The following is a 996,087-nucleotide window of genomic DNA, read 5'->3' as shown; positions in this document are numbered from 1 at the left end:
GCCCAACATGTAGCCCCTCACCTGCCCTATCCGTTCCCATCACTTTCTTGAATTGCCCAGATTTTCACAAATGGAAACCTTAGCGAGCATCGGCGATATACAAAAATGCTCGGGTCGCCCATTGACTTCAATGGGGTTCGTTATTCGAAACGAACCCTCGAGCATCGCGAAAATTTCGTCCCGAGTAACGAGCACCCGAGCATTTTGGTGCTCGCTCATCTCTACTCACCATCTCTTCTGTTTATAGATAGCCTGGATTCCATTGTTCTTCCAATAGCACAGGGAAGATCAGTTGATATTGCATTTATGAGAGAAAAGTTACAAAATAGAAGTTTAAAAGTTTGATTTTCTCAACATTATTTTTGACCAATTCACCATTAGCATCTTGTAAAAAACCTATTGCATCCTTAGCTTTTCTTTTGCTTTTGACACACCCAACATCCTTTTTTTGGCCTCTGATGTAAGCCTCAATTAATTATTAGCTGTAGGTATTCTGACACTTGCCATACAATATCTGCAGACTGCATTATATTCTTCCTCTTTCCTTGTTTGCATGTGTTTAAGGTCTACGTTCATCCATGCTGATCTCTTTTATATGCGCCCCATTATTTCTTCAGTTAGGGATTGCTAAGGATTGTGCTTTAAAATATTATTTTAAAAAATTGCCCATCCTTCTTGGACATTTCTGTACTTAAGAACATCTAGCCACTGCATTTTTCCTACCCTCTTTCTGAGTCCATTAAATATTTCACCTTACTAAAATTCGAGAATAGCATGCTCACTGCATCCTTAGGTCCCAGCCAGGCATGTTTCCTCAACCATTTCCTCCTTGTTGGTTAGAGTTAGGTTCTAGATAGTGGATCCCCTTGTTTTTTCTTCCACCTTTTGGAAGATGAAGTTGTCAACAAGACATCAGCCTCTGGTTGTAAGTGAGGCCGGCCTCATTAAAAGCTGAACAGTGTGCATACCAATGGTGACTTTTTAGGGACTAAGTAGGCCTGCTTGTAATGCACACATTAAACTATCTAGTCTTTTGCACAATGTAATTACAAAACCTTGAAAGTGTAGCAGATAACGGACTCTTACCAGAGTAAACCTGGGACTATTGGAAAACAGCATTAGTGTTCTGCAAATTCACATGGTCATGGAGAGTGTTTGATTACTGTCCTAATATACTGTGTAAACGCTGGATTTATCTTCTCGCCAGTGTGTGTTGCTAATGTTGTAATAATCTACAACTAAGTGCAAAAGAAAGTTATTTTCTGGCAAGAAAAAGCATTGCATGCGTAATGCTGGGCAGTTGAGCAGAACCTAAACAGACCCTACTATAGTTAATGGGGTCCGTTCGGTGCTTTTTGGTTCCGTCATAAGATAAATCTGTTCGGCCAAGGGATTCCCTTTCCTGCTCTCTGACCGTAGCAGAAAAACTGAACTCTTGGCGCAGATGTGAAAGCAGTCTAGCTCAATCTTTGCTAGAATGACACGGTGCAAAGCAAGCTAGTTGTGAGCATGCCCAGAAGGGGAGGGGGCACTTCACCACCTAAGGCTGCATTTAGACGAACGTATATCGGCTCAGTTTTCACGCCGAGCCGATATACGTCGTCATCTGCAGGGGGGGGGGGGGGGGGATGGAAGAGCCAGGAGCAAGAACTGAGCTCCCGCCCCCTCTCTGCCTCCTCTCCGCCCCTCTGCACTATTTGCAATGAAAAGAGGTGGGATGGGGGCGGGGCTAAGTCTCACGAATTAGCCCTGCCCCGTCCCACCTCTCCCCATTGCAAATAGTGCAGAGGGGCGGAGAGGGGGTGGGAGCTCAGTTCCTGCTACTGGCTCTTCCATCCTCTCCCCCTGCAGATGAGGACGACCTATATCGGCTCGGCATGAAAACCGAGAAGATATACTTCGTGTGAATCCAGCCTTATCATAACAACTGAGCACTATGCCTTCCTGTGATCAACTAACAGTCTGGTCAAGTGCCCTGTTCAAAAATATCCGAAGTGGACATACCCCTTAAGTTTCTGTACTATATTATTTAATGAGTAGAACAACAAACAAAACTTTTTGTGTAAAGGTAAAATGAAAAAAGTCAGAAAAGAAATGACAGTGCCACAACTCCACTTTTTCTAATTCAGTAATCAGTTGCATCCTTAAGTTCTAGGCTACCCAGAAACTTTTAGACTTTTATTGAGTGACAGCTGCAGTGCACATTACTTAGGCCTCAAAGTATTCCTCTGGACGGCAGCTGCAGTTTGATAGTTAAAATCAATCGGTTTTGATTCAGAAAATCTCTGTGTAGCCTTAAGACCTAAATCAGCTTATTACTTTGGCAGGTCTCTGAAGGGATTTCTGCCTGGTACGGCCCTTTTAGTTTTCAAAATAATGCTTTCAACTTGCAGATCATAAGCATTCAATGTGTCACCTAGCTGATGTGAACGCCGAGTCCTTCCCAGTCTATAAAGCATTCAAACTTGCCAACTATTCCTTCCGAACCAATAAATGTGGGGCACTGCTATGACCACTAGGCAAAGTCAGAAAGGAAAGTTAAGCTGGTCTCTAAAAGGGATGGTCCGAGTTATTTTTTTTTACAATAAAAGTCCGTTCCCCATGAAGTAAAAGAACTAGCCGGTATGTGCTCATCCCTCTATGCTCCGCAATGTGTCCTGCGGTGCCGCTCCGGGCCTCCCCTCTGATGTCACCTTTACAGGCTGCCCCAGGGGTGTCACAGGAAGTGCTGCAGCCAATGGTAGAGCTCAGTGCTCGATTATTGGCTGCAGCACCTGTGACATCCTGTAAGCTGGGTGGGGCTGCAGCCTGTAAATAAACACAGCAGCAGAAGCACAGCAGCAGCTGAACACAGCGGGGGTGGGGAAAGGTGAGTATATGCTGGATAGTTGCTTTACTTCATGGGGAACAGACTTTCAATGGCAAAATCTAACTTAGACCACCCCTTTAATGACTTTCCTGCACAAATAGGACAAACTGCTTCAATCTGCCATACACACTATATTCAAAGACATATTGGCATTCAAAAAAAAATTCAGGCCGACTTCACACAGGCGAGATTTTTGCACAAGATTTGTGCATTGCGAGATGCACAATTCTTGCATGAATACGAACCCCATTGTTTTGAATGAGGTCATACACATCAGCATTTTTTTCCCGCACCATGATGCAATGCGGGAAAACGATTGTGGCATGCCCTATTTTTGCGTGTACCCTTGCTTTGCATCACCCATTGCTGTCAATGAGGCTGGCGGCAGCATTGCTCTGCATGCCAGTTGTGCACGAGTGTGATGCAAAGTGAGGTCTCCCCATTGAAAACAGACAATCTGCGGTTCTCTGAGGATCCACAGGAAAATTGCATGTTTGTGAACGCGATATCGGACAGTGAATTATGGCCCGATATTGCACTCCCCAATGGAAAGTTAGCCTAAAGCTGGATTTACACGGGCCGCAATTGCCACACTGTAATTCCGCCTGCGACTCCTAATCCCGGGCTTAACCAGCAAAGTGAACGAGATTTTGCAAAAATCTCGTCCACACGCTGCGGCCAAGCCGCGCGGAAGTGGACATGCAGCACGGAAAACGATGCAGCATGTCAATCCTTTTTTTTATTTCTGCAGCGGCCTCTCTCTTCTTTATGGGGAAAGAAGACTGCAGCGGAATGCCGACGGCGAAACCGCTTCAAAATCCACGGCTAAATGCCACGGGTTTTGAAGCTGCGCTTTTCCAGCGGAATTCTTGCGGTTTTTCGGTGCGCCCATTCCGCTGGAATTCTGTCCCACGTGACCCTTTCATGTAGCTCTAATGCGGCATTTAGAATCTATATTATGTCTGCAATACCCAGACCTCCTGCAGTTCTACTGAATGATAATAAAATCACCATTGAATTTTTTTGTGTTTAAAAGTGTTTTTATTAATTTTCAATACTCAGTTGTACAATCATTTTCAAAAACATTTCAACAGCATCTATTACTTTCTTGCTCATTAAACTTCTTGCTTGTACTTAATAAAGGAGTTACGCTTGTAGTTGCTTCTAGTAAACTTTTATGATCGTCTTATTCTAAAACTTTGTAACATCATAGAAGGGAAAAGGGGTAGGAGGGGTCTAAGGTGGGTTAGTAATAGGGGGGGGAATATTTGAGACATGGGGTAGGGGTTGGTCCCCAGCCTTGCCTCGGCATCCCCTGGGCCCCTAATAGGGGGGGTGGCGGGGGTGCGGAGGATGGCAGTTGTGAACCGCGCCTAATATTATGCGCATGTTGCGCAAGGGTCTATGAAGCGTTAAGAGAGATGGGTGTAGGACAGGGGAGGGGGGGGGGGGGGTTCTTGGCTCCGGGGCTGTTTTGCACCCTTTCAGGTTTGGTTCTAACTAGGTAGTATTCCACTTACCAACCATTGGTCAAATCTTGGGGAGCTATGAAATGTTAGCCAGGGTTCCCATGTGGCGTGATATACTGGATATTTCGTGTCGTCTCGTGCTTTCAGTTCTTCCATGCGGCCTATTTCATCTAGAACGGTCACCTACTGCACTTTGGTAGGGGGGTCCTGGGATCTCCACAGTCTGGGTATCACCGTGCGCATCGCTAGAAGGTAGAACCTAAGAGAGCTTTTCCTATTGTTTTTTAGTGACCCCCGGGAGAATCGATAAGGGGGCCATCTCAGGGGTCCACACATGGGATCCCTTGTTCAGTGCATTGTACAGTGCTTCTATTTCCCTCCAGAGTGTCCTAACCTGGGGGCATGACCACCATATGTGTGAGAGTGTGCCAGCCTCTCGTAGGCATCGCCAAAACCGGTCAGACACCCCCCCTCCGTACTTAGCCAGCTGCACTGGTGTTCGGTACCACCTCGTTAATAGCTTATAGTTAAGTTCCTGGTGGCAGCTTGAAATCGTCATTTTGTGAGTCAAGCATATGGCTTTGTCCCATTCCTCCTCCAGTATTTCCCTCCCTAGTTCTCTCTCCCAGGCTCTCCTGTGCCCCCCTCCGGAGTCCAGTCCCTCCCCGGCAACCAAGAAGCCATAGATCGCGGAGATCTCTCCTTTGGACCTCTGAGGTTGATCACATAGCACTTCAAATTGTGTGTTTGGTGCCGTCAGGCCTGATATTGGTCCTAAGGATCGTATATAATGGCCTATCTGGTAGTACTGGAGCCACGCACCTGTCTTCTAGTTCCCCACCCCCAGGAGGTCTCCTAGCGGTTTTAGACCCTCTCTATCCATCACGTCTCTGACCCTGGGGAACTCCACATCCAGATCATCCAGAAGGGGTAATCCCGAATCTCCCTGAGGGAAGTCTGGGTTCCCTCTCAGCGGTGTCCACGGCCCTGGCACTTTTACCAGCTCGTGTCGCGTCCCGAAACCATCCCATATTTTCAGCAAGGAATTTATGAAGGGAGAGACTCTGATGCCTCTCCTTCCTAACCCGCTTCGCAACCACGCAAGGCCCCTAATTCGCCCTGCCGTTGTCTCCCTTTCCAGCTCAACCCAGCGTTTAGTGGTCCCCTTGTGTACTAGGTCCAAGACTGTCTTGCATATGGCCGCTCTATAGTAGAGGAGTAGGTTTGGCAGTCCAGTCCCTCCTCTCTCCTTCCGTTGGGTTAGTAGTTTGTAATTCAGACGCGGCTTGTTTCCCCCCCACACAAACCGCGTCACTGCTTTTTGTAGTTTGATGAAAAAGTTCCGCGGGACTCGTATGGGCAGGGTTAGATATAGGTATAGTAATTTGGGCAGGGAGTTCATTTTAACAGAGTTTATCCTGCCAAACCACGAGAGGGTTGTCGGTTTCCATCTCTCAAAGTCTTTTGTTATGGTGGAGAGCATGCGTTTGTAGTTTAAGCTATATGTTTTTCCAGTGTCTGCAGGGAGAACCACCCCTAAGTATTTGATGTTATCTTCTTTCCAGCTCATGGGGGTCAGATGTTTAAGTTGTGCAATTTCTGATGCTGGGAGTGTAATGCTTAAAAGGTCTGATTTACTCAGGTTGATCTTAAAGTTACTAACATAACTGTATCTTTTAAATTCTTGTAAGATTGCAGGTAAGGTCTGTCTGGGATTGGTGATATATATTAGTAAATCATCTGCGAAAAGGGCAGTCTTGTGCTCCTGTCTGGCTTTTGTATATTCTTTTATCTCCTTATTTTCCCTCAACGCGTTAGCCAGCGACTCCATTACCAGGATGTATAGTGTCGGTGACAGCGGCCAGCCCTGTCGTGTTCCATTTTTTATGGTTATTGGTGCGGAGAGCTTCCCATTGACCCGTATCTGAGCTGTGGGGTTGTTATAAAGTGCCATTATCCAGCCAATCGTCCTATTGCCTAATCCTATTTTTTTAATGTAGCCTCTAGGAACCTCCAGTTTACGCCATCAAAAGCTTTTTCGGCATCAGCCGACAGCAGACATAGTGGGCTTTTCTCCTCTCGTGCTCTCTCTATCAGGGAAATGGTCCGTATTGTATTATCCCTGGCTTCGCGTCCTGCCACAAACACCACTTGATCTCTGTGGATGAGCCCAGGGACAAGGGGACGGAGGCGGGAGGCTAGTGTTTTAGCAAATATTTTAGTGTCGACGTTTAGCAGGGATATTGGCCTGTAGTTGCTACATGACATGGGGTCTCTGCCCGGTTTTGGGATTACTGTGATTATTGCTTGCAGGGCTTGGGATGGGAATGGGCAGTTTCCAGATACCGCGTTAAAGGCTCTACTTAACATAGGGGTCAATAGGTCTCCGCATATCTTATAGAAACTGGGCGTGAAGCCATCTGGTCCCGGGCTTTTTACAATCTTTAAGCTTTTAATTTCATCTATTATCTCTTGGTCTAAAATGTCGTCTTCCAGCTGTTGCCCGTTTTCCGTCGGGATCTCCGTCGGGGCATATTTTTGTAGATATTGATCAATCGCCGTTATTTCCTCTACCCCCTCTATGTTATATAGCTCCCCATAGAATTCCCTGAAACATTCCAGGATGTCTTTCATGGCATGTACTTTGCTTTTGTCAGCTTTGCTCAGTGCAAAGATGTATGACTGGTTCTCCCGAGGGTTTAATGCTTTCGCCAACCAGGAGCTGCATTTGTTTCCGAATTCGTAGTACCCCCTTTTTATTCTGTCTCTTATGTGTAGGTATTTTTGGTCCAAGTATTTGTTGGCGTAGAACCGAGATCTCCGCCTTTAGTGTCGGGGAAGCGCTAGCCTTATTGGCCAGCTCCATTTTTTCTAGTCTAGATATCAGGTCAGTAGAGATGAGCGAGCACCAAAATGCTCGGGTGCTGGTTACTCGGAACGAACTTTTCGCGATGCTCGAGGGTTCGTTTCGAGTAACGAACCCCATTGAAGTCAATGGGCGACCCAAGCATTTTTGTATTTCGCCGATGCTCGCTAAGGTTTTCATGTGTGAAAATCTGGGCAATTCAAGAAAGTGATGGGAACGACACAGCAACGGATAGGGCAGGCGAGGGGCTACGTGTTGGGCTGCATCTCAAGTTCACAGGTCCCACTATTAAGCCACAATACCGGCAAGAGTGGGCCCACCCCCCTCCCAACAACTTTTACTTCTGAAAAGCCCTCATTAGCATCGCATACCTTAGCTAAGCACCACACTACCTACAACAAAGCACAATCACTGCCTGCATGACACTCCGCTGCCACTTCTCCTGGGTTACATGCTGCCCAACCCCCCCCGCACGAACCAGTGTCCACAGCGCACACCAAAGTGTCCCTGCGCAGCCTTCAGCTGCCCTCATGCCACACCACCCTCATGTCTATTTAGAAGTGCGTCTGCCATGACGAGGAACCGCAGGCACACACTGCAGAGGCTTGGCACGGCTAGGCAGGCACCCTCTTTAAAAGGGGCGGGGCGATAGCCCACAATGCTGTACAGAAGCAATGAGAAATAGAATCCTGTGCCACCGCCATCAGGAGCTGCACACGTGGGCATAGCAATGGGCAACCTATGTGCCACACACTATTCATTCTGTCAAGGTGTCTCTGCATGCCCCAGTCAGACCGGGCTTTTTAATTCATAGACACAGGCAGGTACAACTCCCTATTGTGAAGTCCCTGTCGACCGACAGCATGGGTGGCTCCCTGGAACCCACCGGCGATACACAAAAATATCCCATTGCATTGCCCAACACAGCTGAGGTAGTAATGTCGTGCTTAATGCAGGTGGGCTTCGGCCCACACTGCATGCCCCAGTCAGACTGGGGTTCTTTACAAGTGGAAACAGATGCATTTATAATTCCCTGTGGACCCACAGCATGGGTGGGTGCCAGGAAGCCACCGGCGGTACATAGAAATATCCCATTGCATTGCCCAACACAGCTGAGGTAGTAATGTCGTGCTTAATGCAGGTGGGCTTCGGCCCACACTGCATGCCCCAGTCAGACTGGGGTTCTTTACAAGTGGAAACAGATGCATTTATAATTCCCTGTGGACCCACAGCATGGGTGGGTGCCAGGAAGCCACCGGCGGTACATAGAAATATCCCATTGCATTGCCCAACACAGCTGAGGTAGTAATGTTGTGCTTAATGCAGGTGGGCTTCGGCCCACACTGCATGCCCCAGTCTGACTGGGGTTCTTTACAAGTGGACACATGTAGGTTAGACTCCGTGTGCACCTACAGCATGGGTGGCTCCCTGGAACCCACCGGCGGTACACAAAAATATCCCATTGCATTGCCCAACACAGCGGATGTAACGGCAGCTGTAATGCCGGTGGGCTAAAAATTCATTTGATTACACTGTAGGAGAGGGCCCACAAAAATTGCTGAATCAACAGTACTAATGTACATCAAAAAAATTGGCCATGGCCAACCAAGAGGGCAGGTGAAACCCATTAATCGCTTTGGTTAATGTGGCTTAAGTGGTAACTAGGCCTGGAGGCAGCCCAGTTTAACGAAAAATTGGTTCAAGTTAAAGTTTCAACGCTTTTAAGAGCATTGAAACATATAAAAATTGTTTAGAAAAATTATGAGTGAGCCTTGTGGCCCTAAGAAAAATTGCCCATTCAGCGTGATTACGTGAGGTTTCAGGAGGAGGAGCAGGAGGAGGAGGAGGAATATTAGACACGGATTGATGAAGCAGAAATGTCCCCGTTTTGGATGGTGAGAGAGAACGTAGCTTCCATCCGCGGGTGCAGCCTACGTATTGCTTACGTATTGATGAGTGTTAGCCTGTCGGCACTGTCGGTTGACAGGCGGGTACGCTTATCTGTGATGATTCCCAGAGCCGCACTAAACACCCTCTCCGACAAGACGCTAGCCGCAGGACAAGCAAGCACCTCCAGGGCATACAGCGCTAGTTCAGGCCACGTGTCCAGCTTCGACACCCAGTAGTTGTAGGGGGCAGAGGCGTCACCGAGGATGGTCGTGCGATCGGCTACGTACTCCCTCACCATCCTTTTACAGTGCTCCCGCCGACTCAGCCTTGACTGGGGAGCGGTGACACAGTCTTGCTGGGGAGCCATAAAGCTGGCCAGGCCCTTAAAGACTGTTGCACTGCCTGGGCTGTACATGCTGCTCGATCTACGCACCTCCCCTGCTACCTGGCCCTCGGAACTGCGCCTTCTGCCACAACCGCTGTCGGATGGGAATTTTACCATCAGCTTGTCCGCCAGGGTCCTGTGGTATAGCAACACTCTCGAACCCCTTTCCTCTTCGGGAATGAGAGTGGGAAGGTTCTCCTTATAGCGTGGGTCGAGCAGTGTGTACACCCAGTAATCCGTAGTGGCCAGAATGCGTTGAATGCGAGGGTCACGAGAAAGGCATCCTAACATGAAGTCAGCCATGTGTGCCAGGGTACCTGTACGCAACACATGGCTGTCCGCACTAGGAAGATCACTTTCAGGATCCTCCTCCTCAGGCCATACACGCTGAAATGATGACAGGCAAGCAGCATGGGTATGGTCAGCAGTGGGCCAAGCTGTCTCTTCCCCCTCCTACTCATCCTCCTCATGCTCCTCCTCCTCCTCCTGAACGCGCTGAGATATAGACAGGAGGGTGCTCTGACTATCCAGCGACATACTGTCTTCCCCCGGCTCGGTTTCCGAGCGCAAAGCGGCTGCCTTTATGGTTTGCAGGGAAGTTCTCAAGATGCATAGCAGAGGAATGGTGACACTAATGATTGCAGCATCGCCGCTCACCACCTGGGTAGACTGCTCAAAGTTTCGAAGGACCTGGCAGATGTCTGCCAACCAGGCCCACTCTTCTGAAAAGAATTGAGGAGGCTGACTCCCACTGCGCCGCCCATGTTGGAGTTGGTATTCTACTATAGCTCTACGCTGCTCATAGAGCCTAGCCAACATGTGGAGCGTAGAGTTCCACCGTGTGGGCACGTCGCACAGCAGTCAGTGCACTGGCAGATTAAACCGATGTTGCAGGGTGCGCAGGGTGGCAGCGTCCGTGTGGGACTTGCGGAAATGTGCGCAGAGCCGGCGCACCTTTACGAGCAGGTCTGACAAGCGTGGGTAGCTTTTCAGAAAGCGCTGAACCACCAAATTAAAGACGTGGGCCAGGCATGGCACGTGCGTGTCACACACGACCATGCCCGGTTGGAGGCTCAGCGGCGCAAGCCAACGGTCGGTCTGCTCTGTCAGACCCTGCAGCAGTTCGTGGGCCGTGTGCCTCCTATCTCCTAAGCTGAGTAGTTTCAGCACGGCCTGCTGACGCTTGCCCACCGCTGTGCTGCCACGCCGCGCGACACCGACTGCTGGCGACGTCCTGCTGCTGCTGACACATCTAGATTGCGAGACAGAGGTTGAGGAGGAGGAGGAGGAGGGTGCTTTAGTGGAAGAAGCATACACCGCCGAACATACCACCACCGAGCTGGGGCCTGCAATTCTGGGGGTGGGTAGGACGTGAGCGGTCCCAGGCTCTGACTCTGTCCCAGCCTCCACTAAATTCACCCAATGTGCCGTCAGGGAGATGTAGTGGCCCTGCCCGCCTGTGCTTGTCCACGTGTCCGTAGTTAAGTGGACCTTGCCACTAACCGCATTGGTGAGGGCGCGTACAATGTTGCGGGAGACGTGGTCGTGCAGGGCTGGGACGGCACATCGGGAAAAGTAGTGGCGACTGGGAACTGAGTAGCGCGGGGCCGCCGCCGCCATCATAGCTTTGAAGGACTCCGTTTCCACAACCCTATACGGCAGCATCTCAAGGCTGATAAATTTGGCTATGTGGACGGTTAACGATTGAGCGTGCGGGTGCTTGGCGGCGTACTTGCGCTTCCGCTCAAAGACTTGCGCTAGCGACGGCTGGACGGTGCGGTGCGAGACATTGCTGGATTGGGCCGAGGACAGCGGAGGTGAGGGTGTGGGTGCAGGCCATGAGACGGTCGTGCCTGTGTCCTGAGAGGGGGGTTGTATCTCAGTGGCAGGTTGGGGCACAGGGGGAGAGGCAGCGGTGCAAACCGGAGGCGGTGAACGGCCTTCGTCCCACCTTGTGGGGTGCTTGGCCATCATATGTCTGCGCATGCTGGTGGTGGTCAGGCTGTTGGTGGTGGCTCCCCGGCTGATCTTGGCGCGACAAAGGTTGCACACCACTGTTCGTCGGTCGTCAGGCGTCTCTGTGAAAAACTGCCAGACCTTAGAGCACCTCGGCCTCTGCAGGGTGGCATGGCGCGAGGGGGCGCTTTGGGAAACACTTGGTGGATTATTCGGTCTGGCCCTGCCTCTACCCCTGGCCACCGCACTGCCTCTTGCAACCTGCCCTGCTGCTGCCCGTGCCTCCCCCTCTGAAGACCTGTCCTGTGTAGGCGTTGCACACCAGGTGGGGTCAGTCACCTCATCGTCCTGCTGCTCTTCCTCCGAATCCTCTGTGCGCTGCTCCCTCGGACTTACTGCCCTTACTACTACCTCACTGCAAGACAACTGTGTCTCATCGTCATCGTCCTCCTCACCCACTGAAAGGTCTTGAGACAGTTGCCGGAAGTCCCCAGCCTCATCCCCCGGACCCCGGGAACTTTCCAATGGTTGGGCATCAGTGACGATAAACTCCTCTGGTGGTAGAGGAACCACTGCTGCCCAATCTGAGCAGGGGCCCGAGAAAAGTTCCTGGGAGTGTTCCCGCTCCTGAGCATGTGTCATTGTAGTGGAGTGAGGAGGCTGGGAGGAAGGAGGAGCAGCAGACAGAGGATTCGGATTTGCAGCAGTGGACGGCGCAGAACTGTGGGTGGATGATAGCTTGCTCGAAGCACTTTCTGCCATCCAGGACAGGACCTGCTCACACTGCTCATTTTCTAATAAAGGTCTCCCGCGTGGACCCATTAATTGGGCGATGAATGTGGGGACGCCAGAAACGTGCCTCTCTCCTAATCGCGCAGCAGTCGGCTGCGACACACCTGGATCAGGAGCTCGGCCTGTGCCCACACCCTCACTTGGCCCTCCGCGTCCTCGGCCGCGTCCACGTCCTCTAGGCCTACCCCTACCCCTCAGCATGCTGTATTACCAGTGATTTGATTTCCCAGGCAGGAAATAAATTGGCGCAAGCCTGCAGGCCAAATATAATTTTTTCGCTTTTTTGCAAAGGGAAGGCCCCACTGCGGATATTCAATGAACAATACGTTTAATAACTGTGGTGTGGCCCTGAAAAAGTGTCACACAACTTTAGTGTAGCAGAGTTATTAACTCTGGCAGAGCAGGTATTTGCCAGTCAGGAAAGACAATGGCGCAAGCCTGCAGTAAACCGTAGCTGGTTGCGTTTGATTTTTGTACGTTCTCCACGCAGCACACACGTACACGGAGACCTTAGGACTGACACAGGCAGGCCAAATATAATTTTTTCGCTTTTTTGCAAAGGGAAGGCCCCACTGCATATATTCAATGAACAATACGTTTAATAACTGTGGTGTGGCCCTGAAAAAGTGTCACACAACTTTAGTGTAGCAGAGTTATTAACTCTGGCAGAGCAGGTATTTGCCAGTCAGGAAAGACAATGGCGCAAGCCTGCAGTAAACCGTAGCTGGTTGCGTTTGATTTTTGTGCATTCTCCACGCAGCACACACGTACACGGAGACCTTAGGACTGACACAGGCAGGCCAAATATAATTTTTTCGCTTTTTTGCAAAGGGAAGGCCCCACTGCGGATATTCAATGAACAATACGTTTAATAACTGTGGTGTGGCCCTGAAAAAGTGCCACACAACTTTAGTGTAGCAGAGTTATTAACTCTGGCAGAGCAGGTATTTGCCAGTCAGGAAAGACAATAGCGCAAGCCTGCAGTAAAGCGTAGCTGGTTGCGTTTAATTTTTGTACGTTCTCCACGCAGCACACACGTACACGGAGACCTTAGGACTGACACAGGCAGGCCAAATATAATTTTTTCGCTTTTTTGCAAAGGGAAGGCCCCACTGCGTATATTCAATGAACAATACGTTTATCAACTGTGGTGTGGCCCTGAAAAAGTGTCACATAACTTTAGTGTAGCAGAGTTATTAACTCTGGCAGAGCAGGTATTTGCCAGTCAGGAAAGACAATGGCGCAAGCCTGCAGTAAACCGTAGCTGGTTGCGTTTGATTTTTGTACGTTCTCCACGCAGCACACACGTACACGGAGACCTTAGGACTGACACAGGCAGGCCAAATATAATTTTTTTGCCTTTTTGCAAAGGTAAGGCCCCACTGCGGATATTCAATGAACAATAACTGTGTTGTGGCCCTGCCTACACAATTCTGTCCCTGTAGTATCAATGGAGGGTGCAATGCTCTGCACAGACGATTTTTTGAAAAAAAAAAAAATGCAACACTGCTAACAGCAGCCAGCACAGTACTGCACACGGTTAAATTTGGCCCTAGAAAGGACCGTTGAGGTTCTTGAAGGCTACACTCACTCCTAACACTCTCCCTGCTAAGCACTACTTCTGTCCCTAATACCGGGTGCAATGCTCTGCACTGCCGATTTTGAGAAGAAAAAAAAAAATTTCCACTGCTAACAGCAGCCTGCACACACGTAGATGTGGCCCTAAGAAGGACCGTTGGGGTTCTTGAAGCCTACACTCACTACAAACACTCTCCCTACAGCAACTCCAATAGAACAGCACTTTCCCTCACTAACTCACACGGCATCTGAGCCGAGCCGCGGGAGGGGCCGACTTTTATACTCGGGTGACATCTGATCGCCCCAGCCACTCACAGCAGGGGGGTGGTATAGGGCTTGAACGTCACAGGGGGAAGTTGTAATGCCTTCCCTGTCTTTCAATTGGCCAGAAAAGCGCGCTAACGTCTCAGAGAGGAAACTGAAAGTAACCAGAACACCGCGTGGTACTCGTTACGAGTAACGAGCATCCCGAACACCCTAATATTCGCACGAATATCAAGCTCGGACGAGTACGTTCGCTCATCTCTACAGGTCAGCTAACTTTGCTACTCTATCCCGTTTTAATCTTGTCCCATGGGATATGAAGACTCCTCTTAAGACACATTTTAGGGCCTCCCATTAGATAGTCGGTGAAGTAGTGTCTGTCCTGTGGGTCTTCACAAATGTTCCTATTGTCCGCCTTATCTCCTCTAAGCAGCAAGCGTCGCCCAGGAGATTGTCATTAAGTCTCCAACTGTTTAGGCCTCTTGTTGTCTCCCCCCCGCATAGGGCCCCATAGACAGGTGCGTGGTCCGACCAGATGAAGTTTCCTATTGAGCATCTGGGGCTTCAGTCTAGAAGACTATGTGATACAAATATGTAGTCCAATCGTCCATAATTGCTATGGGCCATGGAGTGGTGGCTATAGTCCTTGGTCTCTGGATGAAGTGTTCTCCAGAGATCAACGAGCTTCAGTTCAGATAGTTTTCTCCGCAATCTATGTAGGGCCGTATGGGATAGACTGGACTTACCCGATGAGGCGTCAAGAGTGGGGTCCAGGGCCACGTTGAGGTCCCCGCCTAGTACAATGTGTGAGCCTTCCGCGAACCGTGTCAGTTCTCGTAGCATCCGGCAGGCGTAGGCGACCTGACCTGTGTTGGGGAGATAAACGTTAGCGATTGTGATTATGCGATTTCCCAGGTCTATTTTAAGAAAAAGGTATCTGCCCTCCGTGTCCACCATGGAGGCTAGGACTCTGTGGGGGAGGTTCTTGTGTATTGCAATGGAAGTTCCGCAGACTTTCTTGTCCGGGTGTGTGCTATGGTACCACTTTGTGTAGTATCTGTTGTTGCCCTTAGGGATGTGGTCTTTCTTATAGTGTGTTTCCTGGAACATGGCTATTGCAATCTTTTTTTTGTTTAAATGTGCAAGTATTTGGCCCCTTTTGGCCGGTATGTGCAGAATGATATATTAGTCATGATCATTTACTGGCGTGCGTGGCGGCATCTTAGAGTACCACAGCTCCCGGAACCAAGATTGGGGTGAGGGGAATAGATTTAGGACACTTGAGAGGGAGGAGGATGGGGGGAGGAGGGATAGGGTGACAGAAAGGAGACCATCTGTCGACTAGGAAGTATATTCCCAGTTCAACTGGTGGGTAACCAACCTACGGTCAGTTGTAGACGACACTGTTGTGTCGTCCCCCCGAGTAGGTGGAGATGTCGCAGGTGCCAGAGCGTCTTAGGGCTCCCTCCGCCCCAACCGGCATAACATTCAATCAGTAAACGAGTTATATTACCAGGCACATTAGTGACATTTGTAACATTAGGATCATATGCGTTTGGCGATCAGTCAGCTCAGGAAAACTTCATCCATCTGGTCAAGTGCCAGGTGGATTTAGAGCTTTAGCCGCTACTGTTCAAAAACTTTTAGCTTTAATCAGGACCATGCAGGGTCTAACAGCTCGTACTAAGGAATCTTATCTATAAAGGGTTCCTTTGGGCGCTTCGGCCTGCCCAGGTGGTCTTAGTCAGGCCGTCTGGGTGGTGTGCATTCAGCGAGGCGGTCTGTTGGCGCGGCCGCGAGCTTTCGGCCCTGGTGAGTCCGCCTTGTGCCAGGTTTCTCTGGGACCGGGGGTGGGTAGGAATGGCAAATGCGGCCAGTCTGGTAATGCCACCTTTGGTAGTTCCAGGATGTCCAGGAATCTAGAGAGATCGACAGGGGATCTAAAAGTCCCTGTCCTGCCGTTTTTCGTGGCCGTAAGCTGAAAAGGGTACCCCCAGCGATACAGGATTTTGTTGGATTTCAGGACTTCCAGAAGGGGCCTTACTGCTCTGCGCAGTTGCAAGGTGCGCCTCGCCAAGTCTGAGAATATTGCTATGGGGGTGCCGTTATGGGTTAAAGTGTCCCGTTCTCTGGCGCTTTTCAGAATTGCCTCTTTCTCTTTGAAATAATGTATGCGACAGACAACATCTCGTGGCCTTTTAGGGTCTTCTGGTCTGGGCCCCAGGGTTCTATGTATGCGATCTATTAAGACCGGTTGGTCCGCAGTGCGATTCAATAGTGAGCTAAAGAAATTACGAGCCCACTCCTCCAGTTGGGAGGGCTCCACTTCCTCTGATAGTCCCCTTAGTCGTAAGTTATTGCGCCTGTGGCGATTCTCGAGGTCGTCGATGTGTGCTAGGATGTCTGTTATTTGTTGGGCTTGTGCGTTTATTACTTGGCTATGATCGTCGAGTGTAGTAAGGGCTTTTTCCTGGGTCTCTTCCACCGTGTCTAGTCGATGACCTACGTGTTTAAGCTCTTGTTGTAGAAGGGATAATGCTTCTTTATGTGAGGCTTCCAACCTGTTGGGAGAGACCTTAAGTGCTCCTTCCAATCCCACTCGTCATCTGTAGAATAGCTGTCTGGGGAGGATGCATCGGGTCGTGGGTTTCTTCCTGACGCGGGGGTGGCTCTGCGCGTTCTTTGTGGCAGGCCGCTGCCTCTGTCTGAACTAGTCGGTGCACCTCCTGCGCAGCGTGTTTGGTGTGGTGTCCGGTTTCCACCAGGAACCCCCCCTCATTCCCTGTATGGGGAGAGCCCCTGGTGTACTCGGGACTCCCACTACCTGCAGAGCATATGGTTTGCCCCCCTGTGTTTTGTGGGGGCGCGGGCTCCTTTCTGGGATAGCCTGCTGTCTTGTGCTGGACCTCTTTTGACTGGGGGGGTGGCATAGCTGCTCCCTTTGTCACCTCTGTCTGGGGGTTGGGGCCTCCACCGATCCCACCACTGCTGGATCCCCTTTTGGGGTTTATGTTGTACTTATCTGTCCCTGGTGGTGCTAGTGGTGCCGGCATCCCCGGCTCCTCCGCTCCGCTCTCCCCTCCGCTGGATCCACTCCTCCTCTTCTGCCGCGGGCGCACATGGTTTGGCGCCATTTTGGAGGTCGCCGCCGGGGGCCCGCGGCCGCCGCTCCCGACCCCGTCGGGCTCTCTCCTGGGGGCTTCGCTGCACTCCTCTGTCTCTGGCAGCGCCGGCGCTCTCGCATCCTCCGCGCCGCTCGTTTCCCCGCCGGCCCCTCTTGTTTCTCTCTGCCGCTGGCTCACGTGGTTCGGCGCCATCTTGGAGGTGGCCGGCTCGGGTCCGCGGCCGCCGCTCCCGCCGCCTCTGGGATCTCCCCTGGGGTGGTTGCTGTGTTCCGCTGCCGCCGGTGGCGCTGGTATGGTCGGCGCTCCCGCCTCCTCCACGCCGTTCGTCTCGTCCGCTGCTCCGCTCGCCTCCTTCTGCCGCGGGCACATGTGGTCCGGCGCCATCTTGGAGGCGGCCGCCGCGGGACCGCGGCCGCCGAAGAACTTTTCTATAGACTGCGGCTCGTCCTCCGCCGCCTCCTGTGCCCTTGCTGTGGTCTTCCTCTTCCCCATGGTCCTGCTGTCTCGTCTTTCCTGGCGCTGTTGGCCGGGTAGGTGCTTTTAGCCGGTCAGTGTCTCGGGAGCCCCGATGGAGTGTGTCTTACTCCGGCATCGGCTAGGCTCCGCCCCTACCATTGAATTTTTTTTGACTCACTCATGTTCACTCATTGTTTCATAAGGCGCATGATACATCCTTAGGTATAAAAGCACCCTTTACAAACTGTGTACATAGTATAAATAGACAAACCAATCTGCTCACAGCCATTTATACAGAAGGATACACAGGCTTCAAGTCTAAGAATCGATGTAAGCAGGAGTAAATGCCAGGCTGGTCCCCGGGGAAGGACATGCTGTAACAATGGTAGACTCCAGCACCGAAGGAATAATTCCCAATAAAATAACATATCAGTCCGCTCAGCTCCTCATGCTCTATAACAGTGGTGGCGAACATATGGCATGCGTGCCAGAGGCGTCACGCAGAGCCCTCCCTGCTGGCACGCGCCGCCATCGGCCGCTTACCACTAGTGAATAGTGGCAGGGGCCGCAGCTCTCATGTTGGCATTCACTCACTGCGCTGCTAGCGGCGCTGATCCCAGCGCACACTGTGACTTCAGTGTGCAGTCGGAATTCTCCTTTCCCCTCCCCCGACGTCTCCTCTTAGGTTCCGCGAGAGCAGGGGGAGGAGGCATTCGACATCACACTGACATCACAGTGTGTGCCGGGATCATCGCCGAGCAGAAGAGAAGCTGAGCTTCGAGAAGGAGGGGGTAAGTATGTGGGTTCTGGGGGGCGCTGCTGAGGGGTCACTACTGCACTGGGGGCTGCTGCGGATGGGTCACTGCTGCACTGGGAGCCGCTGTGGAGGGGTCACTGCTGCACTGGGGCCGCTGTGGAGTGGTCACTGCTGAACTTGGGTCAGCTGTGGAGGAGTCACTGCTGCACTGGGGGCCACAGTGGAGGGGTCACTGCTGCACTGGGGGCCGCTGTGGAGAGGTCACTGCTGCACTTGGGGCCACTGTGGAGGGTGGTGTCACTATTACCGCTGGGGTATGTTCACATGTGTTGGAAATTGGCAGGGCTGTTTCACAATAGCCAGGGTGCAGATTTTGACTGCTTTTTGGATGCGGAAATGCTGCAGAATGTTCCACAGAAATTACCGCTGAGGACATTCTGCAGTATTTCTGCATCCAAAAAGCAGTCAAAATCTGCATGCTGTCTATCTTGAAGCGGCCCTGTCCTTTTTAGAATGATGGGGCTCAAATCATATGTCGTGATAAACCCCGCCCCCTGATGTGTTGGCACTTTGCAGTAAATAAGTGGGTTTTGGGTTGCAGTTTGGGAACTCGGGAAAAGGTTCGCCATCACTGCTCTATAACATGATGCCTGCAGTTTGGACATCGTCTTCGAGCTGACAGGTTCTCTTTGACTTCTATAGCCTGGATGAAAGATGGGAGGGGGGGCATGATCAAAACTTTTATACTGTACATGGTAAAGGTATAAATAAGGTTCAGGAAGGAAGTATATTTATTAGGAAGCTAAACACTAGAACAGGGGGGCACAATCTGAGATTAGTGGGGGAAGATCAGCACAAATGTTAGAAAATATTATTTTACAGAAAAATTAGTAGATACTTGGAAGAAATGTCCAGCTGACGTGGTTGGAAAACCAACAATAAATAAATTCAAGCTGCCTAGGATCCACATAAGATGAAAGTCTGCCAAAGCCAGCTGAACCCAATTGATGATCTTATGCGTATTAGGGGCTTCCTGACTAGAAACACATTTTATTCTATTTCTCCAGTTAGGATTACCAAACGTGGAATTGTTGCACAACAGGATAGTCATTATGTACTCTTTGCCCCCCCCCCACTACAGATAGCAAACGTATAAAGTGTTGTGTGTCTTTTTATTCATTTGCAGCAAAACTACAATAAAATGTAGCAGATATCACCCTTATATTTACTACTTGATCTAAACTTGATGCATGCATTTCAGTGTGTGGTGCTACCATAACTCCTAGTCTACCCATCCACTGTCTTCGGGTTATGTTTGATTGAGATTATTTTTCTTCACGCTCAATATTCAATCACTTGCTCACTCATATCATCTGCATCTTAAAAACGTCACCTTTCTCTTAGGCTGCTTGTCCTATATAGAATTCTATTTTAATTTAACGTTCACACCCACAAAGCTCTCCACACTGCTGCACCTACCTATATCGTCTGCCTCAACTCTCTCTCAATGACTCTATGATCCAAGACTGACATCTTCCATAGTCAGATTCTCCCATTCCAAAGAAGAAGACTTTTCTTGAGCTGCCCAGTTCTCTGGAATGCTCTACCCTGGAAATCAGATTAATTCCCAACAAAAACAGTTTAAACCTTTTATAATGTGACTCAAGCCTTTATCACCATTATTCCTCAGAACTTCATCCCTGCATTTAACACTGTTTCCAACACTTCTTCTTACACCCTAATGTACTTTATACGTGTACATACACAGGTACTGGCTGGTGACTGGCTCATGCAACTTTTATTTATAGTACCCTGTTTTGTATAAAAGGAGTCTAGATTATTGCACAAATTCTCTACCATTCCATGATTCTATGAAATCATGCAGTTTTACATCTTGGGTTACCCCTAGGTTGTAAGCTCTTGGGACAGTGCCCTCCCTCTTGTTAAATTGTTAATTAGTTTGTCCCTCTAATGCAGGGGTGTCAAACTAATTTTCACCGAGGGCCACATCAGCCTTATGGTTGCCTTCAAAGGGCCGATTCTAATTGTTAATTGTAAGACAGTATAGTAAAAGTGAGCCCCATAGTGGCCCGATTGGTAATAAGGTCCCCCATAGCGGCCAGTGGCGCACACTATTTCTATAATATATATATATATATATATATATATATATATGTATACACACACAGGCGCACACTATTATATTATATTTATATTAGACAGCCACACACTATTATACACATGCATGCGCACAGCCGCACACTATTATACACATGCATGCGCACAACCGCACACTATTATACACGTGCATGTGCATAGCCTCACACTATTATACACATGCATGTGCACAGCCGCAAACTATTATACACATGCATGCGCATAGCCGCACACCATTATACACATGCATGCGCATAGCCGCACACTATTATACACATGCATGCGCACAGCCGCACACTATTATACACATGCATGCGCAGAGACGCACACTATTACACACATGCATGCCCACAGACGCACACTATTATACACATGCACACAAGGACACTTCTGCATTTTTATACTTACCTGCATCCAATGTGGTCCCACTGGCAGGTATACCGGCTGCTCTCTTCTTGGGGGCCTCCTGCATACTTGGGCCCCTGATGTCTCCCAGGTCTGCAGCCATGAACAGAGGGAGGGCCGGTGAGAGGAGGTCAGCGCTGACCAAGCTCTCACCCTGCAGCTGCTCCTCCTCAGCTCGCTCTCCTCGCTGCAGAGATCATGTTCTCTGCAGTCTTCTTCCCTCCTCCGTGGCCATTGTCAGTGTGCTATCGTCAATCCTCTATTACTGTCTGCACTAGACAGAACAAGCCAATAGAAGATCGCCTACTGACAGCAACACGGAGGTGAGGAAACTTTATGCACAGCCGGCGGGCCACAGAAAATGAGGTGGCGGGCCGGATTCAGCCCGCGGGCCTTGTGTTTGACACCTGTGCTTTAATGTCTTATTTTAGTGACATACCCTCTTGTAAAGTGCTATATAACAAAACAAACTATTATTTTTATTTATTTTGTTATGTCTCATCATTGTGTGATGTCTGGAGTTTTCATATAATGACTGTTTTTGACTAACGGAGGATGTATTTTGGCTCACTCGTGACTGTTCTGAAATACTGGCATTAGTGATGAGCGAGCATACTCGCTAAGGGCAATTGCTCGAGCGAGCATTGCCTTTAGCGAGTACCTGCCCGCTCGAGAGAAAAGGTTCGGGTGCCAGCGGCGGGCGGGGAGCGGCTGGGAGAGCAGGGAGGAACGGAGGGGAGATCTCTCTCTCCCTCTCTCCCCCCGGCTCCCCCCTGCTGACTGCCGCAACTCACCGCTCCCCCGCGCCAGCACCCGAGCCTTTTCTCCTGAGCGGGCAGGTACTCGCTAAGGGCAATGCTCACTCGAGCAATTGCCCTTAGCAAGTATGCTCCCTCATCTCTAACTCGCATCCTTTTTCTCAGTCTCCAGTGATTCACTTATTGGATTTTCTATATATTCCGGAGATACTGCTATCTTTCTGGATGTTAAATCTATGCAAAGCACAATAAATGCTTCTTCTGATTATGAGACCTCATCAAAGAATAAACAGGATTCCAAGAAAAAACATGAATTCACTTGCTGAGGAACAGTAACGTAGTCAGAGCCTTGTCTTTGAATACATACATATAAACAGCAGAATAAAAGTTGTCTGGATACTCTATGATCATATTGAATGAAGAATAGTGTTATCCACACTAAGTCTCATTTAGAATATATAGAGTATGGACTGGTTGGAGCCTGTTCATCTTCAAAGCATCTTGTCAACTCATTAACATGCCTAGGAAACTTACTACTTCTGTTAGCAAAGAAAGGTAGACTTAGTGAATGAGAAGAATTAACTGATGCTCAAGTTAGACCTCTCTCACATGAGCATTGTCATTGTGTGCCACGCGTGTAATGTTCGCGCATGCAATACCGATGCTAATAGCCCATTGATTTCTATTGGGCCATTCAGTCCGATTCGGCAGAGCAACAGGCAGTGGAGGGTAGGCAGTGCCAGGCTCCAGCATTCATTCTGCTGCACACATTACTGCTGTTCACCCTTTGGCTGGGTACTTGGTGCCTGAACATTGGGCAACCAAAAGTATGGTACAGATCAGAGCAGATCGAGCAGGGGAGACTGGAGGGAGAGAGGCTCTGATAATAACATGGTAAGAAAGAGGAAGCCATTGCCAGGCTTGGCTCCTGAGGAAGCATTTAGGCTGCACGATAACTTATCTGTGTAGCCTGCATCTGGTAGTAAGTGGTGACTGGTAGGACAGGGAGTGGAAAAACCCCTTACACCTGATTACTCAATAAATACAGTGGCTCAAGAGACAGTATCACACGAAGAGATTAGATACAGTGACTGGGCTGACAATATCTAATCCTATCATGTGTGAAACGGTGTACTGAGCAGCTAGATCTAAGCATATCATGTGCAATGCTGTGTGCTGCACTATGGTTAGAGGAAAGCCCACTACCCCCACTCGTGGGGCCAGACCAGCAGACAGTGACGATGTATTGTAACTGGCTACCCAGAAGGGATTGAGGAGATCAAACTGGAGGTGCAGCAATGTGTCTCCTGCACCAAGGTGGCCATCAGGCTAACCGGGGTGATGGACGGCTGCAAGGAATTCCAGAAAAGGCCCTCTTGGTGCTAGACCCGTAGAGGATGGTTCCAGTCCTATCATCAATGATTGGGGGACACAGCAATCCCTGGAGGATGCAAGTGACAACCCATATGGAACTTCAAACTCCCCTCCACTCCGTCTGAGACGAGGCGTGCGTCATTACGCTACATGATGACGTGAATGTTAGGATGTCATCACGTCTGCTTCTGAAAGGGATGGGACGTGCGTCATCACTCCATGCGTAATTACACTATGTGATGACGTGAATGTTGGGACATCATCGCGTCTGCTTCTGAGAGGGAGGTGATGTGCATCACCACGCCTGCTGGAACGCACAACTACGTTAAGTCATAATTGTGACTTCCCACGACACAGTGTATGGCCACCTGCAGACGGCCGGATTGGATCCGGCAGCGAGAATTCTCGCCGCGGAACCCGACCCGAGCGCCTGCAGAGAGCAGCGCGTACTCACCCGCGCCCCGCAGCTCCCGATCTTTCATGTGCCGGCTGCCGCAGAGAAATAGAACATGCCGCGGTTTGTTTGCCGCGCGAGATTTCGCGCGACCAAACCGCGGCCATCTGCATAGGATTGCATTTGTTAACTCAATCCTATGCAGGCTTCCAGTGGCGGAAATCCCGTCTGCAGGCGGCCTATCCCGTCATTTGTCTATTCAGCATAATTGTGACTCCTCCCTCTTAAAAGTAACCCCCATAGAGTGCATCCCCACTAAGTCTATACAAACGTTACGTATAAAAGAAATGGAAAGGGTGTTTTTTGACCCTGAGAGAACAGGTTTGCTTGAACAAAACCTACCCTCTCTTTTTTTAATATACCTGGAAAGTGTACACATTTTTCCGGTACCTCATTGGTCGCTGGTCTACAGCCTGTTCTTCCAGCTGTTATGGGGGAATAGGTTGCACCTAGTCAAGAGGAAGTTTACTTACTGTACAAGGAGACTATGTGGATTGGGTATGGTCAACCCAGTAGAATTCCTTGTGAATACAGTTTTGAAAATTAATATTGCAAACTTCTGGAAAGAGAGGGCCCTCTGTGGGTATCCTCCTGTATGGGATGGCTTCAGCCTTTCTTCCAGGAATGAGAGATAGGAGGGCATGTCAAGGATTTTTGAACATCGCATGGACATCTTCCGACTTATGTTGCACCAGTTCTGAAGGTTTTACACCAATGGGGGCTGACTATGTGGGAAGTCATGGTGCTGGCTAAGTATGTGCTTGACCAGAGGGTTTGGCAACTCACTTTCAGAGTTCATTGACCCTCAAAAACTGCCCAAGTGGGGATTTGAGGGTAGGTTTATTTCTTTAAAATTCGGTAAGAGCCTGCTTGAAGTATTGGGACTTGATCTGGCACTGCTTCAATGGTAAGCTATATTTAGGGGCAAACTTGAAGTATTGGAATACTGATTAAAAGGGTTGTCCCCGAGAGGCGAGTGGCAACACTCTAGAGAGCATGAAGCACTTCCTGCTTCATTGTCCCTTTAAGTATGGTGGTTAAGTATTATACATGGAATGCACAGTGCTTAGTATTGATGCAGCATAAAATCCTCCTCAAGGATGAGGTAAGTAGAAACATTCTTAGTGACCTGGGGAAGGTGCGTTCTCTGGAGTTTGAAAAGTTAGGAGAGCCTAAGGGCAGGCTTCCTTTGGAGGTTTTTTTTTTACTTTGGGGTCCCCTAGCCTGGAGAACTCTTTCTCCTGGTGGTAGTGGTGATGAGGAAGTGGGGGGGGGGGGGGGGGGTCTTTTACCCTAACTTTGCATTTTCAGCTTAAAATTTGAGTGAAAGGCTTACGGGACCCAAACCAGGGCTTGAGGCCTCATGTCCACAGGCACGCACAGCGGTTTCCCCCCGTGCTCGCAACCATTGGGCCAAAAATGTAATTAAGCTCACCTGTCTGGACGCTGTGGGTCTCCCCTCTGTCGTGGTCGGATATTCTTTCATCTGCCTGGCGCATGTAACATAGTAACATAGTAACATAGTTCGTAAGGCTGAATGAAGACAATGTCCATCTAGTCCAGCCTGTCTAGGAAGGCAAAAAACCCCAAGAGCAGAAGCCAATAGCCCTTTTGGGGAAAAAATTCCTTCCCGACTCCCTAATGGCAATCAGACTGTTCCCTGGATCAACCCCTAATAGTTCCTACCTGCCTATATACCCGGATTAACAAATAATCTTAGATTTATAGCTTATAATATCCTTCCTCTCCAGAAAGACATCTAGTCCCCTTTTAAACTCCTCTAAGGATTTTGCCATCACTACGTCCTCAGGCAGAGAGTTCCACAGTCTAGCTGCTCTAACAGTAAAGAATCCTTTTCTATGTTGGTGATGAAACCTGCTTTCCTCTAAACGTAGCGGATGCCCTCTTGTTACCGTTGCAGTCCTGGGTATAAACAGATCCTGGGAGAGATCCTTGTATTGTCCCCTCATGTACTTATACATGGTTATTTGGTCGCCTCTTAACCTTCTTTTTTCTAGAGTAAATAGTCCCAATTTGGATAGCCTCTCTGGGTATTCCAGTCCCGTCATTCCATGTATTAGTTTAGTTGCCCTTCTTTGAACCCCCTCCAATACCGTAGCATCTTTCCTGAGCACCGGTGACCAGAACTGTACGCAGTATTCCATGTGAGGCCTGACAAGTGCCTTATATAGTGGAAGGATAATGTTCTCGTCCTTCGCCCCTATACCTCTTTTAATGCATCCCAAAACTTTACTTGCCTTTGCAGCAGCTGATTGGCATTGGTTACTCCAGTTTAGTCTATAGTCCACTAGTACCCCCAGGTCTTTTTCCATATCACTTTTCCCTAGCGGTACCCCATTAAGTGAATAATGGTAACAACCATTCTTGCTGCCCATGTGCATACCCTTACATTTATCAACATTGAACTTCATTTGCCATTTTTCTGCCCAAGCCCCCAGCTTATTTAGGTCCGTTTGTAGCCGCACATTGTCCTCCATTGCATTAATTATTTTGTATAATTTTGTGTCATCTGCAAATATTGAAATTTTGCTGTGCAGTCCCTCTATCAGGTCGTTGATAAATATATTGAACAGAATGGGGCCCAATACTGAACCTTGTGGCACCCCACTAGTGACTGTGGCCCAATCGGAGTATGAGCCATTTATTACCACCCTCTGCTTTCTATCATTGAGCCAATTTTTAACCCAATTACACACGTTTTCACCCAATCCAAGCTGTCTCATTTTGTATATTAGCCTATTATGTGGCACTGTGTCAAACGCTTTAGAGAAGTCCAGATATACAAGATCCATAGACTCTCCCAGGTCCAGCTTAGAGCTTACTTCATCGTAGAAACTGATCAGATTTGCCTGACATGAGCGACCCTTCATGAATCCATGCTGGTGAGGAGTTATTCCCTTGTTCTCCCTGAGGGGCTCATCGATGGCGTCTCTCAGAATTTCCTTGAAAATTTTTCCCGTTACTGAAGTGAGACTTACCGGCCTGTAGTTGCCAGGCTCACTTTTGGTCCCCTTTTAATAAATTGGAACCACGTTGGCAATGCGCCAATGCAATGGTACAACACCGGTCTTGATAGTGTCTAGAAATATTAGGTATAGCGGCCTAGCTAACTCATCACTTAGTTCCCTTAGTATCCTTGGGTGTATTCCATCTGGGCCTGGCGATTTATCGATTTTAATCTTCTTTAACCTGTTCCGCACTTCATCCTGCATTAGGTATGACATATTTTGCGAGGGGTTTATTTTATTCCCCTGTATCTCGTGTGGCATTTCCTTTTCGTTTGTGAATACGCTTGAAAAGAAACTATTTAGTAGATTTGCCTTCCCTCCATCATTTTCAATGATTTCCCCTGCATTATTTGTTAAAGGGCCAGTGCTCTCCCTGCAAATCCTTTTGCTGTTAATATAGTTGAAAAATAGTTTTGGGTTGTTTTTGCTCTCTTTGGCGATCAGTCTTTACACCTCCTCCTTGGCAATTTTGATCGTATCTTTGCATATTTTGTTTTTTTCCCTGTACGTTTTTAGTGCTTCTTCGCTGCCTTCTTGCTTTAGTAGTTTGAACGCTTTCTTTTTTTCGTTTATTGACCCTCTTACCGTCTTGTCGAGCCACATTGGTTTGCTTTTGGTTGAGATTCTTTTATTTTTAAAGGGAATGAACTGTTCACATGAAGTGATTAGGATCCTTTTGAACTTCTCCCATTTGTCCTCCGTACTGGCATTTTTGAGGATGTTGTCCCATTTAATGTTACCGATAGTAGTTCTAAGCTCATCAAATTTTGCTTTACTAAAGTTTAGTTTGTTTGTGGCTCCCTGATAAGGCTTCTTATTGAATGACAGCTGGAAGTCGATTATATTGTGGTCACTGTTCCCCAAGTGCCCCTCAACCTGTACCCCCTTTATTCGGTCCGGTTTGTTAGTTAGTACTAGGTCCAGAATGGCCCTCCCTCTTGTTGGTTCCTGCACCAGTTGGTTCAGATAATTATCTTTAATTACTCTCAAGAACTTATCACCCCTGTGAGATTTGCAGGTCTCATTTTCCCATATTATATCTGGATAATTAAAGTCCCCCATTATAATTACTTCATTGCGGTTTAACACTTCTTCTATCTGCCTTAATAGTAAGTTTTCAGTTTCTTCTGTTGCTTTTGGTGGTCTATAGAAAACCCCTATCAGGATTTTGTTATTTTTTCTTCCCTGTATTTCTACCCACAGAAATTCCACCTGTTCTTCTCCTACCCCTATGTCCTCCCGTAGTCTTGGATTTAAGTTCGATTTGATGTACAGACATACCCCTCCCCCTTTCTGGTTCCTTTGGTCTCTTCTGAAGAGATTGTACCCCTGTAAATTTGCCACCCAATCACACTTATCATCAAGCCATGTTTCCGTTATTCCAACTATATCATAACTCTCATCAGTCATTCTTGCTTCAAGCTCACCCACTTTACCAATCAGACTTTGTGCATTTGTGGTCATACAATTGATATCGTTATCTTTGTTTTTTAAATTCGTTTTGTTGCTATTCGTACTAATAGCTGACCTCCCATTTCTAACTGTACTAACCCCCCCCCCCCTGCTCGACCCTCATTCCCATTTCTTTGACCCAGGTTGCTATCTACACTTGCTACCCCACTATTTCTCATTTTGCCCTCCCCCCAGTCCCTAGTTTAAACCCTCCTCCAGCCTTCTAGCCATCTTTTCCCCCAGCACAGCTACACCCTCCCATTAAGATGCAGCCCATCCCTACGGTAGGGCCTGTAGCCTACAGCAAAGTCAGCCCAGTTCTCCAGGAACCCAAATCCCTCCTTCTTACACCAACTCCGGAGCCACTTGTTTACCTCCCTAAGATCCTGCTGCCTTTCTAGTGTGGCTTTAGGTGCAGGTAGTATTTCCGAGAAAACTACCCTGGAGGTCCGCGCCCTAAGCTTGGACCCTAGGTCCCTGAAATCATTTTTGAGGGCCCTCCATTGACCTCTAATTTGTTCATTGGTGCCAACGTGCACCATGACCACTGGATCCTCGCCAGCCCCTCCCAGTAATCTGTCAATCCGATCCGCGATGTGTCAAACTCGAGCGCCAGGAAGACAACACACCGTTTGACGATCCCGGTTTTTATGGCAGATTGCCCTCTCTGTCCCCCTAATAATTGAGTCCCCCACCACTAGGACCTGTCTAGCCTGCCCTATGCTCCCCGTCCCCTTCTCACTGGAGCAGTCATCCCCCTGGCGTTCAGAGGGCGTGTCGTGCTGCAGCGGTGCTGGCTCTGTAATGGCATCCCCCTCAACTGCCAATCTTACAAACTTGTGCCAGTTCAGGACTAGCCTCCCTGGTTCTCTTCCCTCTATCCCTCCTTTCTGTCACCCAGCTTCTTGCCTGCTCCCCGTGCTCTTCCGTACTAGCATCCGCCCCCGACTCTACACCAGCGAGTGCCTGCTCAGTGGGCACCAAACTCCTTTCCATGATGTCAATGGCTCTCAGTGTTGCCAGTTGCCCATTTAGATCCAGGATTTGGGCTTCTAAATGTACGACATGCACGCATCGTGCACAACAGTATGCACCCTTGATCGGCTGATCAAGGACCGCATACATTGCACAAGTAGCACACTGGATGACATTGCCAGGCATGGAGCTCATCCTAATGGGGATCTACAATTTACTTGTGGAAGTAGTGAAGATAGACTTGTTAGACACTCCGCTCACACGCTGTCACCTATGTGCAACCACTCACTCGCTGCCTCCTGCAAAGACCACTCACTCGCAGTCGCTCACACACTGCCCCCTCTGCGCAACCGCTCACACGCTGCCCCCTCTGCGCAACCGCTCACACGCTGCCCCCTCTGGCAGCATGCCGCACAAATGTGCCATGCACACTTTTCTTTTTAAATCTTCTGCTCTCCCACTGATTTGCGGCACAGCACAATGACAGCTGTGAGTGTGCCGCACATCCGGACGGCTTCCATTGACTTCAATGGAAGCCGCGGGAGCTGTCCGTGAGGGAGATCCGCAGGAAAATGGAGCATGCTTGATTTTTTTCCCGCGAGGGAATGCATCCCAATGGAGCTGCGGATTAGTAGTTTGAATGCGATTTATTTTTTTTGTTTTGAAGCATATATTTTGTATTTCATATCAATTTTTGGGTATAAGTGTGGCACGTATGAATGGTGATGAGGCCGCGGCAGTTTTATTTTTTCTTATCTTGGTTCTGTAATATTTTGTAAAGATTTTTTTTTCTGCTTTTGACTATTGTGCTTTGATAATTTTAAGTTGGTATGTTATGTTCTTTGCAATTTTTGGCAATTTTCCCATTATTTTGTTTTTCTTTGTTATTATCTTTTGTCATGCTTTTTCCTTTTATAATAAAATTATAAATTATTTGGTATAAATGGGACACATATGAATTGTTACGCGGGTGGAACAGTTTTTTTTCTTCTCTTGGTTCTGTAATATTTTGTAAATATTTTTTTTTCTTTGGCTTTTAACTATTGTAGTTGGATAATTTTGAGTTGGCATATTATGTTCTTTGCAATCTTGGCAATCTTCCCATTATTTTGCTATTCTTTGTTATTATCCTTTATTATCCTTTGTTATGCTTTTTGCCTTTATAATACAAAGATCTGCTGTATCTAAACCAATCATGTAACACTGCATGCTAATCTGCTGTTTCTAATTCTGCAATATGGCAAGCAATGCTGCATGTAAATTGAGATACATGTTACAGGTAGAGATGAGCGAGCACCAAAATGCTCGGGTGCTCGTTACTCGGGACGAAATTTTCGCGATGCTCGAGGGTTCGTTTTGAGTAACGAACCCCATTGAAGTCAATGGGCGACTCGAGCATTTTTGTATATTGCCAATGCTCGCTAAGGTTTTCATTTGTGAAAATCTGGGCAATTCAAGAAAGTGATGGGAACGACACAGCAACGGATAGGGCAGGCGAGGGGTTACATGCAGGGCTGCATCTCAAGTTCCCAGGTCCCACTATTAAGCCACAATAGCGGCAAGAGTGCCCCCACCTCCCAACAATTTTTACTTCTGAAAAACCCTCATTAGCAAGGCATACCTTAGCTAAGCACCACACTACCTCCAACAAAGCACAATCACGGTCTGCATGACACTCCGCTGCCACTTCTCCTGGGTTACATGCTGCCCAACCCCCCCGCACGACCCAGTGTCCACAGCGCACACCAAAGTGTCCCTGCGCAGCCTTCAGCTGCCCTCATGCCACACCACCCTCATGTCTATTTATAAGTGCGTCTGCCATGAGGAGGAACCGCAGGCACACACTGCAGAGGGTTGGCACGGCCAGGCAGTGACCCTCTTTAAAAGGGGCGGGGCGATAGCCCATAATGCTGTACAGAAGCAATGAGAAATCCAATCCTGTGCCACCTCCATCAGGAGCTGCAAATGTGGGCATAGCAATGGGGAACCCATGTGCCACACACTATTCATTCTGTCAAGGTGTCTGCATGCCCCAGTCAGACCGGGGTTTTTTATAAATAGTCACAGGCAGGTACAACTCCGCAATGGGAATTCCGTGTGCACCCACAGCATGGGTGGCTCCCTGGAACCCACTGGCTGTACATAAATGTATCCCACTGCAGTGCCCAGCACAGCTGAGGTAACGTCAGGTTTAATGCAGGTGGGCTTCGGCCCACACTGCATGCCCCAGTCAGACTGGGGTTCTTTAGAAGTGGACACATGGAGTTACAACTCCGTGTGGACCGACAGCATGGGTGGGTCCCAGGAAGCCACCGGCAGTACATAAATATATCCCATTGCATTGCCCATCACAGCTGAGGTAACGTCCGATTAAATGCAGGTGGTCTTCGGCCCACACTGCATGCACCAGTCTGACCGGGGTTTTTAATACATAGACACTGGCAGGTACAAATCCCTAATGTGAAGTCCCTGTGGACACACAGCATGGGTGGGTCCCAGGAACCCACCAGCGGTACATAAATATATCCCATTGCATTGCCCATCACAGCTGAGGTAAGATCAGGTTTAATGCAGGTGGGCTTCGGCCCACACTGCATGCCCCAGTCAGACTGGGGTTCTTTAGAAGTGGACACATGGAGTTACAACTCTGTGTGGACCGACAGCATGGGTGACTCCCTGGAACCCACCGGCGGTACATAAATATATCCCATTGCAGTGCCCAGCACAGCTGAGGTAACGTCAGCTTTAATGCAGGTGGGCTAAAAATTACTAGGATTACAATGTAGGCGAGGGCCCCAAAAAATTGGTGTACCAACAGTACAAATGTACTTCAGAAAAATTGCCCATGCCCAACCAAGAGGGCAGGTGAAACCCATTAATCGCTTTGGTTAATGTGGCTTAATTTGTAACTAGGCCTGTAGGCAGCCCAGTTAAAATAAAAATTGGTTCAGGTGCAAGTTTCAACGCTTTATTGAATTGAGAATTGAAACGTATAAACATTGTTTACAAAAGTTATATGACTGAGCCTTGTGGGCCTAAGAAAAATTACCCGTTCGGCGTGATTACGTGAGGTTTCAGGAGGAGGAGCAGGAGGAGGAGGATGAATATAATACACAGATTGATGAAGCTAAAAGGTCCCCGTTTTTTATGGTGATAGAGAACGATGCTTCCATCCGCGGGTGCAGCCTACGTATTGTTTAGGTATCGCTGCTGTCCGCTGGTGGAGAAGAGATCTCTGGGGAAATCCAGGCTTTGTTCATCTTTATGATTGTAAGCCTGTCGGCACTGTCGGTTGACAGGCGGGTACGCTTATCCGTGATGATTCCCCCAGCCGCACTAAACACCCTATCTGACAAGACGCTAGCCGTAGGACAAGCAAGCACCTCCAGGGCATACAGCGCGAGTTCAGGCCACGTGTCCAGCTTCGACACCCAGTAGTTGTAGGGGGCAGAGGCGTCACGGAGGACGGTCGTGCGATCGGCTACGTACTCCCTCACCATTCTTTTACAGTGCTCCCGCCGACTCAGCCTTGACTGGGGAGCGGTGACAAAGTCTTGCTGGGGAGCCATAAAGCTGTCAAAGATAGATAGTGTTCCCCTGCCTGTGCTGTACATGCTGCCTGGCCCTCGGAACTGCGCCTTCTGCCACTAGCGCTGTCGGATGGGAATTTTACCATCAGTTTGTCCGCCAGGGTCCTGTGGTATAGCAACACTCTCGAACCCCTTTCCTCTTCGGGTATGAGAGTGGAAAGGTTCTCCTTATACCGTGGGTCGAGCAGTGTGTACACCCAGTAATCCGTAGTGGCCAGAATGCGTGTAACGCGAGGGTCACGAGAAAGGCATCCTAACATGAAGTCAGCCAGGGTACCTGTACGCAACACATGGCTGTCCTCACTCGGAAGATCACTTTCAGGATCCTCCTCCTCCTCAGGCCATACACGCTGAAAGGATGACAGGCAAGCAGTGGGCCAAGCTGTCTCTTCCCCCCCTCCTCATGCTCCTCCCCCTCCTCCTCCTCCTCCTCCTCAACGCGCTGAGATATAGACATGAGGGTGCTCTGACTATCCAGCGACATACTGTCTTCCCCCGTCTCCGTTTCCGAGCGCAAAGCGTCTGCCTTTATGCTTTGCAGGGAACTTCTCAAGAGGCATAGCAGAGGAATGGTGACGCTAATGATTGCAGCATCGCCGCTCACCATCTGGGTAGACTCCTCAAACTTTCCAAGGACCTGGCAGATGTCTGCCAACCAGGCCCACTCTTTTGTAAAGAATTGAGGAGGCTGACTCCCACTACGCCGCCCATGTTGGAGTTGGTATTCCACTATAGCTCTACGCTGCTCATAGAGCCTGGCCAACATGTGGAGCGTAGAGTTCCACCGTGTGGGCACGTCGCAAGCAGTGGGTGCACTGGCAGATGAAACCGATGTTGCAGGGTGCGCAGGGTGGTAGCGTCCATGTGGGACTTGCGGAAATGTGCGCAGAGCCGGCGCACCTTTCCGAGCAGGTCTGACAAGCGTGGGTAGCTTTTCAGAAAGCGCTGAACCACCAAATTAAAGACGTGGGCCAGGCATGGCACGTGCGTGAGGCTTCCGAGCTACAGAGCCACCACCAGGTTACGGCCGTTCTCACACACGACCATGCCCGGTTGGAGGCTCAGCGGCGAAAGCCAGCGGTCGGTCTGCTCTGTTAGACCCTGCAGCAGTTCCTGGGCCGTGTGCCTCTTCTCTCCTAAGCTGAGTAGTTTCAGCACGGCCTGCCACGCCGCGCGACACCGACTGCTGGCGACGTGCTGCTGCTGACACATCTTGATTGCGAGACAGAGGTTGCGGAGGAGGGGGAGGAGGAGGAGGGTGGTTTAGTGGAGGAAGCATACACTGCCGCAGATACCAGCACCGAGCTGGGGCCCGCAATTCTGGGGGTGGGTAGGACGTGAGCGGTCCCAGGCTCTAACTTAGTCCCAGCCTCCACTAAATTCACCCAATGTGCCGTCAGGGAGATATAGTGGCCCTGCCCGCCTGTGCTTGTCCACGTGTCCGTTGTTAAGTGGACCTTCGCAGTAATCGCGTTGGTGAGGGCGCGTACAATGTTGTGGGAGACGTGGTCGTGCAGGGCTGGGATGGCACATCGGGAAAAGTAGTAGCGACTGGGAACCGAGTAGCGCGGGGCTGCCGCCGCCATCATGTTTTTGAAAGCCTCCGTTTCCACAAGCCTACACGGCAGCATCTCCAGGCTGATAAATTTGGCTATGTGCACGTTTAACGCTTGAGCGTGCGGGTGCGTGGCGGCGTACTTGCGCTTGCGCTCAAACACTTGCGTTAGCGACGGCTGGACGGTGCGCTGAGAGACATTGCTGGATGGGGCCGAGGACAGCAGAGGTGAGCGGGTGTGGGTGCAGGCCGGGAGACGGTAGTGCCTATGTCCTGAGAGGGGGGTTGGATCTCAGTGGCAGGTTGGGGCACAGGGGGAGAGGCAGCGGTGCAAACCGGAGGCGGTGAACGGCCTTCGTCACACCTTGTGGGGTGCTTGACCATCATATGTCTGCGCATGCTGGTGGTGGTGAGGCTGGTGGTGGTGGCTCCACGGCTGATCTTGGCGCGACAAAGGTTGCACACCACAGTTCGTCGGTCGTCTGCACTCTCAGGGAAAAACTGCCACACCTTTGAGCACCTCGGCCTCTGCAGGGTGGCATGGTGCGAGGGGGCGCTTTGGGAAACAGTTGGTGGATTATTTGGTCTGGCCCTGCCTCTACCCCTGGCCACCGCACTGCCTCTTCCAACCTGCCCTGCTGCTGCATTTGCCTCCCACTCTGAAGACCTGTCCTCAGTAGGCTTAGTAAACCAGGTGGGGTCAGTCACCTCATCGTCCTGCTGCTCTTCCTCCGAATCCTCTGTGCGCTCCTCCCTCGGACTTACTGCAATTACTGCTACCTGAGTGATAGACAACTGTGTCTCATCATCGTCGTCCTCCTCACCCACTGAAAGCTCTTGAGACAGTTGCCGGAAGTCCCCAGCCTCATCCCCCGGACCCCAGGAACTTTCCAAAGGTTGGGCATCAGTCACGACAAACTCCTCCGGTGGGAGAGGAACCATTGCTGCCCATTCTGGGCAGGGGCCCGAGAACAGTTCCTGGGAGTCTGCCTGCTCCTCAGAATGTGTCATTGTAATGGAGTGAGGAGGCTGGGAGGAAGGAGGAGGAGCAGCCAGAGGATTCAGAGTTGCAGCAGTGGACGGCATAGAACTCTGGGTGGTCGATAGATTGCTGGATGCACTTTCTGCCATCCACGACAGGACCTGCTCACACTGCTCATTTTCTAATAAAGGTCTACCGCGAGGACCCATTAATTGTGAGATGAATGTGGGGACGCCAGAAACGTGCCTCTCTCCTAATCCCGCAGCAGTCGGCTGCGATCCACCTGGATCAGGAGCTTGGCCTGTGCCCACACCCTGACTTGGGCCTCCGCGTCCTCGGCCGCGTCCACGTCCTCTAGGCCTACCCCTACCCCTCAGCATGGTGTATTACCAGTAGTGCAGAAACAGAACACTGTAATTAAATGTGCCGCTTATTGGCCTGTGGTTGGAGGCTGACTTCGCTTATGGAACGCACAGCAGAGCGAGGAAAGAATTTTGCGCAAGCCTGTAGTGAGACGTAGGTGCGTATGACTGAGCTAGTGGAATTCACAGCGCAGAAGCAGTCAAGTGTCCAAAGGCCACTAGTAGGCCTTAAGTATTTTGCTTCTATTTTTTAAAGGCTGAGCTGAGACAGCAGACAGATACTGTAGGCAGCGTATATATGTATACTGTTTCCCTCTGGACGGGATGACGGCGGTGATGTAACGGGCAACGCAGAGCCAGGAAACAATTTTGCGCAAGCCTGCTGTAACACTTAGCTGTGTATTAATTAGGACTACTACTCCCAGCAGACACGCAGTACACTGAAGACGGTCATAGGCAGCCCAAATATAGTATTTTTCCCAAATTTGTTTGAAAAAGCCCAATGCCTATATAGACAGTATATCTCTTTCACCTTTCCCACTGTCCCTGCCTCACCAGTACGGGCCCTATACTATGTAAAATTACTGCAGACTGTTTCCCTCTGGACGGGATGACGGCGGTGATGTAACGGGCAACGCAGGGCCAGGAAACAATTTTGCGCAAGCCTGCTGTAACACTTAGCTGCATAATAATTAGGACTACTACTCCCAGCAGAGACGCAGTACACTCAAGACGGTCACAGGCAGCCCAAAGATAGTATTTTTTCCAAATTTGTTTGAAAAAGCCCACTGCCTATATAGACAGTATATCTCTTTCACCTTTCCCACTGTCCCTGCCTCACCAGTACTGGCCCTATACTATGTACAATGACTGCAGACTGAGGACGCAATGCTCTGCCGCCCGATATACAAAAAAAAAAAAAGTGCAACACTGCTAAAAGCAGCCTCAACAGTACTGCACACGGTCAGATGTGGCCCTAAGAATGACCGTTGGGGTTCTTGAAGCCTAATATTACACCTAACACTCTCCCTATAGCAGCAGCACCAGCAGCAGCACTTTCCCTGATCTATGTCAGAATGCATCTGTGCCGAGCCGCGGGCGGGGCAGATTTTAATACTCGGGTGTCACCTGATCTTCCCAGCCACTCACTGCAGAGGGGTGGTATAGGGCTGGAACATCACAGGAGGAAGTTGTAATGCCTTCCATATCTTTCTATTGGCCAGAAAAGCGCGCAAATGTCTCAGAGATGAAAGTGATAGTAACTCGAACATCACGTGGTACTCGTCTCGAGTAACGAGCATCCCGAACACCCTAATACTCGAACGAGCATCAAGCTCGGACGAGTACGTTCGCTCATCTCTAGTTACAGGGTTTCCAAATACAAGCCCTTTAAGGCAAAATGTAGGAAGCAAGAAGCTGCTTTCACGATATTATTATATGGTTCCTTTTGCCCAGGCACTATAGTGTCAGTCAGGTTTACATACTTCTTTCATAAATGACCTTGACTGAACAGTTAATATGACTTAGGCCCAATGCCCACGGTTGGGTCGGATTCCACATGTGAAATCCCACAGCAGAACCCGACCCTATGCCTGGCCAGTGACTCCTGCGTACCTGTTCGGATTCTTCATAATGTGTATTGCGTTTGTTTGTATTGCGCGCCGGCGCACATGGGAAGTATAGATTATGCCGTGCCGTCGCTAGGTGATGACGCGGATTCTATGACCTTTCCGCAATGATGATTGCAGTAGGTTCGTGGGGCGGACGGCTTCCATTGACGTCAATGGAAGCCATCCATGCTAAAATAGAACATGCTGTGATTTTCTCTCCCCGAGTGCAAAATCACAATTAATTTCCACTCATGGATAGGGAAAAGTGATTTTCAATAGCATCCTATGGGTGGTATTTGCTGCGGAATCCAGAGGCGGACGCCCGCTCCGGATTCCACAATGCAAATACGCCCGTGTGCAGGCGGCCTTAGATAATGAATGTAAATGCTGCATGTTTGCTAAATATGATTACCTTTATGCATGTTTATGACTTGGATGAAGATGCAATTCTGCACCTATTCTAACACTGAGATTATTTTTAACGTGCAATTCTTTGGCTGTTGTGACAAGTTTTGGGCTCCAATAGCAGCAATTCCTACCATTTATTTGCTTTGAACAAAAATAAGCACAAATGTTCATTATGGTTCTCACTTCTTGTGTCTATCTCTGTATCTACTGTATGTGCAGTCTGCATTCTCCTTGATAGAAATCCTATCATCACTATCAGGCTTCTTTCCCACGAGCGTATATCGGCCGGCATTCTCACAGCTGGTTGATATACACTGTGATATGATGCATTGGATTCCAATGCATTAGATCACATGGCTTTATTTTCGTAACGTAAAAGCACCCAGCCGATCAATATAGCGCCGGGCATTTTTACGTCAGGCCCAAAAGATAGGCCTGGAACTATCTTTTGGGCCGGAATATGTTGGCCACTGCATGGGCTGGTGTGGAAGCCAATGACAGCGGCCGGCGGAGGTGAGAGGGAGTTTAGCAGCGTGGCTGCTAATCTTCCTTCCTCTGGTCTCCTCACACCTCGCTCTTTGTAATGGGAGGGGGTGGGTCAGGGCAGGGGCGGAGCTAAGCACCACCCTGTCCCGCCTCCTATTGCTAGGGGGCGGAATGGGGGTGGAACTAGTCTCTGCCCCCATCCCGCGCCCTCCCATTGCAAAGAGCGAGCAGGGAGGAGAGCAGAAGTTTTCCTGTGAGGGGGAGGAAGGGGAAAGGGGCGAAGGCATGGTAGCCTCGGTATATATGCGCCGGGGCCTATGCCGTCTGAAAGGGCGCACAAACCTTAGATTTGTGCGCCCATACGGGAGCTTTAACGCCATAGATGGTAGCGTATATCGGCCGACCGTGAAAATATGATCGTGGGAAAGAAGCCTCAAGGTGCATTTACACAGCAAATGATCACTCAAAATTCGCTCAAATGGTAGTTTGAGTGACAGTTTTGAGCGATCACTTTGCATAACTCTTAAGTAGCTAATTAGCTACTTAAGAGCTTATTGGTGTGTTAATGAAGGCTCCTGCTGTTTACAGAAGACAGCGGTAGCACTGTGTTCTGCAAACAGTTGCTTTGTTCTTTGAGCTGTCAGCTGGTGTCCCGCAGAGCTGATAACCCTGAGAACAACAGGAGCAGCTTTGTTCTCGGAGCCATCACTGAGAGCTCCGTGCAGTATGCCAGCTGAAAGAATGCTATCAGCTGGTATCCCGCTGAGAACTCAGCGTGCGGGGTTGATAACAGTCATTATTGATTTCTAGCTTGCTAAAAGTCAACAATGAATGAACAGTGCACGATGGCCGTGCATTTAGACACAACGCCATCTTTTGAGCGAATTTTGAGTGATAATCATTGTGTTTAAATGGGCCTTTAGTGCTTAAACAGACGAGTGCATGCGCAAATATGCTCGCTGCTATGGAATGTATTTGCGCATAAACAAGTCAAAACTTTTTTTTTTTTACTTAACCCTAGTGGGTCCTTGAGCCCCCACAATTTTCACTTGAATTAAGCCCTGAGGCTAACTACAAACAGTTGAGCATGATATTGGGCTGAGAAACTTGACCAAATATTGCGCTCGGCACCGTGCGTTTTATCCGTAGATGCACGTTAATTTTCAGGCAAAAACACCTCGCAATAAAGGAATCTGAAGTGTTTCCCATAGATTTCAATGGTCAACCTCACATCGCACTTGCATTCACATCGCATGGCATGCAAGGTCCCATTGAATTCAATAGGCAATGCGTTCCGAAAAGTGCAAAAAAATAGGAGATGCCATGATTGTTTTCCTTGCAGCATTGCTGTGAAGGAAAGCATCACTCGTGTGTATGACTCTATTCAAAAGAATGGAGTTCATACTCACATGAGCTTTGTGCGTGTCGCAATGCGCAAAATTTGCGCAAGATTCTCATCTGTGTGAAACCAGCCTCAGGGACTTTTACATGGGACAGTATAGGCCGCACAACGCATGTCGAGCCACTGTAAATCCTGCACCAAAATCCGCAGCCTACCTGCAGATTTTGATGTGGAATTGGAAATGGCTTAAAACCTGCTTGCAATTCTGCATCAAATTCCCCAGTTAAACCTGAAAATCTTGGTAGATTCGGCTGCGTCCTACGGCGCAATTCTGTCCTGTGTTAACCTATGCCTTTCATTAGCCAATTAAAATGAAGAATATTAGTATGAATAGATAATGAAGTTTATGTATAATGAAAAGTTATGCAACAGAGTTATTAAAAAATATATATTCTCAGTAACACACAGTGACACGGATTGTGCGCCCATTCCTTATTAATTCGTACCTAGTTAATTTGGCCCTCTGAGTCATTTGGATTTGACATGCTTGCCCTACATATATAGGGACACCGCTGATAGGGATGGACTTGTCTACAACAACAGTAGGTAAGCAAGTTAATTAGAGGTGGCCAGAATACTAGAACATTTTCCACTTGCTTTTTACGCTTTCCACTTTCTCCTAATTAAGATGAAAATCAAGCATTGCACTGTCAGATTCCAACCCTTGCAGTGACCTCTTTAATTTTTTTCTGCTTTGATATTTGCTTTGATATTTGCATTGTCAGTATCCAGAACGTTGTTGTCCTCTATAATTATGTTTGCACCATTTAACCAATTTCTATCATTTTTTTAAGGATTTTTTAAATTTTGTATTGTAATCCAGCATATGTCATCTTTGTGTATGTCTTTAATTATTTTATTAAACTTTATTTAACTTTTTGTTTCTTTCGGCTTACTATTGCGGTGCGACAGCCGCAAACAGGAAATACAGCCAGGATGTTGCTATGACGTTGGCCCCCAGTCCACATGACCGCGCATTTGGCACATGCATCCTGTCATTTGGTGCTGGGTGCTGATGACTGCCTTCTTACTGTCCCTGAGGTGTCAGCTGTTAGAAATCCCTCAGTGGATGCAGTGTATAATGTGCCCTTTTCACAACCCTGCTATAACATCTCATGTGGTCTATGGATTGATTGGTCAACAGGGAACCAGCCAATTAGCCATAATGGAAGGGTATTTATATTGGTCCCGCCTCTACATGAGCACCAGTTATTGTCCTGCCTGAGGTATTTGGTGAGGCAATGGACCCCTGTCAGCTAAGTACCTGTGACTACTTATTCTGTGTGCGGCTTATTCACTTCTACCAAGTACTATGTCATATACATTGTTCTTTCCTTCTGAATTAAACATCTTATCTTTCCCTTATTTAGGGATAGACTAGGCCCCCTAAGTTCCTGATATGTGGCCGCTCCTATCGGCGCGATCACCCTGCTTCTAGACAGGGTCTGCCAAAGTTGGTTAGCATTCCCATCCCTGTATTTCTGTTACTGTTATTTACCCTTTCTAGTGTTCTCCACGTCTTAGTAATATAATACATATTAAGGCCTAATCCCCACGGGCGTTGCCCCGCAGCTATTAGGTTCTATTGAACCTAATAGGGCAATGCTCACGGTGCGGAATTCCACCGTGGAATTCCGCCCCGTGAAATCACCCGTAATCACCCGCGGCATGTTCTATTTGCTGTGGGCATACGCGCGGACGGCTTCCATTGCAGTCAAGGGAAGCCGTCTGTCACACTATCTTCTGCTGTAGCACAGCGGTAGATAGTGGAAAATGCTTCCCCGCCCACCGACGTCCGCGTCACATGACGTGGCCGGCGCGTCATGTGACGCTGTTGGCGCTTCACATGACTCTGCCGGCACGTCATGCACTGTACTGCGCTTGCGCGCCAGCACGGTATGCGGGACATCGGGCAGCGGATCCGGAGGTGAATATGGTGTATATGGTGGGGGCGCCGTGACGGACTCCGCTGCAGAATTCCGTTTGTGGAGCCCATCACGGCCATGGGCACTAGGCCTAATTTTAGTCCACTACAGACATAAATTACGTCTTGTTCTGGCATGTTGGTGAGTTCAAGGAAGACGCTGTACTTGAGCCCTACACAAACCTAACAGGGACTTTTCCATTTTAATTTTTCAGTCAAATGTGGCAAACGTTGGTGCTGAGATCACTGCTCCGATAGATACCGCACAGATAGAAAACTAAATGCAACAGAAACAGCTTTACAATATGTATTCACCAGATACCTGACCAAAACTGCTGATACCTGGGGAAGGGGCGCAGTAGCCCTGAAATGCGTCTATATGCTGGATTAATCATAAAAAAAAAACAGGAGTCAAGCTCAAAAACATGTCTCGTGCATCTTTGAGTTAAATGGGATTGCATCTATAACCACAATTTTTCATACATTTGTAGTGTCCCAGAACAACATCCTGGTCTCCTCCCTAATTGTCATACATGTATTGTCTTATGTGAATGCACTGTGCAAAGCTGTCATCTCTATTTTCTGTATGTGTGTTGCACAGCTGCAGCGTCTGAAGGGTTAACTCCCTTAAATCATTGCCTATCAGCTCTTCTGCTGAATGTATCTATTCTACTGTGTCATGTGGTACAAGTGAGGTTATAAAAGTGAGTGCCTGAGAGTTGGAGGACCCACAGTGATGCAGGGAAGCACCTTTAGCCTCCCTGCATTGAAAATGGAGAAGAAGGAGAGGCTCCCAATGGAGGAACAGAGGATCTTCCTTCTTCCCCGATCAGCTGGGGAAACCGCAGGGGCACAGGGAGACACCTCTGGTTTCTGTTACTCGTGTGAAGGAGGCTTAATGAGATGAAGCAAAACCATTGATTTCAATGGTTTCATTTCTGCTATCGGGATTCTGCTGCGTTATTATTCTGCGTGAGAAAAGATAGGACTTGTCCTTTCTTTCTCACGCATAGTTAATAATATGCGCAAGAAAGATAGGGCAAAACGCATTTTTCAATTTTTTTTCAAAAACGCACGCGCGAGCACAGAGTTTGAATAGTCAAAAAAAGAAAAAGTGTATTAGCGCATGCGCTCTGGGTTATACGTACATACAGAATTTGTGTCATTTTAATTCTCATTTTCACAGTGTTTCTTCTTTAGTTTAGCCGTGCTGCAGCTGAATAGTGCTTGAAAGTCGAAATTGACGGAATGATAAAAAGTTTTGTCCAAGTTTTTCGGGTGCAACTCGCATTGCTCAGCAAACGACCATCAATCCATGTGCTGTCTGATGTGCAGGACACCACACGTTGACATGTGCTATTTCTGTCCAAGAATAGGACATGTATTAGGGCTTATTCACATTGCCATAGGTGCAACAACGCTTGGTAGTACAGAGTGTAGCTGCACATTTCTTCTCCCTCGCCGACAGTTCAAACTCCTCGCCAGAGCGTCGGAGTTTGAAGAAAGAGGCGGGAAGTCAGCGTCTGCCCGATCTTCCCTGCACAATGTATTTACTACATGAAAAACGGAATCACTGATCTCTATAAGTCCCTCTCTCAAATGCCTCCATGAAGTCCCCCCACAGGTGCTCCATAAACACCCGCCCCCGCTTATCTACTGCACACACTGGGACGGGACACTTTTTTCTACATTTGAGCATCTCAGACATACGGATCCCAGGAGTTTTCAGGTAGAAAGGAAGAACTAAACAAGACAATAATAACCGACTTATATAAACCGCAAGTCTAGTTACATAATGAATGAAGAAAAGTCTGTAGCGGAGTGGCCCTTTAACGAGCGTCTACAAAAGCTTTTTAGATCCTACGACAGTATTGGCAGAATATCCTTTCTCATGCAATGTATCATCTCTTTTTTCCTGTAATGCAGCATATGTTGTACTTGTATCATTTATAGTGCAGGTTCACTGCCTCCATTATATTTATTAATTAAGACTGAATGTTTTTATTAATGGCTTCCCAAAAAGAGCCTTCAATGAACTGGAACTAGTAAAAACCTGAACACTACTGATGAACCACACTAAATGTTAATTAGCTACATTTAGATGCATGCATTATCTTAATTTTATACCTGGGCCATTGGTGAACCATGCAAAGCTGTAATTCAGCATATTAATTACACGTCAATGAAGAAATAAAGCTGCAATTAAAATGCATGATTATAATTCCACTTCAATTCTTGCTGCCGCGGATGTCAGATTGCTGGTTAATAAAATAGGGCTATAAAGAAGATATATTATATCCGCAGTGTTTAAAGGAAGCCTGTCACCTAATTTTAGTGATATGAGCAGATTACACAGCGCATGCACGGTGATTGCTTCTCGGGCGCACTGACATCAACACGCATGCGCCTGATCACATAGGGCGGCGCACAGACATAGCAGTGGAGGGCATGACTTCTCTAGTGGGCGGAGCTGGAGATGTCACTAAGAACAGAAAGGGGCAGTTTTCAGGGGATAGGAAGGGAGTGAACTCGGACCGTAGACAGAGGTGGACGGCCCATCAGACAGTCTGGGATTAATTTGCATATGGCACGCAACACTATTGAGGAGGGATATCTCAGGAATGGTAGCTGATAAAGGTATCTATGGATTCATCATAACAGCGCACATGTAACTGTGTATTCTGCACTTTCATGGTATTCTTCCTTCCTTACTGACCACTGGTTTAGTGCATCATGTGCTCTATTTATTCTTCTCATCCCCTTGCTGTTGGGTTCCTCAGGGTTTGGTCTTTGGTTCTTGCCTCTTTTCCATTTACACGGCCCCCTATTGGGCAAACTATCAGTAGGTTTGGATTTCAATATCAACTTTATGTTAACGATACCCAATTAAATATTTCTTCCCATGACATCAAACCTCTGCTTCTACAAAACACCAGTGATTGTCTGTCCACTGTTTCTGACACTATGTCATCTTTCTATATAAAACCAAACCTCTCAAAAACCAAACTTTTTGTGCTTCCACCATCCCCCTCCCGATCTAAACCTGATATCTCTATCTCAGTCTGTGGTACCACCATAACTCCTCAGTAGCATGCCTGCTATCTAGGGGTTATATTTGATTTTGACCTTTCCTTTACTCCCGATATTCAGTCACTTGCTCGCTCATGCCACCTGCACCTCAAAAGCATCTCTCGAATCCGCCCTTTCCTCGCTGTGAAGACATCAAAAACTCTTATTGTCACCCTTATCAATTATCAGCTTTATTGCTGTAACTCACTACTGATCAGTCTTCTCTTCCCAAAACTCTTCCCTCTCCAATCCATCCTGAATGCAGCAGCCAGGCTCATCTTTTTGTCAAGCTGCTACACTGATGTCTCCACCCTGTACCAATCACTACCTTGATGCCTCCACCCTGTACCAGTCACTATACTAACATCTCCACCCTGTACCAGTCACTGCACTGATGCCTCCACCCTGTGCCTGTCACTGCACTGATGTCTCCACCCTGTGCCAGTCACTACACTGATGTCTCCACCCTGTACCAGTCACTACACTGATGCCTCTACCCTGTGCCAGTCCCTACACTGATGTCTCCATCCTGTGCCAGTCACTACACTGATGTCTCCATCCTGTACCAGTCACTACACTGATGTCTCCACCCTGTACTAGTCACTATACTGATGTCTCCACCCTGTGCCAGTCACTGCACTGATGTCTCCACCCTGTGCCAGTCACTACAAGGATGTCTCCACCCTGTACCAGTCACTACACGGACGTCTCTACCCTGTGCCAGTCACTACACGGACGTCTCTACCCTGTGCCAGTCACTACACTGATGTCTCCACCCTGTGCCAGTCACCACACTGATGTCTCCACCCTGTACCAGTCACTACACGGATGTCTCTACCCTGTGCCAGTCACTACACTGATGTCTCTACCCTGTGCCAGTCACCACACTGATATCTCCACCCTGTACCAGTCACTACACTGATGTCTCCACCCTGTACCAGTCACTACATTGATGTCTCCACCCTGTACCAGTCACTGCACTGATGTCTCCACCCTGTGCCAGTCACTACACTGATGTCTCCACCCTGTACCAGTCACTACACGGATGTCTCCACCCTGTACCAGTCACTGCACTGATGTCTCCACCCTGGGCAAGTCACTACACTGATGTCTCCACCCTGTACCAGTCATTACATGGATGTCTCCACCCTGTACCAGTCACTACACTGATTTCTCCACCCTGTACCAGTCACTACACTGATGTCTCCACCCTGTACCAATCACTACACTGATAACTCCACCCTGTACCAATCACTACACTGATGTCCCCACCCTGTGCCTGACACTACACTGATGTCTCCACCCTGTGCCAGCCACTACACTGATGTCTTCACCCTGCACCCCGACTGCCGTGCCTGACCTAGCAACCCAAGCCCCCTGCAACTGGACCCAGGACCCAACCAGCCCACCAGTTTTTCTCCTGATGCAGTCAATGACCAGTCTGCTCCTGTCGATCCATGCAAATTACAGGACTTAAAGGAACTGCTGCTAACATCTTGATAGAATCCACGCCTCGATGGATCAGAACTGTTTGGGTGGCAAGAAGGGTTCCTACACAATAATAGGTTTTTATATTATGGGTGATTGGTGTATGGCTTTATGAATCAAATGCTCTTCATAGCAGTGTTCCAAATTACTAAAAGTTCATTAAAATTCCACTTTGAATATGAAAATGTAAATCTTACAATATGTAAATGTAATGTCCGGCTTCAAAATTATTTATTGGCAGCCACAAATCCTCCCCGATGTCCAATGACTTCTTGATGTCAGATTCCTATGTAAATGTTAGTCAGTGACCTCCATTTAGAAGGCTGACATTTTAAAGCTTAGTTTGTATACACCATAATTATGTTTAACCTTTAACAAAGTTGCTTGAAAATGTATTTTAATTTTTTCGGAGAAATGTTTCCAGAAGGGTAAGAAGTCACAATATCGAAGGCTTTGCTCAGTGATCTTCATTGTCAGCCTCATGAATGACAATGGCGTCACCGCAATGCTTTTCGTCTCCAGCTCTTTATTTATACGGAGGGACAACTTAGAAATGCTTGGATTAGCATTCATGAAAGTCATTTGAGAATGTTTGGATAAAAAAAGTCCATTTATTTTTTTGTAGTCTGAAGGCTAAAAACTTGCTTTATTACTGTGCTCAAGCGTTTTAAAGGAATGTGATGATTTCTTGTAAATCTCTGTCATTTGTTCTGTATATTCCCGTAGTGAGGCACCTAATAGAAAGCGAGGGGGCTCTACTGAGCAGCAGCTTTTCATTTAAAATATTTATTAACTTCTTCCAACCCCATAATATGATATGCAGGCTGTTCCCAAAACTGCAGTACTAATACACTGCAGTAACAGACATACCAACTCACCCAGTTTTACAATGAATCACCCTGTTTTTAGCTTTTCTCACCCAGAGACATAGTTGTCACTCTATTCCTGGAGAGGGAGGCTAAAAAATACAGTGCAGGCACAGCCAATTAAACCTAAACCAGCCATTATCTATTGGATTAATACACTAAATAGTGTCCTGTACACGTATCCTCCTCACTCCTGACTCTTCATCAGCTCAGGACATCACTGCATTGGGTCTTGACTCCATCTAGTTGGATGTGCATACAACATCCTGATGATGGACAGTACCAGACCCAGTGCAGCGAAGGCCCAGAGCTAAACAGGAGCGGGGACATAAAATATATAGTCTGATCTGGGGACTGAATATGATGTTGTCTGATCTTGGGTTGGAATAAAGTTAGAGGTCAGGTCTTGGATCCAGATATATGTAGGGAGTTTGGTCTGAGGTCTGAATTAAGTTAGGGGTCTGGAGTCTGAATATATTTAAGAGGTCTGTTCTGGGGTTTGAAATTAACATGGAGGTCTGAATACATTTAGCCTAACCCATTGGAAAGAACAATCCCACTTTTCACAACCCTTTGCTTGACTACCTACCTGTGAAGGGCTCTCCCAGGTTGACATCTCTGCGCAGGAATTGTGTCTGTCTCAACGATAGTGGGTGTCAGTTGTAATATACAGTCAATAGCCTACTACTTCAGCTGGCCTTTGACAGTGTGTCAGCCCATTGTGTTTCCATGCCGAGCTGATGGGTTTCCATGACAGCAGACGAAAAAATGATCAGTGATCAGCTGATTATCCAGCTGATTATCCAGAAGTTCCTTAGTCGGCTTCACTCCCACTGAAATCAATAGGAGCTGAAGACAGCTATTATACTTCCGGCACTTCTGTCTCCAATACTGGGGTCAGACGGATAAGTGTAATAGGAGGCTTCAGCTTCCATTTCTGCTGCCGTGGAAGCCGCGGTCTGGGAGCAGGAGCCGGCAGATGGATCTCCGCTGTCAGCCTATCTGGCAGATAGGCTGACCGCGGAGAATCGCAGCAAATCGCATCATGCTGCGATTTGTCGTCCGCAAGCGGAGAATCGCAATGATTCTCAACTCATGGACAGGGGGAAAGCGCTCTCCATAGCAACGTTATGGAGGGCTTTCACTGCGTTCCCTGCGGCCGGATTATCGCCGGGGGGAACGCAATGAAAACCCGCCCGTGGACAGGCAGCCTAACAGTTTTATTATTTATTTTATGGGGAACATTGTAGATTACTATTTATTTTTGGATGCAGTGTAGCATGAATTATTTCAGGGGACACACTGTATTGTAATTTCTGGAAACACAGTGTATGATAATTTATTTCAGGAGTACCAGTGAGTAGCGCTATTTTCAGGTGATGCACCGTCACACTATTATTTTATGAGGAGCTGCATACTTAACAGAGGCAAAAAGTTACCTGGGGAAGTTATGAAGGTCTGGAGCAAATGGAGAAGAAAAAGAACGTCGAACCAGAGGACAACACCTGTGCGTCACGCAGCATCATCGTGTATTCTGATGCATTCTGGTTTGTGAAACTACAACTCTCAGTATATCCTTACTGTTGTTCAGGTCATACTTGGAGCTGCAGTTTCACATGGTAAAAACTTTTTGCTGTGGAGGAATCATGTGCTGCACCTTGGAATCGTTTGGCACTCTTAGGGAGGTATTTCCTGCTACACTTTGGTTTTAAATTGGCACAGCTGCTGTGGAGGAATCTTATGCTGCACTGTGCTGTTTGGCATTGCTAGAAAGGTATGTCAAGCTACTATAAGGAATACGTATGCTGCGTTGTGGTAAATGGGTGGCACTACAGCGTGATATTTGGCGCCTCGCGGTAGTACTTGTTGACTGCTAAGGCCCCTGTAGAAAAATGTATCCAATAGATAACAGTTGATAATACCAGCCTCACTCTTGGGCTCATCTTCTGCTCCAAGAATAGATATGCATTTTTGGCAATGTGCATTGCACACCACTGTTTTTCCACTTTAGGGCGGGGACAGTATTATATATTGGCTTGTGCGTATTGTATGCTATGTCTGCTTTTTAATTCCAGTTCAGCGCTGGTCTATATTAAGGGGGAAAGGGTTTTTTAGAAGTTATATCTTTTTTGGGTATGGTGTTGCTCAGTATTTGTTTAGAGGGTCATACTGCCTGTACTATTTGTGATCCTAATTCGGTAAGTTGGGTGCTGTGATGACTAGCACATCTACAACATAAACCTACAGTTATATCGGAAGGAGGAATGGATATAAAATGGCCTTAATTATTTCAGTAATTTTAATGCATCAGCTTAATGCACAACTAACTTGTTTCTGTCACAAGACGAATAATCTTGGGGTGTCAACTAGAGATGAGCGAGCACCAAAATGCTCGGGTGCTCGTTACTCGGGACGAAATTATCTCGATGCTCGAGGGTTCGTTTCGAGTAACGAACCCCATTGAAGTCAATGGGCGACCCGAGCATTTTTGTATATTGCCGATGCTCGCTAAGGTTTTTATTTGTGAAAATCGGGGCAATTCAAGAAAGTGATGGGAACGACACAGCAACGGATAGGGCAGGCGAGGGGCTACATGTTGGGCTGCATCTCATGTTCCCAGGTCCCACTATTAAGCCACAATAGCGGCAAGAGTGGGCCCCCCCCTCCCAACAATTTTTACTTCTGAAAAGCCCTCATTAGCAATGCATACCTTAGCTAAGCACCACACTACCTCCAACAAAGCACAATCACTGCCTGCATGACACTCCGCTGCCACTTCTCCTGGGTTACATGCTGCCCCCCCCCCCCCCCCCCCCCCGCACGACCCAGTGTCCATAGCGCACACCAAACTGTCCCTGCGCAGCCTTCAGCTGCCCTCATGCCATGCCACACTCATGTCTATTTATAAGTGCGTTTGCCATGAGGAGGAACCGCAGGCACACACTGCAGAGGGTTGGCACGGCTAGGCAGCGACCCTCTTTAAAAGGGGTGGGGCGATAGCCCACAATGCTGTACAGAAGCAATGAGAAATCCAATCCTGTGCCACCTCCATCAGGAGCTGCACACGTGGGCATAGCAATGGGGAACCTATGTGCCATTCTGTCAAGGTGTCTGCATGCCCCAGTCAGACCGCGGTTTTTTATAAATAGTCACAGCCAGGTACAACTCCGCAATGGGAATTCCGTGTGCACCCACAGCATGGGTGGCTCCCTGGAACCCAGCGGCGGTACATAAATATATCCCATTGCATTGCCCATCACAGCTGAGGTAATGTCGTGCTTAATGCAGGTGGGCTTCGGCCCACACTGCATGCCCCAGTCAGACTGGGGTTCTTTAGAAGTGGACACATGCAGTTACAACTCCGTGTGGAACGCAGCATGGGTGGGTGCCAGGAAGCCACCGGCGGTACATAAATATATCCCATTGCATTGCCCATCACAGCTGAGGGAATGTTGTGCTTAATGCAGGTGGGCTTCGGCCCACACTGCATGCCCCAGTCAGACTGGGGTTCTTTAGAAGTGGACACATGCAGTTACAACTCCGTGTGGACCGACAGCATGGGTGGCTCCCTGGAACCCACCGGCGGTACATAAATATATCCCATTGCAGTGCCCAACACAGCTGATGTAACGTCAGCTGTAATGCAGGTGGGCTAAAAATTAATTTGATTACACTGTAGGCGAGGGCCCCCAAAAATTGGTGTACCAACAGTACTAATGTACGTCAGAAAAATTGCCCATGCCCAACCAAGAGGGCAGGTGAAACCCATTAATCGCTTTGGTTAATGTGGCTTAATTGGTAACGAGGCCTGGAGGCAGCCCAGTTAAAATAAAAATTGGTTGAGGTGAAAGTTTCAACGCTTTAATGAGCATTGAAACGTATAAAAATTGTTTACAAAAATTATATGACAGCCTTGTGGGCCTAAGAAAAATTGCCCGTTCAGCGTGATTATGTGAGGTTTCAGGAGGAGGAGCAGGAGGAGGAGGAATATTATACACAGATTGATGAAGCAAAAAGGCCCCGTTTTTGATGGTGATAGAGAACGATGCTTCCATCTGCGGGTGCAGCCTACGTATTGTTTAGGTATCGCTGCTGTCCGCTGGTGAAGAAGAGAAGTCTGGGGAAATCCAGGCTTTGTTCATCTTGATGAGTGTAAGCCTGTCGGCACTGTCGGTTGACAGGTGGGTACGCTTATCCGTGATGATTCCCCCAGCCGCACTAAATACACTCTCTGACAAGACGCTTGCCACAGGGCAAGCAAGCACCTCCAGGGCATAGAGCGCGAGTTCAGGCCACGTGTCCAGCTTCAACACCCAGTAGTTGTAGGGGGCAGAGGCGTCACCGAGGACGGTCGTGCGATCGGCTACGTACTCCCTCACCATCCTTTTACAGTGCTCCCGCCAACTCAGCCTTGACGGGGGACCGGTGACACAGTCTTGCTGGGGAGCCAGAAAGCTGGCAAAGGCCTTGGATAATGGTCCCCTGCCTGCGCTGTACATGCTGCCTGATATCTGCGCCTCCCCTGCTACCTGGCCCTCGGAACTGCGCCTTCGGCCACCAGCGCTGTCGGATGGGAATTTTACCATCCGGTTGTCCACCAGCGCCCTGTGGTATAGCATCATTCTCGAACCCCTTTCCTCTTCGGGAATGAGAGTGGAAAGGTTCTCCTTATACCGTGGGTCGAGCAGTGTGTACACCCAGTAATCCGTAATGGCCAGAATGCGTGTAACGCGAGGGTCACGAGAAAGGCATCCTAACATGAAGTCAGCCATGTGTGCCAGGGTACCTGTACACAACACATGGCTGTCCTCACTAGGAAGATCACTTTCAGGATCCTCCTCCTCCTCTTCCTCCTCCTCCTCTGGCCATACACGCTGAAAGGATGACAGGCAAGCAGCATGTGTACCGTCAGCAGTGGGCCAAGCTGTCTCTTCCCCCTCCTCCTCATGCTCCTCCCCCTCCTCCTCCTCCTCAACGCGCTGAGATATAGACATGAGGGTGCTCTGACTATCCAGTGACATACTGTCTTCCCCCGCCTCCGTTTCCGAGTGCAAAGCGTCTGCCTTCATGCTTTGCAGGGAACTTCTCAAGAGGCATAGCAGAGGAATGGTGACGCTAATGATTGCAGCATCCCCGCTCAGCATCTGCGTAGACTCCTCAAAGTTTCCAAGGACCTCGCAGATGTCTGCCAACCAGGCCCACTCTTCTGTAAAGAATTGAGGAGGCTGACTCCCACTACACCGCCCATGTTGGAGTTGGTATTCCGCAATAGCTCTATGCTGCTCATAGAGCCTGGCCAACATGTGGAGCGTAGAGTTCCACTGTGTGGGCACGTCGCACAGCAATCGGTGCACTGGCAGATGAAACTGATGTTGCAGGGTCCGCAGGGTGGCAGCGTCCGTCTTGGAGTTGCGGAAATGTGCGCTGACCCGGCGCACCTTTCCGAGCAGGTATGACAAGTGTGGGTAGCTTTTCAGAAAGCTCTGAACCACCAAATTAAAGACATGGGCCAGGCATGGCACGTGCGTGAGGCTGCCGAGCTGCAGAGCCGCCACCAGGTTACACCCGTTGTCACACACGACCATGCCCGGTTGGAGGCTCAGCGGCGCAAGCCAGCAGTCGGTCTGCTCTGTCAGACCCTGCAGCAGTTCGTGGGCCGTGTGCCTCTTCTCTCCTAAGCTGAGTAGTTTCAGCACGGCCTGCTGACGCTTGCCCACCGCTGTGCTGCCACGCCGCGCGACACCGACTGCTGGCGACGTGCTGCTGCTGACACATCTTGATTGCGAGCAGAGGTTGTGTAGGAGGAGGAGGAGGGTGGTTTAGTGGAGGAAGCATACACCGCCGCAGATACCACCACCGAGCTGGGGCACGCAATTCGGGGGGGTGGGTAGGACTTGAGCGGTCCCTGGCTCTGACTCTGTCCCAGCCTCCACTAAATTCACCCAATGTGCCATCAGGGAGATATAGTGGCCCTGCCCGCCTGTGCTTGTCCACGTGTCCGTTGTTAAGTGGACCTTGGCAGTAACCGCGTTGGTGAGGGCGCGTACAATGTTGCGGGAGACGTGGTCGTGCAGGGCTGGGACGGCACATCGGGAAAAGTAGTGGCGACTGGGAACCGAGTAGCGCGGGGCCGCCGCCGCCATCATGCTTTTGAAAGCCTCCGTTTCCACAAACCTATACGGCAGCATCTCCAGGCTGATCAATTTGGCAATGTGCACGTTTAACGCTTGAGCGTGTGGGTGCGTGGCGGCGTACTTGCGCTTGCGCTCAAACAGTGGCGCTAGTGACGTCTGGACGCTGCGCTGAGAGACATTGCTGGATGGGGCCGAGGACAGTGGAGGTGAGGGTGTGGGTGCAGGCCAGGAGACGGTAGTGCCTGTTTCCTCAGAGGGGGGTTGGATCTCAGTGGCAGGTTGGGGCACAGGGGGAGAGGCAGTGGTGCAAACCGGCGGCGGTGAACGGCCTTCGTCCCACCTTGTGGGGTGCTTGGCCATCATATGCCTGCGCATGCTGGTGGTGGTGGCTCCCCAGCTGATCTTGGCGCGACAAAGGTTGCACACCACTGTTCGTCGGTCGTCAGGCGTCTCTGTGAAAAACTGCCACACCGTAGAGCACCTTGACCTCTGCAGGGTGGCATGGCGCGAGGGGGCGCTTTGGGAAACAGTTGGTGGATTATTCGGTCTGGCCCTGCCTCTACCCCTGGCCACCGCACTGGCTCGGCCTGTGCCCACACCCTGACTTGGGCCTCCGCGTCCTCGCCCGCGTCCACGTCCTATAGGCCTACCCTTACCCCTCAGCATGGTGTATTACCAGTAGTGCAGAAACAGAACGCTGTAATTAAATGTGCCGCTTATTGGCCTGTGGTTGGAGGCTGACTTCGCTTACGGAACGCCAGGGAATAATTTTGCGCAAGCCTGCTGTAACACTTAGCTGGCTGCGTATGAATTAGGAGGACAACTACACCCAGCACAGACCCAGTACACTGAGGACAGTCACAGGCAGCCCAAATAGATTTTTTTCCCCAAATGTTTTTGCAAAGGCCCACTGCCTATATTCAATCAATATATCTCTTCTCTCTCTGCGTCACCGCTACTGGCCCTGGAGTATGTCAAATAACTGCAGAGTGTTGCACTGTGGACTGGAATACAGCGGTGATTTAACAGCCAACACAGAGCCAGGAAATAATTTTGCGCAAGCCTGCTGTAACACTTAGCTGGCTGCGTATGAATTAGGAGGACTACTACACCCAGCACAGACCCAGAACACTGAGGACAGTCACAGGCAGCCCAAATAGATTTTTTTCCCCAAATGTTTTTCAAAGGCCCACTGCCTATATTCAATCAATATGTCTTCTGTCCCTGCCTCACAATATATGTGTTCTGTCCCTGCCTCACAATATATGTCTTCTGTCCCTGCCTCACCATCACTACTGGCCCTGGAGTATGTATAATTACTGCAGGGCGCAATGCTCTGCACGGCCGATATAAAAAAAAAAAAAAAAAGTGCAACACTGCAAAAAGCAGCCTCAACAGTACTGCACACGGTTAGATGTGGCCCTAAGAAGGACCGTTGGGGTTCTTGAAGCCTAAAACACTCTCCCTATAGCAACTCCAGCAAGACAGCACTTTCCCTGATCTCTGTCAGAATGCATCTGTGGCGAGCCGCGGGAGGGGACGATTTATATACTCGGGTGACACCTGATCTCGCCAGCCACTCACTGCAGGGGGGTGGTATAGGGCTTGAACGTCGCAGGGGGAAGTTGTAATGCCTTCCCTGTCTTTCTATTGGCCAGAAAAGCGCGCTAACGTCTCAGAGATGAAAGTGAAAGTAACTCGAACATCGCGTGGTGCTCGCCTCTAGTAACGAGCATCTCGAACATGCTAATACTCGAACGAGTATCATGCTCGGACGAGTACGTTCGCTCATCTCTAGTGTCAACATTTCCAACCATTTCCTCATCCTTCCCAAAATGTTTATAGCTATACATCTGCCAAAGAGAAAAAAGATCATTTCCGTTCTGAATATTAATAAAACTGATTTATCTTCATCATTTACATCATCCACCCAAGTGTGAAAATGGATTATGAAAACATCCTGTTACTGCCTGATGCAACACCTGAAACTCTACATGTAGAATGTCACATCTTCTATCACAGCTACTTCTACATGATTACTCCTCTTACTGAAGCAATTATGCAAAATATAAATCACTGAAATGTCAACCGAATCCAACTTACCATTAGCAAGAATAGAGCAATTACAAAGATGACATCACATATTATAACTCTGGATGATGAAAGCGGTATATGGAGACTTGAATGGGGCCCCATTCCATGTTTAGAGCTCCAAGGTTGCTTGTTAGTCTTATAGTCTCAGGCATTATTCCAGTGCTATGACATTATTGCACTATATCTCTGTACTGTGACATCATTTTGCACATTATAACTGCATGATGACAATTATTATAAATATGCAGTTTTTTTTTCTTTTCTGCTATAAGGCCCCTCCAGTGAAAACATATTTTTCCATTCCTGCTCCTTTGAAGGTCTCGTCTGTATATTGTATTCCATGCAGTGCAACCTCCTTTCTGATACTTATCATGCACCATCTTAATTCTACTTTCACATCAATCACATGATGCATCAGCACAGCATTATAATCACTGAAAATGGCCATATACTTACTGATACAGGAGGGCAAATATGTGCACCACCTCAACATGAAGGCTGCCAATCTATCAAATGAGGGAGCTAGTTACACCTGTGGAGGACACTGATGAGACAGCCACTCACACAACCGCCAAATATAGAGGGGGGTGGCTGATTGGTGCATACTCCTACACAGAGTAGATACAAAGTGTCAGACCATTCTTATACATGTGGTGCACCATGCAGACTAGCAACCTATTAGTGATGTCATAATAGTTCGGCAGGCTATCCTGCATCTCAAAAATTGAACCACATTGGTTCTGTCACCCTGGGCTCCCCGGCATTTAAAAGCCGCACTGCATGTGAATAATGCATAATAAATGTTGGATTTTGGCCAAAATACTTGAGCTCACAAGCCAATCATCAAGGCTCATTGCATTTTGTGAGTCCCAACACTAATATAAATGTATCAGAGAAAGGGAAATATAAAAACAAACAATCACTAAAAACATCCATATACTTACTTTTCAGTGATTGTTTGTTTTTATATTAGTGTAGGGACTCAGAAAACCAAGGAGCTTGTGAGCTCAAGTATTTTGGCCAAAATACAACTAATACCCTGCATTTATTATGTATTATTCACATGCAGTGCAGCTTTTAAACACCGGGGGAGCCCAGGGTCACAGTACCAATGTGGTTCACTTTTTGAGGTGCAGGGCAACTCGCCAAACTATTATGGTGTCATTAATAGGCTGCTAGTCTGCATGGTGCACTACATGTATCAGAAGGTCTGGCACTTTGGTGTATACTCCTTCACAGAGTACATACAAGCACCCCCGCCCCTCTGTATATTAAGAGGCTGTGTGAGTGGCTTACTATTCGGTGTCCTCCACAGGTGTAACTGGCTCCCTCATTTGGCAATATGGCTACCTGCATGCTGAGGTTGGTGCAAATATTTGCCCTCTTGTATCAGTAAGTATATGGCCGTTTTCAGTGATTGCTTGTTTTTATATTTCCCTTTCTGTGATACAGCACAACATTATATGAGCAGCCAGAGACTGTACATCCCTGCTGCAGCAAAAACACTTACATTATATTCTGTATTCACCTAAATAAGCTACTGAGCATAAGTATACAATCAAGAGGATGAGCTGTGATCTCCTCTTTTACAATTGTGCGACAGGAGCTGTATGATCATCACCAGTAACTGTGATTGGTGCATCTATGATCATCATCAGTAACTGTGTTCACTTCTAGGCAGGTTCTATGGTAGGATCCATGTAATAGCATCACACAGACTGAGAAACTGACTAGAAACTGAACACAAAACCCCAAGTAAATGTGAGCTGGTCAAAGTTCTGCAGTTCAAGCAGCCAATAGGGAACCATGGGTGTCAGCAGACGGGCCATGGATTCCGTGGGAAAGTTACGTGTCTGTTTTTATTGGTCATTGTAACAAAATCGGTCAAAGTGCCTACTTTGCTGTACAGCGCTTCCAGCAAATACTCAGACTCTTCTCCTGTCAGACGTTACCTTTCAGCAGTTTCCAAAGTTGGAGCTGTCTCTAGAAACAAATGGGGCTTCGATCAAGGTGCTTCCAGAGGTCCAGGAAAGATGAGTATACAATCAACATGTTTCGCTATCAGGACTGATAGCTTCATCAGACTAGGGCAACTGACGTACTGTGTTATATGCCTAAGCTCCCTCTAGTGCAGTGATGGGCAACCTTTTGAGCTCGGTGTGTCAAAATTTGTCAAAAAAACGCCAGGTTCCAGAGGGTTCCCATGATACATAATGCAAAAATAACAAAAAATAGATCCGCGCTAACCGTGGATTCAGAGAAAAAATGCCATGCACAATAGCCAACCCCTTACTTCGAGGCGAGGTCTCCTAAACCGTAGCTGTAGCCTTTAAATTAAATCCTTCATATGGTCCACAGAGAGGTCCAGGGACGATGATATAAAGCTTATTTATTGGGACACACTATGACAAAACAAAAGTAAAAACAAAAACCTTATCCAAGGTGTAGGTATTGGGTAAAATGGGTTTTTATTATTTTTTGTTACTTTTGCAGTGTATTACACAGGGCTTTCATGGCTCTTAGACAGTGTTATCCAGTACGGAACGAGTTAAACATTTTGCAAAAGTTCAGCGAATCGTCCGAACCGTACTTTTCAAGAGCTTGCTCATTTCTATTTACTGTCTATATTGAGTGTGAATTATAGATTCCAGTTGAAACCGATGAAAAATTTACAAAAGTTACTTCTCCATATTAATATATTTGACAGCAGGTAGGTCTGACAACTATCTAAAAAGAAGTTTCAGCTAGACAATATTCTAGCAGTTATCATATGAGGTTTTTACTTTCTTCCAAACAGTTTTTCTGGGTTTATATTGCAATTCACAAATATGCATGATTTAGCTTTAGTGGCGTAATAAGCCTATTCAATGTCATGTTGTCTGTTAGACCTCATTTAAAATGAATGCTAATCTCTTCCAGATGGATCATATTAGGTATCTATAAGGAGCTATATTATTACTGTGTGTTCTGAACACAAAGTTTTTATCATCATCTTATCTAAATTGTAGGGAAAGACATTAATAATATGAACTTAGAAGCAGAGAACTCGAACAGAAATCGGCATTAATGCCTGGCAGTAAACTAGCATAAGATGCATCAGCTTTATTGGGATCCTAAGATATGCAGGCAGCATCCAGCTCTCTTCCTGCTCAGGTAACTTACACTTCAGATATAGAGCTCATAATTCTATTTTATGTGAAAAGATTTATGGTGATATGTTAGTAAACATGACTGGTATATGCCTAGGAACATTCTTATTCATCATGATTTATCTAGTAGTTGTAAGCCTAAATCAACTAGACATTTTCTTTAAGACCGGGAAGACTTTTCATCACCCGTGTAAAAAAGCCTACATTTCTAACACTATGCTTCTTTTCTATACTCTTAACAGCCGATACATACATATACAGGGGATGGACAAAAATATGGAAACACTGTAGAAATGCATGGGATTTTAAACATTAGCATTGAGCTGCCCTTTTGACCCCTTCCTGGTTGAGAGTTTTTCCGCAAAATTAGTGTTTACTTCACTTCTTGCCCTGCTCTGGGTGGTTTTGGGAGCCAGCTGGTAACAGCAGCTGAGTAGCTCAAACCCCTGACCAATGGAACCTTGTTGCTTGAGCAGCATCTGTGTTATATTACCTCCACTTGAGTTACACAGGATTATAAATCATGTTTTAATAAGACATGTAGAGAACGATTTTAATCCATGCATTTCGTACGGTGTTTCCATATTTTCGTCCACCCCATGTAGGTGGGGGTAATTTTATCCCCCTACCATGTGCTTTGGACAATATATATGAAGAGTTAAATCAAATGAAACCATCCCTATTAGAAGGACCTTAGCTCCTCAACTTATTGTATATTTTAAGAGACCGAGTTAAGATAGAGCAAAAGGAAACAACTTTATGGTAAATATGTGCTGCTGTTGGGCTACAGGAAAGAAAAATAGTGTTAAAAACTCTGACTTTCCTGGATGTCCTGGACAGCAGCACATACTGCACATATGGGGATGTAGCATGATACCTTAAGGGTGGTAAATAGCAGAAGATGAAACTAAACAACCGAATGGAAGGTCCCCTCTTGTAGAGAAGTCTAATGACGGATATAGATGTTTGGTGTGCCCCACATCGCTGCTGGGCAGATGCTCCATGCTGGTACTTGAGCTTGTACTGCCCATGAAGTAGTTGTGAGCTCAGACCTTCTGTTGGAGACTTAAGACCCTTTTACGCAGAATGATTTATCATTCAGATTCTTGCTGGATAGCAGGCATCTGAACCATGATCACTCAGTGTGAAAGCTGTCAGCAACTGAATGACTAACGAGAATTGATTCGCTTATCGTTTCGTCATTCAGTTTCTACAGGCATAACAATCAAACAACACAATTGGCCTGTGTAAACAGGCAGTTGTTCATCTACCAATGGCTGTCTGTTTACTGTGAATGGAGGCATGCAGACAGAAGCTATTTACGTCCTGCTTTGCCTCCATTCAATGACGATTATCACTGGGATGACTGTTGGGTGCTTAAGCGCTCAACAGTCACCCCGTGTAAAGGGACCCTTGACCATCGCTCTTGTAGCATGAGCTGACGGCCTCTCTCCGCCACCTAGCTATGGTGGATTTGGAGGCTTTCTCTCATTTCTTTACGCCATATGTTAGCACAAAGAAATGATTTGTGTTTTGGAAGCTTTCAGTCTGATCTAACAGACATCACCCCAGTCTAGCGTCTGCAAGCACCTTTTTTCCTGTGAGGTAGGTTTGGTGCATAAGACTGGCAGGACCGTCTTCTGATTCATAATCCTCGTGGAAGAACACCAAAGGCTCTTTTGCTGCCAAATTCTGCAGTTCACTGAACCATTTGGCTGATACAATTGCCTACCAGGAAGGCTACTTTTTTGTTTCTTGTAGAGGTTCAAAGGGATGATAACATGACCTTCTTAGACCAAAAGCAAACCCCATTTTTAGAAAGGGCTAACTCTAGCTTGCTGAAATTTTTAAATAGCCACTAAGAGCTGCTTTATCAAGGGTTCTTTTGAAGGGAATCTGTCACCATGTTTTTGTTGCCCCCTCTAAGGGCAGTATAAGATATCCTGCTTACAGCAATATGTCTGCTGTGTGTATATGTGCAGTAGTTTAGGAGAAATGTCTATTTGGTTAGTAGTCACCACACATATAGCACTAGTCCTGTACATTCATGATCTCCACTTAACCCTGCCTTTTCCTGCCCTCTATCTGCTGATTGACAGATGTCTCCCTATCACTGTGAATAGGTAGACTGCTGTCAATCAGTGGACAGAGGGAGAAAAGAGTTGGGCTAAGCAGAACTCATAAATAATGAGGACTAGTCCTATTTGTATGATGACTGCTAATAAAATACAGAATATACTTCAGTGCCACTGAAGGGGAATCAAAGCATTAAATGGGTCTACAAAAGGGTATATTTGCATATGACCGATTTGTTGCAGGCATGTCTGTGACTATCTTATATATCCAACTGGGTTTGCAGAAATCCATGTGCTTTCTGCATAAACAACCTCAATGTATGGAATAGATTTAAAAAAAAACACAAAAACATGAGACATCTGGAAACGCTGAGTGGGTTGGCAAGAATACTAAAGTGTATGCCAATGCCATTTTCAGTTCAAAGAAATACGCGTGACATCCATTTACATATGTGGTCTGCAATCTGTGGCATTAATTCTAGACATGACATGCTGCGACTTAGGACCACAGTGTGGAAAACACAGTTGTTGTTTGGTATGTTATTTGTAGTCTAAGTGCCATAAAGTACGGTGCCAAAGAACACCACCATACGTTGGCCAAATAACGCTTCCATACAGTTGCCTAAATAATAATGCTGTACAGTGCCATCATACACTGCATGAATAATATCCTGCACAGGGCCTAAGTAACAATGCTATATAATGCTTAGTTAATACTGCCATGCAGTGCTCAAATAATTCCAAAATACTGTCCCCAAATAATAGCTCTCTATATAATTACATATATAGTATGTAAAAATCGGAGGTGCCATCTGAGGCACCAATTGGGCCACATACTGAGGTTCTGTCGCAGATCCGGCACAAAATGCCGGAAGAAATAAAACGTCATGCAGCGACTTCCGGTAAAATGCCAGGCAGTTAAGCAGAAACTGAACAGATCCCATTATAGTCAATAGGCTCTGTCCGGCACCGTTCGGTTCTGTTGCTTACTATGTGCTATAGAATCCTTGCTTCTAGTGTATGGACCCTGGGCAACTATAACACTTATTCTTATATGAATCGTCATTAGATCATTTATACAATTAATACACTAATATAGCTTTTTGACCTTCCTTTATGCATTGTAGTATCAATGAATTTTTATAAATTGTTGGATGTCCTTTTGGGCAATTGTACTCTTTCTATATGCATATCTGCAAGCTTTATTACATAGACCTCATGTAACTATATAACGGTGTGTTTTTTTTCTTTGTCTTCCTCTCCCCTGTATCTTTTTTATTTTACTTTATATGCATTTGATAGATTTGTGCTTGATAAAGGAGCAAGATCAGCTCTGAAACGCGTTGCACTTTTTTGGCTCAGCACCGGCCCCTGTTTGTGTCTACATTCGTTTCTCTCTGCTAATAAACAAGCTGTCATTGAAAACCTCCAGAACCTGTTCTGGTTTATCGAGGATAAACCTAGATTTAACCCCCATCAACAGTAATTCAGGGACCATAAACTTTCACTCCCTTATCAGTATTTAGCTAAAAATGTTTGTGTATCTCTTATAACAATTCGAGCCTGTTGACCTTTCCCCCCCCCCCTCCAACAGTAATTTAGGGACCATAAAACTTTCACTCCGCTATCAGTGCCTAGACAAAAAAAGTTTGTTTTCTGGTTTGCAGAATTCCTTTTAAGTGCGAACCAATCACATCCATATCTGTGCCTTGTCATAAGTATGTATGTTATAAGTGTGTATAAATATGCATGCCTCTTCAGATCCAATCCATTTAAGCCGGAAGAAGTACCCTGCGTTGGTACGAAAGCTCGCTATTATTACATCATGTATTTTTGTTAGCCATTAAAAGGTATCATATCTACAAGATTACGTCGTTTCTCTTGCTCAGAACAATCACATTATGCATTGGAGACACACAGAGGTATAACAAGGAGCCGTGGCAGGCTATAACTAGAACCACACAACCCAAATCTGTATAGGACTGTGTGCATGAAGCCTAATAAAAAAATTGGGATTTTTTTTTGTGTGTGTAATATGATCACTGCTTTTCAAATATTAGTTAATAAGTCAATAAAACTCACCAGTGGTTTTGTAGAATTACACATGACCTTTCCTATAAAATATCATTCTGCAGAGTTGATATAAGCTCGGCAGTGTTATTCATGTTCAGTGTTTTAGTTAAACATTAGTCCTTTATGCAATTAAATTCATGAACTTTCTAACCAGCTGTCCGTATCTCTGGAGAGTTCCCTTTGGCAGACAAGCCTCAACACAATGCAATATTGTGTGTTAATCAAGTACATCTGAAATCCACATAATAACATTCAGAACACCGCTACTATAAGCAAAGAATTGATGAACGGTTCACCAGTTAGTATGCAAATGACATACTGCTTCAACTGTTCAGACTGTTCTGTGCCATGAATATGAATATGGTACAAAGGGAGTAAAGAGCAATCTATTAAGTGATTGTGGAAGGCTACATGACATAGGGTATAATGGAGTCCTTCTCTCCCCCTTTTTACCTACACTCCCTCCATCCCCCCATTTCCCTAAATAATCACAAACAACCGTACTTTGGATTAAATTGGCCACAATAGCCAGATTTATTTATAAACATAACATAACATAAATAACAATTCTAACCCCGTCAAAAAAACCCTCGGGAGGGATCCCTGGAGCCCTGCCACACTACCTGTCGCCTTACCACCAAAAAACAGGAAATAGTTGCATCTGTCACCCGTCGCAATTCCCGACTCGGGCAACACTATTTCCCTACTCCTACCGCAAGTCCACAGACTCGGGGGCCCACCACTCACCACCTCACCTCAAGGCCGGCAAGACCTGGCTAACCACTCCCACCAACTCTGCAAGGCACCGCCCCGAGAACCCAGAGGCGACAGTCCTCAAATTAAATAATTCAAAGGAAGGGGGGGGGGGGGGGGGAAGCTATCCAGCCCCTGCTACCCCCGTACTACCCCTTTTTGCTGACTCCAAGGGACTCCTTCCCCCTCTGCTGCCATGACAAACGTGCTCCCCCTCTCCCCCCCCCCCCTCTGTGGGCAGGCGGGACTCTCCAAACGGCTCCTCTGTACTGCTTCCTTCTGCTTCTCCTCCTGCACTGAACTGACTCCTCCCCACCCTTTTGGCACTTTTTCACATTCCTCCACTAACCCCCCTTTTTTTCCCATCATTCCCTTCAACTATTAACCCCTTAACTACCCATTAACCCTGTCATGACTGCCTCTCTCCTAATCCCTGTGGTCTCCGGCTCCGGCAGTTCTTTACATGTGCCTTAAAAGGGTTGTACCAGAATTTCAAGTTACCCCCTATTAACAGGATAGGGGATAACTTGCTGATCGGTGGACGTCTCACCACTGAGACCAGAGCAATCTCAAGAATGGGACTCCCCTGTCACTTTTGGGTGGGGGTCACTTCTTCCCCCACAGTGATATCACTGTGAATGAAGCGCTAGCTGACCATATGTGGTCAGCACTTCATCATTTAAATGGGGCTAATGGAAATACCCAAGTGTCACCCGCTCAGGTATTTTGACTATTGAAAATGAATGAAGGGCTGGTAAACTTGGTGACTAGTGCTTCATTCAGTCTCCTCCACACTGCGGAGGGTGCAGTAACCCTGCAGTGAGGAGGACAGGGGACATGGGACCATCATTCTTGATATTGGCAAGGTCTCAGCGGTAAGACCCCCACCGATCAGTAAGGTATCCCTTATAATGTGGATAGAGGATAGTTGATATTCTAGTGCAACCCCTTTAAAGTATTGCTTACTGTAATTCAGTAGAAAACAATTCTATACTGTAAAGTTCTAGCTGGACTTTCCTTTAAAGGGGTTGTCTCGCGAAAGCAAGTGGGGTTATACACTTCTGTATGGCCATATTAATGCACTTTGTAATATACATCGTTCATTAAATATGAGCCATACAGAAGTTATTCACTTACCTGCTCCGTTGCTAGCGTCCCCGTCGCCATGGATCCGTCTAATTCTGATGTCTTCTTGCTTTTTTAGACGCGCTTGCGCTGTGTGGTCCTCTGCCTGGTGAATGGGGCCGCTCGTGCCAGAGAGCTGGTCACTGCGTCGTCATCGTAGCTCCGCCCCGTCACTTGTGCCGATTCCAGCCAATCAGGAGGCTGGAATCGGCAATGGAACGCACAGAGCCCATGGTGCACCATGGGAGAAGATCCGCGGTGCACCATGGGAGAAAACCGCAGTGCATCCCTGGGAAAGGACCGGCGACCATCTTTGGGAGAAGATTTTTTAAAGTCCTTATTTCGTCGGATCGGTGAGTAGCAAGCGGTTTAAAAACCGCTTTAATTTGCTATTTTATGCCAGGGGGGTGACAGGGGGAATGGGGTAAGGTAAAATTTTGAGGTTTGCCACGAGACAACCCCTTTAACTTTGCCCTAGTCCTATATTTAACTATCCTAGCCAAATTAGGGCAGCTTGATGCTCCTACCCTGATATCTAGCACCCAAGACACTTGTATCATTGGGGGTATGGTCTGGAGTCTGTATAAATAGAGGATCTGCTCTGTGGTCAACACAAATAGGAGTGGGTCTGGTCTGGCATCTTTATAAATAGAGGGACCTTGTCTGGGGGCTATAAAAATGGGGGGTGGTCTATGGTCTGTATTTATAGGAATGTCTGGTTTGAGGTCTGCACAAAAGGAGGCATCTGATCTATGATCTGTTTAAAGGGAGGATCTGCATTTCTATAGAAGGTATCATCTGAGGACTGTATTAGGCGGTTTTAAGAGTCATATATGTTTCAGGTATGATGTGTGTGGTCTGTAGTTGTTTAGAGGGCCTGTATTAATTTTTGGATGTGATGAAGGGGTCATACTTATCGGAGATTCAAATTCGGTAAGTTGGCAGTATATCCTAATTAATGGGTGGGTATAAGGCTAAAATGTTTGCACTACATTTTTCTGAATCTCCTTAGCAAGTATGAAATAAAATCGCTATCTATCTAATTCACATGTGTCAAACATAAGGCCCGTGTGCCGAATCTGGCCCGCTGCCTCGTGTTATGTGGCCTGCGGCGTGCTGACGACGCTCACCACTGCAGCGATTACCAGCGGGGGTGCCGCAGCTCCCCGCTGGTAATCATGCTGCTAGCGCTGATCCAGGTGCACACTCTGAAGTCAGTGTGCAGCCAGGATCCTCCTCCCCTGAGTCCCCTGCTCTTCAGTTCCGCAGGAGAGGACTCGGGGAGGAAATGTGCCGAGCGCACACACTGACATCAGTGTGCATCCGGGCTCACCGGGGGGAGCAGAGGGGGAGCAGCGCTGACAGCAAGGAGGAGGTAAGTATATGGGTTGGTGGGGAACTATTATTACTGAGGGGGGCTTATTACTATTGAGGGGGGCTTATTACTGAGGTGGGCTTATTATTATTACCGAGGGGGGCTTATTATTATTACTGAGGGGGAGGCTTATTATTATTACTGACGGAGACTTAATATTATTACCGAGGGGGGGAGGGGTTATTATTATTACCGAGGACCACTATCAGGGTCACTATTAGGGCTCGTTCACACGGGCGTAATCGTATTTCGGTCGCACAAGTACGCTGGGTATTTGTGCAATCGAAAATCGCTTATGCCTGCATATTTGGGCACGCAAAAAACAACGCAGATGGGCCCATTGAAATGCTGCACAAATATGCAGTGAATACATAGGTTTCCTGTTCATTCACCAGGTAGTTGCGCAGCCCATACACTTCAATGGCCTATCGGGGAACATAGTGCACAACTAAATAGGCCATGCTGTGTGAAAATATACATCATGTGAATGAACTCAATGACATCAATGGCTTCTATTCACTGCAAATTATGTACGTTAATATGCTTGTGTGAACAGGCCCTTACTATACTGTCTTACAATCGGCCCTTTGAAGGTCACTATAAGCCTGATGTGGCCCTCGGTGAAAATGAGTTTGACACCCCTGATCTAATTGTTTCTGGTGACCTTTGGCTGAAGAAATCTTGCATCAAGCTGAAGTCAAACTTTTACACCAGTGGTTGTAAAGTGAATAGACAGATGTACTCAGTAAGTAAAATAACATACGCGTAAAATGCCGTCTGGACTTGATTATGTAATGTTAATATGGGGTAATCTCATTGGATGCTTTCAATCCAAACTGATTTGCTCATATTTGGATTTTGGTCCAGGAATGGAGTTTTATTACTTAATCCTGGACTGAGCTGTTATTGTGAGCACATACAAATACTGCACATACACCCAGGTCACAATCTCGACTTCTTCTCTACCTCTTAATTTTTGTAAATATGTATATTACTAGTAATTATTAGGAAATTATAGTACCCGTGTTTCTGGTAGTGCAGTTCATCATGCTGCTCTGCTACATGAATGTCACACACACATAGCTCTAATACATAGCTTTCGCATATGAGCTGCATGTGTTTTACAAACTTCAGCTGGCGGCTGAGGTGAAATCGTGGCTTGTCGCTGTGTCATGTAAGTTGTATTAGCTTCACAGCAGCGTGGAACCCACTGTGGTGAGATGCATTCAACACTTGACAAAGGTTGGGGATTATGTGAAGGCTGGACTGGTGTTGGTGGCATTAGCACTTGGGATGACATGATATCACATTCAGGAGATGTGAAGATAGGGGAGAAGGACTATGCTTCAATGTTGTTGGTCAATATCCACCAGCCATGTATGTGTACATGTGTGAGGTGTCATTTATTGGAGTCTCCACACAGGTGTGCAGTAATCTCGTATTCATAGCAACTGAGGCCATGGGGGTTTGTGGGGGATGTAGTCCGCCCATAATCCCTCTTTCAGCTCAGAGACCATGTGACTGATCACAAGATATTTACATCATCGCAGGTCCTGTGAGACACAAGCTATGTATGTGTAAATTTGTGAGGTGTCATTTATTGGAGTCTCCATACAGATGTCCAGATGTCTCACAAGAAGGTACAAACTCCCAGACTGAGTACCAGTGTATCCATAGCAACTGAGGCCGCAGGGGTTTGTGGGGGTTGTAGTGTGCCCATAATTCCTCATTCAGTGCAGAAGGAAGATAAAGGACCTCTGATAACATCACTGTCAAGTGACCAGGGGGTGGAGCTAAGAGCTGGTAACTGACATCACAGCGCCGATGCGCCCGTGTGACTGAGCCATTACTGCAAAAAGAAGACGGCCGTACCTGAAGACGGACGTCTCTCTGCAGCGCTGACGAAAGAACACATGACCGGCAATGAAGCCGGTCACATGTTCTTTCCTCCGGGGCTGCAGAGAGACGTCCGTCTTCAGGTACTGCCGTCTGCTACCTGCTGTAACATGGGCGCCGATGCGCCCGTGTGACTGAGCCCTTAGGGTGTTCTTAATTTTTCACATACTGCTTCTGTATTTTGGCCCAGTTTTGGTTAAATAAATAATTCAAAGATGGTATAGTTCATTTTTCCCATGACCATATATACCTTTAGAACATGTGGGCAACGTGACCTGGCGTCTTTCATGCTCTCATGTTGTCCTTAGCACTATGGGGTTCCTAGAGGAAATTCTGGCTGCACTCTACCTGGCCTACACATATCACTGCCTTAAGGCTGATTTAGACACAACGATTTTCACTCAAAAATCGCTCAAACCCATCAAAAGTTGGTTTTGAGCGATAATTGTTGTGTGTAACTGCACTGACATCGTGCAGTTTTCGTTAAGCCGTCACTTATCTTTTAGCATGCTGTAAGATCAGCGACCAGTTATCAGGAATGAATTCACAGCGGGATACATCTGATACTGTTGTTTCAGCTGTTTACCGCTCCCTGAAGACAGGCGGGGTATGAAAAACACAGCTGTCCAGCTGTGTTCTGCATTGCCTGCTTGGAGCGCTCGGCTGTATAACAGCGGGGCGCTCCGAGTGGGGAACAGCTGGATACAGAAGATAAGCGGCCCCACTTGCCTTCTGCATCCCCTGCTCAGAGTTCAAGGTGATCGCTCAACGTTTGAGTGATCACCTTGCGCTGTAAAAAAGCACACAAAACACAGGTCTGCAAAAAAAACTTTTTTAAAAATTGTTTTGATTTTGTTAAATCATCTTTATGTAGTTTTTTGCACAGATTTCAAAAATGACATGGGTTTTTTTCTATCACGTAAGGCTTGCCTACAAAATAAAGTTGAAGTATTTGGAAAAAATACAAAAAACAGAAAATTTTTCATTTGTTTTTATTATTTTAACATGAAGTAAAAGCAAAAAAAAAACAACAATACCTAGCTAAAATAAGCATAATAGTGATACACACGTGTTGCAAAGTTATTATAAGTCTTTGTAAAAATGTTTTCTTTTTCCATCAAAGCTTCTTTTGGTACTTTTTCGGCTGTGTTCTTGTGAATTTTCCTTTTTTAACATCCAACAGTAGTCTGCCATCATGTTGAGATTCTATTGACCTTGGTATCTGCGCTCCATTTCTTTTAGATCTTGATGGAAACGTTCTCCTTGTTCCTCACTTACAGCCCCAAGATTTTCTGGAAAGTAGTCCAGATGTGAGTGAAGGAAATGGACTTTGACACTCATGTTGCAGCCCAAGATTTTGTAGTTTTGTAACAATTCAGCAACCAAAGTTTTGTAGTTTGGGTCTTTTTTATTTCCAAGAAAGCCTGTTACATCAAGTTTAAATGAATTCCAGGCATTTTTTTCTTCCATTTCCATTTTTGTGACAAAGATTTCATCTTTTAAAAGTTTTTTTATGTCAGGCCCAACAAAAACTCCCTCTTTCAGCTTAGCATCTGATAGACCAGGAAACTGTTCACAAAGATACTTGAAACACTCTCCTTCTTTGTGTAATGCTTTCACAACCTGTTTCATTAGTCCCAATTTGATATGAAGTGGTGGAAGTAAGATCTTTTTAGGATCCTCTAAACTTTGTCTTTCAACATTTTTAACTCCAGGAATAAGAGCCTTTCTGATTAGCCAGGTCTGCTTGACATACTGTTGTTTCCTGTTACAGCTATCCCATTCACAGAGGAAACATGGAAACTTTGTGTAACCACTTTGTTGACCTAGTAACATGGAAATAACGTTCAAATCCCCACAAATGGTCCATTTATGGTCAGAGTAGCTGAGCTTATTAAGAACAAACCCAAGATTTTCGTAGCATTCTTTCAAATGGACTGAGTGTCCAACAGGCACAGAAGCATATTGGTTACCATTGTGAAGTATGGCTTTCAAACTCCTTTTTGACGAATCATGAAAAGTCTCCATTCCTCTGGGTCATACGTTGAATATTTCCATGATTCCAGGTACATTGTTGCAGAAAACTAGTTCACCCTCTTGTGTAAAAAAAGGGACAAATTCCTTTTCTCTAAGTCGGTACCATGAAAATGAAACACCGGAGGCTAACATATGTCTTTCTTTAAGTCTAGACCCTAACACTTCCGCTGAATCCTTTGGTAGGCCCAGATCTCGTACTAAATCGTTCCAGTCTGATTGAGAGAAAAGTTCAGGGTCATTGGTACCTGGATCATAGCTGTCATCATTATCGCTGCTACTATGTGACATTTGGTCTAAATCATCTAAAATATTGTCCAGGGTATCCGGAAGTGAAGAAATAGGCAAGTCAGGTCCATGAGGAACAGGGCGAATAGCCGAACGTATGTTGGTTGGGTATGAAATGTCCTTCCTGTTTTTTAAATTGAAACCTTGCACTGAACAAGAACAAAAATAACAGTCATCACTGTGATTTTTAGGCTCTCTCCAAACCATGGGTACTCCAAAACGAAATGATTTCTTCTTACCTTGAAACCATTGTCTCAGTTCTTCAACACACACAGAACACACTTGGTCCCCTAATTTCATACCAAAGTATGCAAAATACACCTTCTGAACAAAATTAGAAATGTTCCTTTGTTGCTTCTTGACGGTATAAGACCCACAAATATAACAGAAACAGTTAGGAGAGTTGACACATCTTAACTAATTTTAGGTGAAATGTGACTTATCTAGGGGTGATGGAATTTTTTCACTATTTTTACCGTAATCAGCACAAAAAATACTGTTAAACCCACTAATTAAATATGCTACAATTTTTTCATCGCAGACCTGTGGATTATCGCTGAAAAATCGCTGAAAAGATTTTTTGAGCGATAATCGTTGTGTCTAACCAGGCCTTACAGATTCTAAAGATTCTAGAATCTCAGATTCTAAAGTCCTCAATTAGCATGTTGAATGTTCAAGTTCATGACAATAAGGTAAAGGTAAAGTCCCCTGGTGCAAGCACTGAGTCATGACTGCCTCCTAGTGTCACATCACATTGTGATGTTTTCTCGGCAGACTGTTTCTTGAGGGGTGGTTTGCTATTGCCTTCTCCAGTCAAATGTTCAAGTTCATGACAGTACAATTAGAAAAAGACTGAACAAGTATGGCTTGTTTGGAAGGATTGTCAGAAGAAAGTATCTTCTTTCTAAAAAGAACATGGCAGCACGGCTAAAGTTTGCAAAGTTGCTTCTGAATAAACCACAACACTTTTGGAACAAGGTCATTTGGACAAACAAGATCAAAGTGTAGATGTTTGACCATAATAGCCAGCACCACATTTGGAGAAGACCAAAACACAACATATGAGCACCAATACCTCATACCAACTGCCAAGCACGATGGTAGAGGGATAGTGATTTGGGCGTGTTTTGCAGCCACAGGATTTAGGTGCCCAGCAGTCATTAAGTTGACTATGAACATCCCTGCCTGTCAAAGCATTCTAAAGGAAAGTGTGAGGCCATCTATCCAAAAGTTAAAGCTTGGCTGAAACTGGGTCATGTGACAGGACAATGATCCCGAGCACACCAGCGAAACTACATCAGAATGGCTGAGAAAGAAAAGAATCAAGGTATTGCAATGGCCCAGTCAAAGTCCAAACCTCAACCCAATTGAAATGCTCTGGCAGAACCTCTCCACACTTTTGGAACATCTTGGTTCATAAGCTCTCCTACTGATCACTGTCTTTCCGAACCCCTTAAAATATGCTTTTTGTACTCTACATTATACAGAATCCGTCTTTACTAAAGTGTCAAACTATCAGCAGATTTGGCTTTCAGTACCATCTTTATGCTGATGACACCCAATTATACACTTCTTCCAGTGACATCAGCCCTACAACACTACAAACCACCAGTGATTGTCCGCCCTCTGTCTCAAACATCATGTCCTTTCTATCTGAAACGGAATCTTTCTTAAACTGAACTGTGTGTTTCTGCTATCTACTAACCTACTTAAACCTGACATTTCCATTTCAGTCTGTGGCACCACCATAACTCCTCGGCAGCACGCCCGCTGTCTTGGGGTCATATTTGACTCTGATCTTTCCTTCGCTCTGTATATTCAATTACTTCCACGCACATGTCAGCTGCACCTTAAAAACGTCTCCAGAGGCCGTTCTTATCTTTAGCTTGTGCTTGCTAAACTCTCCCTTCTCCAGCCTATCCTGAATGCAGCAGCCAGGTTTATCTTTTTTTTCTAGCTGCATTACACTGAAGCTACATGCTTGGTCAGGAGGGGTATCATCTCTCCTTAGGGAGAGCACCTAGAAGGTGAGTGAGGAGACTTATAAGGCCATGCATGCTTCTCTGTGAAATATCCAAATGAGGAAAATGGAATAATACCTCTAAAGCGCCACCTATTGGATCGTAGCATTCCTGCAAATCAGTGTCCGACCGTTTTGTAGAGCAATGATTCGGAATTGAAAATCAAGCCAGAATCCATACACAGACAGCTGTTTCAGGGTTTGTTGCCACCCAATAGGTGACTCACGTCATAGACCTCTCACTAGCCAAACCAGGATCCTACTGCACACTGATGAGGGGCAAATACCCTGAAACAGCTGTCTGTGTATTGATTCTGGTTTGTTTCCAATTCCCAATTATTGTTCTAAAGACCTGTATAAAGGTTCAGACATTGAGTTGCAGAAATGCTGCCATCCAATAGGTGGCGCTGCAGAGGTATTGTTCAATCTTCCTTGTTTGCATACTCCACCTTGTGCCGATCACTGCTCTGGTTGCCTGTCCACTACAGAGTACACTTTAAACTCATCACTCTCATCCATAAATCTCTCCAAAGTGCTGCACTGCCCTATATCTCCCCCCTCATCTCTATCTACCACTCCACCTGTGCTCTCCATTCCGCTAATGACCTTACACTCAGTACCTCTTTAACCCAACCCACACACTGTTGTCTCCAACATTTTTCTCAAAAAATGTTCCCTTGAATGCGCTACCCTGGACAATCAGGTTAATCTCCAACACCCACATGTTGAGTGCAGAATAATGGAGAAAAACTTGAATTTTCTTTTAATTTGCACAAGGCCACAACATAACATAATGTAAGAAAAGTGATGTGTTTGAAGACTTTTCGGACCCACTGTACCTCTTGTATCATCACCCCTGTTTCCCCATAGTCTGTTAGCTCCTATGTGCAGGGCCCTCACTCCTATTGTTCCAATTGTTTATTGATTTAATGTTTTTTTTTATGTCTTATTTTATCCATTTTTCCTCTGACTTGTAAAGTGTTGTGGAATGTGTTGGCATTATATAAAGATTATTATTACCTGTCAGTCAGAAACAGTAGAGTGGGGGGAGCTTGCATATCATGGATGTCACTGGACTCATCTCCGGGAGTGGTGGCCACACCCTGCACAGTTTCACATGTGGACATGTCTATTGTGGAAGATGGCATCACTGGATATCACTGGATATCAACTGACTGCTGCAGCCAATCAGAATCTGCAGCAACCACACGGCTCATTCTCCTGGCATCAGTGGTCATTCGGGCTCCATGATGTCAAGATTTTAGAGCGGTGATGCTGCCATGGCATAAAAATCATGTAAGATTTGTGCATTGCGAGATGCACAAATCTTGCACATTAGCGATGTTTTCCTGCATGGCACAACGATGCAATGCAGGAAACACATCGCAGCATGTTCTATCTTTCTGCGAGATCGCCCATTGCTTTCAATGGGACAGGCAGCAGCACCGGCCTATTGACAGCAGTGAGAGAACTCCACGCCCCTAACAGCCACAGACGGTTATTCCCTTCATCCCCGTAGTAATGTGAGGCTATTTTCTCATTAAAGACCTTGCATCCACAGGGCTTTCACATGGTGGCAAGTGCGATGTTAGTATGTGAATCACAGCCTGATATTGCCCTCGTGATTGTAAAGGAGTCTTAAGGGTATATTCACACACCATTGATTTGTTGCAAAAATGTTGGTGACGTTCCCATTAATGTAACTGTTGCTGCAGAAGTCCATGCACATGCTGCAAAAACATGTAAGCAAAGTATCAACCACTAGACACACTTTCAGAAGGCTAGAATTTCTTTTCTGCACAACAGTAGTGTCACGGCTCGCTGTCAGATAAGGGTGATATCACGGCGTCAGACCCAGATCACACACATGCCAGCGCATGCTCAGTCTCATTGAATGCTGACCTGAGCACTTGCTGGTGTGTGGATGGATTGGTTGGCTGAGGGGCGTGTGTCCTAGCCGACCAATCAGCGCCTGTCTATACACATTTATTCTGGCTCCTCCTCATTGAGGATGCCGGTTATACTTCTCGTCTGAAAGTGATTCTGGTGCGACCAGCATCTTCTGTCCTATCCCCCTGTTTGATGTTTGGGATATTTGGGATGTTGAAGCATCCATCTCCTGACTAGTTGCTATTCCTGCAATGTTATTTCATTCAGTTCACTGCATGCTTGTTTTGCATCAGTACTGCATATATTATTATTATTTATTGTAGTAATAATATCCCTGTTATGCAACTAGGGAGAGTCAAGGTCACCCCAATTACCTGATGTGGTGTTGTCCTCATCAGAGCGAATGCTCCTCTTATAGGTAGGGTCTCATCACATTAGTAGGATGGATCAGACTTCTCATTTCCCCATTTCTTGTTTTTATTATAAATATTTTGTGTTCTCTATGCTAGAATATTGTGTGTACATTTGTCCTTTTATGACAATAAATTACATCCGATACGGACAAGGTATTTTGCGTCCCGCTCGGACGTAACAACTGAAGAGCAACTGCAATGCAACTGCATCTGCGTTGTTCAAAATATATCCTTTTTATGTCAAGTGTTTTGTTTTTTTTAAATAAAGGGTTAAATAAATTACTTTTTTTTCGCATTAACAATTCTAATCCAGTAACATTAGAATTCCTTCATAACATTGCCATTTTTTTTTTAACATGCATAACTTGTGATATCTGGTGCTGCCACCTAGTGGACATCTTCAGGAATAGCATCAGATTGCAAACAACATATCCAATACACTCCGAAATTCTTTTGATGGTATTTTATTGAAAAGGTACATTAAAAAAGTACACAGAGATTGAAACCATTAATGACCGCAGGAAAAAAAAATGCTCTAAATGAATGTGCTTGAAAAGGCTCTCTTTTGTGCTCCATTGTTCAATGTGCTGCGCCAACCTAATAATTGACCTTTTTTGAAATATTACCCTTTGAATTGAATACATCTTCAGTAAAATGCCAGTATCACAATCAGTGTTTAGAAATAAAAAAAGGACAGATATTCAACTATAAATACCTTATACTCTGTACATTATTGCATTAAGGAGCCACAAAAACCAAGTGGCTTTCATAAAAATAAAGAAAATAGCTTTACAACAGAAAAAAATAGACCATTTTATAACTTACAGAACTTTTATTACACCCCCATATGGGAAGAATGAAATGTTCTGTGTGCTCATCTATAACTTTCTGGGTATGTATATATATATATATAATAAATATATATTTGCTCTACTTTTCCAGTATCTTAGCTGATTTACGGACTTAAGCAACTGAAGAACATAGATGATTTCTCTCGATGACACTATAATGTAATATGGCTTTTCTAAGTTGGATCATCTATCAAAACTGGAACGAAACCGAAAAATAAAATTGCATCGAAGCTGAGTTGCCTTCCATTCTAGAACTCTACGAGACACGACGACATTTGGGTCTAGAACAATACTACACGTTCCCTGTAAACTTTACAAAGTTGATCACATAGAATAATACTTTATGTTAGCCACTGATTTGGTGTTATCCACGATAAAGCACTTTTTTTTTTTTTTAAATCTATAGATTCCACACTTCAAGATGGACATTTGGATTCCAAACATGTATTTACATCAAAGGACTAGGAAGACCCCCATTTTCAAGTCTGCCAGGAAAAAAAAAAACCCAACTGCATTCACTGATGATACGAAAAAAAATAAAATAAAAGTCACTGACAAAGTTGCGAAAACAATCCTACGTGAGCTTCGGAACAGCTTGCTTTTCACAACACAGACTGCAAGTATTTCAGTCACTGAGCTTTTTCATAATGGCAAAGAATGGCTGAGCCTGTGTGCTCTCTGATTATCAGACGGCCCTTTAAGAGAAGCGACGACAGTGCAAGGAGTCTGTAATGCAGCTGTAGGTTCTAGTCCTTTGTCCATTCTAAGCTACCACCGCACTATACTCTTAATACGGTGCAAACAAAATGGAGGCTGTAGTCGCTCGAATGGAGGCGTGTGCTGGTCTTAAAAAGGTAGTAGGAGGTAACCCCGAACCCTGAAAGAAAGAACTGTGGGGCCGTGGTGGTAATGAGAGTGTTGATGTTACAGCTGCTGCAAGAGGTGAAGACAAGAAGGTTGGTGTTAAAGGCTTGATCATGTCTTTCTGGAATGCCAATTTTGCCTGAAAAAAAAAGAAAAAATTGTAGCAGTTAAATAAAAAATATTTATTGATATATTTTGCCTCTATGTGTTTCAGTTTTCACATGCATTAAGGGACAGTCTTACAATGTCTGAAAGCTAAGGCTCCATACCAGAGGCGTAACTTGAAGCTTCTGGGCACCAATGCAAAACCTGTAACAGGGCCCCCAACTATAATGCTTTATTCATAGGACTGGGCTCCCTATATGGAGAAGAGAGGCCTTATGGGCCCCCTAAGGCTCCTGGGCCCGGATGCAACCGCATCCCCTGCACCCTCTATAGTTACGCCCCTGCTCCATACTGAAGGACTCTTGAGAGTTTACTCGCTTCTCTTTACACTGGCAAGTGCAATATCAATCCAAGAGTCTCAGACCCATATCGCACTACTAAACCTGCCATTTTCTCTGTGAATGTAATGTGTTTTGCGAGAAAAATGCATCACATGGTTTTTACTCGCATTTTTCACATGCGTGAAAATCATAGAATCGTAGAATGGTAGAGTTGGAAGGGAGCTCCAGGGTCATCGGCTCAGTGCAGGATTTACTAAATCATCCCAGACAGATATTTGTCCAGCCTTTGTTTGAACACTTCCATTGAAGGAGAACTCACCACCTCCCGTGGTAACCTGTTCCACTCATTGATCACCCTAAAATCATGTGATTAATTGTAAAAAACAAAAAGAGCATATATGTAAGTGCAATGTGATTTATTTATTTATTCCCCGCAGCTATAGCAATGAATGGGCGATATCACCCAAAAAAGGACATGCTGGGATTATTCTACCTTGGGCTCTTGGTCCGAGAGAAAAATCACCCATGTGTATAACCGCATATAAAGCAATGGGTCATTTTCTTGTGCGAGTTCCTTCCAAATCGCAATCGAATGGAACTTATACAAGGTAATTGCCCCTGTAAACACGGCCGTACTACAGAAAATGACAAGCTCATAACTTGAGCTTCAATGATCAGTATACTTTAAGACAACTTGTGTTTATATGACAGCCAATGTGATAAATAAAGTGATTTACACTTTTACTACAACCCCAATTCCAAAAAAGTTGGGATGCAAAAAGTAAAGAAAAAAAAGACTGCACTGATGTGGAAATCTCATATGACCATATTTTATTCACAGTAGAACATTGAATACATCAGAAGGGAGACATTTTTCCATTTCATTCATTAAAAAATTAACTTAAAGGGGTTGTCCCCTGAAAGCAAGTGGGGTATACACTTCTGTATGGCCATATCAATGCACTTTGTAATATACATCGTGCATTAAATATGAGCCATACAGAAGTTATTCACTTACCCACTCCGTTGCTGGCGTCCCCGTCTCCATGGCTCTGTCTAATTTCAGCGTCTAATCGCCCAACTAGACGCACTTGTGCAGAAGGGTCTTCTCCCTTCTGGTCGGTCCGGGCACGAGCGGCGTTCTGGCTCCGCCCCCTTCTACGCGTCATCGCGTAGCTCTGCCCCGTCACGTGTGCCGATTCCAGCCAATCAGGAGGCTGGAATCGGCAATGGACCGCACAGAGCCCACGGTGCACCATGGGAGAAGACCCGCGGTGCATCGTGCGTGAAGATCCCAGCGGCCATCTTGGAGGAAAAGAAGAAAGAAGTTGCAGAGAGGGGATTCGGGTAAGTAAATTTTTTTTTTAAATTTCAACACATTCCTTGGGTTTGTCCTGCGCTGAACGGGGGGCCTATGCAAAAAAAAACCAACCCGTTTCTGCGCGGGACAACCCCTTTAATTAGAAATTGATGGCAGCAACACATCTCACAAAACTGGCACTTGGGCCATGTCTACCATTGTGTAGCATCCCATTGTCTTTTTACAACAGTCTGTAAACATCTAGGAAGTGAGGAGTCCAATTGCTGGTGTTTTCGGAGAGGAATGATGTCCCATTCTTGTCTGATGTAGGATTTCAGTTCTACAACAGTCCTGGGTTGTTTTTGCTGGATTTTTTGTTTCATTATGCGCCAAATGTTTTCTATTGGTGAAAGGTCTGGACTGCAGGCGGCCGGTTCAGCCTCTGGACTCCTCTTCTGTGAAGCCATGCTGTTGTGATGGATGCAGTAAGGGGTTTAGCAATGTCTTTCTGAAAAAAAGTTTCTAAAAAGAATCTCAAATTTTGATTCATCTGACCACAGAACAGTTTTCCATTTTTCCTCAGTCCATTTTAAATGAGCTTTGGCCCAGAGAAGACACTGCCATTTCTGGATTGTGTTGATATATGGCTTCTTCTTTGCAAGATACATCTTTACCTTGCATCTGTGGGTTTTATGGCAAACTGTTCACAGACAATGTTTTCTGGAAGTATTCCTGAGCCATTGCAGTGATTTACATTACAGAATCATGTCTGTTTTAACGCACTGAAGGTCCGTAGATCTCGATCATCCAATATTGACTGTCCGCCTTGTCCCTTGTCCACATGAATTTCTGCAGATTTCCTGAGTCTTTTGATGATATTATGTACTGTAGATGGTGGGATATTCAAAGCCTTACAATTTTATATTGAGATATGTTTCTGAAATTGTTCCACAATTTTTAGATGTAGTTTTTCACAGATTATTGAACCTCTGACCATCTTTGGTTCTGAGAGACTCTGCCTCTCTAACATGCTTTTTATATGGTCATGTAAATTAGTAGAAAATGGACCTTTCACCTGTTTTTCATTCTTGCCATTTACTTTTCCAGATTTTTGTTACCCCTCTCCCAACTTTTTTGAGATGTGTTGCTGCCATCAATTTCTAAATGAGTTCATGTCTCACTTTCACCTTTTGATGTGTTCTATGTTCTATTGTGAATAAAATATAGTTAGATGAGATCTCCAAATTTTTAAATTCTTTTTTTTTCTTTACATGTATTTATATTTTACACAACATCCTAACTTTTTCAAATTGGGATTGTAGTTATCTAATATTATCTTTTTGAGCTGAAAAAAGTGCTGGCCATTAAGGGTATCCTTATCTTTTAATTTGCTGTCCATTGCTGTTGTGATGTGAAGTCTGTCTCTAGTAATAAAGATAACAAAATGGATAACAGGAAGTGAGGGAGGGTGATGATTTATGCTGACCATAGAAATCTATGTAGAGGAGAAGGGAAAAGAGGAGGGAGGCAGAAGCAGATAGACTCATACAGACATGACTGCAACGCCTAACTGGTAAGTTATTCACCCTTACACTGCTCAGTACCTCTTAATGCCCTGCATATTTGGTGTTATTTCTCTCTCTCTGTGTGTTACAGACACTTAAGGAATAGAATCTTCTGTTTTCTCCATGTGCAGTGCATGGGAGACATGATAGCAGCTAGTTTTTCCCCACCAGCTTAGATATAACTAAAAATTAAATATGGAGCCTGTAGAGGGAAAAACCCTTCAAATATACCATATGTAAATGATATAATGGCCAGATAGAGTGTTATTCCTCATATACACACACTAAACTGTTTATTTGGGAAAACCAAGTATGCTTTAATACTACCACAATCATCCTGGTCATTTCTATAAAGTAATACTCCCACTGCTGGATCCTGTCCTATCTAGTAGAGGGAGTATTTCTGTATAGAGAGTATTCGACATATTCTTTCACTATGCAGGTACAGATGTTGCTTTGACTAGCAGAACACATACAGGGACAACTCAAAACTCTTTGATCCAAGCTACAGTTCGAAAAAAACTCTTACTGACAAAGAATTCTGCAGAATTTTGAAAGGCTCCTCTTACATAGATCAGAATATTTTTACTCTATTATAGCCCTTCTTTAGATCTAAAAAGACATATAAGTGAACAATCTCCCAAACCTAATATTAAAGGGGCCATAGACTACATGCGTAACCTTTGAACACGATGGCATTGTGACCTCTATGAAATATCCTGTTGTTCATTGTTACCATTAGTCAAGTCATGACACCATTTTTGAATTTTCTTATACAGTCAAACCTCCAGTTTCGTTGGTAATCTGTCTGAAAGCAATCAGCCAAATGTGAAACAATGAAACTCAAGGCAATTATTCCCATAGGAATCAATGTAAATCCATTTAAATTATTCTAGACATTCCAAAAAACACACAAACACATTTAATAGAGAATAAATATGGTTTTCAAGACCAGAAAAGCAGCCTAATGTAGAGCTATGTGTTATCTGTGGTGTTAGGACTGCAGGGCACATCTACTGCATTATCTGTCCTAAGAGTTATCACTGTGTTATCTGTGGTATTACATAGGACTGCAGGTGGCATCTATACTTACCTTTCAGGTGCCGTCAGGGTCCCCACCGCTACTTTGGAAGCCTATGGCCATCTGCCGGGCGCTTGTCAAGCTAGCAAAGCATCTATTGCTAGTGACGGTGATTGAATTCCCCGCATCCCAACAAGAGATTGATCTGATTGGCTGAATCGGCTGATCACAGCCAGCTAATGAAACTAGAAGCAGCCGGTGAAACTAGAGGTGAAATTCTGGCTTGAAAAAATCTGCAAAACTAGAAATTGGTGAAACTATAAAACAATGAAACTAGAGGTTTGACTGTACATCAAAAATAGAAGTAGATACATGGCTTCTAATCACAAAGAGGAATGAACCCTTAAAGTTCATGCTCACCTTTTAACACTTCAGTCAACAAGGCCTATAGTTGCCCCACCTGACCAGTAGTGCCGTACCTGACCAGGCTGCTGGGAATCAGAAGCCGGGAAGCGATGACAGCAGGAAGACCTCGGAGGAGGTGAGGGGGAGCACCACATTGTATGAAATCAGCTGCGGATACGCAGCTGATTTCCAGTCAAAACCGCCCCAATGGTATGGAGTTTTAGTGTTCTATGGATGCAGAAATGCTGTGGAATTTGCCACGGAAATTTCTGCTGCAGACATTCAGCAGCATTTCCACCATGTGTAAACATACCCAAAGTCAACTTGAGGTATGCTGCCATGTGCAGAGTGGCCTCAGTGGTAATAGTGTCCCCTATATTGGCCCAGTAGTAATAGTTAACCGCCCAGTGGGATCAGTAGTAATAATGTCCCCCACAGTGGCCTCAGTAGTAATATAATAGTGTCCCTTATATTGGCCTCAGTAGTAACAGTCTCCCCCCAGTGGCCTCAGTAGTAAAAATGACCCCCACACTGGCCTCAAGTAGTAATACTGACCCCTATAGTGGCATCAGTAGCAACAGTGTCCCTTATATTGGACTTAGTAGTAAAAGTAACCCCCACAGTGGCCCGAGTAGTAATAGTGTCCCCAATATAGGCCCCAGTAGTAATAGTAACCCCCACAGTGGCCCCAGTAGTAATAGTGTCCCCTATATTGGCCCCAGTAGTAACAGTGACCACCACAGTAGCCCCAGTAGTAATAGTGTCCCATATATTTGCCCCAGTAGTAGTAGAGACACCCACAGTGGCCTTAGTAGTAATAGTGTCCCCTATATTGTCCCCGGTAGTAATAGTAATCGCCACAGTGGCCTCAGTGAATTTTCATCTAGCGCAGGGTCTTCAAAGGCAGGCACCACGAGAACAAGGAAGCAAGTGAGTAAAAAAATTGCAGCACCAGGTTCCCTGTCACCTCACCTAACAGCATCATAACTCAGTTATGACGCTTTAAGCAGGTGACAGGTTCCCTTTAAGTTTTAAAGACAGAGGAATAAAAAAAAACTTAAATTTACATTTTAAGGGCTTATTCAGACGGGCGTATATTGGTTGAGTTTTCACGCCCAGCCTATATAGGCTGCCCCTCTCTGCAAGGGGAGGTGGTGGGATGGGACGGGAGCTAGTGCACTGAGCTCCCACCCCCTCTCCGCCCCTCGACACTGTTTACAATTGGATGGGGCGGGACTGGGGCGGAATTTAGCTTTGCCCCCGTCCCACCCCTCACATTACAAACAGTGGCGAGGGGCAGAGAGGATGGCGGTAGCTCAGTGCACTAGCTCCTATTCCATACCACCTCCTCCCCTTGCAGAGAGGGGCAGCGTATATCGGCTGGGCATGAAAACTCGACCGATATACGCCCATTTGAATAAGCCCTAAAACACATTGTTGGCATAATATTAACTCTGTTCTTTCTGACCCTTACTCTAATAAAACACGGCGCTATGTAAAAATGTTGATAAACTTTAATATTTAATTAATATTTAATTATAGTACTTAAAATGAAGCAATTAGCACTTCCTTAATATCATAGAAAAATAATCAAAGTAATTCAAGTATTTTTTGTTTTCAAAGCACAAATTTCATCACCTCTGTAGCACGGATGCTTTTGAAATATTGTAAAATCCATTCAGTCTACTGGATAATAACTTACATTCTTACAATTCACAATAGAGCTATTTATTTTCTAATGAACAGGAGGGTAGATCTGCTTGTCAGCTGTTATACACACTAAAATCAATTTCCTAAAACTTGCCTAAGGCCCCCTTCTCACAGGCGTATTTGAGCATGCAAAAATTTCCTGTGCTCCCCCTAGCCTACTTCCCTGTTGTGGATGAGCATTCAGAGCATTTTCCACTGAGCTATTACAGAGGGCTACATGACAGTTCCGAGAGATGGTGGAAGAGATCAGGAGGACAGAGAGCAGAGAAAGCTACAATTACAGAGGACTGTAATTCACCTCAGATGAATTATCTGCTCTTATCAGTAGTAAGGGGGAACAGGACCAGCAGCTACTCAGAGAGAGGATGAGATAGATGGAGAGATAGCTGTGTAGTATTGAGTGTGTGTGGTTATGCTACACAGCCTTTAAAATGGAGACAGAAGGTGGAGCTAAGCTTGTGCATGTTAATGAGAAAAAAAACAGCTGGTCAGTGTTGAGAATACCCTTTAGCCTGAAACTTGAATGTAGTGGAGTCTGCAAACCAAGTATGAAGCTTTTTTAAATGCATGAGAAAGAAAATTCAATGCAAAAACAGATAAGTGTTTTTTTTTCTGCAGGGACTTAAGATGTGTGCATTGATTTTTTTATGCATAAAAGTTTCCATAGCCTTTAAATATGCATACCTTTATATGAGATTGAAGGCACATAGAGGTGCACTGTTGGCCTATAACTGTCTAGTGGTGCCATATTACAGATTCATACAAAATGGATTAGTAATATGGCTTTTTGCATGAACCTATATTCTCTAAAAGCCCGTTACACTGTGCAGGGGGGCATATTCTGCTAAATTGCAATCACTGGGATCTATAAAAAATATCAGTGTGAATGGTTTGAGTCTTAACTTGTTGCAAAACTACAACTCTCAGAATACTCCCAGCAGTTTGAAAGATGCAGGTTGGGTAATGATGACGTTTTCTCACAATCTGGTGGTTATTTTTGAATCTTAAAGGAGTATTTCCATCTGAGACTTTCATGGTCTATCTGTCTAGCACATCCATCATATCTCTAGTTCTGACCCCACTGCCACTGACCTGGCTGAATGTGGTGGCTGAGAGATGTCAGGACTGACGAACAGCTGGGTGGGTAAAACTATGCTGTTTCTTTAACCCCATAACAACATAGGACATATAGGTACATCCCATACAATCAGGGTTTATATGGAGGGGGATCTCCCGATTCTGCTCCATAAAATGCAGGTGCTGTTTCTCACAGCTGACAGCAGCAGGCAACAGCCGGGATCAGTGTGAATGCTGATATTGGCTGGTATTCCTGTAAATCTTTAAATCCCCGGACAAGCTTTGGACAATGCCCCCCCCCCTTCCATGATGAGAATTTTTTTTTAAAGCGACCAAAAAGTTGTTTGTACTCCAAAAAGCTACCAATAGTAGCTACAAGACATCCACAACTATGTTGATGGGAAAAAATTATCACTGTCAGAAGATGGTGGTAGAAAATAAGTTTATGTTTTTCCAAAGATATTTTATTTTGTAATAGTATGGGCAAACGTAAAAATGCATACAGTCGTGTGAAGGAGGCCTTGAAAGAAAAAAAGTAATCTTATAGATATGATAACTTTTCATGACTAAAAATAAAGATGTTACAGCAAGCTTTCAGAACTACTTCAGTTTCTTCATCTGATCTGATTCAGATACAGTATATCCTATTATGTGCCTGATGAAGAAACCAAAGTAGTTTTAAAAGCTCACTGTAACAACTTTTACTTTTGTTAGCTATGAAATGTATCCTATCTACAAGATTTCTTTGTTTCTCATAGGCCTCATTCACACGAGTGTATTTTTTTTGCGTGCCTATGTGGGCGAAAAAAAAACCTGCTGCTCACCTGAGCGGAAAACACGCGAACTGGCAAAGTTTGCGCATGAAACTTTGCCTGTTCACTGGAGCAGCTGCTCCACGAAGGTCCCCTCATCACTGAACACTGTGACAGCATTGTCACAGTGTTCAGTAATGAGGGAACTGCAGTGGGGACAAAAGAATCCCCTGCCGCAGATGTGGCAGAGGACTGCGATGCCATCCCATTGCTTCAAAAGGGGCTGGCTCTGCTGCCACCCCATTTGAAACTATTGGATGAAGGCAACCCATGCAGCGATGATTTTCAGGAAAGGGTTTGGAATATAAACCCTTCCCAGAAAATGATCCCTAGCTATAGAAATCCCACCTCCAGAAAGCGCTGCCTCTGATTGGCTGAGCGAAGACTGCCGGGGATACTGAGAAGAGCTGGACAGCACTTCTAGGTGAGTTAATGTGTTTTTTTCTTCTACAGCTAGGGATGATTTTCAGGGAAGGGCTTATATTTCTAGCCCCTCCCCCAAAATCCTTGCTGCAGGGGTTGCCTTCATCACATTGCTTTCAATGGAGTGGCAGCAGTGTCGGCCCCATTGAAAGCAATGGGATGGCATCATGCTCTTCTGCCACAGCTGTGACAGCTATGGTAGTGGATTCCTTCATCCCCGCAGGATGAAGGAATCCACTGTTACAGCTGTAGCAGAGGAGCACATCTTCTTCCTATGTTTTCAATGGGGCTGGCGCTGCTGCTGCCGGCCCCATTGACAACAAGGTAAAGCCCCTGGATGTGACAGCATCCAGGAGTTTCACATCCATGGAATCCCCTGCTGCAGCTGTCACAGCTGCAGCAGGGGATAGCGACCCGCTCCCATTGCTTTCAATGGGGCGGCAGTAGCATTGGCCCCATTGAATGCAATGGGATGGTATCACGCTCCTCTGCCACAGCTGTGACAGCTGTGGCAAGAGATTATTTCGTCCCCACTCACAGTCCCATCATAACTGAACACTGTGACAGTGCTGTCACAGTGTTCAGTGATAAGCGGACTCCTTGCGGGGATTAACGGAACTCTCGGGGAGTCCCCTCATCCCCGCGGGGATAAAGGAGTTAACAGCAGGACATTTAAATGGTGCTTCTGGACAGCTGAACCTTTTAAATGTCCGGCTGTAAGCAGCAGGAAATCTGTTCAGTGTGCAGGAGTTTCCATTAACTCCCATAGGAGTCAATGGAAACTCCTGCAAAACACCCACCTATGTCCTATCTTATTTAGGAGCGCTGTTTTGAGCTTCAAATTCCGCGCATATGAATGCTTCTACAGGAACCCATTAGTTCTTTTAGAAGTCTACTCACGCTCATGTGAATGAGGCCTCACTGAGAAGAATCACATTCTACTGGCTGACACGGTACCAAACTTTTTTCTGTATATCCCTAAAATTGGCAAACTTAGAGGGAATTTTCACCTTACTTTTCCGATGTTAATGCTCTGCTTCAATTTCGCATACAAGTTATGTGCTGCTTATTGCTCTTTTAATAGTTCTGATTGCTTTGATGTATCATATTATATGGTGACTTGAGAATCCGTGAGCTCGGGGTGACTATGGCTGCCAATTTCCTTGCAGGGAATGATAAGGTGTGAGACATCTGATGAGTCAGTACTCACACATGTCACACATGGTCTGTCTATCTAATGCCACTGCCACAAGTCACTGCTTGTCAGTTAAGGAGATTTCACTATCTGCTGTTGTCACCCATATCACACTGAAGAAAGATAGGCAGCTCAAAGCTTCGCTTGGCCAGAAACGGAGAACACAGAATTAAAGAATTGTTCTATTTTATAGTGTTCACAACAGAGAGGTAAGTGTGTGGGGACAGCAAAAAGTTATCTAAACCCATTAAAAAACTTTAAAAAAATGTAATAAAAAAATGTAAAGAAATTGATAGCACGACACTCCGTGACATTACGTCGCATTATGAGTTAAGCTCAAGAGAAATACATCTTGAGCATGTAGGAAAGGATGTGACTACCAAGGTAGCACAGCAGCTGCTATGTGACAATGTAGGGAGGCTCACCTACATTTTCAGAAGGATTTTCCAAAAAGCATTCAGATAGTCGCTCAAAATAGTTGATGAAGCGCACGAACGACAGTCATTCGTTAGCTTTTACCTGGAGCGATGATTGCTCATTAACCCTTTCCAATCTACTGTCTGACGTCTGAAGACGTGGATTGGAAGAAGACGTCCGGCAGGGTATTCTTACTGTAAATTACTGGCCGCTCTGTTATCGGGGGCCTCTCCAGCATGTCACATACCGCAGTACTAGCTCTATCCAGCAGATGGTGCCTTTGTATAATGGTAGAAAGAGAAAAGCCCCCTAGGAAACCGTGAATCCAAAATTGGATTGTGAAGGGCTAATTGTTTGCTGAAATATCATTTGAAGAGGGAATCTCCATGCAAATCTGTTCAAGTTGTTGACTGTGACTTTACACCAGACTACTTTCAATCAACCAGCGACTAGTTTTTTGTTTAACTGAAACAAAGCAACAAGCGATTTATCACTCGCACCCTGTAAGTGGGGTCTCACACAACCAGATTTGAATTGCGGATTCTGTGATCGGCGTCTACACGATACGCGGGAAAATGCGGGCATTGAAAGGCATGTATTTTCAATTTTTTTCCCTTCAAACTCGCGGAAACGAATTGCATATTCCATGAGTGGTAGAAAAAAAATCGCAGTGTGCCCTATTTTACTGCCGAGGCATCCCACCTGCAGCCCATACGCAATGTTAATTGCGCATAGGATGCGGGTACCTGCATCATCGCTAATCGATGGCACGGGAAATACAAACAAGAAGAAAAGAACTGTACTGTGCATGACTGCCTGCGAAGCTTCGTGGTCATTCGCAATACAGGTAAGTGCCGTATGCAGAGTCATGTGGAATCCGACCCGGTCGTGTGAGCTCGGCCTCAATGGCCATGTCTACACTGAACTGTTTGTATTCAAGCTTTCGATAGACGTTTTGTCTACAGGTTACCTTAATGGACAGATTTCACCACAGTTCAGTTTATGCTGTGGATTTTTTTCAGTAGGTGGATGAGATTTAGTATGAAATTTATGGATTTTCTGCACACATTTCTGCTGCAGAAAACAGCTGTGTTTATACCCCATGTGGACATACCCTTGCAGCAGAGGCGTAACTTGAAGTTTCTGGGCCCCAATGCAAAACCTGTAACAGGGCCCCCATCTATAAAGCTTTATTCATAGTACTGGGCTCTCTATATGGAGCAGAGAGGCCTTATGGGCCCCCTAAGGCTCCTGGACCCGGGTGCAACCACATCCCCTATAGCACAGGTGTCAATCACAAGGCCCGGCGCCTCATTTTCTATGGCCCGCCGGCTGTGCAGTAAGTTCCCTCACTCCTCCGTGCTGCTGTCAGTAGATGATCTTCTCTCGGCTTGTTCTGTCTAGTGCAGGCAGTAGTAGAGGAGTGCCGCAGAGGAGGGAAGATGACTGCAGAGAACATGATCTCTGCAGCAAGAAGAGCGACGCTGAGGAGGAGCAGCTGCAGGGTGGGATCCTTGTGTGTGTGTCTGTATATATATATATATATATATATATATATATATGTGTGTGTGTGTGTCTGTACGTATATGTGCAGAATGGTGTGTGTCTGTGCGTGTGTATGCGCAGAATGCGTCTGTGCGGGTGTATGCGCAGAATGGTCTGCAGGTGTATGCACAGAATGGTGTGCATCTGTGCGGGTGTATGCGCAGAATGGTGTGCGTTTGTATGCGCAGAATGGTCTGCGGGTGTATGCGCAGAATGGTCTGCGTCTGTGAGGGGGGAATGCGCAGAATGGTCTGCATCTGTGCAGGTGTATGCGCAGAATGGAGTGCTTGTGTATGCGCAGAATGGTGTGCGTGTGTATGCGCAGAATGGTGTGCGTGTGTATGCGCAGAATGGTGTGCGTCTGTGCGTGTGCATGCGCAGAATGGTGTGCGTCTGTATGTGCAGAATGGTTTGCATCTGTGCGTCTGTATGCGCAGAAGGGTGTGCGTCTGTATGCGCAGAATGGTGTGTGTGTATGCGCAGAATGGTGTGCGTCTGTGCGTGTGTATGCGCAGAATGGTGTGCGTTTGTGCGTGTGTATGCACAGAATGGTGTGCGTCTGTGTGTCTGTATGCGCAGAATGGTGTGCGTCTGTATGCGCAGAATGGTGTGTGTGTGTGTGTGTGCGCAGAATGGTGTGCGTTACTGGCCACTATGGAGGACCTTATTACCAATCGGGCCACTGTGGGGTTTACTTTTACTGTCTTACAATTAGAATCGGCCCTTTGAAGGCAACCATAAGGCTGATGTGGCCCTCGGTGAAAATGAGATTGACACCCCTGCCCTATAGTTGCGCCCCTGCCTTGCAGTGTGACCGTTCATTGGAGAGAAGCCAATATGGAGCGTAAATGCTGTGGATTTTCGGCTACGGGAACAGGATTTCATTTAGAAAATCTGCAGGGTTTATGGTAGCGCATAGTGGACAAGACTTTACTAATTATCATCCACGAGCTGCAAAAAAGAATCCACAGCATAAGTTGACCTTCAGTGCGGATTTCAAGTGTCCGTGAAGCAATTGATTGAAATCCGTGGAGAGTTTGTAGCAAAATCCATGGAAATCCGCATGCAAGTCATTGATTTTGCCATAGATGTGTCATGAATTTTACGCCTTGGAAAAACCTTCTGTGTGGATATACTTTTATATGGAAAAATGATGTTTCTAACACGTCTGTGTGCATTTCTAAGCCTCCAATGGGGCCTTTGGTGCACAATTCTGCACAAAAATCTGTTGCGTATTTCCCCGATGACGTAAATGTGTGTGGAAAAACGTGCAATGTAAGGGAACCCATTGAAATCGATGGGTTTTAATGGAGGCTGTTTCTGCAACCAAACTTCTGCACGCAAAAACGGACCCCTGTGTGAAGACCATATTAGTAGTGTGGGCTCAAAAATGACCCATAGGTTACATTCCTTGTGTGGTACAGAGTGTTAAAGGGGTTCCCACCCCCCGGGAATCCACGCATGCACAGTGAAGAGGTGCCCTCTGACAGCAGTCAGGACGGGCCGCGTCTCCACTGTGCATGCGCAGAATCTCAGAGTTTAGCCGGGTCGGAAGGGGTGCCCACAGCAAGCACTGCTTGTGACGTGCTTGCTGTTGGCGGCCCGTCCGTTCACCTCGGAAGTGGCTGACGGACGGAGCAGAGCAGGAAGCGGTCATTTTGACCGCTCCTGCTCTGCTCCTAGAAGCCACCGAGGAACATGCCCGACGGAGGGGCCATGCCTGTCAATCGGTCCTGGCCAGGCAAAGTGAGTACACTTTTTTTGTGTGTCAGAACCCCTTTAAGGCAGCAGCATGCAGTCCTAAGCTCTTGCTCACGACCTGAAGGTTGCAGGTTCAATCCCCACGTGGTTGAGGTAGCTGGTTTAAGGTCGACTCAGCCATCCATGGGAATAAATAAAAAATACAAACAACAAGTCCCTTTCCTAATCTGCATTAATGAGGTCTAATAATCAGCTCACGAAATCCATAAATCCTTGAAATATACCTGAACATCTTACATTCTGTGACACATGCAGAAGCTATAAGAAACGCCTTAATGGGGATGGAGTATTAAAACCCGCAGAATATCAGGCCGAGTATCACAGCATTATATGCTCCCTTGTCACGCTATGAGCTGCCATGTTGTAGAAGAATGTTCATTTCCAATGACAGTGGTGTTAGCACTTAAAGTACAGTGTTTCAGTGCTTCTAAAGACCTCCACTTTATTTCTAAATTGCAGAACCTCTTTCAATATGTCCTCCTATATTACAAGCCTGATTGCATCTTTTTTCATTTTCTTTTAGTGCGGAGTCTGGTTCAGCAGGTTGCTGATTGGAGCACTTGACCCCTGCGGAGAGTACAAAGGAGTGGCTATCCACAGTCAAAGCTATTATAGATTCTACCGCTGAGGCTACACAATATTGAAAGTTTTCTACATTCTTCCAAATGCACTAGAAAGTACATCAGGAGTACATTTAAAACAAATTGTGCACCAGTATGAAATGCATTAGTTAATGTACTTTCAATTGAAGCAAATGCACCTTATGTGATGTTCTGTACAATACAATCAACTGTGTAATAAAAATGTTGAAAAGTAAAGTGCAGCAGTTAACAATGGCCTGTGCCCATCAGTGCTGATGCTGTATAAAGCCCAAATTAAACAGTTTTATTCACTTTTAATTTTACCACCAAACTGCTACTAAGATGTGTGTTCATACAGTACTACGCATTGCAGTTACTGTGCATTAAATGGCCAAAATCCGTGAGCCTGAGCCCGGTCATCTTGGCCTCCAGTGAAATATCGGGTCTTGTATGATTCAGGTAATCGGCCGCAAGCCCACACAGCATTTTCCCACTGAAATCCGCACACATAAATTGTACCGTTTAGCGTGGTTTTTGCCATTACGGAATTGCTGTGGGTTTTGCACAATGGATTCACCTCATGTAGCTGCACGCTTTTCTCTATATTCTACTTCTCTATAGGACATTTTATCTAAAAATAAGACATAAATATATAACGGGACCAAAACTGTACATTATGTTCCTAGTGGTCCTCTAGGAAAATACTGAATATTCCACTTATGCTCCGAATAAAGGTGCCTACTCCATCCCTAAAATTTTTACTTAAGTGCATTAACATGGGCGAATGCGAATCACGTCCCAAATTCTCAGGGACAACTTGCATCAAACAGTGTACAGGTACCCCGTCCGCGTGCTGTGTGATGTGCGGGAGACCGTACACTTGCATGTTCTATTCTTGTGCGAGGATAGGACATGCTGTGATCTTTCCATCTTGAAGCATCTCTCATTGTGTGCGAGAGAAAAATTGCCAATGCTAATAGACCCATTGCAAAAAAAATAAGCTGTGAGTTTTGTGTGTCTAGCAATGCAGACAAAACTCACACAATTTTTTTGTCCATGTGCATGCGCCCTTACCTTTATCTAGTTGGCCAAGCTAGGCCAGACTGGGAAGAAAAAGCAACCCTGGCACACAAACCCCCACCTGCCCACATATAGCATAGCCCCCTCATATTGCACTAAATAATGGAGCACAACACAAAATACAACAAATTTTGCTTTACTTTAGGAGCTGAAAGTATAATTATCTGTTAGCTAGAAGGTAAATCCAATAGATCAGGACTTCTCAAACTTTATATATGTGGGCCTCAACAGCCAATCCATGGTGAACTGTAATTTTAAGACCTTACCAATTAATTAATTACTATTGTGCAGCTCCAAATACCACTATGCAGTGCCCATATTACCCTCCGCAATAATAACTAAATACCACTATGCAGTGCATATACTACTCCTAGAAACTCTAACACCATTCCAGTAGCCCCACATACCACTTTGCAGCACAAAATACCCCCAGAGTTGAAGCCACAGGGCTGTAAGGGAAGGCAGGCATGACAGGGTTAACAGGGAGGCAAGGGGTTGATGTAAGGAGGAGGTGCTGGAAAGGAAAGAAAGTGCGGGAAAGTAGTGGGAGGAGCCAGTCCTGGAGTAGAGTGACAGAGAAGAAGGACGTGCAACGGGGACGGAAAAGAGTCCCACCTACCTGCCCGATTGGAAGGGAGGGGGTGGGAAGATAAGTTGTCTTGTCATGGCAGCGGGTAAGGGGGTCCTTGAAGTCAGCACAAAAGTGGGGTGGGGGAAGGCAGGGGCTGGAGAGCTAACTTTCTAACTTTCCCCCTTTGATTGATCATTAGGTGGGTCTGTCGTTTCTTGGCTTTGGCAGAGCAGAGTCCCTGCAAAGATGGTTGTAGTGACTAGCCTAGGTATGGCTAGTGGGCCTCAGTGCTGGGGGGAAGGCGACTAGAGGCTAGTTGGTGAGTTTGGGCCTCCTGAGTTGATTGGCTTGCGGCGAGAGGCATGGTTTGAGAAATAGGGTCTCCTGAGTCGGTTGGTGCGGGATGCACTACAAATATGTCCCTGGTTGATGAGGCAACAGAATTATTTGGGGCTCCAAGACTCTCCCTTTATCTGGGGATTGGGAATGTTATGATATGTTATTAGATTTATTATTATGGTGTTTGCAACAAATGGCTGCTGTGGCCAGTTTAATCCAAAGAAGGTGTCCCTGATTATTTAGGTAATGTCTAGGGAGGTTAAGGAAGGTGGGAAAGCTACAGTAGAACAACTCCGTTATACCCGGGTCATGATTGTCTCTGAATGCATGGAGTGATGGTCACATATGCGTGCTACCTCTTCATTCGTTTCAATGGGACTGCTTGCATTTGGCCATCTTCGGTAGTCTCATCGAAATAAATGGAGTAGAAGTGCCAACATGTGACTACTGCTCCATTCATTCAGAAACCCCATTCACGTGATTCCAACAGGTGAATCCTCAACAATCAGATATATTAAGTTTTTTTCATGGGATAACCTTTTTAATCACTTTCTGACCAGATGTTTTACCTCTCTTCATTATCAGGCATGGGCCATTAGAATGTTTAAAGTCTATGGGCAGTAAGGAACTGCTTATGTAGGTGTAAGGGCTTATTCACATGAATTATATTCTCGCGTGAGTCTTGTGCGATGCAGTGCATACAAAACTTGCATGAATATAAAATCCATTCTTGTGAGCAGATTCATTCAGATGATCAAATTTTTCCTTACAAAATAAAAAAATATATATATTGTAACAGGGTGAGAGGTGTGGTCTGGAGTGGAAGGTATGTGTCACAGAGGTTATTAGCCTCTGTGATGTAGTCCGTTCCTCTTTTACTCCAGGCCAGATCTTACAACCAGTCCAGCATGCCATTTAAGGAGACAGGTGGAAGTTTGAGAGAGGTGTGTGTATCTGGGAGATCCAGGCTCCAGTTAAACTGTGACTTCCTTTGGGAGTAGAGAGGCGCTGTGGACAAGGCGCTGCGTGGTTCCAGCAGGACCCCTGGGGTACATCTGCCCTTGGACTAGAGTCTGAAGATACTGAAAGGCTTAAGGACCAGCGGCGCTCTGGACATCCACAGGTCTGTGCAAACCTACGAACTTGTATTGTTTCCTCAGCTGAGGATTTACATGCTTCGCCTCCCGACTGTGGAGGGTTAAACTTGAAAAGAGACTTTGTTGTTGCAAACATTTAGTATTTCTCTGGAGACCCAGTCATCTATGTTTCTGTTAAAGACTGTATAAATAAACCAAAGAAGAAGAAAAGTGACCGTTTGGTGTGCTCTTTAAGCCCCACGGTGCTACAATATATATAGCAGCCCATTCTATTTTTGAGTATTTCCTCGAAACACCTTGCCATTGTTTTCAATGGGACCTTAAAAGACATTGCATGGTACTCACATGACATGCGATGTGCATGCGAATTCGACGCAATGTTTTCCATTGAAATCAACGGGAAACACTTGTGATCCTGACGCACAGGATGATTGCAGAAGCAATGTGATGCAAATTTTAATCAAAAACTCTTTGCATCACCGTAAAAATAGCAAGTTAGCAAGTGCAATATCAACCCAAGCCTCTCAACCCAATATCGCGATCGCCCGTCTGAATGTAACCCAAATGGGAGATTGTTGAAATTATTGTGTATGAATAATTAATATCATGAGTAATGAACAATAAAAGTTGACTTTTATAGACTTGAGCGTAATCTTAATAAAATCTCATTATCATTTGGACTTGGATGTGGTCAAAGATCAAACTAATGGTGCAAGATAATTTTATATTGTTAATTAACTCAGACTTACTCCCTATGACTTTGTTCCGCTTAATAATTCTATAATGTTATGTTATTCTTTTCTATTGAAGTTTGTCAGGGTGTTTATATAATTAAATGTACTTACTGCTAAAATACTAGGGCTGCGCTGAAGTTTGTTGTATGGGCTATATTTAGGCTTCATTGGCTTTCCTGCTACTCGGTCCTTATGTCTTCTGCTGGAGATGTGCTGAAATGACACAATATAAAACAATTTAGTTGGCATCAATATTATATATATATATATATATATATATATATATATATATATATATATATATATATATATATATAGAAGGGGAAGCACACAAATCTTTGTTTTGGCATACAATAGAGTTGTATCAGTAGACCATGTCACGAATTCTGTCAGCTTGTATTTCTACTGAATTCCAAAAGTATTGATCACCCAAATACATGTTGATTTAAAGGGTCACTTGCTTAAACTGTACTGTCCAAGATTAAAAAAATACCCTTGAGGGGTGATGAATAAATTTGAGGGCTCTGAGGAGTGCTGCAGCCTCTTCTTCTGGAAATCAGTTGTAGTATAAGCTCATGGACTACATTAATGTTATTAATTGACATAGACCTAATTTAGACAGATTCCCCTTTCAGAGTAGTTTCACACGCAGCAGTTTTTGGAAAAAAAGATGTAGTTTTTTAAGTAATTTTTGAGCCAAAACCCAGAAGTGGGTCCAGCAGGAAGGTGAGATGGAAGTCCTTCCTTCTCCTATATTTCCCATTCCCTTTGAAACCGCTTCTGGCTTTGGCTTCTTTAACCCTTTCCAATCCAATTTGTATCCTGGTTTTCCTAGGGGAGCTTACTCTTTTTCTGCTGTTATACAACGGCGCTATCTGCTGGCTAAAGCCAGTACTGCATGAGGTGACACGTTGGATAGGCTCCAACAGCAGAGAGGCTGGCAATATACAGTAAAAGAACCCCGACTGACGTCTTCCAACATTGGAGCTGTACAGCCTTGAATCATAATGTCTTTAGACATTAGACAGTAGAGTGGAAAGGGTTAAAGGCTTCTTGAAAATCTGCAGAAAGACTAGAATCCGCTACAGATTTCTTCCTCATGTTTTTTTAAACTGATTTATATACAATGTACTCTACTTTGTTGCAGAATTTCAGTGCATATTTCAAAAACTACACTTCAAAAACTGCATAAAAAACTGCATCACAATGGCACATGTGAAGGCATCTTTAAGAACACAAAGGCTTCACCAATAATGATCCCTATTCAAAACAGTATGGTCATTAACTCAAAAAAATATCAGATGACATATGAAGAAATATATGAAAAAGCATTACATTTTATCCTAATCCCTGAAAGAAGAAAATCGATCAGTGCAAAATGTCATAAAATAGAGTCAAGAGAAGGCACCAAAAAGTGGGTATGCACTCGTCTGATCTTGTGCCAATAAATATATTACCAAGTGGGCATAAAGGATATGTTACGTACATGGGCAGGGGGATAGGAAGGTCCAAATCTTTTCACCCCCTACTGTAAGATGTTGTCTTATGATAAAGATCATGTAACACCAAATAGAAGATGGACAAAAGGTTTTACTCCAAAACACTTAAACACTCGCTCAATGTGTTTGGGAGAAAGTGCAGGTAGATCCTCTTCATCAGGAAAACCAATTAATGATGTGGCCGTGGGCCTGCCCCGTATCGAGGTGGCTGCTCATTGTGTAGTCTGTAGACCTTTGGACCTCTCATTTACTTTGTCTAATGAAGCAATCTATAGCTTGTTAGAATAGAAGTGTGGCATCATCTTGTGCCACACACTCGGTTGGCATATTCATCCTGTATTTTTGAAGCTATATTTTTGTAGCGCATTGTTGTGGAGTATTTTTTCTGATTTGTGTATAAAAATGGGGTGTCCTGAATGTTTAAAAATAAGGGGTCCAATCCACAACTACCTTGCAATCTAACAACCACTTTGTTTGATTGGTCCTTTGACTTTATCCATACTTTTTTCAGTACAGTCCAAGGTGCCCGCCTGTTTTTATGGCGTTTTGCACTGATTTACGTTATAATAATATATTTTATTTATTAATTGGTGTTTTTATTTATTTGGAGATCAAGAAGCCAAAGAATTTGAAAATGGCACTGTTGACCAAATGGGTTAACAATCACTATTTTCCAATTGACTGCATGGAGGCTTATTATAGGTTATTTTGATTAATATTTGTTTCCCAGTAAAGTATAAAAAAGCCGAGTCAAAAACATATCAGATAGAATTACCCAAAATATACAACCCCCATGTATACACACACTTTTCAAAAAACTGCTATTATATTTTGTTTCCGTGTTTGCTCACATTTGTATAAATTTCCATTCATGTGTCTCAAGTATTAAGGCCCATTTACACCAGCAGATGATCGTGAAAAAATTGCTAATCGGTGATCGTTTTAGCGATAATCATTGTGTCTAAATGTGCGCCCATCGTGGGCTTTTTGGGCACTGCCAGCTGATCGTTAAATTCAGTCCAACCTAAAAATCGTCTATCAGCAGTTCTCCATGGGGAGTGCTGATAGCATTGTTTCCCCTTGGAGAACAAAGGATCTGAGCTCAGATAATAGCCTTGGGGCTATTAGCTGCATTCAGTGAAGCCTTCATTTGCACACTTAATTGCTTCTAAGTAGCTGAGTAGCTACTTAATAGTTTATACAAAATGATTGCTCAAAGCTGTCACTTAAAATGTCCTTTGAGCAATCTTTGAGTGATCATCGCTCCGTGTAAACCAAGCTTTATTTGGAAATGTCATAAAGGTTAGATAAAAAAGAGCTACCGAAATGGCAGCTGTAATTGTTGTACTTTCAAAAGAAAAAAGAGACAAGGTTATTTCTTGTTGCATTGTCCCCTACTTAAATGTTCACTAACTTTTCAAACAACTTGTACTTTTTACCTAGAGTGTCTGGCTACTGTTAGATTACCAGTGATCCCAACCGACACTGTGGGATCGACCCTCGGGAATCTGAACTTTGACTGCAGTAAATAATATGACCAAAGCCTATTAATTGCTGACATGAACTAATCAGTCACACTCTGGTTAAAACATTTGGTTACATTACCTGTTTGAGTTGGATTTCAGAATTTACATGGACATCACAGATTTCACAATGAAAAGTTTTGTTCTGTAGTCCTGAACCTTTGCTGCTATTTTGGATTTTTAGTCGGGACCCGGACCTGGGATAGGATTTAATTGGACCTGCACCATTTCGCGCCTCCAGCATTGTCTTGTGTTTAGAACCTTAAGAAAATTAAGCAGAGTACTTTTAAATATCTTATGGATACTAGAAGTAAAGTAAGCTGGGAACACAAGTATCATCAAACATGCAAAGCTACAGAATGAATTCTACATCTACTCTACATGCTTATAGAGCATTTCTACATAAAACATAAAATTACCTTCAAATATTTAAGTGTCTTATTATGTCAAGTTAAGAGTTCAGCAGTTTCGGGTTCTACCTGTATCATATCCTGGGATGCTGTAGTTGTAGTAAACTTTAACTTAAGACTTAACATGTGAAAGACATTGTTGCGGTAAACTTTAAATTGACACTTTTAGCAAATTGAAAAATCAAGTTAAAGTTTGCTGCAACTGTACATTCTACACAGTGATTGACAAGTTAAAGTTTGTTACATCTGGAAGTGACAACAGATATGATTGTGGATTCCTTAGGGGTTGCCATCCAGATTTCATATACAGCAAATATTTGTGTTGTCTCTTATATGGCTGCTTCCAGTACACAGATTAAAATATCATAAAAGGTGTGTACTGGGTGCTGAGGAGAGCCTAGTTATGATATATGGTAAGGTGACAATTCCCAAGGGTGGATTAACAGACCAGGGGCTGTTTAGATAGTGTGGGCCCCCTTCCAGCCAAGAATTTAAACCTTCTCTGCTACAGTAAGGTTACTGCATAGAACCACGTTTACAGAATAGATATGATACAGAACCCTGCATACTGCATAAATATAATACTAGAATTGAGCACACTGCATAGATACAGCACCAGAACCAAGCATACTGCATATATATTGTTTTGTGTGCAGAACCAAGCATACTGCATATTTACAATACCAGAACCAAGCATACAGCACAGATTCAGTACTTACTGCATAGATACAATACCAGAACCGAGCATACTGTATAGACATAGTACCAGAACCAAGCATACTGCATAGATACCATACTGTGTACAGAACCAAGCATAGTGCATATATACAGTACCAGAACTGAGCATGCTACATAGATACAGTACAAAAACCAAGCTTAGGGGAGTTCCTCAAGTTGCAAGTGAATCCCTCCTACCAACTCATTTTAGGTGGACCGCTGGCCGTGCAGCAAACTAAAAGGTATTCCAGTCACTTACCATGCAGCAGCATGAGGGCCATCCTGTACACTTCGCAGATGCTGAGGGGAGAGGTCAGCAGTCACAGGCTCAGCAGCGGCTGCCACTGCCAGGCTGGTGCTGTAGGCTGGGAGAGTGTAATGCCTGCAGGGATGCTGGCCAGCTATTACTACCGGGACTACTGTGGAGGGTCATGTATTACTACTGCGGCCAATATAGGGGATATTATTACTACTGGACCCGCCATAGGGGGCACTATTACTACTGGGTCCAACATTGCAAGAGACACTATTACTACAGGGGTCACTATGGGGGACACCATTATTACTAGGGCCACTACTGGAGTCACTATTACTATACAGTCCTTGGTGAAAATGAGCTTGACTCACCTTGCATACGCATTAAACTCCCCCTAGTGGCGCTTAAGGACATTACTGGCAACAATATTACAGGTGAAATTGGAGGATACAATACCTGTGTTGTGCGCCTCTAGCTGTGATAAAGAGTTGACTGCTACTTTGCATAGTGAACAGTACAATAACTTCTTGGCTTTCTCTTCTTCTGATTCAGAAGCGTTGATTGCGCTGCCATTGGTGCTCTTCACAAGTGCTGCCGGGATTACCGCTGTTAAAGCAACCTCTGACTTGGCAATGAAAGACCTTATCTCAGCCATGCTCTGGCTAACAGAACTGCTGGCTTTTAATTGTTCTTCTTCTCCTAAAAAGAAGGAAAAACATCCAAACTATTTAGCCACTGTCCTCAGACGCGTCATCTATTTGTCTAGAGCTTTTATTACGGGGAGCATTTGACATTTACAAGCAATTACACAGAGATGCAAATTGTTTGAAAAAGAAGAATTGTGTTATTCATCCATCAGAAGGAGAAGGGTCCACCAGTATAATTTGTCTGATTATTCTCTTTTGTACAGAAATGTCCCAGCATTATTGTCACTTTCAAGGCATGACTAATTCCCAGGGGAAAAAATAGGCACCAAACCTGTAATTGGAAATCTCTAAATGTGCAATATTGTAAATATTAACTTATTTTGGACAGAATCTATAAATGTAAAAACACCAATGACCAAATAATATTGTAGGAGGTGCGAGGATTTCATATATACAGTGTGGAAATCAATATTTCTTATAATTCACAAGTTTTAAGAACATAAATTAAGTAGACCAGGGACGTAACTATAGAGGATGCAGGGGATGCGGTTGCACCCGGGCCCAGGAGCCTTAGGGGGCTCATAAGGCCTCTCTTCTCCATATAGGGAGCCCAGTACTACAAGTAAAGCATTATAGTTGGGGGCCCTGTTACAAGTTTTTCATTGGGGCCCGGGAGCTTCAAGTTACGCCTCTGATGTAGACCAACACCATACTGTATGCATACCTCCCAACTTACACAGAACGGGAAAAGTAAGAACTTCTGTGGCTTGTACAAATATGTATGTTGAGCCATGCCTCTAACCCTGCCTAATCTCTGATCATATATGCCCAATCTTGCCCAGTCCCTGTGTGCCACAACGTGGTAATAGCACTCTAATGGGACCATGTGGTGTCCCAACAAAATAATAGTAGCCCTTTGTGCCCCACACACTGTCATACTGTCCTCTTTCTGTGGCAATAGTAACGGTGTATCCACACAGGGATGATGCCCCTTTACTGCCCTCCGCACAGCAAGGATGCCCTCTTTGTGCCCCACAGTATTAGATTACCCCCTTAGTATGCTCCACACAATAGTAATGCCTTCTCAGCGCTCCCTACATGCTAAAGATAACCTTGCATGCTCTACACAGTAAGAAAGTCCCAGCAGTGTCGTTCACACAGTAGTGATGCCCCCTTAGTGTCTCCCCACACAGTAAGGTTGTCTACCTCGATTCTCCATAAAGATATATAACCACTAGATCCGCTCCCTTAGTTAGCTCCATTTGCAGGTTCTGTCCGATTGTGAAAAGGACAGAACTAACATCTGAAAAGAACCCATTCATTTCAATGGGGTCATTCACATGAGCGATTTTTCTCTAAGACCATTAGTCTGAGGCCAGCCTTACACAGGTGGATTTCAATTGCGGGATCAGCCGCAAAACTCGGCCATTGAAAAGCATGTAAAACCGCTTTTTCGCTCACAATCGCAGCATGTTCTATTCTGCCACGGATTCCATTCGGACGGCTACCATTAAAGTCAATGGAGGTCGTCCAACCCACTGCCCATATGCAATAAACATTGCATATGGGCCGCGGGTACCTGCGTTATTGCTAAGCGAAGGCCCAGGAAATATAAAACTTCAAAAAGAAAAACTGTACTGCGCATGACAGATGGCGAGCCGCCAGGGTCATCCGCAATACGTGAAAATCAGGTAGGCAGGATCAGCAGCCCAGCTCACAGACGGAATCCGCTGCAGGCCTCCAGCATGTGGAATCTGCTCCGACCATGTGAGCCCGATCTGAGATAAAAAAATTGCAGCATGTCCTATTTTTGGGCAATTCTTGATCAAGAATCAATATTTGCTGCAGCAGCGATAAAAAGAACTCATTGCACTCGCATACCATGTGATTTGCATGTTAGTTACTATTTTAACTATAGGAAACAAATGCAATTTTTGCACGTGCGTGAAAAACACATATACATCAATGCGAATCGCACGTTTTTAACTCCAAAAATAATCGTACATGCATGAAAATTGCAGAAAAATTAGTATGATGTACAGTAGGTCAGACTCCCATTGATCTACATTGCACTCAGCCTGAACATTCACCAGCTACTTCTAGGAATTCTGCATCATGTTAGCTTAGGGCATTATAGTGACATCTGGTCACCTGTGAGTCGCTGTAAACCAGGAGAAAAAACGCTATGTTTATGGCACTGGCGTAACTATAGAGGATGCAGTTGCACCTGGGCCCTGGAGCCTTAGGGGGCCAATAAGGCCTCTCTTCTCCACATAGGCAGCCCAGTACTATGAATAAAGTATTAAAGTTGGGGGCCGTGTTACAGGTTTTGTATTGGGGCCCCGGAGCTTTAAGTTTCACCTGTGCGTTAAGGGGTTAAGTGAAGCTGGGGGGCCCCAAGATAAACTTCTGCACCCGGGCCCATGATCCTTTAGCTACACCCCTGGTTTATGGCATTACTAAAGAAACACCAGTCCATTTTTTGCAATATCTATGGCTAGCTCTATTATGTTGGCGCCAGCTTTGTAATTAGGCAGAAGAATCTGAACCTTTAGGCTGCGTTCACAAGAGCGTATATTGGCTCTGTTTTCACGCCGAACCGATATACGTCCTCCTCATGTGCGGGGGGGGGGGGGGGGGAGCCTGGAAGAGCCAGAAGCAGGAACTGAGGCTCCCGCCCCCTCTCTGCCTCCTCTCCGCCCCTCTGCACTATTTTCAATGAGAGGAGGCGAGACGGGGGCGGGGCTAAGGGCCGCGAATTAGCCCCGCCCCCATCCCGCCTCTCTTCATTTCAAATAGTGCAGAGGGGCGGAGAGGAGGCAGAGAGGGGGTGGGAGCCTCAGTTCCTGCTCCTGGGCTCTTCCAGCCTCCCCCCCCCTGCACATGAGGACAACGTATATCGGCTCGGCATGAAAACCGAGCCGATATACGTTCGTGTGAATGCACCCTTAGGGACAGTTCACACGGGGCGGAATATTCCGCTACAGTGTTGTAGAATACGTCGTCCTTGAATTTCACACCCGAATCCCCTCTGCTAACTGTGGATTGGGATACGGAAGTGCCGGCAGGCTTCTGTTATTTTTAATTCCGCACCAAAATCCGCAGTGCAAATTATGGTGCTGAATACTCGTAGGAGGGCATATTCCACAATGCTGTTGCGAAATATTCCGTCCTGCGTGACAGGTTCCCCATATATTCTACTTAACCTCAGTAGTCATACACTAAGGGCTGCTTCACAATGGCGAATGCGATATCGCTGCAAGAAAATCATGGCAATTTTGCTCCTGAAATGTCTGGGCGTCGGGGTGCCTTCACACTTGCAATAAAATTGGCGATTTTTGCACGATGCGAGAGTGAGCGAAAACGCTGAATTATGAAACCAACAAGTTTTGTAACATTTCCTTCCCATTTGCAATATTTTCACTCGTGATGTGGAGCGAAAAAAAAATCGCATCATGTCCTTTCTGCATTTTAACGATTTTTTAAAATCTCCCATATTTCCCTTTGGAGCCACTTTTATATCGCATTGCAGTGCACGATTTTCGTGCGATGCGTTTTTAATAGAGATGAGCGAGCATACTCGTCCGAGCTTGATGCTCGTTCGAGTATTAGGGTGCTCGAGATGCTCGTTACTCGAGACAAGCACCACGCGGTACTCGTCTCGATTAAACGAGCTATGACCATTGAATTCAATGGAGCCAGCAATACAGCTGGCTCCATTGAAAGCAATGGGCTGTTGGAGATCGCGGGATGAATTGTCGGGAAGGGCTTAAATATATAAGCCCTTCCCTGCAATTCATCCAGAAATGTGTAAAAATAAAAAATAAATATACTCACCTTGTCCCGGCAGAACGATGTCAGCCCATTGAATTCAATGGAGCCGGCAATACAGCAAAAAAGCAAAACACAGAAAGATGCTGCGATTTTTTTTCACGCCACATCGCATGAGTGAAAACATCACAAATGGAAATGAAGCCATTGAAAATCATTGGTTTAAGAATTCTGCGTTTTCACTAACTCTCGCATTGCTCAAAAATCACGCAATTTTCTCACGTGTGAAGACACCCTAATAGCTTAATATGTAACTAGTCAAGAGTAGAGATGAGCGAGCATACTCACTAAGGGCAATTACTCGATCGAGCATTGCCCTTAGCGAGTACCTGCCCGCTTGGGAGCAAAGATTCGGCTGCCGGCGGCGGGCGGGGAGCGGTGGGGGAGAGCGGGGAGGAGCGGAGGGGAGATCTCTTTCTCCCTCTCTCCCCCCCGCTACCCCCTGCTCACTGCAGCAACTCACCTCTCACCCACGCCGGCACCCGAACCTTTTCTTCCAAGCGGGCAGGTACTCGCTAAGGGCAATGCTCGATCGAGCAATTGTCCTTAGCGAGTATACTCGCTCATCTCTAGTCAAGAGATGTTACGCTAACTTAATAAGCTTAGGACCCACTTTTGGACGAGCCCTATAGTGGTTACATCGGCAGCTGCGGCCCCTGAACTACATTTTTACATTTCCCATGGCAATCTTTCAGAAGAGAATACAAACTATTTTGTCTCTCCTTGAAATGAGACGTGTCTTAGGGTGGCATATAATACTACAGCAGCAGCCAAAATACAGATTATCCTTGTATTCATGTACAGGAGTGATAGACTGAGCTTTCACCTATAAGTCATGTTCACAGCTAATTGAGAACATTAGAGTTTTTCCAAAAATGATTATCAGTAAAACTAAATATATGAATACAAAAACATAAAAATGTGGTTTATCATTACATGAGAATTGGAGCAAAAAAAAGGAATGGGCAGAATAGATTTAGTGATTCCCAGTGATACTTCCATTCTGCATTAGTCACAAAGTCACAAAAGTTTTTCTTGGCTAGGAAATAGGTGGCCTTCTATAGTGACACCTAACAAATCAATCAAGATCATGCCGTACAAATGTGATTGGTGGGGCTCCAGCTTCTAGGACTCCTGCTGATGCTGAGAAAAAGAGGGCACTCTTCCTTGTTCCCAGTGTCAAGGGGTCTGTGGATCCGGTCCCTCTACTGTACGTGGACGTGAATTGGAGTTATAAAAATCTAAACATTTGATCTTACAGGACTCTGCAAACGCTTTAGGCAGCTGTGGAAAGAATGCTGCAAAGTAAGAGTGCTTTCAAAACTAGAAGGGTTAATAGTTTTTTTTTGTCAATTAACACAAAGTGAATGAACTAAAGAGAATTCTAAAGGCCCATTTAGACACAACGATTATCGCTCAAAATTCGCTCAAAGGCAATCTTTTGAGCGATAACCGCTGTGTGCATTTACACGGCAAGATGATCGCTCAAAATTTACTCAAACGGCAGTTTGAGTGATAGATTAGAGCATTCACTTTGCATAAGCTCTTAAGAAGCTAATTAGCTACTTAAGAGCTTATAAGTGTGTAGATTAAGGCTCCTGCTGTATACAGAAGACAGCTGGAGTGCTGTCCTCTGTATACAGCTGCTATGTTCTCGGAGCGCTCAGCTGGTATGCCACTGAGCGCTCAGAACGGGATATGCAGAACACAGCTGGAGCACTGTCTTCTACATACTCCTGCTGTGTTCACGGAGTGCTCAGCTGGTACACAGCTGAGCGCTCCAAGCGGGGTATATAGAAGACAGCTGGAGCGCTGTTTTCTGCATACTCCTGCTGTGTTCTCTGAGCAGGATACCAGCTGAAACAATAGTATCAGCAGTATCCCGCTGAGAACTCAGCGCGCGGTCCTGATAAGACTCATCATTGTCTTCCAGCTAGCTGAAAGACAACGATGAGTGAATTGTTGGCCACGCATTTAGACACAACGATTATTGCTCAACAGACTGCTTTTGAGCAAATCAGACCAATATTTGGTGTGACCAGCATTTGCCTTCAAAATAGCACCAATCCTTGCAGGCACACTTGCATACAGTTTTTGAAGGAACTCGGCTGGAAGGTTGGTCCAAACATCTTGGAGAACTGACCACAGAACTTTGTTAGATGTTGGCTTACTCAAATCCTTCCGTCTCTTCATTTAACCTCAGACAGACTCGATAAGGTTAGGATCAGGGCTCTGTGGGGGCCATCACATCACTTCCAGGGCTCCTTGTTCTTAATGACATTGGCTGTATTTTGGGGGTTGTTGTCCTGCTGAAGAATAAATTTGGTGCTATTTGGACGCCTCCCTGATGGTATTGTATAATGGATAAGTATCTGTTTGTATTTCTCAACATTGAGGACACCAGTAATCTTCACCAAATCCTCAACTCTATTTGCTAAAATGCAGCCCCAAACTTGCCAGGACCCTCCACCGTGCTTCACTGATGCCTGCAGACACTTATTATTGTACCGCTCTCCACCATGCTTCACTGCTGCCTGCAGACACTCATTATTGCATCGCTCTCCAGCCCTTCAGCAAAAAAAACCCTGCCTTCTACAGCCAAATGTTTTACATTTTGACTCATCAGTCCAGATCATCAGCTGCCGTTTTTCGGCACCTCAGTTCCTATGTTTAATGCCTAGTTGTATCACTTGGCCTTGTTTCTACATCAGAGGTAAGGCTTTTTGGCCACAATTCTTCCATGAAGACCATTTCTGGTTATACTTTTCCAAACAGTAGATGGGTGCACCTGAGTCACACTGGTTTCTGCATTTTTGACATGATAGCACTACTGTACATCTTCTCATTTTGAAGGGAACTAAGCATGATGTGTATTTCATCTGCTGCACTAAGTTTCCTTGGCCCGACTACTGTGTTTACAGTACTCAATGTTGCGCATTTCTTTGTGCTTTTTCAAAAGAGCTTGAAATCCCAGTCTGCTTTGAAATCTTTGGGAGACACCTTGCTGATGAAGTAAAACTACCTTGTGTTTTGTTGCTTTGCTCAGTCTTGGTGTATGACCTGTGACATAAAACTGTCTTCCACAACCTCACCTTTGTAGTAGAGTTTGGCTATTTTAAGTTTCCTACACAGCTCTTTGTGTTTCAGTTAATGACTGTGTTTTAATCTACATATGAAAATGATGATGATCAATGGAATCTATTCAACGTGTATTATATGTGCAAAAATTGCAAGTTTAAAACGCTGCGCAAATATGCTCATGTGAAAGATCCCTTGGGGCTTATATACACAGTCATATTAAGTCTTCATGCTAGCTTTATAATATGCTGCTAATGGGGGGTTTCTTTTAACTGTTTATTTAGATAGGGACCTCTTGACAAGTATATGGGACCTTTAGGCTGGATTCACACGGGACGGATTTCCAGCGGAATTGCCGCGGATTGGCTGCACCGAAAATCCGTGAGAATTCCGCTGGAAAACCGCAACAGCGGGTTTTGGAGCGGATTCGTTGCCTGCATTTCCACTATGGCCATCTCTCCTCATAGCGAGGAGAGAGGCCGCTGCGTAAAAAAAAAATAATTGACATGCTGCGTCTTTAATTTCCACACCGCATGGCCGTTTCTGCACGGTTCGTCCATAACGGATTGGCCGCAGCGTGTGGACAAGATTTTTGCAAAATCTCGTCCACTTTGCTGGCTAAGCCCAGGATTAGGAGTCGCGTGCGGACAATCCACATGGAAATCCTGCAGCAAATCCATCCCGTGTGAACCCAGCCTTACTGTATAGCATACAGGAACATACGGTAAAAGTAATATGGTATCACACAGAGCTCAGTGCTCTACCTTCTCGGGAACATCTATATCAATGTGGAGATTGCATCCAACGGCATAAAGCTGTTATTCTATACATTTGTCTGGAATTGCAGGGGCAGATTTTCATTATGCGAGCCATGGCAACTGGCAGTAAATGGTAGCATTTAATCTATTCATTCCAGTCCCAGGTAAAGGAGCGAGGATCTGTTAAAATGGCAAATGATTCTGAAGCATGGATAGTTCAAGCTGCCATTTATATTAAAGCAATACAACCGCTGACAGCAGAATGTAATGTGAGGATTGCTCATTTTCAGATTGGCTTAGTATGGGGCAGAGAACATGCAATTACTCTGCAAGCAGGCTTTACATAGAGAAGCCTTGTGTTAAAATATACCTGCAATAGCCAGGGCAATGTTCTCAACACAAGATACCCATAAGAGCTGCAGAGAAAGAATGAACTTCACTACAGAAATATATATTCGGCATAGCAAGAGATGGAGAGAACAACTCTCTAATAATTTACTGTTGCTCATGGAGTGTAACGTTTTATATATGGCAGTGATTATTATACAGCTTCTGGCTATTGTAAAACTTTATTATAGGCTGGCATCTCTGTCAACCTATTGGCAGCATAGGGGTTAATTACATTTATTTCATTACTGTTCCTAATTACCCTACCGCTATGACGCAGAAAATAAGCGCCTCATTGCTATCAATAAAGTTTCACCTTGACTTACCCGACTCCAGAGCTGATGTCATTCTCTTTGCTGCTCATCAGTGTGGATACATTGATAACATTTCTATATGGCGATTAGTGATGAGCGAGCGTTGCCCTTAGCGAGTACCTGCCCACTCGAGACAAGGTTCGGGTGTGGGCAGTGGGCAGGGAGCTGCGGGGGAGAGCGGGGAGGAACGGAGGGGAGATGTCTCTCCCCCTCTCTCCCCCCCGCTACCCCCTGCTGACTGCCGCAACTCACCGCTCCCCCGCGCCGGCACCCGAACCTTTCCTCTCGAGCGGGCAGGTACTCGCTAAGGGCAATGCTCACTCGAGTAATTGTCCTTAGCGAGTATGCTCGCTCATCTCTAATGGCGATTAATGTTGGAGACATGCTTTGGCAGACGCCTCGCCCCATACTTTGCAGCTTTCTTAGTAGCTCGAGGCAATCTCTAATTGAGGGCTCTTTCACATGGCCATATGCGTTTACATTTTCTTGTCCACTCCGTATATTCACATGAATGGACGTTGTTCCCACGGCCAGCGTTTTATCGACCATTCACACGACCAGGAGTGATGTTTATAGCGAAAAAATACATTGCACCCTGGAAAGCCCTCGCTCTGCAATAATCCTCGGGATGCCTTCCAGTGCCTACATAGAAGCACCTGTAAGCTTTTCTCAGCGTTGGTTACGGCTAATATGCCTCCCCCTCCCTTTTTTTCCAGCTCCCATAGGAGTCTATGGGAGCCACCGCCGTATATCAGGCAAAAGATATCTTTTTAGCCGCCGTATATACGCCAGGGCCATATTTCGGTCGCGCATGTTCTATTTTTTTTTACGGTGCAACATTTTTACACGCCGTATATTCATCTATGTGGATGAATGCATTGGAAATCAATGCCTCAGATGGTTGCATAGATCGGTCGGCTGTGATTGAAGCCTTAGGCTGGGTTAGTCTTCATTCATATCTACGTTGGAGGCTCCGCTTGGAAACTCTGTGGTTACTTCTGTTAACAACGTTACAGAATGCAGTGCTATTTTGCATCGTAAGAAGAGGGGTTTGCCATTCTAGATCCCCACCAAGCAGCTGATCATCCAGTCTGCTGTCAGTACAACAGATCATACGTTGTCATCGGTAATCATGGTCGAAAGTGTAACAGACGACTTCACTGCCACTGAAATCAATGGCAGTGATGACTCCTATTAAACTTCTGGCCCTGACCATCAATGGCACTGTCCAACCCGCTGCACTGACAGTTGGCTGGACAATAAGCGGATAGGCAGGGATCCCAAGTGGACCCCTGCTGATCAACTACTGATGACCTATCCTGGGGATAGGTCATCAATAGTAAAGGTCTCAGAATGCCCCTTTAGTAAAAGTCTTATCCTGTCAATACAACTGACATGAACGAACTACTAGTTGGGATCCTCTTAAAATGTAAGTATAGTATGTTAATGTAACACCAAGACACCAGTCATTAGCGGCTTCAACAAAAGTTAAAAGATTGTCATGACCTCCCGAGAAGCTTGACACCAGGTCCATGAGGGATCATCTACAATGGGTAATTCTATTATAAACTTTTCTCCCCAACTTGTAGACCTATATCTTCTGAGTGCAACTAGTAAAAGGTCTATTGTGTTCAGACTGAAAGTCTGGCTTTCTCTGTATAGATTTTATACGTGGTACCACGGTATAATCAAAGGCTGTAGAATGCTCAGCTAAAGCAAGGCAGTGAGACGAAATGCAGATCACACTTTTTGAATCCAAGCGGCTTTTGTAGCTTCTACAGGAATTCTATGAAGAATATTGTCTTGTGATATTTACAGCATACCATGAAAACCAAGCAGTTTTCAAACACTGGGGCTGGAATACTCCAGTATGATATTGTTAATTGCTCAAAACAATGGCGTGAGCAAAATGTGCAGTTGAAAGAAAAAGTAATTGAACCTTTCAAAATTAGGCTACATTCACGCGAGCGCAAAACTCGCTGCAGATCCTATTTTTTCACGTCCCTCGGAACGCATTGTCCATTATTTTCAATAGAACAGTCAAAATACATAGCATGCTGTGTGATGTGAATGCAAGTGTGATGTGCACGCAAGTGTGATGTGTTGTTTCCTGGTGAAATCAATGGGAAAGACTTGTCGATCGGGGGAAACAAGCACTATAGGATGACAATTTCCCAGAAGTGTTGTGAGGCATTTTTGCATGGAAAACGTCTCGCATTCGCAAATAAAACACATGTTGGCAAGCACAATAACGGCCCGGGTTTCTCGTACGTGTGAATGTAGCCTCACTTGGATTTCTGCAAAATACTTGGGCGAGTGTTGCCATTTTCGAGTACATGCACGCTCGTGCCAAAAGAATCGGGGGGCGGTGGGGGAGAGCAGGGAGGAACGGGAGGAGATCTCTCTCTCCCCCCCCCCTCGCATGCTCACTCCAGCAACTCACCGATCACCCCTGCCGGCCCCCGAATCTTTTCTCACGAGCGGGCATGTACTTGAAAATGGTAATACTCGCTCGAGTATTTTGCCTTACCGAGTACGCTCGCTCATCTCTACTAAAAATGTAATCTGAGTCACAATTATCCAAGTCACAATTTTAGACAAAAACAATCTAACTAATAACACACTGACAGTTGTACTGTTTGTGGCATTCATTGAGCACATTGAGTAAACATCCACTTTGCAGGGAGAAAAAGTAAGTGAACCTCTATGTTAGTGACTTCTCCAAGAGCTAATTGGAAAAAGGTCTTTAAATTAGGTCACATGATTAAATTTCACATGATTGTATTATGGTCACATTTTTTGAATCGCCTGTAATACAAATGGAGTTTACTGACCTGAACTGTCACCATAGATTACTATAATGGCAACATTTTGGGTCAGTAGACCCCACGTTTAGACCAGAATACACCTGTATTATGGACACAGAAATGCAGCCATAATATGCTCATGGGTAAGTGGCCTTAAGAAGATAAGATTGGAAGAGTGCATTTCACAGATGCTTTGCCCTTTAAACAAAGGCACACAAAGCCTAGTTACTGATTAATCTCTTCTTTTCAAGAAAAACTGGTTAGTGTAAACTATGCCTTGATGCAAACAACTTTCAGAAAACTTAAAAATGTGTTTAAGACTTATGAAACTGAAAAAGGCTACAAAAGCATTGCTAAAGACCTGCACAGCACTTCAACTACTGAAGCATGGTGGAGGGAGCATCTTGGTTTGGGGCTGATTCGCTGCCTCAGAGCCAGGACACCTTGAGATCATTGAGGGAACCATAAATTCTAAGGTGTATCCACATATTTTACTGAAGAATATAAGAGCAGCAGTCCATGACCTCAAGCTGAAGAGATGTTGGGTCATGCTACAAGACAATGAGCCAAAACACTCAAGTAAATCAACTAGAGACTGGTTGAATAAAATCTATCTTGGAATGGCCAAGTCTGAAGAGTGCTGTGCATGCAAGGCATCCTAGAAATATTGATGAAATGATACACATTTGTAGGGAAGAATGGTCCAAAATTCCTCCACAACATTGTGCAAACCTTATTTGTGACTAGACAAAATTTTTGGTGCAGGTGATTGTTACTAAAGGGGAATTTATAAGTTATTAAATTTTATAGATTCAATTACTTTATTTTCCTTTTACTATGAATGTTTACTCATTGTGGTCAATAAAAAACATGAATGACACAACTGTTTCTGTGTTATTAGTTTGCTTGTTAATGTCTGTAACTGACTTAGATAACAATCAGACCATATTATAGATGGATGCATGCAGAAAGAAATTCAGGCAATTCTAAGTGGTTCACTCAGTTTTTCTTGCAAAAGCATATTTGTTTTTTTATGACATTTTTTATATCTACCTTGACAGTACTAAAAAATATCTACGGAAAGGGGTGTGGCTAAAAGGAACCATTATACAAGTTTGACCCTTTAGAAGTTTAGTATTGCATCTCCTTACTGCTTCTACCCATTGAAACTACTTTCACGAATACAAAAAAAAAAATCACACCAGTGATGAAAAAGAACCATTACAGCCTTGTTTGCTTAATCTTAAGCTCAGAAACACTACAGATACAAATACTGTAGGGCATCTCTCTAGATATGTGGTTATAGTGAATATTATAACATATAATTGCAAACTAGTCTAGACATGCTGCAAAGGAAATTGTATAAATATGAAAGTTACTTGAAACTTCACACCGTAGATACAATCAAGTACGGTTCTAATGGTAGAGCTTCTTCTTTAGTGTCGCTGCTGTATTAGTTTATTAATTTCTCTAGAGATTTGCAGAACATTTTCCTGTCAAAACTGATTAAAAGTAAAGTATGCATGTTTAGATGGGTCTGAGTCAGGAATACGGCCATCTGTGATGAATTTATACTTCCTGATGCTTTATTTTTTCCTCTTCAACATCCTGTATCTCTATTCACTTTAAAAGGTAAATAAGAAAATTATCAATTCAACGTCCCGAAGACAGAAAGTGTAGTGGATATAGTAGAATCTATATTTCTGTGAGAGTGGACATACATTTCATATGTAGTGGACAGTGGACCTGTGATAGACAGTTTTACGTATATTATGTATTCTGTATCTTCTGTATACCTATGACAGTATTTCTCCATCTTGTTTACTTAACCCCTTAACGACCAGCCCATAGTGTTTTTACGTCCTCCCGAAGTGGGCTCTATTCTCTGAGGACGTAAAAACATGCTTCCTGCAGAGAATAGTGCCCCTCGGGCTGTGGACGTGACAGCTCCATGCTGTCGGTGTCCGCAGGTAGCTGACAGCATGGAGCTGTCATCCCGGGCTGTTCGGAGCCCCCCCCGGCATTGCGATCGGCGCTATGCAATGGATAGCGCCGATCGCAAAAAAAGTAAATAAACGTACATAAAAGTTAAAGATTCAGCTGCTCTGATGGATCGGATCCATCGGAGCAGCTGAAATTACTCACCCAGGTCTGGCACGCTGCTCCCCGCTCTCCTGCCGCTCCGGGGCCCGAAGCCGGTCTTCTGCGCATGCGCGCCAGGCGGCATTACGTCAGCCGCATGCGCAGAAGGCCCGGCGGCGCGGGAGATTTAAAATCTCCTGGCTCCCGGCTCCTGTAGGTAGCCGGGAGGCAGGAGATGTCAGCGGGGACTGCGGTGAGCGGTCCCCGGTACCGCGATCGCCGTTATCCAATGGTTAGCGGCGATCGCGAAAAAGTTAAAAAAAAGTTTAAAAAAAGTCAGTTTCACCTCCCCTCATGGATCGGATCCATGAGGGGAGGTGAAAATACTCACCCCCAGTCCTCAGCGGTGTCCCGATGTCCCGGGACCCGAATCCCCGTCTGCGCATGCGCGCCCGATGATTGACATCGGGCGCGTGAACAGACGGGCTCGAGCCCCGGGAAATTTAAAATCCCTCTGCTTCTGGCTGCCATGTGTAGCTGGGAGCAGAGAGATTATACCGGGGACATGATCACTGTCATCCAATGGATGACAGTGATCATGTAAAGTGAGAAAAAAGTGTAAAAAAGTAAAAAAAAAAAAAAGTAAAAAAAAGTTTTTAAAAGTTTAAAAAGCGTACGTTTCATCTCCCCTCATGGATCATATCCGTGAGGGAGGATGAAAGTACGTACCTAAGGCCCCCAGATTTATCCGCGGACCTTACCACAGCTTCTGCACACGCGCCCGTCGCCAAAATGGCGGGCGCATGCGCAAAAGCTGTGGATTGCCAGGATAATTTAAATTCTCCCTGCTCCTGGCTACAAAACGTAGCCAAGAGCATGGAGATTTAATGGGGGTCCGCGGTGAGCGGTTCCTGGTCACGTGTTCGCCATTATCCAATAATGGCGATCACGTAAAAGTTAAAAAAAAAATTTGAAGTTTCATCTCCCCTCACTGATGCGATCGGTGAGAGGAGATGAATCTTTTTACCGGAGGCCTCCGTATTTGAATCCCGACGCGATCTTCCTCCGTGGACCTTCCAGGATTCTGCACATGCGATTGCCGGCAAAAAGCCGGACACATGCGCAGGAGTCAGGGAGCCCAGGAAATTTAAAATCTCCTTGCTCCCAGCGACCAACGGTCACAGAGAGCCTGGAGCAGTGACCAGGGGCCTCGTTGAGCGGTCCCCGGTCACGTGATAAAAAGGTAGCGATCTACCTTAGGCCGGTCTCACATGACCGGATAGGAATGACGGATTCCGCATGCGTCTGATCCGCGGTAATACGCAGATCAATCGCATTGGATTACACAATTCCGCTCACATTAGCGGGTCAGAATTGTGTTATCCACTCGCAGAAAAGAGAACGCAGCAGGTTCTATTTTACTGCGGATATCGGCAACATAGAGCCCATTGTGCTCCATGGTCGTGGATATACCCGCAGCCCATACGCAACTACATTGTATACGGGCTGCGGGTACCCGCGTCATCGCTAAGCGATGGTGCGGGAAATACAAACAAAGGTGTACTGTGCATGACCGCCTGTGTGAGTAGGCAGTTATGCGCAGTACATTACGCAGCCGTACGCAGGGTCACAGCCGGGCTCACAGATGGGATCCGCTGTGGGCCTCCGCAAGCGGATTCCGCCTGCACCCGCGTGAGCCCGGCGTTATTCAGACCGCTACCTGTGATACGTATTTTACAAGAAGCCCCGGGAACGCTCGCTTTCCTGCAGTTCCAGGAGCACCTTGTTGAGCGCCTTCTGTGTGAGACCGCCGCACCTCATCAAGCTTACGGAGACTCACGGAACGCCACTTTTTACACCCCATACCCGCCACTGAGGTCATGAAATACCCCCAAAAAGCATGAGAGGAGGGGGGGGATACCCGGTTTTATTGCCCCATGGGCCCATTCAACCAGCCTCCGTAATTACCCCTGTCTTCGGAAATACTACACAGTTCACATTTTTACTTTTATCTAAGATTTGCGAACGCCAAAAAGGGCGCTGAGGGGGAGGGGGGGGATTTTTAGGGAGTCAATCTTTATTCTGTACAAATAAGCAATGGGGCCTGGAATTTATTCAGTTGTGCCCTAAAATCCAACAGGTGTTCCGTCCTTTATAGGCCTTGCCATGCGTCCTGTAAGTAGATTAGGGCCACAATGGGTATGTTTCTGAACTCGGGACAAACGGGGGTATCCATTTTGGGGTGAACGTCTTCATTCCTATGTGCACTGTACAAAAAAACTGTTTTTAAATTGAAAAAATTGCCAAAAAAATTGAAAATCGTAACTTTTTCCTTCTGCTTTGCTTAGATTCATTCAAATACTGTGGGGTCAAAATACGCAGTACACCCCTAGATGAATTCGTTAAGGGGTCTAGTTTTCAAAATGGGGTCATTTGAGGGGGTTCTTTATAGTTTTGGCCGCTCAATGGCTCTATAAGTGGGCAATGGGGCCTGGAATTTATTCAGCTGTACCCTGAAATCCAACGGGTATTCCTTTCATTGTAGGCCTAGCCATGGGTCCTGTAAGTCTATTAGGGCCACAATGGGTATGTTTCTGAACACGGGACAAACAGGGGTATCCATTTTGGGGTGAAAGCCTTCATTTATATGTGTGCTGTACAAAAAAAACTGTTTTTAAATTGACACAATAGCCCAAAAAATGAAAATCCTATTTTTTTCCTTTTGCTTTGCTTAAATTTATTCAAAAACTGTGGGGTCAAAATATGCAGTACATCCCTAGATAAATTCGTTAAGGGGTCTAGTTTTCAAAATGGGGTCATTTGTGGGGGTTCTATATGGTTTTGGGCGCTCAAGAACTCTACAAGTGGGCAATGGGGCCTAAAAGGACTTCAAGCAAAATCTATGTTCTGAAAGCCACCGATTACTCCTTTTATTTTGGGCCCCGTTGTGCATGCGGAAATAAGATTAGGGCCACAATGGGTATATTTCTGAAAACAGCACAAACAGGGGTATCCATTTTGGGGTGTAAGTCTTCCTTCATATGTGTGCTGTACAAAAAAAGCTGTTTTTAAAATGACAGAATTGCCAAAAAAACAAAAATCCTAATTTTTTCCTTTTGCTTTGCTTGAATTTATTCAAAAACTGTGGGGTCAAAATGCGCAGTACACCCTTAGATAAATTCGTTAAGGAGTCTAGTTTTCAAAATGGGGTCATTTGTGGGGGTTCTCTATGGTTTTGGGCGCTCAAGAACTCTACAAGTGGGCAATGGGGCCTAAAAGGACTTCAAGCAAAATTTGTGTTCCGAAAGCCACCGGTCGCTCCTTTCATTTTGGGCTCCGTTGTGTATCCAGACATAAGATTAGGGCCACAATGGGTATGTCTCTGAACACGGGACAAACAGGGGTATCCATTTTTGGGTGCAAGTCTTCCTTCATATGTGTGCTGTACAAAAAAAGCTGTTTTTAAAATGACAGAATTGCCGAAAAAACGAAAATCACAATTTTTTCCTTTTGCTTGGTTTGAATTCATTCAAAAACTGTGGGGTCAAAATATGCAGTACACCCCTAGATAAATTCCTTAAGGGGTCTAGTTTTCAAAATGGGGTCATTTGTGGGGGTTTTCTATGGTTTTGGGCGCTCAAGAACTCTACATGTGTGCTATGGGGCCTAAAAGGACTTCAAGCAAAATTTCTGTTTTGAAAGACACTGACTACTCCTTTCATTTTGGGCCCCGTTGTGGACTCAGATATAACAATAGGGCCACAATGGGTATATTTCTGAACACGGCAGAAATAGGGGTATCCATTTTGGGGTGTAAATCCTGATTTTCATGTAAACTATAGGAAAAAATTATGTCTTTAAAATGACAGATTTGCAAAAATATGAAATTTTACTTTTTCTCCTCTAAATTGAATTAATTCCTGAAAAAAAACTGTGGGGTCAAAATACTCATGACACCCCTCAGTGAATACATTAAGGGGTGTAGTTTTTAAAATGAGGTCATTTGGGGGGGTATCTATTATTCTGACACTCATGAGCCTTTCCAATCTCGGCTTGGTATAGGAAAACAAAGTGTTCCTCAAAATGCTAAAAAGTAATGTTAAATTTGTACGTCTCCTAAATAGTTAAAAAAAAACGAAAGTTTTTCCAATGTGCGCCCAAAATAAAGTAAACGGGTGGAAATATAAATCTTAGCAAAAATTTCTATATTATGTTTGCACATATTTAAGATATTGCAGTTGGAAATGTGAAAAAATGACGATTTTTTCAAAATTTTCCCAATTTTGGCGCTTTTAATAAATAAACACAATTTCTATCGGTCTATTTTTTCCGCCTAAATGAAGCACAACATGTGGCGAAAAAACAATGTCAGAATCGCTTGGATATGCAAAACCTTTCTGGTGTTTTTCCATGTTAAAGTGACACATGTCAGATTTGCAAAATTTGGCCTGGTCATTAAGGCGCAAACAGGCTTGGTCACTAAGGGGTTAAAGACAAAAATAATACAAGTATATATTTTTCATATGCCCAATATATCAACTTCCTCATATATAATGAAACTCTCCATTCCCTAAACTCTAACAGACGTATACTGTAAATAACATTAAGTGGAACATTCCACTTCCCGATTCCTAACAGACTTTAGATAAAGCAAGTCAGACACAAGTAAACCGCAGTCTAGAACATTACCGCTTTTAGCTAATGCACTAGTAAAAATAAACCGTTTACAGGAAATTATGCAAGTAATAGCAACACAAGCAGGTTTATGGGAAACTTATGCAAATAATATAGGAAATGTATGCAAATAATAGTTCAAGGTATAGCCTCCAATCATACCGGACCATCCACACGTGATGCCCAAGACAGCCCACTCATCTCATCCTGCCCTCTCCGGACTGCTACCATGTGATGGGCAATAACAGATGACCGGATGAAGGAAGAATGCCAAGACGCTTATCCAATAAACAAACAATACGTTGTATCTATGTAGTCTTTGGCCTGCCCAAAAGGGCAGATATGTTAAACGTTATAAAAGAAGCTACGTGCCCACAAATAAAGCAGAATTAAGGAAGTTTATACATGCTGAACCTGTATCAGTGTGAAATCTTCTTGTGCGCACAAACAATTCCTAACTAATTTCAAGGGTGCAAACATTCCTATTGATTATGCCGTGGACCCCCAAAAGAATTCCACGACAGTAGAAGAAATGACTCTTGATGTTTTAGGAATGACTTCTTAAAGATGATACTGGAAGTGACCACAATCATGAACATCATTCTACCAATCAGATAATCTTCACTAGCGATGAGAAAACTTTTGAAAAGTTCGGTTCGTCGAAGGTTTGCAAAAAGTTTGGTTTGGTCTCAATTAGTTCCCACCAAACCAGAAGTTCACCAAAACTCCTAAAACCTGTGTATAACACTGTCTAAGAGTCCTAAAAGCCCTGTATAACAGGTCTTAGACAGTGTTATACACCAGTGCACAGGATTAGTGAAGAGCAGAACGAACTGAAGCAGTAGAGCCCTGTTTCAGGTAAAACTTTGCTAAAAGCAAGGTTCAGGTTCAAACTTAATTGAACTTTTAGCAAAGTTCAATCCGAAACTGAGTTCTACTGGTTTGGTTCACTCAACACTAATCTTCATTAATATGCTGATTATCTAGTCATCTTGGACCAATGGAAATCCAGTTTATATATGAATGTAAAAGGGTCCTAATTGTATATTTTTGCTATAATGCAATCATTTTTCTATGGTTATATTCCTCCAGCCATAACAACACATTTGAATGCAGGATATTATAAGAACAATGTCGGATTGTGCTGCTGGGATCTGCTCTACAGGGCTACAGGACCACACCTTCACAAGTGTGGGATAATTGACAGTTCCTCCTGCCAGCCTATCCCCAAGAGTCTCCTGTATAAATACCAGTCCCTCTGCAAAAGGAAGCTGGTATCCCTTCACTCTAGGGTTTGTTGGTCCTGCATGCCTGTATATGTGTTTTGTGTGTGAACAGTGTCTTGTCCAGTATTTGTGCAGGTGGCCAGACATCAGGTGTGGTCGGTCCTGTTCTGTGGTTGTTCTGTCTTGCATGCTTACCCTAGTGCATTGGTGTGTGAACTGTGTCCTGTATCATCTCTAGGCTACTATGGCCCTCAGGTTTCAGCGCAGGGCTGCCTTTATCAAGGCAATTGCTCTTCTTGCAGGCAGGGTTCTGGTTCATGTTGTCTCGTTAGAGTAGAGACCGCAACACAAGAGGACCCTTAAAGCTGGGCTCGTGGCTTAAGTGACTTGCCAATTCACGAACTAATTCCTCATATTTATTACAGCAATTCCATCTGCTCATGCATGCGGGGATGTTTGGTGAATATGTTGGCCATTTTTCAGTTCTATGTTATGTCTGTCCATGAGTCCAGGTCCCCGTATACAGTTCACTGTCCCTTTTGTGTTCCAGCAAGGCGAGTACTCTGTGCTACGCTGTTTCCATAACTTAAAGAAGTTTTCCCCTGAAATACTATTGATGACCTATCATCAGGAAAGGTCATCAAAAGTTGATTGGCTGGGGTCCACTTACGCTCCAACCTCTGTGTTATGGCGTCACTGACAGCATCGCCCTGCACAGCTGATCAGTTGGGGTCTCAAGCGGCGGATCCTGGACGATCAATTATTGATGACTTATCCTGTTCATAGGTCATCAATAGTATTTCAGTGGAAAACCCCTTTAAATATAAGTGAATGAGAGCTGTAGAAACAGCATAGCACAGTAAGCTATGTTGTTTCTGAAGCTCATGAGTTAACTAACAAAACAGAAAACAACATAGATCACTGTCCTACGCTGCTTTCATACCCCATGCCAACATGGCCGCCTCATACACAGGTGTATTCCCATCATGGCCATGATTGGCCAAGCTGGGAATATGCCTTTAAGGGGTTTGTCTCATCCAAACAACCCTTTTTGAAATAAAAGCCGGCACAGCATTTAGCTGATGGGTCCAGTTTAAGAAGTATCCAGGGATTAACTTAGAGGAAATGTAGCATTACATGCCATCCATTCAAATCAATGGCCTAGCATGTAACACATGGCTGGGTCGGGTTCACCGAAACAAGAGCCCTTGTTTAGGAATAGTTCTCTGCTTTGGGTCATATAGGGAGATCTCCTCTATAACTAATAAAAGGGTATACAGAAAAGGTTTGTTCTCATGAGGAACGTGTAAAACCAATTGTACTTATGAAGTTTGAAGGACCAACACTCATTATCAGTCTGTGCATAGGAAATTATAATGGGTGGTAATTAACCCACAAGCATGTCTTTATTAGGGCATCTTACACATACCAAGCAATCGTACGATAGATATCCCTATTAATCGTAATTGCAAGGACCTGTGCACAGAAGGCCTCATATATCAAAATTTAAGACCTGCATCTAGAGTTTAGCTGAAGCAGTGAAGGGCTATAAACTCTTGCAAACAGGATAGTAAGTCTGATATTCTAAGAAAAAAAAATATTGCATGCTATACTTTACCTAATAATGAAATAATGAATTGTCATACACTAGGTGGTAAAGTTAAATACTTGGGCATGACAGTATGAACAGAGATACGGAGGTTCACCTTACCCAACCTTGTGGAATGATCAACAACATTGGATGTAATTATTCCGCAAGGGAAGCAAATGGAACAAAACGAACTGTTCATTCCCAAGGTTCCTTGTAATAAACAAGGCGTTATGAAAAAAACTCATTTTTTCGTGTTTAATATTCCTACTTTCTTCTCACTATGTCTTCAGAAAACCCAATGAGTTGAATAATGAGATTACGGGTGGCTGCTTTATTTAAAGAGCTGAGCGTGTTTTTCACCTGCAGGTGTGTGGTGTTTGAACAGCGCTGGGAGAACGAAAAAATGTTTAACGAAACTCAGTTGTGTTACTTACATCTGCAAATGAACTGTGCGAAAACTAAGGACTTCTGTGAATTGTCAGCATGCAGGAGTTCACTGCAAAGAACACTTTATGACTTGGCTTGACATGTAAATCTATTTAAAAAATACAATAAATCTTGGACATTTTTCCAATGTTTCTAATGAATATTAAATTGGTTGTACCAGAATTATGAGTTATCTCCTATCCACAGGGGGATAATGTGTTGATCGGTGGGGGTCTCACTGTTGAGACCCCCACCAATCCTGAGAATGGGGTTCCCCCTTTCTCCTCAATTTGGGCTTACTGTACCCCCCTCAGTGAGAAGGAGATTGAATGTAGCATTGGTTTCACAGGTACATTGACATTCCATTAACCTTCAGTAGGACTATGGACACAGCCGAGCGCTCTGATATTTCTGTCAGCCACTATTGAAATGAATGGAGCCACGCCTGCACATGCTCCGCCATGATTCCATTCATTATGATGTCACTGCAAGGGGAGAAGCGACCCTGCAGTGACAAGTAGATGGGAATACCTGACTACCGCTCTTGAGATCAGTGGGGGTCTCAGTCGTAAGACCTCCACTGATTAGCAAGTTATCCCTTATCCTGTGCATAAGAGATAACTTGTGTTCCTGGTACATCCCCTTTAATACACTACAAAATAATTACAATATTTTAACTATACTAATACAATACTAGTAGTCTAACAATACTAGATTTACCAATACAAATGTATCAAATATACATGCTATAAACAAATCTGAATTTACACTTTCTTGCCAAAAGTTTCCGAGTCTCTACAACTTTGTACTAAAAAGCTTAGGAACATCCTGATGGTTCCTCTGCATGGTACAGATGCTTCTAGGGAAAAATACTTTTGTAATATGACAATGGTAATATGCTGTTCAGTGGAATACTTGATAAGATTAATTTGGAATCCAGCAAACTAAATCTTCTTATAGGGGTTATCCAGGGTTAGTTTTTCTTTCAAAATCTGCTCACCATGTCACATCAACATAAAATAAGTTATATTCAACTCTTCCATCACTCTTGTTCCTCCAGAGCCTGGTTTCTTGCTGATCATCACTTAGCAGCAAAGCAATGATATCGTGACTTGGAACATGTGACCACTGATCACTGACTGAAGTGAGACATGATTTGCTGCATTGGTTACATGGCCCTGGTGTTGGTGACATCATCATTGTCTCCCTGCACCGAGTAGTGAACATTAGTGAGTTAAGGGAAGAAGAGTAAAGCTTATTTTATATTGATATAGCATGAAGGCAGCTTTTGTATTTAAAAAAATGTACCTGAATAATCCCCCTATAATTGCTTCAGGTAATATTAAGGGCATACCGAGTTCAGTAGGACCCCATAGCCTTCAACTCGAAGGCTGTATGTAGTTGTGATATGTGAGTGTACATGAGTCCTTATATTATGTCCAAACTGAGTGCAAAACACCCCTGGGTCAGATGTAATTTGTTGTTCTACATGGACAGATATACACACAATATACTAATGCAGAAAAGTGGGAGAAAGGCAAATCTGACCGTAACCCACAAATGCGATAAGACCCTACAGAAAAGGGGAGCACTCGCCCTGATGAGGGCAACCCCACATCAATAAACTGGAGCAATCCTGCTCTTCCTAGTTGAAAAACAGGTAAAAATTGTTAAAATAAATAAATATACATGTAGTAGAGATGTTAAACAAACATGTAATAAACTAGAGGAAATCATAGAATCAGGGAGTTGGAAGGGACCTCCATAGTTATAAGGTCCAACTGCCTGCTCAATGCAGGATTCACTAAATCATCCCAGATAGATGTCTATCCATCCAAAATTAGAAGAATTCCATTGAAGGAGAACTCATCACCTCACCACCCCTTGATCAAAAGTTTTTCTAATATCTAATCTGTGTCTCCTCCCTTTCAGTTTCATCCCATTGCTTCTAGTCTTTCCTTGTACAAATGAGAATAGGACTGATCCTTCTGCACTGTGACAGCCCTTCAGATATTTGTAGACAGCTATTAAGTCTCCTCTTAGCCTTCTTTTTTGCAAGCTAAACATTCCCAGATCCTTTAATCATTCCTCATAGGTCATGATTTGCAGACCGCTCACCATCTTTATAACTCTTCTCTGAACTTGCTCAAGTTTGTCGGTCTTTTTTAAATTGGGGTCTCCAGAACTGGACCCAATATTTCAGAGGTCTGACCAAGGAAGATTAGAGGGAGATTACCTTATTTGAATTACCTTATATGATCTAGACTCTATGCTTCTTTTAATACATTCCAGAATTGTGTTTGCCATTTTTGCTGCTGCATCGCACTGTTGATTCATGTTCAGTCTGTGATCTATAAGCATTCCTTAGTCTTTTTCATGCATGCTGCTGCTTAGCTCAATTCCTCCCATTCTGTATGTGCTTTTTTCATTAAATTTTTTGCTCAAATGTAGGAATTTGCATTTCTCCCTGTTACATACCATTCTGTTAGTTGCCGCCCACTGTTCAAGCTTGTATAGATCTTTTTCAATCCTCTCTCTCTTCTCTACTGTTAGCTATCCCTCCTAGCTTTGTGTTGTTGGCAAATTTGATCAGTCTATCCTCAACGAAGAAATAGTAATTAGTCAGAAGAGACATGTTACAGCAGCTCAAATATCCTTAACATCAAACAGACTTATCTGACAGTGGAACAGCATAGGAGCCTCTGACTTGGCCAGAAGCACCTTCAGACAAAAAGTATAACCAGCATCCTTAAGGAGGAGGAGCCGTCAATAGGCTGGCACTGATTGGTCGGTTGGAAAGCATGCCTCCAAGCTGACAAATCCATGTATACAACAGCAGAGAACTGTACATATTGGTGTCCAACATCAGAATGACACCGAACATGCGCTGGCGTCTGGATCACATGGGCCAGGGCTGATGCTGTGACGTTACCCTGGTCCTGATCCGACATGGCTGGCGAGCCCTGACACCTTATAGAACTTGTATTATTTATATCCACATGCATGTTCAGTACTAACATTAGATAATGCATATGAATAGGGGTTGTTCAGATGCACTTGGTTTGGATCTACAGTGGTTTTATGCCATTTTGAATTTAATGGTTGTTTAATAGAAAGAAGGCTTATATAACTTTTAACTGTATTTGTCCTCTTTTCTTTGTAGTGTCTGGGCATAGGATAAGTTTTTGATCACATGGTCACAGTTGGCAATCAGTGATGCCAAAGCTGTGAATATACAGTGGTAAGTGAAGTAGAACATGTCCAATGAGAGCCTGTTGGCTTACATACCTGCTCAATGACAGTATGTTTGGGAAAAAAAGACCCGTTGTCCATGACAATGATTTATTGATTGACTTCTTTATAGTAATAAAGCTTTTCACCAAAGTATTCTTTGGTCTTGTGTAGTTATTCATTGGTCAGAGGATTGAGAACGGATTTGAAATTATGTTTAAAGAAAAGGCAGGGCCACAATTGGTTTATGTCCTTTTTTGAGTAATTGCTCCCTGCAGTCATAACTGGCAAATCCAATAAAGTGTGTGAATCTAAAATTCCTCCTCAAGTGATCAGTTTGCAAGAAGACTTGCAGTAAAACTTGAGTCACAACACATGATACAGTGTAATTTGCTTCTCTTCCTTTGGAGTAAACTGTTTTCAATTACATTTAATGGATTCTGAAATGCAGAAAATTTTGTTCATAAAAAACCCAAATGTTTTATCTTCAAAATTCACAGTTTTCAATGTCACCAAGTTGATATCGCTCTAGTTTCAATGTAATGTTGGGAATAGTGTCCTCTTTATTATGACTAATTAATTATAATTAGAGATGAGCGAACATACTCGTCCGAGCTTGATACTCGTTCGAGTATTAGCGTGTTCGAGATGCTCGTTACTCGTGACGAGTACCACGCGATGTTCGAGTTACTTTCACTTTCACCTCTGAGACGTTAGCGCGCTTTTCTGGCCAATAGAAAGACAGGAAAGGCATTACAACTTCCCCCTGCGACGTTCAAGCCCTATACCACCCCCCTGCAGTGAGTGGCTGGCGAGATCAGGTGTCACCCGAGTATAAAAATCGGCCTCTCCCGCGGCTCGCCACAGATGCATTCTGACAGAGATCAGGGGCAGTGCTGCTGGTGCCGGAGCTGCTATAGGGAGAGCGTTAGGAGTTATTTTAGGCTTCAAGAACCCCAACGGTCCTTCTTAGGGCCACATCTAACCGTGTGCAGTAGTGTGGAGGCTGCTTTTTGCAGTGTTGCACATTTTGTTTTTTTTTGTATAATCGGCCGTGCAGAGCATTGCGTCCTGCAGTAATTTTACATTGTCCAGGGCCAGTAGTGGTGAGGCAGGGACAGAAGACATATTTAGTGTATATAGGCAGTGGGCCTTTCCAAAAACATTTGGGAAAAAAATCTATTTGGGCTGCCTGTGACCGTCCTCAGTGTACTGGATCTCTGCTGAGGGTAGTTGTCCTAATTCATACGCAGCCAGCTAAGTGTTACAGCAGGCTTGCGCAAAATTCTTTCCTGCCTCTGCTGTGCGTTCCGTAAGCAAAGTCAGCCTCCAACCACAGGCCAATAAGCGGCACATTTAATTACAGCGTTCTGTTTCTGCCCTACTGGTAATACACCATGCTGAGGGGTAGGGGTAGGCCTAGAGGACGTGGACGCGGGCGAGGACGCGGAGGCCCAAGTCAGGGTGTGGGCACAGGCCGAGCTCCTGATCCAGGTGTATTGCAGCCGACTGCTGTGGGATTAGGAGAGAGGCACGTTTCTGGCGTCCCCACATTCATCTCACAATTAATGGGTCCACGCGGTAGACCTTTATTAGAAAATGAGCACTGTGAGCAGGTCCTGTTGAAGATGGCAGAAAGTGCATCCAGCAACCTATCGACCACCCAGAGTTCTGCGCCATCCACTGCTGCAACTCTGAATCCTCTGGCGGCTGCTCCTCCTTCCTCCCAGCCTCCTCACTCCATTACAATGACACATTCTGAGGAGCAGGCAGACTCCCAGGAACTGTTCCCGGGCCCCTGCCCAGAATGGCCAGCAATGGTTCCTCTCCCACCGGAGGAGTTTGTCGTGACCGATGCCCAACCTTTGGAAAGTTCCCGGGGTCCAGGGGATGAGCCTGGGGACTTCCGGCAACTGTCTCAAGAGCTTTCAGTGGGTGAGGAGGACGATGACGATGAGACACAGTTGTCTATCACTCAGGTAGTAGTAATTGGAGTAAGTCCGAGGGAGGAGCGCACAGAGGATTCGGAGGAAGAGCAGCAGGACGATGAGGTGACTGACCCCACCTGGTTTGCTACGCCTACTGAGGACAGGTCTTCAGAGGGGGAGGCAAGTGCAGCAGCAGGGCAGGTTGGAAGAGGCAGTGCGGTGGCCAGGGGTGAGGCAGGGCCAGACCGAATAATCCACCAACTGTTTCCCAAAGCGCCCCCTCGCGCCATGCCACCCTGCAGAGGCCGAGTGCTCAAAGGTCTGGCAGTTTTTCACTGAGAGTGCAGACGACCGACGAACAGTGGTGTGCAACCTTTGTCACGCCAAGATTAGCCGGGGAGCCACCACCACCAGCCTCACCACCACCAGCATGCGCAGACATATGATGGCCAAGCACCCCACAAGGTGGGACAAAGGCCATTCACCGCCTCCGGTTTGCACCGCTGCCTCTCCCCCTATGCCACTGAGATCCAACCCCCCTCTCAGGACACAGGCACTACCATCTCCTGGCCTGCACCCACACCCTCACCTCCGCTGTGCTCGGCCCCATCCAGCAATGTCTCTCAGCGCACCGTCCAGCCGTCGCTAGCGTAAGTGTTGGAGCGCAAGTGCAAGTACGCCGCCACGCACCTGCACGCTCAAGCGTTAAACGTGCACATAGCCAAATTTATCAGCCTGGAGATGCTGCCATATAGGGTTGTGGAAACGGAGGCTTTCAAAGGTATGATGGTGGCGGCGGCCCCGCGCTACTCAGTTCCCAGTCGCCACTACTTTTCCCGATGTGCCATCCCAGCCCTGCATGACCACGTCTCCCGCAACGTTGTACGCGCCCTCACCAACGCGGTTACTGCCAAGGTCCACTTAACAATGGACACGTGGACAAGCACAGGCGGACAGGGCCACTATATCTCCCTGACGGCACATTGGGTGAATTTAGTGGAGGCTGGGACAGAGTCAGAACCTGGGACCGCTCACGTCCTACCCACCCCCAGAATTGCGGGCCCCAGCTCGGTGCTGGTATCTGCGGCAGTGTATGCTTCCTCCACTAAACCACCCTCCTCCTCCTCCTACGCAACCTCTGTCTCGCAATCAAGATGTGTCAGCAGCAGCACGTTGCCAGCAGTCGGTGTCGCGCGGCGTGGCAGCACAGCGGTGGGCAAGCGTCAGCAGGCCGTGCTAAAACTACTCAGCTTAGGAGAGAAGAGGCACACGGCCCACGAACTGCTGCAGGGTCTGACAGAGCAGACCGACCGCTGGCTTGCGCCGCTGAGCCTCCAACCGGGCATGGTTGTGTGTGACAACGGACGTAACCTGGTGGCGGCTCTGCAGCTCGGCAGCCTCAGGCACGTGCCATGCCTGGCCCACGTCTTTAATTTGGTGGTTCAGCGCTTTCTGAAAAGCTACCCACACTTGTCAGACCTGCTCGGAAAGGTGCGCCAGCTTTGCGCACATTTCCGCAAGTCCCACACGGACGCTGCCACCCTGCGCACCCTGCAACATCGGTTTAATCTGCCAGTGCACCGACTGCTGTGCGACGTGCCCACACGGTGGAACTCTACGCTCCACATGTTGGCCAGGCTCTATGAGCAGCGTAGAGCTATAGTGGAAAAGCAACTCCAACATGGGCGGCGCAGTGGGAGTCAGCCTTCTCAATTCTTTACAGAAGAGTGGGCCTGGTTGGCAGACATCTGCCAGGTCCTTGGAAAGTTTGAGGAGTCTACCCAGATGGTGAGCGGTGATGCTGCAATCATTAGCGTCACCATTCCTCTGCTATGCCTCTTGAGAAGTTCCCTGCAAACCATAAAGGCAGACGCTTTGCGCTCGGAAACAGAGGCGGGGGAAGACAGTATGTCGCTGGATAGTCAGAGCACCCTCCTGTCTATATCTCAGCGCGTTGAGGAGGAGGAGGAGGAGGAGCATGAGGAGGATGAGGAGGAGGGGGAAGAGACAGCTTGGCCCAATGCTGAGGGTACCCATGCTGCTTGCCTGTCATCCTTTCAGCGTGTATGGCCTGAGGAGGAGGAGGATCCTGAAAGTGATCTTCCTAGTGCGGACAGCCATATGTTGCGTACAGGTACCCTGGCACACATGGCTGACTTCATGTTAGGATGCCTTTCTCGTGACCCTCGCGTTACACGCATTCTGGCCACTACGGATTACTGGGTGTACACACAGCTCGACCCACGGTATAAGGAGAACCTTTCCACTCTCATACCCGAAGAGGAAAGGGGTTCGAGAGTGATGCTAAACCACAGGACCCTGGCGGACAAGCTGATGGTAAAATTCCCATCCGACAGCGCTAGTGGCCGAAGGCGCAGTTCCGAGGGCCAGGTAGCAGGGGAGGCGCAGAGATCAGGCAGCAATATACAGCACAGGCAGGGGAACACTCTCTAAGGCCTTTGACAGCTTTCTGGCTCCCCAGCAAGACTGTGTCACCGCTCCCCAGTCAAGGCTCAGTCGGCGGGAGCACTGTAAAAGGATGGTGAGGGAGTACGTAGCCGATCGCACGACCTTCCTCTGTGACGCCTCTGCCCCCTACAACTACTGGGTGTCGAAGCTGGACACGTGGCCTGAACTCGCGCTGTATGCCCTGGAGGTGTTTGCTTGTCCTGCGGCTAGCGTCTTGTCAGAGAGGGTGTTTAGTGCAGCTGGGGGAATCATCACGGATAAGCATACCCGCCTGTCAACCGACAGTGCCGACAGGCTTACACTCATCAAGATGAACAAAGCCTGGATTTCCCCAGACTTCTCTTCTCCACCAGCGGACAGCAGCGATACCTAAACAATACGTAGGCTGCACCCGCAGATGGAAGCATTGTTCTCTATCACCATCAAAAACGTGGACCTTTTAGCTTCATCAATCTGTGTATAATATTCCTCCTCCTCCGCCTGCTCCTCCTCCTGAAACGTGACGTAATCACACCGAACAGGCAATTTTTCTTAGGCCCACAAGGCTCAGTCATATAATTTTTGTAAACAATTTTTATACGTTTCAATGCTTATTAAAGCGTTGAAACTTTCACCTGAACTAATTTTTATTTTAACTGGGCTGCCTCCAGGCCTAGTTACAAATTAGGCCACATTAACCAAAGCGATTAATGGGTTTCACCTGCCCTCTTGGTTGGGCATGGGCAATTTTTCTGACGTACATTAGTACTGTTGGTACACCAATTTTTTGGGACCCCCGCCTACAGTGTAATCCAATAAATTTTTTGCCCACCTGCATTAAAGCTGACGTTACATCAGCTGTGCTGGGCACTGCAATGGGATATATTTATGTACCACCGGTGGGTTCCAGGGAGCCACCCATGCTGTGGGTCCACAGGGAGTTGTAACTGCATGTGTCCACTTCTAAAGAACCCCAGTCTGACTGGGGCATGCAGTGTGGGCCGAAGCCCACCTGCATTTAACATGACATTACCTCAGCTGTGATGGGCAATGCAATAGGATATATTTATGTACCGCCGGTGGGTTCCAGGGAGCCACCCATGCTGTCGGTCCAGACGGAGTTGTAACTGCATGTGTCCACTTCTAAAGAACCCCAGTCTGACTGGGGCATGCAGTGTGGGCCGAAGCCCACCTGCATTTAATCTGACGTTAGCTCTGCTGTCCAGGGCACTGCAATGGGATACATTTATGCACAGCCGGTGGGTTCTAGGGAGCCACCCATGCTGTGGGTGCACACGGAATTCCCATTGCGGAGTTGTACCTGCCTGTGACTATTTATAAAAAACCGCGGTCTGACTGGGGCATGCATACACCTTGACAGAATGAATAGTGTGTGGCACATAGGTTCCCCATTGCTATGCCCACGTGTGCAGCTCTTGATGGCGGTGGCACAGGATTATATTTCTCATTGCTTCTGTACAGCATTGTGGGCTATCACCCCGCCCCTTTTAAAGAGGGTCGCTGCCTAGCCGTGCCAACCCTCTGCAGTGTGTGCCTGCGGTTCCTCCTCATGGCAGACGCACTTATAAATAGACATGAGGGTGGCGTGGCATGAGTGCAGCTGAAGGCTGCGCAGGGACACTTTGGTGTGCGCTGTGGACACTGCGTCGTGCGCGGGGGGGGGGGGGGGTTGGGCAGCATGTGACCCAGGAGAAGTGGCAGCGGAGTGTCATGCAGGCAGTGATTGTGCTTTGTTGGAGGTAGTGTGGTGCTTAGCTAAGGTATGCATTGCTAATGAGGGCTTTTCAGAAGTAAAAGTTGTTGGGAGGGGGGGGCCCACTCTTGCCGCTATTGTGGCTTAATAGTGGGACCTGGGAACTTGAGATGCAGCCCAACATGTAGCCCCTCGCCTGCCCTATCCGTTGCTGTGTCGTTCCCATCACTTTCTTGAATTGCCCAGATTTTCACAAATGAAAACCTTAGCGAGCATCGGCGATATACAAAAATGCTCGGGTCGCCCATTGACTTCAATGGGGTTCGTTACTCGAAACGAACCCTTGAGCATTGCGATAATTTCGTCCCGAGTAACGAGCACCCGAGCATTTTGGTGCTCGCTCATCTCTAATTATAATTTATATCACTATAAAATGTGAGTAGCGCCTCTCAGAGGAAGTTATAGATTTTATATTAGGAAATGTATAAATGTTATAGAGTATCTTTATTAATCTTCAGCGAACTAAAACAGCAGCTTAGCTTCAAACTTCGCTAAAAGTTCAATTCGGAACTAGAGATGAGCATGTTCGGTAAGGGCAGTTACTCGAGAGAGCAACGCTATTTTCGAGTAACTGCATGCTCGTCTGAGAAAATTCGGGGTGGCTGCGGGGGTGAGCAGGGGGTTGCGGAGGGGAGCAGCGGGTGGGGAGGGAGAGATCTCTCTCACCCCCCCCCAGCACCCACTGAAGCCCCCCCCTACAATGTTTTCCGATGATCACACAGTTACTCGAAAATAGCGTGGCTCTCTCGAGTAACTGCTCTTACCGAGAATCTCTATTTGGCACGAATCAGAACTGAACTTTCACAAAGTTCTACCTGAAACAGGGTTCTACTAGTTCCATTTGTTCAAAACAAGTCCTGAACAGTGGTAATATTCAGAGTGTTATACAGGGCTTTTATAACTTTTAGACAGTGTTTTACACCAGTTTTAGGTGTTTTGCGGTTTTCGGGTTGAACTCGCTCGGACCAGGCCTTACATTTTGGAAAAGTTTGGCAAACTGGCCAGACCAAAATTTTCAAAAGTTCACTCATCGCTAATTTCTAACAACAGAAGCCAAATTATGTTCAGGTAAGGATGGAAAGGGAGAGCAATATTTAGTCCTGGGTTTGGGTTAACATTGTCAACCACTACTAATTCTAATTTCATATGTGAGGAGTAAAAGAAAAAATATAGGATCTCATACACATGGCAGAGCACAGAGCCTATAGGGAGACACACGAGGTTCTGCAACTCTGTGCTATGAAGCCAATCTAGGTGCCCCCATATAGTACCATTAAAAGAAACACTTTCAACATTTTATAGAACCAAAACGATCAACAGGTAGACATGCAATATATGTAGTAACTTTGTGTTTAGATGAAAGTTTTTACATCTGCAGGTTTTTGTGACGTCAGCATCACGTGATTGTCTGTGGAGCAAGAAATTTCAGAATATTGGTTCCTTACACGAAGGGAAAAGTTCTGGGAGAGACTTGTAGTAGAGGAACTAGTGGACTGTGTTCATGAAAGACTCACACAGAAACATTTGTAACTTAGTTATACAAATTTAAAAACATATGCTTAAAAAGCATGTGGGTATTTTGGCTACATCAGTAAAACCTTGGTTTCTATAAAATGTTGAAAGTGTCAATTTTACCGAAACCCTTTCATGGATATATACTCCCCTAGAAGCAATGTTTCCTATGAAAGTGAAGGCACACCAATAAGGAGTGTAGTCCAACAACGGGAGTGGTCTTAAGTGATAAAAAATTTATTTATTAAGTATATTTATAATCCAAACAAAGCTTCGAACAAGAGTTCTTAAAGGGGTTGTCCAGTTAGAAAATAGCTTATAAAATTTATAGCCCCATCACTTAAAACAACAAAACAAATGAGTACTTAGCCTCCTCAGTCCCAGTAATCCAGCGCCGCATCCCCGCAAATGTCCTGGTCTCTGTTGACAGCGGAAGTCAGGTGACAACCATCTGCCAATCAGAGACCTCAGCATCACTGCTCATTCTCCTGGCATCATGGTGCCCAGGATGTGAGCACTGTTCCAAATGGCTGTACTGTGGCCTCTGATGGCAGACAGCAGTCTCCTTGACTTCTGCTGTCAACAGAAACCCAGTGACTTATGGGGCTGCAGAGCTGGATCTCTTGGGCTGAAGAGAGTAAAAATCCATTTGTTTTATTGTTCTAAGTCATTTGACTCTAAATTTTAGACGTTATTTTCTAACTGGACAACCCCTTTAATCAGATGAGACCACTGCTGTTGCTGAAGTTTACTCTTTTTAGTTCCACAATTCTATACGGGATTTGTCCATGCATGGAACTCTTTTTTCTTGATCTTGAAGATATTGGATGACCTGATATGAGGCCTAACACACACTAAAGCTCCTCAGAGACATTTGATGAATTTGCTAATGAAATATATAATACATATAGAGCCTTTTGACTGTCCTTGATGACAACCTTGATTCTTTCTTGTCTTGGGAGATAAGGTGCTTAGCAGCAGCTTTCTCTCTTCCTTGGAATAAACATGAATGTTTGGCAGAACCAATAGTGGCAGTGCAAATGTAGGATTAGACCTCATTCATATGGCTATGATGTGGCTGCAAGGCACGACCTCCTGGTGGTTGAACTGAATCGTACTGAAGGCCGTTTTGCACAGGAGTATCATCATCAAGATCGGTGCTTGATTACCTGTCCGTTTACCAGGCCGATTTAGAATTTATGGAGGACAAATGATCTTTCATACAGTACAATTTTTCATTCCTCTTGTATTTTCATTCCTCTTGGCAGCACATTCCCCATTTACATGCAGAGATGTACTGCAGAGACCAATGATTCTTCATTTACTCATGGATTGATGACTGATCATTGCTTCGTTTTTTTACACAAACATTCGGTCATGGTCATCAACCCATGTAAAAGGGCCTTTGTAGATCATTAGAGAGCCCTTTAGTAGTCAGCTCACTTTAACCTCAGCTGTGACAGTTCCTTGCGACTGTAATACGAATGCAATAGGGCCATCTGAATGTAGCCCTGTATTGTAAACACTGAGACTTTGAGAAGATTACAAGGGTTGCCTGCAACGTAAATCTGGAAAATTTACATCCTCTAGTATAGACAAATTTATTTCAATCTATGGTAATAAAACAAATGACTACAGGAAAGCAGGTTTCATCACCAACACAGAAGGGGGTTCTTTACTGTAAGAGCAGTGAGACTGTGGAACATTCTGCCTGAGGATGCGGTGATGGCAAAATCCATAGAGAAGTTTAAGAGGAGACTAGACGTCTTTTTAACGCACTATGACATTACAGGATATAGACATTAAATAACCAGAAGGGCTGTTGATCTGGGTATCTTCCGAATGCCGGACTTGGAGTCAGATAGGAACTTTTCAAACGTTGACCCAGGGATTATTCTGACTGCCATTATGGAGTCAGGAAATAACTTTTTCTCCCAAAATGGGTTAAATTGGCTTCTACATTATTGGCTTTTTTGCCTTCCTCTGGATCAACATGGGGGGTGGAGTGGTGGAAACAGACTGAATGGATGGACATTTGTCTTTTTTCAGCCTAGCATGCTATGTTACTGTGACTAAAATAAGCAAATAGACAAACACCATCCATGGTGCCCACTAGCAAATCAATGAAGAATAAATTGATTCATATATCAGTCAGTCTAAATGACATAGAAGTTTAAAGAAAGATGTGATTTTCTTTCCCCTCGCCAAAAGGCAGCTGTAAATGACAATGTGTGATGCACGACACGACGGTATGTTGACATAGTTGCTTTGTGCTGCTGCGTGCTCGTAGAAATTGTCTTGCTATTTTGTCCTTCCAACCCGCGAGGAAGCTCCATGTGCCGACATAATGGAAATCTACACTTCCTTTGTGGATGGATTTAGTTCAGATGATTGTGCTCTCTGTTTCCTAGGAAATGGACAGATTTTCGACAAGCATTTTACTGTCATGCTTCTATGCTTAATGGGACACCTAGTGGGTAATGAATGATTACTCTCCCCTTCCCAAGGGTAGACTAGAAAATGTATTTTCTTGATTGACTTTACTTGAAAAGAATATATAATAGCTCACTTTCTTCAGAGGATTTATTACTTCTAGCAGACAAAAAATAAACACTTGATCTTCAGTGCAGTAATAATATATTCCATTAAATTAATATCTCCCGGATTAATAAACATGTAAATAACGTACGTGAGCAAATTTATAGGCTGCAAGGACAGGTGATATTTAAATTCTAGCTCCATCTTTGATGTCACCTTAAAGGGATTTTTCATTTTTATGTAGATAATGCTTAGTCTGTTTTTATTTGCCGAGTTCTACAACTTTTTAAACACATTTTGTGTTTAAGGGGTCATTTACACGAGCGTATGTTGTGTATTTATGTCCATTTTTTTACGTGCGTAATTCCCGCAAATAGAGCCCACTTACTTTAATGGATTCATACACATTTGCGTATTTCATTGTGCATTTCAGTTGCGTAAAAAAGGGGCCTGTTTTACCTTTGTGCATATTTGCCGACTGAAATACTGTATTTAGTCTATGGAGCATGGAAATAGGCTGCGTAAAACACTGCGTTTTTATGCAACCGAAACCCATATTACGCTGGTATGAATACCCCCTTTACAGTAATTCCTCATCATTTACCAAATGAAGACACCTTGTTTTGCCGAGTTCTGTGAGATAAACATCAAAAATGATACATTGTAGTCAACTACTCTATCAGTTAGATTTGGGCTGGGTTCACGTGACCATATGCTCATTGCGCATCACCCATGTAATTTTTTTGAGCGTAATACGCAGTAGCAATCTCCCATACACTTTCATTGTGCTGCTCACACAAGCTGTGTGAAATACGTGTGCAAAAAAAATTGCAGCATTTTCTATCTTGCCGCGTATACCGGGCGCATACACGCCAAGGTAGTGTATGGGGATTGGTGGCGCGCAGCAAGTATGCATTGTCATTGTGTACTTCCTTTATGCTTGTGTACAGTGCGCTGGAAACACGGTCGTGCCAACCAAGCCTTGTGCAGCTGCTGCAGAGAATTTAACTCACAGAGCATTGCCTAAATAAAGAACAGAGTAGTGTGCTCCAATAGATGAGGATCATTTCATGATGAAATACAGGTGTAGTCACTACATTATATATACAGCAATGAAGCCATCTTGGGGGTCTAGCAATAATCTACTTGAAAATGTGAAATTTGTTAAATACATTATAGGATAAAATAACAATAATGTATACACCATCTGTAGTGGCCCAGAGTTAGTGGGACCCTCCATAATGTTTTTCTTGTGCCATTGTCTTGTCTGTGGTATGCATTTGGATTATGTCTATTACATGGCTGCAGGACTGAATGAGTTAATGTCTGGTATGTGGTGTGCTGTCTGAAAAATGTAATGTTTTGTGCGTCATGTGACTATATATATATAATGTGTGTGTGTGTTTGCTGATTGCAAGGAGAGTGTCTGGAAACAGAGAGTCTAGAAAAAGTCAATCTAGGACAAGGGAGCCTAGGAGAAGTGTGCGAGTCACACAAACACTGGTCAATCTGTGTGTGGAGAATGGAGGAGGGTGAGCGATGGCCTGAAGCTCACCCTGGGCCTGTGAGAACCCAGGAGCCTCGGTACCACTGTTGAGTGCTGGGAGAATGAAGCCGCTTCATAGCGAGAGGAGGACAATGTGAGTGAGTGTTAACCGGTAAAGAGAGAGTTGCTGGGAGCGAGATCACACAGATAACTTGGACTGTGGATTATCCGAATAACCTAAGTATCCTCCCTGTTGTACCTGTAGCAGAACTGTTTATTTGAATTGAAGTTTGGAAAGTTACACTAAACAGACAGAACGGACCGTTTCCGTTTTTGTTCAGAAAGAACTTGTTACCATGCGGCGGTTGCTGGTCCTCCTGGGGCGGCAGTGTGTGGGGTCCCGCGGTTGGGGCGCGTCCCCTGGCTTGTTGTCCAGCTGCCGGGGGCGAGGGTGCCTGGCCGGCGTGGGAGGCGTGGTGCTGGTGGCACACGGCGCCGTGCGCGCGCGCACCTATGAGTGCAGCTGCCATGCACAAGCTCCCTTTTAGTATGTTCTGTTGGGAGTTGGCTGTCTCCCTCTCTCCGCCCCTGGGTGGAGGCTTTTGTTTAAAGGTCGGGCAGAGACTTGCAATCGCTGCCAGTTATTGGTTTCCCTCAGTGTGCTAGCTAGTCTGCCTCAGTTGGTCTCCTGCTTCTGTCATCTTGTCTGCTATACTTTGCTATTATCCGCCAGGTTTTTCCATCTACCTCAGTTCTGCTTAGTATTGTTCATGTTGGTTATTTACATCTGCCTTTTCTGTCAGTATTCTACCCTTTCCTTTCAGGTACGCCAGTGTCCCTTTCAGTCCCTAGTGCAAGTAGGGACAGCCGCCCAGTTGCCCGCCTGGGGTTAGCCAGGAGTGGAGGCAAGTAGGCAGGGACAGGGTTGCGGGTGAGATCTAGGGCACCTGGGCTGGCATATCAAGGGCAGTATACCGTAACAGAACTCTTTTGCGTGGACTACATTTGTTATTCAAGGGATTCTGCATTGGAAGAGGGAACGGTGGCATCATGTGTGACAACTAAACTTAAGGTAACCCCCGGTTACTATCCCTGTGATCTCCCCCAGCAGTAACTTGGTTGGGTCCCAAGCTACCCCCAGGGGAGGAGATGGTAGAGCCCCGTGACAAGGCCTTTCTCTACTCTGCTGTCTCCTCGGTTGTGGGCCCGCTTCTCAGACGCTGCACATCTACTGATAGGAACTTACATGACAATCTCTTCATCAATGATTATAATTGTTCTTACAATGTAATATATGTTATCATTAGTATTGAGCAAACTTTTGGAAAGTTTAGTTTGGCCACTTAAGTTTTGTCGAAGAAGGTTCGAACTTACATTTCCATGCAAAAATCACTGAAAAGGGGCCATACTTACTGATACAAAGGTACAAGTACAGGTAGAAACACTGAATTTTACGCAGCAATTAGAAGACAAAAATGCTATCTGAGTGAGGTAGCAGAGCTGCAAAATACTGATGGACAACCACTTAAGGCTCATTTAGACACAACGATTATTGCTCAAAATTTGCTCAAAAGCCATCTTTTGAGCGATAATCGCTCTGTCTAAATGCTCTGCCATCATGCAAGCTAGAAATTAGCAATGAGCCTTATCAGCACCACACACTGATTTTCTCAGTGGGCAGCGCCGATAACATTCTTTCAGCTGGTATCCTGCTGTTTCTCGGAGCAAGCAGCTCAGGGGGACACCCTGAGAACAAAGCAGTTGTTTACATATACAAAACAGAGCATTGGGACAGTTTTCATCTCAAGCGACCAACTGTAAGTGAGACCAGCCACAATTTGTCTCATAGCAGGCCTGTTGTATAAGGAGATTCTGCAGTCATTATTAAAGGAACACTACTAAGTAGTAATGGACAGAGACCCAGATGCAAAACACCAATGTGAGTGCTGGGAGTAAGACACAGTGTTTGTGTTTAGGCATATTGCGTTAATAGCAGTGCAGTAATAACATTGCTTGGAAGGACTGTGTACTGTTGTATGTGATAGGACTAATCTCTGTAAAGTATCTTTAATACTGTGTTTTAAATAGCATTGTTATCTTACTACTTGCAGTATAAATTATTCATAGGACTGAGTAGTGCAGATAGCAATTTTAGTAAAAAGAAAGTCTGCCTTCATAGGTATGGAAAAAATCATTAGCCTTTATTAATAATCAGTATCACAGCATAATATAAATTATGCTGTGATACTGATTATTAATAAAGGCTGAAGATTTTTTCCATACCTATGAAGGCAGACTTTCTTTTTATTAAAATTCCTATTGGATATCGTGAAGTACTACACGAACTGCCTAGGATGGATACATAGCCGAGCCACAAGGATCAAGTGTATGCAGGAAAGAGGGTGAGCGTTTGTTTATTCTTGTTATATTGCAGATAGCATTAAGCAACCGTAGAATGAGGCCTCATGTCCACGGGCAAATTAACAATTTAAATCCGCAGCGTTTTTCCTGCACGCGGATTCGCGCCCCATAGGGATGCATTAGACACCCGCAGGTAGTTAAATACCTGCGCATGTCATTTTTCCCTGCAGGTGCGGGTCCCGTGTGCAGGAAAAAATCCGGACATGCTCCATTTGGGTGCGGGTCTCCCACGGGGACGGCTCCCGCAGGCTTCTATTGAAGCCTATGGAAGTCGTCCGGATCCGCAGGAGACCCGGGCCTGAATTAAACTCACCTGCTCCGGGCGATGCAGGTCTTCCTTCCTTCACGGCCAGAAACTTCTTTCTTCGGCCCGGCGGATGTGCCCGGCGCATGCGTGCGGCATGCAGCAGACGTGCCGAGCACATCCGCCGGGCCGAAGAAAAAAGATCCGGCCACAACAGAGAGAAGATCAGGCCGAGAAGAAGGGAAAATCCGGAGCATGCGGAGAGGTGAGTAATTATTATTTTCAGCTCTCATGTCCGCAGGGCAGGAGGGACCCACTACGGATTCTCTATGGAGAATCCGTAGCGGGCCTGATTTTCCCCATGGACATGAGGCCTAAGAGTCTGGTTGCTTATTTTCTCTCTTCCCGTTTTTAATTCCATTTTTGTATTGGACACTAGAGCATTAGTCACCATAAAGAATCATCATTCTCTTCACCCAAGACGGTTGGTGCCACTCTCATGAAAATACTTTACACACACAAAAATAAATCCTGGTCCTCTAACCTCTTACCATACATCAAAGCTTCTCTCTAAACGTAGGCCTAGTGCTAAAACAATACCGAGCACAGCCCATTTACTAACACACAGTCCATGCCTCTATCAGGCACAGTCTGCAGTATCTTTCACCTGTGGGAGATTTACAATAGGTTCACCATTTTGTATGTATTTTCTGTTGTCAACTGTTAAGATACTATATTTTGTCTATAATGTAAACCTCTGGGGGAAGGGAACATCGCCCCCCCACCTCCACAAGAATTGGAAGAGCAGTGATGTGTGTCCAAGAACTGGTCAAACCAGTTCTAACTGGCAGAAACCTATCTAGAAATGTCTTTGTCTTCGACAAGCAGAGAGGAGAAACAGGATGTTCTTCTCATGAGACCAAATTCAAGAATGAATTGAGCGTGCTCACCGAAGTTCCTCCCAGATGGATGACCTCACAAGCTACCTCACAAATACCTCCCTCTGAGAATGACCTATCAGCTCACTAAATAATGTAACAGTATCCTAAATTACTTCACTTCCTGTGTTGAGATTTTATTTAAACTTTACGCGCGTGAATAAAGGCAGACTCTTTTGGGGACACATGATGCAGGCTTGTGATCTTTGAAAGGCTCTCCAGGCCTGCACATATTATCAAATTTGGAACGCACAGTATATTGAATAGCGAATTTTGCCATGGCAGGAGCTGGCGATACAGCCTCAGTCTGACAAGCCGAGACCACTCACCCTGGTGTCATGGTTCCCTTCTCCGCAGTGGAAGGGAAGTAAAATATCAAAACCTTGCGGTTGTGCTCTGGCCACTTCAAATCCACTGGAGCCCTATGGTGGGTCTCGCTAAACTGGCCCCATGACAAAATAGTTGGGTGAGAGTTCCATGCATATGCGTGTGATTAAATCTCCTGACTCATCTTGGATGCTACACAAAGTTGACTTTAACTTTAGAAAACAAGGCAGTACGGCCGGTGATAAACAACCATAAGCAAAGTTAGTGCTAGAAGCACCAATTGGGTTTGTTAGGTCATAAATTCAGCGACTAAGTCCTAGTCTCACAGTTAGGCATCTCTGACTGTAAGTGGAAAGGCCATTATATGTACCAGTTGCAGTACCTGCAGATGGAGCTGAATCTCACTACTATTGTCACAGGGTCTACAGGTCCTTCTTCAGTAGTACATGCACAGCCATGCAGTAGGAAGTGGGTGTGGAAGGAAATGCTCAAGAGTCAGTCAGACTCTGTGATGGAGCCACTCTGGAATGTCTCTGGTGTCCCATAGGGGCCAGGCTGCACAAGAAGGGTCCTGGTTTGCATTCTTACATGCGCTCACTAAAAGGCTCACTCTATTCTCTGGCCGGATGCCGACCAAAGAGCTCTGCAACCTGTGGGAGGAACGCCCCTCCATATACAAGTCCCATCTGCCTCTCCAGTCCCCCACACTCTGATATCCTTAAAAGTAACAGTACATATTTAAGTAACAGAACATGTGCTTATGGATTTTCAACACCCCAGAACATTCCCCTCTTACACAACACTAATCAGTAAAAGTACAGCAGTGCATCCCTATGCCTGAGACCAATTATTGGGAGAGCCAGGCTTAAAGAGTACATGTCGGTAGTCCTTGGTCCTAAAGGTCTTGTATACGAGAACCAAATGATTATTCTGTTCATAAGATTACAATGTAAGTTTACCTAACAACTTCTCCTAATTCCTTGGATAATTTGGATGTGTAGTATGTAGTATAGTATAACAGATATATATATATATATATATATATATATATATATATATATATATATATACACACATTGAGAATCTGTGTAACTTTCTAGATCTTCCAACAACATCTAATAAGAGGAAACCGGCTAAAAAAGGCGAGACTTCTTGCCAAATTAACAAGAAAAAATCCAGGAGATAAAGAGGGAACATGTTCAAGACACTGAACAGGCTAGATGCAAGCTAAAGGAATTCGAGGTCCTAGAGGACAATCTATGGCAATAGATTTGAAAAAAAAGGCCCACAGCCACCACAACTCAAACCTGTTGCATGGATATAACCTTCAACAAAGCATGTATTGGCAATTTTTGGTCTATATGTATGCCAGCTATGAAGTGTCTAATATACTGTAACTAGCAAATGGTATCAGTTTGTCATTAGAGATGAGCGAGCGTACTCGCTAAGGGCAAATACTCGAGCGAGTAGTGCCTTTTGCAAGTACCTGCCCGCTCGTCTCAAAAGATTCGGGTGCCGGCGGGGGTGAGCGGTGAGTTGCGGGAGTGAGCAGGGAGGAGCGGGGGGAGAGAGATCTCCCCTCCGTTCCTCCCCGCTCTCCCCCGCCGCCCCCTGCTGGCACCCGAATCTTTTGAGACGAGCGGGCAGGTACTCGCATAAGGCACTACTCGCTCGAGTATGTGCCCTTAGCGAGCACGCTCGCTCATCTCTATTTGTCATGCCAAATGTGCAATTTTGATGAACTTGATGCACTTTCTACCATTTTTCTTTGCTCATAAATGCGTACGCCCCACTAATCTATTAATAAGTCACCCAATTTTTTCATATACTCCCACCACATCTGGAGGTAGGCTCTCAAACTTTTTACACAAATGAGCAAAAACCTGCAGGGAAATTGGAACATCTTCCAAGGAGAATATGTATGTATCTGACAATATATATATCTATATATATTTATAAAAGGTTAAAAAAAGCTATGTAGATGAATCACCATCATTACCAAAGATAACGTAATGACCGAACTCACAAAAGAGCAGGAAACGAAGAAAAGTCATTTTAAAAACAACCAAATGCACTCTTAACCCCTTGAGTGGCGGGTTTCCTACCACCCTGTCGTGCCCACCAGGGCAGGTTTTTTAAAATGGTCCAATCATTGAATTTCAACTAATTTTGCAGTTGCGTCTCAAGAGCCATAACTTTTTCATTTTTCCATTAACATGGCCATATAAGGGCTTGTTTTTTGCGGGACAAGTTGTGATTTTTTAAACAGGAGGGAGGAAAAAAAGAAATGGGGAAAAAAGAAAAAAAGGGGCCATGTCATTAAGGGGTTAAATAATGTATTAACTTCCTTCTCTGGGTCATTACGAGGCATGGATACCACATGTGTGATTGTATTATTGATTTTTTACAAAGTAAAGGGAGACTAAGTGTTTTTATAATTTTTTTTTAAAGAATTTTTTTTTTTTTAAACTTTTTTTTTTTTTTTTGTCCCTTTAGGGGACTTCCACAGGGGCCCATCAGGACCCCCTGATCACATTCCGGGGGTCTGATGGTGACAGCCCTTTACATGCTGCAGTGACAGCCCTTTACATGCTGCAGTCACATAGACTGCAGCATGTAAAGGGTTAACACAGCAGAGATCGGAGGTTTTCTCTGATCTCTGCTGTAAGAGCTGGTACCTAGCTGTCCTCTGACAGCTAACAACCAGCTCTCCCTGCCACAGAGACCATCGGCTTGCTTCTGACAAGCCGATGGTCTCTATGGCAACCTGTAAACAAAGCAGGACATTGCCGACATGTCGGCAATATCTTCTGCTGGTTTTTCAAAGCCCTTGCTTTGTTCTCTGTGGGTCTGTGCAGGCAGAGCACACTGTCACAGCTTGTGGCATTGTGCTCTGCAGCTCCCATAGTGATACATAGCCCGGAAATCTTCCGGGCTTTATCGCTATGGGCAGTGGAGCTCGTCCCGGAAAATTTCCGGGCGTGCCACTCAAGGGGTTAAAAATCTCGCAATGTAAATGATTGGGTGACATTTCATAAAAGTATTTCGCCAGGGCTGAGTAGAAACTGTAAATGAGCACTGGTGCTACTGTGAAAATGTCAGAAATCAATTTTCTGACATTTAGTTAAACATAAAGAATGATTTTGGAAAAGTGTGGACAAGAAGGGGCTGTTTCATGAGAGCTACAAGAACAGAGCTAACAATTGACTCGCACATGCTGACATATTGAATAGTATAAAATGTGCTGCTGCTTCCTGTAATGTATTAAAAATGGTGCAATATATACAAAAATACGAAAAGAAAACCCCTATATGGTGGCACACAGTATTACAGACCCAGAGGCACTCTGTAGGGCACCATAATATCCTCTAGGAAGAATGTTTAAGACTTTGAAAATCTCTGTGTTCCTCAATAATAAATTAGAGGTACATGGAGCTACAATATGGGTCCATACTAAGCTATGGGCTCCTTAGTTTGGATTTGTACAACACTGACCATGATAAGTTCTGGTGCATGAGGATTTACTAAAAACCTCACATTTAGCTAAGGTATAGTAGCTGAAGTAAGATGGCCAAGCAAAATAATCACCACAATAATGCCCTGTGCCCACAGAGTCATATACTGACTTACCAGTCAACTTATCCAGCAATGTGGAAAGGGTTGTCTAGTTTTCATGACAAGGTTCCCCTAACGAGCTGAATAGTAGCCCCCCAGTAACATCCAGTGTCAGATATACTGCAGGGGAAATGAAGTATTACACGTCACCCAGTGAAATCCATTGGTCAAAAGCTCCATCACAGTGAGAGATGCTCTTTATATTGGCTATCAGAAGGGTCCCTAATACATCAAATGGATAGGGGCTGTTGAAGCTGGACACCCCTTTTAAAGGCAATATCCAACCAAAAGCATTTAGCACCTACCCATAGGATGAGTGTTGAATGTTTGAGCCCTAGTAGTCTGACTACTGGGATCTAGAGAACAGTGAGCCCCATGCCTCCTGGGAGAATGGAACAGTAGAGCGCATGGATTCAGTTGAGTAATGGTGATGTTGTATGTCATTTACATACACAGGGACATTTGGATATTTTGTTGGTTTCCACGCTTTCTGGATACAACTGTCCACAACTCAACAATGTATTCAATTTAAGAGCAATTCCACTCAATTTGAAAATATAACAAAATATTAGTTTGCTTTGGCACTGTGGCTAAAAAACATTGATTTCTGACATTTTCACAGTAGCACCAGTGCTCATTTACAGTTTCTACTCAGCCCTGGCGAAATACTTCAATTTGCAATATCTTTTCAGCATTTAATCTCCATTAGAGATGAGCGAGTATACTCGCTAAGGCACATTACTCGAGCGAGTAGTGCCTTAGCCAAGTATCTCCCCGCTCGTCTCTAAAGATTCGGGGGCCAGCGCGGTGACAGGTGAGTTGCGGCGGGGAGCAGGGGGGAGCGGGGGGGAGAGAGAGATCTCCTCTCCGATCCTCCCCGCTCTTCCCCGCCGCTCCCTGCCCCCTGCCGCCCTCCGAATCTTTAGAGACGAGCAGGGAGATACTCGGCTAAGGCACTACTCGCTCGAGTAATGTGCCTTAGCGAATATACTCGCTCATCTCTAATCCCCATCCATATTTTCTAAGTGATATCATATAATAGATACAATATGGAATTTGCTCTCTCAATACTTTGGGTACCTGCTAATTTTTTCATATTGATATTTCTCATCTACAGTAAATCCATGCATAAACATGCCTGATGTATTTGTGAACAGTAGAAATCATCTAAAAATTAACTATAAATAGTAAATATCAAATAAAGGGCAAATATTAAATGGACAAATGTCCAATAGATACTTTCATCAATCAAATCCTTAAAAAATTACACATAGTCTGAAATGGGGTAACCAACCCACCCCCTCAAGGGGAAAAAAAGGCCAAATTTTGGTATTCCACCTCTATCAAACATGTATTTGTGAGGTTTCAAAAAATGGATTTTATCTGCCTGATCATGTTGTTTGCATATGAGTCCAACTGAAAAAAATACTATATGCTGCCATAGACCTTCATGGGCATATGAAGGTACAGTATGACCTCATATATCTCTAAGAGTTCCATCTTACTGTTCTGTACAATATGGAACATATCATGTGCATGACGCATACATCTATCTTTCTCATATTATATAACATTTCTTAGGATTTAAACCCCAAGCACTGGCAGAACTCTATGTACATAGAGGCTGTACCACGACACATAGAGACCTTGGGTACTGGGCCAATAGCACTCTGTATGCCTCTATATTTCCCTTAAAACAATGCATTAGGGATAGAATACAGGACAGGCCTGTCACCAAAAATAAATTATACTAATGAATAAAAAATCTAATTTAGAGGAGGAAAAAAAATTGCAATAAAAGGAACTGCTCTACATCTGTAACTAAAAATATAAATTTTGATTGACGTCATTTTCTGATAAATACATTTCTCTGCTTAATGTCATTATTACCTTATTTATTTATTGCCCTTTGTAAAATGTCAGCCTGTTATTCCTTTCGCATATTTGATATTCATTAGATTTGTTCACAAATACATTCACGTGTTCACTTACAGACGAAGTAAAGAAAACGGAGCACAAAAACACAACAGTTTTATTGACCTGATTTGTGGCTGGCCGTTGAGCTCGTAATAGCCTTGGCGCTGTCCTTGGGAGAACCCGTTTTTTGCTTATTTTTCGTGGACTCTAGTGCTTTGAGCTTCTTGGCATGCTTACTGCCTTTGTAGTGCGCTTCAGCTTGGCTCTACAAAGGAGAACAAATCAGGCTTATTTTCTTACCATGTCACAAAACACGATTGGCTAATGAACTTTATGACAAAGAAGACAAACACATGCCACCACAACCAACAGTTGTAAAGGCCATGAAAACCAATGCATTTCTTGCATGTACACCATTTCTAGTATATATACTATACACAGGCACATATAATAAAACTTTATTACAACTTGACTCATTAATTCAAGAAATAATGCATTGAGTACTGCGACCAATGATGTAAATGAGCATCTATTGCACATGTAATGTACATGGAATATTGTACATGTCATAGCAGAGCATCATGGGGATTTAGGATAGCGTGTACCCTTAGGTAAGTGACATTTATTTAAGTCAAGTCTATGTATATTATCAGACTGTTAATGCACTATCCTCTGTATGCAATTAAAGTCAAGTAAGATACGCCCTAAAGTCCCAAAGCCAAACATATTGATCATTAGCACAGATTTCCGCATGACCGTTTGCTTCAGGAACTAACAAAACATCTGAGAGTCTGACAAATAAATGTATTTTTTATTAGATTTTTTTATTTATTTTTATGACTTAAAGAGCTTTTATTGCATAGTAACCGACTATCCCACACCAAAGTCATGCCACTGGAACCACGATTCTGAGAACTAAAGGGCCTAGTACCCTTTCATGTGCAGAAGTGGCTGCACGTTTCTGGTCACTGTGTATTTAAGGGGTTGTACCAGGACCACAAGTTATTCCATAACCAAAGGATAAGGGATAGCCTGCTGATCAGTGGGGTTCTCGCAGATCCGGGGAACAAGGGTCCCCTGTATTTCTCACTGTGGGTTTACTGCACCCCCTGCTTTGAGGAGGGCACTGAATGGATCAAGCACACTGCCACTCCATTCACTTTCAATGGGACTGCCGGACATACCCATGCAGCACGTATTCGGGTATTTTCGTCAGCTCAATTGAACTGAATCGGCCACAACTCCATGCTCAGCCAGTACTCTATTCATTCTGAGGTCACTGCAGGGTGGAGTGAAGTGACCCCACAGTGATAGGCAGAGGGAGACATGGGTCCTCTGTTCTTGAGATCAGTGGGAGTCTCGGCATTGAGACCCCCATCGATAAACAAGTTATCTCCTGTCCTGTGGATACAATAGCCAATGAGCACCCTCTTGTGCATTTTGCTTATGGTCTAGGAGGCCTAATGTAAAGCATACCTCTATTATTATTATCTGTTATTATGGTGTGGTTTTGCATAAGGTGGTCTAACCCAGAGCCATGGCGGTTGAGCCTGGCAGTAGTGGTGTTGAGCGATTGAGTTGCTCCTCCTGTGTGTGCTGTGGTGGTGGGGGTCGCCATGTAATGCTAAGCCCAGTAGTGTAGGGACCCACTAAAAGATGTCACTATGAAATGGCTTGTAGGCTTATAGAATATGATCAAAATGTAACAAAGAATCATGCTGATAAGTTTTGCTGATTGCGCTAGATCAATGTACTTAATGTGGTTGTGCATCCACGTCTTTTTTTATACAGTGTTGTTGAAGTCAATGAGCCCCCTTCTGTTCATTTTGTCTAAGGCCTAATAAAAAGCATATCTCTAAATGTGGTTAACTTAATTTCAGGCAAGATGGCTGTCCCCACAGTCATGTACAGACAATAAAATAAAAATAAATCTACAATCAGACAATAAAAACATTAGAAAAATGGAAATTCTTTCACTATCTGGCTTTAATTAGTAGAAAATATAGGTGATATATTCTCATTAAAGGGATTCTATCATCAGGTCCAAGTTGTCCGAGCCAAGGGCAGCTGAACCCAGGGGAGGAACTGTCACTCTACATAATGTGGGCAGAGAGAGGCTGGCGTGGCCTACTCCCGTGACTGGGAATTAAAAATATAGGGAGGTATTGTACATAGCTGGCCCGCGTTCATGCTGCCCATGCCCAATGAGTCATAGAAAAGTTTAACAATAGCCATTTTCTGATAATGAGATAGCAGTGTAATTTATTGTCAGAATAAAGGCATTAAAAACATAGTAACATAGTATCTAGGCTGAAAAAAGACATATGTCCATCTCAGAGGCGTAACTTAAAGGGGTTGTCCCGCGGCAGCAAGTGGGTCTATACACTTCTGTATGGCCATATTAATGCACTTTGTAATGTACATTGTGCATTAATTATGAGCCATACAGAAGTTATCAAAAGTTTTATACTTACCTGCTCCGTTGCTGGCGTCCTCGTCTCCATGGTGCCGACTAATTTTCGGCCTCTAATGGCCAAATTAGCCGCGCTTGCGCAGTCCGGGTCTTCTGCGGTCTTCAATGGGGCCGCTCGTGCAGAATGCCGGCTCCGTGTAGCTCCGCCCCGTCACGTGCCGATTCCAGCCAATCAGGAGGCTGGAATCGGCAATGGACCGCACAGAAGCCCTGCGGTCCACAGAGAGAGAGGATCCCGGCGGCCATCTTCAGCAGGTGAGTATGAAGACGCCGGACCGCCGGGATTCGGGTAAGTACTACCCGGTTTGTTTTTTTAACCCCTGCATCGGGGTTGTCTCGCGCCGAACGGGGGGGGGGGTTAAAAAGAAAAAAAAAAAAAACCGGTTTCGGCGCGGGACAACCCCTTTAAAGCTCCTGGGCCTCAATGCAAAACCTGTAACAGGGCCCCCAACTATAATGCTTTAGTCATAGTACTGGGCTCCCTATATGGAGAAGAGAGGCCTTATTGGCCCCCTAAGGCTCCTGGGCCCGGCTGCGACCGCATCCCCTGCATCCTCTATAGTTACGCCCCTGGTCCATCTAGTTAAGCCGATTACCCCCCAATGTTGATCCAGAGGAAGGCGAAAAAAACCCCAATGAGGTAGAAGCTAATTTTCCTCATACAAGGTGAAAAAATTCCTTCCTGACTCCAATCTGGCATCAGAATAATCCCTGGATCACCGACCCTCCTGAAGTAATTAGTGACTATAACATGTAATATTGTAACACTCAAGAAAGCCATCCAGGCCCCTCTTAAACTCTTTGATGGAATTTGTCATCCCCACGTCCTCGGGGAAAGAGTTACCTATTCTCACTGCTCTTACTGTAAAGAACTGCAGGAAATACAGTATATAATACACAGTAATATATATATAGCATTTGGATACAATTACCAACATTCATACAAGCCATATTACTTCAGGTCTTAATTGTTAATTACATTAGATGTGATCTATTATGTATTCCCCTATTAAATGAATTAAATATTCGCTGCATTATGATGTAAAGGATTTAATTAACATTGTAATATGATAATTGGCATAATTGTATTTCCTAATTCCATCTGTCCTATCATATAAAGATACTGTATAGAGTAACTCCAAAAAGGGAATATTAGATACACAAGATAATACTTCAGAATTAAACAGGAAATCACAACACCGACTTGCTTGGGAGATGTCTGAAGATAGAGGAAAGTCTCTATTATACCAGTCTAATTATTTAGAACGGTTTGAGGAAAGTATGCATTCATTATCTGTAATTAGTGAGGACAGTTATGGTTCATATTAACCCCTTCCAGACAGCCATACCTCTATATAAGTCCTAACTGTATATGCCCTGTGCAGTGAGGACACATATATACAATTCATAGCATATCATGTGTATGCAGCAGGGTTAAAAGCTGAGCCTGCTGCATATACGGCAGGTAGTCTTTGACAGCCAACACATGCCACGATCGGTGATAATTCAGACAGCGGCATTTAAATGTCCCAATCGATCTGGACTTAAATGTCCCAAATAGCCCCACTGTGATAAAATCATGGGGGTGCCCCCAGAGTATTATGGCATGCTGGGGCTTCCTGAAGGCCCCCACGGCTGCCATGGTTGTACGCTATTAAGATGCTGGTTTAAATACAAAGTAATACAATACCAGTACTATTATACAAGAATATAGAATTATACTATAAAAATGATCAAACAATCACAAGTTCCTACGGGGAGTGAAAAAAGTAAAAAAAAAAAATAGAAAAAGAAACTTTTCTCAGTTGTTACATAAAATCAGATTTGCAGCTGATTTTCTGCAGATTTGCGGAGATTTCACTTTGTGCATTGCAAACGGTGAAAATCTGCAACATAAATCGACATGTTGCAGCTTTAACAACCCAACCGCATGTCAAGTTCCACATTGTTTTTTTTTCTACAGTGTGTGGATGAGATTTGTTAGATAGGCATGTTTTAGTCCCACAGCCGCATAGCGGTGGGCTATAGTTTCGTTTACACTATTGCGATTATTGCAGGTTAATACTACATGCAAAAATGATAAAGCGCACACTAGCACAGACTTTGAATAGTCCGGAGAAAAACCCAGTTCATGCGCTAGTACTCTCACACACTTCTACGAAAATCCCCACTTATGCAAAACTGGTATCAAATGTGTATTGTGAGTTCTGAAGAATGCATACTGAAAGTTTTGTAGCACCTGAGTACTATAAACACAATGCAGAGGAATCTAATTTGAGAGTGCATAGGAAGGCGCAGTGCTATACTACCCTGTTTCCCTGAAAATAAGCCCTACCCTAAAAATAAGCCCTAGCAAGATTTTTAAATAAGGTCCAGGCAGCTGTACATGTACAAATGAAATATTTTAGAGCAAAAAATTAATATAAGACCCTGTCTTATTTTCGGGGAAACATGGTATTACTACAGCTTCCTGTGCTGTGACACAAAGATTGGTCAATCTGTGGTGTAACTAGCGAGAAGTTGGTGGGGCACTTTTCCTGGATGCCTGAGCAAAGTAATTTAGATACTGGACTAAGGCTAGTGCCAACTTAACAGCATTATGGGCCCCTGGGCAAAACAGTGTACTGGGGCCCCTACGACAACTACTCACAGGAATAAACATGTAAATGAAATGTTACGTTTCATTTCTGCTGGAAGGGTTATTCACCTGGAAATATATATTATATGGGGATATGGTAGGCATAGGAAGACGTTGAGAAAACTCGGGAGAATGAGCGAGTTAGTAACTGGCCACCTAGACCTGAGAACTGGAAGTCTATTAGTCTCTAGGGTGCATTTCCCTCTTGCACTGTAGACGTCTCTTTGTTCATAGTGCCAGGCTACTTTACACTAAAAAGTAACGAGACGCTGTACTACGCTACACAAGATGATCCGTACATCCACTTAGCTAGAAATCGCTCTTTTTACTATAGAAATTATGCATAATTTACATAAGGAATTATGGGTAATTCGAAAGTGAAACAGAAAGTGACAAAATTAAAGTCTTCACACATTGCATAGACAGATTGGAGCCAAGTTCATATCCCGCCACACAACATTATCATATATATGATACAAGGTGTGTTGAAATATTAATATATATAGATTACTATGGCCCCCTATGCTTGTGGGACCCCTGGGCAAGTGCCCATCAGACCCATGCGTTAAGATGGCACTGACTAAGCAACAAACTAAATCTTTGCCCAGGATGAAGGATAGACTAGCTAGCTACAACTCTGGTTGAGTTGCTGTACCAGTCCTCTCTGATCTTGAAGCTGAGGTTGGTTAAAGCGACCCCCCGATCCTGGAGAAACAAAGATGGCCGCACCAGTTTTTCTGACTACCTGATGCACACTGTACATTAGTATACATCATTAGTCTAAGACACCGCACCTGCTTTGATTAAAGAAAATGCTGTTACATGGGCAGCACTGGCCAGCCAGAGCAGCATGTAGTTTCTTAGACTACTGAAGCATACTACGGTAATACACAGTATGCCTCAGGCAATGAAAGAAGCTCTTTGGCCATCTTTGTTTCTCCTAGCCCAGGGGGTCGCTTTAAAATAATTAGTCTCAGTCGCTATTTACTTTCAAGTATCGAATATCTCCAAACTTTTCTTCCTAGGAGAGCCCCTTCGGTCTTCTCTACGTAGGCTGCATTCATAGCTGTTCTTTTGTTTTCAACTTTTAATTAAACAAGATCAGATTCGCATTGCTAAAGTTTGAGCTAGGTCAAGGAAAGAAGACATTGGCTTCTCAAGAGGTTTACTATCTTCTAAGAGTGCACCAGGATCTCCAAACTACTCCATTTTCTGAATGTACATAAACTCCTGCATTTTTTATGAGGCTGGCAGTTTTGTGCGGTAAAGCTAATGAATTCCAGCAGGTAGTCTATGCAGAATATTCCCAGTCCACTTCCTGCCTTTATTTTCCTCTTTCTCGCTCTGTGACTTCCCATCCTCTGAGAGGTTGCAGCGCAATATAGATTTTAAAACAGAACTTGAACAGGTCGTCTGATACTTACCAAAAACTAAACTGATTATAAAATACTCATTTGTCTCTTTACTTTCTATATGGTAGATATCATTTCTGTGTTTCACTATGCAAAGACATACAAATGTAATTTTGAGAATTCTAAAAGAACATTTATTTAGCGAATGCTGCTCAGCAAGCACTGTTGTCTTAATTGAAAATTAGTTTCTTAATTAGGGAAAATGTGCATGGATATCTAGTCCGGTAATAAAACCAAAAATGTGCAGATTTTTGGTATAATCATACATATTCATTTTGTTCTACAACTCTAGAAACTCACAAGGTTAAAGGGTTACTCCATGCTATTTTGTGTACTCTTGGAATACACCTATGTAGCATATATTTCACTTCTTGACTCTAGCTGCCCCCCCCCCCCCCCCCCCTAATCCACCATTCCTTGGGGACAAAATTTAGGAAATTATGGATGGCATAGTGACTCACTGGTTACATTGCACAGCATAGGGTATCAATGTATGTGATTTTGCCCCTGGTACAGTCAAATCTCTAGCTTTTTTGGTAATCCATCTGAAAGCAATCGGCCAAACTTGAAACCAATGAAACCAGAGGCAATTATTTCCACAGAAATCAATGTAAACCAAATGAATTATACAAAAAATTACTCACCTCGCAGGCAGCGTCTCCGTCCCATTCACTGCTCTCCAGCAGGCTTCTGTGTCGGCTTTAGCGCTGAAACACCATTCTCTTCCTGATATCGGTTGAATTCCCCCGCCTCCAGGAATAGAATGCTGTGATTGGCTGAGGACCACAGCCTGAGCCAATCACAGCTAGTGCTTGATGAGCCAATCACAGCCATTCAATGAATGACATCATTGAATGGCTGTGATTGGCTCATCAAGCACCGTCTGTGATTGACTGAGCCATAGCGCTCCTGAGCCAATCACAGCATTCTCTTCCTGGAGGCAGGGTATTCAATCTGTGTTACCAGGAAGAGAATGGTGTTTCAATGCTGAAGCCGACATGGAAGCCTGCCGGAGCGCCTGCAGCACCGCAAGAGGGACGGGGACGCTACCTGCGAGGTCAAGTGGGCTGGCAGAGACTAGCAAAGCTAGATGCAGCCAGCAGAACTAGAGGTGAAATCCTGGCTAGAAAAAACGGCGAAACTGGAAACTGCGAAAGGAGAAGACAACAAAAGTAGAGGTTTGACTGTACTTTGTTTTCTTCCTTGACTCCAAACCCATACTAATTTCTATGGAAATTTCGCTAATACAAGTTTAAATTCCTATAAAGAAATGTTCATTAATGTATGATAAAGTAAGTGAGCGAAAATATTGTATAGATAAATACAATTCATTAAAGGGTTTGCCTCAACAAGACAATCTAGTCTCTGTAAGAATCCACCTTGGAAATCATCTGGCTCCAGCTACTCTCAGAATTACAATTTGATATGGTTGGGGTAAGCTGTGATCAATTCACCTTGGAAGTTAAGTATTACACAACATCCAATCAAATTACCAATACATACACTAATTGGACAACTGAGCAAGAATCAAAAGTAGTATATATTTACTTATGTTAATACTTAGTGGGCTCCTTTGGCCCTAATGACTTCAGATACTCTCTGTGACATACTGTCTACTAACATCTGATATACTTCAGCTGGTATTTACCTCCATTTATCCTAGCAAGTTCTCTCAGAGAAGATGGACACTGTTCATATTTCCTGATCCAACCTTCCGGTTTATCCCAAAAATGTTCACTAGGGTTCAGGTTGGGACTCTGTGTAGGCCAGTTCATTCTTGGAACATCCAGATTTTCAAACCAATGCAAAACAGCATTTAATTTTTGACAATGTAAAGTATATTATTGTCTACAATGTCACAGTACAGCTCCATGTTCATAGTCCTTACCACTACAACCGAAAAACCAAGACCATGCCACGTAAAACACCCCCAGACCATAACTGTATTGTCACCGTGCTGAATTGTTGGCACAACACACTGAGGCAAAAGGCATTCCCCAGGCATCCTCCACAACCAGGTATGATTTGAAGATGCAGTAACGCGATTCATCACTCTATAGAATGTTCTTCCATTGCTCAACTGTCAAATGATAATACGCCTTGCACTACTGTAGACAGGCTGGTGCATCTTATTTGAGATAACTTACCAGATGAGTGGAGGGAAATGCCAGCTGAATTGTATCAGATGTCACTAGAAAGTAAGCCACGGACTGTATCCACTTAAGGAAAAGGAGTCCCACTAAGTTTTAACATATGGAAATAAATACTACTTTTGAGTCTTACTCAGTTGTCCAATTACTTTTGGTAGGACAGTGTCCATCAAAGCAAGATAAATCTGTTCTGGCTAATAAAAAATAGTTCATAGCACGGTACTGCCCTCTGACATTTATATGCCTGAATGGGATATATTTAATGTATCCACAATTTACTTTGAATCTAGCTGCACCACTAATATAAAAATTGAAAAGGGTTATGCCAAGAGCATAACCTGTGTTCATAGAGTAGGATCTACACGAGGGGACGCCATCTGACATCGTATGTCTTCATGTACTTTGTATCTCTAGGAAGGTAGAATAAAGTTATTGTGTATTTGGAAAGCAGCATTGCGCTCCAAGGAACGTTTGATCATGTGACCCGACTTACAGTGGGAATCTCCTCCTACTATGACGTCACAGGAGGACGGACGGCATCCCCTCGTGTAAAGAGTACAGGCTCCGTAAGTGTATTTATATGTATCTGTATTGTAATGTGTAGACGTGTAATTTTGAGCATGAGAAAGGCAATATTGTGCTGAAACGCGTTGCTCAACAATAAACGTTTTTGATATAACGGCTACATCACGAAGTTTTGTTATTCGTCGGACCCACACGAGCGCGGATTAGCTTTTTTTCTTCCCGAACATTGGAAACTAACAACAACAATATAACTCTGGAATGATAGGCAGCTAGCGAGCCTTTAAGACAGTGGAAACTAAAGAAAATACTTGCTAGTTAAATTGGAACTTTGAAGAGTAATTGCAGAATGGAGCTTTCAATGTGTTAGGCGAGACCTTTTTATCTTAAGTGTAGACGTACTATGCGCAAGAGGAGAGGGCAAAGGACGCGGAGCTGCAGGCCATCAAGGCAGTACTCGGTTCTAAAGGAATAATTGAATATTCATCGCTGGTGTCACTCTGTAGATGTGTAGAAGACGTTGACCTGACTAGTAATTAAAGACTGGAGAATTTATGTCAGGAACCTCTACATCACCAGACTACAATAAAATGTTACATGCCAAAGCAGTTATATTCCCTCAAGCACCAATGTAAACATCTGATTAAAAGAAAACAGGACAGATACAGGATGTGCGCAAATTATGTTTTATCCTCCTCTCTTTTAGAAGTGCAGAAATTGTATTTTATCCTCCTTTCTTTAATTTGCTAAGAAGTCATATTGAACAGTCACCGTAAAAGTAGGTGAAAGAGAAATTAATTAAAAGCTTTATTACTTGTCATAAACAAAATGTTAATTGCAGAATATATAAAAACGTTCAGCAGGTAACTAGAATTGGGAATCTCTTGTGCTAAAATATAAGATTTCAGGAGACAACAAGAAGTGTAAGGCCTTGTTGATGTGGATTTCTGAGTCGATTCAGTTTTAAGGTTGTGCAAACTATTTCAACTATTGTTATCATTTTAATAGTCTTTATTAAAATAATAAATGGCTTCCCTATACAGCTCTTACACAGATCTATGTGTCTCCATGGTTACAAGCTAATAGTCCTTTATGTCACCTGATCCTGCAGTCATGTGTTGTATATAGGTGACAAGTGTCGATCTTGGGACAAACCCTTTTAAGACATGTTAAAACTAGGCAATTAGCATGAAAATTGGCTTAATTTCAGCTATTAAAGTAATCACTTAGTTTAGGTGATACTCAAAGGGTTTTGTAGCCTTACCAGTCAGGTATGTTGAATTATATATATTTTCGATGCATTGGAGAAGAGTGAGAAACAACACTGGTGTATTTCTAGCAATTTTTCCATTTTATTGTTGCAGTGCAAGAAGTTATATAGTTTGACCACCCCACAAAATCAACAAGTCAACAATTCAAAGTCTACAGCATGTGTGATACTTCTATCTCAATAAAACATTACAAAGGTTGACTTCTATCTTAGTAAAACATTAAAAGGGTTGATAATGACAAAACTGCATGCTTAGACTTCATAAAATTTAACTACAATTTGTCTTTTACATATTTCTTGCTATGCACATGGCACATACTATGCGCATGACAATACTATACAAACTATAATTCAGTACTTTCACAATATAATTCAATACTGTCACACTACGATCAAAATGATGATTGGACAGAGTGAATAAACATAATCAATGATAAACTTAATGCTTTTCATTGATCTTCACTGATTTGTCACTGTAAACATTAGTTAACTGTGGCACAGGTGTGGCGCATATACACTGAGTACCCAATGCTGTTGGGCGGGGGAGACAGTTTAGCTCTGCTAAGCTGTCTCCCCTTCTCTCCCCTATGTGGGCTTTCTGCCTCTCTCCTCCCCTCTGACTCTTAGCAATGGGAGGGGATGGAGCTAAACTCCCACACCCTCCCCGCTCTTCGTCCGCAGCCAGCTGAGCTCAGCCCCGTCCTACCCCCTCCCATTGCAAACAGCCAGAGGGGAGGAGAGAGGAGGAGAGAAGGGGGAGGGAGTTTAGCAGTCACGCTGCTAAACTCCATCCCACCATCCTCCTCCGGCTGCTGTCATTGGCTCCCCGGCTGGAAAGATAGTTCCAAGACTATCTTTCCGGCTTGGGGTAAAAGCGCTAGGCACTATATTTTGGCGCGGCCGGGCACTTTTACACCACAGGAATATGCCTGTGTGATGTGATGCATTGGAATCCAATGCATCAGATGGTAGCGTGTATCGGGCGGCCGTGAAAACGGCGGATATACGCTTGTGAAAATAACCCCTTAGGGTGCCTCCACACAGACGCTAAAAAGCTGCGTTTTTTGTGCTATGTAAGAGTGAGTAAAAAAGCCAATTTATGAAACCAATGTTTTTCAATGGTTTCATTTACATCTGCGATGTTTTCTCCATTGCGAGAGCAAAAAAATTGCAGTATGTTCTATCTTTCAGCTTTTTTTGCCCATGTATGCACCTATGTTTCCATATGAAGCCATCATTTGTTCAATTTGGGTGAAAAAAGGCATGATAACGCACTTTACAAAGCAGACACACATTTGCCCTATCGGTGCATTTTTTGCCTGCCCCAAAACTACAATGCCCGTGTGGAGGTGTGACTCTCTGGGCCTGGAGAAACAGTGATGGCTGCACTAGCTCTATAAGTATGCATCATTAGTTCTAAGACACTACACCTGATTTGATTAACGATTGCTGTCCACATGAGCAATACTTGCCAGTCAGAGCAGCACGCAGTGTCTTACTCTATCAATGCATACTAATGCACGGTATACATCAGGTAGTCAGAGAAGTGGGGCAGCCATGTCTGTTTCTCCAGGTCCGGAGGGTCACTTCAAGGTAGTATACATTTACCGATCGTGCCACCAATTCTGATAATTTTTACAGCCATGAAATTAATGAAGCTCAATGAAAAATATTAGTTTCATTAGTTGTAGCAAGAAAAGGAGATAGAAGTGGAGTAACACTTGACTGGAAGATCAGACTACATGGGATTTGTTAGCAGTCTGTAACCATGGAGGCACATTGGTCTGCATAAGAGCTGTGTACACAAAACAGTAGGATATTTTTGATTAAGACAGTTTGTAAAGTTGCACATTGTTCTGTACTTACTATGAATACTAGTGAATAAGAGTGCAGTTGAGGGGAGACAAAAGTATTAACTAGCAACAGGAGAACTAGGTTTTTATATGGGTGGGCAACTTAAAGGTTGATCATAAATAGAGATGAGCGAGTATACTTGCTAAGGCACTTTACTCGAGCGAGTAGTGCCTTAGCCAAGTATCTCCGCGCTCGTCTCTAAAGATTCGGGGGCCGGCAGGGGGTGGGGGAGAGCGGAGAGGAACGGAGGGGAGATCTCTCTCTCCCTCTCTCCCCCCTGCTCCCCGCCGCAACTCACCTGTCACCCGCGGCGGCCCCCGAATCTTTAGAGACGAGCGAGGAGATACTCGGCTAAGGCATTAGAGTTCGTATTTGCATGTGATATAAAAAAGCCCTACACATTTTACAACTCCTAAAGAGTTTGCTAAGTACTCTGGATACTCTGTGCTTGATGTGTTCATTTAGAAGAACTTAAAATGATCGTGTTAATTAACTGGTTTCTCCTGCATCGTCTATAAAATTGCATCAAAATGTTTTAGAACCAATTAGCATGTATAGGGACAGTCATTAATCAGTCTATTAAGAATCCAATAATTTGAGCTTTACAACCTAGTAATAAGGTTGCGAGTACAAATTCTCCTTCTCCGTCCTTTAGACTAGGCCTCTTTCACATGGGGGCCTACGCGTGCATGCATCACGTGCGTAAAAAACTGGTGGCTATTAGAACCATTTCCCGTGGGAACATACAGATGTTTTTTGAATGTCTAAAATTCCCTCATCTGATTGTTCCCATAGGAAACCATTGTTTCTAATAGCCACAAGTTTTTTTTAGCGTGTATTTTTCAGTCCCCGTGTGAAAGAGGCCTTAACTTGTATATTGGTTTATAGTGAAAAATCTTCACTTAATCTTGCTGCTGAACTCCTAGGTGTGAAATCTAGCTATGACAATGAAGTGCTGGAGGGCAACAATGGGGAGGTAGCTATGAATGCACAGTCATTCTACAATGAAATGAATGGAAGGTACAGAAAAAGCTTCACTTTCAAAAAACATTTGACAGTTAAAATATATAGAAAAGTTGGATAACTTTGAGCATACTTTTCTTTCTTATCTTGTACTAATATATGCTGATTTTATCATCATTCAAACCATGATGCTGGTTTTACACTAATAATACTTAATACATCCTCATTTTAAGGTCATTCTTACAGGTGTAACACCCAGACCCCTTAGGGTTTTAAAGAAACACAGTTAGATAATCCTAGGACACTGTTACGTGTGCTGCTGAGACATGTACTACTGTGCTTCCAGCAGCACAGCACTCTCAGGGTTAATGATTGAGCTGGCTGGGTGTGGTTCTTCCTGCTAGCCAATCTCCTGGGTCTGTGCTCACATATAAATCCAGCTCCTGGTCAGTCTCTGTATGGCCCTAGGGTGAGAAGTCATGAATCCTTGTCTGTTGAAGTTTGCTGTGTGACCTGCTATCTGTGTTTTGTTGCAGCTTGCTCTGTGATCTGTGCCTTGCAGTTCATGTCTGTTTGTTCGTTTATTTTGTGTCAGTTTGGTCTGCTGAGTTTGTTTGCTATGTCTGCGCTAGGTTGGCCCCTAGGGCCCTATAGTAGATGTGTATTGCTAGTGTAGGGACTGCAAGATACGAGGGGTCTTGCTGGGGCTTGCAGCTTAGGTTCATTGGCCAATGTATGAACTAACACCTCGCATTTATATTCAGCTTATCATCTACTATTAGTGTTTGCATTGTGGCTGCTGTATGTTATGTATTCTGGCTCCGTGTCCTGTTGTTCAGTCCCTGTCATGTGGCATGTGAATGCGTCCTGTTCTGGTGCGTGGCTCCTAGGATCAGCTAAGGCCCAGATCCAAAGACCGCTGGGCTGCCCTTATTGAGGCAATCTCCCCGCTTAGGTAGGGCACTGTCATCCCCCGTGTAGCACAGGGTAAGTTTGTTAGAAACCCATGTGAATACCGTGTGCAACCTGTGTGTACCTAGTCCTCCTTTGTTCACGATCATAACAGACACTATGCTGATCATTGTTTTGCTCGGTAGAACTGTGGTGTGTGAACCCAACACAGATGGGTTAATACACGCAGGTTTTCTCAAAATTGGTCTGACATCTGTCCTTTTCTAACAAAAATGAAAGAGCGCCTATTAGTTGAACGTCATTTTTTTAAAATAGTTGTTAGGAGGTGCATTGAACATATAATCTTGAAGACTGTATCCCTTTAAATCACTACTTTCTTTTTTTTTTATTTTGCACAGTTAGGGTGCATTTATACACACAGATGATCGCTCAAAATTCATCAGAAACTGACAGTTTTGAGTGATCGTTTTGAATAGGTACTAATGGGCTAATCAGCCCTTTAGTTCTTTATTTGCATGTATTTAGAGAACACCGGGTGGTCTGTTCTCTAAATATATCACTATTGTTCTCCCGCGGGACAGCAGCTGTTAAAGAATGTTATCAGTGCTGCCCACAGAGAACTCAGCGCGCGGTCCCTCTTATCAGGGATGATGGATTTCATGCTGACCTGAAGTCAGTGATGGACGAAAAGTGCCCGGTAAGTGCACGATGGGCACACATTTACACAAAACGATCATCGCTCAAAAGATGGCTTTTGAGCGAATTTTGAGCAATAATCGTTGTGTGTAAAAGGACCTTTAGGCACATTTATTGAAAAGATATTCCCCAAATAGATTTTTATTACCTATCCACAGGACAGTAAAAGTCTGATGGGTAAGAGTGTCACAACCAAGTCCCCCACTGATCCCAAGAGTAAGGGCCCTGTGCCCCCTCACCTTCTCACTGTGAACTCACTACATGCCCTGCAGTAAGGACCCCTGCACATTGATTCCCGCAGTGAAATCCGACTCTGCCAGCAGCGGCGTCCGCCCATACTTGGTTTTGTTTTCATCTGTACTGTGGCTCGCCATCGGATATGCGCAGTACAGATATTTTTGAAACTACTACTTTTCCCTCATCCTCACCCAGCGACCTTGCAGAAGGGCCGCGGACCGGACTGCATTCATTGACATCAATGGAAGCCATCCACGCGGACTCCACGAAAAAATGGAGCATGCTGCGATTTTTCCTCCGCTTGCAGAAACTACAATTGGTTTCCACAAGTTTGGAGGAAGAATTGATTTCCCATAGCATGCTATGGGTGCTTTTTGCTGCGGGTCTATGGTGCGGTCGCCTGCCGCGGACTCTGCAGCAAATATCCATCTGTGGGCAGGAGCCCTAAGGAGGAGAATAAATGAAGCAGTAGTCATGCATGCATGGTGCTGCTTCATTCATCTTCAATGAAGCTGACGGAGATAGCTAAGCACTTGTAAATGGAAATGAATGCATTGGCAACTCTAATGCTCAGCAACTGCTCCATTCCATCTGACATCACCGTGAGTGGGTACAGAGAGCCCACAGTGACAAGAAGAGGGGGACACTGGACTCCTATTCTCTGAGTTGGTGGGGTCTTAGTGATAATCCCTCCACCATACTTTATCCCCTATCCTATGGATAAGTAATAAAAGTCTATCTTGGGAATACCCCTGTAAATGGGTTTTCTGTGCCTCCAATTATAATATGTCATCAATATCTGATTGATGGGGAGCCGATGCCCAGCACCCCGGTGATCAGCTGTTTGAAGCGACGGAGATGGTTGGGTGAACACTGTGGCTTCTTCATTGTGTACCTGGCACAGCATTGTACTTTGTATAGCTGCTGGGTCTGATATTGCAGCTCAATTCCACTCACTGAAATGAGATGGGCTGCAGAATATCCATGTAATTGATGGATGTGACATCATAGGCCACAGAAGAGGCCATAGCTCTCAATTGAGCACCACAGTCCATTCAAACGGCTGATCAGTGGAGGTGCTGGGAGTTGGGCCCTCACTGACCTGATACTAATAATGTAACTTAAGGATAGATCATCAATATCCAAGTTCTGGAAAACCACTTTAAGTTTCCACTAAGAATCAAACTAGCATGCAACGTATAATGTAGGGCCTTCTACTTTTCTTTATAGAAAACTGATGAAAGAACTTAGAAAACTGGTCAGAAAGGTCATGTCCTTTTTTGGCACAACTGTAAAATGTTATTTTTGTTCAAAAGTTGTCAGAGGCTATTACACCAGACAATTGGCATAATCATATTGATAAATCGCAGATTTTGATCAATGATATACACAATGTTACCTGAGTGGACTTCTCATGACCAACAAGAAAACCAGCTTATTGTTGGGAGATCAATTAATACAGAACTGTACTGATATTGTATCCAAATCTGTCATGGTCAGTGGTTGACTTTGCACATGGACATTAGGGTAACACACAAGGGCCCATGGTTAGAGGGGCTAAGCACCTTTAAGACTCCATAATATTTAAATGAAGGGCCTCAAAAAAAAAATAGAAAATGCAAGTGCTAAGTGCTCTACAAATACAGTGAAATAACACAAGGTCAGTGAATCATGGGTGTAGTGGTTTGTAGGTGGCCCAAGGTCTTCAATGCCTTGGAAACTACATTAGTTGATGCCATTCTTACTAATATCATCAATGCTGGTAGGTACTTTACTGGGCTATGCAGGACTGAGATTCCTTCTATAACAGTAATGGATGATGAATTGTGAGCCTTTTGAATAATGTATTTCTATCAGTGGCTAATCGGATAAATAAAAATGCATGGAAAGGAAGTAAATCATCATCTGCATGAAAGAATAAAATGTACATTCCCAAGTCATGTCTAAGATTTATGAATGAAGGGGCCAAGTTATAAAAAAAGAGGATTGATCAATCACAGTGAGACATAACAGTCAGTCTTTAGTGAAAGCAATCAGAGAACGAACTCAACAAAGAAGGAAACTTAGAAAAATCTATCCAGAATTGCTACAAAGATAAACAGTAAAATCCATGGTTTAAATATATTACATTGTTGCCAGTCATTCTTCATTTTTAATATATTTTTACCTATCTGTTATTTTTTTGTGTTAAGTTTTAAAGTAAATGTCTAGCTTTTAATGCTTTTGTTATTTTAGGTTGAAAATCCTATGCTTAGATTTAAAAGTTAATATCTTCATGGCAGTCTGTCTAATACAGAACTGTAAACCCCATACAAAGACATCGAAAAATGTGATTGTTCCCAGCAAGAGAAACCAAATAATCTTGTAGATATGGCTAACAAAAATGGCTAACAAAAATATATGATGTAATAGCGAGCTTGCAAACCTCTCTGGTTCTTTGTCAGGCTGTAATGGAATAGATCCAAAGAGGCATGAATATTTATATAACCGAGAGGTTGGGAAGCTCGCTGTAACCTCATGTATTTTTGTTAGCCTTTGAAAGGTATCATATCTACAAGATTACTTGGTTTCTCTTGCTGGGAACAATCACATTTTGCTCTACTGGCTAATGCCCCATTTAGACACAACGATAATCGCTCAAAAGATGGCAATCAAGTGACTTTTGAGCGATCATCGTTGTGTCATTTACAGCGCAAGATGATCACTCCAGATGAGAGATCACCTTGGGCTGCCAGCAGAGGATGCAGAAGACAAGCGGGGTGTCCCCGCTTGTCTTCTGCATGTAGTTGTTCTCCTGCTCCCAGCACCCAGGTGTTATACAGTCGAGCGCTCGGAGCAGAGGATGCAGAAGACAAGCAGGGTGTCCCTGCTTGTCTTTTGCATCCAGATGTTTTTTGCAAGGAGCGCCCGGCTGTTATACAGCCAAGCGCTCCATGCCGGGTATGGCGAACAGAGCTGGACCGCTCTATTCTTCATACCCAGCCCGTTATCAGGGAGCGGGATACAGCTGACACAATAGTATCAGCTGTATCCCGCTGTGAATCCCCGATAAGGCTCATTGTTCTCTTTCAGCAACGCTGAAAGACGATGATGAGCGATGGGATAACGAAAACTGCACGATGTCAGTTCAGTTACACACAATGATTATCGCTCAAAAGACGGCTTTTGTGCGAATTGTGAGCGATAATCATTATGTCTAAACGGGCCTTAACACAGTACCAAACCTTTGTTTTCATTAAGACATAGAAATAAATGGCTAAATTCTATCTACATAATGGCACTGCTAGGGGGGAACACAAGAGCTTTCTTCATATGGTTTTATTATTGCGTTCACTGTATAGTAGTATGCACTAAGTTCCTAAACTAGCCCTATGAACATGAATTATGAAATTAGTTCAGAATTTTAGACCTATTTAGATTTAATAAACAGAATTGCGCTCAAACATATTCCTCTAAGCAAGAATTGGGAGCTAGTGATTAGCAAACTTTCTAAAAGTTTGGTTTGGACTCTTTGTTGAACTTTTGCCAAAAGTTTGATTCGGTCCCAGTTGGTTTGAACCGAAACGGAAGTTTATCAAAACCCCTAAAACTGTAGTATAACACCATCTAGGAGCCATAAGAGCCCTGTATCATAGTCTGTGAATGTTATACAGGGCCTTTATGGCTATTTGACATTATTATACACAACTATTCAGGGCAAGCGGTGAGTGAACAGAACCAATAGGATTATGCTAAAAGCTTGGTTTTGGGTTAATGCCAAACTGAACTTTTAGCAAGGTTCAACTCGAAATAGAGTTCTGCTAGTTCGGTTTGTTCAACACTTTTGGGAGCCATACATTTTTTTTGCAGTGCAGAAATAATGAGGTGGGAGGTTTCTTCATGTAAAGACTAAAGAAAATTATACTCCTCCAAGAAGCATTACATAGTAAAAGAACAGTATTCACTCCTTGCTGCACACTACAACTACAGTGACACCTGTGATTCTAGCTCCTGTATGGAAGGTAGTTCAGCAAGCTTCATCTTGAATAGCCTGTGACCTGGTACATGATTTTGACATTTGTCAAAGAATGACAATGATTATACGGTAATTTGTGAAGCAGCAAGGTACTGTGAAGGCTGAATTATATGCTTTTACGTAGACTAGCTCATGTATAGTACAAATGTATTACATTGAAGGAATGTAGTAGTTCCATATAATCCATTGCATGCAGAGAGGTAACTTGAAGCTTGATTTGAGAACAAATTATTTATACGGTAGTACTGGTATCTTTCCATTGGTCAGAGGGACCTTTTGAGCCCCCCCATAGGCATCAGAGTCTGGGTAGGACTGCAACTTCTAAACCTCTTACAGTCATGGCCCTGGTAGTATGGATAGGATATGTCTATAGCAATCTATGGGTCTATACCATTTATCTAGTTCATATAGCGACCTGTATGGATCAGCCGTGTATGAGTACTCAATATCCATCTGCAGCCGCTGTCCGTGACATTAGCACTTCAGGACTGAATTTGTTTTGTTAAATAAGAAATGATTCATCATCTGTGAATATCCGACTCTAAAAAACCATATTTACAGAACTGGTATTTTCTTCAACATCAGTTATTTATCTGCAGAAGGTAGCGAGCAGTAGGAGGGGGTCTTCGTTTTCTATTATCAATCTACAAATAACATGTTATGGGTGAAAGCTCTTAGTATTGTGTGTGCAATTACAGCATAAGGTTGAAAGAGCCACATGGCTTATCAATTCAACCTACTTTTCAGTACTGCACCACCATAGTTCTCCTTCCTCATTTGTCTACCATACTACTCTGTAATGTCCTATTTAGATGGGACGGCAGTCATCTAAACAACTGGACCAGCACTGACGTCACGGCTTAGGTCATTAGCGGTTGTGCAGAGCGTTTACATAGGCAGACTTCACTGCTAGATCGCCGGCTTCTCACTCAGCACTTCACATTTTATGTGAAGCGCTGAGCCAGAGATTGATTACACGCGATGAACGACTAGTAAACAATTTTTTTTGCACTTACACGGGACGATTATCGCTCAATTTCTTTAGTTTAAATGACTTTTGAGCGATAATTATCTTGTGTAAATGGCCCTTAAGGGAGTAGAGCTAACGCACTTCCCCTTATACATAGCAGCGGCTCAGTCACGTCGAAAGGTAGCTGATGGCAGCAATGTTAAGCCTTGCCCCCTCCGGCCTGGGACTTGGCTGGGAGTCGAATGAGAAGCAGTGGAAGCAGACTTTTGTGTAGTGGCCCAGCGGGTACTACAGAACACTAGCAGCACACTTGTCTTGTCCCACCTGTCTGTATGCCGTCCCTGGATACAGAAGGTGCTGTCTGTGAGAGAGACCCTGTATCTCCCCTTCTGCTCTAAGCTAGAGGTCATCACTGACGTCAGCTGGCCTCTAATTGGCTGACAGTCAGGTTTAATCTCCAAGGGCAGGAAACAAACATACAAGTCCCTATGCAAATGGGTGGGTAGAGAGAGAGATGATAAAAGGAAGTGACACAGAGCAGTTAGCAGACTCAGCGAGGAGAGTGTAAGGAGAAGGTTGCAGTTCCACAGTCGGTGAGGAGGAGTATTCAGCGAGTTATTCCTAGCCAAGGTAGAGTGTGGCACACAACCCACTCCCTTGCTATTCTATAGCAGAGTTCCAGAAGACCCTTTTCGAGGTGCACCTTCATCAAACAGTGAATTACAGCTACCGGGTGAAAACCAAAGCCAGGATCAGCATATCGTCACTAGTCTCTCTGCTTCACAAATATACCTTCAGTTAAAGCAAACTTAAATCTGTTCATCTAACTTCACTACTGCGGAAAATTGTCTAGTAAATCAGTCTTCAGCTAAATAATAGAGAGAACATTGAAAACCAGCGAATCATTAAATAAATCTTACTGTATTTTGCCTGTCTTATATTGTATCCCTGTTCACCTGAGATAAAGCCCTCCACAGAAAGTTGTAAAGTTAACCTGTTGTTTACCAATACCAAAGTTAGTAAAACTGCTCACTCTCAGTTTACTAAGCTATGCTGGACTGGTCTCTGTTATTTCTGTGTCATCATTATCCGGAGTGTCCAAAAAGTGTGGCGTCACCATGACAACAAAAGGCCTCCGGCCATACCAACGTTAAGTGTATTAGGGTGTTACATTTGCTAGTACCAGTGGAGTACTGGCTGAGTGCCGAGTGTTGCCTGTGTGGTGGCCAGGTAAGGAGGAGAGGGGAGACAGACCGCTGACAAGAACTGTGTAAATCCCTTATTTCCTGCTAGAGTAGCAGCAGGAAGAAGGGGATGGTGGAGGAGACACCATGTTAGAGCACTCAGAAGTGCTGTGGGTGAGGATTCCACCCTTGTATGATTTGGGTAGTAACACATCACCGCTCAGAAGATCAGCCCCATGATAAGGAGAGTTTACAGGATCGGGCTAGGCCCTGCCTAGGCCCTACACACTGCCCAAGATTTTGGTACTGTGCTAGGTACCCTGCAAGTGAGGTATAGAAGGATAAATCAGCTGCACAACATGATTAGCAGCAGCAGCTTCCAAAGGGCGAGAGGAACCAGCCTACAGTTAGGCCGCCTGCACACGAGCAGAAATCCAGCCGCGGGATTTCCCGCGGGATTTCCGCCGCTGAAAGTTTGCATAGGAGTGCATTACAATACGCACTCCTATGCAGACGGCCGCGGTTTGGCCGCGCGAAATGTCGCGCGGCAAACAAACCACGGCATGTCCTAATTTTCTGCGGGGCACGCACTCACCCGGCCGCCGGCTCTGGTCTGCGCATGCGCCGGCTGCGCGGCAGCCGGCACATGAAAGAGCCGGGGCCGCCAGGCGCGGGTGAGTATGCGCTCGTCCCTGCAGGCTCTCGGGTCGGATCGCGCGGCGAGAATTCACGCTGCCGGATCCGACCCGCTCGTCTGCAGGCGGCCTTAATGTGGAGGTGGCTAGGAACAGCAGACAAAATCCTAAGCTACAAGTATAGCACTGTCTCCAGACTGAGGAGCAGAGCAGGGGAGTAGTGCAGGAAAGGGCCCTGATGACCAGGGGGATGAACATGACATCACACCGCATGAAAGGAGAGTCTTCCTTCCCATAGGGGACTAAGTCCTTGAAGCAGTGGGTGATGCAATGGAATCAAGATAATGACAGAGCCATATCCTCAAGGGGTTATCGTGTAAACTAGACTTTTTTGTTGGCTTAGTTGTCTTAAGTATCAGTTTAAAGATTCCTACAACAGTGTATTTAATGCGTTAAGTGTAAAAGGAGTGTTAAAGGGGTTGTCCAGTTGCAAACTATTGATGGTCTATCATTAGGTCAGATCACCAATTGTAGATCAGTGATGATCTGTCACCTGGGAACCTCACCGATCAGTCGTTTGTGGGGCCGATGCACTCGTGCAATGGGCTGATTGTTGCAGGAAGCAGACAACTTCATTCTTACTGCACTGGCCAGGCTTCGTATTGCAGACCAAGCTCCGATTCTTTTCAATAAGAACTTGGTCTGCAACACCAAGCTGGGCCAGCACACTAAGAAGGGAGCTGTCTCCTTCCTGCAACAAATAGCCCAGAAGACAAGTTCACCAGTCTAGCAAACAGCTGATCATTGGACCACTGCCAATCTCCTATTGATGAACTACTTTGAGGAGAGTCCATCAAAAGTTTACAACTGGACAACCCCTTTACGTTAATGTTTGCTATATCTGTACGACGCCATCTTGTTTAGGACCACACATTGTTGCATAATAGTCTCAACAGTTGCAGAAGTAATGATGTCATACAGTTTCTCTGGGTTTTCATAGAACGTCTATAAAATAAAAACTAAACATGATGATAATGTCTAAATCAACCATCTTACTTCTCACCCAGCATCTCCCTTTGAGTTTTGTAATTGCCTACAAGAGAACCTGATTATTACATGACAAGCAGCCAATTATGCGGGATTTCAAAAAACATAATTTACATCTATGATGACTTGAGGTTTGATTTTGCAGTAATGTGTTCAAAAAATGTCTATTTTGCTATACTTTATATGACAAGCGATATTAATTGGAAACGTGGATGTCTGTCAATAAAAAGGTCAAAGAGATGTGAAATCATCCAATATTTGGCTCATTATAGCGCGGGTAATGGAAGCCTCCGGGATCAAAAATGTTTATCATTCTGTCATTCCTCTCTCCAAATACAGAATTACCTACCACAACCTGCAGAGATTTACACTTTTAATTACCTCCTATCTTCCTCTCTACTTTCCAAACCCAACAATCAATAGAAATCCTCTTATTTACTGGACAGGTGAATAATATTTGACAAATGGAAGTTCCATTTATCATGCTGTTTATCTGTGAAATATGATTGACTGGAGGGTTTGAGAGCTACGGTATATTTAATCGCTCCGCACTCTGGAATACAAATAAGTCATTTGGCTGTCACACTAGAACTATTATTAAGTATTTATCTCACTAATTATTTTAATTATAAAGTCATCTACTGTAGTTTGGACTGTTTCTTGCACGCCGGAATCAGTTAGAAGATCTCCACATGTGACGTTCACAGACCACCCGAGGCAATAAGCTGGTTGGGAGGAACTTAAACTGTTATAACTTAGAGAGTATTTTTTCCATATTTATTTAGCTTTTCTGTTTTTTAGTAGTAAAAACTAGCTGAAATTATATTTTACAAAGTTGCCCTAGGCAAAACCATAAATGTGGAAAAAATGAAACATACCATTAAAATTTGCATAGTTCTGATTATTTGTGTGACACATGCGGCCTTGTGTTTGTTGTGATGCTCACCTCATTATACAACGTACTACAGCCCGAGAGATTGATTGCACCCATTAGATTAGCATGCCCAATGCAAAACAATAAGGTGCCAATGAGGACTGTAACAAGAGGGCACCCCCTACTTCTAGAGGAAAAAATATTTCTACACCAACATAGAAGGGGGTTCTTTACTGTAAGAGCAGTGAGACTATGGAACTCTTTGCCTGAGGATGCGGTGATGGCAAACTCACTAAAATAGGTAAAGAGGGCGTCTTTCTTGAGTGCAATAATATTACATGTTTCAGCCATTAGATTACTTTAGAAGGATCGGTGATCGGGGATTATTCTGATTGCCAGATTTGAAGTTGGAAAGACATTTTTTTCCCCTAGGATGAGGAAAACTGGCTACTACCTCTGGATTAACATCACAGGACAATAGACTGAACTAGATGGACACAAGTCTTTTTTTCAGACTTTCATTCTATGTTATTGTGTTACTGGCAAGACATTAACCTGAGCTACCCAAGAATGTCAAGCACAGCACAACTAAAAGCAATATTGGGCTATCCTCTTACTACAGCCTTATTGCATGTTGCTAATGCTGGAGCAACCAGACATTTGGATAAGGCTGAATTTATTATATTTTGTCACTTTGCAGCCCCAGTCTTGGCATAAAGAGGACTGTCCGCCCCTTCTTACATTTTTGTTTTAGTAAATACTCGTTCTCCCCCCCAAAAAACACAATTCTGGAGCATGTTTGTCTAATAAATCAGCATTACGTTGTTCCTCTATTATACACTTCCTGTACGGATAACAAACAAACAACTGTCTATTACTACTCTCCTACCAATGGCACATGTCTCTGTACACTATGGTGCTGTCTAAACAGTGTGTACAGTGTCAGACTGTTGAGGGGCACACTTTATTAACCCTTTAGTGGCCGCTAATATGCCTTTTGACGGCTTGTATCAGCAGGCGATGTATAAAGAGATATTGCGCAGTTATCTCCCTCCATACATCGCAGGTGCTGGCTGTGCTGACAGCAGCTCCGATAAGCCACACAACTGATCAGAGCTGTTAACCATTTAAATGCCGCTATCAATTCTGACAGTAGCATTTAAATCCCCCAAACAATGTTTGAGGGTCCCTTATGGGCCCCCTGCGATGAGATCGCAGAGATCCAAGCGGGTGTCATCACAGCCAGGGGCCTTCTGAAAGGCCCCAGGGCTGTCATGGCAGAATGCCTATCAAGCCATGCGCATGAGGTGGCTTGATAGACTGTCTGCCTGATCACAGTATGATGTAATGGTATGGCATTAGATCATACTGCAGGAGTGATCAAACCATCGCAAGTTGAAGTTGGGGACTAAAAAAGTTAATAGGATCAATAAAGTTTAACTAATTATTGAAAAAAAAGTAATAAAACCTCTTGCCATATTATAATAATAAAAGAATCTAAATAATAAAACAAAAATGCATATTTTGCATTGCTGCGTCTGTAAAAGTCCGATCTATCAAAGTAAAACATTATTTACCCATGCAAGGTGAACGTCGTCAGAAAAAATAAATAATGCCAGAAATGCGCTTTTTCTGGTCACCCTGTCTCCAAGAAAAAAATGCAATAAAAATTGATCAAACAGTTGTATGTACTCCAGAATGGTACCAGCAGAAACTACAAGATGTCCCACCAAAAATGATCGCTCGCACAACTATGTCGACGGGAAAATGAAAAAGTTATTGCGCGCAGAAGATGGCGCAGAAAATAATTTAAAAAAATTAAATATCTTTGAAAAAAATACAAGTAGTACAGCAAAAAAAAAAACAGTCAGTGCTCAACCATTCATTGAATTCAATGAATAGCTGAGCGCTGCCTGTGATTGGCCGATCACTGTGATAAATCACAGGCAGCACTCAGCTGTCATTCAATGAACGGCTGAGCGCTGCCTGTGATTGGCTGAGTGTCAGCCAATCAGACGCAGCCCTTTCAGGAGGCGGGGATTTTAAATCCCAGCCTGCTGAAAGAGCTTCAGTACAGTGCCGGCGAGCCAAGCGGCTAGATGCATCGATCCCTGACAGAGGCGGAGGGGTGCGTATATATATATATCTATATATATATATAGATATATATATAAAGACGAAAGCCCTCACTGACTCACTCACTCACTCACTCATTCACTGACTGACTGACTGACTCACTGACTGACTCGCCAAAAGTTCTCCAACTTCCCGATGTCGTAGAAACATGAATTTTGGCACAAGCATAGATTATCTCCAAAATAGAAAAAGTAATTGGGTCCCAACTCGATTATTCAATTCTAGCACAAAAGAATTAGCGTCGAAATTTAACGTACATAACCTAAATCTCTCACTTCCCAATGTCATAGAAACGTAAAAATTGGCACGGGCATTGATTATGTCATAAATAGGAAAATTTAATAGGTCCCAACTCGATTATTCAATTCTATGCGCAAAAGAATTAGCGTCCAAATTTTACGTACGGAATCTAATTCTCTCACTTCCCGGTGTCATAGAAACTCGGAATTTGGCACGAGCATTGATTATGTCATAAATAGTAAAAGCTAATGGGTCCCAACTCGATTATTCAATTCTATGCGCAAAAGAATTAGCGTCCAAATTTTACGTGCGGAATCTAATTTTCTCACATAGAAACTTAAAATTTGGCACGGGCATTGAATATGTCATAAATAGGAAAAGTTAATGGGTCCCAACTCGATTATTCAATTCTAAGCGCAAAAGAAATAGCGTCCAAATTTTACGTACGGAATCTAATTCAGTTCTCGGTGTCATAGAAACTCGAAATTTGGCACAGGCATTGATTATGTCATAAAAAGGAAAAGATAATAGGTCCCAACTCGATTATTCAATTCTATGCGCAAAAGAATTAGCGTCCAAATTTTACGTACGGAATCTAATTCTCTCAGTTCTCGGTGTCATAGAAACTCGAAATTTGGCACAGGCATTGATTATGTCATAAAAAGGAAAAGATAATAGGTCCCAACTCGATTATTCAATTCTATGTGCAAAAGAATTAGCGTCCAAATTTTACGTACGGAATCTAATTTTCTCACATAGAAACTTAAAATTTGGCACAGGCATTGAATATGTCATAAATAGGAAAAGTTAATGGGTCCTAACTTGATTATTCAATTCTATGCGCAAAAGAATTAGCGTCCAAATTTTACGTACGGAATCTAATTCTCTCACTTCCCGGTGTCATAGAAACTCAAAATTTGGCAGGAGCATTGATTATGTCATAAATAGGAAAAGCTAATGGGTCCCAACTAGATTATTCAATTCTATGTGCAAAAGAATTAGCGTCCAAATTTTACGTACGGAATCTAATTTTCTCACATAGAAACTTAAAATTTGGCACAGGCATTGAATATGTCATAAATAGGAAAAGTTAATGGGTCCTAACTTGATTATTCAATTCTATGCGCAAAAGAATTAGCGTCCAAATTTTACGTACGGAATCTAATTCTCTCACTTCCCGGTGTCATAGAAACTCAAAATTTGGCAGGAGCATTGATTATGTCATAAATAGGAAAAGATAATGGGTCCCAACTAGATTATTCAATTCTATGTGCAAAAGAATTAGCGTCCAAATTTTACGTACGGAATGTAATTTTCTCACTTTCCGGTGTCATAGAAACATGAAATTTGGCACGAACATTGATTATGTCATAAATAGGAAAAGCTTATAGGTCCCAACTCGATTATTCAATTCTATACGCAAAAGAATTAGCGTCCAAATTTTACGTACGGAATGTAATTTTCTCACTTCCTAAAGTCATAGAAACATGAAATTTGCCATAAGCATTGAATATGTCATAAATAGGAAAGCTAATGGGTCCCAACTCGATTATTCAATTCTAGCGCAAAAGAACTAGCGTCCAAATTTTACGTACGGAATCTAATTCACTTCTTGGTGTCATAGAAACTTGAAATTTGGCACAGGCATTGAATATGTCATAAATAGGAAAAGTTAATGGGTCCCAACTCGATTATTCAATTCTAAGCGCAAAAGAATTAGTGTCCAAATTTTACGTATGGAATCTAATTCTCTCACTTCCTGATGTAATTTTATATAATGGAAACGTCTCATGGTTACCTCCCCGTCGTGTTTCCTGGGTAACGCAGAGAACTATGCAAAATGGTGAATATATGTTTTTCCGGTATCTCTAAAGTAACCACGACTTCAGAAGCTTTTCCGTGTGAACACCAGATAAACACCAGTACCAAATTAACTCGGGCGAAGCCGGGTATATCAGCTAGTATATATATACATACATATATATATATATATATATATATATATATATATATATACACACATATACATACATACACACACACACACACACATACACACGCATATATATTTTTTTCACACAAGCTATAGATTATTTTCAGGGAAGGGCTTATGTTTAAAGCCCTTCCCTGGAAATCACTGCAGGGGTTGCTGGCATCCCATTGCTTTAAATGGTGCTGCCGGCAGCAGTTTGGGCCACATTGAAAGCAATAGGCATGCCGCCTACAAAACAATGCTCGTGTGAACGAGGGCTAAGTTATACAAATATTCCATCAATTCCCAATTCAGGGATAACAATGGAATAACAGAATAAACTCATTTAAAAAGAGAGAATACCATAACTGTTAGACATAGCAGTGGAAAATGCACATCCATATGCCCCATTTACCTGGCTGAGAATCAAGCAATTCTCCTTTGCCCAAGCAAACAAGCTGGCGATGTGATTACCAGATCATTTGCACTCAGTCACCCTGTATAGATTGGACAATTCTTGTTGAGAATCGTGCAATTTTCGTTCACTAATCGTTCAGTGTTTCACATTCCTATGATTACTTTTGGTGCTGATTTTTATGCTGGCTGAAATTGAATGATGAATGAGAAGTGTACAATCCTCGCTGTCATTCAGCCATTGGCTCACATTTAAACTGAACGATCATCATTCAGTTTCGCTTGTTTGGACGTTTTTCTGATCAATAATCTTTCAGTGTAAACGCAGCATTAGAACTGACCTAAAAGCAGCTCAACAACAGTAAATCACACAAAAAATGCATAAACAAAGGAAAGTTGCACAGTAAGCAACTGGCATGCAGCTATGAAGAGCAAAAATCTCAAGCAGCCTTACTATTAAATGGCTGAGCTCAGCCCATCAAAAACACAATGAACCAAAAACTAAGAGACCCAACCACAGAATGCAAAATAAGCAGCAAACCCTCTTGACAAAGTAACAGAAAAACAAAGTGACAATTTGAGATGCATGACGGTGTCCAGAGGGTGTAAAACTGTATTACTTCTTGTTTCCTGCAGAGAGGTGTCTTCCACCTTAGGAAAATGAACTTAAGAATAGGAAAAATGACAGAAACAAGGAGATAAACAGAAAATGGAGAGCTAGGAAAAATGAAAAAGAAGGTGCATAGAGGGTAGGAGAATATGGGGGGAAAAAGGGGGGAAAGGGGGCTGAAGATGATCCTGCAAAGTGTGAGCCGGACTAAGTAAACTGGGCAGAATTGCAGTCAAAATAAAAGAATAAGTATAGCCACCAGTTAGTAGGTCTGCCCAGGACTGATATAGTCAACCAAAGGGGAGCAAACCGCCGAAAACATCTCCAGCAAAATGGCTGTAAAATTAACCATGCATCACTACATGTGCCTCTTGATTTCAGAGAAGTCTAAGCTAAAGCAAACAAAATGAAGGTACGAGAATATCGAGTCCTGCTGATTTTGGAGGTATCCACTAATATATAAGCACATCTAGTGTAGATAAAAAGTTAAAGAGTTGACCATGGCATCCAGCTGAATAACCTTTAACTTCCAATCTGAACTAGATAACAAGGACAGACAAAATCATTATCAAAAATTTTGAAGTAGCCAATTTTTACCGGTAGTAATCTTCATATCTGACTTCTTTAGTTTCTTTGGGACTGTGAGACAATAACTCCATGTCTTATGTCAAAGACTAAATAAATCTGGAAGTTTGCATTTCCAAAATTCATTATTTTGATCAAGAGAAGCAGGTCCAGAGACAACTGATCGCTGCCCGTCTCCAAATGTCTACTTTGAATTTGCATGTATATTTGGTCAGTCTAGAGACTAGGGAATTTAGTTGTTGGAGAAAAGATAGACCCCAAAATTAATAAACCCAAAATGTTCATCCCGAGGTGGAATTATAGTGTAAACCTCTCATTAGCTTAACTACATAATAACCATCTCCACAGCCTACATGCAATAATGGCCCTTTGAGGTAATTTTTTCTTCCAATTTTCTACACTCACCACATCTCAAAAATCAACACAGTTCAATTACGCACATCCCTCTGCAGATACTATTCAGAAATGACATATTTATCTATTATAACACATTTACAATTTGACTTACACAAAATTCCCTAGATTCCCAATCACAGCCATGGAGATGGCTCCTCTCAGAGTCTAGAGGGAGCATTTTTGTAATTGGCTTCACTATGCCTCCATCTTTCATTCCCAAGAATGTAAATGGCCTCAGAAAGCTATTATATGTGACAAAGACTGAGGGTTTTATGTAAATGTACTACATGTGTTATATAGGGTCATCAGATGAGCTGGAATTATTGCATTCTCTACCATACTGATAAATAATTTAGTGGTTCAAACTGATAATGACTGCAAACTTGTGAGGTGATTCATTCATGATGACACATTGTGGCAGACAGCCAATTTCCTTCCTAGGAGTCTGCTTCTCTTCCTCGGGAAAGAGAGATATGCTGTTCTTTTTTTCCCCATTCGTCAGGATAGATAACCCGTATTTCCTTTAGCATCTGCTGCATAATTTAACATTGTAATGTAGCATAATCAAGAGTAAAAGCCAGTTTCACAATGTATCAAAACAGATGCTAAGTAAACTTTTTAAACATTTGTCATTGAAGGTCTCAGATGTTAATGCTCAGGGTGACCGCATTAAAAACTATTGATAGCGAGGCCAATGCGAGATATGTGTCCAAACGTGTGCTCGGTGAGTCCAATTCAATAGTAACAATGACATTCTTGAACATGTCTAAATCCAATAAGTGAACTAAAGCTGCTCCTGAACTTTCTTTAATGAGGCTGAAAATTAAACCAGCTTCAGGACAAGTGGATGAAGTAAACAATAAGGTCTCCCTGGGATCCATAGCTGCATATGTGAAGCGGGTGATAAGCTCAACTGTGACAAAAACCAGCATGGAAAGATCCATAAGCCATTACGATACTTGAATTAAAGCAAAACTAGGAGAAATCCTATTATTGTGGAACCCCTATGCGTTTAGAGTTTTAATAATTATTCATGGTGATTCCACAGTTGTAGGGGAACGTTTTTTATGAAGTCTATTTTTTATGCTTCGATATCTAATAAGATAATTGGAAAATTTTTTGTTGTTTTTCTGAGCAGGATTTCTCCTGATTTTGCTTTAATGCAACTTAAAATTTCCAATTACTTTAATAGATATCAAGGCATAAAAAACAGACTATATAAAAAACGTGCCTCTATCATTTTAGAACTGCCACATATTTTGGCTTTTAATCATTGTTCATGGTGATTCCACAGTTGTAGGGCACATTTTTTATGCAGTCTATTTTTTATGCTTTTATAGCTAATAAGATAATTGGAAATTTTTAGCAGTTTTTCCAAGCTCGATTTTTTTCTGCTTTTGCTTTCAGTACTTTCACATATGGGGTACTGAAGTAGGACTCCATCAGCACAAGATGGATTCTTTATATATACATATCTAGTGTTTACAAATGCCTGGAATACCCCCTATCCTAAAGATAGGCCATCAATAGTAAATGCCTGGAATACCCCCTTAAGATCTTTATGATTTTGAAATGTTCTAGAAGGATAATGTAAATGTAATCAATCAGTGCCTTATGTCTTATAGGTAGGGGTTAGGTAGAATGCAGCTCAGGGATGATTAAATAGCCCAGTATTCTAGCTTCCCACACAACAGCCAATTTGCATTAGGCTGGTGGGAGAAGCAAAGTTTCAAAAAGTTTCTGCATTTATCTAGAAAGTTCAGTCTAGTGCAGAGTAGTGTAGGTGTAGTGTAGATAAGATTTGAGGCAATTAAGGCTGGTTTAGGGATCAGTCACTCATAGCAAACTCAGGATTTGGCTACTGATGGATAAATGATAGATAGTTCAGGCTATAGACTCCAGGTCTGTTATGAAAAACACAATAGGTAGAACATGGCTGCAGGAAGGCTACAGACTTCAGAGTCATGATGGAAAACTCACAATAAGCAGTCTGGAGTAGCAAAGCATCAAGCAATACAGCCACTACCATTAGAACTGGACCTGCTGTTTATCAAGTTTTGTGCCTTCATCATATGGATGTTGTACCATCAAGCATTGGAACAAGTAAAAGTAAGTTGAGGTGTTTCCCTCTCTGTCTCCTTAGACTTTCTTTTACTGTGGTTTGCACTACAACTCATCATCCCCCCAGGAAACAGAGGCCAGTCTGATGAAACTCAGCATCAACTCCCTATTATTATTCTTGTGTTTGACTCCCTGAGTTTGTGACCCATCGTGACAACTGTAGAGGCATATCATCCCTCAGCAGTCACCAAGTTTACCTCCATCATATACTGCAAACGTAAGTATTGCAGTACATAGGACAAGCGATCAAATGATCACAAGTTCAAGTCCCCTGTAGGGATTAAATAAAAGTGGAAAAAATGTAGTGAATATTTTTTAAGTTAAAAAAATATAAAGATAAAACAACCCTCCTTTTCCCCATTTTTCCCATAAAAAACTAAATGGTTAAAAACCCCACATTTGGCATCACCACGTATGTAACAATATGAGCTATTAAAAAAAAAAAGAACATAATGCCAGAATTGCGATTTTCTATTTTATCTAAATCCCTAAAAATTTGAATAAGGGCTCCTGCCTACGGACAGATATTTTCTGAGGAATCCATGGCGGGTGCCTGTATCGTGGATCCGCAGCAAATAGTGCTCATAGCATGCTATGTGAAATCGATTCTTCCTGCACACTCACGGAAATAGAATGTGGTTTCCGCAAGTGGAGGACAAAATTGCCATGTTTTCTGCGGATTCCACGTGGATGGCTTCCATTGAAGTCAATGGAAGCCGTCCGATCCGCAGCTCCTTCCGCAATGAAAAGCAGGAGTTTAAAAAAAATCTGTACTGTGTACGTCCGACGATGAGCCATGTGGATTATCCGCAGTACAGCTGAAAAGAGAAGACAGCACATATACACGGACACCGCTGCTGGCAGAGCCAGAATCCGCATGTGGAATCTGGCTCTGCCGTGTGTAGGGGGCCTAAGAAGTGATCAAAAGTGTGTATGCAACCCAAAATGGTAATATTAAAAACTACAGCTGACTTTGCAAAAAAATAAGGCCTCACACAACCCAATTGACAAAAAATAAGAAAGTTACTGGTCTCAGAATATGGTGATGGGCTTGTTTACGGTTGGATGAATTGCAATTTTCAGTGGCATCATGTTGGAATACATATGACTTAGTGATTAAGGCCTCCTGTACATGGGCAGGTCGGACCTCGCATACAGGATTCTTGCAGCGGAGTTCAACCCGATGCCCGGTTTGCTGACCCCAGCTTACCTGTCCGGCGGCTTCTGCAGACGCTGCGGATGTGCCGTCCGGCACTCAGTCACGCGTGCACAGTAGCCGCCAGCGCTGGGGGGTTACGCATATCCCAAGATACTTTCACAGTGCTCACTGCGGAAGTGCCACGCAACAGATGGCTTCCATTGACTTCAATGAAAGTCGGACGTGCGTAACCCGCACAAAATCGCAGCATGCAGTGATTTATTCTTCATGAGCGGAAAATCACAATCGATTTCTGCTCGTGGAGATGAAATGGCGTTATGCCATTGAATACTATGGGCAGTATTTGTTGTGGAGTTTGGAGGTAGTTTAGTTTTCATGCATCCTTTAAAGCATTACCTTTCATAAGGCTCCTATTTAATTGTGTAGTTCATTATCCAGCATATAGAAATCCCCGCCTCAAAAAAATATATGCAGATTTGCATGCAGAATTGCAAAAAATGTTGTTCTTTGCAATTCATAAATTCTAATCCATAGCAATTCAACAATTATACCACAAAGCTGTATCCAAATCCACATTTGGGACCTTTCTCACGGGACGGAGCTGGTTCATGCAGACATTTCTGCGTTACAATGTTATCCTCATGGGGCTTGAATCCGTAAAAATCCATGCATCTTTACTTCAAAACTGCAATAATAAATGGAGTTCTTGCGGAATTATCATTGCGGATTTCTAACATACAGGAGATGCTATTCCGCAATTAAAGTCTGCGGATAAAAACCCAATATCTTCCACATGACTTTCGCAAAATGCATTCGGCAGTTAAAAACACAAAAAAACCTGCACTAATTGACAAAATCCACATCTGCGCTGCATCCTGCAGACATTTCCGTCCTCTGCCAAAGGTCCCTTTAAGATGTGGATTTTGTAGAGCATTTGTCCAAAGCGTATCCCACCCTAATACTCAGGCAGCTGCTTCAGACTGCATAGATCGATAAGGGAAGTATCTGCTTAGGATCCATCATGACTAGGTCTTGTGAGCTCTCCTGACATCTGTTTTAGTAAAATACCTATAATGTTCATGAAATAACTAGCAGGGGTGTAACTACTTCTGTAGAAGTCAAACACGGCCAGGAGAAGTCATTATTGTGGTTTGGACTGGATCTAAAAGATAGAAAAAGTGAACAACTCCAATCAGATGTCACATGTGATCACTGGATATAATGTATACTGTAATTACTTGTACGGTCTGCAGAGCATCAGTGTAGAGCTAGTGAATATCACTATATGGTCACTAAATAGGGGTAATATTGGTCTTTCTATAGTGTTTTTTTTAGTAACACTATGGTGGTAAAATGTGTTCATGGTGTGGTGGTATTATTTGGCCTTCAGGTAGTGTTATTATTGGCAACACTGGTCTTTTTAGTAGCTTTTTTTCTGCCATGTACCATACTGGTATTAGTTATTATGTAGTGGTAAAATATCATCATTCTGTGCTGGTATTATTTGGCCCTTATGTAGTACTATTATTGGTAATGTTGGTCTTCATATAGTGGGTTTTGTTCAATGGCAGGATGGAGGTAAAATGAATAGTGATAATATTAAAGGGGTTGTCTCGCGCCGAAACGGGTTTTTTTTTTTCAATAGGCCCCCCGTTCGGCGCGAGACAAACCCAAGGGATGGGTTAGAAAAAAAAAATATATATTACTTACCCGAATCCCCGCTCTGCGACGACTTCTTTTTTCCTTCTCCAAGATGGCCGCTGGGATCTTCACCCACGATGCACCGCGGGTCTTCTCCCATGGTGCACCGTGGGCTCTGTGCGGTCCATTGCCGATTCCAGCCTCCTGATTGGCTGGAATCGGCACACGTGACGGGGCGGAGCTACGATGACGACGCGGGACCAGCTCTCCGGCACGAGCGGCCCCATTCACCAGGCAGAAGACTGGACTGCGCAAGCGCGTCTAAAAATGCCAGAAGACAGCGAATTTAGACGGATCCATGGCGACGGGGACGCTAGCAACGGAGCAGGTAAGTGAATAACTTCTGTATGGCTCATAATTAATGCACGATGTATATTACAAAGTGCATTAATATGGCCATACAGAAGTGTATGACCCCACTTGCTGCCGCGAGACAACCCCTTTAATATTTGCACAGTGTATATATGATATGCAATATAATTTTGGGGTCAGGTCTGGGGAAACATATCAGTACTTAGCTGATTGCTACACTATTTCTAAGGGGTCTTTCACACGGGCGTATATCGGCCGTTGTTTTCACGGCCGGATGATATACGTTTTAATCTGATGCATTGGGTTCTAATGCATCAGATAACATGGCCATATTCCTGCAGCGTAAAAGTGCCCAGCTGGGCGAATATAGCGCCGGGCCGAAAAGATAGTCCTATAACTATCTTTCCAGCTGGAATACATCGGCCACTGCATGGGCTCCTATGGGAGCCAATGATAGCAGCCAAAGAAGGGAGGTGGGAGGGAGTTTAGCAGCGTGACTGTTAAACTCTTTCCCACTTCTTTCTTCCTCTCTCCTCCCCTCTGGCTGTTTGCAATCGGAGGGGTGGGACAGGGGCGGAACTAAGCTCCGCACCCTCCCATTGGTGACTGCGGACAAGGGGCAGGTGCTTAGCTCCGCCCCACCCACTCTCATTGCAAACAGCGGAGGGAAGGAGAGAGGAGGTCGGCAGGCGAGGGGGAGGGAAGTGGAGGGAACAGCATTGTGGCCTTGATGTATATGCGCTGTGGCCCGTGCCGTCTGAACGGGCGAACATTAGATTTCTGCGCTCGTTCACATGTTTTTACAGTGCTGGCGGGCACACGTATAAACGCCTACGACCATGAAGAAGAGGCCTCAGCCTGTAAGGGTGAGGGCATACTCATGCCAAATGTGTTATTTAATTCATAAAATTGCGCAGCATATTGTGCACTCACTCGTCCATTGAGCGCATATTTGGGGAACCCTGGTATGCTAATCCTATACTCTGTATTGCCCGCGCAAAATACACATGCAATTCCATTTGTCTATAAGAGCCCTAAATTGCCAATTGCATGCTAACATTCCCTTTGTCAATGGGGCATGTGCCTCCATAGTCTGATGCTGCCAGCACTGATTGGATTCTGTAAGGATACAGCTCATAACAAGCAGAATGGCCACACCCAGTTGTCAATTTAGCTATACATTTCAAGGAAGAGTAACAGAGGAACGTCACAATGTAGAGTTCTAATAATATCAGGAGATGATCGGTGCTCTTTAATAGACAGAATGATATCTGTATGATAACTGTATATTGCTATGCGCAGGAGAAGCATGAATACACCATATAAATGATATAATTAGAGCTCCCTAAAATCCAAACCTGTTGTCGATCCAATGCGCCAATCTCTGAATGTCGATGAAAAGAATATTAACGGAAGAAATAGGTTGCCTGAATTGCCGGAAAACCAATTACTATCCACTTTATATCCAACAGGTTCAGCTACTGAACTTTCTACCTTTCATAACATTGTGCTGCTTATTTGTCCTCGACAAGCACAATAAATAGCATCCTAAATAGAATTGTACGCGCGTGAGGGCAGAGCGCCTGTCACAATGGAAACACAGATTCCTTAAGCCATTAAGAATAATCCTTATTAGATGTACGGTCATTTGGTACAGCTGACACTACAGAATTGGCAGAGTCACCGATGCCGTTCTCTAAACTGGCATTAGTATAAACAGCTGATAAACCGGCCTAATGTGTCATCTCCGCCTGCCAAAGACAACAATCTCTGCGAGACTTACTGAACATACTTGCAATACCAAGTAAGGAGCGGCATGGATTTGTATTGTTCTCTTGCAGCGGTAGTTTATTACTCCGAAATTGCAAAATATATTTCTAGCTCTGCAACACAAAATGATGTTCCGGCTTTTTATTTCATTCACACGTCATCTGCACAATCTCGATTTAATAAAAAACTAGTAAGGAAAAAGCTGAAGGAAGACGATCCAGTCCTGTAAATATACAGTTCATCCACCTTATGGCTAGATGTATGTACCAATTAGAGATGAGCGAGCACCAAAATGCTCGGGTGCTCGATACTCGGGACGAACTTTTCGCGATGCTCGAGGGTTCGTTCTGAGTAACGAACCCCATTGAAGTCAATGGGCGACTCGAGCATTTTTGTATATCGCCGATGCTCGCTAAGGTTTTCATTTGTGAAAATCTGGGCAATTCAAGAAAGTGATGGGAACAACACAGCAACGGATAGGGCAGGCGAGGGGCTACATGTTGGGCTGCATCTCAAGTTCCCAGGTCCCACTATTAAGCCACAATAGCGGCAAGAGAGCGCCCCCCCCCTCCCAACAACTTTGACTTCTGAAAAGCCCTCATTAGCAATGCATACCTTAGCTAAGCACCACACTACCTCCAACAAAGCACAATCACTGCCTGCATGACACTCCGCTGCCACTTCTCCTGGGTTACATGCTGCCCAACCCCCCCCCCCCCGCACGACGCAGTGTCCACAGCGCACACCAAAGTGTCCCTGCGCAGCCTTCAGCTACGCTCATGCCACACTACCCTCATGTCTATTTATAAGTGCGTCTGCCAGAGGAAAAGCAGGCACACACTGCAGAGGGTTGGCACGGCTAGGCAGCGACCCTCTTTAAAAGGGGCAGGGTGATAGTCCACAATGCTGTACAGAAGCAATGAGAAATCCAATCCTGTGCCACCTCCATCTGGAGCTGCACACGTGGGCACAGCAATGGGGAACCTATGTGCCACACACTATTCATTCTGTCAAGGTGTCTGCATGCCCCAGTCAGACCGTGGATTTTTATAAATAGTCACAGGCAGGTACAACTCCGCAATGGGAATTCTGTGTGCACCCACAGCATGGGTGGCTCCCTGGAACCCACCGGCTGTACATAAACGTATCCCATTGCAGTGCCCAGCACAGCTGAGGTAACGTCAGGTTTAATGCAGGTGGGCTTCGGCCCACACTGCATGCCCCAGTCAGACTGGGGTTCTTTAGAAGTGGACACATGGAGTTACAACTCCGTGTGGACCGACAGCATGGGTGGGTGCCAGGAAGCCATCGGCGGTACATAAATATATCCCATTGCAGTGCCCAACACAGCTGAGGTAATGTCGTGCTTAATGCAGGTGGGCTTCGGCCCACACTGCATGCCCCAGTCAGACTGGGGTTCTTTAGAAGTGGACACATGCAGTTACAACTCCCTGTGGACCCACGGCATGGGTGGCTCCCTGGAACCCACCGGCGGTACATAAATATATCCCATTGCATTGCCCATCACAGCTGAGGTAATGTCGTGCTTAATGCAGGTGGGCTTCGGCCCACACTGCATGCCCCAGTCAGACTGGGGTTCTTTAGAAGTGGACAAATGCAGTTACAACTCCCTGTGGACCCACGGCATGGGTGGCTCCCTGGAACCCACCGGCGGTACATAAATATATCCCATTGCAGTGCCCAACACAGCTGATGTAACGTCAGCTGTAATGCAGGTGGGCTAAAAATTCATTTGATTACACTGTAGGCGAGGGCCCCCAAAAATTGGTGTACCAACAGTACTAATGTACGTCAGAAAAATTGCCCATGCCCAACCAAGAGGGCAGGTGAAATCCATTAATCGCTTTGGTTAATGTGGCTTAATTGGTAACTAGGCCTGGAGGCAGCCCAGTTAAAATAAAAATTGGTTCAGGTGAAAGTTTCAACGCTTTAATGAGCATTGAAACGTATAAAAATTGTTTACAAAGATTATATGACTGAGCCTTCTGGGCCTAAGAAAATTACCCGTTCGGCGTGATTATGTGAGGTTTCAGGAGGAGGAGGAGGAGGAATATTATACACAGATTGATGAAGCAAAAAGGTCCCCATTTTTGATGGGGATAGAGAACGATGCTTCCTTCCGCGGGTGCAGCCTACGTATTGCTTAGGTATCGCTGCTGTCCGCTGGTGGAGAAGAGAAGTCTGGGGAAATCCAGGCTTTGTTCATCTTGATGAGTGTAAGCCTGTCGGCACTGTTGGTTGACAGGCAGGTACGCTTATCTGTGATGATTCCCCCAGCCGCACTAAACACCCTCTCTGACAAGACGCTAGCCGCAGGACAAGCAAGCACCTCCAGGGCATAGAGCGCGAGTTCAGGCCACGTGTCCAGCTTCGACACCCAGTAGTTGTAGGGGGCAGAGGCGTCACGGAGGACGGTCGTGCGATCGGCTACGTACTCCCTCACCATCCTTTTACAGTGCTCCCGCCGACTCAGCCTTGACTGGGGAGCGGTGACACAGTCTTGCTGGGGAGCCATAAAGCTGTCCAGGGCCTTAGAGAGTGTTCCCCTGCCTGTGAGGTACATGCTGCCTGATCTCCGCGCCTCCCCTGCTACCTGGCCCTCGGAACTGCGCCTTCAGCCACTAGCGCTGTCGGATGGGAATTTTACCATCAGTTTGTCCGCCAGGGTCCTGTGGTATAGCAACACTCTCGAACCCCTTTCCTCTTCGGGTATGAGAGTGGAAAGGTTCTCCTTATACCGTGGGTCGAGCAGTGTGTACACCCAGTAATCCGTAGTGGCCAGAATGCGTGTAACGCGAGGGTCACAAGAAAGGCATCCTAACATGAAGTCAGCCATGTGTGCCAGGGTACCTGTACGCAACATATGGCTGTCCTCACTAGGAAGATCACTTTCAGCATCCTCCTCCTCCTCAGGCCATACACGCTGAAAGGATGACAGGCAAGCAGCATGTGTACCCTCAGCAGTGGGCCAAGCTGTCTCTTCCCCCTCCTCCTCATCCTCCTCATGCTCCTCCTCCTCCTCCTCAACGCGCTGAGATATAGACAGGAGGGTGCTCTGACTATCCAGCGACATACTGTCTTCCCCCGGCTCTGTTTCCGAGCGCAAAGCGTCTGCCTTTATGCATTGCAGGGAACTTCTCAAGAGGCATAGCAGAGGAATGGTGACGCTAATGATTGCAGCATCACCGCTCACCATCTGGGTAGACTCCTCAAAGTTTCCAAGGACCTGGCAGATGTCTGCCAACCAGGCCCACTCTTCTGAAAAGAATTGAGGAGGCTGACTCCCACTGCGCCGCCCATGTTGGAGTTGGTATTCCACTATAGCTCTACGCTGCTCATAGAGCCTGGCCAACATGTGGAGCATAGAGTTCCACTGTGTGGGCACGTCGCACAGCAGTCGGTGCACTAGCAGATTAAACCGATGTTGCAGGGTGCGCAGGGTGGCAGCGTCCGTGTGGGACTTGCGGAAATGTGCGCAGAGCTGGCGCACCTTTCCGAGCAGGTCTGTCTAGCTGTCTAGCGTGGGTAGCTTTTCAGAAAGCGCTGAACCACCAAATTAAAGACGTGGGCCAGGCATGGCACGTGCGTGAGGCTGCCGAGCTGTAGAGCCGCCACCAGGTTACGGCCGTTGTCACACACGACCATGCCCGGTTGGAGGCTCAGCGGCGCAAGCCAGCGGTCGGTCTGCTCTGTCAGACCCTGCAGCAGTTCGTGGGCCGTGTGCCTCTTCTCTCCTAAGCTGAGTAGTTTCAGCACGGCCTGCTGACGCTTGCCCACCGCTGTGCTGCCACGCCGCGCGACACCGACTGCTGGCGACGTGCTGCTGCTGCTGACACAACTTGATTGAGAGACAGAGGTTGCGTTGGAGGAGGAGGAGGGTGGTTTAGTTGAGGAAGCATACATCACCGCAGATACCAGCACCGAGCTGGGGCCCGCAATTCTGGGGGTGGGTAGGACGTGAGCGGTCCCAGGCTCTGACTCTGTCCCAGCCTCCACTAAATTCACCCAATGTGCCGTCAGGGAGATATAGTGGCCCTGCCCGCCTGTGCTTGTCCACGTGTCCGTTGTTAAGTGGACCTTGGCAGTAACCGCGTTGGTGAGGGCGCGTACAATGTTGCGGGAGACGTGGTCGTGCAGGGCTGGGACAGCACATGGGGAAAAGTAGTGGCGACTGGGAACTGAGTAGCGCGGGGCCGCCGCCGCCATCATATTTTTGAAAGACTCCGTTTCCACAACCCTATACGGCAGCATCTCTAGGCTGATAAATTTGGCAATGTGCATGTTTAACGCTTGAGCGTGCGGGTGCGTGGCGGCGTACTTGCGTTTGCGCTCAAACACTTGCGCTAGCGACGGCTGGACGGTGCGCTGTCAGACATTGGTGGATGGGGCCGAGGACAGCGGAGGTGAGGGTGTGGGTGCAGGCCAGGAGACAGTAGTACCTGTTCCCTGAGAGGGGGGTTGGATCTCTGTGGCAGGTTGGGGCACAGGGGGAGAGGCAGCAGTGCAAACCGGAGGCGGTGAACGGCCTTCGTCCCACCTTGTGGGGTGCTTGGCCATCATATGTCTGCGCATGCTGGTGGTGGTGAGGCTGGTGGTGGTGGCTCCCCGGCTGATCTTGGCGCGACAAAGGTTGCACACCACTGTTCGTCGGTCGTCTGCACTCTCAGTGAAAAACTGCCAGACCTTTGAGCACCTCGGCCTCTGCAGGGTGGCATTGTGCGAGGGGGCGCTTTGGGAAACAGTCGGTGGATTATTCGGTCTGGCCCTGCCTCTACCCCTGGACACCGCACTGCCTTTTGCAACCTGACCTGCTGCTGCCCTTGCCTCCCCCTCTGAAGACCTGTCCTCAGTAAGCGTAGCAAACCAGGTGGGGTCAGTCACCTCATTGTCCTGCTGCTCTTCCTCCGAATCCTCTGTGCGCTCCTCCCTCGGACTTACTACCCTTACTACTACCTCACTGATAGACAACTGTGTCTCATCGTCATCATCCTCCTCACCCACTGAAAGGTCTTGAGACAGTTGCCGGAAGTCCCCAGCCTCATCCCCCGGACCCCGGAAACTTTCCAATGGTTGGGCATCAGTCACGATAAACTCCTCTGCTGGGAGAGGAACCACTGCTGCCCAATCTGAGCAGGGGCCCGAGAACAGTTCCTGGGAGTCTGCCCGCTCCTCAGAATGTGTCATTGTAATAGAGTGAGGAGGCTGGGAGGAAGGAGGAGCAGCAGCCAGAGGATTCTGAGTTGCAGCAGTGGACGGCGTAGAACTGTGGGTGGACGATAGATTGCTGGATGCACTTTCTGCCATCCACGACAGGACCTGCTCACACTGCTCATTTTCTAATAAAGGTCTACCGTGTGGACCCATTAATTGTGCGATGAATGTGGGGACGCCAGAAACGTGCCTCTCTCCTAACCCCGCAGCAGTCGGCTGCGATACACATGGATCAGGAGCTCGGCCTGTGCCCACACCCTGACTTGGGCCTCCGCTACCTCGGCCGCGTCCACGTCCTCTAGGCCTACCCCTACCCCTCAGCATGCTGTATTACCAGTAATGCAGAAATAGAACGCTGTAATTAAATGTGCCGCTTATTGGCCTGTGGTTGGAGGCTGACTTCGCTTACGGAACGCCAGGAAATAATTTTGCGCAAGCCTGCTGTAACACTTAGCTGGCTGCGTATGAATTTGGAGGACTACTACACCCAGCAGAGACCCAGAACACTGAGGACAGTCACAGGCAGCCCAAATAGATTTTTTTCCCCAAATGTTTTTGCAAAGGCCCACTGCCTATATTCAATCAATATGTCTTCTGTCCCTGCCTAACCACCACTTCTGGCCCTGGAGTATTAATAATTACTGCCGGGCGCAATGCTCTGCACGGCCGATATACCAAAAAAAAAAAATGTGCAACACTGCAAAAAGCAGCCTCCACAGTACTGCACATGGTTAAATGTAGCCCTAAGAAGGACCATTGGGGTTCTTGAAGCCTAAAATACTCCTAACACTCTTCCGATAGCAGCTCCACCAAGACAGCACTTTCCCTCCTCTATGTCAGAACAAATCTGTGGCGAGCCGCGGGCGGGGCCGATTTTTATACTCGGGTGACACCTGATCTCGCCAGCCACTCACTGCAGGGGAGTGGTATAGGGCTTGAACGTCGCAGGGGGAAGTTGTAATGCCTTCCCTGTCTTTCTATTGGCCAGAAAAGCGTGCTAACGTCTCAGAGATGAAAGTGAAAGTAACCCGAACATCGCGTGGTACTCGTCACGAGTAACGAGCATCTCGAACACGCTAATACTCGAACGAGTATCAAGCTCGGACGAGTACGTTCGCTCATCTCTAGTACCAATGCTTCTGTAAATTATTAAAGCTCCTATAGTCAGGCTGCAGGATATCAGAGATACATTGTACACTGGAATGGCCATATACAACATTTAAAGTGCTCCCACTGCCTGCATGGTGGGAACAGTCATTGCTTGTGATGGAGGCAAGGAGAATTGTGGTAGCTTCCATTTATCTGAATGGGGTTGCTTTGGCAGCAAGCACATGGATCTCTCTAAGGGCTTATTCCCATGAGTATACCGGCCGCTGTTTTCGATATTGGATTCCAATGCATCAGATCACACAAGCGTATACCAGCGTCGTAAAAGCGCCCGGCCGGCAAATATAGCGCCGGGCGCTTTTACGCCGGGCAGCAAAGATAGTCCTGGAACTATCTTTGTGCCCCAAATACGTTAGCTACTGCATAGGCTTATATGGGAGCTAATGACAGCAGCGGCAGGGGGCGGGACGGGGATGGGGCTAAGCTCTGCCTCGCTCCGCCCCCTTACATTGCTGGCTGCAGACAAGGGCTGGGGAGGGGGTGGGTGCTTAGCTCTGCTCCGTCCCGCCCACTCCCATTGCAAACAGCTGGAAGGAAGGAGAGAGAAGGTGAGCTGGTGAGGAGGAGGGAGGGGGAGGAAAAGGCATTGCGGTCTCAGCGTATATGTGCTAGGGCCCATGCCATCTGAATGGGCGCACAAACGTTAGATTTGTGCACCTGTGCATGCATTTTTATGGTGTTGGCGGGTGCACGTAAAAACCCCTACACTCGTGAGAACGAGCCCTAAGCTTCATTCTGATGAATGGGACAGTCACGGAAATTTCTGCGACAAATCTGTCACGTGTGAGTTCACAGTTTCAAGCTAAGAAGTACTTATAGAAAAGTCTTTAGGAATGGCTATTGATTTATCTATGATCTCTGCTACACTTGACTGCTGGTATCTAGTTAATTTGTAGGGGGCATCATTGTAAATATAAGATGTGCTCATAAATATTCACCTTTTAGGGCTTCTTCATACAGATGTATTTGCAGGTGCAAAATTTGTGCACACAATATGCAGAGAAAAGAACACATTAATTTCAATGGGTTTGTTCTCCTTTCTCTTTTTTGCACGTGCGAAAACAAAACGAAGCATGCTTTACTTTAGTGCACAAAAGGGGTTACATAGAAGAACACATCAGGAACATATTAGACTATATAGCCATTTAAATCAGGGCGTATTGGTCTGCCGCACAAAGGAACATGCTTAGCGGGCATAAAAGATACAGTAAAATATATCGTTCTGCATGTTTAGTCTGAAGTGTTTCTCTCACCTTCCCTGAGGACAGTCTGGACACCTATATTCCTTGTCTGCTCTTATGCAGATCCCCTCTCCCCTTCCCTTTTACAGGTATGGCCTCCAGACGTCTGATGTCTTGTGTGTGTTCAGGTGGGTGATGCCTGACACTGTTCCTTTTATATCAGTTTGGTGTCTGAATCCCTTTCCCCTTGGTGTGAGGAGACTTCCACTAGCTATTGTTTAATATCTGTATGCATTAGAGTTCTGAGTTGGGTTCCTGTTGCGTGTTTTTGGTGTGAACGGCAATGTGTTCTGTGTGTCTGAGCAGGTGGCTATACGTGAGGTGTGTACAGTACTGTTCTGTGTGTGAACAGTGGCGTGTCCTGTGCTTTGTACCTAATCAGGGATAGTCAGGACCTAGGTGAAGACTGTGGGGCCGTTCTTATTAGGACACCAAGCCTGCTTTTAGGCAGGGGTTCCCCATTTCCCCTGATTAGTGAGGAATAGGTTTCTCCTTCTTTCTTTGCCTGGAGTGGTGTAATCTGTCCTAGCATATACTGTGAGTGTTGTTGCGGCTTTACTAGGATGCCTCCCTGAGTCCACGCTGAGACGCAGTGTTCTGGCACTCCGCAGACGTAACACAGATTCGTGAAAAATAGTGCAATTCCGCAGCAAAAATGACACATCTGGAACTCATTAGGCTAAATAGCCATTTAGATCAGTACATGTTCATCTGCCGCACGCAAATGAACTTGGCCTGCAAGTGCAAAAACTAAAGTAAAATGCACCGATATGTGCATGAAAAAAAGATTGTTCATAGCGCAAATATGTTGCTTGAGTCGCCCATGTGAAGCTGCCCTAAAGGGCCTTTTACATGGCCCAGTGATAGGGAAAGAATGCTCAAAGGAGCTTTCGTTTGACCAATTAGTTTGCTTTGTTTCAAGATGCACCCGATCAGCCGACAAATGAGCAAATGACTGTTCATAAGCTAATCGCATCTTTTGTGTAGCTGAAAAATCATCTTCTTCAGCAGTAAGTCTCCCTGTATATAGAGGGGATGTGCTGCCGGCAATGAAGAAACTTGATGAAGAACAAAGGATCATATGTACAATCGTTCGTCCTTCATAAATTCTGAACCACCATTTTCCATTGCCATGTAACCTACAGCTGTAAAAGAATAGTTGTGTCTATAGAGTCGTACACTATCCTACTAAAAGTATTTAGACCCCTGAGCAAGAATGATAATGGCTTTATGATGGACGGTTTGTGTGCAGGGACATAAGCCATATATCCAATGGCATGCATTTCCTGTTGTACGGTGCTGACACTGCCTTACAGATTCTTAGGGTGCATCTGGATAGGTGAGCTCTGCGAACAATCCCTCCCAGCTGTCATTTGTCCTTTTTGGTTAAAGGGGTTTTCCAGGCAAATACTATTGATAACCCATGTCCTCACGATAGGTCATCAGTCGTTGATGAGCTGGATTCCATCGCTGAGAAAACTAATCAAGCGCCCACAGTTAGCACCACAACACACAGGGGTGCAGAGTGGAAGCAGTTAGCTTTGTTCCCTGTGTAGTGGCTGGCACTAGGATGGCAATTGGAGGCGTACCTTTCATTGCAATTACGTGTGCCGGCCAATACACAAGGGTTGGTGCTAACTGCTTCCATTCCGTACCCCTGTGTGTTGTGGTGCTGATAGCGGTTGCCCAATCAGCTGATAAGTCGGGGTCCTGAGCAGTGGACCCAAGTCAATCAACTGTTGCTGACCTTATCCTAAAGATAGGTCATCAACATCAATAGCATTTGCCCAGAAAACCCTTTTAATATCTTGGGTCGTCCATTTTTTCGTGTGGTATGGCTCTTTCCCCTCCACTTTTTGATCATATAACTCAATTGATCTGGCAACCTTGGTTTTAGCAGAAATGGCACAAATAGTTCACTAATGTGACAACCCACAATGAAACCACGTGTAAACTTCCTACACGTCATGTTAAGTGGAACAAAGCAAAACAAACTATGTCTAATACGTCCAAGGGTCTTCATCTTATGTAATATGGTTTGGGACATGTGCAGGTAAATAAGACATGATCCATTCTACTGATAGGGGTGTCCAAATACTTATGGTAGGATAATGTATTGTGGGAGAGTCAGCTCAGGTAGATTGCGGAGTTGCAGTGTGAACGGCAGTCAGAGACCAAGACATCAGGTATAGTCGACATGCTGGTTCCTCCTGCATTTATTAAAAAGTACAAAAATCAACAAAACATAGCCTTAGCTTTAGGCACAAACAAAAATCCTGCTTCTCCAGCACTCACTAAACAGAGTAGTTCCCTGACTATACATTACTGTTAGCTGCAGCCGCACAAACACCAAATATTTGCAAAAGTCCAGTTTTCTCTTGGTCAGGAATAAAGCGTCCCTTGAGGCCAGCAGCCTCCAGCATACTTAGCTGCTCCTGGGCCTCCTTCTGTCTGCAGCTTTGCAGACTTTATTGACTCGCTAATCGTCCAGCCTCTGCGCCTGAGGAGCTTGCCTCCACACAATAAGACCTGGAGTGGAGGAAGTGGAATGGACAGCCCCACTGCCAAACCTGCCATTCATTCCAAAAAAACAGGCCCCAAACATATTTTACCAAAACATCTCCAGCAACTACCTTTGCTGGAGATCGCATTTCACTCCCTGGTTTTCCCCTGTCTCACGTAGTGAGACACGAAATCCCTTCACTCCTACTGGGCGTAATATCTGAATCCAGGTGAAATATAGTGACCGTCCAGAATTAATCCCTTCAGTGTCTCACAGTATATACATTATGACTATTGGGGGATTAGTCACTCACTTGGTTCTCCGTCTTCCTGCAGATGTAGGTCTACCAGCTGTCCCCTCAGAAACCTAGACAAGTGTGGTACCACCTTTCCGATGTCTGGCTCCAATAGACTAGTGTCTCTTTTTCCTAGTCTGGAGTCAGGTCTCAGAAGGTCACTTTTCTCTTCAAAAGCAGTCTCAAGTGAAGCATAATTAACCTAATTGGCCAGATTCAAAGCAAAGAAACATCTTCTCTGTTGTGCAGACCCCCTGATATATTTACGTTTAGGCCCCTAGTGGCCACTTCAGTAGCTGCCCTGCTACAACATATATATATATATATATATATATATATATATATATATATATATATATATATATATATATATATATATATATATATATGTGTGATTCTGTAAAGTAACAATAAGTGGGGCAGATTTATCAAGATATTCACATCAGAGTTGGCTTGGTGGTTCTTCAGACTGGGACTCATTTACTAATAATGTCCACTGCATTCTTTTTAAGAAAAGCATCGGGAAAGGAACTTCTTGCTTGACCTAATATTGTTCTTGGCTTGTTCCACATTTACCAGCACAGCATGTACCTTGTTGATAAATGCAGCACTCCTTACATGGGGAGGGGGTGTAATACTGGCACACTATGCTCATGGTGCTCCAGTATTAAAGAGGTTTTCCTGGAATAAGATATCGATGGGTCATCAAGTGGATTGATACAAATTGACCACTAGAAGTCCAGAAAACAGTAGCATGAGGGGTGCTTTCATTGTTTACACAGACCCAGAATAGAATAGACTACAAACTTTACTATCAAATATTACAATCATAGAGAACATTTGCCGTTTATACAATGGACATTTTGTTGAGCGTCAAGGATCTAAAATTTAGATCCCCACTGATTAAACCTTAATCATCTGAATGTTTTACATACCCTCCCTAAATTTCCTTTGGAGTACGGGGAATGAATTGGTACAGCAGATACATTATCAACTTTTTGTTCCAATTCCCTCCTACGTAGGAGAGGTAGTTTGATAATCCCTTTAAGTGTCACAAAGCAGACTGATATTGGTTGTCATCAATTTTTGCCTCTAACATTATACTTTCTAGTACTTCACAAAAGGCAAGGACAGTAGTGTCTAATAAGTTTTAATGCATTGTCAAGTTATATGATTAAATATAAGGCCCTATGCACATGGCAGAGCCAAATGCACAGAGCCTGTAGAGCAGTATACGGAGGATGAGTGATTGTCTGGTGCCATACTTCCCCGTGTGCTGTCACATAGGCTCTGGTGGGTGTCATATGTACAGAGATGCTCTTCCTTGGGGAGATTGCATCCATATATGTGAGATTATATCCATATTTAGGACATCCAAAGGAGCATGCCACCATATGGTGGTATAGTAGTGGCCTCATACACTACAATAGGAGGCCAACTTATATAGATATAGTGAAGATATAATTCAGTAAGATAATATTTTTGTGAAGTCACGGCAGCTCTATGCATAGTAAATCAAAGCTCTGATTGGTACTTATGGAAATGTTGCAGTAGTTATTTATAAGAATCTATAGCCTACTCTACATCCATTAGAATGTCATATATACTTACATCAGAATTAAAACGAAGCTGGCAGACATTGCAAGAAATGACTTGTTTTTTCTTTGGTGGAATGGAAACACCAAACGTATGGTTTATCACTGCTTTTTGCACAGGATCCATCTAAAAAGAAAGATAATAGAAATAAAAGCATTGTCTTGCATTGTACACACAGCCAGGTTTTACTAAAAATTGGATGGGAAATTTTCATATATTATGTTTGTCTTTACATTGAGGTAACACCCACTCAGTTGATGCTAGGTAAATAGGTGGACAAGGTGTTGTCTAATGAGAATATAACGTATACTTTGTTGGCTGCAACACAAGTAACATAGTGCTTAAGGATGAAAAAAAGAACTTGTGTCCATCTAGTTCAACCTATTACCCCCTAATGTTGATCCAGAGGAAGACAATAATCTCTAATGAGGTAGAAGCCAATTTTTCTCATTTTAGCACAATTCCTTGCCGGCTTTAATCTGGCAATCAGAATAATCCCTCGATCGCTGACCCTTCTGGAGTAATCAGTGACTATAACATATAATATTGTATTACTCAAGAAAGGCGTCCAGGCCCCTCTTGTAATCTTTTAGTGAGTTCACCATCACCACGTCCTCAGGCAGATAGTTCCATAGTTTCACTGCTCCTACAGTAAAGAACCTCCTTTCATGTCGGTGTAGAAACTTTGTTTCCTCTAGATGTAGAGGGTGCCCCTTTGTTACAGTCACAGTCCTGGGTATAATAGATGATAGGAGAGATCTGCATTGTCCCCTAATATAGTTATACATAGTTTTTAAGTCGCCCCTCAGTTGTCTTTTTTTCTAAACTAAATAATTCCAATTTTGTCAACCTCTCTGGGTACTGTAGTCCGCCCATTTCATTTATTAACTCAGTTGCCCGTCTTTAAACCCGCTCAAGCTCTTATAAGGTGTGAAGTTATCTGTGAGTTGGATGTGTGTCCATCTGGTGTAACCATCACCACACATCTTGATAGATATAGCACAGCTTGAGCACCAGAAAACTGTCATAATGTGTGCTAGATCATATAAGTAAAGGCCCGTTTATACACAAAGACGATATTTCAAAACACTAATGTCCATTAAGACTTTATTTGCATGTAAAAGGGCCTCCAGGGGCTCTTTGCAGAGCCCAGCATGTGATTAAACACACGCCCAGCTGTGCACACCATAAAATCAATATTCGGCTGAAAAGTGCATGATGTGCACGTTTACAGGCTACGATAACACTGTGCAACACAATTTTTGTAACAGATAAATATATATGTGGCTCATAGTAAATTTAGTGTGCTGAATTCAAATATATCATCATTTTTTTCTGCCACGTAAGGTTTTCCAGTAATGGGTAAGAATGTAATCCAATTGCCGTTGTACTTTATTTTTTTAGAAATCTGCCTCTACAATTAACCCAGTTGGCTCGCCATTACCCTTGCTGAATAAAAAGAATAACAAAAGTGATTGCGCAACTTTTTCTCAATCACTGTTACACGCCGCATGCTGACTGAACACTATAAGGGTAGGTTTATGTAACATATAGGGTGTTTCCACATGGCTGAAACACTGTGGTTCATCCACCAGTAAGTTGTAATTAATGAGCTGTGTTTTTACAGGTCATTGGTTAGACATTTAATAACAAGATGGCTGAGCGGCACGGATGTCTGAACAACTCAGACAATTCCTTCTGTGTCTGCGGACAGTTCACAGCGGAGGAAAATAACATCCCTGGAAAAGTGGGCCTATAGCAAGTATATGGGAATAAAGCCTGGTGACCAAGAAAAGAAGTGGCACCGCACATCATCTGTTACTACAGCAAGTCAGTGACCATGAAGGCCCCACCTGCTTTTGAACATTTTTTGAAAACTGAAGTACACTTTAAGCTGTAGCATAGTCATGGTAATCCCATGATTTTACCAAGACTCAGCAAGAGAGTTGTTCTACATTTCATTTTCTAGCCACAAACCAAAAGTAAGCAGGATATATCCCATACAAAGTACATATAAATAAAACAGCACTTGTCCATCTCTATCCTATTCAGCATACAGTTGAGTGTACACCCACCCAGTCATATCTTAAAAAACAATGCTTTTTACTTTGGTTATGCAGCTATAGTTCACAATACTTATTATATTTCGTAGACTAGATTCAACTAGTGCTACGGTTTTCCATGTCTGGCTCTGTTATAGGAGCCAAACAAGAAAAAAACTGAATTGCTAGATGGGCACAAATAGTGCCTGATGGACCCCATTACTATAATAGAGTATGTGGGATTTCCATCATGTGCTCCAGCATTTTGTCAAACAAAATAGTGCAATTTACTAAGCTATTTTGTCCATCATTTTGTGCTGAATCTGTGCTGAATCTCCGACGCAGATGTGAACATAGCCTTAACAAAGGTAATTTGATGTAAGCCATGTGGCCCATATGATATTAATACAACTTATTCTATATAGAATACGAACAATATCATTTGCCTTTAGCACAGTAGGAGACACCACTACTCAAGAAATAAAATGTGTAGTTTATAGGATATGTTAGAAAGTCTCAAAAACATAATACCATAGCAAAATGTACTCATCACTTGGTGTTCAGTGACATACATACATAGCCAGATGCATACACAGACTGAAGAAGGCCATTGTGGAAGAACAATATTTGGGCCTCTTGCTCTGCAATGGATCATCATATAGCCCCCTCTTATGTCTCTCTAACATTTCACTATTAAAGGGGTTATATTATGGTTGAATGGTATCTCCTATGAATTCAGCTATCGTAGGCGGTCCCATTAGAATAAATGGAGCTACAGTGCGCTCGTGCAGTCACCGATGCCCTCGCTTGAAAATGTGCCAGAGCTCTGTTCTCGGGATCACTGGAGGGCACAACTCCTTTAATTTTGAACCATTGAATTCCTAGATACAATCTAACAGATAGGAGGAAGCTGTTTTAAGGTGAGAGTGGGTCCCCTCATCTATTGGGCCACAGAGTAGCTGCACACATTGCATATACGGTATGTCGCAGAGACATATTAGCCATATAAACCACTAGGATTTAGTGAGCTATGATAATGTAGTAAGAGTATCTGCAGACCAATACTGAAAACATATCATGACAACACAATGAATTAGCTCAACTCTATATCTGTGCTGCCAAATGATTAACTCAACTCTGCTATAACTGACAAACTCATAGTAAGATAGTAAGTACGGCTGAAAAAAGACTTGCGTCCATCCAGTTCAACCTTTTATGCGATGTTGATCCAGAAGAAGGCAAAAAACCTTGATGAGATAAAAGCCAACTTTCCTCATTTATGGGAAAAAAGTCCTTCCCAATTCCAAATTTGGCAGTTAGAATAAAGTTCTGCTCCATTTATATTTGAATAATTAAAGATTAGACAATCGTTAAAAATACCAAATACATACAAAATATAAATATTAATCAAATCCAAGTAGTAAAGCCAATAATTGCAATTCTGCATAGTAGTGAACTACTACCGGTGACGCTACAATTTTAGCCTGATGGCCACAATGAAACGTTCAGAGAAAAGCGTCACAAGAAAACAGAAACAATATCACAACACAAGGTGACATTTTGCTTCAATTACCTAAACTACTTCTCATGGTTATGTCTGTATGAAGTAGCAAGTTTCAGCTGAGAAGGGAAGAACTTGCACCAATGTCTTCAGTTGAGAATGTTCTGCTGACAGATGATCGGAGAAAGTGCAAATCATGGCAAAAGTCCCTAGCTATACCACAAGGACAAAGCAACACAAAATGTCCTCTCTGGAAGTCTCTTGGGCTTTAAAGTAGAATATTCTCTTCTGAGCCGATGACGAATGTTTCCCAAATATGGGAGTGAAATAGAGTTAAGCCATTATCAGAATTCAGAAAGGTACCACATTAACATTTAAATATGGCTGACACTCAGGTGGACTACTCCATGTCTGAATAGCAGAACGGAAGGTGTTGTGTTGCGTCCTCCAAACGTGCAACCTCAAAAACATAAACAAAAGGCACAACTGTGCAAAAGGAAACAAAAACTAAGGGGAATTCTCTCCCTATCGTACCCTAACCCGGGAGGGGGCCCTGCCTACTCGGTGGACCGACCGCTCTGACAAGTGCGAGCCCGCACGCGTGCCTGGGCCACTGACACGTCCCTATCAGGGAGCCCTAGCACAAAAGAAAGGAAAACAGAAAACCAAACAAAACAGAAGAGAACTTAGCTCGCATGGAGGCGCTCCAGCCAGGATGTGTTCCTCCGTCGCTGTCCAGCGGCAACTGAAGCATTGACCAGCACAGGGGTCAATGCTAGCACAGTTTAAATAGGAGCTGAGCTGCAACTACCACACCCCTCAGCTCCAGCAAGGGCACACCCAAAACCTGGTCTGGCTTGCAAGCAAGGTGCAGGCCTCAGAACGGCTGCAACATGTTGGACGAAGAACCAAACTTCACTACCAGCAATAGATGACCTGTCAGTGCAGGGGAAGCCTGGAGCAGTGCTGGAGACCAGCGGGAAGGACCCGGATGACGCCTTCTAGGTGAGTATTGCTTTTCTCTTTTCAGCTTCCTTGGCTATGTTTCAGCTGTGCTGAAAATGCAGCCCAAACGCCGGCATAGCGAATGCCAGTGCTGCTGAAACCGTCTGAAACTGCAGTAGACGCAGCGTTGAAATACACTGCATTTCTGTAAACGCCTGTGTGAGGGAGGCCTTAGGACCTGTATTTACAATTTGCTTCCCCCTAATCACTGTCACTGTACTGACTACACCGTGGCTTGTGGGTTTCTATTACGGGTCCAGGGTGACGTCACTACAACAACCCTGGGCCATGTGACGCTCCAGGACGTGCATGCGTAGTGTTATTCTACAATGGACACTGAGGGAATAATACCTACCTCTGGTGCGAGCTCTAATAGGCTGAATGGGTAGTCTTTCAGCCCAGTCAGCTTATCGGTTTCTATATATATATATATATGTCCTGACATAGAAACCGATAAGCTGACTGGGCTGAAAGACAACCGATTCAGCCTATTAGAGCCTATTATATATGTATAAACTGATACCTTGGTGCAAGGGTTGCCTGTTATACATCCAATGTACTGGTCGTCAAACTGTGCCAGTGTGCTCTGTGACTCAGTACTCAGTGGTCTTGTGTTCAATAGTTCAGTTAGAGTTAGCTTTGTAGTATATCCCCCAAAGTCTTTAGTGTTAGGTGTCACCCGTGCACCTCAGACAGGTTCTCGGCTTCTCTCCCGCAGTGGTTCACTCTTTTTGGTGGAGGGGGAAGGCTTGAGTGGCCAGTCTGGTTTGGGTAGTTCTAGTAAACTAGGTTGCATTTTTCTACAGTTTTCTTAATCTGGAAAGTCTTGGATTTCTTGCCCACCAGTTTGACTCTGTGTTCAGATGTAGAACTTGTCACCTCTGGTCAATTCTGACTTGTCAAACTAGATATGACAACCACATTCACAAAGTCAGGCTTTGTTCACATTTGAGCCACGGCTTCCATCATTAATAAAGTCACGACAGGTTTGGTGGATCAGTTTTGAAATTAAGTGACATAGATCCTACAGACCTCCTTTAACCCCTTGAGTGGCGGGTTTCCTACCACCCTGTCGTGCCCACCAGGGCAGGTTTTTTAAAATGGTCTAATCATTGAATTTCAACAAATTTTGCAGTTGCGTCTCAAGAGCCATAACTTTTTCATTTTTCCATAGACATGGCCATATGAGGGCTTGTTTTTTGCGGGACAAGTTGTGATTTTTTAAACAGGTGGGAGGAAAAAAAGAAATGGGGAAAAAAGAAAAAAAAGGGCCATGTCATTAAGGGGTTAAATAATGCATTAACTTCCTTCTCTGGGTCATTACGACGCAGGGATACCACATGTGTGATTGTATTTTTGATTTTTTACAAAGTAAAGGGAGACAAGTGTTTTTATAATTTTTTTTATAATTTTTAAATTTTTTTCTGTCCCTTTAGGGGGACTTCCACAGGGACCCATCAGGACCCCTGATCACATTCCGGGGGTCCGATGGTGACAGCCCTTTACATGCTGCAGTGACAGCCCTTTACATGCTGCAGTCACAGACTGCAGCATGTAAAGGGTTAACACAGCAGAGATCGGAGGTTTTCTCTGATCTCTGCTGTAAGAGCTGGTACCTAGCTGTCCTCTCACAGCCAAGCACCAAGCTCTCCCTGCCACAGAGACCATCGGCTTGCTTCTGACAAGCCGATGGTCTCTATGGCAACCTGTAAACAAAGCAGCAGATTGCCGGCATATCGGCAATATCTTCTGCTGGTTTTTCAAAGCCCTTGCTTTGTTCTCTGTGGGTCTGTGCAGGCAGAGCACACTGTCACAGCTTGTGGCATTGTGCTCTGCAGCTCCCATAGTGATACATAGCCCGGAAATCTTCCGGGCTATGTCGCTATGAGCAGTGGAGCTCGTCCCGGAAAATTTCTGGGCGTGCCACTCAAGGGGTTAATCCTGATGGATCACGTTTACTTCTAATGAATCAAATTTCTGTTGGGTTTCTCGTTTTTTTTTAATACAAGCAAGATACTGCAGATGCTAACCTTGCTGACGAAAAAGCAGCAGAAACCTGATGGAATGGAGACTAGCGCTAATGTGAAGAGCATCTCAATTGGACAAATCAAGACAAGTTTTCAACCACTAAATATAAATAAGAGTGCATGCATTCAATGACTGCATACACTCTTATTTATACTTAGTGGTATATCCAGCTTCAGTGCATTTTTGTGACCTACAGGTCAGGGCAACTTGTGAGTTGGATCGTGAAACCATTAATTCAGTGACAGTGTGAGGTCGCAAGACCGTAAAGCAATCTTTTTGGCAGAAAGCAAAGATCCATCAAAAATGCCATACAGATGACATATAGTTGTGTCCTGTTGTTTGTACTTTGTGGATATAATAAAAATCAAGGTGCAACCTTGACAAAACGTACAGATTTCGTAAATATTTTTAAAACATCTGAATACATTAACCCCTTAGTGACCAAGCCTGTTTGCGCCTTATTGGCCAAAACAAATGTTGGAAATCTGACATGTGTCATTTTAGCATAGATTAACTCATTAAGGTTTTGCATATCCAAGTGATTCTGACATTGTTTTTTCACCACATATTGTACTTCATTTAGGTGATAAAAATAGACAGATAGAATTTATGTATATTTATTAAAAGTGCCGAAATTGGAAAACTTTTGAATTTTTTTTTTTTTCACATTTTGAACTGCAATATCTCAAATATGTGCAAACATACTGTACAAATTTTCGATGAGGTATATATTTGCATCTGTTTACTTTATTCTGGATGCACATTTGAAAAGTCTTAGTTTTTTTTTTTTAACCATTTAGGAGACGTACAAATTTAACATTGATTATTAACATTTTGAGGAACACTCTGTTTTCCTGCACCAAGCCAGGATTGCAAAGGCTCATAGGTGTCAGAATAATAGATATCCCCACAAATGACCCCATTTAAAAATAAACACCATTTTGATGTATTCACTGAGGGGAGTCATGAGTATTTTGACCCAACAGTTTCTTTTCAGGAGTTAATACAATTTAGAGAAGAAAAAATAAAATTTCCTATTTTTGCAAATATGTTCTTTTTAAAGACAGTTGTTTTCTATAGTGCACATGAAAATGGATACCCCTGTTTGCCCTGTGTTCAGAAACATACCTGTTGTGGCCCTAATCTTTTATAGACTCATAGACTGGTAGAGTTGGAAGAGACCTCCAGGGTCATCTGGTCCGACCCCCTGCTCAGTGCAGGATCACTAAATTATTCCAGACCATAATTTGTCCAGCCTTTGTTTGAACACTTTCATTGAAGGAGAACTCACCACCTCCTGTGGTAACCTGTTCCACTCATCGATCACCCTCACAGTCTAATATCTAACTTGTGTCTCCTCCCTTTCAGTTTCATCCCATTGCTTCTAGTCTTTCCTTATGCAAATGCGAATAGGGCTGATCCCTCTGCACTGTGACAGCCCTTCAGATATTTGTAGACAGCTATTAAGTCTCCTCTCAGACTTCTTCTTTTTTGCAAGCTAAGCATTCCCAGAGGCCTCTGTTGAATGCCTCAATTCATTATTAGCTTTAGCTTTTCTGACACTTGCCCTACAGTTTCTGCAGACCCCATTATATTCTTCTTTAGATATTCCCCCCTCTTTCCATTTGATAAACATATTTTTCTTCTTTTTAACACGTGTGCAAGTTCTCTGTTCATCTATTCTGGTTTCTTTAAATGCTTCCTATTCTTCCTTCTTTTAGAGATTGTTAACAATTGCACTTTGAGAATTTCATTTCACAATATTTCCCAACCTTCTTGGACATTTCTGTCCTTCAGAACATCCAGCCATTGGATTCTTCCTACCCTCTTTCTGAGTTCATTAAAATCTGCCTTTCTGAAATCCAACCTTGAAGGCTGAGCTTTCTCAGGTCTTCCTCCCCTTTTTATCCAAAATTCAAGGATAGCATGATCACTGCCTTCTAAGGTCCCAGCCACCCTTACTTCCTCAACCATTCCCTCGCTGTTGGTAAGAATTAGGTCCAAGATAGCAGATCTCCTTGTTTTCTCTTTTACCTTTTGTAAGATAAAGTTGTCAGCAAGAGCGGATAAGAATTTGTTGGATTCCTTACTTTTACCTGAGAGAGATTCCCAACATATGTCTGGATAGGTAAAATCCCCCATGATTACTATGTCATGCTTTTTTAAGAGCTTGGCCATCTGATGTAGAAAGAGTTCATCCATATCTTCTGCTTGTCCAGGTGGCCTATAGTAAGTGCCTACAATGGTATGCTTTCTGTTGTTCTCTCCTTGTATTCTTACCCAAACAGTTTCTACAGAACTACCATGCTCTGAAGCTTGAATCTCTGTGGGGACTAATGTTTTCCTAACATACAACACAATACCTCCTCCCCTTTTTTAGGTCTGTTTCTTATAAAGAAGTTATATCCTTCAAGCCTTGTATTCCAATCATGTGTGTGTTTCCACCAAGTTTCCATGATGCCTATGACATCATATTTCTCTTCCTGTGTTCGGAGCTCCACTTCCCCTTGTTTGTTTCCCATGCTCTGTGTATTTGTGTAAAACATTTTAGTTTGTGATCAGTGTCTCTTGCTCCTCTACTTTCCTTCTGAATTTTTTGTCTTTGTTCTTTCTTTCCCCTTCTAATAGCGAGGTTCTCAAATGTATTAATTAGCTGTATATTTTACCTGGCAATTCACTTCCCTTCCCATATTGTTTAAGTTTAACGCTTTCCTAATGAGTGAAGCATCTGTGAGGGGAGATAAAATTATATACCTAAGGCCCCCAGATTTATTCGCAGACCTCCCTCTGGCTTCTGTACTTGTGCCTGTCGGCATAATGGTGGACAAATGCGCAAAAGCCATGGATTGCCGGGGAAAATTTAAAATCTGTCTGCTCTTGGTTACCAAACGCAGCTGAGAGCCTGGAGATTTCACGGGGGGCCGCGGTCCTTGGTACACTTTTTTTACGCATGCACACTATTCTGTCCAACAAAAATAACAAAAAACCAACAGAATCCTGCTAAAATAGAGACCAATATGGTTTCCGTTTGTCCAATGATATTACATAAGATGGTATCGGACAGGGTTCTGTTTGAATGTCTTTTACGATTATTCAGGCGAAACACCCTCAACAGCGCAGTGAAGGGTTGTATCTGTGCTGTAAAAAAGGAGGGTCCTATGGGGTCCTCTACTCTGGGGCACGGAGTGTGAAGCTGGTGGCCTGAATCGAATTGTTAGAGCTGCTCTGTAGGATGCTGGGAGGTGCCCAATAGTAAATTATAATAGGCACAGTTTGGGTGACAGTGAGACCCCCTGGAGCCTCAGGCCCAGGGTGGCCGCCCCTATTATAATCCATCATTGGGTCTAAGTAAAGAGTGCTCTGCAGTGAAGCTTTGCAAATTTATTATGCCAGTTTTCAATGTATATAGTAGTCATGCCCCTTTTTGCTAAGCTGCATAGAAAAGTAGCAAGTGGGATGCAAAAAGGCCAAAAAGGTGCTCATTTTTGTGCAAGTACAGCTTTAGTAACATAAAGTGACTTTTTAGCACAGGATTCTGGCACAAGTTTCTCCAAAGTAAATTAAGTGATTATAAAATATTTACTCACCCAATGATTAAAGTAGTTGTCCAATTGTAAACTATTGACGGTCAAGTCATTAATATTTAAGTCATCCAGGACTCCTGCTGATCAGCTGTTCGCCAGACTGGTGGACTCATGCAGTAAACTGATTTTGGCAGGAAGCAGACAGCTCCATTCCTACTACAGTGGCCAAGCTTGGTATTACAGGCCAAGTACCCATTGAAGTGAATGAAAATTTGGCCTGCAATACCAAGTCTGGCCACTGCAGTAAGAATGGTGCTGTATGTTTCCTCCAAAAATCAGCTCAGTGCACATGTGTGTTGGCCTTGGTGAACAGCTGTTTGGTGGGGATTTTAGGTGTCTGACACCCACCAATCTAGTATGCATGATTTGTCCTAAGGATAGGACATAAATCCTTTAAAACTGTACAGCCACTTTAACTTTTGTTTACAAAAAACTGGAAAACCCCTTTAAATATTGCACCTGAATGTAAAGGCAGCAGAAATGTAGTCCTAAGCTCTTGCTTACAACCTGAAGGTTGTGAGTTCAATCCCCGCTTGGTTCGAGTAGTCGTCTCTAGGTTGACTCAGCCTTCCATCCTTCCGAGGTTGGTAAAATGAGTACCCAGCTTGGTGGTGGTGGTAATAAATAAATTACCTAAAAGCGCTGCGGAATAAGTTGATGCTATACAAATAAGTTTTTCGTTTTTTTTATAATTGTCTGATTGTAATAGTTGCATTTATATATATTTAAAACTCAGCATTCACTAATGGATTTTACAGGAGAGACTTTGGGTCTTGTAGCATCGTCCAGCAATCTCCCAGCTATATTTCCCACTTTTAATAGAAGAAGGGAATGCTAGAAACACTGGACGTACCCTTTATGGTAGGTCATATCTAGAGATGAGCGAGTATACTCGCTAAAGGCAATTGCTCAAGCGAGCATTGCCTTTAACGAGTATCTGCCCGCTCGAGACTGAATTTTCGGGTGCCGGAGCGGTGAGTAGTGGCAGTCAGCAGGAGGGAGCGGGGGGAGAGAGAGATCTCCCCTCCGTTCCTCCCCACTCTTCCCGCAGCTCCCTGCCCGCTGCCGGCACCCGAACCTTCAGTCTCGAGCGGGGAGATACTCGCTAAAGGCAATGCTCGCTCGAGCAATTGCCTTTAGCGAGTATACTTGCTCATCTCTAGTCATATCCTTATTTAAGAATGCAGCTATTAGTTTCTGACTTCTCCCTTTAAGTAGAATATCAGCATTGTATATTGAATCAAACCATAGACGGTATAAGGTATAAATTTTGACGGAGTAAGGTCACTGCTGTCATAAAAAGAGTCGTAAATGTTATCAGATGTCCTTGTGAATCAACCTGAGCAAAATCAATGCCGAAGTTCTGACAGTTGCACGCTAAAGAAATGAAACATATCTTCATTCTTGTATCTACACAAGTGTTGCCCACTAATCTTATTCATTATGCATGAAATTTGCAGGCAGATTTTGATTGAAAATTTAAGTGGAAATAGAAATGCAGAAATGAAACTCAATAGTTTTAGAATAAGGTGCCATGCAGACAATTATGGCTGATCAAATGTGTGTCATAGCTTGTTACTCTATAAATGTCCCCATTGACGCAACAAAAACCTTTAAAATAAAGTCATTGACTTAAAGGGGTTATGCCTTATTCACAGGATCAGTAGGGGTTTGATCACTGCAACCCCCACTATTCCCGAGAATGTGGGCAGCGAAGTACACTCATGCGAACCTCTGCTCCATTCACTTCAGTGGAAACGCCGGAGATAGTCAAGCGCTTGAACTCTGTTATCTCTGGTGGTCCTAAAGAAATGAATGAAGCGGAGGCACACATATGTGTTCTCCACCTCCCATACTTCGGCATATGCAGGGGCTGCATTCTCTGGGAGTCCCAGCAGTCAGAACTCCAATGATAAGCAAGTTATCCCCTATTTTGTGAATTGGAGATAATTTGCTATAGTGGGAATACCCGCTTGTTGTTGCAGACAGAGTTGGAAGTGTAACAGGAGGCAGCCCTTCCATTCATATCAATGGAAGTGAAGCCTGATGATTACACTTCCTCTCCAGATCACCAATGACGACATCCGGCCTGCTGCACTGACAGCGGCCTGAATGATCAGCTGATCGGTAGGGATCCTTAGTGGTAAAACCCTGGCGATCAACCAGCGATGATCTATCCAGAGGATAGATCATCAATAGTAAAAACCTGGAATACTCCTTTAAGATTAATTTCAAGATTTTAAATCAGTAATTTACTAATGTAAAGTTATTTTCAGAGGTGCGCCTCTAATTAGGAGTGGATCGCACAGAGGGACCCAGACTATATACTACAAACTTCTAATGTGTGACAAACTTTAAAGCCATCTATTAGGGCCTTTTCATAAGTTTGGAATTTTTTGGCATTCTGCACTGCAATTCAACACCTTACTCCGCCACTACAAATTCTGCACCAATTACGCAAATCTCATTGCGGATATGGTGTGGAATTGCCAGCAGAACTAACCCATTTTAATTTCACATCAAAAACCACATGGAGTTGTGCAGATTTTCGTACGGAACTTTCAGTGGCACATGGTGTAGAATGCGGAAAGATTCAGTCTGTGTGAAAAGACCCATACGTGCCCTAAGGCAGTGCTTCTCGACACTCTTAGTTCCTTAAAGTTTTTTATTAGAGATGAGCTAGCACTCAAATGCTCGGGTCCTCGTTATTCGAGTCGAGCTTTTCATAAAATTCGAGAGCTCTACTTGAGTAATGAACCCCATTGACTACAATGGGAAACTCGAGCATTTTTGTATGCAGGCCGCCGGGTCCCGAGCTTTTTTTTGTGGGGGGGGGGGGGGGAGGTGAGTCTCTCTCTCTCTCTCTCTTCCCTGCCAGCCAAAAAATTTGCCATTGATGTGCGCACTGCGTCACGGCAGGGAGGGGCCAAAACAGGCACGTCACAGAAGGGAGGAGCCAAAAACTGAGGCGGGGTCGAACACAGCGTGATGCTCGTTAGAGTAACGAGCACCATCGAGTATGCTAATACTCGAACGCGCATCAGACTCGGCAGAGTACGTTCGCTCAACTCTATTCTTTAGTACTGCACAAAATATGTAATTATTGTCAGTCCCTCAAATTACCACCCGTTTGTTCTCTCTATAGGACAGCCTCAAATATTGACCTGTTGGGGGACTTGAGGAATAGAGTTTAGAAAGACTAACCTAAGGAATACAATATGTTTAGCTATGCTGTAGTATCAACTGAGTCATGTTCCTTAGAGCAATTGAAAAGGTACCCTAAATTAAAAGGGCCCATAATGTCGGACTGGGGTACCTACGGTGCACTAATAAAGTTCATTCTGGGGAGACCACTATACAGCTATATGCAAATATGAACTAATCCCCTCATACAAATTGCCATCTGCCACATTTTCCATACACTTCAATGGAAAGAGACAGTGTGATCCAGGGAAGGAGGATACTTCCCAGTCTCCCAATGTGCCTAAATGCCATCTCAACTGCCTATGGATGTATATAAACTAGCTGGTTTATTATATCTATAGACTGGCTGAGATGCTGCTTATGGTATATGCCTCTGCACACAGTACATATACATGCATTCACTATCGGTAACAATTCTGTAACACAATCACTGCTGACGAATGACAGAGATAAATAGGACTTTTTGCACAGAAAAGAGCAAGATCTCCGCCGAGTACTTACAATCTGCACAGTAAGTTGTAATAGACAGAGCAGTGCTTCCCTAACACTTAAAAGACCGGAAAACTTTCCATTGTTTTCACTGTGCATCATAAATTATGCAACCAGAGGGAAGAACTGTTTGCTTTCAATAGAATGAGGCATAACAGCGAGAAGCCCGAACTCTCGAGCTGGAAATAAAAGATATTACGGGATAACAGCACATCTGTCCCTGTGCACACACCAACTGTGAATTCAGCAGCAAAAAGCAAAGGTCATAGCAAAGAGGATAACTGCGGAGGGCTTTAATAATGCTGTGATTAATTGTTCAGAGATCACAGATCTAGCTTATTGTAGTGTATGGAAAGTGATTTGCTCAACCGTAAACGTAGAAGTTCTGGTATGCATTAATTAATGACCCTGGTATGCCAATGATGCACTACTGGTCTTGACTTTTCTCCACAATTTCATGCACTGCAGTACTTGCTTAGCAGACAAGGAAATATAGTATTGAGTTTATGGTTAGTATGTAGAATATGAGAGCCCTAGAACTGCCAAACCGGCGATGACACAGACAGACCAATAGAAACACAATTACAGTAAGGGTTTTCCACTTCCTCTACAGGCCTTGGTAATGCAATTGGGGGTGTAGTTGGCCATACTGGCATTGCGACCAATACCAGATGGGCCAGACCCAGTCCCTGCAGGGTCATTGTGGTGCCCCTGTCTACCTACTCAGGGGGTAAATTAGGTCTTTGTGACACCAGCCTCATTCTCATCTGTGAAAATGGACTAGAATAGGATATGCAGTGATTTTCTTCATATAGACCATCAGTCTATGTGAAGAAAAAATTTCTCATGTGCATAGCCTCATAGGCTATAATAAAGCCATGTGCTGGCCGCAGGTCTTCTGTGGAATCCAACCTGTTCGTGTTAGCCCAGCCAATAGCTTCTTATTTGGAGTATAATCTGCATAAGCGTAAAAGCATACTGGTTTATCTATAAGTAGTTTAAGCCTGCAGTGCTTGGTAGATAACTATTGGGGAATAGGGTTAATTAGGCTGGTAAAGTGAGAATGAAGGAATGAGCAGGATAGCGGGGTGTGACCAATATGAAGCTAGGTTTATTGTATTACTTTACGGAAGAAATAGATATCCAGTCTCCTGACAAAATCAAAGTCTCGATGAACGTATCAATGTCTGCTGGGTAGTTACAGGATGAAACTGTTTCGAAAGCCAAGTGTAGCTGGCAGAACTCAACTGTTAAAAGACATTGATTCTAATGTGCAAGAATGGGATTTACAAATGTTAGAAGCTGATATCTAGTAATCTTGTATTCCTATCAAACCAGGCTCCAAATTCACTTCACAGTACTTTCCACAGCACTCACAACACCCTTCTTACTATTTTGAGATACACAATATATATGAAGCCCTGAAACATAACCCTGAATATGATCACATGCAGAGCAATCCAAATAAATGGTTGGGGTGCACTGCAGTAAAATATGCACTCACTGTATCAAAATACGGTCGAATTCGGAAATTATTTCATGCAAAGTCTGCATTAAAAAAAAATTACAGCATGCTCCATCTCTTGCCATATTCTGAACAGAGTTTTCAATAGAAGCACTAATTTAAAGGCGAAACATAATCTGTAAAACGGGACTGGGGTCCCAAGTTCAAATCTGACCAAAGATAATATCTGCATGGAGTTTATGTGGGTTTCATTACATATTATAAAAGCATATTAATATGTAAATATAGATTATGAGCCACAATGTGGGCATAGAATAACAACTGATGTAAAGCACTGTGTAATATGTATATGCTATATAAATAAAGGTAACTATTATGAAACACAAGGAGAATATACAAACTCCATGCAGATGTTGTCCTTGGTCAGTTTTGAATCTAGGACCCAAGCGCTGCAACAGTGCCAACCACTGAGCCACAGGACCACCACCACATACACTGATTTTAGGGGTACTTGTAAAGTTTCGGTTCAGTTTGAACTAATTTGGACCGAACCGGCAGATCCAAAGTTTTCAAAAGTTTCTAAACACTACCTCTCATTCATTAACTCGCTTTCCACAGTGGGGCACCACAATATATTTTCCCCCTCATCTTTATCTTCTACTCTGCCCATGGTCTCTGTTTTGCTAATGACCTTAGTCCTTAGTCTATAGTCCAAATCTACCAATCCAGTCTCCAAGACTTTTCTCGAGATGCTTCAGTTCTCTGGAATGCGCTACCCTGGACAATCAAAATAGTTCCCAATACCCACAGTTCTAAGGGTGCCCTAAAAACACATCCCCTAATCTAACTCTTCCCCATGTACCCCAAATCTACATTCTCCCTCAGAATCTGATCCCAGTATCCCACACATTACATGTATTCTAATGCACTACACAACTGTATATACACAGATACCAGTTGACTACTGGCTCATGCAGCTTTATCTACACCACCCTATTTATTTGGCTGAACCATTGTAAAGAACAAGCACTTTTACATTCTGTGTCCTATTTCCTCATAGATGGTAAGCTCTTCTGAGCAGGACCCTCAACCCTATTGATCAAATTGTTTATTAGTTTAATACTCCACTGAATATATCATTTTGTCTGTATATGTACTCTCTGATTTGTACATTGCTGCAAAATAGGTTGGCATTATGTAGATCAATATTATTATTTCAGCCATGATTAGTGGAGATGAGAATTACCCACTTTAATGACTTCCTATATTGATCTATCGTGCTGTAAATTTGGTTCAGCCACAGGGATCCAGGTGTTATAGCCAGAATACAGATAGTTAATGGCTGGTACAATAGACTTGTGCACATGAGAACTTATAAAATATTCTTTCTCATAATAGTAACCCCTTAAGAACCAAGCACAGAAAATTTACAATGGTTGGTCCTGGGCTTTAATCTCGGCCAATAAAAAAAAATATGGCATGGGATTAAAGCTCCTGCAATCTAGCAGGAGCAGGTCAGGTCCTCTGCTGTCAGACTCTGAGGAGGAGGAAGAAGTGTTTTTTAACTGCTACCTCCTCCTCAATGTAATTAAAAGAGATGGCAGAAGTGCTACTTCCGCTTATCGGCCCAGTGGTCATGTGACTGCTGGGTGCCCTCCTTCCACAGCAGAGCTGCAGGGTCCTAGCAGACCCAGATCTGCCCTGTTAGTGACTATTGTCACTACAGAAGAAAATGTTCCCCTGTAACTAGGACTTCGATTGATGCTGCTCCTATGGATGCCCCAGCTACCATTGAAAAGTAGGGGAAAAAAGACAATGTAAATGACCTCAGAGGTCTTATATGATGTCATTGGTAACATAAATGATAAAAAAAAGTTACAAAAGTAAGTAAAAAAATTATAGAATAAAAAAAGAAAATATATAAAAAAAAGAAAACAACCCAAATTATATATCAAAGTCCGAAGCAAAATGAGGAAACCATTCCTGCACGTTATTTTAGCATAAATATACTAATTTTAAAAATAAACAACCATAAATATATATAAAAATAGTTTATATTAAAAAAAAGTCAGCAAAAAATATATAAAAATAGATGTATTAGAATTTTTAGGTCAGTAAAACCATTACATGAGTAAAACCCTTAAAGAGTGTCTAGTTTTTTAGGACCAAAACACCCCGGTCTTTAAGAGGTTAAAGAAATCTTGTTGCCTGAGCGTTCTTTTAGAATCCTACACAATCATCATACAGTAATAACTGGATCATAAGGCAGATCTTTGTAGTATCCTGTACTCAGCCTTTACAAATAGCATTATTTATAGGCTTTCGCAAAATCAAGCCTGAGGTTTACTACAAGAAACACTATTATTTTAGTATCAAAGTTAGCATCTCATACACAGAACAAATAAATATTGAACACATCTATTAAAAAAAGACTTCAAAAGTTCAGACAAAGCTTTGTAAAGAAAAAAAGTTCAAAAAAGATACAAGAAGATAGAGACCGCACTCCTCTAATTGTCCTACCAGCAGTTCTGTCATGAACAGAAGTCACCTGTAGTATTTCTACCCTCTACGGAGACTTGATAATGAGTAATACTGGCTGGACGGCTGTGCTGGATCTCATCTTCCAGGAACGTAGGTCATGACATTGAGGCAATTCAACAAAATGAAAACCTGTGGCTGAGCCCTGGAGGGACAGCAAACTGCTTCACGCTAACAATTATGTGTCCGCAGGACATATATCTCGGTAGAAAAGGAGCCCACCTTCATTACTGTATGAATTACACTAATAATCTTGTAGAAGACAAACAATGCAGTAGAAATCATAGAAGTTAACGGAGGGAAAGTGAATCTATGAAATAGTTTTTTCTCAAGTGTATTCATGAAGAAAGAAAAAATGTCACACGATGCAGGGGAATAAGGTGAACCCCCTGGTAAATATCACCAGGCTAATGCAGGAGGAAGTGCAGAGTCGGTTAAAAAAGATTAAAATTGACAAATCGCTGGGCCAAGATGGAATACACCCGAGGGTTCTATGGGAACTAATTGACGTGATAGACTGACCCATATTTCTTATATACAGGGACTCTTTTGAGACCGGGGTTGTACCACTGGATTGGTGCATTGCCAATGTGGTTCCAATATACATAAAGGGTCTAAAAGGGAGCCTGGTAACTACAGGCCGGTAACTCTCACTTCAATAATTTAAAAAATATTCTAGGGGTTTCTGAGAGATGCCATGGATGGGAAAAACGGATGTCATCAATAAACACTAAATGGGGTACTGATAGGGAAAAGTGATATGGAAAAACACCTGGGTTTACTAGCTGAATATAGACTTAACTAGAGCAATCAATGCCAGTCAGCTGCAGCAAAATCAAATAAAGTCTTGGTGTGCATTAACCCCTTAGTGACCACCCTATAGTGTTTTTACGTCCTGTAGCTGCAGGACGTGTATGGAGGGAGGTAGCACCGCTATCTCCCTCCATACAGCGCGGGCGTCAGCTGTTTATTACAGCTGACACCCGCGGGCAATAGCCGCGCTCGGCCGTTCGCGGCTATTAACCCTTTAAATGCCGCTGTCAATTCTGACAGCGGCATTTAAATCCCCCGAACGCTGTTTGGGGGTCCCGCACGCCCCCCCCCCCCGTGGTGAGATCGGGGGATCCGTGCAGGTGTCATGGCAGCCGGGGGCCTAATGAATGGCCCCAGGGCTGCCTTAGCAGACTGCCTATGAAGCCATCCACAAAGGGTGGCTTCATAGACTGCCTGTCAAAAAGCAGTATGACGTCATACTGCAGGAGCGATCAAAGTATTGCATGTTAAAGTCCCCCAGGGGGACTTCAAAGTAAAGTAAGAAAAAGATCAATAAAGTTTTTTAAATTGTAAAAAAAAAAAAAAGTTATAAAAGTTTAAATCACCCCCCTTTTGCCGTATCAATTACTAAAAAATCTAAATCATAAAATAAAAATATGTATTTGGTATCGCCGCGTCCGTAAAAGTCCGATCTATCAAAGTAGTGCATTATTTTTCCTGCACGGTGAACGTCGTCCAAAAAAAAAAAATTAAGAATGCCAGAAATACACTTTTTTAGTTACCCTGTCTTCCAGAAAAAATGCAATAAAAAGCGATCAAAAAGTTGTATGTATTCCAAATTGATACTATCGGAAACTACAGAACATCCCGCAAAAATTGAGCCCTTGCACAACTACGTCGACAGAAAATAAAAAAAGTTATTGCGCGCACAAAATGACCGCAGAAAATAATTGAAGAAAATTCAATATCTTAAAAAAAAAATACAAGTACTACAGCAAAAAAAAACCTATATAAGTTTGGTATCGTAGTAATCGTACTGACCCATAGAATAAAAATATCAGGTCGTTTTTGTTGCACTTTGTGCGCCGTAGAAACAGGACGCACCGAAAGATGGTGGAATGTCGTTTTTGTTTTCCATTTCTCTCCGCTAAGAATTTTTAAAAAGTTTTTCAGTACATTATATGGTACAATAAATAGTGCCATTGAAAAATACAACTCGTCCCGCAAAAAACAAGCCCTCATATAGTGACGTCGATGGATAAATAAAGGAGCTACGATTTTTTTAAAGGGAGTAGGAAAAAACAAAAATGGAAAAAAGCAAAAAAGCCTGGTCACTAAGGGGTTAAAAGAGGTATAGGGGTGAGGGCTGAGAATGTTATTCTTCCACTATATAAGGCACTTGTCAGGTCTCACATGGAATACTCTGTACAATTCTGGACACCCGTAATCCAAACGACATGGCAGTACTTGAGGGGGTTCAAAGAAGAGCAACTAAATTAATAAACAGAATGAGAGGACTGGAATACCCAGAGAGGCTATTAAAATTGGGATTATTTACCCTGGAAGAGAGACAGTTAAGTGTCGATCAAACAACTATGTATAAATACATTAGGGTGTCTCCCATGATCTGTTTATACCCAGGACTGGGTATAAATGTCTAGAGCAAAGAAAGTTTCATCACCAACACAGAAGGGGATTCCTTACTGTAAGAGCAGTGAGACTAGGGAAATCTCTGCCTGAGGACGTGGTGATGGCAAAATTGATTTTGAGGATTGTAAAAGGGGACTAGATGTCTTTTTAGAGCACTATAACATTACAGGATCTAGACATTAAATAACCAACGGGGTTGTTGATCCGGGTCTTGGAGTCAGGTAGGAACTTTTCAAATGTTGATCCAGTGATTATTCGGACTGCCATTGTGGAGTTTGGAAGGATTTTTTTCTCCTAAATGCAGCATACGTTTTTTTGCCTTTCTCTGGATCAACAAGGGGGGTGGCAACAGGCTGAACTGGATGGACATTGTCTTCTTTCGGCCAAACATACTATGTTACTATGTTACAAAGAACTCTATTACTACACAAAACATGCAGGTAAAGTAATGTAAAAAATGCCACTTTTGACACAAAATGCTGTGTGTGAAACTTCCCTAAGGCTCTGTGTAATAATTTGACAGCACCCGGAGGTACCGTATTGACCGACAGCAGACTATGGACACCATATTTCAGTTCTGCACAGCACAATTCCGTAATGAAGCCATGCGCATGAGGCCCTTACATTTTCTTTTCACTGGAAAGAGAAAGTCGATAAACTTTTCAATAAAGAAAACTTTCATGTGTTTTTTAGATTTGTTTATTGCCATAAATATTACTTCAAACGTATTACATGTTTACATATAAGCCTTTTTTGTGAGTTCCTATCTTTTTTACTTTCATTTTGTAACTTTATATAATCCTTTTACATTTTATCTTTTCAACTTTCCACTTTGTACAACATGTAATACCACAAGCTTTGATGTCCTAGCCAATGCAGCATTCAAAGCGGCTACAACATACTTTCAAAGGGAAGAAAAAGGAATTAAATTATATATAAAATGAAATATATACTAAATACACTCATTCAACTCTTTATGTATAAATCTTGTACAAACATCATACAGTGTAGTCTAATTTCTCTTACATAAGCCGTGCTTCTTGAATAGGAGGAGGAGGAGCCTTGTACTAAATACATTTTCTTTCTAAAAACCCTCCTATATTACCATAACATAAAATACATAATAGCATTGACTCGCCTTTTAAAGGGAACCTATCAGTTGTGCTGCCCTAACTGCAGGAAGAGAGAATTGCGGGTATGCTCCCACATTACAAAGAACAATGGGGGAAATGTACTAATCCCGACATTTCAAACGCTGGTCTTATATGATTTCCCCAGCTTATGATGCACTGCATGCCTCTTCATGTATTAGGTGCATCTTGGCACCTCCATAGAAATTTACGCCAGGGTCGAACTGGCATAAATTTCTGGCATATTTTACATAGCTCTGTCAGCCTGTGGGTGCCACCCCCCCTCCTGACAAGCCCAGCCCACTTATGAATACCCCCCAATGTTTTTAATGTTTTGCTCTCCTCCCAAAAACATATGGGGGAATACATTATTCAATTTGTGCCAGTTTCGTGGCATTAAAAAAGTTGTACATTTTTTGTTGCTCTCTATATTAGGTTTAACATGTTCAACTTTTTTGCTGCACTCACCACAACACTACAGAATTCCAGAGTATAATGTAGTTCTTTGTAATTTAGGAGCCTGTCAGTATTTGATGGTGTCCAGAATTAGGTCAGCATAAATCTACTGACAGGTTGTCTTTATATCGTTCATTGCTCTACTAAGATAGTCCAATGGTCCCCCATCAATTATGCCATTCCAAGACCTGATCAATGCAAATAATGAATGATTACAGAGGACTTGTGCTATACACCTATGAGGCCAGTGATTTGCTGACACAGTCACGTGAGTATACGGGCATGTCGCTGCTACAGTCTTGTAAACAAAACTCAGCAGGGAGGACTAGAGCTATGGAACTGGAGCAAGTGGAGAATCAAACCGGTGAGTATACCTGTTACAATCAATGGAAGGGCTCCTGGTGCATCATTATCTTATATTATATTATTCCATAGTCTCACTGCTCTTACAGTAAAGAACCCCATGTGATTGTTTCAGCAAATCACTGGCCTCAAGTGTATAGCACTGAGCCAGTTACTTACACACTCACACACACATTCACCCAGTCCAAGCATTCTCATTTTATATACCAACCTTATATGTCAAAATACACAAGATCCAATGACCCTCCCCCATACAATCTAGAACTTACTTTATTGTAGGAGCTGATCAGATTGGTTTGACAGGAGCCACTCCTCATAAACCCATACTGATATGGAGTTATACAGTTATTTTCTCTCAGTTACTCCAGGATAGCATCTCTTAGAAACCCTTCAAACATTTTACTCACAATAGAAGTCAGACTTAGCAGCCTACAGTTTCCATATTCACTTTTTGACCCCTTTTTGAATATTGGCACCATATTTGCTATGCGTCAATCTAGTAGAAGAGACTTTGTGACTATAAAGTCCTTAAATATAAGAAACAATGGTCTGTCTATCACATTACTTAAAGGGGTTGTCCCGCGCCGAAACGTTTTTTTTTTTTTTTCAACAGCCCCCCCTTTCGGCGCGAGACAACCCCGATGCAGGGGTTAAACAAGAACACCGGACAGTGCTTACCTGAATCCCCGCGCTCCGGTGACTTCTTACTTACCTGCTGAAGATGGCTGCCGGGATCTTCTCCCTCGCTGGACCGCAGGGCTTCTGTGCGGTCCATTGCCGATTCCAGCCTCCTGATTGGGTGGAATCGGCACGTGACGGGGCGGAGCTACAAGGAGCCGCTCTCCGGCACGAGCGGCCCCATTCAGAAAAGAAGAAGACCCGGACTGCGCAAGCGCGTCTAATCTGGCGATTAGACGCTGAAAATTAGACGGCTCCATGGAAACGAGGACGCTAGCAACGGAACAGGTAAGTGAAAAATTTCTGATAACTTCTGTATGGCTCATAATTAATGCACAATGTACATTACAAAGTGCATTAATATGGCCATACAGAAGTGTATAGACCCACTTTGCTTCGCGGGACAACCCCTTTAATGCTCTTAGAACCTCAAAATGTATGCCTTGGGACCCAGCAATTTGTTTATTTTAATCTTTTTAAGATGTCTCTGTACTTCTTCCTGGGTTAGACTGGGGATATTTAATGGAGAGTTTACTTTATCACTCTGCATTTCACCTGACATTAAATTTTCCACTGTGAATACACTGGAGAAAAAAACTATTTAATAAATTTGCTTTCTCCTGATCACCCTCTACAATTTTGCCTACAATTGTTTTAGCCTGTGTTCTATTTTTGCCATAAGGATGCAACGATTTTTTGAGGATTTTCATCTCCACTTTTCAAAACCCTAACTTTTATATTTTCTCATCAAGTTGGCCATTTGAGGGCTTGTTTACTTCATTATGAATTGTAGTTTTTAATGGTACTATTTTTTTGGTCAGGGAAAACAATACATCAATTCTGCCATTTTTTTTAGTGTTAATAATACAGAAAAAAATGACATGATCCTTTTTTTATGCAGGCTGGTATGATTATGACAATACCAATATTTTTTATAGGTTTTTTCACTTTTACACAATAAAACCCCCTTTTTTGGGAAATTGTTTTTTTTTTTGCATTGCTACATTCAAAGTCCCATAACTTTTTTATTTTTCTATCAAATGAACTCTGTGAGGGCTCGGTCAGATGGGCATTTTTTGAATGCATTTAGTTGCGTACAAAAAAAATGCACAACACATTTTTTTAAAATCGCGTCAGATGCGTTTTTAAATTCGCACTTGTTGTCGGTCTCATGATGGCAAAATTCGCACATAAAGTGCAGTCCCATCGCTATCCCCTGCTGCGTCTGTGACAGCTGCAGCAGGGGATTCTTTGGATGTGAAACCCCTGGATGCTGTTACGTCCAGGGGTTTCACCATGTGGTCATTGGGGCTGGCGGCAGCAGCAGCGGCCCCATTGACAACATACAGAGAAGATCGCGATCCTCTGCCACAGCGGGAGTTGCCTTGTCATTGAACACTGTGACAGTGATGTCACAGTGTTCAGTGATGAGGGGACTCCCTGTGGAGATGAAGAAATCCTCTGCAACAGCTGTCACTTTATGTGCAAATTTTAGTTGCGTTTTGCGATTCAATGTTCTCCTTTTTACCGGTGCGAATTTTTTGTGCATGTAAAAATCGGACATGTGACCACTACCATTGAAAAGCATTGGTTCAAATAGATGCGAATCACAAACGCAAAAAACATGCGCAACAAAAAACGCTCGTCTGACCGAGCCATGAGAGCTTGTTTTTTGCTTACCGAGAAGAGCTTTTTATTGGTGCTATATTGAGGTGCATATGGTGTTTTTGATCACTTTAATTACATTTTTGTGGGAGGCGAAATTAACTAAATTAGTATTTTGGCTCCATTTTTTTGTTTTGTGTTTTACAGGTATTGCTGTGCAGGATAAATGTGTTCAACTTTTTGTACAAGTCGATATGAATATGATGATACCACATATGTGTTTACTTTTAATTTTTTTTTTCATACAAAGAGGGGAAGGTGCTCAAAATGTTTTTTTGTTATAATTTTTGAAGCTTTTTTTTTGTACTATTTTTTTTACATTCTGTATGACCCTGTAGGGAACTTGAACCAGAAAAGATATGATGGACTTTAATAATGCATTGCAGTACTTACGTACTGCAATGCATTATCACTAGAGATGAGCGAGTATACTCGCTAAAGGAAATTGCTCGAGCGAGCATTGCCTTTAGCGAGTACCTGCCCGCTCGAGACAGAAGGTTCGGGTGCCGGCGGCGGGCAGGGAGCTGCAGGGGAGAGCGGGGAGGAACGGAGGGGAGATCTCTCTCTCCCTCTCTCCCCCCCGCTCCCTCCTGCTTACTGCCGCAACTCACCGCTCCCCCGCGCCGGCACCCGAACCTTCTGTCTCGAGCGGGCAGGTACTCGCTAAAGGCAATGCTCGCTTGAGCAATTGCCTTTAGCGAGTATACTCGCTCATCTCTAATTATCACCTACAATAGTGTTCACAGGGCATAGCAGGCCCAGGTGACATTGTTTGGCAGCTGGATGCCATGACAACCCATTGGCCCTCCACGATTACATATCAGAGGGCTGATGACATTAAAGAGGAAGAGTGATTCCTTGGTGAACCCTTCACATGCAAAAAAATCTACCTTGATTGTGGCATGCAAGGGGTTAATATTGGGGATTGGTTTTCTCACTCATCCCTGCTGTTGCAGTTGGAGGCCAGTTGTCAGTCACAGCCAACACCAAGTGCTGGGTAGACACGGACTAACTTCTGAGCTTGTGACATCCACAGGACCTAAGTTTATGTCCTGTTGTGTTAAATACCACCCAGTCAGGACATAAACTTCACATCCTGTGGCATTAAGGGGTCAAAGGGCCAACACTTTCAGTTTTAATATTTTTACTATTTATATAATTTAGGGACATTGTCTCAATCATTAAGGTTAAGGGCAGCTCTGAGCTGATTGAAGTTTACTTCCTAAAGTTTAGTATTTTCGTAGCTTCCCAATAAAACTCCTTTTTGAAAGTCAAGTTAAAATGTATCATATTATGGTCACTATTTTCCAGGTGCCCCTCAACTTGCAACCCTGTTATTCTGTCAGGTCTGTTGGATGATATTAAAATGGCTGTCCCTCTAGCTGGGTTCTGCACAAGTTGAGAAAGGTAATTATCTTTAATTATTGACATAAACGTGTTACCTTTATGAGATCTGCAGGTTTCAGCTTCCCAGTTTATATCTGGATACTTAAAGTCCCTTATAATATTAACTTCATTGTGATTTGAGACTTCATCTATTTGCCTTAGTAATAGATTGTCAGAACCTTAGGTTATATTTAGTGGCCTACAGAAAACCTCTATGATGAATTTATTATTGTTTTTCCCTCCATGTATCTCCACCCACAGAGACTCCACATGTTCATCTCCCTCCCATATATCTTCCTATAATGTGGGAATTAAACAGGATTTTACAGAAAGACAAACCCCTGCACCTTTCCAGTGATTAGGGAAAGTCATGAGGACAGTACTTCTTTATGGCTGTTATCTTTGATCCATATCACCGTCTCCAGCCTCCAATGCCAGGATTCATTATATTCATCATCATCCTCCTGGGTACCATGACCCTCTGCCCATGTCATTTAAAGGCAAGTTCCTAATATCTGTGTCTTCCTGTTGATACGTGCTTCATATTTCCAGTTTTGGAGATGTCCAGTTGTTACACTATTTGGCTATAGTGTAAGTCTTGGGAGTATCAGAGTACTAGGATACACTGTTGGTTTCCAGAATAGGTGACTGCAGAAGGTAAAGGTTTAGCACTAAGCCGGTATCATTACAATATCATCTTTTGTCCATGGTCTTACAAAAATTTATCTTAGCCAGCCTCTTTAAAGAGACACCAACTTTCCACACTACTTATGCCGATCTAACAGCCTGTGTTTGTATCACCTTGTATCATATTTGAATTTTTGGTTTACAACTGAAAATCAAGATTTCAAACAGAAGGGCAGAAAAAAAACCGGAAAATCAACATGAAAAGATGACTGGATGTAAACAGCAATAAAGCAGCAACTAATGGAGACTTGGACTGCTTTTGAAAAAATTTTAGGTACAATTTTTTAAGGATTTCTTCCAATACATCTAATTGACCAATACAACGAAAATGTATCACTAGGGATGATAACAAGAGCAATTTCAAACAAGCACATTATTTAAATGTTATAAATCTCCCAATTTATTTTACAAGGCTTTAAATATCTGTTTAAACAATGGATTCATTACATTGTGCCGTGTGGAAAATTCAAAGTCAAAGAGTAAGCTCCCCTGCAGCTTTAAGTAAAAGCATTACTCATCCTTGTTGATGGAACATTGATTTAAATCTATATGAAAACAGCTTTCGGTGAGATGAAACCCAAAATCAATTCACTCTTTCCAGTTAAGAAAAAAAAAATCAATGCACCCACTCTAAACTGTGTTTGGAGAGGCCTTCCCAGCTAGCACACGGCTTCCTCCACAGCGATTCCACCCACAGACGACTTAGACGGAAACTTGTTATTTCATGTCTGTTTTCTAAATAGCTAGCTGGCATAACAGAAATAAAGGGAAAATTGTAAAAGGACTCTTCTCCAGGAAACAAATAACTTCCAGGCCATTAAAAGCGTTCCACCTGTGGTATGCATTCACTTTTATTTGCCCCACTAGAATTTAGTTGAGGCATTTTCAAACAGCAGTTCAATACAGTACTATACAGTTGTTGTGAGAATGGCATTCATTCGCCATTATTCATTAGGATCATTCCCAAGACATCTGTATTATAAGCGATCCATTGTATGTAGGCGGCCTGGTAAAGATTTTGCATTGTACCCCAAACGATTCAGGTTACTTCTTTGTCTGTATATTGAGTTTCAAGGCTCTAGTTGGCAGTCAGGTGTCCACTGGGAGGCTTAAGGCTCCATCTCAAAGGCAAGAACTGTGAAATAACATACAACCCTGCTAATTTTTAGTAGAATGCCCCTTCCCTAAAGGTAATATTCCATTAATAGCATTGTTCTGGCATTGCTTTTTAATCCATTAAATTGCTATTTAATCCCCATTCTCGTAGATCCATCAAAGGTAAACTGACATTGTTCAGCATAGTTTGAACATTGATTGGCTCATTTACTTTAATATTAGGGAAATGCATGTATGACCGCCAGGGGTCCGAGTGCAAAAATTCAGCTAGGGCCCTCCCCACAACTGTACCTGTACCCATACCAAAATGAATTTACATACATGATTTAGCCCATTTCTTGGACTACATGAACATTTTCCTGTAGCCCCTTAGGCGGTGGCGGTGTTCATGCATTTGTTGCATATTTGCACTACAATTAAAAAACATATAAAAACTGAAGGTTTTGGTTGCGTTTTTTAATTGTGCGTAAAGTGTGCAATCATATACAGGAGATGCCCAGGTTGGGTATGGCACCTCAGGGTTCATATTACTATATACAGGGTGATGTATAACTTATACCAGCTGTACATATATAACTAGCTGATATATCTGGGTTTGCCCGAGTTGATTTGGTACAGCTGTTTACCTGTTGTTTGCACAGAAAATTTTATGGAGTCATGCTTACTTCAGAGGAACTGAGGAATAAAATATACACATAGAGAAGTGTTAGATTCCCCTTAGACTGCATGTACCATTGTCCCTCTGCAGAATGTGCCACACCTCCCATTCTCCTGACTTTTACCCTTAAAGATAACGCCCCTTTTTATTCAAATTTTACCCCCAGACGACTGGAGGTTGGTCCTTAGCTTTCAAGGCATGCTCCATCCCCGCAGTCCATGGCCACTTCCTTATGTACTTTACTGACTTTCAGTATATACACATAAAGGTGAGGTAGATTATCCTCAGTATATACACAACGCGGTTGCTCTATTCACTTCAATGACAGCATTGGAGATTACCAAGTTCAAGCTCTTCAGCAATCACTGGTGCTATCATTGCATTGAATGGAGCAGGGGCATGCCTGCACGACTTCTGCTTCATTTACTCAAGGTCGATCCTTGAGTAAATGAAGCAAAAGTAGTACACGCATGTCCCTGCTCCATTCACTGCAATGACAGCACCAGAGATTGCTAAAGAGATTGAATTTCGTAATCTCCAATGCTGTCATTGAAGTGAATAGAGCAACGTGACCTCTGATCCATTGACTCGGGGACAAACTGGACCAGACAGAGGTGAAAAAGTATACTCTTTTAGCGTTCATCTGACTAATAGATCCCTATGGACACGATTGGTGTGTATTTTAGGAGAATTACCGATGTACAAGATAAACATATGGCTTTTAAGATTCTTTTTCAGCCATTGTGAATGCATTACTTACAGTATTTCTCTGAAAAGTCCAATGTAAATAATTCATGCCGCATGGTAAATATGGCTTGTACCATAAGTACAAATGAATAAAAATTAGAATAAATTAGGACCTAAAAAGCTGCATTGGTTATAGTTTAGGCCATGCCAATCCTGAAACATCCTAGATTTCTATGTTCCAATGTTTTTTACCTACATGTTTCAAACACTAAAGTTCTTATTCATGGTATAATAAGTACCTTAGTGTTTGAAACATGTAGGAGAAATTCTTGATTTGTGTGTCTGTTGTCATTCTTTTTATTAATTTCTGTTCACCAAATAAATATTTTGGATGTCATGTCACCTGTGCTGGAATCCACCTTTTTGCACATGTCTACATATGCTAGAGCTAGCATTGATCCATGCATTGCTTGACATCAAGCTTAAGCTATTTATTACTCTAATTACATGTCCATGTGAGCTTTTCATTATTTCAATATGTTCCAATGGATCATGGGAAAATAAATATAGTATACTATAAGTTATAAAGAATGAATTTAATTTGTCTGGTTCTCTTTACAGTTACAGAACATGATAAATGCACTCACCGTGTTGAAGTTTGGAAAGAGTCCAACAGCTGGACTATTTTCCATTGGAAATGACACAAATGGCTTCATATCCAAGGACGGTTGCACCATGAGGCTCGGGGTCCGAACTAGTGCAGGGAGAGCAGTGGTGTGACATGTACTACCTGTTGACATAGAAAAAAAGTTATATTATATATGCAATTAACAATTTGTTGTCAATAGATGTATAAAACATTTGCAAGGTGAATCCATCCACAAAAAAATAGCTTAAAGGGGTTTTCTAGGCATTCACTATTGATGACCTATCCCAAGGTTGCATCATGAATAGTTAATTAGTTGGTTGGCAGAGGTGCGCCGGTTGGGATCCCTGCCAATCAGCTGATGCTCCAGCCGCTATCATTGCAGCCGAGGCACTCATCTGCTTCGGTGGTTAGAGCAGGTGGTTGAAATCAATGGAAGCAAAGTCTTTCTATGACACTCTAGTCTCTAATATTTCATTATATTTACCATCACCCTTTGACTCATTTAATGGTGAGTTCCTAATATTATTTTTGTCACATTATGCTCCTTGGACTTGCAGCTCTATGGCTTTCCAGGAGAACGCTGCTTCAGGTGTGGTTGACTTGGCTGGCTGATGGTGTGGAGTGCTCCAGCCAACCAATCACCACCGGTCTTGGCACATAAATACCAGCCCCTCTAACTAGATGGTGCCAGTCATATTGGTATTTACTTCTCAGAACTCTGAGAGCTTGGAGTCATGTATGTTCTGTTTCAGTGTATGTTGCATGCATCAAGTTCAGGGTGGGAATCGCTTGTTTATTTGAACAGTGACATGTTCAGTGTCGGTTTACAGGTTTTCAAACATCAGTGTGAAGAATGTATTGTTTAGTGTCTGTCTGTAGGTGTGGCAGACACCTGGTGTGAACAGTGACTTGTTCAGTCTCTGCTTACAGGTGTTCAGACATTAGGTGGGAACAATGTCTTGTTCTGTGCCTGTATGCATAGTTGATTTTCTGTGTGGTGACATCTGAAGGTGTGCAGACATCTGATGCGTTTTATGTTATATGTTGTATTCCCCTTTGTGTGTAGACGAGCAGATGCTTGTTGTGTTAGTTCCCTTGTTTGGTGTGCCTGCCTGTTACCATCTAGGGTGCCAGCCAAGCCCCGAGGTTCCAGTGTGCAGTCGTTCCTATTGCAGGCAGGATTCCCTTTTTGTGGTTTGAGTTGTATTGTTAGAGTAGGCACTCACAAGACAACGAGGACCGTTGGGTTTGAGGGCTTACGCATTCTAGCCAAAATACTGACCAATATCTCATATGTATGTATTCATTTTTCCATCTGTTTGAGTTGTTGTACATTTGGTAAGTTTTTTGGCATCTGTTGTCTGTGTTGTTCTCCGTTCACTAAAGAAATTGTGTTTGTGAAGATCATTGTTCACATGGCCTCCACGAATGTAACAATTTCATTAAAATAAAACCCTCACATTTTCCCTACAAAATCCCATTTATGATTAAAAATGCGCATGTTAGATATTGCCACGTTCATAATGACCCTGAGGCTAACTTCACACGGGTGAGGGCAATACAACTCCCACAAAAAAGTCATCATATGTCAACAAAAAATGATATGATTCTTGAAACATGATAAGGTGCAATATAGGCTGGTCACTAAAGGTTAAATCCCAATAAACATTGCAGCAGATTTACTAAGGGTGTCTATTATATAGACAGTAGGGTAGTGAGAAGATGTGCCAAACCCATTACAGTGTTACATTCAATTTGATAGATTTGGTGCATGTTTGATGCACATTAGACTCAATGTGTTTCTCAATTTGCAGACTAATTTTCCCCACCTTTTTGCACTTAAAAACTGGCGCACACTAGTGTAAGGATTCTATTCCCACTCCCTCCAACCCTGGACCTGGCTGTGAGGGGGACAGGGAGTGGAGGAGCAGACTGATTTACCAGTGCCAGTCTGGGAACAGTGCTGCCATGCTCTGTACTCTTGCCTCTACCAGTCATAGTCACAGCTGGAGAGTGGCAGAAGAGTTCAGGCGCATGCAGTTGCCATGTGGAGAGCAATGGGTGGTGCCAGTTTTGGGTAGCCTCATAAAGGCTGTACAGAAGGGTCCTGTCCCTATAGTAATATGGGCAGTTGTGCAACTAGAATGTCACCACCTAGAAAAAACAGCGTCCACTATAAACAGCTATCCGGATACGTGGTAAGCAGGTGAACATCTCAAACTTACAGGTCTGTGCCCCAACGATGGATGCTGATGAGGAAACCATTGAAGATTTTTATGCCAATGTCCAGAAAACTCTAAGCGAAGTGCCAAAGAAGGACATCATTTACATTATGAATGACTTCAAATCCAAAATCAGCAGCCAGCCAGAAGCAACCATCACATGAAGATTTTGGCTTGGTGAAAGAAATGAAGCCAGTGAATGCCTGGTAGAGTTCTGCTAAAAAAATCGGCTCAGGATAGCAAACACATGGTTTATGCAACCAAAACACCAACTTTACACATAGACATCTCCCATTGGCCTCTATTGAAATCAGATTGATTACATCCTGCATAATCATTGTTGGCGAAGTTCAGTCGTGGCAATTAAAACCTTTCCTGGCGCTGAGTGCAGCACTGATCATGAACTCTATGCAGCTAAGAGCAAGATCAAATTTTGTAGCATTAAGAAAGGTCCTACATTCAGAAAATTTGACACCTCTAAAATCCCCAAATCATACACTATTGAGGTAGCAAACCGATTCGAACTGCATGACACATCAGAAAAGGATCCAGAGGAACTATGGAATGATATGCAATCGACAGTTATGGAAACAGCCAGTAAGCATCTCACCCTTACAAAGCAGGAAAAACGACTTTATTGGTTGTTCGAGTAAACCCTCAGAACAGCTGATAAAAGAAGAGCAACAAAGGCGGCCGGCAACAAAGATGAAGTTTGGCAACTAAATGCTGATTTTCAGCGAGTAGCAAGGAAAGATAAGGAAATGGACTCTGCATGCAAGCAAGATCTGTCTCAAAATTATACAGGAAAGACTGGGATCAGTAGTCGAAGCGGCACTCCCTGATGCGCAGGCAGGATTCCGATGAGGATGCAACACCCACGACCATATTGCAAACCTGCGATGGACCATGGAAAAAGCTTGAGAATACCAAAAGACTATCTACACGTACTTCATCGACTACATTAAGGCTTTTGACTGCATCAGCCATGACAAGCTATGGGCGTATTGGCACATCTAGTCAAGCTAATAAAATAATTTTATAGCAATCAAGAAGCCACCGTGACACAGTATGGGGACACAGTTTGGTTTGGGATCGGCAAAGGCGTCCAACAGGACTGCATCCTCTCACCCTTCTTGCTTAAGCTATATACAGAAGTGATCATGCGGAAAATGGACCTAGACAAATTGGAAATCTGGGTGATAATAGGTGGAAGAAACATCAACAATCTCCGTTATGCAGGTGACACAACTCTGCTGGCAGAAACAGAAGCAGGTCTAAAGCAGCTGATATGTAAGACTAAAACTGAAAGTGAAAAAATGGGCCTCTACCTGAATTTAAAGAAAACTAAAATTATGACCACTGCAAAAAATGGCAAAATTCAAATCAAAATCAACAATGAGGTCATAGAATGTGTGCAAGACTTCATCTTTCTTGGATCAAAAATTGACCAGGCTTGAGAATCGATGTCAGAGATAAAATGTAGGATAGCATTGGGGCGAAGCACAATGCTAAACATGGACAAAATCTGGAAAAGAAGGGATATCGGTATAACAACTGAACGCAGAAGAGTGCATACCATCGTTTTTTCCTATAGCTATGTATGGATGTGAAAGCTGGACTGTAAAATAAGCTCATAGAAGGAGGATTGATACGTTGGAGCTGTGGTGCTGGTGAAAGCTGCTGCGTATGCCCTGGACGGCAAGAGTAACAAAGAGAGAAGACCTGAATCATATAAGACCTGATATCACTGGAGGCCAAGATGAGCAGACACAGGCTCACGGATTTTGGCCATATAATGCTAGTGGAGTCGGTAGAAAAATCTATAATGCTTGGATCAATAGCAAAAAAAGACCTGGCCACTAAAGAACACAATGGCTGATACTGTCAAAGCTGATACTGACATGGAGATCACACAACTGAAAGAAGTAGTGAAAAACAAAAAAACATGGAGGCAGGGAGTCTTAAGAGTTGCTGAGGGTTGTGAAGCACTGAACGGCTAACAACAACAACAATGCACATGATGTGTCTATGATGCAGTATATGGAATGCAACAGTGAGGCACATGACGTAGGTTTTGAGTAATATGATTCAAATAAAGTAAGATGAGGCAGGAATTGATGCACTATTATTGATATGTGATGACCTCAGGAAATGCATGTAAGTAATGTCTGCGGCATGTATAATGTTCTGTGAGTAAGGACGCTGCTCCTACTTGGCATTTAAGGTTATGGCCATAATGATGATTACGTATGTAGGGGTTATGACGCAGATCAGGAGTTGCCAGGAAGTGAAAGAGAGTAGTGGTGTGGCTTACTGCTGCCAGGAATGGATATGCTGGACATGTACATGTTGGAGTAAGACATCACGTAATGAGAAGTATTGTGTTCCTTTAAAAGTATTGTTGCTTTAAAAAAGTTTATGCTAAGGTAAGGCCGCCTGCACATTTGCATTGCGGAATCCACAGTCGGCATCCGCACCGCGGATCTGCAGCAAACACCGTCCATAGCATGCTATGGGACATCGATTCTTCCTGCACACTCGCGGAGACCAATTGTGGTTTCTGTGAGCAGAGGAAAAATCGGAAAAATACAGCAAGCTGTATTTTTGTGCGGTGTCCGCATAGATGGCTTCCATTGAAGTCAATGAAAGCGGTCCGACCCGCAGCCCATCCGCAATTTACATTACGGACAGCTCACAGATTCCATGCCATCGCCTAGCAATGATGTGGGAAAAGCTGGAGTTTAAAAACAAACAAAAAAAAACGGTACTGTGCATGTCCGATGGCAGCTCGCCACGACCATCCGCAGTACAGAAAAAAAGAGAAAATGGCAGCTATGGAATTACATCATGTTAAAATGCATGAACTCTTGTAAGACTGTATTGCTGTTTTCTTTATTATGCCAATTTTCAGTAAAGTTATTTTGCAAAAATGTGCCGTCTTTGCTTCCATCTGTCATTGCTGCGCCATCCTGAACCTTTGTTGCACCTCCACCCATGACACTAAGTACTAAGTCTGCTCCATTTTATGACTCCAAAAATTTGCACCCACTTTTAAAAAATTTCCAACAAGAAACAAAAATCTATCTTTTTGCCCCAAATAATAAATACATTTGCCAATTAGGTGATTTGTGCCAAAATTTTGGCAAAACTAACACTGGAATTCTGGCACAAAAAGGATAGCAAATCTGTCCCATTTTTTATACAATTTAAAACCATTACAAAATAAATGATATCTTTATATAAAACAATGGAGCAGATTTCTTAATATGTCTTAAATTTAGAACTAAACCAAATACCCAATTTTATCACAATGACTAACGCTGATACATTTTTGGCATCTTTAGACACTTTTGTCATACTTTATGACGCCTCTTGGTTGGTGTACATTAGAAGATTTTGCCAAAATGTTGATGTACATTGATTCATTTTACACCATATCCCTTTTTGCTTACCTATGTCCCCCTTTCCACTAACCAACATAGCTTTTTCTACCAGGTACAAAAAGTGTCTAAACCTACAATTAATTTGTTGCAAACCAATGTTTTTTTAGGCAGAATCTGGTGCATTTAGCTTAGTCCATCTTCCCTAATACGTTTAACAAACCATTATCTGCAGCACGAAGTTGCTATGCTGCAGTCTGGAAACAAGTGCATTCCTCCCGGAGCAGGAGATTGCCCAAAAGGGAGATTATTATGAGTTAACAAAGTGCTGATTGGGTTATTCTTGGAAGAAAACGTATCTACAACTCCCCCGGCTTTTCAGACAAAGAACCTACTAAATTTAGAATGCGACTCACAACTTTAATTATAAGTAACTATTGGAATAAAACGTAAGCAATCAAATCATATAAAAGAGCTGAAACATCATTATAGGAACATTCTCATATAGTAAGGAAAATAATGCGAAGTAATTGGCTTCTTTAGCAGAATTCAATACCTTAAATTTAAAGCAGGGCTCGTCTTTAACAAATACATTTGCATTTCACTCAGCTCCAATGAAATTCAGGCATTGTGGAGAGAAATGGTTCTGCATAATTAATTGCACATCACAAGATTCGTTCATTTCATAACTACTTTGCAAATAGCAGAGGAAAAATAATAGGTATTAGCAATTTTACTCCATTAAAAAATATGATTATGCTTTGGAACAAAATGGAAAACACATTAGCAGAAAATTAGTTACATTTGCCTCTCTCTTTGTTGGATCCTCATCTGCCACTGAACTATGTCTCAGTAAACATAAAAAAATGCATTTATAGCTATACTCCGGCCCCTAATATTGCCTTTCTGAAAATCAATGCAAAAACATATAAAGAATTTGCCGTATACTCCTCCACTCACAATTATGCCAGAGGAGCATATTGCTTCATGTCCATGGTATGGATCCATAATACGGCTGTGTTATAGACGACATTACAACTGTATCTTATCGGTATTTCATCTGTAGATTTTAGTTTCTAAAGGGCAAATACTGATCTACATTTTCCCCATAGAAAACAATAGCAATACTGAGGCAAAAAAAAGGTCATGCTGTTTTTTTTAACAAACATCCATTAAAAATACAGCCATTTGAAAAAATAAAAATAAAAAAAATGAATACATTTTTATTAGCTCCCTTATTACAGTTCACAAACCACGGACCAACAAAAAGCTAAAATGTGCTCATCTGAAATTAGTAAGATAACCAATCTTCCTTTATAGATTACAAGTAATAAAACATTCTATGTAATATAGTAAGTAGAAAAGGGAAACAAAAATAAAATAGGGATGGAGCTAATAATACAGTAGCATTCTGTATCACCAAATTTAAAATCAAATCCACCTGTACAAGATACATAAAATGAAGATGTAAAGCGACTGGCACTATCCAATCACTGCAACCCGTTGAGGATCTGTTTTTATTTGGGCAAAAACGTGGGGAAAAAAAGCAGTTTTGCTGCAGTTTTTATTTTTTACACCATATACCGATATCGTAAATGATGCTATGTAGTTATTGTACAGGTTGTTATTGTTATGCTGATACCAAATTATGTGTAATTTTTAGTGTTTTTTTTAGAATTTGCTATGTGTTTTATAAAGTTTTTTTTTTTTACAGATTTTTCTGCCTAAACTTTTTAAAATTCATTCGACTTGTTTTAGTTTCTTTAATTACATTAGGACTTATTATAAAAAAATGGACCAACAATGCCCCCTTACAGACAATACAGCATAATCCAAAAAAAATCTACTGCAGTGGAATCTTCAAAACAAGAAGAGATTGTACAACAAGGGTTTAATTAGAAGGGCTGCCCTAAAACAATTCTTACAAGGATAATCTGAAAGAAATGTGTAATCAGAAAATGACCTGTTATATGAATCAAGATTTTATTTAAAATATATTTTCAAGAATTTTTGGTGATTTTTAACGAAAATTGATATCATAATTTATATTGGAAAAAAAACCCTCATAAAAACCTGCAGTTCTAACTTTGACAACTAAGCTTAATAATAGTCTGAGACTTTCTGTTCTATAGAGAAAACTTTTCAGCAGTCATCTCATTATAATCACAGGCAGCAATATAATGAAGGGTGACAGATATTTTAATATATAGCACAGGATCCGCCATTCACAATAAGAGATATTGACAGCTCACCGCCTCCTGCTCCTTGCACAGTGACCTTTACACATGTCAAAGAAATTACCGTAATGGATCAGTTCTGTCTAGAGATGAGCGAGCACCCAAACGCTCGGCTCTACGTTATTCGAGTCGAGCTCTTCGTAAAATTCGAGAGCTCTACTCGAGTAACGAACCCCATTGACTATAATGGGAGACTCGAGCATTTTTGTATGTGGGACGCCGGGTCCCAAGGTTTTTTTTTCTTCTTTCTCTCTCTCTCTCCCCTGCTTGCCAGACAAAAAAATGTGCCGATGACGCGCGCTGCGTCGCGGCGGGGAGGGGCCAAAAGAGGCACGTCACAGCAAGGAGGAGCCAAAAACGACGTCACAGCGGGGAGGAGCCAAAAACGGGGGCGAGGTCGAACACGATTTGATGCTCGTTCGAGTAACGCGCACCATAAAGTACGCTAATACTCAAACGAGCATCAAGCTCGGCAGAGTATGTTCGCTCAACTCTAGTTCTGTCATTGGGTGAATGGACCGTGATTTCTGCTGTAAAGCATATATATCTATCTCTGTCTTTATCCGTTTAGTCAGGGCCAACTCTCAAGCACTTTATGGATCAGCTTTGTCCATGCGGTTCTGTTTTGTACGGCTTCTTTCAATTCGAACATTTGCATGTTGGTGTCGACTCTGCTAGTATCAAGTCAGCGTGTTATTTTGCTGCCAGGTCTTCTTTTGCCACTGACCACTCCAAGCATTATCGATGTTTTAAATTAATTAGTTCACATCATGGGGCCGAACTATGAGTAACTCTGGATTGATGTGGTCTAGAACTGTTTTGTTCAAGATCTTGGTGGTCCAAGGAATTTGTAGGTGTTTCCTCCAGCACCAAAGTTTGAAGCCATCTTTCTCCAGTCCGTTTTCTTCTGTATCCAACTTTCCCAGCTGTAAATTGTGATTGGAAAATCATTGCATCAACTATCTGGCATTTTGGTGCAATGCTTTTATCTTTGTTTTTCCATATCTTACCCTGACATTGCTGTCAGTTTGTGCTCCTGGAACCTATAGTTCTATGGGTTTCCAGGAGCACACTGCCACAGGTGTAGGATGTTTGAGCTGGATGGGTGTTGAGTTTCTCCAGCCAGCCAATCACCACCGGTCTGCTGCACATAAATACCAGCCCCTATGGCTTGATGGTGCTGGTTTCCTCATTTCCCTCATGTTTGCATTCGTGCATGTTGTTCTGTAGGTGTAAACAGTGACGTGTTCTGCATGTCTGTGCAGGTGGCCGGACGTAGATGCAAACACAAGGGGCCTGGGAGGGGAATGCAAAACACATGGAACATCTATGCTTGGATTGTTTAGGATCTTGCAATTCTGATCAAAAATTGAGGTTGAATTGTTCAATCAAAAAGGCGCATGAACCTTTTTTACGAATGAGGAGCTCTCTGGTGTGTCCCTTCTTGTTTGCTTCTTACAATTCCATACAGCATGTTTCCAAAACCGTTCTGTCTTTCCTCACTTCATGCTGAAACTGGGCATTTAGCCATGGAAATGGTCTCTGTTTCCAGTAGCTATTGCTTCTTGTCGCATGTTGGCGATTAAGATGGTTCTGGAAAAGTAGTATCACAGCAGCACTCCTTCTTTAAACCGCATATACATCCACATATGCGATATATACTGCCTGCCCGGCAATAGATAGGATCAAAATCCACCGGTCACAATGTAGAGAATAGAAACGAAGGACAGCAGGGTTATGGTGCCGGCAGATCAAAACATCATCGAGATGTAGCTTTATTCCCTCACGTTCATAGAAACAGGCGTCGATTCGACTACTATTCTGTAGTCTTTGTCAAGCTTGATTCGGATGGTGTCTGCTGCCAGCCAGGTTGTTTTTCTTGTTGCTTTTTTGCACAGTATATTTTCATTTGCTGTTTCGATTGTAATACTTTTAATTTCCTCCCATGGTTGATCTGGCTCTTTTTAAAACGTATTAAGCAATTTGAAATAATTTTTTATCTCTACTGCATAAGCGAGAGGCACCGAGTCAGTGTTGAATTTCAATGCTAGTGCTGTTTTTTCTGAAATTGCAGAAACGTAGTTTGATTTTGGCAACAAGAAGTCGGGGGTCAACCACAATCTGCATCTGAGAACATCTTTGCTGCTAGAACTGAACTTTTCTTGATTTGATTGTGTTGAACTCCGTTGGGAGACGTCAGGTGTACAAGCGAGGTTTGTTTGTGCAAACAATGTGTTCGTAATCGTTAATTGGTTTTCTTGGCAAACATTGAAAATGTTAGTCACTGGAACATTTCATTCTCCTAAGCCGAATTTTCCCACTATTGGTGTTTCTTCTTCTGTGCCAATTTCTACATTGAAATAGCCAATGGTGTAAACGATGGCATTTCTTGGAATTTGCTGCAAGGTTTCTTGGACGTCAACATAAAATTCTTTGATTTGTTCATCCTTTGCGTCAGTGGTAGGGTCAACATTTGTATTGCAAATATGGTGCAAGGTTTTCCGTTGACGCGGATAGTCATGATGCTATCGCTTATGGCACGGAAACCATGGACAGCTTTACTAATCTTTTTCTTCACGATGAAGGTGACACAATTATTTCAGATGCTTTTATTTCCTGAGTAGTAAACTGAAGTCGCCGCTGGTAAAGTATCCGTTCCCTGTCCAGTAGAGTTTACTGATCCCCAGAAGGTCGGTGTTTAATCATTGCATTTAGTTCTTTATAATGTCTAACTTGCCAATGTCCATTCCACATACATTCCATGTTCCAATTTTATGCATTTTAGTAAAGCGCGGGATCTCTTTCACTGCAGGCAACATCAACAGGCCGGCAACCGATGGGTTTTCCCTGTCCGTGTCACAAATTCCCGAGTTACTTAAAGCACGCCGTTAGTCGTCTACAGTAACATTGTAGGTGCTTTCTAGCCTGGAGGAAGCCTACTTTCCAGCACCATGAAGTATTTTAGTGGTATATAGTGGAATAGGTCACCATTAGAGATGAGCGAACGTACTCGCCGAGCTTGATACTCGTTCGAGTATTAGCGTGTTCGAGATGCTCGTTACTCGTAACGAGTACCACGCGATGTTCGGGTTACTTTCACTTTCCTCTCTGAGACGTTAGCGCGCTTTTCTGGCCAAATGAAAGACAGGGAAGGCATTACAACTTCCCCCTGCGACGTTCAAGCCCTATACCACCCCCCTGCTGTGAGTGGCTGGGGAGATCAGGTGTCACCCGAGTATAAAAATCGGCCCCTCCCGCGGCTCGCCTCAGATGCGTTGTGAGATAGCTGAGGGACAGTGGTATCGTGTTGGAGCTGCTGTATGGAGAGTGTTAGGAGTTAGTGTAGGCTTCAAGAACCCCAACAGTCCTTCTTAGGGCCACATCTAACCGTGTGCAGTAGTGTGGAGGCTGCTTTTAGCAGTTTTGCACTTTTTTTTTTGGTATATCGGCCGTGCAGAGCATTGCGCCCTGCAGTAATACTCCAGGGATAGAATTGTGTAGGCAGGGCCAGAAGACATATATTATAGATTGAATATACGCAGTGGTCCTTTTGAAAAAAATATTTGAAAAAAATCTATTTGGCCTGCCTGTCACTCTGCTCAGTGTTCTGGGTCTGTGTCTGCTGGGGGTAGTAGTTCTCCAAATAAATACGCAGCCAGCTAAGTGTTACAGCAGGCTTGCGCCAAATTATTTCCTGGCTCTGAAATCACCGGTCTGTTGCAGTTAATAACAGTGCAACACTGCAGTTCCGTGACACACACATTAGGGACAGAATTGTGTAGGCAGGGCCAGAAGACATATTATAGATTGAATATACGCAGTGGTCCTTTAGAAAAAAATATTTGGAAAAAATCTATTTGGCCTGCCTGTCACTCTGCTCAGTGTTCTGGGTCCGTGTCTGCTGGGGGTAGTATTTCTCCAAATAAATGCGCAGCCAGCTAAGTGTTACAGCAGGCGTGCGCCAAATTATTTCCTGGGGTTCCGTAAACGAAGTCAGCCTCCAACCACAGGCCAATAAGCGGCACATTTAATTACAGCGTTCTGTTTCTGCACTACTGCTAATACACCATGCTGAGGGGTAGGGGTAGGCCTATAGGACGTGGACGCGGGCGAGGACGCGGAGGCCCAAGTCAGGGTGTGGGCACAGGCCGAGCCAGTGCGGTGGCCAGGGGTAGAGGCAGGGCCAGACCGAATAATCCACCAACTGGTTCCCAAAGCGCCCCCTCGCGCCATGCCACCCTGCAGAGGTCAAGGTGCTCTACGGTGTGGCAGTTTTTCACAGAGACGCCTGACGACCGATGAACAGTGGTGTGCAACCTTTGTCGCGCCAAGATCAGCTGGGGAGGCACCACCACCAGCATCCGCAGGCATATGATGGCCAAGCACCCCACAAGGTGGGACGATGCCCATTCACCGCCTCCGGTTTGCACCACTGCCTCTCCCCCTGTGCCCCAACCTGCCACTGAGATCCAACCCCCCTCTGAGGACACAGGCAGTACCGTCTCCTGGCCTGCACCCACACCCTCACCTCCGCTGTCCTCGGCCCCATCCAGCAATGTCTCTCAGCGTAGCGTCCAGACGTCGCTAGCGCCACAGTTTGAGCGCAAGCGCAAGTACGACGCCACGCACCCGCACGCTCAAGCGTTAAACGTGCACATTGCAAAATTGATCAGCCTAGAGATGCTGCCGTATAGGCTTGTGGAAACGGAGGCTTTCAAAAGCATGATGGCGGCCCCGCGCTACTCGGTTCCCAGTCGCCACTACTTTTCCCGATGTGCCGTCCCAGGCCTGCACGACCACGTCTCCCGCAACATTGTACGCGCCCTCACCAACGCGGTTACTGCCAAGGTCCACTTAACAACAGACACGTGGACAAGCACAGGCGGGCAGGGCCACTATATCTCCCTGACGGCACATTGGGTGAATTTAGTGGAGGCTGGGACAGAGTCAGAGCCTGGGACCGCTCACGTCCTACCCACCCCCCGAATTGCGTGCCCCAGCTCGGTGGTGGTATCTGCGGCGGTGTATGCTTCCTCCACTAAACCACCCTCCTCCTACGCAACCTCTGTCTCGCAATCAAGAGGTGTCAGCAGCAGCAGCACGTCGCCAGCAGTCGGTGTCACGCGGCGTGGCAGCACAGCGGTGGGCAAGCGTCAGCAGGCCGTGCTGAAACTACTCAGCTTAGGAGAGAAGAGCCACACGGCCCACGAACTGCTGCAGGGTCTGACAGAGCAGACCGACCGCTGGCTTGCGCCGCTGAGCCTCCAACCGGGCATGGTCGTGTGTGACAACGGCCGTAACCTGGTGGCGGCTCTGCAGCTCGGCAGCCTCACGCACGTGCCATGCCTGGCCCATGTCTTTAATTTGGTGGTTCAGCGCTTTCTGAAAAGCTACCCCCACTTGTCATACCTGCTCGGAAAGGTGCGCCAGCTCTGCGCACATTTCCGCAAATCCCACACGCACGCTGCCACCCTGCGGACCCTGCAACATCGGTTTAATCTGCCAGTGCACCGACTGCTGTGCGACGTGCCCACACAGTGGAACTCTACGCTCCACATGTTGGCCAGACTCTATGAGCAGCGTAGAGCTATAGTGGAATACCAACTCCAACTTGCGCGGCGCAGTGGGAGTCAGCCTCCTCAATTATTTACAGAAGAGTGGGCCTGGTTGGCAGCCATCTGCCAGGTCCTTGGAAAATTTGAGGAGTCTACCCAGATGGTGAGCGGGGATGCTGCAATCATTAGCGTCACCATTCCTCTGCTATGCCTCTTGAGAAGTTCCCTGCAAAGCATAAAAGGCAGACGCTTTGGAATCAGAAACGGAGGCGGGGGAAGACAGTATGTCGCTGAATAGTCAGAGCAACCTCATGTCAATATCTCAGCGCGTTGAGGAGGAGGGGGAGGAGCATGAGGAGGAGGGGGAAGAGACAGCTTGGCCCACTGCAGAGGGGACAGATGCTGCTTGCCTGTCATCCTTTCAGTGTGTATGGCCAGGGGAGGAGGAGGAGGAGGAGGAGGAGGAGGGGGAGGGGGAGGAGCATGAGGAGGAGGGGGAAGAGACAGCTGGGCCCACTGCTGAGGGTACAGATGCAGCTTGCCTGTCATCCTTTCAGCGTGTATGGCCAGAGGAGGAGGAGGAGGAGGAGGAGGAGGATCCTGAAAGTGATCTTCCGAGTGAGGACAGCCATGTGTTGCGTACAGGTACCCTGGCACACATGGCTGACTTCATGTTAGGATGCCTTTCTCGTGACCCTCGCGTTACACGCATTCTGGCCACTACGGATTACTGGGTGTACACACTGCTCGATCCACGGTATAAGGAGAGCCTTTGCACTCTCATTCCCGAAGAGGAAAGGGGTTCGAGAATGATGCTATACCACAGGGCGCTGGTGGACAAACTGATGGTAAACTTCCCATCCGACAGTGCTAGTGGCCGAAGGCGCATTTCCGTGGCCCAGGTAGCAGGGGAGGCGCAGAGATCAGGCAGCATGTACAGCGCAGGCAGGGGAACACTCTCTAAGGCCTTTGACAGCTTTATGGCTCCCCAGCAAGACTGTGTCACCGGTCCCCAGTCAAGGCTGAGTTGGCGGGAGCACTGTAAAAGGATGGTGAGGGAGTACGTAGCCGATTGCAGCACCGTCCTCCGTGACGCCTCTGCCCCCTACAACTACTGGGTGTTGAAGCTGGACACGTGGCCTGAACTCGCGCTGTATGCCTTGGAGGTGCTTGCTTGTCCTGCGGCTAGCGTCTTGTCAGAGAGTGTGTTTAGTGTGGCTGGGGGAATCATCACGGATAAGCGTACCCACCTGTCAACGGACAGTGCCGACAGGCTTACACTCATCAAGATGAACAAAGCCTGGATTTCCACAGACTTCTCTTCTCCACCAGCGGACAGCAGCGATACCTAAGCAATACGTAGGCTGCACCCGCGGATGGAAGCATCGTTCTCTATCACCATCCAAAACGGGGACCTTTTTGCTTCATCAATCTGTGTATAATATTCATCCTCCTCCTCCTGCTCCTCCTCCTGAAACCTGACGTAATCACGCCGAACGTGCAAATTTTCTTAGGCCCACAAGGCTCAGTCATATAATTTTTCTAAACAATTTTTATACGTTTCAATGCTCATTAAAGCGTTGAAACTTTCACCTCAACCAATTTTTATTTTAACTGGGCTGCCTCCAGGCCTAGTTACCAATTAAGCCACATTAACCAAAGCCATTAATGGGTTTCACCTGCCCTCTCGGTTGGGCATGGGCAATTTTTCTCAGGTACATTAGTACTGTTGGTACACCAGTTTTTGTGGGCCCTCGCCTACAGTGTAATCCAATAAATTTTTGGCCCACCTGCATTACAGCTGACATAACATCAGCTGTGATGGGCACTGCAATGGGATATATTTATGTACCGCCGGTGGGTTCCAGGGAGCCACCCATGCTGTGGGTCCACAGGGAGTTGTAAATGCATCTGTTTCCACTTCTAAAGAACCCCAGTCTGACTGGGGCATGCAGTGTGGGCCGAAGCCCACCTGCATTAAACATGACATTACTACCTCAGCTGTGTTGGGCAATGCAATGGGATACATTTATGTACCGCCCGTGGCTTCCTGGCACCCACCCATGCTGTGGGTCCACAGGGAGTTGTAAATGCATCTGTTTCCACTTCTAAAGAACCCCAGTCTGACTGGGGCATGCAGTGTGGGCCGAAGCCCACCTGCATTAAATATGACATTACTACCTCAGCTGTGATGGGCAATGAAATGGGATATTGTTATGTACCACCGGTGGCTTCCTGGCACCCACCCATGCTGTGGGTGCACAGGGAGTTGTAAATGCATCTGTTTCCACTTCTAAAGAACCCCAGTCTGACTGGGGTAGCAGTGTGGGCCGAAGCCCACCTGCATTAAACATGACATTACTACCTCAGCTGTGATGGGCAATGCAATGGGATATTGTTATGTACCGCCGGTGGCTTCCTGGCACCCACCCATGCTGTGGGTCCACAGGGAGTTGTAAATGCATCTGTTTCCACTTCTAAAGAACCCCAGTCTGACTGGGGCATGCAGTGTGGGCCGAAGCCCACCTGCATTAAACATGACATTACTACCTCAGCTGTGATGGGCAATGCAATGGGATATTGTTATGTACCGCCGGTGGCTTCCTGGCACCCACCCATGCTGTGGGTCCACAGGGAGTTGTAAATGCATCTGTTTCCACTTCTAAAGAACCCCAGTCTGACTGGGGCATGCAGTGTGGGCCGAAGCCCACCTGCATTAAGCACGACATTACATCAGCTGTGATGGGCACTGCAATGGGATATATTTATGTACCGCCGGTGGGTTCCAGGGAGCCACCCATGCTGTGGGTGCACACGGAATTCCCATTGCAGAGTTGTACCTGCCTGTGACTATATATAAAAAAACGCGGTCTGACTGGGGCATGCAGACACCTTGACAGAATGAATAGTGTGTGGCACATAGGTTCCCCATTGCTATGCCCACATGTGCAGCTCCAGATGGAGGTGGCACAGGATTGGATTTCTCATTGCTTCTGTACAGCATTGTGGGCTATCACCCCGCCCCTTTTAAAGAGGGTCGCTGCCTAGCCGGGCCAACCCTCTGCAGTGTATGCCTGGTTTTCCTGTGGCAGACGCACTTATAAATAGACATGAGGGTGGTGTGGCATGAGGGCAGCTGAAGGCTGGGCAGGGACAGTTTGGTGTGCGCTGTGGACACTGGGTCGTTGGGGGGGGGGGGGTTTTGGCAGCATGTAACCCAGGAGAAGTGGCAGCGGAGTGTCATGCAGGCAGCGATTGTGCTTTGTTGGAGGTAGTGTGGTGCTTAGCTAAGGTATGCATTGCTAATGAGGGCTTTTCAGAAGTAAAAATTGTTGGGGGGGGGGGGCACTCTTGCCGCTATTGTGGCTTAATAGTAGGACCTGGGGACTTGAGATGCAGCCCAACATGTAGCCCCTCGCTTGCCCTATCCGTTTCTGTGTCGTTCCCATCACTTTCTTGAATTGCCCCGATTTTCACAAATGAAAACCTTAGCGAGCATCGGCGATATACAAAAATGCTCGAGTCGCCCATTGACTTCAATGGGGTTCGTTATTCGAAACGAACCCTCGAGCATCGCGAAAAATTCATCTCGAGTAACGAGCACCTGAGCATTTTGGTGCTCGCTCATCTCTAGTCACCATGTCTTTCTCCACCTCTCCTCATTTTTCCAGACTTGGGACTGGCAAATAGCTGGGTAACAAATGCTGTGTTTAGTTGATAACACAACCATGTAGCTGTAATATACTTGCTGTAGTAAAGCATAATTCAACAGTAAAAGACAATATGGCCGCCCCTGTAGTCACTTACACATGAAAGCTTAAAAAAAAATCTACACTCAGTAAATAAGAACAGATAGAGAAATTGAATGTAGGTGATATATTCCCCACAATACAAAACGAAAAGAAACAGACTGCAAGGATTCAGAGGAAATGTATAACTACTTTAAAAAGATGTTGTCCTTAATGACTTTTACAAAGTCCATGCAGATGTTGTTCTTAATGAGATTTGAACCAAGACCCCAGCACTGAAAGGCAACAGTGCTAAGAACTTAGCCACATTCATTGAAGAGGCAGCACCTACCACAATTACAGTTGACTGCAGCAGGGTCCTTCTGGAGGCCAAATTAGTGAACCCGATTTTTTACTCATATCGGCTTTATTGGGAATCGGGATCAACTCATCCCGATTCACAATTACTTTTTAAAACTTTGTTTGGTCACTTCTGACTCAGAATTGTAAACTTTTTCTATTCAATTTTCAATTATATAAGCAAGTTTCACAAACATATTACCACTAAATTTTAGCATCCGTATTACAGCCACAACAAACCCCCTACTAAATGTTTGATGCACTTGCAATTGAGATCTATCTTTATTCATTACTATGCTTCAAAATGCTGCAGAAATGGACAATGGATACAGATTTAGCAAGGTTTAGTTTATGAAATGTAGTAGAGTTTAGAGCACCCAAGCGGATGACATAACGTGTTTGGCCAGCAGCTTACAACATCAACCTCTCTTCACCAATATGTATGCACATTCTGCTCAGCCAAACATAGATGTGTTTGGTATGTAGTGAAGGGAGAAAATCACTTATCTCCCGATAGCAAAAAGATTTTGCAGTTGAAATCCAACCATCCACTCCTTTTCTCCCTCAACATTTGCCATTGGGAGGCTGCCATAGACATTAGATGATCATATAGTCCCTCTGAAATCAATGGGTTTGACTGACCCATATTTAATATACATGGCCACCCTTAGTTTGCCTTTGGCTTAGCAGCTATACCTACTGCATTATCTATCTTCGAGAGTTATCAAAACACATCAATACTCAGCCCCAAAACCGTTAAAGAGGAGCATAAACTCAACGACACTATCCTAGCAAACGTAGTGTTTATTTACATATGTTAATACTTAGTGGGACCTCCTTTGACTCGAATGACATTAGATACTCTCCATGCCATGCTTCCTACTAATGTCTAATGCACTTCAGATGGTATTTCTCTCCATTTATCCTGCAAACATCTCTCGAGTGCTCTCAAAGAAGTTGCATCAGCCCATTTCTAATGGTGCAAGGAGCATCGTCATCAGACAGTCAAGCAATGGAAGAACATTTTATAGAGTGATGACCCATGCTACTCCATTTTCAAATCAGGTATATATACCTGGTTGTGGAGGACGCCTGGAGAACATCTCTTTGCTGAGTGTGTTGTGCCAACAAGTATTTTGGAGGTTCTATTATGGTCTTAACCCTTTTCAATCCAATTTGTATCCTGGTTTTTCTAGAGGGATTACTCTTTTTCAGCTGTTATACAACGGCGCTATATGCTGGCTAAAGCCAGTACTGCATGAGGTGACACGTTGGATAGGCTTCAACAACAGAGAGGCTGGCAATATACAGTAGGAGAACACCAACGGATGTCTTCCAACATCGGACCTGTACAGCCTTAAATCATAATGTCTTCAGAGGTCAGACAGTGGATTGGAAAGAGTTAACCTGTTTTACATTGTATGGTCTGAGTCTGTTGGTTGTAGTCGCAAGAACCATGAACACGGAGGTTACCTTGACATTCGAGACAATAGTGTGCTGCCGATAATGTCGCAATACTCTGGGAATGGTCATCAATACTTCCAACATCACAATGTGCCTTGTCACAAATCCATCATTGTTTTACTTTGGTTTGAGAATATGGATGTTCCCTGATTGAACTGGCCTGCTGCACATAATCCCAACCTGGACCCTACTGGATATCTTTGGGATGAACTGAAACGTTGGGTCAGGAAATATGAACAGCGTCAATCTACTTTACGAAAACGCTCCAGGTGTTTGCAGGATGAATGGAGGGAAATACCAGCTGAAGTATATCAGATGTCAGTAGAGAGTATACTATGGAGAGTATCAGATGTCTTTAAGGCCAAAGAAGCCCCACTAAGTATTAATACATGTAAATAAAAAAGTACTTTTAATTCTTGCTTAGCTGTCCAATTACTTTTGGTAGGATAGTGCATACTGTACACTTACTGTAGTACTAGAAGTAGCTGCAATGTGATCTGGCTCTAAAAGTCTCACCCAGAGCTACACAGTGTTAGCTTCAATGGTTGGGTATCCAAGTCTGTGCCTACATTTTACTGTATTACTATATCCTATTTATTAAGTGCTAACAGATTCATGTCAGCCCATGGCACAAGTGGATTGTGAAACAATCTCACTCTGCTATTTCATAAACACAGTGTGGATCACATATCAAAACTGACGTAGAACTAAAATGATGAGCACTGTCGAGGAATCCAGCCATACTATAAGCACAATATAAACATGGGAAGAACATAAAGGCTCCACTGGTATATTGGTCCGGTCAGATCTCTCCCATCTCCATAGTGGTGCAAGACAGCAGTACTAAACAGTAAGCCACAACGCGACCCACATTTTTTTAAAGGGGTTTTCCAGTTACTGGCTATCCAGTCAATAGCAGATCAGTGAGAGTCGGCAACTCAGGATCCAGGGGAATAGCGGACCCCAGACGATCTGCAATTGATGGGTAAGTCTGAGTATATCAGTAGCTATGGAAAACCCCTTTAAATAATACATTTTGGGATTTGTATTCTCCATGCATCTTGTTCTGCAGGTTTTGTTTTCCTTACTATGTTGTACACTAATAAAGAAGGGAAGTAACACACTAAATAGCGAGAGAAATGTAAAATATTTATTGCATTTGCCTCAGCAAGGTAATAACAGCATGATGTAACTAAAATGACTCAAATATAACACAATGTTGCAGCAGACCCCAGCTTCCCACACACATTGCATTATTTTCCTTCCAGCTACAAAAAAGGAATTCCAAGATCTCTGCACTCTGCTAAAACGAACTATGATTAAAAGCAGCAGGTGATATATTGCCATTATATTTGCTGGAAAACAATGTAATCTGAAGATTAAATAAATTAGCTGGAACTTTTTAACTCTTGCCTATCATCTCTAGACAAGACACATTTATGGTGTTCCACTGAGCAGGCTAAAGAACTGGTTTACTCCTGACCTGTATACCACAGCATAGTGTAGACTGCAAAATAGGACTTAGGGCTGTATATATGAAAATGGTCTCAGTATGCAACTCAAGATAAAAGCAAGAGCGATAAACATGACTAAGGCCTCCTGCACAATGGCGGGAGTGATATCGGGATGTGATTCACTGCTCTATATCACTCTCGCAATCCTTCTGATAAGCCCTGGATGAGAGGCGTCTTGCAGGAAAACAGCCTCACATCACAGCAGGGTTGAAGGAATCTCCTGCCATGGTTGTAATAGGCCTTACTCACACGGGCTATAAAATCGCTACTTTGTAGCGCTACAAAAACGCATGTATGTGTAGCCCATAGTTTCCAATAGGTTCTTTCAGGTTACAAAGCATCTCTCATGTGAATTAACCCATTGGAAACAATGGACTACATATACATGCATTTCTGTAGCACTACAAAGTAGCGCGATTTTGTAGCCCATAGCCACGGCAGGAGATAGCGATCTTCACCCAATGACTTCAATGGAGCGGCGGCAGCAGTGTCAGCCCCATTGAAATCAATGAAAGATCGCTGAAGGATTTCCCTGCTGCAGCTGTCACAGCTACAGCAGGAGATTGTGATGTTCTCCCATTGAAATCAATGGGAGAATATCGTAATCCTCTGCCGCTGCTGTGACAGCAGCATCAGGGGATTCCTTCATCCCCACAGGTAGTCCCCTAATCACTGAACACTGTGTGAATGTAGTATTAGATGGTGGCCATTTAAATGAACAGTTCGAGTTCAAAAGAACTCTGTATGTTTTAATGTATTTTTTGCAATATATTGAATATTTGATCCCTTTAAAGAACTACAATTGTTTTGGATGAATCCTCTCCAAATACGTTTCTTGTTGAGCGCAATTGTTTTCCTACTCTTTCTTCTGTTGCTTTGAACAAAAACTGCCATTTTTGGATCTGTCCTGCGGCTCTCCTATTACCTATTGATGCCCATGTGCACAAGACTCGTATCTTTTTGCAGACTTGGACTTCAAGTGTGGTGACAGTCTTCCTGGAGGACAGTCCACATCGGGTAAGCTACCCTTATCATTTATCTAATATCAATTAGTATCTACTGCCTTTGCGCTATGCCACTGTATTTTTCTTTTACTGTGGTGTTGAACGCCCTTCAGCACTCCAATGCCACACTGTGGGACCCATTGATATCAGAAGATCTCCATTAAACAGGTCATACTGGCTCCTAATGCGAAAGCCCAGGTCTGTTTCAGGACGTCACTTTTGATGTTCCGATCAGGACCTGTAATCAGCTGCAATGATCACATGAGTAACAGGCATGTGACCGATGCAGTCAAAGTAAACAGAGACCAACCGGTGGATGGGAGTAATGATGGGGGAGCATCAGGTAAGTGGAGAGGTGAGTATAATGTTTTTATTTTAGATTTTCTTACTTTATCACCCCATCCATTGCTCCCAGTGTTACATATATTGGAAACCTCTTTAAGCATAGGAGAGGTGCCTTTATATGAAACAAGTCCACAAACTTTGTCCTCTCATAAATTTTAATGAAGGCCAACAGAAAAACTAGCACAGCCTGTTGCAGTATTCTTTGGTCCAAGAAATGAACATATTTCATTCCGATGTTTATACATTGCTGTCAGGGGAAGAAAAATGCATTTATCCATTTTGCTCACAATAACTTGCCAAAACAACACTGGTATGAATAGAGCCCAAGGTAATTTCTGCATCCATAGAAATGGAAAAAAAAACCTGCAATGGTGCCCAGAAAGTCCCTTCAATTACAGTAAAATTCATTTTCTCTAAAGTCACACCATGGAAGTGTTCTATTAAATTACATGGTGGTATTGTAATTAGGAAATGTAGCGTCCTTTGTCCTCCAAGACAAGCCGCGGACCTGTGAATGCATATACTCTTACAAAACACATGAAGTATTCATTTCTGGAGCCGGGGTGGGTGGTGGTGGGGTTAGTGGAAAAGTTGTGATAAGTCACAAAGGGTTTCTAGGTACAAACATCACTCACAAAAGGTTGAACATTGAATACATAATCAAACTTAGATGAAGAAGGTTAATGCTTAGATCCAGCTACGCCAGAAATACAAAGGCTCTGCCTTGATGAGCAAATCTGAGATCAACGTTAATTAAGAATTTCTTCACTCACATAAAAAGGTTAATAAGAAAGACTTTTTCGCAATCAGCTCTTAACTCATGAATTACACAATACAGATAATCAAAGCTTTACACACAGCAAACTTTTTTAATATGGTACTTGTATACTGTTCAGACTTAAACAATATTCTCCCTTGCTTCTACAGGCATTCTTTTCTTTATATTAATAGGTATGTAGTGGGGTGGCCTTTTGCTTGATGCCATGGGATTCTTGGTGCTATTAATCACCATCATCATTGTATCTGCATGTTTCCAGTACAGCAGTGCTTCAAATTGCTCCAGGTATCTGCAAAGTCCACCAATATCCCTGAGTGCATATAAAGGTTCCTACAGTCAATGCACATTACTCGCATATGGATGTTCTTTATGTAACAAGTACGTGCTTCTAACTGCAAGAACTACTTGTGCTTACTAAATTGCTACCTAGAACACATAGCAGAACATTGACACATTGTGCTCACTACAATAAGCTTGGCCTTCTGCTCTTGGATAGAGATCAGTAGATAATTTTCACTACTGAGGAATATTGACTTGTATGAGGAAAACATGTATTCTCCCCATAGGCAATGGGTCTAAAAATACAGATTCATCTCCATTCAATACTTTTCAGAGAACTCACTGTAGACTTGAGTTTAAAAATCTATCTCTTAACTCTATATTAAAGGGGTTGTCCCGCGAAAGCAAGTGGGTCTATACACTTCTGTATGGACATATTAATGCACTTTGTAATGTACATCGTGCATTAATTATGAGCCATACAGAAGTTATTCACTTACCTGTTCCGTTGCTAGCGTCCTCGTCTCCATGGTGCCGTCTAATTTTCAGCGTCTAATCGCCAGATTAGACGCGCTTGCGCAGTCCGGTCTTCTTCTTTTCTGAATGGGGCCGCTCGTGCCGGAGAGCGGCTCCGTGTAGCTCCGCCCCGTCATGTGCCGATTCCAGCCAATCAGGAGGCTGGAATCGGCAATGGACAGCACAGAAGCCCTGCGGTCCACCGAGGGAGAAGATCCCGGCGGCCATCTTCAACCGGTAAGTAAGAAGTCACCGGAGCGCGGGGATTCAGGTAAGCGCTGTGCGGATTTTTTTTTAGGTCCCTGCATCGGGTTTGTCTCGCGCCGAACGGGGGGGCTGTTGAAAAAAAAACAAAAACGTTTCGGCGCGGGACAACCCCTTTAACTTTCTTGTTTGACTATTTTTACTAACTGATCCAAGTTCTTAAATGAGTTTTCAGAGTTTTTTAATATGCTGCCCATGTTACACTCAACTCTTCTGGCTCCCTGCACCTACAATGCCACACCTTTGTTCCTCCCACCAGCATTGTGTTTACAGGGTGCAGTCAATCTGTTGACGGAATGTCACAGGCTCCTGCAGTCAATCACAGAACTCAGCAGTTGACCAATGTGGTCTATGATTGGCTGCAGCAGTCTGTTACATCCCATTAACAGACTGCTGCTGCAGCCTGTAAACAGATCTGGCAGAATGAATGCAGGCGTGGCGATGGAGATGCAAAAATCAGGGACAGGTGACCATAGGATCTTTTATGTTTTTTTTTTTACCGTGGGTAGCCTATTTTTTCATAAATCAGAAAACCCCTTTAAAAATTGCATAGTGCCTTCCAATAATTACTGTTAAAAATCTCCTGGATTCCAGATGGCTGCCCTGAATACGTGTCTAACACAATTGTCCATACTTCAATGTAAATAGATTTGCCTTTGGAAATTCACTTATAAACTTCTCAAACGAAAGTGATTTGGGAAATATAGCAATATCTCAATATTTATCTACTGATCCATTTAGCAACCTGAGTAAAGTGAACAGATAATGTTTAAGTATACAGAGTAAGACTGAAATAGGCATAACAGGTTGCTCACTCCTAGGAAGAATAGCAGCAGTGCTGAATTCTCTCCACTTTTAGATAATTTGTCAAGCTGTGGATTGATGTATGCCAAGCTTTTGTAACCTTTTCCAACTTCCCATTGTCACGTCCAAACAGGATGCGCTGGAACCATGAAATACTAATGCAGATGCACACCCAACAATGGTAAACAATAAAGACAACCGCAACAAGGGAAATGTTGCCCCTAAAAAACCTACACAGTAAAGGGACCTGCCTATACGCAGCTGATCCACCCTGAGAAGGGCAAACCTGATCATGTACCTAGGCCACTAGCTGACCCTATATGGGATAGGAGAATAACACAGCAAACAAGATGCAACAGATAATAACCACTGTACTTAGTTATGTGAAGACTCATGTAAACAGGGGAACCAGCTCCAAGCTCTGGCCTCCTCCACAGACAGAGAAAGACTGAAAATAAACCGCACTCAAGCCAAGCCCCAGGTCAGGCTAAATAGTCCTGAGAAATTACCCACAGGTGAGACAAAGCACCTCTCATCTAACACCACTCCTACTAGAGTCAGAAGATAGAGAAACACACACAAGATCTGCACCAGACTATCTAGAAAGAAAGCAATCCCAGAACCATCACAATACACATGTCCTATATCACTGAATCTAGTTATAGTTGCTTGCATTTTGGCACGGTTCACACTAACTAATTTTTCTTGAGAAGAACAGATTTATCAGTAACTAAGCTTTATGTGTCTTTAATTAATGGGCAAAGCACCTTTGATTATGTTTACTTATAAAATATGGTCTGATTGTTATCTAAGTCACAATTATAGGCAATCAATGCAGAAATCCAGGTAATTCCAAAAGGTTCACTATTTTCTTGTAACTGTATCTGTTTTTCAAAAATCTGTCTAGCTAGCTACCATTACATCTCTTTTCATTTTCTGAACAGCGCTATTTTTCATACTACAGATACATCAATGCAAATATATGTGCACATGCAGCTGAGCTTCAGTCTGTCTGGATACAGATGAATGGCTAAATGCTCAGAGAAAAGCTAAAACACTGAAGCTTGAAATGAATACATAGAACTACACCGCTCAGCCCTGTTAGTGGCTGTCAGTTATCTTCTTTGTTGTTACTATCAAATATATGGAACTAGATGAGAACAACGGTCAGGGTCATAATCCACCACTATTCCATCATTGATATAGATGTTACAATTCTTTGAATGTGTCCAAACGGAGCTTTATTTTCTAATGTTTATGGCAGCTGGATTCTGATACAACACCATTTTCCTATCAATGAAGCATCAGCCAGCGACTAAGAAATAAATGTTGATGTGACCAACAGACATTTTTTCAGATGTATCCATCATATATAGTTCTGTAATGGCTCCAGAAACTTCTCCCATAGTGACAACTATAGTATATTATAATAAACTCAAAGCAGAGGAAATATCCTTTCTGACAAAATGACTAATCGCAAAATAATTGCACAATTCTCTTGGAAGTATTGTCATTGTGTTATCCACAGACCAACAATTGTTAATGAGTGAGTAGCGCAAATCACAAATAAGCCTTTATGGTATAAAGATAATTTGCATTTACTGAGAATAATATGGTAATATGTGGCAGCTATTTAAAGGCCGTGGAAACCTTTGTGCATGAAAAATCAATGCTCGCATATCTTACTAATTCGTTGCAGAAAAAAATGATTCACATATCTGTTTTATTCATTGAGTTTTTCTTTGCATGCATTTAGAAAGCCTCATAATTGGTTCTTAGGCTCTCCTAGTTCAGCTCCCTCTTCCCTCTCTTTTTCTAGAGGCTGTGTAGCATAACCAAGCCCACTCAACACTGCATTACTATCTCCTCTTTCTGAGTAGCTGCTAGTCCATTCTCCATCACTGCTGAGAAGAGCAGAAAATTCACCTAGAATGAATTACAGTCCTTTGCAATATAACTTTTTCTGCTCTGCTTTTCTCCACCATCATCCAGCACTGTCCTACAACCCTCTGTAATAGTACCTATTTCTGCTTTGTTCTCCTCCACCATGCCCCAGCACTATCATACAGCCCTCTGTAATAGTACCTTTTTCTGCTTTGCTCTCCTCCACCATGCCCCATCACTATCATACAGCCCTCTGTAATAGTACATTTTTCTGCTTTGTTCTCCTCCACTATGCCCCAGCACTATCATACAGCCCTCTGTAATTGTACCTTTTTCTGCTTTGCTCTCCTCCACCATGCCCCAGCACTGTCATACAGACCTCCGTAATAGTAGCATGTAAACAGTACACGCATATAAATTAAATAATAAGAAACGTTTCTTGAAAACCAATTACAAAAAGTCTTTATTTCCAAAACACATTGATTAAAAAGAGACTGCAAAAGTGTATGTAGCCCTTAAATATAATGAGTATTGGGAGAAAGCATAGGTTTATGTGATATATGGGACAAAGACAAGACGCAAGTGAGCTAGGATAGATAAAAACAGAAAAAAAATGCATTACATGACTTGAAGATATAATAGAAGACGGAAAAAGTACAAAAAGACTATTTGAGATTAGGAAACACACTACAAATTGGAAATACACGCAACAAGAGATAAAGGTTTGAGGTCTGCATGGAAGGTCTTTTCATCAAAAGTCAGATTTTCCTGAATTTTAATTAGAAAAGCAAGTCCACGCATTGTTAAATCTCATAATCTGGCATCACAATAGTCAGTGGATGTTTCCTATATTACAATAGACTGTAAAAGACACAATAAAGCTTGACAACATCCATAAAGTTTATGAACTTCTAGAATCACAGCCAACATAAACCCTTACAAAGACGCAGCCAGATGTTTATCACACCATTAACACTTCTCATGTTGAAGGTAAAGTTCACAGAGGAAACAGACTGTTACGTATGACTTCCAAGTAAGCCAATATATATCAATCTCCTGTAGATTCATTTCAATATTATATGAACTCAATTTTCCAATATTACCCTTTATTATTGCAGCATATAATTTATGGAGCGCGACTCTGGCTGTTTGCTTGCTTTGTGCTGTGCGAAGAAAGGTAACATGCAGTTAATCTTTCTGCACGGTCTCTTTTTTGTCACTTTGTTCCTCATTTATCTTCTGGGTTGTCAAGTTCTGTTCTGTTTATTAATGAGGAGGAACGCTGTCTCCTTCAAGGATGGAGGATGTCTCAAGCACTCACGGTGTGATGTGGATAGTGGATTTAATATAACTGTATAAAGACGGTAAATGGTTTAAGTCCCTCTCAGCTATCTGGATGCCCCATTTATGGATAGATTAGTAATGAAAAACTGGTCAAATGGCCGAATTAGGAAGCAATGCTTCTATGGAAGAATACCTCTATATTACATCATGTGATTGAACAAACCATCTAGCTTTCATAGACATTTTATTTACTTTTCCATGACTAGTTAACAATCCAGTAAATCTGATAATTCAGCACATATCAGATGCCATATGAAAGGAATTTACTCTATCGCTAAAATGTGTCCATTCTTATCTATAGTGTTGTCACTGGAATCACTTATTTTATGAGCAATATATTGCAATCATAGTGAAGGTCATTGCTCTTGCCCTCGGGAGTGGTGGTGTTGTGTTACACGAGGGAGTGGGTTATATAAATGTTGTTACATAAATAAATCTTGTTATTTGTATAGCGCCAACTAATTCCGCAGCGCTTTATTTATTACCCCCCACCAAGCTAGGTTCTGATTTTACTGACCTCGGAAGGATGGAAGCTTGAGTCAACCTTGAGCTAGCTACCTGAATCATGCGAGCACTGAACTTGCAACCTTCAGGTCATAGGCGAGAGCATACACTCTGCACCACACGAGGCTCACATATAGTTAAAACTGCCCTCTTGCAACCTCTGCCGTATTTACAATGCCCGGCTGGCCAAGCATTGAAGACAAATTAGAGCACCATAGCCTCTTCTTTTCTTACTAGTACTGCTGTGGCAAAATCGGGAGACATATGTTCACTTATTGAAAAGTGAACATTATTGGCGTAGCATTGCCAATAAGACAGGAAGGGGGACAAGCTGCTCTAGAAGCAGAGTGATGACTGTGAGGAGGGGAAGATGCTATGGGGAGAAGGCCAGCCATCGGAGGAGTATGGGGGCCAGTCAGCCACATTGGGAAATGTTCTTGCATGCCACAATGACGCTTAAGGCTTGCTCTCCTCACTCCGCAACACGACTGTGCTCTGCCAGGAGTGCTCACACCCTGGTTGGGTATGAAAGCAGCTTTGCCTTAAGAAATATATGGAGAAGGTTGCCTGGAGCCACACATCCAGCAGTGACAGCCAAGTGACCATCTTTCCTAGTGGAAGTCTTCTGAGCCCCCCCCCCCAGCCTATGGTCTGTCCAAGGGCTGCCAGAGACTTTCTAATTATGTTGAAGAGGAGTTGGCTCTTTCTGTAATACAGGAAGGTAAGGCCCTTGTAGGCCACGTATGTGATGTCACACACCTGTATCCCTAGTGTAATATTATGGAGCCTCTGGTGTTGTGCGGACAGGTCTTAGGTAGGCTTGTTTAATCATACATTTACATCATAAAAATTCTAGACCATTTCTAGCTTAAATTTCAGTTTGGAACTATTTGAGCAGACCAATGGGCTTCCCAACAGATGCTGCACTAAATGAATTTCACTATGGGTCATAATTTTTAAACTTTCAGAAAGAATTATTTGTGAAGAAGGAAGCAGCTGTTCATGTTTCAGTCAGTACATGATTCTAGTTTGTACTTCCTCACCTATTATTGTATCTCATGAGCATCTGATATCACTGTGTGAAAAGCCCTTTAGTTACAGCAGTGTTATTGTATCACATAGTAAACCTGCATACATAATACATGCAGCTCTTCATTCTTACAGATTACTATAGCCCTGGCAGATGAGGCATTGTGTGAAGTATCATTCAGCCCACAAGTCCTACAACCATTGGCTCCCACCAATTTTTAAGAGAACCAGAAATAAATTATTCTCTTGGAAACATTACATCCTTATGTTGATTGTTTCAGCTTGTTCAGAAAAAAAAAGTCTGGCACCTCATGAAAAATCCTGTAAACTTTTTTTTTTTTTTACATACAAGACATGAGTATATAATTGGTTAACAGATTTTTTTCTTCTGCCTTTAAAAGTTTAACAAAGGCTAGTCCGTCTGGTTGGAAATCACTGAAGAACACTAATGATGAGCGAGCGTACTCGGATAAGCACTACTCGCTCGAGTAATTGGCTTTATCCGAGTATCGCTGTGCTCGGGTCTAAAGATTCGGGTGCCGCTGCGGGGTGTACATTACACTCAGGTCGGACGTAACAAGACACTTGTTTTATTCACCAATAAGTTATGAACAAAGTTTCTTCTCACATTTTTGAGCCTTTTTGCTTGAACTTAAGCCAAAACCTTTTTATGAAGAATGCTTAACATAGAGCTAGTTTTAAAGAAAATGTGACCCAGGGCAACTAGCAAAGATGCCCCTGTACACACACACACACACACACACGAGCCATTCCTAGAGAGTTTGGTAGCATTAGGTGGGCTGAAAGTGTTATATAGTGCCAAGATAATACTGACATATACATCTCATATAATACCACAATATAATGTCCAAATAATACTTCCCTAAAGAGTCCATATGATACAATGAAGCAGTGAAACTGGTTGATTTTAGTTTGCTGCTGAGGCTCCTGTTTTCCATTGGGGCTGTGGCAGTTGCCAAGTTTGCTAAAATCTGTTACTGGCTATGCCTCACCTTGATGTATGCTGCGTTTAGAGAGCTGCTATCAAACTGACATAGGAGACAATTTCTCTAGTGTCCAAAACAGTATAGTGAGACTCAGAAGCAAATTCCGCGATGCTCTAATAAACATTTTATCAAACCATTTCTAAGCGCAATCTGGTGCCTCAGTGTAGCACTTAAGGAAACAATTGGGTCAGATGGCATTGAAGAGGCTGTCAACATGCTGCAAATGAAATGCATCACACCTCTGTAATGATCTCTTCTTGCCTTAGTTGTCGGAATCAAAACTGCAAGCCTGATCCTGTACTCAGCCTGCCGTGTGGTCAAAGCACATTAAATCTATAATGACACCAGGCTAGATCCATTAAATGGTGTTAGAATAAGGTATACTATACTGTAGTATTTCGTAAAGTTAGTTACAATCAAACTTTCTTTTTTTTGGAACTACTGTTTTTTTTTTCTTCTGGAAATGTATACATAGATTGACCGCTGGGCAGAATATGCAGGTCAAGAGAACCCCTGACATCCCAAACCTCATAATCTCAAGTCATTTTGTAAGGCAGAAGGTTGCACTTAAAGGAGTTGACCCAAAGGATAGGGAATAATTTACTGATGGGGGATGTGCAACCGCTGGGACCCCAAGAAGTCTTTAGCATCCCGCAATACAGATAGCAGTTGGTCGTGCATGTGCACCTCCGCTCCATTCATTTTAATCGGAACACCTGTGGGGGATAACTTCTTTTCATGGGGCAATATCTTTAACTTAGGTTAACAATTATTATTTCTACTGTGTTGTATACCTTGATATATAATATTTCCTTTTTTCAGTTACCAATATGACATTCATTACTCATTTCCAGTCAAGACCATTAAAACAAACATAGCAAGAATAAATATTCTAATTTGGGGAGAATTGATTAGCAAGTGAATTTTTGATGTCAGTTTGCTGGCAGCTTTTTTCTGTTCTACAGTTTAAAATGTGACAAATTTAGCAAATGTCACACAATGTTGATACGTTTGTCACATCTTTTTTAAAAAGTTGCATTTCATACATGTCTTTGAATCCTGGCCAAGCTGCAAGACATTAACACTCTTCTAGACACTTTTGAAAAGTGAGAGGTGTAACGTGTGTTCTCTTGGATGCAAATCAATAGTAAGTATGTCTAAACTGATTTCCTGAAAAAAAAAGGTGCAACTTAAGGGCTTATTTACACGATAATATATCGACCGGCGTTTTATCGGCCAGACGATATACACTTACATCTGGGCAGTCCTCTCTTCCCTCCCCCTCACCAGCTCTCTGTCTCTTTCCTCCCCTGTGAGCAGTTTGCAATGGGAGAGGGCGGGGCGGGGGCAGAGTTAGGCTCCGCCTCTCCCCACCCCTTTTCCGAAGCCAACAATAGGAGTGGGTGGGGCAGAGCAGAGCTTAGCTCCACCCCTGCCCCTTCCCATTGCAAATGTCGGAGTGGAGGAGAGAGGCAGAGAGCCGGTGAGGGGGAGGGAAGGGGGGACCTGCTTAGGTGGAAGCGTATATCTGCTGGCCGTGAAAACACTGTCTGATATATAATCGTGTAAATAAGCCCTAAGACAGAATTCTGAAGCAGCACCAGTAATAAATGTGCCCCAATGAGTCATTTGTTTCCATTGGTGAATTATAGAAATAAGGCATATGGGGTAATCCAATTTGTATCCGGTTTTACTATATAACACAGACAAATTGAAAAGATAATTGTTTCTTTTTGAACCTATAAGAAAGGCCTGAATGTCCTGTAGAAAAAGTAAAGTGGGGGGAAGAGAGCGTGAGAGAGATCTTTCCCACTCCTCTTCCCGCTCTCCCCCGCCACCCGCTGCCCCCTGCATTTGCTCGGATGAGTAATCAGTTACTCGAGAAGACCAATGCTCGCTTGAGTATCAGCCTTAAACGAGCGTGCTTGCTCATCTCTAGCCAGTACACAAGTAGTATAACCAGCAACTTGTGTTTAAAGGAGCTGGACTAAATAGCACCAGATATAGCACCTGATTCACTGGCTGAGCTGACAATGATTCCAGCCAGCCCAATACCAAAACCAAACTAATAAAGTTACTGACTGGCTGGCTGAGCTATCAATCAGGCTATCTATAAGTAGAGAGATGGTGAGGGAACACTTGGCTAACTTAAATGAATCCAAGTCTCCAGGTCCAGGTGAATTACATCCTAGTATACTAAAGGAAGCAGCGAAGGTAATTGCTCTAAACAAAGTTAGGCACAACTACAAGTGCTGAACTACTTACCATAATCTTTGAAAATTCATGGAGAACAGGAAAAGTCCGAGAAGATTGGAAAAATGCAAATGTTGTCCCTATTTTCAAAAAGGGGAGAAAGGTGGATCCAGGAAACTACAGGCCTGTGAGCCTGACTTATATACTGGGAGAGATCTTTTGAACAAATTATTAAACAGCATGTATGCAAGTACTTGGATGAGAATGGAGTAAATACCCAGAGCCAGCATGGGTTTGTAACAAACAAGACATGCCAGACTAATCCAAGTTCCTTCTATGACAGAATCACTAACGGTTGATCAGTGAAATGTGGTGGATATCATGACTTTATTAAAGCATTTGACAAAGTATCTCATACCATACTTATTAAAAAAAATGACCAAATATGGGTTGACAAGACAACTGTTAGGTGGATTCACAACTAGCTGAGTGATCGCACTCAATGAGTTGCCATAAATGGCTGCACATCCAGTTGGAAGAATGTGTCAAGCTGGCTACCACAAGGCTCTGTCCTGGGCCCAGTGATTTTCAACATTTTTATAAATGATCTGTAGGAGGCAAATTGAGGCGAAACTGATCAAATTTGTCGACAACACAAAGCTAGGAGGGATAGCTAACACTAGGGAAGAGAAAGAGAGAGAGGATTCAAAAAGATCTAGACAAGTTTGAACAGTGGGCGGCAACTAAAAGAAAGGAAAGACTAGAAGCAATGGGATGAAACTGAAAGGGAGGAGACGCAGATTAAATATTAGAAAAAAACTTTCTGACAGTGAGGGCAATCAATGAGTGGAAGAGGTTGCCATGGGAGGTGGTGAGTTCTCCTTCAATGGAAGTGTTCAAACAAAGGCTGGACAAATATCTGCCTGGGATTATTTAGTGAATCCTGCATTAAGCAGGGGGTTGGACGAGATGATCCTGGAGGATTCTTCCAACTGTACCATTCGATGGTTCTATGAATCATTTCAGCCAGGGCTGTCAAGGCTGAGCGGCACATGCATGCACAGGCAGACCAAGTCCATATGGCTCTATACTATGTTGCCTTCATACAGTACTACATTACAGAGATATTTGCCACTAGAAGCAGAATACAAATATAAGCATAAATATACATAATATTTGCATTAAGTACTAATAATTAGCATATATTTAAATGCTTTTGATTCCTAAAAACATCTATATTATCCCTTTTCGGCAGCTTCACACGAAGGTATTTGTGTCGCACATTGCAATGCGTTCTTTCTCATGAAATTTTTCTTTTGTGCTTATTTCGCTTGTGCACAAAAATAGTGCCTGCTGTATCTTTCTGCGTATTTACGTACCAAATATTGAAATAGAAGTGACTTGTGTTGTGCGTACATATGAACAGACCCTGTATGCGCAAAAAGATTAGTAAAATGCGCCGATATGTGGGCAAATCAATCTTATTTATGGCGCATATATGTTGCGCTGAGGCGAGAGTATTTGCGAGCGTAAAATATAGATTTCGCGTGCATTCAAAAAATAGAACATGCTCTATTTTAATGCATATTTGCACACCAAAGAGCCCCATAGAAGTCTATGGGAGGTGCGCAGATGTACACTCAATATGTGCGCAAATGTGCAATACGTTGCCCAATTGCGTGAAAAAAAGAACACACCTGGTCCTCAATAGGCTTATAGCCTTTTAAATCATGGCGCGGGGCGGTGTCCCCCACCTATGTGAATATGCAAAAAAGCACCGTGAAATGTGATATGCGCAAATATGCTGTGCTGAAATGTGCATGTTTGCGCATATGCTCGCCTGAAGCCGCCCTAAATCCATATTCTCTATTAGTGCTGACTTCATTAACTAGTTTACTATTAAAAAAAATGACATAAAACACAATAAATATCACATGACCTGGCATAATAATCTTGCAGGTACCTGGTAGAGCAGACATCACCAGCGCAGGTAACGCCAGGTAGGGAATATCCTGCTTCATGACTATTACAAGTTGCTTTCTCTCCTTGCTACAAAAAGTAGCAGGTCGGTGTCTGAGACCGAAGAAAGAGAAGGCCCCCTCCCCAACTCTTCTTGCTTGTGTGCGGTTTTACAGAGGCCGGGGACACAGAGAGGTTGCACCATCCGTCCCCTTCCATACAACATAATTATACATTAGACTCCAACTTAAACAATCCCTTCGCTGTCTTGCTTCGGCCTTTGCACTTTGTGTTTCCCAGTGAAAAGTTTACGCTTGATGAAACATTAACCCGGCCTTCCAAGAGAATGTCAGACGATTCTCCATGTTTATTAACAAAAATTGCCATGTCCGCATGTTAGCTGTAGGTCAATAGTGAATTATGAAATGCACTATAAAAAGTATGTTTTTGCCATTTTCCTATCATTTTTAGGGCTTATTCACACGTTCGTATATCGGCCGGGTTTTCACGCCTGGTTGATATACGGTGTCTCTTTCTGCAGGGGGAGGAGGCGGGCTGGCTCAGGAGCAGTGCACTGAGCTCCCGCCCCCTCTCTGCCCCTCGCCACTGTTTACAATGGGAGGGGCGGGGCAGGGGAGGAGCTAAGTCCCGCCCCCTCCCATTGCAAATAGTGGTGAAGGGCGGAGAGGGGGTGGAGAGAGGTCGCAGAGGGGGCGGAAGCTCAGTGCACTACTCCCAGCCTGACCTGCCTCCTCGCCCTGCAGAAAGGGACATCGAATATCGGCCGGGCATGAAAACCTGGCCAATATACGGACGTGTGAATAAGCCCTTAGTGTGTTTAATTAGCCTGCGGATTTGGTACAGAATTTACTGGGCATCATGTGGCCTATTCTATCTCATGTGAAGGGTCCCTGAGGGTGGTTTCAAACTGGCGAGAAAATCGCGCGATGTGAGAGTAAGTAAAAAAGCAGATTTATGAAACCAATGATTTACAATGGTTACCTTCCCGTTAGCGATGCTTTCACTGATGCGATGTTGCGAGAACAAAAAATCGTGGCATGCTCTATCTTTCTGCGATGTGGGGTTTTTATCTTCCATGTTTCTCTATGGAGCCTCCTTTTTATCGCATATCAACGCAGAAACATGCGTTGCGATGTGACTTTAACATTAGAAAGTCCTATTGACTTTTGCAATAAAAAAGACACGTGATTCTATAGCGGGCAGCAGCCATGCAAGATTATTCTTTAAAAAAGCATTGCTGATGCTCAAAAACTGCGGGAAGAAAGATGCGATCTTCTCAAAGCAAAATCGCGATCGCCCGTGTGGAACTAGCCTGTAGTTTCTTTCAGACATAGTCTGAATGGATGATTAGGAGGATGCCTGTTTTTTTACTGACATTTTTTGTGCCATTTTTTAGTCACAGCTGCATTTTTTCTTCAGTGTTTTTTTCCCATAGAGAAACCTATGGAAAACCCCCAAGAAAAAAAAAAGCCAGATTAAGACCATGCAGAAATTTTGAAAATGTTCTAGAGCCAATAAAAAAAAAGCAACAAAAATTAGAAAGCACCACCTAAAAACCCAACGTTTGAAGGTTTTTTTCATATTTTATTACTGACCTACAGTAAACCTCTGGATGCCTCGTTTTGCTGAAAAACAAAAATGCAACGATTTCAAAACCAACAAGAACCCACCTTTTTTAAAAAAAAAATACTGTGTGATACCAGCTTAAAAGGTACAGGCATCAGCCAAACAATCCCTTGTGATTTTTCCGGTGTTTTTCGGACAAAAAGAAAAAAAAAATGGAAAAAAGGACTAAGGGGGTCATTAAACAACTTGCGCCAGATTTCGGACTTAAAAAACTTTGAGCAAATTGTACTTGTCCAAAAATTTGTGACTTTTGACCTCGCTGTGGTTTGAGCTGTCAGATCCTTTTCGGAAAAATCCAATATTGATCTGACAGTATTGAGCCTGTGTGAACGAGGCCTTACAGATTTTTCTCTATTATTTAGAAAACTTCATAAATGTAACCTATTTACGGCTGGTTTCACAGAGTATTTTTTGTGGAAAAACACCACTTGCAATTTCGATGCAGTTTTTTGAGCCAAAGCCAGAAGCGGATCCAGAAGCAAGGAGAAGCAGGATCCATCAACTTTTAACAAGGAGGAAACCAAAAAACATATGAACGTACCATCAGGGGCGTAACTAAAGGCTCAGGGGCCCTGACGCAAAAGGTAAGCTGGCCCCCCCTTCTATCTGTATCTGTACCCGTACCCATACCTAAACCATGCTGCACAGAGGCATAACTTGAAGCTTCTGGGCCCCAATGCAAAACCTGTAACAGGGCCCCCAACTATAATGTTTTATTCATAGTACTGGGCTTCCTATATGGAGAAGAGAGGCCTTATGGGCCCCCTAAGGCTCCTGGGCCCGGGTGCAACCGCATCCCCTGCACCCTCTATAGTTACACCCCTGCGTACCATCAACATATAACAACCACCTTAAACTTCTGCTGCTTGTTGCTGAACAGCCATTCAATTATTTCTTCAGTTTTGGGAACACATTCAGTTGCGACTTGTGAACAGTACATAAAATAAATTTATGTTTTCTATTGTAGCTCGAAACTTTCTCTAACAATTTAGCACATACAGTAACACATTCAGACACTTTCTGTGCCAGTGCTAAATCCGAATGAACCAATTCCCAGAGAGTGGCTCACTCCGCACCTCCGCTTTTGAGGAACTTAATCAAAAATTGTAAGGAATTTCTTCATGTAATTCATAACGACGAATGATTATTTTCCATCTTTGGATATAAATGAACATAAATTGAGCAGCAAAATTGGAACAGCATGTGACCAATCAAAAGGATCACCAGGTTCTCGACAAACACAAACAACATGTTCTACTTGGCTATAAATAAAGATTATAGGGTTTAAAGGATTAAAACCTGCGAGATTAAAAGAGTTCAACTTGTACATATGAATGCTACATTTTATTGCCCCCCTAAAGTGACCTAAGCCAGAGTAGTAGCCTTCAGATTAGGTTACTGAACCACATATAAATTACTTTTATCATGGACAGACCAGTTGCTTTATAAAGAGTCACTGTAGGAAGATGAGGAAGTTTTCACTCTTGCTTCTGCCCCACTTTCATCTATAACAACATGATGTTAAATACTCTTGCATAAAAAAGAAAAGAATTACAGAGGTAATACCTTGATTGGCTAAATAGAAAAGTTCTATATGCAAATTTCAAGGTACAAGACCTCTTCATCAGGCTGGTATAACAGCATTCAGAGTCGAGTACATTATTATGACGACCAGCTAATATCCAGAGTAACTGCTCTCTACTACATGAACAGCAGCTAGAAGGGCTGCAGTGCTCCCTACAGTTGTTGGATGGTGCATGGGGGAGGATCCATAGAGTGAACACGATGAAGGGGGTGATTCCACAGATGCTCAATTGGGTTCATTCTAAGGGGCCAGGGAATTCTTGCTCATGGTCTTCCAACCACTATCAGGCATTTCTAGCCACGTGATATGTTGCATTGTCTACCTGGAAGATCCCATCTACCCCAGGGCAATCAAACAGCATATATGGCTGTACATGGTCTACAAGGTGGAAAAATTCCCCAGACCATAAAGCTGCCAGCACCAGCTTGTGTTCTTCCAGCAATGGTTGCAGGGTGTTTGTTCCCCGATGTTTCTCACCTGACATGCCAACATCCATCCGTTCAATGGACTAGAAAAAATGACTCATTGGGGAAAGCAGCTCTTTTCCAATCAACAGTTCTCCAATTCCAATACTGCCATGCGAATTGAAGTTTTTCTTCCGATGTACCTTTGTTATCATAGGTCAGTGACCATCTATCCTCTTTGGAGCCCCATACACAGTAGGGTTTGCCGAACTGCTGTTTTAGACACGTCTGGTAGCCCCCTGGTTCATTTTCATGGTGAGCCGCTCTACTATAGTGTATTGGTCCACTCTTGTGCACCCTAATAGCCAATGTTCACCTTTCACATCAATGGCATGTGGTGCTCTGCAGTTTCCAATGGTGCTGTTTGTTCACTCACGTAACACTTCCACCACAACAGTACGTAAACAGTTCACAAGCGGTTTGAGAAATACTGCCACCATTGGCCCAAAAGTCAATAATCATCCCTTTTTGTAAATCTGATAAATCTCCCTTTTTACCCCTGTGTGAGCACACACCTTATATATCAGCCAAGCTAGCCCATGACACATCTCTCCTTTATCGGCTACGTGCTGCCAACCTCGAAAGTAGAAGGTGGCCATAATTATATGACTCAACTGTGTATATCTGAAGAAATATATATATATATATATATATATATATATATACATAATTAAGACACCTTTTTAATGCAAATTAATCAGACTATATCTCTACTGCGTTAGGTGTATATCTATTTCTTCAGCTATATGTTGTCACACCCGCCTGACAAAGAGGTCTTATAGCCTCGAAACTTGCATTTACCATTTTTTTCTGGTTAGTCCATAAAGTTATCCCTTCTACAATACTTTACTACAAGAGTGTTTACCATCTCAGAATTTTCTGGCTAACACGGTATCACGCTGGTCTTGCTCTACATCTATATTCACACATTGCTCTATGTTTGTAAATTGCTTAGTTACAGAGGTCTTGTGAATTACAATCCTCATACTTCTGGGAGTTTATAGCCACTTATGTGATCACAACTACACAAACATAGATGAGCGAGAGACGTGAGAGTCAATGTTTAATGAATGGAAATTTGACGTGCCGCAGGAATACACTTGTGCCCTGGTTTGACAGCACTTAGTGAATCTGGACATATGTGAGAAAAGGTCATTAGAAGATGCTACCAGAATAAACCTTTCAATGCCTTTTTAGCGTTGTCAGGTCGTATTAATAGCATGGGAGTGTAAAAGTGCTCAGTCAGGCACATCGCGGATCAGATGACAATGATGTGTCTTATCCAACATTCCTGGAAGGAAAGAAATTAAATGCCAGCAACTCAACACGGAGACGGCAATCAAAGACCGAGACCACACAGATACGTCTCATTGGACCTTTAGGGATCTTTCACAGAAGTTGAACATTTCAACAAGACGTACTGAAAGACGCAGCTTCATCTGCATCTGCAGAATTCTACTGCAATACCCATGGGATTTTCTGCGTCTTTCAGGCCTCTTTCATACGAGGGTCATTTTGACACTGCGTGGGGGCATCGAAAAAGCACATCCAAAAGAAAACCCATGGTTTCCTATGGGTTCTTTCATGATTTTTTGACGCGCTGAAAAAATTGCGTATCCAAAGATAGCACAATGGGTGCAATTTTTTTAGGCTAAGATTTCTCTCCATCACAAGAAAGGCCATGTCCTATCTTTTGATGGCACAGTGCCTGCGGCTCCCATAGACTTCTATGGGAGCCAGCCAGCAAAGTGAGAGGGAGCGGCATACTTGCTAATAGTAGCCGCTACAAGCTCGCGGCTCCTATTAGTTCACCCAATTTAATGCTTAGATAGCCACACTGTTTTAGCTCGGCTGCAGTGCAGCTATCTGAGCGTTAAAACAACGCTCGTGTGAATAAGCCCTAAGTATGTCTTGCGGACATATTCCACATGTGTGAAAGTTTCCTTAACCCTCTGCAATCCAATTTTGGATTCAGGGTTTCCTAGGGAGCTTTCTCTTTCTGTCATTATACAATGGCGCCATCTGCTGCCTGGAGCCAGAACTGCGGTATAAGACATGCTGGAGAGGCCCCCCGACAACAGAGCAGCCAGCAATCTACAGTGAGAATACCCTGACGGACGTATTCCGACATCGGGGCTGTAAAGCCTTTAATCATAATGTCTTCAGATGTTAGACAGTGGATTGGAAAGGGTTAATGTATCTTTAATGTCAATGTACATCATATAAAGAAATATGATGAACAAATATTATATATATGTATTACTAACGTTCAGCCCTATAAGAAAGCCTTGTTAACAAGAGTAAAGCGTGAAGATAATCTTGTAAAACTAAAAATAAATCTCGTTATAGGTATAGCACCAACTTACCCCGCAGCGCTTTCAGGTAATTTATTTATTTCCCCCCATCAAGCTGGGTTCTCATTTTACCGACCTCAGAAGGATAGAAGCCTGAGTCAACCTTGAGCCGGCTACCTGAACCAGACAGGGATTAAACCCACAACCTTCAGGTTGTGAGCGAGAGTTAAGGACTGCATTTCTGCTGCCTTAGCAATCTTTGCCACATGGGGCTCTAAAGAGCTGCAGCTCTATAGTGACTTGTAATAACTAGAACTACATAGTGGATAGTAGCACAAGTAACAAGTCTGAGGGACTCTTCACATGAGATAGAATTAGGAAACGTGGACATTTCTGCATCCCAATAGGGCTTGAATTTCAGACTTGTTAAAATCTGCGCGCCTTTACTTCAAAACTGCAAGATTAAATTCTGCAGTGAAAAGGCTTTCTCCAGCGGAATTAAGGACGTCTTGAAGATTAGATGTAGTGGATTTTTACACGAGATGTAATTCTGCAATTAAAGTCTGCGGAATAGCGTGCAAGAAATTCCCCAGAACGCATAACGCAATAAAAAACACAACAAAATCTGCACTAATTGACCAAATCCGTAACTGCTCTGTGGACAATTCTGTTTCGTGTGAAAGGTCCCTTAAAGGGTTTATCCAACTTTTTGAAAAAAAAAGTAGAAAAAGTTGCAAATGGTATAACATAAAAAAAGAAGCAGTACTCACCTCTTGTTTCTCCTGGTGACCCAGTGCTGGTGCTCTTGAGGTCATCATTGTCTTTTTTCACAAGCATGCAGCATGTGATCACTGCAGCCAACCAATGGCCAAAGCTGTCACGTGCCATTCTACTAGCATTAGCATTAGCAACAGTATGGCATGTGACCGCAGTAGCCACCGATTGGCAGGAAAAGTCACACACTGGTGCTTGTAGACAAAACCAGGAAGCTCAATGCTGGATCCTGATTGAAGATAGAGGTAAAAAACCATTGTTTTCATAAAGTTAGGTAATCCCTTTAAGTACAGATATACTAAGTTACTATGATGCCAATACCAAGGCTACAGGGGGAGCAACAACCAATCCTGCCTCCCTGCTTTTGCTGGTGGGCCAAAAAGCTACACTGAAAATATGAAGGGCTCCTTCACACAAACGTATTGTTACAGCATGTTTTGCGCTAGGCTCCCATGTGGCCGATCATACATATTGCGTGAAATACATACACAGTAAAGAGTACAGCATGTTCTATCTTGGTGTGTATTACGGGTGCATCCACACCAAGCTAGTCAGTACCGTGTGACTGTTACAGGTGGGTGGCAAGTAGCAAATTACGCTCATGTGAAGCTGCCCTAAAACTGTGGCATCATAAGTAGAGTTGAGCGAACATACTCTGCCGAGCTTGACGCTCGTTCGAGTATTAGCGTACTCGATGGTGCTCGTTACTCGAACAAGCATCAAGCCGTGTTCGACCCCGCCCCCGTTTTTGGCTCCTCCCTGCTGTGACGTGCCTGTTTTGGACCCTCCCTGCCGTGACAAAGTGCGCGTTAATGGCAAATTTTTTGTCTGGCAGGCAGGGGAGAGAGAGAGACTAAAAAAAAAAAAAAAAAAGCTCGGCTCCCGGCTCCCCACATACAAAAATGCTCGAGTCTCCCATTGTAGTCAATGGGGTTCGTTACTTGAGTAGAGCTCTCGAATTTTACGAAGAGCTCGACCCGAATAACGCGGACCAGAGCATTTGGGTGCTCACTCATCTCTAATCATAAGCAAGACTGCATTTCAATGACCTACTGTATCATACTAACTGTACAATTATATCATTAAGGGTGTAGTTATAGCGGGTCGTACGGATAAAAAGCCACACTAGGGTCTTGCAGCATGAAAGAGCCCCAAAGCTGCTGCACTACATAAGATGACCCCATTATGATACACGGCAGGTGTAGGCAGAGGCCCCCATTACAGATTTTACATGGGGCCTCAAGAGCTTCGAGCTACGCCTCTGGATATAATCATGCTTTCTGTATACATCACTTTATAAATGAATACATAATTTGCAGCGGATATGCGGTATGAAGTAGATTGGATATGTTTTTGTTCACACTGGTGGTTTTTGTTTCTTCATTTTTACAGGAAATCATAGAAAAATGTTTCAGCGCACATCCCAATTAAATTCAAATTGGATTTGCCAGTCCACAGAATACAATGAGAGAGTTGATTTGCCTTTTATTTTCTAAAATTTGTCAAAGCAAGCCTCAGCTCTGCTGAAACAATTACTCCGTGCATTCTAATGACTGGCAAATCACAAATTCAGCGGAAATTAAATCAGATGCTAAAATTTGCTCATCACTGATGAAGCCGTTCTCACTCGGTTCTATACAGACAGTGTAAACCAGCCATATAGTCGCTATCCTTCCTGCAAGCGAAGCTCTATATCATGGGCGGCTAAGACGAGCGCATGCACAAATACGCCTGCCTCAGTGCAACGTATTAGCGCATTGAAAGGTTAATTTGCACAAGTATCGCAGCGTAGTACTATGCTTTCTTGCGCACGCAGTGCCGGCTCCAATGCACGTCCGATGCCCGTCTGCCCTGATTTAAAAGGCAATATAGCCTAATGAATTCCAAATGTGTTGTCGTTTTCATGGAATTATGCAGCATATTACGCATGTTCTTACGCTCTACACTCCAATTTTTTGGCCTGCGTGAGAAATGAGCGTGCAAAAAATGGAAAGGAGAATGAATTCATAGGTCTGAAAGAGCCCTAATACAGAACCTGCAGGTCAGGAGGGGTGTTTCTCCTTAAGGAGAGCATGCAAAAAGTGTGTGGAGACACCTAGGGGTGAGTGAGTCGGGGGATGGTATAGTCTCTCTCCAAGGAGTACGCTCAAAAGGGGTGTGCACCCAAAAGGTGAGTGAGGAGACTTATAAGGCCATGCATGCTCCTCTGGGTAATTTATGCAAATAAGCAAGATGGAAAAATACCTCTGCAGTGCCACCTATTGGATGGCAGCATTCCTTCACATCAATGTGACTTTCTAACAAGTCTTAACAATGATTGGGAATAGGAAGCCAAGCCAGAAAACCCACAGGAAAATCTTGGCTGACAAAAGCATTGACACGTACTTAAAGAGGCTTTCCGGGATTACAATATTAATGGCCTATTTTTAATGTATGCCATCAATATCAGATCGGTGTACATGACAATATTAAGAACAAAGAGGAGACAGCACTTGTCTGACTCTCATGGCCCCTTCAAAAGCTGATCAGGGGTGCCAAAGGATGGATCCTAGGGACAGGCCATCAATATTGTAATTCCAGAAAACGCATTGAAATGGGTTCTCTCATCTGGACAAGCCCTGTCCATATACCCTATAGGGCCACTGTAAGCTGAGCTTACTATAACTCTGTATTTGGTCCATATTTTTCGGATCATAATACACAGCTAATGGAAATCTATGTATCCATTCACATGAGTTTATTTTTCAGGGCCGGTTTTTAAAAGCACAGCATGACTTATTTTTTGTGTTTTTGCTTTTGCATCGCCACTATTTCCTATTGGGCAAATACGGATCAGTATTTGCCAAATAGAAAATAAAAATGACAGTAAATATGGAGTCAAATACTGATGACTTACGGTTGTAATGTCATATGTAACATGTCTGTAATACGGATCGGTATTACCGAGGTGTTACAATACGCTCGTCTGAAACCAGCCTTAGCCAAACTCCATTGGCTACTGCAGGTAAAATGTATGGCCAAAGAGAAGTTCCCTCTGTGATACCAGTTGATCGCCAGACGTATATTTAAGTAAAATGAAAAAAGACCCCAAAAACATTTAAACTGCTTTTCACAAAAACATAAGGAGATTTTTTTTCTCAAGTAACGACTTAGAAAGGATAAAATTAGACTATGTGAAATGGGAAAACTTATATGACACTGTTAATCTAAGTAGAGCTACTGTACAATCAAAGTCAAAGACTTCTAGGATGGTCTTTTATAAGTGACAGCATGAGTTGATTTTCTGAGAATGAAGGTGCAGGGATTTTTTAAACTTTTTGACTGCATGTAGCTATGTTAGATGTCGCTGAATATATAGTATTTCATGCGAAACGAGCTACAATATCATTCTCTTTTGCTTCCGATTAGATCACCACTAGAGATGAGTGAGCACGCTCGTTTAAGGCTGCTACTCGATCGAGTAGCAGTCTTATCGAGTAACTGTGTACTCACCCGAACAACATGCTGCTCGATAAGACTGCTACTCGATCGAGCCTTAAACGAGCGTGCTCGCTCATCTCTAATCACCACTTTAATTGTAGAGATTGACATGTACTATTTTGTTTATGTTACACCGATGTATTTGTAATTTACGTTAGATATAGGCAGAATGCGATTCATATTTGCCATAACAACTCTTACTTGAAGTAAAGCTACAAAGAAGCCAACCAGTCATTGCGTAAGTGTTCCGAATGCAGTGATTGTTCAGTGTAAATGTATAAAGCTAAAATATTCATAGAAAATATTTCCACTCCTTTGTCATTGGAGACAATGTATTGGTACGATTCAGCCCATGCTCCTATGACGCATACATTACAATTGGTTAAGACCCTAAACATATCCTACAGTTACTATGATATAAATGTTGTATGTTTCAGTATATTTTTAAAAAGGGATTATGTACACAATGGAAAAACATACAAAATGATAACATAGCAAACTGGGCCAGAACATTCCCAAAGCCCCAGCACTCCAGCAATGCTAACCACTTTCACACAATGCCAAATTTGTTGCTACTCTTACTTATTCATGCCGCTCCCCTGCATAGAGACACACAATTTACAAAAACATCAATTTTGCATGAATGCAGCTGAGGATGACAGCTGAGGTCGTATCCATATTAAGTGTTGGATCATGAAAGAAATCCCAGACCAGATTACTGGGTATTAAGTGTAAGCTCACTCATCACATACACCGTGTAATAGCCTGGCTATTAATATGGTGTGTAGAACATCATTCCCACTATGTCACATACTGATTGAAACTGGTCATCAGTGAGAGTTTTGACATCCTACCGTAGTTAATTTAATTTAAGTGGGTTGTCCAAGTATTTTTTTTTTTGCAAGTTCTACCCCCTTGCTGCACACTTTTTTCTATCTTTCTAGGCCAAATTCTCTGCCCAAACTTTTTGAAAGCTTGGACAATCCCTTTAAGGGACCATTCACAGGGAGGGGGGCAGGGGTGTCCCCACATTCCACTCTGCAAGTTGCAGTAAATGCCACACCAAAGTCTACATGACTCCATACGAATTTTGGTGCAGAATGGAAGTGGCTAAATTAAACTGCAATTCCACACCAAAGTCTGCAGTTAGCCCTGCAAATTTTGATGTGAAATTCTGCTGCACCCCAGCAAAAATATTCCTCCTGTATAAAAGGTTCCTACTAGCTATTTTGAATAATTTACTTTTTCAGGTCCACATGCAGAGAATCCGCTGAAAAATGTGCATGTGTAACTGCTACAGTCGTGCAAACAGTGACCTACACGATTGTTTATAGCTAGTGGAGTAAATATACACTCAAGACCAGACACTGATCATCAAACAAGAAACAAAATAAGTGAAACGGGAAAGTCTGACCATACCCCACAGAATGGGGGAACTCTGACTAAAAGCTGGGTGATCATTCCGATAAGGACGGCCTCACACAGTAACCTAGGGTAAACCTGACTCGCCCTACGTGGAAATAGGTAAAGAGGCAAAGAACACCAGACAGGATCAGAGCAGCTCCAGACAGAGAAAACTACAGATGCTGGAGATTCAGGCATGCACCAAACAAAGACTTAGTTCAAGGCATTCACAGTTGAACCAAGCAAGGCATTCAGACATGAACCAAGCAAGTACAAAGTTCAAGGCATTCAGGCATACACCAAACAAAGACTTAATTCAAGGCATTCAGGCATGCACCTAGCAAAGACTTAGTTCAAGGCATTTAGACTTGAACCACGCAAGGCATTCAGACTTGAACCAAGCAAGGCATTTAGACTTGAACCACGCAAGGCATTCAGACTTGAACCACGCAAGGCATTCAGACTTAAACCAAGCAAGGCATTCAGACTTGAACCAAGCAAGGCATTCAGACTTGAACCAAGCAAGGCATTCAGACTGGAACCAAGCAAGGCATTCAGACTCAAACCAAGCAAGGCATTCAGACTCGAACCAAGCAAGGCATTCAAACTCCAACCAAGCAAGGCATTCAGACTCGAACCAAGCAAGGCATTCAGACTCGAACCAAGCAAGGCATTCAGTCTTGAACCAAGCAAGGCATTCAGACTTGAACCAAGCAAGGCATTCAGACTTGAACCAAGCAAAACATTCAGACTTGAACCAAGCAGGACTTAGTTCACAATAGCCAGGTATCTGCACACCTACGAGCAGAAGGGCAATTAAGGCATCATACAGAGTTGAGACCAAACAGGCATAAGTGCAGGTGGCAGACACTACATCAGATGGAGTTCAGACCAAAAGTACATCAACTAAACAGAACCACATTCATACTATCACCAGGGTTCTGAAAGGAGATATGTATAATGACCAGAACCCTCTAGCAAGCGAGGCTTGTATTTCTGTGCACATACCCAGGTGATTGGCTGGCCGATCAACAATTCACACCATCAGCCAGCCAAATCTACCCACAGCTGCAGAGATGTGCTCCTGGAAGTACTTAAAACAACGAGACCCAGGAGCACAAACTATCACAATGTGACAATAATGTAATAGATAGAGATGAGCGAGCACCAAAATGCTCGGGTGCTCGTTACTCGGGACGAATTTATCGCGATGCTCGAGGGTTCGTTTCGAGTAACGAACCCCATTGAAGTCAATGGGCGACTCGAGCATTTTTGTATATCGCCGATGCTCGCTAAGGTTTCCATTTGTGAAAATCGGGGCAATTCAAGAAAGTGATGGGAACGACACAGCAACGGATAGGGCAGGCGAGGGGCTACATGTTGGGCTGCATCTCAAGTTCCCAGGTTCCACTATTAAGCCACAATAGCGGCAAGAGTGCCCCCCCCAACAACTTTTACTTCTGAAAAGCCCTCATTAGCAATGCATACCTTAGCTAAGCACCACACTACCTCCAACAAAGCACAATCACTGCCTGCATGACACTCCGCTGCCACTTCTTCTGGGTTACATGCTGCCCAACCCCCCCTCCCCTGCACGACCCAGTGTCCACAGCGCACACCAAATTGTCCCTGCGCAGCCTTCAGCTGCCCTCATGCCACGCCACCCTCATGTCTATTTATAAGTGAATCTGCCATGAGGAGGAACCGCAGGCACACACTGCAGAGGGTTGGCACGGCTAGGCAGCGACCCTCTTTAAAAGGGGCAGGGCGATAGCCCACAATGCTGTACAGAAGCAATGAGAAATATAATCCTGTGCCACCGCCATCAGGAGCTGCACACGTGGGCATAGCAATGGGGAACCTATGTGCCACACACTATTCATTCTGACAAGGTGTCTGCATGCCCCAGTCAGACCGCGTTTTTTTATAGTCACAGGCAGGTACAACTGGGAATCCCCAACTTCGCAATGGGAATTCCGTGTGCACCCACAGCATGGGTGGCTCCCTGGAACCCACCCGCTGTACATAAATGTATCCCATTGCAGTGTCCTGGACAGCAGAGCTAACATCAGATTAAATGCAGGTGGGCTTCGGCCCAAACTGCATGCCCCAGTCAGACTGGGGTTCTTTAGAAGTGGACACATGTAGTTACAACTCCGTGTGGACCGACAGCATGGGTGGCTCCCTGGAACCCACCGGCGGTACATAAATATATCCCATTGCAGTGCCCAGCACAGCTGATGTAACGTCAGCTTTAATGCAGGTGGGCAAAAAATTAATTGGATTACACTGTAGGCGAGGGCCCCAAAAAATTGGTGTACCAACAGTACTAATGTACGTCAGAAAAATTGCCCATGGCGAACCAAGAGGGCAGGTGAAACCCATTAATCGCTTTGGTTAATGTGGCTTAATTTGTAACTAGGCCTGGAGGCAGCCCAGTTAAAATAAAAATTGGTTCAGGTGAAAGTTTCAACGCTTTAATGAGCATTGAAACGTATAAAAATTGTTTACAAAAATTATATGACTGAGCCTTGTGGGCCTAAGAAAAATTGCCCGTTCTGCGTGATTACGTCAGGTTTCAGGAGGAGGAGCAGGAGGAGGAGGATGAATATTATACACAGATTGATGAAGCTAAAAGGTCCACGTTTTTGATGGTGATAGAGAACAATGCTTCCATCCGCGGGTGCAGCCTATGTATTGTTTAGGTATCGCTGCTGTCCGCTGGTGGAGAAGAGAAGTCTGGGGAAATCCAGGCTTTGTTCATCTTGATGAGTGTAAGCCTGTCGGCACTGTCGGTTGACAGGCGGGTACGCTTATCCGTGATGATTCCCCCAGCCGCACTAAACACCCTCTCTGACAAGACGCTAGCCGCAGGACAAGCAAGCACCTCCAGGGCATACAGCGCGAGTTCAGGCCACGTGTCCAGCTTCGACACCAAGTAGTTGTAGGGGCAGAGGCGTCACGGAGGACGGTCGTGCGATCGGCTACGTACTCCCTCACCATCCTTTTACAGTGCTCCCGCCGACTCAGCCTTGACTGGGGAGCGGTGACACAGTCTTGCTGGGGAGCCAGACAGCTGTCAAAGGCCTTAGAGAGTGTTGCCCTGCCTGTGCTGTACATGCTGCCTGATCTCTGCGGTTCCCCTGCTACCTGGCCCTCGGAACTGCGCCTTCGGCCACTAGCGCTGTCGGATGGGAATTTTACCATCAGTTTGTCCGCCAAGGTCCTGTGGTATAGCATGACTCTCGAACCCCTTTCCTCTTCGGGTATGAGAGTGGAAAGGTTCTCCTTATACCTTGGGTCGAGCACTGTGTACACCCAGTAATCCGTAGTGGCCAGAATGAGTGTAACGCGAGGGTCACGAGAAAGGCATCCTAACATGAAGTCAGCCATGTGTGCCAGGGTACCTGTACGCAACACATGGCTGTCCTCACTAGGAAGATCACTTTCAGGATCCTCCTCCTCCTCCTCCTCAGGCCATACACGCTGAAAGGATGACAGGCAAGCAGCATGGGTACCCTCAGCAGTGGGCCAAGCTGTCTCTTCCCCCTCCTCCTCATCCTCCTCATGCTCCTCCTCCTCCTCCTCAACGCGCTGAGATATAGACAGGAGGGTGCTCTGACTATCCCGCGACATACTGTCTTCCCCCGCCTCTGTTTCCGAGCACAAAGCGTCTGCCTTTATGCTTTGCAGGGAACTTCTCAAGAGGCATAGCAGAGGAATGGTGATGCTAATGATTGCAGCATCGCCGCTCACCATCTGGGTAGACTCCTCAAAGTTTCCAAGGACCTGGCAGATGTCTGCCAACCAGGCCCACTCTTCTGTAAAGAATTGAGGAGGCTGACTCCCACTGCGCCGCCCATGTTGGAGTTGGTATTCCATTATAGCTCTACGCTGCTCATAGAGCCTGGCCAACATGTGGAGCGTAGAGTTCCACCGTGTGGGCACGTCGCACAGCAGTCGGTGCACTGGCAGATGAAACCGATGTTGCAGGGTGCGCAGGCTGGCAGCGTCCGTGTGGGACTTGCGGAAATGTGCGCAGAGCCGGCGCACCTTTCCAAGCAGGTCTGACAAGCGTGGGTAGCTTTTCAGAAAGCGCTGAACCACCAAATTAAAGACATGGGCCAGGCATGGCACGTGCGTGAGGCTGCCGAGCTGCAGAGCCGCCACCAGGTTACGGCCGTTGTCACACACGACCATGCCCGGTTGGAGGCTCAGCGGCGCAAGCCAGCGGTCGGTCTGCTCTGTCAGACCCTGCAGCAGTTCGTGGGCCGTGTGCCTCTTATCTCCTAAGCTGAGTAGTTTCAGCACGGCCTGCTGACGCTTGCCCACCGCTGTGCTGCCATGCCGCGCGACACTGACTGCTGGCGACGTGCTGCTGCTGACACATCTTGATTGCGAGACAGAGGTTGTGTAGGAGGAGGAGGGTGGTTTAGTGGAGGAAGCATACACCGCCGCAGATACCAGCACCGAGCTGGGGCCGGCAATTCTGGGGGTGGGTAGGACGTGAGCGGTCCCAGGCTCTGACTCTGTCCCAGCCTCCACTAAATTCACCCAATGTGCCGTCAGGGAGATATAGTGGCCCTGCCCGCCTGTGCTTGTCCACGTGTCTGTTGTTAAGTGGACCTTGGCAGTAACCACGTTGGTGAGGGCGCGTACAATGTTGCGGGAGACGTGGTCATGCAGGGCTGAGACGGCACATCGGGAAAAGTAGTGGCGACTGGGAACTGAGTAGCGCGGGGCCGCCGCCGCCATCATACTTTTGAAAGCCTCCGTTTCCACAACCCTATACGGCAGCATTTCCAGGCTGATAAATTTGGCTATGTGCACGTTTAACGCTTGAGCGTGCGGGTGCGTGGCGGCATACTTGCGCTCGCACTCAAACAGTGGCGCTAGCCACGTCTGGACGGTGCGCTGAGAGACATTGGTGGATGGGGCCGAGCACAGCGGAGGTGAGGGTGTGGGTGCAGGCCAGGAGACGGTAGTGCCTGCGCCCTGAGAGGGGGGTTGGATCTCAGTGGCAGGTTGGGGCACAGGGGGAGAGGCAGCGGTGCAAACCGGAGGCGGTGAACGGCCTTCGTCCCACCTTGTGGGGTGCTTGGCCATCATATGTCTGCGCATGCTGGTGGTGGTGAGGCTGGTGGTGGTGGCTCCCCGGCTGATCTTGGCGTGACACAGGTTGCACACCACTGTTCGTCGGTTGTCTGCACTCTCAGTGAAAAACTGCCAGACCTTTGAGCACCTCGGCCTCTGCAGGGTGGCATGGCGCGAGGGGGCGCTTTGGGAAACAGTTGGTGGATTATTCGGTCTGGCCCTGCCTCTACCCCTGGCCACCGCACTGCCTCTTGCAACCTGCCCTGCTGCTGCCCTTGCCTCCCCCTCTGAAGACCTGTCCTCAGTAGGCGTAACAAACCAGGTGGGGTCAGTCACCTCATCGTCCTGCTGCTCTTCCTCCGAATCCTCTGTGCGCTCCTCCCTCGGACTTACTCCAATTACTACTACCTGAGTGATAGACAACTGTGTCTCATTGTCATCGTCCTCCTCACCCACTGAAAGGTCTTGAGACAGTTGCCGGAAGTCCCCAGCCTCATCCCCCGGACCCCGGGAACTTTCCAAAGGTTGGGCATCGGTCACGACAAACTCCTCCGGTGGGAGAGGAACCATTGCTGGCCATTCTGGGCAGGGGCCTGGGAACAGTTCCTGGGAGTCTGCCTGCTCCTCAGAATGTGTCATTGTAATGGAGTGAGGAGGCTGGGAGGAAGGAGGAGCAGCAGCCAGAGGATTCAGAGTTGCAGCAGTGGACGGCATAGAACTCTGGGTGGACGATAGATTGCTGGATGGACTTTCTGCCATCCACGACAGGACCTGCTCACACTGCTCATTTTCTAATAAAGGTCTACCGCGTGGACCCATTAATTGTGAGATGAATGTGGGGACGCCAGAAACGTGCCTCTCTCCTAATCCCGCAGCAGTCGGCTGCGATACACCTGGATCAGGAGCTCGGCCTGTGCCCACACCCTGACTTGGGCCTCCGCGTCCTCGCCCGCGTCCACGTCCTCTAGGCCTACCCCTACCCCTCAGCATGGTGTATTACCAGTAGTGCAGAAACAGAACGCTGTAATTAAATGTGCCGCTTATTGGCCTGTGGTTGGAGGCTGACTTCGCTTACGGAATGCACAGCAGAGCCAGGAAATAATTTTGCGCAAGCCTGCTGTAACACTTAGCTGGCTGCGTATGAATTAGGAGGACAACTACACCCAGCACAGACCCAGTACACTGAGGACAGTCACAGGCAGCCCAAATAGATTTTTTTTCCCAAATGTTTTTGGAAAGGCCCACTGCCTATATTCAATAAATATGTCTTCTGTCCCTGCCTCACCACTACTGGCCCTGGAGTATGTATAATTACTGCAGGGCGTAATGCTCTGCACGGCCGATATACAAAAAAAAAAAAAAGTGCAACACTGCAAAAAGCAGCTTCCACACTACTGCACACGGTTAGATGTGGCCCTAAGAAGGACCGTTGGGGTTCTTGAAGCCTAAAATAACTCCTAACGCTCTCCCTATAGCAGCTCCGGCACCAACAGCACTTTCCCTCTTCTATGTCAGAATAAATCTGTGGCGAGCCGCGGGAGGGGCCGATTTTTATACTCGGGTGACACCTGATCTCGCCAGCCACTCACTGCAGGGGGGTGGTATAGGGCTTGAACGTCGCAGGGGGAAGTTGTAATGCCTTCCCTGTCTTTCTATTGGCCAGAAAAGCGCGCTAACGTCTCAGAGATGAAAGTGAAAGTAACTCGAACATCGCGTGGTACTCGTCACGAGTAACGAGCATCTCGAACACGCTAATACTTGAACGAGTATCAAGCTCGGACGAGTACGTTCGCTCATCTCTAGTAATAGATCAAGATGTAAAAATAGGATTGATTTTTATGGCAAGAGCATAGATTTCTGTTAGCCCCAATGAGATGAATAGGAATGGAAATTGCAGCAAGAAATCTACCATGTATGATGAATATACCCTTGAAGAGCATTACGATCCATTAAGTTTTACTCCTAGATTAATTCAACAACCATGTTTAAATAGAACATTATGGAATATTATAGATCCTACCTACATGTTTGTGGGAAGAGACAAAAGGAAAAAAAAAGGAATTCAAAATACCATATAAGATGAACATAGTTTTGTAATAAAAAGGGATTAGCATAAGTGGGCAATACTGTAACAATCACTGTCTATAGAAGCCGCCTGTAATTGCTCATTACAGGCTTCACATGAACACATCTACATTTGTGGGATACATGAAAGAATATTTACAACCTCCGTCACTCACAAATCTACCTGCAAATGTTTGTGAGTTTCCCTTGATATAACTTGTGCCAATTGACTACTAAATAACGCTCATTACTCAAATCTAATTTTGAATGGTCACCACCACGTTTTGAGTCAACTTGTGTTATTATGATAGCCAATACGATGGCTAGTAGAAGTTCAAATTACTTCTGAAATGACTAGGGGTCTCTCTTCCTTCTAATTTGCAGTCTACTATTTGCTGCCAAGTGATGTCTATCTCTAATTACAGGGATAACAAGACAGAGAACAGGAAGTGGAAGAGGTGATAACACTTGTTACCCATAAAAGAGGGGAGAGGATAAGGAGACACTCTCACAAACATGGCTGCTGAAGCTAATAGTAAATGATTTACAGTCCCACAGCTACTGGAATCATATCTACACTGTTTACTACTTCTGTATAATGTCCTCAATGATGCTGCTATTTCTGTGTGTGCTGCAGAGAGATAGGGAGCAGAATCTGCTATTTGCTCCATGTGCAGTCCATAGACATTATCAGAGCAGCAGACTCCTCCCAACATCTCAGAGACAACTGAAAATTAGAGATACAGCCACAATAGCGGAAGACTACTGAAAAATACCACATGCACATCAAATGATGGCCAGATATAGTGTTATTCCTCTTATACACACACAACGGCACATTAGGAGAGGTAATCTGAAAGCGCAAATACATGATATTCATTTTCCAATTGTTATTTTTTATATAAATTGCTATTCAGGAGATTCCAGATTTATAACTACTGTATTATTTTGGGGGTTTGTAGTTTTGTTGCATTATTGGAATGTTCTACTCTTCTGTACAATGTTGTAAATGATGTAATTACATCTGCAACTGAGAGCAATTCATGAAAAATAGATAATACTTTATAACGAATGTCTAGTGATTTACACAACACACACCATTTATCTTTGGGAGAAGTTTTAGTACAGAAGGCTTAGCACAGGCAAGGGAAATAGGCAAAAATAATTAATTCCCTTTTGCACTGATGTAAAATAATGCTGTCAGTATATACAGTAATTATATGTAAATGTGTTTTCACTCTACCCAGAAATCCTATATAATAATATCATCATCATAATCATCATCAATAAGGTGCTAAGTGATGATAGTCTCCACATCCTTACCTTAGCTCTTAAGATTATACTCCGCTCTTGCTATGGCATTCAGGCATTTTGTAGACCATTACATTGAGATGTAAACACGCTGCTCCTTTGTGAGGCTGGATGCTAGGAGACCGTTAAGTCTGAACAAATCACATGTAATTGCTGACTAGCTCTAATTACTGATCAGATCATGTGTGCAGCTTGAGTCCAGAGAGAGAAGAACCAGTTTTATAGTATCACAGCGTCAAACATACAATAACAATGGGGAAGCATTGTTAAAAATAGCCCAGTATTAATAGAAGGCGGTTATGGTTGCAATGTTGGACTAAACTTAGCATTCCACCGGAGGAACGAGTACGGTACACATAATAGATGTGACGGATGATTGGCAGCTCCATGATACACATGAAGAGTTCTCAAAAGATGATTATTGATTTGCTTTATTCAGATGGAAGTTATTGATTGGATATATATTATTGTCGGTTAGGGGGTTGTTTGGCTGAAAGGCAAAAGAGAAGCAAATGGTAAGCTGAAAACAATGCATCAGAAAGAAAAATAATTTTTGAGGCAACTATCCATTAGCTGGGGGGAGAAATTGAATGTAAGCTGCAATACAAGATACAGCACATGGACTTGAGGGGTGATATTTCTGAGGGAGAAAATGCTGAACTTCTTTTTAATGCCATTTAATGCATTTAACAGGATAGCACAAATACCTATATTTACTACAATAAAAAGGTATGTTTTACGAGCTCGTAGCTCAAGAAGTATTGGCTTGTTATAGATGACAATGTACTGGCTTGCATAAGTGACAAATTGGAAATGATAACCCCGAACTTCCTTAAAGGGGTTTTGTAAAAAGAAAAAAATCAATACTTACCTATTCTCCCCCAGGCAGTCTACTTACCGCACCATCTCCTCGACGATCTTCTCCTGCGGTCCCCGGTGACATCACCTCCAGCCTTCCGGATTCTTCTTCTTCCGGTGATGTTACATACATTGCCGGCATTCTCCTTCCTGCAATGTATGCCACGTCACTATGCGCAGTCTCGGCATTAGCCCGGCATAGATTAGCACTCCCTGCTAGGCAGTGAATGCCTCGTCAATAGTGATGTAATCTATACTGACCTGCAGGAAGAAGAAAGCTGCTGCATAAAAGGTAGATAAGGATCTGGCTGGCTTGCGGTGAGGTGACCTAGGAGACTGCAGGAGCTAGGTGAAGATTGGTGAATAGAAGATGCGGTAGTAGACTGCCTGGGGAAGAATAGGTAAGTACAGATTTTTTTTTATGACAAAACCCCTATAATTAATAGAAAGCATCTTCTTTATTTAAATATCCATAAAAACATACAAATGCTGGTCATCCATGTTGACAGATGTTTATGTGTTGTGAGCCAAGTCTTCTTATTCGTGGCCTATATCACAATTACCTATGTGAGCAGTTCCTGCTGGCTAAGGATGCTAGTTATACTCTTCAGTTTTTGGTGCTGTTCTGGAGGTTTTGTGCTTAGGTACTTGAGGATATTTTCTTGAAGTGTGAGTTGGTGTTTGTTTGGGCCTTTCTGTCTGCCTCTTTCTCCTAGTTATTTTTTCTCTATATTTGTGCAGTTGCCCCTTTTTATTATTTCTTCTGTCTGTGTTCCATCTAGGGACTAACATGGTATTCTCCTAGGTTCCAAACGTGGGGTCACCCTTACTATGACTGGTGCTCTACTTTACAGGCAGCTCCCATCACAGCCAAATTAGAAGTCAGGTCCTTCTTAAATTTTTCATTTCATTCTGTCCATCATCTAGTTTCCCCAATCCATTCTGTTATCGTGTTTCCAGCCAGAGTCGGTTCCCCATCTCTTTTTTCTTATCCAGCTCAGTGATACTTGTACTTTAATCATTTAAATTCCTACTCATACAATGCTTAGGAGTCCAATGGTGGTCCTAGTCAGTGACTGATAGCTATCTATATAGCACAGTAATACAGGGAAATCTATCAATGACTAAGTAGGACCACCCACTGGACTCCAAAGCATATTGTGGTATCAGTGTGAAGCCTGACTGTGCATTTCTCTTCTTTGACTCTGATGAGTGTATCAACTGTTGGTGTACACCTGGTCAATTTCAGTGCAGTCTGCTTCTATTGTTGAGTGAGAACGTCACTGGATCCAATTTCCATGGTCTTTCAGCGGTGATCTCAGATAAGTTTAGAGATTCTTTACTGAGATTTGTTCTTGGAGGTTTTTGTTTTACTTTTATGCTGGTTTTTCCTTTGTCACTATGGTGGCTGCGTCCTTATCAGGGCAGGCCATCCAATATTAGGTAGAGGTTGTCACCCTCTAGTTTCTCTTAGGACAAGTTTCCCGCCTTTGTTTATTTTTCCTTGTACTGTAGAGAGTACCTAGTGGTGTGGTGTGAACATTGCCAGAGAGTTTATATTTAGGTTTGCAGTTAGATAGAACAACAGCGACCGAAATTATACGCGCCGAAAAGATAGGTCTTGCCTTATATACGCTGGTGACTCCCGTAGACTCCTATGGGAGCCAAACAAAAAGCGCCCAGTGCTGCTAAAATATGACAGGTGCCTCTATTTAGGCATTAAAAGTAATTCCAAGGATCTATGCCAATTGAGGGAATTCCAGGCTGCAGTGTATATACACCGCACCCAGCTGTGGGAATGGACGTGAAACGCTAATTTTAGCGACGACTCGAATGCGGCTTTTTCCTGTTGATACGATTTTCGTCCATGATGCAGCCTGTATAAAAACGCATTGCCCTCTGTGAAAGAAGCCTAATACTGAATCTTTCCCACAAAACTACGTGTCCGTCTGCTCAACTTCTCCTGCTCTACAAAATGCTGTGCAGAGATCAGACAAAGTGGTCAACTTGGCAGGTTCCCTACTAGAAAAACTCTTCAATTCTGTGAATTTATACAAAAGCCAAAGCAGAATTTGCTTACTCTCTTCTTAGCACCCATTATCAAAGGCTTCTTTAAGATATTGGAAATCATTGAAATATATTTAGGTCATGTCCTTACACAGATGCAGAAGAAATCAAATTAAACTGATGACTAATCTGTCAGCTTTTCTCCAACAAGGAGGCACAATTACTTGGGTATTGATCAGATATAAAAATAGACACAGGATTGCCACAGTACATTAGATTATCTAGCAATTTGGGGCTGTAATTTAATAATTGTCTATCTGTTCTGCAAACATGTTACATCCTGAGTCAGTTTTAAATATCTGCTTAGGGATTCCTTTCAAATCTATGTTTGTTTTTTTTAATAATGTAAGTAAACTTTGAATCTGCCTACATATATCTATCACTGTTCAAGAGTAAAGTCAGTCATGTCATGAACGGGTATAATACATCAATTAACTGCAAAGTATGGAGAAGGACAAATAGATGGTTCTTAAAGTTAATGGGGTATTGTCACTGCGCTTACTGTACTGTGACTTCTGTGTGCTGGTTAGGGTAACGTCAGCTGACAGCCCCAGACCATATGATGCACCAGGTGGCACATGCTTAATTTCATTCTGTGAAAGACACTGAGAGAGCAATATCTCTCTCTGCTGTCAGCACTGACAGGCTGGATGGGTTGCCTTTTAGCCCAATCAATTTATCAGCTTCCATGTTAAAGGGATATTCCCATCTTGACTATTCATAACCAAGATGGGAAACCGCCACTATAGTCACTGGCCACCTGGCTGTTAACTCTGAAAACAGCCAACACTTCAGCCCAGCGTTATTTCCATAGCTGCAATTGAAGGGACAGTGAATGACAGCTAAGGAAACAGTGTAGCAAAACACTGCTATGCTGTTTCCGTGACTCATACACTTCAATAAGAGCTTCTGTAGGAGTTCAGTAGGCAGGATGGCTTGCAGAGGGTTACACACAGGCATCCTGTAACCTGAGAGGATTAACACCTCTGAGTGTGGCAGAAACCACAGATAAAAGTGTCAGTTTCTCCCACACTCAGGGGGAAGGGACAGCTTAGCAAAGCTGGAAGGGCTGCCAGCCTAAGGTCCAGTTTGGACCAGTGAGAGGTGCTGTTAAGATGCTGCGCCAGGAACTGGAAGCCTGAGGTCTGGTACAGACTAGTTTGGGCCCACCACCCATCTGACAGAGGAGGATGCCCTTTAGATACTTCAAGTGGGATTAGTGACTGGGACCTTGTGAGTTGTGTACTCTGGACTGTGATAAGTTGTTCAAGTTGCTTGCTGTGCTGTGAATAAATGCTGTCAGGTGCCAGATTTAAACTATATGTAGTGCCAATGTCCAGACAAAGAGGCTGGCGATCCCAAGAGGCGAGTAACTCCAGCTTGCCATACTACACAAACAATGCTGTGCTGAAGTATTTGGCTACTTCCCACAGGTGAGCAGAAAAAGAGGGCCAGGTTTTCCCATTTTGGTCATGGTCATTTTGGTCCCCGGCAACCTTGTTCCTTGTTCTTTGTCCTAATTCCTGCTCCCTGTTTCTCTGATTGGTTCCACTCTGTCTCCTGATTGCACACCCCATTTAAACCTGGTTCTATCCCTCCCTCTTTGCGTGTTTATTGAGCCCTCAGCCTTTAAACCAGTTCCTCCATATACCTGATCCTTCTTTGCGTAAATCCTCTGTACTAAGTTGCCATCTCCATGTACCAACCCTTGCCTGACCATGTTGCCTACCCTTGCTGGCTGCGACTCAAGACTCTAATCTATTGCCAGAATATGACAGTGAGGCTGTGAAATTGTGTTTCCTTTTCCAATGCTCAAAGTACTTGTAAAGAAAAGTCTTGGGTAAATATAGAGGGTGAGGTAAGTTTGTCATGCCATTTTTCAGCAACGATTGTTTAGCACTCAGTGCTGTGTGTAGAGGTTTGTTGTCATTATGGAAGAACCAGACACATGTTTGCCCACACAGCACTGAGTGTTAAGCAATTTTTGACGAAAAACAGCATGAATCCCCTGCTTCAGCCTCCGTATTTTACCAATCTCACTCCATGAGACTTTTTTAACGAGTGCTTCGAGCAGTGGAAAAGGAAACAAAATTTGACATCTACATGTTGTTTGTATGAATCAGCCTTCATAAAATAGGCAAAAAAAATGAACAACTGGAGCTGAATGCAACCTTCTGCTACAAAGTATGGCATGTTAATTCAATAAACAATGCATGACGCTACCCTATGGATGAGTGAAGTGGTTGACTTGCCAGTTAAATGCCTGGCACTTACCAGCTTTTTTTTTACCAAACCCACCTTCTTTTGCCCAGACTAGCTCTTCTTACGTCCAACTCCCAGCACTCTCAGTGTGTCAGGTTGGGTGGCCCCGACTGTGTACTCTCTATGGGTGATGTTGGACTTGATGGAAAATCCAATGTCACCCATTGAGAGTAAGTGGTGGGGACTGCTCTTGGAGTCGGACCTAAGAACAACCCTTCTGAGCAAAGGAAGATGAGTATGGAAAAAAACAGGAATTCAGTCAGCAGTGCTGTAGCTACAGAGCCATGAAGTCAACCCCTCAGATTCTATCCAGTGACAGATAATAGCTTCTTTAAGTTGCTATTTTTACATGTATTTTTAAAATTCTATTACATAAGTGTGATATATTATTACTAGAGATGAGCGAGCACCAAAATGCTCGGGTGCTCGCTACTCGAGTCGAACTTCCCGCGATGCTCGAGGGTTCGTTTCGAGTAACGAACACCATTGAAGTCAATGGGCGACTCGAGCATTTTTGTATGGGACCTATGCTCCGCTAAGGTTTTCATTTGTGAAAATCTGGGAAATTCAAGAAAGTGATGGGAACGACACAGAAACGGATAGGGCAGGCGAGGGGCTACATGTTGGGCTGCATCTCAAGTTCCCAGGTTCCACTATTAAGCCACAATAGTGGCAAGAGTGCCCCCCCAACAACTTTTACTTCTGAAAAACCCTCATTAGCAAGGCATACCTTAGCTAAGCACCACACTACCTCCAACAAAGCACAATCACTACCTGCATGACACTCCGCTGCCACTTCTCCTGGGTTACATGCTGCCCAACCGCCCATTTCAGTAATAGTAGCAGTCAAGACAGGCCCCAGTAACAATTCCAAAGCAGCAGTATAGGAGGAGCACAGTATTAGTTCCATTTCAGTAGTAGTAGCAGTCTAGACAGGCCCCAGTAACATATCACTAGCAGCAGTATAGGGGGAGCACAGTATTAGTTCCATTTCAGTAGTAGTAGCAGTCTAGGGTATTAATGAGCGACTACTACCCCTAGCAGACACGCAGTAAACTGAAGACGGTCACAGGCAGCCCAAATATAGTATTTTTTCCAATTTTTGGGAAAAAGCCCACTGCCTATATAGCCTGTATATGGATTTCCCTGTTGGAGGATGACTGTGGTTATTGAAAGCACAGTGCAGCCAGAAAAAATTATGCGCAAGGCTGCAGTAACACCTAGCTGGGTAAAAGTGAGCGACTACTACCCCCAGCAGACACGCAGTAAACTGAACACGGTCACAGGCAGCCCAAAGATTTTTTTTCCAATTTTTTTGAAAAAGCCCACTGCCTATATAGCCAGTATATCTCTTTCCCTGTACCACTGTCCCTGCCTCACCAGTACTGCCCCTATACTCAGTAAAATGACTGCAGACTGAGGACGCTATGGTCTGCACGCCCGATATACAAAAAAAAGTGCAAAACTGCTAAAAGCAGCCTCAACAGTACTGCACACGGTTAGATGTGGCCCTAAGAAGGACCATTGTGGTTCTTGAAGATGAAGATAACAGCCTAACACTCTCCCTATAGCAGCTAAAGCAGGACAGCACTTTCCCCAATGTCTCTCAGTGTGCATCTGTGGCGAGCCGCGGCCGGCCCCAGTTTATATACTTGGGTGTCACCTGATCTCCCCAGCCACTCACTGCAGGGGGGTGGGATAGGGCTGGAACTTCACAGGAGGAAGTTGTAATGCCTTCCCTGTGTTTCTATTGGCCAGAAAACGGCGCAAACTTTTCTGGGAAGAAAATGGAAGTGACTCGAACACCGCGTGGTGCTCGTCCCGAGTAACGAGCATCTCGAGTACCCTAATGCTCGAACGAGCATCAAGCTCGGACAAGTACGCTCGCTCATCTCTAATTATTACATAAGTTCAAGACCAGCTTGAAGTGCTAAAAGGTCAAGCCAAGTGAGTGCTTCAAGGCTAGAGCTACATTGATTGCATAAGACTGACATAAGATTGCAATATCAAGCTGCAATAGCATAACTAATGATAATGAATATGCTTGTGTTGCATTTGTACACCCCTATCAGTGGACTGCATCATGTCACATATCCTAAATAGTGATGAGCGAGCATACTCGCTAAGGGCAATTGCTCGAGCAAGCATTGCCCTTAGCGAGTACCTGCCCGCTCGAGAGAAAAGGTTCGGCTGCCGGCGGCGGGCAGGGAGCGGCAGGGGAGAGCGGGGAGGAACGGAAGGGAGATCTCTCTCTCCCTCTCTCTCCCCCTGCTCACTGCCGCAACTCACCTGTTACCCGCGCCGGCAGCCAAACCTTTTCTCTCGAGCGGGCAGGTACTCGCGAAGGGTAATGCTCGCTTGAGCAATTGCCCTTAGCGAGTATGCTCGCTCATCTCTAATCCTAAATCATGCTACATAAGATACAAACCCTTGAAAATGTCAGCCATAATTTGTGACTGGACCTACATGCTATTTCATATAAGGGCTATGCCATAAGCCATCCATCATGAAGCGCAATGAATCAACCCATCTACAATAGGGTAAGGAGCATTGCCATTGGACAGTTGAGCAATGGAAGAACATTCCATGGAGTGACGAATCATGATACCCAATTTTCAAATCAGATGGATGTATGTAGTGTTGAGGATACCTTGTGAATGCCTTATGCTTGAGTATGTTGTGTAAGTGCCAACAATTAAGTAGAGCAGAGGTTCCATCATGGTGTGGGGATAGTTTACATGGCGTGGTCTCGGTCTGTGTGTTGTAGTGGCAAGAACCATGAACATGGAGGTTTACCTTTACATTCTAGACAATAATTTGCCTTCAACAACTTGGCAATACTCTGGAAATGGTCAATAAGACAACGCACCTTGACACAAATCCAATGCTGTTTTACGTTGGTTTGAGGATACTGATGTTCTGTTCTGATCCATTTATGTAAGGACAGTTTGTGTTCTGTCGTCTTCTTTTCTGTACTGCGGATAGACCTGGTGGCTCACCGTTGCACATACGCGGTACAGACTTTTTTTCAAATTTGTTTCTCCCGCACCATCGCTAGGTGCCGACATAGACTCCGCGACATGTCCACAATGTTCATTGCAGACGGGCTGTGGATAAGACGCCTTCCATTGACTTCAATCCGTGCAAAAATAGAGCACGCTGCGACTTTTGGTTTCTGCAAGTGTGGAGGAAGAATCGATTTCCCATAGCATGCTATGGGCGCTATTTGCTGCGGATCTGTGGTGCAGACACCCAACACGGATTCCGCAGCAAATATCCGCCCGTGGGCAGGAGGCCTTAGACATCTCATAAAAGTTCCACCCTTGCAATTGGACCCTTGCAATCAGTGGAAATGGCTGCACAAGCCTGATCAGGAATCACCAGTGTTAATAAATCTTCTACGTTGTTGCTACTTAAGAGATGCATTGGGGTAAAAGGGATATTTTAAGGAGTTCTTGTTTATGCAAGTGTAGGTAGATTTACCCTTCAAGTTGGTGCATTTAATAGCCCCTCATGCGTACTTTATTCACTGGGTCAGTCCAAACAATGTGGACAACATATCAGGATGTTAAACAATACACTCGAGCTCCAGAAAGTGCCATCAGGCTGAACAATGGGCAGATATTATTTTTTTACTCTTTTAAAATGAATTCTTTTGAGAGAACATTATGATTTCAACAGCTCACAGCTGGAGGTAAAAATCACATTTTACATGAAAAAACATGCCACATCTCTCAGCGCATTGTAAAAGAGCGGCAGAAACTGCGGGTGTGACGACTACATGAAAATAATGCTGCAGTGACAGTGCACCCACATCTAATCACATTGCGCACACTTTTCTGTAGTTATAAATAAAGTACAAGTCTCAGAAGGGTGAAAAAAATCTGCTTTCAAAATGCAATCAGAACCCGGCAAAAGGATGAAAATAAAATCTAATTTGTTTCTTTTCACATCTAAACAGAAATGTGTTCCGTGCGATGAAAGGAACGTTCTCACTTGGAGAAAACCATTCTCTTTGTGAAAGATGTCAAGCAATAAAATAAAGTAAATGCAATGTACTCTTAAATAACTCGAATAAATACCCCTAAAATCAGGCAAATTAACTGAAATTACAGTTACGTGTTTTTAAAAGAAATTCTAATCAACAGTGACCAGACCAGACCAGGCACACCAGAATAGGAAGAAGCAGCAGAAATTACCGTATATACTCCAGCATAAGCCGAGTGTCAGGGTCGGTTAGGAAAGGAAGACTGGAAGTCCCTAACAACCAACCCTCTCCCCTGTCCCTACCTACTTGCCCCCCTGGGCTAAGCCCCAGGGCGACAACTGGGCGGCGGTCCCTATTCTGCACTGATGGAGATCCCAGGACAAGGACAGGAGAGACCAACTAACCAAAGAGACAAAATGTACCGATAACAGAGGACTAGAGCGCTAAATAACCAACAAAGAACAAACAAGGAACAGACTAAATCCAAGTCAGAGCAAAACCGGGTCAGTAGACTGAGAGAGAAACCTGAGCAGGTGATAGCTGGTGAACAAGCAAACACTGGCAGGGACTGACAGTGTCTGTGGAGCTAAATACCAAAAGCCCCACCTAGGTCGCGGCGGGACTTGGTGACACACTGACCGGTAATGCATATAGACCGACCTCCTTCGGCCACGCCCCCTAACAGGGGAACTCCAAGCCCGGCCGCAGAGGTCCCAGCCAGCAGCGCCGTGGACCCCACGCCTGACCCCAGACCGGACGCTAACCCGACCAGGCGGCTACCGCGCGACACCACAATGGCCCTCGACAGTCCCGGGCATGCAGCGACGCTTGCGCCACGCGCCCCCTCCGGTCACCGCAAGTCTCCTCCTAACACTGAGTTTTTCAACACATTTTTTATGCTGAAAAAGCCCCCCTCATCATATACTCGAGTAAGGTTAAAAAAAAAAAAAAGCGCAATACTCACCTCCCAGCCGGTGTCTGTATCCCTGGCGTGATGGTCTCCCCAGCGGTGCGGCAAGCTGCTTGAGAATTCTCCCCGCTGTCATCTTCCTGCTTGGCTTTGAATTCCCCCGCCATCAATGCTGTGTAAGCGCTGTGATTGGATCAAGCACCAGCCAATCACAGTTGGAGCTCGATCATTCAGAGCCATTCAGTGAATGACATCACTGAATGGCTGTGATTGGTTTATCGAATGCCCGCTGTGATTGTCAATCCAATCACAGCGCTTACTTCCATAGTGCTGACGGCGGGGGAATTTAAAACCAAGCAGGGAGATGACAGTGGGAAGAATTTTTAGGGCTTTTATCCACTAAGTTTTTTTTTAACATTGCGATATCGCTACGTTTTTTTCAACGGGACTTATTTAATGTTAAAAATCGCATCGCACAAAAGATGCCCTTTTAACATTAGAAAGTCCCATTGATAAAAACGCCGCGATTTTGCAGCGTTAAAAAAAACGCTAGTGGGTAGAAGCCCTGAAGCAGCTTGCCACACCACCGGGGGAACATTGCATGGGGACACAGACGCCGGCTGGGAGGGGACTATTGTGTTTTTTTTTTTACCTAGTATATGCTCGAGTATAGCTCGGCTTATACTTGAGTCAATAAATTTTACCAGTCTATTGGCTCAGCTTATACTCGGGTCGGCTAATACTTGAGTATATATGGTACTTGCCTTTCAGCAATATCCAACTGTGTTAGAAATATAACAGGATGGGTATGGTTTCAGCTTACGGAGAGCAACTAGAAGGTATGAGGAGGCTTATAAGGGCGTGCATGCTCCTCTTGGAAATTTCTGCAAGGATTGCTACCTTCTAATAGGTGGCTCTGTAGAGGCAGTATTCCAACTTCCTATTTGCAGAAATGCAACATAAACTACCTACAACTTTGCCCATTTCGACCAGTGCTGTACACATCATAGAAACACGCAATGTCATCCCTATGGAGTTAGTACAGGGAAATATTTTCGGATGCTGAAAGGCCGTCTTTTTCCTCTTTTTGATGATTCTATATTTTCATATTAAAGGCTATGTACATAATTACAATTCATATTTAGTGCTCTAGTGTATCTTCCATGAAAATGAAGAAAATTTACATATAATTTTGATTAAAAATCTCCTACTGTTTTTGTCTACAGCTCCTGTGTAGACCCATATGTCTTATTTCAAGTCTACAAACAAACTCTATGTAGTCTGACCTTCTAGATGTACTCCCTTTCATCTGTTCCATATTCCCTACTGTAGTAAATGTACATTATCATGAAGTATAGGAAAGATAAAAGAAATTATGACTGCAGGATCCAACTACGCAGGGTTTGTTTGTAGTCTGTTACCACGGAGACATATAGGTCTACATAGAAGTTGTAGATGCAGAATGGTAGGATATTTTAATGAAAACTTTTTGCTAGATTGCTTTAAAAGGATTGTTCCTTTGAAATAGCTTAACTCCTAGCTACGGAATAGGTGATATGTGTCTGATTGGTGTGGGTTCAGCCCTCTTGGATAACAACTGATCACACAAACAGGTCTCCCATTGGTCTCCATATGAATAGAATGAAGGTCATATCTGCACACTCCTACTCCATTCATCTTTATGGGACTGCCAGGGACAGCTGATTGTTTGTGCTCAGCTAACTCGATGATTCCCGTTGAGATGCATAGAGCAGTAGTGTGCATGTGTGACTACCACTCAGTTCATATAGGGACCTTTGGACCCCTGTTATTGTGATCACAGCAGTCCCCCACTCCACAAGACATTTATTACCTATCCTGCCTATAGGTAATCAGTAGAGATGAGCGAACCTACTCGGCCACGCTCCTTTTTCGCCCGAGCACCGCGATTTTCGAGTACTTCCGTACACGGGCGAAAAGATTCGGGGGGTGCCGTGGGTGAGTGGGGAGTTGCAGCGGGGAGTGGGGCGGAGAGGGAGAGAGAGAGGGCTCCCCCCTGTTCCCCGCTGCTACCCCCTGCTCCGCCACGCTTCCCCCCGCCCCCCGGCGCCCCCCGAATCTTTTCACCCAAGTACAGAAGTACTCGAAAATCGCGGTGCTCAATCGAGTAATTACTCGAAACTGGTAGGTTCGCTCATGTCTAGTAATCAGTTATTTTCATGGGACAACCCATTTAACTGTTTTTATTTTTGATGCACTGGAGTAGAAAAAAGATGGTTGCAATGGTGGACATTGCCTTAAAGGTTTGTTTGGGTTATCCTTTTATATGTAACTCCAAGAACAGATGGGAACATAGACATCCTCTACTTTATGTACAAAGACTGTTAATTGTCTATTGGCTGAAGAGCAGAAGGAACTAAGATAAAGCACTACGTCTATATATTGTGGGCACCAGACACCATATTGTATTTACCAATGCAGAGGCAGTATGAGTATCGAAAAGAAGAGGTTGGGGAAACTAGGAAACTAGGAGCAGTGGAAGCACATTGTAATTTTTGTTGCTGGGCCCTTTAAGGGCTATGAATATTTTTGAATTTGAATCCTTTTAGAAAATATTTGCCAAATCTCCCAAAATGTCCAGGAGGCTTGAGAACAAATGCACAGTCTTCTGGACACAACATCCTACCTATGCATTTCCCTGAAGTCTTCTGTTCTCCAAGGCGCAGCAGACAAGATCAAAAACATTGCATAAATTATATATGTATATATATATGTGTGTGTGTGTATGTATATATATATAGTTGTACATCAACCAAAAGTAAGTAGCCATTATTAACCCAACATCTACTCAAAAACGCTCTGCATCAACTTTTATGACTGTGCACCTGTGTGCTTACTACATAGTAGATAATATAAGGGGTGGACAAAAATATGGAAACACCATACGAAATGCATGGGGTTCTAATCACCATCACTGAGCTGCACTTTTGGACTCCTGCTGGGCTGAGAGCTTTCCAGCCAAATTTGTGTTTACTTAACCTCTTGCCCTGCTCTCGGTGGTTTTGGAAGCTAGCTGGTAACAGCAGCTGAGTGGCTCAAACCCCTGACTAATGAAAACGTGTTGCTCAAGCAGATGTTCACACAGCAGCATCTGTGTCATATTACCTTCAGTTTAGTTACATGGGATTATAAATCATATTTCAATAAAACATGTAGAGACCAATTTTAAGGCATGCATTTTGTACAGTGTTTCCATATTTCTGTCCACCACCTGTAAGTGGTTAATGCTGCATATTTATTACTCTATGTTTACGCGTGTCCCATTTGATAGTCCGCTGATAGAGATGGATAGTTGTATCGCTATCTTCTTGTATCCCGAGGAAACATCGTGTAATTTTAAACAGGGCATTATTAATGTACCTGCATCATTATGCGAAGGAAAGCAGCATGGTAGTAATATGTTAGTAAGACAGGGAGGTGAGCAAGGATTAAACTCGCATTCTTTATCTTTTGCTATAATTTATGCTGCAGTGTCAAGGGAGAAGGGAAGAGGAAGTCTGATCCGATCTCAGTCCTTCCTCACCGCTGAGTGATGTTAGCATTTAAAAAGATCTTCTGCTGCTTCCAGGTCTCCTAACCCCCAACCACGTGCGTCAGCGGGAGCAATCTCCGTGCCGAATTGATCATTTTTAATTTGCCTGCATTTAAGATTTTGATTGATTTAAGTCATAGATGAAAGGAAAGGCTTCAGACAACTGATCAATCTTTTCATTCAGATTGTTAAAAGCAGCAATTATCTCCAAAACAAATTAAATTCTTAAGGAGAAAAGAACTTTTGTATTAAAATTACACATTAAAGAATCAATTCAAGCATTTGATCAAGATTAATAGGGTATGAATACAGGATTTTAACAGAAGTGCATTTCACTTCTAGGCAGGAAGCTTCTATGATCTCCTCTTGCAATGTATTTTCTTGTTTCGGAAGGTTCATGGTGGATAAAAAAGCTTGGACTATACGGTTATTCTATTGTGCCATTTCTGGGGAAAAGTCTCACGATACAACTTTCACATGATTCGAATTATGGAGCTTTACTGTTGAATCACGCTGCCATAGAAAAACAATAATACATTGTTCGTGGCTGTTGAGTGACATGGGTGCTCATTAGAAATGAGCCAGTATACTCGCTAAGGCACATTACTCGAGCGAGTAGTGCCTTAGCCGAGTATCTCCCCGCTCGTCTCTAAAGATTCGGGGGCCGGCGTGGGTGACAGGTGAGTTGCGGCGGGGAGCGGGGGGGAGAGAGAGATCTCCCCTCCGTTCCTCCCGGCTCTCCCCCGCCGCTCCCCGCCCCCCCCCGCCGGCCCCGAATCTTTAGAGACGAGCGGGGAGATACTCGGCTAAGGCACTACTCGCTTGAGTAATGTGCCTTAGCGAGTATACTCGCTCATCTCTAGTGCTCATCTGCCCTGCTCCACCCAAATCAGAGGTGAAGCTCCAGGACCCCAATGCAAAATCTGTAACAAGATCCTCCACTTGCCATGTACCACTTATAATACTAATGTCTTCTTATGTGGCTTCTCAGACAACAAGGTGTGGGTTGACTGCTGCTTCTGCACCTCTCTTGGAAACTGACCCAAGTAAAGCCGGCTGCACACGAACGGATTTGTATTGCGGAATCCGGAGCGAGCATCCTCCTCCGGGTTCTGCAGCAAATACCTTCCATAGCATGCTATGAAAAAGCGTTTTTTCCTGCATACAAGCAGAAATCAATTGCGATATTCCTCCATGCGGAGGGAAAATTGCAGCATGCTTTATTTTAGTGTGATGTCCGCATGGACGGCTTCCATTGAAGTTAATGGAAGCTGTCTGACACACGACCCGTCCACAATTAACATTGCAGACAGGTATTGGATTCTGTATCATCACCTAGCGATGGCGCGGGAAAATCTGTACCGCGCTTGGCCAACGGTGAGTCGTCCAGGCCATACGCAGCACAGATAAAGAAGACAGGTCACCGGCTGGGCACAAGGTCGGATTCCACTGCAGGATCCCGCATCTGGAATTCGACCCGGGCGTGTGCAGCCGGCCTAAGGCACTTATAGGGTTCCTGGAAGCTGAGATATGTTGAATTCTTGGTAGGCTACATAGACACCCAAACTCTAGATCTGCTTTAGTTGTCCTTGACATCCTTTCAATTTGCTTTCCTTGACTACCAAGAAATTGCTCTGCAGGTTTTCAGGAGGTTCTGGTGGTAGTGTTTCTCTTTATGGAGAACACCAAGTTGGTGTAGTGTGACAGTGATATTACAAAAGGGCTCAGGAATGGATACAACAGTGATTTGAAGCAAATGGATCTGAAAGAATAAGAATTAACAGTGTGATTTAACAATGGGTTATTGTATCTGACATCCCATCACAAATAGAATCCACCTTGGGCGTGAGCAAACACAAGCCTCTATTCCTCCAGCAAGTAGTTATAACGACTTAACAATGCATGGGTTAACCAGGATAGTAGAAGTCTCTTTATTAAAGATGAGCGAACACCAAAATGCTCGGGTGTTCGTTATTCGAAACGAACTTCCCGCGATGTTCGAGGGTTCGTTTCGAATAACGAACCCCATTGAAGTCAATGGGCGACCGGAGCATTTTTGTATTTCGCCGATGCTCGCTAAGGTTTTCATGTGTGAAAATCTGGGCAATTCAAGAAAGTGATGGGAACAACACAGCAACGGATAGGGCAGGCGAGGGGCTACATGTTGGGCTGTATCTCAAGTTCACAGGTCCCACTATTAAGCCACAATACCGGCAAAAGTGGGCCCCCCCCCTCCCAACAACTTTTACTTCTGAAAAGCCCTCATTAGCAATGCATACCTTAGCTAAGCACCACACTACCTCCAACAAAGCACAATCACTGCCTGCATGACACTCCGCTGCCACTTCTCCAGGGTTACATGCTGACCAACCCCCCCGCACGACCCAGTGTCCACAGCGCACACCAAGTTGTCCCTGCGCAGCCTTCAGCTGCCCTCATGCCACACTCATGTCTATTTATAAGTGCGTCTGCCATGAGGAGGAACCGCAGCACACACTGCAGAGGGTTGGCACGGCTAGGCAGCGACCCTCTTTAAAAGGGGCGGGGCGATAGCCCACAATGCTGTACAGAAGCAATGAGAAATATAATCCTGTGCCACCGCCATCAGGAGCTGCACACGTGGGCATAGCGATGGGGAACCTATGTGCCACACACTATTCATTCTGTCAAGGTGTCTGCATGCCCCAGTCAGACCGGGCTTTTTAATTCATAGACACAGGCAGGTACAACCCCCTATTGTGAAGTCCCTGTGGACCGACAGCATGGGTGGCTCCCTGGAACCCACCGGCGGTACATAAAAATATCCCATTGCATTGCCCAACACAGCTGAGGTAGTAATGTCGTGCTTAATGCAGGTGGGCTTCGGCCCACACTGCATGCCCCAGTCAGACTGGGGTTCTTTACAAGTGGAAACAGATGCATTTACAACTCCCCGTGGACCCACAGCATGGGTGGGTGCCAGGAAGCCACCGGCGGTACATAAAAATATCCCATTGCATTGCCCAACACAGCTGAGGTAGTAATGTCGTGCTTAATGCAGGTGGGCTTCGGCCCACACTGCATGCCCCAGTCTGACTGGGGATCTTTAGATGTGCTTTCAGATGCATTTATAATTCTCTGTGGACCCACAGCATGGGTGGGTGCCAGGAAGCCACCGGCGGTACATAAAAATATCCCATTGCCTTGCCCAACACAGCTGAGGTAGTAATGTCGTGCTTAATGCAGGTGGGCTTCGGCCCACACTGCATGCCCCAGTCAGACTGGGGTTCTTTACAAGTGGACACATGTAGGTTACACTCCGTGTGCACCTACAGCATGGGTGGCTCCCTGGAACCCACCGGCGATACACAAAAATATCCCATTGCATTGCCCAACACAGCGGATGTAACGTCAGCTGTAATGCAGGTGGGCTAAAAATTCATTTGATTACACTGTAGGCGAGGGCCCACAAAAATTGCTGTATCAACAGTACTAATGTACATCCTAAAAATTGGCCATGGCCAGCCAAGAGGGCAGGTGAAACCCATTAATCACTTTGGTTAATGTGGCTTAAGTGGTAACTAGGACTGGAGGCAGCCCAGTTTAACGAAAAATTGGTTCAAGTTAAAGTTCCAACGCTTTTAAGCGCATTGAAACTTTTAAAAATTGTTCAGAAAAATTATTTGAGTGAGCCTTGTGGCCCTAAGAAAAATTGCCCGTTCAGCGTGATTACGTGAGGTTTCAGGAGGAGGAGCAGGAGGAGGAGGAGGAATATTAGACATAGATTGATGAAGCAGAAATGTCCCCGTTTTGGATGGTGAGAGAGAACGTAACTTCCATCAGCGGGTGCAGCCTACGTATTGCTTACGTATCCTTGCTGTCCGCTGGTGGAGAAGAGAAGTCTGGGGAAATCCAGGCCTTGTTCATCTTGATGAGTGTTAGCCCGTCGGCACTGTCGGTTGACAAGCGGGTACGCTTATCTGTGATGATTCCCCCAGCCGCACTAAACACCCTTTCCGACAAGACGCTAGCCGCAGGACAAACAAGCACCTCCAGGGCATACAGCGCTAGTTCAGGCCACGTGTCCAGCTTCGACACCCAGTAGTTGTAGGTGGCAGAGGCGTCACGGAGGACGGTCGTGCAATCGGCTACGTACTCCCTCACCATCCTTTTACAGTGCTCCCGCCGACTCAGCCTTGACTGGGGAGCGGTGACACAGTCTTGGTGGGGAGCCATAAAGCTGTCCAGGCCCTTAAAGACTGTTGCACTGCCTGGGATGTACATGCTGCTCGATCTCCGCACCTCCCCTGCTACCTTGCCCTCGGTACTGCGCCTTCTGCCACTAGCGCTGTCGGCTGGGAATTTTACCATCAGCTTGTCCGCAAGGGTCCTGTGGTATAGCAACACTCTCGAACCCCTTTCCTCTTCGGGAATGAGAGTGGGCAGGTTCTCCTTATAGCGTGGGTCGAGCAGTGTGTACACCCAGTAATCCGTTGTGGCCAGAATGCGTGCAACGCGAGGGTCACGAGAAAGGCATCCTAACATGAAGTCAGCCATGTGTGCCAGGGTACCTGTACGCAACACATGGCTGTCTTCACTAGGAAGATCACTTGCAGGATCCTCCTCCTCCTCCTCAGGCCATACACGCTGAAAAGATGACAGGCAATCAACCGGTGTACCGTCAGCAGCGGGCCAAGCTGTCTCTTCCCCCTCCTCCTCATCCTCCTCATGCTCCTCCTCCTCCTGTACGCGCTGAGAAATAGATAGGAGGGTGCCCTGACTATCCAGCGGCATACTGTCTTCCCCCGCCCCCGTTTCCGAGCGCAAAGCAGCTGCCTTTATGCTTTGCAGGGAATTTCTCAAGATGCATAGCAGAGGAATGGTGACGCTAATGATTGCAGCATCGCCGCTCACCACCTGGGTAGACTCCTCAAAATTACCAAGGACATGGCAGATGTCTGCCAACCAGGCCCAGTCTTCTGAAAAGAATTGAGGAGGCTGACTCCCACTGCGCCGCCCATGTTGGAGTTGGTATTCGACTATAGCTCTACGCTGTTCATAGAGCCTGGCCAACATGTGGAGCGTAGAGTTCCACCGTGTGGGCACGTCGCACAGCAGTCGGTGCACTGGCAGCTTAAAGCGATGTTGCAGGGTGCGCAGGGTGGCAGCGTCCGTGTGGGACTTGCGGAAATGTGCGCAGAGCCGGCGCGCCTTTACAAGCAGGTCTGACAAGCGTGGGTAGCTTTTCAGAAAGCGCTGAACCACCAAATTAAAGACGTGGGCCAGGTATAGCACGTGCGTGAGGCTGCCGAGCTGCAGAGCCGCCACCAGGTTACGGCCGTTGTCACACATGACCATGCCCGGTTGGAGGATCAGCGGCGCAAGCCAGCGGTCGGTCTGCTGTGTCAGACCCTGCAGCAGTTCGTGGGCCGTGTGCCTCTTATCTCCTAAGCTGAGTAGTTTCAGCACGGCCTGCTGACGCTTGCCCACCGCTGTGCTGCCACACCGCGCGACACCGACTGCTGGCGACATGCTGCTGCTAACACATCTTGATTGCGAGACAGAGGTTGCGGAGGAGGAGGAGGAGGGTGCTTTAGTGGAGGAAGCATACACCTCCGCAGATACCACCACCGAGCTGTGGCCCGCAATTCTGGGGGTGGGTAGGACGTGAGCGGTCCCAGGCTCTGACTCGGTCCCAGCCTCCACTAAATTCACCCAATGTGCCGTCAGGGAGATGTAGTGGCCCTGGCCGCCTGTGCTTTTCCACGTGTCCGTAGTTAAGTGGACCTTGCCACTAACCGCATTGGTGAGGGCGCGTACAATGTTGCGGGAGACGTGGTCGTGCAGGGCTGGGACGGCACATCGGGAAAAGTAGTGGCGACTGGGAACTGAGTAGCGCAGGGCCGCCGCCTCCATGATACTTTTGAAGGACTCCGTTTCCACAACCCTATACGGCAGCATCTCAAGGCTGATGAATTTTGCTATGCGGACGGTTAACGTTTGAGCGTGCGGGTGCGTGGCGGCGTACTTGCGCTTGCGCTCCAACAGTTGCGCAAGCGACGGCTGGACGGTGCGCTGAACTACACTGGTGGATGGGGCCGAGGACAGCGGAGGTGAGGGTGTGGGTGCAGGCCATGAGGCGGTAGTGCCCGTGTCCTGAGAGGGGGGTTGGATCTCAGTGGCAGGTTGGGGCACAGGGGGAGAGGCAGGGGTGCAAACCGGAGGCGGTGAACGGCCTTCATCCCACATTGTGGGGTGCTTGGCTATCATATATCTGCGCATGCTGGTGGTGGTGAGGCTATTGGTGTTGGCTCCCCGCCTGAGCTTTGCGCGACAAAGGTTGCACACCACTGTTCGTCGGTCGTCAGGCGTCTCTGTGAAAAACTGCCAGACCTTAGAGCACCTCGGCCTCTGCAGGGTGGCATGGCGCGAGGGGGCGCTTTGGGAAACAGTTGGTGGATTATTCGGTCTGGCCCTGCCTCTACCCCTGGACACCGCACTGCCTCTTGCAACCTGCCCTGCTGCTGCCCGTGCCTCCCCCTCTGAAGACCTGTCCTGTGTAGGCGTTGCACACCAGGTGGGGTCAGTCACCTCATCGTCCTGCTGCTCTTCCTCCGAATCCCCTGTGCGCTGCTCCCTCGGACTTACTGCCCTTACTACTACCTCACTGCAAGACAACTGTGTCTCATCGTCATCGTCCTCCTCACCCACAGAAAGTTCTTGAGACAGTTGGCGGAAGTCCCCAGCCTCTTCCCCCGGACCCCGGGAACTTTCGAATGGTTGGGCATCAGTGACGATAAACTCCTCTGGTGGGAGAGGAACCACTGCTGCCCAATCTGAGCAGGGACCCGAGAACAGTTCCTGGGAGTGTTCCCGCTCCTGAGCATGTGTCATTGTAGTGGAGTGAGGAGGCTGGGAGGAAGGAGGAGCAGCAGACAGAGGATTCGGATTTGCAGCAGTGGACGGCGCAGAACTGTGGCTGGACGATAGGTTGCTCGAAGCACTTTCTGCCATCCACGACAGGACCTGCTCACACTGCTCATTTTCTAATAACCGTCTCCCGCGTGGACCCATGAATTGTGCGATGACTGTCGGGACGCCAGAAACGTGCCTGTCTACTAATCGCGCAGCAGACGGCTGCGATACACCTAGAACAGGAGTTCGGTCTGTGCCCACACCCTGACTTGGCCCTCCGCGTCCTCGGCCGCGTCCACGTCCTCTAGGCCTACCCCTACCCCTCAGCATGCTGTATTACCAGTGATTTGATTTCACAGGCAGGAAATAAATTGGCGCAAGACTGCAGGCCAAATATAATTTTTTCCCTTTTTTGAAAACGAAACGCCCCACTGCCTCTAGTGAATGAATAATCTAAGTTTAATAACTGTGCTGTGGCCCTGCTAATGTGTCACAGAACTTGAGGGTAGCAGAGTTATTAACTCTGGCAGAGCAGGTATTTTTTTCCCAATTAAGGAAAGCAAATGGCGAAGCCAGCAGTAAACCGTAGCTGGGTGCGTCTGATTTTATAACGTTGTACACGCAGCTCACACGTGTCCACAGCCCTTAGGACGGACAGAGGCAGGACAAATAGATTTCTTTTCCCTTTTTTTACACCAAAAGGACCCACTGCGTATATTCAATGAACATGAGAAGTTTTATAACTGTGCTGTGGCCCTGCTAATGTGTCACAGAACTTGAGGGTAGCAGAGTTATTAACTCTGGCAGAGCAGATATTTTTTTCCCAATTAAGGAAAGCAAATGGCGAAGCCAGCAGTAAACCGCAGCTGGGTGCGTCTGATTTTTTAACGTTGTACACGCAGCTCACACGTGTCCACAGCCCTTAGGACGGACAGAGGCAGGACAAATAGATTTCTTTTCCCTTTTTTTACACCAAAAGGACCCACAGCGTATATTCAATGAACATGAGAAGTTTTATAACTGTGCTGTGGCCCTGCTAATGTGTCACAGAACTTGAGGGTAGCAGAGTTATTAACTCTGGCAGAGCAGGTATTTTTTTCCCAATTAAGGAAAGCAAATGGCGAAGCCAGCAGTAAACCGTAGCTGGGTGCGTCTGATTTTTTAACGTTGTACACGCAGCTCACACGTGTCCACAGCCCTTAGGACGGACAGAGGCAGGACAAATAGATTTCTTTTCCCTTTTTTTACACCAAAAGGACCCACTGCGTATATTCAATGAACATGAGAAGTTTTATAACTGTGCTGTGGCCCTGCTAATGTGTCACAGAACTTGAGGGTAGCAGAGTTATTAACTCTGGCAGAGCAGGTATTTTTTTCCCAATTAAGGAAAGCAAATGGCGAAGCCAGCAGTAAACCGTAGCTGGGTGCGTCTGATTTTTTAACGTTGTACACGCAGCTCACACGTGTCCACAGCCCTTAGGACGGACAGAGGCAGGACAAATAGATTTCTTTTCCCTTTTTTTACGCCAAAAGGACCCACTGCGTATATTCAATGAACATGAAAAGTTTTATAACTGTGCTGTGGCCCTGCTAATGTGTCACAGAACTTGAGGGTAGCAGAGTTATTAACTCTGGCAGAGCAGGTATTTTTTTCCCAATTAAGGAAAGCAAATGGCGAAGCCAGCAGTAAATCGTAGCTGGGTTCGTCTGATTTTTTAACGTTGTACACGCAGCTCACACGTGTCCACAGCCCTTAGGACGGACAGAGGCAGGACAAATAGATTTCTTTTCCCTTTTTTTACACCAAAAGGACCCACTGCGTATATTCAATGAATAATAACTGTGTTGTGGCCCTGCCTACACAATTCTTTCCCTGTAGTATCAATGGAGGGTGCAATGCTCTGCAGAGGCGATTTTGAGAAGAAAAAAAAATGCAGCACAGCTAACAGCAGCCTGGACAGTACTGCACACGGTTAAATATGGCCCTAGAAAGGACCGTTGAGGTTCTTGAAGGCTGCACTCACTCCTAACACTCTCCCTGCCTATGCAGCACTTCTGTCCCTAATGCCGGGTGCAACGCTCTGCAGAGGCGATTTTGAGAAAAAAAAAAAAGTCACTGCTAACAGCAGCCAACACACAGGTATTACTGGCCCTAATAAGGACCCTACACTAACTGCTATTTCTCTCCCTACAGCAGCTCCGGTACCAGCAGCACTGTCCCTCATCTAACTCACAAGGCATCTGAGGCGAGCCGCGGGAGGGGCCGACTTTTATATTCGGGTGACATCTGATCTCCCCAGCCACTCACTGCAGGGGGGTGGTATAGGGCTTGAACGTCACAGGGGGAAGTTGTAATGCCTTCCCTGTCTTTCAATTGGCCAGAAAAGCGCGCTAACGTCTCAGGGAAGGAAGTGAAAGTAACCCGAATACCGCATGGTGTTCGTTACGAATAACGAACATCCCGAACACCCTAATATTCGCACGAATATCAAGCTCGGACGAACACGTTCGCTCATCTCTACTCTTTATGTCATCCTTAGCAGGGTTAGCAAATCTAATAATGCAGTCTCTCTTAATAGTTTGGTCGCCCTGTACTGCTTGGGGAGTACTCTTCAGTATACAGCAGGTTGGATGAAGGCAGCAACAGTTCTTAGCTCAGAACAATGGTGGTTGACCACTAAGAAGTTAAGGTTCCATCTTAGGTCTTCCATTGTGTGCACAAGTAGAGACCGGTCTTTACTTACTCTCGTTAAGTTCAGTCGCTGTGCAACCACCAAAGATGTCCTTTGTATCATTTGCAAATTCTTGTGAGTGATGTGCATCTTAACCGCTTCTATTATGGTGTTCGAACAGTAACAGGTAGTGGAATCAGGGTGGTGTTATTACGCCAGCCTAGTCTATGGGGCTATGCCTTGAGTTCTGCTGTTTACCTCTTACCTGTCGCTGCAAAAGGTTCCTCTGTGCTTGTCTGTTGGGAATTCCTCACTGGAGCCTCCCTCTCTACTTTGCTTTATCAGCTCCTATGGTGAATGGATTGATTGGTCAACAGGGAGGTGTCAGCCATGGTGTAAGTATACTAAGGCCTAATGCCCATGTACAGTGGAAATCCGTGGCATTTTCCCACAGCTATTGGGTTCTATTGAACCTAATAGCTCAATGTTCACACTGCGGAATTCTACAGTGGAATTCTGCAGCGTGAAAGAAATCGCGGCATGTTCTAATTGCCGCACGCAGAAAAATGCGTGGCGGGCTTCCATTGTAGTCAGTGGAAGCTGTCTGTCATGTGATACTTCCCCTGTGAACACAGCGGCAGTATCGCTTGATTACGCGTCAACGCCCGCCGCCAGCCACATCATCGCCCACCACCGGCGCCAATCAATACCGCGGCTCAGTGTGTCAGAGCTCCAGAGAGCAACAGGAGGACCCAGACTGAACCTGCTGTGTAAGTATGACAAGACATCCCCCAGAAATAAGACCTAGTGCCTTTTTTAGGGCAAAAATTACCATAAGACAGGGTCTTATTTTGGGGGAAACACTGTATTAATCAAGCCAGAAACCTACTGCACACTGATGAGGGGCAAACTCCCCAAAACACTTGTCTGTGTGTGGTATTCAGTCTTGGCTTTCAATTCCCAATCATTGTTATAAGGCTTGTCTAAAAAGTCTGACATTGACTTGAAGGAATACTGCCTTCCAATAGGTGGCACTGTAGAGGTATTTTTCCATCTTCCCATTTTCAGATTTCCCAGATTTCCCACCTTCTAGGTGCTCCCCTTAAAGAGAAATTATACGCTTCCTGACCAGGTCTTCTCAGAGCATGATCAAAAGTCCCATTCTTCTCCTTTACGACCAGGTGACCTGAAGATCACCAATCAAAAAATTGTCCAGAGTAAAGCAATCCACTGGTGTTGTTATACACACTGGCCACTAGATGGCACTAAAACATCAAGTTTTACCTTTTCCTTTATAAATTTGCCAGCTATAATGATTTATTTGTGCATTTTTCGTACATCATAATAGAGTAGACCCTTACACTGGCATAAGGAGTTATATAGGCAATGCAATGCACCCTGGTAAAAGAGAAAGACATTGATTTCTAGGGTAGCTACCTTCCAACAGGGGACACTAGAGAGGCAGATTTACTTTTTCTTGGAAGGAAAGATAATTTGCATACAGGTAAGGAAAGAAAGGAAAGATAATTTGCATACAGGTAAGAAAAGAGAGGAAAGGTAATTTGCATACAGGCAATGTCTGTTTGAATCTGGCTCTGCAGAGTCAATGTTTTGGTAGCCTTGGAAATACATTTAACAGTGACTACAGTAGTTTCTCAAGATCACACAAGAAGTCTTAAAAGAAAAACTGGTAGCGGGGGAGGGGGGATATGTAAACTTAGAAATCAACAAAAATATTGCAAACTGCCTTTAGGAAATCCAAATAAATACCTTATACTGCAACCATCACTTGTTTATATGACCAGTAGGTTATCTTTTGCTAGTTTTACTTTCAGCATTACAGCATTTAAGTGTCAAACAATCCACACTTGTATCAGCAGTCTGCTTTAGAATTATGCACATCACAAGTGTAAAGTTATATTTTTATCTACACTCTCCAGCATGTTTTCCTAACAGAATTGTAAATTTATTCCACTTCCAAACTGCTCTTAATGTTTATTTTTTAAACCTAAATCTTTACATTTATCAGTTCTTATTTAAAGGGGTTGTCCCGCGGCAGCAAGTGGGTCTATACACTTCTGTATGGCCATATTAATGCACTTTGTAATGTACATTGTGCATTAATTATGAGCCATACAGAAGTTATAAGAAGTTTTTCACTTACCTGCTCCGTTGCTAGCGTCCTCGTTTCCATGGAGGCCGTCTAATTTTCGGCGTCTAATGGCCAAATTAGACGCGCTTGCGCAGTCCGGGTCTTCTTCTTTCCTCAATGGGGCCGCTCGTGCTGGATGCCGGCTCCGTGTAGCTCCGCCCCGTCACGTGCCGATTCCAGCCAATCAGGAGGCTGGAATCGGCAATGGACCGCACAGAAGCCCTGCGGTCCACCGAGAGAGAAGATCCCGGCGGCCATCTTCAGCAGGTAAGTAAGAAGTCACCGGAGCGCGGGGATTCAGGTAAGCACTCTCCGGTGTTCTTTTTTAACCCCTGCATCGGGATTGCCTCGCGCCGAACGGGGGGGGGGGGGGGGGGGGGGTTTGAAAAAAAAAAAAAACCCGTTTCGGCGCGGGACAACCCCTTTAAGCCTAATAAATGCGTGGGATCTACTCAAATAGCTATATTGTATATTTGCAGGGTATTTGTAATCTTCACCTCCCGAAGCAGTAAAGGGATGCTCCAACAATGGGCTATTACATGTCAATTGAACATCTCGTGAAAGTTTGGCCGCCCGCATCATGGTCAAAAATCGTATGAACAAGAGAAACCAAGGTTGCGGCTAAATCTTGGGTTTTCTTGTCCATTCTGATGGCCAGGTGCAGTGTATATACGCCACAGCCCAGAATTCCGTTGGCCAAGGAGAGAAAGCTTAGCGATTTTAAACTCTCTTCTCCTTGCTCCCCCACCCTTTGCTGATTGATCGCGGCAATAAAAGCTTCCATAAAAGCGTATGGGAGCTGCTGACAAAGGGAGGGGGAGGGAGGTAGGAGGGAGTTTAGCATTGTGAGTCGCTGCTAATGTCCCTCCCCCTCCCTACCCCTCCTCTTGCCGGCAACTCCCAGCGGCTTCTATGGAAGCTGCCAAGTGATCCCAGCCAAAAGATAGGGCAAGACCAATATTTTCTGAACTAATGCAAAGCTTCACATGGTTGCGATTTGGTCAGCCGACGTTTTATTGTGGCAAAATAGCCACGATAAAATGTGTGTGAATAAGACCTAAAGAACATATCAGAGATAGTCATTTTCAGAGTAAAGCTGTAAAACATTTCCCTTGCAGTGGCGGCTGTACGGAAAATAAAGTATCACATGGAGATCAATGGCTGTACCCTTCGCTCTAGCACGTTCACATGCTCTAATAAGACATACAAAGTGGGGTTGTCTTCATGTAATGAGCCCTTTAATAAAACCACTGTTTAATGCTTGATTCACATGAGCACAAGCGTATTGGCAAGCATCTTTGTGGCAAGTTTTTGTAGAATGGGCATTGCATATTTGAGCGTGGATCGGCATATTCTACTGTACTTTTTGCACGCACAAGTCATATGCAATTGCGCACACAAAACACATGCACCAATGCTCTCAGCCAATGGAGAAAATTGGCTTCTATCTCATTGGGGTTTTTTGCCTTCCTCTGGATCAACATTGGGGGTAGAATATGCTGATCTGGATGGACCTATGTCATTTATCGACCTTACATACTTTGTTAGTTTAATGAGTTCAAGATTAGAGATGAGCGAACGTACTCGTCCGAGCTTGATACTCGTTCGAGTATTAGCGTGTTCAAGATGCTCGTTACTCGTGACGAGTACCACGTGATGTTTGGGTTAATTTCACTTTCATCTCTGAGACGTTAGCGCGCTTTTCTGGCCAATAGAAAGACAGGGAAGGCATTACAACTTCCCCCTGCGACGTTCAAGCCATATACCACCCCCCTGCAGTGAGTGGCTGGCGAGATCAGGTGTCACCCGAGTATAAAAATCGGCCCCTCCCGCGGCTCGCCACAGATGCGTTCTGAAATAGAGGAGGGAAAGTGCTGTCTTGGTGGAGCTGCTATAGGGAGAGTGTTAGGAGTATTTTAGGCTTCAAGAACCCCAACGGTCCTTCTTAGAGCCACATCTAACTGTGTGCAGTACTGTGCAGGCTGCTTTTTGCAGTGTTGCACTTTTTTTTTTTTTGGTATATCGGCCGTGCAGAGCATTGCGCCCTGCAGTAATACTCCAGGGCCAGAAGTGGTGGTTAGGCAGGGACAGAAGACATATTGATTGAATATAGGCAGTGGGCCTTTGCAAAAACATTTGGGGAAAAAAATCTACTTGGGCTGCCTGTGACTGCCCTCAGTGTTCTGGGTCTCTGCTGGGTGTAGTAGTCCTCCAAATTCATACGCAGCCAGCTAAGTGTTACAGCAGGCTTGCGCAAAATTATTTCCTGGCTCTGTCTGGGCTGTTAAATCACCGCTGTATTGCAGTCCACAGTGCAACACTCTGCAGTTCTTTGACATACTCCAGGGCCAGTAGCGGTGAGGCAGGGACAGAAGTCATATTGATTGAATATAGGCAGTGGGCTTTTGCAAAAACATTTGGGGAAAAAAATCTATTTGGGCTGCCTGTGACTGTCCTCAGTGTTCTGGGTCTCTGCTGGGTGTAGTAGTCCTCCAAATTCATACGCAGCCAGCTAAGTGTTACAGCAGGCTTGCGCAAAATTATTTCCTGGCTCTGTCTGGGCTGTTAAATCACCGCTGTATTGCAGTCCACAGTGCAACACTCTGCAGTTCTTTGACATACTCCAGGGCCAGTAGCGGTGAGGCAGGGACAGAAGACATATTGATTGAATATAAGCAGTGGGCCTTTGCAAAAACATTTGGGGAAAAAAATCTATTTGGGCTGCCTGTGACTGTCCTCAGTGTTCTGGGTCTCTGCTGGGTGTAGTAGTCCTCCAAATTATTTCCTGGCGTTCTGTAAGCGAAGTCAGCCTCCAACCACAGGCCAATAAGCGGCACATTTAATTACAGCGTTCTGTTTCTGCACTACTGGTAATACACCATGCTGAGGGGTAGGGGTAGGCCTAGAGGACGTGGACGCGGGCGAGGACGCGGAGGCCCAAGTCAGGGTGTGGGCACAGGCCGAGCCAGTGCGGTGGCCAGGGGTCGAGGCAGGGCCAGACCGAATAATCCACCAACTGTTTCCCAAAGCGCCCCCTCGCGCCATGCCACCCTGCAGAGGTCAAGGTGCTCAACGGTGTGGCAGTTTTTCACAGAGACGCCTGACGACCGACGAACAGTGGTGTGCAACCTTTGTCGCGCCAAGATCAGCTGGGGAGCCACCACCACCAGCATGCACAGACATATGATGGCCAAGCACCCCACAAGGTGGGACGAAGGCCATTCACCGCCTCCGGTTTGCACCACTGCCTCTCCCCCTGTGCCCCAACCTGCCACTGAGATCCAACCCCCCTCTGAGGACACAGGCACGAGTGCCTACCGGCCTGCACCCACACCCTCACCTCCGCTGTCCTCGGCCCCATCCAGCAACGTCTCTCAGCGCAGCGTCCAGACGTCGCTAGCGCCACTGTTTGAGCGCAAGTACGCCGCCACGCACCCGCACGCTCAAGCGTTAAACGTGCACATTGCCAAATTGATCAGCCTGGAGATGCTGCCGTATAGGCTTGTGGAAACGGAGGCTTTCAAAAGCATGATGGCGGCGGCGGCCCCGCACTACTCAGTTCCCAGTTGCCACTACTTTTCCCGATGTGCCGTCCCAGCCCTGCACGACCACGTCTCCCGCAACATTGTACGCGCCCTCACCAACGCGGTTACTGCCAAGGTCCACTTAACAACAGACACGTGGACAAGCACAGGTGGGCAGGGCCACTATATCTCCCTGACGGCACATTGGGTGAATTTAGTGGAGGCTGGGACAGAGTCAGAGCCTGGGACCGCTCACGTCCTACCCACCCCCCGAATTGCGGGCCCCAGCTCGGTGGTGGTATCTGCGGCGGTGTATGCTTCCTCCACTAAACCACCCTCCTCCTACGCAACCTCTGTCTCGCAATCAAGATGTGTCAGCAGCAGCACGTCGCCAGCAGTCGGTGTCGCGCGGCATGGCAGCACAGCGGTGGGCAAGCGTCAGCAGGCCGTGCTGAAACTACTCAGCTTAGGAGAGAAGAGGCAGACGGCCCACGAACTGCTGCAGGGTCTGACAGAGCAGACCGACCGCTGGCTTGCGCCACTGAGCCTCCAACCGGGCATGGTCGTGTGTGACAAAGACCGTAACCTGGTGGCGGCTCTGCAGCTCGGCAGCCTCACGCACGTGCCATGCCTGGCCCATGTGTTTAATTTGGTGGTTCAGCGCTTTCTGAAAAGCTACCCACACTTGTCATACCTGCTCGGAAAGGTGCGCCGGGTCAGCGCACATTTCCGCAACTTGAAGACGGACGCTGCCACCCTGCGGACCCTGCAACATCGGTTTCATCTGCCAGTGCACCGATTGCTGTGCGACGTGCCCACACAGTGGAACTCTACGCTCCACATGTTGGCCAGACTCTATGAGCAGCGTAGAGCTATTGCGGAATACCAACTCCAACATGGGCGGCGCAGTGGGAGTCAGCCTCCTCAATTATTTACAGAAGAGTGGGCCTGGTTACATAGTAACATAGTAACATAGTATGTAAGGCCGAATGAAGACATTGTCCATCTAGTCCAGCCTGTCTATCCTACTGTGTTGATCCAGAGGAAGGCAAAAAACCCCAAGGCCAGAAGTCAATTAGCCCTTTTGGGGAAAAAATTCCTTCCCGACTCCCTAATGGCAATCAGACTGTTCCCTGGATCAACCCCTAATAGTTCCTACCTGCCTATATTCCAGGATTGACACTTAACCTAATATTTATATCCTGTAATATCCTTCTTCTCCAGAAAGACATCAAGTCCCCTTTTAAACTCCTCTATGGATTTTGCCATCACCACTTCCTCCGGTAAAGAGTTCCACAGTCTAACTGCTCTTACAGTAAAGAACCCCTTTCTGTGTTGGTGATGAAACCTACTTTCCTCTAATCGTAGCGGATGTCCTCTTGTTACCGTCGAGGTCCTGGGTGTAAACAGATCGCGGGAGAGATCCATGTGTTGTCCCCTCATGTACTTATACATGGTTATTTGGTCGCCTCTTAACCTTCTTTTTTCTAGAGTAAATAGTCCCAATTTGGATAGCCTCTCTGGGTATTCCAGTCCCGTCATTCCATGTATTAGTTTAGTCGCTCTTCTTTGAACCCCCTCAAGCACTGTGACATCTTTCCTGAGCACCGGTGTCCAGAATTGTACGCAGTATTCCATGTGAGGTCTGACAAGTGCCTTATATAGTGGGAGGATGATGTTCTCGTCCTTCGCCCCTATTCCTCTTTTGATGCACCCCAAGACTTTATTTGCCTTTGCAGCGGCTGACTGGCATTGGTTACTCCAGTTTAGTCTATTATCCACTAATACCCCCAGATCCTTTTCCATATCACTTTTCCCTAGTGGTACCCCATTAAGTGAATATTCGTGACATCCGTTCCTCTTGCCCATGTGCATAGTCTTACATTTTTCAACATTGAACTTCATTTGGTTGGCAGCCCTCTGCCAGGTCCTTGGAAACTTTGAGGAGTCTACCCAGATGCTGAGCGGGGATGCTGCAATCATTAGCGTCACCATTCCTCTGCTATGTCGCTGGATAGTCAGAGCACCCTCATGTCTATATCTCAGCGCATTGAGGAGGAGGAGGAGGGGGAGGAGCATGAGGAGGAGGGGGAAGAGACAGCTTGGCCCACTGCTGAGGGTACACATGCTGCTTGCCTGTCATCCTTTCAGCGTGTATGGCCAGAGGAGGAGGAGGAGGAGGGAGAGGAGCATGAGGAGGAGGGGGAAGAGACAGCTTGGCCCACTGCTGAGGGTACACATGCTGCTTGCCTGTCATCCTTTCAGCGTGTATGGCCAGAGGAGGAGGAGGAGGAGGAGGAGGAGGAGGATCCTGAAAGTGATCTTCCTAGTGAGGACAGCCATGTGTTGCGTACAGGTACCCTCGCACACATGGCTGACTTCATGTTAGGATGCCTTTCTCGTGACCCTCGCGTTACACGCATTCTGGCCACTACGGATTACTGGGTGTACACACTGCTTGACCCACGGTATAAGGAGAACCTTTCCACTCTCATTCTCGAAGAGGAAAGGGGTTCCAGAATGATGCTATACCACAGGGCGCTGGTGGACAAACTGATGGTAAACTTCCCATCCGACAGCGCTAGTGGCCGAAGGCGCAGTTCCAAGGGTCAGGTAGCAGGGGAGGCGCAGAGATCAGGCAGCATGTACAGCGCAGGCAGGGGACCATTCTCCAAGGCCTTTGCCAGCTTTCTGGCTCCCCAGCAAGACTGTGTCACCGGTCCCCAGTCAAGGCTGAGTTGGCGGGAGCACTGTAAAAGGATGGTGAGGGAGTACGTAGCCGATCGCACGACCGTCCTCCGTGACGCCTCTGCCCCCTACAACTACTGGGTGTCGAAGCTGGACAAGTGGCCTGAACTCGCGCTGTATGCCCTGGAGGTGCTTGCTTGTCCTGTGGCTAGCGTCTTGTCAGAGAGTGTGTTTAGTGTGGCTGGGGGAATCATCACGGATAAGCGTACCCACCTGTCAACCGACAGTGCCGACAGGCTTACACTCATCAAGACGAACAAAGCCTGGATTTCCCCAGACTTCTCTTCTTCACCAGTGGACAGCAGCGATACCTAAGCAATACGTAGGCTGCACCCGCGGATGGAAGCATCGTTCTCTATCACCATCAAAAACGGGGACCTTTTTGCTCATTAAAGCATTGAAACTTTCACCTGAACCAATTTTTATTTTAACTGGGCTGCCTCCAGACCTAGTTACCAATTAAGCCACATTAACCAAAGCGATTAATGGATTTCACCTGCCCTCTTGGTTGGGCATGGGCAATTTTTCTGAGGTACATTAATACTGTTGGTACACCAATTTTTGGGGGCCTCGCCTACAGTGTAATCAAATGAATTTTTAGCCCACCTGCATTACAGCTGACGTTACATCAGCTGTGTTCGGCACTGCAATGGGATATATTTATGTACCGCCGGTGGGTTCCAGGGAGCCACCCATGCCGTCGGTCCACAGGGAGTTGTAACTGCATGTGTCCACTTCTAAAGAACCCCAGTCTGACTGGGGCATGCAGTGTGGGCTGAAGCCCCCCTGCATTAAGCACGACATTACCTCAGCTGTGATGGGCAATGCAATGGGATACATTTATGTACCGCCGGTGGGTTCCAGGGAGCCACCCATGCTGTGGGTGCACACGGAATTCCCATTGCGGAGTTGTACCTGCCTGTGACTATTTATAAAAAAACGCGGTCTGACTGGGGCATGCAGACACCTTGACAGAATGAATAGTGTGTGGCACATAGGTTCCCCATTGCTATGCCCACGTGTGCAGCTCCAGATGGAGGTGGCACAGGATTGGATTTCTCATTGCTTCTGTACAGCATTGTGGACTATCGCCCCGCCCCTTTTAAAGAGGGTCGCTGCCTAGCCATGCCAACCCTCTGCAGTGTGTGCCTGCTTTTCCTCTGGCAGACGCACTTATAAATAGACATGAGGGTGGCGTGGCATGAGGGCAGCTGAAGGCTGGGCAGGGACAGTTTGGTGTGCGCTGTGGACACTGGGTCGTGGGGGGGGGTTGGGCAGCATGTAACCCAGGAGAAGTGGCAGCGGAGTGTCATGCAGGCAGTGATTGTGCTTTGTTGGAGGTAGTGTGGTGCTTAGCTAAGGTATGCATTGCTAATGAGGGCTTTTCAGAAGTAAAAGTTGTTGGGAGGGGGGGGGGGGGCCCACTCTTGCCGGTATTGTGGCTTAATAGTGGGACCTGTGAACTTGAGATGCAGCCCAACATGTAGCCCCTCGCCTGCCCTATCCGTTTCTGTGTTGTTCCCATTACTTTCTTGAATTGCCCAGATTTTCACAAATGAAAACCTTAGCGAGCATCGGCGATATACAAAAATGCTCGGGTCGCCCATTGACTTCAATGGGGTTCGTTACTCAAAACGAACTCTCGAGCATCGCGATAATTTCGTCCCGAGTAACGAGCACCCGAGCATTTTGGTGCTCGCTCATCTCTATTCAAGATGTGTTCTTTCCTTGCGCAAATGAGCAGGAAAACAGAGCATGCTGCATTATTTTTTGTGCGTGACCGAATCGCACATGCCAAATACGCACATGTAAATGAACCCATTGAAATCAATCATAAACAATTTATTTAGTTACAGTTCCAATACAAATCATGTCCATGACCCAACCAGCACAAATACAGCAGCCAAAGAAGTATATTCTAAGCAGTGGCCCAACAACACCCTCATATGATGGAAATTAGAAGCGAATAGATTGTTCTATTATGCGAGCACATTTAGTGGTTCAGCCAGTCCCATCACCATAATTACAGTAACGGCAATAGAAAATTACTTCTTTTTCTTATGTCAAAATATAAATGAAAACTTGTTGTGTCTAATATTGATTTCAGATCTTCAGAGTAATTTTGTGAGAGCTCATTTTGTTCAGCAAAAGAACAATAAAAGCTGCAAAAGCCCAACCTGGGATTGTCTTGGAGGACGATACAAATCACTACCAGGTTGCTAGTATGTTATTTACTCTGCATGTCTCTACGTCTTATCGCAAAAAAGGATTTAGGCTGGTTTCACGCCTAGTCTTTGTTGCAAAAAATGCCATGTTGTTTGGTGCTGTGGTGTTTTTTCTGGCAAAAACTGCTGTGTCCAGGTGGTTTCTGTAGGTCAGCAGTAGAATATATAGACACCATAGTGACAATGAGTTTTTGGAGTAGCAGTTTTGGGTCTTTGCCATTTTTTTGAAAACTGATGTGGGTCAGGAAGGATATTGTGTCTCCTTAGGGAGAGCACCTAGAAAGTGTGAGGAGACTTATAAGGCCATCCATGCTCCTCTGGGAAATATGCAAATCAAAAGATGGAAGAATACCTCTGCAGTGACATCTATTGGAAGGTAGTATTACAGCAAGTCAATGTCAGACTTTTTTAACAAGCCTTATAACGATGATAGGGAATTGTGAGCCAAAGCCAGAGTATTTTTTTTCAGTAGAAGAAGAAAACCATCCACAGACAGCTGTTTAAGGGTTATTGCCCCTCATTAGTATGCAGCAGATTTCTGGCTTGACTAGTGAGAGGTCTATAGACATGGGTCAGAAAGAACATTGTTTCTCCTTTTAGGGAGAGAACCTAAAAAGTGTGAGGAGACTTAAAAGGCCATCCATGCTTCTCTGGGAAATGTAATTCAAATTATGTGAGCTGTACTAGCAGCTGGATTTCTGAAGGGGGCGTGTCATATTATTAATTGGGGCACCTTTGAGAGTCACATAACTAATCGTGGTCAAAGTTGGGGGTCATATTAATAAGGGTCAGAGTTGGGGTCCCATTAGTAATTGGGGGAACAAAGGGGGTCACATTACTAATTGTGACCACAGTTGGGGTTAATATAAGGTTTACAGTTGGGGGTTACAGTAGCAATTAGAGCCACAAAGGGGGTCACAATACTAACTGGGGCCACAGTTGGAGTTTACATTAATTGGAGCCACAGTTGGGGTCATATTATTAATTGGGCCACAGCGGGGGTGGGGGGGGGGGCACTATTACATAGAATAATCACAGCAGAGCTCTGTTACTTAGTGGGACTAAAGCTTACACATTATTACTATAGGATGGCATTGAGAAGTTCATCAGAGGTTTTGGTGCTGGTGCGCACCAAAATCTGCACCATATGCTGTGGATTTGGATGGAAATTTTGATGTGGCTTTGATGTAGATTTACCCAGTGGAAAATCCCCTAATTGTGAATGCACCCATAAGCTACCTTTACATGCGTGAGCGAAAAGCCCAGCCAGATATTGCACTTGTCAACATGCATTTTAACCACGGGTGCAAAGTGTTTTTCATGCAAAATGTCTGTCATCGCTTCTATGAAATTCTGATCCTCTGGAGCTTGGAGGATTGGCAATTGTTTCCATTGATTTTAATGGGAAACATCACATAGTACATCATGTGATGTGTTTAACTATCCCATTGAAAACTATGGGCAACGCATTCCAAGGGATGCAAAAAAATAGGACATGTAGCAATTTTTTACCTTGCAGCATTGCTGTGAGACAAAACGTTGCTCAAGTGTATGACTCTATTCAAAAGAATTAAATTCGTATTTGTGCAAGATTTGTGCATCTCACAACGCACAAAACTCGCACTAGATTCCCACTCGCGTGAAGGTAGCCTCACTTATGGGCCAGTGTCATGTGCTTGCCCTCGCAGGCTAACATTTTCCAGCCAGCCCATGCCAGCAGTGGCACAATTTACCAAGATTTATTTTCTGGGGAGCTTTATAGCAAAAAGACATTAACCAAAGTGGCCAACCCCTTGAATTGTGGATTCCAAAGTCTTTGTTGATTATAAGATATTCTAGAAGTTAAAGGGGTTGTCTCGCGAAAGCAAGTGGGGTTATACACTTCTGTATGGCCATACAGAATGCACTTTGTAATGTACATCGTGCATTAAATATGAGCCATACAGAAGTTATTCACTTACCTGCTCCGTTGCTGGCGTCCCCGTCGCCATGGATCCGTCTAATTTCGCTGGCTTCTTGCTTTTTTAGATGCGCTTGCGCTGTGCGGTCTTCTGCCTGGTGAATGGGGCCGCTCGTGCCGGAGAGCTGCTCACCGCGTCGTCATCGTAGTTCCGCCCCGTCACGTGTGCCGATTCCAGCCAATCAGGAGGCTGGAATCGGCAATGGAACGCAAGGAAGGAGAAGAAAATCCACTGTGCACCATGGGAGAAGACCCGCGGTGCACCGTGGGAAAAGACCAGCGGCGCCATCTTTAAAAAAAGAATAGAAGAAGCTGCAGAACGCTGATGCAGGTAAGTGCAATGTGCTCTTTAAAAACTAACCTATGCTTTCTTTTTAACAGGGCAGAATGAGGGGGTAAGTGAAAAGAAATTTTTTCCGCTTTCGCCGCGAGACAACCCCTTTATGGATAAGGAAAGGAGCTCAAAGAAATAAAACAAGCAAATGTTAACTTCCCGCTCAGCAATCTAGATAAAAGTTATAAAAGGTCAAAGTCAGGAGGACGAGCCTGTAAAGGTCTGCATTGATAATATGAAGGATTTTTCTAGCAAAGTACATTGGAAAGGATAAATATAGAGTAAATAAGGAATGATAAAATGCAAATGCTTAAAAAGGTACACGGACTTTAGGATGCCAGAAGCAATGTTTTGCCTTAATGGAAGCCTTTCTAATGTCTTTCTGTTAAGGCAAGTCTCTCTATTCTGTTCTGCGGGCGTTATGGAAACAGCAGAGCAAAAATGCTCAGCAATAACATATCTCCCATAGAAGAGAATGTACGCAGCCAGACATATACAGCTCTCTATTCATTTCTGTGCCCTGGATCCATTGGCCGGTGGCCACATCACTAAGTGGTGTAGAGGTGAGTTGCAGCCCTGTTTTCGCCATAGGTACACGTTCCAGATAAAGAACGCGCACATTTGACATTTTTTTGGTATATCCTGTAAATATTTGAGATGGGAAAAATATATTATTTTAGTTTCTGGACAGAGTGGATCAGCAGCGCATTCAACTGACAGCAAAAAATTCAGACAGGACACTTGGAAAAGAATAGAATCAGAAGAAAATAAGACCTGGAATTCCAAGGGTTAAGGTCATTAGAAATTAAAACTTAGCGCACTTACTTTACAGGGAGGCCCCGACAAGACGGCTCTGTAAATTAAGTGTGCTGAAATTTAATTACTAATGGCTGTAACACTTGGAGTTCCGGGTCTTCTTCTGATACTAATCCATAGATAACCGTGATATAATTACAGATATCCCACTGAAGCTCTCCATACTTGGATTCCTAAGTGACAAGGGATTCTCTTGGCCTACCTAATTATTCTTCTTTGGACTTCAGGCGTGGCGGTCTGCCCTTACGCTGGGTAGATCCATCACACCAGATAACCTGCCTCCAGTTTGGAGTTTTTTTTTATTTTAATTTATGCCTCTGGAGCGCTGCCCTTTGTTTTAATTTCTCTTTTCATCTGGAAAGAGTGGTCTAACACAAAGAAGGGGGGGGGGGGGTTGGAACACAGAAGAGCTGGAAGCGGAATGGTCTGAAACATAGCAGAGCTCAGGAAGGAATGGTATGGAATATAGAGTAGCTAGCAAAGTAATGGTCTGGGACATGGAAGAGGAAGGGAAGGAGTGATCTAGAACATAATGAAGCTGCTGTAAGAATGGTCAGAAACACAGAGGAACTGGGAAATGAATGGTCTGGAACACAGAAGAACTGAGAAAAGAACAGTCTGGAACAAAGACAAGCTAGGGTAGGAAAATAGTGCTCTAGAACATAGTGGAGAGGAAAGGCATGCTCTGGAACATAGGAGAACTGAAGCAGGAGTATTTTGGAACATATAAAAACTGAAGGAGTGGTTTGGTACACAGAAGAGCTAACGAAGGGATGCTCTAGAGCATAGAAGAGCTGATGTAGGAGTGATCTGGAACATAGAAGAGCTAAATGAGGAGTGGTCTGGAACATAGAAGAGCTGAAGGGGAAGTATTCTGGAACATAGAAGAGCTAAAGGAGGAGTGGTCTGCAACAAAAAAGAGCAGAAGAAGGAGTGATCTGCAACATAGAAGAGCTAAATGAGGGGTGGTCTGGAACATAGAAGAGCTAAAGGAGAAGTGGTCTGGAACATAGAAGAGCTAAAGGAGGAGTGGTCTGGAACATAGAAGAGCTGAAGTGGAAGTATTCTGGAACATAGAAGAGCTATATGAGGAGTGGTCCGGAACATAGAAGAGCAGAAGGAGGAGTGGTCTGCAACATAGAAAAGAGCTAAAGGATTAGGTGCCTGGAACATAGAAGAGCTAAAGGAGGAGGGATATGGAACATAGAAGAGCTAAAGGAGGAGGGGTCTGGAACACAGAAGAGCTAAAGGAGGAGTGGTCTGCGATTGATAAGCTGGGGAATGCTGTTTGACAAATAGAAAAGCTGAGGAAGGAGTGTTCTAATTTAAAAAAAAAAGAGCTGGCACACAGCTGATTGGTATGGTTTATCTGATATAGGAAGAGCTGCAGTGGTGTAGCACATAATATGTACAGAATATTTTCTGTCCTTCTTACATTTTCAAACTACTTACGACCCCACACAACTCTTAAAAGGTAGTTTTCCTGTATGAAATCCTGCCCATGCAGTTAAGTACATAGTAAAGAAGGCATCCTATGACATCTACTATCCTTTTTACTTGAATGGGTTTAAATGCAATATAAATTAATAGCTCTGTGCTGGCGCAGCTTTTCCACACATTTACTAGCAATGACAGACATTTCATATCCTCGGAATGAGTTCAGCATTAATGTGGTGATACATTTGGAATTCATAACATTTTGCCATGTTTATGGATTATGAGAAGCATAACTTAATCTTCAAGATCAACGATGCTTTCAGAAGCTGCTGTGAAACCTTTTCATAACAATGACATGTTCACTGCCCAAAGCATACTACCTGGAGGCCATTTTTGCAGCTTTAGATATACGCACATCAGTTAGAACTGGCGTAGCAAATTATTATATCTTGTATTCATGGTTTCCATTTTCGTCTGCAGTTCCGTATCTTCTGGGAATATAAGTGTACAATTGCTTGCAAAACAAACAGTGCACAAAATGATGTTCTACAGAAGGGAAGTTTCTTGGAAAGAAGTGCGACAGATTTTAGGGGAGGGGCTTAGTTAATCCTTCTATTGTTTTCTAAATTTAAATTGATTTGGAAAGCAAACAGGATTATCTTGCCAAAGCCATAATCTCCCTGTTACTGTAGCCGCTTTTTATTTCTGTAGTGATTGGACATGAACTATTAAACTCGACAATCATAATTTAATTCAAACACAATAAGAGGAGAGAATAAAGATTTGTTTTCCGCTACTAGTTAAATAACAGTTCAGAAAGACATTTCTGACAAGTATATTGTGCCGAGATCTACTGCACTGACCAAGCTTTGGGGCTCATTCAAGAAAACTTGAGAATCCACTAGAGAAATACTGTATAAATGTTATGGAAATACTAGATATCTCCGTGTTCAGTGAAGCTATATGAGCAGCTGCGGCTTAGAATTAGTGGTTCAGAAGTAGCTTGACTACTAGAGATGAGCAAACTGAACCCGTAGAACGCAAATTTGGTTTACTTCAGTGAAAACCGGGCAGGTACTCGCATAAGGCACTATTTGCTTGAGTAGTTTGCCTTAGCAAGTGCGCTCGCTCATCTCTAGTTTTAATGCTTCCTCTGCACCCCCCATCCGCTATATACCTGCCTAGGTGAACCACATGGTAGACCGTATTATTCTTTCCAGCTCAAAATGCCAGAAAAGAAGGGAAACCTGTCAAAACAAAGACCTGTTGGTCTCTGTTGAAGAGACATCATCAATAGAAATGAATGGTTCCATCCAGGTTCTGTATAGGGGTTCCCTCTCAATTATGTTTTGGGGATTAAGGTGTAAAGCTTGAAGAAACCTATGGATAGAATCAAAAATGAAATGTGGACAGCCCTTAAATTACATATTTGAATGTTCTACTAAGTACAGTAACTTTCTTTGCTGGACCTAAAGGGGTTGTATGGCTACTGGACAGCCCCTTTTCAATAGGACCCACTGTGTGAAAATGATAAACAGAAAGATACTTACCCCTCTGCAACCACTGGCATCTAGTGCTGCTGCTCGCTGTGGTCCCAGTGATTCCTGTGAAGGATGATGTCACAGGAAATCAGGTGATCGCTGCAGCCAATGATAGGCTGCAGCTTTAACCGGTCTTTCTCCTGGCATCAGCGCTGAAATCCTGAATGCCATGATCTCAGGAGTTCAAGAATGTGATGCTTCATCATCTGTCACAACAAAGGCCGGGACCACAGTGAGGTGCAACGCTGGATCCCGGGGGCCACAGAGGGGTAAGCATCTCTCAGTTTATTATTTTACCTCAGCAGATCATATTGAAAAGGGGTTGGCCAATAACCGGACAACTCCTTTACATTTTCCAAAATTATCCTTGATTAGTACAGCTTTCCAATTCAATGCAGCTAACTGCAAAGCAGCCGGAATCCAAGAAGTTCAAGAAGTCTGAACATTCACAAAAGAGTAGCTTGCTAATTGCTAACAGATTGTAAAGGTTCTTGCAAAAAGGGAACATTTGCTTTGGATTTTCCACAGAGAATCTACAGCAAAATCTACATGTGGATTTTATCACAGATTTCCGATAGACTTTACCCTATGCAGTGCTAAGAGTGAAGTCCACAGTGAAGATCCGCAGAAAGAATTGACATACTGTGAATTTCAAAATTCACATCGTAGGTAAATTCATGCATGGGAAATAGCCGCAGCGTGTACATCAGGTTTGTTAACATCTCATCTACTTTGCAGGTGCTCGACAGACTTTTATTTCTAAAATGCACATGAAAAATAGACAGCTAATACGCCCCATGAGAATTTGAAGAATCTGGATTTTACAAATAAGCTTAAGAAGCTCATTGCAACACTACTGAAAAGAGAACTTGGGGTCAGCTCTATCCAATGGTTGTTTATAGTTGTAATCCAATAGGAAGTCAAGCCTGCCCCTTTGGCTATACCCCTCCATTCTATTGGTACCCTGGCAAAGACTGAGAAGACCAGGAGTAGTGAAAATCTCTGTAAAACTGGTTCAAGAGCATGGAAGATATCCTACGGACTTCACACTAGCATTTTATTGCGGCGATTTTGCCGTGATAATACGCCGGCCAAAAATCGCGACCATCTGAAGCATTGGATTCCAATGCATTTGTTCAGATAGGTGATTTTCTGGTGCATAAAATTGCCCGTTTGGCCGTTTTTACGTCGGACAGAAAAGATAGGTCTTGTCCTATCTTTTGTTGGAATACACCGGCCGTTCCCATAGACTCCTATAGGAAACTATGAGAACCATTAGAAAAAGTTTAGCAACAGCTCGCATAGCTCCCATAGGCTGAGGAGCCAGCAAGAGTCGGAGAGGGGGAGGGAGTTTAGCACACTAGGTCTGCTAAGCTCCTGCCCCCTCCTTTTGCCAGCAGCCAGCAAGGGGCAGAGTGGGGGGGAGAGTTTAGCAGAACTGAACTCTCTCCCCCCGGCCAATGTTATTCCAAGCTGTGGTGTATACTCACCGCACCCGGACGTCTGAATGGTCGAGACGACGGGAGATGCAGCTGCATCAAGCGGCCAAAAATCGCAGCACCGGTGTGATAGAGCCCTTACATGCTCCATCTATACAGAGATAATCAAATTCAATATTCGCTTGTGTAGGCTTTTTATAAATTTATGATAGACTGTATCCTATTCTTAGATACCTCATTTTATAAGGCAACCAGAGCGTAAAGTAAATGCCATATACGTTCATTGAATTACTTTCAATTTCCCCGCACATCATCACCACAAATGAACATGTTTTATTTGCGCTTCATTTGGTGTGCATAGATGTAAACTCTTTGCTATTAAATACCTTTGTGTCAGTGAGTAGTATGCAAACAAATGTGATTATTCTCAGTATGATGGCATTCAAGATATGAAGGACAAGGTGTTTAATACATGTAAAAATGCTGGTACAACAAAGCAGTGCTCTTGTGTTATTTTCAAGCACATAATATTTAATAACTGGATGCACAGAATTGTCATTGCTAACAAAGAATTTTATATTTCTGTGATGAGAACATAAGTAAATGTGCTTGGCTGTTTCCATTAGTCTCTTAAACGGCCAGTGCATGCACCCAGTTTACATATCCCTGGCCAATTTGGACTACTCCCTGGTTTTTAAGGCACCCTTCCCCACTGGAGGGTGCATGAACAATTATTTCAATAACATTCTGCAAAAGTGCTATTGTATTCTAACTGACTCCTGGTATAACCTGTGCCTGATTCACCCAGCTGTCCCATCAAGCCGGTAAGTCTCACTTCAATAACTGGAAAAATATTCGAGGGGGTTCTGAGAGACGTCATCCTAGAATAACTCAAGGAGAACAACGGAAGAACTCCTCACCAGCATGGGTTCATGAGGGGTCGATCATGTCAGACCAATCTGATCAGCTTCTACAATGAAGTAAGTTCTAGGCTGGATCTGGGAGAGTCTATTGATCTCGTATATCTGGATTTCTCTAAAGCATTTGACACCGTGCCGCATAATAGGTTGATATATAAAATGAGGCCGCTTGGACTGGGTGAAGACGTGTGTAATTGGGTAAAGAACTGGCCAGGAGTTAGAAAGCAGAGGGTGGTAATAAATGGTTCGTACTCAGATTGGGCCACCGTTGCTAGTGGGGGCCACAGGGTTCAGTATTAGCACCCATTCTGTTCAATATATTTATCAATGACCTGATAGAGGGGCTGCACAGTAAAATATCAATATTTGCAGATGATACAAAATTATACAATATAATCAATGCAACGGAGGACAATGTACAGCTACAAACGGATCTAGATAAGCTGGGGGCTTGGGGAGGAAAATGGCAAATCCAAGTCAATCTGGATAAATGTAAGGTTATTAGAGATGAGCGAGCACCAAAATGCTCGGGTGCTCGTTACTCGGGACGAAATTATCGCGATGCTCGAGGGTTCGTTTTGAGTAACGAACCCCATTGAAGTCAATGGGCGACCCGAGCATTTTTGTATATCGCCGATGCTCGCTAAGGTTTTCATTTGTGAAAATCTGGGCAATTCAAGAAAGTGATGGGAACGACACAGAAACGGATAGGGCAGGCGAGGGGCTACATGTTGGGCTGCATCTCAAGTTCCCAGGTCCCACTATTAAGCCACAATAGCGGCAAGAGTGGGCCCCCCCCCCCCCCAACAACTTTTACTTCTGAAAAGCCCTCATTAGCAATGCATACCTTAGCTAAGCACCACACTACCTCCAACAAAGCACAATCACTGCCTGCATGACACTCCGCTGCCACTTCTCCTGGGTTACATGCTGACCAACCACCCCCCCCACGACCCAGTGTCCACAGTGCACACCAAACTATCCCTGCCCAGCCTTCAGCTGCCCTCATGCCACGCCACACTCATGTCTATTTATAAGTGCGTCTGCCACAGGAAAAGCAGGCACACACTGCAGAGGGTTGGCACGGCTAGGCAGCGACCCTCTTTAAAAGGGGCGGGACGATAGCCCACAATGCTGTACAGAAGCAATGAGAAATATAATCCTGTGCCACCGCCATCAGGAGCTGCACACGTGGGCATAGCAATGGGGAACCTATGTGCCACACACTATTCATTCTGTCAAGGTGTCTGCATGCCCCAGTCAGACCGCGGTTTTTAATTCATAGACACAGGCAGGTACAACTCCCTATTGTGAAGTCCCTGTGGACCGACAGCATGGGTGGCTCCCTGGAACCCACCGGCGGTACATAAAAATATCCCGTTGCATTGCCCAACACAGCTGAGGTAGTAATGTTGTGCTTAATGCAGGTGGGCTTCGGCCCACACTGCATGCCCCAGTCAGACTGGGGTTCTTTAGAAGTGGAAACAGATGCATTTATAATTCCCTGTGGACCCACAGCATGGGTGGGTGCCAGGAAGCCACCGGCGGTACATAAAAATATCCCATTGCATTGCCCAACACAGCTGAGGTAGTAATGTTGTGCTTAATGCAGGTGGGCTTCGGCCCACACTGCATGCCCCAGTCAGACTGGGGTTCTTTAGAAGTGGAAACAGATGCATTTATAATTCCCTGTGGACCCACAGCATGGGTGGGTGCCAGGAAGCCACCGGCGGTACATAAAAATATCCCATTGCATTGCCCAACACAGCTGAGGTAGTAATGTCGTGCTTAATACAGGTGGGCTTCGGCCCACACTGCATGCCCCAGTCTGACTGGGGTTCTTTAGAAGTGGAAACAGATGCATTTATAATTCCCTGTGGACCCACAGCATGGGTGGGTGCCAGGAAGCCACCGACGGTACATAAAAATATCCCATTGCATTGCCCAACACAGCTGAGGTAGTAATGTCGTGCTTAATGCAGGTGGGCTTCGGCCCACACTGCATGCCCCAGTCTGACTGGTAATATATACCTTAACAGTAACCTCGTTGGTGGTAATGTGGTGGTGACTGCGGACCTAGTAGCGCGGTTTTATGTAGTTGGTTTTCGGAATGTGGCCAGGATTAAGTGGGCCGTGGCGGGGGGATGGTGGTGGTGCTCTCTTGTTGTGTCGTTAAAGGTGAAATTCTTGGACTGCCACCAGACGGACCAATGCAAAGGTATTTGCCAAGAATGTTTTCATTGTTGGAGGAGGAGGGGGATGTTTTGGAGGCACTATGTGTCCTCTACACGTGTCCGTGGTTATATGCACCTTAACAGCAACAGCGTTGGTGGGAAATGGCCTCGCCGCCATCATGTTTTTGTGAAGCCTCTGTTTCCACACCCCAGTGACATACCATTAGCAGCGGTATAGGCAGAGCCCAGAATTATTAACATTTCAGCGGTAGCATTAGAGACAGGCCCCACTAACATATCACTAGCAGCAGTATAGGGGGAGCGCAGTCTTAGTTCCATTTCAGTAATAGTAGCACTCAAGACAGGCCCCAGTAACATTCCCATTGCAGCAGTTTAGGGAGATAACAGTCTCTTTCACATTTCAGTAGCTGCAGTATAGACAAGGCCACAGTTACATTTATGTAGCTAAAGTGTAGGCCAACCACACACACCTTTCTGTACCATGAGTGCAGGCGAAGAACATAGAAATTACTATGATTACACTGTAGGTGAGGGCCCAAAAAAATTGGTGTACCAACAGTACTAATGTACCTCAGAAAAAATTGGCCATGCCCAACCAAGATGGGAGGTGAAACCCATTAATCGCTTTGGTTAATGTGGCTTAAGTGGTAACTAGGCCTGGAGGCAGCCCAGTTGAACGAAAAATTGGTTCAAGTTAAAGTTTCAACGCTTTTAAGAGCATTGAAACGTATAAAAATTGTTTAGAAAAATTATATGAGTGAGCCTTGTGACCCTAAGAAAAATTGCCCGTTCGGCGTGATTACGTGAGGTTTCAGGAGGAGGAGCAGGAGGAGGAGGAGGAATATTATACACAGATTGATGAAGCAGAAATGTCCCCGTTTTGGATGGTGAGAGAGAACGATGCTTCCATCCGCAGGTGCAGCCTACGTATTGCTTAGGTATCGCTGCTGTCCGCTGGTGGAGAAGAGAAGTCTGGGGAAATCCAGGCTTTGTTCATCTTGATGAGTGTAAGCCTGTCGGCACTGTCGGTTGACAGGTGGGTACGCTTATCCGTGATGATTCCCCCAGCCACACTAAACACACTCTCTGACAAGACGCTAGCCGCAGGACAAGCAAGCACCTCCAGGGCATACAGCGCGAGTTCAGGCCACGTGTCCAGCTTCGACACCCAGTAGTTGTAGGGGGCAGAGGCGTCACCGAGGATGGTCATGCGATCGGCTACGTACTCCCTCACCATCCTTTTACAGTGCTCCCGCCAACTCAGCCTTGACTGGGGACCGGTGACACAGTCTTGCTGGGGAGCCATAAAGCTGGCAAAGGCCTTGGAGAATGTTCCCCTGCCTGCGCTGTACATGCTGCCTGATCTCTGCGCCTCCCCTGCTACCTGGCCCTCGGAACTGCGCCTTCTGCCACTAGCGCTGTCGGATGGGAAGTTTACCATCAGTTTGTCCACCAGCGCCCTGTGGTATAGCATCATTCTCGAACCCCTTTCCTCTTCGGGAATGAGAGTGCAAAGGCTCTCCTTATACCGTGGATCGAGCAGTGTGTACACCCAGTAATCCGTAGTGGCCAGAATGCGTGTAACGCGAGGGTCACGAGAAAGGCATCCTAACATGAAGTCAGCCATGTGTGCCAGGGTACCTGTACGCAACACATGGCTGTCCTCACTCGGAAGATCACTTTCAGGATCCTCCTCCTCCTCCTCCTCCTCTGGCCATACACGCTGAAAGGATGACAGGCAAGCAACATCTGTCCCCTCAGCAGTGGGCCAAGCTGTCTCTTTCCCCTCCTCCTCATGCTCCTCCCCCTCCTCCTCAACGCGCTGAGATATAGACATGAGGTTGCTCTGACTATCCAGCGACATACTGTCTTCCCCCGCCTCCGTTTCTGATTCCAAAGCGTCTGCCTTTATGCTTCGCAGGGAACTTCTCAAGAGGCATAGCAGAGGAATGGTGACGCTAATGATTGCAGCATCCCCGCTCACCATCTGGGTAGACTCCTCAAATTTTCCAAGGACCTGGCAGATGGCTGCCAACCAGGCCCACTCTTCTGTAAATAATTGAGGAGGCTGACTCCCACTGCGCCGCGCAAGTTGGAGTTGGTATTCCACTATAGCTCTACGCTGCTCATAGAGTCTGGCCAACATGTGGAGCGTAGAGTTCCACTGTGTGGGCACGTCGCACAGCAGTCGGTGCACTGGCCGATTAAACCGATGTTGCAGGGTCCGCAGGGTGGCAGCGTGCGTGTGGGATTTGCGGAAATGTGCGCAGAGCTGGCGCACCTTTCCGAGCAGGTATGACAAGTGGGGGTAGCTTTTCAGAAAGCGCTGAACCACCAAATTAAAGACATGGGCCAGGCATGGCACGTGCATGAGGCTGCCGAGCTGCAGAGCCGCCACCAGGTTACGGCCGTTGTCACACATGACCATGCCCGGTTGGAGGCTCAGCGGCGCAAGCCAGCGGTCGGTCTGCTCTGTCAGACCCTGCAGCAGTTCGTGGGCCGTGTGCCTCTTATCTCCTAAGCTGAGTAGTTTCAGCACGACCTGCTGACGCTTGCCCACCGCTGTGCTGCCACGCCGCGTGACACCGACTGCTGGCGACGTGCTGCTGCTGTTGACACATCTTGATTGCGAGACAGAGGTTGCATAGGAGGAGGAGGAGGGTGGTTTAGTGGAGGAAGCATACACCCCCGCAGATACTACCACCGAGCTGGGGCACGCAATTCGGGGGGTGGGTAGGACGTGAGCAGTCCCAGGCTCTGACTCTGTCCCAGCCTCCACTAAATTCACCCAATGTGCCGTCAGGGAGATATAGTGGCCCTGCCCGCCTGTGCTTGTCCATGTGTCTGTTGTTAAGTGGACCTTGGCAGTAACCGCGTTGGTGAGGGCGCGTACAATGTTGCGGGAGACGTGGTCGTGCAGGCCTGGGACGGCACATCGGGAAAAGTAGTGGCGACTGGGAACCGAGTAGCGCGGGGCCGCCGCCGCCATCATGCTTTTGAAAGCCTCCGTTTCCACAAGCCTATACGGCAGTATCTCTAGGCTGATCAATTTTGCAATGTGCACGTTTAACGCTTGAGCGTGCGGGTGCGTGGCGTCGTACTTGCGCTTGCGCTCAAACTGTGGCGCTAGCGACGTCTGGACGCTACGCTGAGAGACATTGCTGGATGGGGCCGAGGACAGCGGAGGTGAGGGTGTGGGTGCAGGCCAGGAGACGGTAGTGCCTGTGTCCTCAGAGGGGGGTTGGATCTCAGTGGCAGGTTGGGGCACAGGGGGAGAGGCAGTGGTGCAAACCGGAGGCGGTGAACGGGCATCGTCCCACCTTGTGGGGTGCTTGGCCATCATATGCCTGCGCATGCTGGTGGTGGTGGCTCCCCAGCTGATCTTGGCGCGACAAAGGTTGCACACCACTGTTCATCGGTCGTCAGGCGTCTCTGTGAAAAACTGCCACACCGTAGAGCACCTTGACCTCTGCAGGGTGGCATGGCGCTAGGGGGCGCTTTGGGAACCAGTTGGTGGATTATTCGGTCTGGCCCTGCCTCTACCCCTGGCCACCGCACTGGCTCGGCCTGTGCCCACACCCTGACTGGGGCCTCCGCGTTCTCGCCCGCGTCCACGTCCTATAGGCCTACCCCTACCCCTCAGCATGGTGTATTACCAGTGATTTGATTTCCCAGGCAGGAAATAAATTAGCGCAAGCCTGCTGTTAAACGTAGCTGGCTGCGTATGATTTTTCTTTACGTTCTCCACCCACCACACACGTACCCAGAACGCTGAGGACTGTCAGAGGCAGGCCAAATAGAATGTTTCCCTTTTTTTTTTAAAGAAAAGGCCCACTGACTATATTCAATCAATAATATATGTCTTCTGGCCCTGCAAATCTGTCACAGAACTGCAGGGTTGCAGAGTTATTAACTACAGCATAGCGGTGATTTTTCCCAGGCAGGAAATAAATTGGCGCAAGCCTGCTGCTAAACGTAGCTGGCTGCGTATGATTTCTTTACGTTCTCCACCCACCACACACGTACCCAGAACGCTGAGGACTGTCAGAGGCAGGCCAAATAGAATGTTTTCCCTTTTTTTTAAAGGAAAGGCCCACTGCGTATATTCAATCAATAATAAATGTGTTGTGGCCCTGCAAATGTGTCACAGAACTGCAGGGTTGCAGAGTTATTAACTACAGCAGAGCGGTGATTTCCCAGGCAGGAAATAAATTGGCGCAAGCCTGCTGTTAAACTTAGCTGGCTGCGTATGATTTTTGTTTACGTTCTCCACCCACCACACACGTACCCAGAACGCTGAGGACTGTCAGAGGCAGGCCAAATAGTATGTTTTCCCTTTTTTTTCAAGGAAAGGCCCACTGCGTATATTCAATCAATAATAAATATGTCTTCTGGCCCTGCAAATGTGTCACAGAACTGCAGGGTTGCAGAGTTATTAAATACAGCAGAGCAGTGATTTCCCAGGCAGGAAATAAATTGGCGCAAGCCTGCTGTTAAACGTAGCTGGCTGCGTATGATTTCTTTACGTTCTCCACCCACCACACACGTACCCAGAACGCTGAGGACTGTCAGAGGCAGGCCAAATAGAATGTTTTCCCTTTTTTTAAAGGAAAGGCCCACTGCGTATATTCAATCAATAATAAATATGTCTTCTGGCCCTGCAAATGTGTCACAGAACTGCAGGGTTGCAGAGTTATTAAATACAGCAGAGCAGTGATTTCCCAGGCAGGAAATAAATTGGCGCAAGCCTGCTGTTAAACGTAGCTGGCTGCGTATGATTTCTTTACGTTCTCCACCCACCACACACGTACCCAGAACGCTGAGGACTGTCAGAGGCAGGCCAAATAGAATTTTTTTCAAGGAAAGGCCCACTGCGTATATTCAATCAATAATAAATGTGTTGTGGCCCTGCAAATGTGTCACAGAACTGCAGGGTTGCAGAGTTATTAACTACAGCAGAGCGGTGATTTCCCAGGCAGGAAATAAATTGGCGCAAGCCTGCAGGCCAAATAGAATGTTTTCCCTTTTTTTTAAGGAAAGGCCCACTGCGTATATTCAATCAATAATAAATATGTCTTCTGGCCCTGCAAATGTGTCACAGAACTGCAGGGTTGCAGAGTTATTAACTACAGCAGAGCGGTGATTTTTCCCAGGCAGGAAATAAATTGGCGCAAGCCTGCTGTTAAACGTAGCTGGCTGCGTATGATTTCTTTACGTTCTCTACCCACCACACACGTACCCAGAACGCTGAGGACTGTCAGAGGCAGGCCCAATAGAATGTTTCCCTTTTTTTTTAAAGAAAAGGCCCACTGACTATATTCAATCAATAATATATGTCTTCTGGCCCTGCCTACACAATTCTGTCCCTGTAGTATTACTGCAGGGCGCAATGCTCTGCACAGCCGATTTAAAAAAAAAAAAAAAAAATGCAACACTGCTAACAGCAGCCTGCACAGTACTGCACACGGTTAAATGTGGCCCTAAGAAGGACCGTTGGGGTTCTTGAAGCCTACACTCACTCCTAACACTCTCCCTGCCTAACCACCACTTCTGTCCCTGGACTATTACTGCAGGGCGCAATGCTCTGCAGACAGCCGATTTTGAAAAAAAAAAAAATGGGCAACACTGCTAACAGCAGCCTCCACACTACTGCACACGGATAGATGTGGCCCTAGAAAGGACCGTTGGGGTTCTTGAAGCCTACACTCACTCCTAACACTCTCCCTACAGCAGCTCCGGCACCAGCAGCACTTTCCCTCAGCTAACTCACAAGGCATCTGAGGCGAGGCGCGGGAGGGGCTGACTTTTATACTCGGGTGACATCTGATCTCCCCAGCCACTCACAGCAGGGGGGTGGTATATGGCTTGAACGTCACAGGGGGAAGTTGTAATGCCTTCCCTGTCTTTCAATTGGCCAGAAAAGCGCGCTAACGTCTCAGAGATGAAAGTGAAAGTAACCCGAACACCGCGTGGTGCTCGTTAAGAGTAACGAGCATCCCGAACACCCTAATATTCGCCCGAGCATCAAGCTCGGACGAGTACATTCGCTCATCTCTAAAGGTTATACACATGGGCAGGAGAAAAGGATGTCACTAAATGGGGTACTGCTAGGGAAAAGTGAGATGGAAAAAGACCTGGGGGTACTAATGGATTGTAGATTTTACTGGAGCAACCAATGCCAGTCAGCTGCTGCAATAGCTAATAAAGTCTTGGGGTGCATTAAAAGAGGTATAGGGGCGAGGGACGAGAACATTATTCTCCCACTATAGTCAGGCCCCACATGGAATACTGCGTACAATTCTGGTGCTCAGGACAGATGTTGCAGTGCTTGAGGGGTTTCAAAAAGGGCAACTAAATTAATAAATGGAATGAAGGGACTGGAATACCCAGAGAGGCTATCAAAATTAGGATTATTCACCCTGGAAAAAAGACGGCTAAGGGGCGATCAAATAACTATGTATAAATACATAAGGGGAGAAGGATCTCTCCCATGATCTGTTTGTACCCAGGACTGCGTCTATAACAAGAGGGCATCTGCTATATTTAGAAGAAAGCAGGTTTCATCACCAACACAGAAGGGGGTTCTTTACTGTAAGAGCAGTGAGACTGTGGAACTCTCTGCCTGAGGACATGGTGATGGCAAAATCCATTGAGGAGTTTAAGAGGGGACTTAGAGTCTTTCTCTAGTGGAAGGATATTACAGGATATAGACATTAGGTGACCAGCGGGTTTGTAGTTCCGGGTCTTACAGTCAGGTAGGAACTATCAAAGGTTGATCCAGGGATTATTCTGACTGCCATTATGGAGTCGGGAAGGAATTTTTCCCCAAATGGGCTTACTATCTTCTGCCTCTTGGGGTTTTTGCCTTCCTGTGGATCAACTAGGGGGTTGAAATAGGCTGAACTAGATGGACATTGTCTTCATTCAGCCTAACATATGATGTTACTATGTTACTATCTCCACCTATTCTGACCTCGGTTTTGCATATCGACTACATCTCTGCCTTCTTCTTCACTAATGTATTACGGTGCTTCTGACATGTTTATGTCAGATGCTACTGAATTAAAACGACTTTTGATGTAACAGCCTGGGGGTCTCTGGAGCTAATACCATATCCCAATTGGAGCGGTAAAAGCGTGAAAACCAGGGGAACCTAGGTGTTGCTTTCAAGAGTAGTCTGAGACCAAATCAGTCAGTGGCTTTAGACTTGTCTTCATGCCACCAACCTAGGGATAGGATTGGTGTATGGAGTAAAATTATGATGAGAGGCTTCCTTTAAGTAAAGTACATCAATGTTGATTCTTGGGTCTGCAATCCGATTGGAGTCAGATATAAGCAGAGTTTGATAGACAAGGATTGGAGATCAACTTTAGTCAGGCATAAGCAGAGTTCAGTATGCAAGAAATAGAGATCAGAATAATCACAATGCACTAAACGGCCAGAATACTCAGTGCACAGGAAGTCCGAAGCTGAGAGTTTAAAGAGAGCAACAACAACTCTGATTGGCCACAGAGCAGGTGGAGTTAAAAACTAATCCCAGGGTGCACGAAGCATATAGCTAAATAAGCCTGAGAACAACAAGGCTTTGGATAGCGTGTTGGTCAAGGCTGCCAGTGACAATGGAGAAGATCATCGTTAAAGCCCTAACATGTTCTGTTCCTGACTCGGGGGTTGTATTTATGATAGAGCCCCTTTAATGCAGCAACTTCTATAACCATAAATAAGTACCACAATAGGTTTATTTAGCTACTAGAAATGGCTGGTTATCCTCCGGCTTTATTCTGTCCTTAATACCGTATCATGTGTCAGACTTTTCGATGACAAACTTTAAATGAATCTTTAACAGTGTTGCTCCTTTTTCGCACAAACCATAGTAACGAGCAAATGACAGATAAGTCGCTCTATTATCACATGTATCCACACTGCAGCTCTTCCTACAAGGAATAATTCTGCAACATTGACTGAAGATACGAATTAGGTCCCAGGTGGGCGAGGGCAAGGTGGGAGGTTGTGCACATCCAATCTAAACTTGATGCTTTAATAACATACTAGTGTTAGACAACAAGAAAACAAGGTTTTTAGTTTGTGCCAAAGGAAGCTTCTGTTCTTTGTAAAGAAACTGTCTATAACCTTTCAGGTCAAATCATGGTATTTGCAAGGCAGACCATACTAGTTAGCAGAACTGGAAGCTTTAACAAATTTGCCTCCAGAGAAAGTGGCAATGTCTTTACAAGCTGTGCACTGCGGGGCCCTCAGCAATATCCATCTTTTGAAATAATGATCTGATGATCTCACATTTTACAAAAGGCAACAAATGAATGCTGGATGTATGAAGGCCCCCAAAACGCTGTCCGTGATCTGAAATAATATGAAGAGTTCTGCAGTCTCACAGGAGAGCACAAATAGGGAAGCATGTATGCAGGAAAAACAGCCCAATATGCTTCTGAATGTAGCTGAATTTTATACAATGTGATTCCATGTGAGTATTTTAATGACGTTCTGCGGGAGAACAAAATTATTGGCCAATTATCAAAAAACGTCATCAGTCAATAGGTGACCAATGAAGGAATGTCACATTTCCAAATATTTAATACTTTCGAATGATACAACAGCAAGGCCAAATAATTGTCACCGTGGCAATAAAGTCCTATGAACCAAGGAGTAAGTCACCGAAAGGACCACTAAATGTAAAATATAACTGTTATTAAACTCTATTAAAATGGCGTGTCCACATATAAATCCTATATGTGACATTAGTCACACACTAGTTTAAAAAGGTATTATGAGGTGATTTGATTCTAATTAATTTTTCTATTCTGGACAATGTAGAATTCTTAGTCTTCACTAGAGATGAGCGAGTATACTCGCTAAGGCACCATTACTCGAGCAAGTAGTGCCTTAGCCGAGTATCTCTCCCTGCTCGTTTCTCTCCCTCTCTCCCCCCGCTACCCGCCGCAACTCACCTGTCACCCGCGGCGGCCCCCGAATCTTTAGAGACGAGCGGGGAGATACTCGGCTAAGGCACTACTCGCTCGAGTAATGTGCCTTAGCGAGTATACTCACTCATCTCTAGTCTTCACCTCTAACCTAATAACAACTAGACATCATTATTGCTGATATCAATATACCACTCCACATCCACAAAGGTAATAACTAGAGATGAGCGAACACCAAAATGTTCGGGTGTTCGTTATTCGGAACGAACTTCCCGCGATGCTCGAGGGTTCGTTTCGAACAACGAACCCCATTGAAGTCAATGGGCGACCCGAGCATTTTTGTATTTCGCCGATGCTCGCTAAGGTTTTCATGTGTGAAAATCTGGGCAATTCAAGAAAGTGATGGGAATGACACAGTGACGGATAGGGCAGGCGAGGGGCTACATGGTGGGCTGCATCTCAAGTTCACAGGTCCCACTATTAAGCCACAATACCGGCAAGAGTGCCCCCCCCCCCCCGCCACTGTCAGCATAAAGATCGTTCTCCTCTGCCATAGCTGTAACAGCTGTAGCAGAGAAGAACGATGTTTGCCCATTGAATTCAATGGAGCGGCAATACAGCATGTTCCACTGAATGCAATGGGCTGCCCGCGATCGCAGGATGAATGGTCGGAAAGGGGTTAAATATATAACCCCTTTCCTGCAATTCATCCAGAAATGTGTTACACTAAAAATATATACCGGCGTATAAGGCGACCGGGCGTATAAGACGACCCCCCAACTGTCACCTTATACGCCGGCAATATAGTGGAGCAAAGAATAAAAAGCATTACTTACGTTTTTAGATGATCTGCGGCGCTCCTGCAGGTTGTCACTCCCTCCTAATCCACGGCAGACAAGCTTTCTCTATGAAAGGCTTTAAATCCCTGCCTCCAGAAAGACACGTGCCTTCAGCCAATCACAGCCAATGACAATGATGTCATTGAATGGCTGTGATTGGCTGTGTTTCTGGAGGCGGGGATTTCAAGCCTTGAAATCCCCGCCTCCAGAAACACAGCCAATCACAGCCATTCAATGACATCATTGTCATTGGCTGTGATTGGCTGAAGGCACGTGTGCTTCTGGAGGCAGGGATTTAAAGTCTTTCGTGGAGAAAGCAATACTCTGCCGTGGACCAGGAGGGAGTGACAGCCTGCAGGAGCGCCGCAGATCATCTAAAAACGTAAGTAATGATTTTTATTCTTTGCTCCACTGTATTACCGGCGTATAAGGTGACAGTTGGGGGGTCGTCTTATACGCCCCGTCGCCTTATACGCCGGTATATATTTTTAGTGTAACACATTTCTGGATGAATTGCAGGAAAGGGGTTATATATTTAACCCCTTTCCGACCATTCATCCTGCGATCGCCGGCAGCCCATTGCATTCAGTGGAACATGCTGTATTGCCGCTCCATTGAATTCAATGGGCAAACATCGTTCTTCTCTGCTACAGCTGTTACAGCTGTGCCAGAGAAGAAGGATTTGTCTTCTATATGTTCTCAATGGGGTCAGCGCTGCTGCCGCTGGCCCCATTGAGCGCATATAGAATGCATCCATAGCGAACCGCGGGAGGGGCAGACTTTCATATCAGGCGGACACCTTATCTCCCCAGCCACTCACAGCAGGGGGGTGGTATAGGGCTTAAACGTTGCAGGGGGAAGTTGTAATGCCTTCCCTGTCTTTATATTGGCCAAAAAAAAGCGCTAACGTCTCAGGGAAGAAAGTTTAAGTAACCCGGACACCGCATGGTGTTCGTTACGGATAACGAACATACCGAACACCCTAATATTCGCACGAATATCAAGCTCGGAAGAACACGTTCGCTCATCTCTAGTAATAACCTAAGTCACTATCGTAATTCAGAGATATTTATATCCATGCCATAGACATAGAGCATGAAAATTATAAATTAAGGTACATCAGTCCAAAGATTATATATATGGGTATTATAAGATCACACAATGATTATTGTGTGGTCTAGGAAAGAACAAGATCAGCGCCACTGAGCTAGCTTCACTCACTATGCTAACTTTGCATGGGTAGCGACCATATAAATCAATATTGGCCCCGAGTGATATATAAAGCCCTACTACCAATTGATTCCACCGTGATGGCCACCACCTCAATACATCCAGGGAACAGGATAATTAATTCCCAAGGAATAGAGTAGTAAATCACAGGTGTAACAATGTGTGGGTGCACCCAGTCGGGATGATATTATGATACCATATATGTGGTTACATATCATCCATTGGTCCTAACATTTGCATAATGGTTTCATGCTCAGCTATTAGTATTTTCTTATTTATATACTGGCTGATGTCTCAATAGCATAATTGTTTGCTAGCTCATGTGAATATACACTAAGTTATCAGGATGGATCCAAGATGAGACAGATTTAATGGAGATGGTAATGAGCAATTACTAGTTGTATATGATTCTCATGATGTTCAGCCCAATAGATATTATATACCTCTATCTCTATTTGGCATAGGATATTTATTGATGATTTTTACTATGTTGCCAAAGAAGTATTAGGAGAGACTAGGTGGAAAATTCTAATCCCTCCATCCATCCTGGAATCAATTGGTAGCAGTGCTTTATATATCACTCGGGGCCAATATTGATTTCTATGGTCGCTACCCATGCAAAGTTAGCATAGTGAGTGAAACTAGCTCAGTGGCGCTGATCTTGTTCTTTCCTAGACCACACCATAATCACCATGTGATCTTATAATACCCATAGATATAATCTTTGGGCTGATGTACCTTAGCTTATAATTTTCATGCACTATGCCTATGGCATGGATATAAATATCTCTGAATTACGATAGTGACTTAGGTTATTGCCTTTGTGGATGTGGAGTGGTATATTGATATCAGCAATAATGATGTCTAGTTGTTATTAGGTTAGAGGTGAAGAATAAGAATTCTACATTGTCCAGAATAGAAAAATTAATTAGAATCAAATCACCCCATAATACCTTTTTAAACTAGTGTGTGACTAATGTCCCATATAGGATTTATATGTGGACATGCCATTTTAATATAGTTTAAAAAAAGTTATATTTTACATTAAGTGGTCCTTTCGATGACTTACTCGAAGGCCAAATAATGGTGGACAGTGCAACTGCTATGAGACCCTTGAAAAGAGGGGACTCAGCTCTGGTAGATTCTACTAACTTTACTAGGCTCCACTTTTATGCATTTTTACGGCATGGAGGAGGAAACAAGCCCCAGTTTCCTTTTGTCCAGGTTTGTAAAACCCAGCATCATAATGAAAGTCCGTTTTGGTCTTTCCTATTGGGCTCCTTTTACTCCTTGCATGCTACTGTACAACAGTTTTTGTGAAGTTGCACATATAAGAAAGGCCCAATGCCCACAAGGGATCAATTAAAATGGACAAATAGAGCTACTATTAACATGAAACACATTATTTTACATGCATTTAGCTCTGTATTTATGTCATATATATATTGTGTCAGTAGTTGATTTCTATGTGGAAATCGTAATTGTCATCCAACATTGGATAGACCATGCTACTGTATATTTGGTCATGCAGATATCATATTAGAGCTGTGAAAATATACAGAAAACTGCCCTGTTGACCAACATTATATTCAGTTGTAATCAAAATTATTCAACCCCCACTGACAATAAGGCTTATTCAGACGACCGTATATCGGCCGGGTATTCCTGCCGGCCGATATACGGCGTGTCTCTCTGCAGGGGGAGGAGGCTGGAAGAGTCAAGAGCAGTGCTCTGAGCTCCTGCCCCCTCTCTGCCTCCTCTCCACCCCCTCTCCGCCCCTCTGCACTATTTGCAATGAGAGGGGGCTGCATGGGGGCGGGGATAAGTTACGGGAATTGGTTCCGCCCCTGTCCCGCCTCCCCTAATTGCAAATAGTGCAGAGGGGTGGAGAGTTGGCTGAGAGGGGGCGGGAGCTCAGAGCACTGCGTGAATACGCGGCCGATATACGGTCGTCTGAATAAGTCCTATGGTTTATTTGCCAAATCTACAAACTTTCAGCTGTTTCAAAAGAACCTTTCAAACAAGAACAATTTAAATACAACTAATATAACAAGTGGTTTCTCCAAATTTTACACAAATTGCCACTTTTAAAGACTACTGCAGTCTAAAAATTATTCAACCCTTTGTGAATAGAATACTTCCTAAGAGCATACATTTGCAAATCAGGTGTTATGCAACTAATCAAGAACTTCATTAGTTGCATCAGATGTGCTTGAGATAACAGCTGGACTGACTTGGGATTTGTTGACTGTGGTTAGAGATGAGCGAGCATACTCGATAAGGCAAACTACTCGAGCGAGAAGTGCCTTATTCGAGTACCTGCCCGCTCGTCTCTAAAGATTCGGCTGCCTGCGCGAGAGGGAGAGAGAGATCTCCCCTCCGTTCCTCCCCGCTCTCCCCCGCCCCCTGCCGATACCCAAATCTTTAGAGACGATCTGGCAGGTACTTGAATAAGGCACTACTCGCTCGAGTAGTTTGCCTTATCGAGTATGCTCGTTCATCTCTAACTGTGGTGTTTCATTCCAAATTAGACAGTGGTCAAAAAGTTAAGAGAAGAGCTCATCGTCTTGCACAAACAAGGAAAATGATCTACAGGTAAAAAGATAGCAAAGGAGCTGAATTTTCCTGGACATACAGCTGGAATCATAGTCTGCAAGTTCAAAGTTAAAGGAACACTGGCTACACTACTTGGACGTGGCGGAAAGAGGAAGCTATCACTAGCTGCTACAAGATTCCTGAGGAGGCAGATGGTCAAAAACACTCAAGTGACTGCAAAAGACCTGCAGCAACATCTGGTGGCAGCAGGCATTTATGTTTCTGTTTGCACAGTAAGGTACCTACTAAATGCTAAAGTTGTTCATGCCCAAACTCCAAGACATACACCTCTACGGACCAAAAAAAACAAAAAAAAACAAGAAAAGTTATTCCAATATGCTCAAAACCATATAAATAAGCCACAGAAGTTTTGGAATTCCATTCTGTGAAGCGATGAAACAAAACTGAAATTTTATGGGGCCTATGGATCAGCAGTATGACTGGAGGAGGAAGAATGAAGTATGCTGAAAAGAACACCTTGCCGACAGTGAAGCATGGTGGTGGCTCGCGGATGCTCTCTGGCTGCTTTGCTTCATCTGGTACTAGAAAACTGCAGAATGTGGAGGGGATGATGGATTCAACCAAGTATAATAAAATTCTAGGAGAAAATGTCATGCCTTCTGTGAGGAAGCAGAAGCTTAGGCTCAAAGTCCACCGAGGCTTGGTTTCAGAAGTAGTCTTGGAATATTCCAGAGTGGTTCTCAGTCACCTGACTTGAACCCCAGAGAAAATCTTTGGTGGATTTTGAAGAAGGCAGTTGTAACATGCAAACACAAGAATATTAGAAAACTGAAGGCCACTACCCATGAGGAATAAGCTAGGATTCCTCAGTAATGCTGTCAGCAGCTGGTGTCTGGCTATGCATCCCATTTACAGTAGGTCATAACAGCAAAGGGTGCTGTACTAAGTACTTAAGGTGCTTGTCATGAAGGGGTTGAAGAATTCTGAGACTGCAGAAGTCATTAAAAGTGGTATTTTGTGTAGAATTTGGAGAAACCACTTGTTCTATTAGGCCTCATGTCCACTAGGAAATTCAGGCCCGTGCGGATTCTCCATGCAGAATCCGGCAGCGGGCTCCTCCTTTCCTGCAGACATGAGGCATATAAATTGATTTTACTCGGCTGTCTGGATGCTGCAGATTCCCGTCCGTCGCGGAGGATCTTCTTTCCTTCTGCCCGGTGGATGTGCTCGGGACGCCGGCAGCGTGCTGCACCGTGCACTCTTTTTTTTTTTTTTAACTCCTGCTCTCCCATGCCAGAGGGCAGAAATTCAGCTGCGGGTTTGCCGCGGATACGGACGGCTTCCATAGGCTTCAATGAAAGCCTGCATGAGCCGTCCGTGCGGGAAACCCACAAAAAATGGAGCATGCTGCGGGTGATTTCCCGCACGTGCGATCCGTGTGGCAGGGAAAAATTACTATGCATCCCTATGGGCGCGGATCACGAGTGCGGGACACCCGGAAAGATTTGCTAAATCAATTTACCTAGTGGGCGTGAGGCCTTAGTTGTGTTGAGATATTTAAATCGTTCTTGTTTGATTGTTTTTTGCAAACAGCTGAAAGTTTGTAAATTTGGCAAATAAACCTAAATTGAAGTGGGAGTTGAATTAATTTTGATGGCAACTGTACAAGACAATATGAAGTACATGCAAACAACAAATACAGCCGCATACAAGACCTAATATTTCAATGATATCTCTCCGTAACTGTAACTGTTAGCATAAATTCTGAACTAAAAAAATATATTTTTAATGTGACTTACCGAATATTCCTGGGGTAGCATTAAAAGAAAGAGAAATGTGTTAAGCATAAAACTAGATCTGCATTCAGGAAGATGTTAGTGCGTAAAATCATAAGTTAGCAGTTTAGTATTTAGCAGTGTAAAAGAAATAGGAACAAGTAAAATGAATACAAAAATGATTTCATTTATTGTGCCAGTCAAATTTTGCTAAGAATACTTTCTATGTATAGTTCCTGTAGCTTGATTATAATTGCATTCACTTGCACAGTCTATGTTGAGTCACCTTCCTCTAGCAACCTTAACTTTTTTCTTTTCTTTCAGAAACAGAACGTCTCTTGTCCATGTTTCATTTTTGATTTCTCTTTTAGGATAGATCTATGCTTAAACCATACAGGTTGAATTCATATATTGTTGATTTTCCAACCACGTCTTCTGGAAGACTGTTCCAAGCATCTACAAGGGGTGGACAAAAATATGGAAACACCGTACAAAATGCATGGGATTTTAATCATTGGCACTGAGCTGCCCTTTTGATCATTGCTTGGCTGAGAGCTTTCCAGACAAATTTCAGTTTTCTTCACCTCTTGCCCTACTCTGGGTGGTTTTGGGAGCCAGATGGAAACAGCAACTGTGTGGCTCAAACCCCTGACCAATGGAACTTGTTGCTCAGGCAGAGGTTCACTTCTGCCCGACAGCATCTGTGTCATATTACCTCCACTTCAAATCAGTCTCTACATGTCTTATTGATTTATAATCCCATTTAAGATAAGACATGCATTTTGTACGGTGTTTCCATATTTTTGTCCACCCTCTGTACTACTCTTTCAGTGAAATAATATTTCCTAATGATACTTCTGATCTTCCCCCAACTAATTTAGATTGTGCCTCTTTGTTCTAGCATTTAGTTTCTTCATACTTTCTTCCTGAACCTTATTTATAACTTTAATATATTTAAAGGTTTCAATCATGTTCCCCCCTCCCCCTTCTTTTCTCCAAGCTTCACAGATGAAATTATTTAAAGGGGTTCTGTCACTAAAAAAGAAAAATGCTATACTTATCTATTCCTCCCCCATCAGTCTACTTACCAGATCTTCACCTCCCCCATATTCTCCTGTCTCCTGCAGTCCGGGGGCTCACTTCAGCTCCAGCTGCCTGATTCTTCTCCTTCCTGTGAGGTTATGTACATTAGGTTGGCAGTCTGCCAATGTACCTTACGTCACAGCTCACAGGCCAGCAGGAGGACTGCCTATCTTCTTCAGAGATTGCTCATGCGAGCTATCTCTGAAATAGATTACAATTCCTTCCTAGGCAGTGAAGCTACAGCACAGGGATGTGACCTTCACTGACCCAGCAGGAAGGAGTTTGTGATAAGCAGCCCTCATAACAAGCTGGGCCCAGCCTGCAGTGAGCTGACCTGGGGCACTGGAGAAGCTCAACCAGGAGAAGATGTGATAAGGAGACAGACAGGGAAGGGATAGGTAAGTTTAGATAATTTTTCTTTTAATGACAAAACCCCTTTAAGTCTTTCCTGATAAGTTTAGTTTTGTTCTTAAGACCTTCCATCATTTTTGTTGCCCATCTTTGGACTCGTTCTATTCTATCAATGTTTTTCTGTAAGTGAGGTCTCCAGAACTGAATACAGTATTCCAGATGTGGTCTCACCAGAGCTCTATACAGCAGGATCACAATCTCCCTCTTTCTACTGGTTATACCTTTAGCTATGCAGCCAAGCGCCCTACTTGGTTTCTTTGTTACCTGACCGTATTGTGGACACATTTTGAGGCCGTCAGAAATCAAAACCCTTAAATCCTTCTCTTCTGAAGTCTGAGATGATACAGGGCAGTCAGCACGATACGCAACTAGAGCATTCCTTCTCCCCTAGTGTATTATTTTATATATGTCGAAACAGTAAATTACAGTTCCCATTGTATTGACCATTTATCCAGTAAGACAAAACCATTCTCCATGTTCAAGTCATCACCAGGAGTATCAACCCTTCTGCACATTTTTCTGTCATCAGCAAATAGACAAACTTTACCTGTTGAACCTTCCCCTATGTCACTTATGAACATAATAAAAGGAATAGGACCCAGAATAGACCCCTCTTGTAACTTGTTCCTGTTTAGAATATACGACACTCTGATATCTATCTTTTAACCGGTTCTGAATCCACGGAACTACCAAGGGATTTAGTCCAATTTTCAATAACTTATCTAGGAGCTCTTTATGTCGAACTGAATCAAAGTCTGTCCTGAAATCCAGATAGACAATATCCTCAAGGAAATCTATACCGAAAAGGTGCTGATCTGCCGCTGAGGAATTTTACTCAAATTTTCCACAGCAAATCTGCCCTGCGTGAAGATGCCCTTAAAGTATTTTGAAGGCGGTATAGTAGGATGTCTCATAGACACTTCACTTCTTGCCTGAATGAACACTGTTGAGTTATTTTCCTCCGGAATCATTTCATAATATATCATCATATAGCTTCAAGACATAAAATATTAAAGACAATGGGGAAAAGTTTAGGAATCAGAAAGCCGGTAAATTACAGGATGTTAGTGGGAGAGATCTGTAATAAATAGGAACGGTATTTCATATACAGTGTTGGGTATAACACAGGCAGCATGAGCTAGGAGAGGACTGTTTGAAGCAAGAGATGTCATAAGGAGGGAGCAGTCTGATCTTAGCAGTTTATGTATTCACCCCCAGTGGTGCCCAGGCTTGTACACCGTTCATGGAATAAATGCATTTTTACCAGTGATATAACATTCAGAGCTGCAGGTGGATCTGTCTTTAAAGATTGATATTATTGATCTCCGTGTCACAAAGGTGACTGAGAACAATGGAAGGGATCAAAACAGATAGAGGAAAAAAATGTGTTCTACAGTGCAGTCATCATAGGTATAATACACAACTGAGACCATATGATTTGGAAACCTTGCATGAATCGGTCCAAACAACTATCACTGCGGCAAGTACATAAATAAGCAATATCATATAATCCTCCCGTACAAGAGATGACATGCCCCAAAATCATTAAAAGGAAATTCCCACCACAATATTTTATGATCTACAGTGTATTTCCACGTCTTTCATTTTAAAAGGAAGCCAACTCATAAATCAATCATTTTGGGGCAAAAAAGTAAACGTTCTAGAACTCACATATGGACTCCATTTTAAAACAATTAATCGGGCCCAAGGTACAGTTATACAGGGCAATTATTGCCTGAATCATCCCTGGAAATAGTGGTTTTGGGTAACAGTTGTCCCCTGTACTAATGGCCACCGACAGGGCACCGAGCGACAAATTGATCCCTCTTCAGAGCCACTTGGTTTTTAGTTGAACTAAGAACCAAATGTTCTATCATCTATGAATGACAGTGGATGAAAGTGTGTGGACAGAAGTGATCTCCAGAATGCTCTGCCTCCATTCACAGAATGCCTATTGCTCCTGCGTAAAGCACATCACCAATAATCACTGGATGGCTGTCGGGCACTGGTCGTCCCGTGTAAACCCAACTTTTGTGTCCATATTTGTGTGCAGTATAGCAGCCAGGGGCTAAATGTACAGTAGGGTGTAAGCACAAAATGGGAACTACATAAAAGGAGTGGGGTAGGGAAGACATGCTTTTTTTCATAAACCGTATTTTATAAGCCAAAGCTTACAAAAGAAATGGAAATTACAGGGTTACTATAAAAGAAATAGATACTGTCATTGTTATATAGAACCAAAATGCATAAACAGGTAGACATGCAATAGATGTAGTAGCATAGATTTCGGGTGAAAGATTTTGTGACTGCAGCTTTTCATGACGCCAGTGCCTGTGGAGTAAGAAATTTCAGAACACTGGTGTTTATGCAAAGGGAAAAGTTCTGGAAGAAACTTGTAGTAGAGGAACTAGTGGATTGTGTTTGTGAAAAGGCTCACACTTAAACATTTGTAATTTAGTCATACAAACTCAAAGACTAAAAAACATGTATTTTAGCCATAACAGTAATGCTTTGGTTTCTAGAATAGGTTGAAAGTGTCTATTTCTTTTATACTAATCCTATGTAAAGAAAGGATTTTTCCTTTTTGCTTAATTCAACCTCTGGCTTTGCCCCGCCCCCCTCTGCCTCCCCGAAAGTGTAGCAAAAACTGCAGCTAAAATGAGTTGTACTTACTCATGAGCATACCACATAAAGGTGACTGTGTGAAAACCACGCTGTGTGCAAACCCACGCCTACCACCATTAAGGTTTGTCCCTGCGTTTTGCTAACAGTCATTGCAAAACAGTTTTCAACTATTTAAACTGGAAGGGAATATCTATAGGGATAAACAGTATTCTTAAATGGGTTGCACCAAGATAGACTTTTATCACTGATCCACAGGGTAGGTGATTAAAGCCTGTTTGGTGGGGGTCTCACTGCTGAGACATGCCTCACATGCGCAGAGTCGCTTCATTAATTTTCAACAGGACTGCCAGAGATAACAGAGTACAAGTGCTCAGCTATTTCCATCAGCCCCATAGAAATGAATAGAGTAGCTGCTGTGATTGGGCGGCCATTGCCGCATTTAATGTGATGTCACTGCAGGTGGGAGATGCATCCCTGTAGTGACAGAAGCAGGGGGCACGGGAGGGACTGTAAGCACAGCTACTTTCCATTAAATTCAGTTTTAACCTGGGTGGAACCATGGATACGGCTAGTAAATTAATAAGATGTCTTTGAAAGAGTTCCCTTTTTCTGAGACAGACCTCCAATTTTCCAGGTCCCCTTGAATGAGTTAAAGAGATTGCCTGAATTATTTTCTAAAGGTAGGAAAAGTGATAGAATAGAAAAAGGCGCTATACTGACCTGTTCAATGCCCCACTGGTCCAGAGCCACCATTCTGGTTCTCCCGCTGAGCTTCATTTACGTGACTATAGCAGTGATATGCCCATAGACCAACCTGACTGCTGCAGCCAATCACTTGTCTCAGTGATCACAAGCTATACAAAGCTGAGGTCAGTGATTTTTTGCAGTGGTAATGTAAGTATATAGGCAAGTCACATCTGCAGTAATGTACACACAGTCTGTTGAGGAGAATCAGATCTCAGTGCATATGAAGTATAGAGCTCCCATTGAACTCTTTAGATGTACACATCTGCATACAATAGGCTCCTACCAGTGCCAACGCTAGGCTGCATGGCATCTTGTGCAGAATTTTCTTTTTCACCCCTCCCCCCCCCATAAGAAATAAATATATTTTTCCCATTGCTAGGCAGTTTGCCTGTATTCTGTTTGTGCATAAAACTACAGGATAGTAGCATACACACACACCAGAACAGCTCCATGAAAAAATACTTACCAGAATCAAGCTGTTAACATAAGTACAGCACCAGAACCAAGCTCAGTACATAAATACAGAAGCAAGTTCAGTGTATAAATACAGCACCAGAACCAAGATCATAACACAAGTACAGCACCAGAACCAAAATCAGTACATAAATACACAAGATAAATTTAACACAAACCAACCTAAGTACAAAGAAACAATGCCAGAACTAAGCTCGTACTGTAAATACAGTGGCATAACTAACCAACTGCATTGCAAGGGGGCCGATGGGCTATCAGCGGTGCCACACAACATCAGAGGGTAGGAGCCAGAGCCAGGAGGAGGATGATTCATGTAGCCCCGCAAGACGCTGCTGCATGTAGGAAGATAATCTGTCTCGTTAAGCCAAGAAGGAGTGATTGCCTCCAGCCTACATTTGCCTGGTGCCCCCTCTACAAGCTGGAGGTTGGCGCCTAGTGTGAACACATGGATCGTATGTAGCTTAGGCGGCGGGGGGGGGGGGGGGGGAGCGGGGGGGGGGAGAGTGAGAGAGATCTCTCTCTCCCCCCCGGCTACCCCCTGCCGCCCCCTGCTCACCCCCGCCGCCACCCTGCTCGGACAAAAATGCAGTTTCTAGAGAAGAGCGACGCTCTCTCTCGAGTAACTGCCTTATCCAAGCGTACTCGCTCATCTCTATTGATTATGAAGGGAAGATGAGGGAGCAGCTCAGTGCTTGGCCACTCTCATAATGGGTTCCATAGCATTGGCCTGGTCTGGAATGGTTGGTGTTACTGAGAGTGCACAACAGAAGTAGTGGGAGGGCTGCCTCAGAATATAGAGCTCTATTATAATTTTACTTTGATACACTATAGTACAGGGGCTCCTTCTTAGGCCTCATGTCCACTGGTAAAATAAGATTTAAAATCCGCAGCATGATCCGCGCCCCATAGGGATGCATTGGACACCCGCAGGTAGTTAAATACCTGCGGACGTCATTTTCCCTTCAGGCGCGGGGGAAAACACCCGCGGCATGCTCCATTTTAGTGCGGGTCTCCCGCGGGGACGGCTCCCGCAGGCTTCTATTGAAGCCTATGGAAGCCGTCTAGATCCGCGGAACACCCGTACCTGAATTTCTGCTATCCGGCGCGGTAGCCCGGGAGAGCAGGAGTTAAAAAAAAAAAAGTGGAGTGCCCGGCGCATGCGCGCAGCACGCTGCCGGCGTGCCGAGCACATCCGCTGGGCCGAAGAAAGAAGATCTGGCCGCGACGGAGGGAAGATCGACAGCGTCCGGACCCTCATGTCCCCGGAAAGGAGGGACCTGCTGCGGGATTCTGCATGGAGAATCCGCGGCGGGCCTGATTTTCCCCGTGGACATGAGGCCTTAAAGTATGTACCTAGATGTGTATGAAAAATCTGCTTATTTCGTCTAAAAAACAAAGTTGATCTAAGGCATGGGCATATTAACCAATGTTATCCCCTCCCAGTTGAATCACAGATGGAGCCCTGTACAACAGAACTTTTATATTATTATTGATCAATCATGCAGAAATAATACAAATATATCTCCTGTTAAAATATAATTAATATCGAGTCTCACAAAATACAAATGTGGTGAAGCCTTAAGTTCACTTTAATGAAGAACAGAGAACGCTTTAGTTTCTCAGTTTCCTTTATTAATATGGCAAACACGCTGAATTGGTAAATTCCACTGGGAATCCCAGTATAAGCAATTCATCCATCTTTTCATAACATTTTGATCTTGTATAACTATCCCAATTACCTGGTACAGAATAGTAATACGATTCTTCAGCAAACTACATTCCCCAGCCAATACATATTTTCATGTAATGAGTCCTAAAAAAATTAACCTTACCTGGAAATACCAACCTCTAAAAATGGAAACATGAGTGTAGTATCGTACAAGTTGTAGTATAGAACCTTTCATCGTAATTACCGTATCTAGCGGAGGGGAAGCAATAAAGAGGCACTGCATACATTATTAACCCTTTATCTACTAGATAATTAGTTTTTTGGGGTTTTTTTCCCCTTCTTTTCATCTTCACCTATAGGTTTAATTTTTCCACCAACAAAGCAATATAAAGGCTAGTTTTTTTGCAGGGCAAGTTGTATTTTTTACTGAAACTATTTAATATACCATATAATGCACTGAAAAACACCAAGAAAAAATTTAAGTGGAGTGAAATGGGAGAAAAATGAATTTAGCAATTTTTGTGAGGACTGGATTTTATGGTGTTCATGGTGCAGTAAAAAATGACACGTTGTCTTTATCTATTGGTCAGTATAATCATGGTGATTAGAGATGAGCGAGCACCCAAATGCTCGGGTCCGGGTTATTCGAGTCGAGCTTTTCGTAAAATTTGAGAGTTCTACTCGAGTAACGAACCCCATTGACTACAATGGGAGACTCCAGCATTTTTGTATGTGGGACGCCGGGTCCCGAGCTTTTTTTCTTGGTTTGTGTGTGTCTCTCTCTCTCTCTTTCTCCCTCCCCCCTCTCTCTCTACCCCCCCCTCTCTCTCTCTCCTGCCTGTCTCTCTCTCATTTGCCAATGACGGGCGCTGCGTTGTGGCGGGGAGGGGCCAAAACAGGCACGTCACAGCGGGCAGGAGCCAAAAACTGGGGCGGGGTCGAACACGGCTTGATGCGCGTTCGTGTAACGAGCACCATCGAGTACGCTAATACTCGAACAAGCATCAAGCTCGCCAGAGTATGTTCGCTCAACTCTATTGTGATCCTATGTTTATATAGAATTTTTTAGGTTTTACTACATTTAAAAAATTAAAACCACCTTTTGAAAAAAAAAATTCTAGCCATATTCTAAGTGCTATAAATTCTTTACTTTGTTGTTGATGGGGCTCTGTGTGATCTTGTTTTATGTGGGGAAAACTGAGTGTTTTTTTTTTAATTGTTACCATTTTAAGGTACGCATGGTTTTTTGATCAGTTTTTAAGTAACTTTTGGGGGAGATGAGGTGACTAAAAAAATTGAAATTCTGGCATTGTATTTTTCTCTTTACACCATTTACCATGTGGGTTAAATGATGTGCTAATTAAATGTTTGGGGCTTTTACGGATGAAGCAATACCTAGATACCAATTATGTTTATTTTTTTATTGTTTAGATTTTTTGTGTGAAAAATGGGAAGAACTTTTAAATTTTGAATATTTTCTATTTGTAATATTGTATTTAATTTTTTTTTTAGTTTCCTTGGGGGAATTGAACTTTGCTTGACTGATTGTACAATAGACTGCAGTCTTACAGTATACTGTAGTTTTTACATTAGATGTTTCCTTCATCCCCGCTAGTTAAAAGAATTGCCTGCTGCTACATCTACCACATTTGTTACAGATGTAGCAGAGGAATTCTTCAATTCTCTACCGCAGCTGTCACACATGTCAGCTGCTGTAGGGATTCTGCTGCCGGCAATTGATTTCAGGGAAGGGCTTTAATTATAAGCCCTTCCCTGAAAATCAAGTAAAAGTGGTTTAAAAACCAAAAAAATAGATACTCACCTTGCTTCAGCTGTGGGGACTTAGCCGCGTCTTCTCCTGCTGTCTCCTACACTGTGGTGCTGATCTATCAGCAGACGGGGATTTAAAATCATTCATTCGGGGAGAGCTGCCTGTGATTGGCTGAGCACCTCACTCAATCACATTCAGCTATTTCAGCAGGCAGGGATTTTAAATCGCCGCCTGCTGATAGATCAGCACCACAGTGCAGGGAACAACAGGAGAAGACGCGGCTGAGCCCAAGCAGCTGAAGCAAGGTAAGTATCTATTTTTTTGTTTTTTAAACCACTTTTACTTGATTTTCAGGGAAGGGCTTATATTTAAAGCCCTTCCCTGAAATCAGTTGCCAGCAGCAGAATCCTGTACCGCAGCTGACATGTGTGACAGCTGTGGTAGAGAATTGAAGAATTCCTCTGCTGCATCTGCCACAGATGTGGCAGATGTAGCAGCAGGGAATTCTTTTAACTAGCGGGGATAAATGAAACATCTGCCGCAGATGTGTTCTTTATCCCCTCAGGGCACACAGCAGCAGCAGACAGGTAAGTATATCTTTTATTTATTTTTTTTACACTAAAATATTTCTTTTTCAGGGAAGAGCTTATATGTAAAGCTCTTCCCTGAAAAACAGTTCAGTGGTGCTGGCAGACCATTGTCTTCAATGGAGCTGCCGGCAGCAATAGCGGCTCCATTGAAGAGAATGCCTGCATTTTTTTTTACACTAAAATCTTTTTTTTTCAGGGAAGAGCTTATATGTAAAGCCCTTCCCTGAAAAAGAATGAAGGGGTGCCGGCAGACCATTGTTTTCAATGGAGCCGCCGGCAACAGGTGCGGCTCCATTGAAAACAATTTGTGCATTCCCTATGGTGCACGCATGTCCTATCTCTGCAGGCACACGCCTGTAAAGCATGGACATGTGAACGCACACACAAAACACGCTCGTGTGAAGCCACTCTTAGGGAGAATTAAATGCGGGTCTTGCTGCAGACTATTATGCTACTGAATTCTATTAGACTGACTGCATTCCAGGGAGTACCCAAACTGTTTTTTTGTGATTGGCCTTTAACTATTCTGTTCAGCTATGTCCAAGTACTTGTGGCATCCAGTAAAGAAAATTACCTACATTACGGAGCCAAGAGTTGCACCTAGCTTTCCACAGACCTTACATTACATGTAAATTATGTAGTCCTCTATAACATTTCTATGTGCAAAATCCAACTTTACTGTTGACCATTCTCAACTGCTCACAGCATTAGATAAATACCCCAGGAGAGGCATAAATAAAGTCACCATGAAAATAAACTTTTATTCTGATTGACAGCTGTAGACGTCTTCCAGTTGAACACTATAGCCGTCACTCAGGAAAGGAAGGGCTGTGGAGCAACTCAGTATAGAGAGCCCAGTGCACTTCAGGTCAAGGAACTGCCTTCGGGGCACTCTGGAATAAAAATTAGTTTTCAGGGTGACTCTAATAATACAAAGATATATTTAAACTCCTCACCAAGGCATCTACCTGCCGTCGTTAGCAGCTTTGCATGGTCAAAACTGCCGACAGACCTCTTTTATGGTTTATAGTGATGATATTAATAATGAGCGCCTGTCCTGTACTATAAGCTGTAGTCAATAGTGAGAATCATCCATGGTTAGGATTGAGCCTGCTGGAGAGATGCCAAGACCCTGATATCCCTTGGTAGTTATAGAGTGAGCTGTCTTGAGTAGACATGGCCCTGTAAATTGCAAGTGGTTGTGGACTACATTCAGCCTATATTTTGCATTATGGATGGCTGCAAAGCAAAACACTCTGCATGGAGTGAGTAACCTGGGACACTGACCTAACCAGCCTAGAAGCGCTGTAACCGCCTGCTGTGAGTATTACTGTAGACCATGTGCACTTGTTCTGAGAACGTCTACTTGAGTTGTACTGTGGACAATGCCAAAAGACTGTTCCCATTATCGTTGGCAACCACCTGTTGAGGTTATGGGGAAAGCTGTATTTAGAGACTGCTCTGTCTCTCCTAACAACCGTCAAGTTGTGTGCCCTGCAAATATATTGCAACCATATAGCTGCACGTGCTCCAAAAAGACTATAACCATAACATTGTGTGTAGAGTTGAGTGAACATACTCTGGCGAGCTTGATGCTCGTTCGAGTATTAGCGTACTCTATGGTGCTCGTTACTTGAACGAGCATCAAATCGCGTTCGACCCCGCCCCAGCTTTTGGCTCCGCCCCGCTGTGACGTGCCTGTTTTGGCCCCTCCCTGCCACGACGCAGCGCGCGTCATTTGAAAATTTTTGGTCTGGCAGGGAGGGGAAGGGGGAGAGAGAGAGAGAAACACGAACCAAGAAAAAAAAAAAAAAAAGCTCGGGACCCGGCGTCCCACATACAGAAATGCTCGAGTCTCCCATTGTAGTCAATGGGGTTCGTTACTTGTGTAGAGCTCTCGAATTTTACGAAAAGCTCGACATGAATAACGCGGACCCGAGCTTTTGGGTGCTCACTCATCTCTAGTTGTGTGCCCTCCTAAGAGACTGTTTATTGTTCCCTGTCACTTCTAAGTTAAGTGCCCTCATTGAGAGACTAGAACTGCAAAGCTCTATACCAGTGTTCCCCAACTCCAGTCCTCATGGCCCCCCAACAGGTCATGTTTTCAGGATTTCTTCAGTATGGCCCAGGTGATGTAATTATTGTCGGTACCTCAGACATTACCACAGGTGTTCTTACTATAGGATATCCGAAAAACATGACCGATTGTGTGTCCCTGAGGACTGGAGTTGAGAAACACTGGTCTACACCATTATTGTAACTGATAAGCTTTGTGCCTCCGGTGGAGTAAAGTTTGCTAATATTGATTGCTGGTTTGCACCTCCATTACTGTGTCAATCTTAGTGTAAATGCTAATTGCATACATGTATAAATTATAAAACCAAAAAACATGGAAGGAGCTCGCCATTAGGGTCCCCGAGGGTCATGAACAACCACATGGATAACAGCAACAACAATAAATGATACTTTGAAGGAAATGCCCCTTAGTAAGCACACTGCTTTCTTTTGATTGTTTTTTAATGTTTATCTGCACATTTTTCTATCATCCTTAGTTAGTACACACATCTAGAGAGTTAGCAATTTTTGGGGTGTGTGGCGCATCCTCCTGAACATTTACATAATTACATGAGATTGTATATAGCCAAACTTCTCTATTTATTGATGAAAACCAGCAAGTATACACGTTTCGAGGTTGGTGAACCTCTTCCTCAGTACTTGCTGGGGATACACATCTGGATGCTGACGGTCGAGAAGATTCAGCAAGGTGACAAACACCATTGCTTCACTAGACTGCTAAGTGATAACTGAGTTCACCGCAATACATTTTTCTGAAAAATTGTAATATTTTGATGCAGCTTTAGATGTGAATCGAGAAGACGACATAATGTGTCAAAGTAGTGTTGGATAATACAATACAGAGGTCCATGTACACATCCGCCAAGGGCAGGATATCGTGTTCTACATCCATGAAGCAAAGGCAATCTGTACTCTATAATTTTTAAGCTTGTCCTATAGAAAGAACGCGGCTCCAAACCGTTCTGAGCTTTTATCATTACTACTCATTTTTGTTCTATTTTTTCTTTCTTTCATTGATTACAGGAAAAAAAAAACACAAAAAAGTAAGAAGTGTATGCATTATTCATAGCGGTGACGATGAAGCCTTCACCTACCAGCGATGGAGAAATATGTCAAACCACTTCTACTTTTGACAAGCTATATTTATTCTTTTTGCCGTTGCCTTGTAGTCAGGGAACAATGAATAAAAAAATACAATATATCATTTATAAAATATTACCCTTGTCTTATTTTCCATCCTGTTTATGAAATGTGGCGCGAGTGCTAAGTACTGAGCCTTCTTCTCTAACAGTTCGAACCCTGGTGCTATTATTGATTTCATTACTACCAATCACCACAATCACTGTCACACTTATTTTAGCTGTCATTATAGGCAAGCTAGTCTTTTGTTGTTACATTTGTGGTTGCCATGGAAATGAAGCGATTGCTGGATTTAAAAAGTGGATGGCAGTCATTAGCTTAAAAAAGGTTTACCTGGTTGCAATCTGAAACTTTCATCATATTGGGCTTGATTCAGACATGAAACTGAGAGACAAAGGAGCAGAAGGAATGTGGAGTATGTACCTGAGGTGCACCGTTCCCCGGATCCCTGGGGTCCTAGTGGTTGGAACGCCAGTGATCAATCATTTATCCCTTATCTTGAGGATAGGTGATAGATGATTTTTGTAAGATAGATGCTTTAACCCTTTCCTACTGCTTTCCATTGTAGCATTTAGACATATACAATATCCTACCAAAAGTAATTGGACACTCGAGCAAGAATCAAAAGTAGCATTTATTTACAAATTTTAATACTTAGTGGTGCTCCTTGGGCCCTAATAATATCGGATACTCTCCATGGCATACTTTATGCTAATGTCTCAGATACTTCAGCTGGTATTTCCCTCCATTCATCCTGCAAACATCTGGCGAGTTCTCTCTAAGAAAATGGATGCTGTACAGATTTTTCTAACACAATGTTCCAGGTCATCCCAAAGATGTTCAGTAGGGGTTAGGTCGGGACTCTATGCAGGCCAGTCTAATCTTAGAACATTCATATTCCTGAACCAATCTAAAACAGCGTTGGATTTGTGACAAGGCGCATTGTTTTGTCATAAGAATAGCTGATCATTTCCAGAGTATTGCCACATTGTCATCAGTACATTATTCTCTAGAATGTCAAGGTACACCTCCGTGCTCAGGGTTTTTGCCACTACAAGAATGGACCAAGACCATGTCATGTAAAACATCCCCAGACCATAATGAAACCTCCATCGTACCTAACTGTTGGCACAACACACTCAGCCAAAAGCCTTCCCCAGGCATCCTCCCCACCGGGTACATCCATCTGATTTGAAGATGGAGCAGCATGATTTGTCCCCCCATAGAATGTTTTCCATTGCTCAACTGTCCAATGATGACTCTCCTTGCACAATTGTGATATTGCGTCCTGTGGACTTGCAACCTCAATAACATAAATCAAAGGCACAACTGTGCAAAGTAAACATGACACTATGGGGAATACTCTCCCTATAGTCCCCTAACCCGGGAGGGGGCCCTGCCTACTCGGCGGACCGATCGCTCTGACAAGTGCGAGCCCGCACGCGTGCCTTGGCCACCAACAAGTCCCTATCAGGGAGCCCCAGCACAGAATAGAAGCAAAAAAGAACCAAACAAAACAGAAAAAAACTTAGCTTGCAAGGAGAGCTTCCACCAAGCTGTGTTGCTCCGTGCTGTCCAAAATGCAACTGAAGTGATTGACCAGCACAGGAGATAGTGCTGGCCCTGTTTAAATAGGAGCCAGGCTACTCAGCACCAGGTGCTGACTGACCTTCCTCCTGCAGCTACCACACCCCTCAGCTCCCAGAGAAGCAAGGGCACACCCAAAACCTGGTCTGGCCTGCAGAAAAGGTACAGGCCTCAGCACGGCTGCAACATGTGAATGGGCCAAAGCATCACTGAGAGAACTTGTCAGACATTTGCAGGATAAATGGAGGGAAATACCAGCTGAAGTGTATCAAGTGTTACTAGAATGTATGCCACGGACAGTATCTGATGTTGTTAGGGCCGAAGGAGGCCCTAAGTAGTACCTGCCCAAAAGACATACAAGGAAAATGACATGAGATATTTTAATCTGATGCATTTCAGTTAAAACTTCCCTGACTTTTAGTCTCATTAGCATTTTCTCTAGACGGATCAGAGCAGTTATTTTGACATGCTATATAAAGAGCTGCTCCGGCATCTCTATTTCTGGCATATGGAATGCATAGTATAGTACAGGGCTAAAAACAGGAATGAAGTATGATAATGATGAGAACGAACGATTTAAATATCCCTGTACACCTTGTTCACATGCCTAACATGGTGCATGAGAGAAAAAGAAGTACGGTAAAATGTACAGTCAGTTCATCTTTGTCCATCTTGATGTGTAGTAGAAATCTGGTGTGTTCGGGGCCAGCAAGGTGCTGGATCATTGGAGAGTCAACCGTTACAAGTTCGGGTGCGTACATGCCGAAAGATAACCCATAGTGTATACATCATAGATACTCTGTATTGTGTGTGTTGGTAGGAGTTGCAGTTGTCAGACAGGCTGCTGTCTAGGGCGGCTTCATATGATCCAATGCACAAAAACGCTCACCCCAGCGCATAAACAAGGTTGTTAAGGTTGATTTGCGCGAATGCCAGCATATATTACTGTACTTTTTGCATACACAAGGCCAGTTTAAACATATGCGTGACACACCCTTTCAATGGATTAAATCAGGGGTCCCCAACTCCAGTCCTCAGGGACCACTAACAGGTCATGTTTTCAGGATCTCCTATAGTAAGAACCCCTGTGGTAATGTCTGAGGCACCGACAATAATTACATCACCTGTGCTATACTGAGGAAATCCTGAAAACATGACCTGTTGGCGGTCCCTGAGGACTGGAGTTGGGGAACACTGGATTAAGTAGCTATTTAAGCCTAATGAGGTCCAGATGTGTTCTTTTCCCTCGCACTTTGCACAGTGTTTCACCCTTCCCCTTGCATACTTGTGCACCTCCCATAGACTTCTATGGGATTATTGCTACACAAAACACAGGAAAGTAGAGCAGGTCCTACTTTTTTTCGTGTGAACGAATCAATTGAAATTAATGTCTTTGTGTTTAGTGTGTGTCAATTTTGCCCATGCAAATACCCACGCAAACACGGTCGTGTGAAGAAGTCCTCATGAAGGAGCAGATGACTGATCCCAGTACGGAGGGCAGGAGAACATGTGAAGGACTTTGATCAGAATACTTTGCTAGTTCATTAGAAATATCATTATGCACAGAATTGTGGGTAGGGGTTGGGGTGAATGCAGGATTTTGTAAAGATGGGGGTTCACATTTATACTAGCATAGTACATACGTACATAAAAATATATACGCACACACTGTAACACAAGTATATATATGTTGTACATTGACACGCATATACTGTGACATATATACATGCAGCACATTCACACAGACACGCACACATACATACATTGTGATATATACACTTAGACCCTCTTTGTTTTTGCGCATGCCTCAGTGTAATGTATTTGCGCTATGTACAAGGCTTTTTTTGAAAGCTTGTCGGAAGTATCTTACTGTACTTTTTGTGCACCCCGGACATGTACATTTGCACATGGCAAACAAACACCCCCCATTTTAATAACTAGTAAGCCTAATGAGTTCCAGATGTGCTTCTTTCATGGAATTGCACGGCATATTGCGCAGCTGTGTGCACCTTGCGCGCACACTAGTGCACCTCCTATAGACTTCTATGGGGACTATAGACTTCTTTTGGTGCACAAATGCTCAGAAAGATAGAGCAGGTCCTACTTTTTTGTGCACGCAAAATTGTGAAATGAGAATGAACACATTGATATCAATGGTTTCTATTCTCTGCGTATTGCTCTTGCAAAAACGCCCGTGTGAGTCCACCCTTGCTTTCTCTGCCGTTTTTTTCTCAAGTGGAACATAGGGCACAGTATGACAGGACTGGTCCAGCCAACAGTGAAGTGCAGATGCTAGAGCTGTTAAAGAGCTTTCCATTCTCCTCCTCTTCCTATGCAAGGCTCTCCGTCATCTATTGGAGAGAGGTTAATATCTCCCATGTTATATTCAACTTTCACTAGCAGACGGCATTACATATGCACTATGTTACTCACAACAGCTCAATGAGAAGAGCAGTATGAAGATGAGTTAGGGCATAAAGGGAGATTTGTAACCCCATACCCTCTACATGTACATCCGCGGAATGGAGGACTGTAGGCAGTGCTCTAGACTGTGGGAGAACATTATTGCACATAGTGTCTGCCCCTTCTATGGCTGAGAGCCTGCAGAAGAAGAAAACTGCTGCAAAATACATGATACAAGTAACAAAGGGCCTCATGTGGTGCAGAGTGGTAGGGCAGCAGAAATGTAGTCCTAAGCCCTAGCTCACGACCTGTTGGAAGACGTCTATTTGTGTTCTTTTACTGTATATTGCCAGCCTCTCTGCTGTCAGAGCCTATCCAATGTGTCACCTCATGCAGTACTAGCTTTAGCCAGGAGATAGCGCCGTTTTATAATGGCAGACATTATATCACACACAACTATTTCTCCTTTGGCAATGAGATATTCCTGCAACTCACCGGGACCGTCATTGGCAGTAAAATGGCATCGCAATATGCCAACTTCTTCATGGCAAAACTTGAGAGTAACTTTCTCGCCTCCTGCCCCAACAAACCACTGGCCTACTTCCGTTACATTAATGACATCATAATCATCTGGACCAACTCCAAACAAGAACTAATAAAATTCCATGAGAGATTCAAGGCATTCCACCCTACTATAAACCTGACATTAAGCTACTTGTATACTGAAATCAACGTTTTGGACACCACCATAAACATTTCAAACAACTCAATGCAGACATCCCTAAACCACAAAACGATTGATCGGCTCACATACCTCAGATAGGACAGCTTCCACCCTAAACACATCAAAAGGTCCATCATTTACAGCCAGGCCATCAGATACAACCAGATCTGCTCCAACCCAATGGACAGAGAGAAACATTTATACCATATTAAAAGGACATTTTTGAATCAGGGCTACCATCCCACCTCAATTGATGACCAAATCAGCAGAGCCACCAGGATACCCAGAAATCAACTACTCCAATACACAGAGAAAGAAGGAAAGGGTCATGTACCTCTAGTAGTGACTTACAATCCGCAGCTAGAGGTACTAAGGAAAACCGTAAGGAAACTCCATTATACCCTTCACAAGGATGACTGTCTGAAAACCATATTCTCGGACCCTCCACTTCTGTGTTACAGGCAACCTCCAAATTTGAGGAACTTTATAATCAGGAGTGCATTGCCCTCTGACACACAAAAATAAACTTATCCCCGCAATGTAAGGAGCTGCAAGACCTGCTCACATATACTGACTGGATACGAATCCCCAACACACAGCAGGACTATAAGATCCCTGGGATATTCACATGTTCCACGTCTGATGTTCTCTACCTGATCCTGTGCAGTGAATGTCCTGTTGGGGGCCTTTATGTTGGGGAAACAGGGCAAAAACTGAAAGCGAGGATGAGGTCTCATCACCACACAATTAAACAGAGAAAGACAGAATTACCTGTAGCATTTCTCCAGTCATGGACATGACAGAAGATATGAAAGTTATGATATTGAAAGGCAATTTCAAGTCAAAAAGCCATAGAAGAATTTGGGAATATAAATTCATAACAACTTTTTACACTTTAAATAGAGGGTTAAATTGTTCACGAGGATTCATGCGTGAGTGGGCAGTGTGAGATATCTATAGCACAGATAACCCTGATGGCCTGGTGAAACTCCCCCCCAACACTAAATTAGGGGCCATAAACCACTCCCTTATCAGTGACGTCTTACAGATGTTTGTATTTCTGTGCTAAGATTTACCAACTTAGGGACCATTAAGTGCAAATTATTCACCAATGTGCCATCTATGTGCCTTGTCATAAGTATGTGTGTGTATATATATGCATGACTCTTCGGATCCATTTCATTATGCCTTGATGAAGGACTGAGAGTAAAAGTCTGAAAGCTTGCATTAACCCTTTCCAATCCACTGTCTGACATCTGAAAACATTATGATTTAAGGCTGTACAGCTCCGATGTTGGAAGATGTCCGGCGGGGTTCTCTTACTGTATATTGCCAGCCTCTCTGCTGTCAGAGCCTATCCAACGTGTCACCTCATGCAATACTGGCTTTAGCCAGGATATAGCGCCGTTTTATAATGGCAGAAAGAGAGCAAGCCCCCTAGGAAAACCAGGATACAAATTGGATTGGAAATGGTTAAAGGGGTTGTCCCGAGGCAGCAAGTGGGTCTATACTCTTCTGCATGGCCATAATAATGCACTTTGTAATGTACATTGTGCATTAATTATGAGCCATACAGAAGTTATAAAAAGTTTTATACTTACCTGCTCCGTTGCTGGCGTCCTCGTCTCCATGGTGCCGACTAATTTTCGCCCTCCGATGGCCAAATTAGCCGCGCTTGCGCAGTCCGGGTCTTCTTCTTTTCTGAATGGGGCTCCGTGTAGCTCCGTCCCGTCACGTGCCGATTCCAGCCAATCAGGAGGCTGGAATCGGCAATGGACCGCACAGAAGCCCTGCGGTCCATGGAGACAGAGGATCCCGGCGGCCTTCTTCAGCAGGTGAGTATGAAGACGCCGGACCGCCGGGATTCAGGTAAGCGCTGTGCGGGTTGTTTTCTTAACCCCTGCATCGGGGTTGTCTCGCGCCGAACGGGGGGGGGGGGTTTAAAAAAAAAAAAAACCCGTTTCGGCGCGGGACAACCCCTTTAACATCATGTATTTTATCTACAAGATTACTTGGTTTCTATTACTGGGAACAATCACGTCAAGTTCAATCCCCGTATGGTTCAGGTGGCCGGCTCAAAGATGACTCAGCCTTCCATCCTTCTGAGATTGGTAAAATGATTACCCAGATGTTATTCGAGTATATGTCATGGTTTATACTGGAAACTGGAATAATAGTTTACATACTTACTAATGTACAATCTATAGCTGAAATGGCTCTGGCTCCTTAATGACCCTGCTCCTGATACTCTGCTCATGCTTGTGTGATGTCCTGTACCTTGAACACATGGTTCTTACCTCATCTCATCCCTGAAGTTTGGGAGGTCACACATTACATGCCTCTTATCTCCAGTTCTACCTGCTTCTCCCCATGGTTTCCAACTAGAGTTTTTCTTTTTTCTGGGCAACTTATCAAAAACCATGGACAGACAACATTTTTTATGGACACATTGAAAAATCATAATGACTGATAAAGATTATAAGTGATATATGTTTTTAGGTCGGATACTGATATGAACTCATTAGCAGCATTTACTGTGAGCTGCAAACTGACGATAATTCTAATCATAATAACCTGCTCAAGTGCGAACTAACTAAAAAAAAAAATGCACTTGATTCTTTTCATGGACACTGAAAATTCATTTCTGGATGGTTGGCAACCCTAGTTCTCCTCCTTCATCCAAATCTTTTCATTTGTATAGCACCAACTTATTCTGCAGCGCTTTCAGGTAATTTATTTATTACCCCCCCACCAAGCTGGATACTCATTTACGAACCTAAGAATGATGAGTCAAACATGAGCCGGCTATCTGAACCATGCGGGGATTGAACCTGCATGGTTCAGGTAGCTGGTAGGGTGGTAGGGGGACCTTAGAGTAAGTAACTAACTTGTGTTGTGTTTTAAGACATGGAATAAGTACTGCGCTACCATAAACCTTGTAATAGAGGGGCAAGCAAGCATATAGGGACAATGTGAAAGATGAGAGCACTAATGGGAACTGTAGTTCTCTACATTGGTAATCACAACCACTTTGAACCGTGGTGTCAGCTGTAAATACATCTGATACTCGGTGATAATGACCAGAGATTAGAGAAATCTTCAGTTCCTGTCGTTAGTGCTTTAAATACTGTGCTCGACACTTACAGTACTGCAGCATTTAAATGGTTTCACAGAAGGAGGGGGTTCCCTCTGTTCCCCAAAAAGCCCCACTGTGATAATACTGTGCTGTACCATTTGGTTGCCATGACAGCCTTGGACCTGTGACAGGTCTTAAGAGAATGCCGGTAAAAGCAGTCAAAAGTGAAAGCGATCAAACAATTACATGTTCAAATCTCCTATGGAGACTACAGAAAAAAAGTAAAAATAAGTTTTTAATAAAGTTTTTTACTTATTAAAAAAATAAATGAAAATATTAAAAGCTAAACAAAACTCTAGAAATCAGTGAGAAAGCACACACATATAGCCCTGTGAAAAGAGTCACCCTGCGGGCGCCCACTGGTTTCTCGAAGGGTGAGTATAAAAAGCAGTATTATATAAAAATTAGTACTGTATAAAAAAACTATATAAATTTGGTATTTGGTAATTGTATAAAAAATAAAGATAACATATTATTGTAACTGCACTGTGAACGCCATAAAAACACGCCCTCTCCCAAGTGGTGCTGGGGTATTTTTTTTTTCTCATGTCACCCCACTTAGAAATTTTGAAAAGTGGGAATACCAGAACAGTAGAATGTGACCCAGACACAGAAGCATCAATGACTTGGTCATGAAAAGGTTAAAGTAGAAGTCCAGCATTATGCATTTATGTGTGTGAGGAAATCAATATGAAATTTTAGTAAATTTCCTTGATGAGATGAAAAATGCTAATGAAGTCTGGAATTAGTAGACAACTGATTCAGAAAGGATTTTTCTCACAGCCCTATCCATGTTGATTACACTTGCTCTCTTCAATAAATATATATAATTTTATTAGCAGGTAGATATGTGGTAAATCATCAGATATGGTCATTGAAAGTATAGTGGAGAATCTGTTCTATCAATGTGTCCTATACAGTTTTAGCAAAAACTCAAATAACTGGTTGTCTGATTTTGACAGTTTTTTTTTCTTAGAATGATCTTCTGACCATCAGGTCAAAGGATGTCCTAATGGTAGGATCTACTGTTAACCGCTGAGAAACCATGCAGCAAGGATTCAGTTTATCTGCAGTGCCTCTACAGGAGAAAAGAAGCATTACACTGTTCCTGTAGAAATCAGTGAAATACTTGTGTAATTTACTGACTTGCTTGGTCCTCCGAGGGGAGAGCCATTCTTTGCAGCTGCTCTCCTCTCTGTTTAATAAATCAAAGTCCCAAATTCCCTTTTATGATATTTAAAAATGAGTTTTCTCAGTCTATCCCTTTATAGTGAGTATATTACAATTTCATCCCTGAAAACTGATCTAAGAGATGGAGATGATTTACTTAAAAACAGGTTTTGCTGTAATTAGCTGAAAAGAGTAATTCATAGGTGTTGTACCATTGAGGTAGTCTTGGTGGCTTCAAAGTAACACATGGGTTAATGTTGGCCTCTTCCTTTCCCAGGGGGTGTATAAAACTGCTGGAGTTTTCTTCAAGCAAACAAGAATGCAAGGCAATACCACAAGCATGCCAATGAGTGAAACCTGGTAGGTATCAGGGACAATGGGAAGGCAGGAGTGTGAAATTACACTCCTTTTAATAGTCTTTTGCAAATTAGGCACAACCTTAAAGGGGTTTTGTCATAAAAACAACAACAAAAAAAATCAATACTTACCTATTCCTCCCCAGGCAGTCTACTTACCGCACCTTCTTCCCGTCGATCTTCTCCGGGCTCCTGCAGTCCCCAGTCACATTATCTCCAGCCGTCCGGATTCTTCTTCCGGTGACATTACGTACATTGCTGGTATTCTTCCTGCAGGGTACTGTACACTACATCACTAGTGCCATAGCGTTCATTGCCTAGCAGGGAGCGCCGAATGCTATGCTTGGATAATGCCGAGACTGTGCATGCGCATTGTCTCGCCACAACTGTTACTATACTAATGCCGCGAGACAAAGTGCATCCACAGTCTCGGCATTAGCTCGACATAGCATTGGCACTCCCTGCTAGGCAGCGAATGCTACATCGCTGTAACGTAGCCTACACTGACCTGCAGGAAGAAGAAAGCCGCTGTATAACAGGAAGAAGAGCATCCAGCTGGCTTGCAGTGAGGTGACTCAGGGAGTGCAGGAGCCAGGGGAAGTAGATCTTCCGTGAGTAGAAGATGTGGTGAGTAGACTGCCTGGGGAGCACTGGCGTAACTATAGAAGATGCAGGGGATGCAGTTGCACCGGGCCCAGGAGCCTTAGGTAGCTCATAAGACCTCTCTTCTCCATATAGGGAGCCCAGTACTATAAATAAAGCATTATAGTTGGGGGCCCTGTTACAGGTTTTGCATTGGGGCCCAGGAACTTCAAGTTATGCTTCTGCTGGGGAGGAATAGATAAGTATAGAATTTTCTTTTTTTAATGACGAAACCCCTTTAAGAAGAAATCTATGTTTTAGATGAGATATCAATGGCTGCAGCTCCTTCAGCACTGACCAGCAATCTGGACATGCAGTAGAAGATAATAGGATAGAACATGCTGTCAAACAGAAGCATTGCCAAGCAAGATGTAGGAAGGAACATTTTTAATGGTAACAAAGAGCAACATGTTTCAATTTTGAATTCATTTCTTTGTCAGGTCTGTAGTGAAAATAATAGAATGCAGACATTAAATGGAAGCATGTGTCCTGGAAAACGTTCAAGCATCACTATGGTTATAAAAACAAATGTATACATAATTTACAAGGTGAAATCCATATAGAAAAGCACAAAATTGCGTAATTAAAAGTCAGCTAATATAATATCTGCCTAATAAATATATAAGACCCCAAAAAGGTAAAAAGACAAAGAGGATAGTATTACTGATACAGAACGGCTGTTTTATTTCTCCTCACTATGATTCTTCAGAATTAGTTTTATGACCTCAGTGATACTTACACTATTTCCAGGTCATATGCTTCAATGTCTATATTTTATCAATTTTGCTATGAATCTGATGAAGAAATAATGAAACACGTTGTCTTTTTGTTTGCAATGAAAATGGTTCTACCTACTCTTTGCTTGGTAGCGCTTCTGTTTGATGGAGGGTTCCAGTGCAATATTTGCCATGCAAACAAAGTAGTGGAAACAAATCCAAAGCCCTACCTTCCCACAAGACATGAGAATAAGCAGTGAGAGAACATCTGGACCCTTATAATACATTATAGGGGTAGGTGATGGTATAAACCATTTCATTATTACAGTATGACCACTTTTTGCTTAAAGGGGTTGTCCCGCGCCGAAACCTAAAATTTTTTTTCCCCACAGACCCCACCTTAGCAGACAGTTAAATTACATCCATTTGTTATTTAAAAAAAAAAAATTCGCTTACCTGGATCCCCGATCTGCAGTTTTGAAGATTCTTCTTTCAAAGATGGCGCCGCTGGTCTTCTCCCATGGTGCACCGCGGGTCTTCTCCCATGGTGCACTGTGGATGTTCTTCTCCAGTCTGCATTCCACTGCCGATTACAGCCACCTCATTGGCTGATCGGCACCACGTGATGGAGGCGGAGCTACGATGACGCGGAGAAGAGGGAGGAGCCAGGACTCCGCTCGTGAGCCCGGACACATCCAGCAGAGGATTCCTCACTGCGCAAGCCCGACTGTTCGTGCGACCACAGAAGAGGTTTGATCGTCGCCATGGAGACGGGGACGCCAGCACCGGAGGGGGTAAGTGTATAACTTCTGTATGGCCAATATTTAATGCACAATGTATATTACAAAGTGCATTAATATGGTCATACAGAAGTGCATAACCCCACTTGCTGTCGCGGGACAACCCCTTTAATATTAAATTGATTGTATTTCACTTGAGGGCATATAGTGGGTTGAAACGGATCACTTTGTCACCTGTACCTCAAAAACATCTCTAAAATCTGTCCTTTTTTTATGAAAGAAACAGCTAAAACTCTTATTGCTAAATTACACTTAAGTGTGCACCTCAAACTCCAGTCTCCAAGACTTCTCTTGAGCTGCTCTAGTTCTCTGGAATGCGTCACCCCAGTCAATTCTCCAGTTAATTCCCAACACCCATAATTTTAAGCATGCCCTAAAACCACATTCCCTTAAGGAGGCCAATCAAATCCTCTAATCTAACTCTTCCCCATTTCTACACTCTCCATTCGAACCTGATATTTGTACCCCACTCACCCATACATACTAATTTATTATGTGTTCATATTTTGATATTGGCTGGTAACTGGCTCACATAGCATTATGCACAATTATTTTGACAAAAGTACTGGGACCCCCACCAATCCTGTGCTGTCAGGTAAAGGGAATATGCAAGTCTGAGGTGTGAGCAATAGGTTTAAAGAAAAGTATCACACAGGCATATGCCAGTACAGAAACCATCAGAATGCCACAAGGGTGTAAAGTGACAGAATCCCAACAAGATATATTGCAGCGCTTTTGGACCTTCCAAAGTCCACTGCTGGCAATGTTATTTAGAAACAGCAAACATCTGGTGTGTGCAGTGCAGCCATGCTCAATTAGACCTCGTAAACTGACAGAACGTAATGTCTTGTACGAGCTGTGAAGGCATCACGTATATCGTATGCCAAAAAACATGCTCAGGAGGGCTCAGAGGCTATTGGAACATCCATTAGCATCAGAACATAGGAAACTGCATGCAAAGGGTTACTATGGACATGAGGCTGCACCCAACATCACAGCAGTCAATGTACAGAAGCACCTGCTATGGTGCTTGGAGCGTCATTCTTGAGCGAAAGAAAATGTTGAGGACAGCTGAATAACAGCACACCATCTTCCAAATTGATTGCCGCACTTGGGTGTGGTTTCTGCCTGGAATACGGTTTCGATGTGACTACATTTTCCCAACAGTGAAGTTTGGAGGAGGTTCTGCTATGGTGTGAGGGTGTTTCTGCTGGGAAGGACCAGGGCCATTGGTTATAGTGAAATCCACCTTCAATGCCAATGGTTACAGAGACTTTCCGGACAATATGGCATTACATACCCTGTGGAAATATTTGGTATAGCTCCATGCCTCTACCAACATGACCAAGGACCATGTCATACAGCACACAGTGTTGAGGCTGGGCTTGAGGAGCAGAATGTCTGCAAACTTAATTGACCCGCCCAAAGTCTATTTCTCAATTTTTAATCCCATCGAGCATCTTTGAGACAAACTAGAACGCTGTATTCATGCACACGCCCAACACACCTATCATCTACTGCATCACTATATGAAGCTCCCCTCAAGAAATGGAGGCAGATCCCTCCACACAACTATCGGTACTTGGTCGAAAGCAACCTAGGAGGGTTACTGCAGTTATTGAGGTCAAAGGTGGCTCAACACTGTATTGAAAAATCTGAATAAAATTGAATTTGATCACCTTTTATGTGCGTCCCAATACTTTTGTCAACATACTGTATACTACCCCATTTATATAACATGACCAGACCTTTGTACAGAACGAACACTTGTACCTCATATGTCACCCTTTTCTCCTTAACCCTTTCCAATCCACTGTCTCAACTCCGAAGACATTATGATTTAAGGCTGTACAGCTCCGATGTTGGAAGACATCCTTCGGGGTTCTCTTACTGTATATTGCCAGCCTCTCTGCTATCAGAGCCTATCCAATGTGTTACCTCATGCAGTACTGGCTTTAGCCAGCATATAGCGCCGTTGTATAACAGCAGAAAAAGAGTAAGCCCCCTAGGAAAACCAGGATACAAATTGAATTGGAAAGGGTTAATAAAGACATTTGTGTGTATGTAATGTCTGACTTTGTCTCTTTAAGCACCCTGTGATTTACAAAGAGTTGTGGATTTTGTTGGCGCTACATGAATAAAAATCATTATTATTAAATTAAAAAAGTTTATTGTATTTCAAACTATTTTTCTTTTGCAAAGATTGTGATATTCCCCAAAGCTTTTAGCGCAGCCGTTTCCCGTATGAAGAATAACGTTCCCTGCACTCACCACTTGCTATTCCATGTTATTTTATTTGCTTTGCTTTAGCGGCATAATAGTCTTAAATTATGAAAACTGCATAATGTCTTGAATGGAAACACATTGATAACAGCTGTGAAACAAAAGCTCCTATTCTTTTCATTCACTGACGCTATTATTAATGACCCTGCTTCCATGTGGGATTTAAAGTAAAGTGATACTGCTGTTAATTACTGCACAAGTCACTTACTAATGCTAAATCATTCAGAGATGCCAAACGCAACATATTAAACACATTGTCGGGATGATTTGTAAACTAGCATCTTTGTGGCATTGAACACAAGATCTGATGGTAATATCTTGTATTACGTATGGGATATATTTACCCTGACAGTAGAATGGAAATGCACTTGCTGGCAAGGCAAATCACGCATGTTGTGTAGGAGATTAGACTGAAACGCCACCTTGGAACCGCTTTAAAGAATATATTACGGAATTGCATAAATAACAATCGCCTGATATAATGACATAATTGGAAAGAATGCATTCAGCCTCAAGAGACTTTCAATAATAACCTGCAGTCTGGGAACTTTAAATTCCATGCAGATGCCTAGCAAAAGACACAGTTTGTTTATGACCATCCATTGAAAAACTATAGACAGCTCGAAAAGGGGCCCTGCATTCGTTTGACAGTCATGGGGGACTTGGATATTACCTGCCGTCTCAAGCACATTATCAAAATCCTACTATGCAAAGTATAAAGAGAATGTTTCCCTTCCCCTATCTTTTAGGCCCGACGTCCACGGGCGGATTGGCTGCCCATAGGGATGCATTAGCATCCGTAGGGCAGCTAAAAGCATGCGGACGGGATTTCTTCCCAGCACGGGAAGAAATCGCAGCATGCTCCATTTTCCTGCTGGTCTGCTGCATGGACGGCTCCACCGGCTTCTATTGAAGTCTATGTAAGCCTATAAAAGCTGTTCGCATCCGCGGCTGAATTTCAGCTCTGCCGTGGAACCGCGGGAAAGCAGGAATTTAAAAAAAAATGTGGAAGGCACATGCGTGCAGCATGCTGCCAGTGTGCCGAGCACAACCGCCGAGCCAAAGAAAGAAGATCCGTCCGCAATGTAGGGGAGATCCACAGCGTCCAGACAAGTAAGTATTAAGGATTTTCTGGCCTCATTTCTGCAGGAAAGGAGGGATCCGCGGTGGGATTCTACATGGAGAATCCACGCGGGCCTGAATTTTCCAGTGGACATTAGGCCTTACTGTTTCTAGGTAAGCAAGAAGAGTGATCATGACAGGAGCGGACTACACAACGTTTCTCTATAATTATGGAGATACATGCATCATTACAGTGTTCAGTGATGATGGCACTCCCCGTGGGGACGAAAGAACACTGCCTGGGAAGCCAGGGACAAGACTCGCCTGAGCCCCGACAGCGGCAGGGAGGTGAGTTTTTTTTTTTCAAGCAGCTAGGGATGATTTTCAGGGAAGGGCTAATATTTCAAGCCCTTTCCCAAAAATCCCTGCGGGCGATGCCTTCATCTCATTGCTTTCAATGGGGCGGCAGCGCTGGCCCCATTGAAATCAATGGGAGAGGTTTGCGATCCTTTGCTGCAGCTGTGGCAGAGGATTCTTTCATCCCCACGGGGAGTGCCATCATCACTGAACACTGTAACGGTGCTGTCATGGTGTTCAGAGATGAGGGGACCTTCATGGAGCAGCTGCTCCAGTGAACAGGCAAAGTGTCATGCGCAAACTTTGCCCATCACGTGTTCTCTGCATAAGCGAGGAGCGCATTTTTTTCATGCACATACGCAAGCAACAAATACACGCTTCACACAGGTATGAAAGCAGCCTTACTGATACCTATACTGATCAGTAATGAACTTTATCTGATTCAGTCCAATGACTCTGAACATATCTACCATGTGTCATGAAATTCCATAGTTCTTTCAGGCTGTAACACTTCCCCTACTATACATTCTAGCAAATTTCCACTTGTTATTAAGTTTTGGTATTCAAGTAGTTGCTTCTACCAGGTTTAAGTGTACCAACCCTAACTAACATGACTCTAGACTGTGCGAAATCAGAAAAATGAATACAGCAAAACAGCCATTTTTATTTTGTGAATAACACGTAATTACTTAGTGCAGTCCCTCCGAGGTAAGGAAAGTTGCAGTAAACATTTTATTTAATCTAGGAACCTCTAAAAGCCTTATCTATCCAAAGATCATCCAGGAAGTCATCCAATGCCGTCTGCAGTAGACTCAGGTCCTGATACACTTTAGGCCTCCTTGGAATACCCTTTCACATAGGCTGTACTATCAGAAATTATGTTCCCTTACTTCAGTCATAGCAGCGGTCCCATGGGACTTAGAGAGACGAGGTACGCTGATTTCCGCTTCTCACATGCTACTAATTAACTCTGCACATGGAGTTTACTCTCTATGTCTTACAGGGGCCACAACACAAAATTAAATCCATGCTTTACAGATATATATTATAATAAGCTGGAACGGTCCAAAGTAGTTGATGGGTTACCATTTTTGGACAAGCCCTAGAAGGGCTTGTCATTGTGTCTGGCTTCTAAGAACCCTTCAGATTAGCTGTGAACTGTCTGGTAGCAGGTATTCAATTGCCCTTTAGTAGTGATAAGGGAACATTTGAAAAGTTTGATTGGCCACTTTGACGAAGTTTGCAAAACATTTGGTTCAGTCCAAATTAGTTCGAACCTAACCAGAAGTTCATCAAAATCCCCCAAACTGCTGTATAACACTGTCTATGAGCCATTAAAGCCCAGTATACAGAGATTTTATGGCTCTTGGACAATCTTATATACCAGTATTCAGGACTGGTGTTGAGCAAACCGAACCAGTTTCAGATAGAACTTTGCTAAAAGTTTGGTTCAGCTTCATTCTGAACTGAATTTTCAGCAAAGTTTGACCTAAAACAGGGTTCTACTGATGCCGTTTGCTCAGCACTACGCTTTAGCACCACCTTAGGCGCAATTAAGGATTCCGCTTCGCCCATTAAAATCAATGGGCTGTCTTCGTAGCTAATATGGCAAAAAGATGGTGGTCCTGGGTGGGAAATGCCACTCTATCAACTTAGATTTTCCTATTAATTTATGTGAAACTGGATTTTCTAACCAGGCAATTGCAACACTTAAACACAGGAAACCTCGTATCTATCACAAGGCCCTTGAGAGGACATATATGAATCAAACATAAAAACAGCTACAAGAAGATTCCATATTTCATTGACAATTACAAGTTTTTGGTCATTACACTACATGCACTTACTATAATGATCAAATAAAGATAATCAAAATTCAGAGATTTCCGAAGGGATTCTGAATGTCCACTAACATGACGCTCAACAAAAAGTCTATTCAAAATCACGAAGAGCAGGCAATGACTTGGAAAACACATATCTCAAAATCTGGGTTGTAAATATCAGATATGCGGCACATTAAACGCTTTGTCAATGTGCGAACAGAGCGAGAGTCTATAGAACAGCATGCCCATATATAAATAATTACGGTAATGAGTAAACACCGCTCAGAGATAAATCATGACTGGCAGAAGTTCTGTGAGAGCAGCTGTGGGATTGATGACCAACTTATTAGTTGTCTAAATTTCGATCGCACACTTAATGTACATATCAATCACATTTATGTGCATAATGGCTCGAATAAGTGTCTTCATCACAAGAAAGCTGCATTATTAGTGTAGAGCAAGCTGCTACAAGTGCTTCCGAGCAATACTAGTAACGTGAAGGCAAGAAAAGAAATTCTATTAACACATTTGATTTTCTGTGCTTACATTGAGTTTAGTGACACCTATTGTAATGGGTTCTAGGTCTGGCATGTGGAGAATTAGCTGCTTTGGTCAGCTACTCAAAACGACAAATTGGCTTTTATAAAATATCAAATAAAGAGCAAAAATACTTTACTTGCAATAACAGATCTGTATTTTATTAGGAAGGAACTATTTTCTGATTCTCTCCTGTTTATCCACTACAAACCCGACCGCTCAGCCTCTCCTACACAGCTAGATCCTGCTGCTTAATCCAATCTATGAGTGGCTGAACAATTATCAGATTTGGTCATTAATTATACAAATGGTAAGATGTTCTGCAGCCTGTTTTGTTTTCCTACATTTTAGGGGATTATTATGCGAATTAGGGCTGATTCTTAGCCTATGCACAAAGCAATACCAAGCTCCCTATATATGACATAATGGTGTTTAGTAAGAAAACTTTACTCTGATGCTATAGTCCTTGATCTAACAGCCAGAGAACACCCACCAATGTGTATTCCACATCTCTCAACAACCTATTAAAGGCATAAGACTGCTTCCACTCGGGCGACAGCGGTATCGTTGCTAGAAAATCGCTGCTATGTACACACGATTTTGTAGCATTAGTGATGCTTTTTTCTTGAGAAGAATGTAGCATTGTGTTGCTGCTTCCCCTTGATTTTCTAGCGTGATAAAATTGTGCAATGTTGTAGCGAAAAAGTTAATAGGATCTAAAGGTTAAAAAAAAATTGCATCAAATGAAAATCGCAAGTTCGTGCTATGTGATGGGAAAAACAAGGAGGCTCTGTAGGGAAACATGGGCTACAAAAAAAAAATCACAAATTGCGGCTCTATGGAGCATACCATTATCTTGTAGTCTCGCAATGTTGCAGGCTACAAAACATTAATCATGTGGTAGAACTCATAGGAAAGCATGGGCTCCACATACATGCAATTTGTAGCACTGTTTCATCGCTACATAATCACATGAGAAAATCGCCTGTGTGGAAGCGGCCTAATAGTTATTTTATCTGGTCCTGACCCCACCTCTGTTCCTGATTTGCCTCATTATTAAAACCTGACCCTGCCACTGCACCAGCGTGTGATTATTGTGCTCCAAGCCTTAATCAAGCTCCAGTTCCCCCTGCTTCTCTGCAATTCTACTGAGACCGTCTGATACAGACCCCTGGCTTCCCTTCTGACTACGCTACTTACCTCATCCACCTGTACTGTAACTGAGACCGTCTGATACCGACCTCTGGCCTCCCCCCGATTACTCTCTGGACCTACACGGTAACTACACTCGCAGCTCCAAACCTAGTGCCAGTAAACACTACAGTAGTACTACAACAGGAACTCTGTTAAATTTTCATGCTATCATAATAATAATCCACCTATGTATTTGCAGGATTAATCCTCTCCTCATACCAACAGTTGCCCGTCTGGTTATGCAAAGAAAGAATCTCATTTATTGGCAAGAAATGTAACTACTACAATAAAGACTTCTTACATAGTCTTTGCCTTCTGCTGCCAAGAGAGTACTGAATTAAGTTTCCCTGATGCTACATGCCCGGTGGCTTCCCTATCTTTGCATATGTTCTGGATGGCTGTCACACTATTTCCTTCTGGGAGCAGTTTTGAGACTGCCAGGAACTGTGCAATCTTACTATCATCCACAACAAGAACAAGTCTATAATTTTGCTTCCTGCTATTCTGAATCTACTTGGCGACATTGTCTGAGATGACTGATATAGCTCAGTTGCTTTCCACATGACAACCTATGTGAATTGTTTCATAGAGCAATATTAACACTTTGGCATGGATAGTAACAGCAGGCTTCTAAAGAGAGCGGCATGATAGCAATTCTCAATTAAAACAGTCATGAATATAGAATTGTATTACAACTAGGTGAAGACATGCTAACATGGGGTCAAGTCCACAAAGCAGTGGCCAAAATCTGATTCACGTAGTTAGTAGTTTATCTGACCTCTAATACCAATATCCAGCACATGAATGGTTAAAACAATATTATAAGGCAGGGTCGATTTGGGGGCTTTTTTTAAAGTGCCGGATGAGTGTTGTCTAGATACTAAACACTGACAGGCACAGAAGAGAGATGAATTCAAACTGCTTATAAATCAAAAAGGGAGGCTTTACCTTCCTAATACCATAAACACTGGCTTTAGGACCGTAATGCTCTAAGTCCCTTAAGCTATTCCCATTGTACAAAAGGATCGAAAAGAAAAGATCTCAGCCTCACCAAAAAAAATGCTGAACTGCTTCAATTCTTGTCATTCAAATGTGCTGGATAAATGGAGATTGCACAAAATAATGACAAAGACTTGTTGGCATCAACTTCAGTAAATATGCATTAAACAAGGGAGAATTGGCCTATAATAGGTTTCAGAATATTGATTGGTAGATACATGCCTGAGGTTTCTGCTTTCTTTAGGGCGTTTCACACAAAGGTGCACGCGCAAAATTTCCAGGCACAATATGTAGAGAATATTGTTTTCAATTGGTTCATTCTCAATTTTGGGTGAATTTAGCGTGCACAAAATAAAGTCCTACTGTAAAAGCCGTAAAATAGGTGATTAGTTCCCGAGTGCCGCGGTTGAGCCAATCAATGCAGTGATGGATGAACCCATCACGGCCATTGCATTGAATGGCTGTGATTTATTCATCGGCTCTGATTGCTTCTCGAGCACTGCGCTTAACCAATCACAGCCAGCGCTTGCTGGAGGAGGGGATTTTGAACCCCTGACCAGGAAGCGCTGAGGGAAAACTACAAGCAAGGGTGCCAGGGATCTACAAAGAGGGTGTGTGGCAGCGCAGACAGTGGCTGTTGAGTGATGTATTTTTTTTTTATGCAGCTAGGACATATTTTTGTGGTGGGGCTTATATTTCAAGCCCCCCTGAACATCCTGGCAAAAAAACAGTACAAAGTCGGTCGATTTTGTAACGCCTCACACGACTTTGTAGTGACACAAAATCCTGATATCGCCAGAAAGAAAACGCAGGGATATCGCACAGAATACTCATGCAATATCCTTGCAATTTTCTTGCGGCAATATCGCTGTCACCCATGTGAAAGAGTGAAAGAGGCCTTACTACAATATGAGATACTTCTGTACTCTGGTAATAGAAAACCCAAACTATTTTAAATGCTGTCGTGGACAGTGATGGGTAAACTTTTGAAAAGTTCAGTCTGCTAGTTCTTGACTTTTTGGAAAAAGTCCAGTTCATTTCGAATTAGTTTGCACCAAACTGGAAGTTCTCCCCAATTTCTAAGACTGGAATATGATACTGTCTAAGAGCCATAATAAGGCTTTCATGACTCTTAGACAGTGTTATACACTAGTGTTCAGGACTAGTGTTGAATAAATCAAGCCAGTAGAACCCTGCTTCAGGTAGAACTTTGCTAAAAGTTCGGTTCAGGTTAGTGTTGAACCAAACTTTTACTAAAGTTCTACCTGAAATGGGATTCTACTGGTTTGGTTCGCTCAACTCTAGTTGTGGATGTAGGTAGATTATGATATGTCTTATGTTGTGGTTTACAGTCAGTAGCAAAGATTAAACTTGGCCTTCAATTACGATGATGGGTTCTGCACTAAGAACAGAAGGACTTAGCATTTGTTACTCCCTCTGCACTCTTTCCATGAGTTTTAGTCAACACTGCCTTTTGCTAACAATGCAGTTCTTTTGTAGAGGGGGGTTGAGCCCAGGTTCTTACCACCCAAAACCAAAGGATTTGTGAACAACTAAAGTTCTGCACCCTCTTTCCAAGAACTGCATAGCTGGCAAATGAACTAAATCTATGATAAAAGTAAACCAATATACTCGTATTTGTAAGATTAATAACTAACATTTAGTTCTATAATTTGAAATGTTAAAAAGTTGAGTTTTTCTTAAAAGGAGTTTTTCAATCTTATAAAGGGATTGCTTATCTCTGGGATATGCCATCCTTTTAGGATTGTTGAGGGTCTAAACATGGGTACCCCTACTGATCCTGAGAATGAAGGGGAGACAGTGTTGGTGCAGTGCTGCATCCCCGTCATCCTTCTTCCCTGCATAGCAAAACCCCAACCACTCACTGTGATGGAAACTGTTCCCAATAGCATGACTGTACAGGGTTGGCTTAGAAGAATACACTGCAGTAGACCAGCGCTGCACGCCCTTCATTCTTAGGATAGGTATGGGTTCCAGAATTTTGACCCCCACTGATTATCTAAGGCTTTATTCATACAAGTGTTTTTACGTGGCTCTGTAGCCGTGTTTTTATGCCCGAACAAATATCGTGACCATCTGCGGCATTGGATTCCAATGCATTTGTTCACACAGGTGATTTTGTGCTTGTGCCCGTCTGGGAAAATAGCACATATGCTGCCTATTCCAGCGGGCGCTTTTACACACAGCCAAAAAAGATAGTTCTGGTTCTATCTTTTGACCAATATATGCTGGTAGCTCTCATAGACTCCTATGGGAGCTGGAAAAAAAGGGAGGGGGAGGCAGTTTAGCAGCGCCCAATGCATGGAAATGCTTACAGGTGCCTCTATTTAGGCATTTGATGTCATTCCGAGGATTATGCCAAACGAGGGATTTCTGGGCTGCGGCGTAGTTTTTCGCTAACACGTCACACCCAGCTGTGTGAATGGGCGAGAAAACGCTAATTAAGTTTGGGACTCAATCGCGTCTTTTTTTCATTCACAGGAGCCCTTAGATATAGACCATTAGTTTCTAAGTTGGGAACACCCCTTTAAAACAATTAATGATATTAGCAATTGTAACGATATAATCTTGTTGAACATTTTCTCTGAAAGGGTAGCAATCTGACAACATTTATAGATCTACATTCAGAAGAATGAAATCCATGCACATTAGTAAGGTTTTGTCCATTAGCCAATAATAATACCACTTGTTTCGCATTCTCCAGTCTTCTATACTTAGTGCCAATACAAAACCGACATACAGAACACATACACAATGAGACACTCCAGGATGTGTAATTATGACTATAATTTCATTGCTTATGCATGTTCTTATGTAAGCGGTCCTTGCTTTGAGTGCCTCTAAATGTGTGTAAGTTAAGTGTAATTATTCCTCATAATTGGCTGTCCTGATGCACTTACAGCATTGACAACAATGAAGAATGAGCTTTTCTAAGGCACATTACGAGTGACAAAACATTGTATATCTATTTAAAAGGGAGAAAATACTAAAACAAGTGAGAAAATAAACCCCCCTCTACATTTAGTCACCATTTAGCTGTATTGTAGCTGCATAATAGCCACTTCTATTAACAGAAGTCACTAAAGTCACTCAATTGTAGATCACATGTAACTTAGAATACAGAAAATGACTTGGAAATAAACTGATTTGTTGCCATTTGTAAAGTCTTAGAATTTTGCACTGATTCTGAACTTTTCCAACATATATCAGATTTAAAAGCCGGCAGTTGGTAATAACAGGACTAATACAAGATGTCACCGAGCTTTTCACAGATCCTCAATGGCATATTGTATTGTATTAAGATTATATGCCATTCAGGATTTGAGGAAAGCTAGGTGAAGTAAAGCTTAACTTAAGGCTGGATTCACATGGGCATATATTGACCGGGTTTTCACGCCCGGCGGATATACACTGCCCCTCTGATGCATTGGGAGCCTATGACAGATGCCAGAGAAGGGAGGTGGGAGGGAGCTTAGCAGCATGACTGCTAAACTCCCACCCCCTTTCCTGCTCCTTTCCATGCCTTTCCGGCTGCTTGCAATGGCAGGGGGCGGGGTGGGGGCTGAGCTAAGCTCCGCCCTGTCCCACCCCCTCCCATTGCTGGATGCAACAAGGGGCGGGGAGGGGCAATAGCTTAGCACACTAGCTCCCACCATGTTTCGCCTCCTCCCCTTGCAGAGAGACGGAAAGGGGGAGGGGGAGAACAGCTTTGCAGAGCTAAACTGTCTCCCCCCACCCAATGACATTGCGGGCTCGGTGTATATGTGCCAGGCCTGTGCCATTTGAACGGGCGCACAAAAGTTAGATTTTTGTGCCCGTTCACGCACTTTTACGCCACTGGTGGGTAAACGTAAAAACGCATACTTCTGTGTCAAACCAGCCTAAGGATTCTTTCACATGAGCGCATATCGGCCGGCATTTTCACGGCCGGCCAATATGTGCTATGATCTGATGCATTGGATTCTAATGCATCAGATCACATGGGTGTATTGGTGAGATGTAAAAATGCCCGGCCGGCCAATATAGCGACGGGCGTTTTTATGTCAGACCAAAACATAGTTTTAGAACTATGTTTTGGCCAGAATACGTCCAGCCACTGCAGGGCTCCTATGGGAGTCCATGGCAGCGGCCGTAGGTGGGAGGGAGTTTAGCAGTGGGGCTGCTAACCTCTCTCCCTCTGTTCTTCCTCCCCTCCTATGTGCAGGCTTACCGGTCTTCCTCCCCTTTCGTTCTATGCAATGGGAGAGGTGGGGTGGGGTGGGGGGGTAAGCGCCGGTCCTCCCCGCCTCCTACTATTGATGCTACGGACAAGGGCAGGATGGGGGCAGAGCTAAGCACCCACCCTCTCCCCGCCCCTTGTCCACAGAACGAGAGGGGAGGAAGACAGGTAAGCCTGCGATGAGGAGGGAAGGGAAATGGGCGATGGCCTGGTGAGCTCGGCGCATTCTCCCCGGGCTCACTAGGCCATCTGAATGGGCACAAAACTGACGTAGCGTATATCGGCCGGCCATGAAAATAGCCTGCGCTCGTGTGAAAGAAGCCTCACTGTGAGAACTTTCTGCCATAAGTTATCTTTTCTTAAAGCTATGTACACCTTTGCATTCTTTTTTCATTTAATCAATTTGTTTATAGAAAGAAAGACGTTTTGTAATTGGTTTTCATTATAAATTGATTTCTATGCTTTAATTGCTTTGCAATGCGCAGCTTGCTGGAAGACTGAAATCTTGGCAAATTCTGTTAGTCAGAGCAAGCTGACAGCTTCCCCTCTAATCTGCTCACCTGTTGTGTATGTAATAGCTGAGCTATTACAGAGGGCTGTATGACAGTTCTGGGGGATGATGGAGGAGAAAGAGAAGAGAAAGCTACTATTACAGAGGGCTGTAAAACAGTGGTGGGGGATGATGGAGGAGATCAGGAGGACAGAGAGCAGAGAAAGCTACTATTACAGAGGGCTGTAATTCACTCTAGGTGAATTTTCTGCTCTTCTTAGCAGTGAGGGGAAATGGACTGGCAGCTACTCAAAGAGAGGATGAGCTAGTGTCATGAACTCTCCTGTTCTAGTCTCTGGCTCAGCTACATTTCAGTCAATGAACAGTTAACCTTTTTACCTTGAAATCCACCTATGACCAGCCTACACCACACCTGCTGTTTTAGTCATCCTTCTTTATGGAAGATGCATAAGCAAATGGTCTCATTGTGACAAAACCTGTGTATGTTGTGTGTTCCTGGTTTTGATCCTTGTTTCTTTATTGACTATTCTGACTTCTGTGCTCCCTGACCTCGGCTCTGTATATTGGACTCTGCTTTTGTCTTCTGCCTGCCCTGACCTTCATCCTAAACTTCATTTATACAACTGTGCTGCCAGCCCTGACCCAAGCCTGCTTTTCCATTATGTTCTTTTTCAGACCATCAGGTACTGCGCCTCACCCCAGTGCAGTGTTAGCAGATACTTTACCAGGACTATATGAGTGTGTAATGGCTTGGGCACCTCACAGCAAAGCCAGTATCCCATCTGGAGGGGTCAAGCATGAAAATCGGGGTTCACCACATGCTGCCACCTCATAAAGCCACAAGTCAAACCAATGTGTAGCACGGTAAATCCACACTGGTCTGCCTGACAGATAGACTGAGAAATAGCTGTGTAGTATTGAGTTGGTGTGGGTATGCTACACACCTTTTAAAAGAGAAGAGCTGAACCTGTGTACCTTCATAGGAGAGACCAGCTGGGCAGTGCTGGTAATGCCTATCAGCCAGCAATATGAATGTAGGAGAGCCTGCAAGCCAAGTATGATGCTTTCTAAATACATGAGAATGAAAACTAAATGCAAAAAAAAGATAAGTGCATCATTTTGTTCTTCAAGAACTTAGATATGTGTGCATTGATTTTTCATGTATAAAGGTTTCCATAGTCTTTAGGCCATTTAAAAGCTATTATGATCTTATTTTAATACAGCAAAGCCCATTCTAAAGGAATTCAAAAACAAAAAGTTATCATAACACATTTAAAAAGTCAAGTCAAACTTTGTTATGTTTGTATGGATATTCTAATGGCTGTCATTAGCAATTATGACCCACTATCATTACGACTCAATTTACACCACATTTGTAATACATAACATTTCCTGACAGATATAGGAATGTGCCTATAGACTTTAATGGCCAAACATATGCCAAAAAGGGACATTTGTTTGGCCAGTATACAGTGTGTCAGGATGTGCAACCAAAAATATATGGAAAGGTTTTTTATGGTATCCAATTGCCATTTTATGTAAATGTATAGACATAAAATTACAAAAGTCTGGCTATCCATTTGTCGGGATTGTGGCCAATGGGTGTAAACACAAATCGCTGTATAAATTTAGCCTTAATTGTGGATTAGGATAGTTTTGGAACAGTTGGGTATCAGCCATCGCTGAGTAATTGGGGGATGAAAAGATGTTATTCCTTTAAGAAACAATATAAAATAGTTTCCCTACTGTCATTTGTTCAGCTCTAGGCATCATGCACATGGCAGAACCAGATGCTCAGAGCTTGGACAGAGGCACAAAGACCTGTTGACACTTCAAGTACAACGCTGTGTTTTTCACTAAACGCAATGCTCTGTAATGTAGCATATATGTACAACATGACACATTTCTGTGGAACTGACGAGATATAAGGGGATATGCTAAGAACACAACCCTGTTCATATGCTCTACTAGGACATAGGGTCATCATAAAGTGGCATCATCTGCTAGCCCCTCCCCCTCTATGAGCCAAAACGGGCAGCCATCCTGTAAGAGTTACTCCCGTTTTGGCAGAATTTCAGCCATCCCTTAGTACATAGTTCTTACTGCTGTCTGGCTGGCTATGGCTTTCCGTAAGACAACTCATGAGTTTGCTGAGAGTGCAACCAGGGACAATCCGCTGTTCAGTTGAGGCGTCGCATACTGCAAGGGGTTGTCTCTGATGGGACAACCCCTTTAAACCATCATGTACTAATGTATTAAAAATTGAAGGCATGTGGAGGTCCAATATGAGTTCATAGATCTCATTGAGTGCCATATTACAGATCCATTAAATACAAGATCCGTAATATAACTGCATCCATGAGGACCTATACTGCTTACAACTTCTCAACCTGAGGGCTCTTTCACACAAACGCATATACAGCATGTTATTACGCCTGGGCGTGTATACGCACCCATGAGAGGCATTGATTTTCAATGCATCCGTTCACACGGGCGAATGTACAGCATGTAAATACGCCGGCAGTGTGAAAATTAGGCCAATATATGCCGGCGGGTCCCATAGACTCCTATGGGAGCAGGGAAAGAGAAGGGAGGGGGAGGCATTTATGCAGCATCCAACACTGCCAAAAGCTTACTGGTGCCTCTATACAAGCATTGGAAGCCATCCCAAGGATTTTGGCATAGCGAGGGATTTCTGGGGTGTGGGGTATTTATTTTGTTAAAAACGACACTCATGGTTGTGTGAATGGACAAGAAAACGCTGTCCGTGATCACGGAAAAATGCCTATTCATGCACTTATACGGAGCGGGTGTAAAAACGCCGTCACCGTTTATGCACTCATGTGAAAGAGCCCTAGAGCAAGTGCTTCATTCAGATGAAAAATATACTCCCCTCCCCCTCCAAATGAAAACACATGAATTGTGGGACCCGCTATTTCACTTTAATAGAGGTCATAGTTAAACATGGTTTAAGAGAAAATTGGCTTTCCTTTGTGGTCATGATGTTTAAAGTGACAATAATTAAATAAGCCCCCAAGGAGACCTGTAATCTCATAAACAGGATCACTTAATGAGATTCTTTGGCGCTGTGTTGACATTTGCTTTCAAGCTTTTGTCAGCAAACAAAATTTTCTTTTTACCTAAAAGATGGTAAACATGTTTTCGATTTGTTTAAGGATTTTCAATAGTAAAATAATTATAAATTGGTGACCCTTGATATAAAGTCATTATTGTCTGAACTGAGCTCCGTACATTTAGCACAAAAATAATTGCTTTACAGCAGCCTCTGATATTTGCTTTGTGGTGTTTTACATTAATTGGATACTTTCTCATGTTCTAATCAATATGTCTCATTCCAATATGATTAGTGAATACAGATAACACACTACACTTGCTCTATAATATTCTATTCTGATTAAACAAGCTAAACAGAAAACTCTGATGGGTTAAATAGGTGACACAAGACCATCCTCACCATTTGCTGCCCAGTTATGCCATTTAAAGGACATCTACACTGAATGGCCACTTTGGTGGAGACATCCATCTAGTATTGAGTTGGGTCTTCTTTGGCCTTTAGGACCACAGTAATAAGTCACAACACCCATCCAAAGGTACCAGAAGATCTATGGTGTGCCAAAAGAACATTCCCCACATCATTTCCATCCCCATTTCTCCTCCTCTACCAGCATAAACTGTTGACACCTAAAAGGAAGTTGTCATGGACCGTGGCAATCATAATGCTGCTCGCAGTTCATCATTATGGCACCATTCTTCTGCGGAGGTTGATGGGACTTCCTTGTGTGCCTCTGGTGTCTCAACCAGGACAGTCAGTATATGATCCCACAACCATGTCTTGATAATGTGCTATGGTCCACTGTAGCAATTCAATAGTTAATTCCTCCAGGTCTGTTGCTACATTGGTTCCTAATCAACTTGTTACCTACTTTACTTAGACTCTGGAAGTTGAGTCATGCCTTGCCTGAGTATCAATGCAGTTGTTCCTAAGTCTGGTCCTATACAATGCGAAACCAGGTTGCCTTCTAGTACCTAGCGTTACCAGGCCTGTTACCTGCTCAGCTCTGCTACGTCAGCCTGTTACCTGCCAAATCATCATCAAGCCTTGTCTGACCATCTGTGCTACTAGCCGTCCATGATCGCCTATCTGACCACGGTTCCTAGGATCCACAAAACCGCACCTGAGGTTGGTGTCATTTCAGTATTACAGAAGTGTTAGTTGATTGATGCTGCTTGCACCAAATTCTGACCCTCCGATCAGAAAAATCGGGATTCACCTGACCAGGAAATGTTTTTCTAGTGCTCAGTGATCCAAATTGTAGCGCTCTTTAGCCTACTGGAGTCTTTCCTTTCAGTTTCTCTTAGGCCGCATGCACACGGGCTGGTTGGATTCCGCAAGTGGGAGCCCGCAGCAGAATCCGACCCTGTGCCCAGCTAACATTCGTGCGTACCTATATTTTCTTCTTCTTTTCTGTACTGCAGATGGTCCACATGGCTCGCCTTCGACCATGTGCAGTACAGATCAGTACAGATCCGTGCATTGGATGGCTTCCATTGACTTCAATGGAAGCCGTCTGTGCACAATCCGCAGGAAAATGGAGCATGCTGCGATTTTTCATCCGCGAGCAGAAACCGCAATTGATTTCCGCTCATGTGCGTGAAGAATATCTTTTGCATTGTATGCTATGGGCAGAATCCAGAGGCGATCGTCCGCTCCAGATTTCGCAATGCAAATCTGCCCATGTGCATTCACCTTTACACATCAATGGCGCTCAAACTGGTCATGTGCTGTTGTAGTCCATCTAGACAGAGGAACAATTAGTTATGCACTTGAAAACTTTAGTTAGATCACTAGCATTGTATTTTGCTGCACTTTGCTTGACTGTGCACTTTCTGTCTTGACATCCTCCTCTGACCCCTTTCATCTCCGAGTTGTGTCCACAAAATTCCCTTTTGCTGGATGTTTTTCGTCGACCACACCATTCTCAATATACTCTCCATACTGTTGTATAAGAAAACCCAACAAAGTTGGCAGTTTTTGACATACTGGCCCCGGCTAGTCTAACACCTATGACCAGGCCTAATTTGAAGTCACTCAGATTGCTTGCTTTACCTATTCTAATGTGGATTCACATTGAAACTCATCAACAGATTTTTTTTTTTTTTGCTGCACTCTGGGGTTACAGGTCTAATATCCATACAGTGAGTGTCAGATCGTGAAAGAGTGGTGACTAGAGATGAGCGAGCGTACTCGCTAAGGCAAACTACTCGAGCAAGTAGTGCCTTTTGCGAGTACCTGCCCGCTCGTCTCTAAAGATTCGGGTGCCAGCGGGGTAGAGCGGGGAGGACTCTCTCTCACTCTCTCCCCCTGCTCCTCCCTGCTCACTCCCGCAACTTACCTCTCACCCACGGGCACCCGAATCTTTAGAGACAAGCGGGCAGGTACTCGCATAAGGCACTACTTGCTCTAGTAGTTTGCCTTAGCGAGTATGCTCACTCATCTCTATTGGTGACTCTAATGTAGTCATTAAGTGTGTATGTTGGTAATATGGCCTAGCGCACATAGCACTTTAACTTTGAGGTATAAACTGTGCTTGGTTCCTAAATGCTGTAGGACAATGCAATAGTTACCAATGTGTCCATCTGAGTTACTATACAAGTACAGTAATGTCTGAGAAAGTATTACATAATAATAATAAACTTTATTTGCATAGCGCCAACATATTTTGCAGCGCTTACATCAAAAAAGCAGCCTATATTGATATGTAGCAATAAACGTACAGTTATTGCCTTCCAGGTCAACACTCTGGGGTCTGATAAGTAGTGATGAGCGAACTATTGAAAAGTTTGGTTCAGCCGGTTTGATGAACTTTTGTAAAAAGTTTGTTTCAGTCCAAATTAGTTGGGACTGAACTGATAATTCACCCAAACTCCTCAAACTGGTGTATAACACTGTCTAAGAGCTCTGTCACACAGCCGTTGGCGGTTTTATGTGCAGTTGCCAGCGCCATAAAAATAGTGTGAACGGGCGCACAGATCTAACATTTGTATGCCCCTTCAGGCGGCACGCATATATGCCAACCCTGCAATGCCGTTCGCCGGGAGGAGACAGTTTAGCTCTGCTAAGCTTTTCTCCCCTTCGCTGGCTCTCAGCAATGGGAACAGGATGGGACGGGAGCTAGTGTGCTAAGCTTAGCTCCGCCCCCACCTCTTCCCATTGCAAACAGCCAGCAAGTTAACTCCCTCCCACCTCCCTTCTCTGGCAGCTGTCATTGGCTCCCATAGCAGCTATGGCATCGGACGTATTCTGGCCGAGAAAGATAGTTCCAGGACTATCTTTCCTGCCTGGCGTAAAAGCGCCTGGCACTATATTGGCCGGCCAGGCGCTTTTACACCATGGAATTACGCTCGTCTGATCTGATGCATTGGAATCCAATTCATCAGACGGTAGCGTCTATCGGCCGGCCGTGAAAACAGCGGCCAATATACACTTGTGTGAATAAACCCTAAGAGCTTTAAAAGCCTTGTATAACACTCAGAGAGCTATGCAGGGATTGTATGGTTCTTGCGAGAGATGAGCGAACCTACTCGGCCACGCCCCTTTTTCGGCCGAGCGCCGCGATTTTTGAGTACTTCCGTACTCGGGCAAAAAGATTCGGGTGGCGCCGTGGGTGAGTGGGGGGTTGCAGCGGGGAGTGGGGGGAGAGGGAGAGAGAGAGGGCTCCCCCCTGTTCCCCGCTGCTACCCCCCGCTCCGCCACGCCTCCCCCGCCCCCCGGCGCCCCCCGAATCTTTTCACCCGAGTACGGAAGTACTCGAAAATCGCGGTGGTCGATCGAGTAATTACTCGAAACGAGTAGGTTCGCTCATCCCTAGTTCTTACACATTGTTATACACCAGAACTAGTGCTGAAGGAACTGAACCAGTAGAACCCGGTTTCAGGTAGAACTTTGCTAAAAGCTCGGTTCGGGTTGTTGTGACTTGTCTCTGTGGAAAGTATGATGCCCTTAGGCAGTACATGTTGATCTCTCTTTTGTAAATGAACACAATAGATCTCTTGCATGCAGACCAGCTTTTAAACTATGTCATACTTTTCTATAAGCCCATTGTAAAGAAAAGATGGTGAACAGATGCAAAATATTTCTCCTATTCACTTTCTGCATCGAAACACATAAAGAGCCCAAACAGAATATTGTCAATAATATTAATAGACCTTGACATTAGAATTTCACCAAAGTGCTTGTGCTAGTGGAGAAATATCATACAAAGATGTCAATTCACAGCTTTAGTCAATGAATCAACTTTTTCATGTTGTAGTTTATAATGACTTGCAGCTAAACAAAACACAGAAAACCTTGAATGGAAATTGTACGATAGCTGAAGAATTTTTTCTTTAACTACAACTTTACTCAAGTGAAATCAATTCACACAAATGGGCCTCAGGTGGCTTGATCAATGCCACCAAAGGGAACCATAACCGCCTACTCTCCAGGCGCAAACACAATGCAGAATTCATCATATTCTGCACAGCGATTTATTATTGGAATGTCTATGGAAAAAAAATTCAATTTGGAAAAAGCTTCTAGTATACCTGCACTTTCACCTTCAGAGCACCTCTGCTCCGTCAGCCATTTTTGGCTCCCTCCGGCAGCTAAAGACGGCAAAACATAGCCCTATATAGCGTTATATGGGGCCATCCTCAGCTGTCCTAAGGAACCGGAAATGGCTGATGGAGCAGAAGTTGAAAGTGCAGGTATACTTTAAGGATGTGTTTTCACAAAGCAGATCCCTGAGGAAGCCAAGATTGGACTGGCGATATATGTGGGGGGACTGCCGATACATGTGAGGAAGGTCACCAGTGTGCACCCCCCCCCCTTCCTCTTTTCTTGACTTGTAGTGCTGTAGACCTGCTACAATGCAAGGTTAATTGTATACATTGCATAGTTTTAGGAGTGGTCTCTATATTCTTTAACCTTGTACTAATGCTGTATGGTTTAGGTTATGTTGTTTTATGGGTATTTTCACAGCCCTTGGCTTTCGCATGGAGTATGAGATGCACATATTCTTAGGAGGTCTTTGACAGGTGTTACATATGATGGTAACCACCTTTGTTCTTTAAAGTCTCGTGCGTTCGACTTTTTAATTGCTTTTAACCCTTTCCAATCCACTGTCTGACCTCTGAAGACATTATGATTTAAGGCTGTACAGCTCCAATGTTGGAAGACGTCCATCGGGGTTCTCTTACTGTATATTGCCAGCCTCTCTGCTGTCGAAGCCTATCCAATGTGTCACCTCATGCAGTACTGGCTTTAGCCAGCAGATAGCACCGTTGTATAATGGCAGAAAAAGAGTACGTTCTCTAGGAAAACCAGGATACAAATTGGATTGGAAAGGGTTAAAGGATCAGTTTGTGGGTTACATGTCTTGACTGATTTATGGTAGCTCTATTAGTGACGGTGCCTGCTTGTTAGTGAATTTGGTGCAGATTTTTCTGCTGCAGAAATCCTTACCAAATCTGCAAGTGTGAACGCACTCTAAAACGGTCAACTTGCTAGGTGATCAAAGCGATGCTGACTCATTGGCCTGTATATTTTCAATTAGTATTATATGATATAGTTTTAAACTTTACAGAATTTTAACGAACAAATGCTTCTTTTTGCACTTATCCGACTCCCGCCCTCCTGCTCCCTTGATCACTCACTCTCAATTCACAGGTAAAATCAGCCTTGAGAGAAACAGAAATGAGATAGATTTTCAATTTCACTAATAGGTCAGTTTACAGTTGTAGTCCATAGAAGTCTATAGAGAAGAAAAGGAGGTAGTAACTGCAAAGGGAGAAAGAGTGAGAGAAACACACATACATGGATGCTTTTACTGTATCACCCCAGTGCTGGATTCACAGCTACACTGCTCAGTACTGCTGTATAATGTCCTCCATACTGCTGCTGCTATTGACGGTACACTACAGGGTAATTGGAGAGCAGGATTTTCTATCTGTGTGTGCTGTGTATGGTGGATACAACAACTGACAATTAGAAATGGAGGTGGAAATAGAGGTGGAAACTGCAAAACAAAATGCTTTATATAAGTCATATATTGGTAGAAATAGTGGTATTTCATCCGTACACATACTTTCTCTCATATATACTATACCAATACAGATTAGTGAACCAACTGCTTATAAAGCTGAGAGAGCCCTGACCATTTTCCTGTATGGCACTCAGAAATCCATTATGGTGGGGCTCTGGATGTTGCCTCAACTACTTAAACACATAATGCAGAAAATGAAAATAAAAGTTTGCCATATCCATTTAAAGACTCCTTTCTATACTTACTAATGTAAATGTCCAACAAGGAATAACTGGTACAATGCATTACATGAAACTTACAAGAGGTTAGAGCAGCAGAAGTGCATTCAGAGAGGTTTCTTATTAGCTAGGAAGCAGTAGAATTTTATTTATTTAAGACATTATTTTAATCCATTAATCCCCCTGTGTTAAAAGTTCATGCAGCTAGCAGTGAATACACAGCCCTTACTTTACACAAAGTACCAGGGAACGTAATCAGTAGAGGGAAGCATAATCTAAGTAAAGTAGGTTCAGAACTGCATAATTATATAAATTTGTGCTTGGAAGAATGAAGCTGATTTACTCACACTTTAGTGTATGTAGTTCAGCAAGTGTTGCTTCATATGCAAGAATGATTGAAGAGAAAAATAAATGTTAAAAAAAGGAAATGTTAATGACTAAGTGAACCAATCAACATCAGTTGTCTAAACACATACTTATTTTTAACTTTGTCCAACTCTGTTCTTTGACTACATGAAAACACTTCTTAAAACACATCTCATCTGGTACTAGTAGTTTGCACAATCAGAGATGACAAGTTGAGGAGAAATGGATGGGCTCAAACCAAATCTCTTCAAACTAACAAAGTATGCCTGACTAAAGTATGGCAAAGTATAGACTACTATACAGATACATTTGCCATAACTGCAAGAACCAGACTGGTCCCTCAAATGGAACACCCACCCTGAAAATGGCAACCCCACTATGCAACAGAGACTGGAGACCAATCAGAGAGTTACTGGTGACTCCTACACTGAACCCTCAACTTCAAAGCCTAACTAACCAGAAATAATAAACTGACTAAAGCCCTAATAACTAAGTACAAGAATAAGTGAATTTTTAATACAAAACTCTCTAGCACAGCAAATTGACAGCATACAAACATAACCAGCACCTTTCAATCTAAGGGGCTGATTTATATACATTACAGTTACAACTGCAAGTCTGACTTGCTTAAAACAGATGTTACTCCCTCGGTACCCAGTGCTAAATGACAGCATGCATGTGCCACCTGATGCATCATGCAGAGGGGTAAAGCGTTAACAACACTCCGGGTCCATTCTGGAACCCAGAAGTCAAGTCAGCACTGCGATAGTAGACTTCTTGCGTTATGATAAACTCTGTTGGCAATGTGGGTCTTATCTCTGATTATCTCAGGCCTATCTTAACTGGCACTTTCATATGCTTAGCAATTTAAAAAATTCAGTTGATATTACGGATATTTAATGGGCCTTCAACATTTCCAAGGATTTTTTTTTTGAGGACGGTTCTTCTCTATAGAAAGTGTTCTTCAGGAGATGGTCATAAAAAGAACCTGTCCAAAGCTGTGGTTGATCTTTAGTACTATTGTATTCTGTAATTTGGCCCTAGTGAATGGCATGGGTGTCCAGGCCCTGATGTTCCACCAAAGAGGAGTAGAAGGGTAGACAGTATCTGCTTGTGGCAGACGTGAAGGAATCACGCTCTCTTTAGGCTTTAGGCACATCTGGAGATTCCCATGCATCAGTTAGGTACCACATGGTTGATGCTACATAAACTTTTCATTCCAACAGGAACAACAATTAAACAGTTTGTAGGTAGTATAGAGAATCAGAACAGATCACAGAAAGGTGCACAAATCAAATAAGCCAAGATGAAGTACTGCTGTCCTATTGCAGACAGTTGGCCATACCGGTTGAGGAATTTGACGGGTTAATCAGAGAAGGAGTCAGTGTCACAGCCACACCTTGTCCAAAACATGTGGAGAGATTCCTTTATCACTTCTGTCAGAGACCCAATAAAACAAATGCTCATGATGTCCATAGGGTAGGTTTTTTACTAAAGCACGTGGAGACAACTGAGACCAACATGCACTCTAGGACTGCTAGACGTTCCTCTGCCTCACCGAACTTCCACTCCCATTAACCTCTGCTTCCTTAAGGAGACATTTTACATTATGCATCATAGCCCCCTTACAATTTCACAGTATGTTAGTAATGACAGTTTACATGAAGATGCCAAATAATATTATGAAAACAAAAGCAGTAATGAAAAGTCATTGGGCCCACACAACTATTGGGGCCTTCTGTAGATTTCCCAAACACCTATTAAACAATAAGTGGCCCAACAGAAAAAGTTGCAGCAGCTCTGATACTGTTACCTGCATTGTCAGTCTTTTGGTTTTATCCTAGCTGACCCTGCAGCAGGGATCAGCCAAAATAGTAGACCATGCGCATCCTCCACTCCATTATTGTGGGGACTTCAGGATCCCTATTTTTGGGATTGGTGGGGACACCAGCGATTGGACGCCAACGATTATAAAGTTATACCCTATCTTGTGGATAAGTTTATAACTTGGCACAACCCTGTTAGTAACTCTTTATTTATGCAGGGAAGCATTCCTATAATCATCCCACACTCTTACATAATGTGATTTGTAGGATAACAACTGGACAACTTTCATATATATATCTTGCCAGGTTTCCGTCTTCCACCATCAACCATAAGTCTTGTTGGATAGGGAACATAGGAGAACATGATTTATGATAGCATGCTCCTTCTGCAGAAAGCCCACATCATGACATAGGAGGTTTTGCTCATTGACGTCCACTATCCTGAACAGGAGATATTCTACTCTGTCTCCATTTCCGTTTTTCCAAGCACAATGGTAGATGTGTATACGTAGAAGTAAGTCGGTGCGTATTGGTAACACGGAGCGCATTCTGAAGGCTGTCTATGGACCACATTTTATAAGCTTGCATGGTTGCAAGAAAGTTTACCTGCCATCCTATGTAAAAGGACAGATAAGGAATTCTGCTTTGCTACAGATGACATCTATTTGTAGGGTTAAACTCCATCCACATCTGAATGTTTAGACATATGATTCAGGGATTTGAGAAATAGCGTGCTAGCCAATTTAGCTTTTAGTTGCTTGTTGGCCGCATACATTTAGAACAACTGATATTTTGGGCTTATTTCAGTGGGGTACATTCTTGCAGTTTTAAAGTAAAAAGAAAAAATCTGTACCCCCATTTTTCCTGCCAAAAGGACCATTTCTTTGTATTCCTTGAAAATTCACTAAATGTGTCTTGTTGTGTTACTAGTAAAATGTACAATAGATATTTTCTGGTTTTCACGATCCATAGTATTGGAGGAGAGCTTGTCTCTGCAGTGAGATGGTGTCTCTTTCAGACATTTACTAGGGGTCAAAGTGTCATACCCCAGTGGTGTCAGCTGAGATATCTGCAAGAAAGTACAGATAATGGGTCTGAATATTGAAGTAAGGGAGTAAGTCTCAAGATAGAGTCCTGAGCCGCTTCATGAACTCGGGCGACGTAGAGACAATTGGTGGATCAGCTACATAGTAGCTTTTATTTGCTATTGCCATAATCATTAGCAGTCTATCCAATAGGCTGCTTGTCAAAGAGAAAGATCAGTAATTGCTGCTGGCTTCCATTGATTGCGAGTGAGGAGCTTTCTCATTGGTCTTCCTACACAGGTGCTCAAACATATATAGCACTCCTCTCCATCCACAGTATAGTGTTCAATTTCATACATAGACATATGGATGAGATTACTTTTTAAAGCATAAAGTTGCCGATACAACCCTCAAAAGGGGCATGACTACCCCTGCTGAGCAAAAAAGGCCTTCTGTGGATTCCCAGTGGATTTCCCAACAATTATTGGACAAAGTGACCCAATGTAAAACTTATTGTGACTGTTAAAAGCATTCTCCATTATTGTTGTATTACAGAAGTATAGGCATCTACCCTAGCGCTCATGCACAGGTGCAGTCCAGCAATTAGTGGTATACCCATAGCGCTCATGTAATAGCACTATTTGCTGGGCAACATTTGCAGGTGCAGCCTGGCAGCATTCTGGCTGCCACTATCACCTATATAATAGCAACCTTAGTTGTTATATAGCAAAAAATATTTAGAGCTAGTGCCCCACCTAACTTGGAGGACCAGGGCATGGTTCATAAAGATGAGCGTTGCCCAAAATGCACCATACTGCTGTCATATGAGACCCAAGGTCAAGTGTAATGAGTAAATCTAGCTGCTCAGAGTACAAGTCTCCGTATTAAGATTTGTTAAAGGCAGTTGAATTCCCATCTGTCCTCTCAGCACCACTTCTGACAAATGCATACTTGTCCTATCATTTATCTTTCCCTAAAAAAATGCTTACTTATTAATAGAACTATCATAAATTAATATATTAGCTGGGGAAACAAAATCATTTCCTCAGATCACAGTACTTAGCAAAAAGCAAATTTCCTCAGGAAAAATTGTGTCTGCGAGTAAATTTATGGAAATTAACAAATAAAATGCATGTTTTCCATCAGTCTCATAAAAACCGAAAAAGCACAAGAAAAGACAGCAGCTCTTTCTCTTCTGAGAGTGGATCGCGCCTTTATGTTACTTTTTACTACTTGATATGTTGAGTGCTTTTGATGTTTGTATCATTTCTTTTGTTAGTTTTTCCATGCAAAATATATACAGAGAAGCTTAGAGATTATCGGAATCTAGATTTTTTTTTCCTTCCTGCCATTGTTAAATTGTCTAAAATAGTGCCTTGTAAGTAAGGAGGAAAACAATAGTTTTTTAACACAGTAGATATACAGCAACTATCCTAAAAAAATGCTAAATGTACTGAGAGGTGCAGGTTAGGAACAATAAAATGTACCTGCCAATAAAAGACTTGTTATTTACATCTACTGAATATAAAGATACTCTGCCAGCTCTTTTCGGTCCAGGATACCAACAATTTAAATGATTTGCCTTGATTGCATTTTATGCCTAAGAAAGCTGGCATTACTGGCACCTGATGGATATTTCTACATTATCGGACATAAGTATATAAATCTCACTGAGGGTAGCTGCTCTCCAGGACAAAAAATAGTGGGGACCATCATCCTTTCCATCTCTTTAATCTAGACGATCTAACCATTCATTTGAATAGTCGTCATGTAATACCACATTTCCCCTGTAGCAGGCACTGCAGGAGAAACGCCTGGCTAGACACCTCTTTCCCCAGCAGAATCAGTTGTTTTCTATTGGATCGGAGAGCAGGATCCAGGGCAATCAGCTGTTCGCCTTGGGGACCTCTTTCTGAAAGGGGTTGCCTCTGATGGGACAACCCTTTAGATAAATGAGAAGTAAGTAGATCTAATGTACTGAGTGGTCAAAAATTTGAACCCGGTAAATGAATGACTCTGCTCTAATTTATAAATGCAAAAAAGTTCTGCAAAGTTTTTTTTTTTAAACTCCAAAAAGAATCACTAAAAAGTTTAAACGGCCTTTAAACTTAAAATGTGCAGCTTATTGTAAGAGTAGCTAATATCCTGCCCATATATGCATCCGTATGCAAAGCGTCAATAGGACAAATATTTTTGTATGTGGGTGGGCATCCACAAAAACAATAGGTAGCAATAATATGTGTTTTCAAATTAGAAGACAGCGCTATAAATTAATAGTCTCAGGGTTCATATTCATATTAGTGTCCATTTGTTCGAGCTGTATGTACAACAAGGTAACATGGGCTAAAGCAAAGTCATTTCCCTAGTGTAATAGTCTGCCTTTTGTTCGTTGAAGGGGTGTTCTTATCTTGGCCTGGCACGACCAAGATGGTAACATCGCTTGGTACAGGGTGGCTGAGTGGTCAGTATTCTAGGAATGGCTGAGCACGGCTGGACTACGTCGTTTCTGCAACTACCATAGAAGTCAATGAGGATAACACAAACAGTGTAGCTCAGCAAGCAACGCTGTTTCTGTAACTCATGGGTTATGGTTCTGTAACTAATGAGTTATGGAAACAGTGTAGCTTGCTGTTCTATAAGGTTTCTGTGACTTCCATTGACTTCTGTGGGAGTTACAGAAACAGCATAGCGATGACTGATCGTCCATTTCTGTAATCTCGACCAGCCCTGGCCGCCTTGCACAGCTAGGTCTAGGGTGCTGGGGCTAGAACAGGAAATAGGTGTGGGTCCCAGAAGTTGGACCTGCCTCTATCTGACTGTTATGGCATATTCTGTGAATATGTAATAAAAGGCAGAAATAGGAGTGCCTGTTAATGTCTCTGGAGGTTCACAAAACTGGAGACTCATTAGAAAAACAATACTATATCTCGTGTATCCTCATGGGGTCAAAATAATATTGACCTCCTGTTCGTCATGCCATAGAAAAACACTACAGAACTACACAGACTGTAAAAAATATATGGCAAAAAAAGACTTTCTAGAGACTTTAAAGTTATTGCCCCTTTAAGAAAAAGTTCTTTTTCCTGCAGTTCATTTTGATGACAGTAAATTGCTTTAGAGCACTTTAATCTGTTTGATGGTTTACGATCTCAGTTCGGTTTTCCGGTGGAGTAAAAGCTCAAATGTCTTAAACACTCAGCTTCTCATTTCTTAATTTGTGAGAAAATCAAAATAAGGTACATGGCCTATCAGATTGAAGGTTAATTACATCAATGAAGGCAGCATCGAGCCCTGATTATGGTCTTACATGAAATTTGCTTTTCAGTTCTGATGTGCTTTTTCTGTCTGCTCAAAGTGGAAGCATCTCAGATGAAGGTCTTGTTTTTGTTAACCTTCCATGGTATGAATGTGATGCACTTTATTGAAGTGCAAAAAGGAATACGAATTGTTCTGCTAGAATTTCCATACGTGCCTTGACAAAGTTTCCAACTTTGTACTGTATGGAAAATACCACAAGACAACATGCCAAGACATTATAGAGGAATTTAACCCCTTCCAATTCACTGTCTGACGTCTGAAGACATTATGATTTAAGGCTGTACAGCTCTGATGTTGGAAGACGTTCGTCAGGGTTCTCTTACTATATATTGCCAGCCTCTCTGCTGTCGGAGCCTATCCAACGTGTCACCTTATGCAGTACTGGCTTTAGCCAGCAGATAGCGCCGTTGTATAACGGCAGAAAAAAAGAGTAAGCCACCTAGGTAAACCAGGATACAAATTGCATTGGAAAGGGTTAATAAAGGCTTTACGCCAGTTTTCTGGTGTAAGGGAAGTAATAAGTTATAGTACGTAGTGCCGTTGCGCAACATTTTGTAACTTTTTATCCATTTTTTTTCCTTCACTTGTCACTTTTGAGAAAGTGTGTGGAGTTTAGTCAAGAGGCAGGGCTTCTCACAGACTATAATTTCTTGTCTGGTCAGAGGTAAATGAATTACACATTAATTAGTATTACACGCAGTGCAATCTATGGGAGATGATTATTTTCCGGATTAATGATATTTGTAGTTGTTTGATCTTGTACAGATACACTACTAACATATAATGAGATTATCAATGTTGGATATTTTGGGATTTATCAGAGGTTCTGCACACAAATTTGGATCCAAAGAGACTCAGAGTTTTTGTGGCCTGCTATATGTTCAAGTGAAATAAGAAAATAGCTTTTTAGATCTTCCCGTTATCAGAGCTCTATAGAATTTCAATATTGTGTAGTTGTGAAGTGTCAGAACTACTTATCACCAATAGAGTATTTAATCCTAACAATAATCTTTATTTGTATAGCACCAATTTATTCCGCAGCGCTTAATCCTTTCCAATCCACTGTCTGACGTCTAAGGACACTCTGATTGAAGGTTGTACAGCTCCGATGTCGGAAGACGTCCGGCAGGGTATTCTTACTGTAGATTACTGGCTGTTCTGTTGTCGGGGGCCTCTCCAGTATGTCACATACCACAGTACTGGCTCTGACCAGCAGATGGCGCTATTGTATAATGGCAGAAAGAAAAAGCTCTCTAGGAAACCCTGAATCCAAAATTGGATTGCAAAGGGTTAATCATCCCATTCCCTAACCGTACGCCCTACACATCTCATGTCTCTGTGATTTTACAATTGCTAATATCACTCATGTTTGAGCAAAAACGTCTAATATAAATGAATTTGTTTTGCAATCCGTTTTAGAGCACATGAACTCATCTAGTCTCAACCTATAGTAACTAGTTGGCCAATAATTATTAAGACCTACCATCAATATCCGGTCATCAGAGGTGCAACTGTAGTGACCCCTGGCCACTTCTTAGACTATAGTGGCAGTGATACTAAAAGAAAGCGCCACTCTGTCTCCTGTCAGCTCTGCTTGGTCTTATTTAGAAGCTGTATGGTTGACTTAGTATTGTTAGCGGCCCACTATGTGACCATCTTAAAAAAAAAAAAAGTGGAGCAGAACTGAGAAGAGACAAAGTGGTGGAGTGATTTCTTAGCATCACTGCCACTTCAGTCTAGTGATCCATATGGTCACTGCGGTCAGATTCCCCCACTAGGGATATGCCACCAATTTGTGTCCTTCAATATCACATGCTTAATCAGATGCTTGATCAAGAATATGAATCAACATTGTCATTAAGTATATGGAACTACTTTATAAATATAGTTGAGGTCACATGTTCCGCTTTGTTCACATTGTCATTGGAGGTTCAGTTTGGTATCACTTCAATAGAGGAAGTTTAGTGACAAACCAATGAGAGAGATATATGCACCAATGTCTATCCTTAGACACATTGATGTATGTGCACTAACTAGAGATGACCGAGCCTACTCGGCCACGCCCCTTTTTCGCCCGAGCGCCGCGATTTTCGGGGAGTGGGGGGGGGGGGAGAGGGAGAGAGAGAGGGCTCCCCCCTGTTCCCCCCTGCTACCCCCGCTCCGCCACGCCTCCCCCAGCGCCCCCCGAATCTTTTCACCCAAGTACGGAAGTACTCGAAAATCGTGGTGCTCGATCGAGTAATTACTCGAAACGAGTAGGTTCGCTCATCTCTAGCACTAACTTTTCCAGGTGACACTGCAGGAACGGGGGACTGGGTAGTATGAAAAGAGGCTTCCTAACTTCACCTCACCTAAACTAGAAGCACCATAACTTAGTTTTACAGTATCACAGGGCAAGTTATATTGATGCATTAACAACTGCTGACTGTTATGATATGTGCCCATTTCTTTCCAAAACTACGTTTGACCTTAGGCAGTTCCTTGCCCACGGCGAAAAATGCAAAAAGTTCTATTCAGGATTTTCTGCATGTTCTTCTTGAAAATTTTATCTTCTTCTAGTCAAGAAGTCAGGAAGGTTCTAAATAGATAGTGGATACATTTTAACATTTCCCTTCTGGGTGGTCTTCTGTAGTCTATCTTGTATAAAGAATCTGGTTCCTAAAAAGTCTGAGTTTGTTGGCCAAGGTTGGCATAATACATTTCCCTTTCGGCGTCCTTCAATTACTGAAAATGCAAGTCTCTGATACACAGTATTTAAGTCCACACATGCAGTGCCACAGTGTAACATGGAATTTATTACTGTCAACGGAAAAAGACATTTACAGAAGATACTGTACATTTCCTTCTTGAAACTACTCAAAGTGTTGAGAAAGGGAAGACTAACAACATAACTGTTCTTCGGTGTTTGAACATAATCAAAGATTCCCACCTACGAAAATAATCATACGTTATATAACTGTCAAGCAGCCCGTTACTCACTGTCATAATACAGAAAACAGCCCTGGGGCAGCCATCAGTAAAGCATATAAACAGCACAAGAGGCACTCACAGGACTCTCAGACTGAATGATTGACCTTCACTAGTGAAATTTGCTCTTGGACTCAAGCATACAGACTTGTACTTATGAAATAAACTTAAGGGGGCTTTCAGACAAGAGATGAGACAAACAAAAACTTTTTTGTAAATGCAGTAAAATATGGACTGAACTAATATTGGAGGACCAGGATAAAGAATCTATGCCAGAGATAAAACATAGGACAGCATTGGGTGTTGCTAAACATGGACAAAATCTGAAAAAGTAGGGATATCAGTTTAGCAACTAAATGCAGGATAGTGGAAAAAGTTGTTAAAAGGATTGATGCGTTTGAGCTGTGGTGCTGGTGAAAGCTGCTGCGTATGCCCTGGATGGCAAGAGTAACAAACAGAGAAGTCCTGACTCGTATAAGGCCCGATATATCACTGGAGGGCAAGATGGCTGGACTTAGACTCACGTATTTTGGCCATGTAATGTGAGCAGACTCGCTAGAAAAATCTATAATGCTTGGACAGATTGATGGCAAAAGAAGACCTGGCCGCCAAAGAACATGATGGCTGATACTGTCAAAACGAATACTGGCATGGATATCACACAACTGAAAGAAGCAGTGCAAAACCAAAAAATATGTAGGGAGATCACCTTTTGGGTTGCTGAGGGTCGTCAATGACTAAACGGCTACCAACAAGTATTGGAGCATTGGAGACTAAGATAGAATTGTAATAACACGAGTTATACACAAGACAGCAAAAATGGACTTCACCTATAGTGGTTGCCTTTACGTAGTACTAGCATTGTCTTGCAGTACTCAGATACCTCTAGGACTTATAGTAGGGCCAAATAATGAAAAAACTGGACAGTCATATGAACAATAACATGAAGCACATATCAAGACTAGTAGGTAAGAAAAATGTCAGAAAAAAAATCAAATGCACATATCTTACGCTATAAGGGCTCGGTCAGACGAGCGTGGTTTTTTGCGCACCTATGTGTGTGAAAAAAACCCGCTGCTCGCTTAAGCAGAAAATGTGTAAACGGGCAAAGTTTCATATGCGCAGCGCATGCAACTTTGCCCATTCACTGGAGTAGCTGTGCTTGAGAAGCGTAGCTGCTCCATGAAAGTCCCCTCATCACTGAACACTGTGACAGTGTTCAGTGATGACGGGACTCCCCATGGGGATGAAAGAATCCCCTGCCACAGCTGTCACCGTGTTCAGTGATGATGGGACTCCCCGCAGGGACGAAAGAATCCCCTGCTACAGCTGTCACAGCTGTGGCAGAGGACCGCGATACTATACCATGGCTTTCAATGGGGCTGGCGCTGTTACTACTCCATTGAAAGAAATGGGATGAAGGCAACCCCTGCAGCGATGATTTTTTTTTTTTTGGGGGGGTGCTTGAAATATAAACCAAGTGCTGAAAATCATCCCTAGCCGTAAAAACAAAAACAAACTCACCTAGAAGCGCTGCCCGGCTCTTCTCCCCGTCCCATCAGTCTTCTTCTGTATTCTAGTGGCTGGGGATTAAAGAATTCCCACCTCCAGAAAGCGCTGCCTGTGATTAGTTGAGCTCTGTGACCAATCAGAGGCAGCGCTCAGCTGCCAATCATTGAATGGCAAAGATAAAAAATAGCTTTCTTACAGAGGTGACCATTTTCTAACCAGAGAACTGGACCTTATATTTTAGTTAGCTAATCATAACAGACCAATCAGATTACTGTTTCTCCTTTCTTTCAAAGGAGAAATAATCATGTAAGGCAGAGACATGCAGTAGATATTGTACAGTACACTGCTTTGAATTCAAATCCAACACAATTTTCTTCTGATACAAATTTTAATTTAATGAACTCTCTAGAATATTTATCTATCTGCATCCATTTACCAGGATCCATTTATCTACATTTAACGCTCTAAATAATTACTGCAACTGATAAACAATGAAATGACTGTGGACAAATGATTCATTTCTAAGAACAGAAATCGAAGTCTATATCTTATGCTGCAGTTTTATAACACTTTTGTTAGTATTGGAAATTGTGCTTTGTATTTACAAGCAATGACAAGTTATGAAATTTCCATCTAAGCCAGACTATTATCGGGATGGGAATGCTTGTCCCCAATTGTAGTCATAGATTGTTCTTGCAGCTTCAGTGTTCTGGAAGTTACATTCTTACATCAGAATGCATTTGTTAACACTGGGCTGTTACTTATTTTGCTGCCTATTAGTTTTTCAAACATCAAGGTTCGTTCTGTATTTTAGCTTGTGTACTAGGATTTAATGGACTGGACCCTTTAACGACAACCATAGTATGGCAGAGGTCATAGACTTGGCAAGACATTGGGGAACATTTATCCGTTGTGTCATGGGATAGATGTATGCCAGTGCATTGTACAGTTTTAATACTTTAGGCACATTTTTTAACTTACCTAAGTCATATCCCTTTTTCTAGACCATTTTCTGAAGAGGTAGGTACTAAAGATGCCTAAAGTGCATAATGCATTTAATACATGCCATGTATTAGATAGATAGATGCCCGTGATCAGCTGGATTAAACAGAATCGGCCATCTGAAGTGGAGAGATTGGACAACACCTTTAGGGTTCTTTCCCACGAGCGCATATGTGGTGACGACGTTTTTACGTTTTCGTGCCTGCTCTGTAAAAGCGCCTGAATGGGCATTTTGCCACGATTACAGCCAGCATTTTCTCATACATTCACGCGACCGCAAGCATCCTTTTTTAGCGAAAAAATACGCCGCACCCTCGCTTCCCTCGCTCTGCCAAAATCCTAGGGATGCCTTCCAGTGCCTATATAGAGGCACCTGTAAGCTTTTCGCAGAATTGGTCGCTGCAAAAAAGCCTCCCCCTTTCTTCTCTTTCCCTAGTCTCATAGGAGTCTATGGGACCCGCCAGGGTATAATGGCCAGAACATAGTTCCAGAACTATGTTTTGGCTGAGCATATATGCACCGGCCATGTATATGTTCTATTTTTCGTGCTGCTGGCGTATTTACGCACAGTATATTCGCCCATGTGAACGGCTGCATTGGAAACCAATGCTTCACATTGGAACCGTGTATGCGCACGGGTTTTTGCCTCTGTATTGCTATTATTTTCTATTGGGCAAATATGGATCAGTATTCGACCAGTAGAAAATGAAATATACAGAGGCAAATACAGCTGAAGTTCTGATGACATATGTTTGGAATGTCATCTGAAACACAATGCACTTAAACTGGCCTTAAAGGCAACCATTTAAAAATGACCTATCATTTAAAGGGAACCTTTAATGCTAAAAATGACATGTAATCTGCAAGCAGAAGGAGCTGAGCAGACTGATGTATAGTTTTGTGAAAAAAGATTCAGTATAGTGTGTCATTTATTCCTTTAAATCCCTGCTCTTTCAATGATTAGGAGTCCAGTGGGCGGTCCTGTTCAGTGATTGACAGCTAATTCTGTATGACTGTGCACACAGATAGCTCTCAATCACTGGATAGGACCGCCCATTTGACTAATAATCATAGAAAGAGCAGGGATAAAAATGAATAAATTACATATTCTACATATATTTATCACAAAGTTATACCTCAATCTACTCAGCTCAGTATCATGCCGATTGCAGATCAGACACCATGTTTAATGTGACAGGTTGTCTTTAGCCCCTTAGCGGCATCCACCATACAGATGAATGTGCGGAACAGGCTCAAGAGCTGTGCCTGTTCCATATGCAGAGGGTGCCAGGTGTGTTATACAGCTGACACCCATCTACAATGGCCAGGATCAGAGAGCACTCCAATCCCATCTGTTTAACCCCTTACATGCTGAACTCAAAAGTGATAATCATCTGATTAAATAGAAGAAGATTCTGCTGTCACTTGCATGTTGATGGAAAAAGTTATAGCTCTTGGACAGTGAGGATGAAAAAAGACAGCAACAAAATGAAAACTGGTGACAGCACCGAAGGGTTAAATAATCAATTAATTATTTGAACATCATTTCGGCTGTGATTTTTTTTTTTGTGTCCAGAGATAATATCTATGTGAAATGAATTCTGCATCACTGACCCCTGAGCACTCACAACTACTCCTTCCTGTCACTTTAGCATGCTTTTATAAAGGCTTTGATAAACTATACAAAAATCCTGCATCTATGAAGACTCTTAAAATTCATAATGGCTTCTTAGATCAAAGCTAGATATATAGTAGATGAAGTCATTGTACACTAAAGTCTCTTCTCTGTGCATTTGATATAACAAACTAAGCAAAGTACACAGAAGACAGGGGGGGCTTATAGCAAAGATCAAAATGGGCCTCCTTTTATGGCGCCACGTTTGCCGGTGTTTGTTTCCCTCTCCACAGACTTTTAATGAACCTAGAATAATTCTCTACCCCCTAGTTGTTTGTCTGGACCATTCTCCACAGGTTCTAGCCACCAAAAAGACAAAGGGTGTGGGATAAATCAAGGCCAGGCTTCTCTTTAAGGCCCTTTAGCAGATTTATGGTCCACCAGTATGGTATGCACCACCTAGAGGCTGCCATAAATGTAGATGTCATCTACTATCTAACTTTGATCTAAGAAGCCATTATGAATTTCAAGACTCTTCATAGATACATGATTTTTGTATATTTTATCGGAGCCTTTTTTAAAAGTACGCTAAAGTGACAGGAAGGAGTACCGTAGTTGTGAGTAGCTTAGGATATATTTAAGGGATATAAGCCCAAGTATACCAATGGTACCTGTTGGGTCAAGGGTGTTGGATCTCTGACCCTCCTGTAAGGAGAAGGGAGGGCTGCAGGGAGACTGTGTTAGGTTAACGTTTGTTTTTCTGTTCCTACTGTTGATCGTTTATGAGAGGGGGAAAGGCTATAGTGTCTTTAAGGATATAGGGGAGTAGGATAGGTGGCACCCCAATGACCACTGTGCTCTTGCGGTAGGGGAGGTCAGTAGACATAGGAAAGCTGGCAGGCTTTGCCTTCAGAACCGGAAGTAGAGGGTTGTGAAGAAAAGGGTGTATGAGTGTTCTACAGCTGTGGCCACACCTGGTATAACAAGCAGAATAGTTCATGACTGACGCTTGGCCAATGTGGCTATGCCAGTGAACGAGAAGCCTCATAACCATGAGTTTGATGTGACCCACAAAAAACCTCTCTGCCTTCATTTGGCAATACAAGGTTGGACTGTATTTGTTGCAATAAACCTTTTCTTGGAATATTAGGTCAGCGTTGTGTGGTCACATCCAGAGTACCCTATTACTTACTTCACGGCACATCCTTTATGTTGGAGGGGCTTCGGAAAAAATGTTCCCTTGAGAGTCTATGGAACGATAACCCTGCCTGTTGGACTGCTACCCATACTACCACCCCTGTCCAGCTGGCCCGTACCCTCCCTATATTGCTATGAGCAAAAGAATCAACATTAATCTCTACCTATGCTTTCTGATTCTCGTCTGGATGGCTGCACAACAGTATATTTGTCCATCAACACCACATTCCCAGAAATATTTTACTGAAGTGTTTTATAAGACAGCTGAGCATATAACGGCAAACACATTTGACAACGTGTGATAAAATATTGCAGAACCTAGGCAAATATGAGCCAGTGACAGAGAAGAGGCCAATTTGCATGGATCATGAGTTTTAAGTAGTCTATTTACATATAAGACTCGGTGAATCATGATTGACTATATTCTTACCAGCAGCATGGCGTCTATGTAATTAGAGGTGTGCGAGCATCATCTGTTTGGCTGATTCTAGTTTCCATATAAAATCCTAGTGACAGGCTAATTATGATTGCATAATCGCCCCTGGATCATCAAATTATCAAAAATGGTTACTGAGAAAAACAAGACGCTAAGATGGCATTCAGTATTTACAGTGATTGCTGCTTGACTGGGAAAACACATTCCAATTAATTTTCCTCCAGCATGGCACAGCTTCACGTATAGATTTACATGCTGCCCGTTCAAGAACAGGAGGGATTACAGTGATTTACAGTTCACCTGCTGTTGCATATGTTCACGATGGTAATTATATTTGACGTTGTCATACGCTATCCCTTTGTGTAATAATTAGTGTGATATGATACACAGTGGGCCATGGAAAAGTAGGCCGGCACCACACTCTTATGAAAGCTGCCTAAAATAACATCCGTCCATATTGCTCACAGCAACCAATCACAGCGCAGCTTTCATTTCGTATACTGCAGAGCTAAAATGAAAGCTGAGCTGTGATTGGTTACTATGGGCAGTAAGGCAGATTTTCTTCTAGAAAGCTTTCATAAGAACGGGTGCAGCCTACTTTCCATGGCCCACCCTGTGAGAGAAGCTATAATATTTTCTATCCTCCATTTTGTCTGGTAACCTGCTTATCTCCATTTCTCTGTCTTTCCTTAGCACATATTTAGGTATTATGACAGGAAACAATTCAAAAGGAATGCAAGACCATTTTCCAAGGCCATTTACTAAGGTCTCATGAGAAATAGCTTCTATCGGCCTGATAGAAGTCCTGCCTTCTAAGAAACATCACTGTATTTGGTGAATTTCTAATAACCAATGATAATAAATGAATTATAATAAAATATATATATTTACAAGTGAGGCGTCTTCTAGCTTTGTTTCAAATATCTTTTCATAAATACTTCTGCTGATTAACTAATAAATCAGATGACTTTCTATCACACTCAGTACTATGTGTGATTTGTAAGCTCTTTGAATTTGGCCACCTGAGAACATACCAAATAGCGTATATTGCACTAACAACCCAGTTTATGAAAGTTTATCAAATAACATTGACATGCCCGAATCTTTATGGGTAACATAGTGATATAAACATATTGCCTATGGCCTCTACACTACATAACAATATATCACTACTACAGTATATAAGGAATGAGATAACTGGACCATACCTGAGCAAAACCCATCCAAAGGTAACCAGGTTATTTAGGATAACTTAAAGAAAAATGACCTATTGTATAAATCGAGTTTTTATATTAAACATATTTTTAAAGAATTTTTTAAATTTTCAATGTCACGATTTATAGTTCAAAAAATCCTGCCGTTTTCACACTAACCACTAAGGTCAATAACAGGCTGATATTTCTGTAGAGATAACTTTTCAGCCACATCTCATTATTCTCATAAAGAAATACAATGGAAAATAGCACTTATATATAAAAAACACAGGATTCACCATTCATGATACAAATATAGCAAAGTTGACCTTGACTGTGATAACTTTCTACAAGTTAATTCATCTTAAGTCACTTCAAAGCTTTTATCGTAACACAACAGAAGTCTTCGAAGAACTATTGAAAGGGCAAGTAAACTCTGATGCAAAAAGTTATCTTAACTTATTAATAGTCAATGTAAGGTTCGCTAGATCTGTAGGTTATAATCGCAGTATAGCTATTCCTTGGTAGTGACCTAGAGCACAGTTTACAGAGCATTCGTGTGAATGGCCCATGATTTTTGCTGTAAAACCTATATCTAGTAGCTCAGATAGATGGCCACCCCAATAGTTACACACAGACAATAGAATAAGAAAAATCTACGATCAGAAAAGAAAAACAGGTTAGAAAAATGAAAAAGGTTTCACTAATTGGTTTAATTTACTAAAAAAAGTTATATAGGTGATATTTAAAGTTCTCCATTGAGCTTTCTGGCAGGATCCCACAATGGAGCCATTGAGTTTAATGGGGCAAAAGGAGTCCAATGTTGCAAACTTTGGTCTCCGTTTGACCTGGTTTCTTTTTGCTTTTGGCGGACTTAATTGCACAATCCTGCAAAAAAAAAAAAGGAACGAACGCCAGCTCAAATAAAGTACAATGCTTGCACATATGGTCTCTGTTACATTAAACTCCATTTGTGTACCATTTTTGGGTTCACCCTGCTGGAAAGTTTAATGGAGAACTTTAACACAGTATGGACCTTCCCTTACTTAAGTCATGAGGTAGAAACAACAGGAAGTAACTCGAAGCTTCTTAGCCTCAATCCAAAGTCTGTAATAGGGCCCCCACCACCTACTTGTAATGCTAGTGCCTTACTATGTGGGTGAGGGTCCGTTGAGCCTCATTGGACATCAAGGCTGGGTACGTTTGCTACCAATTCCCAGATATTCACAATGGACCTATCTTTTGTCAAGTAGCAACAGTACTGTGGCCAGATTGTAGAACCCAGTACCCACTTGCAAGCCTAATATCTATACTGTGTATACCTTTAAGAGGTCCCTAATCTGCTACAGGAGTCACAAGAGTGTTGATAAAGTATGTGTGCTCCATCATCGGTGAAAAAAATGATTAATCTTGTAAACCAGTTGCAGATAAGCAGAGACGTGACTGACTGCTTGATGTTCGGGGATTTAACAACTGTTTTGGCCAGAGATAGAGATCTGCAGAATCTGGCCAGCAAGCACAAGAATCAGACATTCCCAGCAGACTTGCAGGTTATTATTGGATAGAAGAAATGTCTTAAAATATGCTATTACTATACTAATATGCTTAAATAAATATCTAAAAATTATAGAAAGTGACTAAAAGATGGAAATTTTTAGTGTTACAGAATTTCTGTCTTGAAAATATTGCTGTTAAATACTTTTGAGTAGAGATGAGCGAGCACCAAAATGCTGGGGTGCTCGTTACTCGGGACGAAATTTTCGCGATGCTCGAGGGTTCGTTTCGACAGTTGGGGGGTCGTCTTATACGCCCCGTCGCCTTATACGCCGGTATATATTTTTATTGTAACACATTTCTGGATGAATTGCAGGGAAGGGCTTATATATTTAAGCCCTTCCCGACAATTCATCCCGCGATCGCCGGCAGCCCATTGCTTTCAGTGGAACCTGCTGTATTGCTGGCTCCATTGAATTCAATGGGCAAACATCGTTCTTCTCTGCCACAGCTGTTACAGCTGTGGCAGAGAAGAATGATTTGTCTTCTATATGTTCTCAATAGGGTCGGCGCTGCTGCCGCCGGCCCCATTGAGCGCATATAGAGAAGAGAACAGAAATCGAAGATCGCACATAGGTGCGATCTGCGATTTCTATGGCCTAAGAAGGACCGTTGGGGTTCTTGAAGCCTAAAATCACTCCTAACGCTCTCCCTATAGCAGCTCCGGCATCAACAACACTTTCCCTGAACTATGTCAGAATGCATCTGTGGCGAGCCGCGGGAGGGGCAGATTTTAATACTCGGGTGACACCTGATCTCACCAGCCACTCACTGCAGGGGGGTGGTATAGGGCTTGAACGTTGCAGGGGGAAGTTGTAATGCCTTCCCTGTCTTTCTATTGGCCAGAAAAGCGCGCAAATTTGTCAGGGAAGAAAATGAAAGTAACCCGAACACCGCGTGGTGCTCGTTACGAGTAACGAGCATCTCGAACACCCTAATACTCGAACGAGTATCAAGCTCGGACGAGTATGCTCGCTCATCTCTACTTTTGAGTGAACCACTTCTTAGTGCTGTGTTACTTATGTTTTGTATTATGTAAGAGTTATTGTGAATTTTATATAAAGTTCTGAAAGCAACTGCATTTCCTGCAAATTTGCATAAATCTGCAATAAAAATTGTGACATGGCATAAGGACTCAAGCATACAGCTGACTATATAAGTTTGTACAACTTCTGAGTAAGGGCTCCTGCTCATGGGCGGATATTTGCTGTGGAATCCATGGTCACGTTCGCTCTCTGAATCCGCAGCAAATACCGCCCATTACTTAATATGGAGATCCGCTGCTTCCTCCACTTGAACAGAAATCCACAGTACAGATTCTCTGGTGACAGAGCAGGAACGCGCGGAGGACGCTGCTGCCAGAGCCGGATTCTGCAATTTTACAGTATCCATACAAGTATATAGGCTCTTACTGAACCTCTCTATGCTTCTGATTTCAAAGTTGTGAAATGCTCTGGTGGACTATATAACACCCAACAGAGCCCCTAATGCAGCACATGGAGGCATAATGACTCCTTTCTAGGTAGCCATACACCTTTTGCGCCCATGAGGGTGATCATTAAGTGGAGCAGGTTACCACGGCAGGTGGTGAGTTCTCATTCAATGGAAGTGTTTAAACAAAGGCTGGACAAATATCTGTCTGAGATGATTTAGTAAATCCTGCACTGAGCAGGGGGTTGGACCCAATGACCCTGGAGGTCCCTTCCAATTCTGCCATCCTATAATTCTATGAACCCTTCATATTGTGAGCCATCTCACATTTTCTTCATACATTGTATTCATAATCACAGCTACTTTTAAATGTGTGCTGGTTGACTTTAAAAGGAGATTGTGTTTTAGGATCTTTTGCACTCAGCTTAAAGGGGTTATACCAGACTATCAGGTTATCCCCTATCCACAAAATAGGGAATAACTTGCTGATTGGTGGTGGGGGCTATTGTGAGCCCTGCCGATTTGGAGGACGGAACTACGGTGTCCTGCTCTCCTGTAACTGTGGGGGTTGCTCATTCCCCCACAGTGACGTCACTCTGAATAGAGCACTGGCAAAGCATTCAAGGTCAGCATTGCATTAATTTCAATGGGAGTGACGGAAATATCCAATCAGGCACACCGCTTTGGTACTCGGAAATCCCATTGAAAAAATCATAAAACGGTACAGTTGGAAGGACCTCCAGGGGCATTGGCCAAAACACCCTAATCAATGCAGGATCACTAAATCATCCCAGCCTCTTCTTTAAGACATCCATTGAAGGAGAACTCACCACCTCCCGTGGTAACCTGCTCCACTCAGTGTCATAAAGTTTTTTCTAATATCTAATCTGTGTCTCCTCCCTTTTCAGTTTCATCCCATTGCTTTTTGTCTTTCCTTGTGCAAATGAGAATAGGGCTGATCCCTCTGGACTATGGCAACTTGTGCAACCAGTCTCCTCACTGTGGGGGGTGTATTAACTCCACAGTGAGAAGGATGGGGACATGGGACCCTTGTTTTTGAGATTGGTGGAGGGTTGAGTGGTGAGACCTCCACTGATCAGTAAGTTATCCCCTGCATATAGGGGTCAACTTGATATTTTGATACAACCCCTTTAATTAGGCTTCTACACTATCCTGTAACTTGAAACAAACTAAATTCTAAATTTTGCTTCAGACACAAATAAAAAGGGAAACAAAAATTCAACCAGTTGGCATGCCTCTAAGGGGTTAATATACTACTGTGGTGTCATATTTTCTATATATATGACAATTGCAGCAGATATATGGATTTATATTCCAGCATCTCGGCTTACAACGACTTGCAAATATGGCTCTGCCTCTCTGAATACAAAGTACGGCATATGAAAAGTAATTACATTTTATGTTGATTTTTAAATGGAACCTGTCAGCTCGAACATGCTGTACGAACTGCAGGCAGGATGTTGTAGAGAAGGAGGAACTGAGCAGATTCATATGTAGTTTTAAGGGGAAAGATTCAGCATAACTTGTATTTTATTCATTTATATCTCTGTACATTCTGAGCTGAACAGTCCAATGGGCGGAGCTATCAGTGAATGGCAGCTATCTGTATATACACACATGTACACAGATAACTGTCGATGACTGATCCTTTTCTGTAGCTTGGTATATACCTCTGATTTCATACATTTACATGCAGAGGTTTTAGTCAGATTCCATATAGACAAAGAAAATGGCAGGTTGATAGCACTCCATAGATGTATGTGTTTATTTATTAGCTTCTACATACCCATACTGACAGCCAATTGGCTACTCGTGACATCTCCTTCACTGTTAACTAGTAAGGAATTCTCCAAACTCCATCCCACTGCGTTATACCTAGTATTGTGTGCTCTGGAAATTATAAAGTTAAAGCGATCTTCCAGTCCTGGACAAAAAAATACGTCCGACCTCCTTCTCTGACTACCTGATGCACACTGTGTATTACTATACATTAGTAGTCTAAGACATTACACCTGCTTTGATTGACCAATTCGACCCATGTGAGCAGGACTGGCTAGTCAGCGCAGTGTATAATGTCTTAGACTACCGATGCATACTAATGCACAGTGTGTATGAGGTAGTCAGAGAAGCAGTGTGGCCATTCTTGCTTGCCCAGGACTGAAGATGTACTTTAAAAAAAAGGCTTGGTACCGTGTTAGCCAGTAGAGCAATGTGTGATTGTTCTCAGTGAGAGAAACCAAGTCATCTTGTAGATATGATACCTTTTAATGGCTAACAAAAATACATGATGTTACAGCAAGCTTTCGGGGATATCTCGCCCCCTTCATCAGGCTAATGAATGAAACTAGTTTGGATGGCATATAATTATAACATACAGATGCAGAGGGGAGGAGAACACATTCCTCTTGATCTAAATAAATGTTCACACACAGAAATTTGGGACTGTTTTGCACTCAAAACTTAGAACAACAAACAAACAGAGCAGAGACATGCATCGTAAATCAGTCCACTGAGCTCAGGACAGATTTATGATGTGTTTTATCTCTCCTTCAACCTGCACATGGAAGAATATGCAGCACCACCTCTTGGATGGGAACATTATTACAAGTCAAGTTCTGAATTTTTATGAAGTTTTAAGGCAAAAGGAAAAAAAAATAATAAAAAACAACTTTAAAACAATCACACATTAAAAAAAAACAAAAAACATCACATCCTGATGACAGGTATATCTGTATTTTGGGCTTGTTTGAACTCATTAGTCTGTTGTTTTAAGGGTTCCCATACACACTGTGGTAGATCTGCTCAACTGCACACAGATCATTGCCAAGTAGTGGCTTGAGTTGTTGGGTGAAACCTGGGCTTCCTATTTAAGTCCAAGTGACATCCCGCAGTTTGAGGTGATGCACATATGGTTGAACAGATGAAATGCAGTGTGCACAGGCATCCTGACTCCTTCCTTTCCAGATTGTCTAGCTTAGAGGGAATGCTTCTTGTGCGCAGTTTGTTGTAACAAGACACTAAAACGTGAAATATACTATTTAAAGGCTATGCACACTTTGTACTTTTTTTTTAGTCAATGTGTTTTTGACAATGAAGTTTTTTTTGTAATTGGTTTTCATTAAAATGTTTAATTGTTTGATTTCTATGCTTGTATTGCTTTCCAAGGCACTGCAGACTGGAGGACTGAAATCATAGCAAATTCTGTCAGTCCGAGTAAACTGACAGCTACTCCCCTAGCCTGCTCAGTTGTTGTGAAGCTGAACCTTTGCATTTCATGAGAGATCAGCTGATCAGTCCTGGAAACACCCCTGAGTCAAAAACTTAAATGTAGGAAACCTACAAACCAAGTATGAGGCTCTCCAAATGCATGGAAAGGAAAACACAATGCAAAAAAAAATAAAATAAATAAGTGCATCATTATTTTTTTTTTTGCAAGGACTTGGTAGAACATGTGTGTATTGACTTTTCATGCACAATTGTTTCCATAGCCTTTATAGCAGGAGCAGGAGTCATTGTACTTATGTACGCTGAAGCCCATGTGGGGATGCTGGCTCTCTTACTCATAACAAATATTTGCTCAAATGTAATATAGGGTGATTCACTAGGAAATCCAACCATTGCTCAATAGCCTTGTAATTTGGTCTGGTTCCCTAGGACAATTGATATGTATTTGCCTTGTATATTGCAAAATTAGGTCTGTCTAGAGCATATGCTGAAACTCTGCTCCTTAGTAGAGCTTCCATTTCCTCAGAAGCAGGCGATGTTTTGTAGTCTGTTGAAGTGTAAGAAAATTGAAAGAGGAAGGAGCTCTCCAAGGTACTAAATAGACAGAGCAGCAAAGAAACCTGTTCTGATACACTATCTGCTGTCTGCATTTCACTGTCAGATCTACTTCATGTATGGATTGTCAGCCTGGAAATGTTACAGAAGATACACAATACAGCTCTGGTGTTACGACTGTTGCACATTTATCAGTGAGCATCTACAAGTGCATACGTTTTCTTGTCAAGCGTGATGAAACGTCCGTCAGACGGAAGTGCAAACCATGGTAAGTGTGGACTAACATACATTTGATGTATGCAGTTTGATACACTGATACTTCATTGTTTTCAGGACACAAAAGAGACCTTTGTAAAGGAAACTGTTCGCTAACAAATTCTGCTTTGCTACATTTATTTGTACAAATATATTAATTTGTATAAACAAAGTCAATCCAGCTCCCCTGACACCCGAAAAAGGACACACAGAGGGCAAGGCAATGCACAAATGGAGAAAAGAAAATCTAGCATCCAATAGAATTGAAATAAAACTTCAGATCTTATTGTATATCCGTATAAAAGCCACAACCTATATAGATGTGTCTTCATTGCTTGTGGATTTTTATATGGATATATATTAAAGGGGTTGTCTGGTTACTGGACAACATTGCCCCTATATAGCTCTAACTGTGCTAAAATAACAGAAGCAGCTGTACTTATCCGTCCTCCATCCAGTGTTGCAGCCTCACCATTCTCCTGTTTGTTGTGGAAAATGATGCCTCCAGATATCACCCGACCACTGCAGCTAATCAAACGCTGCAGCATCACTGTTCCGAAATCCTGGCATCATGGTGCCCAGGATGTGACCACTGATGCCAGGAAAAGGGAAGGTGATGTTATGGCCTCTGATTGGCTGCATTAGTCAGGTGATATCCAGAAACATTAACTTCCACAACAGACGCTAAAAGGCCAGTGGGGTTGCAGTGCTGAATCGTCACGGCAGAGGATGGGTAAGTTCAGCTGCTTTTGTTATTTTAGCACAGTTGAAGCTATATGGGGAATGTTGTTCTGGTAACCAGACAACCCCTTTAAGGCCTGAAGATTTATTTCACTCCTACTGGATGCTGGAATTCCCACCCTTGGTCTATAACAAGGCTCAGAGGCTACTTGTGTGTAGTGGAACTCTTTTACTGCTTGTGTAGACCTTGTTGAGCACTAGACGCCTCTACAACACAATCAAAGAATTTCACCCAGTTATCAGAGTTTGAGAGAGAGTATTATTGGAATGTGTGAAGATGGATGGTCGTATCGACAAATTACCCACCCCCTGGACCATTCTGACCAGACTGTTAGGAGGTGTTGGGACCAGTGGATGCATGAGGGAATGCACACAATGCCCTTGACAGACCATCAGTAAATAGATTTGTCTTGTTGTCCAACAAGCACGAGCAGCTCCAACGGTTTCACTGTCCACCTTCCAGAGACTAGTGACAGCATCATTGCAGGCTCCTGTGTCTGTCGGAACCATTTACAGTGGCTTGGTTGAAGGACATTTGGTCTCACAGTGCTATTAGATACACACCCACCCACCATCAGTCTTGTTTTCACTGGTGTCATGAACGACAAAATTTGACTGCTAGAATGGAATCGGGTTGTCTTCAGCAACCAACCTATGTTTAGTTTAGACACTGATGACAGCTGTGTTCATGTCTGGAGACCAAGGGGTAAGCACCTCAATCCCATCTTTGCTGTGGAGTGGCACACTGCCCCCACTGCTTGTGTGATCATCTGGAGGAGGTGGGGGGGCATTGCATGCAACAGTCGATCCCCCCTAGTAGTGGTACGAGGGACAATGACAGCTCAGCGATATGTTCAGGACATCCTGCAGCCACATGTGTTCCTCTTATGGCGGCTTCCAAGAGGCATTTTGCAGCAGATTAATGCTTGGTTGTACACACAAGGGTGTCACAGGAATGTCTCCAAAACATTGTTACACTTCCATGGCTGCCCGGTCACCAGATTCATCGCCAATAGAACATATATGGGACCATTTGGGACATCAACTTTGATAGCCTATGAGTTTGTTCGAACTGGCAACTCAGTTGCAGAAAATGTAGACTGATATCTCGCAGGATACCATAATCAACCTGTATGCCACCATGCCCCCCTGTACCACATCTTGCATCCATCTAGAAGCGGTACAACAGGGTACTAGAACCTCCATGCCCGCCTATATCACATCTTGCATCCAAGTTAGAAACGGCCCAACAGGGTAGTAGAGCCTCCCTTCAAGTGCTCAGTTTTCCGCAATAAATTCTCCTTTTGCTCTGATATTGTATTTACTAACTTATATCAACGTTACAATCACACATAGAAAGTTTAGGTCTAGGTGCTTGATTTTTTTGACAACGAGTGTATATATATATATATATATATATATATATATATATATATATATATATATATTTAGTTATGTCATGCCAAATGTGTGCTTCAGTGCAACTGGGATGTAATGTTCATTTTGCTGATGGACAAATTTCCTATTACAGAGCTGTGTATGCCGCATAATGCATAATGGAGGCTAAAATGCTACAGTATGAATCAATATTTTAGTCTCTTTTGCATAAGAAGCAGCAAAATCTGCTCAGTAAAAGGAACTTTATCTCTTGGCGAAAAGCAGATGAATATTAAAAGTTGTACTCATTTTTCTGCAACTTTTCACAGCCTTTAGCCTTTTCAGCTGCAGTCCAATTGTATACTGTACAAGGACTTACTAGCAATATGTAGGACATACAGTATCCCTGCAGTCATTAGTGGAGCAGTCACAGACTTGTAAAAAGTTCTTGTAATGTTCTAGAAAGGTCAGGAAAGAGCAGCTCGTGGTGTAGAGCAAATTAGCAAGACTGCTGGTTTAGGGGACAGATTCCCATAGATTTCTGCAGATATATCCAGGATCTAGCTACTGAAGGATAACAGGTGACTAGTGTAGGCTGCAGACTCTGGGGCCGAGGTGAAAAAAAAACAACATCACCAGCACAGTGCAGAAAGGCAGCAGCACTAAAAGCCACCACCCTCAGGAACTGACATTGGATTTATTTGTACACGCAATTGTGCCTTCCATTATATGACGTTGCACCAGGATGCTTCTGCACTAAAAATGAGTTAGCTGTTATCCTTCTCCATTGATGACACAGGGTCCATCATTATTATTGTCTATGGACTTTGTCTTAGAAATGTTCTAGTAGATAGAACTTTTTTTATCCGTTTTACTTTACTTGATCTTCTATATACCTTGACTAACCTTAAGAGTACTTATAGATTACCAATGAATGATCTCAGACAGTGTATGACCAAGTGACCAAAAGACCTACATCATTGCATGAGCTAAAAGGTGTAACAAGTTATGACTTTGGATCACCTGACTTCAAGGTATTTGTCTTAAAGGACTATACATTTTCTGGCTGTTTTGACAAATAAACGGAATCCTTTGCGATTTACACAAATGTTGTGTGGCGTGTCAATGAATCTCCGAGCTGCTCGCATTAACCCTTAATGTGGAACAGCAAGAATATACATATATAGCGCTACATTTCGATAACCGTCCATACAAACATTAACCCTACATATGCTCCGGAGGCAGAAAAAATTTTTAAATGATGTAGAAAATTGCAAGAAACTTTATTCAAATAATAATCAAACAGTCGTGTTAATCACAATAAATATACAAATAGTGGCAATAGACAGCAAATGTGAGGCTGCACACATTTTCTACTTATGGTAGTGATAATGTGGTTACACTGAGCACACATGTGACAGCTACTGTAAGAAATAACGGGATGAAGTAGCTTTTCATTATACGACAAAGGGATTTCCATTTCATGGCGATATGAATGACTCATTTCTCAGCATGCTCTGACATTACGCTGTGCAAATATGAAGAATACAGCAGCAAACAGTAATGGAATGCAGGAAGAGGGGAAACATGGATCATATATGCTATGTCACTGCTTCTTTTGTATGTCACAGTAAGATAATTAGGCCGGTTTCACACTGGTGACAAAGTCACGCGATTTTCTCGTGATTCGACAATGCTACAAATCGCATGTATGTGAAGCCCATGCTTTCCAATGGGTTCCTTCACACCTGCGATGTTTTGTACCCTGCGGCATTGTGAGAGACAAAAAAAATTGCAGATTACTAAATATTGCTGCGATTTGCAAGGTTTTATAGCCCATGTTTCTCTATGGAGCCTTCCTATGTGTTGCATCGGACTTCCTATGTGCTGCAACGCAGTTTTCGTGTGGGGCAATGCAACTTTTACAGTAAGCGCTGTATGACTCCACCGCACATTTCCTCAGGTCCCTGGCAGTGCTTCATCGAATACTGGCTCTGATTGGCTGAGCCGCAGCGCTCGGCAACTAATCAGATGCAGTGCTTCCTGGAGGCCGGGTTTTTCAAACTCCTGACCAGGAAGCACTGAGGGAAAATGACGAGCAAGTCTGCCGGAGACCTGAGGAGTTGTGAGGCAGAGCCGGACAGCACCTCTTAGGTGATGCTATTTTTTTATGCAGCTAGGGCTTATTTTCAGGGTTGGGCTTATATTTCAAGCAACCCTAAAAATCCCGGCAAAAGGATGCTACAAAGTCACGCAACTTTGTAGCAACACAGAATCGTGATATCACCGTGACAAAACGCAGCGATATCGCACAGAACACCGATGCGATATCTCTGCAAATTTTCTTGCGGCAATATCGCTGTTGCCCATGTGAATGACGCCTTAAAGGATGGAGTCTATCACCAGGATTAGCATGCTCTTTATTTAATATGAAGATCCCATTATTTTCACTGACTGGATGTAACCATGTGCTCCCTCATAGTCAACCCAGTAGGTACATTCAATTTCCATAGAGGGTGAGTACACCATTCATAAATCCCTCCCATTAAACCAGAAAGTTAAATAACTTTTCATTATACAATATTTAAATAGTCACTAACTTTTAAAACAACTTGTGTTTTAAGGACGTAGCTAAACTCTCCTGGCCCCTGGTGCAAAAGTTTAGCTTCTCCCCCTCTCACTTCCCTAGCAAGCATGCAGCTCCTCTTCAGGCCACCAGCCTTGGTGTTACGTTCGTGTGGGCAACTAAGCACCAGGCCCACACAAACATGACCCATAGACACGGGTTAGGGGAAACTGACCCTGTGCTGCAGGGCAAGGCCCTACCTACAAAGCAGGACGATCGCCTCTATAAAGGCGGCCACATGCTGGAACCTCGGCCCTGCTCATCCCTGAAAGGGTGATGCTCGCAACCAGGCGGAACTGACACATTAAACGCACAAACTCACTTACCACACAACCTTGCACACTGAAGAAGATGGTAAAGCTAAATATAAAAGCAAGGTATTAGTTTGTACATTGGCCAATGAACTTAAGCTGCAAGGCTCTGACAAGGCTCCTCGTGTCTTGCAGTCCCTACTCTAGCAATACACTAAACAGGCAACACAGGACACTACACACACAGCAAGCTGCAAGCTGACCAGACACTACTCACACAGCAAGCTGCAAGCTGACCAGACACTACTCACACAGCAAGCTGCAAGCTGACTAGACACTACTCACACAGCAGACAAGACTGAGGAAATACAGCTTATTAATTGCAAAGGGCCTGAGGTATATATCTACACCCAGATCCAGGGGATTGGCTGACCTGAACAACCACAACCAGCCAGCTCAATTAACCCTCACCTGTGCAGGTGTGCTCTTGGAACCCAGAAGAACAACAAACTCCAGTGGCACAACCTAACACTTGACTTGTAGATGACTTTCAGCTGCACTGATGGGTCTCTTAAGTTCCCCATCAATGCAGTCAGAAGAGTCGCTAGAGTATTAAAGGATATAGATACATAATAAGCACGCACACACATATTGGCAACAACATAAGGCAACTTTGATAACACGGCAGACTCAGATACAGCTGCGTGGCTTTAGTGTACCTCTAAATAATGCAGTCATCAAATAATAGTAAGATACCAGTTCTACACAGTAATAGTGATCACAATCTATTTACCTCCGGTGATCACAGGTGTCATTTCCTCTGATTGATGTCCATTTTCATTTTCTTTATCTAGGCCAAGACAACTTTTTCTAGCCACAACTTGTCTCTGCACACTGTTCCTATCCTTCTGCTACCATCAGGCCCTCAGTGCCCCATACACAGTTCTAGTACCCCTTTCTGTAATGGTGACCCCCACAGGGTGATAATTTCTCCATCTGTGCCCACCACAAAATCAAAGTACCTCTTTATGCCTCAATCATAGTCCCCTTCTTGCTGACCCTGCACAGTGATAATCTCCCTTTGTGACCGCATGGTAATACTGCCCCCTTAGAGCACAAGTTATATTGGCCTCTTTGTGTCCCCCACAAAGTAACAGTGCCCCCCTTGTACCTCCTGCCAGGTAATAGTGCCCAGGTGCGGCGGTTGTGCCCCCCACAAGGAAAAATTGCTCCCCTCTATGCCTCCAGTAAAGTAACAATGTATCCATTGTGTCAGTCCTCAACAAAGTGATAATAACCTCTTGTGCCTCAAAGAAGATAATAGTGCCCAGGTGCCTTGCAAGGTAATAGTGTCCTTGTTGTGCCCTTGCAAATAATAACCCCTTACTGCCCCTTTTATGCCCTCGTGAATTGGGCCCAGTTATGCTCTCCACAAAGTAAGGGCCTGTTCACATTAGCGTTGGTGATTTCCATTCATCTATTCCACTTTTAATACAGAGAAATAGAAATTAAATGAGATTAAACATGTACATTCTTTCTGCATTGATTTCAATGGGTTTTAAAAAAAAACAGAAATATTTCCGTTTGCTTCCATTCTGCTTAATTTCTCTTTGTAAAAATGAACCAAATAACACAGAAGTTTAAAAAATGTAAATGAAACTGAACTGAAGCAAATGGAAACATTTTCATTTTTTAAAAAAACCCATTGAAATCAATAGGGAAAAAATGGAAACATTTAATCTAATTTTATTTCCATTTCTCTGTTCCAAAAATGGAGGAAATTAACAGAAATCACTAATGCTAGTGTGAAGAAGACCTAACCCTGCCTCCCCCATCATCCCTGCCCTCAGCCACAGCTTCAGGAGTACTGATTCAGCAGAATTGCTATTAAATAAGTCGAAGTGCAGTACTTCTAAAGCCGTGGCTGAGTGTGGGGATGATGGGGGAGGTAATACTACTTTGTGTGTGTGCAGAGGAGGGGGGTGGGAGATAAAGAACTCTGTTGAATCATACAGCCTCCGCAGCTTGCATCTTCATTTGATCTCTTCTATCTGCTACACTCCAGCGCCATGCGATATCGTCATTCATTATCTATTGTCCATGGCGCTGGAGTGCAGCAAACAGAAGAAATCAAATGAAGATCTGAGACAGTGCTGCATGATGTCCACTGGAGAGGCTGGAAGGATGACAGAGCAGGTATTAGTGTGGTGAAGGGGGGGGCCTATGGCTTCCCCCAGCTTAAGGCCTGGGAGGCAAGTGTGACCCCCTGTGACCACTATAGCTATGTCACTGCTTGTGTTACTATGACCGCAGGTGTGATAATTAGCAAAAATTCAAAACCTAAAATGATGTTGTGCTCAAAATCCCTCTAAAATGCTCACCACTAGGGGGCTCACTTCCTTCTAATTTGCTGTCCACTGATGTTGTCAAGTGAAGTCAATCTCTAGTAGCCTAGATAATAAGATGTATAACAGGAAGTGGAGAAGGTTGATGACTCATGATTCCCATACAAGTCTGATATGGGGAGGAGAGAAAGGAGAGAAACAGAGACTCGCACAGATGTGGCTACTGGAGCTAATGGTGAATCATGTACTGTCCCACAGCTAATGAAATCACATCTGCACTGCTCAGTACTTGGCTAGTGTTTTCTGTGATGCAGCTATTAATATATGTGTTTTATAAAGTGTTAGGGAGCAGAATCTGCTGTTTTCTCCTTGTTCAGTGTATAGAAGACATGATAGCAACTAGTGTCCTCCCACCAGCTCAGGGACAACTGACAATTAGAGATGGAGCCTGCAAAAGAGGAAAGTGGTAAAAAAACACTGCATACAACTCATGTAAAGGTCAGCAATAGTGTTATTTCTCATATACACATGGCAGCATATTCTGAAAAGCAAACTGAACAGTTAGTAAGGTTTACGTTTTAGGCTATGTTCACAGTAGCATTCAGTTTTCTGTTTTTCTAATCTATCTATCCATCTGATCCATCCTAGGAGCAGAAAAAAGGAAAAACGCACACACTGTAAAATCCCCATATGGGTCTTTTTTCTTCTCAATTCTCCTCCGTTTCCCTTGGTTGGTTTCCATCTTTTTGATCTGCATGGCTTCTTTTTCCATCCAAAATTATGAAAACTGCATAGAATTCAGCTTTTGTTTTTGTAACACTGCTGTCAATGGGAGACAGGCGCTAATGGAAACTATTCCATTTGTATCTGTTTATACAGGGTTATTACAAATGATCTTACCGATTTGAAACACTCATAACTCATGTTTAATGACACTCAGATACATACATTTGATATAATTGTAAACTGAAACTCAAAAAGTTGTGTTGCACAACAAAAATGTTTTCGAAATCAAAGGTGTTCAATGTGAGCCCCCTTCGTCATTTGACACATATCAAGCCTGTAGTCAAGTTCCTGCCATATGCATTGTAACTAGAGATGAGCGAACGTGTTCGTCCGAGCTTGATATTCGTGCGAATATTAGGGTGTTCGGGATGTTCGTTATTCGTAACGAACACTATGCGGTGTTCGGGTTACTTTCACTTCCTTCCCTGAGACGTTAGCGCGCTTTTCTGGCCAATTGAAAGACAGGGAAGGAATTACAACTTCCCCCTGTGTTGTTCCAGCCCTATACCACCCCCCTGCTGTGAGTGGCTGGGGTGATCAGGTGTCCGCCGAATATAAAAGTCGGCCCCTCCCGCGGCTCGCCTCAGATGCCGTGTGAGTTAGATGAGGGACAGTGCTGTTTGTACCGGAGCTGCTGTAGGGAAAGAATTGGTAGTTAGTGTAGGCTTCAAGACCCCCCAAAGGTCCTTATTAGGGCCACTGATAGCTGTGTGTTGGCTGCTGTTAGCAGTGGCAATTATTTTTTTTCTCAAAATCGCCTCTGCAGAGCGTTGCACCCGGCATTAGGGACAGAAGTGCTGCATAGGCAGGGAGAGTGTTAGGAGTGAGTGTAGCCTTCAAGAACCTCAACGGTCCTTTCTAGGGCCATATTTAACCGTGTGCAGTACTGTGCTGGCTGCTGTTAGCTGTGCTGCATTTTTTTTTTCTTCTCAAAATCGCCTCTGCAGAGCATTGCACCCTCCATTGATACTGCAGGGAAAGAAATGTGTAGGCAGGGCCACAACACAGTTATTATTCATTGAATATACGCAGTGCTGCCTTTTGGTGGAAAAAAACTGAAAATAATTCTATTTGTCCTGCCTCTGTCCGTCCTAAGGGCGGTGGACACGTGTCGGCTGCGCGTGCAACGTTTAAAAATCAGACGCACCCAGCTACGTTTTACTCCTGGCTTCGCCATTTGCTTTCCTTAATTGGGAAAAAAAATACCTGCTCTGCCAGAGTTAATAACTCTGCTACCCTCACGTTCTGTGACACATTAGCAGGGACACAGCACAGTTATTAAACTTCTCATGTTCATTGAATATACGCAGTGCTGCCTTTTGGTGGAAAAAAACTGAAAATAATTCTATTTGTCCTGCCTCTGTCCGTCCTAAGGGCGGTGGACACGTGTCGGCTGCGTGTGCAACGTTTAAAAATCAGACGCACCCAGCTACGTTTTACTCCTGGCTTCGCCATTTGCTTTCCTTAATTGGGAAAAAAAATACCTGCTCTGCCAGAGTTAATAACTCTGCTACCCTCACGTTCTGTGACACATTAGCAGGGACACAGCACAGTTATTAAACTTAGATTATTCATTCACTAGAGGCAGTGGGGCGTTTCGTTTTCAAAAAAGGGAAAAAATTATATTTGGCCTGCAGTCTTGCGCCAATTTATTTCCTGCCTGTGAAATCAAATCACTGGTAATACAGCATGCTGAGGGGTAGGGGTAGGCCTAGAGGACGTGGACGCGGCCGAGGACACGGAGGGCCAAGTCAGGGTGTGGGCACAGGCCGAGCTCCTGATCCAGGTGTGTCGCAGCCGACTGCTGCGCGATTAGGAGAGAGGCACGTTTCTGGCGTCCCCACATTCATCGCCCAATTAATGGGTCCACGCGGGAGACGGTTATTAGAAAATGAGCAGTGTGAGCAGGTCCTGTCCTGGATGGCAGAAAGTGCTTCGAGCAACCTATCGTCAACACGCAGTTCTGCGCCGTCCACTGCTGCAAATCCGAATCCTCTGTCTGCTGCTCCTCCTTCCTCCCAGCCTCCTCACTCCACTACAATGACACCTGCTCAGGAGCGGGAACACTCCCAGGAACTGTTCTCGGGCCCCTGCTTAGATTGGGCAGCAGCGGTTCCTCTCCCACCAGAGGAGTTTATCGTCACTGATGCCCAACCATTCGAAAGTTCCCGGGGTCCGGGGGAAGAGGCTGGGGACTTCCGCCAACTGTCTCAACAACTTTCTGTGGGTGAGGAGGACGATGACGATCAGACACAGTTGTCTTGCAGTGAGGTAGTAGTAAGGGCAGTAAGTCCGAGGGAGCAGCGCACAGAGGATTCGGAGGAAGAGCAGCAGGACGATGAGGTGACTGACCCCACCTGGTGTGCAACGCTTACTCAGGAGGACAGGTCTTCAGAGGGGGAGTCAAGGGCATCAGCAGGGCAGGTTGCAAGAGGCAGTGCGGTGGCCAGGGGTAGAGGCAGGGCCAGACCGAATAATCCACCAAGTGTTTCCCAAAGCGCCCCCTCGCGCAATGCCACCCTGCAAAGGCCGAGGTGCTCTAAGGTCTGGCAGTTTTTCACAGAGACGCCTGACGACCGACGAACAGTGGTGTGCAACCTTTGTCGCGCAAAGCTCAGCCGGGGAGCCAACACCAACAGCCTCACCACCACCACCATGCGCAGACATATGATGGCCAAGCACCCCACAAGGTGGGACGAAGGCCGTTCAGCGCCTCCGGTTTGCACCCCTGCCTCTCCCCCTGTGCCCCAACCTGCCACTGAGATGCAACCCCCCTCTCAGGACACAGGCACTACCGTCTCCTGGCCTGCACCCACACCCTCACCTCCGCTGTCTTCGGCCCCATCCAGCAGTGTAGTTCAGCGCACCGTCCAGCCGTCGCTTGCGCAACTGTTGGAGCGCAAGCGCAAGTACGCCGCCACGCACCCGCACGCTCAAACGTTAACCGTCCGCATAGCAAAATTCATCAGCCTTGAGATGCTGCCGTATAGGGTTGTGGAAACGGAGTCCTTCAAAAGTATCATGGAGGCGGCGGCCCCGCGCTACTCAGTTCCCAGTCGCCACTACTTTTCCCCATGTGCCGTCCCAGCCCTGCACGACCACGTCTCCCGCAACATTATACGCGCCCTCACCAACGCGGTTACTGCCACGGTCCACTTAACAACGGACACGTGGACAAGCACAGGCGGGCAGGGCCACTACATCTCCCTGACGGCACATTGGGTGAATTTAGTGGAGGCTGGGACAGAGTCAGAGCCTGGGACCGCTCACGTCCTACCCACCCCCAGAATTGCGGGCCCCAGCTCGGTGGTGGTATCTGCGGAGGTGTATGCTTCCTCCACTAAAGCACCCTCCTCCTCCTCCTCCTCTGTCTCGCAATCAAGATGTGTTAGCAGCAGCATGTCGCCAGCAGTCGGTGTCGCGCGGTGTGGCAGCACAGCGGTGGGCAAGCGTCAGCAGGCCGTGCTGAAACTACTCAGCTTAGGCGATAAGAGGCACACGGCCCACGAACTGCTGCAGGGTCTGACACAGCAGACCGACCGCTGGCTTGCGCCGCTGAGCCTCCAACCGGGCATGGTCGTGTGTGACAATGGCCGTAACCTGGTGGCGGCTCTGCAGCTCGGCAGCCTCACGCACGTGCCATGCCTGGCCCACGTCTTTAATTTGGTGGTTCAGCGCTTTCTGAAAAGCTACCCACGCTTGTCAGACCTGCTCGTAAAGGCGCGCCGGCTCTGCGCACATTTCCGCAAGTCCCACACGGACGCTGCCACCCTGCGCACCCTGCAACATCACTTTAAGCTGCCAGTGCACCGACTGCTGTGCGACGTGCCCACACGGTGGAACTCTACGCTCCACATGTTGGCCAGGCTCTATGAACAGCGTAGAGCTATAGTCGAATACCAACTCCAACATGGGCGGCACAGTGGGAGTCAGCCTCCTCAATTCCTTTCAGAAGAGTGGGCCTGGTTGGCAGACATCTGCCATGTCCTTGGTAATTTTGAGGAGTCTACCCAGGTGGTGAGCGGCGATGCTACAATCATTAGCGTCACCATTCCTCTGCTATGCATCTTGAGAAATTCCCTGCAAACCATAAAGGCAGCTGCTTTGCGCTCGGAAACGGGGGGCGGGGGAAGACAGTATGCCGCTGGATAGTCAGGGCACCCTCCTGTCTATTTCTCAGCGCGTACAGGAGGAGGAGGAGGAGCATGAGGAGGATGAGGAGGAGGGGGAAGAGACAGCTTGGCCCGCTGCTGACGGTACCCCGGCTGATTGCCTGTCATCCTTTCAGCGTGTATGGCCTGAGGAGGAGGAGGAGGAGGAGGAGGATCCTGAAAGTGATCTTCCTAGTGAAGACAGCCATGTGTTGCGTACAGGTACCCTGGCACACATGGCTGACTTCATGTTAGGATGCCTTTCTCGTGACCCTCGCGTTGCACGCATTCTGGCCACGACGGATTACTGGGTGTACACACTGCTCGATCCACGGTATAAGGAGAACCTGCCCACTCTGATTCCCGAAGAGGAAAGGGGTTCGAGAGTGTTGCTATACCACAGGACCCTTGCGGACAAGCTGATGGTAAAATTCCCAGCCGACAGCGCTAGTGGCAGAAGGCGCAGTACCGAGGGCAAGGTAGCAGGGGATGTGCGTAGATCGAGCAGCATGTACATCCCAGGCAGTGCAACAGTCTTTAAGGGCCTGGCCAGCTTTATGGCTCCCCACCAAGACTGTGCCACCGCTCCCCAGTCAAGGCTGAGTCGGCGGGAGCACTGTAAAAGGATGGTGAGGGAGTACGTAGCCGATCGCACGACCATCCTCGGTGACGCCTCTGCCCCCTACAACTACTGGGTGTCGAAGCTGGACACGTGGCCTGAACTAGCGCTGTATGCCCTGGAGGTGCTTGCTTGTCCTGCGGCTAGCGTCTTGTCGGAGAGGGTGTTTAGTGCGGCTGGGGGAATCATCACAGATAAGCGTAGCCGCTTGTCAACCGACAGTGCCGACAGGCTAACACTCATCAAGATGAACAAAGGCTGGATTTCCCCAGACTTCTATTCTCCACCAGCGGACAGCAGCGATACGTAAGCAATACGTAGGCTGCACCCGCGGATGGAAGCTACGTTCTCTCTCACCATCCAAAACGGGGACATTTCTGCTTCATCAATCTGTGTCTAATATTCCTCCTCCTCCTCCTGCTCCTCCTCCTGAAACCTCACGTAATCACGCTGAACGGGCAATTTTTCTTAGGGCCACAAGGCTCACTCAAATAATTTTTCAGAACAATTTTTATAAGTTTCAATGCGCTTAAAAGCGTTGGAACTTTAACTTGAACCAATTTTTCGTTACACTGGGCTGCCTCCAGGCCTAGTTACCACTTAAGCCACATTAACCAAAGCGATTCACCTGCCATCTTGGTTGGGCATGGCCAATTTTTACTGAGGTACATTAGTACTGTTGGTACACCAAATTTTTGGGGCCCTCACCTACAGTGTAATCATAGCAATTTGTATGTTCTTCGCCTGCACTCATGGTACAGAAAGGTGTGTGGGGTTGGCCTACACTTTAGCTACATAAATGTAACTTGGGCCTTGGCTATACTAAGGCTACTGAAATGGAACTAAGACTGCGCTCCCGCTATACTGCTGCTTCGGAATTGTTACTGGGGCCTGTCTTGAGTGCTACTATTGCTGACATGGAACAAAAAATGCGCTCCCGCTATACTGCTGCTTCGGAATTGTTACTGGGGCCTGTCTTGAGTGCTACTATTGCTGACATGGAACGAAGACTGCGCTCCCGCTATACTGCTGCTTCGGAATTGTTACTGGGGCCTGTCTTGAGTGCTACTATTGCTGACATGGAACGAAGACTGCGCTCCTCCTATAATGCTGCTAGTGATATGTTAGTGGGGCCTGTCCTAATGCTACGGCTGAAATGTTACGAATTCTGGGCTCTGCCTATACCGCTGCTAATGGTATGTCTCTGGGGTGTGGAAACAGAGGCTTCCCAAAGACATGATGGCGGCGAGGCCATTTCCCACCAACGCGGTTACTGTTAAGGTGCATATAACCACGGACACGTGGAGAGGACACGTAGTGCCTCAAAAACATCCCCCTCCTCCTCCAACAGGGAAAACATTCTTGGCAAATGCCTTTGCATTGGTTCGTCTGGTGGCAGTCCAAGAATTTCACCTTTACCGACACAACAAAAGAGCCCCCACACCATCCCCCCGCCACGGCCCACTTAATCCTGGCCGCATTCCGAAAACCAACAAAATACAACCGTGCTACTAGGTCCGCAGTCACCACCACATTACCACCAACGCGGTTACTGTTAAGGTACATATTACCAGTCAGACTGGGGCATGCAGACACCTTGACAGAATGAATAGTGTGTGGCACATAGGTTCCCCATTGCTATGCCTACGTGTGCAGCTCCTGATGGCGGTGGCACAGGATTCTATTTCTCATTGCTTCTGTACAGCATTGTGGGCTATCGCCCCGCCACTTTTAAAGAGGGTCGCTGCCTAGCCATGCCAACCCTCTGCAGTGTGTGCCTGCGGTTCCTCCTCATGGCAGACGCACTTCTAAATAGACATGAGTGTGGCGTGGCATGCGGGCAGCTGAAGGCTGCGCAGGGACACTTTGGTGTGTGCTGTGGGGGGGAGGGGGGGCGGTTGGTCAGCATGTAACCCAGGAGAAGTGGCAGCGGAGTGTCATCCAGGCAGTGATTGTGCTTTGTTGTAGCTAGTGTGGTGCTTAGCAAAGGTATGCCATGCTAATGAGGGCTTTTCAGAAGTAAAAGTTGTTGGGAGGGGGGGGGGCCCACTCTTGCCGGTATTGTGGCTTAATAGTGGGACCTGTGAACTTGAGATGCAGCCCAACATGTAGCCCCTCGCCTGCCCTATCCGTTTCTGTGTCATTCCCATCACTTTCTTGAATTGCCCAGATTTTCACACATGAAAACCTTAGCGAGCATCGGCGAAATACAAAAATGCTCTGGTCGCCCATTGACTTCAATGGGGTTCGTTGTTCGAAACGAACCCTCGAACATCGCGGGAAGTTCGTTCCGAATAACGAACACCCGAACATTTTGGTGTTCGCTCATCTCTAATTGTAACTTATTATGGTTGACTAATACAATGGCTTTTCTGATGCATACTCGCAGATCATGCATGGTGGGTGGTAAGGGGCACATGTAGACTCTATCTTTAACACTCCCTCAGATCAATAAAAATCAGAAGGTGTAAGCTCTAGGAAATGTGAAGGCCAAGGAAGAAGTTCACTATCGTCACAACCTGTACGGCCAATCCATCTGTTTGACTGTCATCCACTGAGCTCATGTCTGACTTCATTGTGAAAATAGGGGGTTGCCTCGTCCTGTTTGAAGATGAAACCTGAGATTTCCTGCTCCAGCTGTGGCAGAAGCCATATTTGTAACATGTCCAGGTACGAAATCCCAAGGATTATTTCCTCATGGGAAAATAAGGGATCGTATGCAGCACAAAACACATTCACCTTGGGGGAGTCGCGCATATGCTCCATGTAGACATGTGGGTTTTGATGTTACATTTGTTGCCTAAAAGGTGGAAGGTGGCTTCGTCACTAAACACTATAGACTCCATGAAACGATTGGTTTTCATTACAGTTTGCAGACTCTCGCAGAAAGAACATCCCTGCATTGAGTCATCCGCTAAATCTTTAGAGGTAACATCACAAACATTTGTGCAGAATCTTCCACTTAGTCGGCTGTGGGATGTCCAGTTCTGTGCTTACTCTGACAGTGGATTTCTGAGGACTTTGTGTGAAACTTGCATGGACATGCTCAACTGTTTACATGCTTACTGGTAGACGGTGGGATGATTTTTGCTTACAGATGCAACATTTTTCCTTAAAATTGCAGTTCCACTTATGAATTACGTGCCTGATTGGTGGATGTTCACCAAATTTTGTTCGAAAATGAAGTTACACACTAATAATAGACTGGTAGATGTGAAAATGAAGGACACAATGTGATTGTTCTCAGTAAGAGAAATCAAGTAATCTTGTAGATATACCTTTTAATGGCTATCAAAAATACATGATGTTATAGCGAGCTTTCGGACCTCACAAGGTCCTTCCTCAGGCATTAATAAAACAAAGCTAACAACGTATTTAATAAATACACATGATCACATGGGAGGGCAGGAACATGGTAAACTTAATTTGCACTAGATAACTACCAGAAACAGAGGGTAAGAGGGCACAGACATCTTGGGAACAATAGGATTTAGATAGATAGCAGGGAGGGATGGTCATAGCAGTAAATAATCAGTACAGTGATAAGGAATGTGAAAGGAATGTGAAATCTCTCCTTCAGACCTGCAAATAAGGAAAATGGAGCAATACCTCTGTAGCACCACCTATTGGATAGTAACATTCCTTCAAATCAAAGTATGAGTTTGTACCAAGTTTGTAAAACAATGATTGAGAATAGCACCCCTCTGGCCCATCCCCTGACCCACTCACCCCCAGTTGTCTCCACACAGACCCTGGGTGCTCTCATTAAGGACCCCCTCTTGACCTCCTTCAGACCTTTCATATTCCCCACTGATGCAAGAATCCCATTCCGAGCTTCATTTCATTCTTGAGGGTATCAAAAATGGCCATAAATTTATACTCTCAAATTCTTCTGTGATGCTGTGACTTGAAGTTGCCCTTCAGTATGATAACTCTCATCTGTTCCATGTTGTGCCCGTGACCACAAAAATGTTTTGCCACGGGCAATTCAGTCTCTCCCTCTCTAATTGTGTGGTGGTGAGATCTCATCCTGGCTCTCAGTTTTTGTCCTGTTTTCCCAATATAAATCCCCCCAACAGGACATTCACTGCACAGGATCCGATACACAATATTGGACACAAAACGCTCTCCTGTCTTCATTGTCAGACATTTTGTTTCATATTACCCTGGCGACTACTATGGCAGGCTAAAACATTTTGGGCTTCATTTAGCAAAACTGTCTAGCACGAAGACTGTCCTTGTTGCCTATAGCATATTACTTCAGCAGGTTGAGAAACGAAAGCTGCATTGAATGAAAATTTTTGAGTTTCTGCTTCCATTGATTTCGAATTTATGTAACTGAGTATCATTAAGGCCTCCTGTCCACAGGCAATATGTCATTGTGTTATCCGCGGCGATAAACCGCGCATGTGGGTAACGCAATGACCTCTTTCGATAGGATAGCTATGGAAAAGTGCAGCCCGATGTACATGGGCGGAAAATCGCTGCGATTTTCCGCTCACGATTTAGCCGCGATTTTGATAGGTTCATTATGGAAAATTGTGGTGACTTTAACGTTCTCCCACGGCAGCTCCAGTGGCGGAACTCCGCGGCGGGAAAATGCTACTCCCATGGACAGGCAGCCTAAACACGAGTTACAAGGGTTTCAAATTGGAAAGATCATTTGTAATAACCCTGTAGTCTGTTTAATCAATTTTATTTACTATAACTGTGCATGTGCCGTAGTAAACTAGATCTATGTTTCAAACAAGCAAAAAAATCCAGATCTGTTAATAATGGATAAACGGATGCTGACGTGCACATAGCCTTAGTCATAGAAAACCATAGAATTATTGAACTATACATAACTATGCAACAAGAATTCTATTGACCAGTTCAGCTAACTAACAGTTCAGAACTAAGACACGTACAAGCAGAGAAATAATCTAGGACAAGCTCACTTTTGAATTCCGCCTCAATATGCTGCCCTGTACTTTGCAGGGACGACATAAGTAATATCTGATACTGTACTTCTTCCTTTTCATTTGTACAAAATTAGATAGATTATCCAGAATGAGAGGATCTGATGTTTTCCGGTATTTTTGGTGTGTTCATATTTTTTGATTTCCTAGGAAATTGTCAGCTGACTTATGCAGAGCACAGTTGGACAGGGTGGCCTGTAATGCGGATGCAAGCAGACAAAATGAATAATTATACTTTCTTACAAAGCTACATTGAGATGTCAGATGTGGAAAATGATGTTCTTTCAGAATGGAATTGGAATTTAAAGCTAAACGTTTAAAAGTGAGCTACAATTTAGAGTACAAAATTGGCTCTTGAGAGAGAAGAACCATTGAAAAAAAGAATGCGAATGAGGACAGAAGCGATGCATATTCTTTATATTTAACACCGATTACCCCTGAAGGGTAAATGCATGAGCCAGAGGAAGGCTCTTTTCATATTACGTCTTTTGTATACAGTATGTCTGAGGTTTCACTTGGAAGGATCTCTGATGGATGTTGTACGGATGCAGTTAAGTGAATGGCCACTAGGCAGCTTGAAGGTAGTCTCTTTAAAGATATATTTTGCAGGGAAAGGTTTTAAGCAGGTAACACCTGTCAGGGTGTGGCAGGTGGAAAGAAAGCCTCCAGAGTTGCTCAGGTCTGAGGCCATTGCAGAGCCAACCAAGGTCAACTGTTGAGCACTTGAGGCTGCCTGGGAAAGCCAAGAGTCTGACAGGGAAGGACGCCCCCTAGGCTAACACACTGGATGGGTACCCTATGTGGACTATATGATACTATGTGTTAAAGCACTAGGCCTGTATTAGTAAACAGGATTAAAGTCTGTTATTTAGTGGCTAGAGAGCTAGGGCACTTGTTTATATCTTGTGTACTGTGACAAGTAACAACAGTGTCAAGACTGTATCATTTCTACTGATTTGCCACAATTAAAGGACTGCTTTACTAAGTTTTACCAAACTTCTGGCCTGGACATTATTTTCTGGTGTGTGACCATCCAGCTAGTGGAGGAAATATGGCAATCCGATGGGCTAAAAACACCCAAGTTGTCACAATGTATATATTCACCAGGTGCCACATAGTAAATGATAAAAAGCACACCCTTTCTACTGTGTGTATGTTTGTGTTACATGCATTTTTGCTGTGTACGTCCATTTTTACATCTGTGTTGAATCCATGTGTGATCCATTTTTCACATGCTCAGAAAAATGCGAGAAGGCTCAAGTGATGGTATCATAGAATCACCAGGAATATCAGTCTCAGGATATGACTATATCTACCCCGTGCAGTCAACCGTAAAAGGTAACTTTTAATCTATATGTAAAAAATAGAAAAGTAGCCTATTACACCCTGTTTAGGTCCTATAGACCAACCTTATAAGGATACTGCAGGATAACCGTCCTAAAAAGGACAATTACACCAGGAACCTAGTCCCTATCGCCCTATTTCACCCTAATTTCGAGAAAAAAGAAAAAGGGAGAAAAAGATTTTATGATAAACAACTAACAACATTTCCAAAGATACCTTCTATATCTTTTAACAAACAAATGTATCTTACACAGGTATAATATACAACCAATAATCAAAAAAGCTAACGTACATCATATTGGTATACCCAAAAGTAATCAGCTCACAAATCTTATGACCAGGTAAATCAAAGACATCAGGATAATTTCAAAGGTAGTGACACTAAAAAAATGTCAACACTAAATAATCTGTAAAATTGAATAATACAAAAATAAGTCACACTATGAAAAAATATCCATATTAATTATACTTTTCAACATGTTTTGCCCTCCCAGTTCATCACGGACCAAACAGGACCGGACTCCAGACTGTACACAAACAAAGTGGCGAAGGACAGATGGCACCGCGGGACACGTGGTTATATATGCGCCGGTGCTGGGCGGTGACACGATTTCCTGAGATACTTCCGCTGTGCTCACAGTGGAAGTATAGCGGAATGGACGGCTTCCATTGACTGCAATGGAAGCCATTTAATGCTATTTTACGCACAAATTAGAACATGCTGTGATTCTCCCCCGTGAGTGGAAAATCGCAGTTGATTTCCACTTGTGGACAGGGGAGAATCATTTAACATGGCATGCCTATGGACAGACATTGCTACGGAATTCGCGGTGGATGTCTGACCGCCAATTCCGCAGCGATAATCCGTCCATGGGCATTGGGCCTACTCTTTACTGGTCTGGCAAGCCAGAAACTGAGAGGCGGTTTCATGGTCAAAAATGACATCATCTCCAAGCTTGAAGACCTACCAACAGGTCACGCTGACCACATCTTCTTTCTACACCTTCTACTCCACAGCATCTGATATAACAGTTTCCAAGTATGTAAAAATGGTTAAAAAAAAGTTTCCAATACGTTGAAAACAGTTACTTGATAATTCTAGCAAACGACAGTTTTATTTACTATATTTAAAGTATACTGAAAAGTGCAAGTGTGGCATTTAATAGCTTTGCTGACATTTCTGCTACATATTAGCTACGGTATTCCATTTTTTATATATAATTTACAGCAAGCAGCTTAATATTTGGAGTATGAAATGTCACTTAAAGTATGTGAAATAAAAGTGCTTTTAGCAAACAACAACAACGAAAAAATAACATGAGCTGGAGAAAGCTAAATGTGTTGACCCCCCATTAAATATCATATTTATTGTATACATCATAAAAAACAAATAAAGTTTGCTATTTACATGCTGCTAAAAATCATTTGGTGAAGAGTTATGACACTTCTTTTGTATGGCACCACCTGGTGGTTCATAGAGTAAGAGCTCCTTCACACTGGCGATCACGATTTTCTTGCCGCGATTCTGTAGCGTGAAAGTCAATAGGATTTTCTAATGTTAAAAACGCATTGCATCACATGAAAATCGCAAGTTTGTGCTTTGCGTGGCGATAAAAAGGAGGCTCCATTGGAAAACATTGGAGATAAAAAAAAAATCGCAGATCGCAGAAAGAAAGGACATGCTGCTTTTTTTTTCCTCTCGCAACGTTGCACGAGTGGAAACATCGTAAATGTGAAGGAAACCATTGAAAATCATTGGTTTCATAATTCTGCGTTTCTACTCACTCTCACATCGCACAAAATCACGCAATTTTCTTGCCAGTGTAAAGGAGCCCTAAGGCAATATGCATGTCCACCGAATAGCTGCATGCTAAAGGACAGACATGCTCAGTTACTGTTCCCACAGCCAAGTTTATGCATAGTGATCCTCTGTTCATTGCAGAGCAGCCAATAGAAATACAGTAGCTTTCTGCCTGCTTGTCCGGAAAGAGGAAGGAGCAGAGCACCTGCACTGCATAGCAGTAGTGATGAGCAAACTTTTGAAAACTTTGGTTCGCCTGGTTTGCGGAATGTTTCAAAAAGTTCCGCTCTGTCTGAATTATTCCTATCCAAAGCAAAAGTTCACTAAAACCCCTAAAACTGCTCTAGAACGCTGTCTAAGAACCATAAAAGCCCAATATAATACTCTAAAGTTATTATGACAGCAGTCAGAACCAGGCAGCATCAATGGGGACACATGGAAGCAAAAAATAATGAAAAGGGTATTTCTTCAGCCTAGACACATAGTAAATACCTAAATAGCTACAAGCAGTGCGGAAGAACTTTTTTTACTCCAAGAATTTCACCTGATTTTCCAAATTGAAGGTTACGAAGTCTTATAAAACAAAAGCCGTATAAAACTTTTATGTCAGTGCAAAATAATTATGCAGAGTTTACAGATGTAAAAATCGAGTACAAATCTGGATTGCAAAATAGTTTATCACTGAAGTGAAATCAAAGCAAAAATGGGCTTCTGATATAAAAATGGAACAACCTCTTTAAAGGGAATCTGTCACTGGGTTCATGCTGCTCGAATCAAAGGTAGCATTATACCAAATAAGGTGCGTCCATTGACACCATTGACTAAAAAAAACTGTATCTGGTTTAAACATGTCAAAAACATGTTAGATAGAGGAACGTGGACTTCCCTTCTAACTATTTGAAGAATGAAGTTAGGAACTTTTAATTCATCTGCATATAAAGTGTGAGCATTAGAGATGAGCGAGCATACTCGGTAAGGCGATATACTGCAACCCCCCACTCACCCCAGCGGCCCCCCCGAATCTTCAAGGACGAGCCAGCAGGTACTCGAAAAAGGCAATGCTCTCTCGAGTATATCGTCTTACCGAGTATGCTCGCTCATCTCTAGTGAGCATCCATTCTTCATACATATGCCCATTGCCCCCATATATGTGTAATTCCAACGTGCTGCAGTGTTTCAGAATAAACACGCTTTGAAGTTTGAGCTCCAAATCAAAGTGGGCCACACTGGCCTCTCCCTACCTGCTTCATGCAGAGTGATAGTTCTCTTGCTATACACAAAAGGGGAGAAGTCTGCACAGCCCACCTCTTTGACTTGGAGCTCCATTCATAGTTACACTTCAAAGTGTGTTTATTTTGAAACACTGCAGGATTTCAGAATAGCTCATACATGGGGGCAATGGGAATACCTGTCCCGACTTTATGCTGTCCATGGTGACAGGTTCCCTTTAAGATTTTATATGTTTAGAAGTGTGTGTAGAAAATTTGTTCAAAAAATAAGTAGAACTTAATGGTAACATTAGTTATCTACCAGGGTGCAGAACTGCCTATAGCCTTAACATTATTACCACCGCCTCCTACATTTGACGTCAGCAGCACATAGCACATGAAGGAAGTAACGTGTTGTGGGCAGGCTTGGGACTTATATAAGATGTGCGATAGGCTGTCCGCTCACATATCACTCGGTGTTGTGATTGGTAAAAGGGACGATTTATCATAGAGTTGTAAAAAGAGATGATTATTGGCTTTTGGGCCACACATGGCAGTATTTCTCAAAGAGCATAGTTTATGAATTTTTCATGTGCTGCCGTGGTGAAAGTGTAACATGATTGGACAAATGGCACCATTGTGAATAACCAGCGTGGAAATTGTGGAGCACCAAGAGCCATTGAGTTGAGAGGTGAACGTTGGCTGTGAAGGTGCAGAAAGGCTGACCAATACGCTACGGTTGAGTAGCTCTTCATGAGAATGAACCAGGGGGCTACCAGATGTGTCAAAAACAGCAGTTCAACAAACTCTACTGTGTATGGGGCTCTGAAGGAAATGAATAGTCACTGCAACTATGCTAATAAATTTGTAACGTAAAAAAAGACGTCAATTTGCACAGCAGTATCGGAATTGGACCACCATTGATTTGCAAAGGGTTGCCTTCTCCGATGAATCACATTTTCTGCTTCATTGAATGGATGGACATTGGCATGTCAGGTAAGAAACACTAGAGGACAAACACCCTACTACCATTGCTGGAAGAACACAAGCTGGTGGAGGCAGCGTTATGGTCTAGGCAATTTTTTGTAGCATCTTCTGGGCCCACTCATCCGAATAGAAAGCACTCTGAACCGATTTGGTTTTGAATCTATTCTTGCAGATTATGTACACCCATATATGTTCCTTGTCTTCCGTGAGACATATGAGATCTTCCAGCAAGAAGTGTCACACAGCTAGAAATGTCTGACAGTGATTGGAAGAGCATGACCAAGTCTTCCAAATATTTCTCTGGACCCCTAACTCCCCAGACTTAAATCCAATTGGGCATCTGTGGAACCACTTTGATCGTCATGTTTGTTCCAGCAACTGCAGTCAGCATGGCTCTAGATACCTGAGACAACCTACCTGCATCTTATTAAGTCACCCCCAGCCCATCTAGCTGCTGTCTGTGCAGCACACGGCAGTTACTCTGGATATTAGCTGGTGGTATAAAAATGTAACTGGACTCTCTATTTCCTATTAACTCTAGTGAAAGGGATATTCACGTGAGCTAAATATTCCTAAAAATGTGAGCTATCGATTAAACCGCTACCAAAATAAGGCATATTAATACTAGTAGAAGCTCTGCGCTATTGGATCGACCTCAATGTCTCCCAATGGAAAGAGAAAAATCCTTGCAAAAACGTAAAATGTTTGGATTTTTTGTGGAAGCCACAAGCTCACTGGTTACTTTTTTTTGGACAAAGAGCTTTGTGACCCTGGAGCTTTGGCCTTATAGTTCCAAAGAAATGAACAATTTTAGATAATGTGTAATTTTGTTTGCTTGCATTTCCCAATCATTTCCTAACTACAGGAGCTTGGATCATTTATTTAGCAAAATATAAAAGAGCAGATTGCATCGTATTACCATATTGTGATGAGGGACCCGGTTGAGGTTGGATGAGATTGGCTGTATTGTGTTAGTCTGCATGCACTGTATTCATTTCTAATGTAAGTTTCGCCTTTGTATATATCACATTACATTTTCAGAATAAGAATCTACTTACTGCTTTCAAATTACTACACATCTAATCTCCTCAATCCTACAGGGACTGACCACATAATATATTCATTTCTGTGCAAATACATATTGGGTTAATAGTGAAGGTAACAAGTTGGTATCATCTCTGTTTTAATGTCTCCCCATCTCTGTAGGCACAATAATCCTTACAAAGAAGGATGGAGAGAAATTCTTTAGGGTTCTATCCATTTCTGTCTTCTAGAAGGAATAGATGGGGCAGCTACTGGAGGTGCAGAAGTACCAGTTGTACCTGGTGCTTGATACCTGAGAGGGTGTTGCACATGAAGATATCAGTATGATAATTGGCACTTGGTTGATAGGGGCTTTTTAAATAAAAATTACATTGGAGCCAGAGGCGTAACTTGAAGCTTCTGGGCCCCAATGCAAAAGCTGTAACAGGGCCCCCAACTGTAAAGCTTTATTCATACTACTAGGCTTAGTATATGGAGAAGTTAGGCCTTATGGGCCCCCTAAGGCTTCCTGGCCCGGGTGCAACCCCATCCCCTGCATCCTCTATAGTTACGCCCATGATTGGAGCCCAAGAACACTAAGTTACACTTCTAGGAATGGGAAGAGAATAAGCAGGCATTTTTATTGTTGATGTTGCCCAATAACTTGTAAGTACATGTTTATTCCTTAGTACATATGGAGTTCATCTATATTTACGTAGGACACAAGAAATGTTGCTTTAAATTTGAACTATTTGTTATAGGAGTTTATAACATTCGGGGGGCGCTGGGGGGCGGCGTGGTGGAGCAGGGGGTAGCAGTGGGGAACAGGGGGGAGCTCTCCCCCCCCCCACTCCCCTCTGCGCCCCGCTCACCCCCGGCGCCCCCTGAATCTTTTCACCCGAGTAGTCAGGTACTCGAAAATAGCAATGCTCGATTGCGAAATCGCCCTTAACGAGTACGTTCGTTCATCTCTAATTAAAAACATTTATCACTTATCTACAGGATAGGTAATATGTATGACCTCTGGTGGTTCAACTACAGGGGATTGATGGACCGTAAGTCCCCCTACTGAATGGAGCAATGCTGCAAATGTGTGAATAGCACTCTATTCAATTTATTTAACTGACGGACATATTTTTTTTCTGGTGGGATAACCCCTTTAAAAAGTATGTAATCCCTTTAGTCTGCATTCACAAAAACGTTTATCGGCTCGATTTTCACGCCGAGCCGATATATGTCGTCCTCATCTGCAGGGGGGGGGGGGGATGGAAGAGACAGGAGCAGGAACTGAGCTCCCGCCCCCTCTGTGCCTCCTCTCTGCCCCTCTGCACTATTTGCAATGAAAGGAGGCAGGACGGGGGCGGGGTTAAGTTCCGATAATTAGCCAGGCCCTGTCCCGCCTCTCCCCATTGCAAATAGTGCAGAGTGGCAGAGAGGAGGCAGAGAGGGGGCGAGAGCTCAGTTCCTGCTCCTGGCTCTTCCATCCTCCCCCCCCCCCTGCAGATGAGGACGACGTATATCGGCTCGGCGCCGATATACGTTTGTGTGAATGCAGCCTTAAAGTGATACTACCACTAATTACTAGCTGTACTAGTTAAAGGGGTTGTCCCGCGGCAGCAAGTGGGTCTATACACTTCTGTATGGCCATAATAATGCACTTTGTAATGTACATTGTGCATTAATTATGAGCCATACAGAAGTTATAAAAAGTTTTTTACTTACCTGCTCCGTTGCTAGCGTCCTCGTTCCCATGGAGCCGACTAATTTTCGCCCTCTGATGGCCAAATTAGCCGCGCTTGCGCAGTCCGGGTCTTCTGCTCTCTTCAATGGAGCCGCTCGTGCAGAATGCCGGCTCCGTGTAGCTCCGCCCCGTCCCGTGCCGATTCCAGCCAATCAGGAGGCTGGAATCGGCAATGGACCGCACAGAAGAGCTGCGGTCCACGGAGGAAGCAGACCCCGGCGGCCATCTCCAGCAGGTAAGTATGAAGACGCCGGACCGCCGGGATTCAGGTAAGCACTGAGCGGTTTGTTTTTTTAACCCCTGCATCGGGGTTGTCTCGCGCCGAACGGGGGGGGGTTAAAAAAAAAAAAAAAACGTTTCGGCGCGGGACAACCCCTTTAAGCTCTGAAGTAGTAGCGTCCTTCGTCACATGGTTGTTTTTGAATTCAGATCATCTTATCTGACATTGCATCTCACATCGTTGCTTGCCAATCTTGGCAGGAGATGCAGCTTAAAAGTTCAAGATAGTATGACTTTAAATAACCTCTTCGAAATGAATGTTTAACCTATCTAAGCTCAAACCTTCAGTTTTTGGTTGACATTTCTCATTAAAAAAAAAAAAAACTCAATCAATCCCGAAAAACAAAGGAAAGCTGACAGAAAATGATTAGTGAAAGGTAAATAAAAGTATAAAATCACTTTGCCGAGCATTAGTCGACTGTTGAGTATCTACTTCTCTGATTATAATCTTATTGATTCTTGACCATACTCTTCTCCACTGTTCCTTTAGAATGAGGATTGGCTTCCACTAGAAGCTGCTGTTGAGAGTGTTAGAATGTGCAATAGTGCGGCTGTTACCATAGAGACACGGCATCCGCTGATAAGAATTCTGCAGACAATCTAGTTGCTTCTATTATGGGTTATAAAACTGAAGACTCAATCTATAACTTGATTTGTGCCAGACAATTTCTAAATATCATAGCCCACACAAAGACAAAGCTTGATGCCACTTTTGGTAAATACATTGCTGTTTTCTACTGCATTGGTTTAAAGTGCACCTCCGATTTCATATTAAAGAATAGATAGTAGGGCAACTAAGAACAAATCGACCCTGCTCTGGTGGACTTGGTACAGCTAGGTATTATATGTCCATCCCATTTGAATGATACCATGTAATACTTAATTTCCATAGAGGTTCCATGTGCTGGACAATATCCTGTTGGGGAAGGATTTGTGTTATTCTGTACACTAAATGTCCTATTGGTGGGCCTTATGTGGCAGAAACAGGACAAAAACCTAAAAGCAAGGATGAGGTCCCATTACTACACAATTAAGAAAAGAAAGACCAAGTCACCTGTAGCTGAGCATTTTTGTAGTCCTTGACACAACATACGAGCGTTGTTATATAAAAAGGCAATTTTAAAGAGATAGAAGAGTGTGGGAATACAAATTTATGACCATCTTTGATACTCTGAACACAGTTCTGAATATCTGTCATGGTTTTATGGTGGGGTTGAACATCTGAGAGAGCTGACCCAGGAAGAGTGAGGGTACCAGGACTAATTACTAGAGATGAGCGAATGTACTCGTTTCGAGTAATTACTCGATCGAGCACCGCGATTTTCGAGTACTTCACTACTCGGGTGAAAAGATTCGGGGGGCTTCGGGGGGAGGCGTGGCAGAGTGGGGGGTAGCAGCGGGGAACAGGGGGGAGCCCTCTCCCCCCCCCCCCCACTCCCCGCTGCAACCCCCCACTCACCCACGGCGCCCCCCGAATCTTTTCACCCGAGTACGGAAGTACTTGAAAATCGCGGCGCTCGGGCAACAAAGGGGCGTGACTGAGTAGGTTCGCTCATCTCTACTAATTACGGATCTACTCTTTCTCTCATCCTGTTCTGTTAGCATTTAAAGTACAAATTAATTACACTATGTCTCTGTTATTTTGTGTGTGTATGTGTGTGTATTGATGGAGGATTGATGTGTTTGAGCTGTGGTGCTGCAGAAAGCTGCTGCGTATGCCCTGGACGGTGAGAGTAACAAACAGAGCAGTCCTGAATCGTATAAGATCCAATATATCACTGGAGGGGAAGATGACCAGACTCAGACTCACGTATTTTGGCCATGAAATGCGACATGTGTGTGTATGTATGTATATATATATATATATATATATATATATATATATATATATATATATATATATATACACATATACACACACACACACCCTACAGGGGGTGGACAACAATATAGAAAGACCATACAAAATGCATGGGATTTAATCATTAGCCTGAGCTTGCCTTTTGACCCCTGCTTGGCTTAGAGCTTTCTAGTCAAGTTTGTATTTACTTCACCTCTTGCTCTGCTCTGGGTGCTTTTGGGAGCCAAGTGGTAACAGCAGCTGAGTGGCTTAAACCCCTGACCAATGGAACCGTGTTGCGCAGGTAGATGATCACTTTTGCCCATCAGCACTTCTGTCCCTCCACTTAAAATCAGTCTCTATATGTCTTATTGGAATATGATTTATAATCCAATGTAACTTGAGGCATGCATTTCATATGGTGTTTCCATATTTTTGTCCACCCCCAGTTATTATTATATATATAATAAACCTGATGAAGAAAACGGTCATATCAAAAGCTTGCTGTAAAATTTCCTTTTGTTAGTCATTAAAAGGTATCATATCTACAAGATTACTTTGTTTCTCACAGCAAACAATAACATTCTGGGTAATCACCTGATGACAGAGGAAACTTTTTTAAAGGGGTTTTTACCACTGAAGACATTTATATCCTATTTACAGGAGGGTAGATATATGTTTGATCAGTGAGAGGGTCTGACTGCTAGGATCCTCAGTGTTTCCAAGACTTGCACACCAGACTGCTCAGTGTGAACGGAGAGGCAGTACGCAGGCATGACCACCAGTCCAATCACTTTTAATGGGAATGAGCAAGATTGCCAAGCACATCACTCTCCACCAGGCCTTTAGAAGTGAATGGAGCAGTGGTGTAGCATGAGCACTGTTGCTACATTCATGTGGGGCATTCATGTTCTGGGGATCACTGGGCAACTCAGTGGTTAGACACCTAGCAAACAGACATTTATCCCCTATTGTCCTCAATGGAAAAACTCTCAGAGGATTGTTCTCATCGCATGAAGAGATGGCATATTGTTACGATAAGCCATCAATTTAAGATTGGTGGGGGTGGTCTGACCTTGGCACCATCATCATACCTAAGAATGAAGGGGCTGCAGCACTAATTCAACACTATGACTCTTTCACCATTTTTGCCTACACAGTAGCACTCCCACCCACCTGGCTGTGCAGAGAACTGTAGTCGGCCCCATTCACTTGAAAGGAGCTATACTGCAGTTCTTCTGCACATCAATTGGCAGCAAGTAAGATGGGAATACAACTGGAAGAAAAGGCAATCTCTTCAAAAGATAACTTCTTTAAAACTAGTCTTTCAGCTCTTTAACAGCAACACTTGTACAATCCTGACATAAAAGCAGGTGTAAACATACTTCCTCTTCTCCACATACAGGAAGCATAATGGGGAAATTTGAGTTTTAGGCCAGTCCCACATGACCGGGTTTAAATTGTAGATTCTAAAACTTACAAATAATTCAGTATTTCAGTGAAAAAGCATAAAGCTAACATTAGCTAGGGGAAATATATTGGATTATTTCAGTAAGTAAAGAGTTAAAATTTCAATAATGCAGTATATTAAATTCTATTGTTGAGATCTGAATCGAATATCCAGTATAGTTATGAGACTCGGGCATCACATCGCGCATTTTATTAACCACTGTACTGCAAATATATAATTTCATTCTTATGCAGCAAGTCATCTTACTTACATGAAACAGTAATACAATAGCACAGCGAGCAGCAGAAGCGTTACAGGAAGTCATACGGAATAAAGTGCAGCACAGCTTATAAATAATATATTAATGCAATGTGTGGGAATAAAGTTTCTGATACTATATCTCATGTCACTCTCCATACCTGCATTACAAATACAATGCTATGCGGAGTCTTTATTTACCCTAGTATGGGGATAATGGTATCCTATAGAATTTAGAACTCCATTCTTCTTAGTAGACATCTATATGTTGCACTGTAAGGCCAATATGCTCTTTATTCTGTTTTGGAGATTTGCAGTGGCAAAAATTTCTATAAAAGTACCCAAACGCCATTGGAGCTACTGTAGTCAGAGTCCTGGGAATCTTTGGGGGTCCAAGATAACTGCTCTTCTCTAATGACATCACATGACAATGCTATGCAGATCCTGGGGAATCGTATTGTAAGGGGTGCCCTATACCCTCCCTTACTATGTAAGCGGCTCGGGCACTAGAATCTCAAAGTCCCATCACCTCCGATCTGATACCCAGCCAGGAAGGGAAGCGGAATAGAGAAAGACCCAGTGCACAGGAAAGTGATAGTGTTGTAGCGACTGTAGGCACTCCCTTTGCCAGCCTCAACTATGTCTAGGGAGGGAAGGAGGAGAGTTGGAGATAGAGAGAGAACATAAGGCACCATGGTAGAAGAGCCAGATGGTTCTATTTTTTAGAAGTCTCCTAGAGGTTGTGTAGGTTGAGAATGACCTTCGAGCACAACCTCTCCATAGGAAATAATGCAGGGCTAACCTTTTTTTCACTTTTAATTCTTTTAATTTTTTCTAATAATGAATAAAACTTTTTTAAAACTCCTTTTTACATTTTTTAAAATCGCAACAGGGGACTTGAACTTGTGATTGTTTGATTACTCATAGACAATAGTATCGCATGGTACCATGTTCTGACAAGCAGTCTATCCAGAAGCCCCCAAGCTGCCATGGCAACCAAAGGTAGCTCATCATCTCATTGCAGATAAGTCACTTGGAACCCCGGAATATTGATCGGGGGATTTAAAGGGTAATAGCCTTGACCAGTGTTCACGCTGATCACAGACATTGCAGGTAGATATCAGCTGTCAAGGACAGCCAGCACCTGCATTGTATGGAGCGGGATTGGCTCCCAATCCCACTCCATACAAACCCTGAAACCCCAGGAATTAACTGCATGTCCTGTAGCATTTATGGATTAAAGCATACTTCCAGCCAACTATGCTGCTGACTATAATTGTGTGCAGTCAATGTAAGCTGTGACTTTCAGTCTTCTTACCGAATCTCCTCCTCCCCGATCTTCTCCTGGCTCCTCCAGTCCCCTGAGTCACCTCTCTGCAAGCCGGCCAGATCCTCTTCTTCTTGTTATGTAGCGTCCATTCCCTACAGTTCACTCCCTGCAGGGCAATGAACGCTACGTCACTAGAAGGGAACGCCGAATCCTTGGCAGCCTGCTTTATTGTGCAGGTGTGGGCTACTGCGCATGCGAGGTGTCTCACCACTAGCATTCATATAGTATATGAACACTCGTCGGGAGACACAACACATGCGGAGTCGCACCAATAGCCCACACCTGCAAGCTATAGCAGGCTGACAAGGATTCGTCATTCCCTGCTAGGCAGTGAACGCTACATCACTAGTGACCAGGTACACTGACCTGCAGGATGCAGAATGCTGAGAATGTACGCTACATCACAGGAAATAGAAGAATCAGCTGGCTTGAGGTGAGGTGGCCCAGGGGACAGGAGAAGCCAGGAGAAGAACAGCGAGGAGAAGGTGTGGTAGGAAGGCTGCCTGAGAAGGAAGCGGTAAGTATAGAATCTTTTTCTGTAATGACAGAATCCCTTTAAGTTGCCCATATCATTTCTGATTCGTCCATGCACATGAATTGCTTGGTTCAGCAAAGTGTTCATGTGTTTTCTATAGGGACAGTGGAGAGAGCTACTGCCAGTCACCTCTGACAGTGGCTTATCTCCAGGAAGAACAAAGTGATCAGGAATTGTAATTCATCTTGTCGGATCCTTTTTTCCCACAACATTATGTGTTGGGGGAATGTTGGGAAGCCCCGTATGATAGGCAGCCAGTCCTGCTGAAATTGGCAGTTTTGGACAACTATTGTCTGACATGTGGGTGGCTCTTTATCCTAAACTTTCAATTTCTAGGATACCTCATAGGTACTTTTATGGGGCACCTACATGGTGATTCTATAGCTGACCTTTCAATGATTCACTCTGGCATCCAAAACATTTGCAGTGTATGCTTCCAAAGAGTAGGGGCTAGTATTGCTAAAAAGAGACAAATGTGCTGCCATAGAGGGTAGTAATATTTTTCCTGGGAAACAACCTTTATAGCTATATGGACATGGATGACTTTCCATCCAGCAGAAATACATAGATTTGAATGGGTGTATTCCCATGGTCTGTTTTTTACTCGGACAAATAGTACTAGTAGAAAAAAATGACAGCATGTCCTATTCTTGATGGATTTTTGGATGACAATAGTACATGGGTCAGCACCCGGACGAGGCCCCCGTGTTCTGTCTGATGTGAGTTGCACCTTAGAATTTGGGGTTGAACTTTTATAACGTTCATGTGTATGCAGCTTTAAAATAAAAACTTTTGAAACATTTCACAGACATTAACTTTGCTGACTCGTGTACTTCAGTTAACAAGGCACTGTTAAGTACCACCACTCAGATACCCAGATAAGAAAAATACCAAGAGTCCTTAAGTCATAAACAACTGTACTTTTCAGCGAAAATGCTAAGACAGAAACAATGTTTGCTCTTTGAGTGGCTGTAGCGCTATCCCATCTGTTTTGTGGCACACCAATGAGTGAATATGAAAACAAATGAGCCCTTGAGGGCATATCATTTTGCAAATTAAAATCTTAATTGTTTTGCAGGGATGAAAACATTTAATATATTTAGAGTCTTGTATGGAATTATAGCCTCATTTTGTGAAATTGCATTATTATAATTGCTTTATATTTCTTTCTGGTGTCTAAAAACTGTGCTTTATCCGTTTACAATACATATTAATGAAGAGAGAAATTCACATTTTTTATAATAAGTTTTCTTGAGAAATTAATTACTAGAGCAGAATTTGTGTTAGAGAAAAAAAATTACAATTTCTCAGTCTGGCATCACACAGATAATCAGGATGTGATCAAATATTCCAGATTTTAGGAGTATTCCATTTTCAGAGGAAAGTTTCAAAAACTACTAGAACCCCTAGCAAGAAACAAAAAACAGTCAATTATTGTCACATTAGAAAACTTTTAATTGCAACACATTTCGGAAGTATGACTTGAGCCATACATTCTTAGGGCTTATTCAGACGTCTGTATATCGGCCGTGTTTTCACGCCTGGCAGATATACGTTGTCCCTTTTTGCAGGGATGAGGAGGCGGGCAGGGCCAGGAGCAGTGCACTGAGCTCCTGCCCCTTCTCTACCCTCTCTCTGCCCCTCGCCACTATTTGCAATGGGAGGGGGTGCGATGCAGCGGAACTTAGCTCCACACCATCCCACCCCTCCCATTGCAAACACAGGTGAGGGGCGGAGAGAGGGCAGGAGCTCAGTAGTCCTTAAAATTCATGAGGTGCTGGCTAGCCACACCTATCCCGCCTTCCAGCCATTACACGCAAAGATGATCGCTCAAAATTCTTTCAAAGGATAGATTGAATGACAGTTTTGAGCGATCATTTTGCATAAACTACTAATGGGTACTAATGCCCATTCGTAGCTTATTAGCTTCATCTGCATGTAAATGAGGCTCCCTTTGCTGTATGCAGATAACAGCGGGTGGTCTGTTATCTGTATACATTTCCATTGTTCTCCAGTGGGAAAGCAGCTGAAAACAATGTTATAAGCGCTCCCATGGAGAATCACAGCAGTCCCTACTATCAGCTGGCTAGCCAAAGGATGGTTTTTATGCTAAATTAAAAATCATCGTTCGGCAGAATAGCAAACGATAGTAGCATTTACATGCAACAAATATCGCTCAAAAGACATTGTTTGAACAAATTTGAGTGATAATCGTTGCATGTAAATTGGGCTTAAATCAACAAAAGAAAAAGAATTTGCAATTTGGAATGGTCAATTACAGTCCTAAATTTAACTGTATAGAGATGCTGTGGCATGACCTGAAGAGGACTATGCATGCAAAGTATCCTAGAAATATTAATAGACTGAAACAAATTTGCAAGGAGTAAAGGCCTAAAATTCCCTCTCAGTGTAATTCAAATCTTATTTGGAACTACAGGAAACATATGCTACAGGAGCTTACTCCTAAGGCCTCATGTCCTCGGCATAAATGGATTTACAAACTCCGGGCAGGTCTCCTGTGCATGCGATCCATGTCCACAGGGTATCACTGGGCACCTGCTGGTAATGAAATTTCTACGGACGTCATTTTCACCCGATGCGTGGATCGCGTGTGTAGGAAAACAACCGCAGAGTGCTCCGTTTTTGTGCAGTTTCCCCACACGGACAGCTCCCATGGCTTCCATTGAAGTCGTCCGGATCCGTGGCACAGACGCGGCTCTCACTGCATCCATGCTGCAGACCCCGGGAAAGCAGGAGTTTAAAAGAAAAAAAAACGCGGTGCATGCACCCGGCACACTGCTGGCGTCCCAAGCGCATCCACCATGCAGAAGAATGTAGATCCGGCCTGCACGGAGGAGAGCCTGGCAGCGTCTAGACAGGTGAGTACTGTATAATGTATTTTCTGGCCTCATGTCTGCGGGCCGGGTGGAATCTGCTACAGGATTCTGCATGGGGAAACCATGCGGACCCATGGACATGAGGTCTAAAGAGGGATCTACAGGTTATTAAATTTACGAGTTCACTTACTTTTTCTCCCTGCACTATGGATATTTACTTAATGTGCTCAGTAAAAGACATATGCAGTACAACCAATAACATTGGAGAAGGGACATCAATGCTCTATAGCAGTGCTTTGCCTTCATCTTTGACATAAGTGTAGATCATTATAACTTTTGTAGACCTAACATGTTTTTTAATTAATTATATTATTCAAATTAATTCCTTTTGTCTGGATTTCGGAGAATGGGCAAATTTAATTTTGCTGAGTGGAGAATATTGTTCTTTCATGAGAAGCATGGCTGCATCCATCGTGTTGGTGGAATTAATTAGGTACTTATGATCACGAACAGTGTGAACTGAGTCCTTCATTAAAGCCAAGTATTACATATAACAAGACTAAGCTTTTTCAATGGTCTATTAGCTTCAGTGTTCAATCTCAGCACCAATTAGGAAAATAATTTTGTGATTCGGAAATTTAGCAGACTTAAAGCTAGTAGTACAACGAAGATCACACCAGATGCTCTTCACAATGAGTTTTAATCAGCGCATATAAGAGCTGGAATGTATTAAGTCACTGTCAGGTGAGGGTCATGGTGCAGCAATTTTCGTTTTTCCATTAATTTCATCTATGTAACAGCTAGTATCATCGACCCAAGGTAAAAGGTGATGGTAAATTGCACACATCTGAACGGATAGAGATAAATACTGTTTTTTTAACAGTGTGACTTCAGTCACTGATGCCCCTGTACATTCTGTGGAAGGTCAGCTAACCTAACGCAGCTATGCCACTGAGCAAATTAGGACGGCTGTAAAAACTTTCTATACATAATTAAAGGAGAAATCTAGGTTAGAAAACACATTTTTAAATAATATTTTATAGTTATAGAGGGTGGTCTTCCACCCCCTTACTGGAGGACCCAGTACATCCATGCATTATTACATGGACAGCCATTGATTTCAATGGAAACTGTGTAATGTTTTATTTCTGCTCTGGTGGTGCTGGGAAAAAATGCTAAAACATTTGCCCTATATTGTAGCTGACCTTTCAGGGTCTGAACAGAGGGAAACCTGATAATTCACGTATTGTCCTAGGACCCTTTTAACAAAAGGGTACTATCAAAAGTGGACAATCCCTTTAAGTGAAATTTCAAGTGACGATTACAAATGGTTAGAAAAAGTTCTATTACACATGTTTAGTACAGCCAGTCTAATCTTCATTAGAGATTAATAGGAGGTTTAGCCTTAGGCTTTAGTCAGACGGGCGTTTTTTCGCGCGATTTGCGGATCGCATGACGGATGCGCATCCGCAAATCGCGTGACCGGTGCGCGCCAGTCGCCCGCAAATCGCCCGAAAATCTGCTCCTAGCCGCGTTTCATTAGAAACGGGCCGGAGCTGTCCAGCGCATTGCATTCAATGGAGACGGTAATAGAGCCGCCTCCATTTAAAGCAATGCGCTGCGGGCGAGCCCGGGATGAATTGTCGGTAAGGGCTTAAATATATAAGCCCTTCCCTGCAATTCATCCTAAAATGTGTTAAAATAAAAAAAAATTGTATACTCACCTTCTCCCGGCAGCCGGAGCTCCGCGCGGCCGTCCTGCAGTGGGTGTGAAAGGGGTGTGAGTCAGACCTGCCCCCTGATTGGCTCAGCGCTGAGCCAATCAGAGGCATGCCTCACTCACACCCATTCATGAATTCATGAATGGATGTGAGTCAGACCTGCCCCTGATTGGCTCAGCGCTGAGAGGCAGCAGTCACTCACCCATTCATAAATTCATGAATGGGTGTGTGAGTGAAACCGGCCTCTGATTGGTCAGGGCTATGACCAATCAGAGGCAGATCATTCAGCAGGCGGGGATTTTAAAGCCCCACCGGCTGAATAGTGCTGAGAAGCAGCTCAGGAGAACTGACAGCGGCCACGGCTGGACTCCGGCTGCAGCGGAAAGGTGAGTATACAATTTTTTTTTATTTTAACACATTTTAGGATGAATTGCAGGGAAGGGCTTATATATTTAACCCCTTCCCGACAATTCACCCCGCGCACGCCGGCAGCCCATTGCTTTCAATGGAGCGGCTGTATTGCCGCTCCATTGAATTCAATGGGCAAACATCGTTCTTCTCTGCCACAGCTGTTACAGCTGTGGCAGAGAAGAATGATTTGTCTTCTATATGTTCTCAATGGGGTCGGCGCTGCTGCCGCCGGCCCCATTGAGCGCATATACAGAAGAGAACAGGAATCGCAGATCGGTGCGATCTGCGATTTTTTGTTCTATAATTTATCGGACGAGCGCATAAAAAGCGCCCATGTGTCCAATACCATTGCAAAGCAATGGTTTTATAAAATCGCCGGACGCATGCGCATGCGCAAATCGCGGCTAAAAACGCCCGTCTGACTAAGGCCTTATAGATACACAGTGCTACCAAGAGTAATTGAACACCTGAGCAAGAATCAAAAGCAGTATTTATTTACCTATATTAATACTTATTGGGGCTCCATTGGCCATGATGACATTGAATACTCTCTGTGGCATACTTTTTACTAATGTATGATACTGAAAAAGTGACTACTTGAAGGATCCTGCAAACATCTGGTGAGTTCTCTCAAAGGAAATTGATGCTGCTAATATTTCCCGACTCAACGTTCCAGTTCATCCCAAAGTTGCTCAGTAGGGTTCAGGTCGGGACTCTGTACAGGCCAGTCCAATTGTGGAACATCCATATCCTCAAACTAACGTAAAGCAGTGCTGGATTTGTGATCATTGCTAACCATTCCCAGGGTACTGCCATATTGTTTGCAGCATATTATTGTCTAGAATGTCAAAGTACTCCTCCATGTTCATGGAACCAACGGACTCAGAACGTGCCACGTAAAACCTCCCCACACCATAACAGAACCTCTACTGTACTTAATTGTTGGCACAACACACTAAGGCGTAAGGTGTTCCCCAGGCATCCTCCACACCCAGGTACATCCATCAGATTTGAACATGGAGCAGCGTGATTTGCAACTCCATAGAATGTTCTTCCATTGCTCAATTTTCCAATGATGACACTCCTTGTACCACTGTATACGGCCAATGCATCTTCTTTGAGAGAACTCGTAAGACTTTTGCAGGATGAATGGAACAAAACACCAGCTGAAGTGTATTAGACAATAATGGAAAGTATGCTCATGGAGAATATCTAATATCATTAGGGCCAAAGAAGAGCCACTAAGTATTAACATATAGAAATAAGTAATACTTTTGATTCTTGCTCAGGTGTCCAATTACCTTTGGTAGGATAGCATATTCATTAGACCTCATGATAAAGAAGTCAATAATGAAGAACTTCAAAACTTGTGAGACAAAATAACTTTTTAATTTCTCCCCAATCTGGCATCCTCAATTATCCCTCTCTTCTTTATATAAATTGGATTATATTTTTATACACAATGATCATCATTAGTGATGAGCGAGTATACTCGCTAAAGGCTATTGCTCGAGCGAGCATTGCCCTTAGCGAGTACCTGCCCGCTCGAGAGAAAAGGTTCGGCTGCTGGTGGCGGTCAGGGAGTGGTGGGAGGGAGCGGGGAGGAACGAAGAAGAGATCTCTCTCTCCCTGCTCGCTCCCCTGCCGCAACTCACCTGTCACCCGCGCCGGCAGCCGAACCTTTTCTCTCGAGCGGGCAGGTATTCACTAAGGGCAATGCTCGCTCGAGCAGTTGCCCTTAGTGAGTATGCTCGCTCATCTCTAATCATCATATTACACTTTTTTTCTTCTTTTTATACAGTACCTATTTACTTCTTGCTTTTCCACATGTCCTCTTCACATAACCACCGCTCTTAGAACATGAGACACAAAAGGAAACTGTCTTGACCAAATATCACACATATAATTGATTATGTGATAAGTCAGTAGGTTTACTTATATGGAGCTCTGCTTCCAGTGAATTTCTCCGGAAGCTCACAGTTATGTATGAAGTGTTAAACACTGTACTGGGAATAACAGCTCTGCACATTTTCCTTGGAGGAATATCTTGTACTCCGTCACCCCCAGGTATGAACATCCTACCTACACACACAAGTAATAGAGCTCACATAAAATGCCTCCCCTGACAAAGCATCTCTTACTGGAGTTCAAGCATTTTCATCGCTTCTGTTTTTTTTCTAAGTATTTGATCTGTTATTAACCCAGATCTACTAACCTGAGATTAAACTGCACATTCACTGCTCCTGATTTCAACACGGGAAAAAAAAATTACTCATTTAAACAACATGTGAGTAGATAGAAAGACAGAGAATAGATATCCTTTCCGATCAATTTAGCAGAACAGCAGCACGAATGTAGCGGCATCAACGGCGTCCTTGCTCTAGTAAACAACATTGACAGTATCAGGCTGGGGCGCACGCTCTGGATAATAAACTCTGTCACTGAGGTTAATTGTATTTCAAAGAGTTTCCTCTGAGTCCGCCAGGTGAGGGTGGGTTAGTGGATACTATATGGACAAGGGTGGATGGACCATCTCACTCTATTATAGTACAGGGCACTTTCCAGTGTAACAATTATGTAAAAGTGTCAATTAGCAGGGTTCTGCACCAACATCATTTGATATCAGTCTATTAGAGAAGCAACAGGCAGCATATGCACGGCCAAGCAATAGCTACAACATCACTTCCGACTTAACACATGCCAGAAGCATTAAAGGGAACCTGTCATCACCTTTTGAGGACCATAAACTATATTACATGACTCAAAGGGGAGGGAACGGAAAGTCCGAAAAGCTGTGGTCATACTCACCGGGTGCCCTTTTCCTGCTCTGTGTCTCCGCAAAGTAGGCACACGCACACAGTGTGACTCTTTTCAAATGGCTCTGTGCACGCTCTTTACCATTTATCTCTATGGGAGAGCATATATACAAAGCCATCTGAAAAGAGTCACATTGTGTGCGTGCCAACTTTGCATGGGCACAGCACAGGAATAGGGCACCTGGTAAGTATGAGACACCCCTTCTCTCACCCTCAGACTCCCCATTGCCTCACCTTTGGGCCCCATAACAGTTTATGGAGCTCAAAGGTTATGACATTGTCCCTTTAAAACCAGTCAACACCTGCAAGTTTGAGATTTTTAGGGTTGAATAAAGCGTTGTAGTTGGGGGCCCTGTTACAGGTTTTGCATTGGGGCCCAGAAGCTTCAAGTTATGTCTCTGTGAGAAGGAAATATATATATCCTTGTAGGTAGAAAATAAAACACTGGAATATATACATTTATATAGATATAGTTATGTGCCTTTCTTTTTATATGTATACTAACTTTATTCTCATATGTACTAACTCTATGAAAAACTTAATACTTCGCCTTATACCAGATATTCCAAAGGCCTTGCCAGGCGAAGACAAAATGTATTTTAAACACAGCAAAGAAGAACCAGACACAAGGCCGTGTACTTGGCTGTTTTCCCAGAAGCGCCATATCTAGATGAAGACCGTTCAACTACGTACATAACTTTCACTGTCTCAGGCCGGAAATCCGGACTTCCCATATATGGTTATGCGGTGAATTTGAGCCAATGAGCCCATCACCCATTTCTAGTGATGAGACCAAAGGGTATAAGATCTCATGTAATCTGTAATAAAGGCGCAGCGCAGTCATGTCCCCGTGTGAGGAGCTATACCAGACCTCCGTGTGGTGTCTCTTCTTTACCGCCGGCAGCGGGGCAAGTGGGGTGGGCCTGATTGGTGCTGTACTTAGAAATTTTTCTCTGACATCTGTGCAGCATGGTTTAGGTATGGGTACGGGTACAGAAACAGATAGAGGGGGGGGCCAGCTCACGTTTTGCATCAGGGCCCCTGAGCCTTTAGTTACGCCCCTGGTTGTGCCGTACAGCATTATTAGCCATTCAAACAATGTCAAAATGACTTTTGAAAGAAACTCAACAGCAATTGCCTCCCCTTCACTCAATGCCGCCCTAGGCAGATGCCTATTCTGACTACTGCTTGCCCTGGCTCTGTTTACATGAATTAACTACCATAATACTGCCCCCTGGGGACAAGCTATGGACCTGAATAGATATGAAGATTCATTTAAGTAGTTAGTTTTTATATGAAGTATATTTGATATGTTTTTGTACATATTAATCTCTTTTAAATCGATACAATATCTAACAAGGTATGACATGCCATCTTCTCAGACTGCGAATAGTGTGCCAGGTCTCCTTCCAATAAAATCATCCTTTCCCCTTGCCGTGCCTTATTTCCACATTACAATTTAAAACTTCCTTACTGACCTTAATCTCCTACTTAATATGGGTTGTATTTTTACATTCAGCTATAAATAACTAATACCCAGAATATTTTCCTTTCCATTTCCTTTTCTCCATCTTGAAAGCTAATGTAATCTGACAGTTGATTCATGAATAAGCTGTGTTTGCATTTTCTAAGTGCTGTGATGATGCTGCATGAAGGAATTTAGTGACAAAATCCATGATTTATAATGTGATTAACCTAACATAACTATAAGATGTCAAGCCTGCTTAGATACCTTTACTTATACCATTGTTAACATATTGAAGTTGGTGTATTCTTGCAGCGTGTGTTGGGGAAGGAGAGTCTAACGAGACAGATGGGCTGTTAAGGAGTTTGACAAAATTGGGTGGGAGTGTAAACTTTGTTCTGGCAACAATATTAGTTGTTACCTGGTATAACTAAGATACAGCGAAATAGAAATGGTCGAATAAAAGTTTTAATAAGTTTAACATAGGAGAGCAACTCGCAAACTTGCTTCACTGATAATTTTGTTAACAGGGAAACTCTGTCACCATATAGCACATGTGTCAAACGTAAGGCTTACAGGTTGAATCCGGTCCACCATGTCACTTAATGTGGCCCGCGAGGTCCGGACGCAGAAGAACCAGCTCTCCACTTTCCCCGGAGAAGGCAGCGAGTGCTTGGCATTTGAGGTGACTCAAGCCCCAGAAGCGGGTGCCAACTTAGATTCTGATCTAAGGCATGCAGCTCCACGCCACTCACAGGTGGTGGCACAGCTCTGACAGCCCTACTTGGGCATCCTAGCCACCCTCCAAGGGTAGGAAGCTCAGTGCTAAACAGGTGGAAGGGGCTGGCTATTATCTAACCTGGTCCTAAAGAATATCTTGTTTGGTGTTTTTTTCAGAACATGATCAATGGATGAGGATGGTGTGTGATAAAAGGGGGCCTCGCAGTATTTAACATTACGTTAAGGAGTAGTTACATTTATACAGTCTTACAATTTGGAGGCAAGCATAAGGCCTCCTGCACATGGGCGTAATTGCATGCAGGGTCCGACCCACCCGTGTGCAGGAGGCTTAATGCAGATGTGGCACTTGCTGAAAATGAGTTTGAGACCCCTGCTATGGAGGATTCGATTGCATTAACATGAAACATACAAGATCTCCAATGACATGCAAAAGTGAATAAATACTAAAACAAGAGGTCATGCAAAAGCATATATATATTCTGAATACATGCGAGTTCTCGCGGTAAGTGTTGGATCCCGTGATGCGCAATAGGATCTTGCTGTGCGACGCGGAAATTGAGTTGGGTGGGAGACGTCATACAAACACACACGTGGTATGGATAATACACCCGTATTCTCGTGATACTTCTTGAATCCCGAGCATGTGCAATACTGTTTTGCCATGCGATGCGGAAATGGCTGTGAGCCGCCATGCAGACACACACGTGTGGAGCCGCACATGGGACACGATGTGCCAGTTAAGTAAGTTGCTGTTATTGGCTATGTTTTGTTGTTGTTCATTATTTAAATGTGGGTGATATGATAATGGGAGAGGCTTGAGAAAGATCACATGGCGTGATCGAAACGTCGCTGTATTTACCGATGGAGGAATAAAGCTTGTTTTCTATACCTGCCTGGCACCTTTCTATGCTGCTGTGGTAACATTGTGGAGTTGGGAAGGAATTTTTTCCCTCAAATGGGCTGATTTGGCTTCTGCCTATTTTTTTTTTTACCTTCCTCTGGATCAACAGGGGAGGGGGGGGGGTGCAAACAGGCTGAACTAGATGCCCTCTTTCAGCCTAACATACAATGTTACTATGTAGGCAAGGTGCTAGCCATCAGGACCACACCAAACACACAGTTATCACCTATTCTGTGAATAGGTGATTATATGTTAAAAGGGATCCTCCGGCTTTTAGGACAAAATTTTGCCCTTGGACTGAAGAGAGAAGAGTATATTACCTGCTGTCATTCTACTATGCCAATTTTGCACTGATCCACTGGTTTGGGATCCTGTTTTCAGCTGTCCAAGATGGCCAATGCAGTTTTCTAGCTAAGTAATGTACATTGTGCAATGCTCTCCAATTGGCCAACACTGATCATGTGAGCATTGCTGGCCAACCGGAGAGCAGGCATAGCCCACTGGTAGTCTAACACTATCAATACACTGTAGAAATTAGGTATAGATCTATTTTTCTTTAACTTGAATTTTAGGCCCTTTTATATAGGATGATTGTAGAGCGGAGCAGTGATCATCATTCAGTGAATGGAGGCAGAGATCATTCCAGCCAACCTGCCTCCATTCACAATAACAGACAGTAGTTCTTAGATGAACATCTACCTGTTTGCACAGGCCAATCGTTGTTTGGTTTTCCTGTCTGCATGATCCGAACGACAGACGATAAGTGAGCAAACTATTTTTATACTGAACGATTATCACCTAGATTCCCATAATCCAGTGAGAATATGAACGATAATCGTTTAGCATAAAATGACCCTTAAGGCCCGTTTACACGTAAAGATTATTGCTCAAAATTTGTTCAAATGAATTAATTTGAGCGATAATCGCTCCGTGCGAATGCAAAAGAAATCGCTCACTTGTCTTCACAGTTTGTTAAGCTGACTTTTCAGTCATCTTAAAAAACCTCGTTGGCTCGCAGGTTTCTCGTCCCATGTAAACGCTCCCAGCTCAGCACTTCCCATAGGAGGTAAAGCACTGTGTGAGAATCAGACAAGAAGCTCACAAGCCAGCGGCAAGTCTTTCTGTGTTAACACTCTGCACGAGCGCTGACGTCCTTCGGGGTGACATCAGCATTCGTGCAGTCGTTTAAACGATTGTCAGCCCATGTAAAAGGGCCATCAGTGCAATGTGATATCACAGTGTACTGTGCTTTAAGGCCGCACAGCAGATCCACAGCAAATACCGTTCGGAACATACTATTGAAAAGCGCTTCTTCCTACACACTCGCGGAATCGAATTGCTATTTCTGTGAGCAAAGGGAAAAACGCAGAATGTTCTATCTTCCTGTAGATTCCGCGTGAAGTCAATAGAAGCCGTCCGACCTGCAGCCCATCCGTAATTGACACTGCGGATTGGTCGTGGGTACCTGCATCATCGCCTAGCAATGGCGCGAGGAAAAAAATATTTGAAAAAAATCTGTACTGACATGTCAGACGACAAGACGTATGGACCATCCGCTATACAGATTTAAACATTGTGGCGCTGGATTCCGCTGCGGGTTCCCAAATGCGGAATCCGACCCTTCCCTGTGCAGCAGCCTAATTAGGGTGGTTGATTTACACTTGTAACTGCATAGCAATGATTTTTGTTGTGTTAAGAGAACAATAGTTTTTAGTATCTTGATATAAGATAAATTTATGCTCCGTGTTATCACAATCAATTTAAACTTTGCTGCATCTGTAGTGTGAAGATTGTGTCGGCCATCCTGGACAGCTGGAAACATGACCTGGAACTAGTGGATCAGAGGGCCATTAGCACAGAAGACCAACAGACAAGAAAAAAATGCCCCCTTGCGATTTTTGTGCGCTGCGTTTTTAACATTAAAAAGTCCAATTGACAATCGCGTAAAAAAAACGCAGCAAGATCGCATGAAAAAAAGGCGCAAGAAAAACGCAAGTGGGTATTCACCCCAAAAAAGATAACGATCTTAATATTAGTGGACTTCTCTGCTATATGCTAATATTGCATTTTATCATATTGCTTTTTACAAGCCCTTTAAATCTACTCTAAATGAAGACATTAATGGTTTTGAGGGCATTTGTTAAGTTAATGGAGTGTGAATATTTTATTGGGTCAATGTAATGCAATCTCTTGACCTATAATATACAGCAGTGGGATATTCTAGTATCCCGTCATGTTTATATTCTGTGTCAATTCTACCTCGAAAAATGTGGAGGAAAAAAAAAACAATATTGAAATTTCTTGCTTAATAGGCTAAATCTTCATTTTCACCTTTAACTTTCTCCATTTGAAATCTCCTACCTACTGTAAAGCAAACAATCAAGATGGAATATTTTTCTTGATGTACGATTTCACAGCAGCTCTATATGAATATTTAATAACCCTTTAATATACACCTTTGCTGAATATAAAAGCAGTCTTCCCTCAGAATGTAGCCTAGCTTTGTAGTAATTCACTGCCGATGACAGTAGAGGACAGATTAATGATATTAGGAAGTAAGGTTAAGTGGTGTTAACTGGTATTATGACATTCATTAAAGTGAAGTTCACACACAGCCTTGAATAAAATAACATATGTCGAATGTGTTAGGGCACCATTCAAGTTTAACACATTTTGGTGAAAGACGTGTCGTTAGAAAGGTAGCTGGGATGGCCACGATGTTAGAAAAGTGTATTGATCTTGTGGTTGTGAAAGGGGCCCCTAGGTGAAGGTTGGCCCTACAGCAGGTTTAAAGTTGGAGGATCGGTGACCACAAGAAGCTCAACATTTGAACCCGCTCTTACTACTAGCAGCAGGGTAGGGCTTTTTGCAACCCATGGCTCAGAGGCTGGTATTACCATTCTTAGACTGGAATCTGGGTACTACTTAACATGATAGGCCCTGTCACATGAAAGAGTTAAAAATGGACAATGGCTTTCGACAAGTCCTGACATCTTGCTGCTTAACTTTAGCAAACATAAATCGGACAACGGGATCCTTTTCTGGTTTTCTTTTGTCAGCAACCAATATCTCTATTGGTAGGGGTATTCTTTTAGCAACAAACAGTCAGTTGTAATGAAACTTATAGCACGCAAGAGTTTGCGCAACAATCCCCCCCCAACAATTTAAGGAAGCTGTCCTTCTTCTCAGTAGGAGTTGCCCACTGGTAAGTTGCTTCCATTCAAGTACACACTGGCCGGACGGTCTCTCATATACAGGATGATGCCAGAGGGCTTGTGTCAGAACCCAGTTGGCAGGCACTTCTTCCTTTCAGTACAGTTAGAATTGTCCACAGAAAATATGTTAATGATAAAGGCCACAAGTGACCCACTGTAATCTGCAGGGAAACCTGTCAGCAAGTGTTTAGTTCCCATACAATGCCACTGCAGCATCTGAGGAGCAGCCAAGGAGACAGCGAGGTAGAGATCACCCAACCTCGTCACTGCTGATAGAGATCACAAGCATAGTAACCGGGGGTTACCTGTAGTCCAATTGTCACCCGTGATGCCACCGTTCCTTCTCCAGGGATGGATCTGGCAGATGAGTAAAATAGTCCACCACCATAAGAGTGTATTTTGGAACAAAATCGGTAACGGTCAATCTTGTCCATTTACTTCAACATTTTAATAAAGTCAATAACAGTTGCAGAAATCACACCTTACAAGAATTATATGTCAGTGCAGCTCACGAGGTATTTGTGCAATCCACAGTCCAAGTTATCTGTAGGTTCCTTCATTCCCGGTACTCACTTTTTCCACTGGCAAAACACTCACACTTTCCTCCTCCTCTCGCTATGAAGCGGTTTCTTTCTCTCAACACTCAACAGTAGTATCAAGGACTCCTGGGTTGAACAGGCCCAGGGTGAGCATTAGGCAATCGCTCGGCCTCCTCTATTTTCTCCACTCATGGACCGATCTAACAGCCTCTCCTGACTGACTCACTCCTTTCTCTTCTTCTTTCTCCTTCCTCTCCCTCTTTTGCATTCTTGCAAACACACACACATATATATATATATATATATATATATATATATATATATATATATATATATATATATATAAAGCATCAGATGACTGCAAATGATACATTTTCCAGACAGGACAGAACATACCAGACATTAACTCTTTCAGTCCTGCAAAAAGCAATAAACATACTTCAAATGCACTCCACACACAAGACACTGACATGAGACAAACATAGAACGTTCTGGAGGGGACCCCATTAACTCTAGGCAACTACACCACCACTAGTAAAATAAAGTATTACATGGTGCCAATGCAGTACGTCAGACAGGGAGACTAGTGTCACAGTGGAAATGTCCAACTCCCACCCAGCTACACCACAGTGAAAATAATGGGGAATAAGATGGTATGAGCTGATCTCTACTCCTTCTTATGATGTGGTGATGCAGTATGTTCCAAGTCCCCTAGCGGAAAAAAACACTCCATTACAGTCCCGTTTCCCAATATCCAAATTCCAGGGATGGGGACTGGAGGTACCATTGCCTACAACAAAATCCCATACCGCTTATTCAGATTTCTTACTGGGACTCTGGGACGAATCCTGCAACGTTATACCTGGCACTTTCCTCTTTCATCAGGCCCAGGAATAAGGCTGTAGTAAGGTTATTCCCCTAACCAGTTGCCTGCACTTTTACTGCCCCATGTGTGGTCCCATCTCTAAAGCTTCTGGAGACTGTGTAATCATTTTTAGAAACTTTTGGATCCTCCCAGCAGCATAAGGCAGATTTTCTGAGAGGCTAGACAAATACACTAGTGGAATGTGGCAGTGTTGCAGCCAATCGTTGGCCTCAGTGGTCAGTTGCTATACTTACGGCCATCACTGGTCAGCACAGGGTGAAGATGCCAGAAGGTGCTATATGTCACCAAAAGAGGCTGGTGTTTGGCTACAGTGTTTATATGTGCATACGACACATGGCCAATAGAGCATCTGGCCTGGATCTGTAGGGCATTGAAGAGGTAAGTACTCTTTTTTTATTTATTTATTTTTTTCATTTCAGGATATTTGCTACTTTTTAAGGGATTTTTGAACAATTGTTCAACCCTTTAATGTAGATACGCCAAGAGCCCAATGAAGCTTCACATATAGTCCCCTTGCTGCAGAAAGTAGTTTACTTGGTATCAAATACTAAAGAAACACCATAGTCCCTATATGAATTTATTTATATCCTTGTCATTTCTATTTACCAGGACACCGGGGAATGTCTAAAATTCCAATCCGCGTAAAAGCAAGGAAAGTGCACAAACAGATATAACTGGAGGGGAAACATATTCTTCATCACAAATCCTTTGATATTCTTCATGCAGATAATCTCGTCACTAAGCTCTCGGTTTGATATCAAGATCTGCATATGATCAGATTCTTTTCTTATTATCAAGCTGTTTGGAGGGCAGCTGAAACATACTGTCCATAACAAATTAGGGGAGAAGACTTTGCTTTAGGAGGATACAGATCATTAGAAGAAAATGCAAGTAATAGAAAGAGCTTCTGGAATGATGAAAGTGGGTACGGCATAAAGAACAATATTTCAACACCATTTATAGCGAGCTACATGGAGCTACATCATATATACACCATGTGCTGCGCTGCACCCTGTGGACAAAAGCCATTACCAGTAAATCAATTCAGCGGAAATAACCATGAAATGATTATAGGCAATTTTAAAATCCTTGCTCTCAATAAGACCTAAATATAACACTGAGGCTTAAACTATCACACTGTAGCACATAGACATCCATTTAGAAATGACGCCAACCCTGATGACTACCAAGAGAGTACCATAAACCTTTTACTTCCGGGTCATTTATGCCCAATTAGAGGCTTACACAAATTATGCTGCTAGTAATATCTTCATATACTGTATAAAGTTGCAAATCGACCTGAAATTTCAAGACAGTCCGTAAAAATTGAACACTTTCTTCCAGTGTCCGTAAAAAAAAATAGATGCGTCTGTGATTTTTTTTGAGGGCTCTCGGTTCTTGAACAGGTTTTTATGACTTCAATTGGTCAGCAGCTCACAGTAACTGCTGGTAATTCATATTGTATTTGTTTTTTGACCTATAGACTTATATCACTTCTAATCTTTATCATTACTTAGGGTTTACCAGTTTAGTAGCCGGCTCAAGGTTGACTCGGCCTTCTATCCTTCCAAGGCCGTAAAATGAGTATCCAGCTTCCTGATACTCCAATCCACCCCGCAAAAAAACAGTCTGCCAAGAAAATATTGCATTGTGATGTCACCCAAGGAGTCAGTTATGACTCGGTGCTTGCACCGGGGGACTTTACCTTTACCTACCATAAAAAAATGTCGTCTGCCTATGATTTTTGGATGCGTTGTCAAGAAAAACAGAAAAATTTAGTTTGGCAACTTTGATACTGTGGTCAACTATTTTGATAGGATGGACCAGTAAGACTTTGGTTGTTCATACACAGTAGAAGACAGTTTTATAATTAAAAGCTTTATGTAGGGATTATGTAATTTTTTTGTAGATGTTTTTAGCAAATGCTCCTCTTAGAGAATTAGAGTGAAGCCGAATGAAGAATGTTAGTTGAAACCCATCTAATTAAATGTATTAAAGGGCTTATCTGGGGCTATGATTCTTTTTATAGAACTGCCCAATATACTGTGGAAATATAACAAGAGCCATGCTCACTTCCACCGCCTCTTTGCAGCTCCTGGCCTGCCTGATCCCAAGTGGTCTTCACTTCCAGATGCAGGGAACTGGCGATGATGTCATCAGCACCAGGGCCAAGTAACTGCTTCACCCAATCACTGGCTCACTTCATCCAGTGATTAGCTATAGTGATCCCATAACCTACTATCAGGGCATCTTTGCTCAGCACCCGAAGTTCAGAGCAACTGCGATCGGGCTCTAGCAGACCAGAAGTTGCAGAGAAGCAGTGAAGGTAAGTATGGCTTTTGTTATATTTCTACAATACATTGGGCAGCTTTGTAAATACGGGAGATTTATGAAGCTGTCTAAAAGAAAAAAATTGTCTTAGTTGCCCATAGCAACTAATCACAGCATGCCTTTTATTTTGTATTCAACTCTGGAAAAATCAAAGCTGGGCTGTGATTGGGAGCTATGCACAACTAGGACAGTTTTCCTTTAGGCCAGTTTCACATGTGCGTTCCAACCTTCGGCCAGAGGTTCTGTTGCAGATTTAGCTCAAAATATCAGAAGAAAAGTGCTGCATACAGTGCTTTTTCTTCCATCCAAAAACCAGACAGCTGGCCGGAAAGCGGATGGACCCCATTATAGTCAATGGGGTCAGTCCGGAACTGTTCGGTTGCATCCAGAGATGGAGCCATTCGGCCGCCGTGGGGATTTTCTTTCCTGCTCTTCCAATGGAGCAGGAAAATGGAAGCCCAAATACAGATGTGAAAGCACCCTGAGACTGTTTCATAAATATGCCCTTAGTCCCCAGATAACATCTTTAAGGGTGCGTTTACACGTACCAGAAATACTAAAGCATCTCCACTTCGGCAAATTCCACAGTGGCAAATTCTGTGGAAGATTCTGCAGCATTTCCGCATGAAAAGAATGCATCAAAGTTTGCACCATCGAATTTTGACCAGGAATAATCATCATATTATCACCTCGCAATTTATTGCACCCCATCCCTTGTCACCTGGCAGCCTCTACCAAGCACTGAGCTGCTGGTCAGTTATTGCCTCTTCCAAGTCACCTGACCATTTGGGGCTAGGCGACCACTAGCTTCTGAGCCCACAACATCTGTAGCACATACGTTTACGTCCAATCGCAGGAACCCCTTCCCAGCCAGAATGTACATTTACGTCCTGGAGCGGGCAGGGGTTAATATTGTATATAGGCCCTATGTAATACGACGGCATCATATATGACTTCAATGAAAGTTAGCAGGTAGGCCCATGACTTAATTTAAATGATCCCTTATCTAGAATCATAGTGCATAGAATTATAGTATGATATGCCCTTCTCATCTCCCACATAAGCTGAAAAGGACAGAATAGCCAGTAGCTAAAAATGTCCCAAGGACCATCTGATGAATTTGCTCATGTGACAATGACTTGCAAAAACCACTAAAATAGGGGTCAAATGAAAAACAGAACAGAAGCAAGTGGGAGATCAAAGTCAAGTACTAGAAGGAGCAGAACCAGAAATAATGTCAGACTCCTATTGAAGTATTGTACAATACTGCAGTGCCAAGTACACTTCTAAGTTCTAACCAAGGCCATAAAGCCAAGTAATTGATATTGTGAGTGTTTTAAAATGTCTGCAAAATGCCATAACTCTAAAGTAAAATCAAATGTAAGCATCCATGCTGATCAGCTAAACGGAATAATGGCCCATTTGCTAAAAGCTCTTCTCCTTGCATCTGTTTTTCTCTTTATGTTCAGCTCAGATTCTTTAAAGAACATCGGAAGGTGTATATTTTATTTGGTATTTGCTGAAAAAATAAAAATTTTGAATTTTTTTTACTTGGAACTCGTTCAAGGATGGGTTCACTAGAGATGAGCGAGTATACTCGCTAAGGCACATTACTCGAGCGAGTAGTGCCTTAGCCGAGTATCTCTCCGCTTGTCTCTACAGATTCGGGGGCCTGCGGGGGCGGGGAGCGGCGGAGGAGGAACGGAGGGGAGATCTCTCTTTCCCTCTCTCCCCCCCCCCCCCCCCGCTCCTGCCTGCTCCCCGCCGCAACTCACCTGTCAGCGGCGCCGACCCCCGAATCTTTAGAGAGAGCGGGGAGATACTCGGCTAAGGCACTACTCGCTCGAGTAATGTGCCTTAGCGAGTAAACTCGCTCATCTCTAGTTATCACTAGAGAGAAGCCCTTTAATGTTAGGAAGCATGGACATCCCCCACTTCACTAGTGACAACCCATCAATAAAGCCTGAAGAAGGACTTTGTCTGAAATGTTGCTACATGTGATGAAACCTTCACGATATCAGTAAACTTTCATACAATTCTTGCATCAGGTCTACAGTGCAATTTCTTCTGTTTCCTATATTGTCCTTTAGAAGTGGAGACTGGAGCTAGCACACACATGTGAAAAATGCGGCTACTCGCTAAGATCCTATGTGGGTTGTTACTCACGTTATCAAAATTAGAGACCTTTGTGAGAATGATTGGACCAGACACATCCAAGGACCAGACACATCCAATGATTTCAATGACCATCATGTAGTTCTCCCTTTCCACTGCAGAGGCGCTTCAAAAAAATGTAATACTTGAAATGTGTTTGCACAGATTACAGCTCATTACCAAGAGTTTTAGGAGTGAGGTACCCTGTGATCAGCTTATGGTCATGGAAATCTTCTAACATAAACGTGATTGACAATTCCTTTAAAATGTACCTGAATACCAGGTATACCAGGTTCTCCTTACCCACTCATTTGCTGCTGTTTGCCCCCTGTTTCATGTCTGTAAATTCTGATTTTCAGGTGGCCTTCCCCATGTTTCTGCTGTTAAGTTGCTTGCAATACACTTTCTGGGAGGGAACATGAAGCAATCCTACTGTTCTGCCAGTAGTTCACTGTCCTGCACTTCCTCGATGGGCTAAATTGCACTGTCTCTGGTAAAATCATGACGAAGGATGTTTCTGAATGCCTGCTCCTCTACTTTCTCAGGATGATTCAGGCATTCAGTGACATTCTTGCCAAATGGTTAGTAAAACCACTATTATGCATATACAGACACACACAGATGCTGTACCAGCAGATTGTGGAGATTGCTATCACAATGACCACAGATCTGTCAGTCAGCAGATCTGTGGTCTTCTCTCTGCTCTGTGGATGTGCCAGTTGGTGCGCCACCGCACATGTGCAGAGCAGAAGATGACACGCCAGGGATTACGTGAAACTGCAGCGACTTGCCGCGACACAGACTGCTTCCATTGACTGCAATGCGAGGCTGTGCGAAGCACTAGAATAGGAAATCCTGCATTTTTCCCCCCGCTCGGAAAATCGCAGCTGATTTCCGTTTGTGTGCATTGAAAAGCATTTTGCAAAGCATGTCTATGGGCAGTATTTGCTGCAGGCTCCGGAGGCGAATGCTCGCTCAGTGCCAATACGTCCGTGTGCATCGGGCATAAGTTGTCTACAAAGTTAGGGCCCCTTTAAGGTTTTTAAATGGATCGTTTCAAATATAGTAGATACTTCAGAGCTTCAACTATTTGGGAGAAATGGCTGGCTGATGTTCAAAGCTTCATCAGAGCAATGTGATTTGACTTTAAGTATAAAACATCAACATTTGGTTCATTCTGAAAAGCAATTTGTGGGAGATAAATGATTAAATCCCGTGTTTCCATATATAGACGTGTCATCTTTCTCAATAAATGTAATTATTTAGCCAATATATGAAACTGTGCATCATTGGCTCGCCTTGAGGAAATCTAAATCTAGATAATCTAAAGGCAGTAATTGAAGAAGTTATTTACCATGAAACGCTATGATGACAATTGTGTTGTAAAATTAGCCAGCAGACATAATAAGGATTTGATGGCTCCTAAGTACACTACACAGTGTTGATATATGTTCGCTTGAATTATCTGCTTGCTTCATGATCTGAAAGTGAAGTCATGAAGTGCTCTCAGTGGCAGTGCATTGTACGAAGGACATGTTGATGGGCGTATTTGTGAGTGTCACAGCAATCTAAGCTGTCACGCTTTGCCTGCTCTGTAATTAACGACTGATAAGCTGTTTTGCAAGATTTGCAACATGGGAAAAATGGATGCAAAACACCCCATTCAACATGAGAAGTTTGCAGGCTTAATGACCAACTTGTACTCCTGAATGGATCTTGAAACAGGATTTCCAAGTATCCTTTGATTTGCACTATTGCTACAAAATATATAGGCAGTTAAAGGGGTTGTCTGGATTAGCAAATATCCTATTAGAGACTTTTGAAATAACAGAACAGAGTTGGTTACCAAGAGCAACCTCTCAGAAGGAACTGATATATCTGTGAATAGTCCATTGATTTCAATGGGAACTGTGTGTTTAATTAGTACTGCTTACTACAATAATCAGGATTTGATCCAGAGGTCGACTCTATGCCAAAACAGGCCTCTGAAATACACCAGTAGATGTTTTAAAGGATAAGTACACTTTAAAGGGGTTGTCCAGGGTTAGAAAAACTTGGCTGCTTTCTACCAAATACAGCGCCACTCATGTCAGTGGGGTTGTGTCTAGTATTGCAGCTCAGCTTCATTGACATGGATGGGAGCTGAACTGCAATACCAATCCACAGACAAGGGTGGTGCTGTGTTTGGAAGAAAGCAGCCATGATTTTCTTACCCTGGACAACCCCTTTTACATCCCTTTTTTTTTTAAATCAGTCAGTGCTAATTCTGCATTCATGTGCTACTGTACTTCTGCTTTTTTCTAACTTTTTAAAATATGAAATGGGGATAGGAAAACATATGAATGCAGGACCAGACTACAGTGTTTGTTTGTAGTCTGTAACCACGGAAACATATTGGTCTACATCAGAGCTGTATACATAAAAGAGAAGAATGTTTAATCACGTTATCCTGCTTAAATTGGGAGATACTCCACAAAATGAGCTGGAATTCTGCTGTAGATTGCCACAAAATAATGGAATAAAGTGTGGTGTGCCAAATCTCTAATGTGTTTTATTCACTTTTTACTGCTCTCTTGGCAGTTTTGAAAAATGTCTAGAAAAACATTGGTGACATATATATGGTGCAGCACATGGGGCACCAACCATCCTGCGAAATACTCGATGGAGGGTTCACTTATAAGTGGGCACTGTCTAGAGGAGTAACATTTCCCCATTTACTGGGGAAATAGGTTTGTTAAATATCCCTTTTCCCCTTTATATGGGTATGGAAATATATACGTTCTCCCAGAAAATAAGCATGCGTGGCTAAGGCAAATCAAATCAACCGTTTATCAGCATCACTCTTAAAGCTCCCTATAGCAGTATAATATGCGATTATGCTTGTACACTGCATAATATTTGAAGGATCCAGTATGGTAATTTCCTATTGTGACACCAGTTTCCTGACACTAATCCCTAAGGCTGCCTGTCCACGGGCGTTATTGAATTGTGTTCCCCGTGGCGATAATCCAGCCGTGGGGAATGCAATGCACGCTTTCCATAGCATTGCTATGGGACGCGCAGCCCCTTGTCCACGAACGGAGAATCATAGCGATTCTTCGCTCGCGGGCGGCAAATCGCAGCATGCTGCAAATTGCCACGATTCTCTGCTGTCAGCCTATTCGGAGATCCACCGTGGGATTTCGCAACGCCGTGGACAGCCAGCCTTACTTGTCCAATAAAAAGAAATATACTGACCCCATAGGAATGAAAACTTGCATAAATCATTGAGAAACTGACTATGTACTTGGATATCTGGGTATATGACTAGGAGTTTTCTGGGCTTTAGTAAATTGAAGGAGTTGTGCAAAGTTATATAATCTCATTTCCACAGGATAGGGGATAACATTATGATCAGTGGAGGTTTGACTGCTGGACCCTCACAAATCCCGACAACGGGGATCCTGAAGGTGACTGTATTAATTGAGTTAAGGTTGTGCATGTATACCACACATACATTTATATCAATAGAAGCATCAGAAATTGTCAAGCACAAATGTTCAGTAATCGCCAGAGCTCCCACTGAAACGAATGAAGCAATGGCACTCATGCACGAGTTCCACTCCAGTCATGCAGGGACCTTCGGAACCCTTATTCTGGGGATAGGTGGTGGTTCCAGCAGTTGTACCTCCACCGATTGTAAAGTTATTGCCTATACTTTGGATAGGCGGTAATGTTATAAATTGGCACAACCCTTTGAGTTTAACTCGCAACAATCAATGAGATACAACACTAAAATACATGGTGGTGTGTATATGAATACCAGCGTATGTCTTGAACAATACAGAGCTTTAGTAGAGTATATGCCATATTCAATAATTCATTTCGTTATCTGGATATAAGACTAAGAGTTTTATGGGCTTTACTAAATAAAGTTTAACGAGCAACAATCATAGAGATGAAACACTAATGTATACTTTTTGTAATAAAATCAAACATCTAGAAGGAGTTGTCGTTTTACTGCAAAACTCGGCATGTAGTTACATCTCAGGCAGATATAGATAAGATTAGAGTTGTGGCAAGATTAGATGAATGGTATTGCTACCTGAGGCCCTAAAAGTGGTTCCCCCCTGACCTATAAAAAGGTTCTCAGAGGCTAGTTTCCACTTTTTCCCCTTGTGTGGAGCTTGTAGACCATGAGACATGCCTGTATGATGCAATCAAAGAGATGTCGCCCAGTTAACAGAGTTTGAGAGGGGGTACAATAAATAATGCAAGAAACTTGATGCCCATACCAGTGAATTGCCCGCCACCTAGGCTGTTCTGATCAGACTGTAATGGGGTGTTCGGACCAGTGGATGTGTGAGGGCATGCACAAAAGGTTACCGGCCCCTCAAAAGGCCACCAGTTGAGAGGATAATACAGGGCCGCACACAGCAAGGGTGTCACAGGAATGTCTCCATAACATTGCCACACTTCTGTGGTCTGCCTGGTCACCAGATTTATTGCCAATAGAACATGTATGGGACCATGTGGGATGCCAACTTCAACGGTCTATGAGTTTGCATGATCTATAGGCTCAGTTACAGCAAATGTGGACCGATATGCTGCAGTATACCATACAGAACGTGTATTCCTCCATGCCCGTTTGTAACACATCTTGCATACAAGCTGTCATGTTGTGCTCCTGAGAACTATAGTACTATGAGTTTCCATGAGCACATTGTTGCATGTGTGCTTAATTTGGTTGGCTAATGGTATGAATTTCTACAGCCAGCCACTCACCAGGTGTCTGCATATATGAGTACCAGCACCTCTTGCTAGAGGGTGCTGGTCATTATCTATTTCTTATTCTTCCCACTTAGAACTCTGGGGTTTGGAGTCAAGCATACTGTCTTGTTGTTTGAGTTGAAGTCAGTTTAAGTTGTTCTCCCATACTCTTCCTGAAGATGGTGAGGACATTTGATTTCTTAGTTCACATGTTCAGTGGGCCCCTGCTCCCTTATCCTTGTCAGGTGTGGTTCCAGACTTTGGACGTCCTTTACTCTGTAAAATAGGTGATGTCTGACACTTTAGTCCCTTCTTCATCATCTCTTCCCCTTATGTGTGGGTGAGGACATAAGCGTATCGTGAGGGGAAGCAGGGGTCGCCGTTGCGACCCGGCCCTTGCTCTGCGGGGGCCCAGAAGCCCCGCCATATTCAAAATGCACACTTGTGCATTCTGTAGAAAGCGGAGCAGTGCGACCGGCATTACACTGGCAGCCGCGTGATTGGTGCCGCCGGGGTGTGTGGCTGCTAGAGGGGAGGGGGGCGAGGCAAGGCTGACATACCCACACAGAGAACACTGCAGCTGTGGCTCCTCTCGGGTTACTTCTCTTCCCGCAGCGTGTCGGCAGCCACCAGTTAGACGTCCCAGAAACTAACAGGCTTCTATCTGGGTCCAGAAACATTCTTTCTTGCAGTAAACTCCCGAATGGCTTCTCTCACAGGCTGGTCACATGACTGGTCACATGAGTGTGACATCATTGGAGGTCCTTGACAGACAGCAGACCCACCCGACTCAGGTAGTTAACCATGTGCTGCCGCCTCCGGGAGGAGGACCCCTCCGTCTGCTGGGAGTCCCACAAACTAGTGGAGCTACTGAGGTGAGGAGATTTACATGAAGTTCATCCAATAACCCTCCATCTGTAACCTCATTGACCAGCAGTGAATGCCTGCCGTTAACTCCTTCATGATTGGCCTGGTTTAAACACCAATGAGCAACCAATTTTTAAGTCTTTATTTTTGTGCATTCCGGGGGTCAGAACTTTTTTCTTGTGGACATGTTTATTTTGAGGACTTGGTTTTACGTGATAAGTTGTTTATTTAATCCCTTCCCTCCCCATGACATAAGAGTACGTCCTGGCAGCGGGGTAGTGCCCGCAAAATGGCATACCCTTATGTCATAGGGATAGCACGAGATCATAGCAGATCTCGCACTATCCCACAGCGGAAGCCAGCTGCAACAGCAGGGGTGCATCAGAGATGTGCCCCCCGCTGTTAACCCTTTCCCTGCCGCGATCCAAGTAGATCGCGGCAGGGGAAGGGTTCACAGAGGGAGTGATGTTATTGCAGAGAGCCCGGCTGGTTGCTATGGCAACTGGATGCCAGATACCAGCTTCCTGTATTGTCATTGCCTAAAGATCGCTGTAATAAGCGATAAGGCATGGCGGGAGAGAAGTCCTGCCATGCCTTATCATAGCGATCATCAGTCCTGCAGTGTAAATCCCTCAGAGAGACACAGATGGTGTAAAAAAAAATAAATATAATGTACAAAAAATAAAAATGTAAAACAAATGTTAAACCCCTTTTTTATGCTTTTCTCATATTAGCATTTAAAAAAAAATCCCACATATTTGGTATCGTCGTGTCTGTGAAGACACGTACAATAAATCAAACATGCTTTTTATCCTGCATGGCAAAAAGTGTTAATAAAATGCTAAAAATGCTAATTTTTAGCATTTTGCCACCCAAAAAACACAATAAAAGTGATAAAATAAATGTATGTACCCCAAAATGGTACCAATAAACACTTTTTTTACCTCAATTTTGATCAGCAACATTTTTGAACGCATGGTAAAGCAGTTTTAATGCACCCCATTATTTTGATGGGTGGGGAGGTGCGTTAGAAAACGGCAAAATAGGACAGATAGCTCTCAAGAATCACTGCTTCCAAGATCACGCCTGAGTAATCGCATTCAAATCAATGGGAGTAATGTACCGCGATAAAAAGCGGTGTGTGTGTGTGTGTGTGTGTGTGTGTGGCCTAAGGGGCTACAAACAAATTTTTATGTAGTGCAGGAAACGTGTTAATAGGGCTAAATCATGTATGGAAATTCGTTTTGCAGCTGTATGCAGCACGACTTAGGTATGGGTACACTGTCAGAAAGTGTGTGTGTATGGGGGGGGGGGCTGAGCTGAACTTTTGCACCCGGGCGCCTGAGCCTTTAGTTATGCCCCTGGGTGAGGACAGTTAAAATATGCCCTGTTTCAATGTCGGTATGCATGCATGCATGAGGTTCTGGTGGTATTACCCTGTGCCTGTAAGTGTGCAGACACCTGGTGTGAATAATGTCTTGTTCAGTGTCTATTCATTGGTGTGTAGACACCTGGTGTAAAAAATGTCTTGTTCGGTGTCTGTTTGTAGGTGTGCATTTTATTTTATGTTAGAATTCCTTGTGTCTTTAGGTCTGCAGACACCTGATGCGTTTTATGTCCTTGTCTGCCTATTATCATCTAGGACAAAACAGGTGTTCCCTAGGTTCCTGTGTGGGGCTCTCCATGTCAGGACAATCACCTCGCTTGTAGGCAGGGTTCCCTTTTTGTGGTTCAGTTGTCTTATTAGACTAGGGACTCACAAGACAACGAGGACCCTTGACGTGGGCTTGTAAGCTTAGGTACTTTGGCCAAAATATTATTACCGTGTATTTATTTATATTCCCACCTGCTTCTGTATTAGTACATTTGGTAAGTATCTTGCTGTTTGATGGGTGTCAAGGTGACCACCTGTTAGCGGTGTTGTTGTTTGCACGTTTGGTTAGGTTTTGTGTATACAGTGTCCAATTGTGTGGGAGCCTATATCCTTTCTCTTCAGTTTTATTCTGTAGATTGCCTTCCTGTAGGTCGCTGTTCTCATAGCCTGTACAAATGTAACACAAGCTAGAGGTAGCCCATCAGGGTACTAGAGCCTCCCTTCAAGTGTTCAGTTTTCCACAATAAATTATTAAGGAAAACAACTGAGCTCTCTCACTTAATTTTTAAAGGAGCGATTGCTCCACTTTTCTCTATTTTTGACTTCACTAAACATGTATATTTGTATAGATGACTTAGATGTTCTTCAATGTATTTAATAGAAAGTTGTCGGGTTTGGGTCAACCAACCTTTACAATCTGCTCAGTCTATAAAATCTTGTTTTACCTACCCCCAAGTACTCTCATAAAGCCAAATAACTGTAAAAATTGACAGTCTGTCAAATCTTAGTTGAAATGAAGTTTAAGTAAATGAGATTTAGACCTGGTCCAGTGAACCTATTACAAAATGACATATTGTGATGATGTACATTAGATTTTAAAAATTGTCAGTTTGTGCCTGGAATACCCATTTAACATTGATTGTTACTGCTGTTACAAATCTGCAAAATCATGTCGCTAATTAAAAGTTCATTTGAAAAACCCTCATAGAGCATGTAGGCGTGGTTTGTGGACACCGTTGCATGAAACCATACACTGAAGGTTCTTAGATGGATGAGTTTTACTGTATAGAAAGATGATGTGTGTAATAATGGATAGCTTGTCCAGAGGTGATAAATCTAAAATACTGTACCTCAACTCAACATACAACTTAAGAGAAGAAGGAAAGGTTGGGTTACTAATAAAGAGCTCAGGTACCCAGAACTTTTGCTTTATCCTGTTTTCAGAATTCTGTTGTGCAAAGCCAACCAATCAGAGTTTAGATCCAAAACCATGATCAAACCATCTAAGAAAGGATCAAAGGTACTTTTCACTGTGTTGTGAATATGTTAAGAATAGGGATGAGCGAGCATACTCGCTAAGGGCAATTACTCGAGCGAGCAGTGTCCTTGGCAAGTACCTGCCCGCTCGGAAGAAAAGATTCGGGTGCCGGCGGGAGATCTCTCTCTCCCTCTCTCCCCCCCCCCCCCCCCCCGCTCCCCACTGCTCACTCCCGCAACTCACCGCTCACCCGTGCCGGCACCCGAATCTTTTCTTCCGAGCGGGCAGGTATTCGCTAAGGGCAATGCACGCTCGAGTAATTGTCCTTAGCGAGTATGCTCGCTCATCTCTAGTTAAGAACATTTGAGAAAGTAGATACTTCCCTAAATTATACGTTTAGATATAAATGCCATAGTATCGTTCCATAAAGGATGTCATTGGAGTCCATAGGGGCAAAGTAGATGATATAAAGGAGTTTTCTGAAATAATCAATAAGTTGCCCAAAGCCAGGAATTGTGGTAAGCTAAAAAAGCTACATATTCATCCATTTAATTGCCCAGTGCTACTCCTCCATTCCCCCCTGCCGGGCTTTGTTCACTTGACTGCAGCGATGACGTACCCCACGAGATCATTGCATCCAATGACTGGCCTCAATACCCACGTGCCATACCCCAATGGGGCTAGTGTTTGCCTGCAGTACTAATGTGCAGTACATGGGTGTATTACTCTTCTTTTCTTATGTTATCACTTTTCCTTACTGTTGCTGCTCGCCAGTTGTGAAAGTGAAACAGCGCTATGGCTGGGACAGTGTTGCAATGTAAAAGCTGTGACACCGAAGCTGGTCCAGGTTGATATAATGCCATTAGTCCGGCCCATTTGACTGCAGTGTTGACGCATGTGCCGTGCCATTTGATGTCGGGTGCCGATTTGTAAACATACATGTGCTGGTGAGGAGTTTGATTAGTCCCAGCCGGCCATGTAACCATGACAGTATTATATATATTCCAGCCACTCCTTTCAGAGAGCGACAGTTCTTTCTCTTCATGGTAGAGTTTTGGTCTAGTCCACATCCTCTGGGTGCCATCTCTAACTCAGATAACATTTTTGGTGTTAATATTTATTATCTGCTACTTAGAGTTATTGTTATTATTGATATTTACATGTGTTAGTTGTAAGCCCCTTTACCATCAAGTGATAGTCTACGTGGCCCCCAGGTTTCGGACATAAGGCCGACCTTTTCAGGGTGATGGCAGTGCTTTTAGTTAGGGTTTTTCCATATTAATATGGCAGAATAATATTTTTCTTTTCCCCATTGTTTGGTTTCATTATTAACCATTTTGTTCTCAGTGTTATAAATAGTATGTATATTTGTCCTTTTTGGACAACTGTGACGTCTGATCCAAATGAGTTGTTTTTTTTGCATCCAGCTCGGACTTAACACTGGTTTTTACGACTTGATTACTGTTACGTCTTTGCTGAGCATTTACGCACCATGCCAGCGTGGACACAAGGCAATGTTCACACAGTACAAATAAACAGCTGTAGCTACTATGTAAAACACCAAAAACATCACCCAAACGAGGTGAAAAAGGGAAAATTTAGACCTAACAGCCAGAAGAGGGTAAAACCCCTGCCTAAAGTGGAGCAATCGCCCCAATAGGGATGGCCCGAAGCTGGAACCCAGGGGCCACCTACACTTACCTTAGGTGAAAACAGGGGATATCTAATAACAGGTGATAACAACTATAGGCAGCAGGGGCGATGACAGAAGCAACTCTAATATACAAACAATACACCAGCTACTTAACTGAATCAGCATGACAACACCAAGGAAAATGTGGACTAGACCAACTTCACCACAAGAGATGAATAATTAGAAACTTCTAAGAGCAGGGTTTGCCATATATATACCCTCTGTCAAATGGATTGGCCAGCAACGAAAACACAAACCACCTAGGGGAATTTCAACATATGGGTCCTAATTACCGTTTATCAATGATGGAGGAACCCAAGGGGATAACAAACCTGCAACCAAAAAAGTGTCATAACATGGCTTGGGCTGACCGTGTACCATTAGGCCATTTCCACATTGCGGCCGGTATACTACATCCCTGTTGTGGCTGTCGAGCCGTGACAATTATCTTAGAAACCTACTTTAATGAAATACTTAGTTATGAACACTATAGTTCCTTTGCAGTTGGTCATCAGCTTTTACCATAGTAAACCAAGCACAAGGCTGGAATTATCACCTACATCTGTTTTCAAAACATATTTTCTATACCTGAAGAATTTTTTTGTTAAAAAGTTTCCGCATGTAAATTAGGTAGAGCACTCCGATGCACCATCTGTCTTGTCTCAAGGCGTTTCCCATAAGTCATCCATGCAGCGCTGAAAAATCTTGCATTGCCATGAATTCACTGACCTGCAGATGAACGGATGAGTGCGGCGATCTGTGCATGCATTGGTCAGCAGCTGTGCAAGATCTTGCAGGGTTGCGTAGATGATGTACTATCATAGTAAAAGAGAACGGCGGAATTACGGGGAAAGCCTGCAGACAAGAGAGATGGTCCAGCCCGCCCACCGGACCACTCTGCCTAATTTACATGCGGAGCGGGAACTTTTCAAACAGTAATTCTTCTGTTGTATATTCATAAAGAGCCATGGGAAAATAAGTTTTGTAAACAGATGTAGGTGATAATTCTAGCCCTGCATTTGGTTTACTATGGTAAAAACTGATGACTGCTTCCCTTTCAGGTTAAAACTATGCTTGCATTGTAAGTATACATAGCAGCAGAAAAGAGTCATAGAAGAATGCAACCTTCTAGGGTTCTCAGGGAATTTTCATTACATTAAATACCAAGTTGAAGCTGTTGAACTGCACGCAAAATGATAAAACTATCATCATCAAGAGCCTGAGGCATGTAATGTATATGGACAATGAAAAGAACTGCTAGAAAACAAAGCTATGTGTTTCCAATTGGACAAATAGCAAGCTGGTTAAAGTAAAATGACAGTTTTTGAATCCCTCAGATCACCTTTGCAATAGCTACGAGCTACAGCAGTGTCTAATCCTTTCACCGAACCATAAATTGACCATTACCATAAAAAGAGCAGTTAAACGAGAAACCATGTGCTGAGTATAAAACTAATTTCATGCTTTCAAAAGCACACAGTGGCTTCAAGCGAGATAGTGGCCCTGGGACCTGACAGATTGGCTAACACAATTGGTTTACTCCTGATGTAGTAAGGAAAAGCCAGACTGAGCATATATTGGCAACACATGGAAATTCTAGAATCTTCTGTTATATTGATATCATGTCTAATACTTAACTGACGGCTGCCGCTGAACACCTGCCTCATTAATAGCACCCATTGAAACCCTATTTCTAGCATGCAAGAGATTTTTCAAAAAGTTGTAACACAAACTAACTAGAGTGCTAAAAAATAATTAGTAATCAATACAAAATACAACTTTGATGATGAAAAAGACAACAGAATGCAGTCATACCAGCTGTTCCCTCCATAGGCATTTGCATGAAGCAGGTATAGCAAGGAATGCATGTCTTTTATGCCAATGCAACCTGTAGTTCTCGTCTTCTCTTATTCCACCTAGGACAGTATGTACTATTGTGTTGCTTGTTATTGTCACTTCCATCTAGTATTTTCCAATATCATCAACTACGTTAGGTAATTAGACTATTTTTGATTGATCTTTTTGCATATATTTAGTAAGCAGCACAGTTCTTAAAAAAAACAACATGATAAGAATGGGGACTATGACTTTACAAACACACAGTAAGTACATAGCTCAACTATATCAAAGGGTCTAAAATAGGTTTCCGTAGATGGAAGCACCGGTAGAATGCTGAATTCCAAGTGTGACTTCCAGAATATAGACTATTTCAAGCATTGCTATTACAGAGTTCTATATCAACAGCATCCACTATATAGCCATCAGTACCCCAAACACACATCCAGCAGAAACATGCATTAAGAACATCAGGCTTACCTCGACGTGATAATCCACTCCACATTTTTGCAGCCAATGCTTAGTTAATAACCAGAAACCGAGCAAGACGAGCGGAAGTTCCGAAAGGTAAATGGTCTGATATTTAGAACTAGTAAGCTTTGGCTCAGGCACCGATCATCTGTATGTCTGTACAGTTTCGAATCAATGCAGCTCCAAACGCCCTCGATGCTGGTTCATCTCAGCACTCATTGAAAATCCTTTACACGCTGGCAACATTTTAGGGTAGGAGAAACGCACACTGAGTCATTTGTAAAGAAAAGCAAAGCAATTACAGCCCTGTGTCTTTATGCAGACTGAAGCACGGAGCTGTGTCACAGCAGAAGCCTGATGTGAAATTATGCAGGCAAAAAAAGGCACCTAAGCCTTCATTATCAATGCATGAAATCAGCTACTGTGATCAAATTCACGCAAACCTTAGAAAGGCATGTGATTATGAAAGGTTCCACAAAATCTGCTCTGAACCGTGTACAATGGAAAGAGTCGTCTTTATCAACTGTGCACTTAAAAATAGCCCTCTCCCTTTTTAATAATGGACTGTGGAGGCAGAGAATAATCAGTATTCTGCGCCGTGATGAGTAATTGTTTTGAAGGCTTGAAAAAGGGGGATTTTTTTTTTTAAGTCCCTAAAGCATAAAATAGTTCAGTACCTGCAATAGATCCTGTATATATTTATACTTCTGATATCCATAGGGATAAGCTAATAACATGTCCCCATGTCATTTTACAGCACAATATTAGGAAAATAGCAATATCGGAAATGACCTGTATTCAGCAAAACTGATTTATGGCTGATTTGCACTCTGCAAATAGAGCAATTCTGGTCATGCCAGTATATTATACTTTATGGAAATACTGTTTACTAACATGCCAATGAAAAATGTAACAATTTGTATCTGATGTCAGGACCAGATTGTTATATATAGATGACTGCTGCTACACAGGTGCTGCTCAGCTCTTCCTGTAGAGGCAGTGTGGCGCAGATTGTAATTGCAGCGACATCTTTCTCCTGCAGCAACTACTTAGTGACATGCAGAGCTCCCTCTATCGTTAGGGGCGGCTTCAGATGACTGTATTTGCATGGGCTAAATTTGCCACCCTCCCCACACAATACGCAGAAAATAGAACCTATTGATTTCAATGGGTTTGTTGTCATTTGCGTATTTTGCAAGCGCATTTCTTAATACCCACATGATTGCGCAATACACTGTACAATTTCACAGGGAAGAGAACACATTTGGACCTCGTTAGGTTAAATAATCTTTTAAATCATGGTGGGGGTGGCGCTCCTGTGAATAGACCTTGCATGGGCAAAAAGTACAGTGCTATGCATCGATGCGTTTGCAAATTTACCTAATCAAAACTCGTTCACTGCACTAATATGTTGCGCTGAAGCGTGCCCAATTGTGCATATAGTCGTCTGAAGCCACCATGAAAAAGAGGTTCTTCAGCAGCTGCAGTGTATCTATTTATACATGTATACATGTAGCTGTGTCCCAGCAGCTGCAAAATAACGTAATATCCACCTCCAATGCTGTAGACCTATTTAAAAAAAAAAAGGATATAGGGTTTCACAATAGTCATTGGTGGACAGGGAGCTTCTCTCAGTGTTTGACGGGTCTCACATGAATGGATTGTAACTGCGGAATCCTCGATCACCGTTCGTGCAGAGGATCCGTGGAAAAAGGCAGGCATTATTTGATTTCTCCTTCACACTCGCGGATATCAATTACATATTCTGTGAGTGGAAGAAAAATCGTGCATTGCTCTATTCTGCCACAGACTCCACACGGACGACCTCCATTGAGGTCAATGGAGGCATCTGACCCTTTTGGAGGGGGTCAACTGTTTGCTGCTTTTAGCAACCAATGACAGCACTTGTTGGACAAGTCCGGTCAAAAGCAAATTAAAGGAAAATTACCGGGAGCGAATGAGACAAGTGAACAACATGACCAACAACAACCTAAGAATGAGCAGGAAAGAGCCAGGACATCAAGGACTGCAGAGACCTTGGAACAGCATGAGGTACAAATTCAAAAAGAGAGGGAAAGAGCCAGAACTTCAAGAGCGGAAGAAGCCACCAGTCGCAGCAGTGAAATACCTTACCTATATCCTTATTTATTAAAATAAAAAAGCTTGAGGCTGCATCCGAACGGGCTACAAAATTTTGCAACAAAACATTGCTCATGTGAAAGTATCCATTGGAAACCATGGACTTCACATTGTAGCGATGATTATGTAGCTCATGCGGATGCAGCCTTATACCTACCCCCTGGTCTCCTGTTACGGCGCTTTGGAGGTTCATACCACGTTGAAGTGTGCATACCTGAGAGGAAGTACACAACTGTATAGAGGGTTCATATTTCCAATTGTAAGGTTCTAGGGGAGTCTTATGGCCCATTTACACATAATGATTGTCAAACGAACTAAAGTGTGCCATAATTATTACATCTAAACGTGAGGCATTGTGCACTTTTCGTTCGCCGCTCAGTTTCAGCGTGCATAAAAATCATCGCTGGTTCGCTCACTTCTTGCTACGTGCAAACACTCCCTGCTCAGTGTCTCACATAGATTGTGAAGCAGTGAGCGAAAAGTTAGAGATTCCCAGCGGTGGTCTAAATATTTGCACAAACAACAAGCGGTGATGTCACTCACTCGAACGCTCGTTTAAACGAGAATCGTCTCATGTAAAGGGGGCATTCTTCTGCTCTTTGTGTTTTGTATATGGACTGACATAAGCTGGAATCCTATCTGAATAGTAAAAATCTAGTCAGGAACCAGGAGGCCCTGAATGAACAGCTCTATAGTCAGCATACGGGAAAATTTGTATTAATTAATTTATAATAAAACGTGATTAGTACCTAAAAGTAATAGTTCTTTCAAAACTCAACTGATACGAGCAGAAATCATGATTAATAGCCCCAAGAGCTTTTCAGCCCTACTGACATCTTAACCCTTTGCAATCCAGTTTAGGATTCAGGGTTTCCTAGGGGGCTTTCTCTTTCAGCCATTATACAATGGCGCCATCTTCAGGCTAGAGCCAGTACTGCGGTATGGGACATGCTGGAGAGGCCCCCGACAACAGAGCAGCCAGTAATATACAGTAATATGTCTTCAGACGTCAGACAGTGGATTGGAAAGGGTTAAAGTGTGTCAAAATAATTTACTTGGTAAAGCAACATTAGGAGGAAAAACCCTTGATGCACTCCAGTGCATAAATAAATGAGGAAAAGCCCCAATGGAAGGATCAAAATTGGTTTTGCACCCAGGTCAGGATGGCTTAGTGCTTGTTTCCTCCTCCACACCATTCTATGAGCCAAGTTCCTGGCTCCCTGTTTGCTAGCAATGTAGTTTCTCTTCACAAGTTCTTGCCACCCAGTAGCAAATCTAATGAGACCAACCAGGGCCGGGAAAGGATCTGTACATGCATGAAAATCTAATAATCGACTATCTCCAGAAGTGCAATGAGAGATGAATGGAGTGCACCGCACATGCGTAACTATTACTCTATTCAATCTTATCCTCACTGAAGGAGGGGGAACATGGGACCCCCATTCACGGGATCAGTGGGGATCTCAGATTTTGTATCATCTGTCATATGGATGGTTGATAAAAGTCAATTCTGGTACAACCTCTTAAATGTTTTTTTAAAGGACCATTTCAGTAAAAACACATTTTTCATCCCTACCCTCTTCACCCTTTTGCCTGTCCCACTCTAGAGGTGTTTTATGTGTACTACAGCCATATTCTTGCAGTGTAGCTCCCTGTCTGATGCTTATCAGGCACCATCTTGATGGATTTTTTAACTTTATTTTACATCAATCCCATGATACATCGGCACAGCATTAGTCAAGTTTATACCATTCTGCCTGCTGGGGACACGGTTTAATTATTATTACCTTCTGTATTCACCTATATAAGCTACAGAGCATAGATATACAGTTTGGAGGATGAGCTGTGATTTCCTCTATTATAACCATGTGACAGGAGATGTGTGATCATCATTAGTAACTGAAATAGGAGTGTCTGTGTCCCCCTCTAGACAGTTTATGTGGTAGGGATTATGTAATCACATCTCAGACACTAAGAAACTGACTAGAAATTGAACACATAACTAGGGATGAGCGAGTATACTTGCTAAGTCACTACTCGCTCGAGTAATGTGCCTTAGCCGAGTATCTCCCCGCTCGTCCCTAAAGATTCGGGGGCCGCCGCAGCTGACAGGTGAGTTGCGGCGGGGAGCAGGGGAGAGCAGGCGGGAGAGAGAGATCTCCCCTCCGTTCCTCCTTGCTCTCCCCCGCAGCTCCCCGCCGGCCCCCGAATCTTTCGGGACGAGCGGGGAGATACTCGGCTAAGGCACATTACTCGAGCGAGTAGTGCCTTAGTGAGTATACTCGCTCATCTCTAAACATAACCCCAAGTAGATTTGAGCAGGTTAGAACTGAGATCACATGACCATTGGAGGAAAAAGAAGCTGACAGAAATAACTAACTAAGGTAATACTAGCCCAATGATATATACTGGGGGGAGAGCTGCATAATGAATAAATGTTTTAAAAATCACCGAAGTGGCCCTTTAACCCCTTCAAAGGAACCTGTTGCGTCCCCAGAGCACTATAAACTAAGTTATGGTGCTGTTAAGTGAGGTGGCATGGAGTCGGGTGATGTATTTTTTATAATAACCGCTCCCTGGAGCAGTACTGCATATGTCCAACTGCTGCCCCATTCAGTCTTCTCCTCACTACAGGGGGTGCAGCAATCCTGCAGCGAGGTGGAGAGAGGGATCAGTCTATTGGGGGGGGGGGAGCCGCTTGGCGCAGTTTGATTCCGTCATTAGATGGAACCGTTTGGTGAGGGGGTTATGATTTCCTGCTCCCCAAATTGAATGGGAAAAGGGAATCCTCTAATGCTGGTGTGAACAAGCCCTTATCCACTACACCGCCCGGCCCCTTCATATCACACAAGATACATATGCGCAGCATCAGCTGTAAATCGCCCATAAAGTGTAATATACACATTTACCTTCCAGATCCTTTATCCAGTAAATACCAGCATTGTGAAGTAAGGTGTATACTCTACATACACACCGTCCAGAAATATAACCTTCGTTGCTCATTTACCCGCTGTTATACATGTTGTCCATGAATAAACCATGAGCTCCTATCTATGAATAGATAACACTAGGTGATATACCCCCGCGCTGCGATTTTATGAATAGCAGTCCTGTAGCAGCATATAAAGTGGCCACAAAAATGAGCCCGACACGGCCCTGTTATAACATCTGTCCAAAAGAGAAATTATGTTGCCCATAGCAACCAATCACAGTGCAGCTTTCATTTCACCTCAGCAGTAAAAGCAATAGAAACCAATCACAGCACAGCTTTCCTTTTACCTCAGAGTTATAAGCAATAGCAACCAATCACAGCGCGGCTTTCATTTCACCTCAGCAGTATAAGAAATCGCAACCAATCACAGTGCAGCTTTCATTTTACCTCAGAGTTATAAGCAATAGCAACCAATCACAGCGCTGCTTTCGTTTCACCTCAGCAGTATGAGAAATAGCAACCAATCACAGCGCAGCTTTCATTTTACATCAGCAGTATAAGAAATAGCAACCAATCACAGTGCAGTTTTCATTTTACCTAAGCGGTATAAGAAATGACAGCTGAGTTGTGATTGGTTGCTATTAGGGTTGCCACCTATGTCACGAAAAAATACTGGTCAGAGTAAAAAAGGGGCATGTCAGGGGCGTGACTTGGGGGTGTGGCTTATCACTGCATTTTTTTCCTCCTTTATCTCCTGGATCACGTCCAGCAGCTGTGCGCATCAGCGGGATCCAGGCCAGCGTGGTCTCGCAAGTAAATGACGTTTAGTGTGATTTACATGTCATCTACTTGCGAGTACACACTGCAGACGCTCGCATCGCATACAATCTACATATATATATAATTATATACATGACATACCCAGGTTACCCCAGCATGCTCCATATCACTATATACAGGAGATATACCTTACTTGTATATAGTGATGCTGATGTAGATATGTCCTGTATGTAATTGTATGTACAGCTGGAATAATGTATACTACCTAAGCTACAAGATTACTTGCAGTACATGGTACATACCTCGTACCGCATGTACTGCTCCTCCGCTCTCCCCCTCGGGTCCCAACAGTGTCACTTTAGTGCCAGACAAACATCCATGCTGACCCCTACACATCACACACACACAACTCCACTACATCCATCCTGATCCCCAGACACCACACACACAACTCCGCTACATCCATCCTGAGCCCCAGACATCATACACACAGCTCCACTACATCCATCCTGATCCCCAGACATCACACACAGCTCTGTTACATCAATCCTGACCTCCGCACATCATCACACACACAGCTCCGCTACATCAATCCTGACCCCCACACATCACACACAGCTCTGCTACATCAATACTGACCAACACACACATCACACACAGCTCCACTACATCAATCCCCACCTCCACACACATCACACACACAGCTCCACTCACTCAATCCATCCATTCAGAACCACAGAGCTCCAACACACACATACAGTTCCACTACGTTCATCCTGACACATACACACACAGCTGCAGAGTCCTACATTTACTTAGCCCCTGTGGTCATGTGATCCCTGACTCCTCCCACACATGGTATCACATGACATGGCATCATCGAAGGCCCTGGAAGCTGTCAGCTCTGCAGGTCTGTGTTTCCCCTGCCGGAGGAGAGTTAACTGGCACTAGGGATCAGTGCAGGCTCTGAAAATACCAGCCTGTAATAGGGCCAGTAAAAAAAAAATACCGGCACCGGCCTGACAGAAAAAATACCGTCCAGGCCGGTGGTTTACCGGCCGGGTGGCAACCCTAGTTGCTGCTGGCAACAAAAATTACAGGTGAAGTCTGGGAGTTTTTAAATTTTTAATCAAGACAATATCTGTCGCCTGCGCTGAAGAATGCTCATGCAAAATTTCACTCAAATCGAACCAGAACTGTGGATTTGTATATGACACAAACAAACAGATTTTGCGTTTTATATATAATAATAATAATCTTTTTATAGCGTCAACATATTCCGCAGTGCTTACATAACAGGGGGGAACGGAAACAAAACCACGGTTACATGTAGTAATTAATTGATGGAGACAGTAGGGGTGAGGGTCCTGCTCCAACGAACAGGTAATGTGGTGATACAGAAGGTATAGGGGCTGGAGATGTGCACGGTGTGGCGGGATGGAGAGTGAGGGATGCTATACACATAAACAATGGTCAGGCCATATAATGTCTGAATCAGTATGACAGCAGGGGGCAGTTGATTACAGCTAGCAGGGATTGCAGTCAGTAGGCAGCATGTTATCAGGCGGAGTACCGAGGGGTTTGGCTTAGGGTATATGGTAGCCTTCCTGAAGAGGTGCGTTTTTAGAACACGCCTGAAGTTTTGTGAATCAGGGATTGCCCAGATAGTTTGGGGTAGCGCATTCCAGAGGACTGGTGCTGCTCTGGAGAAGTCTTGGAAGCTGGAATGAGAGGTTTGAGTTAAAGGGGCACTTAATCTGATTTAAATGGCGGAGCAGAAGGCGCAAGCTGGGTGGTGAATTGAGATGAGGAAGGCAATGTAGGGCAGCACAGTGCTATGGAGAGCTTTATAGATGAACGTTGTGAGTTGGAATTGAATTCTGTATTTAATGGGCAGCCAGTGTAGTGACTGGCACAGGGCAGAAGCGTCCAAGTAACGGCTGGACAGGAAGATGAGCCTGGCTGCCGCATCCAGGATGGATTGGAGAGGGGAAAGTCTGGAGCCGGGGAGGTCGATCAGCAGGGAGTTGCAATAATCGAGACTAGAGTGGATGAGGGCAACAGTGAGCGCTTTTAGTGGGTCTACCAGGAGAAAAGAGCGGTTTCTTGCGATGTTCTTGAGGTGCAGCTGACATGTTCGGGCGAGAGATTGGATGTAGGTGGTAAAGGAAAGATCAGAGTTGAGTATAACCCCAAGACAGCAGGCATGCTAGGATTTATGGTGGTGCCACACACTGAGATGGAGATCTTCGAATGAGGTTGGCTAGCAGATGGCGGGAACACCAGTAGGTCAGTTTTTGAGAGGTTCAGTTTTAGGTAGAGAGAGGACATAGTGTTAGAGACAGTGGACAGACAGTCAGTGGCGTTCTGGAAGAATCATGCTGTGATGTCCCGGGAAGAGGTGTATACCTGGGTGTCGTCAGCATAGAGATCGTACTGAAAGCCAAATCTCCTGATGGTTTGTCCAATAGTGGCTGTGTATATAAAGAAGAGGAGGGGGCCGAGGACCGAGCCCTGGGGGACCCCAACAGCAAGGGAAAGAGGAGGGGAGGTAGAGCCAGCAAAGGAGGCACTGAATGAGCAGTCAGATAGGTAGGAGAAGAACGAGGAGAGAGAGTAGTGTCCTTTAGCCCGATGGAGAGAAGCATACTGAGTAGGAGTTTGTGGTCAACAGTGTCAAACGCTGCGGAGATTCTACTGCCCACTGCATGAAAGCCATAACAGCTAGAGGGAGAAGGCTGCGGTGCTGAGCTGTGTAAGTGAGCATGCAAAATCCTCTTCTGAGGTTAGAGCTGTTTCTGCTCTTAGTAGTCCTTTTAGATGAGCCATTTCTTGATTGAATGAGCAAGTGACGTCACCGCTAACTCGTTTGCACTTGTGCAGCCTGTTTAGACAGGCAAATGGATCATTGGCTCATTCATAGGAGAATTGTTCAGTCCCTGTATAAGTGAATACATGGACTGAATGATTGATGTTTAATCCAAACAATGAGTGAACTAGCGAACAATGATTTTTATTCTCTGCGTAAAATGAACTCTGAACGAAAAGCGAATGATTCTCATTCGTCATTCAGTCATTGGCTTGAATTTAGACCAAACACCTATTACTTTAGCCTGTTTGAATGATTTTTTTGAATGATAATCGTTACATCTAAAAGGACCTTAACATCTAAAAGGACCTTAACTCTAGGTGATTTACTCCAATTGCCCGCCCAGCTCATAAAGATTCATGTGGCTGAGACAGGATGGCCAGGACAGGAAGCTAGTAGCCTCTAACCTTGGTCATTACATGAAGGGAAGTCTCAAAATCAGGACATCAGGGGTCTTGTGACACACCCTGGTTGAAGCACAAACATTCATTTAAGGTAAACAAAGGGCATTGTTGAATGCTCACTGAGGGTGGCTATGGTAAAAGTTTGTAAAGTCCTGCCACATTCTGGCAAAGAGTATAACTGGCGTCCTATGTGAGGCGGAGCCAGAATACATATCCACAAGTTGATTGGCTGGCTGGAATGCCCACTTCGCAACCAAGCATTCAGTCCATAAACAAGCAGAGAAGTGTTTCTGTTGGCTTCCAGCACCAAAATGAAACTGAGCATGTGCCGGCATAAGGATCAAGTGAGCTGACATTGTGACATCACCCTAGTCTCGATTCTCATTTGCAGCCGTCGAGTCGTGATAGGTTTTTGTTTTTTTAAGATAACAGTAGCTTTTGAATGGCTTAAGATGAGATAACTTATTGCAGAAAATGCATCTCTACCCTGTGGGTAGGTGATAAAAGTCAATCTTAGGAATACATCTTTAAGGTCAATATAAATTGGGACCTGACCTTAGTTTCCTCATCAAAACTCAACTAAAGGATAGGGCTGTAATGAAGGGGACAAGGCTCCCTTAGAATGTAAGCCTGTCATGACACCACCAGGGGGGGAGATAACAGTAGGGAAGGATTTTGGTAAGAGAAGGGTTAATTCAGTTAGTTAGTTGGGGGGGAAATTCTAGAATAAAGGGGGGGGGGCAATGGGGATTGGTGGCTTTGGGAGAAGGCAGGGAGTTATTGAAGAGAGGGGAGGGTGTCAGCGCCATCTTTAGCTGAGGGACATTAGTGAGTCCCGCCCACCCGAGTGTTTTGGTGGTAGGAATAAGGATAAATAATGTTTTGTCATGGCAGCTTAGTGGGTGGGGGGTCCTTGGAGTCAGTGGAAATTGTGTGGGGGGGAATCCCTCCGTGGTAAATTTTATGTGATCTGGTACAGGTGACTTGGCTGGTGAGGGGGCGGCAGTTGACTCCCTCCGGCCGTAAGTCTTAATAATAGTTGCCACCCTTTGGGCGGCTTGTGTTGCCCCAGAGCCTGTTTGTCCGGTGGGGGGCAGGTTTCTGTTCATGTTATGGTTGCACCAGATTTTTGTGGCTCCAAGGACTCCCTCTCGTATGTTGTCCTTTATTTTATGTATTGTTGTTGTCAAAATAAATTGGCTGCTGTGGCCATTTCATCCAAAGGAAGGAGTTGTGTATTTATTGAATAAGGAGGGTCTTGGCTACGGTGGAGGTTATTATGGCCTCCCCGGGTCAAGAAAATACCTGATAATTTTATCACCTTCATTAGTTCTATGAATAGCTACACTCTCCTAATTTATTCTACTTGTAGAACTCACCAGCTTATTTACTTGTTCTGAAGCATGAAAGCCTAATTATCAAATAAGCATCATTCATACAATATATGTATTTGCGCAATATTCCATCATACTTCTGGGTCTGGCAGCAGAGTTATTTTTTCTTCTTACAGAAAACAGTCGTCTGCACCTTTTCTTTATGATTGATCACTTGATTATTTTCATTGTATGCTTTTTACAAATGATCAATGAGACTATTCTTGAGCCACTGACAGCGAAAAATAATAACAACAATAGATAGAAGGGTTTAGCAGCCGCAGGAGACCTGGTAATGTCAAACGTCCGGCGAAAGCACCTGCCTGGGAAATATTTGTCTACTGCAATTAAAAAACATACCACACAAAATGATATTATTGCTCTGCTGGAAGAAAGGGTCTGTATCATATGTGCTTGCAATATAAGACAAATTAAAGACTGAAAGTTTCACAAAGTCTGTGAATATATCAAGTTTTTGCTAAGGCGTGCGATTCACATCAAACTGTGTCAGGAACATATGCATGTTCAGGAGTCAAACATAAATTAGAGGGCTTGTCCGGTTAGAAATTCACTTTAGAACCAAATCACTTAAAACAGTAATACAGATTAGTACTTACCCTCCTCAGTACTGACGATCCAGCGTTGCAGTGGACAGAAAAAGTCAGGTGACCGCCGCTAGCCAATCAGAGACAGCAGTGTCACTATTCTGAACTCCAGGCATCATGAAGCTGATGCCAGGAGAACAAGCAGTGATACTGCAGCCACTGGTTGGGTAACAGCGGTCATCCCGCTGTCAATAGAGACCCGGTGAATCACAGGGTTGCATGGCTGGTTCACCCGGGCTGAAGAGGGTAAGTACTCATTTCTTTTATTATTCTAAGTGATTTGGCTCTGAATTTTAAAAGTCAATTTCTCTGGACTACCCCTTTAAGTAGTTTTAGGCCTCCTTCACACAAACTCTACTGTTGTCTGGCCTTTATTTTTGTCCAAATAAGCACCAGAAAAATTGAATGTTTTGTGATGCCAGCATTTTTTACAAACTTTTTTTGGTTGGCATTTTTTGGTAACACATGCATTTTTCCTTTGACATTTTTTCTCTATAGAGAAATCTATGGGAAAATATTTGAAAAAACTATCTAGTGCTATGGACCCTAAAAATGCACTAACATTGAGAAAAAAGTGTTTGCAGTGTGTTTCCTAACTCCGTATTGATTAATAGATAACATCTGTATGTAGCACTTTTTAGCACAAAACAATATGGTAAAAAATGCCAGCATAAAAAAATTCCAAAAACAAAGCATTTTTGAAAAAAACTATGTGTGACACCAGCCTAAAGCAGTTGACACATTATAGACATTGTTGGCATATTGCTTGGAGATATTACCAATGTCTAATCTGGGGTAGGCTGACCACAGTGATGCCCGCTGAACGTAGTGTTGGGCTACCACTTCCCCTGTCAGCTCCCTTAGGCTTTTATTTGGCAATTACACTGATGGACATTGATTTCCCACTGTTAAAACATCAAGTGTTCAGCTGTAAACTGTGTGGGAAACCTGAGAACAAGTATTCAATTCCCCTGCAGCACCACCGTCAAGGAAATATTACACAGTGTCCGGCAAAATCAATGGGTAAATGATGTAATGCATGGACATGTTGCGACCTCCACAGCAAGAGATGCTCTTTGTAGCCGTTCTCCTTTCTGAATAAATATTTGTCCTTCACAAAGACACATCTGCTCCCTTCCCACCATTAATTCAGAATTTCCTAATACACAGCAAAAGCCGTAAAAGTGTGCTTCCATATAAAGTAGGAAGTTCTTCAGTCCAATGCTGGCTGTAAGTGTTGGATTAGTCCTTCAAATATTGAAAACTATGATATAAAGTGGTAGTAAAGAAGATAAAGTTTGTCTCAAATCTCTTAGGACTGTTTTAGACGGTGACGCAATATCGCGGTGAGAAAATAGCAGCGATATCGCATCGGTGGTCTGTGCCATATTTCTACGTTTTCTCACAGTGATTTTGTGATGCAAGGATTTTTTTTTGGGGGGGGGGGGGGGGAGGGGGCTTGAAAAATAAAACCCTACCCCGAAAATAAGCCTTAGCTGCATTAAAAAAAAAAAAAAAAAAAGAATACATCACGTGTATTCGCTGAAGCTCTGGTAGACTTGCTTAATGTCTTCTGTCATCGCTTCCTAGATTGGAGGTTTAAATTCCCCACCTACACGAAGCACTGGCTGTGATTGGTTCTCGAGTGCCGCGACTCAACCAATCAAGGCTAACGCTCGATGAACCAATCACAGCCATTGAACGCAATTTACAATGGCTGAGATTGGTTCATCAAGCGCTGGCTCTGATTGGCTGAGCAGTGGCGCTCGAGAACCAATCACAGCCAGCGCTTCCTGGAGGCAGAGAATTTGAACCCCTGACCAGGAAACGCTGAGAGAAAACTACAAGCAAGTCCCGGGGACCAGCAGAGAAGACGCAGCAGAGTGAACATCGGCTGTTAGGTGATGTATTTCTTTTTTTATGTAGCTAGGGCTTATTTTAGGGCTTCTACGGTAGGATTTCGAACATGCAACAAAAAGGAAGGCTCCATTGGGAAACATGGGCTACAAAACATCACAAGTCACTGGCATATCTAGCAAGCCACAATTTTTTTCTTGCAATCTCGCATGCTATAAAACATTTCTAATGTAAAGGAACCCATAGTAAAGCACAGGCTCCCCGTACATGCGATTTGTCGCATTGTCACATTGCGCGATTTTGTCGCCCGTGTGAAACAGGTCTTAGGTCTGCATTGACATATCAAAATTAGTACAAACCAACCTCAGCAAATGATCACTTTGGAAACATAGGTATATAATTAAAGTACTTAACAATAAATAATAATAATGATGTATAATTAGCAAGGCAGAACTTCTAATTTCTAGCACAGTGCAGTAATACTACTGTCTTACTGGACAACATTCCCCTGATATTTTAATGCAGTTGCAACTAACAAAAAGACCTGCACTTGCCACTCCGCAGTAATCCAGTGCCGGAGCCCCACTGTCCCCCCGATGTTAATTGTGGAAGAGGTCATCACAGGAAGAGGCTACAACTTTATCGCTCATTCTCCTGGCATCGCTACTCATATCCTGGGCGCCACGATGGCAGAAGTTTAGAAGAGTGACTGTGCAGCCTGTGATTAGCTGCAGTGGTTAGGCGAATTCCTGTGATGACATCTTCCACAACAAACACCGGTTGGATGGTGGGGCTACAGCGCAGGATCCCCGCAGCAAAGGAGGGCTAAGTACAGCATTTTTTGTTATTTTAATGCAGTTGCAACTATTAGGTGAATATGTCTGTTAAATGGGCACCCCCTTTAAAGGGATTATCTGAGTTATTTTTTTTTTTTAAATCCATGTTCCTCAAGCCCAAACATAATTCAAGATTCTAAACCTGCCTCTCCTGGTTCCTGTATGTCTAGAGCTTCTCATATGCACTCCTGAATGGGTCTGCTTACAAGCTGCAGAGGTAGTCTGTGAATGAGATATCAAAGGCTTCTGCAGCCAATCACAGACCTTTGTGCTCAAATGCTGGGGTCTGTGATTGGCTGCAGAAGCTGGTTATGTTTCATACACAGGCTGACTGCAGCCAGTAAACACAACAAGGGAAGGCTGGAACTGTGGCACTGGAGCTGTGTGGGCAGGGAAGGAGGAGGGGGGGGGAGGTGATTAGAGGATATTTTATTATGTATGGGCATGGGGAAAACAAATGAAAGAAACTTGGTCAACTCCGTTAAGGCCGATGACACACCTGAATATTTTGGGTGCGTTTTTTGCGCCCGTAATACAGACATGTGTCCTGGCCACACCTTACATCTTCTGACTCAAGCTCCAAGTATCATAGATTCCGATAATGTATGCAGTTCGGGTCTGGAGACCCCCGGTTAGACTGGAGCACACATCTGTGTTATGGATGCAAAAACACGTCTGAAATACGCCGGTGTGTCACCAACCTAATATTACGATTTATTTTACCGTATATCTTTCCTTAATTTGCACTTGTCTTGCAGGCATCACTGTGGTTTGTCCCATGCAGTTACTTTCTGTCTTCTATTACATTTTGGAAAATAATATAAATCTCCTTTGTATGTCTGGAGCAATTTAATGAGTCTGAATACCACGTCCAGCATGATCTGGTCAAGTTAAAGCGGATCATCCAAACACGGAGTTGGACACCATGTTGTTTCTCTGAGAAGAGGGTCCTTATTTCCAAGTAGTCATATTATTCCAATCACAGCAACAAGCCGCATGGAAGAAATGTTCTTATGTACTTCGTCATCTCATATTCACTGAGGACAATATATTCTTTTATTGAATCATGTTTCATTCAGAGCAAATTCTCTATGATATACTAAAAGGGGATGTCCAGGTCATATTTTTTGTTCAGGTGTTGCGGGTGATGGTGTGCAATTCAAGTTCCAGCAATTGTTACGGTACCATTCTCAATACTGGCTACAGCTAGGTAAGGCTTAGAAATATTACTATATGCTTAACACAAAATAATACTGCTTCACATGTCATATAGAATACTCATAAGGCTGGCAACCCACAGTATTGAAAAGGCAACTTGGACTCTTTTCCAGAGAACGCCCCAATAAAAGTTTGCACATAGCCAGAACTGTCACTATTGTCCAAATCAATAATGGTCTGGCCAGGCCTGCTGACTATTAAGTCTCTTTATGGTGTGCGCATACTGTTTAGCTTTTAATGAGGTTAGCCTCACTTACGACATAATATGGAATTACCTTTAGACATCCTCTCCTGGTCCCAGTCTAGTTGCACTGTAGCACATCCCTGAATTATCTTCCTACTCCTGAAACTTTACTGTCTGGGATCTCACCTGCCTCTCAAATGATGAAACCAGCAGTCAAACCTGTCTCTGCAGAGATGCAGTGCTCGTTGCAGCCAATTACTGACATCAGTGGCATGCAGCACACCACTGATTGACTGCAGCGGTCACAGGTATTTCACTGCTGCTGCCTTGTAAAGAAAACCCTGTGGAAAGAACCATAGTGTTGGTGGTGCTAGAGTGGCAGGAGATTGAACCAGTAAGTATACTTTTTTATTTTACTACATTTCCTGCATTTAGAAAATAAAAATCTATATCATGGGGGACCTCCTCAAATTAGTTACAATCTTTCCACATATATCTGTGTATATTTGCCACAGGCACTGCCAATGATTGCTCACATTTCACTAGGAAGGCATCTGCGATTAGCTACAGTGAACAGCTGTTCAGTGCACCACAATTGTGGAAGGAAAAGCCAGTTAGCAGGGGTAGAGTTACTGAAGTGCATGCAACATGTATTGCACCGATATCTACTTGTGCCAAGAGCAGCTACTCCTTTGGAGATCAGATCGCAGCAACTCAATTTTAGTACCAGATAACAATAGTTGGATGGTTCAGTGGTTAAACACTCTTGTCATGCACCACTGGGGTCCTAGGTTCAAATTTGAGGGCAACATCTGCTTGGAGTTTGTATGTTCTCCCGTATTTGCATAGTTATTCTGGTTTCCTCCCATACTCCAAAAACTTACTACCGTAGCAGTCTTGTTTCATATTGTGAGACCCAGTGGGGAAATTTTCTGCATGGTGCTGCAAAATATATGCTTGCTAGTTGTAAAACAAATTAAAGGGGTTGTACCAGAATAACAATTTTGGTACAATCGGTCTTTTATCACCCGTGGATAGGTGATAAAATACTGATCAGTGGGGGTCTTACTGATGAATCCCCAGAACAGGGGTCCCATGTTCCCACTCTTCATCATTGCAGGCTTACTGTACCTCCTGCAGTGAGGAGGAGATTGAAAGGAGTGATGGCCGCACACATCATTTTCAATGGGACTGCCGGAGATAGCCAGGTATAAGCACTCAGTTATTTCTAACAGCCCCACTAAAATGAATGAGTAGCCGCCATATATGAGCGCCCATCACTCCGTCCAGTCAGACTGTTGTCAGCTATCTGGCTAGAGAAACTAGAAGCAAGCACCAGACATTGCAATACTGCATTCCATGCCCATATTTTGCTTAGCGTGGCTGCTAAACTCCCTCCCTCTGTTCTTCACTCCACCCATGCAGGCTCACCTGTCTTCCTCCCCTCTTGTTCTGTGCAATGGGAGAGGGAGCTAAGTGCCGGTCCACCCCGCCTCCTCCCATTGATGCTATAGACAAGGGACAGGAGCGGAGCTAAGTGCCCGCCCTCTCTTTGCCCCTTGCCCATAGCCATCAATAGGAGGAGGCGGGGCAGACCAGTGCTTGGCTCCACCACTGCCCCCTCTCATTGTACAGAACGAGAGCGGAGGACGACAGGTGAGCCGGCAGAAGGGAGGGGAAAAGGGAGATGGCCTGGTGAGGTCGGCGCATTTGTGCCTGCCTCACCAGGCCATATAAACGGGCGCACAAACGTTTAATTTGTGCACCCATTCACCAGATTTTTTACTAACAATGTAGCGTATATCGGACAGCTGTGAAAACGGCCGGCCGATATGCGCTCGTGTGAAAGAAGCCTCATTATGAGTTCAGCCCCTTGTACATTGGGGGAGCATACATACGTATGCATATATTTTATATATAATACAGTACATTTTCATCAGGTGTGGAAAAATGCTGTAAAGTAAGAATGCTTTTAAAAACAGAAGTGTTTTTTTTTGTCAATTAACAAAATGCAAAGTGAATGAACAACAAAGAAATCTAAATCAAATCAATATTTGGTGTGACCGTTCTTTGCGTTCAAAACAGCATCAATTGTTCTAGGTACACTTGTACACAGTCAGGGATTTCATAGGCAGGTGTCTTATTAACCAATTGTACAAAACAGGTGATAGTGATCATTATTTTCATATGTAGATTAAGAAGCAGTCATTAACTGAAACATTGACAGCTGTGTTGGAGGCTTAAAACTGGGTGAGGAACAGCTAAACTCTGCTGCAAAGTGAGGTTTAGAAGACAGTTTCATGTCACAGGTCATATACCATGGCAAGATGGAGCACAGCAACAAGACACAAGGTAGTTATATTGAATCAGCAAGGTCCAGGCAAAGCTATCACAATAGATAAGGTTTCAAGATGTGCTATTCAAGATCATTTGAAGAAGTACAAAGAAATGGGCAACGTTAAGGACAGTAGACACAGTGATTGGTCAAGGAAACTTGCAGATGAAGGATATATGCTTACTTCCCTTCGAAATCAAAAGATGTCCAGCAATGCCATCTACTCAGAACTAGCAGAAACTAGGGGGACCCAGGTACATCTATCTACTCTGATGGTATTCTGCAGCAGGACAACAACCCCAAACATACAGTCAATACCATTAAAAACTACCTTCAATGTGAAAAAGGACAAGGAATCCTGGGAGTTGGTGCCCACTGAGTCCTGATCTCATCTTTCAGTCAGTCTGGGATTACATGAAGAGACAGAAGGATTTGAGCAAGCTACATCCACTGAAGATCTGTATTAGTTCTCCAAGATATTTTGAACAACCTCCTTGCTGAGCTCCTTCAAAAACTGTGTGCAACTGTATCTAGAAGAACTGATGCTGATTTGAAGGTAAAGGATGGTCACACCAATTATTGATATGATTTATATTTCCCTTTTGCTCATTGACTTTGCATTTTGTTAATTGCCAAAAAATACTACTAGCACTTCGATTCTTGAAAACATTCTTACTTTGCAGCAATCTTTCCACACCTACCTAAAACCTTTGATATATATATCTCAAGATGTAGCTATATTTATATTCCATTATGCAGGAGTCCTGCATATCTAAACCTCTTGATCACAAATAGTGCATCGCATTCTGTTCTGGTAATCACTAGAGATGAGCGAGCATACTCGTCCGAGCTTGATGCTCGTTCGAGTATTAGGGTGCTCGAGATGCTGGTTACTCGAGATGAGCACCACGCGGTACTCATCTCGATTAAACGAGCACTGACCATTGAATTCAATGGAGCCGGCAATACAGCCGGCTCCATTGAAAGCAATGGACTGCCGGCGATCGCGGGATGAATTGTCGGGAAGGGCTTAAATATATAAGCCCTTCCCTGCAATTCATCCAGAAATGTGTAAACAAAAATATATATATATATACTCACCTTGTCCCGGCAGAACGATCTTAGCCCATTGAATTCAATAGAGTCGGCAATACAGCAGGCTCCATTGAAAGCAATGGGCTGCCGGCGATCGCGGGATGAACTGTCGGGAAGGGGTTAACTATATAAGCCCTTCCCTGCAATTCATCCAGAAATGTGTAAAAATAAAAAAAATATATATACTCACCTGGTCCCGGCAGACGGAGTTCAGCGCGGCCAGCGGCAGTCCTCCTGAACTGCTCTGAACAGCTGTGAGTAGTATTCAGCAGCCGTGGATTTAAAATCCCCGCCTGCTGAATGAGCTGCCTCTAATTGGTCCCAGCCTGACCAATCAGAGGCAGATCTCACTCACACACCCATTCATGAATTCATGAATGGGTGAGTGACTGCTGCCTCTCATCTGATTGGTCCCACTGAGCCAATGAGAGGCAGCAGTCACTCACCCATTCATAAATTCATGAATGGGTGTGTGAGTGAGATCTGCCTCTGATTGGTCAGGCTGTGACCAATTAGAGGCAGCTCATTCAGCAGGCGGGGATTCTAAATCCCTGGCTGCTGAATACTACTCACAGCTGTTCAGAGCAGTTCAGGAGGACTGCAGCTGGCCGCGCTGATCTCTGTCTGCCGGGATCAGGTGAGTATATATATATTTTTTATTTTTACACATTTCTGGATGAATTGCAGGGAAGGGCTTATATATTTAACCCCTTCCCGACAATTCATCCCGCGATCGCCGGCAGCCCATTGCTTTCAATGGAGCCGTCTGTATTGCCGGCTCCATTGAATTCAATGGGCTAACATCGTTCTTCTCTGCCACAGCTGTTACAGCTGTGGCAGAGGAGAACGATCTTTATGCTGACAGTGCGGGGGGAGGGGGGGTCTCACTCTTGCCACCATTGTGGCTTAATAGTGGGACCTGGGAACTTGAGATGCAGCCCAACATGTATCCCCTCGCCTGCCCTATCCGTTTCTGTGTCGTTCCCATCACTTTCTTGAATTTCCCAGGTTTTCACAAATGAAAACCTTAGCGAGCATCGGCGATATACAAAAATGCTCGAGTCGCCCATTGACTTCAATGGGGTTCGTTACTCGAAACGAACTCTCGAGCATCACTGAAAGTTCGACTCGAGTAACGAGCACATCTCTAGTAATCACCCATGCCACTCTCTACTGTAGAGCCTCTTTGTTCTATAGAACGTGTATATATTTCTTGAAGATCATGTTTTCGGCAGCCAGACACTATTTTCTGCTGTATGGGAATGGTGCACGTTTGCAGCAGTAAAGCAGTCTAGTGAAGATTAATAAGACACAGTAGACATGGAGAATAACAGATGCTGCGGAGCTTCATTGTAGTTAATAGCTGGAACACAACTGAGAGAATATACAGTACTGCCTACTCTATACTGCTAGACCCGGGTCCTCCTTGTTAGTGCTTTATTATGACTCTCTCTGTGACAGGTCTATAGTGCCATCTAGTGGCAATTAAGGTTAACAAGCATTAAAATCTTTAATTTTAAACTATAGATTTGTTTTGAACTGTGAAATAACTTTTATTGCTGTAAGGTATTTAGAATATTTTTTTATCTTTAGTTTTTCTTTAGATTTAAGATCTAAGAAAAGGGAGGAAAAGAAGGAAAGAAAGGAAAAGGAAGGGAGAGAGGAAGGCAGGAAGGGAGGAAGGAAGGAAGGAAGGGAGGGAGGAAGGAATTTGAGACATGGAATTGTCATCAAAAAGGGAACAAGGCAGCAACAAAATGACCATGACATATAATCCCATATCAGTAAGAAGCAGACATGAAAAGATGTAAAGTATCTGTAGATTAAATCAATCATAATATGAACCTCACATGCTCGCCTACAGGACTTTATCAGAGCAGCACCCATCCTCTGGAACGCTCTACCCCAAGGCATCTGGACAATTCCCGATGCACAAAATTTCAGACGTGCCTTAAAAACGCGCCTCTTTAGGGAGGTATACTAAATCTCCTGACCTAGTCCCTCGCCCCTCCCTATGGCGCCCCACCCCGTTTGCCTTATAATAACTGATTTCCACATGAAATCCTCTATTGCCTGTGTTCCCCATGCCTTTCTCCTCCACCCCCCTTGCACCTCCTGTACCACCCCCAACCCATTTGTTTCAAACCGAATGTACCTCACATTGTAATTGTTGTATTGTTTTGCATTTATCCATGCCTGAAAGCGCTGCGGAATACGTTGGTGCTATACAAATAAAGATTATTATTATTATATTATCATTGTTCAAGACTTTAACCTGTTAGCAACTACCTACTGTAAATGTACAGCAGGCGGTCATGCGGGGGGGGGGGGGGGGGGGGGGGTATGCAGCAGGTTCAGAAGCTGTACCTTTTCCATGCCTGATGGTTGTTGGCTATTTGAAACAGGTGATATCAGGTCATCAATAGCCGCCTTCAGAGCTGGCTCTACCTACAGCCATTTAACAACTTAAATCTCACAGGTAATGTTGACACGATCATGGGGTGTCAATGGGTTGCCATGGTTACTCAGAATCTAGTGAAGGCTCTCAGACTGCAATATTTTGAAGTCTTTTAATCCTTGCTTGGACTTGCGATAGGGTTTAATAGACTAGCATCAGCAAGTACGCTATACTGCAAAACATTAGTATTGCAGTATATTGTAGAAGCAATCAAGTGATCGCAAGGTCAAATCTCTTAGTGGCGCCAAAAATGTAAAAATCAGTTTAATAAAATGTTTAAAAATCTGGGAAAATAAAAGTACAGAACTGTGTAAAAGTTTTAGGCAGGTGTGGAAAATAATACTGCAAAGTAAGATTTTTTTTAAAAAAATAGAAGGCATATGTTTGATTCCAATTTTTTTTCTGCAGCAGGACAGCAATCCCAAACATACAGTCAATATCATTAACAGCTATCTTCGGTGTAAAGAAGAACAAGGAGTCCTGGAAGTGATGATATGGCTCCTACAGAGCCCTAATCTTCATCCAGTCTATCTGGGATTACACGAAGAGACAGAGATTTGAGCAAACTGACATCTACAGAAGATCTGTTAGTTCTCCAAGATGTTTAGACCAACCTCCCTGCCCATTTCCTTCAAAATCTGTATGCAAATTTATCTGGAAGAATTGATGCTGTTTTGTAGGCAAATGGTGGTCACACCAAATACGGATTTGATTTACATTTTTCATTAACTTTGCATTTTGTTAATTGACAAATAAACTAGTAATGCTTCTATTTCTGTTAACACTTCTATCTACTTTGCAGCATTTTTTCCACACCTGCCTAAAACGTTTGTGCAGTACTGTATATAAAAAGTTTAAAAAAACACCCCTTTCTCATTTTTCACATGGAAAAATAAAACGTAATAAGTATTGCTACATTCATAAAAGTCTAAGCTATTAACCCTTTCCAATCCAATTTGTATCCTGGTTTTCCTAGGGGGCTTACTCTTTTTCTGTTGTTATACAACGGTGCTATCTGCTGGCTAAAGCCAGTACTGCATGAGGTGACACGTTGGATAGGCTCTAACAGCAGAAAAGCTGGCAATATACAGTAAGTGAGCCCCGATGGACGTCTTCCAATATCAGAGCTGTACAGCCCTAAATTATAATGTCTTTAGACGTCAGACAGTGGATTGGAAAGGGTTAACATGCTGTATTATTTATCCCGCTCTGTGAATGCCATAAGAAAAAAAAACGCAATGTCAGAACATTATTTTTTTGAGGCACCCTGTCAGCTAAAAAAATTGAGTAAAATATTATCAAAAAAAGGTGGAAATGTAACCAAAACAGGTCATCCTTAAAAAAAGGCCTCACCTAGCCCCACTGATGGTACAATAAAAAAAAAGGTTATGGGTGTAGAAAAGCGAATGAAAAAGCGAAATTTGAAGAAAAAAGCCTGGTTAATAAAAGGTTAACAAATGGTCGATTCAGAAACAGGGTCTTGGCCAGAGCCATTTAAAAACTCGAAACAAGGCAGAGGGGAGAATTCTCTTGGAAGCTGCTGGGTATTAAAGTGTTAAACTGAGCAGATGGCAATAAGCTCCCCCATTAGGCCCCCTGCTCACGGACAGATATTTCCTGCAGAATACGCAGGGAGCCTCTGATTGGCTGAGCGCTGTGACCAATTACAGGCAGTGCTCAGCTGTCATTCAATGCTCAGTCAATCAGACCAGCACTTTCAAGAGGTGGGGATTTTTAAATCTCTGACCAGAAGAAAGTACTTTAGATCAGTGCCGGCATGCAAGAGAAAAGACACGCCAGAGCCCGGACAGCGCTGCTAGGTGAGTAAAGTTTTTTTTCTACACCTAGGGATGATTTTCAGGGAAGGGCTTATATTTCAAGCTCTTCCCCAAAAATCACTGCAGAGGTTTGCTGCATCCCATTGCTTTCAATGGGGCGGCTGCAATGCTGACCCCATTGAAAGCAATAGGAGAATATCACAAGCATCTGTGACAGCTGTGGCAGGGAATTCTTTGGTCTCCACGAGGAGTCCCATCATCACTGAATACTGTGACAGTGCTGTCACAGGGTTCAGTAAGGAGGTGACTCCCTGCGGGGATTCAATACGTGGAACACGGACCTTGCCTATCATTTGCAGGTGCAAAGCTTTTGTGCCTGTACAAAAGGGACATGTGAAGACCGCATAGCAACCAAAGGTTCTATCAGACGCGCTTTTTTATGCGCAAAAAATGCTCGTCTGACTTTGCCCTTAGTGGTACATTCACTTTCACTGTAACTTGGCACACGGTTCCAGAATGTTGCAGCTCAGTTTCAATACTTTGGCAATACTGGCTTTACTACTCGGTAACACTGTCTTGGTTTGTCAAATCTTGGACTGTTCAAAAAAAAAAAATTACCATCTTCTTATATATTCACAGTCTCTTACTTACTCTACCGGCTTGGTGTAACTTTGTGGTCACTCTTAACAGTTCACAGTGGTTCACACACAGTCTTATAATGGCAGACTTCAACTCTCTCAGCAATACAGCATGCCCGTAACTCCCACGAATTGGAGGTTCCCGGGCTTTTCTTGCAGTACACACTCAGGCTGCACCCAAAATCTTTTTTAACAGACTTCCGGAACTTCTCTTATAGCTCATGACTCAGACCACACCTAACCTTGGAATGACCTCTCATACTTGCTGCTCACTCCACCACCAAGGTCAACACAACATTTTGTGTGCCAGACCCTGCCTTCATACCATTCATTATTCAGATGCACATGTGCCATCTCGCATTGTACATGGTGACATACACCTTCTAATGGCTACCATGACTGGGATCGATACCACTCACACAATGTTCAGAGACATGACAGAGACTGTTACACAAACTGGTTACATAACACACACTAACAATGCACAATAAACTTCAGCTTTTATGGCAGAAATCCTTTTAATAAACCTCAGCAGTTACATTATACACATCAATCACTTTAGCATTTCCTCCTTTGCTCTGAGCATTTCTATCACCCGCTCCAATAAACTTTAACAGTCTACATCACCTCCCTAAACAAACTCGGACACAAATTTTGGTTTGCATAAAGTTTTCTGCTTCATTATCTTTAGATCTTAGTCAGATGTTTCTATGGAACACTAAAGTACAATTATAAGCATTCCATACGTTTTTGAACTTTTATTGACAAATGTATTATGTTTAGGCAAAGACTCAATATTTACAGCGTTGACCCCTATTCTTCTGCAATTCACCCTAGCAAGCTGGATGTCAGCTTCTGGGTCAAATCCTGACTTAGAGCAGCCCCCCATTCTTGCCTAATGAGTTTATTACAATTTACGTTTCTTGTTTGTCCACCCACTTTTTGAGGCTTGACCACAGCTTCTCAATGGGATTGAGATCTGCGGTGGTCCCTGGCCCTGGCCCAAAATGTCAGTGTTTTGTTCACTGAGCCACTTAGTTATAATTTTTGCCTTAAGACATGGAACTGTAAAAAACATTGTTCATCATCAAATTACTCCTGGATCATTGGGAGTTTTTCTTGAAGGATGTTTTAGATACCATTCTTTATTTATGGCAGTGTTCTTAGGCAAAATAGTGAGTGATCCCACTAGCTTGGCTAAAAAACAACCCCACAAATGAATGGTCTCAGGATGCTTTACTGTTGGCATGATACAGGACTCATAGTAGCGCTCATCATTTCTTCTCCGGTAATCATTTATTCAGATGTCCCGAACAGTCTGAAGAGGGCTTCAGTAGAGAAAATAACCCAGTCCTCTCCAGTCCAATCCCTGTACAGTATTTTCTGTGATGAAGCCCCCTTCATACTGTTTGGAGCATTGATAATTGTACTTGAGTATGCCATAGAAACATCTGACTAAGGGCTAATTCCCACGAGTGGATTTCCACCGCATATCATGTGGCGGAAATCTGCGACATTGCCCTGCAGCTATTAGGTTCTATTGAACCTAATAGCGCAATGCTCACGGTGCGGAATTCCACCCCGTGAATTTACCCGACCTCACCCGCGGCATGTTCTATTTGTTGCGAGCGTACGCACGGACGGCTTCCATTGCAGTCAATGGAAGCCGTCCATCACGCTATCTTCCGCTGTAGCCGTGTCATATGACGCTGCCGGCGCGTTATGTGCTCTACTGCGCATGCTCGCCGGAGTGTCATGCGGGACGTCAGGCAGTGGATCCGGAGGAAGTATGGGGTCTCTGGGGGTGCGCCGTGATGGGCTCTGCTGCGGTATTCCGCTTGCGGAGCCGGTCACGACCATGAGCATTAGGCCTTAAACACTGAAGCAGCAAACTTTCTGAAACTTTTGGCCAAAACTGTGGGTTAACTTTTTTATGCTCCTTACACATAGTCACCCCCTAAAGCAATTTGAGGAAAGACTCAGCCCTGCATGGGTTATTCTGGTAGAAACAAGGTGCCATTGAAATAGAACCTTAAAAGATGTTTCTAACATCAATACATTTTGAGCGCTCTTGCAAATAAACTGATGCATTTGTGCCCACTGTTCACCACCTAAAGCGGAATCTAGATCTGGCATGACATTGAAAAAATGCAATTCACTTTATTTACCAAAAGTGGTGTTTTCAGCCTGAAAAATTGCTCTGAAGTGCTGGCCACTATGGCTTTCCCCTCCTTCTAATATTGTGTCCACTGCCTGTTGTCAAGTGATGCCTGTCTCTAGTAACATACAGGAAGTGGGGATGGGGCTTTACTAGCATAAGAAAGCTCTATGTAATACATACAGTTCATACAGCCAGTTTGTCCTGCTTTCCTCACCTGCTACACCCTGCGCCTTGTGAACTAGTGTACCACTTCTCCTCCCTTCTGTTTCAGCTCTGTACAGTAGGTAGCCATCAATCCTGATAAAAGCCATTTCTCCTACATTTTTATATACTCACAAAGATCTGGCATTTCATGAACAGTATATAGAGGACCCGCAGTATAATTCCTTTGCTTCATCCTCGACTTTTAGAATTGTGATTTACCGCTAGTATAGCACAATTTACTTTTTATTTCAACTCATGCAGATAAATTACAGAAATACTGTGAGCAAAATAGATACATCATGTTATGCTTAGTGCAGAACAATAGGGGGCAGTACATGACAGGGATTCAAAGAACACCAAAGAATTCCTGTGTGATGCACCATCCCTTCGGGTTCTGCACTTGACATAATACAGTGTATACGCTTTGACTGGAGATGCTCCTTTAAAATGGCAAATATATAAGAATTTTGGTTAAGGGTTACTGAAGCAGCTGTAACTCAGTCCCCATAATTTGATATCCATAGTCCTCCCTTTCACCAATAATAGGGTTTTCCAGGACTTTGATATTGATGGCAGCCTGGTTTATATAGGTGCAGTGACTAGCAAATGACATACAACTGATCATATTGCTAAGTGATCTTCTCTACTAACGGCTATAGAGTTGAGGGCCTATTGTTGGAACTTATGGGCTCTGCTGTAACTGGTCCAGTTATTTGTTGAATGGGTTTTGGAACTTTGATATTGATGACCTATACTTAGGATTGGTCATCATTATCAGGTTGATGAGCATGTCCACAAATCAGTTGATTGAAGGGGTTGCAGTGCTCAATGTTTACCGGGCACAGCTTTATATATTTTGTATTGGCTGTGCCCAGTACTGAAGCTCTCTGCAGCTAAGTCCCATCCAGGCGAATTTGACTATGCCACAGCACCAGAGTCACTAAAAAATGGACAAAGATATACCTAGTAAACAATAAAGAGGCGTCAGCATTCACCTCAGCTCTGGTGGCCCTTCATTCAACTGATTGATGGTAGTGTCTAAATTGGGACAGCACTGATCTGATATTGATGACTTATCCCAATCATAGGTCATCAAAATACAGCAAAAGGGCCAATCACAGAAGTGTCCAAACAAAGAACCTCACTCATGTACTTGTCAGCAGGGAGGATCACTTTGGGATATGTTCAGCTGTTTATCATATGCTAGTCACTACACCTTCAAAAAACAGGCTTCTAAGTGACTACCGGCCACCAGTACTGTAAGATGTTAAATGTTCCATTGACCACCAGGCACTAAATGCTGCAAATTATACCAAACAAATAGAATTCTATTGCCATCTACTAGATTTTTATATTGATTGTAAAATTAATGAGACTGAACCATGTATATTCCACATGTATACTATATACAGTATATGTATTCCTCAAACATTGGGTCATTAACTACCAAAGACTAGGTATTGAGTATTCCAATGACCACAGGTACTAGAGTGGGAACGGACTGTAACACCAAGAGCCTAAAGCTATACGTGAAAAATGACAGGATACAGAATATCGCGCTGACTAGCACTATCTGGAAGCTGAATACAGATGACTTTAACCCTCAAAATACGCAATTAATTCTAATTCGCTAAACTGGGATTTTCTTTTAATTGAAAACTGCATTTACCTCAATTAATCCAATTGGAGTTCTAGCCTCCAGAGTCTTAAAGTGACCCTGCGGTTATGAGACAAAATTCTATTCATGGATAAGAGGGGGGCGTATTACCTATAGTTCTCTGCCGCCTCTCTGAGCCACCATTTTCAGGCCCTGATTTCGGCCATCAAAGATGGTTGCAACAACTTTCTAACTACTAAATGCATACTAGGATTAGTCAGCGTTGATCACATGAGCAGCTCTGGCCAATCAGAGAGCAGGTTTATTGTATTAGTAGTCTAACACTATCAATGTACTCTGGGGACTAGGTAGTCTGAAGATTGTATCGGCCAACTTTGATGGCCGAAAACAGGACCTGAAAGCAGTGGAATGGAGGTATGACAGAGAAGAATAATTGTAGGTAATATACTCCCTTCTGGTCCTGGGACAGAATTTCTCTTCCTAAACTAAAAGGTAACATATGGTCCCTTAACAACAAATAAGTGCAAAATTTGCCAATAGGCAACCTGCAGACAGCTGATCTGTATTGCTGAATATTCCCCTATTTGGCGGTGCATGGTGGATAGGGTTCTATGATGTGATCATGTGACATTTACAGTATATATGGTAATTGTGGCATGTCTACGTCTGTGATTATTTCCTGCTCCATTAACATTTTACTTGTCAGTGTTGGTCCCTGGCACAGTATTCAGTAATGTGGGTCTGTTAATGAGTTCTAAATAATTCTCTCTGCAGATGGTGTTGTGACAGAAGAGGGCACCAGCGCATATACTTATAGAAGGAACGGAATAAGCATCTGATAGAAAATACAGAATCTTACCGATTAAATAGTTCTGCATGCACTGAATGAAAGGAAAATCCTATTGCACATGAATGTAACATTGCTTTGTGTTATGCTGCAGATTTGATCTACAATGAGCTGAATACAATATTTATTTAGATACATTTAAGGTTTATGCAAATACCGTGGCAATTATTTTTCACGTTAATGGAGTTGTTCTAACTTGCACAACCCTTCCCAAAATGTGGTGCCCCAGGGCGAACAGCAGATCAAATGCTGCTGTTAGGATTGACAGTGGCATCTAAATGGTTAACAGCCGTGATTGGAGAAGACTATGATGGCTGCTGTTGCGGCCAGGTATCAGCTGTTTAAGACTGCCGACACCTTCCAAGTATGTAGGGGCCTTGGCTCCTGAACCATAGAATGACACCCAATGTTTACTGAACATGTACAACACATATCAGGAAGGGGTTAAGCACTGGTACAAGTTGTCTTTGATCCTTAAAGGACTTGTCCCAAGATTTCTACTCATCTTCTATCCACAGGATAGGAGATAAGTGGATTCCGTATGAATGAAGTGGTGGCTGAGCGCCATTCCATTTATCTCTATGGGACTGTCTAAGAGAAGCTGAGTACTGGGCTTTGCAATTTTGAGCAGTCTCATAGAGATTAATGAAGAGGCAGTATGCATGCTCCCCCCTGCCCCATTCATAAGCGGGGTGTAAGACCCCCTTTATCATGATTGGTGGGGGTCCAAGCAGTATAATGAATCTGACAGGTTCCCTGTAAAGGGTATGTATAATTTTGAAACCCTTTTGTATTGCTACATCGCTCCAATGTATCTGAAATTTTAAAAAACTGATCAAATTTGAAAATAGACAGTGTAAACACACTTACGTTGGGGCTGCCAGTTATAAACGCAATTAACCCTTTCCAATCCAATTTGTATCCTGGTTTCCTAGGGGGCTCACTTTTTTTCTGCCATTACACAACCGCGTTATATGCTGGCTAAAGCCAGTACTGCATGAGGTGACACGTTGGATAGGCTCCGACAGCAGAGAGGCTGGCAATATACAGTAAGAGAACCCCAACGGAAGTCTTCCAACATCGAAGCTGCACAGCCTTAAATCATAATGCCTTAGGACGTCAGACAGTGGATTGGAAAGGGTTAAAACAAAATAAATGTTTTCGCTTTTTGTCCTATTAATTTCAATGGTTTAAAAAAAAAAAAAAATCATAAAACACAAGGAAAGCTTTCATTTTGCTTCTGTCCTGCTAGGTTTTCTAATGGAACTAATACTGTCTATAGTGCTACTTGTTCAGCAGAAACCTAACCGAACGGTTAGCAACGGAAGCAAAATGAAAGATTTCTGTTCACTTTCCATGTTTTTGAAAACCTATTGAAATAAGTGAAAACCATTGAAATAAGAAAAAAGTCTTTGACTTTAGTGTGCGCGCACTATGGGGGCAGTGATAGATATATGTGACTGAGAGAATACCTCCCCGAAGGGACTGCAGCAATGTTGAAGGAGATGTCTCGAGGAAGCAGTGAATTTATTTTTTTGCCCAGTCCCCCTAATTAAGCATACATTACTAAGCCCCCCTGTAAATGACTTTTCTAGCTGGTTTGTACTTACAGTTCCAGCGTTTCAGCAACTTATAAAAAGTTTCGCAAGATGGCCGCCGGCTCTTTTCCCGTCGCTTGCTGTAGCCCGACGTGCGCGCTCCCGAGACGCTACCAGCTGTGTCTCCCTGACAACCGGACGCCCCGCAGCCGCCGACCGGACCCCTGGATTGAACACGGCCGACCAGTCACCCACCGCCAGGCAGCAGGTAACCAGCGCAGCCCCCCCCCCCCCGACACAGCGGCAGCCCCCCCATCGCAGCGACAGCCCCCCCCGGCACAGCGACAGCCCCCCCCATCGCAGCGACAGCCCCCCCATCACAGCGGCAGCCCCCCCCCCGGCACAGCGACAGCCCCCCCATTGCAGCGACAGCCCCCCCATCACAGCGACAGCCCCCCCATCACAGCGACAGCCCCCCCGGCACAGCGGCGGCTCCCCCATCGCAGCGACAGCCCCCCCCCCGCACAGCGACAGCCCCCCCATCGCAGCGACAGCCTTCCCATCGCAGCGACAGCCTTCCCATCACAGCGACAGCCCCCCCATCGCAGCGACAGCCCCCCCCCATCACAGCGGCAGCCCCCCCCCATCACAGCGGCAGCCCCCCCCATCGCAGCGGCAGCCCCCCCATCGCAGCGACAGCCCCCCCATCGCAGCGGCAGCCCCCCCCATCGCAGCGACAGCCCCCCCATCGCAGCGGCAGCCCCCCCATCGCAGCGACAGCCCCGCCCATCACAGCGGCAGCCCCCCCCGGCGCAGCCCGCCCCCGGCGCAGCGGCAGCCCCCCCGGCCCATCACTTACCTGGGCGGCAGGACGGCGGGACAGCTGGGCGGCTTCTTGGGACAGCTGGGCGGCTCTGCACCTTCCTCTAACAGAGGATGGTACAGAATGGCCGCTCCAGCGCGCTCCCGAGCAGTGACAGCTCGTCTGCGCATGCGCAGAAGAGCTGTAGCGGGGAGCACACTGAAGCGGCTCGTGCTGAAAGAAGAAGACCGGACTGCGCAAGCGCGTCTAAAAAAGCAAGCTGCCAGCGAATTTAGACGGAACCATGGAGACGAGGACGCTAGCAACGGAGCAGGTAAGTGAATAACTTCTGTATGGCTCATATTTAATGCACGATGTATATTACAAAGTGCATTAATATGGCCATACAGAAGTGTATAGACCCACTTGATTTCGCGAGACAACCCCTTTAACCCTTTCCAATCCAATTTATATCCTGGTTTTCCTAGTGGATTGGAAAGGGTTAAGATGATGTCATGTTTATGGTTACTGGTTAGTGGAGATAGTAAGTGATGTCATTTGACAGTAAGTGATGGGATGCATGGGTATTTTTATGACGGTGGACAAGGCCCTTTGTGGCAGAGCATTGTGGACCAATAAATGCAGATGCATTGTGGAAATTGTATGAATTCCATCTGTAAAACAGCAATTCTAATAATATGTCAGGAAATTGCTGATTCAGAGATCTGAAGTCGTTTTTTGGTATATCCATTATTCATGTTAACCACTTTTGGCGAATTTTGGCTTTGAGCTATTTTAATGTACGGACAGATATTAAACAGCAGTTCCTGTTTCAAAGTAAAGGTTTTTAGGCCATGCTGCAGGTTTTTAAAACCACGTCATGTCCTGTACCTTGCAATTCATATTACATTATTTCATTTTTTCCTCTATTGAGTTCATGGAGGAGAAAAAAAAGAACACATAACCTTGATAGCAGCAACTGCCAATTTACCATAGAGGTAGGTCTAGCAACAACTTTTAGTACTCTTTTGCAGAAAACTTGCTTGTCCATTAAAGAGGTTTTCGGAAAAATAGAAAACCCTTCTTTTATTTCATACAACTACTTAAACTCAAATTCATAGAATAACCTGTTGCTTTGTTTCTCAAGGAAGTTGGAGTACCCACAGGAAACCAACACAAGCAGGCAAAGAATATACACCAGATGGCCACTTTAGCGGAGACAGTGGCCCTTCCACAATTGTAGCTTCTCTGTATGGAAATTAGACACTTGACCCAAGAGTGCAGCATAAAATCAAGCGACATGTTTACCATCAATCACTTTCAGCATGAGTCGACATCAGAATAGGAAAATCCAGCGATCGGAGCGACTTCAAATAAAGCATGGTCTCAGTGCTTGACTAGGCAGGGCCAGAATTTTAAGCACTGCCAACTTTGTGGGGATTTCTCGTAGAATGGTATTGAAGGTATACCGAGAATGGTGTGATCAAGATAAAACATCCACAGTGGAGCCAGTGGATGTATGCAATTCATTGACGAAAGGGATCTGAGAAGGATTTCAAGAATTGTTCTGCTGAACAGGTGACGCACAATCAAGCAAATTGCAACCAAATGTAATTCTGGTGCTCCAACGTGTGTGGTTCTTTAGCATGGATGCGCTACAACAGCAGACAACCAGAGCAAGTGCCATTACTGTCTAAGAGAAACAGAAAGACATGATTACCATGGGCAAAAGAGAACAAAAATGGATCACTGAGCAGTAGACAAATTTCGGCTGGTCAGGTGAATCCAGATTTCTGTTGCACCGTGGTGATGAGAGAGTCAGAATTTGGCGCAAGTAGCCAAATTAATTAACTTTTATTGTCAGCTGTTCAGAGCTTGTTAGTACCTGCATTTAATTCGCAGCAACTTCAAGAAGATTCCTGTCTGCATGGGCCAATATTCCTGCAGATCGAGTCCAACGTCTAGTGCAATGCATGCCATGACAAATTACTGCTGTTATGAAGGCCAAAGGATATCCAACGCACTATTAGATGGATATCTGTAATAAAGTGGACATTCAATGTACTAAATTCCATGCTGTCATTTTGAACCTAAGATACCAGTGTTGCAAGGTAAAGCCTGTTTCACATGGGCTACAAAATGAGAGATCACTACAAAACGCATGTATGTGACGCCCATGGTTTCCATTGGGTTCTTTCACATTAGTTTTGTAGGCTGCTACATTGTGAGACTATAAAATCGAGGCATGCTCTATAGGGCTTGTACGATTTTAGAGCCATTGTGAAACAGGCCTAATATCAAATCACTTATTATTAACCATTAGGCTCCAAGTACATGGCAAGGTCGTATGCAGAGTTCCTAGGGTTCTACATTTCGAATTGGTACCTCCATAAGACACCATATTGTCCTTTAGAAGCAATGCTGATGTGGAATACGGCTCATATGTTTCTTCTCATGATTGAGTTCCTTAGTCACCCAACAGTAAATAAGAAATAAAATATTTCCCTCTTGACTTTTGCCGCAAAGGGTAAGAAGCACTTTGGACTCATAAAAATGTAGCCAACCCTTACTCTTCTTTAGCAAATCCCGTTTTTCCTATCACAGATAAAGTGCTGCAGTATAACCCATGTGTTCTCTTATTGTGCTGGGTAAGTAGATTAATGACAGCGATGTGAACTGCCAGCTTCACAGTTGAAGTAATGTTTAAAACACTTACAGTTAGATTAATCTCTGCGTGGTATGGGGCTGACCTTTACGGTGACCTACACACACATATCCTACTTCTGCAGCACAAACATATTTTTTTAACTGCAGGTCTTGACATTGCGTTGAGTTTGCATAACTCATACATTAGGTAACGAAACTCAGTCAAGGGCAAATGCAAGGTATCTCACATAATATGATACACTGCTGAACCTGGCATCAATAAGCAAAACGGAGATGGTGGATATCCTCGGCCGAGACCTGTCACTGATCAACTGAGAATAATCGTCATTATCTGATAAACTGTAGAATTTAAGGGACGGTGTGGTGTACACATTCAGTGCATATACCAGATATGTCCATAGGGCCCTATTTTATCCACCATATGCAAAAAAAAAAAAGGGTCCATCTGGCACATGTTGGGCCGGGATGCATACCTTTTTTTGCATCGGTCACTTATCTGCTATGATGCATGCTGCATTTTGTGGGAGTCCAACACAAAAAAAAATCTGCATGCGTAGTATGAAATCAAAGGCATATTGAAGTACAGTGTGGACACTGTCAGATGACAGATGGAGCCCCCTCTGTCTATTCACCTAGACCTCGTGGGATTAAAGGGCCAGGATTGGATTTATCTTCAATCCCAGCTGTTGCAAGCAGGTATCAACTGTAAAACATATCTATTATCCACCACGTATGAAGTTCCATACACTGTCTTCCAACTTCTGCCAAAGATATGCTGTTACATTTGTTCTGACCTGTCAGCACAAAGACTACGTGCAGAGACAGGTAGAATGACATGTAAGACTCAGGGGACAACAAAGAAATCAGGAGTGAAGCACAGTTTAGCAGACAATGGAAATAAACAGAAACAAGACCTTAATTCTATCCCTATATCTGCCTTAAGTGAACCTGCTAAAAGAATGTAGCACCCTCCCTGAAAAGGGTGACCCCACAGCTTGAACCTGGCTTGGTTTTCTAACCACCTCTGCATGTAATGAGGAGGAAAAAAATCAGATACAAGGAGAGATGAGACAAATAAAACTAATAAGGTAACCAAAGAGAAAGAACGAAAGAAGCTAAGAAAGTACAAGACAGACTAACTGAAGAAATCTAGACTCCTAATTACAATACAGAATGAGCAAAGAAGTATAATAGAGCTCAGAGCTGAGTCACACCAATACACCCAGAAACAGTACATAAGTGTAAAAAGAAGAGTATAACCGGCAACCTCTACTCAGAGGAGCCAGACAAATATCTTAAAGTTACTGACAGGCTGTCTGGGATCAAGGACAGCCCAGCCAGCCAATTGGCCTACAGACAGATGGGAGATATTTCTCCTTGCCGAATGGCGCTATGCATGTTCCAGCAGACGCATCATGTGATCAGGTGCTAATGTTGTGATGTTACACTGAACCTGGCATATGCAGTACTGTGACATATGTAGCATGGGTTGAAAAAGGTTAAAAGAGTTGTCCTGCTGCTCCCATGGTGTCATATTGGCGCATGATAACTGCAGCCTGTAAACAGAGGTGGGACAGGAGATTACAGGCTGCTGCGGGATTGAGCCGTATTTCCTGGCATCACCTCTGTGGATACTGATTGGTTCCAGCAATCATGTGACTGTGATGCTGCAACCTACTGGACATAATTATTATGTCTCTAGTAAAACACGAGATAATTATTACGGAATTCCGACTGCCAGTTCTCTCCCACTCCCCACCCCCCCTCCTTATGGCTCCATAGGCAATATGTCTGCCCCATTTTATCTATGTGCTATAAAACGTATAGATCATTGATCAAGCATATGGAAATGTGATGCATTTTAAACAATGATAGTTGCAAGTAGAGATGAGCGAACGTACTCGTCCGAGCTTGATGCTCGGGCGACTATTAGGGTGTTCGGGATGCTCGTTACTCTTAACGAGCACCACGCGGTGTTCGGGTTACTTTCACTTTCCTCTCTGAGACGTTAGCGCGCTTTTCTGGCCAATTGAAAGACAGGGAAGGCATTACAACTTCCCCCTGTGACGTTCAAGCCCTATACCACCCCCCTGCTGTGAGTGGCTGGGGATATCAGATGTCACCCGAGTATAAAAGTCGGCCCCTCCCGCGGCTCGCCTCAGATGCCTTGAGAGTTAGCTGAGGGAAAGTGCTGTTGTGTTGGAGCTGCTGTAGGGAGAGTGTTAGGAGTGAGTGTAGGCTTCAAGAACCCCAACGGTCCTTCTTAGGGCCACATCTATCCGTGTGCAGTACTGTGGAGGCTGCTGTTAGCAGTGTTGCACAATTTTTTTTTTTCAAAATCGGCTGTGCAGAGCATTGCGCCCTGCAGTAATAGTCCAGGGACAGAAGTGCTGGTTAGGCAGGGAGAGTGTTAGGAGTGAGTGTAGGCTTCAAGAACCCCAACGGTCCTTCTTAGGGCCACATTTAACCGTGTGCAGTACTGTGCAGGCTGCTGTTAGCAGTGTTGCATTTTTTTTTTTTTTTCAAAATCGGCTGTGCAGAGCATTGCGCCCTGTTGTAATACTACAGGGACAGAATTGTGTAGGCAGGGCCAGAAGACATATATTATTGATTGAATATAGTCAGTGGGCCTTTTCTTTAAAAAAAAAGGGAAACATTCTATTTGGCCTGCCTCTGACAGTCCTCAGCGTTCTGGGTACGTGTGTGGTGGGTGGAGAACATAAAGAAATCATACGCAGCCAGCTACGTTTAACAGCAGGCTTGCGCCAATTTATTTCCTGCCTGGGAAAAATCACCGCTCTGCTGCACTTCATATAACACTGCAGTTCTGTTGAACACATTTCTTATCTGATTGAATATAGTCAGTGGGCCTTCCCTTTAAAAAAAAAAAGGGAAACATTCTATTTGGCCTGCCTCTGACAGTCCTCAGCGTTCTGGGTACGTGTGTGGTGGGTGGAGAACGTAAAGAAATCATACGCAGCCAGCTACGTTTAACAGCAGGCTTGCGCCAATTTATTTCCTGCCTGGGAAAAATCACCGCTCTGCTGCACTTCATATAACACTGCAGTTCTGTGGAACACAGTTCTAATCTTATCTGATTGAATATAGTCAGTGGGCCTTCCCTTTAAAAAAAAAGGGAAACATTCTATTTGGCCTGCAGGCTTGCGCCAATTTATTTCCTGCCTGGGAAAAATCACTGGTAATACAGCATGCTGAGGGGTAGGGGTAGGCCTAGAGGACGTGGACATGGCCGAGGACGCGTAGGCCCAAGTGAGGGTGTGGGCACAGGCCGAGCTCCTGATCAAGGTGTATCGCAGCCGACTGCTGCGCGATTGGGAGAGAGGCACGTTTCTGGCGTCCCCACATTCATCGCCCAATTAATGGGTCCACGCGGGAGACCTTTATTAGAAAATGAGCAGTGTGAGCAGGTCCTGTCGTGGATGGCAGAAAGTGCTTCCAGCAACCTATCGTCCACCCAGAGTTCTGCGCCGTCCACTGCTGCAACTCAGAATCCTCTGGCTGCTGCTCCTCCTTCCTCCCAGCCTCCTCACTCCATGAAAATGAGACATTCTGAGGAGCGGGCAGACTCCCAGGAACTGTTCTCGGGCCCCTGCTCAGATTGGGCAGCAGTGGTTCCTCTCCCACCAGAGGAGTTTATCGTCACTGATGCCCAACCATTGGAAAGTTCCCGGGGTCCGGGGGATGAGGCTGGGGACTTCCGGCAACTGTCTCAAGACCTTTCAGTGGGTGAGGAGGATGATGACGATGAGACACAGTTGTCTTGCAGTGAGGTAGTAGTAAGGGCAGTAAGTGCGAGGGAGGAGCGCACAGAGTATTCGGAGGAAGAGCAGCAGGACGATGAGGTGACTGACCCCACCTGGTGTGCAACGCCTACTCAGGACAGGTCTTCAGAGGGGGAGGCAAGGGCAGCAGCAGGGCAGGTTGCAAGAGGCAGTGCGGTGGCCAGGGGTAGAGGCAGGGCCAGACCGAATAATCCACCAACTGTTTCCCAAAGCGCACCCTCGCGCCATGCCACCCTGCAGAGGCCGAGGTGCTCTAAGGTCTGGCAGTTTTTCACAGAGACGCCTAACGACCGACGAACAGTGGTGTGCAACCTTTGTCGCGCCAAGATCAGCCGGGGAGCCACCACCAACAGCCTCACCACCACCAGCATGCGCAGACATATGATGGCCAAGCACCCCACAAGGTGGGACGAAGGCCGTTCACCGCCTCCGGTTTGCACCGCTGCCTCTCCCCCTGTGCCCCAACCTGCCACTGAGATCCAACCCCCCTATCAGGACACAGGCACTACCGTCTCCTGGCCTGCACCCACACCCTCACCTCCGGTGTCCTCGGCCCCATCCACCAATGTCTCGCACCGCACCGTCCAGCCGTCGCTAGCGCAAGTCTTTGAGCGGAAGCGCAAGTACGCCGCCACGCACCCGCACGCTCAAGCGTTAACCGTGCACATAGCGAATTTTATCAGCCTTGAGATGCTGCCGTATAGGGTTGTGGAAACGGAGTCCTTCAAAAGTATGATGGCGGCGGCGGCCCCGCGCTACTCAGTTCCCAGTCGCCACTACTTTTCCCGATGTGCCATCCCAGCCCTGCACGACCACGTCTCCCGCAACATTGTACGCGCCCTCACCAATGCGGTTAGTGGCAAGGTCCACTTAACAACGGACACGTGGACAAGCACAGGCGGGCAGGGCCACTACATCTCCCTGACGGCACATTGGGTGAATTTAGTGGAGGCTGGGACAGAGTCAGAGCCTGGGACCGCTCACGTCCTACCCACCCCCAGAATTGCGGGCCCCAGCTCGGTGGTGGTATGTTCGGCGGTGTATGCTTCCCCCACTAAAGCACCCTCCTCCTCCTCCTCCTCCTCAACCTCTGTCTCGCAATCTACATGTGTCAGCAGCAGCAGGACGTCGCCAGCAGTCGGTGTCGCGCGGCGTGGTAGCACAGCGGTGGGCAAGCGTCAGCAGGCCGTGCTGAAACTACTCAGCTTAGGAGATAAGAGGCACACGGCCCACGAACTGCTGCGGGGTCTAACAGAGCAGACCGACCGTTGGCTTGCGCCGCTGAGCCTCCAACCGGGCATGGTCGTGTGTGACAACGGCCGTAACCTGGTGGCGGCTCTGCAGCTCGGCAGCCTCACGCACGTGCCATGCCTGGCCCACGTCTTTAATTTGGTGGTTCAGCGCTTTCTGAAAAGCTACCCACGCTTGTCAGACCTGCTCGTAAAGGTGCGCCGACTCTGCGCACATTTCCGCAAGTCCCACACGGACGCTGCCACCCTGCGGACACTGCAACATCAGTTTCATCTGCCAGTGCACCGACTGCTGTGCGACGTGCCCACACGGTGGAACTCTACGCTCCACATGTTGGCCAGGCTCTATGAGCAGCGTAGAGCTATAGTGGAATACCAACTCCAACATGGGCGGCGCAGTGGGAGTCAGCCTCCTCAATTATTTTCAGAAGAGTGGGCCTGGTTGGCAGACATCTGCCAGGTCCTTGGAAAGTTTGAGGAGTCTACCCAGGTGGTGAGCGGCGATGCTGCAATCATTAGCGTCACCATTCCTCTGCTATGCCTCTTGAGAAGTTCCCTGCAAAGCATAAAGCCAAATGCTTTGCGCTCGGAAACGGAGGCGGGGGAAGACAGTATGTCGCTGGATAGTCAGAGCACCCTCCTGTCTATATCTCAGCGCGTTGAGGAGGAGGAGGAGGAGCATGAGGAGGATGAGGAGGAGGGGGAAGAGACAGCTTGGCCCACTGCTGACGGTACCCATGCTGCTTGCCTGTCATCCTTTCAGCGTGTATGGCCTGAGGAGGAGGAGGCGGAGGAGGAGGAGGAGGAGGATCCTGAAAGTGATCTTCCTAGTGAAGACAGCCATGTGTTGCGTACAGGTACCCTGGCACACATGGCTGACTTCATGTTAGGATGCCTTTCTCGTGACCCTCGTGTTGCACGCATTCTGGCCACTACGGATTACTGGGTGTACACACTGCTCGACCCACGGTATAAGGAGAACCTTTCCACTCTCAATCCTGAAGAGGAAAGGGGTTCGAGAGTGTTGCTATACCACAGGACCCTGGCGGACAAGCTGATGGTAAAATTCCCCTCCGACAGCGCTAGTGGCAGAAGGCGTAGTTCCGAGGGCCAGGTAGCAGGGGAGATGCGGAGATCGAGCAGCATGTTCAGCACAGGCAGTGCAACACTCTTTAAGGCCCTGGACAGCTTTATGGCTCCCCACCAAGACTGTGTCACCGCTCCCCAGTCAAGGCTGAGTCGGCGGGAGCACTGTAAAAGGATGGTGAGGGAGTACATAGCCGATCGCACGACCGTCCTCCGTGACGCCTCTGCCCCCTACAACTACTGAGTGTCGAAGCTGGACACGTGGCCTGAACTTGCGCTGTATGCCCTGGAGGTGCTTGCTTGTCCTGCGGCTAGCGTCTTGTCAGAGAGGGTGTTTAGTGCAGCTGGGGGAATCATCACAGATAAGCGTACCCGCCTGTCAACTGACAGTGCCGACAGGCTTACACTCATCAAGATGAACAAAGCCTGGATTTCCCCAGACTTCTCTTCTCCACCAGCGGACAGCAGCGATACTTAAGCAATACGTAGGCTGCACCCGCGGATGGAAGCATCGTTCTGTATCACCATCCAAAACGGTGACATTTCTGCTTCATCAATCTGTGTATAATATTCCTCCTCCTCCTTCTGCTCCTCCTCCTGAAACCTCACGTAATCACGCCGAACTGGCAATTTTTCTTTGGGCCACAAGGCTCACTCATATAATTTTTCCAAACAATTTTTATACGTTTCAATGCTCTTACAAGAACTTTAACTTCAACAACTTTTTCGTTAAACTGGGCTGCCTCCAGGCCTAGTTACCACTTAAGCCACATTAACCAAAGCGATGAATGGGTTTCACCTGCCATCTTGGTTGGGCATGGCCAATTTTTTCTGAGGTACATTAGTACTATTGCTACACCAATTTTTTTGGGCCCTCACCTACAGTGTAATCATTGTAATTTCTATGTTCTTCGCCTGCACTCATGGTACAGAAAGGTGTGTGGGGTTGGCCTACACTTTTACTACATAAATGTAACTGGGGCATTGTCTATACTGCAGCTACTGAAATGTGAAAAAGACTGTTATCTCCCTAAACTGCTGCAATGGGAATTGTTACTGGGGCTTGTCTTGAGTGCTACTATTACTGAAATGGAACTAAGACTGCGCTCCTCCTATACTGCTGCTTCGGAATTGTTACTGGGGCTTGTCTTGAGTGCTACTATTACTGAAATGGAACTAAGACTGCGCTCCTCCTATACTGCTGCAATGGGAATTGTTACTGGGGCCTGTCTTGAGTGCTACTATTACTGAAATGGAACTAAGACTGCGCTCCCCCTATACTGCTGCTAGTGATATGTTAGTGGGGCCTGTCTCTAATACTACCGCTGAAATGTTAATAATTCGGGGCTCTGCCTATACCGCAGCTAATGGTATGTCACTGGGGTGTGGAAACAGAGGCTTCCCAAAGACATGATGGCGGCGAGGCCATTTCCCACCAACGCTGTTACTGTTAAGGTGCATATAACCACGGACACATGGAGAGGACACATAGTGCCTCCAAAACATCCCCCTCCTCCGCCAACAATGAAAACATTCTTGGCAAATACCTTTGCATTGGTCCGTCTGGTGGCAGTCCAAGAATTTCACCTTTAACGACACTACAAGAGAGCACCACCACCATCCCCCCGCCATGGCCCACTTAAACATGGCCACATTCCGAAAACCAACTACATAAAACCGCGCTACTAGGTCCGCAGTCACCACCACATTACCACCAACGAGGTTACTGTTAAGGTACATATTACCAGTCTGACTGGGGCATGCAGTGTGGGCCAAAGCCCACCTGTATTGTATCTGACGTTAGCTCTGCTGAGTAGGGCACTGCAATGGGATATATTTATGTACCACCGGTGGGTTCCAGGGAGCCACCCATGCTGTAGGTGCACACGGAGTTTAACCTACATCTGTCCACTTCTAAAGAACCCCAGTCTGACTGGGGCATGCAGTGTGGGCCGAAGCCCACCTGCATTAAGCACGACATTACTACCTCAGCTGTGTTGGGCAATGCAATGGGATATTTTTATGTACCGCCGGTGGGTTCCAGGGAGCCACCCATGCTGTAGGTGCACACGGAGTTTAAGCTACATGTGTCCACTTCTAAAGAACCCCAGTCTGACTGGGGCATGCAGTGTGGGCCGAAGCCCACCTGCATTAAACATGACATTACTACCTCAGCTGTGATGGGCACTGCAATGGGATATTTTTATGTACCGCCGGTGGCTTCCTGGCACCCACCCATGCTGTCGGTCCACAGGGAGTTGTAAATGCATCTGTTTCCACTTCTAAAGAACCCCAGTCTGACTGGGGCATGCAGTGTGGGTCGAAGCCCACCTGCATTAAGCACGACATTACTACCTCAGCTGTGATGGGCAATGCAATGGGATTTTTTTATGTACCACCGGTGGGTTCCAGGGAGCCACCCATGTTGTAGGTGCACACGGAGTTTAACCTACATCTGTCCACTTGTAAAGAACCCCAGTCAGACTGGGGCATGCAGTGTGGGCCGAAGCCCACCTGTATTAACCACGACATTACCTCAGCTGTGATGGGCAATGCAATGGGATACATTTATGTACAGCGGGTGGGTTCCAGGGAGCCACCCATGCTGTGGGTGCACACGGAATTCCCATTGCGGAGTTGTACCTATAAAAAACTGCGGTCTGACTGGGCCATGCAGACACCTTGACAGAATGAATAGTGTGTGGCACATAGGTTCCCCATTGCTATGCCCACGTGTGCAGCTCCAGATGGAGGTGGCACAGGATTGGATTTCTCATTGCTTCTGTACAGCATTGTGGACTATCGGCCCGCCCCTTTTATGGGGGGGTCGATGCCTAGCCATGCCAACCCTCTGCAGTGTGTGCCTGCTTTTCCTGTGGCAGACGCACTTATAAATAGACATGAGGGTGGCGTGGCATGAGGGCAGCTGAAGGCTGGGCAGGGACAATTTGGTGTACGCTGTGGACACTGTCGTGCGGGGGGGGGGGGGGGGTTGGGCAGCATGTAACCCAGGAGAAGTGGCAGCGGAGTGTCATGCAGGCAGTGATTGTGCTTTGTTGGAGGTAGTGTGGTGCTTAGCTAAGGTATGCCATGCTAATGAGGGCTTTTCAGAAGTAAAAGTTGTTGGGAGGGGGGGGGCCCACTCTTGCCGGTATTGTGGCTTAATAGTAGGACCTGTGAACTTGAGATGCAGCCCAACATGTAGCCCCTCGCCTGCCCTATCCGTTGCTGTGTCGTTCCCATCATTTTCTTGAATTGCCCAGATTTTCACACATGAAAACCTTAGCGAGCATCGGCGAAATACAAAAATGCTCAGGTCGCCCATTGACTTCAATGGGGTTCGTTATTCGAAACGAACCCTCGAGCATCGCGAAAAGTTCGTCCCGAGTAACGAGCACCCGAGCATTTTGGTGCTCGCTCATCTCTAGTTGCAAGCAATTGAATATAGGGGAGGTTGTTTTTTTTTTGCAGTATGCTATGAATGGCTCTCTTTATAAGGTGCAGAGTAATAGATGATTAATTGTTTGGTTCATTGGAAACCAGTTATTAGAAATGGGTATATGATAAGCTAAAAAAAAACATTGAAATGTCTATTATTTTTAGGAGAGTAAATGCTACATTTACATAATAGATTAAGGCGAAAAAAAATACATCAAAGAAAACAATACCTCTCCACAAAGCGCTATTATTTATCCACAAGCAGACCACTATGCTTACTTCCTTTGTAGTACTACAAAAGGAAAGATCTACTGTTTTCAAAGACTTTGGAAATATTAACAAGTGGGTTTACAGGAGACCTACCTATAAAACAAGCTCTTTAAAGGGGTATAAAGGGTATTTACTATTGGTGATCTATCCCAAGGACAGGTCATGAATAGTTGATTGACGAGGGTCTGTTGCTCGGGATTCCCACAGATCAGCTGATCCTGCAGCCTGCTGTCACTAAAGCAGGACCAGATGTTAGTAATGGTATTCAGTGTTGAAAGTATAATAGATGGCTTCATTCTCATTGAAATCATTTCTGGCTTGGACCACAATGAGGAGCCAGAAGTGTAATGAAAGCATCACTCCCATTGATTTCAATGGGAGTGAAGCTATCTATTACATGTCCCGCCCCACTGCACTGACAGCAGGCCACAAGATCAATTCATCTGTGGGATCCTAAACAGCAGATCTCTACTGATCGACTATTACTGACCTATCCCATAGGTAGGTCATCAATTGTAAATGACTGGAATACCCCATTAACCCTTTCGTTGAGAAGGGTTCTCAGACACTTTAAACCTCTAGAAACCAGGACAGTTTTCACAATTTTGATATGTACAAAAAAATCTGAAAATTACAAAATTAAAAAGCACTCATACTAAACCCCTATACCCTTATGTTTTGTGGCGCATTGTCAAAATGGCCCTTAGCACTTTATACTCACAGGCACCTGCATGCAATTTTGTGTAAATGTGTAATTAGTCAAAAAGAATATATAAAAATTGAAATTTGTGGCTAAAAGTGTGACCCAACAGAAAATTATTCCCGCAATACCTCCTAAAAATAAAAGTTCAAAATGTGCATATACACCACTTCGTCTTAGGCCTGTGTCTGCAAGTACATTTTCAGAAAATTACTAGAACTAGAAAGGCCAAAAATCTGCTTTTGAGCGTGAAGTGTTAAAAATAGTTGCAGCCTACTCGTATGACATCTGATCTGCTCATCACAAGAGTGAATACAGTAACTCAATTTATTTACCAACTTCTACAACATGAGAAAATGTATCCACTTCCCTTTCTCTGTTCCTCATTTTTCGAGTTTATGACTTTATATCTGGCAAGCATAAAGATAGAGATGTGCAAATTGTTTTATTCTAAACCGCCCAAAGTTAAAATGACTAGCAATGCAGCACCTCTATTAACATCTATATTTTATATTTCCTTGCTTGCGTTTTGATTCTAAGATACCATTGCTTTTTCTTATTTCAAAAACTTCCATTAAAAATGTATTGGAAAAAAATAGCAACAGCCTATAAAATACAGAAATTACACATGTTAAAAAGTAAGTGCACCCCTAAAGGCTACATGTAGAGATGAGCGAGTGTACTCGCTAAGGCAAATTACTTGAGCGAGTATTGCCATTTTCGAGTACATGCCCGCTCGTCCCAAAAAATTCGGGGGCCGGCGGGGGAGAGCAGGGAGGAATGGGAAGGAGATCTCTCTCCCCCCCCCCCCGCTCCCCCATGCTCACTCCCGCAACTCACCACTCACCCCCACCGGCCCCCGAATCTTTTGCCACGATCGGGCATGTACTCGAAAATGGCAATACTCGCTCAAGTAATTTGCTTAGCGAGTACGCTTGCTCATCTTTCCCTACATGTTTCCTGAAAGTAGACAACCTGCTAATTGCAGTTGAGTCAACAGCTTCACGTAACTTTTTGACCAACAGGAATTATTTTTTTTAAATCTGCATTAAAACATACATTTGCACCTAAAATGCATATGAACAATCTAAAAATAATGGATCAAAGGTGTCAAGTTCACATTTACCACAATCATCAACTATACATCATCAAAAGCTTGTGGTTTCAAAGTTAGTGAAACAGAGGCCATGCAATATTTGGCCATCATTTGCAAATACTGTATACTAAAATGACCATAATCTGCATTATTTGAGAGCGCACAGGACATCATGTATAAAAGTACAATTTAAAGGAGTTTGCGGGTCCAAAACAATTGACCACATTTCCTCAGGATAGCAGATCAATAGCAGATCAGCAGGAGTCCAACACCTTGCATGTTCACCAATCAGCTGATGCGAAAGGGCTTCAGCTGACTTAAAAACTCCAAATACCATCCTCTGTAGTGGCCCAGTAGAGTACCGTAGCTCTCTACACAGTGAACGGTATTCTGAGTCCTCCAGTGGGCTGCAAGTTCTTCACATCAGCTGATCAGTGACATGCCAGGTGTAGAAATCACCAATCTCCTATTGATGGCCTATCCTGAGTATGGGTCAACGATAGTTTTGGACTAGAAAACCTCTTTAATAATTTAGACATTCAACCCACCTTCATGCAACTTTGCATCAAACAGTGATCAAAAGTAAAAATTGCATGAAAATTCAAATTTCTCATTAAAATGTGCATTCAAGCAGATCCAATTTGAAAACATAATGAGCCCTGTAAAAAAACATACTAACTATATAATACAATGCTTTTATAAGTACAGCATAGCAAAAGAGCAGTTTATGTCATCCATACACTATAATTCCTATGTAATTGTTTACAGAGGTTCTTAGAACTGGAGATATGCGAGATAAAATAATGATCAGAAAGCAAACATTTTTCTGGACCCATTGCCAGCAAATCTAGGTTCACTCTTCAAGTACCTCCGTATGCCACAGCCATTTACAACTGTATTCCTATGTAGTTACATATGTTTGCCATTGAAACCATGACATATACTCCAAATGTCCTTCTCAAATGCAGAGCAAAGCTAAACTATTCCCATAGAAGAGCTCTGTAGTCAGCCCCTCTGCATCTTGACGCACAAATATAGCAAGTGGTAACTTGAAATTTAGCAGATTCCAATAACTTAACCACAATGTACAACCCCAATTCTAAAAATGTTGGGAAGCTGTGTAATATGTAAATAATTGTAAAGAAAAAAATGCAATGATTTGGAAAGACCATATTTTATTCACAGTAGAACATAAAACACATATCAGAAGTTGAAAGTGACACATTTCTCCACTTCATTAAAAAACAATTGACTCATTTGGAAATTGATGGCAGCAACACATCTCAAAAAAGTTGGACCAGGGCCATGTCTACTATTATGTCTGGGAAGTGAAGAGACCAGTTGCTGGAGTTTAGGGAGAGGAATGTTGTCCCATTCCTGTCTGATATAAGATTCTTTTTGATCAATAGTCCTGGTTCTTCTTCGACAAATTTTTTATTTCATAATGTGCCAAAAATTTTCTATTGGTGAAAGGTCTGGACTGCAGGCGGCCGGTTCAACCCCCGGACTCTTCTTCTGTGAAGCCCTGCTGTTGTGATGGATGCCGTATGTTGTACAGCATTGTCTTGCTAAATTCATCTGATCACAGAACAGTTTTTCATTTTGCCTCAGTCCATTTTAAGTAATCTTTGGCCCAGAGAAGACACCGGCATTTCTGGATTGTGTTGATATTTGGATACTTTTTTGCATGATACAGCTTTAACCCTTTCCAATCCACTGTCTGATGTCTAAAGACATTTTCATTGAAGGCTGTACAGCTCCAATGTCGGAAGACATCCGACAGGGTATTCTTACTGTAGATTACTGGCCGCTCTGTTGTCGGGGGCCTCTGCAACATGTCCCATACCGCAGTACTGGCTCTAGCCAGCAGATGGTGCCATTGTATAATGGCAGAAAGAGAAAGCCCCCTAGGAAACCCTGAATCCAAAATTGGATTGCAGTGCACAGCAAACTGTAAACAGGCGATGATTTCTGGGCGTATTTCTGAGCCCATGCAGTGATTTGTAATACCGAATCATGCCTGTTTTTAATGAAGTGCTGCCAGAGGGAGTGTGGATCTTGAGCTTCCAATATTAACCCTCAGCCTTGTCCCTTGTGCACATGAATTTCTCCAAATACTCTGAATCTTGCATTCTGTTTTTCTTTACATTTCTTTACATTTTACACAGTGTTCAAACTTATTTGGAAACAGGGTTGTACTAAAATGTTTTAAATCGAGTCATCATAATGCACCAGTCATGTTAACGATTGCTATATCTGTAGCTGATCACAGGAAACAGTAGACTTTATATATAAATAGTCAATAACTCAATAAACACAAATAGAACATAAAAATAGACCAAAAACATTACAAATATTATCAGTAACTGACACATAATGTCAAGTGCAACTCATGATGAGAGATGATCCTAGTCTAGCAAACAGCGCATAAAATACAAACAAGAGTAGATGAGAATTTACAAAGTGGTATTAAGAGACTTACTTATTATATTAAATGCATTTGACCACATCCTTGTGTAGCAGAAATGATACAGTGTATCTCATATACGAGTAGTAATGTTTTTCTCCTACCTCCAGTGGTGCTTACAAGTAAAGATCCGGATGATGTGTTTGTAGGGAGCTTTCCATTGTTTAGTTGCTTTACTCTTTTTAGATGGGACTTTCCATTGTAATGAATCTGTGCCTGCGCTGCAGAGTTCAACTGAATGTTGCACACTTCGCATAGCGAATATAAGATCTTCTTCTTTTCACTAGAGAACTGGCAGTCTGTCCTGTCCGTCCATGTCACTTTTTCCTCAAAGCATCGCAAAAACATTGTTGCACTCATTCTTCCATTTTCTTGCCCGTGATCGGGACTCAATGACCGTTTCATACCTACAAAAAATAAGAATTTGATTTCCATCAATATAACATTTTATTAAAAATGATCAGATTTGTTTTTCTTTGCAAATATATGCCAAATTGATAAGGGATTTAATAAGCATTCTAGAGAATTGCATGTATTGGTTATGTATCTACTGTATACACATATATTAGATAATACTCATTTACATATTGTACAGACGTAAGAAAAACTACATACACCATCTTTGAATTCTATGGTTTTATGCATCGGGACATTAAAAATTTGTCCCTTAGAAGATCTTAAAGTGGACATAATACAACCTCAGATGAACAACAATGCATCACTAATTACATCATGCCATTATTTGTTTACCAAAAACTAGGCCAAAATGCAAAAGCAGTGTGTGAAAAATAAAGTACACCCTTACTACTTCTTAAGGAATTAAGAAAGTAAGTAGCAGCCAGCTGCTGCTAACCAAATGCTCTTGATTAACTGATCAACAGGAAGTGTGACTGCTTCTACAAAAGCAGGCTTTTTGTCAGTTTGCTGGTCTGGAGCATTCAGAAGTGTGTTAACACAATGCCAAGGAGGAAAGACATAAGCAATCATCTTGGATACAGCAATTGTTGTTACCCATCAATCTAGGAAGAGTTCCAATCAACCAAGAGTCCATCATTCTACAATGAGAAGCATTATTCACAAGTGGAAAACATTCAAGACAGTTGACAGTCTTCACAGAAGTCCCAGCAAGTACACCCCAAGGTAAATCCCAGACTCTAAAGGCCTGAGTTAGTATGTTAAATGTTCAAGATCATGACAGTACAATTAGAAAAGGACTGAACAAATATGGCTTGTTTGGAAGGGAGCTTTCTATTGTTTAGTTGCTTTACTCTTTTTAGATGGGACTTTCCACTGTAATGAATCTCTTTCTAAAAAGAAGTTCAAAATAATGATCCGCGCCACCAGGAAATAAATAGTGAAAAGGACTCACCTGGTGCCCAGCGGGGTTCCCATAGACCAGACGATCATACGGGAGCTGCCCGCTGGCACCTGTAGTCCAGGTAGACCCGTAGTAAATGAAGAGAATCCCAATATCCTTCGATGAGGAAGGAGAGTCGCCAGGAAAGAAACAAAACCCCAAAGGGAGAAAATCCCCTCAATGGGTTAAAAGATAAAGTTCCAAGGCAAAAAAATCTTTCCGCGCTGCTGTCGAGTTTCTCTTACGAGAAAAAAATGAATATAAACTGTCGTAGCAGACAGTAATTGAACATATAATTCACTGGTTTTAATTCCAAAGAATAAAAATACAAAGCATGCTGCAGGGAATAGCTCTTTGCTGCAGAGCTATTCCCTGCAGCATGCTTTGTATTTTTATTCTTTGGAATTAAAACCAGTGAATTATATGTTCAATTACTGTCTGCTACGACAGTTTATATTCATTTTTTTCTCGTAAGAGAAACTCGACAGCAGCGCGGAAAGATTTTTTTGCCTTGGAACTTTTTCTAAAAAGAAGCGTAGAAACACAGCTAAAGTTTGCAAAATTGCATCTGAACAAGCCACAAAATGTCAAGAACAAGGTCCTTTGGACAGATGAGACCAAAGTAGAGCTGTTTGACCATAATGCCCAGTGCTATATTTGGCAAAAATGAAACACATCATATGAACACCAACTGTCAAACATGGTGGTGGAGGGATAATGATTTGGGCTTGTTATGCAGCCACAGGACCGGGGCATCTTGAAATCATTGAGTTAACCATGAACTCTTTATTCCAAAGTATTGTACCCTATTCTAAACTCAAATTTGAGGCCATATCTCCAAAAAGCTAAAGATGGGCCAAAACTGGGTCATGCAACAGGACAATTGGAATGCTGTGGCGGGACCTTAGGAGAGTTATGCATAAATACCCACAAACTTCAATGAACTGAGGCAACAGAAAAAACAATCACTTCAAGTTATTGGTATCATATAGTAGGTGGTTCTATCAGCTATTGATTTATGGGACATACTTAATTTTTCACACACTGCTTCTGCAATTTGGCCTAATTTTTGTTAAATAAACAACAACACAATGTAATGCATCCTGTGTTGTTCATCTGAAGTTATATTTACCTAATTTAAGACCTCCTAAAGACCAGATTTTTTTTATTATGTTCTGATATGTAAAACTATAGAATTCAAGCTTGGTATACTTACTTTTTTAGATAGATAGATAGATAGATAGATAGATAGATAGATAGAATTTGTTTCCAAAAACAATTTTGAATTGACTTTCCCTATACCTGCTACACACGTAGGCCACACAAATGTTATATAGAGGCTTGTGGAGAGGGGGTTCCACAATGAAATGCTTCCTGTCATACATTCATAAAGTTTACCCACATAGGACACTAACTGAAGCTCACTGCATATACAAACTATTACACGTACCATTGAGTTAAATCGTAGCTGTAGAAATCTATATGCAGTGAGCTTCTTCTGCAGACAGACACAATTTAATTGTTTAATAAATGACCTCTCCATTTGCTGTAAAAAAAAAAGCCGTAATTGTTCTAAAATAACAAAAGAAACACTACTCACCTCTTCAACCTTCTGACAATCCAGTGCAGATGTTCCAGGAGACATGCCATACTGGCATTGACCAGTGCAGGCAATCAGTGGCCTCAGTAGCCACATACTTAGATCCATGGCATCCTGAGTATCTGTACTGGATTGTCAGAGAATTGAAGAGGCTAGAAGTGTCTCAATTACATCTTTGGCGGTATAAAGGTAAAGCATGGCACTTGAGCACGGTGTGTGGAGAACATACAGTGATTCTGACCATTATGAAGATGAATTGTGAAATTATGGTGAACAATATATTTATTTAAAAAATACATTTAGAAGCGCTCTTAATGGGGAGCGGAGCTCATTCTGAGTTTTGCTATGGGCGTGATCAATTTCTGTATATGCCATTGACTTTCCCTAATATCTCAATGTTGTATTGGTAAATACAGATTAGAAAAACTGGCATTATTGAAAAGTGCCATTTATTTCCTGTTATTTAGTTTAGTTTTAGTTTGGTGCATTCTACTGTTAATTGCCTATGAAGATTATATGGTTTGTATGCTGGATGTTGTGCACCTGCTAGCAATGGTTGTTGTTGAACTATTGTGCACATATGTTTGGCCATGTCATCTATGCTGCGATATGATCTTCATCCAGCTACATTTATTTAGGGATCTAGGAAAAACAGTGCAAAGGGAGATAAATATTGGAAATCTTTTGTACTTCAATGCTTTCTATTGTACTTGCACCATGTCCTGCTGTGTGCTTAACGCCCCCCAAGATGTTTTAGAAATAGATTCACCAAAGAAATACAATATTTTCACAAATCACCAAATAATTCCTGAGTACCAGGTTAATAACACAGGAACCATATATAATGTCGCGCAAACAAAGATTGCAACATTTTCACATAATGCTACAATATTATTTTTCTTTTAGTACTGTTGTTTAAGGCCCTCCTGCACATGGGCAGAAATTCCACAGCGGGATTTCCTGCAGAATTTCCGCCCGTGGAAGCTGCCATAGGATTGCATTAGAAAATGCAATCCTATGCAGACGGCGAAACAAATCTTGGCATGCTCTATTTCTGCGCGGGGCTTGCTGGCTCCGCTCTGTGCATGCGCCAGCTGGCACATCACAGAGCCGGAGCTGCGGGAGCAGGTGAGTGCCGCGCTGATCCCTGCAGGAGCTCGGGTCGGGTCCCGCTGCAAGAATTCTCACAACACGATCCGACCCGGCCGTCTGCAGGCGGCCTAACTGTTGTTCAATGAATACTACAAGGTTGTAAATTAATTTCCCAGTGCAGCAAAAAGTCTTCCCTCACTTAAATAGAAAATCAATAAAATTTACGTGTCCCAATTTGATGACAAAAATTGTAAAATTGACAAAAAAAATGCTGAATCCACAAATATAACAGGCTGTAAATAATGTTGAGTGAAACAAACCAGTAGAACCCAGTTTCAGGTCGAACTTTGCTAGAGTTGTTCTGCACTAGTCACATGGTCACCCCCAGTGATCAATCATTTATGATGATAGATGATTTTGGTGCCCCTTTAAGTGAATGTAGCTAATGTACAATAGCAGACACAGCTCCGAGGCCTAGTGGTGCTGCTTCTGACAAAAAACAAACAAACACATACCCTTTTTTTTAATTCAGTGCAAAATCTTAAAGCATTAGGTTTTTTTATGTAAATGCAAAGAATATAGGAATCTTCAAAGTATACTACTTCAATGTATTCACACACTGGACTGCTTTGAAGATATTTCAATTTTGGGAATATAAATGTAAAAACTAAGCAATTAAACATATGGAGTGCTGTCAATTTTTTTTTTATTTTCAGCTACTTTATTTTAAAAAAAAAACAACTTTGAAAAGTCCTTGAAATTCATGACATTTTGTACAACTTTTGAAGACAGTGAAAAAGAGGGTGTGAAGGGGCCTTAACCGAAGCAATAAAGCATACAGATATGATAGCTTTGAAGCACGCTCAACCATTAAAAACAGAATCAATAACCAGTATATCCAATGTGCCTCATAGAGAATCACTGTTAGTACAAGTACATACGATAATGAGCAATCCATAAAAATTAATAATTAGCAAATCATTTCTAGAAGCAACATAGTCTTGACATTGAATAATTCGAGGACCTGTACTTTGGACTCCCTGCAGCTTCACCCTGCTCCATAGTGTAATCTAGTCTACAACTATAATTATGGCTTTTATCTAAGAAAACTCTAAAAAGAAAAAAAATCTGCTAAAATGACTTCAACTAGTGATGGTAAAAACTAATGACCAGCAAAGCGTCTCATTAGTCAAGTGAAATGGGATTTATTTCTGAAACAGAGGCATTCGATAACAATGAAATATGTGTTAATAAAGGAAATCTTCAGTAGGCGAAGGACAACCTTGAGAGAATGGTAGTTCAAAGTCAAACTATTACAATAGAAATGAAACCATATTGTATAAAACCTATTATAGGATTTTATGTGGATTGTAACAAACAATAAATATGAAAACAGAAAAAATATATAATATATTTATAATAAAAATTTGATTAAATAATGTCACTTTCTGATATTTTCTCTTTAAATCGGTCATCATTCATGTGAAACAGAAACACGCACTTCAGGACTCATACACATTTAGGCCCAATGCCCATGGCCGGATTATCGCTACGGAAATCGAGGCCAGACACCCGCCGCAAATTCTGCAGCATTGTCCGTCCATAGACATGCTTTGTTAAATGATTCTATCCTGCCCACAAGTGGAAATCAGCTGCGATTTTCCGCTGACGGGGGAGACACTCCCCGCAGATCCGGACAGGTGAGTATGGTGTCTCTGATGGGCGTCGGGTCTGATTCTGCTATGAGATTTCTCAGGCGGAATCCGACACGGCCTTGGGCATGAGCCCTTAATAGTGGAATAAAAATGTATAGCTGTTATGTATGGTGTACTAACTTCTTAAAATGCAAGGTTCTTAGCGCTTATTTGGATCAAAACATGTGTTCCCATCCGCCATGTTCAGGCGAACTTTGCTTTCAGATGGGTTCCTAACTCTAACAGACATTTCTTTTTGGGCTTAAGCCTCCAAATGGATTCAAGGAACATAGGATACCAGGCTATATTATCGAAATTAAAGACTTGAGAAAGATGGGTCTCCCAATTCTAACACCTTTCTTTTGACTCTTGCTTCTTCCTGATGCTAGTCCTTGAGATAGACTGGGCAGGGAAAATCAATGTGGAGGTTCCTTCGTTGACTCATTCTCTTTGCTTGTGCAGCTCGGCATTACTCTTCACTATTGTATATAGTCGGCGTACCAGGATTTCACAGGACTTACGTTTCCAATTTATTAAATCCCGATTTTTCCACTTTGTTAAACCATTGTCATGGAACCTCAGCAGATTTCCAATGTAGGTGTTACGATTGTGTGGGCAAACAAGCACGGGGCCAACACGATCGCAACCAAGGAGGACTGTTACGTGTGTTTCTGAGTATGTTGTATGCAGTATGTTGGTATGCTGTATGTTGTGCAACATCTATGTTGCTATGTTATGTTGTAAGTGGGGGGGCATTATGTTATGATTGTGTGGGCAAACTAAGCACGGGGCCCACACGATCGTGATCAAAGAGGAGGACTGGGTACGCACACGGGTTTCTGGCTAACTGACCCTCTGCTACACAGGAGGATGGCAAGGCCCTACCTAAGCGGGGACATTGCCCCAATAAGGGCAGCCCATCAGTCTTAGGATCTGCCCCAGGCAGCACTCTCGAATCTTCAGGGACGAGCCAGCAGGTACTCGAAAAAGGCGAAGCTCTCTCGAGTACATCGCCTTAACGAGTATGCTCGCTCATCTCTATCAGTAATACTTTTTCCTCTAAACTTTTTTAGGCTAAATAACTAAAATATGAATTTAAAGTCTACAATGAAATGAAATACATGAGAAACATTAGGTAGTTACACTGAAAAAAATGTCCTACGTAAAATTGCCTGGTTCTGGTAACAATCCAAAATCTTCTCATTACAGCGACTATTGTTTTATCCAGTCTGGCTCCATTAGGATACAGATGTAGAAAAAGTTTAACTTGACTATTAACATGCTAAGATAACTTTCTGTTCCACCGTTTATTTGCTATTTCAATTCTTTTCCACTGCTTTTGGTGTGTTGAGAGAACAATAGCTTTTCGATGGCTTCAAAGAAAGATAATTTATAACAGAAAGTTATCACAGACAAAAATAAACTTTGCTTCATCTGAAGGTTCACCAGAGTTGCGTATTCATCAGATTTGCAACAAATACAAGGCTGATTTCTGAAGTGGATATGCCAGTAGATACTCATGTGAATTAGCCACATTGTTACTCAATGGGGCTAATCTGTAGGAAACACATGGATTTTAGAATCTGCAGCACATGTATTATTCTGCACAGATTTTTTCGGCTGCATATGAATGGGGTATAAAATACCCATTCACTTCCATATGCTAGCTGCAGGATGTCATCCTGTTTTGCCAGGATTTAGGCATAAGATCCACAACTGCGAAGGAAGGGTGAAACCTGTAAGCTTTTTTAAAGTTTATATTTCACTGCCCTGTATGAAGATAAAATAAAGTATCATTGATTGGAGATCGATGTGCTGAAGCTGGTTACCTCCTCTTCCTGTTTCTCAACTGCACGAGCTAGCAGTCTACCAAGTCTCCACATCAGATCTCCTCCATCCCAGTGGAATTATCAAGCCTCCGCTTTTTGGATTCACTATTTGCATGAAGCCTGTAAAACCATGTCACCAAAATGACGGCCATTTTGAACGCTGCCATCTTGAATTCAATTGTAATTTTTCCAATAGAAGGTAGGTGTGTGATATATCAAAATGACAGATAATTTCAGCAGAAAAACAATGGTGTGCTTCATTTTAATATAACTTTACTAGTTCTTTTGTAAACAGTGTTTTTTCATCTTCTGACTTGGAGATCTTCAGCTCTGAGTCTGTTGTCAGAATCTTGTATATATCCCAATTGGACTATAATACAAAATATGACTACTTCTTTGTTCTAATCATTGATGGCCAAGACACAGACCTCCACTGATTATGTCAGAAGATAATGCTGAACCTTCTGTTGAAATCATAAAATATTAATATTTGTAGGTTAAAATTGTGGAGGTCTTACTGTTTTAATTATTATATAAGCACAGCTGCAATTATACCTTAACATTTCTAGTCTCGATTCTCTTGCAAAACAATATCCAAACCAATTGAACACATGTTCTTGAATTTTAATAACTGCTCTGTGGCCATAAAGCCCTTTCCCACTCATATCAGTAATGAATGTGGCTGTTTTACAGCTGAATTCTTATTGCCATCTCACTCTGCTGGATGACAATAAGCACTTTCACTAAATTGCCTGACACGTGACCATGATGGCTTTTCAATGTCTCTTTCCAATGTCATAAATTGAGGTTAGAAGTAACAGATTGAAGAAAATATTTGCATTTCTGTTTAATTAGTGCCCAACAGCATTCTATTAATTATGGGATTACACTGGGAAAGAAAATTTGATAGTAGCTGCCAAGTTAATCTCAGTTTTTCTTTTGACAGATTCACATCATCATCAAGTTGTGTCATGAATAAAAAATATCCTAACAAAATGTTATTTTTGAGAAGGATGATTATTGTATGCATTCTGATGCATGTGGTGGGACCTGTATACCACAGTACATCGTGGGTATGATTCATTAATTACACACATAGTTAAAGGGGTTGTCCAACCCCATTAACTTGTTTAAAGAGAGCTTACAATGGTGTAAAATTGCATAAGAAACAATGCTCATTTTAAGAAATTCCCCTTCTGCTCTTGTGCCAATGCGTCCATGGTCCCCAACTGGTCTCTGGTATTCTTGGTCTAGCAAGAATAAATGGACAAGACACGTGACTACCGCAGCCAATGACAACAGCACTGATTTCATTGCTGCGACCAGTGATTGGTTGCAGTGGTCACATGAGTGGCAAGGAAATGGTAAGATGAGTGTTACTACTATTGTTACTTTACACTATTCTAAACTCATATGGTTGGACAACCACTTAAAATGGAACCTGTCAACACCTAGGAGTACCATAAACTATGTTATGGTGCTCATAGGGTAATCTGGGGATGTCGTTTTTATACTCACCGAGTTCCTTGTTTCTATACTTTCACTCATGTAAGTTGTCGCCAGTGGACTAATCTCTGCAGCTATATATACACAATCCCATACAAAAGCAGCGTGTGTGGTCGCCAACTTCCACGGGTGACAGTGCAGGAACGAAAGCCTGATGAGTGTAAAAACTACATCCCCGAACTACTCAGAATCTGGCCCATGAGCACCATAACGTAGTTTATGGTGCTCATAGATGGTGACAGGTTCCCTAAATGCCAAAATGTTTTTTAAGAATCAGTGATTTTGCACAATAACCAAAGAAAAAATCTATATGGTGTTTCTATTCTTAAGATTACCAGACACCCCATATTTTCAGAATTGGATGAAAATAATGGTGAGTATTAGACTAAGGCTACACATGGCCAACTCACCCCCTACCCTCTTCCGCACACACACACACACACAGCAGCAAAAGGGCAAACAATTTGGGGGTGAAATCATGCAGCCATTTGCCATCATGGGTGGGCAAAGTTTTGGTCCTACGGGTTTTAAGATCTAAGAGTCTTGCTCTTAGAGTGGTTGCAGCAGAATAGCAAGTTATTCTCTTATTAACTTGCTGATTAGTGAGGGTCTCACCACTGAGACCTCCACCAATCTCAAAAATAGGGGTCTTGTGTCCCCCATCATCCTGCACCCCCTGCAGTGCGGAGTAGACTGAATGGAGTGCTAGCCATTAGAGATGAGCGAACGTGTCCGTAACGGACACATCCGCACCCGGACACCGGCTTTAGCGAACACTGGAGTGTTCGCGCGTAAGTGTCCGGGTGCCGCCGGGGGGCGGGGAGATGCGCGGCGGCGCGGGCGGCAGTAGCGGGGAACAGGGGGGAGCCCTCTCTCTCTCCCTCTCCCCCCCACTCCCCGCCGCACCCCCCCGCGCTGCCACGGCGGCCCCCGAACTTTTTCGCCCGAACACCGAGGTGTTCGCAAAGTTCGGTGTTCGGGCGAAAAAGGGGCGGGGCCGAACGTGTTCGCTCATCTCTACTAGCCATGCAAGTGCACTAGTGCTCCATTCACTTTCAATAGGACTGCTTCAGTACCTGAGCAGCAACCTATTGAAATGAATGGAGTGGTGACTCCGCATACTTGGCCAGTTTTGGGTTGAACCTTACTAAAAGTCTAGCTTGTTATGAACCCAAACTGAGTTGTTAGTAAAGTTTTACCTGAAATAGGGTTCCACTGTTTTGGTTTGCTCAACACTAGTCTACAACAATGGTGTATAACACTCTCTGAAAGCCATAAAAGCCCTTATGTAGTGTTATACACCATTTTTAGGGGGATTATGGAACTTCCAGTTTGGTTTGAACCAATTCAGAACAAACCAAACTTTTTTTGCAAAAGTTTATCAAAGCAGCCAAATCAAATTTTTCAAAGGTTCGCTCATCACTATCTAGAAAATATAAAGCTTTAATTGCTGGATCTTCAGTTTTAAGGAAAACTGAAATGTATAATGTAAATTATATTTTTAGACTTATATGAGTATAATGGTAGGCTCATTGCATATGAATTACTGCTCCTTTAAACCTCTATGTAGAAATTTCTACAGTTCAATGTCATAGATTTGCAATCCAATTCTTAATGCCTCTGGAAATGTGATATAAGGAAACATCCAAGGTCAGCAAATGCTGACAGAGGACTACAACTAGACATTGTCAATTCACATTGTGCCACAGAAATTGTATCATTAAAGGGGTTGTCCCGCGCCGAAACGGGTTTGTTTTTTTTTTAAACCCCCCCCCCCGTTCGGCGCGAGACAACCCCGATGCAGGGGTTAAAAAAACAACCCGCACAGCGCTTACCTGAATCCCGGCGGTCCGGCGTCTTCATACTCACCTGCTGAAGATGGCCGCCGGGACCCTCTGTCTACATGGACCGCAGGGCTTCTGTGCGGTCCATTGCCGATTCCAGCCTCCTGATTGGCTGGAATCGGCACGTGACGGGGCGGAGCTACACGGAGCTACACGGAGCCCCATTCAGAAAAGAAGAAGACCTGGACTGCGCAAGCGCGGCTAATTTGGCCATCGGAGGGCGAAAATTAGTCGGCACCATGGAGACGAGGACGCCAGCAACGGAGCAGGTAAGTATAAAACTTTTTATAACTTCTGTATGGCTCATAATTAATGCACAATGTACATTACAAAGTGCATTATTATGGCCATGCAGAAGTGTATAGACCCACTTGCTGCCTCGGGACAACCCCTTTAACATCTTAAGTAAGAAGTACAAGAGCTATTATCTGCATGTGAAAGTAAAGGAGTTTCTAATGAGTTGATCTATTAACTTGACATCGGCCATTTATTCGTTAGGGAATAGAGATGAGCGAGCACCAAAACGCTCGGGTGCTCGTTACTCGGGACGAAATTTTCGCGATACTCGAGGGTTCGTTTCGAGTAACGAACCCCATTGAAGTCAATGGGCGACCAGAGCATTTTTGTATATCGCCGATGCTCGCTAAGGTTTCCATTTGTGAAAATCTGGGCAATTCAAGAAAGTGATGGGATCGACACAGCAACGGATAGGGCAGGCGAGGGGCTACATGTTGGGCTGTATCTCAAGTTCCCAGGTCCAACTATTAAGCCACAATAGCGGCAAGAGTGCCCCCCCCCCTCCCAACAATTTTTACTTCTGAAAAGCCCTCATTAGCAATGCATACCTTAGCTAAGCACCACACTACCTCCAACAAAGCACAATCACTGCCTGCATGACACTCCGCTGCAACTTCTCCTGGGTTACATGCTGCCCAACCCCCCCCCCCTCCCGCACGACCCAGTGTCCACAGTGCACACCAAAGTGTCCCTGCGCAGCCTTCAGCTGCCCTCATGCCACACCACCCTCATGTCTATTTATAAGTGCGTCTGCCATGAGGAGGAACCGCAGGCACACACTGCAGAGGGTTGGCACGGCTAGGCAGCGACCCTCTTTAAAAGGGGTGGGGCGATAGCCCACAATGCTGTACAGAAGCAATGAGAAATATAATCCTGTGCCACCGCCATCAGGAGCTGCACACGTGGGCATAGCAATGGGGAACCTATGTGCCACACACTATTCATTCTGTCAAGGTGTCTGCATGCCCCAGTCAGACCGCGTTTTTTTATAAATAGTCACAGGCAGGTACAACTCCGCAATGGGAATTCCGTGTGCACCCACAGCATGGGTGGCTCCCTGGAACCCACCGGCTGTACATTAATGTATCCCATTGCAGTGCCCATCACAGCTGAGGTAACGTCCGATTAAATGCAGGTGGGCTTCGGCCCACACTGCATGCCCCAGTCAGACTGGGGTTCTTTAGAAGTGGACACATGCAGTTACAACTCCCTGTGGACCCACGGCATGGGTGGCTCCCTGGAACCCACCAGCGGTACATAAATATATCCCATTGCATTGCCCATCACAGCTGAAGTAATGTCGTGCTTAATGCAGGTGGGCTTCGGCCCACACTGCATGCCCCAGTCTGACTGGGGTTCTTTAGAAGTAGACACATGCAGTTACAACTCCCTGTGGGCCCACAGCATGGGTGGGTGCCAGGAAGCCACCGGCGGTACATAAATATATCCCATTGCAGTGCCCAACACAGCTGATGTAACGTCAGCTGTAATGCAGGTGGGCTAAAAATTCATTTGATTACACTGTAGGTGAGGGCCCCCAAAAATTGGTGTACCAACATTACTAATGTACCTGAGAAAAATTGCCCATGCCCAACCAAGAGGGCAGGTGAAATCTATTAATCGCTTTGGCTAATGTGGCTTAATTCGTAACTAGGCCTGGAGGCAGCCCAGTTAAAATAAAAATTGGTTCAGGTGAAAGTTTCAACGCTTTAAAGAGCATTGAAACGTATAAAAATTGTTGACAAAAATTATATGACTGAGCCTTGTGTGCCTAAGAAAAATTGCCCGTTCGGCGTGATTATGTGAGGTTTCAGGAGGAGGAGCAGGAGGAGGAGGAGGAATATTATACACAGATTGATGAAGCAAAAAGGTCCACGTTTTTGATGGTGATAGAGAACGATGCTTCCATCCGCGGGTGCAGCCTACGTATTGCTTACGTATCGCTGCTGTCCGCTGGTGGAGAAGAGAAGTCTGGGGAAATCCAGGCTTTGTTCATCTTGATGAGTGTAAGCCTGTCGGCACTGTCGGTTGACAGGTGGGTACGCTTATCCGTGATGATTCCCCCAGCCACACTAAACACACTCTCTGACAAGACGCTAGCCGCAGGACAAGCAAGCACCTCCAGGGCATACAGCGCGAGTTCAGGCCACGTGTCCAGCTTCGACACCCAGTAGTTGTAGGGGGCAGAGGCGTCACCGAGGATTGTCGTGCGATCGGCTACGTACTCCCTCACCATCCTTTTACAGTGCTCCTGCCAACTCAGCCTTGACTGGGGACCGGTGACACAGTCTTGCTGGGGAGCCAGAAAGCTGGCAAAGGCCTTGGATAATGGTCCCCTGCCTGCGCTGTACATGCTGCCTGATCTCTGCGCCTCCCCTGCTACCTGGGCCGCTGAAATGCGCCTTCGGCCACTAGCGCTGTCGGATGGGAAGTTTACCATCAGTTTGTCCACCAGCGTCCTGTGGTATAGCATCATTCTCGAACCCCTTTCCTCTTCGGGAATGAGAGTGGAAAGGCTCTCCTTATACAGTGGGTCGAGCAGTGTGTACACCCAGTAATCCGTAGTGGCCAGAATGCGTGTAACGCGAGGGTCACGAGAAAGGCATCCTAACATGAAGTCAGCCATGTGTGCCAGGGTACCTGTACGCAACACATGGCTGTCCTCACTCGGAAGATCACTTTCAGGATCCTCCTCCTCAGGCCATACACGCTGAAAGGATGACAGGCAAGCAGCATGGGTACCCTCAGCAGTGGGCCAAGCTGTCTCTTCCCCCTCCTCCTCATGCTCCTCCCCCTCCTCCTCCTCCTCTGGCCATACACGCTGAAAGGATGACAGGCAAGCAGCATCTGTACCCTCAGCAGTGGGCCAAGCTGTCTCTTCCCCCTCCTCCTCATGCTCCTCCCCCTCCTCCTCCTCAACGCGCTGAGATATAGACATGAGGGTGCTCTGACTATCCAGTGACATACTGTCTTCCCCCGCCTCCGTTTCCAAGTGCAAAGCGTCTGCCTTTATGCTTTGCAGGGAACTTCTCAAGAGGCATAGCAGAGGAATGGTGACGCTAATGATTGCAGCATCCCCGCTCAGCATCTGGGTAGACTCCTCAAAGTTTCCAAGGACCTGGCAGATGGCTGCCAACCAGGCCCACTCTTCTGTAAATAATTGAGGAGGCTGACTCCCACTACGCCGCCCATGTTGGAGTTGGTATTCTGCAATAGCTCTACGCTGCTCATAGAGCCTGTCCAACATGTGGAGCGTAGAGTTCCACTGTGTGGGCACGTCGCACAGCAATCGGTGCACTGGCAGATGAAACCGATGTTGCAGGGTCCGCAGGGTGGCAGCGTCCGTCTTGGATTTGCAGAAATGTGCGCTGACCTGGCGCACCTTTCCGAGCAGGTATGACAAGCGTGGGTAGCTTTTCAGAAAGCGCTGAACCACCAAATTAAAGACATGGGCCAGGCATGGCACGTGCGTGAGGCTGCCGAGCCGCCACCAGGTTACGGCCGTTGTCACACACGACCATGCCCGGTTGGAGGCTCAGTGGCGCAAGCCAGCGGTCAGTCTGCTCTGTCAGACCCTGCAGCAGTTCGTGGGCCGTGTGCCTCTTATCTCCTAAGCTGAGTAGTTTCAGCACGGCCTGCTGACGCTTGCCCACCGCTGTGCTGCCGTGCCGCGCGACACCAACTGCTGGCGACGTGCTGCTGCTGACACATCTTGATTGCGAGACAGAGGTTGCGTAGGAGGAGGAGGGTGGTTTAGTGGAGGAAGCATACACCGCCGCAGATACCACCACCGAGCTGGGGCACGCAATTCGGGGGGTGGGTAGGACGTGAGCGGTCCCAGGCTCTGACTCTGTCCCAGCCTCCACTAAATTCACCCAATGTGCCGTCAGGGAGATATAGTGGCCCTGCCCACCTGTGCTTGTCCACGTGTCTGTTGTTAAGTGGACCTTGGCAGTAACCGCGTTGGTGAGGGCGCGTACAATGTTGCGGGAGACGTGGTCGTGCAGGGCTGGGACGGCACATCGGGAAAAGTAGTGGCGACTGGGAACCGAGTAGCGCAGGGCCGCCGCCGCCATCATGCTTTTGAAAGCCTCCGTTTCCACAACCCTATACAGCAGCATCTCCAGGCTGATCAATTTGGCAATGTGCACGTTTAACGCTTGAGCGTGCAGGTGCGTGGCGGCGTACTTGCGCTCGCGCTCAAACAGTGCCGCTAGCGACGTCTGGACGCTGCGCTGAGAGACATTGCTGGATGGGGCCGAGGACAGCGGAGGTGAGGGTGTGGGTGCAGGCCAGGAAACGGTAGTGCCTGTGTCCTCAGAGGGGGGTTGGATCTCAGTGGCAGGTTGGGGCACAGGGGGAGAGGCAGTGGTGCAAACCGGAGGCGGTGAACGGCCTTCGTCCCACCTTGTGGGGTGCTTGGCCATCATATGCCTGCGCATGCTGGTGGTGGTGGCTCCCCAGCTGATCTTGGCGCGACAAAGGTTGCACACCACTGTTCGTCGGTCGTCAGGCGTCTCTGTGAAAAACTGCCACACCGTTGAGCACCTTGACTTCTGCAGGGTGGCATGGCGCGAGGGGGCGCTTTGGGAAACAGTTGGTGGATTATTCGGTCTGGCCCTGCCTCTACCCCTGGCCACCGCACTGGCTCGGCCTGTGCCCACACCCTGACTTGGGCCTCCGCGTCCTCGCCCGCGTCCACGTCCTCTAGGCCTACCCCTACCTCTCAGCATGGTGTATTACCAGTAGCGCAGAAACAGAACGCTGTAATTAAATGTGCCGCTTATTGGCCTGTGGTTGGAGGCTGATTTCGCTTACAGAACGCCAGGAAATTATTTGGAGGACTACTACACCCAGCAGAGACCCAGAACAATGAGAACAGTCACAGGCAGCCCAAATAGATTTTTTTCCCCAGATGTTTTTGCAAAGGCCCACTGCCTATATTCAATCAATATATCTCTTCTCTCTCTGCGTCACCACTTCTGGCCCTGGAGTATGTCAAAGAACTGCAGAGTGTTGCACTGTGGAGTGCAATGCAGCGGTGATTTAACAGCCCAGACAGAGCCAGGAAATAATTTTGCACAAGCCTGCTGTAACACTTAGCTGGCTGCGTATGAATTAGGAGGACTACTACACCCAGCACAGACCCAGAACACTGAGGACAGTCACAGGCAGCCCAAATAGATTTTTTTCCCCAGATGTTTTTGCAAAGGCCCACTGCCTATATTCAATCAATATATCTCTTCTCTCTCTGCGTCACCACTTCTGGCCCTGGAGTATGTCAAAGAACTGCAGAGTGTTGCACTGTGGACTGCAATACAGCGGTGATTTAACAGCCCAGACAGAGCCAGGAAATAATTTTGCGCAAGCCTGCTGTAACACTTAGCTGGCTGCGTATGAATTAGGAGGACCACTACACCCAGCAGAGACCCAGAACACTGAGGACGGTCACAGGCAGCCCAAATAGATTTTTTTCCCCAAATGTTTTTGCAAAGGCCCACTGCCTATATTCAATCAATATGTCTTCTGTCCCTGCCTCACCGCTACTGGCCCTGGAGTATGTCAAAGAACTGCAGAGTGTTGCACTGTGGACTGCAATACAGCGTTGATTTAACAGCCCAGACAGAGCCAGGAAATAATTTTGCGCAAGCCTGCTGTAACACTTAGCTGGCTGCGTATGAATTAGGAGGACTACTACACCCAGCACAGACCCAGAACACTGAGGACAGTCACAGGCAGCCCAAATAGATTTTTTTCCCCAAATGTTTTTGCAAAGGCCCACTGCCTATATTCAATCAATATATCTCTTCTCTCTCTGCGTCACCACTTCTGGTCCTGGAGTATGTCAAAGAACTGCAGAGTGTTGCACTGTGGACTGCAATACAGCGGTGATTTAACAGCCAACACAGAGCCAGGAAATAATTTTGCGCAAGCCTGCTGTAACACTTAGCTGGCTGCGTATGAATTAGGAGGACTACTACACCCAGCACAGACCCAGAACACTGAGGACAGTCACAGGCAGCCCAAATAGATTTTTTTCCCCAAATGTTTTTGCAAAGACCCACTGCCTATATTCAATCAATATGTCTTCTGTCCCTGCCTCACAATATATGTGTTCTGTCCCTGCCTCACAATATATGTCTTCTGTCCCTGCCTCACCACTACTGGCCCTGCACTATATCTAATTACTGCAGGGTGCAATGCTCTGCACGGCCGATATACCAAAAAAAAAAAAAGTGCAACACTGCAAAAAGCAGCCTCCACAGTACTGCACACGGTTAGATGTGGCCCTAAGAAGGACCGTTGGGGTTCTTGAAGCCTAAAATACTCCTAACGCTCTCCCTATAGCAGCTCCACCAAGACAGCACTTTCCCTAAAGTATGTCAGAATGCATCTGTGGCGAGCCGCGGGAGGGGACGATTTTTATACTCGGGTGAACCCTGATCCCGCCAGCCACTCACTGCAGGGGGGTGGTATAGGGCTTGAACGTCGCAGGGGGAAGTTGTAATGCCTTCCCTGTCTTTCTATTGGCCAGAAAAGCGCGCTAACGTCTCAGAGATGAAAGTAAAAGTAACCCGAACATCGCGTGGTACTCGTCACGAGTAACGAGCATCTCGAACACGCTAATACTCGAACGAGTATCAAGCTCGGACGAGTACGTTCGCTCATCTCTAGTATGTAGCTTACTAATTTACATGGGACAAGAATTGCACGATTGTCATCACCAGCTCGTTCTTGCTTGGGCAACCCACGTACCCTTTTGCCCATTTAGGCACTTATTACTCAATGTTTCACATAGATTCCTATGTGAAACACTGAACGAGCAGTGTTTAAACAGCATGATAAATGCCCAAGCTGGCACTGGTTTTATGCTGCCCGAAACTGAGCAATGAGCGAGAACCTCAAAATTCTTGCTCTTTGTTCAGTCGCGTGCTTGTTTAAAGATGTTCAGCTTTGTTCACTTGAATGATCTGAATGATATTGTTTCTTGTACACTCAGCTTTAGGTGAATATACAAAGTAGTGATAATCACACTGTCCTCCCAGCAGGCAGAGGTGGTACAGGCTCTAGCTGCTCACGTGACGCTGTGCTGATGCATCATGGAATTGATAGCACAGGAAAGTGAGAGAACAAAAGACAATCTCAACATGATGATGATGACTGATAAGCAACAGACAGGAGGCTGCACTGCATGGAAATGAGTGCAATGTAGATAAGAGACATCCAGAATGGGAGAGACCATCACATAAGGGGTGCAGAGAAGCTAAAATACGTTTCCACTGGAGTGACCCCTTAAATGAGCAGTAAATACTAGCCATTCCTCCCTTATTTCCCTCCTATCGTAGTGTCTCATTTTACAATCATAACTGCAAGAAATACATAAAGAATTATTCTATGCATCGCTGATATCAAGCACATCTCTTCTTCTCACAACCCTGTACAGCTGTAAGGCAACTGGCTAAAAATGAGCCCTCCCCACTACTCTATTTGCAGTTAGAGACCAGAATAGTTAAAGGGGTTGTGCCAACTTTAGCATTTATCCTCTATCCACAGGGTAGGGGATAAGTGTTTGAGCAGTTGGTGAACCCCATGAATCACAAGAATAGGGGTCCTCTGTACCCCTGAATGAGTGCAGCAGTCAAACATGCACACTGATACTCTGTTAATTTCTGTGGGACTGCTGGAGACAGTCAAGTAATTGTACTTACTTAGCCATCTCCCTACACTGTGCAGTGACTCGAAATAGTACTACAGGTTCAAGTGATTGGGACTTAGCGCCCTTTTACACAGAACGACCTGTTGGGTGCAGATGCCCAACAAGTCATCCTAGTGATAATTGTGTCTGTGTTTTTGCACAGGAATGAAGCCCTATCTTTTCTCCCATAGGGAGAGCACCTAGACGGTGAGTGAGGAGACTCAAAAGGCAATTCATCCCAGTCATTGTTACAAGGCTTGTATAAAGAGTCTAACTTTGACTTGAAGGAATACTGCCTTCCAATAGGTGGCGCTGTGGAGCTATTGTTTAATCAAAAGACAAATTCTCGATCATTATTCAGTTGGGACATGCATTTACACTGAAGGATCATCAGTCTGGATGCCCTCAGATTGCAGTAATGTTGCAGGCTGTTACACAGTCTACAGAGAATCCTGGAAAATGCTTTTTAAAAGCTTTTTAGACAGGGCGATAATCGTACAAACGATCTTTTCCCATAATTACCCAGTGTAAAAATCATTTATCATTGATTCTTTTATGATGGTCTAATAATAGTAGTGATAATGATAGTTTAATAATAATGATAGTTTGTGTCATCCCTTTGTGTAAACACGCCTGTGCGGTTTGTAATTGGAAGAGCATGAGAGGAGGATAGGCGGGTGATCGCATGAATGTTCCCAGTTATGAAAGAAGACACAATTATTGCAATAAATAAATAAATGCAAGCCTTGGGAAGGTTAAAGGGGTTGTCTCGCGCCAAAACGGGTTTTTTTTTTTTTCCCATAGGCCCCCCGTTCGGCGCAGGACAACCCGAAAGGATGTGTTAAAAAAAAAAAAAATTTCATTACTTACCCGAATCCCCACTCTGCGACGTCTTCCTTCTTCTTCCTTCACCAAGATGGCCGCCGGGATCTTCACCCACGATGCACCGCGGGTCTTCTCCCATGGTGCACCGTGGGCTCTGTGCGGTCCATCAGGAGGCTGGAATCGGCACACGTGACGGGGCGGAGCTACGAGGACCAGCTCTCCGGCACGAGCGGCCCCATTCACCAGAAAGAAGACCGCACAGCGCAAGCGCGTCTAAAAAAGCAAGAAGACATCAGAATTAGACGGAGCCATGGAGACGGGGACGCCAGCAACGGAGCAGGTAAGTGAATAACTTCTGTATGGCTCATATTTAATGCACGATGTACATTACAAAGTGCATTAATATGGCCATACAGAAGTGTACAACCCCACTTGCTGCCGCGAGACAACCCCTTTAACAACTTGTGGTACCTTTAAAAGGGGCAACTTCTGGGTGCATTAGTAGCCCGACAGCCATCCTACTGACGATCGCTCTTGTGCTTCTACAGAAGAGCAATAGTCGATCAGTAAAAAGAGGCAGAGCCGCTTGGCTTCATTCACTGCAAACAGGCAGTCACTCAAAGACTGAAGACTCCTGTTTCCACGGGCCTACAGTCACTTGGTGTGTAGTTCTGGCAACAATCAAGTGACTCCGACAAGTGAACAATTTGTCGCTCAGTGCCCTGTTGGCGGTCATTTGCACACGGGATATCTATTAGCTTAATTCACTATTTACAGAGAATATTTGGGCCATAATAGCCCTGTGTAAAGTTACCTCTACTGATATTGCGATCGCAGCTTGTTTTAGCTATTTTTCCATTAAAAGGACCCTTTCTCTGGTCTACCCAATGGTCCTTTTACACGGGATAAATGTGGGTAGATGATGCCCGACACTCTTCCCAGTGATGCTGTACTGTTAAACAGGAGCGAGTATCGCTGGCATAACTCACAGCGCTGCTGGCATGGAGGAGGAGCGGGCCGAGGAGCATTTTTCCCCCACCCGCCTCCATCCACAATAAGCAGACAGTCGTTTAAAAGTGAATGACTGCTGCTTACACTGAATGGCGCATTATTCAGTTTTCTCATTCAGTCGCCGCATGAGTTTTCCATGGAACGATTATCATTCAGATTCGCATGGGAGCACAGGAATCAGAACGATTGTCCAGTGTAAAAAGGCCATAAGAAGATATAAAGAACAGTGTTATCTAATACCCGGGAAAATGACCATGGCTGTAGATTGCTTCATCCTGTATGCCTATTCACTGGCTGCTGGGGATCACTACGAACACACATCAGTATTGTAAAGTCTAATCTTTACAGACACACCCAAGATGTAGATTTATGGCGCTGTCAGTTACACTGCAGTCATATCCATACTACATATATTTTTTACTTCAAATGCAAAGTTAGATTTCTTAATTGTAATATGTCATATTTGTGTCTTATACAATATTCCTCAACTATGATATACTCATGGTCCAACTCTCTAACTAGCTCCTTGATGCTGTAAATGTCTTCTAAGTAGCAATTACTGTAGCTAAATTGGTCATCCAGTCATTCCCTATATTAGGGAATGCTTAATGAATAGCGAGGGGTTGTGAGGGTTGCAGGGGGGTCCTCTGTGCAGGTTCTTAATTTCTTGATTAGAGTGGAGAAATCCTATAAGAGTATCTCTCTTTGGAAGACCTGCCCTTTCCTACATTACACAGGCAACCCATTGATTTAAATGAGAGCTGTGTAATGCTTAGAGTTACCCTCCAGGTTTGAAGAAACAAAGATGGCCAAACCACTTTTTTGACTACCTGATGCACATTGTGTATTAGTACACAGAGTACATCACGTAGTAAGAGAAGCTGGAGCAGCCAGCTTTGTTCCTCCAGGTTAAGAGGGTCACTTTAACTTCTCCTGTGGTAGTGCTGCAGGGAAAATGAACACTTACTGCCCGGTTTCCCAGCATATTACAGCTGATCACTGGGTATTTCAACAGGGGGGCAATTTATAATTAGCTTATGCTTATAGGCTTCCAAGTGCTATATTTTTAAATGTCAAGCCATATACAAGTAAAGCTTCAAGTGGTCATCTCATGAAGAGAAGCCCTTTGCATATGTCTTCTAGTGTTTTATCTCATCCCAGTGCTGGAATCACATCTACACTGCTCAGTACTGTTGTATAATGTCCTCCATGCTGCTGCTGCTTCTAAGGTTGCGTAACAGAGAGACAGGGGAGAACAGGGAAAACAGAGTTCTAAAAGGGTTGCAGTTCCCCACAACATGCAACCACTGCAGGGAAAATCTAATATAACATTCAAGCCATTCAAATCAATGGCCAACTATATAATATATGGATGGGTTGCTCTTTCCCTGGTGATTCTCATGAGTTGACTAATCCCTAAACTATCACAATACATATAGGAGATCCTGCTCCCCTGTCTCTCTGTTACACAACCTCAGAAGCAGCAGCAACATGGAGGACATTATACAGCTGTACTGAGCAGTGTAGATGTGATTCCAGCACTGGGTGAGATAAAACACTAGACAAACATACAGAAAAGGCTTATCTTCATGAGATGACTACTTTAAGCTTTTTTGTATATGACTCAAAATTTAAAAATGCAGCACTTAGAAACCATAAGCTGCAAAATGTACTTTAACATTTGCTGTAATTTAAATGGTGCATTTATAACATGCAAACAGTATATATGCTTATGTGATAAGGTGCCTATTGTATGCTCATCTTACTGCAAGCATGGAAATGTATCTTCCAGTAACTACAGTAGGAGACTGCATTGAAGTGTGAAGTATGTAGATGGTATCATGCAGCAGATTATGGCTTGGCCATGTGTATTCATGCCATTTCATAAGGATAAAATAACACATCAAAAGTGTCACTGCCTTTCTCTTTAATGACTGCATTAGAAACCTGTTGTCGTCTTGTCTGCTTCTCCAGCATATCCATTTATTGTGGATCTTTGGCATGTGGGCATGAACATTTGCTTAAGAAAAGTAATAACTCGTTTTTTGGGCACAGTGAACACTTAGGGCTCATGTCCACGGGCAAAATGTGATTTAAAATCCGCAGCGGATCTCCCGCGCGCGGATCCGCACCCCATAGGGATGCATTGACCACCCGCGGGTAGATAAATACCCGCGGATCGTCAATAAAAGGCATTTAAAAAAAAATGGAGCATGAAAAAATCTGGACCATGCTCCATTTTCATGCGGGTCTCCCGCGGGGACGGCTCCCGCGGGCTTCTATTGAAGCCTATGGAAGCCGTCCGGATCCGCGGGAGACCTAAAATAGGAATTAAAAGCATTTACTCACCCGCAGCGGGCCGCGAAGCTCTGCTCTTCCTCACGGCCGCATCTCCCTTGCTTCGGCTCGGCGGATGTGCCCGGCGCATGCGCGCGGCACGTCGACGACGTGCCGGCGACGTGCCGCCGGCGTCAGGAATTCATCCGCCGGCCGAAAATGAAGATCCGGCCGTGAGGAACAGCTGACCTTCGCCGCCCGCTACGGATAGGTAAATGCTTTTAAATTTCTATTTTCAGCGCTCATGTCCGCGGGGCAGGAGGGACCCGCTGCAGATTCTACATGTAGAATCTGCAGCGGATCTGATTTTCCCCGTGGACATGAGGCCTTAGGGAAAAAAGAAAACATGTTTGTCAAAACTGAGATCTCAAATGGTTTATCAACACTGCATTTATGTAAAAATTGACACTTGCTTCTATAGTGTGACTTGTAGATGGATAATTTCATCCTCAGGAGTGTCCCAAGCCTTTATGCTGCCTGAGTCAAAATGTGAAATGGAACCTCAGCCCCAGGCAAAAAACCCACTAATTTTACAGGCATTGAAAGTACCAATATATAATATACATAAATATTTTAAGCATTGAGGCTTGTCTGAAGTACCGTAACAGAGTAATAGTGTCCTTCTTAGGGTGCCTTCACACTGGCGATGAAATCGCACAATTTCCCAGTGCTGTGAGGCTGCGAGAAATCACAAAATTATGAAGCCAATGGCTTCCAATGGCTCCATTCACATGTGCGATGTTTTGATGCTTGCGATGCAGCGTGAAAACAAAATCGCAGCATGTCCATTCTTTTTGTGATCTCAACCATTGCGTTCAATGGGGCCGGCACCAGCCCCATTGAAGTCAATAGGACACAATTGCTGAAGGAATCCCCTGCTGCAGCTATCACAGCTGCAGCAGTGGATCCTGATGGTCTCCCATTGTTCTCAATGAAATCAATGGGAGATGATTGCAATCCTCTGCCAGCAGTGGCAGAGGACAACCCACGGTAATGATTTTTTTTGGGGGGGAAGGGGGGGGACTTGAAATATAAGCCCTACCCCGAAAATAATCTCTAAGGCCTCCTGCACACAGGCGAGTCGGTTTACTGCATGCGGGATTCCCGCAGCAGAGCTCGACCTGGTGCCCGGCCGGTGACCCCTGCGTACCTGCCCGGCGGCTTCTTTCTGCGCTGCGGATGTCCCCGCCGACACTCCGTCACATATGCACAGTAGCCACTGGTGCTGTGGGGTGACGCATATCCCGTGATACTTCCGCAGTGCTCACTGCAGAAGTACAGTGGGATGGACTCTATTAACTTCAATGGAAGCCAGCTGTGCGTAACCGGCACAAAATCGCAGCATGCTGCTATTTCTTCTCTGCAAGCGGAAAATCGCAATTGATTTCTGCTCGTGGAGATGAAATGGCGTTTTGCCATTGAAAGCTATGGGACTGTATTTGCTGCGTACTCCGGAACCGGACGCCGGCCGTGGACTCCGCAATGCAAATGTGCCCGTGTGCAGGAGGCCTAACTGTAGAAAAATAAAATAATACACCACCTTAGAAACGCTGTCTTCTCCGGCGTGTCTTCTAGCGGGTCCCAGTACTAGCTGGGGATTGAAAAATCCCCGCCTCCTGAAAGCGCTGCTCTGATTGGCTAAGCGCTGTGACCAGTCAGAGGCAGAGCTCAGCCATTTATTGAATGGTTTATATTTCAACCTCCCCAACCCTCCCCGAAAATCCTTGTTGCGGGGAGTCCCCTGCAGTGGCAGAGGATCACAATCATCTCCCATTGATTTCAATTGAGAACAATGGGAGAACATCAGTATCCACTCCTACAGCTGTGACAGCTTCAGCAGGGGATTCCTTCAGCAATCATGTAAAATTGATGATTTCAATGAGGCTGGCGCTGCTGCCGCCGGCCCCACTGAAATCAATAGGAAAAGATCAGCTTTTTTCAATGGCAACAATGGATCACCTGAGGTCTCTAAAGTTATTGTGATCAGCGACTTTAAAAGGGTTGTGGATGTGAAGTGTATGCATAAGATGTATCATTCCGGTGTACATGACAAAAATTATTCCTTCTGCTGCTGTATTCATATCACAAGTGATTGTCTAGATTGGATATTTTTATGTCGTCGTGAGCTCCATAGTGCCTTCACTAGTAATGGTGACTACCCTAGTGGCCCCAGTATAAAAAGGGACCTCCTTAGTGGTCCCAATAGTAAAAGTGACCCCTATACTGGTCCCGGTAGTAAGAGTGACCCCATACTGGACCTCCAGCTGAGCAAAAACCCAATTAGTAGTTCACTCACTATCCGCAGCTTTGTTCAGGTGGCCACCACACTGTTATCACGGGCTGTGAACCCAGAACTTTCCTCCAGCATCTGCACAGTGTACTGGCTACGTTCTGACATGCAGATGCTGGGGTAGAGATGAGGGGTTACAACCTCTGATTTTAGTGCAGCAGCTGCCCCACCGAAACTGCGGAAAGTGTGAGTGCATTGCTTATGGCGTGGCTTGTGGAGGGCAATTCTTTTTTACCAGTCATTAATACTGCCGCCCCTCTGGGGTCATGGAAGGGGTGCCCATTGTCCATCCTATTCTACAAGTACAGTTCTGGGTAGAATATTTTTAGGAAAGATTCATGTTTTGTTTGTAACAATCGTAATACACCTTACTCAGTTACACATTTATCTGTCACCCAAATTTCCAAAAGTCCAGAATTGAAGTCTTTCATTCAGTTTATCTATCACTGCGAAAATAGGCACATACTCCATTTAAAAGCCCAGAAAGTTGGGTGACAATTTCTGCTGCAAGTGTATTGGTAGACGTAATATTAATCAATTCACTGGAGAAGACTATGGTCACTTTTAAATAAAGAAAGATTTTAACGAACAATAAAACAAAGTGATTAGGATCAAAAGTAGGGATTGTCCCTCCAGCAGAGAAAGGTGGCAGGTTCTAACAAGATGAGACTGGATCAATACTGATTGGGTTGCATCAGGGGTTAGACATTGGGAACCAAGTTTTCTTACAGCCACGCTCCCACTCCTGATTGCATGGGTACTGCTGTTATGACCACATGATCATTAACTATATACCTGTAATGGGGAAAGAGGGTGTCTGCATTAGGCAATACATACCCACATACTCAATTAAGACCTATATAAAGGATTGGACCCATAGGAACAGCCTTCAAAATGCTATTGCCTTCAAAACAAACAGAACTGTGCAGCTCCTTTGCATATGAAAGCAGACCATGACAGCAAAGATAACCAAGGTTCAAATCAGTGTCAAGTTCTTATAAGGCACTTATCTTCAGCTAGGTGTTAAAGGGGTTGTCCCGCGCCGAAACGGGTTTTTTTTTTTTCAACCCCCCCCCCCCCCGGTCGGCGCGAGACAACCCCGATGCAGGGACCTAAAGAAAGCTTACCGGAGCGCTTACCTGAATCCCCGCGCTCCGGTGACTTCTATACTTACCGGTGAAGATGGCCGCCGGGATCCTCTTCCTCCGTGGACCGCAGCTCTTCTGTGCAGTCCATTGCCGATTCCAGCCTCCTGATTGGCTGGAATCGGCACGTGACGGGGCGGAGCTACACGGAGCCGGCATTCTGCACGAGCGGCTCCATTGAAGAGAGCAGAAGACCCGGACTGCGCAAGCACGGCTAATTTGGCCATCGGAGGGCGAAAATTAGTCGGCTCCATGGGAACGAGGACGCCAGCAACGGAGCAGGTAAGTATAAAACTTTTTATAACTTCTGTATGGCTCATAATTAATGCACAATGTACATTACAAAGTGCATTAATATGGCCATACAGAAGTGTATAGACCCACTTGCTGCCGCGGGACAACCCCTTTAAGCAGCCTTTGAATGACCTGCAGTAAATCACAGACATAGGCAAACTCCCAGGCATCTAGTTTATCTGAACCCAAATAGCTCCAGTAGTGAAATACCGCCAAGGCTCTACACATGTTTTATTGTACTTGCAAAGAAAAAGGAATCACAATCATATCAAATCCTATCAAGCATTAACTTCATGTGTCAAACCGCCCAACTTGAGTTTCGCTCCCGCTGAGTTTTTCTCCGAGACTTAGTCTGACCCTTGGCATTACTTCATTTTATACACTCTTCTAAAAGTATAAACTACATGCTAAATAATTTAAAACATTTACTAAGTATTGGATTTCAGCTCATCTATCTAAAATTCATTTATAACTAGTTAAAATAATTAACCTTAAAGTTACTAGCGCTCGGCGCACTAAAGCGCCACGCCTCAGAATGGACGCAGGATTGTGTCCATTTAAAACTGCAAGCACTCAGCATTAGCACTCACAACTTACACATCTCTAGACAAAGATGGAAGGACCCCTATCCCTTACTAACCAGGGAAAGTGGGGAACCACTGCCTAAAGGCGGGGTAATCGTCCTGATAAGGTCGGCTCCACTGTCTTCATCTGGGACCTAGCTATCCCTGATCAGGAACCTAGAGACGTGCACAAAGCACACATAGGACACAACACTGTTCACACACACTGAACACAGAACAGGACTGCGCATAAAGCACATGTCTGGCCACTTGCACAGACATACCAAATACGTCACTATTCACACCAACACACATAGTTGTGCATACAACATATAACGGAACCCCTCACATGCATACAGATGCTACACCATAGCCAGTCCAAGTGTCCTCACACAAGAGGAATAGAAAGTCAGCCACCATGCTGAGATACAGGTAACAGCGTCAGGAATCACACATCTGACACACACATACGACATCAGAAGTCTGGAGGCAGAACCTGCTCAGGAATAGGGAGAAACCTGCTGGCCGCCTGCACCTGTGTGGTCACCGTACCACATACTACACAATGCATACACCCCAGAACGCAAGGAGGGGAGGGACAGCAGGTGCCCAGACAGTTTTCAGGTGAGGAGAGAAATCATCCATAGACAAAGGGAGAAAAAAAACTCTGCGCTTGTTAGGACTGGAAAAAAAACCCTGAGGTGACCGACAATAAGGTGGCTATTACTCCATTTATAACAAAAGGCACAACCATACAAAGTCCATATATGCAACGTGTTTCAACACACTCATGCGTCTCTTTCAAGCATAAAAGTCCAAAACATCATCTCATATATTTATACAACGGAGAGTACTTACATTGGTAGTTGCTGCTGGCTGTTCAGCTCAAGCGCTGACATCACCTTCTGAGCTAGCGGGCTGGGGTGGGAGGGTATGCACGTAATACGTGCCCTGGAGCGCAATATAATGCTAATCAGAGGATAGAGATAGACGTGCGTTCCACCTGAACACGGTGATGCATGGTAAGTGTTCAAAAACACACTTCAAAAAAATCCAAACTGTGGAATAATGATGAAATTTATAGGCGCAGGACTGAGGCACTTATCAGATTGCTGCACAAATTTGCTCTCTAAGGCCTTATTCACACGATCGTATATACACCGCTATTTAGCTGCATCACAAAATCGCCCAAAAATCACAACCATCTGAAGCTTTGGACTCAGATGAATGATTTTTGGGTGCGTAAGAAAAACTAAGCCAGGAAAATTTAGGGGCAGGAAAAACAAATAGCACATCGGCTATTCTGTTTCTGGAAGCTCCTGCTGCGGTCACGTGTTGTCCAAATATTCCCATGATAGCTGCAGTCAATCCCCGGCTTCAGAATGATGCTGCCTGTACAGTATGTAGTCAAAATTATATCAGCAGCAGCCAGGGGCGTAGCTAAAGGCTCATGGGCCCGGGTGCAAAAGTTTATCTTCGGGCCCCCCAACTTTTATAAAACCCCTTAACGCAGAGGTGTAACTTGAAGCTCCTGGTGCAAAACCTGCAACAGGGCCCCTATTATGCTTTATTCATAGTACTGGGCTCCCTATATGGAGAAGAGAGGCCTTATGGGCCCTCTAAGGCTCCTGGGCCCGGGTGCAACCGCATCCCCTGCATCCCCTATAGTTACGCCAGTGGCAGCAGCACTTTAGAGATAAATCAAGCTCCCCGGTGTCTTTCAAAGCTGTATTAGCAGGCGAGGAGGGAAAAAAAATGCAGAGCCCAGCAGGGTCCGGATCATGACCCACCACAGAGATCCTAACAGTACAATGTGTGACCACTGAGACCAGTAATTGGCTGCAGTAGTCACATGAGCGATGAAGGCATGTAACCACTGCAGGAGCTTCTGGGATCAGAGTAGCGACTACCGGAGTGGCTGGTATGGAGTGGTGGGGTAATTAATGGGTGCATACTGGACAGTTTAGTCCTTAGCCACTACTTTTTTCAAAGTCTTCTTCAGGTGTTTTATCATAGTTTGTGTAGCATTATTTTTCCTATACAGAAGCCTGTGTGTGCAAATAAACAAATACTAAACAAGCTTGTAAAGTATATGTAAAATATGCATAAATTTAATGCCATGTTTTGTAAACGACCCCCCCCCCACCCCCATCAGAGGAGAGACTGTGTGAAGGTGGCCTAGAGCACTTGGCCAATTCACTTCTACAAACCTCTGATAAGGTAATGCTGACTTCTGTTTCACATCATATTTCAGAGAATAACTTAGTAGCACTTAACTAAAATATAATAATTAAAGTTAGGAGAAATGATGCACTGAGCTCAGGCTGAAAGATTTATAGCTCATAGCGAAGCCAATTACACCGAACTCCAAAGTTAATTGTACACAGTAACTTATTTTTCTTACTCACTTCCAGTAGGCAAATGCATTACCTTGCAGTGACATTTATTTAAAAAAACTATCTAGGCTTGCATTTAATGAAGATGCGGCTGTAATAGGATCTGAACAGCAGAAAAAACAACAAGAAGAAGATATTTCTCTTGTACAATATTAGATAAATGTTTTTGTGCGGATGCAGCAGGGCCAAGCTTGTAATGTGAAGAAAAACTGTGTTTGTCAGTTTGTCAGTTGGTACAACTTATCAAGATTTCACAATATTATCTATAGGTGTACACAGGACTACACTGAGAGGGTCCATCCCATGTCCCACAGGTTTGGCAGGACCCCACAACCAAACTTTTAGCCAGCAGCTATAGAGCTATGTTCATTACTTACATTACTGTCTGATGCTACGCTCTCTGTTCCCAGCATAAGCCAACACCTAATAAATGGGAACACAGAGGGGGGCACTGTTTCTAATTGGGGCCTACGAGGGGGCACTATTGCTAAGTGGGGCTGCAGAGCATGCATTATTAATTATGGGGGCAACAGTGCATGCTTTATGACAGACGGCATATTATTATTTTGCGGGGCCACAGCAGACATATTGTTACTTTGTGGGGCCACAGAAAGGACATAAGTACTATTGCATGTGAGAGGCATTAGGGGAAGCAGCAGGATGGGGAGAGTGTGGAGAGATGAGTCGTGGCTGAAAGAAGTCTGAGTATTATCTGGTAACTCCATTATTTATAGGTACACTAAAACTGAGCTGCTGTATCTGAGTTACAATGTTATAAAAGTCATCTTATAGAATATACAACCCCAACTCCCAAAAAGTTGGGATGCTGTAAAATATAAAGAAATGTAAAGAAAAGAAGGATGCAATGATTTTGCAATCTCATATAACCATATTTTATTCACAATAGAACTTCGAACACGTATCAGAAGGTGAAAGGGAGACATTTTTCCATTGCATAAAAAAAATGTTGGCAGCAACACATTAAAAAAGTTGGGCTAGGGCCACGTCTACCATTGTGTAGCATCCCCTCTTCTTTTTACAACAGTGTGTAAACATCTAGGAAGTGATGTGACCAATTGCTGGAGTTTTGGGAGAAGAATGTTGTCCTATCTTGTCTGATGTAGGATTCTAGCTGCTCAACAATCCTAGTTCTTAATTGCTGGATTTTTCGTTTCATAATTCGCCAAATGTTTTCTATTGGTGAAAGGTCTGGACTGCAGGCGGACGGTTCAGCCCCCGGACTCTTCTTCTGTGAAGTCTTGCTGTTGTGATGGCTGTAGTATGTGGTTTAGCATTGTCTTGCTGAAATATACAAGGTCTTCCTTGAAAGAGACGTTGTCTAAATGGGAGCATATGTTGTTCTACAACCTCTATATACTGCTCAGCATTGATAGTGCCTTTCTAGATGTGTAACCTGCCCATGCCATAGGCACTAATGCAACCCCATACTATCAGTGAGGCAGGCTTTCGTACTGTATGCCGATTACAAGCTGGATGTCTCCTCTCCCCTTGAGTGCACAGGACATGACGTCCATGGTTTTCAAAATAAATTTTGATTCATCTGACCATAGAACAGTTTTCCAATTTGCCGCAGTCCATTTTAACCCTTTCCAATCCACTGTCTGACCTCTGAAGACATTATGATTTAAGGCTGTACAGCTCCGATGCTGGAAGACGTCTGTCGGGGTTCTCTTACTGTATATTGCCAGCCTCTCTGCTGTCTGAGCCTATCCAACGTGTCACCTCATGCAGTACTGGCTTTAGCCAGCATATAGCGCTATTGTATAACGGAAGAAAAAGAGTAAGCCCACTAGGAAAACCCGGATATAAATTGGATTGGGAAGGGTTAAATGAGCTTTGGCCCAGAGAAAATGGAGAAACAATACTGGTAGTCTGGCACCGCTCTCCAATGAATTTTAATTGCAACTTCTCTTTTTATTGTGTTAATTAAAACCAGCAGATACGCGTTTCGGGGTAGGCCCCTTCATCAGTCAAGTTGTGTTAGACATAACTCTTAGGGTTGAAGAGTATACCAAAAGCACTGGCATTACCAGAAGGCGCTGTGAGCCTAGTCAGGGAACACCAGGAGATTCGGTTTTCATTAGTGCCACTTACTTTTCCAGCCTTTTGCTAACCCCATCCAAACTTTTGTGAAATGTGTTGCTGCCATCAATTTCTATAAAAGCTATTTTTTTTAAACAAAATGGAACAATGTCTGACTTTTAACTTCTGATATGTTCTACTATCTTTTGTGAATAAAATATGGTTAGATGAGATTTTAAAATCGTTGTATTCTTTTTCTCTTTACATTTATTTACATTTTACACAGCTTCTCGGCCTACTGAATTATCTGAGCTTGAAGACACAGGTTGCAATAGCAAGGTAGTCCCAAAATGCTACATGACAAATTCAGCTCATCTTTATCTGTATGTGTAATAAAAGGGAATTACTGTCGCCACATATTCCAAATACTGCAGATACTGAAAGTACAACATATGGCATTTGTGCTTAGTCACAATCCATTACTTTTTAAGAAATTGGTGACTGGAAGAAAATAAATTGTATCCCACAAGGTCGCAAAGCCGAACTCATTTGCAAGCTACAGCTGTTGTGTTTTAGGGATTTGACTTAATACTCATCATTATCTCTCACTTAATACTCTTTTGTGGACCAATCAGTAGTCATATGGTGTGTGCAAACCTTGGTCACTTAACCCACTTGAAGAGCATCCGCGCTATAATTTGTACCTCAATGCAATCAGATTACGTCTAATCTAAATGCTTTGTGTCGTTTATGGGACAGATAAAACGTAATCCGCAGGCCTCTGCAACATAGGAAGTCCTCACACTGTTCGCTTTCAACTTAGGAGGCTGAATGTGTCATATTTTCAAGAGTTTGATGAATGAGGAAACAGATGAGAAAAGTAACTGTATTTGAAAGGATAGATCTTATTTATCTATCAGTACTGTCTTACTGGTGCTGGATAGGAGCCACGGGTGTAGTAGCCATGCAGGTCACTAGAAAGCAGTCAGAAGAGCCAGGAGTTGTTAATGGTTGCAGTACAACTGGAAAAGGCATAAAGCATAGTCAGATGGAAAGCCAGAGGTCAGCAACAAGTAATCATGGTTTGCAGTATAATGGATGGGGTGGGTAATGTAGTCAGGAGGGAATCCAGAAGTTAGTATTGGGAAGTCTTGTAGCAATAGCAGGCAGAAGAGAAGCTGGATCAAATGCTGTGGAACAGAATAATCACACAATGCAGGAGTGTCAGAGCAAGGCTTTTATAGGAAGTACAATCAAGACAGGGGCCAGGACCAGGAGGCAGGAATTAGGTAAACAGGAAAAAAGCTAGGGTCTGCAAGGGAATATGATAGCTCAACAGGGAGAGCTGCCAGGTCCCGAGTTTGAGTCCCGATACTATCTATCTAGCGTAAACCTCAATTGGTGCTCAATCGTTAGGCTGCTTTCACATAGGCCGGAGATCCATGGAAATTCAGCATTTACACTATGAATGAAATACAAGGGTACCTGAAATTTGTACCATTTCACTGTGTATTTGAAAGCTCACAGCAAATACACGATGTGTGAAGGTGCTGCTTTCACTGAGTCGTGAAAATCATTGCGAGATGCGCAAATCTTGCATGAGTATGAATCCCATTCATTTGGACGTTGCCTCAGAGCATACTGCCCATTGTTCTGTAAGTGCTATGAAAACAAATTGCTATTGGGGAACACTTGCTGAAAGCCACGCTGGAGGATCACAACCTCACCGTAGTGCTAGCACAAGTGCGATATTGGGCCCGAGCCCAATATCATGCTCGGCCGTGTGTAGAAAGCCTTATAGTCCCGGTATAATGTATGGGAAAAAAATATGATGTCTTGTCCCCACTAAAGTTGGGTTCACATGAGTGTATGCGTATTTGCACACGCATGAGCGCCCTGTATATGCGGGATGAGCGTTGATTTTTTGCACGTGCATCGGCATATCTTCTAGAGCATTGCGTGCACATTTGCTCATCTCCATTGACTTCTATGGGGATTTTTGGTGCGCAGCCCTGCTGGAAAATAGAGCATCCAATGGGTTTTATTCACTGTGTATTGTGTGCGCAAATTTTGCGTGCGCATAAACGCCTGTGTGAAGCCAGCCTAAGAAGTGTGTCTGACGTGTGAAACAATGAGGAGGGTTATAATTAGAGATGAGCGAGTATACTCGCTAAAGGCAATTGCTCGAGCGAGCATTGCCTTTAGCGAGTATCTCCCCCGCTCGAGACAGAGGGTTCGGGTGCTGGCGCGGGGGAGCAGTGAGTAGCGGCTGTCAGTAGGAGGGAGCGGGGGGGAGAGAGGGAGAGAGAGATCTCCCCTCCGTTCCGCCCCGCTCTCCCCTGCAGCTCCGTGCCAGCTCGGCGGGGGAGTGGGGGAGATACTCGCTAAAGGCAATGCTCGCTCGAGCAATTGCCTTTAGCGAGTATACTCGCTCATCTATAGTTATAATACAGCATATCTTCACGTACTCTGTATTACATGAAGGCTGAAGAAAAAATAAATCCGAATATATGAAGTGTTGTGATATGAGTTGTGTGTTCCCAATCTAGTCAAAACCTTCTAAGTTACAGAGAATCCCTGGTTGATGAATACAGTAAGTTACTGATCAGCTTTTTAGCTCCATTATAACCATAAGAGAAGTAGAACAAAGCATAATGGTTGCTTCCTTTTTAATTTAACTATCATTGTGGAAAACCCCACAAAACATATACTTTATTAGACTATTTGAAACAATAACCACATATAATGTAATAAAAATGATATAAAAGCTTCACATTGATGATGCCACCAGCCATGTAAATGGGGACAATAGAGTAGAGATGAATTACTTACAATTTGAGGAACTTAATCACCTCATTATTGGTTATCAAAGAGCCAAATAAATTCCTATAGGCCATAGAGTGAGCACATATCTGAATATTAGGAAGATATTTCCAAGATGCAACCAGTGGGGTAATGAGTGGAGCAAAAAAATATCCCTAACTGTTCATTATAAAAGACCACCTGCTGCTCTCATTTAGAGCCCTTTTACACTGAACGACTATCATTCAGTTTCTCACTAGATTTCGGGAATCTGCACGATGATAATACAATATAAATGCCTGCATGATCTGAATGCCGAATGATAATTCATTGTTTTTATCGTGCAGGCAGAAAATTAAAAAACGATGACTGACCTGCGTAAACAGGCAGTTGTTCATCTGTGAATGACTGCCTGTTTACTATTAATGGAGGCGGGTGGGCTACATTAACTGGGCGATTAACGATGGGATGGCTGTCAGGTGCTTCTGGACCCAACAGTCCTCCTGTGTAAAGGGCCCTTACTCTTCTGGTATTCTTTGAGCTTTGAGCCTGGCTAAACCTTAATCTTTGTGCCTTCACCTGTAGCTTCTGCCTGATGAAGGGTATCCTTATCCAAAATGCCACACACAAATTTGAGTCTATTCAACAGTGTTTTTTTAGTCAGTTGGAATAAATAACATTTCATCAAAAGCATATTACTTGGTGTGCGGTTTTGCTATTCTTCTATACGTATTTTATGGGAAAGTGATCTACCTATTTAAAACCTGCACTTACGTACCCCAGAGTTGTTATGTCTGAATGAATTTACACTTCTGTGCAGCCCTGTCCTGTCCTATAGCTACATCCTGATCTAAACCCTGAAGGTTGCAAGTTCAATCCCTGCAAGGTTCAGGTAGCCAGCTCAAGGCTGACTCAACCTTCCATCCTCTTGAGGTCGATAAAATGCTGGGGGATAATAAATAAAATAATTACCTGAAAGCGCTGTGGAATAAATTGGCACTATACAAATAACAAGTCCCTGTCCCCTATTACGGAGAGTATAATTCCTTTATGTGGTTGTCATTATTTTGTCCTGTTTGGTGTACAGTAGCGTAGTGTTTTCAGGTTATGTATCTAATGTGTCCTGTGCAGATGTGATAAAGGCAATTTGTTACAGGACCTCCAAGATGCAGTCAGCATCACTTTATATAAAAATAAAGGAAAGAAGTTGGACTGCTCCAACTATTGGGAAATAACTCCTCCTCCCATTGCAGGAAAAATCCTTCCAAGGATTCTCCTATAGATTGGTCCCTGCCATCATTGAAAAATCCTCCTAGAAAGGCAGTGTGGCTTTAGAGCTAACAGGACACCACTGACATGGTATTTGTTCTCTGACAGCTTTAAGAAAAATGTAAGGAACAAAACAAAGGACTATACATGACTTTTGTCGACCTCACTAAAGCATTGGATACCGTTAGTAAGAAAGGCCTGTGGTAAATTTTGGCACAGTTGGGTTACTTTTCAAAATTCCACAAAATGATTGTCCAACTGCATAAAGACCAGTTACAATAATGAACTCCCAGAGCCCTTCACAATGCACAATGGTGGGCAGCAAGGCTGTGCTTTGCACTAACCCTCTTCAAGATCATCTTCAGTATAATGCTCCAGAGAGCCATAGCAGATCTGGATAACCAGGATGGTGTTTACATCCGATAGTGAACTGATGGTAACCTGTTTAACCTGAGGAGACTGAAGGCTCATACTAAGACAATGGAATAACTCATTCAAATGCTACTTTTTGCTAATGAAACTGCATTTGTGTCCCACTTGGAGGCAGTGCTGCAACGTACAACAGTCTGCTTTGCAGAAGCTGCCAGCTTATTTGGGCCACAGATTAGTTTGAAGAAAACAGAAGTTCTCCATCAACTCAAACCTTAGGAAGACTACTGTTGTTATGCCTTCTGGCGCTGGAATGGAACCGCAGGTGTGGGAGCTGTGCAGGTCACTGGAGAGTAGTCAAGATAGCCGGGAGTCATTATTGGGAAATCACGGTATGCAGCACAATAGGATGAGACAGTAGCATAGTCAAATGGAAGCCAGCGGTCAGCAGCAGTAGGTATCAGTATGCAGTACAATGGGATGAGATTGAAGCGTAGTCAAATGGAAGCCAGAGGTAAGCAGCAGTAGGTATCAGTATGCAATGCAATTGGATGAAATGGAAGCATAGTCAAATGGAAGCCAACGATCAGCAGCAGGAGGTATCAGTATGTAGTACAATGGGATGAGATGGAAGCATGGTCAAATGGAAGCCAACAGTCAGCAGCAGTAGGTATCAGTATGTAGTACAATGGGATGAGATGGAAGCATGGTCAAATGGAAGCCAGCGTTCAGCAGCAGCAGGTATCAGTATGTAGTACAATGGGATGAGATGGAAGCATGGTCAAATGGAAGCCAACGGGCAGCAGCAGTAGGTATCAGTATGTAGTACAATGGGATGAGATGGAAGCATAGTCAAATGGAAGCCAGCGTTCAGCAGCAGCAGGTATCAGTATGTAGTACAATGGGATGAGATGGAAGCATAGTCAATGGAAGCCAACAGTCAGCAGCAGGAGGTATCAGTACAATTGCAAATGAGCAGGAGGAAGAGGAGCTTGATCAAGGTGGTGAAGCACAATCATGCGCTGGATCTGAGGCATGGTCAGGCTTTTACAGGAGGTCCTAATTAGTAGCAGGGCAGAGCCAGGACAGAGAGACAGGAAGTGGACTTAGCAAAAGCAAGGACGCATAGAACAAGGCCGTGTTTCAGCAAGGAACGGTCCAAATTCTGGATAGCCCAGGGGAGAGAGCTGCTGACTGAAGCACAAGGTTCAAGTCCTGACAACCATCCTCACTGTATCACCAGGGGTAAGTCGGAAATGAAGGCTGTCCAGCAGTTCAGCTACCTGGGGTCATTATCTCTTCAGATGCCAAGATTGATAAAGAGATTGCCAACAGACAAAGGCAAAGGCAAATGGTGCATTTAGCAGATTAAACAGAAAAAGATAATGCAAAAACCAAATGAAGAAAAGTACAAAGATCAGAATGTATAGAGCTCTCATATTGACAGCTCTTCTATATGGCTCCGAGTCATGGATCATCTATCGTCACCATCTACGGCACCTCAAGCGCTTCCGTCAGCGCTATATCAGCACCATTCCTAACATTTATTGGTACAACTTCACAACCAACCTTAAAATTCTCAAAAAATCACCAATAGTGAAGCCGTACAAGTATTTCCAGGATGGAGAATCGCCCTCTGATTGTGCAATATGAAACAGATGGGCACCAAAGAGAAATAAGGACTCTCTGAAGAAGTTTCTTTAAGCCTCTCATATTAATAACAATAAATGGTCTACTCTAGCCTCCGATCACAGAGCTTGCAGGCACATCATATACCAAGCTTTCTCCCCTTTTGAGAACACTTGCCAGGTTGTTCTAGAGGACAAGAGGAGGCGGAGAAAGAACCAGGACACTGAAGCACCAAATTCACGACAAACTTTCCCCTGCAATCATTATGGCCAGATCTTCCTGTCTCGAATTGGACTCGTCAGCCACCAGCAAGCCTGCAGTAGATGTGGACGGCTCCTTACCTATATCTTTGTCCATGAAGCCAAGCCAAACTAGAAAAGCAAAGTTTCAGTGCAAAGCATGGATGAGAGACAGAGTAGCGGACATTAGATTTATGTATGCTAGCAATCCTTAAATACCAGTGATACCAGTCACCTCATGAAGCATGGCTAAATAGTAGCCAAGCATCTAACCGTAAATCTGTGTGTTTGCTGGAGCATTAAAGGGAACCAGTACACCGTGCAAATGTAAGCACAGGGAGAACATAAAAATGCCCATGCAGATATGGCCTTGAGTACATTCAAAATGAGTACCTTGAAGGAATATTCTTACAATGTTATGAGTTCATAAAACATTCCCTGTGCAGAATGCGTGAGAACGAGAATTATGCTCCACTTGATGCAGATGCTCTCCATATAGAAGTATTGCTTCTAGGGGAGAACATTACCTAACAGTGTCAGACTGAATGCAATGTTACTGACCCGTAGAGATTTGTCTATCTAATGTAGATACATCTTAGCCTGATGTGGTGTGGTTTGTTATCAAAACAACTCTGCCTACAGCAACCAATCACAGCACAGATTTGATTTTACCCCAGCAGTATAAGAAATGAAAGCTGCACTGTGATTGGTTACTATAGACAACAAAGACAGATTTTTAGAGAGCTTTCATAAGAGTGTTGTGCTGAGCTATTTTTCCTTGGCCCACCCTGTAGATGCACTTGGGTTTAAGTCTGAGGATTTAGGGAACAGGAGAGTACTTGGAAGTTTTGGTCATGCCTTTCCAATCACTGTCGGACATTTATAGCCATGTAACATGTTGCATTGTTTTGCTGGAAGATCTAGTCTGCCCCAGGGAGGACAAAAACAGCATGTATGCATGTGTGTGCTCTGCAAGGATTCATAACCAAATCTGTTGGTATGAAAGTATATGAAATCACTATGGTACAAGACAAAACATGTACATACATCCCAGATGTAGGTCACCACTAGACCTCTCTTAACTGAGATGCAAGTCAAACTTAGGAGCCACAGACAGGACCAGAAAAACCTTTTGACAGAGTGTATAACCAGCATCCCCTCTGAGGAACGCTGATTGCCTGGCTAGGATATTCACCTACCAGCCAACCAATCTGTCCATATGCCAGCAGAGAAATGTCCCCATTGGCCTCCAGTGCTGAAGTGACACTGAGCATATGTGGGCCTGAGGATCACATAGGCCGGGGCCGACGCCATGACATCACCCAGTCCTAATCCTCATTTGTGGCCAGTGCTCCACAAAAGTATTTCTTGGGGAATACAAAAATGTACTAAACTGACATGACATGAGAGCTAACGGGTCATCTTTAAAATGTAAGTAACATTAGAGTAGCATAAAGTAATTGAGCAGCAATAGTATCTAAATATAAGACAACTCCTTACATTTTGCGGGTTCCATAAAGATATGTGGAGACGTGCATCTTCCCCCCAAAAAAAATCACATTATGAGTTTATAACTTCCAGCCAGGGGTCATGTAATGTAACACACCATGAAGGTGAGTCAGGGTAATTAAGTGATAGGAATGGCAAATCTTAATAAGTTGGAGCAATATGGAAAAGATATAGGTAGGATAATTGGGCTAGAATGAAGACATGTTCATTTTGCACTGTTTTCAGCTCTAAATGAGTGTAATATAAAGCTACTGTAATGATCTGTAAGAACAAACATGTTATTCCAATGTAATAATTGTAATGGATGCTGACATCACACAACCACAATAAGCAAGCAGAGCAGCGGGGCACTGTTTAATTCTCCCTAGGACAAGCCGGGTACAAGCATTCTTAGAAGCAATAAACCATATGGCAAGCAGCTTAGTTTCAAAGGATATTATGTAATCTGTTTGCAAAGAGACATCATGTGCATTTCTAGTAGCGTGCATTGTCATAAAGATTTGTTCCATTTAATAATTCCCTATAATGGACTCTAATACTCAAAAATGGGCTATCTTTTGAACTTTTTAGCTCTAGAATATACTTGTTAATCCTAGCTAAAAGAAATAAAGAATAGGAAGAAGATAAAAAAGATGACATAGACATCCAGAGATACACCAGTGAATAAATGGCATACGTTGGCACTGCTGTGGGAACACCCACAGGCCTCATTACATCCAGACCTACACAGATCTAGCTTGGTAATGTGACCCAGGGCTCATCACTTATAGGAAAGTTTCCAAACCTAATACAGAGGGAATACAGTGATCCAACCTCAGCACTCAGATCATTACTTTTATGCTCTGGACTGCAGAGCTAGTGTTTCCATCCCATATTCTGATGTGAGCCTATGGATAGAAATAGTGCTTATTTTGGTATATACTATGTATAAAATAATATAGGATATAGCATATTTGTAAATAAATAGAGATTCCATTTCTAGTGAAAACTAAAATTTAAATTGTGGCTGTCGAAAAGCCAATTAGGCGATGTGGAGGTCTTCCAATTCCAAAGTGAGATGGTTTGTCTAGTCTTTGCAGCTAATCCAGGTAATGACTTGAGTATTTTTGTGCACAGAATAGGATAATAATGGGCAAAATTATGGAATCCGGTCTCGATAGTTTTGCTCAGCAAGTTTGGTACACGTAACTTAATGTCATAGCTTTGAGTAAGCATATGTCTATCTATGATAACACCCCCCTCCTCCATAGAGTAAACATAGTACAGAAATGGTGGAAGTTGGGTTGGGAGATCTTATATTATCTTCAGTTGGAATTTCTGATGACAAAGCATTTGAAGTCTCACTCTCATGTGATAGATCACCGGTAAATGTGATTGTGTAATAGATATGCTAAATTTTGTATACAGCTGTTACATAGTAGTAGTTGTCTGTGAAAGGCTCCACAGTGTACTACATTCTTCTAATCAGAGCTAAGTTTTGCTGGAGCTACAATGTAGCCAGGGCAAATTTTGTGACATAATCACACTACAGTACATAGCCAAGGGTGTAGCTCTGGGGGATGCAAAGGGCTGAGGTGGCATCTGGGACCTGGGTGGGCCAAAATGAGGAGACCTGTATTATAAATGACACATTAGTTACTCACAGTTAAGTGCTTGTTCATACTATTATATTTTTGATTTGAAGTCAACGGGGTAAAAAAACGAAAATGCTTAATTCAGTTTGATTTCTGTTTCTCTGCTCCAACAACAGAACAGAGAAATAGAAATCAATAGCAGTAGTGTGAACAAGCTCTAACCCCGTTACAGATTTTGTATCGGGACCCAGGTCTTTCAATTACTCCTCTGTAAGCACCAATGAAAAGTTTTCATTGGCACTCCTGTTAATTTTTGTATAAACATCGTACTCTGTATAAATGTCTGCTTCTAACATCGCAGATGAAAGGCGTTATATTAGGGATGGGCGATATGGCCTAAAATGAAAATCTCACGTATTTTTCCAAACTTTTTTGATTTTTAATCTCCACTTTCTTATCTTTTTGATGAAAAAACTAAGGCTGTGTCAGGGTTTTGTTATTTTCCTATGATGGAGCCAAACAACAGAAATGATAGCACTTGTGTGAACCTAGTCTTAAAGAATACAAAAACACATTTTTTACAGAAGGGAACTGCATGTACAGCAATTCCATGATATATTCTGATTTATCAAAATATGGGACAATTCTTATGAACAGTATATATTAACCCTTTCCAATCCATTTATTTTTTCTCATCCATTCTCCCCAGCTCCAAATAAATTGGATCTGGGAAGAATGGATGAGAAAAAAATACATTTTCCCTTCACCCTCCTGAACTGACAGGGTTCAGGAGGGTGCAGGTGCTCACTGCACTGTGGAGGGAATGCGAAAGTAATACTTCCGCATTCTCCCTTCTGCCTCCCTGCTCTGTGATCATGTGACCACTGGGGTCAGGTAACACTGGCGGTCACATGATCGCTGGCCGGAATCTCTCTGCATTACATAGCGCTAATTGAGCACTATGTATTGTGTAAAGGAGAAGGCAGAAAGGGTTAAAAAGGGTTAAAAACCCTTTCTGCCTTCTCCTCGGGGTTCTTGATGAGGATTAGTGCAGGAGTGCATCTGCACCCGATGTGTCTGATGATCGGGTGCAGATGCACTCTTGCACTGCAGTGTCGGGCATGTCGAGCTGTGGAGGGAAATGATGATGTTGGGGCAGGCCCGACATTCGATTGGAAAGGGTTAAGAGATTGCTGTGCATTCAGTTCCCTTATGATAAAACATGGGGTTCAATCTTCAAAGTTTTACGCATCGGGTTCCACCCCTCTGCCCAAGCCATCAAAGACTGTCATATACTGTACAGCACCCATTTATCACAGCACCACACTGAGGCTAGGGTCACACAGCTAGGGTCAACCGCCCGCGGCCGCTAATCCCGGGATTAGCCAGCCATGTAGATGAGATTTCTCCGAAATCTCGTCCACATGGGACGGCTAATCCGCTGCGGTAAATCCGGTTGAAACCGCGGCTGCGGCCGCCGCAGCCGCGGTTGCAAGAGAAGCAGCATGTCCATTCTTTTTTTCATTCTGCTGCGGCCGCGCTCTCCTCTATGGAAGCGCCGGCCGCAGCGAAAGAGCGAGCGGCCGGGCTGCTTCAAAGCTGCCGCGGCTTAAACCGCGGCGGTTCTCCCGGCGGAAATCTCGCGGTTTTTGCTGCGGCCAAACCGCGAGATTTCCGACGAAAATCCGCCCCGTGTGAACCCAGCCTAAGACTGCTTCCCCTGTGTGGTGCTGTTTTGCACCGATGAACCGAAAGATAGTGCAGTTTACAAGCCTAGCATTGATTGGCTGAGACTTGGCCAATCAGTGCTATGTTTCATTTCTCCATCACTTCCCAGCTCATCAGCATACAATGTACTCTCTGGTTCATCCAGTCTCCTCCACACCCTGGAATCCACATGGGCTAATATTGATTTTACGATATTCATAAAAATCAAAATCATGCTTCATTGAAATAGCAAAGTGATTTAATTAATCAGCCAGCCTTATATGGATACTGCTTATCTCTTTTGTAGAAGCAACTACTGAGTGACTAACATGTATAAATTATAGACATACCATAATCAGTACCAGCTCTTACTAACAGAACAGCATACAATAGTTCTCTCAATGCAATTATCATATTCGTTGGTGTGCCAAATGTCATGGGACAGGAACTAATAATAGTGTAGGACACCCACTAGCCTTAAGAAGTCCAGCAGCTTGACGAGGCAGTGTTTCCACAAGTGGAGGGAAGACATTTGGAGGGATTTTGAGCCATGCCATTTGGATTGCCCACACAGCTCCATGGCCTTTGCAGGGTCTCTCCACCACAAACCCTAATTGCTCAATAGGGCTCATGTCAGGCAAACACGCAGGTCAAACTATTAGTAGCAACTCTGTAGAATGCTCCTTAAACCAATTCTGGACAACTTGGGCTTGATGGCACAGTGCATTATCTTGCTGGAATACCCTATGATTGTGGTAATACATGAAGTCCATAAAGGGCTGCCAATATTCATCAAGCAGTGAACTATAGCAGGTTCTGGACAGTGACATATTTAGGCAGAATAGTGGACCCAAGCTTGCTATGGGAACACACCTCACCCGTATGGAACCACCATCAGCCTGCACATTGCCTTATTGACAACTGGGGTCCATGGCTTCATGGGGTATGCACCACAGACAAACCTTGCCATCAGCCTAAATCCATTGATAATGTGATTCATTGAACCATGCCACATGTTGCCAGTCCTCTATGATCCAGTTACCAACCTCATGAACCTTCTGTACCCAGTGTTGGGATGTTAAAAGAGGCACTCTGGTGGGTCTTCTGCTCCCATATCCCACGGAAGCTAAAGAATGCTACATTGACCTGTGAGATATGCATGTGGGCCTTCTGTATTGAGTGTGGATCGGATTTCTAACAAAGTCACTTGTCTATTCGCACAGCCAATGTGCTGTCCACTGTGGATGGTAATGCCTTCAATGATGTATCCCTGCTATGTGATACTATGGATCAAGGAATGTTAAATCCCTGCACGAAAATGGCATGCCCCATCCATCTGGCACCTATTGTCATGCCTTATTCGAACTCCAAATTCCCACCTCCTTACCATAAGCATGCTGGCCAGTGTTCAACTTCCCTTCCAAGATAACCCTTCACATTTTATACAGATATGTGTGTTCCCAAGCCATCACTTGAAGTAAGGCCACTTCATAATCATTTTGTTGTTGTTGTTGTTGTTAGTCGTTTAGTCGTTCAAAACCCTTGACGACCCAAAAGGCAAGCTACTTCCATGTTTTTTGATTTTGAACTGCTTCTTTCAGTTGTGTGATATCCATGCAAGTATCAGCTCTGACAGTACCAGCCATCATGTTCTTTGGCAGCCAGGTCTTCTTTTGCCACTGATCTCTTCAAGCATTATAGATTTTTCTAGCGACTCTTCTCGCATTACATGGCCAAAATATGTGAGTCTGGTCATCTTGCCCTCCAGTGATATATCGGGTCCTATGCGATTCAGGACTTCTCTGTTTGTTACATTTGCTGTCCAGGATATAATTAATTTATATACTGCTATCCCATGACTTTTGGCATGTCAGTGTAACTACAGTCCCTTGTATTTAAGTCTTGAAAAAAACTGGAAATGAGGATGAAATCAGGCATCTTTATACAAATTCCTAGTCTTACAGCATATCTTAAATAAGGAACACAGCAGATGTATTGATCATATATGGAAGATGATGTGATTTATCTTGACCTGGCTGCAGCTTCCTGGATAATGAAGCCTTCATGTGTCTGCCCATTAATCCTATAATCACCTTTGCTATGAAGCACTATATAAATTATATATATTATACCAAAGTAGCAACTTGCTGGGACATCTAACCTTGACATGCCACTAAGAACATGACTAATAGATCATTAAATCCAGGTTGTGACAGAAGTGATCCATTCTACTGCTCTTATTAAAGGTGCTCTCTATATATGTAGCTTTGTATCTTACATGGAAAGTCTGGCTACACTGAAATTAAAGACTGCATCTGAAGGTAACTTTTCTTTACTTTAAAGGCTACTGTCTGGCATATGAATTTAATTCCACAAATTTACATATTATTTGTCACTTAGAAATACTGAAGTGGTCAGTTCAGTCCTGTGTACATATAGCAGAATTGTCATATAATGAAATGTTATGCAACTCTTATAATAGACCTTGCTTATGTTTCATTGCTGAAAACTAAAGGTTTTTGGTACAATGTGTTTGTGAGCTAAACACAGCAGCAGCAGGTCAGCCTCTATCATGGACTTCAGGCTTATATAATATAATAGTTCTCACCTGTATAGATGCAATGTAATACACCCTCAGCTGATACGGACATAGAGTGCTGAGGCCCGCTGTGCAAACAAGTTCCCCCCCCCCGACCCCCCCCCCCCCCCAAAAAAAAAGCTGTAGAAAAAAAAACAATACCCACCTCCCACGGCGTTCTGCGGCGCTGCTGCAGGCTTCCTCCTTCTCACCGACAGAGCATTGCTTTCTGGATGCGGGGCTTGAAATCCCCGCCTTCAGAAAGCTTATTGCTCTGATTGGCTAACTTAGGCAGCGTCAGCCAATGAAAGATGGCACTGTGTTAGCCAATCACAGCCATTCAATGATGTCTTTGAATAGCTGTGATTGGCTGACGCCGCCTGAGTTAGCCAATCAAAGCATTAGCTTTCTGGAGGCGGGGATTTCAAGCCCCGCATCCAGAAAGCAATGCTCTGTTGGCGAGGAGGAGAGAGCGACAGTATGCAGCAGCGCCGCAGAACGCCGTGGGAGGTGAGTATTGTTTTTTTTTTCCTACACCGTATTCCCGGCGTATAAGTCGACAGTTGGGGGGTCGTCTTATATGCCCAGTCATCTCATCTGCCGGAAAATACGGTATATATATATATATATCACAAAAACATCTCTTACAAAAACCCCATATAATATCCTTGACTTTAAAAAGGTAGAAGTAACATTAGTCAACATTAACTTTACATCTTTTATTTCTAAAATGAAGACCAGATAAAGTAATAAAAATCCTATTACGCTCCATTTTCTTTTTAATGTCTGTCAAACAGGCTTGCAAAGAAGTAAATGAAAGTAATGAATAAGGATATTGTAATGGGGTTTAAATTATTCTTTTAATGAGATACAAGTAGTGATTTATCTAGAAGTCTTCGGATAATCTCCTCCATTTATATATTAGTAAATTACATTTAGTAAAGGGTATAAATAATACAGCTTAGAATTAGCAAGACACATTTCTGGCCTCTCTGCGCTTGAACTACGCTGGTCGTATTGCCCTTTACTTCTCACATGAATTTTAACTAGTCTCCGGTTCTTACTAGTCTGTTGCTCTTTCAAACTACTGTTGTGTAAAATGAGGCTAACATTAGAGATGAGCGAACGTACTCGTCCGAGCTTGATACTCGTTCGAGTATTAGCGTGTTCGAGATGCTCGTTACTCGAGACGAGTACCACGCGATGTTCGAGTTACTTTCACTTTCATCTCTGAGACGTTAGCGCGCTTTTCTGGCCAATAGAAAGACAGGGAAGGCATTACAACTTCCCCCTGCGACGTTCAAGCCCTATACCACCCCCCTGCAGTGAGTGGCTGGCGAGATCAGGTGTCACCCGAGTATATAAATCGGCCCCTCCCGCGGCTCGCCACAGATGCATTCTGACATAGTTCAGGGACAGTGCTGCTGGTGCCGGAGCTGCTATAGGGAGAGCGCTATGAGTTATTTTAGGCTTCAAGAACCCCAACGGTCCTTCTTAGGGCCACATCTAACCGTGTGCAGTAGTGTGGAGGCTGCTTTTTGCAGTGTTGCACTTTTTTTTTTTTTTTGTATATCGGCCGTGCAGAGCATTGCGTCCTGCAGTAATTTTACATTGTCCAGGGCCAGTAGTGGTGAGGCAGAAGACATATTTAGTGTATATAGGCAGTGGGCCTTTCCAAAAACATTTGGGGAAAAAACATTTGGGCTGCCTGTGACCGTCCTCAGTTTACTGGGTCTCTGCTGGGGGTAGTTGTCCTAATTCATACGCAGCCAGCTAAGTGTTACAGCAGGCTTGCGCAAAATTCTTTCCTGCCTCTGTGTTGCCTCTTACATCACGGCTGCATTCCTGTCCCCATTGTACTGGGTCTCTGCTGGGGGTAGTTGTCCTAATTCATACGCAGGCAGCTAAGTGTTACAGCAGGCTTGCGCAAAATTCTTTCCTGCCTCTGTGTTGCCTCTTACATCACCGCTGTATTCCTGTCCACAAGTGTACTGGGTCTCTGCTGGGGGTAGTTGTCCTAATTCATATGCAGCCAGCTAAATGTTACAGCAGGCTTGCGCTAAATTCTTTCCTGCCTCTGTGTTGCCTCTTACATCACCGCTGTATTCCTGTCCACAAGTGTACTGGGTCTCTGCTGGGGGTAGTTGTCCAAATTCATACGCAGTCAGCTAAGTGTTACAGCAGACTTGCGCAAAATTCTTTCCTGCCTCTGTGTTGCCTCTTACATCACCGCTGTATTCCTGTCCCCATTGTACTGGGTCTCTGCTGGGGGTAGTTGTCCAAATTCATACGCAGGCAGCTAAGTGTTATAGCAGGCTTGCGCAAAATTCTTTCCTGCCTCTGTGTTGCCTCTTACATCACCGCTGTATTCCTGTCCACAAGTGTACTGGGTCTCTGCTGGGGGTAGTTGTCCTAATTCATATGCAGCCAGCTAAATGTTACAGCAGGCTTGCGCTAAATTCATTCCTGCCTCTGTGTTGCCTCTTACATCACCGCTGTATTCCTGTCCACAAGTGTACTGGGTCTCTGCTGGGGGTAGTTGTCCTAATTCATACGCAGCCAGCTAAGTGTTATAGCAGGCTTGCGCAAAATTCTTTCCTGCCTCTGTGTTGCCTCTTACATCACCGCTGTATTCCTGTCCACAAGTGTACTGGGTCTCTGCTGGGGGTAGTTGTCCTAATTCATATGCAGCCAGCTAAGTGTTACAGCAGGCTTGCGCAAAATTCTTTCCTGCCTCTGCTGTGCGTTCCGTAAGCGAAGTCAGCCTCCAACCACAGGCCAATAAGCGGCACATTTAATTACAGCGTTCTGTTTCTGCACTACTGGTAATACACCATGCTGAGGGGTAGGGGTAGGCCTAGAGGACGTGGACGCGGCCGAGGACGCGGAGGCCCAAGTCAGGGTGTGGGCACAGGCCGAGCTCCTGATCCAGGTGTATCGCAGCCGACTGCTGCGGGATTAGGAGAGAGGCACATTTCTGGCGTCCCCACATTCATCTCACAATTAATGGGTCCACGCGGTAGACCTTTATTAGAAAATGAGCAGTGTGAGCAGGTCCTGTCGTGGATGGCAGAAAGTGCATCCAGCAATCTATCGACCACCCAGAATTCTGCGCCGTCCACTGCTGCAACTCTGAATCCTCTGGCTGCTGCTCCTCCTTCCTCCCAGCCTCCTCACTCCATTACAATGACACATTCTGAGGAGCAGGCAGACTCCCAGGAACTGTTCTCGGCCCTCTGCCCAGAATGGGCAGCAATGGTCCTGAATCATCTCCCACTGGAGGAGTTTGTCGTGACCGATGCCCAACCTTTGGAAAGTTCCCGGGGTCCGATGGATGAGGCTGGGGACTTCCGGTAACAGTCTCAAGAGCTTTCAGTGGGTGAGGAGGATGATGACGATGAGACACAGTTGTCTATCACTCAGGTAGTAGTAATTGGAGTAAGTCCGAGGGAGGAGCGCACAGAGGATTCGGAGGAAGAGCAGCAGGACGATGAGGTGACTGACCCCACCTGGTTTGCTACGCCTACTGAGGACAGGTCTTCAGAGGGGGAGGCAAGTGCAGCAGCAGGGCAGGTTGGAAGAGGCAGTGCGGTGGCCAGGGGTAGAGGCAGGGCCAGACCGAATAATCCACCAACTGTTTCCCAAAGCGCCCCCTCGCGCCATGCCACCCTGCAGAGGCCGAGGTGCACAAAGGTCTGGCAGTTTTTCACTGAGAGTGCAGACGACCGACGAACAGTGGTGTGCAACCTCTGTGTCGCGCCAAGATCAGCCGGGGAGCCACTACCACCAGCCTCACCACCACCAGCATGCACAGACATATGATGGCCAAGCACCCCACAAGGTGGGACGAAGGCCGTTCACCGCCTCCGGTTTGCACCGCTGCCTCTCCCCCTGTGCCCCAACCTACCACTGAGATCCAACCCCCCTTTCAGGACACAGGCACTACCGTCTCCTGGCCTGCACCCACACCCTCACCTCCGCTGTGCTCGGCCCCATCCACCAATGTCTCTCAGCGCACCGTCCAGCCGTCGCTAGCGCAAGTGTTGGAGCGCAAGCGCAAGTACGCCGCCACGCACCCGCACGCTCAAGCGTTAAACGTGCACATAGGCAAATTTTTCAGCCTGGAGATGCTGCCGTATAGGCTTGTGGAAACGGAGGCTTTCAAAGGTATGATGGCGACGGCGGCCCCGAGCTACTCAGTTCCCAGTCGCCAGGTCCTTGGAAACTTTGAGGTCAAAAAGACCGCTTCCTGCTCTGGTCCGTCCGTCAGGCACTTCCGAGGTCAACGGACGGACCGCCACAGCAAGCACGTCACAAGCAGTGCTTGCTGTGGGCGGCCCGTCCGTCCGGCTGAACTCCGGAGTGCTGCGCATGCGCAGTGGAGACGCAGCCCGTCCTGACTCCTGTCAGAGGGCACCTCTCCACTGCGCATGCGTGCGATCCCGGAGCGGCGCGGCTGCTGGAGGAAGAAGACTGCCTGCCGGGAGGCATACTAGCACTTTCTGCTTAGGTTAAGCAGCGCTGCTGATTAGAGCCACCTGATTGGCTCTTCGGCACCACGTGACTGCACAGCGTGCACCAATCAGGTGGCTCTAGTCAGGCTGCTTAACCTAAGCAGAAAGTGCTAATATGCTGCCGGGAGATGACCCCCCAATGTCAACAACAACAGGAGACAAGGTAAGTATAAGATTTTTATGCTTTAGCAGCCATTAACCCATGGGTTCCCTGGGTCCATTAGGCAGACCAGGGAACAATGGCTGCTAAAGCATAAAAAAATTATTCATGTCAGAACCCCTTTAACATGACATTAGCTCAGCTGTGATGGGCAATGCAATGGGATATATTTATGTACCGCCAGTGGCTTCCTGGCACCTACCAATGCTGTGGGTGCACAGGGAGTTATAACTGCATGTGTCCACTTCTAAAGAATCCCAGTCTGACTGGGGCATGCAGTGTGGGCCGAAGCCCACCTGCATTTAATCTGACGTTAGCTCTGCTGTCCAGGGCACTGCAATGGGATACATTTATGTACAGCCGGTGGGTTCCAGGGAGCCACCCATGCTGTGGGTGCACACGGAATTCCCATTGCGGAGTTGTACCTGCCTGTGACTATTTATAAAAAACCCCGGTCTGACTGGGGCATGCAGACACCTTGACAGAATGAATAGTGTGTGGCACATAGGTTCCCCATTGCTATGCCCACGTGTGCAGCTCCTGATGGCGGTGGCACAGGATTATATTTCTCATTGCTTCTGTACAGCATTGTGGGCTATCGTCCTGCCCCTTTTAAAGAGGGTCGCTGCCTAGCCGTGCCAACCCTCTGCAGTGTGTGCCTGCGGTTCCTCCTCATGGGAGACGCACTTATAAATTGACATGAGGGTGGTGTGGCTATGAGGCCAGCGTGTGGCATGAGTGCAGCTGAAGGCTACGCAGGGACACTTTGGTGTGCGCTGTGGACACTGGGTCGTGCGGGGCGGGGGGGCAGCATGTAACCCAGGAGAAGTGGCAGCGGAGTGTCATGCTTTGTTGGAGGTAGTGTGGTGCTTAGCTGAGGTATGCATTGCTAATGAGGGCTTTTCAGAAGTAAAAGTTGTTTGGAGGGGGGGGGCACTCTTGCCGCTATTGTGGCTTAATAGTGGGACCTGGGAACTTGAGATGCAGCCCAACATGTAGCCCCTCGCCTGCCCTATCTGTTGCTGTGTCGTTCCCATCACTTTCTTGAATTGCCCAGATTTTCACAAATGAAAACCTTAGCGAGCATCGGTGATATACAAAAATGCTCGGGTCGCCCATTGACTTCAATGGGGTTCGTTACTCGAAACGAACCCTCGAGCATCGCGATAATTTCGTCCAGAGTAACGAGCACCCGAGCATTTTGGTGCTCGCTCATCTCTAGCTAACATACAACAAAAAGAAGTATTTGTATCTCTAAGGGCTCTTTCACACGACTGGGTTTGATTTGCAGAATCCGTGATCGTCTCCTGTGTGGACCATTTGCTGCATTCTGAACCAACTGAAATCAAAGGAGCATCTGTATATTCGCTCACACAAGCGGACAGTATGTCCGATTTTCTGCTCATGGAGGAAAAATCGCACCATGCTTCATTTTTGTGTGGACTCCACACAAACGGCTTCCATTGAAGTCAATAGAAGGCGGCCGACCTGCAGCTATTTCCACAATTGACATTGCGGAAAGGTCGCAGATTCCACGTCATCACAAGACGATGACGCGGAAAAATCAGGAGTTTAAAAAAAAAAAACAACAAAAAAAAACTATTGTTGATTAGTTGCAGATTGCTTAAATTAACAATTTAGGTTTTAATTACCTTTATTAAACCATGTGCCTGTCAGGCACATTGCTCCCGAACTGGCGGGCTTTGGCATTGCGCCTGACGGAAGGTTAATACACCACCCATAACATTTGCGATAAATGCATAAAGCACAAATCTTCCTAATGTTTTGCTATGAACACTCATCTATCATCAGAATACTCTGCATAGTACGGTGACAGATCTGCTCTCTTAGCCAAAATGGCACAAAAAGATATTGTGATAGTAGGCTAGCAGGTGAGATCAAAGAATGCACACAGTTTATAAGTGCAGCACTCTACCCACCTCTTGCTGCCCCTCTCATCAGTGACTAATGGCGCGCTTCTGTGTATTTGCATGCACAGTAGCCCATTAATCACTGTAAGGAAGGTAGAACAAGGCAAAAGGTCAACAGTAACTTCATTAAAGTGCTTTACGGGGAAAAATAAATTATCAGGAAAATGGCTCAGAATGCTGTGAACACATAAAAAGTAATACGAAACCCCCCCACCTGACTCTGAGCAGCTCCCATTCCAACAGCACTTGGTCCTCCGCCACTTCAAACTTCCTATTGCAGTGATGCCATCCCGACACAGGCATATCTGACTGCTGTGGTCCCATGTCCCTGTGTCTGGACCTCATCACTGCAGCCAGTAGCAGTAGTGAGTGGTGGGACTGAGCACCATTGGTGCAGGAGTCATGGGGAATTAGTTGGCCAGAGTATAACTTTTTTTACAATAGTCGGAGCAGTTTTCAAGATAATTTTTTTTAAACAACCTCTTTAACCCCTTAGTGCCGGGTCCTAATGACCAAACAATTTTACAATTCTCCTTGTTTTTTTCATTATCGTATTGAGAGAGCCATAACGACTTTATTTTTTCATCCACAGGCAGATGAAAGCTTTTTTTTTTTTTTTTGCAAAGCTAGTTGTATTAGTTATAATGGCACCACGTTGGGGAATGTATAAAGTGCTGTAAAACTTCTATTAATTTTTTAGGTGGTGTTAAAAAAAAGGAAAAAAGAAATCCCACCATTGCTTTTTGGGATCCGTTTTTATTGCTATTCACCATGCGGTAAAAAATCATTACAATGCTATTCTCTGGATCCACAAGTTTATGGCAATACCAAGTGTATACAATTATTTTTAATGTACTAGCACTTAAGCACACTAAAAACACAACATAAAATCTTTTCGCCGCATTGCAAGACCCACAGCATTTTTATATTTTTTATCCTCGGAGCTGTATAACATCCTATTTTTGCAGGACAACCTGTAGTTTTTATTGGTACTATTTTAGGCTACTGATTACATTTTGATCGCTTTTTATACAGCTTTTTGGAATTGTCTTTTTAGTTGGTTTTTTTATGCAATAAATTTTTAATGATTTTAAATTTAACAAAAAAAAACAAAAGAGGGTACAAAATAAATGGCATTCATTATGCTGCAAAGCCTGTACGGCATGAAATTATACATGTTGTTAAATGAAAATTTGATGTTGATTCAGGTTAAGCCAATATTTTTGTGTAAACCTAATTAAGAGTGAGAAATAGTTGTTGGAGAACGGTATAATATGTCATTTATGCAATAAACGATAACTAAGAACTTGTAACTTGCGTGAATCACATATAAAGTATTGACTTTAAGGCCCAGGGGTCCTGGTGAAGCTAAAATATTTGAAAATTTAAGGCAGGCTTTTGTGATACATCAAATTACATTTTTATTAGAGATGAGCGAACGTACTCATCTGAGCTTGATACTCGTTCGAGTATTAGCGTGTTCGAGATGCTCGTTACTCGTAACGAGTACCACGCGATGTTCGAGTTACTTTCACTTTCATCTCTGAGACGTTAGCGCGCTTTTCTGGCCAATAGAAAGACAGGGAAGGCATAACAACTTCCCCCTGCGACGTTCAAGCCCTATACCACCCCCCTGCAGTGAGTGGCTGGCGAGATCAGGTGTCACCCGAGTATATAAATCGGCCCCTCCCGCGGCTCGCCACAGATGCATTCTGACATAGCTCAGGGAAAGTGCTGCTGATGGTGGAGCTGCTATAGGGAGAGTGTTAAGAGTGATTTTAGGCTTCAAGAACCCCAAAGGTCCTTCTTAGGGCCACATCTGACTGTGTGCAGTACTGTTGAGGCTGCTTTTTGCAGTGTTGCACTTTTTTTTTTTTTTTGTATATCGGCCGTGCAGAGCATTGCGTCCTCAGTCTGCAGTAATTTTACATAGTCCAGGGCCAGTAGTGGTGAGGCAGGGACAGTGAAAGAGATATACTGTGTATATAGGCAGTGGGATTTTCCAAAAAAAATTGTGAAAAAACATTCTATTTGGGCTGCCTGTGACCGTCCTGAGTGTACTGCGTCTCTGCTGGGGGTAGTTATCCTAATTAATACGCAGCCAGCTAAGTGTTACAGCAGGCTTGCGCAAAATTCTTTCCTGGCTCTGCTGTGCGTTCCGTAAGCGAAGTCAGCCTCCAACCACAGGCCAATAAGCGGCACATTTAATTACAGCGTTCTGTTTCTGCACTACTGGTAATACACCATGTTGAGGGGTAGGGGTAGGCCTAGAGGACGTGGAAGTGAGAACGCAGAGGCCCAAGTCAGGGTGTGGGCACAGGCTGAGCTCCTGATCCAGGTGTATCGCAGCCGACTGCTGCGGGATTAGGAGAGAGGCACGTTTCTGGCGTCCCCACATTCATCTCACAATTAATGGGTCCACGAGGTAGACCTTTATTAGAAAATGAGCAGTGTGAGCAGGTCCTGTCGTGGATGGCAGAAAGTGCATCCAGCAATCTATCGACCACCCAGAATTCTGCGCCGTCCACTGCTGCAACTCTGAATCCTCTGGCTGCTGCTCCTCCTTCCTCCCAGCCTCCTCACTCCATTACAATGACACATTCTGAGGAGCAGGCAGACTCCCAGGAACTGTTCTCGGCCCCCTGCCCAGAATGGGCAGCAATGGTCCTGAATCCTTTCCCACTGGAGGAGTTTGTCGTGACCGATGCCCAACCTTTGGAAAGTTCCCGGGGTCCGATGGATGAGGCTGGGGACTTCCGGTAACAGTCTCAAGAGCTTTCAGTGGGTGAGGAGGATGATGACGATGAGACACAGTTGTCTATCACTCAGGTAGTAGTAATTGGAGTAAGTCCGAGGGAGGAGCGCACAGAGGATTCGGAGGAAGAGCAGCAGGACGATGAGGTGACTGACCCCACCTGGTTTGCTACGCCTACACAGGACAGGTCTTCAGAGGGGGAGGCAAGTGCAGCAGCAGGGCAGGTTGCAAGAGGCAGTGCGGTGGCCAGGGGTAGAGGCAGGGCCAGACCGAATAATCCACCAACTGTTTCCCAAAGCGCCCCCTCGCGCCATGCCACCCTGCAGAGGCCGAGGTGCACAAAGGTCTGGCAGTTTTTCACTGAGAGTGCAGACGACCGACGAACAGTGGTGTGCAACCTTTGTCGCGCCAAGATCAGCCGGGGAGCCACCACCACCAGCCTCACCACCACCAGCATGCGCAGACATATGATGGCCAAGCACCCCACAAGGTGGGACGAAGGCCATTCACCACCTCCGGTTTGCACCGCTGCCTCTCCCCCTGTGCCCCAACCTGCCACTGAGATCCAACCCCCCTCTCAGGACACAGGCACTACCATCTCCCGGCCTGCACCCACACCCTCACCTCCGCTGTCCTCGGCCCCATCCACCAATGTCTCTCAGCGCACCATCCAGCCGTCGCTAGCGCAAGTGTTTGAGCGCAAGCGCAAGTACGCCACCACGCACCCGCACGCTCAAGCGTTAAACGTGCACATAGCCAAATTTATCAGCCTGGAGATGCTGCAGTATAGGCTTGTGGAAACGGAGGCTTTCAAAGGTATGATTGCGGCGGTGGCCCCGCGCTACTCAGTTCCCAGTCGCCACTACTTTTCCCGATGTGCCGTCCCAGCCCTGCACGACCACGTCTCCCGCAACATTGTACGCGCCCTCACCAACGCGGTTACTGCCAAGGTCCACTTAACAACAGACACGTGGACAAGCACAGGCGGGCAGGGCCACAATAGCTCCCTGACGGCACATTGGGTGAATTTAGTGGAGGCTGGGACAGAGTCAGAGCCCGGGACCGCTCACGTCCTACTCACCCCCAGAAGTGCGGGCCCCAGCTCGGTGGTGGTATCTGCGGCAGTGTATGCTTCCTCCACTAAACCACCCTCCTCCTCCTACGCAACCTCTGTCTCGCAATCAAGATGTGTCAGCAGCAGCACGTCGCCAGCAGTCGGTGTCGCGCGGCGTGGCAGCACAGCGGTGGGCAAGCATCAGCAGGCCGTGCTGAAACTACTCAGCTTAGGAGAGAAGAGGCACACGGCCCACGAACTGCTGCAGGGTCTGACAGAGCAGACCGACCGCTGGCTTGCGCCGCTGAGCCTCCAACCGGGCATGGTCGCGTGTGACAACGGCCGTAACCTGGTGGCGGCTCTGCAGCTTGGCAGCCTCACGCACGTGCCCTGCCTGGCCCACGTCTTTAATTTGGTGGTTCAGCGCTTTCTGAAAAGCTACCCACGCTTGTCAGACCTGCTCGGAAAGGTGCGCCGGCTCTGCGCACATTTCCGCAAGTCCCACTCGGACGCTGCCACCCTGCGCACCCTGCAACATCGGTTTAATCTGCCAGTGCACCGACTGCTGTGTGACGTGCCCACACGGTGGAACTCTACACTCCACATGTTGGCCAGGCTCTACGAGCAGCGTAGAGCTATAGTGGAATACCAACTCCAACATGGGCGGCGCAGTGGGAGTCAGCCTCCTCAATTCTTTACAGAAGAGTGGGCCTGGTTGGCAGCCATCTGCCAGGTCCTTGGAAACTTTGAGGATTCTACCCAGATGGTGAGCGGGGATGCTGCAATCATTAGCGTCACCATTCCTCTGCTATGCCTCTTGAGAAGTTCCCTGCAAAGCAAAAAGGCAGACGCTTTGCGCTCGGAAACGGAGGCGGGGGAAGACAGTATGTCGCTGGATAGTCAGAGCACCCTTCTGTCTATATCTCAGCGCGTTCAGGAGGAGGAGCATGAGGTGGAGGAGGATGAGGAGGAGGGGGAAGAGACAGCTTGGCCCACTGCTGAGGGTACCCATGCTGCTTGCCTGTCATCCTTTCAGCGTGTATGGCCTGAGGAGGAGGATCCTGAAAGTGATCTTCCTAGTGAGGACAGCCATGTGTTGCGTACAGGTACCCTGGCACACATGGCTGACTTCATGTTAGGATGCCTTTCTCGTGACCCTCGCGTTACACGCATTCTGGCCACTACGGATTACTGGGTGTACACACTGCTCAACCCACGGTATAAGGAGAACCTTTCCACTCTCATACCCGAAGAGGAAAGGGGTTCGAGAGTGATGCTATACCCCAGCACCCTGGTGGACAAGCTGATGGTAAAATTCCCATCCGACAGCGCTAGTGGCCGAAGGCGCAGTTCCGAGGGCCAGGTAGCAGAGGAGGCGCGGAGATCAGGCAGCATGTACAGCACAGGCAGGGGAACACTCTCTAAGGCCTTTGACAGCTTTCTGGCTCCCCAGCAAGACTGTGTCACCGCTCCCCAGTCAAGGCTGAGTCAGCGGGAGCACTGTAAAAGGATGGTAAGGGGGTACATAGCCGATCGCACGACCGTCCTCCGTGACGCCTCTGCCCCCTACAACTACTGGGTGTCGAAGCTGGACACGTAGCCTGAACTCGCGCTGTATGCCCTGGAGGTGCTTGCTTGTCCTGCGGCTAGCGTCTTGTCAGAGAGGGTGTTTAGTGCGGCTGGGGGAATCATCACGGATAAGCGTCAACCGACAGTGCCGACAGGCTTACACTCACCAAGATGAACAAAGCCTGGATTTCCCCAGACTTCTCTTCTCCACCAGCAGACAGCAGCGATACCTAAGTAATACGTAGGCTGCACCCGCGGATGGAAGCATCGTTCTCTATCACCATCAAAAAGGGGACCTTTTAGCTTCATCAATCTGTGTATTCTATTCATCCTCCTCCTACTGCTCCTCCTCCTGAAACCTGACGTAGTTACGCCGAACGGGCAATTTTTCTTAGGCCCACAAGGCTCAGTCATATAATTTTTGTAAACAATTTTTATACGTTTCAATGCTCATTAAAGCGTTGAAACTTGCACCTGAACCAATTTTTATTTTAACTGGGCTGCCTCCAGGCCTAGTTACAAATTAAGCCACATTAACCAAAGCGATTAATGGGTTTCACCTGCTCTCTTGGTTGGGCATGGGCAATTTTTCTGAGGTACATTAGTACTGTTGGTACACCAATTTTTTTGGGCCCTCGCCTACAGTGTAATCCAATTAATTTTTTGCCCACCTGCATTAAAGCTGACGTTACATCAGCTGTGCTGGGCACCGCAATGGGATATATTTATGTACCGCCGGTGGGTTCCAGGGAGCCACCCATGCTGTCGGTCCACACGGAGTTGTAACTGCATGTGTCCACTTCTAAAGAACCCCAGTCTGACTGGGGCATGCAGTGTGGGCCCAAGCCCACCTGCATTAAACATGACATTACCTCAGCTGTGATGGGCAATGCAATGGGATATATTTATGTACCGCCGGTGGGTTCCAGGGAGCCACCCATGCTGTTCGTCCACACGGACTTCACAATAGGGAGTTGTACCTGCCTGTGTCTACTTATAAAAAACCGCAGTCTGACTGGGGCATGCAGTGTGGGCCGAAGCCCACCTGCATTTAATCTGACGTTAGCTCTGCTGTCCACGGCACTGCAATGGGATACATTTATGTACAGCCGGTGGGTTCCAGGGAGCCACCCATGCTGTGGGTGCACATGGAATTCCCATTGCGGAGTTGTACCTGCCTGTGACTATTTATAAAAACCCCCGGTCTGACTGGGGCATGCAGACACCTTGACAGAATGAATAGTGTGTGGCACATAGGTTCCCCATTGCTATGCCCACGTGTGCAGCTCCTGATGGCGGTGGCACAGGATTATATTTCTCATTGCTTCTGTACAGCATTGTGGGCTATCGTCCTGCCCCTTTTAAAGAGGGTCGCTGCCTAGCCGTGCCAACCCTCTGCAGTGTGTGCCTGCGGTTCCTCCTCATGGCAGACGCACTTATAAATAGACATGAGGGTGGCGTGGCATGAGGGCAGCTGAAGGCTGCGCAGGGACACTTTGGTGTGTGCTGTGGACACTGGGTCGTGCGGGGGGGGGGGGGGAGGGCAGCATGTAACCCAGGAGAAGTGGCAGTGGAGTGGCATGCAGGCAGTGATTGTGCTTTGTTGGAGGTAGTGTGGTGCTTAGCTAAGGTATGCATTGCTAATGAGGGCTTTTCAGAAGTAAAAATTGTTGGGAGGGGGGCCCACTCTTGCCGCTATTGTGGCTTAATAGTGGGACCTGGGAACTTGAGATGCCGCCCAACATGTAGCCCCTCGCCTGCCCTATCCGTTGCTGTGTCGTTCCCATGACTTTCTTGAATTGCCCAGATTTTCACAAATGAAAACCTTAGCGAGCATCGGTGATATACAAAAATGCTTGGGTCACCCATTGACTTCAATGGGGTTCGTTATTCGAAACGAACCCTCGAGCATCGCGAAATTTTCGTCCCGTCCCGTAACGAGCACCCCAGCATTTTGGTGCTCGCTCATCTCTAATTTTTATGCGCTACAAATTGTAGCCTCATTAGAATTTCATTTTTCACGAGTACTAAAGTGGCAGTCATGTTTTAGGGCACTTTCTACCTTTACTAATTGTTTTCCCCTCTCAGACTCTCTCCCGATACAAGCGACTATAATAGCATGGAATTCCAACTTCACAAGAGACATCCTATCCCAAGACAGCTAGTCTGCTCTAATCCTGGGGAGGAAAGGTGGAGCAACCCCAGTGAAGAAATGGAAAATGGAAGCTTAAAGGGGTTATCCCGCGCCAAAACGTTTTTTTTTTTTTTTCAATAGCCCCCCCGTTCGGCGCGAGACAAACCCGATGCAGGGGTTAAAAAAGAAAACGGGATACTGCTTACCTGAATCCCCGCGCTCCGGTGACTTCTTACTTACCTGGTGAAGATGGCCGCCGGGAACTTCTCCCTCGGTGGACCGCAGGTCTTCTGTGCGGTCCATTGCCGATTCCAGCCTCCTGATTGGCTGGAATCGGCACGTGACGGGGCGGAGCTACAAGGAGCCGCTCTCCGGCACGAGCGGCCCCATTCAGAAAAGAAGAAGACAGGACTGCGCAAGCGCGTCTAATCCGGCGATTAGACGCTGAAAATTAGACGGCACCATGGAGACGAGGACGCTAGCAACGGAACAGGTAAGTTAATAACTTCTGATAACTTCTGTATGGCTCATAATTAATGCACAATGTACATTACAAAGTGCATTAATATGGCCATACAGAAGTGTATAACCCCACTTGCTTTCGCGGGACAACCCCTTTAAGGGCTTGGTAGTTAGAATACGATGAAAAAGCCTTTTTGTTTTTTATGTTTTTCAAAGGTGAAGCCCACACTATATAACATTATACCGTAAGGGTAAACATATGAAATAGCAGAGAAGTTTAAAAAAAGACAAAATTTCTTTCAGATATGTGAATGTGTCACAACTAGAGATGAATGAGCACCAAAATGCTCGAGTGCTCGTTACTCGAGTCGAACTTTCAGTGATGCTCGAGAGTTCGTTTCGAGTAACGAACCCCATTAAAGTCAATGGGCGACTCGAGCATTTTTGTATATGACTGGTGCTCCGCTAAGGTTTTCATTTGTGAAAATCTTAGCAAATCACCAAAGTCATGTAAAAAACACAGAAATGGATAGGGCAGGCGAGGAGCAACATGCAAGGCTGCATTTCGGGCTCCGAGGTCTCACTATTAAGCCACAATAGTGGCAAGAGTGAGACCCCCCCCCCCCCCGGACTGTCAGCATAAAGATCGTTCTCCTCTGCCACAGCTGTAACAGCTGTGGCAGAGAAGAACGATGCTAGCCCATTGAATTCAATGGAGCCGGCAATACAGCCAGCTCCATTGAAAGCAATGGGCTACCGGTGAGCGCGGGATGAATTTTCAGGAAGGGCTTAAAAATATAAGCCCTTCCCTGAAATTTATCCAGAAATGTGTAAAAACAAACAAAAAATATATATATATTCACCCGGTCCCGGCAGACGGAGTTCAGCCGCGGCCAGCGGCAGTTCTCCTGAACTGCTCTGAGTAGTATTCAGCAGCCGGGGATTTAAAATCCCCGCCTGCTGAATGAGCTGCCTCTGATTGGTCACAGCTTGACCAATTAGAGGCAGCTCTCACTCACACCCATTCATGAATTTATGAATGGGTGAGTGAGTGCTGCCTCTGATTGGCTCAGCGCAGGGCCCAATCAGGGGCAGCTCTCAGCTGTCATTCAGAGAGTGAGAGCGGAGGCTGGAACCACGCTCTCCAAAGCTTCCTGGTCACCATGGAAACGGCAGAGGAACTTTCGCCCGCATCGCTCAATACAAGCGCCGCTGTTAAGCCGGTCTGGGCACAGGCAGTGCAGGTGAGTGAAGTAAACCCCCCACGATCTTCCCCTGCAGTCAGCCCTCCTGATCGGCTTGCTGCCGCGAAGAGCCCCCAGAAATGCCCTTCTCCAGCTTCTCAAGCTTATGCTTCTGGGGAGACAAGTCACTTAACTAACAACAAGAACTCCCCAAAGACAAGAGCTGAAGCCCCAAATAAAGCAGGGAATTTCCCTCAGGATACCAGAAACGATGCCTCATGCCTGTTAAACAGTTTCAAGGGGAATGAGAATATCACGGATCCCAAAGACACACAAATCTCCCCCCGCACAACGCCTGCTAATAAGCCCCCAGTCGGTTAAAACAAGCCAGACCAGGCTTGCATAACTCCAAACGCCCATCCAGCTGACCCAGCCACAACTAGCGGCAAAAGAGGCATTCAATACCCCCAGCCCAACCCAGGAGAGATGGAGCACAAGTCAAATTCCTCTAGTCCGCAAAAACAGCGAGCTCGCTACTCATCTAACTCCGACAAAACAATCGAATCTTCACTAAAAGACATGCCAGCTCATAACCACGCTGCTTCGGAGAAATTTATAAAAGAAGCAATGCTGGCGCTTGATACATCAATACAAAAAGACATCGCTAAAAGCCTGGCAGGCACAAATGCGACCGTGGAAGAATTAGGAGAAAGAGTGGACCATAGAGAGCGTAAAATGGGAGAATTCGCAGAAGCCCACAATTCATTAGTGGACTCTCACAATAATTTGGAAGAGGAGGTGGAACTCCTGCGAAGCAAACTAGCGGATATAGAGGACAGAAACCGCCGAAATAATATAAAATTTAGAGGCATCCCCGAAACGACACCCCCTTCTGAACTTACCGAATTTCTGAAGAACCTAATTCGGGCAACTCTCCCACAATGCTCAGCCTCAGATCTTATAATAGACCGGGCCCATAGACTACCAAGGGCTCAGTCTGTCCCACTATCCTACCCGCGGGACACAATTGCCCGGATACATTTCTTCCATATTAAAGAGCAACTTATGCGAGCTTCCAAACAGCTTCCCACACTTCCTGCTCCTTACCAGAACATCTCACTCTACGCTGACCTCTCCCAAGCTACAATATCAGCAAGGAAGAAATTATCCCCCATTACCTCTGCTTTACGTAACCACGACGTGAGATACAAGTGGGGCTTCCCAACTAAAATTATCGTCACAAAGAATGGGAGAACCCATGCAATCGCCACTCTGGATAAGGGACTGGAACTCCTAGAGAAATGGAACATCCCTTGCTCAAAACAACCGGATCAGAACCCGAACAAGAGAAACAACCCCTCTCCCAAGATCGCACAGGAGTGGAGAGATGCAACTTAGAATGTATGCATCGCTGATATCCAGCATCTCAAGGACAGGTTATGTCACAATTCTTTTTTCTGCAAACTCTCCCCAAGTTTGCGCAGTCTGACTCACTGCACGACTATGTCTACGTTTATTCTTACATTGTTCCAAATGTCTGTTTCCCCCTATAAGGTATCTAGTTATCTGTTGTTCACAATATGCGTACTACTGCTAACCTTTAACAGTATCTGTCGTTATACAAAATGGCTGTCGTTAAACCACGGTTTCCTTAGCGCCAAACCACCACATCTCAGATGGCTCTAAAGGTTATGTCACTCAACGCAAAAGGCTTAAATAGCCCATTTAAAAGATCTCTTCTGTGGAGAGAAATTAAAAGGTCCAAAGCGGAGGTGGTTTGTGTCCAGGAAACCCATTTTCAAAAAGGAGACTCTACCAGACTATCCAATAGGGACTTTCCCCAAATTTGTTATGCAAACGGCCCAAAGAAAAAAGGGGGAGTCCTTATTGCAATTAAAAAAACGGTCTCTTTCCAGCTACAGAAAGATCTCCTGGACGAAAGAGGTAGATATGTCGCTTTAGTATGTTCAATCAACAACGTGACCTTCACTATAATGAATGTCTACGCCCCCAACACTGCACAACTTCCATTTCTAAATGCTCTGATTAAACAGATCTCACACATAATTAAAGGCAAGGTCCTCCTATGTGGGGACTTCAATATCATTCATAGCCCAGACTTGGACTCAACATCAAAAAGCGACAGAGCTCCCCCTCATGTTTATGAGTGGCTACGGAAAGAAGACCTTTATGATGTATGGAGATGCAAACATGCATCAGAAAGGGATTATACATTTTTCTCCCATAGACACAACACCTACTCCCGCATCGATATGTTTCTAACATCAAAATGGCTCTTACCAATGGTAACAAATGGTGGGGGACATCACTTAGTCGGATCATGCCCCGATCTCCCTGACCCTTCGCCTAACCCACTCGCCTTCAAATGCCTTTATTTGGAGGAATAACACTTATGTTATGTCTCTTAAAAACAACACCACCACTTTGGGGAAAAGGCTCACCGAATTCTTTGCCCTAAACTCTCACCCCTCTATCAGTCCTTCCACGTTATGGAACACACATAAGGCATTCGTAAGAGGTCTTCTAATTCAGCAGTCGGCATACTACAATAAGCAACGCAACTCAATCACAATTGACTTATTAACAAAGGTCTCCACCCTAGCTGTAACTCACAAAGCAGACCCTTCCCTAGAAAATTTAATCCCTCTAAAGAAAGCAAGAACGAAATTACAAGCACACCTTGCACTAGACCACGAGAATCACATAAATAGACTTAAACTGCAACACTATCACTCGCAAAACAAAGCAAGCAAACTAATGGCCAATAGAGTCAAAGCGACTAAAGCAAATTCGAGAATTCCCTACCTAATTTCCCAGACAACAAATAACAAGATTTTCAGCCCCCAAGATATCGCCGATGAATTTAGCAATTACTATAAATCACTTTACAACTTAAACCACGATAAAGACACCCCCCAACCTAATGAGGAATCAATTGACGCTTTCCTATCCACATTATCGCTCCCATCCCTTTCGCAAAAACAAACACAAGGGCTGTGCTTACCCATCACACCACAAGAAATAGAACATACTATCCGCTCACTTAAACCCGGCAAATCCCTGGGCCCCGACGGCTTTTTGAATAAATATCTTAAACTATTTACGCATGCTCTGCTCCCACATATATGCGACTTCTTTAATCACATAATATCAACAGGAAAAATTCCCCCAGAAAACCTAAAAACAACTATTGTTACCATCCCCAAGGAGGGCAAATCCCCCGAATCTACAAGCAATAGAGATGAGCGAGCGTACTCGGCCACGCACCTTTTTCGCCCGAGCGCCGCGATTTTCGAGTACTTCCGTACTCGGGCGAAAAGATTCGAGGGGCGCCGTGGGTGAGTTGGGGGTTGCAGCGGGGAGTGGGGGGCAGAGGGAGAGAGACAGGGCTCCCCCTGTTCCCCGCTGCTACCCCCTGCTCCACCACGCCTCCCCCCACCCCCCGGCGCCCCCCGAATCTTTTCACCCGAGTACAGAAGTACTCGAAAATCGCGGTGCTCGATCGAGTGATTACTCGAAACGAGTAGGTTCGCTCATCTCTAACAAACAACTACTGACCCATTTTTCTCCTGAATTCTGACATCAAACTTTATGCGAAAATAATAGCCAATCGACTATTCCCTATTCTTCCCCAACTCATTAAAAATGACCAGGTAGGTTTTACGAGAGGACGGCAGGCCCCAGACGGAACAAGACGTCTGATCAATCTCATAGCTAAAGCCAGCACCGCACGAATGCCTTCTGGACGCGGAGAAGGCATTCGACAGGGTGCATTGGGGATATATGGCCGTGTCCTGGAAAGATTTGGCTTTTCTGGATCGATTCTCTCGGCCGTAACTGCCCTTTATACTGTTCCATCAGCCTCTGTTTTAACAAATGGAGTCCTGTCCAAACCATTCCAAATCACCAACGGCACACGCCAGGGCTGTCTACTATCCCCACTCATATTCACAATGATGATGGAACCACTGGCGGAGACAGTAAGGTCCAACCTAAATATCGAAGGCATCCCCATAGGAACATGCACGCACAAAATTAACCTATTTGCCGACGACGTAATACTAACTCTATCAAACCCAAAAGCCTCACTTCCTCATGTGGTGTCCACTCTCCAACATTTCAGTGCTGTCTCCTATTATAAAGTAAACTCCACTAAATCGCAAATGATGGGCATTAACCTACCCAAAACAGAGGAGAAATCCCTAAGAGCTTCATTTCCCTTCCAGTGGTGTCCTTCTTCGCTGCCCTACTTGGGTATACTACTAACTCCCTCAGTTGATAACCTCCTTTCAACAAACTTCCCCCCGCTTAAAATGCGGTTACAAAAAGTATTGGACCGCCTGGCAAAATTTGAGCCTAGCTGGATGGGCAGAGTGATACTATATAAAATGCTTATCCTCCCCCGCATTTTGAACCTTCTTAGGACCATTGCTGTGCCCATTCCGAACTCTGTATTTCTAACATTTCAACAACAAATGAATGGATTCATATGGGGAGGAGCGAAACCTAGAGTGGCACTCTCTGTTCTAAATAGACCCTTAAAATTCGGAGGCATGCGTCTCCCCAACCTCCGCAACTATCACAATGCTTTCCTGATCGACCAGAGTAGACACTGGCTCAATAAGGAAATGAACAAAAGGTGGACCTCCATCGAATCAAATCTGACAGGCATAACCAACTGGAAAGCATATCTACTTGCAAATTCAATACGCCCTCAGGAAACCTCGCAACTCCCTCCCTCAGTGAGAGCCACACTACAAGCTTGGAACGCACTAAGCCAGGGATCAATCCTGGAGACAAACATAACAACCAAAATCCCACTCCCTCTAAAGTTCCTAATTCCTGACCTCTCCTTAAATAACTGACCACATAAAGAAACAATGAACGTCTCAGACTTGTATCAGGGGTACGCCTTGCTCCCCTTTCCCCAGCTACAAGAAAAATATGGAGTTCCATCTTCGGAACACTACAATTACCTACGTATCTGAAATCTCTTGAGAACTAATAAGCTCACCTCCTCAACGCTTCCTAATCCGCTAAACGACCTATTAAACGCAAATATATTACCACAGAAAAAACTCTCTAAACCCATCTACATCTGCCTATCTGAAACACAATCCTTTAAGAAAACGGTCAATTTCCTAAATTGGGAAAAAGACTTGAACAAAAAATTCTCACAGGAGATATGGTGTGAGGCCCTGAAATGGGCTCATAAATCCTCCTCATGTGCCTCTGATTCGGAACAGTACCAGAAACTTCTGACCAGATGGTACTGCTCTCCACTGAGGTTGTCGCAAATGAAAAAGGAGATCTCCCCTCTCTGTTGAAGAGGGTGTGGAGGAATTGGATCATTACTTCATATATTCTGGTCATGCCCCTACATACTCCACTTTTGGGATAAAGTTTCAAAATGCATCTCTAACTTAGCCCCCTCTTCGGAGAAACACGCTCCCAAATTAGCCCTGCTCCTACTGGGCATAGGAAACATACTCAGGAGTCACAGAGTAGTGGTGTGCCATATACTCCACACCTCGCGAACACTGATAGCAAAAAATTGGAGATCCAAGAATATTCCCTCCATAGAGGAAATGCAAAACAGTGTCTCACTAAATTGTGTTCACGAGAAGCTGATTGCTCTCCAAAAGGACACTTTAGCTCAGTTCCGGAAAGATTGGACAGCTTGGATCCAGAAAACAAAAATGCCGACAGGGTTTGACTAAGCCGCCCATATGCTCTTTACTCTCCCATATCCCCCTCCTTCTCCCCCCCCCCCTTCCCTCCCCCTCCCCGTTGTAGCTCATCCCTTCCAAACTCACTAGCCCCAGGGCCCAACCTCAGAGTAAATCCAAAGCCAAATAAAACCTCACCTCTTTCCAAATGAGATTCCACCAATATTACACACATGGAAACCGTTAAACTCAATCTGTTTATTTCTATGCTTGTTGACAGACAGCTAAAATTAACATGTTTAAGGTACCTTAAAGTTAAGGTTTGCTTACTTTCCCCATTTCCCCATTTACCCCCTCTCTTCTTCCCTCCATCTTCCCTATCCCCCCCCCCTTTATGAAAAATGTAACATACATTGTTTAAAATAAACGTTGCATACTTGAAAAATTCCTTGCTGTATAAGCTGTATGTATCGAAAATTCCAATAAAAACTCATTGTTTAAAAGAAATACGGGTCTCACATTTTCAACTTTTTAACAAAAAACAAGCCAAGCCTAGCCCTTCTACTACCAGAGTTAGATGGCTTCCCGATGGAATGCTGAACCATTGTCTGCCACATACTACATGCAACTCGACTCTCAATTGCTCACAATTGGAAAAGTTCTAAGATTTCTTCCATAGAAGAAATTATTTCTATAGTCTCCTCCTACTGTACATGTGAGAGAATAGTGGCAATCCAAAATAGAAAACTGAATTCCTCGCTATTCAAATGGAACCGATGGCTGACATACTTTCCCTCATCTATTTAGCCCAAAACTACCTCTATTATACCTAACTCTTCAAATTCCTCCATGTCTTAAATGCCTTGAATGCCTTCAATTCTTTATTTTTTTTTTCAAAACGTGTGGAATAAATAAGAGTCAATAGGATTACAGGGATACCAAATTTCTATCGCTTTTTCAATTTTTTTTTACAATTTTTACTCAATAAAACATTTAGAAAAAAAAAATTATAATTTTTGCCTCAGTGCATTCTAAGACCCAGACCTACAGAGCTATGTCAGGTCTTGTTTTCTACAGAAAGAGCTTTGGTTTAAATTGATATGAAAGGTGCAAGGTAGACTGATGAAAAATAGCAATTCTGGCTTTTTTTTAAAATAACTTCTTACGTTGTTCACCATGTGAGATAAATAACTAATTATTTTGATTGCTTAGATAATTAGAAATGCAATGATGCCTATTTTTATTTTTCTGGTGTTTTTTTATTTTAGAAGTGCGTTTTCAAGAAAAATTTTTACTTTTATTGAAATTTTTGTTTACCAAACTTGACCTTATTGACCTTTTTTTTTTTTGCAGACTTCCTGCTGCCATGGAAAACCATCGACATCTCATGATCGCATCGCAGGGTGCCGATGTGCAACAGTGGGAGCCCCATCCCCCGTCACCTACTTACATGCCTCGATTACTATTGATTGTGGAATGGAAGAGGTTAAATATTTGGGAACAGATGCTTCTCCAATCCCAGTCATTACAGTGGGATCTTGGTTCTTTCTGGCATGGGAACTGTACTGGCCTAAACTTGCACTGCCATAAAAAGACAATTGTGTGGGTCTAAGGCCACTTAGTGACTGCTGTAAAAAGACATATGGGCGATCACTAAGGAGTAGAGATGAGCGAGCATACTCGCTAAGGCAAATTACTCGAGTGAGTATTGCCAGTTTCGAGTACATGCTCGCTCGTCTCAAAAGATTTGGGGGCCGGCGGGGTGCGGGGGGCAGCGGGGGGGAACGGGGGGAGATCTCTCTCCCCGCTCCCCCATGCTCACTCCTGCAACTCACCGCTCACTCCAGCCGGCCCCCGAATCTTTTGAGACGAGCGGGCATGTACTCGAAACTGGCAATACTCACTCAAGTAATTTTCCTTAACGAGTACGCTTGCTCATCTCTACTAAAGAGTTATTATTGCTCATTATTTATCTGGCACCAATCACTAATTTACAGTCTATATTATAACCAAGAGCTACAGTCATACTTCTGATGCTTTTCAGAAACAGTCAACAAGTATGTCGCCATATCCCTATCATTTTCCCTAAACTCCTAGACTGTAGGGACAGTTAGACTGACAATACACCTTAGACAGCTGTTGGCTCATTGGTCAGAGAGTAATCTCATCTGATACCCACATGCACACTTGGTTCAGCCAAGGGAAGAAGGCTGCTGACAGACAGCGATGGCAACACCTTATTTACCTGAGAACAAAAGAATTGGGTAGTTGAAATCCAGCAGCCTGATCTTTGTCTCCACAAATATCTGCTGTTGTGGGAGGGTCAGGGGCCGCCATACACATTAGATGATCATCTGGACCCGCAGAGATTGATGAGTTCAGCTGACATGCATTTAATGTGTATGGCCGCCCGTAACCTTTCCTAAGGCTTCATTCACATGAACATATGCGTTTTTACAGCCGCCTGCACACACCGTAAAATTACATTAATGAAGAATAGCCGCAATTGAGTCCCGAGCTTAAGTAGCATTTTCTCGTACATTTACACAAGCGTACTGCGGAAAAAATACACTGCAGCGCGAAATTCCGTCGGTCAGCAGAAATCCTCGGAATGGCTTAGAACAGATAAAAATAGTGGAAGCGGTCTTCTTTTCCGAGTTCCATATGCAGGTAAACTCCCTCCCTTTTTTTTCAGCTACCATAGGAGTCTATAGCAGATTCCAGAATTTTTCATCGAAAGATAGGTCAAAACTAGAGATGACCGAGCGTACTCGGTAAGGACAGATATTCGAGCGAGTTTCGTCCTTATCGAGTACCTGCCTGCTCGCCCGCAAAGATTCGGGTGCCAGCGGAGGGCGGGGAGCGGCAGCGGAGAGCGGGGGGGAACTGGAGGGAGAGATCTCTCCCTCTCCCCTGCTCCCTCCTGCTCACTCCCACAACGCAGTGCTCACCCACGCCGGCACCTGAATCTTTGCGGGCGAGCAGGCAGGTACTCGGTTAGGACGATACTCGCTCGAGTATCTGGCCTTACCGAGAACACTCGTTCATCTCTAGTCAAAACCTATCTTTTCATGCTGCATTTTCAGTTGCCGATGTTCTCTTTTTTGACGACGCAATTTTTTCACCCGACTGAAAATTGCTCATGTGAATGAATGCATTGGAATCCAATTTATCACGGCTAAATAACCGCATAAAAACACTTGTGTGAATAAAGCCTAAATCGGATCACCGTACAGTTCCAGACACTTCTAAGAATGCAAATCACCAGAGAAAGATCTGTGCACACAAGAAGAAGATAGAAAAGCGAGAAGATTTGATCTCTAGCAACTTCAAATAAGCTATTAAAATACCATTTTAGAACACATCAGAGAAGATTTGATGCCTCTTTTGGAAGTTCTTTCCTGGTTAGCTGAATATAGGCCACAGCTGCTTCTACTAAGTCCTAACAATTATACAGTTCAGGGTCTTCTCAAATGTGGTGACTATTTCGTACTCTTTTGTGCAGTTCTCTACAATGTATTATAGACTTTTTAAAAATTGAGCAAACTCAGCTGTTCTGGCATTTGTGGCAAGTGAGAGGTTAGGAAACTCCATTATAAGATATTCTCTGCAGACTTCCATTGCCATTCACAATTTACTCACTTGAAGAAACTTACACAAGTTTTGAAATTGAATGATTCTAAGGAGGGTAATGAAAAGGGATGAAGTGATATAGAATGTTTTTTTATATATATATCTTCACAGCACTTGGTTTTTCAGGTGTCAGTAAATATAAAACATGGAGGGAGATTTATAATTCTCAAGAAAGCCTGCTTTGTTACCTAGAAGAATATATTGCTGTCACATAGTGACTAGAGATGAGCGAGCATACTCGCTAAGGCACATTACTCGAGCGAGTAGTGCCTTAGCCGAGTATCTCCCCACTCGTCTCTAAAGATTCAGGGGGCGGCAGGGGAGAGCGGGGAGGAACGGAGGGGAGATCTCTCTCTCCTCCCCCCCCCCCCCCCCCGCTCCCCACCGCAACTCACCGGTCACCCGTGTTGGCCCCCGAATCTTTAGAGATAAGCGGGGAGATACTCGGCTAAGGCACTACTCACTCGAGTAATGTGCCTTAGCGAGTATACTCGCTCATCTATAATAGTGACATTGAAACCTGGGATGGTCCAACCTTTTTACATTGTAAAGCACCTATGAGGTGTGGAAAAATGTAGACACAAGCAAAATGTGATTGCGATATCATGAACGCAAGAAATGGGTTCTACAAGCAACATCACAGTACTTTGCTTCACACATGGTGATGTGGAGGTAAGGTGATACAGGATGCAGCAGATGGAGTAACTAAAATATAGAATATTTATTTAAGAATGAAAGTAAATAATGGGGGGGGGTAATAATTAAAGGGGCTTTTCAGGGAGAATACTATTGATCACCTATCAGGACAGGTCATCAACAGTTGGTCGGTTGGGGTCCGTCACTCGGGACTTCAGTTGATCAGCTAATTGTGCACACACTAACAGTGTCATAAATACACAGGGGTTGGAGTGGAAGCAGCGGAAGTCTCTGCTCCGACCTCTGTGTAGTGGTCGGTGCTTGTACCTGCAAGCGCGTCTCTCCTTGAAATCAATTAAATGAAACATGAAGTCACATCCTAACTGGAGTCCAGTTTCCAGGCTTCCTCCTTCCTGGATCTCTGTTGGAAAATGGATGGAATCCATTCTGAGATGCATGAACCTATTAACTCTTTCCAATCCACTGTCTGACGTCTTCAGACATTCTGATTGAAGGCTGTACAGCTCAGATGTCGGAAGACGTCCGGCAGGGTATTCTTACTGTATATTACTGGCTGTTCTGTTGTCGGAGGCCTCTCCAGCATGTCCCATACCGCAGTACTGGCTCTAGCCAGCCAGCATTGTATGATGGTAGAAAGAGAAAACCCCATATGAAACCCTGAATCCAAAATTGGATTGCAAAAGTTTAAAAAAGTAGTGCTAACTATGCCTTAGATATTTTGATAACACATTATTCATGCTTTGATGAGGTATTTGTACCATGATGCAGTGAACATTTCTCACATACAGAGGCATAATTTGAACCTCCTGGGCCCCAATGCAAAATCTGTAACAGGGCCCCCAACTATAATGCTTTATTCATAGTACTGGGCTCCCTATATGGAGAGCAGAGGCCTTATGGGTCCCATAAGGCCCCTGGGCCCGGGTGCAACCGCACCCCCTATAGTTACGCCAGTTCTCCCATAATATTCTCTATTTTCACATGCTATATGTCACATGGTAACCAAATATCCCAAATACGCATGTTTGCACATAGCTAAAGCTAATGCTAGCAACATAGCATATGGAATTAGAGCAGCCAAGAGGTGAGTTGAGAACACGCATTTGGCACATAATATCACTATATATGGACAATTCTTTCATGTCTCCAGTTTGGTAGGGGATTGGTGCTATTTTATCCTTCTCCTTACGCAAGAAAATCCAATTCTCCTGAATGCTAGAACACTGCGGTAAAGAAGATATTTGATATATTCCATTGTCCTTTTCTTTCACTATGTGTGTTATGCTACGTGATCTCAGTGAAACTCATATTTTCCTTGTGTAAGTACATTTTCCCTTTTAAGAATGATTACTTTATAAGAAGTGGGCACTTAAGAGGTGAAAGAAGAAATAATCCAGAGAATGTCAATGTTTACTGAGAAATGAATATGATGAAGGCTTCACGCCTAGTTTATAACGCAGCGCTTCAAAGTGACTTCTTCTCTGTATATTTTGTGTTCCCACACTTTTAGGTTATTTCACACTTCGTTTCTGTGATCTGTTTTACCCATGCATTGGGACAGCTCCCAGCACATGCATCAAACCCATCTATAGGCTCCATTCTCCAAGCATAGAACCCATTGACTTCTGTTTGGAAGGTATCCATTGGGAATATTTTTTTTTCTGGTTGGAATAGCATGCAGCAGCCTGCAGTATTCTATCCAGACGCATTGTGCGAAAAACAGTATCCATGAAACAGGTACCATAAGAGTTTATGGGTGACAGATGTGACTGTATGGCATCTTCACAGGCATCAGTTTAATGGATACAACATCAGCTTTGCAATAGCTTTTCATGACCTACAGTATCTATTAAATGCATATCATTCTAGCCTATAAGTGACGGATGCGTTAAACAGATGCCTAACAGTGGCATCCATCACCTGTAGACTATTATGACATCCTTTTAACATATAATATTTTTTTTTTTACAGATTGCCTTAATATTCTATGGATGATGGATGTCACTATTAGGCATTAGAGATGAGCGAGCACCAAAATGCTCGGGTGCTCGTTACTCGAGACGAACTTTTCGCGATGCTCGAGGGTTCGTTTCCGCTAACGAACCCCATTGAAGTCAATGGGCGACCCGAGCATTTTTGTATATCGCCGATGCTCGCTAAGGTTTTCATTTGTGAAAATTGGGGCAATTCAAGAAAGTGATGGGAACGACACAGCAACGGATAGGGCAGGCGAGGGGCGACATGTTGGGCTGCATCTCAAGTTCACAGGTCCCACTATTAAGCCACAATAGCGGCAAGAGTGGCCCACCCCCTCAACAACTTTTACTTCTGAAAAGCCCTCATTAGCAATGCATACCTTAGCTAAGCACCACACTACCTCCAACAAAGCACAATCACTGCCTGCATGACACTCCGCTGCCACTTCTCCTGGGTTACATGCTGCCCATCCCCCCCCTGCACGACCCAGTGTCCACAGCGCACACCAAATTGTCCCTGCACAGCCTTCAGCTGCCCTCATGCCACGCCACACTCATGTCTATTTATAAGTGCGTCTGCCAGAGGAACCGCAGGCACACACTGCAGAGGGTTGGCACGGCTAGGCAGCGACCCTCTTTAAAAGGGGCGGGGCGATAGCCCACAATGCTGTACAGAGGCAATGAGAAATATAATCCTGTGCCACCGCCATCAGGAGCTACACACGTGGGCATAGCAATGGGGAACCTATGTGCCACACACTATTCATTCTGTCAAGGTGTCTGCATGCCCCAGTCAGACCGCGTTTTTTTATAAATAGTCACAGGCAGGTACAACTGGGTATCCCCAACTCCGCAATGGGAATTCCGTGTGCACCCACAGCATGGGTGGCTCCCTGGAAGCCACCGGCGGTATATAAATATATCCCATTGCATTGCCCATCACAGCTGATGTTACGTCAGCTGTAATGCAGGTGGGCAAAAAATTAATTGGATTACACTGTAGGCGAGGGCCCACAAAAATTGGTGTACCAACAGTACTAATGTACCTGAGAAAAATTGCCCATACCCAACCGAGAGGGCAGGTGAAACCCATTAATCGCTTTGGTTTATGTGGCTTAATTGGTAACTAACTAGGCCTGGAGGCAGCCCAGTTAAAATAAAAAGTGGTTGAGGTGAAAGTTTCAACGCTTTAATGAGCATTGAAACGTATAAAAATTGTTTAGAAAAATTATATGACTGAGCCTTGTGGGCCTAAGAAATATTGCACGTTCGGCGTGATTACGTCAGGTTTCAGGAGGAGGAGCAGGAGGAGGAGGATGAATATTATACACAGATTGATGAAGCAAAAAGGTCCCCGTTTTGGATGGTGATAGAGAACGATGCTTCCATCCGCGGGTGCAGCCTACGTATTGTTTATGTATCGCTGCTGTCCGCTGGTGTAGAAGAGAAGTCTGGGGAAATCCAGGCTTTGTTCATCTTGATGAGTGTAAGCCTGTCGGCACTGTCGGTTGACAGGTGGGTACGCTTATCCGTGATGATTCCCCCAGCCACACTAAACACACTCTCTGACAAGACGCTAGCCGCAGAACAAGCAAGCACCTCCAGGGCATACAGCGCGAGTTCAGGCCACGTGTCCAGCTTCAACACCCAGTAGTTGTAGGGGGCAGAGGCGTCACCGAGGACGGTCGTGCGATCGGCTACGTACTCCCTCACCATCCTTTTACAGTGCTCCCGCCAACTCAGCCTTGACTGGGGACCAGTGACACAGTCTTGCTGGGGAGCCATAAAGCTGTCAAAGGCCTTAGAGAGTGTTCCCCTGCCTGCGCTGTACATGCTGCCTGATCTCTGCGCCTCCCCTGCTACCTGGGCCGCGGACATGCGCCTTCGGCCACTAGCGCTGTCGGATGGGAAGTTTATCATCAGTTTGTCCACCAGCGCCCTGTGGTATAGCATCATTCTCGAACCCCTTTCCTCTTCAGGAATGAGAGTGGAAAGGCTCTCCTTATACCGTGGGTCGAGCAGTGTGTACACCCAGTAATCCGTAGTGGCCAGAATGCGTGTAACGCGAGGGTCACGAGAAAGGCATCCTAACATGAAGTCAGCCATGTGTGCCAGGGTACCTGTACGCAACACATGTCTGTCCTCACTAGGAAGATCACTTTCAGGATCCTCCTCCTCCTCCTCCTCTGGCCATACACGCTGAAAGGATGACAGGCAAGCTGCATCTGTACCCTCAGCAGTGGGCCAAGCTGTCTCTTCCCCCTCCTCCTCATGCTCCTCCCCCTCCTCCTCCTCCTCCTCCTCTGGCCATACACGCTGAAAGGATGACAGGCAAGCAGCATCTGTCCCCTCAGCAGTGGGCCAAGCTGTGTCTTCCCCCTCCTCCTCATGCTCCTCCCCCTCCTCCTCAACGCGCTGAGATATAGACATGAGGTTGCTCTGACTATCCAGCGACATACTGTCTTCCCCCGCCTCCGTTTCTGATTCCAAAGCGTCTGCCTTTATGCTTTGCAGGGAACTTCTCAAGAGGCATAGCAGAGGAATGGTGACGCTAATGATTGCAGCATCCCGCTCACCATCTGGGTAGACTCCTCAAAGTTTCCAAGGACCTGGCAGATGGCTGCCAACCAGGCCCACTCTTCTGTAAATAATTGAGGAGGCTGACTCCCACTGCGCCGCCCATGTTGGAGTTGGTATTCCACTATAGCTCTACGCTGCTCATAGAGTCTGGCCAACATGTGGAGCGTAGAGTTCCACTGTGTGGGCACGTCGCACAGCAGTCGGTGCACTGGCAGATTAAACCGATGTTGCAGTGTCCTCAGGGTGGCAGCGTGCGTGTGGGATTTGCGGAAATGTGCGCAGAGCTGGCGCACCTTTCCGAGCAGGTATGACAAGTGTGGGTAGCTTTTCAGAAAGCGCTGAACCACCAAATTAAAGACATGGGCCAGGCATGGCACGTGCGTGAGGCTGCCGAGCTGCAGAGCCGCCACCAGGTTACGGCCGTTGTCACACACGACCATGCCCAGTTGGAGGCTCATCGGCGCAAGCCAGCGGTCGGTCTGCTCTGTCAGACCCTGCAGCAGTTCGTGGGCCGTGTGGCTCTTCTCTCCTAAGCTGAGTAGTTTCAGCACGGCCTGCTGACGCTTGCCCACCGCTGTGCTGCCACGCCGCGTGACACCGACTGCTGGCGACGTGCTGCTGCTGCTGACACATCTTGATTGCGAGACAGAGGTTGCGTAGGAGGAGGAGGAGGGTGGTTTAGTGGAGGAAGCATACACCCCCGCAGATACCACCACCGAGCTGGGGCACGCAATTCTGGGGGTGGGTAGGACGTGAGCGGTCCCAGGCTCTGACTCTGTCCCAGCCTCCACTAAATTCACCCAATGTGCCGTCAGGGAGATATAGTGGCCCTGCCCGCCTGTGCTTGTCCACGTGTCTGTTGTTAAGTGGACCTTGGCAGTAACCGCGTTGGTGAGTGCGCGTACAATGTTGCGGGAGACGTGGTCGTGCAGGCCTGGGACGGCACATCGGGAAAAGTAGTGCTGACTGGGAACCGAGTAGCGCGGGGCCGCCGCCGCCATCATGCTTTTGAAAGCCTCCGTTTCCACAAGCCTATACGGCAGCATCTCTAGGCTGATCAATTTTGCAATGTGCACGTTTAACGCTTGAGCGTGCGGGTGCGTGGCGTCGTACTTGCGCTTGCGCTCAAACAGTGGTGCTAGCGACGTCTGGACGCTACGCTGAGAGACATTGCTGGATCGGGCCGAGGACAGCGGAGGTGAGGGTGTGGGTGCAGGCCAGGAGACGGTACTGCCTGTGTCCTCAGAGGGGGGTTGGATCTCAGTGGCAGGTTGGGGCACAGGGGGAGAGGCAGTGGTGCAAACCGGAGGCGGTGAACGGGCATCGTCCCACCTTGTGGGGTGCTTGGCCATCATATGCCTGCGCATGCTGGTGGTGGTGCCTCCCCAGCTGATCTTGGCGCGACAAAGGTTGCACACCACTGTTCGTCGGTCGTCAGGCGTCTCTGTGAAAAACTGCCACACCGTAGAGCACCTTGACCTCTGCAGGGTGGCATGGCGCGAGGGGGCGCTTTGGGAACCAGTTGGTGGATTATTCGGTCTGGCCCTGCCTCTACCCCTGGCCACCGCACTGGCTCGGCCTGTGCCCACACCCTGACTTGGGCCTCCGCGTCCTCGCCCGCGTGCACGTCCTATAGGCCTACCCCTACCCCTCAGCATGGTGTATTAGCAGTAGTGCAGAAACAGAACGCTGTAATTAAATGTACCGCTTATTGGCCTGTGGTTGGAGGCTGACTTCGTTTACGGAATGCCAGGAAATAATTTGGCGCACGCCTGCTGTAACACTTAGCTGGCAGCGTATTTATTTGTAGAACTACTACCCCCGGCACACACGGACCCAGAACACTGAGCACAGTGACAGGCAGGCCAAATAGATTTTTTGCCCAATATTTTTTTGAAAAGGACCACAGCGTATATTCAATCTATAGTATATGTCTTCTGGCGCTGCCTACACAATTCTGTCCCTGCAGTGTGTCACAGAACTGCAGTGTTGCACTGTTATTAACTGCAACAGAGCGGTGATTTCACAGCCAGGAAATAATTTGGCGCACGCCTGCTGTAACACTTAGCTGGCTGCGTATTTATTTGTAGAACTACTACCCCCAGGACACACGGACCCAGAACACTGAGCACAGTGACAGGCAGGCCAAATAGATTTTTTGCCCAATATTTTTTTGAAATGGACCACAGCGTATATTCAATCAATAATATATGTCTTCTGGCCCTGCCTACACAATTCTGTCCCTGGAGTATTACTGCAGGCCGCAATGCTCTGCACGGCCGATATACCAAAAAAAAAAATGTGCAACACTGCAAAAAGCAGCCTCCACAGTACTGCACACGGTTAGATGTGGCCCTAAGAAGGACCATTGGGGTTCTTGAAGCCTACAATCACTCCTAACACTCTCCCTGCCTAACCACAACTTCTGTCCCTGTAGTATTACTGCAGGGCGCAATGCTCTGCACGGCCGATATACCAAAAAAAGAAAATTGTGCAACACTGCAAAAAAGCAGCCTCCACAGTACTGCACACGGTTAGATGTGGCCCTAAGAAGGACCGTTGGGGTTCTTGAAGCCTACACTAACTCCTAACACTCTCCCTATAGCAGCTCCGGCACCAACAGCACTGTCCCTCAGCTATGTCACAACGCATCTGAGGCCAGCCGCGGGAGGGGCCGATTTTTATAATCGGGTGACACCTGATCTCGCCAGCCACTCACTGCAGGGGGGTGGTATAGGGCTTGAACGTCGCAGGGGGAAGTTGTAATGCCTTCCCTGTCTTTCTATTGGCCAGAAAAGCGCGCTAACGCTCAGAGATGAAAGTGAAAGTAACCCGAACATCGCGTGGTACTCGTTACGAGTAACGAGCATCTCGAACACGCTAATACTCGAACGAGTATCAAGCTCGGACGAGTACGTTCGCTTATCTCTGTTAGGCATCCATTACAACCTCAAGAATAGCTATGCATTGGGAACTTTTTCCAGAGCATATATTTTTTTTTTTGCCTTTTTCCCAGTGTTCTTCAACTGTTTTAGCACAATGTCCTCTGCAAGCAGACTAGCCATAATTTACATCTAAGTGCAGTGCAACAGCAAAATACTACTTATTTGAGAGGCCACGGGTGATACACAACCACCAATTATCTCTATATGCCGCCAAATAGTATAACAACAGTTTAGAGATGAACCAACATGTTTACATAACTATGCAATCTGTAACTCATATAGGAAAGCATAGCCCTAACTCTACCATTCATACAGAACATATATGCTCTTGTGTGACTTTATATAAATGTTACGCACATTATTTAATGTGATATTTAGATTCAAAGTCAAACACAAAAAATACAGCAAATCTGGCATTTTTCTTTTTTTAGGTCGTTCATTGCATGGGATAAATACAGTGATAAATATACTTTTAGGATTTTATACTTAGTCATGCTCATTATGGACATCGCAAATATGTCTAGTTTTTCTATTTTTGAATTCATGACCCTGCAATCATTTTAAAATCTCTGTAATACATTGCAGTACTTACATACTGCAGTGTATTATGTCTGTTACTAATAGATGTACAAAGATGACAGACCTGGGGCCTTTGTTAGGCCCCCAATTGCAATGGAAACCCAATGGCACCCGGTGGTTGAACTGCGAGGATGCAATGCAGACTCCATTCCCTATGTCTAACCACTAATATGCTGCCTCTAATGGGTTAAATGGCCAAGGCAGTGCTAGTTCCAATCCTGGTCATTGCAGCGGGGTATCTACTATATTACAGCATGGGCTCAGTTCCGAAACGTGCACCATCCCAGCGCTGTGCATGTATAGTGGCTGTGGGAATGACGTACCCCCTGTATAGCATGCTAATTAATTGTTATATCTACTTAATTGTTCTGCAACGAACTACATATAAAAATGGCATAACCATAAAGCTAAATCTAGAGCTATAAAGAAATACCCAGCTTCAGTGAAGTGACAACTCATTGATTTGACTACAGCATTTTAAACTACGACGTTTAGTACAAACGTATTGCTTGTCTTCCAAGGTCTAAATGACTGACATTGCAAAGGCACTTTCATTCCCTATTTCCCTATGTTCTTTCAAATGTCTCTTAATGGATAATTACCAAAACCAGGTGTGATCTTTATAACCTAGTTTCCTGTCTGTGTCTATCATTTATAAACCTCCTCCCAGACTGGAGGACATGAGACCCTTTTTTTTTGTTCTATGTCCACATTGTTAAAAAAATGTTGCCTGAAGATTAGAGATGAGCGAACACCAAAATGTTCGGGTGTTCGTTATTCGGAACGAACTTCCCGTGATGCTCGAGGGTTCGTTTCGAACAACGAACCCCATTGAAGTCAATGGGCGACCAGAACATTTTTGTATTTCGCCGATGCTCGCTAAGGTTTTCATGTGTGAAAATCTGGGCAATTCAGGAAAGTGATGGGAATGACACAGTGACGGATAGGGCAGGCGAGGGGCTACATGGTGGGCTGCATCTCAAGTTCACAGGTCCCACTATTAAGCCACAATAGCGGCAAGAGTGCCCCCCCCCCCCCCCCACTGTCAGCATAAAGATCGTCCTCCTCTGGCACAGCTGTAACAGCTGTAGCAGAGAAGAATGATGTTAGCCCATTGAATTCAATGGAGCGGCAATACAGCAGGTTCCACTGAATGCAATGGGCTGCCGGCGATCGCAGGATGAATGGTCGGAAAGGGGTTAAATATATAACCCCTTTCCTGCAATTCATCCAGAAATGTGTTACACTAAAAATATATACCGGCGTATAAGGCGACCGGGCGTATAAGACGACCCCCCAACTGTCACCTTATACGCCGGTAATACAGTGGAGCAAAGAATAAAAATCATTACTTACGTTTTTAGATGATCTGCGGCGCTCCTGCAGGCTGTCACTCCCTCCTAATCCACGGCAAAGTATTCCTTTCTCCACGAAAGGCTTTAAATCCCTGCCTCCAGAAGCACACGTGCCTTCAGCCAATCACAGCCAATGACAATGATGTCATTGAATGGCTGTGATTGGCTGTGTTTCTGGAGGCGGGGATTTCAAGCCTTTCATAGAGAAAGCTTGTCTGCTGTGGATTAGGAGGGAGTGACAGCCTGCAGGAGCGCCGCAGATCATCTAAAAACGTAAGTAATGCTTTTTATTCTTTGCTCCACTGTATTACCGGCGTATAAGGTGACAGTTGGGGGGTCGTCTTATACGCCCGGTCGCCTTATACGCCGGTATATATTTTTAGTGTAACACATTTCTGGATGAATTGCAGGAAAGGGGTTATATATTTAACCCCTTTCCGACCATTCATCCTGCGATCGCGGGCAGCCCATTGCATTCAGTGGAACCTGCTGTATTGCCGCTCCATTGAATTCAATGGGCAAACATTGTTCTTCTCTGCTACAGCTGTTACAGCTGTGGCAGAGGAGAACGATCTTTATGCTGACAGTGGGGGGGGGGGGGGGGCACTCTTGCCGCTATTGTGGCTTAATAGTGGGACCTGTGAACTTGAGATGCAGCCCACCATGTAGCCCCTCGCCTGCCCTATCCGTCACTGTGTCATTCCCATCACTTTCTTGAATTGCCCAGATTTTCACACATGAAAACTTTAGCGAGCATCGGCGAAATACAAAAATGTTCGGGTCGCCCATTGACTTCAATGGGGTTCGTTATTCGAAACGAACACCCGGACATCGCGGGAAGTTCGTTCCGGATAACGAACACCCGAACATTTTGGTGTTCGCTCATCTCTAATAATTACCAAAACCAGGTGTGATCTTTATAACCTAGTTTCCTGTCTGTGTCTATCATTTATAAACCTCCTCCCAGACTGGAGGACATGAGACCCTTTTTTTTTGTTCTATGTCCACATTGTTAAAAAAATGTTGCCTGAAGATATAAATATAAATGGAAACACAGCAGCATGATAGAAACTGTGAAATTGATTGCTTACGTCCTCCTTTAATGCAACCAAGCAATTTTGGTGGCTAATTGCATCGAGTACATGATTTCCAATACAACAGGAAAATTAGTATATTGTATTTATGGTGAATTAGCAGATCAGTGTAGCCTACATTTAATTAGCATTAGCAAGCAAAATAATTGCCTTTGGAAAAGTAAAGCGACATAAATATAAAGCTATTGTTCAGTCAATTACTAGAAAATATGAGACAGATATGGGTAAACAAAATCGGCATACAGCACTGAAGGATATGTTGACGCTAAATAAGTAATGGTTAAAGGAAACCTGTCAACAGGTATGAGCACCATAAAAAGTTATGGTGCTCATACAGCTGATTCCCTGGAGTCCAGGGAGGTATGTCTTATATTTTCATGGCTCCCCGATCCAGTACTGCAACCCCCAAAAGTCAGCATGGACCATGCAGCTGGACCACTGGTTGCACACTGTGTGTGCACACTCCCATTGATTGCTATGGGAGTGCATGTGCACAGCATGCAGCCAGTGGTCTGGTAGTTAGATCCTGCACTAGTATGTTATACCCTCCCATCTGGCTCTATGCTACTCTCCATATGTTATTAAGAAAAGGAAGAATAAGCATATTGACACATTTGAGGTGCGGTTAAAAACACAAATAAACCACATGCAACTTTGCTGTGTTTTTCAATAAGGTTGTAAATTTCACAGGTTTCGGCTTTATTCAGATGTGCGTATATCGGCTGGGTTTTCATGTCCGGCCAATAAGCGCTGCCCCTCTCTGCAGGGGGAGGAGGCGGGCTGAGCTGGGAGCAGCGCACTGAGCTCCCGCCCCTTTTCCACCCCTCGTCACTATTTGCAATGGGAAGTGGCAGGATGGGGGCGGAACTTTGCTCTACATCTGCCCCTCCCCATCCCATTGCAAATAGTGTAGAGCTCCCGGCTCTCCCAGCCTCCTACCTCTGCAGAGAGGGACAGCGTATATCAGCTGGGCGTGAAAACCCGGTCGATATACGGACGTCTGAATAAGCCCTTCACCTGTACAAACCATGGCATTGCTGAATGCTGAGGCAAAAATACCTCTGTTTGTTATGTGGTTTTAGTAGCACCTTAAGAGACCTTTCACATGGGACAGAATTGTCCACAGAACACAGTGCAGATGTGGATTTTGTCAATTAGTATGGATGTTGTTGCATTTTTAACTGCGGAACATCTTGTGGAATTTCTCGTGTTTTTTTTTTTTTTTTGCAGACTTTAACCGCATAATTACATCTACCGTGTATTAGAAATCTGCGGCAACATTTCCGTAAGATGTCCTTAATTCTGCAGCAGAAAGCATTGCTGTTGCAGAATTTATTTTCTTGCAGTTTTGGAGTAAAGACGAGCGGATTTTAACAATTGTGGAATTCAAGCCCCTTAGGGATAACATTGTGATGTAGAAATGTCCACGCGGACCAATTCCATTCTGTATGAAACGTCCCAAAGGCTACTTGCACACAGATGACTTAATAGTTGCGTCTGATCTTCTTGGGTGTAACTTGCATTGGCCAGTAGATGGACATCCCATCCATGTGCTGCTCAATGTGTTGAAGTCAGCCCATTGGCATGTGCTATACTCATGCAAAAATCGCACAAGTATAGGACATGCAGAGATTTTTTTTACTCTGATTATAATTATCAGTACGAGTAAAAAAAAAAGCCTGCGTCCATACAATTATTCAAATGAATGGGTCCCTATTTCCGTCCAGTTTTTGGACTAATTTTTTTTGCCTGAAAATCAGACAAAAAAGAAGGCTGCGTGCGTATACTAGAACTGCCATTATTTGAAAGCACCCTAACACATGACTGGCTTCTTTGAAGACTGCAATCATGGAGATACATAGGTCTGCACAGGAGCTTTAGAATTCAAATAGTAGTGTCGTTTTAATTAAAACCATTTTCTTTTTGAAACATTGAAGCTATAAAAATAGTTGTAAAATTAAACATGGTCTTTATATCAGTTAATGGGAAGTTAAGTAGTTTTACACAGGGCCACTGCAAAAAGCAGCAACCACTTTGTTATACTGCATATAAATCAAGGGTGAACATATCCATTAATATACAACACAATCTTAGGGCTTATTCACACATGCGTATATCGGCCGCCGTTTTCACGGCCACACAATATATGCTACTATCTGATGCATTGGATTCCAGTGTATCAGATCACACAGGCGTAGTCCCATGGTATGAAAGTGCCCAGCCGGCCAATATAGCACCGGCGCTTTTACTCTGTTCAGGAAAGATAGTCCTGGAACTATCTTTCCCATCTGGAATATGACTGCTGCCATAGACTCCTATGGGAGCCAATAACAGCTACCCGAGAGGGGAGGTGGGAGGGAGTTTAGCAGCGTGACTGCTAAACTCCCTCCCCCTTATCTCCCCCTTGCTGGCTGTTTGCAATGGGATGGGGCGGGGGCAGGGTTAAACTCGACCCCGTCCCACACCCTCCTATTGCTGGCTACCGACAAGAAGCGGAAAGGGGGAGGGAGTTTAGCAGTCACGCTGCTAAACTCCCCCCCCCCCCCCACCTCCACTTAGTGCACTAGCTCCCGCCCTGTCCTGCCTCCTATCCTTGCAAAGAGCCAGCAAGGGGGAAGGAAGGTGGAGAACAGCTTAGCACAGATAAACAGTCTCCCCTCGCCCGACGGCATTGCGGCCTTGGCGTATATTCGTTGGGCCTGTGCCGTCTGAACGGATGCACAACTGTTGGATTTGTGTGCCCATTCACACGTTTTTATGACCTTTTGCTAATTTCACACAACAGCATTTTGGTCATTAGTGTTTGTAATCAACTTTGTGGAGTTGAAGTTATGGAATCAGAGTTAATTTTGGGTGAAATTAGAGTCAGTAGAAATGTACTAACTCCAACTACAGCTTCAAAATAGAAATATCACGTATTAATATACACTTTTTTTTAAAAACACCATCTTGTTACCCATTGGACTTTCTTTGGCGTTCACAACTGCAGCTATTCATTGTGGCATAGATTCTATCAGGTGTTGAAATTGTTCTGCAGGAATATTGGCCCAAGTGGACAGGAAGTTTCTTGGCATGCTTTGAACAACTGACAAGACGAGTTCATCGATTCATGGTGCTTACGTCACATTCTGACCTTCCCATCAGCATGGTACAACAGAAATCTGAATTCATCTGAGCAGGTTATATTTTTCAGCTGTTCAACTGTTCAATGATTCAACATTTGCTCTTTTGCTCTGGAGTTTTGCCTTTGTCTTAGACAGCAATGGCACCTGAACCGATCATCTGCAGTTGTTGTCTATCTGTGCTAAGGAAGAGCAAGTTGTACATTTGGATATATCACGTGGAGCACCAGCATTGTATTTAGCTGCAATTTGCTTGACTGTGCACTGTCTGTAAGAACAAGTTTTGACATCCTTCTCTGACCCTGTTGTTTACATCCACAGGATCCCCTTTTGCTGGATTCTTCTCCTCAGTCACTCCATTCTCTGTATACCCTCTACACCAGTATTTCCCAACTCCGGTCCTCAAGGCACCCCAACGGGTCATGTTTTCTGGATTTCCTCAGTGTTGCACAGGTGATGTAATTATTGTTAGTGCCGCAGACATTGCCATAGATGTTCTTACTATAGGAGATCCTGAAAACATGACCTGTTGGGGTGCCTTGAGGACTGGATTTGGGAAACACTGCTCTACACTATTGTATGAGAAAACCCCACTAGGTTGACAGTTTTTAAAATTCTGGCCCTGGCTACTTTAATACTGATGGACAGGCCTCATTCAAAGCTGCTCAGATTGCTTGATTTTCTTATTTTAATGTGGATTTAGACTGAAATGAATACACTGAAAACTTTCTCACTCCTAGTCATGTATCTACTGATTGCATTCAAGTTCTAAGGTCTAATTTTTTTATAAGGCTGAAAGCGTTGTCACTTCTCAACATAAATCTTGGTCTTGAAGTACACATTTTTTACAATGATGATGTCATGATTGCATGGCTGCTGTGAACCCTTCTGTTATGCCTGCAAAGGACGTGCTGGACCAGCACCTGCAGACATGCGCAATAATTGTTCACAGTGCGGCGGCCAAAACAAACTAACAAATAATAAATGTAAGGTCTTTCCCTATATAGGTAACGAACGAGGGAGAGTGAAAAGGTACAGGCTCATAATATGGAAGAATCTGTCTCAAAATGGTCACTAGATACAAAATGGAGCATTATAAGATGTAAATAAGCTTCTGTGTAGTGAAACAATAATTCAAGCAGAAATAGCTTTAGAGCATGAGATACAGTACAATGTGTAATGATTTGTCTCTGTTCTTTTTCATGAGAACCAAGTCTGGACGCAGTTGTTATCAGAAGAAGCCCTCCCACACCCCCATTCGGAGACTTGAACAAAGGAACTGACTGTACTACAGCCACCAGAATCACAAAGTGAATACAAGGGAGGACCAGGGAGGACCAAGATAACGCTGGGAGAAACAGACATTTGAAGAACATTACAGATATATTCTCACTGCGCTGATTGCTGAACAATGCATGATTCTTAATGTTTTTCTAACCCAATGAGATTAATGCTGTGACTAATGACGTATTCCTTTCCTGTATTAGAACTATACCAAGTCAATAAATGCGCAGTGTACGCATGCCTTAAGCAGAGTGAGCTGTATATCTGCCGCGGCTCAACTCTACGTATCTGTGGGAACTGATAACTATCTTTGTGTAGTTTTTGGCCTCCTTGATGCATCCAGGTACGAACTAATTTGGAACCCAAGGCCTGAAAGGTTAATGTGACCTAGTGGTCCTTAACAAGAGGACCCTGCCTTACACGGCAGACTCATTGCATCGATAGATGCGGGCCTGCACTCGTTCCTGGGAACTAAGTAACCCTACTTGGCCAAACTGATAAAGGACAAAACAAAATGAAACTCGGCACAAAGCCGTCTGGAGAAAGGAAAAGTGGACACCTTGCTGTCCATGGGAGCCACTAATTGCCAGCTCAGACAGTGAGCAGCTGACAATTTACAGCACCTTAGCTTTCTATCTATCCCAGCTAAATATCCAGCTAATCATCCACAGATGTGAGCACATTGCGTCACACCTACTAAGCAAGAAGGTGCAGAACCATGTCTAAAACCTGCACCGGACTCTGGCAACTCGGCAGTAATCCCAGCACTGCTGCAACACTTTCTTTAGGAGTCTGTTTTGCCCACTAGAAAGTCACTGATGCAAGACCGGCATTATTGGAATATGTGCAACCATGGAGATACTGCTTCTTCATTGGAAAAAGTCAGCAACTGCTAGGTGCAAGTCAGGTGCGTAGGCAGCGTGAAGAAACCACTTCAAAGTTATAGAATGGTAGAGTTGGAAGGGACATCCAGGGTCATCAGGTCCAACCCCCTGCTCAGTGCAGGATCACTAAATCATCCCAGAAAGATGTCTGTCCAGTCCCAAGTTGTTGTCATAAAGAAACCCTTGACCACTTGCTCCACTCGTGCAATCATGTTGGACCAGTTGGGCATGGCTGAGGCTCCTTTGGTTCATTCTCACACAACCTTTTGTGAACTGTCGCATGCACAAACACCCATTTTTCATGTGTATGACACCTTCACCGCATGTCTCACTCAACTGACGATGAATGTCGATGGTTATCCTACCGCACAAGTGAAGAAAATGGACAGTTACACGCTGTTCTTGGAATGTAAATGTTGCCATTTAAGTATTGAAAAGCTGCTAAATCCAGTCATTGTCAAGTGAGTTCTATGCAATGAACGATGCTGCCATCTTTCTCACTTATCCCCAAAGAATTCCAGAATGTTAGAGCTGGGGCAGCGTGTGGAGAAATAGAGAAGTTGGAAGTTAGAAGTTTACTTTAACAAGTCCACAGTTTTGTTTCAAAACCAAAATGAGAAGTGAGTCCAAACTAGAAGTGCAAAATACTGCCAAGTAAAAGTGACCTTAAGGTCCATTCACACATAACACTTAGTTCATTCCGTTACAATGATTGTCCAGTATTGATACACAATTAAAAAGTATCTTTTCACTTTGATGAAAATTGGTAATTCATATATAAAAAGTATAACACATTGTCACATTGTTACAGTCGTCCTACTACTTTTTCTATTGAACCACATTGCTGCTTTACTGAATTTGCAAATAGGCTGTAGTGCATATAATAGTTGGAATGATAAAAAAGTCCATCTTACGCTCGTAAGGATTTTAAAAGTTGGGATCGTTAATCGGTGATTTGGAAGAAATGAGACCGATAAAAGGGCCTTTAGTGTCCCATTTGCACAATGCTTAGCTGAGTCCATGTAGTATGGAAGCTTTAACAGGAAGCTGTTTCATCCTTAGCTGTTTGCAAAGATTAGTGCCTTAAGATAAGCACTAGGGACATTTACAATAATGCAAGGCTATAGACTTTTAACAGCTCTTTGCCTGCAAAATGGAGCAGAACATAATGCTGTGTTCACAGAATTATGTTTATGTTATGGTCCGTAATTGATTCCAATTGTCGGGAGGTACTTAGACTAAAGCCGGAATACATAATAGAACAGTATTCAGGCACATCTTTCATATTTACATCTGAGCACACAGACACATTTGTTCAATATCCTTCTGAAATATGTCAAATTAACTAGAATGTAATGTTAATTAATTAGTCAAAAGACAAGTCTTTACTTGCTAGATAGTGCTGACTCTGAGGGAAGTCGAGGAGGAAATTACTTCACTGCTCACAGATTTTAAGACCTACTTAAATGTAATTAGACAACTAAAAAAAGTCACACTGTGTCCTCAAGATATCATGGTATCACGGTATGGATATTATGTAACTCTGGCACCCTGGCCTGCCTTTCTCTTTCTTTTTCTCTGTATATATATGTGCAACTGTATATATATATATATATATATATATATATATATATACACACTAGAGATGAGCGAGCGTACTCGGTTTGGGTGTTTTTGCACTCGAGCACCGCTTTTTCCGAGTAACTGACTACTCGGACAAAAAGATTCTGGGGGCGCCGGAGGTGAGCGGGGGGTTGCAGAGGGGAGTGGGGGGCGGAGAGACAGAGAGCTCCCCCCTGTTCCCCACTGCTACCCCCGCTCCACCACACCACCCCCGGCGCCCCCCAAATCTTTTCGTTCGAGTAGTCAGTTACTCGGAAAAAGCAGTGCTTGAGTGCAAAAACACCAGAACCGAGTACGCTCGCTCATCTCTAATATACACCATTGTATAGGTCTAATGCTGCATGGTACGCAGAAAAATAGATCCGCCGTGTCTACACACACACGTGCATGGATCAATGAAAGACTGTTGACTTTCATTGACTCCATTTAGTGCATATCACATATCCATGCAGCGCACGCGTAATATGTGCTGATAAGACGGTCGTGGACATGAGCCCTAAGGCTTTATGCACATGGGCCTGCACGGATTCCACTGCTGAATAACGCAGCAGAATCCGCCCGTGCCCGCAGATATGGACATTAAAAGACAGGTTCTTATCTCTCCGGATCCAACGTGGGTCTCCTCCTGCTTTTTCTGTGGCAGCTGCAGGTGTGCCGCAGACTGGACGGCTTCCATTGATTTCAGGTGAGTATTTATTTTTTATTTTATAGCATAAAGGCTATAATTAATACTAAGTGGGCGGGTGTTGAGACTGGGGGCATTACTAAAGATTGAGAGTAGTATCCAAAATTGGAACATGATAAAGAGTTTATTAAAGAGAAGACATAAAGTGGATGCCAATAAAAATGAAGGGCTTAAAAGGGGTTACAATTAAAGACTAGGGGGACTTTAAAAAAAAGGCATAATTAGAGACTGTGGGCAGAAAGGGGGCACTACTAACCCCTTCTCGTCCCAGAACATATATGTATGCCCCGGGTTAGAAGTAGTACCCACAAATGAGTGTACAGTTACTCCTTATGGATAGTATGGGCTCAGAAGCTGAGCCCATGCCATCCACAGCGGAAGCTGGCTGTGACAGACAACCGGCCTCTCGCTGTTCCCATGGATTGCAGCATGTTAAAGGTTCACAGTGGGAATCTGTGATGGCATTCGCCCTCTGTCATGTAATTACAGAGTGACTACGAGTGGTGATGGCAACTGGACACCAGTCAAGCGAAGTTATTGCCTCGATAGAGGCGGCCCCACTGTGTTCTTCCTGGGCCTTGATTATCCCTATAAGAGCCCCTGGAGAGATGAACTGACACAGCAAGCAATACAAATGAAACAGAAATACAACTGAAAAGTAAACTGCAGCACTTATCTGGAAATAGTAGCAAGATACCCAGCACCGAGGAACACCACACTCCAACAACTCCACTATGAACTGAATAAGCAGCGGTGAGCAAAAATAAGGGGTAAGACTATAAAGCTCTCCACACCGGAGGACTAACAGAGCAATTAGAGAACCCCACCTCCAACCTTCTCCCAGGAATGACTAATCATCAGAAAGCATCCATGCAGCAAAGAGAGACATCAACCAGCATTCTCTGCACATGGTGCATTAACCCTTGTCCTGCATAACAAGGTAACAGGTCTTGGCCTGCGTCAAGGCCACTATGCCTGCTATAGCTTCATCTTACGTGGCTCAAAAATTGACCAGGCTGGAGAATCTGTCAGAGATAAAAGGTAGGATAGCATCGGGGCGAAGCACAATGATAAACATGGACAAAATCAGGAAAAGTAGGGATATCAGTATAGCAACTAAACACAGGATAGTGCAAACCATCGTTTTCCTCATTTGTATGTATGTATGTGAAAGCTAGACTGTAGAAGGGGGTTTTATGCACTCTAGAGGTGGTGCTGGTGAAAGCTGATGTGAATACCCTGGACAGCAAGAGTAACAAACAAAGAAGTTCTGAATCGTATAAAACCCAATATATCACTGAAGGGCAAGATGACCGGACTCAGGCTCATGGATTTTGGCCATGTAATGCCAGCAGAGTCGCTAGAAAAATCTATAATGCTTGGACAGTTCAGCGGCAAAAGAAGACCCGGCGCCAAAGGACACAATGGCTGATACTGTCAAAGCTGATAATGGCATGGATATCACACAACTGAGAGAAGCAGCGCAAAACTGAAAAACCTGGAGGGAGCTCGTCTTTAGGGTCGCCAAGGATTGTGAATGACTAAACAGCAACCCCCAAAGTGGTACAAATAAGGACTACAGTTCTTCACAGGAAACAAGCCTTCACAGAGCTCTATTGAGGAAAACATAAAAAGTTATGGTACTCTGAATGCAATGATGACAAAAAAATGCGCTCTGATTGATAGGCGGGTGATAACTTGAAAGAAAACTAAACTGATCGCTCCCAGCATCAAGGAGAGACAGGAGAATGACAGATCTATTAGCCTTGGCTAGTCTCCCCTCCCTCTTTGTTCTGTACACCCACTGAAAAGTGACAGCTCTAAATTCAGTATTCCTGCCCTCACTTCAAATGGCTGTGGCTCCGGTTCTGTAAGTGCTACTAACATGTTCTGGTAATTCTATAGCCAAGCATGCCGATAGAACGGATAGAAACTACAGCCTGTAGACTACAGAATTCATCACTTTCTACCTTTCTATAAAACCACTACAGCTGACACACTTCGTCTTCAATGGTTATGCTGCAAATTGTGGGTTATTTTTTTCATTAACAGCAAAGTCTCTTAATGGGAGCTGATCTTTTGAAAGCTTGCTGTGATAAATGGATAGGCAATTGCTTTCAACCTTTCTCCTTCAGCACACAGGACGATATTGAGTACACAACAATTTATGTAAGGCTTTCCACTTCATTTGCTCATATTTCATTTTTATACAAATGAAAGAATAATCCATCATATATGACCCTACATCTCATTAAAGAGTAATAAAGAAATGCTGCCGTTATTACAATAAACACATAATAAATGAATTAATCAGCGTTCAAAAGTAACAGTTTTCTAAAGGATGCATGCATACTAATATAATAAGTGCAAAATTTACTTTGTCTGCTGGTTACCTTTTCACGGCTATACCGCTGAAGTGATTTTGATGAAATTTGGCAGGTAGATGGTTTGTATCCTGTGGAAGGACATGGGCTACGTTTTATCCCCAAAATATATAGAGTTCTTTAGAGAGCACGACAAGACAGATTTATTTGGTGATGTGCAGGTGCACCTCCGCTCCGTCGCCAAGATGTGCAGCGAGGCGGAGGGGGTGGACATCATAAGCTAGGCCTACATAAACGGGTAGATACGTGAGGGCAGACATCGTTGCTGCATGTATGCGAATATTACCGTATATACTAGCGTATAAGACGACTTTTGAACCCCGAAAAATCTGCTCTGCAGTCGGGGGTCGTCTTATACGTCGGTAATACAAAAAAAAGAAAGTGTCAAAAAAAAAATCATTACTCACCTCCTCCGGTGTTCTGCGGCGCTGTTGCAGGCTGTCGCTCCCTCCTGGTCCCCGACAAAGCATTGCTTTCTGGATGCGGGGCTTGAAATCGCTGCCTCCAGAAAGCAATGCTGTGATTGGCTAACACACGCCATCAGCCAATCACAGCCATTCAATGACATCATTGAATGGCTGTGATTGGCTGAAGGCACACGTGTGTTAGCCAATCACAGCCATTCAGTGATGTCATTGAATGGCTGTGATTGGCTGCAGGCACATGTGTTTTAGCCAATCACAGCCATTCAATGATGTAATTGAATGGCTGTGATTGGCTGACAGCACGTGTGTTAGCCAATCACGGCATTAGCTTTCTGGAAGCGGGGATTTCAAGCCCCGCATCCAGAAAGCAATGCTCTGTCGGGGACCAGGAGGGAGCGACAGCCTGCAGCAGCGCCGCAGAACACCGGGGGAGGTGAGTAATGATTTCTTTCTTCCTACACCGTATTCCCGGCATATAAGGTGACAGTTGGGGGGTCGTCTTATACGCCCCATCGCCTTATATGCCGGAATATACGGTAAGTGCGGGAAAAGGTAAGGGGGCACATCATAAGCTAAACCTCTCCAAATGGGAAGACACGTAAGGGCAAATGTCGTTGCCGCACTCACACGATTATTAGGCTAGCAGGGATACCCGGCATTGTCCAGGATTAAAACTTGAATGAAATCACATTAAACCCTAAAGGACATTTTTGGCTTAAGGATTCATCTCCATTTTTCAAAAGCCATAACCTCTTTATTTCTCTGTCGACGCGGCCGTATAAGGGCTTGCTTTTTATGTTGCGAACTGTAGATTTATCGGTGCTATTTTTGGGTACATAGACTATATTGTAAAACTTTTTTTTTTTTTTTTTAATGATCGCAGGGAGAGAAAACATCAATTCTGCCATTGTTTTTTGTGGTTTTTTTACAGCGTTAATCATGCAGCATAAATGACACAAAACATTTTTTTCTGTGGGTTTTTCCCGCATCCAGAAAACAATGCTCTGTGTCGGCGTGGAGGAGGGAGCGACAGCCTGCAGCAGTGCCGCAGATCAACGGGGAACGCTGGTGGTAGGTGAGTATGGATTTTTTTTTTTTACTTGTAGTTAGTTTCCCTATTGAAATGCATTGGAACGCATTATTGGTGTTTTAATGCATTTCAATGGGGAAAAGTGCTTTGACATACCAATTTTTTGGCTTAAGATCTCTGTCTCGGAACGGATTAAACTTGTATGTCAAGGCACCACTGTGCATTGTATTGATAATAGTAGAGTCTGCTAAATTACGTATAAATTGCTAATAATTAGAGATGAGCGAGCACCAAAATGCTCGGGTGCTCGTTACTCGAGACGAACTTTTCGCGATGCTCGAGGGTTCGTTTCGAGTAACGAACCCCATTGAAGTCAATGGGCGACCCGAGCATTTTTGTATATCGCCGATGCTCGCTAAGGTTTTCATTTGTGAAAATCTGGGCAATTCAAGAAAGTGATGGGAACGACACAGAAACGGATAGGGCAGGCGAGGGGCTACATGTTGGGCTGCATCTCAAGTTCCCAGGTCCCACTATTAAGCCACAACAGCGGCAAGAGTGGGCCCCCCCCCTCCCAACAACTTTTAGTTCTGTAAAGTCCTCATTAGCAATGGATACCTTAGCTAAGCACCACACTACCTCCAACAAAGCACAATCACTGCCTGCATGACACTCCGCTGCCACTTCTCCTGGGTTACATGCTGCCCAACCCCCCCCCCCCCCCCGCACGACCCAGTGTCCACAGCGCACACCAAATTGTCCCTGCGCAGCCTTCAGCTGCCCTCATGCCACGCCACACTCATGTCTATTTATAAGTGCGTCTGTCATGAGGAGGAACCGCAGGCACACACTGCAGAGGGTTGGCACGGCTAGGCAGCGACCCTCTTTAAAAGGGGCGGGACGATAGCCCACAATGCTGTACAGAAGCAATGAGAAATCCAATCCTGTGCCACCTCCATCTGGAGCTGCACACGTGGGCATAGCAATGGGGAACCTATGTGCCACACACTATTCATTCTGTCAAGGTGTCTGCACGCCCCAGTCAGACCACGTTTTTTTATAAATAGTCACAGGCAGGTACAACTCTGCAATGGGAATTCCGTGTGCACCCACAGCATGGGTGGCTCCCTGGAACCCACCGGCGGTACATAAAAATATCCCATTGCATTGCCCAACACAGCTGAGGTAGTAATGTCATGCTTAATGCAGGTGGGCTTCGGCCCACACTGCATGCCCCAGTAAGACTGGGGTTCTTTAGAAGTGGACACAGATGCATTTACAACTCCCTGTGGACCCACAGCATGGGTGGCTCCCTGGAACCCACCGGCAGTACATAAAAATATCCCATTGTATTGCCCAACACAGCTGAGGTAGTAATGTCGTGCTTAATGCAGGTGGGCTTCGGGCCACACTGCATGCCCCAGTCAGACTGGGGTTCTTTAGAACTGGAAACAGATGCATTTACAACTCCCTGTGCACCCACAGCATGGGTGGCTCCCTGGAACCCACTGGCGGTACATAAAAATATCCCATTGCATTGCCCAACACAGCTGAGGTAGTAATGTCGTGCTTAATTCAGGTGGGCTTCGGCCCACACTGCATGCCCCAGTCAGACTGGGGTTCTTTAGAACTGGAAACAGATGCATTTACAACTCCCTGTGGACCGACAGCATGGGTGGGTGCCAGGAAGCCACCGGCGGTACATAAAAATATCCCATTGCATTGCCCAACACAGCTGAGGTAGTAATGTCGTGCTTAATGCAGGTGGGCTTCGGCCCACACTGCATGCCCCAGTCAGCCTGGGGTTCTTTAGAAGTGGAAACAGATGCATTTACAACTCCCTGTGGACCGACAGCATGGGTGGGTGCAAGGAAGCCACCGGCGGTACATAAAAATATCCCATTGCATTGCCCAACACAGCTGAGGTAGTAATATCGTGCTTAATGCAGATGGGCTTCGGCCCACACTGCATGCCCCAGTCAGACTGGGGTTCTTTAGAAGTGGAAACAGATGCATTTACAACTCCCTGTGGACCGACAGCATGGGTGGGTGCCAGGAAGCCACCGGCAGTACATAAAAATATCCCATTGCATTGCCCAACACAGCGGATGTAACGTCAGCTGTAATGCAGGTGGGCTAAAAATTCATTTGATTACACTGTAGGCGAGGGCCCACAAAAATTGCTGCATCAACAGTGCTAATGTACATCAGAAAAATTGGCCATGGCCAACCAAGAGGGCAGGTGAAACCCATTAATCGCTTTGGTTAATGTGGCTTAATTGGTAACTAGGCCAGTAGGCAGCCCAGTTAAAATAAAAATTGTTGGAGGTGAAAGTTTCAACGCTTTAATGAGCATTGAAACGTATAAAAATTGTTTAGAAAAATTATATGACTGAGCCTTGTGGGCCTAAGAAAAATTGCCCGTTCGGCGTGATTATGTGAGGTTTCAGGAGGAGGAGCAGGAGGAGGAGGAGGAATATTATACACAGATTGATGAAGCGAAAAGGTCCCCGTTTTTGATGGGGATACAGAACGATGCTTCCATCCGCGGGTGCAGCCTACGTATTGCTTAGGTATCGCTGCTGTCCGCTGGTGGAGAAGAGAAGTCTGGGGAAATCCAGGCTTTGTTCATCTTGATGAGTGTTAGCCTGTCGGCACTGTCGGTTGACAGGCGGGTACGCTTATCTGTGATGATTCCCCCAGCCACACTAAACACCCTCTCTGACAAGACGCTAGCCGCAGGACAAGCAAGCACCTCCAGGGCATACAGCGCGAGTTCAGGCCACGTGTCCAGCTTCGACACCCAGTAGTTGTAGGGGGCAGAGGCGTCACGGAGGACGGTCGTGCGATCGGCTACGTACTCCCTCACCATCCTTTTACAGTGCTCCCGCCGACTCAGCCGTGACTGGGGAGCAGTGACACAGTCTTGCTGGGGAGCCATAAAGCTGTCAAGGGCCTTAAAGAGTGTTGGCCTGCCTGTGCTGTACATCCTGCCTGATCTCCGCGCCTCCCCTGCTACCTGGCCCTCGGAACTGCGCCTTCGGCCACTAGCGCTGTCGTATGGGAATTTTACCATCAGCTTGTCCGCCAGGGTCCTGTGGTATAGCAACACTCTTGAACCCCTTTCCTCTTCGGGTATGAGAGTGGAAAGGTTCTCCTTATACCGTGGGTCGAGCAGTGTGTACACCCAGTAATCCGTAGTGGCCAGAATGCGTGTAACGCGAGGGTCACGAGAAAGGCATCCTAACATGAAGTCAGCCATGTGTGCCAGGGTACCTGTACGCAACACATGGCTGTCCTCACTAGGAAGATCACTTTCAGGATCCTCCTCCTCCTCCTCCTCCTCCTCAGGCCATACACGCTGAAAGGATGACAGGCCACCAGCATGTCTACCCTCACCAGTGGGCCAAGCTGTGTCTTCCCCCTCCTCCTCATCTTCCTCCTCCTCCTCCTCCTCCTCACCGCGCTGAGATATAGACAGGAGGGTGCTCTGACTATCCAGCGACATACTGTCTTTCCCCGGCTCTGTTTCCGAGCGCAAAGCGTCTGCCTTTCTGCTTTGCAGGGAACTTCTCAAGAGGCATAGCAGAGGAATGGTGGTGCTAATGATTGCAGCATCGCCACTCACCACCTGGGTAGACTCCTCAAAGTTTCCAAGGACCTGGCAGATGTCTGCCAACCAGGCCCTCTCTTCTGAAAATAATTGAGGAGGCTGACTCCCACTGCGCCCCCCATGTTGGAGTTGGTATTCCACTATAGCTCTACGCTGCTCATAGAGCCTGGCCAACATGTGGAGCGTAGAGTTCCACCATGTGGGCACGTTGCACAGCAGTCGGTGCACTGGCAGATTAAACCGATGTTGCAGGGTGCGCAGGGTGGCAGCGTCCGTGTGGGACTTGCGGAAATGTGCGCAGAGCCGGCGCACCTTTCCGAGCAGGTCTGACAAGCGTGGGTAGCTTTTCAGAAAGCGCTGAACCACCAAATTAAAGACGTGGGCCAGGCATGGCACGTGCGTGAGGCTGCCGAGCTGCAGAGCCGCCACCAGGTTACGGCCGTTGTCACACACGACCATGCCCGGTTGGAGGCTCAGCGGCGCAAGCCAGCAGTCGGTCTGCTCTGTCAGACCCTGCAGCAGTTCGTGGGCCGTGTGCCTCTTATCTCCTAAGCTGAGTAGTAGCTGACGCTTGCCCACCGCTGTGCTGCCACGCCGCGCTACACCGACTGCTGGCGACGTGCTGCTGCTGACACATCTTGATTGCGAGACAGAGGTTGCGGAGGAGGAGGAGGAGGAGGGTGGTTTAGTGGAGGAAGCATACACCGCCGCAGATACCAGCACCAAGCTGGGGCCCGCAATTCTGGGGGTGGGTAGGACGTGAGCGGTCCCAGGCTCTGACTCGGTCCCAGCCTCCACTAAATTCACCCAATGTGCCGTCAGGGAGATATAGTGGCCCTGCCCGCCTGTGCTTGTCCACGTGTCCGTTGTTAAGTGGACCTTGGCAGTAACCGCGTTGGTGAGGGCGCGTACAATGTTGAGGGAGACGTGGTCGTGCAGGGCTGGAACGGCACATCGGGAAAAGTAGTGGCGACTGGGAACTGAGTAGCGCGGGGCCGCCGCAGCCATCATACTTTTGAAGGACTCCGTTTCCACAACCCTATACGGCAGCATCTCCAGGCTGATAAATTTTGCTATGTGCACGTTTAACGCTTGAGCGTGCGGGTGCTTGGCGGCGTACTTGCGCTTGCGCTCAAACACTTGCGCTAGCGACGGCTGGACGGTGCGCTGAGAGACATTGGTGGATGGGGCCGAGGACAGCGGAGGTGAGGGTGTGGGTGCAGGCCAGGAGACGGTAGTGCCTGTGTCCTCAGAGCGGGGTTGGATCTCAGTGGCAGGTTGGGGCACAGGGGGAGAGGCAGCGGTGCAAACCGGAGGCGGTGAACGGCCTTCGTCCCACCTTGTGGGGTGCTTGGCCATCATATGTCTGCGCATGCTGGTGGTGGTGAGGCTGGTGGTGGTGGCTCCCCGGCTGATTTTGCCGCGACAAAGGTTGCACACCACTGTTCGTCGGTCGTCTGCACTCTCAGTGAAAAACTGCCAGACCTTTGAGCACCTCGGCCTCTGCAGGGTGGCATGGCGCGAGGGGGCGCTTTGGGAAACAGTTGGTTGATTATTCGGTCTGGCCCTGCCTCTACCCCTGGCCACTGCACTGCCTCTTGCAACCTGCCCTGCTGCTGCCCTTGCCTCCCCCTCTGAAGACCTGTCCTCAGTAGGCATAGCAAACCAGGTGGGGTCAGTCACCTCATCGTCCTGCTGCTCTTCCTCAGAATCCTCGGTGCGCTCCTCCCTCGGACTTAATGCCCTTACTACTACCTCACTGATAGACAACTGTGTCTCATCGTCATCGGCCTTCTCACCCACTGAAAGATCTTGAGACAGTTGCCGGAAGTCCCCAGCCTCATCCCCCGGACCCCGGGAACTTTGCAATGGTTGGGCATCAGTCACGATAAACTCCTCTGGTGGGAGAGGAACCACTGCTGCCCAATCTGAGCAGGGGCCCAAGAACAGTTCCTGGGAGTCTGCCCGCTCCTCAGAATGTCTCATTTTCATGGAGTGAGGAGGCTGGGAGGAAGGAGGAGCAGCAGCCAGAGGATTCTGAGTTGCAGCAGTGGACGGCGCAGAACTCTGGGTGGACGATAGGTTGCTCGAAGCACTTTCTGCCATCCACGACAGGACCTGCTCACACTGCTCATTTTCTAATAAGGGTCTACCGCGTGGACCCATTAAATGTGCTATGAATGTGGGGACGCCAGAAACGTGCCTCTCTCCTAATCCCGCAGCAGTCGGCTACGCTACACCAGGATCAGGAGCTCGGCCTGTGCCCACACCCGGACTAGGGCCTCCGCGTCCTCGGCCGCGCCCACGTCCTCTAGGCCTACCCCTACCCCTCAGCATGCTGTATTACCAGAAATGCAGAAACACAACACTGTAATTAAATGTGCCGCTTATTGGCCTGTGGTTTGAGGCTGAGTTCGCTTAGGGAACGCCAGGAAATAATTTGGCGCAGGCCTGCTGTAACACTTAGCTAGCTGCGTATTTATTTGGAGAAATTTTACCCCCAGCACACACGGACCCACAACACTGAGCAGAGTGACAGGCAGGCCAAATAGATTTTTTTCTAATCTTTTTTTGCACAAGGACCACTGCGTATATTCAATCTATAAGATGTCTTCTGGCCCTGCCTACACAATTCTGTCCCTGGACTGTGTGACGGAACTGCAGTGTTGCACTGTTATTAAGTAATACAGAGCGGTGATTTCAGAGGCAGGAAATAATTTGGCGCAAGCCTGCTGTAACACTTAGCTGGCTGCGTATTTATTTGGAGAAATTTTACCCCCAGCACACACGGACCCACAACACTGAGCAGAGTGACAGGCAGGCCAAATATTTGTTTTTCTTCAAATATTTTTTTCAAAAGGACCACTGCGTATATTCAATCTATATATGTCTTCTGGCCCTGCCTACGCAATTCTGTCCCTGATGTGTGTGTCACGGAACTGCAGTGTTGCACTGTTATTAAGTGCACCAGAGCGGTGATTTCAGAGCCAGGAAATAATTTTGCGCAAGCCTGCTGTAACACTTAGCTGGCTGCGTATTTATTTGGAGAACTACAACCCGCAGCAGACACAGACCCAGAACACTGAGCAGAGTGACAGGCAGGCCAAATATTTGTTTTTCAAAGATTTTTTTGCAAAAGGACCACTGCGTATATTCAATCTATAATATATGTCTTCTGGCCCTGCCTACACAATTCTATCCCTGGAGTATTACTGCAGGGCGCAATGCTCTGCATGGCCGATATAGCAAAAAAAAAAAAAGTGCAACACTGCTAAAAGCAGCCTCCACACTACTGCACACGGTTAGATGTGGCCCTAGGAAGGACCGTTGGGGTTCTTGAAGCCTACACTAACTCCTAACACTCTCCCTGCCTAACCACCACTTCTGTCCCTGTAGTATTACTGCAGGGCGCAATGCTCTGCACGGCCGATATAGCAAAAAAAAAAAAAAGTGCAACACTGCTAAAAGCAGCCTCCACACTACTGCACACTGTTAGATGTGGCCCTAGGAAGGACCGTTGGGGTTCTTGAAGCCTACACTAACTCCTAACGCTCTCCCTACAGCAGCTCCAACACTATAGCACTGTCCCTCAGCTATCTCACAACGCATCTGAGGCGAGCCGCGGGAGGGGCCGATCTTTATACTCGGGTGACACCTGATCTCCCCAGCCACTCACAGCAGGGGGGTTGTATAGGGCTTGAACGTCCCAGGGGGAAGTTGTAATGCTTTCCATGTCTTTCTATTGGCCAGAAAAGCGCGCTAACGTCTGAGATGAAAGTGAAATTAACCCGAACATCGCGTGGTACTCGTTACGAGTAACGAGCATCTCGAACACGCTAATACTCGAACGAGTATCAAGCTCGGACGAGTACGTTAGCTCATCTCTACTAATAATCTGTATTTTGACTGCCTGCAGCCACCACAAGGGTAAACTTACTGCATATGGATCTATGTAACTCTTCTTGAGCACAATTCGATGTAGCTCTTGAAGGTAATTTGCAGTTCCATATTAGAAAACCAGAGCTCGATTCTATATAAAAATATGTTCTAAAATAAATTAGCATATAATTTAGGACCTAACAACAAAACAATGCTCAAATTTAGATTGTTTGTGTTTCTTACACATTTTCAAGATCTCTGTTTGCCATACAGACCAAATTTGTCTCACAGCTCAGTTTCCTACAATAGTATCCAGTCTAGAAAAAGTCTGCTACATCTCTATCTTCTTCACACTTTCACCATTTCCTCCTGAACTGTTTGCTATCTTTTTTAATCCATCTATTGCTTTACAGCAAGGGGGCAAACCCATTTTCACCGAGGGCCACAACGGCATTATGGTTGCATTAAATGCATATGATGTGGCGTGCCTGATTCGGCCTGCAGGCCTTTAGTTTGACATGTGCTTTACAGAAACAAGATAAGCATTTCAAATGTGGTTCTCAATGATGAATGACTTCAGTTTACTGTTAAATACAAGTTACAACTTTTTGTATCTTTTGTTTGCGCTTCTTTCCATGTTTTTACATCTCCTCTATAGGCTGTCTTTTTTAAATTATCTTAAGATGTGCATAAAATGGCTCTTTGGATGCAACTTCATACAGTGCAGCACACAGAGCGAGGCTGTGCCTTGGAGGTGGTTCTTCTGTCATGAGTTTTATCTCTATAAATTCTAAGTCATCTACAAAAAGATATTACATATTAGTGGCTAATCTCCACTCAACCCTCACTTTAAATTTTCTTTTGCCAAAAAGAAGGAGACTGTCTAAGAGAATTTATGTAACATCCAAGCAAATTCTCATCAGCCTTATAACAGTAACTACAAAAAGGGCAATTTCGGTTTCCAGGACAATGCTGAAAGGGTCTTAGCAGCAGATTAGGCATGAAATTTGCTCTGTCACAACCACTTAAGAAAAACACATACCACAGGACAATGGTAGAAATATGTAATTTTGCTTTAATAACATTTCACAGTACCTTTGCAAATAAAATAAGATGTCTTCAGTCCAGCATCAATAGATACCTAGTAGGTGCTGGATTACCAAATATTGTGTAGCATTGGACATAACAATAATAAAGGATATTATTTCCTTTCTGCACTATTGCTGGCCTGGTGCAGGAGGCGCAATGTTGTGACGTCATCGCACTTTTTGTGCCAGGCTGGCAACAGTGCAGGAAAGAAAGGAGATCTTGTGCAGATCGGGGATTAGGTGAGTATAATGTTTATTCATTTTTTTAGCTATATTCTGTGTGGTAGCGGCAACAGAAGAATGTAGAGCGGGGAGCCTATATATGACCTCTTGCTCTACCATAGTTATCAACTGTTTCGGCATCTAGTTGAGTGCATTTGGGGCACTGAGCTAGAGGTCCAGGGCTTGTGCTTCAGATCTCTTGGGCTAGTGATGCCCCTGGTACATGAAACATTAAAAAAAAAAACTATATAAATATGGTATCAATGGAGTTGAGCGAACGTACTCTTCCAAGCTTGATGCTCATTTGAGTATTAGCATACTCGATTGTGCTCGCTACTCGAGTGAGCATCACGCCATGTTTGACCCCGCCCTAGTTTTGGCCCATCCCCGCCGCTGACATGTCAGATTTGACCCCTCCTTGCTGCGCACGTCAATGGTAGTTTGTGGCTGGCTTGGGAGAGAGAGGGGAGAAGAGAGAGGGGAGAGGGGAGAGAGAGAGAGAGAACACAGAGAAAAAAAAAAGCTCGGCAACCGGCGGGTCCCATACAAAAATGCTAGTCTCCCATTGAAGTCAATTGGGTTCATTACTTGAATAGAGCTCTCCAATTTTATGAAAAGCTCGACTCGAATAACAAGGACCCGAGCATTTTGGTGCTCGCTCATCTCTATGTATCAACGAAATCATACTGACCCTAGCAATGCTACTTTTTCACATATAAATAGAAAAAGATCTTTACTACTGGACAAAAGTTATAGAACACCTTAATTTTTCCAGTTATTGTTGACATTAACACAGTTCAAGTCAGGAAATAACATGAAATAGTTCAAAGGTTCAAAAGTATGTTAAAACCATAAAAATATTATGACATTTTAACCTGAACGCAACAATAGTCTGAATTTATAATTTTAACCCCAGGCCTTTTTCGTTAAAAAAGATTTCATTAGGACATTCAATGCAATGACCCAGGCAGGGCACTTAAGAGGGCTTCACATGAACTCATACAATTTATAATATGTGCATCTACTCCCTCCGCCCACCACAGGCCTTTTTTCAAGGAACACATCAAAACCAGCTACTCTGCAGTACAGAAGGCAGATTATGGTTTGAAATTGGATGCAAACTATTCCTACAGGTGTCTCGACATTTTCAGATTACTTTCAAATCCTCGGGTTTAACGTATGCAGTGTTGGAAGAGACTACATTACAATAACCTCTAGGCCAGGATTTGTACAGTTCTGCACGTCGGGATAGAGCGCTTTGCTATCATCATGTCAAGAAGAAAGCAATTAACCAAAGAAGACAGACAAAAAATTATAACTAGAGATGAGCGAACGTACTCGTCCGAGCTTGATACTCGTTCGAGTATTAGCATGTTCGAGATGCTCGTTACTAGAGGCGAGCACCACGCGATGTTCGAGTTACTTTCACTTTCATCTCTGAGACGTTAGCGCGCTTTTCTGGCCAATAGAAAGACAGGGAAGGCATTACAACTTCCCCCTGCGACGTTCAAGACCTATACCACCCCCCTGCAGTGAGTGGCTGGCGAGATCAGGTGTCACCCGAGTATATAAATCGGCCCCTCCCACGGCTCGCCACAGATGCATTTTGACAGAGATCAGGGAAAGTGCTGCTGATGCCGGAGCTGCTATAGGGAGAGTGTTAGGATTGATTTTAGGCTTCAAGAACCCCTACGGTCCTTCTTAGGGCCACATCTGACCGTGTGCAGTACTGTTGAGGCTGCTTTTTACAGTGTTGCACTTTTTTTTTTTTTGTATATCGGCCGTGCAGAGCATTGCGTCCTCAGTCTGCAGTAATTTTACATAGTCCAGGGCCAGTAGTGGTGAGCCAGGGACAGTGAAAGAGATACACTGTGTATATAGGCAGTGGGCTTTTCCAAAAAAATTTGGGAAAAAACATTCTATTTGGGCTGCATGTGACCGTCCTGAGTGTACTGCGTCTCTGCTGGGGGTAGTAGTCCTAATTAATACGCAGCCAGCTAAGTGTTACAGCAGGCTTGCGCAAAATTCTTTCCTGGCTCTGCTGTGCGTTACACATCACCGCTGTCATCCTGTCCAGAGGGAAACAGTCTGCAGTAATTTTACATAGTCCAGGGCCAGTAGTGGTGAGCCAGGGACAGTGAAAGAGATATACTGTGTATATAGGCAGTGGGCTTTTCCAAAAAAATGTGGGAAAAAACATTCTATTTCAGCTGCTTGTGACCGTCCTGAGTGTACTGCGTCTCTGCTGGGGGTAGTAGTCCTAATTAATACGCAGCCAGCTAAGTGTTACAGCAGGCTTGCGCAAAATTCTTTCCTGGCTCTGCTGTGCGTTACACATCACCGCTGTCATCCTGTCCAGAGGGAAACAGTCTGCAGTAATTTTACATAGTCCAGGGCCAGTAGTGGTGAGCCAGGGACAGTGAAAGAGATATACTGTGTATATAGGCAGTGGGCTTTTCCAAAAAAATTTGGGAAAAAACATTCTATTTGGGCTGCCTGTGGCCATCCTGAGTGTACTGCATCTCTGCTGGGGGTAGTAGTTCTAATTCATACGCAGCCAGCTAAGTGTTACAGCAGGCTTGCGCAAAATTCTTTCCTGGCTCTGCTGTGCGTTCCGTAAGCGAACTCAGCCTCAAACCACAGGCCAATAAGCGGCACATTTAATTACAGCGTTCTGTTTCTGCACTACAGGTAATACACCATGCTGATGGGTAGGGGTAGGCCTAGAGGATGTGGACGTGGACGCGGGCGAGGACGCGGAGGCCCAAGTCAGCGTATGGGCACAGGCCGAGCTCCTGATCCAGGTGTATCGCAGCCAACTGCTGCGGGATTAGGAGAGAAGCACGTTTCTGGCGTCCCCACATTCATCTCACAATTAATGGGTCCACGCGGTAGACCTTTATTAGAAAATGAGCAGTGTGAGCAGGTCCTGTCATGGATGGCAGAAAGTGCATCCAGCAATCTATCGACCACCCAGAATTCTGCGCCGTCCACTGCTGCAACTCTGAATCCTCTGGCTGCTGCTCCTCCTTCCTCCCAGCCTCCTCACTCCATTACAATGACACATTCTGAGGAGCAGGCAGACTCCCAGGAACTGTTCTCGGGCCCCTACCCAGAATGGGCAGCAATGGTTCCGAATCCTCTCCCACTGGAGGAGTTTGTCGTGACCGATGCCCAACCTTTGGAAAGTTCCCGGGGTCCGGGGGATGAGGCTGGGGACTTCCGGCAACTGTCTCAAGACCTTTCAGTGGGTGAGGAGGACGATGACGATGAGACACAGTTGTCTATCACTCAGGTAGTAGTAATTGGAGTAAGTCCGAGGGAGGAGCGCACAGGGGATTCGGAGGAAGAGCAGCAGGACGATGAGGTGACTGACCCCACCTGGTTTGCTACGCCTACTGAGGACAGGTCTTCAGAGGGGGAGGCAAGTGCAGCAGCAGGGCAGGTTGGAAGAGGCAGTGCAGTGGCCAGGGGTAGAGGCAGGGCCAGACCGAATAATCCACCAACTGTTTCCCAAAGCGCCCCCTCGCGCCATGCCACCCTGCAGAGGCCGAGGTGCTCAAAGGTCTGGCAGTTTTTCACTGAGAGTGCAGACGACCGACGAACAGTGGTGTGCAACCTTTGTCGCGCCAAGATCAGCCGGGGAGCCACCACCACCAGCCTCACCACCACCAGCATGCGCAGACATATGACGGCCAAGCACCCCACAAGGTGGGACGAAGGCCGTTCACCACCTCCAGTTTGCACCGCTGCCTCTCCCCTTGTGCCCCAACCTGCCACTGAGATCCAACTCCCCTCTCAGGACACAGGCACGACCGTCTCCTGGCCTGCACCCACACCCTCACCTCCGCTGTCCTCGGCCCCATCCACCAATGTCTCTCAGCGCACCGTCCAGCCATCGCTAGTGCAAGTGTTGGAGCGCAAGCGCAAGTACACCGCCACGCACCCGCACGCTCAAGCGTTAAACATGCACATAGCCAAATTTATCAGCCTGGAGATGCTGCCGTATAGGGTTGTGGAAACGGAGGCTTTCAAAGGTATGATGGCGGCGGCGGCGGCCCCGCGCTACTCAGTTCCCAGTCGCCACTACTTTTCCCGATGTGCCGTCCCAGCCCTGCACGACCACGTCTCCCGCAACATTGTACGCGCCCTCACCAACGAGGTTACTGCCAAGGTCCACTTAACAACGGACACATGGACAAGCACAGGTGGGCAGGACCTCTATATCTCCCTGACGGCACATTGGGTGAATTTAGTGGAGGCTGGGACAGAGTCAGAGCCTGGGACCGCTCACGTCCTACCCACCCCCAGAATTGCGGGCCCCAGCTCGGTGGTGGTATCTGCGGCAGTGTATGCTTCCTCCACTAAACCACCCTCCTCCTCCTCCTCCTCCTATGCAACCTCTGTCTCGCAATCAAGATGTGTCAGCAGCAGCACGTCGCCAGCAGTCGGTGTCGCGCGGCGTGGCAGCACAGCGGTGGGCAAGCGTCAGCAGGCTGTGCTGAAACTACTCAGCTTAGGAGATAAGAGGCACACGGCCCACGAACTGCGTCAGGGTCTGACAGAGCAGACCGACCGCTGGCTTGCGCCGCTGAGCCTCCAACCGGGCATGGTCGTGTGTGACAACGGCCGTAACCTGGTGGCGGCTCTGCAGCTCGGCAGCCTCACGCACGTGCCATGCCTGGCCCACGTCTTTAATTTGGTGGTTCAGCGCTTTCTGAAAAGCTACCCACGCTTGTCAGACCTGCTCGGAAAGGTGCGCCGGCTCTGCGCACATTTCCACAAGTCCCACAAGGACTCTGCCACCCTGCGCACCCTGCAACATTGGTTTAATCTGGCAGTGCATCGACTGCTGTGCGACGTGCCCACACGGTGGAACTCTACGCTCCACATGTTGGCCAGGCTCTATGAGCAGCGTAGAGCTATAGTGGAATACCAACTCCAACATGGGCGGCGCAGTGGGAGTCAGTCATTACAGAAGAGTGGGCCTGGTTGGCAGACATCTGCCAGGTCCTTGGAAACTTTGAGGAGTCTACCCAGATGGTGAGCGGGGATGCTGCAATCATTAGCGTCACCATTCCTCTGCTATGCCTCTTGAGAAGTTCCCTGCAAAGCATAAAGGCAGACGCTTTGCGCTCGGAAACGGAGGAGGGGGAAGACAGTATGTCGCTGGATAGTCAGAGCACCCTCCTGTCTATATCTCAGCACGTTGAGGAGGAGGAGGAGGGGGAAGAGACAGCTTGGCCCACTGCTGAGGGTACCCATGCTGCTTGCCTGTCATCCTTTCAGCGTGTATGGCCTGAGGAGGAGGAGGAGGAGGATCCTGAAAGTGATCTTCCTAGTGAGGACAGCCATGTGTTGCGTACAGGTACCCTGGCACACATGGCTGACTTCATGTTAGGATGCCTTTCTCGTGACCCTCGCGTTACACGCATTCTGGCCACTACGGATTACTGGGTGTACACACTGCTCGACCCACGGTATAAGGATAACCTTTGCACTCTCATACCCGAAGAGGAAAGGGGTTCGAGAGTGATGCTATAGGCGCAGTTCCGAGGGCCAGGTAGCATGGGAGGCGCGGAGATCAGGCAGCATGTACAGCACAGGCAGGGGAACACTCTCTAAGGCCTTTGACAGCTTTCTGGCTCCCCAGCAAGACTGTGTCACCGCTCCCCAGTCAAGGCTGTGTCGGCGGGAGCACTGTAAAAGGATGGTGAGGGAGTACGTAGCCGATCGCACGACCGTCCTCCGTGACGCCTCTGCCCCCTACAACTACTGGGTGTCGAAGCTGGACACGTGGCCTGAACTCGCGCTGTATGCCCTGGAGGTGCTTGCTTGTCCTATGGCTAGCGTCTTGTCAGAGAGGGTGTTTAGTGCGGCTGGGGGAATCATCACAGATAAGCGTACCCGTCTGTCAACCGACAGTGCCGACAAGTTTACACTCATCAAGATGAACAAAGCCTGGATTTCCCCAGACTTCTCTTCTCCACCAGCAGACAGCAGCGATACCTAAGCAATACGTAGTCTGCACCCGCGGATGGAAGCATCGTTCTCTATCACCATCAAAAACGTGGACCTTTTAGCTTCATCAATCTGTGTATAATATTCATCCTCCTCCTCCTGCTCCTCTGCCTGAAACCTGACATAATCACGCCGAACGGGCAATTTTTCTTAGGCCCACAAGGCTCAGTCATATAATTTTTGTAAACAATTTTTATACATTTCAATGCTCATTAAAGCGTTGAAACTTGCACCTGAACCAATTTTTATTTTAACTGGGCTGCCTCCAGGCCTAGTTACCAATTAAGCCACATTAACCAAAGCGATTAATGGGTTTCACCTGCCCTCTTGGTTGGCCATGGCCAATTTTTCTGAGGTACATTAGTACTGTTGGTACACCAATTTTTTGGGGCCCTCGCCTACAGTGTAAACCAATAAATTTTTTGCCCACCTGCATTAAAGCTGACGTTACATCAGCTGTGCTGGGCAATGCAATGGGATATATTTATGTACCGCCGGTGGCTTCCTGGCACCCACCCATGCTGTCGGTCCACAGGGAGTTGTAACTGCATGTGTCCACTTTTAAAGAACCCCAGTCTGACTGGGGCATGCAGTGTGGGCCGAAGCCCACCTGCATTAAACATGACATTACCTCCGCTGTGCTGGGCACTGCAATGGGATATATTTATGTACCGCCGGTGGGTTCCAGGGAGCCACCCATGCTGTGGGTCCACAGGGAGTTGTAACTGCATGTGTCCACTTCTAAAGAACCCCAGTCTGACTGGGGCATGCAGTGTGGGCCGAAGCCCACCTGCATTAAACATGACATTACCTCAGCTGTGAGGGGCAATGCAATGAGATATATTTATATACCGCCGGTGGCTTCCTGGCACCCACCCATACTGTGGGTCCACAGGGAGTTGTAACTGCATGTGTCCACTTCTAAAGAAACCCAGTCTGACTGGGGCATGCAGTGTGGGCCGAAGCCCACCTGCATTAAACATGACATTACCTCAGCTGTGATGGGCAATGCAATGGGATATATTTATGTACCGCCGGTGGCTTCCTGGCACCCACCCATGCTGTCGGTCCACAGGGACTTCACAATAGGGAGTTGTACCTGCCTGTGTCTATGAATTAAAAACCCCGGTCAGGTTGGGGCATGCAGTGTGGGCCGAAGCCCACCTGCATTTAATCTGACGTTAGCTCTGCTGTCCAGGGCACTGCAATGGGATACATTTATGTACAGCCGGTGGGTTCCAGGGAGCCACCCATGCTGTGGGTGCACACGGAATTCCCATTGCGGAGTTGTACCTGCCTGTGACTATTTATAAAAAAAACGCGGTCTGACTGGGGCATGCAGACACCTTGACAGAATGAATAGTGTGTGGCACATAGGTTCCCCATTGCTATGCTCACGTGTGCAGCTCCAGATGGAGGTGGCACAGGATTGGATTTCTCATTGCTTCTGTACAGCATTGTGGGCTATCGCCCCGCCCCTTTTAAAGAGGGTCGCTGCCTAGCCGTGCCAACCCTCTGCAGTGTGTGCCTGCGGTTCCTCCTCATGGCAGACGCACTTATAAATAGACATGAGGGTGGCATGGCATGAGGGCAGCTGAAGGCTGCGCAGGGACAGTTTGGTGTGCGCTGTGGACACTGGGTCGTGCGGGGGCGGGGGGGGGATTGGGCAGCATGTAACCCAGGAGAAGTGGCAGCGGAGTGTCATGCAGGCAGTGATTGTGCTTTTTTGGAGGTAGTGTAGTGCTTAGCTAAGGTATGCCATGCTAATGAGGGCTTTTCAGAAGTAAAAGTTGTTGGGAGGGTGGGGGGCCACTCTTGCCGCTATTGTGGCTTAATAGTGGGACCTGGGAACTTGAGATGCAGCCCAACATGTAGCCCCTCGCCTGCCCTATCCGTTGCTGTGTCGTTCCCATCACTTTCTTGAATTGCCTAGATTTTCACAAATGAAAACCTTAGCGAGCATCGGCGATATACAAAAATGCTCGGGTCGCCCATTGACTTCAATGGGGTTCGTTTCTCGAAACGAACCCTCGAGCATCGCGAAAAGTTCGTCTCGAGTAATGAGCACCCGAGCATTTTGGTGCTCGCTCATCTCTAATTATAACATCTGGACACAGTCACTCAGAAATCATAGTGTTTCCATGTGTATGACATGATCCACAGGGTGCAGCAATTGACATTTTCTCTCTGATATTCCCGAACATCACAGAAAATAGAATTTCATGGCTATACATTGCTACTGAACAAACGAAAATAAAAGCCATTTTGAAATAATTCTTCAGCAGTAATAAGATACTGAAGACAAGCCTGATTATTAAAGCAGCCAATTCTGCTCCAGGGGAAAGTGTCACTTTTATGTACAAAATAAATGCTGCCGTGTTCCTTCTGCTGTGGAAAATAAGGGAATTCTCACTGTTGATAGAAGCTTTAGTAAAGAAAAATCTCTGTGTAATATACGCTCAGACTTCTGTATTCAACAGGAAGAACCAACTATTGTCCTTCCTGAACCATGGATCTGTCTGCCAACTGTAGACCATAAATTTGGTAGATACATTTGTAACAATGCGGATTACATTGTAAATGACAATATGTGAAATTGACCTGAATGTTTGTTTTTAATGCTTTTAGTGGAGCTGTCCGTGCTCTGGCCCAGCTCAACATCAGCAACATCTGTGTTTTAACCACCTTCATGATGGATGACAGCAGTCAAAGACAGCTGGCACCTGCCATGCATGGAGCAGGATCGGCATCGATCCCGCTCCATACAGACCTTGCGTGCCCAGTATGTAAATGTACATCTGGGGTGTGAAAGGGTTAAAGGGGTTTTCTAAGACTAAACTATGAATTATTCTCGTCAATAACTGATCGGTCAATAACATGGATCCCATTCGGGATCCATGTTGGTCAGCTGACTGAAGTTACAGAGGTGCTCAGGTAAGTGCCACATCCACCTCAGTCCATACCAGGCTCAGCACTGTACATTGCATAGCAGCTACACCTGGTATAGCAGCTCAATATCTTTCACTTGAATGGGATCAAGTGAACACGATGTCACATGCCTGAGAAAAGGCTGTCCTGCTCACTAAGGATAGGTCATCTATAGTTTAGTCCGAGAAACCCCCTTTAACTTGAGACTGCTGATTATGATGATGTGGACCTAAAGAGTTAGATGGCAAATTTACCTATAAGACATCTGTATATTAATGCTTAAAAGGGAGTGTCCCGTTATGGTTCTAAAAATGATATACAATTCCCTAGCTTTGAGTAATTTATGCTATTTATTAGCTTTCTTCAGTTGTAGAAGGTAACTTAAGGGCATGTTCATATGGAGCATGTGGATTTGTTGTGGAAGATGCAGGCGGATTTTCTGCAGCAAATCTTCCCCAGGTGAACATACCCTTACTGTCCAATATGAATATAAGGGGTGTACTAAATCAATATGTATGTCCTGGAGGCTACAGACAGGATCAGTGTAAGCCACTCATCGATGCTGGACTCCAGGTTGATAGCTTTTACCAAAAGAAAATTTACTACTGATGACCAATCCTCAGGATAGGTCATCAATAGTCAATTGGTGGGGATCCGCCCCTCAGGATCCCTGCCAATCAGCTGATTCTCCGGCCTGCCGTTCCCATTGGGTTCAGTGCCATAAATGTACTAGAAGGCTTCGCTCCCAAATGGTCTCCCACTGATCAATTATTGATTAATTATTCTGAGGATAGTAAATAGTAAAGGCCCTGAAAAGGACTTTAATAAATTTACACAAACCTCAATTGTGAGGGCAGGTCATGGTTTCAGCAGTGGTTACTAGTCTTGCCCTTCAGTGCTGGGGTCCTAGATTCAAATCCCACCAAGGACAACCTCTGCATAGACTTTGAAAGACTCTAGCCAGACTCTGTTGACTTTGGAAAGATTTGAACTTAGACTTCCAGCACTGCCAAACGGCAGTACTAGCAACTCAGCCACCGTGTTTGGTCTTCATTAGAGATGAGCGAACACCAAAATGTTCGGGTGTTCGTTATTCGGAACGAACTTCCCGCGATGCTCGAGGGTTCGTTTCGAACAACGAACCCCATTGAAGTCAATGGGCGACCAGAGCATTTTTGTATTTCGCCGATGCTCGCTAAGGTTTTCATGTGTGAAAATCTGGGCAATTCAAGAAAGTGATAGGAATGACACAGAAACGGATAGGGCAGGCGAGGGGCTACATGTTGGGCTGCATCTCAAGTTCACAGGTCCCACTATTAAGCCACAATACCGGCAAGAGTGGCCCCCCCCCCTCCCAACAACTTTTACTTCTGAAAAGCCCTCATTAGCATGGCATACCTTTGCTAAGCACCACACTACCTCCAACAAAGCACAATCACTGCCTGCATGACACTCCACTGACACTTCTCCTGGGTTACATGCTGCCCAACCGCACCCCCTCCCCCCCACAGCGCACACCAAAGTGTCCCTGGGCAGCCTTCAGCTGCCCTCATGCCACACCACGCTCATGTCTATTTAGAATTGCGTCTGCCATGACGAGGGACCGCAGGCACACACTGCAGAGGTTGGCACGGCTAGGCAGCGACCCTCTTTAAAAGTGGCGGAGCGATAGCCCACAATGCTGTACAGAAGCAATGAGAAATAGAATCCTGTGCCACCGCCATCAGGAGCTGCACACGTGGGCATAGCAATGGGGAACCTATGTGCCACACACTATTCATTCTGTCAAGGTGTCTGCATGCCCCAGTCAGACCGGGCTTTTTAATTCATAGACACAGGCAGGTACAACTCCCTATTGTGAAGTCCCTGTCGACCCACAGCATGGGTGGCTCCCTGGAACCCACCGGCGGTACACAGAAATATCCCATTGCATTGCCCAACACAGCTGAGGTAGTAATGTCGTGCTTAATGCAGGTGGGCTTCGGCCCACACTGCATGCCCCAGTCTGACTGGGGTTCTTTATAAGTGTACAGATGTAGTAAAAACTCCGTGTGCACCTACAGCATGGGTGGGTGCCAGGAAGCCACCGGCGGTACATAGAAATATCCCATTGCATTGCCCAACACAGCTGAGGTAGTAATGTTGTGCTTAACCCTTTCCAATCCAATTTGTATATGGTTTTCCTAGGGGGCTTACTCTTTTTCTGCCGTTATACAACGGCGCTATATGCTGGCTAAAGCCAGTACTGCATGAGCTGACACGTAGGATAGGCTCCGACTGCAGAGAGGCTGGCAATATACAGTAAGAGAACCCCGACGGACGTCTACCAACAACGGAGCTGTACAGCCTTAAACCCTAATGTCTTCACAGGTCACACAGTGGACTGGAAAGGGTTAATGCAGGTGGGTTTCGGCCCACACTGCATGCCCCAGTCAGACTGGGTTTCTTTATAAGTGGAAACAGATGCATTTATAATTCCCTGTGGACCCACAGCATGGGTGGGTGCCAGGAAGCCACCGGCGGTACATAGAAATATCCCATTGCATTGCCCAACACAGCTGAGGTAGTAATGTCGTGCGTAATACAGGTGGGCTTCGGCCCACACTGCATGCCCCAGTCTGACCGGGGTTCTTTACAAGTGGACACATGTAGGTTAAACTCCCTGTGGACCCACTGCCTGGGTGGGTGCCAGGAAGCCACCGGCGGTACATAGAAATATCCCATTGCATTGCCCAACACAGCTGAGGTAGTAATGTCGTGCGTAATACAGGTGGGCTTCGGCCCACACTGCATGCCCCAGTCAGACTGGGGTTCTTTAGAAGTGGACACATGTATTAAAAACTCTGTGTGCACCTACAGCATGGGTGGCTCCCTGGAACCCACCGGCGGTACATAAAAATATCCCATTGCATTGCCCAACACAGCTGAGGTAACGTCAGCTGTAATGCAGGTGGGCTAAAAATTAATTTGATTACACTGTAGGCGAGGGCCCACAAAAATTGCTGTATCAACAGTACTAATGTACATCCAAAAATTGGCCATGCCCAGCCAAGAGGGCAGGTGAAACCCATTAACCGCTTTGGTTAATGTGGCTTAAGTGGTAACTAGGCCTGGAGGCAGCCCAGTGTAACGAAAAATTGGTTCAAGTTAAAGTTCCAACGCTTTTAAGCGCATTGAAACTTATAAAAATTGTTCAGAAAAATTATTTGAGTGAGCCTTGTGGCCCTAAGAAAAATTGCCCGTTCAGCGTGATTACGTGAGGTTTCAGGAGGAGGAGCAGGAGGAGGAGGAGGACTATTAGACACAGATTGATGAAGCAGAAATGTCCCCGTTTTGGATGGTGAGAGAGAACGTAGCTTCCATCCGCGGGTGCAGCCTACGTATTGCTTACGTATCGCTGCTGTCCGCTGGTGGAGAACAGAAGTCTGGCGAAATCCAGCCTTTGTTCATCTTGATGAGTGTTAGCCTGTCGGCACTGTCGGTTGACAAGCGGCTACGCTTATCTGTGATGATTCCCCCAGCCGCACTAAACACCCTCTCCGACAAGACGCTAGCCGCAGGACAAGCAAGCACCTCCAGGGCATACAGCGCTAGTTCAGGCCACGTGTCCAGCTTCGACACCCAGTAGTTGTAGGGGGCAGAGGCGTCACCAAGGATGGTCGTGCGATCCGCTACGTACTCCCTCACCATCCTTTTACAGTGCTCCCGCCGACTCAGCCGTGACTGGGGAGCGGTGACACAGTCTTGGTGGGGAGCCATAAAGCTGGCCAGGCCCTTAAAGACTGTTGCACTGCCTGGGATGTACATGCTGCTCGATCTACGCACATCCCCTGCTACCTTGCCCTCGGTACTGCGCCTTCTGCCACTAGCGCTGTCGGCTGGGAATTTTACCATCAGCTTGTCCGCAAGGGTCCTGTGGTATAGCAACACTCTCGAACCCCTTTCCTCTTCGGGAATCAGAGTGGGCAGGTTCTCCTTATACCGTGGATCGAGCAGTGTGTACACCCAGTAATCCGTCGTGGCCAGAATGCGTGCAACGCGAGGGTCACGAGAAAGGCATCCTAACATGAAGTCAGCCATGTGTGCCAGGGTACCTGTACGCAACACATGGCTGTCGTCACTAGGAAGATCACTTTCAGGATCCTCCTCCTCCTCCTCCTCCTCAGGCCATACACGCTGAAAGGATGACAGGCAATCAGCCGGTGTACCGTCAGCAGCGGCCCAAGCTGTCTCTTCCCCCTCCTCCTCATCCTCCTCATGCTCCTCCTCCTCCTGTACGCGCTGAGAAATAGACAGGAGGGTGCCCTGACTATCCAGCGGCATACTGTCTTCCCCCGCCCCCGTTTCCGAGTGCAAAGCAGCTGCCTTTATGGTTTGCAGGGAATTTCTCAAGATGCATAGCAGAGGAATGGTGACGCTAATGATTGTAGCATCGCCGCTCACCACCTGGGTAGACTCCTCAAAATTACCAAGGACATGGCAGATGTCTGCCAACCAGGCCCACTCTTCTGAAAGGAATTGAGGAGGCTGACTCCCACTGCGCCGCCCATGTTGGAGTTGGTATTCGACTATAGCCCTACGTTGTTCATAGAGCCTGGCCAACATGTGGAGCGTAGAGTTCCACTGTGTGGGCACGTCGCACAGCAGTCGGTGCACTGGCAGCTTAAAGTGATGTTGCAGGGTGCGCAGGGTGGCAGCGTCCGTGTGGGACTTGCGAAAATGTGCACAGAGCCGGCGCGCCTTTACGAGCAGGTCTGACAAGCGTGGGTAGCTTTTCAGAAAGCGCTGAACCACCAAATTAAAGACGTGGGCCAGGCATGGCACGTGCGTGAGGCTGCCGAGCTGCAGAGCCGCCACCAGGTTACGGCCGTTGTCACACACGACCATGCCCGGTTGGAGGCTCAGCGGCGCAAGCCAGCGGTCGGTCTGCTGTGTCAGACCCTGCAGCAGTTTGTGGGCCGTGTGCCTCTTATCGCCTAAGCTGAGTAGTTTCAGCACGGCCTGCTGACGCTTGCCCACCGCTGTGCTGCCACACCGCGCGACACCGACTGCTGGCGACATGCTGCTGCTAACACATCTTGATTGCGAGACAGAGGAGGAGGAGGAGGAGGAGGAGGAGGGTGCTTTAGTGGAGGAAGCATACACCTCCGCAGATACCACCACCGAGCTGGGGCCCGCAATTCTGGGGGTGGGTAGGACGTGAGCGGTCCCAGGCTCTGACTCTGTCCCAGCCTCCACTAAATTCACCCAATGTGCCGTCAGGGAGATGTAGTGGCCCTGCCCGCCTGTGCTTGTCCACGTGTCCGTAGTTAAGTGGACAGTGGCAGTAACCGCGTTGGTGAGGGCGCGTACAATGTTGCGGGAGACGTGGTCGTGCAGGGCTGGGACGGCACATCGGGAAAAGTAGTGGCGACTGGGAACTGAGTAGCGCGGGGCCGCCGCCTCCATGATACTTTTGAAGGACTCCGTTTCCACAACCCTATACGGCAGCATCTCAAGGCTGATGAATTTTGCTATGCGGACGGTTAACGTTTGAGCGTGCGGGTGCGTGGCGGCGTACTTGCGCTTGCGCTCCAACAGTTGCGCAAGCGACGGCTGGACGGTGTGCTGAACTACACTGCTGGATGGGGCCGAGGACAGCGGAGGTGAGGGTGTGGGTGCAGGCCAGGAGACGGTAGTGCCTGTGTCCTGAGAGGGGGGTTGCATCTCAGTGGCAGGTTGGGGCACAGGGGGAGAGGCAGGGGTGCAAACCGGAGGCGCTGAACGGCCTTCGTCCCACCTTGCGGGGTGCTTGGCCATCATATGTCTGCGCATGGTGGTGGTGGTGAGGCTGTTGGTGTTGGCTCCCCGGCTGAGCTTTGCGCGACAAAGGTTGCACACCACTGTTCGTCGGTCGTCAGGCGTCTCTGTGAAAAACTGCCAGACCTTAGAGCACCTCGGCCTCTGCAGGGTGGCATGGCGCGAGGGGGCCCTTTGGGAAACAGTTGGTGGATTATTCGGTCTGGCCCTGCCTCTACCCCTGGCCACCGCACTGCCTCTTGCAACCTGCCCTGCTGATGCCCTTGACTCCCCCTCTGAAGACCTGTCCTCCTGAGTAAGCGTTGCACACCAGGTGGGGTCAGTCACCTCATCGTCCTGCTGCTCTTCCTCCGAATCCTCTGTGCGCTGCTCCCTCGGACTTACTGCCCTTACTACTACCTCACTGCAAGACAACTGTGTTTGATCGTCATCGTCCTCCTCACCCACAGAAAGTTGTTGAGACAGTTGGCGGAAGTCCCCAGCCTCTTCCCCCGGACCCCGGGAACTTTCGAATGGTTGGGCATCAGTGACGATAAACTCCTCTGGTGGGAGAGGAACCGCTGCTGCCCAATCTAAGCAGGGGCCCGAGAACAGTTCCTGGTAGTGCTCCCGCTCCTGAGCAGGTGTTATTGTAGTGGAGTGAGGAGGCTGGGAGGAAGGAGGAGCAGCAGACAGAGGATTCGGATTGGCAGCAGTGGACGGCGCAGAACTGCGGGTAGACGATAGGTTGCTCGAAGCACTTTCTGCCATCCAGGACAGGACCTGCTCACACTGCTCATTTTCTAATAACCGTCTCCCGCGTGGACCCATTAATTGGGCGATGAATGTGGGGACGCCAGAAACGTGCCTCTCTCCTAATCGCGCAGCAGTCGGCTGCGACACACCTGGATCAGGAGCTTGGCCTGTGCCCACACCCTGACTTGGCCCTCCGCGTCCTCGGCCGCGTCCACGTCCTCTAGGCCTACCCCTACCCCTCAGCATGCTGTATTACCAGTGATTTGATTTCACAGGCAGGAAATAAATTGGCGCAAGACTGCAGGCCAAATATAATTTTTTCCCTTTTTTGAAAACGAAAGGCCCCACTGCCTCTAGTGAATGAATAATCTAAGTTTAATAACTGTGCTGTTTTCCTGCTAATGTGTCACAGAACGTGAGGGTAGCAGAGTTATTAACTGTGGCAGAGCAGGTATTTTTTTTCCCAATTAAGGAAAGCAAATGGCGAAGCCAGGAGTAAAACGTAGCTGAGTGCGTATGATTTTTAAAGGTGTCACACGCAGCCGACACGTGTCCACCGCCCTTAGGACGGACAGAGGCCGGACAAATAGAATTATTTTCCGTTTTTTGGCACCAAAAGGCAGCACTGCGTATATTCTATGAACATGAGAAGTTTAATAACTGTGCTGTGTCCCTGCTAATGTGTCACAGAACGTGAGGGTAGCAGAGTTATTAACTGTGGCAGAGCAGGTATTTTTTTTCCCAATTAAGGAAAGCAAATGGCGAAGCCAGGAGTAAAACGTAGCTGGGTGCGTATGATTTTTAAAGGTGTCACACGCAGCCGACACGTGTCCACCGCCCTTAGGACGGACAGAGGCCGGACAAATAGAATTATTTTCACTTGTTTTACAAGCAAAAGGCAGCACTGCATATATTCTATGAATAATAACTGTGTTGTGGCCCTGCCTATACAATTCTTTCCCTGCAGTATCAATGGAGGGTGCAATGCTCTGCAGAAGCGATTTTGAGAAGCAAAAAAAAATGCAGCACAGCTAACAGCAGCCTGGACAGTACTGCACACGGATAAATATGGCCCTAGAAAGGACCGTTGAGGTTCTTGAAGGCTACACTCACTCCTAACACTCTCCCTGCCTATGCAGCACTTCTGTCCCTAATGCCAGGTGCAACGGTCTGCAGAGGCGATTTTGAGAAAAAAAAATTGCCACTGCTAACAGCAGCCAACACACAGCTATCAGTGGCCCTAATAAGGACCTTTGGGGGGTCTTGAAGCCTACACTAACTACCAATTCTTTCCCTACAGCAGCTCCGGTACAAACAGCACTGTCCCTCATCTAACTCACACGGCATCTGAGGCGAACCGCGGGAGGGGCCGACTTTTATGTTTGGGTGACACCTGATCTTCCCAGCCATTCACAGCAGGGGGGTGGTATAGGGCTTGAACGTCACAGGGGGAAGTTGTAATGCCTTCCCTGTCTTTCAATGGGCCAGAAAAGCGCGCTAACGTCTCAGGGAAGGAAGTGAAAATAACCAGAACACCGCATGGTGTTCGTTACGAATAACGAACATCCCGAACACCCTAATATTCGCACGAATATCAAGCTCGGAAGAACACGTTCGCTCATCTCTAGTCTTCATATAGAAATAGAACATACAAAGTTTATGCAGATGTTGTCCTTGATCAGATTTGAACCTAGGAACCCATATTATAAGTCATCATCAATGCTAATGACTGAGTTGAACAAGTGCGGTGGGTCAGTTGTTAGCACTACTTCTTTGTAGTGCTGGAATTCTTGAATCAAAAATTAATATAAGACACTGTCTTATTTTTGGGGAAACACAGTAGTAGACAGGGTAATATTTTGTTCAGGTTAGACATTGTTCTAATCAGGCATATTCTTGATAGCACAACTAGTATCCATGTAGAGGACAAAGCCTGTAAATATTGCCTAATCCATGCAAGTTTTCTCACTAACCTATGAGTCACTCCTAGCCAGGCAATCCTTCAATTTACATAGAAAGAGGATTTACTCCATCCATCAAGATGCAGTAGGTCAGACCAGAAAGAGAAAGTGAATGAGTGTGGAAGGATTAAGCTATAATGCACTGCCAACTGCTATGCCTGTCTTATTAGAAGTACGGTCCTGTCTGAGATTCAGGAAATCGTAAGGATCCCGAGAGAAAGCCGTATGACTTATGTGAGAGCATTCTCTATACTGTGCAGAGACATTATATTAATAACCGGTAATATATCATCATTTTATATTTTACATTAGGTGAATGCACAAAGCATAAATGTATTACCGTATATACCGGCGTATAAGGCGACGGGGCGTATAAGACGACCCCCCAACTGTCACCTTATACGCCGGTATACAGTGGAGAAAAAAAAATAAATTCATTACTCACCTCCCACGGCGTTCTGTCGCGCTCCGGCGGGATGTCGCTCGCTCCGGCGGGATGTCGCTCGCTCCTCGTCCCCGGCGCAGCATAGCTTTCTGAATGCGGGGCTTGAAATCCCCGCTTCCAGAAAGCTAATACACACGCCGGCAGCCATGACATCATTGAATGGCTGTGATTGGCTAAAGCACACGTGGCTTCAGCCAATCACACTATTCAATGACATCATTGAATGGGTGTGATTGCTAACACGTGCGCCATTCAATGCTGTCATGGCTGCCGGCGTGTGTATTAGCTTTCTGGAAGCGGGGATTTCAAGCCCCGCATTCAGAAAGCTATGCTGCGGCGGGGACGAGGAGCGAGCGACATCCTGCCGGAGCGCGACAGAACGCCGGGGGAGGTGAGTAATAAATTTTTTTTTTTACACTTTTTTTTTTTTTTTGTATTACCGGCGCATAAGACGACCCCCGACTGCAGAGCAGATTTTTCGGGGTTCAAAAGTCGTCTTATACGCCGGTATATACGGTAGCTGTGCTAAGAAGCTACAATTGCAAGAAAAAGTAAGTGAATCCCTTGGAATTACGAGGATTTCTGCATTAATTACTAATTAAATGTGCTCTCATTGTTGCCTAAATCACAACTATGGCCAAACATAATCTAACTAAACTAATAACATAGTTGTACCCTTCATGTCTATGATTGTGATTTAGGGTTGTTTGTATAATGGGTCGGACATTGACTTGCAGGAATGCTGCCTTCCAATAGGTGGCGCTGCAGAGGTATTGTTTCATCATCCTTATTTGCATATATTTCCCAGAGGAGCATGAATGGCCTTATAAGTCTCCTCACTCACCTTCTAGGTGTTCTCCTTAAGGAGTGGTGATACCCCTCCCAACTTAGCATCCTTTCAGCGGGAATCGGAATGAATGATCATTCAGTGTAAATGCGGGTACCAACTGAACAACTAGTGATAATTTCATTCATCATTCAGTTTATGCTGCATAAAAACGGAATGACAAATTGACCCATGTAAATAGGTAGTCGTCATCTGTGAACAACTCCCTTTTTACTGTGAATGGAGGTGTTTGAGCCTGAAAATCCCCAGCCAGCTCCTCGTTCATTTACTAGCGATGATCACTCCTGTATAACAGCATAGGAATGATCATTGCTGGGACGATCTGTCGGACATCTGCACCCGACAGGTCATCCCATCTAAAAGCACCCTTAGACCACATTTTATTAGTAATCAATGCAAAACTCCAGGCAATTCCAAAGGGTTCTGATTTTTACTTGCAACTGTATGTGTTACACAGTTCCAGATACGGTATCAGTCCCTGCTCATGGTACTAACTCAACAAATTAAAAAAGGTTTAAGGTTGTATATAAATAAAGCTGAATTATAGTATAGTAAAACCTCTACTAGCATTGACATCTACTAAGGCCGATTTCGAGTAAGGTTATTTTTTTAATCAAAATGTTGTCTCTAGCATCATTGGCTGCCTCTAATAACACCGGCGTGTGCCGGCCCACGTGACCTTGCTGCTGAACCCGTGTGATCTCCTGCTCGGCGTTTCCTCCTCCTCCTGCTGCTGCTAATGCAACCCACCCTTCTCCATCATCATCAATGGGTAATACACTAGTACAGTACTGTACATTTGCACTCTAATGTAGCAGCACAGAGAACACAGTGATAACACTGAGGACAGAAAATTATGTCACCTGCAGTCCTATGTAACAGCATAGAGAAAACTGTAATAATGCTGAGGACAGATAATGATGTCACCTGCAGTCCTATGTAACACCACAGAGAACACAGTGATAATTCTGACGACAGATAATCATGTCACCTGCAGTCCTATGTAACACCACAGAGAACACAGTGACAATGCTGAGGACAGATGATGTAGTAGATGTCACCTGCAGCCCTATGTAACACCACATAGAACATAGTGACAATGCTGAGGACAGATGATGTAGTAGATGTCACCTGCAGTCCTATGTAACACCACAGATACACAGTAACATGTTCAATAACATGTTAAATGTTCACTTAGTCTTTTATATTCATTTATTATTGTTATTGTTTTTTGTATTAAAGACCATATTTATTCTCCATTAATTGGGGTTTGGTGTGTTTTTTGGAATGTCTCGAACAAATTAATTGGATTTACATTAATTCCTATGGAAATAATTACTTCAAGTAGCAACGGTTTCAGGTAAAGCCGATTGCTTTCGGACGGATTACTAACGTTAGTAGAGCTTTTACTGTATAATGAAATGCTATGCACATCTCCTTTTTTAATATCTTTGCTTGCTTTTAGTGAATAAGAAAAACATTACTCTTTACAGTTAGAGGCTGGAAGCCTATGAAGACTTCATGCTTATCATTACAGATGAGAAAAAATCACCGCTGCAGAGGACCAGTGACATTGCTCCTGATGAATCTCGTGAGCGAGGAAACGCGTTGAGCACTGTATAGAGAGCGAACAGAACCTAAAAAGAGATTATTCGTCTCTTTGTGATAAATTCAATATTTCACAGAGGATCATAGTTACTGGTATTATATTCTTGTATATCTACAAAACCAGCGCAAGTGAGCGCATAAACACCATTTGGTACGCTCTTGTTTATAAAAGCTGGTGTGAAACTAACCCAGAGATCCAATAAAAATGTCTGCAAATACATCACAAGCAGATCGTCTTTAATAAAAAGCCGATCAAGGTGTCTCATGAGATATACAGAGAATAATGAAATGCATCATCTGCATACATAAGAAAATAGTTCTTTTATGAAAGCCTCTCCTTCCGTATAGGATTTTAGAGTTTAATATTTAATTAAAAGTTAAGTTTTATAAGGAAAAAAAATAAAACTAGGATTACAGTCTGAATCGTTACAGATGAGCAAACCTTTTTTTAAGAGTTTGGTTTCGCCGCCTCGACAAATTTCATCAGAGATTTTGGCTAAGTACGAATTAGTTTGAACTGAACTGTGCTAACAACCACTGAGCAACCATGCTTCTTCCTTCTCTGAAGGAGGAGAACAAACATAAAGAGATAATACAAAGTCCATGCAGATGTTTTACTTAGCCAGATTTGAACCTAGGGCTCCAGCAATGCAAGGCAACACTGCTGACCACCATGCTGCTTCTACTGCTTCATACTCTGGAGAAGTAGAAGAACAAGAAGCAACAGAAACACAGGAAGAACATACAAACTCCATGCAGATGTTGTCAAATGTCAACCTAGGATCCAAGCGCTGCGAGATAACAGTGCTAACAACTGAGCCACATTCAGTGAAGTACCACAAACACCAGAATTTCAGCGCTGTTAGGCCACCTACAGACGGTCGGGTCCCCTGCAAAAATTGTCGCAGCGGGATCCGACCCACGTCCCTGCAGGGACCAGTGCGGCTCTCACCTGTTCCCACAGCTCCGGCTCTGCGATGTGCCGGCTGCCAGCCAGCCGTTGCATGTGCAGAGCGGAGCAGCCCGGCACTACTGACATTTCTGTGTGGGCCTCTGTGAGACCCGCACAGAAATAGAACATGCCGCGATTTGTTTTCCGCATACAAATCGCGTCCATCTGCATAGGATTGCGTTTTGTAATGCAATCCTATGCAGGCAAGCACAGGCGGAAATTCTGCGGGAAATCCCGCCGAGGAATTTCCGCCCGTGTGCAGGGGGCCTTAGACAGTGTTCAATACTTGTTTTAGGCATATATATTAATTTTTGGTTCAGTAGAAACAAACAGTCTGAAATTCAGGTTCTCGCTGAACTTCTACTAAAGTTTAACCTGAATTCAGGAGGTTCTACAGGTTCAGTTTGCAAATTCCTGCTTATCATAGGGAGAGTGTTCTACAATTGTATTCAATAATAAAGTCCTTTCAGTGATATTTTCTTACCTATGATGCAGACTATGATGCCGCCGACCCCAGTCTGGGCATCCGCAAATTAATTAAAGCATGCAGATTTGCTTTGCGGACCTCTCAGTCTGGAGAACAATTCACTCCATTTCTGTGCGGTTCCTGCACGGACGGCTTCCATTGAAGTCAACAGAAGCCATCCAATTTGCGGCCCATCTGCAGCTGACACTGCGGACGCCGTGGGTAAACAGAAGATTTTAAAAAATTAATCTGTACTGTGCATGTCTGATGGCGAGCCGTGCCACCATCTGCAGTACAGAAAACCCGGAAGTACAGAGGTATGCAGGGTCCTCGGCGAAAGGGTGGGATTCTGCTGCGGGATCCCACACGTGGAACCCGCCCCGCCTGTGGACATGAGTCCTTAGGGTGATGCTTTATGATTACCAGACAAATGGACTAGAATTTAAAAAAAGCATATTTATTTACTATGCAAACTATTTTTTTCCTCTTCAAAAGTCTAGCAATCATTAAAAACAAGCCCAAAAAAGTGTACAAAAAAGAAACTTGCATATGTGACAAAAATAATTCTGCACAAATCCCATCAATAGCACATTAAATAAAAATGATATGCTACCAAATTAAAACTTGCTAAAAATGGCTAAAATTTGCGTTGTCCTGAAGGCTCGGACCTGAACTAGTTTCAAGCATGAGTCTTGTCCAATATAGCTCCTGGCTTGACAAGTGCTGTCACTGTTTATATAGGATGATGTCAGCTTTAGCTAATACACAAAGAAAGTAACAGGTCAGTCATGAATTTGTGATGTATCTGCTAATCACGCTATGAAATTTAAGAACCGTCGTTCGTTTACTAAGGTCTAAGCAAATCGCAGGGATGTGCAATAAATATGGGCATAAAAGTGTATGATTCAGCAACCTTGAATTATGTATACATTTTATTGACAGCTATTAGTTTGACGTATACTTAGTTGATGCGTCTTTTCTTAGAGTGTTCTCTTCTTCCATCTGTCTGATTTCCTCTGTAAATAGATTATGCAGAGATGGATTATGGAGGCACACTTTAGATATACATTATTGATGAATTATGCTATAATATGTTTTAGTAGGTTGGATTTCCCAAATCAAGGTCTAAGTATGCTTATATTTGAAAATGGTTTTGCAGATTTCAAGTTTTTAAAGCTATGTTCCTGATAGTAAACGCTTCTATTAGAAAAAACCCTAAAGTTATATCAATTTTATACGGAGAACTTACAAAAAGACACTTGCATAAAGAAAAAGGGAACTTCACATTTCATAGTTTTAATCAGTAGGAAATGTTGAGTAAGGCCGGTTTCACATTATGTTTTGTGACACCAGTGCTAATTCCGTCTTCTATGCAGAAAACTTCATGGGGACGGCAACTAGAAGAACAAAACCATAGGGAAGAATATGTGAGACAGAGACCTCTTTGGTCTCCAGTCTGGTGCTTTCTATCCAGTGTAAAACACTAAGGCCTTAAGTCCACGGGCGGGTTGCATTCCGCATGTGGGAGCTCGCAGCAGAATCTGACCCTGCCCGTGACGGAGGACCCCGCTCACCTGTCCGGGTCTTCTTTTTTCTATACTGTGGATGCAGTGGAAGCCGTTCGATCCGGGTCCCATCCGCAGTGTCAGCTGATTCTGCATGAAAGCAGGAGTTTGAAAGAAATTAAAAAAAACTGCGCAAGTACGCCGGTCAGCACTTCTGCACACATCCACAGTATAGAAAAAAGAAGACCCGGACAGGTAAGCAGGGTCCTCGGTCACAGGCAAGGTCAGATTCTGCTGCGGGCTCCCACATGCGGAATCCAACCCGCTTGTGGACTTAAGGCCTTAGTATTTTACACTGGATAGAAAGCACCAGACTGGAGACCAAAGAGGTCTCTGTCTCACATATTCTTCCTTATGGTTTTGAACTTGCGCAGTTCTTTTTTATTTCGTTCAAACTCCTGCTTTCTTGCGGAATCAGCTGACACTGCGAACGGGATGTGAATTGAACGGCTTCCATTGACTTCAATGGAAGCCGTCCGTGCGGGAATAGCACTACAATGGAGCATGCTGCAATTTGATTCCCACATCCAAAGCTCCGTAAATCAAATCCGTATGCTTTAATTCAGGTGCAGACGCCCATGTTTCCCTATGGGCGGCTTGAACTGCAGATCATCCGTGCAGATGCCCCACGTGGATTCTGTAATTCAAATCCGTCCATAGACATTGGGCCTAACAGGGAGATAAACTATGTGAAACAGAGACAAAAGAGGTCTCCATCTCACATATTCTCCCCTAGGGTGCCGTCCAGGTTCCAACCTGGTTTCTGACCCCATGAAGTACTCTTCCTGGAGGACAGAACCAGCACTGGTTCCAAAAAATGTAACGTTAAACCATTCTAAGTTTGTGGGCACGTTGCTTTCATTATAATATAATATATGATAATTATATTATCCTAAGAAGATTTGGGGTTATGTGATATTTTCTTCTCTGTTCGAAGACTTCATGCTAAAATCAAAATTCTACTGGTCTTTTGCAGGTGAACCTTTTGTTCTCAGATGGCATTCACAATGTTTTCAAAGCTAACTTTAAATGGTTTGTTGACATGCGTGACAGTAAAATGTTAAGAATTTGTTTCCAAGGGCAATAAAAGACCAAGGGCAGATGACATATCAGTGAGCCAAGAATACTCAGCGGACCAAAAGCAAGCAACAAACCAATGAGCCAAGGGCAAGCAGCAGACCAGCAGATCACAAGCAACCAACAGATCAGTAGACCATAGGTAACCTATGAATAAATTAGAGGACAGCAAGCACACCTTTGAAATAAGCCATGGAAATGAATGGAGGGAATAATATACCATTGCATTAGTAAGTAAAGTATGTGGATGGCAAAGTTACACAATAGTTAATGTAAATGTGAAACATTATAAAGATAGACTTGTATTGTATAATTGTATTGGCGACATTGAAAAATGTGTTCAAGGCCATCAGAGTACAGTTTATTGTAGACCTTTAGTAGATGGATGAGAAATAGTGTGGCATTTTTTTAATATATCAGTAGTTAGTTATCTAATGAATAGTAGAGAAGTTGAAGGGCAGCAGATGGGACCCACTGTACTACAGACTAATTTGGCTTGGAACTACTCCTAAGGGCAACATCTTGGATCCCAAGGTATAGACTCTTTAGCCCTATTATTGAGTTATGGTCTTTGCTGCAGGGACCGCTAGGCTGTTACCATAGACATAGTCTTAGTGTTGAGGCAGCTAACACAATCTGGTCATGGTATCTATAGCACTGTACCAGAGAAGCAAGAAGATATAACTATATAACAGGCCAAAGGTCATTGTAGACAGCTGAACGATTAAGCTAGATAAGTCGAGGTCAGTAGTAAAAACACGATTCAAACCAAAACTCAGTCAGAACAAGTAAACACCTTTGCATACCAAACAAAACTAGAGTGGATGGGTGCTTTAAATAGACTGGGGCTTGTCCAGATTGGCTGGTGATGACAAAGCTAGGTGCACATGCTGCCCCTTTAAGAGAGCACACCCTATGGACACTAAAAAACTGACAGTTGATGCATCATCTACTGCAGAGGCCACAAGGTCATGGCACTACCTGTAAACTGAAGGCAGGAGGAGGTAGGGGACGCCATTGGCCGCAACCATAAAACTTCCATACAACTCTGTATAAAGGTGGAGGCAATATTACTTTAGCATGTGTCCACATTGCCATTTAGCATGTGTCCGTGTAAGGCTTTTACTAAAGAACTGGTCAAGAAACAATATCAAACAACAAGAATTTCTTTTTGTTTTCTTGTTGTTTGGCATTGTTTCTTAACCGTTTCTTTATTAAAAACCTTACATGGACACATGCTAAATGTCAATGTGGACACATGCTGTAGTAATACTGTTGGAAGCATATGGAGGTATATTATAAGCATCATACTATGAATATGTAGTAATGTGGCCATGTGCATGAGGACTTAGCGTGGCTATACATATTAAATGGACCCCAAAATGGTACCAATTAGAGATGAGCGAGCACCAAAATGCTCGGGTGCTCGTTACTCGAGACGAAATTTTCGCGATGCTCGAGGGTTCGTTTCGAGTAACGAACCCCATTGAAGTCAATGGGCGACCCGAGCATTTTTGTATATCGCCGATGCTCGCTAAGGTTTCCATTTGTGAAAATCTGGGCAATTCAAGAAAGTGATGGGAACGACACAGAAACGGATAGGGCAGGCGAGGGGCTACATGTTGGGCTGCATCTCAAGTTCCCAGGTCCCACTATTAAGCCACAATAGCAGCAAGAGTGGGCCCCCCACCAACAACTTTTACATCTGAAAAGCCCTCATTAGCAATGCATACCTTAGCTAAGCACCACACTACCTCCAACAAAGCACAATCACTGCCTGCATGACACTCCGCTGCCACTTCTCCTGGGTTACATGCTGCCAAATCCACCCCCCCCCACGACCCAGTGTCCACAGGGCACACCAAACTGTCCCTGCCCAGCCTTCAGCTGCCCTCGTGCCACACCACCCTCATGTCTATTTATAAGTGCGTCTGCCACAGGAAAAGCAGGCACACACTGCAGAGGGTTGGCACGGCTAGGCAGCGACCCTCTTTAAAAGGGGCGGGGCGATAGACCACAATGCTGTACAGAAGCAATGAGAAATCCAATCCTGTGCCACCTCCATCTGGAGCTGCACACGTGGGCATAGCAATGGGGAACCTATGTGCCACACACTATTCATTCTGTCAAGGTGTCTGCATGCCCCAGTCAGACCGCGTTTTTTTATATATAGTCACAGGCAGGTACAACTCCGCAATGGGAATTCCGTGTGCACCCACAGCATGGGTGGCTCCCTGGAACCTACCGGCGGTACATAAAAATATCCCATTGCATTGCCCAACACAGTTGAGGTAGTAATGTCATGTTTAATGCAGGTGGGCTTCGGCCCACACTGCATGCCCCAGTCAGACTGGGGTTCTTTAGAAGTGGACACATGTAGTTACAACTCCCTGTGGACCCACAGCATGGGTGGGTGCCAGGAAGCCACCGGCGGTACATAAATATATCCCATTGCATTGCCCAACACAGCTGAGGTAGTAATGTCGTGTTTAATGCAGGTGGGCTTCGGCCCACACTGCATGCCCCAGTCATACTGGGGTTCTTTAGAAGTGGACACATGTAGTTACAACTCCCTGTGGACCCACAGCATGGGTGGCTCCCTGGAACCCACCGGTGGTACATAAATATATCCCATTGCATTGCCCATCACAGCTGATGTTATGTCAGCTGTAATGCAGGTGGGCCAAAAATTTTTTGGATTACAATGTAGGCGAGGGCCCACAAAAATTGGTGTACCAACAGTACTAATGTACCTGAGAAAAATTGCCCATGCCCAACCGAGAGGGCAGGTGAAACCCATTAATGGCTTTGGTTAATGTGGCTTAATTGGTAACTAGGCCTGGAGGCAGCCCAGTTAAAATAAAAATTGGTTGAGGTGAAAGTTTCAACGCTTTAATGAGCATTGAAACGTATAAAAATTGTTTAGAAAAATTATATGACTGAGCCTTGTGGGCCTAAGAAAAATTGCACGTTCGGCGTGATTACGTGAGGTTTCAGGAGGAGTAGCAGGAGGAGGAGGATGAATATTATACACAGATTGATGAAGCAAAAAGGTCCCCGTTTTGGATGGGGACAGAGAACGATGCTTCCATCCGCGGGTGCAGCCTACGTATTGCTTAGGTATCGCTGCTGTCCGCTGGTGGAGAAGAGAAGTCTGGGGAAATCCAGGCTTTGTTCATCTTGATGAGTGTAAGCCTGTCGGCACTGTCGGTTGACAGGTGGGTACGCTTATCCGTGATGATTCCCCCAGCCACACTAAACACCCTCTCTGACAAGACGCTAGCCGCAGGACAAGCAAGCACCTCCAGGGCATACAGCGCGAGTTCAGGCCACGTGTCCAGCTTCGACACCCAGTAGTTGTAGGGGGCAGAGGCGTCACGGAGGACGGTCGTGCGATCGGCTACGTACTCCCTCACCATCCTTTTACAGTGCTCCCGCCGACTCAGCCTTGACTGGGGACCGGTGACACAGTCTTGCTGGGGAGCCATAAAGCTGTCAAAGGCCTTAGAGAGTGTTCCCTTGCCTGCGCTGTACATGCTGCCTGATCTCTGCGCCTCCCCTGCTACCTGGGCCGCGGAAATACACCTTCGGCCACTAGCGCTGTCGGATGGGAAGTTTACCATCAGTTTGTCCACCAGCGCCCTGTGGTATAGCATCATTCTGGAACCCCTTTCCTCTTCGGGAATGAGAGTGCAAAGGCTCTCCTTATACCGTGGATCGAGCAGTGTGTACACCCAGTAATCCGTAGTGGCCAGAATGCGTGTAACAAGAGGGTCACGAGAAAGGCATCCTAAAATGAAGTCAGCCATGTGTGCCAGGGTACCTGTACGCAACACATGGCTGTCCTCACTCGGAAGATCACTTTCAGGATCATCCTCCTCCTCCTCCTCCTCCTCCTCCTCCTCCTCCTCCTCTGGCCATACACGCTGAAAGGATGACAGGCAAGCTGCATCTGTACCCTCAGCAGTGGGCCAAGCTGTCTCTTCCCCCTCCTCCTCATGCTCCTCCCCCTCCTCCTCCTCCTCCTCTGGCCATACACGCTGAAAGGATGACAGGCAAGCAGCATCTGTCCCCTCAGCAGTGGGCCAAGCTGTCTCTTCCCCCTCCTCCTCATGCTCCTCCCCCTCCTCCTCAACGCGCTGAGATATAGACATGAGGTTGCTCTGACTATCCAGCGACATACTGTCTTCCCCCGCCTCCGTTTCTGATTCCAAAGCGTCTGCCTTTATGCTTTGCAGGGAACTTCTCAAGAGGCATAGCAGAGGAATGGTGACGCTAATGATTGCAGCATCCCCGCTCACCTTCTGGGTAGACTCCTCAAATTTTCCAAGGACCTGGCAGATGGCTGCCAACCAGGCCCACTCTTCTGTAAATAATTGAGGAGGCTGACTCCCACTGCGCCACGCAAGTTGGAGTTGGTATTCCACTATAGCTCTACGCTGCTCATAGAGTCTGGCCAACATGTGGAGCGTAGAGTTCCACTGTGTGGGCACGTCGCACAGCAGTCGGTGCACTGGCAGATTAAACCGATGTTGCAGGGTCCGCAGGGTGGCAGCGTGCGTGTGGGAGTTGCGGAAATGTGCGCAGAGCTGGCGCACCTTTCCGAGCAGGTATGACAAGTGGGGGTAGCTTTTCAGAAAGCGCTGAACCAGCAAATTAAAGACATGGGCCAGGCATGGCACGTGCGTGAGGCTGCCGAGCTGCAGAGCCGCCACCAGGTTACGGCTGTTGTCACACACGACCATGCCCGGTTGGAGGCTCAGCGGCAGGCTCTGTCAGACCCTGCAGCAGTCGTGGGCCGTGTGGCTCTTCTCTCCTAAGCTGAGTAGTTTCAGCACGGCCTGCTGACGCTTGCCCACCGCTGTGCTGCCACGCCGCGTGACACCGACTGCTGGCGACGTGCTGCTGCTGCTGACACATCTTGATTGCGAGACAGAGGTTGCGTTGGAGGAGGAGGAGGAGGAGGAGGAGGAGGGTGCTTTAGTGAAGGAAGCATACACCCCCGCAGATACCACCACCGAGCTGGGGCACGCAATTCGGGGGGTGGGTAGGACGTGAGCGGTCCCAGGCTCTGACTCTGTCCCAGCCTCCACTAAATTCACCCAATGTGCCGTCAGGGAGATATAGTTGCCCTGCCCGCCTGTGCTTGTCCACGTGTCTGTTGTTAAGTGGACCTTGGCAGTAACCGCGTTGGTGAGGGCGCGTACAATGTTGCGGGAGACGTGGTCGTGCAGGCCTGGAACGGCACATCGGGAAAAGTAGTGGCGACTGGGAACCGAGTAGCGCGGGGCCGCCGCCGCCATCATGCTTTTGAAAGCCTCCGTTTCCACAAGCCTATACGGCAGCATCTCTAGGCTGATCAATTTTGCAATGTGCACGTTTAACGCTTGAGCGTGCGGGTGCGTGGCGTCGTACTTGCGCTTGCGCTCAAACTGTGGCGCTAGCGACGTCTGGACGCTACGCTGAGAGACATTGCTGGATGGGGCCGAGGACAGCGGAGGTGAGGGTCTGGGTGCAGGCCAGGAGACGGTAGTGACTGTGTCCTCAGAGGGGGGTTGGATCTCAGTGGCAGGTTGGGGCACAGGGGGAGAGGCAGTGGTGCAAACCGGAGGCGGTGAACGGGCATCGTCCCACCTTGTGGGGTGCTTGGCCATCATATGCCTGCGCATGCTGGTGGTGGTACCTCCCCAGCTGATCTTGGCGCGACAAAGGTTGCACACCACTGTTCGTCGGTCATCAGGTGTCTCTGTGAAAAACTGCCACACCGTAGAGCACCTTGACCTCTGCAGGGTGGCATGGCGCGAGGGGGCGCTTTGGGAACCAGTTGGTGGATTATTCGGTCTGGCCCTGCCTCTACCCCTGGCCACCGCAGTGGCTCGGCCTGTGCCCACACCCTGACTTGGGTCTCCGCGTCCTCGCCCGCGTCCACGTCCTCTAGGCCTACCCCTACCCCTCAGCATGGTGTATTAGCAGTAGTGCAGAAACAGAACGCTGTAATTAAATGTGCCGCTTATTGGCCTGTGGTTGGAGGCTGACTTCCTTTACGGAACCCCAGGAAATAATTTGGCGCAAGCCTGCTGTAACACTTAGCTGGCTGCGTATTTATTTGGAGAAATACTAGCCCCAGCAGACACGGACCCAGAACACTGAGCAGAGTGACAGGCAGGCCAAATAGATTTTTTCCAAATATTTTTTTCAAAAGGACCACTGCGTATATTCAATCTATAATATGTCTTCTGGCCCTGCCTACACAATTCTGTCCCTGGACTGTGTGACGGAACTGCAGTGTTGCACTGTTATTAACTGCAACAGATCGGTGATTTCAGAGCCAGGAAATAATTTGGCGCAAGCCTGCTGTAACACTTAGCTGGCTGCGTATTTATTTGGAGAAATACTACCCCCAGCAGACACGGACCCAGAACACTGAGCAGAGTGACAGGCAGGCCAAATAGATTTTTTACAAATATTTTTTTCTAAAGGACCACTGCGTATATTCAATCTATAATATATGTCTTCTGGCCCTGCCTACACAATTCTATCCCTGGAGTATTACTGCAGGGCGCAATGCTCTGCACGGCCGATATACCAAAAAAAAAAAAAGTGCAACACTGCTAAAAGCAGCCTCCACACTACTGCACACAGTTAGATGTGGCCCTAAGAAGGACCGTTGGGGTTCTTGAAGCCTACAATAACTCCTAACGCTCTCCCTGCCTCCAGACTTCTGTCCCTGTAGTATTACTGCAGGGCGCAATGCTCTGCACGGCCGATATACCAAAAAAAAAAATGTGCAACACTGCAAAAAGCAGCCTCCACACTACTGCACACGGTTAGATGTGGCCCAAAGAAGGACCGTTGGGGTTCTTGAAGCCTACACTAACTCCTAACACTCTCCCTACAGCAGCTCCAACACGATACCACTGTCCCTCAGCTATCTCACAACGCATCTGAGGCGAGCCGCGGGAGGGGCCGATTTTTATACTCGGGTGACACCTGATCTCCCTAGCCACTCACTGCAGGGGGGTGGTATAGGGCTTGAACGTCGCAGGGGGAAGTTGTAATGCCTTCCCTGTCTTTCAATTGGCCAGAAAAGCGCGCTAACGTCTCACAGAGGAAAGTGAAAGTAACCCGAACATCGCGTGGTACTCGTTACGAGTAACGAGCATCTCGAACACGCTAATACTCGAACGAGTATCAAGCTCGGACGAGTACGTTCGCTCATCTCTAGTACCAATAAAACTACAGCAAGATACGCAGCCGATAAGCCCTCATATGGCTATGTGAATGGACAAATAAAAACGTTATGGCTTTTGAAATGTGGTGATAAAAATAGAAAAAAAATTGTCACGCCCTTACGAACCAAACTAGGTTGCATTCTTAAGGGCTTAAACGACTGACAAAGAATTAAAAAGTTGTTCTTGAGGGTCTGAAAACATTTCCTTCAGAGAAAGAGCTCATTCACACGAGCATCGCGATTTTCGGTCGGCCATGTCCCGGCCACAGTTCAACTGAAAATCATGTGAACTGGCAAACAAATTTGCTGTTTGTGCGCCTGTTCAGACAGCCAGGGTCGGGTGCATGTATGCCGAGCCTGGAATGCCATTGGGCGGTAGGAGACAGTTTAGCTCTGTTAAACTGCTTCCTCCTTTCTGCCCCCTCACTGGCTCTCAGCAAGGGGAGGGGGTGGGATGGGGCGGGAGCTAGTGTGCTAGCTGCTGCCCAGCTCTGCCCCTTCCATTGCAAACAGCCGGCAAGGAGCAGAGAGGAGGAGGGAAAGGGGTGGAAGTTTAGCAGACATGGTGCTAAACTCCCTCCCAACTCCCTTCTCTGGCAGCTACCATAGGAGTCTATGTAAGCTGCCACTGTATTGCGGCCAGAAAGATAGTTACTGAATGATCTTTCTTTGCCGGCGTAAAAGTGCCCAACCGAAATGTGCAACGTATGCGCTATCTTGGCCGGCCGGGGTACTTTTACACCATAGGAATATGCCCATCTGACCTGATGCATTGTAAACCAATGCATCAGATGCACGGTGTATATCGGCTGGGTATAAAAGTACGGCTAATATACGCTTGTGTGAATGAAGCCTGAGGAGCATCATTCTTAGGCCGCCTGCAGACGGGCGGAAATTCCGTCCCGCCTCTCCCCATTGCAAATAGTGCAGAGGGGCGGAGAGGAGGCAGAGAGGGGGAGGGAGCTCAGTTCCTGCTCCTGGCTCTTTCATCCTCCCCCCTGCAGATGAGGACACCGTATATCGGCTCGGCGTGAAAACCGAGCCGATATACGTTCGTGTGAATGCAGCCTAAATGTCATTGCACACAATCGATCAAGGGCAATGGTAGAGGTTGGTCAAATCAACAAGTCAATTGTAATAATTGGCCATTCTAAATGGCACATAAGGCCAGCCCACAATGTAATGTTCACATATTGGGCAGCCTGAGAGTCCTCAACAGTAGGCTTCTAGGGAAATCAACGTACTCCATCCTTTATTACCCCAGTGAATAAGCCGTTAACAGAGATATTTGTCAGCAGCTAATATCTCAATCCTCACTGAAATAAACACAATCACACAGATTATTTAATTGGCTTTCATGCACCAGGAAAAATAAAAAGAGTAAGGTGAAAAAATAATTTTTGCTTCCTGATCCTGATGTATTGTGTGTGATGTAACTATACATGTTGAATTTTATGCAGTATATAAAACTAATGTGAGCAAGAAAAGAAACAGAGTGCTCATAAAACACAGGGCACATAAACATAACATAAAAATGAAGTGCTAATAATTCATTAGGTACAAAGTAGAGATCCTGAGGGGCTCATTTCACTATAGGCTATCAGGATGATAATAAACCAAACTGCAAATGAGCGACCTTAAAAAAATATTAATATAATGTATAAAGTGGAATGTGCCAACAGAGAAATAAGAAGGATAAGCATAACGTCTATTCACAGGTAATGGGGATAGGTAGTCATCCAGCTGAATACTATGCATTATGAGAATATCTAGAGCAGATAGTATCAGTATATTGCTGAGCTGATGATAGTTTGTGGTGGTGAATCCTTGTTAGTATTGACTTTGGTTGTTCGGAATCAGTAATTTATGACCTTTATTCTAAGTATTGTTGCCTTTGTGAGTTTTCTGCTTGTCTATGAATTTATAATATTAGATGGACATTTTGGCTCAAGCTCGTTACATGAGATCCTTAGAGAAGGTTGTCTAGCCTGTCAGTGGTAAATCACTCATAAATGGTTTATTCCATATTAAAATCCATGTTTGTGTTAAACCAAACCTCCAAAGAAGATGGTGGCAAGAATCAAAGTGATAAGGTTTATACTTTCGTTACTTTCATCCTAAATACTTAACACCAGTTATCCATAGTGGTGACAGGTTCCAAATGATGTTTTTATTTTCTGATAGTCATGGCATTATGGAGACACAAAACTTTGAAGGCCATATTTCCATGCCTATATAGAAAAACAGGGTAAGAACTACTTTCCAGAGAAGTTAGGTTGGCCGTTCCCCTTCCTGGGTTGACTGAAATCTGAGTATGATATCAAAATCCAACCACAGTGTCATCCGGTGCATGTGCAGTGAGCAGATGAGATCTCTATACCTCACTTTTCTGTGCATGCACTGGAGATGAAGTACCTGGCCTACGGGACATCAGTCAATCCAAGAGTGGGATCAGCCATCAAGACTTTACTGAAGAATGGCTCCAGCCCTGTGCCTCTTTGGAAGCACAGGAATACATGAAAGTTGTTTCTTCACAACCAGAAGATAGCTGGGATGTAAGTCAGGTCATCTATGCAAGCTGATCTCGCACCTTGAAGATCACATCAACTAGCATAAATTACTACAATATACAAAAGTTCTTAGTACATTTTACGGTTATATGGTCAACCGTATTCATTTGAATGGCTTTTAGGAAAAACATGATCGACTCCATATTGTTTCCCTCAGGTTCAGTCTCTTAGAAATCAGCCTTAATTTAGTGAAAACCCCAGCAGAATGTATTTTATTCCCTTGTAGCACCTCAATAGGGAGGGAGGGAGGGAAAACTAAGCAATACATGGTGTTAATGAAAATGAATGGGTCTTCAGTGTAATTCATGAATATGGAGGGTCCTTCAGAATTAGAAGCATTGGAGCTTAAGGCCCATTTAGACAAATCGATTATCGCCTCAAAAATCACTCAAAGCCATCTTTTGAGCGATAATCGTTTTGTCTAACTGCATTGACATCGTGCAGTTTTCGTTAAAGTCTTCGTTAAAGTCTTTCGTTAAAGTTTTAGTTGTCTTTCACCGTGCTGAAAGACAACGATGAGCCTTATCAGGGATTCACAGTGGGATACAGCTGATACTATTGTTTCAGCTGTATCTCGCTCCCTGATGACAGGCTGGGTATGGAGAACCGAGCAGTCCAGCTCTGTTCTCCATACCCCGCTCAGAGCGCTCGGCTGTATAACACCCAGGCGCTCCGAGCAGAGAACAGCTGGATGCAGAAAACAAACGGGGACACCCCACTTGTCTTCTGCATCCTCCGCTCAGAGCACTAGGCTGTATGACAGCTGGGCGCACCCAGCGGGGAACAGCTGGATGCAGAGAAAAAGCGGCCCCCCGCTTGTCTTCTGCATCCTCCGGAGCGCAAGGTGATTGCTCAACGTTTGAGCGATCATCTTGCAATTTAAATGACACAATGATTATCACTCAAAAGACCCTTAAAAGAAATCTTTTGAGCGATAATTATTGTGTCTAAATGGGCCTTTATTTACTAATACTATCAGAAAGTTAAACAGTGCAAATTTAGGCTGGGTTCCCACAGGATGCATTTGCCGCGGGATTTCGCTGCAGCAAATCCGCCTGCGGCTGCTAATCCTGGGATTAGCCAGCCACGTGGATGATATTTGTCAAAATTCTCATCCACACGGGGCGGACAATCTAACGTGGCCAAGCCAGCATTATCCGGCACTGCGGGTACGGTTGCCCGGGACGCAGCATGTCAATTCTTTTTTTTTTCGGTTGTGGCCTCGCTCCTCTCTATGGGAGAGCCGGCTGCAACGGAAAAACATGCGGCAAAGCCGCTGCAAAACACTAAGCGCTGCGGGTCATGGAGCTGCGCTTATCCCGCGGAAATCTTGCGTTTTTTCGCTACGGCATAACAGTTTAAAAATATGCCAGTTTATCATGCTGAATGATAAATCTGATGAAATTTAAGACTGTCTAGTCTCAATTTAGACCACCTATAACATGGTTTATTTTACGCAAAAACTGCACCGAAATTTTAGCACCATATTTGATGCAATTCAAGCCACACACCTGTCAAAAAGTGTCAGAGAGTATCTAAAAATACATAGTAAATGGGCACAAAGCACATGAGACAGTTTTATGCCATATATTGCATCAGAAAGCTTGTATTTTGAATACTGAATCTGTCCCATTGTTTGTAGCTGCTCCCTACTCTAAATGGGGGGGGGGGGTTCTCTTCAATGAAAAATTCTGTTTTCTAAAATAGACAATCTCTATAAAGTGGCTCCAAGACAGAGCTTTACACTAAGTATAGAAACAATTGATATTCACATAATATTTATCTTGACGAACTGTAGGTCATAACCAACATGGCCACCATTTCAACACCTACCGTGCATGAATTGTCACTTAGCGTAGAGTCCTAAGCAATATATCTGCCTGCTTATTTTCAGTATACGGCTAGGTACACACTTGCATGCAAAAAAAATGTCTGTATTTCGTCCGCAAAAAAGGAAGTTTTTTCATCCATGTGGATCTCTATGTGGCCTCGCCTGAGTGTGCATGTGATGCAAATGGCATGTAAGCAGTAGGCTGAAACCAGACTCTTTTGGAGGAGGCAGTAGCTTATCTGCCCAAGAACAAAAGGGTGGACAAGTTGAAACCTAACTGCCTGATCCTTATCTCCTCCAACGTTTGTCATAAGGAAAGAGCTAGGAAGCCACCATAAATGTTACGAGATTCACCAGCCCAACCAAAATCAGCAGGCTAGAACAATATATGTCTAACGTATATGGTAAAACTATTGGAGATCTAGTGGAAGCAATTTACTATTGTCACTTTTGGAAAACTGAAAAAGTGATAATAAATATTAAATGTCTGAATACTATTTTAATCAACATTACAAGTCAATTGCTTATATCTAGTAGTGATGTTTCTTTAATTATAAGTGGAAATGTTATGTAGCAGTTTGCGGCTGCGTTGTTTTTGCATAGTGATAACTGCTGAATTGACTTCAAAGAGTTATATGCAATATATTTCATAAAGAGAGGCTGAATTATGCAGGATAATATGCAAGTGGTGGGAGTTGGGCTTCCAGTTCAGATGATACGTTAGTACATTTAGGTTTCTAGTTATGCCGTCACAATTTGTCCATGCCAGGCAAGCTTGACATAATTGAACTTATCTAATTGCATAGGACAGAATGCAATGACATGCCAAAATGTAGTGTGTGCTACCAATTACATTTTCAAATTATTATTTTATGCCTATACGCATAATTAATTTTTGTATTTTTTTGCAGAAACTGAACTCACAACTTTCTTTAATAGAATTTCAAGTAGTACATACAGAATGGTCCAAAGCTATGGAGACACCTGAATAAATGGAAAATGGTGGTTGGGAATGCCATCCTTTGTGTGGCAGGTTGTTAAGGTAGAGGGGGCAAATCCGAGAGGGGCGGTGTTCAATATGGTGGCCATTTTGAAAGCAGCCATCTTGGAACTAAGTCAACATTTTCAAAGGGAAGGCGTGCATGTGACATATGTATCTGATAGAGAATTGGATGAGGAATGCCAATCTGTGCTTAAATGTGACATATCCTTATTCCTGCCAAAGTTATTATACATTTAATGACTGTTACAGACGCAGATATGGCTGCGAGATTAGCATGCAAGGAGAGGACAGAGATTGTGCTTACCTCTGGGGAGCACAGTATCTGAGTTATTGCAATGGATTTTAATAGTCGGCACCATAACAGGTCACCCATCTGCATTACACAGTTGGCAAACAGCTTGCCAAAATTTCACCAAACAGGTTCTGTGTTGGACCTGCGAAAATGTGGACGTAACAAAACTGCCACAGACGAAGCAACAACAATGGCCATCCTGGCTTCCTATAAGAGCCCACATCGTAGGCAGTTAAAATATTGACTGGGTTCAAAGATGGTGGCTTTCAAAATGGCCACCATGTTGGACACTGGCCCATTCAGATTTGCTCCTTCCTATTAGCAACATGTCACACATAGAATAGCGCTCCCAACCACCACCATTTTCCATTTATCCAGGTGTCTCATACCTTTGGACCCCCCTGTTGTAGGTAAGGCCGCGGTAAGACGAGCGTTTTTTTTTTTTTTGCACACTTACGTGCGCAAAAAAATCACGTCTATTAGAACCATTGGTTTCCTATGAAGTGTTCACATGTCCATTTTTCAGAGGCACAAAATACTCGCACCTGCAAAAGATAGGACATGTGTGCCTATAACGCATGCCGGTAAGGTCTGTACTGTGCGTAAAGGCATCGTGTGCTGTTACAGAGGTGATAGGGGATGAGGGGTCTCCCAGAGGGTTCCATTAATCTCCGCAGGGAGTCCCCTCATCACTGAATACCGTGACAGCACTGTCACAGTGTTCAGTGATGAGGGGACTGCAGAGGGGGCAAAAGAATCCCGTCACAGCTGTCACAGAGGACCGCAATGCTATCCCATTGTTTTCAATGGGGCCAGTGCTGCTGCCACCCCATTGAAAGCAATGGGATAAAGGCAACCCCTGCAGCGATGATTTTCAGGGGATGGCTTGAACTATAAGCCGACCCCAAAAATCATCACTAGCTGTTAAAAAAAAAATAATAATTTAACTCACCTAGAAGCGCTGTCTGTCTCTTCTCCCCATCCCCGGCAGTCTTCATTTGCATTCTGGTGGCCAGGGATTGAAAAATCCCCACCTCCAGAAAGTGCTGCCTCTGATTGGCTGAGCGCTGTTACCAATCACAGGCAGGGGATTCTTTCATGCTCGCGGGGAGTCCCATCATCACTGAACACTGTGACAGGGATTCTTTTGTGTCCGCTGGGAGTCCCATCATCACTGAACACAGACAGTGCTGTCACAGTGTTCAGTAATGAGGGGACCTTCGTGGAGCAGGGTGTTCCAATGGTTATGACTAGTGCAGTGCTTCCTAGCCTTGTGGTTTTGTATGCTAATTTCCCGTTGTTTATATCTGTTTACTTTAGTTCATTATTCAGCTTGCTTGTTTGGCTTCTTGTCTGGTACTAGTGTCCTCTTGTTCTTAGACAGGGTTGCCAGTAGATAACTGAATCCTACATAGGGACAGGGGTATTTGATATTAGGGTCAGTGTCAAGGAGAGATTATGGAAAGACCAAGAGAGAGTTAGCACAGGATTTCCCTGGTTGTTATTTCTGTTCCATAACATCTACTTCAGTCTCCACTGTGAGTTTCATCATCATTCATTTTCTTCATCCAGTCACCTGCTGCCCCAGTCATCTATAGGGGAGTCCCTGGTTTGTATTTGTGTTTTCTATTGTGTTAATATGTGCTTTATATATATTATTCTTGTTGTTACTCTTCAGCTCTACTGTGAGACATTGTTAGTACCCAGGAAAAGTGACTGCTATATGTCAAGTTAACCCTTTCCAATTCACTGTCTGACGTCTAAAGACATCCTGATTGAAGGCTGTACAGCTCCGATGTCGGAAGATGTCTGGCAGGGTATTCTTACTGTAGATTACTGGCCGCTCTGTTGTCGGGGGCCTCTCCAGCATGTCACATACCACAGTACTGGCTCTAGCCAGCAGATGGCACCATTGTATAATAGCAGAAAGAGAAAGCCTCCTAGGTAACACTGAATCCAAAATTGGATTGCAAAGGATTAAGTTCTGGTGTTTAGTGTCCAGCCAATGTTGTTACATACCACCAGAATTTGAGAACTTTATTACAACACCTAATACTTTGCAATTTTAGTATACATATTATGGTTGCAATGCCCATACCATTCCCTGCTTAACCGTATTTAAATAATTAGATGGTTACCACCATAGAACCCAATGGCAATCCAACTTTATCTCACCTCAACCGTAAGTGAAACGGATATTGAAGAGTTAATATTAACACTAACAAGTGACCACACTATAGCCTTTTCAAATTAGCCTATTAATGAAGCAAATCACTTGAATAATCCAACCTAAATATAATTCTGAACTAATTTTCCCATTAATGATACTAATAGGAGAGGTTGGCCTGCGAGCCTTATGTTTTATGCATGCAGCACTAGTGAATGAATACATGAATACTTCATGTTGTGTTGCCTTAACAGATTTTATATTAATTAATTAGATGTCAATGCATCTTATATATGCACTCAGGGTAGTACTTGCTTGATATACATTAATTATAAGCTCTGCTTTTTATCTGGTTTTAGCCTATGCAGTATGTATATAGAAGCGTAATTTACTGGAAACTAGGCCACAAAGTAGACACATTCATAAATCCTTTTTTGAGGTTCTTCCAATAACACAACTTTCAAAAGAGAAACAGAGACGTCGCCTTATGTGCAGTATCACCAGGAAAAAGTGGAGGAGGGGGTCAATAGTACCGAGCTTAGCTACTTTGGTTGTCTCAAAAGCATTTGTAATAAGCAGCATGATAAAGGACTCACTTCCTGCTCACTTCACCTGATATCCAAATTTAGGTCTGGTCTGCAAAGTTAGCTTCAATAAGTGAAAACACAGGATCATATGCTGACGCTAGTCCTCCATTGAAGTGATGGAATGAGTCACTCTCTCTTTTAATATAGAAGTTGCATTTTTTTCATTACAATATGCTATGTTAAAGACTACATGAAGCTAGCCAAGAAACAATGCCATTTGTGCTTGGATAGGGTACTCCGAGTGAACCTGATGAAGTGTCGGTTCACACATAAAGGCCCATTTAGACACAACGATTATGGCTCAAAAGATGGCTTTTGAGCGATAATCGTTGTGTCATTTACATCGCAAGATACTGCGTATGGGAGCTGCTAGGGCAGCCCTGTTTCTTCGATGAATATGCTCAAGGACGGAACCTTCCATTAGCCCTGTGAGTTTTGAGTACATTCTGCACACGCACTGTGGATCTGTGTTTGCTGTCTCTATGAAAAAATGGATGTGGCCCAACTGCGGCGCTACACAACAGCTACGTGTGAGGTGCGTCCCTGCACACGTGCACTATGGTGCTAGTGTGAGGGTATATGTATATATTGCCATATGTTTTTTATGCTTTTATACCTGTATGCAAGTTCTATTCAAAGTTAAAATGAGAAAAACTTAATCTGTCGCCTTACATCAGATATTCCAAGGGCCTTGCAAGGCGAAGACAAAATGTATCTTAAACACCGCAAGGAAGAACCAGATACGAAGGCCGTGTGCTTGGCTGTTTTCCCAGAAGCGCCGTATCTAGATAACGACTGTTCAACTACGTATATAACTTTCACTGTCTCAGCCGGAAATCTGGACTTTACATATATGGTTATGCGGCGAATTTGAGCCAATGAGACCATTACCCATTCCTAGTGATGAGACCAAAGGGTATAAGATCCCATGTAATCTGTAATAAAGTGCGCAGTCATGTCCCCGTGTGAAGAACTATACCAGAGCTCCGTGTGTGGTGTCTCTTCTTTACTGCCGGCAGCGGGGCATATGGGTGGGCCTGATTGGTGCTGTACGCAGAAATTTCCCTGACACTAGGATGCCAAGTAATCCATTGTGATGAACATCTCTATCGGGATGCCGCCATAACTCTTGTTCCTCACAGCTGATCAGAGGGTAAGTTCCTATGTACACCTGTAATGGGCATGTCTGTATTCGTGTTCTTAATTGTGATTGGTGTATTGTGTTATTTATTGTAAGATGGGTGTTGGTGCATTTCAACTTGACAAAGACCCCTTTGCTGGGTCGATACCGGGCTTTCTCTACCTTTTAACATGGATTAATAAAGAAGCATTTTATATGCTGCATTGACTTTTTTACCACTAGATGCTGCTCTCTCCATTCGTTTTTTTTTTTACATCACAAGATGATCGCTCAAACGTTGAGCGATCACCTTGCGCGCTGGAGGATGCTGAGAACAAGCAGCGAGCTGCTTGTTCTCTGCATCCAGCTGTTCCCCGCTGGGAGAGCCCGGCTGCCATACAGCTGAGTGCTCTCAGCGGAGGATGCAGAAGACAAGCGGGGTGTCCCCGCTTGCCTTCTGCATCCAGCTGTTCCCCGCTCCAAGCGCCCGGCTGTTATACAGACGAACACTCTGAGGGGAGGATGCAGAAGACAAGCAGGGTGTCCCCACTTGTCTTCTTCATCCACCTTTTCCTCGCTCTCAACGCCCGGTTGTTATACAGCCGAACGCTCTGAGCGGAGGATACAGAAGTCAAGCCGGGTGGCCCCGCTTGTCTTCTGCATCCAGCTGTTTTCTGCAAGGAGCGCCCAGCTGTTATACAGCCGAGCGCTCCATGTGGTTTATGGTGAATGCAGGTGGAGAGCTGCATTTTTCATACCCTGCTGTGTGGGTGTGGGATACAGCATAAACAATAGTATCAGCTGTATCCCGCTGTGAATCCCTGATAAGGCTCATCGTTGTCTTTCAGCACGCTGAAAGACGACGATGAGCGACAGGGTAACGAAAACTGCACGATGTCAGTGCAGTTAGACACAACGATTATCACTCAAAAGATGGCTTTGAGTGACTTTTGAGCGATAATCATTGTGTCTAAATGGGCCTTTAAAAGTGTTATTTCTTGACTTGTTTTATTTAATTTATAACATAAATGCTGCTGCGCACCAGACACAATCAGGAAGCGGAGCTGGGGTGACATCACTATGTCAGCCCTGGCCCATGTGACTATAAATTGTCCGTGTACTGCATTTCCCTCTGTGAAAGACTCACATACACTTACAAATAAGAGATATTTGTACTTCCTTCTTCATGTCACTGCGGAGGGCCTCTGGAAGTCCATCTGTCAGAAATCCCTCAGTGGGTTCAGTGTATAATGTGCTCATCTGCACATTCCTACTTCAACATCTCCTATGGTGTATGGACTGATTGGCCGACAGTGAAGTGTTTCCCATAGTCAGACAATCAGCCATATTGGAAGTGTATTCATTCTGGGCCCGCTTTTTCATGGGCGCCAGTTATTGTCCTTCCTGAATTGTTTGGTGAGACAACGGACTCCTGTCAGCTAAGTACCTGTGGCTATTTATTCTGTGTTGGGTTTATTCACTTCTACCATTGCTCTTTCCAGCTGCATTTAAGATCTTTTCTATCCTCCATGTAGGGACAGACTAGGCCCTCCAGGTTCCTGATGTGGAGCCACCCCTATCAGGGTGATCACCCTTGTTAGGCATAGTGTTTTTTATCCCCGTATTTCTGTTACCATTATTTGACCTATATTTTGTGCTCTGTGTTTTGATAATTTCATATATGTCTATATTGTTCCATTGTGAACATTATTTATGTTTGGTCTGACGTGTTGGTGATATCCATGAGGAGCGCTGCACTTACGCCCTACACGAAAGTAACACTAGCGTGTAATAAAAATAGGACTTTGATACTAAGGGCGCCCACCCACTGGCGTTTGCGATTTTCGTGCGTGAAAAACGCAGCGTTTTCGGCGCATTTTTGCCGCGTTTTCCGTGCGTTTTTCATGGCGTTTTTTGCTGCGTTTTCGCGGCTTTTTCGCGCCTTTTCCATTAATTTCCATTGACATTCATGGGTGCATTAGGAGAAAAATAAGGACACATATGCAACTGACAGTTCCTATGTTAAAAATCGCAACGCACCGCAAAAAAAAAACGCCAGTGGACAGGAGTACATTCAATTCTAATTGCTCTTGAGAAAAAACGCAAAACGCAAAGAAAAAAAAATCGCCAGTGGGTGGGCGCCCTTAAAAGAGAAAGTAACTTATTCCATCATCCAAATAGAAGAGTAGCACTAGCATTTCATTGTATTCTAGTACTGTAGAACTTTAGGTTTGGGACTTCGACAATGGGTCATCCTACTTTTGATTTGAAAACAGTTTTGAAGGCTAGGTTCACCCCATATACATTCACCATATACACAGAGCACCCTTTTTTGCAGAACATTAGAGTAGTATATATAGAAATACCTTTTTTTAACTTGTTAGGGGTCACCTCTGGAACTCAGGCCCCACCTACCCCGATGAGAAGAGGAAGAAAGTACTGATGATTTTTATGGGAAAATGTTCTTCATTAGTCCTCTATATATACCATAGTCTCCAACATGTTGCTCCAGTTGCTGTGAAACGGCAACACTCACCATGTTGAGAGCTGTAGTATCATTAGCTTCAAGATACTTGGAGAACCATAGGCTAGATATCACGTTACAGCCAGCACACTGTCAATTCTCTACCTGCACACCTTTCCTACTGTGGGGTCTATCCTGACTAGCTAGGGTTAATATCTCTTGTGCTTTCTAGTTCAGGTTAGCTGAGGTAATAGCTGGTGATTGACAGCTCTGTCAGTCAATCAGTTTCTTCCCTCTTCCTGGCTGGGAGTTACTGGTTATATTTCGGTGTTCCCCATCTAGTAACCTTGCTCAGTTCTCCTGTCTGTTGTCCGGCTCCTGTGTTCTGGTTTGTCCTTGTGTTTCTGTTTGTTTTGCTTTCTGTGTTCTCGTCTTTTAATTATTGCCAGTCTCTGTTTGTCCCCTGGTTTTTGGTACTCTGGTTCCCCTCTGACCTTGGACCTGTTCCCGTGGAAGTAGTGGGGTCGTCCTTTCGGGGCGGGTGCTCTGCTGCTCTGCTGCGAGGTGGGTTCTGTCGGAGGCGTTCAAAGTGCCCCGCTCTGATCGCTGCCTCTTGTTTGTCTTCTCCTGCATGTAGCCACCTGTATAGCAAGCAAACATGTCTCTGACTGCTCCAGTACCAAGTCATCTCAGGGTTTTGTTAGCAGTCGAGGACGAACATAACACTGGAGAGCTCTGCCTCATACTCAAAAGTCTACTTCATAATAAATGTACTTTTATTTTCTGCTCCACCAAGAATATGCATAATAATAATTAAATGAAATCATAGACTTTTATGGCCGCAGTGCTCGCGGTAACAAGTAACATTTCATACATATAAACAATTCATTCAAGTGTTCTGCTGCCACAGCTAAACATGCGCAGCCAGGATTTTAACTTTCTAATCTTTTATTCGTCTTGTAAATAAGAAATGTTTTTCATAAACAGGATAATAGTAGAAACCATTTGGAGATGCTTAGTACATTACTTTGGGAAGCATATTCTCCCTCTGTGAGCATTAATAATGCAACTTGAAGGGAAGCAAAAGGAAAAAAAATGTACAAGACAGTTCAAGCTACAACGCAAGAAGTCTGGAAGTTGTTTCACAAACTGTACACATATGCTGATGCAGAGAATAAGATCTTTCTGCGTCTTTCTCACATCAAATTCATTATGACATTTTTCATGAAACCTCATGGATGTGTAATCTCAAATTTTGCTGTTTAATATACAACATTTTCTATATTTTACAATAACAATTAATGGGGATCAGTGGAAACTCATCTTTTATACCCTTGAGAAACTAGAACAATGCCAATCCTGTGACAAAAGCAAAGTAAGAGTTAGGCTAGAGGGGCTGTCCGGCAACATTTGGCCACAATTGTAGTACAATCACTCTTCTATTGCTTCTAACAGTACCTGAATGTTTTGCTAAAGGAGAAAAAGTTGCACATCATAGTAATGTTACAATTTTACTTTGATTTCTCCTTGGAAGAGGTACAGTGTAGCACAGGACTGACACAACTAGGCACTCAGCAGTCCAATCCTGTTGATAAGGGGATGGTGTATAAAGGAATGTACAGCAGGTACTCTTGGCACTAGGAGCGTAGCAATAGGAGTCATAGAGACAATTGTGGCTTGGCCTACACATCCATTGACCTAATGAATAGCAGGAAAGAATTGTTGGGATGTGCAATAAAAGTGCTCCTGGGTGAAAAAGGGGGCCCCTGGCAGGTTGTTAACTGGGGGACCTGTGGCTCATTTTCTTGAATACTAGACATATGCCACAGAGTTAAACTCAATGGCTGTCCAGGAAGCATAAGGGAGTCCTTCTCCTCTAAACCAACCGTGGCCTAAGACACTACAGTCTGGGTACTACAGAGGGCATGGTAGGCCTGATCACAGGGTTGGTACAATGTGAAGGCTGGCTTCCTGTAGGTTACCCTGGACACATAGGTACACATTTTGGGATGCTCTAAATACAGTCTTTTATTAACAAGAAACTCACGATAATAAGTGTTCACTCCAACAGCCCTCAATAATCGAAGGTATGTGGAAGTAACATAGTATGTTAGGCTGAAAGAAGACAATGTCCATCTAGTTCAGCCTCTTTCCATGGCCCTTTGTTGATCCAGAGGAAGGCAAAAAAAACAATGAGGCAGAAGCCAATTTAGCCCATTTTGGGGGACAAAATTCCTTCCCGACTCCATAATGGCAGTCAGAATAATCCCTGGATCAACGTTTGAAAAGTTCCTACCTGACTCCAAGACTCAGATCAACAACCCTGCTAGTTATTTAATGTTTATATCCTGTAATATCATAGCGCTCTAGAAAGACATCTAGTCTCCTCTTAAACTCCACTATTGATTTTGCCTGCACTACATCCTCAGGCAGAGAGTTCCATAGTCTCACTGCACTTACAGTAAAGACATGCCCTCTTGTTACTGTCGCAGTCCTGGGTATAAACAGATCATGGGAGAGATCCTTGTATTGTCCGCTAATGTATTTATACATAGTTATTCGAACGCCCCTTAACTGACATTTTTCCAGGGTGAATAATCCCAATTTTGATAGCCTTTCTGGGTATTCCAGACACCAGGTCCCGGAAGGACCATAGTTTCAATTACAATCCAAACGCTGAAGGGGGTTCCCTGTCTCACACTGTCCTAGTTTTCGGCGATCATGACCCAGATACTGGAACATGACTTGATGCTCTGCCAGAGGGCCTGGTACAGCAATTCAAATGACAACAATCCGTCCTGTCTGCAAATGTAATGGCCTGAAGCTGTAGTGTGCAAGTATGTGGCTGACTGCTGTAAGTTCTGTGTGCGTATCCCTTTAACTTCGTGAGTGACGTGGTTGAGAGACATGAGTAGTTGGAAGGCAGAGTTTAGAAGAAGAGGTTTTGAGAATGTAGTCAGAGGAGATAGACATTCTTGCGTTAAGCTCAGCATGAAGTAACGGTCCTCCTGTAAAGGGAAGAGATGGGAAGTCATTTAAGAAGTCTGAGAACAAAAGTAAAGAAACTTGAGAAAATTCTGCTAGAGTCGGGAGCGCATATCCCATAGATTTTCTATCAGATAACTGGGGCATCCATGATTTTTGAGGCTGTTTGTACTTCAGTAGATTATTATGAGTGATAATTGCCATTTTACGGCTAACAGTAAATGCTGGTAATGAGTCCTTAAGAGTATCTGGCCTATAAATATATATCACTTATAATCGTTATCAATCAATCAATCAATCAAGGGAGCAAAAGTGAGCCTGGTAACTACAGGCCAGTAAGTCTCACTTCAGTAACGGGAAAAATTTTCAAGGGGATTCTGAGAGACGCCATCGATGAGTACCTCAAGGAGAACAAGGGAATAACTCCTCACCAGCATGGATTCATGAAGGGTCGCTCATGTCAGACAAATCTCTAAGCTGGAGCAGGGAGAATCTATTGATCTCGTATATCTGGACTTCTCTAAAGCCTTTGACACCGTGCCACATAATAGGCTAATATACAAAATGAGGCAGCTCGGACTGGGCGAAAACGTGTGTAAAAGGGTAAGAAATTGGCTCAGAGATAGAAAGCAGAGGGTGGTAATAAATGGTTCGTACTCTGATTGGACCACAGTCGCTAGCGGGGTGCCACAGGGTTCAGTATTAGGCCCCACTCTGTTCAACATATTTATCAATGACCTGATAGAGGGGCTGCACAGCAAAATATCAATATTTGCAGATGACACAAAATTATACAATATAATTAATGCAACGGAGGACAATGTGCGGCTACAAACGGACCTGGATAAGCTGGGGGCTTGGGCAGAAAAATGGCAAATGAAGTTCAATGTTGAAAAATGTAAGACTATGCACATGGGCAGGAGAAACGGATGTCACCAATATTCACTTAATGGGGTACCACTAGGGAAAAGTGATATGGAAAAGGATCTGGGGGTACTAGTGGATTGTAGACTAAACTGGAGTAACCAATGCCAGTCAGCTGCTGCAAAGGCAAATAAAGTCTTGGGGTGCATTAAAAGAGGTATAGGGGCGAAGGACGAGAACATTATTCTCCCACTATATAAGGCACTTGTCAGGCCTCACATGGAATACTGCATACAGTTCTGGTCACCGATGCTCAGGAAAGATGTCACAGTGCTTGAGGGGGTTCAAAGAAGGGCAACTAAACTAATACATGGAATGACGGGACTGGAATACCCAGAGAGGCTATCCAAATTGGGACTATTTACTCTAGAAAAAAGAAGGTTAGGAGGCGACCAAATAACCATGTATAAGTACATGAGGGGACAATACAAGGATCTCTCCCAAGATCTGTTTACACCCAGGACCGCGAACGTAACAAGAGGACATCCGCTACGGTTAGAGGAAAGTAGGTTTCATCACCAACACAGAAGGGAGTTCTTTACTGTAAGAGCAGTTAGACTGTGGAACTCTCTGCCGGAGGAAGTGGTGATGGCAAAATCCATAGAGGAGTTTAAAAGGGGACTTGATGTCTTTCTGGAGAGGAAGGACATTATAGGATACAAGTCTTAGGTTAATTGTCAATCCGGGTATACAGGCAGGTAGGAACTATTAGGGGCTGATCCAGGGAACAGTCTGATTGCCATTAGGGAGTCGGGAAGGAATTTTTTCCCCAAAAGGGCTAAATTGGTTTCTGCCCTTGGGGTTTTTTGCCTTCCTCTGGATCAACACAGGAGGATAGACAGGCTGGACTAGATGGACATTGTCTTCATTCAGCCTTACATACTATGTTACTATGTAATCATTATAGTTTTTTAATATGTTTATAAGAAAATGTTGGCTGTCCATGATTTTTGGATAAATCGTCCAGAAAAAGAAAAATTCAGGTTGTCAACTGTGTTGAGAGTAAAGCAATGGTTTTAGTCTAGAGTGACACTGCAGTGCAGAATGAGCATATGCACAGGAAAACCTCCTGGTGCCTATCTCAAACATATCCATAGGCCAAATTAACGTGAAAAAAAGCAAATTTGATTATGTTTTGCTATGCAAAGACAAACCGCAAAAAAGTTTATTATATGTTATACATCAGAGTCTTCGATCCACTGGCGTAACTATAGGGGATGCAGGGGATGCGGTTGCACCCAGGCTCAGGAGCCTTAGGGGGCCCATAAGGCCTCTGCCCTCCTTAAAGGGAGCCCAGTACTATGATTAATCATTATAGTTGGGGGCCCTGTTACAGGTTTTGCATTGGGACCCAGGAGCTTCAAGTTTCGCCTCTGCTTCGATCGTTGATAATACGTCAGGAAATCATCATACTAAAACACAGTGTGAACCGACAAATTTATCTGGGATCTCCATTCTATAACATCTATGTGCCCTGATAAGGTATATGCAAAGGAGTTGTCTTACTATATAAAGTATAGTTTGATATTTGACTTATGAGAAATGTGATACATGTCACGTAATGGGGACTGTAAGATGCCTAAATAGAAAAAAAAATCATATAGAGCTAAAACTTGGATGCAACTTACATTGGACAGCAAACTGACATTCATCCACGTGATATCCAATATTTACGGAGCTTGCATATTGCATGTGCTATTATTATTCATGAAGATAGAATAGGATAGGCAGTGACTTATTTCACACAGGTCCATGTGAAAAACATTTGTGTGAATAGCCTCACCGGCTATTATGGGGCCGTGTGCTGTCTGTGAAATACATGGACAGCACACGGCCCAAATACACTCCTCAACTTTGAAATTGCAACACCAGTAAGGAGAAGCCATAAGGTTATACAAATCAAGAAAGTGGAAGTGTCACTAAAATATGCAAATTTTCACATTTTCAAGCACCTAGCGCCTATCTGTGTGTGGGGGGGGGGGGGGGGCGGAGGGGCTTCGATGATATAGAAGTCAAATCGAAATAAAAAATTTTCAGCCATATGAAACCTCAAAAATGTGATGTGTGATATAATTGTGCGATACCTCCTGGTCGTCAATGTGGCAGACATCGCACCTTGTTGTATACTGAGGGACAAAATGCTTGAACTGAGAGACCTTGCTTTATCACTTTGGGTGTCCCAGTGGTTGGGAGAATAACGTTGAACTTGAATGAGAACAAAGAGGTGCATAGAGGTGAATCTCTGCATGGGCAGATCCTTAGATTAGAAGAATGGACTGTTGTGATTCATTCTGTACTACAATTGAAATTGGCCATGACATCCCAAGCCTATGGTAACGAACAGTGTCTACAAGAAACCATCAGAAGGCGCCTGCAGAACAATAGGCTACGAGCCAGACGTCCACCAACAGGTGCTCCGTTGACCTCATGGGCAACTCTAGGAAGAGGCCTTCACAAGGGAATGGTACATTGATCCTACTCCTGAGGTTATGGTGTGGCATAATGTATGGTAGCTGTACCCCTGTAATCTTCATTCCAGATACACTACTAACATCTCGGCATTATATTGATTTGGTCATGGAACCAGTAATACGGCCATTTCTCTGAAGTGTCCCAGGAGCCCTTTTTCAACACGACAACTTAAGGTTGCATGTTGCTCAAGTAACGAGTGGCCTAAACGTGCTGCCATGGTTTACAGTGTCTCCGGGCTTGTCTCCCATTGAGCACATTTGGAATGCCAGTGGTGGGCTATTGCAAAGGGAGCTTCCATCAGCTAATCTCGATGATTTTCATACAGTCTGCCAGAACATTCCTCAGACAACCATTAATAAATTAATTGATAACATGCCAAGGCGTGTAAGTGTGCTTATTCCTGCATGTGGCGTTCATACTTGATACTGAATAAATTGAGATGTTTTGAATATTGTGGTAACATTTTTTTTCAGCATTTGCATATCATTATCATGTCTATCAATCCTGTGATTTCTATAATTTCAGAACTTTTTCTTCTCGGTGTTGCAATTTTAGTAATGAGGATTGTATCTAGTCATCTGAATGGGCACTTACTGATCTTGTCTGCCTAATCTTCCCACCTAAGGGTATCCCTTTATGGGCAAAAATGCAGATGACCTTTGACAAATGCCCTTAAAGGGGTTTTCCCAAGATTTTAATTTTGATGGATCAATCTCCCAGGACCCCCATCAATCAACAGAATAAATCAGGACTGAGCTGCAGTACCAGACATAGCCACAGCTGTATGTACGATGCTGTGCCTGAGCAAGCAATGAAGGTACAGCTCATCTTAACTATAGACCAAACTAAAGACCTAGTAAACGTCCTTCAACCCTTTCCAATCCAATTTGTATCCTGGTTTTCCTAGGGGGCTTACTCTTTTTCTGCCGTTATACAACGGTGCTATCTGCTGGCTAGAGCCAGTACTGCATGAGGTGACACGTTGGATAGGCTCCGACAGCAGAGTGGCTGACAATATACAGTAAGAGAACCCCAACAGACGTCTTCCAACATCAGAGCTGTACAGCCTTAAATCATAATGCCTTCAGAGGTAAGACAGTGGATTGGAAAGGGTTAACCCCTTAGTAACCACTCCAAAGACTTTTTATGTCCTGCTTTGTTGGGCTTTAATCCAAAGCCATAAAAACATGCTTCCTCTGGGGATTAAAGCCCTGCAGGCTGTGGATGTGACAGCTCTATGCTGTCGGTTACCAGAGGTAGCTGACAACCTGGAGCTGTCATGGGGAGCCAAGTAAAGCCCCCTTCCCAGTCACGCAATCGCTGGTAACCACTGGATACTGGTCATCGCATTAAAGTCAATGCAAAGTAAAATAAAGTTAAAGTTTCAGCTTCTCTTACAGATCAGATCTGTAAGGGGAGCTGAGGATACTCACCCCGCCCTCCGCGATGTCCCGTGATATTCTGATCCTCCAGGATTTGACAATGGTCTTCTGTGCTTGCGCGCCAGATGTCATAACATTACACGCATGCGCAGAAGCCCGGGAGGCCCAGGAAATTTGAAAGTTCCCTGCTCCCGGCTAGTATGAGTAGCTGAAAGCAGGGAGCTGTCACCAGGAGCCGCTGTATGCAGTTTCCAGTCACATGATTATTGTTATCCAATTGATAACAGCGATCATGTAAAAGTAAAAAAAAGTGTAATAAACAAAAAGAATAAAAATTTGTTTCATCTTCCCTCATGGATCATTATCACTGAGGGGAGATGAAATTACGGACCTAAGGGCTCATGTCCACGGGCAAAATATGATTTAAGATCCGCAGCGGATCTCCCGCATGCGGATCCGCATCCCATAGGGATGCATTGACCACCCGCGGGTAGATAAATACCCGCGGATCGTCAATAAAAGGGATTTTAAAAAAAATGGAGCATGGAAAAATCTGGACCATGCTCCATTTTCGTGCGGGTCTCCCGCGGGGACGGCTCCCGCGGGCTTCTATTGAAGCCTATGGAAGCCGTCCGGATCCGCGGGAGACCTAAAATAGGAATTTAAAGTATTTACCATCCGTAGCGGACCGGGAAGGTCTCCTCTTCCTCACGGCCGCATCTTCCTTGCTTCGGCTCGGCGGATGTGCCCGGCGCATGCGCGCGGCACGTCGACAACGTGCCGGCGACGTGCCGCCGGCGTGAGGAATTCATCCGCCGGCCGAAAAAGAAGATCCGGCCGTGAGGAACAGCTGACCTTCCCCGCCCGCGCCGGATAGGTAAATGCTTTTAAATTCTTATTTTCGGCGCTCATGTCCGCGGGGCAGGAGGGACCCGCTGCAGATTCTACATGGAGAATCTGCAGCGGATCTTATTTTCCCCGTGGACATGAGGCCTAAGGCCCCCGGATTTATCCGCGGACCTTACACCAGCTTCTGCGCATGCACCTGTCACCAAAGTATGGAGATTTCTGGGGGGCAACTACGGTATGTGGTCCTTGGTCACGTGATCACTGTTATCCAAAGGATAATGGTGATCACATAAAAGTTTTTTAAAAAGTTAAAGTTTCACCTCCCGTCTTGGATCTGATCTATGAGGGGAGGTGAAATTACTTACCTAAGGCCTCCGGCCATGGCCCCTACAAGGATCCTTATCCGCGGACCTCTCTACAGCTTCGGCGCATGCGCCTGTCGTCAAAATGGCGGATGCAAGCGCAGAAGCTGGGGAGTGCCCGGGAACTTTAAAAAACTCCTTGCTCCTGGCTAGTAAAGGTAGCCGAGAGCCTCTAGCAGTAACCGAGGGGCCTAAATTACCTTCAAGCAAAATGTCTGTTCTGAAAGCCATCAGCGACTCTCTGCAGTTTGGGCCCCGTTGTGCATACAGACATAAGATTAGGGCCATAATGGGTATGTTTCTGAACACAGGAAAAAAAAGGGGTATCTATTTTGAGGTGAAGGTCTTCATTCTTATGTGCGCTGTACAGAAAACACTGTTTTTAAATTGACACAATTGCCGAAAAAAAATTAAAATCATAATTTTTTCCTTCTGCTTTGCTAAGATTTATTCAAGAACTGTGGGGTCAAAATACGCAGAACACCTCTAGATGAATTCATTAAGGGGTCTAGTTTTCAAAATGGGGTCAATTGTGGAGGTTCTCCGTCGTTTGGGCCACTCAAGGGCTCTACAAATGTGCAATGGGGCCTAAAACATCTTCAAGCAAAATGTCTGTTCTGAAAGCCACTGGCTGCTCTTTTCATTTTGGGCCCAGCTGTGCATACAGATTTAAGATTAGGGCCACAATGGGTATATTTCTGAACACAGGACAAACAGGGGTATCCATTTTGGGGTGAAAATACTCATTTTCATGTGCACTATAAAAAAAACTGTATTTAAAATGATACATTTGCAAAAATATAACATTTTATTTCTCCTCCTCTAAATTGCATTAACTCCTAAAAAGAAACTATAGGCATCAAAATACTGCTGACCCCCCTCAGTGAATATATTAAGATATGTATTTTTTTAAATGGGGTCATTTGTGGGGCTATCTATCATTCTGACACCTATGTGCCTTTGTAATCTTGTCTGGTGTAGAAAAACAAAATGTTCCTCAAAATATTGATATTAAATTTGTATGTCTCCAAAATGGTTTTAAAAAACTAAAGTTTTTCAAATGTGCATCCAGAATAAAACAAACAGATGAAAATATATATCTCATCAAAAATTTGCACAGTATGTTTGCACATATTTGAGATATTGCAGTTGAAAATGTGAAAAAATAACAATTTCTTCAAAATTTTCCCAATTTTGGCACTTTTAATAAATATACACAAATGCTATCAGTCTATTTGTACCACCTAAATGAAGTACAATATGTGGCGAAAAAACTATGTCAGAATCACTTGGATATGCAAAACCTTTACAAAGTTATTCTATGTTAAAGTGACACATGTCAGAATTCCAAAATTTGGCTTGGTCATTAAGGCACAAACAGGCTTGGTCACTAAGGGGTTAATCCATCCTCCCCCAAAGTTTGCCAGTTTATAAGCTTCAATTCACAACAGCTAAATGTGCATGTTCCTGTTTGATAATGCTGTTATCACAGTGCTTTGAAATGCTATGCATGCCAAATGGCTATATATTATTCTTTTAAATAATTAAATATCCTTTAGTAAAACAGCTAATGATTTTAAAGCTTTAATTATGCTGGGAGATAAGCTCCTAGTAATGTAAAAAAAAACATACTTGAGATAGATGCGAGCTGAATTTCGCAAATAATTTATTGATGTTAAAGCAAAAATCAATGCGAGCAAAAGTATTGTACAATATGTATAGATGAGCGTAATCCTCATAAAAGCCCATCTGGAGCTCACTCATATGATCACACGCTGCCAGCAGACGCCAGCAAGCCCATCTTTATAGTCTTGTCTGCCAATCACTACCTAAATAGCAATGACCTCCTATGTGAAGACTTATATTACTATTTTCTTCATACAAGGCTGAGCGGCTTTTTCTATTGAGCAAACCAGCACCACTGCAAGTTAAAGGTGTTCAATGCTTCTATTTGTAGCTTTTCTTTGCCACGTTAATATTGGACTGCAGGCAACAAAAGAGTGCGGAATATCATGTCATGCGGCAGAAGCCTGCTGTTAAGTCATTTCTGACACATGCTGCTCATGTGGGAGAGAGAGGCACAATGGTTCAAGTGCAATAAAAATAATTGCTTTAACTGTTTCATGGGCAATCTACAATATGTGGGTTTTTAATCTTCTAATTCAAGCAAAAGATATAAAGAGAAAAGTTAGTTCTACATTTCCACAGGTGCATCTATTTACCTACTCTCTATCTCATATCTGTCTATTTACTCTCTATCTCATATCTATCTATCTACTCTTTATCTCATATCTATCTATCGCTCTCTCTTATATCTATCTCTCTCATATCTAAACTATCTCTCTCATATCTCTAAACTATCTCTTTCATCTATCTCTCTTATCTATCTATCTATCTCATATCTATCAATATCATATCTATTTCAATATCTCATACCGTATTTATTGAAAAAAAGGACCAAATATGCGATTGACAAGGGAACTGTTAGGTGGATTCACCACTGGCTGAGTGATCTTACTCAAAGAGTGGTCATAAATGGCTGCACATCCAAGTTGAAGAATGCATCAAATGGGATGCCACAAGGCTCTGTCCTGGGCCCAATGTTGTTCAGCATTTTTATAAATGATCTGGACAAGGGAATAGATGGAAAACTGATCAAATTTGCCGACGACACAAAGCTAGGAGGGATAGCTAACACTAGAGAAGAGAGAGAGAGTATTCAAAAAGATCTAGAAAAGCTTGAACAGTGGGCAGCGACTAACAGAATGGTGTTTAACAAGGAAAAATGCAAAGTCCCACATCTGGACAAGAAAAATGAAAAAAAGCACATACAGAATGGGAGGAATTGGGGCACATGTGAAAAAGACTTGGGTATACTAATAGATCATAGACTGAACATTAGAGATGAGCGAGTATACTCGGTAAAGGCAATTGCTCGAGCGAGCATTGCCTTTAGCGAGTACCTGCCCGCTCGAGAGAAAAGGTTCGAGTGCCGGCGGCGGGCAGGGAGCTGCGGGGGAGAGCGGGGCGGAACGGAAGGGAGATCTCTCTCTCCCTTCCCCCCCCCCCCCCCCGCTCCCTCCTGCTGACTGCCGCTACTCACCGCTCCCCCGCGTGGCACCCGAACCTTTTGTCTCGAGAGGGCAGGTACTCGATAAAGGCAATGCGCGCTCGAGCAATTGCCTTTACCGAGTATACTCGCTTATCTCTACTGAACATGAGTCAACAATGTGATGCAGCAGACAAAAAGGCAAACACAATTCTCGGATGTATGAAGAGAAGCATAGAGTCTAGATCACGTGAGGTAATTATTCCCGTCTACTCTTCCTTAGTCAGAGCTAATCTGGAAAAATGTGTCCAGTTCTGGGCACCCTACTTTAAAAAAGACATAGACAAACTGGAGCAAGTTCAGAGAAGAGTCACCAAGATGGTGAGCAGTCTGCAAATCAAGTCCTATGAGGAACGGTTAAAGGATCTGGGAATGTTTAGCTTGCAAAAAAGAAGGCCGAGAGGAGACTTAATAGCTGTCTACAAATATCTGAAGGGGAATCAGCCCTATTCTCATTTGCACAAGGAAAGACTAGAAGCAATGGGATGAAACTGAAAGGGAGGAGACACAAATTAGATATTGGAAAAACTTTCTGACAGTGAGGGTAATCAATGAGTGGAACAGGTTGCCATTGGAGGTAGGGAGTTTTCCTTCAATGAAAGTCTTCAAAGAAAGGCTGGACAAATATCTGTCTGGGATGATTTAGTGATCCTGCATTGAGCAGGGGGTTGGACCCGATGACCCTGGAGGTCCCTTCCAACTCTACCATTCTATGACATCTATGAATCTATCTATCTATCTATCTGGCTCATATCTATCTATCTATCTATCTATCTGGCTCATATCTATCTATCTATCTATCTATCTATCTATGTAATAACTATATATCTATCTCATATCTATCAATCTCTCTCTCTAGCTATCTCATATCTATCTATCTCATACCTATTAATCTCTCTCTCTTGTTATCTATCGCCTATCTATCATATATCCTGCAATCTATCTCATATCTATCTATCTATCTATCTTATATCTCTCTATCTATCTCATATCTATTCATCCATCCATCCATCTAAGCCAAGCTCCCTTTAGACTTTTTTTTTTAACAGTGATTTCATACATAGCATTTTTTCAGAAGCGTGCAGTGGTATGATACCCAGCGTTTTTTGACAATTTTACGTGACAAAACAATGCTGCGGACAGATGGTCAATAAGAAGTTATTAGATGCACTACAGAGTGTTTTTATTTTGGCATTTTTTCTTACGTTCAGGGTGTTTTTTGGGACCAAAGCTTTTTTTTTTAACATAGAATACTCTAGCTATGGCATTTATATGCAGGCATTTTCCTGTAGACTTCTCTACAGAAAAGAAAACACCTAAAAAAAAAACGTGTGCATAAAAAAGGGATCACTGGAAAAAAAAAACTTTTAAAAACGTATGTGAAATTCATGGCATTTTTTTCACAAGGTAGAACAAAATGCCACAAAAAAACTGTCTGATATAAACCTTAAAGGGGTAATCCAGCCCTTAGAAATCGATGGCCTATCCTCAGGATAAGTCCTAAATATCTATTATGTTAGATTCTGTCACTCAGGATCCTTGCTGATCAGCTGATTGAAAGGGTCGGAGCTTCAATTTCTTCAATGTTACATCTGAGCATGATCAACTTTGTATTCAAAATCCCATATTAGTTATAGCTGCTGCTTTGAGTACTTTAATCAGCTAATTGGTGATTAGATACTTTAAAAGCAGAATACCCCCATTTGGAGTGCTTCTATTTCATTTTATACCAAGTTGAGATCCATAGGCCAAACCCCAGATACCTACATCACCATGCTGATTTCTTTGGTTATCTACATATCTCTCTTAGAGCTAATTTACATTGGTAAAGTAAATGGTCAAGTAGGCAGGCAAGTTAGTAAAAGCGTGACCAATCAACCAGCAAATACAGACTGGTCAAGTAGACAGTCGAGTAAACAGATAAGCATTCGGAAGAATCAAGTGGTAGAGCAGACAGCATAATTCCTTATGTACTCACCCTCTCATCCCCAGCTCTACTGTGCACTCACCTTGCACTCTCCCTCTATGAACAGAATAGTGCATAGGCGAGTAGAATAGTAGTGGAAGAAGGTTTTTCTTTTTTCTGGGCTAAGTTAACTAGGGCCAGTTAACTTACTAATGTAAACACAGGCATTGAAATGTGAGTGCAAGAGAAGAACTGAACCCATTAACTGTGCCTAGTGAACTGGGCTCAGTTACTTGACTAATGTAAAGTACCGTACATACTCGAGTATTAGCCGACCCGAGTATAAGCCGAGACAATAAGTTTCACCACAAAAAACTGAGAAAACTTATTGACTCGAGTATAAGCTGAGCTATACTCAAGTATATACTAGGTAAAAAAAAACCTCCATACTCACCTCCCAGCCGGCGTCTGTGTCTGTGCGACAAGCTGCTTGAATTCTCCCCACTGTCATCCCCGCCATCCTCTCTGCTTGGCTCTGTCAGTGCTGTGTAAGTAAGCGCTGTGATTGGATTGAGCGCCAGCTAATTACAGCTGGCGCTCGATCCAATCACAATGCTAACTTACACAGCACTGACGGCAGGGGATTTGAAAGCCGAGCAGGAAGATGACAGCGGGGAGAATTCTAAAGCAGTTTGATTGGCTGTGAATGATCGAGCACTGGCTGTGATTGGCTGACGCTCGATCCAATCACAGCTCTTACTTACACAGCGCTGACGGCGGGGGATGACAGAACCAAGCAAAGAGGATGGCGGGGGATGACAGTGGAGAGAATTCAAGCAGCCTGCTGCACCACCACCGGAGACACAGACGCCGGCTGGGAGATGAGTATGAAGTTTTGCCTGACTCGAGTATAAGCCGAGGGGGGCTTTTTCAGCACAAGAAAATGTGCTGAAAAACTAGGCTTATACTCGAGTATATACAGTAGGTTTTACTGTATCTTTCAGTATTTAACATGATTTTCCTTGACTTTTCAGAAAAATAGCCAAGGGAGGGAATTAAATAATACTTACCCATTAAATGCCCTTATACTCCAACAATGTTTCTCTGGCCCTGACACTCCGGTCCTGGAAATTCCTGTAACTGTCACGTGCCATTCATCATTCACGTAATGGCTGCAGTCAATCACTGGCTTAAGCAATGATGCTGCAATGTAAAGAATGGGACCACTGAGGTCAGTGGTTGGCTGCAGTGGTTTCATGAATGATGAACGGCACGTGACTGCTTCAGGAGCTTCTGTGACTGAGGTGATGAGAACAAGAGCAGTCACACTGGAGCGATTGGACATTAAACCCGTGAGTACTGTTTACCATTTTATTACATTCCTTGCACTTGGCCTTTTTTTGAAAAGTTTTGGAAATCACCTTGAGTATTTTAACTCAATTTCAATAGCCTACAGAGAGGAGGGGATAACACAGCAAAGATTAAAATGGGCTCCCCACCTGGTACTAGTGGACAATGCCACACACCTAACTACATGAGACAAGGGGGATTGGTGTTTCTTAACCCCTGATATCTTTCCTAGAGCCCTTGAGTTGTCCTACTTTGTTTTCTAACATTGTACACCCTGTAGAGACAGGACCTCTGCACAGTTTGCCACCACCGATCAAAGACGTGGCAAGACCCTCTATTTCGAGAGGACCCATAGCAGTGAAATAGGCTGCCACTATTTTATGTATACCCTTGCTCAATTCAACTATTTGTCAGGATTTGACAACAATTTTGAGCATTGAATACTGACATTAAAAAGTTCTGTCAAGTCATTCCACAAATAGAAATATATTCTAAAGTACCATTATTTCCTGCAAGCCAATTTATTGGGGACCTTAAAAAAACAAACCTTTCATTTCTCTAGAGCAGCACTAATTTTATCCACTGGAGGACTCTGAACATTTCTTTTGATTTCTGTACTCTCAGATATTGTAAAATGGCCATGTTGGCTGCAGCACTATATAATAATTACCAAATAAGTTACGTTTTTTTTATTCCATTTGTAAAGATACATATTTTGCTTGCTCATTCTTCCTGCTTCCAACATATCAATTTCAAGAGCTGACTCTTCACTTGCTACCTAATATATTTCCCCCCTTGATAGGTGTCATTGTCACAAAAATCAATGTTATTCATTTCACCTATCAGTGATTGTAATGTTATGGCTGATCGGTCTATGCCGTGAACCTAATATTTCCTTTATTGCATTTATGGCATTTTTCCTAGAACATACCTTAGAAAGTAAAAGTTGATTTTCTTCTAATTTATATGCAAAAGGTCACTCTGGCAAAAACAAATTTTTCAATCACTGAACCTGATTGTCTATCATGCTCTGGAATCTCCTATGTGTATCGCAGTCACTTCCATCCAGTGCAGCCTCCTGTCTGATGCTTATTAGACACCATCTTGATGTTCAGATTTGTCCCTGCTTTTCTTTCACTCTTCTGTACTATCAATGACACAGCACAGACTGACTGAAAACTGACTAATTTGAGAAAATATAAACCCAAGTAATTCTTAGCCAGTCAGCAAGAGATCAAATGACCACCTGAGGAAAAGAACTTAAGGATTTTCAGATAGAAAGGAATAACTAAACAAGGTAATACTAGCCAACTTATATGTACCGGAGGACTAGTTACATAATTAATGAAAAACAAAATTTATCTTGTGGCTCTTCAAACAAAGTGCACATAGTAATAAACTACAAAGTTTTCTAAACTCAATGTCATCCGTATAGGAGAAGGTGAAGAAAATTAAGGGAATCCCGGAACTGTCAATATAGCCAGAGTGGTACTTGAGGTACAGCAGAGTCATAACAAGACTTTCGGTCACCCAAAGTATTGATTCAGTTTACTGATGAAGTATTGTATCTAAATCCCATGGCCAAGACATATTGGTTTGTTGCAATCAGCCCCGACATCCAGCAAACGTGACCTGCCAGCCCCACTTCTAGCTACTTCCCTGCATTGGATGTTAGCTTTATTTAATAAAAACCTATGTACATATTTTGACATCAAATCGATGCCTTCATCAGGCTTAATGCCTAAATCCCCTGTGGTCAGTGTTAACTGGTAAACTGTCATGATACAGCAGCACAACTTAAAGCATGCTCCTAAATTACATACATTTATCTAGTGAAGAACTGATTTGATAGACTGGCTTCCACAAGCTTTTTCTCAGATTAGCATAAAAAAAAGGTAAAAAAAATAAAACCCCACATATTTGGTATTGTCACGTCCGTAACGACGCGTACAATAAGTTGCACATGCTTTTGACTGTGCACGTAAAAAATCGCTAAAAAAACGCTAGAAAACTGAGGCAAAATGCTAATTTTTAGCATTTTGCCTCACTAAAAACACAATAAAAGTGATCAAAAAAGCCGTATGTACCACAAAATGGAACCAGTACAAACTACAGCTCGTCTCGCAAAAAATAAGCCCTCATACAGTGCTGTACATTGAAAAATAAAAAAGTTACAGGACTTTGAATGCAGCAATTTAGAATAGAAAAAAGATTTCCAAAAAAAAAGGGTTTTTATTGCAGAAAAGTGGGAAAACCTAAAAAAAAATTAAGAATTTTGGTATCGTTGTAACCGTACCGACCCGCAGAAAAAATGGAATGTCTCATTTATGCTGCATGATTAACGCTGTAAAAAAAAAATTTTAAAAAATCTATGGCAGAATTGATGCGTTTTCTCTCCCTGCTATCATAAAAAAAAAAAAAAAAAGTTTTACAATATAGTCTATGTACCCAAAAGTGGCACCGATAAAAACTACAGTTCGCCACGCAAAAAACAAGCCCTCATACGGCCACGTCGACGGAAAAATAAAAAAGTTATGACTTTTGATAAACGGAGAAGAAAATCCGCCAAAAATTGTTGCGTCCTTAAGCCCAAAATAGGCCATGTCATGAAGGGGTTAATGAGTACGTTCGCTCATCTCTAGTAGCGAAATAAAAACATACTTGAATAGTCCACTGATAAAGATGTGAAGGTTTTATGGTCTCTGAATCAGTGTTAGGGGGTCACCAGGCCAGAGTGTTATCTGTGTTGTAGATGTACTTACCATTCACGTATAAATCCTCTTGAACAATTTAGCCCTCTATTGAAAGTGTCAAAAGTTGTTATAAATTTATACTCCCAAATTCTTCTATGGCTTTGTGATTTGAAATTTCCTTTAAGTATAATAACTTTCATGTGTTTTATGTTGTGTCCGTGACTAGAGAAGTGCTTGGATGCAGGTAAATCTGGACAATTCACACCAATCATATGACAGTAGTGACATGCTCAGGGAAATATTAAGAAACTACAGTAATTTCTGAAGATGTTTGATGGGACACAGAATCTGACTCTAAGGCAAGCCATACATGGTTGAGCAAGATATCGGGCCGTGAAACTCGGCCCGTTATCGCGCACATGAACGTGCGATGTACCCACGTATGCAAGGCATTTTTGTGTCAAAATAGTCTCACATCACTTCAGTACAGTTGCAATCCTCTGGCTTTCCAAAACTTTGCATCACATGCTGTGCAATGTGTTTTACAGTCCCATTTAAAACAATGGGCATTGCGTTCCGAGGAACGTGGTGTGTGGGGAAAAAAAAAGAAATCGCTCATTTAGATCACTCCATTTAAAAGAATGGGATTCATATTCCTGCGAGATTTAGGTGTCTCTCAACGCACAAATCTCACACGATTTTCACGGCTGTGTGAAAGTGGCCTGAGACATCAGAATATGCAGGACCTCCTCATTATATTCCTTCTTCCAGTTGGACAAATTTGCTCTACCAAATTATTTCTATTTTTGTGCATTATAACTGTTATTGTCACAAGTTACAATCTTTCAGTGCATTATTGTATATTATTATTAATGTTACGGTTATTATTCCATTATTACTAAGTAGCACATGAACTCCTAGCTTAAAGGGGTTGTCCCGAGGCAGCAAGTGGGTCTATACACTTCTGTATGGCCATATTAATGCACTTTGTAATGTACATTGTGCATTAATTATGAGCCATACAGAAGTTATAAAAAGTTTTATACTTACCTGCTCCGTTGCTGGCGTCCTCGTCTCCATGGTGCCGACTAATTTTCGCCCTCCGATGGCCAAATTAGCCGCGCTTGCGCAGTCCGGGTCTTCTCCTCTTCTCTATGGGGCTCCGTGTAGCTCCGTGTAGCTCCGCCCCGTCACGTGCCGATTCCAGCCAATCAGGAGGCTGGAATCGGCAATGGACCGCACAGAAGCCCTGCGGTCCATGGAGACAGAGGATCCCGGCGGCCATCTTCAGCAGGTGAGTATGAAGACGCCGGACCGCCGGGATTCAGGTAAGCGCTGTGCGGGTGGTTTTTTTAACCCCTGCATCGGGGTTGTCTCGCGCCGAACGGGGGGGGGGGTTTAAAAAAAAAAAAACCCGTTTCGGCGCGGGACATCTCCTTTAATTATATAGAGACCAGGCCAATTTTGACCTTGAGAGCAAGAAAATGTTGACTTTTTTCTCTTTGCCTCCCAGCATTCATAAAGTTTTCCTACTTTTAGGTCAACATAGCTTTATGAGGTCTTTTTTTTACAGAACAAGCTGTACGTTAACCCCTTTCCATTGTCAATCTGTAGATATACAATACACCCTGGCTGGCAATGCTCCATGCAGCCACAGCTTATATATCTACAGTCCTAACTTCAATGGCAGATCAGGCTTGATAGAGCTCTAGTGTTTTAAAGAGATCAAGCCGACACAGGGGCAAGCTGACTCTCCTGCGGTGACCAGGAGAAGAATGGACCAGCACCCCATCATAAAAACACAACACTCAAGGTAATTTATTTATACAGTATATTTCTACGTGGAATGACAATGAAACGGCACAAAGCATTATAAATAATTGAGTTATAAGGAAAAGTACTCCAGAATAGTTATTTCATGGAGAATATAAGTATGCACTCAAAGAGACTTGTCGAGAGAGCAGACAGGTCCATGTAATGTCTAGATAACATTTAGACCACATCTAGCAGCAAAGTGTAAAACTAGCCCTTAGTTCAAGTTCTTACTGTAAAGTTTTGGTGCAGTTTTTTCCATATGTGCATCTTAAATGAAGGAGAAATACAACTAAAAGTCTACAGGGAACCTGTCACCACCATCTCACCCCTAAGACTAATTTGACTGGCTGGAAGGGTCTGAAAAATCAACGGCTTCTGATGCCCTTATTTTTTCCTGATGGCCACAAAGTTATTCCCCATTGTATGCAGATCAGCAGAGAAGAGTCATCAGGCCAAGAAGAGTCATACTGATTCATGAGCTGCAGAGCTAACCACACCCCTTTCTCTTGATAGATAGTTCCTCATGTTCCCCGTTACACGACTATGAGCTCATGAATCAGTGTGACTCTTCTTGGCCAGATGACTCTTCTCTGCTGATTTTTATACAGAATGGGATAACTTTGAAACCTAATTCTGGAGGTAAAAAGATTCATTAGGAAAAGAGAAAGCATTTGTATTGATTGATTGATTTTTCAACCATTGCTGGCCATTAATGTTAGTTTTAAAGGTTAGATGGTGGTAACAGTTTCTTTTTTGTTTAATTCACACGGGCATACGCAGTTTTCGATCCATGAATTCACAGCATTTTCACGAATTGAAACATGCATATTCCCTGCATATCTGGCCCTGCTGGTGTCTTTTTTGCGTAAATATTAACAGCGTTTTTCATGCACACCAAAAATGGGGAAAAAAAATCGCAAGATTGTCCATTGATTTCATATGTAAATACACAGTGAATACGCGTGTATGAAGAGTATTTACTACATATTTAACCTTCCAAATTGACTTCAATGGGCTTGTTTGGTCCAAAGCAAAATAGGACATGCTGCAATTCTTTTCACGTGCACAGATACGCACAGCAACAACGCAGGTCTGAATACCCCAATGCAAATCAAGGGGGAGTCAGCACTCTGTATGGAGTGAATACACGTTAGTGTGAATGAACCCTAAGACTGGAATCGCACATGCGGTCGCAAATATAGACTCCAATGGGGCCCTTGGTGTGCAATTCCACACAGCCAGGAAGATCAATTACACCAGGGACTAAGTAGGCTATCCCACCTGTTCAAACATGTTGTGGGTGTGTCCCGCACCGATGTGAACAGGCCTGGCAATGGAAAAAAGTACAGTAAGGCTGCCTTAACACGGGCAACGAAATCTCACACAAATATGAACCACATTCTTTTGAATGGGGCCATACACATATGCAATGTTTTACCTGCATTGCACCGCAGGCGATACGGGAATCTAATTACGGGATGTTCTAACTTTCGCATCGCAGGGCCCATAGTATTCAACGGGGCCGGCGGCAGCATTGCACCACCTGCTAGGTACACGTGATGCAATACGAGGTCTCCCATTGAAAACAATGGGAGAAACTCCACGATCCTCTGCCTTGGCTGACAGCCATGGTAGAGGATTGCTTCTTCCCCAAAGTGATGCAAGGTGTTTTAACATGAAAACGCCTCACATCCTTGAGGAATTCACATGGTGGTGAGCGCAATATGGGGCCATGATTCACAGCCCCATATCGCGCTCACCCGTGTGAAGTTAGTCTAAGGAGCGTGGATCCTCTCTCGAGAGGACATGATAGCATTTTGGCCTTGAGTCTGCTAATTTAAGCAACTATTCCTGCATTGTTGGTATCCAGATGTGTGGGATCTGCATGACCAGATCTTTGTGCACCTTCAGTACTCGGAGCCAATGCCTTCGGTTTTTGTTCAGTTCAGTGCCGGAGGCTATTTGGAACCTGTGGTGCAGATCTGGCATAACATGTTGAATTAAGCAGCACATCATGTGTGTTATTTTGTCCGGGAAGTGCCACAGGGCATCACAGAAATCCAATGGACCCCACTACAGTCAATGGGGTTCATTCAGTGCATATCGATTCCATCATAAGACATATCCATTTCAATAGGGCGTCTGTTTTCCGGCTTCCTTGGGGGGGCTGAACAGAAACTCTGAAGGGAAACCAAGCATTTGTATGAACCCAGCTTTAGCTGCTGGGCCTCTATTACTGCAATCCATCAACTAATAATCTCAAGACTAACATTTTCAGAAATTTATAACAAATCAACATTTAACATCCAGTTTTTGCATCCTTATTGACTTGAATAGGCAAGTCTCATCCACAAATTGGATCAGTATAGTGCATGACTTGTTTTTTTTCATGCAATCTGTATGAAAAAATGATGTGTTTTGGACACTGACTTTTTCGTACCATGTGCTGTCCAAGTTTATTCTATTGTAGAATCAATCAGCACATGGACTGAAAACATGTTTGTGTGGCTTTGGCCTTAGGTCGACGATACACTACTGTCAGGTTTTGCTGCTGGGATCTGTTATTCTATATCAGTTTCCAGCAGCACATCTTCACAGGTGTGTGATAATTGAACTGTCTGGTTGTGGAGTTCTCCAACCAGCCAATCCCCCTGGTCTGCAACTCATATATACCAGCCCCTCTGCTAGAGGAAGCTGGTTTCCCAATGCTCTGGTGCTTGCTCCATGCATGGTGTTTGTGTGTACTTGTGTGAACAGTGACGTATTCTGTGTGTCTGTGCAGGTGGCCAGACATGAGGTGTGAACAGTCCTGTTGTGTGTGTTTGTGTAAACAGTGATGTATCCTCTGTGTCTGTGCAGGTGGCTGGACATGAGCTCAGAACAGTCCTGTTATTGGTGTGAACAGTGACGTGTTCATTGGGTCTGTGCAGGTGGCCAGACAAGGTGATTGAGCAGTCCTGTTCTGTCTTGCGTGCAATCCCTGGCATGTTTGTGTGAACTGTGTCCTGTCCTGCTGTCGATTGTTTGCCATCTAGGACAAGGTAGTACCCTAGATTCCAGCATGATGCCATCCCTCTCAAGACAATTGCCTCACATGCAGGCAGGTTTCACATGGTAGTTGTTTTGTGAGAGTAGAGACCCACGAGACAACGAGGACCCTTGAAGCAGGCTCGTGGGCGTAAGTGACGTGGCCAATTCATGAACTAATACCTCGTACATTCTATAGCAATTCCATCTGTTATGTGTCTTGGTATGTATGGTGCATGTTTTGGTTGTCAATTTAGTCCTTATGTTATGTCTGTCCGTGAGTACAGTGCACAGTTCTTCCCTTTGGTGTTCCACTGTATATTTGTGTAGTATATTAAGTCTCTAGCCAGCGTGTTCTGTTTGGACACAATACCATCCTTGCATCCGTGCTGAGGCGTGGTGCACCCAGTGAACGTAACAACTACCTACTGTATTTGGACCCGCCATTTTGGATTAATAATACGGAAGTGCATCTTGGCCTGACCGTGGGTCTTCTGACCAAAACTCTGAGCATCATAGGAAAGTATGAAGCTCAGAGTTTCTGTCATAAGACCAACGATCAGGCCGGGACGGATTTCAATATTATGGACACAAAACAGGGCCCAAAACACAGTAGTGTGTCACCAGCCTTAGAGCTCCCTCCCATGAGTGTATTTAGCCTGTGTATTACACACATAATTTTTGCTTGCTTAATACTAAGTGCTAAAAAGCCCATTCATTTAAGTTATGCCATTCAGACCTGCATATTATATGCATGAAAAAAATGCAGCCTGTCCTATTTTAGTGAATAAAACGCAGCGTTATCATAGTCTGGTGCATAAAATATGCAGCAAATATGCATGTTACATGTGTATGTACTGCATATTATGTGTGTAAAAACTAAGTGCGTATCTGAGCCCTTAGGTGGATGGCACACAAACCATCTGGGTGCATTCATCCAAACCACTCACCCACATGACCAATGATTGAATAATTTGCCAGCAACATTGTGCAGTCATTGCCCACCATGGGTGGTTGTGGTTTGACCAACCGGATCATATGACTTCAGCCCTTAAAGCTCATGCTAAGTAGATCCAATACATAGGCTAGCTATGTGGCTGGTATTTAGATGCAATAGTCAATTAACCATACAGTAGCACTTACATTGAAATACAGTAGATGCAATGTGGGAAGGAAAGTGTGATGCTAATTAAAGAAGTTAAAATTAACAAGTCTCACATGCAGGAATAAACACAATCTCTATATAAGAAGCTCGTCAAGGAGAAGTACTCTATAAATATCTACGTTTCTGCTGGATCTACTGTACATCTAAAGTGATTGACCAAACCACATACAGTAAACAAACCGCGGAACGTTGCTGCCCACAATGTGACTTTGAAATTATGAAACTATTCAAGAATTACAGCCTCCTGTGCTCATTTCAACCTGTGCGTCATTCACTAATGGCAACATTTACTTTCTATATTAAGAAATCTTATTTTTAGTCACAAATTAAAGAGCCACTCCACCGAAAACCCATTTTTCTATGCCAGCTCCCCTCATCTCATTGCCTGTCAAACTCTGGAGACTCCTCTATGTATTGCAGCCACTTCCTTGCAGTGCAGCCCCCTGTCTGATATTTATTAGGCACCATCTTAAGCGCTTATTAACATGGTCATAAGAGCATTTCTGTTGCATAAATACGAATTTTGGTTGTCCGTGTATGTTGCCCATTCCTGCGGGGTTTAGTACGTGCAAATACAGTATGCAAAAAAGTATGCAGAAGGGCCCATGCATACACCTGCATATTTGCACCACCCTGTGCACTTTAATAGCTTATCAAGCTGCATAATACGCACCAAAATAGGACATGGCGCATATTTATTCATTCGATCGAACATCCATGAGTTCTATTCACTGTGTATTATACGCGTAAAAATTGCACGCAAAATACGATGCGCAAATACACTTATGTGAATGAAACCAAAGGCTATATTCACACAGGTGAGTGTGATATTAGGCCACGAAACCCGGCTTGATATCGTGCTTATCAAAGTGAATTTTACCTTACGAATGCGAAGCGTTTTTCATGCAAAAATGCCTTGCATGACTTCTGTGAAATTGTGATCGGCAAGTGTTTCCTATTGACTTCCATGGCAAACGCCACATCGCAACGAATGGCATGCAATGTTTTTGGCTGTCCCATTGAAAACAAGGGGCAATGCATTCCAAGGAACACACAAAAAAGGACGTGCAGCGATTCTCATGTGTATGACTCCATTCAAAAGAATGGAGTTCATATTCAAGCGAGTTTTGTGCGTCTCGCAGCACACAAAATTTTAGCGAGATTCGTGCTCTTGTGAATGTAGTTTAAGAGTGAGATTTTTACTTTCATTTGCAGTCAATTCCATGATACATCAACATAGCGTTAGCTCAGGCTGCGCCATTTTTGCCTGCTGGTGGGACAATTTACGTATGATTACCTTCTACATTCACCTAAATAAGCTGCAGACCATAATTACACAATCAGGAGGATGACCTGTGATCTCCTCTATTATAACTGTGTGACAGGAGATGTGAGATCTTCATCAGTAACTGGGACAGGAATGTCAGTGTCCCCCTCTTGACAGTAGGGATCATGTAATAGCCTCACTCAAACTGAGAGTTTGACAAGAAAATGAATATATCACCCCAAGCTGGTCAGAATTGAGATCATACGACCACCTGAGGAAAAAATGGCTGGGCGTTTCAGACAGAAAGAAATAACTAACCAAGATAACACTAACTCACTTATCTATGCTGGGGGGGGGGGGGGGGGAACTACATAATGAAGGAATTTAAAAAATCATCAGAGTGGCCCTTTAACATATACGAGTGAACGTTTATGTTGCACCCCTCATATGTTTCATCTTGTGAAAGCAGGCAAGTCTTTATCACCTCATGATGTAACTACTGGTTAAAATACACAACCTCCAACCACAAACAGCTCTAATAAACTTAAGGTATAACTTAAAAGGGAATCTATCACCTACTTTACCCCTATAAACTAAGCTTATGGGCTGAAAGTAGTTGACCCGCTGAGTCCAGGGATGTAAGATTTATACTTACCTCTCCCATCGTCCTCCTGGTGTAAGTGCTTAAAGGGGTTTTCCACTAAAATACTACTGATGACTATCATCAGGATAGGCCATCAATAATTGATCAGCTGGGGTCCATCGCTCAGGACCCCGACCGATCAGCTGAGTGGGCGCATGCTGTCTGCTCCGCAAATGCAAACAGGTCGGAGTGGATTAAATCGATGAGAGCCATGTCTGCAGTTATAAGTGCTGGCCACTACATGGGAGGTCAGCGTGGAGGCTTCTACTCCAAATACACAGAGGTGGGAGCAGAAGTCTCTGTGCCGACCTCCTTATAGTGGCCAGCGCTTGTACCTACAGGCACAACTCCCATTGATTTCAATGAGAGCTGTGTCTGCAGTTACAAGTGCCGGCCACTACCCGGAGGTCGGCACGGAGCCTTCTGCTCCGACCTCTGTGTTATTGCAGCGCTGACAGCATACACCTGCTCAGCTGATCGGTCAGGGTTCTGAGCACTGGACCCCAGCCGATCAACTATTGCTGACCTATCCTAATGATAGGTCATCAATAGTATTTCCCTGGAAAACCTCTTTAAACCCACCGCTCAATGCATTGTGCAGCGCTGCTATGTAGTCCTCCTATTCTAATTTTAGAATGCCGCTTAATGCATTGAGTGGATGCTTTCAGAACTCACACCAGGGGGATGATGGGGAAGGTGAGTATCATACTTACATCCCCGGACTCAGCGGGTCACCTACTTTCAGCTCATAAGCTTAGCTTATAGGGCTTAAGTTAGGTGACGGTCCCTTTAAAGGTGACTGATGTTAACCTCACTATTTCCTGCCTTGTGCCCATCACAGAGAGTGGGATATTGGGGATAACATCCCAGGGTCCTCATACAGAAGAGCTGGTGATCAATATAGCGGCTGTGGAAGGTTATGGTTTATTTTGACCCTAGATCACTCTTACCATTAGTTTGGTAACTAAAGGTCTTTTCTACACTGTCAATACTGTATGTTCCTGAACAAGCTTTAGTGTGGTCATTCAAGAACATGCAATTATATTGTTGTCAGCAGCACATTGCTGTTTACACAGAGTGATGTACTGCCGACAAAAGATGACTTTTGTTGTCACAAAAAAAAAAAAGCAATTATCCGACAAAGAAGCGTTTGTTTATTCGTAGGGTAATCAGCAGTACCTGCTCATTGCCAGAAGATTGAGTGAAGGCACTTTCAGACGATCGTTCATTCATGATCATCTGCCCATGTAGAAGGCCCTTAAGTAAAGTAATTTAGATCAGATTTGGCCACTAGCGCTCCATTCTAAAACTTTCACCACTAAGACTCATGCACACAGCAAAGTCTGTAAGTCGGCACACAAAGTCCATATGGTTCCATTTAACCAAGCAGTTTAAAGTCCAGGTAGTGCCTTAGGGTAAGGTCATATGTGGTATATATGCTGTGTATTACTTATGTGCAGAAAATACACAGCATTCCAAGGAATCTCATCCACACAGAGAGAAATCCACAGCCTGAAATGACCTGCAGTAATGCTCCGCTAGAACAACCCTTCTAGGGATGAATATCTCTGTAATACGATATGATTGGACCCACAGATTTCTATAGGTATTGCATCAATCTGTAATGCAGTGTATAACTGTGGCCTGAAAGGAAGCCTCACAGCAGTTTCATCCTGCCCAAATCATGGCCGGCAAAAAATACTGATAGCTTACAGAAAACTATGTTTTACTCTGAAACGTCAAAGTGTTTCAGAAAAAGCATAGATTCAAAAAGAGACAGACAAGGAGAGAAGCGTTTGCTGTGCACATCCCTTCCAGAGCCGTCGTCCCACACGTTTGACACGTTTCTGCCTGCGCACACATAGGGAGTGATCTGTCAATCAAACCGGAGGAGAATAACCTAACGCTCGGTTTTATTTTACGTATAATCCCCATATGATCCCAACAAAGTGCCCATAAACTTTAATGGCCAAATGCATGCCTCAAAGTTGTCCATATCTGGTCGCTTGGTTGTGCTTATCTATACAACTACATAAATATACTCTATTTAGTGGCAGTCATTTTTCATATATCTATCAACACATTTGATGGGACAGCTTCACATCAATATAGAAAGCAAACATTATGTGGATTTGACCTTGGTTTTTAATTTTGAACAACTGTGATCCCAATAACATGCTAACTGATGTCTTACGGCGGCTCCCCATGGATGTATTTCAATGCGATCTCTCCCAATATGCGCTCGCAAAAAAACCGCAGCATACTCTATCTTTGTTCGCCTTTGTGCACCACGGGCCCTATAGGAGTCTATGTGAGCTGTGCAAATACGCAGAAAAACAAACACACCTAAAACAAATTAGGTTGCACAGCCTTTTCAATCACGGCATAGGTGTGTCCTGCGCCCATGTAAAAGTTACCGCACAGCGCAAAAAGTACAGTAAAATGTGCTAAAACATGCGCAAAAAAGGCTCCTCCATTACACAAAAACATTTTGGCGCATACGCCCGTGAGAAGCCACAGAACTGTAGGAAAAACTTTATCCATGTTTAACTTCATTCCATAAGTTACCATTATACAGGGCCAAAATAGTTACTGAAAATGAAATCATCGCCCTGACTCGACTACATCTGCATGTTAGTTGTTCTACATGTAAAATGTTTCACTTCTATATATTTATAGCTATTTCTTGCTTATATATAGGTTACATCCTCATAATGACCCGTTGAAGCACCTTTCTGCAAAGCATTATTTTTAGCCTTTCCAACCAGTCCACCACAATCTGATATTCCCTTTCTACAACCCTCCCTTAACTCCCTCCCATTGCCCTTGACTCAGTTACTTGTTCGTGGTTCTGCTGTGGATGGTTAAAAAGGAATACCTTGCTGCGTTCATACCTCCCCCTTGCGCAGGAACTCCTAATCATATCCTAAAGAGAGCCAAACTTCAAACAGCATAGCGTTAAGGTGCAGATTATTTGTAGGGTTCAGAACGAACCTCCCCGAAGCACACGGCAAATGTCTCACTTTGAATCTAGATCACACACAGTTCCGGAAATCTAATTTCAGACTTAGTTGCTAAATGTGTAACATCAGTCTCAATATTTGAAAGGTTACACAGCACAGCAGGTTTCATCAAAGTGTGATTAACACACTGCACTCCAGGAGAGGATTGCATGGCCTTCTTCTTGAATATACTTAGATACTAGCCTATCAAATATTAATGGTTCCGCATACACCTTGGTCAGGGGATCTGTCACACGTATACCTAATTACCTGAGACACTCCTAGTACTCCCTCATCCAATAAATATGAGCTTTGACATGAAAATAGATCTGTTTCTCAACATGCTAACACAAGCAAGACCTTGCCAACCAAAGCCAGTGAACAAAAAAGGCAAAATGACAATGTGATACATATAGATGCACAATCACCTTCAACAATAGCCAAATGTGCAGCTACAGTTGACTTTGCAAGCCATTCACTTTAATCAACTTCATTGTCAAATCGTCAGACTTCCCTAAACTGAAGTGTAAAAAATAGGGCATTCCCATAAATTATTAGTGTGTATCACAGAGCAGTAGAACATTTAGCAGACATTGCACGACTCGCAGTCATCTGCAAGCATTTGCCAGTGATTTGTGAAAAGGATGCTCATCCGACTAGTCTAGGTCAAGTGATTATACATCGAGGATGCATTAAGATGACAACACTTCCTGACGCTACAAGGAGCTGAGACTATATAGGTGCACTAAGTTTATCTGATGGAGCAGAAGTGAGTTGGTCAGATGGAGCTGTACAGTGTCTGTTAGATGTAGCAGTGCTGGGCATTATCATATGGGGTGGAGTTGACTTTGCCACATATAGCAACATTGTGTTTGCCAGATGTAGTTGTGCTGGGCTATGATGACTTGTGTAGTTGAGCTGAGTTTCAAGGGAACAGGAATGCAGAAATTTTATATAATGTAGTATTGTTTTACTCCTGGAACTAAAATCCAATTCTTTTCCTATACTTTTCATTAGTTTGTATCGCATCACTTTCACAATATCGTGCACAGTATTTCGCTTCAGTATTGAAAGCCAAAAACCAGGAGTGACAAAAACAGTGAAAAGTATAACAGATAACATTAAGATTTGCACCTCCTTCATATTTTAGATCCACTCCTGACCAAAATTCTGCAGTATGAAAATGGCCCAAAGCGACTAAATTTTCAATTCAGGCATAACTTTTGCATGAACCAGTACAATTGTCTCTTATCTCTTATTGATAAAACAAGGAAACAATAATATTTACACTAGAAACATATTAGATACATATAACACCCAATGCAAATATGAACTATGTACAATGTAAACAATACATGCCTGCTAAACAAAAGGCAACACAGTAAATAATCCCATCCTTCATACTCAAGGCAATACAAGGCAGATTTAACCTATTTCCAAGCGGAATCTGGGTTGTGGCCAACACACTAAGCACAGGGCATTCATAGGGATGGACTCTTATTATAAGTGACAGATCCCATCTAGGACTTTTCTCCCTAGTTTGTGTCACACAGCATGTGACTCACAATTAAAGCCACCGGATTGATGTCCCCATCTGCCAGGGACGCTTGCTATGTTATACATAGTGAGGGCAACTGGACAAAGACACAGAAGTTAAATTGCCTGTTGAAAGTAGGTGACAGAACATGACATGGAGAAGAAGAAAATCTGCTTATCTTCAGAACTGCATCCCATAGCAATGCATAACCAACTTGTCTATGAAGCCTGAGGAGGAGGTTGGAGGTGACAGATGTCTTACCTTTGCTGACTGTTTAGCAGCAGGGCAGGCTGGAGAGGTTCCCTGGCAGTTGTGGTGTTCGCTGCTGCTGCAGCAGTTTGGTTTGTTGATGCTCTTCACCCAGATCTTGCTCTTTACTCAGCTCAGTCTTTTTCCTTCTGGTCCTCCAGGCAGGACAGTATGGGTTAACTCCTGTGCCCCACCCACACAATATTAACATTTAACATCTCAATGTAGTTATGGAGTACTAATGAAATCATGTGCAGGCTATATAGCATTAATGCTTGCTTAAAAAAAAAAAATTTAAAAATTGGATGCCAAATGTCCACCGGGATAATCCAGGGAGTCTCTCATCAACTTTTACTATACATTGAAGTAGCAGCCCCAACTGGGCTCTGAGTGATGCTTTAAGCTCAAGCTCCTTTTTCTGTGTCCATCATTTAGGCTCAGTACGCAGGCGCATCCCAAGAGCCTCACGTCTGAACTCCCCTAGTGCGAGGCTGAGAGAGAGGGAAAGTTGTGTTATTGCTCTCAGTGACAAAATAACATTCCTGCAGATATGATACCTTTTATTGCCTAGCAAGAGTAAAAGAAAGGATGTTAAACAGCAAGCTTTCATAGCTACTCAAGTCGCTTCATCTGGTATAGAAGGGAAAGTTAAAATATATAGTATACTCACGTAATTGCTTTTTCTTCAGCCTTCCACGCAGCACAGCATGGGTTAACTTCAGAGTCTAACCCACAAGACAAGTAGCCGCTGCAAGTAAGCACAGCGTTAATATCTGCCTAGAAATGACACTTCCTCCCATCACCTCCCTCCTCTTGTTTTATTCTTTTTTTGTGATGCTCCATATACACATATAGTAAAGAGAGGTAACAGAACAGAAGAGGAATTGCAAACAGGCTGCATGTCTATAGGTGGAAGTGTTTCCCTTTAAGGAGTCCCCCTGAATATGACAGGAGATGTATTACCTATATAAAGCAGCAGGGGCGACAGAATGGGGGCTATGTGCTCCTGTCTGCTGGGTGCTGCGCTGCCCAGCATTGTATTGTGCCAGAAAGGTTAGCAGGCTGGATGTTCATGCTTGCTCTGTATCGCTTTGCTGTATTTTTTTCTGAGGCTAGTTCCCTCTAGTGGCCGTATAGAGCACCCAGCCAGTGCTTTACTATATTCCATCACTTGTAGTCACTTTTTGCAGATATCAGATACAAAGAGAAGTGTGAACTTTGATAAAGTAAGGATAAGTATTAATAGGCTGGGGCTACATGGAGACTTTTTGTAATGTGAGTTTCCAATTTTAATGATAGATAGATAGATAGATAGATAGATAGATAGATAGATAGATAGATAGAGAGATAGATATGAGATAGAGAGATAGATATGAGATAGATAGATAGATAGATAGATAGATATGAGATGGATAGATAGATAGATAGATAGATAGATAGATAGATAGATAGATAGATAGATAGATAGATAGATATGAGATAGAGAGATAGATATGAGATAGATAGATAGATAGATAGATAGATAGATAGATAGATAGATAGATAGATAGATAGATATGAGATAGATACATAGATAGATAGATAGATATGAGATGGATAGATAGATAGATAGATATGAGATAGAGAGATAGATAGATAGATAGATAGATAGATAGATAGATAGATAGATAGATAGATAGATAGATATGAGATAGATAGATAGATAGATAGATAGATAGATAGATAGATATGAGATAGATAGATAGATAGATAGATAGATATGAGATGGTTAGATAGATAGATAGATAGATAGATAGATATGAGATGGTTAGATAGATAGATAGATAGATAGATAGATAGATAGATAGATAGATAGATAGATAGATAGATAGATAGGAGGAATACGTATTATTGATTTAAAGCAGCCAAAAAAATATCCTTATGGCTCCACATGAAATTAGCAACATAGAAAGGCGCAGTCAGGATCCATGCACACTACCAGTCAGAAGTTTTAGAACCACTCAATTTTTCCGATTATTTTGACATTAATACAGTTCAAGTCCGGCAAATAACATGAAATGGTTCAAAGGATCAAAAGTAAGTTAAAAACATAAAAGTATAAAGTTTTAATCTGAAACACAACAATAGTCTAGATGTTATGATTTTAACCAAATGCTTTTTTTCATGGAATACAGAAAGCAAGTTATGGTGTTAAACTGGTTGCAAACTATTCCTACAGGTGTGTCAGCTTTTGTTGATTACTTTCAAACACTCTGATTCTATATAACCAGTGTTGGAGCAGAATGCATTACAACACCCTCTTGAGAAGTATTTCGACTGTTTTGCTCTTCAGGACAAAGCACATTTCCGTCATCATGGCAAGAAGACGGACAATTATAACCCTTAGAAGTATAGGTCTGCTCTAGAGATAAATTACCAAGAAAGCTAGGTAGCAGTCAAGAGTTTCCTACACCATCAAAATGCACTTGGAAACTGGAGGAAGCTGTGACAGGAAGAGGTCTGGCAGACTAAAGGCCACTACAAAATCAGTTGACAAGTTTTTGAGAGTCAACAGTTTGCCTGAATGGTATCTCACAGCACAAAATCTTCAGGCAACAAAAGAGAAGACTTCTATCTGCAGGTTTGACAGGTAGAGGATCAGTAAGGAAGCCACTGCTAAGATTACAAAATAAAAACAAGACTGGCCTGGGCAGCACCTCCAGTGGACTACTGAAGAGTGGAAGAAGGGCTTATGGATGTAGGAATCAAAATTTAACATCTTTGGTACATCAAGCAGGGCTTTTGTACACAGTCTAGTAGGTGAAGAGATGGTTCCTGAGTGTCTATTCCTCAAATATTGTAAAAAGTGGTGACATTTCGGCTACCACTGTAGTATTTGTCAAACTTGAAAAAAAAAAAACAACCAGCCAATTTAGCTCATTTGGAGAAAAAAATTCCTTACTGATTCTTTAATGGCAGCCAAAGTAATCCCTGGATCAACATTTGAGAGCAACCACCCCGCTGGTCACCTAATGTCTATATCCTATAATATCATAGTGCTCTAGAAAAACATATAGACCCCTCTTAAACTTCTCTATGGATTTTATCATTACCACGTCCTAAAGTCGAGTGTTCCACAGCCTCACCGCTCTTACAGTAAAGAACCCGCTTCTGTGTTGGTGATAAAACCTGCTTCCTTCTAGATGCAGAAGATGCCCTCTTTTTACTGTCGTAGTTCTGGGTATAAACAGATCATGGGAGATAGCCTCGTATTGTCCCCTATTCTATTTATACATAGATATTTGCTAGCCCCTTAACCCTTCTTTTTTCTAGGGTAAATAATCCCAATTTTGATAGCCTCTCTGAGTAACTGTACACAGCATTCCATGTGAGGCCTGACAAGTGCGTTATATAGTGGAAGAATAATGTTCTCATCCCTCGCCTCTATACCTCTTTTAATGTACCTCAAGACTTTATTTGATTTTGCTGCAGCTGACTGGCATTGATTGCTCCAGTTAAATCTACAGTCAACTAGTAAACCGAGGCCTTTTTCCATATTACTTTTCCCTAGCAAGTAAATATATATGTATCAGCGCCTTGTTAAATGTCAGGTAGATATATGTGGAAAAAATATGGTGGGTGTGTACTCACCTGGTGCTCAGTGGAATTCTCTGGATAGAGAATCCACTAGCACCCGATATCCACGATAGCCTATCAACAACCTTGGGTTCTCGATCCAACCTCCTGGAGAGTGCTCATGGGGATACAGCCCAGCCTGGGCTGTATAATTCGGATGTATGGCACAATCAGTGAAGAAAAAATCCCCGCGCTCCAGAACCCAGAATTAGTCAGTAACACTGTTTTATTATGCGACGCGTTTCGGCAACACAGGTTTTGCCTTTCTCAAGCATATAATACATACATTTAATACCTATAAAGAGAGAATTTAAAATCCACTTACGCTCCACGATGCACGCCAGTGTGGGAGCCATCTTGGCATCATGTGATCGGAAGCGCTTCCTAATCACGTGACTCAATACGTCACTTTTTTCTCAATGGGGACGCATTCAGCGCACCATTTACAACTTCATTCATAAAAACTAGTATTTACTATAGCAAGATGTACACTGCTATGGTAAGTAAAAACTGTAGGTCTTTTGTTTGCTTGGAATACATAAATCATTCATATATATCTCAACTATAAATTAAAACTAATAAAAATATATATAGTTCATAATTAGAGATGAGCGAGCGTACTCGGAAAAGCACTACTCGCTCGAGTAATGTGCTTTATCCGAGTATCGCTGTGCTCGGGTCTGAAGATTCGGGTGCCGCTGCGGCTGACAGGTGAGTCGCAGCGGGGAGCAGGGGAGAGCGGGCGGTAGAGAGGGAGAGAAAGATCTCCCCTCCGTTCCTCCCCGCTCTCCCCTGCAGCTCCCCGCTCCGTGACGGCACCCGAATCTTCAGACCCGAGCACAGCGATACTCGGATAAAGCAAATTACTGGAGCGAGTAGTACTTTTCCGAGTACGCTCGCTCATCTCTATTCATAATGCAACGACCTAAACTAGAACGCTGTTATACGTACATTCAATTTTAAAATCCATTGTAAATATCAGGGATATCGTGATGAATAGGTATGACATAGTATAAAAGTAGGAACTGTTTTAATTAGATCTTCTCTAGTATTTTGTTCAAGCCTAGTGGAGTTAGAGTCTGTAATCTATAGATCCAGGTCATTCCTTTTTTCCTAAGTTGACTGATGGATTTCGTTTGAATATGTTCGAGTGGGGTTACAAAAGTTGTTCAGTTTGACAATTATGAAACTCTATGAAGTGCCGCGTTACACTACGTTTGGTGAATCCCCTTCTGATGTTACATTTATGATTAGCGATACGTGACCTCAGAGCATTTCTAGTTCTACCTACATATTTTTTTCGCATGTACATTCTAATAGATAAATGAGGAATTTACTATCACAGTTTAACCTCTAGTTGTGTTTTATTTTGATGGGTTTTTCTTCTTGCTCTATCTTGCTGTATTCCCTACCCTGTTGAATGTGTTGAAAATAGAGTTGAGCGAACATACGCTGCTGAGCTTAATGCTTGTTTGAGTATTAGCGTACTCGATGGTGCTCGTTACTCGAACGAGCATCACACCGTGTTCGACCCCATCCCAGTTTTTGGCTCCTCCCTGCTGTGATGAGCCTGTTTTGGCTCCTCCCCGTCGCGATGCAGCATGCGCGTCAATGGTCAATTAGAGAGAGAGAGACAAGAAAAAAAAATCTCGGGACCCGGCGTCCCACATACAAAAACACTCGAGTCTCCCATTGCAGTCAATGGGGTTCGTTACTGAAGTAGAGCTCTCGAATTTTACGAAAAGCTTGACTCGAATAACATGGACCCGAGCATTTGGGTGCTCGCTCATCTCTAGTTGACAACATTTACATTTACCTTTCTTATATTTATAAATTCCTGGTTTTGGTAAAAAGAGGATATTTTTGTTGTTGTTCTTCTTCTTTAATTCTGGTCTTGAGGGGGCTATGCGGTTTTGAATGGTTTTGTTCTTCCTGAATATCAGTTTAGGGTTTTCTTCCATAGATTCACACAGGATGGGATCGCTCTTAAGTGTGGACCAATTTTTCTGCATTATTCTCCCGCTATCTTGAGCCTGATTATTATATTTTGTAATGAAGGTTTCCCCAGGTTTTACATTTTTATTGTTTTTTATTTTTACTTTTATTTATTGTAAATTTCCCCTCTTTTCCTTCTCCTCTTCTTTTCTTTAATTCTTTTTCTTTTTCTTTTAGTACTTTTGCATATGCTGCATCAATGAGTTTTTCTGGATTTTTCTTCTCCAGGAAGCCGCAGGGATTCCCCTTTCCTGGTTCTCTAATGGAAACCACCCTTATACAACCCATTCAACCAAAACTATTGTACAAAAATGTCACTAAACCAGTTTTTGTAGTAGTTTTGTAATCCATTAACTTGCTGATTAAATAACTCACGGGAGGTGTCTTCTGAGAAATCCACATATGTAGTATTAGATGGAATTTTTTTTTGAGCCGTTCCCTATTGTAGTGGATTTCGAAACTCCACAAATGAAGTTAGAACAGGGCATCTATCATAACCATTGTCAGGATTTCTATATACTACAGAATCAGTGCAGGTCATAGAATAGAAATGTGGTGTAATTTGTGAGCACAGTATGTTCAGCACATGGGTTTATTTTATCGACAGGGACATATCATCCTCCAGGGCATCAGTACACTGAGCACTGTGTCCCCTCATTGGGATACATGTGTAGAATCTGTATGCAGACTAATAAAAAAACTTGTACATTTCTAAACTATAATGAAGGGAGAAATTATTTCACAATGTATGTTTGCAATTTACAACTTTAGTCGGAAACTGTAAAAAAATTTAAAATAGGACATTGAAAATGTCTGGATATAATAGCAATATAAAAGATAGGAGTGCAGTGTGTTACATGAGCCTGTTAGCGCAATTCATCCATGAATAACTATGTAGGACAACAGAAATTATTGGAAATTATCTTCCAATCCCATTTTGTGATGCTGGCAACAATGTCAATTCCTCGTATCATCCAATATTGATTATATAATTTTCCTAAACCTCCAAGTAGCGACGGAAATGGCCATAGAAATGACCAAATTTATAATTTGGCTCCCACATTTTAAGGCTTAGGAGCAGCTCATTGCTGGAGTATATTTCAGGTTTTGGCATATGGATGACCATGATTAGTGTCGAGCAAAATTTTGGAAAGTTTGGTTTGACCAGTTTGCTGAATCTCAGCAAAAACATCAGTTCAGTCTGAGTTAGTTCGAACCGAACCAAAACTTCACCAATAACCCTAAAACTGGTCTTTAAAACTGTCTAAGACTCATAAAACAAGTCTTCCTCCTCACTCACACAAACACAGGGATAACATACAAACTCCATGCAGATGTTGTCTTTGGTCAGTTTTGAACCTAGGATAGCAGCGCTGCAAGGCAACAGTGCTAACCATGGAGTAGGAGGGATTTTAGTGGGTTTGGCCAAGACAAACTACCCAAGGTTCAGGTTTGCCCTGAACCAAACTTTTCGTGAAATTCAAACGCCTATCTGAGCGGTCTTGGTCAGATATGTATTCTCAAAATCCTTGTCAAAGTGACTCCATGCAAACTGATGTTATTGGCAGTAATGTAGCTCTGTTCAGCTCCAACTCTTTTCACACACTTTGTAAATATACCCTAATATCCATAACACAGGATCTGCTATTTAAAATAGATGACAATCACAGCTTATCTACTCCCTCTTCCTGTGCAATGACCTCTGTACTGGTTAGAGCATGCCTAGAACCATCTCCCATAGAAGTCAATTGGTCCCCTTCTGTCTATTGTGTCTATGGCCCATGAGACTGCTGTAAATCATATCTATAAGTGCTGTTAACTGCAGCTCAGGCAAGATGGCTGCCCGATAATTATTTACAGACAACAGAATAAAGAAAGAAAAAAAATCTGAAAATGAAAACAGATTAGTGAAGGTGAAAATATTTCACTATCTGGCTTTAATTACAAAAAATATATAGGTGACACATTCATTAAACTACAGGGGGTGGGCAAAAATATTGAAACACCATACAAAATGCATGGGATTTAATCATTAGCACTGAGCTCGCCTTTTGACCCCTCCTTGGTGGAGAGCTTTCCAGCCAAATTTGTGTTTACTTCACCTCTTGCCCCGCTCTGGGTGGTTTTGAGAGCCAGCTACAGTAGTAACCGCAGCTCAGTGGTTCAAACCTCTGACCAATGGAACCTTGTTGCTTGGGCAGATGTTCACACAGCAGCATCTGTGTCATATAACCTCCACTTAAAATGATTTATAATCTTATGTAATTAAATACATGCATTTTGTAGAGTGTTTCCATATTTTTGTCCACCCCATGTAGGTGTGAATACAAATTATTTTGTATGTATTTCCAAGTACAAGCAGATTACTGGCACCAATAACTGCCATTGGTGATATTAGCCAAATAATATGTTCATCTATTACCATCTCTAAAAGTAAAGCTACAATGAACCAATCGTGTATTTATCGTCCAATATGAGCAGAGTGGACTGGCCAAAGCAGAAGAGGGTGCTGCACAGGGATCTTGCTGAATATACGGACAATGAGATATAAGTTTATGTCTTGACTGTCGGAAACCTGAATATCATTAGATAGGCAACAGCAATTTTAGTTAAGTGTTCAGTTTCACTGCCAGTCTTTAAGGAATGAGAGGAAACACAGTTCAAAAAGAAATGTGAAGCAAGGGGTCAGCTGAGGGTTCTTCTTACAATTGCACACTTCAAAATGGAGGGAGAATATTACAGAATTTCATAGCAATGGTATATTTGTCAGTAGATTTGGGTTACTGAGAGCTTTTACTTTATTCATGCCAAACAATGACAAGGGAGCATTGCCACTACTGTCAATGGGCAAAATCCGCATGTGGAATTCCAACACTGAAGATAGTGTTTTTGCATATCACTTTTTCATCTCGAAACATTATTTCCTGTGCCGGAATTCTGCGTGCGGATTCACCCTCCCGCACCCCCCCCCCCCCCCCCCAAAAAAAATGCACTAAAATGACATAGAATTTAGAGGCGGAATTCTCACAGAATTTTCCGGGGCGATTTTCGCCATGTGAAACTACCCTTAGGGTCGAAGGTTACGATGCAGATTTGAAACTGGCCTTAGTTAAGCAGGGGAAATTAACATTGATGGTATATCCTCAGGTCCTCTTCACACAAGCGTATTTGGGTGCATATTTGTGGGCGCAATATGTAGAGAATAGAACCCATTGATTTCAATGCGTTCGTTTACATGCATGTTTTTTTTTTTCTTGTGCATTTTGGTCATGCAAAACAAAAAGCAGCATGACCCAAAAGGCCCCAAAGTCCCCATAGAAGTCAATGAGAAGTTCTAAATGTCTTCTTTTTTCTATTCAATTACGCAATTATGTATCTCCTATCGTATTGCTTGTGCATTTACGTAATGAAAGTCCCCATAGAAGTTAATCGGGCTGCGCAAACAATACGCTAGGCGATACATGAAACACCACGTAATTGCATAGGATAAAGAACACATCTGGAACTCAGACGAATTAGCCATTTAAATTAGTGCATCTTTGTTTGCAGCACACAAATGAATATTCCTACCATAGGGTAGGGTATAAAATTATATAGTTAGTCATGGTCTAATCGCTGGGACCTCCACCAATCCCAAGAACAAGGATACTAATGGTAACTTGAAGCTCCTGGGCTCGAATGTATAACCTGTAACAGGGCCCCCAACTGTAAAGCTTTATTTATAGTACTAGGCTCCCTATATGGAGAAGAGAGGCCTTATGGGCCCCCTAAGGCTCCTGGGCCCGGGTGCAACTGCATCCCCTGCATCCTCTATAGTTACGCCAGTGGGTCAATGTATGAATGAAATGGAGGTTGCACATGAGCACCACTACTCCATTCATTTCAACGATAGTGCCAGAAATTTGCAGAGTACAAGTAATCAGCAATCTGCAGCAGTGTCATTGAAATGGATCTCTACATTATTCATGTGGGGACCGGCAGAACTCCATTCTTGGGATCGGTGGGGATCCCAGGAGTCAAACCCTATGGATGATAAAGTTACCCCCTATTCTGTGCCAGATCTTGGTACAACTCCTTTAACTTTGTAAATACATTGCATTACTTATCCTGTAGTGATTATACGACGCGTCTTATACTTCAGAGCTGCATTCATAATTCTGCTAGATTCAGACGTAAAATGTGTTAGAATTCTTTACTGCCTAGCTGCATACAACTCGCACAGAAGATGCTCAAGTTTGTAATTGGTGATTGCTCCAACCAGCTGCAAGTATGTTTAATGTGTCCTGGAATATATTCTATATACTCAAGGGATTTTCTACTCATTCTGTTCCCTTATATTTTACCTTAAAGAAGCCCCACCCCCTTAAAATACATTTTTTCTGTTGCTGCACTGCTTATCTGATTGTCTATCATACTCTGGAATCTCCTTTGTATATTGCACTCACTTACATGCAATGCAGCCTCCTGTCTGATGCTTATCAGAGACCATCTTGATGTTGCTTTCACTGCATTCTTTGCTATTAGTCCCATGATGAATCAGCACAGAATTACAAGAGCAGCTACATACTGTACCATTCTTGCCAGCTGGGAGGACAATGTAAATATCATTAACCTCTAAATTTACCTAGATAAGCTAAAGACTATACTGTATGGAGTCATGGGGGATGAACTATCACCTTCTTCATTATAACTGTGGGACAGGAGTCTCTAATGATCAGTAGTTATGTGATAAGAGTTACTGTACCCCCTGAGAATAGCATGTGTGGTACACTCTATGTAACTTCATTACACAGGTGACTGAGCTGTGGTGACCCCTTGAGAGAACAGAAAGGCAAGTAATTCCCAGAGTCATATGACCCAACTGAAGGGAATTTTTCAGATAATGAATTGAGAAAAAAAAATCAGGCATGCACTTCTTTAATCTTCATATTATAGGTAATAAATGTTTATTTTTTATGTGTTCAATAACTTATTATTTATCTGAAAGCATCATTAATTCCAGGGTACTATATGTATGAAAAGGGTTTCAGTGCATAACATAAGAGAAAACAAGAATAAACAGGAACTAAATAAGTGACAGACTGTTACAAAGGGATAGAAGACCACAATATCCAAGAGGATTATAGCATGATATCCAAGGAAAAGGGCCAATATAAACTGTGACATCCATAATATGAAATCAATGTCACTGTGGATATCTGTGTGTGATAAGTCAGAGGTGCCGATTCATTGCTTCTACATACAGAGTTATACCAGTCCGGATTTAACTGGTATCACTGCATGTCTTTCTCAGACCGGTGTGTCTTCTGATGTCTGCGGGCACTCGCTCTGTAGAGCTTTGATTAAAACTGGAAGTGGCATGTTTGCGTGAATGTGTGCTTGTAGTTGTAGAAGAGAATGACACAGATTCACCTGCATCGCTCGGCGCAGAGAACACGGAGGAGCTAATTATGTTATTGAATGTATCAATTAATGTTTTCAAAAAACATTATGCAGACAGATATATACATAGATATAGATACATAGAAATTTGGATATATCGGGCTCTTTAGTTAAGAAAAAATCAATTTTCCCGTTTCTTATAAATGCAGCTAAAATCTTGATCCCCACATATTGGAGAGACAGTACAATCACTTCTGTTCTTGAATGGTATAACGAGGTGAGCACTACCTGCTCCTTTGAAAAGATCAAAAATAGACGAGAAAGGGGACATAGAGAAGTCACAGTGTCTTTGGAGTGCTTGGTTCACCTTTTTTTATGGAAAACAAGCTCCATCGCCAAGAATTAATAAAACCCCCCAGCCTCTGTATTATCACCCCGCCATTTTACTTTACTTACCAATGTAATAATTTGATGTATTTCTCTTTATACTGCTGAATTGCATACTACATCAGAGCTGTCAAAGTTGTTTGATTGATTTACACTGTGATTACTTCCCTACCCTGACCCTATTTTTGTTGTGTTCCCCCCTCCCCATACCGTAATGAATAAATAAAGAATATATTAAAAAAAGAGAGATAGATATAGACGGATAGGTATGAGATGGATAGATAGATCAACCGATCGATAGATAGGAGATAGATGGATAGATAGATCAACCGATCGATAGATCAACCGATCGATCGATAGATCGACCGATCGATAGATCGACCGATCGATAGATAGATCGACCGATCGATAGATCGACCGATCGATAGATCGACCGATCGATCGATAGATCGACCGATCGATAGATCGACCGATCGATAGATCGACCGATCGATAGATCGACCGATCGATAGATCGACCGATCGATCGATAGATCGACCGATAGATCGACCGATCGATAGATCGACCGATCGATAGATCGACCGATCGATAGATCGACCGATCGATAGATAGATCGACCGATCGATAGATCGACCGACCGATCGACCGACCGATCGATAGATCGACCGATCGATAGATCGACCGATCGATAGATCGACCGATCGATAGATAGATAGATCGACCGATCGATAGACCGACCGATCGATAGACCGACCGATCGATAGACCGACCGATCGATAGACCGACCGATCGATAGATCGACCGATCGATAGATCGACCGATCGATAGACCGACCGATCGATAGACCGACCGATCGATAGACCGACCGATCGATAGACCGACCGATCGATAGATCGACCGATCGATAGACCGACCGATCGATAGATCGACCGATCGATAGACCGACCGATCGATAGATCGACCGATCGATAGACCGACCGATCGATAGATCGACCGATCGATAGACCGACCGATCGATAGATCGACCGATCGATAGACCGACCGATCGATAGACCGACCGATCGATAGACCGACCGATCGATAGACCGACCGATCGATAGACCGACCGATCGATAGACCGACCGATCGATAGATCGACCGATCGATAGATCGACCGATCGATAGATCGATAGATCGACCGATCGATAGATAGATCGACCGATCGATAGATCGACCGATCGATAGATAGATCGACCGATCGATAGATCGACCGATCGATAGATAGATCGACCGATCGATAGATCGACCGATCGATAGATAGATCGACCGATCGATAGATCGACCGATCGATCGATACTGCAGGTTAAAAAAAAAAAGAAATTGTCAGGAAACCAGGGAAAGCAGGAGTCGGGGGTCCCTGCAATGTAGCCCACAACCCCTGTCCCTGCCTACTTGCCTCCACTCCTGGCTAACCCCAGGCGGGCAACTGGGCGACGGTCCCTACACTGGCTAGGGGAATGCTGGGGAAATCCACAATCCCTGGAAACAGAAAGCAAATGGACAGACAAACAGACAACCAGAGCGATGCACAAAGGGAAAACAGCAAACCAGTCCAGGAGCAAGCCAAAGGTCAAGCACTTAAAGGGGTTGTCCCGCGCCGAAACGTTTTTTTTTTTTTGTTTTTTTTAACCCCCCCCCCCCCCCCCGATCGGCGCGAGACAACCCCGATGCAGGGGTTAAAAAAACAACCCGCACAGCGCTTACCTGAATCCCGGCGGTCCGGCGTCTTCATACTCACCTGCTGAAGATGGCCGCCGGGATCCTCTGTCTCCGTGGACCGCAGGGCTTCTGTGCGGTCCATTGCCGATTCCAGCCTCCTGATTGGCTGGAATCGGCACGTGACGGGGCGGAGCTACACGGAGCTACACGGAGCCCCATAGAGAACAGGAGAAGACCTGGACTGCGCAAGTGCGGCTAATTTGGCCATCAGAGGCTGAAAATTAGTCGGCTCCATGGGAACGAGGACGCTAGCAACGGAGCAGGTAAGTATAAAACTTTTTATAACTTCTGTATGGCTCATAATTAATGCACAATGTACATTACAAAGTGCATTAATATGGCCATACAGAAGTGTATAGACCCACTTGCTGCCGCGGGACAACCCCTTTAAAGTCAGTCCGGAGAGATGCAGTACAGAAGGAGGAGACGAAGTCAGGTCAGGGGAAAAGCCAAGGTCAATACACTAATAAACAGGAATACAAGAAAACGCTGGTGAGTGCAAGGAAGCCTATACAAACACTGGCAGTGTCAGGAAGCAACTGAGGGGTTTAAATGCTGTCAGAGCTCCCGCCCCAGCAGCTGATTGGGGCGGAGCACCTGACAGCAGCAGGATAATAAGAAATGCTGGGAGAACCTCCCTCAGACCTAGCAGACCAGACTAGGTCAGTGGAGATGCAGCAGGCTGCCATGGAAACAGGAACACCGCGCCGGGCAGCAGCTGCTATGCTCCTAGCACCTCTGCGCCGTGTAGGAGCTGGGCGGGCAGGAGTGATGACCAGCGTAGGAGTCCCTCTGCGTCGCGCAATCGCAGCAGGGCCGACAGCGTCTGCCGTGCGGTCACGGTGACCCCGATAGCAGCCAATCCTGACATAAATAACTATTAGTCAAGAACATTTCTTACCAAGCACGCTAATCCTAGTGGAGACTAAAGAAAACAGTTACATCCTGTGAGGATGATGGAGATCAGTGCCTGATCCCTGAGGAAATGATGGCATATCGTTAGGACCACTCCTGTCCAAGTGGCACTGATTTGTGATATGTCATCACTCATCACTTGTGAAAAATCCCTTAAGCATGTCCAAGCTCCTAACTCTGATTCTAAAGATTTATGGATAACAATTCCTCTGCAGAATTTACCAAACTTCTATAACATAGTGCAGAAATGTGTAGCAAGTACTTGATTCTCAATGATTAACCCCTAAGGACCACTTTTCACGGATTTTACCCATGTGGTGGTTTCACTGCCCTATTTTTTTTCTTCAGCTACCAAAATTATTTTTGCTGCATTTTTTTTTCATGACATATAGGGTTATTTGTTTATATCTTTTTTTCATTGACTTTTTTTTCAGTTTTTACCACTAATAGTTTTATTAGGGGTAAAAGGCTAAAAAAAATTTTTACATTTATAGTTGTTTGTTTTTTTAAATTTGTATATTTACGCTAAAATAAAGTATGGGAATGAGTTCCTCATTTTGTTTCAGACGTTTTGCTATCTAATATCGATATATAATATGTATGGTTTCGGATTACAGGGAGCATATGATGACAGTTTGGGTTGGCAATGATGGTGGGTAATTTTCTATTTTATGTATATATTTTTATTTTATTCTGTAATTTTTCTTTGCTTATTTTTGTAACTATTTTTTTTCTTTGGCTCCCATGATGTTATAGTTGACCTCTGGGGGACATTCACATTGTATTTTTTTAGGTCCTAAATATGAAAACTAAAGGGGTCACAACTTGATTATTTAATTCTTAGTGCAAAAGTAAGTGACCCCCTATGTAATGTAACTAATAACATACATCTGTACCGCATAAATGTGAAATTTGCCACAACCATTTTTTCATCTTAAATAGGAAAAGTAAGGTGGTCGCAACTTCAATATTCAATACTGAGCGTGAAAAACTGTATGAAAATCTGCGCTACATGAGATAGTTCTTTTCTCAGAAACCATAAAGCCTCGGGAAATTATTTGTATACTGAGGAAAATGTACCTCATCTCTATGTCCATATAATGAGGAGAATCTACCTCACCTCTATGTGTATATACTGAGGAGACTCTACTTCATCTCTATGAGTATATACTGAGGAGACTCTACCTCATCTCTATGTGTATATATACTGAGGAAAATCTACCTCACGTCTCTGTGTATATACTAAGGAGAATATATCTGACCTCTGTGTGTATATACTGAGAACAATCTAACTGACCTCTGTGTGTATATACTGAGGAGAATCTACCTCACCTATATGTGTATAAACTGAGGAGAATCTACCTCACCTCTATGTGTATATACTGAGGAGAATATAACTGACCTCTGTGTATATATACTGAGGACATTCTAACTGACCTCTGTTTGTATATACTGAGGAGACTACCTCATCTCTATGTGTATATACTGAGAACAATCTAACTGACCTCTATGTGTATATACTGAGAACAATCTAACTGGCCTCTGTCTGTGTATATACTAAGGAGACTCTACCTCTCCTCTATGTGTATAAACTGAGGAGAATATAACTGACCTCTGTGTATATATACTGAGGAGATTCTAACAGACCTCTGTTTGTATATACTGAGGAGATTCTAACAGACCTCTGTTTGTATATACTGAGGAGAATATAACTGACCTCTGTGTGTATATACTGAGAAGAATCTAACTGACCTCTGTGTGTATATACTGAGATGAATCTACCTCAACTCTATGTGTATATACTGAGGAGAATCTAACTGATCTTGGTCTGTATATACTGAAGAGAATTTAGTTTATCTCTGTCTGTATGTACTGAAGAGAATATAACTGACCTCTGTGTATATACTGAGTAGAATATAACTGACCTCTATGTGTATATACTGAGCAGAACATAACTGACCTCTGTGCATATACTGAAGAGAATATAACTGAACTCTGTGGATATACTAAGGAAAATATAACTGACCACTATGTGCATATACTGAGCAGAATATAACTAACCTCTGTGCATATACTGAAGAGAATATTACTGACCTCTGTGCATATACTGCAGAGAATATAACTGACCTCTGTGTGCATATACTGAGGAGAATCTAACTGACCTTTGTGTGTATATACTGAGGAGAATCTACCTTACCTTTATGTGTATATACTGAGGAGAATCTACTTCACCTCTATGTGTATATACTGAGGAGAATCTCACTGACCTATGTGTGTATACACTGAGGAAAATCTAGCTGACCTCTGTGTGTATATACTGAAGAGAATATAACTGACCTCTGTGTGTATATACTGAAGAGAATCTAACTGACCTCTGTGTGTATATACTGAGGAGAATCTACCTTAGCTTTATGTGTATATACTGAGGAGAATCTAACTGACCTCTGTGTGTATATACTGAAGAGAATCTAACTGACCTCTGTGTGTATATACTGTAAGGCTGCAAATAGATACAGTAAATCAAAGTTACATATATGATAATCATAAACACATGCTCAGCTGCATAATGGACAGGCAAAAAGAGGTCATAACTAGACATGAGCGAGCACCAAAATGCTCGGGTGCTCGTTACTCGGGACGAAATTATCGCGATGCTCGAGGGTTCGTTTCGAGTAACAAACCCCATTGAAGTCAATGGGCGACCCGAGCATTTTTGTATAACGCCGATGCTCGCTAAGGTTTTCATTTGTGAAAATCGGGGCAATTCAAGAAAGTGATGGGAACGACACAGCAACGGATAGGGCAGGCGAGGGCCTACATGTTGGGCTGCATCTCAAGTTCCCAGGTCCCACTATTAAGCCACAATAGCGGCAAGAGTGCCCCCCCCCCCCCCGCACTGTCAGCATAAAGATCGTTCTCCTCTGCCACAGCAGAAACAGCTGTGGCAGAGAAGAACGATGTTAGCCCATTGAATTCAATGGAGCCGGCAATACAGCAGGTTCCACTGAAAGCAATGGGCTGCCGGCGTGCGTGGGATGAATTGTTGGGAAGGGCTTAAATATAGAAGCCCTTCCCTGCAATTCATCCAGAAATGTGTAAAAATAAAAAATATATACCGTATATACCGGCGTATAAGGCGAAGGGGCGTATAAGACGGCCCCCCCAACTGTCACCTTATACGCCAGGAATACAGCGGAGCAAAAAATAAAAATCATTACTCACTTCCCCCGGCGTTCTGCGGCGCTGCTGCAGGATGTCGCTCCCTCCTGGTCCCCGGCAGAGCATTGCTTTCTGGACGCAGGGCATGAAATCCCCGCCTCCAGAAAACACACGTGCCTTCAGCCAATCACAGCCAATGACAATGATGTCATTGAATGGCTGTGATTGGCTGACGGCGTGTGTTAGCTAATCACAGTAGCTTTCTGGAGGCGGGGATTTCAAGCCCTGCGTCCAGAAAGCAATGCTCTGCCAGGGACCAGGAGGGAGCGACAGCCTGCAGCAGCGCCGCAGAACGCCGGGGGAAGTGAGTAATGATTTTTATTTTTTGCTCCGCTGTATTCCCGGCGTATAAGGTGACAGTTGGGGGGTCGTCTTATACGCCCCATCGCCTTATACGCCGGTATATACTTACCTTGTCCCGGCAGACGGAGTTCAGCGCGGCCGGCCTACAGTGGGTATGAAGGGGGTGTGAGTCAGACCTGCCCCCTGATTGGCTCAGCGCTGAGTCTGACTTACACCCCCTTCACACCCACTGCCGGCCGCCGCGGCTGAACTCCGTCTGCCGGGACAAGGTAAGTATATATATATTTTTTTATTTTAACACATTTCTGGATGAATTGCAGGGAAGGGCTTATATATTTAAGCCCTTCCCGACAATTCATCCCGCGCTCGCCGGCAGCCCATTGCTTTCAGTGGAACCTGCTGTATTGCCGGCTCCATTGAATTCAATGGGCAAACATCGTTCTTCTCTGCCACATTGAGCGCATATAGAGAAGAGAACAGGAATCGCAGATCGCAGATAGGTGCGATCTGCGATTTCTATGGCCTAAGAAGGACCGTTGAGGTTCTTGAAGCCTAAAATCACTCCTAACGCTCTCCCTATAGCAGCTCCGGCATCAACAGCACTTTCCCTGAACGATGTCAGAATGCATCTGTGGCGAGCCGCGGGCGGGCAGATTTTAATACTCGGGTGACACCTGATCTCGCCAGCCACTCACTGCAGGGGGGTGGTATAGGGCTTGAACGTCGCAGGGGGAAGTTGTAATGCCTTCCCTGTCTTTCTATTGGCCAGAAAAGCGCGCTAACGTCTCAGAGATGAAAGTGAAAGTAACTCGAACATCGCGTGGTACTCGTCTCGAGTAACGAGCATCTCGAACACCCTAATACTCAAACGAGTATCAAGCTCGGACGAGTACGCTCGCTCATCTCTAGTCATAACGCAAAAGCCTTTATAAAAAAAAAGTGTACATTTTATTAAATAGAATTATATTAAAATATCACATAACAGAAGAGATGAGTTCCTAAACGAAAGGAAATAATGCATCAAAAAATGAAGGCATGTTGCATGTCATCTTAATAGAGACATATGTATGCAAGAGATATCCAATGCTATCACAATCATGTTAACAATGTTGATAATAATGCAACAAGCATATTGAATGCCACGTATTCACATGTACAGGACCATGATAGGAACATGAACATACAGCCAACCTTATATCCTGCGCACGATGCGTGTTTCGCTAAAGCTTTCTCAACAGGTACCGCTTGCTGAAATTTATATAGTACAATAAAGGTTGATTATCTGGCAGGGGAAACCCCTGCCAACTAACCCCATCAACTAATCAAACACCATAAAGGTAGCAGGAGAGTTAACACATTGGTGAGTAGCATCCAATGACAGGGCGCACGTGTCGATGCCATGATCATATACGCTCGGCTAAGTTTTAAATTTCGTCTAACTAGTTTCCTCTATTTTCCTATTGTTAATCTCTAGTTTTCTTTAGACAAATATCTTCAGACATATTGGAAGCCAAGGTTGTGACCAAAGCTCTGTTGCTGCAAAGTTTTTGCATTACCACCTTTGCTATATGTGGACCTAACCTCCTATTTCACATCCAGGTAGCTCTAAATTATTGTAATGAATCTACATTCAGTAACAGTACAATATGTTGGTCACAAAGGAATTTGAGCCAATGCATTGCTGCTGCTGTCAAAATCAGCTTATATGAAGAATGTCAGACAGGAGTGGGTGAGGGGAGAGATTATATAACCAGTGACATCTTTTAGACATAATCATCATATGGTCATAGAAAAGAATTGCTTTCAGTGAACTTTTATTACAGTGAGGGCTTGTACCCACTGGAGATAGACTTCCCTGCGATGCAAGAGTGAGTGAAAACTCATGATTATGAAACCAATGATTTTCAATGGTTTCATTCCCATTTGCGATGTCTTCACTCAAGTCTCACAGCGCTCAGAAAAATCTGCGCTATCAGCCATTGCTTTCAATGGGGTCGGCATCCCCTGCAACAATGATTTTTGGGAGAGTGGGGGCTTGAAATATAAGCCCTACCCCGAAAATCATCCCTAGCTGTAAAAAAAATAAAATAAATAACTCACCTAGAACAGCAGTTATCTTCTGGTGGTTGGGGATTGAAAAATTCCCCACCTCCAGAAAGCGCTGCCTCTGATTGGCTGAGCGCTGTGACCAATCAGAGGCAACCCTCAGCCATCATTGAATGACACTTGACGGCTGCCTGTGATTGATCACAGTGCTCAGTCAATCAGAGGCAGCGCTCAGCCATTCATTGAATGGCTGAGCGCTGCCTGCGATTGGTCACAGCGCTTAGACAAACAGAGGCAGCACTTTCTGGAGGCGGGAATTTTTCAACCTCTGGCCACCAGAAGACAGATGAAGACTGATGGGGATGGAGAGAAGAGCCAGACTGCTCTTCTAAGTGAGTTAATTTTTATTATTTCTATAGCTAGGGATGATTTTCGGGGTAGGTCTTATATTTCAAGCCCACCTCGTTTCGAAAATCATCGCTGCAGTGTATGCCTTCATCCCATTGCTTTCAATGGGGCGGCAGCAGCGTTGGCCCCATTGTAAGCAATGGGATAGCTTTGTAGACCTCAGCTGTGGCAGGTGTGGCAGGGAATGCTTTCATCCTTGTGATCCCCGTGGGGATAGAGGAATCCCCTGCCATAGCTGTCACAGCTGTCGCAGGTGTGTCAGGGGAGCGCAATGTACTCCCTATATTTTCAATGCTGCTGCTGCCAGCCCCATTTAAAACAATAGGCGATAGCGCATTGAAAATCATTGGTTACATAATCATGCGTTTTCACTCACTTTCGCATCGCAGGGAAGTCTATTGCCAGTTGATATGAGTCCTGAGGCTCACAATACATGAAATGGATCTATAGAAATAATACATTTCTCTATATGGCTTTAATGCAATTCGAATATTTGTGTATATTCAGTATTATCTAATATCTAATGTCAGATTTATATTCATAAAGTTCTAGTGTCTTAAATTCACAGGCTAAGTTCTCATTTCAGTTGTTTAATCCATAAAATCTTCAATGTGGCAAGTCTACTGACAGAATCATTTCCACCTAAAGTAAAGTTTAATATATTGAAAATATATTGAGCATCAAAGTATTTAAGCCATATTTGATATTTTGTGCCTCTTATTTTCATCTATGAATTTCTATTGTAAGACAGAGTGTTTAAATGCTGTTTTACTGCTGTGTTCACTGTATTAAATACAATATGATCTAATAAGCTAAAAATACTATGACCAAAAAAGTTACAAAAACCAATACAAGTAACACACAAAAACTAGCTATAAAAAACAAGTAAAATGCTCCGGTATGCTAAAGTGTAACTGTCATTTTATTAACCCATTTACGACCAGCCACTGTAAAAATACGGCGGTGCTCTAAGTCTCCTGTCAGTGACAGCTGATAACCTGGAGCAGAAGGCAGGAGGGGTTTTTTAACCCTTCCTGCCTTCTGCTTCCCCGATATCCAGTGCTCAATGAGCACTGTATGGGCAAAGTGAAAGTAAGAAGTTCTTTCACTACGGAAGCCTCGGGGGAGGGGGGGGGGGGTCATGTGACCTCCCGGGATTCCCTGCTACTGCAGAGCTGGAGGGTCAGGTCATGTGAACTCCCGGGATTCCCTGCTACTGCAGAGCTGGAGGGTCAGGCTTAGAGCCTGGCAGCTCTGCAGGTGACTAATGTCACCACAGGGGTTGCTTTCCCCTATAATTAGGGCTCCTATGGACGCCCCAGCTACAGTGGGAAAATGTCAAATAAAGTTAAAAAAAAAAAAAAAAGTGAGTGTCCCCCAGAGGTCTTATATGACGTCATGGGGGACACAGATAGTAAAAAACACAATTACATAAATAAGTAAAACAAAACAACAGAATAAAACAACAATACATACATAAGAAAGAGAATAACACAAAGCAGACGCCAACAAAAACCGTCGCCGTATGCGCCCTGTAAACTAAAACCATACATACTATATATCAAAACGTCCGAAATAAATAGAGGAACCCATTCCCATACTTTATTTTAGTGTAAATATAAAAATAATTTTTAAAAAAACTATAAATGTTAAAAAAATCTTTTTAGCATTTTACCCCCAATAAAACTAAAAAACGGGAAAAAAAGTCAGTGAAAAAGATATTTAAAAAATCGCCCTATATGTCACGGGAAAAAAAAATGCAGCAAAAATAATTTTGGTAGCTAAAGGAAAAAAAATAGAGCAGTAAAACTGCCACATGGGTAAAATCCCTAAAAAGTGTCTGGTCCTTAAGGTACAAAACAACCTGGTCCTTAAGGGGTTAAACTTCTGATATGTTACACTGAGATGCCAGAAGTTTTGATCAGTGGGTGGGATTTAGGTGCTGAGACCCTCACTGATTGTGATAAGGCAGTTGCAGAAGCTATTAGCTGAGTGTTATGCTCTTTGTTTCTATTTGGCTCTGATCTTCTCTTCTAGAGAGTTGAGTGAGAAGTGAATGGTCTTGGAACCCCTCTTTCCTCACCTTCACTGAACAAAAATGCTAGTGCAACCTTTTTGATTTACTTACTAGACTACTGCAACATCCTCCGATGTGACCTCCCATCTAACAGTTTTGTACCCCTCCAATCCAATCTTAACTCTGCTGCCCAACTGAACCTCTCCCTTTATTACTCCTCTGACAATTTCTTCTCTATATACCCATTGTCCAGCAAATTCAGTTGAAAATATGAATGACACACAAGTATGTCCACAATCTGTCCCCTCCATACATCTTTGACTTATCTCCCACTACTTTCCAACACATAATCTCCGATCCTTGCAAGACCTTCCTTTATGTTCTCCTCTTGTCTGCTCCTCCAAGATTTCTCCCATGTATCCCATACACTCTGGAACTCACTACTCCAAATGATGAGACCTTTCCCCATCTTGTACTAAAATCATGTTGTTAGGGATTTTATGTGGATCCACTGTATCGCCCAACTAGTAGATGGAACAGACTGGCAGGGCAGACAGCAGGCTCTGTAAACCCGGATGCTCACCGCTGGAAGGCGAGACTTGGAATGCAAGGCGACCAGGGGATCTACCCCAATGCTGGAAGCAGGAGATGAGAAAGTCCCTGACTATCAATAGCAGAGAATTCGCCCTGAAAAGGGTAGCCCTGTGCAGGAACCTAGGCGCTGATTAACCCTGTCAGGACTGATCACTAGGAAGCCAGGAAGTAGGATGAGACCACGCTGTCTGCAGAACCAAGGAGTGAGCAAGTTCAGGACCAAGCTGGAAGTACTGAGCAAACTGTAGATACATCAACACTGCAGCAGGGGCTATCAGGTTTGAGGCCTCTATATAGTGGTGAAGAGATGACCAACAATCTGCAGCTGGGTGAAAGAGGCAGAACCAATTTAACCATGGCAGTGCTGGAAGAAAAGCAATCACATTTTCAGACAATGACTCCCGTGTCAGCCAGACCTAACACTTGTATTATACAATTTTCAAATTCTGGACAATCTTCACTAAGTATTCACCAAAGAAAACGCAGATAAGCAAAAAACAAAATGATGTCTTGTAAAACGTGAATTGAAAGATGCATGTGGTTTTTCTGGCATTATTTTACTAAAAAAAAAAAAAAACACATTATCCATGAAAGGTGATAGTGTTGTAAAAAAAAACACTGTTTTTACAAGCATTTTTACAGATTTTTTTTGTGGCACAAAAAGAAGCATTGAGATGTTAGCTGTAGGTCAACATGAAATTCTAAAAAAACACTACACATTTTTTTTGCTGCCTTTTTTTCCTAACTTTTGGTGCATTTTTTGGGTCCATAGTGGTTCTTCAAAATTGTAGTGTACTATAGCTATGTCTGGGAATGGTGTTCTTTTTTCTGGCATTTTCCTCATAGGCTCCTATACAAAATAAAATGCTAAAAAAACAAAAGCTGTGTGACGAATAAACACTGCCGAAACAGTGAGCTTATTATTAATAATAATAATAGGCACAATATACTGCAATCCAGGAGTATTGCCATGCATTATACAAACAATAAAGTGCTAGTAAGACGAAAAAATGTCCCCCCTTCCCTTTTTTCCATCCAAAGAAATCTCTCTTAAGGCCAATTTACATAGAGCGATGATCACTCAAAGATCGCTCAAACAACAGTTTGAGTGACAGCTTTGAGTGATCATTTTGCATAAGCTACTTAATAGCAATTTAGCGTGCAAATGAAGCCTTTAGCTGAAAGCAATTATAAGCCGGAGAGCTCTTATCCGCTTTCAGTTAATTTGTTCTCCGACAGGAAACAATGCTATCAGCACTCCCCATGGAGAACTACTGATAAGGTTGAATGATGATTTTCAGGTTGGCCTGAATTTAACAATCATCCAGCAGTGCACTAAAAGTGCACAATGGCCGCGCGTTTAGACACAACGATGATCGCTCAAATGATAGCTTTTTAGGGGCCTATATGTCTTGGCAACAAAAAAAAGTTATTGGTCTTGGAAGGTAGGGATGAAAGAAGTCAATGCTAATAGTGGCTATGCTGTATAGGGATTAAACACTAATTTAACCTGAACTTATGACATGAGTGGTAAAAAGAACCAAAAGAACCCTGAAGAAAGACTCACAAACACAAGAAAACATGCAAATTCTAAGCAACTGTTTTTACAGGTTTTACTCAAGATTTAATACCATAAATCACGTGTCAAACACAAGGCCGGCAGCCGAATCTGGTCCGCTGCCTCATCTTATGTGGCCTGCGGCGTGCCGACAGCTGCTCACCCCTGAAGCGATTACCAACTGGGGTGCCGCAGATCCCCGCTGGTAATTATGCTGTTAGCGCTGATCCCGGCACACACTCTGAAGTCAGTGTGCAGTCGGGATCCTCCTCCCCTGAGTCCCCTGCTCCTCAGTTCCGCAGGAGAGGACTCAGGGAGCATATTAACTTTTTCCACAACACTTCTGCCCCAATTAGGTTGCTGGAATTGCTGAATAGTGCAGAAGTGTTGTGGAAAAAGTTAATAAGCGTGATGTCAGTGTGCACCCGGGGATCACCACGAGCAGAGGGGGAGCGGCGCTGACAGCAAGGAGGAGGTTAATATGATTCGGGGAGGGAGGGGGGGTTTAATATGACTGTGCGGGGGTTAATATTGCTGTGGGCTATAATATTATTGCGGAGGGAGATAATTTTACTGTGGGGTTATTACTACTGAGGGGGTTAATATTACTACTGTGGCAGTCGCTATTACTACTGGGGCCACTGTGGGGGTCGTTATTACTGCTGGGGCCACTGTGGGGGTCACTATTACTGCTGGGGCCACTGTGGGGGTCACTATTACTACTGGGGCCACTGTGGGGGTCGCTATTACTACTGGGGCCACTGTGGGGGTCGCTATTACCACTGGGGCCACTGTGGGGGTCGCTATTACTAATTTGGCCACTGTGGGGGTCAATATTATTACTGGGGCCACTATTACTACTGCAACCACGATAGGGGACACTATTACTACTGCAACCACTATAGGGGTCAATAATATGGCTCGTTCACACGGGCGTAATCGTATTTCAGTCGCACAAAAATGCTCCATATTTGCGCAATTGAAAATCGCTTATGCCTGCATATTTGGGCACACAAAAAAGAATGCACATGGGACACTGAAATGGTGCGCAAATATGCAGTGAATACATAGGTTTCCTGCCTATTCACCACGTATTTGTGTGGCCCATTCACTTCAATGCCTATCAGGGTGCGTACTATGCAACAAAATAGGTCATGCTGTGTGAAAATATACATCATGTGAATGACTCATTGAAATCAATGGCTTCTATTCACTGCATATTATGTACGCAAATACGCTTGTGTGAATAGGCCCTTACTACACTGTCTTCCAATCGGCCCTTTGAAGGTCACCATAAGCCTGATGTGGCCCTCGGTGAAAATGAGTTTGACACCCCTGCCATAAATAATAACTTACAGGAAGGTGACTATAAACTAACTGAGAAAAAGAATCGAGAGCGCACAGCTAAAGAAACTTTGAAAACTGGCACAGAAGTAGTTTACAATATTCTAAGAAAACAAAGATGAATTCAGTGCAGACCAACAGTCTATTAAAGAAAGCAAACAAAGGATGACAAATAGAATCATTGCTTTCAAAAGAAAGAAACACTCTAATTCATCACTCGGACCTCCAGGGTATACGATAACCAAAGTGTAAATTCAAAAGGTTTCTTTTTGTTCAAAACAAATCCTTTGTGAAAGTTTTATGACCTTGAAGCTCTTGATGTGTGATCGTATTGTTTGTTGGAAAGTTCTGTTTTGTGCTATCAATTGAATAAAATAGAGACTTGTGTTTTTATGCTTTCTCAAACAAAAGTTTGAAGGCAAATCACAAGAAAGACTTAAAATGGCAAACTGCTTTACAACTAATGACTTAGCAAACAAGATGTCTGGATATAGTATACATAGATGTATACAACTGTGCCTAATTGTCCGCCAAGTGTATTCTACTACGCCTAAGGCTATGTTCACACACTTTGTTTTGATTTAAAAAAGATCAAAAATTACAAAGTGGATTAAAGTCAAATGTAATTCTTTCTTTATACTGTGGCTCTCTTTTGAGCAATTAAAAATGTACCAAACTGTGCTGTGTGAACATGACCTAAAAAAGGAATGATTATGTTGGCCTTAGGGGAGCATAAACCACATATTTTTACTAGACTTTTTCATTTTCTTCTAGTTTGATTAATATGCAATAACCCTTTCCTAACCATTTTGTATCCTGGTTTTCCTAGGGGGCTTACTCTTTTTCTGCCGTTGTACAACGGCGCTATATGTTGGCTAAAGCCAGTACTGCATGAGGTGACACGTTGGATAGGCTCTGACAGCAGAGAGGCTGGCAATATACAGTAAGAGTACCCTGACGGACGCCTTCCAACATCAGAGCTGTACAGCCTTAAATCATAATGTCTTATGATGTCAGACAGTAAATTGGAAAGGGTTAATATGCATATTGCTAAATTGGTTAAATACATATTGGTATAAACCATTCCCATGCTAAATTTAAAGGGGTTGTACCAAGATTGCAGATTATCCCTTATCCATAGGGTAGGGAATAATTTGCTAATTGTTGGGGTCTGCTGAGACCACCATGATCTTCAGAGTGAGACTCCTGTGTGTTCTTCCCATCACTGGAGGGGTTGATTCTCCCCTTGCAGTACAATCAGCTTAAAGGAAGCGCTGGGCGAGTCTATGTGGTCAACGCTCTGTTAATTTTAATGTGTTGATGGAAATACCTGAACAGGTGCCACTGGACTATTTCCATAGTCCCAATACAAGAGAAAGCAGCGCTGCTGTGCTTGCACAACCAGCGCTCTATTCAGTCTCTCAGAGGGAAGTGCAGTAACCACATAGCGACAAGCATAGGTGGATACAGGACCTCCGATCTCGTGATCGGCCCTCTCAAGACCCTCACTGATCAGCAAGTTATTTCCTATGCTATGGGGTTTCTTATGTCCAGATGCATGCTGCAAAGAAAATATCTAAAAATGCTGATACAGCTGCTCAGACAAGATGGCTGTCCCAGTAATTACATACAGAAGATGGAATTTAAAAAAAATATGCAATCAGGGAATAAACATAATCTAGTAAATATCCTTGTATATATTCACACATAAAATATAGTCACATAATTATTGTACTGTACTTAAACCACCTATGGGGTTTGTACATTCCTTCAGTTCTTGCCTATTGCTTCTTCTTAAAGGGAACCTACCCACCTTTAAGTACCATAAATTACATTTTGGTCTTATGGGACAGGGGCAAAGAATCCAGACTTGTGCTTTTTATACTTACATGGCTCACTGTTCCCTCACTGGCAGCACTGGAAACCAGTGCTTGGACTGTGCATCAGATTCAGGGCCGTAACTATAGAGGATGCAGGGGATGCGGTTGCACCCGGGCCCAGGAGCCTTAGGGGGTCCATAAGGCCTCTCCTCTCCATATAGGGAACCCAGTACTATGAGTAAAGCATTATAGTTGGGGGCCCTGTTACAAGTTTTGCATCGGGGCCCGGGAGCTTCAAGTTACGCCTCTGCATGCGCACACACTGTTCTCTAATGGTATGTGCACACACTGCCTGCAGAGATGAGTCTGGTGTACAGACCGAGCTCTAGACAGTTTCTAGGGATGGTAGCAAGAGAAGAGGGAGCTAGGCAAGTATAAAAAGCACATCTCTACACTCCACGGGCCTTTTCCTATTAGCTCATAAACTTTTTTTATGATGTACATAACTAATGACAGGTTCCTTTTAAACAAATGTTTTCCGTTGGGCTAAAAAGCCAAGCATCGTGCTTTTTTAAACAATTCATAATACCCATTTTATATATCTTGTCAAAAATATGGCCAATTTGTGTGAACAGCACACTAAGGTTTCCAAAAGCCAATGCTTCCTCGAAGAGGTAACCCTAAATTATTTGTAGTATAGATGCAACTAGTTCCTGGAAACATCCCTTAGACCTTGCAGTCCATGTTGACATGATAGTATCTTGTAGTCTCTGCAGATGCATGATATGAATAGTCTACTGCATCTCCAGTGGCCTGAGATCAGGTGACTGCAATGAACTCCTTTGAAAAGTGTGCGTCTCCAGGATCCTTTGCTTCCTCTGTGCTTAACTAATCATGATCTTTTACCTGATCGCCTATATTCTATAAAGTAAACTTATTCCATTTTTAACTCTTTTTTATTGCAATTTTTCACAATTTTAAAACATTACCACATCTTACAGGTTATAAGTATAATAGAATACACTGTATATACTCGAGTATAAGCCTAGTTTTTCAGCACATTTTTTTATGGTGATAAAGCCCCCCTCGGCTTATACTCGAGTGAGGTAAAAAAAACAACAAAAAACCCACAATACTCACCTCCCAGCCTGCATCTGTGTCCCCCGCATGGTTGTCTCCCTGGCGGTGCGGCAAGCTGCTTGAGAATTCTCCCCGCTGTCATCTCCCTGCTCAGCTTCGAATTCCCCTATCAGCGCTGTGTAGGTAAGTGCTTTGATTGGATCGAGCGCCAGTCAATCACAGCCGGCGCTTGATCATTCAGAGCCATTCAGTGGATGACATCACTGAATGGCTGTGATTGGTTTATTGAGCGCCGGCGGTGATTGGCTGGTGCTCGATCCAATCACAGCACTTACTTACACAGCGCTGATGGCAGGGGAATTCAAAGCCGAGCAGAGAGATGACAGCGGGGAGAAGTCTCCAGCATCTCGCCACACAGCCGGGGAGACTACTGCACCAGAGCCTTGTTAATTTTTAGATTTGATATGGCTTCCTGTATTTCTATCTGTGATATAGGGGCATTTTGGAAGGAACATTGTTCTGCATTCAGTGCGATGCCAGGGGGAATAGCCATTGGGATGTCTGGTTGTATTGGAGTTTGGGTGTAAAATTGCGAGTAAAACCTGTAAAAAATATCATTTATTTTTGCTGGGTGAGATTGCATCTTACCAGATTGGTCTTTCAGACCTAAAATATTAGATATCGCAAATAGACCCTTGCTAGTTTAGCCATAAGTTTGCCCGCTTTGTTCCGAATTTAAGAAAAATGAAACGCGCTTCATTATAAGAATAGGACAATTGCTCGTTTGTATAACCATGTGTCATAGGCTTCTTTGGACTCCGTCCATTTCTGTTTGTTCTGTAAATTATGGTTGGATTGAAATGTCGTGTATGCCGACCACAGGAGAGAGCTATATTGGCCAATTTTATCTTTGATCCTTCTTTTTAGCGAAATTGTATATGCAATCAATTTGCCTCTAATACGAGCCTTAGCTGTGTCCCATAACAGCTGAGGATCATCAGAGTATATCTCATTGTCTGACGTAAAATCCTGCCACCATCCCCGTAGCAACGCCCGAAAGGTCTCGTCTTCAGCCAGATACGTAAGAATTTTCACAAATAGTCTGTACCCCTAGGAACTTTATCATGTATTGTTAAAATCACCAGAGTGTGATCCGAGATCACAAGTTCTGCGATACTTGCATTAGTAACTTTAGACAATAAACCAGGAGACAGCAATATGTAATCAATTCTGGACCAAGAGTCTTGTGTGTGGGAATAATGTGTGAATTCACGGCCTTCTGGATTGATTTCCCACCACACATCCCTAAAGTGTTGTGAATAAGTAAAATTATAAACTGCGACATCATGATATCTTGAGGTATTTCCACTGCATGGCTTCGGCGATTTTTAGGAATTAAAGTCACCTCCCATCATTTTAAGGTCTACCATGTCCACCAAAAACTCTGTCAGATCTCTAAAGAATTGTTGATTATTACTGTTAGGGCCGTATATATTATATATACTAAAGTCTTCTAGGTTATTTTTAGAGTTGAGCAAACATACTCTGCCGAGCTTGATGCTTGTTCGAGTTTTAGCGTACTCGATGGTGCTCATTACTCGAACGAGCATCAAACCGTGTTCGACCCCACCCCAGTTGTTGGCTCCTCCCCGCTGTGATGTGCCTGTTTTGGCCCCTCCCCACCGCGACAGGGGGAGAGGGAGAGAGAGAGAGAGAGAGAGAGACAAACGAACCTAGAAAAAAACAAAAAAGCTCGGCACATGGCGTCCCACATATAAAAATGTTGGAGTCTCCCATTGTAGTCAATGGGGTTCGTTACTCGAGTAGAGCTCTCGAATTTTACAAAAACGCTTGACTCGAATAACGCGGACCCGAGCATTTGGGTGCTCCCCATCTCTAGTTGTTTTTTATGCGTACATGTAAGATTCTGCCATTAGAATCATGTCAATGATCTACTACCATTAAACCCGCCCCATTCCTAATGAGTAGTAAAACTCCCACCTTCTAAGTGTACCACGGGCAATCCATAAATCTCCCCCACCCACAATTTTCACATGCGGAAATACTCATTTTCAGTGCGTCTCTTCATGTAGGGCAATATCAACTTTTAATTGTTTTAGGTGTCTTAATACTAGCGAGTGCTTTGAGGAGATCTAAGTCCGTTTACATTTCAGGGACTGATTTGCATATGGACGTTAACCTATATATGCAAGATGCGTTTATCGTAAACTCACCAATAGATTCACTAATTGAGAAACAGAATTATAACCAGAAAAATAACAGTTCAATAAAACTCTCAACAATAATCCCCCGTTCGACGTCTAACGCAGTGAGGTGGTGCAAAAGAAATGAACATGCGGTCTCTTTTAATGGACAATGCCTTGCATGAACCCGAAAAGAGAATGCATAGATCGACTTCCCTTAATTCCACTTTGTGAGTTACATCAAAATTGTTCTGCCTGTTTCACAATTACAGCAGTGGCAGTTTTGAATTGTTTTCTTGCTCCTACATGCATGTTAAAGAAGCCAAAATGGATTCTCCAGTATTGTACTCAAACGAAGAACTCTGCTCGAGATATTCATCATTAGTAGCCACAAATTGTTCCTTACCCCATAACAGCTCTGAGCTTTTCAAATATCATTACTATCATTACTCTCTGCTATCTCTACTATAAACATCTAAAGGGACATTTAAAACATAGACTCTTCTTCTAGGGTCTCTTAACAGCCCTTGTTTAAGATAGTCTTGTATCTCATTACCCCGTATTCACAGCTCCCCTCACACTTTTTCAAGAAGTTGATGTTGTTGTAGCTGCAGGCTTATGGCGTTGCTCCTTTGGTGCTACAGAAGGGCCTGGGGCGGCTCTCTGCTTGTCGTCATCTGCAGTACTCTCTCGATGAGGTCCATCTCCCTGACGGGCCGAAGAGGTTCGAGGCGATGTCAGGTGAAGTTCATTTTCTGCCTTCTCTGGGTCATGGAAAGTTAGTGTGGAACTATTTCCTTTGTATACTTTCAGAATTGCCGAATAGATAAGTGCAAATTTAACCATTTCAAATCCACTGTCTGACGTCTAAAGACATTCTTATTGAATGCTGCACAGCTTCCGATGACGGATGACGTCTGGCAGGGTATTCTTACTGTATATTACTGGCCGCTCTGTTGTCGGGGGGCCTCTCCAGCATGTCCCATACCACAGTACTGGCTCTAGCCAGCAGGTGGCACCATTGTATAATGGCAGAAAGAGAAACTCCCTAGGAAACCCTGAATCCAAAATTGGATTTCAAAGGGTTAAGTTGTTTTCTATATAATACCGAACAAATTGGTGAAAAGGCCTTTAGTTGGCGCTGGACTTCCACAGAGAAATCCGCAAAAAAATTAAGGCTTTGTATCCCCCGACCTCCATCACATTCTGTCGGCCTTTGAAGTTTTGCAGAATTAATGATTTATCTGTGTATCTAGATATTTTACTATAATTTGCCTTGGTCGCATCTTTGTAGATGAAGATGTGTTATCCATTGAGGCACTGATATCTGGACCTAGGCGGTGCGTGCACTCCGTACATTTTAGCTTTTATTTGTTTCATCAGAAAAAGCAACATTTGACCACATAGGGTCTTTGTCAAGTTTTATTAAATCTCTGGTGCCTTATCTATGGATTTATGTGTCTTAGGCCACATTCTGACCCTACCATGGTGGAGAAAAAAAATTGAAGTTAATTAGAGAAAGTTATGCTTTTATGGGCTCAGTGAGCCTGTATGGTCTTATGTCAAGGATTAACCAGCTGTTTATTCAGTGAAGTTCTTCTGTATAATACCATAGTAACACATGATTATTTGAATTACTGTCATTTTCATGACAGTTTAGCCAGGCATTTTGCCCATAGAATTAGCAGTGAGATTTTTTCCTTTGAGTACCCTTCTCTATAAACTCGCTTGCTACAATTATGCTACAAAAACCACTCTGACTGGCATCAACAATCATTTCACAATCAAAAGTTACTGAATTCTGCTGTTATTTGATCTGAACAACACCCCATTTAAATTGTCTGTTAGCTGGTTTGCCGAACAAAGTGGCCACTTAAGTGTACTGAATACTATATCTGTCACTTTTTATTGGACGGAAAGTGAGAAATCAGATCAAATAGGTCAGCACTACCCAATGGAAATATATCTCAATAGAAATATATAGGTGCATGGTAAACCACGGCTGCAACATACAGTAGAAGCAGAAACCATAAATGGCAACAGCACGCAAAATAGATTTACTATCAGAGGTATACATACCTATAATCAATACTCTAACCACATTAAATAATGCAAGGTTCTTGGTATATAATTCGATCAAATTACATTGGCCCATCCACCAACGCCCAGGTGACCAAGCTCTCAGATGGGTCCTAACGCTAATACCATGTGGTAAATCTCAACCTGGGAAAGTTGGGTTCCTACTAGAGATGAGCGAGCACCAAAATGCTCGGGTGCTCGTTACTCGAGTCGAACTTTCAGTGATGCTTGAGAGTTCGTTTCGAGTAACGAACCCCATTGAAGTCAATGGGCGACTCGAGCATTTTTGTATATGACTGGTGCTCCGCTAAGGTTTTCATTTGTGAAAATCTTAGCAAATCACCAAAGTCATGTAAAAAACATAGAAATGGATAGGGCAGGCGAGGAGCAACATGCAGGGCTGCATTTTGGGCTCCGAGGTCTCACTATTAAGCCACAATAGTGGCAAGAGTGACTCCCCCCCCCCCCCCCCCCCCGCACTGTCAGCATAACGATCATTCTCCTCTGCCACAGCTGTAACAGCTGTGGCAGAGAAGAATGATGTTAGCCCATTGAAAGCAATGGGCTGCCGGCGAGCGCGGGATGAATTTTCGGGAAGGGCTTAAAAATATAAGCCCTTACCTGAAAAAGAAAGATTTTCGTGTAAAAAAGAATAAAAATGCAGGCATTCTCTTCATTGGAGCCGCTGCTGCTGCCGGCGACTCCATTGAAGACAATGGTCCGCTGGCACACCTGAATTCTTTTTCAGGGAAGGACTTTACATATAAGCCATTCCCTGGAAATGAATTAAAAGTGATTTAAAAAACAAAAAAAATACATACTCACCTCCCTTCAGCTGCCGGGGCACAGCCGCGTGTTCTCCTGCTGTCCCCTGCACTGTGGTGCTAAACTGCTGTCATTCAGCTGAGAGCTGCCCTGAGCCAATCAGAGGCAACACTCACTCACCCATTCATGAATGGGTGTGAGTGAGATCTGCCTCTGATTGGCTCAGCGCTGAGCCAATCAGGGGCATGCCTGACTCACACCCCCTTCACACCCACTGCAGGCCAGCCGCGCTGAACTCCGTCTGCTGGGACAAGGTGAGTATATATATATTTTTTATTTTTACACATTTCTGGATGAATTGCAGGGAAGGGCTTATATATTTAAGCCCTTCCCGACAATTCATCCCGCAATCGCCGGCAGCCCATTGCTTTCAATGGAGCCGGCTGTATTGCCGGCTCCATTGAATTCGATGGGCTAACATCGTTCTGCCGGGACAAGGTGAGTATATATTTTTTTTATTTTTACACATTTCTGGATGAATTGCAGGGAAGGGCTTATATATTTAAGCCCTTCCCGACAATTCATCCCGCGATCGCCGGCAGCCCATTGCTTTCAATGGAGACGGCTGTATTGACGGCTCCATTGAATTCAATGGTCAGTGCTCGTTTAATCGAGACGAGTACCGCCTGGTGCTCGTCTCGAGTAACGAGCATCTCGAGCACCCTAATACTCGAACGAGCATCAAGCTCGGACGAGTATGCTCGCTCATCTCTAGTTCTACCTCTCAGAATGCTCCTCCTTCTGTCCCTCCTACTGGAGCATATGAATGGTATCCTACCTCTCCTGGTTTTATTTGTAGGCTTAGTCCCAAGAGAGGAGCATTCTGAGAGGTAGGAACCTAACTTTCCAAGGTTGAGATTTACCACTTGGTATTAGCGTTAGGACTAGAGATGAGCGAGCATACTCGTTAAGGGACAATACTCGAGCGAGTATCGTCCTTTTCGAGTAACTGCTTGCTCGTCAGAAAAGATTCGGGTGCCGGGGGGGGGGGGGGGAGAGAGAGATCTCCCCCCCCCCACTCTACTCCGCCGCCCCCGGCAGGCAGTTACTCGAAAAGGACGATGCTCACTCGAGTATTGTCCCTTAAGTATGCTTGCTAATCTCTAGTTAGGACCCATCTGAGAGCTTGGTCACCTGGACGTTGGTAGATGGGCCAATGTAATTTGATCAAATTATATACCAAGAACCTTGCATTATGTAATGGGGTTAGAGTATTAATTATAGGTATGTATACCCCTGATAGTAAATTTATTTAGCGTGCTGTTGCTATTTTTGGTTTCTGCTTCTACAGAAAGTAAGACATCATCAGATAGTAGGTACAGTAGGCGAACATTGTTCGTGCAAAGCTAGAAATATACAGTGCTCTAGATATTTTTTTCTATGTTTAAAGATAAAACTTCCCAAAGGAGATGACCCCTTTTTCCTTTCTCAACATCACCACCTTTGAAATGAGTCTTTTATTATTTAAAGACATGGTTTCCCAACATAAAAAGAAAGAAGGTTTAATAAGAAAAATAATTCCCAAAAATATTTGATGGAATCTTTGTGCTGAGTAAAATCAATGTAATCAATGACCAATGTTATGTTTGTCCTAGACTGCTGACAAAACCACTGGAGGATTTAGTACCTAAGCAGTCAGGACAGGTGTGTATGCTTGCTACTCAGATAGCTAGACACAGAAGCAGACAAAACCAAGGGGTAGCGATCAGAGCGGGGCACTCTCAACCCCGCTGACAGAACCTGCCTCAAAGCAGAGCACCCATCCTGAAAGGGATGACCACACTACTTACATGAGGCCAGGTCCTGAGTCAGAGGCGAACTAGAATACTGAAACTGGGGACAAACAGTAACTGCCAACAAATCAAAGACAAGAATACACAGTATACAAAACAAAGAGGAACACAGGGAACTAACCAGAAGACAAGAGCCAGGTAAACTGAGTAAGCTGACTTGACCAGAGATACAGAAATATAACCAGCACTCCCAGCCAGGAAGAGCAGGATTATATAGGAATAGTGGAGAAGCTGATTGGCTGATAGAGCTGTCAATCACCAGCCACTACCTCAGCTAACAGCTGCAGGACTAATTAACCTTAAGTCAGGACAGGAGACATTAACCCTAGCTAATCAGGATAGAACCAACTGTAGTAAAGCTGGCAGTGACGTGAAAACCAATCATAAAATACTGTATACAGAATAGGTAAAAAAATGACAGTGTCAAATAGTATCTGAAACTGGCCTAATTTTGATCTTTGCTATGCAGCCCATATAGCACACTAGAAGTGCTGAAGGTATGCAAACACTTCTTTCATCAAAATTAGATATTTGTCATGTAAGAAGGGTGTTACGCATGCATTTTTCCTCTGGTAATCCTTAATCAATACCTGTCCATATATACCAATGCCAATCATTTCCACGCCCTTTTTACGATTAGCAGCCCTGCAAGGTTTTCCCCAACAGAAATGCCAGACAAGAAATGGAAGATGAAGAAGCCCAAGATATGAATTATCCCTTGTAAACACTACTAATAGGGGATTTACACTAATGAAATGTAAGATTACGTATTAGGTCTCCAAGTTGTGTAGCATCGAGTCATTGTGTCCTGCTTCTTTGTCTGCTAAGCTATTGGCTATATTTGCAGTTGCATTAAAGTGGTTGTGCCAATGGGAAGATGGAACAATGCCTCTGTAGCTCCACCTATTAGAAGGCAGCATTCCTGCAAGTCAATGTCAGACCTTTTAATAAGCCTTGTAACAATGACTGGGAATTCCAGCCAAAGGAAGAATCGTCTGGAGAAGTCTGTCTGTACATGGGTTATCTATTTCTTCTGTAGAAGACTTTGGCTCTGAATTATGTTCCCAGTAGAGATGAGCGAGCGTATTCGCTAAGGCAAACTACTCGAGCGAGTAGTGCCTTATGCGAGTACCTGCCCGCTCGTCTCTAAAGATTCGGGTGCCGGCGGGGGGTGGAGATCTCTCTCTCACTCCCCCCCCCCCCCTGCTCCTCCCTGCTCACTCTCGCAACTCACCGCTCTCCCCTGCCGGCATCCGAATCTTTAGAGAAGAGCGGGCAGGTACTCGCATAAGGCACTACTTGCTCGAGTAGTTTGTCTTAGCGAGTTCGCTCGCTCATCTCTAGTTCCCAGTCATTGTTACAAAGCTTGTTAAAAGGTCTGATACTGACTTGAAGTAATGCTGAGTTCTAATAGCTGGCGATGTAGAGGCATTGTCCATCTTTCAATTTGTATATATTTCCCAGAGGAGCATGCATGGCCGTAGGAGTCTCCTCACACTTTCTAGGTGCTCCATCTAATGATAAACTATACCCTTTCCAACGCCTTGGCTTATATTCCCAGTAATTGTTAGGGCCCTTTCACACGGGTAGAATATTTCTGCCAGGACACAGCGGAACTTAGCAATGTGGAATTCCACATCAATAACTAGCCTTATAAGTTTCCTCACAACTTCTAGTTGCTCTTCCTACCGGTAAGTACACACCAGACTCTTCCCTTGGGTTGTGCCAATATGCACAACTCCTATCAATATATGAAGCTATGGGTCCTGCTCTTGGCACCACCAACATTCGTCTGATTTTGCCTGGGGAAGCTGTGGCCATGAACATATTTCCTCTGCAATGGTTAGTGCAGGGAGAATGTAGTATTTCAAATGAATGGGCATCCTGTAATGCCAAATCAGCAGAAGGTCCACCAGAATGTGAGCTACTCTCTAATCTGGGTCATATAGAGGGGTCTATGATGTTTATATGCCCTAATAGGGCATAATCATAGCTGTTGTGTTCTTGGTACAACTTTTTAAAATGAACAAGTGAGATATTTTATTTAGATCATCCTTTTGAGAATTAAAGTGCATGTTCATATATGTACTCCATATGTTTATTGATCATTCAGTAATTCTTGACATTTCTAGTGAAATTTTGCATCTTTTTGTCCTTCCACCTGAAATATATGTTATTTGTAATTCATAACTGCAGGCCAAAGAAATGGCATAAAGCGGAGATTTGATTGCACAATATGGAGGAAGAAAGTTTAGAGCGATATCTATTTTTGCTTTCTGTGTCATGATGGATTATTGGGTAAGCATTGTTACATGAATGCCTTGAAGCTGATATGGAATCACAATTCTGCTTCATTCAATCCAATAGAAAGTATTCTGGCAGGGATCTGTAATCTCCATGGAAAGGGAGATTAGTATGAAAGTAAAATTTTCCTGAACTTTTATTTAAATATTCACTGAAACATATGATATCATCCACTGAAAAGAGGTTATTTATGTGCCTTAAATGCATTAAATATAAGTATTTTGTAAAAGTTGTGCAAAACAAAATCTAGAAAGTATTCTACTACTGTTGGAAAAGGCTATAGGTAAGATGAACTACAAAAACACATAAGCTTCTGGGGCTGATGTTCTTTGCATGGACATTTTTATTCATTTACAAGGAATTAGATGCGTACAGCGCAATGAAAGTGCACATGTATTAAAATGTATCACTTAAAGGTAGGACTCACCTTACATTTGTGGCTCCACCCTATTTAAAGGGCCAACCACAAACTATGATGATGTCCCAAATGTAGTGCAGTGGTTCAAAATCCAATGCTTTCCAACATCCACCCACAGGCGGAGAACAGACAGACCCAATAACACCAGACACCAAGGTATAGCGATCTGCGAAGGAACACAGAGGTAAAAAATGGTCAGGTGCTCGCAGGGTAAAGTGCAAACATAGCAGAGGAAATAGCACTTACTATTTATTGGAGGATGTCTCTCACCATGAGACTTCCCGGAGACGATTTCAAGGCAGGAAGGAAATATATTCTTATCCAGAAACTTCAATAAAAAGTTTTCCATCTTCCAAAATTTAAACAAAACAGTTAAAAGATAGAGCCATAAAATGCAATCGCAACGCATTTCAGGTCCCTTATTCTTGTAAGCCTGGTTGTTACACTATTTAGCTGTACTGTAACTCCTGGAGTTATCGGACTGCGGGATACACAATTAGTACACACGAATGGCCACTGCTAAAGGTGAAGTCAAGTTCTGCTGTTTAGTGTTGATGTTGTTACAATACGATCTTGTGTCAGTTCTACTTGATTTGGTCCTGAGATTCCATGGCTAGCTATTGACACAATCAGTGGTCAGATCAGTACCGGTCAAACATCAATGGCATATCCTAGCAATGTGCCACCAATGTCGCTCATAAGAAGTCAATTTGGGCTTTCAGAACCTGTTTAAAAAAATCATAAGTGGAGTATTATTTCTAGTTTTATTGCTATTGATACTGGGCATCCTACTAACCATTACAGTATGTGACTTTATTTTTAGGCATATGGGGGTCTATTTAAGGGTGGTGTACCTTATTCCTGTTCTTATCTTTGTAGTTGTTGGCTGAAGGGGCTACTTTTTTGTGCATGACAAAATGGGTGAGTAAACTTTCTGTGAGAAGTAAAGGTCTGACAATTACTTCCAAGTGTTCAGGTGCAACATCTGGTCATAAAGGAGGCCACGTCTCTTATGATGAAAGGGCAACAGCCCCAAGTGTTAATTTTCAGAGAGCTCTCAAAGGTACACATGCAAGGGAAACCTTGCTTTCCTGCCTATGCACCCAATGTAAGTAACAAGGCAAAAGAGCCCTGCAAGTCTACACATGTGATATGAGAGCAAGGTTGGGTAAGTTAAAGGGGCACTACATGGCTTTGTTAAGGCCCATTTAAATGCAAAGATAATCCTTCAAACATTTGAAAGATTGAAAGCTTTAGTGATCTTTATGCATAAAGTGTTAATGGCCACTAATTGCCTTTAACACTTTATCATCTTCATTTACATGTAAAGGAACCTCCAGGAGCTGTTTACAGAGCCCAGCCTGCGATTAATCCCACACCCAGCTGTGCTCACAGCTGCATTGTTATCGTCTGAGCTGTCAGTAGAAAACAATGTAATCTACCGATTCGTGTGGAGAACACAGCATGCGGTCTATTGAAAGACACTTTATCTCTCTGCGGCTGAACAATGGATTTTTAAGTTTACCTTAAAATTGTCATTCAGATGAAAAGTGCACGATGGCTGTGTTTACATGTAAGGATTATCACTCATTTTCAGTCATTTGAACAAATTGTGAGTGATAATCGTTAGATGTAAATGGGCCTTTAGTGTTGTGTTGCTCTGTAATACCACGCTGTATAGCCCTGTAATGACACATGCATGGTATTATTCATATGAGCACAGAGATGACCATATGCACAAATTTTAGCGAAGAGCAGATGAAAATGATAGTATGATATTAATATGTAAACCATATACTCATGGTAAGATCATTCCAATCACAACTATTGTAATCCTACTTAACAGTGCATTCAGTTAGCCAACATTATTTTATTCAGTCTGATAAATGTATCAATAAATTCAATGTCCAACACTCAGCACTAATTGTTTTATTATCTTGCACCAATTGATATTTTCCATATAACTTTACTGAAATTACTGCAGAATATGTAACTTAAAACATTTATCTAGCATTAGAAAAACATGGGTGCTTTCTAACTGTCCATGGGTTGTGTTAGATATTGTATCTCAACAACTTTTTTAGAAGTGCTATCTTTTCCCATTACCCAGAGGAGCATGAATGGCCTCTTGAGTCTCCTCACTCACCATCTAGGTGCTCTCCCTAAAGAGAAAAGATAGCGTTTCTGACCCCCGTTCCAGGCCTCTTACTAGCAAAGCCAGGCTCCTACTGTACACTGATGAAAGGGCAAGTACCCTGAAACAGCTGTCTGTACATGGAGTCTGGCTTTGCTTTTAAATTCCCGGTCATTGTTACAAGGCTTGTATAAAGAGTCTAATTTTGCCAATAGGTGGCACTGTGGAGGTATTATTCCATCTCCCTTATTAACAACTTTGTCATAAATATCGCTCAGCTGCAATACTCCACACAACCCATGGACAGGTATGGCGCTGTTTCAGGAAGAGAACAGCTATATTTTTGTAATACTATGAAACCTCTTATAATGTTACGTATAATGACTAATATTGTATATCCCAAGTTATTAACTAAATACCTTTCCTCTGCATCTACACTTCAAATACACTTTCCATCACTTCATATTATAAAACTATTAAACATTCCCCAGCCCAGGCCTGTAAAGATTTCTGTGCATCTTGCAGCAATCGTTAATTTTGACTACCGCTATAGACAGATACTGAGGTTTCCACTTCCTTCAGCCTCCCCACCAACATCTTAAACTGTCATTCTCTCCTTATGCCATTAATAGCAGATAAAATTATAGTGCATATACTATGGCCAAAAACTGAGAGAAGCCTGAGCTTTTACATGAAGACGTGTCGCTTTTAACACATTTTCTTTTTGATTTATTAAAGGGGTTGTCCCGAGGCAGCAAGTGGGTCTATACACTTCTGCATGGCCATAATAATGCACTTTGTAATGTACATTGTGCATTAATTATGAGCCATACAGAAGTTATAAAAAGTTTTATACTTACCTGCTCCGTTGCTGGCGTCCTCGTCTCCATGGTGCCGACTAATTTTCGCCCTCCGATGGCCAAATTAGCCGCGCTTGCGCAGTCTGGGTCTTCTCCTCTTCTCTATGGGGCTCCGTGTAGCTCCGTGTAGCTCCGCCCCGTCACGTGCCGATTCCAGCCAATCAGGAGGCTGGAATCGGCAATGGACCGCACAGAAGCCCTGCGGTCCATGGAGACAGAGGATCCCGGCGGCCATCTTCAGCAGGTGAGTATGAAGACGCCGGACCGCCGGGATTCAGGTAAGCGCTGTGGGGGTTGTTTTTTTAACCCCTGCATCGGGGTTGTCTCGCGCCGAACGGGGGGGGGGGGGGTTTAAAAAAAAAAAAAAACCGTTTCGGCGCGGGACAACCCCTTTAATGTTATTAAAACTGCAGTTTTATGTATATAAATTATACTACGGGGTTAACGTATGAGCGATTAATAACCACTCAAATGGCATGAACATTAGGGCAGACTATCCTGTATGAGAAGCGTAGCCATCATATTCTTCATTATGCACATTGAATTGAACTATTTTCACAAAGCATTTCTAGTACCAGAAATAACCTCTCCCCTATTTTCTCCAAGGATGAAATGGCTAATGTTATTAATTTTTCTAAATTGAAGTAATTTTGTAGCAAAAATTGAAACTAGAGTGTCACTGGAGATTGTAGTTCTTCAATTTTCTTCACTCATATCTTCAGGATTTCACTGACCCACCAGACTACCATAATATCTTCTGATGGGCCCATTGATGATATGTCCTGTGTGTGCAATAATAACAACAAAGAATACTATGCAACTAAGTCCTCTTTCATACAAGTGATGCGTTCTTCGGCTGGCCGCAACGCAGATGAAAAACACATGAACTAGAGGAAGCCGCGACCAAGCGTATAGACGTATAGCGTATAGACGCTGCAGCCCGGAAATCCTTCAGGTAACTTGAATCCTTCAAATGGCTCAATAGAGCCAATTGACATAGTTTAGCAGCGCTCGCTGCTGCTAAACTCCCTCCCCCTCCCTTTGCTGGTAGTTCTCATAGGCTTTTCTAGGAGCTGCCGGCTGATTGAGGCCAAAAGATAGGGCAAGACCTATCTTTTTTGGCCGCATTTGAAACCATCTGCCTAATTCGGACGCGGATGTGCTATTTTTTTTGGCCAGCCGATTTTGTGCGGCTAAATATTGCCCATCTGAATGAATGCATTGGAATTCAATGCTTCAGATGGTCGCGATTTTCAGCCGACGTTTTTACGTGGCTAAATAGCCGCAGAAAAACGCTTGTGTGAATAAGGCCTAATAGTGAACATATGCAAGTTTTATATAGATTAGACACAAACACTGTACTCCTGTTGAAACACGTATGTAATGATGCACGCCTTGCCAGAAAATTAATGTAACCTACTATGTAACTTATCATCAATTTTTAAAGACCTGAGAAGAGAAATAATGGCAACACAGGTTCTAGTCCCTAATCGGCTTCTATTGAGACTCTCTAAGAGCAGTTTTTAGTCTTCATAGAGGTTTTCTATCCCCTTTAAGAACCAAGCCAATTTTAGCCTTAAAGATAAAGTTTATTTCTGCATAAATAGTATAAGTGAAGATAAGAAAATTAGCAATATATTAATTTATTACAGAATAAATCTAAATTAATTAAATATATTTATTACAGAAAATGCTTCTTTCTGCACCTGTCAGGCGCCTCTCGTCACCCTTCATTCCACCTGCCCTGATTATTCCCTCTGAATTCACTGATAAAATCTGTATACTGCGAGATCAGGTTACAGTTACTGCCCATAAAAGTCTATGAAAAGAGATGGGGGGGGGGGGAGAAGAGGGAGCAACTACAGAGTAAGTGAGGGCCAGAGAAATGCAGAGAAGTTGATACTGCTTCTACGGTCTCCTTCCAGTGTTGGATTCACAGCCACACTGCTCAGTACTCCTGCATAATGTTTTCCATGCTGCTGATTTTAAGGGTGTGCTATAAAATGATAGGAGAGCAGATTCTCCTCTTAACCCCTTGAGTGGCAGGTTTCCTACCACCCTGTCGTGCCCACCAGGGCAGGTTTTTTAAAATGGTCTAATCATTGAATTTCAACTAGTTTTGCAGTTGCGTCTCAAGAGCCATAACTTTTTCATTTATCCATTGACATGGCCATATAAGGGCTTGTTTTTTGCGGGACAAGTTGTGATTTTTTAAACAGGGGGGAGGAAAAAAAGAAATGGGGAAAAAAGAAAAAAGGGGCCATGTCATTAAGGGGTTAAATAATGTATTAACTTCCTTCTCTGGGTCATTACGACGCACATGGATACCACATGTGTGATTGTATTTTTGATTTTTTACAAAGTAAAGGGAGACAAGTGTTTTTTTAAATTTTTTAAATAATTTTTTTACTTTTTTTTTTTTTTAATTTTTTACAAATTTTTTATTTTTTTTTGCCCTTTAGGGGACTTCCACAGGGACCCATCAGGACCCCTGATCATATTCCAGGGGTCCGATGGTGACAGCCCTTTACATGCTGCAGTGACAGCCCTTTACATGCTGCAGTCACATAGACTGCAGCATGTAAAGGGTTAACACAGCAGAGATCGGAGGTTTTCTCTGATCTCTGCAGTAAGAGCTGGTACCTAGCTGCCCTCTGACAGCTAACAACCAGCTCTCCCTGCCACAGAGACCATCGGCTTGCTTCTGACAAGCCGATGGTCTCTATGGCAACCTGTAAACAAAGCAGGACATTGCCGACATATCGGCAATATCTTCTGCTGGTTTTTCAAAGCCCTTGCTTTGTTCTGTGTGGGTCTGTGCAGGCAGAGCACACTGTCACAGCTTGTGGCATTGTGCTCTGCAGCTCCCATAGTGATACATAGCCCGGAAATCTTCCGGGGTATATCGCTATGAGCAGTGGAGCTCGTCACGGAACTTTTCCGGGCGTGCCACTCAAGGGGTTAAATGTGCAGTGTATAGAAGATATTATAGCAGCTAGTGTACAGCTCAGAGAAGACTGAAACTTACAAATAATGTCTGCATATGGGAAAATCTGGTGATAAATTCGCTATACAAGTCATAAATATGGCCAGAATAATGTTATTCCTCATATAAACGGGCATGAGAGCTTATTCTGAAAGTTCTCTTACTACACTTTTAGACCCAGAGGAATATAGTTTTTAATATTTTTGCTGCAGAGCATTCTGTCCGCCATAACTTAATTTACAGCTGCACAGATGGTTGGGCCCTTGCTTTTTGCAGGATGAGTTATAGATTTTTTTTAGGAACTATGATAGGTAGCAAATAAGGTAATATTTCATTTATAAGAATTTCTGTCATTTTTTACAATGCTTACTTTTTAACATAATTGACAAAATAACTACTGTTTGGATGATTGCGCATCTAGGGATACCTAATATGTGTTTGTTTTTTTTACTGTTAAATAATTTGTAATCCATAAAATAATTTATTTTAAAAAAACAAAAAACTTTACTTTTTTATATCAAAATTTTTAAGTAATTGTTTTTAAGATTTTTTTTTTCTATTCCCATACTAATAATCTCTTTATCAGCACTGCAATGTGAAGAATGGGTCAAAAAGCAATAGAGTTTTCTGCAATCCCAGCATTAGTGCTGGACACTGGCTGTCAATCACAGTTATCTTCTAGCGGCTGATTGAGCTACTCTGCCATGTACAGACACCATCATATAGGTGTATATTAATCAGAAAGATGGGAGATATTTTTCCATCTTTCTGATTTGCATAAATTTCCCAGAGGAGCATTGCCTTCTAAGTCTTCTTACTTAGCTTTTAGGTGTCCCCACACCCCTGCTGGGTACTCTCCTTGGGAAGAGACTATACTATCCCCTGATCCACTCACCCCCTAGGTGTCCCCACACACATTTTGGGTGCTCTCCTTAAGCAGATACGACACTGCTTCTGGCCCACATAGATGTATGTTGAGATGCAAGATACAAGTAATCAGTTACCCAATTCTCTACAAAAGTATCCCTACTGGTCACTATCTGATCTGTGTATACAGAGCTCCATAGAGTAATCAGGGTATCAAAAGTCAACATAAAATAAATTGCATTAATTCTACAATTTTTACCCTGGTAGTCTAAGCTTAATTTTGATTGGTTGCTGTAATTGTACTCCAGGTTTACAAGACTGCGTAATATGCAAACATAATCCACAAATTGGAACAAAAATGTATCCATTAAAGATGGCTTGGGGATCGCTGCTCTCTTTCTTCCAGTACATATTGTCAGCATGATCCATTTGAATCAACTCAAATGACTTCCAGTATATGGCTTTTATTTCTTTACATACAAAGAATATAAATAGGTCAGTGTTTCACAGAGATGCAGAATTTACATTCAGGTTGGGTTATATGTGCACATCTCCCAGAAGAAGTCATTAAACTCACATTTGTCTGAATGATGCATATATTATAATGTTCCTTTCATCTGGCTCCTGAAAATACATTTGCAACATCTTTAATGCCACTATCTACTATACTCTTTCTCTATATTCTTCTGTAGATCATGAAGACAATGTGGCATTTAAGGGAATTTATGGGATATAATTGAATTGATAGATATATTACTGCTGGAGTAAAAAAAGTGATCTGTGACGCCTTTACGTTTGTGAAATAGTTTGCTGAAATTGCAATAATTGGAATGTGGCTTCACTTTTAAAGCGTTATTCACAAAGAGCAACCACTGTCCATGTGTTATGAACAGTACTTGTTACATGTGAGCTGGATGCAAAATACCTTGTGCAGATCAGACATGATTTATTGTCCTAAAAGGATGGATGTACACATAATAATATACAGAATATTTATAACAAAAAACAGGAATGGGGAAACGTGAAAACAAACCTTAACCTACTAATAGGATGAGACCCTACCTAAAGCAGAGCACCCGCCCTTATGAGGACGACCCCAGGACAGGAACCTGGAGCAAACCTGAGTGGGGGACTAGTATCCCCCATGGGCATGGGAGCAATAGTATCCCTGTTATCCAACTAGAGGGTAGTTGGATAACAGGGATACTATTGCGACAAGACAAAACAGTATATGTGGTACAGATATTAAACAAGTATACAAAGAACCAGATACCAATGCAGAAATAGGAACTAGTCAGGAGATAGATGCTTCAACACCCCAAATATACTTAACACCTAACAGACTTAAATGAGAGTGGAATAGAACAGGAGTTGCCAACTTGACCAGAAACATGTTCAGACAAGAAGTATCACTGGCATCCTGAATGAGGAGGAGCTGGAAAAAAATGTGTACAGACAGGTGCTGATTAGTCGCCTCCCAGCCAAACATTCCATTCGCATGCCAGAAGAGAAGTGCTCAGATTGGCGCCCAAGACCTAAGTTACACTGAGCATGCGCTAGAGTGTGGATCACATGGTTCTGATCTGACATAGCCGGCTAGCCCTGACAGTACAGTACAGTGTAATAGAATAGTGTTGACGTCACAGTAAACTGCAGTACAGAAATATTGCAGTGTATTGCACGATTAATCAAGCAATGACATGTTCACTTCCCCTAGTTGGATGTAGAAAAAAAGTTCAAGAAAATATTAAACAACCCTTTTCCTACTCATCACTATAAAATGTAAGCAATAAAAAAACATAATTGATAACACCATGTCCATAAAATTCTGCGCTATTAAAATATCACATTAATTATCCGACATGGTGAACGCTATATTAAAAAGCCAGAATGTTACAATTGCTGATTTTGGAGTTATGCCTACAAAAAGATTGGAGTAAAAAGGCATCAAAAAGTCTTATGTACATCAAAATGGTACTAATAAAAGCGACTCGTCCCGCAAAAATAGGCCCTCAAACCGCTTCCATAGGCTTCTATGGGAGCTTCTATTGCTGGCAAAGGAAAGGGGAGGAGTTTAGCTGCACTAGGGCTGCTAAACTATGTCAGCTAGCTCTATTGAGCCAGTTGAAGGATTTCTCCTTATCCGACATAATTCTGAGCTACAGTATACATACGCCACATGCAGCTGTGTGCGAGATTTAGCTGAGACTTGGTCACGGCTTTTTCTCGTGCATTCGTTTTTTGCCTGCGGTATGGCCAGCCGAACAGTAGGGGTCTGTGTGAAAGAGACCTAAGCACCATAAAAACAAAAAACCCCAAACTACGGCACAATTATGTTTTGTTTTTTTTATTCCAGCCGCCCATACATTTTTTTTGAAGTTTTTCAATAAATTATATGGTACATTACATGGTGCTGCTCAAAATGACAACTCTTCCCACAAGGAAAAAAAACCTCTCATACAGCTTTAGCAATGGAAAAATTAAAAAAAAAGTTATAGCTTTTGGAATTCAGAGATAAAGAAAACAATAACGGAAAAAAAGCCTGAACTTGTCTGCGTCCCTCATCACATACGCAGCTTCACAAAACTAGCCACTAATTTACTGGTAAATGTTTTGCTTTATTTGACTTGGGGCAAAACTACTCTTCTATACAACTTTGTTTTTACGCATCTGTAACAGATATGTTATGTAGGAACAACTGTCATGATTCAACATTTTTCCTGGCAATTAAAGTCCCAGAATTTTTATAACATGTGTTTAAAAAAAGCTCCAGTAAAGCCTTACATCTGAGATTTAGAATCAGATCAATTTGGTCATAATTACATTAATCATGATATGTTCTTCGGAGGAAATTAGAGCAATTGAAAAGTGCTAGACTGTGGCCATGACAGAAAGTTGTAACTCATGTGAGTAAAGTTTATGGTGAATGATTGCTTAATGCGAAGGTAATAAAATGGCAAGAGCTCTTGTTATAGCTAATTTATGTTTGTAGCGCCTGGCAAAGGAGGCATTTCTATTAAACCTATTTGTATCTCAGCAGTGGATAGATAGCAGATACAATGGGGATGTAAAAAAAAAATGACGATTGCACCCTATATATTTATTTTATATATATATATATATATATATATATATATATATATATATATATATCAGATAAGCCATCTAAGGAAAAGAACAACCAGCTTCCACTAAATTCTAGTCTCCAAGCATTTTATTACTAGCAAAAGTGCTGTCTCGCATGGCGATTAGATACTAAGTATACAATTACTAACAAGTTGAATAAAAAGGTCAGCCGTTTCAAATAAAGATAAAGTTTCCAGCAGCATCAAACAACTTGAAGGCTTTCACACCATCATTAGCCATCATGTCCTTTGGACCAGCTTTTCCTACTTCCGCACATAATCTAAAAGAGCAACCATGTCCAAATGTCAAAGTCATCGTTATTGATGGACTGCTCACATTCTTTCCTATCTATGCAGCCTAGTTGCATGTCGAAATGCTTATCCTGCTTATTATATTTGCTATTTGCTCCATTTAGGGGGCATGCTTGTACTGACTGATTGGGATCTGGTGACAGTTGGGTACCGTGCAATGCTTTGGCTATGGTCTGAGCAGGATGCAATGGTGTTATGTGATAGCACTGCATCTGTTTTATGGTACATGTTGCTATGTAGCTTGTAATTCAAGCTTTAAAAAAATATATTTTCTGGCAGCTGCTATATCAGTATTCTTCAAACTGGCATCATGTATTTATTGATAAGCCATAACATTAACATGTTAAAAGCATCTATAATGTTATTCACCGGGGAGTGCATAACATTGATGATCTTATGACAATGGAACATGTCAAGGGGTGGGATATAGTAGACAGCAAGTGAACAGCTAGGTATTGAATTTTTTTTTTTTTAAGAATCAATTTTTATTAACATTTTTGTTATTGAATAACAGGGGGAACAAATACAAATATAAAGATACATCGACAATTATTAGTATCACAGTGAGATAGGACCCCAAAATGGCCTGGATGGGAGGAGATAGAGTCCTGTGTTAATTTCAAGGAGGAGTCCTCTCCCTGAGTCTGAAGGAACAGTCCATCTCGGTGTACTGCGGCAGGTGAAATAATGCAGTCCTGTATCCTTTTGAGAATATACGGTAAGGGGATTCAAATAATTAACTCATTAACTTAGCCTGCGAAAAAATCGAGTATCAATTGGGGGGGGGAGGGGAAGGTAGATGGGGGGGCAGACAGACAGGGGGTGGGGTTAGTAGGGGGGGTACTGTGGGATCGAATCCTTGTTGTGACTTAGCTTACATTGTGTACAGTATTCATTGCGTGTATGGAAGGTTTCCCAAAAAGGTGGGGGGAGTGATGGTTATCCAGGAGATGATCTGGAGTGTGAAGCAGGGCAACCTCTGGCGTACGCCCTACTTAAGTGGGCCTTAGTTCTTCTCAAGGGGGATTTATTACTCTATTGTGTAGAAGCGTAGGAAGGAGGAGGAGGAGGGCCGACCCCACGTGAGAGGCCTCAACTCGGTAGATGTGGATCATGTAGCCCTCAGTTGTCTCCAGGGGCCCCAAGTGCTCCAGAACTTTTCATGAGAGTCTGTGGCCCAACTAGAGAGCTCTTCTAAGTTGGCGATAGTATCGACTTTTTCCAACCACTGAGATATTGAAGGAGGAGTCTTTTGTAGCCACAGTAATGGGATTAATGCTTTAGCAGCGTCTAAGAGAAAGGCAATGAGTGGGTTCCTCTTAGGATGACACTCTTTCGAAGGTTTCCAAAGAAATATCATCTCCGGGGATAAAGATATATCCGGAGTGAATTGTTTTAATGTCGCCTCCACCTCTGTCCAGAAAGGGGCCAAGATCGGGCAGCTCCACCATATATGAGTGAAAATTCCTATATCGTTTTCACACCTCCAGCATCTCCCGTGTGGGGCTAAGTTGTAGGCGGCCAGCCACTGGGGGGTTTTATACCACCTCACCAGCAGCTTGTAGTGGCTTTCTTGAGCTATAATACAAGGTGAGATGCCGAACGAGGTGTTCAAAATAGTTTTGATTTCAGACGGAGAGAGAGAGATGCCCAGTTCTTTTTCCCATGAGATGAGAAAATTGGGTTTTGTATAGGATGGTTTGATAATATATTGTTTGCGTAGGAAAGAGATTTTCCTAAATTTGGGATTGCTTTCCATAAGGATCTTTTCGAAGCTTGTTAAGGGTCTTGTAGAGTTGTACTTTTTCAGTAAATTATTCAGAATTTTTTTAATGTAGATCTGTTGGAGGAATGAAAAGTTATGCACAGGGAGGAGGTCTTCTAGTATTTCGTCTGTTGTTTTGTAAGCTATTGTTTGCAGGGCCCCTATGTTGAGATCTTTAAATTTCTCCCATAATGAGTGGGAGGCCGGGTCGCCGGGGGTATCCAGCAGGTGAGGAATTGCTCTTATAGGCGCACATGGGGAGGGGTCTGGAGCTAGAGCTTCTTTCAGATTTGCCCATATTTCGCAGGGGCCTTTGATAAGAGGGTTTAGACTCTTGGTTCTGCTCTTACTGTTTGTGGGAAACCATAGTTCCTTCAAGTATGCCCTCCCCTCTGAGGCCTCTGCTAGTGAGGGTAGAATTTTGTCTCTGGTTGGGAGTACTAGATCCATCCAGTATCCCAATTGGGATGCGCCATAAAAGTCAGAGATGTTGGGGAGATCTATGCCACCTTCTGTGCCTCTTTTGATCATAAGGCTGTAGGCCAACCTAGGCCTTTTATTTCTCCATACAAATCCAGAGAAAATTGTACGTATTGTTTTAAAGAAGGTTTTTGGCAGGTGTATTGGAAGCATTCTGATTTTATACAGAATTATTGGGAGGATATAAGTCTTTAGGATGTTTTTTCTCCCGAACCATGATATAAAGGGAATATCATAGCTCCGTAGGAGTTTTTTGATATGGCCGATCAGAGGTGGAAAATTCGTTTGGTACAGATCTTCTATTTTTTTTGTCAATTTGATTCCTAAAAAATCCATTGATTTTTCAGCCCAGTTGAAGGGGGACTTTTCTTTAATGATCTTGCATCGCGCTTCTAAAATTGAAATGTTTAGGACAGTGGATTTTCCAAAGTTAATTTTAAAGTTCGAAAGCGACCCAAAATCTTTGAGTGCGGTTTCCAGTTTGGCCAAACCTTTCTCGGGATTTGTGACTAAGAAAACGATGTCATCCGCAAAGGCAGCGGAGGAGAGTGTATGTTTCGCCCATTTCAGGCCTTGTATTTCCGGATCTTGTCTAATCGACTGAAGAAAGGGTTCTAATGCAAGTACGAATAGGGATGGAGATAAAGGGCAACCCTGGCGTGTGCCATTTTTAATATCGAATGTTGGGGAAAGAATCTCATTAATTTTGAGCCTAGCATTTGGAGAAGCATATAGGGAAAGGATGGCAGAGACAAAAGCCCGGGGGATATTAAAATGGAGTAGAGTTTTCTCCATGTAGGCCCAGTCTACCCGGTCGAAAGCCTTCTCGGCGTCTGTCCCGACCAGTAGCAGGGGTATTTTATATTTGTGGGCGTATCGAATTGCATGAAGAATCCTTCTGCTGTTGTCTCTGCCCTCCCTCCCCCTCACAAATCCCGTTTGTTCCTCGTTGATCAGGGACGGTAAGAAACCTTCTAGTCTTTTAGCTAGGAGTTTGGCCCATAATTTTAGATCAAGATTTAGGAGGGAGATTGGGCGATAGCTGCCACATAATTCTGGGTTTTTGTTGTCTTTATGTAATAAAGTTATGTGGGCTTCGAGCGATTGTTTGGGGAACATGGCCCCTTGCAGGAGGGTGTTGAATAATTCGGTGATTCTGGGCACAAGGATTTCTTTAAAGGAGTTGTAGTATGGAAGACTTAGGCCATCAGGTCCTGGGCTTTTACCATGCGGGCAAGATTTTAGTAGGAGGTCGACTTCCTCCCGGGAGACTGGGACCATTAAGGATTCCGCTTGTTCGTGGTTAAGCTTAGGGAGGCGGGATTGAAGCAGAAAAGCGTCAGTTTTCCCTTCCAAATCTTTTTCATCCTCCGGGGAGAGGGGATTTTGTTGTCTAATATTATAAAGGTTAGAATAGAATTGATGAAAGGCTTTTGCGATTTCTTCTGAAGAGGTTACATGTGATCCGTTAGCGATTTTGATAGAGTGTATGTGGTTTTTGACTCGTGCTTTTTTTTTTATCAAAGTGGACATATACTTGCTGCCTCTATTGCCCTGTGCATAAACAACATGTTTAAGGTATAAATGTTTTTTGTTATAGCGGGAATCTAAGCGTTGTTTGAGGTCCCTTCTTAGGTCCTCCAATTCCTCTAACGCTAGTTTAGATTGGGATAGCTTCGTTATTTGTTCCAGTTCTGCTATCTTACTCAGTCTGTTATCAATATCTTTTTGGAGGAGTTTTTTCGTCCTAGTCCCCAGAGCTATGAGCAACCCTCGCATAAAAGCTTTATGGGCTTCCCATACCATGGGGGCCCCCGCGTCCCCATTCGCATTAATGGAAAAGTATTCCTCTAAATGGGCCGATAGGCGTTCTCTTTCTTCCAGAGAGTCAAGCAGGGATGCATTAAGTTTCCATCTCCACTCTTTGGGTTTGGGTTGAGGAAGGCGGAGGTCCACATGGACAGGGGCGTGGTCTGAGATTGTAGTTACATCTATTTTGGCTCTCCCAACATACGAAAGAAGCTCAGAGGTGAGGAATATGTAGTCCAATCTTTGGTGGGATTGATGTGCTTTTGAATAAAAAATATAATCTTTTACGGTGGGATTCAGGAGGCGCCACAAGTCGATTAAGTTTAACTCTTGGAGACTACGAATGAGACTCCTAATTTTTATTTGTGATGTATGAGAGCGACCAGTTGATGAGTCACTTAAAGGGTGTAAGGTAATATTTAAATCCCCTCCCAAAATAATTTGGCCTTCTGCAAAGTGTTTTAGGATTGTTAAGTTCTTGATCAGCCAAGGGACTTGATCGGTATTAGGGGCGTAAAGATTGGCTATCGTTGTTTTAATGTTATTGCATGTTCCCTTCAAGAATAGAGCCCTACCCTCTCTGTCCTCAAAGCTGGCCTGACATTTAAAGTCAAAGGATTTATGGAGAAAGATCGAGACCCCCTTCGAGGCAGAGGCGGAGTGAGCGCTATGGAAGGCCTGATCAAAGTATTTGCCTGGTAATGCCAGGCATCTACTCTTTTTATAGTGAGTTTCCTGCAGAAGAAGAACACTCGTGCCATACCTTTTAATTAGCAGAGAGATGTTGTGTCTTTTTGAGGGTGAGTTGAGGCCTCTCACGTTGAAGGACGTAACACGTATGCTCCCCATCTCCGGACTTTTGTCGTATGCTCAGACTCTGGCACCGGCGACCTGGGCTTCAGCTGTAGATGGAATGTAAACGCAAACATATTGCAAACAATATTCTCCCACAGAGGAGAAGAAGGGGGGGGTGAGGGGTGGGAACAAGACAGAAACACGTAAGGAGAGAAAGGAAACAGAAGGGTCAAGTGAATCTTATAACTCTATCAAACTTACGTGAGTAGTAGTATAACAAGATAAAGTTAAAGCGACAATGCGGATCGGCCTCGTTATTTAACTGAGACCGTCCTTAATTTCGTGGGCGAGAAAATAGTGCAACTGTTTAATTCTAACAGTCGCTCTACTGAATATTTATGTCGGCCTAACCTGACCGGCACAAAAGGGACCTGACTATGTGGGTAAAGATCAAGGGTCAAATAGTTACATTAAATAAAATGCTACTCCAACGTGACCGCAAGTCACCTCCAACCGACGTGGAGGGGCATTCTATCGTGAACTATAAGTAACAATGGGACAGTAGTCACTGTTTGGTGAAGAGGAAAATCATACTACACCCTTCATTTCTCTCTCCACTCTATCCCTCTTGAAATAAGTGGTAGTGGAGATGTGGCGTGGATGGGGTGCAGTCCAAGAGGCTTTCTCAAGAGCCCAGTAGGGGAAAGGAAGGTGTCGTCCTGGGACGGCTGCTTTCAGGTCGCGCGCCAGCGGCTTCATCTCTGGATTTCTTTCTTTTTCCCTTGGGCGATTTAGCGTTTCCCAGTAGTTGCCATCTCTCCGGTGGATCCAGCATAGTAAAGTTTGGCAAATCAGGGATCGGCTGCCAGCAGGGGAGCTCAATTGGGTCTAAGTCCAGTATCTGCCAGCATTTTTCTAGGTCGTCTTAAGAGCGTATGTTTAATCTGCGGTCCTTGTGCGTTATGCCCAGCCCAAAAGGAAATAGCCACGCATAACGGATGTTTCTCTCTCTCAGCGCGTCCAGTAAGGGTCGCAGAAGGCGCCGTTTTGCCAAGGTAGAGGGCGCCAGATCTTGAAAGATTTGTAGGGATGCGCCTTCGTATTTAATATCGTTGTGATTCCTTGCGGCCCTAAGTATTGCGGCGGCATCAGGGAATGAAAGCATTTTGCTGATGATATCTCTTGGGGGGTCAGATGCTGAAGGAGGCGGTCTCAATGCCCTGTGAACTCTTTCAATTGCAATGGCTGCCGCTCTGTCTTCTCCCAAAAGCGAGGCAAAGATTTCTTTTACCACTTTCTCTAACACTTCTGTAGCCCAGGATTCGGGGAGGCCCTTTATGCGCACATTATTGCGCCTGTTCCTGTTTTCTATATCTTCCTGCATTAGGATGGCTTTGTTTATCTGTGCGTGGTGTTCTTTAAGGGCTCTCTCTACCTCCAGAGCATGTGATGAGATGGCTGCTGTAGAGGTTTCAAGATCTTCTGTTCTCCTTCCTAGCTGCTTCATCTCCTCTTTAATTTCAGTAAGCTCAAGGAGTATAGGTCTCATGGTGCGCATTAGGAGATCTTTCATAAATCCTTTAGATATGCGCTCATTCTCTTCCCCCTCCGAGGAGACCTCATCCTCTCTGTCTCTTGCCCCTGCACCGCTAGGCTCGTGGGCGGGCGCCATCTTGGCTGCATCATGCAAAGGACGAGCGCCCTTATCTTTTAGGTAGCGCTGCATGTCTACTTGCCCCTTGCTCTTCTTGGGTGTTTCCTGGGGTTCACTGCTCCTGTCCCTGCTCATCTTTCCCATTTTCGTGCTGACTGATAGCTGTAGCAGGTCCCGGTAAGTGCCGCTCCTCTCTCAGAACTCCATTCCGCTCAGCGGTTAGGCTCCACCCCCGAATTGATGTGTATCTGTAAACCTAATTAACTCGGCTTTGCATGTAAAGCTAAACCTATTACCACCACCATGTACGTGCGAGAATGTAATACACATAAGCTGGTGGGACCAAGATGTCAGCTCTGCTAGGTATTGAATTTGAGGTGTTGGAAGTAGAAAAAATAATCAAATGAGAGGATCTGAGCAACTTTGACAAGAGCCAAATTGTCATGACTAGACAACTGGATCTGAGAATCTTCAAAACAGTAGGCCATGTGGGGTGTTCCTGGCATGCAACTACCATAGCTTATCCAAGGAAGGACAACCAGTGAACCAGTGTCAGGGTTATGGGCATCCGTGGGGGAGAGAAGACTAGTCTCTCTGGTCTGGTTCCACAGAAGAGTTACTGTAGCACAACTGCTGAAAAAAGTTTACGCTGACCATAATAGAAAGGAACATACAGACATCACAATTGCATCCTCTAAATGTAATTAAGATGGGTACATCAAAACTAGACTATGGAGTATATGAAGAAGGTGGCCCAGTCTGATTTGCTTTATTTCATGTGGGTGGCTCGGTGCTTGTGCGTCACTTACCCAAGTAAAAGATCATACCAGGATGCACTGTAGGAAGATGATAAGCATGCGGAGGCAGTGTAACGCTTTGGGCAATGTTCTGTGCGGAAACTTGGCACTCATGTGGAATAGTATTAAGTGAAGCAAAACAATCAAACCCTGTTTTAGGTTGAACTTTGTTAAAAGGTCAATTTGACGGTAACCCGAACCTTGGGCAGTTCATTTTGGATGAACTCACTACAATTTCCTTCTCCTCCAAATTTGGCTTAGTTGTTTGCTCCATAGCTTTGCAATGTTGTGGTCCTTGCCTCCTAGGTTGAAATCCAACCAAGGACAACATCTGCTTGGTCAGACACTGGCATTGAAACTAATGCTAACCACTGAACCACTGTGCCTCTTCAGACTTCTTCCTCCTGACCTAGAGGAGCAAGAAAAGGAAACACAAAATAAAAACTCAATGCAGATGTTATCTTGAGTCAGATTTGAACCTAGGACCCCAGCACTAACCACTGAGACACCTTACGTCATCTGCCTTTTTTCCTCTTCTGGATGAGAAGGAGAGACAGACATAACATAGCTATAACTAAGAACAATGTATCCGTTTGAAACAGGTCAGAAATCAATGCTCCTCTGCCTAGCATATTTTCAACGATTTGAAGAATAAAGTTTGGTATTTTAATTTAGGTGAACACAGAGTTTGAAAATCTATTTTTTCATGAACGCAAAAAATATTTATGATTAAGGGCTGAATTTAACTAGAAACAATATGTTTTGTAAACAATCCCTTTAAGTATATACAGCGCTATTAGTTGATGATGAAAGAAATATCAGTGATATCCATAATTCATAGATATGATATAATATTATATATACTGTTTTATACATAAAAATATATAATGCAGAAATGGGGATGATGGTCAGCTAAGGAGAGGATTAGCATTCTGGCCTAATAATAATATAATTTTAATAATAATAAAAATAAGAAAAATGTACATATAAGACTTTATTATTCACATTTCCAGTACAAAGTATATACACTCATTGTCAAAAAATATCAAGAAGGAGTTGTCATGAAGCATTCTATGTGTGATTGTAACGTTGATATAAGTAACTGATTAATTTATTGTGAAAAACTGGACACTTGAAGAGAAACTCTAGTGCTCTGTTGGGTCGCCTCTAGCTTGGATACAAGATGTGATACAGGCGGGCATAGAGGCATACAGGTTCCATATGGTATCATGCGGCATATGCTCCACATTTGCTGTAACTGAGCCTATGTATTGTGCAAACTCATAGGTTGTTAAAGTTGGCATCCCTGATGGTCTCCTACATGTTCTATTGGTGATAAATCTGGTGACTGGGCAGACCATGGGAGTGTGGCAATATTGTTGAGGCATCCCTGTGACACCTTTGCTGTATGTGACTGCGCATTATCCTGCTGGAAAATGCCTCTTGGAAGCCACCATGAGAGACAATCACACTAGCAGTGGGAGCAGTATGACTTTCCATAGCAGACGCAGTATTCAGACACTCACCCCTAGGTTTTCAGACATGAACACGTCTGTCATCAGCGCCCAAACTAAACCTCAATTCATTGCTGAAGACAACCCAGTTCCAGTGCATAGCAGTCCAGTGTCGGCATTCTCGACACCACTGTAAACAGAGGCAACAGTAAGTGGGTGTAAAAGGCAGTGCACATAATGGACGCTGTGAGACCATATGTCCTTCAGCCAAACACATGGAAATGGTTCTGACAGACACAGGGGCCTGTAACGATGGTGCCACCTGTCTCTGGATGGCGGACAACGAAACAGCTAGTCTGTCAAGGACGTCCTTAGACGGGTCGTCTTATACATGTTCTCATGCATCCACTGGTCGCAACACCTCTTAACAGTCTGGACAGAACGGCCCAGGTGGCGGCACTTCCTCACTACAACCATCTAGCTTCTCGCATTCCAATAATACACCCCCTCTCAAACTCTGTTAACTGGACATATTCTCTTCTATTGCATTGTAGATGAGTCTAGTAGTCAGCAAGCTCTACACACGCAGAAAAAGAGGTCCACTACACACAAGGAGCCTCTGAGAGCCTTTTATAGCCCAAGGGTGGAATCACTTTTAGGGCCCCAGGTGGCAAGAGCGTTCATCTAAGCACTCCACAACTCTCATCATTTATATATCAGCCTGAGATGTAACTCCATGCCGAGTTTTGCAGCAAAATGACAACTCCTTCTAAGTGGTGGAGTTTTTTTTAACAAAAAGTGGATTTGATTTATTTTCAATTTTTTATTGCTTCTTTATAACATTCATTTTCTGGGATATTTGTAATCTTTTAATAAAGATTACAAAGACTGTGCCATTTATAAATTACACACTGCTATAAATAAAGATGATAAATGATCATTTTACTTTTGTATTTTAAAGGGCACAGATATTCTTTATTCCGACTCAGCCCAGGAAGAATGAGCTTAATAAAAGGTCAAGCATTAAAAGGTAAAAAAGGAGCTGAAGGTGAAAGGCTTGCTGTAGATAGCAGATGCCTTGATAGGTTGCTACTAGTGCTATTGTAAATGATATTCAGTTTGCTTGGTGATGGCTTCAAAAAGAAAAGTCTGAAAATAAGTAACAAATTACAATTTTCTTAGTAGAAGATAGATACCGTGTTTCCCTGAAAATAAGACAGTGTCATACTAATTTTTAGTCAAAAAGGTTTAACTTTTTTACATTTATAGCTGCCTGGACACTATTTAAAATGACTTTTTTAAATTAACTGTTAACAGGGCTTAATTTTGGAGTGGGGCTTATATTTCAAGCATCCTCAAAAAGCCTGGAAAATCATTTTGAATCCTCAAAAATTCTGGAAAATCGTCTTATTTTCAGGGGATGTCTTATTTTCAGGGAAACAGGGTATTGGATAACTAGCACAAAAGTGACCTTTTCTATTATATTCTATATATACAGAGGTATTCTCTAGGGAGAATATCATTGTATGTTGCCCAATCAAGCCTATATAGCAGTGCACAGAGGACGTGACACGAGCCTTTACTGTGAGTTTCATTATTCTCTGCTTGTATGTTTGAGCAAATATTTTCAGTATAAACTAGGCAATTTAAAGGCGTTTGCCCTTCTCACTTTATTGCATCTCCCTTGGTGTGACAAGTGCAACACTTAATGTGGACTTTTACACGCACAAATTAGTTCAAGTTTATTAAACTGGGTTAAAAACTTTGTGTAGGCAAACCATTTACTTAAATACGATAGTAATACATCAGCAGTGTGAATTATTTGTGTGCAATGATGTTCATCAACATACAGGACGTCTGTCCCTATCAGCCTATGCTAATTGTCTTAAATAGTAATGGAGGGGTTCTGATCACCTAAGAAAAAATTAAATTATTTAATCGTTTTATAACCATTTATGAGGTTTCTGAATACTACAATAAAACTCTAAAGAAATGTACTGAATGAAGCTGTGACTCCCCCCCCCCCCCCCCCCCCCCCACTCCCACCCACCTGAAGCAGAATGCTGGTTCATGCCTCAAACACCTTTCCTTCGATCGTGCTCTAGATGTGGTGAACACTGTGGAGAAAAACACAAACATCTGCGGATTTCCTCCGCTACAAATTCATCCTTAGAACATACTTTACTCTTCATCATGCCAAATAAGCCTACTTCACCTTCTCATCTTCTCACTATCCAGTAACTTAAAATGATGCTTTGATATTTTTCACTCTCCCCTTAGCACTAAAGTACACCCCCCCCCCCCCCCCCACACACACACACACACACACACACACACACACTCTGACAAATCTCAATGCTGAAGGTCTGGCTGCTTATTTCAAAGACAAAATTGACAAAGTCCAGCAGGACAAAAACTTCCCAATGTCCAATTAATGTTTCTAAGTGCCGCTGGTTTTGAAGCAGCGGATTCACGGCGGAAATCTCACGGTTTTTCTCGCTGCTGCCAAACCGTGAGATTTACCGTGAGAATCCGCCCAATGTGAACCCTGCCTTACACTCAAACTACCCCTAACCCACCAGCATGGGCACACACAAACTCCCTCCATGCTGCTGTCAGCCTCTGAGCTGTGCTACCTGTTATTACTTGAGAAGGGGTGTTAATATTACTACTGGGGGCCGCAATAGGGGTCGCTATGACTACTAGGGCAGGAATAGAGGTCGCTATTACTACTGGGGCCACAATAGGGGCCGCTATTACTACTGGTGCCACAATAGGGGCCGCTATTACTACTGGCGCCGCAATAGGGGCCGCTATTACTACTGGCGCTGCAATAGGGGCCGCTATTACTACTGGGGCCATCATAATGGTCGCTATGACTACTCGGGCAGGAATATGGGTCGCTATTACTACTAGGGCCGCAATAGGGGCCGCTATTACTACTGGGGCCACAATAGGGGCCACTATTACTACTGGCGCCGCAATAGGGGCCGCTAGTACTACTGGCGCTGCAATAGGGGCCGCTATTACTACTGGCGCCGCAAGAGGGGCCGCTATTACTACTGGCGCCGCAATAGGGGCCGCTATCACTACTGGCGCTGCAATAGGGGTCTCTATTACTACTGGCGCCGCAATAGGGGTCGCTATTACTACTGGTGCCGAAATAGGGGCTGCTATTACTACTGGGGCCGCAATAGGGGTCGCTATTACTACTGGCGCCGCAATGGGGCCGCTATTACTACTGGGGCCGCAATAGGGGGCGCTATTACTACTGGGGCCGCAATAGGGGCCACTATTACTACTGGGGCCGCAATAGGGGCCACTATTACTACTGGCGCCGCAATAGGGGCCGCTAGTACTACTGGCGCCGCAATAGGGGCCGCTATTACTACTGGCGCTGCAATAGGGGCCGCTATTACTACTGGCGCCGCAATAGGGGCCGCTATTACTACTGGCACCGCAATAGGGGTCTCTATCACTACTGGCGCCGCAATAGGGGTCGCTATTACTACTGGTGCCGAAATAGGGGGTGCTATTACTACTGGGGCCGCAATAGGGGTCGCTATTACTACTGGCGCCGCAATATGGGCCGCTATTACTACTGGGGCTGCAATAGGGGGCGCTATTACTACTGGGGCCGCAATAGGGGCCACTATTACTACTGGGGCGGCAATAGGGGCCACTATTACTACTGGGGCCACAATAGGGGCCGCTATTACTACTAGGGCCACAATAGGGGCCGCTATTACTACTGGCAGGCCGCAATAGGGGCCACTATTACTACTGGCACCGCAATAGGGGTCGCTATAACTACTGGCGCCGCAATAGGGGTCGCTATTACTACTGGTGCCGCAATGGGGGGTCACTATTACTACTGGCACCCCAATGGGGGGTTGCTATTACTACTGGCGCCCCAATGGGGGTCGCTATAACTACTGGGGCCGCTATCACTACTGGGGCTGCAATAGGAGTGGTTATTACTACTGGGGTCACTGTTACTACTAGGGCCACAATAGGAGTTGCTATTACTACTGGTATCGCTATACCTACTGGGGCCGCAATAGGTGGTCACCTATTACTGCCGGGGGTGCAATAATTACTACCGAGGCCACTGTGGGGGTCACCATTACCGCCGGGGCCACCAATCTGGGGGTCACCATTACCGCCGGGGCCACCGATATAGGAGGTTCCCATTACCGCCGGGGTCACCAATATAGAGGGTCACCATTACCACCGGGGCCACCAATATAGGGGGTCGCCAGGGCCACCAATATAGAGGGCCACCATTACCCCCGGGGCCACCAATATAGGGGGTCGCCATTACCACCAGGGCCACCAATATAGGGGGGTCACCATTACCGCCGGGGCCACCAATATAGGGGGTCGTCATTACCGCCGGGGCCACCAATATAGGCGGTCACCATTACCGCCAAGGCCACCAATATAGGGGGTCGCTATTACTACTGGGGCAGCAATAGGGGCTGCTATTACTACTGGGGCCGCAATAGGGGCCGCTATTACTACTGGCGCTGCAATAGGGGCCACTATTACTACTGGCGCCGCAATAAAGGTCGCTATCACTACTGGCGCTGCAATAGGGGTCGCTATTACTACTGGCGCCGCAATAGGGGCCGCTATTACTACTGGTGCCACAATAGGGGTGGCTATCACTACTGGCGCCGCAATAGGGGTCGCTATTACTACTGGTGCCACAATAGGGGCTGCTATTACTACTGGGGCCGCAATAGGGGTCGCTATTACTACTGGCGCCGCAATAGGGGCCACTATTACTACTGGCACCGCAATAGGGGTCGCTATTACTACTGGGGCCGCAATAGGGGTCACTATTACTACTGGGGCCACAATAGGGGCCGCTATTACTACTAGGGCAGCAATAGGGGTCGCTATTACTACTGGCGCCGCAATAGGGGTCGCTATTACTACTGGCGCTGCAATGGGGGGGTCACTATTACTACTGGCGCCACAATGGGGGGGGTCACTATTACTACTGGCACCCCAATGGGGGGTCGCTATTACTACTGGCGCCCCAATGGGGGTCGCTATAACTACTGGGGTCGCTATCACTACAGGGGCTGCAATAGGAGAGGTTATTACTACTGGGGTCACTGTTACTACTAGGGCCACAATAGGAGTTGCTATTACTACTGGTATCGCTATACCTACTGGGGCCGCAATAGGTGGTCACCTATTACTGCCGGGGGTGCAATAATTACTACCGAGGCCACCATTACCACCGGGGCCACCAATATAGGGGGTCGCCATTACCGCCAGGGCCACCATTACCCCCGGGGCCACCAATATAGGGGGTCGCCATTACCGCCAGGGCCACCAATATAGGGGGGTCACCATTACCGCCGGGGCCACCAATATAGGGGGTCGTCATTACCGCCGGGGCCACCAATATAGGCGGTCACCATTACCGCCAAGGCCACCAATATAGGGGGTCGCTATTACTACTGGGGCAGCAATAGGGGCTGCTATTACTACTGGGGCCGCAATAGGGGCCGCTATTACTACTGGCAGGCCGCAAAGGGGCCGCTAGTACTACTGGCGCTGCAATAGGGGCCACTATTACTACTGGCGCCGCAATAAGGGTCGCTATCACTACTGGCGCTGCAATAGGGGTCGCTATTACTACTGGCGCCGCAATAGGGGCCGCTAGTACTACTGGTGCCACAATAGGGGTGGCTATCACTACTGTTGCTGCAATAGGGGTCGCTATTACTACTGGTGCCACAATAGGGTCTGCTATTACTACTGGGGCCGCAATAGGGGTCGCTATTACTACTGGCGCCACAATAGGGGCCACTATTACTACTGGGGCCGCAATAGGGGCTGCTATTACTACTGGGGCCGCAATAGTGGTCACTATTACTACTGGGGCCACAATAGGGGCCGCTATTACTACTAGGGCAGCAATAGGGGTCGCTATTACTACTTGTGCCGCAATAGGGGTCGCTATTACTACTGGTGCCGCAATGGGGGGTCACTATTACTACTGGCACCCCAATGGGGGGTCGCTATTACTACTGGCGCCCCAATGGGGGTCGCTATAACTACTGGGGTCGCTATCACTACAGGGGCTGCAATGGGAGAGGTTATTACTACTGGGGTCACTGTTACTACTAGGGCCACAATAGGAGTTGCTATTACTACTGGTATCGCTATACCTACTGGGGCCGCAATAGGTGGTCACCTATTACTGCCGGGGGTGCAATAATTACTACCGAGGCCACTGTGGGGGTCACCATTACCGCCCAGGCCACCAATATGGGGGTCGCCATTACCGCCGGGGCCACCGATATAGGAGGTTCCCATTACCGCCGGGGTCACCAATATAGAGGGTCACCATTACTGCCGGGGCCACCAATATAGGGGATCGCCATTACCGCCAGGGCCACCAATATAGAGGGTCGCCATTACCGCCATGGCTACCAATATAGGGGGGTCACCATTACCGCCGCGGCCACCAAAATAGGGGGTCGTCATTACCGCCGGGGCCACCAATATAGGGGGTCGCCATTACCGCCAGGGCCACCAATATAGGGGGTCGCTATTACTAATGGAGCCATCTACATGGAGGGGGACGCTATTACTACACAGGGCGGATTAGCTGTGGATTCTATAGTAGCTGTAGCAGCAAATTGGATGAGATTGTGAAAATCATCCACACAGTATGAAAACAATCTGCACAGAACCCATGGGGACACTGACATGTAGTGTGGGATTTAATTCCACAACATGTTAATTTGTAATATATTGTATATTAATAGCCCACCTAGCGCTCCAGTGTTTCTCCTTATGTGTTTTTTTTTATATAGCCCTGTCCTTTTTATATCGATGGAGGTAAAAATCATGTTATAATAAGCCACACCCTAGCCACACCCCTAACCACACCCTGGCACCCCCCCCCCCCCAACCACACCCCCTTTTGGTAGGGGTGCCGTGCCATTTAATCTTTTTTCCAGGGGTGCTCCAAAGCTGAAATGGTTGGGAAACACTGCTGTAGATCACCAGCTTCTCCTCAGTATACTCCTTTCTATTGACATTAAGAATACTGTTCTCTCCTTGCTTCCTCCCTACCTATTGTGTTTTCCCAAAAATAAGATTTACCCTGAAAATAAGCCCTAGCTACATTCCATTAAAAAATAGGAATACATTACCTAGCAGGCCCGGTCCAGGTCCCTCCTGCTACTATCCAGAGCTCCAGCACGGTTTCCGCAGTCCTCGACCACCCACACAAGATCACTTCCTGGTTACGGGATTCATAAATCTCACCTCCACAAAGTGATGGCTATGATTGGTTCTTCCAGCGCTTGGAGAACCAACCACAGCCATTGTATTGATCCATCGAGCGCCGCATGGATTGGCTGAGCAGTGTTCAAAGAACCAATCACAGCCATAGTGGAGGTGGAATCTATGAATCCCATAACCAGGAAGTGATCCTGTGTGGGCGGTCAAGGACTGTGGAAGCCATGCCGGGGCTCGGGAGAGCAGCTGGAAGGACCTGGAACGAGCCTTCTAGGTAAGTAAAATAAGACATTCCCTGAAAATAAGCCCTAGCACCTCTTTTGGAGCAAATATTAATATAAGACAGTGTCTTATTTTTGGGGAAACATGGTACGCACTTGTTCAGTGTATTGTTTGCCAATGCTTCTTCCTCTTGCTATTGTAGTTCCTCAAAGTTTGGTTCTTCTCCTCTTTTCTATCTACACAGCCCCTATTGGACAATCTATCAGGAAAAATTGGCTTTTGGTACCACCTTTATACTGATGAAACCCAATTCTAAACTTCTTTTGTGACATTACAACTTCACTACTACAAAATGCTAGTGATTGTCTAGCTACTATTTCTAACACTATGTCATCTTTATCTAAAACTGAACCTCTCAAAAACAGAACTTCTTGTGGTTCCACCATCTCCCGACCAACCTAGGGCCTCATTCACATGAGCGTTCTTAAGCAGCTCTTTTGCTGCGATAAAACATTGGCCAAAAATCGCTACCATGTGAAGCATTGGTTTCCAATGCATTCGTTCACATGGTGCAATATTTAGGCACGTGAAAAAATCGCGCAGTAAAATCATCAAATCGACTCCAGTTATCAGTCGACGATTTGTCTCTCAATGTCAAAAGATAGGTCTTTGCCTATCTTTTGACGAAACACGCTGGAGGCTCCCAACAACTCCTATGGAAGCTGAAAAAAAAGAGAGGGAGTTTTCCTGCTTCCGACGCTGGGAAAAGAAGACAGCTGGCTCTATTTTAGCTATTTAAGCTAATAGAAGCCATTCTGCTAACCGATGGAATTCCACGCTGCAGCATTTTTTCCACACGATACGCTTGTGAGAATGGATGAGAAACTGCCAATCACTTTCAGGATTAGATCGCGGCTATTCTTTATTGAGATTTTCAGTCACATGCAGCCAGCGTGAAATTGCAGACGCTTGTGTGAATGAGGCCTAGACCTGATATTTCCGTCTCAGTCTGCGGTACCACCATAACTCCTCTGCATCATGCGCTTTATCTTGGGGTCATATTTGACTTTGATCTTTCTTTCACTCCCCTTATTCAAGCATTTCATCGCTCATGTCACCTGCAACTCAAAATATCTCCCAAATCTGCCCTTTCCTCACTGTGGAGACGCTTGGCTTGATTACTGTAATTTTAGATAGAGTTGCAGAGCCTCATAGGTTTGCATAGGAGCAGTGGCGTAGCTAAAGGCTCACGGGCCCGGGTGCAAAAGTTTATCTTGCGGACCCTCAACTTCTCTTAACCCCTTAACACAGAGGTGTAACTTGAAGCTCCTGGGCCCCAATGCAAAACCTGTAACAGTGCCCCCAACTATAATGCTTTATTCATAGTCCTGGGCTCCCTATATGGAGAAGAGAGGCCTTATGGGCCCCCTAAGGCTCCTGGACCCAGGTGCAACCGCATCCCCTGCATCCCTTATGGTTATGCCAGTGCTAGGAGGTGTGTATACAAAACAGTAGAACATTTTTAAATAATACTTTTTGCATGGTTGTTTTATTTTGTATTTTGGATGCACTGGAGAAAAATTGTAAAAGTGTCCATACCCTGCAAGAGCCTGTCAGAAGAATGACATTGAGCCTGCGTGGCAAGGTTACCTGGACTATGTATGCCAATGTGTTTTTCAAAATATAAATTCAACAGCTGTCTGGTTTTATTTATTGCCTCAGAGAAATAGAATTGACTTTGGACATAGAAATAGGTCTTCAAATACAGGATTCATTAAAACTAAATTGTATATGTAGTCAATATTGTTCTTGGTAAGGGATGAAATGGTGCCACTTGTTTTCAGAAACCAGAAAAATATTTTACCTTAATTTCTCTGTGTTTGCGGCAAAAAAAAGTAGTTAATCTTTAATTTGCTGCTGATCCCTTAGTAGCAAAATGTAAGGGCATTTTAGATGGCAGACTTATTTCAGAAAATGTTTTATTTAGGGCTTCTGGCTTCTTTATTAACAATGTCCTAAACTGTCCAGGATAAAAATGTACATTAATTTACTGTCACCGATGAGAATAGTGGGTTTTATAGATTGTGATTGCCTTCTCTGCTAACTCAGACTGGTCTCACTAGCAGTACGTGAATAGAAAGCCAGAAGTACACATATAGTAGAGAATCTATTCTCAGAGCTTATGGCAATTGTGGGATGAGCAATTTACTGCCTCTATTTACTAAGGCCCAACGCAATTATTGTATATAAAGATCATATTTTCTTCATGAAGCACTACACCATAGGAGCCCACATATGACAAATGTCCCCTCCCCTATTCCAAGTGGCCATCAAATTTACAGATTTGGGTATCAACTAGATGATAGAAGAAGAGTGAGGAAGTCCAAGGGGCCCTGATCATTTCACTAATATGGGGCCCATGTATTTTATATGCCATGTTTGGTGCCCTCTGTACCACCTGGGAAATACTTGTGGCAGGACCCAAAGCAGTGGAGTGCAATGGGTTCTGCCACAAGTATTTCCCAGGTGGTATAGGGGGCTCCACACATTGCAGTCTATATACCGTTCCACTTCTATTTTTATTTCTATTTTCTGTGTGGCACTAACTAGTGTGCAGTTATAAATGTTTCTGCAAACTGACAAGGGGAATGTTATTTAAAATTTGAAATTTTTTGAGAAGACAACCCTTGTCCATATGTGCTGATAGGACACAAATGGATATAAAGGGGGTTCTCTGGCCCCCCTCTATGAGCCAAAACTGCATGGACAAGCATTCAACAAAATGAAAGCCATGTAATACTCAATAGCTGCTGCAGTGGTTGCTAAGCTGAAAATGCTTGGCTGCCTCACCTGGTAAACTCAGCTATTCATTGAAGTGCCAGACCTGCACTGATGAGCTTATCATGGATTTAAACTATGCCCTCCTATCAGAAAATTAGTCCATCATAAAGAAAAAAAATTGTATACCTCAGTATAAGAAAAAGAGACCTACCCAGGTCTAATAGGAGGGCATAGTTTAAATTATTCAACCCCCGTCCTCCCTTCATATTGAAAACTAGGTTAATTTGCCACATTTACAAACTTTCAGCTGATTGAAAAAAAACCCAATCAAGCAGGAACTATTTAAATACAGCTGGCAGAATTGTTTGTAGGTTCAAAGTGAAAGGAATACTTGCTACACTACCTGGACATTGCAGAAAGAGAAAGCTATCACCGGCTGCCACCAGATTCCTGAGGCAGCCAGTGGTCAAAAACCTTCAAGTGACTGCAATAGACCTGCAGCAATATTTGGTGGCAGCAAGCACTGAGGTTTCCATTTTCACAGTAAGCCACCTACTAAACACTGACCTAAAAGAACAAGAAAAGTCAGATGCAATATGCTCCAAACCATATAGATAAGCCACAGAAGTTTTGGGAATCTGTTATATGTAAGAGTGATGCAAAACTGGAACTTTTTTGACCTATGGATCAATGGTATATCTGGAGGAGGAAAACTGAAGCATACGCTGAAAAGAACACCCTGCCTACAGTGAAACTTGGCGGTGACTAAATGATGCTTTGTGACTTCTTTGCTTCTACTGGCATTGGAAACTTGCAGTGTATGGAAGGCAAGATGGATTCAATCAAGTATCAGGAAATCCTAGGAAAAAATATCATGCCTTCTATGAGGAAACTGAAGCTTGGGTGTCATTGGACCTTTTAACAGGACAATGTTCTTCAAGGTTCAGCAAGGCTTGGTTTCAGTAGGAGTCCTGAAAGATTCTAGGGTTGCCATCAAAATTGTCTGACTTGAGCCCTATAGAAAATCATTGGTGGAATTTGAAGAAGGCAGTTGTAGTAAGCAAACCCAAGAATATTCGTAAACTAGAGGCCATTGCAAGCCCATAAGGATTGGGCTAAGTTTCCTTTAAAAGGTTGCTAGAGACTGATGTCTAGCTATTCATTATGTTTGCAGCGGATTAACCCTTTGCAATCCAATTTTGGATTCAGGGTTTCCTAAGGGGCTTTCTCTTTCTGCCATTATACAATAGCGCCATCTGCTGGCTAGAGCCAGTACTGCGGTATGGGACATGCTGGAGAGGCCCCCAACAACAGAGTGGCCAGTAATATACAGTAAGAATACCCTGCCGGACGTCTTCCGACATCGGAGCTACAAAGCCTTCAATCAAAAGGTCTTCAGACGTCAGACAGTTGATTGGAAAGGGTTAAGGCCCCCTGTCCACGGCAGTGATTTCGCCGGTAAACCGCCTGCGAATCACGCCGGCCGACGCTTCCCATAGCATTGCTATGGAAAGCGCCGGCACCTGTCCACGAGCGGAGAATCATTGTGATTCTCCTCTCGCGGCGGGCAATTCGCAGCATATCTATTAGATAGGGCCGACTGGCGGAGATTCGGCGGCGGCTCCTGCTCCCAGTCAGCGGCTCCGATACCGCATCGCCTGTGGACAGCTGGCCTATAACTGCAAATGGTGCTGTATTTAGTGCTAAAATGCTTACCATGAAGGGTTGAATAATTGTGAGACCTCAGTAGTCATTAAAATTGGCATTTTGCATTAATTTTGGAGAATCCACTTGTTCTATTAGGTTCATTGAGCTGTTTAAATTGTTCTTAATTTGCAATGAGGGTTGAATAATTTTGATTGCAACTCTATATACATAAATGTATTCATTCAAGTCAGGGACCTTTCTCTGTAAATTAGAGGAAGATGACAGCGGGGAACTAAATTTGACATTGAGTCACATAAGTCTCTAAGATGTATTTTTAAGTTTAAATGTGACAAATTGAAGTCAAGAATTCACAAAGTTAACTTTCAACTAGATTGACAGTCTGCATGCATGGGAATTCAGAATTAATCACATTTTTTGCTTTCCTGGCACTCATTATATAAAGAGTTCTAGCAAACAAACCCCACAGTCAGTCTAGATGGCTCAGCATGGAAGCGTTTTTGTAGTGAACTGCAGATGTTAGCACCATGGGTGTAGTTTTCTCTATTAACCATAGGTCACTTTGTATTCTAAATCCCTGGCATAATCATATACCCATTCCGAAGCTGCTAATATCATTACAGTAATGCAATAAATGATCTCCAGGAATAACTCTGGTAATACCCTATACACATTCACTTTCAATGCTTTCAGTATTCTGCAAAGAAAACCTATGATTTATGCAGTATGGAATAACCTTTACAACAACTTTGAGAAGCGATTCTGCTAATTTAATTGAGGATGTAATCCTTTTGTTGTTGTTACAGTTTCAATATTTCATAAAGCTGCCACTTTGTATAAAGCGAAAAAAAGAGAAAAAGGTGCTTTCCAATCACATTTCTTCTCGACCAAACTCACCTGAGCTTTCTAACATACAAAGTAGCAATAAATATGCAAGAAGCTTTCTTCCCTTGGGTGACAATGGACATAAAAATATAATTTTTGAAGATGAAATATTAAACTCTCCGCTTATAATATATGAATCCGTTATTTAGATATCACTGGGTCATTTTGTATTTTTATCTACTAGAAAACGGTCATTTTATGCCCGCACATGACCAATCAGATGGCATAAAGCAAAAAATAAAAACAGATTTCTAACACTGGCTTCCTTTCAGCACTGCAGATGTGAAATGCGGCAGTGACACATTCTAGTGATCACTAACAGGGACGAATATGCTGTTCCAGTTAGTTGTTATTGTAGTATTGTAATGCTTCCATTGAATTTAAAGAGGCATATAAATAATTATAATTAGTGCAATAAATATGGCAACTGTCACAAAAGGAAAAACTGGCCCTATGCTGTTGTCTTCCATTCTATTTACCCATGGAGGATGGTCCTGGGGGTAATTATAAGGGCTGTAGAGGTTGTAGTTGCATTAGGGGAATGGAGCTTGATGGGACATAAAAGAGTCTACTGACTTATGTGAGAAGACTAGTACAGAATGTGTACATATACAGTACTGTGCAAAGGTTTGAGGCCGGTGTGGAAAAAATGCTGCAAAGTAAGAATGCTTTCAAGAATTGAAAGATTTCAAAGCAGACTGGGATTTCAAGATATGCCATTCAAGCTCTTTAGAAGAAGCACAAAAAAGCAACAATATTGAGGACTGTAGACACAGTGGTTGGCCAAGGAAACAGTGCAGCAGATGAAAGAAGCATGCTTACTGCCCTTTGAAATTGGAAGATGTCTAGCAGCACCATCAGCCCAGAACTGGCAGAAACCGGTGTGACCCAGGCATACTGATCAACTGTTCAGAGAAGTCTGGCCATAAGTGGTCTTCATGGAATAATTGTGGCCAAAAAGCCATACCTTCGATGTAAAAACAAAGCCAAGCAACTCAACTATGCATGCAAACATAGGAACTGGGGTGAAAACAAATGCTAGCAAGTGTTCTGGACTGATGAGTCAAAATGTGAAACAGAAGGGCTGGAGAGCGATGCAATAATGAGTGTCTGCAGGCAACAGTGAAGCATGGTGGAGGTTCTTTGCAAGTTTAGGGCTCCATTACAACAAATGGAGTTGGAGATTTGGTCAGAATTAGAGATGAGCGAACGTGTTCGTTTAGGACAATTACTCGATCAAGCATCGCTTTTTTCGAGTAACTGCCTACTCGGACGAAAAGATTCGGGGGGCGGCGGGGGGGAACAGGGGGGAGCTCTTTCTCTCTTTCCTCCCCACTCCCCCCTGCAACCCCCCGCTCACCCCCTGAGCCCCCCGAATCTTTTTGCCCGATTAGGCAGTTACTTGAGAAAAGCACTCTAAACGAGCACGTTCACTCATCTCTGGTCAGGATTACTGGTGTCCTCCATGCCGAGAAATACAGGCAGATACTTATCCATCAGGGAGGCGACTTATTGGCTCCAAATTTATTCTAAAGCAGGACAACAACTCAAAACATACAGCCAATGTCATTAACAACTATTTTCAGTGTAAAGAGGTATAAGGAGTCCTGGAAGTGATGATATGGTCCTCACAGAGTCCTGATCTCAACATCACACAGTCTGTCTGGAATTACATGATGAGACAGAAGGATTTGAGCAAGTCTAAATCTACAGAAGATCTCTGGTTAATTCTCCAAAATGTTTGGAATAACCTTTCTGCTGCGTTTCTTTAAAAACTGTGTGCAAGTTTACCTAGAAGAACTGATGCTGATTTGAAGGTAAAGGCTGGTCACACCAAATACTGATTTGATTAAGATTTCTCTTTTGTTCATTCACTTTGCATTTTGTTCATTGGCAAAAATAAATTAACACTTTATTTTTTAAAGCATTCTTACTTTGCAGCATCTTTCCTACATCTGCCAAAATTTTTTGCACAGTACTGTATATCTGCAATGGAGGCTCCTATCAAAACCTCTTTAACAGATATGTATGCAGTATGCACCCTTGGGCTATGATATTCTGTGGTGAAACATTCCATTGCAAATGTTAATGGGTTTGCATTATAGTTACCACTGATCACCACCTGGATTCGCCTCATTCATTGGGACTAATCCACGTACAGACAACCTGACATAGATTCCACTGTAATTTATGTCAAAAAGTGATTGTTCCCAGCAAGAGAAACCAAGTAGTCTTTGTAAATATGGTACCTTTTAATGGCTAACAAAAATTCATGATGTTATAGCGAGCTTTCAAACCTCTCAGGCATAATGAAATAGATCCGAAGAGGCATGCATATATATACACACATACATATGACAAGGCACAGACATAATGTGATTAATTTGCACTTGAAAGGATACTACAACAGGATGAATAGAGAAATAAAAACATGCTTAAATAGTCCACCGATAAAGATATAAAGGTTTTATAGTCCCTGAATTAGTGTTAGTCAACTACCAGGCCAGAGTCTTATTTGTGCTATAGATTTCTCATACTTCCCATTCAGGCATGAATCCTCTTGAACAATTTACCCTCTGTTGAAAGTGTCAAAAGTTGTTCTAAGTTTATACTCCCAAATTCTTCTGTGGCTTTGTGATTTGAAATTGCTTTTAAGTATAATAGCTTTCATGTGTTCTATGTCGTGTCCGTGACTAGAGAAGTGCTCGGCCATAGGTAATTCTGTCTTTCTCTGTTTAATCGTGTGATGTTGAGACCTCATTCCTGCTTTCAGTTTTTGCCCTGTTTCCCCAACATGAAGCCCCCCCAACAGGACATTTACTGCACAGGATCAGGTAGACAACATCAGACGTGGAACATGTGAATGTCCCAGGGATCTTATAGTCCTGCTGTGTTGGGGATTCGTATCCAGTCAGTATATGTGAGCAGGTCTTGCAGCTCCTTACATTACGGGGATAGGTTTCTTTTTGTGTGTCAGAGGGCAATACACTCCTGACTATAAAATTCCTCAAATTAGGAGGTTGCCTGTAACACCGAAGGGGAGGGTTCGGGAATATGGTTTTCAGACGATCAGTATGATGGAGTTTCTTTGCAGTTTTCCCTATTACCTCTAGCTGGGGATTGTAGGTCACTACTAGAGGTACACAACTGTTTCCTTCCTTCTCTGTGTATTGGAGTAGTTGATTTCTGGGTATCCTGGTGGCTCTCGTGATTTGGTCGTCAATTAAGGTTGGATGGTAGCCCTGACTTAGAAATGTCCTTTTAAGATAGCTGTTCCTCTCTGTTGAGTTGAAGCAAAAAGTGACATGTCGTTTCTTTTTTCCATGACACGGATTTCACATTTTCCACAGAATTGATGGAGGATTCACACAAGTCAGCAGCAAATTCTGCCATGTAGACAGGGCCTTAGCACTCTATTCTTCAAACTGTGTTTGCTAAAACAGAATCCCTTTAAGATATGATAATATATCTTCTTCCCAATGCAAAGTAATATTTTTCTGCCTTTACTTCTCTCGGTTGAGTTTAGTAATGTAAGTTACATTCACGCTTCCTGAAAAGTGCCATATTTTCCCGGCTTCATAAAGACATTTCAGACCTGAATAGAGAGTATAGCTAAATGAACTGCAAATGGAATATTGTGCGATGTGCATGTAATGTGATGTGAAAACTGATAAATAGTTATTGTGTGCGCCAATTACATAGGTGCTGTGGACCATTCACAATTCAGTAGCTGAGAATCGGTCAAATGTTAGTGCAGCTTGGAAATGAACAAGGCAGACTAATTACCCGGACTTTTTGTTTTGTCTGGTCACACCAAATAGGTATAATTTTAATAAACCCAAATTATAGACATTTGTGCATAGCACCTGTATACCCCTACCATTAGCTTTTCCCAGCTACTAATGGTTGATAAGAGGGAAAATGTACTGTCAATGGCATAGCAAATTATATAAGCATTAAAGGTGTCCTGATTTACATTAGTCTACATGGTATTTTCACACACACTTTTTTTTTTTAAACACGGGTCAAGCTTTTAATGCAGGTTTTTGAGCCAAAGCCATAAGTGGATCCAGCAAGAAGGAAAAGTAGAAGCTCTTCTTATATAATTCCCATTCTTTTTGAACCTATTTCTGTCTTTGGCTCAAAAAAACTGCATTAAAAGCTACACTCATGTTTTTCCACAAAATGCTGTGTGTGAAGCCAACCTAAAGGTGTTGTAGGTGGTTAAAAATTGTTATCATATTCCCACGGTATGCTGTCATTAAGCAATTGGTTAGGGTACTGACGGCTGGGACGCCCAACAATCACAATCATTTCAGATTTTTCCTAAATAGTGTTTTGCTCTTACGATTGCAATGTATGTACAAATCTAAAGAGATACCCTTATTCTTGTAAGTAGTAGTGATCCGAGGACCAAGCCATCAATCTTAAACCCCTAAATGCCTTTGGACCTACAGATACAGTCAAACTTACTTTGAAGGTCTTTGAATCACTTGAAAGGTGACCTCTAAGTAGCAGCAGTATGAATGTTAGTTTAAAAGGGACAAAGATATACTTTCCTGCATCCTAACAAGACCTCAGTTGCTGAAGGAAATCTCTAGTAATGCCACAATGATTCACTGTCAATCGCAATATGCAAGGTGCTGAATGAACAAGTGCACAGTTTTGTAGCTGATGTTATACATTAGTGATGAATCGTCAAAATGCAAATTAAGATCCAGTCAATAGCTGTTTTAATGTTGTAACTTTGTCTAAGTGCAACAGCTGAGGTGGGCACGACAAAGTGGGGGAGACCACGGGATTTGCAGAAGGGTTGTCATGGGTAGCTCTGTGGTCCCTTCCGACAGTGGCGCTAAGGGTGCTCTGCTCGGGGATCATGTAGTGGCCCAAAGAACGTGCCGTGGTATGCTTAACAGGAAGGCCTGTTTTGTCACGCATGATGCCAGTACTCCAACTGGGACCCTCAGGATGGAATGCCGATGAAATAATTGAGACGAGTCCGGTAGCTTGTGGTAGTAATCTGAGAGTACTCAGATTTACTAAGCTGATGTTTGTAACAGTTAACAATATAGAATCTCCCATGCAGCACTTGGTAATGGTACAGGTAAATACAGCAGTATGCAGTGAATTGAACACAATGAAGAATACAGCAATATTGACTTGAATAAGAACCGACTTCAATGCTCTCTCCTTTACTTTCTCTGAAACTGATTTGTAAGACAATTTCCCTACTAGTTGCTCTAGCTGAAGGGATGATTAAGGTTTACCAAAGTGTAGATGAAGCAGAATGTAAGGTGATCACTAGACTAGTCCTGGCTTTGAGTTTACCGGGTAGTTTTAGACTCACGGTTTTAGTGGATGACCGACCTCAGAAAGTTCATCCTCCTCTTTGCTGTTTATCACCAAGGGAGCGGAATGAGACTTCGCTCAATCTTGGGAAGAACGTGTTGATCCTGCTTTCTCTCTTGCACGAGTACCTCCTCCTCTCCGACACCACCTCTCTCTTCCAACACCTGACTACAACCTCCACTCTCTCACTCCTGGCTGCATCTGCCTAACTGCTCACTGACTTCTCCTTTTATCTCCTCTTCTCCTTCCTGCACTTTCTCTACTCCTCGTACTTTGCACAGGGACTAGTGTTGTTGCTTTCCCGCCCTTGTAATCTGCACCAGTGAATTTGAAACTGACTATCAGCCAATAGAGCTCCAGCTGACATCGTCATTGCATCATACCTCCGGACGGAGTCCCGTGGGTTGGAAAGCCTACGTACATCCACCGGATGATAGTCATGACGCTTTAGGCGTCATGACGCTTTACGTAGTGGCCGCAACCCGGAAGTCCTACGGACCGTGCCGGGCTGCAAGCCCCGCGCGCTTCTCCACAAGGACGCGCCTGAGGTAACAGATGAATGCACCAGGATTGGTCAGTGTTCTAATGTAAGTGTTTGATTTTACATATATATGGCTGTATGTGAGTGTTCATGTTTATGCTTGAGAAAGTCGCCATAGGGGCGACGAAAAGCGTTGCATATTTGCATAATTTGCTATTGGCATTTTGTTTTTTGCCACGGTTTCATTTATCTTTGAATAAATTTAGCAGGAATTTTCCTGCATTTACATTTAAATATGAATGGTCCTTTAGAGCGCCTGAGATATTTTTGTATATCTTTTCACTTGTGTTCCTCTTGAGGAGTTGCATCCCCTTGTTTTTTGGGGGGTACAACAAACTTGGGCAAGCTCCTCCCCGGTTCCACGGGGTGTTATTGAAGGAGTACATTCTTTGTTTCATTGGATCCTGCTGACACTCGTCCTTTGATTCTACGTGCCGACCAGGACTTGGAGGTGTGGAGTGGAAGGGTTCGTCCCGCATAGGAAGCACCCTCCACCTACACCGGGTAAGTCGTCTCTAATCTTTACTTCACCATATTGCTTGGCTTATTTGGATGTCCTCATTGCTTTCTAAGCTCTAGGCTAAGTGAAGGAAGGGGGAAACAGGGTCTCTCCTACAAATGGCACCTTCTTTGTCCAAGGACGGCAGATAGACAGGTGTAACAGGACAAGTGTTGCTGTAAGTGTTCAGGAGGACCCGCTGGGTCACTAGAAATAATGGAATCAGAATTTAGTACTGGGGTGGACTATAGAGATGAGCGAGCACCCAAATGCTCGGGTCCGTGTTATTCAAGTCGAGCTTTTCGTAAAATTCGAGAGCTCTACTCGAGTAATGAACCACATTGACTACAATGGGAGACTCGAGCATTTTTGTATGTGGGACGCTGGGTGTCAAGCTTTTTTTTTTTTTCCCTAGGTGTCTCAATCTCTCTCTCTCTCTTACCTGCCTGCCAAAAAATTTGCCAATGGCGCGCAGCAGGGGTGGGGCCAAAACAGACATGTCACAGCGGGGAGGAGCCAAAAACTGGGGCGGGGTCGAACACGGCTTGATGCTCTTTCGTGTAACGAGCACCATCGAGTACGCTAATACACGAACAAGCATCAAGCTCGTCAGAGTATGTTCGCTCAACTCTAGTGGACTACTTTATCCTCGTGAGCACCACTGCAATTGTATGACATGCCTCTTGGAAAGGGACATCACTTCAAAACATGCTTAGTTATTCACAGTAGTTGAAAGCGATACAAAATAAACCTCTGACATAAACACATTACACTAATAATACATTGGAGTATGGTGATTAGTACCATACATTGTGGGTCTGCCAAATGTCCTATAAGGCAGAGAGGGAAAGAGCTCATGTGTTCTCACAAGAGATAAGCCACTGCCATTGGTTATCTTCTTAATTGGAATATACAGTACATACAACTGATTGGGTGATGGAATGACAATGCCATTTGTATGGACAAGCAGCTTTACAACTAATGCATGTTTATAGCTGGTGTTCTTTTATTTTGCAGTACAGTGATGGCATAGCAGGGGAGAATTAAGGGAAATTTTAAAAAATATATAGACGTACAGCTCCCACGGAGAAGATAAAAAAGAGCAATCAACTCATAATTTGAGATGAGCGAGTATACTCGCTAAAGGCAATTGCTTGAGCGAGCATTGCCTTTAGCGAGTACCTGCCCGCTCGAGACTAAAGGTTCCGGTGCCGGCGACGGGCAGGGAGCTGCGGGGGAGAGCGGGGTGGAACGGAGGGGAGATCTCTCTCTCCCCGCGCTCCCTCCTGCTGACAGCCGCTACTCACCGCTCCCCCGCACCAGCACCCGAACCTTTCATCTCGAGCGGGCAGGTACTCGATAAAGGCAATGCTCGCTCGAGCAATTGCCTTTACCGAGTATACTCACTCATCTCTACTCATAATCAATGAGCCAACTATAAAGATCACTACTACAGCTACCTCTGTCTTATGAACTAGCGGTATTAAGCTAGACTGGTATATTGAACATCCACTTATAGAAGACATAGGCAAGTAGTAAAAAATGTAGTCTATGAGGAAATATAACATGCCTGTGCATCCTTCAATGAAAAAAAAGAATGTGTTCTTCACTTTCTAACGGATGCCTTGATAGACCTTGTGAGACAAAGGGTATGACCATTTTTGTGGATTTTGCTTGGCAGCTTCTTGATTGCTTCAACTGTTTTTATGTTAACCCTTTCCAATCCACTGTCTGACGTCTGAAGACATTCTGATTGAAAGCTGTACAGCTCCAATGTCGGAAGACGTCCAGCAGGGTATTCTTACTGTATATTACTGGCCGCTCTGAAGTCGGGGACCTCTCCAGCATGTCCCATACCGCAGTACTGGCTCTAGCAAGCAGACGGCGCCATTGTATAATGGCAGAAAGAGAAAGCCCCCTAGGAAACCCTAAATCCAAAATTGGATTGCAAAGGGTTAAATGATTGTTACTATAATATGCCTAAGTGGCAGTGTAATCTCGATTTACAGTCTGTGCATAAAATCTTTTTATTAATCTGATTGTATTTATACATATAAAGATATTGCAGTATTTTATATAACTTGTACAAAATGACAATCAATATTTCGGAGGCATGTAGTCAAAAAGGTAAAATGGCAGCTTATTGGTTATTATAGATTAAAGGCGGTCTCTGATTTCTTTTTTTATTCCTACTCCCTAGGCATAAAAATAATAAAAGATTCTATACTCACCAGCTTCAGCAGAATCCCATAGAAAATCTTAGGTAGGATTTGAAGAAGGTGGTTGCAAGATGCAACCCCCAGAATACTAGTGAACTAGAGCCTATTGTGCCTGAGGAATGAGCCATGACTCCTCAAGAACTCTGTCAGAAGCTGCTGTCTGGTTGTGCATCACGTTTTTAGCAGAACATAACAGCACACAGGTGCTCTGCTAAATACTAAAGATGCTTGTCATGAATAATTGACTGCAGTAGTCATTATAAGTGGCATTTTGTGTTGAATTTGGAGAAACCACTTATTATATGAGTTCTGTTGAGCTATTTAAATTGTTCTTATTTGATAGGTTTTCAGCAAACAGCTGAAAGTTTGCAAATTTGGAAAAATAAACCTAATTTGCAATGGGGGTTTCAACATAGTAGGTAAGGCTAAAAAATTACATATGCCCATCCACATCAACCTATTATCCTGCAGTATAGACCCAGAGGAAAACAAAAACCCATGTGATTTTTTTTTTTTTTTTTTGAGAAAAACATTCCTTCTCGACTCCAAATCAGGCAACCAGAATAAATCCCTGGAAACAACCTTTCTAAAACAATCTAGTGACTAACATGTAATGTAATTGCACTCAAGAAAGGCTTCCAGGCCCCTCCTGAACTCTTTTAGAGAGTTCAAAATCATGACATCCTCCGGCAGAGAGTTCCATAGTCTCACTGCTCTTACTTGTTGGTGTAGAAACCTTCTTCTTTCTGGACTTAGAGGGCGCCCCCTTGTTACAGTCACAATCCTGGGTATAAATAGATGTTGAGAGAGATCTCTGTACTGACCCTCATATGTTTATACAAAGTTATTAAGTTGACCCTCAACCATTTTTCTAAGCTAAATTACTCGAATTTTGATCATCTCTCTGGGTATTGCAGTCCACCCATTGCATTTTTAACAAAAATGTTGGGAGGTCTCAGGAACAAATCTTATGAGGAAAGACTTAAAGAATTTAATTTGCATGGCCTGGAGGAAAGAAGAGAGAGGGGGAACATGATGGAAACCTTAATATATGCCTCGTGTGGTGCAGAGTGTTAAGGCAGCAGAAATGCAGTCCTAAGCTTTCGTTCACGACCTGAAGGTTAAAAGTTCAATCCCCGCGTGGTTGAGGTAGCCGATGCAAGGTTGACATAGCCTTCCATCTTACCAAGGTCGGTTAAATAAGTACCTAGCTTGGTGGGGGGTAATGAATAAATTACCTGAAAGCGCTGCAGAATAAGTTGGTGCTACACAGATAACAAGATTTATTTATTTTATATGTTAAAGGTATAAATCAGTTTCAGGATGGAAGTACACTCTTGTAGAGCTTGTTGACCACTAAATATGCCTCTACAACACAATCTAAGCTAATTATTGGAATGTGAGAAATCGGATGGTTATATCAACACTTTGCCTGCCACCTGGGCTGTTCTGACTAGACTGTTAGGAGGTGTTGGGACCAGTGAATGTATGAGGACACGCACACAAGATGACCGGGCTAAGGACATCTTTGACAGATCACCCATAGAGAGGATTGTCTGATCGTTCGACAAGCATGAGCTGCTCTAATTATTTTGTTGTCTGCCATCCAAAAACAAATGGCACCATCGTTACAGGCCCATGTGTCTGTTGAAACTATTTCCAGACACTTGCCTGAAGGACATTTGGTCTCACAGTACCCATTACATGTATTCTTTTTGACAGCCACCCAGCATCACCTCTGTTTGCAGTGGTGTTGGGAATGACGAAATTGAGCTACTACAGAGTGGATTTGGGTCGTCTTTAGTGACAAATGCAAGCTTAGATACAACGGGTGTATCCATATTAAACACAATAAGGGGAAACAACCCTAATCACAAATGAAGCGCATAAATAAATATATATATATATATATATATATATAAAAGCAGCACCAAACCACTAAGTCCAAAACACAAGATGCAGAAGCATAAGAAATGGAACTTATTAGAATTAAAAAAAAATGTTTAAAAAAACATTGTATGCAGTGTCCATATAAACAGGCTCACACAATCTGGCAATATTACATTTAAACAAGCCAATACATTGCCATACAAAATAATAGAAGTAGTCAGTCCTTGTATATTTAATGATTCTATCACAGTATGCATAAAGAAAACATGGAGTACTGCAAATATACCAGTAGAGCCCCGACGTGTGTTTCACCACCTGCTTTGTAAAAGGGGTCAATGAACATTGAACATAGGTGGGTATTTATATACCTCACAATCAAGTTCAAATGACATCATAGGTTCTCCACCCCCAGAGCAGCTCAAGTAGTAGAGGGGGTTACACCATAAGAAAATAGGTTGGACTCACCACAAACAAGGCTGTAAACCACCCCCAAGATACTAGGAGATGGTTGCACCCATCCAACATCACATACAAAATATGATAGTCACATTCAAAAGTCACCTGACTCAATGTCTCACAGGTCTTAAGCACAAAAACATAAATCAATAGACAACCTCATAATAAATAATTATATTTATTATATACATAATATAATATATAAATAATTATAATTAATAACAGGCAAATGAGAAATGACTATGGCAATAATATATACAATATATACCTGAATATTAATACATACAAATAAATAAATAAGTAGAGTAAGTAAAAATATTATGCCAGTCCGTAATATACTCAAAAAACAGGACCTTTATGACACCTGACTTTGTATTTGACAGGTATTATTAACACACAGATTATATCATAAAAGTATAATAAATACAAAGTGCAATCAGACATTATAAAACACATAGGAAAAACACCTCCTGTGATATAACACATAACCTTCAGTGAACAACATAAAGAACATAATAATAATGATCCTTGCATCAGCATGTGCAGACTGAACAGTGAAACTAAAATAACATACTCAAATGCTATGCCAGTCAGTAATATACTCGAGATACCAGACCTTTATGGTCATAAAACAGTCGCCTGACTTTATATTTCACAAGTCCTTCTAACATACAAAATTTATCATACAAGTATAGTACAGCAATATAAACAGTGCAATTGAACCTTATAAAACATTTAAGAAAAACAGCTGACCTTATATCTGACCTAATCTACAATTAACGAAAATTATTAAAACAATAAAATTAAATAATAATCCTTATTTGTATAGCGCCAACTTATTCCGCAGCGCTTAAAAGAACAAAAAAAACAGAAACATAAAAATAATGGTCATGGCAGGATAATGCTTGGCTGCACATAGCAAGGCTGTCACAGAAATGCCTCCATAATGCCTCCCAGTTGCCAGATTTATCACCAAGAGAACATGTATGGGATCATATGGAGCACCAACTTCTACAGACTACAAGTTTGAACGATCTAGAGCAGCGTTTCTCAATTCCAGTCCTCAGGACCCGCCAACAGGTCATATTTTCAGGATTTCCTCAGTATTCGACAAGTGATGTAATTATTGTCAGTGCCTCAGACATTGCCACAGGTGTTCGTCATATAGGATATCCTGAAAACATGACCTGTTGGGAAGTCATGAGGACTGGAGTTGAAAAAACACTCATCCAGAGGCTCAGTTACAGCAAATGTGGAGTAACATGCCGCAGGATACCATATGGAAAATATATGCCTTCATACCCGCCTGTATCACATATTGTATCCAAGTTAGAGGTGGCCCAACAGGGTACTAGAGCCTCCATGCCCACCTGAATTACATCTTGTATCCAAGCTAGAGGCAGTACAACAAGGTACTAGATCCTCCATGCCCACCTGTATCACATCTTGTATCCAAGCTAGAGAAGGTACAACAGGGTACTAGAGCCTCCATGCCTGCCTATATCACATCTTGTATCCAAGCTAGAGGCGGTACAACAGGGTACTAGAGCTTCCATGCCCTCCCGTATCACATCTTGTATCCAAGCTAGAGGTGGTACAACAGGGTACTAGAGCCTCCATCCCCACCTGTATTACATCTTGTTTCCAAGCTAGAGGCGGTACAACAGGGTACTTGAGCCTCCATGCCTGCCTATATCACATTTTGTATCCAAGCTAGAGGTGGTACAGCAGGGGTCCTGAGGACTGCAGTTGAGAAACACTTATCTAGAGGCTCAGTTACAGCAAATGTGGAGAGATATGCCGCAGGATACCACATGGAAACTATATGCCTTCATATCTGTCCGTATCCCATTTTGTATCCAAGATAGAGGTGGTTCAACAGGGTACTAGAGCCTTCATGCCCACCTGTATTACATCTTGTATTTAAGCTAGAGGCAGTGCAACTGGGTACTAGAGCCTCCATGCCTGCCCGTATCACATCTTGCATCCAAGCTAGAGGCAGTACAACAGGGTACTAGATCCTCCATGCCTGCCCGTATCACATCTTGCATCCAAGCTAGAGGCAGTACAACAGGGTACCAGAGCCTCCATACCCGCCTGTATCACATCTTGTATCCAAGCTAGAGGCAGTACAACAGAGTACTAGATCCTCCATGCCTGCCCGTATCACATCTTGCATCCAAGCTAGAGGCAGTACAACAGGGTACTAGAGCCTCCATGCCTGCCCGTATCACATCTTGCATCCAAGCTAGAGGCAGTACAACAGGGTACTAGAGCCTCCATGCCTGCCAGTATCACATCTTGTAGCCAAGCTAGAGGCGGTACAACAGGGTACTAGACCCTCCATGCCAACCCATATCACATCTTGTATCCAAGCTACAGGTGGTAAAACAGGGTTCTAGAGCCTCCCTTCAAGTGCTCAGTTTTCTGCAATAAATTATCCTTTTGCTCTGATATTGTAATGGGTTACTTCTGTCAATGTTACAATTACAAATAGAAAGTTTCATTCGATTCTGACAACTCCTAGGTGCTTGAGCTTTTTTTGCCAATTAGTTTATATTTATTAGGAAACTAAACACAAGACTAAGGTAGCACAATTTGAGATTATTTGGGCAAATATCATAATCAATGTAAGGAAATATTTTACTGAAAGCGTGGTAGAAGCTTGGAACAAACATCCAACCAAGATGATTAAATACAATTCAAGCAAGCCTGACATAAGCATATATATTAGAGATGAGCGAACGTACTCGTCCGAGCTTGATACTCGTTCGAGTATTAGCGTGTTCGAGATGCTCGTTACTAGAGGCGAGTACCACGCGATGTTCGAGTTACTTTCACTTTCATCTCTGAGACGTTAGCGCGCTTTTCTGGCCAATAGAAAGACAGGGAAGGCATTACAACTTCCCCCTGCGACGTTCAAGCCCTATACCACCCCCCTGCAGTGAGTGGCTGGCGAGATCAGGTGTCACCCGAGTATATAAATCGGCCCCTCCCGCGGCTCGCCACAGATGCATTCTGACATAGCTCAGGGAAAGTGCTGCTGCTGGTGCTGCTGCTATAGGGAGAGCGTTAGGAGTTATTTTAGGCTTCAAGAACCCCAACGGTCCTTCTTAGGGCCACATCTGACCGTGTGCAGTACTGTTGAGGCTGCTTTTAGCAGTGTTGCACAATTTTTTTTTTTTGTATATTGGCCGTGTAGAGCATTGCGTCCGCAGTCTGCAGTCATTGTACAGAGTATAGGGCCAGTACTGGTGAGGCAGGGAAAGAGATATTCAGGCTATATACGCAGTGGGCTTTTTCCAAAAAATTGATCGCCGTCATTCCGCCAGAGGGAAACAGTATACATAATATTATACGCTGCCTACAGTATCTATCTGCTGGGGGTTGTAGTCCTAATTAATACGCAGCTAAGCGTTACAGCAGGCTTGCGCAAAATTGTTTCCTGGATTTGCAGTCTCTGTTACATCAGCGCTGTCATCCCGCCAGAGGGAAACAGTATACATAATATTATACGCTGCCTACAGTATCTATCTGCTGGGGGTTGTAGTCCTAATTAATACGCAGCTAAGCGTTACAGCAGGCTTGCGCAAAATTGTTTCCTGGATCTGCTGTCTCTGTTACATGATCGCTGTCATCCCGGCATAGGGAAAGAGTATACATAATATTATATGCTGCCTACAGTATCTGTCTGCTGTATCAGCTCAGCATTTAAAAAAAATAGAAGCAAAATACTTAAGGCCTACTACTGGCCTTTGGCCACTTGACTGCTTCTGCGCTGTGAATTCCACTAGCTCAGTCATACGCACCTACGTCTCACTACAGGCGTGCGCAAAATTGTTTACTGGCTCTGCTGTGTGTTACGTAAGGGAAGTCAGCCTCCAACCACAGGCCAATAAGCGGCACATTTAATTACAGCGTTCTGTTTCTGCACTACTGGTAATACACCATGCTGAGGGGTAGGGGTAGGCCTAGAGGACGTGGACGCGGGCGAGGACGCGGAGGCCCAAGTCAGGGTGTGGGCACAGGCCGAGCTCCTGATCCAGGTGTATCGCAGCCGACTGCTGCGGGATTAGGAGAGAGGCACGTTTCTGGCGTCCCCACATTCATTTCACAACTAATGGGTCCACGCGGTAGACCTTTATTAGAAAATGAGCAGTGTGAGCAGGTCCTGTCGTGGATGGCAGAAAGTGCATCCAGCAATCTATCGACCACCCAGAATTCTGCGCCGTCCACTGCTGCAACTCTGAATCCTCTGGCTGCTGCTCCTCCTTCCTCCCAGCCTCCTCACTCCATTACAATGACACATTCTGAGGAGCAGGCAGACTCCCAGGAACTGTTCCCGGGCCCCTGCCCAGAATGGCCAGCAATGGTTCCTCTCCCACCGGAGGAGTTTGTCGTGACCGATGCCCAACCTTTGGAAAGTTTCCGGGGTCCGGGGAATGAGGCTGGGGACTTCCGGCAACTGTCTCAAGAGCTTTCAGTGGGTGAGGAGGACGATGACAATGAGACACAGTTGTCTATCACTCAGGTAGTAGTAATTGGAGTAAGTCCGAGGGAGGAGCGCACAGAGGATTCGGAGGAAGAGCAGCAGGACGATGAGGTGACTGACCCCACCTAGTTTGCTACGCCTACTGAGGACAGGTCTTCAGAGGGGGAGGCAAGTGCAGCAGCAGGGCAGGTTGCAAGAGGCAGTGCGGTGGCCAGGGGTAGAGGCAGGGCCAGACCGAATAATCTACCAACTGTTTCCCAAAGCGCCCCCTCGCGCCATGCCACCCTGCAGAGGCCGAGGTGCTCAAAGGTCTGGCAGTTTTTCACTGAGAGTGCAGACGACCGACGAACAGTGGTGTGCAACCTTTGTCGCGCCAAGATCAGCCGGGGAGCCACCACCACCAGCATGCGCAGACATATGATGGCCAAGCACCCCACAAGGTAGGACGAAGGCCGTTCGCTGCCTCCGGTTTGCACCGCTGCCTCTCCCCCTGTGCCCCAACCTGCCACTGAGATCCAACCCCCCTCTCAGGACACAGGCACTACCGTCTCTTGGCCTGCACACACACCCTCACCTCCGCTGTGCTCGGCCCCATCCACCAATGTCTCTCAGCGCACCGTCCAGCCGTCGCTAGCGCAAGTGTTGGAGCGCAAGCGCAAGTACGCCGCCACGCACCCGCTCGCTCAAGCATTAAACGTGCACATAGCCAAATTTATCAGCCTGGAGATGCTGCCGTATAGGCTTGTGGAAACGGAGGCTTTCAAAGGTATGATGGCGGCGGCGGCCCCGCGCTACTCAGTTCCCAGTCGCCACTACTTTTCCCGATGTGCCGTCCCAGCCCTGCACGACCACGTCTCCCGCAACATTGTACGCGCCCTCATCAACGCGGTTACTGGCAAGGTCCACTTAACAACGGACACGTGGACAAGCACAGGCGGGCAGGGCCACTATATCTCCCTGACGGCACATTGGGTGAATTTAGTGGAGGCTGGGACAGAGTCAGAGCCTGGGACCGCTCATGTCCTACCCACCCCCAGAATTGCGGGCCCCAGCTCGGTGGTGGTATCTGCGGCGGTGTATGCTTCCTCCACTAAACCACCCTCCTCCTCCTACGCAACCTCTGTCTCGCAATCAAGATGTGTCAGCAGCAGCACGTCGCCAGGCCGTGCTGAAACTACTCAGCTTAGGAGAGAAGAGGCACACGGCCCACGAACTGCTGCAGGGTCTGACAGAGCAGACCGACCGCTGGCTTGCGCCGCTGAGCCTCCAACCGGGCATGGTCGTGTGTGACAACGGCCGTAACCTGGTGGCGGTTCTGCAGCTCGGCAGCCTCATGCACGTGCCATACCTGGCCCACGTCTTTAATTTGGTGGTTCAGCGCTTTCTGAAAGCTACCCACGCTTGTCAGACCTGCTCGGAAAGGTGCGCCGGCTCTGTGCACATTTCCGCAAGTCCCACACGGACGCTGCCACCCTGCAACATCGGTTTCATCTGCCAGTGCACCGACTGCTGTGCGACGTGCCCACACGGTGGAACTCTACGCTCCACATGTTGGCCAGGCTCTATGAGCAGCGTAGAGCTATAGTGGAATACCAACTCCAACATGGGCGGCGCAGTGGGAGTCAGCCTCCTCAATTCTTTACAGAAGAGTGGGCCTGGTTGGCAGACATCTGCCAGGTCCTTGGAAACTTTGAGGAGTCTACCCAGATGGTGAGCGGCGATGCTGCAATCATTAGCGTCACCATTCCTCTGCTATGCCTCTTGAGAAGTTCCCTGCAAAGCATAAAGGCAGACGCTTTGCGCTCGGAAACAGAGCCGGGGGAAGACAGTATGTCGCTGGATAGTCAGAGCACCCTCCTGTCTATATCTCAGCGCGTTGAGGAGGAGGAGCATGAGGGGGATGAGGAGGAGGGGGAAGAGACAGCTTGGCCCACTGCTGAGGGTACCCATGCTGCTTGCCTGTCATCCTTTCAGCGTGTATGGCCTGAGGAGGAGGAGGAGGAGGAGAATCCTGAAAGTGATCTTCCTAGTGAGGACAGCCATGTGTTGCGTACAGGTACCCTGGCACACATGGCTGACTTCATGTTAGGATGCCTTTCTCGTGACCCTCGCGTTACACGCATTCTGGCCACTACGGATTACTGGGTGTACAAACTGCTCGACCCACGGTATAAGGAGAACCTTTCCACTCTCATACCCGAAGAGGAAAGGGGTTCAAGAGTGATGCTATACCACAGGACCCTGGCGAACAAACTGATGGTAAAATTCCCATCCGACAGCGCTAGTGGCCGAAGGCGCAGTTCCGAGGGCCAGGTAGCAGGGGAGGTGTAGAGATCAGGCAGCATGTACAGCACAGGCAGGGGAACACTCTCTAAGGCCTTTGACAGCTTTATGGCTCCCCAGCAAGACTGTGTCACCGCTCCCCAGTCAAGGCTGAGTCGGCCGGAGCACTGTAAAAGGATGGTGAGGGAGTACGTAGCCGATCGCACGACCGTCCTCCGTGACGCCTCTGCCCCCTACAACTACTGGGTGTCGAAGCTGGACACGTGGCCTGAACTCTCGCTGTATGCCCTGGAGGTGCTTGCTTGTCCTGCGGCTAGCGTCTTGTCAGAGAGGGTGTTTAGTGCGGCTGGGGGAATCATCACAGATAAGCGTACCCGCCTGTCAACCGACAGTGCCGACAGGCTTACACTCATCAAGATGAACAAAGACTGGATTTCACCAGACTTCTCTTCTCCACCAGCGGACAGCAGCGGTACCTAAACAATACGTAGGCTGCACCCGCGGATGGAAGCATTGTTCTCTATCACCATCAAAAACGTGGACCTTTTAGCTTCATCAATCTGTGTATAATATTCATCCTCCTCCTCCTGCTCCTCCTCCTGAAACCTGACGTAATCACGCCGAACGGGCAATTTTTCTTAGGCCCACAAGGCTCAGTCATATAATTTTTGTAAACAATTTTTATACGTTTCAATGATCATTAAAGCGTTGAAACTTTCACCTGAACCAATTTTTATTTTAACTGGGCTGCCTCCAGGCCTAGTTACAAATTAAGCCACATTAACCAAAGCGATTAATGGGTTTCACCTGCCCTCTTGGTTGGGCATGGGCAATTTTTCTGACGTACATTAGTACTGTTGGTACACCAATTTTTTGGGGCCCTCGCCTACAGTGTAATCCAATTAATATTTTGCCCACCTGCATTAAAGCTGACGTTACATCAGCTGTGCTGGGCACTGCAATGGGATATATTTATGTACCGCCGGTGGGTTCCAGGGAGCCACCCATGCTGTGGGTCCACACGGAGTTGTAACTGCATGTGTCTACTTCTAAAGAACCCCAGTCTGACTGGGGCATGCAGTGTGAGCCGAAGCCCACCTGCATTTAACATGACATTACCTCAGCTGTGATGGGCAATGCAATGGGATATATTTATGTACCGCCAGTGGCTTCCTGGCACCCACCCATGCTGTGGGTCCACAGGGAGTTGTAACTGCATGTGTCCACTTCTAAAGAACCCCAGTGTGACTGGGGCATGCAGTGTGGGCCGAAGCCCACCTGCATTTAATCGGACGTTACCTCAGCTGTGATAGGCACTGCAATGGGATACATTTATGTACAGCCAGTGGGTTCCAGGGAGCCATCCATGCTGTGGGTGCACACGGAATTCCCATTGCGGAGTTGTACCTGCCTGTGACTATTTATAAAAAATCGCGGTCTGACTGGGGCATGCAGACACCTTGACAGAATGAATAGTGTGTGGCACATAGGTTCCCCATTGCTATGCCCATGTGTGCAGCTCCTGATGGCGGTGGCACAGGATTATATTTCTCATTGCTTCTGTACAGCATTGTGGGCTATTGCCCCGCCCCTTTTAAAGAGGGTCGCTGCCTAGCCATGCCAACCCTCTGCAGTGTGTGCCTGCGGTTCCTCCTCATGGCAGGCACACTTATAAATAGACATGAGGGTGGTGTGGCATGAGTGCAGCTGAAGGCTGCGCAGGGACACTTTGGTGTGCGCTGTGGACACTGCGTCGTGCGGGGGGGGGGGGGGTTGGCAGCATGTAACCCAGGAGAAGTGGCAGCAGAGTGTCATGCAGGCAGTGATTGTGCTTTGTTGGAGGTAGTGTGGTGCTTAGCTAAGGTATGCAATTGCTAATGAGGGCTTTTCAGAAGTAAAAGTTGTTGGGAGGGGGGGGCCCACTCTTGCCGCTATTGTGGCTTAATAGTGGGACCTGGGAACTTGAGATGCAGCCCAACATGTAGCCCCTCGCCTGCCCTATCCGTTGCTGTGTCGTTCCCATCACTTTCTTGAATTGCCCAGATTTTCACAAATGAAAACCTTAGCGGAGCATAGGTCCCATACAAAAATGCTCGGGTCGCCCATTGACTTCAATGGGGTTCGTTACTCGAAACGAACCCTCGAGCATCGCGATAATTTCGTCCCGAGTAACGAGCACCCGAGCATTTTGGTGCTCGCTCATCTCTAATATATATGATAAGAGGGAAGTAAAAAGGAAATAATATAAAGCCAGACTCGATGGCCCATATGGCCTTTTTCTGTCTTCATCTTTCTGTGTTTCTTGTATTGATGTAATTATAGTCACTGACTCAAATTGCTACAGGTGTTATAGCTATAGGATAACCTCAAATCATGACTTGTTGGGACTACTGGAAGAATGGAGTTGATAAACAGCTCTAGAGTGATGAAGTCGTTAAAGCGAATCTGTCATGAAAATATGACACATCATGTAAGGGCAGCATATTATCATGACAAGTCCAACTAGCTATTATACCAAATAACACAAAAATGCTGGGGTAATTGCCAGCAAGAAAAACTCAGCACTCCCTCTCTCCCCCAGCTCCTACTTCCTCAATAATGATTGATGGCTACCATTGTATACAGGGAGATACATCAGTGGATGGGGGGCAGGTGGTGTGAGCGAAATGCTCATAAACTGAGAGGATTAACTCGAGACCTCGAGACTGTCATATTTTGTGTGGTTTGGTATATCAGTAAGACTTATTATGATAATATACTGCCCATAAATAGGACATCTTATTTCAAAAGAGAATCAAACTAATTCCAGCATTACACGAAAATAAGGGTCAGGAAGAGATTAAAGTGACCCTCCAGTTTCAGACCAAAATTCTGTCCTGAGACAGAAGGGGGAGGGAGAGATATGTTACTTGCTGTTCTTCTATACTGATGTCCTTTTAATCCACCAGTTCAGGATCATATTTTCATCTATTCAAGATGGCCACTGCAATTTTCTAGTCATCTAATGCACACTGTGCACTGTTTTCTGAATGGTCAGCACTAATCATGTGGGCAGTGCTGGCCAACCGGAGAGCAAGTATAATGCATTGATAGTCTAGTACTACTAATGCACTGTGAGGATTAGATAGTCTGAAGATTGCGTCAACTATCTTGGACAGCTAAAATTGGAATCCAGAAACAGTTGACCAGAGGGGCATCACAGAAGACTAACAGCAGGTAATAAAACTGCCTTCTCCAGTTGCAAGACAAAATTTTGTCCTTAAACTGGAGGGTTGCTTTAGGCCTTCACATGGACAACACAATATCACAGCAAGAAAATCGCAGCGATTTTCTGATTGGCTAAGCGTTGTGAAGCTTAGCCAATCAGAGCCAGTGCTCAATGAACCAATCACAGCCATTCATTGAGCGCTGGCTCTGATTGGCTAAGCATCAAAGCGCTCAGCCAATCAGAGGCAGCACTTTGGGGAGGCGAGGATTTTTTAAGCCCCGGCCAGAAGAGATGATGAAGAACAATGTTGTGGACTGGGGAGAAGATGTAGTGGAGCCGGACAGCGCTTTTAGGTGATGCATGTGTTTTTTTTTTGTTTTTTTTATCCTGCACCTAGGGCTTAGTATAGGGCTTTGGTAGTAGGATTTCCTACTGTCACAGTTGCATTGCACTGCACGAAAATCACGTTTTTGTGCAATAGAATGCAACAGAGAGGAAGGCTCCATAGAGAAACATGGGCTGCAAAACCTCACGAATCGCGTGCATATCGCAAAACCCGCAAGGTTTTTGACTTGCGATGTTGCATGCTACAAAACACCGCAAATGTGAAGGAACCAATAGGAAACCATGGGCTTCACATACATGCGATTTGCAGCATTGTTGCAGTGCGAGAAAATTGTGCGACTGTCGCCCGTGTGGAGGCCTTAAAGCCAACTTCCCTATTTGCTATAGGGTAGTAATAATGTTATTGACAGTATTTCTGGTGGTCAAGGGTGATAAAGGGCTGAGTAAGGTTGCAGCAGAAAAGCAGTAAATTGCTATGTGTAGAGCATAGCTTTTTCAGAACACCTTGCGGAAGAAGTCTGTTCCTTCCCGAATACAGGGATGTACTTCACAGTTTAAGAGGCAATGTTCTAAACTATTTCTTTAATGCATCTTAACAGTATACAATTATATGACAAAAGCCAAATTACAGAATATGCTTCAGCGATCTCATATAATAGACTTTATCATGAGATACTTAAAAAAATAAAACTGCAAATATAAATTGAAATATTTTTTGGAAAGACGATAAATCATCGGATTATCAAACCACCAATATGGACAATTAAGTTAAGTATCAAAACTAATACACTTACTGTATATATGAAATGTATTCAGATGAATGTGTAATATCTTTTATTTCAATCCTCTTCTGACATGATGTGCTTTTAAGTATACCTTGAAGCAATGTACCAATTCCCGAAATTACATACTGAATGAAATACTGTATGTAACAAGGACCTGCTGTCATTATGTCACTGCAATGCAGTTTACTGAAAGTGAAGTGTGACAGATAATAGTCTGATTTTATTATAGTAATACCACGTGTATTATTTCACATACTATGCTAGTGTTTTTCATGAAATTGTGACAAATACTACTTGGGCAATATAGAGTAATCCCGTCCAGCCACGTTTTCAATGAAACTGGCATAAAGAACCTCGTCAATGTACATACTAATATACATTTAAAAAAGCATAAAACACTAATGCAATGTATGATGAATATAAAAGTAGAGCATACCACGGGGAAAGCCTATGCAGCCACCATACGACCTGTAGAGAAGGGACTCCTAGCTCAACTTTTCCATCAAGGGATTGTCCTATGAAATTCAACAGTTTTTCTGGGACTGGAAAAAAATCCAGTGGGCAAGGAATGTAATGTTCAAAAAACAAAAAATAAGCCATAGTCACTTCTACTGTTGAGTGAACTTTTGAAAAGTTCAGTTAAGCCAATTTGCAAATTTTTGGCAAAATATTGGATCAGTTTGAACCGAAACATTGCCTAAAACTGATGCATAGCACTAAGAGCCATGAAAGACCTCCAATGCGGCTCATTGGTTAGCAGCATTGCCTTGCAGGGTTGGGGTTTTAGTTCCTAGGCTCAAATCCAACCAAGGACAACATCTGCTTGTTCAGATTTGAACCTAGAAATGCAGCACGAAGAGGAAATAGATTAGTTTAATGGGTTTAACAAAAATGAATCACCTGAAGTTCAAGTTTAGCAAAGTTTGACTATTTCTGTTCGCTCAACACTATTCACTTCCTTAATCAGCCGCAATCCATTGCCGTAGACCGAATCCCCACTGCTCTGATCCTGCAAGAAGTTACAGTGGTCACATGCCATTCACTGTACACATGTGCCCTCAACTAATCAGTGGCTTCAGTGGTGATAATGCCATGAACAATATGAGACCGCTGAAGCCAGTGACTGGGAGAACAAGGTTCCATGGCATTCCTTAATGAATGGACCAATGGTCATACATAGTCACCACCTCTCCATTTATTTTAATGGCACTACCAAAGATAGCCAAGTTCAAGCACTCTACCATCTCCAGTGGTCATTGAAATGAATGGAAAGGTCTCCACCCCTCCATGGGCACTCAAACTCCCATGTATTCCATGTTGAAATCTGTATGAAACCAATGTCTCATTATTTTTTAAGAGAATATGTGCCATAGTTCATAGAGCATACATTTTCCCCAGCAAATTTTGAAACCCATGTCATTGAAGTCTTCATCGTGGAAAAAACAACATTTAGGCACAAAGTATGTCAACCAATAGGTTTTGTAAAGTTAGATAAAAGTGTCTAAAGATGCATCAAATTTATCATCCAGCATCAGCCACATTTTTAGATGGTCTTGCCTAAATTTACACTAGCTCTTAGACAGGATTAGTAAATCTGCCCCTTGTAGTATATCTGTTAATACACGACAATGGCCATACAGGTTATTCAATCTGCTTGGTCGCTGGTAACCTTTTTTTTTGTATTAAACATGTAGAAACTACTACAAAAATGTTCTCCTCTTAAGGGTGCTTTCATATGTGGTGGAATATTCTGCCAAACAGAAAAATCTGCACCAAAAAAAACGTCTAACATGAAAATTTTAGTGAGGGTTTCCACAGTGGAATATTCTGCCATGTGTAAAAGTGTTCTTAGGAACCCTATCTCTTCTGCTTCCCTGTTCTTGCTGTTACTATCTTGCAAGAAACCCCTAACACTACGGTTCTGAGGGTTCCTGGTTGGGAAATATGTTCAAAGAGCCATTGTTTTCATATCTTGCATTGACAAGAATAAACAGTCCTCATGCATCTGTACATAAGATAGATATTTGATATTCACCAAGTAGTTCTTCTCTACAGTACAATACAATATACTGTACCAACCCTTATCCTTGAGCTGCTCCTTCAGACTCAAAGTAAGCGCAGCTCGACTTTAGGCTTTGTTCACCATTTTCTATTTTTTAATCACATTTGATGTATGATTCAGGAAAGCTCCTGATGCACATGGTGAATGCATACATAAGCCTACATAAGTGTTCTTTTGTCATATGCATGGTCGGTATGTGTCACCGACTGATGTATGCCACCAGTATGCCTATACAGTGATCTACAGTGATCTATGCCTGAGGCTTCCATCAGAACTGTATGTAGGAGAATGCTCTAGGTGTATACCTCTGACGGAAGTATAAAACAAATTGTGAACAGAGCCTTACTTTTCTAGAAGGGCGAACTAAGGGGCAACTAAATTAAGAAACGGAATGTGAGGACTGGCATACCCAGAGAGGGTATCAAAATTGGGATCATTCACCCCGGAAAAAAGACGATTAACGGGCAACCAAATAACTAACCAAATAACTATGTACAGTATAAATACATTAGGGGACAATACAAGGATCTCTCCCATGGTCTGTTTATACCCAGGACTGCGAAGGGTACAAGAGGGCATCTGCTATATCTAGAAGAAAGCAGGTTTCATCACCAACATAGAAGGGGGTTCTTTACTGTAAATGCAGTGAGACTGTGGAACTCTATGCCTGAGGACGCAGTGATGTCAAAAATCGGTAGAGGAGTTTAAAAGGGGACTAGACACCTTTTAGAGCGCTATTCCTATTTTTTCCTCCAAATGAGGTAAATTGGCATCTTCCTCGTTGGTTTTTTTTTGCCTTCCTCTGGATCATCAAGAGGGAGGGGTAGAAACAGGCTGAACTAGATGGACATTGTCTTCATTCAGCCTAACATACAACTGTATGTTACTATGTTAGTACACTGTGTACTGTACACGACAATGAAGAACTTCCTGTTCACATAGAAGAAAGCATTTGTTCCTCATTTCACAAAATTGGTGGAACCATATGTTAAATATGTATCCAGGAATAATGCTGTTTAAAGGGCTACTTCAGCAAAAATACATTTTTCCACCTGCTGCCCCACTCACCTGATTACCTGCCACACTCTGGATGTCTTCTATGTGTATTGCAACCACTTCCATGCAGTGCAGCCCCCTGTCTAATGCTTATCAGCCACCATCTTAATGGTCAGATTTTTTTGGTAAAAATGGCCAGTGGTTGCACGCTGAACGATAATTTGTTCGCTTATTGCTCATGTGACATAAGCATGAAAAATATCGCTGGCTAATCATTCTGTTTAAACACCGATCATTCAGTTGTTCTCATTCACTGGTACTCTAAACTGATCAATCCTGCTAAAAAAAAAACAACAAAAAAACCTACCTATTTCTGTGATTAAACTGACTGCCCAAGCGGGCAAGCAAACTTCGACATCTTTTGCTTGTTTACTCGGGCAAACAGTTATCACTATGTGTAAAAGTTCTCTTAGCTACAGACCATAAGTATACAGTCAGGAGGAAAAACTGTGATCTCCTCTATTATAACTGTGTGAACATAATCAGTAGCTGGGACAGCAGTGCCTGTGTCCCCCTCTAGATAGTTTCTCTGGTAGGGTCCATGTAACAGTACTACATAGAGTGTGAAAGTGACTAGTTTTAGATAGCGTAACCCCAAGTAAATCTGAGCTGGTCAGAATTGAGATCACATGACCATCTGAAGAGAAAGGTCAGGAGTTTCAGATAGAAAGGAATAACTAACCAGGGTAATGCTAGCTGATTCTTATATACTAGGGGAATAGCTACATAATGAATACAAAAAAAGACTTACTGGAGTAGCCCTTTAGCGCATGAACAGCCCCATTACTATAATACAATATTGGAACTAATTTGAGGGGCCACTCTATATTGTGACTTTGGACCACAACTTCATGGCAAACTAGTAATTGGCACCGAAAATCCAAAATGTCTCCCAAAATAAGGAAAAGTGAAATTTTTCCAATATTTTTAAATATCGGTGGCAGTGGAGGGGGTGACACAGATATAAAATAAATACCTTATCGCTGTTGAGCTGCTCCCCCATCATCGCTCCTGTCCTCTGGTGCCTTGTTTACTCACTCTGCAGCAGTTATGTTGGTTGTTCACTCGTGAGCAATGCAGCCAATACAAGACCGGACAGGGGCATCATCAGTGACGTCCCATAAACTTGTCTTTAGGCTTCTACATTAGAACCCAAGTGACAGGCTTATAAGATACCATAGGGTCTTACAACCCAGTGACGCCACATGTCAGATGCCGTGGCACAAGACTACTGGTCTGCTGCCTTAGTGAGTATATTGATTTTATATAGTTTTGGCCATGTGAGCCACAAAGCTATATAAAAAAAATAACTCTGAAAACCCCTTTAAAGAAAAATAACAAGTAAACTAAAGCAGACAAAGCAAGTCCTTACCCGTATAAGCTAGAAAGAGCTGCTGGAACTGTAAATCACTATTTTTGCATGTGCAATGGACGTTTTGAGCAGGCACTGCTTTACCTGTATAATATCAAAATATATTTTTTCTTATTAGTAACAGATTTGCACTTTATATTTCATCAGTATGTGATTTTGTCCATTTTTACCAGCAATATAAAACTGTAGTAAAATGTTATGTTCTCTTTTTCTAACTTACAAAAAATTCTAGAAGGGCGAAATATATATTATTCATATATTCAATGTAATGGAGAATTGTGAACAATTGCTTGCTTCCATTTCATAATATATGACTTGAATTTTTATCTATTCAAACACCAACTACTTATGGCAAACAGGACAGCATGTTGTTCATTTTCATGACCTGAAATAACTGTTGCGAAACACTGCCAGTTTTACCATGAGTCTTTAAAGGGGCTTTGTTTCTACTGTTATGCTATGTGCAATTTATTTTGGGCATGCCACATATAGAACATATCACTTGCTAAGGCAAGTCAAGAAACTTTGTTGTTCTCATCAGGATTCCCAATAACTTTAATTGATACAATAAAAGGAAAAAATAGGTCAGCATTTTCCAATAGAAATCTATAGGTGCACATTAAACCATGCCTGCAATATACAATAGAAGCAGAAGCCAAAAGTGGCATTAGCACTCAAAATACATTTACTATCAGAGGTATACATACCTATAATAAATACTGTAACCACATTAAATAATGGTTTCAGATGGGTCCTAACACTAATACCAAGTGGTTTGATCTTAACCTGGAAAAGATGGGTACCTACTAGAGATGAGCGAGCATACTCGCTAAGGGCAATCGCTTGAGCGAGCATAGCCCTTAGCGAGTACCTGCCAGCTCGAGACAAAAGGTTCGGGTGCCGGCGTGGGGGAGCGGTGAGTAGCGGCAGTGAGCAGGGGGAGCAGGGGAGGGGAGAGAGAGATCTCCCCGCTCTCCTCCGCAGCTTCCTGCCCGCCACCAGCACCTGAACCTTTTGTCGCGAGCGGGCTGGTACTTGCTAACGGCAATGCTCGCTCGAGCAATTGCCCTTAGCGAGTATACTCGCTCGTCACTAGTACCTACCTTTAAAAATGTTCCTCTCTTGGGACTAAGCCCACAAATAAAACCAGGTAGGACTCCTAGCTTTTTAGGGTGAGTCCCTCACATAGTACAATATGTTATGGAAAACAAAGATTGAAATGTTCCACTATTCATGTGACCATTTACATTTCTGGTATGTAGGCAAACTCAAGCATTACTTTCTATCAACTGCTGTGAATTTGCACTGATTTATTTATTTAGTCATCTTGGGTTTTTTAAAGAGTTATTTTCTTTTGGAATACATTGTTCCTTTGACTAAAAGTACAATTTAAGCAATGCATTTATTCTTATGATTACATATGCAATTCATATCACATAACTGCATATGCTATTCAAGTACTTTAATTGTGCAGAACAAGAAGAAAAGCATGGTGGCTTCGAACATGGGCCTTTGTACCCCTCCAGAAATGGATACTCCTTGCAATATACTACACTAAGTCAGACTGAAAAACAAAAGCTGAGATTGCATTTCCAAAAAGTAGGTCACTGTTGCCTGAAATGTCAGTACTGGCTGTATAGCAAGGGAACATTAGTTTTGCCTGTCAGGTTAGGTAGGCATTGAGATTCCAAGTCCGTCCTTAGTGCAGAATGGCACATGCCTACAGAGTAAGCAGATGTGTCATATTAAGAATTCTATTCAGGTGTAACCTTATCGATCTGCTAAAGCAAAAAAAAAAGATGCCCTCTGTTGAGGTGTATGAAATAGCGAGATATTATTATTTATAAACTGGCTTATCTTAGGCACCATAGATTCTAATTACAAAATTGAACTTTTCTGTAGCAGGAAGAACACATAAGATATAGAAATTAAAGCTTTGTCGCAAATATTTTTACTTATCCATTATTATTATATTAGTGAACACTCCCCTCTAAGGACATTGCAGAGTGTACAGAACCATAGGGACTCTGTGTACCACTTAACCCCTTTAGGGCAGGTTTATTATTACCATGTCATGCCTCACAGTGCAGGTTTTTTAAATGAGTCAACAATGCAATTAAAACCCTAGAAGATTTCTGATGACAGCTCAGTGCTCTGCACATTTCAGAATTAGAGCTGTACATGGAAATCTTCCGGGGTTTAACTGCATGGTCAGTGCAGCGAGCCCCGGAGATTTTCCAGGCGTGCCACTAAGGGGGTTAATAGTGCTTTTATAGGGTATTGTATAGAGTTGAGTGAACGTACTCTTCCGAGTTTTATGCTTGCTTGAGTATTAGCATACTCAATGGTGCTCGCTACTCGAGTGAGCATCACGCCGTGTTCGACCCCGCCCCAGTTTTGGCCCCTCCCCGCCGCTGATGTGTCAGATTTGACCCCTCCCTGCTGCAATGCAGCGCACGTCAATGGTAGTTTGTGGCTGGCTTGGCAGAGAAAAGAGAGAGAACGAAAAAAAACACAGGGAAAAAAAAACGCTCGGCAACTGGCGGGTTCCATACAAAAATGCTCGAGTCTCCCATTGCAGTCAATGGGGTTCGTTACTCGAATACAGCTCTCGAATTTTACGAAGAGCTCGACTCCAATAACGAGGACCCGAGCATTTTTGTGCTCGCTCATCTCTAGTATTGTACAATGACGATATTTGTATTAAGGTATTTATGGAGCACAGCGCAATCTTCTTCTTGTCAGTTTCATAAGATTTTGACAGAAAAATCCCAAGTATGAAATTAAGGCTGAGCACTTACAACCTGTAAAAAAGCTGTCAGGATTTTCTAATCCTGTGCAACGTCTTTAACCTGACCACATTTTTGGAGTGTAGAAAGAGTTGGAGGAAACTCAGACAAGTATATTGGCAGCAACCAAAGTCTTAGCCAGATCTGATCATGGAACCCCAGCAGTGGGAATTAGCTATCCTACTCACCGAAGCCCTTGGACTAGGTTATACCACCCCAATGTCCTTTCTGTGAAAATATTTCTATGACTCTTGCTGCTGATCTAGTTATAAGTGTAACTAAATATTTAAAAAACTTCTAACATGCCAGCCATTTTTAGCACTTGGATTCTGGGTGCTGAAACTCCTACTGATCGCTAAAGCAAGGGGGTAGAAGTGGTTATCTGAGTGTTGTGCCCATTTGACTGTTTTGTTGCTGCTAGACGTACTGTAGGGGCGGAATAGAACGTTTATGAGCCCCTGCACTGCTGGAGAATGAGAGCTGAAGAGGCAGAAGGCGCTGCTGTTTGCTCTTGCTCTTTCGTTTTAGTGGTCATGGTAGTTTCAGCATACGGATCCCCACTGATCAATGCTTCTGACCAGTCACAATGACTTCAATATCTAGATAAATGGGTGGTATCACTCCCTTTACAATTGAAGGCGTGGTGCAATATTCTTGAGTCCAACCGTCAGACTCCACAACATCCAGAAACACAGAGATGGACAGCATACACTAGGGGTCCCTTTATATAGCGCTCCTAAGATTTATTGAATATTTCCAGACATCCACAAAGATATGGAACCTGTTTGTAAGATGAAAGTGTAACTAAACTTTTAAAAAACTTCTGACATGTCATTGGGAAATACAGATGGCCTGCGTACACTAGGCACCCCTTCTCCTCCCCACATAGCTAATTATTGTCCACTACTTTGATCCTCGCTCCAATGTCTTTAGCTTCTCCGGTTTTGAAAGGTTTTTGTGGATTAATTTGCTTGATAAAGGGCATCAGCCTGAAATGTTGCATATATTTGTGGTTGTCTGGCAATAAATCTTAAAAGCGTTGTATAACAGGATCCCTAGTGTGCGCTGTCCATCTCTGTGTTTCTATTTCCCAATGACATGTCAGACATTTCTTAAAAGGTTAGTTACACTTTTAATCGTACAAAAATGTTATTGGTAATTATATGATATAAATTATCAGGAATATAAATGTCATAAGACATAAGTACGGCGATTACATAAATATACTGTACATTCTTATGACTAAGCCATCTGAATATTCTTTAATTATTAGTAATTATTCGGAGGAATGTCAAACTATGAAATAACATAGGACCAGCTGGCCCATCAGAACTGGCTGCACAAATCTGTAGTAACTTAGTGCTCTGATAAATTGTCATTGTGACGTGACATCCTGTGCCTGTTTTCCCCCAAGGATGTAATTAGGAATCCTGATAAATTTCCTAGGCAAAAAATTCAGGTCACCAATGTAAATGTGATTTTCCGACATAATGTGAATGAGCAAACACATATCATGTGTGATACATTTTTGTGACTTCAATTGCTGTTGAGTAGAGATGAGCGAGCATACTTACTAAAGGCAATTACTCGATCGAGCATTGCCCTTAGCGAGTACCTGCCCGCTCAAGAGAAAACGTTTGGCTGCCGCCGCAGGTGACAGGTGAGTTGCGGCAGTGAGCAGGGGAGTGGGGGGGGGGGGGGAGAGAGAGATCTCCCATCCGTTCCTCCCCGCTCTCCTCCACCGCTCCCTGCCCGCTGCCGGCAGCCGAACCTTTTCTCTCGAGCGGGCAGGTACTCGCTAAGGGCAATGCTAGCTCGAGCAATTGCCTTTAGTGAGTATGCTCGCTCATCACTACTGTTCTGTTGAGCATTGTAGACTCTTCAGTTTGATCTTGAGACTAGGCAAAATCCAGCAACTTCTTTAACTGAAGTCATCTACATTACTACAAGTCACGCGTAGATGGAGGAAGGAGCTTGAGGAAGCTATAGATTAGGTTTCCAATAAGAGATTTTAGGCTCCATGTAAGAGTTTATATAGTGAGAGTTTAATGTATCATGAAAGCCATTTATCTAAAGAACAGTGGAGGCAATTGGTCTTACATATGTTAGGTTGATACATCTCCTAACATACTAAACACTATGGTATTCTAATTCTATATAGAGCTAGCCCTGCGGCATATGATGCATGTATGTGATCTAAGGCCATTTTTGTAAAAGCTGTCAGAAGCTCTCTATATGTTCTATTTTGAGGATTGAGGCTAGATACAATAAGCTGTACTTTAGGACATCAGTGCCCAGCGACGGACTATATTAATGTTGAACTGGGCAATGTGCACCTCGTTGTAATGAGGAGGCCACTAGTTTTGGATTGATCCTTATATGTGCATGGTCCATCAAGCAGTTTATTCACTGTTGCAGAATCCATATACACGGTATGATAAGATTAATTCCCATTGCTAACTGGAATATATGGAGCTGGAGGACCATGCATAAATTTAAGGATATACTGAGCTATTTGATAGCTCTAGTACATTCTACTTAAGCACAGCAATATAGCAACACTTACCTCAATATCCAATATATTCAACTCTAGTACAGTAATACTTATTTTGAGACCATTTTTGGCCTATGTTTAGTATTTATTGCATCAGCAGGGTTAAGCAAAATCTAGTTCATGGTTATCTGATACAATATTGGTGTTAGCATTGCTTGATTGAGGCTTATACTTCTCGAGGTGGAGTCCTTTTCTGGGTTGCTAGTTGACCTAAGTGCCTATGACACTATAAATACATAAGGGCGAGTACGTAGTTGATGAGAATTGGCAAAGTAGTCATAGCCGTAAGCCCTTACTCTATAGGATCTCCACAATTGAGCTATCAATAAGGTGTAAGACAACTCTTGACCAAGTGAATCGTATATTGATAGTAATGAGAAGAAACTGTGACGTTAGGTCATATAATATATGTACATATATTTTGTCCCTAAAGCACTTTAAAATATTATTGAATAAAAGTTATATTTTAGTTTGTTTTGTTCCCTCGGTGACATTGTAAGTTACTTTTGGGAACGTTTCTGCCAACGGTGACACTCTAAGTAAACATTTTACTGTGGTCTCTATGTTTTATGTAATCAACACCTAACTGACTGTTAACGCTAGGTCAACAGCTGGTGAAACACCAGAGAAATTAGTACTAAACATTATTAACTCGTATGGGAGAAATGTGAACCAGATTCAATCCCTGTCGACTGGTATTCCCGCCTGGAGATCTCTGCATAGAGACAGGAAAAGGGGAAGGAGCGGGTGGAAGGGTTATTGGGGGAATACTCAAGCCCCTAGGTACGCTGGGGAAGAAATGGATGTGGGGGACATATGTAGGGATAAAAGACGGAAGAGAAGTACAAGAGGGAAAAGGAAGAGAGGGGGAAGAAGAAAGGAAGAGAAAGAGAGAGATTGAGAAGTTGCCTCAGTCTGACTTTAGCAACAGAGACCTTATTCTTCAATGTCAAAAAAAGTCCCACAGGGTATTCTTACCGTCTATTGCCAGCCACTCCGCTCTCGGAGCCTCACTGGCGCACACACACTGGCTTAAGCCAGCAGATGGCACCGTTGTATAACAGCAAAAAGAGAAAGCCTTTTAGGAAACCCTGAATCCTAAATTGGATTGGATAGGGTTAAAGCTGTTGTATATCACTGTCTAAGAACCATAACAGTCCCGAATAACAGTCTAAGAGTGATATACAGGGCTTTTATAGCTCTGAGATAGTGTTATAAACCAATGTTCAGGACTAGTGTTGAATGAAACGAACCAATAGAACCCTGTTTTGGGTTTGTGCTGAACTCTTTGTAAAGTTTGACCTGAAACAGGGATCTACTGGTTCTGTTTGGTCAACACTAGTGATGAATTTAGAACATGATTTTCTGCAAGTATAAAAATAATGCTATTAAAAGTTATCCAAATGATTCATGGGTGGTACTAACAAAGAAATTATGGCTAAAAAAAAGTGTATGGCACAGACCTCCATTCAGTAAGTGACACCAAAATATATCCCTTCTCCATGGTATTCATTAGAGATGAGTGAGCACTAAAATGCTCGGGTGCTCGTTATTCGGGAGGAACTTTTCGCGATGCTCGAGGGTTCGTTTCGAGTATCGAACCCCATTGAAGTCAATGGGCGACCCGAGCATTTTTGTATTTCGCCGATGCTCGCTAAGGTTTCCTTGTGTGAAAATCTGGGCAATTCAAGAAAGTGATGGGAACGACACAGCAACGGATAGGGCAGGCGAGGGGCTACATGTTGGGCTGCATCTCAAGTTCACAGGTCCCACTATTAAGCCACAATACCGGCAAGAGTGGGCCCCCCCCCCTCCCAAAAACTTTTACTTCTGAAAAGCCCTCATTAGCATGGCATACCTTAGCTAAGCACCACACTACCTCCAACAAAGCACAATCACTGCCTGCATGACACTCCACTGCCACTTCTCCTGTGTTACATGCTGCCCAACCGCCCCCCTCCCCCCCACAGCGCACACCAAAGTGTCCCTGCGCAGCCTTCAGCTGCCCTAATGCCTCACCACCCTCATGTCTATTTAGAAGTGCGTCTGCCATGAGGAGGAACCGCAGGCACACACTGCAGAGGTTGGCACGGCTAGGCAGCGACCCTCTTTAAAAGGGGCGGGGCGATAGCCCACAATGCTGTACAGAAGCAATGAGAAATAGAATCCTGTGCCACCGCCATCAGGAGCTGCACACGTGGGCATAGCAATGGGGAACCTATGTGTCACACACTATTCATTCTGTCAAGGTGTCTCTGCATGCCCCAGTCAGACCGGGCTTTTTAATTCATAGACACAGGCAGGTACAACTCCCTATTGTGAAGTCCCTGTCGACCGACAGCATGGGTGGCTTCCTGGAACCCACCGGCGGTACATAAAAATATCCCATTGCAGTGCCCAACACAGCTGAGGTAGTAATGTCGTGCTTAATGCAGGTGGGCTTCGGCCCACACTGCATGCCCCAGTCAGACTGGGGTTCTTTACAAGTGGACAGATGTAGTAAAAACTCCGTGTGCACCTACAGCATGGGTGGCTCCCTGGAACCCACCGGCGGTACATAGAAATATCCCATTGCATTGCCCAACACAGCTGAGGTAGTAATGTCGTGCTTAATGCAGGTGGGCTTCGGCCCACACTGCATGCCCCAGTCAGACTGGGGTTCTTTTCAAGTGTACAGATGTAGTAAAAACTCCGTGTGCACCTACAGCATGGGTGGGTGCCAGGAAGCCACCGGCGGTACATAGAAATATCCCATTGCATTGCCCAACACAGCTGAGGTAGTAATGTCGTGCTTAATACAGGTGGGCTTCGGCCCACACTGCATGCCCCAGTCAGACTGGGGTTCTTTACAAGTGGACAGATGTAGTAAAAACTCCGTGTGCACCTACAGCATGGGTGGCTCCCTGGAACCCACCGGCGGTACATAGAAATATCCCATTGCATTGCCCAACACAGCTGAGGTAGTAATGTCGTGCTTAATGCAGGTGGGCTTCGGCCCACACTGCATGCCCCAGTCAGACTGGGGTTCTTTACAAGTGGAAACAGATGCATTTATAATTCCCTGTGGACCCACAGCAGGGGTGGGTGCCAGGAAGCCACCGGCGGTACATAGAAATATCCCATTGCATTGCCCAACACAGCTGAGGTAGTAATGTCGTGCTTAATACAGGTGGGCTTCGGCCCACACTGCATGCCCCAGTCAGACTGGGGTTCTTTACAAGTGGACAGATGTAGTACAAACTCCGTGTGCACCTACAGCATGGGTGGCGCCCTGGAACCCACCGGCGGTACATAGAAATATCCCATTGCATTGCCCAACACAGCTGAGGTAGTAATGTCGTGCTTAATGCAGGTGGGCTAAAAATTTATTTGATTACACTGTAGGCGAGGGCCCACAAAAATTGCTGTATCAACAGTACTAATGTACCAGAAAGAAATTGCCCATGGCCAACCAAGAGGGCAGGTGAAACCCATTAATCGCTTTGGTTAATGTGGCTTAAGTGGTAACTAGGCCTGGAGGCAGCCCAGTTTAACGAAAAATTGGTTCAAGTTAAAGTTCCAACGCTTTTCAGAGCATTGAAACATCTAAAAATTGTTTAGAAAAATTATGAGTGAGCCTTGTGGCCCTAAGAAAAATTGCCCGTTCAGCGTGATTACGTGAGGTTTCAGGAGGAGGAGCAGGAGGAGGAGGAGGAGGAATATTAGACACAGATTGATGAAGCAGAAATGTCCCCGTTTTGGATGGTGAGAGAGAACGTAGCTTCCATCCGCGGGTGCAGCCTACGTATTGCTTACGTATCGCTGCTGTCCGCTGGTGGAGAAGAGAATTCTGGGGAAATCCAGGCTTTGTTCATCTTGATGAGTGTTAGCCTCTCGGCACTGTCGGTTGACAGGCGGGTACGCTTATCTGTGATGATTCCCCCAGCCGCACTAAACACCCTCTCCGACAAGACGCTAGCCGCAGGACAAGCAAGCACCTCCAGGGCATACAGCGCTAGTTCAGGCCACGTGTCCAGCTTCGACACCCAGTAGTTGTAGGGGGCAGAGGTGTCACCGAGGAGGGTCGTGCGATCGGCTACGTACTCCCTCACCATCCTTTTACAGTGCTCCCGCCGACTCAGCCTTGACTGGGGAGCGGTGACACAGTCTTGCTGGGGAGCCATAAAGCTGGCCAGGCCCTTAAAGACTGTTGCACTGTCTGGGCTGTACATGCTGCTCGATCTACGCACCTTCCCTGCTACCTGGCCCTCGGAACTGCGCCTTCTGCCACTACCGCTGTCGGATGGGAATTTTACCATCAGCTTGTCCGCCAGGGTCCTGTGGTATAGCAACACTCTCGAACCCCTTTCCTCTTCGGGAATGAGACTGGGAAGGCTCTCCTTATAGCGTGGGTCGAGCAGTGTGTACACCCAGTAATCCGTAGTGGCCAGAATGCGTTGAATGCGAGGGTCACGAGAAAGGCATCCTAACATGAAGTCAGCAATGTGTGCCAGGGTACCTGTACGCAACACATGGCTGTCCGCACTAGGAAGATCACTTTCAGGATCCTCCTCCTCCTCCTCCTCCTCCTCCTCCTCCTCAGGCCATACACGCTGAAATGATGACAGGCAACCAGCATGGGTACCATCAGCAGTGGGCCAAGCTGTCTCTTCCCCCTCCTCCTCATCCTCCTCATCCTCCTCCTCCTCCTGAACGCGCTGAGATATAGACAGGAGGGTGCTCTGACTATCCAGCGACATACTGTCTTCCCCCAGCTCTGTTTCCGAGCGCAAAGCGGCTGCCTTTATGGTTTGCAGGGAACTTCTCAAGATGCATAGCAGAGGAATGGTGACGCTAATGATTGCAGCATCGCCGCTCACCACCTGGGTAGACTGATCAAAGTTTCGAAGGACCTGGCAGATGTCTGCCAACCAGGCCCACTCTTCTGAAAAGAATTGAGGAGGCTGACTCCCACTGCGCCGCCCATGTTGGAGTTGGTATTCCACTATAGCTCTACGCTGCTCATAGAGCCTAGCCAACATGTGGAGCGTAGAGTTCCACCGTGTGGGCACGTCGCACAGCAGTCGGTGCACTGGCAGATTAAAGCGATGTTGCAGGGTGCGCAGGGTGGCAGCGTCCGTGTGGGACTTGCGGAAATGTGCGCAGAGCCGGCGCACCTTTACGAGCAGGTCTGACAAGCGTGGGTAGCTTTTCAGAAAGCGCTGAACCACCAAATTAAAGACGTGGGCCAGGCATGGCACGTGCGTGAGGCTGCCGAGCTGCAGAGCCGCCACCAGGTTACGCCCGTTGTCACACACGACCATGCCCGGTTGGAGGCTCAGCGGCGCAAGCCAACGGTCGGTCTGCTCTGTCAGACCCTGCAGCAGTTCGTGGGCCGTGTGTCTCCTATCTCCTAAGCTGAGTAGTTTCAGCACGGCCTGCTGACGCTTGCCCACCGCTGTGCTGCCACGCCGCGCGACACCGACTGCTGGCGACGTCCTGCTGCTGCTGACACATCTAGATTGCGAGACAGAGGTTGAGGAGGAGGAGGAGGGTGCTTTAGTGGAAGAAGCATACACCGCCGCAGATACCACCACCGAGCTGTGGCCCGCAATTCTGGGGGTGGGTAGGACGTGAGCGGTCCCAGGCTCTGACTCTGTCCCAGCCTCCACTAAATTCACCCAATGTGCCGTCAGGGAGATGTAGTGGCCCTGCCCGCCTGTGCTTGTCCACGTGTCCGTTGTTAAGTGGACCTTGCAGTAACCGCGTTGGTGAGGGCACGTACAATGTTGCGGGAGACGTGGTCGTGCAGGGCTGGGACGGCACATCGGGAAAAGTAGTGGCGACTGGGAACTGAGTAGCGCGGGGCCGCCACCGCCATCATAGCTTTGAAGGACTCCGTTTCCACAACCCTATACGGCAGCATCTCAAGGCTGATAAATTTGGCTATGTGGACGGATAACGATTGAGCGTGCGGGTGCGTGGTGGCGTACTTGCGCTTGCGCTCCAACACTTGCGCTAGCGACGGCTGGACTGTGCGGTGCGAGACATTGGTGGATGGGGCCGAGGACAGCGGAGGTGAGGGTGTGGGTGCAGGCCATGAGACGGTTGTGCCTGTGTCCTGAGAGGGAGGTTGTATCTCAGTGGCAGGTTGGGGCACAGGGGGAGAGGCAGCGGTGCAAACCGGAGGCGGTGAACGGCCTTCGTCCCACCTTGTGGGGTGCTTGGCCATCATATGTCTGCGCATGCTGGTGGTGGTGAGGCTGTTGGTGGTGGCTCCCCGGCTGATCTTGGTGCGACAAAGGTTGCACACCACTGTTCGTCGGTCGTCAGGCGTCTCTGTGAAAAACTGCCAGACCTTAGAGCACCTCGGCCTCTGCAGGGTGGCATGGCGCGAGGGTGTGCTTTGGGAAACACGTGGTGGATTATTCGGTCTGGCCCTGCCTCTACCCCTGGCCACCGCACTGCCTCTTGCAACCTGCCCTGCTGATGCCCTTGCCTCCCCCTCTGAAGACCTGTCCTGAGTAGGCGTTGCACACCAGGTGGGGTCAGTCACCTCATCGTCCTGCTGCTCTTCCTCCGAATCCTCTGTGCGCTGCTCCCTTGGACTTACTGCCCTTACTACTACCTGCAAGACAACTGTGTCTCATCGTCATCGTCCTCCTCACCCACAGAAACTTCTTGAGACAGTTGGCGGAAGTCCCCAGCCTCTTCCCCCGGACCCCGGGAACTTTCGAATGGTTGGGCATCAGTGACGATAAACTCCTCTGGTGGGAGAGGAACCGCTGCTGCCCAATCTAAGCAGGGGCCCGAGAACAGTTCCTGGGAGTGTTCCCGCTCCTGAGCAGGTGTCATTGTAGTGGAGTGAGGAGGCTGGGAGGAAGGAGGAGCAGCAGACAGAGGATTCGGATTTGCAGCACTGGACGGCGCAGAACTGTGGGTGGATGATAGCTTGCTCGAAGCACTTTCTGCCATCCAGGACAGGACCTGCTCACACTGCTCATTTTCTAATAAAGGTCTCCCGCGTGGACCCATTAATTGGGCGATGAATGTGGGGACGCCAGAAACGTGCCTCTCTCCTAATCGCGCAGCAGTCGGCTGCGACACACCTGGATCAGGAGCTCGGCCTGTGCCCACACCCTCACTTGGGCCTACGCGTCCTCGGCCACGTCCACGTCCTCTAGGCTTATCCCTACCCCTCAGCATGCTGTATTACCAGAGATTTGATTTCCCAGGCAGGAAATAAATTGGCGCAAGCCTGCAGGCCAAATATAATGTTTTCGCTTTTTTGCAAACGGAAGACCCCACTGCGTGTATTCAATGAAAAACAAGAAGTTTAATATCTGTGGTGTGGCCCTCAAAAAGTGTCACACAAGTATAGTGTAGCAGAGTTATTAACTCTAGCAGAGCAGGTATTTGCCAGTCAGGATACACAATGGCGCTAGGCTGCAGTAAAGCGTAGCTGGTTGCGTCTGATTTTTGTACGTTGTACACGCAGCACACACGTACACGCAGACCTTAGGACTGACACAGGCAGGCCAAATATTATTTTTTTCCTTTTTAGCAAAGGGAAGACCCCACTGCGTATATTCAATGAACAAGAAGTTTAATATCTGTGGTGTGGCCCTCAAAAAGTGTCACACAAGTATAGTGTAGCAGAGTTATTAACTCTAGCAGAGCAGGTATTTGCCAGTCAGGATACACAATGGCGCTAGGCTGCAGTAAAGCGTAGCTGGTTGCGTCTGATTTTTGTACGTTGTACACGCAGCACACACGTACACGCAGACCTTAGGACTGACACAGGCAGGCCAAATATTATTTTTTTCCTTTTTAGCAAAGGGAAGACCCCACTGCGTATATTCAATGAACAAGAAGTTTAATATCTGTGGTGTGGCCCTCAAAAAGTGTCACACAAGTATAGTGTAGCAGAGTTATTAACTCTAGCAGAGCAGGTATTTGCCAGTCAGGATACACAATGGCGCTAGGCTGCAGTAAAGCGTAGCTGGTTGCGTCTGATTTTTGTACGTTGTACATGCAGCACACACGTACACGCAGACCTTAGGACTGACACAGGCAGGCCAAATATAATTTTTTTCCTTTTTAGCAAAGGGAAGACCCCACTGCGTGTATTCAATGAATAATAAATGTCTTCTGGCCCTGCCTACACAATTCTATCCCTGTAGTATTAATGCCGGGTGCAATGCTCTGCACAGCCGGTTTTGAGAAAAAAAAATAAATATGCAACACTGCTAACAGCAGCCTGGACAGTACTGCACACGGATAGAAGTGGCCCTAGAAAGGACCGTTGGGGTTCTTGAAGCCTACACTAACTCCTAACACTCTCCCTGCCTAACCCCCACTTCTGTCCCTATTGCTGGGCGCAATGCTCTGCAGATCCAATTTTGGACAAAAAAAAATACTGTGCTAACACAGTACTGCACACTAGTAGATGTGGCCCTGAGAAGGACCGTTGGGGTTCTTGAAGCCTACACTGACTCCTAACGCTCTCCCTACAGCAGCACCAGCAGCAGCACTTTCCCTCAGCTAAGTCACAAGGCATGTGTGGCGAGCCGCGGGAGGGGCCGATTTTTATACTCGGGTGACATCTGATCGCCCCAGCCACTCACAGCAGGGGGGTGGTATAGGGCTTGAACGTCACAGGGGGAAGTTGTAATGCCTTCCCTGTCTTTCAATTGGCCAGAAAAGCGCGCTAACGTCTCAGAGAGGAAACTGAAAGTAACCGGAACACCGCGTGGTGCTCGTTACAAGTAACGAGCATCCCGAACACCCTAATATTCGCACGAATATCAAGCTCGGACGAGTACGTTCGCTCATCTCTAGTATTCATATTTGTTATTCACCATTTTTATTGTAATTCTTCAGTTTGAATCTCTTTATGTTCCTGATATGGGATAAAAACATTTAGTTTATCTCTTAGCTGGCCTCTACTAGTCTTTTGGATGAAGTTTTTTTTCCAATGTTTTTACCTTTATTTAAACATGTAAATATTTTCTTCAAATATGTGAATATTTTCTCCATTTCCTCATTCTTGCTGTATTTGCCTATCCCTCTCATGGAAACTAAATTGTAATTGATGTGTGCAGTAGTCAAGGGTCTTCTAATAAGCCAAATCTCTTGCAGAGAGAAATCCAACATTCCTGCTAAGTCACTGACTGTGTGAAAACAGATCTATTAATTCAATTCCTGTCAAATTGCTGTTTGCCTTTTTCATACCGACATCCATTTATCAAGTGTCAGAATGAGAGTTCCTGTGCAAGATTGCTTCTTTCACCAACCGCAGACGAAACACGCAAGCTCAAATTCACTCACTTGGTAAAATGTCTGTACACAGAAATACAGTCACAACAAGAGTGTAGTTACAATAATTTCTCAGACACTATAACTAATTACCAACTAATTACCAATTAATGGTAATGGTAATTATTTCATTTACAGTACTAAAATGAGCACTTCTGATCCAGTCAAAACATTTACATTTTTAATGAAATATGTCAGGGGATTTGAAATGAGGATAACATATCATCTGAGTGACATCATCTGAGTGACATCATCGTGTGTGCAGTGTAAGTTATATTTCTATAGTGTAGTTGTGTTGCACTGCGCCAGATTGGAAGTGAATAGTGCAAGTGGGAGTTAGCTAAACTGGTGCCACAGCGACTATCACAAGTGCTTCCTACATAGCAGTGTCTGCAGTGGAGTAAATGGCTAAAGATGACTTGTGATGGCGATTGTCGTGACGCCAGTGCCATATAGCACAATAGTTAGTAGTGAAGGCATGCAAGATGGAAACACTTCACTAATTTTCACTCAATGAAATATTTAAATGTCGTCAGACGCCAGGAGTAGCGACACGAGACGGAGGCACGAGCGAGCGGGGAGCTGAAGGGGACAGCGGAGCAGCTCAGCAGCCGAAGCAGGTGCGGGGGCAGCGGCAGCCGAAGCAGGCGCGGGGGCAGCGGCAGCCGAAGCAGGTACGGGGGCTGGAGTGACCAGTGGGACCGGAGCGCAGCAGCCGGCGCCAAGAGGCCACCAGGAGCTCAGCGGAGCAGCTGAGACAGGAGGGCAGAGTGAGCGGCCGCCGGGACAGCGGGTGACGTCACCAGGAGGAGCGGAGGAGCTGAGTATCTACCTCTGTGTGTGTTTGTGAGCTGTGTGTCTTCTGTGTATCTGGTTAGTTGTGTCTTCTGTGTGTGTGTGTGTGTCTGGGGGTCTAAGTGTTTGTGAGGGGGGAAAAAAATAAAAATAAAAAAAAATAAAAAAATTTTTTTGACTGTTTGCGCATAAGTGTCAGCGGGTAAGAGGTTGCGCGAGAGAGGCAGCGGGTGAGGGGTTGCGGCAGCGGGTGAGGGGTTGCGGCAGCGGGTGAGGGGCTGCGACAGCGGGTCAGCGGTTGCGGCAGCGGGTCAGCGGTTGCGGCAGCGGGTCAGCGGTTGCGGCAGCGGGCCAGCGGTTGCGGCAGCGGGTCAGCGGTTGCGGCAGCGGGTCAGCGGTTGCGGCAGCGGGCCAGCGGTTGCGGCAGCGGGTCAGCGGTTGCGGCAGCGGGTCAGCGGTTGCGGCAGCGCGGCAGCGGGTCAGCGGTTGCGACAGCGGGTCAGCGGTTGCGGCAGCGGGTCAGCGGTTGCGGCAGCGGGTCAGCGGTTGCGGCAGCGGGTCAGCGGTTGCGGCAGCGGGTCAGCGGTTGCGGCAGCGGGCCAGCGGTTGCGGCAGCGGGTCAGCGGTTGCGGCAGCGGGGCAGCGGGACAGCGGTTGCGGCAGCGGGTCAGCGGTTGCGGCAGCGGGTCAGCGGTTGCGGCAGCGGGTCAGCGGTTGCGGCAGCGGGACAGCGGTTGCGGCAGCGTGTGAGCGGAGTGTGAGCAAGGCTATCTTCACTACTTCCACAAGTAAATTGTAGATCCCCATTAGGATGAGCTCCATGCCTGGCAATGTCATCCAGTGTGCTACTTGTGCAATGTATGCGGTCCTTGATCAGCCGATCGAGGGTGCATACTGTTGCGCAAGATGCGTGCACGTTGCAAATTTAGAAGCCCAAATTCTGGATCTAAATGGGCAACTGGCAACACTGAGAGCCATTGACATCATGGAAAGGAGTTTGGTGCTCACTGAGCAGACACTCGCTGGGGTAGAGGCGGGGGCGGATGGTAGTACGGAAGAGCAGGGGGAGCAGGCAGTCAGCTGGGTGACAGAAAGAAGGAGGGATAGAGGGAAGAGAACCAGGGAGGCTAGTCCTGAACTGGCACAACCCAACAAGTCTGCACGATTGGCAGATGAGGGGGATGCCATTACAGAGCCAGCACCGCTGCAGCACGACACGCCCTCTGAACGCCAGGGGGATGACTGCTCCAGTGAGACGGGGACGGGGAGCGCAGGGCAGGCTAGACAGGTTCTAGTGGTGGGGGACTCAATTATTAGGGGGACAGAGAGGGCAATCTGCCATAAAGACCGGGATCGTCGAACGGTGTGTTGTCTTCCTGGCGCTCGAGTTCGACACATCGCGGATCGGATTGACAGGTTACTGGGAGGGGCTGGTGAGGATCCAGCAGTCATGGTGCACGTTGGCACCAATGAACAAGTTAGAGGTCAATGGAGGGCCCTCAAAAATGATTTCAGGGACTTAGGGTCCAAGCTCAGGGCGCGGACCTCCAGGGTAGTTTTCTCGGAAATACTACCTGTACCTAAAGCCACACTAGAAAGGCAGCAGGACCTTAGGGAGGTAAACAAGTGGCTCCGGAGTTGGTGCAAGAAGGAGGGATTTGGGTTCCTGGAGAACTGGGCTGACTTTGCGGTCGGCTACAGGCTCTACCGTAGGGACGGGCTGCATCTAAATGGGGAGGGTGCAGCTGTGCTGGGGGAAAAGATGGCTAGAAGGCTGGAGGAGTGTTTAAACTAGGGACTGGGGGGGAGGGTAAAATGAGAGATAGTGGGGTAGCAAGTGTAATTAGTGATCTGGGTCCAAGCAAAGGGAATGGGGGACGAGCAGGGGGTGGGGTTAGTACAGTTAGAACTGACAGATCAGCCATAAGTACGAATAGCAACAAAACAAATTTAAAAAACAAAAAAAATGAAATAAATTGTATGATCACGAATGCACGAAGTCTGATCGGTAAAGTGGGCGAGCTTGAAGCGAGAATGACTGATGAAAACTATGATATGGTCGGAATTACTGAAACATGGCTTGATGATAAGTGCGATTGGGCGGTGAATTTGCAGGGGTACAATCTCTTCAGAAGAGACCGAAGGAACCAGAAAGGGGGAGGGGTATGTCTGTACGTCAAATCGAACTTGAAGCCGAGGCTACGGGAGGATATAGGGGTAGGAGACGAACAGGTGGAATCTCTGTGGGTAGAAATACAGGGAGGAAAAAACAACAAAATCCTGATAGGGGTCTTCTATCGACCACCAAAAGCAACAGCAGAAACTGAAGACTTACTACTAAGGCAGATAGAGGAGGTGTCAAAACGAAACGAAGTAATTATCATGGGGGACTTTAATTACCCAGATATAACATGGGAGAACGAAACCTGCAAATCTCACAGGGGGGATAAGTTCTTGAGAGTAATTAAAGACAATTACCTGAACCAACTTGTGCAGGAACCAACAAGAGGGAAAGCCATTCTGGACCTAGTGCTAACTAACAAACCGGAACGTATAAAGGGGGTGCAGGTTGAGGGGCACTTGGGGAACAGCGACCACAATATAATCAACTTCCAGCTGTCAATCAATAGGATGCCTTATCAAGGAGTGACAAAGAAACTAAACTTTAGTAAAGCAAAATTTGATGAGCTTAGAACTACTATCGGTAACATTAATTGGGACAACATCCTCAAAAATATCAGTACGGAGGAAAAATGGGAAAAGTTCAAAAGGATCCTAATCGCCTCATGTGAGCAGTTCATTCCCTTCAAAAATAAAAGTAACTCAGCTAAAAGGAAACCAATGTGGCTCGACAAGACGGTACGAGGGGCAATAAACGAAAAGAAGAAAGTGTTCAAACTACTAAAGCAACAAGGCAGCGAAGAAGCGCTAAAATCATACAGGGAAAAAAACAAAATATGCAAAGATACGATCAAAACTGCCAAGGAGGAAGCAGAAAGACGGATCGCAAAAGAGAGCAGAAACAACCCGAAGCTATTTTTCAACTACATAAACAGCAAAAGGATTTGCAGGGAGAGCGCTGGCCCTTTAAAAAACAATGCAGGAGAAATCATTGATGATGACGAAGGGAAAGCAAATCTAATAAACAGTTTCTTCTCAAGTGTGTTCACCAAAGAAAAGGAAATGCCACACGAGGAGCAGGGGAATAAAACGAACCCCTCACAAAATATCTCATACCTAACGCAGGAGGAGGTGCGGAAGCGTCTAAAGAAAACTAAAATTGATAAATCACCGGGCCCTGATGGATTACACCCAAGGATACTAAAGGAACTAAGTGACGAGATAGCTAGGCCGCTATACCTTATATTTCTAGACACTATCAAGACCGGAGTAGTACCATTGGACTGGCGCATTGCCAACGTGGTTCCAATCTACAAAAAAGGGAGCAAAAGTGAGCCTGGTAACTACAGGCCAGTAAGTCTCACTTCAGTAACGGGAAAAATTTTCGAGGGGATTCTGAGAGACGCCATCGATGAGTACCTCAAGGAGATTAAGGGAATAACTCCTCACCAGCATGGATTCATGAAGGGTCGCTCATGTCAGACAAATCTGATCAGTTTCTACGATGAAGTAAGCTCTAAGCTGGACCAGGGAGAATCTATTGATCTTGTATATCTGGACTTCTCTAAAGCCTTTGACACCGTGCCACATAATAGGCTAATATACAAAATGAGGCAGCTCGGACTGGGCGAAAACGTGTGTAAGTGGGTAAAAAATTGGCTCAACGATAGAAAGCAGAGGGTGGTAATAAATGGTTCGTACTCTGATTGGACCACAGTCGCTAGCGGGGTGCCACAGGGTTCAGTATTAGGCCCCACTCTGTTCAACATATTTATTAATGACCTGATAGAGGGGCTGCACAGCAAAATATCAATATTTGCAGATGACACAAAATTATACAATGTAATTAATGCAACGGAGGACAATGTGCGGCTACAAACGGACCTGGATAAGCTGGGGGCTTGGGCAGATAAATGGCAAATGAAGTTCAATGTTGAAAAATGTAAGACTATGCACATGGGCAAGAGGAACGGATGTCACAAATATTCACTTAATGGGGTACCACTAGGGAAAAGTGATATGGAAAAGAATCTGGGGGTATTAGTGGATAATAGACTAAACTGGAGTAACCAATGCCAGTCAGCCGCTGCAAAGGCAAATAAAGTCTTGGGGTGCATCAAAAGAGGAATAGGGGCGAAGGACGAGAACATCATCCTCCCACTATATAAGGCACTTGTCAGACCTCACATGGAATACTGCGTACAATTCTGGACACCGGTGCTCAGGAAAGATGTCACAGTGCTTGAGGGGGTTCAAAGAAGAGCGACTAAACTAATACATGGAATGACGGGACTGGAATACCCAGAGAGGCTATCCAAATTGGGACTATTTACTCTAGAAAAAAGAAGGTTAAGAGGCGACCAAATAACCATGTATAAGTACATGAGGGGACAATACAAGGATCTCTCCCGCGATCTGTTTACACCCAGGACCACGACGGTAACAAGAGGACATCCGCTACGATTAGAGGAAAGTAGGTTTCATCACCAACACAGAAAGGGGTTCTTTACTGTAAGAGCAGTTAGACTGTGGAACTCTCTACCGGAGGAAGTGGTGATGGCAAAATCCATAGAGGAGTTTAAAAGGGGACTTGATGTCTTTCTGGAGAAGAAGGATATTACAGGATATAAATATTAGGTTAAGTGTCAATCCTGGTATACAGGCAGGTAGGAACTATTAGGGGTTGATCCAGGGAACAGTCTGATTGCCATTAGGGAGTCGGGAAGGAATTTTTTTCCCAAAAGGGCTAATTGACTTCTGGCCTTGGGGTTTTTTGCCTTCCTCTGGATCAACACAGTAGGATAGACAGGCTGGACTAGATGGACAATGTCTTCATTCGGCCTTACATACTATGTTACTATGTTACTATGTTACTATGTTTCTCCTTATTACAAGATGCAGCATAAAGGTTTTCAGTCATACAGGGGTTACACAGATTGCTTAAACAATTGCAGTGAGGTAGACAGGATTACTTGGGGGTATATGGCTGTGAGGGGACAGGATGACTTTGGGATATATAGCTGTGAGGTGACAGGATGACTTGGGGATATATGACTGAGGTGACAGGATGACTCCAGGATGTATAGCTGTGAGGTGACGGCCTTTATTAAGAGGAGGTTTTCTGCAGTAGTATTGACTATGGCCCTGGCTTCTACAGTAATACTTCTGTCAAAACTAGGAGCTTGATGCTGTGCTGACCCACCCACCCCAAATGACTATACCAGACCTCAGGCGCTTTGGTGCTTTACCTCTTGGTTACAGGCTCACTTTGGACTCTGATTGGAAGAAGGGCTCCTGCACTTCCTCCCTCACAGCTGCTCACCCGCTCTGGGATCTCTCTGCCATCCACTCCCCGCTTTGTCTCCACTCCTCATCTTTTTCTCCCCACTGCTCTCCCTAACTCTCTTTACATGCTTCTGCTCTACTCTCCATCTACTAACTGCTCTCCTCTGACTATTTAGGTGACCCTTCTAACTCACTTCCTGTGTGGGACTTTGCTTTAGCTCTCTTTCTCTCTTCCAGTTATGGGCTCCCTCTCATCTGTCACACCACTGTCTGCTAGCCAATCCTTAAATTCTTCTCTTGGTGGAGACTGTCCATTGAGAATTAGGAGTGTTGGCAGCCAATGTAAATAGGCTGGTTGTTGGACAGATTATGCCTAATCCTGTTACTGGGCAGGTTAACCATTTAAGGCCTAAGGGAGCATCTGAACTACCTCAAAACAGTGTCAACATTATGTAGGATCCTTTTGGGGTCATTATGGTTTCACACAGGTTTTTGTGGCAGCATTTCGAGCCAAAGCCAGACTTACTTACACCTTGGTCCTTCCACTCCTTTCTGCACATCAAGCGACAAAAGAATGCCATCGTTGATAGTCAAAGGCAGTAGTTTCGGCATTATCGCATGAAAGGTCAACAGTGTTCAAGTCCTTTATAAATTTACATCGCCAGGTGATCTTTCCTGCCAAAGATTCTCATTATTTGATTTTCATGAAATAGGGATTGTTATGTATTGCATCAATTATAAGGATGCTCTCAGTTCATACTTTTGGCACCGTCCTTCTGCATCTCTTCAGAGGTTGTGCCATGTTACTGGGACTTCCTTGCATGCCTCTGAGATCCTAGCTAGGAAATGTCTTGATAATGTGTTATGGTTTACAGTATCAATTCAATAGTTAATTCTTCCTAGTTTTTGCATTGCTGCCACAGTGGTTCCTAATCAACTCATTAACTACCTAATTTAGACTCTGGGACTTCAATCATGCCTAGCCAGAGCATCAATGCAGTTCTTGTCCTGTAAACTGCTAGTCCAGATCACTTTTCAATATCCAGCCTTGTCCAGCCTGTTAGCTGCACAGTTTAGCTACATTGTCTGTTGTCTGCTCAGCTACATCACCATCCAGCCTTACCTGACCATCTGTGCTGGTGCTACTGACCAACTCCATCATTGCCTATATGATCGTTTTTCAAAGGATCCATGAAACAGCACCATAGCTAGGTGTTTTTACAGCATTGCAGTATACTCAGGCCATGGATCCAGGCTCCGTAACACAGGAAACCCCATGGTCCATGGACATTCAGTATCTCATTCATGTAGATGTGCAATGTCAGCAAGAACTTTTCCAGTCACTAACTCACTTTATTCCCCTATGCTCACACTTCAGATTTGCTTCTGACTAAATCATAGAATAGAATCAAAGAGTTGGAAGGGACCTCCAGGGTCATCAGGTCCAACCCCCTGCTTAATACAGGATTCACAAAATCATCCCAGACAGATGTCTGTTCAGCCCATGTTTGAAGACTTCCATTAAAGGAGAACCCGCCACCTCCTGTGGCAACCTGTTTTACGCATTGATCACCCATTTGTAAGAAACTTTTCACTGACTGGAAAACTTGACACTTGTTGCTTGCAGTGTCAAGTTTTCCTGGCAGTGAAAAGTGCTACCTGTGAAACCCATTGAAAAAACTCCAGCTGTCCCTGAGGACTGATCTAGTCTGTGCATTACATTGCTGATCTTTTGATTTAAATGAGTGCCATGTAATAATATATAATATCTGCTGCAGCCACTTTCCCCAGCAATTTAGGGAAATGTTCATATCTACGTTAGAGGCTCCGTTCAGAGCGTCTGGTGAAGATCAGGCTCAAATTGCTGGACAAAGTAGGGCAGTATGCTGTGCTATTTTGTTTGTTTGAACTCTGGGGGGCATGATGAAAATTTGATGCCTCCCATTATAGTTAAAGAGATCTGTCAGGAACCGTTCGTGCTCATCATGTAAGGGATCCGGATTTTAAGTTTTTTTCCATTGTTTGGCTTCTATGAAGAAGCTATGCAATGGAAAACCATAATGGAAGTGTAGGGCGGGGGGTTGGGGGTGGTGGTGGTGGAACAGTTTATCACTGTTTAATGTTAGCAGAATGCTTTCTTTTAATGTTACTGTCTCTTTAAGGAGGGCAGGGACACAGAAACACTGCTAAGCAGAAAGGATCAGGAAGTGCAGAGTGTAGAGAGGGCAGGCCAAGCTGTGCACAGAGGAAGAGAGGATTCTCTCCTGGATTTTGCTACAGGTCTGTAGCAATTATCCAATGGACAGTTTTCCTTTAGTGCATAGGAAAAGGAGAGCTGACTTGTGAAGTCAGTTCCTCCATTCCCTCCCATCAGACAATGCTAAACCCGTGCCAGAGGCTGGAGAGAAATTCATCCTTGGTTGGCCAGGCACATAGCTGCTGCAGATATCCCATGCGAACAGGCCCAATGACTGTTTACTGTATATCCCAGTTAACCAGGCCAAGACTTTGATTAATCACCATTTACACAGCCTTTTGTAACTTCATTGATACTGTAAGATATTCCAGATTGTTGGGACATTTGTTATCTGTTTTCTGTTCTATAGTTAATAAACCTATTGTTCATCCAGCAATGACAACTCCTTACTGCTTCATGGCCTCCAGACCATGGTGGCCAACAGGGCCTACTTCAAGACCCGGCCCTCCCTTAACCTGGTATGGCCAGAACCAGGTCATGAGTCCCTGATATCCCATCTGCCTAACCACAAGGGAAAGGGGACCATGACCTCGCTTACAGAGCTTTATCCGGCACTCCCTGCTCCAGAGCCAGACCAGCTCTCTGCCTAACAGGCTATCACCGTCCCGGAAAATCAAGAATGCCCCAAACAGACTGTCTGCACACTCCAGACACAAGTGTGAATGAAGTCTAAGGTAACTGAGGCGGGTAAGGGTGGAGGGGAGGGGGACAGCATACCTCACATTTATTGGGTCATCTTATTCACTGCTTTTACATGCCCAAGTATCCTCAACAAGGTCTCTCAGTTAATTTCCAATAAAGTGTGTTTCCAAACAGCACCACAGGTCTAGTAGACACTACTTCCATAATTACGAGACTTGATCTTGCTTTGTTTTCAATTCCCCACATACTAGTACAGTGACCTCAGGCAGCTGCGCAATAGTACAAGATACACTGAAATAGCTCCTCTAAAAATAGCACCAACTGAATTTACTATAATATACCACTACAGACATGAAAAGAGATAGAAAGTAGAACATTAGGTAATGTCCTAGCAATCAACACTGGGTAAAATTAATGGGACAGTAAGGAAAATTAATTAAAATTGTTGTGGAATCTGAGAAAAGCTGCTAATATTTGTGGTGATGAAATAATTATGTATAAAATGAGACGCCATGTAATTGCTTTTTATCTTTCCAAGCTCCCACCTACTCAAAAAAACATGCTTCCAATTAAGGTTCTTTTGGGATCTGAGCAATAAATTAGAAAAAAATATATCTTTAAACACAGATAGGGAAAGAAGCTACTGGAGTGGATAATATCTTGATAAATACAGGTTAACTACTTAGTGACCAAGCCTCTTGGCACTTTAATGATCAAACCAAATTCTGGAGATCTGACATATGTCTCTTTAACATAGAATAACTCCGTAAAGGTTTTGCATATCCAAGTGATTCTGACATTGTTTTTTCGCCATGTGTTGTACTTTCTTTAGGTGGTAAAAATAGACCGATAGAATTTGTATATATTTATCAAAAGCACCAACATTTTTTCACATTTTCAATTGCAATATCTCAAACGTGTGCAAACATACTGTACAAATTTTGATAAGATATATATTTCCATCTGTTTACTTCATTCTGGATGCACATTTGAAGATCTTTAGTTTTTTTTCTTTGTTTTTTTTTTAAACCATTTAGGAATTGTACCAACGTAACATATCAACATTTTGAGGAACACTTGGCTTCCTACAGCAAGCCAAGATTGCAAAGTCTCATAGGTGTCAGAACGATAGATACCCCCACAAATGACCACAATTTAAAAACTACACCCCTTAATATATTCACTAAGGGGTGTCAGGAGTATTTTGATCATACACTTTTTTGAGTAGGTTAATACAATTTAGAGGAGAAAAAATAAAATGCCATTGTTTTGAAAACTTGTCATTTTCAAGGCAGGTTTTTTTCTTCTATAGTGCACATGAAAATGAGGATTTACACCACAAAATGGATACCTGTTTGTCCTGTGTTCAGAAACATATTTAACTGGAAAAGAGCCAAAAATACAGTACCTGATAAGGTGCAGAGCAGGCACAATCGCCAAAAGGTTGGCACAATCGCCGTAGGGTAGGCACAATGGCCATAGCCCCCTACAAAAAGCAGCAAGCCAGACTATAAACTGGAGGAGCTAAATTGTTCACTGCAGACTGAACTGCAGAATAAAATGCGAGTGTTAGTTTAGCATTTTGGCCAGGATGCAAAAGCTGACAGGCCGACATCAAGGCCACCACGCATCCGTCAGAACCTACACGGTCTCACAATAAACTAAATTAAAATCACAGAGGTGAGAGGGAAAACAAACGCATATTTCACTGGAAAAGAGCCAAAAATGCAATACCTGATAAGGTGCAGAGTAGGCAAATCACCGTAGAGTAGGCACAATGGCCATAGACCCTAACAAAAAGCAGCAAGTCAGACTATAAAGTGGAGAAGCTAAATTGTTCACTGCAGACTTATATGCAGCCACCCACTCAACCCGGTCCAAATTGGGGAGGAGTGACTGCAGACAAAACCTTGCCAAGTGGAATTCTGTAATCGAATGCATTTGATTGATCCGATTACACAACTCACATGCTAGACACCATCAGTAATCCGGCAATCCTGATCACTGATGGTGTCTAGCATGTGGAGTAAATAATGCATTATTCTAATAGCTCAAACTTTGGTAATACCAAATGTTTTTTTGATTTGATTTTTTTAATATTAAAAAAAGGTAAAAAAAAAAGTAAACTTAATCCTTTTCCAATCCACTGTCTGATGTCTGAAGACATTATGATTTAAGGCTGTACAGCTCCGATGTTGGAAGACAACCGTCGGGGTTCTCTTACTGTATATTGCCAGCCTCTCTGCTGTCGGAGCCTATCCAACGTATAACTTCATGCAGTACTGGCTTTAGCCAGCAGATAGCACCATTCTATAATGGCAGAAAAAGAGTAAGCCCCCTAGGAAAACCAGGATACAAATTGGATTGGAACGGGTTAATATATTTCATTTTCTGTAATAAAAAAAACAAACAAACTGTTTTCATCTATTTTTACCTTTTTTTGTCCCCACAGAAGACTTGAACTAGCAAGTATATTATAACTAGTATATTGTATTTCTGCAAGTATTCTAGCATGGCTTAATAGGCAGAAATGTCAAAACACTGGATTGGCTCTACGCGGTCTCATTCTGGGGTTCATTTCGGGAGACAGAGAGAATTTCCTACCTCTGTCGGTACATTTAAATGTCAAAATTGACATTGGCATCTTAAATGTTAATGGCTGCAATTGGAGTTCTCTCTGATTACAACAGTTGCAGCACCAAGGCATCAGACTGGTGCCATTACTTGGTTTTCTGACCTGGTGATGTCTCATAAACCTGTGACGTGGGCTTCTACTGTAGAAGCCCCAGCAGGTTTACATGACTTCACTGATGACATCCCTTTTCAAGGCCTCTTATTGGCTGCAGCGGTCACATGGGTAAACAACCAGCCAAAATAAACAGAAGATCGGAGGACCAGAGCAGGGAGGTGAGCATTGGTGGATTTTAAATGTACTGCATAACTTAGCCCCACATTGCCACCAATAAGTTTCTAACCCCTTGAACTTCTTGATACTTTTCAGTGTATCTCCAGCATTGGAGTTTGTATAGAGTGGGATCAAGAGCCGACCCCACTACATACAGTGAAGTTGCTGTCTTTTTCTGGCAGCTGACAATCGCCAGCAACAGCTGTGATTAGTCCTTAGCCGATCACAGCTTTTAAGTCTTTAAATAGTGCTGTCAATTCTGACACCGCATTTTAAATTGGAGTTTGGGGTCCCAAACACCCTTTCCTTCCCCCCGCGATAAGAGTGCAAAAGTGGTCAAAAAGTCCTGTGTACTCCAAAATGGTACCAATAGAAACCACAGGTGATCCTACAAAAAATTAGCCCTCACACAACCCTATCGATGGAAAGATTAAATTATCACTGTCAGAAGACGGTGACAGAAAATGTTTTCTTCTTTTAAACAATATTTTGTTCTATAAAAGTAGAACAGCGAATAAAAAAGCTCTGCAATTTGGGATCGTCGTAATTGTATTGACCCACAGAATAAGCCTACCATGTCATTTCTGCCACAGTGCATTCATCGTAAAAGCAATACCCCTGCAAAGATGGCGAAATTATGATTTTCTACTATTTCACTGCACTTAGAAATGTTTAAAAAGTTTTCGATACATTATATGGTACAGTAAATAGTACAATTTAGAGTTTTCTGGACGTCGGCATAAAAATCTTCAATGCTTTCCTCATCAGCATCAGTCATTGGGGCATAGACCTGTAAGATTGAGATGTTCACTGACTTACCACATATCCGGATAGCAATGATACGGTCGCAGATTGTTCTAAAACTTTCTACTGCCTGTTTGTAATAAAGGCTACTCCATTCCTCTTGATATCCTCTTGTCCGGCATAGTGAAATGTGAAGTCATTGGACTGAAAATATCCATTACCTATCCAGTGCAATTCACTAATTCCAAGAATATCAATGTTGAGTCTTGTCATTTCACAATGTCCAATTTCCCTAGACTCAGGACATGCACATTCCAAGTTGCTAGTATGTGAGCTCTAATAGAGCACAGTCCTTTCCTTTCTTCATGAGGTGCATCAGCAGCTGGGCTTAGGTGGAAGAAACATTAATAATCTCCGTTATGTGGATGACACAACTCTGCCTGCAGAAACAGAAGCAGGTCTGAAGCAGCTGATATGGAACAGGTTGCCACAGGAGGTGGTGAGTTCTCCTTCAATGGAAGTGTTCAAACAAAGGCTGGACAAATATCTGTCTGGGATGATTTAGTGATCCTGCACTGAACACGGGTTTGGACCCGATGATCCTGAAGGTCCCTTCCAACTCTACCATTCTATGACATGTAAGATTAAAACTGAAACTGAAAAAATGGTCATATTCAAGCCAAAATCGACAATGAGGTCATAGAATGTGTGCCATCTGCTGACTAAAGCCAGTACTGCAGTATGTGACATGCCGGAGAGGCCCCCGACAACAGAGTGGCCAGTAATATACAGTAAGAATTTCCTGCCAGACGTCTTCCGACTTTGGAGCTGTACAGGCTTCAATCAGAATGTTGGAAGAAGTTAGACAGTGGATTGGAAAGGGTTAATCATGGCTACAAGCATTTTTGCTGTGTGTTAATGCATCCTTAAACTTCAAGGCTATCCATCTGCCCAGTGATAATCAGTCAATGTCACCTGCTTTGGTGACATGAAAGTGAAACCAGGCGCAATGAAGAGGCATCAGCAAGACAACCCCAAAAAGGGAATGGTTTTGTCACAGACAGTGGTTTTGGCTACAGACAATCATCTAGTCTTATTTCTGGCTAACTGTACGGGTTGTACAGTTAGCCCTGCTCCTCTAGGATGGCATATCCAAATGTGCTCTCGCAAAACGTTTTGCTGTATCTCCCAGCATAGTCTTAAGACAAAGCCATCGAAGGGCACCAACCCATCATCAGGACTGGTGGCTTTTCCTTTGTGCGAGAACGAACAGGAAGAGCACTGCCAGACCCTACAAAATGACCTCCAGCGAGCTACTGGCCTGTGTGTTTCTGATCAAATTGTCAGAAATAGACTCCATGAAGGTGGCATGAGGTCCCGATGTCCTGTAGTAAGATCTGTGCTCATAGCCGAAGACCATGCGGCTTGACACCAGAATTGGCAAGTCTACCACTAGCGCCCTGTTCTCTTTACAGATGAGGGCAGGTTCACACTTAGCACATATGACAGATGTGAAAAAGTCTGGAGCCGATGATGATCATCAAGATCAGACATGTGATTTAAGTGGTTTCGTAATTTTACTGAGCAGTGTAATTCGCCAAAAGATGATATTTCTAATCACTTTAATCCTTCTATATGGTCACTAAAAGCTACAACCAGAAATAGCATAAGGCACTTTCGTCAGCTGCTATATTTAGTCTGCACTATAATTATAATGTTTATGGCAAGTTTCTCTGTTATTTTTGCTACTTAAGCATACATTATACTGGGTGGAGTAACTTGCTATTTTGCCAATATAGTTCCAGTCTGTGGATGAAGCATCAGTTTCCCTTTTCCAAGAATTCAGAGTGTCATTCGGTTTAGGACAGAAGATATGAAAAGTATATAGGAATAGTTACATGCAGCAGGTTCTTTGCAGAAATGTCTATGACTGAAGATCCCTCCCTTTCATCTGTTTGGGATTGTTCTGGCAGCAAATACATGGATTTCTGTAAGCTCCATTCAGATGAATGGGAAAGTCAAAGAAATTTCTGCACCAAGTCTGCCGCATGTGAATTCATCCTAACTTCTGGCACACTGCACAAAAAAATAAAGCAAGATCTTCTTAGGAAGATGAATGTGAATATCTGTTAATTTTGATTTTCTTATCAAGACTTTGCAAATTGTCTCAGTTATCTTGAATATATAGTAACTGGCAGGACTGTCTTTATTCCTAAATCTATATCAACATCTGATTACAAACAAAACCCTTAAAACTGTTACTAACATTTCAAACTTGTATTTATATGATAGTCAATGTGATAATTTGCGAAAATGCAAATCAATATTTACCTAAAACAACATTTTTGTGCTGAAAAATCACTGCAAAGTGCTGCCCATTTGTTGCCCGCTGTCAAGGAAAAGTGATAAAGGTAGGATTGCTGTGGGTCTGATTGCCGTACTCCAAGGGATCGTGAGAATGGTGCATATTGAATCCCTTTAGTGAATGGAGCTGCAATGAGAATGCATGACTGTCTCCCCAGTCATCGTTCCATATGGAAGTGAAAGAGACAGCCAAGCGCATTGCTTGGACACCTCCATAGATAGCAAATGAAACAGTGGTCACTGATGAGTACTGAGGGGAATTTGTGGTGCACTGTTCTCATTATCCTTTGGGATGCAGAAGATAGGTGATAAATGTTTTGGTTGAATAACTCTATTAAATCTTGTGCTCAATAGCAACCCCAGCATCTAAGTTGTTAGACATAGAGGAGACCCTTATGTCACTCGATAAGCCCTCCTTTCAGTGTGATGGGGGGTGATTGAATGTCTTACAATTTAGGAGCCTAATGAATGCCCCCTGATGTGCCATTTTAGTAATCTTATTACGCACTGAGAGAGGTAGGACTTAACAGAATAATGCTGACAGGTACATTTAAATACATAACTATTGTATTACAAGAGAATCCCCTATTGAAAATTTAAAACAAAACATAAAAAAGTTTCACAAGGCTTTCAAAGACGTTTAAAAAAAATAAAAATAAAAAGCTAAAAGGAAAAAACTTCCCATTACATAAAACATATACAGTAAATGATAAAAGATTTACGTAGTGTGACTATGTACATAAGAGTTCAAACTAATATCGCATTACGTATCCCACACGGTGATTGTGGTACAAAATAAGGCAAGAACAGTCATTTTTTTCAGCACCTTGTCACCTCAGATAACTGAATAAAAAGTGATCAAGAAGTTTTATGTAAACCCAAAATGGTGCCAATAAAAAAAACACCTCCTTGCTTACCAAATAAATCCTCACACAGTCCCATCGATGGGAAAAAAAATTATAGGTTCCACAATATGGCAAAACGAAGCAAATTTTAAAAATTAGTAAGTAAATTGTAAAAAAAAAAAAAGAAAAAATAAAGTAGTAAAAGACAACAAAAATTCTATCAATTTGTTGTTGGCCACAGTAATTGTAGTAATCAGATAATCGGGTTTTCAGGAGTCTCCACAAAAGCCTCGTATTGCCTTATCCCCAATAGGACAGGAAAATACACAGAGAGGTTTAAAAGCCCTCCCCATCCCCCCACCTCTTCCTACCCTTTCCAGTGGTTTATAACAAACTGTTTAGGACTGTGGTTTCCAAACTTTTTCAGCAATGCCCTGAGCAGAGTCCTTTTTGAAGCAAAAGTTTCTTGTGGAGCCCCAAAGTGGCAGAGAGGGTGTGGTCAAGGGAGGGATTAGGGGCATGGCTTATCACAACATATGATTTTTACCTCCTTGTTATAAAAAGGACAGGGCCGTTTACCCCCCCCCCCCCCCCCCCCAAAAAAAAAAAAACACGGGGAGGAATGCTGGAGCCCTGAATGGGCAATTGATATACATTATATTTAAAATTAACATGCTGTGAAATTAAATCCCGCAACACATGTCAATATCCACACAGGTTTTGGGCACATATTTTCCACAGCATGTGGATGAGATTTCCAAAATCTCATCTATTTTGCTGCTACAGTTACTGTAAATTCGGCAGTAAATCCATCCTGTGTAGTAATAGTGACCCCCTATAATGGTGGCCCCCTTAGTAATAGTGCTACCTACGGTGGCCTCTGTAGTAATAGCATCCCCCCACAGTGGCCTCAGTAGTAATGGTGGGCGCCAGTAGTATTGGTGACCCCCACAGGGGCCCCAGTAGTAATAGCATTCCCCACAGTGGCCCCACTAGTAATAGCGTCCCCTGCAGTGGCCCCAGTAGTAATAGCATCCTCCGCAGTGGCCCCAGTAGTAATAGCGTCCCCCACAGTGGCCTCAATAGTATTAGGGACCACCACAGTGGCCTCAGTAGTAATAGCGACCACCACAGTGGTCTCAGTAGTAATAGCGACCCCCACAGTGGTCCCAGTAGTAATAGTGACCCCCACAGTGGCCTCAGTAGTAATATTAACCAGTGTAATAATATTAACTCCCACAGTAATATTTACTCCCTCAGTAATATTAATCCCACAGTGAGAGGCCAGTCCAGAGAAACAGAGTGAGAATTGTCTCTATGTAGAAGCTCTGGAAAGTGCTTTGTTTGGAAGATCATGACTCTGGACATCTTGTTGGAGGAGAACTTCTAAGGCTTTATTTTATGCATAAGGAGGGTCTCCAGGGAGGGGACTTCCCCGTGAAGTAAGTGCTTCACTCTTGAAATTGTCGATATATCCCATCCCTTAAGAAGCGCAGGAACATACATATTTTTCTTGTTCTTTTGATTAATCCCACAGTAATATTAACTCCCTCAGTGATATTAACCCTACAGTAGCCACAGTAATATTAGCCCCCAACCCATATACTTACCTTCTCCTTGTGGTCAGCGCCGATCCTGGGTGCACACTGACATCAGTGTGCATGCCTGAAATGTTTCCTCCCTTCTCCTCTCCTGTGGAACTAAGGAGGAAAGGACTCAGGGGAGGAGGATCCCGGTTGCACACTAACGTCGGAGTGTGCACCAGGATCAGTGTTGCTATGTGATTAATGGTGGGAAGCTGCGGCACCCCGGCCAGTAATCACTACAGTGGTAAGTGGCCATTGGCACGTGTGCCATAGGCTCATCACCACAGACACTCTCAGTCGGAGCCCCTCCGCAGAGCAGTTTGGGAACCGCTGCTCTAGGGTAAGATTTAAATAACGGAAGTGACTTATATGCGTAGTCGTATATACAAGCCAAAAAAAAGAAAAAAATGCACCCATTCCTTTCCCTTTTTTTTAATCTCCTTTTCCTGGGGAGATAATATAAGGGTGCTGTCGTGGAGACTTCTGAAAACCTGATTATCGGGTAAGTATATTCTACATTTTTCCTATTACCTCTACGACAGCACCACCTGAGATGTATCAATGAAACAGGACTACTGCTGAAAGGACCTTCCGTCCAAATGCTAAGTCTTCATCTGCCCTAAAGACTTGACATCTAATCAATAGTGTCTGATAAAAGTATGTGGATTTTTCCACACTGCTGCCTTGCAAATCTGGTCAACTCAGGCAGAAGCCTGTTTGGCCCAGGCAGTCGATAGTGCTCGAGTAGAGTGTGCCTTTAGTCCCTCCGGCACTGGTTTATTATTCAAAGTTTATGCGTCAGAAATGGCCAGGCGTATCCATCTGGAGATGGTGCTTACCCCTATTTATCCCAAGAAATTGGACAAAGAGGTTTGTATCTCCTCCATTGGTTAGCAGCCCGGGGTATATTGTAGAACTGCCCATCTAACATCTAGAGCGTGGAAAGTTCTCTCTTGGTCGTTCTTAGGATTATTACAGAAGGATGGAATAATAATATCTTGGGACTTATGAAAAGGTGACACCACTTCTGGCATAAAAAAAAAAGATCTAGTTTAAATACAATTTTAGTATTCGATACCCTAAACATACGGTTTCTGAACTCACAAGGCCTGAAGCTCACTCACTTTTCTACCTGTGGAAATTGCTACCTGAAAAAACATTTTTAAAGTCAGGGTTCTTATTGGCTTATTTCTTATTGAAATGAATGGGAGAGGGTAAAACGCATATACCAGTCCTCGGCCTCAGTCCTGACATACTGCATCCACTGCTAACAGATGTACCCCCGGGTTGAGGAAAAATAATTTTTTTACCTTCTTGTTTCTTCTGGTGGCAAATAAATCTATTTCTCAAACCCCTATTTTTGTATCCCTTCCTAAAACACTGACTGGGAAAGAACTCACTCCCCTTGATCTATTTTGTGGCGGTTGAGAAAATCTACTTTCACATTCTGGGAGCCCTTCGGGTAGGTGGCTTTTATGTGGTGTTGAGCCCAGAAATTTTTTTTTTTGCGCAATACTTTGAAGATAGGCACACTTTGTGCCCCCTACGTGGTTTATATAGGCCACTGCTGTGGAGTTGTCTGACAAAACTTAAGTGTTGTCCTTTGGTCAGGTCTTCCGAGTGTAGGAGAGCCCTCCAAATCGCATATAACTCTCAGAAATTTGAAACCGGATTCCTGACTCTCTCAGACCATGTCCCCTGAAAATATTGTTCCTTTATCTTTACCCACAGCCTGTATGCCCTTGTTTTGGAACCATTCTATCCCCTTGGAGATGTTTTGGTCTGCAAGCCACCAAAGGTAGCTCTTTACAGCATTCCCTATTACCATACTTTTGTCCAGCGAGGACTGTTTCTTGTCCCATCATGATAGAATTGCACCCTCCAGGACTCTGGTGTTGAAATAGGCCCATGCTACTGCAGAAATACATGCGGTAAGCTTTCCCAAAAGAGACATTGCTTTCCTTATTGGGCAGGTCCTCACACATAGGAAGGATATTACGGTGGCCTGAAGGTCCTGGGCAAATAGGAACTCTGTTTTATGGAGTTTAGGATCATCCCCGGGAACTTTTTTTCCCAACTGGTATACAGATCGGATATTTCCCAATTTATAATGTAGCCTAGCACAGGAGCTAATGAAATCCCAGAAGAGAGGCACCTGAACTGGAAGTGTCTCACCCGTTACTCCTCAACGCAAACCTCAGGTACTTCGTGATCCTGATGTATTGGCACATGAAAATGTGTTGTTCAGATCTATTGTGCCCAGGGTGGCAGTACCAATGTGGTTCACTGTTTGAAGTGCAGGGCAACCCGCTGAACTATTATGGTGTTATTAATAGGTTGCTGGTCTGCATGGTGCACTATATGTATCAGAATGGTCTGCCACTTTGTATCCACTCTGTGTAGGATTATACACCAAGCAGCCACCCCCCTCTATATTAAGAGACTGTGTGAGTGGCTGTCTCATCGGCGTCCCTCACAGGTGCAATTGGCTCCCTCATTTGGTAGTCTGCTACCTGCATAGTGAGAGGATGCAGCTATATACATCACGTATGATTTTGTAATGCAAATGACTGCATGGGCTCAGGAATACTTCCAGAAAACATTGCCTGTGAATACAGTTCGCAGTGCAATCCACAAGTGCAGGTTGTCACACAATAGAAAGCCACATATCAACACAATCCAGAAATGCAGACACTTTCTCTGGGCCAAGGTGAGTTTAAAATGGGCTGAGGTAAAACTGTTCTGTGGTCTGATGAATCAGAATTTAAAATTATTTTCGGAAACCTTAAACATGGTGTCTTGTGGACTTTAGAGGAGAAGCATCATCTAGAATATCAGCACACAGTTCAAAAAACTGCATCTCTGATGGCATGGGCAGCTTACACATCTTGAAAGACTGTCAATGCTGAGCCATATATGAAGTTTTCAGAACATATACTTCTATCCAGACAATGCTTTTTTTTTATGGAAGAGCCTTGCATATTTTAGCAATACAATGCTAAAACACATACCACATCTATCACAACAGCATGGCTTCACAGAAGAAGAGTCCAGCTATTGAACTGACCACCTGTAGTGCAGACCTTTCACCAATAGAGAACATATGACGCATTATAGAACGCAAAATCTAGCAAAGATGACCCAGGACTGTTCAGCAGCTAGAATCAAACCTCATTCCCCGAACTCTAGCAGTTGGTCTTCCTCGCTTCCCAAACGTTCACTTACTATTGTAAAAAGAAGAGGCGATGCTACACGAGGGTAATTATGGCCCTGGTGCAACTTTTGTGAGATGTGTTACTGCCATTAATTTTTAAATGAGTTTATTTAAAAATGAAATGGACAAATGTCTCACTTTCACCTTCAGCTCTAATGTTTAGATGTAGATGTTGGATATTGATATTGGTTGTCTTATCTGGATAAATTAGGGCATTTCCAGCCTAGTGGCTGGAATTTTAGCTAATATTTTTAGGTCAGAATTTAGGAAAGAAATTAAAATCTTGTTTTAAGGGGTCCTTCCCTAGCTTCAATAGAACAATTAGGGCCCCAAGAATGGAATCAGGTGGGCTGCCTCCATTGTTTATAGCCTCAGGGAATTCACACAAGAATCTCTTTAGCATATCATAATATATTTTACACTAGTCCCTGACCAGCCCATCAAGATAGAGCCTGTATAGCTTCCCCTACTTCGAGCTGTGTATCTAGCAAGTGCATATATAGTGAAGCTTGGGAGTCAGAAAGCCGCCAAGGAGTTTAGCGAAACTGGAATGCATCAATTTCCTGTGCTGGCACATCACATCTAGAAGTATACAGATTTTGATAAGTCATAGAAACAGGAGTAGCGTGCTGCACTCCTTGGTCATTTGCCACACAAGGAATTACAGCGCAGGGGCATTTGCCATGCACAAAATATGCCATTAATGTCCCATTCTTATTCCCAAACTCAAAAATTTAAACCTCCTTTCATAGGAACCCCTTCTGGGTATGCTCCTCGGCTAACATAAGCAATTCTGTTTGGAGCTGTCCCCGCTGTCACTTATGCCCAGGTTGGGGATCCACAAGATAAGCCTCCTAAGCCTTTAGTATTTCGGAAGTGCATCTTTTTCCCTTAAGGAGCTGTCTGTGTTAGCTATCCTGGCTATAATGGCTCCTCTAATTGTCACTTTATGGGCATCCCATTTAAATCAGTGACTCTGGGTATTCGGAATTATTACCATAGTATTTCTCACGACTTGAGGCTACCTCAGTAAAAACTTCCAGGAAGTGTAACCAAGTTGGGTGCATATGCCATATCCTTAAAATATATAGCGGTGCAAAATTGCTAATCAAACCCTATTGTAGAAATGATTGTCAACCTAAAGTATGTGCATTTAACTGAAAAAATTGCCCCACAAAAGTGGCCCTAGTTTTTAATTCTACTGTTTTGGGATATATATTATACATTATATATACTGAACCTAATTTTTGGGTGAACAAAACTCTTAATTCCCTTCCTTTAAATTATGTTATTGACTTAAAAATAGGGCTAATGCACATGGTAAAACGTGTCCATGCAGCCTGTAGAGAGCTGTACACTGCATTGACGAGCTCCATATATGTGGACATATTGATATTAAAAAATTCTTCAGGGTTTTTTTTCCTTGCATCCGCTGCCATCAAGAAAGGGAATATAAATCAGCTATTTAAACATTGTGATGAGTACTTAGATGCTTTTTTCGTTTTGGGCCTCCAACTTTGGATCATTATTCTTCACTCCTCCACCCAGCAGAGAGTCCTCATTGCGTTTGCACGCAGCCTCACACTGGAAAATTGTTGCAGTACATTTGTTACATATGAATGTACCTTTAATGCTTTGTACTGGTGTCAGAACGAGCTGCTACATTGGATACCATTTGGATGTTTTACATAGTTATGGTGTCAAGATACAATGGTCATGTCAGAATAAATTAACATTGTAACTTGGGAACATTTTATAGTGCTCTAAAACTAAAACATCAAAACCACCCAGTTATTATAAAAGATCAATTTTAATAGACATAAAAAACAAAGTTCAAATTCCAAAAGCTCAGATTTCACATCACAGCTGCTAAAATACAGCTTTTATTCAGCTTTACAGTCCATTAATATAGATCCAATAGAAATAGGTATATTCCAGAGAGGTAACTTTTAGGGCAGGTGCTTCTAAAAGCATAAGGGAGAACATGAAAAAGGAAAAAAGTGAAAAAGGACAACGGTGTGTTAAAAGTTAATTCCCCGCTTAGACAACCTTTTATGCTACAAGAAATAAAAAAAGAAAAAAGAAAAGATGAATGCAGTAGATTGGATCATCTCCGGGAGCTTCTAGAATGTGAAGAGTGTTTGGAGTTCTTGTCTGATCTGCTGGATTGTCTACTGTCGGGTCTCTCTTTATGACGTTTCTCCTTTTGCCTCTCTTCAGAGCTTTCTTTTCTGGAGCTTGTTTTATTCGTTTTTTCTTTACTTTTTTCCTTTCTCGAAGTCTTCTCTTTACTTTTAACCTTTTTTGATGTCTTTTTTCTTCTCCTTGAGTCTGAATGTGAAGAAAAGGGTAGTTGGTATTAGGAAATAATGACAGACCAGATGGCCAGAGGCAAACATCCATACAAAAGGTCGAAGTATATTATCCATTCAGAATTTTATCTAAAATATCCAATTACCTAGTAAATCTGATAGCTTCACAGATTTTTTGCTAATGACCTTCCTATTACCTTTTTCCAAAGACCGTAACTTTTGAGAGGTCAATAAAACATTTTAGACACTTAATTTCTGATAAATCTAATGCTTAAAGCGAGAGCTAAGCTTATGGGCTCAAAGCAGCTGACATGCCGAGTCCAGGGATGTAAGTTTTATCCTTACCTTTCCCACTGTTCCCCCACTGCCAGCTTTCAAAACCGCCACTAATGCATTCGGTGAACTATATAAGCATGCACTATGTAGTCTTCTCATTCTATACATGCGCCATGTAGTCAGCCAGAAGCGTTCAGCGGCGGGCTTGACAGCTTACACCAAAAAGAACAGCCGCGAAAGTAGAAAACTTACATACCCGGACTATGTGTCAGCTACTTTAAGCTTAGCTTATGAGCTCAAAGGAGCTAACAAAATTCCCTTTAAATAGCCGTATGTTGTGTTATGTAAGCAGTAGATGTCCCTTGCTCTGTGCTTTTTCCCTTAGCATCTGCTGTTGGGAGGCAATCTGGCTACCCACTAAATACTCTCTTGAGTTCCTTCAAAGAACATCCATCTTAGGTGTTTAGTGTTGGTGAGAAGACATTTCTAGTCCACAGATTTTTATTGTCTGACCTACACAAGGTGGGACTGAGCTACTGAGCAGCAGTGAACACCAGCACCGGACACATTAGGTAGACATTCAAAACCCCTCCAAGGGTCACCAGAACAAGAACGTAACAGCCGAGATGCAGGAGCCATTTGTTTTTAAACAGATTCCAACCAATTGATCTCCTGCCTAAAGAGTCTTGTGCAAATAGGACCCATTCATGAGATTCCTCGAGTATTGCATGACCACAATGCGACCCAACCACTTCCTTGCATACTATGCATCTCTGCAAGGCCGCTCTCAGACAGGAGTTAGCATAACGCTGCGTTCTAAATTGTAGCATTTTACAGTGTTTGACATAATTTTTAATGTACCCCATGCTTGCGATGGTGCATTCAAAAAGTGCTTAAATGCATGAAAGTGGAGCAAAAAACGCCTGAAAATCATGGCGTTATAAATGCAGTGTTCGAACGCTGGTCTATGAGGCCCCTCTTGAAATCAATGGGAGCGATTTACAGCGTTAAGCGCAACGTTTGAAACGCCGGGCTAAACACTGTAAAAAGTGGGCTATGTGAGAGCAGCCTCAGGCCATATTTACATGTGCGAGTGCAATATTGATCATAGAAACTCGGATCGATTTTGCACTTGCAAACCTTGAATTTTGCCTGTGAGTGCGACGCTTTTTGTTTATAAAGACAAATGCATCCCATCTCTGAGATGCGATTTTTATGCATTTGAAGATCGCATGTTGTTTAAATAGGAAAAATTAAAAATCTCATGCACCTGCAAGCAAATGGCAGCTTTTTTTGGATCCCTAAGAAAATAATGGACAATAGCCGTGATAAAAAAATAGGACATGCAGTGACTTTTCTTTTGCACAGCATCGCTGCGAGAGCATCATCACCCATTTAAATACATCCATAGTAAATAATGGCTTATTACAATGTGCGAGTTCTGTGCGTTTCGCAATCATACAGAACTCACGCGGTTTTCTTGTCCGTGTAATTACGGCCTATATCAGATGTAAGCTTGAGCAGGAGTTATTCTTGGACCAAAAGTGTCCAATTCTACATACTCAGAAAGGCAGCATACAGGCTAATTGGAATGAGCCAACATGGAAGACTTTGGGTTTCTCTTACATTTTAACGGATGGATAATTGGAAACGTTATGCACCCAGACTTCTCTTTCTGCATTTGTATTAAACACAGAATGGTTCCCTTAAATACTCCTTTTCTACTTATGCCAGCTAATCTACATAGCTCCTACTGGGAAAAGCAAAGAGGCTGAAAAACAAGTGCCCACATTCATAAACCACAAGGCTCGCATCCCTTTAAATACAGGTATCTACTATATGTATAAACATATGTTCCAAGGTAGGTGAGTGACAGAAATCACTGGCATACACAAGAGGCTTAGATCGTAAATCGTACGAGTTCTTTATCAACAAAGAAACATTTGCTGGCTCTAGGCACGATTCCTTATGTAAAGACGACAACTACAAGGTTTTTGTTTTTTTTTAATCATTAACAATACACACATACGGGAAAAAAGCCCCAAACCATCTCCTTAAACAGCAAGAAACTTCCAGCAAGTCTTAATGGCTAATTCTCTGTGTAATGTGGCACAGCGCAGATCCTCCATAGAGGGTCATATAATTCTGCGCAGTCATCACATCCGCCCCAGCGGCGGTATCATAGAGGGTTGTCCTCATATAAGGCACAAGCAGTTTGACGCGTTTAGAGTAGAAATAATAAAGTTATAAATGCAATAAATTCAAAATCGTATCGTGCCAGCTATATAACCTTTATCTATACAATTCCTAATATAACTGGCTTATATCAGATGGCTGTTTGCAGAAAGTTCTATCTACTGACGGTATTCACAGCTTCCACAAGTTTAACCACTTAAGGACCAGGCTGTTTTATACCTCAAGGACCAGACACTTTTTAGGGATTTTCCGTATGTGGTGGTTTTACTGCCCTATTTTTTTTCTTTAGCTAATAAAATTATTTTAGCAGTTTTTTTTTTTCCGTGACATATAGGGCTATTTTTTTAAAATATCTGTTTCACTGACTTATTTTTCGTTTTTTAGTTTTACTGGGGGTAAAAAGCTAAAAAAATGATTTTTTTAACATTTCTAGTTATTTTTTAATTAGTAGATTTACACTAAAATAAAGTATGGGAACGGGTTCCTCATTTTGTTTCAGACTTTTTGATATATAGTATGTGTGGTTTTGGATTACGGGGCGCTTATAGCAACGTTTTAGGTTGGCGACGGTTTTGAGTTATTTTCTTTATGTAGGGTTTTATTCTGGAGTTTTGTTTTACTTATGTATGTAATTATGTTTTTTAACTATCTATATCACCAATGACCTCATATAAGACCTCTGGGGGCAGTCACCTTTTTTTTTTACTTCACACTTTGCCACTGTAGATGGGGCATCCATAGGAGCCCCAGTTACAGGGAAAACATCCTCTGTAGTGAATTTAGTCACTGGCAGTGATGACCAGCTCTGCTGTAGCAGGAAACCCCGGCGGTCGCGTGACCCCTGGGCTCCCGTAGTGAAAGTTACACTTTACTTTCACTTTCTAGTACACAGCGCTCATTGAGCACTATGTACTTGGGGAAGCAGAAACCAGAAAGGGTTAAATACCCCTCATGCCTTCTCCTCCGGGTTATCAGCTGTCAATAACAGCTGACAACCCCGTCCTGCCTCTGAAAGCGCCACCGTAATTTTAATAAGCCTGTCAGTCCATCCCTTGTGCTTCAGATATATGGCGCCAAGGTAGCTACCATGTGCACTGCCTATGAGTGTTATGGACCTCTCTATTGGATGGTGAAATGTCATGACAGCTGTGATCAAGAAAGCAGTGGCTTTCAAAAGGCGCCTGTACGTTGACATGGTAACACATGGTACCCATCATTTATAATTTAACGATTTTTTGTAATTAAATAAGAATGAAAGTGTTTTTAGAGAGTCTACTTTTCTTCTTTTGTTGTTGCTATTCAAGCAGTTTGACTCACGGTCAGCCTGAGTACCTGAAGACCTTCAAGCCAAACCGGGGTAAATACTACCTACTACCCAGATGAAGATAACGTTGTGTTATATGTCTTGGATACTACCATAGTAACCCCGCCAATTGGTTGAACAAAGCGGCAACAGCAGTACTAGAATTCGCTAAGCCACATTGTCTACAAAGGCTCCTTTCTATTTTTTTCCCATGTGTCTGAGGTTTAAGTCGGGAGGATCCATTACAGAACCATTGGATGTGTATGTTTAATGGATGTCCCTTTGTGGTATCCTTAGGTTGCCATTGTAAACATATACCGCCTAGTAGACTTTTTCTGGACGCCTCTGCAGGCTCCTGTGCTACTTCATGCAGTAAAAAAGGCCAACTATGACAACTACCATTGAGATTGGCCTCTGTTGGGCGAATGCCGGGTTTACGGCTTCATTTCCCACATGCGCTGGAAGTTTTCCCAGGCCATATGGTAAACTTACACTGTAGACATAGTGTCAAAGTACCCTAAACTAACTAGCAGCTATCGGCTATACAGCTGCCGGCAACGTCCTTGCCTTAAAATGAGCTTTGCACACCTACAGGAATCTGCGGCTTTTACAGGTTTGATTTTGATCGGGAAAACCGGGGTCGTCCCATTAATGTTAGAAATATTTTGAACAGTATCACAAATATTACAATTCTACTTTCTTGCACAGTAAGTCATGTCATAAGGGCAAAAGAACAGCGAGCTGCGAGAACTATGCTTGTAACATCAGGCACTGATAACACTAATTATTTTTTTACGTATTGATTGTTGCCCATGTATTCTGCAGCGTTATACAGACATCATCATCACTTATCTTGTTCACTCTGCCCAATGAGGCTCACAATTTAAGGAACCAGACGCATACAATATCCATATAGGCCCGTTTTCCGGGGCTGGAATCATTCCCCCCCCTCGGCAGACTACAGATCAGTATATTACATTGTTCCCATTTAAGATGTATTGCTGTCATATTATATGCGAAAAATGACCACCACAAAGCAATAATACAGAGCTTTATCACGATGATGTAAAGGCTGCCATCAGTCAGATCTGAAGCAAGATATGGATTTACGGATCAACAACATAATTCAGGATTCAATCAACATAAATATTTATCCTAAAGAATATGGGGATGTGAAGCCGGTAAATATTCAATGCAATGTTTTCTTCAAAGTTAAACTATTGTCATCGGTGGCAAGCCGTTCTCTAGATAATAGTCTTTCCTGTAGAGTTTTCGACAATGCGGGCAACCTGCCCCCCCCCCCCCCCCAACATATCACTGCAGTATATTATCATTAAGGAGCCTTGTGCCTACTACAGCACTGATGTTATAAATCAAATTAATCTCAGATCAGCAAGATCCCCTAAATACAGAAGTTCATGCTGTTTTATCATCTGCTCTCTAAACAATCTGTATAAAAGCCACGGTGATCTATGAATTAGACTGAGGAAGCACTTTCCAAAATTACCAGTGCCGTTAATGGCAATTGTATCCTGCAGGAAGAAGAATATAAACATTTTTTTAGCATACACCGACGGAAAAGTGCAAACAGCAGCATTTCTATGGTATATGCTTGTAGAGTAGAGAGATGAGCGAGTATACTCGCTAAGGCACATTACTCGATCGAGTAATGCCTTAGCCGAGTATCTCCCCGCTCGTCTCTAAAGATTCGAGGACCGGCGAGCGGTGGGGGAGAGCGCGGAGGAACGGAGGGGAGATCGCCCGCTCACCGCCGCAACTCACCTGTCACCCGCGCCGGCCCCCGAATCTTTAGAGACAAGCGGGGAGATACTCAGCTAAGGCACTACTCGCTCGAGTAATGTGCCTTAGCGAGTATACTCGCTCATCTCTATTGTAGAACATACATGACAGCTGTACGGATCATGGGACAGAAAGGAGGTAAATTAATAAGACTGCGGTTTCTCAAACCCAACGTTCCGCCAAATTACGAAAGCAGCACATGTCTCTTAATGTTGCTAAGCTCTAATGTCTTAAGCCTACTACAACACTTCTCTCAAACATGCCCTGGATGAAGCGGCGCCCCCCATGACCCAAGCCATCCGATGTAGAATGCGGCAACCCAGGCTCACGCCTCAAACGCGCTTCATTCGGCGGTGCTCTAGAAGTGCTGAACGGCTGTGGAGGAAGTTGCAAACGTCCAGACTTTCTCCACTACAAATTCATGCTCAGAACCTACAACCTCGCCCTCCACCATGGCAAACAAGTCTACTTCACCTCTCTCGTCTCCTCACTAATCGCACAACCCAAAACGACTGATACTTTTCACTCCCTTCTCAGCCCTAAACCGCAGCCCCTTGTGAGGGATCTCAGTGCTGTAGAGTTGGCTGCCTACTTCAAAAAGAAAATTGATGACATCCGTCAGGAAATAACTTCCCAATCCCAGACTATCCCCAACCCTAGTCTTGTCAGCCCTGCATCTAGCTCCTGCTCACTGTCTGTACTCAGACCAACGACAGAGGAAGAAGTCTCCAAATTGCTATTCTCTGCTTGCCCCACCACCTGCGCTAGCGACCGTCTCCCATCATACCTCCTCCAATCCCTGTCCCCAGTGGTCATCTCCCATCTCACAACTATATTCAACCTCTCTCTGACCTCTTGCATCTTCCCCTCTCCTTTCAAACATGCCATCATATCCCCACTGCTAAAGAAGCCGACTCTTGACGCGACTGATGCTGCCAACTACCGACCCATCTCTAATCTCCCCTTCATCTCCAAACTACTAGGAGGCCTAGTTTACTTCCGTCTTGTAAGCCATCAGAGAACTCGCTCCTCGACCCCATACAGTCTGGTTTCCAACCCCAACACTCAACAGAAACTGCCCTTACAAGGGTATCCAATGACCTACTGACAGTCAAATCGAGGGGCGATTACTCCCTACTGATCCTCCTCGACCCCTCCGCAGCATTTGACACTGTTGACCACAAACTCCTGCTCAGTATGCTACGCTCCATTGGCCTAAAGGACACTGCTCTCTCCTGGTTCTCCTCCTACCTGACTGACCGATCTTTCAGCGTCACCTTTGCTGGCTCTACCTCTCCTCCTCTTCCCCTTGCTGTTGGGGTCCCCCCAGGGCTCGGTCCTTAGCCTCCTCCTTTTCTCTATCTACATAGCCCCTATTGGACAAACCATCAGGAGATTTGGCCTCCAATACCACCTGTATGCTGACGACACCCAGCTATACACCTCTTCCCGTGACATCTCTGCACCTTTCCTCCAAAACATCACCGACTGTCTGTCTGCTGTCTCAAACACTATATCCTCTCTCTACCTAAAACTAAACCTGTCTAAAACTGACTTATTGGTATTCCCACCCTCCACTAACCGACCTCATCCTGATATCTCCATCTCAGTGTGTGGCGCCAACTTAACTCCCAGACAGCATGCCCGCTGCCTTGGGGTCATATTCGACTCTGATCTATCATTTACCCCCTACATCCAATATCTTGCCAGAACATGTCAGCTGCACCTCAAGAACATTGCAAGAATCCGCTCTTTTCTCTCTGGAGACATGCTAAAAACGCTTATTGTTGTCCTCATCCACTCTTGGCTTGATTATTGCAACTCGTTGCTGATTGGCCTCCCCTGTACCAGACTGTACCCTCTCCAATCCATCCTAAATGCGGCAGCCAGGCTCATCTTCCTGTCTAGCAGCTACTCGGACGCCTCTGCCCTGTGCCAGTCACTGCACTGGCTGCCCGTTAAATACAGAATTCAATTTAAACTTACTACCTTCATCCACAAATCCCTCCACAGCGCAGCGCCCCCCTATATTTTCTCCCACATCTCAATCCATCACCCAGCCCGGGCTCTCTGCTCTGCTAACGAAACTGGACTGTGCACCCCTCTAATTCGAACTTCAAATTTCCATCTCCAAGACTTCTCCAGAGCAGCACCAGTCCTCTGGAATGCACTACCAAAGGCTACTCGGGCAATCCAGGACTCGCAGAACTTCAGGTGTGCTCTAAAAACGCACCTCTTCAGGGAGGCATACCACATTCCCTAAACAAACTCCTCTGTACGCCACCTGATAACATGCTCCCTGACCTACTGACTGCAATCCCTGCTAGCCATCATAAACCGCTCCTGCAGTCATACTGTTTCTGCTGTCACACGGCTAAATGTCTGACCATTGTCTGTGTATAGAATCCCTCACTCTCCACCTCGCCATACCGTGCACATATCCACCCCACCATACCGCGCACATCTCCACCTCGCCATACCGTACACATCTCCAGCCCTTTACCTTCTGTATCCCCCCATTATCTGTAGTATGTAAGCTTGTTGGAGCAGGACCCTCACCCCTATTGTTTCCATCAACTGATTACTATGTAACCGTGGTTCTGTAATTTTTGTCTTTCTGTATTCCCCGTCTATGTTATCGCTGCGAAATATGTTGGCGCTATACAAATAAAGATTATTATTAATAGATTTGGTGCATCTTTGCCTGTCTGTGTCAGGCATTCCAATCACATCCACAATGAGCAGACGTAACTTTGCAATATGACTTCTGTCGGTTTGTGATGTCAATTATAGCAAACATTTCAGTCTTTGGGGTCACTCCCAATAAATCCCGCTAACTTTTAAGTGGCAATAGCAGAGGAAAATCAAAATGAAGTAAAACTTTTAGCCCAAGTATAGTCTGCAACAAAATGTTATTTTGTGGACCAGGAAACTGGTCAAGTGGCTTGATAAATTTCCCCATGGTGTATTGTGGGTAAGAAGAACAACTGTATTCTAGTCAGATGTTATTTGGACTCCAAAGAGTGATGATTCTTTTTTCAACCTCCCCGCTGGGTGATCATGTAAAGTACCGCTTTGTAAAAATTGCGACTGCCTTTCCAACAGCACCCCGTTCACCGCACTCTTCTTCCTGCAGCTAGTTACAGACTGTATGTAACCCGAATCAGCGGGTAATTTGTTACAGCGGTCACATGACCCTGTGACGTGGCATCATTGATAGAGCTGCATCGCGAGCTTCTCGCTCAACGCTTCACCTTTTGTGTGGAGCGCTGAGCGGGGAGTGTTTACATGCATAGAGAAGCATGTGATCCAGCGATGGGATTTATGCAGACTGAAACGAATAGTGAATGAATAGTAAATGCTTTTTTTTTTTGCATTTACACTGGACGATTATCGCTCATTTTCATTCATTTGAATGAACTTTAAGCAATACTCGTCCTGCGTAAATGGCCCTGTAGGGAGAGCGCTGTCAATCGTTGGTTGGAGGGGTTAGGTGGGTGTGGCTAGCCTGCAGCCCATGAATATGTAAGACTAGTTCTGTGTCTGGCTGCTACTAATAAAATATAAGTTTCTCCAAAACTACTGCACAGATCAGTGTGACTGTCACTACAATAATGCTTCTTCCAGAGAAGGGGTGCAAAAGATGGTGACAAGTCTGTTTAGGTTTATAATAGTCTTATTGTGGAACATCATGCAACAGAATCAAAGGAGGAAACTCACCTACATTAAAGTATTCTCTGATGTGTCAGAACACAGAATCAATGTCTGAGCTCAGAGGCCCCCAATGATGCAAGTTCAAGCCCCCCCCCCCCCCCACCACACACAAAGTTCATAAAGAAACTTAAAGGGGTTGTCCCGCGGCAGCAAGTGGGTCTATACACTTCTGTATGGCCATATTAATGCACTTTGTAATGTACATTGTGCATTAATTATGAGCCATACAGAAGTTATAAAAAGTTTTATACTTACCTGCTCCGTTGCTGGCGTCCTCGTCTCCATGGTGCCGACTAATTTTCGGCCTCCGATGGCCAAATTAGCCGCGCTTGCGCAGTCCGGGTCTTCTGCTGTCTTCAATGGGGCCGCTCGTGCAGAATGCCGGCTCCGTGTAGCTCCGCCCCGTCACGTGCCGATTCCAGCCAATCAGGAGGCTGGAATCGGCAATGGACCGCACAGAAGAGCTGCGGTCCACGGAGGGAGCAGACCCCGGCGGCCATCTTCAGCAGGTGAGTATGAAGACGCCGGACCGCCGGGGGGGGGTTAAAGAAAAAAAAAAACCCGTTTCGGCGCGGGACAACCCCTTTAAGTAGAAACTAAGGTTTTCTAAAAAGATTGTAGTTTGGGTAAATACTGCTGTAAATATTTCTCAAAATGGGACAGATGGTCGAGCAAACGATGGCCAATACTATAATTTGGTAACATAGGCGAGTTTCTAGAGAATTCTATAAGAGCCACAGGACCCTTTCTTCACATACAAAAATCTGTTGGTGTATATATACTAATACAAGGAGAAAAGGAAGAATAAACCGCGGCAAGGATATCACAGCACATTCAGGTAAACAATGCCACTTCTGTAGCGCACATCTACAGATGATTTGCGGCGAACAAACTAAGTTGTTCCGACCCTGCCATATTTTTAATTTAATGCGTACATTTCCTGCAAGAACATTACTTGAGCAACTAATTATTTCACTGAGCTTAATGAGCTGAAACTGAACTCCAGGGAAAGTTATCACTGCATGGACCTAATAGATAAGTCATAACCGCAGAAATAAACAACGCTACTTAAGGGAAATCGCTCATCGGATCCGTGTTTGTGTGCTTTAAGGAGAAGCTTCAGTTTGAGAATACAGTTAAAAATATAGTAAAGAGTGAATAAGCATCAAGTAATAGAAGGAAGAGGCAGAAACAACCTATTGGTAAAATACTAACGAAAAACAACAGCATATCAAGAAACTAATTTAAAAAAGGGGTCAAGCTTAACCCTTTCCAATCCAATTTCCCTGCCGCCTGCACGCTCCCCAGCTCTTATTTATTTTAGGTGAGAAAGCGCTTTGTGGATTCCTTCAAATTACTCAACAGAAACACATAAAAATGACATGTCATGTTTTCATTAGCAATTTTTTTTGAAACATAGACGTGAGTTAATATGCATATTACAGGTGTGTATGTATATATATATATATATATATATATGTCATATGTATATTACACTATGCAGGAGAGAGCTCTGATATTGGACCACACTCCTGCATACTGTAATATACATATGCAGAAGAGAGCTCCAATGTCGGACCTCCCTTCTGCATAGTGTTAGAAGCATGTGTCGAACGAAAATTTGGAGGGCTTCTATAGCTCCTATACCCCTGATGACGTCATAGTTCTGGTGAAATTAGTTGGGGGAGCTGGTCTTTTAGCACAGAGCCTCATGTAATCTATCCTGCAAAAGCTCATCTCAGACTTAGTTTACCTGGCAGCATTTATCACACATGCTGGCAGTTCATGCAGGGATCCAATCACTTGCCATATCCTCAGTATACAGCAGTGTATTGCTGCATGGTAGTGCACACCATTTGCAGCAAGTGATACGGTTGTGACCCTGATATTTGGGCATAATCAGCAAGGCAGGACAGGGTTTCTCTATTGTATTACATTCACTCACACTACATTGAGACTCTGATCTTTTGAAATTCGTTGCTACTCTAATATATTTATTACATATCAATAAAGGTTACTTTTTAAGGGGACCCAACAGAGGGTTTCAGCTTATGACAAAGGCTATGGTGGGTTCAGAAACATGTGTCGGACCTTGTCTTGACATGCAGAGAAAAACTCAATGTCAGATGAGGTCCAACACTGGATTGGAAAGGGTTAAAGAAGCACTCGGGGAAATGTTTTGTTGGATGTATAAAGATAACTGGCTAGTATTCTAGAAATGTAATGTGTTTCATCTCCGCTCAGTTTCATTCATACATATTTGAGCCTTTTCATTACGGGCAGCTATGTCATGTGTTCCCAAGTCTGACTGCCAGTCCAGAGCTAGTCTTTCCCTGTGTGTAGGGCCAACGGTCCTTTAACACAGGGAGATGAACCAAAACAAATGTTCATGGCATTCGTTCAAGGTGACGGTGATCAGCCGACAATCAAGCAAAAGCTTGTTTGTTGCAGGATTGTATCTTTTATGTGGGACCACAGGGCATCGGATGTGGGCAGCCCATCGCTGTGACAACAGTAAAACTGTATGTGCCCAAAGGATTACACTAAGGATTGTTCCATATGTTCTATGTAAATGGAGCTTAACGAAAGCCAGTTGGCTTTTATGAATGTCGATCTATGGCTTTTCGGCATAAAGTCTGGTGGTGTAGAAGTACCTTTGCTGTGAACTACAGGACTACATCATCATCTACCAAATCCATCCTGGCAGCGCTCAGACCCCTCCTCACCAAGGTCTGCCCTCCTTGTTCCTCTGTATGTCCCACTATGTATCGAATGCTGCTAAAGATATCATTTTTGCCTTATGTAACGGGCCAGGAGAGCAGTGCTATGATTAGCTACAGAGTTATAAGACTCTGCTGACTTGCACGGTCTATAATATATACGTGTACAGACTTTCTTCTGTATTTCTATGAGCTGCAGCTTCACACTGCTCTCCCTGCCTCCAGCTTGTAAGAACTATCACAGGCAGGGAGAGCAGTGTGCATACAAGTGTAATGTGAAGAGACTCTACCTCCTTGTAGAACCAGAGGTATGATGAGTAATGTAGGTTGTATTAACGGAAGATCAGGGTAGGGCTTATTAACAGGGTAGGGCTTATTTTCAGGGAAACATGGTATTAGAGAAATAATTTATAATTATAAGTATTAGGCCACCTGCAGATGGGCGGGTCGGATCCGGCGGCGAGAATTCTTGCCACGGGACCCGACCCCAGCGCCTGCAGGGAGGAGCGCGTACTCACCCGCACCTGGCGGCCCCGGCTCTTTCATGCGCAGAGCGGAGCCAGCGGCTGGGTGAGTGACATTTCTGTGCGAGGCTCTGCAAGCCCCGCACAGAAATAGAACATGCCGTGGTTTGTTTGCCGCGCGACATGGGTACTGAGTGAAGGGGTTCACCCCACTGATCACCTGGCAACAAGATGTGCTGAAATCCATGCTGCCCCTAGTCAAGGACACTATGTCCAGGGTATAATAGTAAAGACTATCAAATTAAGATCCAGTATACTCTAGAGGAAGTAAGGGGCTGGGGAGAAGTAGGTCTCATTCCAGAAAGTCACGCTGACTAATCTAATTGGGTACAAGAAGCAACTAATGGTACCTGTTTGGGGGTTCTCTGTGTATATGTGGCAAGGGAAGATGATTATCTGCGAGTATGGCATTCCTCAGGGTAGTTGGTACCAGATTCATGCCTGCTGAAGAGCTGCTCCAGGTTCCTCTGGGACGCTGCTGGAAGAGGCTGGAAGTGGGTTCGGGGTCGGTAGTAGCTGATGACCTAGAGCAATATGTTGTGGGAGAGAGAAAGTCCCACCTCCCGCAGTGGCCTGCGTAGGCGTAGAAGCCGTGGGCTTGATTAGAAGCACCATCCAGCAAGAGTACGGCCTCCCTGCCAACAGCGCACCAATCCGAAGCAGACCCTGAAAGTGTGAGAAAAGTACCTACCGCAAGTAGTAAGGACCTAGAAGCCAGGGCCTGGATTAGAGCGCTGAGACAGTAGAGCTGTTGGGGGCAGCGCCACTCCAGAGGGATACTTGGGAGAGGACAAGGGTCCTCTTTCCAATACAGGTGTCCACCAGCAAAGTGAGGAGGAAGTGGGGCGAAGGATTGTAAGCTGCAGATGGTGAAAAGCTTTGACGCAGAGCGTGGTTCTGCTTTGAGGTGAGGAATGGTAAAGAACTGTGGGAAGAAGGACCTTGCACTATGGCGGAGAGAAAAGGATGAGGATGGGGACACGTAAGGAGTGCTGAGAGGTAATAAAAAGTGTGGAGGAAAGTGGCGATGGTCTACTTAACCTCATACGGTTTTCTCATATCATCTTTTCTTTGGCTCCCCCAGGGAACCAGCGACAATCACTTACTGGTGAGCGATAGTTGGAACTGGCGGCAGGTGTGTGGGTGTGCGTGACCTGCCTCCTACAGACACTAAGCTAAAATTTAGCTCATTGACTGCAGGTGGGATATAGCTGATAGGAGGAACTAACTCTTTACTGAGCGTATACCTACTAGTGGCCGGAGCTATACCGAGGATCTTCCCGTGTTCCCCAATGACACGAACGAGAAATTAGCATGTTTGGTTCTCTTGGGAAAAAAAAGCAATCTGGAAATAACATGACTGATAGTCAGCTCTGTCTGTTTGGAGTTATAAATTATGGACAGCAATTAGCTGGCTGCCAGATCATAATCTGACAATTCACTGCGATGCCACCCAATAACCTCAGTCTCCTTCCTTCCCGTCTACTTGTGCACATAACACCTCAGGCTCCGATAACATTTTTTCTCATTTAGATCCAGGATAGTGACCTGGTAACTTAAGAACATGTTAAATAGGGTAGAGTCTGGTTTGAGACAGAGCGCACACAAGACAAAACACCTCATCAACACTTTGCCTTTGGCATGAAATTGAGAAGAAAAGAGAAGGTAAAAGACAATGGCGTAGGAGATAAAACACTACACTTGTTAGACTTCAGTGAGATAATTTCTGACCTACAAAAAGGTGTCTGAAGCAAAGAATGAACAAGGCTACAAAACAGTATGCCAGCACCTACTTCATCAGGTGCCTGAAAGTGGGACATGAGGAGCCATAATGGATTCTAGGTCTAAAAAAATGTTCTAGAAAAAGGGGCAACATAATATTTTATTCTGGTCTGTTTTGCTGTTCTCACAAGTACAATTTTTTATACTTTGCTAGAACTGTCCAATAATCCTGACCAACTATAAACTTATCATAAAGAACATCTGATAATCCTCCAAGTTTTAGAACATTTTGCAGGCTAAGATTCAAACTACCTTCGGTGTGTACATTTAGCACATACACCAAATATACTCTTAGCCTGTAAGGGACTGAATGAATGCCAAGACACTAAGGCCACTCTGAGTGCCTAAAATGTGTAAGCAGGCCTTTGCATTATGTCCAGTTATCCAAATTTTAACCTTGTGCCAGTAAAGAGGAGTTGTCACACGATGTACGCAGCCAGTTACATTTCTCATGCATGTCAGGTGCTCTTTAACCCCCTTTCCTATAGGACGCACAGTTACATCCTGCAGCATCGGGGTATGTATAAAGAGAGATCGCAGGGCAACCTCTTCATACAGCGCAGGCGTCAGCTGTTTATTACAGCTGACACACACCAGCAATAGCTGCGATCAGTTGCGCGGCTGAATGGTGCGACTGACCCTTTAAATGCCGCTGTCAATTCTAACAGCGGCATTTAAATCCCCGAACAATGTTTGGGGGTCCCGTACGGCCCCCCTGTGAGGAGATCGCAGGGAGCCGTGCAGGTGTCATGGCAGCCGGGGGCCTTCGGTAAGGCGCCAGGGCTGTCTTAGCAGAGTGCTTATCAAGCCATCCCCATGGGGTGGCTTGATAGACTGCCTGCCTGATAGCAGTATGATGTAATGCTACGGCGTTACATGATACTGCAGGAGCAATCAAAGCATCGCTAGTTGTTGTGTCCTGTGGGGACTAGAATGAAAAAAAGTAAAAATAAGATCAATAAAGCTTTAATATATATATATATATATATATATATATATTAGTAAGAAGGTTAAAAAAAAGCACACCAAAAAAAAAACCTTTTGCCATATTTATAATGAAAATCTAAATAATAATTAAAAAAAATAATTGGCATTGCTGCATCAGTAAAATTCTGATCAAAGTAATGCGTTATTTACCCCGCACGGTGAAAGTCGTGAAAGAGTTAAAAACAAAAACGCCACTTTCTTGGCCACCCTATCTCCAAGAAAAAAATGCAACAACAAGTGATCAAGAAGTCGTATACATTCAAAAATGGTACCAACGCAAATACAGGACATCCCGCAAAAAATGAGCCCTTGCATAACAATGTTGACAGAAAAATTAAAAAACGCTATTGCGTGCAGAAGTATCAACATAGAACCAGATGAAAACTGGAGCCCGCGCTCTTAAACAAGGAGTATAACTTATTGATCCATGAGAAACCTTCCGTCCAGGTAAAAATCTTTATTAGCTATAAAGTTAATAGCTATATAGCTATAAAGCTAGTTAACCCACCGAGCGCCGGGTGAGTGGACATTCACTTTCCACACCTTTTATTTCCATACACAAGACACAATTCTAATTCTGTATATCTATCTTGCGCGCAGAAGATGGTGGCTGAAAATAATTTAAAGAAATTAAATGTCTTTGAAAAAAGATAAAAGTACTACAGCAAAAAAAAAAAAAAAAACTATATAAGTTTAGTATCATAGTAATTGTTTTGACCCATAGAATAAAGTTATCATGTCATTTTTGTTGCAGTTTGTGCACTGAAAGATGGCGGAATGTCTTTTTTTCCCCCCCATTTTACTCCTCTTAGAATTTTTAAAAAGTTTTTCAATACATTATATGGTACATTAAATAGTAGCATTGAAAAATACAACTCGTCCAGCAAAAAAAAAAAGAGCCCTCACACAGCCACATGAATAGATAGATAAAAGAAGTTATGATTTTTTTAAAAGAGGAATAAAAAACAAAAATGGAAAAAAAAAAGGCCTGCGTCATTAAGGGGTTAACGGCTTACACGTTTCAGGTGTAGCTACAATTCCTATTTGCAGACATAAAATAAATAGGTTGTCTCCACTGTGTCATTTCTTCTTAAGAGCAGGTCTTAGGAAACTCTTGGCTTTCAAACGCTGTTGTAGGGGGCGGGGCGGGGAAGAAAATATTTACCTAGAGGCATTCCCTGCAGAAATGCAGCAATTACAGCACACCAACTGAAATAAATGGACAACCATATAATACACATTCAATCTAAGTCCATCAGAGCAGAAGTTAAGACAGTGGGGTTCAGAGAGCTAAAAGACCATATGGACAGCAGTTCTCCACTTGGGGCAACCCCTCTAAATCACAGTTCTTCCATAGCATCGCAAGCCATCCCTGTGTAGCAGAACATCTGCAAAAAATGTATCTTACCTGTTCTCTCTAGAGAAGAACCCTGCAAAGTATCTTCCCTGTAGTTAGAAAACTTGTCACATAATTCTAACAAATAGCTCAACCTCAGCTGCAATAACCTGAAAATGAACCTGTGTCTACTACTTTACAAATACTGAAAATGGAAGCACCTGAGTCACTGCTGGATGATCCACTAGAGCTGGAGTCAGAGGACGACTCTGAAGAGGAGGATGCCGACTCCGAGGATGAAGAGTCGGAGGATTCTACATTCTGCTTTTGAGTCATGATCATTTTGGGGGCATTCTTCAGATGCTCACGCAGTTCATCCCTGGATTTCAAGGTGAAAAGACATTTGTTTATAGAATAATTTATAGTTCATATATTTAAAAAAACAAACCAAAAACATTTGGTCTTACGTTAAGCCTCCAAGGCCAATCGAGGTGAAAAAGTTGATAGCAAAGCGAGTATTTTTTGGATTGTCCATAGGCAGTAATCCTTCAAAGAATGGTTGGAGGGTTCTGGAACACAAAAGCAAAAGAATGGTAAAGTAATGAGTAAAAACGCTTAACTGTACATACATCCCATAGCAAAGAATACAATATTCAAGCTTTTGTATCCTGCGCAGGCAGACTGATCATAATACGGTTTACTAGCTTTTGGAATACTTGCAGCTAATGATTTCTCAAGTTTAAGAGGCAATATAACCAGAATAGTTGCTGTGGTCGTTGGGGATTTATAAACTATACATGAAGGTATATAACCCCGGCCTGCTGCTTGATGGCCCTGTCTTATCTCTATAGACAAGTGTAAGCATCAAATCTAATACCAGTTATTTTCTGCATTAAAGGATCAGCAAGTTGAAATTGAACATGCCCAATTCTTGTTTTCCTTTGAAACACAAGTAACCTGTAATCTAATGACTACTGTGTTCAGCACTGGAGAGTTCACCTACAAAGGGACAATGAAGCGGGTCTAAAGACGAGCTAAAAAAACGAAGTCTCAAGTATAAACTATTTCAGGGGAGACTTAAAGAACTAAACTTGTGAAGCCTGGAGAAAAGAAGGGAGAGGGGGAACATGAGCAATACCTATAAAGGGAAGAGGTCACCAGGATTTTTGACTAACCTGCCACCGGAGCACCGTCATTCACATTTAACAAACCCTAGCGATATGTTCGTATAAAACAGAAGAATGCTCCTCACTCCAGAAACGTACTTTTATGTTGTGGCGCCATGTATGCTAATTGACTTGCCTCTAATTCCGTAAGCAGGCCACTAAAGCCCCCAGTCACAGCATCATCGCATTATGAACGTCTCCCCCACTGCCTAGCCGCCTCTCTCTGCCGCTGGCGTCAGCACAAGTCATAGTGAAGTCCCACAATTGTGTTTGGCGGCCCTCTGCCCCCATTAAAAAAATAATATGCACACTGCAGCCAAGAAGTTTTCACCTTGACTTCAGTAGGGCATTGTTTTATGCCGAATGCGGCATAGTATTTAGCTCGGAGATCACTGGCACTGTGCTTGCTCAGCAAGGATCCATCTGAGATACGCACACTGGTTTCAGATGGATCCTCCAGGAGCGAGCGCCATGCCTGTGAGCACTGGGTGCGATAACGCTGCTCAACAGCATTTTTGCATCTGGTGTGTGATATATCAATTCATATGGATTTTTGGGTGTAGAATCCGAATTTACCTTTAGAAATGACGTAAAGTTTGTATGTAATTTAGATTTTTTTCATTTTTTTTAAAAAAAAAGGTTTTAGTGTTTGTGCTCATTTTCTGGTGAATTATTTATATAAAATTAAATCAGTGACTAAGCTAAACTCTTTTTCTTTGAATGTAATACACAGTGGATGAAGTTCTAAAAATGGTCACTAGATGGCAGAACAATGTAGTTGAGCAGGAAGGTTACTGACATGAGCCTAACTAACTGTACTGCTGTTTAGTGTTTGCTGTAATCTGCATGAAGCACTTCTCTTCATTCTTACCTCAGCATATCAGTATTTTTTGAGTTTCATTCACAAATACATTACCAAAAAAAACATTGAGTTCTGAGTGTTATTTTTTTTTTAAATTTAAAACCAGACAATATTTGGCAATACTGTATTATTGTCTATGCAATAATGCTATGTATCCCAGAAATGTGACGTGACAGATAGAATCTGATTTTTCTGCTGAATTCAGCACCTCAAAATTAGTTAAATCAACCTGTTTCCAAACCAGATACAGAAAACTGTTTTTGATTTGTTGACCAGTGTAATGTGCCAAACTGGACACCTGGCAATGCACCATGGCAGTTGAGGTCTAGACATGTCAACTTCAGTGTGCATGTCTGTTTCTGACAAAGGCAGACATTTCACAGAAGTAAACTGAACGCACTTAGTTTTTTTTGAAAAACCATTGAAATTATTAGGGAACAAAACAAAAATGTTTATTTCCATTGTAATTTCATTTTTCTGCTTTAAAAACAAACCAAAAAGAGTCAGAAAGCCTGAAGACAGATGTGAACGAGCCCTGACGTGTTCATATAGTAGCCACCAGTATTTTCTGATTGAATGAACCTACGAGAGCAATGTTTTACTGGGGTAAAAGGCAAGCAAATACATACACATCCTTCAGTCTGGCATTGAGTTTTGGAAGCCCCATATATTCACACAGTTCCTGGAAGAAGATTTTCACAAATATTCTACTGGACGATGTGGTGGTTTCTTCGCTTAGATTTATGCACTCGAGAACCTGCAACACAAAAAGTTTCAAAATCAACTTTAGAAGGATAAAGTAACAAAATCAAAGAAAATCGATGAGAAGCAATTACAGAACAACAGGTTTTGGCATAAATAAAAATATATAAAAACAGTAACTATAAATGTATGATTTCCGCACCATAACGAATACAGCCAGATAAGAGTCTGTGTCTATTAGCATGGCAATGCATTTGTCTAGTTCCTAAGTAGAGATGAGCGAGCATACTCGGTAAGGTGATATACTCGAGAGAGCATCGCCTTTTTCGAGTACCTGCTGGCTCGTCCCTGAAGATTAGGGGGGGGTTTGCAGAGGGGATCGGGAGAGAGAGATCTCTCACTCTCCTCCCCGTTGCCCCCGACCCCCGTGCCCCCCCATCCCCCGGAATCTTCAGGGACGAGCTAGCAGGTACTCGAAAAAGGCGATGCTCTTTCGAGTATATCGCCTTACCGAGTATGCTCGCTCATCTCTATTCCTAACTTTGAAAGTTGGAACACAATTGGAAAATTATACTTCATGTCTTTCAGTTAAATAGCATAAATATAGTATAGAGAAATAGTTGAAGCCCTAAAAAAAAAACAAAAAAAAAAACCTATAGTCACAACTGAGTCATTAACTCTCAATGATTTCCTTTTGGCTTTGAACCATGCACTCTAAAATATTTATAACAGCTGATCAGGTTTCAGTTTTCAATTAGCAGTCGAAAGAAAACACAGAAGTTCTAAAGACCACCAAAATACCAAGACTGTGATTACACACCAACGTGTTGTGGCAGCGGGGAGAGTTTTGTTATGCTGCTGTTTTCCGAACTTGCAGCAAAATGCTGCGATTTTGAAAAACCACGGCCACAAATGTGTGAACACAGCCTAAAAATTGCAGAGTCCACCTGTAGCAGATTTTTCAGCTGCAAAATCTAAGTGCGCAACTCATAGATCTTTGCTGTTAACCCTTTGCAATCCAATTTTGGATTCAGGGTTTCCTAGGGGGCTTTCTCTTTCTGCCATTATACAATGGCACCATCTGCTGGCTAGAGCCAGAACTGCGATATGTGACATGCTGGAGAGGCCCCCGACAACAGAGCGGCCAGTAATCTACAGTAAGAATACCCTGCTGGACGTCTTCCAACATCGGAGCTGTACAGCCATCAATCGGAATGTCTTTAGACATCAGACAGTGGATTGGAAAGAGTTAATTCATTGCGGATTTCACCCAGTTACATTGAAAGGGATGAAATCCACCATGAAATTTCGCAGCCTAAATTGACTCGCTACAGATTTCAAGACCTGGACTGCAAAAATGCGACGCTATGTGGAATACGTGGATTAATATGTTTCCGTTATGATGTCTTCTAAGCTGGTTACATGGTTTATTTTGTTTCCCTACTCCCTTTTCCCTCACCCGCACCCCTTGCCTCCTATTCCCTCCTTATTTCTTTTCTTAAAACAAGCTCTTAGTAACTCGAGATTTGTATCTTTCTTATAAAAGTTGTATCATATTGCATGACAAAATACAAAACAAGTGTCTGTAAACTCATTCACTAATGTTAAGCTACTGACAAACGTACTATGATCTAGGATTGTCTTCGGATTGCCTACTTATATGTGGATACCAATAAAAACTGAATGATTAAAAAAAAATCTGGACTGCAGGTCAATTGCCATGCCGAAAAATTCCACAACACCTAGATGTGTTAAAATTCCATTACCCATTTTATTTCCACAAACCCGTAGGTCAAAACTTCTGCATGTTATGCTACTAAGACTACATATCTAGATCATAAGCTCTGTTATTAAAAAAGTGGCTACTACAGTTTCCCCTGAAAATTAGACCTATCCTGATTTTCAGAGTGGGGGTAATTAAAATATAAGCACTCCCCAGAAAATAAGCCCTGGCTACACTAGATGGACCCCCCACCCCAAAAATAGAAAAAACAAAAAAAACCCCACAGCAATACTCACCTAGCTGGCGGCGCCTGGGTCCCTGGCCCCAGTGACTGGCGCTGCGGCAGGCTGCTGTGCTATCCTCAGCGCTGACAGAGCCCTCTTTTCCTGGTAACGGGGCTTTGAATACCCCGCCTCCAGCAAGTGAGTGTTGTGATTGGATCACGAGTGCCGTGGCTCAGCCAACCAGAGCCGGTGTAAAATCTCATGATACTTGCAACGTCTTGCATTCAAAGACTGTCTGAGGTCATGGGGCATGCGAGGAGTCGCAATCAGTCTGGCTGATTTTCTTTGAAAAATCAGCAAATCTACATTGTTTTTTAAATGTGCCACAACTACTTAAAGGGATTTTGTCACTAAAAATGAAATTCTCCAGGCAACAGTCTAGCGTAAATGAGTATGCAGACTTCTCCTCGGCCCTCTGGGACACATCTCAGCAGCTCGCACAGCCCCAGCTTGCTGTTGTATGGCCTTGCAGAAGTCAGGTGATCGCTGTAGGTAAAGGCCTTAGCATCACCATCCCAAACTTATGGCACATCATGGTGCCCAAAAGGTGAGCACTGATGCTAGGAGTTTGTATGGGGACGTTGCAGCCTCTGATAGACTCGTGCGGGGAGGGGAATTCACAATAAAGCTAGTGCCAAGGCAGTGGGAGTCACTCAGCTGCATCCCGTGGGGCCCAGTGGAGGCGAGTATACCCCTCTTAATTTTACAATTAAATGGCTGGAGTTATTTTATTTTATTTTTTTGCAATGACAAAACCCCTCTAAAGTTTTATTTGGGAGTGCGGGGTGCTAGGACGCTTCACACTAAAAATGATTGGTACGTTCAAGTGATCAGGTCTCTTTAATTCTAATCACATGGAATTATGCGAATACAATTCAGCTGTCAATTCTTACGAATCCATTCTTATTACAGTGCAGTTATTTTTGGTAGCTACATTTAACCTCACGCCTTTATCACTCTATGTATGGCAAGCCTCAAGAGAAGTTTTGGAAGATGGCAGTGCCAACTGGATAACTATAGATGAACGTAGCTGCTTAACTGACTTACCTTTCTGAAGTCCTGAAAGTATTGGCAAGCTATGAATACTACACTGAAATAGTTACTGCGGTTCAAGCAAATGCCTGCGCAAGGAGAGATTCTATTTGTAAACACAATACAGCGCTGATATGCAGCTCAGGATGGTTGGAAATGTGTGAATTTATGCTTAATGCGGCTTTCTGGGCAGTACAATTGGGCTGAAGAGCAAACAATACCTGTAATGTCTTTTTAAAAAGATCCTTTTGAAAGCTAGCTGCAGGCCAGGCTTAGAAATTGATCTTCCTACATAGAATGGATTGAGGCCAGTGAGCAGGAACATTGTAAAATGTAGCACAGGACAAAAGACTTGCATGTGCACAAATGAACAAGGGAGGAATTTAATAGTGAAATGAAGCTAAGAGCTCTTCTGCTTAGACAGCAAGCGGCTGAAGAAGAGGATTTAAAGCCAGTAAAGCCATACAGTCACTTACACTCCAAGGAAGGGAGTCCGTGTACAGGAGATGGGCAAACATCTTGGCAACATTTCTCAGTTTGTTTGTTTCCAGGCGGTGAATAGTCTCATACTGCTCTTTGAAAATGCTTTCAAAGGATTCCATGTATTCTTTCTTTAACAAACAGAAGCGCTGGAGGAGAAAGTAAAATGGTCTCAATTACTCAGCAGACAAGGGGAAAAAAAAGATTTCAGAGAGGGTTGTTTAACGGGATTCTAAACATAGAGATATTCTAAATTGGTGATAATATAGGTTGTCTGTCCAGAATCTGGCAGCTTTATTTCCTTAGTGGTTGGTCTACCGTATGTTGTGCATTAACCCCTTGGAGAGATGGACAATATTTGTTTTTTCATGATGGCCTTTTAAGAACCATAACTTTTATTTTTCCTTCGACCTAATACATGGTATATAACGGCTTGCCTTCTGCAGGACAATTCATATTTTTTAATGGTACCATCTGATGTAAAATATAATGTACTGAAAAAATGTTTAAAAATTCCCAAGTGGAGTGAAATGGAGAAAAAAAAAGTGGACTTGCATCTTTAGTTAGGGGTTATTTTTACAACATTCATGGTGCGATTTAAAAAAAGAAAAAAAAAAAAAAGAAAAAGGACAGGTCAGGAAGTGTTTCATTTTTCCTTAAGGAGAGCACCTAGAAGGTGAGTGAGGAGACTTATAGGGCCATCCATGCTCCTTTGGGAATTATGCAAATAGAGAGATAAAACAATACCTCTGCAGCTCCACCTATTGGAAGGCAGCATTCCTGCAAGTCAATGTCAGACCCATTAAGAAGCATTATAACAATGACTGGGAAATGTAAGCAAAAGCCAGAATCTTCTCCATAAGTAAAAGCTAATCATACATAGACAGTTGTTTCGGGATGATTGCTCCTCGTCAGTGTTAAAGGGGTTGTCCCGCGGCAGCAAGTGGGTCTATACACTTCTGTATGGCCATATTAATGCACTTTGTAATGTACATTGTGCATCAATTATGAGCCATACAGAAGTTATAAAAAGTTTTATACTTACCTGCTCCGTTGCTGGCGTCCTCGTCTCCATGGTGCCGACTAATTTTCGCCCTCCGATGGCCAAATTAGCCGCGCTTGCGCAGTCCGGGTCTTCTCCTGTTCTCTATGGGGCTCCGTGTAGCTCCGCCCCGTCACGTGCCGATTCCAGCCAATCAGGAGGCTGGAATCGGCAATGGACCGCACAGAAGAGCTGCGGTCCACGGAGGAAGAGGGTCCCGGCGGCCATCTTCACCGGTAAGTATAGAAGTCACCGGAGCGCGGGGATTAAGGTAAGCGCTCCGGTAAGCTTTCTTTAGGTCCCTGCATCTGGGTTGTCTCGCGCCGAACGGGGGGGGGGGGGGGGGTTTAAAAAAAAACAAAACCCGTTTCGGCGCGGGACAACCCCTTTAAGCAGGTTTCTGGTTTGGCTAGTGAGAGGCTTATAGATGTGGGTCAGGAAGGAATCGTTTCTCCTTTATGTAGAGCACCTAGAAGATGTGCAGAGCAAGTTGTAGTTTTATAGGTATTTTTTTTCGAAGGGCTTATTTAGATGTCCGTATATTGGCTAGGTTTTCACACCTGGCTGATTAACGCTGTCTCTCTCTGCAGGGGGAGGATGGCGGGATGGGAAAAGAGCAGTGCACTGAGCTCCCGCCCCCGCCCCCTCCACCATTTGCAATGGGAGAGGGCGGGGCAGGGAGTGGTGGAACGTAGCTCTCCCCTCGTCTCGGCCCTTCCATTGCAAACAGTGGTGAGGGCCGAAAAGCGGGCGGGAGCTCAGTGCACTGCTCCCATCCCGCCTCCTCCCCCTGCAGAGAGAAACACCGTATATCGGTGGGGCGTGAAAACACGGCCGATATACGGACGTCTGAATAAGCCCTAAGGGATATGAATTTTTGATAATTTCTTATTCCATTTTCTGAAGTGAAGTGGTTAAAAAATGGAACTACACCAACACACACACACCAACACACACACACACACACACACACACCAACACACACACCAACACACACACCAACACACACACCAACACACACACCAACACACACACCAACACACACACCAACACACACACCAACACACACACCAACACACACACCAACACACACCAACACACACCAACACACACACACACAGCAATTCTGGCATTGCACTTTTTTTAAAAGCCACTCGCCATGGGAGATAACTGTTATATTTTATTAGTTCAACCTTTTTTTGTCTTCAAATGCTGCATTACCAATTATGTTTATTTTTTAAGCTTACGTTTTATTTGTTAAAAATGGGGTCTTTTTAAAAATTTTGCATTTGGCTTCTTTTTTTTAAAGATATTCAAGGTCAAAGTTTACATCATGTGTCCATAAAATGAAGAATGTAATGTTACTATAAAGCACGTTTATGAAACGTCTGTTCCATTAGCTTCAACACTAGTCCAATCAGAAGTTCTACCATAATTTGAAGCAAAGTTATAAACTTTTTTTGTTGACCTGGTCAGCATAAATCACTTTTTTTCTCATGTTTGTAACCCTGCTGTAAAAATACTGGACCTCTGAGGGCTAAAGGTTTACATCTGCAAGTTACTTTATGCAGTCTACCATCCTACCAAATTTCCTGAAAATCTGAAACTGTTTGGTTGGCAGCTATGATAATTTGGTATGGGATGGCTCACCAGGGAGTAGTAAGTATGGAGAATTCATTGTCTTGTTCCTCCGATTTGGCCCACAAACTCATCAGACTGTAACATCGTTGAACATTTTAGGATCTGCTGGAAAGGGCTGTAAGATCTGCTCCCACATATCTGCAAAATGTGCACCAACTGAAGGAGCTGCTGCAGCGGGCATATGTCTAGTTCATATGGAGAATATTTACTGCATTGTGGACTCTGTTCCACATCATCTGTAATATGTGATTCGCCAAAAAGGTATTATTGAGTAGGTGGTCCTAATGCAGTGACTGTTCAGTGTACAGTTCAGGCTGCTACAAATGCAACAATACTGATTACCTGTTCTGCAATTTTTGCCCAAAAATAATTATGTAAGGGAAAAAAATGTGTAGACTTATTTCAGTTTATTGGGACTTCAAGGGGTCTTCTGGTTTAGTCAAGGCACATTAATACATCCCATTTTAAGAGGATTTGTCACTATACAATCCTGCCCTGTAAAAGAGATGCTTAAAGGGGTTGTCCCGCGCCGAAACGGGTTATTTTTTTTGTCAATAGGCCCCCCGTTCGGCGCAAGACAAACCCAATGCATTAGTTAAAAAAAAAAACCCGTTTAGTACTTACCCGAATCCCCGCGCTCCGGTGACTTCTTACTTACCTTAGTAAGATGGCCGCCGGTATCTTCACCCACGATGCACCGCGGGTCTACTCCCATGGTGCACCGTGGGCTCTGTGCGGTCCATTGCCGATTCCAGCCTCCTGATTGGCTGGAATCGGCACACGTGACGGGGCGGAGCTACGAGGAGCAGCTCTCCGGCACGAGCGGCCCCATTCAACACGGAGAAGACCGGACTGCGCAAGCGCGTCTAATCGGGCGATTAGACGCTGAAATTAGACGGCACCATGGAGACGAGGATGCTAGCAACGGAACAGGTAAGTGAATAACTTCTGTATGGCTCATAATTAATGCACGATGTACATTACAAAGTGCATTAATATGGCCATACAGAAGTGTATAACCCCACTTTCTTTCGCGGGACAACCCCTTTAATATAGGAGAAGGTCCCTTATATTTAGCATCTCTGTCCAAAATGCAGGTAGGGAACAACATAGCAGCGCACTCCTCTACCTACAGGGGTGTAGAGAGGCATAGGAGTGCTCCCCTTATGAATCTAGTGGCCTGATTACTATGCGGTGTATTCCATAATAGCTATTAGCCACATGGCGTAATATTTTGTGCTATTCAAGCTAATAGGGCAGTAGACCTGTCCATAGTCTAGTCTATGCTGTTCCAAAACAGGGCAGCATAATATGGTGGAATATCCATCTTTAGGAGATGATCTTAGCATTGACCGGAGCCTGTTGTAGCATGTGTAAAGCCCATTTTACACGGGACCCCGCACTGATTGCTCCTGTGATTTCAGTCAATGAAGGAGAAGCTGGTTGGGAAGCTTTCATCTACAAACGTCGGCCCGTTCAGGCCCCCTGCACAAGGCAGAGGCGGATTCCGGCTCTGTCAGCAGCGGCGTCCTTGCTCACCTGCTCTGTCGCTGTCTTTTCTATACTACGGATGGTCCCGGTGGCTCGCCGTTGCATAGGCGCAGTAAAGATTTTTTCCCCCCGCGCCATTGCTAGGCGATAACGCGGAATCCATGACTTGTCCGCAATGTTCATTACGGAAGGCCCGCGGGTCGGACAGCTTCCAATGATTTCAATGGAAGCCATCCGTGCGGAGCCCGAATGAAAATGGAGCATGCTGCGATTCTTCCTCCACGCGGAAATCGCAATTAATGTCTCTCGGACCTCCATAGGACGTAACGGGTTGTATTTGCTGCGGATTCGTTGAGCGGACGCCGACCGTGGATTCCTCAGCAAATATCCGCCCGTGTGCAGGAGGCCTTACACAGAATGATGCAAAGGCAGACAGACGATAGTTTTTAGGTCTGCAAGAAAGATCCAATCAGCGATTTATGTCTGATCAGTCTTTCACTGCATGCGCTCACGTAGCACAATTATCTGCAAACTGCTCGATCTAACGAGCGATTTACGAGATAATCGTGCCGTATAGAAGGGGCGAAAGGTTTCATGCACAGGGCTATTACCGACAGCACAGACAGTTGCAAAAATCATTGGTAAGCTAACCACTTAAACTAAATGACAAAGGGTGACAAAAGATAAAATGAACAATTGATTTACCCCAGCAAGCAAACCGAAAAACTTCTCGTAAGTTCTCTGCTGAGCGCAGCAATCCAGTATCATGTTGCAGAGTTCTTTCTGTTTAAAAATAAAATTGAAATATTCAGTAAGCAGATTTTCTTTCCACAGCTGCAGCACAATGGACTGTAAGCTAAATGTGCAGAGAGGCATTTCCCATTTGTTTTACTTCTTAAGTAACGGTAATGAATACAATAAAATATGATTGCGCTAGAGGTTTGTGCATAGCAGATATATATTGATGACAATGCACTCCAAGCCTTTTAATATTCTACATGACATTATATTTGGAGAGCCATTCAGCACTAATAAATATGTTAAGCACAGCACGTTCTTCAAGGAACATCCAACTGGAAAGTGACAGCAGCAAAGAAGTCAAAAGTAGATACAATGGTGAGTAAGGTCGGCTACAGAATGGCTGGCACTGCTGTCTCAGTGCCAAAACCAAAAGGTCTCCTATATATTTGATGCAATTGTATAAAAAAAAGTTCTGCTGAAGACCGTCAGGTTAAATAGTTGTTTCGCCCAGGTTGTCAACCAGCAGATAAATGGATAATGGTCTCAATAAGTTCATCCATCACACACGCAGATTATTCTGGTAGTAGAAACATAAAAAGAACCAAACCCAATATATCTGTACAACCTCCTAGGTCAACTTCCGCTTGCGGAATCTGGCTCTGACCCCGGCTGGCGACCATACGTACCTTAGTTTTTCTGTATTGCGGATGACCGTGGACGCTCACCGTCGGTCATGTGCAGTGGAGATTTTTAGAAAAATATATATTTGCTTTTCCCAAGCCTTTGCTAGGTGATGACGTGGATACCTGCAGCCTATATGCAATGTCAATTGCAGATGGGCCACGGGTCGGAAGGCTTCCATTGACTTCAATGGAAAACGTCCGTGGGGATTCCGCATAAGAATAGAACAAGCTGCGATTTAGGCTTCATGCCCACAGCCGGGTCAGATTCAGACTGCGAAATCTCGCAGCGTAATCAGACTCTGCACCCCCCAGAGAACCCATAGTCACCTGTCCAGATCCGCCACGAGTGTCTTGTCCGGCGCACATACGCAGTGCATGACGCGCCAATGCTGGGCTGTGACGCAGATTCCCACGATACTTCTGCAGTGCTCGCAGCCGAAGTATTGTGACTGCAAGGGAAGCTGTCCGTGCGATTTTCCGCACAAAATAGCAGTTGATTTCCGCTTGTGGGCAGGGAAGAAGCGTTTAACACAGCATGTCTATGGGCGGACATTGCTGCGGAATTCGCGGTGACTGCCAGACCGCGAATTCCGCAGCAATAAATTGTCCGTGGGCATTCGGCCTTAAAATCCACTTGCAGAAAACGTAATCGCTACTTGCTTATCTGAGCGGATATGTGAATGTTCTATTCTTTCAATGTGTGCGGAATACGCGGATCGACTGTCCAGGCAACAATTGCGGATTCCGCAATAGAAATCTGGTCGAGTGAGAGCAGCATTAAAGGAGCATTTACCGCCTGATCAAAATTCTATTGAGCCATTTCTTGGTTATATTCATTCTTGGAAAACTGGAGATGATCAATATAGCTTACATGCTGTACCTGATCCCTTGTATGTGGACATGAGGAATAACACAATATCTGACCATTATAGGACTTGTATACAGCTGGCTGTATGTATCGCTAATTTTTACCTCTCTCTGAGTTGGTGGATACAGACTAGCTGCTATTTTATAGACTGCACATGGCTAACTAGCAGGTTCTGTTACCCAACTCACGGTAGCACATACACATCAAAGGGGTTCTGTCAGCAAAATAAAAAGAAAATTATATTCACCTGCATCCTGCCCTGCATGCTGTACATTGTAACCCATGGAAAGAAAAAAAATAAAAAAAATAAACTAAACTTACCTAAATCTGTTGTATTTCTTCCCTCCATTGTTTAGCTGTCGAGTGAGGGGTCATCTCCCAGTGGCTCCTGCGCGCTGACCTGGCTGTGTCTAACCTCTGATATCCTCGGAGAGTCGACGGCGAGGGCGCAAGCGTGCCAGGAAGGGGGATGCATGCACACTCTCCCTTTACTCTCAGAGGACTACAGAGGTTAGATGTGGCCAGGCCAACGAGTGGGCGACGTGTCAGTGGCTGGAGCGGAGCGGAAGCTGGCACTTTGCCAGTTTCTGCACTGCAATAGAAAGGCTGCTGAAGGGACATCAGGAGAGCAGCAGGTTTCGTGGTGAACGGTCCGCTAAGGCACAGGTGGGTATACCTTTTTGTTTCCTGACAGAACCCCTTTAAAAAAGGGATTCTGTCATCAGGTTCATACTGCCCAAACTATGGGCAACACACACATGGCAGGGAAGCCTATTGCCCCTTGCAGCATTTCAGAATAAATGCACTTTAAAAGTTTGACGCTGAGCTCTGAGTTACAGTGGCCGGTCACACCAGCCTCTCCCCACCTGCAGCATGAAGACGGACAGTTCCTCTCGCTGCTTATGTATAGGGAAAGAGCTGTCGCTCGGCATGCCGAAGGCCGGGAGACGGTGGTGCAGCCCACCTCCATGATTTGGAGCACAGCGTCAAACTTGAAAGTGTATTTATTCTGAAATGCCAGAGCGTAGGTAAACTTTACGTATCATAGTTAGGTGTCTCCTTTTCCAATCATCATAGGTTAGTTTTCTTATACTGAGCAGTTTACTGCTAACGACAGTCATAAGCTGGTTCCCCATTTACACATTCTCCAGATATGACTGACAAGATATGCCTGACTCATTGAGAGGGAGCAAATTCCGCAGCGGAGACGGCGACATAATTGGCATGTCGCAGATTTGAATTATGCACCGCAAGTCAATTTCTGCAGCTTGAGAGCGGGATTTTCAAAATCTCAGTCACTTTGTGGCCACTGTAAATGCAGCGGAATTTACGTACCGAAATTCCACTGCAATTTTGTTCCGTGTGAACCGCACCTAAAGCTCTGTGCACACTGAGCCCTACAGTTGGTGAACACACTAGGAAATGCTCCCTTAAGATCTCAAATTTATCCATAAGGCTCCACTCAGCTGGAGGCCAAACGAGTGTTCTTTTGGCCTCTGCATGTACTTCTTTTTTTCCTACTAAATCAGGAAAAGCAGCGGACTGCGCTTTCCTATACATTGGGCTACCATTAAAAGAAAATATACCACTTTGTGTATATTTTGAAGGGGACTAACTTTTTAGACAACTTAAGCTCATCTACCTACTTTTATTAATCTCATCATTTCTGCAATATACTTGCATTAAAGATTTTGTTGCTTTACCACTGTAAATTGTGTTTGGAGTATTGTAGCTGCCACTAGGTGTCTCCTTTCCATTTTCTGTAGTAACAAGGACCGAGAGACGTTTCCTTAGCAATGGGGGGGGGGGGGGGGGGGGGAAGCCATCTTTACTGGGGCACTTCCCCGCCCCTATACCCCCTGCTGATTGGACTACAAACTGTGCAATTCAGCATGGGAAGTAAGGGCATGAAAGTGCAAGACAGTGAACTACTGGCAGGTTGCTAGGCTTGCTACACGCCTGCTGCATGAAAGTCAATTACAAGCAGAAGGACAATAGAAAAATGAAGAAGAACTTACAGGCATGAAATGGTGCAATCAATGAGTGGGTAAGGAGAACTGGTTATATCTTAGAAAACGTGTTGAAAACTCAGGTATGCTTTAACATTGTGGCCAAAAGACAACATATGCCACAGTATGGCTTTATAGCGGTAAATGTCAGAGCTTTCTGCAGGAGGTAGATGTTGGGAAACCGTCCTGACATATACCTCCAACAGAAGGTTCAAATGCAGTGTGCACAGAGCATAATTTGTTTAAATTTGGACGCAAATTCAACTAAGCTTCCCTCCCTCTCCCTTAAGCATCTTCCATTTCTTTGGTTTGCCTTACGTAATTTATTGCTATACGCATGGGGAAAAACCTAATCTGGAATCTAAATACTTTACACATATCAATATTTTAAGCCCATTGTCACACAATTTTGTAGGGACATTAGCTTGCAGCCTTACTCACTGAGGAAGAAATTACCACAATCAAGCCCTACTTATGCAGAATGATTTCACAACATAAATGCAGCCTGCAGGGTATTATTATAAAAAGTCAATGAATTGTGTCTTGTACAACACTATGAAACATGGTTTGATGCTAATGAAGTCACTTACAGCAGCAAAAGAAATTAATTCTGAACCTAAATGTGCAAAAAGCCCTTATCCCTTGTGGTTTTTAGTAATTAACTATTTTAACAGTTTAATTAAATATGCCAAATCTTAAAGGTAATTTGAGAAGTTTGAAGGAAATGTAAGTCTTCTTGACGCACGCAGTGTGCGCTATACAGCTCTAATAAAATAACCACATTCCAAGGGACATTTTTTTTTCTTTTTTTCCACTTAAACAAACATTTACCTTTATTTCTTGTCAATTAAAACAATTCAATAAAAATTAGAACATAAAAAATGAACATCATGCAGATGTGAAGACACCATCAAAATATGTTGCTACGCCCACAACGCCATTCTGCGCTACAGCAAACCATTGTGTTCACAGCCATACTTGGGTTTCTGTCTGGTTCCATGCCAGAGAAAGGAGTGGCGCATAGCATGGGATAGTGATGGGCAAGTACCAATGGTGCACTGCGTAGCCACCTTTGGGAAGCCCATATATTACACCACCTGCATGTTCTCTCTTCCTTTCTGGCATGTGAATGCAGAAGGGGTCCCCAAGTTTCTCAATTAGTGGGGCAGTCACCTTTCAGCCATTTATGGCATATACTGTCCAAATGCTATAAATATTTGGAAGTATATGCCTTTAAAGGAGTTTTCCAGTTGTAAACTATTGATGGCCAATCCTCAGGATAAGCTGTCAGTAGTAGATTGGCGGAGCTTTTTTCTTTGGCCAGGAATGTCTGCTAATCACCTGTCTGCTGGGCCAGTATACCCATGAACTGAGACGATTTCAGCAGGAAGTAGGTAGCGCCATTTCAACTGCAGTGGCCATGCTTGGTATTGCAGGCCAAGTTCCCACTTAAATGCATGAGAACTTGGCCTGCTATACCAAGCCTGGCCACTGCACCGGAAATGAGGCTGTCCACTTCCTACAGAAAACAGCTCAGGTCATGAGTGTAGCAGCCCAGCAATCAGCTGATCAGCAGGGCTCCTGGGCGATAGACCCATACCAATCTACTACCGATGGCCTATTCTGAGGTTAGATCATCCACAATTTACAGCTGGACAACCCTTTTAAACTTTACTGCAGCCCTTGGGATTGGTTCCACCTAAGAATGTACCCTGTGCACCAGAAAAGCTTGTACATCCTGCTCTACATAGATATACATTTGTATCATACAGGTAAGTATCTCCAAAATGTATAGATTAGATAGTAGATCAAAAGTGCTAACAACCACTTGTCCATCACATGAATTGTGACGTCATCACAGGTCCTTTATGCTTGTGTACTGAATGAGGGATAATGGGCGGACTACACCCCTCTCCACAAACCCCTGCGGCCTCAGTTGCTATGGATACAGCAGTACTCAGTCAGGCAGTTTGTAGCTGGTTGTGAGACAGCTGCATACCTGTGTGGAGACTCCAATAAATGACGCCTCACAAATGTACACATTGCGCCACCAGAAACACTGGTACTATAAACACTACCAATAACTAGTTACGTAGAATGTATTAGATGGAGGAGAAATAATAGAGTTAATCCTAAAATGGAGGTGCACTTCAATTTCTATGGACCTTGCTGGATTTTCCTGAAAGCTCACATTTACAACATTTTCACATTCTAAAGAAGCCATATATAAATATATTTGGTGTAAAAATGCTCCTTAAAGGGGTTGTCCAATTATGAGCTATAGATGCTATAGCTACATATCCTCAGGATTAGCTATCAAAAACAGATCTGAAGGGGTCAACTGCTCAAGTCCCCCGCCGATCAACTGCTCACCCGGCCACTGTACTCAGCCAGGGAGCTGATTTTTGACAGAAGCAGACAGCTCCATCTCCACTTTGGTGGTCCGGCTTGGTATTGCAGGGCCAAGTATCCACTCAAATGAATGTGTCCAAGTGCAACAGACAGTGAACAGCTGACCATCCATCTATAGTTCATAATTGGCCTACTCATTTAATTAAAGCAGTGTTCAGCTATATTAAACATACCACCACCCCCCCCCCCCCCCCCCCCGCAAAAAAACAAAAAGTTATAAAAAAATCATGTCATCCATTTATTGAAAGCAAGCAGTAAAATGCTCCATGACTGGAGAGGACACAGCAGTCATTACAATTAGGAGGCCATCTGTACTCCTGCAGAAAAAAAAAATTGGAATCTTTTCACGAGACAGATGTCCATAAAAAAAGGCGAGGAAGATCCAACTTCGTTTATTGTCCCTAAAAAGTCAGGTGGCAATCAGGCATTAGCATAACTCATAAATGAGCTGAACTCTGCACTAATCAATGAGTGAGCCGCTACGGTGGAAGCTAAAAATAAATGCACTTTTTGTAGCGTTATTATTAAATATTTTCAGCATTTTTTTTATTATTTAAAAAAGAAAAAAAACTCACTACAGCACACAGGAAAATGCAGTACTTTAAGGGTACGTTCACGTGTAGCGGATTTGCTGCAAAATTTGACAGAGACTTAATTCCCTAATTTGAAGAGTTGGAATCCATACTGAGAAAACGCCCCCGCATGTCAATTCTGCTGCGAGTATTGTGTAGACCTCTCCTGCACCATGTGGGTGATATTCCAATCTAACCCACATAGCTTGTACTGTAAACGCTGCCAATCTTCTGTGAGGAGAATACATAGCGTTTTCGACCCATTTGGAAATACCCCAAACAGGCAGCAGCGTCCCAAGAGAACGGATCATTTATTCCCCAAGCAGGTGTCCAACTTGTGTGAAGGAAGCAATCCAAATCCTTGATGACTCTGCACGTTTGTTCCTACGGTAAAATAAGACTGCAGAGCTGCGGCTTCGGAAAGGTAATGGGTTCTCACAAGGTGGTCGTTGTGCACAGGAAGCAGCTGTTTCTGAAGACAAATACAAAAACCACTCTTTTTCCCTTTAAAAGCAGTTTTAGTAACTCAGTTATTTCTACTAATCGCCTTTTAGCTCGTCTGCTTCCCTTGGAGCGAATCTATTGGGCCGTCTTCACATCACGTCTTTTTGTCTATTTAACATATCCGCCAGGTAAAGCTCCTGATATATACGTTAAAACGAGGCTGTCCCAGGTGCCCAACAGTAGCGTCCATCACCCACAGACTATAGTGGTACCCATTTAATGATGCGTTATGAGCTTTCAATCAGTTTTCATGATGCATTTATTTAACACATTCGTTACCCACAGGCTTTAATGCCATCCATTTATTGGACACAACATAAGAAACCGTTGAAAAGCTCAGGACATACGTTTAACCCTTTCAGGACCACAATAAATTTACGTCATGCGGCCGTGAAAGTTGTATGGAACGGGCTTGGGAGCAGTCTGCTCCATACCCAGCGGCCATCAGCTGTCTTTCAAAGTCTTCGGCCACCGGCAGCTGCCATGGTCGAAGTCAATTCTCAGCTCTCTTCTTGACCCCTTCCAGTCTCTACATTCTACAGAAACTGCTCTTACTAAAGTGTCAAACCATCTTGTGACGGCTACATCAAATGGCAACCATCACTCTCCACGGATCCTCCTGGATCTCTGTGGCATTTAATACCATATAAACGGGGGAAACGGACTTCCTCTGGCACCCAATTGGCATCTCCCGCAATGCAATCATAGGGTGCCGATGGGCTAGCATGGTATCCCAAACCCTACTGAAAGCTCCCAGGGCTGCAACATATACGTGGTTCTAATTTACAAAAAAGGGAGCAAAAGTGAGCCTGGTAACTACAGGCCAGTAAGTCTCACTTCAGTAACGGGAAAAATTTTCGAGGGTATTCTGAGAGACGCCATCGATGAGTACCTCAAGGAGATTAAGGGAATAACTCCTCGCCAGCATGGATTCATGAAGGGTCGCTCATGTCAGACAAATCTGATCAGTTTCTACGATGAAGTAAGCTCTAAGCTGGACCAGGGAGAATCTATTGATCTTGTATATCTGGACTTCTCTAAAGCCTTTGACACCGTGCCACATAATAGGCTAATATACAAAATGAGGCAGCTCGGACTGGGCGAAAACGTGTGTAAGTGGGTAAAAAATTGGCTCAACGATAAAAAGCAGAGGGTGGTAATAAACGGTTCGTACTCTGATTGGACCACAGTCGCTAGCGGGGTGCCACAGGGTTCAGTATTAGGCCCCACTCTGTTCAATATATTTATTAATGACCTGATAGAGGGGCTGCACAGCAAAATATCAATATTTGCAGATGACACAAAATTATACAATATAATTAATGCAACGGAGGACAATGTGCGGCTACAAACGGACCTGGATAAGATGGGGGCTTGGGCAGAAAAATGGCAAATGAAGTTCAATGTTGATAAATGTAAGGTTATGCACATGGGCAGGAGAAACGGATGTCACCAATATTCACTTATTGGGGTACCACTAGGGAAAAGTGATATGGAAAAGGATCTGGGGGTATTAGTGGATAATAGACTAAACTGGAGTAACCAATGCCAGTCAGCTGCTGCAAAGGCAAATAAAGTCTTGGGGTGCATTAAAAGAGGTATAGGGGCAAAGGACGAGAACATTATCCTTCCACTATATAAGGCACTTGTCAGGCCTCACATGGAATACTGCGTACAATTCTGGACACCGGTGCTCAGAAAAGATGTCACAGTGCTTGAAGGGGTTCAAAGAAGGGCAACTAAACTAATACATGGAATGACGGGACTGGAATACCCAGAGAGGCTATCCAAATTGGGACTATTTACTCTAGAAAAAAGAAGGTTAAGAGGCGACCAAATAACCATGTATAAGTACATGAGGGGACAACACATGGATCTCTCCCGTGATCTGTTTACACCCAGGACCACAAAGGTAACAAGAGGACATCCGCTACGATTAGAGGAAAGTAGGTTTCATCACCAACACAGAAAGGGGTTCTTTACTGTAAGAGCAGTTAGACTGTGGAACTCTCTACCGGAGGAAGTGGTGATGGCAAAATCGATAGAGGAGTTTAAAAGGGGACTTGATGTCTTTCTGGAGAAGAAGGATATTACAGGATATAAATATTAGGTTAAGTGTCAATCCTGGTATACAGGCAGGTAGGAACTATTAGGGGTTGATCCAGGGAACAGTCTGATTGCCATTAGGGAGTCGGGAAGGAATTTTTCCCCCAAAAGGGCTAATTGGCTTCTGGCCTTGGGGTTTTTTGCCTTCCTCTGGATCAACACAGTAGGATAGACAGGCTGGACTAGATGGACAATGTCTTCATTCGGCCTTACATACTATGTTACTATGTTATGTATGCTTGTCAGCTTCTCTATTGTATATCAAGCACAGTGCCAAACATGCCTGCTTATTGCATTTCAATTCCACTCACTTCAGTAGGACCGATCTGCAGAAAGACCACTATCTGTATTTCCAATTAGCTCCAGCAACATATCTATGTGACTCTCTCCCTCCTCTCGATAGACATCTATGGGCAGCAGGAGACAACACCCTCAATATCCTGTTCTCTCTCGTCTCACACGAACAGAGTCCAATTATGGAACCCGCGATCAGCGTCTGCGAGGCGGATCCACGCCAAATGCAGACATTGAAAGGCATAAACGCTCAAGTTTTCCTTCACATTCATGAATACGAATTGCATATACCACAAGTGGAATAAATATCGCAGACAGCCTTGTTGGAAGTCAATGGACAGAGTCTGACCTGCAACCCATGCGCAATTAATACTACGTATTGGCTGTGGGTACCCGTGTTATCGCTTAGTGACGCCGTGGGAAATAAAACATTGAGAAAAAAAACTAAAACTGAACTGTGCACGACCAACGGCGAGCCGCTGCAGTCATCACATTACAGAAAAACCAGGTACGCAGGGTAGCCAGCCGGGCTCACATCCGGAATCCGTCCGGCTCGGGTGAGCCCAGCCTACCTCTAGTGACTAGCACTTTAAAGGGACTTTTCAGTACAAAAAAACCCAAACAATTTTATGTAGATAAAGCGATTTGCACTTTTTCTATTTATCGCATTGGCTCCCACATTACCACAAATGGTCTCAAGGAGCGGTAATCATTTAACACACAAACTTGATTTAAGCAATACGTCATTTTCGGATGACACATTCCATTTCCAACCAAGGTAAGTAGTGATTTGCGATCAATGCAACAGTATAATAAATAAGCGTTCGCATTATACATCATGGCTCTCATACGCTTTTCTTGCAAGGGCATTTTATTGTCTTACTATAGAGCAGCCATTGCACAAATACATCATCCGACACGAGGAATATTATCAACGTTATATAATTTTCACTCCAAAATACACGCTGCAAACAAAGCCCGCTCTGCTGAAGTTAGAAGCGAGACCAAACAAGTCTACAAGGCATAATGACGGCTTCTATGTAAAACATCCCACATTCATCTAGTGCTCAACAGCTGTCAACCCATTTGCTGCTTTCCTTACTATTCTTTCATTACAGAAATCCCCAACTTAACTACAGAGAACATTTCTTATAAAAATGACTAAAAACCCACTAAATACACTCCGCTGCAATGCAATTTCAACCAGCAATTATGCTGCACGATGCAACGGCTTGGAGTCTTTTTTGGGTCCCCACGACAAATAGCACTTCAGACGTAACTACTATCTCTGGGTTGTAACTGCCAATTTGTGTCTTGTGGAAAGATGCATGCTGGACGGAGAGGAGATGTTCTCTGCAAAAATAGACTTAGACAAAGGAAATGTGTCAAATCCAAAAAGACATTAGCTGGTTGAATGTGCCATTTAAGATCGGCAATTCTACACTACATGGAGCGGTTTACAAAAAGAATGACACGAGGAAGCCTAAGTGCAAAAATAAAAGTACAGGCGCAAAAATAAAATAAAACTCAGATTAAACAATACATGGATGGAGAGGAAAGCAATGCCAAAAATGTCAAACTTTGGATACAAAAGAGGACGAGGTCATGATGAGTAGTGTCACTTCAAAACGCATGTCAAGTCTGAAACGCAAAGAACTATAAATCATGGAGTTTGGAAGCTTTGATGGGGCTTTCCTGTGGGATAATCTGTCAAGCTGCAAGATAGATGCTGAGGAGGAAAATATAAAAGTGAAGAAATGGAACGCCAGGCAGGTCATAAATATTGTAGTATAATTAACACCTTATTACATGTTTAATTAATCCAACATGATGCTGAAAGGTATATTCTGCTGGAAAGAACGTGTACTTCAAGAGTGGTTTATATTCGCAGATGTGTGCATTTAACTCACAGATACGCCCAGCACCTGTTTTTAAGGAAATCTAGGGCGGCTATTTTGCTGGCATTGGGCTACTACACAAGTTATCCAATGTAACAGTTAAGAGGGCCCCGTCACCTTCCTCCTGACATTCCTGCATTAGTAAACACGTGTTCTTCTTAGCCGTTCACAACCATCGTCGACCCAAAAGGCTCTACCACAATCCAGTGGTCTCTCCCTCTGAAGTTGGTGCGTGACACGATAAGACTTTTTTCAGAGTCCATGCCCGCACTCTTCCATATAGTTATATAGGAGAATGCGTACTTCAGACTCTGAAAAGAGCAGGATTTTCACGTGACAACTTCAGAGGAGGACACTACTGGATTGTGGGCGCGGGCGAGTATAAATAATGCATCAGCTGGCTTCCCTGCCACGTGCCCGAACAGTACCATAACTTAGTTTATAGTGCTATGGGAATGTGACAAGTTCCCTTTACGGCTGGTTTCAACACAGTTTTCTTTTTGAGCCAAAGCTTTAAGTGGATTTACAAGCTATGGGAAATATAAGGGAAAGCCTGTTACCCCTTCCTGCTTTGGCTCAAAAAACTGCATCAAAAACCTGTGTGAAGCCACCCTAAGGGTAGGGAATGGGATAAAATGGTAAACCATACTGCTTCAGTCCCAATTAATTCAGGCCTGAAAGCTCTTACAGCGGTTACATGTTCCATTCAGAGTAAACAGCCATTGACAAATGACTGCCTGTTTAAATGGTCTGACAGTCACTTGGTTTTTTGGGGGAGCTAAAGAGCAAGCAACTCTGACAAGTGAACGATTCTCACTCCCTTGCCCTGTCTGGTCCTATGTGTTTTGAACAATTACTCAGGCAACTATCAGCCCTGTGTACAAAATACCCTTAAGTTTTGTAAAAGTTCCTGAAAACCCCTTTAAGAATACACCAACCACATTTATAGGTACCCTATATTTACTTTGATACAATGATATCAGGTCGTATATATTCTGCCATCTTGTGACTCTTCAGTGGTGGCCAGAATACATCTGATAGATGGAAAATGTTGGAAAAGTTTAGTCTCATGACCATTACGTGATGTAGACCACTGGAACATTCATACCAGTACCTTAACAGCAATGCGAATAGTGCAAGCGGTTATCATAAAAGTACCTTTTTCAAACACTACTCAGTCCTTTGCTTGAAATCAAAGCACACACCAAGCCCACTTCATTAGTATCGTATTTTTCGCTTTATAAGACGCAGCAGTCTATAGGACGCACCCCCGTTTTAGAGCGGGAAAATAGGGGGAAAAAAAATTTAAACTCACCCAGGGACAGCGCAGGGTTAGTGCCGGAGCAGAGGGAGCAGCAGAGGTCTGAAAAACCGGCGCTCCATGTCACAACGGCGCGTGTGTGCAGCAGGAGCTTGAAATCCCCGCCTCCAGAAAGCTAATACTGTGATTGGCTAACACACACCATCAGCCAATCACAGCCATTCAATGACATCATTGAATGGCTGTGATTGGCTGAAGGCGCACGTGTGTTAGCCAATCACAGTATTAGCTTTCTGGAGGCGGGGATTTCAAGCCCTGCGTCCAGAAAGCAATGCTCTGCCGGGGACCAGGAGGGAGCGACAGCCTGCAGCAGCGCCACAGAACGCCGGGGGAGGTGAGTAATGATTTTTTTTTTTGCTCCACTGTATTCCTGGCGTATAAGGCGACAGTTGGGGGGTCGTCTTATACGCCCCGTCGCCTTATATGCCGGAATATGCGGTATGTATGGGCGGCAGTGGGGAGGAGAGAAATCTTCTAACTGATCACACATTTGTTCGTGCGATCGCGAATTAAACGCGCAATCGTGCTAAATAAATCGCGTCCGCACGTTAAATTCGCGATCACGCTTAAAATGGCGATCGGAACGAATTTTCGGCACATTCGCTTTATAAGACGCAGGAACTTTTGCCCCCCACTTTGGAGGCGGAAAAAGTGCGTCTTATAAAGCGAAAAATACGGTATATCCATAAAAGGCAAAGTGTACTGATGACACTTAAGAAATTGAGCTTCAAAATCCACATTTAACATGACGATTTCAACCACCCATTTGAAGAAGTGAATTCCGTCCAGAAAATCTTCGCCCTCGAGAAGGAGGCACAATGCAACCTGTTCTTCACCCATGCCAACAGGGTCCTCCACCCCCCTCCACTAATCTTTGTTCACCCACGTTCTGCTCCACCTCAGTCTCTCTTCAACAACACAACAAACATCTGTTCTCTCCCACAACTTTAAAAGTTTTGAGAAAATATAAAATAAACACTATTCTATAGCCCATTGTATTTCTTCACACAGCGGGCTTCATGGCTACTAGTCTATAATGGACAAGAAGGTTACTACTAATCAGTTTAAGCTTACAATAGAAATTAAATACAAGGGCATTATTGACATGGCCCCATCACTGTGCAAAACTTACCGTCTGACTATCTGGGAAGTCCATCTTTATTAGCTTGTGAGCACATTCTTCAAAATCTAAGCTGAAGTAAAAGAATAAAAAAAAAAGAATGTTATGAATATACTCTAAACCTTCAAATGCTTATTACTTTTCTTTGTATTTACACTGGTATTAGCGTTGACATTAATCCCCCGACAGTTTAGGACAAGCTCTGTTCGTCAACATTACAGTTTTGGATGAACAGAACTCGTTCTACTTTAAACAGCTCAAGTTCATCACTGACTGCGGCATCTACCATATATTCCGGCGTATAAGGTGACGGGGCGTATAAGACGACCCCCCCCCCCCAACTAATACGGTGTAAAAAAAAAAAAAAAAACAGTACTCACCTCCCCCGGCGTTCTGCGGCGCTGCTACAGGCTGTCGCTCCCTCCTCGTCCCCGAGAGAGCATTGCTTTCTGGATGCGGGGCTTGAAATCCCCGCCTCCAGAAAGCTAATGCTGTGATTGGCTAACTCACGTGCCGTCAGCCAATCACAGCCATTCAATGACATCATTGAATGGCTGTGATTGGCTAACTCACGCAGCGTCAGCCATTCACAGCCATTCAATGACATAATTGAATAGCTGTGATTGGCTGACGCCACGTGGCATCAGCCAATCACAGCCATTCAATGTCATTGAATGGCTGTGATTGGCTGACGGCGTGTGAGTTAGCCAATCACAGCATTAGCTTTCTGGAGGCGGGGATTTGAAGCCCTGCATCCAGAAAGCAATGCTCTGTCGGGGACGAGGAGGGAGCGATAGCCTGCAGCTGCGCCGCTGAACGCCGGGGGAGGTGAGTACTGTTTTTTTTTCCCTGACTTTTTTTTTGTATAGCCGGCGTATAAGACGACCCCCGACAGCATGGCAGATTTTTCGGGGTTAAAAGTTCATCTTATATGCCGGAATATACGGAAAATGCTTTTGCAGAAAAAAAAATTTAAAACCTTTCTCCCCTTAAACAAGGCTTTAAATATTGAAAATGTAACTAAACAAAAAACTACACATAAGAGGTATTGCCACATCCATAAAAACTTGTCCTATAAAATATTACATTTATCCAGCACAGAAAATCTTGTAAGAAACATCTAAAAAAAAAATGCCAAAATAGTAGTTGGTACTGTTGTATCTTGTTTCCACCGGAACTATTGGTGGAGACAATGGTGTGCCGGCCACGGTGACAGGGAACACTTACGGAACACCCACCAGCAAGTGGCTCCGACGGTCACACATACAGCGGGGGCAGCGGCACAGAAGCAGATCGGCCAGCGCTGATGTGAGATAGCAGGGGACACTGAGGGTGGGGACCGGCCAGCGGCAGTAGAGCAGTGAGGGGAGAAGGCAAAGCGCAGGGGAGAGTTTGATAGGTGATGGCAGCGGAGCCTGACAGCACAAGACATATTGCAGCACTGGACCTGGGAGCTTACATAGCCGCTGAGCGAATGGCCGCCAGGTGCCGATATCAGTAGCAGGGACACCTGAGCACACAAGCAGTTCAGGCAGCGCTACTATGAGGTAGCCAAGATGGAAAGCAGGCACCAGACAGCGGCGGAGCAGCGATAGGAGAAGAAAGCGGAGCCTGACGCTTGGAGCTTACATGGCTGGTGAGTGAAGGGTTGGCAGCCGCCAATAGTAGCAGGGACACCAGAGCTGGGAGCTGACATGTCAGTCAGCACAGTGCCAGGGGGATATTGGACAGCCAACCCAACAGCTGGGGGCGTGCACTCTGCCTCCACCCATTCTCCTGGCTAACCAATCAAGTTGTGGGCGTTGTTTGGGGGGATACGGTTTGTCTCTACCCATTTTTGTGGTGGAGATAAGATACAACAGTACCATAGTAGTTTTCTGGTCATCTTGCGTCTCGAAAAAAGGAATAAAAAATTATAAAAACAAAACATATATACCTCAAAGCGGTACCAATTAAAATTACAAGTTGTCCCCCCAAACAAGAAGCTCTCACACAGCTCTGTCGAATGAAAAATAAAAATAATCTTGGAATGTGGTGCAGAGGTTTTTTTTATTTATTTTTTATTTATTTATTTGTTTTAAAGATAGTGTTTATATTGTGCAAGAGTTGTAAAACATAATAAAAACTCTGTAAGGCCGCCTGCAGACGGGCGGAAATCCCGCGTCGGGATTTCCGCCACTAAAAGCCTGCATAGGAGTGCATTACACAATATGCACTCCTATGCAGACGGCCCCGGTTCGGCCGCGCGAAATGTCGCGCGGCGAACAAACCGCGGCATGTCCTATTTCTGTGCGGGGCTCGCATGAAAGAGCCGAGGCCGCCGTGCGCGGGTAAGTACGCGCTCCTCCCTGCAGGCGCTGTGGTCGGGTCCCGCGGCGAGAATTCTCGCCGCCGGATCCGACCTGCCCGTCTGCAGGCGGCCTAAATTTGGTGTTGTCATAATTGAATTGACCCATAGAAAAAAAATGACATTTATACCACATGGGAAACACCATAAAAATAAAACATCTCCCTTAAAAAATACAATAAAATTGCTCTTTTACCATGGCTCCAAAGTGGGGAAAAAAGGTATAAAAATAATAAAAAAGTTATTGTTTGCTGTAACAACTAGAAATCGTCCTGTAAAATACAAGGTGTCAACAGCTGCACTGACAAAAAAAATATATAAAGTTATGACAACTACAATACAAAAGAAGAAACGATCTACTGGCTCTTAAAGGGAATCTGTCAACTCGAACATGCTGTCCAAACTGCAGGCATCATGTTGATGAGTAGATGGATATATAGTAGAGATGAGCGAACGTACTCGGATAAGCACTACTCGTCCGAGTAATGTGCCTTATCCGAGTACCGCTGTACTCGTGCAGAAAGATTCGGGACGCGCTGCGGAGCGGGGAGCTGCAGGGGAGAGCGGGGAGGAACGGAGGGGAGATCTTTCTCTCCTTCTCTCCCGCCCGCTCTGCCCCGCTCCCCGCTGCGACTCACCTGTCAGCAGCGGAGCGTCCCGAATCTTTCTGCACGAGTACAGCGGTACTCGGATAAGGCACATTACTCGGACGAGTAGTGCCTATCCGAGTACGTTCGCTCATCTCTAATATATAGTTTTATGGGGGAAAATGCAGTATATTTTGTATTTTATTCCTTAATCTCTCTGCTCTTTCTGAGCTGAGCCGTCCAATGAGCGGTCCTGGCAGTGACTGACAGCTACCCCTGTATAAACAGTCACCTTATAGGGGATACAAGTATTTGATACAACAGACTAGTCAGGGGACGCCGCAGATCCTCCTAAAAAAGTAACATTTCCATGAGAAAAAAAAAATCAAGTTGAAACATTTAAAAAATTGCTTCTTCTGTATAATGAAAGTGCATGGATCAGCGAGAGAGCCGGAGGAAAGGTGATAAGTACAGCAGGGAAAACTTAACATTACTATCAAATGCATTTTGCTAAATCTGAAAATTGCCTCCCAGGGAAGCAGGGGCTGTTAAATCATTAGGGGGTTTTCAAATGAAATCAGATCTATTTATTGCAAAAAAGCCAGTAGAGTTATAGGAATGGGTAGGCTCCATTAAGCATCTGTAGGTATAAGTACATTTTACGGTCACAGAAAGCCATTACACCAGCATTATTTTGATCCCGGCTTTTTGCCGATCACACATATTTGAAAGCCAGACATTATTTTGCTTCTGATTTTTTTTTCTCCTGCATTGCTGAAAAATAATTAGGAAAAATAGACATCCAAGCGAGATGAAATAACCGCATTACCATATGATTATCAGCAGGTAAGATTAGGTAGAGCAAGGCTGCCTGTCTGATACAAGATTATGAATGTGCCAGCTACGGGCTGAACATAAATGGCTATAAAATCAGACAGAACAATAATACAGTCAAAATCGCTGATTTCTACCAGTAGGGGAGGGTTTTTTTGTTTTTCTTTAATTAGGTTGAAATGTTTTGCAAATTAAATTAGAAATAGTGATGAGCGAGCATACTCGCTAAGGGTAATTGCTCGAGCGAGCATTGCCCTTAGCGAGTACCTGCCTGCTCGAGAGAATAGGTTCGGCTGCTGGGCAGGGAGCGGCGGGGGAGAGCAAGGAGGAACGGAGGGGAGATCTCTCTCCCTCTCTCCTCCCCCACCCCCCCCACCGCTCCCCCTTCTCACTGCCGCAACTCACCTGTCACCAACGCCGGCAGCCGAACCTTTTCTCTCGAGCGGGCAGGTACTCACTAAGGGCAATGCTCGCTTGAGCAATTGCCCTTAGCAAGTATGCTCGCTCATCTCTAATTAGAATGTTTCAAATGTACATTTTATATATACAAATTGATTGTTGCACTGTTTAAAGGGAATCTTTGAGCCCTATAGGGAACAGGTAGTCCGGGGATTGGTGTTACGTACTCACCAGTTGCCTCGTTGCAGTATTCTGTCCATGCAAAGTTGCAGCACACACACCGTGATGCTCTACAGTCAGTTGGTCGCGCTCTCCCATTCATCACTATGGGAGGCGGCTGAAAAGAGTCACACTGTGTAGGCGCTACAACTTCACGGGGACACAGCACTGGAAAGAGGCACCTGGTAAGTATGAAACGCCACTCCCAGGACTCCCCGTTCCCTCATCTTTGTGTCCCATAACATAGTTGATGACAGGTTCCCTTTAGGCCGCCTGCAGACGAGCGGGTCGGATCCGGCGGCGAGGATTCTCGCCGCGGGACCCGACCCGAGCGCCTGCAGAGACGAGCGCGTACTCACCCGCGCCCAGCGGCCCCTTCATGTACCGGCTGCCGGCGCATGCGCAGACCGGAGCCGGCGGCCGGGTGAGTGACGTTTCTGTGCGGGGAATAGGACATGCCGCGATTTGTTTGCCGCGCAAGATTTCGCGCGGCCAAACTGCGGCCGTCTGCATAGGATTGTGGAAATCCCGCGGGAAATCCTGCCATAATCCTGCCATAATAAATCTATTTGATACACATCATGTCATGTTCTATAAACCCCAAACCTGCTATGCTGTTCTTTCCACTAGTAAAAACAGAAAACCATAACAGACCCACTATAACACTGATGCCACTTGCAGCATTTTTTGGAGAAACACCAATACAGTTTTTGGTACAATTTTTTCAACCAGCAGTCAAAAGTTGATCCAGCAGGAAGAAGTAGGTGTCCTTCCTCTATATTTCCTATATCTTTTGAAGTCAGTGCTTTCGTCTTTTGAGTGCTTGGTGATCTTCCTTACTACAGCAAAGTTAGCTATAAGTCAAGACCAAATTAAGTTCTGAAACCCATCAGAAAACAACGTTTTTTTATATGAAAGCCAAAATACCCCTTCATGCCCGCTACTACGCCCCCTCATTGTCAACAGTAGTGCCTTATAGCTATCAGTGACACCCCTATCACCATCAGTGAATACAAACCCTGTCCATATGTCCTACTAGGCCATATTGATGTCAAAGGGCAGAGCCCTGCTCAATACCCCTCTAGGACCCACAATATCATTCCACACTATATGAGCTACTCTGTACTGGCAGACTCTAGCTGTGCTTGTTCTCCTGAATGACTATCGAGTGCTCTGCAAGAAATGACTGGCTGCCAGCAGTATACCCTAGCAAAATCAGCTGTGCCCCAGAGGCGCCATAAGCAGTAATATTTGGTCTAATGAAACTGCCACGGTCTGTTGGCCAGGACAGGGTCATGGCACGGGGGTCTCGACGCATAGATGTACCGATTGCACTGTTCCAGTCTGTCCGACAGGTTAATGTTTTTGTGACTTGTCATTTCTTTAGGTATTACTTTGGTTGTTTGTCTGTATTCCGTCAGTGTTTTCCCTCTCACTGATTTTGTTCTCGTGTGTTGTGCATGGATTTTACTCCGGTGTTTGTAGAACTCTGTCTGTCCAATAGAATTGCCTTCGTCATTATTTTCTCTGTCTTGGTGGAGAGAGGACGTGTTTGTGGTGGTTCGAGTTCTGCTGTAAAGCTAAGAGGGGTTTTTCGTTGGTTCATTTGTGTTTTGCTCGTTTTAGTTGCTAGAGTTAGTGGCTGAGGCACAAGACATGGGGCCTCCTTTATCAAGGCGACAACCTCTCTTTTAGGCAGAGCGGTTCTTGCCTTGGTGGTCAGGGTGTGGTTGTCCCTTACTCCTTTTGTTTAGATTATATGATATTTTACTCTGTTCCAGTCTGCTCGCTACGTGAACACAACCCTACGTTCATCCTGGTCATGGTGGATCTTATGCTCAGGGCGAACATGATAGAAGTAACCCCTTTAAACTGCAAGTAACACTGGGCGCAATGTGCTTCATACAGGTAGAGCTTCTTGCTTGGCACTTACTCCAAGGATAATCACTTTTATGATTCTTAGAGGAAGATTTGTACTTTATACTTAAAACACTAACTACTTGGGCTCTCCTTCCGATACAGGCTGTCAATTTTGTCACTCTTACACAGTTTGCGTTGGCAGGCACTAGCTTTCATATTTGTCAGCTACTGAATGTTTCAGAGAGCGCCCAAAGTGCCAAGTTGTCAGCTATTCATAATAGGTTTCTGCAAAAGACAGCATGGTGCCTGCAGAAAAACAAGTAACAACGGGAGTAGGATGAGGTGGGGATCATTTCACTAAGAGACTATTATGGAAGGAGAAATTCAAACCAAAAAGGAAATAATGCATTAAAAATACATTACAAACATTTTGGAGGTCCTCAGCCATCTTACCTCGACTGGATTGCAAGATAAATAGTTCGTCGGAACGAAACCAGGTTAATTTCGGTTTTGTCATGAATGGTTATTTTCTCTCCTGAAAGTACAATAAGTTAACATTACACATAATAAATGATTGGCCCGAAGCACCAATAACGTTTAGGGAATACAACATTTTTGTTATTCCTCTGTAAATGTAATATAACCATGTCATCTGCTTTGAAACCATTGCATGAAGCCTGGGCAAAGACACACAGACCCTCTGCATCTCCGTATTACTGACCTCTAGGCTTCCAATGTGCCATTGAATGGTATCATGTTATGAAGAAATTCTCCCTAGAAGTATTGTTTTTAGAATGGAGTGAGAGTGTACAAGGTCCCATATAGTACTATAAGTACCACATCACACTGTACTGAGCAGTTATAAGGTTTTTGGCTCAACTCTACTGACAATTGCTTTGGTAAATACTTGAATTAGCCATGATGCAACAACTCTGGAGTATTCTTACAAAACATGGATACCGTCAGCACAGATTACATAATGCCAGACTGTGTAGAGATACATCCCATCGACAAGGAAATAAGTAACAGATCAATTTATTCTTACACTTCCAAGAGAAACAGAGGAATCATACAGTCCTAAGAAAAGATGATCCAGAATTGCTGTTTAATGGTAAATAGAAACAGACATCTCAGGAGATCTCATAGAACTTCTTTAAAGTGACTCTCCGGCCCGAAAAAACTAAGATGGCTGCACTGATTCTCTGACCACCTAAAATCAACGAAGGCTACTTTGATTGGCCAGTGTGGACTAGGTGAGCAGCACCGGTTGCCTGAGCAGAATGCAGTGCCCTAGACTACTGAAGCATACTAATGCACAGAGTGCCCCAGGTAGTCAGAAAACTTTTGCAGCCACCTTTGTTTGTGCAGGATTTTAGGGTCACTTTAAGGCCTAAGTGTTTAAGATGAATCTGTCACATTGTAAATGCATCCTGATAAGTAGGCAGCAGGTGGTAAGCAGATTGATGTACTGAATCTTTTCCCACGAAAAATGTGTAACTTGTATTTTATTCACTTACATCTCTGCTCATTCTGGGCTTAGGAGTCCAGTGGGTGGTCCTACTCATGACGGACAGCTAACAGTACCGCCCACTGGACTCCTAAACCCAGAATGAGCAGAGGTTTAAATTAATAAATTGCTATTTGTACTGACTCTTTTCGAACAAAAATATAAAAATTTGCTCAGCAACTCCTACTCTAACATGCTACCCGCAGATTGGACAGCATTGTCAATTTAACAATTTCCCTTTAACGCTGACAGCAGACATTTGCTGAGGCAATAGACAGTTCACTTTTGTTGATGGATCTCGCCAACGCCAATTGAATACTTCTATAATTTAATGAATTGCCAACAGCCCAACTGTTCCAGCATGCCAACGGTGTAGTTGGGCATCATAGCCATCTTATAATTGAACAATACTTAAAATCAGACATTAAGTTCGCTAATCCCTATATCACTAATTTCTGAGGGCAAACTGGTTACTAATCCCATTGGAGATGGAATGATCCACCAGCTGCAAGACATAACTAGTGCTGCTTATCTTGGAGAATACAAACAATTCCCAGACTACATCAGATTTCGTCCAGCTTCAGCCTGGGACTAAAACATCAGATACTAAATGACTGTTGTCCTGACTAGCAGATTTCAAATTCTATGTGATCACTATCATCTACTCAGAGATCAGGTGGCAATGCCGTTGTCTGGCTGTGCTGTATACTCGCCAGGCATGTGGATAATACTCTGCTTGGATCATTACTTGTAGTAACAATACCTTTTGCATTTGGCAAGGTCTGTGCCTTTCCAAGCATGAGTTGTGGAAAGTAACAGGCATAGTAATGTAAAAACGACATGACTTGGCCTTATAATACAAACAAGAAATGTTCACACCTTTTGGAGCCTCTTGACTTAGAAGAAAAAAAAAAAATGTATTGACGTAAACATCAGCTTGAAAGCCCCATAACCTAAACTTGTGGGCTCATAGGAGCTGAAATGCAGAATCCAGGGAGGTGAGTATTATACCTATGTTCACCGCTGTACACTACAGTCTGTCTTGCAAAAAGAGAATTCAACAGATAGTGGCAGCATTGAATGCATCACTCTGTCGTTTGGAGTTGGGTGGATGCCACTCCTCCCGTCAATGGAGACAGTCCGGTGATCAGCACCAGTAAGGTTTGTCACAAGTGGCCAATTCCCCAACCATTGGCTAATATTCTCTTGGTAAGACAGACTACAGTCCTGTCATTCTGTGTCCTGTCATTCTGTGTGCGCGCGTAAAACTAGCCCAGAGGCGGCTTTGACAGCGCATAGCAGGGAAAGGGAAGACAAGTATAATACATCCCCAGACTCAGTGTTTCAGGTCCTAAGAGGCCTTCATTTTTAGTTTCTGTGACTCAAAGAAGCTGACCGATTCTCTTTTAAGGCTTGCTCACATGCTTAGCATTTCATTTTTCTGCTCCATTATGGGGGAGCAGGAAAATGAAACCCACTGGCCAAATGGAACAGTCATATGACGAACTGAATGTCGCCAAAAGGACCTTATTGATCATAATGGGTTCTGCTTGGTTTTCATCCACCCATCTGTGTTATTTCGATGGAAACCAGTGCTGCAGGCTCCGAACAGAACCTCTGAAGCTGATGTGAACATTCCCTAAAAGGACTAGGATCAGAGAAAAAAAGTTTTTTAAGTTAGATACATTTTAATATGTTGATGCATCAGGTGTTCTTTCTCATGGACCCTGTATCTTTAATGAGGACTGAATATACCGGCTACTCAGGACATCTGCTAGACAGCGTGAACCTGAGTAAACAGCCGCAGTGAAGCTAGACATAAATGTGGATGGAAAAACAAAGTTGACAAAGTTGAGGCAGACAGATTTGTGCAGTGAGCTCATCTTTATTCCGTATTACCTCAGCTCCTGTCCTAATTTATCTTCAAATCGTCTCGGTGCCAGTCAGCATCACAAGGGCATTCCCTATGCCACTTCTCGAACACCCATTCCTGACTGCCAGACATGAGTTTCATCAATCTCTAGCAGATTATTCATTTGTACTTAGTCACAGCTCTACTCTAACTACAGTAAGTCAAATGATGCCCCTGATATTTATTTCCCCGATGAAGATATGGAATGAATGTTATTAATCTATTCAAATGTATGCAGGAAATGGAGTCATTGGTTCTCATTCTGTATATGGATCATTATGTACTAAAGTGTTGACAGATAATCTAAAAGAGCCCAAAAGACCTGAATAGCTAATTGTCCCAGATCCTTAAAACATAGAGCACAAACAATTTGTCCAGCTTAAAGGGGCCCTGTCATGACCTTTGCGCCCCATAAATTATGTTATGGGGCTCATAGGTAAGGGATTGGGAAAACGTATTTCATACTCACCCGCCGCCTACGAAGTTGCTGTGCACAGAGTGTGACTCTTTCCAGCCCGTTTTGTGCATGTACTCTCCTATATAGATGAATGAGAGTACATGTGTACACAGCCAGCTGAAAAAGTTAGTTTAGGGGGCTCAAAGTTTATGACGGGCTCCCTTTAAGGTGAATATCCACCTTTTACCTCAATGTTGTTTTTACCCCTTTCACTGTGAGGATTCCTCTATACTCATAAAACTTAACTTTTAATAAATTATCCGCCTTAAAGACTTCATGCAAAGCCTGACACAAACAACGTACAAACATAAAATACCAAAAAGGTATATAATTGCCATGCACCTTAATGACCAGGAAGCATAGAGCCAAGGGGGGGGGGAGAACATATAACCATACAAAGGACGGATAATCCAATCTCTTATATAGAGACAAAAAAGTAGTATAGAGGACTAAAATTAAAGGGGTTGTCCCGCAAAAGAAAGTGGGGTTCAGCACTTCTGTATGGCCATATTAATGCACTTTGTAATGTACATCGTGCATTAATTATGAGCCATACAGAAGTTATTCACTTACCTGTTCCATTGCTAGCGTCCCCGTCGCCATGGTGCCGTCTAATTTCAGCAGTCCGGTCTTCTCCCTGGTGAATGGGGCTGCTCGTGCCGGAGAGCTGGTCCTCGTAGCTCCGCCCCGTCACATGTGCCGATTCCAGCCAATCAGGAGGCTGGAATCGGCAATGGACCTCACAGAGCCCACGGTGCACCATGGGAGAAGACCCGCGGTGCATCGTGGGTGAAGATCCCGGCGGCCATCCTGCTAAGGTAAGAAAGAAGTCGCCGCAGAGCTGGGATTCGGGTAAGTACTAAACTGTTTTTTTTTTTTAACACATCCCTTGTGTTTGTCTCGCGCCGAACGGGGGGCCTATTGAAAAAAAAAAAAAAACCGTTTCGGCGCGGGACAACCCCTTTAAGTCTCTTTAACTTATTTCGAAGATAATTGCCTCTACCCTCCACTAATAGTTCCCGTGATCCTATCTAGTTGTAAGGATGAATTACAAGTAGTACCGGATCTATCCTATACGGATGATATTGCCATAAAAAAAACTGCCGATAGTATGAATTTATTCGGGTTTAGGAACATCCATGAATGGATTTCGAACACCAAATACGGGGTTCAACGCGTTTCCACCGTAAGTGCACGCCCCCCCGCCACCTACAGTGGGGACGTGACAGGTCACTTCTTGCAAATAAGGAAGATGGAACAATATAAAGAGTCTAAGATAGAGTCCAACATTGACTTGCAGGAATGCTCTAGGTGGCACTGCAGAGGTATTGTTCCATCTCCCTTATTTGCATATTACCCAGAGAAGCATGTTTGGCCTTATAAGTCTCCCCACTCACCTACCTTCTAGGTGCTCTCCCTAAGGAGAAAAGATAGCGTTCCTGACCAATGTCACTTCTTGACATGGAATCTGTGTAGGGTTTTCTGCACATGAATTAGTCATATTGAATGAGGCTAATCCACTTGCAGATTCACGGCTGCAGTAATGCAAATGGCTGCAATAATTCATGTTTACAAGTGCGCATATCTGCTGTGATTTTCACTCAAAGACACGTCTGATTTTTCTGCCATGAAATTCAACCATGTGGATGTATAGGCTTATGGGTTTGTTCACATGTTGTAGATTTGCAGTAAAATTTCTGCAGCGGCAAAATCTGCGTGCGTATGGCGCGTATTCTGAAGCAGCTTTACCAGCAGATGTCACCCCTCAATTGAAAAAGTGAAATCTGCAGCGAAAGCCTGCAGCATAACTTAACATACCAGACTTAAAATCCACAGTGCAGAATGGCATTTCTTGAAATCCCATCAACAATGCTTGCAGTGTATGTTGAGGAGTGTTTGCAGCTAAATTTGCTGCACAAAACCCACAGCATTTCCTTCCAGTGCGAACCTACCCAACAAGGATGCTACAGAATAGCCAAATATTGCCACCCATGTTCATTGGTTCTCTCTGCTACAACAACGGTTGACTTAAGGTAAATGGGGCTGAGCTGCAATACTACAGTCCATGGACAGCAGTCACAGATAGCAACACAGATACCCTCCGGTCGTCCTCCACAGGCTGATCACTCTGACCAATAGTAATACAGTTTATTAAACTGTAGCTCATGCCGGTATGATTAGGTCTGCATGAATTGTCAGCCAAGGCTGCTTCTATTCACCGACAGCGAAGAAAAACCTTGAAATAACGAGGAATCGAAATGCAAAGTATATTAGAAGGTTGCAGAACTTGTAATTATACAATGACTCATAATATCTTTAGCTGCACAAAACTGTACTACTCCTTTAATTATGTGCTTCAAAATCCTCACACTTTTAGGCGCTGCAAACTAAAAGTTGTGTAGGAGGAAATTTTAAGCTTGTAATTATCTCCATAAAGAAAACCATGAACTGGTTGAAAACCCCCAACCGCTCATCATAAATACTTCTGAAATAAGCCGGCGACTTAGGAGGCTTGTCCTGCCGCACACATTTCTGCCGTACATCCTAGTAAGCAATGTTCAGCCCACAGAAGTAAAATTTCCTCTATGAGTTGGATGGTTACAATATCCGGCTCAGCTCTTAATTACTGGAGGCCTACCGGGCTACAGTAGACTAAGCTTATCCATAGATTTCAAGAACTTTGTAGATATGTTGGGTCTCGAGGAGCGAGGTCACTATGACCATTAGGCTATCCATAGATTTCAAAGACTCTGTAAATATGTTGGGTCTCGAGGAGCGAGGTCACTATGACCATAAGGCTATCCATAGATTTCAAGAACTCTGTAGATCTGTTGGGTCTCGAGGAGCGAGGTCACTATGACCGTAAGGTTATCCATAGATTTCAAGAACTCTGTAGATATGTTGGGTCTCGAGGAGCGAGGTCACTATGACCATAAGGCTATCCATAGATTTCAAAGACTCTGTAAATATGTTGGGTCTCGAGGAGCGAGGTCACTATGACCATAAGGCTATCCATAGATTTCAAGGACTCTGTAGATATGTTGGGTCTCGAGGAGCGAGGTCACTATGACCATACACAATATGAGATGGCAATTGCTCACACATATCAACTGCTTTAAAACATAGATCACGTTATATAAAAGCACAAACCTTCCTCGCCAGCTTCTTCTGCATTGTCATCGTCCTCTTCATCACTGTCGTCATCACTTCCACCCTCTTCTCCTTCAGAACCGCTGTCACCTTCATCCAGAATTTCTTGAATCAGAGGGGAAAAAAAAAAAAAAAAGAAAAATATTAGGGTTGTTTTACTCAGAGTATTATTGTGAAAAACGCCATGTATTTTGCGCCATTTTCCCTGACTTTTTTTTTAACATTGCTTTGCAGTCCAGCAAGTCCATGTGATAAAAGTCTATGGTGAAATGTTAAATGCATTACAATGTTTTTATGTTTCTGGTGTTTTGGTGGCTTTTTCTTACAAAATTCAATACGCTCTGGGTGTGGTGTTAGTTCTGGCGTTTCTCCGCATAGCTTTTTTATAGGACTTTAAAACTACCCTAAAAATCACATGTTACAAATATAATAAAATTTTGAAATAGCACTAAAAACGCTTGTAAAAATGCAATGGAAACCACTTGAAATTCTTTTTTGTACAAAAAAAAACCGCTAGAAAAAGTATGTGAAGGAGTCTTTAATAACAGAAAACAAATCTACAACTCATGCAACAGTAGGGCCCATTCAGGCGGCTGTATGCCATGTCTGAATTGCATGGACAGCACACGGACCTATTATAGGCAATGAGGATATTCATACAGTTTTAGTCACAGCGCAGAACCCGGAGGAGAAGGGAGAAGTAGTTTTTAACCACTTCTGTCTTCTCCTTTCCCTGGTAAATAGCGCTCAATGTGAAGTGAAAATGGAAGTGTTCAATCATATGACCACAGAGTCCCCCCTGTTACAGTGGAGCTGCAGGGTCCTAGCAGACCCCAATCAGCTCTGTTAGTGACTATTGTCACTGAAGGGGAATGGTCTTCCCTGTAACTGAAGCTCTTATGGATGCCACATTTACAGTGGAAAAGTGTGACATTATAGAAAAAAAGATCATGTGAATGTCCTCTAGAGGTCTTATATGACGTCACGGGGGATGTGGATGGTAAAAAAAATAGTTACAAAAAAAAAAAAAAGAAGATTAAAAATAAATAAATAATAAATAAAAAGTACATACATAAAAAAGAAAAATTACACAAAGCCAACCAAAACCGTTGCCGTATGCGCGCTGTAATCCAAAACTATACATATTATGTATCAAAACGTTGGAAACAAAATGAGGAACCCGTTCCTATACGTTGTTAGTGCAAATATACTAATAATAAAGGTTTACTAAAATATTTTTTTTTTAGCTTTTTAACCCCAATAAAACTAAAACCAAAAAAAAAAAAAAAGAAAAAAAAAAGGAAAAAAAGGGCAGAAGAAACCACCACATAGGTAAAAACTCTAAAAAGTACCTGGTCCTTAAGGCACAAAACAGCCGGGTCCCTTAACCCCTTGAGTGGCGGGTTTCCTACCACCCTGTCGTGCCCACCAAGGCAGGTTTTTTAAAATGATCTAATCATTGAATTTCAACTAATTTTGCAGTTGCGTCTCAAGAGCCATAACTTTTTCATTTTTCTATTGACATGGCCATATAAGGGCTTGTTTTTTGCGGGACAAGTTGTGATTTTTTAAACAGGGGGGGAGGAAAAAAAGAAATGGGGAAAAAAGAAAAAAAGGGGCCATGTCATTAAGGGGTTAAATAATGTAATAATGTATTAACTTCCTTCTCTGGGTCATTACGACGCATGGATACCATATGTGTGATTGTATTTTTGATTTTTTACAAAGTAAAGGGAGACAAGTGTTTTTATAATTTTTTTTTTTGGTCCCTTTAGGGGACTTCCACAGGGACCCATCAGGACCCACTGATCACATTCCGGGGGTCCGATGGTGACAGCCCTTTACATGCTGCAGCCCTTTACATGCTGCAGTCACATAGACTGCCGCATGTAAAGGGTTAACACAGCAGAGATCGGAGGTTTTCTCTGATCTCTGCTGTAAGAGCTAGTACCTAGCTGTCCTCTGACAGCCAAGCACCAAGCTCTCCCTGCCACAGAGACCATCGGCTTGCTTCTGACAAGCCGATGGTCTCTATGGCAACCTGTAAACAAAGCAGGAGATTGCCGCATATCGGCAATATCTTCTGCTGGTTTTTCAAAGCCCTTGCTTTGTTCTCTGTGGGTCTGTGCAGGCAGAGCACACTGTCACAGCTTGTGGCATCGTGCTCTGCAGCTCCCATAGTGATACATAGCCCGGAAATCTTCCGGGCTATGTCGCTATGAGCAGTGGAGCTCGTCCCGGAAAATTTCCAGGCGTGCCACTCAAGGGGTTAAGGGTTTAAATGCAGTTCCCTGCGAACAGCAAGGAATAGGAGGGAATGCAAGTATAAAAGTGACACTTTTAGGCTGGGTTCACGCGGGGCGGAACAGCTGTGGAATTTCTGTGCGGCCTTTCTGCATGGAAATACCGGCAGTAATCTTAAACCCGAGCCTAAGCAACAAAGTGCATGAGATTTGCAAAAATCTCGGCCACACGCTGAGGACAAGCCATTGCAAACAAGCGGCGCTGAATTCAAAGCTACGGCATGTCAATTGTATGTCCGTTTCCACAGCGGCCATCTTTTCTCTCTATGGGGAGAGAAGGTTGCAGCGGAGTACAGAACCTGCCTTTCTGCCGTGGAAATCCTGTGGAATTTCCGTGCGGTCCAGCTGCGGTCATCCCACGGGATTTACACCCCGTGTGACCCCAGCCTTAAACTTTGCATCTTCTCTACTGTGCGTTCATTACCTTTGCTTGAAGATGCTCATTGTGGGCAACAGAGTCCCTCTATACAGACTACACTATATACAAGCATTTAGGCAGTGGATACAGGACTCTGATTGCCAGCGCCTCATCTGCAGAGTTTTCAGAAAACAAGCCTTTTTCTTCTCTGATGGTTCATAATGTTAATAAATTCTCTGGAGAGATTTAATGGCATCGCTGGTCTCGGTTGTAGAGTTATTACACACATCGCAGCAATGGCAACTAAATCATATCGCAGCTTTATTAAAAACCAGCCGGAATTTCCATTATAACTGCACATCTGACTCTGAAGTACAGAATGACAGACAGCTCTCATTACAGCTCCACAAGCCGATCACACAGATCTCAAAAAAATTAGGGCACAACCTTCTTATAGCACCGCGTTACTTACCTCTTTTAATTGTCTTATACTTCTCTTCGTTCTCAAGAAAACATGGATCCATCTTGAAGACATCTAAAGCAGAATTATAGAACATTATTTAAACATATCGGACTGACGCCAACAAACATACGCCATATAAAAATGCATGCTTCTACAAAGTAAGGGGTCACATGTTGAGCTCTCATTTCTTTAAGTTGTATTAGAGAGTGTGATATCACTAAGACAGTTGACCACTCTGGAGCCAAATCTGAGGGCCACTAAGGTCGGGTTCCTATATGCCCGGCCTGCTGGCTTTTTTCCCTCCAGTGTTATAGTGATCCTATAGTTTTCTATGGCCCATTAGTTTTGATGGCGATGTCGGAAACTATGCAAAGTGTGCTCTAAAAAGTTGTCAGTTGATGTCCAACTCCAGCATGAAAAAATAAAAACTTACTAAAACACAACTGGTATATGTGAACCCAGTCTAACAAGCTGCAGCTCCTGCTCTGACGGGCCTAACCCGGCTAAGTAATACAAGGAAAGTGGTCCATATTACAGGCCACATGAACCCTGTAGTACACTGCATAGGAAATAAATAGCTAACAATCCACTGGCAAATCAGCCAACTGTGGGCATCTCAGGAGCTAGATTTATCATGTTAAAGGTTTTCTCAAGAACTTTTTTTTTTTAATTAATGATAACCTATCCTCAGCCCAGGTCATTAATATGACATCAGTGAAGGTCCAATACCCGGCAGCCCTGACGATCTGCTGCGTTTCTATGCCACAGACGCTGAAACTACTGGTACCATTTTGGGCCACAACACAGTGTATGGCGCTGTGCCAGTTCTTGCTACTGTGGCTCAAAAACAATCAACTGTTATGGGTGCGGATGTCAACTCCCTACTGTACTGATATTGATGACCAGGCTGGAGGATAGGTCATCAAGTAAAAGAAAAAAAAAAAAAACCAGAAAATCCCTCTAATTCAGCCGCACGTGAACGGATATTTGTAGCGGAATCTGTTTTATTGAAAAAAACAAACATGTTATTGAAAAGTGCGTCTTCCTGCAGAAGAAAAATCGCAGTACGTTCTATTGTAGTGCAGATTCCGCACATAAAACTTCCATTGAAGTCAATGGAAGCCATCTGACCTGCGGTCGTTCCGTAATTGACAGAAAGGTAGCAGATTCTGCGTCATATCCCTAGCAAGGGCACAGGAAGAATAAAGACTTTATTTAATTTTTTTTTTTTTTTTTTAAAGCTGTACTGTGCATGTCCGACTGCGTCACCACAGCCATCCAGAGTACCGATAAGGAAAAGAAAGGTACGCGCGGATACCAGCTGGGGGCAGGGTCATTTTCAGAGTCCCGTGTGGACACTCTCCCATAGACTCGTATGGAAGAAAGAGCGTGCGCACACAAAAGCCAGATATTCAAGCAGTGTATGGTCTTCAGAGGCGGGCACCACAAGAACCAGGGGGGTGAGTGAATACAAAAAAATACATGACCTGGCTCTCCGTCACCTCCTCAACAGCACCATAACTTAGTTTATGGTGCAGGAGGGAGGTGCCAATTTCCCTTTTATCTCTTAATTTGAGGATTTATGGGACCCCAGAAATCATACCATATCCTAGCGACATGCCTCACATTTTAAGATTGTATTACCCCTTTAATAAACTCTTAAAGGGGTTATCTAGGGGCTATTTATATTTTAACAAAGCTGACCAGTATTCTATAGTCATAACAAAAGCCCTATTCCCCCACTTCTCTGCTTCCCCGCAGCTTTTGGTCTCCTAGTTGCCGCTGCTCTTCGCTTCGGGGGGCTGAGTGAAGTCATCTCATTACTAGGTCATGTGATTGCTGGCGCTAATCACCAGCTGAAGTGAGCTGCTGATTGGCTGCAGCAGTCATATGGCCCTGGCGGCGATGACACCATCAATGGCTCCCTGCACCGGGAAGCAAAGACCAGCTGTGACCACTAGACCAGAGACTATGAGAGAGCAAGGAAGGAGTGTAGGGCTTCTATTATATTTCTACAGTATATTGGGCAACTTTTTAAAAAATGAATAGAAAACGTTTTTTTAGAAAACTAATCAGTATTAGCGCTAAAATAAAATTAGATGAGAATAATTGTAAAAAGTTATGGGTACAACAAAAAAATGGGTACGAGAAAGCCATATCACAGGAACAACGCACATACACGGGGGCTTAGTAGAGTGAATGATTGTAGTGTTCTGGGTTTATTGCAGAGATTTTTGACTGCATGAAAAAAGTACATAAAAAGTCATCCAAGTTTTCAAACAAAGTTATTATAAAGAGAAATAAACAGCTCAAGAACAAGAAATCTCTGTATAACTGAATGATCTTGATTTATGCAGCAAACACACATCCTGCAGGAAAGTCAATTTCCAGCTGCCACAGACTTTCATCAGTGAAGTGATCTATGTAATCTTAAGACTTACTAAGGACATCTTCTGGATTATAATCATCTTCCAGTGGAAGCATATGTGTAAACTGATCTTCTTCTTCTACCAGGTCGAGTCCTTCTGGGATAACTGGGTGATCTTTAAAGCCATCCTTTCTTACTGCAAACATGACTTCAATCATGTACTGGACACGTTTGTCTATTTCTGATTCGTGAAGGATGTTCCGAAGACGTTCAAATATAGCTATGGGGCGAGGAAGAAAACAGCACTTAACGAGCAGAAAAAACACATGCTTAGTGAAAAAAATAATACCTGAAAATATAAACCAAGGAGTTCTATTCCCATTGGCAACGGCTGATGTCAATCATAAGTGGACCCAAAAGGTTTAACCACTCAAATTTCTCCAAGCCTGCACTGCAAATCTGTCAAGCTATATGCAAAGGAAGAGATGGTGTTGCTGCAAACAAAGGAAAAGCTGAGTGACAACACCACATTCATTTTAATACAGGGCAAAGAAAGGAAGACTTGAATTACTACACTCTTTAGGTGTTCCTTAGGGAAATCTCACACAAACTGAATTATAAACAGTGTGTGAGTCTTTAGAGGTAACTTGCTGGATAATAAAGTCCTGTGATCACAGCAGCCTCTGCAATGACTCAGTCTGTGTGTAGTAGTGCTCTAACAGGAGTAGGGTAGAAGTAACACGTTATGTGAGCTAGTAGTTGTGGACACAAACAGTGAAGGGTGACCTGGTTTCAATTCCACTATGTTTGTAACACAGCAAACAATACAATTCCTGAATTGGAAAGAGGTCTACAGCACAAAAAGTTGGGCTCTGAAAGCAAAGATGGTACATAACAACCTAAAAGCATTGTGAATATCTTATTTGTAGGAATGCCTTGACATCTAGAAATACAATACTAATGTTGCAATGGTACTAGTTGTGGTTTCCATCTATGTATCATCTGACTTATGGTCCTTTTACACGCGACAATTGGCGACACGGTGGTCATGACTTCTGAGCTTTCAGACAGGTGCGAGGATTGCTCAGTGAATTGAGGCAGAGCAGGGCAGAGATCTCTCCGGCCGCACACTTCCTTTCACAGTAAACAGGCAATCTTCCATAGATGAGTAACTACTTGCTTACATAGGACAATCGTTGCTTGATTTTCATTCCTGCACAAAACGAATGATAAACTATAAGCAAGCTAATTCTCTTTCAGTGTTCAGTCACTGGTAGATGCGCATGAACCAGTGAGAATTGGAATGATAATCATTCCATGTAAAAGGGCCCTAAGTGCCAGCATTGCCTAATTAGGACTAATGTCTTATCTGAATCTCTGCCATGTAACACTAAGGCCCTTTTACACTCAACGATTATCGCTAAAACAGCCGAAAGACTGAACGAATTGACAACATTTTGGCATAAAATGACACGTACCGATGATGGCTTAAACCATCCTTTTTTCCCTTCATTAGCTAGAGTAAACTAACTATTATTTGTTTGCTCAGGTGAGAGTGTTTATTTGAGGGATTTTCTGGCCGGCAGGACTCCATTGTCTTCTCCCCTCGAGTCTGCAAGCCACTCAGAAGACTGCACGAATTACATAGAAGTGGAACGAATTTTGAGTGGCTCGACAATGGTTTTTATGCAGGCTAAAAACCAGCAGCAAATGACAAGTGAACGAATAGTGCACGACTGCCTGCGTTCACACGGAACAATCATCGCTCACTTTTGCCCTTTTGAACGAATTTTGAGCGATAACTGTTGCATGTAAAAAGGGCCTTTGGCGGCACGACAAGAACAGCAAAGAATATTCAAACAGCACAAAATTACAATTTCTAAACTTCAAGCAAATAAAGAAAAAAAGCAATGTATTGATTGCACTCTACTAAAACATCCTGCTGAGTATAAATGGCATTGATTGTGGATCATGTCCATCATTAGAATTCACCATAAATGCGTTTTAACCATAATGTAGTCAACAACTCTTCACAGTGGATATTCACAGTGATCTTGGCCTCTCCGGCAAAGAAAAACAGCACCTTGTTCAGGCTAAAGTTCACCTCTTTCCAAACATTAAAATTAATGAGGAAAGTAAAGTACCCTCAAACAGCAAAGAGGCTACACAGCAAATACTTACCATTTATACCTCTGGGTGTTACTTGAGTTAGCTTAAGTCCGCTTTCCTTTAAAAAACCAATAGAAACTTCAACGCTGTCATCTGTAGGTCTTTCCAATAGCAGTGTCAGCATTTCCAGTGCCAGCACCTCATGGGCCTGCAGCAATGAAGAGCACAAACAGAGAAACGTGTTCACTTATGCAAAGCGACTCAGCAGCAAACATCGTAATCACACAAAACACATCACCGGCTCAGAAGATATAAATCTACATAGTAATCATTAAGATTATGAAAAAAAAAATACAATTGCAAAAGCAAATTGTAAATTAAAAATGTACAGCTCTGACTGAATGAGTCCACTGGAATAAAGTAAAGCTCCACTCGGAAATCACTGTAAAAGCCTAGAGGGAGTTGCCATGCAGCAAACAGCAAGAACTCCATGTGGTTTTACTGCAGAACAAGGCTGTTCTCAAATTGACAGTTAATGGCTGTGCCGCTTTGGAGCTAAAACTGCTGTTTGACTGCAAAACTCCATGCCCATTAAACAGACTCTATCCTATCAACCAACTTGTGTTTACGTGATAGCCAGTGTGATAACTAGGAAAAATGCAAATCACTTTATTTACCTAAAATGGACATCGTTGTGCTAAAATAACTAGGGATTTCACTTCCTTCTAACTTGCTGTCCAATGCCTGTTGCCATGTAAAGTTTGTCTCTAGCAGCAGAGTCACCATGCCCTACCTATCAATAGGGCGTTCACAAGCTGCTCCACCTTAGCACTATGGCAACTGGGATACGGTTGTACCTCGTCTCCACCACAAGTATGGGTGGAGACCTAGTGATGGGCTGTACACGCCCAGTGTACGCCCACAAGCTAGTGATTGGCTGCCTGGAGCAAGGTCCTAGCAGCGTGGGGACAGAGGTTTGCCTGGAGCAAAGCGGTGGCCGCCAGTGACTGCGCTCCCGGCTGCAGCGGAAACAGGAGGCCAGATGGCAGTGCAGCGGGCAGAGCAGCGTCAAGCACATTTACAGCGCTCTCTGCTGCCAGCGGTCGATGGGGGGACGGCAACGGAGGTGCCAGTCCGCTGGGGAGAGCAGCGGGGAGATGAGTGACAGCGGTCCCGGCTACTGCGGCAGCCAGAGGTACGAGTTCAGCATCAGGGGAAAACAGGCTGGCCCCGGGTACTGTTGTATTATGTCTACACCACAGCCAAATCACTAGCTTGTGGGAGTACACTGGGCGTATACAGTCCATCACTAGGTCTCCACCCATACTTGTGGTAAAGACAAGGTACAAAAGTACCGGAAACTGGAACGCAAGCTAGCATTTCCGACCCATGTGCAGGGAGGAAACTACCCCCGGATGTTTAGGAAGAGTAATCCCCAGGCAGTGCACACATTAAAGATCATATTGTGTCATTGTACCTTTACAGGCATGAAAAACACCAAAACACGTTACTACTGTCCAATGTTTGCATTTACTAGCTGTCTATATAGGTCTTATCTAGTCTAGGCATTTCAATTAAATAAAGATTTGGAAATTCCATTCCTTCCTAAAAAGATTGTGGAACCATTCCTGTGATTGATCGTTTATCAGGACCAAGAGGTGTTCTCATCTGAGACACCTCTGTGAAGTTTCCTATTTACTACTATTTTCTTTTTACTAGCCTACGGTTTCCTCCCTAGAGTGCTGGGGTTATTTTCTGATATATTGCCTACTTGCTTCCTTGCTATACGATACCTTCATTCGGATCCCCATTGACGCTCTCCCTTTCTGTCGCATGTCCGTGTGACCAGGGTTGGAGAACCCAGGAGACCCATAATTAATAACACTGCCTACTGGGACTTCAGACGTGGCGGAATGCCCTCCCTCTGGGCAGCCCGATCGCAAAGGGTAGGTCACCCTCCATTATTTCTTTGGTGCATATTTATTCCACACTTTCTGATCCCAGGAACACTGCCTTTGCTGAGCAGAGTCACCATGATGAATTACAGAAAGTGAGTGGAGGTCGTTGCTTGCTGCTGCTCTAAATGCTGCCTATAAAAATCTACGGAGAAGAGATTGGGAGTAGGAGGAAACAGCTGACAGAGGCAGAGGAATTTACACAGACACTGCTGCTTCTAGTAAGCGTTTTCACTCCAGTGCTGAATTCACATCTACACTGCTCAGTACTGCTACATAATGTCTTACCACGCTACTTTTGAGGGTGTGTAACGGAAAGAGGGGAGCAGAATCTCTTATTCTCGGTGTATGCTGGCTTTGGAAGACCTAACACCTAGCCTACACCCACCAGCTCAGGGAAAACTGAATATTACAGATTGAGCCTGCAGATGGGAAAACGTGTAAAATGCAAGATGCAAGTTATGTGGATCTTCTTGTAGATGTCGTTGAATATTTCATCCTTTGTATTGCAAAGGATTAAATACGTGGTGAGAATTCACGCCATTTACGCAACAGAATAAGCATGCTGCAGAAATATTCTGGCATGTGTGGATGAAATTTTGCAAACCTCATCCATTTATACTGTACTATAAATTGTTGGCAGATTTTCAGTGCAGAACCCTCGCTGCAAATTGGCAGCAAAACTACTGCATGTGGACCCAGGCACTAGCCAATCAGAGTGCTGTGTAGAGTATGGGACTACTGATGCATACTAATGCACAATGCCCATCAGGTAATCAGAGAAGCGCTGCTGCCATTTTTGTTTTTCCATAAGTGGAGAATCGTATTAAGGCTCATTTACACACGCAGATACTTGGTCAGGTTTGAACTTTGAGAAGAGAGTATGCACAATAATTACTTAGTGTAAATAGGTGTAGAGACTAACCACAACTTAAGTGATCATTAGATAATCAGTGGGGGTCTAACCGATGGGTCCTGGTACTGATCATGAGAATAGGGGTCACAAGTGTCCCCAAACGTGCGCACTACCACTCCATTAATTTCTATAGGACTGCAGGAGACAGCGGAGTACAATCTCCAGCAGTTCAATGGAAATTAACAGAACTGCAGCGCACGTGTGACCACTGCTAAATTCAATTACGTAATGGATGCCCATCAATCATCAACTTATAAGATAGGCAATAAGTTAGTTTTATAGGAAAAACCCTTTTAAATCAATCATTTAAGTCATGAATAGGTAAATAACTACCGTATGAATATAATTTCATGCTTCCAAATCCTCTACAATTTACCAAATGCTTGAAAATAATTAATACATTGGGAAAGAATAAGCTGAGCAAATAATGCCAAAAGCCACGATGATAGAAAGGTCTACCATCAGCAAGGCAAACGTATACCGTAGCTGGACATTAAAGATGCAGAAGCTTCTTCCCGATTGTCAGTAACTTATTTGTCACAATTACATAAAAAGAGCAGAACAATTAACTTACCACATTCTGATTAATGAGATGAGCAACGAACTTTGAAGACGTTAAACAAAGTTTCTGAGGAGAGAAAAACAAAATAAGATTTGTTGGCTGAAAACAGTACAAAATATCTCCATAGAGAAGCCACACAGCATATTAACCCTTTCCAATCCACCGTCTGAGCTCTGAAGACATTATGATTTAAGGCTGTACAGCTCCGATGTTGGAAGACGTCCGTCGGGGTTCTCTTACTGTATATTGCCAGCCTCTCTGCTGACGGAACCTATCAAACATGTCACCTCATGCAGTACTGGCTTTAGCCAGCATATAGCGCCGTTGTATAACAGCAGAAAGAGTAAACCCACTATGAAAACCAGGATACAAATTGGATTGGAAAGAGTTAAAGGGAACATGTAAGTAAGGCTATCCAAACTGCAAGGAGGATGTTACAGAGCAGGAGGAGCTGAGCAGATTGTATAGTTTTATGGGGAAAGATTCAGTATAAGGGCTCTTTCACTTGAGCGTATATCAAAGTACAAAGTACACACCTGGCCGAAATACGTTACGATCTAATGCATTGGGATTCCAATGCATCAGATCACATGGCCGTATTCCGGCGGCGTGAAAGCACGAGGCCGGGACAATATAGTGCCAGGCACTTTTACGCCAGGCAGAAAAGATAGTCCTGGAACTATCTTTTCGGCCGGACTACGTCGGCCGCTGCATGGTCTCCTATGGGAACCAATGATAGCATCCGGAGAAATGAGGTGGGAAAGAGTTTAGCAGCGTGACTGCTAAACTAACTCTCTCCCTCTTCTCTACTCCCCTCCGGCTGTTTGCAATGGGTGGGAGCAGGATGGGGGCGGAGCTAAGCGTCGCCCGTCCTGCCGCCTCCTACTGCTGGCTGCAGACAAGGGACGGGGAGGGAGCTTATATGTGCCGGGTTCATGCCGTCTGAACGGGAACACAAACATTAGATTTGTGAGCCTGTTCATACGTTTTTACGACACTGGCAGGCACACGTAAAAGCACCTACGGCCGTTTGAGAGAGGCCTAACTTGTATTTTATCTTTATAAATCTCTGCACATTCTGGTCTTAGAGGTCCAGTAGGTGGTCCTATCAGTGATTATTAGCCATTTCTTTATGCATACTCAATCACTGATAGGACCGCCCACTAGACCTATAACCCCAGCACAGAGTTATATGAATAAATTACTAGTTCGACTGAATCCTTTCCAACAAAACTATGTATCCACTTGCTCAGCTCCTCTTGCCTGCAGTTTGCACACAATGTTTAATATGACAGCTTCCCTTTAATTCATGACCTTCAGATTCTGTGATCTGACACTCGGATGGATCCCAGAGTCAGCTGGAACACCCCTCCTGTCACACACAGCTAATTCACAGAAATATGACCCAAATATTCAAGTCATGCATCAGGATTGCTGAGTTGCCAAAAAGCTCATGTATCATTTTAACCAAAGTATAGAGGAAAAAGGGGCCTTTTTAAAGCTTAATTCTACTTTTCATTTCATAATTAATATCTACATATAAATGGCCCAGCAAACACTAATTTACAGCGGTCATGCCAACACATACAACCCCTTTCAGAATGCAGGACTCTGATCGATCGTCTGGTCGCCCCGGTTCTTGCTCCCCTGCTCCCAGCAAACAGCTGATTTCACCAGGTGGAACTAACAGCCAGCCAGACATTTTCCCTAATACGGCACTAGAACAGAACAGAAGATGCCATGGGGGAATCCCTCTGTCACCGCATCCCCACAAGTACAATAATGCGTCGTCGATGGGCTGCAATGGCAGCTGGAAAGCAAACGAAGACCTGTCATGGCTGTATGTTACTCAATTTACATGTACTGCAAACTTCTTTTAGAAAAGTTTTACTGCTTACCTTATCATTTCTTCTGTAACCCTTCCGGAAGTTTAGAATAAGCCTCTTCAGAATGAGTTCTCCAATCTGAGGGAACTTGGTGTTGATAATTGCGACAACTGCAGCATATACATGTGTGAAAATGGGAGAAGCGCTCTGAGCGAGGAGAACAGATCTAGCCAGCTGACCTCTACAAAAAGAGAAGAAAAAGCCACAATTACTATACAATCCACACAGTACTAGTGTATACAAGTTCGCCATACCATGGAACACAAAGTAAAGACGTACAAGCGGCCAACTGAATTACAATGCCGATCCACGTGGTCCTAGAGAATATTACAGTACGGGTTTAACCTTAAGGGGCCGTTCACACCAAACGATTTATCGCTGGAACGAGCCAACGATGTCAGAGTTCGATCGGCAGCCTGTTTATACAAGCAAGAAATCGTTCAGTCGTTCTTATTTACTGTATAAGAGACCGAGAAGGACTGAATGATCGGTATTTACTTCAACGATTCACAAGCTCACAATAATTTTCATGCCTGTATATAATGAACTAAAAGCGAATGACAGTGCGGTCATACGTTATAGCGCTAGTTTTCCTTAAGAACCATTTAGACAACGATTATTGCTCAAAATTTGCTCAAAGACATCTTTTGAACATTAATTGTTATGTGCATTTACACAGCAAGATGATTGCTCAAACAGCAGTTTGAGTGACAGTTTTGAGCGTTCACTTTGCATAAGCTCTTAAGTAGCTAATTAGCTTCTTAAAAGCTTAGTGTGTAAATGAAGGCGGCCGCTGTATATAGAAGACAGCTGGAGCGCTGTCTTCTATATACAGCTGCTGTCTTTTTGGAGCGTTTAGCGGGTATCCCGCTGAGCGCTCCGAGCGGAGTATACAGAACACAGCTGGAGAGCTGTCTTCTGCATACTCCTGCTGTGCTCATGGAGCACTCAGCTGGTATATAGCTGAGCGCTCCGAGTGGGGTATGGCAGGGCACAGCTGGAGCGCTGTCTTCTGCATACTCCTGCGAGAACTCAGCGAGCGGCACTGATAAGACTCATCGTCGTCTTTCAGCCAGCTGAAAGACAAATGATGAGCGAATCCATAACGAAAACTGCACGATGTCCGCATGTTTAGACATAACAATTATCGCTCAAAAGATTGCTTTTGAGCGATTATCGTTGTGTCTAAATGGCACTTAATATATTGCCGTGATTTTTATTTTTTTTAATCAAACACAACAGAGCAGAACTGATAGAGATCTTATACTGCAAAGTGGATTATTTCCCTATTAGCTGCTCATTTCTGACTATTCTTTTTCATTTCCCAGAATTGAGCTGACACTACTCAAAAGTAGCATGAAGCAAACTAATCCATAAGCAACCATTCATCCGAAGGGAAAAAAAGCATCCCTGTGGTCGCCATCAGGATTGTATGTCGGAGAACCTTCTTCTGCTGAGCTATCACAATACAGAGACATTATGCAATACACCTATACGGAATGGTTCTTTTGTTACAATAGGAGCCTATGGGTGATATATGCCAGTGTGCAGCTATAAAATGCTTCTGGACAGGTAGGGAGTGTTAACACGATGTTATTGTACATGCTGTGTGACTCCACTCTGGGGTCCGTGATAGTTGCTGAAAACCACTGTGATGGAATCTGTGAACCGTCCACTTCTATTGTGAAACAGATGCCTCTTTGGTGCCCGTTTTACAAGGGTTCCGTTTGTTTCTGCTTTACTGGGAGTATAGAGTCGTGTAGCCAACTACATTATTCTGTACTCCCAATAAAGTGGAAATAAAGCAAATCCTTGTAGAAGTGGACAAGGCCTGTAAGTGATAAGTGGAGAAGGCATTCTCCCCGTCTCGATTACTGCTTTATGCAAAGTTTGCTGATCGAGTGATTATTTAAGTAGCAGGAAAGCTCAATTACCTTCCACGAATAATATTTTCCTGCAGAAGCTCCTGGATAATATTTCCAATGTTAGATACGTTGACTTTGTTGATGAGACCGTTAATGGACTTCTTTAATGCCTCCCAGCTCATTCTCTGGTAAGCTAAACTGTGTAAGAAAAAAAAAAAACACACAAAACAAATAAACACACTTACATTTACCTAGAATGTATCGTTACTGCAACAAGAGGAACAAAGGTCAGGCTTGTAGTTTACATTTGGAGTTGGACATATTTCGGAATTGACCCCTCCAAGCCCCAGCCCACTTGCGGGCCCTGTATGGAGCGGGATCTTTGAAAGCTGACACATGCTTGCAAGAGCTACAATCAGCATTCACGCTGATCAGGGCTGTTAACCCTTCAAACGCTGTCAATTCTGACAATTGCATTTAAATACCCACCCTGGTGTTTGGAGGGGCCGCAAAAGGCCCCCGCAATGAAATTTTGAGGTGCCTTCCGGATACCATGGCAGCCCAAGACCCCTTTTGAAAGCTGCCATGACTGATTAACAGTCAGAACGCTGTAATACAATACTATGGTACTGCATTACGCTGTAAAAGCAAACATCGCAGGTTCAAGTTGTCAATGTGGACAAAAAAATACAATGTAAAAAGCCAGTAAAAGTGTTAATTGTCAGAATGTTTTTTTTAAAAAGCAAGCAAAAAAAAAACAAAACACAAAAACACCTCGCTACATTTACAATAAAAACAAAAAAATATATACATATATAAAACTATTTTTTTGCATCACTGCGTCCATAAAAGTCTGAAACTTTGTCTGAGAAAAGAAAAAACACAACCTCAGAATTGCACTTTTTTTGTTACCCCGTCTCCAAGAAAAATTTTTTTTATGAAAAGCGATTAAAAAGTCATATGAATGGCAAAAATGGTTCTAATAGAAACTACAGGATGTCCCACAAAAAAAGAAGCCCTCGCACAACTACCGTATTTTCTGGCGTATAAGACGACTTTTTAATCCAGGAAAATTTTTTCCAAAGTTGACATTAAATGGCTGTGATTGGTTAATGCAGCGCGGGCTTTCACTAGCTGATGCCGCACTGAGTTAGCCAATCAGAGTATAGCTTTCTGGAGGCGGGGCATTCAAGCCCTGCATCCAGAAAGCAACGCTCTGTCAGCTTGGTGGAGGGAGCAACAGCCTGCATCAGCGCTGCGGGAGAGAAGGATTTTTTTTTCCTACAGCGTATTCCTGGCGTATACCGTAAGTCAACAGTTGGGGGTCGTCTTATATGTCCGGTCGTCTCATACGCCAGAAAATATGCTATATCAATATAAAGATAAAAAATTTATGGTTGTCAGAATATGGCAGCAGATAATATAATTTTTTCCAAAAAGATTTATATCTTAAAAGTAGTATAGCAAAAATAAATAAATAAATAAAAGATAGACACACACACCAATTTGGTATTGTGCTGATTATATTAAACACATAGAATAAAGTAAAGACTTTTTTTATGCATTGTATGCCATATAAACATGACCCCCCCCCCCCAAAGATGATGTAACCGTTTTTTTTTTCTCCTCCATTTCAAACAACCTTTCCTTTAAAAAAAACAAAAACGTTTTTCAGTACATTAAATAGTACCATTAAAAACCACAACTTGTCCCGCTAAACAACAAGTCCTCAGACATCTACATCGATGAATAAATAGAGTTATGATATTTTTGAAAGTGGAGAGGAGTGAAAAAAAATAAATACAACTAAAACAAAGACACGTGTTATTAAAGGGTTAAACCAGCCTCATTTATCAATTCCAACTACAGGAAGATAAAAAAGTTTTATGCCACTTTTGTGATTCAACAACTGGTCACTAACTGAGCCCCCCAGTAATGTAACTGTACGAACTCTCTTGCTGAGTGCAAACACACTTCGGTGGAATCGATGCAAACCTGCTGAAAGCCCTAAAACCGGCACTGACTTACATAACAAGAAAAAAAAAATAGCAACTATTGAAGGGTCACCATAATTACTTTCTCCCACACAATCCTAAATTGGGCATGGCAAGGCAAGGCGCAGATAATGAAGCTCAGCGCTGAAGCACTCAGCAGGTACATGTGCCCAATAAAAAGGGAATTATACCGACAACTTAGAAACCATGTAAAGACAAATAAATAGCAGCCTCGTTAACGGGCGCTCACATCACGCTTTTATTACATTTGTTTTGCATATGTCAAAAAGGCATGTTGAAAAAAAAAAAAAATAGACAAACCTATACAAACATATGCAATTTTAACTCCTTCGTGACGACGTCTGTTTGCGCATTTTTTTCATCAACACGCTCCCGAAGCCATATGAGAGCTCGTGTTTTGCGGGACAAGTAGTACTTTTTAATGGCGGCATGTTTGGGTGCATAGAATGTACTGTATAACGTAATTTTTTAAGTGGGGGATCGAAGGGGTGGGGGATCCACCATTTGTTTTTTGGATTTTATTATGGCATGCAGTGTTGAAAACAATGACATTCTCCGATCCGCACGATTCCAGCGATACCAAGTTATCACAAGATTTTTAGGTCTTGCTATTTTTGGACACAAAAATGTATTTGTTATTTAAAGATTTGCTTTCATATCGCCGCGTTCCAAGAGCCACGACATTTTTATTTGTCCACCACCAGAGCTCTATGGCGGCATGCCTTCTGCGGGATGAACTCTGGGTCTTCATTTATCCAGTTTTTGGGAACATAAAACATTTTCATTGTTTTTTGTTCCATATTTTTCTAGAGGCAAGATAAACAAAATCTGCAGTTATGGACCGTTTATGTTTAACAGCGCCCACCGGGCAGTATGAATAATATGTTACATTAATCCTGCATGCCGATACGGTTATGTCAGTACCAAATTTAGATAGGCTTTGTTGTTTTATTTCTTTTTTCAATGTTTTCACTCTTTGTTTTTCCAAAATTTATTTTTCGTTTATTGCTACATTCTCTTTTTTTATCAACGGTGCAGTGAGAGTTTGGTTTTTTTTGCGGGATGAGTTGTACTTTTTAATGATACCATTTGTTGATCCATGCGATGTTTTGATAACTTTCTATTCTATTTTTTGTAAGGCCAAATTTGTAAAATTAGCCATTTTCCCCAAGTTTTTGTAGCTTTTTTTTCATGTGTAATTTTTTTTCATGGGTTAAATAACGAAATAACGTACTATTTTCTTTGGGTCATTACGAATGCATGGTTACCACATAAGTGATCTTTTTTTTTTTTTACATATTAAAGAGGGAAAGGTGGGCTTTTGACATTTTTATTTAAATTTTTTTTTTTAGACTAACATTTTAGTTTTGTCACTTTAGGAGACTTAATTACCATATTTTATCATTCTTCTAATACACTACTATACTTCAGGCCACCGTAGCTGGCAGATGCGGATACTATATTCAAGCCTCCAGGTGCCACCGCAACCCATCAGGTCCCCACAATGTCAGCCTTTTCATGCCACGGTTGCACTGACTGTGGCATGTAAAGGGTCAAGCATCAGGGACCAAAGGTTTTCTTTGGTCCCTGTTAGAGCAAGTGCCAGGCTGTCATCCGACAGCTCCCCCCCCCCCCCCCTTCCGCTCTCCCTGGTCAAAAGACGGCACTACAAGACAAAGCCCCCTAATGGCTGCCGTCAGAAGGCGTATGGAGTCGTTAAGGAGTTAAGCATGAAATACGTTTTTAGCATATATGGCAAATGTCCAGCTATATGTTGTCATACGTTTGCCCGCTTTTTGTAGACTTTTTCATGGTAACATCTTTCTTAGGGCTCTTTCACAAGAGTGTATATCAGCCCGCAGTTTTCACGATCGGCCAATATATGCTGTGATCTGATGCATTGGATTCCAATGCATCAGATCACATGGCCGTATTCCCACGACTTAAAAGCGCCCGGCCAATATAGCACCTGGCATTTTTACGTCGGGCCCAAAAGATAGTCTTGGAACTATCTTTTGAGCCGAAATACGTCGGCCGCTGTATGGGCTCCTATGGGAGCCAATGACAGCGGACGAAGGGAGTTTAACAGCGTGACTGCTAAACTCCCTCCCTCTTCTCCCCTCTCCTACCCTCCCACTGATTCCAATAGGAGGTGCATGATGGGGCGGAGTTAAGCACCGCCCCATCTCCTCCCATTGCAATCAGCTGGAAGTGAGTCAGGGAGGGGAGAGGGAAAGACTCAACGGCATGGCAGCCTCAGTGTATATGCACTGGGGCCCATGCTGTCTGAACGGGCAACAAACATTAGATTTGTGCGCCCATTCACGAGTTTTTACTCCTCACACCGTAGCGTATATCGGCCGGCCTTGAAAACAGTGGCCGATATATACTCGTGTGAAACAGCCCCATAGGGTGGCTTCACACGGGTGAGAAAATCGTATGATTGTCACCTGATGCAAGAGTCAATTACATTTTTTTTACTCTTGCATGTTTCCCTATGGAGCCTATCGCATCACAACGCAACAAACGTTGCGTTGCGATTTTAACATTAGAAAGTCCAATTGACTTTTGCGTTAAAAAAAAACATGCAATTTTATCATGGGCGGCAGCAGTGCGACACCCAAAAATCGAAAGTACAAAGATGCGATCTTGCCGTGATTTTCTTGCGGCAAAAACGTGACTGCCGATGTGGAACTGGCCTTAAAGTTTTCAAAAAGTAAAAGTTAAAAAAAGGTATAAACAAAAGTCTATGTTTCCTATTAACCTACAAAAAAAAAATGCCTATGTCGAGCTCATATGTGATAGCGTGGTTTGTTACACTATTCTAACCCGCAAAACAGTATGAAAACATAAGGGAGGTTAAATGGAGTAAAAAGTATTTCACTTTTTTTTCTTTAAACTCTACTTCTTTGTATTAAAGGTCACGTTTTCCGGATGGCTGAACCGTGATGTGAGCCGTCCCCGAGACACGTTGGTATTGGAGATGTAAATCACCACATCGGTAAAAAAGGTGATCATTTCACTTTATTTTCCCATCTGCCCTTTGGGCTCGCTGAGTGACGGTAACTTCGTACAAGCTTGTTTTGTCACATCTTGTTTTCCATCTCGGCTCCCGTCTCCTACAGATCTGTACATTTAATAATGACTCCCACCAGCTGCTCCCCTTTCATCCGCCCACCTCTCCTACAATTAAAGCTTTAGTAAGGACTTAAGCCCCAGCCATGTTCTTTACATTGTCTTGGATTGTGCCGCCCGACTGAGCGAACGCGACCGACACAAAGATCTCCGGAGAATATTTATATGCGTTATTGTCTGTTCCTCTGAAGGCTACGGAGCGACACTTATTATCCGCGTGCCTCGTGCAGCGACCGATCCCTCTGTGTAAGCTATTCTTTCACAGGCGCACACTGCTATAATCTACGTGCACGCTTTATTCTGACATTTCCTATTACCCACTTTAACCCTTCAGTGACATCCACCATATATTTACAGTAGATGTGCGCAGGCTAAAGTGCGGCGCCCAGCGGGTGTCAACTGTGTGATACCGCGGACAACGACCGCAGCATTGAAGTGGTTACACAGATGGAGGAGGGCAGCATTCTATTTAATGTGATTGCTTAATTTGCGCCTCTACGTGTACCACCACCTATCGACCTATATGGGGGTCTTACTGAGCAGTTAGCAGTAATGTCCGCATGTCAGAGGCCTCATTAAAAACCAGTAAGGCTGGGGTAAAACGGGACGGAATTTTAGCAGAATTCTTGCGGAATGACCGCACTGAAATTGCGCTGGAGAAGCGCAGCTTCAAAATCCGCAGCATTTTGCCGCGGGTTTTGGAGCGGTTTGGCCATCGGCATTCCGCTGCGGCTTTCTCTCCCCATAGAGAGGCCGCTGCGGAAATGAAAAAAAGAATCGACATGCTGCATCTTTGTTTTCCACACCGCATATCCAATTCCGCACGTCTTGGACGCAGCGTGTGGACGAGATTTTTGCAAAATCTCATGCCCACTTTGCTTGCAAATCCCAGGATTAGGAGCTGCGGGCGGAATTGCTGTGCGGACATTCCCAGCCTTAGCGTTTTCCTTTAGTGGAGAGTGCTCACTAGACTACAGCTGTATGGAGCGGATTCTTCTCCGCAAAATTTGTATTTTGGGCATTTGATGCTGAAAGCTTTGATCCGCGGCATAAACGGACATGCTGCGAATGTAAAATCCGTGGTAATTTGCACGCCGATTTTTTTTCTGCAGCAAATTGATGTGTTTTGGTAAAAATCTCAACTGCTTTGCCGATACTGTAAAATCGGGAAAGAAAACCAGTAGCGTTCTCCATTCTACGTGGACATATCCTTAAAGCTCTTCAGGGGTTGAACGGCGGTCAACAAGGCTGATCACTTAACGAAGCAATCAGCTGCGCCTTTGTTCAGCAGGACGGGTGGGCTGTAAGTTGAGCGAGTGAGGGCCACAGGTGACCCACGAGATCCGGTCTGGGCAACCCTCCTTACAAATAACATTTGGCCACACAAATGCTGCCCAACAGTGGGTGTTAATGCCATCTAAAGAGCCCGGGGCCTCGCGAATCATAGAGAACTCACACATCTCTTTACATTGGGCCAATAGCAATCAATTTACAAACTACGCCAACAAGCCGTCCAGCACATTTTTGCGCTAACACACAACTGGCCAGAAGCTACACGGTGGCGTCTTCTCTTCAGATGGCCACATCAGAGGCTCAACAATTGAGCAAAAATATGCTACCTTATATAACTTATTAATTGGTGCTGGGCGGGGAGCCAAACTATATCTTTGCTACACCTCTGGATAAGCGGAAAGTTCCATGGCATGGCCACGCGTTGGGAAACCTCTGCTCATAGTTTTTGCAGTTAATCGGCATAACTTCCCCACCTTTTGTCGCCCGCTCAAACACCAACATATAACGTGGTGCATTGTGGTACAGCTGTTTTGAAAAATAGTCCATCTTCCGTTTGGGACAACCCGCAGATTTTCAGAGACCAGTATTAAGAAACGATACTTAGAAATCAACCAATATAGAACCCTTCAATAATCCATCAGAGCAGCAGCCGTAAACCCCCCTGCCCTTCCCCCGCCCCCCAAGTAGCCACCAGAACGCTCACCAAAAAAAAAAACAAAAAAAAACCTCTCTGTAGCCAATACGTGAAGACAACCCCTCATGGGAAGCTACGAAAGTGGTACGCCTAGCAATCGGTCTTGTATTAATGTGTTTGATGCCATACCCAGAGAGTCCAGCCGTAGGGCCCATAGTTTCTCTAATTTGTTGGGGGGAATTTCTTTTAGGCCAGACACTCTTCCAGCACAAGAGTAGCATTATCTTTATTAACCAACTCCCTATAGGGGTGATTTATCAGACAGCTAGTACAGGCTAATAACCTCCTTGTCAGGTATGGAAGTCGTCCTGTAGCGGTCATCTTTCCACATTTGTCAATAGTCGGACTAAACGTGCACCAAAAATACATATTACAGGATCCAGGGGAAAGCAACTTCAAATCTCCTGCTGATGGTTTCTAGTCAGCAGCAAGACATGTACAAGTCCAGAACACGTATATAATATCCGCCTGCTGTGACGCACAGCGAGTCTGCACGTACCACCATCTGACATCGGAAGTTAAGAGTTCTGTACACTGCAGGCGGAAGGAATAATTGGGATAAGGGTTTAGCCTCACTTCGTATAACAGGGTACCAGCATGTCAATCTATTGATCGGCAGTGACCGGTCCCAAATCCTCATCACATGTATTTTTAACCCCTTAGGGAAGCTTTTTTCTCATCTTTTTTGTTTTTTCCTTCCCACATTGAAAAAAAAAAATCATTTTAATAAACTCTTATTTATTCATCGATGTAGCTGTATGAGGGCTTGTTTTTTGCAGGACGAGTTGTAATTTTCAATGGTGCTAGTTAATGTACCATATAATGTACTGAAAAACCTTTACAAAATTCTAATTGGAGTGTTATGGGGGAAAAAAAAGAAATCAAATTCTGCCATCATTTGAGGGGGGAGGTCTTGTGTCAACAATCTACCCACTACAGAACAAATGAGAAGATAACTTAATTCTATGAGTCAGTACGAGTAACAGGATACCAAATTGATATTTTTTTATTTATTTTTTGCTGTGCTACGTTTAAAATATACAATATCTTTAGAAAAAAATCTAATTAAGTTTTCTGCCGCCATCTTCTGACCAGCATAACTTTCATTTTTCCGTGCAAGGACTCGTTTTCTGTGGGTCGTCCTTTAGTTTTTATTGCTACCATTTTGGAGAAGATATAACTTTTGGCTAGCTTTTTATAAAAGCAAAACATTTTTTTGGAGACAAGGCGACAAAAAAAAAAAAAGTGCATCCTGGCATTATTTTTCTCAAGACATTTACTGTGCGAGGTAAATAATGTGTTACGTTAATTAATCAGACTTTAATGGGCACAGTGATACCAAATAGGTTTTGGGTTTTTCATTTAGATTTTTTTTTATTCTAAACATGGTAATAAGTGTGGGGTGGGGGGTGTTTGAACTTTTATTACCTTCTTTTTTTTTTTTTAAATTAATCAAACTTTTTAAAACTAGTTTTTACTTTTTCTTTTTTTTAGTCCCCACAAGGAATAAGAACTTGTGATGGTGTGATCGCTCCTGTAGTTAGACGTAATACCAGGCAATATTCCAGTATGATGTCTGATGGGCAATCTTTCAGAAGGGACCAGTGAACATCCATCTGGGTATTTAAATGCTACTGTCAAAATTGACAGCGGCATGTAAAGGGTTAACAGCTGCGATCAGTGGCGGTGCTGATCAGAGCTGTTGCGGGCAGAAGTTGGCTGTAAGAAACAGCTGGCACCCGCATTGTATGGAGCGGGATCGACACCTGATCCTACATGATGTAAATGTACGTCCTGGAGAGTTAAGCCTCTTTCACACGGGCGACAAAATGGCGTCTTTGTCCCTGTGATTTTTCAGTGATATCGTTGCTTTTATGTGAGAATAATCTCTCACTGTATCGCTTGCAATAAAATTGTTCGATTTTTTTTATTGCGTGTCAATAGGACTTTAATATTAAAAATGCATTAAACTGCACAAAAATTGCAGGTTCGTGCCATGCAACAAACAAGGAGGTTCCGTAGGGAAACATGGGCTACAAAAGAAAAAAATAATAAAAAATCGTCGCATGATAGTGCATGATGTGATTTTTATTTTCAGAGAAAACATCGCTAACGTGAAAGAACCCATTGGAAGGCATGGGCATCACGTGCATGCGGCTTCTCGCACTATTGTGTCGCAGCAAAATTGCGCTATTTTGTCACCTGTGTGAAAGCGGACTTAAGGGGTTAAGTAACAAAGGATATCTAGACCCATAGTCCTGTAGGACAGACCTATATACAGTGGAGAGAATTCCAATTGCGGTACCCTCTGCAGCTAGCATGTCTATGGTAGCATTTCCCTAAACCCACAGATCAGACTGTCTACACTGACTACAGAAGGCGTGACGTAACTGTAAATATTGGTAAAAACGTCTGTAGGGTAGTAAAAATTGGGTTTAAAAAAAAAATACTAAGATTAACATGTTTAACATAGAACTTGACCTAAACAACAAGAGGTCATTTTCTGATGAAATACTCCTTTTACTTAGTGAAGCCTCGCCATCGCAGCCCAGTACGGTCACTTACCTGCTCTTGTCCGTTATTTGTTCTTGCATCATCCGCAGCTTGGCAGGCGGGATATAAGCTCCACCAGTACGAGTAAGGACTGAATCCAAGTCATCTTTCTTTTTCTTCACTGGAGGCTCAGAGGAGGCTTGTACTTCTTCCGATCGCTCTTCACTTCGCCTTGATGGCGGAGGCGATTTTCTATCTCTCCTTCTGTCAAAATCTCTGTCTGGATCTCGTCTTGATCGATCCCGATCCCTAGGACACAATTAAAGATAAATCTGTAAATACTACAATGCCTAGGATATAGGTTATTTCTCAGTACTATCTACCGAGCCTTCTTCAGCTCTGCTCACATGGTGCATCTTCAGTGTATTCAACTGAATGCAAGGAAATTCCACAGCATAGCTCATACGGCGCGAATTTTGAAATCCACGTCGTTTAAAAAAAAAAAAAAAAAAAAAAAAGGACAATTATGTTAATTCTTGGTGCGGAATTTGCCCAATTCACTAGGCTAATTCTGCATGCGGATCCATGTGCAATTCCATAGCAGAACTCTGGGGCTCACATATTAAAGTGAACCCGTCATCAACTGTAAGCACCATAAGCTAACTTATGATGGTAATAGTTTAGAGGTCGGTGAGCCCAGGCAGTTGCATCTCATACTCACCCAGTCTCCTATTTCTGTAGTAATCCCCAGGGAAGACAGCATGCACACAGCAGTTGTGTCCATGTACCTCCCAATCATCTCTATGGGAGGTGCATGCACCCACCCTACTGAAAAGGAGTCAAGGTTCTGCGCATGCCTGGACTTCGCTAAGAGACCCAGAAGGAACAGGGGACCGGAAGAGTATGAGAAGAGGCTCCCCGGACTCCACATCACCTAGACTAGAAGCACCATAAACTTAGCTTACAGATTCTTTAAGTGGCAGATCCGTATCTCAAAAACCTAACGTGTATCTGGATTTCTAAGAGGAACTCGTCAGCAGCTTGGAGCTGCTGATACCAATAACATGTAGGGAACAATACAGGATGGACTGTGGCGTTTTTTTTTTTTTTATTCAACCCTGAAATGTCCGGATAGATTGTAAAAGCACGACGGCTTCCCTCCCCTGCTGTATGATAAAAGAATCCCTAACTGTCCAATAGGGGGCTCAGATGGTCTCTGCTACCCACAATGCCGTCCAATCCTTGTGCATGCTCTCGGAGATTGACAGGTGATGTGGATGGCATCTTCTAAGTCATCAAAACCATGTGCATCTGCTGTACAAGCCAAGGACCAGTGCATGCGCAGGAGTCATTAAAGTATGCCCACAATAGGGATAGGCGATCTGCAGATGTGCCAGTCCAGGCCGTGCTTGAGCAAGATTTGGACATGTCTGTGGTTGGCATAGGAAACATTATCCACATCACCTGACAAGAATGGACTAGGTATGGAAGGCTCTGCGGACCATTCGGGATTAACCCTTTGCAATCCAATTTTTGATTCAGGGTTTCCTATGGGGCTTTCTCTTTCTGCCATTATACAATGGCGCCATCTGCTGGCTGGAGCCAGTACTGCATTATGGGAAATGCTGGAGAGGCCTCCAACAACAGAGCGGCCAGTAATATACAGTATGAATACCCTGCCAGACGTCTTCTGACATCGAGGCTGTACACCCTTCAATCAGAATGTCTTCAGATGTCAGACAGTGGCTTGGAAAGGGTTAAAGGAGATGTCTCGAGGCAGCAGTGAAATATTTTTTTTGCCCAGTCCCCCTTCTTCAGCATACATTACTAAGTACCAATGTAAATGGCTTTTAAAGCCGGTTCCTACTTACAGTTCTGGCGTTTCATGAACTTATAAAAAGTTTCCCAAAGATGGCCGCCGCTTCTTCTCCCTGCGCTTGCTTCAGCCCGACGTGCTCGCTCCCGAGACGCCGGTCACGCTTCGTATTAGCAGGGAGCTGTCCAGTGCTGATCCTTTCCCCCTGCACAAGTAACCCAGGCTTCGTAATAGCAGGGAGCTGTCCAGTGCTGAATTCTCAGCAGAAGGTACTGTAATGCCTCCCTGCAATTCACTTTCCACTGTTTTAGATGAAATAGTTTTTTCACCTAAATATATATGTGTGTGTATATATGCGTGTACACATTTTATATATATATATATCTATATATATAGATAGATATATATAGTATATATGTGTATGAGTATACGCATACGCGTATTCGTGAGTGTATATACACACACACACATATATATATATACACACACATACCCACACGTGTTTTTTTATATGCGTGTGTATATATGTGTATGTGTATATATATATATATATATATATATATATATATATATATATATATATATATATATATATATATATATATATAGTGTGTGTGTATATATGCGTGTACACATCTTTTATATATATATATCTCTATATAGATATAGATATATAGAGAGATATATATATAGTATACATGTGTACGAGTATACGCATACGCGTATTCGTGAGTGTATATATACACACATATATATATATATATATATATACACACACATATATATATACCCACACGTGTTTGTATATGTGTGTGTATGTATATATATATATATATATATATATATATATATATATATATATATATATATATATATATATATATATATGTGTCTGTCTGTGTATATATATATATATGTGTGTCTGTCTGTGTGTATATATATATATATATATATGTCTGTGTGTGTGTCTGTGTGTATATGTGTATATATATATCTATATATATCTATCTGTCTGTCTGTGTATATATATATATATATATATATATATATATATATATATATATATATATATATATATATATATATATATATATGTATGTATGTGTCTGTCTGTCTGTCTGTGTGTCTGTCTATATATATGTCTGTCTGTGTGTGTGTGTCTGTGTCCCGGCGGCGGGAGGCTCGGGCAGCATCGGGGGCACGGCGGCGGGAGGCTCCGGCGGGATCCGGGGGCAGGCAGGCGGCGGGATCCGGGGGCAGGCAGGCGGCGGGATCCGGGGGCAGGCAGGCGGCGGGATCCGGGGGCAGGCAGGCGGCGGGATCCGGGGGCAGGCAGGCGGCGGGATCCGGGGGCAGGCAGGCGGCGGGATCCGGGGGCAGGCAGGCGGCGGGATCCGGGGGCAGGCAGGCGGCGGGATCCGGGGGCAGGCAGGCGGCGGGATCCGGGGGCAGGCAGGCGGCGGGATCCGGGGGCAGGCAGGCGGCGGGATCCGGGGGCAGGCAGGCGGCGGGATCCGGGGGCAGGCAGGCGGCGGGATCCGGGGGCAGGCAGGCGGCGGGATCCGGGGGCAGGCAGGCGGCGGGATCCGGGGGCAGGCAGGCGGCGGGATCCGGGGGCAGGCAGGCGGCGGGATCCGGGGGCAGGCAGGCGGCGGGATCCGGGGGCAGGCAGGCGGCGGGATCCGGGGGCAGGCAGGCGGCGGGATCCGGGGGCAGGCAGGCGGCGGGATCCGGGGGCAGGCAGGCGGCGGGATCCGGGGGCAGGCAGGCGGCGGGATCCGGGGGCAGGCAGGCGGCGGGATCCGGGGGCAGGCAGGCGGCGGGATCCGGGGGCAGGCAGGCGGCGGGATCCGGGGGCAGGCAGGCGGCGGGATCCGGGGGCAGGCAGGCGGCGGGATCCGGGGGCAGGCAGGCGGCGGGATCCGGGGGCAGGCAGGCGGCGGGATCCGGGGGCAGGCAGGCGGCGGGATCCGGGGGCAGGCAGGCGGCGGGATCCGGGGGCAGGCAGGCGGCGGGATCCGGGGGCAGGCAGGCGGCGGGATCCGGGGGCAGGCAGGCGGCGGGATCCGGGGGCAGGCAGGCGGCGGGATCCGGGGGCAGGCAGGCGGCGGGATCCGGGGGCAGGCAGGCGGCGGGATCCGGGGGCAGGCAGGCGGCGGGATCCGGGGGCAGGCAGGCGGCGGGATCCGGGGGCAGGCAGGCGGCGGGATCCGGGGGCAGGCAGGCGGCGGGATCCGGGGGCAGGCAGGCGGCGGGATCCGGGGGCAGGCAGGCGGCGGGATCCGGGGGCAGGCAGGCGGCGGGATCCGGGGGCAGGCAGGCGGCGGGATCCGGGGGCAGGCAGGCGGCGGGATCCGGGAGCAGGCAGGCGGCGGGATCCGGGGGCAGGCAGGCGGCGGGATCCGGGGGCAGGCAGGCGGCGGGATCCGGGGGCAGGCAGGCGGCGGGATCCGGGGGCAGGCAGGCGGCGGGATCCGGGGGCAGGCAGGCGGCGGGATCCGGGGGCAGGCAGGCGGCGGGATCCGGGGGCAGGCAGGCGGCGGGATCCGGGGGCAGGCAGGCGGCGGGATCCGGGGGCAGGCAGGCGGCGGGATCCGGGGGCAGGCAGGCGGCGGGATCCGGGGGCAGGCAGGCGGCGGGATCCGGGGGCAGGCAGGCGGCGGGATCCGGGGGCAGGCAGGCGGCGGGATCCGGGGGCAGGCAGGCGGCGGGATCCGGGGGCAGGCAGGCGGCGGGATCCGGGGGCAGGCAGGCGGCGGGATCCGGGGGCAGGCAGGCGGCGGGATCCGGGGGCAGGCAGGCGGCGGGATCCGGGGGCAGGCAGGCGGTGGGATCCGGGGGCAGGCAGGCGGTGGGATCCGGGGGCAGGCAGGCGGTGGGATCCGGGGGCAGGCAGGCGGTGGGATCCGGGGGCAGGCAGGCGGTGGGATCCGGGGGCAGGCAGGCGGTGGGATCCGGGGGCAGGCAGGCGGTGGGATCCGGGGGCAGGCAGGCGGTGGGATCCGGGGGCAGGCAGGCGGTGGGATCCGGGGGCAGGCAGGCGGTGGGATCCGGGGGCAGGCAGGCGGTGGGATCCGGGGGCAGGCAGGCGGTGAGCTCCGGGGGCAGGCAGGCGGTGAGCTCCGGGGGCAGGCAGGCGGTGAGCTCCGGGGGCAGGCGGTGAGCTCCGGGGGCAGGCGGTGGGCTCCGGCAGCACGGCGGCGGGCTCCGGCAGCACGGCGGCGGGCTCGGGGGCAGGCGGTGGGCTCCGGGGGCAGGCGGTGGGCTCCGGGGGCAGGCGGTGGGCTCCGGCAGCACGGCGGCGGGCTCGGGGGCAGGCGGTGGGCTCCGGGGGCAGGCGGTGGGCTCCGGGGGCAGGCGGTGGGCTCCGGGGGCAGGCGGTGGGCTCCGGGGGCAGGCGACTTACATGGGCGGCTTCTCGGCTGGGCTTCTCGTCTCCGCTCGGCTGGGCTGCTGAACTTTCTGCACCTTTCTGCTCCAGCGCGCTCCCGAGAGGTTACAGCTCGTCTGCGCATGCGCAGAAGAGCTGTAGCGTCTAACACACTGAAGCGGCTCGCGCTGAGCAGAAGACCGGACTGCGCAAGCGCGTCTAAAAAAGCAAGCTGCCAGCGAATTTAGACGGAACCATGGAGACGAGGACGCTAGCAACGGAGCAGGTAAGTGGAATAACTTCTGTATGGCTCATATTTAATGCACGATGTATATTACAAAGTGCATTAATATGGCCATGCAGAAGTGTATAACCCCACTTGCTGCCGCGGGACAACCCCTTTAATAACCATACAATGTGGAGAGGATTAAACTTCATCACTGCAAGTTATCCGGACATTACAAGCTTTCATGTGAAGAAAGAGAGAACAAAAACTTTCCATCCTCTCTAATGTATTGCTCCCCACATGCCACTGGCAACTACAAATGCTGCGGTAGACTGCACGCTCTGGTAATACCAATCAGGTTTTACGGAAATTAAGGCTAACTATAAAGCTCCAGATGATTTAATTAGCTGTAAAACATTGTGTGTTAGATAGCATTAAAGTCGCCTTATTTCCACCCTCGCCCATTAATATTTCATCTTACCCCGGATGATCTCTTCTGCAGCAATTAGACAGTATTCCAGTGGGAGGTATTCCTGCTGCCCCCGTTTGACCTCACCGGCATACTACTACTCTATACACACGAGGAGCTCTAGCCTGAACATTTACAATCTGGGAATTCGGAAAATCACAAAGCGCTATATTGCTGGTCAATGTTCATTAACGGCAGCATGTCTGCTGTCCAAGAAGAGTATTAGAAGCTTGCCTTGTATATTCTGATCTCTCATATCGTCCATTTCTTGGCCTGTCGTCATCATATTGGTCACGGTCCCTGTAGTTTCTGCCACGATCAGAGTAGCCTCTATCATATGGAGAAAGTGATCGGTCTCTTTCCCGATACCTACAAAAATCAAATTTGCTTACAATACAAAGTACAGTAGTTTAACCCAGTAGTTACACACTGACCATTATACCCCATCTACTATTACACAGTTCTGGATACTTTCTTCTGAAAGTCTAATCTAAGGGTCACACTGTGTCTGTGCACTGAGACTAAGGTATAAGTGAAGGAAAGCTCCCAGCGTAAAAAGGGGTTTTCCAGTGAAATACTACTAATGACCCATCATCAGGATACGTCATCAATAGTTGATCGGCTGGGGTCCGCCGCTCTGGACCGTGCCGCAAATACACAGAGGTCGGAGCGGACTCCTCCACGCCGACCTCTGTGTAGTGGCCGGCGCTTCTAACTACAGGCATAGCTCTCATTGACTTCTGTGTTATTGCGGCACTGACAGCTTGTGACTGCTCAGCCGATCGGTCAGGGTCCCAAGCGGTAGACCCCGGCCGATCAACTATTGATGACCTATCCTGATGATAGGTCATTAATAGCATTTCACTGGAAAACCCCTTAAACATTAAAAGGAGTCCATTGGAATGTACATGCCTTTCAACTACCTCAACAGTCGGTAGGGCATTTACACATATGGACACATACCTGTTTCTGTTCATAGCGCTTTCATAGCCTTTTTTCCCCATATACAAATTACTTCGCAATTGCCTGGGGTCTCGGTGAGGAAATGTCACCCAGCACTTCCACCGTGGTCTTGATTGATCTGGTAGCCATACGCTTTAGCTCACACGAGCGGTACTCGCCCTGCTGTGAAGCTCAATACACCTTACTGTGACGTCATTTCAGACTGCCGCATCAACTAAGGCAAGCGCCATAGCATCTTCTGGGCCTGAAACCGCCATGAGGGTACTGGTCAAGTGCGATATATGCTTTTTACAATGAACACCTTTGGGTGATGGAGGCCACTGTACGACATCGGTCACAAACCTCCATAGGATGTATATGGCCAATGGTAGGCTACACAAGCCTTACTGCATCAACAGTGGGAAAAGAAAGCCCCTCTCTCCGACCTCATCCTCAAATTAGTGCCAAGTAGAACCTTGTGAAAATTTATTAACAGCTCGACATCTGAAAAACAGTATCAGGCCTCCCTCACACAGGGCGTTTGCAGAAACGCAGCGTTGAAAAATCTGTTACTGCAGATTCCACCCCGTTTCAGCAGCGCTGGCATACTTTATGCCAGCGTTTTGGCTGCGTTTTCAGCTCGGCTGAGAACGCAGCCAAGAATGCTGAAAAGAAAAAAAAAGCTATACTCACCTAGCTGCTGCAGTCCGGGTTGCGGCCGCTGATCTCTGCCGCTGATCCGGGCTTCCTCGGCACCCCAAATTCTATTGCCGGAGGCCAGGTTTGAGAGCCCCGCCTCCGGCAATAGAGTGCTGTGATTGGTTGTCAGTGCTTGCTCGATGCCCAATCACAGCCCTTCATTGACTGTCTCAGCCAATCAGAGCTTGCCAGCGCTGATTGGCTGAGACAGTCAATGAAGGGCTGTGATTGGGCATCGAGCGTGCCGATAACCAATCACAGCACTCTATTGCCGGAGGCGGGGTTCTCAAACCTGGCCGGCAATTGACTTGTTTGTGCAGAGGAAGCCCGGATCAGCGGCAGAGACCAGCGGCCGCGACCCGGACTGCAGCGGCTAGGTGAGTATTATTTTCTTTTTTTTCCTCTAGCCCGCTGGGACTGTATTTCGGGGTAGGGCTTCTATTACAAGCCCTCACCGCGAAAAGCGGCGAGCGGTTAACGCTGCCAAAAACGCGGCACCAAGTGCTAAAATCGCTGCCCATTCATTTCAATGGGCGACGCAGGGCTGAAAAGGCCCCAAAATAGAACATGCATCGCTGTCAAAGCGCAGCGTTGGAAGGCGCTGCGTTTTCAGCCCTGTGTGAGCAGCCCCATTGAAATGAATGGGAGTGTTGTACAGCGTTTAGCGCTGGGCTGAAAAGGCAGCGCTAAACGCTATACAAAACGCCCTGTGTGAGGGAGGCCTCACTGAGCATGCTATACGTTGTTTGGTCAGAGCTGTCAAATCATGGCAGAGATTTGAACTCTGCTTCTCACTTTACCAGGAGACCGCATGAAATATACACTGCATACGATATACCAACATACCAAAATTGTCACTTGAGTTTACATCTAGCCATTATTTGACTTAGAGGACCACATCAGCTAGTACACGGAGTCATTAATGCAACTCTGAATGATAGCATTATGGATGGTCAGATGAAGGCATTCTAACATACCTGTCCTCTGGAGAAGAGCTCTCGTGTCGAGAACTGTGAGCATCTCGTCTGTCGTAACTGGAGGAGTTCTGAAAACAATAACAAAGATTATAAAAGGGTTGTAGAAAAGCATCAGGAAAAAATGTTTTCGGGTGCGTTCACATGTAGGGGATGTACTGCAGAACTAAATCTACACCGCTAATTTTGATGTCGATCCATGGGAAATTTGAGCCCTTCAGTAGATAGAATGAAGTCTGCTGCAGATCCACACGCTATGTGTGAAATGAACCCTGAGGGAACGTTCCCACCACGTCGAAGCTTCCACCTGGGGGAAAGGGATGGAAGCTCTCCAGGCCATTCTGCAGATTTTCGCTGCTTTCCAGCATTCTGTGTCGGAAGGTAAATGACGTTATTCCTACCGCTGGATACCAAAACCAACCCCCCTGCATGAATTCTCAGACACGGTGTGAACGTCCCCTTACTGGATTCTTAACATTTACTGTAATCATATTTTTGTTTACATTATGTTACGTTCCATTTATAAAGTGTTTAAAGCGGACCATACACGCTAGGCCCAATGCACACGGGTAGATTTGCATTGCAGAATCCAGAGCGAGCATCCGCCTCCGGATTCCGCAGCAAATACCGCCCATAGACATGCTATAGAAAACTGCTTTTCATCTCCATGAGCGGAAATCAATTGCAATTTTCCGCTCACAGAGGGAAAATCGTAGCACGTCCTATTCCAGCGCAGATGGCTTCATTACGTCCGATCGGCGGCCCGTCTGCAGCCGACACTGCCCATGTGCACAGGCCAGCGCATCCAAAGAACAACAGAAAACCATTCCGGACAGGTGCGCTGGGGTCACCAGCCAGGCACAGGGTCGGATTCCGCTGTGGGATCCCAATTGCAGAATCTGACCCGGCCATGTGCATTCAGCTTTAAATAGTCATCGAATAAATGCTTGTTGGCTGACAGGTGACCCACCTGACCTCAGGCGAGTGGGCATGCACCCTCATCTGGAAAAGGCTCCTCTGGCAATAGATTCTCACATTGGAACACAAGAATAGGGCACGTTGAAATCCAACTGCCACATCCTTCTCACTTATCCCCTCCCATCGGGGTAAGTCAGTAGTCTTCCATATACATTAGCCGGTTGGCCAATCCCACCAAAACCTTTGGTCTTGGCTGCCCATCTAATGTGTACGGCCAGCTTAACAGATGTTCCAAAAAGTTAGGAAAAAAAAATGGTCTGCTCCTTTAAGAACCAACTCTAAGCCTTTCCAGGGGTTACATCCGTGACAGCAGATCCCACTGAATTGAAGAGGTATTCCCTTGTGAGACTTTCATGGGATGTGCCTTGACAATCTGATAGATACCGGTCTCCCCCCAGCAACCGGGATCTCTCTTTATTTCTGGTGCCCGGCATATTGGAAGCAGTACCGAAAGCCGAGTGAGTTGCCTTACACCGTTTCTCTAACTCCCATAGAAGCAAATAGATAAACAACGTAGCGCAGCGAGCCATTCCCTTTCCATTACCCCCATTCACTTGTACGGCAGTAATGGAAACAGTGTGGCACACGCTCAGCCGTTTTCGTAATTCCTGGCCAATGCATGTGTCCAAACGGGAGAGGCGGAGGACTAGTTGGGCATGGACCAAGCCTCTCTATGGCAGAGTAAACGCTGGGTGGCTGGCACTGATTGTGTCTAATAGTAATGTAAAGCCCGGCTCACACAAATGGGTCAAAATCTGTGAGCGAAGAACTGTGTATGACCGCCAAAGTGAATTTCATACGGTCTCATATGTGTGCAGTTTTCCAGCCTATCGTCTGCGTTGAAGAACAACCGCAAGCAGGGAATGACATCAGAAAGTTGCCCAACCCCTGTAAACGCCCAGGTGACATTCTCTTGTGCCGTGGTGGTGAGAGCTGCTCCAAGCGCCTTCAGGACAGGATGCTGCTCTCCAGGCTTGGCTGGTTTATACTACTTATTTTGAAAATAGTATAAATCACCTTCCACACAAAAAAAAAACCCAAAACACTTCTTTAGGAAGAGCCTAGAAGAAGAAGCGGAGGTTGCAGACAGCAGTCTGGATGGTGTGCTGCTCCCCAGACTGTCCTGCATTGTCTGCCCATAAATTCCTGCTTTCTTTATACCTTTTATATCTGGTCTCCCAGCAACTTGTAAACAAATCTGGGTCCATACACAATGTAATGCATATGCCCGGCAGATTAAACGCATCCATAGAGATCAGTGGAGCCTATATGCGCAGAATTCGTGGGAAAACAGAGCATGCTGACATTTTTCTTCTGCTCACGGAATCCACAATTCGTACCCGCAGGGGTGAGCGAAACACTTTTATGGCGAAAGTGTTTCCGTAAAAGTCTGATTTATCAAATTAATGCAGTATCTATCCTGCACAGTGAACATAGGCAGCAAAAAAAAAAAAAAAGAAAATATTCAACATAACTTTTTTTTTTTTAACATCCTAGCTACAAAAAAAAATTTAAATAATAAAAAGTGATCAAAAAGTCATATATATTCCAAAACGGTACCAACAGAAAACTACAGGATGTCCTGTGAAGAGCCAAAGCTTATACAACTATGTTGACAGGATTTTTTTTAGTAAGTTCTAGCTGTCAGAAGAGAGTGCCTTGTCTTTAAGGGGTAAAAATAAAGTGAATTGCACTTACTCCTCCACAGCCATTGGGATCAAGCGCTGCACTCCCGGTGATTGTTGTGACAGACAATGCCACATAAAAATCGGGTGATGGCTACAGTGTCATGTTTCTTAACTCCTGTGATCATGGCACGCAGGATGTGAGCGCCCATACCGGGAGTACGAGCGCTGATACTGTAGCCTCTCATTGGCTCCAGCAGTCCCTAATTTCCTGTGGCATCATCAGTCACAACAATCATCGGGACCACAGCAGGGGCCAGCCAACGCTGTGAGACCCCCTCCCTGGTGTCAGATACGGGCCCGTAGGCCACACGTGAGCCCAGATAGGTTTCGGTATCCAGTCTCGCATGCAGAAGCAGTGACTCCAGTCTGGAGACCATATGGCCCAACGGGGGTTATTTGGAGGACGATGTGGGGTTGTTTGGGGACACACTGGAGGACAATGGGGATTGCTTAGAATATCATTTCTGCATTAGTGATCACAAACTTCAGACCTGCTCGCTGACCCTTTTTTTGCCCATTTTCGTTTTTTCCTCCCCCTTTTTAAAAAATTGTAACTCCTTTATTTATCTATCGACGTCGCTGTATGGGGGCTTGTTTTTTGCAAATAAAAGGTTCTAAATGGAGTAAAATGAAAAAACAAAAAAAAAAATGACATTTCACCATCTTTCGGCGCGTCTTGTTTCTACGGCACACAAACTGCAACAAACATGGCATGATGACTTTATTCTATGGGTCGGTACGATCGCTACGATACCAAACTTGTATAGTTTTTTTTCTTTGCTGGTTTTATTTTTTTTTCAAAGTCCTTTAATTTTTTTAAATTATTTTCTGCCGCCATCTTGTGCGCGCAATAACATTTTTATTTTTCTGTCAACATAGTTCAGCGAGGGCTCATTTTTTGCAGGCTGTCCTGTAGTTTACGTTAGTACTAATTCGGAATACATATGACTTATACATACGGAATACATACAAAAATAAATTACCTGAAGGCGCTGCGGAATAAATTAGCACTAAACAAACAAGTCCCTCCCACACCTTTATTTTTGCGCAAGTTTTGTGCGCGTCACAACGCTTGTGTGAATGTAGCCTTATTGTGGCCCAGAGTTACAAAACCCCTTAAATAATCGCAAACCAAAAATCTCTATCTGGCCGCCACTGCAGCTCCGGCCGTGAACATCTCCCGGCCCTCTCAGATACCTGCAGGACGGGTCTGACTGATTAGACACATTTGCAAACAAGAACATTAGCGAATCCGAATCCCCAACGCAACTGGAGTGTAGCAGTGGCCATACTGGGAGTCACCCAACTTTCCTATACATTAAAAGGGAACCTGTCAGCATTACAAGCTGCTGCCGAGGCGTTAAGCGTTGTGACACAAGCAGGACAGACATGATTCTAGACAAAAAAAAAAAGTTTTTGCATTCGCAATAAATCTTACTTTGAAGGTGGCACGCCAGTTATGCAACTGCACCACCTCGAGTAAGGGCCGGCTCACCCTAGTGTGTCGGTACAGCACAATACTCTGTACCAAGCTGCCATACACGGCCATATCGCCTCTCACATGACTTGCGCGAAATATGCACACAAGAATAATCGCATGTCCCATCTTGGCGTGTATTACGTGAGCGTACATACCAAGACGGTACATGGCAATGAGTGGCACAGAGCCAGTACGCAATGTCATGCCTGCGCGCTGTGTTATACGCCCGCGTGAGCCTGGCATAAAAGAGGTGGTGCCATAAGTTCTCTCAGTCAGCCAGACGGCCAAACCCCAGCCTCTCCTTCCATTCTCCGCTGCCCCTTGTCTTGACGTCCGCACCGGTAGCGCTGAAATCTCGCGAACACTCCGCGCCCATGTGCCATAAAGCGAAGTGTATACACCTCGGCTTCACCGGTGGACACCGCAGCCAGGAGTGCGTCAAGACATGCGGGGGTGGCAGCAAACGGGAGGAGAGGCTGGGTCTGAGCAACGACATGCCGACTTGGGGCAACTCATTTGCAAAATCGGCGCACAACTCTCAAAGTCAGATTTTCTATAATTGCAAAAATACTTTTTCTCTGTATACAATCACGTCGGTCCTTCTTGTAATAGAGCGCTTAGCGCTATCGCGGCGGACAGAAAATGATTTTCCAGGCGGCAGGTTTCCCTAACCCTTTAACGCTCCATGGCGTGCCGTTACATCATGGAGGTTCAGGGTTTGTACGGAGGAGGATTGTGAGCTGAACCCAGCTGTTTTGTAGGCCGTTATAGCGCGTATTTGTGCACGGAATACGCTGTACCAATCTCACAGTCAGCCATGTTACCGCTCACACAAATTGCACAAAAGATGTGTGCAATAAATACTGCAGCATGTCCAAACTTGGCGCATACACGGCAAGATAATACATGCCGATTGGCGGCACGCAGCAAGAACGCAATGTACTTTGCGCACTTCCTGCGTGCGTATCTCTCGTAGGCCACCTGCACACGGATGGATTTGCATTGCAGAAGCGTCCGTCACCGGATTCCGCAGCAAGTAGTGTCCATAGCATGCTATGGCAAAACGCAATTTCCTCTGCACGAAGCGGAAATCGATTGCGATTTTCCACTCAGGAGAAATGGCAGCATGCTGCGATTCTGTGCGGACGGCTTCCATTGACGTCAATGGAAGCCTTCTGATCCGCGGCCCTTCCGCAGTCATCATTGCAGATAGGTTGTGGGATCCGCGTCTTTGCCTAGCGACGGCGCAGCATGACCTGTACTGCACATCCGCAGCACAGATTATGAAGTCTGCGGACACGTACGCGGGGTCACCGGAGGGGGCACTGGGCCGGATTCTGCTGCGGGATCCCGCACGTGTAATCCGACCCAGCTGTGTGCAGGCAGCACGCTGCGAGATACACTTGTGTGAGCCCAGCCGCAACAGCTGTCATCGGCACTCCCGCTGATCGCAGCTGTTAACCCTTTAAAGGACCTGCGCCAATTCTAACAGTGGCTTTAAAATGCCCCAGAGTTCAGGGAGCCCACAAATGGGGAAAAAAAATAAAAAGAGGACCACAGCCTTAAGGGGTTAACTTGGCAGAAAAGAGCAAATCAAATACAAGAGATCGATCTCTTATCAGCGGCAAATGTAATACAGTATATAGAAGGGCAACCGCCAGCCGTGGTGGAACTACAACTCCCAGAAAGCTCAGGCAGCCAGTGGCTATCCAGGAATGCTGGGAGTTGTAGTTCCAGATCAGCTAGAGATTGACTGCATCCCACAAATAATGTAGCCATGTGTCCTGGTCAGAGGTCACATGACCACCGTGCGGGGGAACAGACACAATACTCACCCTGACGTGCGCCACGCTGCTCTTCATCTCTATTATCCGTCCGCTTCCTCCACAGATCTGTGGTCTCCCGCCGCTCACAGGTGACTGTTGGGGGAATCGCGTCCTGAGTACCTCCGCTCTCTGTCCGCGATCTTCAAACCAACCAATACCGTCATACCCCGCAAACACGGCACCGGCGCTCACTTCCGGTTTCCCAGAATTCCTTCGCGTGACGTCCTTGACATGAACGGCAGCCTGCTGAGGACAAACATCATGAGAAGCGTTTTACTGTCCTGTTACTGTTTTGGATTTACAATAGTCTTGATTTTCACGGAGCAATGTTTATTTATACTGAATTAGCATAAAACAGAAGCAGAATAAATTAAATATTTATTTTCTGTATTTGTGTTTTTGTTTTTTGTTTTAAGGGTGGGAACTTGTTTTTCTGTTCTTCTACATGTTTTTGTTTTCTGGTATTTTTTTAACCGTATATATATATATATATATATATATATATATATAAAATAAAAAAATCTGTATATTTTATGTCTTTGTCCTAGTGCCCTTTATTCCGTTACTCGCTATACACTGGATGAAGGACATACCCAAGAGGTGTATTTTTATGTTTAATGAATTTCCTTCAGCAAAAAAGATACATGCTGTACAGATTTGCACAAGCTTCATACAGTTTAGGCAGATATCACACGGGCGTAAGCGCATATGTGCCACGGGAGTTGCGTATTTGCGCTTGCATGTACGTGTTTTACTTTACATTTTGCACACGCAAAGAAACACCCCAACCATGCTCTCAATCATTAAAATGGGCAAATAGTGTAATTAGTTCGATATGCGCTCTTTTCCTGCGCAAATACACAGGAAAATAGAGTATACTGTGTATAAGTTTTGCGTGCAAAAAATACACTTATGTAAACAACCCCATCGTAATCAATGGCTCTTTATATTCAGTGTGTATCGCTCACGCGGATTTGTCATGCATAATTCGCTGTGCAAATACATTCCTGTGAATCCGGCCTTAAAGTGTGACTGTCATTTTATGTGAATTTTCAGAATCGGCCATTGTGTGTACATAAGGGAGATCACCTTCCAGCCATTGCATTCTGCATTTATCACCAGTTTTCCCCTTTGTAGGCTCCATCTCTAATTTTCAGTTTTCCCATAGCTGGTGGGAGAAGACAAGCTGCTGCCATATCTCACTTACACAGCACACATGGAGAAGAGGAAATCCTGTATCCGCAGAAAATACAGCCTATAGCATACTATGGAAAAGTGATTCTTCCTGCACACAAGCGGAAATCAATAGCGATTTCCGCTTGCAGAGGAAAAATCGCAGTATGCTCTATTTTCGTGCAGTGTCAGCACAGACGACTTCCATTAAAGTTAGTGGAAGCAGTACGACCTGCGGTCCATCCGCAAAATAACATTGCGGACAGGTCCCGGATTTCGCGTCATCGCGTAGCGACAGCGCGGGAAAAGTAAACTTTTGTAAAAAGCTGTACTGGACATGTCCAACGGCAAGCTGTGCGGATCATCCACAGTACAGATGAAGAGGACAAATGACAAGTACGCACGGACACCGCTGCTGCCAGAGCAGGATTCCGCTGTGGGTGCGGAGCCTAAATCAGGAGGATTTTTACTAAATCAGATCGGGTATTCCCGATTTTTAGCAAAAAAAGGCTTTATGTGTGTATGTGTGCTGGGGTCCTGGGTTCAAATCCCATCAAGGATAACATCTGCATGGACGTAAAAAAAACCTCTAAGCCACCACACGTCTGTTTTGCTTTAGAAGATAGTAGGAACAACAAAAATAAACACAAAGAGGACATACAAACCAATCCAGATGTTGCCTTTTGTCAGATATGAACCTATAACTACGGAACTGCAAAGCAGCAGCTCTACTAACTGAGCCTCCACACTAGTTTGATCTATTTCATAGGAGGAGGACAGCAACAAGAATAAACATAAAGAGAACATAAAACTCCATCCAGATGTTGCCCTTGACCCCCAGATTTCAGCCTAGAACTCCAGCAGTACGAAGCAGTAGTGTTAAAAACTGAGCCACCACACTTGACCTACAGGCATTCCACTCATCCAGCTTGCAGCTCAGGTCTGGCGGCAGCAGCCACTGCCAACCCTGTGACCGCTGACCTCTCCACCCCGGTATCTGTACGCGGCGTGGATGCCAAGGGGAGAGGTCAGCGGTCACAGACTGCACTGCTGCAGCTGGAATGGAGCTGCAAGCGGGGTGAGTGGAATCCTGCATAAGTTTGCTCCACACTCATAAAATGAGGTGGCGGGCTGACAACATAAGGTAAAGGCAGACACACTGATGCCCGTGTTCTGTCTGTTGTGTGTGACTGTGCTGTAGTTTTGGAGAAACCTACACTTTATTAGTTGTACCGCTTGTGAGAAGGGAGTTCTTGCAATGATATACAAGAATGTAGAGTCCTCAGAATTCATGGGCTGTGTGAGGTTAACCCTGCCCATCGACTGTAATTGACAGCCTCCTCCTTATGCACAGTGATAGGGAGAAAGCTGTCAATCAACAGCAAGAGAAGCCCCACACTCATTAAAGGGGTTGTAAACTATTGATGGCCTATCTTCAGGATAAGTAATCAATAGTTGATATCAGTTGGAATATGTCACTAGGGACTCTCACCAATGCGCTGTTCTCTTATCCCGATGCACTTGTTCACTGAGAAGATTTCTGTAGGAAGCAGACAGTTCCATTCTTATTGCAGAGGTCGGGCTTAGTATTGCAGGTCATGATCACATTTATTTCAATGGGAACTTGGCCTGCAATACCAAGTCAGGCCTGTGCAATAGAAACAGAGTTGTCTATTTCCTGCAGAAATCGCCACGATGCACGAGCGCATCTGGCCGGAGAACAGCTCACTCATGCCGATCCACTAATGATGGCCTATTCTGAGGATAGGTCATCAATTGTATTTTCCCTGGAAAACCCCTTTAAAAGCCAGCCAATCATAGTTCATATCACTGCTATAGACTATGATTGGCTTGCTTTGAAATACTTTAATAAAGCTTAACGTTTTATACCCATCATCCATGCTGGCCATTTTTCCTTTTTACAGCTGGACAACCTCTTTAAGGCCCAATGTTCACAGGCAGGTTTGATTAGTGGATCCACACAAGGACATGAGGCCTAATAAAAGTGCAAGGCGAGTGCTGCAAGTAATAAAGTGTACATTTCTCCTAAACTGCAGTATAGACACACATAACAGAACACTGAAATAGGGCATCTGATTTAAAATTGGGTCTTCTAAACCAAACAACCTATTTGATGTTTATCAAGGGCTTCATGAATTGTACTTCAAGGCTGTGAATCCTTACATAAACCCAATATCGACAAGTGTAAGGGTGGTTCCACATCTACATCAGAACCTCCAGCTGGAGGTTCCGTCACAGATGCAGCTGAAAATACCAGAAGAAAAAGCACTGCATTCAGCACTTTTTCTTCCATCCAATAGCCGGCCAGCTGAGCAGAAAGTGGACGGACCCCATTATAGTCAATGCAGAATTCCCAGCACAGATGTAAAAGTATCCAAGTACCATCTAGAGTGGCGCAAAGTGCACTGCCACGTCATAATATTTGTGGGCGAAGAATCACACTTCAACATTTAAACATGGAATTAGTGGATATGTATACAAGGCCTCCTGTATGTATGGGTATTACCAACTGAGAAATTTCATGGAGAAAATAATAGTTTTGAACTGTTTTGGCTTTTTCTTTTTTTTAGAAAGTTCAGGTGAGAAGAAATCTTCATGCTATAGCATGGGATTCCAGTTTACTCAACTCATACCTTTATGTCATATCCAGAGGATAAGCCATAAATGTCTGATAGGTGCAGGTCCCAGAGCTGGAACTCTAATCTATCACTAGGAAAAGAAGCCTCCTTCACCATTCCAGCTTACCTCCACAGCTACTGGTGGCCGGGATTACAGAAATGGCCAAACTGATTGTTCTGCTGTGTTTGGTGAATGGGAGTTACAGAAACAGCATAGAACAGCCAGTTAGACAGCCATGATTACAGAAACCATCAGTGGTCGTGGTATACGGGCTGGTATTCTAAATATACACATGTTTAACTGAGATGCAACCACACGTTTAAGGGTCTATTCACATGTTGCAGTTGAGTGTGGTTCTTGCCCTCAGAGAGGACAGTATAAAGGGCAAGAACCGAGTGGCAAAAAACACAGCTTTTTTTCCTCAATGTGTTGAGAAGTATTGTAAGTTGAGTGGAGGCTGTTATGGCAGCAAAAAAGGCAGTAATCCCATATTTAAGGCATTGCCTCTTCTATTTTTTAAATTAAAGCAACTTACTGTTTAGTTGAGCACCATGAGCCCGGCTCCAGAAACCTATTCTGGGGATGAAACATGTGTTTCAGTTTTCATCCACTCAATGGATTTGTAAAAACTGATAGGTCAGAGGGGGGCCCCCACCGATCCTGAGAATGGGGGACCTGTGCCCCCCCCCCCCTTCCTGCACCATTGCAAGGAATGGAGTCACTGCTGTGCATGTACAAACAGCAGCTCCATTTCCCACTACACAAAATAGGACAAGGAATCTTGAACTGTGAAATAGGGGGGACAAGGCTCCCCCATTCTCAGGTTCGATGCTTTTCCTAGATCAGTGCGGGTCCAACCGCTATTAGTTTTCACCTATTGAGTTGTATAGTCCTGCAGTGACCGAGACATGAGGCACATGCTGAGGAGATAGCGGGGTAGAGATGGCACTTGTCACGGTGGATGTACCAAACTCCTCCCCAGAGGGCCGCGTGGAACCTCAGCCAAGGCACTGCTAGGCCTCTTCCCGGCAACGCTGGACAGCGATTACCTAAATAAGTGCTGTGGTGGACCTGAAGAGTATGTCACGCAGGATGCCACCGCTCCTTTACCCCGTTGGATATCCAATGGGCAATTAAGAAAGTCCACACACAGTTGAATTAGAAACTTCAATCACTGGGAACGGGCAGTGACTGGAACTTTACTTATCCACTTGAAAGCTTTACACACCAGTGCAGGAAAAACAGCTCAAAGAGGTCAAGGAGGAGAACACCGGATGAAACTGGGCCTACAGTCTGAGTTATCTGTATGGCTCCGCTCCTGGACACACACACTCCGGGACACAGGATGACACCGGGCCTACAGTCTGAGTTATCTGTATGACTCTTCTCCTGAACAGACACACTGTAGGAGGACACAACACTCCACTGTAACTCATTTGCAGGTGGATACTTGAACACTGCACAGCGGCTCCTTCTCTAACTCTCACTTAAGGTAGGGGTGGCTACCTTAAGTTGGAACATCAGGTTACCTCTTCTCTGCTTCCATTCTTCACCACATGAGGGTTGAAGGTACCCCCATGTGTCCAGCACTCTCCCTCCACACACTACCAATGAAGAAAAAAAATGGAATCTCTTCTCTCCTTCTCTTGCACTCACATATATAACTTGTATACTCATGTAAGAACACAAATTGTTACATTTTCCAGACATTCACAGACATTAACCTCTTACATGCTGCAGCTGTGCAATACACATAACTAAAGACAAGACAATTTGCACAGAGCATCCACATTAAAGACATGACATGTGAGACAATTATGGAGGGGCCAGATATATAGACTTTGGGCCACTACACAGTGACTATCTGCTACCATAATCCCTGGTTTTATGCGATTCAAACACTTCTCTGTTTGTTACCTCGGCTATCCACGGTTTTCTTAATAATTTCCAACACCACATTTTGAATGCATCGATTCTCCTTCTGTCAGCCTTTCTGAGTGTCCAACTCTCGGACCCATGCATTATCATTTGAAAGACAATGGCTCTAACTAGTCTTCTTCTGGTAGTTAGAATGATATATTTGCTCTTCCAGATCTTATTCATGCCAACCATTGCAGAGCAGCCCAATGCAATCCTACATTTGAATTCTGGGGTGATTCGCCATTGCGGTCGATTTTTGATCTAAGGAAGATGAGTTCCTGAACTGATTCAATTTCTGTGTTGTCCCCATTTTTTGCACTTTTTTATGGCATTTTTCAATTGTTTCAATAATGTATGGCAGGATAACAGCCATATACTATTAGCAGCTTTGGCTTATGGAGAGAGGGCCCTTAACAGAGTACCCCCACTATGATCTCTATATGTCCTAATAACCATTTTAAAGTACCCCTTCAGGACCCTACTACTCAGTGTAATTTGCCTCAGTACATGTGTGGCAGTTCCCTGGTAACCTTTTTTCTCTTTTTGGTTTTCGTAGCCTATAGTACTTCGGTCCTTGCTGTAATGGAAATCAGTTCTCCATGTACTGTCTTCCTGATGGACACAAGATTATCTGTACAAGATTGTGCATATCTCTGCTAATATGAACAAGCAGGGTTGTAGAGGAAAGCTGCTGATGTTTCAGATTACCTCAAACCGCCTTTAGACAATGCTGCTAGCTGGCGCCGCTGATCAAAACTAATAGACCAAAGATAAAAAGCTGCCAATACAGAAGAAAATAAGTATCAGGTAAGTAATTTCCAAAAATTTAGATAGCACTTTTTCTATACTCTAACACAAATCACAGACTGAATGGCTCCAGAATATGATGGTTAATGTTTCCTGTAGGGCACGTTATCTGTTCTCCCCTAGTGATTTATGTAAGATATAAGTCATATTGGTTTTTTTCCTATCTCTATTGTTTGCTGAATACTGAATCTCATTAGTGGAGATCCAGTGAACATAGCAGCTGAATAAATTGCCTGAAGCTCATACCAGACAGTGTTATATTCCCATTAGAGTGATGTGCGGAATACAAAGACATATGCTAACTGTTTACTTACAACTTATTATTTACTTATTTTTTTATACTAAAATTAAAGCACAATAAAAATATTTATTTTGTAAGTTTTTTGGTGGTCTGAAATTTTATTTTCGTCTGGTTTCTAATTGTATTTTTCTCTGCACCAGATATTTGACTGCCCTCCTCTCTATACATTCACCACTTTTCTGGAACCGAACCTGGCTAAAGTGAGTTAGAGATGCAAGTCATGGGTGGCAGTGCCTCTCTTCACCTTCCCCTCCTGCCGGTTATGGATGCTGACATGCTCTGTCCCCTTTTTGATCAGACACGGCCTTGTAATCCTCTTCCCCTTGCTGTTGGGGTCCCCCAGGGCTCGGTCCTGGGCCCCCTTCTTTTCTCTATCTACACAGCCCCTATTGGACAAACCATCAGGAGTTTTGGCCTCAAATACCACCTGTACGCTGATGACACCCAGCTATACACCTCTGCCCGTGACATCTCTGCACCCTTCCTCCAAAACATCACTAACTGTCTGTCCGCTGTCTCTAACACCATGTCCTCTCTCTACCTAAAACTAAACCTCTCTAAAACTGACTTACTGGTATTTCCACCCTCCACTAACCGACCTCATCCTGACATCTCCATCTCAGTGTGTGGCGCCACCATAACTCCTAGACAACACGCCCGCTGCCTTGGGGTCATATTTGACTCTGATCTCTCTTTTGCCCCCTACATCCAATCTCTTGCCCGAACATGTCAGCTGCACCTCAAGAACATCGCAAGAATCCGCTCTTTTCTCACTGTGGAGACGTTAAAAACGCTTATTGTCGCCCTCATCCACTCCCGGCTCGATTATTGCAACTCGTTGCTGATCGGCCTCCCCTGCACCAGACTCTACCCTCTCCAGTCCATCCTGAATGCGGCAGCCAGGCTCATCTTCCTGTCCAGCCGCTACTCGGACGCCTCTGTCCTGTGCCGGTCACTGCACTGGCTGCCCGTTAAATACAGAATTCAATTCAAACTCGCTACCTTCATCCACAAAGCCCTCCACAGTACAGCACCACCCTATATCGCCTCCCTCATCTCAATCCATCAACCAGCCCGGGCTCTCCGCTCTGCTAATGAAACCAGACTGAGCGCCCCTTTAATTCGAACTTCTCATTCCCGCCTCCAAGACTTCTCCAGAGCAGCACCGGTCCTCTGGAACGCACTACCAAAGGCTACCCGAGCAATCCAGGACTCGCAGAACTTCAGGCGTGCTCTAAAAACGCACCTCTTCAGGGAGGCATACCGCATTCCCTAAACAAACCTCTCTGTACTCCGCCTGATAACATGCTCCCTGACCTACTGACTGCAATCCCTGCTAGCCATCATAAACCGCTCCTGCAGTCACACCGTTTCTGCCGTCACACGGCTAAATGTCTGACCATTGTCTATGTGTATAGCATCGCTCACTCTCCACCTCGCCATACCGTGCACATCTCCAGCCCCTTTACCCTCTGTATCACCCCATTACTTGTAGTATGTAAGCTCGTTGGAGCAGGACCCTCACCCCTATTGTTTCCATCAACTGATTACTATATGTAACCGTGGTTCTGTAATGTTTGTATTTTGTCTTTCTGTATTCCCCCCCTGTCTATGTAAGCGCTGCGGAATATGTTGGCGCTATACAAATAAAGATTATTATTATTATTATTATTATTGTAATCCTCTGGCTATCAGTTCTGTCCATAGGTCATGCACTTGGCCCACCTCGTAAAGGGCCACTGCATTTACCCAGCTTTCCTGTCCCCATTGAGTTCTGATGTTCCCCGGGTTATATAATGCACTCTCCCCAATGGAGGGTGCCTGAGCAATGGATTCCGTTTGGTTCTGTGAAGGTGTTCCTGTTTGACTCTTGTTTTTAACCCTTATCTGCATAGTAACACGGTAACATACTATGTAAGGCTGAAAAACATCCTGTTCAGCCTATTACCCCCAAAGTTGATCCAGAGGAAGGTTACATACCAAGCTACATACCCAGCTTTCCATAATTCTGCCAGTTCTAACCTCAGTCTGTTATATTGAGCATGTCCCAGCGTGCCCAGTTCTTCTCTTTTGTGCCTCTGACCTGCCCCTCTCTGAGTTGTCATGACATGAGACTACTTCTAGGGAAGCGGCCTGGGGTTGTGGCAGCAAAGACCAAGTCCCTGAAAAATGGGATAAAGGGTGAAAACCTGGGAACGTCTTAGTGTAGTGCTCAGGAGTCACTAAAAGTGAATTCAGTCATTGATATAGTGGGTCCATATCTGCTGCATGACACTGAGGAAAGAGCGGACATGTAAATCTCCTCTCACCTTCAAAAAAGGTTAGGATGGAATGTAATTAATGTGGGATGTTTTACTTTACATTATGCATTGCTTTGTGGAAATTGGCATTTAGTTGCAAGTAAAAGTAAGTGAAACCACTGGAATTAGGCTGGGTTGACCCCAGTGTTTAGCTTTCCTTTTTCCTATTACATCATGTGAGCAGGAAACAGAAAACTGGATCTGTCGTATGCTGAAAACTAACAGACGGACCCTATTGACTATAATACCACCTCTATCCAGCCTCCATCTTTGGTGCTAAAGCTGTATTGGAGTTCAATAAACATCCACAATGCACGCAGAAAAAGGGAATCCTTGAATGTAATACCTTGTAGAGCCCCTTTAGCAATAATCAACTCCCTCAAACATTTTTTGTAGCTGCAAATAAGACTTACACAATATTAAGGAGGAATTTTGAACAATTCCCCACTTTAATTCATCAGTATTTTTGGGATACCTTGAGTGCACAGCCCTCTTCAGGTAATGTCACAGTATCACTATAGGGTTAAGGTCAGGAATTTGACTTGACCATTGCAAAAAACATTTTTTTCAACAGTTCTTTAGTTGATTACATTCTCCTTTGAAATGTTTTGATATACCTTGGAATTCATTTTTCCCTCATTGATCACAAGGCGTCAAGGCCCAGAAGCAGCAAAGAAGTCCCAAACCATGATACACCCTACACCCTATACCATGCTTCACAATTGGGATGAGGTTTTAGTTTGGCATGCAGTGCTATTTTACCTTAAACATAGCGCTATACATTTATGCTAAAAAGTTCCACTTTTGTTTTATCTGTCCATAGAATATTTCCTGAAAAACACTATAGAACATCCAGGTGGTCCTATGTAAACTTGAGACGAGATGCAATAGGGTTATTTTACAAGATAAGGTTTCTTTTCTAGTGTTCTTCCATAGACACCATTTTTCTTCAGTGTTTTTCTAATGATGGACACTTAAATGGAGGTTTTTGAAGTTCATAGAGTCCTCTGTAGGTATTAAGTATTTACACTTGTGTTCTTTCTCACTATTTTCAGAACTGCCCATTTGCTCTTAGATTGTTCTTATTAGGATGCCCATTCTTAGGTAGAATAGTAAAAGTCCAAAATTTTTGCAATTTGTAGATACTTTGTCTAACTGTGGATTGGTGTACACCCAGGTGTTTAGCAATGCTTTAGTAGCCGTTTTCATTTTCATGCATCTCTATAACACATTTTCTGAGGCATTCTGAAAGTTCTTCACACCAAAACATGGTTCACACTGACAAATCTTTTTTGAGAAAAGCCGATATGTCATGAATGAGGCTTTGCGTGCCTTCATTTAATGGCAAAGGCACCAGTGACACCCATACTTTTGTCAATTAGCTCTTGGTAATATCATTAACATAGAGGTTGACTTACATTTTCTCTGACTGCAGCTCAACCAATTCATAAATCTTGCCTCCACAACGTGATGGCTGTGATTGTTTCATCGAGTGCTGCTCAGCCAATCAATGCAGCGCTTGATGAACCAATGCGATGAATGTGATTGATTCTTCGAGCGCTGCATTGATTGGTTGAGCAGCACTCAAAGAACCAATCACAGCCAATGCTTACTGGAGGCAGGATTTATGAATCCCGTAACCAAGAAATGATCTTGCGTGGGTGGCTGAGGACTATGGGAACCACGCCGGGGCTCTGGAGAGCAGAAGGAAGGACGTGGACCAATCCTGCTAGGTAATGTATTCCAATTTTTTTCTATGTAATGTAACTAGGGCATATTTTCGGAGTAGGGCTTATATCAAAAGCCTCCACAAAAATCCTCAAAAATAAGGCTGGGACTTATTTTCGGATAGACACAGTACTTACATGCACAGTTTATTCTTAGCAACAAATCAGTTGATTTTACTGAATGCTTTTGAAGCACATCTTACTTATTATCGCAGCAGAGCAGTTGAAATTATGCTAAAATGCAGCAGTAGCATTTCCTGATAAACCGCATGCCTACTGTCTATATCTGGAGCATGGCTCTTCCTTTGCTTAATATTACTACTACTAATAGTAAATAACTTAGTTTATACTGCTGCGAGATGACAATTTCCTTTTAACCAACATTTTAATTTTTCTTCAGTACCATTACAGACTATTAACCCTTTCCAATCCAATTTCAGACCTCCCTGCATTGCTCCAAAGTCGGAAGAGGTTCGACATGTTCTTAACAGTATGCAGGACAGCGTTCCAATGTCGGAGGCTGTTCTGCATATGTATGTTACACTATGCAGGACAGTGCTCAGATGTAGTAGTCTGTCTTGCATATTTATAGGGGGTGGACAAAAATATGGAAACATCAAACACCAAAACTATGGAAGCACCAAAAAAACCCACAAAGCCTAAACTAAACTGCCATAGGAAAATCTTTGGTTATAAGAACTGCTTGCAGTCTCCTCAGAATAGATAAATAGAAGTCCTGTATTGTTTCCAAGAGGATCCCATACCATTCTTCATGCAAAACATTGGCAAGTTCCAGTAACTATGATGGAGGTGGATAGCATGCTTGAACATTTCTTTCCAACATTGACCACGATGGCTCAATGATATTGATATTGGGCGATTGTGGAGGTCATGGCAAATATGACACTTCACCTTCCTGCTGTGAAAAACAGTCCTGGACGATGTGAGTTGTGTGAACAGGGGCTTTATTATCTTTATAAAGGACATCAACATCGAGAAACAAACTTTGCACCATAGGATGGACTTACTGAAAATGGTCGCATAATCATTGGCAGTGATACGACCGTGCAGAATACCATGATATGGCTGCCCATACCATGACTGAACCCCTACCATGTTGCCCTCTTGGCAGAAAACAGTCTGGATCATAAGCTTGGGATGGCATTCTTCAGATGTAAATCTACTGGTATTATTGTGAAATAGGATTTATAATCCCATGTGATTTAAAGCATGCATTTCGTATGGTATTTCCATATTCCTGTCCAGCCCCTGTATGCTACAGTATGTAGAACAGCACCCAATATCAGAGCCTGTCCTACATACTGTTAGAAACATGTGCTATACACATTATATGCAGTTATAGGATACCTCTGTATGGATATCCATCAATCTATTAGAGAAATTAGAAATGAATAAGCGTTTTATTGGACAAATGTATGTGATATCAATATACATATTAGAGATGAGCGAACGTACTCGTTAGGGGCGATTTCGCAATCGAGCATCACTATTTTTGAGTACCTGGCTACTCGGGTGAAAAAATTCGGTGGGCGCCGGGGGTGAGCGGGGGGTTGCAGAGGGGAGTGGGGGGGGGGGGGGAGAGAGAGAGAGAAAGAAAGCTCCCCCCTGTTCCCCACTGCTACCCCCTGCTCCACCATGCCGCCCCCCGAATCTTTTCACCCGAGTAGCCAGGTACTCTAAAATAGCGATGCTCGATTGCAAAATCGCCCTTAACGAGTACGTTCGCTCATCTCTAATACATATATTTACAGGATTGTTACAAATGATCTTCTTGATATAAAAAACTCAGAACTCACATTTAATTTAAAAAAACGCTAATAAAATCATCATAACAATTTATTTTCGTATGTTTCTGTTAAGCAATTCCAAGAAATCCATAATGCACTTTCCCACCCATAATAAATAAGAGGTGGGGAGTGTGTCGGTGGCAGGGAAATTGTAATGGAAAGGGTTAAACTATTTTTAAAATTATGATATAATGTCATATGTCCACATGTTTTATTATTGCCTGTGCATTTAAAAGTCACCTGTACCTGGCTATAAAAGGAGTCCAGCAGGTCGACACTTTGTTCTTTTTTTCTCCTACTATAAATTACATCTCTTTGCAATCCTGTAACTTTTCTTAAACATCTTTGCTTTGTAAGCTCAGCTTTTTCTATTTTCTGTACATTGTTTTCCACTAAAAATGTTGACATTGTTTTGGTCTGAAAATAAAATGACAGAACAAAATAAATCATCTGTTCTCAGTGGAATAATGCACCTTACATTATATGGTTGTCCGTTTCCACATTCATTCAATTTAGCACCTGCAAAGAATCTTACAATGTAAGCACATTATATATAAACATATTCAAAAATAGAGGCCTAGTAAAAAAAAATGCTGTGTAAGTAGCAATTGTTCTCTTGTTATTAAATTCCATCTGTTGTTTTGACCAGAACCTTATTGTCATCAGCCCCAAAGACAAGAGTGAGGTATTAATCCTGAACATAGGCTTTTTTTCTATTTTATAGTCAATGGCAATGATTATCCCCAGTTGCTAGTAAGACTAGATCTGCTGCTGCATTTACACTCATTGTCAAAAAATCAAGCATCTAGAAGGAGTTATTGGAATCAAATGAAACTTTCTTTGTGTGATTGTAAAGTAAGTGATTACATTATCAGAGAAAAAGGTTAATTTATTGCAGAAAGCTGAACACTTAAAGGGAGGCTCTACTACCCTGTTGCTTGCTTGTACCTCTAGCTTGGATACAAGATGTGATACAGGTGGGCATGCATGCTCTAGTACCCTGTTGTACCACCTCTAACTTGGATACAAGATGCGATACGGACAGTCATGGACACTCTAGTACCCTGTTGTACCACCTCTAGCTTGGATGCAAGATGTGATATGGGGGTATGTAGGCTCTAGTACCCTGTTGTACCACCTCTAGCTTTGATGCAAGATGTGATACTGGCGGGCATGGTGGCATACAGGTTCTATACATTATCACATTTGCTTAAACTGGTTCTGTATGGTTCACATTTCCTGAAACTGAGCCTCTTGATTGTGCAAACTCGTAGGCAGTCAAAGTTGGTATCGCAGATGGTCCCATACATGTTCTATTGGCATTAAATCTGGTAACCGGGCAGGCCACAAAAGTGTGGCAATATTGTGAGGGCATTCCTGTGATGCCCTTGTGTGCAGCTGAGCATTATCTTGCTGGAAAATGCCTCTTGGGAGCCCTGTTATGAGAGGCAATACATGTGACTGCAGGATGTCCTGCACATATCACTGAACTGTCATTGTCCCTCATACCACTACTGGGGGTGATCGACTGTTGTATGCAATAGCCCTAGATCATCACACCAGCAGTGGGGGCAGTGTGCCGCTCTACAGCCAAGGCAGGATTGAGGCACTCAACCCTAGGTCTCCAGACATGAACACAGCCATCATCAGTGCCCAAACCAAACTTGGATTCATCACTGAAGATGACCCAGTTCTACTTCATAGCAGTCCACTTTAGTTGTTCATGACACCATTGCAAACAGAGGCGATGGTGGCTTGGTGTTAAAGCCGGTACATGTAATGGGCACTATGAGACTAAATGTGCTTCAAACAAGCACCTGGAAATGGTTCCAACAGACACAGGGGCCTGTAATAATGGTGCCACCTGTTTCTGGATGGTGGACAAAGAAACTGTTGGAGCTGCCGGTACCTTTCGGATGATCAGATGATCCTCACTACTGGTAGTCTGTCGAGGGCGTCCTGAGCCTAGTTACCTTGTGTGTGTTTCCTCACTCAACCACTGGACTGGACCCAACATCTCCTTTTAGTCAGATTAGAATAGCCCACTTGGTGGGCAATTTGTCGATATCTGTATTCAGCTTTTTGCATTCCAATAATGCACCCCTCTAAAAGACTGTTAACTGGGCAAAATGTCTTCAATTGCATCGTAGAGGCATCTAGTGTCCCTCTCTGTCTGTCTCTGTCTCCCTAGTGCTCTCTCTATATCTCTCTGTCGCTTTTTCTGGATCTTTCTATTGCTCTATCTGCCTATCTGTCTATCTCTCTGTCTGCCTGTCTATTGCTCTCATTCTGTCTATCACTCTCTGTCTTTCTATCACTCTTTCTCTGTCTTTCTGTTGCTCTTTTTCTGTCTGTTTCTCTGTGTCTCTCTATTGCTATCTCTCTCTATTGGTCTCTCTATCGCTCTCTCTGTCTCTCTATGCTCTCTCTCAGTGTTTCTGTCTCTCTATCGCTCTCTCTGTGTTTCTCTCTCTATATCGCCATCTCCGTCTCTCTATCGCTCTCTCTCTGTTTCTTTCTCTATCACTATCTCTGTCGTTTTCTCTTTCTGTCTGTCTCTCTATTGCTCTCTGTTTCTCTCTCAGTCTTCCTCTGTTTCTATATCAGTCTCTCTCTCTTTGTTTCTCTATTGCTCTCTATCTCTCTGTCTGTCTCTCTATCGCTCTCTGTCTCACTATTGCTCTCTGTCTCTCTATCACTTTCTCTCTGTGTTTCTATGGCTCTTTCACTGTCTTTTCCTATCGCTCTCTCACTCTGTCTCTCTATTGCTCTCTCTGTTTCTCTATCACTCTTTCTCTGTTTCTCTATCGCTCTTTCACTCTCTCTCTCTCTATAGCTCTTGGTTGGCCAGTGTATCGGGCAGCTTAGCAGTGTATGCTGTGTTGCTTAGCAACGCTTCACTCATTCCAGCTATTGCCTGAAGCACAGCAGCGCTGCCCATAGACTTAACATTGTAATTTTCAACCCGGCTGACAGGTCCCTGAATGTATTAGGCTTACATTTGATGATTTTACGGCACCGGTGAGCATGTGTGTTATCTAAGGACACCAACATCATACACCAAACTTAAAGCAAAGGGGTCAAAGTGTGGTGCAAGAAAAAGCATGTAGGCTTATTTATATTAAATTAGAGGGATCAGAACAACATGATGCATTTCACCCACATGACTGCATTGCCCCCATGTGACAAAAAACTATTGGATATGAACATGTAAAAGATGAACCCATTGCTAAAGGCTCACTTACACCAGCCGATGATCACTAAAAAAAAATGTAAAAAAATCACTAATCTGCAATTTTTTTAGCGGTAATCGGTACGTGTAAATGTGCGCCCATCATGCGCTTTTCAGGCACTGCTAGCTGATCGTTAAATTCAAGTCAACCTAAATCGTTGTTCACTCTTATCATAAGTTCTCCACGGGGAGTGCTGATAGCATTGTTTCCCGTGGGGAACAAAGAATTTGAGCACATATAATAGCCCTTGGGCTATTAACTGCTTTCAGCTAAGGTTTCATTTGTACACCTAATTGGAACTTAAAGGGGTTGTCCGGCCATAAACATTAGGTCTCATTACTTCTGTTTGCCAATTTCCATGCACTTTGTAATATACATTGTGCATGGAAAATGAAGCAAACAGAAGTTTTGGACTTACCTGAAGGGATGCCCCCCCCTGTGTTGCTCCTCCGTCGTCCCTGGTTACCACAAGAATCTTCTCTTCTTGTCGGGCCAGCTCTTGTCGGCGCGGGAACGAGCCCCTTCTCATCCGCGCATGCGCAGTTCTTCTCTCTGCAACCAGGACCGATATACGATCTTCTTGTGTGCAGGGGGGGGAGGATGGAAGAGCCTCAGAGCAGGAACTGAGCTCCCGCCCCCTCTCTGCCTCCTTTCCGCCCCTCTGCACTATTTTTAATGAGGAGAGGCGGGACAGGGGCGGGGCTAAGGGCCAAGAATTAGCCCCACCCCCGTCCCGCCTCTCCTCATTGAAAATAGTGCAGAGGGGCGGAAAGGAGGCAGAGAGGGGGCGGGAGCTCAGTTCCTGCTCTGAGGCTCTTCCATCCTCCCCCCCCCCCCTGCACACAAGAAGATCGTATATCGGTCACGGCTGCAGAGAGAAGAACTGCGCATGCGCGGATGAGAAGGGGGCACGTTCCCGCGCCGACAAGAGCTGGCCCGACAAGAAGAGAAGATTCTTGTGGTAACCAGGGACGACGGAGGAGCAACACAGGGGGGGGTATCCCTTCAGGTAAGTCCAAAACTTCTGTTTGCTTCATTTTCCATGCACAATGTATATTACAAAGTGCATGGAAATTGGCCAACAGAAGTAATGAGACCTAATGTTTATGGCCGGACAACCCCTTTAAGTAGCTGAGTAGTTTATGCAAAATGATTGCTCAAAACTGTCACTCAAACTGTCGTTTGAGCGATCCTTGAGCAATCATCTGCTGGTGTAAATGGGCCTTTACCCAGATTTTGAGTTTTTTGTAGATGGCTCAAGATACCAAGACAATGACAAGTTCTACACTGCATATTTAGTGATCATGCAGAATGAGGTAACAAAAGCAGAACCACTTCCACCTCATCTGTCAGCACAGGAGGCAGAATTCAAGGCACTTACTGAAGCATGTAGAGCGGCAGAGGGTAAGGCAGCTGCGGTAAGACCTAAGGTAGAAGTGCAGGTCAACGTCCAACCTGTAACTCCGACCCCCTCCGGTGAGCTTTGATCTGCTCAAGTCTCTTCAGAGCAAGGCTTCTAAATCTGAAATGGGGAGCTGGAGAAAGTTAGGAGCAAACCAAACCAAGTCAAAGACTGATATATGTAACCTTGTGTCTCAACATTGGATTGCCCCTGTATTCAGCACAGTCATAGCCAGGTATACCCAAGCTTGTATGACCTGTGCTTTATACAACACAGGGAAGGTAGTGAAGACTCCACAAAGGCACACACCTAGGCTCCTCTACCCCTTCCAAAGGTTGCAAATTGACTACATATAGTTGCCAAAGACTGGCATACACCAGTATTCCCTTATCTGTATTGACATCTTTTACGGATATGTCCAGGCCCTGCAGAAACAATTTAAATGGTGCAGAAACAAGTATTTGCTTCCCTTCCAGATCCTGACTCTGTACATGCAACACACTCTCTGGAGCCAGGAGACTGGGTGGTTTTTTAAAGAGACATGTTAGAAAATCTTTGGAACCATGATATGAGTATTACCAAGTACTGCTGACAACAACCACTTCACTGAAGCTTGGAGGGAAAACAAACTGGGTTCACACTAGTCACTGCCAGAGAGTGACTGAGACAGGAGAGCAATCCTGTGTCATTATATCCTTTGTAAAATAAGTGTAATGGTTGTTCTTATAGTAGTGGCAACAAAGGAAGGAGATGCATTAACACCAGGAGGAGTGTTAATTAAGACAGCTGAGAGGGGTTCCTTCAGATTACCTATGTGACATTCCGGGAATTGGATGTGTGAAAGTAACCCAACCTGTATATTGTACAGTGTCTATTTCCCAGGAACAGGACCTATATATAGGGTAGACAAAGTTCCCTGGGCACACATAAAAAGATACGCCCAGATACAGGGAACTGACCCAAAAATACAGTTTCAAATATCAAAAGTACCCATGTTTTGTTGTAAGCTAGATCAAAAACACATGGCTGTTATGAATGAGGCTGTTATGAGTAATAAATACAAATGGCCTATAAAAGGCTATGAGCAAGCCATTAGTCACTGTATGAATAATATACTGTATACAACACCACTATTAGTCTGAGAGTGGTGTATTAATACGCATTCCCATGCTATAACACGGCTGCTCAGTTCTTCTTTACACTGATGATGAAAACTCCTTTAGTAGATACTAATAACTTGATAAGAATTCCTGCCACCTGCAAAAAGAGAACAGTAATATACTTCAATATCACATTCCCCATATTGCACAAGTGTAACAGGCAAAGAAAGGAATGGTATGACACCCTGCTGGGAGGAGATGGTACTGGAGTATGTGTACTGAACTCCATTGATATGGAGGTAATGAAAAATAAAGCATCTCAGGCGGGAGCAGATGTGGCTCAGGCAGTAAATCTACAGATCCAGCGGGTGTCAGCTATATTTTTCCCTCAACGTTTAATGTTGGGCTATGATAAAGATGTGTTGAAAATATGTAATTTTAGCTTTGCCATGCAATTTAACTTGTTTTGTGCTGAGATTCATTAATGCTACAGAATGTAGTGTGTGTGTGTGTATATATATATATATATATATATATATATATATATATATATATATATATATATATATATATGCTTCATGAAAAGGATAAAGCTCGGTCTGCTCAGGGCAGCTTGTATACTTTACAATAAGGAATTCTGACCTTATGTGCAAGTATGTAGTTCTCTCTGTCATTTTTGGTTCACCTGTATATCAGTATTGGCTACCAAATTTGAAGGATCCATGATTGATAGTAGAAATTATACACATAATGATGCAAATTGTGAGGAAACATTGGATGGTTTAGTATGCGAACAGGGCACGGTTGTATACTAGCCATGTCTTTTGCAACACTCTGTAAGTATATGTAAATGGACCGTATTGCCACCCACATTAACCATATTTGTAGAAATCAGTTTGCAATATGTGTGCATGGTAACAAATAACGTAACCACCACATAGATGTACAGTTTAACCCTCCCCTTTTCTGTTTGTTTTTAGAATGTACCTCTTTTACACTAGTTAGATGAAACATGTACGTTCCGACCTGATGCCAGCTCTGCACTGGCACCCAGATGTATTGCAATGTCTCACATCTCATTATCATTAAATAATATTATCAGATTGATGAAGGATACAAAATACCTTGAAAGGCATCTACAAATGACAAACCCCACATTAAAGGGGTTGTCTCGTGAAAGCAAGTGGGGTTAAGCAGTTCTGTATGGCCATATTAATGCACTTTGTAATATACATCGTGCATTAAATATGAGCCATACAGAAGTTATTCACTTACCTGCTCCGTTGCTGGCGTCCCCGTTGCCATGGTTCCGTCTAACTTCGGTGTCTTCTTGCTTTTTTAGACGCGCTTGCGCAGATCTATCTTCTCCATTCGGCTCGGCTCGGCATCACCGGCATTTTGGCTCCGCCCCCTTGTACACGTCATCGCGAAGCTCCGCCCCTGTCACATGTGCCGATTCCAGCCAATCAGAGGCTGGAATCGGCACATGTGACGGGGGCGGAGCTTCGCGATGACGCGTACAAGGGGGCGGAGCCAAAATGCCGGTGATGCCGAGCCGAGTCGAATGGAGAAGATAGATCTGCGCAAGCGCGTCTAAAAAAGCAAGGAGACACCGAAGTTAGACGGAACCATGGCAACGGGGACGCCAGCAACGGAGCAGGTAAGTGAATAACTTCTGTATGGCTCATATTTAATGCACGATGTATATTACAAAGTGCATTAATATGGCCATACAGAAGTGCTTAACCCCACTTGCTTTCGCGAGACAACCCCTTTAAGTGAAACTGAGAAACAGACAATTCTAACTTCAAAAGGTTTAATATCTATAGCAACAAAAATACAAACTGAGGACTTATTTTCATGAGCATATATCGGCTAGTGTTTTCACGGCTGGATCGTATACGCTTCCAACTGAGAAGTCCCCCCCTTCCCACCCCCTCACCAGCTCTCTGCTTCTCTCATCCACTCTGGCGTTTGCAATGGGAGGGGCGTGATGGGCGGAGCTAAGCTCCCGCCCCCTCCACACCCCCTGTGTGCAGCCAGCAATGGGAGTGGGCGGGACAGAGCAGAGCTTAGCTCCACCACCTCCCATTGCAGATGCCGGACTGGAGGAGAGAGGCAGAGAGCCAGTGAGGGAGAGGGAAGAGGGGCACTGCTCAGATGGAAGCGTATATCGGCCAGCTGTGAAAAACGCCGGCCGATATACACGTATGTAAATGAGCCCTGATACTGGTCATCAGTGGTATGGCATTTTTACAGGATGGTCACCCTCGACAATGAAAATACTGGATTGGCTATTACAAACTATGTTAATTGTACTTCTACTTTGTGTTTTTAACATTGTGGAATTGTTGTTTTACATAAAAGGATTTGTAAGACCCCCTAAGTGAAAGAAAATTAAAATCCTTCATTTTTATCTCCAAGGAAGAAAACGCTGTAATGAATATCATACTCTATGGAGCTGAATAAAACTAAACAGTGCATTCCACATGAATCATTAAAGGACAGCTAATCAAAGATGGACTGTGCTTGGAAATGTGTTTTAGAATGTTTTAATATTGCCACTTAATGGAACATGCAAAAGGCTATGCACCTCTATAATGTATTGTGTTCTGTTTCTGCGGGTCTCATAGCGACACATGCACGCTGCTTTTCCCAACCAGGAATAGTGCAGTTGCCATAGGTTCCTACGTGGGAGTACCTTACAGGGTAGTAACATGCATGGGGGGATAGTTGAGAACTCCTGTACCCAGGGAGCATTTACACCCTTCTCCCAGTGTTAGGTAACGCAACCTCCCCAGTAGAACAGGGATAATTTTGGGAGGAGAATGGGAAGCTTACATGGGATAATGAGACAAAGCAGAAGCAGTCACAAAACGGAGGAATGTTGGAGAATATATAATTATCTAATAGGGACGACTCCATCGTTGTATGTTTTCTTTCATGTGAAAAAACTTGCATCTCAGCTGCACACAGATCTTTTATAATAATAAGTTTCTAGATATGGTTGTAGTCTAGCATAACTGCCTTTGATGTTTTATGTAGATGATACACCCTTTTTTATTAAATGCTCTTTACTAAAGTTTTCAACTTTTTAACACCTTCACCAACTCCTCTATCCCCCCTCCAGTCCTCTCAACCCCCCTTTTTTCCCCCTCTCACAACGTCCCTCCACAATGTCTATGATGTATCATTTATTAGTAAGTTCAGAAATTATGAATTCTTCTTTCCCTGCACAACTGTCCTTGATGATCCATTACAAGAGTTCCTGATAGTGGGTACGTTGCTCCTCTTCCTCCCTTCCAGAGTACTCCCTTTTGTTTGTTCCACTCTTGTTGATATATAATAAAATTGTCAAATATCTGATAAAAGTCCTAATAATTGCCCCAGCAGTAATAGTGACCCCCAATAGTTGCCTCAGCACACATCAAGACCCCCAATAAGTGTCCCAGCAGTAATAGAGACCCCCAATAGTTCCCCCAGCAGTAATAGTGACCTCCAATAGTTGCCCCAGGAGTAACAGGGACCCCCAATAGTTGCCCCAGCAATAATAGGTACCCCCAATAGTTGCCCCAGCAGAAAAAAGGGACCTCCAATTGCTGCACCAGTAGTAAAAGTAACCTCTAATAGTTGCCACAGTAGCAATAGTGACACACCCGAGCCCACACCCCGTGACAGCACTAGTAATAGTGACCGCCGATATTACCCCCAGTAGTAATAGTGACGACCCCACTTACCCTTCAGCTTAGGACAGTTGGCTGGTGGACACTGCTGTCAGAATCGACTTGAGTGCGGACCTCTGAATGAAGTGTGCATGCGTTAAGAATCAGACACGCGTTCCTGGGAGCTGGCAAGCGCTAATGCACCTGTGCAACAAGAAGAAGACCACAGGAGGAGAATTTTTTGTAACCAAGGATGATGGAATGGTAAGCTTATAACTTCTGTATGACTTATTAACAAAGCACACAGTATATTACATAGTGCTTTTTAATGGCTATACAGAAGTGCATACATAGACTTGTCACGGCCGGACAACCACTTTAATTGCATTTTCTTTTAAGTCCGCGTGTCTATATTGTTTTCATCACTAACATTCAATCGGTTCAGAGGTGTCAGTTCAAAAGTTAACATCCACTTCATCCAAATCTTGTCATATTGGTGCTCAGTGTTATGTTTAATGTACACGCCTCTTTCCCACGGTAGTAAACGCTTGTTCTTATTTTTAAATTCTACTGCTGTGGAGTTGCTTCATCTAGCCAATGTTGGGCTATTAGTTTCCTTGCGATGTAAAGTAATTTTGCCCCTGCTTTTTTCTCATAGCTAGTTATTGGTAAATCGCTTACATACCCTAGTACACAGACAAAGGGCTTATTCACATAGACGAATATCGGTCGGGTTTTCACACTTGGCCGATATACGCTGCCCCTCTATCAGTGCACAGGGGCATATTTCCAATGCGTAAAAGCGTCCGATCAGGCACTTTCACGCCGCCAGTGGCAGTTGCATGGATTCCTATGGAGCGTGACTGCTAAACTCCCTCCCCCTTCTTTTCTCCTCCCCGCCCCTTGCCCCTGTTTGCAATGGGAGGGGGCAGGGCAGGGTGGATCTAAGCTCCGCCCCTCTGCCTCCTCTTACTGCTGGCTGCAGACAAGGGGTGGGAAGGGAGCCGGAGCCTAGCTCCTCCCCGCCCCACCCCCTCTCATTCCAAACGGTGAAGTGGAGGAGAGAGGAGGTGAGCTGGTGAGGGGTGGGGGGAGGGGGAATGTCTCCCCAGGCCCCACGGCATTGCAGTCTCCGCGCATATGCGAAGGGGCTGTTTGCCGCTGAGGCATCTTTACGGTGCCGGTGGGCGCATGTAAAATGCCTACAGCCATGTAAATGGGCCTAAAGGGTGTGATCTAGAGTAACCTTATACACATTTTCTAGTATAGAACGTACTTCTACCCAGTATCTATTCAGCTCCGTAACATATGTATTAGCCCTGCTGTTTTACATCGCACAGAAAAAGGATTGTGTCTCACTCCGATATTATAAAGAAAAGCCGGGGTGCAGTACACTCTATACAACATATATAGCTGCGAAACTAAAAAAAACAAAACAATGTGAATGACCCCCAGAGGTCTTATATGACATCATGGGGAAAATAGTTATAAAATAAGTTTAAAAAATTACAGACTAAAATTAAAATATATACATATAAAAAAGAAAACAGCCCACCGCTGCCACCAACCTAAACCATCGCCATATGCGCCCTGTAATCCAAGATTCTACAAATTATTTATCAGAGTGTCCAAAACAAAATGAGAAGCCCATTCCTGTACTTCATTTTAAAATCGACTATAAATCAAATTTTTTTTATATAGCTTTTAACCTCTAATAAAAATAAAATTAAATGGAAAAATTAATTCATTGAAAAAATATATAAAAAATAGCACTATACGTCATGAAAAAAAAAAGTCATAGTAAGGGCTTGTTTACACGAGCGTGTTCACGGCCGGCTAATATACGCTTCCATCTGAGCAATCCCCTTTTTCCTCCCCCTCACAGACTCTCTGCCTCTCTCCTCCCCTCTGGCTGTTTGCAATGGAAGTGGCCATGATGGGGGTGGAGCAAAGCTACTGACCCCTCCCCTTGTTTGCAGCCAGCAATGGGAGTGGGTGGGACAGAGCAGAGCTTAGCCCCACCGCCATCACACCACCTCCCATTGCAAACACCGAAGTGGAGGAGAGAGCAGAGATCCGTGGAAGGGGGGAAACGCCGGCCGATATACGCTCGTGTAAACCCCTAAAACTAATTTTGGTAGATGCTGAAAAAAAAGAGGGCCATAAAATTCCTAAAAAGTGTCTGGCCCTTAAATTGTTGATTATTATCTAGGGCCTCAGCAGCAGGACCCCCAGTGACAAAACCTTTGACATGTTGCTCTGACATGTCAAAAGTTGAAAAGTTTATAATAAGTATAGTTCTGTTATAAAGCAAATCCCATGAATATGCTATAAATGTATAAGGTAGCAAACCCCTTTAAGTATTGCCGACAATTGCAGTTTCTAGAACCTAGAATCTCATGTCACTCTGCACATTTGCATTGTTTATTTTTCAATGGCTAGTTACAGTGATTAAAAATGATCTAAATGTGCAAACCATTAGATACTGAACTTGTCTTTTGGGAACGTACAATGTCACATTGTTCAGACTGAGCTCTTAATTAGACGAGTGCAGAGTTGTATAACAGAAGTGATGAACGAAAAAACTGTCCTCATTTCCAGTGCAGATTTTATCACCTCTCAGATGTCTGCTGATGGCACTCTGCTTGTTATTGGCAAGTGATAAGTGCCACTTTTGATCAGTTGTATGTGCAAGTAGCTTCTGGTTTCCACTAACAATAGGGCTAATTCCCAAATGTGACATTTCTATGCCACCTGTTGCAATTAAGATAAATCATCAAGATTGTATTACAAAATGTTCAAATAATGCAGTCATCACACATATTCTGGGTATACGTTTATAGCAATATTTTGTTTTATGTTGGTAATTTTTATTATAATAATAGGAGTTTGTGGCTTCGGTAAAAAACATAGGTTTGTGGGAAAATGCTTAAAGGTCAAATGTTGTTTACCATCTAAAGAGTGGGGCCAAAAAGGCAGCATAAAATGGATATAGGCCATTAGAAGATTAGTAGCTCTCCATGCTATAGCAATATTATATCATTGATCGTACGTACCATAGCTTTGTTTTTATTGGCCATGTTACAGGAAGGCATTATTTTGTTACTAGCCTGTTAAACACAGAAACTGTTACATAGGCATACCTCTCAATGTTTTCGGACAATAAAAGAGAGATACTTATGGTTCATTGTGTAACAGATTCATTTTTCTGCATATGTCTATGTTTGAACAGTTTTCACTTAAAGGGGTTGTCCCGCGAAAGCAAGTGGGTCTATACACTTCTGTATGGCCATATTAATGCACTTTGTATTGTACATTGTGCATTAATTATGAGCCATACAGAAGTTATCAGAAATTATTCACTTACCTGTTCCGTTGCTAGCGTCCTCGTCTCCATGGTGCCGTCTAATTTTCAGCGTCTAATCGCCGGATTAGACGCGCTTGCGCAGTCCGGTCTTCTTCTTTTCTGAATGGGGCCGCTCGTGCCGGAGAGCGGCTCCGTGTAGCTCCGCCCCGTCACGTGCCGATTCCAGCCAATCAGGAGGCTGGAATCGGCAATGGACCGCACAGAAGCCCTGCGGTCCACCGAGGGAGAAGATCCCGGCGGCCATCTGCAGCCGGTAAGTAAGAAGTCACCGGAGCGCGGGGATTCAGGTAAGCGCTGTGTGGTTTTTTTTTAAGTCCCTGCATCGGGTTTGTCTCGCGCCGAACGGGGGGGCTGTTGAAAAAAAACAAAACCTGTTTCGGCGCGGGACAACCCCTATAAATATCAGCAGAAAAACCATTGGGATGTTAAAAGTTTTAATATCTAAATTGCACCATATCATAAAATAACATGCAGATTTGGGTCTCATATGCAGCTAGTAACCATATTGATAGTTTTTGGAGCAATATAAGTTTATTAGCATAAATCTACTGCCTCGGTCAAAAAGAGGGACATTTAAGAGGAAAAAGAAAGAATTAGGTCAAAAGTAAGGAACTGGCCCTCCAAAATAGGGCTACTTGGTATAGTAGTCGAGGTATGCTTTACAACTACCCTACTCCTTCACTCCTTTGCAGTGTTAAATCTACTGATGGACTTCCTTTAAATGGTTATCTATACAAGGAGCCATTGTTATTTTAATGGTCCAATATACTGTACCAGGTCACTATTATACTGTTTTTCTTTACCATCTTAAAGGGGTTGTACCAGAATTACAAGCCATACCCTATCCAAAAGTTATGGGATAATCCACTGATTGACGGAGGTCACAATCCCAAGAATGGGGGTCCCATATCCCCCATGCTCCTCACTGCAGGCTTACTGCACCCCTACAGTGAGAAAAAGAATGAATGAGGTAAGAGTCACGCAAGTATATTGATTTTCCCTTATTTTTCAATGAGACTGCTGGAGATAGCTGAGTGAAAAGTGCTCGAGTATTTCCATCAGCCACATTAAAATGAGGGGAGCGCTGAGATCACGCATGTTCAGTTAGCACTCCATTCAGTATGACATAATTGCAGGTGGGAGAAGCACCCCTGAGTGAAGAAAAGAGTGGGACACAGGACCCCTGTTCTCAGGATTATTGGGGGTCTCAGTAATTCTAGTACAACCCCTTTAATAAAGCAATGACAAACAATATAATTGAGGAGATTCAAGGGATATAACATTTATTTTCCACTGCTGCAGATAATGGTGTGTGATTAGAGATGAGCGAACGTACTCGTCCGAGCTTGATACTCGTTCGAGTATTAGCGTGTTCGAGATGCTCGTTACTCGAGACGAGTACCACGCGATGTTCGAGTTACTTTCACTTTCATCTCTGATACGTTAGCGCGCTTTTCTGGCCAATAGAAAGACAGGGAAGGCATTACAACTTCCCCCTGCGACGTTCAAGCCCTATACCCACCCCCCTGCAGTGAGTGGCTGGCGAGATCAGGTGTCACCCGAGTATAAAAATCGGCCCCTCCCGCGGCTCGCCACAGATGCATTCTGACATAGTTCAGGGACAGTGCTGCTGGTGCTGGAGCTGCTATAGGGAGAGCGTTAGGAGTTATTTTAGGCTTCAAGAACCCCAATGGTCCTTCTTAGGGCCACATCTGACAGTGTGCAGTAGTGTGGAGGCTGCTTTTTGCAGTGTTGCACTTTTTTTTTTTTTTTGTATATCGGCCGTGCAGAGCATTGCGTCCTGCAGTAATTTTACATTGTCCAGGGCCAGTAGTGGTGAGGCAGGGACAAAAGACATATTTAGTGTATATAGGCAGTGGGCCTTTCCAAAAACATTTGGGAAAAAAAATCTATTTGGGCTGCCTGTGACCGTCCTCAGTGTACTGGGTCTCTGCTGGGGGTAGTTGTCCTAATTCATACGCAGCCAGCTAAGTGTTACAGCAGGCTTGCGCAAAATTCTTTCCTGCCTTTGTGTTGCCTCTTACATCACCGCTGTATTCCTGTCCACAAGTGTACTGGGTCTCTGCTGGGGGTAGTTGTCCTAATTCATACGCAGCCAGCTAAGTGTTACAGCAGGCTTGCGCAAAATTCTTTCCTGCCTCTGCTGTGCGTTCCGTAAGCGAAGTCAGCCTCCAACCACAGGCCAATAAGCGGCACATTTAATTACAGCGTTCTGTTTCTGCACTACTGGTAATACAGCATGCTGAGGGGTAGGGGTAGGCCTAGAGGACGTGGACGCGGGCGAGGACGCTGAGGCCCAAGTCAGGGTGTGGGCACAGGCCGAGCCAGTGCGGTGGCCAGGGGTAGAGGCAGGGCCAGACCGAATAATCCACCAACTGTTTCCCAAAGCGCCCCCACGCGCCATGCCACCCTGCAGAGGCCAAGGTGCTCTAAGGTGTGGCAGTTTTTCACAGAGACGCCTGACGACCGATGAACAGTGGTGTGCAACCTTCGTCGCGCCAAGATCAGCTGGGGAGCCACCAGCATGCGCAGGCATATGATGGCCAAGCACCCCACAAGGTGGGACGAAGGCCGTTCACCGCCTCCAGTTTGCACCACTGCCTCTCCCCCTGTGCCCCAACCTGCCACTGAGATCCAACCCCCCTCTCAGGACACAGGCACTACCGTCTCCTGGCCTGCACCCACACCCTCACCTCCGCTGTCCTCGGCCCCATCCAGCAATGTCTCTCAGCGCAGCGTCCAGACGTCGCTAGCGCAACTGTTTGAGCGCAATCGCAAGTACGCTGGCACGCACCAGCACGCTCAAGCGTTAAATGTGCACATAGCCAAATTGATCAGCCTGGAGATGCTGCCGTATAGGCTTGTGGAAACGGAGGCTTTCAAAAGCATGATGGCGGCAGCGGCCCCGCGCTACTCGGTTCCCAGTCGCCACTACTTTTTCCGATGTGCCGTCCCAGCCCTGCACGACCACGTCTCCCGCAACATTGTACACGCCCTCACCAACGCGGTTACTGCCAAGGTCCACTTAACAACAGACACGTGGACAAGCACAGGCGGGCAGGGCCACTATATCTCCCTGACGGCACATTGGGTGAATTTAGTGGAGGCTGGGACAGAGTCAGAGCCTGGGACCGCTCACGTCCTACCCACCCCCAGAATTGCGGGTCCCAGCTCGGTGCTGGTATCTGCGGTGGTGTATGCTTCCTCTACTAAACCACCCTCCTCCTCCTCCTCCTCCAACGCAACCTCTGTCTCGCAATCAAGATGTGTCAGCAGCAGCAGCACGTCGCCAGCAGTCGGTGTCGCGCGGCGTGGCAGCACAGCAGTGGGCAAGCGTCAGCAGGCCGTGCTGAAACTACTCAGCTTAGGAGAGAAGAGGCACACGGCCCACGAACTGCTGCAGGGTCCGACAGAGCAGACCGACCGCTGGCTTTCGCCGCTGAGCCTCCAACCGGGCATGGTCGTGTGTGACAACGGCCGTAACCTGGTGGCGGCTCTGCAGCTCGTCAGCCTCACGCACGTGCCATGCCTGGCCCATGTCTTTAATTTGGTGGTTCAGCGCTTTCTGAAAAGCTACCCACACTTGTCATACCTGCTCGGAAAGGTGCGCCGGGTCAGTGCACATTTCTGCAAGTCCAAGACGGACGCTGCCACCCTGCGGACCCTGCAACATCGGTTTAATCTGCCAGTGCACCAACTGCTGTGCGACGTGCCCACACGGTGGAACTCTACGCTCCACATGTTGGCCAGGCTCTATGAGCAGCGTAGAGCTATAGTGGAATACCAACTCCAATATGGGCGCGCGTAGTGGGAGTCAGCCTCCTCAATTCTTTACAGAAGAGTGGGCCTGGTTGGCAGACATCTGCCAGGTCCTTGGAAACTTTGAGGAGTCTACCCAGTTGGTGAGCGGGGATGCTGCAATCATTAGCGTCACCATTCCTCTGCTATGCCTCTTGAGAAGTTCCCTGCAAAGCATAAAGGCAGACGCTTTGCGCTTGGAAACGGAGGCGGGGGAAGACAGTATGTCGCTGGATAGTCAGAGCACCTTCATGTCTATATCTCAGCGCGTTGAGGAGGAGGGGGAGGAGCATGAGGAGGAGGGGGAAGAGACAGCTTGGCCCACTGCTGAGGGTACCCATGCTGCTTGCCTGTCATCCTTTCAGCGTGTATGGCCGGAGGAGGAGGAGGAGGATCCTGAAAGTGATCTTCCTAGTGAGGACTGCCATGTGTTGCGTACAGGTACCCTGGCACACATGGCTGACTTCATGTTAGGATGCCTTTCTCGAGACCCTCGCGTTACACGCATTCTGGCCACTACGGATTACTGCGTGTACACACTGCTCGACCCACAGTATAAGGAGAACCTTTCCTCTCTGATACCCGAAGAGGAAAGGGGTTCGAGAGTGATGCTATACCACAGGACCCTGGCGGACAAACTGATGGTAACATTCCCATCCGACAGCGCTAGTGGCAGAAGGTGCAGTTCCGAGGGCCAGGTAGCAGGGGAGGCGCAGAGATCAGGCAGCATGTACAGCGCAGGCAGGGTAACATTCTCCAAGGCCTTTGCCAGCTTTATGGCTCCCCAGCAAGACTGTGTCACCGCTCCCCAGTCAAGGCTGAGTTGGCGGGAGCACTGTCAAAGGATGGTGAGGGAGTACGTAGCCGATCGCACAACCGTCCTTGGTGACGCCTCTGCCCCCTACAACTACTAGGTGTCGAAGCTGGACACGTGGCCTGAACTCGCGCTGTAGGCCCTGGAGGTGCTTGCTTGTCCTGCGGCTAGCGTCTTGTCAGAGAGGGTATTTAGTTCGGCTGGGGGAATCATCACGGATAAGCGTACCCGCCTGTCAACTGACAGTGCCGACAGGTTTACACTCATCAAGATGAACAAAGCCTGGATTTCCCCAGACTTCTCTTCTCCACCAGCGGACAGCAGCGATACCTAAGCAATACGTAGGCTGCACCCGCGGATGGAAGCATCGTTCTCTATCACCATCAAAAACGAGGACCTTTTTGCTTCATCAATCTGTGTATTCTATTCATCCTCCTCCTCCTGCTCCTCCTCCTGAAACCTCACGTAATCACGCCGAACGGGCAATTTTTCTTAGGCCCACAAGGCTCAGTCATATAATTTTTGTAAACAATTTTTATACGTTTCAATGATCATTAAAGCGTTGAAACTTGCACCTGAACCAATTTTTATTTTAACTGGGCTGCCTCCAGGCCTAGTTACCAATTAAGCCACATTAACCAAAGCGATTAATGGGTTTCACCTGCCCTCTTGGTTGGGCATGGGCAATTTTTCTGAGGTACATTAGTACTGTTGGTACACCAATTTTTTTGGGCCCTCGCCTACAGTGTAATCCAATTAATTTTTTGCCCACCTGCATTAAAGCTGATGTTACATCAGCTGTGATGGGCAATGCAATGGGATATATTTATGTACCGCCGGTGGCTTCCTGGCACCCACCCATGCTGTGGGTCCACAGGGAGTTGTAACTGCATGTGTCCACTTCTAAAGAACCCCAGTCTGACTGGGGCATGCAGTGTGGGCCGAAGCCCACCTGCATTTAATCGGACGTTACCTCAGCTGTGATGGGCACTATAATGGGATACATTTATGTACAGCCGGTGGGTTCCAGGGAGCCACCCATGCTGTGGGTGCACACGGAATTCCCATTGCGGAGTTGTATCTGCCTGTGACTATTTATAAAAAACCGCGGTCTGACTGGGGCATGCAGATACCTTGACAGAATGAATAGTGTGTGACACATAGGTTTCCCATTGCTATGCTCACGTGTGCAGCTCCTGATGGCAGTGGCACAGGATTATATTTCTCATGGCTTCTGTACAGCATTGTGGGCTATCGCCCCGCTGCCTAGCCGTGCCAACCCTCTGCAGTGTGTGCCTGCGGTTCCTCCTCATGGCAGACGCACTTATAAATAGACATGAGGGTGGTGTGGCATGAGTGCAGCTGAAGGCTTCGCAGGGACACTTTGGTGTGCGCTGTGGACACTGGGTCGGGGGGGGGGGGTTGGGCAGCATGTAACCCAGGAGAAGTGGCAGCGGAGTGTCATGCAGGCAGTGATTGTGCTTTGTTGGAGGTAGTGTGGTGCTTAGCTAAGGTATGCATTGCTAATGAGGGCTTTTCAGAAGTAAAAGTTGTTGGGAGGGCCCACTCTTGCCGCTATTGTGGCTTAATAGTGGGACCTGGGAACTTGAGATGCAGCCCAACATGTAGCCCCTCGCCTGCCCTATCCGTTGCTGTGTCGTTCCCATCACTTTCTTGAATTGCTCAGATTTTCACAAATGAAAACCTTAGCGAGCATCGGCGATATACAAAAATGCTCGGGTCGCCCATGGACTTCAATGGGGTTCGTTACTCGAAACGAACCCTCGAGCATCGCGATAATTTCGTACCGAGTAACGAGCACCCAAGCATTTCGGTGCTCGCTCATCTCTATGTGTGATCATTTTGTACACTTTAGATTTTGTACATCCCGTTTTTGTTATGAACTTGCTATAAATTTGGGATATATTTTGTATTGGCACATTATTCTAGTCTTGTGAAGATTTATTGATTTCATGCATAGAAACATTGTTATGAACATAATAAATTCAATTCAATTGTAGCAATAAAGTAACAATTGTAATTTTACATTGACCTTTATGTGATGTTCATGCTTTGATATAAATGAGAAAACTTCTTTGAATTTGTAGTTGTAAAATTATGCTTTAAATATAAATTCAGTAAGTTACAGTAAAACATGTTTTGGCACACGGAGTACAATCCTTGTAATTTTGTAGCTATTCTTTCTTGAACAGATGGCGTACAATAGGATTAACTAGCATCAAATGTTTCAAGCCTGTAGTTCACTTCACATATCAAAAGGACTACATGACTCCTGTTCCTGAGTCCCGTAGATTCATTTTACTAGAAGAAAAGAGAACGGAGCCAAAAAAAGAAAAATCGTTAAAGCTTTCTTTTTACCTAAACAAATGGGTAAATATATTTGTCACGTTTAAAGGTCAAATGTGCAGAGTATTTTGTATAGGAGACTATTATTAGGCTGATTAGCAGGACACAAAACTAAAATCAAAAACATTTTAAAATCAACTTTTTGCCTAAATTGTCAGTAATAAATTGACACGAGCATGTCATGTATTTAACAGAATAGTGATCATTAAAGCATCATTTGGTCAAAATACAAATTTACAATGCAATTTATATGGTAACAAGCCTAAAAATGCAACACCGTGGGGGAGATTTATCAATGCTGGCCACCATACGGATGGCGCACTAATCTCTCCATTAGTGCAGTTTGTGACAGATTTTATGTTCAACGATTTGCTATTGTCCTAAATAATGCCAGGATGAACTGGCTATTTATATCACTTTTTTTTTTTGAAATGTCTTGGAAATCTTGGAAAGCTCAGTGTTACAATGAAGTACTGCCTACTATTTCCAATACATATGATTGTGGCTGAAATAGTAGTGTGTGGGCTTTAGGAATGAAGCATTAACCATGAATGCCAAAAAACAATGTGTCTATTCTTGTTTAAACATTGTTGCAATTTATAGCTTATTTTCAAAAACTTTCCTGCGGAGGGCCATATTGGAGACACAGGTGGGGAGATTGATCTAAGATGCACCAAATATAATAAGAGGCACAAGTCTTTTATTAAATTTGGTGCATTGTGTGCCAGCCCTGCACCACTGTAACATCAGGTGTAGTAGCCATGTAGGTCACTAGAGAGTAGTCAGGATAGCCGGGAGTCATCATCGGGAAGTCTTGGTTGCAGTACAAATGGATGAGGTGGAAAGCATAGTCAGGAGGGAAGCCAGAAGTCTTGTAGCAATAGCAGGCTGAAGAGAAGCTGGATCAAACTCTGTGGAGCAGAATAATCACATAATGCAGGAGTGTCAGAGCCAGGCTTTTATAGGAAGTACAATCAAGACAGAGGCAGGGTCAGGGCCAGGAGGCAGGAGGCAGGAACTAGATAAAAAGGAACATAGGTAAGGTATGCAGGGCAATTTGTCCAAAGGCCTGGATGGCTCAACGGGGAGAGATGCTGGTCTAGGAACAGGGAGTTTGATTCCGGATAGCCACTTTCTGAAATCTATGTCAGATAAAACCTATAATTTACACCAGACACCTGTAATGATGGTGCCACCTGTCTCTGGATGACAACTAAACAGTTACAGTTGCTCATGCTTGGTCAGACAATCCTTTCTACTGGTGGTCTGTCGAGGGCATCCTGAGCCTGGTCACCTGTGTGTGTGCCCTCATGCATCCACTGGTCTCAACACTTCAACACTTCCTAATAGTCTATTCAGAATGGCCTAGAGCAGCTAGATAATACTTCTCACAGTCCAATAATGCACTCTTTTTCACCAATAACTGGGTGAAATCTCTGATTGCATCGTAGAAGTGTGTAGTGGTCAACACAAGCAGAAAAAGAATTACATTACACATAAGCAGTCTCTAAGAGCCTTTTTATAGGCCAAAGATGGAACTACTTTTAGGGCCTCAGGTAGCAAGACCATTTATCTGAGATGTAACTGCATGCTGAGTTTTGGACAGTTTATAGCAGTACTATATTTCTGTACCAGACAGACCCTTTGATTGCAGAATGACTTTCTTTTGAGAGAGCACTTTTCAGTTGGCACTAGTGCATCAGTGCAGTGCTAATTACCAGTATGAAGGAAAGAAAGGCAATTTAAAAATTGGGTTTTCCTTAATTGACAAAGAGACCTTTCACATGAGCGGAATTTTCAGCATTCTGCACTGCAAGTCGCAGTAAATTCCGTACCAAAATTCACTTAGCTTCATGCAGATTTTGATGCAAAATGAAAGTGGCGTAAATCAGCCTATGATTTCACATCAAAATAAGCAGCTAGTCCTGCAGGTTTTGATGCAGGATTCTGCAAAGGCAAATTCTGCTGCATCCACCTGTGTGAAAGGGCCCTCCTTGTTGTTTGGGACTTTGGGTGTTTTTCTATTAACAGGTCGCTAATAAATGATCAACAGGGATCGACAGCTCAAGATCCTTGACGATAAGCCTATTTCCGATGCTGCTGTCAGTGTGGTCAGATAGCCTCTAAACACTGCAGTGACCCAGTTCTGTACTGTAGGTGCAGCTCCCATTTTATTCAGTGGAAGCTGTGCCTGCAATACCAACCTGGACAGCTGCACTATGGACAGTGCAGTCTTTTTCCTGCGCTGTCTATGCTGAGGATGGCAGAGATCCCAAGTGGTAGAACGAACGTACTCGTCCGAGCTTGATACTCGTTCGAGTATTAGCGTGTTCGAGATGCTCGTTACTCGAGACGAGCACCACGCGATGTTCGAGTTACTTTCACTTTCATCTCTGAGACGTTAGCGCACTTTTCTGGCCAATAGAAAGACAGGGAAGGCATTACAACTTTCCCCTGCGACGTTCAAGCCCTATACCACCCCCCTGCAGTGAGTGGCTGGCGAGATCAGGTGTCACCTGAGTATATAAATCAGCCCCTCCCGCGGCTCGCCACAGATGCATTCTGACATAGCTCAGGGAAAGTGCTGCTGATGCTGGAGCTGCTATAGGGAGAGTGTTAGGAGTGATTTTAGGCTTCAAGAACCCCAGCGGTCCTTCTTAGGGCCACATCTGACAGTGTGCAGTACTGTTGAGGCTGCTTTTTGCAGTGTTGCACCTTTTTTTTTTTGTATATCGGCCGTGCAGAGCATTGCGTCCTCAGTCTGCAGTAATTTTACATAGTATAGGGCCAGTAGTGCTGAGGCAGGGACAGTGAAAAACGTGAAAGACATATACTGTCTATATAGGCAGTGGGCTTTTCCCAAAAAATTTGGGACAAAAAAATATATTTGGGCTGCCTTTGAACGTCCTGACTGTATTGCGTCTCTGCTGGGGGTAGTAGTCCTAATTAATACGCAGCCAGCTAAGTGTTACAGCGGGCTTGCGCAAAATTCTTTCCTAGTTCTGCGTTGCCCGTTACATCATTGCTGTCATCCTGTCCAGAGGGAAACAGTCTACACTGCAGTAATTTTACCTAGTATAGGGCCAGTAGTGCTGAGGCAGGGACAGTGAAAAACGTGAAAGACATATACTGTGCATATAGGCAGTGGGCTTTTCCAAAAAAATTTGGGGAAAAAAAATATATTTGGGCTGCCTGTGACCGTCCTGACTGTACTACGTCTCTGCTGGGGGTAGTAGTCCTAATTAATACGCAGCCAGCTAAGTGTTACAGCGGGCTTGCGCAAAATTCTTTCCTGGCTCTGCTGTGCGTTCCGTAAACGAAGTCAGCCTCCAACCACAGGCCAATAAGCGGCACATTTAATTACAGCGTTCTGTTTCTGCATTACTGGTAATACACCATGCTGAGGGGTAGGGGTAGGCCTTAAGGACGTGGACGCGGGCGAGGACGCGGAGGCCTAAGTCAGGATGTGGGCACAGGCCGAGCTCCTGATCCAGGTGTATCGCAGCCGACTGCTGCGGGATTAGGAGAAAGGCACGTTTCTGGCGTCCCCACATTCATCTCACAATTAATGGGTCCACACGGTAGACCTTTATTAGAAAATGAGCAGCGTGAGCAGGTCCTGTCGTGGATGGCAGAAAGTGCATCCAGCAATCTATCGACCACCCAGAGTTCTGCGCCGTCCACTGCTGCAACTCTGAATCCTCTGGCTGCTGCTCCTCCTTCCTCCCAGCCTCCTCACTCCATTACAATGACACATTCTGAGGAGCAGGCAGACTCCCAGGAACTGTTCCCGGGCCCCTGCCCAGAATGGCCAGCAATGGTTCCTCTCCCACCAGAGGAGTTTGTCGTGACCGATGCCCAACCTTTGGAAAGTTCCCGGGGTCCGGGGGATGAGGCTGGGGACTTCCGACAACTGTCTCAAGAGCTTTCAGTGGGTGAGGAGGACGATGACGATGAGACACAGTTGTCTATCACTCAGGTAGTAGTAATTGGAGTAAGTCCGAGGGAGGAGCGCACAGAAGATTTGGAGGAAGAGCAGCAAGACGATGAGGTGACTGACCCCACCTGGTTTGCTCAGCCTACTGAGGACAGGTCTTCAGAGGGGGAGGCAAGTGCAGCAGCAGGGCAGGTTGGAAGAGCCAGTGCGGTGGCCAGGGGTAGAGGCAGGGCCAGACCGAATAATCCACCAACTGTTTCCCAAAGCGCCCCCTCGCGCCATGCCACCCTGCAGAGGCCGAGGTGCTCAAAGGTCTGGCAGTTTTTCACTGAGAGTGCTGCCGTATAGGCTTGCAGAAACGGAGGCTTTCAAAAGCATGATGGCGGCGGTGGCCCCGCGCTACTCGGTTCCCAGTCGCCACTACTTTTCCCGATGTGCCGTCCCAGCCCTGCACGACCACGTCTCCCGCAACATTGTACGCGCCCTCACTAACGCGGTTACTGCCAAGGTCCACTTAACAACGGACACGTGGACAAGCACAGGCGGGCAGGGCCACTATATCTCCCTGACGGCACATTGGGTGAATTTAGTGGAGGCTGGGACAGAGTCAGAGCCTGGGACCGCTCACGTCCTACCCACCCCCAGAATTGCGGGCCCCAGCTCGGTGGTGGTATCTGCGGCGGTGTATGCTTCCTCCACTAAACCACCCTCCTCCTCCTCCTCCTCCTACGCAACCTCTGTCTCGCAATCAAGATGTGTCAGCAGCAGCACGTCGCCAGCAGTCGGTGTCGCGCGGCGTGGCAGCACAGCGGTGGGCAAGCCTCAGCAGGCCGTGCTGAAACTACTCAGCTTAGGAGAGAAGAGGCACACGGCCCACGAACTGCTGCAGGGTCTGACAGAGCAGACCGACCGCTGGCTTGCGCCGCTGAGCCTCCAACCGGGCATGGTCGTGTGTGACAACGGCCGTAACCTGGTGGCGGCTCTGCAGCTCGGCAGCCTCTAGCACGTGCCATGCCTGGCCCACGTCTTTAATTTGGTGGTTCAGCGCTTTCTGAAAAGCTACCCACGCTTCTCAGACCTGCTCGGAAATGTGCGCCGGCTCTGCGCACATTTCCGCAAGTCCCACACGGACGCTGCCACCCTGCGCACCCTGCAACATTGGTTTAATCTGCCAGTGCACCGACTGCTGTGCGACGTGCCCACACGGTGGATCTCTATGCTCCACATGTTGGCCAGGCTCTATGAGCAGCGTAGAGCTATAGTGGAATACCAACTCCAACATGGGCGGCGCAGTGGGAGTCAGCCTCCTCAATTCTTTACAGAAGAGTGGGCCTGGTTGGCAGACATCTGCCAGGTCCTTGGAAACTTTGAGGAGTCTACCCAGATGGTGAGCAGCGATGCTGCAATCATTAGCGTCACCATTCCTCTGCTATGCCTCTTGAGAAGTTCCCTGCAAAGCATAAAGGCAGACGCTTTGCGCTCGGAAACGGAGGCGGGGGAAGACAGTATGTCGCTGGATAGTCAGAGCACCCTCCTGTCTATATCTCAGCGCATTGAGGAGGAGGAGGAGGTGGAGGAGCATGAGGAGGAGGGGGAAGAGACAGCTTGGCCCACTGCTGAGGGTACCCATGCTGCTTGCCTGTCATCCTTTCAGAGTGTATGGCCTGAGGAGGAGGAGGATCCTGAAAGTGATCTTCCTAGTGAGGACAGCCATGTGTTGCGTACAGGTACCCTGGCACACATGGCTGACTTCATGTTAGGTTGCCTTTCTCGTGACCCTCGCATTACACGCATTCTGGCCACTACGGATTACTGGGTGTACACACTGCTCGACCCACGGTATAAGGAGAACCATTCCACTCTCATACCCGAAGAGGAAAGGGGTTCGAGAATGATGCTATACCACAGGACCCTGGCGGACAAGCTGATGGTAAAATTCCCATCCGACAGCGCTAGTGGCAGAAGGCGCAGTTCCGAGGGCCAGGTAGCAGGGGAGGCGCGGAGATCAGGCAGCATGTACAGCACAGGCAGGGGAACACTCTCTAAGGCCCTTGACAGCTTTATGGCTCCCCAGCAAGACTGTGTCACCGCTCCCCAGTCAAGGCTGAGTCGGCGGGAGCACTGTAAAAGGATGGTGAGGGAGTACGTAGCCGATCGCACGACCGTCCTCCGTGACGCCTCTGCCCCCTACAACTACTGGGTGTCGAAGCTGGACACGTGGCCTGAACTCGCACTCTATGCCCTGGAGGTGCTTGCTTGTCCTGCGGCTAGCGTCTTGTCAGAGTGGGTGTTTAGTGCGGCTGGGGGAATCATCACGGATAAGCGTACCCGCCTGTCAACCGACAGTGCCGACAGGCTTACACTCATAAAGATGAACAAAGCCTGGATTTCCCCAGACTTTTCTTCTCCACCAGCAGACAGCAGCGATACCTAAACAATACGTAGGCTGCACCCACGGATGGAAGCATCGTTCTCTATCACCATCAAAAACGGGGACCTTTTAGCTTCATCAATCTGTGTATTATATTCATCCTCCTCCTGAAACCTCACGTAATCACGCCGAACGGGCAATTTTTCTTAGGCTCACAAGGCTCAGTCATATAATTTTTGTAAACAATTTTTATACGTTTCAATGCTCATTAAAGCGTTGAAACTTGCGCCTGAACCAATTTTTATTTTAACTGGGCTGCCTAGGCCTAGTTACAAATTAAGCCACATTAACCAAAGCGATTAATGGGTTTCACTTGCCCTCTTGGTTGGGCATGGGCAATTTTTCTGAGGTACATTAGTACTGTTGGTACATCAATTTTATGGGGCCCTCGCCTACAGTGTAATCCAATTAATTTTTTGCCCACCTGCATTAAAGCTGACGTTACATCAGCTGTGCTGGGCACTGCAATGGGATATATTTATGTACCGCCGGTGGCTTCCTGGCACCCACCCATGCTGTCGGTCCACACGGAGCTGTAACTGCATGTGTCCACTTCTAAAGATCCCCAGTCTGACTGGAGCATGCAGTGTGGGCCGAAGCCCACCTGCATTTAACATGACATTACCTCAGCTGTGCTGGGCACTGCAATGGGATATATTTATGTACCGCCGGTGGCTTCCTGGCACCCACCCATGCTGTCGGTCCACACGGAGCTGTAACTGCGTGTGTCCACTTCTAAAGAACCCCAGTCTGACTGGAGCATGCAGTGTGGGCCGAAGCCCACCTGCATTTAACATGACATTACCTCAGCTGTGCTGGGCAATGCAATGGGATATATTTATGTACCGCCGGTGGCTTCCTGGCACCCACCCATGCTGTCGGTCCACACGGAGTTGTAACTGCATGTGTCTACTTCTAAAGAACCCCAGTCTGACTGGGGCATGCAGTGTGGGCCGAAGCCCACCTGCATTTAATCTGACGTTAGCTCTGCTGTCCAGGGCAATGCAATAGGATACATTTATGTACCACCAGTGGGTTCCAGGGAGCCACCCATGCTGTCGGTCCACACGGAGTTGTAACTGCATGTGTCCACTTCTAAAGAACCCCAGTTTGACTGGGGCATGCAGTGTGGGCCAAAGCCCACCTGCATTTAACATGACATTACCTCAGCTGTGATGGGCAATGCAATGGGATATATTTATGTACCGCCGGTGGGTTCCAGAGAGCCACCCATGCTGTCGGTCCACACAGAGTTGTAACTGCATGTGTCCACTTCTAAAGAACCCCAGTCTGACTGGGGCATGCAGTGTGGGCCGAAGCCCACCTGCATTAAACATGACATTACCTCAGCTGTGCTGGGCAATGCAATGGGATACATTTATGTACCACCAGTGGGTTCCAGGGAGCCACCCATGCTGTCGGTCCACACGGAGTTGTAACTGCATGTGTCTACTTCTAAAGAACCCCAGTCTGACTGGGGCATGCAGTGTGGGCCGAAGCCCACCTGCATTTAATCTGACGTTAGCTCTGCTGTCCAGGGCACTGCAATGGCATACATTTATGTACAGCCGGTGGGTTCCAGGGAGCCACCCATGCTGTGGGTGCACACAGAATTCCCATTGCGGAGTTGTACCTGCCTGTGACTATTTATAAAAAACCGCGGTCTGACTGGAGCATGCAGACATCTTGACAGAATGAATAGTGTGTGGCACATAGGTTCCCCATTGCTATGCCCACGTGTGCAGCTCCAGATGGAGGTGGCACAGGATTGGATTTCTCATTGCTTCTGTACAGCATTGTGGGCTATCGCCCCGCCCCTTTTAAAGAGGGTCGCTGCCTAGCCATGCCAACCCTCTGCAGTGTGTGCCTGCGGTTCCTCCTTATGGCAGACGCACTTATAAATAGACATGAGGGTGATGTGGCATGAGTGCAGCTGAAGGCTGCGCAGGGACAATTTGGTGTGCACTGTGGACACTGGGTCGTGCAGGGGGGGGGGGGGGTTGGGCAGCATTTCTTGAATTGCCCAGATTTTCACAAATGGAAACCTTAGCGAGCATCGGCGATATACAAAAATGCTCGGGTCGCCCATTGACTTCAATAGGGTTCGTTACTCGAAACGAACCCTCGAGCATCGCGAAAATTTCGTCCCGAGTAACGAGCACCCAAGCATTTTGGTGCTCGCTCATCTCTAATCCTGATGATAAGTCATCAAAAGAAAAATATGCCCAATGTCCCAAGCAACTCCTTTTAAGTATTGTAGTAACAGAGGATGTAGCTCATTGGCTGTGAAAAATATCATGAGGAGATGTATAAAATAATAAGATAATAATAATCTTTATTTATATAGTGCCAATATATTCTGCAGCACTTACAAGACAGGGGGAATAGAAACAAAGCCAGAGTTACATGGAGCAATCAATTGATGAAAACAGTAGGGGTGAGGGTCCTGCTCCAACGAGCTTACATACTACAAATAATGGGGTAATACAGTAGGAAAAGAGGCTGGAGATGTGTACGGTATGGTGAGATGGAGGGTGTGGGATGGTCAAATTGAGTCGCATAGCCGTATGTATATGCCATGTTTGTCTATGTGGGGCCACATAGTGGTTGTGATGTGAATTGCAGCCTGAGGGTATGCTCACGCATCATTTTTGGTACAGATTTGCACCAAAAACCGTATCAAAAGGGTTGAATTCTGGTGCGGATTCTAACAGTATTTCACGCAGAATTTGATACAGTATTTTTGCTAGAATGTTGCAATATTGTATTGAGTTTGTATAGTGAGAAATTGGAGTCCATTACAAAACTGGTGGGATGATAAGGGTGGACACATCTGTACTTTCCATTTTGGCTGCCAGGGAGAGGAGACTGGAGAATGCAGACAGGAACACAGCAGTGAATGTAATATGTTACTTGTGCTGTACTGAAGAAATCTAGTGAAGGCGATGGGTACTTTGTGTTCTCCTGCTGTAGCTATTTGATTAATTAAGCGTGGTTGTGGAGTGTGTGGGACACCAGAGTACCCAGAAGAAGATGATGCAGATTTCCCATAGCGCTCAGCTGCAAGGCTGCTCTGCCACCCATTTATCAAGAGCATTTCCGCATATCGGAATGCAGGCAGAGTGATACTCATCATAGAACATTTTTACCTTTATCAATATTTCATACAGTTCTTATTATGCAGTGTCAATTGGTCCTGTAAAATGTTTTGCAGTTATCTTTTTCACCAGTCATATCATTATTATGACACGTTATGTATGGCTTTGTGCAATGCAGCAGCCTGGCGTAGCCTACAATGACTCATGTTTATCAGAACAGTACAATCTTTATGGGAAGCTGCACCTTCAGCGAAGTGAATGTACCACAGATGGCACAGAAGTGGGAGACATGTAAATTATTTTACTGCCAATTTTCTAGATGCTGGCCACATTACTGCTGCATGCTGCCAACTAATGAGTGACCAGATGCATGGTCTCTTTGTTTTGTTTTTTTGTTCTTCTTTTTAGGCATTTTTTAATTAGTATTAGATTATTTTATATAATCCGAATGCTAATTTGTTTTCAAAGACCTTTTTAAAACTCTGATCAATAATTACGGCAATCAATTAACAATATGCAAATACTAAGGTATAGGGTTTTTAAGAATAGAAGGTAAAGCTGTTTAGGTATATATCAGCTTAGCTCACAGCATGGCATCATGGGTTAAGATGGCATCTGATACTTTCAGGGACGTAGCTAAAGGCCCAAGGGCCTGAGTGCAAAAGTTCATTTTGCACTCCCCCTTCCCTCCTGCTCTTTATCACTGCCACCCAGAACCAGCATTGCTGGGTCTCCTAGGTGGCCGATTGATGCAACACTTGAGTACAGGCATGTGGGTTTCTAAAAGATTAGAGTCACAAGCTCCAAAATGCATGTATTACCCCTCACAAAAAGAAAAAATATATATTTATGTAATTTCTAAGTGGTTATATCTGTATATTTATTAGAAAATGCTTACAACACGATGGCTTAGATGCGGTGGCTCAACTCTAGATTACTTCTAAATAATGCAGTGACCATATATTAGTCACATATCAGCTGTACACAGTGATGGTGATTGCAGTGTTATAGTGCTTGCCTCTATGGCCCCAGATAATTACAGTGCACCCCTCTGTATATCCCACACAGCAATAGTGTGCCACTCCTTGCCTTAACATAGTTGTAGTGCACATCTAGGTGGTCCTCGTATAACTATAGTGGTCCCCTTACAATTATAGTGCACCCCTCTGTAGTCCCTGTATAGTTAGAGTGCCCTACTTAGTGGTACCCATTTAATTATGCCCCTCAATGGTTCCCATACACATATAGTGTGCCCCTCTGTGTTTCGATTTGCACTCTGGCCTCTCCTCACCTATGGTACTAAGTCTGCCAGTATCTAAACTCACACAGACATCGTCACAGGCACTCAGGCAGCTACTGCTGCTGTGTGAGTGTCCGGACTTCTCCCTCTGGTCTCCTCTGTTCTCAGTGTAAGATGAGCTGGGGAAGAGTGGGGAGGCTCATACAACAGCAGTAGCTGCCTGAGTCTTTGTGATATGTATGTGTGGGCCCCCATGGCTGAATGATCGGGTGGCAACTGTGACCTCTATAGCTATGCTATCGGATCAGTTTCATCTTTTTTTTATAAACTGCCAACTGTGAACTTGGTGGTTCCTGCAGCTGTAGTTTTCTATAGAAATAACATATATCTAAACTTTCAACTGAGTTTTCAGAATAAAGGCCATTTCACTCCTGCAATGGGGCTCCATTTGGGCTCTCCCTCTTTCTGCTCCATTTTTTAACAGAAATCCGGAATTAAAACTGAAAAAAACGGATCCGTATTTTTCCCCATTGATTTCAATGGAGTTTTAAAAAAACGGAAGGCAAATTGAAAGCTTTCAGTATGCTTCTGATACATTTGGTCTCCTTTCACAGTCTTCAGTACTATTTGTACTTCAAAAAAAAGGAAGCCAAACAGAAGGTAAGCAACCCAATGCGGTAAAAATTTATTCAATTTTTAATTCCGTTTCTCTGCTCATAAAACAGAGCAGAGAGATGGAAAGCCCAAATGTAGCCCAGGCACAGGTGTAAAAGGGCCCTAAGCTGTTGTGTATACATGAGGAATAACACTATTTCTGGCTATTATAAGACTTGTATATGGCATTCTTCTCTAGTTTTCCCCTCTGCAGACCCAATCTCTAATTCTCATTTTTTTCCTGAGCTTGTGGTTATAGGCCAGCTGCTATGTCATCTCCTAATCTCAGCACACACTAAGAAAAGGGGATCCTGCTCACTACCATTATCTTTCATGTGTAGAGAAGCAGGAGCACAGAAAACATTATAGAGAAGTACTAAGCAGTGTAGATGTGATTCGAGTAGTTGTGAGACACTTGAAATTATTATTACCTGCAGCAGCATCTCTTTGTGTGTCTCTATGCTTTTCTCTTCCTTGACTTCTCTCTCCTATTCTCTCCACAGACTTCTATGTGCAACATGTAAATGGAACTGCCTGTGAGCTGTTAGTCTGTTTTGTCTACTAAAACAGATTTTCGCAGTTTTTCAATGAGTGAACAGTTAAGGGGGAAGTAGCCTGTGGGAAAGTGGAGAAAAATATTTTTGTCTGATAAGATTTATTACAAAGTTTCTCACAGTACACTCCAGAGGTTTGGAAATACGTCATGTTTGAAACAGCAAATTAATCATCAAAACATCTCTGGGAGGTTTTCTAGAAAGAATGGAAACATATTCTGACCGAAAAGCTTGAAAGTTGATCCATTTCATGCCGATAATATGCAAGGCTGTCATACACGCAAAGGGTGGATACATCACAGAGTCCAAAACTAGTAAGTTATTTCCAGATTCCAAGAGTCAATTGGAACACTGATCTGTTTCTGATTTTGATGTACGTGTTTAATGATCTAAAAATAGAAAATTGCAAGATTTTTGACTATTTCTTTACAATTTTACATTTTTAGAGGTGTTTCAAAACTTCTGGAGGGTACTGTATATTTTTGTTGAAAGCTTAGTGGCCATCTAAAGATATCTTAGAAGGAATTAGAAATTGAACAGTACAGCATAAGGGCTATTAAACATTGGGGCATGGTTAGGTGAGGAGGGCGATGTCATATACCCTGAGTGTTAATCTGATTTAAGAAATACCTAAAATATTTGCCCCAGTGAAGAAAAGCTGAGCCATGACTTACACTACATTGTATTTGGTTATTAAAACCCGAAATGATTCCGTCACCAAAAAGTTAAGGGAAAGTTGAGCATGTGAGCATAAAATACTCGCTGGTTGCCTGCACATTTCCCCATGCAAACTGGGGATATCCCCAGTGACAGCTCTATATGAATGAACAATTGTATTAATGATTGGTCATTCCCATAGAGCAGATATGCCCAAGTACATTTGAGGATCAAGCACTGACCAACATGCTCATTGTTGTCAGCTTTTGTTAGTGCAGGCAGATTATCTCCACATATAAAAGGACACTTAGCAAGAAGGGGCGGTCTGACATTTTTCCTGTAGTCCTTATTTGTCAATATTGCAATGCCTGTGGTCTGTAGCTTATTTAGAAAAATTTAGAAGACTATCTGATATACCCGGCTTCACTTGAATTAATTTGATATAGGTGTTTACGTGTTGTTTGCACTGAAAATTTTATGAAGTTATGGTTACGTCACAGGAGCCGAGGAATAAAATATGTATACACATAGAGAAGCATTAGATTCTCCTCAGGCTGCATGTACTGATGTTGCTCTGCAGAATGTGCCACCCCTCCCATTTTCCTCACTTAGGACCTAAAGAATGCTAGTGTCAAATTTCACGCTTGTACAACATCTGGAAATTACGTTACATAGGGATGCACTAACTTTTACAATTAGCATTGAACAATTGAGTTATGACCTCTTTACTTTTCCTATTTAAGACGTAAAAAGAGTTTGTGCCAAATTTCATGCTTGTACAACACCGGGAAGTTACATTACACAGGGGTGCCAATACTTTTGCACTTAGCATTGAACAATCAAGTTGTGACCCCTTTATTTTTCCTATTTAGGACCTAAAGAATGGTTGTGTCAAATTTCATGTTTGTACTACAGCAGGAAGTTAGAGAATTAGATTAGGTACATTACATAGAGGTGCTAATACTTTTGCACTTAGCATTGAATAATCATGTTGTCGCCCCTTTCTTTTCCTATTTGGGACCTAGAGAATGGTCGTGCCAAATTTCATGTTTGTATGGCACCGGCAAGTTACATTAAATAGGGGTGCCAATACTTTTGCACTTAGCATTGAATAATCATGCTGGGACCCCTTTACTTTTCCTATTAAGGACCTAAAGAATCGTTGTGCTAAATTTCTTGTTTGCACAACACCGGGACGTTAGAGAATTAGATTAGGTACATTACACAGGGGTGCCAATACTTTTGTACTTAACATTGAATAATAGAGTTGTGACCCCTTTACTTTTCCTGTTTAGGACCTAAAGAATGGTTGTGTCAAATTTCATGTTTGTACAACGCTGGCAAGTTAGAGAATTAGATTGGGTACATTACATAGAGGTGCCAATACTTTTGCACTTAGCATTGAATAATCGTGCTGTGACCCCTTTACTTTTCCTATTTAGGACCTAAAGAATGGTTGTGCCAAATTTCATGTTTGTATGACACAGAGAAGTTAGAAAATTAGATTAGGTATATTATATATGGGTGCCAATAAATTCTCCAGACTGAAATTGCACTCCACTTAAAATGTGAAGCTGTCATGCCATCCGTGCTGCTCCACACCATTAAAATATGAATGTAGAAAATGAAAGTGGGGCGCATAATGTGTTCCACTAAGTGAGACTCTCAGTCCCATGATTTGTGGCCACATGATTTAATCACATGATGGGAATCCCCTCCCATGGGATGACGTGCATACCAAAACTAGAGTGGCATCCGCAGCAAGCACCACTAGTGTAAGTTTACCCCTTGTGGTATTTTATGTATATATTGAAAAGTTTTTAAGATTGTTAACATATTTTTTGCTTGAGAAAGGCGTGATCTGAAACGCCGAAACCCGTAGCAATAATAAACATTGGTTTAATATAAACCTACGGACCTTGTGGTCTATGCTAATCCTTTAACCCTTAGAGTGTGGGGAAGATTTTTTCCTTTTTCCTCTTTGTAATCTATAAAGTTTTCCATGATTCCTTTCAGATTAAATACATTATTAAACCAAAAAAATATATTATAAACTCAGAAGACATCACTATTTTGTTTCTATTTTTTTTTTATGTTTTAATACAATACTAATTCTTGAGAAAAATAAGAATTTTGTTTGCTACAATGCAGTGGTGTAAATTATGTATTTATAAGCACATTGACATTTCATTAATTTACAAAAAGCCCATGGCAACTGCTTGGTAAAGTAGGAAAAAAGACAGAAATAAATTGGTTTCATGTCTGAAAGCTCAGTGGAATATAAGAAATGATGACTGCAGTAAAGAAGTAGGTTAGAAGAAGGACAGGATGGAGCCTCAATTAACAGATTTGACATGGGTGAAAGTAGGCTGAGAAGGTGTCTTGTAATGACCTGTCCATCAATCCATATCCTTTGGACAGAAAAAAAAGGTTCCAGATATTTAGAATAACATTGTAATAATGTTAGGCTGAAACCTAGGCGTCTGTGAGCTCAGGAAAAAAGGAAAGAAAGTGCATGGGGGGTATAGTAGATTTGATTCCTTGATGGACACGTGTGTATGTCTGGATGAACGCTCGGCTGGCTGTGTTGTGCTATGTCAGGCACAACTCCATATAGAGTTTATAGAGATGTCAGTCGGAAGATTACCTTATGCTGTAAGCATGGCAGAATACCAGAAAGGAACCTCTCGGCATCCCTCAAGCACTGAAAGTAAATGTAAATTCTAATAATGTTAATATAGAAGTAATTTTGTTAGAAGAAGCAAAGTTTAATTTAAGATTTCAAGCGTTAAGGCTGATTTCACACCTGCGTTGGGTTTCTTTCTCTGCTCAGTTTTTGGAGGAGAGAAGCAGATGTAAGTGTGGTTTTCCACTTGTGCTGGAACCTCCCATTAAGGTTCCATCATAAACCCACCCTGGAGAGAAAGTGCTCCAGAATTGTTATTTTACGGGGAGTAAATAATTGCTAAAATAGCCATGTCAGGAAAGCTGGCAGGTCCTTTTTAAAGCACATTCATCATTACTCATCAAATAGTAAAATTAATTGGAGATAATTATGAATCACTAACTGGTTGTTCAACTTTATGAATTTTATATTTTTAGCTATTTATTATAATTAAGAAATTGTTATTTATGCAATCTCATGCTGAATTCTGTTAAACTGATCTCTGTGGCTAAATATTTCAATCTTTTTAATTCATACATTGTTGAAACTTTCTACAGTTTCAATGGAAGAGAATATAACTCATGCTCCATGCTGTATGGATATGTTGGCATCATACCTTTAGGACACCTGTGATCTTTATGTTATTATTGAATTCTTTTAACAAGAACGTATACAATAAACGGATCAAAAGTTTACAAATCAACTAAGCCTGTGTTAACTTCTATCATATTTGATGAGAAAAATATTACTGCAAGCTGCTCTATTTTTCCAGCCAAAGGGTGAACGCCCCACCAGAACCTAATGGACCCTATTATATGTTAATAGGGTCTGTTATGCATCAGAACAGATGATGTACAACGGATCTGGCAAGGCATTGTGGCTTCTGTTATAATAAAGCATAACCGCATTTTCAGAATAAGCTGCATACATAGGAGAGCAGGATATCTTCTTTTCTATCTCAGTGTTGCACACTCTAATAAGTAGTAGCATCCTGGAGGACATTACACTGCATTAATGAGTAGTGTAGATGTAATTCCATTAGCAACAACACAGTAGACAATATTAATATTAGCCGCACGTTATCTGTGTGAATTTCTACCTCTTTCCCTCAGACTTCTCCTCTCCCCTCTTCTCTCCATAGGCTTTTATGGGCAACTTGAGTCATCACCTTCCTCCTGATTGCTCAGCTCATTGTCCATCATTTATGCTGCATCTTTCAGTGTAAATAGCGGCCTTCAATATTGAACGGCCGCTATTTTAAGTTAATGGAGAGGGGCGGGGGAGAGCAAGGAGAGAAATTTCCTCCAGCCACCCCGCTGTGAGCCAGCAATACTAGCTCCCATGCAGCAGCACGAGAGCGAGTATGTGCTGGGATAAGTGTCAGGCATCATTTGCCTGACATTCGTCCCGTCTAAATGGGCCTTTAGCTTAAACCATAAATTCTTAGAAAAAATATTTTGTCCTATTAACCTCTTAAGTGACTCATTTTTTAGTTATTTATGGGTTAAACATTTTCACTTTTTTAACAATTTAAATTCTATGATTCTTTCTTCACTTTGGAGTGTAATGTTTTTTATATTATTTAGTATAGTTTAGGAGTTATGATGCAATAGGATGCAGACAATCCAAGCAGTGAGTTTTGGGGAAGGGATTGAAATATAAGCCTCTCCCTGAAAATCATCCCTAGCTTGTGTAAAAAAAAAAATAATATATATACTCACCTCTCCAAATGGTACCTTAAAAATCCTCCCTAGCTTGTGTAAAATATCAAAATATATATACTCACCTCTCCGCCACTGTCAGGTCCGGCTCCCTCGGCTAGCTTGTGTAAAAAATAAAAAAATATATATACTCACCTCTCCAAATGGTACCCAAAAATTCTCCCTAGCTTGTGTAAAAAATAAAAAATATATATACTCACCTCTCTGCCACTGTCGGGGTCCGGCGGGTCTTGCCGCATGGCATCCTGGCTCTGTACTGAAGATCTTTCAGCCGGCGGGAATTTAAAATCCCTGCCGGCTGAAAGCGCTGTGTCTGATTGGCTGAGCACTCAGCCAATCACAGGCAGCACTCAGCCATTCATTGAATTATTACCGATGCTCATGGTCGCTCGGCTCGACTTGTAAAACCGGAGGGCAAAGAACCGGAGCTGCTCCTGGTGACAGCTATGCAGCAGGGGAGAGGGCTGGTGTGGTGAACAAAGCTAAGCTCCTGTGAAAAACATAAGGCAGAAAAGCCTTAACACAACCTGCAGCCTGCAGCGCCCACCCCTCCCCCCCCCTCCTCCAACAAAGACATCTCAGTGAGGGGCAAAGATTAAATAAAAGAAATCAATTGTACACAACAGGGCCCCTAGAAAACCCACTCAAGAGCACGCATCTACACAGAAAAAAGGGAAAAAATAAAATCCTCTGGGATAATTACAGCAAATAACCACAAATATAAAATCAAACATAGAAGCATAAAAGTTACCCTGTTTTTAAGAGACATTCATCTAATAGCCTCCATTTTGTGAAAACGTGAAGCTCCAAGATCAGTGGGAAAAAAGAAGAGAAAAAAAAGAGAGAAAAAAATCTAGACCTTGTCGCCACTTAGTGTCCACACTTGCTCATGCAGTATGCTCTCTTTCCCTAAATGGATATGCAAGAATTCATATGAATAAGACTCTACAATCCTAATTCTTATGAAGGGAACCCACTTTTCTGCTATTTGTTGCTCCACTGTCTAAGCCCAATGATCTATATATATCGCTATCATGATGAACTCAGCACCGCCGCCTTCTTCACAGCAGCTCAAACCTTACTATTCCCAAGCAATTTGTCATTCAATCCTCTCTCTGTATCTATTAAGGCTTGAAAATACTATGAACAGCATGGCAAGAGGCAAAAGAAAGGGAGCTAACCCACCTAAATTGACAGACCTCTTGCCAGCTACTACTCCTCCACATCGAAAACGGCTCAGATGCTCACAAGTCTGACTCCCCAACAAAATCAAATGGAGATAGCACCTCAAGAAGGAATACCTACTTCAGACACAATAACATACTCCTCCTCACAGCAAAAACAGCCTATTCAAAATAACCATCACAAATCTATCTCAAGCGAATCTTTCACTTTTTTGCTGTCCTTTTCTATATCAGATCCCATATCTATTGGTATGCTGATATCCATGTTCCAGGATTTGAAAGAATCCATACAAAAAGATATAAGAGATGCCATCTCAGCTATACACACAGATGTCACAGCAATAGGAGAGCACACGGCTCATCTAGAGAAGAGTTTGTAGCGGCCCACAATTCCCTTGTGGGTGCCCACAACATAATGGAGGACAATAGCACATCTATGAAGCTGAAGTTGGCTGATTTATAGAATAGGTCAAGGAGAAATAACATCAAATTCTGAAATATGCCAGAGGACATCCACGACTCTAAGCAGGTGGAATTTCTCACTGATCTGTTTGTAGTCATCCTTCCTGGATCAACTGAATGAGATCTTCTAATTGACAGACCTCATAGAATCCCCAAGCCAAAAAATTTACCTCCAGGAACACCAAGAGACATGTTGGGAAGACTCCATTTGTACCATTATAAAGATGCAGTCCTTAGGGCATCCTCCAAAGCTTCAAAACTTCCAGACTGCTTTCAAAAGATCTCTTTGTTCTCCGACCTATCCCCAGCAACCGTAGCTAGAAAGAGGGAGTTCACGGGATACACTAGGATACTAAGAAAGAAAAAGATTCCTGATAAATGGGGCTTCCCAGTCAAGTTACTCATTTTCTAAAATGGAACAACTTACACCATCTCCTCACCTAAAGAAATGGGTGACACTTTCGCCAAATGGTTCTTAAGGATTCCACAAGATCTACCTCACTCGCCTACGAAGAGGTTTTCTTCAGTCAATAATTCCTGGAATAAAGTACCCAGAAGCAAGCCTATCTAACTGCTTACCTAAAACAAAATGACCCTTGAGGCTCACTGGGGAGCTTCTCACAGAACTGTGATTTCAGGTTGCCGCTCAATAAATGCATAAGAAAAATTTATGCATAATTTTTCATGTTTTGAAACACATTTTTTTCTTCTTGATGTTACAGTATAGAAAGGAGGGTTCCACTTTATGTGTGCGGACCCCCTCTGTAGTTTAACCCGCACCTCGGGTGAGTGGCAAAAAGTCACTCAAAACTTCCTGTTAGGTTCACTTAGAAACTGGACTAATACCAAGTAATTTATTTGTTGATTTTTGTATTAATATGTTTGGGTTAAATTACTGGATCAGGTCATCGCTAGGTACTTTTATTATATTAGTGTGAGTCCTTATGCATATATTGGAGGGGCATGTAAGGTGGCATTGGAGGACTCTAATTATGTGCACTGGAGATTTCTGTAGATTTTAATCAAGCAATTTGACCTTTGTACACATGGTATTTAAAATTTGTTCTCTAAATGTTAAAGGTCTAAACAGTCCATACAAACACTCCCTTCTTTGGAAGGAACTCAAAAATCAAGGTTGCGACATCTTCTGCGTGCAAGAGACTCACCTAAATACTGTAGACGAAATCAGAATCAGAAATAGTACTTTCCCAGATATCTTTTTTGCACATGGTGTAAACAAAAAAAGAGGTGTTCTTATTGCTATTAAAAATATGTTGGCATTTGAATGTATTAAAGCTATTCCAGATGATGAGGGTACATACATTATACTGATATGTGTAATCAATGGGTCTCCATACACTATATTGTCCCTCTATTACCCAAATGTCAAGCAATCTACTTTTCTTCAAAAGACATTGGAGCATTTTAATAATGTCCGACAAGGGGCTGCTTTTATTTGTGGTTACTTTCATATCGTCACTAACTCGGATTTAGACATAAATCCTTCTGGGCCATCTGATAAACCTCAAGATGTTCAAGAGCTGATTTTTAAGGAGGGGCTGTATGATATGTGGAGAATCCAACATGCCAACAAGAGAGATTTTTCTTTTTATTCTAACCTGCACAAGGTATACTCTTGCATTGACTTTTTCCTAGCGGATAGATGGCTCCTACAGAGAGTCAGCTTTTCTCATATCGATTTGATATCCTGGTCAGACCATACCCCTGTATCCATTACAATCAAAGCAAAGTACAATTTCACTCCTTCTTCCCCTTGGAGGCTTAATAATTTTCTCCTTAACAATATCAATTTTTCACACGATGTTCAAGATACTTTGTCAGAATATTTCAAACTGAATGACTCAGAGGAGGTTTCAATCACATCACTCGTAACACCCATAAGGCAGTAATAAGAGGTCATTTCCTAAAACAAGCAGCAACAGAAACACAAAACGAAAAACAACACTCAGACGAGATCTTGTTGGAATAAAAACAACTCCGCTTTAACCTCCACTCACTATTACAAAACAAATATGAACTTCACCTATGTAAAGTTAAACTGACTCAGTACACCCAAGGTAATAAAGCATCTAAATTCTTTGCTAATAGAATTAAATTGAATATTCAAAAAAATTGTTATGATTTTTGAAAGTGGGGAGGAAAAAACTAAAATGAAAAAAGACTGTCTGTGTCCTCAAGGGGTTAAATTTATAAGGTTCACGTGAGCTGACAGAGCCCTTTTAACATGATGATCTAAATTTTATTAACATTATCCTGATACATGAAAATTGATTTCTACTGTAAACTGACAATTGCAACCCGAAGACAAGGCAGAGGTGACATATTCCTCAGCAACATTTCGAACTTGGCAGTCATTCTGTGGATTCATATGACTGTTTCTCTGGTCAAAAACAATTCAAAGAAATGTCAGATATTGAAAGCATTGGTGAAATACCAATACGAGCCATATTTTTATTTTTCATACACCATATGATGTTACATGTTCAGTTTTAGGTGTCAAGAGTAAGCTTCTTCAGAAACTGTGACACCCAGCATTACAGTTTTATATGGGTGAAATTCTCTTCTATAACCTTTAGTATGTCAGTTTTCTCAGCAAGAGCTGAAGATCATATTTAAGACCTAAATTTAACACCTTAAGAGTTTTTTTGCTTTTTAAGAGAGGAGATTGTGTAGGGGCTTGAAATATGGTAAAACATTTTTAAAAGACTACTTCATCTCCCCTCTAGGCAATCCAGCACTGCAGATCTCTGATGTGAGCCTCCTACTTCTGAAGCTGCAACATCCTCTCTCCTTCCCCAAGAAGAGGCTGAGCAATTACACTAACACCGTCTCCCTCTCTTATTACTTACTCAGCTTTTCTTCTACTAAGCAGAGAAGAAGCAGCAACTTCAAAGACAGGCGCTCACTAAACCTAAGATCCTTCACATTCCCAATAGAGCAAAGAGAAAAAAAAGACCATGTGTGACCACCTTGAAAAATTTACTGAGTTGGGCACAGAATAGAAACAACAGGTGCCACTATTCTAACACCAGTCCTGCAATATCTAGGGATAGAAACATTTTTTAAAATAAGTGTAAATACAAAAAATCTATTGATGGAATGGATTTAACTAGAAACAATAGTTTTTGTGGGACTTTTAAAGAGGTGGTGTCTCAATTAGAGACAGAACTTGAATTTTGCTAAGAAAGGACTACTTTCTGTAAAACATTAGGTGTGAATACTGTGATGTGGACAGGGAGATTCTGGAAATGGATAGTGGCCTAGCTGTTATGAACACACCTGCCATGTTGCCACAAATGGCTGTTGTGCAGCCCAAAGCACTTTCGTGATGCCACAAAGTGCTATGCTGAGCGCTAATTTTATTATTGTTCTTTGTGGCTGGCAATTAGATGTGATTTGTTTTGTTTGATCGTCAGTGCCCTTGGGCACGATTTGTAGTTGTGAGTGGTGATGTGCAGAATAATACACGGAGCCAGATATTTTTGCTTAATTTGTTGTAAAACCGGTATAATTAAATAAGGCAGTGGGATGAGGTAGTTTTCTTCATAACATTGTGCATAATAACTGATACACAAATTGCAACAATGTTGACAGTTGTATCTAACTCATCCATACACTAGGAGTGTACTCTGCATATCTTCTCTCTATCCTTTGTATTTATATCTCTTTATTTCTTTATCTCCCTCTCTTATTTTCTCTCTATTCATTGTCAAAGCTGTCTCTCCTCCTCAGTTACGCATGGTTTCTCAAATTTTTCTCTGGTTTCTCTTTCTCTCTCTGTCATGGCTGATCTCTGTCTCTTTTCACTTCTCTCTCCTGCCTGGCACTTTCTTTTCTGCTGTCGGGCGCTTCTTTTTCTGGTGCTCTCACATCCTGCTTTGCCTGGTGCATCTCACTCACACACTCTTACTCTCTCACTGGCTCACTCAGGTTCTCTCTCTTTTACTGGCTCCAGCGACCGTTGTCCGGCTATTTATAATCTCTGTCACCTGACCGCGGCCAATCACAGCCTATTTGCCTTGTCTGCAGCCAATCACAGCCTATCTGGTTGCTAGGCTACCTGCCTTATCTATGCATTTTTTCTATCTTGTGCAGCTGGCTAATAAACAACCTAACTAGGTTACCTGCATTCCTTGTGTAAACTCACTCAGATCAAACCCTGAACTAGTTATTATATTACTGGTCCCCATAAATAAACAGTGCTATGTAGTGCCTTTTTTCCCGGCCACTACACAGCCAGAGGCATCAAGGAATCTGTACACAACTGACTGCTGCAGCCTGCAAAATAACACTTAGGTGGGATATGTTGTGACAGGCAGTAACCTTCCTTAAACCCATAGTATGGTATGTGGGCAAAAGTATTCAAGCATCTTGGGGCTCGGTCTGGCCACCAGGCCTCAACCAAAAACTGTATAAATTACTACAACTGTCCTTCTCCTATGGTCCTGCTATTTTAAAAACTGTGCCCACCATGTATAAGAGTAACCATTAAGCTGTGTACCTCTTCTAGAGACTATAACCGTTGAGCTTGCATTTCACTGAAAAAGTGAAAGTAACTGCAAAGAGCACAATGCTTTATGTGAGAAGAAAAAGTTTGTGCTTGCACCAAAAAGGGTTTTCTACATTCTAGTAAAGTGCACCCCTTTCACTCTGTTTACATCTACACTGTTGTCTCTAGTTATAGTGGAAAATCATTGGCCTCAACAATCTCGAACCAGGTACCCCTGAGGCCAGTAATTGGCTGCATCTGTCCTGTATGCATACAGAATGTCACCACTGTAGCCAAATTGAATAGTTCCTGGTGATGAGGATGGTAGCAGTAATGCTGGATTGCTGCATTGAGTATAATTTAGTTTGATTTTAACCATTTCCTGCCCTCACCCCATTTTTTTTCGATAACTTGAAAAACCCCTTTAATCCATTACAAAACATCAACGTGCAATTTTCTAATCATTTATTGTGAAATAATGGTAGCACAAATAGTAATTACATACTGTTGTGTCATAAAACAACTTTTAGCACGTAGAAAATTAATTCATGAGCTGTCATCATTTGCCAGTGGCAATCTAAGATGTGTGTGGAGATGTCATCACAACTGAGTTTGATAGGATGAGAAAAGTTTCTATTTCTACAATTTTGTAACCCAAGCAGCACACATTCAATTTTCTCCTGTCAGTCTAATCCTCCTGTGTACCCTCAGGAAATGATATGTAGGATTGCTCGAGTCTGTAGGATATACAATCTAATAGCCGCTTCTCTGACCGTGGCCAGGTGGAAGTATAGTATAATGAACTTCGCCTTTTTGACGCAAATGTAAAATGTTGAATGTATAATGGTTTTTGGACTTTTTTTTCTTGTTATCTCTATATACAAATTTCACAGTGAAATTGGTGACTGCTTTTATATCTGTTTTTTTTTACATTCTGAACAAAGGGATTTATAAGCAAACTAAACACAAGACAGTATTGACCATGTTAAAAAACATTCCCCAAGTTGTTACAAGTTACATTCAGCCATAGTTTTTATTAGTTTTTTTTTACTGACCTTTGTCACAGGAAAAATGTGTCTATGAAGTATTTTACTATGATTACAGAAGGGGGACAAGGCAGATGGTTGGGGCTTTCATTGGAATGAGTTTTCCTGTTTCTTCATCCTTACCGAACTATGAAGTCAAATCTGACAATTGGAAATGGGATAATGTTAGGTTAGAAGAAAGTTCAGTGGAGAAGTTAATACAAATGATAGATGTGTACATAAGGTACAGTACTTCTTGGGGAAAAATATCCAAAAGGGAGGATAGAGAAATGGCATACTGTCAGGGAATTAATTCTTAGGGCCCTTTTACATGAACATTATCGTTTAAAAAAATAGTTGGATCATGCGAAACTCAACGATAATCATTCAGTGTAAACACCGGCAATAATTAAATGATGAATAATAATTAATTTGCTTATTATTAGTCATTCATTTGACGTAGGCATAAAAATTATTGTTCAGTCGTTTTCAAGTCATTATGTATAAATGTGATTATTCAGTCATTCCCATTCCCTGACACAGTCCCCTGAAAGACCAATGATAGCATGAACGAGCCAATAATGAAAAAACATATCAGCATGTGTAAACTAATGTCATTTTAAAGCAAATGACTCTATCATTGTAAGCTTGATCCAGCAATTTCTTGTTCCATTTAAAAGTGATCATTAATGGGGTTGTGCGTTACCGAACAACATTACCCTGATAGCGCCAACTGCATTAAAATAACATAAAGAGCATTACTTACCCATCCTCTGCCAACCAGGAGCCAGCACTGTAGTCCCACGGTCTTCCTGGTGTTTGTTATGGAAGATGTTGTTAGAGGAAGTCACTTGACAGCTGCAGCCAACCAGTTGCTGCAGGTCACCATTCTGGACTCCTGGCATCATGGCGCTCAGGATATCAGCGCTGATGCCAGGAAAATGGGTGATGACACTACAGCCTTTGATTGGCTACAGCGCTGAGTGATGTCAGCGACGATATCTTCCACAACAAATATTGGGAGGGTTGCGGACTGAATCCCCACAGCATAGGAGGGGTAAGTGCAGCTCTTTTTGTTACGTTCATGCAGCTGAGGCTATCAGGAGAATGTTGTCTAGTAAATGGACAAACCCTTTAATCTTTCATCACTCACAGGAACACATCTGGGTATTAGATTGTTGAATACCACTGTAGTTTTCTCTGGTTGAGTTCTGGTGGTTATCTGAGTGTAGTGTTTTCTTTTCAGTGTTAAAAAGTTGTACCAAATTGTGGATATCCCATTTTTGCCATTGTGATAAAATATAATATACCATGCATAGCCTCTTTGAAACTGTTAACCACTGTTACAAGTGACACGGGGGCTGCCCGTTAAGCCACACCCCATCCGGTTAGGTTTGCAGCCAGGAGGTGAGACAGGGAAATGCAGCAGGACTGGACAAAAAGTCAGATGTTTCAAGCACAGGTGCCAGGAAGTGAGGGTGCTGCTGTGCCATGTTTGTAAAGTGCTGGAAAGCACTAAATGAGGTGAAGGGGAGGAGACTACACCCCCATAAAGTCAGCAGTGACCTGCTAATCGAGATCAGTCCTCAGGCAGGAACCTTAGTGGGGCTAAGCCTGCCCAACTCCCAGAAGACAGGAAAATATTCAAGGTGCAGGGAGCAGGGAGGCACTTGATCTATAAGAATTACAAGCTGTGCTACTAGACCAGTGATGCAACTACAGGAGCACACAGGAGAGAGCCCTAGAACTGTAGAAGGGACTTCAGAACAGGTTAGATGCAGAAGTACAGGTTAGATGCAGATGGAACTCCAGCGAACATGCTACATAGATGCAATGGCCTGTGAGCCACCAGGAACTTTAGATCTGGATGCCATGGTTCAGTGCAGGTTTCCGCTCACACAACAGGACATGTGAGCGAGGCTTGGCCTCATTAAATAAAATGATGTGCGTACCATGAAAGGACTAATTAGCCTTTCGGAATGGCCAATGGCCAGTATGTAGAGTTCAGGTGAGTTGTTGCAACCTGGCTCAAAACAACATGTAAAAGTGACATACTAAACAGCAAATGCAATTTTATGTTATGTTATAACGCCCAAGTCCCAGTGTCCTCCTATGAACTGAAAAACTAAATTCCCTTAAGCAAAGTTTATTTCGCAAAAAAAAATGTGTGCTGCCTCCGTCTGTCATCGTTGTGCCATAACACCACCATCCCTGTCTCAATATGATCTCCTTGAAGTGCTGTTCCCATCTCTGCCAAACATGACCATGGTAGGAACACCATTGTTCATGAGATGGCAGCAAACAGCTGAGCGTGGCTGCCTGTACAGTTTCCATAAATTGAAAATGGAAGTGAATAGGAGTTATTGTGTTTTTTTGCCTTCCTCTAGATCAACAAGTGGGGCTGGAAACAGGCTGAACTGGATGAAGATTTGCCTTTTTTCAGCCCAGCATACTATGTTACTATGGAAAGAGTATAGCTCAGTTACATACTATGTTTCATTAACATGGGAGCTGCAGAAACAGCCTAATTTACTGTGCTATTTTCTTTCCATAATTGCTATTGACTTCTATTGGAGTTACAGAAACAGTGTAGCAAAGGTCTCTTGGCTGTTCCCATAAGTACTGACCACCTCTTGGGCTTGGGGCAGTGGCCGTAGGTGCTAGAGATAGGTGTGGATTGCAGCAGTGGGACCTGCATCTATCAGACTTTTCAAGTCATAGATAGGATTAACCTTTTAAGGAACAATAATTGGAATAACTGTAGCAGGGTCGTGGGGACAGCTTTTTGGTATAGTTGTAAGGCAGGCATGTGCTTCTCTGTAAGCATGTTGTGTTTTCTGTTATTGCATTGTACTGTGATGCTATGGAGGACTTAGATTTTAACAGGGGTGGGGGGTGATGAGTCTCTGAGCAGAAAGGTGAATTGGAAGTGCTGTGTGCAGCTACACTGCAGAGAGTGAAACTGGAGATACTCTCCTGTGAGAAACTGCAGGGAAGCAGTAACCACCCTATGGACACGGTCTCCTCAGAAAAGGAATGGACTTAGCCACATACATCTCCTTGTTTTCCTCCCTCCTTCCCAACTAAATTAGTTTGCTGCAGAAAACCCCCCCCACCTCCCTGATAACCAGGTAAGGACTGTGTTGGTCCTGATAAATTGGCAGAGACTTTTATATCAATACCGCTAATATGAAGGAACTTATTTGCCCCCAAAACAGGAACTTTAACTGTTCTATTTTTTGTATTCCTAATAAAAGTTTATTGAAGCAAAAATGTTAAGTCCTCAGTAATATATTAGCTATTTGAGAGTCTTTCAACAGGGCCTACTTTCAGACCCAGCCTTCTTCAGAACCATTATGGACGGAGTCAGATCACGAGTCACTACTAGCACCCCTGCCTACTTATGAGGACAAAGGTACAATGGTGTCTCTGAAGGATCTGAACCTGGCACTACCGATCTCGGAGCTCGGCCTGCTGGGTACTTGCCAAACCGACACTGTCCCGAAGGACAGCGGAGCTCTCTCACAGTCATTCTTATGAAATTGTGCTTCTTTTACTGTTATATTGAAGGAATCGTCTTGTGGTACTTCTTATTTTCACTACAGGCTGGCACAGGTGTAAAATAATAACTAGTGCTCTACTTATCTGCTCCTTACCCCCCACTACTTCTGTGCCTGGCTGCTCTGGTCCACTCCGACCTCCATATAGGCAGAAGCTAAGGAATCATTCATCATTCTACAGAAAAGGTAATGAAATACTTTTGACTCTTGACCTATATTAATATAGTATTTTTTACAAGTATTCTTAGAAGATTTATTTGGAAATGATTTAAAAAATCTGACAACTCTGTTCAATCAATGTTTGATTTATCAGAGAGTTCAAAGACAAAGGAGGCATTGTTATATCGACACAGTGAAGTGACGGTTATGAAAAATGGATGACTGTGTCTACACTGATTGATTGCATGTAGAGAATGACTTGAAAATCACCATTCCCACAGTGATGCTACTAATAATAGCCTTGTATCTTCTGTAATTGTGTGCTTGACAGGTACTCTACTGTAATGAAGGGGGGAAAAGTCGAACTAGACTATTTCTTATTTCTCAGAGGGAGTTCAAGATAGCATTAATATCCTATATGTGAAGCCATTTAACACCTGCCAGCTGATTTATAGGAAATTTCCATAGATTTTTTTTTCCAATTCATTCACATTGGCTTTAAATTTGGACATTGATATCAAACATTTTACCATAGTAGATATAGGTTTTTTGTTCTGAATGTGGCCTATGCTTTTCAAAGGGATGTATGGCCACATAATGATACACATACTGATAGTTTGTGACATGACTGCAGTGCCGAAACACTGTACAATGTACTGTATGATTGTACTGTATATTACACAGAGAGGGAGGAGGATCCACTTGTGAATCTGAACACAGCTGCTGTATTTACATGCAGTGGCACTGAGGTCAGCTCACACTGTAGGTGTTGCAGTGGTGATATTGTGATGTAGGCTCAGCATGCGATGCAAACGAAGGACTTAAAAAAAATTGTGCAATATTCATTTATGGCCAAAATATAAAAATGAATATTGTTAATATATCAAACAAACTGTTTAACTTGTATCACTTGCTTAGCACTAGAATTGCCTATCATTAGCTATGGTTAGCCAGCATCTACAGTTACCAACACTTAAGATAATAAACAAGAAAACTATTAAAGTATTACACAGTTCTTCTTGGGCAGGATTAACACTCTATTAATATCCAAACGTAATAACTGTGTTGCTTAGTGAGCAGAGATGATAACCCCTGTGATAACCCTTGTTACTTAATGTTGCTGAAGAACTATGAATAATGGAAATTTGCTTATGGAATGCTCAGACGAAGCTCCTTTAAATGAGACAGTGTCACAATGGGGTTAGGCTGTTTGTAACTTCAATTACTTTAGTATCGCTGCTATCAACATGGTCTCACTAGCAGGTCTGCTACACTTGTCCTTTTCAGTGTGCATATGTTGGCCTTTAGTTAGGCCAGCCTCACTTACGGTTCATTATGTAGGGATTGCAGTTCTGAGTGCCCAGAGAGTTCTGGTGGTGAAATAAAGAGTCAGGAACACTATTTACTTGCTCCTTGGCCTGAGTTCTGGCAAAAGCTGATGGGTTCTCTGTCTGCTTTTGAGCAATGGGGTGCTTGTTTGCTCACTCCTCCAGCAGTTTGCAACTCCAATCCATGTCAACACCATCTCCAGGTCTTACATTTTCCTGACTCTGCTGTCAGCCTATCTACACTCATTCCAGTGCCTGCTTTGCTCACCACTCACTGAGTTAGACAGCAGTTCCCCTTGCTTTTACACAATTCCAGAGCTGTCTGTAATGCATCAGGAAAATTTCCCTTTTATTTGATGCATATTGCTCCAGAAGCCTTAGTGACCTTCTGAGGGTGGGGTTACCTTTACAGTTCTGTTACACACTTCTGCTTTGTGCACCTAACTTCACTGGCATGTGTCTGATTACGAGTCATAGCTCTGACTCTGCTCTCCCCCCACCTCACCCTCAGTCTGACAAGGAAGCAGAGCCTAATGTGGATGGAGTGGCTGCTCATTGGAGAAGTTTGAAGCAGCTGTAGTAGGAGGGGGAAGAGCAATGCATTGCTCCCACTCTTACATAGGAAGGAAGAAAGGTTTTTATTTTAAAAAATGGAAAGCCCTCTATTTTATGAATAAGGCTATATTCACCTCTGCATCAGAATCTTCATGTCCCCATTTAGAGGCTTCAATGCAGATCTAGCATAAAATCTCAGCAAAAATAGTGCAACATGCTGTGCTATTTTGTCCTGGAAAATACCGGGTGGCATGTAGGACGCCAATGAAACCCATCATAGTCAATGGGAATTACCAGGAGCTATTCATGTCAGTGAAGTGCGAGGTGTGGCATTTCCATCATGTTTGTTGTTCGGCTCCTATCACTGAGTGGGACAATGTAAATGAAGAACCAAGCCTAAGAGAGTTAAATAAGTAAAGTCAAAAACCCTCTCCGAAACATACAGATTGGAGAACCCTATTAATCCTGTTCATAATCCATTTTTTGTCCTATAAGGTGAAGTGTTCGGTTTCTGCAAAATATTACTAAAAAACCTTATTGCTCTGTCACAAATTGGGGCAATGAACTTGTTATAATTTGTGGCTGTGGCTGCCAACTTATCATTCCTGATGGCCACAACTCATGCCTTGCCACCTCCTGTAGCAGATGTCTTCTCCCTATGTCTGCTAGCTCTCTGTCAGCATGTCAGCAACTAGAGTGGGGGCTGCACACACTCCTGGTTACTCTCTTAAAGGCCCATTCGCCTCATACAAAAATGTTCCTCAGTCAATCAGCTCTTGATCCTGGTTAGGAAAGGCATCTTCTCTGTATGGAGAAATAAGAGAAGATGATGGGGGGGAAGACAAATCTATTAAATAGTTTTTTCTCAAGTGTACTGAACCCCTCGCAAAATATCACCTGCCTAACTCAGTCAGAAGTGCAGAGCCGATTAAAAAGGTTTAAAACCAACAAATCGCCGGTCCCAGATCGAATACACCCGAGGGTCCTAAGGGAACTAAGTAATGTGATAGACAGACCGTTATTTTTTATATTTAGGGACCCTACTTAGACTGGGATTTTACCACTGGATTGGCGTATTGCCAAGTGGTTCCAATATACAAAAAAGGGTCGAGAAGAGAGCCTACTAACTACAGGCCGGTAAGTCGCACCTCAATAATTGGAAAAATATTCAAGGGGTTTCTGAGAGATCCTATCCTGGAATACCTCAAGGAAAACAACAGTATAACTCCTCACCAGCATGGGTTCATGGGGGATCGATCATGTCACACCAATTTAATCAGCTTCTACAATGAAGTAAGTTCTAGGCTCGACCTGGGAGAGTCTATTGATCTCGTATATCTGGATTTTATTAAAGCATTTGACACCGTGCTGCATAGTAGATTGATATATACAATGAGACAGCTCTGTTTGGGCGAAAACATGTGTAGCTGGGTAAAGAACTGTCTCAGAGATAGAAAGCAGAGGGTAGTAATAAATGGTTCATACTCCGATTGGGCCGCTGTTGCTAGTAGGGTTCCACAAGGTTCAGTATTAGGCCCCAATCTGTTCAATATATTTATCAATGACCTGATAGAAGGACTGAACAATAAAATCTCAATATTTGCAGATGATACGGAGTTATACAAGATAATTAATACAACGGAGGACATTAATATGTACGGCTACAAATGGACCTAGGTAAGCTGGGGGCTTGGGTAGTAAAATGGCAAATGAAGTTCCATGTTGATAAATGTAAGGTTATGGACATGGGCAGGAGAAACGAATGTCACCAATATACACTAATTTGTGTACTGCTGGGGAAAAATGATATGGAAAAAGTCCTAGCGGTATTAGTGGATTGTAGATTTATCTGGAGCAATCAATGTCAGTCACCCTCTGCAAAAGCTAATAGAGTCTTGGGGTGCATTAAAAGCGGTATAGGGGTGAGGGAGCAGAACATTATTCTTCCACTATGGTTGCCTCTCCTTTGCCCCCTGCAATCTAAAGACCCAGCAGCAGCACAATCCTTATTACTCAGACATGTTGCTTGCTCTGTACACAGCATAACATGACTCCTTCCCTTCCACACAGTGTGTGCCAGAGATGAGAGAGGAGTCAGATTATTCTCTGTACAAAGCACGCGGTGTTTGATAGTACTATGAGTGACAAAGTTTGAGCTGCTGTTAGACCCAGTGAGCCAGCAGAGAGTTGTAGGCATAAGGACTTTTAGCCTTGATATCCCCTGCTCCATGGGCTCCATTTCGGCTATATGGTCTTCTGCCATTGGCTGCATGACACTCCTCAGCTGCCATAGCATAAAGCACACACAAGCCCTGCTGCACTGTATATACAGCAAATACAGTAATAAACTATATAAGACAAAGATGATCCATTTTAAAGTCCAGCTTGACCCATTAAAAGTGGACTTTAAAAGTACTTAGATTATTTGTAGCCCCATGGAAAACAACATACAACAACTTGAGAATTTACGCAAAGTCAAACAATATTGCAAGCTTAGCACTGCTACATTTGTACATCCTGTTATGTGATCTAATAAAGATTAAACAACACAATAAGCCCACAAAACGAGCAATTGAAATGTTAATGTAATGGAGGTAATTTTGCAATTAGATAACTCACAATATTGTCTAGAGACTTCTGGTGCACCACATCTATATTTTATCTGAACTTTCTTGACACTTGATTACAGTAAACTGTTTAACATCTCAGTTGAAGGAGCTCTGGCGTTCCCACTCTTGATTGTGTTCCCTTCTCATTAGCATCACCAGGCTCGTAACTTGCTACCACGTATGTTACACTATATGTTAAGAAAGAAAAGTAGATGCCAGACCAACCTATCATTACAGTTCTCCTATCTCCATGTATATTCCTTTGCAACAGCACATCAATTAAATGTTGCTTTCGAGTAACTTAAACTTTGTCTTGCATGGAGAGGATGACATATTATCTGCATGTATTGTGTTTCAGACAACAACACTAATCAAATCCACAGCTTCAGAAAGAAAAGGGAAGTCTTGAATTACAGGGATAAGAAAACCTGTATCTTTTACTAGGTGCTTGTGGCATCTCATGTAGTCACACCTCAATATTAATTTATATTTCAGCCTGTATTGGACACATTCCAGTGACTTTGATCAATGCATGATGTATTGCTGTCCATGTAATTAGAATGACTGGCAGCAATCCAAGGTATGGAAAAATACAAATGCGTTTATTTACCCCATAACAAACAAGCAACGTTTCGGTCAACAGACCTTCCTCACGCTCAGGAGCTTGAGGAAGGTCTGTTGACCGAAACGTTGCTTGTTTGTTATGGGGTAAATAAACGCATTTGTATTTTTCCATACCTTGGATTGCTGCCAGTCATTCTAATTACATGGACTGCATTTTTTGAGCTTATCTGGTTTGGGCTCTGATACTGGCGTTTGCACTTTTTACTTGCCTGGCTTTACTTGAAGGATTGCTGCAGTGCTGCTGGGAACTTCATTGTTTTTCCTGCATGATGTATTGCTTTGCTCCTGGTTCCCTTGTATCCTTGTGTTTTTCTAATTCACTAAATTTTTGTATGTAAAATATGTTTCAATGACAAGATTATTTTTGCAATGTTAAAAGTAAGATTCTGTGTCATCGATTCCATTATAACAGAAGCCACAAGGCAGTGCTGAATCCACTGTATAATGTTGTACATTAACTTCCATCAAGATTAGTGTCACTTTGATGGCGAAAGTCTGCATGCTGAGGGATGTTGTGCTTATACCTGCCCTTGTATTTGGTACCATTATACCAGTAAGTATGGCCACATTCTATGATTTGCATATGCAAACATGTACTAGAACATCCAATGGGCATTCTGCTCAGCACTTTTTCATAATTTCTTGTTTTCTCTTGAGGGACAAAGGAAAGGCCCCGATATGTCATGAAACATGTACCACAATGCTCTAGGTTACATTAATATCCCAGCTATGATATAATGAATGTCATGCACTACCCTATGTAAAGTGAAGTATCCGCAGAGGGCTTGTTACAGCCACTATGCACTCAATGCACTCATTATTCCAAAATTGTATTGAATCATATAAACATCCAGGCTTAAATGTGAAGGCATAGAAAGAAAACATTAGTAGAACCGATTGATTAGTATTGAACATTTTGGTCACATGGGACTAGTGATGAGCAAACTTTTAAAAATGTTTGCAAAAGGTTTGGTTTCGGTCCGAACGAGAACTTCACCAATATTCCTAAAACTGATGGAAATAGATATGGAGATGGAGGAGATCATGCTATTCTTGAATTTTGGATAACAAGGGGAGACTTCAACGCTGGATTCCAGAAAGGCAGATTTTAATGGACACAGAAAGAGGGTAGGAAAAATCCAATGGCTGGATGTTCAGAAGGATGGGAAATTTAGCAAAATTAAATTCTCAAAGCACAATCGTTTACAATCCCTAGAAGAAGGAAGAATGGGAAGTATTTAAAGAGACCAGGATGGATGAACACAGAACCTAAACACATGTTAAAAACAAAGAAAATTATGTTTATCAAATGGAAAAAAGGGTGACTATCTAAAGAAGAATGTAATGCAGTCTGCAAAAACTGTAGGGCAAGTGTCAGAAAAGCTAAAGCTAATAATTAATTGAGGCTTTCAACAGAGGCTAAAAGCAATAAAAAGGGTATTTCAAAAGCAAAAGAAAAGTCAAGATGCCATAGGATGTTTACAGGGTGAAAATGAAAAATTGCTTAAAATTATGTTGAGAAGGCACAAATCTTTTAGTTTCTATTTCATATCTGTATTCTCTGAGAAAGTAAATACAACATTATCTGATCTTCCCTGTACTATTGGGAAATAAAAAAATGCATGCTAACTAGGGATGAGCGAGTATACTCGCTAAGGCACTACTCGCTCGAGTAATGTGCCTTAGCCGAGTATCTCCCCGCTCGTCCCGAAAGATTCGGGGGCTGGCGTGGGCGGGGAGCTACGGGGGAGAGCCAGGAGGAATGGAGGGGAGATCTCTTTCTCCCTCTCTCCCGCCCGCTCTCCCCTGCTCCCCGCTGCAACTCACCTGTCATCTGCGGCGGCCCCCGAATCTTTAGGGACGAGCAGGGAGATACTCGGCTAAGGCACAAGTTTCAGATGAATTACACATCCAAGGATACTAAAGGAAGGAGCAGATGTAATTGCTGAATCCCTTGCTGTAATCTTTGAAAATTCCTGGAGAACAGGTATACTCCCAGAAGACTGGAGAAGGGAAAATGTTGTCCCTATCTTCAAAAAAGGGAAGAACGTGTACCCAGGAAACTACAGGCTTGTGAGCCTTACTTCTATACTGGGCGAGATCTTTGAACAAATTATTAAACAGCAGGTATGCAAGTATTTGGATTAGAATGGAGTGATTAACCAGAGCTAGCATTGGTTTGTAACAAACAAGTCATGCAAGAGTAATCTAATTTCCTTCTACGATAGAAGCACCGACTGGGTTGATTAGGGAAATGTGGTAGATATAGTATTGTTTTTCCTTTAGTAAAGCATTTGATAAAGTATCTCTTAATACCATCTTTATTGAAAAAATGACGAAATATGCGATTGACAAGGCAACTGGATTCACAACTGGCTGAGGGATCATACTCAAAAAAGTGGTCATAAATGGCTGCACATCCAATTGGAAGACTGTTTCAAGTGGGGTACCATAAGGCCCTGTCCTCCTCCCAGTGTTCCACATTTTTATACGCAGATGATCTGGAGGAGGGAATTGAAGAGAAACTGATTAAATTTGCCAATAACACAAAGCTAGGAAGGATGGCTAACACTAGAGATGAGAGAGGATTCAAAAAGATCTAAACAAACTTGAACAGTGGGCAGCAGCTAACGGAATTGTATTTAGCAGGGAAAATGCTAAGTAATGAATCTGGGCAAGAAAAATGAAAAAAAACAAAAAAAACACAGAGAATGGGAGGAACTGTAAAATGAAAAAAAAAACATTCAGGAGGAAAGGAATTTGGTTAAGCAGCACATGTGAAAAAAATTTGGGTATACTAATAGATCATAAGCTGAACATGAGTCAACAGTGTGATGCAGCAGTAAAAAAAACAAACACAATTGCAATTCTGAGATATATTAGGAGAAGCATAAAGTCTAGGTAATTATCCCCTACTACTCTTCTTTAGTCAGACCTCATCTGAAAAACTGTGTAGTAATGGGCACACTAATTTTAAAAAGATATTGACAAACTGGAACACGTTCAGAGAAGAGCTACCAGGATGGTGAGTGATCTACAAGTTATGTCCTATAAGGAACGGCTAAAGGGTCTGGGGAAGTTTAGCTTGCAAAAAAGAAGGCAGAGAGGAGACTTAATAGCTGCCTACAAATATCTGAAGGGCTGTCACAGTGCAGAGGGATCAGCCTTATTCTCATTTGCACAAGGAAAGACTAGAAACAATGGAATGAAACTGAAAGAGAGGAGACAGATTAGATATTAGAAAAAACTTTCTGACAGCGAGTGGAACAGATTGCAACAGGAGGTGGTGAGTTCTCCTTCAATGGAAGTCTTCAAACATAGGCTGGATGATTTAGTGAATCCTGCAATAAGCAGGGGATTGGATGTGATGACCCCAGATGTACCTTCCAACTTTACAGTTCTATGATTATACACCCCATCTGACTGACGAAGACGCTCCTTGACTCGAAACACATTTTGTTGCTGGCTAATATAATAAAAGAAAAAGTTGAATACTTTCCTTTTGTCCAAACTCTTGCATTCTTGGAAGTTTGCACCATGTGCCAATTATTTCTTGCACAAGGGTCTCTGATGAAAGATAGAAAAATGTTTTCTAAGGAATATATACACTTTGTTACAACTTTGGTATGGGACCACTATGCATAATATATTTCTGTAGTTGAAACAATTCTCTAATATCATGCTTTATCTGCATTGTTTCCATTAGCTGTGGGATCTATATTTACTACAGTTATATGGGAAAATTCAACTCCTTCCTGCCTCCCTACCTGTCTGTCAGCAGCCAACAAACTGCTCTATGACTGCCTGTAGTGTAGATAAAGACTGCTGACCGATCCTGATAATAATAGCCTGGCAGCCATGCTGTAATTTTTGATTGTTCCTACATAAAGGAAGTGATTCCAACTATTACAGTATAAGGGAATCTGTATATTTTTGAAAAGTAGGTCCACAATAGAGTTTCCCATTAAAGATGAGCTGAAAACTAGATTTTGCTTTTCAGAGCACAAAACAAAAAAAATGTTGATGGCAGATCTAATTATAAAAGTGCAGCCCAGGAAGATTCTAAAATGCTGTGCTATATGGCAAATTGAAGCCAATCTGCGTGTAGTAAAATCCTGAGCGCTCAATCTAAAAAACAATAGCAGAGGTTATTGCACCTGCTGGCACTTCTTATATTGCTCTGGCTTTCTCTCAGTTCCTGCCAGTGCAGCTGCGTTTAATTATGCATCAAGGTCTTTCAGATATAGGGAGGAGTTCAGTTACTTAACACCCTACGATGTACCAGTAGGTGATATCTTATATGATATACACAACAATAAGGATCAGATGTAAATCCAAGCCCGTCACTAAATACTAATAACTCGTTACTTTCAATCACAGGGCTTTTTTTTTATTTAATTTTTTTACTATTAATTTTTATATACTTATATTGTGTGCTGTTTATATATGGGATATTAGATCATTGGAAGTCACTTTAGAATTCTGTGACGGTATAAAAAAGCATAAGACCAATCAAAGTATTAACGACCACTTGTCCGTGAGTGACTGAGTGAGTGAGTGATTAAGTTACATGCTCTGCCCCTAATCACAGATCGTTCATCCCAGCCACGATTTTAACCTCAGTGAGCAGCTCAATCGCCGGAGCTCTGAGCTCCGACCCTGATCACATGGCACAACCATCATCACAGGTCCTCCAGTGAGTTACATGTGATGATGTCACTCACTACATTATATTATAAGTGGCGCATTGCGCCACCAGAGAAACTGCCACTATAAATAATACTAATAACTAGTTGCATGTATACAGGTCATAAAACGCTAAGCTGATTTAAGGGACCCTCCGCATTTGGGACAAAATTCTGTCCCAGGACAGGAGGGGAGGGCGGGTAAATTGACTGCAGTTGTTTTGCTCTGCTGTCCCTCCAATCCTTCTGCTCTGCGCTCCATTTTTGACTGTCGAAGAGGGCCGCAGCAATATTCTGACTATCTAATGCACACTGTGCACTGCTCTGTAATTAGCCTTGCTGATTACATTAGCAGTTCTGGCGAATCAGAGAACAGGTATAGTAAATTTCCAAGAGAAAGCGAGAGCTTTTGGTCCACCATTAAGACTAGGGCTGTAGGGTGACATAAATATTACAATGTCACATTATGACATTGCATTTAATGATTGTCTATGTTGTTTCTCCTTCGACTAAAGGCCTTCCACGATTGAGATACAGCTGTTGCAAGAAATCCAGACTTGTTGGATTTGTGGTAGCAAGTAACATGTGACTTTTCTACCATAGACAACAATGCAAATTGCATGAGATTTCGATTCACTTACGATGCGTCTGTTGAGTAAAAATTGCAGCCCTTTAACCCCTTGAGTGGCACGCCCGGAAATTTTCCGGGACGAGCTCCACTGCTCATAGCAACATAGCCCGGAAGATTTCCGGGCTATATATCACTATAGGAGCTGCAGAGCACAATGCCACAAGCTGTGACAGTGTGCTCTGCCTGCACAGACCCACAGCGAACAAAGCAAGGGCTTTGAAAAACCAGCAGAAGATATTGCCGATATGCCGGCAATCTCCTGCACTGGTTTGTTTACAGGTTGCCATAGAGACCATCGGCCTGTCAGAAGCAAGCCGATGGTCTCTGTGGCAGGGAGAGCTGCTTGTTAGCTGACAGAGGACAGCTAGGCACCAGCTCTTACAGCAGAGATCAGAGAAAACCTCCGATCTCTGCTGTGTTAACCCTTTACATGCTGCAGTCTGTGACTGCAGCATGTAAAGGGCTGTCACTGCAGCATGTAAAGGGCTGTCACCATCGGACCCCCAGAATGTGATCAGGGGTCCTGATGGGTCCCTGTGGAAGTCCCCTAAAGGGACAAAAAAAAAAAAGTAAAAAAATTATTAAAAAAATCATAAAAACACTTGTCTCCCTTTACTTTGTAAAAAATCAAAAATACAATCACACATGTGGTATCCATGCGTCGTAATGACCCAGAGAAGGAAGTTAATACATTATTTAACCCCTTAATGACATGGCCCCTTTTTTTCTTTCTTCCCCATTTCTTTTTTTTCCTCCCCCCCTGTTTAAAAAATCACAACTTGTCCCGCAAAAAACAAGCCCTTATATAGCCATGTCAATGGAAAAATGAAAAAGTTATGGCTCTTGAGACGCAACTGCAAAATTAGTTGAAATTCAATGATTAGACCATTTTAAAAAATCTGCCCTGGTGGGCACGACAGGGTGGTAGGAAACCCGCCACTCAAGGGGTTAATGGTCTCACAGCAGCAAGTCACGGAAAATAGAGTTTTTCTGGTTGAGCAACTTGTCCAAAACTTGATGTCATGCAACACGTTACCGTGTAGCCCTAGCCTAACTGATTGCTAAGAAGTACCCTCATCTTTTGCAATAAGACGGTCTGCAGCAGCTGTACATTATGTTCTGCAACAGCTCAGGGAAATACGGGAAGATGTTCTGATTTTATTCTGTGTCATATTTTGTTTTATGTGCTTTTTTCTTCACAGGTCAGATGTATGTCCTTGCTATGTGATCCTTCCCCCTCAAGAAGTTGGTGAGGCTATGGTCCTATGGTAGTGCCTAAAATACCAGTGTGGTGAAGCAGATGCTTGAGAAGAGAAACACTGAAGGAAATCAAAAATAGCGCTCTGTTGTGCAGAACCTCCGGAATCAAAATGGATAACCCTGACAAAAGGCAATGCGATCACCTGGCAGGGTTGTCCTTTGTATATAGCTGCAGTCAAGACTATATCCCTGCGATATAGCAAGGGAATTAGAGAGATAAGTAGGAGTTATCCCGCACTGCTGATAAGGGGGAATCATCAGTAATAGAAGAATGTGTTTATCGGTTCTACGTTTCAGCGTCAGATGGACACCTTCTTCAGATCAGTCTGTCTGACACTGAAATATGGAATCA

The 996,087-nt window shown here is 44.2% G+C and overlaps 2 protein-coding genes across 3 annotated transcripts; both read right to left on the bottom strand.

Moving 5' to 3' along the window:
- Positions 1 to 74,566: 74,566 nt before the first annotated feature.
- Positions 74,567 to 696,518, bottom strand: ZNF385B (zinc finger protein 385B). Of its 2 annotated transcripts, XM_066575763.1 has the most exons (11): positions 696,479 to 696,518; positions 695,821 to 696,299; positions 519,501 to 519,803; positions 337,889 to 337,897; positions 223,527 to 223,669; positions 193,789 to 193,899; positions 144,595 to 144,736; positions 98,728 to 98,970; positions 96,971 to 97,149; positions 93,978 to 94,079; positions 74,567 to 75,926 (listed from the first exon to the last, which is right to left on the bottom strand). In XM_066575763.1, exons 3-11 carry the CDS (start codon positions 519,799 to 519,801, stop codon positions 75,711 to 75,713), a joined length of 1,446 nt encoding a protein of 481 aa, XP_066431860.1. In that variant the 5' UTR covers positions 519,802 to 519,803; positions 695,821 to 696,299; positions 696,479 to 696,518; the 3' UTR covers positions 74,567 to 75,710. The 2 variants fall into 2 exon arrangements, with proteins under 2 accessions (XP_066431860.1, XP_066431861.1); XM_066575764.1 differs by lacking the exon at positions 337,889 to 337,897.
- A 132,963-nt stretch (positions 696,519 to 829,481) lies between these two features.
- Positions 829,482 to 923,956, bottom strand: CWC22 (CWC22 spliceosome associated protein homolog). The gene is made up of 19 exons (XM_066575762.1): positions 923,756 to 923,956; positions 917,778 to 917,845; positions 915,394 to 915,528; positions 909,351 to 909,587; positions 899,718 to 899,846; positions 897,796 to 897,964; positions 895,910 to 895,963; positions 892,537 to 892,672; positions 890,429 to 890,635; positions 887,997 to 888,059; positions 884,864 to 884,968; positions 878,291 to 878,372; positions 871,604 to 871,664; positions 857,769 to 857,846; positions 852,886 to 853,038; positions 849,298 to 849,425; positions 847,108 to 847,209; positions 846,862 to 847,019; positions 829,482 to 830,021 (listed from the first exon to the last, which is right to left on the bottom strand). Exons 1-19 carry the CDS (start codon positions 923,780 to 923,782, stop codon positions 829,798 to 829,800), a joined length of 2,316 nt encoding a protein of 771 aa, XP_066431859.1. The 5' UTR covers positions 923,783 to 923,956; the 3' UTR covers positions 829,482 to 829,797.
- Between the last annotated feature and the right edge of the window lie 72,131 nt (positions 923,957 to 996,087).

The sequence above is a fragment of the Eleutherodactylus coqui genome, chromosome 8 (assembly GCF_035609145.1).
Source record: "Eleutherodactylus coqui strain aEleCoq1 chromosome 8, aEleCoq1.hap1, whole genome shotgun sequence".
NCBI lineage: Eukaryota > Metazoa > Chordata > Amphibia > Anura > Eleutherodactylidae > Eleutherodactylus > Eleutherodactylus coqui.
This window is presented reverse-complemented; position numbering and strand designations above follow the sequence as displayed.

Coding starts and splice junctions, on each gene's coding strand:
- ZNF385B (XM_066575763.1), bottom strand. CDS start 519,801: ATGAAACGGTCATTGAGTCCCGATCACGGGCAAGAAAATGGAAGAATG. Junction 193,900..223,526: donor TCTTTCCAAACTTCAACACG/GTGAGTGCATTT, acceptor CTTTCTTTTTAG/ATGGATCCTGTGCAAAAAGC. Junction 97,150..98,727: donor GCTAGAGGCGCACAACACAG/GTATTGTATCCT, acceptor AATTTTCTTAAG/GTTCTAAACACAAGACAATG.
- CWC22 (XM_066575762.1), bottom strand. CDS start 923,782: ATGAAGAGCAGCGTGGCGCACGTCAGG. Junction 888,060..890,428: donor TAATCCAGAAGATGTCCTTA/GTAAGTCTTAAG, acceptor ATTCTGCTTTAG/ATGTCTTCAAGATGGATCCA. Junction 884,969..887,996: donor GTATAAGACAATTAAAAGAG/GTAAGTAACGCG, acceptor CTCTGATTCAAG/AAATTCTGGATGAAGGTGAC.